Source organism: Ambystoma mexicanum, chromosome 5p (assembly GCF_040938575.1).
Source record: "Ambystoma mexicanum isolate Mex_15411 chromosome 5p, UKY_AmexF1_1, whole genome shotgun sequence".
In the NCBI taxonomy this organism is placed as follows: domain Eukaryota; kingdom Metazoa; phylum Chordata; class Amphibia; order Caudata; family Ambystomatidae; genus Ambystoma; species Ambystoma mexicanum.
Genome location: NC_090930.1, coordinates 1151174167 through 1152186841, shown reverse-complemented (window position 1 = coordinate 1152186841; position 1012675 = coordinate 1151174167). Strand labels below are relative to the sequence as shown.

The 1012675-nt window shown below is 46.1% G+C and overlaps 1 protein-coding gene and 1 long non-coding RNA gene across 6 annotated transcripts; both read right to left on the bottom strand.

Moving 5' to 3' along the window:
- Window positions 1-45243: 45243 nt before the first annotated feature.
- On the bottom strand, window positions 45244-851480 carry KIAA0319 (KIAA0319 ortholog). 5 transcript variants are annotated; one of them, XM_069613622.1, is made up of 21 exons: window positions 850824-851480; window positions 808628-808770; window positions 574647-575416; window positions 519151-519343; window positions 435581-435679; window positions 406237-406334; window positions 373415-373502; window positions 355579-355671; window positions 345361-345493; window positions 324002-324230; window positions 294089-294212; window positions 204763-204895; window positions 196655-196803; window positions 179184-179335; window positions 168282-168420; window positions 158279-158438; window positions 146681-146823; window positions 79496-79618; window positions 79173-79263; window positions 73291-73379; window positions 45244-46877 (listed from the first exon to the last, which is right to left on the bottom strand). In XM_069613622.1, exons 2-21 carry the CDS (start codon window positions 808674-808676, stop codon window positions 46702-46704), a joined length of 3231 nt encoding a protein of 1076 aa, XP_069469723.1. In that variant the 5' UTR covers window positions 808677-808770; window positions 850824-851480; the 3' UTR covers window positions 45244-46701. The 5 variants fall into 5 exon arrangements, with proteins under 5 accessions (XP_069469723.1, XP_069469724.1, XP_069469721.1 ...); XM_069613623.1 differs by having other exon boundaries at window positions 73291-73382; window positions 355579-355668; XM_069613620.1 differs by having other exon boundaries at window positions 73291-73382; window positions 850824-851479.
- A 22020-nt stretch (window positions 851481-873500) lies between these two features.
- On the bottom strand, window positions 873501-1011363 carry LOC138481466 (uncharacterized). Its single transcript, XR_011274251.1, has 3 exons — window positions 1011130-1011363; window positions 1010948-1011022; window positions 873501-876434 (listed from the first exon to the last, which is right to left on the bottom strand). It is a non-coding gene; the product is annotated as an uncharacterized lncRNA (long non-coding RNA).
- Between the last annotated feature and the right edge of the window lie 1312 nt (window positions 1011364-1012675).

Below are 1012675 nucleotides of genomic sequence, written 5' to 3'. Positions count from 1 at the left end.
GTTCGATTTAGAGGATGACAAAAGAGGGCTTCTGCCTCCGCGACCACATTGCCAAGTTTGTCTTGGTAGCTCTGTCAGCATAACTCCTGTTCTCAATTCATCAATCTGCTCCAATTAGTATTTGATGGATGTAGTTGGCAAGTGCGGGGTAGCATATCTACTGCCCGTCAGCCTTGCTTTGGCCTGGGAATTCAATGGTCTGGAGAGATGTGTGAAGGGGCTGTCACCTAAATGCTGCAGATGAGCTAGTTACTGGATTACTATAGGAGCGGTGGCTGGTGGCACAATTTCCTAATTGGGTATTGGCCCTGCAAGATCTCCTGGTCATCGGAAGCAAATCGGAGACCTGTCTCCTGATTAAAGGCCATAGCCTATATCTGCTGAGGAAAAATCACTCTAAAGTGCTTCCATGGGAAATAGGTTGTTTATTGCTAATTATGAGGTTGCAAAGTTATTTGGAAAATAGGGAGAATGCAGAAATCGATTTCCCAGGGTCTCTCTTAAGGATGGACAGTCCTGATTTTAGGATCTAGAATTGGTCATGTTTTCTAATGTTCCTTGTCTTAAGAAATGTTAAGTGCAGTTTGGTTCATTAGGGTGGTCTACCGTGGCTCTGTACCGGCCTCAAAATGTTTCTCTAAAAACATTTTAATATTGAATTACATTAACCCTCAAATGGGGTCTCCTGCCCCACTGGTCACCTTTCCTTAATGTCACAGGTGTTTATTTACCACTAAACTCTTTGCAGTAAAACCTGTTCTGAGCGTCCTTTGTGGGAGCGGGAGATCGAGTAGACTTGAATCGCCGTCAATGGTGTGATAATGAAATTGTGCTCCCACCGCAGCTTTGTAAGCAATCGCTTCCCTTCCGAATGCCCAAGATGAGTCCACCAAGTTCAATGCTTGCAGAAGCTCTGGACGAGATGTGAGCACCTGCAGAGGCGGCACAAAATCACAAATTCTTTGCTGTATTTAAGCAAAAGAGAACACGAGTAAGCTATTCCAAATAGCAAAGGACAATTAAAGGAATAGTTCACTCTAAAATGTTATTGTCCCAAAAGATGGGCAATAATAAAAAACATACATTAAACATCTTTTTAAAGAAAGTTCCTATGTAAACCTTTGAACAAACGAGGCTCAACGCGTTTACATGGGAGCATCCATTTTGTCATTTCAGACAGCCTCCTCTGTTCATGTTAAGCTCTGCCCTGGTGGGACTAAACAAGCAGCCAGAGCAGAGCTGAACATGGAGGAGGCTGCCATCACTTTCATTTTACATTTTCGGTGCTCCCCAAGCCCAGGGAAGCACAGAAAACGTAAAATGAAAGGCAAAAAGCAAAGGCACAGCAATTATTAATACAAAGTTATTGTTTCCCCGCCTCGGAGGAGCCTAGGAAACGTAGAACGAAAATCACAGCATTTAAAAATACAACAAGGTTGTATATGTTTGTGGTCGCTTCAGCTTTGAGTCTTCTGGGCTCCCCCGTGCCTTGTCGAGGGAGCCCAGGAGTCTCAAAAGCGAAAGCCGCCGCAGTCAGAAATACAACATTGTTGTATTTTGTAAATGCTGTGGTTTTCTTTCTACGTTTCCCGGGCTCCTCCATCAATTGCAAATGGCACAGTGATTGTCCTTGGATATGATGGAGTAATTGAGGCTATTGTGACAAATTCCTTGGTGTCGCCACTTCTTCCTCATAGGGGCACCCTGCCCATGGGGCAGGGAGGTGAGGCCACTACCCGATAGTTCCCCTAGGGGTGGTACTCAGTGGGAGGATCCCATGGGAGGGGACTCCCTCTGTGGAGGAAGGGAAGACTATCCAGGGAGAACGCGTTGTAACAACTACCCCTCTCACCCCTAAAACACATCCCACCACACTGTTGGGGCCAAAACATTCCCATTATCTTTACCCCCTCTTTCTACTCATAGTTACTTAATGCAGAGAAGATATGTCTATGAGAAAAACCATACTGTGACGAGGAAGAGTGAGGATAACTTGGAAAGCTATTGCTTTATAGATATTTACATGAGGAAGAAGAAAAGAGGAGTGAAGAGCCATCCGTGGAACTAAAGCCAACATACTAGCTCTCAACCACACATGAGCAAGCGGAAGATAAAAAGAGAGGAAGGACTTCTCTCATTGTCTGATCCACCCTGGAGGAACCGCAAGCTGGAGGGAGCTACTGTGCAGAGAACAGGGACCGAAAGAGACGGGACGCTGATCGGACAGCAGATGTATCCCAGTGGAGCACGCTGCTGAGATACACGGACCACAGTGGGAGGAACCGGTATCCGGCGTTGAGCTGGAGAGTGCAAAGAGGACCCGCTGTACCTGTGAGGGATCCAGGTCTGTGGAACCGCTGCATGACTTCCAGGAGCAAGAGAAGCTCAGAGAATCTGGGAGCGGAGAGAGAAGCAACCCGCGGAGCACGCCCATGGGGTTGAGGAAATCCATAAAGAGAACTGTTGATGAATTGAGAATTGCACTACAAAGCAGGGGGCAGAGCAAAGACCCTGTTGAGAAACTGAGGGGTAGTGTTTAACAGAGTTGGGGTAGGGGGGGTGGGGGAAATCCCTGGGGTGAAACCAATTGTTGAGAACAATCAATCTGAGTAGAAGTCATCATCTTCCTCCTAGCAGTACTTGGAAGAATCCTAGAAGACTAGGGCCTGAGTGAGAGATGTTATAAGCCTGAGATCCACATAACTGGAAGAGAAGAGAGCTTTCCATTGGCAAAAGGCTTGGGAAAGGGAGAGATTTCCCCCCATCTTTATGAAACTATAAAGAGTTGCCTAAGAAGGCCTGGGTAAGGGAGACCTCCCCTCCATCTGTGTGGAACTATATCTAAAGGCCTGGGGACGGCAAGGGGAAGAGGGATATTCCCCCAAACTGCTTAAAACCATCCAGGAGGAAGGAACCACCTTTCTGGAATCAGGGTGGAGATCGTTTTATATAGTTTTCTTTTGAAGTGTAAGGGATGGAAATGGGTTCGGGACAAAGGACAGTAAACTATATTTCTTTTGACTGACATTCTGACAGCATCCTCTGTTTCATTTGAGGCAGGGAAACCACTCTTGGTTATAGGGACAGACAGGGATGTTTCCTTCTTGCTATTAAATAAAGGCTTATGCATGTTCCCTTTGTGTCACGTGTCTACTTCTGCACCCTTAAACCATATGGACAGGCTGATGAAGTTATTGTGAACAGCAGCAGTGTCAAGAGGCTGAAGCCATAGTGAGGATGGGACCATCAGCCTCAATCTAGCTAATCCGGTCCCTCTGAGTTGACAACCTTTGCTGACTGCACACTCACTCATCAAGTTTGTCTTGGGAGACTTGTAGTTGAGGGTTTTGGAACTCCTACCCCGCTGCAGCACAACAAAGGTTTACACCTTTGGTTTTTCTGGATAGCCATTTGAAGATTATGTGCATGCAGAATTTGTGCTTTAACAGCAAAAGAGAGAAAGTAGTAAGTTGCCTACATTCATAGGATTCATTCTTGGTAGACCTTAAGTGCGGTTTCAAGAATAGCGCGAGGAGACATACTGATTCTGCCAACCTCTAAATCATTACCAACAAGGGAAACCTTGGCTGGGCTTTTGCCCCTCTCAGCCCTTCACCAAGGCAGTGATTTCTTAAGGTGCACTAGTTGTACATGTTGATACTGTGGTTGCAATATTTCCAACAAAATGTCCAGCTAAAGATACAGTTGTGTCGGTGGGTGGACAGACCATGTTTCATGCTGATGGCGATTTGTGGGAGGGGAAAGTGGAGAACATTGATTTCTTTCAGAAAAATGCACTTCCCATTGATCCATATATTCAATTCTTAATGAGCGCACATACGATTAGAATAAATCTAAATAAGAATAACATTACTGTGAGTAGTTTAGGCCTGATAGAGGCAGATAGGTTTAATTCTGGGACCTGGGTGGAAAGAGGTTTGGTGATTTTGGCAGTCCCAGTGCTGGTTATTTTGATCTGGTTGATTGTTCTCACCATTAAGATGAAAATGATGATCTTGGTCTTGATGACAAAAGGGAGGGAAAAAATTCAATTGGGAGCAGCACATTTGTTTTAGGATATTTGTTTTCATTTTTCCTCCAGTGATTTCAGGTGGTATGCCAGCAGTAAAAAAACAAAGGAGGTAGTGTAGGAGGAGGTAATGGTGGCTCTGAATTACAGGGGCTTATTCGTTTAGAATGTAGATGTAGCTGTAGTGTGGGTTTTAGACAGAAATGCACAAGGCACGTGATTGCCAATTCAAAAGGCGTGATGGAAAATGCACAGAACACAGAAATGCAGAGCACATGCTCAAAAGTGCATATTATTTCAGGATGGTATTTAAATTGATGTATTTGTATTAAAACTAATAGTAACCTATTAACGTACTAATCAAATCCCATAACATTCAGTAACATGTCCCATATCCCTACCATTTAGTGCAAATTAGTCTATGTGGAATAACCTGAGGATCTGGACTAGATCCCAAAAAAGCTTGCGATGCACTACCGTGAAGGAGGGCGCAATTAAAGTATGCTTCAGATGGTTCTTATCCTCACAACATCTGCATGCTATGAACCCCACCTATTCTGAAAGGTGCTGGCATGGGTGTGGGAATCGGGGAGATCTGGCTCATATGTGGTGGCACTGCCCCCTAATACAAACTTTGTGTTTGGAGATTTGCTCTAAAATTAAAGAGATTACAGGCACTTTACTCCCAATGGACCTACGGGTCTTGGTACTGGGGGATGTCCCCGACGATGGCTCCTTTCACATGACAGGTGATCGTGTTGAATGGACCTCCCTGCTGCTTATGGTAGCCCGGATCACCCAAGCTCGTTTCTGGACGGCAGTGGAGGGCCCACACATTTCTTACTGGTGGGTAAAGGTCTGGGAACTGCTGGGGATGTTGAAACTCACAGCATTGGCAGAGGGGAAAGTTGCCCAAATTCTCACGTATGTGGAGACCTTTTATGGAACATGTGGCGGACAGGGAGCAAATGTTCTTTCAGCCATTGCTCTTCAAATACTTTACGAGCCCATAACCCAATAAAGGTGAACTTAAAGCCTGGGAGTCCCACCAGGCCCAACATAAAGGCCGTTCATTGGTACTGTGTTGCTGGTATGTGTTGGTTTCCTCCCTTTCTCCCAACTTTTTTTTTCTCTTCTTTCCCTCTTATTTTATGATGACCCTTCTACTTTCTTTATCCCGGCGCATTCCCTCTCCGGATGTTTATGCAGCGGGGTTAAGCACAACAGTTATATATTTACAAAATTCAAATAACATGTTGTCTCCTTGCATACTTTGTGTTACTACTTGTATTATGTTCATTGGAGTTTCAATAAAATATATATTTCTATTAAAAACAAATTGTCTATGTGGAATAACCTAAAAGGCATGAGGCTCTTTTTCAATGGAAAAGTAAAAACCTGCAAGGAGGAGTTGCTGGAGGCTCTGGATTACAGGGGCTTATTAGTTTAGCATGCACATGTAGCTCTAGTGTGGGGTTTAGACAGAAATGCACAAGCCAGGTGATTGCCAATGCATGAGTCGCGAGATGGGAAATGCACAGAGTTCAGGAATGCAGAGCACATGCTCAAAAGTTTATATTATTTCAGGATGGTATTTCAATCGACTGACTTTCACTTAAACTAACACTAATATATTAACATACTAATACAACCCCAGTAACATGCCCAATGTCCCCAACATTTAGTGTGAATTAGTCTATGTGGAAATAACCTGAAATGCATCAGGTTTTTTTTCAATGGAAAAGTAAATACGTGCAAGCTGGGTTTGTGCCGGGTGAAACAAATGTGAAGTTCTGTTCTTCTGAAAAAGGCCATTGTGCGAGCAGGAAATTCAAGAAGAGATGCATCTTCATGCTCTCTGTCAATGAAATCATGTGGCTTCAGTGGGATGATCGGCAAGGGGAAGGATTCCCTTTGAATGATAGGGGGGCTATGAAAAGGGCTTTGAGTCGGTGTAGCTGGGGCAGGCACCTTCGAGAGCTGAGAGAGATATTAGCAGGCTGAAAGTGGTGACATCATGTGGGTTCCCATTTATTAAGCAAGCTTTTGTTAAACGACAAGCTCCTTTCTACTAGAGATTGTGAGAGAAACATTCAGACAGCCACAAGGGCATATTGCAGTATTGTGCATAAAATACTGCGAGAGGAGAAGGTATAGTGTGCCCACCTAGAGTGTATCAAGTCCAGTAACCTGTTGTGGTAGATGGCCCTGGTAAAAACAATTGTTAGGCAATATTCTGAAGTTAGTCTCACCACCTGAGAGTAAGACTAGTGTACCACCATTAATATATGCAACCGAATGCTTTTTTCATATTTCGGTGGGTTTTTTGGGCAGTAAATTTGTAGGCCATTTTTTCAAAGATTTTACGGGGGGTGAACCCCCCGCATCCCACTTGGGGAGGTGGGCCCGTGCGCTGCACGAGCTTGCTACTAAATTCGCCCTGGAAATTTTACTCCCCACCAGCTTTCAAACTCAGCAGCCGCCACTGGCGAGTGCTTATCTACGCGACCCTCGGCCAGCACAAGTGAGCAGGCTGAGGAAAGTTCCCATGCCAAACTGAGAAGAAATATTGCCTACAGATTCAGGTAGCTATGCAGTAATTGAGGTGTGTGTAGTGTGCCTGGGAAATACTTATAGGTTTTGTGATAGAAACATGTTTTTTTTTTTATGAATTCATGATTTATTATTTGTGGGTTCCTATTTATGAAGTGAGCTTTTGTTAAACGACAGGCTCATATCTACTAGAGATTGTGAGAGAAACATTCAAACTGAGTGCTGACCAGCTAGTAACAAATGTGTAAGTGAAACTTATCATTCGAAAAGCTATTTTATGTGTGGAAGCACGCCAATGAAATGCATTTTATCCATGTCCAAGTATAAGCCATTGTTAAGTAGTGTTGTATAATGCAACTGTCTGGACAGCTTTTAATTTTAACCTTGTATAAAAATCAAAAGGTTTAAAAACAAATTGGGTTTTTGCTCTGAATTTTTGTTAGCACATTGTCATGACCACTGTGAGGGGGCACACGTTGTGCCACAAATAGGCTCCCACCAGGACCCTGAGGGCCTTAGAACCACTGCAAAAGGGCTCCTGGAGCCAGCCCTGGCTCCTTTGGCACCATGCTCATATACAGGAAGGAAGGGTTGTTCAAACTAGGTCCCATTTATGTTCATGGGCCTTTTAAATCTAACATGAAAGCACCCACACAGTCTAGTTCTAAGAACTAAGCCATGCAGTCTGGTGTTTTGGGTGTGGCAGTCCTGAAACTACTTTCCCTGGTACTACCTTACCTAGGCTATATAAACCACACCCTGACTGCAGAACACGCTTCGTGTTATTCTGCAACCAGCAGCGTGACGCTCACCGTGTCCAGCTCCTGGCCTTCAGCATCTTCCTGTAATCCTGCAAGAACAACAACAATATTATTCTGTCTTACCTGAGAAAACACCATCCAGCACTCAGCATCTCAACCGGGCTGCAATCTGTGGAAACCGAGAGAAGAAGAAACATCACACACCTGTAAGTACTAGCTTAAGGACTTCCGGCGAACCGCTACCACAGCTGCTGTTCGAACATTGCGACCTGAAATAACGAGAAAGGGAAAAACAATATTAGAACGCGCGCTTCCAAAACATCAAATTCCATCAGTCTTACCTGAATTCCATCGCGCTAAGCCACGCTTCCATCCGGAGCACCACAGCAACATCTGCAAAGGAAAAGAGACATATTCAGGTTCGTTTTTAATATTAAACAACCGCACAGTGCTGTACGTACCTTAACCGATTCCGGGGGCCTATTTCTTATCGCGCTCTCATCCACTTGCAGCACCACAGCGGCCTGTGAGGAGAAGAAGAAGAAAACACAGGTTAGCTTTCAAAGACAATAAAGGCGCTGCGCTTCGTGCTTTCTCTTACCTAGAAACGTGCCTCTGCATCCGGCACGCCAGCATCAAGACCTTCGCACCTGAAAAGAAGGAGATAGACACTAACAAATTCCCCCCATAAACAGAACAAAGACTTACAATTAACAAACCTACCTGCCTACCAGCAGATTCGGGGTCACAGCAGGCCTGGGCCCAAGGAAGGCATACTGCACCAGTGAAGCAACTCGGGCAGCTCGCCAACAAACATCAAGCGCCCCTGCACAAGAAACGGCAGGATGGATAGCTCGCCCTACGAATAACTAAGGTGAAAAGAACCCAGTGGGAAGGGAATCTGTCAGAGGGAGGTGGGAGATTCACCCATTAGAGACAGTTATCACAAATCCTCCCGTCTGTAATTGCAGATTCATTATTCAGCACTGGGCAACTACGCATCCAGGGTTCCAGATCTCGGAGCCTTCCAGACGCCCCCTGGGATATCAGGTGAACGCAACACACATAGACTGAGGTCCAGTAGGTGGTAAGCCTATTTTCCTGCAGGTGGTAGGTAATTCACATTTACCACATGTGGTAAAACATAAGATAAATAGTTTTTCTGTGAATTGAGTTTTCAGAAGTGCTAGGCGTGTGTGTAGAACTATGTGGATGTAAAATGATAAATGTATTTTGAAACTCAGCCACAAGGGTATATTGCAGTATTATAGATAGTATTATAGATACAATACTGTGAGAGGAGAAGGTACAGTGTGCCCACCCAGAGGGTATGAAGTCCAGTAACCTGTTGTGTTAGTTGGCCCTGGTAAAACAATTGTTAGGCAATATTCTGAAGTTAGTCTCACCACTGTAAAAGGGAATATCCCAACGAATTACCACAAGAGATACTACCACCATAAAACACCACTCTTTACCACCATAATAAAATACCACAGTTAGTTGTTGTTCACAACCTTCATTATTTGACAGTTGCAATATTTCCAACGAAATGTCCAGCTAAACATTGATGCTTGGATTTTTTTACAATTATTCTCTCTCAATGCCTGGTAACTGGCACTAAATGTTTCAGGGTGAACACATTATTAGGTGTGTTATATAGATGTCCATCATCAAGTTCCTTACCATAGAAAAGGAGAGGGAAATGCAGAGTACTGAGGGCTGATACAGATGAGGCCTGATCCAAAGATGAGGCCTGTGGGTGGTGCAGTGATGCAGTGGTGCAGTGAGCAAAGCTCTCCCAACGAGTGGGGCCTGTGGGAGCATTGGTGTCAAACGGCCAGATGTTATTGAGATGGAGAAGAACCTACACCCATGTTGGGAGTCTCTTGGCTGTTAGCCTCCCCACATCCGGATACGCACAGTTGCATTGCGCAGCCACTACTCGCCGTAGCGCTGAAAGAGCAGGTGCACCTGCGCCGAGGCTCAGAGGGCCTGGATATGGCAGGGGACGCAGCTCCGAACTCCCTCTGAAGCTGTGACGCTGCGACTGCATGGGCAGCCCACTGGGCGAAGAGGCGATCCTCCTGTAAACACTTGGGCCGATATAAGAGACCCTACATCACATGCTGACCAGCGGGTGCTGGGACGGCACCTGCAGGTACCCAGTTGCGGCCCTGGGACCACACCATCACTGTTGTTAACTGCACTCCACTGTTGAAGAACAGACCGGAGCGTAGTAATGAAGAGCACAGAAGACTAGACCGTGTCACACGTTTTATTGAAATTATCATATACAGTGGCCATCTTTGAGGGATAGGTTTTATCATAGACCACATAGATTAAGTTGCAACACTGCATAACACTGGCTGGGTGCACTCCCCCTACTTTCAAAGGGGGATAGTCTGCGAGGCATGCAACATCCAAAGGCAACATCCAAATGTAGCCTTCGCTGTCCATGCACTGAGCATTACGGCTATCTGTCTTATCAGTGAAGTACAGATAAAATAAATAAATATTCGACCTTAAGTGCAGAAAGTGTGTAGAAAGTTTGAGGGAGTAGTGTAAAACAGGGAATTTACAATGGATATATTTGTGGTTCGCCCAGTCTGAAATATAAATCGGATAAACACGTTTACATCAGATACATACAGATTCCGACACAGAGGTTTTTCTCAATTGCAAGTGTTTATTACAAATAACACTATAGTGGGTGAGCAAAGAAAGATTCCAATGACGGAGAAAAAACATAAGTCATTGCATTCCTCAGTTGCTGACAATTTTCAAAACAGAATGACCAAGTTTATATAGCTAGAAACCAGACATCACTCCCACACTATACATGCCTAGACATCTCGTGGCAGATCAATCACCCCTCCGTCACTTCTGTGATGATTTCCCAGAATTGGGTCAGAACGGTATATGCAGAGAGTAAAAAGGAAGTCGTTTGTCATAATACATCACATCCAATGTTACTGAAAGCAAATGCTATTTGTAAAATCAGGAAGGAAAGCGAGCAGCGCAAACGTTTACTGTGTTAAGAGCAGCAGAAAAAGGGAAGTGTTTCTGCCAGTCTCGTTGTATTAATAAAATGGTTACTGTAAATTTATAATTAATGTCAGCGGAATTTTCTCACATCTGAGATGAGCTGATGTACTTTCAACACGCATATCTCGGTGAGAGGTCATGCTGTTTATCTTGAATTCCAGCAAGCGTAAGCAAGTTTTATGCATTGTGCAGTTTTAAGCAGGGACCTCTAACATGAGGCCTAATGTTTTAGCTTTGTGTGTTAAAGCAAGGAGGCCTAATCTTTTGAATGGTGTTTGTAATTGGCCCCTAGCAGATTATGTCTCCTTCAAGCAATATTGTTATGAACTGATTAACAGATAAAATTGACATTTCCACAGTAGAAATGAGACTGTGGTTCCAATCTGGAAAGTAGTGAGAGTCACACAGACGCTGTTCAACACATGTAAGAAGAATGAGAGGCAGACTGATAGTGTTGATCAAGTGAGCAAAATCTCTTTGCCGAGCTTGCCCTGTGCCCGCCACAGGACTCTCTTTACTGGTCTGGACTTACTTTCTCGTGCACCTGATTCATTTGGGCCTGTCTTGCCGCTAGGCAGCCTGGTGGGTTTGTTGTGCATTGTGCAGCTTCACCATCCCAATCTTTCTCCCCCTTCCATCTCTTTGCTCTCTTCCTCCATGGTTCTTTCCATCTTCCCTGTCTATTCTAACCGCTACTCTATCACCTATCCTATCTCTCTTTCTAAGCGTAGAATGAATAAGTTCAAGAAAGATATCCTGGTCTCCAATCCAGGCCTGCCCATCACTGACACCTAGGTCAACGCTTCTTCCAGGCAGACTGTCACCGACACTCTCTGTCGTTCCCTCCCCTCTCCTTTGGATTCCCCATATGGTCTCAGTCCTCTCCCCTTTCTCTTCTCCGCCCATTAATGGTGGAACCTGATGGGAAGTACTCTTGGCCGCTTTGAAACAGTGTTTTCTTATTGTATAAGAACCTAACAAACAAACAATAAATAAATAGGGGAATCATTAACGTCTACCAGAATGGTACTGTCATGGTCCAGGGCTCTCAGCCCAACCTTCTCCTTCTTGATCGGCGTCTTTTGTCTCTCATCAACTTCCTCCCTTCTCCTGCCACTCCTCCTGCTGCCACCCCTCTGGCCCCTTCACCATCACCGATGGGCATACCACATTCCTGTGCCCCTCCTCGGAAGACCTTCAAAGGTGGCAACCAGCTCAAATTAGCTACCCTTAACTCGCGCTCTGCCGGTAAACACTCCTCTGACATTTGTCACCTCCTTGAAGACTTCAAACTTGCCATCCTCGCTATCACCGAGCTGTGGTTCACTGCCAGCTCTGTCACTATTTTTGACACACTCCTCCCGGAGGGTACCAGATCCTCGCTAATCCCAGGCCTAACCTGTCTGGGGTTGGAGTGGCCCTTATCTTCCCTGAATAGGTCCCTGCAACGATCATACCCATTCAGACCTACTCTTCCTTCAAATGCCTCATCTGCAGGCTTGGTGTCTCTCCAATCCTGTCGCTGACTTTTGCCACCACATACAGGACCCCTGTTCAGGTCTCCCTCTTCCTTTCAAAGTGGTCTGACCTCACATCTTCTCTCCTGACCTCGACCTCCACGCGTCTCTTCCTCAGAGACTTCAATATTCAACTTGACTTCTGTGATGCAGTCTCTAGACTCTTCCACAGCCGCTGTGACTCTCTTTCCTTCTGGCCCGACAGACTCAACCAGACACACCTTGGATGCCATTATCTCAGCCGACATCTCCATCTCCCAACCTCTCACTATACCTCTCTCATGGTCTTGTCCGCTCACCTGGATCTCTTGGGTCCCCCGGCTAAGCCTCTGTCCGCACTGCCAGTCTCCTTCTTTGTCATTCGACCAATGAAGCGAATGCCAGTTGCTGCTTTTGCCGCCACTTTCATTCCCCCTCCCACTCCGGCCACTGACTCTCACACTGGCACAGCCCTTGCTAACCTTCACCTCTCCATCTCCAACACTCAGGACATCCTTGCCCCTGTCATGAGGATCTGCATGAAGCCTGCCTCCAAGTGCAATACCTGATATTATTCCAACCTAGCCTCTCTGAAATGCAAGTGCAGAGTTGCTGAGTAGAAGGGGCAGGCTTCAAGCACATCCTCTCACAGACTGGCATGCCGCCTGCTACAAAGGCAATACATGCTCTCCATCCGCACGAAGAAAAAGGCCTATATCCAAGCCCGCATCTCTGGGTCCACTAACAACATGGCTGAACTGTTCAAAATCTGGAAGGGACTCGCCAATCCTACTACAATCTCCACTTCTCTACCATCCATGACCCTCTGCACTGTAGTGGCCTCTCACTTAACCAAAACACTGAACAAGCTGTCCTCATGCTCCTCTGCACCCCTCCCTTCTCCATCACCCGCTCTAAGGCCTCCCATGCCCCCCTGCCCTCCCCTTTCCTCCTACTCTCCTCTTTCTCAACCATAGCACCAGATAAGATCTCTAGACAAGTCCTCTCTAGGAAAGTCTCCTCCAAACAGGTGCTCCCCTGCTCCTCCAGAAGTATCATGGACAATGTTGCTTCCCTTGCTTCAGCCCTGGCTGATATCTGCAATCACTCCTTTGCCACTGGCTCCTTCCTGCTACCCCTCAAGCACTCCCTTGAGCACCCTCTCCTCAAAAGCCTTCTGCCGACCCCTCCTGCCCAGCTAACTACAGCCCTATCTTCATTATCCCCTTCCTGGGTAAACTCTTGGAGAAGCTGGTCATCTCCCAGCTGATCCACCCCCACTAAATCTGTTTGTTGTCTTCACGACCACTAGTCTGGCTTCAGAGCAACCAGAGGCATGGAAACTGCCCTCCTAAGCACATGTGAAGACTTGCTCTCAAATCTTGATTCCAACTCTCCTTCCATTCTCATCCTTCTTGACCTTTCCTCTTCCTTTGATATGGTCAATCATGCCACCCTTATAAATCAGCTGCATGATACCCTTGGCATCACAGAGCTGGCACTGGACTTCCTCTCTGCTCGAGCATCCCAGGTTCAACTGGGCCCTTTTCTCTCACCCTGCCCATCACACACTCTACCTGCGGCATCCTTCAGGGCTCTATCCTCTCGCTGTGGCTCTTCAACATCTACCTTGCCCTCTAGCCCATTTGATCTCTGCCTTCTCTCCTCACTTCCAGTGTTATGCAGATGACATGCAGGTCTCCTTTAAGTTTCCCTCCACTGCCTCTTCGTCTCTCATTCTGAGTGCTATGCAGGCATGGAGTGCTGCCAACGATCTCTGCTTTAATGCCAGTAAGTCTGAGATCCTTCTCATTGAGACCCCAGCTCCCTCCTTCCCTCCTACTCTATGCAACCCCTCCATGGGCCCCCTCCCTTTTTCCTCTTTTGAGGCAAAAAAAAACCTTGCTGTCTTCTTCGACTCCTCTCTCTCCTCTCATCATGGACCTTGCCAAGAAGGCCCACTTTCAGCTGCACCTCCTCAGAGTCATTCTCCCTTTCCTCACCTTCCCCCAGAAACTCAATGTCTCCAGAGCTTCAGTCCTCTCTAAGCTGGTCTAATGCAACAGCCTCTTCCTCAATTTTCCTAAATACTCCCTTCGCGCCTTCAACTAATCCAGAATGCAAGCCTTATCCTTGGTCTCAAGCACATAGACTGCATCTCTCCAGCCCTAAACTCTCTCCACTGGCTCTCGGTTGTTGCGAGGATCAAGTTCAAGACCCTCTGCATCACCCACAAGGCTTTCTGGTACTGAGGGACCCTGCTACATCCAACTCTTTCCCCCTAAATACCTCCCTGCTAGAGCCCTTTGGTCTTCTAGCTTCAACTCCCTGCAGATCAGATGCTTTTACAAGCAGAGAGTGGAGGGTAGATCTCTCTCTCTTCCGCCAGAGCCTCCCTCTGGAATGGCCTCCCTGACCCTCTCAGGCTTGAGCCAGATCTCATTAAGTTCCAGAATCAGCACTTTGTCTACCCTGAGCCCCCCACCCTCCTCAAATCTGCATTTGTCCTACCGGGCTCCCATCCCCTGTACCAACCTGGTGGGCCCTGCACCCCTAATTAACCCATCCAGTCCTGTCCTTGCACTTAGCATGTTGATCTTCATTATCGGCACTCCCTGAATTCCCCTGGCACTTGTCCACCTGGCCTCCCATTAGTACTTGTCTAGCCCAGAGGCCCTCTTCCCTCCCACCCTCCCCCCACCCGAGCACTTCAGTACTCTCCAATCCGACCTGCACTTCCTTTCCTTCCTTAGCATTTGCACATTCTGCTCTGACCGGTACTCACCCCCTTCCACCCTCCCCCCTCCGCCGACGGCCCTGCACTTCTTGTTTCTGCACTTGCATGATCTGAATGACACAAGGCCTAGTAGGACGGTTTGTTATTCTTCATCCCTGTGTCTGTCCCCCCTTTTGTCTTGTTGCACCTTGAAACACCATTTTCTGTATAGGTGCATTATAAATACCCAATAAATCAAATCTTCTTCAAACGGAGGTGGAAGCAGGCAACTGAGTGAGACAACCACTATGCTGGGAGACCGGATGGAAGAGGAAAAACCAAGGAATGTTGAGCAATAACGCAATCCTTTATAATAAATGTTAGCAACAGGTTTCTTAATTTGCTTATGCAGCTCACCTGATGAAGGGTTTATCTTGAGGACTGGGGCTTGTTTTGATGTTTTACTGGCACCTAGATAGTGTACATCTGCCATTGGAATACCTTCTTATCATGGTTTTAGGCCTAGTAGATGCTCACTGGTCCAGTTCAAGGTTCCAGAAGATCACATCATAGATGTCTGGTGGCCAGGGGGCTCTAATAAGGTCAGGTTGCTTGTATCGTGTCAGTGCGTATTAACACTGAAGCTAATGCATGCAAGCATGTTTGCAAGAGGTGAATGTTACAGCAATAGGGCTCAAGTAAGCAACTATGACGCGTAGCATGGTTGCATACAATCCAGTGTAGGAATGGATTGTGAACTATGTTGGAAAGTGGAGTAGTGTGTGATTATCAGCAATGGGTGATTTTGCTGCAAACTTTATGACTGTTATAAAGTGTGCATCTGTAATAGCTCACTTGCTTTTAGGGTAGGGTCTAACAGTAAATATGTGGGTGTTTGTATTCTCACATGCCTCAGATACAGTGAAGTTCTACATTTGAAGACTGGGAGTCTGCAAAGTGCAATTACAAAAAAGCTTTAGGCTTTACCTGTTCTCCTGATGGGCAAAAAAAAATAAAAACTCTGCCCGATTGCTTCTTTTTGTTACATGAAGCTGTTAGTCTTCTAGGGTATTCTAAAGGTGTGTGTTTTATGAGGGTGGAACAAACTACCCCAAGTCGTCCTTAGGAGTCCGTGTGTTCTCGTATTTCTCATCTGACCTGCAATATCTATCTATTTTGTAATTATTGTCCTTCCAATCTTATGTTCATATGTTTATCCATACACATACTAGTGATCGAGCCTTCATTTTATGTAAAAACATTTTTTTTAATTTGAGAAGCAGTCATTTATGTACCCAGGTCATGTTAGCCAATGCATTTCGGACCCATTTGTCCGTCCTCAGGGATAGACCCTTTTTAATTAAAAATCAAAAGCGAAATATCACAAAACCTATAGAAAGAAAACGGAGAAAAACAAAAGTTATGTTAGAAATACGACCATTCGCGAATAATAGCTTTGTCAAAAGGCACATAATAACATAAACTTGAAATACCTCTGTGCATCTCTTCTCATGAACTGCCTGTGAAAAGGTAAGCAGATAGTTTTATTAAGATATGATTATTTGCATCTTGCTAATTTAGCCGTGGTATTAATGTTCCAATCACGTGCGCTTCTTTTGGTTTGGCATAAAGCCATCCGATGGTGTGCTCCTGTTTCGAAAAAGAAAGTTTGACAATGCTTTCAGTCTCAGGCCGTTATAGTGTGTCAAGCCTTCATGGTAGTATTCGCACCAATGTTCTTGCCTCTCTTTTGGCAACAAGCTCTAACAAACCGGCAACTTTGGGGCGGTTGCTTGGAAACAGCCATTACTGCACATCACTTACCTGTGCTGCTTCTAGTACTGTCGGCAAATTGAGTGACGTCATCAATGCACTGATGTCACTTGTGTGCGACGCCAAAAGCTTTCTGATTTCAAGTGTTGCTATATTAACAAAAATAGCATGGCTTGTGGGAGCTCGTGCGATATCTTAATTATTTTAATGTGCAAAGCTTTATGGCTTGTGTTGAGAAGTGTATGTTGCTAAGGATTGGTGTCCATCATCTTCATGGTCCTAATGGGAGGTGAAACCTATCATACTCTATCACCGACATATACATTTCAAGATGATATATGTGCCTTATTGCGGAATGTGTGATAGATATCAACCCTACCTCATAACTTCATTAGTTATATCACATTTTTACTCACCTAAAATACTCCCATGTGTCACATAGCGTGGCTTCCTGTATGGCTTACTGTAACGCTCACCTGCTTGCCCTTGTGAACAGTTTCTCCATGCTGGACTGGAAGGCTTGAAAATCGTGTAAAACCGGATCATCCTGGGTGACCAAAGGGATCGACCAATCTGCGGCGCTGCCACTGAGATAAGAAAGCACGAAAGCCACCTTGGCCTGGTCTGTTGGGAATGCAGCTGGTCGACATAAGAAGTGCAGGCGGCACTGGTTGATGAACACTGCAAATTTCTTTGGATCACCAGCAAAGCGTTCGGGCGGAGCCAAGGGCACATTACCGGGCAGATTGATTTGCACTGGATTTGAAGCTGATGCAGAAGGATAACTCCCTCCTGGAACGGGCAAAGGTGTCTGTCCTGCCTGCGTTTGTAACAACTGCCTAGCAAGGTCCTCTGTTCGCTCCTTAGAAATTATCAGTTCTCTTCTTAGAGAGCTCGTTTCCTGGCGAGCTGCATGTACTTCTGCTCTTAATTCCCCAAGCAACTGGGCTGGTTGATCAGTATCTGAAGTTTCCATTGCGCCTGGGTAGGAGTTTAGTGGTTGGCTCCGCGTTCTGTAACGCTCACCTGATTCCCACGGAGGCGCGGGTCTTGGCAGGAAGGTGTCTGTAACACGAAACGTGATGTGCAGGATTCGGTTGGCTTCTGGGGTCGAACCTCTCCTCACTGTGTGTCGAACTCGAAGGGTGAGGTTTCTGCAGGTGAAACAAATGGGGATTAAAGGTCTGGGTTGTGAATGTCCCTATCTCTCTCCTCCCAGCTTGTCTGTTGAACCCCCCTCCCAGGTCAACGTGCTCACCTTAGATAGGTGAATGCTGGGCTCTCCATCTGCGTCTAGTGCAGGGTGCCGTTGCCAGTTCCTTCACTGGTGAAACGCTGGCCTCTTGACTTCAGAGGATGGGTACCGTCGTTGTCTGCACGACCGGTAAGTTTCTGGACACCTTTAGTCTTTATAGTCTTTTATGCGTGGCAGCGAAGCGCCTGGAATTGCGTAAGTATGGCAAGCGCTCCTTCTGTCTCTTTCTTTGTCTTTGCAGGCGACGATGCAGAATGAAGAAATCCGGAATTCGCCGCGTGCCGGTAAGTAGAATAATGCTGTTTATCTTTGTGCAGATGCAGCGTGAAGAATCCGGAAAGCACAGCGTGCCGGTAAGTAGAATAATGCTTTATCTTTGTGCAGATGCAGCGTGAAGAATCCGGAAAGCACAGCGTGGTGGTAAGTAGAATAATGCTTTTATCTTTGTCCAGATGCAGCGTGAAGAATCCGGAATGCACAGCGTGCCGGTAAGTATAATAAGGCTGTTTATCTTTGCAGGCGCAGGTGCAGCGTTAGACAAGGCCGCTGCCGATGGATCAGGTAAGCAAGCACTGCGTGTGAAAGTTCGTTCTGCTAACCTGTTGTTTCTGGTCTTTTGCAGATGCTGATGTTGCTCGGGTGCCGGAATGGTAAGTATAATTCTTGCAGGTTCAGGATCCAAAGAAAAAAGGCTGGAACAGACTCGGTGAGCGTTCTGCTGCAGATGCAGAATAACGCGAAGCACGTTTCATCAATCGGGTGTGGTTTAAATAGCCTTGGAGTGATGAGGCGCCTCCTTCCACGGCCCTGCCTAGGTAAGAAAAGAGTTCCTGCTTCCAGAAGCGTCCCAATGCTGTATCCAGGGAGTGGAGCTGCCCCACCCAGGTAAGAAAAGTAGTCCCAGTTCACCGAGGACTTTTAAGAGTCTGTCAAGTAAGCAGCATGGTCTGCCGCAGGTAAGTCCACCCAAGCATCTTCACACCAATGATGAGCCCGGCGCTTCCAGTGCCGGGACCGAGACTTCTGATGAGCCTGGTGCCACCGGCGCCAGGACAAGGTCCAAAAGGTCCCTGTGGGGACCCGCTGGTGCCTAGGATCAGGGTTAGGGGCCTGCTTCCATGGACGTTGGTCTGATCCTGGCTCCTTGGAAGCAGTGATCATGACACTTACATCTTATACAAAAGACAAATCATGCTTTATCTTAACATTTGTCGGGACAGCCTCTCCTTGTATTCATTACAATAGTAGGTGCAAAGCATACATCATCTTCTTGTATTAATTACAGTGGTTGGTGTGCTGCTCATTTTGGTGTATTCATCTAAGATGCAATTCTCTTCACTTCACGTCCTTGTTGAGCTTATTACAGATAGCATTGATAGTTAACTTCCTTATTGATTCCATTTGGCGCTAAGGAGTGCAAACATTCTATCCAAAAGGTTTCTCTCTGTTCCAATCTTAGTGCTAAATTGTCATAGATGCCTCCTTTGGTGACGGTTTCCACCACTTGAAAACAGATCTGTGAAATGTCAAGTCTTTGATCAATCCAGTGCCTCGCCTCCGCTGCATATTGCATGTTCGGATACAGGATCAGTATACATTCTACCTCAGTTTGCATGGTCTTGAGCACTGTCCCACATTTATGAGGGTGGAACTGCTTTTTTGGAATTAGACTGCCATGTGGTGCATGGCTGTTGAACAGAGGATGTACTTGGGCCATGTTGGAGAAATTTGCCCTGTAAGAGCTCCTGAACTGTACTGTTCAAGGTCTGATGAGTGGCACACAATTCCCTCAAATCTCTTTTGAAATGGTTCTATGTAATTTTTCCGCAATTTGAAGGCCCAAGTACAGATTTATTTTGGTTGATTTTGTGTGGCCTTCAAAATGGCGAATTATGACATTGTGGGGGGTAGACCCCCGTGAATGCAATCGCACCCCCACCTTTCCCGTGCTCTCAACATTTTACATTTACCCGCCCCCTCCTTTTCCATCATAAACATTCTCCCGTGACCCCCAACACAAACATATCCTAAACCCTCTCCTCATAGCTAGGTGTCCCAATCTTGAAGTCTGCCTGCCTTGCAGAATCTGGACCCACCCACTGCTGTCCAAGGATAGGGAATCTAGCTGTTGAATCATTGCTTGGCTCCCACCGAAACCTACATCCCCTCGGACATCTGATCTCTTACACCCAAGACTACAACTCACTGTAAACAACCTGCAAAACCTAGGCTCTCCACCCCCTGCTTCCCATCCGTCTGGATACTATCAGTACCTGGCATAATTGACTCATAAGAACCCGACACTCCTGAACACCCAGCAACCACCAAAGTCACTACCATACTCCCCACCTAACTTGCTGCACCCATACCCCATAATCAGCTGTGCCACCCTTCTTCGTACAGCACTCCCCAGGACAGCCTTCCCGTTGTAAGAGGAACACCCCTACCCAACCGACTGAACAAAGGCACACCCTCATAAAACTTCCAGACGCAACAGTTTAAGAGGATTAAAATCAACACTAGCTGGACGCTAACCCCCTTACTCCCTACATCACAAGATACTCCCTACATCACAAGAACAGAAGGGCACTATCGATACCCACATCAAATGACAAGAGATGACGAAGCAATAAAATTCAGCAACCCAATTATCAATCTCGCAGACCGATTCAACGACGAAGCCGCCTTCACAGAATCTCAACCAATCGGAGTCAACATAAAAGCAACCCAACTGAACACCCACAAATCAAAACCGTGAACAGCAAATAAATCAAATCACACCAAAAGATCCACTGCAATCTAATTAACGCAAGATCAATGTCCAAACATGCCACCATAATCTACGACCCCCTAAGTGACGGAGGCATTGACACCCTTTTCGTAAACCGAAGCATGGCTAGATGACAACTAAAAGATCACCCTGAATAACTGGCTGCCTGATACCTTCAAATGCATCCAAGCAAACAGGAAAACCAAAAGAGGTGGTGGAATGGCGATCATCCACAAGGAACACTTGGAAATTAAAGGGGAAGACCCATTAAACATTGATAAATGCAAATCCCTAATCATACGTCCATCAACAAATCCCAGAACAAACCTTAAATTCATACTGGTATACAGACCACCTACGTATGATGCAGCCTTTGTAGACACCTTCATAGAAGCAATCACCAACCTAGCTATCCAGCATAACCACCCGATTATCCCTTGAAGACTTCAATATCTGGTTCGATGAAGAAACCACAACCTCACAAAAATATCTTACCAGCCAACTAACAACAATGCTACTACATCAGCTGGTCAAAGGAGCAACCCACATGCAGGACATACACTGGACGCAATCTTCACCAACAGAAAACTAATTACCACAGCACCACTGATTCATCCCATTTGTAATCACAATGCCCTCCCCAATAACCAGGAAACAGGGAAAGCTAATGATCCTCATGAAAAGAAGGTGGAGAACCATAAAAAACTCCAACTTAACGGAACTATTGGCAACCACCAAACCACAAGCAACAACTATGGACGAAGATGACCGAGACACTAAAATAGATATACTTCGCAACTGGATTACCACAACAATTGACGAGATCGCCAAAGAAAAAACATTCAATCCATCCAAAAAAGAAGTGACGGCAAAATGGTTCACCCCACTACTAGGCGCCATGAAAAGGAAAAAACAAAAACTAGAACTAGAATGGAGGATCAATAAAGACTGCAGAAAAAAAGTTCATACAAAAAGGAAATTCAAAAAGGAAATGCTACGAAAACAGAATCCTCAAAGCACCAAACACCCAAAAAGAACTATTTAAAATCATAAACGAAATAAAAAGCCCACCCGGCTGAAACACGCTCCAATACCATCGTAGAAACTATGCAGTGAGCTTGCAGACCATTTAAAAAATAAAATCATGACCAACAGACCATACAAAACAGACCATGCAATCGCAATGCTGAAGACACCCACCAAAGCAAGGAACACTGGAACAAACTCCGAAACTTCCGCACATATCAGTGGAGACATTCGTCAAACTGGTAAATCAAAGCAACAAATCGGGCTTCCCTGCGGATCTCTGCCCCCCCTGACATTTACAAATCAATCCTCTCACAAGGAACACCAATGGAATACTAGAGGAATGTCCTCATCCAATCGATCCCAATAGGGAGTGTGCCACAATCCTTTTAATCAACATACATCAAACCACTCCTCAAGGATACAGCAGGAAACATGGAGGATCTCTCTAATTACAGCCCCATCTCCAACATCCCCTACCCAGCCAAACTCCTGGAAACACACATATATAGAACAACCCAATAATTCATAGAAGAACACAGCCTACTAAACAAGGCACAAGTAGGCTTCAGAGAGGAACAGAAACAGCACTTATCTCAATCTGGGATGATCTAAAGGCAAACACAGACTCAAACAACAGCACTGTTCTGATACTTTTAGACCTCTCTGCAGCATTCGACAAAGTTAACCACAACATCCTCATCACGAGACTGGAAGAATTTGGAATCACTGATAATGCCTTACTATGGATCAGATCCTTCCTAACAAACAGAACAGAAACAAAATTAATGAAACCTTTCAAATCAAGCCCAAGAGCATCGTCATGCGGAGTCCCACAAGGATCATCCTTCTCACCACTACTATCTACCTATCTTAACTAATTAAAGTCATCGAAAGACATGGCCTCACTTGTTACAACTACACTGACGACACACAAATAGTCTATGAAATACAAGACTCACAAAAAGAAAACTCAACACTAGAGAATTGCCTTTGTGAAATACAACTGGATGAACTCAAACCACCTCAAAGTTAACCCAGGCAAAACAGGAATAATGATCATCACAAAAAATGGAGAAGACAACCTCTACATCCCATGGGCAACAGAACCTGGTGAAACCCCAGCCCCATCATCGATTTTGTAAAAAAAAAAAAAAAAAAAAGACTGGGAGTCCTGATGGACAACAAACTCACTCTAGAGCCACGAGTAAACACCCTAATCAAGAAATGCTTTTTTTTTCCTGCGAGCGCAGAAAGGATCCTACCATTCCTCTCATTCACCAACAAAACAACCACCGTCATCCCTCTCATCATGTCCAGATTAGACTATGCCAACAGCTTATATCTAGCCCTGCCTGAACGACTCCTAAATAAACTCCAACGCATATAGAATACGGCGGCCAGACTGCTCCTTAAACTACCTCGAAGAGAACACATGGCTACCGATCAAACAGCGGATCAAGTGCAAATCAATGTGCAAAACACAGAGAGCAATCCACGACCAAGGTGCAGCGTTCATTAGAAGAAAAATAAACGTACATCACACCACAAGGCCACTTAAATCCAGTAGCAACATCCGTTTTGGAACCCAAATCATACATCAATAGAAAACTCAGAGGATCCTCTTTCTCTCACCTCGCACCAAAAACATGAACGAACTACCGGAACACAAGAGATCACCAACAATTCAGGAAACTCCTCAAATCCTGGCTCTTCACCCATAACTAGAAAGAATGCCCATAGGGGCACACACAGAGGAACTAGGCTGAGAGAGGAACCTATCCCCTATCCCCTTCGACCCATAATAAAATTAAGGATATACTGATCTACAACATATCCACTTATCAATTGAAAGATATACCACCTAGAATCATATCAAAGAACGTCTACAGATCAATCAGGAAGGAAGGCAAGGCAATACCTAGCAATAACATCTTGGCTCACATTGTAATCACAGGCAGCAATAGACCACTGACAGCAAATAGATAGGACGGAGCAGGGTGATTGATAATATAACACCACTACCGAAGTAGGGATAATGCTCACCCAACCGGGTATACTAAGCTTAAATAACATAGCTGGGGACCAACCCCGCCACTGCCCTAGAAACTAGACAGTCAGGAAAGAAAGAGAAAAAATGTACCTACCCAGGATGACAACCGGTTACATTAAACAAAAATGACAAGGATTAAGAGACATATAACCCACTAACCAAAACCTCAAATTTCTGCATACTTAACTCACACAAAACCCAAACAACCACTTCTCTCACAGCAAACCGCACGCACTTCAGCACATCGTGACAACAAACAATCAACCCATAAATCGCAAAAACAGCACACGAGGACTCGCTCCGATCCTATTTCCACACCCAAGCTCAGCGCACAGTGAAAACCGATCTGAAGTTGCCAACAGGACACCACCTTCTCAATTTCTTTCTTACGCCCTCTTCACCCACTAACCCAAACCCACTCCACCTCATTGTTTGCAGATCCGCTTAAGTGCCTGGAGACCAACTCCATTGGTGACGGTTCACTATATAAATACCTTTAACATTAGCACATACACAAACCCCTTCATCTGGTTCCTGGGGCGACTGTGACTTCCTTCTTCCGCGCCTGTCAGCCCCTGTGCGCACTCATGTGCGTTCAGGGATGTCACAGTTTGATTTAAAAAGACTGCTCAGAGCGGTCTTGCTAAATTGATCTTTTTCTAGAAAAGTATATTTTCACCTTATTAAATATGCGTGCTCCTAGTTGCAATCAATTTGCATAGTCACAAAAAGGTTTGCATTCCCCTCATGGTTACTTGACCTGGACATATTGTGGGAAGGAGACAAAAGGCAATGTTTGCCTTGGTGTTTTGCGATGGAAGGAAAATACTTTGACAACTGCGTTGACTTATACTGTGAGGCTTAAGTGTGCATTAAGTACTCGTATGTGCTGCCTGACTTATTCAGAATCGTGGGACATCACAACACGTTGTGGAGACCAGAGCATTTTTCTGCAATAGCCAGAAAAATATGAAATCTTGGGGATGCGTGCTGTCTGCACGTACTGTTCATGCCCACCTGCTCCACCTCCCCTCAATGGCTTCCCACTCTTTCCTCCACATTGGATGCCGAATATGATTTTCTGCGGCTCAGGTTTTCATGAGGAGAGTGAGGAAGATGGCTCCGGGACTGTGGAAAGGTGCAGTTATGGTTCGGAGGGGATCATGAGGAAAGTTTTGTGCTTCATATGTTCCAAGGAATGGCAGCAACAACTGGTTTCCTGCATCAAGTGTGGTGGCGGTGCAGAAAATTTGAGGGACTTGGATCCTGATCTGTGAGGTTTGGATGTCCGGATAAAGGCTTTCACAGGTCCGGAGGGGCGAGGCCGGTTATGGTTTTTTTTGTTGCTTTTTGTGTTTGTCGTGGCCTCCGGGGTTAGCATGTTATTGGGTTGGTCCTGGGTTGTGTTAGTTGTTTAAGGCCTGTGATGATATTGCACACTGTTGTCTTCATGTGGTGGCCTGTTACGTTTAGGACTCTTGGTGGGGTTACTTGAGGACTCGTGGGTGCGGGGTCTTGGATTTGTATTGTATTTTGTGATTTTCGTCTTCTTTCAGGGGGGCGGTCTAGACATATTCTGCGGGGTTTGACTTATTGCTTTGTTTTGCCTTTCCTCCATTGTGGACATGAGGGTGTGGGTGCAGCGCTGGACTATAGCACAGGGGACATTTGCTTAGGTGTATAGTTTACATATTTTAATCTCATTCTTGGGATTTGATTGCTTTTGTTGTTTATCTGTTTGTGTTTTTTTTTTGTGTGTCTGTTCTTAGGGGAGATTTCCCCTGGTAACTTCTGGGGTGGCCTGGTGGGCCCTGGAGGGGCGTGGGGTGGTGGGGGTAGTGATGCCTATTTGAGGTTGATAGTAATTCTTCGTAATTTTGAGCAGGAGGTGCTGCTGAGGTGTTTGGGGCGGTTAGGTTCCGTCAGTGATTTGAGGGGCAGTGAGGTGCTGTCTAGTTATTTAAGTGACAGTGAGGTGCTGTTGAGGATTTGGGGACGGTTAGCTGGTGTGGGTGTTCAGGCCTTGGTGATGGTCTGCGGTTATATTCGCATTATATTGTGATTTTTGTTTCAGAGCTTTATGAGATTTTGGTGGCATGATATTTGGTTTCAGTGGTGGTCGTTTCTGAGCCAGTGTGAGCCATGAAAGTTCTTATGACGTTTGGGTGTTCTTCCATTTTGGTGTTGAGGCACAGTACTGCTGCATGTGTGTTGTAATCTTGCTTGCAGATTGCTGCCGAGTTATGGGCTATATGGTTGTGTCAGTGGTAAAGAGGGAGATGGGTCATAGTCTGTGCTGGGGCCTAATTATGGACTATGTGTTGTCATGGGAGTAGTGAGGTCACTGATAGAGAATGTGGAGTGTTTGTGGATGTTTGTAGTGCTGGGTTCCATGGGAGTCAGTTGGAACTAATGAGCTGGGCTGGGTGGATGTCCCAGGGTTTTCTCTACCTTACAACTACCGAGAATAAATTTACATGTAAACTTAACTTCTGGCTCCTGCTTCTGTGTGGAAGGTGGCTTAGTTTACATCACTATGCTTCACTGTAAAACTAGTTACAAGGTGTGGATTAATTAAGAAGATGCACTTACGGACGCCATTCCTACTTTCACAGGAGTGAAACAAGGATGCAATATGGCATCTATTATTTTCAATCTTATCTGTGCGACCTTAATGAGATATGGCCACATGATAAAAAAATTTCAGTCAGACTCGGCAAACTCCATCTCCATTGGATGGCTTTTGCTGCTGATCTGATTTTTTTTTTGGATAAAACACCCTTTGTAATACAAAATAAATTCAAAATATTTTCGATTTATGTGCAACAATATAACCTACAGTTGAATGCTAGCCAATCTACTATTTTGATTTTTGCGAACAGGAAGATTTGCTTGTTTAAATGGTCTATTGAAGGCATCAGAATAGAACGCACACTTGCCTTACTGTACCTAGGTTACAATTCATGTGACACCTCCTCAATAGCTATATGATGGACCGTTTTAAATCAAAAACTTAGACCACTCTTTTCACAGATAAAATACTGTAAATTCTCAGTTATCCGGGCAATAGGGTTTTATATCTTGAAGGTTGAAGCAATCCTATTATATCGTCTTGATATGTGTTTGTTGGACATATATAGGATTTTAGATCAACTACAGGGCAGGGTTTGGAAATAAATCTCTGGCTTTATCTAACTCATTGCCAAATTCTATATTGACACATGAACAGGGGTTAAGTTCTCTATCCTCTAAATATCAATAGAGAATGATGATTACTCGAAAATGATTAACCCTCCTTGCAATTCAATGTATGTAGACCTGTCCCAGATGCTCATTAATGCCCATCCTGCATCACTCGCACGGTTTGATGAGAAAATGAAAGCACTTTTGAATAAAATAGATGTAAATATTCAAGACCTCTTCACTCGTTCAGCTCATGTTAAGAAGCTTTTTTTAAAGTACCTGTGACAGTGTTATATTTCAGGCCATTTTCACCTGATCCACCCTCCCTCCCCCCTTCCCTCTACCCACAGTGTTCTCTGTCTCCCCTATCTACTCTAACTGTTAATCTATCACCTATTCTACCTCTCTCACGAAGTATGGAAAGAAAAGGGTTAAGAAAGCGCTCTTGGCCTCCAACACAGGCCTCCCCATTGCAGATATCTATGTCAATGCTTCCTGCTGACAATCACTGCCATCCTCTTCACTGTCCCTTCTCCAGATATATGGACTCCCCACATGGTCTTTGTCCTTTTTCCTCCTCTCCCATTAATGGTGGAAACAGATGGGAAGTTCTCCTGACATACTTCTCATTGTCTGGGTGCATCATTAATGTCTACCAAAATGGCTCTATCATGGCCCAGGGCTCTCAAACCAACCTCCTCCTTCTGGATAGGCGTCTCTTGTCTCTCATTAACTCCCACCTCTCTGTTGCTGCTCATCTGACTGCCACCCCGCTGGCCTCTCCAGCTACCTCTGATGGGTGTAGAATGTCCCTATAACCCTCCTCGGAAGACCTTTAAAGGTGGCAACCAGCTTCACTTAGGTACCCTCAATTCTCGCTCTGCTGTTAAACACTCCTCCGACATCTGTCACCTCCTTGAAAACTGTGAACTCGACGTCCTCGCTCTCACCGAGACGTGGTTCAATACCAGCTCTGTCACTGGTTTTGACACTCTCTTTCCTGAAGGCTACAGGATCCTCTCCAAACCCAGGACAAACTGGTCTGGGGGAGGAGTTGCCCTCGTTTTCCCTGAATGGATTCCTCCCACTATCATTCCCACTCAATCTTACTCTTCCTTTGAATGCCTCGTCTGCAGGCTGGGTGTCTCCCCTACCCCTCCCGCACTCTCGAAACTATCTATAGGCCCCCTGGACCTACCTGCCTTTTCCTCTCTGAATGGGCTGGCCTCTCCTTTCAGCCTCTGCCAAACTTCTCTTCTGTTGTGACTTTAATATTCATCTAGACTCTCCTGATGCAGACACTGTTCCTTTCCGCGATCTCTGTGACTCTTTCCTCACAATTGTTCCTTCCAGCCAGAATCTGCTGGTCACACCTTAAAGGCGCTCATCTCTGCAGGCATCACTCTCCCGAATCCACCAACTACCCTTCTCTCCTGGTCCGACCACTCTCTCCTCCCATCTGAATCTCCCTGGCACCCCGGCGATGCCTCTGCCCGCACTGCCAGACTCCTTCTCCCTCATTTGATGGACGAATCATGTGTTAGTTGCTACATTTGCCGCCACCTTCTTTCCTCCTCCCACCCATGCAGTTAACTCTCATGCCGACTTGGCACTTGATAATCTTCATCTCCAACACTTTGGACATCCTTGCCCCAGTAATGAGGATCTGCATTAAGCCTCTCTCCAAATGAAACTCCTGCTACAACTCCGACTTGGCTGCTCTGAAACGCAGGTCCAGAGTTGCTGAGAGGAAGTGGCAGGCCTCAAGTGCATCCTCTGACAAACTGGCCTGTCACCTGCTCGAAAGGCAATATCGTCTCTCCATCCACTCGAAGAAGAGGGCTCATGTCTAAGCCTGCATTTCGGGAGCCACCAATAACACAGCTGAGCTTTTTAAAATCTGCAAGGAACTTGCCAATCCTACTGCAATCTTCTCTCCCCCCCCCTTCCCTCTGAGGCCCTCTGCACTGCACTGGCCTCCCACTTCTCCCCCAAAACTCAGGACATCCTGTCTTCGCTTTCTTATAGTCCCTACCCACCGCCCTACACTCTTGCCTCCCTTGGCCCCCCTCTAACTCTCCCTCATCCTCTCCACCTTCTCTCCCATTACACCAGATGATGTCTCTAGAGTAGTCTGCTCTATCAGTCTCCAAACAGGTTCTCCCCTGCTCTTCTAGAACTGTTAAGGACAATATCTCCTCTCTCGCCCCTGCCTTGGCTTACTTCTGTAACCACTCACTTGCCACTGGCTCTTTCCCACAACCCCTCCCTTGTGCACCCTCTCCTAAAAAAGCCCTGTGCTGACCCTTCCTGCCCGGCTAACTAGCACCATCTTGCCATCATCCCATTTCCTTGGCAAACTCCTGGAGAAGTTGGGCATCCCCCAAGTGACTCACCACGCTGATTCTGCTGGCTGTCTCCACAACCACCAGTCTGGCTTCAGAGCCTCCAGAGGCACAGCAACTGCCCTCTTTAACACCTGTGAAGACCTGCTCTCAAATCCTGATTCCAACTCTCCCTCCGTTTTGATCCTTCTGGTTCTTTCTTCTGCCTTTGACACAGTCAATCATGCCATCCTCATAAATCGTCTCGTGATACCATGGTCATCACAAACCAGGCACTGGCCCAGCTAACCTCTTTCCATTTCAAACCGACCTTCTCAAGTACAATTGGGCCCTTTCCTCTCTGCCACCTAATTTTCTACCGGCGGTGTTCCTCCGGGCTTTATCCTATGACTGTGGCTCTTCAATATCTACCTATGCCCTCTGGCCCACTTGACCTCCATCTTCTCTCCCCACTTCTAGTGTTATGCCAATGACACACAGCTCTCCTTTAAGCTTTCCTCCTCTACCTCCTCTCATACCCGACTGCTATCCCGGCATGACGTTCGGGATAATGATCTCTGTCTTAATGCCAGTAAGACTGAGATCCTTCTCATTGGGATGCCTACTCACTGTTTGCCTCCGACTTGCTGGCCGCCCTCCTTGGGTCCCATCCCCTCACCCGCTTGTGAGGCAAAAAACCTTGGGCTTATGCTCTCTCCTGCTCCCCTCACATCACAAACCTTGCCAAGAAGTCCAACTTCCAGCTCCACCTCCTTCAAGGCATCCTCCTTTTCCTCACCTTTCCCCAGAAGCTCAATGCCTCCAGAGCTCTGGTTCTCTCTAGGCTTGACTACTGTAACAGCATCTTCCTCAATCTGCCTCTTTTCTCCCTGTGCCCTCTTCAACTAATCCAGAATAGGGCTGCAAGACTTATCCTTGGCCTCAAGCCCAGGGTCCGCATTTCTCCAGCCCTAAAATCTCTCCACTGGCGGTGGCTGCAAGAATCAAATTCAAGGCCCTCTGCTTCATACACAAGGCTTTACGGGGTCTGGGACCCCGCTGCATCCAACTTTCTCTTCCTAAATACCTCCCTGCTAGAGTGCTTTGGTCCTCTAGCTCCAACTCTCTGCAGATCCGAAGTTTCTCCAAGAAGAGAGTGGGGGAAGATCTCTTTCTTCGGTAGGATCCTCCGTCTGGAATGGCCTTCCTGCCCCCCTCAGACATCAGCCGGATCTTCTTATGCTCTGGAAGCTTCTCATGACCTTCCTTCACTCCTCCTCCTTCCCTCTCATCCTCCCTTGCTAAAGTCCCCCTGCAAATGCAACTTGTGCCTGGTCCCTTGTGTGCCTTACAGGGGCCAAGCCCTCCTCATCCAGTCTTCCCCAGCACCCCTTAACCAGCACTTACCCTCGGGCACCCTTCCTCGACAAGCCTGAATCTGGTCCCCCATCCTCGCACTAGCTGACCCATACCCCTGTTTCCCCTGGCACTTGCCCTGCCCCCGGGGCCCCATCCCTCCCGCACTCCCCCCTCTGTCCCTTATCCCAGCCCATCCGCCCTGTCCTGCACCCTCCCCCTACACTTACTGTCACTGCACTTGCATGGTCCGAATGTCAAAAGGCCTAGAAGGACCATTTATTGTTATTTTCATGCCTGTCCCTCCGCCCCTCCGTTTTCTGTCTTGTGGCACCTTGAAACACTCGTGTATAGACGCCATACACATTTCCAATAAATGAAATACTAAATGGCTCTCACGGCAGTGCTAAGAAGACAGACCTAGTGTGCTGGTCCAGCCACCCGCGGTGGATGAGGGTAGACTTGAGAGGTTCCTATCCTTCAATCCTGCCAATGATTTCTTTCAGGATATGTTATGGTACAAACTATATAAGGTACCTGGTTCATGTCTATAGTGTGAGAGACGGTGCGAGTGGGAACACATGCAGCTTTAGAGAGCTGGTTAATTCTGAGAAGCGCTGATGTGGTTTCCACCATTGGCAGATGGGGAGACCATACAAAGGAGACTGCATTCCACTGTTTCGTGTAAATGGAGGACCACATTGTTACTTCTGACGGATGAGCACCAAGTAGAAGTACACCTGGGGTGATTCATGCCCAAGACACTGGAACCTAGAGATGGAAACAGATTCTTTTTAATTCTTGGTCCTGATGAAGGCCGCATAAATCTACAGTTGTGAATAAGCTCAGGGAGGCGGAAACACTTGCGGGTCGACTGTCTTACTGCACAATGTGTCATATGTACAGTGTCAGATAGATGTGAATTGTTAGGAAGATTATAATAGTACACAGGATTGTCACAGGGTACATAAGACGAAAAGAACAACCTGTATGTTAAAAGATTCAACAGCAGATAAAAACATTTATATTCCTGTGTGTTTGGTAGAACGTGATTAGGTTGAACTGAGGTATTTGATGTATTTAGCTGTGTAGAATGTGATAACGTTGCATACTCTGGCCCTGGTCGGCTGCACCAGATTCAAACAGACAAATGGCCTTGGCAAGTTTTTTCCTATCATAGCAACCCACTTTTGGAACTCCGTACCTATGGAACTACGACAGGAAGCAAACCTAAAGCCCTTCTGTAAGTCACTAAAGACTCTACTCTTTACTTAAAGCAGATGTTTCCAGACCTCCCCTGGCTTGCCCCGCCTCCCTCTCTTGTCCCTTTTTCTCTGTTCGTACTTGTGTTCTTGTGCGCCCTGATGCTTACAGGTTTTCGGCACTATATAAATAAATAAATAGACTCATTTGATGTAATAATTGTGCTTTTTTGGGATTTTTCGTTCACACTCCTATGTGATTGAACACTCAATTTGGTGTTGAATTAGTGTTGTATAGTATGAATAATGTGCAATATATATGTGTTTGAAAATGTTACTATTTTATAAAATGGTCTAAATAAAATTGATTCTTTTTGTATACATGAAATAGATGTTTTGACAGGTCTTTCTGGATACGTTTTCCCTGATCATTTTTCTTACACACACACAAAGGGTATGTTATAGGACACAAACCAACAATTTCCTTCAGGTCCCGTGCAACCTGTGACCCCCAACACTTCACTATGCTGCCTGTGGTTCTGGTACCGCTTCTGGATCAGTCTCTGTCACAAAAGATATCAAGTCTCCTTAATCCAGTTGGCTAATTTGTCCTGCCCTTGGTGGCGAGACACATTAACTGCCCAATTTGCTGGACCCAGTTCAGGATGAGATGGACGCACTTGCACTGGTCTTCCCTGCCAGATAATAAAAAGATGGTCATTCTTCTTACCCCAGATATAATCAAGGGGGCAGGCACAGGAGCCCTTTTTCCACACCTTTGGGGATGAGCAAACTTTTCGAGACAGCATACAGGGCCATGCCAGACTTTTAGGTAAAATCTAACTTACTGCTGTTTTACCTCTATATTTGTGGACTCCCCCACCCCTACTTTTTGGTTTTGTTTCAACCCCCTGTCCTGACTTTCTGCCAGTGAAGCATAGCCTTCATCTGCGCTCCACTGGGCTTTTGCTCATCGTTCTGGGGAAACTGATTTGTCCTTCTGACAGTCAGTACTGGGAAACATTGTGTTTTATGACTTTGTTGCCACTTTTGGCAACTGTATTTCAGTGTGCAAAGTACATTACTATGCCGGGCACTGGGGTTCTTGCGTTTTCAGACCCTAGACATCCCTTAAGGATTTTTTGGTAACTGGACCATGTGCCTCGGAGTATGCTGGTGACAGCAGAAACTTTTTTGTGTATTTTCATTAACTTTCACCAAGCCATACATCGCTTACCACGTTTGGCTCATGATTGTGGCTAGTGTACGTCATGGCCGTGCCACAAGGTCTTTTGTCTTCTCCTTTGGCCATTTTGTCCTTTGGCCTTCTCTTTGCTCTTTGTGAATTGGGGGGTCCTTATTTGGGCATGCATTCACCCGCGAATGCCAGCTCTATTTGCGGGCTAATGCATGTCATGTGTGTGGGTACCCAGGAAGTGGGCTGGGACTGTTTGGTCCCAATCCAAACTACTGGTACCAGGGTGCCTGGTGTGCACGAGAACATGAGCTGCAGTGGTCCCTGAATGGACCAAAGCTGGCATGCATGAGTAGGGCAGACCTCCTCATTGGCCAGCTGGTGTGCGAGCACTCACTGGACTTTAGGATATGAGTAGGGGCTCTGAGTGCAGACCCGCAGATCACCCTGGGGCCCAACTTGATCTCTACAAGGAGCCAAGTATCCTGAGAAGTGAAGCTGATGCAAGGAGTATCCGGAATCGCGCAAAGAATGTTTGGCGCCCTGAGCCTGCTGTTGTCCCCGTAGAGCCCTGCTTTGCCCTCGATCTCCGAAGACCTGCAAAGGTGCTTCAACCCATTTGAGGGTGGGACCAATCCCGCTCAATGTATCGTTGGTGCCCTGCAAATGAGCCTTCTCGGAAGTGTCCATTGGCACCTGTGCTGGAGCGTTGCTACATTGAGTTTCGACTCGAGATTTGGGAGAACCTTAGTTCGCACTGCAAAGCACCTTCTTGCCAAATCTCGTTGTCCCTACTGCTTTGGGCTGCAAGAGAGAAGCGTGTGTCAGTCAGCGAGACTTGGATGCTCCTGCATCACTGTGCTACAGTGGCGGGCGCTGCTGCTGACTTTCCCACCTTTCTTCAAGTGACCAGCTGTATCGGTACTTTCTTTGTCCTGCATTTGGGACGAGAGATCCAGCTCCTGATGTAAATCGGACCCGCATACGCACCCGCAGCGCCTGTGCACTTTGAAGCGTAACCAAGGAGGGGATTTAGTTGTCCAGGCAGCCTTCTTTAGACCTGCCAAGTTTGAACCCGGAGTGAGCTAAGGGCGGTGAATAATCATACCACTTACCGGTGTCCCCTAGGTCATCCTTACCGTTTTTATGTACAAAGGATCCCTTGTGGTCCTTGTCTTGACTTGGATGGCTCTTGCTTCCTATAGTCGTCCGAAAGTTGGGGACAGCTTTGTTCTCTGTAGCAGACCCGCCTATGACTCTTGGAACCAAATTCCTCACACTCCAGTGTCGTCTTCTAACTTTTCCTTCCCATTGAAGTTTGTCCATTGCGAGCTTTACGTATCGACACGCGCTTTTACACACAAACATAACATTGAGCACAAGGCTCAAATCTTCGTAGGACTGGACTTCCTAAGTTAGGGATATCCATTTCTGGAGTTGGCCATTGTGATAAAGTTTGTGAGCTTTACCTCTTTTCAGGTTTTGGCGGGAATCTGCACTTTACCACATTGACCTAAATGTGACTGTATATATATTTTACCTAATGTGTGTTTAAGTAGTAGTATTACTGTGTTCTTCCTTGTTCACTTGTTTGTTTTGGGCCTCATAAATTGTATATTTTGGATATACTACTGTCTAACAGTAATTCTTGTGCCCTACTGTGTGTGCTCTTCCAAGATCTCAGATCACCCCCACTTTCCCTGAGACTTAGCCTTGACTGCTCTCCAAGCTACCTTGAATTATGCTGGATAACTTTGCAGAAGTGTTCCCTGTTTCACTAAACTAGGGTGGCCTCCTGAACATCTGTTCACCAGAAATCCATTCTAACAATAACCTGCTATGAAGCTTCTTAGCCACCTGCACAGTACTTTGTTGTGTCATTGGCTCTTAGGAAGAGCAAGGCCAAGCTCTTGTCTTTCACTCCCACAGACAAGGAAAGGTACCCATAGACTGACTGGGCATGACAATGTATTATTTTCTCCCTTTATCTCCACCAGGCTAGTGTAGATGCTGTCCTAATGGTGTCTATCAAAACGTTGGTGGAAATTAATGGCAAAGCACTACAATATATTCCACATCACAAGCGGGACCTGTTCACAGTACAACTACAATAGGCTGGCACTCCCCCATATAAATACATTGGCATGTGCTTGAACTCCCATAGGTCTGCTTGGCTGAAGTTCTCCAACTAATTCTCATTACCCAGGAAAGGTTACTTGACCCCAGCCTTTGACGGGAAGGATGGTTTGCATTTTCAATGACAAGTCTTAAACTTTGCCTCCATTTTGGCACACCCACAAGTGCCGACACCATCAGAAGTGATAAAGCAGTGGGCAAAGTTGCACACAGATGTTCAGCAAGTTCTCCGACTCTAGGCCTTCTTGCGAAGGGAAGAACTCAACCAGAGTTAAGGAGCATTTCAGCCGGGCTGAAGGGTGACTGCCTGAGTTTCTTCAGGCTTCAAGAGTTGTTACGGGGACTTTGTTCCTGTCTTTAGTGATTGCTGGATACTGATATCCTCTTCCTTCTCTGCCGCATCCACCAGCTGCATCTTTCCTCCTCAGTTGATGACACAGATTTAGCTCCTGTTGGAGATTCAGGCAGTTGAAACGGTGCTGGCCAGGGAGGTGGGCTGGGTTTGTACTAATCTATGTTTGCAGTGGACAAAAAGGTTGGAGAATCCAGACTGATCTTGAAACCTGTGCGGGTTGAACAGATGACTGTCAAATGCCCTTTTCAAGACTGTGTCCCTGACTTAGGTGTTTTCGAGCCTCCAAAGAGGGGACTGGCTACTTGCCACGAACCTCAATGACTCAAACCATCATTTAATAATAATAATTTCATGATCTGCGTGACTAAAACGCCTCCTCAGCCCTTGCACTTCTACAACCAACAGTGATCTCAATGATAAAGCTAAAACGAGCACAGACAAGAAATCTACCTTCTTTGCCTTTTCTGATAACGTGGACAAGACAGAAAATGCAGAACAAATGTGTTAAGGCACTATCTTCAGGAACCATCACTTGAGTGCCATTATTGCAATTATTGCCTTTTTCCTCCCTGCTACTAATCCCCAGGGCCCACAAAGTGAACCAGAGGAGGGTGGTTTCTTAATAGCACTTGATTCCTGTTTTAACCAGCTAGATGAGGTGAAACAGGGTTTCCATTCTACCAGCTATCCAATTTTATGAGGGGAAACTAATCCCCAAGCTACTGTATGACATTGAGCTTTTCCCTGACTGGGTTAGTAATACTTTTACCACTGTTGAAGGTAATCTGTGGCGACAAGTTCTCCATGTTCCAAATGATCTTCCCATTGTGATAATTCGCTATGACATTGGGCTCCTTTCTTTGAACTGTAGAGCTCATTGGAGGCTCCTAGCTCTTTACTATAAAAATCTCTCTTTGGAAATTGATCCCTGCCTATACACTGACTCGAAGATGATCATATCAAATTCCCAGAACCACTTTTTTAACACACTCTGTAAGGCTTGTTCTTCCATTCTTTTGGGCCTAGAATTGACAGTCATAGATTTATTTGAAAATCCCAAAAAAGTCAAATGTCTTTTATATAGACAGGATATGGCCTCTACAGGGGACACCATGCATTCATATCCATCCCTGAGTCATTTGAAGTTTGATTACAAAAAAGTTAGAATTACTGCCCGTTTTTTTAACAGTCCATCTCAACCCAGCAGTCAGGTGAATGTTCATCCATTTCAGATGGAATTTGATCCTGACATGTGAACTACTGGGCCGTTTTAATGACTGCTCTCAATTGTCAACTGTCGCTTTTAGAAACTCTAGAACATCTGATTGTATACTGCCCAGAATTAGACAGAAAGCGTGAGGTGTACTTCAAGAACTATATGTCCCTTTGAGATTTTGAGGGGGACATTCTTTTTGGCATCTGTGTTCATCAGGTCGAGTCACATCAACTGTGACAGCTGTTGTGGGTTTTTTATTCTCATTGAAGCTTGAATTAAATTATAGATACCCTTGTGTCTTTTTCTGCAAACTTCTTAAATGCATTACTTGATGTCGTATTTTACTAATGTAATGAATGAATGTTGTTCTTATCCTATTTTTATAAGATATGTTTCTATATGTTTTATATGTATTTCAATGTTATGTCAAAGGTTTGAAAGTTAACTAAATGACGGAAAAGAAAGAACAAAAAACTGTTTGAGTGTGGTGTGGTGTGGCATGTTAGTCCCAGGGGGTGAGTCGGCGTCAAGTTGGTTTGAGTGGTGCTCTGTGCAGTTCAAAGGCAGGGTCGAGTGATGCAGGTCGATGCATTACCAGGAGATGTTTTAGGATGGAGCATGGTTCAAAATTGCGTACCGCTGGTTCGGGTCAAGCTTTGATGCAAAGTCTGGTGGTTCAATGCAGAGGTTTAAATTGGTCTGTAGTTCACTGTTGCTCGAGCCATACAAGTGACCAGGTTCTACTGGTGCTATGCAGTGTCGAGCCTGTTCTGTAAGGCGGGCAATAGAAGTTTTAAGGCTGGGGCCAAAGGCAGCACTGTGGTTCCTGGATGTTCAAACACAGTTCAAATGGAGTTAGAGTTGGTTTGAGTGATGGAAAACAGGAGACCTGGCTGATTTGGCCCCCTGAATGTTGTGAGTCCCACTGCAGGTTGCTCTCCAGAAACGGGAGTCCTTTTCAGTCTCCGCTCTCCCAGCCTAGGGAAGTTTGTGAGAAGAGTGGCAGGCTTTGTTCTTCAACAAAGTCACCACCAATGATGCCTGGGGATGGGTAGGGAGAGAAGCTGTCCTCTACCTTGGAACACTTGTCTTCATCTCTGGCAGAGGGCTTTGGAAAAGATTGCTTTCCCAACTGGGTTCAAATGTTCAAATGAATTGTTCTGGATGTCCTCAACGGTCCAACAGTGGATCAAAACAGGGCTGCCCCCACTCTCCCCTCTCTTGATAGGTAAAAGGCCAGAGGTAATTGGAGGAGAGCAGACCTGCTTTAAAGGGTCCAATGCCCATCCTTGAGACAAGTGACCCTTGCCTTCTGAAATCTTACCCAGTGTCGATTGTTCTGCACGGAAGTGAAGGGGACATGAACGAGATAAAAGCCCACACAGTCAAAATGGAGGAACCTTTTCTCAAGCTCATTGTGCTCCCTTGCTGTCCCAACACATCCATTTTTCAGCCTCAAGCTTCAACGGCTCTCTGGTGTGCAACCCCATATTGTGATGCAGGCCTTTCATATGGAATTGCCTCTTTGAAGCCAGGCTCCCAGGAAATCTCCTGTTGTGAGTTACTGGGCCTGGCATGGTGGAGCTACCCTTCTTCCCACAGAGTCAACAGAGGCAGGCATCCTGTTCTTTGTCCCATTCTCCGAAATAAGAGGCAGGCATCCTTTCCTTTGTCCCATTCTCTGAAATGCAGACAGTCTGGTGCCTGCAATCCACATTGCCACTCAGAGTTGGTCAGAGCTCAAATGGTTGGCATGGTTATGCTACAAATCAAATTTGGCTTTATTAAGTATGTGAACCATCAGCCACTATTCCAAAACCTAGGTATGACTTATATTTCCAGATTATCCTGCTGCAAGGGTATGGTTTATTATAATTAGTATGGTTTTGGAACCGAGGGAGATAATTGCACTGCAGTGACTTCGCCGTCACAGCAGCTGTCAGACCAGGAAGCTGTGACCTCTGAACCTGCTCTTTGCCATGGTAGACCAGGAGCTCCAGATCAGGACATGGATGTAGCAGGACACCGGTGTACACTATGCTTTTGGTATGGAGTTTAATGAAAGGGGAAGGGTCTGGTTAGAAAACCACTCTTTCTGAGAAGGCTTACCTGTATCATTTTATTAATAAAAACTAGAAAGACTAGGGCTTTTACACCCTTACCAGATGCCAATCCTTCACAAGACTCCCCATAAAGCCCTGCAGTTCATGGTCAAGATACATCACCTTCAGTACAAGATGTGCCCATTCAGCTCGTGGTCTGCATTGGGGTATTCATGGAAGTGATGGCTATCCTATTGGAATACCTACATTTGCATACCTACTCACACTCGGATGACTGGTTAAGAGAGCTTTCTACCCACCTATGGCAACCCTTCTGTAGGTGATAGCCCAACTTGGCGTCCTGGGGTTGTCTGCCAACAGTGTGTTAAAAGAATATACAATTATTCCACCAAAATTGTTTTGGTGAGGTGGGGCTGGCGGCACATAGGATGGCTGCTCTGTCTGCTCACCCCTGAGCATGGATGCCTGCTGCCTGCACTGGTGCCCTGGAGCTTCATGACTACCCACCCCGTCCCCCTTGGGCTGAGCCTGCATGGCCTGGGGTGCCTGTGCTCTCCTGGCATAGTGGGGTCACCTCCGCGAATTATGGTGACATGTGGGCTATGCTGGCAGCCATCCGGCTCCCCATTGGGATGCGCACACTGCTGCCAGACCCCCCTGGGAGTTTTGCAGACCTGCTGGAGCTGTGCTGGTGTTGGCGGGACCCGGTCTGATACTTGCCTGCTCTCCCCCCAGCTGTGCCCTGAGTTGGGGCTGGGAGGAGTGAACATGGTCCTGTGGTGGCATTTGCCAGGCTGCTGCCGGAGAAGGAGCCCTGCTGGGATTCCAGACAGGCCGCAGCAGTATTTGGGGTTCCAAACTCTGCTGCTGCTCTCTTGTTGGGGCTCGAGTTGCAGCGGTGGGGCCGGTTTGCACAAGGGAACAGGAGATGGATCTGTTGGTGTGGCTGCAGGGAGGACTATTGGAAGAGGCTAACAGCCTGGATTTATTACGCGTGTGAATGCTTTGGGGCCCAAGTGTGTAGACTCCCGGTGACTGATCTGCCTGACATGCCGCTGTGCTAACTGAGAGGACACAGGGTTTGCTGAACTTTGCTGGTGCCGGCGGTAGTGGGGGGACTGCTTTTGACCGCTGAGGAGCGGGAGCAACATGGGAGAGCTGCCCGTGGGGAAGCCGGCTGGCTGATGGCTCCCTTTGCTTGCTTACGAAGAAGGTTCTGTGGGAGGTGGTTGGGGCCCCTCCGGACAGGACGGCGTGAGTGGCAGCCAGGATACCTAAAAGTGGTGACCCTCGCCTTTTGAAGCTCCGGAGTGGTGGGACAAGACTGTGGTGCCCGGGGTGTACCATATGTCCTGCCGTAATGAGCAAGGTAAATGAGACTCCATAACCTTGCTCTGGTCCCCAGTGAAGAATCGAGGTGATAGGTTTTGTGATAAAACCCCCGCTGGGGAGGAGAAGGTTGACATGGTCCATGCAAGCAGTGTCCAGGCCCACTCACGAAACAAGATCTCCTTGACTGCATGACAGCATTTTAGTCTAAAATAGCCTTGACTTTGAAGCAAGAAATACTGTGAACCACAGACGGGCTAAATAACTCATTGGCAGAATTGTCGGAGGACATGAAGCAGATAAGCACCAGAGTGCATTATACAAGGAAGCCATTGAGTCTCTTCAGGGGGACGTTATCCAGCTTCAATTGGAGTGTCTGGGGGCCAGGCAAGGGATGGAGGAGCTACTCACAACTATCGAAGATTTGGAAAATAGAGGCTTGCAGGAGAATCCTGAAGGGGTGGAACTGAAGTCGTGGGTGCTCCAGTTCTTTTAGGAGACTTTTCTGGACACTGCAGCAGGTGGTGTCTCCCTCAACTCGGTGCATCGGGATGGCTCTGTCTGGTGCGGTTTTAAGGGCAAGCCGCAAGATTTCTTAATGAAGTTCCACACGTACTCTGTCAAGGAGAAGATCCTCCAAGCATCTAAGGCAAAGGGTGAAATTCAATATGGACCTATATACCAGGAGCTGGCAGCGCTAACCCTCCAGAAGTGGCAGGCCTTATGTCCAGTTGCGGCAATGCTTCAGTGGGAGCAAATGTGGTACCGATGGACTTTCCCATTTGGATTGCTCTTCATGTTGGAGGGCAAGCAAGTGAGATGCACCGTGCCGGAGGAAGCAGCTGGGATTGTTGGGGTTGATATGGACCTGTCACTCAAGGAGGACAAAAGAGGAGTTTAGCAGCAGGAGCAGCGTTGTGGGCGTCAATTGCAGAAGAGAACCCTGAAGGGCACCACAGGCTGATTGTTTGACTGTTTTTTTTGTTGTTCTCCCGATGCATATTATTGTGCAGGGTTGGGTGTCTGTTCTGCTTCTTGATAGATGGGCAGGCGGGCGGGGGTGTTGGTGGTCTGGGGGATAGACAGCGGGCTTGGCCAGGTGCTAGGAGTGGTTGGATACACTGGTCTCTGTCTGCAGCTGTTTCTTCCTTTTGCTTGGTTGTTCCTGGATCATAATGTTCTGTTTTGTTTTGTTTCTATGTTTGGGTGTCCATCCATTCATTCTACGGGACTCGAGGGGTAGCTTTGAGGAGAGAGATGCAACTATGGCCTGTAGGGGGTACAAGGCGTGAGTCTTGCAATGGGCACATTCAGGGTGAGCAGCGGCTGGGCACTAGGAAGTCCTAGGATGAATAAGGCTATGGTCCTGTAGTTGTTGACACATAACATTAGAGCCCTTAACTCCCCCAAGAAGTGGGCGATATTTCTCCACAAGATGAAACGATTAGAAGCGGATATCATATTCTTGCAGGAGACCCACTTAAAGACCGTGGACACCAAAACCCTCTGGTCCTGTCACTTCTCCTGTCAATATTCTGCTTCCAATAGTCAAAAAAGGAAAGGAGTGGGCATGTTGTTGAGCAGGAAAGTTCCCTTTCAGAAGGGCTGCACCAAGAAGGATATGGAGGGCAGCTTTCCTTTTGTCTCAGGGTTTTTAGGAGGGGAGCAGGTGACCTTGGCCTCAATCTATGGACCCAATTCCGGGTATAACAGATTCCTACAAGCTACCCTTGGAGGGCTGGGGGCGTTTCCAGTTGGGCAAAATCCTGGGGGTGATTCTAACCTGGACTTGGACCCTAACTGGGATTCGTCCAGAGGGGACTATTGGGGTTTGTGAAACCTTTTGAGGCTTTCCTTGGGCAGCTCTCCTAGACTTACCTTGTAGCTGCCTGGCGGCATGCACACCCAAATATCAGGGACTTCACGTTTTTTTCCCGAATTCTCACAGGGTGTACTCCAGGATTGATTGCCTTTGTGTGAGTGGAGCATCTCATGTCGATAGTGAGGTGGTGGAAACAGGCACTATTGATTTTTCAGACCATGCCTCTGTGACTGCCCGTCTTACCCTGATGCTGCAGGCATCTAGACAAAGGCAGTGGAAACTCAATCAGGCCCTTCTGAGAGACCTGCTGATATGTGTAGAGATCGGGAGGGCCATTAAAGATTTATGGGTGGATAATCCTCCTGACCTGACCAGGTCGATGAAGCATTTCGATGGGATGCTTTTTGATGTGTACATTAGGGTGGTTCTCATTTCGAACTGAGTTGCGCTCAACAAAATCAGGAGGGAACAGCTTCAACTCCTCACTAAGGAGATCGATGGTAAGGACGAAGCTTATAGAGAAACAGGTTCTCAGAAAGCCTTTTGCAGACTATCCAGGAGCAAATTGAACATGCTAGAATCGACCAGGGCAGAGTTTGCACTGGCTCGCACTAACCAGAGTTACTTTGAGGAAGGGAAAAAAGTGGGGAAGATATTAGCTTGAAAACTTGGGCAGAAAACTAACACGGGGAGAATAGCTGGGATACGTGGCACAAGACAATACCTTGCTACATTTAGATAAGGATATAGGGGAGGAGTTTGATAAGTACTACAGATCTCTCTACTCCACAGCGTGCCCCACAACCGAAAAGTTGGCAGGCTTCCTGGTGGATTATTCCCTGCCAGAGCTCTCAGCAGAGCAATGGCTCCTACTGAATCAGGAAATTACAAAAAGAGAAGATATTGAAGGCTATCTCGTCTTTAATGTGTGGCAAGGTCCTGGGGTTGGATGGCTTCACTGTCGCCTTCTATAAGCGATTTGTGAGCAGCCTTCTTGGGCAGCTTCATATTCTTTTCAATGGCACGTTTAGGAGGGGTAGTGTCTCCAACACTTTGGGAGATGCCAAAATGTCACTGATTTCAAAGGAGGGGAAGGACCCAGAGGTCTGTTCCTTATGCCGGCCTGTCGCAGTACTTAATGCCGACATTAACATTTATGCTAACATTCTTGCCAATAGGGTAGAGGGAATCCTCTTTTGTTTGGCTGGGGAGGAGCAGGCAGGTTTTTTTCTGCAGGCGACACGGCGAGGCTGTTGTTAGTAAGAGCATGACCCTTATTGATACTGCACAAAGTTCCTGGGTCCCAGCGATGCTCCTGCAACTGGATGCGGAGAAGGCATTTGACCGGGTAGAGGGGCCTTTTCTGAGGGAGGCGCTATCGCATTTCTGCCTGGGAGAAAGCTTCTCTCTCTCTCTTCTTTTCCCCCCCAGGTAACATGACAGGGGTGTCCACTCTTGCCGTCAATCTTTCCTCTTGCGGTGGAGCCCTGGGCAGCCAGGATCAGGACTACTGAGGGGATCAAGGGTGTTCCCTATGGGGGATATGGGGCGGTCCACAAGATAGCCCTTTTCGCGGTTGATGTCATTTTGACAATCTCATGATCCGAGGCATCAGTTTCCCTTCTTCTACAGGTCCTGGTAGCCTTCCAAGAAGCCTCGGGCTTCAAAGTGAATTTAGACAAAAGTGAAGCAATTAATAACAGTTGTAACCAGGGCACAATAGAGCTGTTGAAGAGGTGGGGGGGACCGTTTTGATGGGCCAAGAATTTGCTTAAATACCTTGGTGTCTATCTTACTCCACGCTGCAAGGGATTATATCAGGCCAATTATCCGAGGCTGTTCTCACATTTTAGGGTAGATTTGCAAGCATGGGGTTCTAGGGCAGTGTCGTGGCTGGGCAGGATTGCCTCTGTCAAGATGAATATCTTGCCTTGGCTCCTGTACATCTTTCCGGATTTACCGGTGGTGGTTCCCTCCCAGGCCCTTCGGAAGGTGCAGAGAGGTGTGGATTTGTTCGTGTGGACGGGGGGGGGGGGGGCGGGAAATATTTAGGCTATGCAGGGTGATCCTCTAAAGGCCAAAAGCTCAGGGTGGGTTGGCCCTTCCCTGCCTGCAATACTACTACCAGGTTACTAAATTGAGGACACTACATGAATGGGTCAATTTCGAACTCCTCTAAGTGTTGGTGTCACCTGGAGGAGGAAATAACGGGTACGCCACTTCTAGACCCCCCCCTGGCTTAAATGGGCCAGCAAGCCGCTGAGTATGTACGAGTTGCCAACCATGAGGACGACCGTCTAGACCTGGGATGAAGTGGTTTTGCGGCAGTTTGTTATCATTCCCCTCCGAAGTCACTCCCATACATTTTATCCCTGATTTTCATTCGGCCTATGATGGCGGGTCTTTCTCTAGATGGAAAGCGGGGGTGTGTGAATTTTTTGTGCATCTGTTATTTGGAGGCAAATTCGTTCCATCGTATCGTGTAAGGCCACATTTGGGGTTGGTGAGGGGGGGGAACGCTTTCAATACTGGCAACGATTACATGTCATAGATATGGAATACGTCGGAGGACCCAATCCCCTCGAAGGTGACCTTCTCCCCATGTGATTGGAAGGGGCTGATATATATAGGGGTCTATATGAGGTTTTGTGATCTGCAACAAGTGCCAAACTGCCGATATATACCTAGGCTTGGCACGCCGAGTTGGGGGTTGGACTTACCAGTGGAGAGTTGGCGGGGCAGGCGCACTATGCGATCAACTTAAATGCATGTAACTTATCAGTGTGTTGGATTCCAGGGCTGCATAAGTTTCTTACATTTATCCTTTGGAGAAAAAGATGAAGTGATAGGAAGAATTGGCAGCATCATGAGTGACAACAACTGCTTATGGGGAATATTACAGCCTCAGGCATTGTTCCAAAAACATAGTAATGTCACTTATTGATTGAAAATGTATTGATTGACATGCGCCAGTTGGCCAGATTGGAATGCTTCTTTAACGATCCATTGGGTTAGCAAAGGAGCGATGCAGCGCTAAACAGCGATGGGCACACACTTCACTATTGATTAATAGTAAAACATAGTGTGCATGGAACGCTGTGCTTGAAAGAGATGGAACATTGCTTCAGATATGTTAGTGATTTAGCAACAAAAAACATGTATTTAATTGGCAAATTGTGCCCAGCCCCCACTGTGGGCTCTTTAGTGTCCAGGGTGAACTTCTACAGCAATAATCTGAAATGGGCAAATGTTTATAAATACTACCTTTATGTTCGCCATCGCCAGAACACATTGTTAGGCTAAACACAGAATGAGGAGGATGAATGTGTTGATGAATTAGACAATTCCCATCTCTGTCAAAAGGTAACGTGCCCCTTTAGTGCAACATTGTGTCAACTGGTAGCCATAGCTTATGCTTCCAGGTAAAAACCTCGCCGTGATCTGTCCAGAGGTGCATCTAAAGAGGCAGAAGGATCTGAGCCGTGGACCTTTGCACATGCTCTTCACTTGAATCAATTAGTTCCACAGCCAGATGCAGACTTGCCATGTGTGAAACAATATCATCATCACAAGCACACCTGGCACAAAGAGATGACACTCACCTTTTATTAAGATGGCTGCCTACATTCCAGCTCGTACATGTTAGCAAGGGTTTTGTTCCCATCACTCTGATTTGGTAATACATTCCAAGTAAACAGTTGCTGATTCCTTGCCTTAGTGTGGCCCCATCTTGCGTCAGATGGATGCAGTTGACTTTATACTGTATGAAACTCTAGCACTCACTGTTTCTGGATGCCATACACTTATACTTAGTCTTGTTTTTACAGTATGGGTTGTTCACGGTAGGTGACCGCCCCACCACCCTAAAAGCCAGTGTATCTCGCATCCCATGACTGCCTTCGTTCCTACGCTTATACTTTAAATACTATACATTCATTGTATGACTCTCAGTGCACTCTAGTGACATGGCTACAAAAGAAGGTGGACACATGATTGCAAACACTGAAGCTCTGCCCCCCCCCCCACTAGTAAAGGCAATAGTATGGACCAGCAAAGGATCGCCAATCACAGCATTCAAGACAGCACACTCAATGTTAAATTTGATGCACACTTAATACCAAATGGAGGGCCCTATTCTGCGGATAACCAAGCAATGGGCAAAATGCGTTATCAACGAGTTTGAACTAATTGGGATGAGATTCTATGACAAGTAAAACACCAGATAAAAACAAAGCACATTTTCAACATGAAGCCTCCTGGAAATTCCAGTCCGGTAATCAAGAATGTTTTTTGACTCAAGCCAGATTGAATGGATTGTGTTCTGGGTATTGGACTGCCTTTGTCCAGTGGAAAACCAAGTTAGTTTCTATAGGTTAAATAAGGAGATACTAGGTGAAACCAAAATGCTCCTCTGGACACCAATAACCAATTTCAACATGACATTGGAACTTTTCTCCACAATGGTGCATAACATGTCTAAGGACCCACATGCTGGCAATGGGATCCATTAGAAGAAATGTGCAGCTGGTCAACTGAAATGTTCACCAGGGAAATGATTTCTTTGAAAACAAGCTCATTTTCTTCAAAGCCGAAACTAATACAAGGATCATGTATGAAAGCAGAACCGTGTGTGTCAAACAATGGTGTTTCTTTAGCCTCAATTTTCTGCATTACTTTGAAAACAAAACTGTCCTTCATCTGTTTAAGGTCTTTCGATAAGTTATATCGGCGGCATCAGCCCTGCACATCTTGCCATGCCAGACACTGCGATGGATGTGCCCAAACTCTGTTCATTCAGTTACTCAAGGTGTCCCACAGCTATTTTTCCCATGACAAGAATAGTCCATTCTGTGGTTCCAGTTGCAATCCACCAATCTAATATATTGTTTACCATCCTTCTTCCAGCCTTCTGCCCTGCAGTCCCCTGTTGTATACATGCAATGTGCCTTCAATCCTAGAAACGAAAGGTATCGACAGCTCAAATGTTCATTGGATTCATAGTGCCGAACACTGTATGCTTCCTTTCTACGTTAGCCATTTTGTCAGTCTGTCGGACTGTAATTGAAAGCGCTTCCATTTTGGATGGAGCCATTGATTTCACTTTTTGGGTTCTCTCTCTCCACCTTCTCGCGGCTGAAAATGGTATCCTGGTCACTTTCAAACTCTGACTCCGATATCATCAGACTAGAGTTGTGTTCTGTGCTTCTGTGCTTTATACCTGCAAACAAATGACATCAAAGGTATGGTTTAAAAAATGAAAACAGGTTCCCAACGTGGGGTGGGAACATAAAATGAATTCTACTGCAACAATAATCGAGTGTAATGTAAAACACAAGCATCCCTTAATGGAGGTCACTGCTGAATGTGATTAAATTGTGCTTGATTTCCCCATTAGGGCCAAATGATGAGGTGAAAAAAACAAATGATTCCATCAGCAACTAAAACATGGAAGTAACTGGGGGAGGTAATCAAAAGATGTGGGCACCCATGGACAAGCCACACTCTTGCAACGGCTACTGATTTTAAAAATAGTAGTACATTATTTGCTTCAAACTCCCACTAATAAAGAGCAGAAGAAATTTAGTTTTCAATGAGAATTGCTTCAAAATTTCATTGTAGGATGTCACAGAGGAAAATATACGTGGTTGTAAAACAATTCAATTTAAACATACATATTTGCAAAGTAAACATTCCTGAGTCCCAAAAGTACACAATGCATCTTATTCATTATTTTCCGTGTTATCTTCGCATGTTGCGTCTTGGATAATTGCCATCAAATAACTGACATGTTTGCAGTAGACTGGCGATGGATATTGAGTATCAATGGAGACATAGAGAATTGTATCCCATAACAGTACTCAGCCGTTCTTAGAAGGCACAGCGAGATCGGGGTCCTGTGTCACTTTTAGTGGGAAAGACATATAAAACATTAATGGCCTGGCCATGCCAAATCTGCACCTAAGGATTGCCCATCTGTTCTCTGTCATAAAGCCAAGTGGTTGGAAAATAACCAAAGAAATGTTTGCATGGCTTTTACTGCCTGCTCCCAAGCTACTTCCTCTACTTTCAACCTCTCTTCTCATAAACCACCTAAAAACACTCAAACAACACATTTTCCTGGTCCCAGCTCAATCCAGACTCTGACACCAATTAGTTTATTAATGCACTTCTTGTATTCTCCTAATCCCACATGTAGTGTTGATTTTAGGAAGATTAGTTATATGTGGATGGAGTCTGGATCCTGGGCCTGTGATTGGTCCATGAGTGGCATTTCCTGATAGTTTGTGTTTCTGGGGCTGCCCCATCTTCCTCTGTGTACAAAGGCTTCATAACAGTGGTCAGCCATCTTGGAGCTTCAGCAACTGTGTGTACCTGAAGTCAACATCCAGGGATCAGTGGGACCTGATATTTGGATTTGCGAGAACCTATGACCGTGAGAAAAAAATTGTTTGGGCTAAGGGCTCGCGAGACAATGGCAGGAGATCACACCCTTGTAGAACTATACTGTAGGACTGGAGTCCCTGTGGGTATTCCTCTCACGCCCCTCTGTAGTTCTACCAGTGGCATTAACCTTCCGAAAGAGCCCAGGTTGATCATGCTGTCTGTGTGATAAGTCCCTCCCAAGCTCACAGTTGGGAGTGGGGTAGACCCAGGAATCCTCCTCATGCCAGTGGGCCCTACATCACATAGCATGTGGCAGCACCCAGACCACTTGGCCACCCCTTCACATCCCCTGCAGAAAGGTAGGGTACTTTATCATATATCTCTCCCCTTTTCCTCTGGCTTCCTCAGTGAGAGATAACTGGGGGGATTGAAGGGGAGGGGGGGTTGGAGGCCATTTCTCGAGGCCCTGAGAATGTCTCCCTGATGTCCAGAGGCCACTCTAAGGTCATATCACAGCTCCCTATCGAGCAGTCCATCCTGTCCCAGGATTCTGACTTCTAGGGTTCTCCACGAGGGTCCTCTTTTTACATCCCATGGAACCACTGATCGAATTGTGAAAGATTTCTCCCAACAATTACCTTTTCAGATAGCCCAGCCATTTAGTGATGTCTGCTGACATTCAGAGTTTGGAAGGGCTTACAGTGTTTGACCTTCCAGCACCAGGGCGCTATAGTATTTTCACACTCCTTTTCCGTAGGCCAGCATTTCTCATATCACCAAGGCTTCTAGATCTTTGTCAGGCTTTGGAGGGAGCCAACACTCTTCCTCCTTCCTCTCACTGGTGTACAGGAACACAATTACTAATATCCATTGATTCTGGGGAGGTTGAGTATAACATTTCCTTGCCAAGCTGCCCATGGTCCCACAAGCATAGTGTGGATGAGTGGCCAATCAGATAATGTTGCTCCTAGTTTCCTCTGCTCTTGCGGATGTGTCAACAAGCTTCAATAGAGGTTATGCCTGGTGGATGGTGTGGATCCTGTTCTTGGGAGAAGAGTTACGCCTAGTGAATCTCTTCTAACAGGAGCTTGGGCCGATGGCAGTTTTTTGGCCACTGTCTGTGGTCCCGCCCGCTTCCACTGTCGGGCTGTCAGGTAACTGCAACTGTTTTGATGGTGGATTCCAAAGATTGGTGGTGTAAGTGACAAATCTGACCTTGGGAAGGCACATTGGAAAGAAAGCCACACATTGTTCCACGACCAACTCCCCCACCTTCTCTAACATGCTTTCCTCCAGGTATCTTTCGAGTGTGTACCAGATTTGGTAGCTTGTTTGACAAGATGTTTCTAGCGGCAGTAACCCACATCACATATCTGCTGCCTGTGATATTCCTTGCAGAATCCCAGCCTCTCGTGCATCCTGCCTAGGAAGTTGTCTGTCCACCGCATCTGGAGGTCTCCCATACAAAGTGGTGCAATATATGGGGCCAAGCACTTCTTATCCCATTTGCTTGCTTGGGTAATCCACGTAACATTGCGAAAGAATGCCTGGCTCTTTACCTGAGACAAACCTTTGCAGCTGGGCTAAAGGGTTCTATGTTCATTTGCCGACACAATTCCATCAAAAAAAACTCATCGATTTTCTTATTTCTATTGAGGTGGGTTCTCCCTCAAGTCCCCCCTTCCCTGTATTTAATGACGCACCCCAAACCCCTTCCGCCCCCTTTCTCCCCTTAACCACCACTCTATAGGTCAATGAGTTTTTTCAATGGAATTGTGGCATAACAAATTCCATCGAAAAAAAAACATTGGCGAAACGACAGCATACAGTGCTAAAGATGATGTTGGGGCTTCGGTAGTCATGGTTTTCAGATGTTTAAAGATGGACAGTCTGTCCAGGATTTCCACCCAGGTAGGAGACCTCCTGGATAGATCTTCCGTCTCTGCATCCATAGCCTCCACCTAGCCTAGAGGTACTTGTTCCAGAGATTGGGAAGTTTTCTGGGCCTCTCTGTCATGAACTGTTTTGTACACCTTCCTCACTCTCTGAAGCCTGGCTAGACTCTCCCCAACTTCAATCCAATGGCTTTGATCTCACCTGCCGAGACAAGAATTTGGAGTACTTTTAGTGTGTACTCTTTCAAGTCTGCAGGGTGAAGACAATGCTGGAGTTGAGTCTTCAGCCAGGTAAAGGGAATATAGGTTTATGATGGTCTTCTTGGTGCTGGGTCACTGAGGGGCGGGTCTCTTCTGCATATTAGACCATGCAATGCTGTTATTCCTCTGGTGTTGGGACTCTTGGTGAAGATTTTAGCAGTTTCTGAGCAGTCTTTGGTTGATGGACTTGGACTCTAAGGGCCTTTTCACAGAGATGACTTCTGGGAGATTTGCTGTTGATAGGATCATTTGCTTCAGGGACTGCTTCAGAGTAGGATCCTAGGAGACTTAGGCAGCCCCCAAACCACGTTTTTTTCTCTGGAAGAACCCCACATTTGTCCTGTGGTTGTATAACTGTTTAACATGTGTAACTCCCCCCTAGTGTGGAAAGCCCTAGGATGTATACCGATGCATCCTACGTATGAATCAAAAGGTCATTAAGCAGTGTCAATCAAACAGGCACATAGACTTAAGTGGGTTTAGAAAGGGATGTATTTACAAATAACAAAAGGAAAGGGCTCAACACAGGAGGAGGTCTTGTCACATTCCAAGGTGGGTTTATAAATGCTTGTTATCAGTCCTATTGGTGTTGTACCCTTCCTTATGAGATGAGAAGCATCCACAGGTCGCTTTGTGCTACTCTCCAGATCTGGATGACTACTGATAGGAGTGTTATGCTTGCTTCTTCCCTGCTTTTATAGGCTATTTTTGGTGTTGAAGGAAAGGATTCCACCTTTGACTATGGGGATTGTGGGTCACTCCCGAACCATCTCTTCTAGCTAGCCTCTTCCATGCCCTCTGCCGGGTTCTCATCCTGGACTTGCTCTCCTTTCCTCTCACTAAAATCTTCTTCCTGGTACCTCCTCAAACTTCTGTGGTGAGCTTATACCTAATACTGCCACCCCGCCCCCAGCCCACTAGATGCCGGACATATCTGTGGGATCTTCCCTCTATTTTTGCGTCTATATCGATTTCTCCTTTGATGTTCTCCGTCTTTAAGCTTTAATGGGTCTTTTGCCCTGGGGTTGTTCTCCCCCTTTCATTCTCCTGGCTCAGCGTCTCATTCCTGGGGTATCTTCCTCCATTTTCTTTGCTTCCTATGGCTTTACTTGCTCTCTCAGGTTGAAGGGTACATTCCTTCCCTTTCTAACTAGACTACTTAGCTCATTTTATCTTTAGTCTCCTGCTTCTTCTAGGGCTCTTCCCCCTTGGTTGGGTTCTATGTTTATTGTTCATTCTAAATGGACCAACACATTGAGCCTCATTATGCGTTTCCCAGTATCCCGCCCGTAATTTCGGCAGGATACCGGGAAACTGCCCTTACCACCTCTGCCACCTGATATCCCGGTTTTATTGGGATATTACGGGCAGCACAGTGGAAGTTACCATGCACATAGGACTCCATGGGATGGGATTATTGCAATTACTGGGGCCTGAACAGGCCTGCCTGCTGGGAGATCTGTGGCCCTCAACAGCAAACTTGAAGTGTGCCAGTCCTGAAAAAATGCCAGAGCTGTAATTACCAGCATTATTTCTGGCATTTTTTCCAGACCGGCACACTTGTAATGAGCCCCATAGACTGCTCAACTCTTAAGTCATTGTCGTGCTGTACTGCACAACATATATACATTTTCATGTTCATGTGGTGACTGATTGCCACCTGGTAGACGTCGGAATGTACTCTTCATCTTCAGATGTATATATTAAAAGCTTTTCATTGGCTTCTTCTTTTCCTTCTTCCTTTGCAGCTCTTCTTGATTTTGTGTCTATGCTCTTTCCATCCCTCTGGTTTCATTCATTCCATTTCCTTGCTTCTATCTTCCTTTCTTTATTTCCTTCCCTTTTCCCATGTTGTGCAGAGGCTCCAACTAAAACCTCTTTCCACCTGTCCACCCGCAGCCCATGGTCCTCGTATTCTTGTTGTTTCCAGACTACAGTATTGCTCCACCCCCTCCTGCCCGTATCCTTTTCTGTGTCCCCTGCCCCCTTCCCAACTACTCCCCTTTCTTTTTCCCTTCCCGAAACCCTGCATTCCTCTGCTCCCCTGACCACATAATTGCATTACTCCCTCTAACTCCAATCCCTGCTGCCACCTCATCTCCAAACTAAACCATTTCCCTCTCCCCAACAGAAACTGGTAGACCAGGCTAGCAGGTTGGCCACCTTAATCAAACGAACAGTCTAGCCTGTCAAGTAGTTTATGATGAGCAGGTTGACTCAAATATCACTTGGGAGTCAATCAATAGACCCAATACCCTTTGGTTGCACCAATGGCCTTTGTTGCTTCTCTTAACCTATGGGTATCTCTCCCTCCAACCTCTGGCTAACTTTCTCTCCAATCTCTGGCGTATCTCTCTCCCCATTGTCTGCAGTAACTCTCTCATCACCCTCTGGGGCATCTCCCCCATATTGTCTGAGATATATCTCTTGCCGCCTCTGCGTTATCTCTTTTCCCACATTCTGAGTTATTTGTTTTCACAACCTATAGAGTATCTCTCCCTCCAACATCATTGGTGCCTCTCCCCAATGCCAGGGGTACCTCTCTTCCCAAACTCTGTGCTATCTCTTTACCTTCATCTGCAGTTCTTCACACCTCTTTCCTGCTGAGAAGCTATCTCCTCTAATCCCCTTCAAATCTCCTCCTGGTATTTCATCTAGCCACCTCTACTTTGTTTTTCTCCTCGTACACTCCCCTTCTCTTGGTCTCTGCTCACTTCAAACTTCTATGCCACCCATTTTCTCCATTTGCTTCTTAACCAAGCCCAAAAGGTAGTTTTTTTATTATAGGCAGAGCAAGGCAAGCAGTTTGTCACAACACGCCTGTGCCAGATGATGCCGAAGCCGAAAACCTTGTGTTTCGGCTAGATCTGAAAGGTCTTGCTGGGAGATGGTAATAACCTGTTCTCATCCAATTAAACTTTACACCCTCAAGCAATAACAAGATTGAAGGCAGAAAATCTGTACCACTTAACCCATTTGAATTTACAAAAAATGTCTGCGACAATCCTCAGCATTCATTCCAGACCAGTGGACCCAGATTGGTACAAGTGTGGTTTCTGTGGAAGATGACGAAAAGGTTTTTTCCTTAATGCAATATCTAAGGTACTGGAAGAGGATTTGGATTTCCTTTGCATATTAATGACTTGGTCCATCCAAATATTAGAATCTTGTCACACACCTGCCCTGATAAAAATGTGGCAGGTTTGCTTTGTTTTATAGGCAGGACTAAATAATCATGGAACTTTGATTTCCTAATTTATCTCATTCAGAGGCCCTTTAAAGTGGCCATAACCCTGAGTTCCAACTTCGATGGGTGATAATTGTATGTAAATGTTCTAAGAACAGGGCTCTGGCGAAAGTGCTACACAAATAAGAAATCATTATCATGTTGGCCTTTTGGTCTCTATTATACAAATGCTTACAAGGCTACATGTCTCTTTAAATCATGATCTTGGAAGAAGCTCACTAGGGAAACATGCAGGATGAAGTTAGATTCTAATCGGATAGCATATGACATCTAGCAATCCAAAGGTTACGCTAATCTCTTTGGTGACTCAGAAGAGTATTTCATTGTCCTGTGGAAAAATTGCAAGCCGAAATCTGTAGCTATGCACCACAAGTGATTTTTCTAAGAACTGAACACATTGCTTTGTGCAACAAAAAAGTTGGCAGGTGCCTATGAAGTCTATATTAAGCTAATTTATACCTCGCCTATAATACATCTGAATGTGTCTTTCTATTAATAGCCTCACTTTGTGCATTCAGCGTTACCACAGCACCACAACTGGTAGTGCAGTTTCTTTAATTGACGGTACACAGATTAAAAAAAGGTAACCACCCATTATGCATAATGTATATGTCATTAGTTTCATGCAGTTCTATCATCCCAAGTATATCCAATTATATTGTTCTGCTTTTACCCCAAAATATCTATATATCTATCTATATATATATATCCTTTAGAAGGACAGTCCTTCTGTAGTTCCAATTCTAAATTACCACACTGTCATTTAAATCCCATGTTCACCTTGTTGCCAATTCGTGCCAACACGTGTTTCACAACATAAGTCTCACATATTGATAACCTGTTGTGAGATACTTCAGGGCTTTTAAGTATCCCAAACCACAATCAAACTTGTCAATTATCCCATACCAAGATGAATATTCATTAACCAAGCCAAAGAAACATCGATAACAATATGTTCAAAGCAACTGGAAAGAAAAACAAAGAAAAATCAAAATTAGTCATTGCATTAATGATAGGAACTATTGATCAGATAGTGACAATTCACTAGCATATCTCTTTTAATTACAGTATGAGAAAAATGTATAGAAACGTGCAGATATTCTCCCAAATCACACACAGCATATGTCATCCCTCATATCTCTTTGAAAAAGATCTCCTCTACATACACGTATCACATACCTGGTGAAACGATGTCTCACAAATAGGCTAAAGATTTTTTTTAGCTCAAATTGTTCTTGGCACCTCTTAGGTTAAATGTGCCATTGGAAATAACAAATGATATGTGCACTTTGTGTAAGAATGTACTAATGATAAAATAAGACTCTTGATTCACCAATTATTTCCTTCTCCAAATGTGTTTTATCTTTTTCCTCAGTAAATTCAATTATTGATCTGTTCCAAATGTAACATGATGAGCAAAATCAGACCAGATAAGGCTTTACATATATTTGGGTGCCCTTAATTATGATCTTTAGATTGGAATATTCACTATCATATTGTGTTTTACTATATCCAATATCTTGTACCATTACGACTAAAGTACAAGGATCTATGACAAAAAAAATACCTCACGTAATTTCTACGTTTTCTTGTATGTGAAGAACTACCGCATGATAACGGCTTGCAAACCAGCATTCCAGTTATTTGTGTGCCATCTTGTAGTCTTATTTATTTCATGCTCTGAACATAAAAGAGGGACTCGTTTTTCTTCTTGAGGTGTGTTCTCTACTCACCATCTTGGAAGGTGTCCCATACTCATGTACCAAGGGACAAAGTGTATTGTATTACTCATATTGTCTTTGATAATCCACTGTCAAGTCTAAGCTGTTCTATTGTGTGTAAATAGCAGTTGGTGCACACACATTTACCTCAAGGTATTAGTTTAATATTTAGCCTTATTAATGAATATATGTTTTTCATGCACGAAAAACCACTAGTCAAAATGACATTTCTGTTTGTCTCATTCAACACATTATTATTATTATGGTATTTATTGAGCGCAGACCTAGCTTTGAGAAGCAACAGAGCGCTTTACAGAGGTATACAACAGTCCAGATGCATAACGGAGTGCTTTTCAGAGGTAACAATGGAACATATATACAGCGGGGGTAGGATAGAGAGGACACAGAGGAGGGGAATAGCTTTACACGGTGGGGGGATGATGGGGACGGACAGTGTCTAGCTAGTCAGGTGATGCGAGGGGTGTAGATTAAACATACAAAACAGGACTGGTTACCCTATGTCTGCTGATTCCTTATGCACCATATTAGTATATGCTGGTTCTCAGTTTTCATTGAATCAGTTTAATTTCTTAAACATACCAAAAATTATTTATGATCTTGCTGTCCATCCTTTTAGCAACATACAAGTACTTCTATGATATAGATGTGTGTATGATGCTAATGTCCAATTTGTAATAAGACCCTTGTTCTCTATGATTATGGCTCTATACATGTATTTTAATGTCTTCATGTACATCCCCCAAAGCTGATACCATAAGGTTTTCAATATACCCACATAGCTGCCACAAGTTTAGTAAAGTTATCCAGAGGCCATTGTTTCCCATTTTAATAGTTGAGTGGTTGGCATTGCTATGTGCACACTGGAATGCAAATAATTTGCTATGAGTTTGGGAGTATTTACTGTTTTGCTAATACCTATTAATTGGTGGTGCGAAAATCAAGTATGTTATAGCCCTGGTTCAAATCCTTGAGCGCTTATCTTTTGACTTTGGCACACCTAGTTGATTGGTTTAAACAGTTCTCTTCGTCGGTTCTTTATGATGCTGTGAATTTCTCTTCTATTTTATCTCTCCTTTTCTTGTTTTTCCTTCCTCTCTTTCTTCCCCCCTCCTTTCTCCTTTTTTCTCTTTTTCTTTTCTGTTTTCTGTTTGTCACAGTTTACAATTGAATGTAATTGTAAAAAAATGTCATTGCTAAAAAATTGTTTTACAATTTGAATGCAATAAATTAAAAAAATAATACCTAATTATTAGTGTCATTCATACTACTACTGATCATTCGCAAAAACAATTAAATTCAAGGTCTGTATTTAATTCTTCATTAGTACTTCTAAAGTAGAAGATTATTTTTGCTTCTTGCTGTTGTATATTTTTCTGTCTCATCTTCTTGAACAGCTTTCACTTCTCTCAATTTCACAATGCTGAAGTTCTTCTAATTTTCCATTAATGTGTCATCGATTTTCCAATTTTGGGCTAAATGGTTAATTTCAATGGCTCTTAGATGTTCATAAATTCTGAATCTTCAGTGGTCCGATTGTACTTCCTATATACAGTAATTCCATACATGTCAAACATACTTCTACAATTTAGGTTCATGTTTGGGTGTTATATTATTTCTCATCAACTTCTTCACTTTCATTTCAGCATCCTAGATGTATTTATCATCGTAGCCTTCAAGCTTTCGCATTGCTCATCAAAAAAATATGTTTTTAGTGCAATTTCACTTTGCTCTCAATAACTCTGCTCCATTGACTTGTATGACTAGGAATTTAGAAAAGAAATGGATGCAAACTGTTGACTATAAGGGCAAGATTTCATTTAAAAAGCAGATGCAAAATTACAAACTGGATGCTTCACGGCCAGGAAGGAACACTTTAGTGACAGAATAGACAGCAATTCCTGAAAGAAATCGGCAATTTGCAGGAAATGACAGCCACCTTTACTCCATCTCAAATGTTAGGAGATAAGTGGATAATTTAGCTGGGTATTTTGCACAAAAGATTGCGAAGATAAGGGCTGATATCCTAAACCAAGGAAAGACTATAGACAATATTAATAAGGATATCTCATTAACTACCTCCTTTGGACCGTTCACAGATTGATCCATCACAGACTTAGAGCTACTGATAAACACCACACAATGTTCATGCTCTGCATTGAACCCAGTCACCTCTAAGATCTTCAAGGACAGATTACATCTTTTGAAAGCAGATATTGTTTCTTTGTTTAAGGCATTCTTGAGATCAGGGCTAGTTCCAGAGTTTTGGAAACATGCCTCTGCACATCCTTGTTTGAAGATGCCATCCTTTGACCCAGGTGACCTGAGAAATGTTTGCTCTAAATCTCAACTTCTACCCCCATCAAAACAGCAGGATGAAGAGTGTAGCAGAAGTTGCAGAGGTTTGTACAGGACCAGTATCCCCTAGACAATGCACAGTCAGAACTTAGACCGGGTTGGGGTACAGAGATTGTTATGTTGCCCATTAATGATCAACTTCAAGAAAGGCTGATGACCTTGATGTGGGAGCCTCAATATTGATCTGTCAGCTGCCTTTGGCAATGCTGATCACTCAGTTCTAATGTGTCAATTGGAGAATTGCAGCAGGCGATGGGAAATCTATCTCGTCTGGCTAATTTGATTCAGTCAAATGTTTTCATTATTATGGATTATGTCAACAACACCCAGACACATATATGATTATCTGGCAACAGATATGTTATGTCCTGCAAACTGAGGCAGTCTATTATCCATAAAATGCTGGATGAATAAAAACAATCTTAAAATTAATACAAGTAAGATGAACATTATCATAATAAATGCCATACGCAGCCCATGGAATCATGCATTGTGGCAAGACTGATTTTAGTCTTGCCAAACCTCAGATCCTATTGTTCATAACCTAGGCATTCTTTTGGATGACAAATGCTCAAGACTCAATGGTGGTGAAAGCCTGCTTTTTCCACAGGAGGCAATTGAGACGATTTCTCCCGCACCTCAAATTCTCCAAAAAGGTGACAGCTGTTAATGCTTTTGTTTCACCTCGTCTGGATATTGGCATCAGCATTTATCTACGGCACTCTTTTAAATTTATAGGTTGGTAATAAAGGATCCAGAAAACAGCCACCAGACATCTTTTGAAGCTGCTCAATTATAAATGTGTGTCTTCTGGATTGGCTTTGCTGCACTGACTGCCAGTTGTGAGCAGAATTACATTTAAATGTTGGTGTCTTGTTCATAAAGCTTTATATTTAAATAAGTCCACATTTTTCCACACAGACTGCAGAGCTATTTCCCACTGCAGAATCTGAGATCACTGCAAAATTCCAACTTGGTTGTCCTCATATACAGGACAGCAGGACTGTGTGGAAACAGCTTACATCTTTTGTCATTGCAGAAATGGAATGATCAACCTGCTTAACTAAGAAATGAACACGAACGCCTTCTTTTCAGATGGAAATTGAAGACATGACCTTTTCGAAAATACAATTCATTGTACTCTGCTACTGGTTAAAGCAGTCAAAATATGCACTCAATATTCTCTAACGTGCATTGATGCCTTTGGGCGAACAAGTTTGTTTCATACAATTCCCACAAAAATAACAAATAGAAATCACCAGGAAATACCTCAATTCCCGGTTCTGATTTGGAAACTCAGAACAGAAACCTTGTGGTTATCCTCAACAGAGAGGAATATATTCACAGGGCTCAAGAACATTTGGCAACCACTGAGTGCTATGAACATGTTTTGGTTAATGACACAAAGGCTGTGGTAAAAGAATTATCAGATCTTATTGACAATTGGTACATAAAAGGGATACTTACTGATGAAGACAAACGCTGCCTGCTTGTTACACAACCGGTCATGCCAACAATATATTTTCTTCTGAAAGTACACAAAGCATTTGACAGCCTACCTCAAGTCCGCCGCATAGTAAGTGGGATTGGATGGGTTACTGAGGGTTTGTCCCAGTATATTAACAGTGCAATCAGAAAGGCGGCGACGATTCTTCCGTTATATATAAGGGATAGTACACAGGTGTTACAAATATTGCAAGATATAGTGTGGCAACCTCATTTCCAATTAGACACACTGGATGTTAAAGCATTTTACACCTCCATAGACCATCAATGAGCCATAAACTCAATAGAATACACATTCAGAAATCATTCAGCCTCTAACTATAATCATATTGTAATGATAAAAGAGTTCTTCAAATTTACATTGAATCACAATAACTTCATCTTCAATGAAGAGTACTACCTACAAACCAAAGGGGTTGCTATGGGTGCAAAGTATGCACCCCCTTTTGCTAATTTATTCATGGGACATTATGAAAGAGCACATGCTTTGATGAATAATTAATTTATGAGTAACATCAAGTTGTGGACGAGATACGTTGATGATGTAATTGGTGTATGGGCTGGTACGGAGGAACAGTTCAATCAGTATGTGAGATATCTTAACAATAACACATTTGGAATAGAATTGAAAGGCCATGTAGACCAATGCTCCACTGACTTCTTTGATCTGCATATTTACATTAAATCGGGACACATACACACCAGAACATTCAGAAAACCCACCTAAGTAAATTCTACTCTTTTTGCAACTAGTTGTCATAGACAATCAACCATTAACAATATACCGCTGGGTGAATTATCTCATGCCAGACAGAACTGAAGTGATGACAGGATTTTTGAGCGGGAGTGTAGTCTGCTCAAACAAAGATTCCAAGCAAGATGGTACTCCACAGAATGTGTCCAGAAGGCATATAATACAATTCTTAAAATTGATCGTAAAGAAATGGTGTCCCCAGAGGTCAAAGACAAAACTAATGATAATCCGTCTATTACCATTTTCACTAAACACTAAAGGGATACCAGAGTTCTGTTTAGAATTGTTTGTAAGCACTGGCACTTGTTACTAATGGATACAGATTTACACAAGTACATTGATGCCAAGCCCAAGGTTCGTGTCTGAGCCATCCCTCTCACAAGGCCTCGGAAGAATCTCCTCGACCGCAAGGTAAGCCAGGCTGCTCCCATTCATGTCCTGCACTGCGTGCACAGAGCGCAGCTATGGCGGCGTGGCAACCGCTTGCCATTTGCAACAGTGCTCTAATTAATTTCCCAGCGAATACCTGTGCGCGCCTTTACTGGCGCTTTGACAAATCCACTGACTTCTGCATACTGCTGGTGCCTGCCCTGCATCAGCCATCCCTCCAACATGGCCACTGTTTAGACCTCACCAACAAGCACTGGAGTGCCTGCTACACCACCTCCCATGTTTCGAGAGCTCTGATTGGACTTTGTTTGATCCTTTATCCAATCGACCAACCGGAAAGGCTGGAAGCCAGCCCACCACACAAGGCCCACACCAAAGGCTCCTGTCTGAGTGTGGACACGCCCTGAGAGATAGTGCTGCCAGACCACTTCTAATTTGCAACGGTTGCAAAGGCTGAGTCCTCTTAAAATGGTAAGCCTTGCCTTTCGTCCCACTACCACTTGACAATCTTGACCCACATCCCCAGTCTGCCTAAAGCTCCTGCCCACTTATTCTGGGTGCAACACACATAAAATGGAACCTCATGTTCTCTCACGAGTCAATCCTGCTTCACCACTACAAAGTGCTATGACCCATGTTTACAAATTGAGCCTATTGCGCCCTGCAATGCAAAACTGATTACAAATATGCTTTTCATTTTACCATGAAATGTTTTGCATCTAGCCATGCTGTGTCCCACAAAGTGACATTAGATGTGCTTTTAAATTGACTTATTTGTGTTTTGGATCTAGCCTTGCCGTGCCTCACAAAGTGACTCTAGATGATATTTTAAAGTGATTTACATGTGTTTTGCAACTAGCCTGCTGTGCCTTACAAAGTGACTCTAGATGAGCATTAACATTGATTTTAGATGTGCTCAGCTAACTGACTATCATGGGAATTGTACAATAATGTTGCCACTATTGTGAGCGTTGTACAAAAATGCCGACCCCCATTACAGAGCTCGGGTTGCAGCAGTAACCCCTGCTCTCTTTGGGCTCAGTAACGGGGTCAGGGGTTGCGGGGGTATCCCCCGCTTACCATTACAGTAAGCGGGGATAAGATTAAAAAAATAAAAATGAAAAAAGAGGACCCTGTCCTGTCAGTACCGCACAAAGGAGTGCACCGCAGTAAAGGTATGTGGTGGCGGTATGGGGGGGGGTCGTGGTTTTAGGGAATGCAGGCAGGCAGACAGAAGTGATCTATCTGATCACTGGGCCGCGCCGTAATTGCAGTCAACATTTTCGTCTGCGGAATTATGGGCGGCGCAGTGATAACATAGATCCCTAGCATGTACCTGCTGCCATTCAATTTCAAGTCTGCTCCATTGTATAGCTCTTAGCTGTGCTCAACTCAATCGATTTTGATCTGCACCCATAAACTACATTTACACACAACACTAGGCACACCACTATCAGACCCAGGCAAACTAATACAACCCATTTAAGTAGGCATCACCTGCGACTCACCTCGCCATGATGTCCTCCAACTCCATTTCTGGCCTATTCACCAGGCCCCACATCACCCCAGCTTGCCTACTCCAAGCCTAGTGCACACTCAAGCCATCCATCTGCCTCTCCAACCATTCATGGTATGCCACCTCCAACAACATCAAACACACACTTACCTTACAAATGTCAAACAACCTCCCTAATTCACTCAATATCCCACCATCTCCATTCCTACCCAAGGCACTCCACTTCAACTCCAGCCCACAAGGCACGAAACACATGCAGACCCTAAGCCTTAGTCAACCTTGTACCCTTGACCACCGAAATAGAAGACTAGCGTCTCGCCTACTCACAGGCAAACAACACTTACTAACCACTACCCCGCTGCTCACTTGGGGGAATGCCTGCCTCAACTCTAGAGCCACCACCCCTAGCTTCACTAGACCACCTAATCACCCCCCACAACATGTACTGCAAGAACAACGCCAAGACAACTCTGGCCCTTGAACCGAGCTGCCTCATACAGGACACTGCCACTGACCACCATCTTTATCCCACTACGACAGCTCGCCTAGCCAACAACATCCCTGCTGAACTCATCCCAGACACGGCCACCATATCTAGAGCCTCTGCCACCACCACTCCCAAACCCCCCTCCCACACTAGCCCAAAACACACACCTAGTAAGGCTGTCCCCACTCCCGACATGAAAGCGAACACCACAACACTACTCACAGGAGCGCTCATCAATGCCAGATCCCTCCTTGCTCATGCTCTTGACATCTCAGACCTCATCTCTACCAACAGACTAGACTTCTAAGCAATCACAGAATCATGACTGCACTCTCTCCCTAGCCATCCCAGATGGTTATACTATCCTGAGGAAAGGAGGAGGAGTAGCCTTAATTGCAAAAAATACCCTTGCCTTTAGAGAAATCCCAAATCAATCCATCAGCTCAGACGAGCTACTCTCAATTAAAAATGCCCTTTCTGCTACAGCCATCCTCACAATTCACTTAACTTACAGACTCCCAGGCCCCCTGCTTTCCTTCTAGGAAGACCTTGCTCATATCCTCTCCACCAACACTAAGCCCACCTCCAAAATAATCTTCTTGGGAGATATCTACCTAGGTTACAATGATCCATCTGACTCCCATGCCCTCACACTAGCCAACACCATTGCATCCCTAGGCTTCACACATCTGATTTCAAGCCCCACCCATGATAAAGGCCGCACTTTAGATTGGATAGCAAATCTCAACTGCAACACCACCATTCTAACCAACGCTCCTTGCCCCTAGTCAGACCACATGTCATTACCTTCAACATTATCGAGACAGCCCGCTCGGAGGTCCCAACTTAACCAGCTCCGGCCTCCCTCTCAAGAAACTCATGCAACATATTGCCAGCCAACATACTCCCCCTACTTCTCCCACTAACAGCACACACACACACAATCACAGAGCCAACCACTATGGTCGACCTTTATAACCAAACCCTCCTGAAAGCCATTAACAAAGTAGCACCTCTGAGTGTATGCAAGCCCAAACCAAGTGCCCACCTCAACTCTTGGTATATGCCCAGCCTCAAAACCCTACGCTCCTCTAAAAGGGCAGCAGAGAATATCCGGATACAAACACCCACCAACGAGAATAAACAGCACTTCACAGCCCTTTCCAAGAAATACAAAAAGCCATTTTACAAACCAAAAGCTCCATCTACAACAGGAGAATAGAAGAAGCTAACTGGCACAAGAGAGCTCTTTGCCATTCTAAACTAGCTAGAAACACCAGCTCCCCAGAAGATAGCCCCACCAAAGATGTCAGTTGGTGCAAGAACATCCAAAACGCACTCCTAGACAAAATCTCCCTACTCCAAACTAAAATCACCACCAAATAAAACAAACTCCCAACACCTATCCAGCCCCCTGACCAACATCCCCCCACCTCTCCCTCCACCCCCTGGCTCAAATTCATCCCGATCACGGCTACCAAAACCACTAAAATCATCAAAGGACTGAAATCATCAAAATGCCAAGGAGACATCTTCGCGGCCACCCTCATAAAGGATTGCGCCAAAGAGATTGCTCCCTTCATTATGTCACTAATTAACAACTCCTTCTCCACTGGCAAAGTCCCAGAGAATCTAAAAGAAGCCTGGGTACTCCTCCTCCTTAAGAAGCCCACACTTGACGCCAACATACCCACCAACCTCCGACCCATCACGCCCGTACCCTTCCTCCTCAAAATACTTGACAATGCAGCCTATCTGCAAATTCAAAACCATCTCGAATCCCACAAACTCCTCGGCATTCGCCAATTGGGCTTCTGCCCCGGGCATGGAATGGAATCCGCCCTCCTGGACTTAAAAATCCAAATGGACGAAATCAAAGACAATGGCAACATGGCTGTCGACCCCCTCCTCGACTTCTCAGCAGCCTTCGATCTGGTCGATCAAAAGATTCTTTGTCAACACCTCTCCTCAGCTGCCCACTTCTCAACCAAAGTCATCGCCTGGATCAAGTCCTTCCTCTCCAACTGCACTATGAGAGTGTTCTCCACCTCAGCACCAGCCCCACCCTCACCAGTCACCTGCGGAGTGCCTCAAGGCTCATGTATCTTACCAACCTTGTATAACATCTTCACCAAACCCCTCTTTGACCTCTTTGATGCCCTGGGCGTCACATACACTAACTATGCTGATGACACCCAAATCCTCCTACCCCCTCTCCGGAAATTACAACACTGTCTCCAACGCACTCAGCAAACTTTACCATACCTTCCAGGCGTGGATGGCACAACACGGCCTATGCCTCAATAACTAAAAAAACGTAACTACTCCTCATTGGCACACAATCATGGCTAAAGACACTCAACAGCTCCTACAAAACCTTTACGACGGTTACACCATTACTGTCGCAAAAGAGGTAAAAAGCCTGGGAGTATACCTAGATTGCACTCCAGACAGGTTAGCTCTGTCACTTCAGCAGCAGCATACACTGAAAAACTAATCAATGTCTGCAGACCCTTCCTGTCTACTCTACCGACAGTTGCATTACCTTCGCCAGAGCCCTCATACTATCCAGGATCGACTACTGCAAATCCCTCTTTGCAGGCACCAATACTCTCAATATAAAAAAACTACAGATCATCCAAAACGACGTCATAAGAGCAGCTCTAAACATCTCCAAAAAAGACCACATCTCTTCAGCCAGATGTAACATACACTGACTCCCGATCCGAGAACCCATCACATTCAAAACACTAGCAATGACCCACACATGTATCTCTAACACTGCACATATCTACTTGTCCAGGAGAATTACTAAGGCCCTTTCAACCAGACCTACCTGAGACGCCTATTCCCACTCACTTGTCATCCCAGATACAGGCGTCAGAAAGCAGGGGGAAGCAGCTTCCCGGTGATTGCTTCCAAACTATGCAATGCTCTCCCGCTGGCCTTATGTCTGATGGCTCCTTCTAGTCCTTTGGCAAAGGCCTCAAAACTTTGCTGTTCTCACAAGACCTCCAAATCAAACTGAACTCATCATAACATGTCTAAATTCAGCACCACCGTCCCTACCCAGATCCAGAACACATATATTGCTGTAGACAAAATGTTTGCACCACTTACTTTACTACTTCTTGTAACCATTACCTGTAACTAACGCTGTCAATGTAATCAATGTAATTAACTAACGCACTCCATGTAATCAATGTACCTAATGCACCTCATCGCCTGTAACCTGCTGTAACTAAGTTTTCCATGTAACCAGTGCCCAGATGCCCCTGGGTTCGGTGAGCTTAACAAATGTCAAAATAAAATAAAATAAATATTTACCAGGGATCCTACTATCAGAACCACATTGTCTGTCATATCTTAAGCCAGCAGAAACCAGAGAAGTCACTGGAAGTAAATGGTTGAGGGCCAAGGGATTTCATAAGTGTGGTAGCTGCACAATGCACACCCTGACTTTGAATCCTTTTCAAGTCTGGGAGGTTTGCAAGTGGATATACAAGATTGTATCAACTGTAAGACGAAATTTGTGATCTATGCTGTAATTTGTGTTTGTAACATTTTTTACATAGGAAGCACTATTAGGGAATTAAGAACACGGGTTAGAGAACTTCTGTACAGTCTTAGGAATCAAGATCAACAAGTAACATTGGTGAACCATTGGCAAACCCATAATCAGTTGGAGGATCAAGCACAAATAAATGTTTATTGGACTATTAAAAGCCAACCTTGGAAAGAGAGGAGGGGGATCTTAAATTATTACTATGCCAACTATAATCCAGAATGATCTGCAAACTACTGTCTACCACTATCAGCTTAAATTCGGATAATGAAATGAATGTGTTTCTGTAACTAATTCAGCAAACAGGACAGTTACATTGATATTTACAGCTGTGAGAATAGAAGTATGCTTCTTTTGAGTTTAATTACTTGATAAGTACTCTGACTCTTTGCCTGGGACTGGTGTTCCATTATTTGATGCTAATGAATCTGTCTGTTAATGGTAGAGCCATACGCTGTTAATGCATCGAACATCAGTCAGTAGACTTTAACTGGGATCATACTACTGTACGCTAATATACTCCTGTATGTATAATGGTGCTTACGTTTAAGACAATGATGAGCAATCCCCACAACGCCAGGCCCCATGCATCATTCACCTTTGGTATACCATTATGTTAATGATTAGTTTAAACAACTTTGACATGGCCTCTAATATAAGAGCATAATGTCAGCACGCGATCGCGGTTTTATTATTTACATCATTGGACAAGGAAGTGACATCACAGGTCACGTACATGTGACATCATCACGCACATATAGAGGACTATGACAAGAAGGCGGCCGCGACCCAAACAATTGCGGCACGGCGAGGTGATTACGCTACACCTGAACATGGGTAGTTTGGACATTTTCCTGCCATAGTTCTTACTGAGCTCTGACATAGTGAAGAGAACTCATCTTATTAAATTATGCAACGCTTTAACATTCCATTGTTTCAGGAACAAAGGAACTGATGTTTAATTCCTTTTGAAAGGCAAGACAACTTATTTCATACAAAGGTGAGTGACATTTCACAGCCAATTGCCATCACATTTCATATTGGCAAGCAGCAACGAGATCTTTTTACTGTCCTGTAGAATACAGTTCCATGAAACATACAAGACAGCAATTCTTATTCAAGACAAAACACGCAATTTAGGTGAGTGATATAACTTAATTAGGACCTTTTACCATCACATGGAATAGACGCACTGGAGCATTAATTGGGATGGCACTTAAATTATGCTATTCAAACCACTGAGGCAGACCGTCACTAGGGTGACATATAACTGGTGCATGTTATACCGGTATGGTGGAGGTTGCTCTTGCTGTAATGCATGAGTTCTAATAGTAGAGCTAATTACATAGAAGCTTGTAAGTGGTTATAATCTAACGTATAATTAATTAATTTACCAATTTATACTGCCTTTTTTCTCCATCCTTTCTCTGTTTTGTGTTCTTTGCATGATGTCTCATTTTACAATGTCTACTTGATTTGTATCTATGATTGCTAAATGATCATGTTATCCAGACTTCAGTTACAGCTATTCAAGACAATTTGCATTATTTGTAAATTCAGGTCAATTAATTGTTATCCGTACAACTGCCTTTAAGAGAGAGATAATCTTGATAAAGACTGATGGGTCGAAACACATGTTGACGAGATTTTCAAGGGCAGCACATGAATGTAATGGCTGCTCCTTTGTAATACTGTCATACAATTTTGAAATTGGAAGACATGTTTTTCAAGGGAAGGAGGGCAGGACATGAATGGAAAGGCTGCTCTGTTTTATGTTGCCATACAACTTTGAAATTGGAATAAACCTGTTTATGCTGTTCATGATCAAGCACAATCATTCAAGTTAAGGCTTTTGAGTCTGATTTTTCATGCAATAGGTGTGGGGCTACACCTAGCTTGACTATGTTGCTGCTGATTGCCCACCGTATAGATAAGGGGATCCTGAGCGCACATGCACTCTGATAATTGCCCAACTGTGTTACCTCTATATCCCTGAATACTCTTTGTATGCCATATGATAAGGGTGGTATTCAGACACCTGACTAGGAATTTATATTACTTAGCAGCACAGATTCAATTTGTATCTCTATGGCTATCTAATGAAAACAACTTAGAAACTGAACTAATGCAAACTGCCATACATTCTTACATGCTGAAAGAGGCTCTATGGTGTGACCTTGTTCAATTTTGTCACCGCCCACACTTTTTGTTATTAGGCAGGAAACTGTGGAATAGGTTTTTAGTAATGGCTGCGGTTCATGCTCCTTAGTCTGCCAACATTCCCCTGATACATAGCCCAGTATGAGACAAAGTATCTGTTACTTACAAAAGAATGGCCTAGGAAAATAACGGTTTGGCTACCTCGGGGATCTGTTTGACGCCAGTGTCCTGATCGAATCTGAGGACCTCAGATCCACACATGATTTGCATTTCTCGGGAGGATAGCTCGGGGGCAGCGTGCTCGCCTTGGAAGCAAGACGACATGGAGCAACACAGGTTCGATCCCTGGGTCCGTGCTTAGAAACCTCTGCATATTAAGTGTGTTATAAATAACCTATCATATCATGTCAGCCAGCTTCAGGCGTATGCATCACTGACGAACAAGGCTGGAGTACTCTACCTAGAGTACCAGGTACAGCTGAAACGCTCACATTACTATATGAGATTGCGGATGGTAAGAAACTCGTAACAAAGATTCATAAAAATCTCCTTAAGAGAATTTCTGTTTTTGATGCGTTTAATCAAAGACAATTATCAATCATCTAGTCCAAGCAACTAGAGATATCAGTAAAATCAATGGCAATAAATGAGAGTTTGAAGGCTCTTTACGTATCGTCAGCATAGGTTGGAAGATAGCGGTGAATGAAGACATGATGTTGGTGAGAGGTTTTAGGTAAGCATTGAAGAGCCAATGGGATGATATGGAGCCTAAGGGACTCCTAGCTCAAGAGCTGTGACCTTTGAGGTGAAAGAGTTAACACGTGCATGGGATCGTCTATTGGTGAGAAATAAGTGGACGTTACCTGCCACTTCTCTAAACCACTCACAATCATGTGCCTCGGTGAGCTGGAGGCTTTCCTTTTGGCCCATTAAAAGAAAATACCTAAAGGATAAGTTAAAATATGAAATGTTGAAAACCTTTAAAAACAACAGGCTTGATTTGAAATTCTATACAATGTACCAATCAGAAATAACTAATAGTGTATAAAATGAGGGGATAGCTCAGGGGCAACACACTTGTATTGGAAAGAAGACTGTGCCCAGCATCACAGGTTCGATACCCAGTCCCGTGCTTATAGGCTGGCATCCGGAATGAAGCGCATAAAAAAAAATATATATTTTTTTTTACATCCCAAAGTAGCCTCCCTTAGAGACACCATATATTTAGCAGTTTTAATGAACATCCTCAAACTGAAAATTGACATGAAAAGGCCCCAATCCGGACTCAAAAGTTTCTCCTAGAAATAGAACTTAAAATGTTAACATACATTATAATGTACAAAAATATTTATTTACGTTGGCGATTCGTAAACACAAAGTGGGCCTTAAACACTCAAGACTCTCGTTTCATCAAATGAGATGCCTAATGCCCCCAGTCTGGGAATCCAAGATAGCAATGTGATGCGAGAATTCCACATTATATTCTGGCATCAGACTCTGAAATGTGCTTTAGGAATGCACAGTAGGCAAGGATGTCATCTTCTCCCATAATTTCCTTTGTCCCCAAATCCTGGGACAGTGATATTACCTCAATGGAAAGAGTCAAAAAAGAATTACAGTGGGTGAGTGAGAAGATGATTTATCGTTGTTGGTAGCAGACTGCAGGCTAACCAACTCAAGTTATATGGTAAGGGGGCAATTCATTTGACAACACATAATCAATTTGCTGTCTGCCTGATTGACACGTGGAGGTTCCAGTAGAAAAGGGAAGAGACAGCTACTGCCCTGCTCACAGAAGAGCAATCACTGAGACATCAATCACCTTAAATCACGTTTACTCAAAACCTTTGCTCAAAAGCCAGTTGACAACAGGGTCCTTCCGTGCCCACTGCTTCCATGGTGCAGCCTGAATGGGCCACCAATAATCAACTTAAGAAAGTTAGAATCATTTTGTCATGCAGGTGGATGGGTTGGTGAACTGGGAACACTAGAAATCCCAAACTCCTTTGCATCCACAATCATACCTGGAAGTGAGTCGTTGGGAACATTTCAAGATAGCATCCACCTTCCTTGCAATTATTAGTGTGCGTATTCCTGTTGATATTCCTTAAATGTTGGAACCCTCCAACTCCCTCAAAGGTATATTAAAGAATAAATATATCTGGGTGACATCAACTTTGATCCATTTGGAGTTGTGTTGCCTATGCAGCAAGAGCTTTACCAACAGTCCTTGTCACAGATAAAAGATTCCAGGGAAAGTCCAGTTGTCTTCGGAGTATTTTGATTTGAATTATTCGATATAAAGGCGATATACAGTAGTTGGGGTCCTGGGTCCAGTTTGTCTAAAGAATTTCCTAGCAGTCAGTATTAAGGGAGGAGTGCCTGGCATCACCATACATAAAAAACGTCATTACTTTTGAGGGAATGTACAGTACATTTCACCTCACAAGACAGATAATGATCGACTTTTTAGTGCTCTTTGCAATCCTCAGCAAAAGTCAGCAGCTTAAAGCATTCAGTAGCCCTCTGCTCATACGTGTTTCTTGTTCCAGAGTGTTACTGTGGCAGTGCATTCTAACCCATACGAACAACATGAGTCCTGAGGTGGGGAGAGGCAGTGGTCTTATCCTAGTATTTGGCTGAATAGGAAGCATAAGACTATAGGGAAACAAGAACAGCTCAATAAAACAACTCAACATGTTAAAAATAAATTTTGATAGAATGTATCCAACTGTGAAACAACATCAACATAAGCTTGCAACTTGCACTCCAGAGAACAGAAAAAGTCTATTCACGTGTGTAAGTACAAACACAGAACATAACAGAAAGCAGCAGGAGGTAAGTAAAAAATGTTGCATCTCAGACACCCACTCCACCCTCTCCACCCCCACAGCACCAGGGCCTTTCCAGAATTAATTGATATGCTCCCGAGTCAATCTGATGCCAGTGCAACTTTTCAGGATGCCATGTGTTCTTGCTTCCTGCTCGTGAGATAATGTATCCACATCAGCTTTACCTCTGAAGGTATCTTTGCTCTGTTGGCAAAACCTCTGCTACTGGTCGCTAGTGATTCATCCCGACCCAGCTCAGTCTCAGCCCCTAGCCGCTAAAATCATTTCACCACCCAAGTGCCATGAATTAAAAGCACTCTTCTGAATATACAAAATGAGTTGTTCCAAGCATTCCTTTTCTAAGAGGTTTACAGTACATGCATACCGTAGGTAAATGTATATAGGTCCCATGAGGAACCTATGGAGATTTTGATTGTTAAACATTACTTTAACCCAGTGATTGCCAAGCCCTGTCCCAAAGTTCAAAATCTATCCCCTTATTTTCAGTCTATCCACACAAAATACATTTGAATACTGTGCATCTAAATGTGAATTGTTTACCGTGACAGTGGCCATACTAAAACCCTGGAATGATTGGGGTGCTTGAGGAAACACCTTGCTTTACCCAATACCAGCAGCAACATAATAAAGTCAGGATGATTGGACGTTCTAGTCTTCATCGTTGGCATGTAGTGACACTTCGCATTAATGCTCCTTTTTTTGGGAATTTTCAAATATCTAACCATCTGTAGCTCAGATGTCCCAGAGGATATGTTATCCGGCATTGAAAAACATACCAATAAAGATTAGAGTTTGTGAATATGTTAGCCAAGACATTTGGGAGAAACTGAGCACTGAAATTAAAACAATGGGCCTCATTACAACAATTGCGGAATGAGTTAACGGGCGCCGCTAATGGTGGCGGCGCTGTTAAACCCATTCCGCAATATTACGAGGTTCCCTCGCGGGACCCGATGTGGACGTCTCGTTTTACCAGACATCCAGAGGGAGCTAACAATGGGCGAGTCGTAATCGGCCCGTTGTTAGCTCCCGCACCAATTTCCATTGAGCCCTATGGGGGATCAAATGGGAATGGGGACGGTCCGGGCCCGGGTTCCCTGAAGGAGGAATTACCGGGCCCTCTCAGGGAACCCGGACCCTATTTTGGAGGCAACCATGCCCTTAATAAGGGCATGGCTGCCTCCAAAGTCGTAATGAGGCCCAATCAGTTTGAAATGAAAATGACTGAGTGTTAGACCAACAGTTAGAAATGAGCCTGACTGAGTTTACAAGGCCACACATTTACTTTTATTTTTGACGTACAGTTTTGTGTTCATGATGTCATGTAGTTTAAATTCATTTTAATTGGATGCTTTTGTGGTTGAATGTCATTACTCAGAGCTAATAACTTGCAAAGCAATGGCAGGTCATCTTTTGGGGTAATTGGCCACATTTAGGCTTTACAACATTAAAGTACTGATTAAGGGTAAAATGTGCTGGATCCATTTCCTGCAATCAAATGTGTTGATGCTATTGAATGCCTAGAATAAACCTTTATTGTAAGGATCCTTTCTTAAAGTTCCATTGGTCCGTTGTATATATTCCATCCTGCCTGCGATCTTATTGATTAATCTTGCCAAACCTATTTAGGCAGTATGTCTGGACATGACACACTTTTCCTGGGATGGATATAAATTGTGTTATACAGTGTCATGTAGCCTCCACCACCTTCGAAGGACTTTATGTGGTGAGCCTGGCCAAGTTAACACATTGAGGTCCAGAGGCCTTAGGGATGCTTGGTTTATCTCTGTGTGTGCATAGCTGTGTGATTTTGAGTACAAAGTATTACTCCTCCTCTCCCTCTTTCCCACCGCTATACAGCTCACCCAAAGCACACTACTGAGGAGGTGAGTCATCCAACTCTGGGCGCGACCAGATTCCAACCATTGCTAAAATACCTGCACATTGGACCACACCACACAAACAAAGAACCAAGTATGAGGGATTGATTAAACAGATAAGAGCACACCAATTAAAGAAAAATCACACTTATGAATGGGAAATATATTCAGTAGAACTTAGGGTGCAGGGGAGGAATACAGGCTCTGACACGGAGTCTGGGATATAAAAAATACAAAGAATAAGTCTAACTCTAGAGATCAAAAATCACCCTGTCATCTACAGGGAACTTATTGTTTCTGTATATTTTCCAAATGTACTTGTCACTTTAAGAATGTAATTCATGATGAATATCACATCCTTCTGTTAACTTGTAATTTTGCACAATTAAATAACATTTTGATTACGTCCATGAATTCTTCTTGAATGATTTCATCAGCTTTTGATGGTGTGCAGGGCACAAAAGTGTCTCCAGAGTTAGACGCTTATTCTTTGTATGAGGGATCGATTGCCACCTGAAAAGAGAGATGCAGAGAACAGGAAACAAAGGAGGAGGAGGGTATCCGTTTTCTTTCTAGATGCCCCAATTGGATGACCGAAAATCCCTACGAGCCATATTACATTTAATAATGTCCTTACCATATTTTGGTCTCAGCTCCATCCTCTCCTGATCATCTATATTATCGAGAATTGTGTATTTCGTTTTCTTTCTTATTTTCGTCCTTTTTCTGCTAAAATTAAAACAAAGAACATATGGGTTTTGTTTGCGTAAAGGATTTCCAATAATCTATTTCTCTAGCCCAGTGAAAACTCAATTCTTCGTTTGATATTGGCTCTGCTTCCTCTTTCGGTTCTATCTATGCTACTGTGGGGTGTGAGTGGCAGGGGGCAAGTGACTTCTCATATGCACCAGTCTCTAGAACAATTTTTCGATGCAGATACAACTGGCTGCCCAACTTCTACACCTCAGGAAGGACCTGGATACCCTACTCTTCGGAGAACATCTCGCCAATAGTTGATCAGCCTACACATCCCTATTTCTGCTCCTCCCGAGCTCACGCGTCCGCTGTTTCTGAACCATTCCAGCTATCTCTGCTAGCTCCGCGCACAGCCTACCTGCAACCCCCTCTGAGTGTCTGCTATATACTGCACGCTGTAGCCTCCCAGCTATGTTTGCACTTCTTAAATCTTATAAATACATGCATAACTCATGGAATCGATCCATGGACAACTTGGAAATATTTAATTCAGAAAAATCATTAAAAGGGACAGAAACTGTCTATCAAAGTCACACATTGCAACTTACAGTTGGAATTGTTTTAAGTAATGTTTTGAATTACATTTTCTGCATCATGTTTGTAAAATGGCAATGACATACACATGTTTGAAAACATAATGTGTGAATAGAGCAGCTCCCCAGCCAAACTTAAATAAAGCAGCATTAGGGGTAGCTTTGATCATTGCCTGTGTGTCAGCGCCGGAGACCTGGTGATCGTCATAGCTGTACTGAATGTTTTCTGCTTTTGAAATCTTGTTTTGGATAGGCAACATGGAAAACCATGGCAACCGTGGATGGACAGATCTTTATTATATATTACTTATTTTGTTCCATGCAGGCAACAGAGTTGGCAAAATTTGTAATGTGCCCTGGCGATCACTTCCTCCATTCTCTGAAATACTGAGCATGTCCCGTCTGGTTTTCAAAGACTATGCTACCATGCTTCTTTTAATTCTGCATGACTAAAGTATGGATATCCTTGGTGGGAGAGCAGCACACAAACAAGTGGCACTCTGAGACTACTACAGTGGTGAGTTGGCACAGTACAAAAAACTATAAACATAACACGGAGTGCTCACCTAACGAAGAATTCCTGCACTTTAGAAAACCCAGAAATAAGGCATATTGCTTGCAGTGATATTATTTATTCCATAATGTTTGCCATGGCACTTTTTTCAAAGGTGCCTTGTCTGCAGATTCACTATTCAACAAACAAATAACTTGTCTTTTGTCTTGTGAAATACATATTTTAAAATACACAGTACATTTTGAGCAATTACATTTTTAAAATATATGTCTTGATGTGTTTTTGCTCAGTATGTTCCCTGCATTTTTATGACCCTCAAACACATTGCTTTTTATTCCAAGTCAAGTAAAATGTATATTAAAGTGCCATAGTTACTTCAGTTTAGCGAGTACTTTCACCACTTTAGTCTTAATCCTAATTTTGATAACTGCATAGTTCAGCTAATCTTAGTAACTGGGATCTTCCCCAGCTCTCTTAATACTCTACTATGGAGGTCCTGCTTTCTTAGGGCATCATTTTCAAATCCCCTGGAGTGCAAATTGTGGTGTTAGAAACAGACAGACCCCTTTTTTTTACACCACTTTTTACACTTTGGGGGATTTTAGTCTCTTTGGCAGCTGGAGTGGGGACACAGAATGGGATTAGCATTTCCACCTGCCAATCCATGCTCGAGGAAAACCATTGGATTGGAATCCATCGGTCAATGCTTCCTGGCATGCCTGCATTGTGGCTGCCATATACTCTTTCTGAATTGTTATCTCGGACTGCAACTCCAACATTAAGACAATCAACAAGAAAACAGGGAAACACAACAAAGATACATTTGAAAGGTTGCTTTGCCATTCTGTCCAGCAGTTCATCAGGAAACACATTTTAAGACAAGACATGGAGCCTGTGCATATCTTCTCTCTCCTTTTTTTCCACAACAGCAGCAACACTTCAAAAGAAATTGAAACACTTCATGTGGTTATATCTCTGCGCTCCTTGAAACCCTGAGTCCTTTTTCCTTTTCCTCACAGCACAAATATCTATTTGCTTTAGTTGTGGGATAGGTGGGTCCTGATGGGGTTGCCTGGATGATGAGTGAGGATGTGGGATGGGTGAAGGCAGTTAGCATGGCTTCCCCTCTCACGGATTTTCATTGGTTAACGTGACCAGAGCTATGGTTGTCCATGTGCCACTTCACCCTCCCACTGCCGGAATCTGGGTTTACTGGGGTGTACTGCACAATCAGCTCCCCTGCTTGCCCCAGAGGTGTGTTGGAGTGCACCAGTTATCCTCAATATGATCCGATAGCAGCATGCACACCTAGCGTATCTGACGTGTGCTCCAAGCCAATAAGATGAGTGGTTTGGCTCATTCATATGTGTTTGTAGTGGGGACAGATGAATCAGCTCAGAAAAAGGCCTGTTTTTGGGCCGGGTATTGGCACTGAGGGGATCTTTGATGGGGTTCCCCCACGGGTGCTTAAATCGCCTCGCAACATCATACACAAACATGGAGTAGCCATCTTGACAGAAACTTCGACTCATTCTATTGTTCTGGCACATGGTATTGCTATTCAGAGCTCTAATGGTGAGTCTGGGCAAGAGGGGCATAGGAGGCCAAGAGTAGAGTCTGCTTTTTGCCTCGAAGTGGAGAGCGATAGATTGTTAGGCCACAGTTCTGCCAAATGGCTTGTGAGGTAGCATAGACTATGGAAGAGGAGCGTGCTAGAGGGATTACTTGTAAGCTTTTGGATCGGATCCCAGGATGCAGTCCTCCCTGAAGCAGTCAATGCACCAGATGACAGGCCAAATGGATGACAAATTAGAAATTACATTGAGGCAGCTGATAGCTAACCAGTGCCAACGTGAATAACAGATCCGGGTGAAGAGGAGGAGCGGTTCTGGCAGAGTGGACCCACCAGAAGTGAGAAGCAAGCGACCTGGGAGGCAAGTGTGGCAGGAAGCCCAAAAATGTCAATGAAGGCCCATTTGACCAGGGCCAAAGGGACCCTGCATCACAGCAGAATGAGAAGGAGCAATAAAGAGGATCCAGTGCACAGTAGGTCGCAGGGACAACAGGATGGTGGTTGTGGGTGGCTCAACCAGTAGTTTTGAGGCATAGGTTTCGTGCTTCAACATATTTTGAGTGCAGGGAGACAGAGGTGTAGATGCGCAGATGAAAGGTAACCCTAGATGGGCACTAAGCAGAGAAGATAGCAGAAATACAGAGCAAGGGGACACTGAGTGACCCATTAAGCAGATAAATGTTCGATTTGCATGCTATTAAACACCCGCTATACCCACAATGGTTTCCAGCTGAGCATGTAAGAATATACTTCGGGCTCTGGCTGAGGGGGCAAATTCCTAAAGAAGTTAGAGTTTGCATGCAGTAAGAGTGCCCCTGCTTTACTCAGGAGGGGAAAGTCAAGCTAACTGGCTGAGAACTAATGATACCTAACGTCACTGCTTTCTTTCAATGCACATTGTAATATGCTACAGATAATAATAACCTTACTGCCTGTTTCTATCTAGTAACATGTAACAGACTCACTATCTGATAACTGTACTGATTGTATTTATGTACCCTTCAGCTATGTATGTTGCACTTGCATGCCATTGTTGCCTCTCTTGAATACCTACCGTGATACCTATGCTATGTAACCTAAGCCTAAAGTCTTCTTGTAGCTCTTGCGCCCAGTTACCTTCGCGTTCGGTGCGCTATACAAATAAATAAACAAACAAACAAATGTTGTGGCATTCCGGGCCATGAAGTCACGGACCCCAGGAAGGACCTGGAGAAAGATTTCAAAGGTTGTCGAGATAGAGTTCTTGATCTTGTGGTGCCATTGACCAAGGTGACATGTTTGAACAGACTTACATCACAAAGTCAAGTGTGGATGTAGAGAAGGCAAGAGAGTATCTGCAGATAGCTCTGCGCCTGATCGGGAATGTCAACTGGCCCTGGTCACAGAGAAAAGAGTGTTTTGTTGAAGATCAACCCCAAATTGTTTGGGCTGGCCACTTATGGGAATGGGGTTATGTGCCTTGGTGAGCAGCTTGTTAAAGATATGGTATGCTAGGGCCTTTCCCGGCACTTTGAAGGTACAAAAGGACAAGACAATTATCTTTAATATCCGAGTTTTTAGCAGGGCCGGTAGGATGCAAGATTGATTTGCCGGGCACTTTCTGCCCATCACCACATTGTTGCATCAGGCCCCCAATCCTTCCAAACCTGCACCCGACTCCACTACTGAGGGCCTCTTAAAAAATGCCCCCTCACAGTTGGCACCTACAGAAACAGCACCCACTCTGGAGAGCTCTATCCTGTCTGACTACTGCAGATCATGTCTCACAGGCTCTCCCGTCAGCCGCTGTAGAGTCTGATCGTGAAGCAGGAAGAGAGATATTTGTCAACATCTTTCTCACTGCTCTAAACTTCCAGCATGCAACCTCAAGGTGGCCTGTGTCCTGTCTACTACAACCCCTCCAAAATGTGTGCCTCACTGCTTGTTCCTTCTCTTGGGCCATTAAGAGTACATCGCCTAGTAACCAACAACTATGCCTTTGCTAGTTAACTATGTCAAGGACCAATGCACCAAAGTCAGACCAAATGGAGGTGCGCCCCTTCCAATTCCTGCCCTGCCCCTGAACAGCAGACAATCCTGGTCCTCTGAAAAAACTAGGACTGTCAGATAGCTGTTTATTAAATCCAAATTAAGTCAAGCAGTCTCCTGGCAGCAGAGTAACCCTGAAAGCAGTAGCTCCTCCCCCTGACCTCAACTGCCGTATCTTTACACTCCAGCTCCACTGACTTTGTGCTCAGTAGCTCCTTCTCTTCCCTCGAGAAATGTATCCTCCCAGTTGGTCTTACCTGCATTGGCCCTTGTGGGGCCCTGAAATTAATTCATTAGTTCTTCCCAAGACTTTGATCAAATCACACTGCCAGGCCACAGGCATATACAGTGATGGTGTAACCCTGCTTTTGGAGCAAGCTTACATCAGTGTGGGTCAAATGAGCAAGTGAGTTGGGCTTACAGTAATCCACCTCATTCGTCCATCCTTCCGTAGGTACTTTAATGCAGGGCTGTTTTCTGGTTCTTGTTTGCACACTGTGAAAATCAGGTGTTGACCATTCTGTGAAATTATAACTACAAAGATTGTCTGAAAATGGACGTACGTATACAAAGCTTGATGTTTCCAGTACACAAGGCCACACTTTTTTTTTATCAAAGGGGCTGAATCATATGTTTTAAAGTGCCTGCTGCATTTCGAAGTGCATGTACACTTTCTTTCATGGATGTAGAACATACTGCACACACATAATGAGCCACACCCTAAGCGGGTCCTGAAATAAGGCAATTCTAGATCACAGCCTAGGGTCCTCCAGCAGAACGGAACCAGGGGGAGCCATTTTGACCCAGAAACATCAAATCTGGCCCGATATAGGGGAGAGATAAGCCAAAATGGCTTTTCACTTGGAGCAGTGTAACCCTTGCACTGAACCGGACAGTTTCACTATCTCTAAAGATAATACAAAATGGAGAACATGAGTGTATACAGGATTAAACACTGGTGTCACACGCACGCCAGTGGTTGGACCATTTACATCTTTAACAGCTTTTTCAAAAACATTTATGTTTTTATGACCTCACTACATAAACGAGATTCAAGTGATTCAATGAGGTGCAAAGACATTACTACAGCTAACAGTACCATTAATGTACAGTACCTTTTACAGCAGCAAACACAGGTCCAGACTAGGCCAACTACAAGCACAGCCAGCACAAAACCTGAGACCGTCACATACAGCACGCTCCATTCTGTGAGAGAGAAAGATACAGGTCAGACATATGAGCTCTTCAGTGCATTAGTTCATCCATTCTCATTCTCATTGAAGACTCAAAAGAGGTCCACCTTAACACCACCATAGACATGAGCTGCAATGTGCTGCATTCAGCCAGGTAGTAGCAGCTACTTGGCAATTGCTGTTCATGGAGAATGAAGGGCTCTAGTGGTGCAAACAATGAACAGTATGACTTCCCAGTAACTCACCGCAATTACTTTCTCCAGCGTACAAGTAACGTTGAATCAAGCTCTCCATCCAGAAGGGGTAGCAAATGCAGCGCTTGGTGATGGCATCACAGTGACCGTGGCCCGAACACTTCAGAAGGCAAACTAAAGACAAACCAAACAGGAAGGATGCTTCAAGATCACAATAAAGGTACTCTGGGGTCATTTATTATTTCATACTTTAGGGAAACTCTCCAGATCTCCATCCCAAATCTCAAATTAGTAGGACTTGCAAATATTTTACACTGAGCGAAATTACATGTTTCATGATGTACAGTTCTGTTTTTATTCAGGTAAGATGGAATTATTTCATGAAGAAACGGGTTAGCTGGCGGCTAAACTTTTGTGCCCACCAACTTAATTTCATAAACGTGTGGATAGTGCAAAATGCCTGTTTGGCAATACTTTGGGTGAATGTCTAAGTTTCTGTATTAAAATGGTGTGAGTGTGTTTACTGTGTTGAATAATTATTTCTGTTTTTGTCTGTTGCTAATATTGTTAGGTCTCAGTTTGTGAACAGTGTGCAACAACCTAATTCTAATTGCTTCACAGTGAACCCATGTCATGCAGAACACCTTTAGCCAGTCCTGGTGGACCCATTCGTGCTCTGGATCCTGCAGTCTTCCTTTTCAGACTATGCAAAGTGAAGACAAGTGCAAGAACACAAAGTGAAGCTCCAGGGCTGACTCACAGTGTCATGCATGACAAAAGTCACTCTGGAGGCTCATGCTCATTGTGGAGTAGTAAAAAGCAGGTGTAAAAATGTTTACAAGAATGGTGGGGATGACAAACTCTGGATCAGTTGGGCGCTGGTAGGGTGTGGTGGTCCAATGGTCGCTGTTGAGCGATTTGATCAATTATATGGTCCACTCAGGTCATAGTCATTAATTTGTTTATTTTTGGTTAGTTAGCACCAAAGAAAACATCATTGTAGAAATGAATGACAAGTTTTTGACATGGTAACTCGCTACATAGCCGACGCGCGTTTCAACCTAAGTCTTTTTCAAGGCCAATTGAGTTAAGGGGTGGACTTCAAAATGCTGTAAACTGGTCCTCCCAGATAAGGGCGCCAGGGGGACACGGACTTCCGAGAACGCTCGCACGCCACAAACTCGCCGGACCCGGCCAACGAGAGGCTATCCAGCCCCCCTGGCGCCCTTATCTGATGTTTTCTTTGGTGCTAACTAACCAAAAATAAACAAATTAATGACTATGACCTGACTGGACCATATGATTGATCAAATCGCTCAACAGCGACCATTGGACCACCACACCATACCAGCGCCCAACTGATCCAGAGTTTGTCATCCCCACCATTCTTACAAACAAATGGGAACCCCAGAGTTGGTTCCTCGACAAACCAGGATCCAGGCTGCTGGTCAGATTCGGAAATAAGAAAAGAGGAGGTGCGCAGGAGAAAAGGAGTCCCGCCACGATAAACTCCACCCTTGGCAAAACAGTAAAAATGTTTACACATGATTTTTACTCTACTCCATATTTTCCCCCGATGTGTATGGCAGAGCTGAGACATAGAATGGAATTGCCATTTCCCCATCTCTTCCAACATACAAATCTACATGCATTTAAACCAGCATGATATGTTAATGCTGTAGCAAATGCATCTGACTCCTATGGAATCGCCTGCTTTGTATGCCAGCTGAAGGCAGGTGGAGTCCATGGGAATCCATTGTAAATGCTGCCTGCCAATGTGTAAATGAAAGGCAGCATTTGCACAATTTACCATATGAAGTGCAGAAACCAGGTGTAAAGAAAATTCCACCTCCTTTTTGCTTCTTTTTGCACTTCGTAGTGCAAATGAAAAAAAATGGCATAGAGGGAGACCTGCTTGCAGTTAAGTGCAAATGTAAAAGGGCCCTCTCGAAGGAGGTTCTTGAAAATATCCTCCTTTGCGGCAATGACAATTAAAATTACTCATGTCTAACTAAAGGATTAAAGACCCTTTAACATCAAACAGTTGAGGGGTATCACTGTGATTTCAAAGTTTCGGCAGTTTTTGCTTTTGGCGCTTTGGTGGTGCAAGTCACCTAATCGCTAAAACATTGTGATAGAAATGTTATTTAAGAAAAAGGAGAAAGGGGAGTTAGGGAGCAGTGTATGGAGTTGTCATGGCAACTTGCCGACGCTTGATAATAAAACCGCCTAAGCACCATTTCGCCCTTCACCCTCTCGCTGACGTCTGGCGACCTGCTGCTGTTGTTGTGGAAGCTGTGCAGCTCCGAAGTGGGAGCAAAAGGACTGCACTTTACAATATGCCGGTTTTCTTTTCTTATTTGTATGCACCAATACTTTTTTGGCTTTAAACTCCTGTGCACTATGTTTAAGGCAGAGTGATCTCGTTTCGAGACACCCACTCACCCTATCACCACTCTCTCTACCCCCACACACCCGACCACATTCTCTACCCACACTCACCCAATCTACCCCCAGTCACCTCTCTACCCCCACCCACCCTACCACCATATTCTGTACCTCAAATACCCACCCACTACTCTCCACCGACACTCACCGACCCCAACACCACTCTCTACCCCAACCCATCCGCCCACCACTATCTTTATCACCCACCCTACCATCACTCTCTCTACCCCCACCCACCTTACCACCATTCTCTCTACCAAACCACAATTCTCTACCCCCACCCACCCTACCACCATTTTCTCTACACCCACCCACCCTACCACCACTCTCTCTACACCCACCCACCCTACCACCACTCTCTCTACACCCACCCACCCTACCACCACTCTTTCTACACCCACCCACCCTACCACCATTTTCTTTACTCCCAACCACCCTAACACCACTCTCTCTACCCCCACCCACCCTAGCACCACCCTCTCTACCTCCACCCACCCTACCACCATTCTCTCTACTGCCACCCACCCTACCACCACTGTCTCTACCCCAACCCACCCTACTACCATTCTCTACCCCATTCTCCCACTTAATGTATTTGTTACCCTCTCACTCGCAACCTTTCTCACTCATATTTCATCTTGCTCAGCATCAATGCCATCCTCTCTTATCAGTGGTCGAAGTGAGTGGGAACAGTCGGGAGTAGTGTTCCACTACTTTTATTTTTTACTGTTAAGAGCTCCACTTCTTTATGTTCACATTTTCACCATTCCAGAACTGTTCTTTGTGAAGTTAAATCACACATCTCCATTTTACCACAGATATCCGTTACAGATAATCTCAAATCTGCATCAACTCAATTGGATGTCCACCAGCATAACTGCTTCCCCATAAAAATGTGTTGCACGTTGCTATCTTCCGTCCTACTCTGTCCCCTGCCAGAGTCACAGTTCACCTACTTTTTTGGTACACTTCTATCACTGCTCTTAATCATTTTCTCCCTTGCTCTATTCTCCTTCCTTCCCATTCTCTTGCACACCCGTGCCGCTTATCATATCCTCCATTAACACTGGTGCCTATAAATGGATAATGCTAAGAACAACATTAAACGCCAAAACTATTGGCAATGCCAATGCTTGTTTCATTTGACTAATTACACTTTGACTATCATCTTTTCATATCACGTTGAATAGTTTAAACATATATTTAAACCTAATTATTTTAAAGGAAGGTAACGTTTTCAACGGGGAAATAACGCAAAGTTGTCTGCTAAGCATCAGTTGAAGGTTTCTCTACAAGTTACCAACAAGGGATTCGGATACTGCGATTTTTGATCCATTCTGCTGATCAGTTTCTGCAGCTTGAAGGGTTTTTCGATGGCCGTTACCCAAGTCAATTTTGAAATGTGTTCCTTCCATATGGGTGTGCATGTCTCTTTTATCCATTGCAGTTTCTCTGGTGCCACACCCCGCAGTGCTTCAGCCTTGCACATTATTTCTTCGTCCTTCCACTTGTTGTCCGAAAAAAGTGTTCCTTGTATTATAAAAAATGGCTCCTCCAAACAGACCACTCCTACTGCCTTTGGGTAACAGGTCTTTTCGTTCTGCAGCATCCTGAAAGTTACCTCATGTGCCTGGAAAGTGTTCTTAATTCTGCACAACGTGAGATGAAGGAGACACTGGGCATCGACAATAGGCAACTCTTTCGGTAACAATACTTTGGGTGTACCTGAAGCATGCGGAATGAGGGAGCAGACATAACAGCTCTCGTTCGTTGTTTGCTTAGCTGTTGCACTCATGTCCGTGTACCATTTATTTGTCTGGTGGGGGTGTCGTGGGTCTTCCATTTTGTCTAATCCTAACCCATAATATTCATCATATTTCCTCCTCCCCGCCTCCCTTCTCCGTCTGTTATTCCTTTTTCTAAGGTATCTCCCGGCCTCATGGGCGATGGACAGTGTGGGCCCCCCTTTCTCCCCCTCCCCCCTTCGCCCAATTATCATACAGTATTTCATATCTCGCTGTCATTTCTTCATTCTCCTTCTTTATGCTATCTGGCAGTGTATTTTCTGTTACAGGAGTGGGCCTGCTGGTGGGGGTGTTATATAACCAGGATATAGCAGAGGGGTTACGATCATTTAGACTGCGGGCATTGTAGTTAGATACCTTTGGCGGGGAAATTGTGCTGTTTTGCATTTTTCCCTGCAGTCCTTCATTATGCGAGATGGCAACATTGGATGGTGTCGTGTAATATCCCCATACCAGTTTAGTTCCATCCCATACCAAAAAATCACCTTCTTTAGTATTTGCAATTGCTGTTTCATTTGTCACATTAGTCCCGTTAATCCCTCCCCCCTCGTTCATCTCCATAGAGATGAACGCTATGACCAAATACGTAACCAGGCCAAACATCATTGTAAAAAATAATGTAATGCATATCGACAATCCACACTCATACGAATATCTACATCTCTCAGCTAAACATTCTCTATATCTAATAAATCTATCTGTTGCAGGCTGCCCGTTAGTTGCCATGGTATTTCCTGTTTGAGATATAAAAGTGCATTAAGTGCATGCATGTAAACATTTTGTTGGCACTACCAGTGCCAAGATATCATGGAAGGGGAATGGAAGTGGGTAGGGTAGTGGGGCTGAGGAGGTACATACAATCGAGCAGACACTGTACGTTTTTACCACATTATTATTTACACATAAGTCCATATGTATAATTTTTTTTTTTTCGTCGTTATAAATACCCTTAAATGTAATCGTTCTCATCATCAACTTTCTCAATCAGGTGCACTTTCATCACACACATGTTCACGTTTACTCATTATTTTCATTTGTATTGTTTGCTGTTGTCTGTGCCCCCTCATCCACCTCCTCCCGCACACTATCATATGCCCTTCGTACATCCGTCAAATGTATCCAGTACTTAAGGCCCTTCACTTTTACAGCTGTAGGAGTACAAAATACCACTTCGTATGGTCCGTGGAACCGTGGTGCATTCCACCGGCGCACAAAGCTCCGGACATAAATGAACTCCCCCGGCATCAGTTGTACCGGTGTTTCAGGTTTCGTAAGGGACTCCGTTGTATTCCCTTCTTCCCTTGTGAATGGTGGGGAGAGCTGCCTTGATATTGCGGGCGCTGCCCTGGTTAGCTTTTTCAGGTAGTCTGTGAACTCATCTCCCAATATTGCTGCGCTTCTGTGCGCGTCTGAGTGTTGGCGCAGTGGGGAGTGTGCTGTGTGCATTCGTCTCCCGGTCACTATTTCGTGCGGGGACAAATGGTGGTCCTTGCTTGGCTGATTTCTCAGCTCGAACAGCGCAACGGGCAAACAGTAAATCCAGTTCTTCTTTAATGAGAAGCATAATTTTGATATTCTTCCTTTTAACAGGCCATTCATTTTTTCTACCATGCCATTACTTTGAGGATGATAAATCGAGCACAATTTATGTTTTATTCCCAATAGTGTCGTTACTTCTTTGAAGAGCTTGTTCACAAAGTGAGTGCCGTTGCCTGAGCGAACTACGTCACAAATCCCCCAGCGCGGGAATACTTCCCTTATTAGGAACTTTGCAGCGCTTTTAGCATCAGGTCATCCACATGGGCCTGCTTCCACCCACCTCGAGAATGGGCATACAACCACAATCATGTAGCGTGCCCCATTGCACCTTTCTCCGATGTCTGCGTAGTCAATGTGTAGCTCTCTGAATGGCCCAATTGGTTTTGGAATTGTTCCCCTAAGTGTACGTAATGTCATTCCGGAGTTGTATATCGGGCATGTTGTGCACTCCATTGTCAATCTAGATATGTGCTCGTGAAGACAGGGCACGAACCACTCCTCTTGTATCTCCGCTGCAATGTGTTGTTTCGTGTTATGTGCTGGGAAGTGTAATTGTTGAAACGCTATTTCTAATAGCTTTACTGACATTACCACTTTTCCTGAGTTATTTTGTCGCCAGAGTAAGTCTGTTGCTGATTGGCTGCACCCTCGTTTTACCCACATCTTTTCATCACCACTTGCTCCTTCCTGTAACTCTAGTATTTGTGATATGGGCATCGCATTGTATCCTTCTGGGAGCTCTTTGTTTGTCTTATGCTGCAGCATGTACTCACCTGTTTCATGTTCGGCAAAGTATGAAGCTTCCTTGGCAGCAGCGTCCGCTGCCGCGTTCCCCAAAGACACAACGTCTGTGTTGGACGTATGTGCTTGGCACTTCACTGTTGCTACCACTGTTGGGTCCTTTAGGGCCTCAATTAACTCCTTTAGCAATTCTGCATGCTGCACTGGAGTCCCATCAGCTCTTCGAAACCCCCTCTGCCCCCATCTTGCCAGACCTCCATGTACTGTTGTTGTCATGTAAGCTGAATCTGGGTATATTGTTACTGCACACCCTTTAGCTGCATGTAGTGCTTCTATTAGGGCAATGAGTTCCGCTGCCTGTGCTGAGAAATGGGATGGAAGGCGATACTGCACTAGTGTCTCATACTCACCTTCTTCCAACCTCACCACCACCAACCCCACATGTTTCTCTCCCGTGTCCATGTCGATTGATGCTGACCCATCCACAAAGTACACCTCCCCCTCGCTCAGAGCATTCTCGCACACCACCGTGTCTTCCCCCGTTTCCCCTGTGTAAGTTGCACAGTTGTGTTCCTGCATGTCCTCCAGTGTGCATGCTTCTGTAATGAATGTTGCTGGATTCACTGTCCTGCATCGTACCACATTGATATTGGCGCTCGACAATATTATCTCATGGGCAGTTGCTCGCTGTGTAGTCAGTGTACTTTTTGATCTTTCAAGTATTGCAAATAATGAATGTTCCACAAACAATGTGACAGGGCATCCCATTACTATTGTGGCACTTTTCTCAATGGCGAACGCGGCGGCGGCGAGAGATTGTTCGCACGCGAAGTGTCCTTGCATCACCGCAGCCAAGGTGCCACTATAGTAAGCCAATGGTTTGTGTCCCAGAGAAGTCTTTTGTGTCAGTACAGCGGTCATGAGTGTTCCCTTACAATGTGAAAATAGGAAAAACTTGCGTTCATAATCAGGGTTGGCGAGTACTGGAGCACTCGAAATCAATTCTTTTAGTGACTTGAATGAGTCACTCATCTCTTCTGACCATTCAATTTTCCTGTTCTCGTGTTGTGCCTCCTTGAGTGCTTGCAGTAATGGTCTCGTGTATGCTGCATAATCTAATATCCATGCTCTGCAATAATTGCACATTCCCAGGAATTTCTGCATCTCCTTCACTGTCGTGGGTTCTCTTACTGATCTTATGGCTTCTACCCTGTCAGGGATTATTCTCTTTCCGTCTTTCGATATCAGCTGCCCTAAGTATAAGACCTCTTCCTGACAGTATTGTAGCTTTTCCTTGTCCACTTTGTACCCTTTGTTTGCCAGCAGTGACAGGAGTGTTACTGAGTCTTTTCTGCACGTTTCTTCATCCTGTGCGCAGACGAGCAGATCGTCTACATACTGAATGATTGTGCTTTCAACTGATAAGTTACACAGGTCTTCATGTAGTATGCGGTTGAATATACTTGGACTCTCACAGTAACCCTGTGGTAATCTGCAATGTTCGTATCTCTTTCCCCCTAAGGTGAATGCTGTCAGGTATCTGCTTTCTTCAGCCAAGGGGATGGAGAAGAATGCGTTTTTCAAATCGACCACTGTAAAATGTGATGCCGTTTTTGGGATACTGCACAATATTGAAGCAGGGTTCGGTACTAAAGGGAACTCTTTCTGTATGACGTCATTTAAGGGGCGTAAATCCTGGATCATCCTCCAAGCCCCTCCCTTTGCTTTTTTAATTGGGTAGATGCAGGTGTTGCATGGTGAGTTTGAAGGCACTATTATTCCCTGAGCTAATAATGCATTTATTGTCTCTTTTATTCCTTCCTCCGCCTCACGGGACAATGGATATTGCTTTACTCGGGGCAGGATTGCCCCTTGCTTGAGTTTTATGACTTCTGGTGTCACTCCATGTAACAACCCCATATCATGGGGGCCTGTTGTCCACAAATTGCCTGGCACCAGTCGCATGTCATCGTCAAAAAATGGCGGTGGTGTTCCCACTACTGCCATCAATTGAACGGGATTTTGCCTAGCCTGAATCAAAATGTCACAGGGCATTGCTATTTCCATTATTATTTCACCATCACTGTCTGAATCAGAGAAGAGATCCTCATCAGATAAGTCTCGTAGGGCAATATTGGCGTTGACGCACAGCACAGTGCGCCATTCACATCCATCTATGTCCATCCCAATTACGGCAATCCGTTTTGCTGATACCTGTACAGCATGCAAGTCTAATGATACCACTGACCCTGGTGCTATGTCTGGGCGCACTATTGGGCGGAAGATGAATTCGGCGGGTATTCTCCAATCCAGCTTTTTTAGCTCAGGAACTACTTGGGCCAGTGTTTTCAAACCTTCAATAAACATTCTTTCATCCACTGGCAGGCCATGTATTTCCAGAGCAGTTGTTTGAGCCCGTACTACCAGCATTACACGTAATGGGCAGATTCCTGGTGTTGAACACACTATTCCTCTTTTTGTGAATGATATTGTCATGTTAATAATAATAATAATAATAATAATGTTAAGCTTGCTAAGAAGGTCCCTCCCCAGCAAGTTTATTGGCGATTGTTCGTAATACAGTAAGGGTGTTTTTACAGTTTTACCCCCACTGTCACATCCAAAGCTTCTGTATAAGGAACTTCAATTACAGCCCCAGAGAACCCCTGCGTCTCTAACTTCCGGTTAGATAACGGAAACCGGCCCTCCCTAATGCATGATTTCTCCGCTCCCGAATCCACCATGAATATGAACTGCTTGTCTCCTATCTGCGCCCCTACCAATGGTTCCTCTGCTGCATCGTAGGTGGTAGATAGGACAGGACACGCAAGTGTTCTCTGTGGGCTGTCCTATGCGGGGTGTCCCATAGCCCCCCCTGGTTGAACACACTCCCTGAAACTACTGATACACCGCTATAGGGGGCTGGTGCTGGGGCTCCATTTGCTGTTATCGCGAAAGGGTTGTCTGGGGTGTAGTGCATAGTGTCGTTGTTTTGCGGGTGATTCTGTGTTCTGTATTGGTGTCCTTGCCGTTGTTCAGGGTACCCCTGCCCTGGGTCCCTTTGTTGTTGTCGTCCCATTGGGAGACCATATGGGCTCCCCGGATGAGGATGGGCCATAGTGTTCTACCTCCGGAAACCCGTTGTTTGGTCTACTTCTGCACTCTCTTGAAAAGTGTCCCCACCTCCCGCAGTTCCAACAACTTCCTTGTGCACCCCTGGGACCCTGCCATCCGTTTCCTCCCTTTCCCCCATACCCTTGTCCACCCCCTCTTCGACCCCTGTACCCACCTCGTCCCCCTCGAGGGGCCCACTCTTGCCACTGCGGACCTCCACTCTTCTCCTGCTCGTTCCACTGCCTCTGTCCTGCTCCTGTCCAATTCGTTGCCATCCTTCCTTGTATTGCTACCAGCCCCTCCTCCTCATCATCTCCCTCCCTGCTGTGTGGGAGCGCAGCTACTGCCGCGGCGACCTTCACTAGCTTTGTCTGTACTAGTTTCGATTCGTCTGCCAATCTTCTCTGCGCCACCTCCTTTTCCCTTTCTTTTATTCGTTTACAGTGGTGAACTATTATGCTCTGAATTTCGGGCCAACCTTTTGCTTCAATACCTGCTATTTTGTCAAGTGCTTTTTGCACCTCCTTTGGGAGCCCCCTCTTTATTATAAAAAAAAAATAATGATGTTGACCGATACCAGGGCGTGCCCGTTTCGGTTCTCCGCATCTCTTGGACTCGGAAAATGTAATCCATAGCATCTTCCCCGTCATTCATTGTACATTGCATTACTGACTGCAAATCTGGGGTATCTGGGAACGTTTCCCGCAAGGCATCCCACACCCTGGCACGTACCGTATTGAAAGAGGCACCATCATGACGATCGCAGTCTAACGTTACTCCCGGGAAGCCAGCTTTTACCCATACTCTGTCGGCTTGATCCCCAACTGCTGATACTAGCAAACTCTTCATGTCACCTATTGCTAGAGGTACCCCGGCTGTGTGTTTCTCAAAGGCATATATCCACTTGCTTGCCCCTCCTGATAACGGGGGCAATAATTTTAGCAAATTGGCCTTGTCCATCTGAGCCCAGGGTATGTAATTCGGCCTCCCTCCTCCTCTATGTATCAATGGGAGTTGTAGCTTCCCCTTTATCGTTGTATCTGTACTCATCCTTACTCCTGATTTTCCTAATGGCGCCATTTTTCCCAATCTGTTCCTAAGTCGCCCTGTCCACTCCTCGTCCATTGTTCTCATTGAGCATGCGCCATCCAATTCCTCACTTCCCCCTCCCATTGCCAAACTTAGCCTTTCACCTTCTTCTAAGTCATCCCCTATATCGCACAATAGCTCCTCTCTGCCTCCTGTGGTCCTTACCTCATCACCAGTACACCCCTCCCTTCCCTCTAGTTCAATTATCCGTGTTGGTTCTTCTTCTATCCTAAACAGTATCTCTCCCTTTTTCCATCCTTCTCCAAATATCCTATTCTCACTCTGCGCTCCTGATGCAGGCTCTGATCTAGCGGTGCTGATTCCAGTCCGCTCACATATACTTTTGATTCTAAAGAGCTCATCTTTGGCTATAGAGTCTGGATTCTAGATCCCCTGTCAATTTCTCTATGTCCACCCTTGGTGTACTTACCTGCTCTCGTTCCCTATGACTCTCGTATGGTGGTGGTGCAGTTGGCCCTTGAGTGGTAGGGGTTGTCATTGGGGGTACATAAGTTGGGTCGCTATATCCTTCTGCGGGCACTGGCTTATTTAGTATTGGGTACAACCTAGTTACCTTAATCGGGGGCTTCTCTTCTGAAAGTATCTTGTCATCTTTTGGTATCAGCAATGGGTTGTCAGTAGTGGATGGTAGGTTAGGATCTGATTCCCTTTTCTTAGGAGGGGATATTTCTTCAAACAGTCTCCATAGGTCTAATATTTCCCTCCTATTGTGTAGGTGATTCCCCTTATATTTCAAACAAATGCATGTGGCTACCATATCTAAGACGCTTTTGTCAAATGACCCCCTTTCTGGCCATATCTGAGGTAACCCTTCTCCCTTCAACTCTGTGATCCACTGGTCATGATATTTCTTAATCCGTTCTGCGTACCCAGGTAGGCTCTTACAAATATGTGATAAGGGTGTTTCTGCCCCCATACTTCGTACTTACTGGATGCTAGTATACCTCTCTATGTATGTCTGTCTCTTACTTTGAGCGTGTCACCATGTAAACTCTCGTACTTATGTCTTATTGAGCATTGGCGCGTTTTCCCGCCCCCTGTACAGTATGAGAATGGCTGCACACAGCCTCTATTCTATACCCTTTAGGGGGCACGTACAAGAGCAAACCATCAATAACTGTGACAATTGAACCCAGTAGATCAAAGAAATGAACACTCACTGTACCACATTACACTCTTCTTTCTGAGGTTTCTCCGGGTCACACTTACCGTAACCATACCACAATTACGTATTTCTGACCACCTTTACACACTTATTATATCAAATATGTTCTGACATATACGATGCATACACACTCATGAGCAGCACTCTATTCACAGCCCAGTTCGTCCTCCCTTTCCTCCCTTTTCAACTGTCCCTGTCCGTCTTAATCTGATACATATATATTTGTCTTTCTAGTTTTGATGTAAAATTATTTTTCTACTTATTATTATATCTTTGTTTGTATTAACCCGCTTTTAAACCCAGAGAGAAAAATAGATAGTAGCAGTCACTAATGTATTTTCCGTGTCTTCCTTTACTAGACACCTTTATCTCATATTCCACTTCTTCATATATTCCCAGTACTAGTCAAGATAGCACTATGGGGCGCCGCCTTCCACCCCCTTGCGGAGCTAGGTTCCCGTCTCTTTATCTCTGTTCACCTCTTAATCCTAATGGCCATATGCAAAGAAAAAGCAAAGAAAGTTTAGGATGGTCTTTAGTAGACCCAAAGTGCCCCCCCTTTCAACCAGCCGCGTTCCCCGTCCTATATTTCCTCCCCTGCTCCCTTTAAGGTCTCTCGCACTCAATACTTACGTGCCCGTCTTGAACCGAGAGTCTCCGAAACTGGGTCCGTCCAGGCAGTGTTGCCGTTTGCTCAACGGTCAGCCCCGGCTCCGGCGAGCGGTACTCAAAGGGGATTTTTCAACCGGGATCCCGTACCCTTTCTCTGGTGAGTGCGCACTTCTGAGCGTACCGGTCGCCGTTGGCGGGCAGCCTCCCGGAGCCGGCGCACCGTGCGTATCCCTTTTCGACCGGAGATTTTCGAGCCAAAGGGGACGGTAGGGATATATATATATATATATTTTAGGAGAGAAGTTAAAATCACGCTTTCGGGGTCACCACTGAAGGCAAGCGTCCCCAGATAGCACAATCCTCCCCGCAATGAGAGACAATAATGGACTCTCCCAGGATGGGAATAAGGCCAGGACAAAGTGCGGGTGAGCTTAAATGGGAGTTTTATCAATCAGAATAGAGCATGCAAAGAACTCTGCAAACTCCGAGAGCGCTCTGCCTGACAATAGCAAAGACAGGCGTATATATTTACAAAAAACGTCTTAAGAACCTACATGCTATAGGGGGCACAAGTTCGTGGGGATTGGGTGGCGACGACTAGCTATAGGTGCTGCTGCGATGTGGTTTGCTGCGGCTGGAGGACGTCACTGGTTACCCTCGTGGGTTGGGCTGGGCCTGGCAGGTCAGTTGGGCTCATACGGGCGTTGTTGTTGTGCCAACCATGATCAGTGTCAGAGATGAATGTCTTTCCGCCCTAGGGCCACGCACACCGCAGTCATTCAACATTGCAATATTATCTTCCCTGGTAAATCTTCCAATAGGTTATTCTACAGGTTAATGCAACACAGGAGGAATGCACCTGGAGTGGGGTCTGTCGGCGATGCGTCAATACATGGTTACCACCATCCTGTTGACCGGGTATCAGAGGTCGTGGGGTTGGGTCGAGGGGCATGGGACAGGCGGTCTATGTTATCATGTCTTGTTAGAAGTCATTATGGATGTGTTTTTGTGATGTTGCCATAATATTGGGTGCCCTAATTTTGCAGGGGCCATTAACCTAGGGTGGGCCAGCGGGTCGTGGAGTCTAAGAAAGGGCGCCTTTGGATCTGTGTTTTAAGGCCGGGGTTTACTGCTGGGTTGTAAATAATTCAGGTGGCAGGCTGTGGCCTTGGGTGCTGCGGGGGAATGCGAATGCTTGAAGCGGCTCCAGCCGAATTGGGGGAGGTGGAGCAGTGCGGCACAGGCCTCTGCTTTTTCGTCTGGTAGGCTTCACTGGGAGGGAGGGGGAATGGCCTTGCATGTGCTCACAAAGGTATTTTCCTTGTGTGTTGCAGACTTTAGGTGGAAGAGATATAAACATTCATATAATATACAATACTCATTAAGTCTATCCAAAGCTCACGTTTTTGACATTGCTGCTGCCATCTATATGGCCAGTTTGAGCACATTACTTGTACACTACGTTTTTAGCAACTACAACATTTTGTTATATGCTTATACATACACGGTAAGTGAGGTAGTAGTAAGGTTGGTGGAGCACGCGGGAACAACCCGCCACTGTGACTGGCAGCAGTGGCACATAGTGGGCTCGGACACCCATATGGCGCATCTTCGTGCACCCCTTACATGAGCCCTCAGTATGGTTGCATTTGTCTTCCCTTGCACTCTAGCAGCATTAGTTCAGTTTTGGCGCGAGACTGTGGGGTGCAGTCTTTTCGATAACACACATAACATGAAGAACCACCGGGACACTTATTATTTGCGCATAGTTACAGGGATGTGGGTGTTTCATCCTTAATGTTATATGAGCATCCATCCTGCCATTTTCATACATTTTACAGGTTTTTTAGTCAGAGAGGCTGTGGAGAGAACGCTTTCATCAAAGGTGGTTTGCTCATTAGTATTTAGGGACTTTGCTTTTGTCAGGGAACCATTGTAAGTTCTTTTCCACCCAGGCCCTACTGGCCGGGTCATGCTGGAAACAGCGATACACTGCGGAAGGTGAAATGTTACAGTGTTGGTATCTAACACTAGCTCATGTCCGTCTGCTCGTGGGAACGGGCTCTTAGCGGATCTGCCAGGGAGCTGTGGCCACAGGGATAAGTGATACTCTCCAAGGGTGGGGGCCGTGCGGCGGTGCGCAGGGCTCAAGCCATTTTTATTATACAAAATGGTTTCCAGGGCCTAGCTAAATTGAACAGGTTTGGTCAATGTCTTCAGCCGGTGCCCCACCCGCCACCTGGGCCCTGGTGGCAGGAAGGACGCCCGGTGATCCATGAACCTCACCGGGGGAGAAGAGGTATGGGAGGGGGGTCTTCTGGACCAGTCCTCCCATACACATGCGAAAACTTAGCAAGCCCTCTCGCCTCTGCTGCCATGCTAAGAGCAACGCATTAAGCAAGATTAATGCATCATCCAGGTCTGTTGCAGAGCCAGCCTTTGAGGCTTTCTGGGGTCAGCATTTTCCCATAAGAGAAAAAGGACATAATAAGCTATGTCATGTCAGTTATGTCATGCAACTCCACACGTTTGTAAATGGGAGTGGGACCTATGAGAGTCAATAAAACGTCACGGCAATACCTTGAACAATACCTGATATTTCAAGGTATCTGTGGACCATAGAATGAGGAGAATACTTGTTTTTTTTCCACATGTATGTTTCGATCATATGTAAAGTGAAGGGGAATCACTGAATGCTGGTCATCTAGGAGGTAAGTCACACACATGTGTGTTTAGCTTGCGTCAGTTGCTGTAATATCTGACAACAGAGGAATTCATTCCTGGTGAAGACCGGATGAATCCACTAACAACTGAAACGTGTCTTTAATGGATTAAAGGAATGGTTCGGTCAAAAGATTTTATTTCCCCTACTGGTCGGCCATGTGTTTTTAAGCCTAAATCGCTCGATTTTAGAAAAATTTCCTATGGACCTTACCCGAGTATTCGTCCATTAAACGCACGCGAAAACAGGCATCAGGGAGCTACCATTTTGTGATAATCCTATCCTTTCCCCCATCGCCCTGGCTGACCTGCTTTTGCGGCACTAAATCATATCCCCCGCCCCTGAGCCTGACATTATCAAAACATTAATATTCCCCGCCTCTCTCTGTGACGTTTCTGTGCTGGGTAGGCAAACGCGCCCAGTCGTCTTCTACGCGACTTCACACAGAACCCGGAAACCAACACAGATCAGTTCACAACACAGCGCGTCACAATTCGGAATATGAAACTGTACTTTAAAATCAAACAGCAACACGGTAAATTTGGTAAAGTACATTTATTTGACATTAAATGTTTATAGAATATTCAGCAATTGGCTTATGAACTCCGAAAGTCATTTATTTTCTTTTATCTCTATCCGCAAATCCGTAAAAGTTTATCGTGAGTCACGCGCTGTTCCTTTATGGTACACAGGGTGTTGGTTTTCGTTCAAAGAAGCACTTTTGTCGCACGTTGAACCGCAAGGCTGTTCCATCAAGTAGGCACTAGGCCAGCGTAAAGGTTGATATGTTGCTTCTAGCCGCTAGTACCGCGTAAGGGCATATGGGCCCTTGGCGATCCTCCCATAAGATCATCAGGATTGTGCAGTTGTTTACATTAACCTGCAGCTGGCGGTTAAAAAAACCATCTGCCGGTGTCTGAAACTGGTGGCAGTGGCAAAAGGGAAGGATATACCTGTTTTGAAAACATAAAATTTATAATTAGTCTCGCCAGCCGATCTTTAATAATATTATTCATTTTATTTATTACGTCCGAGCTGAAACTATTTGCTTTCAAGGATAGTGCAATGGAGTATGTTCGGCTCTAAATTCAATGCGAAAACTAACGAAATATATCGAGGTTAGTACACAATGAGAAACGACCTTTTGTCTACATGCGTGTGGAATGTGGACCTGCATGCCCATGTGCCCGCTACAAGGACGATCCCACAAACCTTTTCTAAGCTCTTCAGTCATTCATTTATTCATGCATCCATTCATTAATTCTTCATTCCGGTATAAAAGCGTCTAAAGAGTTACTTACATTATATTTGCAATGTCCATTGTGTCTCTGCGTAATGCAGTCCGTAAATCCCACTGTGCTCTTGACAACGATTTTTCATATACTGAACTAACATGAAACTCGGTCTAGTTTCAGAATTTTCTGCCTTATCGTCTCTTACGTTATTGCACCCCCCACATCCCCTTCAAATGAAGTTCTTTCGGCATGGTCCCTGTCTCTCAAGGTCAAAAAACAATAGAACCTTATACTGCCAGTGCGAGTTGTGGGCCTCTTCAGGGCGCGAGCTGAAAATCAAAGCTGCTGACCTTCACTAGAAATGAGCATACATTCTTTCTTTGCAACATCCCGTAGTAAAGTGTTACTCACCACTCCGAAATAGGCAGAAGATGAAGAGGAGTGACCTTGGAGATGATGGTGGTACAAGAATCGATATTCAGCCTTCCATCCCAGCTCCCCTGAGTACAAGACTCAGGCTTCCTCAAAGAGGGGCTCTTTTCTACAATGTACCTCTCTGCTGTTTCAGTTGGGACAGACAGAGGTGTCAATTGAATAAAAGAGCGGGCAGAACACACACCGCCAATACCAATGCTGCAAAGGAACACAAAGATATTAGACAGTGTTGAGGTTAATGCAAGTAATTAGAACAGTTGAATTAAATTAAATGGGCAACTACCTAGATAAGTATTGGAGTGGAGCTTCCCCGGGGTGGGTCTACAAGGAATAACACAAAATGAGTGGAAATGGTCTAATTCAATATCGGTCCCAACTATATATAGAATTGGTAACAACTAACCTGAATAAGGATATATTGAGGAAAAGAATCCAGGAAACATAAGACAACGACAGGAGAAAATAACAAACAGGGATGTTAGTATAGGGAAGTAGCCCCGGACGGCACGAGGGTCGCACTAGTGCCGGGTTGGTGCAGTTTCAGGGAAGCGTTCATATGCACTTGAGGACAAGCTCACAAGAAAGTCACTCAATGTCCCAGAATCCAACAGAAGACCAATATCCAAACAAGTCGTCGAGATAAATAGTGGCAGAGATGGGGTTAGCCAATTAAGTATGTACCTGAGCACACATGTATCCAGAGTAGTTGTAGAAAAGTTCCAGATAGTCGACAGCAAGTCTGTACTTTTTTGGTTCCGAGTGCAGAAGCGGCAACCTGGAATGAAGTACCGCAAGAGACAGAAGGGAGCCGGATCCAGTAACATTCCGAGTCAAACAACCAGATGAGCACGACAGGAATAAAGGAGGAGACGAGGCAATCCCATAGTCAGGCAAAGGTCAAAACCAGGAGTTCAGATGAGGAATCGTGTAGAAAGACACGAAGAAGTAACGGACGTAACCGCGTGTAGCTTGTAACGCTAATTAGCAGCAACGAGCCCCTTGGAAGACGGTGGTTTTATAGTCGTAAGAGGGGCGTGTCTTGCCGTACGTCTTCCACGTACAAGATGTGTCAGCTGACCCGGAGTCCGTCGTAGTTTGTACAGACGCCATGGCTCCCTGTATCTGGTCCATAGAGGAGCTTGTAAAGAAGTCATATTCGCAAGGAGGCCCGCGGGGAAGCCTGAAGTAAAGCCATCTGTGAGAACTTGAAGTTTCAAATCCATCTATGTAGTGCGCCTCAATGTGCAAATGCGAACTGGCTTGTCTCCCATCTGCAACTGCTCGCTTGGCGCGTTCTAAGGCCCCTAATTTTCTCCTCGTTGTCTGCGAGCTTTGAAGCCCCAAAGAACCATAACTATTGAGACTTTTAATTTTTTGGGGAAGGTCAGGGAAAGTATAAAGTCTCCGAGGAGTTGAGTTGAAAGTGAGATTTATTGTTTGTTTTATTATTTGCAATACGCAAGCCTCCCCTCGGTTAACAGTGCCCAGTATTTAGAAGAGATTGTGAAAATTAGTTACATCAACAAAAATATATACATAAACATATAGACAAGGTCAGCAATATGAGGTGAATAGAGAGAGAATTCAAAGATGACACCCAGGTTGTTCGGCACGCAGAATGGTGAAGGTAGGGGTGAGGGTTAGCGTACTTTGTATGCACACTGTACAATAACATTTATTTACAAAAAGACAATCGTATTAAAATTATTTAAACCGGGATTTGTACTTCACAACCAGCTCTCCTTTGGGTGGACATGGCACAGTGGCAATGTTGGGTGGCAATGGATCAGTGCTCTGCACAGAAACGTTCAAAATTCCATATCAGTGCTTCTCTAATACAGCAACAATAAGGCTTTTGACAAAGTCGATCTCCATTTCCTCATAGACTGGTTTGATCACCCATTGCTTACTTCTTTTTGAAAAGGCCTTAGTGTAGCGAGGCATCCTTACATTACCCTTAGTCCTAGATTGTTCACGGCCGAGATTCTCGTTAGGAACCAAGACCGCTAGTAGAGTCCTATGTCTCATGCCCTGTATGCTGAAATGCAAGTGCTTTGGCCTGTACTTTAGGCACTTATTGTGGAACACCTCCAAACCTCCTGTGTGACAGAATTCTGTCAGTCCCCTCAAATCTCTTGATAGAGTTTTATCGAAAACAATCTTCTCAATGGCTTTGTGTGTCGGTGAAGATGGATTCAACCACTTCTTCTTCCGTGCCTCCACTGGGGACAAAGGGCCATGTTCACATTGGTGGAAATTTAGGTTTTCTGACCAGCAGTGCACGTTCGTACAGTGGTGCATCAGTGACCGCCATTTTTCAAGTAGTATTTCCACTGACCCTTCACAAGTTTTGGAGCTCCACCAAAGATGGTTGCTGATAGACTGGGACCACTATGAAATACTTTCCAAACCTTTTCTTTTCCCTGCAGCCGAGATTTTCTTATTGATTGATTTAGCAAGATGCCATACGTCAAATTGATGTTTAATATGTGGGAACTGCTCTCTCATTGTCTTGGCAATTGAAACGTGTCTGTCCGTGGCTATGAGGTCGATGTGCATTCCCCTCGATTGCAGATATTCCACTGATTTTATAAATCCTAGTTTCTCCATGGCCACTGAGGATGTACATTGTGTTACCTCCACGACCACCGAACTCACAATTTTCTTACTATCCATGTCCTGAAAGTGGTAGGTGCAGTACTTGGCAGAAAATCCAGGGCTGTCGCACTGTCCATCGCCGGCTAGCTTGAATCGTTTGCCTTCGAATGTACTTGCTAGAGACAATTATTCAATTTTCCAAGCATCACTAATGGCCGGAAACAGATAATCATGTTGGTATTTGTAGTACTGCGTTTTTGAAATTAAATGTAGTCCAACAAAATGAAAGAAAGACTTTAACTTTCTAAAACTGGAGCCACTAAAAAGTGATGCAGCTGCACACAGTATATTGCCTGCTGGCAGTTTCCCCAGCATCGGTTGTGCAGACTACGGGAACGTATGATGTAATCTACAGGCGGCATGTATTGTGACGTTACTGCCTTGTTTTTGACGAGTCACATGAATCAATGGCTTCCCACATACTTTCCCTCTGACGGAATTCCCACATTTCAGCATACTTATGATATCCATCAAACAACTGTCGAATACTATGTATTTGTCCTCTTTCATTAGACTGTTATCCTGTGTCAAAGTTGTTTCGGCCTGTGACGTTGAGGACATATCACCACATTTGAAAGAAATATCGCTGCTTTCAAGTTCTGATGCGTCGGTGAATGCTGCTGCTGGTTCATTCTCTGTCATTTCAACATCTGCTACTTCAACATTGATGGGAGAACACAACAATGTCGACAGCTTTTTTGGTGGCAATTTTTTGGCGGGTGTAGATTTTGTGAATTGATCTGCGACTACTTCAGAGCTATCTTCAATACAACCAGTATCATGTTGTTGCGGTGGTGCGGTCGTACTGTAGCAATGGTCCAATACAACTTTGCCGGATTCTCTGGACACATTCATTTCATTTTCTGTACATTGGACATGAGCATCCCGAGTCTCAACACGCCGCGTCTGAATTAATAGTTCCACCATAGCCTCCATAGTGTAAATGGTCTGGCAAGCAACATCTCTCAGTCGCTTCACTGTCTGTGTATGTATAGTTCGTAGACCCACGGGTAACTAGAGGACAGATTGGAAAAGGGATGTTCAGTTTAAACACAAGATAAAGTATGGCACAATTGACTTGAAAAAAACATAACATAGTCCCCAGCGCAAAAAAATGTCTAAAGTTATGAACTGTTTGTAACTAACCTTATTTTTGTTTCTTTTCTTTGCAACTTTTTTGACTCGACCTTCAACATCTGCACGCTGTTGCTCCGATACGTATCCGCATGTCTCCCCTTCCTCTAGCGCTGCAACAACTATATTTTCTGTATCCGCATAGACAGCACGGAATGAGGCTCCATCGACTCCCTGAAACATAGTATTTTCATTACTGTGTATCAAAATATTGTTAGCATAAAACACACGTGAGGACGAACACACATGTACATCTCAATAGCCAAACACGATTTAAACATTGTGTGGAACAATCAAACGACAAGTATTCGAGCTCTGATGACCTAGTTCGATGGAGCTGTCAGTATCCATACCTCGTTCTCTGCATGGACTGCCACAAATGATTGTATTGAAGAGGAGGCATCAGCAACTCCCTGAAACACAGTACTTGTGTTAGTATGGTTTTCAATATTGGAAACATAACACACACTTGGGGTCGACGGCACAGGTACATATAAAGAGATAACCACAAATGTTGCATTGTCTAAAAGAATCAAGGAATATTTAAATATGATCAGATTGAATCAACTTATTTCTCCGATTTCTTTACATCTGCATCATCTAAATGGGATTTTGTGATTGTAGTGGAAGCTCCATCGTCTCCCTGAAACACAGTACTTGCGTTAATAGGGAAGAAAGTATAGCAAATGGAATCACGTTATATGATCACGCTCGATGGAGCTGTCAGTATCCATACCTCGTGCTGCTGAAGAATATTAGGGCTGTTGTCAATGTGCTGCCCACTTCCGAAAGCTGTTGCGCCGATTCGTATCCGCATGGTCCCGCTTCCACCGGAATTACTTGAATGTCAGGCTCTGCATCAAGTGCGTGGGTTGACGATTCAACAACTGCCTGAAACATAGTATTTGCATTAGTAAGGATTACAATATTGAAAACACAATACATGCTTGGGGTCGACCGCACAGGTACATATCAACGGCTAACCACGAATGAAACATGGTGTAGAACAATCAAACGACAAGTGTTCCAGTCCTGATGATCACGGTCGATGGAGCTGTCAGTATCCATACCTCGTGCTGCTGAAGAATATTAGGGCTGTTGTCAATGTGGTGCCCACTTCCGAAAGCTGTTGCGCCGATTCGTATCCGCATGGTCCCGCTTCCACCGGAATTACTTGAATGTCCGGCTCTGCATCACGTGTGTGGGTTGACGATTCAACAACTGCCTGAAACATAGTATTTGCATTAGTAAGGATTACAATATTGAAAACACAACACACGCTTGGGGTCGACCGCACAGGTACATATCAATGGCTAACCACGAATGAAACATGGTGTAGAACAATCAAACGACAAGTGTTCCAGTCCTGATGATCACGGTCGATGGAGCTGTCAGTATCCATACCTCGTGCTGCTGAAGAACATCTAGGGCTGTTTATCAATGTGGTGGACGCTTCAGTATCTCCCTGAAAGACAGTACTTGCATTACTATGGATAACACTAATTATAACTGAAAACAAACACCAGGGGACGACAAAAAATAAAACACCACATATATTTTAACAACGGTTAACGGTTATAAGGTGTATATCAATTGGAAAGCACTAACCAAAGAATTGGTAAAATAATCACACAATACATAAAAATTATTACTTGACATGCATAAAACAAGGCTGTAGCGGAATAGCCAAGTATGATTACCTGATACGCGCTAGAAGTGGTTGATAACTGCGAGCACGTGACGGAAGTAGAATGTTCTTGCTTCAGATTCAAGGGATAGTCAAGAAGTTGTAAAGGTAAATTATTGTTTGATAATGAAATGCCAATATTTAAAATTGCCATGTAAGGAGACAGAATACTTGAGTAATGCGCAATATAGCACAGTTGCCTGTGCCCATATATAGATTTCGTTTGTGGGTTATGAAATCTAAAAATAATATATTGATAAACGTCATTATTCAAAAAGCTATACACTCATATCAATGTCGAAAGTATTACAAATTGGAAACAACACCTAAAATATCAATTAATCCATTCGGCTACCTATACACTACCGCAAGGCCTAAAGCTAAAAACGGACACTTGACTCACCAGTGGCGGATTGTGGACGAATAGAGTGGGAATAGCGTTTGCAATTTTCGTGTCGATCGCCGGTTATTCTTCTTTGTTACCCAAGATGTGGTGTACATGTTCGAGGGAAAGTGCCGGCTGCAGATGCGGTATCGATCACCCCTCTTGTCCTCAAAGACTTGTTGGACTCTACTTTCCAGCTCATCCAGTGGATATCCGCAATGTCTGACCCATTCTCTTATTCGATCAACAGTTTTCGGGAAAACATGCATTGTAGTGCCTTCAGATTTAGCATGGGTCTTCGAAGGGCAACCGCTAATCGAACAGGCAGGCATTGTTGAAAATTCTGAAAATTAAATATCAAGATTATTATAAAACCTTGATGAATAAAAATGTCATAAAAAAGTAAGTGAACCATACCATGCTCAATGCAAGGTTTGTTTTGGTTGCCGGAACTATACCAGTTCATCATGTGCGGCTTAGTATTTGCATAAGTTACAGACATTTTTCAAATTATGTGACTAAACTCTGAACATGTGACTCGTCCCTTGAATGTTCTGTCTTGCACGAAAAGGAAACATGCTTACATTATAGACTGGACCCCCGAAGGATGCCATTCGATGACAATTGACACAGATGAAAATAAATAGATCTATTGATAGCATAACAATTGAAACTCAAGTCAATAGCAATGAGACCAATGACCACAGCTCTATTGGGTACTGTAATAGCAAATAGATTGATATGTGAAAATGACCGAAATATGATGAGGATACATGGCCTTACCTTGACCAACAAACAGTTGGATTCAGCAGGCCGAGCAGTATGTTGCAGGAGAACAGGTAGATGGCCACAGGTAGCACACTGACGAGTTTGCTCGAAGCGGTCACAGATAGCACGGCGACGAGCAGATTAGCATAGATCTCAGTGCTTCTCAGGTAGAATGTTCAGGAGTTGACTTGCAAAGCACAAAGATGTTCTCATGAGACATATCAAGTGGTTTATAAAGTATTAGAAACAGGGGTGTGTTTGTGAATGATTGACGTGTGTATGTCGTGGTATTATGTGGTGTGCAGGGGGGCGGCCTGCCTCGGGGGAGGCTTGCCTGGAGACACTGGGTCTGAGGAGGCCATGTGAGCGATGGCCCCTGGGCGGGGGATACCTTTTGAAGTGTACATGCTGTTTGGCACCTTGGCCGTTTGCGCCCGTGTCAGCCCCCCATGCCAGCGCTCATCCCCGGGTGCGAACCGCCTTTGATAGAGGAGGGGGGTGGGATGGATGGGCCGGTGGGCGTGCAGATAAGGCACAGGAAGACTGCTGAATGGAGACACACTTATGTGGATTGCAGGGGTGCGGCCTGCCTCGGGGGAGGCCTGCCTGGAGACACGGGGTCTGAGGAGGCCATCTAAGCGATGGCCCCTGGGCGTGGGATACCTTTTGAAGTGTACATGCTGTTTGGCACCTTGGCCGTTTGCGCCTGTGACAGCCCCCCATGCCAGCACTCATCCCCGGGTGCGAACCGCCTTTGATGGAGAGGGTGGGATGGATGGGCCTGGGGCGTGCAGGCAAGTGTGTGGGAGCGAGGGGCCATCAGGCCCCTCTCATCCTTTACTTCTCAGTAGAAACTCGTACCAAGTGCCTCCAGTAGTGGGTTCGCCCCTTGCCCTTATGTGATGTTAACTTTGGATGACATTTGCGTAGATGGGAACACTGAGCAGGACACGGGGCATCCATTTTTGTACCCCCTTTCCACTCCATCTTGGTGACCAGGCCTCACTGCGATAGTACAGCACGCAGAGCACATGGCCCACACCCTAGTTCCCACTCTGACTGGAAAACTCCAGAGGTATTTGCAACAGCTAATAAATGTAACACATCACTCTCTGAGATAACGGTCCTGCATGTGAACCGGCCTGAACAAAGCACATAGCTCGTTCATCTCCACAAACGTGTCCTTGCCCACGCACCCTCGCCAGTGGAAACTTACTGCCATTATGACCCTGTGTCCCTGCAAGGTATTCTCTTCATGTGCCAGACCACTGACCTAACATTAGACCCCTACTGCAGTATATCGTTGCCTATCAATAACAAATGCCAAATACCGGAGATTCTTGTGAGCACAGACCCACACCTCAAACAGTGTATTATAGTGGTCAAGACCCTTGACCTAAGGCCTGTATAATCCATTGTTAATTGATAGTATAGATATATGTGTGACTTTTATAGAGACATAACCGACTGAAAGACTTTGAACAAGTGTTATTTAGTGCATGCATTATTGATAATATATTATGTTAGCTTAGATAGTGACCACCCCGCTTCACAGCGACCTGAACTTCACCCATTCCGAGCACAGATGTCTGACGTCCATCCTTGAATGGAGACACACTTCATTCATTTAAAAAATCGAAACAACCGTTGTTAAAATATATGTGGTGTTTTATTTTGTATCTTATTTTGATGACACAACAATACAAGACTTTAAACATTGTACAGTTCAGGTTGCAGCACAGCGAGAGAAAATCCCATGTACTGACCGCTGTCACTCGGGAACGTTTCTCTTATGGCACGAACGGCACAGGCGGGTATCACTCTTCGAACGCGGTGTCCAAGCCTCCCGTGAAGCCACCATGTAGAGGAACGATAGGCCACCAGCCTGTACAACCTGTGAAAAGGAATGAAACAAACTGTTTTTAAATGACCAAGATAAGTTTAATAAACACGTTTGTTGTCAATGACAATTCTTGTAACTAATGGCATTCTGCTCGGACAAATGCTATCTAGACACTGCACACTATTGAACAACTTTAGTGCATTACAATGATATGTATATGTAATTTTGGATATAGTAGAAGACCATGAAATAGGAGTGGCATGACAAGCAGAGTATACTTACTCGTTACTCGGATTACAAGGACGAACAGCTGCACGAAGTTCGTGCATAAGCACCATCATTATCCTCAACACGGACCTTGTGAGGGAGGCTGCCCTGAAGTCTGGCAGCTCGGTGATGCATTGCGGTCGTGGCTCGCCTTCCGAAATGTAGGCCATGCATCCCGAGTTTTCACAGCAGCAGCAGTTCTCGTCCTCGGTTGGCATTAGCTCGCACCGATTGCATGTGCACCAGGTGGAAACACCGTCCATGCGACTAGGTCCAGGCTCTTCAGCTGTTGAATCGTCCTCCCAACTGCCATCCGAAAACCCATCGTTTTCGCGTGTTTCCCTTTCCAGTAGTTCCTCCTCGGTATACTTGGGCTCTACATGTAGGGCATTATTGAAGCCATTGTGTGTTCAGAGCACAGAAACGAGTCACAGAATACTCAAAGTAACACAGAGAAAGGAATGGAATCGAAAATCTGCTGCTGTGTGTTGTGAAACGGTCTGTTTATACTTATTGAGGAAAGAGGCCTCCTGCCATTTCCATGGCGACACGTCATTAGCTGAAGCGCAGCGAATGTTGACACGAGACGTGCTTTGGCGTTGTGAAATGGGCGGTACGCGTCTGCTGATGACAGGCTCAGGGGCGGGGGATATGATTTAGTGCCGCAAAAGCAGGTCAGCCAGGGCGGTGGGGGAAATGATAGGATTATCACAAAATGGCAGCTCCCTGATGCCTGTTTTCGCGTGCGTTTAATGGACGAATACTCGGGTAAGGTCCATAGGAAACTTTTCTAAAATCGAGCGATTTAGGCTTAAAAACACATGGCCGACCTGTAGGGGCAATAAAAAATTTTGACCGAACCATTCCTTTAGACTGAAGTGAATGACTGGACCTGAACATACTGATTGAATCAGGATTCCATGATGAGAGCTGCAGTCATAACCGCCATGCTCCCCTATCTCCTGCATTGACTCACTAGTACATCCCCCAAACACCTGAATGGACTGATATACTTCTAAAAGTACCACACAGCACCAAATGTCCACTTCAATCCACAAACCAAAATAGTTTTTAACCACCTAATCCTTTTGCATATCAGTTGTAATGCTTCACCTTCAGTCAGTGGTCAAAGTGGGTGAGAGCGGTGCTCATCTTTTTCTAATTAAGTTTTACTGTTCCTATACTTTTATTTTAAAAAGCAACCGTTCCAGAATGGTGAGGAAGAAATTGAAACTTGCGCTTGCACTGCACAGAAAGCTCCCTTAAACAGCAGGCGCATGTGTTTGGGGTTTGTGTTGTGTGTGGGAGAGGGCGTGGCGATGGGGTTTGTGGGGAGAGGGCACAGGCCAGTAGGGAACATAATTCTACTAATTCTTTTCATACACTTCGACCACTGCCTCAGTAATATCACAAGCACAAGATGTCATTCAACATCAAAACGGTTACACCCACTCGTTATCCTGCCACAGTATCCCCTTCCTTCAATGCTGCTCATTGAAAGAACAAGTGGAGGGCTATAACATCAATCTAGAAATGAAGTTTAATACAGTTCCACCACAGAAAGCCATAATTGTGGAAACCAGAAACACTTTACTTTTACAACCTCAAAGGTAAAGTCCTGATAAACTGAACGAACCCGAACATTCTGTAATCCACAAAGGAAAGATAGCTCAGGGGCAACATGTTTGTTTTACAAGCAAGACAACGCACAGCAACGCAGGTTCGAATCCTGATGAACACAGGTTTCGAATCCCGATCCCGTGCTTGGTATTAAGCGCGTTATAAATTAACAATAATAATACTCGTTTGCAGGTCCCCAGAACTAGTATAATCGCATATCCTGCTATTTCGTGTTAAGATTATTGTAATTTCACTTGGTGGAGGTGGCTGTCTGGGTGATTGAGTAAATGATTTCCCTCTTGTGGGGCTGCCTCTGCAATCCATGCCCTGTATGTGAGCTGTCCTTACATGGTTGCCTGACATGTGAGTGTGGTTTATTCAGGTTGGCCTGTATCTGAGGTGTATGTGTCAAGGATTAGGCATTGGGCTTTCTGGTATGTCACAATATGGAGGACTGTAGTGAAACAGATGGATTACAGTGGAATCCGATACCTAAGGGTGGTCAGGGTTCACTACTGTCCAAAGCACACACATCCTGCTTTTCAGAGTAGGCCTATTTCCTCAGGATGGTTATTTCACACACTTTGCAGCATAACAGAGTGTGATATTGCAGCATGGGCTTCTCTTGTGATGAGTTTTGCAACTTTCTATGAAACTTGGGCACATCAATACAATTGTCAGTATGATTTAGTTTTTTTAGGGGGGTTGGTTTTTTAAACCTTGCCTGACAAGTATTGTTTATCTGGGCCTGTTCTGTTAGGGTTTTGCAAAATACCACTAGACTGAGGTGTGGGCTGTCTGTGTGGGCCGGTTAGCTCAGGATGATGCAGTTTGTGATGGTAAACGGTACCTAAGCGTGATTTGCCAGAATGCATTTCCCCTCAGGGTGGACTGGTTATGCACACATCTACAACACTTGAGTGATTGATCAGGATAGGTCTGTTCCCTGAAGGCTTTGCAAGAATTCACAATACCAGAGTGTGGGTCATCCGTATGAGCCTGATCTCTCAGGGAGCTCATGAAGGGAAGTATTCCTGGCTCTGTTGACTGTGGGTAACGGCAAGGCACATTCAGCTGGGCGTTGATGCTCACATTGGGGTCTGTCCTACTTCGGAGGTGTGGCTGATGTATTCTCTTAATTGGAAGTGGGATGTGTGAGGGAATCTATTGAGCCCTAAAGGTTTTTCTTGAAGTCTGTGTCTTGGCACTTATCACAAGCCAAGGCATCAACAGATGTCTTAATAAACTGTATCATAAAGCCTTTTATTTAGTTGAAATACAGGGTTTATAGCAAGGACATTACCAAACAGAATATGTCTCTGTGAATGTGTGTGAGGGTCAAGGAGGACAAAACAGGTGAGAAATGTATTTGTGTCTCAAATGTCATTCTACAACTGGGCTGGGGTCCAGAGAACAAGTGTATGCCATTTATGCAGTATGTGTTCAGAGCAGGAGTTCCCTGGGATTTTGCACAAAGTCTCTTGCCATTCTTGTGGGGTCCCTGGGGATGGGACCCGGTCATGCCCCTGGGAATGTAATGTAAAAACACTGCCAGTTTTTGTGAGGTCCCCCATGACAGGGCACCTGACTATAAATGTGACGGTAGAACGTAGGCTCTTCCAGAGGGTGGTTGCTTGGCTTCCAGATGACAGATGACTTCTTCTCTGTCCCATTCCAAGTGAATTTCCAAGCTTCAGTCATCATTTTTGCCCATCCAGAGAAGGGTAATGTGTCTTGCTTAAAGTTGGGCACTAGCGTTGGTTGTTCCAGAGCCCGCCACAGAATCAGCGTTCTCTTGATCCAACCAATGTTTTGCAGCATCAAAGGCTCAGTGTTCTCTTGAGCCCACTGCAGGCATAGATATTTATCTCAGAAAGTTGTATTTAATTTCCTTGGTGGGCTTGTTAGTCCCACCACACTTTATATTAGGGCTCCTGGCTGGCCTCAGTGTCTCCCTCTTTCTGCTTCCTTCAGAACGTCTTGCTATTTGTCATGCACCCGACCCGAGGCGCTCTTTACTTACCCGTGGGGGATGCTGCCGCATTCCGCTGCTGTCTCGGTTGCTGCAGGGGTCTTGCAGTGTTCTCTGCTCCTCTTTGGCAGATCACAACTTGGTCTGGGACTGCGCCCGCTCTTGCAGTGTCCCTGTCAGCCCCCTTGGCGTCTCGCCAATGCCTCACAGCAGACACGGCTCCCACACATGGACTTCCTGTGTGTGCCCACGATCACGTGACACAACAAGAAATCACGCGATGCCTGGTGACACGCAATTGGAGCCTCCACTTCCCTATTTAAATGCTGCAGGTATCAGACGTCTTGCTTCTCAACTGACCTTCATTGTTTGGCGAAGTCTCTGCTGCATGCTCCTTTGGATTTCTGTGCTTCTGACTTCCTTTGTTTCTTGGATTCTGGACCTTGGATTACCCTTATTAGATTCAGCGTTTTGGACTCTGCTGCAATGAACTTTCTGGATTTGACCCCCTGGCTTGGAACTTTGGAACTGTCTTTGGATTTCCCACTGGATTTGGCTTTTGGACTCGGAACCCTGAACCCTTGCTGCCCCTTCCCTCTTCCCCCCTAGTAGCGCCATCGTGCCGCCTGGAAGTCCCTTGCTTTTACTTGCCCCTTCTTTCCATTGAGGCACAGTACTTTCTCTCTGGATGCTACTACCCTGTTACTTGTTAGTTGATCTGCCCTTCGAGTCTTTCACAATTGGCTGGTTCCTGGGGGTACTGCTTGTTCTACCCTTTGCCCCATCAGTTGGCCAGGGAACTCTTATAGTCTTCTCTGGCTGAGCTATGGGGAGGAAGGTCCTTTAGTTCACCCTGGACGAGATCCTAACACTATTTATCTTTGTTCTTCCACCAGATTATGGATAATGGCTTCCAGCTGGCCTCAATCTTTTTCCCACTCTCTCTTTTGGAGTTTCCAAGCTCTTGGCCTGTCAATGTCCGAGCCCAGCATAACAAGTGTCTCCACCTGTCTAGCACTTGCTCCCAAGCTTTCTGGGATTTCTGCTAACACTGGTCTTGCAGTCTGCCTCCTAACACCTGCTTCTGCCCTAGGCCTTCTTGACTTGAAAAATACTGATTTCTCATTCTTGACTTACTCGTCCACCTTTTCCACCACTTGTTCCGTCCTCTGTCTCCAACCTCTCCATTCTGCCAATGGCCTCCACATGCCTCTCTAGGGGTCTCTCTTTTTGCCTTCCCTGGGTCTGACTCTTCACCTCCTTCATCTGCCCTTCCTCTAACTCTGCCATCTCCATGATCTCTCCTCCATCCTTCTCCTCTCCGATCCTGCGTTTCTCCAACTCTGTCATTTTCTTGATCCTTTTTTATCCTCCTCTCAGATGTTGCCTTTCTCCTTTGCTGGCTCGCCTCCTGCCCTTTCTTGCTCTCAAACTCTTTCCAAACACCCTTGCCCTGCCAATGTCTTAGTTGCCTTTTATACTACGGACTATGAGGGAAGTGGGGAAATTAGGGTCTGACTAGGGACACCTTGGCCCTGTTGGTAATGTTTCTAAATGATTGGCTGATGTCTGACAAGCACTCCCTTTTCCCGTGGGCACCTTATAGTGTGGGTGTGATCTGAAAGTAGGCCATGCATCTACTACATTTTATCAAGAGAGTCCACTATCTGGGGTCTGGCGGCCCTATCATTAGGAGCTGCTTGATCCCATCATAGTGACTCTCATGCCGTTGTGTGTGGTGTTCGCTCTTTCTGCCCCACTGGATGTGCCTGCATTCATGACAATCCCCCTGGATTGCTCTTGCTCTGTACCTCTATCTCCAAGACTCAACCCCTCTTTCAAGACATCACAAACTGATTGTTGCTGACAAGTTTCAACTCTCAAATCTCCTCACTAGACAGACCCAGGCAAGTGGTGAACTAAGTTAAGAGTCGTAGCTTGGAATCTTGCTGTATGGAGGATTAGGTGGTTGAGCCAAAATACAAGGATATTGATTGATATTGATATTTTGTTTGTATCACGCTCGTACACAAATGTTTGAGAGCGCGACGAGGCAAGGGAGGGGAACAAGGGAGAACAAAACAACGATCTTACTAGGCCATGTGACATTGAGAATGCGCAAGTGCAGGGGAGAGGGAAAGTGCATGGGGGGAGGGAGAAGTGGAAAGTGCCGAGCAAAGGAATAAATGAATAAATAATAAATAGCTAAAATAAGACAACAAACAGTGGTACTGCAGCCAGCAAGTGGCAAGTGCTAGGTATAAGGCAACAGACAGGGGGTGTCAGATAAGTGCAGAAGAAGGGGGGGGGCTGTAGGGTTACAGATACAGACCCCAGTGCAACGGATTGCCAGGAGGCAGTGCGGGTGGGTGGCAGGGCGAGCAGGTACCTGGGCCCGAAAGTCAGAGGGTAACCAGGTGAATGATGCCGAGGCAGAACAGATTAGCAGGGGAGAAGAGGAGCGAAGGCAGAAGCAAAGAGGAAGGTCTTGTGCTTCTGGAACTAGAGATGGTTCTCCTCAAGTCTCAGAGTGGCAGGGAGGCTGTTCCAGAGGGAGGTCCCAGCCGAAGAAAGAGATCTACCCCCAGCTTGTTTCTCTGAAAAACGACTGACCCTGAGGGAGGTGGAGGAGCGAAGAGCTCGGGAGGGACAGCTGAAGGTATTTTGGGCCCAGGCCCCAGAAAGCCTTGTGGACAATGCCAAGGGCCTTGAATTGAATCCTTCCAGCAACTGGGAGCCAGTGGAGGGATTTCAGGGCTGTAGAGATACGATCTCAGGACTTGAGGCAAAGGACAAATCTTGCAGTCCTGTTCTGGATAAATTGTAAAGGGCGTAGAGTAGAAGCAGGTAGATTTAGAAAGAGGCTGTTGAAATAGTCCGACCTAGAGAGAACCAAGGCTCGAGAGACAGTGAGCTTCTCGGGGAAGGAGAGGAAAGGCAGAGTACCTCTGAGGAGGTGCAGAAGGAAGTTAGACTTTTTAGAGACATCAGAGATGTGGGCAGAGAAGGAAAGTGTGGAGTCAAAGATGACCCTGAGGTTCTTAACCTCGAAGCTGGGGGTAGTGACAGGAAAGGAGGGTGAAGGTGTGCCGATGAGGAAGATCTCCATCTTGCTGGCGTTCACGCAGAGATCGTTGGCAGCACACCAATCCTGAATGGCAGATAGGCAATCAGAGATGAGAGAAGGAGAAGAGGTGGCCAAGGGAAGCCTGAAAATGAGTTGAGTGTCATCAGCATAGCACTGAAAATCGGAACAGAAAATGGCAATGTGGTGGGCGAGAGTTGCCAGGTATTGGTTAAAAAGCCAGGGTGAGAGGTTAGATCCCTGGGGAGCACCGCAGGTGGAAAGGGAGATAGAGGAAACAAAGGACCCAAGTTGGACCTGGAAGGGTCGATCATAGAGGAAAGAAGTCAGCCAGGCCAGAGCCTGATCAGTGATACCAAGGTTGTCACGGAGACGGTTGAGCAGGATGGTATGGTTGACTGTACCGAAGGCAGAAGACAGACCGAGTAGGATGAGGACAGAGGGGATGGTAGAGGCAAGGTTAGAGAGCAGATCTTCACAGATGCTAAGGAGAGCAGTTTCCGTGCTTCTGGCAGCTCTAAAGCCAGACTGATGGTCGTGGAGACAACCAACAGAATCGGAGTGAAGGTTAAGCTGAGAGATGACCAGCTTTTCCAGGAATTTGCCCAGAAAAAGAGTGATGGAGATCGGGCGATAGTTAGCCGGTCAAGAGGGGTCAGCCGTGGGTTTCTTGAGCAGAGGGTGCAGAAGAGAGTGCTTCAGAGGAGAGTGGAAGGCTCCAGAGGCGAAGGAGGGGTTGCAGAAATCAGCCAGGGCAGGAGCGAGAGTGTCAATATGGTCCTTGATGGTTTTGGAAGAACAGGGAAGAACCTGTTTTGATGAGACTTTCATATATCGGACTTGTCTAGAGACCTCATCAGGGGAGAAAAGAGGAAAGGAAGAGAAGGAGGGTGGGGGGTGGCTGTAAGAGGGCAAGAGTTCACAGAAGGAGAGGGGAGAGTAGGGGGAGGGGACAAGAGGGTGGACAGGATGTTGTGGGTTTTTTAGATGAAATGAGAGGCAAGGGCTGTGCAAAGTGCCTGGGAGGCAACAGGAGCGGTAGAGACTGCAGCAGGGCTGGCCAGCTCGTTGCAGATTTTAAAGAGTTTGGCTGAGTTGTTAGATGCCACAGAGACACAGGCTTGAATGTGGGCTTTCTTCTTAGTGTGGACAGAGAGTCGGTATTGCCTTTGGAGCAGGCGGCAGGCCAGTTTGTCAGAGGATGAACATGAGGCCCTCCATTTCCTCTCAGCCACCCTGCACTTATGTTTAAGTGTAGCTAGGTCAGAGTCGTACCAAGAATTGCACTTGGCTTTGGGCTTCAAATGGATCCTCATTACAAGGGCAAGAGCATCAAGAGTATTGGAGATAGAAGAGTAAAGCATAGACAGGGCTGTGTCAGGATGTGAGTCAGCCAGGGGCGGAGTGGGGGAGAGAAGGTGGCGGCGAAAGCCTCCACTGACACACGCTTCATGGGCCGGAAGTCCAAAAGGTAGGTGGCAGTGTTGAGGTTGGCTTGGCCTAGGGGAAGAGAGGGAGAGATGGGAGGAGAAGAGGGAGTGATCGCTCCAGGAGAGAGGAGTGGTCAGTGGGATGGAGAGGGGAGGTCGGAGGAGATCAAGATATCATTTGTGTGCCCTGCAGAGTGAGTCGGGCCAGAGGGGAGGATAGAAAGGGAGAGGGAATTGCAGAGGTCATGGAAGAGTACACAGGAGGAACAGGGAGAATTTAGATGGATATTGAGGTCACCAAGAAGGAAGAGTTGAGTGGTTGAGGCCAGGAGGGAGAAGGAGAGGTCTGTTCACTCAGAAGGAAATTAGGTGATCTGACCAGGAGGCCAGTAGATAGTAGCCACGGTAAGAGACTTGCTAGGAGAGAGAGAGAGCCTGTAGACAAGGCATTCGAAAGAGGAGTATGTCTGCGTGGGAATGATAGAGGCAGGAATCCACTCAGGAAAGATTAGGGCTATACCCCCTCCAGACCAGATGGATGTGGGTGCGGAGAGGATCTTGTAGCCGTCAGGGAGGAGAGTGTCAAAACTAGTGACAGAGCTGGTCGTGAACCATGTCTCGGTGAGACCGAGGACATTGAGGTCAAGTTCTTCCAGGAGGTGACAGATGTCAGAGGAGTGTTTGACAGCAGAGCGAGAGTTGAGAGTGGCAAGATGAAGAAGGTTGCCAGCCTTAAAAGCCTTCCGGCAGGGGGGTGGTACAAATCAGAGGTACGCCCTCAGAGGTGATGAAGGAGCCCGAGGTGGGGCAGACGAGGAGGGGAGAGAGGGCAAGGTAGCCGGGGGGTGAGGAGGTAGGGACAGCAGGAGATGAAAGGAAATTGATGAGGCGAGAAAAGCACCTATCAAAGAAGAGGAGATTGGCCTGACGGCCTTGGACCATGATGGTGCCATTAAGGTAAACATTAATGTTAACCTTAGAGAAGTTGAAGTGTGCCATGAGGAATTCCCAGCTGGTGCAACCATTAACGGGAGAGGAGGGGACAGGACAGAGCACAGAGCTCATATGAAGAGTCCATAGATCTGGTGAGGGTACGGCAAAGAGGATGTCAGTGAATGTCTGTCTGGAGGAAGCGCTGGAATAGGTGTCAGCGATAGGGAGACCAGGGTTGGAGGCCAAGATATCCTTTTTGAACATCTTCCTACCAGACTTGGTGAGAAGGGGAGCATAGTCGATGGAGAAGCAGTTGGAGAAGATAGGAGAAACAGAAAGTGCCATGGATGTGGTAGCGAGAAAAAGAAAAAGAAAGAAAAAAAGAGGTGGGACAGGGAGGAGGGAAAGGGGAAAGAATTTAAGAGTGAGACAAAGAGAACTGTGAAGTCACTGGGCCAGCAGGTTACAGAAAAGCAACAATACAATCAACGTACAGAGCAAGGTAGCAAAATACAGTTGGATTTGACTCTTAACCAAAATGCAAAAGCACAGCTAGATTGACTTTTTTAACCAAAATGCAAAACACAGCTAGATTGACTTTTTAACCAAAATGCAAAACAAGCTCGATTGACTTTTTAACAAAATTGCAAATCACAGCTAGATTGACTTTTTAACCAAAATGCAGAACACAGCTAGGTTTGAAATTTACAATAGGGTTCAGATGCTAGCAGAGGGTGTAAAGCGCACAGTAATTTGGAGTGTGAACATGGGGACAAGTAGAGAGGGAGAAGTCAAGAGGGGGTAAGAGTGTGACCAGAAGTAGGAAACTGACCCAGGGTTAAGGGGCTGTGAATGTCATGGTAGTCCAAGTTACTTTCAGGAGTGCGGTAGCAGCATCATGGAAGCTCAAGGGCACAGGTGAAGAGGAGTCTCAAGCAGCGTCCTAACAGCGGACAGGGAGCAGACATGGGCCTTAGGCGTGGGCCTTTGGTGAGGGGACTGGCTTAAGCCTGCTGGTCCCCAGTTGGCTGGAAAAGGAAATCAGGTGGCCAATCGGAATGCAGGAGGAAAAAGGAGGCACAGCCACACTGCCTTCAGCACAAAGAAAAGGCGTCAGCCATCTTAAAAGTGCTGCAGGGTTCTTCCAAAAAAGCAGGCTGCAGAGATTGAAAAAAAGTATGTGCTGCAAGAAGGCAGCTTGAGGGCACTGAAGAGATATGAATGAGTAAGAGGCCATGGGGGATTTTCCACACACCTCCAGTTTCAGCATCAGGGAGAAGGTCACATTACCCAGCCCTCAGGGCCAATGTCAACTTTGCCGGGATCGAAGAGGGACACAGACTCTGGTCCGTCATATTAAATTGCTTTATTAAATGAAACATGAACAATCTCCTAACTTTCCCTCACTAAGGGTGTTCTCTACCTAGCCAAACTAACTAATGTGCTTGTCAGTCATCTGTGATAGTCCAAAAGTAAGGTCTGTCCACTGTTCAAAAACTGTAACCCTCACCTAGTATCCACAGGGACACCACCCAGCTGGGTTACTCGCTGGTATGTTTCTCAGCTTTGCCCTGATGTGGTCTGCGGGGAAGGTTCTGCCTGAAAATACAGGAGGACTGTGTTCAAGACTGACCGACTGAGGTAAGTATCCTCCCTCCACCCCCGTATGCTTTCAGTCCCTCTGGCGCCCTCTCCTCACCTTGTGGTAGAATTAGGCGTGCTCTCCGTCCTGCCTTCTTTGCAGGGGCGCGTTGTCTTTCATGGGCGAGTGCGGTCCAGTTACTTCACTGACGCCGGCCCGTTTGATATTGTTCAGGTAGGTTTTTTTTTGCTGTTCTTTAGTTTTGTTGCTATCCCGCATGTCTTTCTTTGTTTAAAATGTCTCTTTTCTCCCTTAGGTATGCAGAGCATCAGCGCGGCGAACTGGCTTGGTTGAGCCCCGCCGGTAAATGATGGCGCATTAAGAGCGCTATGATGCGGTAAGTAAGCGCTATGCACAGCGCTGCGAAGTCTTGCCTTTGCTAACCTGTGTTTTCCTTCCTTGTAGGTCGCGGTGTTCTTCAGCGCGAGTGGAATGTCCGGAGTGGTGCCAGCCGAGAGGCGACCAGCCAGGTAAGCCTTTTGAGCAGTTCGTAATTTGTAAATGTCTCTACAGCTTTCTTTAATGTTGTCTCTATCTTCCTCTTTCAGGTCGTTCTGTCCGGGAGGCGTGCAGATTCGAGGAAGCTGTTCTCAGTAGCTGCGAGTGTTTAAAGATGAAGACTGCAGGTAAGATGCTGCTGCTAATGATGTTCCTTTTGTCTCCTTGCAGGTTCTGCCTCTCCGAGGTTCGAGGGAATAGCTGGACACGGTGAGCGTCACGTTGCAAGCTGCAAAGTAACACGAAGCATGTTCTGCAGTCAGGGTGGGGTTTATATAGCCCAGGTAAAGTAGTATCAGGGAAAGTAGTTCCAGGCCTGCCACACCCAAAACACTAGACCGCATAGCTTGGTTCCTATGAACCAAGCTATGTGGATGCTTCCATGTTGGCTGACAATACAATAAAGTAGTTCCCAAGCACATTGTTGTTCATGGTGTATGAGCCTGGCGCCATAGGCGCCAGGACTGGCCCCATGAGGGCTTTTGAAGAGGATCCCATGCTCTAGAGGCCCGAGTCCTGACTCCACCTGGCCAATGGGTTTGCCACAGGGGGTTTTGGGTAAGGGTCGTTACACAAACACCCAATGCTGACCTCTACCACTATATACAATAACAAAGCACAGGAGAATGACACCATCCTGTCAATTGGTTCTCCACCACATTCAGTTCAGTATTTAATCTTTAAGTAGTTATTAGTAACTACTCTAATCAAGTTCCATAGTTCTGATAAAGGATTTGTATATGCTTCACTTGTCCTTTGACTTGGGTGGTTCATATTCTCCTTTTTACCTTCTTCTTGTGTTGTCCCTTAATTCGCTATACTTTTCTCACTTCTCAGTTTCAAAGGTTTAGTTTCATTCAAAGTCCATTCTTTTTCTTGGTTCTTTGTATTGCAACAACTCACAACACCGTTGCTTATTCTTGACACTCTGTCTTTATTGGGACAAGTATGAATGCTCAAATAATGATTTACACACTCTTCACTTATTCTTGATACTTGGTCTCCACGGAAAAGAGTATGAGTGTTCAAATATTGATCTCCACTTGCTTTACTTATTCTTGATACTTGATCTCCACTGAGACGAGTATGAGCACTCAAAAAATGATTTCCACTCTCTTCACTTATTCTTGATACTTGGTCTCCACGGAAAAGAGTATGAGCATTCAAATATTGATCTCCACTTGCTTTACTTATTCTTGATACTTGATCTCCACTGAGAAGAGTATGAGCACTCAAAACATGATTTCCAATCTCTTCACTTATTCTTTATACTTGGCCTTCACTGAAAAGAGTATGAGCACTCAAATAATGATTTCCACTTGCTTCACTTATTCTTGATTCCTGTTCTTTACTGGGATGAGTTTGAGCATCCCAGTTATGACTCCCTTCCTTCTCACACAATCGCAATATCTGATTGGTACTGGGACGACTATGAATGTTCTAATTACTGTTATTCATGGTCCCCCTGCCGGGTCTCCCACATTCCCTGGTATCTGTGTTCCAAAGGGATAACGTCACTGGGTTGTATGCACATGGGTACCCTCTGGATCAATTGTCAGGTCGGCCCTCTAGTTTCTCTGCGGTTTCTCACACAGGCTCTCTCCCATTTCCTCTGTTAACTCGGCTTCTTCGTCCTTTGCCAAAACGGTGTCGGCTTAGTTCATGGACGTCCTAGTCCACCACAGATTGTTCGTGGTCACGCCACTGTGTGTTCCTCTTTCCGGGCAGTGATGCCTGGTGTCCCTTTCCATACTCAGTTTCTATTTCTCTCTCTGACTCCAGGCGTACACGGCTGTGTCTGGCCTTTCGCTTTGTCTTAGACACTGCTTCCTTCAGTGTGTCTTTGCAAGTCTATTTGAAACTTGCGGGCATTCTCCTCTCTCCGCAGTTCTCCACCCCCTCTCTCTATTATGCTGTCTTCGGTCTTCTTTTCTGTCCGATTCATGATAATTAGGTTTCTACTGTTTTTCTTCGTCTCAGTCCATTCAAGTTTCTATTCAGAGGTAGCAATACAGTACTTGGTTGACAATAACAAACTCTAAATGGTTTTTCCTCCTGATCTTCATAGTATGTCTTAGAATGGGGATGAGGTTTACAGCGTTCTTCCCCAGAATGGGAGGCCTTGTCCCAAGGGGGGAGCCTCTCCCGGTGGGGTCCCGCTTGTCTCTACCACTACGGAGGATATTGCATAGCGGGCTCACCTCCATAGCCTGGACTCCTCCCTGTAACAAGAAACACCACACAGCAATACCTAAGTCATTTGGGTAAGCAAAGCACTTTGGAGCACCTGCAATCAGATCTGGGAATAATGTGCCCTAGACTTAATTACCAAACCATTCCCTTTTCCTATAGCTAACGATATTCTGACCCTTGGGACACTGAAGAGGAATACACACTTCTTGGTCTGTGACTTAGCAGCTGAAATATTTTACTTTAATGTCTGCTATGTTCTCCTTATGCTAACCATGTTGGAGCTATCCAATGAAAACAACTTGTTCATGATACATAGCCAATAATGTAAAGACCCGTTCTTTAAGAAAAGTACTTGCGATTGGACCTATGTCATTACAAAATGCATTTATTATCATTTAAAATAAGCTGAGAAATATATTGTATGTCATGGAAACAATCTGAACACCTTTTTGCAGATACTGCTTAAGATCAAATAATATGATTTGGAATTTGAACATTCTTTAATTTAAACAGTGTTAAACAATTACAAGACAAACTATGTTCAATGAAGATTAAAGCCACTACCCATAGATTGGGACAGTTTTTCTTTAAAAGTTTGGCTTTACTTTGGAGCCTAGGATAGTGTGCATGGGACATGAGTTCCCCGTTTTGGGAACTTTATTGTTCTGTATCACCTCCATACACTCACAGGGAAAGGCTCCCCCCTGGGGAGAAGTGACAGAATCCAGCGATTTGTCACACAACTCATGTGCCTGTGTAAGGTGCCACAGGAAAAAGAAATGTGTCTATGTTCTGTAGTATGAAGATGATGCTGATGGGTAGGAAGTTCCGTATTGACGCCCTTTTGTCGAAGATGACCGGGGAGTTGGGGGGGGTATGTTATTTCATCCACTGAGAATCATCTGAGTGTTAGTGCTCAGTCTGGAAGGCTTGAGGTGTATTTAAGGTGTCTCTGAACCCTGTATTCCTACTCCTTGTTTCAGTGGCATGTGAGTGTTGAAAAATTCGCTGGATTTCATGATTTGTCGGTGCAATGCGAATAGCAGGAATTGGATCACATTAATCAGCGACAGGGGCATTATCTCAATGTCATTTCAACTGACTTGTGCAACTATTGTGGTTTGGTAAGAAATGCATTAAGATGTGTTTTGTGGACAGGGCATTTTGAGTAGGTGGCTGATATATAAAAAGGGTTGTCAGTTACGGGGTAACGACCTTTTGATGAAGAAGATGTTTGGCTACTAAGTTGTAAAAGGGATAATTATTGAAGGCATTCTAACCGTGAGGTGATCTTGTATGGCTCTTATAAGGAGCAGAGTTTGATGTTCTTGTAGACTTGGCTAAAATGTGTGACCAACCTGCATACTTTTCCCAATAGGTGGTAATTGATTATCTTACATTGCAGGAACTCAGGTAATGTCTTGTGAAAGATTCTCTGGGTAATAAAATGTTTCCTGAAAGCTTCATTGGGAAGCAGTGTAGCATCTTTAATGTTAGAAAGCAAGGGTTAGGTGAAGCATTAATGCTGCTAAGTTACATTTGCAAGTATATTAAAATACAATTCACTGGTGCAGTCTATATGGGATAGGCCTAATGAGATGACAGCAAGTTTTCTTTGAGTGAGGGAGTGCTAAGGCATGATGTGGCATAATAGACAACCACTTAAGATGGGAATCTCAGAGGCATGGGACCTCCTCTGTAGTATTAAGATTGTGTGAACAACCAGAGGGTGTTTCTCAACCTAGTCCCCGGGAATCCCATACTTAGATGACCAGGGAAAGGCCATCGCTTTTGGATCCTGACTCTGGGGCTAGACACACGAGGGAGGATCACCTGGGTAGGGAGTCCTCGGGGAGTGAAGGAGAAGCACCTGATGGTGAGACATGGTATTCCCCTTTTTCCACACTCCCTGTAACCCCTATACCTGTTTATTTTATGGGAAACTACAGCTCCCAATTCCTCCCCACCTTGTCTTGACAAAAGTACTGCACCAAACAAGATGAGGAATGGGGACAGAAATATTACTTCCCCTGACATGCATTGGCCCAGTCCCTGTAATGAAGCGAGGCAGAGTCAGGCACATAGCTTTAATAATTTACACCTGCCACTTATTAAGGCTCCCTGTGAAAATAAAAGGTGGAATGCACAGACACACTTTGAGCGGGGCTGGGTATGAGAAGGAACAGCTCTTCCGAGGCTGAGGGAGTTGGCATTCCAACGGGCTGATCAACAATGGAAAGGATCGAGAGAAAGCCAGGCAAGATTTCCAAGCTTTTGTAAAACCGTGAGTGTTTGAAGGCAGAGGAGGAAATAAACCTTCAAGGTGCCAGGAAACAGCCTGCGACTCTCCCGGGTGAACGGCGGAGTTGGGGAGGAGCAGAGGAGGCATTGGTAAGGGCCTTGAACTGCAAAAAAAGATGAAAGACATTAATTTAAGACAACCGGTGAGTTATCAAGCACAACAAAAGTCTGGATAATGTTAAAGGGAAAGTGACTGTGTTTTGAAAGATGAAGGTTGCGCGTGTGCCGATAAAACGAGAATGAAGAGAGCAATTGTAAGGATAAAGAGTAGCAGAGTTGTCCCACAAGAGGAACTTGCACATTTGAAAGTATCTGTGAAATGTTATGCACTTTTGAAAGATGTTACAAGCGGAGATCAAAGGAAAGAAAGTTAAATAAGAGAAAAACGAAATATGTGAAATACCCCAAGAGGGCAAAGGTACAGTGTAAAGAACTTTGGAAAAGGCCAAGAAGGCAGGTGAAAGAGAATAAGAACCACAAGTACCAAGAGGCATTGGTGCTGCAAGTGAAGATGTGAATTGGGAAATATGCTAAGAAGGAAAATACTACAAATATAAGAACTACAAGTACCAAGAGGCATTGATGGGAAAGAAATACCAAGAGATATTGGTGTTGAATATGAACTTTGGAAAAGACAAAAGAAAGTAAGAACTACAAGTGCCAAGAGGCAATGTGGGAAAAGGAATACCAAGAGGTATTGGTTTTACACATGAACTTTTCAACAGGCCATGAAGGCAGACTAAAGAGAGCGAGAAGTATGAGTACTATGAAGTATTGGTGTCACAAGATGAGTATGGATTGTGAAAATTGCAGAAATATTGAAAGACAGGTTGAAGTGCTCACGCAGAGGTCTATGTAAATTCCTTGCAGTTTTAAGTCTTTGACAGTGAAAGAGATCTAAGATAAAACGTGGGGAAGGGAACCCCCACGAAGAACACGACAGGCTTGAGCCCAGCAGTGGGAAGCCTGTACAGAACTGTGAGGGATTAAGAGTATGTGAACTGAGTTTTGATGATAAGGTGCGTGAAGTCTAAGGAAGTGATTGAACCACCAGAGATTCAAAGTCTAGGAATTAACTGTTGAACTGTACCAGTAAGCCAAAGTGTGCAAGGCGGATAGAACTGTGACATCCACCTTTCCTTTGTTTATTAAGACTCTCTAGACCCATGGGGTGAACCTGGGGAAGGGAGTTGGTGCTGAAGCCATTGTGACATTTCTTTTTGACACACTATTTTACTTTTTTGTATTCCCTTAACACATTTGTTATCTTGAGAAGGAGGGTAAGGTTAGGCTTTCTTATTATAGGCCTTTTTTATTTTTGACCAGACTGACTTGGACCTGTTTGTTATTATTTAATGGTCAAGACTACTCCCATTTTAGAGTTAGGGCTAGCTAGGAATTCGACCAACACAACTAAAACTTTGAATAAAGGTTTTCAAAACTTGTATCCATTGTGTCCTTGTCTACTACTTGATACCATGCCTTCCTCATAATTGTCTGTGTGTAAGGAACAAGTTACTTACCTGTAACTGTTGTTCTCCAGCATGGGTCTGGCATGGATTCACATGCTCATGAATATTCCACGTCGTCAGGCTGGGAATCCTCGGTAAAGAAAAAATCAGTTTCAGTTTCGTTTCTGAACTGTCTTTCTCCTAATAACCAATCATTGGTCTCTGGGTCATACTGCCCCCAGCCAATAACTGCCCTCTACCTAAGCCCCTCCTCTGGCAGCCATCTTTGGATTTGGTAGCACGTAAAGTGGCATTAGGACCAAGTGAAGAGCAGCAGAGGGGTAGGCGAGAGGGTTCGCATTTGAATCCATACCAGACCCATGCTGGAGAACAACAGTTACAGGTAAGTAACTTGTTCCTTCTCCAGCATGGGGTCTGGCATGGATTCACGTGCTCATGAATACAAGAATACATAGCAGTACACACATGCACAACCAAGGTTGGTGGCAAGGCTCAACATTAAGCATTTCATCAACTCAACATTAAGCATCTCTTACCTCCTCACCAGGACCACCTTCAGGCAAACATGTTGCGCAGCACTGCCTGGCCAACTTTGGACTCCTCCCTGGAATCCCGGTCGACGCAGTAGAATCTCATGAAGGTGTGCGTCGACTTCCACGTAGCAGCCCTGCAGATGTCCAGCCGGGGTACACCAGATAGGAACGCCGTGGGAGCAGCGATCTTTCTGGTCGAATGGGCTCTCGGACGGCAGGGCAACGGTCGGTTTGCCAACCGGTGACAGTGAATGATGCAGCCAGAGAGCCATCTGGAAATGGAAGCCTTCGAGAGGGCCTTCCTTGGTTCAACGGTCCAAAGTTCACAAACAGCTGTGATGTCTTCCGAAAACTCTTCGTGCGGTCCACGTAGAACCTCAGCGCTCTAGCTACATCCAGCGAGTGCAAAGTCCTCTCGGCCGGTGACGAAGGCGACGGGAAGAAAACAGGTAACACCAAGGGCTCGTTGAGATAGAAGTCTGGCGGCACCTTGGGCATGAAGGAGGGGTGCGTCCTCAGCACCACCCTCGTCTCGTGGAAAGTCAGGTATGGGGGCTTGCAGGAGAGGGCCTGGATCTCTCCCACTCATCGTGCGGAGGTGATGGCCACAAGAAACACTGTTTTCCACGACAGGAACTTCAACGGTGCCGAATGCAGAGGCTCGAATGGCAGCCTCATGGGCCTGGTCAGCACCACGTTGAGCTTGTTGGGCCGGAGCCTTCACCGACGGGAACGATCGGAACAGCCCGGTCATAAACTCCTTCACCAGGCGATGGGACCACAGGGATGAGCGCCCCGGAGTTCTGGTGTAGCGGGAGATAGCTGCCAGATGGATCTTGATGGAGGCATGGGCCAGCCCCACCTTGGCCAGCGATAGCAAGTACGGCAGCACTTGAGGGGCAGAGGGTTAATCTTCTGTGCCAGGCACCAGACAGCAAACCTTTTCCATTTGCGTCCATAGCACTTGAGAGTTGAGGACGCCATGGCCTTTGCAAGCACCTCCTTGCAGTCCGCCAGGATATCGTACCCTCCAAACTCTAGTGCTGCAGGAGCCAAGCCTGCAAGTTCAGCGACCCCGGGTCGTGGTGGAGGATGGCGCCTCCTTCTCTGGAGAGGAGATCCGCGTCCATCGGCAGTTTGACTGAGGGGGGACGCTGACATGTCCAGAAGGTCTGGGAACCAGATCTGTCTCAGCCATGCTGTTGCGACGAGGATCATCCTGCACCGGGACCGTCTGAGTTGGTTGATGAGTCGCAGCAGCAACGGTAATGGTGGGAACGCATAGAGAAACAGGCCGTCCCAGGGGAATGAGAAGGCATCGCCCATGCTCCCCGGCTGGGGAAACCTGCTGGCGAACCTCCGGCACTTGGTGTTTGTCGCCGTCGAGAATAGGTCGATCTGGGGATTGCCCCATCATTGGAATAGCAGATCCACTTGGTCCTGTCGCAGTTCCCACTCGTGGCACAAGCGCAGCTCCCTGCTGAGTGAGTCGGCGATGGTGTTCTTTATTCCTGCCAGGTGGAAGGGTACCTGAAACATCCCCTGGGCGATGGCCCAGTACCACAGATCCTGAGCCTACTTGGATAGGGCTGGGGATCTGGTGCCTCCCTGCTTCCGGATGTAGAACATCGTGGTGGTGTTGTCGGTGAAGATCCTCACCACCTTGCCCTTGAGGTTCGGAAGGAAGGACCTGAGGGCCCAGAACACAGCTCAGAACTCCAGGACGTTGATGTGAAGTGAACTCTCCTCCGGGAGCCAAAGGCCTCTTGCATGGAGATCTCTGGTGTGTGCTCCCCATCCCTCCAGGGAGGCATCCGTCGTCACCGTCTCCTGATGTGCCGGGGTCTGGAAGTCCATACCCGCCGCGAGATGCGCGCAGGTGCCCCACCACCGGATTGCTTGGCGGAAGGTCTCGTTGAGAGAGATCCTGTCTTCGAAGCTGCCCGCCGCTTGCATCCAACGGGCGTCGAGGAACTCTTGTAGTGGACGCATCCGCAGCCTGCACAGGCGCACGAGGTATATGCACAAGGACATCATGCCGAGAAGGGACTTGATGGACCTTACATGTTACATGACCTGTCCATGGTCGACAGCCGTTGCACCTTGCCCAGGATGGCCTTCATCCTTTCCTCCGACGGGGAGGCCAATCGCGCCACTGTGTCAAGCCTGGCTCCCAGGAACAATAACTTGCGACGGAACCAAGTGGGATTTCGCAAAGTTGATGGAAAATCCCAGATCCGTGAGCAGCTGGACGGTCTTCGCTGTGTGCTCGACGGAGAGTTCTCTTGTCCTTGCTCGGATGAGCCAATCGTCCAGGTAGGGGTAGACGTGGATCCCCTGCAGGCGCAGCCGCGCAGCCACTGGTGCTAGGCACTTTGTGAATACCCTGAGCGCCGACTTCAATCCGAAGGGGAGGGCCTTGAACTGGTAGCGCGTTCCTTGGACTACGAATCTGAGAAACTTTCAATGTCCCTTTAGAATGGGGATGTGGAAGTAGGCATCCTCCAAGTCCAGCGACGATAGGAAGACGCCTTCCTCCAGCTGTCCCAGCACGTGCTGGAGGGTGACCATCCGGAATTTCTGAGACTTGATGTACTTGTTTAAATGCCGAAGGTCCAGGATGGGTCGCCAGCTGCCGGTCTTCTTTCTTATGAGGAAGTATCATGAGTACACTCCGGAGCCCCGGAGCCTCTTTGGGACGAGTTTGATGGCTCCTTTCTTCAGCATCGCCCTTACTTCCAGCAGCAGTTGAGGGACGTGGTTTTCCTTCCTGGCCACGGGAGAAATGCAGGGGCACTTCTTTAGAAACTCGAGTGTGACCACGGGCCAGGGCACCCAGCACCCATTGGTCGGTGGAGATGGACTCCCACACGCTGACGAACTTCGCCAGCCGGCCTCCCACCGGGATGCTCAGGTGGGGGCCCGACACTACGGCCGGTTCAGTCCTGCTTGATAGCGGCCTTGCCGCCTTGGCCTTCTTGATGACGACGACGAGATCCGCCTGACATGCCGCGTCCTCTGTAGGCCTCCTGCGACGAAGAGCGGGCCGCCTGGCGGTACGTCGAGGAACCGCCACCGAATCCTTTGGAGGCATCTTCCAAAAGGGCGGCCGTCGTTGCTGCAAAACTCCCAAGGCTCGCGCCGTCTCTGTGTCGGCCTTGATGGCCTGTAGTGACTCGTCCACTGTCTTGCCAAACAGGTTGTTTCCGTCGAAAGGCATGTCCAAAACTCTAGTTTGCACGTCCTGTCGGAAATCGGTTGCCTTGAGCCAACCTCGCCGGTGAAGGCAAACACTGTTGCCCATCTGACGGAAGCCGGTGTCAGCAATGTCCGTGGCCACCGTTATGGCGTGGTCCGACACCACCTCACCTTCCTGCAGGATCTCCAGGGCCTCAGCCCTCTTGTCGTCCGGCAGGAAGTCCAGCAGAGGAGCGATCTTAAACCACAGCTCCCTGTCGTAGCGGGCCACAATTGCGAGGGCGGTGGCCGCTTTGATCGTCGTCGCCGCTGACGAGGTGACCCGTCGTCCCATGGCGTCCAATTTCTTCCCTTCGCCGTCCGGCGGGGAAGTCGAAGTCGTCGTCCCCGCCACCTTTTTCTTGGCCGCCGCTGAGACGACCGAATCCAGGGTCGGCTGCGCCCTAAGGCACATGGGGGCGGAATCCGAGAACCGGTACTTCTTCACGTACCGGTCTCTCTTGGCAGGGGTCATGGACGGGTTCTTCAGGAGCTCCAGCCCCTCGTCCCAGATGTCGTCAAGTAATGGGACTGAGAGGACCGTCTTCCTCTTGGCCTCACACCGTTGATAGAGGAAACCTTCCTTCTTCTGGTCTACGGGGCAGAGCTGGAAGAGCTTGGCGATCATGGCCTGGAAGGAGCCAATTGTAACGCTCACCTGATTCCCGTAGAGGCGCCGGTCTTGACTGGGCGTATACCGTATCTTCAAAGGTGATGTGTAACACACGGCTGGCTCTTTGGGCTGGACCTCTGTGCACTGTATGTCTGACTTGAAGGGTAAGATGTCTGCAGATAGAAAATATGGGATTAAGGAACTGGGTTATTGAATGTCTCTCTCTTCTTCCCTTTCTCTTCTCCTGTAGAACCCCAAAGGTTAACGCTCTCACCTTAGGTAAGTGAACGCCGTGCTCTCCATCTGCCTCGGGGCAGGGTGCTGTAACCAGTTTCTTCACTGGATAAGGGGAGCAGGCCTCTTGACTTCAGAGGACTGCTGTCCGTCGTTTACTGCACGAACGGTAAGTTTCGAGTAATTCTAATGTCTTTAAAGTCTTTAGTAATGATGTTTCTTGTTTTGCAGGGTTCCGGCGATGGCGGATGACGGGCTGAAGTGAGTTGAAGATGGAGCCCGTGTGATGAATAGAAGCGCCTGGAAGCACGTAAGTAAGCGCTTGTTGCCTGCTTCACGATGCGCTCCAACTGTCTTTTTATTTTGCAGGTACAAGTTCGGAGCGGCTGCAGGGTGCCGGAATACCCACTGGGTTAGATGTGGAAAGGAGTAATGGCACCTGAGTATTAAAGTTCCCCAATGTCTTTAAACGCACCTTGTTTTGTCTTTCAGATGCGGGATGCCGCGCCGAAGGCCTCCGGAGTGTGCGAAGAGTTAGTAAGCTTTTGTCTTTCAGATGCCGGAATGCAGTGTGAAGACCTCCGGAGCGCACGAAGAGTAGGTAAGCCTTTGTCTTTCAGATGCCGGAATGCAGCGCGAAGCGTTGGTGACAGCCGATGGACCAGGTAAGTGAAGAGCTGTCACTGAAGACCGTAATGCTAACCTGTTCTTTCTTGTCTTTATAGGTGTTGCTGAAGACTGGATTCAGGATGGTAAGCCTTTTTCCTTAGGCCCAGGATCAGATGCAGAAGACACGATGAGCGTTCTGCTGCAGAGGATGCAGAATAACGCAAAGCAAGATTCATCCATCGGGTGTGGTTTAAATAGCCTCCTGTAGTGCTTAGGTGTCTCCTTCCACAGCCACGCCTAGGTAAGAAAAGAGTTCCTGCTTTCCAGAAGAGTTCCAGTGTTCTGAATCTAGGGAGTGGCTCCTGCCCCACCCAACAGGAAAAGTAGTTCCAAACAGAAGAGGATCAGAGGCTCAACTGGCAGGCAAGTAAGCAGCATGGTCTGCTGCAGGTAAGTCCACCCAAGCATTATGAGCCCGGCGCTTCCAGCACTGGGACTGGGCATATTTATGAGCCTGGTGCCACTGGCGCCAGGACTGGGTCCAAAAGGTCCCAATTGGGACTGGTTGGCACTCGGAACCTGGGTTATGGATCTGCTTCCAAGGGAGTTGGGAAAACCCTGACCTTTTGGAAGCAGAGATCATGACAGTACCCCCCCTCAAGGCCCCTCCCAAACCGGGCTTCTCCGGGGGTTTTGGCTTGTCAGGAAATGTTCGGTGAAATCTTTTGATTAGGCGAGGAGCGTGGACATATTCAGCAGGTTCCCAGGATCTCTCTTGGGGGCCATAGCCTTTCCAGTCAATTAGGTAAAATAGTTTAGATTTGGAGATCTTGGAGTCCAGAATGCTTTTGACTTCAAACTCGAGTTCTCCATCAACTAGGATAGGTTTTGGAGATTTAGTTAGTCGGGTTTGAGGTTGCACGGGTTTTAATAGAGAGACGTGGAAGACCGGATGTATCTTCATGTGCGGGGGCAAGTCCAACTTGACCGCTACTGGGTTTACTATGGTAGTGATGGAATAGGGACCAAGGTATCCTGGGTTGAATGTGCCTGGCCCTTTTAGAGGTCGATATTTGGTGGATAACCAGACTTGATCCCCTACTTGATATTGAGGGGCTTCCTTCCGATGTTGATCTGCTCCTTTCTTGTATTGTTCTTTAGCCCTTTGAAGGTGAGAAACAGCTTCCTTAAAGGCTTGGGTGATTGTAGAATGCAGGTAGTCTACTGCTGGTGTTTCAAGATCTTGGAGGGGATCCAACTCCGAGGTTCGAGGGTGACTGCCATACAAAAGAAAAAACGGGGTTTTCCCAGTTCCCGAATGGACAGAGTTATTGTAGGCATATTCGGCTATCCAAAGGATGTCTTTCCAAGTTTTTTCAGTTTGTTGCAGCATGCAGCGTAAATACTGTTCCAGAGTTTGATTGGTCCTCTCGGTTTGTCCGTCGGTCTGAGGGTGGTGACTGGTCGATAGTCTCACATCAATTTGAGCCGACCGACAGCAACTTTGCCAAAAATGAGAAATAAATTGACTATCTCGATCCGAAATTAGAACCGAAGGAAAACCGTGCAGTCGGACGATGTTTTCGAGAAATTCTCGGGCCAGAGTTGCTGCTGTTGGCAAGCCTTTGAGCGGAATGAAATGCGCCATCTTGGAGAATAAGTCCACGATTACTAGAATCGTATTGTATCCGGAGCATGGAGGTAGATCGGTGATGAAGTCCATAGAAAGCGTATGCCAAGGGCGAGGTGGGATGTCAATAGGGCATAAGAGGCCTGCTGGTCTTTCCTTTTGACTCTTGTTTTGGGCGCATACTCCACAGGACATTATAAAGTCTCTGATATCTTTTTTCCAAGACGGCCACCAGAAGTAGCGCTTGATCTTTTCTGAGGTCTTGGCCATACCGGGATGTCCTTCCATTAAAGAATCGTGATAACAAGAGATTACTTTTTTCTGTAAATCTGTGCTGGGTAGGTATAATCGTTCTTGGAAATACAATAAGTTGTCCTTTACTGCAAAGTCCTTTCCCTGCAGATGCCAATTCTGTATGTCTGCTGGAGTTACAAGTTGCCTGGCTTTATCCTTAACTTCCTCTATGGATTCTGTGGCGATTACACCCAGAATTCTTTGTTCGGGAATGATTGGTACAGGTTTAGGGTTGATCAAGTGTTCTTCCACTCCCATCCGAGAAAGGGCATCAGCTTTACCGTTCTTTGTACCAGGTCGATAGGTAATTATGAAGTCAAACTCGGCAAAGAATAATGCCCAACGGAGTTGTCTAGAGGGTTGGGCTTTTGCGGTTTTCAAATATTGCAGGTTTCGGTGATCCGTAATCACAGTAACGGTGTGTCGGGCCCCCAGCAGATAATGCCGCCAAGCCTTAAAGGCAGACTTGATAGCCAGAAGTTCCTTGTCAGTAATCGTGTAATTGATTTCAGGAGGCGAGAATTTGCGGGACCAAAATGCCACGGGATGCAACTGATTGGTTACCGGGTCCTTTTGTGATAGAACTGCCCCCATGGCAAGGCGTGAAGCATCAGTTTCCACGATGTAGGGGAGTTCGGGGCGAGGGTGTTTTAAGATTGGTGCAGAGATAAATTTAGTCTTCAAATCCTGGAAAGCTTGTTCCGCCTCGGTAGACCATTCAAAACGTTTGTTTTTCTTTAACAAGGCAGTGATGGGCTGGACTATTCGAGAGAATTCGGGGATAAACCTGCGGTAAAAGTTAGCGAAGCCTAACATGCTTTGCACACCTTTTACGGAGGATGGTGATGGCCATTTGAGAACTGCATCGACCTTCTTTGAATCCATACGCACTCCGCCAGGTGATAATATGAATCTCAAGAATTCAACTTCAGTCACGTTGAAAACACATTTTTCCAACTTAGCGAAAAGTTTGTGTTGACGCAATCTTTCGAGGACCATTTTCACGTGTTTCCGATGTTCAGATTCCGATGAAGAATAAACGAGGATGTCGTCAATGTAAACAACAACACACACATCTATGAGCTCTCTGAGGACATTGTTCATAAAATATTGAAAGGCGGCTGGGGCATTGCAAAGTCCGAAGGGCATGACCTGATATTCAAATAGCCCATACTTGGTGCAGAAGGCCGTCTTCCATTCATCGCCCTCTTTTACTCGTACCAAGTGGTAAGCTCCCCTAAGATCCAGCTTTGTATATATGCATGCTTTTCTGACTTGGTCCAGGAGTTCAGGGATCAAAGGTAACGGATATCTATTCTTAACGGTGATCTGGTTCAGGGAGCGATAATCTATACAAGTTCTAAGGTCTCCTTCCTTTTTTGGAACGAAGAACAAAGCTGAAGAAGCAGGGGACTTGGAAGGACGAATAAACCCATTTGCCAGGTATTGATCCAGGTATTGTCGAAGGTGAAGGTTCTCAGGCTCGGTGAGGGCATAAATTCTACTACAAGGAGGAGTAGATCCAGGTATCAGGTCTATCTGGCAGTCATAAGACCTATGAGGAGGTAGAGAGTTAGCCTGATCCTTCCGGAAAACATCTTGGTATTCTAGGTATTCGGGAGGTAACTGGGGAGTCTCTGAAGAAATTGCTGCCAGTCCAACACCAGGTGGAGGGTGACAAGTAGAGACACATTCTGGAAACTGGACCGTTCTTGCTCGCCAATCGATCAGAGGATTGTGTTTCTCTAACCAAGGTATTCCTAGAATAATCTGAAACTGAGGGGCCTTGATCACATCGAACACGATCTTCTCATGGTGTCCATCTTGACTTACTAGCGTCACCTCTTGAGTGGTATGCGTTACTGGCCCGGAGGCTATCTCCGTACCATCCACCGTAGTAATGACGTCCTTTACAGCCTTGGGACAAAGAGTTAGATTCATCCTCAAAACCATTTCATGATCCACATAATTGCCGATGGCACCGCTGTCGACGTAAGCTTCAATTGCATGTAATCGATCCGGATTATCAGGGCTAATGAGGAGCATAGGTATCACGAAATGCGAGGTCACGGAACTGGTTTTCACGCTCGGCAAGAGGACCTCTATTCTTGTCGGGCGAGGTCGTTTCCCTGCTCAGAGTTTGTAACTTTGGTAACTGCAGCTCCTACTGCCTTCTTGGCAGGTTTCACCGGACAGTCTCGAAGAAAGTGCCCTGAGTTTCCGCAATAGAGGCATAATTGCAACTGTTTTCTCCTTTCCCGCTCCTTTTGTGTTAGAGGACCTTTCAGACCCCCTATTTGCATGGGTTTCCCGGAGTCTACTCCTTTGGAAGGAGTTGGCGGTTTGGAAAATACTCGAGCATCAAACTTGGAACGATCGGCCTTCCTGTTCTGCAGTCTGTGATCTATCTGAACGACTAAGTCTATATAGTCCGAACAATCTTGTGGGGGATTCACTACTTGGGCTAACACATCTTTGAGCTCTCCACGTAGACCTCTATAAAACAGCGTAATCCTTTTGTCCTCAGGCCATTGAGTTTCCACTATCAGTCTGTTGAAAGACGCAATATAAGCCAAAAGGTCTTGATTACCTTGTCGCAACGAAAGAAGCTCATTGTCCAAGGCCTGCCCCTGTGAATGTCTTGCGAACAGTTTTTCCATACTGAGCTGAAAAGCTTGAAAATCATGGAGGACCGGATCATCTTGATTTACTAGAGGGATCGACCAGTCTGCCGCATTGCCACTAAGGTACGAAAGCATGAAAGCTACTTTAGCTTGATCAGTTGGAAAGGCTGCTGGCCGGCATAAGAAATGCAACCGGCACTGATTGATAAATACTGCAAACCTCTTTGGGTCACCAGAAAATCGTTCGGGCGGAGCCAGAGGTACATTCCCAGGTAGGTTGATCTGCACTGGATTCATAGAGGATGTAGAAGGAAGATTTCCCCCAGATGCGGGTAACGGGGTCTGTCCGGCTTGTGACTGTAGCAATTGTCTAGCGAGATCATCTGTTCGCTCCTTGGAAATAATCAGTTCCCTTCTTAGAGCGTTAGTTTCCTGACGGGCTGCATGCACTTCTGCCCTTAGTTCCCCAAGTAACTGGGCTAGCTGGTCGGTATCCGAGGTTTCCATAGCGCCTGGACGGGAGTTTTGTGGTAGGCTTTGCGTTCTGTAACGCTCACCTGATTCCCGTAGAGGCGCCGGTCTTGACTGGGCGTATACCGTATCTTCAAAGGTGATGTGTAACACACGGCTGGCTCTTTGGGCTGGACCTCTGTGCACTGTATGTCTGACTTGAAGGGTAAGATGTCTGCAGATAGAAAATATGGGATTAAGGAACTGGGTTATTGAATGTCTCTCTCTTCTTCCCTTTCTCTTCTCCTGTAGAACCCCAAAGGTTAACGCTCTCACCTTAGGTAAGTGAACGCCGTGCTCTCCATCTGCCTCGGGGCAGGGTGCTGTAACCAGTTTCTTCACTGTGTAAGGGGAGCAGGCCTCTTGACTTCAGAGGACTGCTGTCCGTCGTTTACTGCACAAACGGTAAGTTTCGAGTAATTCTAATGTCTTTAAAGTCTTTAGTAATGATGTTTCTTGTTTTGCAGGGTTCCGGCGATGGCGGATGATGGGCTGAAGTGAGTTGAAGATGGAGCCCGTGTGATGAATAGAAGCGCCTGGAAGCACGTAAGTAAGCGCTTGTTGCCTGCTTCACGATGCGCTCCAACTGTCTTTTTATTTTGCAGGTACAAGTTCGGAGCGGCTGCAGGGTGCCGGAATACCCACTGGGTTAGATGTGGAAAGGAGTAATGGCACGTGAGTATTAAAGCTCCCCAATGTCTTTAAACGCACCTTGTTTTGTCTTTCAGATGCGGGATGCAGCGCCGAAGGCCTCCGGAGCGTGCGAAGAGTTGGTAAGCTTTTGTCTTTCAGATGCCGGAATGCAGTGTGAAGACCTCCGGAGCGCACGAAGAGTAGGTAAGCCTTTGCCTTTCAGATGCCGGAATGCAGCGCGAGGCGTTGGTGACAGCCGATGGACCAGGTAAGTGAAGAGCTGTCACTGAAGACCGTAATGCTAACCTGTTCTTTCTTGTCTTTATAGGTGTTGCTGAAGACTGGATTCAGGATGGTAAGCCTTTTTCCTTAGGCCCAGGATCAGATGCAGAAGACACGATGAGCGTTCTGCTGCAGAGGATGCAGAATAACGCAAAGCAAGGTTCATCCATCGGGTGTGGTTTAAATAGCCTCCTGTAGTGCTTAGATGTCTCCTTCCACAGCCACGCCTAGGTAAGAAAAGAGTTCCTGCTTTCCAGAAGAGTTCCAGTGTTCTGAATCTAGGGAGTGGCTCCTGCCCCACCCAACAGGAAAAGTAGTTCCAAACAGAAGAGGATCAGAGGCTCAACTGGCAGGCAAGTAAGCAGCATGGTCTGATGCAGGTAAGTCCACCCAAGCATTATGAGCCCGGCGCTTCCAGCGCTGGGACTGGGCATATTTATGAGCCTGGTGCCACTGGCGCCAGGACTGGGTCCAAAAGGTCCCAATTGGGACTGGTTGGCACTCGGAACCTGGGTTATGGATCTGCTTCCAAGGGAGTTGGGAAAACCCTGACCTTTTGGAAGCAGAGATCATGACACCAATTTCGTCGGGCGGAGAGGCCCGAGGAGGTGGTGATGGGAGGCCCATCCCGTCGTCACCACCGTCGTCATCCGTCCCCGTCCTGGGCGTCTCTGTTCCCGTGTCATCCCTCGGATCCGGGGAAGGAGATGAAGGCTGTGAGGGCCATGCCGACTGGAAGGGCGGTGAGGGATGAGTTCTCCTCCGCTTGCTTTGAGGACTTCCTGACGGTCCAGGCTCCACTGGGTCGTCCGCTGGGGATAAGGGCAACCTTGTCCTTATCTCTGTACACAAGGCCTGGATCGCCACCAAGATTGCTCCTGAGTTATCCTGTGGCCCAGGTACCGGCTGCGACGGGCGTGACGGTTGGGGAGTGGAATCCTCCGCCTCCACGGGAACCTCGTCGGCACCACCGTCGCTTTCTTCATCCACCTCGTCGGGATCCCTCCCGTGGGACCGGACTTCCTCGAACCTCTTGTCCAGTATCTTCACGACTTCAGCCAGCTCCTCTTCAGAGGCTGTATCCGTGTCCGTGATGGCCACTGCCCCCCCTCTTTTTCCACCAGGGTTCTCACAGGGGTCTTATCGATGGGTTGAAAAGAGGATTCCATCCGCGGTGGCAGGGAAACTCTGGGCCCAGAGGTTGCCTACACTGGTGTAGCCTCCACAGGCTTCGCCAGGGCCGCCACGACTCCCTCTACAGAGGCCTTAGCGGGGTGAATCAAGGCCTTCACGACTTTGGAAGCGCTTGAGGCCTTCACCCTGGGGGGAGGGTTGCCACCTCACACCCCCTCAGCTGTCTCTGTCGGGATCGACCGGGACTTCTCCCGAAGCTTACCCGGGTTCTCTGACTTCCTTTTCCCCGAGCCAGAGCGTTGGCTCGTGGTTGATGGCATCGGTGAAAGTGCCCCCTGCCTGGCAGCCGAGGAGCCCAACCGTTCAGCGCTCCCGGTGCCCACGGACTCACGGTGCTTTGCCTTTTGTTGGGCCCCCATCGCCAGAGCACCCTCAAAGGTCCTAGCAGACCGCTCAGACCTCTTCTTCTTCTCACCTGCTGCTGGGCTCTTCTCCTCCAGCAAGTTGGTGAGGCGGATACGCCAATCCTTCATGGTTCTCCTCCAACATGTTCTTGCAAAACGCATAGTCTTTCTCCACGTGCGTTTTGTCTTCGCGAAGGTAGAATGGGCATCTACAATGCTCGTCCTCCTTGAAGACATTCTGCAATCCGCATCCAGGGCAGCTCCTGAACAGCTTGGATCTGCGCATCGAACTCGATGAAAACTTCGCCCTTGAGGAGCGTAGAAAATTCCGAAACGGGTCCCCGTTGATCGGAAGTAGAAACGGTGGAGCTTGAGGCTCGATTGACCGAAAAAATTAGATTAAACTCTTTGAAAAATCGCAAAAGGCAGTAAAAGTTTGAGAGCTATAGCACGAGGACTCCCAACACTTCAACGTGCGGTAAAAATCTGAAGATGGCTGCCAGAGGAGGGGCTTAGGTAGAGGGCAGTCATTGGCTGAGGGCAGTATGACCCAGAGACCACTGACTGGTTATTAGGAGAAAGACAGTTCAGAAACAAAACTGATTTTTTTTTTAACCGAGGATTCCCAGCCTGACGACGGGGAATATTCATGAGCATGTGAATCCATGCCAGACCCCATGCTGGAGAATCATTATAGCTAAAACAGGTGAGAGTAAGGCAGTGCTTTTTAGTGATTGAATATCACGTGTGCATTGAAGAGCTGGGGGAGGGTCTAGTTCAGGCCCTCCCCACACAGGAATGGGGTGGGTTATGAAAATAACTATACAAGATGAAATGTAGACAAGGAAGGGAGAACGGAATTGGAATGGTGGGTGCAAAATATGGAGGCATGAACTGGGCAAGCTATTTTCGGAGAGGTTCCAGAAATAATGTGTTAGATGCAACCAAGTCAGGATGGGGAGCCAGATGTGGTCAGCTTGCGACTGGGGGAAAGTGGTCCCAGCAGGAGTGAGTGTTGCACATCAACTGCTCAGACTTGTTAACAGGGTTGTTCGCAGTGAAAGCTTTAGCAAGGGTGAACTGCTGCATTCTTCTAAGGATGGACAACATCGCTGTGGTGAGATACATCAATGGCATGAAAGGAACAAGATTGAAGATGCTGGCTGAACTGGCGAAAGACTTTTGGCACCTCTGCCTGGTGAAGAGAGTGTCCTCCTCCTAGAAGCGAACAACACAGCGGATTGCAACTTCCTGTATCTTTGACACTCCAACGACTGGAAGCTAAACAGAGAGGTGTTCGAGAAGCTCCAGGAAGTATGAGGTCCACTGGATACAAAACTTTTTACCTCCAGGTTGAATGCACAATTACCAAAGTAGTACAGTTCAAGGTTGGATCCGGGAGTGTCAGGAACGGATGTGTTTCTACAGTCATGGAGCAATCCAGTGAACTATGCCTTCCCTCCGTTTGTGATGATAGTGAGGACCTTAGCAAAGGTTTGCACAGACAGAGCCACAGTTGTGATGGTGGTGCCCTCTTGGACATCTCAAGCATGGTTTCCAGTTCTTATGCAACTTTTATCAGATTTTTCTCGAGTGGTTCAGAGATGGGTGGATCTTCTGATATATCCAGTAGGGCAAGTTCACCTGTTAGTAGTGACAGGGAGGCTAACATTGCTAGTTTGCGAGGTTTTGGGCAGAGATGAGGACTGCTAGGCATTTCAGGACAGGTTGTAAAGCTCATCAAGTTGGCATGGGCTCCCAGACCAGTCAGGAACTACGGTGGCAGAAAGGATAAGCTTGGTGTGAGTGGAAAGGTTTTTATCCCATTTCTGCCCCTGTAGTTCAAATTATGAACTTTTAGCATCCCTTTCAGAGGAGGGCAGAGTGTTCACAACCATTGAATATGTAGGTCAGAAATCTCTGCAGGTTAGGTTGTTCAATGGTGGGGCAGAAACAAAGCACCTTTCATCCCCAAATGCGGAAATCAACCTGTAAAAGGAGTTTCACTGGGTTGGGTACCAATAATAGAAAAATATTCAACTGTAAGCAGTAGACAATGATGAGGAAATAAAACCCTTCAATACAAGATGGCTGTCATGGAAATGCCTAAAGAAACTGCCAAAGTCCCTTCTTCATTTCCATGAGTAGCCCATGTGATGGAAGCAAATCACTACGTGCAGGCAAGCAAGCAGACATTCGGAGGAGGGTGGGGTTGAAGGGTAACGATTGTGAGATAGTCAGTGACCCATCGAGGGAAAGGCATGCTGAGGCAGGGTTCCAGGAGGGTTGAGCACACTGAATGCAGCCCATTACAAGATAGTAATGCCCGCCTTGCGTGTCCTCTAAATGGATAAAGTCACCCTAGTGCGATTAAATGTGAATTGCCATTGATGCTTGCATTTTATTTTTTGCGCTTACAATTAGTTCAGGTGGAAGTATTTGCAAAATAAATCTAATTATTATTGTTTCTAAGAGAAGTTATCAGAGATTTCATAGCAATAACCATCAACTGGTACTTGCTAGTAGGTATCAGCAACGTATCGAACCACGAACAAATAGCCATAACCCATACAAATTCCATAGTTCAACTTGACAGCATAGATGGCAAAATACATTAACAATTATTGGCAAACTAGTGGAAAAGTCTGTGTACATCGGCTAATATGCTCAAAGGAAGACATTTTCAGAGTGTAAATGTGTTATGTGGTGTATTTTTTTTTTTTAACTTCTTTTTATTATTCAGCGTGGCAGCAACGAACAACATGAGGCGTTACAGCATGCATACCATAAAAAAAAAAAAAAAAAAACATTGTCGGTGCACAGAGGTTATTACATAGAACATCACAATCCGTGGGTACAATCATCGTATGGGTTGGGCAACAGAAGCCCGCAGCCGGGGAGAGGACCTAGGCTGGTGGGGGGGAAGAGGGCGGAGGGGAGGCCCCCGGCGTCGCAGTCAGATCGGACATGTAAGAGCGAAACTTAAGCCATACATTTCTAGGTCTGGAGTGGGTAGGTTGTGTATGGGACCAGGCTTCCTCAGAGTCCGAGGCCCAAGTGACCGCCCTCAGCCATTGGGCGTGTGTGGGGGGTGAGGGGCGAAGCCAACAAAGCAGGATGGAGCGCACCGCAAGCAGGAGACAAAGGCCAGCTAGTTTTTTGGAGTCACGGGAGAGACCCGGGAGGTCGTGAAAGAGACATACCATCGGAGAGGGAACAATGGGATGGTCGAGAACTGCAGACATTGTCGAGCAGACTGCCTCCCAGAACCGTGAGAGGCGAGGGCAGGACAGGATCATGTGAATGTAGTCAGCATCATCATGATGACATCTAGGGCAGCTGGAAGGGTGATCCCTGGACATGCGATGTAGTCTGATCGGGGTGTAGTGAAATCTATGTAGTATCTTGAATTGAATAAGTTTGAAGCGGGAGTTAAAGGATACTCGATGTGTGCGCTCGCATAAATGTGCCAGGCGTTCATCTGAAATTTCAACACCCAGGTCCGCCCCCACAACCCCCTCAGTCTAGCGAAATCTGGGATAGATCTGGACTGTAACATCGTGTATAACCTAGAGATTTTACCCCTTGTGGGCCCGGGGGAGGTGAGCTCTTCAATAGCTGGGCCGTCCGGGGGCAACGCAGGGAACATTTGGTAAGTGCGTTTGAGGGTCCGACGGAGGGATGCGTATTGAAGCCATGCACCCTGGTCGCTCCTCAGGGGCAGCGGTAGATCGGGCCATTCAACAAATATACCCTGGTCAAACACGTCACGCAGCAGCTCATAGCCTGCGTCCGCCCAGCGGCGCACCGTGCCCGGTGGGACCCGCGGGACCCCCGGGAGGAAGTTCCAGAGGGGAAGGTTGCCGTGAAAGGCGTGTGTAGTTTTAACTAGTTTCCACATCTTTGCCAAAGCAAGGGAAGTGCAAGCGACTGGGCTCTGTGAGTCCAATGCCAAGGGGGCGGGGTATATTACCAAAGAGCGGATGTCCCGGTCACTGACCGCAAGCCTCTCAAGGCAAACATGCGGGGGAGGGTCAATTGTATTAAACCAGTGAGATGTGTATTGGATTTGGGATACTAGCCAGTACTTGAGAAAGTTAGGGGCACCGAAGCCCCCGTTAGAAATGGGAGTAGATAAGGTGTCAATTTTAAGGCAGACCGCCCCCGAGTGCCAGAAAAAGGAATTCACGGTGCGGGTCAAGTCCCGGAAAAAGCCCTCCCCCGGCCACAAGGGTATGTTAGTGAACCTGTAAAGCAACTGGGGTAGCACCACCATCTTCAATAACCCTATTCTGCCCGCCAGGGAGATCGGGAGCTTGTCCCAGGACCGGGCCTTAGCCGTCAGGTGTGTGAGATACTTCTGATAGTTTTCCTGGAAGGTCAACGCCTGTCGGCGAGTCACCACTATGCCCAAGTAGGTGAATGTAGACTGAGCCCATGTGAAGCCCAAGGTGTCGGGAGGAGGGAGAGTGCCTTCTGTGAGTGGGAAGAGAGTGGATTTTGAACAATTCACTTTGAGACCAGAGATTCGACCGAACCGAATAATGTCCTCCAATATTGGGGGTAAGTTGATGGTGGGAGAGCGGACAAACAACAATGCATCATCCGCATATAGGGACACTATGTCCGCCTGGTCGCAGTGCGGATGCCCCTGTGGGCATGAAGCTGGCGGAGCATGTCGGCGAAGGGCTCTATTGCTATAGCGAAGATCAAGGGCGAGAAGGGGCACCCCTGCCTCGTCCCCCTGGCAATCTCAAGGAGGGGGGAGCAGTAGTCGTCAGTGCGAACCCTGGCCACCGGGGAAGAGTAAAGCAATCTGACCTAGGAGAGGAAGGAGGGGCCAAACCTGCAGCTATCGAGAACCCGCCACAGGTACTTCCATGAGACCGAGTCAAACGCTTTTTGCATGTCGAGGGTGGCAGCTACTGCCTGAGTGTCAGGACTGATTCTGTTGATTATGTTAAATAGGCGCCTCAGGTTCAAGGAGGTGGAGCGCCCGGGGATGAAACCCGCCTGATCTGGATGGATAATAGATGGCAGGAGGGGAGCCAACCGGAGCGCCAGGGCCTTGGCATATACCTTGACGTCGCAATTTATGAGTGAAAGCGGACGGTATGAGCCACATTGCAGGGGGGATTTGCCTGATTTAAGTAGGACTGTGATTGTAGCCTCCCGGAGTGAAGGAGGGAACACGCCGGACTCCACAGACTCTTCCCAGAGAGCTAGCAAGTGAGGAAGCAGCTGTGACTTAAACTGTTTGTAAAATTCGACCGGAATGCCGTCCGAACCGGGGGCACGCCCCGAGGATAAGGAGTCAATAGCGTCCGACAGCTCCTCCAATGTGAGGGGGGAGTCGAGGGAGGCCGCGGCTTCCGGGCACAGGGCTGAGAGAGGGAGGGCACCGAGAAAGGAGTCGATCTCCGCCACCGGCACCTCATCTGAGTTGGAATATAGAGTTTCGTAAAATGTGAAGAATTCCCTGTTGATGTCTTGCGAGGAGACAGCCATGGAGCCGTCAGGTCTCTTGAGCCCGATTATGTGTGGGGACCCCGTCTCATGACGGATCAGACGTGCTAAAAATCGACCAGGGCGCTCTCCCTCCCCATATCTCCTCGCCATACCAGGACTATCCAAGAACCTTTGTTCGCGATCCGCGAGGGATCGAAACGTGTCTAATTCCGACCCTATGTCAGCCAGGTTGCTCGAGGTGGAGTGAAGTGAGCATGTGGCCTCCAGGGTAGATAGTCTAGATTCACTAGCAGCGAGATCCCTCCGGATAGACTTCAGAACCCCATTCTCCTTGGACAGCGCAATCCCTCTGATATAAACCTTAAATGACTCCCATTGAGTGGCCTGGGTCGCTACCGAGCCCGTATTAGTCTCGAAGAACTCTTCAATCGACCGCTCGAGCTCGGAGCAGAACTCCGGGTCCAATAAGGACAGGGGCTTCAGCCTCCAGCTACGTGTCCGGCCAGGATCAGGACCCCAGCCAATTGTTACAGTGACTGGAGAGTGGTCAGACAGTGTTCTGGGGAGGATCTGTAGTTGTATAACGCTCTTAACCAGTTCGTTGGAGATTACCCATCTGTCAATGCGGGAATAGGAGTCGTGGACCGAGGAGTAGAAAGAGAACACTCGGGAATCCGGGTAAAAGAATCTCCACGCGTCCACCATGGCGAGACGGGGCAAAGATGATAGTGCAGCATAGGCTGCCTTAGAAAGCAGACGGGGCCTGGATCCAGATCTGTCTAGGGCCACGTCGAAAATCGTGTTAAAGTCGCCTCCCCAAAGGATGGGAACCAGGGGGAAGCCTTCAAGAAGGGACGTGACATGTATATAGAAGTCCGGGTCATCTAGGTTAGGGCCGTAAATATTCATCAGGACCACCTCCCTGTGTTGAAGCGTAGCATGGAGCAGAACATATCTGCCTTGAGGGTCTATTTGTGAGGAAATAAGGGAAAACATAAGACATTTGTGGATAAGGGTCATGACCCCCGGTTTTGGGTGGAGAAATCGGTGTAGTATCTATGGGGACCCCAGGTTTTGGCAAAAGGCATACACTGTTCCGCACGGGCATGTGTCTCTTGCAGAAACAAAATCTTGGACCCATGACGCTCGGTCTGCAGCTGGAGCTGTCTCATTTTTTTGTAATTTCCCAACCCACGCACATTTAAGCTCGTGAAGGTCAGGTCACTCTTGGTCACAGATACAGTGGTAATCGAGAGAGAACGAATGTCAGTACCCAATGGGTCAATTTCAAGGTCCTGCAACACCAGGCCCTGAGCACCACCCCATGGTTCGCCTCCGCTGCCAATGCCAACTTTTTAACATCAAACACCCGAGCATGTCCCACCCCCACCCACATCCCCCCTCCCCCCAAACAGAGGGATGACAATCCCAACCCCCCTCAACCAAAACCAAACCAGAGGCATCAACGCCTGGGGGCCTGAGGGCCGGACTAGCCGCCGTAGTCCGGGCTGCGGCAGATCTAATAAGATAAAGGGTGCCCACAGTGGACCTTAGCAAATAACTTGGACAGGGATCTGGCACGTGGTGATAAGGCACACATTTGTAAAATGAACACAACAAGCAGATTCCGAGGTAAAGGATCGAGTAACCCCGATACGGGAAGGCGGCCTTGCACGGCCCCTCCATGTCGGGGCGAAAGGATAACTGCAAAAACATAAGGAGAGGGGAGGGGTCAACCAGGGAAATGTTCGTCGATGAACCTGGAGGCCTCTTCCGGGATCGTGAAAAAAAACACCTGGTTGGCGTGTTCAATGCGGAGTTTGGCAGGATAGAGCATGGCGTATTTGACTGAGTGGTCCCGCAGCCTGCGCTTCACAGCCTGGAAAGTCTTGCGTTCGCGTTGGACAGCCGTGGAGAAGTCCGGATAAAGATGAATCCTTGCACCATCCAGTAGTAGCTCCCCTTTGAGCCTAGCTGCCCTGAGGAGGGCATCCCGGTCACGGAAATTCAGCACTCTAGCTATGATGGGCCGGGGTGGAGCCCCAGGTCTGGGTTTAGCCGTCAGGGCTCTGTGTGCCCGCTCAATAGCGAAGTGTGGGGAGAGCTTGGGAGAATCCAGGAGCGAGACCAATGTGCGCTCGCCAAAGTCCTCCATCGGTTCGTGCACTTCGTTCTCGGGAACCCCGATAATGCGCAGGTTGTTGCGCCTCGATCGAGATTCCAGGTCCTCGTTCTTCTTCTCTACCTCAAGGACTCGGTTGGAGAGAGCGGTGACCTCGGAGCGCAGGGCTCTCAATGCATCCTTGGCGGAACCGACCCGTGTCTCGACTTCTGACACCCGACTGTCAGTCCGCTCGATGTGGGCCTTAATAGAAGATATAGTACCGTTCATGTCATCCAGTTTTGAGTGGAGTGCGGTGAAGCCCTCGCGAATGAAGTCCATCATATTTTGGGATTCCGGTGCTGCATCGGGTGGAGGTGCTGCCGGGGTCTGCTCACTCGTCTCCCCCGCCGATCTCGACGCAGCCTTAGCGAACATGTTGATGGAGCTCTGTTTCCTCACCCCACCCTTAGTCATACTGGCGATGCTGGAAGTCAGGTGGGAATAAGGGGGGGATCCAGGCCCTATACCACCCGAGGCAGGGCGCAAAGTGTGGTGCGAACAGGGGGTGATGCAGGTGAAGCCTTGGCTGTGAGTCCGTGTAAATGCGAAGTTGTGGCCCCCAGCGTAGGCCACAGGGTCTCAGTTAGCCCAGAGAGGAGCGGGGAAAAACGTGGGGAGACCTCGGAGATGGCTGTTCCCAGGATTGGGGGCAATGGCGCCCAGCGAGCAGTGTGTGAACCTGGACCAAGACACAGGTGGATGAGAACGATGAATGATGGGGGAGCGCCTCCTGGCACAATGCCCACGTGGTAGATAGGCCACAGCAGCGTACACAGTGGTGGAAGGCAGGTCAGGCGGGCGGTGGACTGAAGATCCCGGGTGGTGTAGTGACGGCAAGATCACTGTGCCCCCCCCCCCGAAGGCCACCATGGGAGGAGACACCCGCAGCCCGCAGTAGCCAGTGGAGCGGGGGGATGAGAGAGATTCCGGGGGCGACACCAGAGCAGATACGGGCCGGGAGAGGTGTCAAGCCCGGGGCAGCACCAGCCGCCGATGGGCCCAGAGGCCGGGTGTGCCGGCGGACAGTCCCCAGTACCGTATATAGAGGGGGGCGAGGCCACACCGCTGCCCAGGACAAGTCCGCGGGGGCCTCCCCGACCCACGTACCTGGTGGCCTCAGGGATCCGCTCCGCCGTGTGTGTCTCCCGCTGTCAGCAGGGGGGCGGGGGGATGGCTCTGGCGAGGCCCAGCAGAGCGGGCGTCCTCACGAGTGCGCAGCCGGCCGTGGCCACTCGAGCCCGCAGAGCGCGGGCAAAGGACGTGTCTCGGCCACCCCCAGCCTCGCCGCAAGCTAGGGGGGAGGCGGACCGTCACCCGGCAGCCCGCACACGGCCCCAGGCGAGCCCCTCCGCTCCGTCGGAGGACGAGTTCCTGCGCGGGAACGCTGCAGTTGGGTGGGGGGATGGTGCAGCGGCGTCCAGGAATCCCGCTCCGGGGATCCTATTCCGGGCGAAATTCAGTCCGCAGGGTCCTCGGGGCAGCCGCCACAGAATCGCATGAGCCGCGATCGGCTCACCAGCATTGAAAGGTGCCGCTTCAGGATCTCGGGATCTGCCGGCTCCGGAGCTCGATACTCAGGCGGTCATTTTGTTCGGCGCTCAACAGCGCCCCCTATGTGGTGTATTTTAACATAATTTGCGTTAATAGAAAATATTATTTTTTTGTAAAAGATCTTGCTCCTTTTACGTGGAGGAGTAGTAACCTCAAATAAAATCTCATAGAATCCATTGAAAGTTCAACATAGTACATACAGCCAATTGTTGTATCTGCTCCTCATTGTCTTGGATTCCACTTATGGGTTTTGGACTCAAATATATAATGTTGAGGGATGCAAGAGTGATACAATTCAAGTGCAGCATGATTTGAAGTAGACATAAGATCATTAAAAAAATTAATTGAAGTCAAAGTTTAAAACGTACATGAAGAATATTATTAATATGATAGATACCAAGAAATATTACATAAGTACATTAAAAAAGTAATTTATTTTGTTAGAGAAATAGTGCTTAATCAAATGAATTTCTGTTTATATATATATATTTTTTAATGTATATTTTCTTAGTGCATGCCACTTGAAGTATGTTGTTAAAGGGGTCTCACTGCCTTGGGCCTTTTCTGGAGCTAACTGTATGTCATCATTGTTGAAATACACATTTTGTTCACCTGGAAGATGAGCTTGAAGTCTTGTTATTGTATGCATAAAACAACAGCTCCCTCTAGCGGTGATAACAGGCGAAGAGGGCAGGAGGGCTTCGGACAAACATACATCTGGCCTTTTATTATATAGTATGATGATAGATTGCACTTTTCTAATGTAATGGCACTATGACTAATCGGTACTCACCCTATGCTAGCCCCATGATAACACCCAGCCACCATCAGCATAGCCTAAGAAAGGGTAGCTTCTGTGCATACTATCAAATATCTCATTGATCTCATAAACATTTCTACCTAACATGTATGGACTGAATAGCAACGATATTTCTCAAAAACCAACAAATTAACAATATGTGTGAGATAGCTCACCTACTTCTTCTTGTAAAGAAGCTTTTGTTAAACTGGCACACAATGTGCACGTATTAGCACAAATAATGGTCACAACAGTTGAGCCTTTAGATTAAATCTTTTTCAGGCCACCTGTGCACACTGCACTTTTACATCATAAAGTTCCTTAGCATAAAGATGGGGGAGACAGGCAGGACAAAGAGGTCCTCATTATGAGTTTTTTTTGTGAAATTAACTGTGGTAGTTCTGCCAAAGCCATTTACTGTTGTATTTAGAGGCAATTCCTTCAAATTGCATATTGTTGTTATTCCCAGTTATAAGTCCATTGGAGAAATGATTTCTGGCAGTAATTCTGCTAGTGATAATTTCTCCCATTTTCGAAAGGAAATAACTCCAGCCACACAGATGAGGTATTTCCTCTGGTTTTCTCCAAACTTGGATAATGGCATAGTGGTAAAAATGGCAGAATTTATGTAACCACCATTTGTTTTGCTCCTACAGTCATACGAGTAACTCTTGAGCCTGCGAGGTAAGGCAGACACTACACATTGGTGATCATCAATTGTAATGAAAAGAAAATTACATTGATCTATTAAGTGTTAAAAATGTCAGAGAGTAAAACACGTTTTTGTACTGAAATTAGTTTTAACACATAGAACGTTTTAGATTATCCATATTTACAATCCATTAGAGCTTTGTTATGATATGGTACAATTCTTTATTTGTTTACTACAGTTGGCTGGCTTTTCCTTCATTAGTGCCGCAAAAGCAAAAGCGAGCACAGGCGGGCATCGATTTCACAAAATGGATGCCCCCATGTGCTTGCTTTTGTACATTTTGAGCTTCAATTGCTCAAAATTTTACATAGGAACTTTAAAAAAAAAGTGCGAGTATATTTGTTTTATTATTGCCCATCTTTTTGGGCAATAACATTTTTTGGGCAAACTATTCCTTTAAGCATGCACGCATGAAATGGGTTGTCTAATGCTTCACAAGTGCAGGAATTATTTCTGCTTGTCACATGGTGACAAATACTTTGGGCACATAGGTACTATGATAAGTACCACAGACACCACCAAAAAATAAATGATTAATGGGAAGATTTGAATTATTCATATCCACGGTCATTGCTTGGTTCAGCTTCCATGCTATGGCATTTCCATCTTTCTCTGGCTTTGCAGAAGGGGAACAACCAGATGCAGATTAGTCTTGGAACTGCAACCAACCAATGGGAGCTGTCCATCCCAGCTGGTCCCCTTCTGTAATGGCACAGGTGGGCTACAAATGATGAGATGGAAGCTGCACATAACCAGGGGTGTTGCTAGGTCTGGAAAAGATCCAGGGCTACGCTAATTTAGGGACTGTCGGGACTGGGGGCTAGCTACCCATTTTGGTGTTAACCCCTGAGCTTCTATCCAGGGCTACAACCAAAAGACCTGGGGCTATAGCCCCCTCAGCCCCCCCGATAGCAACGCCTCTGCCCATAACAATGCTTTCCATCCACCACATTTTGGAGTCTACTTTCAAAAGTACTGAGTGTGACATACCTGTAGTGTCAACCCTTAGAACTTCATAGATTAGGAAGTCAGCCTTTTCCTTCACCAGCTGGTTTTGCAATATTTTGACGACTTCTGCAGCTTTCATTATTTTGGAAGGATCATGATTCTGAACATAAAACACTATCATGGTGCTGCAAGAGAAACAAAAGAAACACAGAGAAAAACATATTGCAGTCAAACGCATGAAACATTTTTCTAGGAGTGTGATACTGTTCAATATTTGCACCATGAACCTTCCTAACATGGGAACAATGTGCCTATCCCTAAACAGTAGGGAGGATTAGGAGAAACAAGGGCACTATATCAGTACCTTCTGTGAAGGAGATTATTCGAAGACTGAATGCCACAGGTAGTTAACCTTTTTCCCCTTCACACGTTCATTCACGCAAGGATCAGCCATTTCTTATAACTTCCATGTGAGGGTTCACTGGGGATGGCTGTTTTCAAATGGAAATGTAACATACCGGGAGGATATTTCTCCAATGTAATTGATTTCTCTTGTCTTTGCCATTTTCCCTGAAACTATACTAGAATGATTTTTGTGGAGTGTTCTAAAGTTGACTTTTTTTAAATTAAAAATATTTGCGTTTTCTTTGGGTTTTTCATAGTTAGCCATTGCAAACGTTTCTCCTTTCTGAACGCTGTATCCTCCACTATGATGCAATGGCAGAGGATTTTTGAATTCACAAATCAGCTGCCATGATGAGGGGATACAGCTTTTTCTCTGTCATGTATATCTTTTCTTGTGTTTGTGTGTTGCTCTAGGATGAGGGGAGTGTGAACGTGATATTATTTTTTATGTGAAATATAGTTCTCTCTTGCCTCTGCTCAACGCCCCCTGCAATGCCGATTCATAAGGGACCTCAGAGGGGGTGCAAATGGAATGCAGGTGAGGCCATTCATAACATAACCTTATAGACAGATAGCTTCCAACCACAGGGTATATTCCAACTTGGCGGTTTGAATGATATAGGCAAAGCAAACAGTGTTCTGCTTGTCCTTCAGATTCCATTCAGAACCCCTGTGTAGAATATAGTTGACAGCTACTGTGAAACAGTGACTTGCTGTCACTATTATTATCATATGGCCTTCCATTGCTTTCTGCCGGTCCCTGCAGCCAGTTGAAACATTTAAGACCATCCCTGAAAGACATGTAGCCCTGGTGTTTTTTGCCCTGGTCTGGCAGTTGCTCACTTGCCCCCATATGCCAGGAAAGGACCTCTCTACGCCACCCTTCCCCACAATCAAGCTGCAAAAAAAGAGAGTGTTAGGTAACCTGAAAAACATTAGCATTACCACATTCACCTCATGTATTTGTATGATCTAGGCTATGACTAACCTTTACATCAGGCTAAATAGCTAACCCCCTTGGGCAACCCAATCTACCTAGCTGGCCTAAAGCGCACCTCAATCTACTCCTCCCCTTCGGCTTTCGGACGTCCTATTATTTACTATATCCATTCTTGTGTGTCTATAAACACTCCCCCCAACTTTCTAATGGCAGCTGAAATCTACAATTGTCCCATGTCCCTTTTTGTGGTTGTCCTTGTCTGTATACAACCTCCTCTTGGGGTACAGTACCTTCTGTCCAATAGCTTGATCAAGGCATCATGCCATGTTTGGCCTCAATCCCCGCTCTGCTACAGGTTTCACTCTCAGCATTAGGAGGGGGTTTCAGCCATTGATGGCAATCCTTACTTCTCTGTGGCAATGTGTTTACCAATTGTCCTATGTGGCAGTGTTTGATTGAGCCTGTGTACTTGAATGGGAAGGGCTCACCCACTTCACTGTCAAATTCTTGAGCAGTTTCCAGTCAGAGGGCTCTGATGAGCATGTAAACCATTGGTCCCCACCTCAGCCTCTTCTAACCCTGGCATTGGTTTGTGTTTATTTCTATTCATTCCATATAGGTGTTAATATGTACATAAAGTCGCCAATGAACTTGCACCGGAAAAACTATGTAAGAAACCTGCCCATTGCTCACCCTCCCGATTCACTCCCCATTTGAAGGCTCTCAAAATCCAATACGAGCAGGCAGAGCGTCAGTGGCTGTAAACTTATCCCGACCAAGATATAGCTTCTTTAAAAGCTACTCACCTGATTGATCATAAGGCTATCAAGGAAGCAAGGTTTTCTATTTTTAGACTCATATTTTGTCAGTCAAAAACCAATCCAAAGAACTTTTTGGTGTTACCCAGGAATTGTCCACTCCGGCATCTGTCACTTCAGCCATTAAAGCATCTCAAGTTTTCTGCGATGCTCTCACAGTTTTATGTACCTGGAAAATAGTACAAATTCCGGAGTTGCACAGGATCCTCTTTGGCCCACCATCCGACTACTGAAGATCAAGTTTTTAAGATTATCGCAAAGCTTGGGTCTTCATCACCCCTAAACACCAGACCCTTAAAAAGATCAAGGAGGTTGGGGCTGATATTGTGCCAATGTTGACGGTTTCTTTGAACCCCTCATTGGCTACTTGGACCATTCCTTCTGACCTAAAGTGTGCCATTGTTTCCCCTATCTTGAAGAAACCAGCATTGGATCCGGAAGCCCCGGCCAATTTTAGGTCATTCTCCCTTCTTATGCTTATAATGAAGGCACTGGAGGCGATTGTTGTGCTCCAGCTTTGAGATGTTCTCAAAGATTTTAATGCTCTGGATACATTCCAGTCGGGGTTACGACCTGGAATGGGCACGGAATCTGTGCTAATTTTTGTCATTGACGAACTAACCATGATCGTGGACTAGAGAGGAATAGGCCTGCTTATACTTTTATACCTGTCTTTGGTAGTCAGCACAATTTCTAGGGTGGCTTCAATCATTCCTCACCAATCGGACACAAATACTTTCTCTTCCACCTTTCTTCTCAGCCCCTTCTTCTCTCAACTGTTGGGTTCCACAGGGTTCATCTATCTCTCCATTGCTTTTCAATAATTATGTTTTACCACTTGGCAGATTAATTCACTCTCACAAGTGTCTTTTCTATGCCTGTGCAGATGACAAGCATCTGGTATTGATAATTAACCGTGAACATGATGATGCAGCATCCCATCTCAGGAACTGCCTAACTGCTGTGGGCAGCTAGATGAATGCCATTTGGCTAAACCTAAATGCTGAGAAGACAGAGGTAATGTTTTTCGGCCACCCCCTTTCCCGCTGGTTAAGAATCTCAGAATTAAGATGGTCTCTTCCCTCTTCGAATTACCGTAGGTTAGTGAAAGGTGTGGGTCAGGCCATCTCAAGCTAATAGTTCTGAGAAAAGTGGTCCATTTTATCCCGACCCATCTACGTAGTACTGTGGTTTCTGAAACCATCTCAGGAACACTGGATTATTGCAATTCTACATTACTTGCTCAGCTGAAACTTTGGATACCGTGTTTACAAGTACTGCAGAACTCTGCTGCATGCTTGGCTGTGGGCTTGCCCAAATTTGCCCATGTGTCTTCAGTACTACGGAGCCTACATTGGCTCCCAGTGGAATCACCAATCACCTTTAAGTCATTTTTGATGGTCCACCAGGCCTACTATAGTACCAGGGGAATTCTACCTCTGTGACAAATTTGTCAAATATGTTCTTTCGAGACAGCTGCGCTTGGCTAACCAATTATTGTTATCTGTGCCCAGCTATAACGGTTGGAGGAAGGGCCTTACAGGAGGCTGCTCCCCCCTGGCACTCTTTCTGCATGCCACTCCTGGCCATCTGGCATTCAGGAAGGCATAGAAAACATCTCTTAACCCTGAAAAGAAAAAGAGAATTATCATTCACCTAAGGGACTCTTTGTCTTTCTGTGTCCGTCACTGTGTAGCTTCCTCTTAGCGCCAAGATACTCTTGGGTCAAAGTTGCGCTCCACAAATTACAAATGAAATAATTTAAATGTATTACATGTAACCACCATCGAACTGGTCCCAATTTGGGCCAGGGATTGCAGACAGGACATACCAGTCAATGGGAAAGAGCTGAGAACTAGAACTATGTCTCCCATAAAACCTATGGGTCACAAAAGCAAAACCAGTCCTGGATCAAGGAAGTGGGGTTGCAGATTCCAGAGAGGGTTAATTATGAAGTGAAGTAGCACACCCTATCTCGTAAAACACAACATTTGGAAACCAGAATTCCCAGAATTCTCCCCTTGGCTTGAAAAAACCCTGGACCAGATCCTAGAGAGTCACCTATAGATCTGTGAGGAAGGAAATTAGAGAAAAGACCTACTCCAGTAACAAACCAATGTAGAAAAAAGAGGGGTGGACAGGATGCTCTCCTCATCTTTGTAAAATGGCTTCAAGCTTTTCAATCGCCTTAAGCTGACCGGACACCAGATTTATGAGAATGTTTTCAAGATTCATGGCCAGGTAGTTGTACCTGCTGAACTAGTTCCTTTAGCTGTGGCTTCAGTAATTAAGGTAGTGGCCTCTTCTGTAGGCCAATCAGGATCTTTGTGAACCTCTGGGTTCTTGTATGGCTGAAGCTGTTCTTTGCTTTCCCACCTTCCAGTGATAGCAGCATCTTCTATGGTCAGTATTTAGGGTGTACGTGATGGCTTAATCCACAAAGATATTTGACCAATCTTTTTGAAGGTGGGTCCTCCTAGCATTCCTGGCTAGGCCATTCTTTCTCTGATGGCCAAAATACAGCTTCCCCTTGTTTCAGGGTCCTTAAAGTTGGCCAAGAGTAAGTAGCTCCTCACTTGGATCACTTTGAGAGATTCCTGATGATCTTCCTCTGTGGATGAAGCAGCAAAGATAGTGACCCTCGTGATAGGGGGTCAGACACCAGGCTATGGAGAAAAGGACCTTTGTGATGCTTGGAACAGCTCCTGCAGCTGCTTTTCCATGTAGACTTTGAAAAAGGCAGGATCCCTGATCCAAAATGCCAGAGTTTGCCTAGAAGGGAACTTCACTTGGTCATGGTCTGTGATCTCACATCTGATGCTATTTGTCACTTCCAAGGGCGTAAAACACAACAAAGTTTCATGTGAAAAGGTTTCTTTCACAACACAAATATGCCAAGGGTTTAAAATGTACTGGGAAATGGATAAGGAATAATCAAAAGAGAGCAGTTCTAGCGTACATAAGGACCAACATCCCCTCTCTTACTTCCCTGTGGATCCACTATCTGGCAGTGAAATGAAAAGTCACTGACAGTCTCTGGGCTTTAAAATGTCCTGCGTATTTCTTTCTTGACTTGGTTCAGTCTTTGTTCATTGTCAGGATGTGGACTGTGTAGGACATTTTTGTTTGGGCTCTGGATTGGTTGATCACGTCATCAAAACCTGGGTGATAGTGTCAGACCTTGCTTCTTAGGGTGGGATATCACAGAGTAGAGCAGCCATAGTGGGTCTTGGGCAGACTCTCACAATTTCTCTAAGAACGATATTGCTTTGTAGCAGTTTAAGTGGGTATCTGGTAAAGTAGGACTCTTCTTTTTCTTGTGGCCTTTCTGTTCATGTCCTTACTCCTCTGCTAATGCCCTTGCACTTGATGTCCCTGTGATGCTTCACAATACCCGTGTTACCTTCTCCTTCCCTTTCTCCATCAATCCCTCCTCTGACTGAATCTGCTCAGGAGTCGATATGCTGGAATCCTCTTGTCATGGTTTCTCTGTCCCCTTTGCAGTTCATTCCCACACTTATCTTTTCTCCTCTCTCTTCTCCCGTTTTTCTTCTACTCCTTCCTCATCCTGCTTGACCTCTGCTAACCTCAACTGGGGCTGACCTTGCAGCCTTCTCCATATGTTGACAACTCAGCATAAAAAGTAGAGCTCAAAGTGATATTTTCTCAAGTGCAGCGTAATTAATTATAGGGAATACACAATTCATATTCAGTAACATTTTCAAAAAATGATACACCTAAAGTGATGCAGTCTCTTAGAAAAATATGACTGGTTGTAAAGTTAAACACAATCTGGTCAAAAACGCAAAGTAAAAACTGCTTTAATTAATTGGCCGCGTACAGGTGGAAGAGATTCCATACTATATACCAGAAATTCCCCAGTACCTCAACATAGCTATGCACAAAATGAGAGGAGAGGTGAGCCAATGGCTCTTAGGTACTCTTGCCTTACCCTTTGGTAGGTTAGTCAAGCTCATGTCTCAATTCTTCACAAACATGCACAATATGAAACTGATGAGATATAGATAATGTAAGGTCCAGATAAAGGGAACTTGTCCAGCAAACTGAACCTTTAATTAAAATGAAATCAATATAAAAAAAACAATAATAATCCAAAAAGAATACACATTTGACCTTTGCTCTTAGTGTCCCGTAGTGTTTCTTTTAAAGCAAAGTAATCTCCCACTGGAAGCTGGTTGCAAGATGGCCCCAATGAAGAAGTGTAGTCTTAGAATAAGGCCTGCTGGTGTTTATGGTAAAAAGGTTTATGTGTGAAACAGACCCGGAGAGAAGGCACTTGCATGAACGCATTGGTTGCTCTTTTGCCATTACCTTATGGGTGCCATAAAGTTTTGCCTCAGTGACTTGATTGGTGCAGCGCTTTTCTAATTAATCAAAATGTCCCCAAAGGGAACATTTTGTTAGGGTTTACATTTTTCATGGTTTCTTCTTGTTTAGACAGGATAACTGACTCGGCCTGCATGGGTGCAGAGTAGTGGGCCAAAGTCTACCCATCCATCTTAAGTAAAGAAACTGTCACTAAATTACAAATTCACTAACTGGAATTCTATCCTACCAATGACATGGCATGCCAGCATGCTGCCTCTCCCCATCTGCTAGTGATTTCTTGAAACAACTAGATCATTGGCTAAGAAACTTTGTAATATCTTCTTTCACTCAGGCTTAGAGAGTGGATGCACAAGAAGATGACAATTAGTTCTACCACAAGGAATGAGTACACAGAAGGAGGAATCACTTCTGCAGGGATTGGAGGGGGAAGGATGGGTGTAGTTCAGCCGAACTCAAGGACATAGGATGGAAAGGGAAAGCTACTCTTCTAGCTCCCATGTGGCAAGGTGGATTATGAAGGAATTTATCAAACTGACGGATGGAATGCAAATGAGTGAAAACATTGAGGCACATCCAGTAGGGTAAGGTCCTAAAAGGTTTTCATGAAATCTAGACAGATTATGACTTCTCCCAGAGTAAGATCTATAGATACTTGCCACTAAAACATGGCTTACAGTCACTGTTCACAGATAACATAGACTTGCCCCCTTGAACACCCATCGAAAAGAAAAGAATGTGCAGTATAGGAAGATTGCAACTAAACAGAGCTCTAAATTGCATAATTCAATATCAGGTTTTTCATCAAAGCACCTGATGAGCTGAGAAACGATGGGAAAGAGAGGTTTTTGACTTGGAGAAATAGTAGTGGGAAGCACTTCTACACCCCAAAGCATAAGGCACAAGCAGCAGACTCTGGCTTATACAGTTCAAAGTCCTCCACAGAATATATCCTAAGAGGAAGAGATTTAATCAAATGGGGAGGAGCAGGGGCAATATATCAGATACAAGAACATCACAGGAGGCTTGTACCATACCATATGGGAATATGTATGAATAAAGAATTATCAGTGACAGAAGCACGGGCAGTGATTTTGAACCTGAAGAACGCTCTATTGGGAGCCTGTTCATGAACAGCTACTAAGTTCTTCTTGGTTGCCGTATTCACTGTCGCCAAAAGAAACATTGCGGTTCATTGGGAGATGGAAACAATCCTGAAACATTCGGTATGGAAAAGCATGAATAAAATAAGCCTCTTGGAAGACGTTATATAGAAAAACAGGGAAACATGATAAATCATGTAAAACATATGGAGGCAATGGAACCAATGCTATCATTACACAGTCACCAGTGCTGAGAGGGAAGAGGAAGAGGAGACCCTGAAAAACGTAAACCAACCTTCCAACATTGCTGCCTCATCCCAGACTCACCAACGCTTCACTTACCACGGGAATGGTCCACAACCACTAAAGCATACAATCACTGCATGACACCTAAAGAAAAACATATGCACATACTCTTTGATGAGCAATAGACGCAAACCAGGCATACCGTGCATCGCAAAGACACTAGAATGAGATGCTGCTATGCAATCCTTTACTCACACTCAAGTGGCCTACTCAGCTATTTGAAGTCAGATTTTCGGAAGAAGAGAGTAGCCGACCCTATTGAATTTCAGACTTTTTCACAGAAACGTACCTCTTTATCCTAGTGTTCAGATGCCTCTGACCAGTCCATCTCAGGCTGTTTCACAAGGACATAATTGATCAGAATATTTTAAAAGCCTGTAGTAACGTATGGTATTTCTTTAACACTGCAATCAATTGGCACAATTGGGTATTTTGGGGCATTTAATACAGCACTTGTATGCTGGCCCAATCCAGTGTCCCTAGACTGCATTCCATCAGGCTCGCATTTTACCTTTCACTTTGGTTCAGGAGAAATGTATTCTCTTAGCACTCAAGAACATACGTGCTTCAGTTGCATGGCTTTGACGCCCAACATCTGTGGTCAAAATGGTTGTGTCACTCAAGGCACAATGTTTGGGGTACAGCAAATAATTCAACAGGTTTTCTACAAATGCCAGCAGAAGGGAAGCAGCTTCGGGGCTCCCATATTCTGATCAAACCAATCAGTTAAAGTCGGTGAATGATGCCAACATTAATCATTCTGCGAGTGCCATGTGGTTAGGATACAAATGTCATATTAGCTGTTTTTATTGTTCCAGGGTCGCAGAGGGATGTCATAATTTATATAAATATTGAGGCATTGCTATGAATGAAAAATCACTTGAAGGCAATTCCAACATATGATGAGCATGTGATTGTAGTCCTTTATGGAGGTGAAGGTTAAAAAACACAATCATTTGTATATAATTATATTAGCTGCAAAACAGCAGACAAGGAAGTGACTGCCCTGCCACCAATGTAACCTATTAACATATTTATTGAGGGATCTGTAAAGCACTTCATGCAACCTAGTTGTAGCATCAGAGCGCTAAAGAGGAGTAGGGGAGGATACACCAAGGATAGCAGAGGTCCATTAAGATGGTAGCATATTGCACTGATTACATAAGATGCCGTAAGTCTTCCTATAGGTGCTCAATGATGAGGCATTGAGGGGAAGGACCCAAAAGACAAATCAGCACCAATGGATGCAGTGCCAGGGGCAGTGCTAGGGTGCTCACCAGTTAGGAGAAACAGTTTAAAAGGCGAGAACTGTCCCAGGTCAGGGCCAGTGGGTTTGAAATCATGGGTATCAATATGGGATTTCTTCATCATACTCTGTGCAGAAGAGGATGATCTTAACACCCCTCCTGCATTTGAGTAAATCATTCTCAGCCTCACAAGTGTTTCAAGAGCGCATTCCAGAGGTTGAAGCCGTGAATCTGTAGAGTTCAACTCCATATTCCTTATACCTGATTGGCCGGATGTTGAGCAGGTTCGGATTGGCAGAGCATGGATGCCTGGGGGTTAAAACATCTAAGATAGGTAACAATGGGTGCTCCATGGCGGTAAATGTGGACCAGACACAAGGTAATGAATTAAGCTCTCTCTTTGTCAAGAACTAGTTTTGGGTCTTCAATGCTACAGAGATGTGGTCTCAATGTCAAAGTACAAAATAAGAAGGGCACCATGATTTTGGACTGTTTGGAGTTTATAAATTAACTTCCCTGAGAGTACCGTCTATAAGCTATTGTGGTTATATAGTCTGGAGATGACCACTACAATGATCAATGTGATTTTTTGGGGGAGCTCCAGAAAGGATAGAATGCTTTTGGGTGCTTCATTGAGATTATAAACCACAGTTAGTACACATATTTACTTGAGCACTTAAGAGTGGTGATTATTGAATATTACCACCAAGTTATAAACCTGGCGTCATACTATTTAACATTTGCACCAATGCTAAAAATTGAATAAATGCATTTAGCATCACTATTGCTGCTTAGGTAAAAGAGAATGAAGCACACTGGGTTCATCCTTATCCGAATGATCTAGAAATGTTTGCACAAGGGCAACAAATGAATCAGGTTGTTTTTGTACTTTACTCAATGTGTAACATAAAAGGAAATGTGCCTTCAGTATTTCTTTTAAAGTAGTTCAGTAAACGTAATTAACAAAACCCAGTCTGCTTAGTTTCTGTCCTACTGATTTTTTTTTAAATAGTACAGCTTTGGGCAAACTCTGTTTGCTCCATTCCCGAATATACAAGCCGCAAAATGTGTGCTAAATTAATTTTCCCCATTTTTTTCTCATGGGAATTCTATAGATAATCTAGCCCGCAGTTTGTCAAATCATTGAAAATTACAATCTTGATATACATGCACACCCAAACTTTACTAAGCGTGCCACAGTTGGAGAAATAAGTTAATAAGTAGGCCATAGGTGATCAGATTGCATATTTGGTGGATGTCAACACATCCAGAAACAATTTCCAGAAATATGTGTATACTTATAGATTTTATAGCATCTTCCAATTGCTTTTTGATATTTTTTAAATATGAACTTGAATAAACATATGATTGCCTTTTTTGCATGATTGACAAAATAATATTTAGAGATGAGTCAACAAAATAATAGTGGATATGAAGCTTAAAAAGGTAATATTGCTGCTCCTTGTAACACTGCCCTTTCAGTCTATGGCCCCAGACAGACTGCAATATTCTGACTTGTATTTGATTTGCTATGGGAGGTCAATTTGTTGGTGCAAAGACCTCTTAAAGTGTAAGCCACTGAACGGCCCTTGCAGAAGAGAAGGAGCAAAATCATAATGGGATAACTAGCTTTCTACACACATGTCATAATGTTGTTTGATGACGGAACATGCATTAAAAATGGCCCCAGCTATGACGGAAGCAGTCATGTACTGGGGGTCGACCATGGTCACAGGGTGCATCGGGGCAGATATGAGATTGGGCAGGGACAGGCGGTGTTGGGATGTGTGTCTCTGTGCCACCAGGCGGGAGGGGGGTACATGTATTGTTGTATCAGTAAAACGTGTGCATCCGATCTACCATTACATGTTATGCTTTTTGGAAATGTTAAAATAAAAATGTTTTATAAAAAAAAAGAAAATGGCCCTAGCCTTCATCTACAAGCAGTTCCATTTGGTCCACCTTGTTTAATCCTAGTGGCCCACTGCCTTAAGCCTAGTATATACTGTACACTTTGAAAACCCTCTGATCTGCTAGTAAGGGCTCACAGTAGCAAGGGATTAGTTGGCATCTTTTCAACAATGTGGTGTTCATAGCTCTAGCTGTGTAATGCTTCTGCAGAGTCTTGGAAACGTACACTAATAATTGTTCCGCAAAATCTCTAAATTGTTTAATATTGGAGCCAAGAACAAACTAGCTTTGATAAGAACTGAAGTGTTTAATATTCAAAAGCTATGGATAAAAATACCATTTGATGAAGGTAGCCTCACTGGCATTACTGTAGAGTGCAACACGGCTGACCATCATAGGGCAATACTACCAAGCTTGATGCATCATATTTTCTATTCCATTACACCAGCCTAGAAACAGGCGCTGTAAAGGTTGTCACTGACACAGACATCAAGCAAAACTAACGTGCATCAATATGATTATCCCAACCTCAATATGCAGCGCCTCTCCAAAACCTAACATACCTTAAGTCAGAGTGTGCATGTATCCTTTGAAGCCGGATGTCAGAGTCCAAGACATTAAGCAGCACCGCCAGCTGCCTCACCAGCGTGTCTTTCTGCTGCTCTGTCAGCTGGCCCACTCCCACCTCCAGGATCAGCTCCACCAAGTTGTTCTTCTTGGGATCTAAAGAAACAAAAGCGCGTTTTGAGTCAGGTTTGAACACTTCATACCAGTAAAGGGTCATTATTAGCAGAGCTCCACTTCAACAAGAAACACCAAGGAGGTTCCTCTTTCTCATCCCGGCCACCCAAATGGTGGAACTCAATGACAAGCGTTTGAATACAGGGGAAGATCACCTAGTCTTCAGAACACCCCTCCCTTCAAAACCAACCGTCTATTCACAGGCCTTTCATAGAGAACTGAACATGGTAACTTGCAAGGATGGGACCAATTTGAACCTTTCAACCACGTAGGCACATAAGGCTGAGACTTGGAGACCCTGCAGAACCATTCAAAAAAGGTATTACAGAAATACAACCCAAAAGGTGGACCTTTCGACTGTAACAACATACCAGCCATCAGAAGCTGGAACCAAAGGTCAATCAGTGCACCAGGCTCACAAAAAAAGATGGAATTGATACACCAATTGGCATCTTCCTTCCCAAACTATCAAACACGCCACTTCCTCTACTAGCACTCTTACACTACATACTTGGACACACACATACACACTTCATGCCTGTTACCACCACTGCATTAACCTGCGTGCAACCCACAACACTTATTGCACTATCCACCACATCTGTAGCTCTGTCACAGGCCCCCTCCACGCTAGTGGCTTTCGCAGGACCCAAGAGCTATCCTCTAATAGATACTGGGTTTCCCCTTCGGATAAAACATATAGCCAACACACACCACATTGAACCACAATGGCAATTAGGACTCTGGTACTCCCAGCTTGCACTCATCTGCACCTCCCAGCTTCTTCTGATTCTACCCCCACTAACCCTGTCCTCTTTTCTTCCAGCGATATTGCGCAATAAGGACACCAGAATGAAGACGTGTGCAATAGAAGACCACTTTGCAATCCATCTATTCTACAGAGGCATTTGTGAGTGGATCAGTGACTTGTGGAAAGAGTGTGAAGAAGCATGATTGGGACAGTGGTGCAGGTGAGGGTGTTCTGATGCATGTGGAACTCGTTTAGGAACCTTCGAATATGGACACCATCTGCTATGGCCCCTTTTATCTCCCATGCCATCGATAATCTACCCAACCGTAATTTAAGGTGGTTGGGTGGGGGTAGATGGAGTGGCGGTAGGGCGGGTGGGGGGTAGAGAGAGCAGTTGTAGTTTTAGAGAAAGCAGCGGGAGGGTGGGTGGGGGTTTAGAGAAAGCATCTTGGGTGTTTAGAGAGAGCAGCGGGTGGGTCGGTGGGTGGGGGTTAAGAGAGAGCAGCGGGAGGGTGGGTGGGTGGGGGTTAAGAGAGAGCAGCGGGAGGGTGGGTGGGTGGGGGTTAAGAGAGAGCAGCGGGAGGGTGGGTGGGTGGGGGTTAAGAGAGAGCAGCGGGATGGTGGGTGCATGGGGGTTTAGAGAGAGCAGCGGGAGGGTGGGTGGGTGGGGGTTTAGAGAGAGCAGCGGGATGGTGGGTGGGTGGGGTTTGTAGAGAGAGCAGCGGGATGGTGGGTGGGGGGGTAGAGAGAGCAGCTGGGGGGTAGAGAGAGCAGCGGGAGGGTGGGTGGGTGGGGGGTAGAGAGAGCAGCGGGAGGGTGGGTGGGTGGGGGTATAGAGAGCAGCGGGAGGGTGGGTGGGTTGGGGGTAGAGAGAGCAGCGGGAGGGTGGGAGCAGCGGGTCAGTAGAGAGAGCAGCGGGAGGGTGGGAGCAGCGGGTCAGTAGAGAGAGCAGTGGGAGGGTGGGTGGGGGTAGAGAGAGCAGCGGGAGGGTGGGTGGGGGTAGAGAGAGCAGCAGGAGGGTGGGTGGGGGTAGAGAGAGCAGCGGGAGGGTGGGGGTAGAGAGAGCAGAGGGAGGGTGGGGGTAGAGAGAGCAGAGGGAGGGTGGGTGGGTGGGGGTAGAGAGAGCAGAGGGAGGGTGGGTGGGTGGGGGTAGAGAGAGCAGAGGGAGGGTGGGTGGGTGGGGGTAGAGAGAGCAGAGGGAGGGTGGGTGGGTGGGGGTAGAGAGAGCAGAGGGAGGGTGGGTGGGTGGGGGTAGAGAGAGCAGAGGGAGGGTGGGTGGGTGGGGGTAGAGAGAGCAGAGGGAGGGTGGGTGGAACGGGGGTAGAGAGAGCAGATGGGGGTAGAGAGAGCAGAGGGAGGGTGGGTGGGTGGGGGTAGAGAGAGCAGAGGGAGGGTGGGTGGGTGGGGGTAGAGAGAGCAGAGGGAGGGTGGGTGGGTGGGGGTAGAGAGAGCAGAGGGAGGGTGGGTGGGTGGGGGTAGAGAGAGCAGAGGGAGGGTGGGTGGGTGGGGGTAGAGAGAGCAGAGGGAGGGTGGGTGGGTGGGGGTAGAGAGAGCAGAGGGAGGGTGGGTGTCGGTAGAGAGAGCAACGGCAGGGTGGGTGGGGGTAGAGCGAGCAACGGCAGGGTGGGTGGGTGGGGGTAGAGCGAGCAGAGGGAAGGTGGGTCGGGGTAGAGAGAGCAGAGGGAGGGTGGGTGGGGGTAGAGAGAACAGAGGGAGGGTGGGTGGGGGCAGAGTGAGCAGAGGGTGGGTGGGGGCAGAGGGAGCAGAGGGAAGGTGGGTGGGGGCAGAGAGAGCAGAGGGAGGGTGGGTGGGGGCAGAGAGAGCAGAGGGAGGGTGGGTGGGTAGGAGCAGAGAGAGCAGAGGGAGGGTGGGTGGGTAGGGGTAGAGAGAGCAGAGGGAGGGTGGGTGGGTAGGGGTAGAGAGAGCAAAGGGAGGGTGGGTGGGTAGGGGTAGAGAGAGCAGCGGTAGGGTGGGGGTAGAGAGAGCAGCGGGTGGCGGTAGAGAGAGCAGCGAGTTGGTAGAGAGAGCAGTTGTAGTTTTAGAGAAAGCAGCGGGAGGGTGGGTGGGGGTTTAGAGAAAGCATCTTGGGTGTTTAGAGAGAGCAGCGGGTGGGTCGGTGGGTGGGGGTTAAGAGAGAGCAGCGGGAGGGTGGGTGGGTGGGGGTTTAGAGAGAGCAGCGGGAGGGTGGGTGGGTGGGGGTTTAGAGAGAGCAGCGGGAGGGTGGGTGGGTGGGGGTTTAGAGAGAGCAGCGGGATGGTGGGTGGGTGGGGGGGTAGAGAGAGCAGCGGGATGGTGGGTGGGTGGGGGGGTAGAGAGAGCAGCGGGAGGGTGGGTGGGTGGGGGGTAGAGAGAGCAGCGGGAGGGTGGGTGGGTGGGGGGTAGAGAGAGCAGCGGGAGGGTGGGTGGGGGGTAGAGAGAGCAGCGGGAGGGTGGGTGGGTGGGGGTAGAGAGAGCAGCGGGAGGGTGGGTGGGTGGGGGTAGAGAGAGCAGCGGGAGGGTGGGTGGGTGGGGGTAGAGAGAGCAGCGGGAGGGTGGGTGGGTGGGGGTAGAGAGAGCAGCGGGAGGCGGGGTGGGTTGGGGGTAGAGAGAGCAGCGGGAGGGTGGGAGCAGCGGGTCAGTAGAGAGAGCAGCGGGAGGGTGGGAGCAGCGGGTCAGTAGAGAGAGCAGCGGGAGGGTGGGTGGGGGTAGAGAGAGCAGCGGGAGGGTGGGTGGGGGTAGAGAGAGCAGCGGGAGGGTGGGTGGGTGGGGGTAGAGAGAGCAGCGGGAGGGTGGGTGGGTGGGGGTAGAGAGAGCAGAGGGAGGGTGGGTGGGTGGGGGTAGAGAGAGCAGAGGGAGGGTGGGTGGGGGTAGAGAGAGCAGAGGGAGGGTGGGTGGGGGTAGAGAGAGCAGAGGGAGGGTGGGTGGAACGGGGGTAGAGAGAGCAGAGGGAGGGTGGGTGGGTGGGGGTAGAGAGAGCAGAGGGAGGGTGGGTGGGTGGGGGTAGAGAGAGCAGAGGGAGGGTGGGTGGGTGGGGGTAGAGAGAGCAGAGGGAGGGTGGGTGTCGGTAGAGAGAGCAACGGCAGGGTGGGTGGGTGGGGGTAGAGCGAGCAACGGCAGGGTGGGTGGGTGGTGGTAGAGCGAGCAGAGGGAAGGTGGGTGGGGGTAGAGAGAGCAGAGGGAGGGTGGGTGGGGGTAGAGAGAGCAGAGGGAGGGTGGGTGGGTGGGGGTAGAGAGAGCAGAGGGAGGGTGGGTGGGTGGGGGCAGAGAGAGCAGAGGGAGGGTGGGTGGGGGCAGAGGGAGCAGAGGGAAGGTGGGTGGGGGCAGAGAGAGCAGAGGGAGGGTGGGTGGGGGCAGAGAGAGCAGAGGGAGGGTGGGTGGGTAGGAGCAGAGAGAGCAGAGGGAGGGTGGGTGGGTAGGGGTAGAGAGAGCAGAGGGAGGGTGGGTGGTTAGGGGTAGAGAGAGCAGCGGTAGGGTGGGGGTAGAGAGAGCAGCGGGTGGCGGTAGAGAGAGCAGCGAGTTGGTAGAGAGAGCAGCGGGAGGGTGGGTGGGTGTAGAGAGAGCGGTGGTATTGGTAAAGAGAGCAGTGGTAGGGTGGGGAGTAGAGAGAGTGGTGGTAGGGTGGGGGTAGACAGAGCGGTGGTAGGATGGGTGTGTGGGGGAAGCGAGAGTGGTGGTAGGGTGGGTGGGGGTAGAGCATGTGGTAGAGTGGGTGGGGTGGGGGATGTTAGAGAGAGTGGGGGTAGAGAGAGTAGGCATGGGGTGGATGGTAGAGAGAGGCATCCTCAGGAGGACAAAAAAACAGAACTGGTGCCGAAGGTAGCCAAGAACAGCCCACAAACCCACATATACCCATCATTTCCCAATCAAATTAGAGTTTGGTAGCCCAGTTGTGCATGAAATAGCCCAGTATGCGGGGAAATAGCCCAATATTGCAACCTTACAAATCATTGGAGCTAATATGATTAGGTAACTCCTCATTGGGTATCACAAGTCACATGAAAGACAGTACCTGCACACTGCTAACTGGGCTACAATATTGGCAATAGTTTTCGCCCTACCCTTTTGGGGAAAACCATACATTCTCCTTCTTATGTGAAAAGCTTGTCACAACTGGGAAGTTCCCAGATGCTGTTTGTTTCTCATGGAAGACAGTACCGGAATTGTATGACAAGATTATGGAGGCAGCAGGGTCTACTACAGCAGTCCATGGGGCAAAAATTCAATTTCACCATGGACATTTGGCTCAGTCGTCAGACTACGTGGCCTTCACAGCACACTAGGTAGCCTTATCGTCCTCTTTTAGCTAAGATGGGTCCCAGAAAATGCAAGGGGGCACCAGGTGTATGCTATTCGGCACCAGGCAACACTGTGTGTGCCTAGGGCTTCAGCCAGGGCAGACCCCATAGAGGAATTGACATCTGCGAGAATGTGGAGCAAGAGGATGCACAGTAGCTAAGGTCTTGTAGTTTGCATTTGGGCTTTGCTGCAGGGGACAATGGATCAAATGCCCTTGCTGCCTTACGAATTGGCAATACAACGCAGGTTCCATGCTTTGCACATGACCTTCACCTCAAGGACACACACGTCATCAGCTGTTATGAGCCTGTGAAGAGATGGTTGTTGTGGCCCAAAAGAGCAGCTCACAGCTCACATTTCAGCCTGGCTTAACCTGCTAAGAAACGCAAAACCTCCAGAACTAAGTGGCCACCTGTTGGTGCCCTTCTTTGCACATGTTGGACAGGCTAAGTAAACAGTGCAGTGACATCACAGATTACGGCAACACTCACAATGTGTCGCTCAGCTGACCAACATCAACAACATCCATGACTTTGCAGGTGATGCTGATGCAGAACAGCTCTTGAGGGACACACTTGAAACCTTGAGTGGGGATCCATGTGTAGTTGGGTTTGAAGGTAGCATTGTTTGACTGCTGGCTTCATTTATCAACCCTCATTTTAAGGTAAAGGTGGCCATTTTCCATCCGTATGCACGGGTGGAGGGGACCTCCCAAAAAATATAACAACATACACTGGAGAAATCGTACAGGCAGCAGGAAGAACACCAACCAGCCCAAATGTTGCCAACTACATAGGGAATGTCAAGCTCTCGAAGACTGACGGCATCAATGAGCAGTGCATTACTGACACCTGATGAAAACAACATTCTGAGCAGTGCAGGTGGTGCCTCCAGGGAGGGTACGTCGTGGGACACCCTCCTCAGTGACTTGGCATCTTTAATAGAGATGGGTCCTCAAGAGGGACAGACAGCTGTGACAAATGTTGGGCCATCAAGACCACCTGTGGGCTAGCAAAAACGCATTGGGGTGGTTTGAGGAATTGTAGAGGCATGCATGTGCCTGAAACAACACTTTTGTGGCTTTTGCCACAACCAAGATCTATTGTGAAGTACGGTTACCTCAATGGACTACAAGTTTAAAGGCTCCTTGGTCAGCAGCTATTTTCGAGTCGCATCCTTTTAAGCAGCACCTGCTCGTGCTCCCGTAGCTCAGATTAAAGATGCCAGCATGAGTGGTCACAGTGGGGATCTCTCTGGCAATTCATGGTTCCCCACCTGGGCTTTTCCTGGTGGATAACTGCAGTTCTGAGGCGGGAGACAGTGCTCACAAACCCTTCCGGGACTCTGCCCAATACACCCCTTGGGGGTCCGTTCAGGAACTTGGGGCTTGGAACAAGGGGCTAACAGCACTCTGATCCCCTCAGTACTGAATGCCACCTACGTGCCATACTCCTGAGTGTACATAGAGCTTAAGGATTGAGCTTCGGGGGAGTGTCTTGCGCTCAAGGTCAGTTCTTTCAATATGAAGAATATTTCCAACCGACGTAGCACATGTCAAGGTCAGTCCTTTCAAATGCGAAGAATATTTCAAACAAACATGACATATGTCCAATTCATATGAGGTATGAATGTTATTTATTTTCCAAAAGAACAACAGCCGACACGTGTTTCGACCCCTGGTCGTTCTCAAGGCCTAAAGTTAGATCCAATGTCATTAACGGCTAATGGTTGTAATTCTCTCATGAAACCACTTGGACATCAACCGTATTCCCAGAAGAAATAATTAACGATACTTCTTATTATGGAATAGCGAATTACAAGCAAACTGAATTTCAATGGACCATTTCTGGCATGTGTATCATTATATGGCCTTCTATATATGGGGATAAATCCCTGGCTTCAATTTATGGAGCAGTCCATTCCCGCAACGGAAAGAACTAACCTTGAGCGCAAGACACTCCCCCGAAGCTCAATCCTTAACTTATGTTACACACAAACTTTGTGGGAAGTTTGAGGGGGGAGGATTTGTTTTGCTGCCAGGATATCAGAACTAATTCTATAGGCTGGTTTTGGAATCAATTGAGAGTGGTCACGAGCGCACCAACAGGGACTGATCCCACATTTACAATTACTTTTCTGTATATAGAGCTTGACGCTCCAAGTGTGGCTCTTCATGAGTATTAATAATAATGTATCATAGTGTATAACAAGAACACTCTGCGCTCCTCACAAGCGTTGATGAAGCAGCTACTAGAGTGAATGTAATGGCTCATGGTAGTGATCAAGGGATCACGTGTTATTACAATGTATTTGTTACCCTTTCCGAGAACCTGTGAAAGAAAACCTGCCACACCAGAATGCTCAGGACTTGTATAGACTAAACAAACAAATTTGTGAATTAACACTCTAGTAACATTGTGAAGATAGATTCAAATGTGTTAATAAGACGTGAAGGCAATATGTATATCTACAGAATGTGTGTGCCTAGTTGGATCATTATGTGTGAATTAATAGGCAGGGTGTGTTTCTAGCAGGTGAATGACAAACCAGATTAACAATCATGCCTCCCAAGAAACCCCCTTCTCTCCGCAACCATTTTCCCTTGTCTGGCTGCCGCTTGAGTCACATGTGTTCTAAAATCAGATACTCTGGGCCAACCAACGTCAGGGGGCTGCATCCATACGACTTCTGTGATTGTGTTGGGGGTGTGACTAACATCAACTTGTGACAACAGTGGACCATCTACAGCAAAGGTGCAATTCACCTGTAAGAAGGGGGGACGATCCAGTACAGAACTGGTACAGCAAGCAGTCTGTCTGTCTGTGAGAGTTTCTGTTGAATCGATTAGCTGTGTTAAGTCCAAAAGAGTTTTTAATTATGTCAGGGCTATTGTCTAAGCACAGAAGAAGCCTTGAAACCTTGCAGTGTTGCATGATGAACAATTTACATAACACATATTAACAGGCACTTCATTGTAGAGGACCGTGGAATGCCATCTACTGAAGCCAACATACCAATTCGGATGACGACAATGATTTATAGCCTGGTACAAGACAAACATCAAAATGTTGTGTAGGGTTGTTTCTTGATGCATGCAATTAGGATGGCACCTCCTCGTCTCCCTTCTGTACCTCATTCTCCTACCTCTCAGGTACGTCCAGCACCTGCTGCAGCACCTCCACAGGCCCCTCCTGACTGTGGTCCTCTCCTTCTTGGCACACTCTCCCTGTTGTGCTGAGACCACTTCTTCCTCAATGCCCCAATGCTGACAGCAGCAGTCCTATACTCCTACTCCCGGGTGCTTAATGTATCTAGGCCCCTCCCACACCAGGTTCATGCCCTCCTGGCCCTCCACCCACTTGCTCTGTGGGGGCATCCACAAGAGGCCTGGGTCTCCCGACCTCTGTGAGAGCCTTCATGTGAGGCCCTGTCTCCCTTACATCTGTGCTAGTCTGAGCCTCTTCTCATGGCACTGGCCCTGCCTCCTATCCCACTCTTTCTGACGAAGCATCCCCCATTGCCCCATGCTTCCCTGCTCAATCAGAAGGCTGGTGATGTTGCATAGTCCAGGCTTGTGAACTGGTGCCATTGAACACCCCAATGTTCCCCTCCTCCATCAAGGGGTTAAGTATCCTCCTCTTCCTGTAAGGAGAAACACAGCTCCTCCTCTTCCTCTCCTCCTGCCTTCTTCCACTCCCAGAATAATAGGTATGCCAAAAGAGAACCACAAACTGCAAATGTGAGAACCGGGAGAAATCAAAAGTGTGGAAATATCCCCCAAAACCATGAAGGACAACACATTGAGAACAAGTGAACAAATCCCAATCTACTAAGATTAACAACACATCAAAAAACACTAGCAGCAGAACAGCAGTTGAGGAGAAGAAACGACAAATCTAACATGGAGGGCGAAATTGGGAAACAGTAGACAATGTATTTGGGGTATTTGTGTTTTTTGTGGCTGGGATTAGGGAGAGCAAATTGGTTTGGCTTTTTTGAGGCTTTTTTACGGGGTCAAAATAGGAAAAGGATGAAGAGAAGAGGGCTACCTTTTTTTTAAATGGGGAAACTAACAACACACTAAACACACACAAAAGGGTCACAACATGGGCAACAAAAGCATACCAGAGACCAACAAATTTGACAAATACCATCAACAAACTCTTAAACTCATGTAACCTCTGCTCAGTGAAAATGCCCTCCAAAAACCCTGCACATTTGAGCCTTCGTTTTGTACTCCACTCTCACAGCCCTGCATAACAAACCCACTAAAGATCATGAATTGCGCCTTTTCGAGATGGTTGAACTTCCTTTATGAGATTCGAGGGCTCTGAACAGCTAAGCAAACTCGACCAATTAGCTCAAGAAGGTTCCAATTGGCTGACTGATCCCGACGAGTAAACCCGAAATTGTGCCCGAAACCTGAGGCTCCTCAATGGACGGAGAATCATCATGAGAGATCCAAGATTCGCCTGCACCAAAACCCGCCCTGGTCTCACAGTGCAGGATGAATTACAATGTGGGGAGTAAAAATAACTGATGTAATATGGTTTCGGTGTTTAATACAAAATTAACCTCATACATTTCTTGATGCATACAATGTTATCTTGAGCCAAAAAGTCCAATTACAGTGCAAAGCTAAATATATTACATTTCTGAGGTCTTTTTATTTGTCATCGTGTTAACCTTTTAGTGAGCCATGTAAAGAGAATGAGTTAACCGAGATAAGCAATACAGGGAGTGTGTTACATTCAGTAAACCATATAAACAGATAATGACTGCACTGAGAGTGGCCATACCAGGTCGTACTTCCACAGTGGCCGTGTCAATGTCTGAATCGCCCCGAGCATCTGTGACCTTCAGGTGAAAGATGTAGACTCCCTCCACAAGGTTGGTTAGCTGTAGCACGGCATCATGATCTGAATTGTGCATCACATCCTGCAAAATAAAATAATAACGTACAAGAATGAGATGAAATGAGGAAATGGCTTTAGGGCACCATTGAATATCCTTCCCACTCTTGGGTAATTTTAGATTCAGCTAGTTAGACCCCCATTCCAAAAATAAATACCAGGTGTTAAGCGTCAGACATCAGCGGCCTCATTATGAGTATGCCGGTAATGGTAAAACAGGGTAATTTTCACGTACCGCCTGTGTGTGACCACTCCTCCTGTTGTTATGAGTTGGGAAAACTCATATGCATGATAACCACCTGCTTCTGAGTGCAGATAATATCTACACAAAATGTGGAGGTAATGATGCTGGCAGTATTACTGGATGCATGGAATGCTCCAATTGCAATGTCCATGGTCTGGCACCAACTCCTTGTGTGTAAAGCTTTTCGCTAAACAGAGGGCAGGAGGTCGATAGCTTTCCTCAGCTGGCTCCCTTCTTCGGAACAGCCTTCCCCCACCCTTTGTCTTGAGCAGGAATTTCTTAAATTCCGGAAGATCCTCAAGACCTTTCTCTTTACCTCCTCCTTCCATCCCTCTCGCCTCTTCTAATCTCACAGTTGCTTGTTTCGTGTTCAGGGCCCTTATGTATCTTCGGGGTCCTGACCTCCCACATTGAATCGCCCCAGCTTCTGTGTATCCTCAGCAGTTGCTTCAACTCGCCCTCCACCCTTGGAGGCATGCACTTACCTTACATTGCACTTGTTGCTCAACCATGAGCACCCCAGCATCTATCCCATTACCTCTCCCTTATGCACTTGCATGTTCTGAACACTTACAAGGTATAGACCTCTCCTCCTCCTTCCTGGCCTCAACTACTCAACTCCTCCTTATTGGTGACTTCAACATCCATCTAAGACTCTCCCTGTTCCTCCTATGTGCTCTTCCGTGACCTCTGCGACTTCCTCTCCCTTTCTATCCTTCCTTCTGGCCCGACTCACTGTACAGGGAACACGCTTGATGTTTTGATCTCCTCTGACCTCCACCTCTCCAACCCTCTGACCACTCCTCTCTCCTGGTGTGATTACTCTCTCCTCTCCTCTCATCTCTCCCTGTCTAACCCCCAGGCCAAGCCAACCCCAACACTGCCACCTACCTTCTCGAACATCTGGCCCATGAAGCATGTGTCTGTTGAGGCTTTCGCCGCCACCTTCTCTCCCCCCTCCGTCTCTGGCTGACTCACATCCTGACACAGCCCTTTCCTTGCTCTACTTGTCCATCTCTGATACTCTTGATGCTCTTGCCCCTGTCATGAGGATCCATTTGAAGCCCAAAGCCAAGTGCAATTCTTGGTACGACTCTGACCTAGCCACCCTTAAACGTAAGTGCAGGGTGGCTGAGAGGAAATGGAGGGCTTCTTGTTCATCCTCTGACAAACTGCCCTGTCGCCTGCCCCAAAGGCAATACCGCCTCTCTGTCCATACTAAGAAGAGAGCCCATATCCAAGCCTGTGTCTCTGCGGCCTCTAACAAACTCGGATGAACTCTTCAAAATCTGCAAGGAGCTGGCCGACCCTGCTGCAGTCTCTACCTCCCCCGTCACCTCCCAGGCCCTTTGCACGGCCCTAGCCTCTCACTTCATCTAAAAAACCCAGGACATCCTGTCCACCCTCTTGTCCCCCTGCCCCCTTCTCCCTTCTCCTTCTGTGAACTCTGGCCCTCCTGCATCCCTCTTTCTCGTCCTTTCCTCTTTTCTACCCCGATGAGGTCTCTAGACAAGTCTGATCTATGAAAGTCTTGTCAAAACAGGTTCCTCCCTGTTCCTCCAAAACCATCAAGGACCACATTGACACCCTTGCTCTTTCCCTGGCTGATTTCTGCAACCACTCCTTTGCCTTGGGAGCCTTCCCCTTCCCCTGAAGCACTCTCCTGTGCACCCTCTTCTCAAGAAACCCACAGCTGACCCTTCTTGCCCTGAAAACTATCGCCCGATCTCCATCATTCCTCTCCTGGGCAAACTCCTGGAAAAGCTAGCCAATCTCGCAGCTTAACCTCCACTCTGATTCTTTTGATTGTCTCCACGACCATCAGTCCGGTTTAAGAGCTGCCAGAAGCACAGAAACCGCTCGCCTGAACATCTGTGAAGATCTGCTCTCCAACCTTGACTCTAACATCCCCTCTGTCCTCATCCTACTCGATCTCTCTTCTGCCTTCGACACTGTCATCCATACCATCCTGCTGAACCGTCTCTGTGACAACCTTGGTATCACTGATCAGGCTCTGTCCTGGCTGACTTATTTCCTCTCTGGTTGACCCTCCGAGGTCCAACTTGGACCTTCGTTCTCCCTCTCTAACTGTGGTGTTACACAGGGGTCTAACCCCTCACACTGGCTTTTCAAACAATACTTGGCAACTCTCGCCTATTGCATAGTCCTTTTCTGCTCCAATATTCAATGCTATCCTGATGACACAACTCATCTTCAGGCTTCCCTCGGCCACCCCCTCTCCTTCTCTCCTCTCTGACTGCCTGTCTGCTATTCAGGATTGGTGTGCTGCCAACAATCTCTGCCTGAATGCCAACAAGACAGAGATCCTCCTCATTGGCACGCCTCCACCCTCCTTTCCGTTCATTCTCTGGCCGGCCTGTCATGGCCCTCCTCCTACACCCCACTTGCAAGGCTAAAAACCTCCGGGTCATCTTCGACTCCATGCTTTCCTTTTCTGCCCACATCTCTGATGTCTCTCAAAAGTCAGACTTCCTACTGCACCTCCTCAGAGGTATTGTGCATTTCCTCTCCTTCTCCCAGAAGCTCACTGTCTCTCTAGGTTGGATTATTGCAACAGCCTCTTTCTAAATCTTTCTGCATCTACTCTCCGCCCTTTGCAACTCAACCAGAACAGGACTGCGAGACTTGTCCTTGGCCTTAAGCCCTGGGATTGTATCTCTGCAGCCCTGAAATCTCTTCATTGGCTCCCAATGGCTGCAAGGATTCAATTTAAAACGCTTTGCATTGTCCAAAATACCTTCAACTGTCCTTCCGTAAATACCTTCCCTCTCGAGCTCTTTGCTCCTCCACCTACAACTCCCTCAGGGTCAGTCGCTTCTCAAAGAAATGAGCTGGGGGCAGATCTATGTCTTTGGCTGGGGCTTCCCTCTGGAACAGCCTCCCTGCCACTCTGAAACTTGAGGAGAACCATCTCCTGTTCCGGAAGCACCTCAAGACCTTCCGTTTGGTTCTGCCGTCACTCCTCCTTTCCCCTGCTGATCTGTTCTACTTTGGCATTGTGCACTTGGTCACCCTCTGATTTTGGGCCCAGGTACTTGCTCACCCTGCCACGCACCCGCACTGCCTCCTGGCTAGCCTTGCACTTGGGGGACTATCTGTATCCCTACAGTCCCCCCTTTCCTGCACTTATCAGACACCCCTTGTCTGTGCCTTAAACCTAGCACTTGACACTTGCTGGCTGCACTATCACTGTTGTTTTTATTCCTTTGTTCAGCACTTTCCCCCTTCCCTCTCCCCTGCACTTGCGCGTTCTCAATATCACAGGGCCTAGTAAGATTGTTGTTTTTGTTCTCCCTTGTTCCCCTCCCTTGCCTCGTCCCGCTCTGAAACACTTGTGTATGAGCTCCATACAAATAAAATATAAATATCAATAGTAAGTTCCCCCCCACACTGTATTCATTTTTTTCATGCAAATTGATTCTCATCCCTTTTCCCCTCCCTGTTGCCGTGTGGGTGCTTTGAAACAGTATTTATTTCTTGTATAAGTGCCTAAAAAGCGAACAATAAATACAATCAAATGAATAAACCATCATCCGGTGGTGATTTACCATTACCACTGGTACTAAATGTAATGCAGTTTGGCGGTACAAGCACTGTCAATAATGCCAAATTCATAATGAGGCCCCATGCATCAAAGATATAACTTAACAGAACTGGCACTGCCTGTTTGTTCTCAGTGGGCAGAGTTATTATCTATTCGATTTAGTTAACATTTTTCTGTAGCACAGACCTTGCCACATGAACAGTGGAACACTTTACTAACAATGGCATGGAACAGTTATATAACAATAAAACAGAGTACAACAGAAGGGGAGATGAGAGCTGTTGCGAAGAGAACAGTGCTTTGGACAGGGCATATAGTTGGAGTAGATGGGTGGCAAAGAGTATCTTTAGGGTTTTATCTAAGTGAAACTGGTCAGGAATTAGCTTAACAGCTTCTGGAAGCCTATTGCGAAATCTTAGACCAAACAAAAGAATGCCTGGTTCTTCAATTCCTTTAATTTAGAAATCTCAAAATAATCTGCTTCTGCCTGAAACACTACCGAAGCTCCTGAAACTTGATGGCCTCGAGATTTCCACTCCACGGCACGTCCTTTCAGACAACCGTGGTCCTATGCACCTCCTAAGGGACGCGGAACACTGCCTACTACCTCGAACCGTACATAACGCCTTTTCGGGTGCATCCCGCACTACCACATGCGAGGTGTGCTGTCTGTTTGCACTCTTGCTTGTCTGCATGTCCTCACAACCCTCATACTGCCACCTTATCATGAGATGCATCGCAGCCATCCCGCTCACTTCTTACCCCCCTCCATGCATGTCCTATGTGGCCCTTTGCCCCACAAGTGTGGCCTCCAAAACATGTAATCATCCTGTAATGATGCTATGTCACGTACATGCACCCCTGAGGTAACTCCCCGTAACAAGCAGTGAGTTTCCCCATGTTTGTATCTACTGTACCAATGATGTCCCAAACATGCATTCATGATGTAGCTCCCTGCAACAAAAGGCGAGCTTTTCCAAGTTTGTATCTATTGTACCAATGATGTCCTAAACTTGCATCCATGATGTAGCTCCCCGCAACAAGGGCGAGTTTTTCCTAGTTTGTATATACTGTACCAATTTTGTCCCAAACATGCATTCATGATGTAGTGCCCTGCAACAAGAGGTGAGTTTTTCCAAGTTTGTATCTACTCTACCATTAATGTCCCAAACATGCAATCATGATGTAGCTCCCCGCAACAAGAGGCACATTTTTCCAAGTTTGTATCTACTGTACCAATTATGTCCCAAACATGCATTCATGATGTCACTCTCCGCAACAAGAGGCGCGTTTTTTCCAAGTTTGTATACTATGTACCATCCAGGTCTTATGTATGCCTGGTTGGCAGTCATTGTAATCTGTTGTTTTACCAGCACCCTTGTTTCCGGACCGCCACACTACGAGTTTGCCTGCTGGGACTGTCGCACCCGGCAGGTCTGACCCTCCGGATGCAGCGGCCGCGGTAGGCAGACTGTGAGAAGCATCGCTAAGATTGCAGCCTATTAATCAGGTGTCTTAACTACACAGTGGGCCTCATTGCGGCCCTGGCGGTTCGGGAACTACGGTACCGGAAATGCTGACCTGGCGGGCAGACCGGCACCCGCAAGCAGAACTCGTGATTGCACCGGCACCGTTATCAACGGTGCCGGTGCAACCATGCTCCCCACCCCCATTCTGCCCTGTAGGGCGGAATGGGGATCGGGAGCCCGGCCATACCGGCACCCGCGAATAGGCAATTACCGGCCCATTCAACTCGTAATGGGCCGGTTTTGGCCCATTCGCGGGTGCCGGTAGCAAGTTTGCCGGTAGCCGTGTCTGTAGTACAGGCACGGCTACCACCAAACTCGTAATGAGGTCCAGTGAGTCTACTCCATTTGGACTTGATAACGCCTCATCAAATTAATTTGTTTTGAAGAGTAAGTCAACGGTTTTCCGAATTGCACATAGTGTTACAGTGGTAGAGTGTGAACATTTTATCTGCCACGTTGGTGCCCCTGAAGATGTTCTGCAAAATATTGTACAAAAAAGTTCCTAGAACGGAACATGTTGGGATAAGTTATAACCACTGTAATTTCAAACAATGTAGTAATACTAATATAAATTATATTAGGACCTAGTAGTCAATTGCAGATTTTGTCTAGTTAGTCGATTAGACTTATGAACTAAAGGGTGTTATGAGTACTGACCAACGCTGTTAGTATTTTTATGTTTTTTGCTAGGTGTACGTATTTAGAGATTCTGATGTTTTGCACACACTTTTTTGCTATTTCTTGAGGTGCGATTTATTGCACTTTTTATGTGTTTTTAATGATTTTTGTATAATATGAATAATGATACGAATCTATGGATTCTCAATATATGTCTCTCCTTGAGTAGGGGGATGTTGGTTATTGCATTTATTGTATATTGAAGTGACTGACAATGTGGTTTGAGGCATAAAGAAACAATACAAGGTTGTTGGGATCTACTGTTTTGTATTAAGCAAGTGTGTGAGGGAATGGTTCCAACGTCCTAAATTTTCCCTGTGTCTTCCTGTGGTTGGTAGTAAGGCTTTTCATGGAAGCACCGGCACCGTTACCAATGGTAGTGGTGCTTCCGTCTCCCCACTCCCAGAGAGTCCAATAGGACTCTATGGGAATGGGGAGTTACAAAATTCGGTGCCTGACTTCCCGCCAGTAGCACCGGGAAGTCAGGCACCGGATTCAATGTTATGGTGTTGGCGGCAACACGCCGGTTGCACCAGCGGGTTACCGCCAAGCTCGTAATGAGGCCCAATGTGTTAAAAGCAGCCAAGAAGCGGTTTTATTATGTCATTCCACTGATTTAGTTAACAATATTTACGTTGTTGACAAATATATTTTATTGTGCCTGGTCACGTAGGAAGATGATATCTAATGTTTGATTGTATTTTTAGAGACTGGAATTATATTTTCTTTTAAGCAATTTTATGTGAATCATGTGGAAGGTTGTTTTATCCTGATACAGTGAATTTTGCAGTGAATTGCATGCTGATGGTAATAACTGCCGAATAAAGCATTGTTTGACTGATAATTATATTATTGTAAAGGATATTCCCAGTGGTGGAGGCATTGAGATCAAGGTGAAATAAAACATGAGCATGTCACCATTTAATGCTCCTGTTACAGGTGTGCTCCAGCATAAGGTTGAATGCTTCACTCTGTTAAGAGTTTGGTGATTTGTATCCACCCATGAATGTGAAGAAGGTTGCACAAACACACATGCTGTGAGAGCAGAGGGAATGAGGACACGCAATTTGGGTCATCAACGAACAAGGACATAAGCCTTAGCTGATCTTTTGGTCCGAACACAAGAAATACATACAGGAAGAGTTCCAGTTCAGCAAATTCGCTAGCAATTATTAGAGAAGGTGTCCTGTGTGAGACCATCTGGAGTGCCCGAATAGGACACTTTATTAGTCCCTAGGGGAATTCAACATCTCATCTTGCTTAAATGGGTCTCCTGACAATGCTTCTGAATTGTGGGTGTGAAGAGCCAACTCAAAAGAAGTGCAGGAATGTATGAGGTCTAAAGGCCTGTTACTGCCTTTTAACACCAAGGTGGTTAGTTCCCAATAATTAGGTTCTTGCATTTTGGACAAGCATAGGTATGATCAATGTAGGGGCTGAAGGTCTGCCAGGAACATCTCTTGAACATTGCTTCACCGATTTCTAAGGCCTCGCATATAATGTTTACAAGGTCTCTCCAGTTGATGTTAAATCCATCCAGAGATGTCTTCTGTGTGCAGTCTGCCTGCTGAGTAAAATGAGTGCAGCTGCTGAAGGATTCCAGCACATGTTTAACTTACCAGCAAGGAAAAGTCATAGGGACATAGCCTTCCCATAAGAACTTCTCAGGAAAATCTCCAAATACATAACTGCCTCTAATTCGAGGACACAGCATGGTTTTTCAGGGACTTTCCAAACACTTTTTTTGCATATCATGCAGTCACTTTCCTCACCATGTATAGGAATCCTCATTAGGCTTCTTCGGCCATGCGTCTAAAACCCAGAAAAGACAATTTGTTTTTTCCTAACAATACCATGCTACAAAGGTAGTTGGCAAGTAGCAAAAGCAGATGACTCTAGAGAGTGAGCTTTAACAATATTTAAAGTTGGACCTTTCTTTTACTCCATTGAAGGTAGCAAGCAGATTACATGAACAATCTGTGTGCACCGGTGTTTTCATAAATGCAGCTCCCTGTGTTCTCGAAGTTGTTTAGGAATAAAACTCAATATATACAAACAAGAGACCCCGGGTTACAAATTGGGGTGGGTGACCCCCGGACCACTAAACACAACCAGAAAACCCACTCAACATCATGTTAGATTCACTGCAGATTAATTTATTGATACTCTGACACCATGTCATAATCTCGTTGCTTTTTCTCTCAAATGAATTACATAGCATTACTTTCCTCATAATTTAGATATTATTACGCTTTAATAAATATTTCATCAATGTTTTTAAAATTCATCACACATACTCACATTCATACAACTCACTCATACCTAAATTGCTAATTACAACACATTATCCCGCCAGTAAATCTGGCAGGATACCACCAAATGGAATTAATTTTACCTGCACTTGGACCGGCAGATTACAAGTGCTGGTAATGGTAGTTACTCACCATTCAATGGATTCCGATAGGACTCACCATGGGGGGGTTTGCTGGTAATACCTGCAATTTCTGCTGGTGGAATTACCTCCAACTCTTGGCTGGAGATAATTGCGGCCACCCCACTGGCAAACCTGAAGTTTGCCAGTGTGGAATTAACGTGCCGGTAAAAATGAAATAACTGGTACATTAATTCTGCGCCGACAAACTGCTAATGAGCCCCACTGTATGTGTGATGAATTAAAAAAAAATTGATTAAGTATTTATTAAAGCGTAATGTCATCTGAATTTTAAGGATGGTAATGCTAGGTCATTCTTTTGAGAGAAAAAGAAACCAGACGACACCATGGTGTCAGATTATCAATATATTAATCAGCAGTGAATCTGAAATTATGTCAAGTGGGTTTTTTGGTTATTGTGTTTAGAAATAATAGACAGAGGGCCTCATTACAAGTTCAGCAGTGTGGCAAAAAAGTGGCAGTAATTCTGTCAACACCACTTTTTCTGCTGGTAACAGAATTACCGTCATTTGTACCATATCACTGAATTTGCAGTTTGACTTTAAAGTGGAGGATTTACCTCCAGCATCTTGCTGGAGGTAATTCTCCACTTTGCTGTCAAACACTGATGGAATTAACACTCCCAATAATTCCACCGAAAACTCCATTGCATCCTTTCGAATCCAGAAAATGGGAATTAATACTCTGTTGCCACCACTTGTAATCCTGTGGTATATCCACAGGACTGAGTGGTGGTAACAGTAATTTATTTTGGGAGTTATTCAGCGTACACACACAATAAGACCCAAAGAGTTATGGAAATCTCCCTCTCAGTACGCTGCTCACAATTCCATTTGTTTCATCGAATTGGGCAGTTGTTTGGACCCACTGGGGAGTGGCGTTATCCTGGTGATAAACTTTTACAACCTTATTGCTTCAGTGGTCTTCCATCATTTCAAGGTTGACTTTATCCACCTCCTTGCCGAAACCCATGTAGATAAAGCTGGATGAGAAGGATGTAACATTTGAAGTCATACGTTGCTCTGCTCACTTGGGTGCAACATCTGCATTACCTGCAGTTTGAGTTTTCTGGGCTTGAGGTGAAGGTTCTCCTGACTTCGGTCTGAGATGAGGTGACTTCAATGTTTGACTGATTACCCCGTTGACATTTCAATTATGGCACACAAGTGGAAGAGCAAATCAATCTAGTGGTGGGCCTCCATTATTTGCTATACTTTGGAATTGAATTGAAACATCTGGGTATGCTCCCAGCACATTTAAATTAGTTTATGGTGTAATTAATTTATGGTGTTATTGAAAATGCATTCAGAATCTTAAGAGGGACAATAATGGAACGACAAGCTGTATAATCAGCAGATTTTTCCCTAAGGCACCTGAAAAGGGAACTACGTTGAGCATATTCAAATTATCCTTTGTGATCAATTTATGACATAGCATATTGTAAAGGAGTCTGTGGGTAGAGCAAAGAGGGTAACAAATTAATAAATACTGAAGAAGTCGGATCAGCAGGAAACAGCCACAGAAAAACTCCCATTGGTATCTCCAGCTAAGGGGCACATACGTCGAACGTAGAGTGCCTTGTGGCTTGAGAACCTGCTGAAGAAAAGTGAACAAGCCATTGCCCAGAACCTCTGATAAGGTAAACGAAGGGAAAATGTGGGAAGTGGGGAAAGGAGTGAACAGGGAAAGGATAAAGACACATAATAGGACATTCTCTTTTTTATGTATCATGCCACCCCAAAATCCTTTATCACTTCCTTTACTAATCCTAAAATCCTGTCTGCATAGTGGCAATTTGCTCTGCCTGCTTTATCCTTTATGCGAATATCATATAAAATTGGCAAACATATCAATGTGTGATCGTAAATCTAAAATCTGAGTGTGACAAATGTCCCAGCAACAGATACACAGCATGTATGCTGGTTGTGGAAGTCTTAGTTTGACTTGGGGATTCTGGGTAATACATACTTCAGCAAAGTCAAAGCAGGACATACCAAATGTAGCCTTAAACTCCACTCTTCTAACCCCAATCTCCCCGGCAACCAGATGCCCCCACTAAATACGGAATGCATGTAATCCTAGCACCCCACCATTGATCAAAAAGAATATGCTACAGCCACTTCTTACGGTTAGCACATCACTTTGAATTGTCACTTTCCAAAAGTTGGGCAATAGGAAAACACAGAGGTTATTGACTTTTCCATAGGATGAATTACTGAGGTGTGCCCTTTTCTCTGAATCAGAGACCATCTAGCGACACTTTGTATTTTCTCAAAGCATGTCAAGAAGCTGGAAGTGGACAAGGATTAAATGAACTCACCCCTGCTGCAGGACTCTGGCCATCCCGTATCCAGAGGTATGACACAACTCCTTGGTCATCGCTCGACTTTGATCCGTCTATCACCATGGAATTATTGGGCAGCACAATGATGTGACTACCACCAGCATATGCCTTGGGAGGGCTGTTTCTTTCTAAACCCCCAAAAGAAATAAAATAAAAAATGATTTTCATCAAATGCCTTGTAAAATAGGACACAAACTTCAACAGTTTAACTCACAGACAACATTATTTTCTAGAGACAGTTGCTTAGGCTTCAGTGCTGTTGTCGGCCTGATGAGAGCCTACAACCAAATGTTACCCATATGCATCCTAGTATTACAGCAAGTTTTCCTAAACTTGAATGGAAACATGAAAAAATATATCTACCATTTAAGGCATTGCTTGAAAAGACAATATCATGCTTTGCCAACATTTACCCCGATAACATGTTAACAAATGTGCAATCTTAAAATTAAATGCATATCTAGTTCCTTTCCTTTGAGGAATGCCATGCACCCGGGCTGCTTCTTAGTCCTGAATAAGACCTTGTTCTTGTGTCTTGGCTTCCTGATGGATGTGTACGGTGCTGCGGTTGCTCTTACATAGTCTACCCTTCATGGCAATGTCACTGTTTAATGGTTTAGCTTAACAACAACATTTTAAGTGGTGGGCTTGAAGGGTAAAGGGAATAAATTACATAAAACCCCCTGCATTGTCACCCAAGTGAACATATTTATATGTTTCTTTGATTACCATAATAAAACAAAAAATAAGTTATGAAGGGCATCATTAGAGTCTGGGTGGATGTCTTAGCAGAGATACTGTTGTGGCATTTACCACAGTCACCTGAGGTATTTATAAAAATCCACCCAAATAAATCTCACCACTACCCCAGTGGTAATGGCAGTAGCACTGCTGGAATACCACTTGCGGTATTCTACAAACTCCACTTGCTGTATTTTCTTCCTCTCAATTTCCACACTCATTTTGGGGTGAAATATGATAGTGTACATTTGTGGCTAATGCAAAAACTCTACATTTTTCCTATAGTACAAAATGGTTATCCCTGACCCTTTTATGAATTAAGGTAATTGATAAGCTACTATATTTCGGCAAGATGCCATAAAAGTCAAACATCAGCAACATATGACATAATCAATCAGTGACGTGATCTGTGATGTCATCACCTTGCATCACCTTGGTCATAGGCTGCACAATAGGTTGTGCAAAGTTAAGGTGGCTTTAGCTGAATTTCAGGGGTTTTGTTGCATTAAGATTTCACCTTAATGTCCCTGCAACTAAAGTGTTTCCCTTGAATTTCAAAGGTTTTGTTACAATGCATTGCTCACCTTAACGTCCCTGCAACTAAAGTTTTTTTCTTGAATTTCAAGGGTTTTGTTATTCCATAGATTTTTAGAACGTTTCCAGACCACTAGCATAGTCTTTGGATTGCAGGCTTTGAGAAATCACAATGTTTTTAGGCAATGCACAGTGAGATTAAATTATTTGCCATGGACCACACACTTTGGTTAAGCAGCTGCCCCAAGCGGTACACCCCATTCCACAGCACTGCCCATTTTGGCACGCCCTGCACTTAAACAAACCTCGCCAACGCCTAGTTGCGTTGCTTTTCTTTTAACTAAATTAACTTAGTTAATTTAAAAAAAACAGCCTTGTGCTACACAGGGCATACATTTCATACTTAGCCTATAATTTAATATGTTCAATGATAAAAGGATACGTATGAAACTTGTGAGAATCCAAACAATAACATAATTGTAGCATAATGGTTAAGTGCTGTGTCTCGAACTCCTGTAGACCAGGGTTCTCTAATGGCAGCATTCAGCATAGTTTTATAATGTTGCCCGGAGACTTTCTAGTCCTCTTTTGATTACACGTGCAGTGTAAGGTGGAATGTGTTGTGTGAGGGTGTGCATGCAACGCGTGTGTGTGTCTGTGTGTGTACATGGTGTGATGCTGTGTGAGGGATTGTGCATGCAGTTTGCATTTGCTCCGTGATGGCGAGTGCTTGTGTGTGCGCACGTGTGTGCACCCATGTGTGTGTATGCGAGCATTGTGAAAAATCGAGTGTGAGGTTTCAGTATCAGTGTGTGTGTGTGTGAGTGTGCATATCTCCATGTAATTCAGAAGATGCCCATCCAGTTCTTGGTTTTTTTGCATTGTGTGACTTTTAGTTTTGTTTTGTCCATCAGGTGTCCTGTACTACAAGTCCCAACATGCAAAGTAGAAAGGAAATCTGAATGATCATCTTCCAAATAACAAGGCACATGTAGCATATAACAATATATACAAGACATGTAACTTGGCTATATTCATGAGGCACGTAGTGTAGAATCAGAGGGGGGAAAAAAGTAAAAGAGTTTTTTTCAGCTGGGGCCAGTGAGAATAAGGGGCTGGAGAGGAGTGATTCCTACTTGCCCCCGCCGTTTTCAAAGTCTAAAAGTAGCACAATATATTAAGGGAATAATGGGACTGTGTGGCAAGCCCCTCCCTTGAGCTTCAAAGAAAGTCTTGTTTGTGCTGGCTCACGTGCAATGGAAGACGTGCAACTATTAGTAACCCATTGGTAGTGCAGCTCAAAAGACCTTCTTAAAATCATGGAGTTATTGGGTGAATGTTTCCATGAAGGAGGCCACATGGATCAAAGTCATACCTGTTAAGACTACATAGTCCAGAATACAGAGAGTTTACCAAAATATACTGTTTTAAAAAATGTAAATAAAAGTCTTGAACCTTGGTCTGCCAGAGTTCAAGGACTGCAATTCAACCACTACACCACCATGGCTTAGTGCTTCACAGTGCACACATTTCATATTTAGCCTACAATTTGATATGTCCAGGGTTCTCGAAAGCAGCATTCAGCACAAATGTGCTTTTATTTATTTTTTTCAGTTTTATAATGTTGCCCAGACACGGTGTAATACATGTCCCATCCTGTTTCATAATGTTGCAGAAAATACATGTTTTTCATGTTTAATCTATTTTCCAAAATTCAAAGTGCCTGCAGTTTCATGCCAATTGTGACCTTTTGCGGCAAAACATCCTTGCGCCGAGAGGTACAAAATGCAAAGTGCTTGCAGGTTCTTGCCACGCCAATTTGACCTCTCTCGCCAAAATATCCTTGTGCCGAGAGTTCCCTGCGCCCAACTGTCTGCGTCTAACTGGCTGCGCCCAAACGGGACCTTCCGCGAAACGGTTGCGCCAATACGGCATACGCCTAACTGGTCACGCCGAAATGTCATGCCCTGTGCTCCAAGCCCCTTGTTTTATGGCCATCTCTTGGTGACTGTTGTGATACATCGCACAACCCCAATTGCCCACATATACGCACAGTACTGCTTAGCTTCGAAGTGAAGAATATATATATATTATAGGGCAGCGATTGCTGCCCTATAGTTAAGGTGAGTTGGACTCCCATAGGAACCCCTTAAACGTCTATTGTTATTAACTTTTGATTTGAGAAACAGATTTGACTGAAATTTCAAAAGTGATTAGGGACTCACGCCTCCCAACCGACAGACTGCAATGTTTTGTAAAGATACATTCAAAAATAAGAAAGTTAATAAGAAGACAAATAAAATTGTTTTCCAAAGTTGCAACCCACTTCCCATTTATTTTCTCATAGAAAATCAAGGTCAATTTTTGCCAAAACGCACAGCCCAAACTGCTACACGGATTTGGACCAGATCCAAAACTACTTGGGCACGAAGCGTTAACTCGCGGTCCATGCTTGGTTTGTGGTTATTGCGTGCTGTAGTTATTTGCATATTTGACGGAGAAGGGGCCCTCTTCTCAAAAATAGATAGCTATAGCTCAGGGATTTACCCAAAACTGGGTGTTTTTTTTTATTAAACAGCCGCCATCTTGTTTTTCTCTCGATGTGAGGGATATTCGATGTCATAGCCGAGGATATTGGAAAATGAAACACAGGAAACAAGCCATTTGCAGGTCAAAAAACATGCAAATGCCATTAGGCTAAAGGTGGGGGAAGGCTAGAGGGCACCAATTTGGGAGTTGGAGAGGGTCTAGGGACTGAGTTTGCAACACAAATCTTTCTGTAGCCTCAGCTACAGTTGCGAATAGCCGACATCTCAAAGCAAACTGCATCACAGAAACAGTATGTGTTGTGGGGGGAAAGGGAGAGGGCAGGGGAGGTGAGGAGGCCATCTGGAGAGTGGGTGGGAGCTGACACAGATGAGGGGGGCACTTGGTGAGGGCCTGGGACGGGGGAAGCATTTTTTACCCAACCCTTTTTCCGATATTCGTGTCCATAAAGGACTACGGATAGCCAAGGGTATGTGTAGTTCAGTACCCGTGGTTACAGTTTTTAAAAAAAGATATTTATACAGCTATAGTGATGCCGGGGGGGGGGAAGAATCACTGGCCATGGCCAAACACAATTGCCTTTCAGGTCTCCCATCCATGCAGTAACCAGGACACACCCTGCTTGGCTTCAAAGTGAGGAAGCGGCCAGCCTCCTCAGGCCATGGTGCCCGATAAATGAGCCAAAGTTACAAGACCACCAAAATAAATGGGCTGGCCTTTCCTTGCTTTGAAGCTAAGCAGCATCAGTCCCACTTTGAAGCTAAGCAGGGTCAGTTCCGGTTAATGCATGGATGGGTGACCAAATGGGCATCATAATTATTATTTCTTTTTCAAACCGTGCTAATGTCTGTCCTTGAAAGTCTTGCCCTCAAAGACAATTTTTTGCCTTTTGCTGAATTGCATTCTGGTATTTGTAGTCTTCCAGTCAACAATAATACAAACAAATAGATATTTTTCCAGCACCAGTGAGTTTCCCATCCATGCAGTAACCAGGACTAACCCTGCTTAGCTTCAAAGCGAGGAAGGGGCAACCCCCTCAGGCCATGTTGCCTAATAAATTAGGCCATTTTACAAGACTACTTAGAGAAGCATAGCCTGGGGGGGCAATTCGACTTGAAGATAAGCTGGTTCGGTCCTGGTTACTTCATGGATGGGACACAGTCCACAGTCCTGAATGCAGTGTGTTTTCTTAGTTTTAAATATCTCATAACACACAGCCTCTGCATTATCTGCATTAAACCATGCTACTGTCAGTCCTTGAATGTTGTGCACTCAGAGACCATTGTTTTGCCTTTTGCTGAATTGAATTCTGGTATTTGTTGTAGTCTCCCAGTCAAGATGGGGGGAACAATGACACAATTGTACACTTTTTGCCTAACATAGTTCTATATAGGATTTATATATTTGAGTGACACTATGGTATGTGTAATTTTCAAGTTATCTTTATAAAGCAGAGTATTGTTGAAAGCCAGTCATGGGGGTGAGGAGGGGAAAGTAAGTCATAAGTGTTGGCCCACGATGTGGCAAGAGAGTTTGCAATACTGCACACTGGTACAGTTATTTTTCCTTAATTGTGGCTGCTTTTCAGGGCACCAGTAAAGGGACACATGTGGGTGGCCAGGGTGTCATGCCACGAGACAGGTGGCGTTTATGGAGCCGCTGGCGGCATGGCCCGTCATAGCCTTCCCGTCACGTTTTCTGCTTGCCGGTCTAGTTGTTGCAAGCAGACGCAGCCAGGTGTATTTCTACCACCTCTTCCGGGTTGCTGATGCGTCACAATGCTTCCGGTTTCCTTCCGCTTTGTTGCAGTACGCTCCGCTGTGTATTTCCCAGCCTGCTCGCTTGCTTCTGTTTCCCGTGCTTCTTCTGCCCCTTCCCTGCTCCTTTCTTCCCTCGCTTGCCCTCTCTTCCGTGGCCGCCTTGCCCACCTATTCCCTTGCCTTCTTCCATTCGCTTCCTTGTTCTTTTCACGGGTACGCCTGTCTTCTTTCCCCGCCTTTCTCTTTCCTCATATCTGTCTCCTCCCTCCGCATTCGCCCTCTCTTCCTGGCAGCTTTTAGCTCTTGCCTCCCTTTCCTCTGTACCTCTCCCCTCTTGTGTCTGCTTCCACGTGTACCAGTTCCGGCCTGCCTACTGGATTGTTACTCTCAACGTACTACTCCTCGGTTTACCAGACGCCCTTGTGTTCGGAGTTTGCTTCAGCCTCACGCCGTGTATTACACCTCCAAGGATCTTCACCACTGTCTCTCTGTGGATTGGTTCCGCCTAGACCTGCTTTGCCTCAAGAGTGTTCCGTCTGTGCACCTCTCCAGTTTGACACCGAGGTCTCTCAGGGTTTTTTTGTGCCTTTGGGCTTTTTCCCCTTCTTGACGCTCCCAGGCGGGTGCACTTGGTCACCTCTGCAGTGACACAGTGGCTTCCTTCCGTGGTCGTCCTTATCTCCACAAAAAAAAGGAGAGACCCAGAAGAAAAGAAAAGAAGGGTCCCTGGAAGGAGGACGAAGGTGAGGAGCTAGTGGAGGGTGGTGAATCAGAGTCTCCCCTTTCAGACGAGGATGTCACTGATCCCGGTGACACAGGGTAACTTTTCTTCAGAGGGCTGACACAACCCCTTGTTTTTTTTTTAGGCTTGCTCAAGTATTTGGTTAGCAGGATTTTATTTGGGTTGTCATGTTTCCTGTGCAGACGCTTACTCACAAGACCACAATCACTTGTTTCGTATTGGGATTTAGATTTCCAGGACATATTTCACGACAGATTGCTGGGTTTAAAAAGTGAGCACCTTTTATACTTTCCCAAAATATATTTATTGGAACATTTCCTCTCTTGTGTTATTTTTATGGTGTACATTACTTTTTTTAAAAGTCCAATGCTCTTTTGTCTTGAGCACTTTTGTCTAAGGAGTAGGTCTATTGAACTACATTTGTATATTTCACCAAGATATATGTTTACTTACTGTGCATATATTCATGGGTGCCAGCTTTTTATTTTCAGAATGGGGGAAAAGTACCTGGACATATGTTATGATTGCAGTTGGTCATTTTTTCCCCTTTTCCGTGCTGTTTAAATGCGGTTAGTTGGGGTTGTGCGATGTATCAAAACAGTCATAAAGAGACTTGCCATAAACAAAGGGCTTGTAGCACGCTGCTTAACCAAAGTGTGTGATCCTCGGCAAATCACACAGGGCATTAACTAAAAACATTGGGAGTTATCAACGCCTGCAATCTTTTACAGGTAAGATATTTTCACAGCTGCAGTCACATCAGGGGTGAAAAGTAACTGGTGACCCGGGTCTCCCAACCATGCACTAACTAGGACCGACCCTGCTTAGCTTCAAACCGGAAAAGGCCAGCCCCCACAGTCCTTGGTGCCTAATAAGCGAGGCAAAGTTACAAGACCACTTAGAGCAACATGGCCTGATGGGGCCGGCCCCTTCCTCACTTTGAAGCTAAGCAGGGTTGGTCTGAGTTTTAAATATCTCCTAACACACAGCATCTGCATTATTCTTTTTTTAAACCGTGCTAAGTATGAAATGTATGCACAAAGAAGCACCAAGCCATTGTGGCCTAGTGGTCAAATTGTTGGCCTTTAACTCTGGCATACCATGGGAGAAGGCTGTATTTTTTGTTTGTTATTTTACTAATTTAATTTAATTATAAGAAAAGAAACGCAACTGGGAGGTGGCGAGGTCTGTTGCAGTGCAGTCCTGTTATCCTATTTGGCATGAGTGTGTTTAGACATGGCTGCAATGTCAACCACGTCCAAACATCCCTCGTGCCAAAATAACGGTGCCAGAATGGCTTTCGCACCGAAATGGGCACTGCAGCGGAGTGGCTACACCAAATTGGCACTCAGCAAAATGACGGCGCCGAAAAAGGGTACACCGCTTGGAGCATGCTGCTTAACAAATGTGGGTTCTCCATGGCAAATAATTGAATTTCACTGCACATTGCCTAAAAACATTATGAGTTTTCAAAGCCTGCAATCCGAAGACCATGTTAGTGGTCCGGAAGCATTCTAAAAATCTATGGAATAACAAAACCGTTGAAATTCAAGGAAAAATCTTTAGTTGCAGGGACGTTAAGGTGAGTACATAACACAACAAAACCCCTGGAATTCAGGTAAAGCCACATTAACTTCGAGCCCCCTGTTCCCTTCCTGGTGAACACTGTTGTTTCAATTAGGTTGGGCAGCATTTTTTTTGCGAAGCAGGATGATGGGTGACCCAACTTTCAGTTGAAGGTCATGTGGTCGCATTCCCGGGTGGTAGGAGGAGTTGAGGAATTCTGTTGGATAGTTTATGGCTTTGTCGGCATCCGCCGCAGAGTTGTACTCAATAACTGTGCCTGGAAGAATATCCTGAATCTGTTCATAGGGCATGGATGTCGAGTTTTGGTCCTCATGTCGGGACGGTCCTTCTACGACCACATTGATTTTTTCTCTGATTTCAGACAATCGTCTCATGTGTCAAGGTGTTGAATATCGAGGGAAAGGAGTGTCCTAACAGGCAACTATGCAAAAGTTGATTCAGATTGGTGATACGGTGTGGAATTCTACAATTCCACACTGTATCATCAACATATATAAACCTTTTTTGACTCTCCCAACTGTTCGACCAATTATGAGTGGACAGGGAGGTGCTACAGAAGCACTTGCTGATTACATTGACAGTAGTATCAAACGGTATCCAGTCATTATTTCGAATGCAATAATTTCGAAAGACAAAATGTCGAAATTATTTATTCGAAAATAAAAATGTCGAATTACAAAAATGTCGATTTTTTTTCGATTTTTTTTCGATTTTTCGAATTGAAGTTAATACAAGGTAAGTGTTTAAATGTGTTTTATTATTATTTATTATTATTTCTAAACATCTTTTATTTAGTTTTCTTTAATAGTAATAGCATTAAAAATCTTGAATAAAAATAGCAATTAAATAGCATGTACTATGTAATATTTTAAATAAAATAGTAGTTAAATAAATATATATTTAATGTAAACTGCAATTTTAAATAAATAATTAACAATTGCAAACTGTAACGTTAAACATTTAGTATATTTTTTCGTCAATAGATGGCGCTATTGTTTTAGAAATGAGAGATTGTCCATTTGTTTACATATGGTAATAGCATGCTACGTGAGGTTGCGTTGCGCTACGTATACGTAGGCGCCATTTTTAAAGTTCATTCTCGCCGCGGTTTCATCGTGTTCGGGTCTCCCTGCGTTCCTGTGGATTTTTTTTTGGATCTTCGATTCTTTTTTACCCCTTCAAATGGATGCAATGTGGTTTTTTTTTTCTGGATTCGATGGATGTTCTGCTTGGATCGAGGATTTTTTCGCAAGGACTTTCTTGGGACGTTTATATTTTACTTTCTGGATTCGATGGATGTTTCGGTCGGATCGTGGATTTTTTTGCAAGGACTTTCTTGGGACTTTTATATTTTTCTTTCCTGGATTTCACTCCTTTGGATCGCAATCGTGGATTTATCGTTGGATGGTGTTTTTCATTGTGCTACTTTTTGCATTTTGGGTTCCTTGGATGTTGCTTTGTGGTGATTTTTACGGGTTTTCCCTGGAATTCTCATGGTGCAGTGGATATTTCGCAAAAAACGTGAGTATTTTTAACATTTTAAATTGTAAGCTATTGAATCAAGGTAATTAATTGTCTTTGTCATTTTCATTAAAATTTCGTACTATTTGCTCTAGGCGTTGTTCATAGTCTCTGTATTTTTTCTTTTTTAACTCTGTGTTTGCTAGTGAAATTGCTTGAGAGATTCGAAATTCCTGATGTGATTGTTCATGATTTAATTCCTTTAAAAAATGCCACAAATTGGGATTACTTGTGTTGAACGTTTTGTTAATACGGCTGTGCCATCCCTCAAGTGCATTGTTCGTCCTAGGTCGCCCTTCCAAGGTTGCCTTGTAACAATTCCACAAATTTATAGTGTATTTTGGTCTTCTTCTGGTTCCATTTCTTGTTAGTTGTCCAATCCATGTATTTTCCATGTAATCTAACAGGTCTGCATTTTCTTCTTCATGATTTTTAAAATAGTCAGTGTCAATCAAATGTTCATAGAAATTTATAACCTGATTTTCTTTCACAAATGCCAATCCGAATATTTTTTTTACGTGATGTTGAAATATGCTGTCCTCTGTGTATTTGCTACTTAGTCCAATTTTTTGTAGTTTTTTCCATATCGACTGAGTAAAATGAAAGAAGCAGCCTTGTATGTTAGAATCAGGGTAAATTGAAGAAAATGCCTTAATCTGCGCTAATTCAAAATCCATGATTATGTTTTTTGGTTTAGAATTGGGTACAGTGTCCTTGATTTTGTTTAACATGATTCTATAGGTTTCCTCATTTTTTTTGGGCATTAAAACATAAACAAGTGGAATCAGTTTATTATTTATTGTTCCGTGTATCGAATATAATTGTTGGAAGGGGTTTGGGCAGGCTTTGAAAGTTGCATCACCTTGCCACTGGGCACTTTCACTCAGATGCTTTAAATTGGTTTCAGTAGAAAATATCAACATTTTTTCGTCTCGTATATCAACTGTGGAATGGTGGAACTTTTCTCCTTTAGCTGTCACTGCAAACACTTCTGGTATGTCTTTTTCATTGTACGTTGTAGGTGCCGGTGGTAGATTTTCTTTTTGCTGCTTTGTGCGATTTACTGTGCGTTGCATATCTTTTTCGCTAGGCATCTGTGCAGATATTTGTGTGGGTAACGTGTCACATACCGTCGATATGACCAAACCGCTTGCTTGACGGGGGTTTTCTGTTGCCTTTCTTTTGAGCTCTTGGAGAGTCTGTTTTATTTCTATTTTTGTTTTGTCCGGTAGATGATTGTGTTCCCCCTTTATTTTCGTATTGGCAATGGCAACTATAACACGCGCGGCACATTTTAACAGCCCATATTCGATGCACTTCCAGTACGAGCGGTCATTTTTCTCCAATTCTTTATTATAAATGTATCCGTTCCATATCAGCTGTTTTCCGCCTTTTTGTGAGGCTATGTACTCAACCCTTTCTGTCATGTTCAATCTAAAGTAACAGAAAAAAACGATTTACTATCTTTTCCATACACTAATAATAATATATTTTACAATTTAAATATCGTGTCACATATTTTTTTTTTATATTACCTTATTGTTTGCCTGACGTAGCCGAATCGAATATACTTCAGTTCGCTCTGACTCTGGTTCTGTCAGCTAATGACAGTTGTCCACAACCGTCATCTGTCCCTTTGGTGTTTAGGCAAGGTTCTTTACTCGTGGGTGTCACACATTGGTTTAACCCCTATGACCCTTGATTCTATGTGGTATTCGTTAGTCATAATGTACTTTATTTTCAGATTGGCAAACTGTTATGTTTGGTGGTGGAGAGGGTGGTGGGAGAGTTTCGGCGTAGAGGTAACGGGGGGTTGGGGGGGGTAACCCCCCCCATAAAAATGGACGATTAGTATCACCTCACTTCGCTCTGTTAGTATTATCGTTCGACTTTTTTTTCGACATTTTTGTTTCGACTATTTGACTTTTTCTATTATATATATATAATTTCGACATTTTTGTTTTCGACATTTTTTTTCGACATTTTTGTATTTCGGTATTATTTTTTCGACATTATGACTATGAACCGTATCAAACACTTGGTATCTGAGATCCCAGCATACCTAAAAGATACAACGCACACTCTGCAAATACTACAAGGGTTGATTTGGAAACCTACATACTATCTAGTGACTCTGGATGTGGCAGCACTATACACATCAATCCAACACAAACTGGCTTTGGAAACGATTGACTTCAGCTTCAGAACCTACTCAGCTTCTCACTATACACATGAACAGATGATAAAAAGTTTTTGGGAATTCACTCTTACGCATAATCAGTTCCTTTTCAATGGAGACTACTATTTGCAAATCAAAGGGATTGCAATGGGGGCAAAATATGCACCATCCTTGGCCAACCTATTTATGGCCTTTTTTGAGGAAAGATACATTTTTCAAAATAACCCCTTCAAGCATAACATTATTAGTTGGAAAAGGTACATTGATGATGTCCTGGCTATTTGGGAAGGTAGCAGAGAAGACTTTGAAGCATTTATGCTTTATCTTAATGACAATACCTTTGACATCAAGTTTACAGGATACATGGACGCAGCAGAAATCCCTTTTCTAGATCTCAAAATCAATATTGTGTCCGAGATTATCGAAACCTGTACTTTTAGGAAAGCCACTGCAGTGAACTCAATATTGCATGCTAGCAGCAGTCATAGACACAGTGTTATTCAAAACATACCTAGAGGTGAAATGCTAAGAGCCAAGAGAAATTGCAGCCAAGATGAAATGTTCCAATCAGAATATAAGTCTATTGGACACAGATTTCGGGAAAGAGGGTATCCAATCCAACTAATTAGGTAAACCACTGATTCGGTTAAGAAAGTACCAAGATCGCAGTTATTGACAGAGAAGACAAAAGTGCCCGGCGAAAAATATCCCATACATGTTAACTTCATCACCAAATTTTCAAGTGATCACAAATTTATACATTACATATTACAAAAACATTGGCACATTTTGCATCTAGATCCGGATTTGACATCGTACATTACTGACCGACCAAATATCATTTTTACGAAGGCAACCACTCTGAGGAATATTCTCAGTCCCTCTTTCCTCAAACCTGACCCAATTGGACAGGAAAATTAGCTCACTGCAAGGACCAAACCAGTAGGCTTCTATAAGTGTGGGTCATGCAATTTCTGTCAGCATGCCCTAGCACCCACAAAAATCTTCAGTTGTCACAATGGACTTCAAATCAAAATAATTGATTTTATCAATTGTCGTACGAAATACGTGATTTATGGTATACAATGTGTGTGTCAGAAAATGTATATTGGTAGCACGATTAGGGAAGTCCGCTTTCGGATTCGAGAACATCTAAATAACCTCAGCAGTCAGGACATTAGACTCCCACTGGCTTCCCACTGGCAGAAACATCATCAACTGGACAACACCAACGATATTAAATTCATTGGACTTAAACACATCAAACAACATCAGAGAGGTGGCAACAGAGAATTGGCCCTATGACAGCAGGAAGCAAGAATGATTTGCAAACTATGTTGCCTGTCACTGGGCCTGAACCAAGACCATGAACTTAATGTGTTTTTATAAACTACAATAGCACAATTGGTTGTATACTGATCTAATATCATTGGTTCCTTGGTGTCAATTATCAGCCCACTTGTTACAAGTCCATGTAATATTGATAGTATCTACAGATTTGGCTAATCCACCACATCAGGTTCAACTATCATTGTGAACAACACCAATATAAGACAACAACTGTTTGCTCAGTATATGATGTTGCTACAATGTGCATCACAACTATTACTAACTGCAAGCATAACCTGCCAGATCTAACCAATTATGCCTAGTAATTGGATTGTTCATTAGACAATGTTGCGATGCTTACCCATAACTCCCAACAGATCTACACCTTATGACAGTTCAATCAATTGCATTTTACATGATATGTGCTTCAACTTATTCCACAATTGCAGGAATGACATTTCTAATTTTAGAATTATATCCTTTATACGTAGTTGCACCACAGACAAGACGTGTTCAGCATGGAATTCAAACGCTTAGTATTAGTCTGAACACACTGACCCTTGCATTTGCATTTGCTTTTGCATCAATCAGCCAGCAACAGTGGTCATGTATGACTCGCTCCAGCCTGAATTGATTAGGTTACTATGAGAACCAACTGGTATTGCTGATATTTGCAAACTTACGCCAAGACACATGCCATCAGGCTCATGACTAATAAGAGTGCTTGCCGGCAAGCCCGAGGTGCCTGTACATATTTCAGTGAATCCAATCAAGATTCAACCCACAATCATTTACTGACTTGCAATCAATTGAGTCTTAGTCACACTTTTGGTATATGCGGTTCCCCTGAAAGACATCGGATGAGTGCTTTTGATAAAACAAGTGCACATGAAATGACAATTCTCATTACTTCCGGCTTGGAATGAGTTACCAAGCAACAGGGTCACGTGACACCGTCACCTGATCAACTTAGAGAAGGTTACTATGGTAACCCCCACTCACTGCCGATGCTTGCAGTGTTTGAGAAGCTATCTGCCATTGTGCACACAAAATATTTGGAGCTCATGCCGGTAAGTCCGAGTTGCCCCATCTTTCCTTGTTAGCTCATTCAGATTGTTTGTATCACCAAACAACTAAAACACGTTGTTATAACTATCTTGCAGATTACGGCTGATATTAATGGGAAAGCACGATAAACACGTGCGTGATACTTCACTCCTGCTGCATCAGTGGCACATTAGTCGAGTAATAACTATGGCTTGACATTCAAGATAGGTAACTACAGCTTTCATTTTGACAAATCATACGAATAGTGAATTTCACAACTATTACTGCTAAATAAACCGCGAGTGCAGCATTTTAGGCTAATTATGCGCTGTATGCTTAATGGTTTCACAGCTCTCAGACCTGGCCAGCAAACGCTTTCGTGTATTACCATTTCCACAGCTTTTTTAAGCACAACCATGAATTAATCAAGAAGAATTACAACAAGGTATGCCCTGATTTATCTGTTTATTTAATAACAAGTTGAGTTACTAAGTATACGCATTATTCTGACGTTATGTCCCCATTTTTCTTCTCTCCTGTTTCTTCGTGTTCATTGCTCCGACCCTCTTCCCCCTACTCTGGTTGTTTTGGGTCAATAATAGCCAATGTTTAGCAATCATATAACAGTTCAAGTGTTAAATGTATTTGTATGCCCTGAGGACGGCCTTTTTGGTTGAAACACGTGTTGGCAGGCATCACATGGCATTACATGGAATTTCTTGGCATTACATAGCATTACATGGAATGGCATACGGCTTTTCTTTAATTGCTGCAATTCAACAGCGTTATTGTTTTTTGGTACATTGCCTTGGCATCACATGGCATGACATGACATGGAATTTCTTTAGTACAAGGCATTTTTCGCAATTGTTTAAATTCAACGGTGTCATTGCCTTTTGGTACATTGTTTTTCGGCCATTCTGGTTGACTATCGCTTTCTGGCATGCCTGTATTACAAATGTGTATGTATAGGTAAAAAACATCTCATGGAACTTCTTTAGTATAAAAGGTTTATTTTGCTTTGTTTTAGTTTTGATTCAACAAACACATGAATTTAACAATGTGTGTATTTTCTCATGTGAATGAACACTTTTTCTTTTGAATTAAACATCAGTTGAACATATTTCGTGACTACTTCCCCATCAACTTTCTTTAACTTACCACAGCAAGTGGTTTCTAAATGGTTTTTAAGCGCAGCCTGTGTAGATGGTAATCCTCAACAATTTGGTATACTTTTTGGTGATAGTGGTAGATCACCCTTCCACCTACACGACAGCAGCTTAACTAATACTTAACTTACACCTAATAACTTCAAGGTGTGCGCATTCCTGGCAAGGGCCCCACTCCCGCAACCTCATTACTTAGCTTCTGAGTACCAGGTGTGATGTATCCCGAGGTATCGTCCCTGTTTTAGATGGGGAAGACCCTTTCCATGAGGCCAGGGTGGTGAGGCCGTTGCCCGATAGTCCCCCTTGCAGTGGTAATAAGCAGGCGGATCTCACAGAGAGGGAGGACCCCATTAAGAGTAGTGACCACTTTGGCAGAACGCGGTATCCCCTTGACCCTCCCACCTTCCCTCAGGACTCCTTCAATTCCCCATTACCTGTTACTTCCATGTGCTCTAGTAATATATCCCAAACGAGAATAACTGGGACAAAGAACGGGACACGAGAAATGATGATCAATCGCCAGAACCAACACACACGCGCTAGTCTACTAGATGTTCCTATTGGCCAGCTGTAATTTAAAGACAGAAAGGGAAGCGAAAGATGGCATCTTCAACTTCGGTCCAGCACGGACCGAGAACACAGCAAGGCCCACGGAGATCCAGAGTGCAGAACAGCAGACGGTGTCCTGGGGGAAGCATGCTAGCAAAAGGCCGGCGACACAGAAGGTAGTCCGAAGACGAGGCAAGGTACTCCCCAGTATCTGAAGCTGCTGGCGTGCAACAAAACCGCCGGAAAGCTGCAGAGAAGTGACGTGAAAGACCGGAGAAGGTCCCAGGAAGCCAGGAGAGCTACCGAAGTTCTTGGGAGACCCGCGAACAGCCAGAACATGACAGCCAAGACCCTACAGGCACAAGGGTGGCTAGTCACGGGGCTGGGGAGACCCAGAGAGTGCAAGGGACCAGAAGCAAAGCACAAAGATAATATTAATTGGGCAGAGTAATCAAGTGAAGGGCGTCTGGGACACATATAAGGAAGGCATACCCCTTCCAGTAACAAAGTGGATACAAACTTTACACAAATAAGTGGCACTAACAGACCTTGGCAGGAGCGTAAACCAAGGCTTTGGATCGAGGGAAGATCAGGCCAAGAGAACGTTGTGCATAACCAAGCAAGTGGGGTCTTGTACACGCGCTGGGGAGATGCACCCTGACCAATGGTAATGTGACCTCGCAGACTTTGGCAGGGGAGTAAACCAAGGCTGTGGCATCAAGAGACATCAGCTAAAGAGAACATTGAGGTTAACCAAGCAAAGGGGGTCTGGTACCCACATAAGGAAAGCATAGCCAGACCAGGGAGAAAGGGGAATACAGACTTTGCATATAGAAGTGACATTCACAGATCTTGGCAGGAGAGTAAAGCAAGGCTCTGGAATGAAAAGAGACTCACGGAAACATAGTGAACAATCAAATGAAGGTGGTCTGGGACCAATGTTGGGGAAGCATACCACAAATTGTAAGCAAGTGGAATACAGAGCTTGTGTGTAGAAGGGACAGTCAGAGACTTTGGCAGGAGAGTAAACCGAGGCCCTGGGTAGAAGCAAATACAGAGAAATAGAATAGTGGATCCAGGAACATTTGGCAGGAGAGCACGCCAAGAGGAGGGATACTGAAAATAGGGCCTGGCAAATTTTTCCAGATCCTTCTTTCTTGTTGCAGAACCTGGGCGCCAGGTTTATCAAGTAAAGATAAAGACTTGTCTTAAATGTTGAAGACACAGATACTAAGTTGGACAAAGCTGGAAAGGCTCTGGGGAAAGGGAAAGAACCCCTTGAGTCATGTGGTACTTTTGTTTGTTTTTCTACACTCTTTTGAATTTTTGTTTTGAGCTAAATAGCTGGCCTGCAGGTCGACAGCCAAGATACACTTCCCCTTTTCACTTTATATTGAGTTTAGCTTGTGAGCGACAGGTTAGAAATTGGACACAGGGCAGCAAACTTTACTTTGGACATTCTGACACAAACATTTACATTGGCTAGCTTTGTTGAGGCAGGGAACCCCTCTTAGTGGTAAGACTAGTTAGGATTTCCTCCACCACTCCATTTTGGTTGTCAATAAAAAGTCTTTGCCAATCAACATGCCACCTTTGTGTCCATCTCTTACTCATAGACCCTAACACAGGATACTTGCTGGATGCACAGGGGACATCATTTTAAACAAAGCACACAGGCCCCTGGTTCTTTTTACTGCATCTATGATTGGCAATAGATATTTGTAACTGCTTTAGAAACGTACCTTCGCGAACAGTAACAGCAATAGTATTAGTGCTGCTCAGTCCCTGGGTGTCTTTCACTGTCAACCGAAAGTGGTATGCACCAACCTGCAGACCAGTCACAATTGCCACTGCTTTCTCGCTGTTTTCAATCTTCACCATTGGTGGGCCACTGGAATAAGAGCAACAGAAATTAATAATGGCAGAGGAGTTCTAGAAAATAAACTGCAGAGATGTTACTTTCAAAGTTGCTATTTTACTGAAATTCTATCTTTTAACTGTTTTAGTGCCAACATGATGCCAAGAAAGTTTAGTGTTGGGTGCTGTTTCCTTTGTTTGCCTTGACATTTTCCCACAAATACTAAACAAATATTCTTTCAACACAGCTATGCATTTTCATTGCTGCAACCTGTGTAAGTATCTGGTTACCTCATGAACATAGAATGTGAAATTTGATACAAAAGGATATAGGAAATCAAAAAGAATACAATTGTTGATAATACCTACGTGGGTGATTAAAAAACCGAGATGAACTGCAGACCTGGAGGCCAGAGGGACACGATCATCACCCGGCAAAAGAATAATCTGTGGGAGGAGAAACACTGACCTGGAAACCAGCGGTCCAGCTCTGCAGTGAACAGTTTCATATTTCTGCTATAAAAAGGCATGTGCAGAAACTCTTTCCTTCTTCTCCAACCTGGACATCATCATGGACTTCAACACATGAGTAGTAAAAATAAACCTCGCAGGTGCCAATATATTCTTCCGAAATGGGAAAGCCTTAGGTGTCAAAGATAACATTTTTGGTCCCACCTATTTCAAAGGTCACAATCACATTCTTCACCTCACCTCTCCTCACTTCACAACAGCATTATGTGCCCCAAAGCCAAACCGATTCCCTGATCTGACCGCTTCAGTGAATCTCTCTCATTAGGCCTCCCCTCTGCTGTCTGTTACTTCCACCTTCTGTGCTTTTCATTACTTCCACTTCTTAGGAGATAGTTTCCAACTATGGTCTAACCCCTTCTGGTCTGACTGAAACCAGGAAACACCTCGTGATATCTGCCTGGATTCCGGTCAGTCCTGTTTTAAGATTGTAGTCTCCACTGCATTGAGCATGGTTGCCCTTCCCCTTCAATGAAAAAAATCAGATATCGCAACAAGAATAGTCCATCCAAATGATTCACATTTGGCAACTTGCAGTTCAAACATACCTGCCATCATTTATATCACTGCGCTTCAAAACTCATTTACGCTGCTCACTTAAGAGCAAACAAATGTCAAATCTAATGATAAAAAAGTCAATTTTGCTAACATAATTATCCGTTTGTTCACATGTCCAAGGAACTCTTTAAGCCCTAGTTGAATTCACCTCATCAACCTCTAACACAGCCTCTGCTCCCCTCTGCTGCATGCTAAGAATGTTCTTCCTTCTTTATCAACAGACGCTCCACCATCTTTCAAAATATTTCCCTCACTAAATCAACTCTCCATGCTCTCCATCATATCTAAACACGTCCAAATTAACATTTTCTGTCCCCATAACAGATTCCACAATTCCCTATGCAATGCTACCAACTCTAGCTTTCCTTACTCATCTGGCAACCCTCCAGCTTAAATAAAAAGAACACCACTCTATTCCCTAATCTAATACACTTCACTCTCAGCTCCTCCGTTGGATCTGTAAACATGCCCCCTTTTTTAAAACAGGCTATTGTCACATCCCTCCTAAAAAAAACTTAATTGGGTCCCTCAGTCGTGGAAAATTAATGCACAACCTCTACCCTTTTCTTTTTGGCCTGGAGAATATCTCAGGGGCAACACAAGTGTCTTGGATACAAGATCGTGCTGGAGCAGAATGGGTCCGAAACCCTGTGGCCCGGTATGAAGCGTAATATAAATAAATTAATAACATTTTTTGTTTTATTTAATTTTGTTCTAACTCCTAGAAAGAACTGTGACATGCCAACTCCAATCATACCCTCAAGCCGACTCTCCAGTGATGACAGCCAGACCAGTAACAGTCCCTTTTGAGGAAATTAATCAATCATCACCTAAAACATGAATGGCATGCGCCATATCTCTGAGGATAATGGATCTGTAGCCCTCCTTCTCCTGGACCTGTCAGCAGTGTTTGAAACATCCACCAAATCCTTCACTCCTGTCTCTGTTCGGCTGTAAGTGTAGGATCTGCACTCTCCTGATTCAACTCCTTCTCTCCCATATCACAGATCCTGGCTTTCCCCACTTCCTGCTCCAAGCCTAAACCCTTGCACCCTGGAGCTGCTCTAGGTTCCTCACACTCGGCCTCTCCTCCTATTAAATATTTGTATACAACCCCATACTCCATTAATTCTCCTCTTTGGTTTAATCTTTTACTTCTATCCTGAAGGCACAAAAAGTACCACACCAAACAATGAAAGTCAGCTATTCAACTAGATGTGGCACCACTGGAAAAAAGCATAATATTGACATGAAGGAAGTATTTATTATGAGCGCTCTGAGGCCTCTGGGTGGTGATGCTTTATAAAAATGTGTATTAATAAATAAACTCTGGCATTTGCGCCTCTGACCCCCTCTCCCTGACCTGCCCTGTCTCCCTCTCAGACAAACAAAAACCAGGACATTGTAATTGATAGTGACCTTTCTTTTATCCCCTAAATTAATGATGTTGTCACCCCCTACCTGTTCTTCCACCACACCCTCAAGAAAGTCCTCCAGTATTTCTTGTTCTTGTACAAACTGACCATTGTAAATGTTCTCTTTTCTTCCAGACTGGATTATGGGAACATTGTGTCTTTGCTTGCCTTCCTTATGCACAGATTGCAACACATCCAGAATGCTTTAGGCAGTCTATTCCTTGGCCTCAGAAAAAGCAAACATGTGTCACTGAATCTCTCTTGCCTTCAATGGCTTCCTGTCAACAAACGCTTCAAATTCAAGTCACTCGGCTTACGCACAGAGCCTTCTAACACCGTGGACGACATGTTACCACCTCTAAATTGTCTAGCCATGTATGTGCCTGCATTTTCTTGTTGAGCATTTCCTCTGTCCAAAGCTGTTTAACAGCACCAACATTGTGTCACTTGGTGCCACAATTGTAATAGCTAAATTATTGAACAAGGGGACTTTATCATCATTTGGGGTTGGGCCGGATCTCATGGGTTTAACAAAGATGACTTTATATTGCTCAAGTCTTCTGTCGCCTGGGGTTTAGGGGGTGTATCTGAATTTTGAAGTGGCAATGGATAATTTCCAAAATGTCTTTAGAAGTTTGCTGGGGTCATCTGGTTATTCTCGTCCTTGTTTTCTGGCCTCTTAGTTCAGAACTGATACATTTGTCCTCAACAATTTTCTGTCCCCATTTGCTCTTGGGCAGAGAGTAAGCTATCATTTGGAAATGAGCAATATCGCAGGACTTCTTAGACAACCCCATACTATTGCTCTATTGCTATGACTCAGAGAGGGCATTTCACCTTCCCCCACTCCCCAAGAAAGCATGTAACGGTATCTTGTTTTCCAGATTTCATGATTCCCAGACATATTTTGGTCCTGTATGGTTTAGCTTGTGGCAACCAATATGGAATCATCTGCTTGCTTCTTCTCATCTCACACCCGTTTTGTCTTTAGCATTGCTGTAAGGTCCTGTGCAGACTAGGATAGCTTCAAGTGAGGCTGCTTTTCAATTAAGTGTAGTTCTAATTAGAGGCAGGTTTTGTATTCATTTTGATAAGACTCTCTTTAGGTTTCTGTCTTATCCGACAGTTGATGTCTTGTTTTACTGTATACATTCTTTAATGGGTTTGCTATTTACTATGTTCCTACCAGTTGCTTTAGTGTTCATGCTATCAATACAAATTTGCATGCGTAGAGGACAATTGAATCGACATGGCTCATATCTTTGGAGTATCAGGTATGTCCCCTAATAAAACCATGGATAGTGTGTTTAAAACTATGTGCATGAGCAGAGTCGCCCAGAGCCGCCCCGGCTTAACTCTATGCTTTTTGGCCATGGTGTTGTCTGTTGGCGTTTGGAGCCACAGTGAACCTGTTTGGTCAACCTCCCGTGTAGGTGATCCAAAACCAGAATTAGATGTTTTATTCTTAGGGGTGTTAGTCACTTTGACCTAGAGGGCATTTCTGACAACTGCTGGGAGTAATCAGGAACGCTATTTAGAGAATTATTTTTTAGGCTCAATTTCTCGATGTTGTGTTGATTTCTACCGTGCACCGCTGCCATTTGCATGGTCTCAACACGCTCACATGGCTCTGTAAGAAAGTAGGTGGGGGTGGTTAGTGAGGGAAGAGGGATAAGATAGAGGTTGTGCTCTGCTGTTGATTCTTGAAGAACCAGGAGAAACTGGCATCTGTGCATGTTGGCTTTCTGAGTGTGCTTTGGTTGTGTGCACCGGGATTGTTGTATCCGGAGGGGTAACGTCCAGTGTTTTAAATCCCACTGCCTTTTGAATTTTGCCACTGTGTTGAACCCAGCTGCGCCCTGAAGTTTGCCACTGTTTGAATCTGACTACCCACCCCCTGCTCCTACTCCTCTCCTGCATACCTACAACGTACCACATACGCCTAAAAGGGCCAGCAATACTACACACAAAACCACACAAGCCACACATCTGCCACAAGACAGCCAGTGGCAACACTGGCAAACTTCAGAGCGCAGCTAGTTTCAACCGAATGGCAACATTTGAAGGGCAGCAGGATTTAAAACAGTGGCAAACTTCAGAGCGGAGCTGGGTTCAACACAGTGGCAAAATCAAAGTATTAAAACAGTGGGAAAGATTACAGGAGTATAGCACTGGCTGTGCCCCCTGTTCTTCTCACCTTATCTGATAGATGCAGTAGACAGGAGATGGCTTGGCAGGGCACCCAGGGTGAACAAGCAAACAGGTGACAGAGGCACCTATGGAGGATCCCTTTGCCTTTAGCCCTTTGTCGGCTGCCCAGGGCATGGGTTGGGCAGGAGAAGGGGGTGCACCAGAGGAGAAAAGGGAAGGCAAAATGGAGCGCCAATGGTGCTGGCACAAAGCCAGGAAAGCTGGCCTGGAAGATGGCACTGTGGTGGGGGAATTGAGGATGAATTCCAGAATACAATGGCTGAACTATTGTATCTAGGACTTCTCTCAAGTCCCATTGGCAGCTGCAATGAAGTGTTCTTTTGACCAGCCCTGCAAGGTTTTAATATTAACTTGGTTAAGATTTTAGATTCTATATCTATGAGGCTGATTATGGGCAGTCCTTTCACATTGTGGATGGCACTTAAACAAACAGCATTGTATTAAACAGTTTTTGGATCCCATGCTTGGATTAACACTGTTCGCACAGCTAGTGGCATTAAGACAGCGCATCTACCTCCTCCCGTCCATGTTGCACAGTAGTCACTCCATGTAAACAGCACTTGCCCATTTTTGTAACATTTTTACTAATACCCACTCGTCCAGCATTTCCTCTATCATCATTCTGCTTGATCTCGCTGCTGCCATTGACACTGCTGATCATTCACCCCTCCTCCTGACTCTCCTACACATCGGCTTCCAGGAAACCTGCACGTGACATTCCAGGCCAGAGATATCCTACTCAAAATCATGTTTTAAGTCCCATTCTGGAGCAGGTGGGCACCGATGGAAGCTAAGAAGGTGGGTAGGTGCAGGAAGGTAAGAGCCAAAGAGAGCATGCAGCATGGTGACCGAGTGTGAGCACTGTGGGAAGGCTGAACCTGGAGAGACAATGGTGCCTGAAAGCTGAAGCAGGAGCCCCGGACTGGCGGGACAGCACTACATCACTGCATGGAAAGGTAAGAGTGCACAAAGTATGTTTGTGTTGTGAATGTAATGTTTGTGTTGTGTGAGTGAGTCTGTGTAGCTGCGGTACATGTATGTTTGTGTGTGTGTGTGTTTGTACAACACACCTATGTTATTAGGGAAGAAGGACCATACTGACATCAATCTGATTTGCTGTGGTATGCTGGCATATATTTGAGACACTCCGCAGGCAGCATCAAAAGGATTTTCACAAGGCAAAGTTGCCACAAATTGGGCACAACACGCATGAACATGTTCACACAGTGGCATGCTAGCATACATAGGGTAGCACCAGCATGAATGTGTCCTTTTTTATAGTGACAGTACTGGCATTTATTGGGTTCACCTAGAATAAACCATTTCTAACAATGACATCCTTGCCATATATTGTGGGCATGTCATCATTAACAGTTTTACAGTGGAAATGCTGTTATATATTGTCGGCACAGTAATCATTAACTTGTGGTATTGCAATGGCAACACTGATACCAATTGGGCACAGGTCTGCATGAACATATTATACAGTGGCAACACTGCCATATAATGGTCACTCCCAGTATAAAAGTGTGTTCTTACAGTGACATTGCTGTCATATATAGTGGACACAGCATCATGAATGTATTTGACAAAGGCAATGCAAGCATATATTTTTGGCACAATGATAATAAACTTATGTTACTGTGGCAGTGTTGGCATAGCATGGAGGCACAGGGAACATAAAAATGGTAAGAGATGTGTTCCTATGCACTGTTGGTGGCCTGATATACATTGGATGTTTTCAATGGTTGCCTCACAGAACCGACTGTAAAATGTATGGCCTCTTTACCCATTATTTTCCCAAATTGTGCTGCAAAATGCACCATTTCAAAGTATTACTTAAAAAGACATTCTTTGGGGATCGCCTCCCCAAGCCATCCTCAGGTGGTTCCAGGTGCTTAGATTTCCTTGGTTGCTCACACTTATTTGTCGGAAATATCAGCTTACCTACAATGAGACAAATCACAATCCGCCACTGATCTTGAATCAGTTTGAATTGAGGTGTCCTCTTGGGATCCCCATTCCTCTCCTGGCACCAACGGCAGCCTCCACCACTGGCTCCCTGTCCCAATATTCCAATTCTATAATGATTATACATTGATTATGGGGGCAGCAGAGATGGCATTCTCTGCAGTATGTGGCTTATACAAGCGGTTTCATCCATTCCTGAATGGTAGAGATGGAATGTGTAAAACCTTCATCAACAATACTAAAAGAGATGTTTGCCTTCATGCTCCCCAATCTGTTAGACTGCAGGATTAACCCTGCCGTCAGACTCAGTTGATCAAATTGATAAACATATCACTCTGGTAACCCAAGTCTATAAGGTAACAGGAGTGGTCTTCTTACCTCTTCATGATATTCCCACTGACTGCTCTAGCTGAAAATATCATCTTGTTAAACTATGGCAACATGATAGATAAGAGTCCAGAATGGTAAAGCATGAAAGACCAAACTTACCAAACTTTGAAGCACTTCACTAGCTCCCAGTATTAGCTATAATCAGCTTTGAACTCATAAAGTCATCAATGGAAAGAAAGAAAAGTAAAACCCATGTAACTGCCGCACATACCTGTTGAGGTTCATCAAGCAATTCTTAGTAGCTCGAAAGAATTTGAAGAAACTCTAAAATCTGGAGCCCTTTTTTAATTGTTCCTGCTCTCGGCTAGTCTTTCTCTTTTCATGAAGACCATCATAAAAGATTTAGGACGCAGTTGCCATTCAGTCTTTTGAAAAGGATTGACAATTGATTCTCTTCAGGTTTCAGTGGTGCCAAAGATCAGCACTTAAGACTGCTCGCTGATCTATATCAAAAGGTTCAAAATGAAACTCCTATACAATCTTTCAAATGTTAGGCTATTTATTCATTTCAAATTGGCAATAACGCTGACATTATTTCAAGATTTCCAGAATGTTGCCTGAAAGTAGCTAGTGTCATAATGTGGAGAAATGTACCTCTCCCCACACCTGTGCAAGCACCATCAACCATGCACTATTTCTGTTAGCAATCTGTATGCAACACTAAAATATAGAGCAAGAGTTAGCGGTCACAAGAGGGGACTGCCCTGTGGTAATGTCTGCCCCCAAGTGAGATTGGAAGGACAGCTTTTTGCTAAAAAAAAAGATTTTGGGTCACGATATCAGTGGTGCAGTTCTGTACATTTGCAAATGTTTTACATCACTCTACAACCACAACTACTCTAGGAAAACAAGGCCCATGTAATTTAATACCAGTTTCAAAGTAGGAACAACCACTGTTTTCCCCAAAGTTAGTTTAATACCTTATTTTTTCCCAGTGATATGAAACAATTCCTTGGTCATCAGTGCTTCTACTCCCATCCAGAATAGTACTTTCCATGGGGAATATCAGCTCCTTATCTGGACCTGCCACAGCTACCGGAGCGCGATTATTTTCTGCAGAAACAGGACAATGTCAGAGGCATTAGGTTACCAATGTTCAAAAAGCATTCAAATCAATTTTGTATATCGGGTACATTTACAATGTATTGATTCATTATTGGTGATTTGTAAGGCACACTTTGCAGTGCAAGACTGCTTCAAGGCACCAGCGTGGAATAAGTGGGGTGAGGTGGGGGTACGATATAAGGTGGGGGAATAAGAAGTGGGGAAAAAAGAGAGGCAAACATGAACCATTCAGCCCAATTGTCCAATTGTCCAAAGAACTACATTTTACTGAGAACTGAACATAAACGCTCACAGCGTTCAGAGACCCAGGGTGCACAGTTGGCATACATATTATAATCAAATAACTTTTACATGTGACCATATATACTTGCTCATTAAATCATCATTTGTTCCACAAATGTACTTCAGTCAGTCAGATGTTTTTAACAGCTACTTTGTTGTCCTGTCTTGTCCCCTACAAGATTTGCCTGCTACATTATATAAAAATCTAAAACTGATTCCAATTTTTCCACTGAGAATTCTGGGATATGCATATGGGAAATCAAATGTGAAAAGTGACTGATTTACTGAATCTCTCATGTAGCCATACAGTATAACCTAAAACAGCCCAATGACGCGCGTAGAAAATAAAGCAGCCCTTAAAATCAGCAGGATCGTGAGAAAAAGAAAAAAATAATAACTTTGGGGGTCATTAGATGTCCCAGCCCAGGATATCAGGCAGCGGAAAATGTTGCTCCCTATTCCCATGGTGCCCCATAGGACTCCATGGGAGTGGGGAGTGGGGAGCCAGAAGCACTGGCACCGTTGCTAACAGTTGAGAAGGGATTATGGGTGTAAGTGAGCACAAACTAAGGATTATTATTATTATGGTATTTATTGAGTGCAGAGAAGCAACAGAGTGCTTTAAAGAGGTATACACCAATACAGATACATAAAGGAGCCCATTACAGAGGTGTACAACATTACAGGTGCATAACAGAGCGCTTTTCAGTGGTAACAATAGAACAGATATACAGCTGCGGGTAGGATACAGAGGAGGATAGTGGAGAGGTACAGCTGTACCGGATGGCAGGGAATAAGGGGCGTGCAGCATCTAGCGAGTCAAGTGGTGCTATGGGTGACGTGATGGTCTAGGTGTTGAGGAGGAGAGGCTCCTTGAAGAGGTGGGTCTTGAGTTCTTTTCTGAATTGTAGGAGCATGGGGGCGAGTCTGATGCCAACAGGGAAGAAGTTCGATAGTCTTGGGCCATAGGCAGAGAAGACATGTTTTCTGGTTCTTTCCTTTTTGCAGCAGCAGATTTCAAGGAGCCTAGGAAATTCCTTCTAAATGTCAGTAAAAAGAGTAAATGGCCCTGAAAGAAACGGAATAGGGCTGTGTACATTTTCAGAGATCTAAAAACAGCATATGGGGATGCGAGGGGGTGATTTGAGAGATAATACCCTCACAAAGTCAAACTCCCATAGGGTGCTGACCTGAGAATGTCCCTTCCCATATTATTTCCCTCCCATACCAGATCATACATAAGATACACATGCAACTGTAGTTGGAGCTGTGAGAAGGGAAAACCAAATATGTGAGACCACTGAATTTATCAAATGTATTGAGTTCTAGAGCCTTACTGATCAGTGCCATTCTAATAAAGCATCAGGATGATGAAGAATGCAGATCAATCAAGATACACTTTCCCACTGTTCTGGACTTATACTCACTTTTATTAAATGTGAGCACTCGCTTTAAATAAACAAGTGTATGCAAATCAAAGGTACCTTTGCCAAGAAACTGTTTAAACTTCTCCCCCTTCGTCATGGAATTCGTTTTGAGCAAAAACTTGAAGGTTTCGGGACTATAATGTCTGTACATAAAATGAGCAGGATTGCCTTTTTCTGGGGCCAGACGTTTACTTGACTGGGCTGTTTTCATTCTCTTATACAAGGAAAACGCTTTTTATCTGTCCAGCACTTGGGAGGAAAGAGCTATCAATCGTACATGAGGGTGACCCTGCCAGATTGCAGCCCGAGATTGGAAAGTTATCACACAAGATGCGGGGACACGAGGTTCAGCTCCCACCCCACCTTGCTTTCAAAACTCCCTCACACTTGGGGGGCTTGCTGCAGTTGGAGTCTGCCTACTCCCAGTCCTGGTCAGGGGCTTCATTCATTCTTTTGCCCAGATTGTATACCCTGGTTGACTAACTAAAAGGGTCTGCGCTAACAGATTCAGTTTTTCTGTCACTTTTCCCTGTTACTTCAGTATACATTTTACATTAAAAACTGCAATTTAGTTAATATTGGCCAAACGAAGGATTGCAATATCATGGAAATGCCATAGAGGCCCACTGGTGCAGTCCTGGGCGGCAGATGTGCAGCGTTTGGGGGTGGGGGATGGCAGAAGCGGTTTAGGTTGAAATGCTCTAAAAAAAAAAAAAAGGTTGAAATGACCAAAAGTTCGAAAAATGCTACTACCAAAGGATCGAACACCAAAAGTTCGATCCTTTGGTGGTAGCATTTAATAAAAACGGGGCTGCTGGGGTGTTCCCCGCATTGCCCGTTCACTATACTTCATGGTATAGTGAGCGGGGGCTGCGGGACACCCCCGCAGCTTTCTGTTAAAAAAAAAGAGAAGAAAAGGACCCTGCAGCGCTGGTTCCCTTTCACGGAAGTTAAAGGGAACTGGCGCTGCAGGAACCAGCGTGAAGATGAAGGTAAGTGTGGTTTGTGTATGTTGTAATGTCCGAAAACAAAGTGTTCGAACTTTTGGTTGTTCGAACACTTTGGTTTCGGTCATTTCAGCCTCGATAATTTTGGCTTCGGCCAAATCACTGGGAATCACTGGGATTCGGCAGAAGCAGAGACTCTGAGGAGACAGCGGGAGACGGGGGAGTGGGATCAGGGGCTGCATTGGGGACAAATGTTCAACGAGTTAATGTCCTCACTGGATATAGGGCCACCCTGAATAGAGTTCTTTTAGTAAAATGTGGTTTATATGTTTGACACGGTTACTCGGGAAGGGTTGAAAGTGAGAGGGAAACATACATCTTGGAAATGTATTGTTTATGACGTGGCCCTGGAATTGTCTGCAGTGGTTACTAAGGCTGTGAGCAAAGGTGACGATGTAAACTGTTATGTGCAATGGTTAATAATTGAGAAAATAAAAATAAGATAAACATAAAAAACATGCCTGTTTCCAGAACTGATCTAACCATCACTTAGATTCTGTCTCGTTTCCGCCCTCCAGACTGGGCCTGTCCCTGTTGCTCAGGAAAATACGTTTATTGCATAAACTGAAGAAAAGATGCCAACCTTATGCGAGGCCCTTCTCTGACACTCCACAGAGATATAGAAAGATTTCTTACCTCTCTGAGTCCGCACTAGGGGTTAGTAGGGGAGTGATTTGCAGCAGATGTTGCCGTCTCAGCAGGACATTCCGATGTATGTATGTGTTGTATTTATAAAACACAAACCTAGCTGAGAAGTCCAACAGTAGTGTAAAGTGTGGGCGAGCCAGGCCTTACAAGTAGGGTGCAGGGGTAGCAGAGGAGCTGCGATGGGTAGGGCAAGCGGGGGGAGGGGTGGACTCCATAGGGCGAAAGGCTGAGTGGAGCGATCAGTGATGGGTGAATTTTTCTCTGAAGAGCAGAGTGTTCAGATGCTACCTAAAGTGGAGGATGTCTTATTTGGGTTGCTAACTTGTTCCAGAGACAGTAGCAGGAAAAGGCCTGTTTCCTGTTTCTTTCACCATTGAAGTTCTTTGCTTCCAACTTGGTGATGTTGTGGCTTCTGGTGGTGAGTTTCTCGGGCAACTGGAGTGGGGGTTTGGTTGCAAAAGCTTAGCAGGTGATACAGGTAGTCTTGAACATGTGTGCTTGAAGCAGTAGCCTGGGCAAATCCTGGAGGATGAAGGTGATGTGGTTGCATTTTCTTACTCCTTTGACAAGACGTACTGCAGCACGCTGGAAGGATTTCAGAGGGGCAGAGCTGGAATCAGGTACTCCTGCGAGTAGGGCATTGCCGTGAGAGATGACCATAGCTTGCAAAACTGTTTAGAAACTCATGGCAGGGAGGAATGAAAGTCTTAAATTTGAGGAGGAGCACAGTGGTCTTTGGGTCTGATTGGTGATGTGTGTTTTGAATGAAAGGTCACAGACAATAGTAGAGCCACAAGAATTTGAACTGGGTGAGTTTTAAGGCATGACTTTGTTCAGCTTCAAGTCAGTCAATTCTGGACTTGGGCATGCTTGCAATGCAATGTTGTAGCACCGTGATCATCATGGAAAAATCACTTCCGGATTCATGCAATACAAGCAACAGATCAAATATAGTAACTGCGTCTGACAGTAGGAGCTCTGCAATACAAGATTCACCAAATTTTCTTAGGTTTTTTTCAAGCTGCAAGTTAAATGTTAGATGCATTTGGAGGTGCTACATGTTACATGACATTCTAGCATGGTTATCACAGTATTTCTTCCTTGAAGCAGCTGCTACCTTAAGAGTGTCCCGTCTGTCGTGTGTACTTTTCTATTGAACCTGCTCACATTTGCACCACTTGATGTCCCTGTATCCTGCTTCAGCGGGTCACGTACGTTCTTTATATTGAAAACACATACTATGTTGTTCTCGCGCATTCCGAAGTATAGCCTTTTTGTTAGTCAGCTAATTCTGGACATGGGTATACATGGTGGAGATTCCGAGGAGAATTGATTTGGTCTTTTGACAAGAGGAGCTTCCGGTAAGAGCTTGATATCTGGGCTTGGATGAGTGACAGATGGTACTCAAGTGGATGGATGTCATTGATTCTATTGATCTTTAAATAGACCTGTGTGTCATCTGCATATTGATGTACGTGGATGTTGCCATGTGAGCAGGGCTACGACTGAGAGCCGGGATCTGCAACCTGCGGCTCTCCATATGTTTTGGACTATGACTCTCATGATCTTTCAACAATGAATATTATGGCTAGGACTCAAAAGAGTTGTAGTCCAAAACATCTGGAGAGCCAAAGGTTACAGACCCCTGACCTAAAGGAATTCACCATGAGGTTAGCAGTGCTAAAATTCCATGTCAAGTTAAAAAGTACTTTATTTCGGTATGATACCATAAAAGCAAGCAGACATGTTTTTATTTTTTTAATTTTTTATTTGCATCTCGTTTATTTCAAACCCTTACAAAAGAGGCAAAATATACAAAAGACATATACAAATATATACATTTCATTTACAATAGCCAAAATAAAATAATTCCATATTAAAACATGGCGCCAGTGTACAAATCAATCAAAATATTTGAACAGTCACCTAATACAAGGAAATTTAGACAATTCGCATTCAACAGGAGTTTTTTACGGTGCTCTAATTTGTGACTCAATCAAGGTTAAAAAACGATATAATGATAAGATTAGAGCAATGTTCTCACCCCACAACAATCTAGACCAGAAGAGATTTTTGCCATATTCAAGATCAACATTTATTTCTGAATAAATAAATCTAAGCCCAGTATGACAAAATGCAGTCGTTTATCCAATGCCGTAGTGATTCCAGGCATTCTGTTTTTTTACAAAACCGACAGTATGTATAAATGTGGAAAACCTTAAAAGAAGCCCAATGTTTCGTTTTTTCCCTAGTGGCAAATTGATTTAGGCGAAAACGCATATAAAGTGCTTGTGCCTTATTTCATGGAAAGCGCTTCAGGTAAGTGCTAAATTGACGCTTCTTCCCAGGAAACTTAGCATATTTTTGAATAAACTATAGGTCCTTATTAAGTCAATTGTGCAGCGGCAATCAAGTCTACGGTTAGTAAGTTCCTCTTCACTGAAATCAATTTTACTAAGGGGAAGAAGAATCTTCTGTCTATATAAATTAACAGATCTAGGACAGGAGTCCACCAACATTAAACCCAAATCAACATATAATGAATTACATGGAGGGTTTACAAATTTTGCAAAATTTGAAAGTTGCCTTCAGTGTTTTTCTGGTAAGCAGAGAGACAAGTCCCAATTCATGCCTAATGGTGGCATTTGGCATAGATTTAGAGAGACGAAGAACCTCTTTGCAGACCTTTTGCTGTAGGTAGTTCAAATACTCACTCAAATCAAGTAAACACATATCTAATCCATACAGTAATATGGGCTCAATCTTCATCAGTTAGTTTAAAAGTGGAAGTACCGAAAATGTACACAACCTGACATGTAAACATTTCATATGTGATGTCAAAGGTTGAACCTTTCCTAACAAAGTAGCCTTCCACATACCTACAGACGAAGAATTGGTAAGATTGTATCCTAAATATCTGAATTCCACAACTCAATCCATCCGCTCTCTTGCCTTGGTCCAAGACATGGTTTTAAGCTTATAGGATCTTAAAAATTCCACAATTTCGGAAGAGCATTAACTTGCAAGTTATTAGCTGCTGCATAGTGAAGAAATAGATTCAATTTAACTTGCAAACCACAAGCATTCCTGTCAAAAGAAAATTAAATCATTGTCAAAGGAAAGCCAATGCAACCTTACCTTGCCTAGTCTCACATATGTTATATCGGGAACATTTCACAATTCTTCAATATCACTGAGGTATAGATTGAACAAGGTTGACACCAAAATGCAGCCGTGCTTAACTCCCGTAAAGGCGGCAATAGATCTCGTAAGAGCTCCCTCTCTAGAGAGCCTGATCCGAAATGTAGTATTTTGATGTAGAAGCGCTGTGTGTTGTACTAACTAAGGGGATTTTAAACCTCAATAGTTTGTTCCACAGTACGGATCTAATAACAGAGTCGAAAGCAAAGGACATGTCCACAGATGCCATATAGATTGGACCGGATTGACTGTGTTTCACATTGAACAAAGGATGAGCCAGCATAGTGGCATTCAACTGTGTCCCCATGTTCTGTCTAAAGCCAATCTGAAAGCGTGAGAGAAGGGCTGAATGTTGCATAACAGTTTCTAGTTCCCTAAGAACCAACAAAGCAAATAACTTTAAGGATACATCAGTAAGGGCTATGGGCCTATAGTTTGCAGCGTCCAGGGCGTCCACTTGTTTATAAATGGGAATTATATAAGATTGTGCCCATGATGCTGGAATACAATTGAACATAAATATATGATCGAACTTGATTTTCAAAATTGAGGCCCATAGTACAGGGTTGTTCTTCACAATCAACGATGGAAAGCCTTCGGGCCAGAAGCTCTTGATGGATTCAATTTGGATATGGCCCATCTAATATCCTCCTCATCTCATCTACAGACAACTCGAATATGAGTGCCCACACATGGGTCCATCACCTCAGAGAATGTTTTTGGCAATTTGTGTTTATTAGTGAAGAACTTAAGCCATGCATTCTCAGATACTGAAGACTCAATAATACCTCACAAGTATCCAACTGTTTTATCAATGGTAGACCAAAAGGCGCCCATTTTAGTGCTACATAGGTGTTTTAGCATTATCTCAATATCCCTATTGTACACATCAATCCTTAGGGATTTCAGATAATTCTGTCTGACAGATAAAGGTTTTACTTTCACCATATTGCAAATTAGTCAAACTTTGCTTTTGTAAGTCTCTTATTCTCTTGTTCTTTAGATTTTTTGAGGCAGCAACCCTAGCATAAAATGTGTGTTCATACGAATTCTCCCATGCAGCCGTGCTAGATCCGGCAGTCTTCTTTAAACAAAGCATCACTGACTCAGTTAGAATAGCCATCCTATCAAATGAGTTAAAATCTGCATTGTGCAGTATCCATGTTTGCTCAACCTCCTCTCTTAATGAATGAATACATTTGCCACTTAATCTTTGATTCCATCTCAAAGACAGCCCTGGTCGATTAAAAGAGTGAAAGGCGAGTGAAGGATCAATTTCAAACATAGGTATACTTAAAATCAACTTTGAAATAATGATTGGCAAACCCTGGATCCCATAGATTCACTGATCCACAGTTCCTGTTGCCATGGAAATGAGTCTATCCTACCCCATGGGCGCTTTAAGTTGAGGCGACTCCCTTATGAGATTGTGTAGTGTACAATGGGGAGAGGACCGCACTGTGAAACTCAGCACGGATATAATATTGCGATAGCTGCATAGGCTCAGTGTGCGTATAGAAAAAAAACACAATTTTTTTATTGGCGGATGCATAGCCTGGCAGGGCTGCACAATACAACTTTAGCTCCATGGAAGATCATTAAAACAAGATGAGTCTGCACAGCCAGTTCCACAGAAGCTTCCTATTGTCCCTCTATTGTTGCAATTTCTCAGTATCACTGGGAGGAATGCGCCCTGCAAGGCCGTGAGACAACTCCAGGCTCCTCAAAGTGCCCATTCATCACAGCCAAACTGCTAGCAGAACTCTAACCCCCACCCAGCCTGCTCAGAGCCATGTCCCACACCACCCCCCTGACTCCCACACCCCCTGCATTCTATGATAGTGAGTGACCCCAGCCCAAATCATAAACCAACTGGCCATAAAAGATCTAAGCATGTGCGACTGTTTCACCTCTTCACATAAATACATCCTTTGTAATACAAGGTACAGGGACAGATACATTATAGATCAAAACAAGGGTGGAGGCCTTGGGTGCGAGAGGTGTGGTATCAACAAAGCGCAGAATGTGTACCCACAGTGTGACTGTATTTCTTCCTCCCTTCCACCTGGCACCAGTCCCTGAGCCTCCCAGTTGCATGCCATAGTGATGTAGTATTAGGCTTAGCGTATCATAGCAGTTATTACAAAGTAACTTATGAGAGGCCTGACCATGAGCCCAGCTGACCCACTTCGGCAGAGAAAGCGAACCAATTGTAGCCTGGCATTCCCTATGTAGCAAGCCCATGTATAGGGTCTCGCCAATCCGTGACGCTACTTTTTACTGTGTACTGATGATGCGTTATGGACTTTTAAGTCTCTGCTTGTCCTAGTTGCAGTCAGAACGTTCTCGAGCAGCAGAGTCCTTTGCTGATATTTTTGTATTCTGTACAATTAAACCTTGTTATCCTTGAAAGCTATCTCTTGGCCTATTTCTCTACAAGGTTGTATTCATTCTGGCGTGAGCGTAAACAGGGACTTGCCTTCATTTGGTGGCCCTGCCGATGTGATCCCATTGTCTCCCGTACATGCAGAGGTATCCAGACAGCCTCTCCAGAAGGGCCACGCCCACCTACAGCGTCCAGTCCCAAAAACGTGTATGCCTTGTGGGAGCCGTTTTTGCAAAATCCTGCCTGCTCTTTGGAGTGGGGTGCAGCCCTAAGAAGAGGTGGAGGCTGGTTATGTAACCCCGTGAATGGAGATCTTCGGGAGAATGCACGCACATGAGTATAGCCTGTAAGGGATAACATCGTAGGGTTAGGAGCAGTGTGGAGATTGTAAACATGCACTGAAATTATGAATATGGCATGTTTATAGACTGTGTTGATATTTTGGTGCTTTTTAATTAACTTTTTAAAGATATCAAGGAAAAGGAAAACAGAATAGTGGGAGCCCCCCCCCCCCCCCAAGTGAGGGGGGAAGGTGACACCATGTGTATTGACCAGTGCAGGAAAACATAAGGTTAAATATAGGAGCTCCATATAAGTAGAGAGCTCGGGAACAGTAGTGGTTGTTATTTTTTTTGCTTGTTATTTTAGTTTGTTTTGTTGCTGTATTTTAACAATGTAAGGAGGCGGCCCACAAGGGGTGTGTGTGGTGAGTGTGTGGACTTATCGGAAGAGTGTGAGGTATGGTGTAAAAAGCTCCAGTGGGGAATAGTAGTTTGGGGAAAAAGGATTGATGAGTTGTTTTGTAAATATGTTGACGGTATTAAGATGTATTAGAGACAAAACTGTATATCCTTTGAACAAATTACTGTTTAACTGTGGCGCAGTAGTATAGGCATAGCCCCATGACAAGACACACGACTATGGGGGTAGAAACGCCCCTAGACCACATATGCAAGGCCCTGCCCTTGTATTGTGAAAAGATTAAGAAATATCATAACCAATGGGTGACAGACGAAAGGGGGGAATGCCCCATTCCTGGCCAGATCAGGGCTCTTTTGACAGAAGCGTGCTTGAACATATGTCCACCTACCTGACAGCAAAATACAAGGGACGACTGTTGTAGAATAGAAGGGACGTATTGAACCTCTGGAAAATGTTTGAGAACACAGAGGATCCTAATGTGGACGTGGCGACACACAACAGTTGTAAAGAGACAGACATAGGGGAAAACCGGAAGAATGTGGAAGGGAAAGAAGGGATATATTCGCTAGTAACTCGCCCAGCGCAAGGGTGGTAGCAACACCAGGCACAGCCCCACCCCCGCTATATGTGTCACCCTCAGAGTGTACTGCCCATACTGGGGTGAGCGCAAGAGACATAGAAGTAGCACTGGCATCAACACAAACAGAACTAGCCAGGCTGAGGGCAGCATGTGATGTGACCAAAGTAGATGCACCTGTGCCGCCTATAGGGACGCCTGCACAACCGGCAGGTGATGAGTGGAAGTCGGGTGATTTTATATTCAGAATAAACAGTGCACCAATAAGTACTGTTCACGTAGAGCATGACGGAGAAACAGACAGCCTGGGCTATGAGAATGTAGGGTCCCAAAGCAGAGATGAGGAATGTTGGAGTGACTTTGATGAGACTGAAGAAGAGGGAGACGGACACACCGAGCAGGCGTCCCTGCGCTCACCAAGGCTTGAAAGTTTATGGGATGGAGGACTGAGGGAGACGTTTGGCAGGATAACACTGGCAAGGAAAAAGGGAAGTGGGACTAAAGGCGGAAAAGGCAAATTGAAATGCAAATGCCATTGATACACAAGGGAGCAGGGAGGCCACACTATGTGTCCTGGGCCCAGATGGACAAGAATAACCTCCTTAAGTTGCTCCGACCATGGCTGGGGCAGGGAAATGGATCAATGCTTTTGAGAAGAACACAGCAGGGGTGCCTTTATAAATAGGGGATATTAAAAGCCTGTTAGTAGCCGCAGTTGGGGACCAAGCCGAGAATGTGTGGGTGAAAGCGGGGTCCCCAGGAGTAATGCTGAGCAACGATGCCCATGTGGAGCGTTTTTTAACAAAATTCGAGCCAGGGTATGGAACGCGCTGCGGTGGGCTTCCCCAGACACTCCCGATTTACAGTTGATCATGCAATGTACAATGGGGGATGACGAAGATGGAGCTCAATGCGTTCTTAGGGTCGAAGAGATGTGGAGAGCAGAAACGGGCAACGCCTGGGAACAATCAACCTCACTTTTCTATTTTATAGTAAAAAAGGGTCTCCCCAAAGAAGGACAGAAAGCCCTCTACAAAATAGTAGGGTAGAAGCAAAAGGGTGGCCCGAAATTCAAAGTACCATAATTCACCATTGTAGAAGGATAAAAGAGCATGAAAAAGAAACGATTTGAAGGCGACAGGCTGAAGAAGCAAAACTGGTCCAAAATAAGTCAGTTAAAGTAGCGGCGGTATCAACAAGCCCAACACCAGAACAGACGGAAGAGGAAGGTTACGCCTCTAACACGGCACATGCAAGAATAGCGGCAGTGTGGGCTGAAGGAGGACAAGGACAGTGGGGTGGAAACCTGGAATTCTTAGGACCACAGTGGCAAGGAGGACAGCAACGAGGGTGAGGTGGGTTCTGAGGGTCTAGAGGAAGTGGGTTTGGGGGTCTGGGACCAAGAGGAGAGGGTATCAAGTAATAAAATTGTGGCAAAAATGTCACAGCAAAAAAAAATTGGGGCAAAAATGCTATGGTTTGACCCAGTAAAGGTATGCCCCATTATACCATTTAAGGGGAGCGGGGGTTGCGGAGGTGTCCCCCGGTCCACTTAAATGGTATAATGGGTCTGGGGGTTGCGGGGGTGTCCCCGCATCCTTTACATGGATTGCGGCGCAAAAACCACAGCATGTTTGCTGCAATATTTTTTAACCACAGCAATTTTTGCAGCGATTTTATCACATGGAACCAAGGAGAGGGAGCGGGTCAGTGCTGGACATGCGTGAGGTGGAGATATTTTTTGAGGGAATGCCGGAGTGGGCAGGGAGGGAGGTACAGGTACAACTGGCAGAATTATGGCCCTCCTCCCCACGGAAAGACCCAAGGGCTACCTCCCAGAAAGACATTGATACCATATAAGATTCACCAGGCTTATACACAGCTACCCCCACAAATCACCGGCCCCTGTCATCCACAACACCAACAGCAGGCAATTCAATATTATCAAACACGCCCTAATCCGCAGCTAGCGGAGAGTAGGAACACTTTTTGCACTGCGCTGAATGGGACAGTGGCCCCATTTCAAGGCACAACAGTGGTAGGGGGAAACCCTTTCTTGTTCCCTGGGACAGACACGTACCCTGACTAGGTTAGCCCATAGAGAGAACTTGCGTGTCCAGTCCTGTCAATGACCCTGAATCCAGAAGAGGAACTGTTGGTGGGGGCAGAGATAGGGAACAAACAATTCATCTTTATGGTGGACTCAGGAGCCGAGAAGTCATGCATTAGTGAAGGTGACTTCCCGCTATCAGGTAAAACTCTCGACACGTAGGGATTCTCTGGGGCTGTTTTAACGGTTCCCTATACAAAAGATTTAGATGTAAAAGTAGGAGGGAAGGTTGTAAGGGCCCCCTTCTTATACTTTGAGAGCTCTCCTGTCAATTTGCCCGGTAGAGATCTGCTTAGCAAACTGAACAAGGCAAACTCATTCACAGACAGCAGAATTGTCTGCTCCACACCTGGCATGTGTTCGATAAGGGCAATGCTCGTGATACATGCAATGGCACGTGATGTAGTGGTAAGAGGCATCCCAGTAAACCCAGATATGTTCATTTATGGCATTATAGTGCTAGCACAAGCATGCTGGAGAGTACCCACTGTTTTTTTTTTTCAGCCCGTGGTGTTCCCAGAGTTAGTTGCAGGTGCAATACTCTCCCTATATCTAGAGGGTCTGCTAGTGTCAGCCAATAGAATTGTAGTTTTAGGCCCTGACTCCCACGGATGCCAGTGGTGCACCGTGTTACACATCGACAGTAGGGTCGATGTGTAACACGGTGCACCACTGGCATCCGTGGGAGTCAGGGCCTAAAACTACAATTAAAGTATCGCAACTTAAAGAATTGACTGATGCAGAGCATTTTGAGGACGGAAATAATGATGGGGAAATCATCCTCAAAATGTGCATACCCTGGGAGATAATGGTGAAATGGTCCAGATCCCCCTCATGGCTGTTATGACACCACCCCCAATCAGCAAGGCAGATTTACAACACGTTCGAACACACTTATGGACAACTAACCCACATGGTGTAGGGATGTTGAAGGAAGTGACCCCAGTGAGAGTCACCTTAAAGGCCGGGGCAGTATTACCCCGGGTGAAACAATACCCATTGTCGAGAGAGGCAGAAGAAGAGACCAGGGAGACAATACAGGCCTTGCCACACTAAGGGATCATAGTACCCTCCACCTCACCATGTAACACAGCGATATACCCCATTAAAAAAGCAATGGGGCAGTTGGAGGATGATCCGGGATCTCCACCCCCTCAATGATGTAGTACAAAAAGAGATTCCACTTGTCCCAAACTCGGCATCCATTTTGTGCAGTATCCCCAAACAAGAGACCCATTTTACAATTGTAGATTTAAAGAACACCTTCTTTTCAGTACCACTGCACTCGGACTCACAGTACATCACAGTATTTACCCTGGGCAGAAAGCGCTACGAACACACTCGGTTGCCTCAAGGGTATTGCGAAATCCCCAGCATATTCAATAGGATACTGCACGAAGACTTAGGTAACATCCAGGTACCCAGTACCATAATTCAGTATGTAGATGATTCACTGGTATGCAGTGACAGTGAGCAGAACTGCTGAAGAGACTCCATTGCCCTATTGCAAGTATTAGCGTGCAAGGGGTAGAAGGTGGACAAGGCAAAACTCTAGTAGTGCCAACTGGAGGTACTCTACCTAGGGCAGCTTATCTCTGCAGATGGAAAAGGAATCATCCCTTTCAGGGCAGCAACAGTGCGTGCCACTCCTAAAACACTCACAGTGAAAGACATGCAGAGGTTTCTAGGAATAGGCAATTACTACAGGGCATGGATTCTTGACTATGCAGCATACACAAGACCAATCTTACAGGGCCTCAAGGAAGCAAAAAAAGAAAACAGAAAAATAAACTGAAGCACAGATATGATCAAGAGTTTCGATGGTTTAAAAGAAGCGATTTCAACAGCACCGTCCTTGCCACTCCAGATTACACGAAGGAGTTACATCTTCTTGCACTCCAATGGCACCCTCATGACAGCGATACTCACACAAAAGAGCAATGGAGCACAAGCCACTGGCCTATTACAGTAGCACACTTGATTTGGTGATGCAGGGGCAGTTCGCATGCGAACAAGCTCTTGCTGCTGCAGCCTTTGCCATCAAAAAAGGTCCACAATTGTGAAGGGGTGCTCAGTAACTCTGTATGTGGAGCACTCAGTATTTGCCATCTTAGATTGCTCAAAGTCCACCCTCACCACCCAGCGAGCATCAGCGTACAGGATTATTCTCTCAAGCCCGCACAATCACATCGTGAGGGTTAAAACAGTGAACCCAGCCACATTCCTCACACAACCATGCACTGCCGAAGATGTGCAACAGCATGACTGTGCAACTTATGAGGGTGAGGAAGACGATATCCCCCAAAGCCAAAGACAGCCCTCTAGAAGAAGGGGAAGTGCTTTTTGTTGACAGGTCAGCAACAATTGACCAGGACACAGGACAGAGACATGTTGGGCAGCAGTGGTCGATTAGAGGGTGACGACTACGAAACACTGGTAATGAAACGGCTGTCCATGCACTACTGAGCCCAGGCAGCGGAACTCACAGCACTTATTGAGGCTCTTTGGGCGTCCAAGGGGTGTTATGCCACCATCTACTCAGACTCTGCATATGTCACCACCATGGTGCATGCAGGTCTTTCATGCTGGAGAGGAGGGGCTTCAGACTGGCAGATGGCTCACCAGTGCAGCATTCTGCCCTGCTCAATACACTGATTTCCACCCTTGCAGAACCCTCTATAGTGGCGGTTGTCACATGCGCAGCACACACCAACAAAACTGATGAAATCTCATTGGGGACTGCAGCCACCAACGCAGCAGCCAAAGCTGCGGTATTTCTCCCAGTACCCACCTCTGCTGAATATGTTGTTGCAACAGTCACCACCAGGCCAGAGACAAATGCATACACATCCCTCCCAATAGCACAAATAAATGAACTGCAGCGTAGGGCACCACAAGAATAACAAGGCATATGGCTCAAACATGGATGTGTGCAATCTCCAACTGACCTCTTATGGAGGCAGCAAAGTACAGGGACAGTAGTGATGCCCGTATAATTTACTGGTACATCCCTAATGTCCAAGAAAACCTTTCAACGAGGGTCGTTCAATGACCACCTGCAAAGTGTTTAGTACAGGGATGACGCTCAGAGCATTGCGAGGCACCCTGCCCCGCCCCATCGGACCATTTCGTGAGCTGCATATTGACTATGCAGACATGGGGGAGAAATGTAATGGGGCTCGATACCTGATTGTGATGGTGTGTCCATTCTTTAGATGGGTTGAGGCCGGTCCATGTGCCCACCAAGATGCCAAGTGTGCTGCGAAATTCCGCCTACGTGAGGTTTTCTCCCAATTGGGGGGGGGGTGACATTTTGAGGTCCGCCAACGACACCCCTATTTAATTATTAGGCATTAAGCACTGAATGTGTTCTATTTACCACCCACAAGCAAATAAGGTGGTAGAACGGAGCAACGGCCTGCTCAAAAGCAGGCTGTCCAAATTATGCAACACCCTGAAAAATAACTGGGTGTATTGCCTGCCTCTAGCCCTGTTCAATCTGCGCACTCAGCCCGGCAAGGACCACCACCTCTCCCCCCATGAAATAGTAAATGGCAGACGCATGCAAACACCCTTCTCCCCTGTTAGAAGGGCATCAGATGCCCGTAGAACGACAGCAATTCTGGGGGAAGAATACAAGCAATATTTAACACAGTGAACACGTGCAATCAGGTGCGTGGCAATACAAATAGCACCACTGCACCTCGAGGATGCACAAAAACGCAGAAGCTCCACAGCCTGACTCAGCACCTGCCCAACCATTGCTGCCAGGGGAGCTGATCTATGTCAGAAGCTTTGTGAGAAAATGGAACAATCCAAGCTTCCATGGGCACTGCGAGGTTGCGTTTTCCACCCCTCTCGCATTAAAAGTGAAGGGGCTACGATACTGGATACACCTCTCAGACATTCGCAGGGGCCCACCAAATTCCATACCAGCAGCTCAAAGCTAATGCAACAGACCTACCTCATTTCATGTAGCTTAAGGCTGACTATATGAGTGCATGTGCAAAAGATAACGAAACATTGCATTGCTGCTAAAAGCATAAGATACCAAAAAATTAAAGTTATCTCTATCTTTTTACTCTTCATCCCCACCCAATTCTTACCTCGTTTTCCCTAAAATCCTCATACCCTACAATCACTTTATTTTTTACCAGTTTTTTCCCACTACAGGTACTACAACAAGATACCAAAAAATTAAAGTTATCTCTATCTTTTTACTCTTCACCCCCACCCAATTCTTACCTCGTTTTCCCTAAAATCCTCATACCCTACAATCACTTTATTTTTTACCAGTTTTTTCCCACTACAGGTACTACAACAATGAAGACGTCAACGTCAAGCTGTTCTTTGTCTAGAGATAGAAATGTTATTAGTAGCACAATGATGTATTCATATGACTGTGGCCTACATTTTACAGCCATTTTGTTTACAATTTTAATGTTTTCATTAGGGATATATTGGGGTGCATCTTTTATCTGGGCTGGCCTTCTAAAAGAAGGGGGGATCTCGGGGAACTGGAACAAAAGTACACTTTTTAATTGAACTGAATTGGCCCCGAACCTGACTCTGAATGAAAGAATGAATGAAAGCACACCCTTTAATGTAACAGAACCAGAAAACATGATCAGAACTATGTATAATATGATGCCCGCAAATGATAGCCACGCCTACACTTATTTTATTATTTTTATTATTTGTTTTTGTATGTTTATAACGCGCTACAGCCCGCAGGCATCAGAGTGCTGTAACGAAACAAGATTTACAAAATGAAAAGCACAGATACATAAAACAAAATGAATTAACTTGATAGCAACATTCTTTTCCTATCATCCATGATAAGGTCTTGTAGGGAATTATCCCCGATTGCTGGCATTGATGCTTTCCTCACTCAGAACATCTTGGAAATGGATGAAGTGGGGCAGGCTTTCACAAGTTGGGGCCCCTCAAATGGGCCGGTTTGGTTTTTCTTATATCCACCAGTGATGAAGGATCTGAACCTTCCAGACCTTTGCCTGATTCACAGGTGATGTCACGAGGCCTAACCCTTGGGGGTGGGTCAGCAATAGGAAACTAAGCATCACATGCTGACTGGTTAGTTTGTATGCTCTGGCTGATTTTCGCCAGTAATAAGAACTGACTGTCCATTGATGTTCATTTGTTGATGGTATAGGGATGTTGTAGAGGGGGTTAAAGGATCAGTTTGGCTAGATGTGTCCATCCTGGTTAGATGGTAGGTCACTGCACACAATGTAGAAAGAGTTAGGGGATCAGTTTGGCAAAATGTTTCTGTCTTAATTAGGTGGTAGTTCCCTACACAATTGTCTAAGGAATCCATCCAAGTGCAAAAGTCTGCAAAGTTATTACACCGGTTGAGGTCTTTGATTATATTGGCCTTTACCAATACCCATTTCTTTGGGGGCGGCGATCTGATTCTGGAGGTCGTCATCCGGGACAAATTATACCAGTCCTATGGGGGAAGTTTCCGGCTCACAACTTTGCTTGGCACCCTCTCTTTCAGAATGAGATGACATAAGAGGAGAGGGTACATATGTACTTATTCCTGGGCATTCACAATTGACAGTCTCGAAAGTTGTCGCATCCGCCAAGTTACGAGCTAATTCTTTACTCTCATTAAACAAGACAGTACCATCACTAATATCAGGGAATAAATCCCCCCTTTCCGAAAGCAACCACTGTCTCCTATGTGAGCTTAGAGCCTGTATCTGAGACAAGCGATCCCCCTTGCAAATCAGAGGGGTATCCCTGGGAGAGGTCGCTGTGTTTTCCCACATCCGGGATTTAATAACAGTCAGTGAAATAGCAGAGGAAACATTAATTAAGGCTGTAGAACCCAGCATTTGATTGAGGGAGCCGTATTGCATTTATTACGTGGACATATGGCAGGCATTTTTGGTGCACCTTTATTAACCTTTACCTTTTTTCAATTTTTAACATTGGTCCTTCCTCCAGGCATATTGCACAACGGGGTGAACACGTGGTGGGGAGAGGACTCCAGTGGTTGCACAGGATACAAAACACCACAAAATGGTGCAATACTACCTTAGCCTAGCTCTAAAGATTTCAAAGCATCTACTGTGTGCACAAGCAAAATGTTTGAAATATTACTTCCAAATGTCAAAAACCTTTTGTGTAATGTTAGCAATGGTGTAAAATATTACAAATAGCAGAAGCAGATTAGCAAGAAGACACAGCACGCCATAATAGAATGAAAAGACAAGTACACAAACCCAAATATGACGCATACCATGGCCTAGGCCTGGATGCGTCGAAGATATCCATCATCCCTAGCACTCCAACAGTTTGTATTCTGACATGAATGCAGCGGGAAGACAAACAACCAATAGCAGTTTCTATGTGTGCTCCTTAATACTGCATGCAGCTGGGGCACCCAAGGTTCTAGTGCCGTAAGAAGTACCAATTATAGAGGCACAATGCCTAATCCATCTTGGGCTATGTAGGGTCAGAGGAAGTTTCCAGGCACGCAAGGCCCATTTAGAACTGCTTGATTCAGATGCCCAGAAATGCAAAACAAGCCTGACCAACACAAACTGTCTGAAACAACCCTACCTGGTGATCGAAGGGGCGAAATACATTAATAGCAAGTGGCAAGAAACGACACTTACGTGTAAAGCTGAAGGACTTTTAGGGTTTCCAGAAAAAACGGTGGTACTTGTGGAACAGACTTGCGCGCAGACATGGACAGAGCACATCACAAAACTGACCTGGATCGCAGCCATAGAGAAACCAGTAAAGGTGCACCAAGAAAAGAATGATGAACTGTGCTTTTTCAGTGAAGAAACTGTTGTTGGCTCAAACCAACAATGCAACAGGACTGTGCTAATTCCAGACCTCAAGAAGGGAACTACAGCACTGATGTACTACTACTGGGTGTGTGGCCAAAAAGCATACTTGCACCTCACACATTCCTGGAGAGGCCACTGTTCGCTTGCTACGTTACATTCAGACCTGTTAGTAGTGCCAGAAGAACACCTGAAGAGGGGGCCACTGCCTGACGAAGCATGAACAGTGCCCCCAACAATCGAAGCACAGCACACGCTGCCACCACCAGATTTTTGCATCCTCCCCGAGAAGGAACCATATATGATCAACTACAAAGGAAGAAAAGGGCATCAAATGACATATCAACAGACTCATCGGACCTGCTTGCACAAATACCTGATGAGTATAATCTATTCCCATCACATCAGCAGAGAAACATTTTGGCATCCTCAATACCCAGTGTGGAGACACAAGCCAATGCCAAATGGCTTCAGATAGTTTGTTGGGAGTTGATCCAGTTGGCTAATTATACAGAGCAAGGGTTCAATGTCATAAAGGTTGAACTGCGCGTCCAGCGGATGAGGATGATGCAGAACCGCTATGTGCTGGATCTGCTAACAGCAATGGAAGGCAGTGTTTGCAAAAAGATTGGGAGTTCATGTTGCACATTCGTACCTTCTGAAGACGCTGAAAATGGGACATTGTCACACGTTATTGCGGCAGTACATGATCTAGGGATGAAGATGAAAAAGGAAGCTGGCATCCAAAAAGAAGATTGGTTCTCCCTAGTGTTTAGGTGGGCCCCATCATGGCTTGCAACACTGGTGAAAATGTTGGTGCCCATCATCATGTTTGTCCTGGTGATCTTCTGTACGTGTCAATTGGGTCTCCGGTGTTGTGCCAAAACAGTGCTAATAGCGCAATGATGATGTTCCAAAAGTGCCTCGTGATGCAGACTAACCACCCCATTCCTCACATGGTCCCTATCCCTGTGGGGGACCTGGTTGATAGATTGTACCACACAACTATTGTTCCTCTCCCTGACCCCAAAAATTACAAAGAAGTATGGGTTGACTTAGCCAGGAATGGGGGTTGCATTAATATGACATGTACACCTGAAGAATAGCCGCGCGAGCAGGAGACAGCTAGAGACATGTGTGTAGAGTCTGGATGCCAATAAAGGGAACTCCCCCTATGAGGCTGCAGTAAGGCAGGAAAGTGAGCGTAAATATGGGGAAGAATTTGTTACTGTAGAAGTAATGAAAGGGGGTATGTTGGGATGGAAATTAGTCTATCCCACCCCCTGGGCGCTTTAAGGTGAGGCGAATCCCGTATGAGATTGTGTAGTGTACAAGGGGAGGGGGGAGGACAGCGCTGTGAAACTCAGCACTGATATAATATTGCGAGAAGGGTAGCTGCATAGGCTCAGTGTGCGCATAGAAAGAAACACCATTTCTTTGTTATGGCGGATGCATAGCCTGGCAGGGCAGAGCGACACAACTTTAGCTCCATAGAAGGACTCAACTACGCCAGATCATTAAGACGAGACGAGTCTGCATAGCCAGTTCTCACAGAAGCTTCCTCTTGTCCCTCCTTTGTTGCAATTACTCAGTATCACTAGGAGGAATACGCCCTGCGCAGACAACACCAGGCTCCGCGCAAGACCCATTCATCAAAGCCGAACTGCTAGCAGAACTCCGACCCAGCCTACCCAGAGCCATGGCCCACATCACCGCCCTGACCCCCACATCCCATGCGTTCTATGATAGTGAGTGACCCCAGCCCAAATCGTAAACCAACTGGCCTTAAAAGATCTAAACATGTGAAACTGCTTCACCTCTTCACATCAATACATCCTTTGTAACACAAGCTATACAGAGGGATAAATTATAGATAAAAATTAGCGTGGAGGCCTTGGGTGCGAGAGATGTGGTATCACCAAAGCGCAGAATGTGTGGGTCAGTGTGACTGTATTTCTTGCTCTATTGCCCCTGGTACCAGTCCTGAGCCATTCCCAGGTGCATGCCATAGTGATGTAGTATTAGGCTTAGCGTATCATAGCAGTTTTTACAAAGTAACTTATGAGAGACCTGAGAGATCAGCCCAGCTGACCCACGTGGGGAATGACAGCGGGCAGAGAAAGCAAATAGAATTGTAGCCTGGCATCCCCTTTGGAGCAGGCCCATGTATAGGATCTCGCCAATCAGTGGCCCTAATTTTTACTGTGTACTGATGATGCGTTATGGACTTTTAAGTCTCTGCTTGTCCTAGTTGCAGCCAGAATGCTCTCAAGCAGCGGAGTCCTTTGCTGATATTTCTGTATTCTGTACAATTAAACCACCGTGTTATCCTTGTTGGCCTATTTCTCCAGAGGGTTGTATTCATTACGGCATGAGCATAAACAAGGACTTGCCTTCATTCCCCTTAAGTGCTGAAGATATATACAGATAATCAATCCTTGAGGAAAGACTACCTCTGTGCCATGTATATATGGGTGTGACATATTTTGTGGCAACCTCTATTTTCTCTAGATCCCAATTGGAAAGAAACCCGTCCTGAACTTTGCCTCTTTTGCCACTTAAAGAGGTTGGTGAGTAAGACATGGTGCTTGAGATATGCTTTAGGTCCACAGAGCAATCATAATTGAAGTCACCCCGTAGAACAACAAAAGATTCAGGACATTCAATCACACATTTTTCCAATAGATCAGATAAGTTCTGAAGAAAAATGCCCAATACATGCTTAGCTGGATTCCAATAAAGATTTACAAGAAACAATCCACACTTCTTATCCAATGGTTTGATACATACAGCCAAAATACCATCAGATGAATGAACCAATTAGGTTGCCACCTGTAAGTTTATATCAAATGCAATTGCCAGCCCTTCGCTTGGCCATCCAAGATTGGCTCGCAGCGCAGGACTGGTAAAAGTCAGATAGTCTTTAAGATTGAAATGAGAGCAAGCCATTGTTTCCTGGAACATAAGGCACTTGCATTTGTCCAACGATCCTGGATTGTATTGAAATTACTCAACCCATATGTGTTCCTTGAGAGAATACTAATAGACCGAAGGCTAGGGTTGCGACAAGCCCTGGTTAATAGCAGAGAACATATTGAGTGCAGCCTCAACCCAGGACCAATTCTGTCCTTCTTTAGACATTCCCAACTGCAAAGCCACCAACGATTCAGCTGATATAGAGGCAGAATTGCCTGCTTGCTCGTCTTTGGATACCACAATGGGGGCATGAGTGTCGTATGATACAAATTTACTGCCATCTTCCATCAAATCAATAGCATACAGCTCATAGCCCAAGGACTGGAAATTACAACGCTGCTCCCATATAAGGTTGGCAATTATCTCTGATTGAATGCAGCATAACATGCGATTATTGTTGACTAAAGGCAGGGTAATCCACTCAATATCATCCGAGTAGAGAGATCCAAGCACCAGAATCATTGTGAATATATCCAGCAGTTTAGATCTGTTCAATCTGAGGGATCCATTCCTATGTAGATCACTTTCCCATTCCAAATACTTAGAGCAATAACGCCCTTTGATAATAAGTGCCAGGCCTTTTACTGGGGAAGTGACTTCAGTTGTTACGTGAGCCACTGCTTTCATAGAAGAAAGTGCAGCAATGGGCCCTAGCCCTCCCCCTTTCACCCCCAAAGCTGATACAATAGAAAGGTGCCAGAGCATCATGGACTGCCACTTCATTAGCCAACATCGGCTCAATAACGACCCCATGATGGTTTTTCCCAGTAATTAGGAAAAATGAAGTCAGTTTACTTTGAAATGTCCCTGCTGCCCCAACTCGTGTTAAGGAAGGTAAGAGCTCAGGCTTGGAACAACTGTTATTGCTTATTGGTGCCGCCGAGACACCAGTCTGAATGGCAACCCCCAGCACTATGTCCTTGTCATCTGTAGCAGACTGCATCTCTTTAATATTTAGTTGGGGATTTGGAATGGATACCATCTCTTTGGAGTTGCCCTCTTTCAGTAGCCCATTATTCATAAATGTATCTGAAGTATTTAGGTCAATGATAACATCCTCCATAGGCAAGTTTCGTAATGATTTAAGTGAGGAATTATGCCCATGGATTTTTACTGCCTGCATATTTTTAGATTTTTTTTGCCATTATTTTAGAATTCTTATTAGCTTTCCTCCTAGCTATGCTTTCACTGCATTGAATGCTTCGAGAAGTCAACACTACAGAAGCAGATGATTGAGACAACTCCACATATGGCACAGTAGAAGGAGCAGTTGCATCTAGAGAAAGCATTTCATGATCCTTCACTATACAATCCACAGAGTTGTCGGGCTATTGGGCTCAGAGGTGGCAGAATCCAGCTGATTACCACTACATATCACCTTAAGTAACTGACCAATAATTCTTCCATCCAGTATAACCAGAAGACTCTGAACATTCTCCTCTAATGAAGATAATTTGGACATATACGAGACCGCAATGTCCCAGATGTCTTCATAGTGTCTGGGTAGGTGATCCACGCTATAATTAATTCCTGTTTTAATTGGCAGTGTGCCTAAACCCAACACCAAATTTGACCCCTTTGATAAATCCACCTGCTCTTCAGGGATCCCCCACACCTGCTTTACCATGGGGGGTAATTCAGATGGAGAAAGGCCCCTATAATGCCTAAGTAGGGTCTGACAGGCCACTGATCTTTGATGCACTGTATTCTTTACAGATTCATCTTGACTGTTAACCATTTTATATCTACAGGCCAGGATGAAGCCCTCAAACAAATTCTTTTTTGCATATATCTCTTTCAGGGATAGCCTCAATTCAAGAATTTCACAGTGAGTAGTATCATAACCCATCCAGCAAGTTAAGAATCTTGGTAAGAACAGGAAAAGAACAAATGTCAATAGGTGAAGTTTCTTGTTGGTGGATATTGCACCTTTGTGAAGTTGAGAGAAGTACCCCTTGGTCAGTATCCTGAACCGCCTCAATCTACACTGATCAGCCAAATGGATCAAGGAATCCTCCAAGTTGTAAAGGGCCCTTAACTTGTGGGTCCCGCAGAGAATTATTTGAATGGAGCTCCAGGGAACCAGAAAAAGAGCAGTACGTTTTCCAACAACGACACCCCAAGGCTGGTGGGCTGAGAGGCCAAATTATTATATAAGCAAACAATGGCCAATGGCAGCATAGAGTGAGGGGTAGGAGGCCCCAATGGCAAACGGACACATTTTCCTTATTCCGAAAGCACAACTGGGACCAGAATAGAGACATCTCAGACAAAATTGGTGTCTACACAATTCAATAAGTCCTCCGGGTCAACATGCGTCAACGAGCATGAGGAGTTGCCTGTGTGATGCAATGCACCCTCACCCTCCTCACATACATTAGACACAAGAGGAATAGACACACCATTTGTTTCACTCACATTATGCACAATGATGAACTCTTTACGCACATCCCCAGACTTTGGAATATCATGAATCAACAAAGCAGGGCTACACCCTCTTTGGCCACATACAGTCGAGGCGTTTGGTTCGATATCCAAATGCAAATGCCTCTGTTTTTGTGGGCCCGCTGAATGAATGTTTAGTTTGACAGTGGATTTGGCGGAACAGGGTGCCTGCTCCATGAGGCACTTACCACATAGAAGACCAAGGTCACACACGACAGTATCAGCGCTGATCAAACATAATATGGAATCGAGGAAAATACTTTATTAAAAAAGGCCAGCATTCTGGAGTTAAAAGGCACTAGGCCCACAGGCACTCTGGTTGCCTCTGTGTCAAAAAGTTAGATCGCAGATGCACAAAAAAGAAGGAAGTTCAGCCAGCAAATAAGCCTCTACTGAGAGTCTCTACTGAGAGCCAGGATGGAAATACTGGTTGCAAGGCGTGCAGTTCAAAGGCAATATACCAATATACTGACAGTCGCTCCAAACAAATCACACAATCAGTGATGCTGGTGCAACCATTAAGATGGGAAGCGCAGGTTACAGTTTTTATAAAAAGTGGTACATCGAACTCAGGTACAGCTCCCCGTTCTCACTGCACTCCCTTATGGTGCATGCCAGATTGAAAAGAGGTCTAAAGAATTAAAATGCAGCTCAAATGCATTTATAAGACAAGACACTCACCAGCGGGGAGGCAGCTTCAGGATAATCGTTCAAGAATGAATAGTACAAATGGCCTGAGGCTTTTCCTTTGATCCTTTGGTGCTCAAGCCGAACTGATCAAGCAGCAACTTAGTGTATCTGTCTCCCCACGAAACACCACAAAACACTTCCGCCTCACTTCGCCACGCTTCACTCGTCAGCAGGCTTGTAAGACTCCTTAAACGCGCAGTATCATTATGCATGAGCAGGAACGGATTAGAGGCACGTCTTTGCAGCAGAAAGCAGAAATAGGATGTGAGATTCAACACCACGCAACACTTCCGCCTCATTTTGCAAGCAGACATAAATAACATCCATAAAAAGCCCTTTCAATATACACAGAGAAGAAGAGTTTGATAAAACATTGAACACTTCTTGATTAATGTCCTTTTTAATTTGGTTGTTCTACTTCTCCAAACTCTCAATATAAAATTAGACACTGCAAACACCACATCCGGGAGGAAAGAATTCTTGCACAGAGTCTCAGCACCAGCCAAAGTGCATACGGCATAATTCTTGAGGCACAATCTAAGGTTGCCCAAACAGATTCTGGAGTACGCCGGAAAAATAAACAAGAAGTGTTTGAGAGATTCAGCAATGCCTTCACAAAAAGGGCAACAAACATTTTCCGTTTTACATTTGTGAGGGGTGTGAGTCGGAGGATGTTCAATTGTAATTTTATATATAGGGAACAAGCAAATGGAGATTTAACGTTCATCACAAGGCTCTCATGGTCCAACGTGGTTTTATTCAGCAGGTATGTCCACCAAGCTTCCAAGGATAAATAATAGGTGGCCTTTTCGGAGCTCACCGATTCTATGAAAAGATATACCAAAGATGCCCACGATTCAGGAATAACAACGTAGACCTGATGTAGGCTAGCCAATGAATGTTGTGAGCACCTTCACAGCTCATCAGATCTACAGGGGCTTCACTACTGCACCCCAACTCTTGGTTGCAACAGATCTTAACCCAGCATAGCAGTGGTTTAAGGGTAAATAGTGCACCAATGCTAATCAATCTCAATCTCAAATACACAAGACGATCAGGCACACTTTTAGAGAGCAGAAACAGCTTCTGGAGAAAGATGTTCTCTGTGATGCTTATGCAGGTAATTCTGCTCTGGCTCCGCATCTCAGCACCATTAACTGCTGCCCCAACGGCCTGGGATCTGTAGATTTCCATAGCAGGATTGACTACAATATTACCAAATTTCTTGGCGAAGTTGAGAATTGCTGAGTATCTACGGGACAGAGGAAGATTTGCTTGTTCAACATGTTTGCCCATTTTCATTGAAAACCCAAATAGTCAAATGTCTTGACTTCCTCAACCACACTGCTCTTAATTTGGATATCCCACGTCGAAATGTTTTAAGTAAGGTGGAAAAACAGTTCCACCCGCAACAATGTGTGAATTCATTGGGTCCTAAACATTTCTGGCCTCTGAACTGGGGGGGGGTTTGCCCAAGACCTGCATTCTCGAGTTACCAGATCATACTGATCCTCAATCATATTCACCTATCAGCAGTGACTGAACCTTCTCACTCATGTCCATTTCTACCAGACAAAAGTAGAAATAATGTATTTTACCTAGGATTCTAGGACCATCATGTTTAGAGATGTGAAAAATTCATTTGACAACACTGAGCAGGAGAAAAGCCACATGGAGGATTACAACCTGGCTGAGGGATAATAAGGTAAAATACTCATGGTGGTCCTCTGTCCATCCTGACCTGGCGTACAAGTAATCCACTTCTCGGATGCCCTACTGAAGATTTCAAGGAAAAATTGAGAGGTGGCCAAGGTTGGGGGTTGTCAGGGGAGAGGGGAAAAGCTGAAGAGGGTCAGGTTGGGGGAAGGGTGTTAAGAGGGTGAGAACATTAAAGTAGAACTCTAAGACACAACATAATGCAGTGCCTTCATAGTCCTTACTGTATAGCATAGGTCTGGTGGGGATGGTTATGGGAGTTGGCAGAAGGCGATTATAATCCTATGATTTAATTTTGTTTTGTTTTTGTATTTTATTTGAATTTATAAAGCGCTGTACGCCAAAGCGCTGAACGAAACATTTCTTAATAGAAATGGTATGAACATGATAAATTAGACCAGTTTAGGAAGAAAGAATGTGATCATGCAAATGATAGCGAAACAAAGGATACAAAGTAAGAGAATGAAAGGGATGTGCTAGAGCATTCCAGTGTAGAGGAGCTAAAAACAAGAAAGAGTGAAAGCGAGACTGGCACAAGGACGAGGTACTACTAAGAGGAACTATTGAGAGCAGATAGAGCAAAAAGGGGAGTAGAATGAGTCAAGAGAAGACAGATACAGAGGGGTGAGATTGTGAAGGGCCTTGAAAACAAGGCAGAGAAAATGTAATTTAAGATGAGAATGAAAGGACAGCCAGCAAAGACTAAAGAGGGCAGGGGTAACCGGCTTGTGAGGAGAAAGAGAATAGAAGATGGATTGAGGAATTATAGATTTAAGAGGACCAAGGTGGGAGAGATAAAGGCCAAAGAGCAGGGTAGAGTAGTAGAAAAGGTGTGAAAGTATTAGAGTGGAGAAAAGGTGCTTAGAAGCATAGAAATAAATAATAAGCCTGGCTTAATGCATATTAAACAGATTAGCACGGAAACAGCATAAGAGAAAAAACATGGTTATTGAAAGAAAGGGAGGAGTCAAAGTAGACTCACATGTTACACGCTGTTAATGAGATAGGTAGAGAAGAAGGGGGAATGAGATAGAGAAAGGAGGGTGAGGTGGAGGGATAGAAGAAGCCGGAAAGAAAAGAGCCTCTGTTTTAGTGGAGTTGTGTACAAGATAATGATCGGCCATCCAGGATTGCATCGCCAAAAGACAGGAGGATAAGGTAGCATGGATCACAGTGGAGAAAGAGGTGAAAGATAGAAAAAGCTTTGTATCATCAGTGTAGAAGTGGTGGGACACCCCAAAGGAGGTGATGACACAAACAAGAGGACAAGTGTAGAGAGACAACAGAAGGAGACCCAGAACCGAACCTTGGGGAACATCATCATGTAGCGGAAAAGAGGGTGAAGTGCTACCTGCCCAGGCGATAGAGTAATTATGACCACATAAACCAACTAAACACAGAACCAGTGAACCCAAAAGAAAAGAGAGAAGTGAGCAAGAGATAGTGATCAACAGTATCAAAAGCTCCCGACAAATGAAGAAGGATTAGAAGTGAAGAATGCTTAGCATACTGAACAGAGAGGAGAAGTCACAGACAGAGAGTAAAGCAGTCTCAAAGTGGTGAGGATGAAAGCCAGAAAGGAGATTGATTGTGTTTTTCATAATATAAACCAATATTGCTTCTGGATGATACAACTACACTGTTCTCCAGATTATTGCATACTAGAAAGTCAGAATTGGTGCAGAATTCTGGTGTATTAGCCATATCACAGGGCAGCTTCAGGGAAGGCCTTGACCCCTGTGAGAAGATAATTAACCTTCTTTTGGTTATGATATGATATGATAGGTTATTTATAACGCGTTTAATACCCATAGGTTTCTAAGCGCGGACCCGGGGATCGAACTTGTGGTGCTCCGTGTTGTCTTGCTTTCAAGCTATCCTCCCGAGACTGAAAATATTTCTTCTGTAGGAATTCTCCTGTCTACATGTTCTTTATTGATATCTCCATGATCTTCAACATGGCCAAAAGAGTAAGGTAATGAAGATCCCTGGACTCAGTGGTGGTCCCTACATTTCTGGATAGGATTATTTTACTGGACCAAACTCAGTGGTCACCTTGAGCTGTGACCTCTTTGGGGAATTAAATGCTTCTCCATTACCATAGGAGTCCACAGCGATGTGTATTGGCACCCCTCCAGTTTAATTTATATAACAACTTGCTTGATGAAAATCTAGATTTGTCCTACAAAGGAGGGGTGCCAATAACAATAAACAATAGTGTACTGTTGGGTAGAACTCTGTTTGCTCTACTTGGAATGCCTTATTGACAAATCTGCTAAGTTTATATCAGAGGTAGAGTCAGCAATTAATACTACTGAGAATAATGTGTGCTTGGCAGGACATTGCCTACAACTTCTATATGACACGTTCTAGACTTGAACGCGCGAAGGAATATCTGCATCTTGGGTTACTTTTACTGAAAGTCTCTGAGGGATGGCATGTTTGAGGTAACAAGCCATATAGCTGTTTCAAGGTAATTGTGCAAATTTGCAAAGATTTGGCACAATGGTTGAGAAAACAGGTTTTTAGTGGCCCCCATCTGTCTTGGTGTCCCTGTATGCCAAAAACACATCTGACTGCGTCAACTGGGCCTTTCTGTTTTGGACACAAAGACAAACTGGACCATTGGAAAAGGCACTACACTGGACTGCCCATTTCACAGTTGCTTAGTCTAGAGTTGTTAGTGTATAGTATAAGTGAAAACAACCTTGTACAGAGAATTCCATTCACATCGAAACAGAATAAATTAGTATGCTTGCTGATAAAATTCTAGTTTCTTTATGAAATACTTTGGAGACTTTGGCCCACTTGTCTGGGCTGGGAGAGGTAGTGGGGTTCAAGATTAATCTTCAAACAGCAAAATACATTTGTAGGAAGCTTGCGAGAAGCGGCACCGCCGTAGTCTCACAAGTTCTTACCCGGAAGTGCGCCGAGCCGTGCAAAGCGGCAAACACAGCAGATTATGGCACCAGTGACAAGGAGCAGACATGCTCCTGCCACTCCTGATTAAGGACCTAAAGACTGCCCAAGGCGGCCACAGCAGCCACTGGGCTCCAGAGACTGCACCTTGCTCCTAAGCAGCTCATGAACACTTGATGGACTTTATCCTGTGTTACTTGCCATTGCATATGTTAAGGCAAATAAAAATGTTACTCCAAATAATCAGTGACCTGATTATTATACAACATATTTGGCGACGAGGATCGGATTGGACACCTGCAAAACACCATGCAAGGAGCAACCTACAAATGTCAGGTAGGCCAGCGATCCCATGGCCACAATGGGAACCCCTGTTCACAACATACATGGAGGCGCTAGGAGGTGTGGGGTACATGGCTGCAAGGCGCAGAGCGATGCTATTGAATGATTGATTTATTTATTTATTTATTTATAAAGCGCTTTACACCAAGGCGCTGTACAATGGAACAACAAAATACAGAGTAATAACAACAACAAATATCAGTGTGAGCATAGTGGCAACTTGAATCATTCATTCAACAACAAAACAGTGCAAAGAGCAATTTAATAAGAAGGCGGAGAAGTGGAGTGCGAACAGGGGATCGAAGGGAGGGGCAGGGAAGGATTGAGTGAGAGTAGAAGGAAGGCAGAGAGAGTGTAAAATAGAAAAGGGGGAGGGTGGAAAGGGAGGGGAGGGATTAGAAGAGGGGAAAGACGGGGGGAGTAGAGAGGGCAGGGGGGGCTTCAAGGTGGGGAATGGAGGAGGAAGGATTTAAGGGAAGTGCGAAATGAGATGAGGGTAGTGGAAGAGCGGATTGAGAGGGGGAGAGAGTTCCAATGCAGAGGAGCAATAAGTTGGAAAGAGCGGAACCGGGAGGAAGCGCATGGGGAAGGAGGTACAGAGAGCAGGAAGTGGTCAGCAGACCGAAGGGAGCGATAGGGGGACTAGAAGGAGAGAAGGGAGGAGAGATAAGGGGGGGCAAGACCGTGAAGGGATTTGAAAACAAGGCAGAGAAAGTGGAATTTTAGTTGTAGGTGGAAAGGTAGCCAGCCTAGTCGAGAGAGCGAAGAGGAAATGGAGTCGCGAGAGGTAAGGAGACAGAGAGTTCGAATGGCAGAGTGGTATATAGATTTAAGAGGGGCAAGCTGAGATGAGGGAAGACCGAAAATTATAGAGGAGCAGTAGAAGAGGCGGGAAAAGATGAGTGAGGAGATTAGGAGCTTCGTAGCATGGAATGTGAGGGAGGGACGGATTTTGCGAATATTGTAAAGGTGGTATCTGCAGGAGCGGGAGGTGAGCGAAATGTGTTGCGAGAAGGTGAGAGAAGAGTCAAAAATCACACCTAGGTTGCGAGCATGAGTGGAGATAGGGAGATTGGAAGGAGGAAAGTGGATGAACGGGGGAGGTCAGGGAGGGGGAAGAGAGTTAGCGGGGAAGAAAAGGACTTCAGTTTTATCCGTGTTAAGTGAGAGAAAGCGTGAAGACATCCAGTTCTTGATGGCTGTGAGACAAGAGGAGAGTTTAAGGTGGAGGTCCGGTGTGAAGGAGGAGAAAGAGAGAAAGAGTTGGGTGTCATCCCCATAGAAATGATGGGAGATGCCAAAGGAGGAGATGACAGGGGCAATGAGGGAGGTATAGAGAGAGAAGAGGAAAGGGCCAAGTACAGAGCCTTGAGGAACACCGTAAATCTGAGGGAAGGAAGGAGAGGTCTGGCCTCCCCATGAAACAACAAAAGAACGAGAGGAAAGATAAGAGGAGAGCCATTTTAGAACAGGGCCTTTGAACCCAAAGGAGGAGAGAGTGTGGAGCAGGAGAGGATGATCGACAGTGTCAAAAGCGGCAGAGAGATCAAGGAGAATAAGTATGGAGGATTGCTTTGCATGGCGAGCAGAGAGGAGCGAGTTGAGAATCGAGGTGAGAGCAGTTTCAGTGGAATGTTTGGGAGCAGAAGGACAACACGTCTTCACCGGCCTTACACCTGAAGCAGGTGCAGATGACAATGATGATTTTTACAAGGAGGCCGTGAGGAGAATTGTGAAGGGATTTGCAAAACACAGTGCTGCACAGAATACGATTTTATGGTCGCAAACAAGAAGCGTCTGAACCCGTAGACAATTATGTAACCAAGTTGCGAGAACTAGCTGCACTGTGCACTTTGGCAATAATGCACAAGGAATGATCTGCGACATGTTGACGGCCCACACCAACAGCAGAAAGGTGCAAGACAAGTTTATTTTGGAGAAGGAACTCCGGCTGGATAAGGCCATAGAGATTGCAAGGGCCGTAGAAGAGACCGAAGAGCTACGGAAAGAGTTTGATGGCAGCTCCGTTCTGGCAGAGGTCCCAGCAATCACGTTTAGGAATAGAAAAGAGAAGCAAGTGACTGACGCAAGAGAAGGGAAGTGGAGAAGAAAGGAACGGCTAAAATGTCACAGATGCCATAGTACGAAACACTTGGCCAATGACAGAGAATGTCGGGCGAGGGACAAGGAGTGCTTCGTGTGCAAGAAAATCTAACATTTTGCATTGGTTTGCAAGTGGCACAACAAAAAAGTGACATCTGTCAATGCACAACACAATGTGGAAGCAGAATCCTCTTCGGAAGAAGAAGGGAGACATACTGTGTTGATGATGAACAGCTCAAGAGCCAGAAGATAGAAGCCCCATTGCGGGATCAGATTGAACAGTATGGGGATATGAGGTTCCGATTTGACCATATTACCCTTACACACGTACAAGGAAATGATGGGAACCGACAGAGTTGAAGTACTCAGCACTCCCCACAAACCGACTGTATTTGGAGGTGCGTCAGTGAACCTATTAGGGTATATTAAAGGCGTAGAATTCAAAGGAAGAGAGACCACGACAAGAGTATATTTGTCCAAAGGACACCCAGCAGGCCTAGGATGGAACGACCAAGCTAAACTCAAGATCAAACTAGATCTCAGAATGAAAGATCAGGTATTGGCAGTCAATACAGGAGGAGTGCCGGTGGTGAAAGAAGATTCCCTAAATTGTTTTCAGAAGGGCCAGGGAAAAACAAGAACTTTGTCTGCAGAATAATGCTCAGGGCCAACGCCGTCCCGGTCAAGAATAAAGTACGGTTGGTACCAGCCACTGCATACTCAAAAGCCAACTCAACAAAATGGTGAAAGAGGGCACCATCGAAGAAGTGGAAGCCTCGGAGTGGATGAGCCTGGTTGTTCGGATCAAAAAGCAAAACACAGAGGACTTGAGAGTATGGACAGACCTTCGCAGCCTCAACCTGGAGGTCATTTCAGATAGCTATCCCCTTCCCAGCATTAACAAATTGATCCTCATGATGAAGGAAGCCAAGGTGTTTTCCAAGCTGGACATGAGGGATGCATATCATCAAATTTATCTTCACAAAGACTACAGGCCCCTCACAGCGTTTATCACCCCATTTGGCACGTACTAGTTTACCAAGATGGCTTTCGGCCTGTCATCAGCAGCCTCAACATTCCAGCGTATGATGGACTCACTACTGCGAGACATAGGAAAGGTTTCCTATTTTCAGGATGATATACTGGCGTACGCTGATGACGAGCGCACGCATGTTGTCACATTGAGAAAAGTTCTCACCAAGTTACAGGATGCTGTGGTAAAACTCAGATATGAAAAGTGTGTCTTGAAAGCACAAGAGGTTGAATACCTGGGGTACAAGATATCCGGCCAAGGAATCCGGCGTAAACAAAATCTTGTGCAGGCCATTGTCAAAGCTCCAGAGCCTGCCAAAAAGATGAAGTAAGATCATTTCTGGGACTTGCAGAATACTATGACAACTTTTCGTAAGTCACTGCACCGCTAAGAGATCTGCTCAAAAAGGGAGCGCAGTTGACCTGGTCCGAAGCCCAGAAGGAGGCTGTAGAAAGCATAAAAGGATGGATAGTACCGTGCTCACCTAGAAGAAAGGTGATACGAAACATGTGGTGGCATTTGCCTCCAAAGAACTATCCAAAGCCGAGAGGAACTACTCCACTGTGGAGAAAGAGATCTTAGGCTGTGCATGAGCAGTAGAGCATTTCAGAACCTACGTAAAGGGCACAAAATGTAAATTGGTTACAAACCATAAGCCCCTTATCCACATGCTTAGTCCAGGAGGGACACAGTCATCAACACCACGCCTGGTGCGCATTGCGGCAAAACCTCTGGAATACACATTTGGATAACCCACATAGCTGGGTGGAGGAATGCCCAAGCGGACTGTATGGCCAGGCTTTCAAGAAACAAAGCGAGAGCCACCGCATTCCTGCAGGACGAATGCATTGTTGCATCCATCCTAGACCTGAGGGGTCTGGAATTCTTAGGAAATAGTGAAGGCCACTGGAACGAGGAGGACAATAATGACCCCACAGAGAGTGGGTCAGGAGTGGGTGGCCAGAAGAAAGAGCCATCCCAGAAGATCCCAGCAGGCATGAGGCCTTACTGGAACGTGTCGCAAGAAATATCAGAGGCGGAAGGACTGATTATCAAGGGCGACCAGGTAATACCACCAGTGGGAATGAGAAGAGTTATTCTCTGCACAGCTCACTCAGGGCATTTAGGGAACACCATGACGTTGCGGCCAGCGAGAAAGGCGTACTCGTGGCTAGCTATGGATCAGGAGATCCACTCCATGATTGAGAGAAGCCATGAGTGCATGAACAGCGATAAAAGTTTGAAGACCAGACAAGCCCAATGATTCCCTCAGAAATCCCTGAAGCAGTCTGGCACAAAATGGGACTGGATTTCATTTTTCCGTTAGAAGCGATGGCTCATGAGCATCGGTACGGCATAGTAATGGTAGACTATTTGTCAAAATGGATGGAAGCGGAATTTGTCCCCAACATTACCACTGCAACAGTGATAGAGGTCCTCACATCCATTTTTCAGAGGGAAGGCCTTCCCAAAGCCATTGTCACAGACAATGGGGTTCAACTAGAGCAACGGGAGATGGAGTCATTTATGCAGAGACATAGCATAAGTCAGAGGAAGGGCGCGTTGTGCCACCCCCAGGCGAATGGACTAGTTGAGAGGGTGAATAGGTTTATCAAAGGGGCGATTCACTTAGCAACAGCATCAGGTATGAATCCCCTGAAAACCATCAAGGAGGCTGTAGCGGCTCACAGATTAACCCCCAATTTAGTCACCCAAGTGTCGCTGTTCCGCATGCTGAGAGGGAGAATAGCGGCATCCACACTGGTACCAGCATGGTTGACCAAAGTAAAGGAAGATGATGAAGTGAACATGGAAGAGGTTGTGTGGAGGTTGGAAAATGGCAAGACATGAATGAAGAAATGGAGCGACCGGAGAAGAGCGACCCAAGGTCGTGAAGTCAGGGAAGGAGACTGGATCAAAATTTGTTTACCATGTAAAGACCAAACAACAGGGTCAAAGTTCAGCAAGCCCATAAAAGTCATACATAGAGGGACCAATCACGTCCGCACAGAAGATGGCCGTACACAGTACATGGAACGTGCGGCAATGTTTGAGATCCATCAGACAACCGAGAGAACGCAAGATGAGTTAATTCCCTTCAACCGCCCAAGACTGTGATGCGATGAGAGAACAAGAACTACAGGCATGGGTGAGGGATGTCATAGAAAGCGAGATAGAAAGCGAGACACCGGAAGTGTCCTAGGAAGCGATGCACACACCGGACACAGAGGTACGAAGGAGGGCCAACCGAGAAGAGAGCCCAGAAGACTGGTGAAGTATATTTATTATGGAATAGACATTTTTGTTTTACCAAAGGGAGGTGTGTAGGAAGCTTGCGAGATGCGGCACCGCTGTATTCTCGCAAGATGTTGCCTGGAATTGTGCTGAGCCGCGCAAAGCGGTGAACACAGAAGATTACGACGCCAGTGACAAGGAGCAGAAATGCTCCTGGCGCTCCTCCTGATTAAGGACCTAAAGACTGCCACAAGGCGGCCACAGCAGCCCTGGGGCTCCAGGGACTACACCCTACTCCTAAGCAGCTCATGAACACTTGATGGACTCTATCCTGTGTTACTTGCCATTGCATATATTAAGACAAATAAAGTTGTTACTCCAAGCAATAAGTGACCTGATTATTAGACAACAACATAGTAAGTGGATCCTCAAAATATAAAGTATTCATGGGTATGTACAACAAAGAACGTACATTCCTGGTATTAAGCTAACTACCCTAACTTACTAGATAATATTAAACAATATTTGTATATGTAGAATGTGCGTCATGTAGCAAAGCTACGGTGCATAAAGGTTATTGAGATGGTTGTACCCAAGTTGATGCTTGAGCCCAAGTTACTCTTTCAAACATTACATACAATTGTACATGCTTCTTTTTGGGGTGCTAGGGTTCCCAAGTCTCTAGTTCAATAGTATGGGCTGCAAAACATAGGGTTTGGCCATTCCAGACTTTGGTTATTACTATAACACAGCCGAGCTCGATATTTTGCTTGAATGGATCTCAAAGAGTACTACTAAGGTTTGGGCAGCAATAGAACATGTGGCTATAGGACAGTCACTTGAGATGTACTGTGGATGTAAATAACTGATCGCCCAATAAATGCACACATCTCTGGAGTGACCAGTAACATGCTGAGCATCTGAAAAGCTTCAACTACATTGCAGATTACTACTTTCCCTTGTCCCCATTCACCTAATAACTAAGATCCTTAATGTGTGCCTGCTCCCAATCAGATGTTTTATCAAATAGAGGAAGATGGAACGTAATACCTTAAATTATAGGTTTATAGACGTGCTGTTGAAGTCATTTGAGTGCTGTAAAGTGGAGTATGGAGTTGATCGACAGTACAGACTTTCTTATATACAGATTAGAGACAGGGTACTGCAGAGGGATAATTGCTCTGGGGCTGTTAGACTATTGACAACATTTGAAAAGCTAGTAACCCCCCACAAACGGCACTTAGTTTCCTCTATATAAAGTTCTCAAAAATTCCAGAGCTCAGTCATATTGGTGTGCATGAATAGTTGGGGGACTACATTCAACAGACAGCCGGATAATCAAAGGTGCTAACTACTACGGAGCACTATACCCAAAATAAATATCAATATGCAGATGTGGAAAGTGCAGTAAGGTATTTTATGGCTGGTACAGGGGCCCAGAATACTCCTCAACATTTTCCTGAATCAATGTAATGTATGCTGGTGAGGCTGCTGTGAAAGGTGGCGACATGCATATTTGGTGGTCATGCCCAAAGCTCAAGATTCTGTAAGAAGAGGTATAAGCTGCAGCCCAGGAGATCCTGTGTTTCCCTGTGCCACAGTAGTCTGCTATTCTATTGGTGGGACTTTGCTCAGTGGCAAGCGCAGTGTGAGGTTTTTCTCCTTCAGCTCGTAGAAACTCCTCTTTCTGCTTTTGACAGTGGCTCGGCTGGTTATTACACATATGTGGAGAAAGTCTGATGCTCCCTCTTTTTCTCTATATGAATTCAATGATTCTTGCCATGGATCAGGTCATGTTTTCCCTACGTGGGGCTATAACACAACTTTTTACACTCTTCTGCCAACATATAGATTTTCTGTTGAGAAATTATGTAATGATGTTCTGCTCCCAGCAATTTAGGGAAATTAAAGCTGTTTGGATAAATCTTGCTTCATATTAACACTTAGGGAATCCCCAGATTTACAGTGCTGTAGGAGGCGAGGAGGGTGAAGGTGACAAGGTACACACTAGAGAGCAAAGGAAATGACAGATAAGTGTGACCACTTACCATAACATTGTAAAATATGAGTAGCACGCTTTACAACATTCCACAATTCCAATACAAAAAATGTTTGATTTGCTTTGTTTTTTTCCCATATTATCATAGGAATGAAAAGAATAAACAAATTCAGGCAAGCTCACTTTTGTTTCATGCAGTTGTAGATAATGATTAATGGCACCCTATTTTTTTAGTTTACTCTGGTGGAATGCTTCCCGAATGGAGTTTGTGTGTTCGCAAGTGAGGGGCTAGGAGAGGGCAAAGCAAAGGTTACCTACTGACAAATAAGGATACATCTTGTATTAAATTTCAGTTTCCCATTACCATAGCTCAAGTTAACTTAATAGATGGATAAAGACTTTTTTGGGGCCTTGTTCTGACAGGGTCTACGAGTCATTTTCAAGCTCGCCGTGTTTCACTGATGTGTAGGGTACCACAGAGTTCCTGTCTCTTGCCGGCTCTTTACAGCATCTAATCAAGGCCCCTTTTCGATCTCTTGGATAGCCTCAGCGTTAGCTATACAAAGTATGCAGACGACACCCAAATACATTTAAAACTTCTGGGGGACTATGTCCGGGACTCAGACACCATCAATTGGGTTTATTTGTCGATTCAATCATGGATGGCTACTAACTCCTTAGCCTTGAATGATAGTAAAACGGAATTTTTGATTGTAGGATCAGGCCCTTGGCTAAAAAAGCTGGAGTCGCGCTACAATCAGTTCACAATTGCTGGCTGTACTATTATGGTGCCCCTTTTGTCAAAATATTGGGAGTGTATCTGAACTCCCAGCTCTCTATGAAGAAGCATACTTCTCATCTGTGGTCATCCTGTGCCTATGTCACAAATTATTGAGACACTCAAACCATACTTATATGAGGAAAACAGGTCCAACTTGGCTTCTGCTATTATTAAATCCAGACTGGATTATTGTAACAGCTTGTTGGCAGGCACCTCCATGGCTAATCTGCAAAAGCTTCATACCATCCAGAATAGAGCAGTGAGGGCTATCCGGGGCCTGGGTACGAAGGAGCATGCCTCCACGGCCAGACAATCCCTTCACTGGTTGGCAGTCGAGCATAGAATTGTACACAAAAATCGTACTCGAGTCATCAATGTCAGAATGGCAATGCTCCCTGATATCTTGCTGACCGACTTAAGGCCGCCCATGTAGGAGACTGGTCTGGTCGAATGATGGTAAAAAGATCTTACAACTCTGTTTTAAATTGCAGAAGTTTGTGGGAACAAGGTTTGATGTGTGGGCTCCCAGGGCTTGGAAGGACCTTCCTCCTGCTTTACCTGCTATTCCTTAAGTGAATCGCTTTAAGAGAGTGATGAGCAGGCCCCTGTTTAACAAGAGGGATTGATTAAGTGAGTCTTGGTTCCCAGCTCTTGGTTCTGACTCTCCTTTGTTTGTTGTTTAGTGCTGTCTTTGTATTGTTTTATTTGCGCCCTGAGGCCTATGGGCGTGTGGTGTGGTATAAGCTTTATATAATAATAACTTCTTGCAATACCTGCAATTTAAACAATCAATATTGATATTATTCCTTAATAGAAAACGCAAGATTAAGTTTTTTTAAAACATTGATTGTGCACCTTGTTTTCCACCAAAATTGTGCACCAAAATCACATATTTCAGGCTTCACAAAATGGCAATACCCCGTGTGAAAAATGAAATGCATTCCCAGACATCCCATTCTTAGAAGATAAAAGGGACAACTATTAGTTCTTGCTTCATGCAACTCTACTTTCAGCTTCTTTAAAACTTATTTATTTTACACAACTTCACTTTTCTCCAGTATGGAGATTTACGTTTGCCAGACCGAAACGTAAATCTCCATACACATTTTCCTTTAATAGGCGCAGGTTTACCTGGGCATATTATAACAGCGTTCACTTTGATAGCAATATTCACGAAATTGCAGTTGCTCATGAACTGTTGACAGTGACATAAATATGATTTATTATGTAACCACAATAGTGATCATCTGAAAGCATTAGAGCTCACCAACCTCGCTTAATTTTAAACAATAATGGCTACAAATGCATAAAGTCTTTGATTTGGAAAAGGCATTTTTACTCCTCAAAATAGATCAACATGATTGAATGGAACTTGGAGCACTAGACACTCCTGTTAATCACGTGTTTAAAGCGCAACAAGGAAGGCATTTCAATTAGAGGTATATCAACAACAAAAAAATTGATATGGTTGACTTACAACCTTTCAACATCTATAATTTGAACATGATTTAAATTTTCTGTATACAAACAGATAAAACAATCTTTTAAAACTGATGTTAAGAAAATTACATTAACAAATACAACCCTTAAAAAACATGTTAAAATTCATATTTTCTGTTGTTTACTCTGGAAGTCTTATCTGGTGCTGTCAAAATAACTGACAGCAAACAGAATGGTGTTGCCAGTGCTCTCTCCACCTCCACATGTCTTCTGTCTACTTAGCCCCCAAACCAATAGAGGAGGAACCCTGCTTGAGCTACGTCGTAGTAATTTTCAAAATCTGGTAGCACCAATCCCCCCTCATTTAATGGTGCAACCAACATCCCCCATGAAATTCTTTCCTGCTTCCCTACCCAAATGAACCGCAGTATCATAGAGCTCAGATCCCGGAAATATTTTCTGGGTAGCACCAGTGGGACATTGAGGAACACATATAGAAATCCTGGTAGCAGCACCATTTTAACTAAGGACATTCTCCCATAGAGGTTAATTGATACATCCATCCACATATCCATCGTTAGTGTAGCCTGTTCCATTACTCTCTGGTAATTATACTTATATATGTCTGCTGGAGCCCGGGCAATATTTATCCCTACATACTGAGTAAAGTCCCCATGCCACTGAAACCCCCAACTGTACAAATAACGCTTGGCGCTGTCTGTTAGTGGGAACTAACCGATTTTGTGGCTTTAATTCTTAGCCCAGAGAAGTTCCCCGCATGATCGGGTCAAGGTTACACTTTGGGTCAGTAACAAAGAGAACCATGTCGTCTGCGTACAGGGAGACAACCACTCTGTGTTTACAAAGTTGCATTGCTCTATGTAGGTTGCGTTCCCTAATCATCTCAGCTAACGACTCTATCGCCAGTGCAAAAAGCAATGGAGATACAGGGCATCCCTGCTGCGTGCCCCTCTTCAACATTATAACGGAGTAAGCTGAGTATTCACCCTGACCCTAGCACTGGGCGATGCATACAACAATGAGACTAAAGATATAAATTGGTCCTTCATCCTACGTAATATTGCAAATAAAAAAGGCCATTGTACTGAATGAAACGCCTTGGTGGCATCTAAAAGTGCTGCCAAGTTTGAGATGTACCACTAACATCAACCAAAACATCCTGCGTAATCCATATGAAGTGGAGCGCCCCGGTATAAACCTGAATTGATCTGCCTTTACTGACCTATGCATCAGTGGTGCCAACCTAGATGCCAGTATTTTGGCCAGAATGTTGTTATCTAGATTGATTAGGGATATGGGCCAGTAGGAAGAGAAATCATCTGCCCCATTGTCTGGTTTTAGCAACACCAACACCACCGCCTCCCTCATGGAGTCTGATATTCGGCCATCCCGCAGGCTTTGGTGGTACACCTGCGGTAGATGGGGAGCCAATTTCATGGCAACGTATTTGTAGAACTCAGCTGTATAACCGTACGGTCCAGGGGATTTCCCAGACAGGAGAGATTTAACAGCTAACAGCACCTCTTCTAACGACACAGGACGGCCCAACCACTCTCTTTCCTCATCTGTGCACCAGTATAGTCTAAGTAGTTGTTCACCTCTTGTTGGGAAACCTGTATTTGGGAGGAATACAGTCAACCAGAAAACCTGCAAAATTCCTGAACTATCTCTGAATTTGCGAATCTCTCTACACCTTGTTCGTCCTTCATGATCAAATCTGATCCATACAGCCATCTAATCTTGCAGCTCTTGCCAATAGTCTACCCGGCGCTGCCCCTCCCCATTCTGCCGCAATGCTGTTTTTCCCAGGAGAAATGTCCCTTCTCTATATGTCAATTTGCTGAACTACTGCAGCCGTTTTTTAATCTCTACTTGTTCTATCAGTGTTGGTGTGGCCTTCGCTCTTTGTAAACTGTGTATGGGCATCAGTGTCTACCAGTTGACTGCAAATTTGCTTTAGCACCCCTGCTTCTTTCGAGATGCACTCCCGTCTAATTACACATTTAAATCTCTCCCACAATGTCACTGACCCAACATTTAATTAAAAAAAGGTATCTATTGCCTTGGTTAACCCCTCGTTTTTATATGCCTATGGCATCCTCTCCCTATCTTGACCAGGTAACTCAATGGCTATCAGCACTGGGGCATGATCCGATAGTGTGCACGCCAAAATGGATACCTCGAATACCTTACTTACAAGTGTGTGGGAAACCAAGAAATAATCTATTCCTGATGCAGAATTATGGACAGAGGAGTGGAACGTGTATTGTGTTTTCTCTGAGTTCCTAATCCTGCAGACATCACTGACCTCCCAAACCCAGCACATATCATGCAGTTTGCATGTCACCTTCGATGCATGCCGGAAAGTGAACCCCCCCAGTGCGATCCTGGTCGGGCTCCATGACCACATTAAAATACCCGGGCCATATAATTTCCCCGGGTGACGACCCTTCCAATTGGCGGTTAATCCACACAAGGGTCTCTACCGAAATCCTGATTAGGGCCATAATAATGAATCAGTGTGCACAGCCAGACCTGTATGATTCCCTGCACTAGCAGGCCTCTTCCCTCTTGATCTTTAGCCATGGCGGTCAGGCGGAACCCGAAGAATTTGTGTAATAGGATACACACTGCTCTAGAGTATGAGGAGCAGGATGAGAAATAACGGTGACATCCCCAGTGCCGCCCAAATTTCCATTCCCCACCCGGGATTAGATGCGTCTCTTGAAGAAACACTACATCTATATGGTGTCTCTACATATACAATAGAACCTTCCGGCACTTATACGGATAGTGCAGGCCTTTCACATTCCATGTCATGCTTCTAAGTAACTTGGTCATTACGTAGCCAGATTATCCTTACAACCACGTAATGTTCCTCTTGCATAGTTTGTAATGCTGTAACACCCCATTGTTCAGTAAGGTAGAGCAACTCTCAATTCCACTGTGCATTCTTATCATTAACCCCATTAACAACCCCCCTGTGCCCTCTCCAGCAACCCCAACCTGCCAGTTTTCCCCCTCCCACCTCACCAAAACACAAAACATAAGCTCACGCTTGGGGGCTCGCCAGGACCAGCCATCCCCAGGACTAGATTGCACCCATTATTAGTTTCCTCTACGGCGCGTTGCCCTTGGCACGGTTTCAAGAAATGTATTTGCCACCTTCTGGGTGTAGAAAAGTAATGCCCTTCCATCATGCTCCACCCTAAGGTTAGCTGGGAAAAGCATGGCATACTTCATGTCCCTCTCTCTGAGTCTCCTTTAGACATCAATGAACGTTTGCCTGGCAGTCTGTACTTTGTCTGAGAAGTTGGAAAAAAGCCGCATCTGTGCACCATGGTATGTCAGGGAGCCTTTTTCCCTAGCTTTAGGTATAGCTACGTCGCTGTCCAGATAATTCAGCAGTCTGGCTAACAGGGGCGAGCAGACACTCCCGGGATTGGCTTCCTTCCACTTGGAATACAGTAGGCCCTCTCTACAATGGACACCGCTGATAATTCCTCGTTGCCCAGGACTTCCTTCAACATGCCTTCCACCATAACTTCCATATTACAGTGGGCCGCCTCCTTGGCTACCCCCACAATTCGCAGGTTATTGCACCGGGAATGAGACTTGAGATCTTCCTGCTTGTCCGTTAGTTCTTTCATCACCTTTTTGATTGTAACTAAATCTCTCCTGGTGTTAGACTCGTCCTCAAACGTGGATATTCAACTTTCGACCTCCTCGAGACGATCTCCATGATTGTCTATGTTCACCTGCATATTGTATACTTAGCATGTCATTGTATCCATCTTGCCATCCAGTGATGGTATACTTGCTTGTACTTGGCCTAGCATTATTTTGATATCACTGAGTGCTCCACCCGGATCCAGCAATGAGGACTGTGAGGCTTTGTTCGGGGAACAGTCCCCGAGTGGTGGGGGTTTGGCCGGAGTGTGCAGTTTGGTCTGTTGCTTGCCTGATTTTAGTGACTTTGACATTGTGCTGATTATGTTCCCACAGACTCGCTGTGGGAAACCTGTCGTCTTCAAGAATCTCACCACGGACCCACAGCAATGTCCCTTTCCCACAGATCTCGTTAGATTGGGCCTGACGATGCCTGGCACCCTGCCCTCTCTCCACCCCTTTTCACATGACACAAAGGAAGAATTGGGCACTGAAACTGCATGGGTTGGAGCCTAAGCAGATTATTTTCAGCCCAATGGCCTGTGCCGAAACTGGGTGGCACTGTATTTTCTGGACCGCCTGACAATAGTCACTCCGTCAAGCAGTGCCTTACATCCCTCAAATTACTCAGTTAATGTTCACCAGGGTTGCGCTCACCTCTGCTTGCCTAGCTGGGGCCCTACAGGATCACTACCCAAGGTCAGGGCTCTGTTTTCTCCCAATTGTGCAGCCCTATATTCAGATGCACCCAGTGGATCCAGGTATGGCCACGGGAGACGCCAGGGGCTCCTCCTCCTTCCAACATGTCTAGTCAGGGTCTCTCCAGCACACAGACTGGAGGGACCGAGTGGTCCACTGCAATCGGCCTCCTGCTGACCTGGCTAGTGGCCGCCACTAACCATAGCAATGCACGCCGTTCCCCAGGTGGCAAGGTGGTTCAGGGCTTCTATCGCTGCCTTACTTGGGCCGCCTTCTGGCGAGCCTGGTATTCTGGGTAATAGCAGAGCCTCAATCGTGCTCACGTGGGTGTGGGAGGGTGTTTCCTCAGTTCTGATGTGCCAGCAGCCATGCACCCGAACCTGGTATGAGTGCCTCCTTCTTTTCGGGTGGCGCAGCTTGCCAACGGCACAGGGAGATCCACTGCGCTCCCTGCTTCGGTCGCCGTCATGGGCCGTGTCCACCGGCCGCGAACTCCAACGAGCAAGGCCCGCCTCCAAGACACACCAGCGATGTATGCCCCGCTATCTACGTCTCTGGAGTACTCCAGTTCATCGGAGTTGATCCAGGTCATACACGGAACATTCCTATTTCGTGTGGGTCATATGTAGACGCAATGGCAGTTCGAGCAGAGCAGGATAAAGAGCGGATACTATAGGATTGCCTCTCTGGCGCCCCTCTTCATATATAATTCTTAATGACACTCATGTGCCTTTGCAACATGACTATATGGCTTATTGTGTTGCAGATAAAGAATTCCCATGTTTTCTTGACCAAGAACCTTATTTACCTTCCCCCCTTTTTTCAGTACCAAGACAAGGAAGAGGGACGGAACAATGAGGATGACCAGAAGCAGTAAGCAAACGCCACGTTCTTGTCTTTGGAAAGTGTTAACTAATGCAGGGATGTTTAAAACTCACACAACTGAACGGAATACGAGTGAGAGGCAGATACTGCACCGGAACACAGCTTGTGCTGACGCTGGTTAGAACGCTGGAGGCAAGTACACTGTGCAAGGCAACATAAAGGCTGACGAGAACAGCCAAGAGAAGCTCACTGCTTTATTACTATAGGCAGCTGCAGTCGCCAGAAGCAAAGGAACATAACCCGGGAGTCAACCAGCTAACGGGACGCCCCCCCAGTCAGAGAACCGAAAGAGAAGAAGACAGAACGCGAGGAACGCCAGAGCTGCACGGTAAGCCCTGAGACAGTGAATGGATTACCGAAGTGCTAGAGAGCAAGTGTCGCATATCATTAGCAGAGCGAGAAACCCAATTAAAGTAATTGGAGGAACTGGTACAAATACAAACAGTTTTAAGAAAGGATCTATGACCCAAATCCTGGAAAGAGAGATTGACAGAAATATCAACAGTGTTAAGAAAGGGACAGTGATCCAAATCTTGGAAAAAGAGATTGATGGAAATACAAACAGTGTTAAGAAAGGGTCGGTGACCCAATACTTGGAAAGAGAGATTGATACAAATACGAACAGTGTTAAGAAAGGGTCGGTGACCCAATACTTGGAATGAGAGATTGATACAAATACAGTGTTAAGACATGGTCAATGACCCAATGCTTGGAGACAGAGGTTGATGCAAATACGAACAGTGTGAAGAACGGGTTGGTGACCCAATGCTTGGAAACGGACATTGATACGAATAATACCAGTGTTAAGAAAGGATCGGTGACTCAATATTTGAAAAGAGTTGACGACACCAATAAGAACTTTGCTGAGAAAGGGTTGGTGATCCAATACTGGAAAAGCATTATTTCTTGGATGAAATAAAAAGTGAGTAGAGAATGGAAAAGCCCTGGCAGGATAGGGAACCACGCAAACAGTGAGTCTGGGACTCACACCCATGAAAGGATATAAAGTCCTGGTAGGAGAGTAAACCAGGCATTGTGCAAGTCTAGGACCCACATCCAAGAAACAGAATTGTGATATCCTGGCAGGAGAGTAAACCAGGAGTAAGAAGAGTAGTAAACCTGAAACCGTGGAACAGTGAGTATGAATACAAAAAGGGAAGACCCATACCTCTTTTAAGGATCACTAATAAAGTCGCAATACCCTGTCAGGAGAGAACACCAGCGGTAAAAAGGGGAACAGTCAAAGGAAAAGTAAAGAACCATACGCCTTTAAGGTTAATTGAGATGCAGAGTGAGATAAACTGAAGAATCATGAGAACTGTGTGCTTAAAAGAGACTCAAGGGGAGGCTTATTCTACCTGGAATAACCTTGTACTGTATTAATATATTAAATGGTGGAAAACAGAAGGAACAAAGAGAAAGAGTTATTTTCCTTACAACTGTGGAAGCATAATAAGTGGAGAAACTCAAGGGTGAAGTCCTCCCCCTTGAAAATGTGAAGTGAAATATTGTATAAAAAAAGAGACACAAGGAGAGAGCCTTTTTAAACAGTGGAACATGATTTGCCCTTTTTTCTCTCAAATGTACCGGACAGGCCGTAAAAGACCAGAAGAAACATAGGGGAAGGGAGGAGCCCTCCCTCTCATGGCCCTTTAATTCCTTTTTGTTTTCGGCACCTTAGAAATTTATGTTTGGAACTACAAGTGCATAGCTTACAGAAATCACCTTGTACACATTGTTTTAAGTTTAGCATGTCAGTTTAAGGTTTTTGGACATAGTACGGAGGACGCTCTTGGGTTTAACATCCTGACACAGGCGTTCATTAGTTTTGTAGAGGCAGAGAAACCCCTCAGACACAGGGACAGGTAGGATTTCCCCAACCCCTTTTATAATTTTGACAATAAAGGTCCTATTTCATACTGAAACTTGTTACTGTGTCCGAGTCTTACTCTTGATCCTTACAAAACCCGAGACCCATCCCGGAAATCGAGTCAATGCTTCGTGCCCAGGTTGCTTCTTATTAGGTCAAATTCAATCCAGCGGTTTTTGCCCTGCAGACTTTTTCTCTATGGGAAAATAAATGGGAGTAGGCCGACAACAGCGGTTATTTTGCTTTCGTAAAGACTTTTTCATTTTTTAACAAATCTTTCCCAAAATTTCCAATCCATGAGGGGGCCATAGACAAACATTTTGTTTGCAAAATATCTGCCAAATCCGTCATGCAAGTCTAAAGTTATTAGCAATCCAATTTTCGGGTTTCCTATGGAACTCATCTTAACTACAGTGCGGCAACCACCGCACTAGAATACTATAATACATGCATACATTACTGAGACAGCAAAGCGCTTATAACTTTGGATCCGTTCTTCTAATCCACACAAAATCTTGTGACAACAATATAGACCTGACCTTGAAGATTATTACTGCGTTTGGTGTGATTCCGTCAAAGGGGGGGGGGAGTTGTAGGTGGGTCAGGGTAGGTTTTTTGGTGGCTTATAACTTTGGTGCCCTTCCAACGAATCTGCACAAATCTTTGCAAACACAATATATACCTGACTTTAAATATTCTAGCAAAGTTTGGTGCAGTTATGTCAAGGGTTGGAAAAGTTGTAAGGGGTCCAAACATTTTAGAAATCTCGATAGACTTGAATGGGGACCACATTTTGCTTGTGGCTACAGCCCAAACCACAGGATGGATATGCACCAAACATTCATGAGGATCTTTGGTCCGGTCCTGAAACCGTGCTTTTGCTCATTTAGTGTTAATCGTCCAGTGTTTCATATTTTCAAAAGTGCCAAAATGTAGTTACAAAATGTAGTGATATAACTTTGGGGCCTGAGACTGCCCCTTATTATGTTTGTTTTATTCTTTAGTGGACAGGTGTAAACTCATAATGGGAGTACTAAAATGCATTTTTTGCATAAGGACTGTTTTTAGAACTGAGTGATAATGGGGCTAGAATATCTCATCATAGCCAGGGCTCAATCAATACAGAGTAACTCTGATGTGTAAGAAAACCATGGTTGTAAATGGGCTATATTTTTAAATGCAAAAAAACACAGAGGCTTTGCACCTGAATCATCCAGCCTTATATGCAGAAACATGCTTTTCAAATGTTGCATCTCTATATCTTGGACACGTCATCTGCTGTAACAGTGTAGTCACTCATGATGCCATAAGTGATGTCATATGTGATATCATCAGTGATGTAATTTCTGATGTCAACAGTGTGCTGAGGGGCAACACTATGGGGGCCTCATAGTTAAGGTAGCATAGCTTCCAACACCTACTGAACTTCATGGGTTTTGTGGTATTAAAGTGGCACCTTAATGTTGCGTCAACTAATGTTTTTTCACTGAATAATTACTTACTAATACATTAAATTCAAACTATTTGTATGACGCTACATAGTTTGTAGTATTTAGCACCTTATAACATTTAAACTAAAAATAATGCTCTACACGTGGTCATATGATAATTCTGTATCAGTGTATTGTTTCATGTCTTGTTGCTATTATTGTTAAGTGTTATGAAATAAAATATGTACCAAAAGAGGTGAACAAAGATATTCTTACTTATATAATCAATAATGACATATATGATGTAATCATCAGTGAGATCAAGGTGGTTATCATTAGTGATGCTATCAGTGATGTCATGTATGATGTAATTAGTAACGTCACCAGTGTTGTCATCTGTGATGTCATGATTGTGGTCATACACTGCACCACAGCGGATGCATAGTTAAGGTGGACTTGATTGAAATGCGAGTGCTGAACTTATTGTCCCCTGCCCATTAGATGTAGGCACTGCAGGTGTTAAACTTTTTTTCTAACTCCTTATTCCCATGATAATTTCACAGTAATAATTTCCAATAACAGAAATTCCTGTGGTAGCATGGCGGGTCGCCAATTCCTGCGATAATGCGAACAATTCTTCCATGTCCTCACAGGCACTTAACATGTGTCCCTCTTGCTTTTTCCAGGTCCCCTCACTCCACTCAATGGCTTTTTCCCTCCCTAACCTTCTCCCATTCACCCCATCACTCATCGCTTAGTGTGATGCAAATGTATTTCCGTGGCCGCAGTAATCCTTGTGATTCTTGCGGTCTTCCCCTGATAAACGGAAAATAATCTCCCTGTAAATCGCTCTACAACCCACCCTGAAAATCCCTAAATGTACATGGTTACCCTAGGAGTGAATACATAAACAGAAGAATTTTGAGTCTCTTTCTAAGTCGTGAAGATTAACAGACTCTCTAAGGTCATGGGGGGAGTTAATTCCGAAACTTCATGGCATCTGTTTTCCTCCTCCAAACAGCATTCTGAGCATTTCTCATGTTCAGCTTCTCCTGACATTATCGCGGGAAGCAAAATAAAATGGTGGATTTTCATTTCTAAAAAGTCTCTCAACCTCTCTGCTGCAAAGCACATATATATATATATATATACATATATATATATGAAAACACTTAGTTAAGGAGACGTTATGGTTAAGTTGCACTAATAAAAACCTATGAAATTCAATGGAAAAACATTGTACAGGGAGGTTATGGTTATAGGCAACATTACACAATCACCCCTGACATCTTGTTACCAACATAATAAAACAACCCCTTGTAGGTAGGGACTTTTCATCAACATTAATTTCACATGTGATGTCATCAGTGATGTCATCAATGACATTTGTGATGTCATCTTTGATGTCCTGGGTGTTAGTCTTAGCAGCGCACGGTGGTGGTGCGAGTTATGGTTGCTTAGCTTACCATAACTGGTGAATTTCTGAGGTTTTTCGGTTTTACCTATAACCATAATGTCCTTGTAACAATGTTTTTCCATTGAATTTCATAGGTTTTTATTAGTGCAACTTAACCATAACGTCCCTTTAACAACGTTTTTTCATAGAATTTAATAGGTTTTTAGTAGTGCATCTTAACCATAACATCCCTTTAACACAGTTTTTTCAGTGATTTTCATGGGTTTTTACCAGTGCATACTATTTTCCTACAATTTACTAATATCATAATTAGCCAATAAGCAATATTAGTGTCCAATTTACAAAGTTTCACCTTAAAACTCTTGCCATTTTTCACCTTGTAGCATCATTTTTAACACGTCTATACACTTTTTGCAACTTTTTGAAATAATTTTACATCCGTAGATGTCCAAGAACGTCTGACTTACACACAGACCTTCTGGACAGTGCGATACGGTGGCATGGTGACGTGTTCGGGAAGGCGTTGTTACGCTCACCTGGTTCCCACAGGGGCGTCGATCGGACCCAGACAGCTGCGGTCTCCACCAACGTGATGCGTAGTGAAGAGATGACAGTCTGGACTGGCCCGCCTAATCTTGTCTGCTGGACTCGTAGAAGTATTCTCCTGCAAGTGGAGAAAGGGATTTAGCCACCCGTGGACTTTAGTGATGGCCCCCCCCAACTGTTCTCGTTCTCCCCACTAATCACCTCTGATATCTCCTCTTGGTAACCTCACCTTATGTTTTTAAATGATGAGCTCTCCTTTCTGCATGGCATGCAGGGGCGCGTACATACCAGTTACTTCACTGGTTTGAAGGTACTGGAGGAGTTCCGGAGGAATATTGACTCCAGTGTCTATAAAGTTCAAAGAGTTCAATATGTCCGATGTTCACTCTTGTTCCATTCCCTCGTTAGGTTGCAGCTGGGTCCAAAAGAATATTGCCTGGAGGCAGCTGATGGCGTTCAGGTAAGAGTCTGTATTACCAAACACTGTCCGGTAAAAGTTGCATGAGTTTACCTTGCTGTTTTCTCTCCCTTTATAGGTGCGGCATAGAAAGATGCAGCGAATTAAAGGATAATACCTCCGGTGGTAAGGCAGGTAAGCCTATGGTGGCAAAGAGATTGTCTTTGTCTTTGTCGGTTTTCTCGACTCACCTTGTTATTCCTTTTGTTTTCCCCCCCAGGTGCTGGGTTTCGACTAAGAAAATGATGGCGGCAACGCCGAGTTGAAAGATGCAGTGGACTGGTGAGTATAACGCGGCGCTGCTGCTGGCGAAGCGACGCGTGCTGCAATAATGTCCTTTCCAGGCTCGGAGATGTGCCGGCTCCGGAATCAGGTAAAGAATCAAATAATGTCCGTGATCTAACCTCTTCTCCTTTCTTTTCCCTTTGTCTAGGAGCTCCGGATTCGAGGCGGGCGTGGCAGAAGACTGGATGCTGACTTGCAGACACAGTGAGCGTTACGCTGCTTGATGCAGAATAACACGAAGCATGAGCTGCTGTTCGGGCGTGGTTTAAATAGCCTGCAGAGTAGTCCCAGGTAAGAAGATCCCCAGAACCACACCCAAGTAAAAAATAGCGCCTGTAATAAAATAGTCCCATCCAGGCCTCACGTTGGCTTGGACTCATTTGCAGCATAGTCTGCATAAGGTAAGTAAAGTCTATGAGCCTGGTGCCTATGGCGCTAGGACTAATTTCTATGATGAGAGTGGCGCCTAAGGCGCCAGGACTGAATCCAGGCGGGGCTGTTGGGGTTTTAATGAGTATCTGGATGCCTGCTCCCGGGGCTGATGGACTCTATCTGGATGCCCGGGGGTAGGCATCATGACAGGCATCTGCACTTCGTGATCGTGATCGGATCCATGTTTCGAAGACAGTTCGGAACTGATTTTTCTACTGATCTAGGAACTTTCAACTTCAAAATTTCCCTTGCACACCTCCTACACCTTTTCGTACTCATTATCCATTACCAATCTAGTACGTATCAGGTATTAATATTGCCACATATATGGTCGCCGTAAATGATATCGCTGCGAAAATGTCGTGGCGATATTATTTGGGCGACCATATATGTGGCTATAGGGGCAAAAAAAAATAATAATTAAAAAAATAAATAAAAAAATAAAAAATAAAACATTTGGGGTTGCGGGGCTGTCCCCAGCATGTTCCATGCAATAATGTTGCCACAAAAAACAACCATTTTTCGGCGATATTTTTGTATGGCGATATTTTTGTGGCGACATTATTACATGGAACCTCTAGTACACGGTACATACTTGGAAGAGTTTTATCAAAACTGCTATTTATCTTAAAAATGGCATCAGTTATTGCCATCCCTCCTCCCCAATAGCCACCACCACCAGCTGGAGGACCTTCACAACAAAAAAAGGAAAAGGTAGAGGAAGTGCCTACTTATAGCACCAAGATCGAATCATGGGTGTGCAAGTTCTTTGATACTGTTGGGAGTGTACCAAAGGCTAAAGCTACCAAAGTGAAATGCAATTTTGTACTCAGTCGCAGACTACCTGGACAGTACTCCTACGGGACCACCTCCATGCACCGCCACACCAAATCCAATGACCGCAATGCTCTCAGAAAGGATGTTCCTTTCTCAGCAAGTAGTAAGCTGTCTTCCTCCACCTCATCTTCCTCAACAAATACTGTAACCACACAGCCTGTCGTCTGCGGGCTTTGGCATGATATAAATAAATAAATAAGGAGGGCAACGGACCATTATCATTGATTGCATCCTCTGAAATGGGGGGATAAAGGCCATTAGCACCCCTGGTTCCCATAGCGGGAACCTAGGGTGCAAAAACATAGATTTTTCTTCCTATAGCGGGACGCCTGCGGGGTCCCGCTGTAGGAAGGAAGGATTATCCTTCCTACAGCGGGATGCCGCAGGAAGGAAAATCCTTTTCCAAGACAGCCAACATGGAAAGAGAAGGTGGGGCTCTGTGCACAGCCTCTATTCCCTTGCCATGGCATCCTGCAAAACCCTATGAACATATTACCACAAGCACTTTTTTTCCCTTTCAAACCTATCCTACCTTCGAATCACTTTACCACATAGCCGGTCCCAGGTAGACACAGCCACTTTAACACAATTTTTCGTCCCTATCGTCATGGCCAGTAGCCAGATTGTCCGCGTCATGACCTTATGCCATGACCCAGACAATCTGGCTACTGCCCACAGCCACAGGCTATACCTCAGTCACCAAAAGTATATGACTATTATTTGTACCTACATTATGACACTTGTCGAAAAATAAAACTCGGGCACATTTGCAAAACCATGCTTTAATGTCCTTGCCAGTGCTCCTCACGAGTTTGCTTGAAATCCGCCCATGTTTTATTTTTTAAAAAGAATTAAAATGTATATACATACAATAGTCATATAACTTAGCCCCCACTTGACAAAATCCATTCAGTCTTTACACAAACATTGAAGGTTGGGTCTATAATCTTTTCAAAACTTTTGTCCACATTTGTGAAATAGCAACAAAGTTATAAGCCATCTAAAAATGTTGAGACCCCACCTCTAATTTCGCCCCCTCTTGAGAAAATCCCACCAAACTTTAGAAAACCATTATATCTAGATCCAAAATCGTTTTGCCAAATGTTGTGCAGTTTCATCAAATAACACCGCTCTAACATGGCCGCTCTTGACAGAATCCCACAAAGCTTTCCAAAACCATTCAGGATTAGTTCTAGAATAAAATTGCAAAATTACATGCAGTTTCATTGAGTGGTGCAAAAGTTATAAGCCATCCAAAAACTGCTTTTCCCCAACCCTGTAATGCAGAAATAGGTACAGATGTCCTAGGACATCTGAAGTGTCCGCTAACACCCCAGCACTGCCCCAGGACATCTGGAGTGTTCGCATACTTTCGGGGGGTGAAACAACCCATTTTTTGGCTTCTTATGGCCATATCTAATCCCATCCTCATCCCCCCCACATCCCCAGAGATTGTTTATTGAGTTTGTTTGACAAGTGCAATGCTGCTTTTTTTTAATGTTTTCACTACGCTGCTCGCGGACCCCAAAAAGTAATCGAATCCAAGATGGTGGGCGCCTCAGGAAAACCGACGCATTTCACGTTTTCTCACAACGCAATCAGCGGGCGGGTCCCGATGTCCGCAGACCACGCAACAGTCCGCAAATTTTTCTGGCCAATCGGAGGCCAGTCCGCGGACCAACCAGCCAATCAGAGGCCAGTCCGCGGACCGTACAGGGAAGTGAGTCAGCGGACTGGACATAGATATCACTTATTTTTTTGCCTTACATTTTGGTTGTTTAAAAAGAAACTACTGGACGGATTTTTGTACCAAATTAACAAAGGCACGCTTTCGGGACCAAACCGCCGCTCCTGCCGAAGATTTGGTGAAAATGCGTCCAGCGGTTTGGGCTGTAGGCGCGACAGAAATTTTTCCCCATTATGTCTATGGGAAAAAAAGACATTTTGGGACCCCCCTATAACTTTGCCCCCCCTTGACCAAACGTCACCTAACTTTGCAAAGTAATTCAGAGTGGGCCATATACTCTTTTTGCAAAGTTTGGTGAGGATTCGTCCAGGGGGAGCAAAGTTATAAGCCACCCAAAAAGTGCTCGTCCTATGGGTTTAGCAACTTAACCATAACTACATGATTGCTACCGCAGGCCATGTAATTATATATATATATATATATATATATATATATATATATATATATATATATATATATATATATATATATATATGTTAGGAGCAGGGGGCACCTCCTTCTCTGTCGAATATTTAAAAATCTACTATATGGATTTACGCTTTGTGCTCAAGTTGTTTCTCATTTGGTCAAAATATGCCCCGCAGTTTTCGCATTACGGCTGCCCAAAAACGGCCCTTTTTCTCTGCTGTTTTTATTTCTTAATAACTTTTAACACATGTTTCCCCAAATTTCTAGTTTGGGGGGCGTGGGTATGACTAACTTTTTGTTTAGAGAATTAAATCCAAATCCAAATCCATCTAGCAATTCAAACATTATTAGCAATAGAATTTTTTGAAAAAATTGCAGTATTTATTTCAGAAAAGCATCTCAGCTTCTCTGCTTCAAAGCACCATGGGAGATATATAAAAGTTTTTAGGAGCAGGGGACACTCCCTTCTCGGTCTATTTCTTTATAAACGACTTAATTTGGAAACTAGCTAAAATATTGGTGGCGCAATTTTTTGTAAACACGCCTGGTACATTTTCAGGCTGGTGAGCTATTTCAAATATAAGATAATGAAAACCTTTATGTGCATTTATATGCATATATGATCTGTAACATTAAGAGCTACATTCTCTATATCAAATCATGACAACACAAATTATGTTGTCACTTTTGATTGGTTCTTCATAAGATATTTTTTGCCCTCCTAAAGGAATAAGCCATGTGATACAGGAAATCAAAAGGCCAATTAATTCAATAATTTTCACGGCAAAGTGACCTTCATAGACTCTCTGGGTACTCCTTTATTCCATTAGATTAAAGAGGTGCGGACAGTTAATAATCTGTTTTACATAGGTAGTAGTTTTCATTTTTAAAAGTTTGTTCGGATTAATCCATTAACAATATACACATAGTAACACTAATCGACATTAAACTCAATTATTTTTTCCAGCCGGATCATTAACAATTCATTTACAATCAAATAGTTAAAACCAAAATAAAAATGAAATATAAACCCCTGTAAACAAATATTCCTACGAGTATCACTCATACACAACTAACAACTTGTGGAGGTTTAGACGTTAGTCCCTGTGCACGGTTTGTGTTTTAAGCAATCTTATATTTAAGGCCATGTCCAGGAACTTTATCAGATCAAAAAGAAACTGGGGCCCAACACAATTCAGCTTGAAAGGATAGTTCCGGGACTTTTTTTTTATTGTCCCTACGGTTCGGCCATGTGTTTTTAAGCATAACTCGGTAGATCGTAGAAAACTTTCCTATGGACCTTACCCGACTTTTCGTCCATTAACGCACTCAAAATCAGCCGCCATTTTCTGATAATCCTATCATTTCCCCCCATCGCCCTGGCTCACCTGCTTTTGCTGCACTAAATCAAATCCCCCGCCCCTGAGCCTGACATCAGCAGACGCGTACCGCCTATTTCCCAACGCCAAAGCACGTTTCGTGTCAACAATCGCTGCGCCTCAGCTAATGAAGTGTCACCATGGAAATGGCAGGACGCCTCTTTCCTCAATAAGTATAAACACACTGTTTCACAACACACAGCAGCAGATTTTCGATTCCATTACTCTCTCTGTGTTACTTTGAGTATTCTGTGACTCCTTTCTGTGCTCTGGTCAGCTACCTTCGCCGCTTCTAGGCCTTGTGAACACCTGTACCATCTCTGTAAATTATTTTACTTTCTTTACCACACAATGGCTACAATAATGCCGTATATGTACGAGCCCGAGTACACCGAGCAAGAACTACTGGAAAGGCAAGCACGCGAAAACGATGGGGATTCGGACGGCAGTTGGGAGGACCAGTCAACGGATGAAGAGCCTGGACCATGTCGCATGGACGGCGTCTCCACCTGGTGCACGTGCAATCGGTGCGAGCTAATGCCAACTGAGGAGGAGAACTGCTGCTGCCGTGAAAATTCCGGGTGCTTGGCCTACATTTCGGAAGGCGAGCCAAGTCCGCAATGCATCACCGAGCTGCCAGAGTTCAGGGAAGCCTGCCTCTCACGGACCGTGTTGAGGATGATGATGGTGCTTATGCACGAACTTCGCGGCACTGTTCGTCCGCGTAATCCGAGTAACGAGTAAGTATACTCTGGTTTTGATGTCAGTGATGCCACTACTATGTCATGGTCGTCTCCCACATATAAAATTACATCTACATATCATTCGAATGCATGTAAATTGGTTCCATATTGTGCATTTTCTAGATAGAATTTTTTTCAAAACAGAATGACATTTTTTACCTGAATCGACAGTGATAAGAAAGTTTTGTCATTTTAATACAGTTTGCATCTTTCGTTTTCACAGGTGGTACAGGCTGGTGGCCTATCGTTGCTTCACTTGGTGGCTTCACGGGAGGCTCGGACACCGCGTTCGGAGAGTAATACCTGCCTGTGCGGTACTTGCCATTAGACAACATTTCCCCAGCGACAGTGGACAATACCGCGGATTTTCCCTGGATGTGCTGCAACCGGAACTTTACAATGTGTAATGTTTATTATTTATGTTCAATTGAAATTAAGATCTAAAATAAAACCCAACATATATTTTAACAATGGTTGTTTTGATTTTTTAAATGAATCTAGTGTGTCTCCATTGAATAGTCTTCCTGTGCCTTGTCTTGTCACACCACATGTCTCCGGCCAGCATCCTCCCTCACGCTGGCCGCCCACCTTCAATCCACATAACCGTTGAACCCATATGCAGCAGACATACATATGTTATTTTGCGGGTTGGCATCAAGCCTCCCGGCCTTGCCTCCTCCCCCAAAAATACTTACCACACCACTTTGTTCAAGCGTTGGCAATAAAAGGAAGGCCGTTGGATTTTATTGATACAAAATATGGTTATAGGTAAATAATCAATATGGTTGATCATAATAAATCATCCTTTTGGGCACCGGGTACAGAGATGACCCCCTCTGGCCCGTGCCGTCTTGCCACCACAGGCCAGCCTGCTGCTGACTAACTGCCTAGGCATCCAGGGTCTCCAGGGTGAACTGCACCCATATATTCTCCTGGGAGGGTGAGGTATTTATAAACTCACCCCCCTGCCTTCCATGTACTAGATCCTGCAGCCTGCCTCTTACATGCAGTTAGATGGCCTCTCCTTGGTGAGGCCCTGCGGCAAACGAGTCTTGTCTGCACGACCACCGCCCTAATGCACACCCCCCCCCGCCCTATCAAAGGCAGTTCGCACCGGGGTACTTTTGCTGCCAAGTGGAGCTGTCAGGGAGCGATAAAGGCCAAGAGGTGCCAAAGACCATGTACACTTCAAAGTGGTGTATAGAGCATGGGTTGTTGTTCCCATGTCTACCTCCAGACCCTGTGTCTCCTGCCAAGCATCCCTCCTCACGCTGGACGGCCACCTGCAATCCACATAAGTATGTCTCCATTCACGAGTATTCCTGTGTCTTGTCTGCACGACCACCGCCCCAATCCACCCCCCGCCCTATCAAAGGCAGTTCGCACCGGGGTACTTGTGCTGCCAAGTGGAGCTGTCAGGGAGCGATAAAGGCCAAGAGGTGCCAAAGACCATGTACACTTCAAAGTGGTCTATAGAGCATGGGTTGTTGTTCCCATGTCTACCTCCAGACCCCGTGTCTCCTGCCAAGCATCCCCCCTCACGCTGGGCGGCCCCCTGCAAACCGCATAATGCCACGACATATACACGTCATTCATTCACAAACACACCCCTGTTTCGAATTATTTATAACCCACTTCATATTTCTAATGTGAACTTCTTTGCGCTTTTCTAGTCAACCCGTGAAGGTGCTGGTTATCTGCTCTTCGTCTCTGTGAACTTCCGTGACCACTTCGAGGAAACTCGTCAGTTTGCAACCTGTGAACTGCTCCCTGTTCTACGACAAGAAACTACTCTGATCCCTGCATCTAACTGTTTGTTCGTCAAGGTAAGGCCATGTACCATAATCATTTTGCGTCCAATTTCTTTTAGTTCAAGACAGTACATGCAAGTAACTAGTCACATGTTCTGAGTTTAGTCAAATTATTTTTCTATTTTTTTAAAGTTATTCAAATACTTATCCGCATGTGAATAACGTGTATAGTTCCAAGAACCAAAACGAACCTTGCATTGAACCTTTTATGTGTCATTTAATTTTTTAACACATTGGTATTCATAGAGAATTGTTGATCTTTACTTTTCAGAACTTTCCACAATGCCTGCCTGTTCCATTGGCGGTTGCCCTTCGAAGACCCATAATAAATCTGAAGGTACTATAATGCATGTTTTCCCTAAGACAATAGATCAGATAAGAGAATGGGTCCGATATTGCGGATATCCACCCTCTGAGCTTGAAAGTAGAGTCCTCGAAGTCTTTGCGGACAAGAGGGGTGATCGATACCGCATCTGCAGCAGGCACTTTAGCTCAGACATGTACTCCACATCATTGCTAATAAAGAAGAAAACACCGCGAGCGAGGCGAAAATTGCTCTCAACCGCTATTCCCACTCTATTCGTCCACATCCCTCCACTGGTGAGTCAAGTTTACGTATTTATCTCTCGGCCTTGCGGTAGTGTGTAGCATTAGCTAACAATAATTTCCCCATTTATGTATCCACTCAATATGAAGGCGGAAGATTCTCCATCCGTGTCGTTATTGCAGTCATCAGCCACTTCAAGCGCCTATCGGGTAATCTAACTTGGCTATTCTGCCACTGACTTGTTTTAGGCATGTAAATCAATAGTTTTAATTTATCGTGTAATTATTTTACCTAATGGTACACCCTTGTACTCGTCCTCTAGTCTTTGTTTTCAGTTATAATTATTGTTATCCAAAATAATGCAAGTACTGTCTTTCAGGGAGATGCTGAGGAGTCCAACGTATTGACGACAACCGTTGATGTCACTCAGATGCTCGAGGTATGTTTCCGGACAGTTCCATCGATGGAGATCATCAGATCTTGCATTCTTGTAGCGTGATTGTTACACACAATCTTTCTTTCGTTTTTAGCCATTGATATGTCCTTCTGTCGTCGCCCTCCTATGTGTCTTCTTTTTTCAATATTGTGTTCATTACTAATGAAAGTCCTATGTTTCAGGGAGTCGATGGAGCATTAGTCCAAGAAGAAGGGGGAGCATGCAGTTAAGGGTCGGCGCAACAGCTTGCAGAAGTGTGCACCGCAGTTACATCGTCCCTTGATGTTCTTATGCATTTCGAGGTATGGATACTGACAGTTCGATCAAGCGAAATCATATGACGTGATTACATCCGCTATACTTCCTTCTTTATTAACGCAAGTACTATGTTTCAGGGAGATGACGGAGCTTCTTCTACAAGAACATCACCCCTAGTAGTTGATGCAGATCTCTGGGTGGTGACACTTCCAACGATCGAGCGAATGAAATCATATTTACATATCCATTATTTATTTTAGACAACTGATCATTTGTGCAGGTCTATTTAGATGAGCCGTTGACGCCTGCACAAAGTTTATGTTCTTTTTAACAAAATAGAAAACCATACTAATGCAATTACTGTGTTTCAGGGAGTTACTGAAGCATCATCTTCAATAATATCATCAATGGAAGTCTATGAGGAGCCCGAGGTATGGATCTTGACAGTTCCATCTAACTAGATCAACAATGCGTGAATAATTGTCGTTTGAATGTTCTACACAAAGCGTTCATTCGTGTTTTGCTATTGAGATGTACGTGGGTATTGGTCCCCAAGTACATTTTGTGTTTTCGATATTATTATACATACTAATGAAAGTTCTATGTTTCAGGGAGTCAATGGAGCGTCAGTGCGTGATGGATGTGCTTATCATGAAAATATAGTCGTTGCAGCGCAAGAGGAAGTGGAGACATGCACACACGAGTCGGAGCAACAGCGTCCTGATGTTGAAGTTCGAGGCAAGAAAGTTTCAAAGAAAAGAAAGCAAAAGAAGGTTAGTGTCCTGGTCACTATATTATGTTGTTTTTCACTGTTAATAGTTCAATACTGTAAGTTGTGTTTAAACTGAACATCCCTTTTCCAATCTGTCCTCTAGTTGCGAGTGGGTGTACGAACTAGATCTACACAGACAGTGAAGCGAACGAGAGATGTTGCTTGTCAAACCTTTTGGCAGGGACTTGAGACTGGAGATGCATCGTGCCAATGGGAAGAATATGAAGTGATTGACAACGGAGCTATACCACATCCAGCCATTGATAGTGAATGTCCTCCTGGTAGTTCGGATGCAGTCGGAGATCAATTCACAGAATCCACACCCGCAAAAACTAAGACCGCGAGAAAGTTGAAGAAATTGTTTTATTCACCCATCGCCGGAGAAGGAACAGATGTTGCAATGGAAGAGAATGAAGTGGACGACAATGAAACACCATCAATATCACTGAACATAGCGGAAGACGATATCAGAGATTCTACCTTTCATGTGAGTGACATGTCCTCAACGTTACAGGCCGAACCAGCTGGGATGCAGAGTGACAGTATAAGGAAAGAGGCCAAATTCATTGTATTCGATAGTTGTTTGATTGATATTATTATTCGGATGAAATGTGGGCATTCGGTTGGTGGGGAAGTATGTGGGGAGCCATTGATTAATGTGACTCGTGCAATTCGAGGCACTAACCTTAAAATACATGCCACCTGTACAAAATATCATCCTTTCTCATGGTCTGCACAACCCATGCTGGGGCAACTGCCAGCAGGCAATCTACTTTGTGCAGCGGCTGCACTTTTTAGTGGTTCAAGTTTTAAAAAGTTAGAGTCTTTCTTTCAGTTTGTGGGAATCCATTTCATTGCGAAAACTCAGTTCTACAAATACCAAACCGATTATCTATTTCCAGCCATTAGCGAAGCTTGGAGAATGGAAAAAATGTCTATTGATAGTACATTCGCGGGCAAACGGTTCAGGCTAGCCGGTGATGGACAGTGCGACAGCCCAGGATTTTCAGCCAAGTACTGCACCTACCACTTTCAGGACATGGAAAGTAAGAAAATTGTGAGTTCGGTGGTCGTGCAGGTGTCACAAAGTACATCCTCAGTGGCCATGGAGAAAGTTGGCTTTGTAGCATCATTGCAAGAACTACAATCGCGGGGAATGGTGATCGACCTGATAGCCACGGACAGACACGTTTCAATTGCCAAGACAATGAGAGAAGAGTACAAAAATATAAATCACCAATTTGACGTTTGGCATCTTGCAAAAACAATCAATAAAAAAATGTCGGCTGCAGGTAAAAAAAAAGATATGCAAGGTATTTCACAGTGCAGTCAATCAGCAACCATCTTTGGTGGAGCTCAAAAACATGTGGAGGGTCGTTGGAAATTCTACTGGAAAAATGGCGGTCAGTAATGCTACACTGTAGCAACGTTCACCGCTGGACCACAAACCAACATTTCCACAATTGTGAACATGGCCATTTGTCCACAGAGGAGGCACGGAAGAAGAAGTGGTTGATTCCTTCATCACCCACTCACAAAGCCATTGAAAAGATTGTATTTGATAAAACTATAACAAGAGATTTGAGGGGACTCACGGAATTCTGCCACACAGGAGATTTGGAGGTGTTCCACAATATGTGCCTAAAGTACAGGCCAAAACGATTGCATTTTGGCATGGAGGGCATGATAAATCGGACTCTTCTAGCGGTCTTGGCACATAACCATAATGTTGGCCGTCAACAAAGTAGGACGACCGGAACTTTAGGGACGCTTCGCTACAATAAGGCCTTCACTAAAAGAAGTAAACAATGGGTTATCAAACCAGTGTTTGAGGATATGCAATATGACTTTATTGAGAGACTTATTGTTGATGTCCTAGATCGGCACATACATGGAGTTGTGAACGAACCTGTGCAGGGGACAACTGCATTGCCACCCAACATTGCCTCTGTTCCATGTCCACCTAAAGAAGAGCTCATTGAGAAATACACATCACGGTTTAAATGATTGTAATTTGATTGTCTGTTCTCTCGAGTCTCCTCATGTCGCAGGCCCATTGAATATGTGTAGCTATGTATTGTGTAAATAAAAGTGATTGCTCTGTGAGTCCTGTGAGATGGCCTTACACTGAATGTAGCTAACTAGGAATGTGTGCTCTTTCAAAGTGAAGGTCAGCTGCTTTGATTTTTTCTCGGGTGCCGGAATGGCCCACGACTCAGTATAAGGTTCTATTGTTATTTGACCTTGATAGGCCGGGACCATCCCGAAAGACTTCTTTTTGGGGGTGTGTGGCAATAACGTAAGAAATGATAATGAATATAATTTCAGAAACGAAAGCCATTTAATGTTCGTTCATTAGAAGAAATAACGTCGGCATAGAAGGAGTGGTATTTCGGGGCTGCCCTACGCACAGACACAATGGAAAATGCAAATATAATGTAAGTAACTCTTTAGATGAGTTTATACCGCAATTTAATTACTATACAGTAGCTTTAAAGACGGGTTAAGTTGTACTTGTTCGTTCTATGTGGCATATTGTTTTGTACCGCGCACTATCTTGAGGAGAACCATCTCCTTTTACGGAAGCACCTCAAAACCTTCCTCTTTGCTTCTGCTTTCTCTCTCCCTCTCCCCTGCTACAACTGGTCCACTGTCTGCGACCTCGGTCCTGGGCCCTTTCACTCTCCACCTGCACTGCCTCCCTGTCAACCCCTGCACTGGGGGACTGTCTCAGTATCCTACAGCCCCCCCTTGACGTATAATACCCAGTTGCACTGTCCTAGCTATGAAATAATTTCCCGACCTAATATATAAAATGAATAATTTTAATAAAGATCTGATGGTGAGACTAATTTCATTTTTTATGTTTTTAAAACAGGTACATCCTTCATTATTGTATGTGTCACGAGTACCAGACACCGGCGGATGGCTTTTTCAACCGCCAGTTGCTTCTCCGCGTGAACAACGTTACCACCCTGACCATTTTATGGGACGATCGCCAAGTACAAGTATGCCCTTACGCGGTACTAACGGCTAGATGCAACATACAGACCGTTGTGGTGGCCTAGTGCCTCGTTGTTGGAACAGCCATGCGATTATCAGTGCGACCGAAGAGCTTATTTTATCGTAAACCAACACCCTGTGTACTGCACACGAACATCGCTTGCCTCAAGACAAACTATTTTGGATCGACAGCAAAGAAAAATGCAAATCGCTGAATATTCTCTAAACATTTGATGTCCAATAAATGTACTTTGCCAAATGTGCAATCTTGCCGTTTGCTTTTAAACCACAGTTTCATATTCCGAATTGTGGCGCTGTATTGTGAGATGATCTAAGACCCTGTGCACAGCAAAGGAACATCGCGTGCCTCAAAACGAACTTTTTGGAACGTGAGCAAATAAAAATGAAAATCGCTGAATATTCTCAAAACATTTGATGTCAAATAAATGTACTTTACCAAATTTACAATCTTGCGGTTTAATTTAAAAGTACAGTTTCATATTCCCAATTGTGGCGCGCTGTGTTGTGTGAGCTCATCTGTGTTGATTTCCGGGTTCTGTGTGGAGTCGCGTAGAAGACGCCTGGGCGCGTTTGCCTACGCAGCTCAGTCACGTCACGGATAGAGGCGCGGAATATGAATGTTTTGATAAAGTCTGTTTCAGGGTCGGGGGATTTGATTTAGTGCCGCAAAAGCAGGTGAGCCAGGGCGATGGGGGGAAATGATAGGATTATCAGAAAATGGCGGCTGATTTCGAGTGCGTTAATGGACGAAAAGTCGGGTAAGGTCCATAGGAAAGTTTTCTACGATCTACCGAGTTATGCTTAAAAACACATGGCCGAACCGTAGGGACAATAAAAAAAAAGTCCCGGAACTATCCTTTAAGGCCATGGCTTCCTTACAAGATCTAATGACATATGGAGTAATAATACAATCCATTGATAATTGGTCTCCTTTCATTCAAAGGGTACATCTTATGCAGGTGTCCTTTCTCTTGGGACTGCATCAGGATTTACTTTTGATGATCCTCCCATTCCATTCTATAACTTATCAACTCACTGCTTGTTCTATGAGACTGCTTAGTTTGCAACATATTGTACTGTACTCCTTCCACCCCTGAGGAATGTCTAGATATAGGAGCAATTAGGACAGAAGAATGTATGGTTTATAACACAGAATCATGTCATCTTTATGTATCTGTGTTAGTACACAGAGACTCAGATACACATCTCTACTATGTTACAATAGTTTTTTCAGGTCAAACTTACAATTGTGGAGTTTTGTTACACAGTATCCACTCATTCTGTTGACACACTCCTTTTTTTACACAAAAAAGTTAAGTGATCTGTAATCTATGTACGTTTTTGTACAGAACTTGTTTTAATGTGTTGATATAAATGTTTTTACATCTTCCAGAAGAATTATTTTCACTATTTGTATTTTTGTCATTCATGTAAGTAGAACTAAATATGAAAATGTTGATTTTGATTCAATGTATCCCAAATGAATGCCAAGTTGGGCAGATTTGATCGGAGAATCTGCTTAAGTGACATTAATTGTATACATCCAGTCTTTCTCCTTTTCCTGTACATATACTAAAGATGTGCAACACCACAACATGTTTGCACCTTCTAGCAGTGATGGAATCTAAGGGGAAGCCTTCTGGGGGCCAGTGTAGATGTAAAGGGTCAAACTAATCCCTGGAAGGCTACCTGTCATTGTATGGTGTCTTCAGTCTGACACTGGTGGACTGACTGAGACCAGCTGACTAGGCCTTAAAGTAACAAACAAGGTTGTTTATCCTGATCCCTCTTTTTCAGCTGATGTCAATCACACCCACTGAAAACAGTTGCTCAAAAATGAAACTTCTCTCAAAGTTCTATGTTATGAACCATCAACGTATTTCTCAAGGGATGGAGAAATATGGAGCTTCCTGCTGCACTGGCACCCCCATGATGTGGGCTCTTCACATCAAAAGTCACAATACTCACACATGTAAGCACACAAACATTCACACACAGTATCCTCGGTCAGTAGATGGATGTACTTGAAGCCTCACATCCAGTAAAAAACCTTGTGTGTTTCCTAGGAGAAACCCTCAGCATGGTGCTGCATTGAATTATACCAGTTGTCTTGCTTTCGTTGCCTCCTAGAATGTGCCACTCATCCTCGACAATTGGGATTGGGCGATACACATATGTGCACACTAATTCTAATGCTACGAGACTCATAGCATCCTTTCATTTGAGCCCTGTAAAGCCTCAGGTGGTCAGAGCAAAAACTTCACCTTTTCTGCCACCTGCAGGATGAAGGCTGCTGAGCCGGCATACCCCACTGTTTTTCTCGCAATGACTAGGCTACAGGTAAGCCTCACTTGAAGGGGTGTTTATTGCCCTGGGGAGGGATGGGGTCGTAGCCTATCGGGGAGCTCGGAACACGGGCTATATTCACACGTTCTGAGTTTCCCAAGTGCGGTGAGCCACTCAGCCAAGTCCTCTGTTGGTAACCCACACTGTCTTTAGCAGCTGTGAAAAAGCACATGTTGGTGTCAAAGGCTAAAGCAAATTTGACAAAAATGAAAAACTGACTTCACACTATCATGTGATACTGAACAGAAAAAAAAATTAAAAACAGTTTAGAATAGTACACTCAAGGAACATCTTACACAACATCACCAAATCAAGTAAGAGTAGGTACAGATTGGAGATCAGCGTTAAGAAGAAAATAATTAAGACATAAGCAAAAAGGGAAGGGGAGGAGTGGATGTCAAGAGGGAGTGAATTCCAGTATTTAGGGCCAAGGAGAGAGAGCGAGTGGAAGCGGGATTGAGCACACAGAGATTTTCTGAAAGAAAGCAGAAATTGGGATTTAGAGCAGAGAGACCGTAATGGGGTGTGTGAGAAACCTGAGGTTATTCTCCTAGGTATACTCCATGAATCCCGTATTCAGGTGGCCAATGAAGAACTGGCCCTCTCAGATTCCAACCTGAGGGGTAGGCGAACCGGGGAGAGGCAGTATTATACCAGGCGAGAAGGTGAGGAGTGTGAAGTCCATGAAGCTTTTGTAGGCTGCTCCAGGTCTAGCCCCCTTACTCCCAATAAATCTCCCTTTACCAAAGCCAACAAGCCATCCGCCTCTATAAAACCCATCAAAGACTAGAACTCACACAATCCCTGCTATCCTGTCTTTTGCCCAGATATTCCCAATCATTCTTCTCCACATTCCTCTGATAATGCATTCCCGAAACCCCAATCTACCTTGACAAAACACTACCGTTCCCGCAATCCCTGCTGTACATTTGACGATCCCGGCTCCAGGCTCTCCCCGTTTTATACATAAACCCTACCAATCCCGTCCATCTGATTGCCATTTTCCAGCTTCCCAGTCTACATTTCCCACTTCCCACAACTACATTTCCCACAAACCCTACAAAAACCACCTTTCTGAGGTCACCACAACCCCCTCTAGTATGAGTGTTATAATTCACTACAACACCTTTTACCCATCCTACCACATAGGACAATTGGAAACACCAACCCCCCCTCTTTTCCGACATGAACACTCTTGCATACCAAAGACAACAGACTTATATCCGAAATGTTAACCTGACACATCCCAATGAAAGGGTCAGGCAAAGTCAGACAATTGACCAAAACCACACACACCTGACAGCCCTTTCCTTTCCCCACAGGGATACAAGGTGGAGCAAAAGAGCACAGGACAAGCAAGGCAGACCGCACAATGTGAGAGCTAACTCAGCACAGCAGTTCAAGAGGAGTAGAAAGACGGCGCAAACCGAGAGGGTGACAAGCAGAGAGTCGACGCTGCCCTTACCGATCAAGGCGCGTGGAACCTCCGCAGAAGGAATAAAAAGTCTGAACAACAGCCAGCGTGTGTTGCAGCAGATTTAAATGGTACACAAGACCCTCCTCTGCTAATTACCAAGCCGGAGAGAGACGCGTATCTTTGTGGTACCAGCCATGCTGAGTCCAAGGAGAAAGAAAGCTAAGTGGCTCATCACAGCCGGTGAGTCGAGGGGAGTGTCGATAAGCAACCGAACTGTGTTGAAAAAAAAAGTAGCCAACAGCTAATTTGGACTTTGAAAAACCAAAGGATACTATTGATGAAAGAGGGGGGAATCTAGCAACAGAGGAGTCCGACACCACGTGGGTGCACACACGGGGTACTCTGGGCGATTACCCGATGGTAGAAACTACTGTAACCAGAAAGCCTTGGGAAAAGGTGAGAAGAGGTCAAAGTGGTCATAGAGGGGTCTTGTAAATCCTCTGTACCGTTGAAAGTCTTTGACCGACAGATGATTGGGAAACTAAGGGAAATGTCTCCCACTTGGTGAAATGAGCCCATGAACAGTGGGTTTCATAAAGGTTGGCAAGAGTGACCCCGGCAGAGGGATGCTAACAAAAAGGGACAAAGCCTAAAGGCCCTATGAACAGTTGACAGAAGTGAACCCTACAAAGGGATGTCCACAGTGAACTGTTTTGCAAAAGGTGACCAGAGTGAATCCGGCAGAGGTAGGGGTGAATCCTGAAGAACTGTTTAAAAAGACATTAAGATTTGTGAAAGCAAGAACTATTACAAGACAAGGGGAAGGAAGTATCTCCCTTGTGATTTGGGGTCCGAGCCCGGCCGAGGGACACCCAGGAGTGGAAACTTATCACCCAAAGTTCACTGTGAAAGGAACTGTTGGTTTAGTTTGTTGAATAAGACTGGTGAGGGGTCTGCACCCAGAAGAAGGGGACCCAAAGGGTGAAGCCATCACGCAAAGTATTTGTGGAACAGAACTTTGTGTTTGTTTGTTGAGAACATCAGGCCTCGAAGGCAAGAGACTTTTGTTGAAAAGAGACTTAACCATCAAAGAACTTGATAGCTGATACGGAACTGTTAGCTCGTGCTTGGAAGGTTTGAGCGTGTGCTGTGCTCTAAAGTCCCACCTTGTCCTGTGCTGCAAACGTGGGTAAGGGAGACCGGAAGGCAATCACAGCCCAACTTATTATTTCTGAACACCTTTTTCTTTATTTGAAAACCCTATCCCACACTCTTTCTGTAATTAGTTGTGAGGAACTGGAAATAGTTTTTTTTTCAGTATAGGCCTTTTATTTTGACAAGACGCCACCATGACTGCCTTATTTTTCATTTGATGGTCAAAGCTTGCACCCATCTTAGATTTAGGTTTAGGTTAGGCGTTTTTCCACCCTGCATTTACAGTTTAATAAATACGTTTAAAAATTGGTGACAAAGGCAGGCGCTCTGTTGCCAGTCAAGTTTTCCTGCACTAGCTTCTCTTCCAAACGCACGTTTTCATGACTCCACCATTCTTCAAGGAGGCTTTGTTTCTGTGTTTCTTCAGGCATGTCTTCATTTCCATTTCAGGTATGGCAAGTTAATTGACTCTAAGGATTCTAGTACTTGTATTTTTCACACTTAATTTTTCTTGCAGGTGGCCGGAAACAACTCCCTCCATAGCACAAATCTTCCCCTTGATGGGGCAGGGGGAATGCCATGGTTGTGGCTCTCCATTGTAAGGCGTGATGGCCCTGCTGCTGCTGCCTTTTGAGCCCGGGACTCCTGGAACAATGTTTAATAAATACCCATGAACTGTGATCAATTGTGTCTGCCTTTACTGTTGTCACCAGTTCCATACAGGTGTAGAAGATAAATAGAGAGGAAAGGTAGGGGGGTGTAAGACCATGGGTAGATTTCAAAATAATAGATAGAAAACAGAAGAGAAGGCAACTTTCAAATGAAAGTAAATAGAGGGAATGTAGAGAAGGGGTAATGGAAGAACCAGAAGACAGGCAGCAGAGAGGGCAGACAGTAGAATTAAGAATTGAACACTGAGGGTCAAGATGACAAGCAGAAATACCAACGAGAAGAGAGGAGCAATAGTCAAGACTGGAGAAAACAAGTGTGAGAATGAGTAATTTAGTAGCAGAATGGGTGAGAAAGGGATAGGATTTTTGAATGCTATATAACTAAAATCTGCAGGAACTGGCGATGTTGGTGGTGTGGGGGATAAAAGCCAGGCAAGAGTCAAGTAAGACAGCCAGATTGCGGGCCTAGAGTGACAGAGGGAGAGAAGAGGGAGGAAAGAGATAGACAGAGGTGACAAAGGCGTGTGGGATAGAGGATGAAGGGAGGAACTAGATTTCTGTTTTGGAAGCGATTATGTGAAGAAAGAGAGAATTCATCCAGGATTGCAGAGCAGTGAGACATGAAGAAAGGGAAGCATGAAGAGTATTGGTAAAACAGGAGAAACAGAAAGATTTGAGAGTCGCCTGCATAGAAATGAGAGCCAAGTCCAAATTAAGAGATTATGGGCGAGGGAGGGGCAGTGTAAAGAGAAAAGAGAATGGGCAGAGGACAAAACATGTGGTACACTGTATAGTGGAGACTAGATATTGTTTTCCGGCCCAGGACACAGTGAAAGATTGATTCTCGAGATAAGAATGAAACCATTGTAATACAGAACCAGAAAAAACGAACAAAGCAAGAGTGCAGAGGCGGTGGGGTCATCTACTGTAACAAATGCTGCAGATGGGTTGAGTAAGATGAGAATAGACGATAGCTTAGAATAGCGAACCAAGAGAGAAAAGAGTTAAAGATGCAGAGGAGAGCAATTTCAGTGAAGTGAAAACGCGATTGAGAAGGGGGAAGTAAGGCATGAGATTCAAGATAAGTGGAGATTTGAGAGTAGAAGACTTGTTCTAGTATTGTGAGAGGAATGGTAGAAGAGAGATAGGATGATAATTGGTGGGAGTGGAAGGGTCAAGAGAAGGTATTCTAAGAATGACAAAGATAACAGCACTTTTAAAATCAGGAGAAAGTAGAAAGAGCAAAGAGACAAATTAAAAAGAGAATTAACAAAGGGGAGTAGCAGAGGAAAGACTTTAGGGATAAGAAGGTAGGGAATGGGGTTGATGGAGGAAGCAGTGGGGTGGGCACAGCAATATAGTGGGCATCGTCAGGCTCAGAGATGGGGATGAATGAGAACATGGAAGAGATAGGTACAGAGGGAGGAGGCGGTGGGAATAAAAGTAGAAGTTAAGGAAGAGCAAAGTGACTGTAAGGAAGGAAGCAAATTCAGCTGGGGAAAGTGTAGGAGAGAAAGAGAGAGAGAGAGAGAGAGAGAGGGGGATCAGGACTAGGAGAGGTCGAGGTTTGGTTAAGAAGTTTAAAGACAGCAAGGATAAAGAGAGTAAGAGAGGATCAGATCTGAAAAGTATGACTTTTTAGCTAGTAACAGTGAAGAGTCATAAGTAGAGTACTGCAGGAGAATGTGAAGATTTTCTGGAAAGGACATCTTTTTCTAGAGGTGTCCAGCATGGCATAAAAAGGACTGGAGAGGGTGAAGTGCTGGAGTAAAATAAGGTTGAGGGGATTTAAGGGTAGGACGAAATGGCCGAGCGGGATAGAGAGCATTAAGAGTAGAGAGAACTGTACAGTTCAACAAGGACAGTGCAACATTGGTAGATAATAGAATTCGGTAGAGGAAGGCAAAAAAATATTTGAAAGCAGAGAAAAGTGGGAGAATTGTAAAGACTGGAGGGGGTGTCTGAACTCCTGCTCTCTATATGGCAGAGTGAAAGCACAGGGCACCCCAGCCAAGATTCTCTATTCAGTAGTTATGGGTGAGCAATCAATGCTTTACCTCTCAGGACGTGATGCAGGCTGGTTCTTAAGTACAGTGTAGTCCCCAAGCACCCACAAAGGACACATACTATGTTAGTGAAAACAGTCTTTATATAAATGAGGTTCAAGTTATAAGGTTCAAGTTATGGACACAATCACAATAACACACTTTGTGTTCCGACAATTCTAAAATGGTAAAGATATACATTTTCTATGTGGTACCACTATTACTCTGATTCCATTAAAATGCATCAACTGTAGACAGTTCAAATAGCATACAAATAAATATAGTAAAAAGGTATCGGTTAAAACAACAGGCGGAATACTGGATCCCTTAACCTAGATACAGTTCTGTGTGGGGATCCCCCCACCTGGGCAACCTGCCACTCCGCCGATTTGTGACTCCCTGCACCACCAATGTACCAGCACATCTATGCTGCATACTAGTCACCATTGTCGTACCCCTGCTCATTGTGTTAGTTTAAGGACCATACTGGTGATTCTAGCCCGTTACCTACCAATCATCACTGCCTAAATAGTAACCACTGCCTAAATTTGTACTGCACCTTGCCTACGATTCTTTCTCCTGGCCAAAACCAGCAGCTGCGCTACATAGCGCAGCATCTAGCCTACTGCACCGTACCTAGTACTGCTCTTCTGCTACCGCAACCTCCCTGCATATCGGTAAAACCGGAACAGCATCTACCATTGCCCAGCACTGCACTTTGAATCCCAATCTCTCTTCATCTCCCCTTGATCAGACGCTTGCACGCTCACCATGGCTGCCTTAACGAGAGTAACGCTTACTATGGCAACCATTCTTCCTTTATTCCATGCCATAACACCCACCAAGTTTCTGCCTGCGTTGCAACCCAATGCTGCTCCACCAGATACTCCATACTTAGTCTCTTCCACCAATTCATATCCTCTCTCCCCAGCAGAATGGATCTCCCGCTTCACATCCCCACCAACACCTTTGATTCCATGTCCTCTACATTTGAGAATCGAAAGACTACGCTCTCGCTTCTGCCATAGCACCTTAACCCAAAAGGCATCCTTTACACATATCCCTGAGCCCCATATACCCCTTACCCCATCTCCTCCCCCCCAGTACCAACTGGACCACACAGTGACATTAGATCTACCGTGGTCCACAAATCTCCACAAGGAGCCTCAGCCGCAGCCAGCCTTGCCATTAAGGGAGCTCTTATTAACTCACGCTCACTAGTGGTGCACGCCCCTGACATCGCTGACCTGATCACTTCTAACCAGCTGGACTTTCTTGCTGTCACGGAAACTTGGCTACCCCCTGCGGCAGGCCCCTCCTCATCTCTTGCCATTCCTGATAACTACTCTATCACTCGTTCAGATAGAGGCACCGGGAAAAGTGGCGGAGTGGCATTCATAGCCAAATCCCACCTGAACTTTAGAGAATTGCCAAATACAGGACTTCCTACAGCAAAACTATCAGTCAAACTCTCTCTTTCTGACACCCGCCCCATCCTACTTCACTTCATATATCGACCCCCCAGGTGCCATATCTTCCTTTGAAGAAGTTATTACCCACATTCTAACCTTAAACTCCAAACCAGGTTTTCAAATCATTCTACTGGGCGACCTCAACCTAGGCCTTCACGACCCTAACGATGCTAGTGCATCTACCTTGAACACTCTCACACATTTAGGCTTCACCCAACGTATCAATGAACCCACTCATGCCAAAGGCAGAACTTTGGATTGGTTGGCTGATTCCAACTGTGACATCATGTGCCTGGACAGACCATTACTGTATCACCTACTCCATACCCAAAGGCACTCACCTGTACCGCTATCCCTGTCTAGGAACAAACGCAACATAACCTTAGAGAACTTGCTACCCCTTCTACAGACTATCACTAACCTTCCTCCCAACACCAACACAGACCCATCCTCCCTGGTTGACCTTTATAATGGCACCTTGGAACAAGCCCTAAACCATATTGCCCCACTAAAATTGAGAAAGGCCAAACCCGCTTCCCACATGAACAAATGGTTCTCGGCAGAACTAAAAGCACTATGCAACATCAAAAGAACTTACGAAGCCAGTTGGAGAAAAGCCCCTTCTTCCCCTAACAAGGAAAGAGTCTCCACAGCAGCGGCTACATACAAAACGGCCATTACCAATACGAAAAAGGAAATCTTCAATACTAGAATCCAGAACGCCAAATCAGGCACTAAAGAACTTTTCTCTGTTTTAAGAGATCTAGAGTCACCGGCGCTGCCTACTGATGACTGTATTAAGGACAAAGCCTGGTGTGTCAATATCCAGCAGGCCTTATCTGATAAAAAAAGCACTTTTGCAAGTGAAGATAGAGTCAAAAAAGGCTAGCCTCGCCCCTATTGCCCACACATGCAATGCGCCCAGTCCATACCTACCTTCTTGCCCTCCATTTCACTTATCCCCAAGTAACTGCGGAAGAAGTGGTAAACATAATTGCGAGCCTCAAACCATCTAAGTGCCAAGAAGACTCCTGCCCTGCGTCAGTTATCAAGGAAGGAGCTAAAGAACTGGCACCCTTCATCACAGCACTGATTAATTCCTCCTTTAAGAACTCTTCAGTTCCGAATAACCTCAAAGAAGCTTGGGTCATGCACCTACTCAAAAAACCCAACTTAGACCCCAACACACCGACCAACTACAGACCCATCATGACTGTCCCTTTTCTCCTGAAGATCTTTGATGGAGTGGCCTAGCTCCAAATCCAGCAACATTTGGAGGACAATAACCTCTTAGGCTTGTGACAGTCCGGCTTTAGACCCAGGCATGAGACGGAAAGAGCCCTCCTGGACCTAAAAATCCGAATGGATGAAGCTAAAGACAAAGGCAGTTTGGCCATCCTGCTCTTGGTGGGTTTATCCGCAGCTTTCGACTTGGTTGACCACCAAATCCTGAGCAAACACCTCTCCTCGGCTGCGGCATTCTTTCCGAATGCCACTTAATGGATCCAATCTTTCCTTTGTAACAGGACGACTAGAGTCTTTACACCGTTGGCTTCGGCAGGCCCGGTCCAAATCCAGTGCGGAGTCCCCCCGAGGGTCTTGTGTTTCACCTATGCTTTACAATATCTTTACTAAGCTCATTTTTGATCGTCTTGATGATATGGGCGTCACGTACACGAACTACATGGACGACACCCAGGTCCTCATTACCCTCACTGGATGCTATGAAAAAGATACTATAAAACATAACAAAATCTACTTAGAAATACAGGCCTGGATGGCTACTCACAGTCTCTGTCTAAACGATGACAAGACGGAACAGCTGGTCATCGGCACACAAGCCCGTCTAAACAAACTTGACCCCTGCTACCAATCTTTCACCTTTGACGGTAATATCTTTAAGGTCGCCGAAGAGCTCAAAACCCTTGGTGTCTACCTCAACTCCACACTTTTACTTAAAAAACAAAAACTCTACAGCCTCCAACACAGCCTACACTAATAAACTAATCAACGCATGCAAACCCTTTCTGTCCACCAAGAGGTGCCTCACCCTAGCTAGGGCACTAATCTTGTCCAAACTGGATTACTATAACACTCTATTTCTTGGTTCTACTAATCACAACTTGAACAGACTTCAAGTTCTACAGAACAATGCCCTTCGATGCATTCTAAACATACCACGTGCTAATCACATCTCGACCATTAGACAAGAGATACGCTACTGGTACATGACAGAATCAAATTACGCACCCTTGTCATCACTCACAAATGCCTGTCCTCAACAGCACCCCAATATCTAACTGACAAATTCTCCAGGCATAGTTCCACCAGACCCACCAGAGCTCCTTATTTACTCCGCCTTAACATACCTAATTTCAACCTGAAAACAGCTGGAGGTTCGAGCTTCCCGGTGCTAGCAGCTAAGTGCTGGAATTCGCTCCCCACAGACATCAGAGCTAATCCCTCCTTCTGGTCTTTTAGAGCCAAAGTGAAGGACCTACTCTTTTCCCAGCAACCTTAGCTCTCTACCTCTCAGAACTGCTTACTAGTAGCCAGACTAAGATATGTGTGACTGTTTAACTATTCTACTTGTACTATCTGGCTGCCTACTGCCATGACCATTCTGTAACTGGTCTAGTCAATGTCCCTGCGTTGCTCACATTTCAACATGATTGTAAATTTCTACATCTTGTGTACTGCATCTGTAACATATGGTCCATGTTCAAGCTCCCAGATACCTCAGGGTTAGGCTGTGCTATACAAATAATAAACGAAACTAAACTAAACCTGTAAATAAAGATATAAAACAAGCCCAGTCCAAATATCGTCTATCAGAGTCTTATTTCCTTCTATAAAGGTTCTACCAACCCCAATGTACCTGGAATAGTAGATTTCTTCGATGGGTTGTCAACAGATCCTTCTTGAGCGATCCCCTTTAAGACAGGAGTAACGGATCGTCAATAGTCCTCGAGGAAGGTGAACCTTGGCGTTGAGAGTCGTCGATGAGAAGGTTCCATGGCGTCGAGGCAGCAGCTTCGGTCCTGGCGGTGCTCGTCGACGATCAGTCGTGGATGTCCTGCGAGGACGAGGCATGTGGTGAACCTCAGCGTCAATAGTTGCTGCAAAGAGCCACTGAAGAACTTTGGCCCAGCAATGGCGTCAGGTCGTCAGCGTCTTTGTGGTCTTCGGGTGGCGGGAAACCCACCGGCGGATTCTCCTGCGCGCATCAGCGGCCTCGACTTTCACCGGCAAGACAAAGCGGTCGGCGATGCTGATGAGAGAGTCCTTGGATTCGAAAGTCTTAATCAATGGAGTGTTGCGGCTCCGGTAATCGGCGGCACGGCATCAAGCTGTCCCCGCTTCTGGCAACACAGCTTCGACGGGCCTCCAGCAGTTACGGCGGTCCTCTGAACCTTGGTCAACGACGGTGGACGTAATGTCCGGGTGCTTTTTACTTTGGATTCCTTAGCGGTCCCTGTCTCCATTCAACAGTCTTTCGAGGGCTGGCTTCCAGGGCGCTTCGGGGAAGGTTTAGCGGTCTGCAAGATGTTCCCTCATAGCTCGGGAAGAGGTCTCCTAGTCAGGACCTCTCTCAGATCAGTCCTCGACAAACTTGACAGCTTTTGGATTGGGTCAAAGCAAATGCAGCAGCAAGTCTTCTTCTTCCAGATGGGCTTCAAAAATAAGCATCAAGTATCAACTTCAGCTTCTGACCGATTTCTAGCAGCGAGAGGCCCCAGGATATACTGTTCTGTCTCTCATTCACTCTGCTAGTTCACACTCCGGCAATCAAATGCTCAGAAGGGCATTCAGGCAGTCAGGCAGCCAATCAGGCTCACAGTGCATTCAGGCCTTTCTCCTCCCTCTCAGACACTCACAACAAGGAATGTCTATTGAGATAAGTATCCAGCCATTCAGCACTCCACACTGCATGCATACCAGTTTCGGGCAGGGCTGTCTCAGTCATTGTATTACATACCAGAAACCAGACACCGATAACATGAAGTGCATATTGGTCATACACTCCATTCACCCAGATCCCACCCCAAGGGTGTACCCACAACATACAGTCATTGGGAAGGCTCCAGCCAGTCTGGCCTGGACTTCACCACAATACCATATATGGAACTTCTACCCAACAGCCAGCCGGGGAAGGGACAGAGTCAGGGCTTCCCAGGACTTTGGGAAAAACAAGGTAACAGGCCACAGGGGCCACCTTGTCTCCTATCAGGAATCAACTGATTCCAATGGCAGGGCCTGGGTATCCCAAAATGGAGGATACTCTGAGCACCTGTCAAATTCAGCATGGAGCTGCCACCAGCCCATACCCTGCTCTGTGGGCCACACACAAGTGCCCATAAACATACACTAGGAGTGCAGGGTTGTACCCCCACCCATGAGTGCCATAAGGGTATCCCAAGAGTCTTTACATCAAATCAAAAAGAGGAAGAGCTGCACTGCCAGGAGACCCACAAGGACTCCTGTGCAGAAAACAATACAGAATACACATGAAAAAGCACTACAGAACAAGGACAGGGATGCCCTGTCCCTCCAATGCATTTTCAGCATCACAAGAATCGAAGGGGGAACAGTTTTGTGAAAAAGGGAGGAACAGGGGGATAGAGGAGGAGATAGTAAAGGAGAGAAGGAAGTGGTCCGAAGAAGGAAAGGGGGTAGATACAAGCGGAGAGGTAGGAGGGATTGATGAGAAAATGAAGTCTAGACAGGAGTCAGAAATATGAGCTGGAGAAGAGTTAAACTGAAAGAGATTAAAAGACTCAAGTAATGGAAGAAACTATGAGGAAGCATGGGCAGCGTCAAGATGACAGGCAAAGTCACTGAGAAGAACGAAAGATGAGGGAATGGGAAGAAGAAATGAAAGGAGAGCATCTAGGTCATCGCAGAAGGAGATCAGGGGGTTGATAGATGACAAGAAAGGGAAAAGGGTGTGGTTTAGAAAACAATACAAAATGGTATTCAAAAGAGGTAAATGATGGGGCAGGAAGAGGGAGAGGAGCCACATAATATGAGGGATGGAAAAAGATACCAGTCCCACCACGCCTGCCAGTAAGGTCAGGGGAATGGGAAAGGTTATATAGAGAAGTTGTTAGAAAAGCATCAGTAACCGTACCACCGGGAGGAATCAAAGTTTCTGTAATGCAATGGAAAACAAAACCAAAAATGAAAAAGTATCAACTTGTTGCAAATACAACAGGCATGTCATTTCATCGACAGACATTATTACAACAGGTGTTTTCACGAAAGAATTTCACTGAAAATGGTCATCAAAATGTTTTAAAATATATTTTTGGGGGGTCCCCCCCAACAACCACCTCCCCCACCTATTTTTAACTATTTTTAACTATTCCTGACCCCTATCCCCAAATTTCAATTACTTTTTTCAGCAAAGTGTTTTTGTAAAAACACCCGCAGAAAAAACGACTGTCGATGAAACGACGTTGTACCCTTTGAGCAGACTAATGGAAATAGAGGGAGGAGGACCAGAAGGCGGCACAGAAAAAGACAGCAGGACAGGTGGTAGATTAGTACCATTACAATGAAATTGATGCTCGCCAATGTCTGCTCAGCAATCAACCATGCAGCTGACTTCGCCGACCTCATCATCACACATCTTGGATGCCATCTTCATTACTGCGACCTGAAAGGCATCCACCTCCACCCATATCCTAGATGTCCTCACCCCCAACGGCTACAGAATTCTTCAAGGCTGTCCAAACAAGATTGTCTGAGGTTTCACCATCATTCACAAGGCATCATGGCCATGCACCCAACTGGACCCACCATTGGCTCTTCCAAAAACCTATCTTGCCACTACCCGCTCTCCCCAACGGTCATCTCCTCTACAGACCACCCAAACCCAACACCTCCTTTATCAAAGGCTCCATGGACTTGGTCACCATCATGTCTCTCATGCATGCCAACAACAACTTCCTCTGTGACTGCAACATCCCTGGCAACCCAGCTACCAAATCAATTAAGAAATATCTCCACTGCCCACTCGACACACTGAACCTCACACAGCACACAAAAGAACCAACTCACAGGAAATGTAATATCCCCAACCTCATCATCACCACCACACGGCCCATCCTTCATCACAGCTCTGCTATTCCGCTCTACTGGTTGGACTACTTCGCAATCCCCTTTGAGATTAGTCACACCACACCTCTCAAGCAAACTTCAGATCCTTTAAGAACTTACCAGTGGAGGCTCTCACAGAAGTCCTCACCAAACTCCACCTCACATGTGCTGATGTACCTCTGACGAACCAGGACTGCAACTCGCTTCTCAAAGAACTCAACTAAAGCCTCACAAATAACTTCAATCACCATGCCCCAGTGAAATGGTGCCCCCTCAAGCCTAAACCTTCAGCATCCTGGTATATTCAACAACTCAACCATCAACAAACAAAATGAAATTGGTGAAAATCCTGCATTGCATCTGGCCCTGCTCAAGGAACTCTGTGCTATACGCAGGCGACTGATCAATACTGCCGATGCCAACTGCTACCAAAACACCAGAGCCAAGATCAACAATGAAAGCAGAGCTCTCTTCAAAGCCAATAACAATTGCGTTGACCCACTACCTGACCCACACATAGAACACTCCAGCAAAAAATTCACAGCGATCAACTCTTTCTTCATCAACAAGGTCAACATGATCCTTCAACCCTTAGACACCAACACCACAAGTGACAGCACACTACACATCCCATCTCGCAAAACCACAACTACCTGGGCAACTTTCAAGACACTACATCTGGTAGACCTCACTGCCACCTTAGCATCCCGCAAGGACACAGAATATGCAGATGACATCCTCCCTGACCCTTCCGACTAAAGCACTCCTCCCTTACCTGACAATCATCATCATCTCCCTAACTCAAGGCACCTTTGTCACGAAGATCGGACAAATCCTCCCGCTTCTTAAGAAACCAACACTGGAGTGTGACGATCTCAGCAACTACAAACCCAATACCCATCTTCCCTTTCCAGGCAAGATCCTTGGAAAGTAGTAGCAACACAACTCCTCCAACACATCAAAGCCAATAACCTGGGCATCACGGATCAGGCCCTGGAGTGGCTGACTCCTTCCTCTTGGACCGCCCCTCCCAGGTCCAACTTGGTCCCTTTCTCTCTGCCAACTCTCTCTCTATCTGTGGGGTTCTCCAGGGCTCTATCCTCCCATCCTGGTTTTTCAACCTCTACTTGGCCCCTTTGGCCCACCTGATCTCTACCTTCTCCTCTAACTTTCCATGTTATGCAGAGGACACTCAACTTTCCTTCAGGCTCCCCTCAGCCTCCTCTCCCCTCTCGCTCATTCCTGACTGTCTATCCGCGGTCCAAGATTGGTGCGCCTCCAATGATCTCTGCCTTAATGCCAGTAAAATGGAGATCCTTCTCATTGGGACCCTTGCCCTTCCTTTCACTCTCTCACTCTGGCCTTGGGTCTCTTCCTTCGCCTTCCTGCGAGGCAAAAACCTTGGTGTCATCTTTGACTCCACTCTCTCTTTCTCTCCTCACATCTCGGACGTTGCCAAGAAGTCCCACTACCAGTGCACCTCCTCAAAGGGACTCTTCCCTTTCTCACTTTCCCCCAGAAGCTCACTGTCTCCAGAGCCCTGGATCTCTCTAGGGTGGACTACTGCAACAGTCTCTTTCTCGATCTGTCTTCCCCTACTTTCTGCCCTCTGCAACTCATCCAGAACAGGAGTGCAAGACTTATCCTTGGCCTCAAGCCCAGGGGCCTTATCTCTCCAGCCCTGAAATCGCTCCACTTGCTCTGGGTGGCTGCAAGGATCAAGTTCAGGACCATTTGCATTGTCCACAAAGCTTTCTGGGGTAGGGGCCCGCAAAACATCCAACACTTCTGTCCAAAATATCTTCTTTCTCGAACCCTTTGCTCAGCTACCTCCAACTCTCTAAGGTTTAGATGCTTCTCCAGGCAGAGAGTGGGGTGTAGATCTCTTTCCTCTGCAGGTGCCTCCCTCTGGAATGGCTTCCCTGCCCCTCTCAAACTTGAGCCGGACCACCAGAAGTTCCATAAACAGCTCAAAACGTTCCTCTTCTCCTCTGCTTTCTCTCTCTCCCTCCCCTGCGGACCTACCTGTTTTTCCCCTCCCCTCTCCCTTGCACTTCCGCCTCCCTTTCCCCTCACACTTCTCATTGCACAATTTAAATGACACAAGGTCTAGAAAAATTGTTTGTCTTGTCCTCCCCTGTCTTCCCTCCCTTGTCTTGGTGCACCTGGATACACTTGTGTACAGGCGCATAGTAAATGACATATCCTATTATATCATAACCTCCTGCAGTCCTACCAATCTGGCTTCTGACCCAGATGTTGCACAGAAACGGCTACTATCACGGTGATCGACTATGCCTTTAAAATCCTCAATGATGGCCATCCTTGCTTCCTAGTTACCCTTGACCTCTCTGCAGCATTTGACACAGTAGACCACCAGACACTTACTGACTATCTACATCACTGCATCGGGATCAGAAAGATCGTCCTCAGCTGGTTCAGATCCTATGTTGCGAACTGCCACCAGTCCCTACAAATGGATTCTTCCAGATCAATAAATCTCTACCCATCGCCTTTGGAGTCCTGCAAGGATCCATCCTGTCCCCTGTGATCTTCAATCTTGACAAGGAACCGCTTGGAACTCTCCTCTCTCCACACAACACCCAGATTCACCAATATGCAGCTCTACCTCAAGATATCCTCCATTGAAGACATGCACAGGCCTCACATTGATCCAGTCCTGGTTGTCCAGTGTTTACCTGAAGATCAACCCCTCCAAGACTGAATTTCTACTGCTGACCAACAACAATGAACACCCTTACATCCAGACCTTGCTGTCTGCAATGAACCCTGAGGGATTCACACCACAGCTGGCCCCCTGAGCTAAGTCCCTTGGGTTCAAAATTGACAGACAACTCATGTTCAAACAGCACATAGCTAGGAAGACACAAACGGCATGGTACCAACTCTCTCTCCTGGGGACAATCAAGCCCTTCATCCCAGAAAACAACTTCAGATCCACTGTCCAATGCATCATCCTCTCCCATCTGGATGGTAAGGTGACAATGCCCTTTTGGAAGGCCTTGCGGTGACTGCCCTGGCACCCCTGAAATGTGTCCTGCATGCTGCAGCAAGACTCATTAAAGGACTCTGCAAATTCGACTACATCACCCCGACCCTCATCGAACTGCACTGGCTCCCATTGCGAGCATGTATTATCTTCAAATCATGTTGCATCATCTACAAGGCTGTCATCCTGAGGTCTCTAGGCTACCTCAATGAGAAACACAGCATCTCCCGAGGAATGCGATCTGCCAGAAGTAAGGAAATGTGCAGACTTGAATTACAACAGTGCAGGAAGGAAATAACTAGACATCAGGCCTTCTCTGTCTACGCTCCAAGACTATGGAAACTCCTCCCCATCAACATCAGACTTGTGCCATAACTTTTACAGTTCAGGAAAGAGCTCAAGACCTTCCACTTCAAGGAATGGCTCCTCCTTATAACCTAGGTCCACACACCCTGCACTCACCACACTACCTGAAACTCTAATCTGCTGCCCACTATCTTCCCCCCCTGCTGCCAATTGCCCATCCTCCCCTGTTAGTTCCCTGCTTCTTTTTTTCTCTGCTTCCCTCGCTGTGTACTTCCCCCTATGATTGTAAAGCAACCTGTTGCTTCCTGAAGCTAGGTTCACGCTCAATAAATACCCTAATAACAATAATCATTTTTTAAAAAGCAGGATTGCGAAAATGAGGAGGGAAATAAATGCTTTGCATTGTTTGACGACCTGTGTGTCTGAATGGCAGAATACATAATAAAGGAAAAAGACAAGTAGGTGAAAGCAATATGAAGCAAACATGGACTGGTCAGGGGTGTGAAAAAAAGACGCTCAGCGGGGCAGATTACCTTAGTGAGAAAAGGTACGTAACAATTAGAGAAAAGGAGAAACCAAAAGCAACCAAAAGACCTCATGATTTTACAGTGTATATGACCGCGTTGCAGTCCGCAAACAGTTGCAAACAGGAGTAAACAGGATGAAGACAGACTTTGGGAAATATGTCTGGGGCTCGGACGCCCACATAAGTTGTAAAATGTAGAGGACAGCTATGTCACTTGAGGATCACGTGAAGATGATACATGGCCAGTGGGAGGGGCAACGCCGGGGCCCGCTGCAGAATGAAATTGGCAGTTTACCGGGTGGGTGGGGGGGCGGAGGGGGTTTCGGGTCAGGCAGTAAGAGCCCACCAGCGCGTGGGGAAGCAAAAGAGACAGCCAGCAGGGAAGGTGCTCAGAAGGTCAGGTTACAGTGCCTACAGTTGCTTGGTATTGACTGGTGCTCCGATAGCAGTCAAGCTGGAGAGGATGTTTGAAAATGTACAGAATGGCATATAAAAAGGAAACCGCCAATAACAGTGGCTAGCTTTCCTAAAGGAAAAAACCTAAACGGTCTTAATTTATGGGGAGGACATGTGTAGTGAATAAGAATAGAAAACATAAAAACAGCTTTTCAGTTACCTTTTCTCTCCCCTGGATTTTTTTCTAATCAAGACCACTACTCTTCTATTTCTCCAATCTGTGTTAATGAATATAGTATTCATGCATATGCCCCACAGCATTTATTTAGGAATCACTGTTTGTCGTTGCCATCGCCAATGTTGTGCAACAATCAATTTCTCTGAATGCCTTCTCAAACTTACACCCCCAGATATTAGCATGATTATTCCAGCAGATTCACATTTGCATTTTGCATACTCCTTGTTGATTTGTGCATTTTTATATGCACATTTGAATACTTGTGGGCCTTCTTAAAGAGTGATTTATTATTCGAAAGTGGCACGATACATTGGAATTCACTCTTTCCAATAGACAGTAAAAGTCCTTGCTCTACACGGTTACGTCTCTACTGGTGAACCCAAACTAGTTCCGAATTTGCAACAAAAGACTGCAAATAGCAGAATTAGTGATGAACACAAAACTGTTTAGGAAACAGAAGCAAGAGAAGAGAGCATTTCCGGAGGGTGTAAAAGAGAAGGGGGACGAATGGATGATCGTAATGTGTTCCGCTGGTGAGTCCTAAGATGGATGAGTAAGAATGCGAGGGAGCACATGGTGGCTGGTAAGAGAAAAAAAACCTTTGGGAGATGTAACATACAGCGAGGAAAAGATCCAAGTGAAATGCCTAAAAGAAGAATACATTTTGGGAGAAATGGGAAGGAAGGTTAAAGAAGAGACAGGAGGATATGAGAGATGTGGGCAGGACCCGAAAAGGAGATACAATGAGCCATTAAAGACAGACTAGCAACGCCGGAGCATGGGACGGTACTCCAGTAATGAGGGAATTCAGTAATCATATAGAGAGAAGATGACAGTGATGATTAGCAGTTTAATCATGTGAAATTGCTGAATCTTCTAGTATTGCTGACATGAGGTGAGAGATATGGTGCGTAAAATATAGAATGCAGTTAATGAGAATTCCAAAGTTATGCGCAGGCTCGGACAGAGTTTGCATTTTTGTAACACTTTCGGCTGACTGGGTCTTTTCGTGAAAAAGATAGAATTACACTTGCATTCAAAATGTACTCAATTTCCAAAAATACACCAATCATAAAAATAAAATAAACCATATACATCTTTCGCTTTTTACTAAGGAATCGGTGGAGACTCGGACAAAGATAGTATGCAAGGAGGGGGTGGGAGGCGTGAAGAATGACAGGAGACTGAGAGGGAAGCAGAGAGGAAGAAAATGATCTACTATTACATAAACGTCTAAAGAGTTATGTGGGTCATTGTATTCCAAGCATGGGATATGGGGGAGAGCCTTTGAGGCTTCAGGTTTTGAGATCAGGTTTATGAACACATATACGATTGAAAATAACTCTAAAAAGATTCTGAAGGATCACTATAGATCAATCAAAATTGGGGAAAGACACGAGAGAGAAGCAGACATCTTTATGCAAGGGCAAAAGGGGCACTTGCCCAGGGCCCCAACTTGGAGGGGGGCCCCACAAGTCTGCATGATCTTTTGAAGACAGTTTCCATTGTTGACCAAACATAAATGGCACATGTTGGGATATTGGCATGCTGCTGAGGCTAAACCTATTGCCTGTCTGTTGGTGACAATACATTTTGCTCTGATTAATTCATCCTCTCATGCTTTCTGTGCTCACTGTAGTGTACATAGTTTGTGTGTTCACTATAGCACACCTCCTGTAGCATTCTCAACTTTCTGCGGGGACCCTATTGATCATGTGCAACAGCCAAAGTTGAAATGCATATTGATACATTTGAGAGATGCAATGGTTCAGGAGATAGCTCAGTGTGTTAAGCACTCATTGCAGAGATTTGTGTTCCAGAAAGGACTCAGCCTTTCCTATGTCTAAAGTTGATAAACCTGCATGGATATGTACTAGGCTTTGTAGTACACCAGGTTCTATTATCAGCAATGTACCTGCACCAGACAGCGGTTGCTATCAAAACGAAAAGCATCAGTATGATGAATGTCTGGACTAGAAATCAGAAATTGCTTTCTTCAGAGGAGTCATTGTAAAACCTAGGCAGCCACCCCTAATGATGAGTATAAAGTGTCTGGAGAGGTGATTAGGTAACCATATTCAAGACTGTGAAACCAAAGCGTTCATTCTCGTGGGCTGGTTTGTTTAGCAGATGATACAGTCATTCTGGACAACTCATTTTAATCACCCATATTGTGGACTGCTAATGTTGTCCTTGAAATGCTACTTCTTTATCATTCTGATTACAGCATTTATGAAGGGGGTAATGGAACTGAAAGGGAGTACCTATGCTTATTTTGTGAGGCAGCATATAAAGCTATGAGTGGTGATCGTGAGGAGGGCGTGACTAGATATTCAGATCCCTTAATTCCTTTGGTTTGATGGAGGAGGCCCCACAGGTGTCTGTGCCCTGGGACCCAAAAGTGCTTAAGATGGCCCTGGAGAAGTTGTGAAATCCTCTACCAAATTATTCTTTCCAAGACAGACCCGTCATTGCAGAAGCATATTGGTACTGGGTTTAAAATCTGTATTAAAGTACTCTGCTTACAAAGTTTGATTCAATATACTCCTTCTTTTTAAGGCAAAAAAAGAGAACAGCAATTCATAATTTTGCTCATCTACACCTGAAACCTTAGGGCACATTACCCTATTTTTTCCTAATAAACATAAAACTCAGAACCATATTTATTTATTGGACACTTGTAAGGTGCTTATACAGCAAGAATTGTTTCAAAGCGCCCACAAGGCAAAAGGGAAGGGGGACAAGGGAAACAATACAAGACAATGGAATAGAAAATAACAATGGAAAACGAATGACAACAGCGGTCCTACTAGGCCTTTTGACATTCGGGGCATGCCAGTGCAGAAAGAGAGGGGGGAACAGGGGCAAGTGCTGGAGGGTCCCGCAGGGGGGGAACTGCCAGAGATACAGTTGCAATGCAACAGGTAAGTGTGAGGCAGTTTCCAACCTGGTAAGAGTCATCTGCCAGTACAATAAGTGCGGACCTGAGAAACACCACAGGTTAGAGTGGGTCCGAAGGCAAGTGCGGGGAGGGCGGAAGCTGTAGGTGACTGGGCAGAAGGCCAGGACCCAGTAGGACTCCTAAGGGCCCAGGACACCAATCTCAACGACTGCGGGGATAGCACGGGAGGGAAAGAGGGAAGGAGGAGGAGAAGAGGAAAGTCTTGAGATGCTGGTGGAACGTGAGGAGATCCAGCTTAAGACGTAAAGAGGGAGGCTGATCCAGAGGAGGGAGCCAGCCAAGGAAAGAGAACAGCAGCCAGCTCTTTGCTTAGAGAAGCGCTTGACAAACAGAGAGTTGGAGCCAGAGGATCGGAGGGATCTGGAAGGAGAGTATTTGGTGAGTGAGTTGTAGATAGCGAAGTCCCCGGACCCAGACAGTCTTCTAGATAATGCAGATTTAAATTTGATCCTCGCAGCAACAGGGAGGCAGTGGGGAGATTTCAGGGCTGGAGCGATATGATCCCTGGGCTTGAGGCCAAGGATAAGACTTGCAGCCCTATTCTGGATTATTTGGAGGGGACCGAGAGAAGAGGAAGGTAGATTAAGAAAGAGGCTGTTGCAAAAGTCCAGCCTTGAGAGTACCACAGCTCTGGAGACATTGAGCTTCTGTGGAAAGGTGAGGAAAGGGCGCATGCCTCTGAGGAGGTGAAGTTGGAAATAGGCCTTCTTGGCAAGGTCCAAGATGTGAGGAATAAAAGAGACAGAGGAGCCGAAGAAGACTCCAAGGTTTCTGGCTTCAGAGGAAGGAGAGGGGGGAAAGCCCCTAGAGGTTGGCCACAGTGAAGGGAGGAAAGAGGGAACAGGAGCCCAATAGGAAGGATCTCAGTCTTGCTGGCATTGAGACAGAGATCATTAGAGGTGTACCAAGACTAGATAGTGGAAAGGCAATCAGGAACGACAGAGGAAGTAGGAAGAGAGGCAGTAGGGAGTTTGAAGAAGAGTTGGGTGTCATCTGCATAACAATGGACGTGTGGGAGATGGTGAATAGGTGAGCAAGAGGGGTGAGATAGATGTTAAAGAGCCAAGGCGAGAGGATAGAGCTCTGGGCAACACCACAAGTGGAGATAGAGGTGGGGGAGGAGAAGGAACCCAGGATCACCTGGGAACTACGGTCAGTGAGGAAGGAGGTCAACCAGGCCAGTGCCCAGCCCGAGATACAAAGGGTATCATGGAGCCGCTTTAAGAGGATGGAGTGGTTGACTGTGCCAGAGTAGAGATCGACTGGAATGAGAATAGCACGTGAGTTAGAATCAAGGGTTGTAAGCAATTCTAAATGGGTGCTCAGGAGAGCAGTTTCTGTGCCTCTGGATGCTACGGAATCCAGGCTGATGGAGCAACCAAGGAGCTCAGTATGCTGGGTCAATTGGGGGAAGACCAAATTCTCCAGGAGTTTCCCAAGGAAGGAAGTAATAGAGATGGGACATTAGTTAGCCATACACCATGGGTTGGAAAAAGGCTTTTTCAGGAGGGGGTGCACACGGGAGTGCTTGAGTGAAGAGGGGGAAGACCCAGAGCAAGAGAGTGGATGCAGAAATCAGTGAGTGCTGGGGCAAGGGAACAGATGTTGTCCTTCAAACTAGCATGAATGTATTTGATGTTGTTGAGTGGTCCTTTTACTTGTAAAACCATGGAATGCTTTCTTTGGGAAGCATTTATACAAGAACTTGATTTGTGAAGGGAAATGCTAATTCTATGATGTTACTTTGATCCTAAATACACAAAAGTAGTGTTATCCTAATCTGAGATGAGACAATGTAAAGCTTCTACTCTATCTTACTCTGTGGTCTCCTAAATGTTGATACTGAAAGCAAGATATGATTTGATTTGATGTAGAGTATATTTTATATCACTACCACTTTTTAGGGATGACTTGATGGTTAGTCCATTTAGTGTGTTGTTATTCTATACGAAAATTATTAAATCGAAATCAGTTTTTATCAACTGCTTTTATAAAAAGTGAATTTCCAAAATAAAGCTGGTTTACTCATGCACACATGTCAATTTTATTTGGCCAAATGTGAAGGAAGTGTGCTTTCATTGAAATGTTGAGAGACAGAGAGGTTTTGGTGAAGAGCTTGTTAGAAAGAGCAAAGAGAGAATAATGTTGGGAAGAGGTTTCAAAAAGTGAAAAAAAGATGGAAGTGGGTGGCGCTGTTTGATGAATAGAGACCTCATCACGCACATCAAGGAAGTATAGTCAGAAAGATAGGAAAGCTTCCATAATAGGACAGAATAAAAGATACTGAAAGCATTCAAAGATTCATGCAGAATAGGGTGATCAAATGTGTCAAAATGAGCAAGAAAAATAGTGAAAGATTAATGTTTAGAACAATCAGACGAGTAGTAGCAGAAGGGGTCTAACTTTGTTTCAACTGAGGTGTAATGGTTCAGCAGCAGGCCAGCAGCTGACCTTCATGCGGAAAGTGTGACATGGTCACATTATCCAACTGAAAATTAGGAGCTAAATTGAATGGTGGCACAACTCAAGTGTTCAGACAGTAGTAAGACCACCTGACACAGGACATGACCCAGGATGACCCCAGACGTTTAACATGACCTTCCCAGTCAGGATGTGCTTTTAAGAACCGTCCTCAACCTTCCTGGAACTCCTTCACTATCTCATACACCTAGTGCTATCGCTGGCAAACACTAACAATAAAGATATAACAAGCCTGTGTAGTTCCTCTTTTACCTTCTATGCCATCTGGGCCCTACCCTACATACGACAACCCCCATTCAGGTAAGGTGACCACACAAAGTGAGAGCATGAAGGCCGGCTGTTGGTCTATTCTGCCAACCCACAGTTACAAGACAATTGGTCAATTTCTACTGATTGTTATATTAGATATGATTGACTGAATGAGCACTACATTTTTCATTTAAACGTCAGCAATAATGCAAAATATTAGACTTACAATACATTTCATGATGTGATCAAGTGACGGTTACTAAACAATACACACATTGGTTGTACCTACCAGGCTGGACAATGACTGTTACTTGAGCTCTCGACTGCTGTCTCTCTGAGTCAGTGACAGTAAGCAGGAACGTGTAATCACCTTCCTGCATTGAAGCCAGCTGCAGGTATGGTGACCGTACTCCCTATGCACAAAACCAAAAACACACATACACGTAAGGACGTTTTTTGTGAAGCCATATAGGTCTCTAAACATTATCATTTAATGTGGTATTCTGTTTAGATATTGTTTATACCATAGTCAATTTACGATTAAACAGACTATATCGGCAGGAAAGCCAGCTGTGAACCAAGACTAGGCTTTAAGCTTTTCATTGAGTCCCATTCCACACATCCAGTGGTGTAGCCAGGAAACTATGGCTACATGGGGCCTGGACCATGTGCACTTGGGCCTAAAGCAGAGGTCACGGTGTGCTGTAACCTACCAGAATGGGTGGTTGGGACCTGGGGAAAAGAGGGTTGGCAATGTCCCTCAGTCCACACCCTGTCGAAGCCTCTTCTCTCATCCATGCTAACCTCTGGAAAATAATGTGAGAGGTGTTGAGGAAGAAGGGCCCAAATCTTTTTGTGACCATATTTTATGTCCTGGCGTCTTATATTGTTTTGTCTAAAGAAAATGTTCTCTCTCTCTGGTTAATTAGTTGCAACCACGAGGTTATGGTCCTTATGGCAAGCAGCAGTTTCACAAACTGGCAGGCATTTTGGGACTAATTGTGAGCTGTTTGGGACTGCCTCACTATTAGAGAGCTGAATGAAGAGAGTCGGTGCAGTGGTAAGATATTTGGCACTAGTCTGAGAAACACAGACAGAAAGTGGGGAATACTAGTTGGAGGCCCAGTGGGAATGGCGGCTATGGCAGCGGTGCTGGCAGTCTGATGGCTAAAGGCAGACAGTGGTCAGGGTAATGGGGTAGGATAGATTGAAGGAAGTGGGCAGAGGGAAACCAATGCTGCAGTTCATTGCATCTAAACTGCAGCCGAAGTTTGGCTCAGGACACCATTTTAGAACATGAAAGTCTTATAGGCAGATTCACAAAGAAGTTACACTGAGTACTTCTAAATTACCCCTGACCTATCTCTACAGCGGGTTTTGCTATTCACAAAAGAAGCTACAATGAGTAAATCTGACTAACAACAAAGTCAGGTGCATCTCAGTTTACACATAGTAACTTCTTTTGTGAGTAGCAAGGTCCTCTGCATGGGTAAATGAAGGGTAAGCAAGAGTTACACGCTTTAGCCTCTTCGTGAATTGCCCACTTAGCGTGCAAAATTGGTAAAGTGAATGTATACATGGCTATAATATCCGCCAAGAGAAGCAAAATACATCCCTTCCACGAAAGCATGGAAAATATGTTTCATCTTTATCTTTAGAATAACGATCACTTCTCCACCTCGGTCAAAAACAACTGCTGGTTTATGTTTATAGCCATCTTTAAATTTTAAGGCACATGATTAGTTATGTAAACGGGTTTCCATGTAGAGCATAACATTTATTTCATAAGAGAACATAGAACAGCTGCCATTTTTGTAGCTACATTTAGAATCAAAATGCTACTCAAACTCGATCCAGATATGTTAATTGCTTATGTAACATTTTTGGCAGACTACGTGCAGGCTTGCTAAACGGGAATCATTCTGGATGTATGCAGTGGAATCATTCTGGATGTATTCAGTGTTTGGCATCTGTGATTCTATCACAATTAAGTTATTAAAACAAGCTATAATATATTACAATGCAAAGTTGATACATAGAGTTGATCTAGCCAATCAGAACTAGTCAAACAGAACAAAGGCCGCTCTTCATCCTGCTGATTAGCACACTGGGCAGGGTGCAACTATACTGTTCTTTTTCTGGCACAGGAAGGCTCAGCCATCAGAGAGCACAGTTACTTGTGTTAGCAGAGTTCACATTCCCACGACAAGCATATTCATAGCAAGCATGTTCAAATCAGGACATTAGAGAAAAGGCCTATGCCCGGAGGCATAGCCAGGATTGTCTAACAAATGGGACATGAAGTTAATGCAGTAGGGCCCACTGCAGTGACATTAGCATCTGTACAATACCCACACGGCACTGCTGAGTGGACATTTACAGATGTTGGGTGAGCATTGCACGCTCAGACCCTGTCTATGTCTCTGCCTGTTCCTTTAAGAGCTGTATGGCGTTCACAATGCACTGCATCCCTTCTTTTAAGAATCAGTCCCACATTCAGGCATTCATTCCAGCTGTGGTCCACAATGCCATGCATATTCAAAATGTCATCACTGACCATGAGCACACACTCTTGGCACTGACTGAAACATGGCTTAGTGACCATCCTCTTGCTCACCCATACCAATAAAGATGTGTGGCACTGCTTTACCACACATCTACACCTGTTTTTGAACTGTTCGTCCCCCAGTAACGAAATGAAATGAATTCCAGTTACTCAACGTCAAACATCACCGTCAAACTATCTTTACCTGCCTTAAAGGGTGAACCCTCACCAACTGTCACACTCAAAAAGCCTGATCCTTAGAAACACTTATCTCTCCTTTAGCTCTGAACCATAACCCCCTGTTAGTAATGGGAGATGTTAACATTCACTTTGACTCACATGATAATCTTCTAATCCAACCTGTTTTCTCATTATGTGACATACCTGGACTCCTCCCCTTTATTTAAAGCCTAGCCCACTCCAGAGGACATATCCTACATCTTGTACCTGCCAGACATACAACCAACATGCAGACTCTCTTATGGACGTGGTTTTATCTTTTACTGCTTTCTGACACTCACAACCCTTACTAATGTCCTACCTCTCCTGGTTTCTCAGCTCCACTAAAATATTTCAATATTTCCAGGAAGCGTATTATAGCGCTTAGCCCGCCTCAAAACCCTTTCCTTTACATCAGGCCTGCAGTATCTAAGCTAATTAATGACTTATATCTTTGACACGCCCCAGAAAAATGTAAACCGCAAAATCTCATAACTTCCCTTTATTCCCGTGCCTGGTAAAAGGTTAACCTCTAAGATTAGTACACTGGAGACCAAATCCAGAAAAAAAGCTTCAATAAGATTTGGACACACATAAAATCAGCCTTACACTACAGCACGCATAGAATATTAGATGTAAGATATCAGCTATGGGGATATATTTCCCCCAAGTGTTTCCGAGTAGCATCTTAGTGACAATGCAAGCTTGAATTATTTATGATGTCACTCAGGACCCTGAGGTGAAATACACCCTGCAATTGAAAGCAAGCGACTCATCATAACTATTATTTGTATGACCAACCCTGCATCTCTTTCCCGCACATGCACTGTCTCCATGGCCCATCATTATAGGGGATGTAAAAGGTAGGCATGAGGCAACTACATACAACATAAACAAATACCAGGTATGCTCTCCCATCACCACACAGTAACCAAAAAAGGAGAAACAAAAGACATGGCAGAGAAAATTCAGTATCCCTCTCCCATGTTGATGCAGCAGTCGATTATGAATTCATAATTATCTGCAAATACTGCATTCAAAAATATTAAGGGCCTCATTCCGAGTTGGGCGGTAAGGGTTAACGGTCACTGGTAATGATGCCGGTGCCGGTAAACCCTTACTGCCCTATTCCGAGGTCCCTTAGCGGGTCCCAGCAGGAACGTCAAGGGACCTTGGAGCTAATAACGGGCCAACAATTTGCGAGCCCGTTATTAGCGCCTTCCCCATTCCCATTGAGCCCTATAGGGACTCAATGGGAATGGGGAATGGTCTACAGAATGGGGACTTACCGGGTCCTCCAAGGTCGGAATGACCCCATAAATCCCCATTATGTCAGACCGGACCCGGACCTGGGTTTGGAGCTTATAGCGCCATGGCTACCTCCAAACTCGTAATGACCCCCTAAGAGTTGCTAGCAGATTCCTACTGAAGCCAAAATCGAGAAGCTTACCATAACTACTCTTTGAAACTGTTCCCACTCTAGCTCCCCTCCTGCTTCCTGTGGCAGCTCTAAAACCTCGCAAGAACTCTTACTTTCTTACTTATAGTCACTGTCTCGCCCTTCAGTCCCTTCACACATTTTTCCATCATGTCACTATCCTTGGAAGAAGTTTGACTCAAACACAAAGCTATTAAACTCTCAGCCTTGCTGGCCATCCCTATGCCCTTGTGGACGGTAAGAATGCAATCCGATCTCTAACCCTTTTTATGTGATATTTTTAATTGTTCTTTCAAAAAAGGATCCTACCTGGCCCATTTCAAACATTAAATCATTGGCCCTCGCATTAAATAACTATGGATCCTAGCTGTCCCATTACCTGCATTCTGCTTCAGACCTCATAAAACGTTTTAAACGTTTCCCACCCGTCAACTCCAAAACCATGTATTGCGACACACAGATTTTGTTACGCTTCAATCAGGCTTTATGCCAGGATACAGCACTATAGTTGTCTTTCTCATAATTTGGGATGACATCCTGTAGGTAGATAGGCAGATGACAAAGGATTAGTCTCCAATCACTTCCTTTTAGACTTATCCATGGAGTTCGACACTCTGGACTGTGAGAAACCTGTCAGTCTGTTCAGACTATAGTGCATGCTACTTCAATGGTCAAACTCACACACATTAGTTAAATTAGGAAATGTTAAATCCTGTCTGCCAAATTTAGTACAATGGCCGAATCAGGCCACTTGGCTGCACCCAACTTGAAATACCACCCCCAAAGAATTATCAAATTAGGTTAATGAAACATGATTTGAGGTGATAAATGGATTTGTCAAGTTAGCCAAGAATCTACCTCAGAATTAACATTGTAAAATTATGAAGACCCTTCCCTAGGTATTGAGGGAAGCCATGTGCAGTCTCATTTGAGTCATGGTATAAGATTATTAACAATTCTATAAATTGCGAGATGGGCAGTTTTTGGATGGAACATATAGAGAGAATAGCTGCTGGTATGTGTCATCAGTCATATCCTACAAAACATTTCCCAGCTCTCAGGTGGGTCTTGTTAAAATTATTCTTCACATCCTCACTTACCACATAACAAATGTTGAGAGGTGTAGCCTTACATTGCTATTCCTTGTTAAAACGAATGCCATGATGTTTCTGCAAGTAAAGAGCTTTCAAACAGAAAGGAAATTCTCACAGCACATCTAGTGCCCCAAGCCAGTGATAAGGGTGGATTTCATCCAGGGTAAGTCGAAGTGCACAATCCACACGGATATTAACCTTATTTATATCATCTTTGAATCATGACAAGTTTTGGAATATGAGCTACACTGAGCCGATATGACCAGAGGGGGCGTGCCAACTGTGATGTCCACGTGACAGAGGTCACGTGGACAAGTCAATAAAGGGAGGAGGAGCCTGCCATAAAGACAGTTCCTGCTCCAGGTACCCAAGCAGTGTGTCCTGTGGTCTCCTTCTGCGCTGCGAGCCAGGGCCGCGTAGCCCCACACCTCCGGCCCGACCCACGGGCCGGAGGACCCATCACACTTGCGACGAGGCAGGAGGCCAGGACTGCCTGACACAACCTGACGACCGCACCTCTTACTTGCGCCATCCAGAGGGGAAGCCCGGCAGAAGCTGAAAAGAAAAAAAGAAAAAAAAACACAACTGACCGCACAAACGTAAATGTTCTGCGCCTGGGGGGGGGGAAACAAAGTCACCTCAAGCTGCCCCACACGTGATGCACACACCCAAAGCAGCCATCAGCACATGCGCCGGCTTGCTGTCGAGGAAAAAAAAAAGATCTTTCTCCTCGCGAGCCAGGAACACAGACGCTCGCTCGTGCCCAACCACGTGGCTGCAATTGCTCCAAGGATGCGGTCCATGCACACAAGCAAAGGCACTGCATCAAGGGCCTACCACGTGGCCCACTGACAAACCTGGGCCTAGCACTCAAGGCCCCAATCCGACACACACAAGCACCACAGGCTCCAACCCCACGCTAAGAAGGCCACCACTGGGAAAGTGCACACAAGACTGACCGAGTGCACCAGGACACCCACAAAAAGGCCTGAGCACAGATTACACGCTGGTACTCATCCTGATACAAGCAGGGGCATGAAGTACCCCAAAAAGAGACAAGAGCAAGCCAAAGACGGCACCACAGACGCCCACACCGGCAAAGAGAAAGAGGAGGCTCCACACACACCAGGCACCCATAGCGGAGGACACGCAAGGACACGAGAACAATGCGCTAACAGCCACTGGAACGCCACAACATGACAGATGAGATCACAACCCGGCTGTGGCTACAAGCTTGCAATCCAGACACCAGCATGTGGCTACACACCACACAAGGGACGTTCGTGCAGCCCTTACAAACCTTTGGACCACATACTGACCTCAGATGGGAACTGTGGATACAACAATTTGAGCTCAGCCTCCTCACACAGAAAGTTGACAGTGAAGAATTGAAAAGAGCATTTCTCATGCTCAACCTAGGCACAATGGCACTCCACATATTCAACGCCCTACCAAACCGGGACACGTCAGATGACTATGAGACAGCAAAAGACATACTCATAAAAAAATTCAAGACCAAAGTCAGTGCCGATTTTGAAAGATTCAAGATGAGCCAGGCCAGACAACACCCTCAACAAAGCATAGATGACTTCCACAGCTGCCTGAGAGAAATGGCGCTGGCCTGCGACTTCCGAACGAAGAATTCTCGGTAAGACAGCAAGTCATACACGGTCTATCTTCAAATAAACTGAGACGCACCATTCTTGCTGAATCAGATCTTCCACTAGACACTATCCTGTCCATGGGCTGACTACGAGAACAGACGGATGAACATGCAATGGAGATGGAGAAAATCATAAGCCGCCTGCCACTGGATACAGAGCTGTCCAAGTGCGACACCGCGGCAGTCAATGCCCTAAAACAACAGAGACCCCGACAAAGCCAACCCGCCACACGGCAGAAGGACTGCATATGGTGCGGTGGACAGCACAGCAGGAACGATCCATGAACAGCATACAGCACCACGTGTCACAAGTACGGGAAACTCAATCCCTACGCATCAGTGTGCCTGAGCTCCAGACAGCCAAAAGACTATGTGCTGCGAGAAGCCACCCCGCACCACAAAGGCGAAGCAGGATCCCGCAGACCTACGGGCTGTCCAGGGAGACGAGACCGCCAGCACAGGGAACCATCAAGCAGACAGCACAACAACAGAAGTGGCCAGGCCCGTGCCATTGACGGTGACAACACCGACAGTTTAAACAGCGATGGGGAGCAGTCCAGCAGAGAAATGTCCCCAAACCATGTGGATAAACACTGCAACCACAGCAGAGAGACAATACACATGATCTCAGCAGTAAAACCCTGACACGAGAACCAGTCAAGAAAGACCAGGTCACGATGATGCACCATATTAGTGGATGGAGCCCCAGTAATAATGATGATCGATCCTGGAGCCACAGTAAATGTCATGCCATCATCCAAATTCAACAAACTTGTCCAAAAACCCATGCTTCGATGGCGATCAGTCCTACTCTATGCATACAACAGCAAAACGCCCCTGCCCGTGGCTGGCTACTTCAAGACAACCCTCTCTCACCGAGGAATCAGCTGCAAGACCCGCATCCATGTCGTCGTGCCGGCATTGAGACACTCCTCAGCTGTGCAACTGCGGAACGCCTGGAAGGAATCCAGTTCAAGCTCGCGGTACAATCCGTTGACATAGAACATCTGCTGGCGAAACACAAGAACCTCTTCACAGGAATCAGCTGTCTCAAGGGCAGGTCTGTGAAACTTCACATCGACCCCACCATCGAACCACGGGCAGTGCGCCACAGGAGAGTACCGTTCCATATGAGAGCCACAGTGGAAGCAGAGCTCAAGAAACTCGAACACCTGAGAATCATCGAAAAAACTTCAGGGCTCACCCCGTGGGTCTCTCCAATGATGGTCACAGCCAAAACAAAACAACCTAACGCAGTCCGCATATGCATAAACATGCGACTCCCCAAAGCAGCAATTGTGCGAGAAAGGCACATCACGCCAACAATTGATGAACTGTTAGTTGATCTAACAGGGGCAACCATATTCAGTATGCTTGACCTCAGATCGTGCTACCACCAAATCACCCTTGCAAAAGACTCACGGTACATCATCACGTTCTCACACCTAGGTCTCTGACGCTACCGACGCCGGTATCTCCTCGGCAGCAGAAGTATTTCAACATGAGATACGGAAAGACCTACAAGACCTACCAGGAGTGACAAACGTCAGCAATGACATCCTAGTCTATGGCAAAATGGAAGCCGAACACATCAAGCGGCTTGCAGCCACCCTCTAACGATTAGAGGACTCAGGGCTCACGTTCCACGAGGAAAGTTACGTCTTCAATGAGCACAGAGTGTCACCTGACCCCAGCAAAGTCAACGACATCAAGAACGCGCAAGCCCAAACCACAGCGACAGAGGTCCGCAGCTTTCTAGGCATGGCCACGTACTGCGGTCGTTTCATTCCAGACCTAGCCACTTCTACCGCCCCCATGCGCAAACTCACCAAGGCCCCCTGGGAGTGAGGAAATGAACAGGAACAAGCGTTCAGTAAGATCAAGGACTCCCTCTCCAGTGATGTCACCATGGCATTTTTTGACATCTCCTGCACAACATAACTATTGGTCGATGCTAGTTTGGTGGGGCTCGGAGCTGTGGTAACACAGAAAGATAAAGACGGAACTGTCTTCACCATCGCTTTTGCAAGCAGGACGCTCACACCAACAGAAAGAAACTATGCCCACATTGAAAAGGAGGCGCTGGCAATCATCTGGGGGTGAAAAACACTTCCATGTGTACATCCTGGGGCACCCAGTGAAAGTGTTGACAGACCACAAGCCACTCATCCCCATCTTCGGAGGATCTGTACTACACCCCCCGGCCAGGATCGAGCGCTGGCTGTTGCAATCCAACAATTTGACCTGAACATCCAATACCGAGCGGGTGCCGACAACCCAGCAGACTTTCTGTCACGACACCCACGCCCAACCCTACCACCGAACGTGAAGCCGCGAGAGTGACAGATGAACATGTATGCCAGATAGTCACCTGCGCCTGTCCTAAGACCATGAAAAGTGAAGTAATTCAAGTCGAAACGGACAAGGTCCCGTGCCTAAAACACGCAAAGGCAGCGATTCTGTCAGGAGAATGGAAAATGTTCCTGACAGCAGTCACACGGAAGACAGTCCCAGGCCAAGAGCTACTACAAGCCCTGTTCGGAATATGGCATGAACTATCCATATCACTGGATGGTCTAATTATGAAAGGGCATTGGATCGTGCTACCCGCATCCCTCCACGAGAGCCCTCAGACTGGCACATGAGGGGCACCAAGGGATAGTGTAAACGCAAGCATTCCTTAAGTCCTGTGTATGGTTACCACACATGCAGCGCAAAGTCATGACGCTAATAGAAGCCTGCGCAGCCTGTTTGTCCACACGCTGGCCAGGACTGCCGGAACCCATGAAGTGCCCCCCCCCCGGAGCGACCACCGGTGGGACGCCATAAGCATCGACTTCTGCACAATTGCAAGTGAAGCATACCTACTAGTTACAATCAACAAACACACCAGATACCCACACGTCGAGCCAGTCGCCTCCACAGATGCCACATACATGACCCCGGCTCTGGAGAAGATGTTTGCAATACATGGCATCCCATCCTCAATCCGGAGCGACAATGGACCCCGTTTCACGAGCAAAGGGTTCAGAACCTTCATAGACGATCTAGGAATACGCCACCACCACATCACCCTATACTGGCCACCAGGCAACGGGGACACCGAAAGATTCATGGCTTCAATTAACAAGACAGTAAGAATCACCAAAGACAAAGGCCGTCCATGGCTCCCAGAGCTCTAAAGGTTCCTCCGTGCCTATCGACTGTCCCCCCACTCGATTACACAAGACAGACCAGCTTCCATGATGTTTGGTGTTCCCATCTAAGCAAGCCTACCCCTACACCACTCCTGGAAGCCGCCACAAGTTGACCTGGAAGAGGTTGAGACCAAAAGGCGCAGACACAACGCCAAAACAAGGTTAGAAGAGCCACCGCCAGCGCGATCCAGATAGGAGACACGGTGCTCGTGAAAAACAGAACCCAAAAAGGAAAGATGTCCCTTCCCTATAAATCAGCACCATGGACGATATCTCACCGAGAACACGCCTCGCCTCCACCACCCGAGGACAAGAGACAGTGACCAGGAATGTCTCACACTTCCAGAAAATCCCACCAATGCAGTGGGAAGAAGTCACTGTGGAAACAGACCCCCCAAGAGAAACGACTCCTCAGTGGGGCAGCCCCACAAGCCCCAGAGAGAAAGAGAGGCCAAGTGAGGACATGCCAAAGGGAAACGTGGACCAACAAGAAGAGAGGAACAACCAGACCCACCACACCACACTGGGAGCGAGGGGATCACTACTCGCTCCGGAAACGACTAGTGCCGTCATATCTACTACAAGGATATGTACTGAACGGGACCTACCGGCGAAAGAGAGACTGAGAGACAAGATGAGCCTCACCAGCCAGCGGTAGACCACCAAAAGTTACCAGCTCCAGAAAAGAACATTGCATTCAGTTATCTAAGATTATGTGTTGATTTGTTTATCGAAAGGTGAAAGGAGATGCGATGTCCACGTGACAGAGGTCACGTGGACAAGGCAATAAAGGTATGAGGAGCCCACCAAAAAGGCATCTCCCGCTCCAGGTACCCAAGCAGTGTGTCCTGTGGTCTCCTTGCGCGTTACGAGCCAGGGCCGCGCAGCGCCACTCCTCCGGCCTGACCCACGGCCCGGAGAACCCATCACACCAACCATACTGGAACTGGCTTGCAGCCCAAGTTTGGAACCTGAGCAAAGGTAGGGTCCGTTAATGCAGATGGCAGTGCCGTTACTTGCCCTTTCGGACCACCCCGAGGGGTCATATCACCAGTGTAGCTGACACGCAGGTGCTTATGTTGCTTTAGGTACAAAAAAAGGAACCCAAACTTCCCCAGCGGTTCCATGAAGCCGCTCCACTTGGAAAATCTGTTTTGTTTGAGGCTGACCAGGAATTCATTAAGGAAGAAATACAGAGGCTTAAGGGACCACTGTGTAAGGTCTGTTTACTGTATTTTAATTATTTATCTAATGCATCCATCGTACCCGCATGTCAGCTACGCTGGGTGGTGGGAATCAGCGAATGGCGCGCCGGCCAAGCACATGACAGGCTGCTCAGAACATGGGCTTATGCCAGTGAACACAGCATGTGTTCCGAGCTTCCTGAGTGGGCGGAGCCCCTGTTCAGGGTGCTGATGTGATATGACCAGAGAGGGTGGGCCGACACTGCCGCAAACGGTCCGCTGTCCAAGTTAAGGGCACAAGCAAGTCAATGGTCCCTTTAATGTAGGAAAGGGTCCTGTTACTGGCCTGGTTGACCCGCCCCAGAGTCATATTGCCCTTTGCAACTCACACGCAGATGCTTAAGATTTTATAAAAGTGGTTACGAAGCAGTTCCACGAAGCTGCTCCACGTGCAAGGTCCATTTTCTTTGTTGATGACCATGAAGTCATCAAGGAAGGAGGGACCTTAGAAGTACAGAGTCTGCAGAACCTGCTGGGTAACGTCGGTTTCCTTTTTTTAAAAATGTATCTAAAGGACCCTTTGCTCCCTTGTGTCAGCTATGTGGGCACTAAGGAGTTGGTGGGAGAAAGGGAAAGGGGGGGCACCAACCGAGCACAAAACAAGTTGCTCAGAACATGGTCTTATGCAAGTGAACACACCCACTCTTCCAAACTTTCTGATTGGCTGGTGCCCCTCTTTAGGGTGCTGATGTTATTAAAAGGAGGCAAAAATCATTAACACTGAAGCAAGCACATCAGAATCTAGAGTCAGTGTTATTTAAATATGAGAATAAACCAGTGAATAGCTGGTATGTATGCCAAATATCATTAATGGGAAATACATGGTAACTGTTTTATTTGTAATAGTATTACTAGCAATAATATTAATTGTTGTATTAGTATTATCATTATTCAGTGTTCATTATAGCAGTATGTAATTATAGTGTATAGAAATACTAATGTACCATATTATTATAGATTGCACGAGTAGTGCTACATTCTTGGTAATAACTCTCTATCGTGTCTGCACTGCTTGCCCTAGCACTAGGATATATAAGGTGTATTTTAAACCTCCCCAGGCACCTAAAGGTCAGATTGATTGGAAGCCATAAACAAATCTATAAACAATTAGCAAGTGCCACAATAGAAGTGGTGATTATGGCAGGAAATCAATGCAGTGATGGCTATTGCTGGGAGTGGCCTTAACAGCTAGTCATAGAATTTGAGTCTTTGAATAATTAGTCATATGGGCAAATGGTTATGTATAAAAGACAAGTTGATGAAGATTTAGCTTGAATTCTAGAAAAAACGAACCTTTTTGCTGATAAAGCTGTATTTCCAGTATAATAGTGTCCTCTCCCACTCCAAGAAACTCATTATTGAGGGGAACATGTGGGTTTAAAGAAGTTACTGTTTGTATTGTGAAATAAATCAAGTTATTTTATGTTACTGGGACTTGCGATCATGGTCTTTTGCATTTGCAAGGCCTATGTGGCTTCAATCACATGCACACACATAGGCAAACACTGCAGAGATAGGAGCAGTCTACGTTACAGTAGATTGACTGTCAGGAATCTGAGAATGCAGCAGTTAAAGAGGCAGGTAGGGTTTAACAGGAAATGGGGACGATACAAGCAGATTGAGAGGGTGGGTAGAGGAGGTTACTCAACATATACACACAGGAGTAGACAGTATAAAGGGGTAGACAATATATGAATTGCATGTTTTGAGGGGGAAATTGTTCAGGGGATAAAATGCACAGAGAGTGCAGGGCCTACAACACTAGGTGAGGTCATGGGCAAGCTGGTGGGAGCAGAGCAGAGGTTGCTGGCACAACGAAGAGCAGGCTTTACAGCTGCCTGCTTGCGGTGTGGTTGTATGCATTGTATACTACACAGTATGCATGTGATGGGACTTTTACTAATGCTACAATCACCAGCTTGACAATATTTTTAATTTTGAAAGCAAACCTGCAATATGTCTCTGCTGCTTTATGGAAAAGTTGGAGATATTGATCTAGATTTAACTCACACTGCTGATTACCCTATTGGCCTAACATCTGACATTATTATTTAACACGTTAAAAAAAATGGTAATATTTAACATTGATACATCAATTTCAGTTTGAGAGTCAAAACATCATGAACATAGAGTTTTTCAGAGATTATCCTAATTCTGCTGCTGAAAGATTGTTCCCAAAAGCTTGCTGTCTAGCCATGACAAACTCAAAGCTATTTAGTAAAAGATCACGTAGTGCACATTCGTTTCAAGACAATCAAGTTGGGCCTATGATTGTGCACCATTACATGCACAGTCTACTCATTGAAGCTTTGGAGCCCATGCCAGAGGGCTCTATTGTGTGGGAGATTACCATCGCCCAAGTCAGTGGCCTTGCCCCCTAACGTGGCCGAAGGTCACCTAGTACACAATAGAGACCATACTTTTACGTCCCCTCATCCAACTTCCAGTCTGTCTCACTGACTGGGACCATGTCTCACCTGGAGGTTGTACCTGAGATGGCGCCTCTCGAGCCACACACCGCGGCATCTAGGCCGCACAACCTTGGGGCCCCCAAGAATGCGGGGGACACGGCAGGACACAGGGGATGCAGTATGTTCTCCTCCAATGGGCACCGCCATTGCGCAATCAATAGGCAGGAATGGAGTACCAGTGTCATACTTTCGGGCATGCACACTGTGGAGAGAGTCTTTCATTGCCATGTCAATGCAATCAGAGGCTCGCTCCTTCATTGACGATAGCGGGGGCTTTAAACCCTCCGCAAAACGAACCCACCAGGTCCTAACGTGTTCCATAGGCTTGTGTACCATGCTCCTTTCCTTGTCTGTCCCTGACGCCCTCTCTGTCTTGATTCCTGCCTCTCTCCTGGTCCTCCACTTCTGTGGCCTTTGCTCTCCCCTCTGCTCCTTGCACTTGCCTCCTGGTCCCGCATCTGAATTTGACCTATTGGTTTCTGGAGGTGAAATAAACATTTTCCATTAACTCCCAGTTATGACACACGCTGCTGCCTAACGTCTATATAAAACACCTCATAAGGCTCCTAAAACGCTATCACTTTTCTAATTCCTTGAAATGTATTAATGTATGAAGCATGCAGTTCAAAAAAGATGGTGTATCAGTCTTGAATTCTGTAGCAGACATTAAGGAAATTGTGATGTGCACATTTGCTCGATCCTTTCGGAACCCAATCAATACTAAGATCTTCTCTACAGTAATTGGCAAGACAAATTCGATAATTAATTTCTTTATGTTCAATACTTCGAAATTATTTACAAAATATATCACTGAACAGATTACTTGGTCCAAGCGGTCAATCTTTCCCCTATATAACAAAAGCATAGATACTGCACAAGAAAAGAGACTTTGCAGTCCTTATTCCAGCTGTAGCATTTCAAGAGGCATGCATTACAAAATCTAGACGGTCCTATTCACAAGGCATTTTCCAGCAGTAAGAGCACTTGATGATGTTTGTTTGTTTATTGTTTTTGGATAGCGCACCAAACCCGAAGGTAATAGGGCGCAAGCAGTACAAGAAGGCTTTAGGCTTAGGATACATAGAGTTACAATCATAATATTACAGGTACAATGATGGAGATATTTACAGTTCACATATTGCAGGTAAGCATACAATTACAGCAGTTGTGAGGATTACAGAGAGCAATATAGGAGGAAATTACAGTTGCAGGATTTTATGTTAATTAGGTGGTAGGTACAGCGAGGGTAGCAGGTAGGTACGTAGAGGCATACGATGCATACCATAGCAGGTACTTGGCTTGGTATGTTATTTAACATTAGGTCCTAGGGTGAGCATCATTAGTTCTGATCCATTTCTGGATGTTGCGTCTGAAGCTAGTGTAGGTTTGATCAACCCGGAGTGAGTAGGGGAGTGAGTTCCACGTTTGGGCTGCCATAATTGGGAGGTTTCTGCCACCAGATTAGGATAAATTGAATCGTGGTACACCGAGGCAGCATGAATTGGTAGACCTAGCCAGGCGAGTAGTTGTTTTCTTGACTATCCGGTTGGAGAGGTACCGTGGTGCAGCGTTATTCAGGCATTTATTTGCCAGGGAGGTTGTTTTAAGCATGATTCTATCCTAGATTGTCAGCCAGTGCTTTTGTCTTCTAAGCTCAGATATGTGATCTTTGTTTGGGATGTTTAGTGCTGTTATTAGGGCATTATTTTGTATCATTTGGATCTTGTTTAAGATGTACTTGTTGGCTCCCAGGTAGAGGGCATTGCAATAGTCCAGTCTTGAGAGCATGAGGGCGTTTGCGAGGGTGATGCAGGTGGCTGAGGATAGGTAGGGTCTGCAGGCCCTGATTAATTTGGAAGTATATGCTGATGTGGACGCTAAGGAGTTGACTTGTTTGCTCATGGTTAGTGTGAAGTCAAGGTAGAATCCAAGAGTTTTTACTTCCTTTACAACCTTAATGGTATTGCCCTCAATGTTGAAGGAGGAGTAATCGTTGTTAAGTTTTTTGAGGTTAGCCGTGGTTCCTAATATTAGAAGTTCAGTCTTGTACATCATTCAGGCAGAGGCCATGGGTGGCCATCCATGCCTGAAGGAGGAGGTAAATTGTGTTCACAAGAGCCCTGTCGGTGATGTAATTGCCCGAAAGGGGTATGAGGATCTGGGTGTCGCCTGCATAGTTAGTGTAGGTGACACCCAGATTGTCCAATTTGTCAAACAGCGGCTTCGTGAAGAGGTTGTACATGGTGGGCGAGATGCATGATGGACAATGTGGAGCAGGTAAAAGGGTCAGATCCCTCTCCCAGCACCAAGTTGAAAAACGCACACCAATTGGGAAAGTAGGTCTGCTCTTTGCGGAAGATGCCAAGGCAAACAGATGGCCATGTCCAGCAACTTCGAGTACCACATCCTCCTGGCGCAGTCCAGAGGGATCAAGATCAACGTGGACTAAGATCAACGTTCTTAGGCGTAGCCTCCTAAGAACCAGTGGTATAACAGTGATTGGTGGAAATTCATAGAACATATTGAAATTCCACTCTCAACTGTCACAGCGTCCCCCAGAGCTCCCTGTCATGGAAAGTCCCTGGAGCAGAACGACCAGCACTTCTTGTTCACACAGGAAGCAAAGAGGTCAACCTGATGAGTTGCCCTATGAGAGAACACCTCTTCCAGAACTTCCTAACAGAACTCCCACTCATGAGTGGCCCAGGTATGTCTGCTCAAAGCATCCACACTCACATTTTCTCTACCAGCCATATAACTGATGTCAGCGATGCGCTGTTATCCACAGTCCAGAACCAGATGTTCTGAGGTGCATCCCTGAAACTGAGCCCACTGACAAATGAAAAGCCACTGCAGTAACCTCATGCGTAGTTGGGCATCTGGCAAAACACAAGTGCAGGCGGCCATCAGACCCAGCAAGCATAGAAAAGCTGAGGATGGAACCTTTTTCTTCCAATCGGAAAACACACATCATCTTGGAAATGTTGGCTATTCAAACCTCAGGTGGGAAGGCCCTGCGCAGGCAAATGTCCAAGACGCCCCGATGAATCAGAGGGACCACAAAACATTTGACTTCCTGAAATTCAGAGAGCAGCCCAAGTATGTCCAGCACAAATGTGCCGATGCCTGGTCTTGGGAGCATGCTCGGACAAAACAGCCGTCAAGATAGGAAAAGACATAGATGCCCTCTCTTCTGAGATGAGCCACCACCACTGCCAGCAACTTGGTGAAGACCGTGGGCTCAGAAGAAAGGCCAAATGGTAGGACCTTGAATTTCTAGTAGCAGTTTCCCACTGCAAATCCCAGGTACTTCATGTGCTTCCTGTGGATGGGCACAAGGAAGTAGGCATCCTGAAGATCCAGAAAGACCAGCCAATCCTGCAGGTTTGTAGGCTAGGGTGACCATCTTGAATGTGTCTTTGCATATGTACAGGTTCAAGAGACTCAGATCTAGGATGGGGCATAGACCCCCCCTTCTTTGTCACCCAAAAATGAGTTGAATACCATCCCTTGCCTCATTATGTGTGGGGTACTGGATCTATGGTGCCTTTTAGTCGAAGCTGACAAACCTTCTCCAGCACAAGGGGCTCCAGGGGCAGGAACCGGTTGGCAGGTGGATGCTCTGGAGGAAGTTGAGCAAACTGTAGACAGTATCCCTGGTGAACGACCTGTAAGGCCAGGCATCATGAGTGGTAAGGAAGCATTCATTGAAGAACCAGGATATTCTGCCTCCCAGAGGGGAGGGATGGTGGAAGTCCCCTTCATAGGGGCTTTGCACCGTGGGCTGCTGTTGGCACAACAGAGATTGACAAACCTTCCCTAGGGGCATTTCTTCCCTGTTGGGGCGGCATTGCACCTGTTTGCCTGGGGAGCTTCACCTCTACTTGTGTTAGCGTATGAGGTAACGGGGTGAAAACCCCTGTCCCAGCTAATGGGGTTACCAGCTGTTGCTGTTGAATCACCAGGCCAAATAATTTTGCAGTTGCCTTCGAAGAATGGAATTTTTTGAGAAATTTGTTGGCTTTCATACGAAACAGACTGTTGCCATCAAACGCCATGTCCAGAAGTTTTGCTTGGACATCCAGGGCAAAACCTGATGTTTGAAGTCAAGAGTATCCCCTCACCACTGTGCTGGTGGCCATAGTCCTGGGCATGTAATCAGCAGTGTCCAGGCAAGACTGGAGGATTTGGTGGGAAGCCGCCATCTTTCACCAAAGCCTCAAAAACATTCCTCATGTTGACCACAGGGATGCATTCTGCCACCTCAGAAATTACTTACCAAAGTCCAAATGAAAATTTGGCTAGGGCACAGGAGGCATTCATACATCTCAGACCAAGAATTGCCACACCAAAAATCTTTCTTTCACATGCATTCAACCTCTTGCTCTCCCTATACAAGGACAAAGAGGGGAACGATTTGTTCAGGTTCGCCTTTGCGGCCTGGACAACTAAGCTTTCAGGTGATGCAAGGGAGGTGTGACGAATCAAGGGAATTTGTCCCTTCTCCCGAAGGGGCACCCCCTGTAAGGCTAGGGAGGTGAGCCGGCTCTGCAACATCTCCCTAGGGCTTGAGGGACCTCACCGAGAGAGACTCCCTCTTTGGGGACAAGGACTCCCGTTCCTGTTAGGAACTCCCTTCACCAGTAAATATAATGACATACATGGGACTACCAAATCCTGTCAAGTATAAAGAATGCTCTGAATAAGAGGCTGAGTGATGCTATTCTTTAGGAGAAAGAGAAAATTTCTCTTTAAGGAAAACTAACCAATCCACTGAGACGAGGGGACTGAAAGGAGAACACTCGTCATGTAGAGAATGACAGTGAGGACAGAGAGAGAGAAAGAGAGAGCAGTATGTCTCCACGCAGGAGAGGTTCGATGCTGAGGTGATCCTGGGAAGAGGGGGAGTCATTGCGGGACACGCAACCCGTGAATTTCAAACTTGCTGGGAAGCAAGAGAACGAAAGTTGAACAGTCAGCATGCCAGAGAGCTTGAGAGGAGAAAAATGTGTGGTGGCGTAATCCTGAGAGAGTCAGGGTGGGCGGCTGGCCCATGCAACTACGCCAAGACAATAAAAGGGAAGCCGCTACAAGTGACAGAGTTCCCTGGTGAGATACCGTGGAAACCAGGAGAAGTCTGAAGACCACAGGCGATGGACGCTGAGGAAGCCGGCTCACAGGTACAACAAAGTCATCAAACTGACGCCAGACCCGTAAGAGTGCCAGGACTGTTTCCTAAGAAGGATCAAGGTAATGGGGGTCCAGGAGGCACGGGAAGAATAACAAAGCATATAATAGAGAATTGGAAATTAATGAAATAAGCATGAAACCCCTCAAGTTTATTGAAGGAGAGTTGAATACAAGTAGATTATCATTGTTGCATATGAACTGTAATAGTTTGGGGAAAAGAAAAAGATTCTTCCCTGAAGGGGATGAAAGTAGAAATACAATACGTTTACTGAAAGTGAACTCTGTTAATACAAGGATAGAAAGAATAATTTATCCAATGAAGGACCTGCATGAAAGTGAGAGAAGCCCAAGATTATCTTTGATGAATGAGAATACCTTGAGTAAAAGAGATACCGAAATCCTCAAAGGAGGCAATCAACCATGGAATATATTTCTATCTTGGAAAGAACATGTGAGATGCCCAAAGTAAATGAGTGTGAAATAAGAAAGTGGATATCAGGAGTAAAAGGCCAAAGTAGTCAAACAAGCTAAAGAAAGTAAAGACTTGCCTAAAGTAGAATACACATTGTGTAGTGTGAGAAAGGAACTATCTGAACTGAATAAGAGAGTTGCCAAACAGAACATATACCAAGAAAGCAAGTGCTAAACGCACAAATCAAGAGAAGGGAGTCATTCTCCTGCCTTTATTTTGTTAAGATAAGCAATAGGGTCAGAATAGTTTTGGACGGTGGACAGATTTAATTTTGGACATTGAGGAAATGAGGACTGACGAGTACCTTAGTTATCCTTTAGCTAGGGAACACCCCACAGCTATCGGATAGCTTGGCCTTTCTGACTTTGATTTAATACACCTTACCTGAAATGTCCTCAAAGAGTCTGAGTCCTTCTTCTGACCCATCACAGAGGACAGTAACAGTGGGTCAGAAGATGGTGTCCCATGCTTTATGGCTAGGTCTCAGTCAACTGTTAGAAATGCGGCCAACTTGGACCGCAGTTCAAGTACTGGTGATTCCACTGCCTGGTTGAACAGCAGTAGGGTCTCTTTCTTTGGACCCTCATCCTGAATGTCTGTTAGCTCATACTACATCTTGGGTCGAGAGGGTTCCGGAAACCCCAAGGTATCCACAACTTTAGCTATTAGGCCCAGGGGCAAACAGGCGCTGTAACAAAGTACAAAACAGACCACATGAAAAAGATAAAACCCTATAGTCGACCTCAAATATACAACTAAAAGAGCAACAGTACAATAAAACAGCAGAGATAAAATCAAAAAAACACATCAATAAAAGCACAATTACAAGTAAAATCAAGCAATACAAAGAGCACACCCAAAATTAGGTGAAGTACAAAGTTTTGAGCGCTTTCTTAAAAGGTGCAAGGAATGACTCTAATCTCAGCTGAAGAGGCAGACTGTTACAAAGATCAGGATCAAGAAAGTTAAAAGCACGTTGGCCAGCTCTCTCATGGTTGACCCGAGGCACGGACGGCAGATTGCTCTGACTATATCTCAACACATGGGCATGTTGTTTTAAGCTCAGTCTCTGTTTGAGATAGAATGGGTTATTACCAAAAGGGCATTTATGAGCAATGGTGAGCAGCCTAAACTTTAGACGCTCTTTCATTGGTAACCAATGCAAGCCCCTTCTGGCATCAGTGACGTGCGCTCAGCGCTTGACACGGGCCGCAATCATCAAAACATTGGTCTGCACTAGTTGGCCAGGTTGTTCTGAGGGGCCCTCATGAGTAGACTGCCGCAATAGCCTTTTATGGCTCTGATAATTGCACAAGCCAAAGTGGCACAATTTCTCTCTGAGATATAAGGCTGAATCCGGCTTAAAAACCTGAGATAATAAGCAGAGCAAGATGACACAAAATTCATATGATCTTTCATGAAAAGGGTTGAATCCAGGTATACACCGAGAGTTTTAACCTTCCAGAGCACATCTATTAAAGCGCCTGCAGTGGCAAATCTCTTGTATGCTGCAGACAGTTTATCCAACCTTTGCTGTGTCCCCACAAGGAGTAATTCTGTTTTAGCTTCATTGAGCACCAATCCATTATGTGCCATCCAGCCCTGGATAAGATTAGAGAGAAGTCTGCCACATAATCACCCGATAATTTTAACAATATTTGAGTGTCATCTGTGTAGTTCATGAATAAAACATCTGTCATTGTAAGGAGCCAGGAATGAGACTCGGACAGAAGGGAATCATGCATTTGGCCAAAGACGTCCATTAAAATAAAAGGGTGTTGGGGAAATCCCTCACTGCTTTAAGAGGTGTTTCCCTACCTAAAACCAAAACTAAGGACCTTTCAAAGTCAGAATGTCTAAAGCAAAACCGTCTGGTGTCCAAAGTACGAGTCGTTTATAAATGTTCAAAAAGAAAAAATGCACAGCTCCAACACAAAAGTTCCAGAAGGATAGAGTTCCTTGCTCCACAGGGTGGTTCCGTTCCCCTGGATGTCTCTTACCTCTGTTTCTGTTTCAAAGATATCAGTTTCAAAGATATCAGTTCCTTGAGTTTCTCTGGATCCACAACACAACTGGCACAGAAATCAACTTGGCTCTTTGTCTTTATCTTGTTAGGATACTTGGTGTACTCTCCTGCTAGGTTTTCACTTCTCTTCTCTTTGGTTTCACACAGTCTTTTGATAGTCCTGATATATCCTTCTCGGGACCGTTTCAGGTGATGTATTTCTTATACACTGTTCAGTTTGTCCACCCACACAGGTGGCCATTGTTTGGACCCAGTGATTTATTAAGGTACAAACGGGAGACTGTGTTATAATCTCTGTCAGTAGGTCTCACCACTCATTGGCGATTTTCATTTACAGAGTTCCTGCCAGTCCCAGTCACAAAACACTGTTGCTAAAGTACAATTGTGCCGTCGGAAAAGGGATTTGGACTGCATATCTGACAACGATCTTCTTCAGAACCTGCCGTACATACAATCCAATATGGATTGTTCGGACCATTATTTTAATCTGATGTCCTGCTTGCAAAAAAACTGTAATCACATTGCCCCTCTCAAAGCCCTCAAAGAAAATAGAAAGAAAAATAATCAATGCTACAATGAGAATCTTAAAAATCTAAAGCAAGCATACAAGAAGAAGGAGAGAATTTGGCTCAGTTAGAGACGAAATCTCACATCTGGCAGCTAAATCAGCTTTGGCGATGTACAAAAAGGAAATTCTGTTTGCAAAATCTTTAATAATGCAAAAACAAATTGACCAAGCTGAGAATAGACCAAAAGCACTGTTTCATGCAATAACAAATGGTGCCACTCCGGAGAATGTTAATTCTCAACTTCCAACATCAGTCATTGTGGCTAACAAATTTAACTGCTTCTTTCAAGAGGAAGTCAATACCATCCGAAATAACATCTCTGCCTGCCCAGCCCCTAATGAGGCTGACATGTGTATACCCTATTCCTCATCTAGTCTTTGACCTAATTTCTCTTTTTCTGCTGTTGGGTCCGATGAAATCCTTAAATATCTGGAAAAGCTGAAACCAACGAACTTCAGCTATGACCCAATTCCAGCATATCTGGCAGAACAGCATGGTTTGGCACTTAGTGAACCTTTGGCTTCTATGATAAATGCCTCATTATCACAGGACTGTATTCCTCTTGAGTTTAAAAAAAATCTTTTCCTCACACCACGTTTAAAAAAACTGTTCTTGAACTATAAAGTCCTCTCCAACTATCGTCCAATAGCTGGCCTATTATGGCCTGCTAAGTTCTTGGAGAAAGTGGTGAAGAAACAACTTCAGGTTTTTATAGAGGAACATAAGATCCTTGACTGCTTTCAGTTGGGTTTCAGCCCAGGTCATGGCATTGAGACTGCCCTGGTGTCAGTGTGGGACAATTTGTTGAGGACGAAGGTACTGTCAGCATGCTTATCATGCTGGATCTGTCGGCGGCCTTCGATACAGTTGACTTTGAGATCTTAAGTGGAAGGCTGTCATCAGTGGCATATGTTTCAGAAGAGGCCATGAGATGGTTTGTGTCCTTTTTGTCCGACCGCACCCAACAGGTGCAGATGGATGACTGTCTCTCTGAGACTGTGCCGGTTGAATATGCGGTACCCCAGGGGTCCTCATTGTCGCCCCTTGTTTATATTTGAACATTGCTGAATATTCTTGCAGAATTTGGGTTGTCATACCACTCATATGCGGATGACACCCAAATCTATTTACGACTGGCTTCTGGCATTCTCGCAGCGGGTTCTCTCACGTGGTCCGCTTTCCTTTTCTTCTTCCTTTAGCCAGATGGCTTCAGAGAGCTCTGTGTAGACCCACAGTCTCTCTGTCCGCACTGAGAGAAGCAGCTTTCTGCCTCCAGCAGCACGCCTCAGTCAGCTGTTTCTGCTATTTAAATGTCCCAGCCACAGGTGTGCGCTCACAACAACTAGAGCACAGCTTGTTTTCTTGGTCTTTGTTGCTCTGCACTGCTCAGCTAATCGTCCTTGTCCAAGTATTCTTGTAGTTATGGAAATGGTAGTCCATTCTTGATGTTTTACATGTAAAGTCTGAGTAAGAGTTCTCAGTGGTCTTAAAGGGCAAGTTAGCTCTGAATGACTTGTAGGTGGGATCAAAGAAGATGTTTTCATGAGTCTTAGAGGGTATGCCAGATTTTGACAGTTTACATACAGAGTTAGAAGGTCTTCCGCATACTTCCTAGGTGGATAAGGGGAGGTGTAACAATATGCCATTATGGCATTGGGTATGGATGGGTTGCCCTCAAGAGAGGAAGGGGAATACCATGCCTTGTCCGATGGTGCCCTGATACTTTCCTGGAGGTTGTCTCCCTCCATGTGACCCTCCCTTATATAGCCTTCTCCAGGGTCAGGATCAGGTAGCGACTGCTGTCCCGACCATATGGGGAGAGCTCACCCCCTTGAAAGGAGTGATGAAACCACTGGATTCATCACAGTCATCCAACATCCCCAAAAGCGGTTTCATAAAAATATTAAACAAAGTGGGTGAAAAGCAGGTGCCCTGATTGACCCCATACAAGAGCTCCACTGGAGAGGCCATTGCAGCCTTTTAAAAGACTCTCGTGTTCTATTTGTTAAAAAAAGATCAAAGTCAATCTGCTGCTATTTTAGATAAAAATGCCTTGGATTGTACTCTGTTAAACAGCATGGTAAAATCCACAAAAATACTTTTGTTATAAAAGTAAAAGAAAAGGAAAAACCTATCTTGCCCTATTTCTAAGAGGGGTTGCCCTACCTCAACCAAAATACTAAGGACCCTGTCAAGATGTCGACTGAAGTAAACTGTCCAACATCCTGTGTCCAAACCTATTTTGTCCTTTACACTCTAAATCTAACTAAGGAAAAACTGGGTGTCTTCTTGCTGCAGGAGGTGGCGTCTCTCGTTCTGGATATTTCATTCAAATGTACAGTTCTTGATGAGAAAACACAATGAGTGATTCTTTAACTTAAAAGTTCTTGATCTTAAATCTTCTTCCAAACACATACAAAACACAATTCCCAAATATAATGGGATGTCTCTTCCCCTGTTCTCCAGCTCACAAATGTAATGTCAAGGCTGGTTCACTATCCTGCCAGACTTAACTATAGATCATCTTTATTCTTTCTCCAGTACACAAACATAGGATCAAGTCTGGTGCACTATTCTGCCAGATCTGACTGTAGCTCTTCTTTTCACCATAACATAGTTCTCAAAGATCAAGGGGGGAGTCTAATCCACGGTTTTACCAACTGATTCTATTTAAAGCTCTACATACATACAAATATTCCGTAATCCACGGTCTTACCAACTAATTCTATTTAAAGCTCTACATAAGCATAACATTCCTCACATGTAACTTATATTAACTCATTCTCAGTGTTCCCCTTCTTATTGAAAGATTAGTGATCGCATATATGCTGTCTTGGACCAAGCGCATGCTGCTTTAGTACAGCGCACTCGGGCTTGCAGCATTTACAATGTACTGAAAACAAAGAGGTCGCATTGATGGGACAGTCTCTCACCTCTCATTATCTGTCTCGCGTTCGATCGCGTGTAACATGAAGTCCGTAGGGGGCGTCTGTTGGCGTCCCCTTCCTAGTTATTCAGAGGCTCAGTCGTCATGGCAACGGAATACATAGTAAGTACTACGGAATGTTTGTATGTATGTAGAGCTTTAAATAGAATCAGTTGGTAAGACCGTGGATTACGGAATGTTTGCAAAATTAATTTAAAACAGCAGGACGCTGCTAGAGGCGAATTTAGTAACACGCACCGATTAATTTGTTTAGAATCAACTATATTAATGGAACTCTGGGCAGAGGGTGGAACTGCTTTACCCAAACTTGATTACTAGACATGCAATCCTTAGTGACAATATTGCTAAATGAGCATTTACTTTCTTCAAGGGATCTAACCCGAAATTGGAAGAGCAGACAATCTCTGCTAAACTAAATTAAAGGGGAATTAGAGAAACAGAGGTAATCAACAATATTCATTCTATACTTCTAAATTAAGAATGTGACCATATATGAAGTGCAAACTAACTTAGTTTTGTGTACCTTTCTCTTGACCCTCTCTGTCCTCCCCATTTCCCTACCTATTTTTGTCTGGCTATTTACTTTTTTACGTTTTTTGCTTTTTTTTTTGATTTTTGCATTATGATTTTCTTTAAACAAACATACTGCACTGTTTCAATTGCATTACATGTATGTATAATAATGTGAATTAACATAATATTTCTGTTACTGTTGACACTTAATTTTTTTTTAACATATATTGGAATTAGCCCTGATTTGAGAAAAGTCTATAAAGGGACCGAAACACGTGTCATCCTAAAAGGGCATTTCTACATATTAAATCTTCTTTTGAAACTGGGCGCAGTCTCACGCTGGGTCTTCCCTTCTATACTATCACTTCAAGTGAGGTTGGGAGTTTAGCGACTCCCACAGATTAGACTGTTTCAATGTTTTAATGTCAGGTGTACCAGAAATACCAGAACAGTTTTATTTCTGAGCCGTCTGTATGCCTTGATGACACAATGTTTCCTCAATGATTGCTCCATAGGTGATCTGATCAATAGGATTGTGTCTGTTAAAGGGGAAAAAATGCTCTCTCTGGAGAGCCACATAAGTGCTCCATAGGAGCAGTAATGTGTTTGCTACGGAGGAGTTGTGGTTTGCACGCCCCACTGGTGTTCAGATGCAAGCCTCAGCCCGGGTGATTTTGCATTCAGCAGTTGCTGGATATATTTCCCAAGAACAACTTCCATGTGGATGCCGTGGTAACTAACAGTGTCTTTTCTAGTTTCTTCGTGCGACTGTGGAATGTGAAAGGTAGTGTGATCCGAGATGAAAAGGAGAAGTTTAGGAGGAAGACCGTGGTATACACGGAACCCTGATCCTGCTCACAAATTCATGAATACATTCGAGAACTCAGGTTATAGCAATGAAATGACGAATATATATGATTTGTTTCTGGTGCATAGCAATATTTTTTACTTTTACAGATGTGCTGGGTGGGTCCTGCACCCTTCAGCTTTTTCTGATTGCGGTTGTCATGGAGTGTAGGTGGGAAAAACAACCTAACATAGTGAAAGACACTTATAAAAGCACTAGTTTATTCAAGGGGGTGTGGACTGCAGATCAATGGAGCGGACGGACATGAACCCTGTGCGCTCTGACCTGCTAGTGTACTCCATTACATTTCCCCAGAAAATTGCAATAAAATTCTGTCGTTAACAAAAGAAAGTGATGCAGGAAACACTGCCCTTTTTGCAAGCGGTCCCACTGGTGAATAGAGAGTGGGCCTCTTAAGATAAAAGACCCCGTTGAACGTCTGTTCAAGGAAACTTTTTGCTATGGCTATGAGTTGGGACCTCAAGGACTGTGCTTCTGGCCACTGGCCAGGGGTGTGGGGACCAAAGTGCTTGAATTCTAGGAACAGAACCCAAAGAAAGGTGCTCGGGAGCTGAACTCTCGGGGCCATCCATGTATGTCAGAAGTTCACCTATTCCCAGAGCCGATTTCCAGCCTGCCGAACTCTGTACCCTGCTTGAGACTGCCGAGTCGGATTCCTGAACCTCCAGAATTGGAGCCCATGGACAATGCGGGGGAGCGCTGCAGCCACTGGGGCTGGCAGACTGCATGCAGAACTCTTCTGTGCTCTGGTCTGACGTCCAGTGTGTTGTAACCCTCTCTCCCACTTGAGAGTGCAGATCTGGGAGAGATGCATGGCGATCATCTAGATTCACTATTGGACCTGTCCTCTACATTGATCACACTCAGGTCATTGAGTGCGGGGCAAGTGACAGGCAGACCCCACAAATTTTGGAGGGAGAAAGCCATACAAGGGGGTGCTGGCATGGCCAGAGATGGCACACACTGGAATGCTCGGCAACAGAGTGCCAACATAAGCATGACAGAGGCTACAGATGCCTGCAGGGTTAAAGCCTGGAGAAGGTTACCCCACTAAGGAGCCCTTATCATGGGTGAGCCACAGAGGCCTCTTACAGATGGCATTCTGGTGAGCACAGATAAAACACTAAGGGCCTCATTACACAGTAGGCGGTTAAGGGTACCGGTATCGGTAAACCCTTAACCCCTTACTACGAGCTCCCTTTGCGGGACCTGACCTTAACGGCTGGTTTTACCAGCCGTTAAGGAACGGGCCCGCTAAGGGACCTTGGTGCTAATTACGGTACCGCAATTTGCGGTACCATAATTAGCTCCTTCCCCATTCCCATTGAGCCCTATGGGGGCGAAAATGGGAATGGGGAAGCGCCTTGGTGAATGGGGAATTACCGCCCCCGCTCACCTTGGAGTAGGGCGGTAATTCCACCATCCACCAAGGCGAACACGGTAAAATACCAGCGGCAACCCTGGCGCTAATAGCGCCATGGTTACCGCCTACCGTGTAATGAGGCCCTAAGATTTTAAATTGCTCTACAAGAGTGCCTAATCAACATCAAATTCATAACATCTCCAAACCTCACACAGCGTCTAATGACCTGCTTTATTAGAAATTGGAGAAGCAACACACTCGCAAATCAGGTGCAGCACGACTTGGAGCAAACCCAAAACATAGTCACAAGCCTATAAAAAGTGCAGCCACATCACAACAACCAAAGGGAAAGGGATGGCTGGAGGCAGCGTGGAGAGCTCAGAACACCAACCGCCATTTGGCTTTGACACAAGATTCAACGGATGATCCAACACTGAAACAAGTAATGGCATAGCTCAAAAGTATGAGGCTGTCCCTTGAGGGGAAGATCGGAGAGTCTATGCAGATCTCTCTCTACTGAGGGAAGATGTGAGGAAGATCTCAGACAGAACCTCGGCCACCAAATAACAATTTTGTAACATGGAGGACACAGTGGAAACCTTAAAGGGACAAATGGTCTCAGCTTTTTATCCTTATCCTATATTTTCTTTATCGCCTCCTTGCTGTAGTTCTGCTTTTTTCAATCACTCTTCCTCTGCTTTGCTTTTTCTCAAACCATCCTCTGTCCTTACTTCTAAAGCATTTGTCTTTGCCTCCTTAATATCCCTCCAACCCCCTTTTCCCCCACTCTGTCTCTTCCCATTCACTTTTATAAGATCCTCCCTCCATTGCTTGTTCTGTCACTTTCTCCCTTTCATTCTGGATATTACGTCTACCACTTTATCTCCTCCTTCCCGATGTTCCTCTAAACCTTCCATCACAGTGCTTTCTATCACTTCCTCCGCCCCCTTCTTGGTATTCCTCCAACCTACTTTACCACTATTTTCCTCTGCGTCTCACTCCTCTAGTCTTGAACTCCCACAGCCTCCATTCAATGCAGCTCCTGCACTGTTCTGATCCTATGGCTCCCACAACCCACACTTTCACTCTTTCAGTAGATCTCATTATTCCCTGCTTGCTCTTCCCTGTGGCTAGGCTCAGAACACAGCTTTACAGGTATGTGTGCTCATTACTTTTAACATTGGTTTGGCCCATTTTTAAAATCAGTAGCCGTCCTGTTAAAAGCAGTGTGCAAGGTTTGCGAATTTCCTGGTTCAGGACGTTGTAAAGCCGGTCTGCCATCTTGCAATGCATGTCGTGTTCGCGCATGCGTGGAAGCTTCCAAGCCACAGTCTGGGTCTAAACATTTGAAACTTCAACTTCTGACTTTGAGTCCAGATGGCCCGCTAAGTCTCATTTATTATCAGTATTTGTGTGTCCCAGAAAGGGAAAGGGAGGGACTTCATCTCCCGTGGCGTGAGGTGGGCAGAAAAGGGATCCTCCCCACACCATCCTCAGACATAGCAATAAAGTGTGGCTAGTGGCACATCGCCCCCTTGATTACCACCTCATTCGTGATAAGGGCGAAGCATCAGACTTTGCCACCCTGTATAACTTTGAAATGTGAAATTAAATGTCCACTAGGTAAAAGAAACTACAGCGATAAAGAAGCTGCATTAATTTGTTTTTTTGTTTGTTTATTTTACTTGTATAGCGCGCCTGAACAAGGGGTATCTGGGCGCTTGTAGATAAGAAGACAGTTACATGTTATAGATCATACAGAATAGTACATAAAACACATGATACAGAACAAACAGAAAAGTACATAGGACATATGATACAGATCAAACAGAATAGTACATAAGACATATGATACAGGGCAGGAATGTGATAGTGCAAGCATAAGTACAGTCATGAGTGAGAAATTTGGAACATTTGAATCCTTGTATACATCTTGGTGTACTAATGATTACTTATATAAACCTGTCGGTTGTCTGGCACCCAGACGTCAGAACCCGCAAACACTATCAGGTTCTAGTTCTTTACTGAAGCCAGTTTGGACTCTTCCATGTGCTTAATACATGCTTTCAGTATGTGAGCACAGTGTGCAAGCTAAGAAAATAAGGCACCTGCTGCCTCGTTAGAGCACTGACAGGGGAGACTCTATATTGTGTTTCACGTTTAGATTTGGCTTATTGTACATTTGGTGCATTAACGTTTTGACATGCACATCTTTTCTATAAAGCACAGGTTCTTGGTGGTCCTTTTCCTCTTTCGCAGGTCAGCGCTGAGCAAAATGGGATAACAGAAAGAACATTGACAACTTGTAGAAATTAATCTGAAAAGTTGTGTCACAGAAGAAAAAACATTTAAATATGTGTTTAAATTAAAATTTTAAACATACCTGCATTTCCACAACTTTGCTTTTACTGTTAGGGTGCAATGACCACTCGTAGCTCACAATCTGATGGTCGTCACTACTCTGATTGCCATTCAGTGTGATTGCATTTTCAGGCAGTTGTATGGCCTGATTTGGTCCTGCATTGGCAATGGGTGGATGGTCCACTGGTTTGTAAACAGATAGAGACGCTGTTGTTGAATCGGTAGCGCCATCTGAATCAATCACGGTCAACCTAAAGAAAAACAACATATTTTCCAGATGTGTTGAATGAAATGTGGCCTCAAATTTGGCTTATCATTTTAAATACAAGGCATGTTTTAGGCTAAAACCATGTATAAAACAATGTACCTTTCCGGTGCCTATCAAATGAAAGAATTGAAGCCACCTGAAAACGGGTCTAGAAGCAGCACTTGTTTAGTTTTGGCTGCACAAGGCATACCACCCCATCACTAATTGCTATATAAGAATTTAAGAGCAAAAGGATTACCATTCTTCTAGTTTACATTTCTCTATCCAGACTTAAAGCACTTGCAACTGCAGACTAGTCCAGTCAGCAGCTGCAAGTGCCTTGATCAATCACCACTGAAACCAATTAATTCACTGCAAACACTTTCTAGAAGATGTTCTGCTTTATCTATGATTAATCCACACAACAGCCCAGTCTAAAGTACATCAGAAAAGGTTTTGATCCTCACAGGCTTTGTCAATGTGTCCCGCATCGCATGGGCAATTATTTCGCCCTTGACAATGCATTTTAGAACAAAAAAAGGAAGGTGACGTAGCCGAGACTATGCCGTGGCTAAGCACCAAACCGTCTAATAAATTCGACCCAGTGCAGTCCTTTTGTTCAAATCTACCATTTCATGAGCAGACACCTGGCATTTGGAGACCTCATACAGTTGTGAAGGAGAAAATCTGTCACCTTCATGTGCTGGGTCAACCTTACAATCATTAATGTACGGCATACTTAACTGCTGCAGATATATCTACAACTACAGGAAAGAAGAAAATAGTTGGGCATTAATATGTGAATACAATTTAGCCTATCCAACCCAGAGTCACGCGGCAGGTCATCAGCATGGTAATATGGCTGCCAGACTCACAGTGCCTAAAGGAGCAGTGCCAGAAGGAAATTCTGATCTTACACTGTCGAAGACTTTCAAAACTGCGAGGAATTTTACATAGATCTCTGCATGACCACTTCGACCTCTCTTTCCATATTCCTTCAATTCACAATCCATACACATCTTGTGACATCAATACTTCTTGGTGTCTATAATTCCTGTTCTCTTTAGTCTGCCCTCTTCGCGTGTTCCAAAGGTTCCTGTGTAACACCAGTACTTCTTGGTATTCCCTTTCCCCTCCTAATGCCACTTGGCACTTGTAATTCTAATCTTATTTTGTCTTTTCCAAAGTTTATATTCAACACCAATATTTCTTGCTATTTGCTGTTCTTATAATTTTACCTTTTTCCATGTTGGAACATTTCACAATTCACGTTTTCTCTTGCAGCACCAGTGCCTCTTCGTACATGTGGTTCTTATAATTTTTCACTTGCCTTCTTGACCTTGGTCTTTATATTTTACTCTTGCCCTCATGGCATGTTTCACTTTTGTACACAAACTTGGGGAGCTTTTCTGATCACACTCTAGAACCTCTGCGACTTTTTTCAGAAATATATATATATCTTAATGTGTCGCAATGGTGTGTGCAGGAAACAAAGACCTAGAGTTCCCCCACTTTGTTTGTCAAAATTGAGAAAAAAGGTTCCGCACACATCTATTACTGCGCCACTTGAAATAATAATCAAGAATCGTCTAAGTTCGCTTTTTCTTACATTATTCTGCATGTTTTTTTATTCTTTTTTATATATATTGCCCATGTTGATGACACGTGTTTCGGCACTCTTAGTGTGCCTTTTTCAAAGCTGGGCAATATTTTCTCCACAGGTTACTGCCCAGTTAAACAAAAATACATGAATATAATTTTCATAATTATTATAAAAGAGTGTAAAAGAAAACATATTTTTCAAAGGAATAGTTCCCAACAATTATCATAATGCAAAATAAAACATGTTTAGCATCACAAATTTCCATCATATAAATTAAAGTTATCACATACCATTATGACGACCAGTTGTAGGTTTGAAACATACGTAATGCTAAGTATTTTCAGAGAGAGAGAAAAGGGGTTGAGAAAGACAAGAAAATAAGAAGAGAAAAAAAGAGAGAAAAAAACAACAACATAAAAAAGGGGTTAGCGCAATTTTCCTTCAAAAAGTTCCATTTATCTGCCAATGGGATTAAATGTAAATCTTCTCAAAATAAAGCTTACCTATCTCTTGGTGTTCAACAACTCTCTAATAACCTAGTTTCAGCATATGAAAGCCGGAGTCCCATCAGACTCTTAAACGATGTTCGTACTTGTAAAGTGAGAAGATGTAATTTGGTTAATGGGTTAGTTTCTCCTTTTTACACTCCCGAAATGTCATCGAGTCGTTTCAGGAGTTAAAAATATGCGACACGTGCATTTGCTTAATTTAGAAATTCCAAAATTAATCCAAACTTAAAATATTTCCCGGTCGTTAATTTTATTTATATTTTATTTTATTTTATTATATTTTATTGAATCTTCGATGTGACAAACTTCGAAAGCAGTTAGGCTCCTATCGAAGTTTGTCACATCGAAGATTCAGCGGCCGGTTCAGACCGCCTTTTCACTATACATATATTGCATTCGACTCTCTAGCAGCAGTTCTGTACGCATGTAGTTTTGTGTACCAAGATAACTGCGGCTCGCTACGACCGCCTGATCTTAAATGCGGATCTTAATACGATTGGGAATAGGAATGGGTGGTCTTCCACAACATTAGGGCTTACCTGCAAAATCACAGTTCCACCGTCACATGTCGCATCCTACTAGGAGTTTGCTACGTTTGTGGTGTAGAGTATATGTACTGTTGCCCCGGCAACCCGTTAGTCCTACTTTAGTTTCAACTTCCCCTGCAGTCGGCCATAGATTGGGATTATTTGGCTCTATTGATCTATGGTACGTTGTTATGAGCAAACAGTTTCACAATTCGTATTATATTTGTAAAAATTCCGAATTTTGTCAACATTGGTGCCGCGATTCTGGCATCAAGTTCTAAATAGAAAAAGTGCCTCTTTTGCTCAGGTGGAAATAAAAATTAACCCTATATCTACACAACGGAGTCAGGTGCATCTATTTTACCAAAGCATCATGGGAACTGTAGTTCCTGATGCATTTTACGGACTTCTTGCTATCCAGAACTTTATTTATGAACCATGTTTGTTTTTGCTTTTAATTTCTGAATGGATAGGTATATGAGTTGGATTTTGTTTCATTCAAAATGCAAGTATTTTAGATAGATTTCAGGTAAATACCAATTTTTGTGCAAAAATAAGTATGTGCAGTTGCTGTTTTGTTATGAGTAGCATGGATTACATATGATTCAACATTTCATAGGTTCTGAACATACATATAATACATCGTAAACATGTTTACAGGAACATTTTATCCTGGAGTCTTGGTTTTTTTCATCATTTTCTGACATAGTTCCCTTTGTTATAAGTTATAGAAAATTGGACATCTCATTGTCTGTGTTCAGACCGGTTTCTATGCATCTGAAATACTTGATTAGTTTTGCTTCTTCTTGTCGTAGAAGTTTCCACTTCTGCATCCCAAGGACACTTTTTTTAAACCAATGAATCTAATGTCCCTCTTCCAGTCCATCTGGTGACATTTCTGCCAGTGTTCTGCCAATGGTAGATTTTTATCTTGACTTCCCATCACTGTCAAATGTTCACGAATTCCCGTACGAAGTTCTTGAATCGTACTTCCAATGTACATTTTGCTGCAAATGCATATGATCGCATAGATCACGTACTTAGTACGACAATTGATCTGTTCTCGTATTTTCAGTTTAATTCCATTCTTGCTCTCATAGTAGTCGGTCATGGCGACCGCATGCTTGCACATAGTGCATGTTCTGCACTTTCTAAAGCCTAATTTCGGTTGTAACCAATTTGCTGGTTTTTCCTCGTTGTCATCAGGTAATAGAGACGGGCTGAGACTCAGTTTCAGCATTCTCGCCCGTCTGTACACTATTGTTGGGTGATCTTGTATCAAAGGTCCGATATGTGGGTCCAATTTGAGCAGGCCCCAGTGTCTCCTGAGGGTTTTTTTAATCAACTGGTTGTTAGCGTAGAAGGTTGTAATGAATTGTACCTCTTTTCCTTGAGTTGTTTTATCACATTGTGTTAGTGTTTGCAGTCTTGTTGTTTGATGTGCTTTATTGTAGGCTGTTTTGATGCTTGTTCCAGAGTAGCCCCTAGCTTTAAATCTAGTAGACAGGATTTCACATTCTTTCTCAAAATTAGTTTGTTCATGACAGTTCCTCCTTGCTCTAATATACTCGCCAATGGGGATATTACGAATGACAAGTGCGTAATGGCAACTGGTAGCATGTAGTGTGGAGTTCACTTCTGTACTTTTCCAATATGTTCTGGTCTTCAGACTGTTTTCCGAAACATAAATTGTTAAATCCAGGAAATTGATTTCTGTATTACTGTATTCCCCTGTGAACTCAATACCTAGCTCATTGGCATTCACTTCTTGTCTGAAAAGGTCTAGTTCCTGTGGTGTTCCTTGCCATATGAGTAGGACATCGTCAATATACCGCATCCATTTCACAACATGTTGACTGAATGTTTTGGTAGTATAAATCCTCAGGTCCTCGAACATGCCCATTACTAGATTTGCTAGAGCTGGTGCATATTTCACCCCCATAGCTACACCTCGTTTTTGTTTGTAGAAGTTGCTGTTAAACATGAAGACAAAGATCTTGCAGAGGACTGGGAGAGAAACCTAGTGTCCTGCTCTACGCAGATGTTGGAGATGTTAGTAGAACACGCAACCAGGGAACAGAAGAGAGCTAGTGAGCAAATAGAAGTTGTCAAAAAAGAAATTGCAGAGGCTAAAGCTCTGGAAGTAACGAAAGAAAAATCTATCAGAAGATGTATGAAGTATTAAAAGAATATCAAGATGATATAAAATTATGGAAATTACGGTAGTTTTACAGGGATGAAAGAGATTATAATGAAGATCGAGTTTACACATTTCAAGAAAAGTATAACAAACTCACCAGACTGGAATCAAAGGAGAGTACACCGAACACATCACTGGTTAGCTCAGCACAGAGCTCTGATGCAGAAGAACAAACAGAAGAAGAGTCTGAGACCATTGCAAATCAAAATAGGACAGGCAAGGGCTTCCTCAACCAGATACGATTGTATAAAAAAGGAAACAGGACTCAAACACCCAAGCAAGTCCGTTTTCAGTTAACGAACCTACCTTCCAAAAAACAACCTTCACTCAGAGAAGAGGAGGGAGGGAGTTGGGTAGACTCCGGCAACCCAGATGCCTTAGAAGATTTTTGCAGACTGACATGAGCAGCGACCAGTCAAGTGGCCAAGAAGAGCCAATAACGAATCTTGTGATGAATCTTTCAGATGTTGAACTTAACCAGGATGAAATCAGCCTGTTAAACAAAGGATTAACTTTTGCACCTACGTCATACATGTAACCCATGCAAGCACATATAGACTTCTTCAAATTTATACGAAAACTTAAACTTAAGAAATGTTTTGCTACCCAAATTACAACAGGCAAATAACAAATAGACTCAGCGCCTAAAAGTGAAGTTACAATTGAAGAATTGGGAAATATTCACCTCATAAGATCTCTGCAAGAACCGGAATCTTTTCCGATCCATCAGACTATGCAAGTATTTACAATTACACCAATCAGCCTAACCAAGAAAGAATTGAGACCAACCTCTAAATTTGTGCCACAATTTCCCCCAGACAATATGATTGATGCTTTTTATAAATCAGTAACGAAAGACCTATATGAAATAGAAGATCGACAGAGAAGATTGGGGAAAATGAGAAAACCTGAAAATCTGACAATACAGGAAAAAGATGCTCTAAAGAAACTTGAGAAAAACCGTGGGATTGTTATCAAAGAGGCGGACAAGGGCGGAAACATAGTAATTATGAACCGTCCAGACTACATCAAGATGGCCCTCAACCACTTAATCACACCAAATTGTTATGAAAAACTATCAAGTAACCCTAAGATGGAAATCATGCAGGACCTCAGAAATGCACTTGATGGATGGTATAGGCAAGGCCTCATAACTGATGAGGAAAAGAGATACCTCTACCAACTATTTATTTTCTCCCAAAAGTACACAAACCATTTTTTACAATTCCAGAAGGCAGACCAATAGTGGGTGGAATAGGTTGGGCCACGGAACCCATTTCGGAATATATTGACAACGTACTAAGACCGAAAGTTATAACTGTACAAGCATATCTGAAAGACTCAACCGCAGCGATAAACATTGTTGAAAATATTCCATGGCCCCCGACTTATTTACTGGCAACCTGGGACGTCAAGGCGCTTTATACGTCTATAGGCCATGATCTTGCCTTAGACGCAATTGATCACATCTTTAAACACGAATCAGCATCATACCTCCCGTTTGTCTGCATGCTCAAGGAAATGCTTATGGCCACTCTAGATAAAAGCATCTTCATGTTTAACAGCAACTTCTACAAACAAAAACGAGGTGTAGCTATGGGGGTGAAATATGCACCGGCTCTAGCAAATCTAGTAATGGGCATGTTCGAGGACCTGAGGATTTATACTACAAAAACATTCAGTCAACATGTTGTGAAATGGATGCGGTATATTGACGATGTCCTACTCATATGGCAAGGAACACCACAGGAACTAGACCTTTTCAGACAAGAAGTGAATGCCAATGAGCTAGGTATTGAGTTCACAGGGGAATACAGTAATACAGAAATCAATTTCCTGGATTTAACAATTTATGTTTCGGAAAACATTCTGAAGACCAGAACATATCGGAAAAGTACAGAAGTGAACTCCACACTACATGCTACCAGTTGCCATTACGCACCTGTCATTTGTAATATCCCCAATAGCGAGTATATTAGAGCAAGGAGGAACTGTCATGAAAAAAAACTTTTTGAAAAAGAATGTGAAATCCTGTCTACTAGATTTAAAGCTAGGGGCTACTCTGGAACAAGCATCAAAACAGCCTACAATGAAGCACATCAAACAACAAGACTGCAAACACTAACACAATGTGATAAACCAACTCAAGGAAAAGAGGTACAATTCATTACAACATTCTGCGCTAACAACCAGTTGATTAAAAAAACCCTCAGGAGACACTGGGGCCTGCTCGAATTGCACCCACATATCGGACCTTTGATACAAGATCACCCAACAATAGTGTACAGACGGGCGAGAACGCTGAAACTGAGTCTCAGCCCGTCACTATTACCTGATGACAATGAGGAAAAACCATCAAATTGGTTACAACCGAAATTAGGCTTTAGAAACTGCAGAACATGCACTATGTGCAAGCATGCGGTCGCCATGACCGACTACTATGAGAACAAGAATGGAATTAAACTGAAAATACGAGAACAGATCAATTTTCGTACTAAGTACGTGATCTATGTGATCATATGCATTTGCAGCAAAATGTACATTGGAAGTACGATTCGAGAACTTCGCACGAGAATTCGTGAACATTTGACAGTGATGGGAAGTCAAGATAAAAATCTACCATTGCAGAACAATGGCAGAAATGTCACCAGATGGACTGGAAGCAGGACATTAGATTCATTGGTTTAAAAAAAGTGTCCTTGGGATGCAGAAGTGGAAACTTGGAAGTACGACTACGACAAGAAGAAGCAAAACTAATCAAGTATTTCAGATGCATAGAAACCGGTCTGAACACAGACAATGAGATGTCCAATTTTCTATAACTTATAGCAAAGGGAACTATGTCAGATAATGATGAAAAAAAACAAGACTCCGGGATAAAATGTTCCTGTAAACATGTTTACGATGTATTCTATGTATGTTCAGAACCTATGAAATTTTGAATCATATGTAATCCATGCTACTCATAACAAAACAGCAACTGCACATACTTATTTTTGCACAAAAATTGGTATTTATCTGAAATTTATCTAAAATAGTTGCATTTTGAATGAAACAAAATCCAACTCATATACCTATCCATTCAGAAATTAAAAGCAAAAACAAACATGGTTCATAAATAAAGTTTTGGATAGCAAGAGGCTTGTAAAATGCACCAGGAACTACAGTTCCCATGATGCTTTGGTAAAATAGATGCACGTGACTCCGTTGTGTAGATATAGGGTTAGTTTTTATTTCCACCTGATCAAAAGAGGCACTTTTTCTATTTAGAACTGGATGCCAGAATCTCGGCACCAATGTTGACAAAATTCTGAATTTTTACAAATATAATACGAATTGTGAAACTGTTCGCTCATAACAACGTACCATAGATCAATAGAGCCAAATAATCCCAATCTATGGCTGACGGCAGGGGAAGTTGAAACTAAAGTAGGACTAACGGGTTGCCGTGGCAACAGTACATATACTCTACACCACAAACGTAGCAAACTCCTAGTAGGATGTGACGCGGGACGCTGGAACCGTGATTTTGCAGGTAAGCCCTAACGTTGTGGAAGACCACTCATTTCTATTCCCAATCATATTAAGATCCGCATTTAAGATCAGGCGGTCGTAGCGAGCCGCAGTTATCTTGGTACACAAAACTACATGCGTACAGAACTGCTGCTAGAGAGTCGAATGCAATATATGTATAGTGAAAAGGCGGTCTGAACCGGCCACTGAATCTTCGATGTGACGAACTTCGATAGGAGCCTAAATGCTTTAACACAATGCAGCGCGCAGGATAAAATAAAATATAAATAAAATTAACGACCGGGAAATATTTTACGTTTGGATTAATTTTGGAATTTCTAAATTAAGCAAATGCACGTGTCGCATATTTTTAACTCCTGAAACGACTCAATGACATTTCGGGAGTGTAAAAGGAGAAACTAACCCATTACCCAAATTACATCTTCTCACCTTCACAAGTACGAACATCGTATAAGAGTCTGATGGGACTACGGCTTTCATATGCTGAAACTACGTTATTAGAGAGTTGTTGAACACCAAGAGATAGGTAAGCTTTATTTTGAGAAGATTTACATTTAATCACATTGGCAGATAAATGGAACTTTTTGAAGGAAAATTGCGCTAACCCCTTTTTTATGTTGTTGTTTTTTCCTCTCTTTTTTTTTCTCTTCTTATTTTCTTGTCTTTCTCAACCCCTTTTCTCTCTCTCTGAAAATACTTACCATTACGTATGTTTCAACCCTACAACTGGTCGTCATAATGATATGTGATAACTTTAATTTATATGATGGAAATTTGTGATTCTAAACATGTTTTATTTTGCATTATGATAATTGTTGGGAACTATTCCTTTGAAAAATATGTTTTCTTTTACAATAATTATGAAAATTATATTCATGTATTTTTGTTTAACTGGGACAGTAACCTGTGGAGAAAATATTGCCCAGATTTGAAAAAGGCACACTAAGAGTGCTGAAACACGTGTCATCAACATGGGCTATATATATAAAAAAGAATAAAAAAACATGCAGAATAATGCAAGAAAAAGCAAACTTATATGATTCTTGATTATTATTTCAAGTGGCGCAGTAATAGAGGTGTGCAGAACCTTTTTTATCATGTTTTACTTTTGCCCTCTTGGCGTGTTTCACATTTCACATATTTCAGCCTCCTCTCATTTAACTTTCTTTCCTTTGATGTCTGCTCATAATATCTTTCAAACGCTCATGAAAAAGTTCATAACATTTCACAGAGACTTTCGAATGTGGGACTTCCTCTCGCAGGACCAGTCTGCTACTCTGTATATTTTTCCTTTAACAATTGCTCTCTTTGTTCACGTGTTATCAGCACAGGTGCAACCTTCAACGTTCAAATCAGAGTTACTTTTGCTTTAACATCAACAAGACATTTGTTGTGCTCGATAACTCACTGGTTGTGTTAAATGTCTTTCATCTTTACCTCGTAGCTCAAGGCCGCCACCAACACCTCCTCTGCTCCTCCCCAACTATGTCGTTCAGCCGGAAGGGTGGCGGGCTGTTTCCTGGTACCATGAAGGTTTCTTTTCTCTGATTGCTTGGCTCTGCTTTTCGAACACTCATGGCTTCCCCAAAGCTTAGAAATCTTGCCGGGCTTTCTCTCAATTGATGACCAGGCTGTTGGTCTTCCAACTCCCACTTCGTGGTTTACAATCACCTCGTAAGCGCTATTCCTTTTCATGCCCAGCCTTGCTCAAGGTACATCTGTGTGCGCCACCTTTTATTTTCACAGGGAGACCTAATAAGTGGCAGGTGTAAATTATTAGAGTTATGTGCCTGGCTCTGGCTGGCCTCATTACAGATACAGGGCCAAGGAAAGTCAGGGGAGGTAATCCTTTTGTCCTCATTTCTCATCTTCCTTCGTGTAGTACGTTTGTCAAGACAATGTGGGGAGGAATTATGGGAGTTGTAGTTTCCCAAAAAATAAATGGGGATAGGGGTTAGATGGGTTGTGGAAAAAGGGGGATATCATGTCTCACCATAGGGTGCTTCTCCCCCACTCCCAGAGGACCTCCTACCCAGGTGATCCTCCATCGCTTGTCCGCCCCCAGGCCTGGGATCCAAAAGCGATGGACTTTCCCTGGCCACCTGAATACGGGATTCCCGGGGACTAGATTGTGAAACACCCTCTGGTTTTTCACAGATGGCTTTGGGTCAATATATTTATTGGGATGTTTATCAAGTTGCAACATATTCCAGTGTTTTTTTCAAAATTGTTCTGATGGTAAACACATTTGAATTGTAGGTTGTAATGAATCTGACTTTGTTTATAGGGGTACTGGATTTGGGGTCTTTGTTTCTCAGAAGTTCCGGTCTCTCCTGAAGGTTTGCTCTTTCTTTGGCCTTGTATAGTATTTTGTTGTGATATACTCTCCCTTGAAACCTCATATGGCTTTTGTCTTTGTGTACTTCAAATTCTGATTTTTCACTACAATTCCTCTTAATTCTTAAGATTTCACCATAGTGGATGTTATGTATGATGTCCCTGGGGTGATTACTTTGAGCTGCTGTCGGTTTTTGATACAGTGTTGTCTGTTTTGTGTTGTTGTTGACATAGATCTCCAGATCCAGAAAAAAGATTCTCTCAATGCTCTGGTTCATAGTTAGTTTGATGTTAAAATCATTGGTATTTAGATAGTTGACATGATGTATAAGGGAATGTCGATAATCATCCCAAATGATTAGAATGTCATCAATGAAGCCGCCCCCAAAATGATATTGTTGGTGTCAGTGAAAGCAGAGTGTGTCCAGGCATATTCAATTTCAAAGTGACCCATAAAGAGGTTGGCATATTTAGGAGCGTACTTCACCCCCATTGCTGTCCCTTGTACTTGTTGGTAAATTTGGTTGTCAAAACAGAATATATTGTTGATCAGCGTACATTCCAGCACAGATATTATCATTTGGTTCTAGGCTGATCTTGACTTAAGGAAGTAGTTGGTAGTTTCTATAATTTTATGATGTTTAATACTGGTATAGAGTGACGTTACATCCAGTGTTCCATGTCTGTACATGGTTAACCAAGTGATGGAGTCCAATTGTTGCAATACATCAGTGGTATGAACCCAAACCTGAGGCTAATGGTTGTAGGTGGGCATCAATGTAAGTTGAAATTCTTTCTGTTAGTGATCCAATACCGCTCACAATTGGTCTGCATTGTGAGAATTTGTTGAATTGTTTATGTATTTTTGGTATGAAATATATGGTCGCCATCCATGGGTGTTGAATGTTCATATAGTTGTGTTCATCATCGTTGAGTAAACCTTTGTCGCACCAATTCTTGCTCATTGATCTCCATTGTTGTTTTAAATCTGGAAGACGGTTGGTAGCTCGTTTTTTGTAGCAGTGTTGGTCATTGGGCCTCATTACGACCCTGGCGGAGTGGGTTTACGCCAGCGTTATTTGCGGCGGACCCGTCCGCCCTACTACGAGATTCCGTAGCGCCATGGAGCGTTTTCCGCCTGGTTTCTCCGGGCGGAGAAATCCATGGCGCTACGGGACCTTGTCGTTAATTACGCCACCGTATTTTGCGGTGGCGCAATTAACGCCTTCCCCACTCCCATTATACCCTATGGGGCGAAAATGGGAATGGGGAAGGGTAAAATGGGGAATGGGGATTTACCGCCCCGCCAAGGTCGGCATGGGGCGGAAAATCCGCCAAGCTCCATGGCGCTATCGGCAGCTTTCCGCCGTGCTCCGCTGTGCTTTTAGCACCGCGATTTCCGCCAGGGTCGTAATGAGGCCCATTGAGTTGATGTTGGGCTTCTTTAATGTAATCAATCCTGTTCACGATAACAATCTTGCCACCTTTGTCAGCAGCTTTAACTATATAGTTCTCTTTTTTTATCCAGATCTTTAAGTTCCATTCTAACTTTTATTGTGAGGTTTTGTTGGATTTTTGGTTCATGGTTAGAGAGGTAGATTGTTCTTAGATCCTCTGTAACTGCTCTATTGCAGAGGTCTATTGCATTGTCTAATGCTAATGTTGGAACAAATGTGGACCGATGTTTCAAATTGGTTTCTTCTGTTAGATTCAAAGGTATGTTTTGCTCTCTAGTGAAGCTCTTCAAAGTCTAATCTTCTTCTATGCCTTCTAAGTTGAGTAAATGTAATGCATTTTCTGAGAGTTCCACTGTCAGATTTGATGCAGTGAGTGGGGGCTCTTCCTGTGTCAATCTTTTGGGTGTTACCTCAAAGTATTATTTTAGTTTAAGTTGTCTACATAATTTGTAGATATCTAAGTTGGTTTGAAAATAGTCATATTCATTGGTGGGACTAAATGATGGTCCTCTGTTTAGTGCTGATTTGAGGTCTTCATTCATGATTACATTTGATAAATTCAAAATCAAATCTATTTGTTTTGTCCCATATTTTTCTGTTGGCATCTTGTTAACATTCTTGATGTTCCTACATTTTGGTTTCTTAATGCCTCCTCACTTTCCTCTCTTGTGGATCTTGTTGTATTCGAGGTATTTGGATGTGTGGTAGTTTTCTGTCCTGTATTGCGATTCACTTTTTGTTGGTAGTTGACTTTGGTACTTTTTTGAACATCCTGAGTTCTTCTAAAAAAGGGCAATCTGTTTGTGTCAAGTTTGTGTTCAAAACATTTTCCTGATCCGTGTCACTACTGCTTGCTTATTCAATCCCAGAGGAAGACGGTAATGAGATAGCAGCTGGTTGTACTACTTGTTTGTTGGGTGCTGGATTACCATATGATTTTACATCATGTTTCTTGTGGAAAGTATAGACCCATTTGTTTTTTATAATCATTTTCATCTCTGACGAATTTCTTCTGTTTTTTTTATATTTTAATTCTGATGTGTATTTCATCAAATAATCATCAAGGATATAATCATTCTTTTGATGTTGATATTTTATTTGTATCGCGCTCATACACGTGTTCCAGAGCGCGACAAGGCAAGGGAGGGGAACAAGGGAGAACAAAACAGCGATCTTACTAGGCCCAGTGACATTGAGAATATGCAAGTGCAGGGGAGAGGGAATTGGGAAAGTGCAAGGGGGGAGTGGAAAGTGCTGTGCATAGAAAACAACAAAAAGGTAGTGCAGACAGCAGATGGCAAGTGTTATGTTTAAGGAACAGACAAGGGGTGTCTGATAAGTTCAGGGAAACGGGGGGACTGTAGGGTTACAGATACAGAACCAAATTGCAAAGGTAGCCAGCAGGCAATGCAGGTGCGTGGCAGGGTGGGAAGTACCTGGGCCCGAAATCAGAGGGTAGCCAGGTTCACAATGCCTAAGCAGAACAGGTCAACAGGGGAGAGGAGGAGAGAAGGCAGAAGCAAAGAGGAAGGTCTTGAGGTGATTCCGGAACTGGAGATGATTCTCTTCAAGTTTCACAGTGGCAGGGAGGCTGTTTCAGAGGGAGGCCCCAGCCGGAGATAGAGATCTGCCCCCAGCACGTTTCTTTGAGAAACAACTGATCCTCAGGGAGTTAGAGGAGGAGGAGCAAAGAGTTTGTGAAGGAAGGTATTTGCAGAAGGAGTGTTGAAGGTATATTGGGCCCAGGCCCCAGAAAGCCTTGTGGACAAGGCAAAGGGTCTTGAATTTAATCCTTGCAGCCACTGGGAGCCAATGGAGAGATTTCAGGGCTGGAGAGATACGATCCCAGGGCTTGAGGCCCAGGACAAGTCTTGCAGTCCTGTTCTGGATGAGTTGCAAAGGGCAGAGAGTAGAAGCAGGTAGATTTAGAAAGAGGTTGTTGCAGTAATCAAGCCTAGAAAGAACCAGGGCTCGAGATACAGTGAGCTTCTGGGGGAAGGAGAGGAAAGGCAGAGTACCTCTGAGGAGGTGCAGTTGGAAGTGTGACTTTATAGAGACAAAACCTACCAGGAATACGCCGATGTGTTCTCTTCTGCTATTGTCCAAGCCCTGCCACCCCTTAGGCCTGAGGACTGTGCTATTGAAACTGAACCTTCAGCCGTGATTCCCTTTGGAAGGATGTTCATCCTGTCTGAAACAGAGAAAAAGGCCCTTCGTGAATACCTAGATACTAACCTAAAAAATGGCACCATCCGCCCATCCAATTCTCCGGCTGGAGCTTCATTATTTTTTGTTCCTAACAAAGACACCAAGGAACTCAGACCTTGTCTTGATTATCGAGGTCTTAATCAGTGAACCCTTAAGGAGCGTTATCCATTACCCTTGATCTCGGATATCCTGGAAGCCGTAAGAGGAGCCATAATATTCACCAAAATTGGATCTTAGGGGTGCTTATCGCTTGATTCGTATTAGAGAAGGTGACGAATTGAAGACAGCCTTCAGAACACCCTTTGGTCATTACGAATACTTGGTCATGCCCTTTGGACTCTCTAATGCTCCTGCAAACTTCCAACGCTTCATGGACCGGGTGTTTTCGGATTTTCTATTTCTTTTCGTCATCGTCTACTTGGACGATATTTTGATATTCTCCAAGGATCCTCTCAAGCATGAAGAACTTGTTAAATCAGTGTTACAACGGCTACGCGAACACAAGCTTCTAGCAAAACCCGAGAAATGCCTTTTTCATGTTTCCACTGTTCACTATCTAGGATTTGTCCTTAGCCCAGATGGCATAGGCATGGATCAATCCAAGGTTAAAGCCATACTATCCTGGCCAACTCCGAACTCCGTAAAACAGATCCAATCTTTCCTGGGCTTGGCCAATTTCTATCAGAAGTTTATACCATCCTTCTCCGAGATTGTCCAACCGATCATCTCCTTGTTGAAGAAAGATACTCCCTATCGTTGGACCCCAGCCCAGGAGAAGGCCTTCCAACGCCTAAAAACAGAATTTACACAAGCCCCCATCCTGGTTCAACCTGATATAAATCGACCATTTCTAGTGGAAACAGATGCCATCGGAGCAGTTCTGAAACAGGAGCTAGATAACGGGCTGGAACATTCTATTGCCTATCTTTCACAGACATTGACCTCCAGTGAAACTCATTACTCAGTCTTAGAAAAGGAACTTCTAGCCATCCGTCAAGCCTTCACTGAGTGGCGTCATTTACTTCTAGGAGCAAAACATCCTGTCCAGGTTCGGACGGACCATCGAAATCTCCAAGTGTTACAGGCCCTGCAATGCAGGAACAGCCGTCATGCCCGTTGGGCGTTCTTCTTTGCTCAATACAAGTTCCAAATTCACCATGTTCCGGGAACACAAAACGTAATTGCTGACGCCTTGTCTCGGCGCCCTGACTATGAACCTCCTGATGACCGAGCATTTCCCAAGATGTTTCCCCACACAATAATTGTAGACCAGGCGACCAGCCTCTTAGATGAAGTCCGCAGTCAGACTCAATCCTTGGAACTCTGGAAAGGTATCTCGGACAGGAACCAGTGGAAACTGAAGACCAAAGATGGATACTTGTTCAAAGACAGTGCCTTGGTCATCCCAACACAAAAACTACAGCAAAGGATAATAAATCTCTGTCACAATACTCTTTACTCCGGGCATCGTGGTATTACCAATACCCTCTGATTAATACAAAGGCAATTTTGGTGGCCTGGAGTAAAAACTGATGTACAAAGGTATATCCAGGCATGCTCTGTCTGTAATCAAAACAAACATGACAACAAGAGACCAGCGGGTCTATTGCAGCAACCTCCACTTCCAACAAGGCCTTGGGAATTCATAGCAACAGACTTCATTGTGGAATTACCACCTTCCAGGGGATACACAACAATCATGGTCACCATTGATTTGTTTACCCATGTGGCCCATTTTACACCTCTGTTTAAACTGCCATCCTCGTCAGAACTTGCTGGAATTTTCCTGGAACATATATTCCGACTGCATGGACTTCCTTCCAAGATCATATCAGACAGAGGGCCCCAATACATTTCTCAGTTCTGGAAACATCTTTGCCAAATACTAGGAATCCAACGCGCTCTTTCCTCAGGATATCATCCCCAAACTAACGGAGCCACAGAGCGCGTAAACCAAACCTTGGAACAACACCTCCGTTGCTTCGCTACCAAGGTCCAGGACGATTGGTCCCTCTTAATACCAGTGGCAGAATTCACCTATAATAATTCGGACTACTCTGCTATTAAGACCAGTCCTTTTTTCTGTAGCCAAGGATTCCACCCTTCGGTTCAACCCTCCATCCTTCCTCATCCTACACCAGTTACAACAGTCGATTCCTGGATTAAAATGCTCATTAATGTTCAAAGAGAAGCCAAAGAACAATTAGAAAAGGCCAGGACCCAGACCAAACTGTATGCGGATTCCAAACGAAGACCAAGTCCCTCCTACACAATAGAGGATAAGGTTTGGCTGTTCTCGAAACTGCTACCACGGCATTTGCGACCAAATAAATTAGCTCCTCTATATTATGGGCGATTCCTTATAAAGGAAATCATCAACCCAGTGGCCTACCGACTCAAGCTTCCAGACTCCTGGAAGAAAATCCACCCAGTCTTTCACACGTCCTTAATAAAGCCATATGTTCAGACCTCTCGAACTAACCTTCGGCCCAAACCAGTACTCATCAATGACCAAGTGGAGTATGAGGTCTCCAGGATTTGCGATTCTAGATATAGACGTGGCAAACTCCAGTACCTGGTGGAGTGGAAAGGATATCCCCCCAGTGAACGCACTTGGGAACCAATCTCAAATCTAAATACCCCTGGGCTACTCAGAAGGTTCCATCTCATACACCCGGGCAAACCCGGTGGAACAAGTTTCCGGAGGAGGCATGTTGTCATGAACTATCGAACTCGCCCCTTCTGGGCTTCCTGGTCCCTGTCACTTCGGGCCTTACACTCCATAATACTACCAACATGGCGGCAAGCTCAGCACGCTGCTCGCCAGTTTTCATGTTCTACGCAGCGTCCTCTATAAAGAAGACACACCCCCGCGGCCCCGCGCGTCTCAACGCTGCTACTAGCTGTGATCGGACGTGTGTTCCGAACCTTCTCTAGTGCTATTTGCTATCCCCTGGATTCCCTTCTTCCGACTTCTTCCCTCTTTTCTACTTCCCGGAATCCCTGTGCCGCTTCCGCGCGCCCCCAACACCCTCTTGAATTCTCCTGGAGTTTCCCGTGATCCTGGACATCGAAGCTGAACGTAATCTGAAAGCAGAGGACGGCCGAGCGGGCTTATTTAAGTCCCGAACCATACGAAAGAAGACTCCACCTAAGGAGGACATCAGGCAACATAGACAGTTGAGAAGGGGGGAAACCTGTGACAGTTAGGTCAGAAAGTGACAGGAAAGGAGGGTGAAGGTGTGCTGATGAGGATCTCAGTCTTACTGGCATTAAGGCAGAGATCGTGGACGGCACACCACTCCTGAGTAGCAGACATGCAGTCAGAGATGAGAGAAGGAGAAGAGGTAGCCAAGGGAAGCCTGAAAATGAGTTGAGGGTCATCCGCATAGCACTGAAAATTGTAGCAGAGAGAGGAAATGCGATGGGCGAGAGTTGGAAGGTATTGGTTGAAAAGCCACGGAGAGAGGTTAGACCCCTGAGGAACACCACAGGTAGAGAGGGAGATAGAGGAAAGGAAGGACCCAAGTTGGACCTGGGAGGGTCGATCAGAGAGGAAAGAAGTCAGCCATGCCAGAGCCTGATCAGTGATACCCAGGTTGTCACAGAGACGGTTGAGCAGGATGGTATGGTTGACCGTCTCAAAGGCATAAGAGAGACCGAGTAGGATGTGGTCAAAAGGGATGTTAGAGTCAAGGTTGGAGAGTAGGTCTTGAAGGATGTTCAGGAGAGCAGTTTCCGTGCTTCTGGCATCTCTAAAGCTAGATTGGTGGTCATGGAGACAACCAACAGAATCGGAGTGGAGGTTAAGTTGTGAGACGGCCAGCTTTTCCAAGAATTTGCCCAGAAATCACCAGCACAACCAATTCATCTGTATACAAAACAAGAGGTTCAGGGTAATATCTCTTTGTACGGTGACGTAGCTTGACCTGAAACTGAAGCTGACAACCAAGCGCACTCACACATGGTTTATTACCCTGAGCACCTCTATCCTTCTTCAAAAGATGGGAACATGCAGATTCTTAGTCCTCTAAGTATTCAGCCCACTTCCAGGTAAATTTTCAACATTTTGATTTACCACCATTTAGAGGTTTCCCTTTTGGATAGTGTTTCCAGTTCTACAAAGAGCTTTCTTAATGATACATGTGATTGGTTAGTGGATGTTCCACTGTTCTGTGTTGTGTGACTTAAAAAAGATCCTCTGCTTCTGCATCCCCAGATGGAAAGCTTTTTGCCATTCTAAATTAATGGTAGTTGATTTCAGTTTGTAGAAGATATGTGTAGATGTGTTGTCTTTAATTTAAGGGTTCAGAAAGTATTCTGCCTAGGTTTGATTGGTTATTTGAAATGAACTAGAAATTGAAGACATAGTTTAAACCTGTGGCGAAAGGTTTCTGGTTATTAAATTTTTAGATCAGTAGCTGTCGCTGTTTTTCCCTTCTTATTGTGTCTGCCCAATACAGTTTGCAAAGTTAAAGGTTTGTGGAGTCAAATCACTGCGCCAGCTTAAATATTTTTGATAGAGTTATCCACGTGGGTTAATAGCTTGATGTGTTTGAAACAAAAAACTCCAGATCACAATGTAATATGGTTAGAGCTTTAATGATATTTTACATGTAATTCATCAAGTGTAGTACTGTTTCCTTTAAATTGTTTTTGGTTCTCCCACCAATTGGTTATCTTCTCTCTTTGGTTTCTTAGATATATCACATTGGTTCAGTGTACTCTTAATTATCCTTTCTTGGTTGTCCTCTTATAGTGTTTTGCATGTGATTCATAAAATTGGTGTCAAGTCCTCTACATTTTTCTCTTGATTTTCCTAGAATCCTAAGGTTAGTACAAAGTCCTCTTAGTTGTCCTCTACATGTGTTTCAGCACTGATATCTGGTTGCTCATCAGGAGGAATTATATATTGATCTTATAATTATGGAAGTAACAAGTATCAATTGGTAGACCATCGTTGCGTCTGAAAAGCATTGACAAAAAGCAATTGCAAAACCAATAAGGAGAATTAAAGTGGATAAATACTATGGACGCTTGTTTCTCTGGCCTAACTCAGGACAACACATTTTACAACGTTCTATGACATTATATCATTGTCTAATTTGTTATCTTTCTGAAACTTTATAAGCAGAATAAAAGAAACAGAGCAGGAGGCAGAACAAAAGGACCTAGAAGAGTTACAAATGCTGAAACTAGTTCCAGATGAGCTGCCACCGATCATGGATGGTCTTCTGAGAAACAGCCGAATCATCAAACCAGCTGCGACTCTTCAAGAACATCAGATAATCATGGCCACTAAACATCCAATAAGAATAAACTTATGGTGTCCAACTCTAATTAGATTAATAGAAACACTCTTAGGGCACCAGTCATCAAATCCCAAACCAATACAAATGTGTTCTATCATGAAAGGAAAATGGGAAGAGATGGCAATTAACTTCTACAGGCCACTTGCAAACAGGATCTACAGTGTTGTGTTTGTTGATGAATATTCAAGATAATAATGAACTCCAGCACTTGGCTGCTGATACTTCGGTCATCCCTTCCCATTACAAAATGTTCTCTGCTAATGGCATTCGTAAGGTGAAGAGGTTGGACAACGGTCCCCGGTTCAACCTATTGTAATTTCAATCATATTTTAAAGTTTACCCTGTGTAGCCTTAAGCTGGTGGCTCGTGGAGTGATCCATCAGTACATTGAAATAATGAGTCAAGTGTATCAACCCCCGTAAAGGTCTCTGGGCTAGAACCTGTTTCAACGTCTCATGGATTACAAAAATACTTTGCTTGGCAGCACAAAAATATGTCCTTCAGAAGTCATGTTTGATTTCACTGTGCAAACATAAATGCAACACCTTTTGGCAATCATCCACATTTTGTGGAATGCTCAGTCCCTTAAAGGAAGAGATGATCATCAAATAGAAAGAAAATATCATATACATGCAAGACAGTTAAAGGGCTAGATGTTATGAGATGAAAGTGGGTCTGTACTGGTTAAGAAATGGACAACACACTTAAGGAAATGCCTACTTTCAACCCTCAGCTGCTGACGGTCTCACATGTAAAAGGTTCCATGATTACAGATAGAAGAACTGACATGGCAGCTACTTGAAACTCCTCCGATTCCCGATGCTTTTATGGAACTGAAATTCATCCCCCCTAAAGTTGTGCTGTCTTTGCCAAATCCTATGATGGAAGAGGCAATGTCTGGAGGTGACCGTGTAGTCTTGAAAGACCCAATAGAACCAGCCGCGAATTGTGCACGGGAGATCTCACTGGACGGTTCACACTCCTGAAAATTGGATGAAGACATGGAATAACAAGATGGATTGTTTCCTTTGAGTCCTGGGGAGATGTAGGGTGCTTGGTTTTATGTGGGCATTTTGCAATGGGGTCTGGACAGGGACAAGGGCACCAGAGAAATGGTAAGTGGGCGAACATGATAAGAAGAGGCATTTTAGGATTAGGATACCGCATTATGGACGCTGAGGGTAGATGCTGTGCACCATAAATAAAAATAAAGTTATATTGCAATGCTCACTCTGTGTGAGCCATCATTTTTCTAACACCACTGTAATGTCCCCTACAAATAAAATGACTATTGCAAAAAGTGCAGAAGAATTTTGCCCTCGGAACCCTAAAAGCATGCATGAGTTAGGGGGGAAAATGCTGTCTTGGTAGTATGCCTATTCTGCATGTCGTAGTTGCTCACTAATGGCACATGGGTACTGTCAAGGGATTTCTTTACTGTTCTCACCTGAATGTGTAGTTGCCAGGAACTAGGTTGGAAAAATGAAGCACTGGGGTGTCCGCAGTTACCTTCTGTTCCCGTAAAGGGCCACTTAGCTCATCCCAGTGGTAACTCACAATTTTATCATCATCTGTGCTTTCTGAAAAGAAAATAAATACATAAATATACAGGGTTTAAAGAGGACAATAAATGATCCCTCGCTGCACTAAGCAAACTGAGAAACATACAGGCAAAGAGGATGCTTCTGCCTTGATGCTCATTTGCCGGTCCATTCTGTGTCATTATTTGCACACTGTAGACCAGTGCTTTGGTTATTAGGATTAGCACATCCAAAATACAGGTGGAAAAGACAAATGTTTATGTGCTACATCTATGTCACTGAAGAGAAGATGGTAGACAAAGGTTCCTGATCAGAGAAATATCGGGAATAGAAGTGCTACCCCAGTTGACACTTCAAATGAGGATTGGCAAAGATAACCATTGTTGCTTTTATCACGACAACACCATTGGCTGCATGCCGCCCGGTCCTTGCCAGAAGGACTGGGAAGTCGGCAAACAAAGCCAAACAGGAATGCAGATTTGCCCAGGTACTTGTTTTACTGCCAAGAATTGACATCAATCTGAACAGATACTTCCCACTTCCAGCACTTTTGCCAGGCTCCTTTACTAGAAAGGGGGCTGTGTCCTGAACTACAAGAAGGGAGAGGTTTTTATTGCCTTCAAATTCCTGTCTTCTTTCCTTCAATAGTTAATTATAATACAGAAGCATCAGGACCAACTGTGTTTGAACTAAAGGCAACACTAGACTTTGAATAAAAGTTTATTTCATTCATTCATTTTATTTATTTATTGGGAAATAACACATTTACATAAAATCACTAACATCACAGGAATAACATATATCAATATAAAATGAAGTGCAATTTGTTTAGATACAAACATCCAAGTTCATATAGATACAATAAAAATCAGACTAAAACAATCCATACATATACAAATCTCATAAAAGTTATTAGTTGATAAACTGAATAGTAACCTTATTAATGTACAGACTTACGGGCCTACTTTGAAGGAACCACACACCATCAAGATAATTTGCTATGCTGCGTATTAAATCTGGGTAATTTGCAGTTTTTAAGATATTCAAAGCCACTAATAAGGATAAACTACATTCTCTTTTGAGGGGTGTACTGTCCATTTGTTTTGGAGTTGCTTAAATATTGGGCATAATAGGAGGAAGTGTACAGCCGTCTCACTACAATGCAAACAATAAGGGCAGAACTTCTGTTCTCTTTTGGAGCATCATGCAGAGAGCAAGGCTAGCAGAATTATAATGAAGCAGAATTTCAGGTATAGGCATCTTTTATGAGGAGTCATGGCTAATTTAAGATATGGTTTTGGGCCAAAATTACTGTTATGTGACAGAAAGTCAATGGCCAGTGTTTCTTCCATCAGGGAATCCTTTCTTACCCAGTCACCAAAGGCAAGTTAAACTTTCATGGACACCAAGGGGAATAATACATTTGTACTCCCTCACAGATCTGAAAAGCCTATTTTGGTTTAGGTAGATTTAACATGCAAGAGCCATTTCCATGGGGTATCCTTGTTCTGGCAAGACAGATCCCTCACAATTTATTTGCAGATATTTAACTCTTTGACTGTATTACGCAGTAACAAAGTAGGACTGATTTTTATTTAACAATAGCTAGTTTAAAAATGTTATTTCATCCATTTCATTATGGTTATGCCAATTCCCGCTTATCCAGTCTCATCCCAAAGTAGTTGAAGTATTCAACCTTTTTTATCAACTTGCCCCCGCATCTAAAAATAATGATTGATGCTCTGTATTTGTGGCAAGTCATTGATAACATTTTCGACAAATTAAATGTTAAAAGTGAATTGTTTGCTTTCATCGACAGGTGTTCTTTTCGAAGTAATTTGTAACGAAAAAATTACTTTGAAAAAACGAATTGAAATATATAGGGAGTTAAGGGTTTAAAAGGAGTGGGGATGGGATTGGGGTAGGGTTAATAATATAGGGCAGGGGGAATAATATAGGGTAGGGGGGCTACACCCAAATAGAAACAAAGATTTTTGATGAGCTTTTCGAAGTAAAACAACATAGAACCCTTAAGATATCACCAGTCAGAAAACGATTTAAGTATATCTAACTGGCTGTTGATGTCTATCAGGGTTTTTTTAAATAAAAACTATGTCATCTCCATGCAGCAGAATGCCAATTGTGTTCCCTCCTAGTGCAGGTGCATCAGAGTCAGTATTTTGGATACTCAATGCTAGTTTGTTAATATATTTAAGAAATAAAAGAAGGCGAGGGGCGAGAACACAACCTCGTCTTACTCCGACATTTACGTCAAACGGCTCACAAGTTTCTCCATGGGAATAATATCTAACTTTGGACTTATTTGCACTGTACAGCAGCTTAATTGCAGGCAACAGGACATGGGGAATCCCCATAATTTCCAAAACCTAACACAGAATAGGTATTTCAATGTTATCAAAGGCAGCTTTAAAATCTATTAAAAACGCATAAAAAAGTAATTTCTTTTTATTTTGGTTGGTTAATTAGCCTTTCAAAACAAGTATTGCAATACAGAGATAAAAACATATTTAAGCATCAAATCAAATCATCACAGTTTTACATAATAGATCAACAAATTGAAAAGAGAAGAGCAAAAAAGAAAGACTAAACTATGTTATAATAACATTGTCTATATTCTTTGACTAAATTATTCCATTTGTTAAGAGCCACACCCAACCTCATTGCGGCCTTCAGTAAAAAAATTGCTAGAGTTTTCAGAAAATAAAATTACTAAAACAGCAGCACACCAACCTACTTGTCAGGACACATTGTGTACAATGCTGTGTTTAGGAATTGGATAGTAGCTATTCTTAGTGATATTTTAGGTGTCGCAAATAGCTCATACAATAATTCATCATTTGAGCGCGTTATGTGGTGTGACCGTGTTAATTTATTGATAATATCTTCTCTTTGTTTTCCCAAAGCGACACACTCAATTAGTATATGTTTTAGTGTTTCTTTGGCTTCTACAATTTTACAAAATCGGCAATGTGATGTTTCCACTGGGATGAGACCTCTTCTCAGTAAGATTTGGTTTGTGGGCCATAAATTCAGACAAAACCTCAATATCTGATTTCTTAGATTGAATCAAGGGCATTTTAATAAATAGTCAGCTGCTTGTCGAAATTATTTGTGTCCAAAGAGTGCTCTATCAAAATCTTTCAGTTTTAGACAACTCTGTTGAGTTAGATGCCAATCCAATTGGATCTAACAAAATATTTGCTTCAGCCATATCTGATAGGACAGCAGCTCTCCATGTAGATGGAAATGAATGCTCAGAGCGCATTAAATAGTTTGCCAATACTGTCAGCAGATTGTTATTAGCTAAACCCATTACACATTTTCGGAACAGACAACATCTCTTCCACGATACTTGCATGTGTATAGATAAAATGCCTAGCTCGAAACGTAGAAGAGCAGTTGGAGCTGAGTTGGGGAGATTCAAAACTTTTTTCCAGAACCTTGCTTCAATTTAGTTCCAATAGCAAAACTTTGGTGGTAGCCAGGCCTCCGACCCATATGTGATAATAGGGGTTACTTTTTGTTGGTAAAATATAAGAATATGTGCACATGAGAATTTACCATACTTATATTGAAGGATCGTGGCTTGTGAGATTAAAGTAGTCAGTTTGCCATTTAGATAATTCTGCTGTGGCTTATTTGTGGAGGAGTTACTGAATATGACACCAAGATATTTGTATTCATTTACTAGAGTCAGTTTTTGGTTTTTCAAAAGCCGGTCATAATGTTTCCTTTGCCTCATTTTATTTCTCCCCAACTCCATAACTTCAGTTTTCTCCAAATTTAGTTAGGTTCTTTTGACGACATACTGGTCCAAAAAGTAATTTATGTACCATGTACATCTGCATTGAGGTAGTTACAATAAATGTGTGTTCAGTGGTACCACGGTTTTTCGAAAACCTGCATGTAAATCTGTCACAAGATTGTCAGCCTCTGCCCAGTCTTCTAGGTTTGCTAAAATTACTGTATCATTCCCTTTTTCTTGTTTCTTGGTTGATGTTTGTCTGGGCAGTCTTTCTTTTCCTATTTATATTGCTGAATAATTTCCAGCATTGACTAGCTTGCTGAGATAATCCGTAATTTATTTAGAACGCTATAAAATTCAGTGAAAAAGGGGATCCAGATCTTGGATTGATTTTGGAAGAAATTAACAGGGATCTTGTCCGGCTGAGGGGCCTTCCCAAATCTTTCAGTATATACTGCTACTTCTACCTCCTTTTCTGTAAACACCAAGAAGATCCCATATCTACATTTGTGTGATTGATGCTTATACCACTCTCAATTTGCCTCTCACTTTATTATTAAAGCATATATACCATCTTGCATACAAAGTTCAGAAGCAGCAACCCCCCTCTTGATAACTGGGTATAGCATTATGAGTTGACTCAGGTGCATCGCATAAAGAAAAGATCTTACAGAACAAGGATGTACTAATCGCTTATATATTCTGTGGTCTAGATTTCAGTTGAACTATGATAATTAATATTAAGTCATCTTGTGTATTCATTTTAAAATAAAGAATATTGTTTTCAATATTAATGATTATATATAATGGAATGTTTTAATGTAAAGAAAAAACTTATTTTTTCTAGTGTTATTCATGTATTTTCCTAGGTTTATGGAATGTTGGTAAAACATGCATTATTAAAATGGTCCTGAAACAGACATGTCGTTAGGCAAGAATAATGCTGGCGCAAACACTGAAGGCTGCAATTCTAGATTATACAGGAAAAAGCTAAACAGTATAGTCCTGGTGCTCCTCAGCTATCTTTAAAGGTTATGTTTTCTCATCATTCTAAGATTCTAAAGCATGCAGTATATGTATGAATGTAGGGAATGTCCATGCTTTCCCTGCTGTGTCCAATGCCTGTAGCGTGCACATGGCGTTGAGAAACAACAGCTAATGCTGTAGGATCCACTGGCACACACTCATCACTATGTGTGTCACGCCATAACCCCGAAATTACAGTTTTTGAGAATTAACATGGCCTCACAAATGACCATTCCAGGTAATTCTGTCAAGCATACGACGGTGAACTAAATAAGTGGACAGCCCATAGACAATTCTATCATCGGGTTTCTGGGGTGTGTGAAAGTGCACGCAGTGTCACTGCATGATTACAGGCGTATAGGCATATTGAATGTGAACCCCATTCACCTAGGAGACATGGCAGATGCAGAACAAATATGTCAAAAGGCTATTTCACCTTTGTTCATGGAAAATGAGGCTATACAATGATATCTTTTCCCCCTTAACAGTTAGTCCTTTGTCAGAAATATAATATTCTCGCCTTAAAATATATGACATCCTACAATAAATATTATTCTCCAGTACTGCCCTACCTTTTAGTCCGTAGAACACAGTAAATGCAGTAGTATCAGAGGGCATAGGCTTGTCTGTGGAGTAGTGTACTGTGGCCCTGCCAGCGGTATCCAGACCATATGCAATTTATTTATGCAAAAATCATTGTGAATATATTATATATAAATACTGTCAAAATATAATTGTGTGTTTTACCTTGATAATTACATTAGAATTGCTTTGATTAACTGATGTATAGAATTGAAAGCTTTGTCGCTTTAAGCATCTCCAATTTCAGAAAATGCTACCAGCATTCTCAATAGGTTTTAAACTAGAAAGACAGCCTGCTCCTTCCGGCCCCAATTGTGCACCCTGGTGGGGCAGGAAGTAGCAGGGAGGCCCAAAGGGGGAGTCTCTCCCAGTGAGGTCCCACTTGCCTCGACCCCTAAGGAGGGTCTTGCGGAGTAGGCTCACCTCCTTAGCCTCACAGGCGGAATTCCTGTGATTCGTCACAGGCCATAAAACATACCTTTACGTTTTTAACTTCATCATCGGTCTTGAGAGCTCCTGGTCCTTTTTAATCTTCATCACATGAACACAAAAAAACTGAAAAAGAACTTGTGTGGTCGAGGAGCAATAGTGAAGGAGAAAGCATGTAATAAGGTAGTAAATGGTGTGAGTAAGTGAAGGAGTGCATAGGATTACATGCACACATTGTAAAATAAGTCACTTTTTGCTGGTTAGCGGGAGGGAGAAGCCAACAGCTTGCTCAGAAAGCAAGCTTGGATTTTTATGTGTTTGTATTGACCAACTGGGAAATCATATCGCTCAGAAATTACACTTATGAGGGAATGAAGAGGCAGTCCCTGTGTAAGATGATTTTACAATAGGGTGGTGGAAGTATGGATTGTACAAAATACTAGGTGATTAAGGCATGGTTTTGAGGCATACTCTGGGGACCGAGACAAGAGACAGACATGAATATGATTAGCACATAGGGCCTGGACCTGAAAGTAATATCCATATGTACATTATTATACAAACAAATGGGGCATTATTTGGAGAGGTAGACTGGGGTTCATTGGTGGGTGGTGGTGAGGGTCTAGAAGATGTCTCTTCACTGACTAGCAGGTGACATTTAACTCTGCTCCTAAATATTTTGTCAGATGAATTACCTGAAATGTCGGAGGAGGGTACCCCAGGGGAGAGGTAAATAGACAGAAAGAGTGGAAGTGGAAGGAGACACAAGAGAGACAGGAGACAAAGATTTTAGAGGGAGGATGATTGCAGAACCTGTTAGGCAGAGTAAAGAGATATATGCAGTTTGCAAATCAGAGGGGTGCAAGACCATGGATTGTTTTGTAAACTAGGAGAGAGGGAACTCGGAAAGAGACACTTTGCATGGTGAGCAGTCCAGCATGGCGTTGGTTTGTGAAGGTGGGGGGAGCATCTTGGCAAGTAAGAGGTACAGTTAACCAAAGTTGAGAACTTTATTTAGAGAGTGAGTCAAAAGAGTATGTTTGAATTCTAGTTCAGTTGGATAAGGATTTTTCTGATGGTAAGTAAATTTATTCTGTCAGTAGTTGCAGTAGCGGGTGTCTTAGGTTAAATTGCTATGAAAGAGGACCCACACGTTGCAATCCTTGGGTGATGGGATGAGTAGGTCAGGAGGGAAGGAAACGAAACAAAGGAGAAGGGGATTAGCATTGGAGGCGGGAATAAAGATGACTCCCATCTTAGAGCAGTTAATCATTTTGTATTATACCACCATCCAGTGATTGATTGCTTTGTGTTGCTGTGAGACTGGACCTCGCAGGTCCCGAGAGGGAGACCGGGCAGTGCAGTCCAAATCAGGAAATCCACAAGAAAACACAGTGGGGAGAGTGAATTATGGCCTGGACAGGAGTGCCGGTGTTCTCAGGCTGTTGTGCTCTCAAGCAATCAAGAGATGAAGCAGTAAGTCCATCTAATGGAAATGCAGTAAGTCCATCTAATGGAAATGATGTGCTCGAACGACATGGGATGACCGAAGACAATGTCAGTGTCAGGAATTGCCGGGAGTAGTTCAACTGCCTGGGTAGATACAGGAACTACTACTCCCAGCATGCCTCTGTTTAAATACGGGCGAACCGCTGTGAAGCTGAAAACCACTAAAACATGCTTCCATAAAATAAAAAGGATGATACACTTGCCTTGTCCTCGTAGCAGACATAGATACAGACTTGGGGAAGGGCAAGGGCGGCGGGACGAGTGACAAACAGACAGAAAGGGTATCAAAGGGAACGCCTCGGAATACAAGAAGGGAGGGGTTTACTGAGGAAAGAGGGAAAGGATTGGAAACACCTGGAGTTGGGTGGGGAGGAGGAAAGAGACTGTTAAAAGCGGCAGTTGTGGACTTACGCTCTGTCTCGATATTTTAGTCTACGGACCGAGCGCGGCGGCTGAGGAGTGGACAGAGGATGTCACTGGATTCGAGTGGGTGCAGAAAGGACACCGGGGAAAGGTGAAGTCTGCAGTGGAACAGTAGTTAATTCTTTTTGCATGGAACTGACACCAAGAGCGGTGTATTACTCGCATGAGGATTCGTTTGCTGAGGACTCCTGGCTCTCATACCCACAGAGCCGACACAAAGTCGTGGGGAATGCTACGGAGGACCCGTTGTTTATTGAACCACAGCGCCGACAGCAGGAGCCGTAAATACTATTAAAGAGCATTTCTTTCCATTATTTCCGGAGCCAACAACATTTGTTTTTCTAATCAGCCAAGATGACAAAAAGAAGCAGAGTTTTCCGTGTTTACGCATTGTCTTGACATGAGAGCTACATAAAAGCGTTGATAATAAAATAAAGATGTTTTCATTTAAACCTGACTTACCGGCTCCCGCCTACTAATTAACAGTTGCTAATGGGTTAGAGATTATGGGTTGATCTGGGTTTCTTAAGTAAAGAGGAAAGAGTTGATGACGAATGCCCAAAGATTACATAAGTGGACTGTAGGGAATAAAGAGGAGTTGGCTGAGGACTGTATCTTGGGGGATGCCCACAGGAAGATGTGTGAGGGGAAGAGGTGTTTGAGTTCCAGGAGATGGGCGAGCAGTCAGAGACAAGACCCCACAAGTGCAGTATCCATCAAGCCAAGGGAGGAGAGGTTTTGAAGGAGGGAGGGATGATCCACTTTAATAAAGACAATGGAGAGATAGGGGTCAAGCAGGGTAAATATGGAGGAGAGAGGGGAGTTCTGAGCAGTGGTTAAAGAGTTTCTACATGGTTGAGAGCAGTTTCAGTGAGTGTTTTATCCGGAACACAGTTTGGAGGTGGATCACAGAGTGAGTGGACATTGAGGTAGTCAACAATATGGCTGAAGTAAACTCTCTTAAGGATTGTGGAGTGGTGGGAAAGGAGAGAAAGAGGTCTGTAGAAGGAGGAGTTGTAAAGGTCAGCCACAGGTTTCTTAATTATGGGGATGACAGTGGATATTGTGGAGCTGGCAGGAAGAAGCCCATTGAGAGGAAGAGATTTCAATGGCTGGTGAGGTAGGAGAAGATGTTAGATGCAAGCACTTTGATAGTTTGGAGTACAAAGGGATCAATTGGAGACAAAAAGGGCTAACAAAGTGAAGGATGGGTAGGAGTTCAGTTGGGGAGGTAGGAAATAAGGGTGAGAGTGAGGAAATGGTGTGGTGCCAGGCAAGGATCGGAGGAAGGAGGTGGGAGTGATAAGAAGGTGGACAAGATGCCACATATTTTAGAGATTTTGGAGAAGTAGAAGGCAAAGTTGTTAGCAGACTGATAAAGTAGTATAGGCTGGGTTGTCTGGGGGTTAGTAACGGTTAGCGAAGATGTGAGTGAAGAGAGACTATTAGGTCATTATGTAAAGTGGATTTGGCTGAGTCGAGAGCATTGGTGAGGGCAACGAGGGAGTTTTTATAGGCAGTGAGGAGAATCAGTGAACAACTCTTGCGCCACTGAGGCATGTAAAGCTGCATGTTTGTCTTCAGTGGTTTGATGGCTGGGCAGATCAAAGGTTGAGGATGAGGGAGTGAGACCCAGGAGATGTCAGCCAGGGCTCCTTACAGTAGCATGTCAAGTTCAGAGCAGAAGAGATTGAGGGTGCCAGATGGGCGATAGATGAGGATGATGAGTGGGATTGAAAAGGGAAGTTGGATGGAGATGTGCTTAAAGGAAGAGGGGGTGAAGTCCGATGGGGGAAAGTGGGGCGGATGGGGCATCTTTACTTATCATTAGACCAACACCACTCCCTTTTTAACTTAAGTCTTTTTGGGAAGTGGTGGGAAAGTCTGTGTGGAGTGCATCACATCTGGAGTGGCCTTGTTGTGGAGGGAGATTCAGAGGGAGATCCAGGTTTCAGTGATGTCCACCACAAAGAGTTTTGGGTCCCGGGAGTCCAAGTGGTTAGTGTTGTATAAATATTTATTGCAGCAGGATTGGGGTGTCAGGGGCCCAAATTAAGGTCAGAGAGAGAGGGAGTGAAATAACAGTTAGGAGATGTAGCAGGATAAGTAGGAGTATGGTGTTATGCCGTAGTCAGAATGTATAATGGGGATCACAGACTTAAACTACAGTAGATGTTGAGAAGTAAGGTATACCTAACTGTTCTATCAGTAGCGACAAAAACAACTATTGTATACTGCTATGTAAATCATTATTGAAATCACATTTTAATCATAGATATTTATGTTATGTAGTACATGGTCACTAGTAAAAAAAAACAGTTCAATAATTAGACAATTTTAAACTGTAAGGAGGGACACTCAAGGTAGTAAATGTAAGCCCGGTACGTACGTCCTCCATCGATGAAGGTAGAGGCTGTAAGCAGAGATACTTCCTGTATCTTTGGAGAGGCGACGGCCACTGGAGATTGGTTCACTCTTGCTGCTGTCAAGCAAAATAAATGTGGTTCAAATAAAAAGTGCACGTTTTATTTTCACAGACTACTAATTAAATGGCATTTCAACTGAATATCACCATATGACAATAATATAGTGTAAGTGCTGGATTATACTTTGCTTGGACATTGGTAGAAGATGGTGATAGGGACGTTATTTTATTTAATTTTTAATATTTTACATTATGCAAACATTGTTCTAAGTGCAGCACGTTCGAGGTAATTATAGGTATTGAGATATTGCTCTAAATAAATAGCTGCTGCTCACAGAGAGCTATTGTGGGAATGGAAAGGACTTGAGGGAAAGTTACTTTACATTGCTAGATGCTGAATATTTGACCTGGCAGCAACTATAAGCAACGCCCAATGGCAGACTCATTTCTGCTCATCGCAAATGCAAGATGGAGGTGATGACAGAGGAGATTTCCATGGCACAAAACCTCTGCTCAGCCCCACCAAGCAGCCTTGTATGCATTTGTATGGGACTGCCCAGTGTATGCTCTGCTCCTTCCCACTGCTCAAATCTCTAATGGGATTAGATTGTTCGTCTTGAAAGTAGGGATGTAACGGTATGACGGTATACCGTTAAAGATACCGTGAACCACTTAATTGAACAATGATAACCGTCACATTGTTTATGCCGGTATACCGTTTATACCGTTAAGTGTGCTTTTCAATCTGATTTGGAAAGGCTGCAGTAAGCAAGTACTGCATAGTCTTGGTCTTGCACTGTTGGATGTGCAGTCTGCCAAGTAGTTTCAGTTGGAGCAGTTTTTAATGCCATTCCATAAACCACATGTGCCTGACATAAAATCAATGTTAGCAATAGGAAGAATAAATACAGTGCCAAGAAGGAAAAGGGTTTACTTAGGGATTGCGGCTGTGTGGTTTATATATTTATAATGGATAATGTTTGCTAAACATATGACAATGGGGGATTTCCCTGGTTCCATCATTGAATTTACATATAATAAGTCACACTGTGACATTCACTCATCTCTCTGGGTATTCCCTGCTGCCTTACCAAAGGGTAACATGTCCGTGAATACTGAACACCTTTTGGCCCGCAAGTAAACTGGCTGTAACGTAAAGAGAGAGTGTGTGTGCATCTGTGTGTATGCGCACAAGCGTATACGACCATCAGCCTCCATTAATCTGTGGCATGCAGGTTATCAAGATGGCAACATGTTCATATTCACCAGTAGTCAGTGAGGGAGCTAAAAGCCTAAATGACCACTTAAGAAAAGCTATTTAGTTTGCTTTGCCAGTCGCAGCAGGGCTCCTGCCCCACTCCTCCTCTCCACACCATGGACGTCATTTAGGGGTCGCCAGAGGTTGCAACTGCGACCTCTGAGGTCTCCTTTGCGACCTCTGTGTTCTCCCTTGCAACCTCTAAAAAAGAAAATTGTAATGCAAGCTCCTGGGCTGTGGCCAGCACCATGTGGCTCTTTACTTCGGGAGGGGCTGGGTTTCTTGTTCAGGCCCCTTAAAAAAAAAGAAGAAAAATAATAACAGGAGTGCCACAAGTCTAACACTTTCAGCACTGACCCTAAATAAGTAAGAATAGGAATACCAAATAATGTCTTTCTGGAATTCTATACAATAATTGCTAGACTCATTAAAGGTTTATTTCAGGCACACTTCAAGGGGTCAGTCACTGATTTAGTCTGTTCTTAAACGCCGCAACTCAGCCTTTCATCCTTCTGAGGTCGATAAATGAGTACCAACACAGGTTGGGTGATATTGTATGTATATTTTTTCTATATAAAGCGCTTAAGCGTAAATGGTATATAATAACACATTTATCATTTGGTCATGGACGTCTGCTTGCATTCACAGTAATATGGGCCTATACACACTGATCTTAATGATACATATGGCGATCCATTCTTGTATGAAATGTACATCACATTATAGTGATATTGTAACCATATTTTTCGTAGTGTACAATGCTATGTGATGCCACTTCCTGTTTTGTCAACAGGTGAAAGGTCGTGTTCCAGCACTTCCCACGGTATCACTTCGGAGTGGGGTCAAATGACATCACTTCCTGTCAAGGGTCGTCTGATGTCACTTCCGCTTCCCCTGGCATTTTTGTGAAATGACGTCCCTGCTCCACACGTGTGTTTGGGGGAAGCAAGGGGTGGCATTTCAGTGGAAAGTTTGTTGAAAAGCCCAATTCTGGCCTTGGGTGCCTGGTTTTGTTTTTGATGATAAATCTGACAATTTAAGACCTTTTTAGAAAATATTTGTTAAGATTAGTTAACTCCACCTGCTATACCGCGATAACCATGATATACCGTCATTTGGCTAGAAGGTTATCATACCGTCATAATACTAATACTGTGACACCCCTACTTGAAAGGAGAAAAATAGCCTGCATTAACTGTGCAAGTTACATCCGGGAGGTGTTTTTTTACATTGGCCTATCCTCCTGTCTTCCTGACACCCAGTTGGGCATGGGTATACAGAGGTCAAAGACTCTTTGGCGAACAACATGGCATAATATACTGGGGGGATGGGAGTGGACAGGGGCCCTTTTGCCCACCACTTTCATGTTTTCCCTAAATAATATATGATCATATTATAAATATATATATATATTATGTGTCAACTGTCAACCGAGGTTGAGTGCTGGGAAAAAAAATGCTTTAAAGAGGATGCTGATTACAGTTTTGCAGACAGATTACAGAGGTTGTAGATGGTTGCACTGACAGATTTGTTACATATGAATGCTATGCCCAGTTTGTGTCCAGCTGCATGTTTATAACCTTTCACTGATTAGCAGAAATGCAGCGCCCCCAGGTAATTTACTAGTTCATATGTTTGTCTGATCTTTGTGCTGTGCTTCCAAAGCATCACTTAATAGGATGTTAAGGACCATAATGGTCATAGGGCATCATTACATGTATGTCAGTCTGGAATTAATGTGCCGGTAATTCCGTTTACCGGCACATTCCTGGACTGGCATACTCTGAGTTTGATGATGGGGTGGCCAGAATAACCTCCAGCTTGGAGCTGGAGGGGATACCAGCACCCCACCATCAATGACTGCTAGTAATACCGGCACCGGTATTACCAGTGTCGCTAATACTAGCTACTCCCCCCATAGGGAGTAACTAACCTTACTGGCACTTGGAATCTGCCAGTAATTCCGGCAGACGAAGTGCCGGTAACGGTATTACCGTTTGGTGGTATCCCGCCTGATTTAGCAGCAGGATACCACCAAACTTATAATGAATCCCATAGTATTACATCCAAAAAGGCAGTGGCTTATGCTGCTTTGTGGTAGATTACTGCTGTAGTAAATTATGTTTCAAGTTCTTTATTCACCAGAAGTAATCACAAGAAAATGTAGTGTAAATTGTGCCTTGGATTGTCAGCTTTTTAATACCACTCAGCCTTTCATGGTTCTCTCTTCACACAGGTGTGCGAGTCTCCACTCCACGGTTGGAGTGGCTCACGGAAAACAGAAACCTAATTTGATGGAAAACATTTTGTCAGGCAGAGGCTATGGAATCCATTTCAGCAAGTGGGTATTGATCAGATCTACTAATATAAATGACGTGAGGCAGGTGGTGTAATCTTTTGGGATTGGTTGTGGACTATGTCCCCCGAAGTGCCCTCTTAATTTCTTGGTTTTTCATAGGGTGGTGTCGTGTAGGCTGCGGGTGCCATGTTCGGGGAACAGTGCCACCTCATTGGTATATTATCTATTTGTGTTGGCATATACATTTTGGGGGAATATGTCAATGACTTGTGTTAGTTGGGTTCTTTGGCTCCACATTATCGGAAGTCATGCATAAACGTGTGCTCAACCTCACAAAGAGACATTTCCTATAGCTACTGAAGTTAAGGAGAGGATAGCCTTCTTCACCTTGAAAGGGTTATTTCAGCTCAGCGTACTATCCTTTCGGTTACATGGGCTCCTGTGACCTGCAGAATTACAGATTCCATCCTAAGACTATACAGGGAGTTTGTAGGAGCCTACATTGCAGACATTGTAATCCCTTGAAAAATATGCAAAAGACAAATGCTTCATTTAAAAGTAGTGGGTATGCCCTAAGGAAAGTCGAGCTAAATGCTAACCTTGCCAAATGTGAATTAGCCCAGTCCACTCTAAAATACACGGGCTTCTGCTTGGAGAATGGGCTAGTACAACCACAGGCAGAGAAGGTGGTAGCTGGTCATAAAGTCTCCTGCCTCGCTATCAAGATTGAACAGAGGGAATCCTTGGGATTGGTAGGGTTCCACAGGATGATCATATCTCAGTTTTCCTCTACTCGAGGACCCATCATAAACAAGTTTGGAGTGGATCAGCCATCCCAACTAAGATGGAACTAGGAGAGGATAGTTGCTTTTCATACTCTAGACACGTCTTATGCCGTTCCCATTGCTTATCATCCCCACATCTGCACAACAATTCAGATTTTTCATACATACGTTACATAATTCTATTAAAGACACAGAGGCAAAGGATTATGCTTCCTCTCAACTTTACTGTTCGAGCAGCATCATCAAAAGAATAACAATACAAATGCAAAAACTACACTCCCCATAAGTTTAGAGTCTTTTGTAGTTCATAATGTTATTGGTCTTTCAAACATGTGACCTTAAACCACCAATAGTCACTGTCCATCCCTATAAATCCAGTCCACCATTGTATGTAATCCTCTTTCTTTGTATGATCCTTTCCGAACTGTAGCATCCCAACCGGTCGATGCTGTAGAAGTGTCCTCTTAAAACAAATTCATGATCCTATTGCTTTATTATCCGCCATAGAACCTGAAACACAAACCATATTTCAGTCTTCTGGCCCAAGGGTGTGTAATTGACATGAGCAAGACCATCCGAAGATTCACTTTTGAAAACATATCATCATAACATAATTATCATCATGATAAAAAAAGTCTCATTATCAATACATGACATTGATTATTGGGTGGGATAATCCTTTGCCTCCATGTCTTTAATAGAACAATGACTTTCTGTAACGTATTTATGGAAAATATGAATTCTATGTCAAGACACAGATGCTCAGATTATGCTTGTTCAAAGCTTTCTTACCACCAACGTTGCCACGTTTTCCACTGGCTTAAAATAAAAGGTTTTAAAAGTTGATTCCCTCGACCAGTCTGCTGCCTTCATAATGTCTTCCAGTCTGGCTCCTGCCTGAAAAGCCTTAGAGGCCACTGTGCCTCTCACTGAGTGTGCTCCATAGCAATCTGTACCTACTCCTGCTTGGGACATAACCCACCGTATCCATCTAGCCAGCGTAGCTGACACCACTGCCCCAAAAGGCTTCCTCATAGCTATGAATAACTGAGTCACCCCTGGGGGTCGCAATTCCCTAATCATGGATTCGTAAGCTGAAATGCATCTCACTGGGCGTAGTTTGGGTTGGTCTGGGAATGCTTCATATGATATTGATCTCAACCAAGTTTTTTGTCCTTTTCACAATATCGAAAGTCATTCCCTGGGGGGATACAGTTTTCCTATTGATCTCTAGCGCCCTGACGTCTGATACCCTCTTAAATGACAGTAAGGATAGAAGCATGGCCAATTTGGCTGATAACGCCTTCCTTGTCAGTTCATCGTTATCAGACAATGATGTGATCATTTTTAGGACTTTATCCACGTCCCATATTTGATTGTATTCTGTCTCGGGGGTCTAATTATTCTAACCCCTTTCAAAAGTCTGCAAATCAGAGGGTGTTCTCCCATTGGCATCCCTTCTATTCTCGGGTGTCCCACTGAAATAGCTGAACAAGCAGTATTGATCGTCCTATATGCTTTGCCCTGAGCTGCTAACTGAGCCAAAAAATTGGCTACGTGTACCACATCTGTTCCAGTGGAATACATGTTCCTTTCCACACACCAATTGTGCCATTCTGACCAGGCTGTACTGTATGCTTTCCTGGTCCCGGGCACCCAGGCTTCCTCGATAATCTGTTCAGCCTCGTCCGATAATCCTGGCCTAGTCGAGGATCTCCTGAAATTGCCCATGCAATGTAATTGGGGCTGCCTGTCTTCACCAGAGGATGACCTTCCCCTGTGAGATGCCTCACTATTAAATTGAACCTCGGTAGAACTATTGGGTTGTCGTGGGACGTCCCTAGCAGATCCAGGAACCATGCTTGAGCCCTCCAATCTGGTATAGTCAGTATCACGGATACTTGCAGTCTCCTCACCTGCACCATTGTCCTCGCTATCATCGCGAAAGGAGGACATGCATATCCCTTGCTTGGCCACCACTGTTGCAGGAATGCGTCTATCGCTTCCGCCTCTAGGTCTGGTCTCCAACTGAAGTACCGAGCAATTTTCTTGTTCAATCTCGATGCAGAGAGGTCTGTTCTGCACGGACCCCATCTCATCAGCATCTGAAAGACTTTCGTCCAGCTTCCAATCGCTGGTGTCCCTGAGGAATCTGGAGTTCCACTCGGCAACCTCGTTCTGACGGCCTGGTAAGTATTCTGCCGTCACTGATATGTCTCTCTGCAGGCAGAGTTGCCAGAATTCCTTTGCTAGCAATGCTAACATTCTTGACTTCGTGCCTCCCAGTCGGTTTATATATCTTTCTGTTGTCACGTTGTCCATCTTGAGAAGCACGCAACATTGTGCTCTCTCCTGTGTCCAAATGAGCCTGCTAAGAGTTCCAGGCAGTTTATGTGGAGGTTCAGTTCCTCTTCTGAACATCTGCCCACTGTCGACAGATCTCCACATCTGGCTCCCCCTCCCCTTCCCCAACCTGCTGGCATCAGATTCTATCACTAGGTCCGGGATTGAGCCAAATATTACCCTTCCATTCCATGCATCCATGTGTTGTAGTCACCACTCCAGTTCCTCCTTTGCTTCTTGAGAAAGGGGTATTCTTTGCTCATAGGTTGCGCCCCTTCTGAGGTATTGAATCTTCAGTCTCTGGAGGGCCCTGTAGTGGAGCGGACCCAGGAAGATTGCCTGAATTGACAATGCCAGTCTTCCCACTAGTCTCACTAACTCTCTCAGAGATATCGTCTCTGCTGCTAGCCTGCTCTTTATCTCTTTCTTGATCTTGTTTATATTTATTTATTGTTCCCTGCACTTTATCTATCCTAAAACCCAGGAATTCCATGTTCTATTCCGCCTGCAGGTTTGATTTCTCCCAGTTTATTATAAACCCTAGTTGCTGCAGGAGGTTTTAGGGGTTGTCCACCTGTTCTTTGATCAGTACTTTGTCTTGACACATTATACAAATGTCGTCCAAATAAATAATCAGTCTGACCCCTCTTTCTCTGAGGAAGGTTACTACTGGTTTCATCGCCTTCGTGAAACACCATGGCGCTGATGCTATACCGTACGGTAGGCATATGAATTCCCATATTTGCTTCGCCACCAAAATCTCACAAATGTTCTCTGCTCTACCGCCATAGGTATGGTCAGGTAACCATCCTTGGGATCTATCCTGGCTGGCCAGTCCCCTTGCTGTAATATATCCCTCAGAAGGTGCATGCCCTCCATCTTGAAATGTCTGTATATTATAAAGGCGTTCAGTTATCTTGGATTTATTACTGACCTCATCTTGTGGCGGCATCTCACTAGGAACATCTTGCTTATAAAGCTATCCTTCATATCTGTTGCTTGTATTATGGCGGATTTTCATGCTAGTTCTTCTATTTCTGCGTCTAACTGCTCTTTGTCTGCCGTGCAGTGTACTAGTGTCTTTGGCCATTTCTCTTGGCATGGCGTACTTTGCCAGTCTATGTGAAATCTTTTATGGTGTCTAAAACCCAAGCATCTGAAGAGATCATTCGCCATTTTTCTAACAAACGTTGCTACTCTCTCTCCTACTGTGGGAGTTTGTGCGTCTGACATTTACACCTGCGCTTTCATTCTGAACTGAGTTAGGTTGATGTTGATTTTCTGCATGTTTCCACCCTCTCCCTCTTCCTCTTGAAGGGGAGAACGGGTTGGGCTTCCTTTCATCCTTTTTCCAATGGTATCTGTAAGTGTGGAACATGTTGCTTGTGTAGCGGCTGGCGGAGCGGCTCCTGCCTCTTCCAGCCGTGTCAAAAACCAATCTGCCAAATACCCTCTTTAAGGAAGCCTGGCTTTATCAATTGCCATGTGGGAATTTGCAAATTTGGGTAGTTCCTTTATGAACATGTCTCCGAAGAGTTTCCCATTGGCGGAAGCGGTCGCCTCTGACGTGGCCAGCTTGCTGAGCTTGGGATCAATCTTAACTAGAATTGATCTCCTTCTATCTGCCATGATAGCACTATTGGCATTGCCCAGTAAAGATATCGCTCTCTGCGCCCATCCAGACAGTATAGCTCGATCTATTGTTTCATTTTCTTCTCTAGCTTTGTCCGCCATCTACATGATTTTCGTCAGGGGCCCAATCACGTCCAGACCTTTTTTAATGTCCTTAACCTTATCTCCCCATAAATGTGACCATGCGGTCATCATATCTGGGACTCTACTATGCCTTCTGGCAGATGTGGTCTTGGGCACTCTGCCCTCAATTTATTTCTGGCTTCTTTTGCCAATGGGGTTCTGAGTCTTCTCTTTATGTATGCTACTATTCTTCGATGGTGGTTACCATTCTGAGTAATGAGGATGTATCAAGGCATCCGGGTCAAACACATCCCAGGCTTCTTCTTCCTTGTCTTCCACTTGTTTTCTTATAAGCACTACTACCTTCTTCTTCTAATGAAGATATAATCTCAACTTCTTCCTCTGATGATTGACTCCCCCACTCATCCTCATCATATCCTTCTGAACTGTCAGAGGTTGCATTTCGCCATTTGCCCTCTTTATTCTTTTCGCCTACCGCCTTCCTCTTGCCCTTTACTTTCAGTGGCGACCTCGGGGCGCAGGGGATCGTGGCCTTTTTGTCCTTTTCAGGCTTTCTTTCTTCCCCTTTTTCTGTTCCTTGTCCACTTGACCCTCTATGTTCCTCCATACTATTGGATAACATAAGCCAGTCCTCCATTATTGCCAGCTCTTGTGAGCTGTGCCCCAGACACTGTCCTAGAGCTTGGTGCAATATTTGACCCATATCGGGTTGCATCCTTTTTTGGCTCACTTGGGCTCTTCCCTCTTCACTGGAGCTGGACACTGTGGGCCTTAGCTGAGGACAAATGTGCCACTGTCTGACCACCCAACAGGTTAATTTGGGCCTGTACCCGTCCAAAATATGTATTGTTAGGGCACATTAATTGCAAATAGCACTCTTGCGCCTATAACATTCTCTGCTAACCTCTTTTTAGCCTGTGTTGCCTTCTCTAGCCACCAGAGATCTGTTTTATGTAACGCTGGCTGTATCCCTCACACGCACGTCGTGCCGTGTCTCCAAGGGAAACTACAGCGATTTCTGAAACCAAACAGCTTAGGTAAACAGAACACTCTGATCGTTGAAACAGCTTAGGTAAAACAGAACGCTCTGTTTTATTAGAGTGTCTGTCTCTCTTGGGTTTGCACTATGAAATTGTCACAGAAGTGATCCTGAGGAGCGCTGGAATCCTGAAAGTCCTGTGTGCTCCTCGCACTTCCATGATTGGAGTGCTCCCTTTACTGAAAACGAAGTGATACTCTCGCCGGAACCGTTTGTCCCTTCGCGTCTCCGCTCCTAATAAATAGATAAAGTATCACTAAAACCTTGCGGATATGTTCCGCCACCTTCATCTAACACTGTAAGTTATTGCTCGCATTAAAAACAGTCTAAAACCACTTTCACATAAGTATTTCGATCTGAAAACACATTCCATCAGTAAGTAGTGTCAAAGTTACTTAATTGGCTGCCCGAGCAGCAAAGAAAGAGGATTACATAAAATGGTGGACTGGATTTATAGGGATGGACAGTGACTATTGGTGGTTTAAGGTCACATGTTGGAAAGACCAATAACATTATGAACTACAAAAGACTCTAAACTTATGGGGAGTGTAGTTTTCGCATTTGTATTGTTATTGTTTTCATGATGCTGCTCGAAAAGTAAAGTTGGAAGAAAGCATAATCCGAGCCTCTGTGTCTTGACATAGAATTAATTTGCAGACAGTCACCTCAAAGGTTGGGCTCGAGGTGGCCCTGTCTGAGGAGGGGCAATGCCTGGAACAAACAATTCTTTACATGCGGTAAGTTGTTACCTCATGAAAAGAAAATGATTCCATTAAAGAATTGGACCATCTTGCAAAGTAATGGGCCATAGAAGCCTTAAAGTACTACCTGACAGGCACTAGATTTGCCTTATAACCAACCATGCCTCCTTAAACTGGTTGGTTAGGAATGAGGATAGTATAACGTGAGTCATGAAACGGCTTCTTAGTGCACAACCACATTTATTGTTGCTGAGTATGAAGACAAGATTCAGTCTAATGTTGATTATTTGAATAGGCATGGAATAGCCTTTTGGGAAGATGCAGGGATGCTAGCAGGAAAGGGAGGGGCAGTGTCAAATGCAGGGGCTGTAGAAGAGGATGGGTATGTCAGCTAAGTGATGTGACCCCAGAGGATGGTAAATGGGGGATCCCCTAGAGTCTGCCCAGTCTTTCCAAGCCCCATCTGCAGTGAGCCTGAAGATCAACCTGCAGGGAAGCGCCTCTTTTTTGGATGACAAGGAGATGTATTGCATTAGGAGAAATATAGGGTCCCATACTTGAAAACAACTCTTATCATACACATGGCTTTGAAGAGCAGACACACAGAGGGTCACTGTCAGCATAGGTTTTTAAGAAAACATATTTGGTGAGCCAGTCCGCAGAGCAGGAGACACACTCACCAGGAGGCTGGAGGGTTGGCAAACTCAGAGGATTAACTTGGGTAGAGAGACAGAAGCTAGCGATAGCTCGCGAAGAAGAACCAGTGCGGGGGTGGCTCACGCACAGCACACCCAAAGCTGTAAAAGGGGAGTGCATTCACTGGTGGTTCGGAGGCTGGGCTGCAGAGTTGACAGGCTGCATGACAGGGTTTCCTTAATTCCAACATGGCTGCTGGCCTTCTTAAACCCTGTGGACAGATTTAGCTTGAAGATATTCAGCTCCTTGGCTAGAAAAGGCCTGATGAACGAGACAAAGGGCTTTAAATCGAATGCGCTAGGCTGCCGGGAACCAATGAAGTCTCCTAAGAATGGGAGAAATGTGGGCCCAGCGGGGAGTAGAGGTAACAAGGCCCATGGCAGAATTCTGGAGAACCTGCAGACGTTGACTGATGTAAGCATGCTGGGTGAGGAATAAGGAATTACAGTAGTCAATCGTAGAATTGATGAGAGCAGAGACTACTGGTGCATGGAGGTGAACAGGGATAAAAGGACGAACACAATGAAGAAGTTTAAGTTGAAAGTAGCCCTGCTGACAAACTGTGCTGACTTGTGGCTTCATGGAGAGGGAGGAGGAGAGTTTTACTCCCAGATCTTTAACAATGGATACAGGTGCAGGAAAAGGGCCTAAAGAACAAGGCCAGAAATCAGGAGTCCAGAAAGAAAAGGCTGAGGGGTGCCCACCACCAACACCTCAGTCTTTTTGATGTTCAACTTGAGACAGTTGTTGCACATCCATTCACCCACGGCCTGCAGACAGACACAAAACCAGGCTGCTGATTCAGGTATGGAAAGATCAAGACAGACCCAGATTTAGGTGTCGTCAGCATAAGAATAGCAAGGGCAGCGATGGGAGAAGATAAGTTTGGTCAGAGGTTGAACATAGGCGTTATCTAGGACCGGGAGATGGCGGCCCCATTGGGGGACACCACAAGTGAGGGCCGCTGCCTGGGAGAAAAAAAGAGGAAGAGAAAGAGTTTGGCCACGGTCGGATAGAAAAGAGGAGAACCAATCCAGAACAGTGCCTGAGAGGCCAGCCCCCGCCAAGTGATCTAGCAAGACCCCATGATCGATGGTGTCAAAGGTGGCAGAGAGGTTGAGCAGCAACAAAGCGCTGATGCCGCCCTTGTTATGGGTACTGCCCAGATCATCCATAACCGAGAACAGGACACTCTCAGTCCCCCTTCCTGGACGGAAACCAGAATGAAAAGAATGGAAAAGGAAGATTCCTCGAGGAAGGTATTAAGTAACGGACAAACCAACCATTCCAGAAGCTTCATAGAGAAAGGGAGAAGAGAAATGTGTCAGAAATTAGCAGGAACCTGAGGGTCCAAAGAAGGTTTTTTCAGCAAAGGGATAACCGTGGCGTTCTTAAGGGAGGAAGGGATGACCCGGGTACGAAAATAAGTGTTCACTGCTTCAGTAAGCAAAGGGATGAGCTGAGGCAGAATGTCTTTAATTATACCTGGAGGAATAGGATCCCGAGGAGAGGCAGACTTCAGTTTAAATACAGCAGCAGAAACAACTCAAGGAAAGAACGAAGAAAACGCAGACCATAAACTAGTGAAAGCAGACCCAGTAGGGTACTGTGAAGACAACAAATACTGAGGAGAAGAGTTAATGTTGGACCCGATTTTGTTAATTTTGTCCACAAAAAAAAGGACAGAGAATCACATACGTCCTGCGTCGGAGGAACTGGATCAGATGCAGCTGAGAAGAGACCCCGCACAGCTTTAAACAACTCTTTGGAGTGATTAACAAAGGTCTCAATGAGAGAAACTTAATAAGTCTGTTTGGTGCTGACAATGGCGCAATGGTACAGTGCAGTGACATGTGGAAAAGCAAGCTTGGCAGTAGGAGCGAAGGTAAGCCTCCATTTGCGCTCACACTGTCTGGTCTTCAAGCGGATCACCCGAAGTTCATCAGTGAACCAATGCTGAGATGGACGAGACAACGATCTGGGCATCTTAAGGGGTGCAACAGAATCTGTCACCAAAACTAAGGTGTCGGATAAAGAGCCAAGATCTATAGGGGCGGTCTCAGAATGCTGAGCACAGATTTGTGCAACAATATCAGCCTGTGAAACAGAGCGCCAAAAGTGTCGAATAGTGGCATGGAGATGAGAGGGGTGCTTCACAACACTATGGGCCTCATTAGGACCCTGGCGGAGAGGGTGTTACGCCAGCGTAGTGCATGGCGTACCTCTCCGCCATACTACGAGTTCCCGTAGCGCCATGGAGGTTTTCTCCGCCTGGTTTTACCAGCCGGAGAAAACCATGGCGCTACGGGACCTCGTTGTTAATTACGCCACCGTATTTTACGGTGGCGTAATTAACTCCTTCCCCACTCCCATTATACCCTATGGGGCGAAAATGGGAATGGGGAAGGGCAGAATGGGGATTGGGGATTTACCGCTCCGCCGAGGTCGGAATGGGGCGGTAAATCCGCCAACCCCCATGGCGCTATCGGCGGCTTTCCGCCATGCTTCGCGGTGCATTTAGCACCGCGAAGTCCGCCTGGGTCGTAATGAGGCCCTATGTCAAAGACAAATGGAACAATAAAATGGTCAGTCCAAGTGACTGGGAAAGTAGGAAAGACATTGACCTCAGAGCACGTTGAAAATATAAGGTGCAGGGTATTGCCCAGCCCATCGGTAGGGCCCATGACTTTCTGAGCAAGTGAGACTTCCCACATAGCCAAACAAAGTCTTGGATCTTGGGATCGCTGGAAAAATTTACCTTGAGATTAAAATCCCCTAGGATGATAAGATGTGCACGCCTGAACTGAGTATTGGGGCTAAATTAAAAAAAATCGTAATAAAAAGAGGACTTAGGACCAGGAGGACGATAAACAACTAAAGAGGAGATGCAGAAAGAGGAGGATATGGAGAACTGGACCAACATAGCCTCCATTTTAATCTGATGACTAATTGGAAGGAAGGAGCCAGAGTAGAGAGACTTAAAAATAATAGCAATGCCACCCCCATCCCCAGGGGGGTGGTCAGAGTGCAACATTTTAATAGTAGGTGGAAGCATTGGGGCCAGAAGCCTCACCAAGCCATGTCTCAGTGACACAGGTACAACATCAGTAAGAAGATCATAGAAATGAGCGGAATAGGTAGGCAGTGACCGAGCATTGAAGGACAAGCAATTCAAAGAGGCATGGAAGGAGGTCACAGAGTCGCTTACCCTGCTCTGCACCACACAGCCAGCAGGGAAAACTGTGGCCACAGGAGCAAGCAGTAGCAGCTGATTGTGGGGAAAAAAACTGTATGAGAGAGTAGGCTGAACCACCTGGGAAGGACCCTCTTATGCCAGCCTTGCCACGGATGGGCACAGACGGGCTTAACTTTAGCACGACTTCAGCGCGTGAGGATCTCAGCTGCTGCGTCCGTCAGCTGTGATGATGGTATGGCCCTCCTTTATAAATAAACATGCTATCGCACAAACCGGACCCCTCTCACTCCCAAGAAAGAACGCAAAGAAAGACCGCACAGCGTGGCTTGCAGAAGAAGCCAGGCACCATCCAGCCGTAGGCACGGTAATACAAGGAAACCAATATACAGAACTAAAATTAAATACATAAAGTAAAAAGTGAAATGAACCAATAATAAAGTGATCTAGGCGTCCAGTCACCCGCCTTGCTCAGAATGAGTTAAAAGGAAATCAAATAATTAACAAACAAAGGAATAACAAATCAGCCGACACAGCCGTACCTGGAGAGGTAGATGATGTCAGAGAGATAGAGAATGGTAGAGCATTTTTAACATATAAAGCAAAATAAAGGAGGAGAGAATGATGAGAAGGAAAGTGAAAGGATGGATGATGGTTAGAATACAAGCTGCTCTACAGTGTAAGTCATAGTTGGAAGAATAGAAAGAAATAGATCAGTAGATAGCAGGAGATTAGGGACAAATGGCCTAAATACGAGTCCGGCGGTAACCGTGCCTGAAATGACAGGTTATCGCCGGACTTGTATTACCATTCCGCCTCTGTGATTCCCGGAATTACCGGTGCATTACGACACCGGTGACCCGGGAATTCCGGAGGCAGAATTCGGTAAATCCCCATTCCCATTGAGTCCTATAGGACTCAATGGGAATGGGGAAGTGGAAACACCGGCACCATCTCGTGATGATGCCGGTGTTTCCACGTCCGCCTGCAGGCGGGTGGTGTTAAACCCGCCAAGTCAGACCTGGCAGGGACGACACCTCCCGCCTGCAGAACTCAAGATCACCCGGTCCAGAGTCAACGTTGGTGACGGGTTTACCGCCACCATTATTTCCAGACCGTAATGAGGTCCAAATATTTTTGCTAAAAATCATAAAACAGACACAGATGTATTAACACTAATTGGCCCTCATTACAACACCGGCGCTAAACCATGGAGCTATTAGCACCATGGTTGGTGCCGGTGTTGTAATGGGTCCGCCATGGTTCAATGGGGAATTACCACCCCATTCCATGGTTGGCGGGGCGGTAATCCCCCATTGAACCATGGCCCTTCCCCATTCCCATTTTTGCCCCATAGAGCTCTATGGGAATGCGCTAAGTACGGTACCGCAAATTGCGGTACCGTACCTAGCACCAAAGTCCCTTTGCTGGTCCCTACTTTAACGGCTGGTGTAGACCAGCCGTTAAGATCGGGTCCAGCAAAGGGACCTCGTAGTAAGGCGCTAAGTGTTTAATGGCGCCGCAGCCTTTTACGGCACCGTTAAACACTTAGCACCAGGGTCGTAATAAGGCCCATTGTGTCCATGACCTGGCCTGCTTCTTGCACACAGTGCAATTTCAATATATTTTCAATAATCCAAACTTTAGGAATCCAAGCCACCAGTGCACAAAGTTGCCACCTCTCAGAGGGGGGAGGTAATTGGAATGGAGAAGTTGGGAAGAAATGGCAAAGAGGGAGAGCAAAAGGCACATCTACAATTCTGGAAGCTATTTAAAGTGATTAAGGAAGTTATGAAAAGCATAGTTATGATTGTCTAGTTTAAGGTCAAGGGTTTGTAGGTGATGCTGAGAAGAAGGCTAACTAGTAGAGATATGAGCATATGGGTGATGGCTAGCACATCTGTTCACTTGCACCGAGAAAACAGGAGCCCATTCCTCAAAGGACATCTGAAAGAGTGCATCTTAGATGCCTGACCTGAACATTTTAAAAAGTAGTACACATGAAACAAGTGCATTCTCTGCGCTCCTTTAATTTGTGGTACTTTATGAGAATCTGGCCCAATGTGTTTTTCGCAATTCCACATTTATCTGCCACAAAACTAATTATACTAACTGATGTGTTTTCCTTGAACGGGAATTGGCTTGCTTAAACTAATGACACAAGGAAGATGAAGTACCCTTTTTATGTAAATGTTCTTTTAGCAACAACATATGCGCGCATGGAGTAAACTACACATACAGGGAGAAACGTCACTCATGCACAACTCACACCTTTGACTTATGCACATTTTGTGTAGGTTGATAAATAGCCTTTTTTGGACATCAATTCCAGTATACATTTGGAAAATAAGGCCCATGTCCTTTTGTTCCTTAATCAGATCACTTGTCCACATCTCCTTGCTGAACAGAGATGAAGTCTTGACACCACCTTAACTCAGGGACATGTTTGCTAAATGTTTAACTGGAGGGCATGATAGCTTATATTTTATTGTATAACATTAATATGTGTTCCTGCATTTTAAACAAGTGACCCAAAATAAAGCAGCTTGTGATAGGAAAGAAGGAGATGAATTGGCTAAAAAAAAATCAATAGTACAGAGAGAAAATAAAAAATAAAAAGATATTTCACTAAGTTGCTTTAAGTTTCGAACATTGGTGACTTTCATTCAGTTGCTGTGGGTGTAAAAAAGTGTTCTGCATTATTTTGGATAGGTCTGATGGGAATCATGCCCTGTAAAAGGTGAAAAATATTGGGGATCGGAAGCCAAATGGGCATGTTTTTAAAAGGGTAGAATTGAACCTTGTTAGAATAATGTAATATTGCTAATAGGCGTTTATTAATTTGAAACGGAATACATCATTGCAGGTCAGTTCTTTTCTACCCAATTATGATTCCTTTATTTGCTGATTTATATCCCTTGAAGTGGTCTTCAAATCACAAAGAGCGTAGTTCTTGGCAGCTTTTAGAAGATCAGATGTGCTTCAATGTTCCTTAACGTTATAGGAGAGAGTGCCAGTGGTGGGCTAGAAGGCAAAGGAACCAGATCTGTCTTATTATGGTGTGGTATGTGGAAAAGTAAGAAGGATTAGAAATAGAGGCGCCTAGGAGTAACATACCGTTTTGGCCTCATTACGACCCAGGCGCTAATGGGTTAACGGCGCCGTAAAAGGCTGCGGCGCCGTTAACCTATTAGCACCTAATTACGAGGTCCCTTTGCGGGACCCGACCTTAACGGCTGGTTTTACTAGCCGTTAAAGTAGGGACCCGCAAAGGGACCTTGGTGCTAAGTACGGTGCCGCAATTTGCGGCACCGTACTTAGCGCCTTCCCCATTCCCATTGAGCCCTATGAGGCAAAAATGGGAATGGGGAAGGGCCATGGCGGCATGGGGAATTACCGCCCCGCTAACTTCGGAATGGGGTGGTAATTCCCCATTCCGCCATGGCGGACACCGGTATGGACCATGGTGCTAATAGCACCATGGTCCTCCGCCTGGGTCGTAATATTTCAGGTGGTACCCAACATGTCATTTGGGGTGCCACATAATGTTATCCCCTCCCAAAGTGTCACTGCATCACAATTAAACCCCAAGTGACATGTGGTGATGGGGTGACAGAATGACTCTGGCACAGCTATTTTCATGTATTGTCATGAAAAATACTGTATATTACTGGACAATAGAAAAACCTTTCCGGGTAATTAACTTTTACATTACAAGCTCTTTATGTACTCTAAAATGGTCCTTTTGTGTAATACGGAAGATGGCTTGCCTGGTTTTACTGTCACATTTACCAGTCCTTCGCCAAACGCATTGTCACCTGAAACTGCAACCTTGAAGACATACAGGCCTGCAGAAAGCTGAAACAAGAAATGTTATATTAATGAATATTAATACAAGCAAGTTTCCAACTAAAAACTGAACCACACATTCAATACTTAACATGTCGAAATAGATCAGTATTCAAGTCAAAGTCAGCAAATGTTCTGATCTGAGCAAACTAGATCTATATTTAAAGATCAGAAAAATACAGTAAAAACTCAAGGGGCCACATCATATAGGTTCAGGAAAATTTGAGCAATTTGCACTTCAGTTTCTTCTTATTATTGGAGTTAAAGAAGAGCTTGAACTGTTCTGTGGCTTTTCGAGGACGGTCCAATTCGGCTGTCCAGGGTTGATACTGGTGTCCCTGAGTTTTAGGAGGGTCAGGGTTTGGTGAAAATATTACGCGATGAGATAAAACTCAAAAGGGAACACATCTAAGCAAGGAGTGATAGGAATGAGGGCTACATCATATGTAGTGTCAGGCCATAAGCTAAAGGACCTACTGTCCAGAGTCCATCCCTAGTTTAAGTGTCAACAAACTCCAGAGTGTCAATCCAGTACAGTGTTATAAAAGTCGCATATCGTCCCAGAGATTTAAGGTGTCCAAGCTCAATACATTAGCAAGGTCCACCTCCATCACAGTGCCAGTTTTTGACCCTTGTACATGACTTCTTCATTTGGGCAGGTGTCCTCGCAACTCCCACCAAAGTCTGGGTGAAAGCCCCAAGCTGGTTACACTGCAGATGCATCTCTAAGGTTCTCCCCCAGACAGTATTTTGGCCCGGTTCTCAGCAGGGTCCTATGCTAGCCTAGCTCCTCAACCTGGCTTCTTTCAAAAATCTGTACCAACTGGTCCACCACCCCTTTCTCTCTTTCCTGACTACTGGTTGGCCTTTTTGGCCTGAACAATTCAGATTCTGCTCTCATATATCTCCTTTCAGCTTTCATGCTGCTACTTGGCCTTTTCGGTATGGCCAACCCGATCTCTGCTCTGTTAATTCTCCTTCATTTTCTCCAAGCAGGAAACTCACAATCTCTTGCTGAAACATCCTTGTAACATGCACCAAGGATGAAGTCTTGTGCCACGTGTTACAGACGCTGATTGAACAATTGTGGAAATAAGTAATATGATTTGTAGAATGACTTACTTATTAGCGTGACACCCTGATATTGGCTTTGGCTTAATAGGCCCACATCTTCCTCAGCCATGTGGCTGTTGAATTTCTTTAGTCAGATGTATTGGGAATTAGGACCCAGGCGGTAAGGGGTTTACGGCGGCGTAAACAGCGCGACCCTTACCGCCTGATTCCGAGGTCCCTTATCGCCATGGAGATTTTAACACCTGCTAAAAGCAGGTGTTAAAATCTCCATGGCGCTAAGGGACCTTGTTGTTAATTGCGCCACCGTAATTTACGGTGGCGTAATTAACGCCTTCCCCACTCCCATTATGCCCTATGGGGCAAAAATGGGAATGGGGAAGGGTAAATGGGTTAATGGGGACTTACCGCCCCACTCACCTCGGAATGGGGCGCTAAGTCCGCCAACCACCATGGCGTAAACGCAGTTTACGCCATGGTGGTAAAGGTACGACCCAGGCGGTAACTTACCGCCTGGGTCGTAATGAGGTCTCATGTGAGTGAATGTGGCGAGCTAGCTGGACCGCTCCAAGATGGGGTTGGGCTGGGCTCTCTCGCCAAGAAATGTTTTCAAATGATGAATTCTTAAGCACATTCGTCCCTATTTAGGGATTAAAAAGTAAACATACCAATGAACTTACATAAAACATTTCTTAAGAATGACATACTGGAAGCTTTATTATAACAAATTATTAAGGATGTGGTCGATTGGGAGAGATGAAAGTAAGAGGGTGTGGTGACTGGGACAGCGGGTCAGAGGAGCGGAAAAACAGTGTACTCACAATAAAGGGGCTCACTGGGAAATCTCCAAAGTTCCCTGCAGGCCAGTCCAACACTGATCCCAGCCCACGGATCCAGCTCTGTAATCCTCCACTGAACAAACAAACCTGTTTGCAAGTGCTCGCACTGTGTTTCCTTCCCTGCAGCCGAGTAGTTTCTTCTTTATTTTGGACTGCTCCCATGCCAAGGACTCACAAATCCAGCGTGCCCTGTGTTACAACACCTACTCCAAGCCTAGAACCGAGATTAGGGAAAGCAGTTTTGCAGAAAAAAAACGTTTGCACTGAACTGTAAAACATGTGCTCTGGGGCTGATTTACTCAGGGTTTTAATCCTTCTGGAGACAAGTAAAATTGTGAGCTCCTTGTTTGCCTTCCACAAAGCATATTGGCACCAGAATGGTCTGTGGTGTGTGGCGTACCAGAAGAAAGACTAGGACAAGAAGTTGTGAAGTAGCACCTGGAGTGTTCTTATGCGCATAATGGAATTACCATAACAAATAATCTTGGACCCAAATAACCGGACAGATTGAAATACTACTTTATCATCAGTCCTGGTGAACAAACAGATTGCAGCTCACACACTCTTGGTTACATTTCGGATGCACAAAGACGTTATACCTCGATGAGGGTCATCTGTGACGTCATCGTATGTGGCAAATAATAAAACCTATCAGGTGGAAAGATTGGTTAAGGGAACATATCTACTTATAGGTTCTAGAAGTGTTAATATCACGATTTGCTACCCACATCTAGTAGGCCTGCCTTGAACATCCCTCTAACTACATATAATAATACAAACTTTAGCAGCATAACAGCAGCAGATTGGTCCTTGCAACAATGTATACTCACTATTGCATAGGCCCTCTGATTGGTTGGCATTTTCTCCCAACCTTGGACACTCGGCTCGTTAGCAGCACGTAAGCAAAACGAAACCTAGTTGCGGAGAAAAACGTCAGACTTCTGCCCACTTGCCCAATTAGTTTACCATCTCTCATCAGCTAAGCTTTCAGCCAAGGCTGCTCCTTTGTACTTGACAATGCATGATGTTCTCTTCTCCAGAACTTTAAGAGGAGTTAAGGTACATCGTTATCTTCGCCTGAGGATTATGAAGGGAGTAATTTCTTACCTGTAACTCAATTTCTCCATCAACGTTTTTATGGGTGCTTAAGGCTGCACCAATAGGACGTAAAGTATAAATAGCCCCGCTGCTGCGGCTTTCCTTCAGATTTTAACCTCACCAAAATGGAGGAACTCAAACTTATGTTTGCCTGAAGGGGGAAGGCCAGAGGGTGTATGTGAATCCATGAAAGATACCAACGCTGGAGAAATGGAGTTACAGGTAAGAAACTACTCCCTTCTCCAGCCTTGGATCTTTCATGGATTCACATGCTGTGAATAGACTACATAGCAGTATGATAATCTGGAGGTGCAAACAAGACCCATATAATGAAACAAATGATGGTGCCAGGATAACGAGAGCAACTGGTAGAAAAAAGGCAGAAGGTAATAAATCAAATCATAATTTTTATTTTATTTTAGATGAGTGTAAACATCATCATTGGACATCTTTAATTAATTCATTTTTTATAAAAAAAAAAAACATCCTAAATTTCAGGCATTCATACATTCATTTAACTGATTCAGATCCTAAAACATTTAGATTAAATTATTTTAAGAATTTAAGAAAGTTCAAATTCAATTCCATTGCGTTGCTAATAGTAGTTCACTCCAGACAAAATATTAACTATTAGTGGCCATAGATATGAATCTTCTTTATCAAACAGGCTTCCTGGTAAATAGTTTCGACTTGGATGATTATATCTGTCTTCATCAGGATTGGAAGAACTTTTTACAAAATTCTAAAATCAAACAAAAAATTTAAAAAATTTCAATTAAAATACTATTAAAATATACCAGACTGTCTCTTTTCACTCAGTTGCTCCCATCAAACTACAAAGTCCAAACCCAGGGAGAGGCCTATGTGGTCTATCTCTGTACCCAACTGAGGTTCAGCTTACTGGACGGAACTATTAACCATTGATCCAGTTCCTAATACTCACAAATGCCTAAATACAGCACATGTCAAAGAAACCACAAAATATCTATATGTGTAGTTTCTCAGCCCCATCTACCTATGTACAAGGTAGAATGGTAAATTTAGAAGGAAAAAGCATTGTTTCCCAATCTTTAGACACTGTCAATTAGTGCCAACATGCTCCCCCCTAATCCCACACCCTGCCTCCTGCATGTCTCCATTCAGCTTCAATAAGACAAAAGACGTACCTGGGAACCACATGAGGTTCGCCGTCAAATTAGTGCTTCGGCAACCTCTGGTATATGTCAGAGGTGCTGAATATGGTTTTAGTTTCAATAGTTTCTGATGTACATCAGAGATGCTGTGGTTAAGCCAACCCTGGAAAACAAACAGAAACAACAGACAAGAAAAGCGTATTAGATCCCAGTGTGTATTTTACTCTAAAAGCCCACACTAGTGGCCAAACAAGACCCATGCCAGAAGCTTCTGATTCTGCAAAATGTGGCCGTCAGACTGGCTCTTAACGCTCCTAGGCTCTCCATTCACATGATCTTCTCCAACGCCTTAATTGCCTGCCAGTTAAAGCTAGGGTGAGCTTTAAGATTTTATGCACGGTTCACCGTGCTATTCACTCTGTGGGAGCATAATTTCTTCAATCTGAGGTCTCCCTCTACCAACCTACAAGGGCACTTTGCTCTGCCAATCAATTTTTGTTGTGTGTCCCTCATTTCCGGTTCGCCTGGGCTGGAGGCAGATCATTTTCTGTGCTGGCCCCGTCATTTTGGAATGCTCTCCTGCAGTGCATTAGAAGCAACCATGATTTACTTAGCTTTCGTAAACAACTTAAAACACTTCTCTTTTAGAGTGAGCTGGTTCCCCTCTTCCTCTCTGCTCCGATTACTGCCTAGATGCCATCCGGCCCTTGTAGCACTCTAGAAATATCTTCACAATACAATACAATAGAATGCCCGCCCCAGGCAATCACGAACCAACAATAGACAAGCATACAGTTTCAGTTCGAAAAACCGAAAACATCAGCAAAAACCAACCCCCGGAAGCTCGGGGGCTTACCTTATTGGAACAGACATTGGAGGACTGCACGCCCCACTTGCACATCCTCCACATTATGACGACCCAGACAGTAGTGTCTGGTGAAGTTGTGTGGCACAGCCCATGTTACTGCTTGGCAAATGTAACTGAGCAGTACGCTGGCCCACAGCGCCGCCGACAATGCAGTGGACCTCGTAGAATGGGCCCTGGGAGTCGACTGCAATGGCTTGCCGACCTTGTTGTGGCAAAAGGAAATCATAGACGACACCCAACGGGAAAGGCCCTGCTTTGAAATCAGCTTCCCCTTGTTGGAGGGGCCGAAAGTCACAAATAGCTGTCCCGACGTTCTGAAGGACTAAGTCCTCTCCAGGTAAAACTTCAATGCCCTCTCGATATCCAGGGAATGTAGCGCTTTCTCCGCTGGAGTGGACGCCTTTGGAAAAAAGGTGGGCAACGCCAAGGTAGCGTTCTTATGGGACTCCGAGGGAATCTTTGGAATAAAGTGAGGATTGGTAGATAGAAGAACCTTGTCCCTCATGAAGCGCAGATACGGGGGTCAATAACCAGAGCCTGAAGTACGGAAACCCTCCTGGCAGACGTGATGGGCACCAGAAAACAAACCTTCCATGTGAGAAACTTCAAAGCCGCTGTGGACATGGGTTCAAAAAGTGGTTTCATGAGCGTCGAGAGTACCAAGTTGAGACTCCAGACCAGAGACAACTTCTTCTTTGGGGGGAACATCCTGAAAAGGCCTTTGAGGAAATGTTTAATCAGCCTGTCACTGAACAGCAGTGTAGCGTTGCGCTGCCTCGTGAACCGAGAGATGGCAGCCGAATGGACCTTGATCGACGACAATGCCAGAAAATAAGGCAGGAGTTGTGGAGGCGAAACCTGCAATGGCTGCATGTTCGGCTGCTGCACGCACCAGACACAGAACCTTTTCCACTTTCGGCTGTAAGACACGTTGGTAGACAGCGCCCTTGCAGCCAAGATGCAGCGACAGTCCCATGGAATGCTTAGGTGCACAAATTCGGCTGAGGGAGCCGGGGTTGTGATGCCACACCTGTCCTTCGTTCTGTGACAGAAGATCCGGCTCTGACCCCAGATGAAGAGGGTCGTCCACTGCCAGGTGAAGAAGGTCGGAGAAACAGGTCTATCGAGGCCAGAACAGGGTTATCAGGAACACCTTGCACACCATCTGGATCATTTTACGGATCAGAGGAAATGGAGGGAACGCATATGCAAACAGGCCCATCGACTGGAATGAGAATGCATCCCCCCGTTGAGTCCGGATGAGCCACCCTGCTGCCAAAGAGACTGCACTGCCTGTTTTCTGGGCTGGTGAATAAGTCCAGCGGGGGAGTCCCCCATTTTCTGAATACCCTCGCCACCTGGCCGTCCTTCAGTCGCCATTCGTGCATCTGAACTGAGTCTCTGCTGAGAGCATCCGCCTGCTCGTTCTGAACCCCTAGCAAATAGTAAGCCACCAGTTGAATCTTGTGTGCTATGGCATAGTGCCAGACTGCCTGAGCCTCCTTGGATAGGAGCTATGAATGTATGCCCCCTTGCTTTCAGAGATAAAACATAGTTGTGTTGTCTGTCAGAACCCGGATCACCAAGCCCTGAATGCGGGGCAAAAAAGACTTCAGTGCCCAGTGTACTGCCCTCAACTCCAGAACGTTGATGTGCAACAAAGCCTCCTGCAGGGACCATAGGCCTTGGACCTGAAACTTGTCAAGGTGAGCTCCCCAACCCACCTTGGAAGCGGCTGTTACGATCGTATACGGAAAGTCTGGCTCCAGTAGGGCCATACCCCGTACTATGTTGCCGGAGCAAGTCCACCATTGCAGGGCGTCAACCAGCGCCCTGGAGATGAGAATCTTGTCGGACCAGGAGCTTAGAACCTGTGACCATCTTGAAGTGAGAAACTCCTGTACAGGCCGCATGAAAAGCTGACAATTCGGAATGAGTGGGATGCAGGATGCCATGGAGCCTAGAAGAGACATGTACACCTGGACCGTGATCGACGTGCCCCGGCACCAAGGAACCCGCCATGGATGCCAGCTTCTCTATCCTTTCCACAGATGTCTTCACCAGATTGAGATGTGTATGAAAATAAGCCCCCAGAAAAACCAAGTCCCTGGAGGGCGTCAGACAAGATTTGGCAAAGTTGACCGAAAAAACCCAGATGCTGCAGCAGGTTCATAGCCGCTTGGAGAGACTCTGATGCCTGTTGACGAGTCACCCCGTGACCAACCAGTCGTCCAGGTTCCGATAAACATGGTGACCTTCCCTGCGGAGGTAAACCGCTACTGGAGCCAGGTACTTGGTGAATGTCCTGGGAGCCGACTTGAGGTCAAAGGGGAGGAACCGAAACTGGTAATGCTCATCGCCGACCACAAACCGTAGAAACTTGCGATGTTTGGGGTGCATCGGGATATGGAAATAAGCATCTTCTAGATCCAAGGATGGCAGGAACTCCCCAGGCTGCACCGCCCAAATAACATGCTGCAACTTTAGCATCCTGAACTTTTGGAGTTTCACATTTCTGTTTAGCAGCCTTAGGTCCAGAATGGGTTGCCACTTTCCATTCAGTTTTTTGGTGATGAAAAACCAGGAGTAGGTTCCTTGTCATCTTTCCGACTTCAGGACCTTTTCTATAGCCCCTTTCTCCAGCTATCAATCGCACCGCCTGCCGCAGGACCTGCAGATGCGGCTGCGAGACCGCCACTGGTTGAATAGGGAGTGGTGGACGCCAGAACTCACAAGTGACCTTACTGCACTGCATCTAGCACCCATCGGTCCGTCGTAATCAAACGCTATTCGTTGACATGTTGCGCTTCTCTCCCTCCAAGTCGACGGTCCTTGTGGCATTCATGGTTGAGGCTTGGACTGGCAGCCTCTAGTAGAGGAGGAGGCGGAACCTCTCTTCCGCTGACTTTGATTGTCCTTGGCTCACTGAGCTGACAGGTAAGATCGATGAAACCCCTGAGAGGACTAGCCGGAGTGGCAGTAGCCTTGGTCGCACGATCCGGTAAACCTGGCGTTCCCTGAACTTTCCTGAAATGAGCAAAAGGGCCGAAACAAACGCCTACCCTGTAGCATTGCCAGGGATCTCACTGTATCGGAATCTTCCTTCATATTCTTTAGAGCCTCGTCAATCTTCTCCCCAAACAGCTGCTGCCCCTCACAGGGCATGTCCACCACTTTATGCTGCACTTCAGAGTGGAAATCGGTACAACGCAACCATGCTTGCCACCAGAGGATGAACCCATTATTTATTGGTTTAAACCTGGACTCCGCCAGGTCCACAGCAATATTAATGCTATGATTGGAGGCTTCCTCCGCCTCACGAACCAGAAGCATTGGATCCTTACGCTGCTGTTCAGGCAGATGGTCCAGCAGCGGTGCCAACCTGTGCCACATTTCCCTGTTGTAGCGCGCCATAATGGCCAACGAGTTGGCCGCCTTCACCATCAAGCATCCAGTTTACGGGCCCTCATTGTCCGGTGGAGTCGCACACTTATGCTGGCTACGCGCCTTCGTACTGGCAGCCAGCGACTCAACCAACTCGGGCGTGGGCTGTGATGTGAGGCACTTTGGCGTGGACTCAGGCACCTTAAAAGTTTTCTCCAAGTTGCCCTTGATTGCAGGCTCTGTGAAAGGATGGCGTGTTGTGCGGAGCCCTTGCTGCCACACGTGGTCCAAGATGGGGATAGAGAAGACTGCCTTCTGCCTTTTCCCCAGATGATCGAATAAAAATCAGTTGTTTCTCTCCTCCTCTGGAGTAAGGCCAAACTCGTGGCAAGCCTTGTCCATCATGATATGAAAAGTGCTGACATTCTTGGGGGCGAGGGCTGTGCTGGACTGCTCAGCGGATCCAACTCTGGGTCCATATCCCAGGTATCCGCCCGCCGGGGCGAGGATGACACTGTCGAGAACGTGTTTTGCGGGACACTATCGGGTTCAGACTCCACCAGCTCCCCTTCTTCCTGATCCCTACGAGGAGGGGTGCATCCCCTAGGAGATGGAAACGGAGGCCGAACCTGGGGAGACTTCCTTGGTGGACCCTGGCGAGGGGTACCCATCACCTCCTTCGGTCGGGGAATGGCTGGAACCTCCCACCCCAAGGGCTTCACCGGGGTTTGGGCCACTGGGAGCTGGGCATCCAACTGCCCGAGGAACGACTGCAGTGTAGTCAGTACCTGCATGGAGAGCAGGGAGTGTGGGTTTACCAACGGATACTGAGGCGGAACAGCCCCCAGGCCGGACAACGTGGATGGAACAGCTGGCCGTAGGCCCAATGCGCAAGGGTCCAGGAACGGATGAGACTCCTCCTCCGGACTCGAGGCCAAAAGGTAGGTGGAGGAATCTTGCTTTAGAATCTCCATCGAGAGCAACAGCGCAAAGACGGCCCCAGACTACCACGGCGCCTCCCCGGAAGGCAATGAACCTCCATCAGACCCCAGCGGACCCACGGAACTCGGCAAGTCACACACCCGCAGAAACAGTCGTCGTCGAGGCAGTCATCAACATCATGGTCGCCAGTCAGGTCGTCGCTGAGGTAGTCATCAGCAAGGTGGAGGAAAGGATCAGTGGCACCACATCGGTCGTCGACGGGGGCACTGTCAAGCTCGTAGTCTGCGGAATTGAGGCCTCACTTGGCGGTATGTGCTTCACCGGTGAAAATGACAGATTGGATGCAGAGCTGGAAAGACATCTGGAAGACTCTTTGCTCAATGGCGAATGACGCCGGTCCTTCAATGACAATGCGATGGACCCCCAGGCTTCTGAATCCATCGACTTCTCAGGCCAAGATACCTGCGTGCCTGGAGCGAGGCCTCCAGACCCCGTGCCTGTTTGCAACGGCCTTGTCCCCGCAGACTCACCGCCCTTTCCTAAACCTGAAACCAGGTCTGCCCCGGGTGTGGTTTCCGATTGCGTCCTCTGGCGCGGAGAGGACCTCGTCGCCAAAGAAGCGGAAGACTTGCCCCCGCGGACCAAACCAACCTCTGATTCCAGATAGGCCCCTTTGTTCAACCAGCAAATGAGCTGCCGGTTACGGTCTTTAAGCGCCTTCTGGGAGAACCACCTGTCAAATCTTGCAGTTCTCCATGGAGTGATTGGGGTGCAGGCAATACAGACAGTTCGCATGACCGTCCCCTTCATACATGTTTTGAGGCCGCAGGTCTCGCATGGCCGGAACAACTATTTCTTTGGGCCCACAGATGACATGATGGGCCTGAAACACACCGTAGCAATGAAGCCGTAGAAAATTGGAAGAGCAAAAACAATTCTCAAGAGAGAACACAAGATGATCCCAACAGTTTGGAGATGGTTGGAATCTGAAGTGAAGCCGCAGAGGCGCAGCTATATATACTGGACGTCCTATTGGTGCAGCCTAAAGCACCCATAAAGACGTCGATAGGACACTTAAAGTGTCGAAGTTTTCCATAGAAAAACTGCTATATTAAAGTTACCGAGGTTTCCCAGCCTGGCAACGGGAAATATTCACAGCATGTGAATCCATGAAAGTTCCAAGTCTGGAGAATAGGCCTTGTTTTCTGGTCTTGCACCACATGTGAGGAGATCATGATTGTGTCCATACTGTCTTCTTATTTAGTGCTATTTGATTAAATTATCCTGGGTGTCATTGCTCTCTTCAGTCTCTAGAGACTTGGTTTTTACGCCGCACATATGTATTTCTGCATCTTTAATTGTCAACACTTGGCATCCACAAATGTTCTCTCATTTACTTAATCTAACATAAATATGTTCTGCATATGTTGATTAACTTCATTCATGCCCCTTTTGCCCTGCAGTAGCTTCTCACTGTGGCATCTTTGATTTCTGGCCAACAGCTATTCTTTGTTCGTACACAAATCCATTCTCCAACGTCTGTCAGCTCTGCAGCCCTGGTATCTTTCCTTAAGACCTTTCACTTACTATTATTCAAAGCCGACATCCATCTTTTCAACATGGCCGCTTTACCCGTTTTATGTTTTCTACTGCAGCAAGCTTCTATGTGACTCGTCTACCTTGCATTTCTGCATATATACTTTCAATACTCTTCTGGTCATGTATCTTCTTTGTATATATGGTTTCCTCTCAGTTATATATATATGTTTTCTTTGTTTCTTCAGTTACATCTTCATTCTTTAAGTATTTTCATATTGTTTCAGTGCATCATCGTCTCTTCTCTTTATGACATCACTTTGCTCTTGTCAGGTCTTGTCAGGTTTTCTTTACAGCTCCTTGATATTCAGTGGCACCTGCAAATCTCCTGCTACCACTTCAGTTAGTGGGTACATTTGGTACGGTCGTCGAAGTGCATAATCTTCTCTGATACACCCTATGTGGTATTGGGAGTATACCTGGTGTCATGCACAGTGCCTTTAGCTTCTTCATCCAGTATGACGAAGGTGAGGGGGTGGGTTCTTCCAATGACGTATGTGTCTGCTTCTCTACATAAAGAAGACATGCTTTTACTACAGGAGTTTTGTTTAAATTAAAGATATTGCCTTACTGAGTCGATAGCTAATGTCCTCGTCAATATTAATCAAAATAATAAAGCCTGTCCACTGTCCAAACCCTAACTTCTAAACTGGCCCTACCACTTAGAACAAAAACAACAAAAACGGGAAAGCAGGACAATATAGGTTGCCCTCAATGTTCATTACTCTGCCGTCTCACAATCTTTCCAGCATTCTCTTCTAATTTCAGTTTCCACAATTATTTAATTGGAGGCAGGTCTCCTGATTTTATCAGTTTGTTTCCATCTTGCCAGAGTTCCGAATAAAGAAAAGTTTTTCCTCAGGTATGTAGCATAAACTCTCCAGTTACATAAAAATGTAATTCTCTCAGTAGTTGTAGATGAAGGAGTATTTCTTTAATATTCCACCACCAACTACGTGGGTCTCTCCCCACAAGATTCCAGTCATGCTTGATTCGGATTTCCCCTTGGTATGGATCCTTACTTGTTTTATAAGGCCCTCCTGGTTCCCTTGGTTCTCTTGTTCCCAGTTTGCCACTTTATTCATAGGGTATGTGTATCCCCTCCTAATATATCTTTCTCTTGGTTTTGGTTTCCGGCTTTTGGCCAATTCAAAAGATCGGGTTTATAGGGCTCCCTAGTCACTTATAGTATGTATGTCAGTTTCCCTCTCTGGGCGTTATTGCTCTTGTAGGGATCTATATTCTTCATTCCTTCTCCCGTTCTCACAGTTTGGTCTCTGTGCCTCCCTCTACTGCGAGCAACCCACGTACGTTCTCCATAGCAGGTCCTGCTACAGCAAGGTGGCTTTGACCCATTGATGATGGTGCCCTCTCCCAGCTCCGGTGCGTCCTCTCCTAAAGGCCAGCCGAGCTTTTCTTTGCTTGCTGCTATGTTTCACCCTCTCTGATTCCATGTAGTGTGAGTGAGGGACTCTCACTCGCCTGGTTCAGCATTGTTTCCTGGACTCCAGGCCCACCACATCCTCTGCGTTGCCAAGCCTTCCCTCTGTGTCTCGTCCGCCATGTTTCCCGTTCTCTCTTATTTTTCCTGGTTTCTCTCCAAAGTCTTCCTCCAGACCTTGTTCTGTGTCCTTCTCCACTCCACAGCTGGCTCTGCTCAGCAGCACGACTTCTCCTCCCACTAACATTGGTATGTTGGAGGCTTGCCTCTGCATATCATTTCTCGTCCTCCATTCAACGGGTAAAGTCCTTTTATTCTTGTTACCAGATAATAAAGGAGTGTGTTTAACTGCCAGCATTGCATTGAGACAACTGTTACAATGCACTTACTACATTATTTGGGATTCCACAACCAACAGTTGTAGGGAGATCCTTACCAAATGGGAGTCCCTGTTCCTGGTGGGGAGTCACTCCCAGTGAGTTCTCACTTTCCCAAACCCCTATGGAGGGTTTTGCTTAGCAGGCTCACCTCCCTTGCCTCAAAGGGGTGGTCCCCCCAAGGAAGAAGGGACAAAGCGTTCAGATTCATCACAGACCCTCCCGTTAAGCATAAGGCCCCCTTCACTTGCAAGGGGAAAGGACTACACAAATCCAAAATTTCTTGTTCGTTTTCTTTTTACACAAATCCAAAATTTCTTGTTCGTTTTCTTTGTGATGTTCAACAGAAAAGCAAAAAGTTGATGATCCAAAAACCATCTCATAACACAGGCATTTGAATCCTTTCTCAAACTCATCCAGGTAAGAGGTGAGTGGTCGGTTATCAGTCGAAACTTCCTCTCTGTTAAAAAACAAGGAAGACTGGCCAAAGCCCACTTGATTGCTAGGGCTTCCAATTAAACTGTGGCATAACCCTGTTCTCGAGGAAACAACTTCCTATTGGTGTATAGGCCAGAGTGTTCAAATCCATTGTGCTCCTAAGAAAGGAATGCCCCCAGGCCCACTTTAGAAGCGTGGGTTTGGATTACCAATTCCCTGTTGAAATTGGGAATTTTTAGTACACAGGTTCTGGCACAGCATTTGTTTTAGCCTGACGAAGCTTCACTGGTCTGTCTCGTCCCAGAAAAGTGTTTGAGGTTGTGCATTCTTTAACATATTCATTATTCCTTAAAGCATGAGTGATTTCATACAGATGGTGCTTATGCTCTGACCAGGTGATACTATGTTATCTAAATAGACCCCTGTGAAATCAGAGTACTGTCTTAGTATTCTATCCTTTAGTCTCGGGAAGGGCGCGGGGGCACAAAGGGAAGGACGTTAGATTGGAAGAGACCAAGGGGAGTAGAAAAGGCAGTTTACTCTTGGTCATCTGAATTCATGAGAACCTGCCAATATCCAAGTCCACGGTAGAGATTATTGGGCGACTGCTAGTTTCGCAATAAACTCGGCATAGGATAATTTTCGAAACTCGAGGTGGAATTGAGTTTTCTAAAGTCAATACAGAACCTCCAACCTTTGTCAGGTTACACTACTACGACTATGGGTGAGGAGCAGGGACTCTACGGTTTTTCAATTATAACTGCCTCCAGCATGGATATAAGTTATTCTTCTTTGATCTTGCTTTGGGCTTTGGAGATGCAGTAAAAGTTTAAGTTTACCAGTTGGGGTGTGGATACCATGAAACAAAATATGTACCTGACTGGGTTCCATGGAGAAGACCTATGGGAATTGAGCTAGTAGATCATAAAGATCTTTCTGCTGTTGCCGGGGTATGGTTTGGGTACTAACTTAACTTCTTGTTCTTGGTCAGTTAAGACAGTGGCCATGGTAACTGTGACAAATCTGAGGATGTCGCCCCTTATTCCTTATGGGGACATCTTTCCCATGAGTCCAGGGCAGTGCATCCACAGTACAATAATCCCCCTGGGGGTGGTGCACCTAGAGAGGATCACATGGGGAGGGAACCCCTTATGGGATTAGGGATGACCATCTTAAGAGAACATGGTATGCCCCTGCATCAGTACCCTAAAACCCCTTTCCAACATTATCTCCTACCCTCCCTCCTTGTTATATGGCACAAATCTATTATTGTCAACTTAGTCAATCTAATATACTTGACAGGCTCCAAACCTTAGATTACACACAAAGTTTCACATCTGACTCTGACATATACTGAGACGAAGAAGACGATCAGGAGGCCAAAGATCACTGCGGAGAAACATAATGAACATTCTAGTTTCGTAAGGACTGAGAAGAGGAAAATGATCAGGAGTCCAAGGATCACTTTCGGGATGCAGAATGAGGGCTCTAGATTTTCAGCAAACGGGATTAGTCCAAAGAAACTCCATTTCACACCGCAGGAGTTTAAACATGGAACAACTGACTTGATGGGAGAGATCGATCCGAGGAGGAGGAAACCGGCAAACCAGGCAACAGCGAGAACGGTGAGAGCGAGTTGGAGGGAAGCCGAAAGTGGAGGAGGAGGAGAACGCGAGTAAGATCCCAGGAGCCAGGACCACTCACAATCTTGTCGTCCAGTACCTCCAGGCTCTCTGAGCACTGGCGAAAGGCCAAGCAGAAAGGATGAGCCGCTGGGAAGAACCAGACGACAAGGATACCTCTGCTGACTGCGAGGAAGCCTCGAATGTGAGCCTCCAGAGAGCTGCAGCCGCTTGGGAAACGTTGGTACCTTCCAGACGGAAGCAAACAAGTACCCGGGTGACCGGAGTAGTGAGAAGGCAAAGACCATAATAAGAGGATCTGTGACCCTGGAAACCGGGAGCAAGTCAAAAAACAGAATCCAATAACAACATTGCGAGTATGGGGCCATACCCAGATGAGAAACTGAAACAAAGCAAAGCCAAATATTGCAAGTCTGGGACCCGCAATCAAAAAGAGACAGTCCATATTGGAACTGTTGCTTGACAGATGAATAGACCAAGCGACAGTGAAAGCTACAAGTCTGGGACTCACAGTGTCCTCAAGAGGGCAAACACTTGACAGGAGAGTATACCAAGTCGAATTGAATATTGCGAGTCTGGGACCTGCACCCAAATCAGAAGCTGTAGAAAAGCATAACTGCTGGGCAGGAGAGCTAACCAAGCAGTGATATGGCGAGTCGGAGACTCACACCCAGGGGAAAAGATAGTAAAACAGGTTCTGTACTTGGCAAAAAGGAGTGTTCCAAGTTGATAGGATAAGTTAGCAAAGCATTTAAATGATATTATGGTGAACTATCTATTGACATTTATTTAAGCAAAGATCGATCTGAAAGGTCCCAAAAGGAGAAGAGCATTTTGAAAATGTCTTTGTTTCTGCTATTTTTACCAATGTGTCTGGGAACCTTTCTGTTTATTGAGCTCACAAAGAACATCTTTACTTTGAGAAGAGATCATCTTTGCACAGTTAGTTTATGTTATTAGTGTTAACGACAGAAGAACAAGTTACTTACCTTATCTGGTAACGTTCTTTCGATGGGATGTTTCTCCAACATATTCCACACCTATGACAAGTAATGACCACAACTGTGCTGCTTCGGAAAATTTTCGGCAGAGGGCGTCCTGCGTCGATACGTTGTTCCTCCATCGAGGGTCGATGTCAGCGGATGTTATATATAGGACGCACGGCGCCCGTAGCCTCAGTTGTAGTTTTTTCCCCAGAACGTGTGGCAACAATCTCCTGCCAGCATGACTGCAGAAAGCCTTGCAGAAACGTAAGCTGCAATCGCATCAGAAATTCTGTAGAGGGGCAGGCTGGGAGGGTGCGATGTGGAATACGTCGGAGGATCATCCCATCAAAAGAACGTTACCAGATAAGGTAAGTAACTTGTTCTTCGATGGGATTGTGTACTCCGACGTATTCAACATCTATGACAGACTCCCAAAGCAGTACCAATGTATAGAGGTGGGAAAAGAATTTACAATTTCATAATTTTAGAATGCCCAATCAAATGGCTGAATAGAGGACTGCCTTACCAAAGGCCAAATCCTGCCCATGGATGGAGTCCAAGGAATAGTGGCTCACAAAAGTATGGACAGAGGCCCATGTGGCTGCTTCGCAAATGTTGCGAATCGGAACACCCCTCTGCAGAGCAGTGGAGGCAGCCACACCCCTAGTAGAGTGAGCCCGTAAGCCCACTGGAGGGTCCATTCCCGCCAAACGGTAAAACTCAGAGATCGTCAAAATGATCCATCTTGACAAGGTCTGTTTGGAGACAGCCTGACCCAAGCGCCTTGCAGCATAACCAACAAAGACCTGATCGTCCACTCTGACCCGGGACATCCGTGAGAGATAGAAACTCAAAGCTCTCCTAGGATCCAACCTATGGAGCCTCTCTCCTCTTCTTTACCAGGATGTGGAGGAGGATAAAACGCCGGAAGAGTTACCTTCTGGCTTAAATGGAATTCCGACACAACCTTCGGAAGAAAAGAAGGCTGCACCCGCAGGACAATCCTGTCCTTATGGAACACAGTAAAGGGTGGCTTAGCGGAAAGTGACTGCAACTCACCCACTCTGCTTGCGGAAGTAACCGCAACTAAAAACACAGTTTTAAAGGACAACAGTCACAACGGACAAAAATGTAAGGGCTCAAACAGAGCTCCCATTAGGAAGATTTTAAAAGCAAATTCAAATCCCATCCCGGCACCTGGAAAGGCGTCGGAGGAAACACATTAGTTAGCCCTTTTAGAAACTGAGAAATCAAAGGGATCTTAAAATAAGAACATTCCTCAGACGAGCGCTTAATTATGGACAACGCCGCCAGGTAACCCTTAATGGTACCCACTTGCAGGCCCTTGTGGGCTAAAGAAAACAAAAAAGACAAAACCAAAAGAATGGAACATTGGAAAGGATCCACATTCTGTACCCTGCACCAGTCACAGAACTTTCTCCAACGGCAACGGTACAGGGATTTCGTTAGGGGCCTTCTGGCCGAAAGCAACACCTCCATCACGTCTTCGGGGAGGTCCCAATCCTTATACCTCAACCTTTCAGATACCAAGCATGAAGGCTGAGAGACTTGACCTCTGTATGGAGAACCCGACCCCCCTCCCTTGAGAGTAGATCGTCTCTGTAGGGAAGACGGTGTGGAGGGCAGATGGACATGTCTAGAAGGTCCGGGTACCACGTTCTCTTGGCCCATGCAGGAGCAATGAGGATCATCCGGCAACCGAACCTCCATAACCTCTGCAACACTTGCGGAATGACGGGGACTGAAGAAAAAGCGTACAGCATGGGGAAGGACCACTCCACTATGAACGCGTCCCCTAAGGCTCCTCTTGGAGGAAATTCCTGCAAGCCGAATCTTTCGCACTTCCAGGTGACACTGGTGGTGAAGAGATCCACTTGTGGGGTTCCCCAAAGGGCGAAGATCTCCAACAGAACTTCCTGAGCCAGCTCCCACATATGAGACCGTGCTCTGCCTGCTCAGAGCGTACGCCGCCGCGTTTTCGTCTCCGGCCAGATGAACTGCCGAGATCGAAATTTCCTGCTGGATGGCCCTGAACCAGAGCTGCATCGCCTCCTTGCACAATGGGAGTGACCCTGCCCCCCCTTTTTTGTTGAGGTAGTGCATGGCCACCGTATTGTCCGTCATAATCAGGACATTCTTCCCCCGCACAGACGGCAGAAAAGCCCTCAGGGCTCGCCAGGCAGCCCGCAGCTCTAACAGATTGATGTGGAGTCTGGACTTCGACGGAGACCAACGGCCGCTGGCTGTCAACTCGTTGGCATGAGCTCCCCAACCTGTGGGGAATGTGTCCGTCACGAGCATCACCTCCGGCCAAGGTTGCCAAAATGGAGTTCCCTTCATCAGATTGCCTTTGACGGCCCACCACAGGAGATCCTGTGCGACCGAGGACGGAATCTGAACAGGATCCGACATCCTGCCGGAGAACTGCGACCACTGCATCTTGAGAGCCCACTGCAGAGATCTCATCCGCAGCCTTGCCTCTTGCACCAGTAAAATGCAGGATCCTATGAGTCCGAGCAACCTCAAGAACTTGAACGCCGGGAGACTCTGGGCACGTTGAAATTAGTCCACCATCTGCAGAATGTGATGAGCCATCACCTGGGGAGGCGAACACTGCCCCATGGATGTGTAGAGAACTCCTCCGATGTATTGGGGCCTTTGGGTAGGTGTCAAATGGGACTTGTTTAAATTGAGGGAGAAGCCCAGCTTGTGAAGGGAGTGGCAGGTGACGGACAGATGATCTATGGCTTGCTCGGGAGAGCGCGCCCTGATCAACCAATCGTCCAGCTAGGGGAAGACGTGAATCCCCCCTTTCCTGAGATATGCTGCCATCACCACCATTTGCTTGGTGAAGACCCTCGGGGAGGAGGTCAATCCGAACGGCAGGACGCGAAACTGAAAATGCGAGTCGCCAACCGCGAACCTCAGGTACTTCCTGTGCTTGGGATGAATCGGAACATGAAAGTAAGCATCCTTGAGGTCGAGAGACACCAACCAATCCTGAAGTTGAAGGGCCTAGAGGACTTGAGAAAGAGTTACCATATTGAACTTGTCCTTCCTGAGGAGCTTGTTCAGCCAACACAAGTCCATGATGGGTCTCAATCCCCCGTCTTTTGTCGGGATAAAAAAATAAGGGGAACACCATCCCTTGTTCCTCTCCTCTACAGGCACCAGTTCTATGGCGCCTTTCTCCAGCAGGGATAGGATTTCCTGCGCAAGGAGCGGATCCGGACGCTTCAAAGAGAGCTTCGCCGGTGGATTGTCGTGAGGCCTCTGCCGGAAGGGAAGACAGTAGCTGTGGGTTATGATCTCCAGAACCCACACATCTGAAGTAATGGCTCGCCATTCTCCAAGATGCTGCGCAAGTCTGCCCCCAACCAGCGAACCATGGGACATGGCCTCATGACTGAGCTGACGCGGCAGTGCCTGAGGGCAAAGAGGCAACTGCCCGAGTGGCTTTGGCACCCGGAGTACCTTGCTTTCCACCTCTGGTACTCCTACAGTGGCCCCTCTGACTGGCAGCTCCTCTCGATCTACCAAAGGTAGAGTAGTACCGAAAGGAATCTTCCCTCCATTGCTGTCCCCTATGACGAAAAGGCGGAGGTTGACGTACTGCAGCGCTCAAAGACTTCGCTGCAGCATTGGAGTTCTGCAACCTCTCAAGGCTCTCATCAGCCTTGCTGCCAAACAGGTGGACACCATCAAAGGGCATGTTGAGAAGCCGGGATTGCACATCAGGAGCAAACCCCGACTTCTGCAACCACGCAAACCTGCGTATCACGGTGCTCGCAGCCATGGACCGGCTGACACAGTCTGCCGTATCCAAACCCGACTGAACGGATTCACACATGGCATCCTTGCCGTCTTGCACGAAGGCTAGAAAACCATCCCTTTCTTCCCCTTCGGGAATATGCTCAGCCGCCAAAGATGCATAATTCCACAGATTGTGAGTGAATCTCGCCAAGGCACAAACGGAGTTGGCTGCCTTCAAAGCCATAGCCCCAGAAGAAAATACCTTCTTCACCCAACCATCAAAGCGCTTATCGTCCCTATCAGGAGGGATGGTAGGGTACGCAGCCTGCTTCGCGGGGGCGGTAGCCGCCTGCACCACCAAACTCTCTGCAGTAGGGAAGTAGCAGGGGTCACTACTGGCTGGGCAGTATTTTTTGGAAGCAACTTATTCACTGCCGAAGACTCTCCGGAGCAGTCTAAGCCGCCGCCACCCTTCTTTGCAAAGCCGTGTGAAATGGCAACACCGGGTCAGTGGGTGGACCTTGGTCCAGGATGTCTGTCAGATCATCCTGATCAAAATCAACAGGTGGAGCAGACCACCCCAAATATTCAGTCACCCTTGACATGAGACGCCTATAGGATGTCGTCATGATTCCTGCCCCTCATGTCCCCAGCCCTCCAAGATGTCAGGCTGGAGCCAGGCCACGACCACCTACATGGCCCTCAAGGGCCTCTCCATCCCTCCAAAGACCCACTTGGAGTCAGACTTGGCGCTTGTGGCACCAGAGTCATTCACTCCCATAGGATAACATTGGGGATTGGACTTGTAGTGCATTGATGGGGACAAGATGGATGCCCCCACATATTTCGGTTCCCAGAACTGCATGTGCGGTTTAGTCTTTTGGGTGTGGTTCAGCCCAGAGACAACTGGGATACCCAGAGACTATTTAAGCCACACCCAGGCTGAGAAACATGCTTTGCGTTTTCTGCACCTGCAGCGTGACACACACCGTGTTCAGATCCGTCTCCAGTAGGCCTGAATCTTTCTTCTGCGCTCAGCTCCTTCTGTTCTGCGGGCATCTTCGGCGGTGTCATTCCCATCCCAGCACGCCGCTTGCTAAGGAAAACGGAAAAGAACAGAAAAAAGGCATTAGTAAGCATTCTGCAAATCTTCGCTTATTTTTAAATACTGTACGAGCTTCAAACGCTTACCTGAATACACGCCGCTCTGGGGGAAATCTGTCTCCGGAACTTCTCATCCATCTGCAAGAGGGAAAAGACACTCCAGGTTAGTGTGGAAACATCTAGAGGCGCCGCATACCGCGCTTACCCATCGCATTTGTTCTTCATAACTGGCATCCACGCTGAAAATGTCACGGCACCTAAAAGACACAGAAAAATAACTCTGTTCAATGCAAATACGAAAGGGGTGCATCGCGCATCGCGCTCTCACTCACCTTCAGCGCTACTCATCTCAACAGCACGCCGCCATCCCCGGACGGCGGCCATGATCAAAGGAAGGAAAGGAACAAAGTTAGAGAACTGTTCAAAAGACTCATTATACTTACCTGTCGGACTCTTGCCAGTGAAATAACTAGGCAGCAACGAGCCTGCATCAATCAACGCGCCCCTGCGCTGAAAGTAGGATGGAGAGCACACTATCCAAGAAAACAAGGTGAGCTGTGGATCAAAGGGAAGGGTTGGACCCCGGGGAAGAAGGGGTTCAAGCACACAGAGACAATAGGGAGTTAAACTCTACCAATCCTGTGTTTCAGGCCCAGTCTCCAGTCGAATAGCCTGCAAGGAAGGGTTCGAGGTCGTAAGAGGTCATAACAGGCTGAATGGATACCAGGTGAGCGTTACAGAGGATTCAGCATGTGTCCCAGGCTCAGGCCTGCCAAACTCCACCTCTGGAGAGGTGTCAAGACCACTGGCGTCATGCAAGGACTGACGGAGTTCCTCCATCTGACTGTGCCCAGACAAAAGGTCATCAGTTACATCAGGTGGCACAACCATCTCCTCATCAGACCATTCCTCCACCTCCGAAATATAATCCAAAGGTTGGAACAAATCCAATCTGGGAGGAACAGAGTAGGGCTCAAAAACAGGCCACACAGACTTACTGAGAGCCTTCCTCAGAGTTTCCACAGCCCTCTGGGGCCCCTCTGGCAAATCCTCCACAAACGGTGTTGAAGGCGCCAAGGGAATCGGCATCGACTGAGGCGCTGACAGCGTCGAAGACTTCAAGGGTGGAGCCCCGAGAGCATCCCTCGACGGACACGGCGCCGATGGCATCAACGACTTCCTTGAAGGCTTCACAGGTTCTGATGGTCTCGATGGCGTCGAGGAACGGGACCTGGATCTGGCACGGCGACAGCGACCTTCCTTGTCCGATCGGGACCTCGACGGCTCCCGATGCTCGCGCCCACCGCCCGAGCCTGAAGGCGTGCGAGTGGTGGACCGAGCCCGTTCCCTGCCGGCTTCTTTCGAAGGCGCGGCCAGAACTGTGCCTTGCGATTAGAAAATCGCCATCATCTGCTGGCGGAAAGCATCCCATTCTGCCCGCGACGAAGACTTGGTGGGACAAGTCAACCGTCTGGCGGAGTCCTCCGACGACGACGGGGAAGGCGACCGGTGACATTGCTTCCTAGAATGACTCGAAGAGGCAGAGGAATGGCGGGAACCACTCCGATACCCCCTGGATTTTCGCCGACGAAGTGAGTCTCCCCTCGAGTCATCGGTCGAAAGCCCAGCGGACTTAGGGGGCTTAGACACCCTACCTACCTTTAATTTCATCTTACGTTTCCGCAAGGCATTAGACATCAGGGACTGGCAATCATCGCAGTCGTCGGTGGCGTGGCTTTCACCGAGGCACCAGAGGCAGATATCGTGCGGGACCGTGATGGACATTTTAGAACCGCAGTCCCGACATTTTTTAAAGCCCGACTTCGGGGCAGTAGAAGAAGAAGACATCGCTATCGAAGAGAAGAATCGAGCGCGCCGAGATTCCGAAGCAAACACGTTTGTGGAAAAAATGGAACTGAGGCTAAGGGTACTGTGCGTTCTATATATAACATCCGGTGACGTTGACCCTCGACAGAGGCCCACGAGGAACAACGTATCGACATCATCGACGCAGGACGCCCTCTGCCGAAACTCTTCCGAAGCAGCACAGCTGTGGTCATTACCTATCATAGATGTGGCAAACGTCAGAGGACACAATCCCCTCAAAGTAGCCTTTTTGAGATGCAACAGGGAAAGACTTTATAATTTGGACATTCTGACAGTTTCATTTATTTTCTTAGAGGCAGGTAAACCCCTCTTCTCCAAGCCATATTCTGCACCATCACATAATGCTGGAATTCTCAAAAGGGTCAACATTCCACTCCTAGAGCAGATTAACTTGATAAATGAGTGTCTTTTCTCTTCAGTCGGGTTGTGCCAGCGGGAATGTTTCTTCGCTCGCTCCTATGCTGCTCTCTCTCTCTCTCTCTCTCTCTCTCTCTCTCTCTCTCTCTCTATCTCTGTCTCTATCTCTGTCTCTCTCTCTCTCTCTCTCTCTCTCTCTCTGGGGCTGCGTAGTGCAAGCAGGGGGACTTGTTGCTCTATCGCTCGCCAGGTTCATAGTTTTTTCCTGGACTCCAGGCCCACCACGTCCTCTACGTGGTCACACCTTCCCTTGGGGCCAGCTCTGCCTCATCAGCCATGTTTCTCGTTCTCTCAGGTTTCTTTCCCCGTTTCTCTCCAGGTCTCCCTCCGGGCTTCCTTCCGGGTCCTTCTCCAATCTACAGCCGGCTCTGCTCGGCAGCACAGCTCTTCCTCCCAATAACAACGGTATGCCGGAGGCTCAAGGGGGAAAGTCATTTTATTCTTGTTACCAGATACCAAATGGGTGTGTTAAACTGCCAAGCCCATTAGCCCAATAAGAGGCATTGCATAGAGCCAACTGTTCTGATGCGTTAATACATTATTTGCAGTTGCACAGCTAACAGTCAGATCCACTTCTGGTATTCCCATATGTGCAGCCAATGAGCACATTCCAAGTATGGCGGTCTGGAAATAAGGGTGCCGGTAGCAACATACCGTTACCTGAAATAAGGGTGCCGGTAGCAATGTACCGGCACCCTTTCTGGTCCGCCATACTAAGAGAATGCTGGTAGGGGCAAGGATCCCCTGGCAGGGCTAACCTGCCGGGTTTTCAGGCCCTTATCGGCAGGTCGCTCACTGAAGCACCAGCACAGTTCGCAATGGTGCCGATGCTTCATTATCCCCATTCCCATGGAGTCCTTGGGAATGGGGGATTTACTGTTCCACCGCGACTTTTGATATCCCGGTGGCACCAGGATATCAAGTGGCGGAAACAGTGTTACGGGGTTGGCCGGAAACATCGGTAGGTTGCCGCCAACCTCGTAATGAGTCTCAGTTGAAGGGAGTTCCTTACCAGAATGGGAGCCCCTGTCAACTGGTGGGCATTCACTTGCATTGAGATCCCGTTTTACCAAACCCCTAGGGAGGGTTTTCTTAACAAGCTCACCTCCCTAGCCTCAATGGTGGTGCCCCCCCCCCCCCCAAGGAAGAACGGAAGAAACCTCCAGATTCGTCACAGGTGGCCCCTAGAGATCCCTAGCCTTCCACTGTATGTAGCAAAGAAGTGACCTTGTGAAAACAGAATTTTGTCCATGATGGGTTATCATGAGAGTAATACATTTCATGTCTATATTCATGCATTTATGCATTCATTTTGCATTTAGTTTAGAATAGGATACTATGGTTTTGGTCCAGACGATAATGGTTCCATATACGCTGAAGAGCCATGTGATTTATGTACACTTGTACTTTTTTATAGCACATTGTAGCTTAGCTTAGGCGCTAGAACCTGCTCTGTCTTTGTCCATTTCTGATGGCTCTTGTCGTGCGCGGAAGAATTGTTTTCGGAAGAACACACAGTGTGAAATTGTTTTGATAACATTTGAGTCTTTGGCAGACAGCTATTTTAGAGACAACCTTGGCTGACTGCAGAGCTAGAGAGAGAGAATGTGTTTTTCGGTCTGCAAGAGAATGTTTTAGCTGAGCAAGAGAATGCTTTGCTTAAGAATTCGCAGATGAGACTGATGTCTTGTGTAATATTAACAATAGCTTGTTCTTTTCTTAGAAAGAGACATGTCATCCTGAATGGTACAGTCCATGCCATAACAAATGTCTGCATGCACGAAGTATAGAGGTGTATATAGGCAGACATGCTGTTTTCTATGAAACGCTTACTGTGCACATATGTCGAAATGAGTGCGTCACAGCAATACAATGCTAATATATAACTGTGGGGGTTTCTGTTGAGTAGCGGCAGGCTGTCGGGGGATTCAGATGGCAGATGCAGACGGCAGAGATCTGATCAGCTTTAGGGGAGTCTCTTGGATGAGTGAGGACTCTAATGGGTGGGAGTCTCTTGAGTGTGTTGGAGAGCTGCTGTTAGAGTGAGCGAGAGGGAAGGGAGCTGTCTTGTCAGCAAGGTTAGAGAGAGCTGTGTGGGGACAGAGTAAGGCTGAGAGCTAGTAGGGGTTTTGCTATTTGCTAATGCGAGAGAGAGAGAGTGCATTGCTAGAGGTGCAGTAGGTTAGGCTTAGCTGGTCTGAGAGCATTGCTAGGAGAAGCCGGAGGGGCTGGGCTAGTTGCACTTATGCTTAGAGGAGTGCTGATTTGCTTGCTTATGTAGTGATTTGCTGTCGTTTTGTCCTGCAATGCAAGGCATGAATAAAGATGCAATTTTGCTTTGAAATGAACCGATTTCCTGTGTCTTTGTGATCCTGCCATTCTGTTTCTGTTTTCATAGAGGTATCACAGTGCACACCATTTTTGGTTTCACAACCTCATCACACACATGAATGTAATGGTGGACAGCTCACTCACATCAGATCTGAGAGAGCACCCTTAACTGGGTCATCACCACAATCGCGTTCTTTAGATGCTATTCTCCCTCTCCAAAGAAGTGAACAGGCCACCATGCTAGGATCCTCATCCATTACAATTATTCTACCGAGCATGGACAACTCTATCCATGGAATCAGCCGTATTGCTAACTTGTGATCTTCATCATTGAATTGTTTAAGACAGATAACATCATCCTGGAAGCTGGGGGTCATTTGACAGCCAACTCATTTGCACAACAAAATGCAACACAAGCTTCATTCTATTATGCCAAATCTATCAACATCTTTGTACATACAAGAAACCCATTGATGGAAAACAATGTACACAACATACGTTTTATGCATTGCCATCTCGCAAGGGTGTGAAAGCCCTGGCCTTTTTGATTTCTATTAAATAATACAATACAATTATGCATGTCTGAAAGGGTATTCTGCTGATCAGATTCCCTTCTCATAAGCTTCACGCCAAAAGCATGATATATTTGTTTCCTGCCACATCAGTATCCTGATTTGCAGCATCTGCTTTACCAGTGGCAGAGAGCAGGTTCAGTGGTCTCAGCTGCCCATTTGATAGCTCCAGTGGCAGCCGAGTCTTGCCAGCGCTGTGGCTGCATTTAAGATATGCACCCCTGTACCAAAACTATAATGATCATAAGTGGACCAAGATGTTGGCATGGGGAACTCTAACCATATGCGATGCCCGAGTTAAGGCATGGTGTATGGCACTACATATAATAATTGGAGCCATATCAAATTTGATATCACACATTTGTCAGCCCTGTGGGCCCAGTTCAGCTGTGCAAGGGTTATGTGCATTTGTTCCAATCGAGGCTCCCTCTGCCCACTGGCAGGACTCTAGCCTTGGGGGGATCGTCTCCCTTTGTTCCTTTGTAAGGGCAGGTAACACCCTTTCCACAGGGACATCCACGCCACAGGATGCTGGCCTGGGAATAGGAGTCAAAGGGCACACCCATTCACAAAGGGCTAGGCCTCAAACCAGGGTGCTGCATTTTTAAAGACCTTTGATTCTATTGTGAAGGGAAGGAGGCGGGGTTAGTGTAGCCAGGGAGAGATCTGTACAGTTTGGGGAAGAAACTGCCATCTTGTTTCTCTATGCCTCTTTCTTTCCTGTACCCTCCACTTCCTGTAGCACAACGCACTTTGGGTGTGATGTCAGAAGGGCAAAGTCCACTCACTTCAAGAGCAGGGATTTGGCCCTTAACGACGGCTAGCTTTAGTCCAATTATCAGTGGGCTTATGCCTTTAAAAAGAAGAGGTCTAACACCACTTCTTTGAATCGACTCTGTAATCCAACCCTGGAAGAAGATTGCGCTAAACCCTGCTAAGAGAACAGTCTTTTCTAAAGTGCTCCAGTTATGAGGTGTAGGAAGGTGTACCAAGGCAGAGGTGAACTACGTCACCTACCCACACCCATGGACCATTGGGGGTGAACTCTTGCTGCTAGACCAAAGCCTACATCTCTGCCAGCCACCCTGTCACTTTGGACCTCACTGTGTGGCAGGATTCCTAAAAGGTGTGTGCCAACCTCCCCTGTGTTTGGGAGACCGAGAAAAAGGACTAACCTTGGCCCTTGATACCCATTAGTGGGACTCTGAGCACCTGGAAGTCAGAACAGCCAAGATCCCTGTTTTCGACGTCGACTTGCTGCAAGCCATGATATGAGCGTGTTCGACACAGCGAACTATCAGGACCCGTTGACGCTGCCTTTGGTGTTCATTGCTCTTCCAACCAGCCTGTTTGACTTTGTTCCCCACTGCACCGTACCAGCGTGTCATTGTCTAGGCATCAACCAATGAAGTACAGCTACCTTGCATTGCTCAAGTCCCCATCGAAGCATAAGCCTCTTCATCACTGCTCATGTGATAGACCCATCGAGGGTGTCTCCTGAACTGCGACCTCTGAACCTCCGCAGAGAATCGACTTGCCCGTGCATCCCGGTTGCAGCTTGATCGACGTTGATCCTCGACCACCGAACAGAACCTGGTGGTCGCCCAATGCACACAGCTCGCCGCTACCTTCCATTCAACCTTGTCTCAACGCCAACTCGCTGCTGGAACATCACGAATGCCACATCCTCAAAGAGAAGAGAGCCTGCAAAAGATGCTGAGTAGCCTGGTTCAACATCGTCGAACCACCAAGACATTTGCAAAGGTATTATTGACTGGTATCTTCCCCCCTGGTCTACCATTGACCCTCGAGACTGGATAGGTCATTTTAATACTGTTTTGCAACGTCACAAACATAACATTTGAACAGTATGGTAATGAATTTCCTTTTTCCCCGTCTCATCACCCAGAATGCTGCATATGCAGCCTGATCATTTGGCAACAAGTACAGAGAGTGCCTTATCCAGTCTGGGTTTTCCCCAGTAAACGCGGACTACCAGTCACAGCAATGGCAGAATATTGGATTGGGTGGTGGGCCTTATGTCAACATAGAGAACATGGAGGTAATCCCCTGTCCCTGTTCAGACCATTCCCTGGTGCATTTCAAATTGGCCTGCAACTCACAATATGAAAGACAGAAAACAAAAAGAATGAAAGTTACTTTCAGGAACACTCGTAGGCTTACTACCTCAGCCTTAGCACCACTTCTTGAGCATACCCAGAATGGGCTCCCCAACCTGGCCAAGGCCGACGCAATAGCGGAAGCGTACCATTCCATGTCTGAGCAGGCAGTCAATGTAGTGGCCCCTGAAAAAATATGCCAGGTTGTTAAACGAGAGCTCCAGGCATGGTATTCCATTGAAATTCAACATCTGAAAGTGGCTAAACGCAAAATGTTTGAGTGCTGGAGCAATACAAACTCAGAATTAAACAGAGCAAAGTACCTGGCAGTTTCGAAAGAACAAAGAGAGGCCATTTTAAAGGCAAAGCAATTGGTCTATGACCTCACGATAAAGAGAGCTTAATCTGACTCCAGGGAGCTTTTCAAGGTACTGAAAGAACTTGAGACTTCGGGTACATCTAAGTCGGATGTCACTAAAGATAAAAAATGATGCTCCGCCATTCAGAATTCCATGAATGACAAAATCAAAAAAATTCAGGGGAACATCTAAACACAACTAGAATGCCAGAATAAGGCTCCACGGGCAGAGTTTACAAGTACGAATATGCTCCATGGCCAGGAGTCCCACAGTTTGAGTTCCGCCGCTTAACGGAGTCAGAAGTTCTTGCGTTGTTGGACGGACTCAAACCAACTTTCTGCAAAGGCGATGTGTGCCTGGCAGAAGTGGGCAAAGCCTGTGCTAAACAGGTAGTTCCAATGGTCACAAAATGTATCATCTCTTCCGTCAAAGAATGTCTGGTTCCCACCAGCATTGAACATGCCTGAATATTGTCACTAATAAAGAAGCGATCCTTAGACCCTAATGTTCTAGCTAATTACAGGCCAATTACGAACGTGCCATTCTTTCTTAAAATGCTAGATAAAGCGGCATATCTGCAGGTACAAAACTTCTTGGACAGTCATCAGATTTTAGGGCAGAGGCAGTCAGGTTTTTGCAGAGAACACAGCATGGAAACTGCATTGCTGGACCTCAAGGTACATATGTTAGACGTTCTGGATAAGGGAAGTACAGGTCTTTTGATGCTGGCTGATCTCTCTGCTGCCTTCGACCTAGTGGATCATTCTAAACTGATAACCATGCTCATCCAATCTGCCTACTTCTCAAACACTACAGCAAGTTGGGTGCAATCTTTCCTGTCTGACTGCACTGCAATAGTATTCACAGATATCCACAAGGTGGATGACTTCATGGTACCCTGTGGTGTCCCTCAAGGCTCTTGTTTATCGCCCATTCTCTTCATTTTCATTATGTCGCTCTTTGAACTCCTCAATGCCAACAAAGTGCTGTATACCAATTATGCTGATGATACTCAGTGTCTCATCCCGCTTTCTGGTGATTACATCAGGGACACTGACGTCATCAACTCTGAATACTCCACTATATAATCCTGGATGCTGGAAAATGATCTGGTGCTTAATGACACAAAAACTGAGTTGATGATCATTGGAACAGCGGCACATCTAAAAAACATACTCCAGACTACCAGGTGTTTCAGATAGCTGGCTGCAGTATTCCAACTCTCCCTAAGGTTAAGACTCTAGGTGCAGTTATTGACCAGGAGCTGAGCATGAGGGCACATTTGAGCTGCCTAGTGGCATCCTCCCCATACTACCTCAAACTGCTGGCACAGTAAAAACCAGCCCTATCACAGGAGAACTGAGCTACCATTGCCAGAGCAGTGGTGGGTGTTACGCTGGACTATATCTGCTTTAGGGCATCAACAAAGGAGAAATAAGTCACTTTCAAACTTTTCAAAATAGTGTGGTCAGAGAAGTGGAAGGCATGAGTAGAAAGGAACATGTATCAGAAGCTCGGTGTGCGTTGCACTGGCTTCCTGTGACTAGCAGAATCTCTTTTCACGTGTTGTGTCTGTAATATCTATCTAACCGGCTAGCCTGGCTACCGGCATGCAGGGCACTGAGGTCTAAAAACACTGGCCTCCTTCAGATTCCTAAAGCCAAGCTCAAGATGGTGTCTCAAGGGTCTTTCGGCTATGCTGCCTCAAAGAGCTGGAATGACCTCCCATTTGACCTAAAGCTGTGTCAGTCCTTGTCCAAATTTAAACAAACATGAAGACACTCTTATTCTTCTGAAATGTTTGGCTCCCCTCTGCAAGGAACTCATGGTGGCAACAGTAAAGATAGACACAAGTTATCACAGTTCAAGGGTGTTTATTAAACTGTATAATGGGTGAGAAAAATGCCTAATCTAAACCTAAATCTAAGATGGGAGCAAGCTACGGCTATAAACTAATAAGGCAGTCCTATTGGCTTCTTGACAAATAAAAATGGCCTATACTAAAAAAAAAAAAAAACTATATCTAATCCTTACCACTAACTTACAAAATAGCGTGGGATAATGTTCACGAGAAAAGAAAGAAGTGTTCACCAAATTATAAGTCAGGATGGTATGGCTGGGGCCTCCCTTCCCCATGTTTTTAGACAAGGCAGGACTCTTGAGAACAGTACACTCCTGGGCCCCGCCAGCCCGAGGTTACAGTTCCTTTCAACAATGCCAGGCCCTTCTGGGGCCACGTCTCTTTTCTGCTAAGTCTCTTGCCTTAGAAGGCCTGCTGGACCATAAACAATAAACAAACAAATGTTCCATGGGTAATCTTGCATGTTGGGCGTTTGCTCTTCGTCCCTTAGATCCACTCAGCCGGGCGCTGATCCTTCTTGCAACATTAGCCTCCCTCAGTCGGGTTCACTATGGCCTTTCACACAAAACATAACATTCAAAAGTCTCAATGTCTTTTTAAACAACTATTCACTGTGGACATCCCTCGGTCGTGTTCACTCTTGTCAAGACAATATTCTCGGGGGTGTTATGCTTCACCCCGATTCGTAGGTATCCCTCAGCCGCGTTCCCATTTGCCAATTTCACATTTCACTCAGTTTTCCTCAATGTGTCAAAGACTTTCGAGTGTACATAGGGTTTTGCTGGACACTCGTAGGACCACTTTGACACTTAACGCCGCCCTCTCCTAAGGCCTCTTGGTTTTTGTAGTTTCAACAAAACAAAGCCTAAAAGTCCTTCAAATTAGCATCCCCGTGGCGCCAGACCACTCTGCTTCTGGCCCTTTACTGGGGTTTCTTTTAAGGTTCAAATGCAAAAGTTCTTTGTTCAACCATGTTGCCGTCTGCAACCTTGGGCTCAGCACAGTTTGGTTTACTATCAGTCTTCTCTAACTCACCGCTGTGCTGAACTGTTGCCATTTCTTGTCTCGGGAGTCAAGGACGGCACCACAGCGACATGCGCTTCTCCCTGCTTTGGCTATCAGCGCGGGAGGGCCCTGTGTGCCGTTGACACCTGTCACACCACATGTCAGCTTGACTTCCCGGTCTTATGATTTCCATTTCAGAGTCTTCGAGGGTCTGAGTTGAAAAGGGCAATTCCCTCTTTGTCATCCCTCCAGGTCTCGCCACCTTTCTCGTCAGTTTGCACTGCCTCTCCGGAATAGCTGCTTCCTCGTGTGTTCCGCCTTACCCAAAGTGTGCTCCCGTCTCTGCCTTTTATCGCTGTGGGAAGGGAAAGGGCCGTCAGATGTGCATAGCTATTGTCAATTGCCTGACTCTGCCTGACCCTTGTGTTGGGACATGTCAGGTAAACGGCTCTGGTGTTAGTCTGTTGTCTTTCACGGTGTAAGAAAATGTTTGTGTCGGAAAAGGAGGGGGTATAACCTCTGAATATCCTACACCCCATCCAGGTGATCCCCCCACATAAGTCCAACCCCAGGAACTGGATCCAATAGCGACTGTCGTGTCCAGGCCACCTTCAGGTTTCTCACACCTCTAACCGCTGAGATTGTTAGGTTCGCTGTTTTATGGGAGTCTGTTATGTGTGTGCTACCATGCCCATGGGCCTGTCTTTATGTGCAATATAAATAAATACAAATCTATTCTATCTTTGCATTTCTATGTTCCTTCCTTAAGTGTTTTCTAGTTGGTTATTACTGTGCAATGTGTTTGATCAAATTACATATTTTTATAGAAACTTGATTGGACATTCCTTTATTTTGGACTGTTCTACTTCACTGTTTGGGTTGCTACTGAATCGCATTCATACCCCTCTTAAGAGCATAGCCTTCCCACGGGCCACGGTACCACAAAAGGCGAAGGAGGTACATCTCTAACTTTTGCTATTTTACCTTTATGATTGTATTGGCTCTTGGTTTGTAGAAGCATGAGGGCGGAGTGGGTGCTTTAGCCACTACTCATCCTTGTACTCCTGCATGGCAGAAGTCAATTAGTCACAATAAGCAAGTGAAGATTTTGTACCAAGCCTGATTCCAATAAAACCCCTCAAAACACTCTAAATGTAAGAACCTCATCACAATAGCCAATGTACACTATCATAAATCTATTGTTGCAGAAACCTCAGACATAAGGAGAGACCTTGTTAAGAAGTCAATACCAACCGTTTCTCCTTCAAACAAAAGAGACAATTAACTCCACAAAGGTTTTTTGTAAGTACAAACAGTCACTCTATTGTGTGATTGCTAGACCCATTATAAGACATACTTTTTTCAAAGGAAAGGTAAAGTGTACTTTATTAGATCAAGCAGCATTTGCAAGTAAGAATCTCACAACAAATCCAATATTTGATGCTCTATTAAGGATTAAAAAATATGCTGAAATAATAGTGTACATGGCATACTTACCTGAGATAGTTTCATTGTTCTGCTGTGCTTGCTTTCCATTTCACCCTCATAGTCTGCTGGGTGGCTTATCAAATTCCATTCATAGTTGTAAGATGTTTCTATTGGTAAAATAATGGAATATCAATTAGATGGGTTAGTGGTACCGGTGCAACTAATTATACAGGCATAATGCTGGTGCATTTAGGGGAGGGCTGGTTAGCAGCAGAAATGCTGTGCAGCACGGCAGCCCTTGGAAGTATTAGTGTTTGGCGTGTGCCCTCCACACCAGTGCATTCATTAGCTGCCTGTCAGGGGACAGCTGGCAGAAGGAGCATGGGGGCAAGTGCTTGCCTATTCCTTGGCTGACAGTAGCAGCTGAAGTTTTTGCAAAGTACACATTTAGACAAGCTCCATCAAATAACTGAGGTGTGAGGGTGAAAGCTGGGCTCTCTATTACTTTGTGTTCCCACAACAGAGTGCTCCGTCGGTCAAAACATGGTTGGGCTGAGAGTAGCCTGGGCAGCAATACTCACCTGTGAAAGGGCTTCCAGAAGGGACATGAAGAGCACTTGTTCATGTGCATTCCAGGTTCTACTGGTCCACACCGAGTGGGAATACATCCTCCTCCTTCAGCTCCAAGCCTTTATGTATTCACAAAGATGGAGCTCTAGCACGTCTCCACCTCTACTAGTCTTTATCACAGATCCTCTACTGGGAAATTCAGGACCTTAGAAACCTCTAAATGAACAACAAATTGACATGTCCGGTGGCAGGGGGGACGGGGTTTGTTCTGTTTTCTGCAATGAGCCTTGTGCGTGGTGTACTTCAATGTTTTCCCTATGTGCTCTGTACTCCAGGGAGTGCTGCATCAACTTTGATGACCCCATTGTGTGCTGTGTTCCCATGATCTTGCTCTGTGCTCTGAGTGCTCTATGTGTATGAATGGATGAGCTGTCCGGGTGGGCTACAAAGTGCCCCTAATGTGCTGAAGACTCTAATGAGCCTTGTGTGCAGTCGGGTGAGCTTTTTCTAGTGTGTTTGATGAGTTTCTTCCATATTATTCTCTGTGGAGATATCTGTGCACACTGAAAGGCTCTTTGTGAGATCTAATGAGCACTTGTGTCCTCCTGTTTGTGCTCTGGGAAGCTCAGTGTGCTAGGGTGTCACTCTGGGTTCTCTGGAACATCTGTGTGTGGCCAGGACCCCTCTTGGATTCTTTCTGCATCTTTCTCTGCCTCTCTTTATCCCAGACTGAATGTCCAGTGAGCATGGCACTGACAAGCATAGTGTGTGTAACCATTGCAAGGTGTACATATTATATATTATGGGCTCCTTAGGTGCAGGTGAACAGTGGTGGCTGGTGAATTTGTTTTTAATGTTTCTCTCAGAGTTCCATCACCATACATTTGGGAGTTAAACAAGGGTGTGTAGTGGCTCCAGTGTTGTTTTCTAGATATAGCTGACCTACTATGCCTGTTCGCCAAGGCAATTTGTCCCCCCAAGATTGGAGAGTTACCTATGGTGGGTATGTTGTACACCGACGATTTGGTCCTGTTTGATCAGATGTACACTGGCATGAAGAACATGCTCAATGAACTGTCTGCCTATGCACACCAATTAGGTTTGACCATCAACCTAGAGAAAACTAGCGAATTGCTAATTACCAGGAAAAAGATGAACAGGGTTAGGAAGGACACATTAGTAGGCATCATTGACTATATCATGCCCTATCCCTATTTGGGTCTAGAGACAAATGCCTTGGGTGACTATAGTCACATAGTAAATACTAAAATCCGAAGAGCAAAACAGTTGACTATCCAGGCATGTACGTTCGCCAAAGGTTCAAGCTCATTTTTCATTTACAGGGATCATTATGCTGTATAGACAATGCTTCGTTCCCTCTATATTGTATGGCCTAGATGCCCTTGCTATGCAGGACTTCTCCTGGCTAAATAAGTTGGAAGGTTTCTTGGTGATCCACTTTGGGCTTGGGCCATTCATGCTCCATGGAATATCTACGCTTTGAATTGGGCTTAACTTCCTTGTGTGGAATGGCAACTCGGGCTAGAGGATGTCTATTTCTAAAGTCCTGTTCTGGCCCTATATGTTAGTTACTGGCAGCATCTGGGCACAACCACAATGCAGAAAGGGTATTTATGGGCCATAACTATAAGGCATTTAATGAGAAGCTTTTCACAGAGATAAACTGGGTCCCAGATTTTAGTAAAAACACTCCCTATATCCATCTGAAGAAATCCATCGAGAGAAAGTTTAATAAGTGTGAAAACACCCACCTCTCAAAGTTAAAGGGGTATGAAGCAGTGCCACATGTGGTCCACCGTTATAGGAGGTCTCAGCCTTATCTGCTCCTATGCCCTTACCCAACCATAAGATCGTTTCTGCTGAAGCTTCGTACTAACCAACTGCCAGTACTTACAATTACAGGACCACAGCTGAGCCTACCTGTTGAAAATAGGCATTGTCGTATCTGTGGCCTCAAGGATAATGCTGAAACAGCTAGGCATGTGCTCACACAGTGTAGCAGACTGGGGCCCCTGTATATATGTAATCTTGGCAGCCTTGTACACAGCTATGAGGGAATTCTTTCTGACTCCTTTTGAGACTACTGCTTAAATGTAGACACTGTCTCTGCCCAGAGTGCCTTGTATCGTGTGTGGCTGCAGGTCAAATCCTGGATGGTTGTTTGATGGGCTTTGCCCTTTTGGAATATCATGTAAATTCTGAACAAACGGTAGGGACGGAATGTAATGAAATTTGGGGCTTGTACTCCTTTTCAGAATTCAGTCTTATTTCTTAGGATTCTCTTATGCATTTTTATATTGAATTTTACTTCACTGTTCCATTTTACTGTGTTTTATCGATTGTCTTATTGATTATTGCATATTGTTTATTGATTATTGATCATTGATTGATTATTGATCTCTCTTTATTTCTGCAAATTTAAATTGAATCAATTTGACCTGACAGGGAGTGATTGATTGACTGAATGATTTGTTTGTTATGATATGATTTTGTATTATTTGTGTAAAGTTCTAAATGAACTGAATCACAATAATGAATTACTATTAATGTTTCTCCCAAAGTTGCAGGAGCAACCCAGCATAGCAAGAGCCTGTACTAGTCAAAGGTGGGTTCAGGTGGGTACTCCCCTGTGGAAAGGAAATAATGGATTAAAAGGGTGCATTTTGTAGCGCAATTTCTGTGAAAAGTTGGGGACAAAGTTTGCAATAGGTTCTGTAGAGTAACACATGAAACAAAAACAATAGGTGCAAGTCACTAACTGTGCACAGGGATATTTTCCAACGCATTTTCATGATGCATTTGCCCACAATATTTGCCAATATAAAAAACACCTTTTAAAGCTTTCTGTCCCCATGCATGTTTATGCAGGCTGTCAAGAGCCAGGAATGAGACGCGGACACTGAAAAACTCATGGTGCTTGCCATAAACTTTTATTAAATAATAAAAGTGTTAGAAAATGCCTCACTATCTCTAACCTAGGAGGTATTTCCCTACCTCAACCACAACTAAGGGCCTGTCATGCGTCAGGATGTCCAAAGCTAAAAATGTCCTGTGTTCTGAAATCCTATCCTAGCCCTCACACTCTAAAAGTAACTCTAAGGTGCTAAGCTAATGTCTTTGGCTTGCACAGTGCGCAAATGTTCAAGTAAAAATAAAAAGGTTCAAAATGAATCATTTTCACAGTTCCAGGGAATGACTCCTTTCCGCAGGTTTCTCTCCACCAAAGCAAAAGTTCAAAGGAATAACCAAGTTCTTTGTAGCTCAAGAGGATAACTCCCTCGTCTTGATGTTGCAACTTGTTTCAGGTGAAATGTCTCTTCCCCACAATCCTTCTCACATTCATCTTATTCAAAAATTCTAACAGCATGAATCTTGCTTGGGATTCTTTGACTCACACAACAACAACACCTGGTATACTCCCCTGCCAGGTTCTTTCATATAGTTCCTTGATCCCACACTTGCATAACACCAGGTATTCTCCTATCAGGTTCTCTTTGCACATTCACTGAAATTCAGAATCCTTAGGGCATGGGTCTTTTTTGGGTTTCTTTAACTCACAAAACGCCTGGTATACTCACCTGCCATGACTTTCATTATGTAGTTTACTTTAAACACACTTGGCTACGCCCGGTATACTCTCCTGCCAGGTCTTTTAACATTCCTTTAATTTTAGTCCTTTCTGCCACACTGTTTTCCCCACATGTTTTTTCTAATGTGGCTAAGGTTCTCAGACCCTTTCTCATGGATCTCTTGTCTTGTAATCAAGTGTCCCAGGGGCCCGATTATCCTGTTCAGGCTTCCCCCAGCTCTCACACTACGTTTCCTTCGGTATGCAGTACACTCTACAAAGCGCTCCGGTGGCCCTGTGGTTCTCAGCAGCAGCTTCCGGGTCCCTTGTGTCTCCTGTGTCAGTCTGTGGCTTATCATCAGGTCTCCAGAGAGCTTTGTTTGCTCATCAGCTTCTACCATGTCTGCGGCTCCCTTTGGCAGCTTCCTCTCTTCTCAGAGTCTCTGTGGCAGAGCTTCGACCTGTGAGCTTCTCTGCACAAAGTTCCCAAGCCTCTCACAACTTGCTAAGCCGTCTGCTTCTTCTGTCTGTTCCGACTCACGTCAGAAGCAGTGATTGTCCTGCGCCGCCAGCCGCCGTACTCCCTGTCTCTCTCCTAGGCTGTCCTCACCATAGCTGGGAAAGAAGGTGACGAACTACATACTTCTTTTCCCAGTATGGTTACTAGACTGCTGGCGTTGGTTTGCATTAGGCGTAATCATCGTTGCTCCTTGCCTCTTCCTCGTCTCAGTTTTTGTTCTTTTATTTGCTCTCTGATATTGAGGAACACTATCACAGTAAAGTATAAAGGGTCTTCAGGGGATGATGGCAGTATGTCATTAGGGCATGAGGAATGGAGGCAATAATCCTAAAAGGAAAAGGGGGATACCATGTCTTATCTGATGATGTCATGTCATCCCCGAGGGTCGCCTCCCCATGTGGTTCTCCCTCAAACAGCCGCTCTCAGGGCCCGGATCAGGTAGCGTCTGCCATCTCTGGCCACATGAGGAGAGGGTACCTCTGGGAAAGGAGTGATCACATCATCAGATTCATCACAATGCTGCACAGTATATGCCAATATTATGGCATAAGTAGAAAAATACCATTCCACAGTAAGAAAACATTTCCAGACTCACTGCACCAATGTAGGCCAATATAACCATAAAAGAACACTGATGTTGGGTTTACCCTTGTTGGGCTAGAAACCTAAGCTACACCTCACTGATGACACTGAATGAAGCCGAAACATGTCTTGGGTTACTTGTGGTCTTGTGCAGAAGTAAGTGATCAAGTAGTTTGTGCTGGGCTGTCCCTTTTGGGATGGGGCCAAGGCTGACTTACATATGGTCTTTCTCCTTTATGGAATGGCTTGGCAGGCTGAAGAACGATGGTCTGGGGGGTTGCACGGAGCGATGCCAGCAGTAAAGATTGATTGTAAACTTTCCAGCCATCACATCTTTTGTTTAGTTTTACCTTTGATGCCAGAAAATAATTTAACCAGTCTAGGCAAGTAAGCAGTACGTTTCTTACCTGTAACTCCAGTTCTCCAGCATTGGTATCTTTCATAGATTTACATGCTTTGTCAGGTTGGGAATCCTCAGTTACACAAGCCCTACTTTTATTAATTTGTAATCCATCCTCCTCATTATGGTTGCTTTTGGTCCCAGCCAAAGGGACATTGAATGGTAAGCCCCTCCCCTGGAGGCCATATTCAGATTCTAACAGGTGAGTGATGATACGTTGTCTCTACCTGCGAATGGTCCTGGGGAGGACAGAGGGTGCATATGAATCTATGAAAGATACCAATGCTGGAGAGTTGGTATCATGACATCATGAAGGGGTGGTAGAGGGTTTTGTTCCAGGAAATGTTTTCACCAATTGGCATTAACTAATGTACAGGGTTCCCAGGGACTCGGTGCCGCTGGCTAATCATTTATTTTGATATGCCCCAAAATGTAATTAATGTTTTGCTGCATAGTGTCTCAGCAGTGGCAGGGTTGAGAACCCTTCACACAGTTTAGTCATAGGACTGTCTGAACGTATTCTCCCAGCTGTTGGGGGGCAGGGGGATCAATAAATCTCTGTTCGTCCACAGTGTGTACTCTTCTGTGGATTACATTTTGTCCCCTTTGGATCACTTATCAAAAAAAGCCCAGCTTTACACAGATAACTAGCAAAAGTATTATACCTTAACCACAATTAATTGTGAATATACCTTTATAAATCCTCTTTCAATATACCCCAATCATTGATGTTCTATATTATTTTTTTAATTGGCCAAATCGTAAAGCAAATAATGAACTCTCCAATAGAGAGAACCAAACAAATAAGCTCTAATAATGATATCAGTCATCTATTCCTTATCATTTAGTAGATATCTCGGGAGGATAGCTCAAGGCAACATGTTAGTCTTGGAAGGAAGATGACACGGAGCAACACAGGTTCAATCCCCGGGTTGCGCTTTCGAAACCTCTGGGTATTAGGCTCGTTATAAGTAACCTATCATATCATATCATATCCAACTATTCAGGGGAAGGGGCTGAAAATGTAGTTGACAAAAAAAAACTTCCACTCTTCCTTACCTTAAAGTATAAAAGTGCAGTTTGTTTTCAGGCTGAAACTGCATATTATCTGGCATTTATTTGCCATTTTGATTTACTTTATATAAAACCAGCAAAAAGTACCCGTACTCTGCACAGGTTCTGCAGACCAACATAACACTCTCCTCACTTGTTGAAAATCAATGATCTTATAGGTCCCTGTTCCGAATCGCTTATCGTTTTGCACTCTGAAGTTGACTGCACTGAGAATGGGTGCATGTGACTGGCTTACATTACCCGGAGCAGATGTAGAGGGGAGGCGATAGTTGGTGTGCTGCAGCATAATGGGACCTTCTGTGCGCTCTCCCCACCTGTCGCCTCACCCTAGCGTTGTGCAGTATGTTGCGTTGCGGTGCAGATATCTCTGAAAAAGTGCATCCTAGGGCCTTGAACCATGGTTTGCAAGGTCCCATAGGCCGCATCCAGATACTTGCAATGAACTCTATGATGTCATTTAACACCACTTTGATGTTTCTCCACTTCCAGGCAACCGTCTCATGTGTGTAGGGGCTGAAATCTGCGGAACGAGTTGGGGTGTCCACATGTAATGTAGCCAGTGATGTCCGGAGGGTCCTAACACGTAACTGTGCAAAGGTTGGTGCAAATTGGTGGAACTGTGTGGAATTGTATGAGGAACAAACAAACCCACAAACACAAAAACAAAACATTTTTTACTTTTATATATATAGATAAGTAAAGATCGACAAAGGAAAAACTAGGAGCGGAGTGTTCACTCTATCAGCTATCCTAAAATGGGCATGTGTGTTAGCTAGTATTGTAATACTAATGTTGCCATTCTGTAACATTGACTTTTACCATATTTTTTTTTAAAATGTCTTATTGAATAATGCTCATTAGTGAACAAGGGATTAACTGTGGAAATTGTATGCTTTGCTTTATATAAAGTAAATCTAGACAATTGACTTACTGGAGACAGTGAGTTGACTTTGGCAGACATCTTAAAATAACCAAGTGTGTGCTAGCTGATATGATAAAACTGCTGCTGCTGTTCTATAACCAGGTCTTTCAACTGTCATTTTAAAATGACTTTAAATAATGCTGAATAATGAACAGTGGATTGATTGGGACGATTCATATGAATATGAAATTATTCTGCTCATACAATGCAATCATTCTTTATTGATATGTTGTTAATATATATTTTGAGTATTCATTGAAAGTGAGGTTGTCATGCAACACTATTGAAATATTATGTAGCAATAATTAAAAAATACCATTAACATGGCTAGTTATTAGTCATGCAGATCCATTAAATGTGTCTAATGCATTAGGGCAGTGGTCTTCAAACTGGGAGCGGGGGCCCTAAGGGGATCCAAAGGATGTTCAGGAGGGCCCAGTCTCTTCAAAAAGGGAATAAGATGACTTTAATTAAAAAAAAAGGATTAAGGTGACTGCTTTTAATTGAAAATAAAAGCAGTAGACCATCTGATATATTTTAAAGAGCTTGCCTTCCCCTCCCCCGGACATCATTTGGATTCCCTAAGGGGGGGGGGGAACCCTAGGTGGGGGCACAGAAACAATATTTCTATTCAAAGGTGGGCTCGGTAAGAAAAATGTTTGAATATCACTGCATTAGGAGAACACTTTTGCTGATAACATCAATGATGCAAGCAACACAAATGTGATCATATCTTGAATCCTATTTAAGGGAATGTGCTACGCGATGAAAAATACTCAGGTAACCCAACCGATTACCGCGAGATGTACACTTCTGTATATAAAAATATGCAGTTAGCATGAGAAAGCCTGCATAATTTGTAAATAAGGCAATGAACTCATGATCTAAATCTAGTCAATCTTGAGTACTTCTTTATGCTAAAATTCATCTTCATTCCATCATTCACAGATCTTGATCCCTGTTGCTTCCTTTGGGACTCTGATGTATTGTCTTCCAACCAAAAAGACAAATTTCATCTAGGTTGTCATTCGGTTGTGTTGAAAACCAAAGATTTACCAGATGGGGTTCAGATTTCTTCATCGTTTTATAATTCCTCATCCCTCATAAGACATTGTCCAAAGGATGTTGCCAACAGAACGTTCCGCACTTATACTTGATAAATCCTTACGCTCTCAGCTAGTCCCTAATCTAAAACACAAAGTCCCAAGTATTGGCAAACCAAAATAGTACACAAATCATATTGTACAAACTTTGACCATATTTTAAAACACAATATAAACAGGCTTCTCCTGTACACTTTTTTTCAGTATTTACTAATGGCCTGGACCCTCGATGTTCTTCTTAAATTCACTCACATCCTTCAGACCTCTCCCTTGTCCCTTGCTCCTCAACGTTCTGGTCAGGCTTCACCTTTGCCTTCTTATTTCCCAGCTTGAATTCTCAGTCTCAGCTTTTCCCACTGAGTTGTTGAATTTACTTCAACCTCTGGTATTCCACCTGGCTAGTCCAGGGTCGGATTGGCCCCTCGGCCAGTGGCTGTTATGAAATCATCATTAGTCTCCTGGGGGCCGGTTTCTGCCCCACGTGTGGGTCGGTTTGAGCGAGGAAAAAAAAATAGTTTTTTTGCACTCAACTGTGCATTGACAATAATAACAAGCCCAGTTCAGTGCGGAAAAAAAGTATTTTCTTTTGCTTTGTAGCCACGGGCGGCCCGCACAACTATAATGGTTTAAACTCACTGAATCTTGTTGTGTGTGCCTGCATGCAGCAGGTCAGTGGCTCGCGCCACTGCATTGTGCATTTTATTGCACATGTTTGTTTCCAATTCGGGCTTTCGGCAGTCAAGCCCAGGCAAGCTCACATGGTGTGCCGCACAGGGCCGCCAGCAAAGAACCTCTGGAGTGGAGTGGGCTGGGCCTGGCTGCCGGCTGGCCCGTAATTACAGTGCCTCTGGAAGATCACCTGTCTGCTCTGGAGGGGGAAGGGGTTGGGCTTGCTGGGGCCGGGCAGCATAATCAAAGCAAGGTAACACTTCTTACCTTGTTTTGATTTCCATGCATGCAATTATGGTTATTCACACAAAAAAGTAGACGGGTGGTCCGGACCAGATGGTGCTCGAGCCCGGCTCATGCTCCGCTCACACAGAGAGAGCATCACTCAAGAGGAGATAGTGTTTGTTTGCAGCAACGTGTCGGTGTGAGAACTCACACCTGGTCTGAGGCCGCAGGGCAGGCTGAGGAGCATGGAGGCAGGATGCCTGCAGAGTTGGGCTAGGAAAGGGGCTTGCACATTAAAGTTGATTTCAACTTTGTAGGATGCAAGCAACCAATTTGTTGCACGCCACTTTGCAAAATTGAAAACAACTATTGTCAATTAAAATGCAGCAAGACTTTGTGTCACCACCAGCCCTCACTGGCACTGCCCACCCCCTACTGACTATATTTTGCTTGGGCCCGGCAGCCTCTCTCTGACCCTGCTGTCGACAGTGCTGAGCTGAACTTGCCATGACACAGACTCACAGCGCAGAGAGGTCGGGCTGCAGCTTGCAGAGCTCCTTCAGGCTTCAGCCACGCACACACAGACAGAAAGGAGGACCACTGCCAGGGCCCAGGAGTCCAGGACTCAGGAGGACCAGGGCCACATGCTGTGCGAGTCGAGGTGGAGGAGGAGGCCGCTGTCCGGAGGAGGCCAGGCGGCTGTTGTCCTCACTGAGTCTCGGAGTCTCGGATGGACTCGGAGTCCAGACATTGAGGACCACTCAGGCAAAGCAGCAGTGTGAAGCAACAGCCAGAGAGGGCTGCTGCCCCTGCCCCAGCCAGCCCAGGAGGGCACAGAGCGGCACCGACTCAGGCAGCCACCCAGGTCATAGCCAGCCGGCACAGAGGCGACCCTCCAACCCCCTATCCCACAGCCCACTCACCATCACAACCACAGGTGGCTGAGACTGCCTGCCTGCTGTTGGTAGCGGAGAGACGGAGAGACGCAAACAGCCCTGAGCTGAGGTAAGAGATGCACCACCCTGATACTAGCCAGCACCGTATGGACACATTACCTTGTCCCCTTGAGGATCATATAGAATTTCTATAGTATTTGGGCTTGATGATCGACATATGTTTACTTCCTCTCATATCATATTCCCTGAAAACAGCCTTTATCCACGTAGAGCAGAAATTCATAAACCAGAACCACACCTTTCACTGACTTATCGTGAAAGATGTGGCCAGCGACAGCTTCTGGGACCCATAATATGCAACGAAATTTGCCATGCTGGAAGTATATACCCAGGGTCCTGGGTAGAGCTGCCAATGTAGGTCTCTGGGTTTGGAGCCAAGTGGCAATTAATTCAAATCCTGCCCAGATCCTAAGTGCATGTGTACTCTTGGTGCAAATAATGCTGCACCTCCATTACCCAAGCAGAAGCAGATAAGCGTGCGTCATGCGCGGTGCGAGCAGAAGGTAAGCGCAGAACTGATGAAATGCTGCCCCTTCCAGCTGGGATGGAGTGGGGAGCTGGGACATGTTGGTATTTGACATAGGTTTAGCAGAGGGCGTACCACAACGGAACTTAACTGGTCTGCTGTTAAATCTCAGTTACCAGTTTAATGGTATCCACTACATAATAATTGCTCATTTTACTATAGATGATATGATAGCTCAGTGGGTTCAGCACTCGCTGCTGCAATGTGTGTGTGTGATCTGCAGGTTGCACGTTTAAATCCCAACATGGCCATCTCACCCTTTCAAGCTTCTGAGGTCGATAAATGAGAAGCCAACACAGATTAGGTGATAGTGTATGCATATTTGTTCTATAAATAAGAACTTAAGCGTAAGTGTAATACAATAAAATATTATCATTTGGCCTTGGAAGTCAGCTTGCAATCACAGTATTTTGACAATATGGATTTATAAACACAGATATTAATGATACATATGGTGATCCATTCTTGTATGCAAAGTTGTTATTTTATGAGTTGTGTTGTAATGTAACAGACACATGAACCCTCCATAAGTAGCATTTTCTCTAAAGTTGTGAATTGACGCAATTCACGGATGATGGTTTGAGGGCCACTTTTTTGAGGCGAGGGGTGGGCCACTTTTTTGAGGTGAGGGGTGGGCCACTTTTTTTTGGGTGTCCGGGCCTATTTCTTATCTCAGTCCGACCCTGGGCTAGTCTCTTCCACACTACTGCAACCAAGATGGGTCTTCCACACAGAACACAAGGTTTCCTAACAATGGTCTTGCCGTGACCTTGCTACCCATATCACCCTGTCTACGTTTCATAAGGCCCCCTATTATCAGAGTTCCCTTCATCAGGTCTCCCTATGACCTGGGCATTCAGCATTTACTTGGACAAGTCTCAGCGGGGCCTGGGGTTCAGCATTTGCTTGATCAGATCTCACCACGGCCTGGGGCTCAACATTCACTTGATAAGGTCTCACCATAACCTGGAGTTTGGGATACTTGACCAGGTCTTAACATGATATTGGCTTTTCAGACATTACTTGACTGGGTCTTCCCCAGTACCTCATACCGTCGATATGGTTTGTATGGCTCTGTCTGCCTCTAGGTCTGTTCATGTTTTGATTGTCTACCGCCCCCTCACTCTGATCCTGCGTTCGTGGACTCTTTTGTTGACCTGGTGGCCAGTCTTCAGCTTCAATATACCAATATGGTTGTGGCTGGTGATTTTAATTACAAATAAATTGATCCATCTGATCTTGCTGCAGCTCATTTTATGCCTGCCATTGCTGACCTGATGCTTGATCAACTAGTGTCGGAGCCGACACACGTACTTGGCAATTGGCTTGATTTGATTTTCGCTAAGATCACTGATATATCTCTTAGGGTTTATTTATTTATTAATTTATAAAGTGCACAAAGCCCAAAGGCAAATAGGCGCACAAAACATACTTAAGGAGGTGGTTACAGGTTAATTCGGTAAGCATCTTCATAGTTGCAGAAATTACGTTTTTACATTTACAGAAGTACATATTTACGCAGAAAACAGTGAGCATTTATGTACATTCATGCAGTTTATATACATACATTGTGCCGGTAATGAGCTAATGCCTCGCAGCTAGTGTGTGGGGGGGAGGTGGTCTGTCCTGAAGAGTAAGGTTTTTAGGTTTTTCCTGAAAAATCAGAAGGAGAAGTCATTTCAGAGATGAGTGGGGAGGGCATTCCACAATTTAGGGGCTACGGTCGAGAAGCTTGTTCCTCCTGCTTTCTATCTTTTGTATTTGGGGGTGATGAGAAGATTGGTGTACTGGGATTGGATTGGTCTGTTGGATTGGATTTTGCGGATGAGGTTGCTGAGGTACATGGGTGCCTTATCTGTGGTACATTTGTGGGTGAGCATCAGTATTTTGAAAGTAATTCTGTCCTGGACAGGGAGCCAATGGATTTTCCTCCTGAAGGTAGATATGTGTTCATGCCTGGGAATGTTTAAGGCAGCTTGGATGGCGTTGTTTTGGACAACCTGTAATTTATTGATATTTTGTGAGCTGGTTCCTGCGTATAGAGAGTTGCAGTAGTCTATCCTAGATAATATCAAAGCTCTTGCGAGGGTGATAGAGTTTTCAGTGAAAAGGAAAGGTCTGCTAGCTTTTATCAATTTGGTGGTGTGTGCTGCTGATGAGGCGACCACGTTGACTTTTCTGTTTAGGGTGACGGAGGAGTCGATGTACACCCCCAAGGTTTGTATTTCCTTCGTGACTGTAATAATATTACAGTCGATAGTGAATGATTTGTATGGGAGGTTATCGAGTTTGGTTTTATTGCCGATGAGGATTAACTCAGACTTGTCGTCATTAAGACACAATTTGTTAAGAGCAATCCACGCCTAGATGGCCAGGTATATCTTGTTTAAGTTTTTGGAGTCAGTATCATGGCATCCAGAAATGGGTATTAGTATTTGCGCATCGTCCGCGTAATTTGTGTCTGTGATACACATGTTATCTAATTTATCAAATAGAAGAACAAGTTACTTCTTACCTGGTAACGTTCTTTCGATGGGATGTTCCTCCGACGTATTCCTTATCTTTGATAATTCGTCTCCAGCTTGCTGGCCTCGGAAAACATTTTCAGCAGAGGGCGCTGCACATCGACGTCCGCCGAGTTGATGTCCCTCGACAGCCACCGTATCGGCGCGGACGTCACCAGGCCCATCAATAGCCACGCACAGCGTCCGTTGCTCAGTTCCGTTTTGTAGCATAAGATAAGTCATGCCTGAATTGGTTATTGACCTTGAAGGAGCGTAAGCTGCAACCACACGGGAAGTATTACTGCGGGGATGGATGGGAGGGGCGATAAGGAATACGGCGGAGGAACATCCCATCGAAAGAACGTTACCAGGTAAGAAGTAACTTGTTCTTCGAAGGGATTGTGTCCTCCGACGTATTCCTTATCTTTGATAGACTCCCATAGCAGTGTTGTGTAATTGGAGGTGGGAGTAAAAACGCCATGGTTCCTTTTAGGAATGAACAGAATGTAATACTGCTTTGCCAAACCTAGTCTCTTGACTAGAGGAGGAATCCAGGTTGTAAAATCTTGTGAAGGTATGTGCGGACGACCATGTGGCAGCCGCACATATATCTCGAACCGGAACCCCTCTTTGGAGGGCCGAAGAGGCTGCGATACTCCTGGTTGAATGAGCCCTAAGATTTTGAGGAGGCTCTTTCCCTTCTAGTTTGTAACATTCCAGAATGGCCAAAATAATCCATCTGGAAATGGTCTGTTTCTTTATCGGTAGTCCCAATTTGTGTCCTGAGTAACCTACGAATAGTTGGTCTGCTTGCCTAATCCTAGCAAGTCTGCTGATGTAAAAGCTTAAAGCCTGCCTTGGGTCCAGCCTGTGTAGCCTTTCTTCCTTTCCCCGGATGGGGAGGAGGATAGAATGAAGGTAATGTAATTTTCTGAGTGATGTGGAATTCAGAAACCACCTTTGGGAGAAAATTAGGCTTCACCTGTAGGACAACTTTGTCTTTATGAAAAATTGTATGAGGGGGTTTACAAGATAGAGCTTGTAATTCGCTCACCCTTCTAGCAGATGTTAGTGTCACTAATAAGACAGTTTTAAGGGTGAGAAATCTTAGCGAACAAGAGTGGAGTGGTTCGAAAGGAGTACCCATCAGGAAATTTAAGACTAAATTTAAGCCCCATAAGGGAACTTGGAATGGTCTTGGAGGGTAGACATTAGTTAATCCCTTTAGAAATTGTACTACTAAGGGCAATTTGAAATACGAAGGCTCCTCTGCAGTGCGCTTGAAGATCGATAGCGCTGCGAGATAGCCCTTGATAGTCCCAACTTGAATGCCCGAATTTGCCAAATAGAGTAGAAACGATAACACTGTTGGTGTTCCACATGAAAATGGGTCGATATTCTCTTCTCTACACCAGCTGCAAAATTTGTTCCAACGGCAGCGGTATAAAGACTTTGTTGCTGGCCTTCTGGCCGAAAGCAACACCTCCATAACGTCATTCAGGGAGGTCCAGAGATACCAGCCAGTCCTGGAGCTGGAGGGCCTGAAGGATCTGAAAGAGAGTTACCATCTTGAACTTGTCCTTCCTGAGGAACTTGTTCAATTCTCGTAAGTCCAAGATAGGTCTCAGTCCTCCGTCTTTCTTCGGGATGAGAAAGTAGGGGGAGTACCAGCCCTTGTTCCTCTCCGCTACAGGTACCGGTTCTATGGCACCTTTCTCTAGCAGGTCTACAATTTCCTGCAAGAGGAGCGGATCTGGAACTTTCAGAGAGCTGTTCCCCGGTAGATGACTCTGAGGGATGCGTAGAAAAGGCAGGCAGTAACCTTGGGCAACTGTCTCCAATGCCCAAGCATCTGACGTAATAGCCTGCCATTCCGTCAGATGTTGAGTTAACCTGCCCCCTACTGGTGTCTTGTGAGGAGAGTCCTCAGAGCGGTTTGGAGGCGGCTGATGCAGATGCCGAGGGTAAAGAGGCACCTGCTGCTGCTGCGGCTTTTGTATTTTTACCCCGTCCACCTCAGGTGAATTTTTTCTGACCCCTTTGAACCGGCTGTCCTATGCCTCTTCCGAATGCGGAATAGAAGCGAAAGGACTTACCTCTCCAAGAGGTTCCTGAGGGGCGATATGGTGTCTGATGGATTGCAGCTCAGAGGGATTTTGCAGCTGCCTTTGATGTTTGAAGCTTTTCTAAACTGTCATCCGCCTTCTTACCAAACAAAGAAGAGCCGTCAAAGGGCATATTCAAGAGTCTGCTTTGCACATCTGGAGCAAAACCAGACTTTCGCAACCAAGCAAATCTCCTGGTTGTTGTACTTGCCGCCATGGCCCTGCTGATGCTGTCAGCAGAATCGATGCCAGTGTGAAGGGATTTGCACATTGCGTCCTTACCATCCTTAATGATGTTGGGAAACGCTTCCCTTTCTTCTCCCTCCGGGAGGCAGTAAGCCGCTGATGAAGCACACTCCCAAAGTGTGTGGCTGAACCTTGCGAGCGTACAAGTGGCATTGATGGATTTTAACGCCATGCTACATGCAGAAAATACTTTTTTGGCCATAGAATCATATCTCTTGTCATCCCTGTCCTGTGGAACAGTAGGGGAAGCCGATTTACTACCTGATGAAGTTGCTGCCTGAACAACCAGACTCTCCGGAGTTGGGTGTTTGGATAAATATTCAGGGTCAGCAGTAGACACTCTATACTTGGCTGATAATTTTTTGTTAACCACCGGGATAACCTCAGGGGTTTCCCAGTTTGCCAATATTTTCCTTTGTAGTGCCGCACGAAATGGCACCACAGGATCCTCCTGTGGACCTTTAACCAAAATATCTGTGAGGTCCTCTTGCTGAAAAGCAGGTGAAGGTGTAGACCACCCCATAAACTCTATTATCCTTGCCATCAAGGTTCTATAAGGGGTTTCAGCATGTTCCCCTGGGTCTGGTTTGGCAAATTCCACTTCTGGGAAAGTGTCCAACCCACTTGCTTCATGTAAGGATTCTTGGAGGTCCTTAAACCTACCTTCCTCAGAGGTAAATTCCTCTGGTACAGGAGTTGCAGATCCCTGCAACTCAAAAGGTCTCTCCTGGTCTGAAATCTCCCCTTCCTCTTAAATAGATGCTAAGCCTCTGGAATGATCAGATCTTGGAAATGGTATAAATCCCATTTATAGAGCAGAAGGGGCCAAATTCGTCATAATTGGCTGAGAAAACGTTGACGTCGTCGACGCGGACGTTAAAGGCTTCGAAGCCATCGAAAAAGGCATTGAGAAAGTTGGTAGAGGCCTCGAGGAACTCGAGAGTATCGGAATTCTACTCAAGGTTGTCGACGACATTCTCGTGATCGAGGCTCTGCGTATGGCCACTGGCTGTGAGGTGGCCGTGGGTTTGTCCTTTCTCGGCGTCGACTTCGGCGTCGAAGACGGCGTCAAATCGACTGACCTGTGCGTCGAAGAACCCTTCGATAATGGCGTCGAAGACGCAGATCTATGCGTCGAAGGGATAATCGACAACGGCGTCAAAGACGCGACCTTGCATTTACTCGAGGGTTTGTGATGCTCTCGAGTAGCTTCTTTTGCCGGGGGCTGAGACTCGCAGCGTTTTGATTTTTCGGGTCTTTCACCCAGGGCATCACCCTCAGCAGCCTTCGAGGGGGTCGAGGCCGCTTTCTCGAAGACGCTAAGCATCTTTTTCCTGAATTCCTCCCACTCAGCCTGAGAGCTATGTTTTGTGGGGCAGGAGACCCTTTTTGGGGAAACGGAAGAAGAAGAAGATGAGGAAGTGGATCTTCGACGACTCTTTTTTGAATGCTTAGATCTCGAAGAGTGATGGGAACTGCTTCGAGACCTAGAACGAGAATGTCTTTTGTGATGGCGAGGAGACGAATGTCTCGACTCTGCCGAGGAAACTTTTCAAGAAGTTTTAACTGCCTTACCTCTCTCGAGCTTCCCCTTACGCTCCTTCAAGGTTTTCGCCGTCATGGACATGCAGTCCTCGCACTCCGAACAATGGTGCTCGACTCCCTGTGAGGATCCGTCAACGACATTTTCTTTCCACAGTCCCGACATTTTTTGAAGCCGGACTGTGGTGTCATCGGTTCGGATGAGGAAGCCATCGAGTACGAGTCGGTATTCACGAGGAATAATGATGTATATTTGACTGAAGAACTGAGCAACGATATTCCGAGGCCCCACGAAGCGCGGAAAAACGGAACTGAGCAACGGACGCTGCGCGTGGCTATTTATGGGCATGGTGACGTCAGCGCCGATACGGTGGCTGTCGAGGGACATCAACTCGACAGATGTCAATGCGCAGCGCCCTCTGCTGAAATTGTTTTCCGAGGCCAGCAAGCTGGAGACGAATTATCAAAGATAAGGAATACGTTGGAGGACACAATCCCTTCGAAGCTTTGTAAAGGCATTGTAAAGTGTCCGTGATACGCATGAGCCTTGTGGTACGCCGTAGGTCACTGGGACACGAGGGACTGCCGAATTGTCATAGAAATCCCTCATGGTTCGATTAGACAGCAATGACTTAATCCACTTAATGGAGTCAGTGTAGAATTGGGCGGCGTTGTTTAGGTGATGGGAAAGAATGTCGTGATTAACTAGATTGAAAGCTGCGGAGAGATCTAAAAGAAGGAGGATGCACAATTCCCCTTTGTCTTTGTATTGATCCATTTGTCTTTTCAGATCTAATAGGGTTATCTGGTCTGATCATTTTGCAATTCCTTTTACATATGGGTCCACTGCTCGTATATCTGTATCTCTTAATCAAAATATATTTAAACGCAACTGACGATCAGTTGATCGCTCCTCTATTGCTTCTCATATTAATGATATGTGTGCCACCTCTCCTGGTCTAGATCATCTTTCCTTATCTTAGATTTTCTCCACCACAGCTGATTTGTTAGCTCCTCTAAAAAGCATTAGAGTCTGTGGACAGCTGTCTGAGGACTGGTTTAACGAGGATCTTAAACTGCTGCGCCTTAAGTGCAGGCAAGCTAAATGGACGTGCAGCTCACCTTATGTTCCCTGTCACAGCGTGTTTTTCTGTGCTATCACCATCACCTATCATAGGGCCATTAGCGAGGCTATGCGCAATTCTTTTACCAATCGGATTGAGAATGCGATCAACCAACCTAAAAAATTGTTTAATGTGGTCCATTCTATATCCTCTAATGTGTTTTCTCAGGCCTTTAGTCCTCCTTCTCAGGATCTATGTGACTGCTTGGCAAACTTGTTGTACACAAGATTGTAGATATTCGAAAAGATATTGTTCAGTCGGGGCTAAGTACTAATGAGCCTGTGGTCCCCATGCTTAGCCCTGATCGTCCGTTGACTTCTTTGCTTTCAGCTGATTACGCTCCCTCCTGGGAGTCGTTCCCTTCTTTCTCTTCTATGGACATTCTCTCTGCCACGGATAAAATGAAATCTGCATCGCCTGCTGATGCTATCTCTCTAAACATTGTGAAAGAAATTCTGCCTTCGATTGCTACTAATGGTCCCTCCACTATCAGTCTTTCCTGCTAGATCCCCACTGAACTTAAACATGCCCTGATCATTACCCTGCGTAAAAAGCCCTCTCTGGACCATCTATTCCAGAAAGTGTTCACCCAATATCGCTCCTCCCTTTCCTCATGAAGCTGTTGGCATCTCTGGTTGCTCCGCTGCGAGGCAGGTTTTACAAAGATACACGTCTTTTTGATGCATTTCAATCGGAGTTTCCGGCCAGATCAGGGCACCGAAATTGTACTTGTGTCTGTGCTGGCTGACTTGGCTTGTATTTCTGATCAGGGTGGAATGGCAGCACTGATTCTTTTAGACCTGTCAGCTGCTTTCAATACCATCAACCACTGCATCCTCTTCAGTCAGCTCTCTGCAGCTGGGATTTCTGGTGTGATCCTGTCCTGGTTCTGTTCTTTTTGCTATAATTGCTCTGTCTCTATCTCTCCCTCCCTTCTGCTCTGCACCCTCTCCTTTGGTATGCAGTGTTCCACAAGGCTCTGCCCTTTCCCCAACCCTGTTTAACATCTACATTCAGCCCCTTGTTGCGCTGATCCGCTCCCACGGTTTCCTATGTTATTCTTACGCGGATGATACCCCGATCATAGTTCGTCTTGATGTGGCCCATCCTTCCCATGCAGCTCAGATAAGGGAGTAATAATTGACTCACATTGAATGGGGGAAAGTCAGAAGTGATGAAGGTGGGTCCGGTTTTATCGTCCTCTCTGTGGACTTTTTCTTTCTGGCCCGCATCCATTGGCCCTCATCCTGCTCCTGTGTCCACAGTTAAAGAATTAGGTGTTAAACTCTCTGCATCACTTTCTTTGGCAGCTCAGATAGGCACAGTTTGCCAGTCAGGTCACTGACAGCTGAAGATCCTGAGAAAGATTCTATGGTTTATCCATCAGCATCTGCGTGCCCCTGTAGTCGCAGCCTTAGTATTAAGTCGTATCGACTATTGTAATTCTCTGTACTTGGCGCAGCCAGTTTTTCTGATACAGCGTCTGCAGATCCTTCAGAATTCTGCAGCACGGCTGGCCACTGGCACCCGTTTAAGGGATCAGATCTCTCTGATTATTTTTGCTCTTCACTGACTTCCATTGGCCAAGTGTGTGCATTTTAAATCTTTGTGCTTGGTCCACAGGGTATTTCATGGTGTGGGGCCTGAATATCTACAGCTTAAGTTCCACCCATATGTGCCCCGTTGTCTTCTTCGTTCTAGGGACCAATGTCTTATTTCTGTCCCTAGATTCCAATATGTTTGGATTGGTGGCCAGGCTTTTCAGTGGTGGCTGTCAAACCTTGGAACGCCCTGCCGCTTGCTCTGTGGTTCACTGTTGTTCATCTGCAGTTTCACTATTCTTTAAAACTCTGCTTTTTTGATAGATTGCGCCAAGCTGCCTTTTGGCGTAAGTTGCACTGTACGTTTGTACAAAATGGATATCATACATAACATAACACACATGCCCTTGCGTCAGGGCTCGGGTAGAAAAGACTTTTCTCCAGCAAAGCCACCAACTTCTTCCAAGTAGCATTCTACCTGCTCATAAAGGAAACAGTCAGGAACACATCCTCCCGTCCCCTCTTTACTGTGGACTCTACTCCGGATGCCGTTGTCATGCCGGGTGGGCTTTACAGCCGTTTCTATAAGGATTAATAGTCATTCTTCTTTGAATCTGCCCTGCTGATTGGTAAGGCTCTGTAAAGATTTATTTCCTGGTTCAGAATTGGGGGTGTTCTGAATGAATTTCAAATACATTTAATGAAGCTTGCCAGATTCCATTTTCTTGTGAGGTACGTGAAGTTGTCTCCTCGGAAATGTTATCTAGCTAAGTCGGCATCAGCAAGTTCAATGTTCAAGTTGAATAATTTGAGGTTTTCTATGGTGCCTGCTTCTGACCACCTGCATCATGCCGTCGCTCTATTTTCCAGCCCAGAACATTTACTAAGTCTGGGAACATTTCCTGGTTCCATACGTGACCTTCATATGTAGGTTGCTGAATGCCATGTGTTTAAATTTGATCTGTGCTGATGCAAAGCAGGGTTTCTGAATGCCTCACTTTGGTGGTTTACATCAGGTAGTAGCCAGACCAACCCAATCCCTAGCGACTTGCCCCATCAAACGAAACTTTAGAGAGTTCATCGACTCATACATAGGTAATAGAACCCTAATAGAGTTAGGCAATTAGGTTAGAATTTTTGGAGGATGTTGGGAGCACATGATTTATGGGTGGGCGGGCAGCTTGTGAAAATGGGTTTTCCTTGGTGCCTGATAGGTGGCTTTTAGCAATGTCAAATCACAATGGAAGGAGGGTTCTGAATGTCCTTTTTTGAGTATTCTAAAGCACCTTTTATGGTGAATTATAGTTACTTGGTGGGCTTAGTATGCCTACACTCCTTCAACTTTGGGAGGCACATCGGGTAGAAGGGAGACCAACCCAGTTCCTACGACTTGCCAAATCGCATGGTACTTTAGAGAGTTGATCCAACGCAGCACCGTAGCACTACATAGATAATACAGCCTGATAGACTTAGGCAATTAGGTTCGAATTTTGGGTGATGCTGGGGAGAACATGATTTAGGGGCATAGGGGCAGTGATCAACCAACAATGACGAAGCAGTGATAACCCTCACATGCATTTTGTAGGTGTGGGAGTACGCCAAAGATGTTTTAGACATACATGAATTTTGTAGGTAGGGGATTACACCAAAGATGTCTTAGGTACATGAAAAGTAAGTTGGCAAGAGAGTACACAAAAGCAGTCTCAGGCACACATGTATTTTTCCGGGGAGTACACCAGGGCACACTTAGACAGACACACAAATTATGCAACAATTGCAACAAAGCAGTCTTGGGTACACATGAACCTGATAAGCAGTGGATTATACAAAAGCAGTCGCAAGCACACATGCATTTGATAGGTGGAGGAGTACACCAAAGGAATCTTTGGAACATGTGGATTTCATAGGTGGGGAGAGCTCATAGGTGGGGAGAGCATGCCAAAACAACTTTGGTACATATTTATTTTAGGTGGCAGAGTACACCAAAGTGGTCTTAAACAAATGTGAGCATTGTAGGTAGATGAGTAGGCTAAAGATGTCTTGGGTTTTCTGCCATTTGTAGGGTGGAAATTAATGAAATTAACATGTATACATCTCCTGCACTACCCAGATATGATAGGGGACCAGGTAAGGTCCAGGAGAGGACTGTATCTGTCGGGAGATTTCACCTGCTTTGGAGAACCACAGACAGTATGGGTGTCTGTGACCGAGCCACACTGATCATCAGAATCTGGTGCATTGGGAAGTAATGTGCATGCACCTTTATTACATTTGAATTCAGTATCAGAAGATGACGTTTGAGGTGAAGAGGATAAACTTGAACCCCAATCACCTGAGGCACACGATAGAAAAGCGATGACATTACATCACCAACAAAAGGATTCCTGAAAATTCCCCACCACTGATTTCCTAAGAAACACATGGCAATGAAGAACATGACAAAGATTATGCTCCATTCCCTGAAAAAGGATTGGGACAGACACCTTTTCCTTGAAGATATTACAAATAACGAGGGGGGCAACGAAGTAGAACAAGTGGGTGCGGCATTGACAGGTAGGTGCAATTGTCAACTGCAAGCACTGTGCACATGAAGCAAGCTTCAGGCACTACCTACATACTAGTGCATAGTCTTTCCCCAAAATGGGTTAATAGAACACACACTACTGTCACATCAGCAGCAGTGGCTCTTCCGTCTAGTAAGGAACTAATAGCATCTGCTGCAAAATGGCCAGAGCAGAACCCATGAAGGAGTTGCCGAGAGGTTAGGGCCTATCTCACATAACCACTGTAGGCTTATTTTACATCAGAAAAGCAACAAGCAAGTCTTGCCATCTGCGGTATACATGGATACAAGTATCTTGCATTGGAAGCAGTAAGCCAACTTGGGGCGCCTCTTCCCTGTGGCCCTGGATCATCCACAAGCTTTCCAAAATAAAAAGGTGACAAATCAGCCTCCGACTCCTCAAATGCAGGCAATGGGAAGACTTGTATATCTGCACAAGTATCCTTCACCATTACACCAGTGTGTCTTGCTGCATTCCAGATTTTAGCAAACCCTGTCAGAACCCCATATTTGCCAACCCCATGGCATGCAGACAACTTATCCCCCCTACAATCCTGAGTCTTTTGAGTATGTTGTTAAGTATCCAGAGACACAAACCGCTCTGTCTACTTAATGACAATCTTGGTGTGATGTAAAGTTGGCAACAGATGTACTGCTCTATTCTTCTGTGGAGAACTGGGGCTTCAGGCAGCTTGTGGGCCTTGTTGGTCCCTGCTGCGAAATTCCAAGTCGGCTCCACTTCACACGATACTCAGTACCACTCCATGAATACAATTATATGGAAGCAGTTGGAATGCAACTATACTACCGTAAGGGCAAGAAAGCCCATCTGACAATGGACACGTGGGTCAGTGCTCAAAGAACAAATGACTGGACTGTGTCTTCTTGTCCAGTAACCCTCATCAGCAAAGCCAAGGATAGCAGCCACAGGATGTAATTTACTGGCATGCTATCCTGTGTATGGAAGTGTTCAATAGCAAATCCCTCAGGAAAACTGATCTCTGAGAGAAAATAAAGGAGATTATTGCACATTGGCCACTCCCCAAGTTGGTTTTGTGGCAGTTGAGAATGGGTCTAATGTTGAAGCTGGCCTGAGAATAGGTAAATCCATGCTCATACCCTGCTTTGCCCATGTCTTCCATCTTGCCGTGACCTGCTTTATAGCGCAGACCCACCACTAGATGAGATGTAAAGTGTGGCCTATAAGATCTGCGCTCACTCCTACAGTGTTAGGAAATCTACAGTCACAGCACCAACTCACAACCATCTAAAATACTGCAATGCAAACTGAGCCCTCTATATGCTGAATCCTCTGCAAATGCATTGCAACACAATGATCGACTGCTGAAATAGCCAGAGCCAGCAACTGGAGGATACCTGCAGAACATCTATACAGTGGCAACTGTTGGCCAAATTGTGTCCTATTACAGTCTTTTCATAATGCCACCCAGTGGGTGAGCCTGTATGGCAAGTCCCTTAGCAAGGCCTGCCACTGTTGTACCTGTTGGAATGTGAACTATTCAACCTAGCCGATAAACAAGAACTGTCTAGCAAGATAAACAGCGCACAGCACTGCTCTTGACCTTCTAGCAGGACTCATGAATTGCTGTGTCGTGTCAAAGGGGATTATTAAAAACACTCTGCCATCCATTCTTGACCCACGGTTTGAAGTCAGTGTAGCAACTTTCAAACAGCATGTACATGAGGAGGATGAGGAGGATGAGGAAACGACAGGGGGGTTGTCGTACACAAGAGGACATGCTACCCAGGTGTAAGGATGCAATAAAGAAACATTGAAAGAAGGCAGGATAAAACGGCATAAGACACCAGAGATCATCTAGCTAGTGCAGGACTCCATCCCTGTAAAGGAGGTTACCGGACAGTTCACATTTATTTTCCACAACTTCTAACACTAATTTGAGAGGCACTGTGGTGAGTGTTTGCAACACCTTCTTTGCAGGCTTAACCACCTGTAACATCCCAAAACTCCACGTAATACAAAACAATGTTTTAAGAGCAGCCTTGAATATTAAAAAAAAAAGACCACATCTCATCTGCCAGATGGGATGCCCACTGGCTGCCGGTATGTGATCGGATTAAATTTAAAACTCTCTCACTTACATATAAATTCCTAGCCAACGCCGGCCGTCTATATATTTCCGGCAAATTCTCTCAATCTCAATCCAATGGACTCCCCCAGGCAGCCTACTCACACCTCCTTGCCATCCCCAGATTCAAGCAGACAAAGGCAGGAGGCTGCAGCTTTCTAGTGGTGGCAGCCAAATATTGGAACGCACTCCCGCCTGCTCTAAGACCAGAATCTTCCCTCTGGTCCTTCCGAAAAAACCTCAAAACCTGGCTATTTACACTTGACACCTAAATCTTCTGAGGCCACTTTGCTCCTTCAGCTAAGCCAATTGCTTACTTACAAAAGTGACAGTACCATAAGGCTGGACTGCCCCTCCTTGTAACCACTAACCAGCCACATGTGAAATGTAATTTGACCGTCTGCATTGTCTTTATTTCTTTGCAAGACGACGCGGGGCAACACATGTTCGATCCCTGGGTCCGCGCTTAGAAACCTCTGGGTATTAAGTGCATTAAAAATAACCAATAATAATAATGCAACCAGAGCACAGATGCCCGTGGGACAGGAGCCCTTTACAAATGCTGGTGTCCGGTTAAAGGATCGAATACAAAAGGATCGAATGCAAAAGGTGAGAGTCAATAGGATCGAAAACAAAAGGTTCGAAACATTTTTTTTATTCTATCTTTTTTGGGGGGTTTTCGTTTAGGTAAAAAAAAAGTGGTTTTTACCACAAAAACAGGGTTTGGGGGGAACCCCCCAACAACCAAAAAAAAATGTAAAAAATAAATAATTTTTTTTTAACCTTTTGTTTTCAGTCCTTTTGATTCGACCCTTTTGTCATTCGATCCTTTTGATTCAATACTTTGACCTATAACCCAAATGCTAAATAAATAATAAATAAATAAATGTAGGTTTTTTGTGACGGGCAGAGTTTGTTGGGAGTCATTTCTGGTTAAAACTATTCCTGTATTGCGATAAACTTGTATTTAAAACAGTTTGTGCACAAGATACATGTCAGGATGGAGTAGCGTTTTCCTACACTTTTGAAAAAGAGGAAACTTTGTTTGGATGGGAGGGGAGCAGAGGGGGGTTTACCAAAGAATGTTGGTTTAGCTTTAGTGGATTTCTGTAAATCAAATGTCAATATGTGTTTAATGAAGTGAGTGTATGATGGCCTGACAGCGAGTAGAGAGAAATCAAAGCCTTTGAAGCAGAGGATTTAAGCTTTGTTTGCACGTTTTGAATAATTCATTTATGATTTGAATTTGCGAAAATGTATTTTGAATTTGCTTACATTTATATCAATGTTCATATCTGTTTGGTTGGAGTGGGAGATCGAGGAAGGGATTTGTTCCCAAAACATTATATTGTGACCAAGTATGCTCCTTCCACAACACAACCTCATTGGTAGCTGCATCTTCCTCCCCGCAACCCACCAGCTCCTTCAACCAATGGGTCTGGCCAAAGGTGGCCCCCTGCAAAGGACCAGATCCTTCTGTCTACTTTTCCTCGCTCTCAGAAGCCTCCATCCGTCCCTCTGCAACCTCCATCTCGCAACGTGTCTGACTACCTTGAGGCTGAGGAGTAGTCCAGCTCCTCGTCGTCTTCCCTCGGCACTCTCTTCAAATAAAATAATATGTTGCCTAAGGTGCTAATGTGCAAAACACAAAACAAGTGACAAAGACAAACAAAGTGATTCATGCAATGGAAGGGGCTTCTCAGAACACACAAACAAAAGGGAATGTGACCAACTAGTACACAGCACAGGAGGGATTCTCGTGTTCACAAAGAGGGTTGAACATAGGAAAGGAAAGGTGTTAGGAAGCTTGCTGTGGTACTTTTTTGATGAGACATAAGGGTAATGAAGCCTCGGAAGGGTCAAGACGAATTGGTGTTATGGAACATGTTTACCAATAGGTCTTCATTGGGGTTTTATAAGGACAACGCAATTATCTTCGAGTCCAGGACTGGGCACAGAGGTGTCACATATTTATGTAAACCTTCTTTCAGTGACTGTAGCAGCTAGGCAAGCCATTTGTTTAAACATAGGTAATCTGCTTACTATTACATTTAAGATGCTTCAACAGATACACAGATATGCAGAGCTACTGAAAAGCTCTTTTCAGTTAAAAAAGCACTAAGCACACAATAATTTGAACGTGTTCTTCAGACATTTCTCTGCTTTTACAAATTATAACGTGAGCTGCACCAAAAGAATGCGCACGCAGTGACACTTCATCTACATTTTTCTGCATTTTGGTTTACAAAATGAAGTGTTGAACATAATCAAACTTAAGCTGTCTAAATGTCCAAATGTTAAAAGTACTCACTTTGAAGCGCCAGAGAGACATTAGCACATAGATAAATCCTTTTAGAAATGTTCGCCATAATTAACTGTCGCAATCACAAAGTAAATGAAATCATTTTACATAAAGTAATTGCAAATAGAAAATAATGTAACTACATACTTTGACTAAACTTTTTTAATACAATGTAAAAAGCCATTGTTAACATTTAATGTAGTACACGCCGTGGAACAAAGAAGAAAACATGAAAATCCGTTCAACCTCTCCATTATATAGATGCATCTTTAGCTTGAATTTCTGCCTTTTTGGAAAGTTAACTGCTTTAAGAAATAAATATGCGGATTCATAAATGTTAATCCCTCAAAGCAGGCAATTGGGATTGCGGGAGTTCTCATCAGAGGGAATTAGATTAGATTCTGATATCATCATGATTAACATTTGCACTTTTTTTTAACATTTTTTTATCAATTGGAAGTCAATGAAAAAATGACCTCCCAGCATGTTTCAGTTTTCGATGGTGGGTGGTCTGTGTTTTGCTGTGGGCTGACACACAAGCGGAGACAAGATTACAGACCATGATTGAATTTTGGACTGCCCTTTTTTAAACCAATAGAAAGTCAATGGGAAACAGACCTCCCACTGGTTTATAAAGATCAGAACTGAGATTAAGGCACTAAGGCCCCCAGGTGAGGATTGGCTGGCAAAGAAATAGGGGGTTAGACAAGTCCACTTTTGCCTATAAAGCAAACTACAATTATTACCCGGTACTCGCGTCCACGGGATTACACTGAAAGGTGATTGGCTCATTTCCGAGCCATACCTCAGTGTAATCCCGTGGACACATGTACATGCACTGCCTGCGTTCGTTCCCGGTGGGGGGCGTGGCAGCTGCTTAGCCAATGAGGAGGCTCGAAATGGGGCAATCCCCGCTCCAAGCCTCCCCATGACTGGAGGCTGCCTTCGTCCCCCGCCGGGGACTCAGGTAAGTTTTTTTTCCTCCAACCCCTCCCCCTGCATTAATCCCCTCCCTGCCCTACCAACCCCACTTACCTTCCTTTTTTCTTCTTTTCACGCTAGCGAACCTGCTGGGAACACTTCTGTTCCCAGCGCGTCCACTCCCGATGGCCGCCATGGAAAGGGAAATCAGACTACCCTTTCCCTTTCCCGGCAGCCATTTTATTAGACTTTATTTTCTGTTCCGAAACGCATCAGCGTTTTGCAACAGAACAAAATGCTATTAGTACCCCGGTCTAATGGTCCGGGATACTAATGGCAATAAGCCCCTCAACGGCGGGCCAATACTGCCCACGATAATGCCCCCAGGGCTTCGTGAAGGCCCTCGCGCATTACCTAGGGCGGTATTGACCTGCCACCTCGGGGCTTATTGCCACACTAAGAGCGGAAAAACACAGAGTTCCTGAATCACCCTGTTAGCAGATTGTATGTCTTAAGCACAAATCTCAGCAGTCCCCCCCGCCCCCTCTCCCCCAAATTCCTAGTTCTGTACCAGAGGGTTTGCCTCTCCACCTTTTGGGCTCTGGTATTACTTGCAACTGCACATAGGTTATGATTATAGTAACTAGGGGAGTCACTGGCGCTACACTGGGGTCCAGGGGTGGTATAGCCCCACTGGCTGCTGATATATCATGGCAGTGACTTTCTTCTACTGGGAATGCATGTCTTTCATTGCTTCTCAGTTCTATGTGCTGGAATATACTGGAAAGCTACCATGAGCATCCAGAGTGCCCCCTCTTTCTAGGAACTGCTAGATATCATGTTCTATTAAGCCCCAATTTAATAAGAAATACAAACAAACGAATCAGGATACACAAACAAACAGTGGCATTGCTTTCTCCTTTTAAATATTGATAACATTTCAGAATTACCAAAATGCAGCATACTCTACTCACAAAGCATAGGGCATAAAGCCATAACTAATGCAGATAGGCATTCCCAAATGCCACTGGAGTTAATTTACGAAACACTGTAATTGACAATTTTGTTCTGTCCCCTGTTTGGAAAGTTGCTTTTTCCTTCTAGCTGGTTGCTTGTGTAACATCTCCTACCCATGCAATAGTGAGGCTTATTCATCACTCTCTGGAATATATTTTTTCTGCTCCTCACCATTAGCTACTGCATATTGTCCCATTGCCTTCTACATCATCCACTTCTAGCTTCTCTCCCTAACTTTACAGGAATCTTGCGACTGCATAACATCTTCTTACCACTGGTGCTGCAATCCAGCAATGAAACTCACCTGCAGCTGGAGCTGGAAGAACAAAGGAGTTCAATTCTACTTCATTTTTTGGCAACATGATTTGTATGTCCCCGCCAACAGACACCACAAGGGGCTTCACTGCAATGAAAAAATGGCAAAATCAGGAGGCATGCCAAGCATCATGTGTAACAACATCACCACAAACCCCATGCAATCTACAAAAATAAGCAAACTGCATTGCTAGAAGGACAAGAGAGTATTGTGTGCTAATCTACATACAGCAGCTGCAGGCTTTCAAAACAAAAAGAAGTGGACTGACTATTGATCATGTTTTTAGTTCCTCTTCCACTGTTCTCAAGGTAATGCATAAAACGTACATATATTGCTGTCAAGTCAGAGGGTTCCATGTCCCTTTACCGATGCACATTTTTTCGAAGTAATTTTCTATGATGCAATTACTTTGAACAAACTCATCGATTTATTTTTTCATTTTGGGGGTTGTCTCCCAAAAGCCCCCTTTCCCTATACTATTACTCCTCCCCCAATCCCCTCCCCACCACTTTCAATTCCTTAGCCCCCCTATGTATTTCAATGAGTTTTTTCAAAGTAATTTTTTCATAGAAAATTACTTACAAAAAATATGCATCGGTAAAACAAAGCAATACCAAGTGGGGGGTTAATTAAGCCACCTAACACACATGCCCATGGAAATAGTCGATACAAAATGAGGTTAATTCATCATGGAAACCCCTTAACAGCCTACAATATGTAAAATCCTACAACGCTACATAGAGTGTTTTAGCATAAGTTGCTGAGGTGGAAGTTACTCCTGCATCTGATGGTAACTTGGCCTTTATAATGAAATTGACAAAGAAATGAGGCTTAACTTACTAAATAAAATTACATTGGTTTCTTATCTCGCTTTATACTGTACTCCAACCTCTAAGGCAGGAGACCAGGACTGGCTATCAAACCTGTGCTGCTCAGTATAGTCTTGTTCCCAAGTCAAGCGTGTTGCCCTTTAGCTATCCTTCCAGCAAAGTTCCTGAAAAGTGAGTGACAAAAAAGCTCACTAAAACAAACCATGCTCTGGATGCTTGATCCATGGCTGACAGGACAGACAGTTAATTTTACAAATAAATATCCTACATGTTTCCCTACTACAAAGTATTTTTCTAACACATATCCCGTTTTACTCTACACATCTGTATTGCTCTCCCAAAGTGCACGGACAGTCATTAATCACCAGTACAATTACGGAGCCAATACTTTGAACGCAGGAAGACGCAATAACTTGCAACCACACACTCTTAGAAAATAATGAGCACTTATACGGCTATTTATTCAAAGCTTAGAAGCAACCAGTGATAACATAGAACTAAATCACAGAAGAAACAGAGAATTCAAAAGAAAATACATCACCGTGAGCGTAATTGGATTCCTCATCCCGCGAGAAGCGGCTGGAAGACCCCGATAACAGCCAGGCCAAGAGCACAACAGCCCACAGGTATGCCGGATAGAATTGACCCCCCTCCGGCTGAAGTCTCACCTGACCGCTCAGGGGTTCCGCATATATGCACCCTTCAAAAAGGGGTGGCGTTTTCTCGAACCTTCTGGCAATGCACTTGTGCATTGATGAGTAGCCGTTGGTTGCCAGTTGGGTCAACCGACAGTACCCTCAAGGAGCAAAGTGCCTCCCCCCCTCTAAAAACAAGCACCACGGAAAACAGTCCCATAGCTCATAACAAGACATAACAAAGTTAGCTTTCCCAGCAGAAATGTCCTTGACTGCATACCAGGTTTGGAAAGCATGTTTTCTTCAGCATTGTGAATCTAGCTCTCAGCAAAATGATTGCAGCTTTTCACTGCGGCATAAAGTAAATATCCATCATGGGTCCGAGCGCACCCAGAATGCACTGCGCACCAGCGCCATGTTTTAGCTGAAGAATAACAATTCCACCCCTGGATATTTATCTTCCATAGTCCAGTGGCAGAGGAGCCGGTCTCTGAAACCGACTAAATATTAAAACTAAATTAGGAATGCATTGAATACAACAACAACAAGCTATTATGATAGCTAATATAGTGCAAATACAAGCAAAAGCGTAACGTAGTGTACCCCCAACATCAGGAATCCATGAAAATAACCAATCCCACCAATTCCCAGTATGATCTTGGGACACTTGAGAAATGAGATCCCTCAAACCTCGAATATGACTTTCAATGGATCGTGAATGGTCACTTAGATTGAAACAACACATACCTTCAACTGCGTTACAACCTAAATTATGCTTTAGCAATAGATAATCAACAGCAGCTCTGTTTTGCAAAGTTGCTTTGCTAATAACTTGACTATGAAGGAGTAATTCCTCTAATGCCTGAGAAGTATGATTAAGTCCTTTGACTACTAAACATGCTAATTTAATCAAAGATTTGTAACCCCCAGCAGCTAAACCCCAAACTCTCACTAATGAAAGGGTTAATGCTAGAAGCTCAACTTCTGATAACAAATGCACATGTGAATCACAATCGGGGGATAGACCCACAGACTCGAAAGTTGACCTTTTGCCTCGAGTTATCGCTGGGTGTAAAGGAAATAACATTAGTCCTAATCGAGTTAAGGCACATGGACCCCCGGAAATGTTAGCTGGAATATAAGTGTATGTAATGTTGCCACATGAAAAGAGCCATCCTGTTGGAAGTTTCACGTGATTCAAATGACTGGCAGCTATCACTGTATGATTACAAGACATAGGCCCTCGTTAAAAGTTCGGCGGTAACCATGCCCCTGTTGGCAGCATGGCTGCCGCCGAAATCGCGTCGGGGTCCGGGTCCTCGGAATGAGGATTTACCGGGCCATTCCAAGTTCGGAAGGCCCAGTAATTCCTCCCTCCAAGCACCCAGACACGGTCCTTCCCCATTCCCATTTCAGCCCCCATAGGGCTGAATAGGAGAGGGAGCAAACAACGGGCCATTACGAGATGGCCCGTTGTTTGCTCCCTTTTCCCCTTGCGGGACCCGGTAAGCACGCCTGGTTTTCCCAGGCGTGCTTACCATGTCCCGCGAGGGGAACTCGTAATGCGGCGGTACAGAGTGAACGGCGCTGGCACCTTTTACGGCGTTAGTCATTCCGTACCACCAGGGTCGTAATGAGGCCCATAGTGTTATTCATGCTGGTACATGTGCGTGGCACTCGCGAACATAATCGTTGCTCAAACACTGTGTGATTTTGCTGTTTGGTTAAATCGAGCTGTTGGCATTTGCCAATTTCTTTTGTATGGCATGTCATAAGGTAGCACACATCGCCTTGGGTTATATTATAGGCTATAACACGTGTCAAATTTCTCCATTTGCGATCTGTCTCCTGGCAAAATCTACAGTACTCATAGACGGAAAAAGATTGCCTAATATCGAAATCTTGAACCAAAGAATCATTGTGTGTGATGCCGAAAATATGCTTTAAAACAGGAACTGGCGTCGGCACTGCTACTAAGCACGTAGTCAATAAAGCTTCAGCATCGGGCACATCAGTAAGGCAAAAGTGCGTAATGTTGAGCACTTGTTGTGCCAGGTATATCCACATATTCTCTGTTTGTGTAATCATGGGAGAATGTTTTCGCCGTCCTGAAGATGCCGCTCGCATGACTGGCATCAAGGTTGTTTTTACTTGCTCCTGACGTGTTTGCCGCATTTCATGAATCCATGTCTTCAGTCTGGCTGGCTTTTCTGCATCGGCATAAGGCTGCTTTTGGACAGCATTACTCATCATTATCAGTATCCCCTTGATCACTGGAACAGATGTGATATTTTTCATTGGTAGCAGCATGCCGTTTAACTCTCCCAAATAGAGTCCATTTAGTACCACAATTACACCAGCCAGACACAGGATCTACAAGGCAAACCCAGAAAAGAAATATCAGTGTTGTACATCACTCTCTCAGGTAACATTTGTCTGCGGGCACATATTGCCATTTCTTTCTACCGGGCTCCATTACTACAACTACTTGGTCTTTGCCTGATGCAATTAAATCTGCGGGCACTGGTGGGCCACTTGGCCTTTCCACCCACACCTTCGCACCTGGTACCATACTGTCTGAAGAGCCAAAACCACAATCCCCACGGGTAGTTAACACTGTAGGAGGCTCCCCCTTCTTAATCATGGACAACTTAACGGGAATGATAATCAATTGGGCCACCCGATCACCCTTGTGGATCGGTAACAATTGGTCCCCACTATTCATCAGTATGACTTTGATCTCGCCTTGGTAATCAGCATCAATTACCCCTCCCAACACTTGAACTCCCTTCAATGCTAAACCAGATCTAGGGGCAATCCATCCCATATGCTCTGGGGGAATTTGTACTCCAATCCCTGTTTCAATTACAACAATCCGTCTTGGGTCTAATCTGATTTCTTCATGGGAATGCAAGTCTACCCCTGCTGACTCTGGAGTCGCCCGATAGGAAGCTAAAGAACCTGGGGTAATTTCCCAGTACAATAGGGTTTCTCTGACTGAATTGGGTTGAATCTTTAAAGTAGGAGTCATTAGCCGCATCAAAGGAGTTTCATGCTCATTCACAGGCCTATTGTTTAATACTTGCACCGCATCAAACACACAATCACGCCAGCCTGCCAAACTGCTATCTCCAGATTTGCGCAGCTGTTCTTTCAACAACGCATTCATTCATTCAATCAGCCCGGAAGCGGCAGGGTAATAAGGAACATGGTAAAGCCACTCAATGCTCTTTTCCTGACAATACTCCTGTATTAGTTTGCCTTTGAAATGTGACCCATTGTCACTTTGAATCTGCAAAGGCACTCCGTAATGTAATATGATCTGATCTAACAACCTGATGGTGCTCAGTTGTGTTGCACGCTTGCACGGCAAAACCATCAGATATCCTAAATATGTATCCACAATAGTGCATGCATACTGACAACCTTTACTGATCGGCAGGGGACCGATATAATCAATCTGTCAAATTTGACCTGGTAGTTTTCCTCTTCGCAATGTACCCCGAACAATCTGAGGGATAGGTCTATGCTGTTGGTGTTGGCACACTGGACATTGCAAAATGATCGTTTTCACTACCTCTAAAGGAAGACTGATTCCTCGAGCTTGTGCCCACCTGATAGTAGCCTTTTCTCCAAGGTGCCCACATTTCTGGTGAGTCCACTTGGCCAAACCCTCCAAATCGTCTTCCTGAGCCTCCGCATCCACAGATGAAATCTTGGTGTGTTCGTCTGCAACAAAATTAAACCAACGGTCTAATGAGTCTGTGGCACAATGCGCATCCACATGATACACAGTGACTTCACTTTGTGATAACATTTCTGCAATATCTTGCCACAGTTCTTTTCCCCACAACTCTTTTGAATGAATCTTCCACCCACTCTTTTGCAAGGTTGGCAACCACACCGCCAATCCATTCGCCACTGACCATGAATCCATGACATTGACCAGGGGTCTCTTGTTTCAATGCTTGGTAAACTGGGTAAAGCTCTGCAAACTGACTGCTCTTCCCTTTCCCTGACGTTGTCAACATCTTTTTTGTTTTGGGATTGTACGACACTGCTTTCCAGTATCCCTCAGTTCCCACATATCGGGCTGAGCCATCCGTGAACCAGGCATGCTCTGTTTGCTCCACGGTCAAATCGCTGTAAGGTACTCCCCATTTCACAGAAGACTTGCGTTTTTAAGGCACTTCCGGTGGTATGTAATCTGAGGGCGGTATGTTGGCTACTTGCTCATGTAATTTCGCAACTCCACCCTTCCCTGATTTAGCTCTGTCTTGAATGTACCATTTCCATTTAATTATGCTGCCTTCTTGAGCATGTCCTATTCTATGCGTTTTAGGAGAGCTCAGTACCCATTGCATGATTGGTATTTCTGGCCTCATCAATACATCATGGCCCACCGTCATTTGCTCGGTATCAACAAGGGCCCAATAACATGCCAGCAACTGCTTCTCAAACGGAGTGTATGAGTTAACAGCATCGGGCAACTTACGACTCCAAAACCCCAATGGCACACGTTTCCTGTCCTGTTTCTGCCACACAATCCAATTAGCATAATTGTCTTGTACAGACACATTCAATTCCACTTCGCCTTCCTTCAATGGCCATAAATCAAGCACCTGCTGCACGGTGTCTTTCGCCAACTCAAATGCTTTCTGCTGCTCTTCCCCCCCACTGAAACTCATATTTCTTGCATGTCATTTTGTAGAGGGGGCCAATATCTGCCCTAAATGGGGAATGTGCTGTCTCCAAAACCCAAACAGCCCTATAAACTGCTGAGCTTGCTTTTTGTTCATTGGAGTGGTGAATTCAAGTATTTTCTGTCGGGCTTTTGGCACCATGTCTCGATGCCCATGATGCCACTGAATCCCTAGGAATATTACTGTTTCAGCTGGGCCTTGAATTTTATTCGGGTTAATCTCCCACCCTTCCTTCTTCAATCCATTTAACTGACTTTGCACACTGTGCTCATCCTTGCCCTGAATCAAAATATCATCAATGTAGTGAGAGATTTGTATGTCAGGTTTACACAGTATCTTGTCTAAGTGCTCTACCACCAGCCGGTGACAGATAGTCGGGCTATGTATGTACCCCATAGGTAACCTTGTAAAAGTGTACTGACGCCCGCTCCAAGAAAAGGCAAACTGCTCTTGACACTCTTCAGCAATTGGCACAGAGAAAAATGCATTGGCTAAATCGATCACTGCATACCAAGTCCCTTCAAACTTTTGGACATTCTCAATCAAGGTAATGGCATCTGGGACCGTGGGCACTAAGGGAGGAGTGTGTTTATTCAACTCACAGTAATCCACCGTCATCCTCAAAGACCCATCTCCCTTTTTAATAGGCCAGAGAGGATTGTTCCATGCGGTGGTGATAGGGCGTATCACACCCGCCTCCACATACTCTTTGATGGTGTCTGAAATTTCCTTGTGCCCCCCAGGAATGAGGTATTGCTTCATTGCTACCCGCTTGGTTGCCACAGGCACTTGCACTGGGGGCATCTTCAATTTGCCTATGGTAATGGGTGTACAGGACAATGCACTCACCCCAAACTGGTACGTTTTACCTCCAAGTCCCAAAGTCAACCCTTCCAGAATGTCAAAGCCAATTATATATTCAGGTATTGGGACAATCAACACTTGGTATTTCTGCCTATTCAAATTGCCTATTTTCATCTCCACTTTCGTTTGTACTGCGGGGGTCTCCTTTCCCCCGAGACCTGTAATAGTAAATTGTTTGCCTTTAAATCGTGCTGGATTGCCATGAATCAGAGAGGCCTCCGTCCCGGTGTCTATCAATGCTCACACCCCTTGCGTATTTCCTGGCCCCAAAAAATCTTAACATCAACATGGGGCCGCCTATCAACTTTTATGCGAGCAGATGCTGCCGGAGCTTGGCCGTAGCCCTAGTCAAATTTCGAATTAGTGTGACTTGACTCCGCCTCTAACATTGCACTCTCCACCTTCCTCAAATCAGCGTATTGGCTGGTACGGGGAAGGTGACCCCATAGACCCTTCTTCTTGTTCTTCCACAGGAGGAGCGGAAGGTGAGGTGTCCCCCTGTGGCTTGGTTACTACCTGTTTCTTAACCTCTTTATAGCGCTCTTTGGCTGCAAGTTCTCTTTTTTTGTATAATTCATACATTACTCTGGTTTCAATGCCATCAATTTCTTCTCGTGGCACACCATCTTTTCACAAAGCCAGAAACATGTCCTTTCGGGACACTCGGGAGTCTCTACTATCTTGCCTCCTGCCTTCAGTTCTTCTCTCACTACGCCCCTCTCTCTCCCGTGGCTTGTCATCACTCTTGTCCCACTCCCCTAAATCTGCCAGTTGCCGAATGGCATCCACTACCTCATCAGTGGGTTTGCCCGTCATACTTACGAGCAAAGTCATAATGACACTTTTGTATGCAGGTGGCGCAGTTCTAATCACCATGTTTCGAGTTGAAACTGAGAGCGGGACGGCCCCCATGTGTCCTGGAGCATCTACGTGAATTGCCTCTTTCATAGCATGCTCTCTGACTTTTTGAATTGCCTCTCTCAAAGTATACCACTTTGTTTCCTCACTAGGCCAATCTGTGGTAATGGGGTATTTACGGTTACATGCTTGGGCTGCTAGGTGCAACAAAGACACCTGTGCATCTTGACCATTGTCATCAGGGGACGGCCCTGCCCTTAAGACCTCCTGTACATTGGTGTCAGTTGATAAGGGTAGAAAACGCGGTGAGTCCGTGGAATCTACCAACAACCCTGCAGCGCCCCCATCTAGCAATCTCACCATCCATGTCAATAAAGGTTCCCCTGATTTTTGCCTCAAACGGGTAATAATTTCCCCAAACTCCTGCTGGGTGTAATCCTCCAGCGTGGTTAAATCCACCACTCCGCCTGCCGGATTCTGCGGGTGGGTTCGGGCTCGCCGTCTTCTAACGGGCTTAGCCGCCACTGTTTTCTGCTTAATTTCCATCGTGGGGTCGGACTCATTTCCAGAACTACTCTCTAGACTGGTGGAGTCAAAAATATCACCATCCCACTTTTCCGGGTACCAGTCCACACCGGTGGTAGCAATTACATCTGCCACCTTTCTTTTGTTGACCCCTCCCCGTCTTTTCCTATACTTATACCGGGCTATTCTGACTGCTGCCCTCTCGGCCACAGCCTGATATGTGTCAGCCTTATCTTTAAAAAGTTTCATTTGAATCTGCTGCATTAACGCAACCTGCCTTTATGCAGCCAGCTCTCTTTCTAATCGCAAAACCTCATTTTTCATTTCCAAATTCTTTTGATGTACTTTCCTATAAGCATGCAAAAGAACCCAACCTCGCCTACCTAATGCAGCGCATTCTCTGCTACGTTCCACTGGAAATTGTTGCAAGAACACCATTACATCAGACGGATCAGCATCTCCCAATCCCTGATCACATGTTTCACTTAGCCCTGCGCCGCATGCCCACACCTGGGCCAATTTATCATATGGACTCTTAGTCCAGCCTGGAATGATAACATCAGAACATTCCCCGCCAGCGGTAACGCTCTTTTTCCTGAGCAAACTACTCATTATTGCAAACAAAACAAAAACTCTTTATATCTATATATATTTTTTTTCTTTCCAAACTGCAATGACTCCCACAAGCATGCACACACCGGCAAAGGAAAAAAAAACAGCTTAACACAGTTCAACACTCACTGCCAAATTACTTTTGCTTGCAAGGTAACCGAATCCTATCTACGTTCAAACAGATTCTTGAATATTTGGAACAATTCATCGCAAATATCCTGTTTGTGACGCCAAAAATGTATTGCTCTCCCAAAGTGCACGGACAGTCATTAATCACCAGTACAATTACGGAGCCAATACTTTGAAAGCAGGAAGACGCAATAACTTGCAACCACACACTCTTAGAAAATAATGAGCACTTATACGGCTATTTATTTAAAGCTTAGAAGCAACCAGTGATATCATAGAAATAAATCACAGAAGAAACAGAGAATTCAAAAGAAAATACATCACCGTGAGCGTAACTAGATTCCTCATCTTGCCACAAGCGGCTAGAAGACCCCAATAACAGCCAGGCCAAGAGCACAACAGCCCACAGGTATGCCGGACAGACGCGTCCCCCCTCCGGCTGAAGTCTCACCTGACCGCTCAGGGGTGCCGCATATATGCACCCTTCAAAAAGGGGTGGCGATTTCTCGAACCTTCTGGCAACGCACTTGCGATTTGATGAGCAGCCGTTGGTTGCCAGCTGGGTCAACCGACAATACCCTCAAGGAGCAAAGTGCCTCCCTCCTCTAAAAACAAGCACCATGGAAAACAGTCCCATAGCTCATAACAAGACATAACAAAGTTAGCTTTCCCAGCAGAAATGTCCTTGACTGCATACCAGGTTTGGAAAGCATGTTTTCTTCAACATCGTGAATCTAGCTCTCAGCAAAATGAGTGCAGCTTTTCACTGCGGCATGAAGTAAATATCTATCATGGCTCCGAGCGCACCCAGAATACACTGCGCACCAGCGCCATGTTTTAGCTGAAGCATAACAACATCTCACACATTTTCATAGACTTTTACGTCGCACATGTATGACTCACACCTATAAGGAAGGTTGAAGTGTAACTTAGGTGTGCTCACAATAGTTTCTAAGACGACTTTGAAGTTTATAAAAATACACCTATAATGACACTTTTACAGATCTACACCTCTTCCCTGTTCAGACACCCATTTGACACATTCACAAGTTGAAGACTTTGTCAGGTAGTAATTAGTCAAGTAGAAGTTATGGAAATGCGTGTAATTTATGCAAACTCCCAGTTGTTCATTCCTTAGTGATTCAGGCATAACGTTTTTTGTGTGAATTCAGTGTAGCTCGCAGATTTGTGCATGGGCAAGTAAGTCCCTGGAATGCATTGCAAATCAGTCCCTTCATTGTAGTCATTGGGGTTAAAGTGTCAATATGGAGAGGAGCTAGTCAGACCCAATTTACAGGTGGTCAACTAACAGGGACTACCCAATATGTATGAGGTTTGCACGAACACAACTTGGGGTGTTGTCGTATATAGTTGTATGTCTTCAATGTTTCTGAAACAACCTGTGAAAGGAACATTGTTGGCATAATTCACACTACTTTAAACAATAAGAACACATCCACTAACAAAAATAAACCTCATTGCAGAGCAACCGCTTTTATATGCAGTTTCGCATCCAAATAATACAAATTCAGGAAAAGAAATCTGTGGCAGTCCCATAAAAAACATAAATGAAAATGAAATGACATGTAAAGTGTCAACGACGAGAATTGGTAAAATAGTAATTAGACTGTAATGCAACCCAACCAAGGCACTCTATAAAACCTAAATTGTAAGAAGAAAATAAAAATAACCATTTGTAATCATGGCTATGCAAAGGGCCGATGAGGGAGGCTTCCCCAGAAGAGCACAGATCAACATAAGACATTGAAATAGAGTTAATCAGAGGTCTCATAGGTCAAAAGACAGCCTAACCTCAGAGGGACATATTAATTTCCATGTAACAGTAAGGCCAGTAGCAATCACACAACTCATTCATTTCACCTGAAAGGCTAGTAACTGATGATCTGAGTAGCTCATCAAGCCACCTCACCAGGGCCATCTTCACTGGATACCAAGAGTGGTTTGCACATAAACAGTCATCAATGCATCTAGCCTTTTGACCATTCACTAATGCTCCAGCGATTAAGAACGGTAGGTGGTGCTGATACTGATTTGTCCAGGTTCTGCAGAGCACCACAGACACAGTAACATGCCCTGCCCCATCCAACTTTATAAAGTAGTTGGGCAATCCTTTTATCTCACAAAATGTCGGTTGTAGGATGAAACATTGCCTTGTCGTACTGCCAGGTACTTTTGTTGTACTCCTCTGAATTGCATAAAGTTCTTTCCAATGTAGCCGTTTTTTTTAAATGTAGACTGAGGTGAAGTTTTGGGCTTAAGCATTTAATATACTTCCTATTAACTTAATGGGGTGGGGTCGGGGCATCGCCACAGCCTTTGCTCAATCCAGAGGAGTATATTATCTTAATGAGATCACCATCTTATTTGATGTAGAGATCGATTCATTTAAACAAATGTGGCAGGAAACACATCAAGAAAAACAATTTGTTTAAAATAAATGTTGTAGCACAACAACGTTTTCTCATTGCGCTAATTTGTTCAAAGGCAGGTCTTTGAAAGTCACCAGTGTTTGATCCCTCACTTGGTTCACTCTACAGACAAAACGTCCATCACGCCTGAACAGAAATCCATGGTATTCTGCTTAAGGAGTTCCCAAATCATTTCTCATTCAATTAAATATTGTAAAAATGACACATTAAAAAGGAGGCAATAGGAAAAATGATTGTGGAGAAAAAATGTAATCCTTCCTTTAATATGACCAAATCAGATGAAAACCGAAGGTAACCCTCCACCCGATGGTATGCCCATTCGATCCCACATATGAGCGTGCTCAGAGAATGCAGATGCAGTGCAACCTTTGCATAGGTAGCAGAGGCTTCTGTGGATGCTTTTCCATTTGCGATCATTTGTGAACACCCAAACTGCATTTCTTTTCCAAAGTAAGACTTTATGAAGAACAGTGGGCACTTTCCATTTAGGGCCAAGGCAGATGGTGGCATTTTATTCTACTGGATGAAGCTTTTCTGACTAATTAGAGCAACAATCACAATCGAAAACGGAGCGTGACTGTTTGAAGAGTCCCTCCTCCTTGCAGAGAGGGTCACTTCAGCCGCTCCTTAGAGGGAAACGTTAGTCTGTATCCCTAGACTTTAATGGGAAGTAGGAAATACGACATGGACACGAAATTAGGGGTGGGTTTAAATAACCGGTCCCATCTGAATCTACCCCGAGCAGAACCAGTAGGTTGGTCCTCAAGTCAGGAACAATCACTCTGCTGAGAGGGATACAGATTCTGATTTTGATGTGATGTAAATAGGGTCAAGGAGCGCAAGGCATCCCTATGAGGCCTTAAACATCTGTCAAGCTAATAAAATAGATCTGTGGACATGACCCCACGGACCAGAGTGTAAGCCTCTCAAGAGTGGCTGCATCTCCAATAGTGGTTGAGAGTATCTACTGGGGATTGGGGTTCACAGGTCAGAAGGCCTGGCAGTAATCGATGTTAGGGGCAGACTGGATGGATCCCTAGCCTAATTTCAGAAATGCATATGCTCAAGTGGTGCCCATGAGCCCTATAGATCTAGTACTAAATCTATAGCAATCCTTTCATCTTAGGTGCTGCTAATAGTCACTGAAGCCCCCATCACTCCCTTACGAGGGTTAATTATAACATAGAGGACACTGATTTCCCAAATGAGGTGCCAGAAATATGAACTATTCTAAATCAAAATATCCCCAAGAACATCAAAAGTCATTCAAGAGAGAATATGCCCCTTAATACAGACTTGCATTATCGTAGGCTTGTATACAAAAAATGAGGGTCAACGCAAATTCCGGAATTAAGCCACCACATTGTTCCTTGAACTATGTTGTAAAAAGGTAAATATGTTCTGTCAGAGGCGCCCGGTCAGATGATGGCTGGACTTAATCGAAATAACAGACATCAGATGGTAATAACGAACAACATTAATTAATAAGCAAAGTAGACTAATAAATAATTACATAAACACTCACTTTATATATGCTGGATGGTGTTTGCTGTACACTTTATTCAATACAGGTTAAATTATTATGAAGTATATACCATTGAGCATCTATAGGGGTGTCTTGCTTCGACCAAAATTGACTACGTGGAGGGATTGTGCATTTTACATTGCAAATCTATCAGGTGGAGCTTGGGTGCAGAGACCCTCAGGTGGACATGTGATGGTACTCTACTCCTGTGTAGAACCCACCGCAGCATCACATAAAAGTGTTACATGGGGAACCCTTTGTAGGGGATGGATTAAAGTTTATGTTAATATTGGGCACTTTGGTGTTGGCCAATGGGACCTCTGTTTGTATGTTATATTACAGTGTATTATGGGATGCACTGTCACCAAACTACTCCCCTGGCTCTAAGCTATCTATAACAAGGTGATGACTATGTCAAGTTTACTGCGTGAAAAAAATTGGTTTCAAACTGTGGAAAATGTTCAGATGGTTTTGCATTTCACTGATGTCCTTCCTTAAGGCTGGGAAAAGGAACAAGTTATATGTGTGCTTGGGCTTCACTTCCAGTTGTTATATTAATTCTGTGTAACGTAAGAAACCTGAAGGTGCCTCACCGAAAGTCCCCGGGGATCTGTCATCCAGGTGGCCAGGACATGGCCATCGCTTTTGGATCCATTTCCTGGCGGTGGACTAGTGCGGGAGGATCACCTGGATGAGGGGTCTTCAGGAGTGGAAGTGGGGCACCGGATGGTGAGACGTGGTATCCCCTTCCCTGTAAAACCTTTTCCCCATCCTACAAGGTGGGATACTTAGGAACTCAACCCCCCCTTTCCCGACACAAACACTTTCTCACTGACAGTTCACTGTGAGCAACAACAGACTAACACCAGAGCCATATACCTGACATGTCCCAAGACAATGGTCTGGTAAGGTCAGCCAATCGCTGATCATTACGCACACCTGACTTCCATCACACTTCCCCCACACAGATAAAAGGCAGAGCACGAAAGCACACTCTCAGCGAGGAAAAGGACACAAGGAAATAGCAGTTCCAAGATGGCAGTTTAATACAAGGAGAAAGACGGCGAGACCAGAGAAGGTTGCAAGGAGGGAAGTGCCCATGACTTTAAAAGATCATTACTTTCGCAAACTTTGGAAACTAAGAAGCTTAAGACTGGTAACTAAAGCTGAACAAACCTACACTGTGCATCGAAGGTACCCGGGCTCTCCCACATCGATAAGCAAGGCAAGGAGGAGCAATGGCTGCCGTGGTACTGCCCTTGGCTCCTACAACAAAGCCAATAAAGACAGCACAGACAGTGAGTCGGAGAGACTGATACCAAACTAGCTTGTGTTTGAACCAAGTTGGCAAGCAGCAACATTGTAAGAAGAAATCCAAAGAGGACAGTGTGTGAAACGCATGTGATGAGCGACGCAAATATAATTGGAAACCAAAGGAGTGAATTAACTTTGGGAGGCCGAGTGAGATACCGTATATAGAGTGGTACGGCACCACGTGGGTGCTCATTCGAAGGTCTCTGTTAGGTATCCAACCGAATGGCTACTGTATTGGAAAACTGATGTTTGTATGGAAGTGGTCCAGCAACGGGTCAAGCTAAATTCTGTGAACATTTGAAAGTCTTCGATAAACCAAGGTGAACTATAATTGGTCCGAGACGAGCTGAGGGAGACTAAGTGGAAAAAGGATCTGAGCCCAGTTGAGGGGGATGCGGGGTGAACCATGAGTCACCCGGGAAAACCAATATACTCTGAACTTGGTAAAAAGTGGTATCTGAGCCTGGAAGAGGAGGATCCGCAGTAACGATCGTAAAAATAACAGCCATCTGAGCCTGGCTGAGGGGGATCCAGGGTGAAGCAACCGGGTTGAATACTTGTAAGAAGAAAATAACTGTATCTTAATTTTGTACATCAGGCCCTTTGAATCAAGAGACTTTGATGAGACAAGAGACTTGGGTACAGATGGCCCTTTTGCTGGAATTAGAACTGTATCCTTGCGTCGAAGAAGCCAGAGTGTGTGCTTTGCTCGAATGGACCGCCTTGCTCCGTGCTGAAAACGTGGGGAAGGGAGGCCAATACTCCGAACATCCTGACATATCATTTTGTGAACACTTTATTCTTTTCCATGAACATTACCCCACACTATTTGTAAATTAGCGGTAATGAATGGCAATAGGTTTTTTAGTATAGGCCCTTTTGTTTTGACAAGACTCCACTAGGACTACATTATTATTATTTGATGGTCATAGCTTTCTCCCATCTGTAGATTTAGCACCCCTGTGAAAGTTCAATAAGCACCCTTGAATTGTTGTCACTTATGTCTGTCTTACTGTTGATACCATGCCTTCCTTACAGTAAATAATTACTTCACTCTTTGAATGGAACGAACAGGGAGCTTACAATGGTGACTGGCGAGATAAAAGCATGAAAAGTATCCCTTTTTCATTGGCATCATTTGCTGTAAAGACTACATCTCCCGGGATTTTTTATTGACCCATTTCAAACTATTCTGGTTGAAATTGAAGCACATAACACAAATTTAAGTTGATAAAGACAATGGGGTTCATTACAGGTTTGATGGTAAAATGGCGGTAATACCGGTCCGTCCGTGTTACCGTTACCGGCAGCGTGACCAGTGGAAATACCACTGCATCACGAGTCATCGGGCGTGCACATACCGGAACCAATAATATTGCCAGACCAGTATTACTGGAATCAACGGCCATCGGCCGGTATTACTTGCGATTTGCACCCGTAAAATGGTTTCCGTTATCAAATGTGCCGGTATTACCGTTGCTAGAAATAGCGTCATTACTGGAACAGGAATCACAGTTGTGGCCATCTTGAAAAACTCAATCCACCCTCAATCATCCATTTCCAGCTAGCATCCAGTCCCTGAAGTCGCGGCAGCAGCATGGCACAGCAGAAGGCAGTCCGTCTGCCAGATCTCTGGTTCTGCAAGCCTGAATTCACTGAGACAGAGCTAACTGCTTTGACAGATGCAGTGGTGGAGCATGCAGATGCACTATTTGGCAGCAGGCACAGGAAAGCCAGTGGCCAGCAAAGGTCTGCCATATGGGTAGAAATCATAGCAAGGGTGACGACAATGGGAACAGTACCCGATACTGTCAGGGATTGCCAAAAGTGCTGGGTTGACCTGAAGGCGAGGGTCTGCAGCCTCATCTCCAAACACAGGGGGGAGAGCGCTGCCACAGGAGGATGCACGCTGGAACCCCTCCGCCCCATGCACTGGGAGGAGACACCCAGCTCCATCCTCCAGATGAAGGGCATCGAGGGGATAGAGAGCGCAGAGTTTGGAGCAGCGACCCAAGGTGATGACGGTGAGTCCAATGGACACCATTTACATGTGCATGTAGTTACCAAATGCATGCGTCCCCCAGCATAGATGTACAGAAAGGGCACAGGAAATGGTTCAACACATAGCAGTCACAGCAAAGAGCCAGTGAGCACACACACATGCCAGGTGATGCGCGTGAACATAACAATGCACATACACTTGCACATACATGAAGTGTGCATGCCGGCACATGGACACAAGAGAAGCACCCATGTGTGCCAAGATAGTCCATGTCAGAAAGTGATGCCCCACCACACCCACGACAACATCCCACCTCGGCAGGCCAACAGGCAATGTGCACATGCATGCGCCGTGTACACTGTCAGCATGCACTACCACCACCTACAATTAGGAGCACTCATTGAGCAAAACCACCCGAGCCATCAACATGAAATGCACATCTTTGAGACACACACACAATGTCGCATAAGTGTAAATGCAAGCCACAGACATTGGGTCTCATTAGGAGTGTGGCAGCCGCGGAATGAACAGTGCCGGTAAGGGACTGGCACAGTTAATTCCGGGCCACCACATTACGAGGTCTGCAGCGGGTCCTGCTCTGGATGCCTGGCCAGACCAGACGTGCAGAGCGGGCCCCACTAGCAGTCGAGGATGCTAACAACGGGCATGTCATTAACAGGCCTGTTGTTAGCATCCTCCCCATTCCCATTGAGCCCTATTAGGGCTCAATGGGAATGGGCATGTACCGGGTCCGTGTCCCGCAAAAGGGAATTACCGGGCCCTCCAAGGTCGGATTAGCCCGGTAAGTCCCCTTTTGCAGGAACCGGACCCGAGTTTGGAGGTAGCCATGCTGCTAAAAACGGTATGGCTACCTCCAAACTCGTAATGAGGCCCATTGTTTGCTAGATGACTAAAAGCATGTAATTTTATTTCCAACAGGTACACAGTGCACAGACAGTGAAGAGGCCGGACCCTCAACTGCAGGCACGTCATCTACCCACACCCCTGCACAGGCCAAACCACTTGCCAGCAGGAGCATGCAGCAGGGCAAGGCTGCAGCACCACCTCCTCCAGCACCACCTACCTCCATCGTGGACACACCGACAAGACCTGAGAGGGTCACAATCCCCATGGCAGTGCTCAGTGCCCCCTCCACCAGCCATGCAGGTGACACAGCTGTCCCTGCAGCTTCCAGTGCCATGCCACTGCCACCACCTGTAGTGGCACACAATGATGCAGTCCCAGCAGTGGGTCACAGACCTCAGGGGTCCAGCACACCCTCATCTCCATCGTGTGGAGTGCCTCCACTAGCACATCACAGCCAGCAGGTTACATTTCTCTACCATGATTGCGGAAGAGGGGGTGGGAGAGTATGACCACGACATGGCAGATAGCACACCAGGCTTCACCCCAGAGCCACCACAAAGCCCACACAGGCCACCAGCACTGCCTGTGACCAACATGTCTGCAATACCTGTGAGGCTGGATGGCATTGAGAGGCAGTAGGCAACCATACATTCGCTTGCGGGCCTGCAGCTGGATGAAAAGCAGGCCATGCAGGACTTCCTGCAGGTGTGTACCCGTAGGATTGCCTGGTCACCCGGCCATGCCAGCACAGCCATGGTCACACTGGGACAGAGTGTGTGAGCACACAGATGCATCCTCAGCCAGGCTACTCAACCAGGCCATCCAGCTAACCCTGCAGTACATCTGGGCACGGGGGTCTGAGCCATGCACCTCTGTGACCCCCACAGAGGGCTCCCTATCCAGCATCCCAAGGCGCCCCTCACTGCGCCACCTCACGTCCTTGGAGCAGGAGAAAGGCCCCAAGCCCAAAAGGGGCAAGAAATGACAGTCGGACACTGCCAGTGTGTTTTGAGGGTGGGTCATTGTGGAGGGTGTTTTGCGGCTGGGTCATTGGGGACAGTGTTTTTCAGGGTGGGTCATTGTGGAGGGTATTTTGAGGGTGGGTCATTGGGGAGGGTGTTCTGAGGGTGTTGTGGTGAAGGTCACTACACGTTGCAAGAGAAAATGATACTCACTTGAAGCAATGACCGGACATTCCTTATTGTGTGCAAGAGATATATACAAAGGTGCAAGGGGAGTGCAATTTGATAGCTCCATCAGAAGAAGTTCTCAATAAGTTCCTGTTGAGCCCGAGCCTGGACTCCACACACTCAGTGCGTGCATAGGGTGGCATGTCCACATCTGGGGGCATGGGTATGCTGCTAGTGCTTTTTACTCAATGTGCATGCTATTTTTATTTTCATGTATCTCAATGACTTTACCATTATCAACCTTTCCTTGTATTTTTATTTCTGGAATTACCACATCACATGACAGTGTATTGTTTGGAAATGTAATGTTTCATAATCCATGTTTTCAATGTATATTTTCTTTAGGTGGCTTGAAGGATGATCAATGTACCAGTAATACATTTCTTCTTGGGATAAACCAATGATTATTAACTGATTTGATCGCCTCAATGGTTAGGCAGGTTACAGGCTTTTTTCAAACTCTAAAAAAAGTTTCCTTTCCAAGCTATGTGATGGTTGAGTTTTGATGGTTGAATTAATCACTGTCATACTTTATTAATTGTAATCTTTATTTTTATATTTTTTTCTAAATCTTCTGGACAATCAAACAAGGCCTTCATGTATTGTTTTGATGTGCCCCAATTTCAGCCATGTCATGATGCGACTATAAAATAGATGTATAAAGTCAAGTTCAACTTTAAACATATTGATCAGTGTTATTGATTATATGTTTGATTGATATAAAGTGGCATATAGGATCTTATCACAGTATCTAATCTCTTTTTCATTCATTTTTTAACATATTTCTCTTACATCATTTTATTATAACAACAAATATTTAGATACAGAGGGATGCAGGAATTTCAACTATTTTTTTTATTGCAACCTGTCAGGCAGATGAGGTATGAGACATAATACTTTTTTGAATGATAATAATGATTGATTAATAATTTTTTGTTTAAAAGTAATACAAAATGATAATTTATTTACAATTAAGAATAATTTCGAGAGATCGGAAAGCATTCAATCAACAATCTTGTTGAATCATTCACCTGCCCACATGCAACAATGACAGTAATCCATCCCAAAAACTATGTTTGTAGAAGAATTGCATGGCATCTTTAATTCTGAGAATGGTCTATGTATGTGTTACTATACTGTCGCTGCCTACCTAAAGGTCAATAGATGAAAAACAACATTTGTTTTGCAGGATGACATGTAGTGCTAACTTTCACAGCAAATCTTTAAGTTCAACAGGTACAATTTCAAATGTATTATTTTTTAAACGTTAGATCTACTTAAGTGTTTGACTTTCTCTTCTTAAAAAATACATATACAATGCATCTCATTATGGCAGCCATTTTAGTATGGACGCTGTGGGGGGTGAGCGGGCACCGCTTGTTTGATATTAGTCAGATGTTTTTGATCTGGTGTGGATTAGAAGTAGAGTTTTTGTGTGTGGTGCAGCCCGCTGTTGTGTGCCACCGTGTTTGGCCCATACGAATACTGGAGAAAATGTGATCTAGGCTTATAGCCTTTGGTGTGGGCTGCACACCATTAATTCCCACTAGGGGTTTATATTGTAAATATCCAAAAGACGTTTTTCAAGCTAACATATATATAGGTCAATATATATGTTAGCTTGAAAAACGTCTTTTGGATATTTACATAAAGTAACCATATTCATAAATTACATTTTTTTGAACAAGCTACCAATGAGTAAAGTGATTATTGAATGATCTAAGAATTTCAAAGCATTCCGAAGAATTACATAAACCCCTAGTGCGAATTAAGGGTGTGGAGCCCACACCGAAGGCTATAAACCTAGGTCTTCTTTTCTCCAGCCATTTTAGTATGGTCACTCACAACTGGTAAATCACGCTGTTAAGGCTAGTGTTTGCCTATTATTTTGTATTTTTCCTTTTCCCATAATATTCCCTACATTTCTACTGCATACACGAGCGCTGGTGGTCATGCTTACTCGTACTCTGAACTAAGCGAAAACAGCTATCATTTATTTTGCTTAAGACATATGTCAATTACTATTACCCTTTCAAAGATGTATTTGGCTTGCAAAAGTAGATGAATCACGTTAGTATTTCCCACATTGTTAGTAGCCTGCCAAAAGGCCTGAGTTACAGAAAAAAGAACCGCTTGTGTCACTTAGGGGTTACCAAGAACACTAATGCATATACAAATCCCACTCTATATTTGTGTTGAGGCCGTTCTTAACTGTATCTAAAATCCATTTCTGTTCGGCCTTCCTTAGTAGAAGGTCCCGATCTCCCCCTCTGACGGGTGCTTCAATAGTTTGTATCACAAACCAGAGTATTTCTGTGTGTTCATGTTTTTGTCTCACGAAATGTACCACTAGGGGATTTGTCATCTACTTGATTTTTTAAATAGGAGCAGTTTTCACATATCCTTTGTCTCACTTGGTGCTTAGTCTTTCTAATATAGATTAAATTACAGGGGCATTTAACAGTGTATATGGCCCATTGGGTCTTGCAATTGCCGAAGGACTCAAACTGCCAAGTAAGACCATATAGGTCCACTGTTTTCATGTATTTCATTATTGGGACAGACCGAGCATCTGCCACATTTGAAATGGCCCACCACTGGAGGAAGACCCCATAGTGTATTGGGTTGTGCCGACTTTTTTTTTTGGGATCCTCATGTGTGTACAAACGTGTTTTTCATTTTTGTGCCTTTTAAAGGAAAACCTGGGTTTTGTAGGCAGAAAATCTGGTGTCTGTACAATGTGCCAGTTCTTTAGGATGGTTCTTCTAAGTTTGTTACGTATAGGACTATATGTGGTTACACAAGTAATCTTATCTAATATACGTTTTTTCTTGTGGAGTTAGACAACGTTCACATGGAGTATGTCGGGCTATTTGTAATTGTACATATGTTTCTTGAAATGGAAGAGTAAAATACTTGGCTTTAGCATTTTCCAAATGCTCTTTTTCAGTTGGGTGATGAAGTTGGCAAATCAAGATTGACTGTATCAAAGCACACTATGAAAACAATGGTAAATACCATCCAGGCTTTTGTTTTTGTTAATTGATATTAGATTTTGAGGCTGAAATTCATATGTTCAGTAAAGTGTGCAATTAATGATGCATGTTTTTTTAAATCGATTAGAGTCCTAGGTAGGAGATAAGCAGAAAGACTTAGACCACACTGCAAACTAATGATGTTGCTTGCCAAACCAATATCACTTGTGAGCAATTCATGTTTGAGGTTCAGCATGCTCCTCTGAAGGTTCGAGATGCAGATGTCCAGTGGTCAGAATTGGAACCGAATGTCACCAGTGAACCGTGGAAAGTAATGATGGATCAATGTTACAACACACAACGTCCACCAGAAGTGACACACAACACAGAAGATGTTTCTTAATTATTTGCAGACTCACCATCACAGTCCACACCCTCTAAACAATTTCAATCACATAAAGATATAATGTTCCATGTTTCCCCAATACATTCTGGAAATCCTGAAATATCAATGATTGACATTACTAAATAATCTTTGTAATTGATCGAGGACTATGTTCAGGATACAGACTTCATTCTTCCTTGTTTGAGGGATTTATCTACCACCATAGAATCACAAGCCACTGTATTGCTGGATGATTGGCTATTAAAGGAGCCAAAGAACCTTGAATTTGAATGCTGCCTGCTACAGATTAGCCAAAGGATTAAATGCAATCATAAATTACGTAGGAGTATTTGTGGGGAGCTATTGGTGAAGTTTACTCATGTAGTCAAAGGCACCAACCGAAAGATCATGGGTAGCTGTGTCCACCAACATAACACATTTTCATGGTCCGCTCAACCTATCCCTGGAAAAGTGCCTGCTGGAAATGTACTTTGTTCTTCTGCTTTGTTGTTTAGTGGATCAACATTCACTAAGATTTCAAGTTTCTGTAAATTTGTAGATCTTGGGTTCCTTGCTAAAACTGCATACTAGCAATAGCAGAGACATTTCTTGTTCCCCGCTATTAGTCAGGCCTGGAATCTCAAACAGATATCAATGGACAATGCTCTTGCAGGCAAAAGGCTCAGCCTTGCTGGTGATTTACCAGGTTACTCACCGTAGTGACCACCTTACTCCTAGTCCATAGTCCCCTTTCCTCCATACTTATGGGACATCTCTCCGTCCTGTGGGACGGGACCGGAGCACTTTGTAAAAAGCATCCAAAATTATAATTTGTTTTCAAAAATGTGTCCCTCCTCTCTTTCCTGCGGGGGCCAGGCACGTGGCCGTAACCCCGCCCACCTTGGCTACGCCCCGCGCATCGCCCATCAGTCCTTTTCTATCGCAGGGTCAAGACCCATTAGCAATAACAGAGGAACCTTATTAGAGGGGACGGCGGGCGGGCGTATGGAGGAAAGGGGACTATGGACTAGGAGTAAGGTGGTCACTACGGTGAGTAACCTGGTAATACTCCTACGTCCCGTCCCCTTTCCTCCATACTTATGGGAGATTCCCAAGCACTCCTTACAGGAACTATGGGTGGATGGAAATACCCCTTACTGAAACAGGTTCCTCAGCACAGCTTGGCCGAACTGAACGTCAGCTCTACAGCTCATATCGAGGCAGTAATGCTTACAGAAAGTAGATGGGGAGGCCCAAGTAGCCGCTTTAGCGATGGACTCCCAAGGAACATACTTCTGAAAAGCAACCGCGGCTGCCTTGCCTCGCACCTGGTGTGCATGGATACCTTTCGGAGGTTTCAGCTTTGGACGTTGAAAGATTCTGTGATACCGGCGGGAATCCATCTGGAAATAGATGCCTTAGACGCCGGCCTGCCCTGAGGCTTACCGAAGGTCACAAACAGTTGGGAAGAGCTCCGAAGCTCGTAAGTCCTGTCCAGGTAGAACCTAAGAGCTCTTCGGACATCCAGGCAGTGTAGAACCCTTTCCGCCTCCGAGGCAGGGTTCAGAAAAAAGACCGGAAGGGAAATCAACTGATTCAGATGGAATTCGGTCACTACCTTTCGTAGGAAAGCTGGGTTCGTCCGAAGGACTACCTTGTCTTTGTGAAAGACCAAGAAAGGTTGCTCCACCGACAATGCCTGGAGCTCACTCACTCTCCTCGTTGACGTAACGGCTACTAGAAAGGACACTTTCCAGGACACGTACTTGAAGTCAACCGTAGCCATTGGCTCAAAGGGTTTATGACACAGCGCCGTCAGGACTACATTTAGGTCCCCAGGCGGGTGCGGACTATGAACCAGAGGGTAGAGGCGTGTCAAGCCTGCAAAATGCCTCTTAACCACTGGGTTACTCAGAGAATAAGAGCATTGGTCTATAGCAAGATAAGCGGAAACCGCTGAAAGGTAAGTTCTGCATGACAGAACGTAAACACCCGACTCTGCTAGGGAGGACACGAAGGACAGCACTGTGTCAATCGTAGCCACCCTTGGATCCAACTGCTTTTCCAAACACCAACGACAGAACCTGAGCGATTTACTCCTGCATTGGGATCTGGTTGAGGGTTCCCTGGCTGCCTGGATAATACGCATGTTATCCGTAGACAAGTTAAAATGCTCTAAGACTTGAACTCAGGCATGATGCCGCCAAGCTGAGCGATTGTGGGGAGGGGTGCCACATCTGCTGTTCCCCTTGATGAAGAAGATCTGGGGTTACTGGTATCCTGATCAGCGGAAACACCGACAGGTGTTGAAGTTCTGAGAACCAAAAACTGGCCGGCCACCACGGGGCCATGAGCAGAAGGGAACAGTTCAGAGTTCTTCCGCTTCCCAATTGCTCGATGAACTAGAGGCAGAGGCGGGAAGGCGTAAGCTCTCATGTTGTGCCATGGAATCTCGAGATCATCCCCCGGAGAGGAGGCTCTCAGCCCCCCTCTGGAGGCATACCGAGGAAGCTTCTTGTTTACCACCGTAGCGAAGAGGTCCACCTCCGGTGTGCCCCAACGCAAGAAAGTCCATGAGAGGACCTCCGCCTTCAACTCCCACTCGTAGCTGACCACTGTCCGCCAGCTGAGGGCATCCGCTGCGACATTCAGCTGGCCCGGGATGTGCAGCGCAAGCAGCCAGACGCCATGAAGCATGGCCCACTCCTATATCTGGATGGACAGATCAACCAAAGGTGCCCACCCCGCAAGCAACAAAACATTGTGCGGAAGGGGTATCCGAGCATTCCGGTCATAAACTGACCAATAAGGATGCGCACAAGGCTGAGAAACCAGCCCTACACCTGAGGCCGATGGCGCAGCTGTAGGGGTAGAGTTCGAAATGGCCGCCGCGGTCGTGGCAGGAATGGGCGCCATTTTGTCATCACCTGAGGGGAACTGCGGCACCTGAGGAATTGAGGCAGGGGTCCCTGTCGATGGATCAGGGGTCTTAACTTTAGCCTTAACATAAGGAACCTCGGCAGAGCCGGTAATATGAGGCCAGGAATGTTTCTGCGACATACCAACCGCCAAATTAGCCTTCTCAGGAAGGACCTCGGCACTGCCGGTAAAAGAAGAATGTCCCTTCTTTGCCCCCTCAACAGATCTGGTGTTGCCGCAAAAGCAGGAACGGTGAGAAACAACCTTCACCGATAAGGCCTTGCCAGACCCTCAGAAATGTTGGTAGCTTTAGCCTTTGTACGAGGGACCTCAGACCCAGGTCCGGTAACAGCCTTACTCGCGCGGGCCTCGAACATCCATTCAGTAGCACCAAGCCTCACCAAGGCCTCGGGCGCACCCAGGCATAAGAGCCAGTCGTCCAAATACGGATACTCATGGATACCCTGGAGACGAAGTTAGGCCGCAATCACCAACATCATCTTCGTGAAGACACGCGACGCCGAGCTGCAAAGGAAGCACTCGAAACTGGAAGTGCTCCTCTCCCAAAGAGAAGCGGAGATATCTCCTTTGTGGGTTCCAAATCAGGATATGCATATACGCGTCCTGAAGATCCACAATGCTGAGCCAATCGCCCATCTGCAAGGAGGGGCGTATCTGGCTGGGCGTGATCATCTTGAATTTCTCATGGGGTAGGAAAAGATTGAACTGGGAAAGGTCTAGGATGGTGCGCAGGCCAGCCTGGTTGGGTTTGGGCACCGTAAACAGCCGGGAGTAGAAGCCCTCCCCTCACTCCCCAAGGGGAACGGGTTCCACAGCTCTGAGGTGCAGAAGTTTCTGAACCTCGGCCTTGAGGGAGGGTGAGCCCGACAGCTGAAAAGGAGGGTTCAGGGGTGGGGTAGGGGGTAAAGGTAAGCGGAAGCCCGCTTGAGTGACTGACAAGACCCATCTGTCTTCTGTGATGGCCTGCCACACCTCCCAATGAGACGCAATGCGTCCTCCCACCGGGGTCTCGTGCGAGCGCGGAAAACCCTCATTTGGCAGGCTTATCGGTGGCGGTGCCACCTGAACTTGATGAGGAGGCTGAGGAGCGGGAGAAAAACCGCGTACGCTGTTGTCTACGGCGGTTATTCCCTGCAGGAGTATCCACCCTGTGAGATTTGCGGTCGAGGAAGCCCCTAAAACCAGAGGAAGGTCGACCTTGCGACAACGGCCTTTGAGACTTGAAGGGAGCTTTAACCAGAACAGACAATGATTTAGCCGTCTGAGTGCTATCTTTGGTTTTGGTGAGCTCTACATCAGTAGAAGAGTGAAAAAGCTCCTTAACATCAAATGGAAGGTCCAGAACCTTGTCTTGCACCTCCTTCGAGATCTTAGTGGCATGCAGCCACGCTTGCCGCGAGGTATCAACCCCGAGCATCAGACCCCGAGCCGAGGTGTCTACGTGATGAGCCGCAGCCTCCAGGAGATCCTGGGCCAAGACCCTGGCATCGGAAAGGCCTCCTCTGAAATCCTCCAACTTCTCGACCGGAATGTGCTCCTCAAACTCCGACAGACCTCTCCACATCCGCATGTTATCTCCCGCCAAAATCAAATCTGCATTGGCCTGCCTGAGCTGTAAGGCCGAATTGGCAAAGATTTTCCTCCCTAGGGAGTCCAGGAGCTTGTCCTCCTTTCCCAAGACCTGAGTAGCCGTCGCGGAGGAGGATGCTGCAGGCCTGGATTGCAACGTAGCCGCAGCCACCACTGTGGAGGAGGGAGGCGGACAAGACAAAGCCACTTCTTCCGAAGAATGCAGCCTGTACCTCGCATCAATCTTTTTATTGACAAAAAGTCCCGAGTGTGGTTTTTCCCAAACTCTACGGACCTCGGCCAGAACGTCCTTCTGCAAGAACAGGCCGGTACGCTCCAAAAGAGACAAGGTGAATGCCCCAGAAAGCACGCCCTCCTGCGTAGCAGGTGCCTCGGGCACCGGAACATCTAAGAAACTCATCATGTCCAGCACCCGGTCAAGGAAAGCTCTGGTAGAGCGGGGAAGGTCCTTGTTCTCCTGATCACCTTGAGGGTCATCTGACAGGTCAGGATCCTGCTGAGCAGTCAGGCACTGCCTTGTCCACTGGGGACAATGGTGGCACAGGCGGAAGCGCAGGGGGAGGCACAACTGCAAGGGAGGCACCGGCGGGACCACCGTCGGAACGGGTGGAGCCGGAGGCGCGGTTGGACATATCTCCTTGAAAAGCCCGTTGAAATATTAACTCATGGGGTCCGTGCGCATAAGCGCTTGAAATTTACCGAAAAAAGCATCCTCAGCAGATTGTTTCGGAACCTGAGGAGGCCTCTCATGAGGTGGACAAATCCAGGGACGTAACAGAGAAGGGTGCCACACCGGCCCCTCCACCGACGAATCCACATAAATCAAGGGAGCCGCCCCCACGGGGCAACGAAACATAGTGCGGAAGAGGCATCCGAGCGTTCCAATCATAAACCGGCCGGTAAGGATGCGCACAAGGGACCTTAGGTTCACCCAAAGGACCGAACCCTACACCAGGGGGCGAAGGCATAATTGTAGGGGTAGTACCTAAAATGGCCACTATGGTCGTGGCAGGAACGGGTGCCATTTTGTCCTCATCTGAGGGGAACTGCGGCATGTGAGGAAGTGAGGCAGGGGTCCCCGTCGATGGGTGAGGGGTCTTAATTTTAGCCTTAACGTAAGGAACCTCGGCAGAGCCGGTACTATGAGGCCTGGAATGTTTCTGCGACATACCAACTGCCAACTGAGCCTTTGAAGGAAGGGCCTTAGCACTGCCGGTAAAAGAAGAAACTTTCTTCTTTGCCCCCTCAACAGATCTGGTGTCACCATAAGGGCGGGAACGGTGCGCTGTCACCGACAGGGCCTTGCCCGGCCCCTCAGAACTGTTGGTATCCTTAGCCTCTGTACGAGGGACCTCGGACCTAGGCCCGGTAGAAGCCTTATCGGCACAGGCCTCGAACATCCGTTCGGTAACCTCAAGCCCAGCCAAGACCTCGGGGCACACCCCGGTTTTGTTTTTGAGGGAAGCCGAAAGAGCGGCCTCAGAGCAAGCTCCGGTACCCCACGACTCAATAGAACTGGGTCTACTCTACAAACAGCACCCACAGGAGGGGCCTCGGAGTGTACTCCGGTGGACACAGGCCCCTTACGGAGACCCTCGGAGAAAACTCTGGTAGAATTATTAGGCCTGACAGGCACCTCAGGGCGAACCCCGGTAACAGAGCGATCAACGCCCCTCCCGGCTCGAGAGGAACCCGGAAAGGTATCCCCCGACCAGGGTGCTCTGAAAAGTAAAGAACTTACTAGGTGTTTTTTTTTCTCGTCGATGAACGCCTGAAAATGCAAAGGAGGAGTCCGTCCGAACACCTACTCCCACCGCTCCAACCGACGTTGAAGTGCCCGGACCGAAAGGGAGTCACAGTAAAACAGGAGTCCCAACGGTGTTCCGGACCCAAACAGTCTAAACAAAGAGGATGGGTATCCGCCCTCGCGAAGCGATGGTGACACGATGAACAGTCTGGAAACTCTAGTTTAAAAGACATAGACTGACTAGTAAACGAACGCTAGCGAGAGCCAGAGAGGGAAAAAAGGGAAGAAATTCTTCCGAGGATGCAAGTGCGTCCGGCCCCGATCGTGCAGAAAAAAGGACTGATGGGTGATGCGCGGGGCGGAGCCAAGGTGGGCGGGGTTACGGCCGCGTGCCGTGCCCTGCGCAGGAAAGAGAGGGACACATTTTTGAAAAAAAAAAATAATTTCGGATGCTTTTTACAAAGTGCTTCGGTCCCGTCCCACAGGACGGAGAGATGTCCCAAAAGTATGGAGGAAAGGGGATGGGACGTAGGAGTAGGACTGTGCGACAGTCCTGGTTTTTCTGCAAAATACAACACTTACCATTTCAAGGACATTGAAACTGAAAAAAGGTATTGCGTTCTGCCATCATGCAAGTGTCTAAATATTCATCTTCTGTTGCAATGGAGAAATATGATTTCATTAAATCCATTGAACATCTGCAATCAAGGGGAATGCAAATAGAACTGATAGCCACTGACGGGCACGTTGAAATAGCAAAGGCCATGCAAGATCAGTTCCCACAAATAAAGTATCCTTTTGATGTATGGCACTTCACAAAATCAATATAAAAAAATAACAGCTGCTGGTAGAAAAAGGGTACAATGGAAATGTTGAAATGGTCACAGTCTATCAGCAACCATCTTTGGTCGAGTTCAAAAACATGCAAGCCATGCTTACTTTTATGCGTCACCACCTAGCCCGACCGGAACCGTAGGGGCAGACAGATCTGCATCCCAACCCCACTGCTGCAGGATGGCTTCCCTTATGGTTATCTATAACAAACCTTATCATATATGTTACAGTTAGCAGGCAGACAGGTAACTTGCAGTAGGTACCTGCGCGGCCTGTATGGCCAAGTGGTCCTTGCCATTAACACACAAAGTGCATATGCCTCGTAGTGGCCCTGAGCGCACAGCAATGTGTGCTGTCCGTGACCCGCACCACTCTAGGTGCTGCACTATCCAAAATCGGGGTGGGACAGGGCAAGACCATTCACATCGAAGCAGTGCGCAGTATAATTCACAATTACATAGCATAACATGGGCAGTTGTTTGTGGTCAGCTCCTGCTGAATTTCACAAGAAACCGTGCATATAATTGTCGTTCTTCCTATAGGACATTTTTAGAATTGGGTTGAAATAAGTTAGTCGTTATTAACTGCACCAAAGTAAATCTGATTTGGAAGACAAAATTATGTATTTGCATTGAAAAAATAGCTGAACACTACCTTTTTCCGCATGTATTCCTGGGTGTTAACATTATTAAAATAATTTTGAAAAATGTAAGAATGTGTTTGTTTATAGTAAAGAAAAAAGTAAATATTTTCTTCTTTGGAAGAGTTGAAATATTTCCTTATTTTCCCTGCATAGCTTGCACTTGAAAGAATAAGGTAATATTGTTCATTTTTGTAGCATTTATTCCTGAAAATGAAACCTTCATTTGGCAACGTAAGCACACAATAGAGGGTCTCTTTGTTATTTGCCCTTGAATCCCTCATACTAACAATTTGAAGAACACAGTGTGGCGAACAACCACAAAGAATTGATAAGATTCACTATAATGATACCTAACATAAGAACGTGAAGTTTCTATTAATAAGAGCTGTCGATCGAGACGGTGCATCAGCTTTACATAGAGAGAATGGAAAATCAGCAAATAATGTAAGAAAACCTTTACATAAAATGTATGCGACTGATGTTGCCATGTGTGCTTGATGAATAACTATGTGCCACCTTGATGTTCAAGTTGACTTAAAGAGTAGACATTGCACAAGTACATTTTACAGAAAATTGTTATTTAACATATTTATGTACTGTGTATCTTATTTTTGAAAATGGGTACTGAAATATATTTTTGACTTCTCAAATTTACACATGTACGCTGGTGGGATGTGAGTTTGTAATGGACACAATCTTCCCATGGATGCGTTTTTAAACCAAAACTAATAACGATCAATAAAGGAACTGTAAAATCCATATTCTGGGACGATCGTCAGGCACCAATTTGTCCATCTTTGCTGGCAGTGATACGGAGAAACATGCCAGCCTTTATGGGATGAATACTTGTGGATCGCAAAGTGTTGCATTACAAAGTGAAAGGAGTCCATTATTCTCACATACTGAACGCCATGTGCATCGATCAAACATACAGGGATTAATAGATTGATGAATGCAACTGGCAAGATTTGATGGACGTTGACAGTTAGGAAGTCCTTGGAAGCATGCCTTGTAGTTAACAACATTTTCTGCCAATCACTTTTATTCACAAAGGTTTTCAATGTTTCCATGGATGTAATCTTATATTTTGAGCTTCATGTTAAAAATATAACGACTTCTTACATTCCCGACTATTAGTATTTTCTTAAAAGTATACGTTGTTTTCTTCTTTTTGTGAAAAGAAAGTGAACTTTTACACTGTGTGTGGATGTGTGTGTTGATTTCCAACCTCAACACATTTGTGCACTTTTCTGTCCGTTATGTGGTCGCCCAAAGTCATGGAGATGCGTTTAGAGGCTGATGGCACAACCTCATTTTTCATTTATGAACACGTTTGTTTACTTTCTTGTTAAACTAAACAAGGTTAGGACAGTTGTTTACATTATTAGTTTAAGAAATATTATAATTATATTTCACCACAAAACTATTTCAACAATAGTGATTTATATTTCTGCATAAATATGAATGTATGTGAGTCCCTTTTCCTTCTCAGTTCCCGAGCAGCCCAAGTTTGGCCCTTTGAGGCAATCACTATGCATGTCTCAGTCACTGGCAGAAGTGAGTCAGAGTACAATTCCATACAGTTGCTCCAAATGGCCCGGCAGGCCTCTTTTTTGCTCCTCTGTTTCATCGCCAACCTTTCCATGTAGGCTAGCTTTCTAAGATTTTCTGCCCAGTCTTCTATCTTTAGATGCTTTGTACTTTCAGTGCTTAAGCTCCAGTATTTTGACCATAGACAGAACCTTTTTTGACCACAGATTTCCACTTTGTGATAAGTTCTGTTGTTTTGGGATGTTGTTAAACAATATTAGCTGCTAGTTCAGGGATTATGGGTGGGTGGCCTCTGTATCAAGATGATCCGATGCATGTCTAATGAAAATGTTGATATTTTTGTACAACATCACAACATTACATGTGCCTTTAGCACTGTTGCAACTCCAGCATTAGTCATAGTCCTAAAAGGTCCTACATTTACTCCAGTGGCCAATGCATTCTACATGGTATCTTGTGCTAGTAAAGGCAGATTTGCAAATTGATATGGACTGTTGTGACGTCGCTTGACCGCCGCTCCTATCTCGGAGTAGGTGCATATCTGCATATCTTCAGCCCAGGCTCATCTGTCGATCAATATACCACGTTGTCAGTCCTCATATTTTTAAGGGGTTTGGTCGAGAACATGCTCAGTTTCCAGATACAACTTTTTCAATGGTTGGACTTGGCATCGCTCTTTGGGTTGAGCTCGTAAAGTACAGCTTTTCAAGTGCTTTAATGAAGTGCAGGTAATTCCACATGTCCTAATTCAGGATGTTCTAGTCAGAATACAGATCTCATTTTTCAACTCCTTCTCAGAATATAGTCTGTAGTCTATTCGTGTCCATTTATTCTATCGCAGTTAAGCACAGTGCTTTGTACCCAGATATTTTGGCTTTTCCAGTGACAGAGCCACAGTGGCCAAACAACCCAAATACTCTGGGAAAGTCTTGGGGCCAGATGGAGCCAAACGCTCAATGTTGAAACCCCTGAAGGCAATAAACGGTGCATCTAATACAGCCCCCTCAGTACTCCCACAGCTTGCAAAAAAGATCAAGGCACACATGTCTCCTACAAATAGCCAACAGAGACCATATCTGGGTTAAAGACCCATGCACAAACACAGGCAGAGATAGCCACATATGTTGCTTAGCTTCCCCGAAGTCTACGAGTCCATGTGGAAAGATGGAGTTACACCCAAGGCCACACCCCGAGGGTCAAAGACAAACATGAATCTCAGTATGGACTAAAAATCAAAACATGCGGCAGAGAGAGGAAACGGCATTCACACAGGACGTGTGATTGTGCAGTACAACATTCAGTTAAAGGTGTTCCATCTGCGAGAGAGCAAAAGGAAGAGATAATTCCCTGCAAACTTGGAGTACCAGGTCACTAGAGCCAGTTCCCCAATTTGCTAGGCCCATCACAGGTTCGGGAAGCAGAGATGACACCCCTGTCTGACCACAGCATGGTGGGCACACAAGTTAACCAAGTCAAGCCCTTGAAAAAGGCTGGCTAACCCTGTTTTCAAATAAATGTTCAATGTCTGGAAAACAGAAATGTTCAAAACCCTATAAATGTTCAGGTTCTAAGCTACAACAAAGCACACGATCCTGCTCTGAAAAGTCTTTTCCAAGCTTATTCACAATTATTGGTATTCTACCTGTTTTTTTCTACTTCTGTACAACCTCTTCCTTCAGGTCTATCTCCATGGCTGTCGGCTTTCACTATGGTTCACTTCTTCAAGATTCTTCAGGGCCCTCTTGTTCATGGCTTCCAAGTTCTTTATGCCTCTACATGGCTTCAGGCTCTCATTTCAGTTTGCTATTTCACAATTCTGTTAAGTCTACCCATGTCCTTCTGTCACATCTATTACGAGAAGTGTCAGAAATTGGTCTTACCATAGTTCATCGATCTTTGTTCTTTTCAAAGAGATAAGGTCTGTCTCTTGAGAAGGCCAGACTGTCTTCCAAGTTGAACATGGAAACCTATGGGTCTTCCCCAGTTCCAGATTCAGTATGGGGAAAAAACCAGTCAGGAAAAGAAAACTGCAAGTGACAGGACAACAAGGTCTGATAAGGTTGAAGGCTGAGGGCTGAAGACTAAAGGGTGAAGATTGGAGACTGACGAAGCACGTTGAGCAGAAGAGAAGAATCCAGAGCCAAGCAGTGAAGCAAGCACAGGAGCAGAACAGAATAAGATCACCAAGGCAGTGGGTGAATCAGGATAAGGAAGCAGAGACAAGGATAGGAGAAATACAGGGGGGAAGTCTACAGCAAGCATGTAGACGAACAGGAAGGCACAAATACAGTAGTGTCTTACCAAGCAATTGTTTAGGAGGGTTCTGTCCTTCAACCTCACTTCACTCCTTTGGTGTCTATGTTAACACCTCGCAACATGCACCATGCCTAGCCCAGTATGCTTCTTAAGGTGTGGATTCCTTTGTGTATCTGTCAAAGTTTCTGCTCCACCGCAGCCAGCAGATGGGCCATCTCAATACAGGTAGCAGTCTTCCATGTTCCCCAGGGAGTGGAGAATAACAAGTTACTCTCTTACCTGGTAACGTTCTTTCGATGGGATGGTCCGACGACGTATCCCATATCTATGACAGTAATCACCACAGCTGTGCTGCTTTGGAAAATCTTTCGCGTCTGCGTCCTGCGTCGATGCCGTCGATACGCCATCCTCGAGGACCTCCTCCGACGGCCGACGTCACCGGATGTTATAAGAAGGACGCACGACGCCCATAGCCTCAGTTGTAGTTTTTTCCCCAGAAGGTGTGGCACCAATTTCTGCCAGTATGACCACAGAAAGCCTTGCGGAAACGTAAGCTGTATCACATAAGAAATTCTGTAGCGGGGTAGGCAGGGAGGGAGCATTATGGAATACGTCGTCGGACCATCCCATCGAAAGAATGTTACCAAGTAAGAGAGTAACTTGTCCTTCGAGGGGATTGGGTCCTCCGACGTATTCCATATCTATGACAGACTCCCAAAGCAGTACAAACGTAAGGAGGTGGGAAAAGAATTTAGAATATACAAATTTAGAATGCCCAATGAAATTGCAGAGTAAAGGACCGCCTTGTCAAAGGCCAGATCCTGCCCCCGGATAGAATTGAGGGAGTAGTGACATACAAAAGTATGTACCGAAGCCCAGGTGGCTGCATCACAGATGTTACGAATAGGAACACCCCTCTGCAGGGCAGTAGAGGCAGCCATACCCCTGGTAGAATGGGCCGTAAGCCTACCGGAGGATCCTTACCCGCCAAGCGGTAACATTCGGCAATTGGCAAGATGATCCATCGAGACAAAGTCTGCTTAGTAACAGCTTGTCCCAAACGCCTTCCAGCATAACCAATAAAGAGTTGATCGTCCACTCTGACCCGGGACATGCGTGAAATGTAGAAGCTTAAAGCTCTCCTAGGATCCAGCCTATGGAGCCTCTCCTCTTCCTTACCAGAATGTGGAGGAGGATAAAATGCCGGAAGAATAACCTTCTGGCTTATATGAAATTCCGACACCACCTTCGGAAGAATGGAAGGACGAACTCTAAGGATAACCCTGTCCTTATGAAACACAGTGAAGGGTGGCTTAACTGAAAGTGCCTGTAACTCACTCACTCTGCGAGTGTAAGTGACCGCAACTAAAAACACAGTTTTAAGGGTTAACAGTCTCAAAGGACAAGAATGCAAAGGCTCAAAGGGAGCACCCATTAGAAACTTAAGAACAAGGTTCAGATCCCAACCGGGCACCTGGAAAGGTGACGGAGGGAACACATTAGTGAGCCCTTTCAGAAACTGAGAAATTAAAGGGATTTTAAAATAAGAACACTCCTCAGACGAGCACTTAAATATAGACAGCGCCGCCAGGTAACCTTTAATAGTACCCTCTTGCAGGCCCTTGTGGGCCAAAGAAAGCAAAAAAGACAGAACGACAGGAATGTCACATGAAAAAGGATCCACATTCTGAACCCTGCACCAGTCGCAGAACTTTCTCCAACTGCAACGGTACAGGGACTTTGTTGCCGGCCGTCTGGCCGAAAGCAACACCTCCATCACGTCTTCAGGGAGGTCCCAATCCTTATACCTCAACCTTTCAGAAGCCAAGCATGAAGGTTGAGGGATCTGACCGCTGGATGGAGAACCTGACCCCCCTCCCATGAGAGCAGATCATCTCGATAGGGAAGACGACGTGGAGGGCAGATGGACAAGTCGAGAAGGTCCGGGTACCACGTCCTACTGGCCCATGCCGGAGCAATGAGGATCATCCGGGAACTGAACCTCCGTAACCTCCGCAGCACTTGCGGAATGACGGAGACTGGAGGAAACGCGTACAGCAGGGGGAATGACCACTCCACCACGAACGCGTATCCTAAGGCTCCTCTTGGAGGAAATTCCCACGAGCAGAACCTTTCGCATTCTGGTTGACACTGGAGGCGAAGAGATCCTCTTGAGGGGTCCCCCAAAGGGCGAAGAACTCCAGGAGAATCTCCTGAGCCTGCTCCCACTCGTGAGAGATCGTGCTCTGCCTGCTCAGAGTATCCGCCGTCTCATTTTCGTCTCCGGCCAGATGAACAGCCGAGATCGAAATTTCCTGCTGGATGGCCCAGAACCAGAGCTGCATCGCCTCCCTGCACAGAGGAAGTGACTCTGCCCCCCCTTTTTGTTGAGGTAGTGCATGGCCACTGTGTTGTCCGTCAGAATCAGGACATTCTTTCTTTGCACAGTCGGCAGAAAAGCCTTCAGGGCAAGCCTGACGGCCCTCAGCTCCAACAGATTGATATGGAGTCTGTACTCCGACCGAGACCAACGACCGCTGACTGTCAACTCGTTGGCATGAGCTCCCCAACCCGTGAGGGATGCGTCCGTCACGATCGTCACCTCCGGCCATGGTAGCCAAAATGGAGCCCCCCTCATCAGATTACCTTCGTCAGCCCAACACTGAAGATCCTGGGCGACTGAGGGCGGCACATGAACGGGGTCCGACATCCTGCCGGAGGACTGAGACCACTGGAGCTTGAGAGCCCATTGCAGAGATCTCATCCGCAACCTGGCCTCTGGCACCAGAAGAATGCAGGATGCCATGAGGCCGAGCAACCTCAAGAACTCGAACGCTGGGAGACTCTGGGCATGTTGAAACGTGTGCACCATCTGCTGAATGTGGTGAGCCCTCATCTGGTGAGGAAAACACTGCCCCAAGGACGTGTCGAGCACTGCTCCAATGTACTGGAGCAGCTGAGTTGGCATCAAGTGGGACTTCTTTAAGTTGAGGGAGAAGCCCAGCTTGTGAAGGGAGTGGCAGGTGACGGACAGATGATCCAGGACTTGCTCGGGAGAGCGCGCCCTGATCAACCAATCGTCCAAGTAGGGGTAGACGTGAATCCCTCATTTCCTGAGATACGCTGCCGCCACCACCACCATGAGCTTGGTGAAAACCCTCGGGCGAAGGTCAATCCGAACGGCAGGACCCGAAACTGAAAGTGCGAGTCGCCAACCGCGAACCTCAGGAACTTCTTGTGCTTGGGATGGATCGGCACATGAAAATAAGCGTCCTTGAGGTCGAGAGACACCAACCAGTCTTGAAGGTGAAGGGCCTGGAGGACTTGAGAGAGTAACCATCTTGAACTTGTCCTTCCTGAGGAGTTTGTTCAAACCGCACAAGTCCATGATGGGTCTCAATCCCCCGTCTTTCTTCAAAATCAAAAAATAAGGGGAATACCTTATTATTACGTTATATATACCTTGTTCCTCTCTGCTACAGGCACCAGCTCTATGGCGCCTTTCTCCAGCAGGGATTGAATTTCCTGCACAAGGAGCGGATCCGGACTCTTCAAAGAGAGATTCCTTGGTGGATTGTCGTGAGGCCTCTGCCAGACAGGAAGACAGTAGCCGTGGAGTATGATCTCCAGAACCCACACATCTGAAGTAATGGCACGCCATTCTACAAGATTCTGCGCCAGCCTTCCCCCAACCGGTGAAGCATGGGCCTCATGACTGAGCAGAAGCGGCTGCGGTGTTGCCAGAGGGCAAAGAGGCAACTGCTTGCGCGACCTTGGCACCTCGAGTACCTTGTTTTCCACCTCTGGCACTCCTACGGTTGCCCCTTTGACTTGCAGCTCCTCTCGCTTTACTAAAGGATGAGTAATAACGAAAGGAACCTCCCCTCCATTGCTGTCCCCTAGGACGAAAAGGCAGAGGTTGGCGCCCAACGACTTTGCTGCAGCTTTGGAGGTCTGCAAACTCTCAAGGCTCTCGTCAGCCTTGCTGCCAAAAAGATGTTCACCATCAAAGGGCATGAGAAAGACATGTTTTGCCTTGGCCAGAGCCTTTCTAGGGGGTTCCCCCGTGCCACGGGGACCTCCGACACCACAGCCTCGAAAGGCGCCGACAGGCGGAATCCTCGGATGAGGACGGGGAAGGCATCCGATGACGGCGCTTCCGGGAGTGCCTCGAAGAGGCAGAGGAGTGGCGGGACCCACTCCGGGACCGAGACCCCCTAGACTTACAACTACGATGCAGAGAGTCGCCCCTTGAATCGTCCGTCGAAAGCCCAGTGGACCTCGCCTTCCGGGGCTTGGACACCTTACCGACCGACAGCTTCTTCTTACGTTCCCGCAAGGCCTTGGACGTAAGCGACTGGCCGTCGACACAATTATCCGTGTCGTGGGCCTCCCCGAGGCACCAGAGGCAGGCGCCGTGCGAGTCCTTCACCGTCATCTTGGACCCGCAGTCCCCACACTTCTTGAAGCCCGGATGCGGGGTGGAAGAAGAGGAAGACATCCCGATTTACTTCACAAAACAAACAGGTTTGAAGAACCGAAAGAACAGAAACTCCAAAGAGTCGAGGCGCGCCGAGATCTCCGAAGCGAACACATTCGCGGAAAAAATGGAACTGAGGCTACGGGCGTCGTGCGTCCTACTTATAAAATCCGGTGACGTCGGCCGTCGGAAGAGGTCCTCGAGGACGGCGTATCGACGTCATCGACGCAGGACGCAGACGCTGAAAGATTTTCCGAAGCAGCACAGCTGTGGTGATTACTGTCATAGAAATGGAATACGTCGGAGGACACAATCCCCTCGAACAGCATGTTTGCTCTCCTCCAGTGTGTCACCCTTTATGGTACTTACCAGCCCTTTTGCTACAACTGGGCTAAGGGTCCTCTGTTCAAGCTGACTCAGAATTTATCTTTCACATGGTGGGACTGTTTCTGGTTTCTTCATGGTCTTCTCTGCAATGTCGTCTTAATGGTTTTATAATTGCCGTATTTGTCCCCCCCTTCTTATTGGGGAGACACTTGGAACTTATTGTTCTCAATTATTTGTTTTGAGGATTCAAACAGTCACTGGGACCTTTGCACAATCTTGGAAGTTTTACTTTGTTTACTTGCAACTCCTCTGTGCTCCACATTAGTCAGCATCTGTGGGAAGAGGTGGTGTTGTGCTCCAGCCAGTTAGTGTGGTGTAGTAGGGCTCCTTGCCTCCCTCAGATTGCCCAAGTACTCTTGTTTAGGTGAGTGCTCACAGTTCAGGGAACATGCTCATTATTCCGGTCACTCTCCGCTCAGGACATATGTGCATCTTCTTAAGCGTACACAGTTTGGAAGATATGCCTGGAAGATATGGCTGTTCCGCCCAACGTTCCTCATTAAAACAATATGTTTGTTCCACTGAACCCTTAGCGTTTCGAAAGGATATTTCTTTTACTGAACATTCACTGTTTACAATGAATGTTTCTTTCACTGAATGTTCCCGATTTTGGGGAATACTCCAGTTTGGGGTCTATTTGGGGTTTGCTGGGACTTGGAGTTCCCTTCTAATGGTTGCAGGTCTTCCAAGGGAAGCATGGATATTGCAACTCAAAGGGGGTGATAAGCCCAATGAATCTCTCTTTATCCGCCTTCTGGGAGGCTCATTGGGCATCGGCCAGACCATACCAGCCCCAAGTGGCACTACCCCTGCATTTAAGAGGTTGGAGAGTTATTCAAACTTATGACACCTATTAACCACAATGTACAAGGCAGCCAGTCTCCACTAGCTTTGTAGAGGTGAGGACAGCACTCCTGAGAGCTGGTATTTTCGGGAGAGAGGAGATGAATAAGGTTTGGAGGAGAAGCAGAGAACAAAGAGAAGAAAACGTGACAGGATGGAGAAGGAGGTCAAGAGCAGGAGGAGGAAAAGGATTAGCTAGAGCAAGAGAAAGAGAAATTGAAGGATTAAGACCTGAATCAGAAGGCACTGGAGGTGTAGAAACAGGAGAAGGACCTGATTTGGAGAATAAAATTCAGGAGGGTCACATGAAAGCTGAGACAGGGAAAAGAAAGAGGTCAGATCCAAGGGACTTCAGTGGTCCACTAGACAGGTGGAAATAGCAAATGAAGAAGACAGGGCTCTTGAGAACCTGGTGTACGCATTTGGTAGAGAGAGTCAGAGATTACTAGGAAGGTTCTGACGTGAGTCAAGGGCTCGATATCCTGATAAGCTTGCTGAAACAAGACAGGGGTGGTATAGTTCCTTCATTAGCAATACAAGAAAGGCAGGGTGAGTATTCAGACTAGGATGGCAGTGCACTATTCCAAGACCAAATCATTAATACCCAGGTAGAGGGGCAGGAGGGGGGGGGCAAAATATCTACCTGAGCCAACAAAGGTAGGGCGGAATACCCGACTGTGTAGTTACAGGTGGAACAGCCTATCCAGGGCAGGAGGGAGACTATGCATCGGCCCCTCCTAGCCCACTAAGGACTGGAGTGGTCAAACAACCACTAGAGGCCATACCAGGAGGTAAAATGGCCACGGCAAAAATATCAAGAAGCAACCATGGTCTGGGAGGAACCTATCCCAACCAGGACCACAAAGTGCTGGGGACACAATAACTCCCTTAAGGCTGTGAGTGCCATTTTTGACCATGCTGTCTAATATAGAGCATGGAATGTTTGCACATAGGACATTAGGTCCTTCCAAATTAGGGAATACACTGGGCATCATTACGAATATGACAATAAGTGGTAAAATTGGAGATAACTCAGTTACCTCCAATTTTACCACTATGCCAAATTATGAGTTTTGGCTTTGAGTGGAAGATTTACCTCCAGCAAAACCCTGGAGGTAAATCTTACCACTCAACGCCAAAAAATCAGCAGAATTGGTGGAATTACCATGGTAATGCCGCTGCAGTAATTCTGCAAAAAAAACTATTGGGTATAATGGACCCAAACTAATTGGGGATTTTCACTGCTACCACCACTTGTAATCCTGTGGTAAATCCACCGGACCAAGTGGCGGTAGCTATAAATACGTTTAGTGGCATTTCAGAGGATTTACCTTTGAAATACCTCCAAACTGGTAATGAGGCCCACTGTTTTGTTCCATCAAAACTGACACCTATTTGATGATAGAAAAGCTCCCTTTTCCTGCAAGGTTTGGAATGCCCTATGCCCCACAGAAGTTCTAACCAGTTATTGTGGTACTTATTGTGACAGGTGTCCCTTGGTCAACAGGCTGCAGGCAGCCAGAACCTGGAAAGACAGAATGTTAGGTGGAGGCAACAGTTCCATTTGAGCATTGCAGAACGCATCCATTTTGCAATTCCCACTGCGATAGGACTGTTATGCAATTGGAGTCATGAAATGGATCCTTTGTTATTTATTCCCCCCATCCACCACCCCTATGTCACTTGGTTCCTTATCTGGGTGACAACCCCAGATCCTGCGGCACTCGCATACTACTCTCCATTTGCCTAATCTGGGAAACTTTCTTAACCCACTTTCTCCCCTGCTTCCTCTCCCTCTCGCTCCTCTCTCCAGACTCCTTGCCCTCTACCCATTTTGCCTTACGGCACCACCTCCTTGCTGTTCCCCTTGCCTTACCCATCCCAATGAGCACAGCATGTCTTGCGTAAAGGACATTTAACAATGAATTGTGTGCAGTGTCCTTTTTTCCCCAATACATGCACCAGGCCAGACGGAAAATGTATGCTTCAGTGTACTTCTCTGAGTTTTGCTTGACAATTTCCTCAGCTGGTGTCCCAGTAAACATGGTCCTTGATGAACCTGTGCCATCATTTGTATCAGAGAAATAGGGGTATTTTTCAACCGGCACTGTATGGCATATATTTTTAATATTTACATTTGATAATATTTTCTTTCATCAGCAGATTCATGTTGTCTGTGGCATGTATGTGTTACTCTTTTTAGTTCTTGCTCCTGGTTTTTCTGTTCCAGTTTATTGTCCTATGCACTTTTTAGCCGACAGCCCTAAAACATTTGCGTGTGTAGGCTTTCACTGTAGCTACAATATGTGTTAATCCTTTACGCTATTATCATCCTTATAGAAGGTTTCTTTGAGGTAAGCTCATTTGTTATTACAGTTCCATATTTTTTAGGACCAAGTCTCTAAATTGGGAATGTCTTTGCCATATTTCTCATTATAATACTTACTGTTATGGGCAAGTTATCTGAGATGTGTACGTTTCCTATTGCTGTGCGTTGTAGTCTTTACATATTGCATTTGGAAAGCAAGAAGTAGTCTATTTGAGAGTAGGCAACATATTTTCAAGAGAAAACATATAATCTCTTTTTGTTTTGTGCTACAGCTGCCACACGTCTGTCAGACTTTGTACTTCCAGCAGCTTTTAAAGGGAGTGTGTACTTTTCTTCGGCCCATCCACGAGGTTGCGCTTATGTGTGGTCCTGGATCGAATATCATACGGAATCCTTTCAATTTTATACTGAATCTCGGACAACAATTGTGCAGAGTCAATATTTGACCTGTAAATATTTACAGAAAGGATTTCTAAATTCTTTTGGAGCAAACGAGCTACCTTAAATCTACTCTCACGATGTACTTAAGATTTTTGCGGAAGACTCACCTGTCCCCTAGAGGTTAACGTGCCCGTCATGTGAACTTTCTCAACTATCCAGCCTTGTCAAGAACTTGTTACCTCTTCAGTATAGAAAATGAATGAGGCAGCAGATCTCCTTTTCAGGGAGACTTTTCTTCCAAGAGCCCCGCCTTCATGATACAGTATAAACACGAAAGCCAGGGGCTCGTGCAAAAAGGCAGGAGGGAGATCCAATCCCAAGCTATACAGGGGAGAAAAAGATAACAAAACACAACAAATCAGTAGATATATGGCTGTTTGTTGTGTCCTCCTGGGCAATCAGGATTCAGGAGGATCCACTTGCTATAAGCAGAAAGCCCAATGAGGGTCTCCTCAACAGAGTGTGACTTTCCTCACAAAACAACCATACCTTGTGAAAATAACAGAAAGAACAATGGGTTTGAGCAGAAAGGCAAAAACAAACAACACCTTGGTTCCTCCAGGCTGAAAAGAAACAATGATCCGGATCAAATAAGGAAAGTGTAGTGCAATTTAATAGAAATGTACTATTACCCTCCTAAGCGCTAGTGGATGGGGCTTAGCGCTAGCAGAAGTAGGGAACTCTGCGAGATATATGATCCACTGGAGAGGAACCTATTGCCAGAAAAGCCCATAGGACTTGCTGAGATGTTAGAGGACTCCCTGGGCAAACAAGGTAAATAATCCATAAGTCTTGCACAAGAAGATTGGTAATTAGTGGCGTTAGTAGGAGCTATACCCGGGTGGCACAAGGTTGCGTACTAAGAGGGTACATCGCAGGATTTCAGTCCCAACGTCCAGAATTCCAAAGGAAGCTGGTGGTAGAAAGGTCCAGGAGAAAAGTTAATTGGTTGAAAGGAGTATCCAAACAGCAACGGAGGAAGCAAAAACAAGTCAAGACAAAGAGGGCAACTCAAGGTTTTCAATACAGGAATATGGCACCAGACATGAATGGAGATCCAAAAGACTAATCACAGTACAAACAGGCAGAAGATCGGTACACGGGTTATCATCAGAATGAAGGTAGCAGACAAAGAGGTAATCCAGAGGCGTAGTCAAAAAGACAGGCAAGAATGGTTTGGTACATAGGAAAGCTGATCAGAATAGTGTCACAGAAACAAGGAACAGAGATACAAGCGGGACACCTACTTCATTTAGGAACAGTCAGAGTCTCTCCGGTAACTGCATTTACTTCCTCAGAGACCGCCAGGAGGGGCTTGGTGAACGCATCAATGTCACACGTTGGACTGAGGATGCCTGTGACGTCGTTCGCCAATCAAGAGTTCAGATAACAAGGTCTACGGCTACGAAGACGACGTTGGTAGAGTCTCTATGGTAACCGCCAGCACTGTACTGCAAGTCAGGATCGGCCGCAGATCCTGACACGCCTAGAGGAATAAATCACATCCGTCCAGTTCCCTTCCTACCTGAAGATGGGATCAACAGCACAATTGAACCTAACGAAAACAGAAGACCTCTTACCAGTGAGAAAACAGTCCATAGGCTAGGAAAACCACCCGCTGATACCCAACGGATGCAAAGGTCACTGTACGCAGGGACCTATATAAAGGCAGAAGCTAAGGAAAGAAGAAAAATCCAAAGAAAACTAGCAGATCCCAAATCCAATGCCTTGAAGGCTCAACAACACACAGTTCCAAATGTTGGTATCCAAAGAAGTCCAGTAGCAATCCAGGAGAAAACAGGCAGAAGTCCAGAAAAACAAAAAAAAATCCAAACCAGAGGGAAACCAATCCATTGAGGGGTCATCCAAGCAGCAATCCGGAGTCCAAAAATCAGCAGGTCAAAAACACCATAAACAAGATCCAAGACAAAGGAAGAAAAGATACTCACACAGAAGATCTGGCGTTGAGGAGCACTGCGCCGGTTGTCTCCATCTCCTATGAATGATCAGGCGCAGGAAGAGGTTGGTTCCAGGCTGGGTCCTGGTTGTGGTGGCACGGGAATGTCGTGATGTCATGGCATCCTGTGCATGAGCGGAGAGGTCTCCCGGAACCACAGTTCTGATGGAGGCACATTGTGCGAAGTGCCGCAGGACCTGCCATTCCCTCAATGTCCTGGGTCCCCGATGGACATTGGGATTGGAACCTCACAGTCTCTCCTCTGTTTTAAGACTCTTCTTCTGATAGATTTGGCTCATAGAGCAGAGTGTTATCCATTTACATGCTTTTTTAGTGTCATATTGTATTCCTTTTGATAGCTTTGTCAACCTCTTTCACATTCAGTGAGGGAAGATTCAGAACCTGCAATATTTTTTAAGTTTACATATCTCTTTTGATGATATGTCAGAAACTAGTGGCATACTGAAGTAAACACTCTAATGGTGCCCGTCTCTTTGTGAAGAATAATCACAATGTTTCCGATGAGCAATTTAAAAATCAAGCATGTTTAACTCCTCCCAAAAGTAGTATTGATCTAATACCTGAACCTTCATTCTAGGGTACACTACTATAATTTTTGTCTCATTCAGTATGTGTTACCAAACAATACAACAAGACAAGAACTTTCACAATGATAAGTTGTATTCAAGAAAATAAGTACAGGATATTACCTAAACAAAAGGGGCAGCATGGTCAAACTTTCCAACTCTGAGAGGCTTCTCAGGACACCGATAATCCACATGTAATCCCGCATTTCCTGTGGGTTTTCCCTGAGCATCGAATATGTGCCACATTACTATGGCTGTCATGGTTGTTTGCACTCTCATATCATTTTTTTTCATGCATACGGGGGGGGGTTTCTTTTTGGCACGCATGAAAGGGTTGAGACTGTGGATGGTAGGCTCCAGCAGGGGGAGCAGGGTTGTCTGTTAGGTGATTTCACCTCAGGACTGTCGCGTGCCCCCCTGCTGACAGAGAGAGTTGGAGAGTCCCTGAGGAGAATATATTGGCCGGAGGGGATCAGTAGGGGAAGTGCAATGGAGAGGCGAATGAAGAGAGGAGCTTGAGCCTGCCACTGAGGGCATCAAGGCCCTCTGGAGTCCAGTGAGGGTCCCGTTTTGCTAGGCCGTCTGCATGGCGTGAGCCAGTCTCTCTCCCCCACCCGGGGTTGAGGGAGTGTGCGGGGTCCATTGGTTAAGGGCGCACTTGGTGGGTGTTTTCCGCCAGCACGCCACTGCTACGTAGAGAGAGAGAGAGAGAGAGAGAGAGAGAGAGAGACAGAGAGAGAGAGAGAGAGAGAGAGAGAGAGAGAGAGAGAGAGAGAGGGAGAGCTGGGCAGCATGGCACAAAGAATATTGATTCAGGTAGGAGAGGGAAACACTAAGAACAGGCCCCCAAGCCCTGTGTGAGCATTCTGTCGGCGTACACGTGAGCCGTGGAATGCCCTAACGTATGGTAAATTTCTCTCCTCTGGTTCCATGTGGAACGCTGAGAGGGATGTAAGGTAATCTACGCTCCTTGTACACGGGGTTTTGGATGACTTTGAGTGCGCTGTGAAGAAGGCGCTGTGGTGCCCTGAGGGGGGGTTGGGCCATCCTGATGCTGGAGGGATCCCTCGTATTTCTTAGGTGGCCAGTCCCTGGCCCATGCTAGTATAGTCTTGGATTGACTTGGGTTTCAGGTGACATATTATCCTGAGGGGGACAGTGATTTACACACCCGTTAGTGGTACTCTTCACCCAGGCAGAACGCATACTTCTATCTGAAATGGTTTATCTAAGGAGCTCTGTCCTAACGTTGTACTGAGGAAGGGATACAGCCTGTTATCTTGACTGGGGGGTGTGACGAAATGCAGTGGGAGTGTGGTACCTCCCAGTGGTAGTCGTTTAACTACCTGTGCGAAGGGGGAGTGGAGCCAATCAAGTTGAATATTTATTTAACAAAGGTGAAAGCACCACACTCTCTCATGTGAGCTACAGGATATATGTGACTATGTATTTACCAAAGGTGAATGCGCACTCTCTCATGTGAGCTACAGGATATATGTTATCATTTATTTACCAAAGGTGAAGGCACACTTTCTCATGTGACCTACATGGTTTATTTGAATATTTATTTACCAAAGGTGAATGCCCACTTTCCACAAGTGACTGCTGAGATTAAAGGGAGTGTATTTAGTCAACCATGGTGAATGCACACGGTCTCATGGGATCTCTCCGAGTTATATGAAGATTAATTGAACCAAGGTGTATGCCAAACTTCCCAGGTGCTAACGTTTAAATATATGAATAGTTACTCAGCAAATGAGAATGAATCGGGTCTCAAGGGCCCCACAGGACCCACTGAGAAAAACCTAAGGCAGAAAATGTGTCAGTCATGATACCAAAAGTGATTAAATTAAAACGTAGAACATTGTTTCTTTCCTGCATTATTCGAGAGAGCCTCTGTTAGGAGCTCAGTATTGCAATATGGTGAAGTGTGACAAGGATTGGTTTGACTAAAACATATATATATATATACATATATATATATATATATATATATATATATGTATATATATATATATATATATATATATATGTATATATATATATATATATATATATATATAGGAATGCGTTTCCCACTTGCTAAAAGAAGCCAGTCTGTGTCTGTTTATTTAATCAGGGGCCCTGGTGTAGCTGTCTCACATATGGGTGAACCTCCCCTTGGCCCTAACTAAGGTCCATCCACCTTTCCCCCTGAGTACACCTGGTATGCACGTGTGTGCAGTGAGATATCAGACTCCTTTGCTCAGATCTCCCACAGGTTGCAGTCCACTCATACATATATAGAAATTAAATAAACAAGGCAGCGGCACCTTACACACAAACAGTCCTTCCCGGTCATTACAGTATCCAAGAGGGGTTACGTCAACCCTTGTCTGCTGTCTGGACGTTGTGGTCTTCAGGGATCCCAAAACCTTCAACTAGTGGCTACTATGGTGGCTACGTTGATGCAGGCTTCTGAGGCCCCAACTCCCAAAGACTAACTGGGCACTGCAGTCAATCCATAGGAATAGGGAAGTGTTAGAGAATTCATGAGATAAAAAGTCTGCCCAGTAGGTGAATTTACATTTACAATTGGGAGATGAGTAGAGTAAGGTTAGATTTACTTAGGCCACACAAGTACTAGCATAGCCGCAGGTGCATGAACATAGCAGGGCCTCCAAAAATCCAAGTAAAATTAAATGTGAATAGCAATACTTCATGAAGAAAATATTCGTAGTGTGCCGAAAATGTGGAATAAGTGAGAGTAGTCTTGATAGAAACCAGTCAGCTCTGTACAAAGAGAATGATCGATTGTTTGTCCAAATTAGAACAGAAGGGAAGTGAAAGGGATGTAGATGTAGCAAAGTATTCGGCAGGCAGCAGGAAGTTACAATGGAGCAACGTAGAACTGGAAAATTACACAAGTTAGCACGTGACATGGTGAGAGATGACATCACAAGGAGAAGATTGGAGCAAGGTAAAGAATATTGTACAGATGAGCAGATAGAGAAGCACAGAGTTCAAATAGAGGAGAAAGGAGGAAGAAGAGAGTTACAAGTTGTGGTGCCTGCTGACGAGTTTGACTGGGGAGGATTCGGGGATCAGCTCAAGGGCATTTGTCTGACAAGGACAAGCTGAGGCCTAATGAGATGTCGCCCAGCATTGGGGAGACGTGAGAGGGAGAGACTGCCCATCCAAGTTGCATGGAGGCAGGACAATCCTTTAGATGGTGAGTATAAGGAAATAAATGAACAAATAAAGTATCTTGTTACAACGCAGGTTGAGGGGTTGCAATGATGAGCCAGGAGACCAGGTTGGGTTAAGAGACTTTAGTGGGTTTGTGGTACATAAGTCACAGGTAATAAGTTACAGGCAGGATAAGTACATAAGGGAGGGAAGCATCCACCGGTCCCCCCTTTGTTCAGCTCATTTTCCAACTGAACAGGGAGAACCTTGGCACTCACACCAAAACATTCTATATGGAACACTATAATACAAGCATTCCAGGCACAGGCTCACATATACTTAGGAAACAGCTAATGAACCAGGATAGGTAAGACATAACACATCTCCCCCCTTACATGACAATACAATAAAGGAACGAAACAGAAGGAAAAGTCATAAATGGACAATATATCTAAAAAAAACTATCCTTCCATATCCCATCCAGCAAACCACTAATAGTCATATGCTATTCCCTTCCAATTCCATGATATAGCTAAATATAGCTAATCCACTACAAGACACTCGCCAGAACCATAATGGCCATTTATAGAACTCAGCTACAGGGAACCAGCCCACAATCTAATAAACAAACCTGACCACCTACATCATATCATTAACCCTGTTACAACATTCTCCAACATCAAAAGCTTCTTGAAAGAAACTACAGGGTTAATACCCTCTATCTGCCTAATGCATATCATTTAGAGACACAAATTGCCTCCACATAACATCCTGCTGTGCACCAACCACATTAACGGTGACAAATAGCACCAGTGTTGATACCCAACCAAATGATCAATCATTAACTAACTAACACATTGACACAAAAAATGTGCCAACATAAAACCAGGTCTGTAACCTAGCTACTAACCTTGAAACACCAATGCTCACCACTGAGCACATTAACATCTGAACCTATGTAAGTTCACTACCTGAACAAGAGAATGCTCGCTACAACTAAGCATATTAAACATAGGCATGCTTAAAGGTCAAGGAACTAACCTATTACTAGACAATGAGCACACCATGCTCTCATATTGGCAAACAGACGTTCACACAACCACAATCACACAGCTGACTTATTAATAACCTACACAGTTTGTTAAATAAACGAATGAACGAATTCAGCTTGAAAAATTTGGGAATATAAAACGTTTTAAGTTACACCACCATAGCGAGTCCCAAAAATCATGCTTGCAAAGTTCAGTTTTGACATATACCTGTGGAAAAATTGTTAGGTTAATAAAAACATTGTCAAAGTGAACATATCAAAGAAATGCAGTAGTTCTATGGCACTCACAATATCCACACAAAAACAACAAGACGAATTCAGCATAACAAATTTTGATAATCCGAAAATTAGGTGCGCCGCAATAAAAATTCAAAATGTTATGCCTGCAGAGTCTTTGTTGATATGTAGCTGTGGGTTAGTTACTGAAAACTACACTATACATTTTATTACCTGCCATTTCTTTTGGTTGCATTAATTGCATTCCATTACCACTTAAAACCTGCTAAAAACATTGGTGCCATAGCCATTTCAAATTAAAACTTGCCAATAACCAACATTGGCACCATAGCTTTAGGTCCAATGCAATTACTAAAACACATGCCAAACAAAACACATTGGCACCATAATAAAACACTCTTATTGGCACATAGCCACCATATGGCTCCAAAAAATAATTCAATTACCCACCCTTGGGTAACACTCATGCTTACAGTTTGGCACACACCAATAGCTATATTCACACCAATAAAGAGACCCACAGCACATGGCCACTGTAAATCAACACTCCTGCCAACGCTATTGGCACAAAAAACAGGAAACTCCTTTCCCAGAAGCATGTTATAGAATGCCATATAACAAACCATAAAAACTACACCACAATGCCTGCAAAATGTGACCCATGTTTTCATATATCACATTCCCAAAGTGATGCATTGCCTTCATTTTAATTTTCCAAACAACATTTTAGCATGTGATGGCCTTTGCATTTACAATATAAAGAAACGTTGCATGGGTACATTGCATGTTGCTTTCAACTCTTAAATATCAGCTCAATAAAATGGCAATGTCACAAAAAATAATTGCAATGTACATAAGGCAAAACATTTTGAGTTCGCACATTACACTTTCAAGAAAATCGAAAGGCAGAAACACTTTCCTGAAGATCCGATCAGACAAAATGGAAATGCTAATAGAAAATAAATGCCTGCCGCTTTCATTTTGATAGCCTTGAAATGCATCCTCCAGTCATTGCAGTACATGTAACGTTCCAGTAATGCCGAAGGTAATGAACAGTCAATCCAGCTGCGCCTTTAACTCCTACTCAGTGTTAATATGACTTGCAGCCGCTCCTTTTTACAGCATGTTCAAACGCAGCTTGTAAAAGTCTTATGAACGTGGGCGTGATGTCAAATGCCCGGCTACTTCTATGCGCATTATCGCTGGAGCCACTTGCACTGCTGATAAGCAGAGTCTCTCTTTTGTTCACCCGACCCCTTGCTCTGCCAATAACACGCCACTGACTTCTTGTGAAGCGCCAAACTAAAAATGCGCCTATGCCTTCATATATTAAGAAGCCCTTGCTGTGGCAGATGCAGAACAAATGAAAGTGAGCAGCGCTGCCCTCCAAAATCACTATAAATGTCCCTCACTAATCAGTCATGCAGGACATGGGGAGCGCTCACCTTGGGTCCGGGGGGTGGGTGGGGGGGCCGGTGGATGCTTCTGGTTCCTCACTCCTTTTTGGTGGGCAACTTCCTGTGCACCATATTCCTTCTGGCACAGGTTTGCTTCTTTTCTGTCCTTTCTTGCTGCTTTTCAGCCCCAGGTACACCTCAATCACCAAAATCCTCGTCGCCAGTGTTACAACGCAGGTTGAGGGGTTGCAATGATGAGCCAGGAGACCAGGTTGGGTTAAGAGACTTTAGTGGGTTTGTGGTACATAAGTCACAGGTAATAAGTTACAGGCAGGATAAGTACATAAGGGAGGGAAGCATCCACCGGTCCCCCCTCTGTTCAGCTCATTTTCCAACTGAACAGGGAGAACCTTGGCACTCACACCAAAACATTCTAGATGGAACACTATAATACAAGCATTCCAGGCACAGGCTCACATATACTTAGGAAACAGCTAATGAACCAGGATAGGTAAGAGATAACATATCTCACCCAGAATAATTGGCAAGATGTCAAATTTGACACAAAAAAAAGCGTTTTATTAACCTTTAAGGTACCAAAGGATTAATGAATAAGCCTGTTCTAAATTTGAGTGAAAGATCTTCCCTTTATCGTAGAGGTTTAAAAATATAACAAGCTATCCAGTGAATGATTAGATTGTGAGCAAGCGTGAGACACCGAACTTCGAAAACTGAATATTTGTACAGTTATATATAGATATTGATACAATAACTAAGGAATGCAGAAAACATAAAAATCACGAACAATATGATATTCATACCAAAGTAAATGATGGTTTGCACTGATCGTTTAAAATAGCTGTGTCATGTGTGTTGGAGTCTAGTCATTTATGCACACAATTGACTGCTTCAAGTTGATGTGATTGCATGTACAAAGTGCATAATTGCGAGACTTTGTGGGAGTCTTTACTTGCCCCATGAAATGAATAAAATTATGATAACAGATCGCAGTACCAAGTCTACCAATGCTTAGCTGAAGGTCCAGAAGAACATAGTAAGATTGCCAAAGTGGAAGAGATAAGCTACTTCTTCCTACACTAGTCAGTTAGTTGATGAGGAGGCTGGAAGAGATGGTAAAGAGTCCCTGTAGGTTTGTCGTATCCTCTATCTCTTTGACTGTTCCCTCTGTGAGAAACCAGAAGGTGTCTCACACACTAGTCCCTGGGGATCTGTCATCCAGGTGGCAAGGACACGGCCATCACTTTTGGCTCCAGTTCCAGTGTGGGAGGATCACCTGGGTGAGGGGTCTTCAGGGAGTGGGACACCAGATGGTGAGATGCAGTATCCCCTTCCTTGTAACACCTTTACCCCCATTCTACCAAGTAGGATATTTAGGAATTCTACCCCCACCCTTTTACAACAAACTTTTTCACAGACAGCCCGCTATTAGAGTAAACAGACTAACACCCGAGCAGTATACCTGAAGTGTCCCAATACAATGGTCAGGTGAAGTCAGGCAATTACTGACCATAACACACACCTGAGTTCTATTACACTACCCCAGCACTTTCACCTCTCAAAAGCCTTTGCTCACCAGTCATCTGCCTTCTCCCCCCTATCCTCTGGGACTTTCCACAATCCTACGTCTATCCAGACTATGCTCTCGCTAATCTTTTCTGTGTGCCAACTGCCTCCAAACTCTGGCCCTCTTCAACAACCCACACCAGCTGACTTGTGTCCCTGGCTTTTACTTTGCTCTACATATACCACCCAGGGTTGAGCTCTGGGAGAATGGCTGCACTTGTAACCTGTGATTGGAGTAGGGCTGAGATTGGTTGATGCTTTTGAATGCACCTAGCCTCACTTTGGACCTAGTCTTCATCTAGCTTATTCATCATCTTGCGTCCACCTCTCCTCTTACCGATACCCTATGTGGGTGCCTTATAGGACATAGGTTGCCCATTTCCCCATTGTGTGAACTGATCACTGAAAAAAACTTTGGTAAGTTTCCTAAACGTCCTAAATGTGTATAAGATGCTGGTGCCTGTAAAGTTGCAATATTATCTCCTCAGTGGGGGAATGCTCTGTCAGGAGACAATGAAGTGGTAAATGTGTATATTTTGCAGTTAAACCCATTGTCAGAAAAGTGCGACCCTTCAATATTGTAGCAAGCACCGGCTTTTGGAGCTTGCAAAGCATCTTCCTTGGTCTTTGATCTAACTTCTAGATTGTAGCTGAACCCATGTTTAGAAAGTTGAGAGTTTGTAACATTGTATTGGGTACATGAAACTAAGTTGCTTTTAAATGTTTGTTTTCTGCCTCTAGGAATGTGGGTCTGCTTAGAGAAGGATTCAAGTTTCCCCAGGTGAGGGGCGTGGGGGTGCATTCAAGGTGGTTCTGTGACTTTCTCCTGATATATAACAGAGACCAAATGAGGGTGACCAAGGGGTCCTCCATATTACGTCCTCGGGTCCATCATTCACTGAATTGGGGAGGTACCCAGCCCTCTAAGTCACCCCCTCTAAAACCACCCTTTCTTTGTGTGTGTTGCTCCAATTTCAGACCCATAGGGCCCCTAAAAAGTAGGGTGTCCCTTATCCTTCCTCACCCTCTGCCCCGCTGCCATCTTGGTCACCCTTTTAATACTGCTGGACGGTAGACCAAGATGTTCTCCTACAAAAATGGGCTTTTAAAATACTCAATATTTCCTATGGTGTAGCAGTTTTCCGAATGCAATCAATAAAAAAAAGTATTCTTGAGATTTATAATTGAAATATGGGGTATGTGCACTACCCAATACATAATGTAATTTCCCCAGATCAGGAAACAAATGCAGGATATTGGTATTACAATCTCATTGAGAACCTGGTAATTCCAACATCCCAACAGGAGAGGTACTGACCATTAAGCTAACCCTCTCCCACACTTCTATGGTTACCATTTACCTGGTTTACCGGGCTCCTGGCCCACAACTTTCCTTTGAAGAAGATATCATACAACTCTTGTCAATGCTAACCCATTATCTAAGACTATCTTCATAGGCGACCTCAACCTTGGCTATAATGACAACACTGACTCAAATGCCCTGTCCCTATCCAGCTCCATTAAGGCTCTGGGCTTTACTCAACACATCCTCAACCCCCCTACACCAAAGGTCACATCTTGGACTGGCTTGCTGAAGCAAACTACAATAATAATAATTATAATAATAATAATTTGGCACTTATATAGCGCTACGAACCCTCAGGTATCTGAGCGCTGCTTATTATTACCCACGGTGTGTGGTGCTCATTTATCGACCTCGGAAGGATGAAAGGCTTAGTTTGGCCCTGCCGGGATTCGAACCTGCGTTAGCAGGATCTGCACGGATGTCAAAGCGAGCGCTCTACTTGCTGTGCCACTTGACAATATAACAGTCACCTGCAATCTGCCTTGCCTCTGTACTGACCACAATATTATCTCCTTCCATATAAAAGAAATATATTTGATCCATACCCTGGCAACTCCTCTGCCCCTGTCTCTAACAAGGAACTCCTGTAACATAACCCCTAACCACATCCTGCCCTTGTTGACTGAGCTTACCAACACTCCAATTATTAGCAGCAACCCGGCCACCTTGGTCGACACCTACAATCAAGCCCTTACGCTGGCCATCAATACGGTAGCCCCGCTGACCCAACACAAAGCCAAACCTATCACACGCCTAAACTTCTGGTTCAGTAGTGACCTGAAAGAACTCTGCATGTATAAGCGAGCAGCGGAAACCACATGGAGGAACAACCCTATGGAGTCAAACAAAGCCTTATTCACCTTCCTAGCTAAGACCTACAAACAATCAATACTACTAGCGAAAAGCTCCACATATAATACTAGAATTGCCAATGCAAATTCTAGTTCCAAGGAGCTCTTTGCAATATTATGTGATTTAGAACGCCTGCACCTTCGACGATTAGCTGTACCAAAGACAGTAGCTGGTGCACCAACATTCAAAACGCCCTTCTGGACAAAATCACTCTGCTTTAAAACAAAATAGCGCTGAAGAAAAACACATTGAGCAGTGGCACCTCTGAGGACCCTGCCCCGGTGCCGCAAGCCGCTCCCATCATTTCTGTGCTCTTCAAATTTAAACCAGCCTCGAAAGACGAAGTCATCCAGATCATGAAAGGACTTAAACGCTCTAGATGTCAAGGAAATGTCTGCCCGGCCCCAGCCATTAAGGACTGTGCTAAAGCACTTGCTCCTCTCATCACCCACTCAGCAATATCTTGTTCACCTCTTGCTCAGTGCCAACCAACCGAAAGGACGGTGGGTGTTACCACTATTAAGAAAAATAATTTAGACCCAGCCATCCCCACTAACTACCGTCCAAATACCACTGTCCCATTCTTCCTCAAATTCTTTGACCGTGCAGCATTTCTTCAGATTCAATCCACCTCGAATCCAGCAAACTCCTTGGCCTGTGCCAATCAGGCGTGTGACCAGGCCACGATACCGAAACATTTTTTCTAGACTTAAAAAATCAACTGGATGAAATCAAAGATATGGGCAAGATTGCTCTCCTCCTCCTGTTGGATTTATCTGCCGCATTTGATCTTGCGGACCACCAAATTCTATGCCAACAACTTCATTCTGCTGTGCACTTCCCCACTGAAGCTATTGCCTGGATCTCCTCTTTTCTAACTAACAGGTCTATGAGAGTTTTCTCAGCCACTGCCTCAGCCTTTCCAGCCACTGTTACCTGCGGTGTCCCCCAAGGCTCATGTGTGTCACTGACCCTATACAATATCTTTACCAAAGCCCTCCTAGATGCCAGGGGTATATCCTACACAAACTATGCAGACGATACACAACTACTTCTACCCATCACAGGTCACTACACCACAGATTCTAACACGCTGAACTCAGTTTACCAAACCATCCAGGCGTGGATGGCCTCCCATATGCTCTGCCTCAATGATGATAATACAGAAATACTCCTCGTTGGTTCAAAACGCTTGCCTTTACCAACAAATGCCTGTCAAACTCTGCCCCAAGATACATCTTGCAAACGTTCATAGAAACATCCTCGGCAAGACCCACTCACACTTCCAACACCCATTGCCTTATAACCCCAAGATTTAGACAAAAAAGATCAGGAGGGTTAAGCTTCCCAGTGATTGACACGAACAACTGGAACACTCTACCAAGGGCTCTAAGATCGAAACAATCATACTGGCTCTTCCGTACGCACCTTAAGACTTTGCTATTCACTAATGGTGAAACCCTTGCAGAACTACTGTCTTAATGAACCTGTCACATGTTTAAATATTCACCCTATTTGGTTGTAACGCTTGTAACCAGCGCCTTGATGCCCATGGGTTTAGTGCACTATATAAATGAAAAAATAAAATAAATAAAAATAAAAGTCATGACTGCAAAGACTGTTAAGTCCCTTCTTTAATGCCACTGGTTATCCAACAGGAGCCTGGTGCAAAGATATGCAAGGCAGCTAAATCTTCACTTGTAGCTGTGATTGAACACAAGGTCAGGGGAGTCATGGTCCCTTCCACTGGTACAAATGGATGGTAATGGAAACCCTCAAGCAGAGTGCATCATCTGCCAGCTAAAGGAAGGGTTCTCTCCGACTATTTTTTGCATTCAGTACACATCCTCCTAAAAAGATGATGCAACAGCATGATGCCCATAGGACCAGCCATATAGGAAGAAACCCTATGCAGGATATGCCCAAATATGTCTCCAGTTTAGGGTTGAAACAAGTGCTAACAGGTATTTTTCAGGGCATTTCAGTTGCTGATTTTTTTTATATTTATTTATTTCATTTTTATATAACCCAAACACAGCATAAGTACACGAACGCAAAGAACTAATCAGAGCATTGCAATATATCAGTGGTAAGAATGAGTTAACATAATAACAAATCTACAGATGACGGTTTAGAAGCGAGAAACGTAGGAGCCAAGACCTGCTCTGCTTTGCGCATCAATCAGGCTCATTTAATCAGCATATTGGCATCAATAAAGATGTTTTAGGATGAGACGAATCCTGTCAAATTTAGTTGCCATGACAACCAGCACATTGGTACAATGCAGAAGTGTCCTCAGAAGAGTGAAGGTCGATTGAGGCAGAACAATGAGGACAGAAATGTTAATGTCAACTGCCTGGTCACTACCAGCTTTTGTGTGTAGTTTTGCTTCTCTGCATGGTTTCTTTCCACACTTGGTCTTTGGGCCAGTAATAACTTTTGATCACTTAATTTATAAGGGCACATCTCTGACTTGCACATTTTTGTGAATAACTCAGTGGGTCAAATTTCAAAACTTATTATGACGCAAATTCTGACATACGCCAATACATATCATTTGCGCCAAAAAAAGATGCATCCTATACTCATAGGGAATTTGAATGTGTGAATCATAGATGCTGTGACGAATCCTTGGATGACGTCCATTCTCCCTTAGGGAGAGCCCCTTCACATGAGGTCAGGGAGGTGAGGCCGCTACCCGATAGTCCCGCTCGGGGTGGTACTCAGAAGGTGGATCTCATGGGGAGGGTTCCTCCTGTGGAACTAGGGACGACTAACCGAGGAGAACACAGTATACTTCACCTCAATTCCCCTCACCCAACCATCCTTTACCTTGCCATCCCATGTACATTTGTCATGTATAGAGTAACAACAGTACTGGGAATAGGAAGAACATAGTTGACCCAAGAGAAATCTATGGTAAAGGTAATGGGGAGAAGAAGAGTCAGGTTTACCATATAGATAGCTCTCAGGGAAGTACTAGGACAAGGAGGAGAGGCCGAGGCATGAATAGCGATCCTCTAAACACTATAGAGCAGTTTAGTGTTTCAGGAGTCCTGATTGGCCAAGGCCAATACAAAATAGAAGAGGGAAAACCAAACAGAGAGAGACAGACCCTCCAAAGAGGACCCGCGAGTCGGGAGGACATCCAGCGAGGAGCAGCACCACAGCAGTGGGCAGTCTGGTGTCAGACCTTGATAATGAGTAAGACCAGAGATCCTTTTCTTACTTTTCCCTAGAAGCTCACGGTCTCCAGGGCTCTGGTTCTCCCTAAGCTGGACTACTGCAACTGCCTCTTTCTCAATCTTCCTTCCTCTACTCTGCTCCCTCTACAACTAATCCAGAACAGGACTGCAAGACTTATCCTTGGTTTTAAGCCCAGGGACAGTATCTCTCCAGCCTGAATTCTCTCCACTGGCTCCCCCAGTAGCGGCAAGGGTCAAGTTCAAGACCCTCTGCATTGTCCACAAGGCTTTCTGGGGCCTGCGCCCCACACTACATCCAACTCTCTCTTCCTAAATACTTTCCTTCTCAAGCCCTTAGCTCAGCTACCACCAGCTCCCTGTGGGTCAGACGCTTCTACAGGCAGACAGTGGGTGGTAGATATCTTTCCTCTGCAGGTGCCTCCTTTGGAATGGGCTCCCTGCCCCATTCAGACTTGAGTCAGACCACCTGAAGTTACGGAAGCTGCTCAAGACCTTCCTTTTCGTCTCCGCTTTCTCTCTCTCTCCCCTGCTGACCTACCTGTGCTGCACCGACTGGTTCCTTGGCTACCTCCATAGTCTCATGGGGTACCAGGGTCCTCCATGATCAGTCTTCCCTGCACTGCCTCTGGGTCTACCGTGCACTTAGGGGTTGTAACTGTAACCTCTACAGCCCCCTGCCTCCTTGCACTTACCCATAGCCACACTGCTCTGGCTGCACTTATTGCACTTGCCCTCCCCCCCTCTCTCTGCCCCCTGCACTTTTTAAGCTGTCACACTTGCACCATCTGAATGACAAGGCCTAGTAAGATCGTTTGTCTTGTCCTCCCTGCCCCCTCCCCCCTGGTCTTGTCGCGCCTAGAAACTCTTGTGGTGCTTTATAAATGACGTATCATATTATGTTCAGGAACGCTGGAAAGAGAGGGACGGTGGCTCTCCAGGACCTGAAGTCGGTCAGTACTATTTCCCAGAGGCAGTGGTACGGCTTCCAAGTGGATGTGGACCGACGGATCCCCGAGACGTACCCACACTGCAGGGAGCCAGAATGAGAACAGGTGACCACGTGCAGACTGTGAATGCGGGAGACAAGCAGGAAGCCGGTTCCGTGCCAAGGAGAGCCACCACCGTATGGAGAAGCCATTCCAGGTCACAGATGGTACGTGCCAAGTGGCAGGGACAAGGGGAAGGTGGCGAGGCATGCAAAGAGTGCAGAAGAGGTTGCTATGCCTAACAAAAAGGTCAGAGAGGGTCTGGCATCCTATTGATTATTAGAGTGTCACAGGTGCCGACCCAGAGAAGGCCCAAGAAGGGTCGAGGGCCCTGGCCAGAACAAAACAGATATCTTAGGAAATCTTCCTCATACCAGTACCTGACGGGAAAAGAGAGAAAGGGAAGAGAAAATTCGGGTCTGGGACCCACACCGAATATAATTAACCTAAGAATGGCCAGGGGAGTCATTTCCCTTGGCATTGCAAACTGCATCATAAATCCTGCGAAAGGGATGGGGAAGGGAGCCATCCCCCTGGCATTGTGAACTGTATCCTAAAGCCTGAGAAAGGGTCTTGGGAAGGGAGTCATTCCCCTAACTTGTGTGAACTATCGTGAAGAGCCTAAGAAACGCCTGGGGAACGGAGTCATTCCCCTAACTTTTGTGAGCTATTTTGAAGAGCCTAAGAAAGGCCTGTGAAATGGAGTGATGCCCCCAACTTGAGTGAACCTGTGTTGAAGAGCCTGAGAAGGGCCTGGTGAAGGAAATAATTCCCCCAGTCTTCTTGAGCTGTGGAAGAGGACATGAAAAGGGTTTGGGGAAAGAAAGACATTCCCTCTGCTACGGTGGAGCCATAAGCCAAGAAAGAACAGGGGAAGGAATCCATACACCCTGGTAGCGAAGACAAGAAAGGCCCAGGTAAGAGAATAATTTCCTGGTCATTGTGAAAGTGTCAAAAACAAGATACCTGCAGAAGGGAGGCATTCACCAGGGATCCAATAATTCACCAGGGATCCAATAATTCAGTGCACTATGGGCAATACAGAATTATGTTTGAGTTGGAACTTTTTCTGTTTTTTTAACTAAGAACTTCACAACAGCACGAGCTGGAACTTTGTTATCTACCCTGGAAAGGAACCGAGACCTGGGGAAGGGAGTCATACTCTCGGGTGAGGTACCTACCTGCAATTGAAACTATAGACCATTGTCCAGAAGAAGGGATCCATTCTCCTGGACAATCCACTGCTTCTTCAGTATTAGTTGCAAGTCGGAGGGACAGAAGATGGCATTTCAACATACAGTGGTGGACTCTCCATTTACTTGGACATTCTGACAGCATCCTCAGTTCCTTAGTTGAGGCAGGGAAACCCCTCTTAGATTTAGGGAGGGACAGTTGTCCTCTTTATTTTATTGAATAAAAGTGTATGCCAACAGGCATGCCTTTGCGTATCAGTCTCCTCCTTCTCCACCCTTACAATGCGCATATTCAAATATCCACTTTTATCCCATTTGCGCATTCGCACAAATCAGGAACGTTTCAGCGCATTTTAAAGTGCATCCACTATTCAAAAACGGGAACCCCCCTCTGCTTGTTTGGAACAGGAGCAGGGGGATGTGCTTTGCATCCTGACCCCATCATCGATTTTTTTTTAAGAAGAACAGCAGTGATCCGTATTGCCACTGTTTCTCTTGCATTTCTATCCCTGAAACAGCAATTTAAATGTTTGGGCATGATTTTGAAAACGATTTGGGGTGAAAGTGATGAGATGCACAAGCGCATCTCAATACTTGCACCAAAAAAAGATTTCAAACCCAATTCACAAAGGGCATGTGTATATGCGTATCTTTGATGCACACATTCAGATGCCCCTTTACACTTCCTTTGAGCATTTGTACAACGAGTAAGGGCGTTTTTCTGACCATTTCAATGTGCATCCCGAACCCACAAATGGGATACACATTGAAATGAACAGAAAATGGGCACATTCCACTACCCCTGCTCGGTACGGGCACAGTGGGAGACGCAATACATGTCAGGGTCAATTGTGACCCTGTAAATGCAATTTGACAGAAGTATGAAAGCAGCGGTATAAAATGCTGCGGTCACACTTGTATTTCAATCCCCCAAACACCGGTAGAAATGCTTTTTTCCCTCCCTTTTGTATTTCACAATGACTGGCCCTTTAATGGCCAGTCAGGGTGAAATGCGCTCTAGAACACACGTGGGCACTGGGAGCCAATGAGACTGTCTGGGGGCTCTCCTGACACTAATGTATATGCACTTTTCTGAAAATGGGACATCTAAAATATCACCATCTGCTGCAACATTTTTAGATGCGTCATTTGTTGAGGCTTTGGCCCTTTTCTCTCATTTCGCAGTGACAGGTTCTTTAAGGACTGGAACTGTGGAATACGCCCATGGACCCCCGTTAGTGTGATGGGAGCATGCTCCCAAAACTAATGTATTCTCTATTTGAGGTGACCTACACATTTCTCAAACTACCATAAATAAAAAAAAGTGCACCATCAATGCTTTTTCATTTGCAGTTGTTTATAAGAATCTACAGTGTCTTTCTATGCAGTTGTGAGGGTTGGAGCTGCCAGGTTATTATGCAAGTCTATGCAAAAAGGACGAGCATACTCGTCCTTGGCACTTACGGGGTTAAGTGCATTAACTTTTGCATCCAACACTTGTGTGTAGGTAATGTTATGTGAATCGCCAGCATATCTTTATTTCCCTTGGTCCAGTAGCATATTTTAAACCTCCATGAACTTTTCACCAAAACTTTGCAAACGTTTGTCTTCTTCGAATTTACTGTAGGTCCAGTTTAATGCTTTTGCCTATGGCGAGGACTGGTGTGTGTCCAGGCACAAGTTTCCTTACATGCTCTTTCATTTGGACTTCATCCTTTAAAGTAAGAGTAAAGACTGTGTAAAAATCATGTCGGCCGGGAAGTTGCACAGGCATTCATTTTAAGGTGAATATATAATGTCCGACTGTCTTGTGATCCATTTAAAGCCCCAAGCTTGTCCCGCGAGAGACTTTCCGTTCTGTTATTCAAGCCTCGTGGGAAATGCTCAGGTTGTAATTGCACCATGCCATGGTCATCTCCATCCAAAGCTCTATTACCACAGTGCTTCGGCGGCCCTAAAAATGCAACGTTTGGATAAATGCAGCAATTACATCGCTTCCAGCATTCAGAAATATGCGCGCGTGCGCTCTTAGTAGGTCATTTGGATCACTTCCAAGAAGCAGACAACATGATCCTGATTTTAAATGACCCACTTTCTGCGGCGGGTGTGCATTTATCATTAAGAGCATCAACGCTGAACAGAACAGCCCTGGATAGAATATCCACAGCACAGCATCCTGTTCCGAGCGTGGAGTAACTAATGTTTCATCCAGGTCTTTCATTTTACATCATTTTCATGCGTCAGAGAAAACAAAGGAGCAAATGTACACATTAGAGTTGCCGTGAAGCAGCAACAGCATCACAACATTAAGAGGCACATGAACCAAGTATCGAAAAGGACCCCTGGCCCTTAGGACCAAATCGGATTGACCTTTTAGAAACATCCCTGATGCAGAGAGAGAAGGGCCACAGGTCGCAAGCCACAGTACTTGTTACTGGCACATTCAAACTAAAGGTACCCTCAACGTCAAACTCATTAGCAGTGTCCTAGGCAGGGGAGGCTCGTACATAATGGGCAAGGGGGCACCGACGCAGCAGTCCCCTCGCCCGTCACGGAGCAGCAGCACCAACAAGCTCGCCCTTAGCTGTTTGCTGCAGCCAAGGGAGTGATCCTGGACTGGCCTAACCATGGTTTCACTTTGACATGTTAGTTCGGTAGCACGTATGTCTAAGTGACCATCCAAGCCCAGGGGTGTTTTGCTTCCCCAGCCTTGCATGGCCCATTGGGGAGCAGGCTGGGGAAATGCACCTCCGAATGTGCGTAGGGGGCGCTCTTGCACCTCCCTGCACTTTCAGACACAATGGGGCATTGATAATGGAGCGCTCTGTCTCCTGTCTGCATATGCAGGAACCAGGAAGTGCTCTTTGCTTCATGGTCCCTGTTCATGCTGCAAGGAAGCCAAAGGGCTTTCGTGGAAGTACCAGCAGAGCAGATCCGCATAGGACTGCATGTAAAATGTATTTTATTATGCATTATCTTTTCCATCCACTCCATTCACTCTATCCTTTCCATCCACTCTATCCACCTTTTCCATCCGTTCCATCCTTTCCCTCCACTCCATCCGCTACATCCACTCTAACCACTCCAGCCACTCCATCCTTTCCATCCACTCCATCTGTTCCCTCCACTCCATCCGTTCCGTCCACTCCACACATTCCTTCCACTCTAACCGCTCCATCCTTTCCATCCACTCCATCTTTTCCATCCACTCCACCCTGCCATCCACTTCATCCGTTCCATCCTCTTCATCCGTTCCATTCTCTTCATCCGTTCCATTCACTCTATCCGTTCCATCCACTCTATCCGTTCAATCCACTCTATCTGTTCCATCCACTTCATCCGTTCCATCCGTTCCATCCACTCAGTCTACTCCATCGACTCCACCCATTTCATCCACTCTATCCACTCCATTCACTACATCCTTTCCATTCGTTCCAACCATTCCATCCGTTTCATCCACTCATCTGTTCCATCCACTCATCTGTTCCATCCACTCCGTCCGTTCTATCCATTCCGTCCGTATCCACTGCGTCCGTTCCAACCACTTCATCCGTTCGTCGACTTCATCAGTCCGTCTACTTCATCCGTTCCATCCACTCCGTCTGTTTCATCCGCTTCATCCGTTCCATCCATTTAGCTCATTCCATCCACTTCATCCATTCCATTCTCTTCATCTATTCCATCCACTCCATCCGTTCAATTCACTATTATCTGGGTGATATCGTACTAGCATGTGAGAGGAGGAACATAGGGAATTGCTAGGGAAGACCCATTACTGTGCAAGAAATTAAGGTGGCCATTTGAGATCTCGCTTCTCGTAGAGGCCTTGATATGGATGACCTCACAACCTATGTCTATAAAGAATACATTGGGGGGCGTGGCCAGCAGTCATGGTGTGAGGAGGCATCCCAGTGAGCTCCTGCCAGATCTGACACGATCTGTCATAATAAGTGCTGTCTTCGAAGTAAATCCAACACCAAATTACAAAGAAACCCGCCTAAGCATTTGAGGATTACGCTCACCTTCTGCGCAACAACCCGACACATCTGATCAGAGGTTCTACTCTTTGTAAGTTTTGCCGGCTGCCTGCTCGAGCGGAAAATAAAATGGCGCCCATGACTGGGACCCGGTGAGATCTGAGGTGAGCAAGGCGGAGTAAGAAGCTACATACCCACAACCGCGAGGAGATGTGAGGAAAGCGACGGCCCTGCAGTTGCGACCCGGACACACGCAGGAGTACATAAAGGTGAGCCGCCGACCCCCAAACCCCAAAATAGCACGGAGAACTCTCGGTGCACATTCGTGCTTGATAGAACTTCAGTGAGGCTGGACGGTGGCTCTCCCAGCTGCAACAAACTAACGTGCAGTAAGGCGCAGGGCCGTCACGGGCCGCGCAAGCACTTGCTGTCCAAAAGCAACATTTTATTTGCATCATCTGCTATATAAATTACGTGGAGATCGCAAACCGTGATGAGGTGCACTCCACTACACGCCATCAGCGACCCTAGAAGCACATCCAAGCTCCAGCTAGACAAGGATCTACACCCCCTCGATAGCAGTGTAGAGCACACTGTATTCCAGGGGGCATGGCACTTCAAAACAAAAACAACACTTCGGCGTGGTGGGCCCCGAAAACACATAGAAGATCATGGATCCTGCCCACAGCACCGCCCCAATGATGCCTCAGACCCGCCCTAATGCCCCTGCAAAGCAATTGAAGTACAGTCAACTGAATAAGCCCACACACAAAGATCTTCTCCACTCCACTGCTCCAACCACACGTTGAGCAAGCTGAGCCAATGACCAAGAATTACGACACAATCATACGCTGATCCTAGCCAGACACTCTCCAATAATGAGGTGGAAATACGCACAGACTGTGCACTAAACACACCACATACAGAGAGCTGAATGCATCCTAAGGCAGCCATACCTAAGGGCGGCCAAACAATGATAGACAACTACGCCAAAATCCAATCACAGACGCCCACTGCCCAAATGGCGTCGACACAAACTACAGTTAAAGAGGCCGGAGAGCCGGACAACCTAATCCTGCTGGCTACTGCGGAACTGAAAACGTTGCTGTGCTCAAAAATAGACACAGTCATGGTGGATGTGGCGCTGCTACGTCAAGATGTCAGGAAATTATCTGATAGGACTACGGACTTAGAAAAAGAACTGACTGACAACATTGCAAGGATTCATGAAATCCTCCCGAGGTCCACATCTTACAACAAAAGGTCAGACTACTTGAAGATAGGGCAGAGGAGAGAGCCCGCAGCAATAATGTTTGCATCATCGGCCTGCCAGAAGGAGAAGAAGGAACAGACCTCACATCTTATGTGGAAAATATCTTCTTTCAAGAGATAGGTCCTCGGAACCTCTCGCAGGGCTTCATAACAGAGAAAGCTTAGTGCCCTAACCAGAAAACCGCCAACAGGAGCCCCACCACGACCAATCATATCAAAAGTCCTCAATTACATGGATTGGCAGAAGATTCTATCCTATTCAAGGCAGGGCAACACGATACAGAGAGCAGCAGCAAGCCTGGCAATATACCTTCCAAGTCCAGAAAAGCAGGGCTCACTTCTCATCAGCCAAAGCCAGGCTTCTTAAAGCGGACCTGAAATATGCCTTGATGTACCCAGCTCGACTAAAGGTCCTTCAAAATTAAGCCCTGTCTTTGACATCCCTGAAGAGGCACATGCATGGATGGACAGAGACAAAATTAGCCCCCTCACAGAGGGCAGCGGTACCCCACCGTAACATAGCAATATTTCTGCAACAATAGCAAACAACACCGAGGAACAGGATGTCATCAACTACTCTCTCTCATGATTGAACAGCACCGACCCGGCGCCAGCTGGGAACGCCAGAACAAGCGGGTTACCAACTAGGCACACCACCTCTCAAGATGGCAGAAGTTACTTAGCTTATTTATATGGCTGGACCCACTTTAAGTAAGTAACCATCGCCCCGAGGAAGGGACGTGATCGCGGGCTGGTGCCAACGCGCCATCAGAGTTTTTCTTCTTGGGACACTTGTTTCTGCGCCCAACCGCTGCACGCAAGTCTCCAGACCAAACACTGGAGGCGGCCGCGAAAAGCAGATGCGCCCGAGCATGGGTAACTTTGCTGGGCAACAGTTGTTAGTTAAGGAAGTTGTGGAAATTATTGGCAGTTCTGTCTTGCCTGCACCAAGGGCTGCATTACAGCATAGTTCAAGATTCCTGGCTCTACCCCTGGGGAATAATGTAGAAGAGCTGTCTGTTAGAATAAAATACTGGGCCCAGTTACAATGAACCCCGACCAAAATAAATAGACTATTATGGCTACCGACTTGAAATTGCTCAGCTGGGATGTCAGAGGTTTAAACAGTTATGTGAAAAGGAACCGAGTTTACGCATACCTCCGCAGACATAAAATTGATATTGCCCTACTACAGGAGACCCACCTCACAACGGACAAACAAGCGCTAATCGCTAGCAAGTGGGGTGGGCGAACCATCCGCTCCCCATATTTGGTGTATGCCGGCAGAGTGTTGATTTGGATAGCCCCCACTGCGCTCTTTAAAGTGACCCAGTTTAAAACTTATAATGAAGGCAGAATGGTGCTGGTACAGGGGCTTCTGGAGAATGTAGATACCTGCCTAGTTAATACATATGCCCCCAAACATGACACAGCAACTTTTTTCCAGACACAGTATCCACGTCTTGGGCCGAGAAAGCAAGATCATATGGGGAGAGGACTTTAACTGTGTTATAAATCTGCACTTGGATAGGTCCGATACCAAAATCCAAAGACCGGCCCCTCCAGAACGGTCCTTGATAACACTCTTGACATCCTTCAAGCTGGTAGATATATGGAGAACGCTGCATCCGGATTCCAGACATTATTCACACTTTTCTGCACCACACTCTGTCTCCCTGAATGTTCAACCAGTATCTGACACTCCTTGCCCATTGCATCGCCACTCTATGCCCCAACTTTCAGTGCTATGCGGATGATACCCAGCTCATTTTCAGGCTACCCTCGGCTTCCTCCTCTCCTTCCCTTATCTCGGACTGTCTGTCTGCTATCCAGGAATGGTGTGCCGCCAATGACCTCTGCCATAATGCCAATAAGACTGAGATTCTACTCATCGGCACACCCACTCCCTCCTTCGTTGCAGCTCTCTGGCCGGCCTCTCTTGGCCCTCTTCCTGCTCCTACCTTCAAGGCAAAAAACCTCGGGGTCATCTTCGACTCCACACTCTCCTTCTCTCCTCACATATCTGACGTCTCTAAGAAGTCACACTACCAGCTGCACCTCCTCAGAGGTATTCTTCCTTTCCTCTCCTTCCCCCAGAAGCTCACTGTCTCCAGAGCCCTGGTTCTCTCCAAGCTGGACTACAGCCTCTATCTAAATCTGCCTGCCTCTACTCTCCGCCCTCTGCAACTCATCCAGAACAGGACTGCGAGACTTGTCCTTTGCCTCAAGCCCAGGGACCGTATCTCTCCAGGGCTGAAATCTCTACACTGGCTCCCAGTGGCTGCGAGGATTAAGTTCAAAACCCTCTGCATTGTCCACAAGGCCTTCTGGGGCCTGGGGCCAAAATACCTTCAACTCTCTCTTCCTAAATATCTTCCTTCTCGAGCTCTTCGCTCATCCGCCTCCAACTCCCTCAGGGTCAGCCGCTTCTCCAAGCAACAAGTTGGGGGTAGATCTCTCTCCGCGGCAGGGGCCTCCCTCTGGAACAGCCTTCCTGCATCCCTGAAACTTGAGAACAATCTCCGGTTCCGGAAGCACTTCAAAACCTTCCTCTTTGCTTCTGCTTTCTCTCCCCCTCTCCCCTGCTAGATTCCTTACTGAAACTGCACTGATTCTACAACTGGGCCACTCTCACCGATCTCTGTCCTTGGCCCAGCCACTCTCTCCTTGCACTGCCTCCCTGGCAACTCTGCACTGCGGGACTGTCTCTGTATCCCTACAGCCCCCGTTCCCAGCACTTGTCTGCACTTACCTTGCACTTGCCACTAGCTGGCCCGTATTATTTATCTTGTTTTTCTTCTACCCCTGTACTGCACTTTCCCATCTCCCTTTCCCCTTGCACTTTTCCCTTCCCCTCTACCCTTGCACTTGCGCGATCTGAATGACACCTGGCCTAGTAGGATCGTTGTCTGTCTTCCCTTTGTTCCCCCCTCCCTGCCTCGTCGCGCCTTGAAACACTTGTGTATAGGCGTGTTACAAATGCCATATCATATCATATCATATCACACCAGACTCAACAATTTTTTGGTTGGAAAAGACCTGGCTGCTGACCTCATAGTTGCTGAATATAAGAGCGTGGTCTTATCGGACCATGCCCCCTTCTTGTTGAAGTGGCGGAAAGTACCCCCAAAGCCCCCCATTCCCACATGCAGACTCAGAAATTAGGCACTACAAGACCCGGCATTTCGAGACTATGTTTGTTTGTTTGTTTATTTATTTGGTAATGTGCACCAAACCCTTAGGTAGTTGGGCACAACAGATACAAGGATACCTATGGCTTGGTTACAACATGTAAATAGGTACAGTAGATGAATTAGGGAGTGCAGTAGGTAAGGAGAAACATACATAATCAAGTGCCGTGGTCAGTTCAACAGCAGGGTACATTAGGTAAAAAATGGCATACATGGTCAGGTGCACAGATAGGTACAGAAAACCAATCAGGTTTTAAATGTCATTCAATCGAAGCCAGTTTAACATGTTGAGTCTAAATCTAGGGTATGGCTGTTCAGATCTAAGGGCTTGGGGAAGTGCATTCCAAGATAGAGCTGCTTTAACTGGGAAGCTGGCTCCGCCAGATTTAGTTAGTTTAAATCTAGGAATTTCTAAGCAATGGGAGTTGGATGATCTGATTGGGCGGGTCGCGGTTCTTCTAATCATTCTGTCCGAGAGATATGGGGGTGCAGCATTGTTCAGGCATTTGAAGGTGAGAGATACAGTTTTGAAAAGGATCCTGTCACAAATTTTTAGCCAATGATGGTCTCTTCTAATTTTGGAAATGTGTTCTCTACTGGGTATGTTCAGGGATGCTCTTAAGGCGTTATTTTGTAGTGTTTGCATTTTGTCTCAGATGTATTTGTTGGCTCCTATATATAAGGCGTTGCAATAGTCTAGTTTAGACACTATTAGTGCATCGGCGAACGTTATGCAGCTGGCTTTAGAGAGGAAGGGTCTGCAAGCCCTGATGAGTTTGCAGGTATAGGCAGTCGATGATGCCATAGTGTTATGTTAGAGTCGAGGTAGAATCCTAATGTTTTTATCTCGGTCACTGCTTTAATTGTATTACCGTCAATGTTGAATGCGGTGTAACTGGAGCTGAGTTTTTTGTCAGAGAGAGCATCTAAGAATAATTCACACACACCACTGCTAGTGTCCCTGCCACTGGCACTCTCTGTGAGGCTCTGAAGGTGGTCATTAGGGGCACTGCAATTGCCAAGGCGGGTGGCATACCACACTAAGCCTCGCTACGCAGGGAACTCACCTCCAATGAAGAGGCACTGCAGAAGCTTGCACAGTCAAACTCGGGCCAACAAGAGGGGGACACAGATGAGTCAGTATTATGCCAAAATGTATAGAATGCTGGGAATGGTTAGGCCGGTACAGTTATTTAAATATATTGAAAGACAACATGCAGAGGGGGAGAAGCCAGGCCAATTGCTTGCTTGGCTATACAAAAAAGAAGAACAGCGATTACCCATTTACTCCATAAATACACAACAAGGCACTACATCAACCACACAAAACGGGATTGTTGCGGGTTTCCAAGAGTATTTTTTGAATTTATACCGTGAAGAGCCTACGGCCCCACGCGCACATATAGAGGAGGTGCTAGGCGAGATCGACTCCCCCAACTCAATGAGGCAGCCGTCAACAGTCTAGATACACCCATGCCTATTAGTTGGAAGAACTAATAGGCATAATAGGCTCATTGCCATCTGGGAAGACTCTGGGCTCAGACGGCTTGCCCAGTGAGTTCTATAAAGAATTTGTAGCAGACCCGGCTCCTCACCGCCTTAATACACTAACGGAAGTTTATGACATAGGCATCCTTACTCGGAGCCGGAGGGAATCAATAATAATACCCCTCCTCAAGCCACACAAATCACTGTTAGAATGTAGCTTGTACAGGCCCCTGTCTATGCTTAATCAGTGTAGAAAGAATTAGTGGGTTCTCCCATATTTTTGTTTTAGGGGGGGTCGAATTTGTACGATAGGGAGTATTATATGAAACAGAGACAAAAGACAGTTCGACTGCCCCTCTCTAGAGATCCCTTTGGATGCAACTGGTCAGTGAATACAGACTCTACTTTATAATTTTTGTAGTGTAACCACCTGTGGCCTAATAGGCACTCCTTTATAAAACACAGCTAAATATGATTCATTCAATTTATTTTATTACCATTAAAAAAAAAACACAATAAAAAAGCTTTTCAGCATACAATTCATTTTCTAAAAAATATACCACTTGAGTATAACAATTTCATTTTTTCAGGGGGTAACTTAATTTGACTTTTCCTTAATGCCACAACAGTTGTTTAGTTATGTAACAGAGAAACCGGGAAAAACAGCTTTTTTAGTTCCCTAATAGGTTGACATATGTTTCGGCCCTCAATGCGTGTACTGCTCCTTCTCACGGGCTGTCACTCAATATAGATATTGGGCCATCTTCAGGACAAAATATTTATAGCGGGAAAGAATTCCATTCCCCAGTGGTAACTCTTCTGGTCTAAAAACAATACATAAAACTACATTTAGTACCACATAAAAATCAAGGAAGGCCCACACAGGCTATGTCATGCCATGGTGATGTCTCAGTTATTTAACATATTGACCTGGTCTCTAACCTGTTGCCCATAGCCATTAGAACGGAGCGTCTGAGAAACACCTTCTGATGTAAAGTGCTATTTTCCTTTTTCTGCAGTGTTTTTTTAATCACCTAGGAATTAGAAAGGAGGACCAATCATGTTCACCTCTACCAAACAATCTATTTTTTTTGCAGTGCCTTAGTAATTGTGATAACACATTGGCCAATATATGAAACCATGTTTTACTTACACCTAGTTGACGTAGTTGTTTTTGTTATTTCTGTTTTTATTGATTATAGGTCATCTGATGCTTTTTTCTTTTTTTCTCCTTGGAAAAGAGGTGTATCGCGATAGTGCCCCCTATTCCGCATCAGAAAGAGTGCATCTGCAAAATGGTAGCAGACAAATAGGGTGGTTCGTATGTTTAAGTTTCAGCCCAAGGATTACACTATTAATGGGAAAAAGACTCACTCGTGAGCACTCGCTCGCTTTTGAAGTGCGCAGTTTTCAAAAGATATATGTTCACTCTATTCAACGCTACATATATAATTTCATCTCAGCGTTTTGTGGAGCGGAGCTCAGTTAGTATCGCTCATTACATTCCTAATAGAAAAAAGGTGTTCTCACCCTTGCGCTCGCTCTTTCTTAGAGTGCACAATTTTACTAAAGAACATACGCTCGTGTCAGCGTTATGTGTACAATTTATTCTGAATCATTTTATAAAGAAAGGCTTTGTTGGTAATACTCACCTCTCTATGTTTGCTGCAATCTTTTTGTGTATTTCGGCCGGCGTTTCGTTTTGAATTTAATGTGACGGCGTTGAATAGTACATTCATATGTCGGCTCTTTCCTTTCACGTGACGTTCAACTGCAAGTCATGTGATTTTCATTATGCTACGGCATTTACTGAAGGCCGAACCTGACGTCTTTATGTTATTTTTCACATAACTATGTTGATGTCTATTTTGGACGCGTAAAGTAAAACTCCTTCGAGCTCAATCCTGCTCGTGTCTTTCTCATTTATTTAAACAAACGTCCCATAGGTCTCAACATATCTATACTTAGTTTGAGTGGTATCCACATAAAAATAAAATACATTTGCCAAAAGGTTTCATATCTCCCGGATGAATGATGTGTATTTAGCGTAATTGGAGACGGAGACTCCTACCTTAGATATATGTATTGGACATGGGGACAGGTTGTATTTTTGGACCATAAGGCTTATGTTAGAGCCATTTGGGCAAAAAGCCCATGGTGGTTCAATTTATACCATTTGATCTATTGGTCATACCTTTCAAGTATATATGTGTTCAACATAAAGACAGATGCTATTTTGAATCCTAAGGCTTATGTTAAATCCATTTGGGCAAAAGGCCAACGCTGGTTCAATTTATACCATCTAATCTATTGGTCATACCCTTCTAGTATACTGTCCCCAATACCACCATGGTCCCCTATTCTATTGCTAGTGTTATTGATTTTGCAGGTGAATATCTTGTATAAGTTCACCCTTGTTTATAAGAACACATTCCATTCTACACTTACATTAAGACCATGTTTGACTGTATCTATATCATAAATCAATTTGTGTTCACATTTTGTCAGCCTCAAAACTCTATTGCCTGCTCTAGGCGACTTGTCAACGACCTGAATAATGCACTAGATCATGTCTGTGCATTTATGTTGCTTGGCCCAATAATGTGCCACCAAGGGTTTGGCATCCACTTTATTTCTTATGCAAGACTTGTGCTTGCATATTCTTTGTCGGATTTGTCTTTTGGTCTTACCTATGTAGTCCAGGTCGCAAGGGCATTTGATTACATATACTGTCCATTGTGTGAGGCAGTTTGTAAAGGACATGAGTTGGATTGTTCTGTCTCTTAATACAATACTTTTCATACTGTGTGTTTGTTCACATACTGAACAATTTCCACAGCGATGGTGTCCTATCACAGGGTGCAGGCCCCAGAGTGGTGTTAGTTGCTGACGTACATTGAATTTAAGAGGGTACGTGTGTACCAAGGAGTCTTTAAGATTTTTTTGCCTTTTTAAAGGCGAACCGTGGAGTAGGCGGATTAAAATCCTCTGTCTTGAGCATGTGCCAATGTTTAAGGACAGTTTTTCTAAAGAGACTGCTAATCGGACTGTATGTGCTCACACATATTATTTTCTCCAAGTTGGTCCGATTCGTGGGTTGCTAACATGTTGCTCTATCCATGTGTTGCGCTCTTTTATATGCTCGATGTATGGTTGAGGACAGATATCCTCTTTCTTTCAACCTCTTTTTTAAGATGTTACCATGCTCTTTAAAAGCCTCTAACTGTGTACAGTTTCTGTGGATTCGTAGAAACTGGCCATATGGCAGTCCTTCTTTTAGGCTACGTGGGTGAAAGCTCTGATATTCGAGTAATATATTTTTGTCCGTGGGCTTCCTATACAGTACTGTTTCAAGATAGCCTTGAGCTGTTTTTTTAATTTCAAGATCGAGAAAATGCACCTTTCTTTCGTCATGTTCTATTGTGAATTTAATGAATGGATTTTGTGTATTTAGCCATGAATGGAAAACTATTAGTTGTTTTATGGTTCCACTCCAAATCATGCACACATCATCAATATAGCGGAGCCATATTTTGATGTATTGGGTGAAGGAGTTGTTAGGATGGTAAATGGATGCATTTTCCAGATTATCCATATATAAATTAGCCAAATCCAGGGCAAAAGTGGACCCCATATTTGTGCCTTGTAACTGGTTGTAGAATTTGCCATTGTAAAGAAAGAAGTTTTCTGTTAAGGCTAGTCTTATACATTCTACAATAAAGGCATTGGGGACTTTTGTATGAGTATGAGTGTTCGTATAACTAGACATCACCTTTAGACAATCTTGTTGGGGGATACTAGTATAGAGACTCACCACATCCAGGGTCACAAGGAAATCGTTAGGGCCTACGGGTACTGATTGAATGATGTTAATCATACAAGTAGTGTCCTTTACATAAGATTTCATTTTGGACATAAAAGGGCTAAGGAACCAATCTGAATATACAGCTAAAGGTTCCAATATTGAATCAATGGCCGCCATGATGGGTCTCCCTGGTGGTATTAGTGGGTTTTTATGAATATTTGGGAGAACGTAAAAGGCTGGTGTTGTTGGATGGAGATTCACCAAAAAGGCCTTTTCGTCTATGTAAATCCATCCTTCATTTAAAGCATTTTTCATCAAGCTTTCAATTTCCTCATTTAGCCGGGATGTGAGGTCTCTATCAAGAAGTTTATAGAACAGGGGATCATTGAGATGATTCATGACTTCTGTTTCATATGCATTTCTTTCCCATAACACTATCCCTCACCCTTTGTCTGCAGGTTTAATTACAAATGCATTGTTTCCCTGTAATGATTTCAGTGCTCCTCTTTCTGCTTTGGTAAGATTGTCTTTGCAATTATTTTTCATTTTTAAAAGACCTTGGATTTCGTATGAGATATGATTGTTGAACACTACGATAGCCGGGCTTATCATAGTGTTAGAATAGCGTGGCCTGATAGCGTAGTGTAACCTATCAGGCCACAGGTGGTTAAACTACAAAAATTATAAAGTAGAGTCTGTATTCACTGACCAGTTGCGTCCAAAGGGATCTCCAGAGAGGGGTAAATCGAACTGTCTTTTGTCTCTGTTTCATGCTTAATCAGGACAGTCAAATCCTGACAGCACTGCTGGCCAATAGATTTAAAAAGTGATTCATACCCAAGTGCACTCCGATCAAACAGGGGTTTGTGCCAGGCAGACATATGGCTTGGAATCTAAGGCGCTTGCACCACATTATTGACAGCACTGTATCATGGGACATACCCTGCGCGATAGCTGCATTGGATGCCATAAAACCATTCAACTCCATCAAATGGGACTAGCTACATGCCACGTTAAGTTGGTTTGGTTTTGGGCAGACGTTTATCAATAGGGTGAAGCTAGTATATACCAAACCAGTGACAAGAGTCAAAACAGGTGAACACTTCTCGGCGCCCCGAGTTCTAGAAACTGGCATTAGACAAGGTTGCCCATTATCCCCACTGCTCTATATTCTGGCAATGGAGCCGAAAGCGATATATCTAAGAACAGAATACATAGATGCAGGCATACTCATTAATGGGACATGCCATTTAATACCCTTGTACGCCAACGACACACTGCTATATGTACAAAACCTGGACGACAATTTGGAACTCATAATGGAGGCCCTAGACCTTTTCGCACATCTCTCAGTTATCACTATTAGTAAAGAGAAGTCATCCCGGTTTCCATTGGCAGGCTTAACCAAAGTACGTCAGGATAGGCTCGCTAGCCTTGTTCTAAAATGGAGCACTAACACATTCAGATACCTCGGCATTAACATATATCACAACGCTGTATTTGAACATGTCAACAACACACAGAAAGCCCTTGAAGGAATCAAAAGCTCAATGAAGTTCTGGAATAAGCTACCACTTTCACTAATGGGTAGAGTCGCATTGCTGAAGATGGTGGCACTTTCCAGGCTACTACATCATTTTGTAAATGTCCCTTATAATATACATAAGCCTTTCTTCCAGACTTTAGATTCTCTAAGTAGGGAATTCCTATGGCACAATAGAAGGTGTAGAATAGCATTATCCTCCCTAAAGAAGCCTTCTAAAGAGGACGATATCAAAGCTCCACACTGAGTCATATTACATTGCAGGGCAGCTGCATTTTGTGATAGGCTGGTTAGCAGATGAGCCCACTTCAGACACTGACTTACTCCAACCCTCAGTACCAGGTTGCTTTCTCAAAGAGCTACTGTGGCACGAAAAGCCTCGGGCCACTCAGAGATCACACTTGGTGTCATTACGCATCCAACTGTGGGGTAGAGCATTCACATTGATAGGACTGACAGATCCATTCTCTGTACAAATCCCCCTAGTCTCACTTGTCCCAAACGAATCCCAAGCACAGCTGAGTATTCGCATACATTGGGAAACACACGTCATTGCCACTGTAGAGGACCTGTTTGATGGCTCCTCCTTCAGACCCTTACAGAAGCTATTAGATACTACGGGCATACATCCTGGCCAATACCTGCTGCACCGTACCATTCAGAATGTTATATTGCGTAGATGGCCCAACATATAAAGAGATCATGGAAACACATGCAGTAGTCAAAACCCTTCACGTCATAGCAGAAGGTGGTCACGCAATATCCAGGTTATATGAATTTCTCTTGACTAGTGGACGCCCTGGGGATTTGACTATCTGGAGCAAATGGGAAGAGGACCTAGGCGCCCTGTTACAAAATTCAGAGATTCGGACTGGTCAAAGATATTGTGGTATCACAAAAAAGTGTCTTGTAATGTTAGATTGCAGCAAATCCAACCATTTGTCACTCATAGAGCATACTTGACGCCCCTTATAATTTCAAGAATCCCCGGAGCAGCACCACAACACTGCCCCAGATGCGATGCACCAGATGCCGGTTTACTGCACATGTTCTGGGCATGCCCTACCATTACAAAATATTGGGAAGAAATAGCGTTCAGACTGAGTATAGTATGTCTGACCACAAACCTGTCGTCGCCATAAGCTTGCTGTTGGGACGCTTTACACGGCACACATCCAAAATGAAAGACTTAGCATATATACTAGCTAAACGCAGGATACCTATGGCATGAACATCCCCACGCGGCCCCAATATAGCAGATTGGTGGCGAGACCTTAAGCAATGGGCAATAACGGAAACAGCAGCTTGGAGGCGTGCAATGCCGCCCCTCTGACACAAACGAAGACATTACTTTATAGAATGGGCTCATACAGTCACTATTTACACCAGAGGCCGAGATCCCAGAACGGGCAGACTCACTACTGCCACAGACACAGATAGCGCAACCCTGAGGAATTGTTATGAACACAAACTAGGCACCAACATTTCAGGCAATTCGAGAGGGAGGGAAGCGTGCAAGGGGAGGATGGGAACGTTGGGGAAAATGGTAATGTTAACAAAAGGCTATGTCATGCCACAATAGTCATGTTCGTTGTAAATATGTGATGTTCATACTGCACCGATGGTTTTACGGCGTGAGGGAAAAATAGAAAAACCTAATAAAGCCTGTAAAAAAAACAATACAATTACTTATTAGCACATAGACGTCTCTTGGTATATGAAAATGCACTAGACACCTTGCACTTTTCCAAAAACAACCATGGAGGCTCACATTATGCTCTGTCCAAACACAGAAAGGGTAAGACAACCTGTTCTTCATACAGACCGCTCTGTCTACTAAGTCACTTTGCTTTCCGTCCCGTTAGCGGCAGGGCCTGTGCACTCAACGGCTTTCCCCTGTCGTGCCCCCTCTCAACACCTGCCCAAACCATCGTGGATTGGTCAGTGGGAGACACACATGACTGGAATTGTGTGGAGGCATCAGAGGTCTTTTCTCTGCATTGCGTGTTCTCCAGCTCACTTTGCTTTCCATCCCGTGAGCGGCAGAGACTGTGGGTGAACACCTTTAAATTTGGTGGATTTGAAATCACTTTTGGGCTCCAGTAGGCCTCGGTGCACGGTGCACTCGGCGGCCACAGCTAAGGGCAGCTCTCTTGGGGCGATTCTCTTTCCGTTTCCCGCTGTTCGCCCGTGGTTGCCCGACAGGACTTCCCACAGTGACAACAAGATAAGGTGCTTTGGGTGGTGAGCACAGCCATTACTGTACTCAAGCAAAACCCTACCACTACTACATTACTACCACCTGATAGCAATATAATGTTATTTACTGTGCTCATTAGTCTGCCACTGCATGTATCATACAGCCATTATGGTGCTAATATATTCATTTCATATGCTAACCTATAAGTACTCCTTGTACTTAACCCAAGGAGCATTGTTAGTTACTTAATTGTAATCTGGATGAATTGTAGACATAGCTGGTATTTCGTATCTATGTGAATTATAGGCCCTGCTTGTATACTGCGTCTAGGGTGAATTGTAGGCCCGGCTTGTATACTGTGCCTAGGTGAATTGTAGGCCTAGCGTGAATACTGCATCTAGGGGAATTATAGGCCCGGCTTATAAACATGGTAGACCCTGCTTGTATACTGCATCTAGGGGAATTGTAGGCCCGGCTTGAATACTGCATCTAGGTGAGTTGTGGGCCCGGCTTGAATACTGTGTCTATGTGAATGGTAGGCCCTGCTTGTATATTGCATATATGTGAATTATAGGCCCTGCTTGTATACTGCATCTAGGTGAAATGTAGGCCCTGCTTGTATACTGCATCTAGATGAATTTAAGTACTGCCTATTAAATCGAATTGGGTAGAAGGCATTGCCTACAATTTGAAACTAGGTGCAACGATACACCCTTAGGTAAGCTGTGTGTTGCACTGTGATGCGCTCTTAAGTTAGCCATTGTGTTGAACTGTGCTATGCTCTATAGCTTACCATTGTGTTGAACTGTGCTGCACTGTTTAGTTGGTCATTGGGTTGAACTGTGCTGCGCTCTATAGGGAACCATTGTTGCGAACTGTGCTGCGCTCTTTAGTTGGCCATTGTGCTGAACTGTGCTCTGCCCTATATCGAGCGGTTCCGTTGAACTGTGCTTCGCTCTTAAGTTAGCCATTGTGTTGAACTGTGCTGTGCTCTATAGCAGACGATTGTGTTGAACTGTGCTGCGCTCTTTAGTTGTCAATTTTTTCTGAACTGGGCTGCATCCTATGGTGAGCCATTGTGTTGAACTGTGCTGCCCTCTATAGTGAGCCATTGAACTGTGCTGCGCTCTTTAGTTGGCCATTGTGTTGAACTGTGCTGCGCTCTTTAGTTGCCCACTGTGTTGAACTGTGCTGAACTCTATAGCAAACCATTGCAATGAACCTTTGAGAACCACTAAAGTACAGCCACTACTGACCACACATGAGCTTCACACTAGCCCCTAAATCTGACTAAGGCGAGACACCCTGACTCTTATAGCGGTGAGTTATATCTCACTAAAGTGCATTTCCTCCCACAGCGTTTCCTCCCACAGAACAAAGCAGACATAAGATTGGCAACACTGGGTAAAAATCAGGACCCTGCAACCACATGAAGGCCACCGCCTCTGTGAACCGAAGACAACTAAAACTGCGGGACCCCATAAGGAGACATAGGCACAACAAGTGAAGAAATAACCACAGGTTAATAGATGGAGGCTTTCGACCATGGTGGAACCCAATACAAATTCAAACTTATAAAAACACACTAAAGGAGACAACCATACAGAACTCCACAAGGGGAAACTAATAGGACAACATCAGTTACCAAAATAACGGAAGGGCCCTGCCATCATGGAACCAATACAACCACAAAACCATAGATCACCACAGGAAGGCCACCATCTCTGTGAACAGGATACGACAACACCACAGGACACCATAAGGAGAGACAACCACAACTGCAAACTGGTACAACCAGTTTACACGGGCCAAAGTGCAGATTTTCATTGACACAGTAGGACCACTATATATCCTAAGCCAACAGCTCCCTCTAGCGATGACAACAGCCAAAGCTATGCAAATTGGCATTGTCTCTGTATATCGTAAGGCAACAGTTCCCTCTAGCAGTGAAAACAGGCAAAGCTATGACTGCATCGGGCAAACCTACATAGACAAACATGTATCTGGCCTTTAATTATATTGTTAGATTAGATTTGATTAGATGGATTTGTGTGCAGATTTTTCCATGTTTGGTAGAATTTCAGTAGTCTGAATGGTCAACGTTCACAAATGATTATATTTCTTTTTACACATACAAATTCAATCACCTACATCTTTTTAATGGGATTCTGGGTCCTGAACAACATACTTGTATGGGTCTATAATTCTCCCCATTTTAAATGTCATATTCTATTGCAACCTCTGGGTGAGGGGGGCTTGGTGTCTTGGACCGGGAAAACGACTCTGTTGCAGTCTGGGCACATTACACTGCCTATTGGTATGTCACATCCACAGCTCCAGCAACCACTGACACGATTAGAGAAGGACCACATATACTGGTAATCACTTCAAGGTGCTTTGACTGGTCTTCACCTTCCCAAATGCAGAGAAGTCAACACTGTGACCATGTTCACCCTAGAGCGGGACTCCCTAAACCCTACCGCTCCCAGTAGTTTCTGGATGGGATCTGGAGGCTGCCTTTGTCCTTTGAATCTGGTTTTGTAAATGGTTTAGCAGAGTTTGGTCTAGTTATATTTTAGAATTTGAGGTAGCTTTTAACTTCATCTAAATTCAAGGAGATTGGTGGTACCTTCCCTATTGAATTATTATATGCGAGATTAAGAGCTTCCCATACTTACTTTCATGCACTGCCACTGGATCGAACAAAGCGCAAACCTGCATCTAGTTTATTAATTTTGATAAATATTCTAAACCACACATCGTATTATATAAACTGACACTACAGGGTTCGAAATTGCTAGGAGCTGGGAGCCATTTAGCTCCTGCTTGTAGCCCTGATGAGCCTGGCTAGATTCTAAATCACATGTACCAGGAGCTACGTTTGACTCCCCATACCAACTGACTCCATAGAAACACATTTACCTGACCTTATCCCTGTATGTTTGACAATGTGTGAAAAGAAGCATTAGGACACATGTAGGGGACAGTGAAATCCTATTTGGTTATATTTAATAGAGAAAATGTTATAATGTGGAAGTTGGATGCAGGATTATCTATTTACTAGCACCTGGTTTCCAAGATGTAGCTCCTACCTACTGGACGATGCCTTATACCCAGGAGCTGCTCTTAGCTCCTGCTCATCATATCCTTATTTCGACCCCTGCACTATCCCTACGGCCTACATACATAGACCCAGCAGCTGGTGTGAACAGAACACGTACACAATCTCAAAATTGTACCTCTTAACTTGTTGAAAGCTAAATATCTTAGGCAGTTTTATCATATTCCTCTCAAGATTGCTATATTTTATCTGAATGCTTCAAACACCTGTCTGAGGTGTTGTAAGAGCAGGCGGAATTCTTGCATGCCTCCTGGAGCTACCTAGGCAATCTCGAACTTCTGGGACACGACATGAACTAAAAAATGATTGATGTCCACCTTTTTGATGCTGATGAAAGCGTGGAAGAGAGAGCGAGGGAAGGAGGGAGAGAGGAAGAAAGGTAGAGGGACGAAGGGAGAGAGGGAGCGAGTGAGGGGGTCAAGGGGGAAAGGAAAGAGGGGGAGGCAGTGGCAGGGGACACACAGAGAGGGGGAGTGGAGGAGAGGGAGAGAAAGAGAGAAGAAAAGGTGGAACAAGGAGAGAAGGGTGGAGGGGAATGTATTTCTTTCATTTGTAAAGCAGGCATAAACCCTTAGGCATCAGGGCGCTGAAGTAAGAGAGATTAGCACACATGGGAGAAAAGGGAGTGTAGGCGGATGTTGGGTAGAAACAACCAGAAGGCAAGAGGAGAAAAAAAATATGCAAAGATGGAGAAGAGATGTGTGAAGATGGGAGAAAACATCAGAGAGGTGGAAAGAATAGCAGGGGTGAAATAGGTGGAGACAAGAACAAAGGAGTGGGAATACGATCAAGAGGAGGAGGAGAGGGGTAAAAGACAGAATGAGGTAACAAAGAAAGAAAGAGTCTGCAAGGAGCAAAAGAGAGAGAGAGAGAGAGAGAGAGAGACCGCAGAGGGGGTTAAGGGGAGAATGGGACAGAGGAGGGAGAAGACCTAAACAGAAGAAGGAAATAGGAGAAAGAAGGACAGTGAAAGAAAGATTAATACAACTTCAGGAGAGAGGGATGCATGGAAGAAAGAAAACAAGTAAAGGAGAGATAAGAGGAGATACAAGGGAGAGACACAGTTTTGAGGTGAAGCAATTATTCTCATTGCAGAACATAAAGGATTCCAGAGAATGGGAACAAGAGAACAAAGTGGGAAAAGGGTAAGGAGGTGTGAGAGGGATAAGGGGGGTCAAGAAGAAGGATAGAGGACCAAGGAGGGGCGAGAAGGAGAAAAGGAGTCAGTTGCAGAGCAGAACTCAAATACTGACAGTTTCCAGAACCACATCCTTTTGACAAAATCATCCAGTAAAAGAGTCTGGTACCTGTCCCAGTTAAGACAATCCAAGGCACAAGGTGTTATGGGGCCAGGTACCCCACAAGTCCAGGTGGACCAACGCAACATCCTGGCAAGTCAAGCCCAACACAAGAATGACTCTACAATCCTCCACGAAAGAAGTGTGAGTCACACAAACCCAAGAGGATGCAAGTGCCTTGCTGATGGAAGGGCAGAATGTGTCCAGGGGAGAGATGGAAGGTCTGAGGACCTTGGTCTTAAGAAGTGCATCTCCATTTGCACTCATTCCAGAACCTAACTCATGGGTTCAGTCAAACATATTCCCCTGATATTCTGTTGTACGCAGTACAGAAAGGAACCTTTACTCTAGCTTCAATATTTGAAAGACACAGCTTGCCCATCACACTCACTCCATGAGCCAGCTTGCTAATAATCCCTTATGAATTTGGTGAAACAACACATGTAAAACATTGTAAAAATATTCCAGGATTATATACAATGTTTTGCATGTGCCCCTTCATGATATGATACGATAGGATTTTTATAACCCGCTTAATACCCAGAGGTTTCTAAGCACGGACTCAGGAATCAAACCTCTGTTGCTCTGTGTCGTCTTGCTTCCAAGGCAAGCACGTTGCCCCTGTACTATCCTCCCGAGGACTGAATAAAATAGGTCCACGTCCCCACCACCTTAATAGCTCTTCACTGGAGACATTCTTACTGCCCCCATCATCTTCAAAGTATGCAGAAACAGACACAAGGATGTATCTACCACACCACCGGCCACCTAAGAAATATAGATCAGCAACTGAGGAGGCCAGGCAATGCAGCACCAGAAGTCAGTGTCTAGCCAAGCTTTTAAGCAAGAATTGCAAAAAGGAACAGACAAGAAGAGAGGCCTTATCCAACTACACACTCTGGCTTCTGAACACCCTCCCACCACAAGTCAGCCTTGTCCCATCACTCATTCAAATGAGAAGGGAGCTAAAGACAGCCAATGAGCACTGTGCCCACAGCCTCCTCTATCCCAACACTGTAAACAGCATGTACAGGTTCCTACTTCCTTTTCTATTGTAGCTCCTGTATTCTTTGCGTGACTTAACAGCAACCTGTTGCTTCTCAGCTAGGCTTATATATAAAGCTGAATGTATGTATGTGAGTATGTATGTTTCTCCGGTTATAAAAATCCACACCGTTCAACCAACGTCTACCAAATTGTGCAGGGATTCCTCTTTTGTCTGGGGCAAGATCATAGCCTATGTTTGGATGCAAACATCTTACAGGCAAAAAATAAATTGGAAAAAAAACAATATTTTACATTTTCTTTTATCGCGCCACTCCAAATATGGGAAATGGCAAGGTTACAGTTTACTTAAGTTGATTCACAAGAAGAGAGAACAATCAATCAATCAATCTTTCTTGGACATTTTCTCAAATGTGCTGAAGCCACTGAGTGATAGAAACATGCCGCACAAAAAACGAATATCACTTGGAAAATCTCCCTTTGATGCAAAGCGAAAATCAATATCTAGAGCTTCTGAAACACAACAACAAACCGCAGAACGACTTGCTAACCAGAGGACATGAGCAGATTTATCCAGGGCAAATGAGATGCCAGAGCAAAGACTTGCTGACATGAGGACAAGAGCCACATCCTCCAGGGCACATGAGACACCAGAGCAAGCTGAAGCAAGACTTGCCGACAAGAGGACAAGAGCAACAGCCTCCAGGGCACAGGAGACACAAGAGCAAACTGAAGCAAGACTTGCCGACAAGAGGACAAGAGCAACAGCCTCCAGGGCACATGACACATGAGCAAACTGAAGCAAGACTTGCCGACAAAAGGAAAAGAGCAACCTCTTCAGGGAACATGAGACACCACTCGATCAGGACTAGGGCAACGCCGGGTACCCCAGCTAGTGCTATATAAAACCTAGTAAAAAAATGCAAATATGCTAGAGCACAATTGTGTCAATTTTACCTATAGTTTCTGACCAACTCTTCATTCAATGCCCAGGGCTGGTGTTTTATTAAGTGTCTGCGAACCTTGGGGAAGCGAGGTCTGACAACACTGCCCACAACATTCGTGGAATTGACAAATGCTTGAATTAACCTTCTGAGAAACCACACTGCCAGAAGTCTCTCCACACACACACAACACATCATTAGCCCCGTTTCGCAAAGAATAAATACCTGCTGGAGCGGTAGCTGTGTAAGTAGATATTTCTCGTGCAGCTGTGGACGGCGGGGTAGGTGCACTGGAGGACAAGGCTGTAACAGTGCTACTCTGTGGAATCGACAAGTCGCCCTGCAGATTCTTTAACATCTTAGCACCTGTGGGCCGGATTTCCGTGCTTTGTGACTGATTATTTGATGACCGAAGAACCTAAATTAAAAAAAGCAAAACATTTTGTTTTACATATCACAACATTTTCTGATTAATTTTCATGCATGGCAGATACAATTCCTGGAATGTTCATGTGGCTGTAGGTGAATGAATAGGATTTTGCTTTAAGAAAAAAAACAGCAAACATTTCCGACCACAAAACAGAAAAACAACAATCTCTGGTTCAATGAAAACCTACTCACACCTCAAAAAGGGTGCCATTAGGAGTAGGGCGTTAATGGTAAAAACATGTATTTTAAATAGCTCTGGTGTTTAAATTCCCCCCTAATTATGATTTGCATAAGTGTTGCATGCACCCCTCCTGGGAGCATGGTAGCTCCCAGGATGTTGTAATGGGTCACGTGGCCGTAGCCACGGGACCAACCTAATAAAAGATATGAGCCGCTTCCGGCTCGTCAGTCACACTCCAACTGGCTCCGGTGTTGTCCATTCTGAATGCCTGCCCGGCGTACCACCGCGTGGTGTAGGCCCAGGGACAGGGCCCTCCACGAGGCCGGCGCCCCTGCTGGGCAACGCCGACCTCCCCTGCTGGCAGGCCATGTGACCATGGCGGTTTGTGGCGACCCCGGCATGGGTGCCCCCAAAGCCGGGGCCGTCAGGTGCTGGGTGCCTCCAGCCCCTTGATAGCCTCCAGTGACCTGGAGCGCGTGGGGTGATCCCCACAGCATCATCCGCGGCGTAAGCGCCGCACAAAGGAACCCCGTCGGGTGCTCCCGAAACAAGTATGGGGCCTGCCCGGTGACCCGGAGCAGGCCCCCAACAATGGCGACGAGGATCGCCCGGACCCGGGCGTGGAGTGTTGGTGGCCCAGGGCCCTGCATCCTGTTGGTGCGGGCCGCCTGGGGCCCACATGATGGTCCACGCGAAGGAGTGAATGGGCCCCCCCAACAGCTGAGGCGGCCCCGGACCATGAGCGGCATCGGCTGCAGCACTTCCACCGTGCTTGGGCCGCCTAACAGCTGAGGCGGCCCCCAAGGAGTGTGGATCTGCGCCCCTCCCGTGGAGTAGGAACTGGCCGGCGGCGACGCTGCATGGAGGCACTGCTCTCCCCACCTACGAGCCACAGGGAGGAGGAGTGGCGGTGTGCGCCAGAAGAAAGTATGGAGGCGGGCCCGTCTCCAACTGGGCCCGTAAGGACAGCGAGCCGCCTGTCCTTTCCCCGCACGAGCGGTGTAGCGGCTGCCCTGCAATGTAGGCGCTGCCCTTCCCCCTAGGCTAGGGGCGAACAGAGAACAGCTGTACGCGGCATCTGCCGCATGGGGGGATGAGCTGCCCCTCTCCCAGTATACCCACCAGCACCGCGCAGGCCCCTAACAATGAGCATTGGATATTTACGGCATAGGATCGATAGAAAGTACTCCTTGGGTTAATTATCATTTAGCAGTGAAGAACATGATGCAACTGCTGCAACTTGCTAAGACTGTATTAAATGATGAGAGGAACTGTGGCAAACTGCTTGAGTAACTAACACCACCTGGGGCAGGGCACGGCAGATGGGGATTTCTCATGGAGCACTGAGGCAGCAGATAGCTGGGGCTGCAGGGGGGCTCTTATTTTCCTTTCCCTCCATGAACAGGACAGGGAAGACACACACAGACAGATTTCTCTGCTTTAAACACCAGAGCGGCACAGGTCGGGGAACGGCTCCCTAAAGGAACACAGGCAGAACTTCTCTTCCCACACTCTCTGAACCATGTGTGGAACTCTAATGTCCGACAGCACCCGCCCTCCCTTCTTTCATTGGGGCATACCAGGGTGTGGTGTCCCACTCTGACGGCACCCGAGCGGGACACACAGCAGCCGTGGAGCACCCGGTTGAACAATGACACTACGATCGTGTAGTGTAACACACGGCAGGGGGCACACTACGAAGGTCGGGAGCACCTGACATTGATCCTGGCACTGGAGGCACCCAGTGCACCTGGTCCTCGGCACTGTGGTCAAACAGGCGAGGATTGCATATAGGCTGTGAGCACACGCCGGCAGAAACTAAATGAAGACACAGAGGCAGGGTTGCTGGGACTCTGCTGCAGTGCCCGCACATGCACATAGAGGCTCCATTTATTAATTGGAGTCATGACAAAGTCATGACACGTGTTCTTAAAAGGGCAACATGCCCCAGTTAAAGGGGCCACACACCATACTCCTTTACCATAACCAAACAAAACAAAACAGCAACACTGGCCCTGTAACTGAGCCCTCAACTTTGGTGCATTGCAGTCCGCACACCAGTACTAGTAACCATGTACCTAACCACAGCAAACTTTGGTGCTTTCCAGTCCGCGCACCTACACGGTTAACATTTTCATGAAACCCAACAACCCACTTGGATCACGGCACCCCTATATGCCTATATCAAACTGTTGGTCTCGTGGAACCATACTCCGGTCTTCCCGCATTTGCTCGAAACGCCCCTGCTCACTTGTCTGGTTGCAGGACAGGAAGACTACCTCCTCGCCATTGTCATCCTCGGCCTAGTCAAACTGCCTTCTCTGTTGCTCTGCCAACTGGATCACAGCTGTTTTGGGCGGTTTCTTTCTCTTTGCTTGTCTCATATCTTCCTTTGAGGCACTCCCTGCTACTGGCGCAACTCTGCTAGCTGGCGATGGGGCTGGACAGACCCTTGCAAAATGGCCTTCTTTCCCGCACCTCTCGCATGTATGTCCTTTGGCTGAGCACCCAGGGCGTGCGGCAGGCTCCATACACAGTGCGAGCATAACGTTGCACCCATATCCTTTCGTGGCCACCCTTTTCTTGCTGATTTACTTCCCTGCCATTTGCCCATGACACACACACCTCCAGTTTCACCCGTTGCATGGGGGCTTCCAGTTTGATCTGCTGCCTGAAGATGTCCATGGCAGACACGCACACCTCCGCCAACTCCTGGGCTCGTCCCAATTCCAGGATTCGGTCCAAGGTTAGCCCTGGCTCCCTGAGGACCTGCTTCCGCAGCTTAACAGAGCTGCAGCCATAAATTATCTAAGCCCTGATCTCATCATCCTCAAAGTTGCCCAAAACGCAGGAAAGCAAGATGTTCCGAAGCTTGCCATGAAATGCATCTAAGCTCTCCCCTTCCTCTTGTCTCGCACATCTCATTCTGAACCGTTCATATTCACGGTTGATCATGGACATGAAGTATTCATTCAATGTGGCAATGGCTGCGGCATATATTTGGTCCCTGGGATGCAAAGTCTTGAACAACATTTGAACTGGGGGGCCTGCTGGGTATAGCAGAGTTGGCCGTTTCGCCCTTTCCTTGATCTCCACTGCCTCAAAATATAGTTCAAGGTTCTCAACCCATGCCGTCGAATGGGCAACCATAACTACCATTGTCTGTGTCCCATTCTGCCCATTGGGACAGCCCTCTCCAATCCTTCATCCAATAACAGGATAATAGGTCCTAGACTGGCAGGTGCTCCTACCACATCAAGGGCGTGCAGTGGCTTAAGCTGTCCATGTTAACCATATGCCCCTTGGGCGTCATCCTCCTCATCTCCCATGACAGGTGCCTGTTGTTGTGCTGTGTGTTGTCAAAAGGGCGCACAAGCGCTCACTGGGAGCCGCCACTCTGTGGTGTCCACTTACGCAAGTGGGAGTATGACCTTACTCACCGCAGCCTTCTGGATTCCTGAGCTCCACCTGAGTAATCACATCAACTGGATGTCCCTGAAGTCCCCTGCTGCTGGAGCCAGCGGAGTGCAAAGTCACCGTCAGAATCGCGCCCTTGTGACTGCACCCCCACCAGGAGGGGAAACTCCTTCTTGCTGCTGGACCTAGGACCGCAGGGAGTCCTTCCCAGTCTGTAGACTGCTCGATTGTATTGTTCTCCTGGTGCTGCTGTGTTCACTGTGCCAAACGAAAACCACAACACCCTAAGTATCAGTACCATGCACAGCATATTTCATGTGTTCCATGAGCCACTTGCCGTCACTAGGGTGGCTCTGGTGCAGTGAGTTGGCCTGTTGCAGGCTCCACTCAAAAGGGAATATGCGCGTGCAGCTGCGCTACTTTCCCGTTCAAATTATTATTTGTTTTCCTTCTTCACCACCGATGGGCCCGGGCTCTACAGGGGGACATTCCCTCCTTCTCGTGAGCTCCGACACTCAGTTCACTAGAAAGTGCACTGCTTCCATGGCCCAGGCTCGCCAGAACGCTCAACGCATTGCTGTTTTCGGAATCTCTGAGCCGGAGCGCAGGAAAACCTTTTCCCTGCTTGCACAGCCGAGCAAAGGCAGACGCGCCTCTCCCTTTTCCAGGCACATGCGCGGAGGGCCACGCACTTCCTCACCTCCGCCTCTTTGAAGCTCTGATTCTGGAACAGATTGAAAGTTCACCGCATGAGGCCCAGGACACAGTGTTGCATGGCAGGGCTTCCACGCTCCACCAGCTGAGGAACACATGGGTGGGCAGTCACAGTCCTGTAGTGTAGGGCCACTTCAGCCTTTGTCGCCAATGTGGTGATCCACTCTGTGGGCACCCGAGTGGGACACACAACAATCACACTATGATTACGTAGTGTAACACACGGCAGGAGGAACCCTGCGAAGGTCCGAATCACCCAACGTTGATACTGGCACTGGGGGCACCCAGTGCACGTAGTCCTCTGCACTATGGTCACACAGGCCGAGGATCTCATATAGGCCATGAGTAGACAGTGACCAAAACCAAATGACACAGACGCAGGGTTGCCACTTCCTGAGTCTCTGCTGCAGTGCCCAGGTCCCTTTTATTCATTCGAGTCATCACAAAATCATGACTTGTGTTCTTAAAAGGACAAAACACCCCAGTTAAAGGGGCCACACACCCCACAGTGCACATAGCAGTGACAGCCCACAAATGCCCCTTGGGGCACAAAACCTAGGCAACCATAACTACCATTGTCTTTGTCCCATTCTGCCCATTGGGTCAGCCCTCTCCAGTCCTTCATCCAATAACAAGATAATAGGTTTAGAACTATATGCTTGTGGGATAAAGAAGATCGCAGGTGTTTTATTTAGGCAAGAGTTAACAGAGGTGATCCATAACAAAACGTCAAAGCTCCAGGCTTATCTGCTGAGCTGGCATCCCAACTGCACCAGAGGAAGGAAGGAATAAACATGTATCCTCGTGGGGGTGTGGGTCTCCCCAATATACTTCTCCGTAGCCGCCCCCTCTACATATTTACTTTACTTTTTCACTTTATATTTCACTTTGCTTTTTACATCTAGTTTCTGTTGCTGTACTTTCCACAATATTTTCTCTTTTTAGTTTTTTTTACTTTGGCCCATTAGGTATCGCTTGCTGAAACTATTGCATTGGACTACAGATGGGTGGGGTGGGAACAAAAGAGGCCCTCCCTGGAATGACAAATGAGGAGGCACACAAAGTCTGTGGGTGTTGTTTGGTTATTTTTTTTATTTATTTTTTATAGTTTATTATAAACTTTTAAAAACATACACAGTGAGCAGAATCATAGAAAAAGCAGCATATTTAGCAAGACTATTATCATACTTTTTCATCCATTTGGTTATGTGCCCACCCTTTGCCTGCCCATGGCAATGCTAATCTGTATGGCCATTGCCACCCATTCCTGGCTCTGCCCGGATAAAACACCTCCTAATGGGAACTCTTTGACCTTGCTTTAATCAAGCCCTACCATCAGACTTTACATTTAAAGTGCCTGCCAGTGTTTGTTCATAGCAGTTTTCCGAGAGTTAATGACTTTATTATTATTATTATTTTATTTGATATGGTTGATTAAACCTTTCAACATTTACAATTTAAACACTTTTAATTTTCTGTATACAAAAAGATAAAACATTCTTTTGAAACTGATAAGAAAATTACATTAACAAATAAAACCCTTACAAAAACATGTTACAATTCATATCTTCTGTTATAGCAGCTTATTCAAGCCAAGGTTTGGATATACAGTTCAATGCTGACATAAAAAATATCACATATAGTATTTCATCCATATCACACATTTGCGTCTAAGACATATAGTATTTCATCCATACTACACATTTGCAATTAAAACACATAAAAATGATTTGTTTTGTTAGAAGTCATGTCTTCAGTTTTGTCAAACTAGTACAAAACCGCTTATATAGACCTCATAGGCAGCAACCAATTGTATATCTGAAATGTCATATTCATAATTTGCTCTAAATAGCAGTGTTAGTTGTCAATTCGGTAAAGTTGGAGAGAATTCAGAAAGGACATTGCATCTATGATTGTTGAATTTCAATTCCCATTAAAGATACTAACCCATAGCATGTTATGTGATACAAAAGTATACTTCCGATATACACACTCTAAATATAGTCTTCTTTTGAGAAGCAGTGCAGGAAAATATATTATAAAATGATTAAGTGTTTCAATTATGTAGGATTTTTACAAAAGCGACACATTCTTAAAGTATGTGCAGACTTTGTTATTCGCGAGTTGGCCATATATTAAGCCTAAAGCTTAGAAACATAGTTCTTATGTTGGGGTCTAGAAATCTGATTAAATAACGCTCAGCGTTATTCATGCTCCGATTGCGGGGCGTACCATTTTTAAAATCCGCATATTGCATACACTGTTGATGAGTTGTCACCATAGTTTGTTTTTTGGCTCGATCTGGATTTATCGTCAAAAACTCTAATGTAATACCTGCTGCTAGCATGCTTGCTGATAAATGATTCTTCAAAGGAGTAAGCTTTTTTATTATGTCTTTTTTCAAAAAGACTGATAAAATCGAAAGAAGCGATCCTTCAATGTTATTATTGATACATTTCTTATACAGGTTAAGCATTTTCCAAGTGCATATTGCACTAAGAGACAACAATCCCAGTTTGTATCGGATTATACACATTGGCTGACTTGGTGGTAACATTAACACCCTTTTCCAAAAAAGACCTTCTAGCCTGGTCCAGTATTTTGTATCTTTGAAGGCTCGGGTTTCTGCGCCATACATTATAGCTGGAACTGCCTTTTGCTTATAAAACTTTATAATTGGTTCCAATGAGAATTTTCCGTATTTTGTAAGTATGACTATCACTTGTGCTGCTGCAGTCCAGACTTTTCTTTGTTGCTGAAGCTTATATTGCAAATCGGACACATGATCATTGGTGTTCAGCCCCAAATAAAAATATTCTTTTGTGTTGTCTATCCGAGTGCCATTTATATTTGGAGTATGCTCTTTTATTAGTATTGTCACAGATCAGAATCTTAGTCTTCTTCAAATTAATTAATAATTGATTATCTGTGGCTTAGGATTCTAAGGCTGTTAATACGTTTTGCGAACCTTTTCGAGTTTTAGAGAGTAACACCAAATTATCTGCATACAAAATCCACAAAAACTTGCATGCTCCAATTTTTTGGTGGATCTGCCATTACTGGTCCGAATTGTTGTCCTATGTCAGAGATAAAGAAATTAAACAATGAGGCAGCCAATATACAACCTTGTTTAAGGCCACAATTAGTCATTATAGGCTTTGAAAGTTTGCCATTGATGCTTAAGCGAATTCGGACAGAGGTGGTAGCGTGCAATTGGCAAATCAGAGCCAGTATATAGGATGGACAGCCCGCTCTTTCTAGTTTCTCATACAATTAATTTCTAGATATCGAGTCAAAAACTGCTTTAAGATCAATAAACGCCATGCAGATGGCTGCCGAGTCTGTTGTCCATAGCTTTTAATTGCCCATAGTGCAAACATGTTAATAGCTGTTCCCAATCCTGGAACAAATCCAGTTTGGTGAGTGTCAAAAGTTTTAGTTTCTTGAATCCATTTTGAGAAGTCTCTCAACAATAATCTCACGAAAATCTTACCCGGAATATCTAAAAGGGCAATCAGACGATAATTCCCAGGCAGTTCCCGATCTCCCTTTTTGTAAATTGGTACAATTATTGACTTTTTCCAGGAAGGGGGAATCGACCTTTGAATTATTATCCTTGAATAGATAGCATATAGCACTGCGGGCCACTTCGCAGGATGAGCTTCCAACATATGATTATTAAGTTCATCAGGCCCTGGTGCACGAGAAGTACTTAACTTTGTTATCTGATCAAGTACATCCGCCTTATCAAACTTCAAGTTTCCATCATTCATTCAGATCTCTCGATCACAAGAACTTGATATCATATGTGAACCATACAAGTCTTCAAAATGTTTCATCCACACTTCTTTAGGTACACAATTAATTTGATTAGGAGTTTGAGACAGGTGATTTGCAGCAAGTTCTTCCAGATTTCTGCACTATTTTTGAATTCTATGGTAGATAGCATTACCTCCGAGTCTTTTTGGAAGATGTTCGACCCATATGCTTTATGCCAGTTTTTTTATTTCATTTTTAGTACTCGGATGAATTCTATACTTTCATTTAATGGGAGCAGCCTTACTCATCTTATAGAGGCCCGCAATTTAGTTTTCCTCATGGCTACTTCCTTGTTATATACATGTTTGTGCATGTATTTTGGTTTTTTGTTAAGAGAGGAGCATAACTTAAACATTATCATGACTGCCACATAATGACCATATGATATGATAAATTCTGGATTAAGGTCTCTATGGTCTGTTGTAAGGGCCCGCTCAAATATAAGCAGTTGGTTATATTTATTACCACAAAAATGTATTACCACTGTTCAAGATGTTTAGTAAGGGCTTGTAACGTTCATAACTAATTGGTTGTTCTTCCCAGGCCCATGACATTTCTAATAAATCATGATCACTGTATGATTGAGAAAGGACATTAAAATCTTGAGTAATATTAAACATGGCTCGGTCCACAAATATATAATCAATAATGGTAGATTGTTTAGGAGGATTATCTCCTTTCATGGCTCCATTTAATATTACTAGTTGTCTTTCTGACATCAACGTTAGCCACATATGTGTGGTTTGATACATCGTAAAGGGGCAATCATAAAGCAGTGCATGTTAAGGTCTCCTGCTAGAATCATGAAGTTAATGGAGGGATGTAAGACAATTAGTTCGAATATATGTTCCAAGCCATGCAAAAAATTATCCTCAGCAATACCAACATGGTTCCAGTAAATATTCAATATTGCAAGATTTCCAGCTGTAGTTTTTATTTTGACCAATTGTGTATAAATATTGGGAGTAGCCCAAGGCTCCAATATAGAGTTCCGATTCGCCCTGACAGCTACTAAAAGTCCGGCCGACGGTCAGTCTTGGGCCAAGGTTTTCGTTGGCAGTAGGGATATATTATATCCTTGCCACAATGGGGTGTTAACAAGCCATGTTTCTTGGAGTAAAACCATATTAAATGTATTAAGGTATTCATTTGCTGGCCGCAGTAGGTGCTTAAATCCTCTCATATTCCAGGGCCAGCTTACAAATTGACACATCAACAGTATTTAGTTGTTATACATCAGTTGGATCATTGTTTGGGTGGAAAGATCTCTAATGATTTGGCTTAGCATGAATAAGTGATGAGCCTAGTGTAATTTCTCGTGTGTGATCAAATACATCTCTGGTACAAGTCATTTTTAACACCGGCTCTAGGCATTTTCCTGCAGTCTACATTTCATTAATGACTTTATTGGAGTTTTAACAGGCCTGCCTTCAGCCACTCCACTTATAAGCACTCCTTCACAGAAATACTGTTAAAAACAAGCATTGGTAAAGCCACTGAAGTCGTGTTTAAAACCAGCATTGGCAAAGCCAACATTTCTGGCTTGTGCATAGGTTTTATGCTTTGCCAGGCCCTGCTATATTCCATGCGGGAAACTGGCAGCACATCATAAATGTGTAATAAGGCATAACGGTTTATGTTTAGGTAAAGCTATGTAGCACACCTTGCAAATCTGCTACTTGGCACTAGCATCTTGAGGAGGCAATAGAGGGTGTTTATCTAATGTATGGGGCTTGTACTACTAGCCTTGGGTGCTCTGAAGCAACATGCAGATGAATGTTATTTGCCCACCAAATGACTGCCCATGGGCCTGCTAATCCTTATTTCCAATCCCACCAAGTTCCTGCCCCTCCGCGCGCAAAACACTCCTCATGTGAACTATTTGAGCAAGCCTTACCATCAAACTTTGCACTCAAAGTGCCTGCCAGTGTTTGTTCAAAGCACTCTTCTGAGAGTTAATGACTTAATTGGAGTTTTAAACACGCTACTGATGTGATAAAAATGCCTTACCAGACCTGCCTTCACCCACTCTATTTATAAGCACTATGCGTGTCCTTGACTGAAGTCCTGTTAAAAACAAGCATTGGCAAAGCCACTAAAATCTTGTTTAAACTAAGCATTTTTGGCTTATGCATACGTTTTCAGCTTTTGCCAGACACTGCTATTAGATGCCCAAGTACATGCACCATTTTGCACCTGCTACCAACAATGGGTAGTTAATACCACTATGGCTGTGCCAGGCAAGTGCCTTTCCCATGCTTACACAAGAACCCAAACTATTGGCAATACCAATGCTTGTTTTCACGATGCTTATATATCTGGTGATGCAAGCCCTCTTCTGCCCCAAGCCCCTTCAGTATTGTCCCTTCCTGACAGCACCCACGACCAGACCTGCTTACATTTGAAAAACCTGAGATTTCTGTGTTTCGCGGCACGTTCCCACCACTGCCCAGGAGTGTTCAAAACTGTAACACTCTCTCACCCCAGTGTAAAAGAAAGCCTGTTTGTATATGAATGCTATATGATACATGCGAAACATGTTTAACTATCCAGAAAACTGAAAAAAGCAGCAACTTAGCATTGCATATTTTATTAATTTCCATCTGGGAAACCCTAAATATTGCTGATTCGTTCATAATAATTTGATCGTGCTTATAATTAAAAGCAACCACACACATTTGTATGTTTTAATTACTAGGTATTACTGTATTTGGTGCAAAAACGAGGCTTATGTGGTTCACAGATCTTCCGTGGATAAAGCATAAACTGATTTGCCCAGGATTACACATTTAACTTTTGAAGCAGGGATTTAAGACCACTCTGCAACTTGGGCCCATGTTTTCTCATGTTTAGTTGGTAGACATGTTTTCAATGTGTGGATTTCAAGAATGTTCTGTTTTAAAGAGATTACTTGAAAAGCACACATATTACAGTAAACAAGCTCGACAAATGTATAAACCCCTACAGAAGTTATATGTTAAACAAAAAGTATATTTTTTTTAAATGTATTTATTTATTGTGCATTAGCCAATCCTAATTTGACTTTTTTTTAAATATAATTTCAGATTTTTTTCCCAGCCCCATCTTTATTGAAAGACAACAACTACCAAAATTCAGTAATCCGTGTCAGGCAATCTACTACAGTAAGAACAGTGCTGTTTTGGGCAAGAGAAGGCTGTGATGTCCAGGTGTTTAAACAGCCTTCCACTGAAGCCCCCTTGTGCTGCATACTATGAACAGAACTCCTCTACCTTTCTTTGAAGTTGTATGGCCTTGAGGTGCTGCACCTTCAGGTCAAGAGATAGAACACATTTTACACAGTGTGATGAATGCTCTTTCCGAAACCGTGCACGCTGTTAAGTGCAGTACAGATTCGAATAATTACCCCCAACAAATCCGCCCGTCCCAGTTGGTGAAAAGAAGTTATCATTCCATAAGCAGGGGGGGAGACTAGTAAAATCAGCGAAGAAGACAGGACTGGAGGCCCTACTGTTGCATACAAATGGCACACAAGAAATCCCAGAGGTCTTTCCCTGTTGCCCAGAGAGACGGAGAAAGACTCAAAAACACAGTCTCCTGGACAAACATGAAGGTTATGCAGCTCTGCCCTACACTGATCCTCCTGACCATTATCCAGTATTTTCCCTTCATGATGGGTAGGGGAGCCACAGGGCCAGTGGGCCTCACCGCTAACTACAGGTGCTAACAAGGTCATTTTGGTCGCCCGCATAGAAGCAGCAACCCACAATTGGCCCTTCCAGCATAAACCTTAGGCTCACCAGTCCATAATGAACAATAGGCTGCCGTTCTGCCACCAGTATATATAGTGTATGGATAAGATTGTGTTGGTTTAGTAGTATTGCTGTGATTCCTTTACTATGTGTTGAGTTACAAAGGCCTTTTAATAAATGTGTTTATATTTTTGATATATACACCTGTCTGGGAGTAATTTGTAAGTGTCCTTGCTCTGTGTGCTCATTGAAGTCTTTCAATCACCCTCACCCCTCCTGAGACCCAGGGGGTCATTACGAGTGAGCTGGTAAGGGGTTAACGGCGCTGGTAAAGTTGCCATAGCCGTCAACCCCTTATCTCCTCATTATGAGTTCTGCTTGCGGGACCCGCTAAGGCCGCCTGGTAAAACCAGGCGTCCTTAGCGGGTCCCGCGAGCAGTCCAGGGTGCTAACAACGGGCCCGTTATTAACGTGCCCGTTGTTAGCACCCTCCCCATTCCCACTGAGCCCTTTGGGGGCTTGAAAGGTAATGGGGATGGGTTCCTTGAATGAGGAATTACCGGGCCCTCCAAGGTCGCAATGGCCCGGTAATTCCTCATTCAATGAACCCAGTACCTGGTAAGGGGGTAGCCATGCCGCTAATAGCGGCATGGCTACCTCCTAACTCGTAATGACCCCCCTAGTCTTGACCATCTGCCACAGCTTCCTTGATTGGTCTGGCTTGTCCAGAGGTTACCCCGTTCCTAGAAACTAGGCTGGCCTTCTGAACCTCTGCCCACCAGGTCAGAGTTCACAAATCCATTTTAACAAAGACTAATTTTTAGTATATAAATGTGTTTTATATGCAAAATATTTGCGAGAACACGAGTGAACGTCCGTTGATGCCTGTTGTAACTCCCTGTTTTAGATAACTGAAGATAAAACTGTTGGAGGAGACTTTTTGCCAACTTCCTGAGTCTGTCTTATTATTTGGAATACGAGTTATTCTGCATCCCATCCATGCAAGACTTGTTCCTGATTTAAGGACCCCCTGGGTTCAATGTCATCATGCCGTGGACGTGCACAAATGCTGCTATATTGGGGGTAAGTATGATATTAGGAAGTTGTAGCAAATTAGGGTGCACTGGTAAAAGCCCATGAAATTCACTGAAAAAACATAGTTAAAGGGACGTTATGGTGTTGCACTAATGAAAACCTATTAAATTCAATTAAAAAAACTTATTAAAGGGACGTTATGGTTACAAGTGAAACCGAAAACCCCCAGAAAAATGCCATTTATGGTAAGCTAAGCAACCGTAACTCACACCACCACAGTGCACTGCTAAGACTAACACCCAGGACATCAAAGATGACATCACATTCATTTATCTGTGCACTGAGCTGTAAAATTCACGAACCACGGCAGCTTCTTTTTCCGCATTCATCTCCCTTCTACATGCAATGGAGCAGGTTAGGCCCTGGTAAAAGAGGGCTAGTCTTGCCCCTCAGGCAACAGCCTGTGCCACTCAGTGTCTGTGTTTTTAGGGCTTGCATACTGTTAATGTTTGAAGCACACATAGGTGTTATGTACACATCATATCACCACGTATGGCGGGAAGTGACGAGAAGAAATAAAGTCCTCAGATTGCCAGAAGCCCGGCAGTTGGGAGCCGCAACTGGTGTGACACGCCTTTAATTAGCAGCGGCGCGCAGCAAGGCCCGAGGTCTACCCTATGGTGTATCATGGGGCAGGGGAACCCTGCAGGCCAACATCACACTGGCGACGAGGGCGTGACACGGACCACGCACGCGGGTATAGCATTTTCTCTGTCCAGAGAAAATATGCACATTTTTGAAAACATGCTGCGTTGTGCAGCTTTAAAATGTTTAAGGACAAGAAAGCAGGAACATTGTTCCACTTATGGGGACTCCAAGAGCTATAGTGAAGCCCACAGGCACTATCCACATGCTGATACTCACCCCTGGCACATATTACAAGCTACACACCAGGTTCTCAACAAGCACAATATCAAACCACATTAGGGAATTGGCACAAAAGGAAACTCGCCACAGGTATGTCAATGCCCAGATCAGGCACCCCATCGAGAATGGCAGCACCACTAACCTCACCTGCCACAGCACCACAAAATTATGGCAGTGCCACAGCAGCACTGGGACCATTTGATCCTTACACCGACCCATCTTCGGTAGGACCCAGATGGATGATCTAGATACAGAAAACCTTGAAATGGCAATGGACTTCTGCAAAGATGTGATGACATCGAGGAAAATGAGTTCTCACCTATGACTGAATTGCAGAGATGATGTGCTACACATTTTCAACTCCCTGGCCGCAAGTGATGGCACTGATGCCACACATTTCATACCACAACTGAACCCTGATCATAAGACATTCAACTTTTGCACCACAGTCCAGACAGAGGAAGAAACCCTCGACGTCTACCACATCAGACTCCGGTGATTGGCGTTATCTTGCAAATTTAGAGACACAGAAAAGGAGATCAGGGACCAAATCATCAATGGCATGAACTCTGAAAAACTGTGACGGATAGTTCTGAGAAAAAAGGGGATTTTCCTAGCAGAAATTCTGGAATTTGGACGGCAGAGGGAATTATCACACGTCAGAGCGGCTCAAATGGGCACCACGCTGCAGAAGCTACAGCTTGCCCCGCCAACCACAGTGTCACAAATCACGAATCGCCCAGTGGCCAGAGATGAGACCAACTGAATGTGGATGGCGTGGGGGTGCACGTCATGGAAAGAGAAACTGCCAAGGCCAGGGCACCACGTGCGGCGCATGCAGTCATCGAGGTCACTATGCACAAGTATGTCGTCCCACCGTAGCATGCTCAATTTCAACTGCCGAAAAAACGCATCCCACGAAAAAGAAACAAGCAGACACATGACTGGTAGTCACAGGAGACAATTCCTCCATGAACGAATCTGGGAGGAACACGAGGGGGTGGCGGCAGCAGTTGAGTCAGGGCGTACAAGGAAGAAAGGCAAAATCCACCTTGTCTCTGCCCTGAAACAAAGCATCGAAAAAAAGAGGAGGCCCAAGTGCCTCATACACATACAAGGCCAGGAAACCATAATGACGACTGACACCGGAACACTACCAGTTGTGGGACGATTCTGAACAATGCTGAGCAGAGGTTACAGAGAGATCCGATCAAAAGTATACGTCGTTAATGCAGGAATTGAGTGTCTACTCAGTTGGGAGTCAGCAGAGGATTTGGGACTAATCAAATTCATCTGCAACTTCTCTGACACTACAGACATCATCGGCATACTTACGAAACACAACCCGGCCTCCTCCAGGGCATATGATGCCTAAAAGGGAAACTGATCATATTATACATTGACACTACTGTGCAAACAAGAGCAGTGCGGCACAGAAGGACACCATTCCACATACGAGATCTACTTGCCAAGGAACTACGCGAACTGGAGAAAGCCAACATCATTGAAATAGTGTCAGGCCTGACACCATGGGTGTCCCCCATGGTTATCACTAAAAAAACGAATCAACCTGGAAAAGTGTGAATCTGTATTGACATGCGCCTGCCCAATGCAGACATAAGAAGAGAACGGCACATTACCCCGACTCTGGACGAAATTATAACAGACTTCAAAGGGTCCCAATTTGTTTCGAAACTAGACCTCAACGCTGCATATCACCAAATGAATATGCACCGGGACTCAAGATATATCACAATATTTGAGACATATCTGGGCCTGAGATGGTATAAAAGAATGACCTTCGGGATATCAACTGCAGCGGAGGTATTCCAGCAAGCAATCCAAGAAGTCATCCAAGGAATACCCGAAATACTGAATGCCAGTGATGATATCCTTGTACATGCCAGCAACGAGGAGCACCTATGCAGACTGGAAACGGTACTCGACAGACTGGAGACGGCTGGAATCACTATCCACAGAAAAAAGTGTGAATTCCTGAAGGAAGAAATCATCTTCTTCGGATACGTGTTCAACAGCAATGGCATGTCTGCTGACTCCCTCAAGGTGGAGGAAATCAAAGGGGCCTTCCCTCGCACCACACCGACGGAGGTGCGCAGTGTCCTAGGCATGGCAACCTACTGCGGCAGATTGATCCAACCATCTCGGAACCACTGAGGGAGCTGACCAAAGCCAACAGCAAGTGGGATTGGAGCACACGCTGCCAAGACGCTTTCAAACAAATCAATGCTTTGCTGTCAGCGGACACCACGATGGCGTACTACGACACCACGCTGCAAATGGAACTGTATTTGGACGCAAGCTCTGTCAGACTGGGAGCCATCTTAGTTCAACTGTCGCACACAGGAGAGATCAGGCCAACTGCATACACTTCACGAGCTTTGACACCAACGGCACAGCGATACTCGCACATAGAGAAGGAGGGCATCGCAGTCCTATGGGGCTGCAGAAATGTTCACCTGTACCTATGCGGGCGCAAGTACAAGGTGACACCAACCACAAACCTCTGCTGCCAATATTCACAGGATCATCCGGGCACCCGCCCGCCACAATCAGAAAATAGTTGCTGCACCTCCAATAATATGATTTTGAACTGGAGTAGCAAGCAGGGCCGGACACCTGTCGGATTTCCTATCCAGACACCCAAGAACAGCAGCACCTTGGGAGGTCAAGGAATCAAGGGAGACCGAGGAATCCATCTGCCAAATTGTAAGCACAATGAAACCCAAAGCCATCAGCATTGCGACATAATAGAGGCAACCCAAGCTGACCCATTCTGTGGCATCGTAAACAATGCTGTACTGGTAGGAGAGTGGAAATCTTTTCCCCGGAACGTCCACAATCGCAAGACAGCAGCCAGGGACTTCCTCACTGGTTCGTCAAGAAATATCAGTTACCAGCAAGGGTTTAATTGTAAGAGGTACACGTATCCTCATCCCAACAAGCCTACAGGACCAGATCTTCATGCTGGCGCACGAAGGTCACCAGGGGATTGTCAGAACCAAATCCAGAGTATTTTTTTCCACAGATTTACGCGAACGTTTAAAGCACCATCGCATCATGCCAACCATCCAAGCGACCGGGGCACCCCCGAGGCCGGAACCTATACAATCTGCAAAACGAGGCACATCATGATGGGCAGCAATCAGCATCTTTTTGTGCATGGCACAGGAAGGAACCTACCTGCTGGTGGCCATTGAAAATTACTCATGATACCCTGAGGTGGAAACCATATCATCAACAGCAGCAGACACGGTAATACCAGCCCTGGAAAAGATGTTCGCCACACATGGCCTAACAAAACACATCAAGAGTGACAATGGGCTGTCCTTCCAGGGGAAAGAAATAATCAAATACACGGACGACTTACACATCCGCCACCACATCATCACCCCAAGGTGGCCACAAGCCAACAGGGACATGGAACATTTTATGAGGACCATAAACAAGGTGCTACACATATCCAAAGCCCAGAACAGCCCATGTCAAGCTGACCTGTACCAATTCCTGCAAAATTACCGAGTGACCCCACACAGCTCGACAGGACGTGCCCCCAGCAGATATGGGACACTACTATATTCATCAATACTGCACCACCACAGCAGGGCGGTAAAGGACCTACACACAGAATGAACTCACCCCAAGCGAGTTGCAGCCAATGAACACATGAGCTCAAAGCGACATGCAAATGAATCGAGTCACAAGGTGGGGGACCATGTGTTGCTACTATGAAAAACAACAAAGTCTAAGCTGTCAACCCGTTATGACCCCACACCCTGGAGGATGGCCTGGAGGGAAGGAATTATGATAATAGCTAGCCGGGGACAAGAGACCATCACGAGGAATGCATGATGGTTCAAGCAAGTCCCAAAGGACCTATTGACAGAAGACCAGAACCAGCCACAAGGGGAGAGCAATGATGCACCACCGACCCCGCTGCAACTTCACGATAGCGAAGGCAAGCATGGCCCTGACCTTGTTGGTCGGTCGGATGCAGATGAGACACCCCCCAGTCCGGAGGGTGAGCCAGAAGAGGAGGAGGACGCAGTGTCTGTACCCCGCCAAGCAGGCAGTGGGTATGACCTGAGGGTGGCCCCGGTAAGCTGAGAGACTACGCTGAAGTGGAAGTTTTGTCTGTTGGGACTAGAATATAAGTTTTCTTTTTTAAACATCTTTTTATTGGTTTTACAACATGTTAAACTTTTCCCCCACTTCTAACACCATCCCCTCTGTCCCCCTTAGACCCTCTTCTCGGTGGCTTACAGTGCTTAGTTCTGTGCTGCTTAAACCTCCTTGGTTCCACTAGTTCAAGTCCAAGAGTTTCAGTCTTTGAGGGCACCATTGTACCCTGAAGTCACCCTTCAGGAAGTCCAGTGTTTCTCCCCATTCCGTTGCAATTTTCTGCAAGTTGTTGTGCATTGCGTATGTAGCCCATTCTAAGGCTACCAGTTCCCAGATCTTCCAGAGCCACTCCTGTTATGTCGGAATTGTCGGACCCTTCCATTTCTGTGCTATGAGGGTCATTGCCGCCAGTGTTAATATTACCATTGTCTTCTCCTTTCCCCCGGTTCCTCCCTCCGACTCCGTTTCCCTCAACCCCAATAGAACGTGTCTAGGGTCCCTCCCGCTCCTCTCCCCAAAAGCGCGGGCCTGCGCTTGGAGAACTGCCATCCAGAATGGCTTGATCCTTGGGCACTCCCACCATATATGTGATGCTGTTCCCTCTTACCCACACGCCCTCTACTACTCCCGGAACACCCTCAGGTATATGCTATGCAGCCGAGCCGGTGTGTAGTACCAGCCAAATAGATACTTATACCAAGCTTCCTGGAGTTGTGCTGCCTTCGCCACCTTCGGTATTTTCTTACACAGGTTATCCCCACTCCCCCTCCGTGATCTCTTCACCCAACCTCAGCTTCCACCGGGCCATGTATGGCCACTTCAGCTGGGGGAGGCACCATGCAGTAGTTTGTAGATACCCGATATAAGTCCCTTGGCCCCGTCCTTTGTTACCAGGAAGCGCTCAAATGATGTGAGGAGTCTGGTGGCTGCTTGTCTTAAGACAACATTCATGACTTAGTGTCTTATTTGGAAATACCCAAGTCTCTCCCCCTCTCCCACTCCAAAGTCATGTTTGCATTCCTGGAAGGATTTTACTCTGCCCCACTTTGAACACGTCCCTGATCTTTCTGCATCCCGCCCCACTCAAAGCCTCAAAGGCCTGCCCATTTCCATTCCCGGCGTAAATTCCTTATTATTAAAGATTGGGGTAAACGGGGATGGGAAGGTTGTAATCCCCTTCTTCTGCACCATTCTGTCCCATGTATCTACTGGAGTCTTGGTGATTACGCTCATATATAGGTGTTTAGGCCTACCCTGGCGAGGTAGCCACAGCACCTCTCCCAAATTGTGCCGGGCCACAGCCCTGTCCATTTGCATCCATTGTTTCTTTCCCTCTGGGAGGACCACTCCTGTATCACCCTCAATTGTGCAGCCTCGTAATATTGTCGGAAGTCAGGGAATGCCATTCCGCCCCTCTTCCTCTGTGCTGTCAGAAGGCAGCGACTTAACCATGACCTCTTCCCCTCCGAGACAAACTCCCTGGTTGTCGTCCCGAACTCCCTAAAGAACTCCTGAGGTATTGGTAATGGGATCACCTGAAACAGGTAGAGTAACCGAGGGAGTGTTACCATTTTTACGGCCGCCATCTTGCCTATCCATGAGATTCTATGATTCATCCATCTTTGGTACTCCTGCCTTATTGCTTTCAACATGGGTGGGCAGTTTGCTGAGTACCACCCCGATATGGATGGGGTGACTTTGACCCCCAGATACTTAATCCCTTCCGGACTCCACTTAAATGGTGATGTCGCCTTCAGCTCCCTAGCTTTCTCCTTCCTCAGCGTTATGTTCATCAGTTCGGACTTGCTCAGGCCTGACACCTCCCCGAATTCAGCCAGTAGGTTCCTGAATGCTTCTATCGAATCCTTGGTGCTTGTGAGGGAAAGTAGCTTGTTGTCGACAAATGCTGTGACCTTGTGTTGCACCTCGCCAAACGGTATCCCCTGGATCCCCTCCGCTTCCCTGATTGACTGAAGCAAGGGCTCAAGGTACAACGCATAGAGGAGGGGGTAGAGAGGGCAGCCCTGCTGGGTGCCTATGCCCAGATCAACCAGCCACGACACTGATCCGTTTATTGCCAAACGGATCATTGGGTTTCGTAGAATAAAAGTTTAACGCGTTTGGTTTATAGTTTGCATATGTTTGTCATTAGGATAAAAGGAGGAATGTTATGTATGTGTCACGTCACTGCGTACGTCGGAACTTGACGCGACGAAATAAAGGCTGCAGATTGCCAGAAGCCCAGCAGTTCAGATTCGGATCCACAACTGGTGTGACGCGTCTTTAATTAGCAGCGCCGTACAGCAAGGCCCGAGGGCTGACCCCATGCGCACCATGGGCAGAGCAATGCAGGGGACCCCTGCAGGCCAACATCACAATAGGCTAGCTGATTATACAAACAATTAAACTGCATCCGCTACCATTGTAAAAATAATGGCTAACGGATTCTCTGTCACGACATTGTGGCCCAGATCCTTTTGGTGGCTCTACATTGAGGGGTTGATTCGTGGAAATAATGTGCGCCGAAAATTCCCGCGCAGAGGTGCCAAAACGTGGGAATCGCAGGAAAAGTGCAAAAATCGCAGTGCAAGTGCGAAAATCGCAGGGAAACCAGCGCACAGCGATTCATGGAATCGTGCGCGGGAAAAACATTGGATGTGCTCTAAAAATGTGCGCCGCGCACGCCGGCGCACAGGTCATCCAACAGCGTGCGCCACGGCCACTGCGAAATCGCACATAGCGCGGCGAACATCACAAAAGTAGGCGGAACACGGGGCGTAACACTCGGAATGGGGAACAACGCGTGAAAATATGGGCGTCACGGGGGAAGTACAGGAGGCAAGTGCGCGGAAGGCCCACACGCTCGCCTACAACCCGTATTCATGGAATCTAATAGGGCAAACCAGCGCACAGTCAAAGACGCGCACAGGGCCAAACAAGTACGCCACAAGAAAGCAGGCGGTAGCGCCCCTGCGGCTTAAAAAAATGTGCGCCAAAATGTGCGCTAACAAAAAGCACCCATATACAGCCATGATGAATGGGCCATACAGTGGCCCTCTAGGACAAATGAGGTGCAAAGGGGCACCGACAAACACAGACACCCGCTGTGTGAAAAATAGCGTGTGCGCGTGTTCCTGGGTGCGCGGGAAGTTCCACACGCGATTGGCCTGGGTACGTGTACTTCGGGGTGCGCGGGAAGTTCCACACGCGATTAGCCTGGGTACGTGTATTACGGGGTGCGCGGGAAGTTCCACACGCGATTGGCCTGGGTAGGTGGGGGTGCGCGGGAAGTTCCACACGCGATTGGCCTGGGTACGTGTACTTCGGGGTGCGCGGGAAGTTCCACACGCGATTGGCCTGGATACGTGTACTACGGGGTGCGCGGGAAGTTCCACACGCGATTGGCCTGGGTAGGTGGGGGTGCGCGGGAAGTTCCACACGCGATTGGCCTGGGTACGTGTACTTCAGGGTGCGCGGGAAGTTCCACACGCGATTGGCCTGGGTACATGTATTCCGAGGTGCGCGGGAAGATTCACACGCGATTTCAGCAGGGTACGTGTATTTCGGTGGTGCCGGGTAATGCTACACGTGATTTAGCCATGTGGGTCCTCCCAGGTGTTCCCTCTACACCCTCCACGGCCCCTGCAGGCAGCCCACACCACAGGGTACTACCCTGCACCCCTGCTCATGTCCCACAGGCAACCCATCCACCATGGCCATGCCCACCAGCCAACCCACATGTCACCTTGCACTACTGATCACCAACACATGTCTCCCATCACCCCCACCCCCCAGCCACCAGGGGCAGCCTCCACCAGGCCCCCACTCATGTCCCCTATCACCCCCACCCCCCAGCAGTGCAGGGGCAGCCTCCACCAGGCCCCCACTCATGTCTACCACCACCCCCCAGCAGTGCAGGGGCAGCCTCAACCAGGCCCCCACTCATGTCTCCCATCACCCCCACCCCCCAGCAGTGCAGGGGCAGCCTCCACCAGGCCCCCACCCATGTCTAACACCACCCCCACCCCCCACCCCCCAGGGGCAGCCTCCACCAGGCTCCCCCACATGTCCCCCTGCACCCCCACCCCCCAGCCACCAGGGGCAGCCTCCACCAGGCCCCCACTCATGTCCCCTATCACCCCCACCCCCCAGCAGTGCAGGGGCAGCCTCCACCAGGCCCCCACTCATGTCTACCACCACCCCCACCCCCAGCAGTGCAGGGGCAGCCTCCACCAGGCCCCCACCCATGTCTACCACCACCCCCACCCCCCAGCTACCAGGGGCAGCCTCCACCAGGCCCCCACTCATGTCCCCTATCACCCCCACCCCCCAGCAGTGCAGGGGCAGCCTCCACCAGGCCCCCACCCATGTCTACCACCACCCCCAACCCCCAGCCACCAGGGGCAGCCTCCACCAGGCCCCCACTCATGTCCCCTATCACCCCCACCCCCCAGCAGTGCAGGGGCAGCCTCCACCAGGCCCCCACTCATGTCTACCACCACCCCCAGCCCCCAGCCACCAGGGGCAGCCCCCACCAGGCCCCCACCCATGTCTACCACCACCCCCACCCCCCAGCAGTGCAGGGGCAGCTTCACCAGGCCCCCACTCATGTCTCCCATCACCCCCACCCCCCAGCCACCAGGGGCAGCCTCCACCAGGCTCCCACACATGTCCCCCTGCACCCCCACTCCCCAGCCACCAGGGGCAGCCTCCACCAGGCCCCCACTCATGTCCCCTATCACCCCCACCCCCCAGCAGTGCAGGGGCAGCCTCCACCAGGCCCCCACTCATGTCTACCACCACCTCCACCCCCCAGCAGTGCAGGGGCAGCCTCCACCAGGCCCCCACCCATGTCTACCACCACCACCACCCCCACCCCCCAGCCACCAGGGGCAGCCTCCACCAGGCCCCCACTCATGTCCCCCATCACCCCCATCCCCAGCAGTGCAGGGGCAGCCTCCACCAGGCCCCCACTCATGTCTACCACCGCCCCCACCCCCCAGCCACCAGGGGCAGACTCCACCAGGCCCCCACCCATGTCTACCACCACCCCCACCCCCCAGCAGTGCAGGGGCAGCCTCCACCAGGCCCCCACTCATGTCTCCCATCACCCCCACCCCCCAGCAGTGCAGGGGCAGCCTCCACCAGGCCCCCACCCATGTCTATCTCCACCCCCACCCCCCAGCCACCAGGGGCAGCCTCCACCAGGCTCCCACACATGTCCCCCTGCACCCCCACCCCCCAGCCACCAGGGGCAGCCTCCACCAGGCCCCCACTCATGTCTACCACCACCCCCACCCCCCAGCAGTGCAGGGGCAGCCTCCACCAGGCCCCCACTCATGTCTCCCATCACCCCCACCCCCCAGCAGTGCAGGGGCAGCCTCCACCAGGCCCCCACTCATGTCTACCACCACCCCCGACCCCCAGCAGTGCAGGGGCAGCCTCCACCAGGCCCCCACCCATGTCTACAACCATCCCCACCCCCCAGCCACCAGGGGCAGCCTCCACCAGGCTCCCACATATGTCCCCCTGCACCCCCACCGCCCAGCCACCAAGGGCAGCCTCCACCAGGCCCCCACTCATGTCTTCTACCACCACCCCCACCCACCAGCAGTGGAGGGGCAGCCTCCACCAGGCCCCCACTCATGTCTCCCATCACCCCCACCCCCAGCAGTGCAGAGGCAGCCTCCACCAGGCCCCCACCCATGTCTACCACCATCCCCACCCCCCAGCCACCAGGGCCAGCCTCCACCAGGCTCCCACACAAGTCCCCCTGCACCCCCACCACCCAGCAGTGCAGGAGCAGCCTCCACCAGGCCCCCACCCATGTCTACCACCACCGCTACCCCCCAGCAGTGCAGGGGCAGCCTCCACCAGGCCCCCACCCATGTCTCCCATCACCCCCACCCCCCAGCCACCAGGGGCAGCCTCCACCAGGCCCCCACTCATGTCTCCCATCACCCCCACCCCCCCAGCAGTGCAGGGGCAGCCTCCACCAGGCCCCCACCCATGTCTCCCATCACCCCCACCGCCCAGCAGTGCAGGGGCAGCCTCCACCAGGCCCCCACTCATGTCTCCCATCACCCCCACCCCCCAGCAGAGCAGGGGCAGCCTCCACCAGGCCCCCACCCATGTCTACCACCACCGCCACCCCCCAGCAGTGCAGGGGCAGCCTCCACCAGGCTCCCACACATGTCCCCCTGCACCCCCACCCCCCAACCACCAGGGACAGCCTCCACCAGGCTCCCACACATGTCCCCCTGCACCCCCACCCCCCAGCCACCAGGGGCAGCCTCCACCAGGCCCCCACTCATGTCTACCACCACCCCCACCCCCCAGCAGTGCAGGGGCAGCCTCCACCAGGCCCCCACCCATGTCTACTACCACCCCCACCCCCCAGCCACCAGGGGCAGCCTCCACCAGGCCCCCACTCATGTCCCCTATCACCCCCACCCCCCAGCAGTGCAGGGGCAGCCTCCACCAGGCCCCCACTCATGTCTACCACCACCCCCACCCCCCAGCAGTGCAGGGGCAGCCTCCACCAGGCCCCCACTCATGTCTCCCATCACCCCCAGCCCCCAGCAGCGCAGGGGCAGCCTCCACCAGGCCCCCACCCATGTCTACCACCACCCCCACCCCTCAGCCACCAGGGGCAGCCTCCACCAGGCTCCCACACATGTCCCCCTGCACCCCCACCCCCCCACCACCAGGGGCAGCCTCCACCAGGCCCCCACTCATGTCCCCTATCACCCCCACCCCCCAGCAGTGCAGGGGCAGCCTCCACCAGGCCCCCACTCATGTCTACCACCACCCCACCCCCCAGCAGTGCAGGGGCAGCCTCCACCAGGCCCCCACCCATGTCTACCACCACCCCCACCCCCCAGCCACCAGGGGCAGCCTCCACCAGGCCCCCATTCATGTCCCCTATCACCCCCACCCCCCAGCAGTGCAGGGGCAGCCTCCACCAGGCCCCCACCCATGTCTACCACCACCCCCATCCCCAGCCACCAGGGGCAGCCTCCACCAGGCCCCCACTCATGTCCCCTATCACCCCCACCCCCCAGCAGTGCAGGGGCAGCCTCCACCAGGCCTCCACTCATGTCTACCACCACCCCACCCCCCAGCCACCAGGGGCAGCCTCCACCAGGTCCCCACTCATGTCTACCACCACCCCCAGCCACCAGGGGCAGCCTCCACCAGGCTCCCACACATGTCCCCCTGCACCCCCACCCCCCAGCCATGCGATTTGCCTGGGTACGTGTACTTCGGGGTGCGCGGGACGTTCCACACGCGATTGGCCTGGGTACGTGTACTTCGGGGTGCGCGGGAAGTCCGACACGCAATTGGCCTGGGAACGTGTACTTCGGGGTGCGTGGGAAGTTCCACACACGATTGGCCTGGGTACGTGTACTACGGGGTGCGCGTGAACTTCCACACGCGATTGGCCTGGGTACGTGTACTTCGGGGTGCGCGTGAACTTCCACACGCGATTGGCCTGGGTACGTGTACTAGGGCGTGCGCGGGAAGTCCCACACGCGATTGGCCTGGGTACGTGTACTTCGGGGTGCGCGTGAACTTCCACACATGATTGGCCTGGGTACGTGTACTTCGGGGTGCGCGGGAAGTCCCACACGCGATTGGCCTGGGTACGTGTACTACGGGGTGCGCGTGAACTTCCACACGCGACTGGGCCTGTGAGAGTGGGGTACATGTATTCCAGGGGTGGGCGGGAATATTTACCCGCGACTGGGCCTGGGAGAGCGTGCTACGTGTATTCCTGGGGTGGGTGGGAAGATTCACACGTTCGCCTGCGACGTGACGATAAAATAAATCGTCCAATCCTGAGACACGTACGCCAGCATGAAGCAGGCGTACGTCGACCCGCACAGCATAAAAGTGCGCGCAAACAACAAACAAGCTCATACGCCAGGATGAATATACCATTCCTAGCAGCAGTGGCCGTGGGTTAACAAAGGGTGAGGAGGAGGATAGTGAGGGCCCGAATTTTCACTCCCAGAACCAGCCTTTTTGGGATGCCTGATGACCAGGTGTATGGGAGGTACAGGTTTCCCCCACATATAATACTGGACCTGGTCAGTGAGTGGGAGGATGACCTCACATCACCCACCCTGTGCTCCCAAGCACTCAGCCCCCTGGAGAAGGTCCTCAATGTACTGCACTTCTTGGCCACAGGATCATTTCAGCGGACATGTGCCATAGTGGGTGGGGTGTCACAGGCCACGCAGTCACGCTGCCTACACCAGGTCTTGAACATCATCACTGCACGCCCATCAGTCCGTAGGCACATATACCTGCCCAGGACACCTGCAGAAAGGCAGGCTGCCACCCTCGATTTCTACGGTGTGGCACAATTCCCAAAAGTGCTAGGTGCCATTGACTGCACCCATGTCGCAATACGTCCCCCCAGGGCATCTGAGCACATCTATAGGAACCGCAAGCACTGGCATTCCATCAACGTGCAGGTAGTATGTAATGCTAAGGGAATCATCACCTCAGTATATGCCAACTATCCAGGGTCCACCCACGACAGCTTCATTTACCGAATGTCTACCCTAAGCCGGGACCTAGAAGCTGGGCGGCATGGCGATACATGGCTGCTTGATGAGTATGAATGCCACTGCACATGCATGCATGTCAGATGCAGAGTTATGTCACTACCCCACTTATGATACCCATCACCTCCTCACCAGGGGACAGTGCCTACCCTCTGAGCACCCACATGATGACGCCAATTCGGAACCCCATCACGCCTCCAGAGGTAAGATACAACACAGCCCATATTGCAACCCGGGGCATAGTGGAGCGCACATTCGGAGTGCTCAAGTCACGCTTTCGCTCCCTTGACCGTTCTGGCGGGCAGCTATATATGCGCCCCCAGTAGTGTGCAGGATCATAGTGGCAGCATGTGTCCTGCACAATGTTGCAACACGCCGTGGCCTGGCTGTGGACATGATGGTGCCCCCACATCCCCAACCACATGCACGGCCGCTGCGCATGGGAGGGGAGAGGGCACGGGGTGAGGCAGCCCGTACGCAGCTGGTGGCTAATTACTTCACATAGAAATCACACCCCAGTGGAGTGCACACAGGCCTGGCACATACCATCTGATAAGCAATGATGACTCGACCTGACAATTAAGACGAACAAAGGGACTGTCAACTGTCAGAACCATAGCAGCCTGAGATTGTTCATGTGGAAGTGTCACAATGTGTGCATCCCTACCTACACAAACACCACCAATGCAGTGTCATGAAAAGACACTTCCATGCTGCAGAAATGAATACCCACTCGCAAAATACTACATGAAAACAGTGCCATGTCACCCACCCCCTCCCCGGCACGGCCACACAACACACCATGGCATGTCATGCAATGTGAGAGGAAAGAAATTAATCCCCACAACATGCCCCAAGTGTCACCAGCTACAGTGTCCCTAATGGAAACATGTCCACACATGAAATGCTCACAGTAATGCAGGACCTACAACCCACATTACCAAATACTTACCAAGAATACCAATCACCTACACAACCTCCAACCTACCTTAAACATGAAATTACAGACTTATAAATTAGCTAGCCTCACCACCTGATGATGACAGCCCTCCGAACACTTCCAAGTATACACTGTTAGCGCCACGCAAGAGTGTAGGTGCACTGCTTACAACATGGACTCCAGTTCCAAGGTGGACCGCATTGTGAAGACATGAGGAATGGACCTGCAAATATGGAGGATGAGATGGATGCAGAGGCACATATCAATACACCATGCAGTGTACAATACAACAACAATATGCACTATGAATGTATACACAGTATTGACTACAGACTGCCCACACAGCTCATGGGAGTCCAATGTCACCATGTACGTCAATGTCACTTGGGCACACCCTTTGCAAGCCCATGGAAACGGGAAGCAGGAGGGGTGTGTGTGACAAAAACCCAAGCATCTGAACCAAATCCATGACAAGCCTGCATGTGCCCAGCCATAATGCAGCGTATGCCCAAGGGAGCCACACAAGGCAACACACTGTCCCAAAGAAAAAAAAAAATAAGAAAAAAAAAATCAAAAATGGCCATTAATGGGCCTGGGGGGGGGGGGGGATGGGGGAGGCCACCCAGGAGGTCCGAGGACAGGGTGCACACCAAAACCCACCTGTGTGGATCTTGCGAAAAAAAACACCTCCATGGGCTCATGGCCTACACGGCTACCCTATTGTGGGAGTATCACTGCTGTCGCTATCCTCACCCTCTGCAGCTGCATCAGGAGGTGGTGGCACTATGGGAGGAAGCCCACGCAAAGCCCTAGTCTGTTCCTCCATGGCTGCAAGCATGCGGGTGTGGTAGGTCTCGTTCTGGATGATAAGTGTGCAGAGGTCCCCATGCAACAACTCACGGGATGCCCGGACCTCCGCCCTAGTTGCCTGCATCTCAGCTAAGAGCGTACGGGTGAGACGCTCCAGCTGCTGTTCTGTCTTCGGTTTGTTGAAGCCTCAAGCTCAACAAGAGTCGTCCTGAGGTGAAGGAGTTCCAGCCTCAGGGCTTCCCTGTGGCCCTGGGACTCTATGGAGATGGCTTCCTGCAGAGTCACCAGTGCCGCCCGCCTGTCCCTGTCGGACGCCAACATGTCCTCCCTGTGTGACTGGCAGATGGAGTCGGTTGCCTGCTGTAGTCGCTCCATCAGCCTTTCGGGGGGGACAATGGAAGTGGCCACCCTATCCATGGCCTGAGCCATCATCTCTGATGATGCTGCCTGTTGGGTTGCCATACCGTAAATGGATTGCTCCCATGCTGTATTGCCAGGTGGCGTACGGCCACCACGTCGGCGGGCACCACACCTGTCTGGGGCAAGGCGAACTACGCCTTGCTGTGCCGGCACTTCCTGAGGCTGCAGGACTGCATTCCCCCTCTGATCTGCTGGCCCAGGAACAGGATCAGATGTCGCAGAGTGTGACCCTGCATCCGTAACCACCAAAGGTGTACCTGCCAACACTGACATCCCCATTGAGGGTTCTAACCCTGGTGCAGGTGGGTCGGACAGAACAGAATCCCTCCCAGGAACACTCACCTGCGACGGCACGTAGGTCTCATCATCCGAATCGACACCTGAATACAGCTCGGGGGAGGTGCAGCCAGAGACAACCCTTGAGAGCACGACCTGCAGCAGTTGTGGGTTCTCACCCACCACCACACCACATCCCTCACTGGTGGTCGGTCGGCCCTCAGACCCCTCCTGGGTCTGCACCATCTCCACAACCACAGCAGTATCAAGTGCGTCTTCCCCTGCAAAGACATAAAAGAAAACAAATGGAAACAGGCATTAGCACTATGGCACACAATTAGGGCTGAGAGGCTACAGAAACAGTACTTGATTGACACATGACCCACATGACTAAAACACTCCCATGCATGCACCGTCACTGGGTGTGATGGGGAGGCAGATGGCACACATTGATGACACCAAGATGGAAGATGAACACATTTTCTGCATGCTGCCTAGCAGTGGCATCACACATTGGCCAGTGATTGGCAGGTCAAATACACATGCCATCACACAGATGGCATGTACCCTAGCCATGAAGTGAAGAGGGAGAGGAGGTCACCAATTGTTCATTCAGTCCAGTTTGCTCATATAATTGATTATTTTCATTGTAATGGTTCAAATGTTTAACCTGCAGCTGCCAGTCAAAAATGGTCCTATAGCACAGGGACATGTCTAAACTAATCATGTCCAGGAAACTGAGCCAGTCCACTGTACCATAGCCATGTCAGACATGTGACAATAGGAGTGATAAATCCCAAGTAAAAGTGGTGGTATGCAAACAATCTGCCTGAATAAACAGAGGTAAATAAGCAACAGTGTTGTGGCAAGATGACACTCCAAGGGCAACTGGCGTGGTGTTGGGCTGGATGTCTAATGTTGGCAGAAGGGATGCTGCTATACCCAAATGCTGGTGCGCAGAATGTATAGGAAGAGGCACATGGGTGACCCAAACCACTCAGGTACACACAATCTCACCTGGTACCCAAACAGAAGCCCTCCCACACACACCATGCACATGGATGACACACACATGCATGTGCACTCACCGGACAATGCCTCGTAATCTGCCAGTTCTCCCACGCCTTGGATCTGTTCCTCTGTGACGTAGGTCCCAGCAACCTGCTCATGTGGAGTGAGTTCTATGTCGTCTGCTGGAGACCCACCTCCAGTCACTAGAGTTGCGGCATGACTTGAGGCCAGCTTATTCTTTGCCCTACGCTTCAGGTCATTCCAGCGCTTGTAGCATTCATTAGCTGTGCGCCTCACGATTCCAAGGGCACTTATGATGTCCGCAATGGTCTGCCAGTGTGCCTGACGTTGTGCAGGTGTGGTCTTGGATCCTGCAACAATCACCATTTCGCGGTCATGTGCGGACACATACTCTACAAGTGCATTCAGTTCGGCCTCATTGAAGCTGGGCTTCCTTGACGGGCCGGACTGTGTAGCCGTGTCTGGGGCATCAGCCTCTACTGGACGAGCACTCTTCCTCTTCCGCTTGGAAGGTGGTGGGGACCCTGAGTGTCCTACGCCGCTCTGGACACTAGGGGCAGGAGCGTGGGATTGCACACTCAGCATGGGAGTTGGTGCAGGCATTAGCTCAAGTGTGATGGTGTCAGGAGGAATGTCAGCATGATGGACTTGGACCGACACTGTCCTGGATGGGTGTGTGAGAGGTGGGGTGGATGGAGCCGCAGCTGCCCCTGCAGCCTCCCCAGCCTGCCTACGTGGGGCAGCAGATGACCTAGCTGCCCCTGATCCACGTGGCCTGATGACACCAACGTTCACTGGCGCACGTGGCCTAGACCTGCTGACCTGGAAGTCAGCCATGGAGTCACCCTTTGCCAGGTCTGGTTCCACAGTGGGCTGGTCCAACAAGGGCTGAGCATGGATGGTGTCAGCCACGGTAACCTCAACCAGGGGGGGTGGGCATGGGTGTCCCTGACTGCTCCTCCACACATGGGGGGATAGGGGCACCCTGCAAGTCACGGCCACGTCCCCTACTGGATCCACCAAGACCACCACTTGGGGCTCGGCCGCCTTTGCCACCCTTACGGCTTGGTCGCCTCCCAGCTATGGCACTGATGTTATTGTGCGTATGGGAGTCGATGTGAAATATTGTCCTGGGCAATTGGGGGTCAAAGGGGTTGGGTACCAGATGGTAATCGTACCCTAGTGCTCTAGCAAGGCTGTATGTCACCCCTGGGGAAAGATGACGGGTCACGCAACCCACAGGCACCCCAAAAAAGCGAAGTAAGGTGCACGCAACCCCTCCTAGACCACATGCGTGGAAAAATAAACCTGCACTAGGCTGTGGCACCCAGAAACACAAGAATGAACGTATGTGTGTCACACGCAGCCTAGAATGACCTCTGAAGGGGTACGCGACACACGGGGCAAGCACAGATGTTAAATACGTGCGCGACTCACCGTCTGCCAGGAACAAAAGCGTGAAAAATATGCGCGTGTGCGCGTTGGCAACACCCCCGCCAAAAGAAGAATTGTACGCTGTCTGAGGAGACAGGACAACAGTAGAAGGGAACGCTGTTTGAGGAAACAGGCCCAGGAAAAAGAGGAAAAGAGAAAAAGCTGTCAGAGGTAACAGGGAGTACGAACTGGAAACGCCGTGAAGTAAATCGCGTGTGACCCGACAAGAAGTACAGAATTCACCCACTCGCTCTCCACGAAAAGCACGTACAAGGAAATGGCGTTCTACACGTACCTTTTATACACACGTCACAGACGCGCATACGTGATGAGGACATTTCCACCAATTACGCGCTTTGACACTCGGACGTGTATCTCTTCATTTTTACACACGCCATTCTCTACGGCCATGCGCGTGACGTCACAGCTGCGCATGGTGGCCTTTGGGCCAATGAAATCGCATATGCGAGCACACGTGGTAAAACTGCACGTCCGAGTGTCATCGCGTGTAATCGGAGGGAAGTGAGCGTACACGCGCTTGGCCTGGGTACGTGTATTTCTGGGGTGGGCAGGAAGTTCCACACGCGATTGGTGGAAATCCACATGTGCTCTGTCATCACGTGTAATGAGGGAAACACCCGCGCGCGTCACGTCACACACGCGCTTACGCGCTAAGGGCCTTTGGTCCAATGAAATCGCATATGCGTGCTGACGTGCATACGCGCTAAGAGCCTTTCCTCGATTCACACGCAGACGTGCAGGATTTTCACGTGGCAAATCACTCCGTATCAAGCTGGCCACGCGTAAGCACATGGAAGACCACGCTCCTGCCCAGAAGGCCGAATTACTGCCCCCCCAGAGCCCTGAGCACGCTCCCACCTGCCATCTGCTGCTGCCTGACTGCCTGCTGCCCACGTGCCCTGCCATTTGCTGCCTGTACATCAGCCAGGGGTGCTGTTGCTGTGACCACTCCTGCTGGAACCGAAGACTCCCGACTGGAATTCCATCGCTCCACAGCCCAGCCCCAGGACCCAGTTGCCCACCCACTCCTGCCTCTGGGGTTGTCATGTCGGGCACTGCAACATCTGGCACCACTGACAACCCCTGGCCAGAGAGGCAGAGGGGCACCAGCTTCAGTGCCAGGGAAGTTGGTGTCCTGGTGGAGCAAGTCCTGGGGCAGTATGATGCCCTCTACGGAAGTGTGCGCACCGACAAGGAAGGACGGACTCGGATCTGGACGGACATTGTGACTGCCATCAACGCGGAGGGGGTGGCAGTCAGCGACTTCCAACATGTCAAGAAGCGCTGGGAGGACTTCAGGTCCAGGACCCTGAACAAGGCCCGGCGCCTCTTGAAGGCAGCGGATGCTAAGGGGCGCCGGGGCCACTTGTCGGAAGATCAGATGAGGGTCCTGGAACGCATATCCCCAGCGCTCCACGTCCAGGTCTTTGAGAGGCAGACCCGTCTGGAGTTGAGCGGTAAGTGTACATGCATCATGATTGTAAGCTGTGCGTGTGGTGATGTGCCAGTAGTGTGCCGGTTGCACATCTGTTTGTATGTGGCCGAGTATGGGTGGGGGTGTACAGGGCTGTGAGGCTAACACATGCGAGGGCTGTCATGTGTGAGACATGGATGGTGCTTGTTTGTGTAGGCTTGCATGCCAAATGCAGTTGTGTGGGCACACATGTTTGGATGAATGTGTATGTAAGTGGGCATGTTCGTGATGTCACGCATGTATGTTGTTTTCAGCTGCATGTATCAGCACTGTGTACATGTGCATGTGTGTGTATTTGTAAAGGGTGCAACAGTGATGCAACATGGATGCATGTGACAGCGGGATGTGGAAGCCTGATTGGCAGATGTGACATGGATGCCCATCGGAACACTGCGACAGTTGGCTGAGGTGTACACATGCATGCAAGTGTGGTGGTGTGCGTGCATGTGTAGTGCACTCCCTGTGTTGCATGTGATGTCTGGCTCACCTTTGCCTGCTCATGCTGTTGTATGTGTATGGATGGTGCTGGCAGTTGGGATGTGGCTGTGGTATGGCTCATGTGTGCAAGTTGAAATGACATGTGTGTTGCCGATTGTGATGCCATGTCTGAGGTTTTCCAATGCCACTCGTGTGCAACCGTCATGTGTGTATGTGTCCATTGTACAGTGCCCTGATGCCTGTGTTTAATTTCTCCCTGTCTGCAGCGTCAACTGATGAAGAGGGCGGAGAAGGTGCTGTGGAGCACAGCGGCGGGATCGCACCGCCAGCCGGAGACGCAAGGCCCGGCTCCCCTCCCAGGTTGTGATCTCGTCGGGGAGTGAGGAGTCCGGTGCCGCGTCCCAGGCCGCAGCTGCCGGGGGGAGGTCCAAGAGGCGGAGGTCGGAGTTGGACTCCTCGGCAGCAGAAGGGGCAGCTGGGACCCCACAGGGCCCAACGGGGGAAGATGGCACGGAGTCATCCAGGTTGGTGGGGGGTTTGGTGGAGGAGGAGGCCGTGCAAGCAACAGAGACGGGTCTGGAGGTGGGGATTACACTGGTGCTAGTGGTGCAGTGCAGGACCAGGGACAGGAGGCAGCACAGGTCGCCGCGGAGGTGCCTGTGTGCAATACTGTCCCTGATCCTGTCACTGCATCATCTTGCACCAGCAGGGATGCCTACGTCCAGACCCGTTTTCAGACAGGGGATGAGCTCACGACAACTGGCCTTCCTCTGTCTGCGGACGTGGCTATCCGTGTCCGGGTTGAGCCTGTCCTGACTGGTGTGGCGTTGCGTCAACGGGCCATGCGAGGTGACCTGCATTCTTTTCATGAGGAGACTGCACGTCATCTGGATTGGCTTGTTGACCGCGTCGGCCTACTGGGACAGGTCACCCAGGCCGGATTCCTCCGTTTGATGGGGCTTGCTCAGACCCCCTCCTCAACTGAACCCCCTATGCGCCAGTCGTCCTCCGTGCCATCTTCCCACCCATCAGTCACCTGGGTGCCCTGTGGAGCTGCCTCTGACGGTGCGGCCAGGCTGGTGGAGGAGGCATACCTGCCACAGTCGGGAGTCGGACGTCCAGCAGGGGTGGCCACATCAACGACTGCACCCCAGCCAGCGGAGGATGTGCAGGCAGCAGGAGGCAGTGCACGGGCAGAGGCGCAGCAGCAGCAACGTGGTGGGAGCCATGATGGCTCGGGGCCTTCCACATCGGAGGGGCAGGCATCGGCCGGAGGGCAGGAGGACCCAGGACGGGAAGTGTCTTCCGTGTGGCAGCGGTTGGGCCACGCCATAGATGCGGAGCGGCAGCGGGCGGAAGAGGCACGGCTCACGATGGTCAGGGCGGAGAACTCCATGCAGAGGGCCCTGAGGCGTGCCGAGTGCCTCGAGGCAATCCGCAGGGAGTTTGGGGGGAACGTGTGGACGGCCCTGCGGACCCTCGGGGCCATGGAGGAGGAGCGCCTCCGGGACATTGAGCAGGAGTTCGATGATGCCCTGGCCCGGAACATCCCGTATTGAGCCGTCGGACTAGCCCGCTGCCCTTGTAAATAGTTATATAGTTAGTGTTAGGTTTCCTTTGGTTTGGCTTTATTTTTGGACCTTTTGGACAATGGGCCACATTTTTGTATATAGTTATTTTTTTTAGGTAGTGTTATTAGATAGGTTTCATTTCTTCGGTTGGGATCATGGACCCTGGATAGTTGTCTGTACATAGTTGACTTTTGGCTTTTCAATTTTTATTATGATTTCGCCATGGAGCAATGGTTTTCGATTTTAATTTGTGACTTTGGACATCTTTCCTTTGCATTATGATTTGTGGTTTAGCATTTTTTCACGGGCCTGCTGTTTTTTTTTTTGTTAAATTTCTATTATTGTTTGTTTATTTTTGATTCAATTTATGTTGCTTTTAATACATATTTTTTCTTCAAAGTTCAATGTGTAGTATCATCTTATTGGTTTCATGCATGGTTTCATGCATATCATGATATGGGTTTTGACATTCACTGACACCCATTGGGTGTATGTGAGGGACATGTGTTAATTTCAAAACTTGCAATTGGGCTTCTGTCATGTTTTTGCAATTTCTAAGTGGGTGGATGCAATACTCGGGTGGGTGTTTGCCATTTGGAGCCTGACCATAAGGGCCAGGGATCTACATTGTGGTGACATGTTGGCTGGGAGACGTGAGTGGGGGCCTGGTGGAGGCTGCCCCTGCACTGCTGGGGGGTGGAGGTGCAGGGAGACATGAGTTGGACATGAGTGGGGGCCTGGTGGAGGCTGCCCCTGCACTGCTGGGGGGTGGCGGTGGTGGTAGACATGGGTGGGGGCCTGGTGGAGGCTGCCCCTGGTGGCTGGGGGGTGGGGGTGATAGGGGACATGAGTGGGGGCCTGGTGGAGGCTGCCCCTGGTGGCTGGGGGGTGGAGGTGCAAGGAGACATGATTTGGACATGAGTGGGGGCCTGGTGGAGGCTGCCCCTGGTGGCTGGGGGGTGGGGGTGCAGGGAGACATGAGTTGGAAATGAGTGGGGGCCTGGTGGAGGCTGCCCCTGCACTGCTGGGGGGTGGGGGTAATAGGGGACATGAGTGGGGGCCTGGTGGAGGCTGCCCCTGGTGGCTGGGGGGTGGGGGTGATGGGAGACATGAGTGGGGGCCTGGTGGAGGCTGCCCCTGCACTGCTGGGGGTGGCGGTGGTGGTAGACATGGGTGGGGGCCTGGTGGAGGCTGCCCCTGGTGGCTGGGGGGTGGGGGTGATGGGAGGCATGAGTTGGACATGAGTGGGGGCCTGGTGGAGGCTGCCCCTGGTGGCTGGGGGTGATGGGAGACATGAGTGGGGACCTGGTGGAGGCTGCCCCTGCACTGCTGGGGGGTGGGGGTGATAGGGGACATGAGTGGGGGCCTGGTGGAGGCTGCCCCTGCACTGCTGGGGGGTGGCGGTGGTGGTAGACATGGGTGGGGGCCTGGTGGAGGCGGCCCCTGGTGGCTGGGGGGTGGGGGTGATAGGCGACATGAGTGGGGGCCTGGTGGAGGCTGGCCCTGGTGGCTGGGGGGTGGAGGTGCAGGGAGACATGAGTTGGACATGAGTGGGAGCCTGGTGGAGGCTGCCCCTGGTGACTGGGGGTAGGGGTGCAGGGAGACATGAGTTGGACATGAGTGGGGGCCTGGTGGAGGCTGCCCCTGCACTGCTGGGGGGTGGGGGTAATAGGGGACATGAGTGGGGGCCTGGTGGAGGCTGCCCCTGGTGGCTGGGGGGTGGGGGTGATGGGAGACATGAGTGGGGGCCTGGTGGAGGCTGCCCCTGCACTCCTGGGGGGTGGCGGTGGTGGTAGACATGGGTGGGGGCCTGGTGGAGGCTGCCCCTGGTGGCTGGGGGTGATAGGGGACATGAGTGGGGGCCTGGTGGAGGCTGCCCCTGGTGGCTGGGGGTTGGGGGTGATGGGAGACATGAGTGGGGGCCAGGTGGAGGCTGCCCCTGGTGGCTGGGGGGTGGAGGTGCAGGGAGACATGAGTTGGACATGAGTGGGGGCCTGGTGGAGGCTGACCCTGCACTGCTGGGGGTTGGCAGTGGTGGTAGACATGGGTGGGGGCCTGGTGGAGGCTGCCCCTGGTGGCTGGGGGGTGGAGGTGCAGGGAGACATGAGTTGGACATGAGTGAGGGCCTGGTGGAGGCTGCCTCTGCACTGCTGGGGGGTGGCGGTGGTGGTAGACATGAGTGGGGGCCTGGTGGAGGCTGCCCCTGGTGGCTGGGGGGTGGGGGTGATAGGGGACATGAGTGGGGGCCTGGTGGAGGCTGCCCCTGGTGTCTGGGGGGTGGGGGTGATGGGAGACATGAGTGGGGCCTGGTGGAGGCTGCCCCTGCACTGCTGGGGGTTAGGGGTGATAGGTGTAACGCTCACCTGGCTCCCACGGAGGCGCTGGTCTGGTCTGGGTTGCTGTGGCCTCTTCAAGCGTGATGCGCAGAGTTCGGACCACCGATTGAACAGGACCCCCAAATCTTGCTTGTCTGGCCCGTAGGAATATCCTTCTGCAGATGGGAAAGGGGATTAACTGTCTGTTGAATAATGTGCTTGCTCCCCCCTTTCCCCCTTCGTTCTCCTCTGACTTCCTCCAAAACCCCCGGTTTAAGCTCACCTTATGGTTTGGAAGGATGAACTCTCCATCCTGCTTCTGATGCAGGGGTGCGCGTTCGTCCAGTTACTTCATTGGTTTTCAGAATGGCGCTGGCAAATCCACTTGACTTTACTGAGCAATACGCCGTAAGTATGAAGATGCAAAAGTTCAAGTGTGAGCCTCCTTTTATGTTGTCTTTTTCTGTCCTTTATTTCAGGTGCAGAACAAAGGCGGTGCGTTGAGGGGTTAAATTGCCGGGGTAAAATCAGGTGAGTCAGTGATGAGGACGACCCCTCTAAATGTCTTTATAATTCCCCAGTAATGTCTTTTGTCCTTTCCCCATAGGGGCCGGGGTGCGGTACCTGCCAGAGATGTGGCGCCGACCCGAGATGTGGAATGGCTCACCAAGAATAGCCGGTAAGTAATATGGCTGAAAATCCGGCTTTCATCTTGTGTTCCCTGGCTCACCTTTTGTCTCTTCTTCTCTCCCTTAGGTGCGGTGCAGAGATGTGGCGACCGGCACTGAGAGCCGCGATGGAGCCGGGCGGCGTCTCAGGAACAGGTGAGTGAAGCGCGGCCCTGCAGCGAGCAACGCGGTGCTTTTAAATGGAAGTCTACCTTCAGGAATGCTGGCGTGAAGATTCCGGATGCAGGTAAGAAGGTTGAAATAGTTCTTGGTTTTCACCTTTCTCTTCTCTTATTCCCTTACAGGTGTTCCAGGTTCGAGGCGGGCGTGGCTGGAGTCCAGGTGCAGGAGCAGACACGTTGAGCGTTCAGCTGCTGGGATGCAGAACAACGCGAAGCACGTGTGGCTGTCCGGGTGTGGCTTAAATAGCCTTGGAAGAAGTTCCAGGTGAGTATTCTTCCACAGCCCCACCCAAGTAACAAAATAGTTCCTTCAGAAAAATAGTCCCTCCTAAGCCTCATTTGGCTTGGTTTTTCATGCAGCATGGTCTGCATCAGGTGAGTGTGCAGCATGGTCTGCTTCAGGTAAGTGCACCAAACACTTCCCTTAATGATCCTGGCGCCTATGGTGCCAGGACTGATGTCCAACATGAGCCTGGCGCCAACGGCGCCAGGACAGAGTCCAAAGAGCCCCTATAAAGGGCCGCTGGGCTTTTACCCGGGGGCGTGTTGCCTGCTCCCGGGGGTACTGGGCCTGGCCTGGTACTCCGGGGGTAGGCATCATGACAATAGGGGACATGAGTGGGGGCCTGGTGGAGGCTGCCCCTGGTGGCTGAGGGGTGGGGGTGATGGGAGACATGAGTGGGGGCCTGGTGGAGGCTGCCCCTGCACTGCTGGGGGGTGGTGGTGGTGGTAGACATGGGTGGGGGCCTGGTGGAGGCTGCCCCTGCACTGCTGGGGGTGGGGGTGATGGGAGACATGAGTGGGGGCCTGGTGGAGGCTGCCCCTGCACTGCTGGGGGGTGGGGGTGATGGGAGACATGAGTGGGGGCCTGGTGGAGGCTGCCCCTGCACTGCTGGGGGGTGGCGGTGGTGGTAGACATGGGTGGGGGCCTGGTGGAGGCTGCCCCTGCACTGCTGGGGGGTGGCGGTGGTGGTAGACATGAGTGGGGGCCTGGTGGAGGCTGCCCCTGGTGGCTGGGGGTGATAGGGGACATGAGTGGGGGCCTGGTGGAGGCTGCCCCTGGTGTCTGGGGGGTGGGGGCGATGGGAGACATGAGTGGGGGCCTGGTGGAGGCTGCCCCTGCACTGCTGGGGGGTGGCAGTGGTGGTAGACATGGGTGGGGGCCTGGTGGAGGCTGCCCCTGCACTGCTGGGGGGTGGGGGTGATGGGAGACATGGGTGGGGGCCTGGTGGAGGCTGCCCCTGCACTGCTGGGGGGTGGCGGTGGTGGTAGACATGGGTGGGGGCCTGGTGGAGGCTGCCCCTGGTGGCTGGGGGGTGGGGGTGATGGGAGACATGAGTGGGGGCCTGGTGGAGGCTGCCCCTGGTGGCTGGGGGGTGGAGGTGCAGGGAGACATGAGTTGGACATGAGTGGGGGCCTGGTGGAGGCTTCCCCTGGTGGCTGGGGGGTGGGGTGCAGGGAGACATGAGTTGGACATGAGTGGGGGCCTGGTGGAGGCTGCCCCTGGTGGCTGGAGGGTGGGGGTGATAGGGGACATGAGTGGGGGCCTGGTGGAGGCTGCCCCTGGTGGCTGGGGGGTGGGGGTGATGGGAGACATGAGTGGGGGCCTGGTGGAGGCTGCCCCTGGTGGCTGGGGGGTGGAGGTGCAGGGAGACATGAGTTGGACATGAGTGGGGGCCTGGTGGAGGCTGCCCCTGGTGTCTGGGGGGTGGGGGTGATGGGAGACATGAGTGGGGGCCCTGTGGAAGCTGCCCCTGCACTGCTGGGGGGTGGGGGTGATAGGGGACATGAGTGGGGGCCTGGTGGAGGCTGCCCCTGCACTGCTGGGGGGTGGCGGTGGTGGTAGACATGGGTGGGGGCCTGGTGGAGGCTGCCCCTGGTGGCTGGGGAGTGGGGGTGATAGGGGACATGAGTGGGGGCCTGGTGGAGGCTGCCCCTGGTGTCTGGGGGGTGGGGGTGATGGGAGACATGAGTTGGACATGAGTGCGGGCCTGGTGGAGGCTGACCCTGCACTGCTGGGGGGTGGCAGTGGTGGTAGACATGGGTGGGGGCCTGGTGGAGGCTGACCCTGGTGGCTGGGGGGTGGAGGTGCAGGGAGACATGAGTTGGACATGAGTGAGGGCCTGGTGGAGGCTGCCCCTGCACTGCTGGGGGGTGGCGGTGGTGGTAGACATGAGTGGGGGCCTGGTGGAGGCTGCCCCTGGTGGCTGGGGGGTGGGGGTGATAGGGGACATGAGTGGGGGCCTGGTGGAGGCTGCCCCTGGTGTCTGGGGGGTGGGGGTGATGGGAGACATGAGTGGGGCCTGGTGGAGGCTGCCCCTGCACTGCTTGGGGGTGATAGGTGTAACGCTCACCTGGCTCCCACGGAGGCGCTGGTCTGGTCTGGGTTGCTGTGGCCTCTTCAAGCGTGATGCGCAGAGTTCGGACCACCGATTGAACAGGACCCCCAAATCTTGCTTGTCTGGCCCGTAGGAATATCCTTCTGCAGATGGGAAAGGGGATTAACTGTCTGTTGAATAATGTGCTTGCTCCCCCCTTTCCCCCTTCGTTCTCCTCTGACTTCCTCCAAAACCCCCGGTTTAAGCTCACCTTATGGTTTGGAAGGATGAACTCTCCATCCTGCTTCTGATGCAGGGGTGCGCGTTCGTCCAGTTACTTCACTGGTTTTCAGAATGGCGCTGGCAAATCCACTTGACTTTACTGAGCGATACGCCGTAAGTATGAAGATGCAAAAGTTCAAGTGTGAGCCTCCTTTTATGTTGTCTTTTTCTGTCCTTTATTTCAGGTGCAGAACAAAGGCGGTGCGTTGAGGGGTTAAATTGCCGGGGTAAAATCAGGTGAGTCAGTGATGAGGACGACCCCTCTAAATGTCTTTATAATTCCCCAGTAATGTATTTTGTCCTTTCCCCATAGGGGCCGGGGTGCGGTACCTGCCAGAGATGTGGCACCGACCCGAGATGTGGAATGGCTCACCAAGAATAGCCGGTAAGTAATATGGCTGAAAATCCGGCTTTCCTCTTGTGTTCCCTGGCTCACCTTTTGTCTCTTCTTCTCTCCCTTAGGTGCGGTGCAGAGATGTGGCGACCGGCACTGAGAGCCGCGATGGAGCCGGGCGGCGTCTCAGGAACAGGTGAGTGAAGCGCGGCCCTGCAGCGAGCAACGCGGTGCTTTTAAATGGAAGTCTACCTTCAGGAATGCTGGCGTGAAGATTCCGGATGCAGGTAAGAAGGTTGAAATAGTTCTTGGTTTTCACCTTTCTCTTCTCTTATTCCCTTACAGGTGTTCCAGGTTCGAGGCGGGCGTGGCTGGAGTCCAGGTGCAGGAGCAGACACGGTGAGCGTTCAGCTGCTGGGATGCAGAACAACGCGAAGCACGTGTGGCTGTCCGGGTGTGGCTTAAATAGCCTTGGAAGAAGTTCCAGGTGAGTATTCTTCCACAGCCCCACCCAAGTAACAAAATAGTTCCTTCAGAAAAATAGTCCCTCCTAAGCCTCATTTGGCTTGGTTCTTCATGCAGCATGGTCTGCTTCAGGTAAGTGCACCAAACACTTCCCTTAATGAGCCTGGCGCCTATGGTGCCAGGACTGATGTCCAACATGAGCCTGGCGCCAACGGCGCCAGGACAGAGTCCAAAGAGCCCCTATAAAGGGCCGCTGGGCTTTTACCCGGGGGCGTGTTGCCTGCTCCCGGGGGTGCTGGGCCTGGCCTGGTACTCCGGGGGTAGGCATCATGACAATAGGGGACATGAGTGGGGGCCTGGTGGAGGCTGCCCCTGGTGGCTGAGGGGTGGGGGTGATGGGAGACATGAGTGGGGGCCTGGTGGAGGCTGCCCCTGCACTGCTGGGGGGTGGTGGTGGTGGTAGACATGGGTGGGGGCCTGGTGGAGGCTGCCCCTGCACTGCTGGGGGTGGGGGTGATGGGAGACATGAGTGGGGGCCTGGTGGAGGCTGCCCCTGCACTGCTGGGGGGTGGGGGTGATGGGAGACATGAGTGGGGGCCTGGTGGAGGCTGCCCCTGCACTGCTGGGGGGTGGCGGTGGTGGTAGACATGGGTGGGGGCCTGGTGGAGGCTGCCCCTGCACTGCTGGGGGGTGGCGGTGGTGGTAGACATGAGTGGGGGCCTGGTGGAGGCTGCCCCTGGTGGCTGGGGGTGATAGGGGACATGAGTGGGGGCCTGGTGGAGGCTGCCCCTGGTGTCTGGGGGGTGGGGGTGATGGGAGACATGAGTGGGGGCCTGGTGGAGGCTGCCCCTGCACTGCTGGGGGGTGGCGGTGGTGGTAGACATGGGTGGGGGCCTGGTGGAGGCTGCCCCTGCACTGCTGGGGGTGGGGGTGATGGGAGACATGGGTGGGGGCCTGGTGGAGGCTGCCCCTGCACTGCTGGGGGGTGGCGGTGGTGGTAGACATGGGTGGGGGCCTGGTGGAGGCTGCCCCTGGTGGCTGGGGGGTGGGGGTGATGGGAGACATGAGTGGGGGCCTGGTGGAGGCTGCCCCTGGTGGCTGGGGGGTGGAGGTGCAGGGAGACATGAGTTGGACATGAGTGGGGGCCTGGTGGAGGCTGCCCCTGGTGGCTGGGGGGTGGGGTGCAGGGAGACATGAGTTGGACATGAGTGGGGGCCTGGTGGAGGCTGCCCCTGGTGGCTGGAGGGTGGGGGTGATAGGGGACATGAGTGGGGGCCTGGTGGAGGCTGCCCCTGGTGGCTGGGGGGTGGGGGTGATGGGAGACATGAGTGGGGGCCTGGTGGAGGCTGCCCCTGGTGGCTGGGGGGTGGAGGTGCAGGGAGACATGAGTTGGACATGAGTGGGGGCCTGGTGGAGGCTGCCCCTGGTGGCTGGGGGGTGGGGTGATTGGGGACATGAGTGGAGGCCTGGTGGAGGCTGCCCCTGGTGTCTGGGGGGTGGGGGTGATGGGAGACATGAGTGGGGGCCTGGTGGAAGCTGCCCCTGCACTGCTGGGGGGTGGGGGTGATAGGGGACATGAGTGGGGGCCTGGTGGAGGCTGCCCCTGCACTGCTGGGGGGTGGCGGTGGTGGTAGACATGGGTGGGGGCCTGGTGGAGGCTGCCCCTGGTGGCTGGGGAGTGGGGGTGATAGGGGACATGAGTGGGGGCCTGGTGGAGGCTGCCCCTGGTGGCTGGGGGATGGGGGTGCAGGGAGACATGAGTTGGACATGAGTGGGGGCCTGGTGGAGGCTGCCCCTGCACTGCTGGGGGGTGGGGGTAATAGGGGACATGAGTGGGGGCCTGGTGGAGGCTGCCCCTGGTGGCTGGGGGGTGGGGGTGATGGGAGACATGAGTGGGGGCCTGGTGGAGGCTGCCCCTGCACTGCTGGGGGTGGCGGTGGTGGTAGACATGTTTGGGGGCCTGGTGGAGGCTGCCCCTGGTGGCTGGGGGGTGGGGGTGATAGGGGACATAAGTGGGGGCCTGGTGGAGGCTGCCCCTGGTGGCTGGGGGGTGGGGGTGATGGGAGACATGAGTAGGGGCCTGGTGGAGGCTGCCCCTGGTGGCTGGGGGGTGGGGGTGATGGGAGACATGAGTGGGGGCCTGGTGGAGGCTGCCCCTGGTGGCTGGGGGGTGGGGGTGATGGGAGACATGAGTGGGGGCCTGGTGGAGGCTGCCCCTGCACTGCTGGGGGGTGGGGGTGATAGGGGACATGAGTGGGGGCCTGGTGGAGGCTGCCCCTGGTGGCTGGGGGGTGGGGGTGGTGGTAGACATGGGTGGGGGCCTGGTGGAGGCTGCCCCTGCACTGCTGGGGGGGTGGGGGTGCAGGGGGACATGTGTGGGAGCCTGGTGGAGGCTGCCCCTGGTGGCTGGGGGGTGGGGGTGGTGGTAGACATGGGTGGGGGCCTGGTGGAGGCTGCCCCTGCACTGCTGGGGGGTGGTGGTGGTGGTAGACATGGGTGGGGTCCTGGTGGAGGCTGACCCTGCACTGCTGGGGGGTGGGGGTGATGGGAGACATGGGTGGGGGCCTGGTGGAGGCTGCCCCTGCACTGCTGGGCGGTGGCGGTAGACATGAGTGGGGGCCTGGTGGAGGCTGCCCCTGGTGGCTGGGGGGTGGAGGTGATAGGGGACATGAGTGGGGGCCTGGTGAAGGCTGCCCCTGGTGGCTGGGGGGTGGAGGTGCAGGGAGACATGAGTTGGACATGAGTGGGGGCCTGGTGGAGGCTGCCCCTGCACTGCTGGGGGTTGGGGGTGATGGGAGACATGGGTGGGGGCCTGGTGGAGACTGCCCCTGGTGGCTGGGGGTGCAGGGGGACATGCGTTGGTGGGCAGTAGTGCAAGGTGACATGTGGGTTGGCTGGGGGGCATGGCCATGGTGGATGGGGTGCCTGCAGGACATGTGCAGGGTAGGCCCCTGTGGTGTGGGCCACCTGCAGGGGCCGTGGAGGGTGTAGAGGGAACACCTGGGAGGACCCACACGTGCAATTCACCTGTGGTGCTCCCCGCGCACCCCTGTAATACACGTACCCTGATGGAATCGCGTGTGATACTTCCCGTGCACCCCTGGAATACACATACCCTGCTGTTTTTGCATGTGATACTTCCCGCGCACCCCTGGAATACACGTACCCTGATGGGATCGCGTGTGATACTTCCCGCGCACCCCTGAAATACACGTCCCCTGCTATTTTTGTGTGTGATACTTCCCGCGCACCCCTGAAATACACGTACCCTGCTGTTTTTGCGTGTGATGCTTCCCGCGCACCCCTGGAATACACGTACCCTGATGGAATCGCGTGTGATACTTCCCGCGCACCCCTGAGATACACGTACCCTGCTGCTTTTGCGTGTGATACTTCCCGTGCACCCCTGGAATACACGTACCCTGCTGTTTTTGCGTGTGATACTTCCCGCGCACCCCTGGAATACACGTACCCTGATGGAATCGCGTGTGATACTTCCCGCGCACCCCTGAGATACACATACCCTGCTGCTTTTGCGTGTGATACTTCCCGCGCACCCCTGAAATACACGTACCCTGCTGCTTTCGCGTGTGATACTTCCCGCGCACCCCTGAAATACACGTACCCTGCTGCTTTTGCGTGTGATACTTCCCGCACACCCCTGGAATACACGTACCCTGCTGCTTTTGTGTGTGTTACTTCCCACGCACCCCTGATGCACACGTAGACAGGACAATCGCGTGTGGAACTTCCCGCGAACCACTGAAATACACGTTCCCCGCTTGGCGTTTGCTGTTTGCCAGCCCTGTGAGCTGGGCCAGGGTTGGCGCAGCCCTTTGCGATTATTTGGGGATTTTTAAGGCTTTTCCTTGCGCGAGGGCGTTCTTGGGGGCGTAACTGGCGCTGCTGCAGGGTCGCTGCGCCACGCTGCGCCACGGCTGGTTTTGGATGCGAAAATCCATGAATACGCTGTGCGCGGAAATCGATTTTAGCGCACGCGGCTGGCGCAGACATTTGCACGGGCACACTGTGCGCCAGCCGCGTGCGCCACTTTTGTGCGAATTTCTATGAATTACCCTGTAAGTACTCAAAGCAGAGATTTAGTAACTAGGTTTAAGGCCTTCAGTCAACATAAAGAAATCCTTATAGAAAGTTATCCCTATAATGAATGTCTTAACAGAGATGGTGTGCAGGAACTCTCAACAGGTATTAACAGGCTTCCATTAAAGAGCCTCTTCTAGACCTATTTAAACTGAATTATAATCAAACCAATTACATTTGGGGTTCCTCTAAGTTTGTAACAATTTTTAATGATTCTGAGTTACCCTTCAGCATTCGAATTCCTCCTTGCTCCGCAAGCACAGACATGGACTATTATCCATTCATGCCTTTGTACTTCCCCAGAGTCAATGAGCCTCATTACGAGTATGGAGGTAGCCATGCCGCATTTAGCGGCATGGCTACCCCCATACCGGGTACCGGGTCCGGGTCCGGGTTCAGGAAATAGGGAATTACCGGGACATTCCGACCTTGGAGGGCCCGGTAATTCCCTTTCCTGGAACCCAGACTCTGTACAACCCCATTCCCATTTGAGTCCCCATAGGGCTCAATGGGAATGGGGAGGATGCTAACAACGGGTCCGTTAATGACAGGCCCGTTGTTAGCCTCTTGTTCTGCTAATGGGTCCCGTTAACGACGCCTGGTTTTACCAGACATCCTTTGCGGGACCCACGAGCAGATCTCGTACTGAGGCGGTATGGGGGATAACGGGGCCGGCAGCTCTACCGGCGCCGTTATCACCCTACCGCCTTCCTCGTAATGAGGCCCAATGACTTGTATGCTCCCATCTGTGATGAATCGGAGATGATTACCCCACAAGACCTGGCCTGGGACCCTTCCCATATGGCCAGGAAAAGGCAGATCCTGACCCCGAGGGTGCTCTGCAGGAGGGTCACTGGGGGGCAGAGGGATCAAGCCAGGAGGAATGGGAAATCCCCTTTAATAACTTTCCCGGAGGCCCTACAATCGTAATGCTTAATGGCCTATTGTAAAGTCGAGACTGTCCCACAATGCCCAAAGTATTGGGACGAGGAAGAGGTATTTGGATGCATTAGACTGTAAAGTGCAGTTTAGTGATTTTAGTGACCCACACCAGAGAGGGTCTGGTGAGTGTAAATGGCACCCTCAAGTGCAGGCCATTAGGAGAAGCAGAAGGTGGACTTCTGGTCAAGAGTCCACGTTGCAATGGCGGCACAATTTGAAGGGAAGCAGAGAGACCAGAGCCACCGATGTTTGTGAAGCAAATGACGGTTTCGTGAGGGTCTCTACCCTTAAAGACCCTGTATGCAGAGGGTGTGTGGTGGGAAGCGTTGCTTCAGAAAGCCTTCTCCATGGTGACCTGGTGTGCAGAGGTTGGGCAGCGGGAAGCATTAATCTAAGAAGCTTTCCCCAAAGTAATGTGTACTCTGGTGGCAGGCGAGCACCGGAGTGCCCGTGGAACAATGAGTGGTCCTCACTCGAATGGCACGGGCCATGGGAAGCAGAATTACCAGGTTACTCACCGTAGTGACCACCTTACTCCTAGCCCATAGTCCTCTTTCCTCCATACTTGTGGGACATCTCTCCGTCCTGTGGGACGGGACCAGAGCACTTTGTAAAAAGCATCCAAATGTTTCCCAAAATGTGTCCTTCCTCTCTTTCCTGCGCAGGGCCCGGCACGCGGCCGTAACCCCGCCCACCTTGGCTCCGCCCCGCGCATCGCCCCTCAGTCCTTTTCTTTGCCAGGTCACAGACCCTTTACCAATAACAGAGGAACCTTATTAGAGGGGACGGCGGGCGTATGGAGGAAAGGGGATTATGGACTAGGAGTAAGGTGGTCACTACGGTGAGTAACCTGGTAATACTCCTACGTCCCGTCCCCTTTCCTCCATACTTATGGGAGATTCCCAAGCACTCCTTACAGGAACTACGGGTGGATGGAAAGACCCCTTACTGAAAAAGGTTCTTCAGCACAACCTGACCGAACTGAGCATCAGCTCTAGAACTCATATCGAGGCAGTAATGCTTACAGAAAGCAGATGGAGAGGCCCAAGTAGCTGCCCTAGTGATGGACTCCCAGGGAACATACTTCTGAAAAGCGACCGCAGCTGCCTTGCCCCGCACCAGGTGCGCATGAATACCTTTAGGAGGTTTCAGCTTTTGGATAGTGAAAGACTCCGTGATGCAGGCACCAATCCACCTAGAAATAGTTGCCTTAGACGCCTGCTTGCCTTGAGGGTTGCCGAAAGTCACAAAAAGTTGAGAAGAACTTCTAAGCTCGGAAGTCCTATCCAGGTAGAACTTAAGAGCTCTTCGGACATCAAGACAGTGTAGAACCCTCTCCGCCTCAGAGGCGGGGTTCGGAAAAAAGACCGGTAGGGAGATCGATTGATTCAAATGGAATTCGGTCACTACCTTCGGCAGAAAAGCCAGATTATTTCGAAGGACTACCTTGTCCTTGTGAAAGACCAAGAAAGGATGCTCCACCGACAATGGCGCTCAGTCACTCTCCTTGCCGATGTGACAGCGACCAAAAAGGACACTTTCCAAGACAAGTACTTGAGGTCCACAGTAGCCATTGGCTCAAAGGGTTTATGGCACAGCGCCGTCAGGACAACATTCAGGTCCCATGGCGGGTGCGGATTACGAACTGGAAGGTAAAGGCGTGTTAAACCAGCGAAATGCCTCTTTACCACTGGGTTAGTCAGAGAAAACGAACACTGATCCGTAGAAAGATAAGCGGAGACCGCTGAAAGGTAAGTCCTGCATGACAGAACATGAACCCCTGACTCTGCTAGGGAGGACACGAAGGACAACACCGTGTCAACCGTGGCCCCCCTTGGATCCAATTTCTTCTCTAGACACCAATGACAGAACCTGAGCCATTTACTCTTGTACTGAGATCTGGTCGTGGGTTTTCTGGACGCATGTTATCCGCAGACAAATTCAGATGCTCTAAAAACCTGAACTCAAGCACCATGCCGCCAAGCTGAGCGATTGTGGGGAGGGGTGCCACATCTGCTGTTTCCTTTGGTGAAGAAGATCGGGAGTTACTGGTAACCTGATCGGCGGACACACCGACAGGTGTTGAAGTTCTGAGAACCAAAACCTGGCCGGCCACCACGGAGCTATCAGTAGAAGAGAACAGTTGACAGAATTCTTCAACTTCCAAATTGCTCGATGAACCAGAGGAAGAGGCGGGAAGGCGTAAGCTCTCATGTTGTGCCATTGGATCTCGAGTGCGTCCCCCAGAGGGGAGGCTCCCAGCCCCCCTCTGGAGGCGTACTGAGGAAGCTTCTTGTTCATCGCTGTAGCAAAGAGGTCCACCTCCTGTGCGCCCCAACGCGAGAAAATCCATGATAGGATCTCCGCCTTCAACTCCCACTCATAGCTGACCACTGTCCGCCGGCTGAGGGCATCCGCGGTGACATTCAGCCGGCCCGGGATGTGCACTGCAAGCAGCCAGACCCCATGAAGCACGGCCCACTCCCAAATCTGAATGGCCAGATCCACGAGAGGGGGAGACTTCGTTCCCCCCTGCTTGTTTATGTAGTACATTGACACCACATTGTCCGTTCTTATGCAGACCACCTTGTTGACAAAGAGAGGTCTGAACGCCAGAAAAATCACCCGAAGCTCCAAATGATTTATGTGCAGGAGCTGGTCCTGAGGCGACCAGAGGTCCGAGACCTGAAAGAGATCTAACGTCGCACCGCACCCGAGGAGGGAGGTGTCCGTCATGATTGTCACCATAGGGACCGGGTCCTGAAACCCCGCGCCCCCAGACAGATTGCTGAGAGATGACCACCAGTCCAGGTCCACTCTCATGGAACCCGGAATCATTATCCGCATGGAGTCTGAGTCCACTGCCTGACGCCATGAATTCCGAAGGGCCATCTGAGTCCGTCTCATTTTGAGACGAGCAAGAGGAAGAGCCAGCACACACGAGGCCATGAGGCCCAGAAGCCTCTGGAACCACCAGGCGACATACTCTCCGACTGCGCAAACATCTGACACGTGGCCAACAGATCCGCCATTCTGTCCCCGGTCAGGTATACTCTGCAGTCGATCGTGTTCCAACGAAAACCCAGAAAAATCAGGCCCTGAGAGACCGTCATGGAGGATTTCCGCCAGTTCACCGACAGCCCAAGATGGAACAGGAGCTGAAGGAGAGACTGGAGGTTGCCCGCTGCCGCCAGCGGACAAGGGCTGCGTAAGAGCCAATCGTCCAAATAAGGATACACATGGATACCCTGAAGACGAAGATAGGCCGCAATCACCGACATCTTCGTGAAGACATGCGGCGCCGAGCTGAGGCCAAAAGGAGGCACCCGAAACTGGAAGTGCTCCTCTCCCAAAGAGAAACGGAGGTACCTCCTGTGTGGAGCCCAAATCAGGATATGGATGTAAGTGTCCTGAAGATCCACTACGCTGAGCCAGTCGCCCCTCTGCAAAGAGGAGCGTATCTGGCTGGGCGTGATCATCTTGAATTTCTCTTGGGGTAGAAAGAGGTTGAACTGAGAAAGGTCTAGGATGGTGCGCAGGCCAGCCGGGTTGGGTTTGGGCACCGTAAACAGCCGGGAGTAGAAGCCATCCCCTCGCTCCCCAAAGGGAACGAGTTCCACCGCCCTGAGGTCCAGGAGTTTCTGAACCTCGGCGTTGAGGGAGGGCGAGCCCAACGGCTGAATAGGAGGGTTGAGGGGTGGGGTAGGGGGTAAAGGTAAGCGGAAGCCCGCCCGAGCGACTGACAAGACCCATCTGTCTTCTGTGATGGTCTGCCACGCCTCCCAATGAGACGCAATGCGCCCTCCCACTGGGGACTCGTGCGAGCGCGTAAAACCCTCATTTGACAGGTTTATCGGTGACGGTGCCACCTGAACCTGATGAGGAGGCTGAGGAGCGGGAGAAATACTGCGTACGCTGTTGTCTACGGCGGTTATTCCCCGCAGGAGTATCCACTCTGCGATTCTTACGGTCGAGGAATCCCCTAAAACCAGAGGAAGGTCGCTCTTGCGACAACGGCCTTTGAGCCTTAAAGGGAGGTTTAGTCAGAACAGACAATGATTTAGCCGTCTGAGTGCTATCCTTGGTTTTGGTGAGCTCTACATCAGTAGACGAATGAAAAAGCTCCTTACCATCGAATGGAAGGTCCAATACTTTGTCTTGCACTTCCTTCGAAAACTTAGTGGCATGCAACCACGCTTGCCTCGAGGTATCAACCCCGAGCATCATGCCCCGAGCCGAGGTGTCTACGTGATGAGCCGCAGCCTCCAGGAGATCCTGGGACAAGACCCTGGCATCGGAAAGGCCACCTCTGAAGTCTTCCAACTTCTCGACCGGAATGTGCTCCTCAAACTCCGACAGACCTTTCCACATCCGCATGTTAGCTCCCGCCAAAATAAATTCGGCATTGGCCTGCCTGAGCTGCAAGGCCGAATTGGCAAAGATCTTCCTCCCTAGGGAGTCCAGGAGCTTGTCCTCCCTTCCCAAGACCTGAGTAGCCGTTGCGGAAGAGGATGCTGCAGGTCTGGACTGCAACGTGACTGCAGCCACCACTGTGGAGGAGGGAGGTGGACAAGACGACAAGGCCACTTCCTCCGAAGAGTGTAGCCTGTACCTCGCGTCAATCTTTTTATTGACAAAAAGTCCTGAGTGTGGCTTCTCCCAGACTCTTCGGACCTCGGCCAAAACATCCTTCTGCAGGAAAAGGCTGGTACGCTCCAAAGGAGACAGGGTGAACGCCCCAGAAAGCACGCCCTCCTGTGGAGCAGGTGCCTCGGTAACTGGAACATCTAAGAAATTCATCATGTCCAGTACTCGGTCATGAAAAGCTCTAACAGAGCGGGGAAGGTCCTCGTTGTCCTGCTCGCCTTGAGGGTCATCTGACAGGTCAGGATCCTGCTGAACCGTGTCAGGCACTGCCTTGTCCACTGGGGACAACGGTGGCAAAGGCGGAAGAGCAGGGGCAGGCACCACGGGCAAAGGAGGCGCCGGCGGAAGCACCAGAGGAAAGGGTGGAGCCAGGGGCGCTGGTGGGCACATTTCCTTAAAAAGCCCTTTGAAATACTCCCTCATGGGGTCGGTGTGCATAAGTGCTTGAAATTTACCGAAAAAAGCGTCCTCAGGAGATTGGTTCGGAACCTGAGGAGGCCTCTCATGAGGTGGACAAACCCAGGGACGTAACGGACAAGGGTGCCACGCCGGGCCCTCCGCCGACGTATCCACATAAATCAAAGGGGCCGCCCCTGCAGGCAACCAAATATTGTGCGGAAGCGGCATCCGGGCGTTTCAATCATAAACGGGCCGGTAAGGATACGCTAAGTGACCTTAGGTTCATCCGAAGGACCGAACCCTACACCAGGGTCCGATGGCGTAGTTGTAGGGGTAGTACCTAAAATGGCCGCCGTGGTGGTGGCAGGAACGGACACCATTTTGTCTTCATCTGAGGGGAACTGCGGCACGTGAGGAGGTGAGGCAGGGGTCCCCGTCGATGGATCAGGGGTCTTAATTTTAGCCTTAACATAAGGAACCTCGGCAGAGCCAGTACTGTGAGGCCTGGAATGTTTCTGCGACATACCAACCGCCAACTGAGCCTTCGAAGGAAGGACCTTGGCACTGCCGGTAAAAGAAGAACCTTGCTTCTTTGCCCCCTCAACAGATCTGGTATCACCACAAGAGCGGGAACGGTGAGAAACCGTTTTCACCGACAGGGCCCTGCCTGGCCCCTCAGAACTGTTGGTAGCCTTAGCCTCTGTACGAGGGACCGCAGCTTAGGCCCGGTAATAGCCTTATCGGCACGGGCCTCGAACATCTGTTCAGTAAACACAAGCCCAGCCAAGGCCTCGGGCGCACCCCGGTCTTGTTTTTGAGGGAAGCCGAAAGAGAGGCCTCAGAGCAAGCTCCGGTACCCTTTGACTCAGCAGAACTGGGTCTACACACAGCCCCCACAGGAGGGGCCTCGGAAGTTACTCCGGTGTACACAGGCCCCTTACGCAGCCCCTTTGAGAAAACTCCAGTAAAATTATTAGGCCCGGCAGGCACCTCAGGGCGAACCCCGGTGACAGAGCGATCAACGCCCCTCCTGGCTCGAGAGGAACCCGGAAACCCGGAAAGGTATCCCCCGGCCGGGGTGCTCTGAAAAGTAAAGAACTTACCGGGCGTTTCTTCTTCTCGTCGATGAAAGCCTGAAAATGAGATGGGGGAGTGCGTCGGAACACCTCCTCCCACCGTTCCAACCGACGTTGAAGAGCCCGGACCGAAAGGGAGTCACAGTAAAAACAGGAGTCCCAACGGTGTTCCGGACCCAAACACTCTAAACAAAGAGGATGGGGATCCGCCCTCACGAAGCGACGATGACACGAAGAACAGTCTGGAAAGTCTAATTTAAAAGACATAGACAGACTAGAAGACGAACGCTAGCGAGAGCCAGAGAGGAAAACAGAGAAGAAAGTCTTCCGAGGATGCAAGTGCGTCCGGCCCCGATCGAGCAGAGAAAAGGACTGAGGAGCCAAGGTGGGTGGGGTTACTGCCGCGTGCCGGGCCCCGCGCAGGAAAGAGAGGAAGGACACATTTTTGGAAAAATTTGGATGCTTTTTACAAAGTGCTCCGGTCCCGTCCCACAGGACGGAGAGATGTCCCACAAGTATGGAGGAACGGGGACGGGACGTAGGAGTAAGAAGCATCTTACCTTGCAGCGGGACGCAGAGGAAGCAGAAGTGGCAGTGGCAGCAGAGCAAGCGGACGAGTCTGCAGCACCCGGTGAGTTCTCTAGTATTGTGAGACCACGGAACACTCTAATCGCACGTTGGCCACTATTGGAAATGTTGAATACTGAACTAATGCAAAGAGACTAAAGTGGCAGACTAAGACATACTAGTCTAATACCAAGCAGCTAAAGGGGCAGAATAAGAACCTTGGGAACAAACAAGAAGGTTATAATTGTTATTACAAAGATCAAAGTAATGGCCAAAACCTAAAGAGGGCAACATTAACAGAAAGTAACAGAAACTACCATTGCAAAAGCCAAGAGAGGGAAATTAAGAAGCAAGCCAATTGTAACCCCTATTGCCTAAGAAAATAAGAGCCAATAGTTGGTAAAGACCCAAACAAGCATTTTCTAAGCCAAAGAAAAGCAAGTGTGATAAAAAGGTAATTTTCAGCAGTTGGTTGCTGTAAGACTGGAAAACAAAAGTGACAGAAAAGCTGCCCTCCTGACAGAAAGCATCCAGGAGGAGAGGAGCATAATCGACATTGCAGGTGGCATATACAGCATCAATGCGTCTCGTGTCTTTCAGAAGAAGTATTCATTGCTGATGTTTTGAAAGTCAAAAGACTTTGCTAAATTGTTTGAAGTGAACTTTACCACAGAAGTACTTGTAGTGATATTGGAAGCTTTTAGTCCTGGCAGGTGCAGAGTTTACCAGGGCAAGGGACCTTGCAGTGCAGAGTTAGACCTGGCAGGGGAGTGGACCAGGTAGAAGTTGTTGAAGTACTGCTTTGGAATTAAAAACTGTGAAGGAGAAGAAGTGGCTAAGACCACCACATTATCTTGTAAAATCATCTTGATAAAACATTACTGTTGCTAAAGATGAACTGTGGAAGTGTTTTTGTTTCCTAAGAAGATGATGTGTCGAACTCTTTGCTACAAGTGGAGAAACAAAGAGTTGGCATTTCTTTTGAGCTGTTGGAAGGTCCAAGTGAGAGACCCGTGGAGCAAAAAGAAGGGATAGTGAGGCATTTATCAGACCCTTTTAAGTTAATAAAATGGCATCTTATAAAAAATCTTTACAAAGTTGTCTGCCTCACATTTCTGAACCCTCACACATCTCAGTCTCCAGCCACAGTGCTTAATCACCCAGGGTGGACCACTGGTACTTTTCGCTTATAACATTCAGGCAACATCATGACAAAATCCATCTTGGAAAAACTCTCATGCCAAACCTATGGGCAGAACTTTTTATCCATGAGCTCCCGAACAATTGAAAATATCCACTTAAAAGAATGTATTAACTCTCCATTGAGATACAAAATGGTTGAAACAATAACCCACTAGAAAGATCCCAGAGTGTGTTGAAACAGGGACATTGGAGAGCATATCAAAGGCACCCTTGACCCAAGGACACAGGGCGGTATCCTGTGTCCTCTGTCAAGGCTGACACTACAACTTATTTAGGGGAGAGGACATTGACTGGTTGAAAGCGCGTATCGCTACTTAACAAGGGTGCACATTTGTACAAACCTCAAATGATTACTCACAAATTCATCAAGAGTGAACTCAAAACAAGTGGGACTTAAGAAAGGGCAATGCAATAGAAGAGTCTTCAGAAAATAGAAGATTCTGTCTTACAAGAAAGCAACCAGTAAAGGCATCTAGATGCCGTTGTAGCAAAAGAACTTAAAACATAGCCAAGAAACCATCAAAATTTGCATCTGGCAGAAACTCAATACGTTTTATTCAGCAAAAATGGAAAAAACATTGCCTTACTGCGGGGTGTCTGTACATCCCTAAAAAGACACTTGGCAGTATAGACTAGATATGTTCAAGCTTTAAATGTTCATAATTATTGAACAAACCACACCCATTCTGCTGTTATGAAATTACTCGCCATCCTTCTTACAACAAAACCCCAGAGACCATTTCAAAAGTCTTTCTGCAGAGTCAACATTATTCTTGCATACAGAAGAAGTCCAAGTGTGATAACTCATGCTCCAAAATTAGAGGGCATAGAACCTACCTCCTCCAAAAAGCTGCCATTGGCTTTCACTGGTTGTGGCTGCAAGTCGTTGGCACTCGGAGGCACTGTTCCGAAGGGTAACTTACTCATAGTATACGACAGCAGCTTCTCTGCTGGAAGTGTTACAGCAGCAAGCTCAGACCCATTTTTAACCATGACTTGTTCCCATTTGGTCTCTTTCTTCTGCACCTCTGCTGAATGCACATTGCGGCCCCTTGGATCGGCTTCCGACAAGTTGAAGCTCTTTTCGCTGCTGCTTGGAAACCAGTCCGCATAATCAAGGCTCTCCTTCCAGTCCTGCTTGGTGCTTGGAAGAATGGGATCCTGTTCATGATCCACATAGTCATCGTTGTAATCATTTAATTCCTCCGGGTTGTGGTACTTAGTGAGCAGGGACAGACCTTTAAGATTGCCGACATCCCCAGCGGGATCAGCTTGTATTCCAGCAGCACGCCCCCTACTGGCTCCTATAGCGCCATACCCAGCAAATGGAAGCAATCTATCAGGGGGTCTCAACACAAAGATCAGGTGTGACGACATAGTTTGCATTTTTTTGGGTTCACAGTTCTCTTTGTGCTGGCAGTTCACAATATAGCAATGCCTCTCCAGCATCCAAGCCAAGTCACACTGGGACAAGTTGCAGCAGGCGGAAGCGCAGTCAGACATAGTTGCTGCCTGTGGCACTCTGAAGATTTGTGTTGTTTCTAAATTAGGTGAGATCACTGCACCTGAATATGAGGCTCCATTCCTGCACTGCTCACAGAAACACACTGCAAAAGAAGAAATACAATTTTACACTTGTACACTTAACCCTCTATGTAAAAAGCATACATTTACAACAAAGGTCTTTTTGATTTTTCGTTTTATTCTTTCACCAAATGTGTTGATGAAGCATTAATTTGGGTAATAATACCCTGAATGTTGGGTAATATTTAATGTAAAATAAAAACATTACAATTTTTTTAAAGCTGAAAAAGAAAATTGATAACTTTTAGTGTGCTTATGAGCCCCATTTGTTTGACAACGGTTTTTGTTTACACTTTTAGATTTGGTAAGGTTTTTGTTTCACACATTACACATTTTCACAGTGGAAAAATAATGCTCACTATTGTGTCGAAAACTATTCATCTCCCAAATGCAATACTTTGGACAGAAATGTTGTGAATACTACTGTTCAGTTGTATTAATGATATTAAAACGGTGATGCACCCTAAGGTGATGAAGACATTCTGAGCGAGAAATCTCTTGTAAATGGGTGTAAATCGAGAACACAAGTAAATATATTTTGGCAAAACTTTGCCAAACAACCTTATTTGCAAACATTTATCTTTCAAATGCATGTACTGCGACTTCAGGTGTGTCCTAAGGGCTCCATGAGCCAACCAAGGAACCAATAACACTGACAATAGCCAGCAATTTATTTTTATTTTTATTTATTGTGCATTTGTAAGGCGCTTATAGATCAAGAAATTGTGTTTCAAAGCACCCACAGGGTAAAGGGAGGGAACATGGGAACAAAAGAGAAAAGGATAAACAGATGACCTTGGTCCTACTAGGCCTTGTGAGCATATAGAGCATGCAAGTGCAGGGAGACATAGAGGGAAAGGGAAAGGGGGTAAGTGCAGGAGTTCCATACAGGGAAGTGCGAGGAGTTGGTTGAGTGCAGCAGAAAGTGCCTGGCAGAGATTGCTTAGTAGAGAGTGATCATCTGCCGTTTATAAGTATAGCCTGTGAGAGCACAAGCTAGTGTGTGCCTGAAGGCAAGTGCTGGGATGGTGCGGGAGACTGAAGGCGATTGGGGGAAGGCCGAGACTCAAAGGGACACATAAGGTCCAAAGCCACCAATCTCAGTGACTGTGGGTTATTAGCACGTGAGTGAGAGGGGAACGGAGGCGGTGAAGAGGAAGGTCTTGAGGAGTCTTGAGGAGCTTCTGGAATTTTAGGCGATCTGGCTCAAGACAGAGAGGAGGGGGAGGATGTTCCAGAGGAGGGAGCCAGCCAAGGAGAGAGATCTGAACCCAGCTTGCTGCTTAAAAAGTGCCTTACACCCATAGAGTTGGAGCCAGAGCAGCGTAAGGATCTGGAAGGAAAGTATTTGGTATGAGCAAGTTGTAGATAGATTGGTCCTCAGCCCCAGACAGCCTTATAGATGATGCAGACGGATTTTAATTTGATCCTTGCAGCAACCGGGAGCCAGTGGAGGGATTTTAAGGCTGGAGAGATATGGCCTCTAGGCTTGAGGACACGGATAAGTCTCACAGTTCTGTTCTGGACATGCTGGAGCAGACAGAGAGAGGAAGAGGGTAGATTAAGGAAGATGCTGTTGCAATAGTCAAGCGTAGAGAGTACCAGGGCTCTACAGACGTTGAGCTTCTCTGGAAAGTTGAGGAGAGGAAGGATGCCTCTGAGGAGGTGGAGTTGAAAATGGGCCTTCTTGGCAAGATGTGGGGGAGGAGTCGACGATGACTCCAAGGTTTCTTGCTTCAGATGTAGGGGTACTTGGAGAGCCCATCGAGGCTGGCCAGAGAGAAGGGAGGAAAGAGGGTTTGGGAGTCCCAATAGAAAGGATCTCAGTCTTGTTGGCATTGAGGGAGAGATCATTGGAGGCACACCAGTACTGGATAGCAGATAGGCAGTCGGGAATGGAAAGTTTGAAGAAGAGTTTGATGTCATCTGCATAACAATGGAAGTGAGGGGAGAAAGTGGAGATAAGGTGAGCAAACGGAGCAAGATAGATGTTAAAGAGCCAGTGTGAGAAGTTAGAGCCCTGGGAAACGTCACAGGTGGAAATAGAGGTAGGGGAGGGGAAAGAGCCCAGGATAACGTGGGAGGGATGATCAGTGGGGAAGGAGGTCATCCAGTCCAAAGCCCGCTCCGAGATACCAAGGGTAACCAAATCCTAAGGCATCCTTGGGCGATGACATCACTAATCTCTCTCCTCCAAGCATGTATTATGTACAGTGTATCTAAATGTCAACTCTGCCAAACCAGGTTCCTGCATCACAAAGAACATGGATCTCTGCTATGAAGCTAGATATATTCTCCCTCCCTTTCGCCCTTGTGCATCTTCAGTGGGAAATCAATTGCCTTCTACCTAATCCTTTACAGTTTCTTCAAGAAACGCATTCCATTAAAGTGCAAATTGGCAAGCATGTCTCTGGAAAGTAATCCCTACCGCTCCCTGAACAATCAAGGACACAGTCAAGGCTTTTTTACTCTACAACCTTGACACAGCAAACATTGCCAGAGTTGGCTTTTCCTGCCAGGGTTTGGTGGCTATCGAGGGGGCAGCAACATTCTAAACCGTTCAAGGTGTGGCAATGGTATGCAAGTCATTGTTCAATTGCCTAGGGCATGAGGCTCAACCATGACCGCAGCCCCACCAAACCACCCCTGTTAGCCACTGCACCTAGCCAGCCTCCTAGTTCAGTGTCCATTATACCCTCATAAAGTAACCAATGACCAGTGCTCATGGCTTGCATGACCAGTCTCCACAATGCATGGGGCATGGACTTAGGCCATGCCGCATACCGCAATGGGCAAATCAGAGTAGAAATGTGTCCTTCCAGAGGGCCAAGCCCATTGCCCATAGCAGAGAAGTTATATCACAATTTTTTGTGCTTACGTTTTGACACTTTAAAAAAAGTAAACCACGGGACAGATTTGAAAAAAAAACATCCTTTCAGGTCCTTGCTAAAGCCTTGCACAAGTTTTCTGCAATCCCGTCCCGCATTCCGGGCAGCAGCCGCAAGCAAACATTTTTTCTCCAATTTAAACCTAGATATTTGGCCATGCCTCATGCCCCATTAAGTAAATCAGAGTAGGTATTCTTCCTTACCAAGGCCAGGCCCACTGTCCATGCACCAAACTTATATCACAATTTTTTGTGCCACTACCTACAGCAGAAAAGTTATATTGCTATTTTTGGACTTGCGTTTCTACACTTTGAAAAAAATAAAACACAGGAGAGATTTGCAAAACCATGGTTTCACATCCTTGCTTATTTGGCTTGCGGAAATTTGCTGCAATCCCATCTAGCACTACGGGCTACTACCGCGAGCAGAATTTGTTTTCCCATTTCAACCTAGAGCTTTGGCCATGCTGCATGCCCCAATACATAAATCAGAGTAGGCATTTGTCGTTGGCGAGCGTCAGGCCCATTGTCCATACACCAAACTTATATAACTATTGTTTGTGCTTACATTTGGACACTTTGCAAAAACAAAACATAAAGCAAATTTGCAAACGCATTCGTTCAATTCAGTACAGCACTTCAGGCTGTATCCGCAAGCTAAATATTTTTTCCATTCAAATCGAGGGCTTCAACCAAGCTACATGCCCCAATAATCAAATCAGAGTACACAATTATCAAGTAATTGCAGTGTGGTAGAATGGCTAGATCACTGCGCTTCATCTAGTACTTTAAACGGATTACCCTGCAGCTAGTGATGGGCTTCTTTTGTGAAAGTGCCCTTCCTTTTTCAAGTGCTAAATTTCGAATAGGCGAGTGGTCCTGTTCACCTTAGCGGTGGGTTATTCAATAAGTAACTATTGTCGTAATAAAGCAGTCTTGAAAACCATTGCTGCTATATTTATTGGTAGAAGTCAGCCGACACATGTTTCGACTCGCTAGGGTCTTTCTCAATGCGTGTGGATTGTGGCCATATGGTCGCAAATAAATGTGGTTAATGATTTGAAGAGGTGGCCTGGTGACTACGTGAGCACCTGGTTCAGTGTCCTCTGTAATTATCTGCTGATTAGCATTGTCTCCGTGTTTATGCAATGGTAGTCATGGCGATCTGTTGATACAATCCTGCGGAGCACTTCGAGCTGTAGCCACAGGCAGAATTTTAGCCCCGGGCAAAAATCATTTTCCCATTCAAACCTATCCAGATTTTGAAAAACGTTACCACATAGCCAGCCCCTGGTGGTCATGGCCACTTTAACCCCATTACCAGTCCCTCATGGTCATGGCCAGTAGCCAGATTGTCTGAGTCATGGGCATTGGCCATGACTCGGACAATCTGGCAACTCCACATAGCCACAGTCCATGACTCGTACAATCTGCCAACAGCCCATGGCCACAGGCTATATACCTCAGTCACCAAATGTATATCACTATTTTTGTACTTACCCTATGAGACTTTTTTTCAGAAGAAAAAAACACGAACACATTTGCAAAAACATGCTTTCAGGTCCTTGCCAATGCTCCGTGCACGACTTTGCTGCAAATCTGTCCATGTTTTATTTTCTGAAAAGTGTCAAAATGTACGTACACTAAACAGTCATATAACTTAGCTCCCACTTCACAAAAATCAATTTAAACTTTGCACAAACATTTAAGGGTGGGTCTATAATCTTTCTAAAATCTTTTGTACATATTCGTCAAACGGTAACCAAGTTATAAGCGATCTTAAAATGTTCAAACCCCCCTCTAATTTTGCCCCTCTTCACAAAATCCTACCAAACTTTTTAAAAAAACATTAAAATCTGGGACTTAAATCTTTTTGCAAATGTTTGTGCAGATTTGTGAAACCGCACCAAATGTATAAGCTTTTCAAATATTTTGGGACACCCTCTCTAATTGCGTTCCCTATTGGCAAAACAGCACCAGACTTTGCAGAACCATTCAAGGTCAGATCTAGAATGATAATCACAACATTTCATGAAGTTTCATTCAGTGGTACCAAAGTTATAAACCATCCAAAAACTGCTTTTCACCAACCCTATAATGCAAAAATATGTATGGATGCCCCCGAACATCTGAGATGTTCGCAAAGATTACAGGACTGCCCTGAACTGTTTGCGAACTTTGGCAGCGGAAACCACCCATTTTGTGTCTTTTTATTGCCATAGCCCATCCCATCCTCTTTACCCTGCCCCTCCCCAGAGATTGTTTCATTCGTTTGACAAGTGCAATGTTGTGTTTTTCAATATGTTTTTACTGCAATGCCGTGAACAACAGGGGCTGACCACGAATTCAACATGGAGACCGTTTCAAAGTATTTGTCACAGCTCATGTTTTTCAGCATCCAATCAGCGGGCGCGTCCGATGTCTGCGGTGATCTCAACGCCCTCTGGGCCAATCAGAGACTTGTCCGCAGACCGAATAAGGAAGTGAGTCTGCGGACCTAAACCAGATATCACACATTTTTGTTTACATACTTTTTGGCCATTGTAAAAAAATTTACTGGACGGATTTACACCAAATTTACAAAAGCCTGCTTTCGGGACCAAGCCGCTGCTCCTGCCGCAGATTTGGTGAAAGTCCATTAAGGGGTTTGGGCTGTAGGCGTGAGCAAACATATTTCTCCATTGCGTCTATAACTTGGCTTTGTCCCCCCAGAACGAAACCTCACCAAACTTTGCAGAATCAATCCGAGGGGGCTATATACTTTTTTTTTTAAAGTTTGGTGAGGATTCGTCCAGGGGGGCAGGGAGAGGGCAAGGTTATAAGCCTCCCAAAAAGTGCTCTTCCTATAGGTTGAGCAACTTAACCATAACTACATGTGACCATGTAATATATATATATATATATATATATATATATATATTTGCAAACAGGGAAAAAGAATTTCCAGTTCTCCCAAGGAGGGATGGCACTCGCGGCAATACAAAGAACGCTGGTGACAGTCACTTCCTCAAATCAAAACCAATGCAGTATAAAGTTGAATTCATTATCCAGTTTTATTGGGCATCTGCCAGATTTAAAAGCGCACGGTACAACGCGTTTCGCTGCCTACTCGCAGCTTGTTCACATACAAGTGAGACCCACAACCATCTGTGTTAATATAGGTTTACAAACAATTGACCAGTCTCTATGGTTCTTTGTGCCATTTGTCCTTTGTCACTTTCTAGTACTAGCTATATGTATAGCTTCAGTAAGTGGAGAGTAAAACACGGCGGCCATTTTATAAGTGGCAAATTTGCCTTGTATAGTGGATGTATTATAGCCTAAACCATGTTAGCAGGATGTTTATTTCTGGCAAGTATAACCCAAGTGGGTCAACTCTTTTGTAAATCTGCCAGAGTTGCAACCAATGTCCCCTTTAGAAATGCACATTGATCAAGAGATTATTAATTCTGAATAGAAAACATATAATCCTAAAATTCTTCATTTTTCATTTTTGCTTTTACTTTTACTTGCACAGTGCACATGCCTGAAAATTCAATTGATAGGCTATGATTCGATATGAATGTTTGCAGCTGGTTGAATATAAGCAGAATAATAAAGTGCTAAGTGCTCAAAAGTGGCATGTGCTAAAGTGCATCTATTGCTATATAAAGCAACAAGGATAAAGTGCCAATGCATAAAGTGCCTAATTTAGTTAAAACCAATTTCTGCTATTAAGTCTGCAAACATAAATATGTGAAACAAACCACTCAGTACAAAAGCAATAAAACCAATAAAAATATGTGCACCATTATAGTACAATAGGATTTAGAATAATTATGCAATATAGGGGAAATAACTATGTTTAAAAGTTAACCTCTCAATTCAACCTTTTGACCTGACAACCATAGATTAGAGACTGGCAATAAAAACCACCTGGGTGAATAAAATTTAACAATATAACACAATACAGATTTAAAAAGATATTTTTGTTGACGAACAGACTTCATATGGAGAACTTTGCACTTGTCAATACACCATAAAGTAAGCTATATCGGTCCTGTGGCTCTAGGTTCCCAAATAGGTATATAACTCTTCATCTAAATTGTGTCCTTTGGGTTTTTTAGATTCAAAGTCTAAAATATATTTAGTTTCTTTTTTCCGCAGATCAAGTTCTCTATTGCCTCCCCATGGGTTGGCCTTAATATGATGTAGGCCAAGGAAACTTAAACAGTCCAGTTTGCCCTGATGAACATCTTTAAAGTGGACAGCCATTGGATAGGAGGGGTCTGAGTTTTTTATGGCTCGCATGTGTTGTAAAATTCTCAGCTTCAGTTTGCCGATAGTGCTTCCAATGTACCAAAGGTTACATGGGCATAAGAGTCCATAGAACACAAACTCCGTATTGCATGTGATGTAATTTTGCAATTCAATTAGTTGTCTCGTAACTGGATGGTATGGTTTGTTCTGTTTAGGGCATACTTGCAGGCTTTGCATTTAGTGCATTTGTAAAATCCAGTAGGATTTACATTTAGCCATGAACTGTTCGATATTTTTTCCACGGGAGGCAGGAAACTGCTGACTAATGAGTCTTTGATTGATGGAGATTTTCTAGAAGTGATATTAATACGATCTTTGAGGATGGTGGAAGGATTGCAAAATATGCCAATGTCGATGAAAAATTTGACGAATCATATTGGCATGGGTTCCAAACGTCAAGATTAGCCTCGTTTCATCGTCCTGTTTGTCTTTCTCAGGAGTACGATTGGAAGAGAGCAGGGTATTTCTGTTAAGATTACGAGCTTTCAAATAGGCTCTCTCCAAAACTGATTTTGGATACCGCTGTTTGGCGAAATTTGCAGCAGTGAATAGACACTCCTGATCTAATTTTTCTATTGTGCTGCAATTGCGTCGTATTCTGATGAATTTGCCATAGGGAATACTCCATTTTAAAGACACCGGGTGGTTGCTGGTTGCGAAAAGAAGCATATTGGAACTTGTCGGTTTCCGATGCAATTCAGTTATGACTTCCTTCTGATTCGTTTTCACTAGCACATCCAAGAAGACCAACTGGTCTCGACTATGGATTTCAGTAAATTTCAAATTGATGTTGTTCGTATTCAATATTTTAACGAAATCCAGCCAATCACTCTCATCTCCATTCCAAAGGATGAAGAGGTCATCAATAAACCTAAGCCACAGGATCACTTGATTTGTGTATTTGATGTTGCGTTCAGTCCATACTATAAATTTCTCCCACCATCCCATGGTCAAATTTGCATAGGTTGGTGCAAAACTCGTACCCATAGCAGTTCCTCTGATTTGGTTGTAAAATTCATTATTAAACAAAAAGACATTGTTAGTGAGACACATCTCTATCATTTCAACTATCATTTCACCATGTGAAAGATAGTTGAGAGATCTTGTGTTCAAAAAATATTTACAAGCCATTTTGCCGTTCTCATGCTGTATAGAGGTGTATAATGAAACAACATCTAATGTGGAAAACATGTAATTTTCTCCCCATGCTATTCCTTCGATTTTACTGAGGAAGTCTTTCGTGTCTCGTAGATATGACGGTAAAGTGAATACGAGGGGAAGAAGAGTCTGATCCACATATTTGGAAATGTTTTTTAATGAAGCTCCATTCAGGGTAACAATGGGATGGCCTGGAGGATTGGTAGGATGTTTAATGATCTTAGGGAGAAAGTAGATAGTTGGAATACTAGGGAATTTATTATACAGGAATCTGCAATCGTCTTCATCCAGAAGGCCCAAATCGGACCATTTCTTTAGAAGACACTCCACCTTAAGTTTTATTCTTTCTGTCGGATTTCCTTCAAGTTTTTCATAACAACTGGTATCCAATAATTGTCTTTGAGCTTCTCTGATATAGTTCACTCTGTCTTGTCTCAGGGCGCGACTATTTGCAAACAGGGAAAAAGAATTTCCAGTTCTCCCAAGGAGGGATGGCACTCGCGGCAATACTAAGAACGCTGGTGACAGTCCCTTCCTCAAATCAAAACCAATGCAGTGTAAAGTTGAATTCATTATCCAGTTTTATTGGGCATCTGCCAGATTTAAAAGCGCATGGTACAACGCGTTTCGCTGCCTACTCGCATCTTGTTCACGTACAAGTGAGACCCACAACCATCTGTGTTAATATAGGTTTACAAACAATTGACCAGTCTCTATGGTTCTTTGTGCCATTTGTCCTTTGTGACTTTCTAGTACTAGCTATATGTAAAGCTTCAGTAAGTGGAGAGTAAAACACGGCGGCCATTTTATAAGTGGAAAATTTGCCTTGTATAGTGGATGTTTTATAGCCTAAACCATGTTAGCAGGATGTTTACTTCTGTTTATATACACACACACACACACACACACAGCTAAATTGCATTTTGAGTACAATAGGGAATCCCAAAAATGATTTGCTAATAACCTTTGACTCGTTTGATGGTTTTGCCTGATATTTTGTAGACAAAAGGTGCCGGAGCCGTCAACCCCTTACCACCGCATTACGAGGTCCTTTAGCGGGTCCCGCTAAGGGCACCTGGTTTTACCAGGTGCCCTTAGCGGGACACGCTAAAGGACCAGCATGCTAACAACGGGCCCGTCACCCGATTTTTCAGTTTTTAAATGCACGCGAGAAAGCAAGTTGAATGGATTAACAACAAGCCTGAGTCGCGAGTCGAGTGGAATGCATGGCGGTATCCACCCGGTTGGATGAGTTTTATGCTTAACCTGGTCTGCATTATGACAATTTTAACTGTGTATGTGATGCATATGTCAATATGAATTAAAGGAACAGTCTTTTTTAGACACCAAGTTTGGTCTAGTGTGCTTGGGTGTCTTGTTGCAATTCCACATTTACAGTCAGTTTAATCTCTCCAAATGTAGTGGATGGCTGCTGTTTTCCGAAATGTTCTGAGCCTAGCCCGCTCTTGCCCAACAGCACTAGCTATTTAAAGAGGTGGGGCACAATTAGTTGCTAAACCCTATTTTTTTAGATAAGCCATTTGCAGCCACCTCCCGTGAAAACTCATATGCGAATAAACCTCAAAGTGTTTTGAACCAACAACCATCACGGTATAGCGATCCCACCTTTTCGACACAGAGAAGGAAAGAATGTCACAGGCTATCACTCCTAGAAAAGAAGGGGTGGACCCTCAGGATTGACCACTACAGGTGATGTAGAGAGGTCCATAGCAAGAGTAGTACATCATATACTCTTCTTTAACCCAGAGTTACTTGTGTGTTTGAGTGCATCCATACCAAGATAACCAGGGCAGAGAGTATCATATACTTGATGGCAGACCAGGTAGAAGCAAAAAGGATAGCAGCAGCACTAATTCTCTTTGACCGGAACAAATCAACAACGGGGAAAACTGGAGATAGTAGTTTACCAGCAAGTTTAACTATACAACAGAAATTGGATAAACTGGAGAGAGTGAAGAAGAGAGAGATATCAAAATGGTGGGAAGCAATGACAATACAAATGTATAATTACAAATGTATCTGGAAGCAAAACGTATTCCTAGAGGACTGAGAATCCTTACAATTCCAACTTTTGAAGACATAGACCCAATGCTAATAGAAGAGTGGACAAGTCACACCAACACCTGCTCATTCCGAATGACAGAAAGTCTCATAAAACATGCCAAACTGGACAGAATCAAACTCATAAAAGAAATATAGAACATGGAAGAACAGCTATTCACCTCAGATGAGGGGGATGAATGTAAAAAATGGATGACCAGATTGGAAGAAAATGTCAAGAGATTTGAAGGAGAAGTATGAGAAAGGAAACAACTCAAATTTAGACGAGACAGACTGGACCATGAGCAGGGAATAATATACACCTTTGCAAAAAGATTTGACGGTCCAATTAAAGCAAGGATGGACCAGGCCGCAACTACAAAATCACAAGTTGCAACAGTAGCAGATGATCCAAGCAGTTCAGAAGTGGAATCTTCAGATACAGACATTACAATCTCCAAGAAACTCAATTTTGTAGATGAGTTCAAGCTGTTACACATGGAAAGCAGGATGGACAAAAGAGGAAGAGGTCAACCAACCGACGGAAGAAAAGGACCAAGAGGAAGAATGGGGAAGTCACCATAAGGCGGGGAAGCGGTGCCAAGCGGGAGCGACCCCAATACAAGAACCACAATATCTGGCAACAACCAGAAGGGGAAAACGAGAGGCAAGAAGACATGAAATTCAAATTCATCAAGAGCTTTATCCTCAGCAGCAGAATCAACTCTACAACTTGGCTTATCATATAACCCCACAAATGCATATGAATTCACTGCAGCTAGGATTGATCTATTCAAATTCACCAGGAAATTAAAATTGATTAAATTTTATGCGACTCAAGTTAAAGATAGAAGACACACACACCAGTAAAGAAAACAAAGCAACAGCATTCCCTCTATCAGAGACTGTTCTGGTGACTTTAACGTGCCTTTGTGAATTGCAAGAAAACCCTGATTTAAGAAATGCTTGTAAAAAAATGATGGACAATTCTGAACTGAAAGAACGCTTTGGAATAGATACTTATATGAGCAGCCCACGCAGCTTTAAACCAAAGTCGATAGTTTGGCCTAACATCATATGCTGCCCTATCGAAATATTTGAGTAACTGGTGTTCAAAGATCTAAAAACGTTTTCTTCTACAACATTGAAACCTAGACCGAGAAATCTAAATACGCATCAACTTCATGCACTTGATAGTCTGAAGAATGACCACACGATTGTGATCCGGCCATCAAATAAAGGTGGAGGCATTGTGGTCATGGATAGCACATGCTAAGAAAGAAGCATCGAGACAACTCAATGATGCAATGTGCTATGAAAAAGTTGATAAAGCGTTCCTAAATGTGACTAAACTTACATTCTTCTCCATGTTACGGAAGTGGTGTGATGAATGTCTTATAAATGAAGAATACTTCTTATTAAAAACCAAACATATATTTTAACCCTAACATTCACAAGAGGTTAATAGACCCTCCAGGGTGCCCAATAGTGTCTTCTATTGGAAGCTTGCTAGAAAACACCTCTAAATTTCTAGATTATTTCTTCCAACCTTTTGTTCTAAGTCTAAATTCTTACATTCGTGACACCTCAGATTTATTGACCAAACTAAGAGATGTCAATTGGGAACCAAGTTTCCTTTTTGTTCTCTTTAGACAGTCTCTCACTTTATACTTCCATAGGCCATAGACATGGATTGAAAGCTTGTAAGTACTTTCTTGAAGGCAGGTCAGTCAGTTATCGACAGCACACCAAATGCTCTTGAACATGTTTCAATTTTGCCTAGAACACAACTATTTCCTATATGAAAACAACATCTCTAGGCAAACCCAGGGAACAGCCATGGGCTCTTGTATGGCACCAACATATGCGAACCTGTATATGGGCTGGTGGGAAACCAATGTGGCCTGGAGGGAGGAGCTGGAATCATTTGCCAGACATAGTAATCTAGTACCGATTTATTGATGATTTATTTATAATATGGGATGATACTGAACAAGAACTGCTTAAATACATCACAGTCCTAAATCACAACTCGCTCTACCTTGAACTAACTAGCACCATTAGCAAGGAAGCACTAGTATTTCTAGACATCCAGTTTCGAGTTGTAGAGGAGACACTTACATCAAGCCTCTACAGAAAGAAAACCAGCTCCAATTCAACATTACATGCCAAAAGCCACCACCCACTGCGCTCAAAAAGTCAATACCTTGCGGGTAATTTCTGAGAGCAAAACGTATATGTAGTTCAGATAAAGATTTTCACAAAGAAGACAAACCTATTGGCAAGCGATTTGTAAGCAGAGGCTATGCCAAGAGCACAGTGGTAGAGTGCTATGATAAAGCCGAAAAAAGTAATAAGGACTGACCTGTTTAAACCTGTAACTAAGCCTAATGATGAAGCAATCAGGTTTATTACAGGATTTAACTATCAGGCCCAACAAATTAAATCCATAATGCATAAGCATTGGAAGGTATTAACCACAGACAACGACTTATGCAAAGTTCTATGTGAAAGACCTAGTGTTCCATTTCGAAAAGCCCCCACTTTAAAAAAACATTCTGGCTCCCAGTATGGTTATAACTGACAATTGATTCACAAAGTTTGCTTCACAGCAAGTCAAAATGTAGGCTTCACAAATTGTAGTAATTGTAAAATGTGTGACCATGTATCCAAAACACCATGTGTTAGCTCCAACGGTTAAGTATGGAAGCACAAACATAGAATAACATGTATCAACAATTTTGCAGTATATGCAGTCACATGCAGTTGTGGACTACACTACATTGGAACAGGACCCTTGAAATTGAGTATCCTACAGCATTATAGGGTGATCAAAAACAAAGATCAGACTTACTCTCTGCACATGCACTTTGCAGAGAAGCACAACTAAAATGTTTTAACATCTTTGTTTTCAGCGCATGTTCCCCAACACAAGAGATTGGGCAACAGACAGATTAAACTACGTCAGCTTGAGGCAAAATTGATCTGTAAATTTGACACATAGAAACCAGCTGGGCTAAATATTGATTCCGAAATGTATGTTTTCTTACATGAATAAGGCAAAGAAAGCAAATGTTTACCGATTTGAGACAATGACTCTTGATATGTATGTCAAACTATAGAGGTAGATCAAATAACATATGTATGAGTTTCTCTTTCAAAGATTGCTTCTCTCAGCATGAATGTGTGGTTATTTTTACCCTTTTCCTTCTCCTCCTTTTTCATGTACCACTAATATGCACTTTTGAACAGCTTGTATTCGACCGTTTTGGGCCATAAGCTTACCTATGAGGTTCGAGCCATTACATCTGGTCCAGCACACTGGCCAACACTTGTTGGATGAGGACATTATTAATGGTTACATCAAGTGTCCTCATCAGCAAAGCTAGAGCCGTAGATTTTAAGCATACTATTTGTCTGGTCTTTTTGAGAATGTATTGTCCCTCAATCCTTTATACCCACATCTGAAAGAAGAAGGTTACACATTAATGCACTAAGCACTAGCACTTTGGCCCTCCTGTATACCTCATAATTTGTTAGATACATTATAACCTAAAAGGCATTGAGCACTGGCACTTTGTATGCATATTAACATATGAATCTCTTACGTCTGATCAAAAATGCAATAGCACTTTAAATTGAAGTCATAACTATTTGTGAATATTATTCTGACAATTTTAAGATGTATCACTAAATGTATCATAATATGTTAATGAATGATATGGAATATTAGTATTTGAAATATAAACTGGGTCAGGAAATTACTGTGCAAGTAAATGCAGTAGCACTAGCATTCTAGCACAGAGATATATTAGGCCTATGATTTTATATCATATCAACAAACACAAACCATACGAGTAAAGCCAGAACGTGCCATTGATCAAACATGACATTAATATTGACAATGCATACTCAAGCTGCGCACACTTGTGCAGAAACAAAAGTACAAGCCATCTAATGCACTTATGTCCAATATGGTTAACATAATGGGATTTGTGAGGATATGCAGATCGATTTTTAAACCTGCATATTTGGTAATGAACACCAACCATTACTATTGGTAGCAGATCTCATTTCAGTATAATGTGAAAACAGAGGACCCGGCAGTATTTAACTGCCAGGCTGAAGAATGGGAGGTGGACAAAGGCTGCTGCATTTTCCCTTTTGTAAAGCTTGCATGACTGGGAGCTAATCGGCGGATAGATGGGAATGTATTCCCAATCAATGCAGCCGAATATAAGAATAAAAAGCACACTAGTGCATTTTTCTCGCAACAATTTTCTTTTTACACACAAATTAAATGAAACAAAAATCGCGTGACGAGCAACAACCTATTTTGTCATAAACATGTGCAGATGAATAGTTGATGCACGCATTACTTAAATGCAGTATATTAGCATTTCTTGATTCTGAAATAATGTTCCAACATGGCGGATCTCATTGCTTGAGAGATCATAGAGTAACAAACAGAAGGAACAGAACACAAGTCACATGACACGTATGGCAAAGGTGGGTGGAGCCTGTCACCCGATTTTTCAGTTAGAAGTTGCGGTTAGATAGAGTACAGGCGAGGGCATTGAGAGTGTGTTCGGGTGTGATGAGGTCCTCCCCAGTGAATGCGGTTCAGGTGCTTGTGGGAGAGATGCCATTGGGGTTGAGGAGGGATGCGTTAAATATGAGATGGTGGGTGAAGTGTAGTGCGAAGAGTGTGGCTCATCCGGTGCGTGAATGTTTGAAGTATAACTGGAGGTTTGACTATTACAGGGATCGGTGGAGGAGGAAGGGGGGCACTTTTGGGTTTCACATGTGGGAGAAGGGAGTGCAGTGGGGTGTGGGTGATTTGATGATTGTGACAGATACGGATTTGGAGAGAAGGCCGAGGTGGATGATGAGATCTCCAAAGGTGTGTTTGGAGTTGGCAAATGTGGTATCGAAGAAGAGAGGTATGCGGGGAGAGATCAAAGCTTTGGGTCAGGAGTATGTGGCAGGAAAGGAAGGATACAAGGTGTTTACGGATGGTTCAAAGGATCCTATGTCTGGGAGAGTGGGAATGGCGTATTATATAGAAAACATTGGGGTGTATAAAATAGGACGACTGACGAATGATGTGTCTATTTGTACGGCTGAGTTGGTGGCGATTGCATTGGTGATTGACAGGGTGTATGAGTTGAGGTATGAGAAAGTGGTGGTGTTCTCAGATTCATTGAGTGGGTTACAGGCGATTGTGGCAGGGGATGGTGATAGGAAGGATGTGATTTTGGACATTAGGATGAAGATTGATCGGTGTGTGTGTGGGGGTATGGATTTAGAGTTGGCGTGGGTTCCCAGCCACAGTGGCATTTTGGGAAATGAGTTGGTGGATCTGGCGGCGGGTGAGGGTATGAGGAGGGGAGCGATTGATATGAGGTTGCCTTTGAGTATGAATGAGGTGAAGGCTGTGATGATGAGACGGGTCCTGGATGAATGGCAGGAGAGGTGGGTGAATGGGGTGAAGGGCAGGTGGATGTTCGGTGTTCGTGGGAAAGTGTCGGTGAAGGTGGATGCAGGGAGTTTAGAATGGAGGAGGGGGGAGGAGGTGATGCTGAATCGGTTGAGGATAGGTCATGTGGGGCTGAACGACTGTCTATTTCGAATAGGGAAGCGTGAATCAAAGGACTGTGCGGTGTGTGGGGTACCTGAAACGGTGGGACATTTTTGATTAGGTGTGAAAGACATGTTACGGAGAGAGAATTGATGAGGGTTCGGTTGAATGCGTTGGGAGTGGCTGAGCTGAGTGAGAGGATTATACTGGGAGGTGATGGGGAGAGAGGCTGGAGGAGGAGTAGTGTGATGTTGGATTTTGTGAGACAGACCGGGAGGTGGGAGGAGTTGTGAGCTTAAATGGAGCCAAATAATAATTAGTGGGTGCGGTGCACATCATCCTATAGGATGGGGAAGCGCCTGCGTGGGTCCGCCCATGCTTCCGATAATTAAGAAGAAGAAGAAGATTTTTCAGTTTTTAAATGCACGCGAGAAAGCAAGTTGAATGGATTAACAACAATCCTGAAGAAGATCGTGAGTCGAGCGGAATGCATGGCGGTATCCACCCGGTTGGGTGAGTTTTATGCTTAACCTGGTCTGCATTATGACAAAAAGTGCAAGAATTTTAACTGTGTATGTGATGCATATGTCAATATGAATTAAAGGAACAGTCTTTTTTCGACACCAAGTTTGGTCTAGTGTGCTTGGGTGTTTTGTTGCAATTCCACATTTACAGTCAGTTTAATCTCTCCAAATGTAGTGGATTGCTGCTGTTTTCCGAAATGTTCTGAGCCTAGCCTGCTCTTGCCCAACAGCACCAACTATTTAAAGAGGTGGGGCACAATTAGTTGCTAAACCCTATTTTTTTTAGATAAGCCATTTGCAGCCACCTCCCGTGAAAACTCATTATAAGCGAATAAACCTCAAAGTGTTTTGAATCAACAACCATCACGGTATAGCGCCCCACCTTTTCGACACAGAGAAGGAAAGAATGTCACAGGCTATCAATCCTAGAAAATAAGGGGTGGACCCTCTGGATTGACCACTACAGGTGCTGTAGAGAGGTCCATAGCAAGAGTAGTACATCATATACTCTTCTTTAACCCAGAGTTACTTGTGTGTTTGAGTGCATCCATACCAGGATAACCAGGGCAGAGAGTATAATATACTTTGGCCTGAGGGATGGCAGACCAGGTAGAAGCAAAAAGTATAGCAGCAGCACTAATTCTCTTTGACCGGAACAAATCAACAACGGGAAAAACTGGAGCTAGTAGTCTACCAGCAAGTTTAACTGTACAACAGAAATTGGATAAACTGGAGAGAGTGAAGAAGAGAGAGATATCAAAATGGTGGGAAGTAATGACAATACAAATGTATCATTACAAATGTATCTGGAAGCAAAACGTATTCCTAGAGGACTGAGAATCCTTACAATTCCAACTTTTGAAGACATAGACCCAATGCTAATAGAAGAGTGGACAAGTCACACCAACACCTGCTCATTCCGAATGACAGGAAGTCTCATAAAACATGCCAAACTGGACAGAATCAAACTCATAAAAGAAATAGAGAACATGGAAGAACAGCTATTCACCTCAGATGAGGGGGATGAATGTAAATAATGGATGACCAGATTGGAAGAAAATGTCGAGAGATTTGAAGGAGAAATACGAGAAAGGAAACAACTCAAATTTAGACGAGACAGACTGGACCATGAGCAGGGAATAATATACACCTTTGCAAAAAGATTTGACGGTCCAATTAAAGCAAGGACGGACCAAGCCGCAACTTCAAAATCACAAGTTGCAACAGTAGCAGATGATCCAAGCAGTTCAGACGTGGAATCTTCAGATACAGACATTACAATCTCCAAGAAACTCAATTTTGTAGATGAGTTCAAGCTGTTACACATGGAAAGCAGGATGGACAAAAGAGGAAGAGGTCAACCAACCGACGGAAGAAAAGGACCAAGAGAAGAATGGGGAAGTCACCATAAGGCGGGGAAGCGGTGCCAAGCGGGAGCGACCCCAATACAAGAACCACAAGATCTGTCAACAACCAGAAGGGGAAAACGAGAGGCAAGAAGACATGAAATTCAAATTCATCAAGAGCTTTATCCTCAGCAGCAGAATCAACTCTACAACTTGGCTTATCATATAACCCCACAAATGCATATGAATTCACTGCAGCTAGGATTGATCTATTCAAATTCACCAGGAAATTAAAATTGATTAAATTCTATGCGACTCAAGTTAAAGATAGAAGACACACCAGTAAAGAAAACAAAGCAACAGCATTCCCTCTATCAGAGACTGTTCTGGTGGCTTTAACATGCCTTAGTGAATTGCAAAAAAACCCTGATTTAAGAAATGCTTGTAAAGAAATTATGGACAATTCTGAACTGAAAGAACGCTTTGGAATAGATACTTATATGAGCAGCCCACGCAGCTTTAAACCAAAGTCGATAGTTTGGCCTAACATCATATGCTGCCCTATCAAAATATTTGAGTAACTGGTGTTCAAAGATCTAAAAACGTTATCTTCTACAACATTGAAACCTAGACCGAGAAATCTAAATACACATCAACTTCATGCACTTGATAGTCTGAAGAATGACCACACGATTGTGATCCGGCCATCAGATAAAGGTGGAGGCATTGTGGTCATGGATAGCACATGCTATAAGAAAGAAGCATCGAGACAACTCAATGATGCCATGTGCTATAAAAAAGTTGATAAAGCGTTCCTAAATGTGACTAAACTTACATTCTTCTCCATGTTACGGAAGTGGTGTGATGAATGTCTTATAAACGAAGAATACTTCTTCTTAAAAACCAAACATATATTTTAACCCTAACATACACAAGAGGTTAATAGACCCTCCAGGGTGCCCAATAGTGTCTTCTATTGGAAGCGTGCTAGAAAACACCTCTAAATTTCTAGATTATTTCTTCCAACCTTTTGTTCTAAGTCTAAATTCTTACATTCATGACACCTCAGATTTATTGACCAAACTAAGAGATGTCAATTGGGAACCAAGTTTCCTTTTGTTCTCTTTAGACAGTGTCTCACTTTATACTTCCATAGGCCATAGACATGGATTGAAAGCTTGTAAGTACTTTCTTGAAGGCAGGTCAGTCAGTTATCGACAGCACAACCAAATGCTCTTGGACATGTTTCAATTTTGCCTAGAACACAACTATTTCCTATATGAAAACAACATCTCTAGGCAAACCCAGAGAACAGCCATGGGCTCTTGTATGGCACCAACATATGCGAACCTGTATATGGGCTGGTGGGAAACCAATGTGGCCTGGAGGGAGGAGCTGGAATCATTTGCCAGACATAGTAATCTAGTACCGATTTATTGATGATTTATTTATAATATGGGATGATACTGAACAAGAACTGCTTATATACATCACAGTCCTAAATCACAACTCGCTCTACCTTGAACTAACTAGCACCATTAGCAAGGAAGCACTAGTATTTCTAGACATCCAGTTTCGAGTTGTAGAGGAGACACTTACATCAAGCCTCTACAGAAAGAAAACCAGCTCCAATTCAACATTACATGCCAAAAGCCACCAACCACTGCGCTCAAAAAGTCAATACCTTGCGGGTAATTTCTGAGAGCAAAACGTATATGTAGTTCAGATAAAGATTTTCACAAAGAAGACAAACTTATTGGCAAGCAATTTGTAAGCAGAGGCTATGCCAAGAGCACAGTGGTAGAGTGCTATGATAAAGCCGAAAAAAGTAAAAAGGACTGACCTGTTTAAACCTGTAACTAAGCCTAATGATGAAGTAATCAGGTTTATTACAGGATTTAACTATCAGGCCCAACAAATTAAATCCATAATGCATAAGCATTGGAAGGTATTAACCACAGACAACGACTTATGCAAAGTTCTAAGTGAAAGACCTAGTGTTCCATTTCGAAAAAGCCCCCACTTTAAAAAAACATTCTGGCTCCCAGTATGGTTATAACTGACAATTGATTCACAGAGTTTGCTTCACAGCAATAGTCAAAATGTAGGCTTCACAAATTGTAGTAATTGTAAAATGCGTGACCATGTATCCAAAATACCATGTGTTAGCTCCAACGGTTAAGTATGGAAGCACAAACATAGAATAACATGTATCACCAATTTTGCAGTATATGCAGTCACAGTTGTGGACTACACTACATTGGAACAGGACCCTTGAAATTGTGTATCCTACAACATGATAGTGTGATCAAAAACAAAGATCAGACTTACTCTCTGCACATGCACTTTGCGGAGAAGCTCAATAAAATGTTTTAACATCTTTGTTTTTAGCGCATGTTCCCCAACACAAGAGTTTGGGCAACAGAGAGATTAAACTATGTTAGCTTGAGGCAAAATTGATCTGTAAATTTGACACATAGAAACCAGCTGGGCTAAATATTGATTCCGAAATGTATGTTTTATTACATGAATAAGGCAAAGAAAGCAAATGTTTACCGATTTGAGACAATGAACTATACTCTTGATATGTATGTCAAACTATAGAGGTAGATCAAATCACATATGTATGAGTTTCTCTTTCAAAGATTGCTTCTCTCAGCATGAATGTGTGGTTATCTTTACCCTTTTCCTCCTCCTCCTTTTTCATGTACCACTAATATGCACTTTTGAACAGCTTGTATTCGACCGTTTTGGGCCACAAGCTTACCTATGAGGTTTTAGCCATTACATCTGGCCCAGCACACTGGCCAACACTTGTTGGATGAGGACATTATTAATGGTTACATCAAGTGTCCTCATCAGCAAAGCTAGAGCCATAGATTTTAAGCATACTATTTGTCTGGTCTTTTTGAGAATGTATTGTCCCTCAATCCTTTATACCCACATCTGAAAGAAGAAGGTTACACATTAACGCACTAAACACTAGCACTTTAGCCCTCCTGTATACCTCATAATTTGTTAGATACATTATAACCTAAAAGGCATTGAGCACTGGCACTTTGTATGCATATTAACATAGGAATCTGTTACGTCTGATCAAAAATGCAATAGCACTTTAATTTGAAGTCATAACTATTTGTGAATATTATTCTGACGATTTTAAGATGTATCACTAAATGTATCATAATATGTTAATGAATGATATGGAATATTAGCATTTGAAATATAAACTGGGTCAGGAAATTACTGTGCAAGTAAATGCAGTAGCACTAGCATTCTAGCACAGAGATATATTAGGCCTATGATTTTATATCATATCAACAAACACAAACCATACGAGTAAAGCCAGAACGTGCCATTGATCAAACATGACATTAATATTGACAATGCATACTCAAGCTGCGCACACTTGTGCAGAAACAAAAGTACAAGCCATCTAATGCACTTATGTCCAATATGGTTAACATAATGGGATTTGTGAGGATATGCAGATCGATTTTCAAACCTGCACATTAGGTAATGAACACCAACCATTACTATTGGTAGCAGATCTCATTCCAGTATAATGTGAAAACAGAGGACAAAGGATTAACTGTATTACCCGGCAATATTTAACTGCCGGGCTGAAGAATGGGAGGTGGACAAAGGCTGCTGCATTTTCCCTTTTGTAAAACTTGCATGACTGGGAGCTAATCGGCGGATAGATGGGAATGTATTCCCAATCCATGCAGCCAAATGTAAGAATAAAAAGCACACTAGTGCATTTTTCTCGCAACAATTTTCTTTTTAAATACAAATTAAATTAAACAAAAATCGCGTGACGGGCAACAACCTAATTTGTCATAAACATGTGCAGATGAATAATTGATGCACGCATTACTTAAATGCAGTATATTAGCATTTCTTTTGTCAGTAATTCTGAAATAATGTTCCAACATGGCGGATCTCAGTGCTTGAGAGATCATAGAGTAACAAACAGAAGGAACAGAACACAAGTCACATGACACGTATGGCAAAGGTCATCACCCGATTTTTCAGTCTTTAAATGCACGCGAGAAAGCAAGTTGAATGGATTAACAACAAGCCTGAGGAAGCTCGCGAGCCGAGCAGAGCGTGTGGCGGTATCCACCCGGTTGGATGAGTTTTGTGCTTAACCTGGTCTGCATCATGAAAAAAAGTGCAAGAATTTTAACTGTGTATGTGATGCATATCTCAATATGAATTAGCTGAGAGGAAATGGAGGACTTCCTGTTCATCCTCTGACAAACTGGCCTGTCTCCTGCTACAAAGGCAATACCGACTCTCTGTCCTCACCAAGAAGAGAGTCCACATTCAAGCTCGTGTCTCTGCGGCATCTGACAACTCGGCCGAACTCTTTAAAATCTGCAAGGAGCTGGCCAACCCTGCTGCAGTCTCTACCCCTCCTGTTGCCTCCCAGGCTCTTTGCAATGCCCTTGCCTCTCACTTAATTTCTAAAACCCAGGACATCCTGTCCACCCTCTCCACCCACACTCCTCCTCTTCCCACTCCATCTGTGCTTGCTGACCCTCCTTTAGCCACCCTCCCACCATCCTTCTTGTCCTTTCCTCTTTTCACCCCTGACGAGGTTGCTAGACAAGTCCGATCTATGAAAGCCTCTTCAAAACAGGTTCATCCCTGTTCCTCTAAAACCATCAAGGACCACATTGACACCCTCGCTCCAGCCCTTGCTGATTTTTGCAACCACTCCTTTGTCTCTGGATCCTTCCCCTCCCCTCTGAAGCACTCCTTTGTGCATCCTCTTCTCAAGAAACCCACAGCTGATCCTTCTTGTCCAGCTAACTATCGCCCAATTTCCATTACTCCCTTTCTTGGCAAACTCCTGGAAAAGTTGGCCATCTCTCAGCTTAACCTTCATTCCAATTCGGTTGGCTGTCTCCATGACCACCAGTCTGGCTTCAGAGCTGCCAGAAGCACGGAAACTGCTCTCCTAAACATCCGTGAAGATCTGCTCACCAACCTTGACTCTAACATTCCATCTGTCCTCATCCTCCTTGATCTCTCTTCTGCCTTCGACACGGTCAACCATACCATCCTGCTCAACCGTCTCCGTGAAAACCTGGGTATCACTGATCAGGCTCTGGCCTGGCTGATCTCTTTCCTCTCAGATCAACCTTCCCAGGTCCAACTTGGGTCCTTCCTTTCATCTATCTTCCTCTCTACCTGTGGTGTTCCCCAGGGGTCTAACCTCTCGCCCTGGCTTTTCAACCAATACCTGGCAACTCTCACCCACTGCATTGCCATTTTCTGCTCAAATTTGCAGTGCTACGCTGACAACACTCAACTCATTTTCAAGCTGCCCTCTGCCACCCCCTCTCCCTCTCTCATCTCTGATTGCCTAACTGCCATTCAAGATTGTGTGCCGCCAATGATTTTTGTCTGAATGCCAGCAAGACAGAGATTCTCCTCATCGGCACACCTTCACCATCCTTTCCCCTCACTCTCTGGCCGGCCTCCCTTGGCCCTCCTCCTACCCCCACCTGCGAGGCTAAGAACCTCTGGGTCATCTTTGACTCCACCCTTTCCTTCTCCGCCCACATCTCTGAGGTCTCTAAAAAGTCAATTTCCGACTGCACCTCCTCAGAGGTACTCTGCATTTCCTCTCCTTCCCCCAAAAGCTCATGGTATCTCAAGCTCTGGTTCTCTCTAGCTTGGACTATTGTAGCAGCCTCTTTCTAAATCTACCTGCCCCTACTCTCCGCCCTCTGCAACTAATCCCGAACCGGACTGCAAGACTTGTCCTTGGCCTCAAGCCCTGGGATTGTATCACTCCAGCTCTGAAATCTCTCCACTGGCTCCCAGTGGATGCAAGGATTAAATTCAAAACCCTCTGCATTGTCCACAAGGCTTTCTGGGGCCTGGGTCCAAAATACCTTCACCTATCCCTCCGCAAATACCTCCCCTCTCGAGCTCTTCGCTCCTCTACCTCCAACTCACTCAGGGTCAGTCGTTTTTCTAAGAAACAAGCTGGGGGTAGATCTCTGTCTTCGGCTGGGGCCTACCTCTGGAACATCCTCCCTGCCACTCTAAAACTTGAGAACCATCTCCGGTTCCGGAAGCACCTCAAGACCTTCCTCTTTTCTTCTGCCTTCGCTCCCCCTCTCCCCTGCTGATCTGTTCTCTCTTTGCACCGTGCACCTGGCCACCTTCTGTTTTTTGGGCCCAGGTACCTGCTCATCCTGCCACCCTCCCGCAATGCCTCCGGGCAACCCCTTGCACTGGGGTCTGTATCTGTACCCATACAGCCCCCCCTTTTTCTTCCTGCACTTATCAGACCTACCCTGTCTGCTGCCTTAAACCTAGCACTTGCAAATTGCTGGCTGCATTACCACTGTTTGTTGCCTTTATTATTTATTTATTGTTATTTATCTGTTTCTCCTCTGCTTCGCCCTTTCTACCTCTCCCCCCTTCCATGCACTTTTCCCCTCCCCCCGCCCATGCACTTGCGCGTTCTCAATGTCACTGGGCCTAGTAAGATCGCTGTTTTGTTCTCCCCTGTTCCCCTCCCTTGCCTTGTCGCGCTCTGAAACACTTGTGTACGAACGCGATAGAAATAAAATATCAATCAATCAATCAATGATGCATATGTCAATATGAATTAAATGAACAGTCTTTTTTTAACACCAAGTTTGGTCTAGTGTGCCTGTGCATTTTGTTGAAATTCCACATTTACAGTCAGTTTAATCTCTCTGACTGTAGTGGATAGCTGCTGTTTTCTGAAATGTTCTGAGCCTAGCCCGCTCTTGCCCAAAAGCACCAGCTATTTAAAGAGGTAGAGTGCAATTAGTGGCTAAACCCTATTTGTTGATATATATATATATATATATATATATATACAGACACACACACACACCACCAAGAAAGTTTTGGTGGGTTTAAAAGCCACCATAAAGTTCTTGGTGCTGTGAAAACATGGCCAAACACTCCAACCACAAGGCTGTCAGGACTATACTGCACTGATGATCCCTAATAAGGGGGAAACCAGGTATGTAGTTGTCTTGACAGCCTTGCAAAAGGTCTGTTTTGGGTTGATTTAGCTTTGTATAAAATAGCACTGCCCTCATAGACAAAGACAAATTCCTGGAGAAAAAGGTTTGCATTTGAGTTAATTTGCATATCCACAATGCCTTGCTGTTGTGGCTCTGAACTGAAGGTGAACTTCCAGCGATGGCTACTAGGTGGCGTTGTGGAATGTGTGACTTGGCTCAAATGAACTTTCCTACACACTATATATATATGTAAATATATATATATATATATATTTCAGTGAAAAAAGGTTGTTGTCATCTTTGATGTCATGGGTTTTAGTCTTACCAGTGCACAGTGGTGGCGCGAGTTATGGTTGCTTAGCTTACCATAATTGGCGAATTTCTGGGGTTTTTCGGTTTTACTTGTAACCATAATATGGATAGATTGTTATTAGTCCAAAGTAACTATAAAGTCCCCTTAACAACGTTTTTGCACTGAATTTGATAGGTTTTTATCACGTCAACTGAACCATATCGTCCCTTTAACAATGTTTTTTCACTGAATTGGATAGGATTTTAGTAGCGCTTCTTAACCATAACGTCCCTTTAACCAAGTCTTTTTACTGAATTTCATAGGTTTTTACCAGGATACCCTTACTTTATATAGATATACCATACAACATACTGAACCCCCTAGCCCAGGCTAATGGCCGTAGAGTACACAGACTATGCAACTGTCCGTGGACCTGGGCAACATCCACACTGTCCAAAGGCTCAGGGGGCATCTTACATTCTTGTAGCATACAACAAAAACACTGAACATGTTCAAAGAGCAGCACATAAATGAATTGCAAACAAAAATAAACTAGAAGTACAAAGTGTATACTTAAGAAACCAACAGTGCAATTCCACAGGATGTAAAACATAATGAAACACACCAAAAACAAAAGTAACCTATGGCTCCAGCAGAATTACCTCACTGCTGCTTTATACAGAGACTGCACACCAAATGTCAACAGCACACCTACAAAGCATTAACAGAAAAACTGAAAAACAAACTGTTAAGTACTCTACATGAATTCCTATAGCAACACACTTTGTTTAGTAGGGTATATTAAAAAATGATTTCTCTTTTTTTTACACAGAAATGATGAAATGAGTGAAGACAGTGATACTACTGGTACGCACTGCAGTTTCCAAAGTAAGCCAATTAATACACATTATAGCACATGCACCTGACACAATTTTGTTTTCTTTAACAGTACATACAGAAAATAACAACAATGCCCCAAAAACAGTACATCATGTAGAACTCCAACAACATTTGGAACAACAACCTGACACTTTGGATAATCATCTAGAGCATTTAGCAGAAAAAATGGATCAATTATTGAACAATTTTCTTGATTTAAAAGACTTTGTACAAAGACATATCATGGAGAATATTAAATATCACTGCCCCACCTGCACCTGTACCCCTTCTCCCTGTCCCAGTCAACCATCCCCACAAATTCCCCATCACCAAAAACATTACGATGAGACCGCAATCCTTTCCTCGCCTAACACCCTACCTCTAGAAATCCCCAATTCCCCTGTATATGTCTCAATTTCTGCTTACCACTCTCATTCATAATTTGTATATTTTTCTATGTAAATAAAGTTATATGTATACTGTTGCTGTATGTGTCTGCGTTTTAACAAAAAAAATCTGTTTAGGAGTCCGCGGACAGGGTGACTGTCCGTAATGTCTGTAATTAATCAAAATGGTGGCGTCCTACGGACACTTAACCTGTTCGTGCTGTCCGCAATCAAAATGGAGGTGTCCGTAGAACACCTATCCTGTCTGCATGTCCGCAAAGTTGTGACACACCTTTAATTAGTTCCGGGACCCTAGCCCTGTCTGGCGGACACCTGTGCGCATGCGCATTCCACCTTTGGGGTCCTACGAACAAGGCGTCTGTCCGGAAGGTCCGGAATTATTCAAAATGGGGGTATCCATGGCTGCTTCTGCTGCTCGTGCTATTTCTGCCTCAGCAACCCCACAACCCCCTCTACTCTCTCCACCACCACCTTCCCAAGGGCCTGGAGAGGGGAACAGGCATGGAGATGTAGAGAGGGATGAAGAGGAAGATGAGGATGAGGTAGAGGAAGTCCCCAGTACTGCCGGCCAGCATGAGTCTTGGGTGTGGAGACTATTTACCACTGTTGGAAGGGTACCCAAGGCAAGTGCAGACAAGGTGTGCTGCACTGAGTGAAACATGGTGCTCAGTTGTGGCAAACCAGGTCTACACAGCTACAGGACCACTTCCATGTGGCAACACCTGAGGTCGTACCACAAGGTGGCAGTTCTGAGGGTCGTCCCCTTTGAACAAAGTAGTAGGTTGAGTTCCTCAACAACATCCTCTGTATCTGCTCCTGCCACCACAAGAGACACTCCTGTGGGGCAGCGCATCTCTGAACCAGCCTCACAGGCCTTACGCGATGCAGTAGACCCTTATCTTTCGAGGGTCACTGTATTGTGCATGTACTGCGACACGGTACTCTGCAGGGGGGGAACAATTTCGGAGTGCTTTCGAGGCTTCAGTCCGGGAGCATGAGAAAAAGTGCCCCCTACCCAAGTGAGGCCCACCCAACATCTTCCTCTCTCCACTTGCCCTTTCTTATCCCTGTGGTTGGTGCCCCCCTCCCTTCCCTCCTTCCTTTCCTTATGTGCCATGTCTAAAAAAAACTAAAAAATACAAAACAACAAAAAACGAAAAACGCTCTTTTCAGAGCCACCTTTCACAGTTTAAAAATAGAAGTGACAATAAATTAGTGCAGGCCCCAGTGCAACCTGCGAAGTCCGCGGACAGTCCTCTGACTTTTAAAGATTTTGGGGTGGTGCGTTTTCAAAAACATTGCACTCTTCTCTGGGAGGAAGTGGTGGCTCTGAAAAGAGCCTTTTTGTAGTGTTTTTTTGTGTTTGAAAAACGTTGAGTGGCCAACACCTACTGGAAAAATGGTTGCTATACTTGCAAAAAGGGCTGCAATGCATTTTGGATATTTCGCAGAAAAATCTGATTGGTAGCATCAGTAAGATGGACTCCATCTCTGCGAGAAAAAAAAATTGTGCTACGAAACATAATATTTTCATTGTGGTAAGAGGACATGCCAACATCTCTCAGAAAAGCGAAAAACAGGCTTGTTGACATTGCGCCTCGCTTTCTCCATTTGCGGACCAAATGAAGAACGCAGCCACATTTGTCTGCGCAATACGAGAAAAAATTATTCGGGAGTTTGGGAATATGTCCATGACTTTCTCAAGTCCCTCTTTCATTGCAAACTGCAAGGAGATTCCAGTAACATGCCCTAAACTGTTCCCGCCACAATGAATAATAATGTCTGGATGACGGTTTGTCACCAAAGTGGCACAAAGAAGAACCAAATCCAGCCACTTCATTCTGCGCACTCCACACCAGTGCACATCCACATGATGGAATCCAAGATGTGCAGCCACTCCACAGTGCTCTGCATGCACCTCCAACCAATGTATCCACGAGTCTCCCAAAATCCAGACACTCTGCCTCCTGAAAGACACAGTGATTGCCATCTGCTCTCCTCTCAGCAAACAGATCTTCTGCTAAAGTCTCTACTTACACATCACACCCAGTAAAACTTATTGAACAATCCCCTGGTCTGTGGAGTTCCATTTCCATGCTTGCCAGCCTCAAAATCCCTGGATGTGTCACATGTGCTCCACAGACTACCACAGTGTCCACAGACATATTGTGAAATGTGTGAGGGTGGGGACAAAAATTGCAACCAGAGTAGCACATTTTCTCTTTGGTGGCGGCTCTGAAGGGAATAGTTTCTTACCTGTAACTCCATTTCTCCAGCATTGGTATCTTTCATGGATTCACATGCTTTGAATATTCCCCGTCGTCAGGCTGGGAATCCCCGGTACATTATATAGACCCTTTCCCGTAGGAAAACTTTTTCGACGCTTATGTGTCCTATCCACCTCGTTTTGTATCATGCGTGCCCGTACCGTCAGGACGTCATGATATAAATACAGGCCCCGCCCCCGCGCTCCCTCAGATTTCGGCCCCCAAAGTAGTGGGGAAACCGGTTTGCATGTTCAGGGGAGGCAGGTGGGCGCATGTGAATCCATGAAAGATACCAATGCTGGAGAAATGGAGTTACAGGTAAGAAACTATTCCCTTCTCCAGCATTGGATCTTTCATGGATTCACATGCTTTGAATAGATTACATAGCAGTACCACCCCCAAGAGGAGGCGTGCATGCAAACCCATATACTTTTTTCACAAAGGCCGTTCCCTATGATCATGTATACATCAGTAATAGTTAACATAGGAAAACGAACCACATACAGTCATAAATTCCACAGGATGCAACCCCGCAGCCGGGGCTTACCTTATTGGAATAGGTGTCGAAGCACTGCCTGTCCCATCCGGGTGTCTTCGGCATGTTGCTGCGACAGGCAGTAATGGCGGGTAAAGGTGTGTGTAGCCGCCCAGGTAGCCGCCATGCAGATGTCCCCTAGAGGGACTCCGGCCCACAGTGCGGTCGACGATGCCGCTGCTCTAGTTGAATGAGCTCTTGGCCGTCGTAGAAGAGGCTTCCCTGCCCTGGAATGGCAGTACGAAATGGTAGATGACACCCATCTTGATAGTCCTTGCTTCGAGATGGCTTTTCCTCTAGCACCCAACCCATAGGCCACAAACAGCTGTCTCGTTTCTCTGAACGGTTGCGTACGATGAAGATAAAACTTGAGAGCCCTTTTTACATCCAATGTGTGTAGCATGCGCTCCGCTCCCGAGCATGGCTCCGGAAAAAACGTAGGCAACACGATAGACGAGTGTTTATGAAACACCGAAGGAGCTTTTGGTATGAACTGTGGGTTAGTGGCTAGGACTACCTTGGTCTTGAAAAATCGTAAGTATGGTGGGTCCACCATTAGAGCCTGAACTTCTGAAATACGTCGGGCTGAAGTGATGGCCACCAGGAAGGCCAATTTCCACGACAGAAACTTTAGAGACGATGATGACATTGGCTCAAACGGAGGTTTCATAAGAGACGTTAAGACCAGATTGAGGCTCCACTCCGGTGGAAATTTCTTCTCTGGAGGGAAACTCCGAAAGAGGCCTTTAAGGAAGTGCTTAATCAGGCGGTCGCTGAACAATGGTGCCGAGTGCCGTCGACGAGTAAACCTGGAAATGGCTGCTAGGTGTACTTTTATTGACGACACCGACAGGCCCTTTTGAGCTAATAACAGCAAGTATGGAAGGAGCTGTTCCGGCCTAATCGATTGCGGGGCCAAACCTGGTTGATCCTCACACCACTGACAGAACCTTTTCCATTTGTACGCGTATGAGGCGTTTGTGGAAGGTGCTCTTGCCGCTTGCAGGATACGTCGACAGTCCTCCGGAATCGTTAGCCGACCAAATTCGGCGAAGTCAGGAGCCAGGCCGTCAACTTGAGGCTGTCCGGGTCGTGATGCCAAACGACACCCTCCTGTCGAGACAGAAGGTCGGGGGTCTTCTGGAATCTCATCGGTTCCGCCGCCGCTAAGTGTAGTAGGTCTGAAAACCACACCTGTCTGGCCCAGTATGGGGCCACCAGAATTACCCGACATGGGTACCTGAGGATCCATTGCAACGTCCTCCGGACAAGGGGAAAAGGAGGGAATGCGTACAGGAATTTGTTCGTCCATGGGAATGAGAACGCATCCCCCAGTGAGCCCTGCTGAGGCCATCTGCTTGCGTACTGATGGCATTTCTTGTTGTTCTTCGTTGCAAACAGGTCTATGGAAGGGTGTCCACATTCCTTGAATACTTGTTAAAGTTGTTGGTCGTTCAGCACCCATTCGTGAACTTCGTTCATTTCTCTGCTGAGGGCATCGGCTTCCACGTTTTTCACTCCTGGTAGGTGAAACGCTAAGATTTGCATGTTGTGTTGCAGGGCCCAATGCCAGATTTTCTGTGCCTCCGTCGATAGGGACCTGGAACGTGTCCCTCCTTGTTTCCTCAAGTAGAACATCGTAGTGGTGTTGTCCGTCATGACACGCACCACCGAGTCCCTCAGTTGCGGAAGAAAAGACTTCAGAGCCCATCGCACTGCTCTCAGTTCTAGCAGGTTGATATGCAGGGAGGACTCCTGCAAAGACCACTGGCCTTGTACCTGTAACATATCCAGATGAGCTCCCCATCCGCTCAGCGATGCATCCGTCACCACCGTCTTTTGGAACTCTGGTTCCAGTAGAGGCATCCCTTTCGTTAGATGAGTAGACACTTTCCACCAGCCGAGTGCTTGAACTAGTTGTTCGTCGACAACCAGTCTGTCGGACCAGCGACCTCTGCTCTGCGCCCAACGGTCCGCTAGAAATTCCTGGCAAGGCCTCATAAACAGACGGCAGTTGTTTATTAACGGAATGCAGGACGACATGGTCCCTAGCAGGGACATGTACTTGCGCACAGAGACCTTGGTACCGCCTCTCCATTCCGACGCCTTGTTTTGAAGTTTCTGAATTCTTTCGCTGGATGGTTTCACCAGGCTTGTGTGTGTATGAAACTCCGCTCCTAGAAAGACCAAGGTCCTCGAAGGCTCTACTGAGGACTTGTTGAAGTTTATTGCGAAGCCCAGTTCCTGTAAGATGGACATTGTGGCTCGTAGACTGTCTCTTGTTTGTTCCTTGGATGACCCTCTGACTAGCCAGTCGTCTAGATATGGATAGACATGATGACCATCCTTCCTTAAATGGGCCGCTATAGGGGCCAAGTACTTGGTGAACGTCCTGGGGGAGGACTTGAGCCCGAACGGGAGGACCTTGAACTGAAAATGCTTTCTCCCGACGACGAATCTTAAATATCTCCTGTGTCGTGGGCGTATTGGGATGTGAAAATAAGCATCCTGAAGGTCTAGTGATGATAGATAGTCCATGGGTTGCACCGATCTGATAACCTCTTGGAGTTTTAGCATTTTGAATTTTTGGCTCTTTAGCCACTTGTTGAGTACCCTCAGGTCGAGAATGGGCCTCCATTTGCCGTTTGGCTTTTTGACAACAAAGAACCTGGAATAAACTCCTTGGCCTTCCTGTGCCACAGGAACTCTCTCTACCGCCCCTTTTCGCAACATAAGCGCCGCCTCTTGTCGTAGGATTTGGAGGTGGGGCTGTGGCGAGAATAAAGGAGGAAGACGCGGAGGCTTGTCTTTGAATTGCAGCGCATGACCCATGCGAATCGTGTCTAGGATCCATCGATCTTTGGTGATGCATTTCCATCGGTCGAAGTGATGAGAGACTCGACCCCCCAGGACGTTCCGAAGGCCGTCATTGGTTGCTGGTTTGCTTGTCCTTCGTCGACGAGGGACCCGAGCCGCGTCGTCTGGAGGCTTGATAATCTCTGCCTCTACGTGCCGACTGGGATGCACGTCTGAACCCTTGTGAAGAGTACGAGGGCCTGTTAAATCCACGGTCCCTCGAGGCTCTAAAGCGGGAGTTTCCAGAAGCACCTCTGAAGGGGCGAAAAGAGCGAAAATTTCTACCCGTTTGAAGGGCGCCGAGGGACCTAGCAGTATCCGTGTCTTCTTTCATCCCTTTCAGCGCTTCATCAACCTTTTCGCCAAACAGGTGCTCCCCTTCGCATGGCATGTCCAGGACTTTGTACTGTACTTCAGGACGGAAAGTAGTACATTTGAGCCACGCTTGTCGACGAAGCACTACTCCATGGTTGATTTGTTTGAAACCAGACTCTGCTAGGTCAACTGCGATATTAATAGCGTGGTTCGAGGCCTCTTCGCCGTCCCGCACCAGTAACATAGCTGCTTTCCGGTGTTCGTCTGGCAGGTGTTCTAGGATAGGGGCTAATTTGTGCCACATTTCCCTATCATATCGTGACACGATCGCTAAGGAATTGGCTGCTCTTACTGTCGTCGCTCCGACCGAGAGCACCTTCTTTCCAAATGCGTCCTGCCTCCTAGCCTCGCTTTCCGGTGACGTTGAACATTTTTGCTGGACCCTGGCCTTCCTAGCCGCTGCCGCCGACACCACCGAGTCAGACAGAGGCTGTGATGTTAGACATTTTGGAGTGGACTCCGGAGCTTTAAACTTCTTCTCGATCCGTCCCTTTATGGCTGGTTCCGAGAACGGATGGCGCATCGTCTTGAGACCTTCTTGCCACACGTGGTCAAGGATTGGGATGGCAAATACCGATTTTCTCCTTTGACCCATATGGTCAAAAAGGAAACAGTCTTTCCTCTGCTCCTCAGGAATCAAGCCGAATTCGGAACACGCTTTCCCCATCATTGCATGGAAGGCTCCCACATCATCAGGGGGAGATGGCTGTGTCTGGCTCCTCGTAGACTCCAATTCTACATCCGAATTCCATGTCGGGTCCCTCGACGGTGACAGGGAGATGTCTGACCCCGAGTCATCACGTATAGAGTCGGACTCCGACAACTCACCCTCCTCCTGAGCTCGAGGACGATCTTTCACCGCCTGGGGAGCCGATGGGTGTTTCGTCGACGAGCGAGCCGTACAAGTTTGCTCGTCGACGGAAGGTACAGACAAAAGTGACGATGACGTCCCAGGTTGAGGGAACTGCGTATCCAGCCGCTGTAGTAGCTTCTGAAGAGTATTAAGCACATCCAGAGACAAAACCGTCTGGGGGGTCAGTAACGTGGATGATATAGGTACCATACCCCCGCTCGCACTCGTCGCCGTCGTCGTCGACGTGGAAGGCCGTAAGCCTAAATCCGATGGCTGCAGAACCATGTCACCTTCCCCTTCCGCCGAGCAGGCCGTGTCTGGCTGCAGTAAGACCTCAGGGGGGATCGGGTCATAGACCTCAGGCAGCCAAGCCATAGACTGAGTCTCCGTCGACGAAGGAATCCCAACCGCTGCTGCTTGAACGGTAATAGGCATCGTCAATGACACCGAGGTCGACGAGCAAGTCGTCGTCGTCGAGCCCTTAGACTTCGTCGTCGATTTCGATGCCGACTTCCCGGCTGAAGCTTCTCGACTCACGGAAGACCTGGGACGGTCCCCTGAGGAGGATTTAGACAGCGCTAGCCTCTCCGTCTTAGATGATGAGGAGGAGGAGGGCTTTTTATGTGATGAGGAGGATCCAGCATGTTTCCCCTTATGCTTGTCCTCAGCGCGAATTTCTGCTGGCCGAACCTTCTTCGATGGAGGCTCCGACTTGCTCCTGGAGGCCGTGGAGCCAACTTCCGAAGCCGGGTAGGCACCCGCTCCGTCATTAAGCCAGTCGACCAGCCTTCTTTTACGGTCCTTAAGGGTTTTTTGGGAGAAACCCTGGCATATCTCACATGTATCCGCCGTGTGGTGCGGGTGGAGACAGTAGATACAGTCCATGTGGCCGTCTCCTTCATAAACCTTTTTGAGGCCACAGGTTGCACATGGGCGAAATAACGCCTTTCCAGACATAATTCTCCAGAATTTGAACTTCGCTTACGCGAAACAGACAAAAAAAAATAAAAAACAACCTAGTTTTCACTAGTAGTAAACACAAAGATCCCACTACTTTGAAAGACGGTTGAAATCTGAGGGAGCGCGGGGGCGGGGCCTGTATTTATATCATGACGTCCTGACGGTACGGGCACGCATGATACAAAACGAGGTGGATAGGACACATAAGCGTCGAAAAAGTTTTCCTACGGGAAAGGGTCTATATAATGTACCGGGGATTCCCAGCCTGACGACGGGGAATATTCAAAGCATGTGAATCCATGAAAGATCCAATGCTGGAGAAAATAGCTTTTTTTGGGATTTTTTGGGACCTTTTCAGATTTGTTCTGCTACACCTACTGGATGCAATCTACATAATTTCAAAACAAACTTCTGATTGAATTTTGAATATTACTAAGAAAGATTTTATTACCACAGTCCGGCAAAAAAGAACTTGCACCATCCTCCAAAAGGTTCTCATTTTGGAATGATGACATCCCAACAGCACACATAAAAGAAGATATCCCTTGGTTAAGAAGATGCCTTCCTATGTCTTGTTGAGGATTGAAGACACTGCAACACATCCATGCAGCCCTTGGTGATATTTGGGAAATGATCTTTGAACATGGAAAACATTCCTCCACAATTAACCACCGGGACTTCTGGACTGTTGAAAACAGACATATTTTTACAAAGTGTAAGTACACCTTGCAAATTTTTCCATGGCACATCACATCACATAGTCTCCACTCCTACCAATCCAGAAGTGGCAGAAATCCCACATATCTCTGCATACATATGCAGATTTCTCATAAGACAATCTCCCACCATCCACACACTCACTCTCTCCATCTCTCCAACCGCAGCCAACTTCACTACATACATCAATGAAAAAAAGGATTACCCTCTCTCCCTATGAATCACACCCTCAACACCTGATTGGCTAATCCCCCACTTTCATTTCCATGCCAGGAATGCTGAGAAGCCCTGGATGTGGCACGGCCTGTCCGCAGACTACTGCGGTGTCCGCGGACCCCGTAACACAGGGGCAGTCCTTCTTCTCTTTCCACTTCACTCTCTGCACCACTCCCTCATTGGCTACTGTTAAGCAGTCCCACAAGCATCCACCAATCACATCCAAGAACTCCACATCTAACTCTGTCATCACAGTTCAGCACTTTAGATGTACTGTTCATCATTCTGAGTACAAGTCTCCTGTGATTGCTAAGCACCTACATCAAAAACTACTGTAAAACTCTCCACAATTTCTGCTTCCAGATTCATCCACATCTACATGCATCAACACAAACAACAGGAATGAATATTGTGTGCACAGTACATTTGCAACTCTTTTATAAATGCATCAGAACAGGGTACCTGCCACTTACCCTGCAGAACCTGCAAAAAAGCATACTGTAATTTCTCCATCTCCTGTCAAGTGTCACTTGCAAACCTTTGTGCATTCCAAGTTATAATTTACCCATATCACTCATTGTAATGTGCAAACTGTTATTCTCTTCTTTCCTTATGTCATTTTCACAACCATGCCCACCCCCAAACACCTATTATGAAATTACTAGAATGCACACAGAACAGGAAACCAGCTTGTAACTTACCAAAGCATTGCAAGTAGATACAATGCATGCATTTGAACAGAGTGCCTGCCACTTACCTTCCATAATCTACTAAATAATCATACAGTCATTTGTCCCATCTCCTAACATCAAGTGGCACTTACTTACAAAGCTGTGTCCTTACAAACTTGTATTTTATTGCCCACTTGCATAATTGTTTCAAACTTCATATTTCCATTTCATCACCACTTTCTCTGATGTATTTACACATTAAAAAAAGAAAACCATGTTGGAATCATGTTTAAAGCAAGTTGAAGTGACAGGACCTATGCAAAATGCCCAGAATGCACACAGCAAAGGGAAACTGCATGTAAGTTGGCAAACCATGACAAGTACATACTTTGCACAATTAACAGGACGTACCATTCTTGCAAAACCAAACAAATACATCTGAACATTCAGAACAGTGCCATTTGAAATGTGGATAAATAGATCAAAGAACTGAAAGGTTTCCTCCACTCATGTAGCAAGCATCTATGTGCAGAAAAATGTTAAGCTCACCTGGCTCCCACAGAGGCGTCGATCCTAACTGGACAGCTGCGGTCTCCACCAGTGTGACGCGTAGGGCTGAGATGACGGACTGGACTGGCCCACCTAGCTTCGCTTGCTTGGCCCATAGGAATATTCTTCTGATGGTTTGGAAAGATGAGCTCTCCATCCTGCATTGAGCGCAGGGGCGCGTTGATAACCAGTTGCTTCACTGGCTCGAAGGAATTGGTGAGTTCCAGAACAATATTGACTCTGAAAAGTATGTAGTTCGTAAGAGTTCACATGTCTGACTTTCACTCTTGTCCGATTCCTTGCAGTTTGCAGCTTGACCCCAGCGAAGAGTTCCTCGTGGTAGCTGACGAAGTTCAGGTAAGGATTTGGCTTATCCTACACAGTTCAATAAAATAAGGCCAGAATGTAACCTGTGGCTTGCTCCCTTATTCAGGTGTGGAGAGAAAATATGAAGTTTGGGAAATAATGCCTCTGGCGGTAAAATTAGGTAAGTCTATTGTGGTGAGAAGAGTTCCCCTTGTTTGTCCCTTCGTCTCACCTTGTTGTCCTTTTGTTCCCCTTAGGGGCCGGGGTACGGCGAGGATGCAATGGAGGCTGCGCCGACCGTGAAGAGGAATAGTACCCGCGGCGGTAATCAGGTAAGTCTATGGGGGTAGTTACTATTGCCTCTGTTTATTCCCTTGGCTCACCTTTGCTGTTCTTGTGTTCCTCTAAGGTGCCAGAGTGCGGCGGGAACGTGCAGAAGGATGTGGTGGATCGTGAGGATGCTGCGAAGGCCGGTGAGTTCAGCGCGGCGCTGCAGCAGGCGAGGCGGCGCGCGTAAAATGCTTCTTTCTTCCAGCTCGAAGGCGCGGTGTATCCGGAATTCAGGTAAGGATCGAAGGTTTTGCTCTTATTCTAACCTCTTCTCCTTCTGTTCCTCCCTTTTTCTAGGATCTGCAGACTCGAGGCGGGCGTGGCAGAAGGCCGGATGCAGGCTTGCAGACACGGAGAGCGTTACGCTGCTGCATGCAGAATAACGCGAAGCGTGTGCTGCTCTTCGGGCGTGGTTTAAATAGCCTCCAAAGTAGTCCCAGGTAAGTATTCCTCCCCAGCCCCACCCGAGTAAAAAATAGTCCCTAGGTAAAATAGTCCCTTCCAAGCCTCATTTGGCTTGGAGCTCTGCAGCATGGTCTGCATCAGGTAAGCTTGCAGCCTGGTCTGCATCAGGTAAGTTCTACTCTATGAGCCTGGCGCCTATGGCGCCAGGACTGACTCTCCATATGAGCCTGGCACCATAGGCGCCAGGACCAAACCCAAACAGCCCCTAGCAGGGGTTTTTGGGTTTGCTCAAAATAATGTGATGCCTGCTTCCGGGGTTGCTGGACCTGGTCTGGTTCCCCGGGGTTAGGCATCATGACAAAAAATTAATGGAATTCCACACACAAAAACATTATCCTTTCCAATATGTGCATCTTTCCAAGCCTTTTTCTCCCCCTACTACAACTTCCACGAATCCATTTCCACACTAAATAGTGCAACAGCAACACATACACTTTCAAAAGTACACCTCATAGGACAAACTTACAAATACACCACTAACCCCCTTAACAATGATAATGATGCTCCAAAGTACCCATTCATATACAAAGCTGTGCAATTTAACAGATACAGTACCCCTTTCTGGCAAGAAATCTTTCTTCCAATGTAACTAATCTGTTCTTCAAGTGAAATTACTGAGCCATTAACACACACATGTACTAACTTCCTTCTTTCACATTTGCAGTGAAGACCACACTCCTCAAAGCCAGTGGCATCTCAAGTCAAGTACAAAACAGAACACAAAAGAAACCTATTCTTTGCATCCAGCAAAGTAAGTGCAACACTGTCGCAGTGTTGTGCCTGTTACTCAGACAGTGCAGTGTTCTTGTATTGTAGGACACACAATTGTATCAACCCAGCAGCATTTGATTCACTATTAATGATTGCACCTCAGCAGGTGCACACTTTGTATTGTCATCTGAACACCAGTATAGCAACACACAGATACGTCCCAACCTGAAGTAACAGCCCATTTCACAATCACACACCTCTACGTTTATGCCTTCCCTCAAACTCAGACACTGATGCACAATGCACACATACATTGCACAACCTCCCAACCCACACTTTCTTTTTTTCTCCAATAGATACCAAAGAATGCCTACCAAAAAGCAACTCCGTAGAAAGCAACGCAGAAATAGAGCAGATCAAACTAAGTGTCCAAAATAGGCATCCGCCTCTAGCAGAATTTGTTCGAAAAGTTTAAACAAAATAGATAATACAGTCACTAAGCCAAACTGAAGTAGCTTACAGGAAAGAAACTCTGACTCCTCTTTCAAAATGTAAAACTAAAAAGAAATGTATTAAGAAGACTGCAATTACCACTAGAGCTAGCACTGAACCTATAAATCTTGATGGAGCCACAAGTGAGCATACTAAAGAAATTCTTTTTACAAAAAATGTTCCAACAGTGCCCTTCATAACCTTATAAAAACAGGGGTCAAATCACGCTCAACCCTTAAAACCTACCGCAGAAAATTAATGCTGGAAGCTCTCATTGACAATGTAATCCTTCTCAAAAGGAAATTATTTATATTAGGTTTAAACAGAATGAATCCACTAACAAAATGAATTACTAAACTACAACCAGGACTTTGCAACAGACGGAATATCAACAAAGATAGCTTTGCAAACGTCTGTGCAGATGAGTGGAGTCACACCACCAGCACAGAGCCATATTTCAATGAAGACGCATACAAACAAAAGCAAACAAACCCAATTGCCATACACGGCAGTGGACAAGGGTATGAAAAGGTTAACAATACCATCATGGAACCAGCAACGCTGCTCACAAAAATATCCCTAGCAAACCTAGCATCAACTCTCCATTCCACCGAACCATTAAGTCCAGTTTACAAATGGCCGTGCACATCAATGTGTAACGTGTGCAAAATATCTTTCACATCTTTACGCCAGTTCCTCAATCAGTATGTGAAAGGCAAAGACAAATTAAAAATTCAAATATTACAAACTATAGACTCCTGACCAGTTTGCAAATACACAGGACTGCGAGGACATTCATTAGCCAGCATTTATGGACCTACTGGCAAAAGCACCTTCCACCATATGAAAATGTTAGCAACACACCATTCAACTGTACGAAATCTCGTTCATAAACTGTACTATGCAAAAAGTCCTGCTTTAGCACATCCAAAGCAAATATTTTGGAAGTGAAACCCACTTACAAAAACCAATATCTTTAGAATAGAGTAGCAACAACCTTGCAGATGTCAACCAACTATTAAACACATACAAAAAAGAAATACTAAAGTTTAAAAGCACATCTGCTGAAGTGCCAAATCATGTGTGTGTGTGTATGTAAAAAGAACAGAAAAACTGTAGACATAATGTACAAAAAAGAAGACAATGAGGAATCCCAGTGGTTCCAATTAGCTCTATATCTTATAGCAGAAAACAAATACAAAATTATTAACCCCTCAATACTTTGCAGATACTGCACTGCAAAACTTGACAACAACCAAATACCTTCACAGGCTATAACTAATAACTTGGAAATATTCCCACTACCAAAACCACTCCAATAACTTAACTTGTATGAGAGCATTATAATCCAAACAGTGCACCCATTTCAAGCAGTAATACGCCTTCAACCAAAAACAGCAAAACTGCCTCCCTCTGAATTACTGAAAGGCATTCATGGCAAAGTAGTGTATTTGCCATTAGATCCCAAAGACAATATAGACACTCTGGGAGTGCAACGGCCAATAGATCAATCTTTGATTATCCTAGTGAATGGAGTACCTACAAAAGACAAAAGAATTTGGCAGCAACTAGTGGATTTACATAATGTTAGAGAAGCCCTGCAATATCTAAAAGACAACAATGAATACTACAAAGAAATAAACATTGAAACCCTGAGGGAAACCACTGAAATAATTCAAGACTCAACAGGAACTGGCCAATTTCAACTTCTCGATCCTACTACAGCATCCAATATTTTAGACCACTATGAAATTCACCCACTGCACTCCAAAGAGACCACAGATGATGCACTGGAAACATACCAAATGCAGCAAGCTAAAGGATCTCCAATCAGCATATGGGAAAAAAGTGTAGAAGCACAAGCCTTTCCTCTACTTTTTCCTACTGGAAAAGGTGGAATCTACGATGAAAGACCCACACAAATAACGGCATCAGAATACCGCTCTTTACGAATGTTTTCTGAAGACCACAGATCCAGACAAAACATTGAATACATATTTCACCTTCTCTTTGAAAGTGAACTAGCAACTCTATGTTACGGATTTGCACACACATTGAAAACAGGTTACAAATTTCCAAATATGTCTGCTATGCACTTACTTCAAAAGGTGGAAGAAAAAGATGAAGTTTTACAATCAAGTATTACAAATCTTTTGGCAAACATGCGTGGTTGAAAGAATACTGATTCCGCCGTTACGCAGATGTACGCTGTATTATACGCAACCTTGGCCTGCCCACATGGTTTGTGACGTTACTTGTTGTGAAGAGTATGCATGGGAAGATTTGCACGATTTCCTATGCATAGCAAATGAAAACAAAGCAAATATATAGATAAAAGAGCCTGCAGCACTCTTCTCTCTTGATCCTGTAAATGTATCACAGTACTTACATAATTGTTTTATTGCCATGCTTCACTTCATTTGTAATAAAACAGTTCCTCCCCTCGGAGAAGTGCAACCCTTATTTTGGAGAAAAGAATTTCAAGCCAGAGGAGCACCACACATCCACATGCTTTTGTGGATTAAAGATGCTCCTAAATTTGGTCAGGACAGTGATGCCACTGTTTTGCATTTCATCCACAAATATGCCACTTGCGAAATCCCTTCACAAACATAGCGACCTACATGCCCAAATTTTCGAATTTCAAAGAAACAAGTGTAGCAATTATTGTCGGTGCAAATATAAAAACAAAGGGAAATACTACACCAAATGCTGCTTTGGTTTCCCAAACCAGTTTTAGCAACAGGGCAAGTGAACAACTTCATGTCTTCGGTTAGACACATTGTCAAAGGCAAATCACCTAAGAACAGATACTGCATAAAAAGAACAGAAGGATCAAAGTACATCAATATTTACAAAACAATCATTGTCCTTCTATGGAATGCAAATACAGATGTGCAGTACATTGCAGACAATTCCACTGCAGTTGCACGATATGTCACAGCCTACTTAACCAAAGTAGAGAAAAGAGAGCTCAAAGACCTCTGGGACGACATATCATCTGACAAAACACTGTCACAGAAATTGTACAGCTTTGGCATAAAAATGCTCTCCCATAGAGAATGTGGCTGCTACGAAGCCTTGTATGAGAAATCTGAAAGCATGGTATGGCTAAGCATTGATCCTGCTAAATCCAGAAAAAAGGAGTTCTCAATTCATACCAAGACATAGAAACAATAGCCAAAAACGATCCCAACAGCCAAGACATTTTGAAAAACAACTTACCAGACACATACTACCCAAACAGGAGTACTACTTTGGAAACCATGTGTCTATACCACATAGGCCAAAACTTCACATACAAAAATAATATTAAACCAGATGAGAAAAAAAATACACAAAGGTTGTGAGGGCAGCCTGGTTCTTACCAAACACAGCCTCGTAAACCAAATAAAACTATCATTAAAAACTCCTCAACATAAAGAACTGTATTACATGGCCCTACTGCAACTTTTGAAACCATGGAGAAAAGAAGATTTATTAGATACCCATGCCTCCTATGAAGATGTTTTCAAAGCAAATTAAAGCACTATAACAGATATAAATGTTACGCAGTACAAAACCATGTTAGACAATGAACGCCAACAAGAAGAAGAACTCCAGCCACAACTAAATATAGACACTCCTGACAGCAGTCAACCCTCTCTAACAGGAAGCCAAGAACCACTTGGACAGCCACGCATAGCAAATGAAGGAGAATTAGCAATGACTGAAGTAGAAAACACCATGTGCCAGTATGAGGAATCTAGAGACTTTGCTATACTCAAATCACAATTAAAAAATGAACAGAGTAGAATTTTCCTAGAAGTAACTAAACAAATTGAACATGGTGTGCAAAATGAAACTAAACGTGTACCTGTCAAGACTGCAAACCTGCTGTACTGCTATATGTAAGTGGTCAAGTTGGTTCAGGGAAAACATTCTTAATAAAAATCATCAGCAAGTTCCTCCAACAATTGACAAACAACAAATTGTCAGCTGTTGTACCTGCCCCCACAGGTTAGCTGCCTGCAACATAGGCAGTGTCACTTTACACTGATTACTACTCTGTCCAGTAGAACACCAAAACAAATTAGACTACTACAAACTTTCAGCAGAAGCTGCTATGGAACTACACAGAGTTTTGAAACAAATGAAAATGCTCCTAATAGATAAGTGAGCATGGTCTCCAACCTAATGTTGGCTTTGATTCACCTCAGATTACAAAAGGTCCTCAAAATGGACTATGAAGAACTCTTTGGAGGAAAACACATTATTGTTTTCGGAGATCTTCTTCAATTAACACCAGTGAAAGGTGAACAATTAGCACACAAAAATGTAAACTGTATGTCCTTGATGCCAACTCTTGCAAGCTGTGCACAATTCAATGAAACAATGCAGAAAAAAGAAATGCAACCAATAGTTCAAATTTATTCCACAGACAAGCTTGAAGTGCTCGCTATGAAACTACCCATCTGTCAACAAGCCACAGCATGACTAAATACCTTCAAAAACTCTATCTCTAACACAGATGGTGTAGAGAAAATATTAGCATTGGGCCGCATTGCGACCCTGCCCGTCTGGAAAGAACGGTGGCAGTAAAACCGCCACCATTGTTTCCGGACCGGCTGATTTAAGTCCTGCAGGCGGGAGGTGTCACTCCTGCCAGGTCCAAACTGGCGGGATTAACACCACCCGCCTGCAGGCGGACATGGAAACACCGGCTTTGTCATAGATGGAACCAATGTTTCCATGGTCCCCATCCCCGCAGAGTCCTATGGGACACCATGGGAATGGGGATTTACAGAATTCCGCCTCCAGAATTACCGGGTCACTGGGGTTGTAATGCCCCGGTGATTCCGGCAATCACGGAAGCGGAATGGTATTACGGGTCCGGCAGCAGCCTGCCGGTTTTTCCGGCATGGCTATCGCCAGACTCGTAATGAGGCCATTGTCTTTAAACTGTATAGTGATGTTAATGTGGAGCAAGGATTAGTTAATGGAGCACTTGGTACAGTTGATGACTTCCAAACATACTTCAATATTCACTTTGACAAACTTTCAGAAGTTAGAAGGATAGGACGCTCAACTGCCCGATTCCTTCTTTTCAAAGAAATGTATGTACGCAGAGAACAATTTTCTCTGTCTCTAGCATACACAGTCACCATTCATAAATCACAATGTCTTACCCTAGATCAAGCATTGATAGATATTGGCAGCATACTGTTTAAAGAAGGCATGAGTTACGTAGCACTGGCATGCCTACATACACTTGAAGGACTATTTCTAGTCAATTTTGATGCAAGTAAAGTCAACGCTGATATTCCTTGCATTGTAGAGTACAATAGACTACGTGCACTCTACGCACCCCATCTCAAAATGTACCCTGTTCCTCAAAAAACTTTGTAAGAGAAAACTAGTGCAGACTCAACTTATACATGATCTCACAACAGTACCTCCAAAGAAAGTAAAAGCAGCTGGTACTTCATCAATTACCACAACGAAAGAAGGATCTACTAAAAAAGAAATGCATACTGTACTGCACAAACAAAGCCAACTACATCATCAAAGAAACAACGTGCACTTCCATCAATGACTCAGACACAGAACTGTCTAGTCCATTCAAATTTTCCAATACAAGTGGTGTAAATTGCTATGCAAATGTTGCAATCAATATTCTATTCCAATTGCCACCGTTTGTTGAAAACTTTTACTGAAACGGCACAGACCAATTGTTTTTGCAAATGTTAGTCCTTCACAGAAATGCAACAAACAATCCAGACCACACTTACAGTGTTTCTGGAATAAGGCAGGAATTGTACTACTCTGCACGAATGGTGAGATTCACTATAAACACACAAGAAGATCCACAGGAATTTCTAATGAACTTACTACAAGTACTGAAAAACAAAAACATACCTATAAATGAAATCCTCCTGATTTCATACATGTGGAAACATATATGCAATCTCTGCAGCCAACTAATGCACAAACAAGTCCCAAATGAACACTTTGCGTATGTATCCATACCTAACTGTCAATCCATTCCATTTCAGCAGCTTGTACAACATGCAAACCATGGTATATTATGCACTACTTGCAATTCCGATAATAGTTCCACCTTACAGATACAGTCACATAGCGAATACGTAATAGTAATGCTATTGCGTTACAATGCAGATGGGACCAAAAACAACTGCAAGCTGACTGGATTCACACATGGACAAGTGTCACTTGGCAAGAAAACCTTCACAACAGTTGGCATAATCTACGACGCAGGAGCCCCAAACAATGCAGGTCACTATCCTGCATGCATTCAAATGAAATGTGGATGGTTTGAATGTAATGATACTTCTAATTAGTCTGAAACAGAGATTACCAGCAAATCTTGCAAACTCTTACTTAATGTATGAGCATCTACAAAACGTCCTCAATAATCTTTAAATCCACAAACTGATAGAATAAGGCAACAGCTATCTAACAGTGAAAATGTACATCCACCAACAAGAGAAAACATGCTTGAAAACATATCCTGTAGAAGTGAAAGCATGTAAATAGTTAGAATACGCCAACTGGTATCTAACTGCAACCATAATACTGCAATATACGTTTTTCTGAGGAAACCCTGCAACACTTATTACGTATGAACAAACCCTCAAAAACCTTGAAACTATGAACAGTTATAATACGCCAAAAGGTATCTAAATGCCCCAAAAATTCTGCAACATTACTGTGCAGTACCAAAGTACTTACAAAAGATCAAAAACCAAACGAATAAATTAATACTGCTAAAATGCAACAAGAAATAAACAATTAGAATACGCCAACTGGTGTCCAACTGCAACAATAGTACCACCACTTGCAAACCAAAAACCATAAACCTTTTCAATTCCTCCTACTACAATCGACCACCGAAAAAGACTGTACCATATTACAACAAATAAACGTAGAAAGGTTTTTTTTTAATCCTGCATGGATTTTTTTCCCCACAGATCTAATGATTATGCGAACAAACACACGAACTGAGCACATTGCACAGTACACTGGTTTGAAGCATAGTACTTGTAAAGTACTAACTATAAGGGTCCGCGAAGTACACAAATGTCTGCTATGCAATGCAATAACACATTACAAAGTACCTACCCTAACATGTGATCTTTTTTTTATCACAGAGAATGAAAAGAACATTTCTGCTACATTTTCTTATACCATGCAAAGAACTGCATACAGCCTCAAGAACGCAAACAGTAAGTATACAATGATTGGAGTCACAACATTCAGTGCATACCTGCATTATACTTTGAAAGTTGTAGCCAGCCATACAATATCATACACCCAACATTCTGAACACAGTCCAACACACCAACTGCCACACACCATGTCCACTTTCCTACAAATACTATTACACTACTGGCAGCCAGTGGCCAAACTCTTATGGACATACACCCTATGCAACCCACATGCCACTGTCAAAATGTTTGCTTGCATGGCTGTGTTATGCTGCAGTGGTTGTGGCCAGGGCCTAGAGACTTGGGTGCATGGCCTCTGGCCTACGGCCTCCGGCCAAGCACCCAAGACGGCCCTGGCCACAACCACCACAGCATAACACAGCCATGCAAGCAAACACTTGACCACTTACTACAACCCAAAAAACATAACACAACCACCTCAAGGCCTATCCACTTCACTTGACATATTAGGAAAGTACTTGCAGCCAATGCACAAACTCTTCAATGCATGTCCTCTCCACCCAATACTCTACTAACTACCCAAAAGCAGTACATCATAACATAATAAAATACCAACAATCTGCCCAGTGGCGCGGTGTCCGCGGACTACCATGGTGTCCGTGGACACCGCGATCACAGCACGGCCTTCTTCCACCTAAACAAATACATCATTTGACCCATCTTTCACTCCTTGACCCTCTCCAGCCACTCTTCCCCCCAACACACTCCCCAAATTGTGGCTCTGTCCGCCACTGCTCTGTCCGTGAATATCCTTGGATCCAACAAGGTGGGAGCATCAGGAAAATGTGACGCACCTCACGCTTCCCTCTAGTCAATCGGCTAGCATGTTATATGTCTGCAGACATGATGGTGCCTTCGTAGCCAATCGGAGTACTGTCCACGGAGCGAACAGGGAAGTGAGTATGCATAGCGGACCCAGATATCACTAATTCTTTTTACCTACATTTTGACCGTTTTTTAAAAATGTACCAGACGGATTTTCAGCAAATTTACAAAAGCATGCTTTCGGACCAATCTACTGCTCCTGCCGCACATTTGATGAAAATCCGTCCAGCGGTTTGAGCTGTAGGCATGAGCAAAGTTTCTGCTTCCAGATTCATCCACATCTACATGCATCAACACAAACAACAGGAATAAATATTGTGTGTACAGTACATTTGCAACTCTTTTATAAATGCATCAGAACAGGGTACCTGCCACTTACCCTGCAGAACCTGCAAAAAAGCATACTGTAATTTCTCCCTCTCCTGTCAAGTGTCACTTGCAAACCTTTGTGCATTCCAAGTTTTCATTTACCCATATCAGTCATTGTAATGTGCAAACTGTTATTCTCTTCTTTCCTTATGTCATTTTCACAACCACGCCCACCCCCAACACACCTATTATGAAATTCCTAGAATGCACACAGAACAGGAAACCAGCTTGTAACTTACCAAAGCATTGCAAGTAGATACAATGCATGCATTTGAACAGAGTGCCTGCCACTTACCTTCCATAATCTACCAAATAATCATACAGTCAATTGTCCCATCTCCTAACATCAAGTGGCACTTACTTACAAAGCTGTGTCCTTACAAACTTTTATTTTAATGCCCACTTGCATAATTGTTTCAAACTTCATATTTCCATTTCCTCACCACTTTCTCTGATGTATTTACACATGAAAAAAAGAAAACCATGTTGGAATCATGTTTAAAGCAAGTTGAAGTGACAGGACCTATGTAAAATGCCCAGATTGCACACAGCAAAGGGAAACTGCATGTACGTTGGCAAACCATGGCAAGTACATACTTTGCACAATTAACAGGACCTACCATTCTTGCAAAACCAAACAAATACATCTGAACATTCAGAACAGTGCCATTTGAAATGTGAATAAATAAATCAAAGAACTGAAAGGTTTCCTCCACTCATGTAGCAAGCATCTATGTGCAGAAAAATTAATTGAATTCCACACACAAAAACATTATCCTTTCCAATATGTGCATCTTTCCAAGCCTTTTTCTCAGCCTACTACAACTTCCACGAATCCATTTCCACACTAAATAGTGCAACAGCAACACATACACTTTCAAAAGTGCACCTCATAGGACAAACTTACAAATACACCACTAACCCCCTAACAATGATAATGATGCTCCAAAGTCCCAATTCATATACAAAGCTGTGCAATTTAACACGTACAGTACCCCTTTCTGGCAAGAAATCTTTCTTCAAATGTAACTAATCTGTTCTTCAAGTGAAATTACTGTGCCATTAACACACATATGTACTAACTTCCTTCTTTCGCATTAGCAGTGAATACCACGCTACTCAAAGCCAGTGGCATCTCAAGTACAAAACAGAACACAGAAGAAACTTATTCTTTTCATCCAGCAAAGTAAGTGCAATACTGTCACAGTGTTGTACCTGCTACTCAGACAGTGCAGTGTTCTTGATTTGTAGGACACACAATTGTATCAACCCAGCAGCATTTGATTCACTATTAATGATTGCACCTCTACGTGTATGCCTTCCCTCAAACTCAGACACTTATGCACAGTGCACACATACATTGCACAACCTCCCAACCCACACTTTCTTTTTTTCTCCAACAGACACCAAAGAATGCCTACCAAAAAGCAACTCCGTAGAAAGCAACGCAGACATAGAGCAGATCAAACTAAAAGTGTCCAAAATAGGCATCCGCCTCTAGCAGAATTTGTTCAAAAAGTTCAAACAAAATAGCTAATACAGTCACTAAACCAAACTGAAGTAGCTTACAGGAAAGAAATTCTGACTCCTCTTTCAAAATGTAAAACTAAAAAGAAATCTATTAAGAAGACTGCAATTACCACTAGAGCTAGCATTGAACCTACAAATCTTGATGGAGCCACAAGTAAGCATACTAAAGAAATTCTTTTTACAAAAAATGTTCCAACAGTGCCCTTCAGAGCCTTATAAAAACAGGGGACAAATCATGCTCAACCCTTAAAACCTACCGCAGAAAACTAATGCTGGAAGCTCTCATTGACAATGTAATCCTTCTCAAAAGGAAATTATTTATGTTAGTTTTAAACAGAATGAAACCACTAACAAATCAAATTACTAAACAACAACCAGGACTTTGCAACAGACAGAATATCAACAAAGATAGCTTTGCAAACATCTGTGCAGATGAGTGGAGTCACACCACCAGCACAGAGCCATATTTCAATGAAGATGCATACAAACAAAAGCAAACAAACCCAATTGCCATACACAGCAGTGGACGAGGGTATGAAAAGGTTAACAATACCATCATGGAACCAGCAACGCTGCTCACAAAAATATCCCCAGCAAACTTAGCATCAACTCTCCATTCCACCGAACCATTAAGTCCAGTCTACAAATGGCCGTGCACATCAATGTGTAACGTGTGCAAAATATCTTTCACATCTTTACGCCAGTTCCTCAATCAGTATGTGAAAGGCAAAGACAAATTAAAAATTCAAATATTACAAACTATAGACTCCTGACCAGTTCGCAAATACACAGGACTACGAGGACATTCATTAGCCTGCATTTATGGACCTACTGGCAAAAGCACCTTCCACCATATCAAAATGTTAGCAACACACCATTCAACTGTACGGAATCTCGTTCATAAACTGTACTATGCAAAAAGTCCTGCTTTAGCACATCCAAAGCAAATATTTTGGAAGTGAAACCCACTTACAAAAACCAATATCTTTAGAATAGAGTAGCAACAACCTTGCAGATGTCAACCAACTATTAAACACATACAAAAAAGAAATACCTACAAAAGACAAAAGAATTGGGCAGCAACTAGTGGATTTACATAAAGTTAGAGAAGCCCTGCAATATCTAAAAGACAACAATGAACACTACAAAGAAATAAACATTGTGGAAAACCTGAGGGAAACCACCAAAATAATTCAAGACTCATCAGGAACTGGCCAATTTCAACTTCTAGATACTACTACAGCATCCAATATTTTAGACCACTATACAATTCACCCATTGCACTCCAAAGAGACCACAGATGATGCACTGGAAACATACCAAATGCAGCAAGCTAAAGGATCTCCAATCAGCATATGGGAAAAAAGTGAAGAAGCACAAGCCTTTCCTCTACTTTTTCCTACTGGAAAAGGTGGAAGCTACGATGAAAGACCCACACAAATAACAGCATCAGAATACCACTCTTTACGAATGTATTCTGAAGACCCCAGATCCAGACAAAACATTGAATACAAATTCCACCTTCTCTTTGAAAGTGAACTAGCAACACTATGTTACAGAGTTGCCCACACACTGAAAACAGGTTACAAATTTCAAAATATGTCTGCTACGCACTTACTTCAAAAGTTGGAAGAAAAAGCTGAAGTTTTACAGTCAAGTATTACAAATCGTTTAGCAAACATGCATGCCTGAAAGAATACTGGTTCCGACGTCACGCAGATGTACGCTGTATGATACGCAATCTTGGCCTGCCCACATGGTTTGTGATGTTAAGTTGTGAAGAGTACGCATGGGAAGACTTGCACGATTTCCTACGCATAGCAAATGAAAACAAAGCAAATATATACATAAAAGAACCTGCAGAACTCTTTTCTCTTGATCCTGTAAATGTATCACAGTACTTCCAACATCATTTTATTGCCATGCTTCACTTCATTTGTAATAAAACAGTTCCTCCCCTCGGAGAAGTGCAACACTTCTTTGGGAGAAAAGAATATCAAGCCAGAGGAGCACCACACATCCACATGCTTTTGTGGATTAAAGATGCTCCTAAATTTGGTCAGGACAGTGATCCTACTGTTTTGCAGTTCATCCACAAATATGTCACTGCGAAATCCCTTCACAAACATAGCGACCTACATGCACAAATTTTGCAATTTCAAAGAAACAAGTGTGGCAAGTATTGTTGGTGCAAATATAAAAACAAAGGGAAATACTACACCAAATGCTGCTTTGATTTCCCTAGACCAGTTTCAGCAACAGGGCAAGTGAACAACTTCATGTCTTCGGTTAGACACATTGTCAAAGGCAAATCACCTAAGAACAGATACTGCATAAAAAGAACAGAAGGATCAAAGTACATCAATGATTACAAAACAATCATTGTCCTTCTATGGAATGCAAAAACAGATGTTCAGTAAATTGCAGACAATTCCACTGCAGTTGCACGATATGTCACAGCTTACCTTAACCAAAGTACAGAAAACAGAGCTCAAAGACCTCTGGGACGACATATCATCTGACAAAACACTGTCACAGAAATTGTACAGCTTTGGCATAAAAATGCTCTCCCACAGAGAATGTGGCTGCTACAAAGCCGCAGACCGTTTAACCGGCACTGCCTTGTATGGGAAATCTAAAAGCATGGTATGGCTAAGCATTGATCCTGCTAAATCGAGAAAAAAGAGTTCTCAATTCATACCAAGACATAGAAACAATAGCCAAAAATGATCCCAACAGCCAAGACATTTTGAAAAACAACTTACCAGACACATACTACCCAAACAGGAGTACTGCTTTGGAAACCATGGGGCCGATTCATGGAATAAATGTGCGCCGAAAAGAGGAGCGCAAGCGTGAAAATCGCAGGTCAAGCGTGAAAATCGCAGCGCACGCGTACCAAAGCCACGCACATCGATTCATGGAATTCAGTGCGCGTGTAAATCCTGGGATGTGCGCTAAAATCGTGAGTGGTGCATGCGGGCGCACACGTCATTAAACGGCGTGCGCTACGTGCACAGCGAAAGCGCACATAACGCAGTGCACACAACAGAAGTGGGCGTAACACGAGGCGTAACACGCGGAATGGGGAACAATGCGTGAAAATGTGGGCGTTACGGGGGAAGTACAGGAGGTAAATGCTCGCAACGCCCACACGCGCGCCTACAACACGTATTCATGGAATCGAACAGGGGAAAGGCGTGCGCCAAAAAAGACACGCTTATCCGGAAACACGTACGCCAGCAGGAAGCAGGCGTAAGCGGCCCCGCGCAGCATAAAAGTGCGCACAAACAACAAACAAGCTCAGACGCTACGATGAATATACCGTTCCTCGCAGCAGTGTTCGTGGGACACCTCAGGAGGAGGAAGACAGCCAGGCCCCGAATTTTTTTACCCAGAACCAGCCTTTTTGGGATGCCTGATGATTAGGTGTATGGGAGGTACAGGTTTCCATCACACATAATCCTAGAGCTGGTGAGGGAGTGGGAGGATAACCTCACATCACCCACCCTGTGCTCGTAAGCACTGAGCCCCTTGGAAAAGGTGCTCAATGTACTGCACTTCTTGGCTACTGGGTCATTTCAGCGGACAAGTGCCATAGTGGGGTGTGTGTCACAGGCCACGCAGTCACGCTGCCTACACCAGGTGTAGGCCATCATGACTGCACGCCCCTCAGTCTGCAGGCACATATACATGCCCAGAACACCTGCAGAAAGGCAGGCCATGGTCCAGGACTTTTACGGGTGTGGCACACTTCCCCAAAGTGCTAGGTGCCATTGATTGCACCCATGTGGCTCTATGTCCTCCCAGGGCCACTGAGCATATATATCGAAACCGCAAGCACTGGCATTCAATCAGCGTGCAGGTAGTATGTGACGCCAAGGGAATCATCACTTCAGTATATGCCAACTATCCAGGCTCAAGCCATGATAGTTTCATTTTCAGAATGTCACCCCTAAACCGGGGCCTGGAAGCTGGGTGGCGACACATGGCTGATTGGTGAGTATAAATGCCTCTGCACATGCATGCATGTCAAATACTGACTAATGTGAAAACCCCACTAATGATAGCCATCATCACCTCCCCAGGGGACAGTGCCTACCCTCTGAGCACCTACATGATGACGCCAATTTGGAACCCACCACACCACCTGAGGTAAGATACAACACAGACCATATTGCAACCCGGGGCATAGTGGAGCGCAAATTCGGAGTGCTCAAGTCACGCTTTCGCTCCCTTGACCGCTCTGGTGGGCAGCTGCTATATGCGCCCCCAGTAGTGTGCAGGATCATAGTGGCAGCATGTGTTCTGCACAACATTGCAACCTGGCGGGGTGTGGTGGTGGACATGGTGGTGACCCCACATCCCCAACCACATGCATGCCCGCTGCGCATGGGAGGTGAAAGGGCACGTGGTGAGGCAGCCCGTAACCAGCTAGTGGTAAATTACTTCACCTAAAATCCCACCCCTGCGGAATGCACACAGCCCTGGCACATACCATCTGACAATCAATGATGATGACAAAAGGGAAGTCAACTGTCACAACCATACCAGCCTGAGATTGTTCACCTGGAAATGTTACATTGTGTGCATCCCTAGCTACTTAAAGACACCCAATGCTGTGTCACAAAAAACCACACATTCATGCAGCATGAACGACTACCCCCTTGCAAAATACCACATCAAAATAGTGGCATGTCACCCAACCCCTCCCCATCTCAGCTACCCAACACACCATGGCATGGCATGCAATGTGGAAGCAACCAAATGAATGCAAAACACATGGCACAAGTGTCACAAAGTGCACTGTCCCAAATGGAAACAGGCCACAGACAATATGCTCCCAGTAATCAATCAAAACCAGCACACGTGAACAAATACTTACCAGCAACACAAAACAGCAGCACAGGATGAAACAGTGGCAATATATGACAGTATAAAATTAAAGTAGTGCAAGTCTCACAACCTGACTAAGGCAGCACATCGACCCCTTCCAACTGCAGAGTGTTGCTGTCAGGCAAATGTGTCAGTGTACTGCATACAACATGAACTGCATCTGCAAAGGAGACGGGCTTGTGAAGACATGAAGAAGCTACATGTATACAAGGAGAAAGACATGGATGCACAAGCCTATATCAATACACTATGCAGTGTAGAATCCAACAACAATTCCCACTAGGGATGTACACACAGTTTTGACTACAGACTGCCCACACAACTCATGGGAGCCCAATGTCACTGTGTAAGTCACTGTCACTTGGTCACACCCTTTGCAAGCCCATGTAAGGGAAAGCAGGAGGGGTGTGTGTGTCAGGAACCCAAGCATCTAACCCAAAGACAGGACAAGCCTGCATGTGCCCAGCTGGAATACACAGTGGATGCCCACGGGAGCCACACAAAGCAACACACTGTAAAAATAAAAAATAAAAAATGGCCATGTGTGGACCACCCAGCAGGGACGAGGTACAGGGTGCACCCCAACACCCACATGGGTGGATGTTGAGAAAACAAAAATACCTCCATGGGCTCATGGCCTGCACTGCAATGCTACAATGGGAGAACTGCCGTCGCTGTCATCACCCTCTGCTGCTACATCAGGAGGTGGCCATGATATGTGAGGCAGCCCATGCAAAGCCCTGGTATGGTCCTCCATGGCAGCAAGCATGCGGGTCTGGAAGGTTTGGTTCTGCAGGATGATGGCACAGAGACCCCCATGCAGCACCGCACAGGTAGCACGCATTTGTGCCTGCATGGCCTCACGTGATGCCCGGATCTCCGCACGGGTTGCCTGGAGCTCAGCTGAGAGTGAATGTGTGAGCTGCTCCAGCTGCTGATCTAACCTAAAATTCCGGGAAACCTCAAGTTCACCCAGAGTATCTCTGAGGGACCTGTGTTCTAACCTCAGGGCTTCCCTGTGGGCCTGGGACTCTGCAGATATGGCTGTGCGCAGAGTCTCCAGACCAGCCCGCCGGTCCCTGTTGGACGCCAACATGTCCTCCCTGTGTGAGTGGCAAATTGAGTCTGTTGCCTGCTGCTAGAGCTCCATCTGCCTTTCAGGGGGGAGAATGGAAGTGGCCACCCTATCCATTGCCTGAGCCATCATTTCACACGATGCCCCCTGTTGTGCTGCTATTCTGTACATGGAGTTCTCCCACACAGTATTGCCTGGTGGCGCACGGCCACCCTGTTGGCGGGCACCACACCTGTTTGGGGCAAGGCGATCTGCATCTTGCTGTGCTGGCACTGCCTGAAGCTGCAGGACTGCATTCCTCCTTTGATCTGCTGGCCCAGGAACAGGAGCAAATATTGTAGAGTGTGACCCTGCATCCGTAACCGCCAAAGGCGGACTTTCCAACACTGAAATCCCCATAGAGGGGTTTACCCCCGGTGCAGGTGGATTGGACAGAACAGCATCTCTGCCAGAAACACAAACCCGCAACGGCACATATGTCTCAATGTCCGATTCAGCACCTGATTCATAGAGGTCTGCGGAGGCGTACCCAGAGACACCCATGGACAGCATGGTCTGTAGGACAAATGGGTTTTCATCCACCACCACCCCACGTCCTACAGTGGTGCCCGGTTGTGGCTGTGATTCCTCCTGGGTCTGCACCATCTCCTCCTCCTCCTCAACAGCATCAAGTGCCTCATCACCTGCAAAAACATGAAAGATAACAAATGGAAACAGGCATGAGCACCATAGCACACACATAGGCCTGACGAGGCAGAGATCCAGTACATAAATGACACATGTCCCACATGACAATAACCCTGGCATGCATGCACTGTCAATGAGTTGGAAGGCAAAAAGCAGACACTGAGGACTCCAAGATGGAAAAGCACCACATGTGCTGCAAGCTGTATAGCACTGGCATCACACATTAGCCTGTGAGTGGCATGTCCAATACACATACATGACACATGCCAGCACACAGATGGCACGTAGCATAGCCATGGTACATTTGACAAGTACAGCCGTATGGAAGGAAATAAGTACTGTCACCCATCCATGTGAGATGGACATCATGAGATAAAACATGCAAAATAGTGTGACAAAACACGCAAGTGCCACACGCGGCAACAAATCCAGTGTTCACTGATGCAGTGATGGCAGGCAGGTGGATACATCAATGGTTGGTCACTTCAACATGACAGAAGACAACAGTCAAAGCCTGAATGTTGAAATCATTCCCATAACAAGGTAATAAATGTGGGCCATTGTGGGGTGTAATCTATGACTGAAGTATTTTAAGTTAGTGGCAGTACGGGAATAAAATGTGTGGTAAAAATGGCAAGGATGAAAACTATCAGGCTGAATGAACATGAAAACATTTTGAACAATGTTGTTGCAAGATGACAGTTGAAGGTCAACTGCAGTAATCAGGTGCAAATTGGCAACTGTGGTCAGAAGGTATACTGTCATACCCAAACCCAAGGCTGGGGAATGTTTTGGAGGGACCACATTGGTCACCCATACCAGTCATGACTACACAGCCTCACCCGGCACTCAATCAGAACACATCACCCAAGCAACATACACATGGATTGCAGACACATGCATGGGCACTCACCGGACAATGCTTCAAGATCTGGTAGGTCTCCCACGCCTCGGATCTGATCATCTGTGATGAAGCCTCCAGCGACAGACTCATGTTCAGTGAGTTGGTCGTCCTCTGGAGGAGATCCACCGCCAGTCGCCAGAGTAGAGGCATGATTGGAAGCCAGCTTGTTCTTTGCTCTGCGTTTCAGGTCATTCCACCGCTTATAGCAATCATCAGCTGTGCGCTTCCCAAATCCAAGGGAATTAATGCAGGTCGCAATGGTCTGCCAGTGGGCCCTACGTTGAGCAGGCGTAGTCTTGCACCCTGCAGTCACCACCATTTTGCGGCTATGTGCCAACACATAGGCCACAAGTACATCTAGTTTCAGCGTCATTGAAACTAGGCTTCCTTGACGCGCCGGAGTGTGTAGCCGTGTCTGGGGTCCCAGCCTGTAGTGCAAGAGGACCCTTCTTCTTCTTGGAAGGTGGTGCGGATCCACTCTGGTTGGTAGGGGCAGAAGCGCAGGTGGAGTGGGCACTGGAAGTTTCCAAAGGCACAATGACCAAAGGTCTCACTGCAGGCATTGGCTGCAGGGTGATGTTGGCAGGACCAACCTCGGTGTGATGGACTTGGACCGACACTGTCCCGGCTGGGAGACTCGGAGCTGGGGTGGATTGAGCTGCAGCTGCCCCTGCAGCCTCCTCTCCCTGGCTACTTGGGGCAGAAGATGACATTGCTCCCCCAGATCCACGTGGCCTGGTGACAGCAACTTTCACCGCCACATGTGGCTTAGACTTGGTGACACGGAAGTCAGCCTGGGAGTCATCCTGTGACGGTTCAGTTGACAAAGGTCGGTTTAACAAGGGCTGAGCTGGGATGGTGTCAGCTACATTTCCCCCAACCATTGGGGGGGGGCATAGGTGGCCCCGATTGGTCCTCCACACACTGGCCTCTTGGGCCACCCTGCACATCCTGTTCACATCCCCTACCGCGCCCACCTCTGTGAGCTTGGCCACCTTTGCCTCCCTTACTGCTTGGTCGCCTCCCAACCATGGCACTGATGTTGTTTTGCGTATGGGAGTTGCAGTAAATAATTGTCCTGGGCAATTGGGGTGAAAGGGGTAGATGGAATTCGTACCCTAGTGCTCTAACAAGGCTGTCTGTGACCCCTGGGGGAAGATGACGGGTCATGCAACGCTTAGGCACCCTGAAAATAAAATGTAACGAGCACGTGAACCCTGGTAGACCACGTGCGTGGAAAAATGAACCCGCACTATGCTGTGGCACCCAGAACCACAACATTAAGAGTATGCATGATACACGCAGCCTACAATGACCTCTGAATGGGTACGCGACACACGGGGGCAGGTTGAAAAATACGTGCACGACTCGCCGTCTGCCTGGAAAAAGAACGTGAAACACCCACGCCAAAAGAAGAATTGAACGCTGTCTGAGTAAACAGGGAGTACGAACTGGAAGTGTTGTGAAGTAATCGTGTGTGAACCGACAAGAAGTACAAGAATCACCCGCTCGCTCTCCACAAAAAGCACGTACAAGGAAATGGCGTCCTACGCATACCTTTTAAGCCAGCCCACACATGCGACATCACTTATGCGCGTACGCGCTAAGGGCCTTTCCTCCAATTATACGCAGTGACACCCAGACGTGCAGTTTTCTCACATGTACAATGAACATGCACCCGTGTTGTGGGAAACGCCCATGCGCGTAACGTCACAGACGCGCTTACGCGCTAAGGGGCTTTCCTCGAATTACACGCTGACGTGCAGTTTTTTCACATGCCAAATCACTCCGTATCAAGCTGGCCACGCGACAAAACACGGAAGATAACGCTCCTGCGCAGAAGGCCATTTTCCTGCCCCCCAGAGCCCTGAGCACGCTCCCACCTGCCATCTGCTGCTGCCTGCCTGCTGCCCGCACGTCAGCCATCTGCAGGGGCTCAGTTGCTGTGACCACCCCTGCTGGAACAGAAGACTCCCAACTGGGATACCATCGCTCCACAGCCCAGCCCCAGGTCCCAGTTGCCCACCCACACCTGCCTCTGGGGTTGCCATGTCAGACACAGCACCATCTGGCACCACTGGCAACCCCCAACCAGAGAGGCAAAGGGCTACCAGCTTCAGTCCCAATGAAGTTGGTATCCTTGTGGAGCAAGTCCTGGGGCAGTATGATGCCCTCTTTGGAAGGTTGCGCGCTGACAATGAAGGACGGAAGAGGATCTGGATGGACATTGTGGCTGCCATCAACGTGGAGGGGGTGGCAGCCCATGACATTCAACACGTCTGGAAGCGCTGGGAGGACTTCAGGTCCAGGACCCTCAACAAGGCTCGGCGCCTCTTGAAGGCAGCGGATGCTGAGGGGTGCCGGGTCCGCCTAACTAACAACCAGATGAGAGTCCTGGAACGTATACACCCAGTGCTCCACATCCAGGTCCTGGGGAGTCAGACCCACCTGGAGTCGAGCGGTAAGTGTACATGCGTACTGATTGGACGCTGTGCATGTTGAGGTGTGCCAGGAGTGTGCAGGTTCAACATATGTCTTTGTAGGCCCATGTATGGTTGTGTATGTACAGAGACATGAGGCTGCCGCATGTGAGTCCTGTCATGCGTGAGACACATCAATGGTGTATGTGTTCAAATGCATGCTGGGTAAATGCATGTGTGGGTGCACACATGTTAAAAATTCTCTGTATGTACTGTGGCATGGTTGTGGTGTCACACATGGATGCTGGTTGCAGCTGCATGTCTTTGCACTATGTACATGTGCATGTGTGTGTGTATTTGACAAGTGTGCAACTGTGATACAACATGGACATGTGACACTGACATGTAGGAGGCTGATTGCCAGATGTGACATGGATGGCGATGTTATCACTGCGACAGGTGGTGGAGATGTACAGATGCATGTAAATCTGGTGGTGTGTGTGCATGTGTTCTGCACTCCCCGTGTTGCATGTGACGTCAGGCTAACCTTCGGCTGCTCATGCTGTTGTTTGTGTATGGATGGTGCGGCCTGGTGCAACATTCTTGGTGATTTGCTCATGTGTGTGAGTTGAAATGACATGTGTGTTGGGGAGTGTGATGCCATGTCTGAAGTTTGACACTGCCACTCATGTACAACTGTCATATGTGTATCAGACCATTGACAGTGCCCTGATGCCTGTGTTCTATCTCTCCCTGTCTGCAGCTTCAACTGATGAAGAGGGCGGAGAGGGTGCTGTGGAGCAAAGCAGCAGGGATCGCACTGCCAGCCAGAGACGCAAGGCCCAGCTCCCCTCCCATGTTGTCATCTCGTTGGGGAGTGAGGAGTCTGGTGCCGCGTCCCAGGCCGCAGCTGCTGAGGGTAGGTCCGAGAAGCGGAGGTTGGAGGTGGACTCCTCAGCAGCAGAAGGGGCAGCTGAGACCCCACAGGGTCTGACGTAGGAAGATGGCACGGAGTCATCCAGGTTGGTGGTGGGTTTGGTGGAGGAGGAGGCCGTGGAAGGGACAAACACAGGGTCTGGAGGGGGGATTACACTGGTGCTAGTGGTGCAGTCCAGGGGCAGGGACAGGAGGCAGCACAGGCCGCCGCGGAGATGCCTGTGTGTAATCTTGTCCCCGATCCTGTGACTGCATCATCCCGCACCAGCAGGGATGCCTACGTCCAGACCCGTTTTCAGGGAGGGAATGAGCGCACAACTGGCCTTCCTCTCCCTGCGGACATGGCAATCCGGGACCGGGTTGAGCCTGTCCTGGCTGGGATGGCGTTGCGTCAACGGGACAAGGCCTATCGCGTGTGATTCTCCATGTGCACCCCTCAGAATACATGTACCCCGCTCCCCAAGGCCTATCGTGTGCGATTCTCCACGCGCACCCCCGAAATACATGTACCCTGCTCGCACAAGGCCTATCGCGTGTGATTCTCCACGCGCACCCCTCAGAATACACATACCCCACTCCCCAAGGCCTATTGCGTGTGATTCTACACGCGCACACCTCAGAATACACATACCTCGCTCCCCAAGGCCTATCGCGTGTGAATCTACCCGCGCATGCCCCAAATACACTGTCCCAGCCCTGTGAACTGGTGCAGGGTTAGCGCGGCCCTTTGCGCTGCACTGGGGATTTCAATGCCTTATCCTTGTGCAAGGGACGTTCTTGGGGGCGTAACTGGCGCTGCAGGATGTTCTCTGCGCTAGCGCTAAAAATGGCTTGTATATTCCATGAACATGCAGTGCGCCAGAATGCTGTTTGGCGCACACGGCTGGCGCACGCTGGCGCACGCTAGCTCTCTGTGCTGCTCGCGTGCGCTGCCTCTGCGCTGAAATCTATGAATTACTGTGCATGTGTCTATACCACATAGGCCAAAACTTCACATACAAAAATAATATTAAACCAGATGAGAAAAAAAATACACAGTCAAAGGTTGTGAGGGCAGCCTGGTTCTTACCAAACACAGCCTCATTAACCAAATAAAACTATCATTAAAAACTTCTCAACATAAAGAACTGTATTACATGGCCCTACTGCAACTTTTTAAACCATGGAGAAAATAAGAAGATTTATTAGATACCCATGCCTCCTATGAAGATGCTTTCAAAGCAAATGAAAGCACTATAACAGATATAAATGTTACGCAGTACAAATCCGTGTTAGACAATGAACGCCAACAAGAAGAAGAACTCCAGCCACAACTAAATATAGACACTCCTGACAGCAGTCAACCTTCTCTAACAGGAAGCCAAGAACCACCTGGACAGCCACTCATAGCAAATGATGGAGAATTAGCAATGACTGAAGTAGAAAACACCATGTGCCAGTATGAGGAATCTAGAGAAGACTTTGCTATACTCAAATCACAATTAAAAAATGAACAGCGCAGCATTTTCCTAGAAGTAACTAAACAAATTGAACATGGTGTGCAAAACGAAACTAAATCTTGTACCTGTCAAGACTACAAACCTATACTGCTGTATGTAAGTGGTCAAGCTGGTTCAGGGAAAACATTCTTAATAAAAATCATCAGCAAGTTCCTCCAACAATTGACAAACAACAAATTGTCAGCTGTTGTACCTGCCCCACAGGTTTAGCTGCCTACAAAATAGGCAGTGTCACTTTACACCGATTGCTACTCTTTCCAGTAGAACACCAACACAAATTAGACTACTACAAACTTTCAGCAGAAGCTGCTATGGAACTACACAGAGTTTTGAAACGAATGAAAATGCTCATAATAGATGAGGTGAGCATGGTCTCCAACCTAATGTTGGCTTTGATTCACCTCAGATTACAAAAGGTCGTCAAAATGGACTACGAAGAACTCTTTGGAGGAAAACACATTATTGTTTTCAGAGATCTTCTTCAATTAACACCAGTGAAAGGTGAACAATTAGCACACATAAATGTAAACTGTATGTCCTTGATGCCAACTCTTGCAAGCTGTGCACAATTCAATGAAACAATGCTGAAAAAAGAAATGCAACCAATAGTTCAAATTTACTCCACAGACAAACTTGACGTGCATGCTATGACACTCCCCATGTGTCAACAAGCCACAGCATGACTAAATACCATCGAAAACTCTATCTCTAACACAGATGGTGTAGAGAAAATATTAGCATTGGGCCGCATTGCGACCCTGCCGGTCTGGAAAGAATGGTGGCAGTAAAACCGCCGCCACTGTTGTTTCCGGACCGGCTGATTCAGTGTCCTGCAGGCGGGAGGTGTCAATCCTGCCAGGTCTGACCTGGCGGGATTAACACCACCCGCCTGCAGGCAGACATGGAAACACCAGGTCTGTCATAGATGGAACCGGTGTTTCCATGGTCCCCATCCCCACAGAGTCCTATGGGACACCATGGGAATGGGGATTTACAGAAGTTTGCCTCTGGAATTACCGGGTCAACGGGATTGTAATGCACCAGTGATTCTGGCAATCACAGAAGTGGAATGGTATTATGGGTCCGGCAGCAGCCTGCCGGTTTTTCCGGCATGGCTATCGCCGGACTGGTAATGAGGCCCATTGTCTTTAAACTGTATAGTGAAGCTAAAGTGTAACCTTAATGCGGAGCAAGGATTAGTTAATGGAGCACTTGGTACAGTTGTTGGCTTTCAAACATACTTCAATATTCACTTTGACAAACTTTCAGAAGTTAAAAGGATAGGACGCTCAACAGCCCGATTCCTTCTTTTCAAAGAAATGTATGTACGCAGAGAACAATTTTCTCTGTCTCTACAATACACAGTCACCATTCATAAATCATAAGGTCTTACCCTAGATCAAGCATTGATAGATATTGGCAGCATAGTGTTTAAAGAAGGCATGAGTTACGTTCAACTGGCATGCCTACATACACTTGAAGGACTATTTCTAGTAAATTTTGATGCAAGTAAAGTAAAAGCTGATATTCCTTGCATTGTAGAGTACAATAGACTACGTGCACTCTACGCACCCTATCTGAAAATGTACCCTGTTCCTCAAAAAGGAAAACTTTGTAAGCGAAAATTAGTGTAGACTCAACTTATACATGATCTCACAACAGTACAACCAAAGAAAGTAATATCAACTGGTACTTCATCAATTACCACAACCAAAGAAGGATCTACTAAAAAAGAAATGCATACTGTACTGCACAAACAAAGCCAACTACCTCTTCAAAGAAACAACGTGCACTTCCATCAAATGACTCAGACATAAAACTGTCTAGTCTATTCAAATTTTCCAATACAAGTGGTGTAAATTGCTATGTAAATGTTGCAATCAATATTCTATTCCAATTGCCACCTTTTGTTGAAAACATCTACTTAAACGGCACAGACCAATTGTGTTTGCAAATGTTAGTCCTTCACAGAAATGCAACAAACAATCCTGACAACACTTACAGTGTTTCTGGAATAAGGCAGGAATTGGACTACTATGCAGGAATGGTGAGATTCACTATAAACACACAAGAAGATCCACAGGAATTTCTAATGTACTTACTACAAGTACTGGAAAATAAAAACATACCTATAAATGAAATCTTCCAGATTTCATACATGTGGAAACATATATGCAATTTCTGCAGCCAACTAATGCACAAACAAGTCCCTAATGAACGCTATGTGTATGTATCCATACCTAACTGTCAATCCATTCCATTTCAGCAGCTTGTACAAAATGTAAACCATGGCATATTACGTACTACTTGCAATTCCGATAATATTTCCACCTTACAGATACAGTCACATAGCGAATACATAATAGTAATGCTACTGCGTTACAATGCAGATGGTACCAAAAACAACTGCAAGCTGACTGGATTCACACATGGACAAGAATCGTTTGGCAAGAAAACCTTCACAACAGTTGGCATAATCTACCACGCAGGAGCCCCAACCAATGCAGGTCACTATCCTGCATACATTAAAATGAAATGTGGATGTGTTGAATATAATGATACTTCTAATTAGTCTGAAACATAGATTACCAGCAAATCTTGCAAACTCTTACTTAATGTATGAGCATCTACAAAACGTCCTCAATAATCTTTAAATCCACAAACTGATAGAATAAGGCAACAGCTATCTAACAGTGAAAATGTACATCCACCAACAAGAGAAAACATGCTTGAAAACATATCCTGTAGAAGTGAAAAACTGTAAACAGTTAGAATACGCCAACTGGTATCTAACTGCAACCATAATACTGCAATATACATTTTACTGAAAAAACCCTGCAACACTTACTACGTATAAACATACCCTCAACAACTTTGAAACTATGAACAGTTAGAATACGCCAAAAGGTATCTAAATGCCCCAAAATTCTGCAACATTACTGTGCAGTACCAAAGTACTTACAAAAGATCAACAACCAAACGAATAAATTAATACTGCTAAAATGCAACAAGAAATAAACAATTAGAATACGCCAACTGGTGTCCAACTGCAACAATAGTACCACCACTTGCAAACCAAAAACCATACACCTTTTCAATTCCTCCTACTACAATCGACCACCGAAAAAGACTGTACCATATCGCAACAAATACACGTAGAAAGGGTTTTTATTAATCCTGCATGGATTTTTTTCCCCACAGACCTAATGATTATGCGAACAAACACACGAACTGAGCACATTGCACAGTACACTGGTTTGAAGCATAGTACTTGTAAAGTACTAACTATAAGGGTCCGCGAAGTACACAAATGTCTGCTATGCAATGCAATAACACATTACAAAGTACCTACCCTAACATGTGATCTTTTCTTTTATCACAGAGAATGAAAAAACATGTCTGCTATATTTTTCCATACCATGCAAAGAACTGCATACAGCCTCAACAATGCAAACAGTAAGTACACAATGATTGGAGTCACAACATTCAGTGCATACTTGCATTATACTGCGATAGTTGTAGCCAGCCATACTACATCATACACCCAACATTCTGAACACAGTCCAACACACCAACTGCCACACACCATGTTTACTTTCCTACAAATACTACTACACTACTGGCAGCCAGTGGACAAACTCTTATGGACATACCCCCTATGCAACCCACATGCCACTGTCAAAATGTTTGCTTGCATGGCTGTGTTATGCTGCAGTGGTTGTGGCCAGGGCCTAGAGACTTGGGTGCATGGCCTACGGCCATGCACCCAAGACGGCCCTGGCCACAACCACCACAGCATAACACAGCCATGCAAGCAAACACTTGACCACTTACTACAACCCAAAAAACATAACACAACCACCCCAAGGCCTATCCACTTCACTTGACATATTAGGACAGTACTTGCAGCCAATGCACAAACTCTTCAATGCATGTCCTCTCCACCCAATACTCTACTAACTACTCAAAAGCAGTACATCATAACATAATAAAATACCAACAATCTACCCAGTGGCGTGGCTGTCGATGGACTACCGCGGTGTCCGTGGACACCGCAATCACAGCACGGCCTTCTTCCACCTAAACAAATACAGCATTTGACCCATCTTTCACTCCTTGACCCTCTCCAGCCACTCTTCCCCCCAACGCACTCCCCAAATTTGGATTTTGGCTCTGTCCGCCACTGCTCTGTCCGTGAATATCCGTGGATCCAACATGGTGGGAGCATCAGGAAAATGTGACGCACCTCACTCTTCCCTCCAGCCAATCTGCGAGCATGTTATGACAGTACCTTTCTAGCCAATCGGAGTACTGCCCACGGAGCAAACAGGGAAGTGAGTATGCAGAGCGGACCCAGATATCACTAATTCTTTTTACCTACATTTTGCCAGTTTTTAAAAAAAGTACCAGAAGGATTTTCAGCAAATTTACAAAAGCATGCTTTCGGACCAATCTACTGCTCTTGCCGCACATTTGATGAAAATCCATCCAGCGGTTTGAGCTGTAGGCATGAGCAAAGTTGTTTTCCATTCAGTCTATGGAAAAATATAAAATGTTGGGACACCCCCTATAACTTTGCCACCCCTTGAAGAAACCTCACCAATCTTGCCAGAAGGATTCAAAGTGGGCCATATACTTTTCTTGCAACGTTTGGTGAGGATTCGTCGAGGGGGAGCGAAGTTATAAGCCGCCCAAAGGGAGGTCTTCCTATGGATTTAGCAACTTAACCATAACTACACGCCCCCTAACTAACTATTCATGGAGAAGGCTTTAAAGAGTGCAACTCAATTTCTGGTGTGTGTATCAGAAGAAAGAACATATATTTGTGTCTGCTATTGTGGCAGAATAATAAAAACTGTTATGCATTTGTAAGCAACAGGCAAGTCGGAAAGATTAGAAATGGTCATATTTAGTAGCACTATGCACTTTATTTTGGTTCATAAACTGGACAACAGGATCAAATATTTGTGCAAACAATCTTCGCAGATTTGTACTTAATTGCATTTGGGGGGAAATCTTATGTTTTTGATCCTATGAAGTCATTAATCTCATTTGTAAGGATGAGACCCACAACAATATGGCCAACAGCGTTTGCATGCATGTGTTGACGCCTATTTTCCATTACAATGAACATAAAGAAAGGACTGTGTCTCTCTACCCATCGCCACCATAGCGTTTGTTTGTATGTTTTAAACTCTGCGTCACATTTTGATAGCCCCTTCATCTAATGAACAAGACCCTATGATGTTGGAGGAATGGGGGGAATCAACGAATGTCTGTTTCATATCTTTTTTGGAAATAATAATTAAGTATGTCAAACAAGATCGGGAAAAATTGTTGGCTAAATCGATGAGATTGGAGTGAAACTTAATGCCTTACCGCAAACTGAAGAAGGTAATAACTTGCATAAAGTCATGGAAGTACATCTAAAAACTCATGAAGAAGAAATTAAACAAAGAAAATTGCACACGTTTTTTGCGAGATAAAGAAGATTATGAAACAGGCAGGGTGTACACGTCTGGCCACAGATGTGACTATATGAGAAGAATCCCATTCTGGACCTTCGGGGAGTGTGCCTATAAGTGAACAGTCATTCACCTCAGAATCTGAGATATCGACCACTGACAATGAAGAATCAACAGCAAAACTACATTTTTTAGACAAGATGTGCCTCCTTTGCAAAGACAACAGGACAAACAACACCTCAAGAGGAAGAAGAAAGGCGATGTGGGAAAAAAGACAAACAATGGCAGTCCACAGAGGTCAAGGGGCTCTGGCAAGCAGAACAACAAACAATGAAGCATCAAGATCTCACTAAGATCCTTAACCTATCAGATCATACCGTTACATCAGAACAAGGGAGTGTTAGGTTTGGACTTGAATTTTTGCCCCACTCCAACATTTGATTATGTTCAGACTCAGATTCACTTATTTCATTGCATAAATAAAATTAAGCTTAAGAGCTTTTTTCTTGAAAATCCTTATGTAAAAAAAGCCAATACCTAAACAGATGGGCCGGACAGATATTCCGATTGAAGAATTCGACATTTTTTTGGGATTTCATTAGTTTGGAAAACCAACTTAGTCCCGAGGATACACAGGATTCTTTAGACTTGGGAGAATTGGATATCAGCACAGACTGGTACAAACCATCTAAACTCAAGTGTAAATCCAAGTTTAATCGTCCAGCTCCACCAGGAGGTTACATTAAAGCCTTTCAAAGCCTCGTGATTAAAGATCTCAAAAGTATGAGAAAGTCCAATTTTAACAACGTTCACAATTTAAGTTTGAAAACTAAGAAGGCCCTAAAGGAATTGCAAGACTAGCCCAAATGTATTATAAAACCATCCTAACAAGGGTAGAAATGTTGTTCTAATGAATACCGTTGACTATATTAGAGAAGCCAAGAGACAGCTACAAGACAAACTACGCTATGAGGTTTTGAGTGAAAATCCTTTGGAGACAATGGAGAGTAATTTAGAGATATTTCTCACCAAATGAAGACATTTGGACTTTTGGATGAAGATTCATACAGGTTTTTATACGTAAGAATGCGTAAAGACCTCCAGGGAGATCTATTGCTACATTAGTGGGTTGCTTGTATGAAAATATGTCCAAACTGATTGATGAGGTGTTACTCCAATTTGTCTCCACTATTCCCTCCTTTTTGAGAGATACAAACAATTTTTTGGGGAGGATAAACGAAATTCCATGGGAGAGTTGATATGTGTTTGCGAGTATGGACGTTGTTTCACTCTATACATCTATTCAGCATTTTATAGGCCTAAAAGCTTGCCAGTATTATCTTAATACAATGTCACTAGATTTCCTGAAGCACACCGAGATGATCTTAGGCATGATTGAATTGTGTCTCACCAACAATGTTTTTCTATTTGATGGGCGGTTCTATAGTCAAGTACAGGGCACGACCATGGGCTCCACCTTCGCGCCATCCTATACAAATTTGACAATGGGGTGGTTTGAGAAGTTTATTGGTTAGTCAGAGGGTAATGTGCAATATACTGACAAAATAGTGCTATGGCTTACATTCATAGATGATCTATTTATAATATGGAATGGGACAGAAAAAGAATAGCTGTGTTTTGTGAATGTTTTAAACCAGAATATGCTAAATTTAAGATTCACAGAATCCCACTGTTTTTTGGACATACTTGTGGAACAGTAATTGGGTAAAATTGAAACCAATCTAAACAGAATACCCACTGGCTCCAACACCCCCTTGCATGCCACCAGCAATCACCCGAGGAGTTTAATTTGGATTATACCCTATGGTGAATTCCTTAGGTTGAGGAGGAATTGTTCCACTTTGTCATATTTTGATGAACAAAGTAAAGTCACTGCACAGGGTTTCAAAAACCAAGGTTACCCCAAATGTGTTATCCAACGTGCATTTGCCAAGGTCAGAGGGATGCCCAGAGATAGTCATTTGGCTAAGGTGGAATCTTCAGTTTAAAAAGTAATGGTTTTGGATGATTGCAGACTTATCATTCCTTTTGATAGGGTATCTAGCAACATCAAAACCATCATGACTTGCCGTTAATATTTGTTACGTCTGGTTAAGAATCTCGGTCTGACTTTGGCCATAAAACCTAAAACCCTTTTCAGACGTTCCACCTCAGTCAGAGATTTGTTAGTACAAAGCTACATGGCAAGTGAGCCCAAGGAATTGAGTGGGCAACGGCTTATGGGTAGTGCTAATGGCTTTCGCAAATGCACTAAATGCAAGACATGCAAGTTTGCATGGAATTGTATCTTTTTTGAACATCCAATTTTAAAAAACCCATTCAGATTAATAGTAAGTTTTCCTGTAACGCGAAATTTGTTGTGTATGTGCTTATGTGCCCTTGTCAAAAATTGTGTGTGGGGAGCACGGTTTGCAATTTGAAATTGCGTTTACTGCAACATATACATGCCATAAAAAACAACGATCCAGCATACCAGATGGCAAACATTTCAAGGACATACATCGAAATGATCTGACTGGATTTAAGTTTTTTGGAGTGGCAACTGTACTGGCACCCCCCAGAGTGGGGAATCGAGAATTGACCCTGCGCCAGTTAGAAATGCAGACCATACTTGATTTTCAGACACAATACCCCTCTGGGCACAACATAGATGAAGAGTTGTATACTTTTTTTTATAATACTTTTTAATAATATTTTGATAATACTCTTGTAATATCTCTTTCTTTGAATATCCGTATTGTACTTTGGGCTAAGTATTGATGATGGGTCATTTGCAATTTTCATCGATTGCCTTCCAGTTAGATTGTTCCTCAAGAAGTCTGTTGTGCACCCAGAGGTTTTGTTTGTTTTGATTTCATTTCGTTTGAGCTTTATTAAGTGTGATGGTTTGAAAGTGTTTGTTGTTTATGTGTTTTTTCTTTGCTATTTTGCACTATGTGGATTCAGAACTATTGAATCTAGAGAGATGAACACTCCTACCTTGCATGTGATAATATGGTGTGCCATAACACAACACAGTGCAGTAACGATGACATTGAAGATCTATAGGCCATTTAAATAATTGTGTCTATCTTCTGGGATTACTGATTCACATCATTTTCAATATACACATGATGTTGTATAAGTGGTTTTTATCTCAGGGATTACTTAGGGATTGTTACTCTTTTAATCATGTGTGTTTTTCTGTATTAATCTTTGGAGGATTATTTTAGAGCATTTGCACCTTACATGGTCTCCAAGATTCATAAGTCACCTTATGCACTATCAATATTTAATCTAAGATATATTCCATGTACTGTATGAGATATACTGCTCATAATGCACAATGTACTTCAATTGGTTTGTGAGTGGGAGCCTAAGCATTATGCACTCTTTTCCCTACAGCTAATTTGAACTATGGCTTCACTTTTTACCATCTTCTGGTAGATCAGTTTTTGTGCAACTCCAGTTATAATTTAACCTTATGTTTTTTGCTAAATTACAGAAAATTCTTTACATCATCCAAATGATATTGATTTTGAATTGTGGATCTGTACTAGCACCCATACGTCTGTGCAACACCTGATAAATGACAAATTCAAATGTATCGTCATTATATTCCTCACCCTTTATCCCTAAGGGGCACTTTAAGCACTAAGCACTTTATTTGTGTCTGCTATTGTGGTGGAATAATAACAAATGGTTATGCTTTCGTAAGCACCAGGCAATTCGGAAAGATTAGAAATGGTCATATATTTACTAGCACCATGCACTTTATTTTGGTTCATAAACTGCACAACAGGATCAAATATTTGTGCAAACAATCTTTGCAGATTTGTATTTATTTGCATTTGGGGGAAAATCTCGTGCTTTCGATCCTATGAATTCCATAATCTCATTTGCAAGGATGAGACCCACAACAATATGGCTGACAGCGTTTGCATGCATGTGCTGAGGGCTATTTTTGAACATAAAGAACGGACTGTGTCTCTCTAGCCATCACCACCATAGAGTCTGTTTGTATGTTTAAAACTCTGCGCCACATTGTGCTGTAAATTGAATGTGAACACGCAACAGTTTGTTGCAAAACGCGTCATTGTTGGTTTCCATGCCCCTGCTGAGGGATCCATAAATAAAGGAATTCTTTTTGTGCCACAAGGATTGCCTTCATGCTAGTATGTGCCATCCGATGGTGGAGGAGTGCATTTGCATCGTACTTTGTACGTTTGTTCTTTATATATATATATATAGATATGTTTATTTATTTTTTCAGGGAAAAAGCTTTAGTTGCCGAGATGTTAAGGTGAGAATTTAAGGCAACGAAACCCCTGAAATTTAGCTAAAGCCACCTTAACTTCACGCCCACTGTTGCGGACCCGCCGACCCCAATGATGACATCACAGATGACATAACTGGTGACATCACTAATCATATCATCTATAACATCACTATTGACATCACTGATGGCATCAATGGTGACATCAACGATTATTTAACTAATGACATCAGACATAAGATCACTCTAGGTATTTTCACATATTTAGACCACCCTTACGTTTCTACATATGTGTGTAGGATTCACGTTTGGAAGGTTAGATACAGATTACTGTGCGCTATTCTCCAAACTGTATTTACACTGTACAACAAACCAGCTGCGAAAACCTTGAAAGCTGAGAACCACCCACTAAGGTTCAAAATGGATAATAGTTTTAAGGTGAGTGTTCCGAGATAATATTCACGCTTAGTACATATGTATTCGGCACAGTTTGTTAATACAAGTCCAAAGTTATTTCAGAGTTACAAATTAAATAACTGAGTGAAACTTGCAATGTGCAATATCTTGGGTTCAAAGATTTGTATGTATTTCTTAGTTTCACAAAACAGCCCACAAAACAGCCGACAGGTGTTTCGACCTGCTTGGTCGTTATCAAGGCTGTACATTATCATTTTACCAAATATTGAGAAAGCAAAGTAATAAAGACAATATAGCAAAGAAAATTGAAAACATAAGCATTACCAACGTAAAAGGCCGTAAAAATAAAATAACACATACCACACAGGATATTGGCATTGAGGAAAACAAACGTCATGGTCAAGATTCAGAAAAAACAAAAAAGTACAAATCAAAATCAACATTGTTCATTATCTCATCACGAGTCAATTGTATACCATAGTTGATGATTATTGTGATCTGGAAACAAGTTAGGATTGAAGAAACTGGTGCAGGTTTTGTCAAGATACAGCAATTGTTGAAACCTTGCAACATTTATTATTGGAGTGCACAGCTCCTAAACTCTTGAGTTTAAGAAACATCCACTTTTCCAAATATTTTGCGTACTTTGCACAAATAGACCCAAGCAACAGATGGGTCGCTTTGGCTGCAACTGAATGTATGGGCATAAGGATTGCTACTATTAATTTTTTTAAATCCTTAAATATGGAATGACCGATATACATTATATTAAATTAAATGTCAACACTTGAAAGATGGATGTAACTGTAATTGCAAATGTATGTTCAATTGAGTTATTGTTCATGTTATTGTTTTTTGCACATGAAAGAATGAATTTTTGTAATATGTATAAATTGAAAAAGTTGTTGTAATTGCAACTATATTCAATAAATAAAAAATAAAAATAAATATGGAACACACAAGTTGACAAACTGTGCCGAATACATATGTACTAAGCGCGAATATTGACTCAGAACACTCACCTTAACACAATTTCAACATATGTGATATTACCATTTGAGAATAGTTCATAGCAATGAGTACATTATTTAAAACAGTACATAGCTACACATGTAGCATATCACTATTTGTGAAGCTTTCCTTTGTAGTACTTTGTTTGGTAAAAGATGATACCTGAATTATAAATATGTAAAGTTTTATAAATATTTTTACTTTCTTTCAATAGCAATAAAGCAAAATAGTACACTGGTCAGAATGTTCCTGTTTGTGCCAAATATATGTAAGATATGTTCACTTTAAAATAATATGTATATAGCTACACAACAAAATGGTAGAACTAGAGACACATGTTGAACCCTAATTATTCACAACATTTTAAAATAAACATAAGTAAATACTTAATGGTTTTATTGTAAGAAGAATTAGTGCACGTATAATTTTCTAAAACGCATGAGAAGTGTTTTAAAACAATGACCAACTATGTATTAGGATATATTTTAAGATTTTCATAACTGGTTATTGAAAAAAAGTTAGTATTACTCTAATGTACGCAGATGTGTATTTCTGTTTGTCTTTTGTGAGTGATTAACATGTTAAAATTAAAATAAAACATACTGAACCAATTAAAAGTAATCATTAAATAGCATCTAGTTTTTTAATACATTGACTTTTGTGTATGTCATCTGTGATGCCATCTTTATGGTCATAGGCTGTGCAACAGGGGGCGTGAAGTTAAGGTAGCTTTAGCTGAATTCCAGGGGGTTTGTTGCCTGAAGTTCGCACCTTGACATCACTGCAACTAAAGTTTTTCCTGAATTTCAAATGCCTTTTTATACCATAGCTTTTTTCGGTGCCACTAGGCCTTTGGCCGTGGCCACTGCATATTTTAAAATACTACCATGGCTTCGGCCGTGCCCACTGTATATTTTAGAATACTACCAGACCACTAGTCATGGCCAATGGGCACGGCCTTTGGCCCTGGCGACTGTATATTTTAGAACACTACCAGACCACTAGCCATGGCCTTCGGCCGTGGCCACTATATATTTTAGGTATATATTTTAGCTATATATTTTAGAACACTACCAGGCCATTAGCCATGGCCTTAGGTGATCGCCAGTGGGCACAGCCTTCGTCAGTCATTATATATTTGACAACACTACTAGACCACTGGCCTTCGTCTGTCGTCACTGTATATTTTACAACACTACCAGACCACTAGCCTTCGTACGCGGTCAGTGTATATTTTAGAACACTACCAGACCTTTTGTTACACCATAGTTCTTTTCCATGCCACTAGCCATGGCTTTCGGCTAGTGGCCACGGCCTTCGGCCATGCCCACTGGATATTTTAGAACATTAGCAGACCACTAGCCATGGCCTTCGGTGCGTGGATCAACCTTTGCAAGACTATGTCGGGGCATTCCACATTGTTTGTCTCCAGGAAAATTGGTTGGCTGTTCCTTTGAAAATCTAGTTATCTGAACTTGTTCAAACCTGCACTTAGGACAAGGGAAATCAGAAAAGTCAGGAGGATTTCCATCTGGGTGCTTGCACATGTGGGTTTTGGGGCTTTTAAAGTAACGGTCTTTAGCACCAATTGCCCTGTATTGATGTGCTTATGCTTTTATTCTAGGGATGTGTTGGGACTGGGGGTTTAATGTTTATTTGATACCACAATGTGGGGACATTGATTTGTGTTCCATGGAAGAATTACAGATTTTAATTATGCATTTCAGATCAAATTATTTTACAAGAGAAGAATTATTGATTGTTCTGGTCAGCAACATGAATATTCAGTTTGAACCTTTAGGCTCAACATGGGTAATTTCTGATGAGGACAAGATTTGCAATATCCCTGATCTAATTGCTCCCGGCCCTGGACGTACTCACTGTAACGCTTTGGATTTAGCACTTACATTTGCTAAATAAGGCTTGCTAAATAAGGCTTGCACGCTGTAAATGGTCATACAATTGGGGACTACAGCAAAACAAAAGGCAATGGCTGGAAGGTTTCGAATTAATATGAACCGCTGCCAATGATCTGGGCAACCTTCCAAACCCTTGATCCTTAGACTGCCAAGCCATTACAGAAAGACCATCTGCAAATCAGGCTTGATCCCACCCCAAGGGGCATACTAGCCCGAACTCCTTGGTCACATACCTTCTGTAGGAGGCCACAAGAATCCCCAAGCATGTTTCAGCCTCATCGGGCAACCAGCAAAACCTACCTGCAAGAAAAGGTTGTCAGTGTCACTTATTAACATATTGATTTCACACTGATCAATTTGGGCTGCAGGGCATTGGTGCATGCCTCAAGAGTGAACCCTGGGGGCACGCTTAGAGGAATATAGCTCCTAATAGAACTCCTTAAAGACTGAACGTATCTCAGCATATCTTGCTGCATGCAAACCCTTTAGGCGATGTTGGAGATATCTGTTGGGTCCGTATGTAACCTAAGATAAGACCCTCACAGGTTCTTATGATCTCCATTGTTCCTAGCAGAGATTTGTGGAGAGACAAAGATCATCTGTTCACACAGCTACATCACAGACTGAAAAGTAAAAGATAGAGTGTTGTTCTTGTTGAGTGATGAGTTTACCAGAGATTTACAGACCATTAAGAGTTGTCTAGGACTTTACAGACCGATCTGGGCAAGGCTCTGGAAGACTGCTTGAACCAAACAAACACAAACCACCCAATATCATTACATAATCATGGGAAACATGATGACATCTCATCACATCTTCATATGAGTCAGGGTTGTCCATCTTGCTAAACACAATGCTGCTCCCATTGATCAATCTGTTAAGAATAAAAAATGTGCCCTCTGCATCTGTTCTATTTAAAGGACAGTTTAGTGTTAATGAACATTATAATGTCTATAGCATGAGATAAATACGGTGCAACATGTCTATGGCAGTACTTTTGTTTGGCAAACTGCCATGATTATTTTTTGACAAGAGTGACTCCAGAAGAAAGGCAATATGTACCCTGTGGTGTCCCAAACACAGCATTACCTTCCCCACCTTAATGTGACTGTTTAAACATCTGAAATGTCAGTGCATCGTAATTTGGGTAGTCGCCTCACTGTCCCCTTTTTCTAAATATATCATTGATGATTTATAAAGGTTGAAAGCTCCGTACTTGCCCGGGTTCGAATGCACAGAGCCATCTCAGCATCACAGACCTTACAGGAAGCCACCCCAGTCTCAAGGAAATGGTTGCTCCACACCTGCTTTTGCCATGCTTTTTTACAGGAGGAAGAATTAACGCATGCTAATTTCTAATCTGCCAGAAAGGACCACAAAGATTTCAATTTAAAATTGGGTCCAGCTTGTATCCCAGCCCAGGAGCCCCCCCACCCTTGTCTTGGAGGTGAACGTGAGTTGTAAACGCTCTACTGCATCCACTCTTGAAGCCTGACTTGGATACTACAAAGAGTTTGACTCCAGCATAAAATCTTATGAGTTGTTTGCAGACACAACTTTCAATAATTGTACTGATTTTAATTGGAAATGATAGGTCTGCTGTCCGGTGGTAGCCACTAATATGAGCTTTGTCAGAGTATGGCTTATTTAAATAAATGCAACAACAAGAACCATTCCTGCCTTGTTAACAGTAACAGAGTTCATCATACAAATCTATTTAATAGCAAATAAGTAGACACACCCATGACATACATGAAAAAGGTAGCATATGCAACACATATTTGTGCGTGCCTAGGACAACATGAATGTATCCAATAAGACTACTTTAATAAAGATTTACCTATACTTGAGTATTGAAAACATAGTGTCATACAGAAATAATTGTGTTAGACCTAACACAATACAGAAATGAAATAACTACAATAATTGATGAGCAATCTCAAAGGTTAAACACATAAATTCCCATATTGGCTCATATGGAGTGATTTACAAATTTCCATTACTCAGTTGTATCGCTTCAAAGGGTAAGAATCCCAATTCATTAGAACATTGTTTTAAAAACACAACTTTGGTATACTGCCCCGGATTGTTGTGAGTAGGTCAACGTCAGTGGACAATTCAGCATTTTATAATTCAATTTACCTTCCTCAAGACCAAGTTCATAATTTTACAGTGGTGGGCCCTTCAAATTAAACAAGAGACAAGCCAAAAATTGACTTGGAAATGAAGGATGTCTTAAAATATGTATGCCAAAAAAAGGAAGCGTTCAACATAGAAGCAAGTTTCCCACATGAGTAAAAAAAAAACCTGAATGGTTGTTGTACCATCTTTATAACGTCCTAGAAATAAGGCGTTATACTTATTATCAAGAATAACAAATATATCTAGCATTAAATATGTCATAGATAAGGGTTCTACTTAATGGAAACCTTAAAGGATGTACCTCAATGGCTTCAATAACTGGAGTGGTCCAGGCTGCAATAGGCTGAAGTCCAAGAATTCAATAGTACTAAGAAATATCATGTCACTGAAATAGTAACAACAGAGTTTTAGGAAAATATGTTTTTTTAGAAAGGTAGGAGGCCACAGACCTGGGTAGACCCACTTACCAAGCTGAAGGTTCTACTAGATTCAAACCCACCGAAATCGTGGACGCCATCAATGGCACAATATTAAACAAATGTCCTTAATAACAGTGCACGCAACATGACGACGTATGTAATGATGTCATCACGTTCACTTCACAGATCTTTTAAATCCTACCAGGTTTAAGTACACCAGACTGACGACTGCGAACACGGGTGCCATTTTGAAGCTGCGTCCTGAAATAGAAATGGATGTCGCATAGTGACGTGATGAATAACATCCTCACATGCATGACACAGACCTGGAAATATAAATATAGCATCCTGCACAGGGCACAAGCATGGGAGACCCTATTGGGAGTAATGTAAGTGCTAGTGTATGAACGCTGTAAAATTACCTAATGAAAACCAATATCAGAAGTATTTGATGGAAGATATTCATTATCCAGTTCAAGGATGTATTGGGTCAGAACATCCAGTATATTTCACACAAGAATACCACAACTGAAAAGAATACATATATTAAAAAATCTCCAAGGCTGTTGGTATGGAAAAAAGTTTCATCTTGCTTCTTTCAACAAAAGATTATTTTCACTCATTGCATGTGACAGTGTTGACTATCCACCAAAGCAAGTCATCAGACGTGTGACCCGTTTCAACATACTGATGAACCATGAGTGCTGGTTTTACATCTAATCCTAGACCGGTGTTCTGCTATACTGTCATGGACTGCCCTAACTGTCTGCCCAATATAATCCTGTACGATTAAGATATCTCCATGTGTGTTCCTATGTTGTGGCACCTTTTTGTTCCATTCCAAGAAATCAAAATGGATTCAATGGTGCCGGCGTCTGTTTCTCTGTCCTGAGTTACCAAGAACAAAGGCCGGCACCATTACAATCACAGACTTGTGATAATCATACCACAAAGGAGGAGCCATGAGAAGTGACACAATAACAGACCACACATGGGTAGGATGAAATGAGGCATGAAGGGATCCTGACAACATTGAATCCATTTTCATTTATTACAATGGAACAAAAAGGTGCCCCAACATAGGAACACACCTTGGGGAGACGTCTTAATTGTACATCCTGATGAAGGCTGACATACTTATGAAAAGAGCACACGATCAGTAACTCATAGAGGCCAAAACACACTGTCGACAACACATTTTGTATAATAAGATCCCAGTTAAGTGGGAATCGTATTGTAATTTGTTTTTTGGTAAAATAGTCATCGGAGTTCACTGGAACTCCTGGAAACAATTATCAATAATTGAGAGCAGAGTGATTGCTTTTATCTTGTTCCTCATGTCATGTTTTTGATCAATGTTGTATATTCAAATGTCTTCATAATTTGTTGAATGGATATGTGTCATTTGTACCAAGCACCATTTCAATGTTAGAGATACCACATTATGTGAAGTTGTAAAATATGTTGACTCCGAGATGAAATTAGTAGAACTGATATACATTTAGGTTTGGCTGCGAGAAATAGTGTTTGATGAAATATTTTGTATGAATAAAAAATGTGTTTTTAAAGATAAAAATATTTCCACATGTTGAGTTGATGTTAACCATAACAGTAGTGTATCTGAAGTGATCCTGGCGTAGTATGATTTTGAGGAAGAGGGACTACAGTGAGGAAGAGGAGGAAGGGGGATGAGGAAGACAAAGAGAGAGAGACTAAGAAGAGGAAGAAAGACTAGGAAGAAGAAGAAAGACTAGAATCAGGAAGAGGGCATGGGACAAGGAAGATAGATGAGGACAAGAGACTAAGAAGTGAGGTAGACTAGGAAGAGGGCATGGGAGGAGGAAGTATGACTGACAAGAGGGACTGGGAAGAGGAACTAAATTGAAGGACTAAATTGGGCTACAACGAGAAAGATGAGAAAGGACTGTGACAAGGCACGTGAAGAAGCAGAGGGGTAAGGGCAAGGGAGATGAAGTGATGAGAATGAGGGACTAGGATGAGGAAGAGGGGCTTGGGCAAGGAAGAGGCAGAGGAAGAGGGACTAGGAAGAGGAATGGAAAGAGGGGTGAGGAAGATGGGTCAAGAAGAGCAGTAGGTTCGAGGGTGAGGAGGGGGATGAGGGAGAGAGACCAGGAAAAGGATGTGGAACTAAGACATGAGACTAGAATGAGGAAGGGGGCTAGACCAAAGAAGATGGATGAGGGAGCAGGGTCATCAAGAGGGAAGAGAGACTAGGATGAGGAAGGGGAAGGGGAATAAAGACTAGGATGAAGAAGAGGCATGAAGACAAGGTGCTAGGAAGGGGGACAGGGACTAAGGACAGGGCTCGGACTGGGAAGTGAGACTGGGACTAGGAAGTCGGAGTGGGACAAGAAGGAGGTACTTTGACACGGAAGTGGGATGAGGAAGAGAGACTAGAACGAGGCTGAGGGACTAGAATGAATAGCAGAGACTAGGATAAGGAAACTTTAAGCATGCCTCTTCTGCCAAACTTTAGTGAGACAAAATACTGATTTTGAAACACAGAATTGACATTTTCTCTATGTGCATTCTCCATTTTCTGCTGCAAATCAGGAGCAGTGTGTTGTTTGACAGTTGCAGCATCACAAAAGCAAAAGAACGTTTATGTTTAATGGGAAGTGTGTAGTGTGTGTCTTGTGCGCCTGCAGTTCATCCTCTAATTTTACCTTTCTCTATGCTGCCTTCCAATTTAATGGCAATAAGCCAGCAGCATCCTTTGAGATTACTGTTTGCGGGCAAAGTAAAGACAGGTAATATGGCTATATGGCTATATTCCTCTCTGCACACCCGGAGCACAGAGAGAATGAGGGTGTGGGATATGAGTTTGAGAGAGTATTAGTGAGGAGATAGCAGGTGAGAAAGACATGCTGTTGTTACAAAGGGAAAATAACTGGGGAGAGACGAAATGGTGAGAGGGGAGAGTAGTATGAAAGAGTGAAGGAGTAGAGGCAAAGGGGAGAGAGGGGTGGGAATTAATGATATGACAGATATTTAGAGCAAGAGGTAGAAGGCAAGAGTGCAGCATGTGAAAGAGATACTGGAAACGAGGTGTAAGAGGCAGGGGAAGAGCAGAAGGTCAGAGTCCAGTGTACTGGGGAGAGTGGGGGTTCGATGGATCAGTAAATGAGGTGTGGCAATAGAAAAGTAACATATGAACTGAAAGAAAGATTGCTGATTGGATGTGGGAAAAAAGACATCAATTGAGAAGAGACTGGGAGACAAAAGAGAAGAACAATCAGAAGAATGGAGGTGAACGGGAGCAAGTCTGTGTGAGATTGGTTGAGAAGCACAGGTTGAGAGGCATAGGGATGGAGAAATAAAAGGGTGAGAGCTGCAGGGAGTTTAAGTCAGAGTCATAGGAACAGCAAAGACCAAAAGGCCTACAGTTAGAAAGAGAAAAATAGAAGGACCTCATAGGATGTGGGCCAATGAGTAAGAGGCAGAGGATAGCGAGTAATAACAGGTAGATGAGCAAATGAGGCAATGGGTAAACAGGCGGCTGATACCATTGGGGGCATTGAGGGTCTGTTTGATAACTAGAGGCAGGAAGTGGTGACTATAGGCAGTGTTTTCAATATGGAAGCATCTTACGTTCTCAGGGGACCTGCATTGCTTTAATCTTCCAGGGCAAAGAGTGAGACTACCCTGTAAGGTAGCTGTGCTTTCAATAATGCAGGAGGCAGCAGTCTCCAATAGACATCTATCCATTCAATGGCATAGTATCAGACCTTTAAGGGGAACAGTACAGCCCTGCTCAGCAGGACCAATATATACTAATAATGGAGTACTACCAGAGCAAGCCAAGTGGACTCTATGGGCCTCATTACGAGTGCGGACCCGTAATGAACGGTGCCGGTAAGGGACTGGCACCATTCATTACGGGCTACCTCATTACGAGGTCTGCAGCGGGTCCAGCTCAGGACGCCTGGCCAGACCAGGCGTCCTTAGCGGGACCCGCTAGCAGACCAGGATACTAACATTTGGCCTGTCATTAACGGGCCCGTTGTTAGCATCCTCCCCATTCCCATTGAGCCCTATTTGGGCTCAATGGGAATGGGGATGTACCGGGCCCGGGTCCCGAGAATGAGAATTACCGGGCCCGCCAAAGTCGGCATGGCCCGGTAATTCCCTATTCCTGGAACCCGGATCCGGACCCCGGTATGGGGTATCCATGCCACTAAAAGTGGCATGGCTACCTCCATACTCGTAATGAGGCCCTATGTCCTTCTGCCTGTCCAAAACCCTGCTTTTACAAAACACATAAATGGAACATATATCGAGGCATGTAATGAGACGTGGAAACCTCTGTTGCTGTGCAGTGGATATGGATAAGCCTTGTCACTTTCACTGAGTATATTCTCTTTTTAAAGAAAAACACATGATTAATTTCATCCCAATTAAATCAAGGGTCCAAAATAGAACCCACTTAATACAAATGGTGAAATGAAATCCTAATGACAATGGGCCCCATTACGAGTTTGGTGGTAAATAGGTGGAAAGACAAATTCAGTTACCGTTACTGTCACTGAGTCCTGCTGATTTACCATGGGATTAGGAGTGGTGGACGGTGGTGTTAATCCTCATTTTTGGAGTAGATAGAAATGCACACAGTTTTTAGCAGATTTACCATGAGCGGTAATTGTGCGTTGTGTATCTGATGATATTTGTGATATTTGGCAGTAAGGTGGAAAATATACCTACAGGTGGAAGATTTACCTTCTACCTTTCAGAAGGTAGACGGTACAATGGCGGTAATGGAATTACTCCCACTTTCCCACCACTTTTTACAGCACCGCTATACTCGTATTGGGACCCAATATATCCAAAGACAAAAAAGAATGAGGGTGACACTGGGTAAGGTGTGGGAAAAGAAGAGGGGAAAACCCAGCAAAGGGAGAGGGGGGTTACAGCTACACAGAAGAGAAGGAATGTTTGATAAAGTTTCTGAGGGTTTACCTCGCAATCAGCAGGATGGCCGGAGTGACCAGCAGACAGCAGCTCCTTAGCTACTCCAAGAAACCATAACAGTGGCACCCATTACGAGTCTGGCAGTAGCTGTGCCGGTAAACTGGCAGGCTGCCGCCCGACTCGTGGGGATTTACCATGCCGGAATTAACGGGGCATTACAGCCGTGGTGGTCCCGTAATTCCGCTACTTTTAGCTCCTGCCAATCCAATTGCAATTTCGACCCCCAACCTGCTGCGCACTGGGGTAGGCCTCTGTCAGGGCCCGCTCCATAATCCCGCTGCCGCCTGCATCACCGGCGGCAGCCAACATCACACCTGCCATGTTTAAGGTCTCTATGGTGTTTTAGAAACAAACTTTTCCTAATAACCTTTGAGCCCTTGCGTGGAAAAATCTGAAAAATGTCCAAAGTAAAATTGCGGGGTACAAAAGGTCCCACTTTACTTATAAATAGGTATGCAATTTCCTAAATGTTCTTTGCAATTTTTTTGCTTATCCTTTCCTTTTGTCTTTTATAGTCTATGTCCATAACAATTTGAAACAGTGATACATTAAAGGACAAGGGCAAAGGGTACAATAAATACAAAGGAAATGGAACACCTGGATCAATTCGACATAATGCATTCAATCTAAAGGTTCCATGGCAATATTTAAATCTGCTTGTCCATCAGCTGCCAATCAAAGAAGCCATGGTGCTTTTCCTGAATAAACAAATGATAACTTTCCATCTCTATACAAATGTAAACTCTTCCTCCACCGCTGTGGTTTAACAAGTAGTTTATCATTTAAAGCACATACATTCCATAGCTTGAAGATATCTGCATTTCCACTAAGGTTCGGTAACGACGGATGTTGGAGACGTCAGACCCGCCTCTATGTCGTGTGAAGGACCGGCAAGTCATGGAACAGGTAAATAGTTATCTGTATTGACTTTGCCTCCTTTGTGGTTTAACTGAATTGCAAATCTTAACCCTTTGGCTGTTGAACGCCCCTATCCCCAGGGACCTAGACTGCCTTTGCCAAATCAAAAATCTTTTGACTGTAGTGGCTGGACTTGGGGAGCGGGTAAACAGATGGACCCCTGTCCTCCACCTATATCCCAAGCGTGAGATGGAAGGATGCTTTTTTCAGACGTATATATACATATTCCCTAACGACAGGGAAAGGGTTACATCGTTTTTTGTTCCACAAAACATATTATAAAATGCCTAATTAGCCTTGCAAGGGTTTTTGTTACCATTAGAATACGCGAATGAGTGGCCAAGTGGTATTAGTCATGCATGCACGTGTGAGAGGAAGTGACAGAATAAAGTCCAAGCCATCCAGATGGCTAACACAATCAAAGCTGAATCGTAAGACGCAAAGGCTGGCATTTTTTCATATATCATGTTCTGGAAAACACATTTTTTCAAACCCAAGAAGTACAACATCAAATCATACAAAAAACCATTTAAAAAACACCTGCATTAGAAACATGTTATATCATTCAAGACATTTCATTTTAGAATCAAGAAATTAGGTGCGATATAAACACACTCTTATATTATAATATCACATCATCAAAAAAAAAGAGATTAATTATCAGTTTTTAAAGTAATTTGGTGGTTGGTGTTGAGGACGGTAACAGATCGCAAAACATCAGGAAACATCAATGGCATTTTGTATGGGAGGCCGTTCAAGTCAAAATTACACCTTTGTGAATGTGACATATTGAAGTGAATACAACATGCAGTGAAATGAGTAAGGCATACCCTGAGATGACTATAATACGTATCGAAATGAGTATAACATGTATTGAAATGAGTATGACATGTATTGAAATGAGTATGACATACACTGAAATTCAATGAAGAAGACATGCATTGAAATGAATAGGACACACATTGAAATGAATATGACACCTATTGAAGTGAATATGACACACATTGAAGTGAATATGACATGCAATGGAATGAATATGGCACCTATTGAAATGAATATGACACATTGGGCCTCATTACGACCCTGGCGGAAATCGAAAAACGATGGCGGAAATGCAATACCGCCATCGAATAGCGCTCGGTGCGATTATGACCCGTCACCGCAAAGTACGATGCCATTAGCGACACCGTAGTGAACGCCAACGCTAACTGCACCAAGTACGCGCGCGCGCGCCATGCCAAACCGTAATTACCACCATGGCGCAACGGTACGCGAATTCTGACCCTAGCGGACATGCACCTAACGCCATCAAGCACGGCGGAAAGTACCATTCCGCCATGGTGAGAAGTACGGCATCGCGAACCAACCGTAAACGGCCCCACTGAGTGCCTGTACACCGCTCCCTGGCCACATTGTACAACTCCCCGTAGGTGCAATTAAGTCACACAATGCAACCAGTGAAATGTACTAGTCATCCATGCCTGCCAACGAACAAATGAATCTCAAGAGGGGCCAATGGGAGCTGCAGGGCACAGATGGCACGAATACAGAAGCTATCCCAATGGACATGACCTCAGTCTCCCACCAAGAAACGCACGCAAACACAGGCACCTGTGACCAGCAACATTCCGAAAATCACATCATTCCACCAATCCACCTGGCTGACCGGCATCTGTTACACAAAAGCTAATCCCCCGCCCCTGAGCATGACATCATTAAAACAGTCATATTGGCAGCCCTTATCCCTGACCTCACTGGGCTTCGTAGGCAAACGCGCCCAGCACAGTACCACGCAACTATACTCCGAAGCTGGAACCCAATGCAGATCTCCTCACAATACAACGCTCCCCAAATAGGAATATGCCACATCACTTGCAAAGAAGAACGCTACACGGTCCATATCAGAATAGAAATTTAATGCACAACAAATTCACCAAGCCCATACAGCCATTAGGCCATGAACTCCAAAACACATTTCACCATTGTGGGCTGCATCCGCAATAAATGACCAGCTACTTCTTGTGTGACGCCCTGTTCCTTCATGGTACACAGGGGCTACATTCTCGTACGAAAAGGCAACATGGAAGCGCCTAGAACCGCAGGGCCGTCCCAATAGGGAGGCACTAGTCCAGCTGAAAGGCCGAAATGTTGCTCCTAGCCACTAGTACTGCGTAAGGGCATGTGGCCCATTGGCGATCGTCCCATAAGATCGTAATGCTGCTCCACTGATTAACACGAAGCAGCAGGTGTCGGGAGTAAAATCCATCTGCAGGAGTGGCATACAGATGGCAGTGGCAAAAGGGGAGGAGATACCTGTCAACCAAATGAAATGAAAAAGAATAGTATGGCCATCAGAACTACATTTGAATTACTCACTTCAATGATCACACCAAATCCACAGCCATATGCATGCTAGCCCACTCCAAAGGATCATCACCACCCAAAAACCACTTGCGAATCATAACTATCTATATCGAGGTGAAAACACCATCACAAACGAGTGTACCTGTGCATGCGTCTGTAAAAACAGAATCCATCAGATGGGATTGGTAACGTGCATAGACACAAGTGTCTGAAGGCGCGTCGAGACAGGGAGGGCTCAACAAGGCCAGATAGACGATGGTCCCACTATGGCAGCCCTGCATCACATAGCGCAGGGGAGGCGGACAGATTCCAAGAAGCCCTGTACATGGCAAACTCTGTATCAAATCATCTGTCCATGCATCCATTCATCATTCCCTCATCCCGTAATGAAAACGCCTGTTTCCATACTCACATAACATGTGAAATTTCCATTGAGTCTGTGCGTTATGCAGCCTGCAAAATCCACTGTGCCCCAGCCCGTAATTCCAGTGTTGTGAAGTAACATGTATTTGGGAACGTCCGGCCTCATCGTCCACTTCGCCATTGCGCATCCCAAACTATTCATATCAATCATTGCATCCTCGCCATGGCCCCTGTCCCAAGGACATTGAACAATAGAACGTTATATTTGCAGTCAGACCTGTGGGCATCTCCTCGCCGCTAGCTGAAAACCGAAAGCGCCGCCCTTCGAATTCCTCATTTGCAACATCACGTCGAAAAGGCATCTGTGGCCGCTTGAAATCACAAATTAATCCATCTAGTGCGGCTGTGTGTGAAAATGGCAACTGCCTTCACTCACAAATGGGACGCCCCGCCCGTCGTTGAACCTCGGTACAGTGATGCATGAGGGTCCACCGTTACTCGAGTACTACGTTCCACTGACCCTTCACAAGTCTGTTCGCGACTGCAAAGATAGTATGTGAAACAATGGGACCATAGCCGAATGAACATATCAACCAATGTTACACTGCCATCGGGTACAAATACATGATTGCAATAGCAAGATGCCATTCGTCGAATTGCAGCGTTGTGTGCGGGACGTGCTCGCCCAAAGGGGAGAGCAGCTTGCACAGGTGGAATGAATCACCACAGGTGGAGGCCATACAGCCTGAAAACACATAAATTGCACACCCAGTCTCCTCCCACAACCACACCCACTCCGAAATGCTACCGGCAGGACTAGCTATGTTGGCCCTGGGGGACCTGATAGCACTGCAAGTACTCCAACTTCAAGAAGAAGACGAACACCAACTACAACCGGCCGCACGGAGGAGACGCAGGAGGAGGAGGAGGGCAAGGCAGGGCCAGCAAGGGCCGCCAGCACAGCCACTACCACCACGCAGGCAGCCCGCAATCCCACGCCTCCGAGCACATCCGTTCAACCTCACTGCTGAGCAGATCCACACCCTCTACCGTTTGGACCGGGACACCATAACCGCCATTGTGGACATGACACAGGCTGACCTTGTCAGCATGATAGATAGCCCAACCGCCATCCCACCCCTACTGAAGGTGGTGTCTGTACTCCACTGCCTGGCCACAGGCACCTACCAGCACACAGTCGGACAGTTGCATGGCATTTCACAGCCACTGTTCTCACGGACACTATTGCAAGTGCTCGATGCCCTCCTGCAGCACGCAGACGACTACATCTCTCTACCACGCTCGGAGCAGGAAATTACCAACACAAAAGTGGGATTCCATGCACTTGCCGGCATACCGGGTTGCATTGGTGCCATCGACTGCACCCATGTGGAATTGGTCGTCCCACATGCCATGGAGGCCCAGTACCGCAACCGGAAACAATTTCATTCTCTGAATGTACAAATGGTGTGTGACTCCAACAGGATCATTACACATTGTTGTGCCCGATTCCCTGGATCAACCCATGATTCTATGGTCTTGAGGAACTCTACAATACCACGCTACATGGAGCGACACGCAGGGAACAGATCCTGGCTACTCGGTGAGTCTCATTTCATGCATGATGATGTGGGGTATGTGATGCGGCAATGACCTGGCAGGAAGGGGGGGGGTGCGTACGTAGCAATGGCATTCCACATAATTCGTTTATCGTCCACATACAGGTGATGCCGGATATCCACTGAAGAGATGGCTCCTCACACCAGTCCGGAACCCACGGGACCAGCATGAGGAGGACTACAACCATGCCCACTCACGTACCCGTGTAGTCATAAAACAGGCATTCGGCCTACTGAAGACTCGTTTCCGGTGCCTCAGCAGGTCTGGCGGGGCACTCCTGTACCGCCATGTGAAAGTTGCGAAGATGGTGATGGCATGTGTCATGCTACACAACATGTGCGTACGTAGAAATGTGCCCATGCCCCCTGACGCAGAACTGCAAGCACCTGAAGATGGTCATGATGAGGGTGGGGATGTGGCAGCACCTCAAGGAGTCTGCGAGGCACAGGAGGGCCGTGACATTCGTCAGCATCTCATAGATGCATGCTTCTAGCACTCACGCCTGGTGGCTGATACATGGACACGGGACTAGTGGCACTGTGTGTGTCTGGTACATGCACAATATGGACTGTACGCCTATAATGGCCTCGTACACAAAGATCAATGTCCACACATCTCATTGGTTGATCGTGCATTGTTAATGGCATATGTGATATCATGTTAAACACCCTATCGACCCGCCACCCAAGTGAGCCCAACACCCCCCCTCCACCCTCCTACCTCCCCCCCGAACACCAGTGTCCAAAGATGCTCATTGTCAGTGGGCAGTCGCTATTGCAAGCCCCCTCTGCGGGTATCAGGGGCACCCCTGCCTGTGGAGCGCAGGTTCCTCCCAGATCTACGTTGGGGGCTGCCCTGGACGGAACTTGCAACGGATGATGTCTCTGCCTGCTCACGTCCATGCATGTCCCTAAGGGTTTGTGAGAGCTCAGTGAGCACACGGCGCACTGCGGCAAGTTCGGCACATACGTCTTTGGACGTCGCATGCAGTTCCCCCCTCAGGCTCTCGGTGCTTCTCTCCATTTGTACTCTCAGGCTCTCGGTGCTACTCTCCATTTGGACTCTCAGGCACTCGGTGCTACTCTCCATTTGTGCCCTTAGTGTCTCTGTACTTCTCTCCATTTCTGCCCTAAATGTCTCAGTTGATGTTTCTATGTCTGCCTTAGTGCCCCCACATTCATCGGCATGGTCCTTGAGGAGCGTGGCCAGTTGCTGCTGTTGCACGATTAACTGGTCGAGGGACTGTTGCCTCTGCTGGGCCATGGCCATTTGCGGTGGTGTCACAGAGTGGCTGTTCGCCTCATGTTGCCCTGCCACAGGGCTTGTGGGGGATGGCCAGTCGTCGTCTTGTGGGTGACCCTGCGTGGTATCCTCATGGTGTACGGGATGGAACAGACAGGGGGATTGGGACAGGTCATGGATGGATCTGACTTCGACATCCCCGTTTTCTGTGTCGGAGCATGCTGCCATTAATGCAGTGTCACCTATGGTGCTGCTGCCACCAGAAGCAGTGCCTACTGTGGCATCCATTGGGGGGACCTGTGGTGGTGGTGGTGTGGGCATGCTGGCGGCTGGGGTGCCTGTTGGAGTTCCCTCCTCTGTGCTGCCACTTGATTTGTGCTGCTGCCGTGTCTTGATGCGTGCAGCTGAGGTGGAGTATCTTTGGCCGTTGGTCTTGGCCCTCTTTGCAGGTGTGCTGGTAGGGGTGTCCTGGAGCTCGTCGTTTGGATCGGACCCTGTGGTGGAGTAAAGGAGGGCGAGCGTTATTAATGGGTCTGTGGGAATTGGAATGGCAATGTATCACATGCATTGGGGTGGTACCTGAGGGTGATTTGGGTCGGGGCCTTGGAGGTGGTTTCATTTGTGTGTGGAGTGAGGGTGCAGTTGTTTGGCAGCCTGCAGTTAGGGTGTGCCTGCTGCACGTGTAGAGGGTGTTTTTAGGATTTTTAATTATTTATGTATTTGATGTGAGTTTTGAAGTGTGCTATCAGGCCTATGTATGTGGACGTTCTCCTGGACATGTGTTACTGTTGCACTATGTGGGCACGTGGTACTTCACATGATTGGACATTGTGGTTTTGGCATTGTTTTATTTGGGCCACCTACCTGATTCTTCGGATGTCTGCACTCCTTTCTCCATCCCTCCGACTCCCTCTATGCTCTCCATTCCTATGGTGGAGGCACAGATTTCTTCCCAGGGGGTTAACTTGATGGGTGATTCCGATCCTCCCCCGGTGGCTGTGGCAATGTTGCGGTTGGCAGAAAGTATGCTACGGACGCGTATCCGCAGGTCGTCCCATCGCTTTCTGCATTGCTGTGGGTTGCGGGGTGCGGTCCCCACCGCACTTACCCGCTGTGCCACCAGGGCCCATATGGCCTTCTTGTTCGCAAGTGCCGTCCTGGTCATTTGCGTGGAGAAGACGACGGCAGCATTCTCCTGGAGGGTCTCTGTGAGTACGGTGAGTTCCTCACGGGAGAAGTGGACCTGCCGCTTGCGGTCGCACGCTTTCTTCGCTACTTTTCCCATTTTTCTTGGTTTCACTAGGGTGGATGACGGGTTGGGATGTGTCTCAGGGTAGTATTTTTAATGGTTGTGTGGATTTTGTGGTTTTATAGGTGTACGGCGTGATGTTTCCCGTTCCGGGACCATGCTTTTACTTCCGTTTCCGTATATTTACGGTCACCGTACTTTCCGGTTGGCGCTCACTGCGGTGTCCGCTAAGATGGGTGGCGGTATTGCACCTAGGGCGCCGTACGGTGGCGGTGTGGGCCGTTTTGGGGTCATTTCCGCCATCGCGGACTTTGCACTTCCGCCATGGCGTGGTGCTCGTGCCCGATGGGTCGGAATGAGCCGCACTTTGCTCCATCGTGCAATGGCGGAAACGCTATTTACGCTGTGGCGGTCCGGTCAGTCACTTTCCGCCAGGGTCGTAATGAGGGCCATTGAAATAAATATGACACCCATTGAAATGAATATGACACGCATTGAAATAAATATGACACACGTTGAAATAAATATGACTCACGTTGAAATAAATATTACACCCATTGAAATAAATATGACACCCATTGAAATGAATATGACACGCATTGAAATAAATATGACACGTTGAAATAAATATGACTCACGTTGAAATAAATATAACACCCATTGAAATGAATATAAAACACGTTGAAGTGAATAGGACACGCATTGGAATGAATATGACACCCACTGAAATGAATATGACACGTTGAAGTGACTAGGACATGCAATGGAATGAATATGACACCCATTGAAATAAATATGACACGTTGAAATAAATATAACACCCATTGAAATTAATATAAAACATGTTGAAGTGAATAGGACACACGTTGAAATAAATATGATACCCATTGAAATGAATATGACACACATTGAAATAAATATGACACCCATTGAAATGAATCTGACACATGTTGAAGTGAATAGGACATGCAATGGAATGAATATGACACCCATTGAAATAAATATGACTCACGTTGAAATAAATATGACACACGTTGAAATAAACATTACACCCATTGAAATGAATATGAAACAGGTTGAAGTGAATATAACATTCATTGGAATGAATATGACACCCATTGAAATGAATATGAAACACATTGAAGTGAATATAACATGTATTGGCATGAATAAGATACACATTGAAATGAACAGGACATGCATTGAGATAATTATGACATCCATTGAAATGAATATGACACACTTTGAAGTGAATAGAACATGCAATGGAATGAATATGACACCCATTGAAATGAATATGACACACGTTGAAGTGAATATAACATGCATTTGAATGAATATACCATGCATTGGAATGAATAAGACATGCGTTAAAATGAATAGGACATGCATTGAAATAAATATGACATCCATTGAAATGAATATGAAATAGGTTGAAGTGAATATAACATTCATTGGAATGAATATGACACCCATTGAAATGAATATGAAACAGGTTGAAGTGAATATAACATTCATTGGAATAAGTATGACACCCATTGAAATGAATATGACACACATTGAAGTGAATATAACATGTATTGGCATGAATAAGACACACATTGAAATGAATAGGACATGCATTGAGATAATTATGACATCTATTGAAATGAATATGACACACTTTGAAGTGAATAGAACATGCAATGGAATGAATATGACACCCATTGAAATGAATATGACACACGTTGAAGTGAATATAACATGCATTTGAATGAATATACCATGCATTGGAATGAATAAGACATGCGTTAAAATGAATAGGACATGCATTGAAATAAATATGACACCCATTGAAATGAATATGACACATGTTGAAGTGAATAGGACATGCAATGGAATGAATATGAAACCCATTGAAATGAATATTGCACACATTGAAGTGAATGTAATATGTATTACAATTAATTTAATATCCATTTGAATGAATAAGTCATTACCTCCATGTCCCCATTCCTCTTCCCAGTGCTTACCTTTGAGTATGTTCCGTGCTCCGGGAACTCTTTTCTTTTCAAGCTGCCCTCCTCCAAATTGGAAGGAGTTATCAGCTGTTCTAGGGCTTTGGTGGTCTTCAGGTCTTCGATCTAGTGGAATGATGTTACGGTTCGGAAAGACAACACCTTGGCTCTTGCTTCCATCAACCATCAGGGGGCTACGGAGTCCCGCTCCCTGGAGGATCTGGCTTTGTCCATTTGGACCTCGAGCACGGCACACCTGGTCTCCTTGAGAGCGGTCCGTATCCGGGGGGTGGACAATGTGACTGTGGACCGGCTCAGCAGGGTGTTTCCGGTCTCAGCGGAGATGTCTCTTTGTCCCAAGGTTTTTCAGGATGTGTGTTGGTGGTTTGGCATCCCTGGATGGACCTCTTTGCCTCCCCCTGCAACTCTCAACTTTCCTGGTTTTGCTTGAGGACTCTGCCCCCAGGGGTTTGTTGGGGGGTGGACGCTCTTCCCTTGACTTAGCCCCTCAGAGCTTCTTTATGCCTTTCCTCCAAATCCCCTGATTCTGCAGGTCATCAGCACAATCAGTTCATCTCCATGTGTGTTTATCCTGGTGGTCCCTTACTGGCCTCAGAGGGGGTGGTTCCCGGGCCTTCTGGAGATGCAGTTAGCTTCTCCTTGGGTGTTGCTCAGGTGGCCGTCTGCATTGCGGGTGGTCAATGTCCCCCTTCTCCTCTCTCTTCCGTTGTGGGTTCTGGAAAATGAGAGGAGGGATCTCCTGGCATTAGGCCTTTCAGCTGCAGTGGCTGGGATGGTTCAGAGGGTGCGTCAGTCCTCTACACTTAAGTTCTGACCGTCATTGGGCTAATTTTCTGGCTTGGTGTCACCTGAAGTGTGTCCTGGCACTGGAGTGTGGCATCCCAGACATTTTGCAATTTCTTCATGAAGGGGCGGAGAAGGGGTTGGTGGTCTCTACTTTCTGTTCTCAGTGGTCTGCCATTCGGGCTTTCCAGGTTTCCTAGTCCTCTCCGGTAGGGGGCGAGGCTCTGGTCTCAACGCTCTTGAAAGGGGTAGCAGGTACTCATCCTTTGGGCCCAGTTGGGGTTCCCTGTGGGACCTTCCTTTGGTCATTTCCATGTTGCAGAAGCCTCCATTTTAGCCCCACGAGGAGGTGGAGATGAAATAGTTGTTGCTGAAGACTACCTTCCTGATTGCCATTACTTTGGCTCAGCATTTGGGGGAAATCAGGGCCCTCTTGCGTAGGCCACTGTTTCTAGTGGTCGAGGAGGAGGCTTTGGTGCTGGGCTGTGACCCCTCGTTTGTGCCCAAGGTCGCCTCTTGGTTCCATCGGTCTCAGGAAGTGGTTATCTCAGCTTTCTTTCTTGCTCCGTCCTCTCCTAGGGGGAGGCTTGGCATTGTCTGGATGCTAAGCAGGCGGTCTTACATTATCTGTCCCAGAGAGAGTCCTTTTGTCTCACTGATCAGGGGGCAGGGGACTGTGGTTGCCAGGCTTCCATTCCAACGATTAGCCGGTGGACTAATCTTTGATTCTATGAGTCTGTGGGCCTCTGTACTGCAGCTTGGGTCCAGGGTCGGTCCACAAGAGGGGTGACCGTCTCCTGGGCAGGCCTGCAGGTGCTACCTTTGTTGGATATTTGCCGAGCTGCCACATGAGCTACACCTAATACATTCATTCTGCATTACCAACTCAACATGGAGGGGCTCCAGTCTACTTCCTTTGGTGTGGGTATTCTGGAGGCTGTGTCTGGTTGAGGTGATGATAGGAGTCATGATCAGCATGCCTTTGGCTTTTTGCTGTATCTTGAATAAATTGGTGTTGGGTGGGTTTCGCATTAGCGTTGGTGTCTGTGTCTTTTGTGGTGGGCATGGGCGTCGTTCCTGTTTCTGTTTTGGAACAACTCAAAGGTAAGTACCTGGACGAGAAAGAGGGACGTAGAGGTAATACTCAGATTACTTACTGGTAATCTTGAATATTCCCCCTCCTCCTCCTCCTCTGTCACACCCACCCAGGACCTTTGCTCGGCCCTGGCTGCACACTTCACTGAAAAAACGCAAGACATCCTTTTCTCTCTCATTTCCACACCACATCATACAGCAACACTTCTGGAGCCTCCCTTTGCCACTCTACCACTTCTCCTCTCTTCTCTCAATCCCATTACACCTGATGAGGTCGCCAGACAAGTCCGATCTATGAAGGCCTCATCCAAACAGGTGGACCCCTGCCCCTCCAAAACCATTAAGTACAACATTGACTCTCTTTCTCCAGCCTTGGCTGATCACTGCAATCTCTCTTTTGCCACTAGAGTTTTCCCATCTTCTCTTAAGCACCCCATTGTGCACCCTCTGCTTAAGAAACCCTCTGCCGACCCCTCCATTACAGCAAACTACCGCCCTATCTCTATCACCCCCTTCCTGGACAAACTCTTAGAGAAGCTGGCTATCTCTCAGCTCACCCTCAACACTGAATCTGCTGGTTGCCTCCACGACCATCTGTCTGGCTAGACAGCATCCAGAGGAACGGAAAATGCTCTTCTGAATACCTGTGAAGACCTGCTCTTAAATCTCGACACTAACACCCCTCTGTCCTCATTCCTCTTGACCTCTTCTCTTCCTTTGACATGGTAAACCACAACATCCTGATTGCACGTCTCCGTGACACCCTGGGAATCACAGGTCAGGCTCTGGCGTGGGTAACCTCATTCTTTTCCGGCCGTCCATCCCAGGTGGAACTTGGGTCTTTTCTTTCTACTCTCACTCTTTCAACCTGTGGTGTTTCCCAGGGTTCTAACTTAGCCCCCTGGTTCTTCAAGGTCTACATGGCTGCGCTGGCATGTGTGATTGTCACTTTCATCTCTAACTTCCAGTGTTACGCTGATGACATGCAACTCTCCTTCAGGCTACCCTGAGCAACCTCTTATACCTTTCTTATATCTGACTGTCTGTCTGCAATTCAGCCATGGTGTGCTGCAAACTACCTCTGCCTCAGTGCCAGTAAGACTGAGAACTTTCACATCAGGACTCCTGCTCCCACGTTCCCACTCTCTTTCTGGTCAGCCTCCATTGGCCCTGCACCTGCACCCAGCTGTGAGGCAAAAAACCTTGGGGTCATCTTCGACTGCACTCTCTCCTTATTCACTCACATTTCGGACATCTCTAAAAAGTCCAACTACCAGCTGCACCTCCTCAGTGATACTTTTCCTTTTCTCACCTTCCCCCCAGCGACTCACTGTCTCCATAGCCCTGGTTCTCTCAAGGCTGGACTACTGCAATAGCTTCTTTCTCAACCTCCGTACCTCTGCTCTGTGCCCTCTGCAACTCATCCAGAACATAAACGCAAGACTTATCCTTGGCCTCAAGCCCACAGACCGCCTCTCTCCAGCGCTGAAATTCCTCCACTGGCTCCCTGTGTCTGCAAGGACCAAGTTCAAGACCCTCTGCATTGTCCACAAGGCTTTCTGGGGCATGGGACCTACCTATCTGCAACAACGCCTACCTAATTACTGTCCTTCCTGAGCCCTCCGCTCATCTAACTCCAACCTTCTGCGAGTGAGCTGGTTCTCCAAGCAGAGATTTGGAGGGAGATCTTTATCCTCAGCAGCGGCCTCCCTATGGAATAGCCTCCCTGCTGCCCTCCATCTTGAGCCTGATCTCCTTAAGTTCCGGAAACTCCTTAAGACATTCCTCTTCCTTCTCTATCCCTCTACCCTGCTAACGTCTTTCTCCGCTCTATCCCTCTCTCCCTCCTTTTCCGCACAGTTTGCTGATTGGCCGCCAGGTGTACCTCAGAGTCTCACAGGTCCTGGGCACCCTCGCCTGTCCTCTCGTACTTGCCTCTGGGCCTTACACTTGCCTCATCGTTACTGCACTTGGTCAATGACCATCAGCACTTACCTCAGCTTCTTACTGACTGGGTGCACAATGGTTTTGGAGGGGCAGGGGTCCACCTGTTTGGATCAGGCCTTCATAGATCGGACTTGTCTGGCGACCTCATCAGGTGTAATGGGATTGAGAGAAGAGAGGAGAAGTGGTAGACTGGCAAAGGGAGGCTCCAGAAGTGTTGGTGTATGATGTGGTGTGGAAGTGAGAGAGAAAAGGATGTCTTGCGTTTTTTCAGTGAAGTGTGCAGCCAGGGCCGAGCAAAGGTCCTGGGTGGGTGTGACAGAGGAGGAGGAGGAGGGGGAATATTCAAGATTACCAGTAAGTAATCTGAGTATTACCTCCACGTCCCTCTTTCTCGTCCAGGTACTTACCTTTGAGTTGTACCAAAGCAGAAACAGGAAGGACGCCCATGCCCACCACAAAAGACACAGACACCAACGGTAATGCGAAACCCACCCAACACCAATTTATTCAAGATACAGCAAAAAGCCAAAAGCATGCTGACCATGACTCCTATCACCACCTCAACCAGACACAGCCTCCAGACACCCACACCAAAGGACGTAGACTGGAGCCCCTCCATGTTGAGTTGGTAATGCAGAATGAATGTATTAGGTGTAGCTCATGAGGCAGCTCGGCAAATATCCAACAAAGGTAGCCCCCGCAGGCCTGCCCAGGAGACGGTCACCCCTCTTGTGGACCGACCCTGGACCCAAGCTGCAGTACAGAGGCCCATAGACTCATAGAATCAAAGATTAGTCCACCGGCTAATCGTTGGAATGGAAGCCTGGCAACCACAGTCCCCTGCCCCCTGATCAGTGAGACAAAAGGACTCTCTCTGGGACAGATAATGTAAGACCGCCTACTTGGCATCCAGACAATGCCAAGCCTCCCCCCTAGGAGAGGACGGAGCAAGAAAGAAAGCTGAGATAACCACTTCCTGAGACCGATGGAACCAAGAGGCGACCTTGGGCACAAACGAGGGGTCACAGCCCAGCACCAAAGCCTCCTCCTCGACCACTAGAAACAGTGGCCTACGCATGAGGCCCCTGATTTCCCCCAAATGCTGAGCCAAAGTAATGGCAATCAGGAAGGTAGTCTTCAGCAGCAACTATTTCATCTCCACCTTCTCCTGGGGCTAAAATGGAGGCTTCTGCAATATGGACATGACCAAAGGAAGGTCCCACGGGGAACCGCAACTGGGCCCAAAGGATGAGTACCTGCTACCCCTTTCAAGAGCGTTGAGACCAGAGCCTCGCCCCCTACCGGAGAGGACCAGGAAACCTGGAAAGCTTGAATGGCAGACCACTGAGAACAGAAAGTAGAGACCACCAACCCCTTCTCCGCCCCTTCATGAAGAAATTGCAAAATGTCTGGGATGCCACACTCCAGTGCCAGGACACACTTCAGGTGACACCAAGCCAGAAAATTAGCCCAATGATGGTCAGAACTTAAGTGTAAAGGACTGACGCACCCTCTGAACCATCCCAGCCACTGCAGCTGAAAGGCCTAATGCCAGGCGATCCCTCCTCTCCGTTTCCAGAACCCACAACGGATGAGAGAGGAGAAGGGGGACATTGACCACCCGCAATGCAGACGGCCACCTGAGCAACACCCAAGGAGAAGCTAACTGCATCTCCAGAAGGCCCGGGAACCACCCCCTCTGAGGCCAGTAAGGGACCACCAGGATAAACACACGTGGAGATGATCTGATTGTGCTGATGACCTGCAGAATCAGGGGATTTGGAGGAAAGGCATAAAGAAGCTCTGAGGGGCCAAGTCAAGGGAAGAGCATCCACCCCGCCACAAACCCCTGGGGGCAGAGACCTCAAGCAAAACCAGGAAAGTTGAGAGTTGCAGGGCGAGGCAAAGAGGTCCATCCAGGGATGCCGAACCACTGACACACATCCTGAAAAACATTGGGACAAAGAGACATCTCCGCTGAGACCGGAAACACCCTGCTGAGCTGGTCCACAGTCACATTGTCCACCCCCCAGATATGGACCGCTCTCAAGGAGACCAGGTGTGCCGTGATCCAGGTCCAAATGGACAAAGCCAGATCCTCCAGGGAGTGGGACCCCGTAGCCCCCTGATCGTTGATGGAAGCAAGAGCCAAGGTGTTATCTTTCCGAACCATAACATTCCACTAGATCGAAGACCTGAAGACCACCAAAGCCCTAGAACCTGATAACTCCTTCCAATTGGAGGAGGGCAGCTTGAAAAGAAAAGAGTTCCAGTGAGCACGGAACATACTCAAAGGTAAGTACTGGGAAGAGGAATGGGGTCATGGAGGTAATGACTTATTCATTCAAATGGATGTTAAATTTATTTTAATACATATTACATTCACTTCAATGTGTGCAATATTCATTTCAATGGGTTTCATATTCATTCCATTGCATGTCCTATTCACTTCAACATGCGTCATATTCATTTCAATGGCGTCATATTCATTTCAATGGGTGTCATATTTATTTCAATGCATGTCCTATTCACTTCAATGTGTGTCATATTCATTTCAATGGGTGTCATATTTATTCCAATGAATGTTATATTCACTTCAACCTGTTTCATATTCATTTCAATGGGTGTTATGTTCATTCCATTACATGTCCTATTCACTTCAACGTGTGTCATATTCATTTCAATGGGTGTCATATTCATTCCATTGCATGTCCTATTCACTTCAACATGCGTCATATTCATTTCAATGGGTGTCATATTTATTTCAATGCATGTCCTATTCATTTTAACGCATGTCTTATTCATTCAAATGCATGGTGTATTCAATTCATATTAATTTCAATGGGTGTCATATTCATTCCATTGCATGTTCTATTCACTTCAAAGTGTGTCATATTCATTTCAATGGATGTCATAATTATCTCAATGCATGTCCTATTCATTTCAATGTGTATCTTATTCATGCCAATACATGTTATATTCACTTCAATGTGTTTCATATTCATTTCAATGGGTGTCATATTCATTCCAATGAATGTTATATTCACTTCAACCTGTTTCATATTCATTTCAATGGGTATTATGTTTATTTCAACGTGTGTCATATTTATTTCAACATGAGTCATATTTATTTCAATGGGTGTCATATTCATCCCATTGCATGTCCTATTCACTTCAACATGTGTCATATTCATTTCAATGGGTGTCATATTTATTTCAATGTGTGTCATATTCATTTCAATGGGTATCATATTTATTTCACTGTGTGTCATATCTATTTCAACGTGTGTCATATTTATTTCAATGCGTGTCATATTCATTTCAATGGGTGTCATATTTATTTCAACGTGTGTCATATTCATTTCAATGGGTGCCATATTCATTCCATTGCATGTCTTATTCATTGAATTTCAGTGTATGTCATATTCATTTCAATGCGTGTCATATTCATTCCATTGCATGTCATATTCACTTCAACGTGTGTCATATTCACTTCAATAGGTGTCATATTCATTTCAATTTGTGTCCTATTCATTTCAATGCATGTCTTATTCATTGAATTTCAGTGTATGTCATATTCATTTCAATACATGTCATACTCATTTCAATACATGTTATACTCGTTTCGATACGTATTATAGTCATCTCAGTGTATGCCTTACTCATTTCACTGCATGTTGTATTCACTTCAATATGTCACATTCACAAAGGTGTAATTTTGACTTGAACGGCCTCCCATAATTTTGGTCATCAAGGTTTTCCCCTATTGCATTTCTCCATCACATTTCCCTTTCCACCTTTTTAATCCTGATTCTTAATATGTATTTATTTATGCATTTATATGACGCACCTAACCTACAGGTATCTGGGCGCAAGCTCCCTAACTATGAGGTTAGTTAGGTAGGCAGTTGGGACAGGCACAGAGCGTGCAGCCAGGGTGAGAGCCAGAGTACCAGGACCATCTCCCTCGGACAGCAGCCTTTGTGGGGCTTCCCTATGCACGGCCACATCTCCTAACATGCTGTAGAAGGCATATGGGTACAGTCAGTGGATGGGGACAGGGAATACAAGGACATACCTGAAATCCCTGAACTCTGAGACCCCGCCTGCCCACCGCCACAGTCCTGCTGTCATGTTAACGTGGCCGAGAAATACAGGCAGAGATGAATGTATTATAGTCAACTTTTACAACTACATATTCAAACAGGTGGTACATAACAAACCTTAGTTTTAGAATTATTTTTCAATTTTCTTAATTTTTACCACGCAACTAAAATAACATTGTAAACAAATCAAAACGGGAAAGTTTTAAGAGTGCGAAACACATATCGACATCGCCTTCTGATAATATAACTGATGGCTTAAAGGAATTTTAAATGTCTGCATTAAAAGACAGCATTCTGGCATTCTCCTTCTTAGGTTCCTCACTTGATCCGGCTGGGTGACTGTATTCCTTCTTTTGCTCTGTATTATACCACTCTTCCTCTTCCTTCCCTGTCTAATTGCTCCCCAGTTTCATAAATTAAAAGGCATTTCTCCCTGACGAGTGTGGAAAACGAACGTTTGAACCGAAGGGCTCACACCAGCTGGCTAACGCGCTTCCTGGAGGAGGCGGAGCTGGGTTTGCTCACGTGACCTGGCACGTGACTTCTTGTGCCTAGAAAACATCAAGGCCACTACCCTTGCGGCGCTAAGCCCGTCAGGAGCAAAGGGCGCCGACTGTTCTACGGCTGTTCGACGCGGACGGCGCGATTCGAGAGCGGGAGTCCGCGGCAGACAGCCACCGAGACACCTTGTATGAACAAAAACACAGGGTAAGTAGACACGGCGTAACAATTGTTCTTCTTACTCCACTTTCCTCGCCGTGTATGGATGACGACATGCGCTTGCGAAGCTCCAAGCAAGGAGAAGAGTGTCCAATCAAAGAAGACCCAAGGTCTTTAATGAAACATGTCCCACATTCCCATACACCATGTGAAACTAGTCCACAAGCGGCGAAAGCGGAGGGTAGTTTCACCACCGCAATCATAATACGAAAAACCTGTTTACCAAGAGACCTCACTATGAACTCAGTTCGCTCAGTGGCGGCTATGGACACACGTGGGGAGAAGGAGAAACAGGCTCTTAATGAGACAACACAAGTCACAACACCATCTGAAGTAACACACGGCGCAGTGAAACTGGCCGAGTCGCAGTCTTCCGGAGGGGAGACTGAACAAAGCCTTACCTGCCACCTTGTACAAGCTAGGGAGTGTGACAAAGACCTAAGCACTGCACTGGGCCCCAGCAGCAATGCATTCACGAAGTCCAAACAGAGCACAGTGTCCTCATCAATCAGTACCGACGGTCACAAAGACAATGATGAGTGCACACAGCAGCAAAATACAGGAAACAAGCTCATTCCAGCTCCAACAAGTAATGTGAAGGCACAAGTTCATGTTCCCACTGACGAAGACACGGCTCAAGTCTTGTCAGATCAGATAGGGACACCACCAGAATCATTAACATCTATCGGTGAAATCAACAAACTTCTAACAGATCATAATTGCAAAAAGAGATCAAGACCCAAATGCACAAAAAACAACAACAAGAGAAAGCTGCCACCATCCAAAAAACAACAAGCTATCAGAGGCAGCACGACTCAAAACCTAACATACACAAGACTCCGGAAAAATCATTCTTTACGAATTTTGACCGATTTTTTTAAATTTCAGCCACACACAAAAATCAACATGTGTGACGAAATCTCTGACGCGGAAATGCTCGCAGTCGAGACTGATTTGCCACCTCCGGCAAAACAAAGAAAACGCGAGCATACAAGCAAAGACTTCCCCACCTCACCAACAACGTCCGAATCTCAGTATGTAGCAGTAAGGGAGCCGCGAACCATGGAGAAGTCAGATGAACTTAACAATAGAGAACCAGCACCGGAAATGCCTGCTCATAGTGGAACCCAACCTTTGAGCAATACTCAGGAGCAACAAGACATGGAAAAACAAACTACAGTTGAACAGCAAATAACACAAAGTCAGATTGAAGATGAAAACACCACACTGAGCAGTGATCTCTTACTCGTCGAAGACAACCACACTAGGGCTCCCTCGGCACAAGAATCAACACCCACGAATATACCGTTAGGACGAATGGACGGTACACCAAGGAAAATAAATCTCCTACACTTCCCAGGAACTGATAACGGTGAGAAGCCTACAGAAGGCGATCGACAACCTCCTGTAACCCCCAAGGACTCAATAGAAGCACAGTCTAACATCCTAACAGATGCACAAGTGCTTGAGCTCAGAAAAGTGACCACCGAAGTAAAGACAGCTACAGACGGACAAGCAATACAAGATCAGTCATTTACGAAATCAATCGCCTCTGCGAAAACTAACAGCACCCCTAAAGATAGGAGGGGGTCGGTAGCAAAAGAAATCACATCCAACATACAAGAATTAAACATATATCGTCCACTGATAAACACTATAGCACCCATAAACACAGGGAATGCCAGTCACTCAACACAAACACCAAGCAAGCGGTACTCCGCCTCCGGGTTAATACATCATGAAAACATAAGTCAGCAAACACTACATACACCACAAGAGATGAACACAAAGAAAACGGATCTTCAAGGCATAATGTCAGTGATAACTATCGCCCTGAACCCTTTTTGCAAACTTTACGAAACAATGCAAGAAACGGTGAAAGACCAGCAGGTGATGTTAGCCATGATCCTAACAAAAGTATTGTACTTGGAGACCTATATAACAACAAAAGAAAACGTTGCAGAGCCAAAAGACAAGTCGGATACGCAGGGCCCATTATAAAACAAAAGCACAGCCTTACATCTTCATGCTCAAACACAAACAAGGAAAGAACACATTGCATATGAAACTGGAACACAAACCAACATAGTTATTGACCTCACAGAAGAAAAGCGCGCCAGTGACCTAAGGGCATTGCAAGGTTCAGTGCAAAACCAAACTGACGAACTCATTCCTAAAGGAAAGTCGCCGCCACATTCAACACACCAGGCCACCAATACACTGTTCACTTTAAACAAGGCGCCTGCAAGCAATCAGGTTGGAAAAGAAAAGAATGAGCTTATCTACTCTATTTTCGACATGCCCAACGGCAAAGACAAACTGAGTCCTGAAAACCCAATGACAAATTCAAACCACAACCTCATCAAGAAAACAAACATCAAGGCTCTACAAAAAAGTACATCAAATAACGACAGTGCGCATAGAAGAGAAGTACAGGCAAAAACATCGGACACTGACAAAATAACAAGCCAGAAGGCTATAACTAGTAACAACATCAAACATTCAAAACCGAATGAAACAATTGAAAAACATATTGTCAGAAGCAGCCCAGCGGCAAGAAACTATTTTTCGGATTCCGACTCAGCAGACGCACTATTAAATCTTAGCGTCTACTCTGCTGACGACTCTTGCTCAAGCATAACACCTGACCAACCTAAAAACAAGGCAAGATCCTACACTTCCGCACCCCCGGGAGCAATCAACAAATCTGATAAGGAACGTGACTTCGAAACCCTCGAAGAAAGGCGTAATCGCCTAGAATATCATTTCAAATCCAATGAGGCAGAAAATCGCATGAAAACAACAAATAAGGCACCGAAAACGTTAGATAAAGAAATAACCCAGCAGAAATTCAAAATTGACAGTTACAGACAAGAGAGGGGCAGAGAATGCAGAAAAGAGCAAGCAGAAAGATCTAGACAAAATAATGAAACCTCAACAAAAAAAAAAAAGAGAAAAATCGGAACCGTCGAATCAAGTTGCACGTTCGATCTCCTGTGGTCCCAAAAACAAGGCAAAGAATAGAAACACAACGAAAACGCATCAAAAGAGAGATGTAGACATCAGAAATGATGAAAAAGAAAAAAACAGACAAAGTCCCTACATTCAGACAAAACACAGGACTAAAAAACAAACCTCTGGAGAGATGCATCACAATTCTAACAAATACACAAAGTACAGATGGATAATAAAGATGTCACAAAGACGCTCAAATACAGAGGACCTCATTTTGAATAGAAGAACTGTCATGTCCATATTTAGCAAAATTGGTAAGCTATGCGAAATTCACACGGCAGACATAAAAATTGTGGAGCCATGGCACGACAGGTCGGGAGCAATCACTTTACTCCATATAAACTCGAACACAATATGCACAAAAATTTTAAATCAAAAAGATGACATCTACAGACAGGGATTTCATACCGAGGATGTCTCAATTCAGCTCCCACATGAGTCCTGAAGCTCTATTCCGTAGACGACAAAGTGCCTCAAAAGATAGATATGAGAACCCCAGACACAAATCTCCCCTAAACCTAAAGGGGGAAAGAGAAAATCAGAAAAAGTCAAAAATCAAACAAAAAACAGTTAACCGAGAATCATATTTAGAAAAGGATCAAAACACCACACGGAGGGATGAGCAACAAAACTCAGAACGTAACATGAAAACCCACTACCCAAAAGAGAGAAGTCGGAATAGAAAAGAACAAAGATCAGACAACAGTCACAAGCTATACAATGAAAAGGAACACAATCAAAAACCGTACAACTCAAGGGAGGGAAGTCGAGACAGAAAAGAACAGAGACCAGCTAACAGCCAGAAACTAACAAACGCAACGGTCCCAAAAACATCGGAGCTACAGAAGTGCGCACAAACAAAGTTAGACACATCTCGAAACACCAAAACAGGGCTATGGGCCTGGCTGCCCAAAATGCTCGCAAATCATCGGACTCAATAGCCATCCATGAAAGGAGATCCATCTACATGCGACACGTCAAACGAAAGGCCGACACGACTCACCCTATGCTCCTGGAACACCAGAGGTCACTCCCACCTAACGATGCCAGGTGGCCCTAACTTAGGGGAATATGACATCATCTGCCTACAGGAAACGTGGCTTCAAACAACCCCAAGATTAGAAGGATATCAAATCACTCTAGTCCCGGCCATCAGAGGAAACAAGGGGCGCCCATCCTCAGGATTGCTGATAGCATGTCGCAATGGAACTAGAATGCAAATTGAGAAAATCCTACTGACAAATCAATTTCTACTAGCAATTGTAATCTCGGTGCAGGTTCAGAACAACCAAAATGCACAATCCAGAAACGTAGTTATAGCTAACGGATACTGGAACCCAGCGGCAATAACAACAAAAACATTCATTGATTTGTGCGAGAACCTATTTGTAGCTGCACTGATTGACTATCCCGCAGCAGACATCATCATGTGCGGTGATCTAAACGCAACTTGTAATGAGACAAAAAAATCAACAACGGCAGCACAACAGGCTTCAGCACATAGAGGGAAAGAATGGCTAAAGTTCTGTGAGCTACATGGTCTTCATAACCTAGACGTTGCACTTCCAGCATTAGACAGGCCACCTACGTGGGAGCGTCTACCCGCAACAGCCACTATTGACTACATATTTGTATCGCAGTCGTTATTACCAATTACTGAAGCACTTACGATACATCGTACGCCCATGAGTGACCATAACCTACTTGAAACAGCCTGGTTCTTAACTAGCAAAACAAACACGTATCACAACACTCAAATCGAAGCCAATCCGCAAGGCCTACGACTAAGAATAAAGCCTGCAGAGATCTGCGAAGTAACAAAGACATACATTGGAAACAAAACTTTAGAGGTTGCTGACGGAATAAATTATCAACCATTACTGATTCCATATATGCATCAAAAATGAGGAAACAGATTAGTCCCTGACCAGAGTTCCAAACACGTCTTCAACAAGGAATTAGTGGAGACAAGGCGCAACTACAGAAGAGCGATAAGAGAAATACGTAAGTCCCTGAATACAGACACCATACACGCCATAAATGCCGTAAAGAAAAGGTACAAGGACTGGGTGAAATTTCATCGACACAAATTATATCAAGCAGATGCTGAGAAAATAACTAAAGCTCTCGTCACTAACAACAGCCGAGAATTCTGGTCTCTAATAAAGGACGCCGATAACACGTCGAATAATCAGATCCTAAACAACATCAATCAAGCAACTTGGATAACGCATTTCACTAAAGTTTTCAAATCAGCCTTACGCACACCTGATAAAGAACAACAAATACATACAGTCCCTTGGGCTGAATTAGAACAAGAAGATGACATTGTGAACGTCATCACTAAACTAAAAAACTCTAGGGCACCAGGCCCAGATGGGATCTCGAATGTAGAGTTAAAAAGTCACCCAAAAGATTGGGCAAAGCTAATGAGTGCCATATTTCAGCGCTGCACAGAAACTCAGTCCATACCTCATTCTTGGACCAAAGCGATAATCATCCCAATCTACAAGAAAGGTAATATGAGTAATCCCGAGAATTTCCGCCCCATTGCCCTACTGGATGTAATAGGTAAGGTGTATGCCTCACTCCTAATGTCCAAATTCCAAAAATGGGCAGAGGGAGCCAAGTGCAACGACCCCTTTCAATCAGGATTCAAGAAAAGCGCAGGTACAACTTGTAACATCTTATTATGCAGCACGCTAAAAGCAAACGCATTGCAAAACAAGCAACATTTATATGTTGTATATATTGATTTCACTCAAGCCTTTGACCGAGTGGAAAGATCAATACTATGGGCCAAATTAAAAGCGTGGCAATGTCCCGAGGAGCTACTTGCCCCAATCCAAGCGCTACACCGCGACACCCCAATGAAAGTGCGTTTGAACCACGATGGATTGCTATCAGACGAAATTCACAGCACTCGAGGTGTAAAACAAGGATGCCCGTTAGCTTCTGCACTCTTCTTGACTTACATTGGCGACATTAACTGCATAAACGAAACAACTAGAGCATTTCCGCCAAAGCTGGGGCAAACGAAGATTGGGCACCTTCTGTATGCCGATGATCTAACCATATTCGATCAGACGGAAATAGGTCTGCAGCGAAAACTTGATGCGCTCCAAATCTATGCTACAAAAAACCACTTGGAAATAAATACGAGCAAAACCAAAGTCATGATTCTCCAAAACAACGGTAATAAACAAAGAATTCAACAAAGAAATAAGTTCAAATGGCATTTAGGTGAAATCAATCTTGAGACCGTCGCCCAATGCAAATACTTAGGAGTACTAATGGACAGCTCTCAAAAGGAAACAGCTATGCAGACAGAACTTTATGCAAAGACTAAGAAACTAGCTGCCCAAGCTAAATTTGTGGATGGCAAATTTGGAAAATTCTCCCTAGTACCAACCATCAATTTCTATAAAATGAAAGTGGTACCGACAATCACGTATGGTGCTGAAGCGATGCCCACCTTGCCAACAGGTCTATGGGCTAAGTTGGAAGCGCTGTTTTGGCGCACAGTACTACATCTTCCACTGTCAGTATCAGGGTCAGCAATCAGGCGTGAACTGAGTTTACTATCGTTAGAATGTACAGTCCTCTGCAACTCCCTTATGCTGTACAGAAAATGTCTACTTGCACACAATAACGAAGTCTTTAAGCTATTAAAATGCGAAATGAACAGCAGAAAATGTAAAATGCTAAACGACTGGCAAGTCAAAAACCAACTAATTATGAAGATCATCGCATGCGAAGATCAGGAGCTCATAAGCAATCCATGCAAAATACTAGAAAAACTAAAAGACAATGACTGGGCCATGACAATAGATAATGCATCTAAACTGAAACTCACTTCGCATCTCCCTGGTAACATCCTAAAAAGGAATGAGCTACAAAGATATGTCATCCAATGCCCAAGTAAACACACACGAAATGCAATCCTGCGTGCACGGCTAAATTTGTACAAAACAAGGGAGATCCTACATATCCGCGGACAAGCCACAACAAATGGATGCCGCTTCTGCGAAACCAATTCAGATCCTCCAAAAGAAACACTAAGGCACTTAATCATGAGCTGCTCAGCCACAGCTAGTATCAGAACACAATATCTTGCACCTATGGCAGGGTTTGACATTTTGGCAGAAGAGGCGACATGGTGGGCGCGACTAATAGGAGGAGAAAGAACAACATGGCAAATCGCAATGGCACAAATGGTCCGACATATCGAAAACAATCTATTAAATGAAAATGATAAGCAATAGACAACCGAACTAGATAAAACGGACGCTGTAATATAGACTAACTGCGCGAACTTAACAACGAACTTAACAACAAAAGAGAGGGAAACCCTGGCAAAGCTTCCGATGACAACGGTGTTGACAGAACTTATAGTCTGTATTGTAAAATCTTATTTTTCGATCAAACAATAAAAAAAAAAAAAAAAAAAAAATGCCTATCTATAACAAAACCGAATCGCTATAGAAAGGTGTACCATAAGATAGTATTGTTCTTACTCTTTAAAGACAATTTGCTTGAGACGAGGTGTAATCTAATCATTATTTTCATGTTTCCTTTTATGTGTTTTTTATAGCCCAAAAGGCGGGGGTATCACAGGGCTTTACATATCAACAGCTGAGACCCACCTCTGATGAGAGGTGATGTATCCTTACAATAATACCACATTAGCCGATGAGATGAAGAGAGGGGGAGAGCCCCAAGGCAAAGCAGAGTAGAAGGGAGTTGCCGGAGGGAAATAAGGTTAGAAGCAGCCACAATCAAAAATGCAGGCATTTGCAGAAAAAGAAAGTTTGGGGATTTTCCTGAAGGCTAGAACAGATTTTTAATCAGTCCTTCCCAGGCTTTGAGGGGCATGGGAAGGACTTAGTGGAGGCTTGTTTATTCTAAGAATGCAGCGGTTGCTAGTCTAGTGGGGACTTGCTTTTATAGAAGTGGCAGCTCCTTTACGAGGGTGGGGAGCACCACCTCCAGGTTTTGGGTAAGAGATGTACATGTTATGTATCACTTTCTAGCACTGTGCTACGGCTTTGGACTGTCTCACATACCAAAGCAGTAGCAAATGTGGGGGCCCCCCTGCGAGCCATGCTGAGGCCCCCCCCACCCCAACTCGGCAACAAATCACAGGTCGTGCCACGCTCTGGGCCGGCCTAGATTATCACTCTTGCACAATACGCACGAACGTGCTGCTGAAGGGGTATGCCGCACACTTTACTAGGAGAAAGATATAAATGTGTGTTTTAACGCAGCATACAGCACACTTTCTGAGAAAAATTGGCTAAAAAGCCAGAGTGTTTGTAGGGTAACACCAATCCAACACATGCAAGTCAACACCAATCCAACACATGCAAGTCACCAACAGTGCACAGGAACATTAATGCTTTGCTATTAAAAATGCCATGCCACATTGAAAACATGTCACTCTGGCTGCAGAATGTAGACCAGTATAGACATGTAATAACATTCCAGTAAAGCATGCAGGTTCTTGCTCACATGTGTTAAACTTCCGCAGCGCACAAATTACACATTCTACCATAAACAATTTTGGTGATTAATCACTATAAAGTGTCACAGAAAACTATTTAACAAGCAAGGAATTTGAAAAGCGTGTAACGACTTTAATGTACTGCTGCAGTGCTGGCTGGGATTCTAACATTTGCTGGCTCAAGCAGCACACATTGTGACATCACAACTGAAGCGTAATAACAGATTACAGTGCGTTTGTGATGTCATTTTATTATTACAACCCAGTTGTGATGTCAATGTCCTACTGGTCCTACTACAGAGCTACTGCAGCTACACCATGATGTAAAAGTGCAAACAGAGATAGCAACACAATCCAGGAGGTGTTAATGACAAAATCCTGACTAAGGGGGAGGATGGCAGAATCCACAAGGTTAGCAAATAGACAACTAGATTAAAAGAAGGGAATGCAGGGAAAGAAGTAAAAAAAGATGGTGGCAACAAACTCACCAGGACAGTTCCAGATGTTGGAATATGCCATCAGATAAGGGTACAACGTCCTTTCGTCGTGGGATGTTTTTTCGCGGGTTTTTTTACCGCAAATTTTTTCACAAAAACCCATCACATTTTTTAGAAAAAGTGGGGGTTTGGGGAGGAACCCACCCCCCAAAAATAATTTTTAAAAAATTTGATGGGTTTTTTCCCAAAAAAAATCATTGTAAAAAAACCCGCAAAAAAACATCTCGCAATGAAATGACATGGAACCCAGATAAGGTAGAAAGGCAGTACCAAGAACAAGTAAAATCAGGTAACGGCAACAGGTGGGAAAAGAAGCAATATTCAGGGGTCAAGCGAAAAAGTCAGTTGGAGGGGTGTAATCAGAATACAAAAATACAAAAATAGAGGGCTAGTGGTGGGGCCATCAGACAGACAAATCTAGAAAAATAATTGAACTCAAGTTCCAGAAAAGGAAGGTGTGAATAACCAGAGGGTGTTTCACTGCCTAGATCCCGGGGCTCCCCTACTCAGGTGGCCAGGGCACGGCCATCGCTTTTGGATCCAGACCCTGGTGGTGGACATGTGCGGGAGGATCACCTGGGTGAGGGGTTCTCAGGGAGTGGGGGAGAAACACTGAATGGCGAGACATGTATCCCCGTTTCCAAATACCACGGTCCATCCAATTTCTTTTAGGATATTCCAAATTCCCAGATTCCCCCTTTCCTACAGAAACACTGAGCCGAGGAAGAGTATGTCTAAGGCTAAACGAAGTACCACCCATGAAATACATGGGACATGTCTCACTGATATGATCAGGCAGGGTCAGGCACTTGATCTTAATTACATAAACCTGGTACCTATTAGCTCTCCCCACATGGTTAAAAGATGGAACACTGAGACAAACTCTGAGAAAGGCGATGCACAAGAAGGAGCAGTTCTCCCAGGGCGACGCCAAACCAGGCAGAGCAGAGTGACAGGCCGTGGGACGGAACCAAGGTACAGAGAAACCTTGTCCCTCAGCGAGAGATTGTTACCTCAAAAGGCCCTTGAAGGTTGTGCAAGGAAACACAGCCAGCGACAAGAGACAAATCTCTTGTGTTTAAAGGATACCAGCAACCCTCCCGGGTGAACAGCAGAGTTGGGGAGGTGCCGTGGCAGCTGTAGTATCAGCCTTGACTTCAGGATCAAAGCTGCGAAAAACGGAAATGAATCAACATAACCGGTGAGTTGATGAAAGCAATGTAAGTCTGGTCTGTGTTAAATGAAACTTGACTGCAACAGTATCCGAGGAATGAAGGATGCGTGTTTGCTGATAAGATGCGAGAGAAATCAAAGCATTGTAAAGAACTGTAAATTAAAGATACAAAGTAACAGAGAGGTCAGGCGAAAAAAGATTGCCCAATTAAAAGTCTTTATGAAATGTCTTATGCCGTAGAAGCGGCGGGAAGAGAAAGAAACTGAGATACAAGATTTGAACTGTTGTTAGATTTGATCCCAGCAGAGGGAAACCTGGATGTAAGAGATGTCTGTGAACTGCTAGGTTTGATCCTGGCAGAGGGAAACCTGGATGTGAGAGATATCTTTGAACTTTGAAATAAGTACTGTGCTCAAAACTATATTTTCCAAGAGGCCTTGGGGTAGGAGAGAAAAAGTGACGTTATAAGAAAGAAGGCTGAAGTGGTCATACCGATGTAAGAGGAAAAGCCTCGCAGTTTCAAATGTTTTCGACAGCAGAAGGAAAGTTAAAGGAGGCTTGAGCCCAACCGAGGGAAGCCTAAGAAGGTGTGATTGAAGCTTGGGGAAGAGAACCCCACAAAGTGCGATTGAAAGGCTTGGGTCCGACTGAAGGTATCGTATGTGAACTGTTGCAGGCTTGAGCCTGACTGAGGGGAGCCTCTATGAGAACTTGTGTTTAAAGAAGAAACATTGCAGGCTCGAGCCAGACTGACAGTGGCTTTTCGTGGAAGGCCAAGTGGACCCTGGTCCACGAAACAAACTGCATCCTTGTGTCCGAAGCCAGAGTGTTTCGCAAGGTCCAAGTGTGGCACCTTACCCAGTGGCGTAACACAAAATGTGGGGGCCCCCCTGCGAGCCATGCTGAGGCCCCCCCCCCAACTTTGTAACAAATCACAGGTCGTGCCACACTCTGGGCCGGCCTAGATTATCACGCTTGCACAATACACAGAAATGTGCTGCTGAAGGGGTATGCTGCACACTGTACTAGGAGAAAGATATAAACATGTGTTTTAACGCAGTATTCAGCACACTTTCTGAGAAAAATTGGCTAAAAAGCCAGAGTGTTTGTAATTGTTTTGCAGGGTAACACCAATCCAACACATGCAAGCCACCAACAGTGCACAGGAACATTAATGCTTTGCTATTAAAAATGCCATGCCATATTGAAAACATGTCACACTGGCTGCAGAATGTAGACCAGTATAGACATGTTATAACATTACAGCAAAGCATGCCAGGCCACATTTAGATATACCTAGACTAGTTTGCCCAAAATGCCAGTCGAAGCAATAACACTCATCGAGAAGAGAGCACACATTCAAGCTCGGGTCTCTGCGGCCTCTAACAACACAGCCAAACTCTTTAAAATCTGCAAGGAGCTGGTCAATCCTGTTGCGGTCTCTGCCTCTCCTGTTCCCTTCCAGGCACTCTGTATGGCTCTGGCCTCTCACTTCTCTACTAAAACTCAGGATATCCTGTACTCTATCTCTTCCTCCTCTCCCCCTTCCTCTCTCGCCCCCCCTTTGGCCATCCCTAACTCTACTCCTACTTTCTCCTCTTTCTCTCTGACAACACCCAACAAGGTTTCTAGACACGTCTGATCTATGAAAGTGTCGTCCAAACAGGTGCTGCCCTGCTCCTCCAGAACCATCAAGGACCATATTGACACCCTCGCTCCACACTTGGCCTATTTCTGTAATCATTCTTTCTCCACTGGAACTTTCCCCTCTCCACTTAAGCACTCCCTTGTGCACCCACTCCTCAAGAAGCCGTTTACCGATGCTACCTGCTTGGCAAACTATTGCCTAGTCTCCATCAGCACTTTCCTAGGCAAACTCTTGGAAAAGCTAGCCATCTCCGAGCTTACTCTCCACACTGAATCTGTTGGTTGTCTCCATGACCATCAGTCTGGCTTGAGAGCTGCCAGAGGCTTGGAAACTGCTCTCCTGAACACCTGTGAAGATATGCTCTCTAACCCTGATTCCAGCATTCCTTCTGTCCTAATCCTCCTTGATCTTTCCTCTACTTTCGACACAGTCAACCATGCCATCCTGATCAATCGACTACGTGAGAACCTGGGCATCACGGATCAGGCCCTGGAGCGGATGACCTCCTTCCTCTTGGACTGACCCTCCTGTGGTGTTCCCCATGGCTCTACCCTCTCACCCTGGTTTTTCAACCTCTATTTGGCCCCTTTGACCCACCTGATCTCTACCTTCTCCTCTAACTTTCAGTGTTATGCGGATGGCACCCAGCTTTCCTTCAGGCTCCTCTCTTCTCTTGCTCACTCCTGACTGTCTATCTGTAATTCAGGATTGGTGAGCCTCCAACGATCTCTGCCTTAAAACCAGTAAGATGGAGATCCTTCTCATTGGGACCCCTGCCCCTGCTTTCCCTCTCTCACTCCACCTTGGGCCCTCTTTCTCCGCCATCCTGTGAGGCACAAAACCTTGTTCTCATCTTCGACTCCACTGTCTCTTTCTCTCCTCACATCTCGGACGTCGCCAAGAAGTCCCACTAACAGCTGCTGCTCCTCAAAGGGACTCTTTTCTCACTTCCCCCAGAAGCTCATTGTCTCCAGAGCCCTGTTTCTCTCTAGGCTGCAATACTGCAACAACCTCTTTCTCAATCTGCCTTCCTCTACTCTCTGCCCTCTGCAACTAATCCAGAACAGGACTGCAAGACTTATCCTTGGCCTCAAGCCCAGAGATCGTATCTCTCTAGCCCTGAAATCTCTCGACTGGCTCCCAGTGGCTGCAAGAATCAAGTTCAAGACCCTTTGCATTGTACACAAGGCTTTCTGGGGTCCGAGCCCACACTACTTCCAATGCTCTCTTCTAAAATACCTTCCTTCTCGAGCCCTTTCCCCAGCTACCTCCTACTTTCTAACGGTTACAAGCTTCTCCAGGCAGCGAGTGGGTGGTAGATCTCTCTCCTCTGCGGGTGCTTCCCTCTGGAATGGCCTCCCTGACCCTGTCAAACTTGAGCCGACCACCTAAAGTTCTGGATGCAGCTCAAAACATTCCTCTTCTCCTCTGCTTTCTCTCTCTCCCTCCCCTACTGACCTACCTGTCTGCTGTACCGACTGGTTGCTCGACTACCCTCAGAGTCTCACTGAGTCCAAGCTCTTTCTTGATCAGTCGCCCTTGCACTACCTCCGGGCCTATCACGCACTTAGGGGCTGCAACTGTAAGCCTGCAGTCCCTTGTTCTCCTTGCACTACCCAGAACCGTGCTGCCATGGCTGCACTTACTCAGAGCATTACTTTACAGTATCCCACTCCCCTCTTCCTTGCACTTCCCCCCTCCCTTTCCCCTTGCATTTCTCGTTCTCACACTTGTATGATCCGAATGACACAAGGCCTAGTAAGATAGTTTGTCTTGTCCTCCCTCTATCTTCCCTCCCTTGTCTTGTCGCGCCTAGAAACACTTGTGTACAGGCGTGTTATAAATGACTAATATCATATATCAGATCATTTTATCACAGATGCCCAGGAAAATATGCAATGCTGCAGTAAAAAATGGCTAGACTGGCAGCATCCAAATGCCAGTCTAGCCAGGTAATTACACTTAGCAGGACTGCTTTATCAGAAATGTGCAGTTAAAAAGTCATACCAAACTGAGGAATGACTCTAGATTGGCTGCACTAAAATGCCTCTCTGGCCACCAATACCACATATCATGCCTGATTAGCCCGGACAAGGACAACCATTATGGTTTATCGCACAATTCCGCCCTCCACACATCCCTCTCCCACACATCCCCTCTCCCACCTACCCCCTCCCCCAACCTGCAAAATCAGCTCCTTGGCCCAGAATTACCTCCACGTCCCTCTTCCTTGTCCCAGAGTTTACGTATGAGGCTCCTTGCCTCATCGGTAAGTACTGGATGGGGAAGAGTGGGACTAGGAATAATGATGATTACAGGTAGCTAAGTCAGGCATTACCTCCATGTACCTCTGCCTCATTCCTGTACTTGTGTATGAGGCAAGGTGCCTCATACACAAGTACTGCCTCATACGCAAGTACAGGGACGAGGAAGAAGAGGGCTAGGAGTAATGATGATTACCAATAAGTAAACAAGGCCTTAAAACACAAGTAGCGGTATAACACCATTGAGTTGACTGAGCTTCAGCACTCCCCCCCCCTTGAAATTTTGGGCCAAATTGACTCAACCTGGCTGACCTTCAGAGCAGTTGCCGGATAGAACAGGACACAGATGTTAAATGGCACCTGGGCTTCGCTGTTAACAAGGGCCCAACAATTACTAACGTTAAGCATTTCACTGTTAGTACAAGCATTCAAATGCCAAATTATTTAGGCAATTTAAATCGTGATGCTGGTTTAGTAATTGCATGCCTGGGGAGTGATTGGAAGGGTAGACTGGGAACAGGAGACCGCTCATTCTCATAGCAGTTCATAAGTGGGTGCTTTCAGACTTAAAGGAGAGAGTTAACTGCTTGTAATGTTGAAGCTGCACTGGAATAGTCTCATTAAAATGTGTAAAGAAGTTAGATGCCCCCACAAAAATAAGTTTGCCCTTCCCCCATCACCCGTGAAGTTAGCGCCTCTACCAACATTTGAAGGATTAGCCACCCCCGAAATGTAGTTTTTGTTGCACCCCTGAACACAAGCACACACACCATTCACCATATACACACACGCACACCAAGCCATCCATGCATTTAAGTGTGCCCCCTTTCACTATACACTCACACAGGCAGCCATCTATACATTTAAGTGTGCACCCTTTCACCATGCAGGCACACTCAGGCAGCCACCCATACATTTAAGTGTGCACCCTTTCACCATACCCGCGCACACTCAGCCACCCATACATTTGTTTACACCCTTTCAAAATACACTCACACATGCATAGGGTTGAGGGGAGCCATATTACTTCAAAAAGAAATTGTTTCTGTTTGAAGTCACTCAGATTTCCGTTGAGGGCCAAACCATAACAGAAATAATTTCTTTATGAAGGCAGAGTGACTTCAAAAATAAACTATTTGTTTTTTAAGTCATAGGGCTCCCGCCCACAACCATGACATGGAGGCCTCCAGCCTGGGGTCTTACATGACATGGGGTGGGGGGAGTCCTCGGACTTCAAAAATAATGTTTCTTTTTGTAGTCACACTGTCTTCAAAAAGAAATTATTTCTGTTACAGAAATTATTTCTTTATGAATGCATCATGAATTCAAAAATAATTTTTTTAAAAAAAAAAGAAAAATTGAAAAAATATATGTTTACATTTTTTTCTCTCCAAGTGGGGCCCCCTCCCAGGACATGTGCTAGTGGGGCCCATGCACTGCGGGTGCTGCGGGGGCCCCCGTTATGCCAGTGACCTCACCCCGTGCTACAAAACATGGGGAAGAGAATTTACTCAACCATACTGACATTTCTTTTGAACACTGATTTTTCCTTTTTGCATTACACATTCCCTTTACACATGTATTGTATTAGAAAGCGGGCAGGCATTAGGCTTATTTGTATAGGCCATTTTATTTTGACTACGGACTGACTAGGACCGTTCTTTCTTTTTGTTTGATGGTCGAGAAAACGCCCATCTTACTTTTAGGGCAAGATAGGAGTTTTCAAACCCCTTTTAAACCATCAATAAAGGTTTTGGAACTTGCAGTTCTTGTGTCAGTGTCTACTTGTGAGACCATGCCTCCCTCACTAAGGGGACTAAGAAGAGCCAAGTACATAATGCAAAAGGCAACACAACAATCATCCAGAAGAGGGCAGCAGCAGGAGTTTGAAAAATGTATCTGCCCACTTCAGGGGGGCCAAAGGTAGCATGCTATTAAACATCAATTGGCAGAACTCCCAGTGCCAAACAGGGGACACACCCCACAACCCCCAAGTCAGAAGGAACATTTAGCCCTGCACCAACTAAAAGCATTCCAACACAATCAAAAGTCCCTGGTTCCGGAATGGCAGGCAATGGAGTAGCAGCTTAGCTCAGCAGCTCCTGGACCTCTCCCTGTAGACATTTTCATGATATTAATATGAACTCAAAGAAGAAGATAGAAGAGGCTGAAAACCCTGCTTCAAAGAAACCCAAACAGATCTTGGAAATGGGCGATACTCCTAGCATTCAGGATGTCTACAAAATCCTTCTCCCGGTGGCCCAAGATGTCAGTGATGTTAAACTCTCTCTGGCTGATCTCAACTTAAAAACAGGTCAACTTGATGGCAGAGTGACTGACCTGGAAAAATCATCTTTATCTATGAGTACTGAAATTGCGGGCAGTTTTCAGGCTTACAACAATCTGAAGTCTGATTTACAGAAAGAGAAAGAAATGTGTTTGGAGATGGAAATGAGGCTGAGGGCTAAAAACCTCAGACTGGTTGGTGTAGAAGATTCAGCTGATAATGAAGACTTGTTACCTTTGATCATTCAAGTGTTCAAGGAAAGTTTCAACTGTGGCTCCATTACATTTGGGGACATTGACAACGCCTACAGAATTGGTAAACATTTGGGAGCCAAGGCAAGACACATTCTTGTGACCTTTTTGAATCAAAAATCAAAGGAGAGTCAGGTGAATGCTGCTAGACTGAGGAGAAAAGCCTCCTTCAAAGGTAAACCTGTTTTTATTTACCCGGATTACCCCCAAAGAAATCCTACTTCTGAGGAAATACTTTAAGGGTGCTAAAGACATGGCCAAACAACTTAACTTGAAAGCCTTTCTGAACAAAAGTAATGTTTTAACTATTGTGATGTCTGATGGTGAGAAGAGCACTTCGGACCCTGTACAATCCTTGTGTTGGATGGAACAATTTAAGAGAGACTTGACAGTAACTATGCCTCTCAGTTAGTGATGTCTCTTCAATTCTCATATGGCCCCCCTGCTCAGTTATGGATTTCTATTTGTCTTCATATTTGTATTGCCATTTATTCATAGTTTTTACATATTACAAATGGCGCCGGTGAAAACAGTCAGTTTACGTTTACGGCATTCAAACAAAAACAATGGAAACTTTTGACCGAAGCGCTGGGCTCCTGCTGTCCTTTTGAGTGTTCCATCCGTCCCCACTTAGGTCAGCGATTCCATCTTCCTGCTTTGTAACTCGATGGATTTGAGCGGAAATCTGCTTGTTTGTGATCTGCTGGATTAGGATAAATACGTGTTTGAAGGGTTACGCAAAGTATCCACAACCGTGTATTGTTTCGTTCACTTGCAAGCGTCCCTTTTTGAGTAAAGGACCCATGATGTGCCGATCAGCTGACCCGGAACTAGCCTTAAACAGATCCCAGATGTATTCTCATGTCAGGACCAGAACGATGGTCTAAGGTACTTCGGAGGGAACGAATGTCGCTGAATATGGATCTAACAATGGACGGTGTCTGTCTGCGTCGAAATTATACACGTGTGAGTTTCAGCTTTTCATTTTATTACATGTGGCCTCCGTACGCTTGCGGATATATTACGATCTGGCTGGATTCTTGACATCACTGAATGGTGAACGAAGCATGCCCATGGACTATGCCGCTTTTTGGATTGAAAATATTTTCGTTGAAGATCTTTTAGTAACTATGGTCACGTTGGGCATGAGGAGGAACACCTGATCCTGAATGTTGGCTTTACTTCATGGCGGTCTATTTGTCTGGTGTTCCTCTTTTTCTATACTGTTGCTTGGGGTGTTTTCTACATATCCACTTCTATAATACCTTATTCCTCTGGATCGAAATTTTAAAGTTACATGATTGGTCAATATTGCTTGCTTGGTGGGCTCTGAAGGAATGTTCCATATTTAATCACATTGTAATTTGTACCTTATTTTGGCCTGTAACCTTTTACATCCCTTTAGTTTGCTTCCCGTTTGCATGTTGGGCTGTCTTATACTACAGTGACTTTCAGATTTATGCTGTTTATTTTAACGATGTGTAACAATTGCTAATTACTGTAATATGTTACGAAACACATTGTAATAGGCTTCTAAATGGCCAAATGCGAATCCATGGAAGTTGGGCTACTCATGGAATCTGGGAGGTATTTTTTGACTTTCGGCTTTACTTAAATTTTTGATGAATCTAACATTGGTAGCTTACATCGTTAAACTTTTCTTTTGATCTAGAGGGTTATGAAGTTGATTTTATATATGCATATAAAATATTAATGGCCTGTAGTGAGGTATACCCTTTCTTGAAACTCTAGTGACTGCACTAGATGCTCGCTGTGGATTGGGGCTGCTTCTCATACAAGTGGGTAGTTTGATCCAATTATGGCTTACTCTTAATTTTAAATGTTTAATAGGTCCCATCTATTGCTTATCTCGGGGGATTTGGGGGAGACAAGTTTTGTGACGGTCTTCGTTGGGGGGTCTTTTGACTTCTAGGGTCCGTAGTGCACATCTTCATGATTAGGTTTGATGCTTTTCTTACTCAGAAGCTTGTTTCTGCATTGTTCATTTAAAATGAAAACATTTGGTTGCTAGATAAAGGGGCAGTATTGGGGTTTCTTTCATTCTATTTTGACATTTATTATTATATAATTTTACTTTTTGAGTTCATATGGGACTTGGGAGAGGTCCTAGAGTCTGTTCCTTTTAATGTTTTTTCCAGTGTTTTCTGGGCTGAATAGACTTCACAGTTCTGATTGTTCTTTTAGAGGTTTTTTAAATATTTTTATTTTTTCCTTTTTGTTTTAATTTTTTCTCATGAATGTGAAATGACAGCTTCAAGGCCAATTAGTAGGGTTAATGAGGATTTATGTTTAGTGTCTTGGAATATAAATGGAATTAACAACTCCCTTAAGAAAAATAAAGTGTTTACAATCGTCCATGATATGAAGGTTGATATTTGCTTTATACAAGAGAAACACATATTTTGGCTGATGAGATCTCAAAGTTGGAGAAAGATTGGGTCGGCTTTGCCTTTGGCTTGTCTTTCACTGCAAGATCCAGGGGAGTGGCTATTCTTGTTCGCAAAAAGCTACCTATTAACATTTTTAAAGAATGTGCTGACAAAGAGGGAAGAATGATTGCTTTGTTCGTTGAGATTCAGGGGGGCAAATGACTCTTTACAATGTGTATGCACCCACAATGGAACGGATCATTTTTTAGAATGGTAGCCCAGACTCTTCAGGACTTGAACTTGCCTAATATCATTCTTGGGGGGGGATTTCAATACTATTGTTGATCCAATAATTGATAGAAGCCACGTTAGAAGGGTGGGTCAGAGTGATTCCCATCATCAAGCACTTATGTCTCTTTTAATTGGACACAACTTAAAAGATAATTGGCGCCTTGTGCACCCAGACAAGCGTGAGTATAGTTTCTTTTGGGGTGCTCATGGTGTGTACTCGATATTAGACATGCTTTTGACTGGTGGGGATGTGACGGAAAGCTTTGTTTCTTGTGAAATTGGGAATATTCTGGTGAGCGATCACGCTCCGGTAACAATGCACCTGAAATTAAAATTTCAATGTTGCAGATCTTTTTCATGGAAACTGAATACTTCAATTTTGATGGATGATGTAATATTAGACAGAATAGTTTCTGAAGCTAACTTTTTTGTTGAGGAGAATTGTACATGTGAGGTCAGTTCGAGGAACACTTGGGAGGCTTTCAAATGTTGCATGCGTGGGATTTGTCTGGGATTATGAAGTAGTAAACGAAAAAAGGAAGAACAAAATCAGACAAACTTGATCTGAAAATTAGTGAAATATCTAAAGACCTGATGCTTGATCCGTCTAACTCTGCAAAAATGACGATTTTAAAGAAACTTAAAAGAGAAATGGATGATTTCTTGTCGCTGAGGGCAGAGAGTAGTTTGTTCTACTCTATGTGTACATATTACGAAAAGGGTGAGAAATGCGATAGATGGCTCGCATACAGAATGAAAAAGTAATTATCGGAATCTGCTATAGTTTCTATTATTGATTCGGAAGGTAAGATTATATTTGAGCCAAAAAGAATACATTTGATTTTTCGGGACTTCTACATGGAATTATATCGCAATGAGGCAGGCATTACAGGAAAAGGGAGGGACTTCTTTGGGAATCTTATGCTTCCTAAGATTCCAGATGCTAAACGTAGGCTCCTTGATACAGAGATGACGCTTGACAAGGTGAAAACTGCAACTTCCAAACTGAATGTTGGTAAATCCCCCTTCCAAATTCGGCCCTTGAACTTTTGAAATATATGTTTATCGCTAGTAAAATGGATAAGGCACTACCTAAGAGTACAGGTCATGCTTCTATCTCAGTTTTTCTGAAAAAGGGAAAGGACAGCAATCATCCATCAAATTATCACCCTATCAGCCTCATCAACACAGATAACAAAACTTTAGCTAAGATTTTGGCTTTAAGATTAGAAAAGTTTCTTCCTAAATTAATTGATGAGGAACAATCTGGCTTTATGAAAAATAGGTGCACGTCTAGCAATATTCGGAAACTATTACATACTATGGAAAAAGCTAGTGAGGTTAATTGTGATGCTGCTGTCTTTTCCCTTGACGCTGGAAAAGCGTTTGACATAGTAAATTGGGACTATTCATATTCAGTTTTGAGGGAAATGAATCTCGGTGACGAGTTCATATCGTGGATCAAGCTACTATATACCAACCCAACGGCAGATGTAAAAACTAATGGAGTCAAGTCAGAACCCTTTGGTCTAGAGCGGGGCACTCGTCTGGGGTGTCCGTTCTCGTCGCTTTTGTTTATATTAGCGATTGAACCATTGGCTATTTCTCTCAAAAATGACCCTGGATTGTTTGGAGTGAGTTGTTGGGGAATTGCGCAGAAAACCTGGTTTTATGCTGACGATCTTTTGTTAGTTCTTCGGAATTTAGATGAATCTCTCCCTTGCCTGGTGCAGATTCTGTCTGGTTTTCACAAATCATCTGGTTATAAGGTTAATTGGTTTAAATCGGAGGTCTTGCCTCTTTCTCATGGATGCGATAAAACTCTAGTCACAGGATTGGGATTTAAATGGTGTGATGCGAGACTGCGCTATTTGGGCGTTTGGCTGACGTCCTCTGTTTTTAGTATAGTTGATAAGAGCAAGTGTGCTATCAGTAAAGAATGCAAGATGGATCTAGAAAGGTGGTCACTTCTTAATCTGTCACTGTGGGGTAAGGTAAACGCCCTTAAAATGAATTTGGCTCCCAAAGTTAATTTCATAACCAGTATGCTACCTCTGAGAATTAAAAATCATTACTGGAAAGATCTGCACCGTTTGATGCAAGAATTTATATGGGATAGGAAACCGCCGAGGCTTAATATTTGGAAATTGCAGCTTCCGGTTGCTCATGGAGATCTGGGAGTTCCGAATTTTAAAGCATACCATTTCGCCTTTTCATCACACTCATTCATTCCTTTTTTGAGTGAAGTTCCGGACCGTTGGGCGGTTGCAGAATCGAATGCCTTTGGTCCGCTTGGTCCGGAGGCTTTGTTAACTACAAATACGAAAGATCCTGGTAGTAGATCAATTGTGACAACATTTTTACGCACTGCTTGGAGTGAGTTGTTGGTGCTTTTAGGCAAAGATGCTTTTAAATGTCAACAGGCTTCAATTTGGCTGAACCCTAAAATCACAGACAACACCAAAACCATTTTTTGGCCTGATTGGTATCTTACTGGCATTAAACAGATTGATGATCTCGGTAAGGATGGCCTTTGGCTGACTGCGAATGAGATGAGAGAAAGGTGGGACTTTGGGAGCTTGTCAGATTCTGCTCTTAGGTGTCTGAATAGGCCAGTAGGTGATGTTGATTGGTCGAATACTCTGGATTTGAATATCTTTCTTGCTACACCTAAAGAAAGGGAGGGTGGTCTGGCAAGTAGAATATATAAATTGATTGTGTCAGACTATCAAGGTAATGACAAGCTGCAGGATGTTTGGAGTGCGAGGATTGGCTTTGAGATTACACCTGATTGCTGGCAAAATATATGTAGAAATGTTTCCCTATGCTCACTGAATTTGGGTGAAAGATCTCAACAAATTAAAATACTTAGAGGGTAATTCATAGAATTTCGCAGAAAAGTGTCGCAAGCGGCTGGCGCAGAGTGTCCGTGTGCGATTGTGTGCGCCAGGAACGTGCGCTAAAACCGATTTCCGCGCACAGCGTATTCATGAATTTTAGGCTCCCAAACCAGCCGTGGCGCAGAGAATCGTAGCGACCCTGCAGCAGCGCCAGTAACGCCCCCAAGAACGCCCTTGCGCAAGGAAAAGCCATCAAAATCGCTAAATCATCGCAAAGGGCTGCGCTAACCCTGGACCAGTTCACCGGGCTAGCAAACAGCAAACGCCAAGCGGGGAACGTGTATTTCAGGGGTGCGCGGGAAGTTCCACATGCGATTGGCCCAGTGCGAGCAGGGCACGTGTATTTCAGGGGTACGCGGGAAGTTCCACACGCGATTTCAGCAGGGTACGTGTATTCCAGGGGTGCGCGGGAAGTTCCACACGCGATTGGCCCAGTGCGAGCAGGGTACGTGTATTTCAGGGGTGCGCGGGAAGTTCCACACGCGATTTCAGCAGGGTACGTGTATTCCAGGGGTGCGCGGGAAGTTCCACACGCGATTGGCCCAGTGCGAGCAGGGTACGTGTATTTCAGGGGTGCGCGGGAAGTTCCAGACGCGATTTCAGCAGGGTACGTGTATTTCAGGGGTGCGCGGGAAGTTCCACACGCGATTGGCCCAGTGCGAGCAGGGTACGTGTATTTCAGGGGTGCGCGGGAAGTTCCACATGCGATTTCAGCAGGGTACGTGTATTTCAGGGGTGCGCGGGAAGTTCCACACGCGATTGGCCCAGTGCGAGCAGGGTACGTGTATTCCATGGGTGCGCGGGAAGTTCCACACGCGATATCAGCAGGGTACGTGTATTTCAGGGGTGCGCGGGAAGTTCCACACGCGATTGGCCCAGTGCGAGCAGGGTACGTGTATTCCATGGGTGCGCGGGAAGTTCCACATGCGATTCCAGCAGGGTATGTGAATTCCAGGGGTTCTGGGGTACTCTACACGTGAATTGGCCGTGTGGGTCCTCCCAGGTGTACGCTCGACAACCTCCACGGCCCCTGCAGGCAGCCCACACCACGGGGGACTACCCTGCACCCCTGCTCATGTCCCGCAGGCAGCCCATCCACCATGGGCATGCCCCGCAGCCAACCCACATGTCACCTTGCACTACTGATCAACAATGCATGTCTCCCACCACCCCCACCCCCCAGCAGTGCAGGGGCAGCCTCCACCAGGCCCCCACTCATGTCTCCCACCACCCCCACCCCCCAGCCACCAGGGGCACCCTCCACCAGGCCCCCACTCATGTCTCCCACCACCCCCACCACCCAGCCACCAGGGGCACCCTTCACCAGGCCCCCACTCATGTCTCCCACCACCCCCACCCCCCAGCAGTGCAGGGGCAGCACCACCAGGCCCCCACTCATGTCCCCCTGCACCCCCACCCCCCAGCATCCAGGGACAGCCTCCACCAGGCCCCCACTCATGTCTCCCACCACCCCCACCCCCCAGCAGTGCAGGGGCAGCCTCCACCAGGCCCCCACTCATGTCTCCCACCACCCCCACCCCCCAGCCACCAGGGGCAGCCTCCACCAGGCCCCCACTCATGTCTCCCACCACCCCCACCACCCAGCCACCAGGGGCACCCTCCACCAGGCCCCCACTCATGTCTCCCACCACCCCCACCCCCCAGCCACCAGGGGCACCCTCCACCAGGCCCCCACTCATGTCTCCCACCACCCCCACCCCCCAGCCACCAGGGGCAGCCTCCACCAGGCCCCCACTCATGTCACCCACCACCCCCACCCCCCAGCCACCAGGGGCAGCCTCCACCAGGCCCCCACTCATGTCTCCCACCACCCCCACCCCCCAGCCACCAGGGGCACCCTCCACCAGGCCCCCACTCATGTCTCCCACCACCCCCACCCCCCAGCAGTGCAGGGGCAGCCTCCACCAGGCCCCCACTCATGTCTCCCACCACCCCCACCCTCGAGCAGTGCAGGGGCAGCCTCCACCAGGCCCCCACTCATGTCTCCCACCACCCCCACCACCCAGCCACCAGGGGCACCCTCCACCAGGCCCCCACTCATGTCTTCCACCACCCCCACCCCCCAGCAGTGCAGGGGCAGCCCCCACCAGGCCCCCACTCATGTCTCCCACCACCCCCACCCCCCACCATCCAGGGGCACCCTCCACCAGGCCCCCACTCATGTCTCCCACCACCCCCACCCCCCAGCCACCAGGGGCACCCTCCACCAGGCCCCCACTCATGTCTCCCACCACCCCCACCCCCCAGCAGTGCAGGGGCAGCACCATCAGGCCCCCACTCATGTCCCCCTGCACCCCCACCCCCCAGCATCCAGGGGCACCCTCCACCAGGCCCCCACTCATGTCTCCCACCACCCCCCAGCCACCAGGGGCACCCTCGAACAGGTCCTCACAATCCCCAATCATGTGCGTTATGGTCAGCCTCCACAGCCAAAAAGCCCTACCAAGTAACCCATTCACCCACATGGAAATGGAAATTACATGTCACACCCCCAATGTTCATGAAGCAAATGAACCCATGTCCGTCACACACAATGTTTGCAATTGAATGGGAAAACACCCAACATGACATGCATGAAACCAATGAGATGATACCACACAGTGAAGTATGAAAACAAAATTGTATTGAAAAAAAGAAAGAATGCTAAAGAAATGAAACAAACTACAATGGGAAGTAAAAAAAATCAAGCTGCATGTCCGCATAAAAATAAAGAACTGCAAATCATAATCCAAAAAAATGTCGTCCAAAGTCAAATGTAAAAAAAATATCTATCAAATCAAGAACTATGGAAAAAAGTTGAAAGGGTCCATGACCCCAACTGTACAAAGGAAACCTAAAAAAAAACCTAACTAAAAAGCAACTATATACAAAAAGTGGAGCAGTGTCCGTCGACTCCAAATCATAAGAAAAAACAAAGGAAACCTAAAACTAAAGAACTATATACAAAGGCGGCGGACAAGTCCAGCGGCTCACTCCGTGGTGTCCCGGGCCAGGGCATCATCGAACTCCTGTTCGATGTCCCGGACGGTCCAGTTCCATGGCCCCGAGGGTCCGCAGGGACGACGCCGTGTCCTCCTCCAACCCCCTGCGTATTGCCTCGAGGCACTCGGCCCGCCTCAGGGCCCTCCGCATGGAGTTCTCCGCCCTGACCATTGTGAGCCGCGCCTCTTCCGCCCGCCGCCGCTCCGCACCTATGGCGTGGCCCAACCGCTGCCACACGGAAGACACTCTCTGTCCTGGGTCCTCCTGCCCTCTGGCCGATGCCTGCCCCTCCGATGTCGAAGGCCCCGAGCCTTCATGGCTCCCACCATGTTGCTGCTGCTGCTCTGCCTCTGCCCGTGCACTGCCTCCTGCTGCCTGCACATCCTCCACCGGCTGGGGTGCAGTTGTTGATGTGGCCACCCCTGCTGGACGTCCGACTCCCGACTGTGGCAGGGATGCCTCCTCCACCAGCCTGGCCGCACTGTCAGAGGCAGCTCCACAGGGCACCCAGGTGACTGATGGGTGGGAAGATGGCACAGAGGATGACTGGCGCGTAGGGGGTCCAGTTGAGGAGGGGGTCGGAGCAAGCCCCATCAGACGGAGGAATCCGGCCTGGGTGACCTGTCCCAGCAGGCTGACGTGGTCAACGAGCCATTCGAGATGACGTGCAGTCTCTCCATGAAAAGACTGCAGGTCACCTCGCATGGCCCGTTGACGCAACGCCACACCAGCCAGGACAGGCTCAACCCGGACCTGGATAGCCACGTCCGCAGGGAGAGGAAGGCCAGTTGACGTCAGCTCATCCCCTGCCTGAAAACGGGTCTGGACGTAGGCATCCCTGCTGGTGCAAGATGATGCAGGGACAGGATCGGGGACAGGATTGCACACAGGCACCTCCGCGTCGGCCTGTGCTGCCTCCTGTCCCTGGTCCTGGACTGCACCACTAGCACCAGTGGGATCCCCACCTCCAGACCCCGTCTCTGGTGCTTGCACGGCCTCCTCCTCCACCAAACCCCCCACCAATCTGGATGACTCCGTGCCATCTTCCCCTGTTGGGCCCTGTGGGGTCCCAGCTGCCCCTTCTGCTGCCGAGGAGTCCAACTCCAACCTCCGCCTCTTGGACCTCCCCCCGGCAGCTGCGGCCTGGGACGCGGCACCGGACTCCTCACTCCCCGACGAGATGACAACACGGGAGGGGAGCCGGGCCTTGCGTCTCCGGCTGGCGGTGGGATCCCCGCCGCTGTGCTCCACAGCACCTTCTCCGCCCTCTTCATCAGTTGACGCTGCAGACAGGGAGAAACAAAACACAGGCATCAGGGCACTGTACAATGGACACATACACACATGACAGTTGCACATGAGTGGCATTAGCAAACCTCAGACATGTCATCACAATCCCCAACACACATGTCATTGCAACTCGCACACATGAGCCATACCACAGCCATATCGCAACTGCCACCACCATCCATACACATACAACAGCATGAGCAGCCAAAGGTGACCCAGACATCACATGCAACACAGGAAGTGCACCACACATGTACACACACCACCACACTTGCATGCATGTGTGCACCTCTGCCAAGTGTCGCACTGTTCAGACGGGCATCCATGTCACATCTGCCAATCAGGCTTCCACATACCGCAGTCACATGCATCCATGTTGCATCACTGTTGCACCCTTGTCAAATACACACACATGCACATGTACACAGTGCTCATACATGCAGCCGAAAACAACATACATGCGTGACATCACGGACATGTCTACTTAAATACACATTCATCCAAACATGTGTGCACACACAACTGCATTTGGCATGCAAGCCTACACACACAAGCACCATCCATGTCTCACACATTACAGCCCTCGCATGTGTCAGCCCCACGGCCCTGGACACCCCCACCCATACTCGACCCCATACAAACAGATGTGCAACCTGCACACTACCGAATAAACACCACACGCACTGCTCACAATCAGGATGCATGTACACTCACCGCTTGACTCCAGACGGGTCTGCTTCTCCAGGATCTGGACGTGGAGCGCTGGGGATATGCGTTCCAGGACCCTCATCTGTTCTTCCGACAAGTGGCCCCGGCGCCCCTTGGCATCCGCTGCCTTCAAGAGGCGCCAGGCCTTGTTCAGTGTCCTGGACCTGAAGTCCTCCCAGCGCTTCCTGACATGTTGGAAGTCGCGGACTGCCACCCCCTCCGCGTTGATGGCAGTCACGATGTCAGTCCAGATCCGAGTCCGTCCTTCCTTGTCGGCGCGGGAACTTCCGAAGAGGGCATCATACTGCCCCAGGACTTGCTCCACCAGGACACCAACTTCGGTGGCACTGAAGCTGGTGCCCCTCTGCCTCTCTGGCCGGGGGTTGTCAGTGGTCACAGATGGTGTTTGCCCCGACATGACAACCCCAGAGGCAGGAGTGGGTGGGCAACTGGGTCCTGGGGCTGGGCTGTGGAGCGATGGAATACCAGTCGGGAGTCTTCGGTTCCAGCAGGGGTGGTCACAGCAACAGCACCCCTGGCTGATGTGCAGGCAGCAAATGGCAGTGCACGTGGGCAGCAGGCAGTCAGGCAGCAGCAGATGGCAGGTGGGTGCTTGCTCGGGGCTCTGGGGGGCAGTAGTTCGGCCTTCTGGGCAGGAGCGTGGTCTTCCGTGTGCATACGCGTGGCCAGCTTGATACGGAGTGATTTGGCACGTGAAAAGTCTGCACGTCAGCGTGAAATTCGAGGAAAGGCCCTTAGCGCGTAAGCATGTCAGCACACATACGTGATTCTATTGGACCAAAGGCCCTCAGCGCGTAAGCGCGTCTGTGACGTGACCCGCACGGGTGTTTCCCACACAGCACGTGATGACAGAGCACACGTGGAAAGACTGCACGTCAGAGTGTCATCGCGTGTCATTGGACAGCACGTCAGAGTGTCATCGCGTGTAATTGGACAGAAGTGCGCGTACACGCGATTGGCCTATGTACGTGTATATCAGGGGTGCACGGGCACTTACACACGCAAGTACGTCAGCGCACCTGTATCCCGGGGTGCGCAGGAATTTCCACACGCTATTGGACTGGGTACTGGATTTCAGGGGTGCGCGGGTCACACGCTCACCTACAACACGCGCAACACATTAATTTGCGCGCTAACAAAATAACAAGCTCAGACCCAGGATGAACATACCGTTCCTAGCAGCAGTGGGCGTGGGCTACCAAAGGAGGAGGAGGAGGATAGTCAGGGCCAGAATATTCACACCCAGAACCAGCCTTTTCGGGATGCCTGATGACCAGGTGCATGGGAGGTACAGGTTTCCACCACACATTATACTGGACCTGGTGAGTGAGTGGGAGGATGACCTCACATCACCCACCCTGTGCTCCCAAGCACTCAGCCCCCTGGAGAAGGTTCTCAATGTACTGCACTTCTTGGCCACAGGATCATTTCAGCGGACAAGTGCCATTGTGGGTGGGGTATCACAGGCCACCCAGTCACGCTGCCTACACCAGGTCCTGAACATCATCACTGCACGCCCATCAGTCCGCAGGCACATATACCTGCCCAGAACACCTGCAGAAAGGCATGCTGCCGCCCTGGATTTTTACGGTGTGGCACGATTCCCCAAAGTGCTAGGTGCCATTGACTGCACCCATGTGGCTCTACGTCCCCCCAGGGCATCAGAGCACATCTATAGGAACCGCAAGCACTGGCATTCCATCAACGTGCAGGTAGTATGTAATGCCAAGGGAATCATCACCTCAGTATTTGCCAACTATCCCGGGTCAACCCACGACAGCTTCATTTACCGAATGTCCACCCTATGCCGGGACCCAGAAGCTGGGCGGCATGGCGATACATGGCTGCTTGGTGAGTATGAATGCCACTGCACATGCATGCATGTCAGATACTGAGCAAGGTCACAACCCCAACAATGATACCAATCACCATCTCCACAGGGGACAGTGCCTACCCTCTCAGCCCCCACATGATGACGCCAATTCGGAACCCCACCACGCCACCCCAGGTAAGATATAACACAGCTCACATTACAACCCGGGGCATAGTGGAGCGCACATTCGGAGTGCTAAAGTCACGCTTTCGCTCCCTTGACCGTTCTGGCGGGCAGCTGTTGTACGCTCCCCCAGTAGTGTGCAGGATCATAGTGGCAGCATGTGTCCTGCACAACGTTTCAACACGCCGGGGCCTGGCCGTGGACATGGTGGTGGCTCCACATCCCCAACCACATGCACAGCCGCTGCCCATGGGAGGGGAAAGGGCACGGGGGGGGCAGCCCGTACACAGCTAGTGGCTAATTACTTCACATAGAAATCACACCCCTGTGGAGTGCACACTGCCCTGGCACATTCCATCTGACAATCAATGATGACTCAACCTGACACTGATCCTGAATGTCTGGAGAATGAACCGTCAAAACCATATCAGCCTGAGATTGTTCACCTGGAAGTGTCACAATGTGTGCATCCCTACCCACACAGACACCACCAATGCAGTTTTGTGAAGTAACACATTCAAGCAGCTAAAATGAATACCCACTTGCAAAATGCAACAAGAGGACAGTGCCATGTCAGCCAACCCATCCCCAGCACCGCCACACGACACACCGTGCCATGTCATGCTATTTGCAGGTAAACAAACTAATCCCCACAACATGACACTAGTGTCACAATGTAGAGTGTCCCTAATTGAAACTTGCAACACCTGAAATGCTCACAGTAATGCAGGACCAACAACAAACTTGAGCAGATACTACCATCAACATGACATCACAAATGTTATATATTAGTAGTCTCACCACCTGGAAATGCCTGCACTCCCACCACTACCAACTGTGCAGTGTTGGCGCCATGTAGAGTTGTAGGTGCACTGCTGCCAACATGGACCCCGTCTCCAAACTAGAGGGCCTTGTGTAGACATGAGGAAGGGTCCTGCAAATTGGGAGGTAGACACAGATGATGAGTTACACATCAATGCAACATGCAGTGTACAACACAACAGCAATATGCACTAGGAATGTATACACAGTATTGACTAGACTACCCACACATGTAGTGGGAGTCCAATGTCACCATGTACGTCAATGTCACTTGGGCACACCCTTTGCAAGCCCATGGAAACGGGAAGCAGGAGGGGTGTGTGTGACTCTAACCCAAGCATCTGAACCAAATACATGACAAGCCTGCATGTGCCCAGCCACAATGTAGAGTATGCCCACAGGAACCACGGAAGCCAACAAATTGTCACAAAAAAATTGGGAAAATATAATTAAAAATAAAAATAAAAATAAAAAAAAATAAAAAATGCCCATTGATGGGCCCGGGGGGGTTGGGGAGGCCACCCAGGAGGTCCGAGGACAGGATGCACACCAGAAACCACCTGCGTGGATCCTGGGAAAAAAAACACCTCCATGGGCTCATGGCCCACACGGCTACCCTATTGTGGGAGTATCACTGCTATCGCTATTATCACCCTGTGCAGCTGCATCCGGAGGTGGTTGCACTATGGGAGGCCCTAGTCTGCTCCTCCATGGCTGCAAGCATGCGGGTGTGGTAGGTCTGGTTCTGGAGGATGAGTGTGCGGAGGTCCCCATGCAACAACTCACGGGATGCCCGGACCTCCGCCCTCGTTGCCTGCATCTCAGCTGAGAGCGTACGGGTGAGACGCTCCAGCTGCTGTTCTGTCCTTTGGTGTGTTGAAGCCTCAAGCTCAACAAGAGTTGTCCTGAGGTGAAGGAGCTCCTGCCTCAGGGCTTCCCTGTGGCCCTGGGACTCTATGGAGATGGCCTCCTGCCGAGTCACCAGTGCCGCCCCCCAGTCCCTGTTGGACGCCAACATGTCCTCCCTGTGTGACTGGCAGATGGAGTCGGTTGCCTGCTGTAGTCGCTCTATCAGCCTTTCAGGGGGGACAATGGAAGTGGCCACCCTATCCATGGCCTGAGCCATCATCTCGGATGATGCTGCCTGTTGGGTTGCCATACCGTAAATGGTTTGCTCCCATGCGGTATTGCCAGGTGGCGTACGGCCACCATGTCGGCGGGCACCACACCTGTCTGGGGCAAGGCGAACTGCGACTTGCTGTGCCGGCACTGCCTGAGGCTGCAGGACTGCATTCCCCCTCTGATCTGCTGGCCCAGGAACAGGATCAGATGTCGCGGAGTGTGACCCTGCATCCGTAACCACCAAAGGCGTAGCTGCCAACACTGACATCCCCATTGAGGGTTCTGACCCTGGTGCAGGTGGGTGGGACAGAACAGAATCCCTCCCTGGAACACTCACCTGCGACGGCACGTAGGTCTCCTCCGAATCAACACCTGAGTACAGCTCGGGGGAGGTGCAGCCAGAGACACCCCTTGAGAGCACGACCTGCAGCACTTGTGGGTTCTCACCCACCACCACACCACGTCCCTCACTGGTGGTTGGTCGGCCCTCGGACCCCTCCTGGGTCTGCACCATCTCCACAACCCCAGCAGTATCAGGTGCGTCTTCCCCTGCAAAGACATAAAAACAAAGAAATGGAAACAGGCATTAGCACCATGGCACACAATGAGGGCTGAGAAGCAAGAGAACCAGTACTTGATTGACACATGTCCCACATGACTAAAACCCTCCCATGCATGCACCCTCACTGCATATGAAGGGCAGGCAAATGGCACACACTGATGACACCAAGATGGAAGATGAACACATTTTCTGCATGCTGCCTGGCAGTGGCATCACACATTGGCCTGTGATTGCCAGGTGAAACACACATGCCATCACACAGATGGCATGTACCATTGCTATTGAGTGAAGATGGAGAGGAGGGCAGCACCTATTCATTCAGTCCAGTTCCCGCATGTAATAGCTTTTCTAATTCAAACAGGTCAGATTTTTCACCTGGAGCTGCCAGTCCGAAATGGTCCAATTGCACAGGGACATGTGTGAACAAATGATATCCAGGTAACAAAGTCACTCCACTTTACCATAGCCATGTCAGACATGTGACTAGAGGACTGCGAAATGCCTAGTAAAAGTGGTGGAATGCAAACAATCTGACTGAATGAACTGTGAAAAATAAGCAACAATGTTGTGGCAAGGTGACACTTCAAGGGCAACTGGCGTGCAGTTGGGCTAGATGTCTACTGTTGGCAGAAGCGATACTGCTATGGCCAAATGCAGCTGCGCAGGATGTATTGCATGAAGCACATGGCTGACCCATACGACTCAGGCGCACACACTCTCACCTGGCACACAAACAGAAGCCCTCACACACACCATGCACATGGATGACACACACATGCATGTGCACTCACCGGACAATGCCTCGTAATCAGGCAGATCTCCCACGCCTTGGATCTGTTCCTCCGTGACGTAGGTCCCAGCGACTGACTCATGTGGAGTGAGTTCCATGTCTACTACTGGAGACCCACCTCCAGTCACTAGAGTTGCGGCATGACTTGAGGCCAGCTTACTCTTTGCCCTGCGCTTCAGGTCATTCCAGCGCTTATAGCAATCATTGGCTGTGCGCCTCACGATTCCAAGGGCACTTACGATGTCCGCAACGGTCTGCCAGTTTGCCTGGCGTTGTGCAGGTGTGGTCTTTGATCCTGCAACAATGACCATCTCGTTGTCATGTGCGGACACATACTCGACAAGTGCATTCAGTTCGTCATCCGTGAAGCTGGGCTTCCTCGACTGGCCGGACTGTGTAGCCGTGTCTGGGGCATCAGCCTGTGCCGGACGAGCACTCTTCCTCTTCCGCTTGGAAGGTGGTGGTGATCCTGAGTGTCCTGCGCCGCTCTGGACACTAGGGGCAGGAGCCCTGGTGGACTCTGTATCAGGAGTGTGGGATTGCACACTCAGCATGGGAGTTGGTGCAGGCATTGGCTCAAGTGTGATGGTGTCAGGGGGAATGTCAGCAGGATGGACTAGGACCGACACTGTCCTGGCTGGGTGTGTGAGGGCTGGGGTGGATGGAGCCGCAGCTGCCCCTGCAGCCTCTCCGCCCTGCCTACTTGGGGCAGCAGATGACCTTGCTGGCCCAGATGCACGTGGCATGGTGACATCAACGTGCACCAGCGCACGTGTCATAGGCCTGCTGACCTGGAAGTCAGCCATGGAGTCAGCCAGGTCTGGTGCCACAATGGGCTGGTCCAACAAGGGCTGAGCATGGATGGTGTCAGCCACATCAGCCTCAATGGGTGGGGGGGGGGGGATTATGGGTGCCCTTGACTGGTCCTCCAGACATGGGGGGACAGGCTCACCCTGCAAGTAACGACCACGTCCCCTACCGGATCCACCACGGCCACCACTTGTTGCTCTTCCACCTTTGCCACCCTTACGGAATCCTCGCCTCCCAGCCATGGCACTGATGTAAATGTGCGTATGGGAGTGGCTGTAAACTATTGTCCTGGGCAATTGGGGGTCAAAGGGGTTGGGTACCAGATGGTAATTGTACCCTAGTGCTCTTGCAAGGCTGAATGTAACCCCTGGGGAAAGATGACGGGTCACGCTACGCACAGGAGCCCCAAAAAAGGGAGATGAGGTGCACGCAACCCCTCCTAGACCACGTGTGCAGAAAGAAAAACCTGCACTACGCTGTGGCACCCAGTAACACAAGAATGAACGTATGCGTGTCACACGCAGCCTAGAATGACCTCTGAAGGGGTAGGCTACACACGGGGCAAGCACAGATGTTAGATATGTGCGTGACTCACCGTCTGCCAGGTAAAAGAGCGTGAAAAAGGAGCGCGTTTGGTTGGCAACACCCCCGCCAAAAGAAGATTTGTACGCTGTCTGAGGAGACAGGACAACAGTAGAAGGGAACACTGTTTGAGGGAACAGGCCCAGGTAAACCAGTAAAAAAGAAAAAAGAGAAAAAGCTGTCAGAGGTAACAGGGAATACGAACTTGAAACGCCTTGAAGTAAATCGCGTGTGAAACGACAAGAAGTACAGAATTCACCCACTCGCTCTCCACGAAAAGCACGTACAAGGAAATGGTGTTCTACACGTACCTTTTATACAGGCCCACACGTCCAGCGTCACTTACACGGCGTGTACGCGCTAGGGCCATTTCCACCAATTAAACCCTTTGTCACTTCTGCGTGTAGGGCCATTTCCACCAATTACACGCTTTGTCACTGCCGCGTGTACGCGCTAGGCCCATTCCCACCAATTACACGCGATGACACTCTGAAGTGCTGTCAAATGACACGCGATGACACTCTGACGTGCAGTCTTTCCACGTGTGCTCTGTCATCACGTGCTGTGTGGGAAACACCCGTGCGGGTCACGTCACAGAAGCGCTTACGCGCTGAGGGCCTTTGGTCCAATAGAATCGCGTATGCGTGCTGACGCGCTTACGCGCTAAGGGCCTTTCCTCGAATTTCACGCTGACGTGCAGACTTTTCACGTGCCAAATCACTCCGTATCAAGCTGGCCACGCGTATGCACACGGAAGACCACGCTCCTGCCCAGAAGGCCGAACTACTGCCCCCCAGAGCCTCGAGCACACTCCCACCTGCCATCTGCTGCTGCCTGACTGCCTGCTGCCCACGTGCACTGCCATTTGCTGCCTGCACATCAGCCAGGGGTGCTGTTGCTGTGACCACCCCTGCTGGAACCGAAGACTCCCGACTGGTATTCCATCGCTCCACAGCCCAGCCCCAGGACCCAGTTGCCCACCCACTCCTGCCTCTAGGGTTGTCATGTCGGGGCAAACACCATCTGTGACCACTGACAACCCCCGGCCAGAGAGGCAGAGGGGCACCAGCTTCAGGGCCACCGAAGTTGGTGTCCTGGTGGAGCAAGTCCTGGGGCAGTATGATGCCCTCTTCGGAGGTTCCCGCGCCGACAAGGAAGGACGGACTCGGATCTGGACTGACATCGTGACTGCCATCAACGCGGAGGGGGTGGCAGTCCGCGACTTCCAACATGTCAGGAAGCGCTGGGAGGACTTCAGGTCCAGGACCCTGAACAAGGTCCGGCGCCTCTTGAAGGCAGTGGATGCCAAGGGGCGCCGGGGCCACTTGTCGGAAGAACAGATGAGGGTCCTGGAACGCCTATCCCCAGCGCTCCATGTCCAGGTCCTGGAGAAGCAGACCAGTCTGGAGTCGAGCGGTGAGTGTACATGCATCCTGATTGTGAGCAGTGCGTGTGGTGATTATTCGGTAGTGTGCAGGTTGCACATCTGTTTGTATGGGGTCGAGTATGGGTGGGGGTGTCCAGGGCCGTGGGGCTGACACATGCGAGGGCTGTAATGTGTGAGACATGGATGGTGCTTGTGTGTGTAGGCTTGCATGCCAAATGCAGTTGTGTGTGCACACATGTTTGGATGAATGTGTATTTAAGTAGACATGTCCGTGATGTCACGCATGTATGTTGTTTTCGGCTGCATGCATGAGCACTGTGTACATGTGCATGTGTGTGTATTTGACAAGGGTGCAACAGTGATGCAACATGGATGCATGTGACTGCGGTATGTGGAAGCCTGATTGGCATATGTGACATGGATGCCCGTCTGAACAGTGCGACACTTGGCAGAGGTGTACACATGCATGCAAGTGTGGTGGTGTGTGTACATGTGTGGTGCACTTCCTGTGTTGCATGTGATGTCTGGGTCACCTTTGGCTGCTCATGCTGTTGTATGTGTATGGATGGTGGTGGCAGTTGCGATATGGCTGTGGTATGGCTCATGTGTGCGAGTTGCAATGACATGTGTGTTGGGGATTATGATGACATGTCTGAGGTTTGCCAATGCCACTCATGTGCAACTGTCATGCGTGTATGTGTCCATTGTACAGTGCCCTGATGCCTGTGTTTTGTTTCTCCCTGTCTGCAGCGTCAACTGATGAAGAGGGCGGAGAAGGTGCTGTGGAGCACAGCGGCGGGGATCCCACCGCCAGCCGGAGACGCAAGGCCCGGCTCCCCTCCCGTGTTGTCATCTCGTCGGGGAGTGAGGAGTCCGGTGCCGCGTCCCAGGCCGCAGCTGCCGGGGGGAGGTCCAAGAGGCGGAGGTTGGAGTTGGACTCCTCGGCAGCAGAAGGGGCAGCTGGGACCCCACAGGGCCCAACAGGGGAAGATGGCACGGAGTCATCCAGGTTGGTGGGGGGTTTGGTGGAGGAGGAGGCCGTGCAAGCACCAGAGACGGAGTCTGGAGGTGGGGATCCCACTGGTGCTAGTGGTGCAGTCCAGGACCAGGGACAGGAGGCAGCACAGGCCGCCGCGGAGGTGCCTGTGTGCAATCCTGTCCCCGATCCTGTCCCTGCATCATCTTGCACCAGCAGGGATGCCTACGTCCAGACCCGTTTTCAGGCAGGCGATGAGCTGACGTCAACTGGCCTTCCTCTGCCTGCGGACGTGGCTATCCAGGTCCGGGTTGAGCCTGTCCTGGCTGGTGTGGCGTTGCGTCAACGGGCCATGCGAGGTGACCTGCAGTCTTTTCATGGAGAGACTGCACGTCATCTCGAATGGCTCGTTGACCACGTCAGCCTGCTGGGACAGGTCACCCAGGCCGGATTCCTCTGTCTGATGGGGCTTGCTCCGACCTCCTCCTCAACTGGACCCCCTACGCGCCAGTCATCCTCTGTGCCATCTTCCCACCCATCAGTCACCTGGGTGCCCTGTGGAGCTGCCTCTGACAGTGCAGCCAGGCTGGTGGAGGAGGCATCCCTGCCACAGTCGGGAGTCGGACGTCCAGCGGGGGTGGCCACATCAACAACTGCACCCCAGCCGGCGGAGGATGTGCAGGCAGCAGGAGGCAGTGCACGGGCAGAGGCAGAGCAGCAGCAGCAACATGGTGGGAGCCATGAAGGCTCATGGCCTTCGACATCAGAGGGGCAGGCATCGGCCGGAGGGCAGGAGGACCCAGGACAGAGAGTGTTTTCCGTGTGGCAGCGGTTGGGCCACGCCATAGGTGCGGAGCGGCGGCGGGCGGAAGAGGCGCGGCTCACAATGGTCAGGGCGGAGAACTCCATGCGGAGGGCCCTGAGGCGGGCCGAGTGCCTCGAGGCAATCCGCAGGGGGTTGGAGGAGGACACGGCGTCGTCCCTGCGGACCCTCGGGGCCATGGAACTGGACCGCCTCTGGGACATCGAACAGGAGTTCGATGATGCCCTGGCCCGGGACACCACGGAGTGAGCCGCTGGACTTGCCCGCCGCCTTTGTATATAGTTCTTTAGTTTTAGGTTTCCTTTGTTTTTTCTTATGATTTGGAGTCGACGGACACTGCTGCACTTTTTGTATATAGTTGCTTTTTAGTTAGGTTTTTTTTAGGTTTCCTTTGTACAGTTGGGCTCATGGACCCTTTCGAGTTTTTTCCATAGTTCTTGATTTGATAGATAGTTTTTTTACATTTGACTTTGGACGACATTTTTTTGGATTATGATTTGCAGTTCTTTATTTTTATGCGGACATGCAGCTTGATTTTTTTTACTTCCCATTGTAGTTTGTTTCATTTCTTTAGCATTCTTTCTTTTTTTCAATACAATTTTGTTTTCATACTTCACTGTGTGGTATCATCTCATTGGTTTCATGCATGTCATGCCCCATTCAATTGCAAACATTGTGTGTGACGGACATGGGTTCATTTGCTTCATGAACATTGGGGGTGTGACATGTAATTTCCATTTCCATGTGGGTGAATGGGTTACTTGGTAGGGCTTTTTGGCTGTGGAGGCTGACCATAACGCACATGATTGGGGATTGTGAGGACCTGGTCGAGGGTGCCCCTGGTGGCTGGGGGGTGGTGGGAGACATGAGTGGGGGCCTGGTGGAGGGTGCCCCTGGATGCTGGGGGGTGGGGGTGCAGGGGGACATGAGTGGGGGCCTGGTGGTGCTGCCCCTGCACTGCTGGGGGGTGGGGGTGGTGGGAGACATGAGTGGGGGCCTGGTGGAGCGTGCCCCTGGTGGCTGGGGGGTGGGGGTGGTGGGAGACATGAGTGGGGGCCTGGTGGAGGGTGCCCCTGCACTGCTGGGGGGTGGGGGTGGTGGGAGACATGAGTGGGGGCCTGGTGGAGGGTGCCCTGCACTGCTGGGGGGTGGGGGTGGTGGGAGACATGAGTGGGGGCCTGGTGGAGGGTGCCCCTGGTGGCTGGGGGGTGGGGGTGGTGTTAGACATGAGTGGGGGCCTGGTGGAGGCTGCCCCTGCACTGCTGGGGGGTGGGGGTGGGGGTGGTGGGAGACATGAGTGGGGGCCTGGTGGAGGCTGCCCCTGCACTGCTGGGGGGTGGGGGTGGTGGGAGACATGAGTGGGGGCCTGGTGGAGGGTGCCCCTGGATGCTGGGGGGTGGGGGTGTAGGGGGACATGAGTGGGGGCCTGGTGGTGCTGCCCCTGCACTGCTGGGGGGTGGGGGGTGGTGGGAGACATGAGTGGGGGCCTGGTGGAGGGTGCCCCTGCACTGCTGGGGGGTGGGGGTGGTGGGAGACATGAGTGGGGGCCTGGTGGAGGGTGCCCCTGGATGGTGGGGGGTGGGGGTGGTCGGAGACATGAGTGGGGGCCTGATGGGGGCTGCCCCTGCACTGCTGGGGGGTGGGGGTGGTGGGAGACATGAGTGGGGGCCTGGTGGAGGGTGCCCCTGGTGGCTGGGGGGTGGGGGTGGTGGGAGACATGAGTGGGGGCCTGGTGGAGGGTGCCCCTGCACTGCTGGGGGGTGGGGGTGGTGGGAGACATGAGTGGGGGCCTGGTGGAGGGTGCCCCTGCACTGCTGGGGGGTGGGGGTGGTGGGAGACATGAGTGGGGGCCTGGTGGAGGCTGCCCCTGCACTGCTGGGGGGTCGGGGTGGTGGGAGACATGAGTGGGGGCCTGGTGGAGGGTGCCCCTGGTGGCTGGGGGGTGGGGGTGGTGGGAGACATGAGTGGGGGCCTGGTGGGGGCTGTCCCTGCACTGCTGGGGGGTGGGGGTGGTGGGAGACATGAGTGGGGGCATGGTGGAGGGTGCCCCTGGATGGTGGGGGGTGGGGGTGGTGGGAGACATGAATGGGGGCCTGGTGGGGGCTGCCCCTGCACTGCTGGGGGTTGGGGGTGGTGGGAGACATGAGTGGGGGCCTGGTGGAGGGTGCCCCTCGTGGCTGGGGGGTGGGGGTGGTGGGAGACATGAGTGGGGGCCTGGTGGAGGCTGCCCCTGCACTGCTGGGGGGTCGGGGTGGTGGGAGACATGAGTGGGGGCCTGGTGGAGGGTGCCCCTGGTGGCTGGGGGGTGGGGGTGGTGGGAGACATGAGTGGGGGCCTGGTGGGGGCTGTCCCTGCACTGCTGGGGGGTGGGGGTGGTGGGAGACATGAGTGGGGGCCTGGTGGAGGGTGCCCCTGGATGGTGGGGGGTGGGGGTGGTGGGAGACATGAGTGGGGGCCTGGTGGGGGCTGCCCCTGCACTGCTGGGGGGTGGGGATGGTGGGAGACATGAGTGGGGGCCTGGTGGAGGGTGCCCCTGGTGGCTGGGGGGTGGGGGTGGTGGGAGACATGAGTGGGGGCCTGGTGGTGGCTGCCCATGGTGGCTGGGGGGTGGGGGTGGTGGGAGACATGAGTGGGGGCCTGGTGGAGGGTGCCCCTGGATGCTGGGGGGTGGGGGTGCAGGGGGACATGAGTGGGGGCCTGGTGGAGGCTGCCCCTGCACTGCTGGGGGGTGGGAGGGGAGGTGGGAGACATGAGTGGGGGCCTGGTGGTGGCTGCCCCTGGTGGCTGGGGGGTGGGGGTGCAGGGGGACATGAGTGGGGGCCTGGTGGAGGGTGCCCCTGCACTGCTGGGGGGTGGGGGGTGGGAGACATGAGTGGGGGCCTGGTGGAGGCTGCCCCTGCACTGCTGGGGGGTGGGGTTGGTGGGAGACATGAGTGGGGGCCTGGTGGTGGGTGCCCCTGGTAGCTGGGGGGTGGGGGTGGTGGGAGACATGAGTGGGGGCCTGCTGGAGGGTGCCCCTGGATGGTGGGGGGTGGGTGTGGTGGGAGACATGAGTGGGGGCCTGATGGGGGCTGCACCTGCACTGCTGGGGGGTGGGGGTGGTGGGAGACATGAGTGGGGGCCTGGTGGAGGCTGCCCCTGCACTGCTGGGGGGTGGGGGTGGTGGGAGACATGAGTGGGGGCCTGGTGGAGGGTGCCCCTGCACTGCTGGGGGGTGGGGGTGGTGGGAGACATGAGTGGGGGCCTGGTGGAGGCTGCCCCTGCACTGCTGGGGTGTGGGGGTGGTGGGAGACATGCATTGTTGATCAGTAGTGCAAGGTGACATGTGGGTTGGCTGGGGGGCATGCCCATGGTGGATGGGCTGCCTGCGGGACATGAACAGGGGTGCAGGGTAGTCCCCTGTGGTGTGGGCTGCCTGCAGGGGCTGTGGAGGTTGTGGAGCGTACACCTTGGAGGACCCACACGGCCAATTCACGTATAGTACTCCCCAGAACCCCTGAAATACACATACCCTGCTGAAATCGCGTGTGGAACTTCCCGCGCACCCCTGAAATACACGTACCCTGCTGAAATCGCGTGTGGAACTTCCTGCGCACCCCTGAAATACACGTACCCTGCTGAAATCGCGTGTGGAACTTCCCGCGCACCCCTGAAATGCACGTACCCTGCTCAAATCGCGTGTGGTACTTCCCGCACACCCCTGAAATACACATACCCTGCTGAAATCGCGTGTGGAACTTCCCGCGCACCCCTGAAATACACGTACCCTGCTCGCACTGGGCCAATCGCGTGTGGAACTTCCCGCGCACCCCTGAAATCCACGTACCCTGCTGAAATCGCGTGTGGAACTTCCCGCGCACCCCTGGAATTCACATACCCTGCTGAAATCGCGTGTGGTACTTCCCGCGTACCCCTGAAATACACGTACCCTGCTGAAATCGCATGTGGAACTTCCCGCGCACCCATGGAATACACGTACCCTGCTCGCACTGGGCCAATCGCGTGTGGAACTTCCCGCGCACCCATCTAATACACGTACCCTGCCGAAATCGCGTGTGAGACTTCCCGCGCACCCCAGTATACACGCACACGTAATTTTTTGTCAGCGGGTGTCCGTGTTTGTGGGTACCCCTTTGCACGTCATTTGTCCTGGAGGGCCACAGTATAGGACATTCTTCATGGCTGTATATAGGTGCTATTTGTTGGCGCACCTTTTCGCGCACATTTCTTCCAGGCGCAGAGACGCTACCGCCTGCTTTCTTGTGGCGGTCGTGTTTATGCCCGTGCGCTGGTTTGAGCGTGCGCTTTTTTGCCCTATTCTATTCCATGAATACGTGTTGTAGGCGAGCGTGTGGGCGTTCCGCGCACTTGTACCCTGTACTTCCCCCCTGACGCCCACATTTTGGCAAGTTGTTCCCCATTCCGAGTGTTACGCCCCGTGTTCCGCCTACTTTTGTTGCGTGCGCCGCGCTATGTGCGATTTTCGCTGTGGCCTGTGCGATTTTCGCTGTGACCTGGCGCACGCTGTTAGATGGCCTGTGTGCCAACGTGCGCCGCGCACTTTTTTTTCGCACATCCGATGGTTTTCTCGCGCACGGCCTTCCATGAATCGATGTGCGCTGCTTTTCGTGCGATTTTCGCACTTGCACTGCGATTTTCGCTATTCCACTGCGAATCGCACGTTTTTGCCCACTTGCGCCGCGCTAATTATTCCATGAATCGGCCTGTTAATCGAGTTTATTGGTGTCCAGATGCTTAAAAAAAGAGGACTGGCTAACAGTGATGAATGTTGGGGATGTGTACAAGATGTTGGCTCTTTAGAATACATGTTGTGGAGCTGTATACGGGGGGGGTGTTTTTGGACCGAGGTGTGTGATGTATGTGTTAAGATCACTGATGGGAGTCTAATTTTGGATTTCAAAACAATGATACTAGGAGATGATTCTGGGTTAACTGATCTCAGTTCTTCAAAAAATGGCTTTACAGGGGTGCCATTGTAGGCAAACGCTTGGTACTTCGAGGTTGGAAAAGCAGGATTGCTCCTACACTTGACGAATGGGTCAAGGAGATGCACACACTTTCAAAAATTGAAAAAATGTTTTATAAATTGAAATGCAAATTGACCTTGTATGACAAAATCTGGGGAAAGTTTAATGATTTCTTTTAATGTAGTTTTTTTTCCTTTTTTTAGGATGTTTTTATATATTTGTACTGTTTACAATGTATTCTATGTATTTACTGTGTACTGTTTTTCTTGCATTTTGTATATAAATGTAAATAAATAAGTTTTTCAAAACAATAAAAAGTCCCCATCTTAGAGGAAGGAGGAGGCCAGTAGGAGCTATTGCCTATCCCAAAAGTGGTAAGTGCTGCTCTCCCAACCCTCTCAGGAAATTGCTGTTTGCCGTAGTACATGCTGGCTCAACTATATAACCAAGTTAAAGTCAGATGTGCCGCCATGTGACCCCAAGTCCACAAATGTGGAGTCCCCGAATCAGGGATGTCATTTCACCAAAATGCCAGGGTTAGCGGAAGTGACATCACACGACCATTGACCCCCTGATGACATCAAAGGAAGTTATGTCATTTGACCACACCCCGAAGTGATATCGCGGAAAGCGATGGAACACGACCTTTCACTCGTTGACAAAACAGGAAGTGGCATCACATAGCATTGTACACTACGAAAAATATGGTTATGATATCACTATAATGTGATGTACATTTCATACAAGAATGGATCACCAAATGTATCGTTAAGATCAGTGTGTATAGGCCCATATTACCAAATTACTGTCAATGCAAGCAGACGTCCATGACCAAATGATATATATAGCACTTAAGGTTAAGCGCTTTATATAGAAAAAATATACACCCAATATCACCCAACCTGTGTTGGTACTCATTTATCGACCTCAGAAGGATGAAAGGCTGACTTGAGACGTTTAAGAACAGACTAAATCAGCGAGTCACCCACTGAAGTGTGCCTGAAATAAACCTTTAATGAGTCTAGCAATTATTCTATAGCATTCCAGAACGACACATTATTTGGTATTCCTATTCTTTCTTATTTAGGGTCAGTGCTGAAAGTGTTAGACTTGTGGCACTCCTGTTCTTATTTTTCTTCTTTTTTTAAGGGGCCTGAACAAAAAAGCCAGCCACTCCAGAAGTAAAGAGCCACATAGTGCTGGCCACAGCCCAGGAGCTTGCATTACAAAACAAACAAAAAAATAACTTTTTATTTTCTTTTTTTTGAGGTTGCTAGGGAGACCACAGAGGTTGCAGTTGCGACCTCTGGCGACCCCTAAATGACATCCCTGTCCCGAATCCTTATCTGACCTGGCATCTGCTTACTATCCTCTCTCCATCCCTGCTCACTACCCTCTCTCTACAGCCCCCGCACACTCAGACACCATGCTGCCACATAAATGGCAGAAAGGGACGGGTGGGGAGGTGAAGCTGTCAGCAGGATCAGCTAAAAGAAATCACTTAAGGGAAAAAAGCAGAGTTATGGGATCAAGTCCCCTGCCTGGCTCTGCGGTCAGATGGAATAGTGGCATCAGGCACTGGGTGCCTACCCAACCCAGTGGATAAAGTGCCCAGGGATGGAATGTGGACGATCCCTGGGTCAATCTCCCACTTTCTTGGTCACTTGGTAGGGGTTAGTCACAGTACAGCTACCACACTCTCACTCCAACATAGGCCAATTAATACCAGACCAATCCTCCAAAACAGAACACCTATGCCGACCGACAGAAGATGTTGGACGAGTACCCCAAAAACCTTGGAGGTTAAATTCCCACCTTTTGCGGGTACCTCAACGTTTGTGGGCTGGGTCTGTGGACCTTTGGACAGAATCCACGAGCCTATGACTATGCGTGATCCTTGTAAACACTACAGGGATCATTACAATGATGTTAAAGACACCTCCAAGTCTCCTTAAAACTGCCTACCAATCCAGTCCCGGTTACATGTTTGTCCCTGGCTCAGACCGCTCTCCTTGGTAAAGCAGATGCATGTCTGAAATTAAAAATGGCCACAGGGTTCAAATAAACTTAGGCCGGCCCCCTCAGTTTCATTCTGAGTTGCAGGAAGCTCGAACCCACAGCCAAACCCAGTCCTTCAATACTTGGGGCCTAGAGATGCAGATCATTGACCAAAGTCCCAACCGAGGTTGGGAGAAACCCACCAATAAACCCTGCCAACCTAGACCAGTGTTGTTGGTTGCATGAGCAGGGGGCTCACATTTGGGAAAGGCTGGAGGGTAAAAGGAAGAGGGTGGCCAGAAGGCTACAAGAGTGAAGGAGAATTGAGAAATGGTGGCAGAGGAGAGCAGGAAGAAGTAGTGAGAGCTGAAGCAGGAGGAGATAACATCTGACGAATTGTGGGAGGAGCTAGCAACAAAAGAAGTAGGAAGGAGGGGAAGGTAAAGTTAGGAGTGTATGGAGATGGAATAGGAAAACAAGGAGGAGGTGACAGCTGGGAGCTTTAGAATTAATATGAACCCTGGCTTTGCTCTTAGCAACCCTCCAGACCATTGTTCCAGACCATCGTTCTTCAGCCTGCCAAGCTATTACAGAAAAAGGAAAGGAGGCAAACTCTGAAGAGGATTGGAATGTGGTGATTACAGAAGATGAAAGGAGGAGGAGATAACGTGTGGAGTGAAGGTGATTGAAACGAGGTGCTAACAGCAGAAGAGGAAAGCAGGGAGGTGTTTAAACATGAAGTGACTGGAGAAGGGAGGAGGGAGGAGGTAACAGCTAGAGTGGGTTTGAAAAACTGATCATAGTAGTAGAAAGGAGGAGGGACGGTCAGGAGTAGCAATAAATGTAGTGCCAACAGAACCAGAAGGGAAGGAGGTGGTAATATCCTGCGTAGAGAGGCAGGAGACAGTTATTGCAGATTGAAAAGGAAGGAGGTGGTAACATCAGAGTAGATTGTGGATAAAGGGTTTGTGGCAGCCCAGGAGGTATGGAGATCAGAAGCCAAACCTTGGTAAGGAGAAGATCTGGTGGTGTGACAGGAGTCTCAGGCAAGGAAGAGGGGAGATCACCAGAGTCCGGGAGTGAGACGGAATCAGAAGCAACATCGCAGGAGAGTGGCACGCGGTGAAGGAGGCATAAGCGACAGAAAGACTATGAGTAATATCAGGGCCAAGCTAGCCATAATAGGCAGGTGCCGGTGGGTCAGGGAGGCCTTGAAGGTTTTGCCACCACACAAGGGACCCTTCTATAGTTCCCTCTGTCAGCTATGATTAACGACCTGGCCTTTCAGGAGCTTTGGCAACTGTAGTAGTCCATACACATGGTACCCCAGAAAGCTCTTACTAATCAGCCAAAGAAGAGGAATTGGGGACGCTGTGAGCAAGAAATGCCAGCACAAAGGGAGTTGAGTAAAACTCTCAAGTCAACAAGGGGCTTGAAAAGAAGGGGCTTCAGGAAAACTGTGAGCATGCAACGCCAGAACAGAGGGAGTTGGGGCAACCTCCTAGGAGCTCTAATGATTGGGGCTTGGACACCAGATCCGAAGGGCCCTGACACCTACCTCCAGTTGGAAAGGCATACAGCTAGAGTGGACCACCCTGACTGTGTTATTATTACCTTTTCATTTAAATGTAAAGTTCCTAGCCACATCTTCAGTTAATCCCATGTTCATAGTGCCTAATGAAACAATTAATTAACTACATGACCTGGGCATCCTCCTTGGCCCCATGCTCACTCTTGCATGAAAGGGGCATACTTTTTCTTTTTTACAATAGTGGATGTCTTCTCGCATGACCTTGGTCAATGCTCCTTGTATGCTCTTTGTTTTTGCTGCCTATAAGCCCAGCAGTTCGTGTTTTTTTTGTTAAAACATGGCTGAGTCCAGCTGCTTCTAACCAATGTCAAATGCACATTCCCTTGTGGATATTCCAACTCTGATGTCTCACTGCTTACCTTGTTTGGGTGTCTGTGCTGAAGGCAGTTCTTTTCTTGCATAGCTCGTAAGATAATTGTCTTTGCATCACAGATTTGGATGCAAGCCCATCAAATATATTAAATATAATTTATGTCAATCTAGTGTCCACTTAATGGCGATTTCTGACTTGCACAATTCATTTTTTTGTTAGAGGCATTTCATATCAAGGAGAAGTAGATGCAGAAGAATGCAGAAGTAGCTTCAAGTAACAGTGAAGTGCTATACAAAGAACAATTTTTATGGCGTGGGCATCCCAACCATGAGGCGCTGCTCATAATGGCCAGATGGAATGCATGTTGCAATTGACACCGGGCTGCGGAAACAAGGATCAGGGCACACACTGAATTCCTTTTATTTTTTATAAACTGGAGCTGAAGATTCATCCTGTAAAATGTATTGTAGCTAATAGCAATTTTGTTAATTTCGAAAATAATTTAGGTTGAGATACTGAAATGAGCTTCCGCTCCACAACTGTTCATGATCACAGCTAATGCTCTGAATCGTTGCGATTTCCCTGTTTTGGGAAGACTGCAACAACGTACATTGGACATTTGTTCTCTTGAAATCATACTAGCGTTGAGACAAGATTACTTCAGGGATGGCAACAAAGGCAGAATTCCCTAGTCATTCCTCCAGGGTTCTTTCTGATTTCAGATGGGCTATTTCCACAAGAATATACAAGAGAAATCTGAAAGGTTTTCAAAGGAGTCCTGGCAGCAAGACGAAAATAACAAGGGAATAACTCGATTTGCCAGTATAATGAAGTGCCTTGTGCAGATCCAGGCCGGGCAGCCATAATGACCCCTCATCTCAGGGACTCTGCGCAATAAACAGAGAGCAGATGCTAAATTGGTTCAGTGAATTGGGGGACTGCACAGTCTCAATCCTCTAGCTCACAGAATGATTGCTTTGAGACAACAGCCATCATGCCAAAAATCAATATGCGCAGTCTTATGCACAAGACACCAAGGCAGATAGAATCATCCGTTTCAATAGTCTCTTGAATATAAAAGTTATTTACAGAGATGGATTTTTTCATTGGCACACATTAAGAATACACAACCTTCCAGATGAATAGACCAGGCACATTTTAATAAACAGGGACCACCTTAAAGGCTTTTCGCACTATACAAAAAGTCAATATGGCCTTTACATTTTACGATTTTTTGTTTTTTACAGCATTCTATACCATACAATGTTTTCAAGTATTTTTTGCTAAGGTGAAGATGATTCTTCTGAAAGAAGCACTGATTAAAATGATTTTTGTTACGCTGCTTTTAAGGGTTATGCGCTCGTGTAAGGATTCTGCACTTTGGCTCGCTGTTTAATTCCTGTACTGACTTCACTCAGCCAGCAGTGGGCGATGGAGATTTGGAACGCTCATTTCCTGGGCCATGGATGTGATGTGCCACCCCTTTAAGATAATATGAGTCCCTTCCAGGGCGTGTGCTCATGTCACATGAAAGTTACCATGTCACCACTTTAAAAAAAGGGATGAGATTTTTCCTGCTCATCAGTTAGCACATCCAGACTTCAGCCTGATGTTCCGTCATTTACAGCGCTCTGCTAGTGCTGCGTTTGCAGGCGGAAGGCTTGCCCTGCAAGACCCTCTACCATGACAGTGCCCCTGCGAGGCAACACTGTACCTGTTCATCTGTGAGTAGCAGAGCCCCTGCTGGGCAACTCTGCGGCTCTGTGTCAGAACCCCTGCTGGGCAACTCCGGCTGCGTTGTACTGCGATGGCCTGGGTGCCCCCAAGCCATGATCTGACTGCAAGCTCACGGTCTAGCAGGGTGATGCCTGCACTGAAGTCTGTCTGCTGGGTGCCTGCAGCGATGATGAGACTGGACCCTGGTGCCCTAGGGTCCATGCATAACAATAGCAATGAGGGGGCCATAGCCCTGCAATCCTGGTGGCTGCCTGCCCTGATGGGGAGTATGATGCGTAATCAGAGCTCTTTACGAAAAGAAGAGAGAAAGGAAAGCATAAGAAAATGAATGTGCCTTACCCCCACCAGACGGCCCTTCAGACCAAATGGCCATCCACCGCTGACATGCAGAGGCGGCTGGCGGCACAGCAGCTCTCAGCCACTGCGTTTATGTAGCGGCTGTCTGTTTATTAAAAGAATATCTCTCACCTGCGGGAGAGGCTGTGGGCGATTGAATCCCTCATCACAACTCCAATGAAGATGGAGCAAAGCAAAAACGAAATGGCCCCCTGAAGAATGCCAGGCCCAGCTGGCAGTGAGTGAAAGACAAAGGTCTTCGGAATCAGTGCTTGGAAAGTGGCAAGAGGCCCCCTGTGTGATCCTGGAACACCGGCGGTGCTGTATTTGTGCACCGGGCATCAGAGTTTTGAAAATTGAGGCCCACGGCTTGTGGGTGCCTCTACTTGCATTTCCCAGGCCACCTGGCGTTTAAATAAAACAAAGCGCTCCTTGTCAGCGCTAGGAGCATAAAACAGAAATGGCCCCCAGTGAGATCCCGGACCCACTAGCAGTGAGGTGGGTCAAACCGAGGAAGAAAATGCAGTGCCCCATGTCAGAGTGAAGAAAGAAAAATCCAGGGCCTCCGGCGGTGAATAATGAAAGGCTCCACATCGGAGCATGGAAAAAAATAGAACTATGCGGCATTGGGCGCCAAAACAAGTGGCACAGCTCATGCTGTTGCCGTATTGCCCCTTCTAAAGTGGCAATCTTGATACTGCACATTCTGAGACTGTGAGAGAGGCATCTGTCATTGTAGCAGATAATGACGGTTGTCACTTTAGATATGTTAGTTAAAGGTCAACACTGTAAAAAACCTGAATGTTGTTGCTACAGGTTATTTTCCAAGACTTGGGCGTTTGTGTAAAATATGGTTATGCAGTGGAAGCAAATGGAGACAGTGTGGATCCTTGTTGTAGAGTATATTGGTAAGCGTTTCTTTTTTTAATTTCAGATTCACACTCTGAAGGATCAATGCCGTCGGCTGCACCGTCGTTAAAGCGTCAACAACCTCAGAGGGATACACATTGTACGTTTGTATGACTACTAACGAACAAATCAATTTTCCACAGCTATGACCCTTAATATTTCAATGCAGTTTTGTAACGACCTAGGCAGACCCTCTCATTTCATTATAGAGTATTGCTGGGGCAAATTTTTTCTCAGCTACGCCCTTTAATATTTCATTGTGGTTTTGTAATCCTTCACCCCCACATCCCAGGTATACCATCTCATTTCATTGTAGATTATTGCTTGGGCTATATCTTCTGTAATGCCACGTTTAAACTGTTTTTTCTTTTGTTTAATTTTAGGGTCTTGTGTTGCACCGGAGGAAGAAGTCCTAGTGCAAGCAACCTTTGTGAACCTACCCGTGGACATCCCAACGCCAGCAGGTCAGGCGCATACACAAACGTTGTACAACGCAAACAGCGATGGTTATGTGGAAGTCGGGGTTTACATAATGTGTTGAATAAAAAAAGAAGGTTATCTCTTAACTAGGGGGGGCATCAAGGGTCTGAAAATAGTCTAATTACCTCTAATCAGCAAAGTATTAAAGCTCACAACACCCACATACCACAGCCTGTTGAATCATGCATGCCTTTGCATATCACGCCTGTTCTACACCCTGTGAATGTTAGACCTACCCAGGCGGCACCGCTCGGGGGTGACATTATACAAGGCCCTGGGCTTCCGATAGGGAGCTCCAAACTCCTTTTAGTCAGAAGCCTCGGGTACCCACCGTCCGTGGTCCCCCGGTTCTGGAGAGTTCACCCCACCCCATGTGTTCTCGTTGAACTGCAAGTTACTAATTCTGAAGATATAGAACACCTGAGGGTTCACCCGAGCACCAGTGCCGCCCTAGATTCTGAGCCTGTTATAATAATTGTAGAGTATTGCTTGGGCTATATTTTCTATAATACCATGTTAAAACAGTGTTTTCTTTTGTTTTATTTTAGGGTCTTGTGTTGCGCCGGAGGAAGAAGTTCTAGCACAAGCAACCTTTGTGAGCCTAGCCGTGGACATGCCGATGCCGGCAAGTCAGGCGCATATACAACCCTTGTACAACGCAAACAGCAATGGTTATGTGGAAGTCGGGGTTTACATAATGTGTTAAATAAAAAAAGAAGGTTATCTCTTAACTAGGGGGGGCTCAGGGGTCTGAAAATATTCTAATTACCTCTAATCAGCAAAGTGTTAAAGCTCACAACACGCACATACCACAGCCTGTTGAATCATGCATGCCTTTGCATAGCACACCTGTTCTAGAGCCTGTGAATGTTAGACCTACCCAGGAGGCACCGCTCGGGAGTGACATTACACAGGGCCCTGAGCTTCCGATAGGGAGCTCCGAAACCCTTTTAGTGAGAGCCTCGGGTAGCCACCGTCCATGCTCCCCCGGTCCTGGAGAGATCACCCCACCCCATGTGATCGCACCAACGATCCCCAAGCTGCATGTTACTAATTCTGAAGATATAGAATGCCTGAGGGTTCACCTGAGCACCAGGGCTGCCCTAGATTCACCCCTGAAAGAGACGGTCATAGTTATTTCAGACTCCCCCTTAAAAATAGAGTCTCAGGATTCTGTATACGCCTCTGTTATCTGTGGATCAGGCTATTTGCCGAAACCCCTTGATCTTTCCTACAGAGGGCCCAATGGTGTAAACAAACAGCACAGTACAACTATTATTTATTGTACAGACCATAATATACATACCTTAAAATCCCCAAAGTCTATGAATCTTAATACACCGAACATCTGTGTAAATGCTCGAGATTCTAAAAAGGGTAGTGTTGTTAAGCAATTATTTCGGCTACCAGGTTTAAAAAAAACGAGAAAGGAAAAACATTTATTAGGGCTGTGGAACAACGTTAGATTATGACACTGGCCTTGTAGATTGAAAAACATTCTTGTTAAAAAATCTTTCCAAGTTATGCGTACGCATGTTTCTAAGGCCAAACACGTCCTTTTCACTAAAGAATCTAAAAACAGGCTGAACACCCCATCTAAAAAAATAATGAAAAATAAAAGACCCTTAACTCTTAAAAACACACTAAAAAAAAGAAACCGTTGTTAAAAAATCTTATACATACCAGGCCTGATTTTGCAGAACATCTTTAAGGTCCGGGGTCGACCCCAGCCGGTGTACAGGCGATGCAGACTTAAGCGCAGAGCCTAAGACACTGATGCTAGTGTTGAAGGATGCAATCACACCCTCAAACCCTGTTAAAAAATGGCGCCTACCTGTAAAATATTTACCGGCTCAGCGTTTAAAATGCTTTCAAACCCGCAGGCAGCGTAAAATGTTTTTGAAACGCTTGAGAAAAGCAAAAATAATCATCATGCAGTGTGCACTGAAAGACTTAGAGTAACAACCCCGAAGCACATCCCCGCCGTCCGAAACAGACATTTTTTTTACAGAGTATTGGAACATACCAGAGAGATCTACCAGAGTTTAGAAGTGTTGAATACTATGAAGTGTTCCGCTTTGTAAATTTAGATCAATTAAGATCTACCGGACAAGGATTATTAATGATAACCGAGGTGGTTGAAAGGCTTGTCTCCTAGATCCTTGAAACGGTTGGGGCATAATGATTTCGTCCAGATCCATTTAGACAGTATGGTCTTAAACCATCCTCTTTTCACGAGGCGTTCGTTTCGGCAGACCTTTAATGTTTTGGAGTTTCTAGAAAACATAGGAAAACTGTTACAAAGTAAGGCGGAACTAGCCGTAACAGATCCATTGAGACTAGTGTCTGTGGGTATCTGATTTAGAGAGGGAGGCATGTACAGACCCCTGAAGAAAACACTTTACAGTATGGTTGTGGCCATGAAGAAAGAATGGCTCTTGGATTTTAACTATGGGTCCTTGAACATATGTATGGCTGCAAGCATTATAGGTCTATTAGAGGCTAGAACTGTTACTGACGGCTACATACAGACAAAGGCTTTGGAGGTTCACAAAGTTCTGGGTATACCCCCTGATATAATGGTTGGTTTTAATGAGCTGCTTTGGAAATACTTCCCGGCAGGTGACACCATTAATAAGAACACTGTATATATTTTACACCACGATCCGCACTATTCTGGGATCTTAAATCTTCAGGGCTTCGTAGGGGCTCGAAATGTATGCCCTCATTGCTGTCACATATACAGCAACAAGGTGGCTCACAGGTGACACTTCAACTGCAACATGTGTCAAAGAGACGGGTGCGTTGTGACCAGTGAATCAGGCTTTAAATGTCCCAATTGTAAAACATTTGCCAGGTACGAAGAATGTCTTCAAAAGCACATTGACAAAGCATCTCAAGGTATAGCAGAATGTCATCTTAAAACAGACTGTGGGGCCTGCAGCCATTTTATAAAGGTCAACCATAATTGTAAGGGTAGGATCTGTCCGAGAAATACATAGTCTTTGACATGGAGTGCATGCAAGAGACAGGTATACACATACCCAACTATATTTGTGCCAAACTTCTGACTAGGTAAAACAATTCGGGAATTCGATGGTTCTGGCTGCATCAGCCGATTTATCACAACATTTGAGGCTAAGAAATTCCGGGGGTATCATTTTTTGGCTCACAACAGTCAGGGAAATGATTGCTTCTTCTTAATACAGCATTGATTAAAGAGAGAGTCGCTGTCAAGCTGATAACTCCTCGAGGTACCAGACCTTAAAATTCAACAGTTTGAATTTTCTACCTATGAAGTTAAGCAAACTGATTAAGGCTTTTGGTTTCCCGGGGTCCAAAGGTTGTTTCTCATCACTAACAGAATCAAAATGAGGTGGGACCCATAGCCCCTGTTGAATGTTATGGTTCAGAATTCAAGATGCCTGCCGATAAGGAGGCTTTTCTTAAATGGTATACCGAGGCCAGCACCCATGTTTTTGATTTTAAGAGAGAGCTAAAAGCCTATTGTTGTGAAGATGTAAATATTTTGAGGACAGCCTGTAACATTTTTCAAGACGCTATCATCTAACTGACCCGAAAGTTGCACATTCTGTACCCTGACACACCTGAGATGATAAAATGGGTTACCTACGTAGATCCCTTTACATTTATCACACTGGCTAGCATGTCTATGAATATATACAACCAGTTGTTTCTAAAGTCTGAAACAATAGCCCTTGTACCCGCAGACATGGGCCACGGTAAACAAAAGTGTTTCTCCACACCCTCCATCCAATGGTTAATGTATGTGTCAGAGCAGGTCAAGATACCTATACAGCATGCCCTGCGGGAAGGTGAGAAAAAGATTGGTCCCTATTTTCTAGACAGTTATGCTTCTTTAAATGGAGAACAAAAAGCCTATGAGTTTAACAGGTGCTTTTTTCATGGGTGCCCCCGGTGCTATAATAAAGATGACTATAACAGATTGACGTGGTGTACTTATGATCATTTATATACAAGAACACTTTTAAAAAAGAATGTTCTTGAGACCCGGGGTCTGCGCGTTATTACGCTTTGGGAGCATGAATGATCAGAAATGTTGAAAAACGATCCTGAGTTAAAGATTTCTCTTAAACAAAAGAATTTACCAGAACCCCTAGAACCAAGCGATGCTCTTTTTGGAGGTAGGACTAATGCTGTTAAGCTCTATCAGGAAACAGCCCGGGGTGAGAAGATACACTACAACGACTTTACCAGCCTCCACCCCTTTGTCAACCATTAAAAAAAACCTTCCCGTTAGGGCATCCCTGTATCATCTATGAACATTTTGGTGATATTAAGAAGTATTTTGGTCTGATCAAATGCTAGGTGTACCCGCCTAAGAAGCTTTATTTCCCGGTACTCCCCCAGAGGGTTTCTGGAAAGTTAATGTTCCCTTTATGTATGACATGTGCAGAGTCAAACACACTGTAAAATGCACACACAGCGATGAGGAACGCTCGATCACGGGTACCTGGTGTACCATCGAGTTAGAAGTGGCACAGCAGAAAGGGCATCATCTGGGAAATGTTCATGAAATATGGCACTTTGATAACATCACGGTAGAGCTCTTCTGCGAGTACATTCATCTGTTCCTTCAGGATAAACAGGAAGCATCAGGATACCTTGAAGGCTACGACGACCCGCTTCCCGCCAGAAGTACATAGATGAGTATTATAAACATCAGGGTATCCATTTAAGGCCAGAATTCATTGAGAATAACTCCTCCAGACGTCAACTAGCAGAGCTGTGTTTAAATTCCTTATGGGGTAATTTTGCTCAGAGAACCAATTTATCGAACACAGCCATTATAACCAACCCTGACCAGCTGACAGCCTATCTTTTTGACACCAGTTATGACAATTCAAGCCTGCAGTTTATAGACAAGGAAACAGTGTGCCTCTGCTGGAAGTACGCTGAGGAGTACCCAACATGTGCCAACAATATAAACATATTTATTGCATGTTTCACAACCACTCATGCCCGTTTTGGAGCTGTATACAGTAATGGATGCTCTCCAAGAGCGGTGTTTGAACCACAGTACTGATTCGGTCATTTTTGTTAGTACCCCCGGGCAGAAGAACCCCCCACTGGGTGATTATCTGGGTAATTTAACAAGCAAACTAAAGGGTGAACATATTACAGAATTTGCTTCTGCAGGGCCAAAAATCTATTATCGGACATCCACGGGGCTGTCTGCATGAAAGTAAAAGGCATCACTTTGAACATCAGCAACAGCCTGAAAATCAATTTTGACAGTCTGAAAGAGTTAGTGCGGCAGTACACTTTAGAAAACACTATCAAAACTATTGTGGTGCAACAGCCATTCATAGTGCGTGAGAAAAAGCGCTGGGAAATTAGTACCCAGGCGTTGCAGAAAACTTTGAGGGTAGTATTTGATAAACGTGTGCTCACAAATGACTACAAGACATTACACTATGGCTATTGAAAAGGAAGCATCGCGTAAGATGGACATACGATTTCAGCACCCTTTTTCATGCGTTTTAGCGGGTCCTTCCTGCTGCTGTAAAAGCTCTTTTATTAAACAACTGCTAGAAAATGCCCCATGGTAATGTCTCCCACGCCTGATAATATCATTTGATTTTACTCTTGCTGGCAACCTGTTTATAATATGATATGAGATGATAGGATAGGTTATTTAAACAGCGCTTTATACCCAGAGGTTTCCAAGCGCGGACCCGGGGATCGAACCTGTGGTGCTCTTTGTCGTCTTGCTTCCAAAGCGAGCACGTTACCCCTGAGCTATACTCCCTGACTCCTAAAATACTGCACCTAAAGTATGTGGATGGCTTACCAGATTCTCTGAATGACGACTGCTTGCTAGCACCAATCCTTGTTAATATGATCATCGTAGATGATCTTATGATGGAGGATGGACGGGGGACATAGCTCTGAACTGGAAAAGGCATTCATTCAGTATTCGCACCATTGTAACCTTAGTATCTGCTGTTCAAATTTTATTCTACAAGGGCAAGGGTAACCGTTCAATAACACTAAACGCCAGCTATATTCTTCTGTTTAAGAACCCCAGAGATAAATAACGTTCTGTTCTAGTGAGACAGGTGTATCCGAGTAACAGCTGGTTTTTCATGGAGGCCTTTGAAGATGCTACCCGGAAACCTTAGTGTTACTTACTGGTGGATTTTAAAACGAACACCTTAGAGGACTACAGATTGCGCACCAGTCTTTCCTATCCTGATTTACCGGCTGTTTACATACAAAAGGCCTCTAGAAAAACCTGATGATGAGAAAAGCTTTCCTCATTAGTACCCGCGACAGGCCATCATGATGGCACATATACGTAGGAACTATTCTCGCTTTAAAATGCTAGTAACAGTACCACCCCAGCAACGCAAGGCCATTCTGTGCTCAGCTTCTGATGATTTAGTATTGGCTATAGCCGAGATTGCCTTCAACACCATAAAGGGGAACGTTCTACCATCCAACCGCCAGTTAGGACCCTTAAAAAAGAAAAAAACGCCTCCTCAAAAACTTGGGTAACAAGAGGGCCTCTCTAAAAGCTAAAAGAAAACCTTTAAAGCAATCCAGTGGTTTCATAGGCTTGCTACTAGGTTTTGCATTGCCTCTGATCACCAGGATTCTAGGGGGCAGATAACGGAGTACAGTCAGAAGATGTATAAACCGCAGATGAATGGGCTGAGCACCCAGAACCATAAAGAACCTGACATTCAAAAATCAGCCACCCTGCGGTTCGATTCTGAAATGCAAGTGGTCCTGCAGCGTCATGATTTATCAGACTACGACAAGGTTACCCTCTATTCATCTATTCTCCAAAAATACTTAACATACTTTAGACCAGGGGTCTCCAACCTTTTCATTGGTGTGAGCTACTTTCAGTGGAGGGCCAACAGTGGAGAGCTACTTGCGAGCGATCGGGGAGGGGGATGTTCATAAACATTGGAACTTTTTTTTTTAGCTGTTAATTTTCTCTTTATAAATAGAGGGAATAGAATATGCTTCACGATTACGTTAATAAAGTTAAAAAAACTCTTTATTGCAATCTTTTTTTATTAGTTTACTTAAAAGGGTTTGCTAACCTAATCTACAGTGCCGTGCTAGGTATTAGAGGACAATACCATTTTATGGAAATATATGAATTTCTTTAAACTGCATTTGCAAGTCCCGACATTTATAAATAAATGCACAACAGTTTCATCAATTCAATACTTGAATGTGGGCAAATGATGCATGCAATTCCTCAGCAAATTTTGTGCCAGCCGCTACATGACTGCAAACGTACAGGTTCACTCTTGGTCATCTCAGTGACCCCATGTATATTAATGGAGTCAGTCTCCCATCTGGGAAGACAATTATATTTCTGTTAAAACACTCTGAATTCTCACTCAGTTTTCTCGATCTATGGATCCATACCATATTCATTCATTGTGTGTGCAGGGGTGATAACTTGTGTCTGAGAGAGCTCATTCTTTCATTCAGGAGTGATACAGGGGTAACAACCCCCTGTATGTGGGATCAGGCTCTTATTGCCCCATGGTCCCTCACTGCAGAATGAGTGAGCAGGTTTTAAGACCCTGCTGTTTCTGTTATCCTACAGACTTGAGCCTTCTAACCCTTGCCTCATCACGGCTTCCAACATCCTGAGCAGCAGCTTATGGACAGCAGGCAGCTCGGGACATGCCTGTTGCCAATTGAATGCAGCCAGATCTACTATTTAGACATGGGGCCAGTGTCATGAACTCACATTGGTGGTGAAGAAGCACTCAACATACAAAACACAAAGGTATAGTGTTGCAGTCCTGTTGAGAAATGACAATTCGGTCTGCTTAAATGTAAAGCAGAGTGGCTGAGAGGTACACGCACTGTGCCATTAAAAATAAAGAAGGTCTGTTGTGTGGAAGTGCTGCTTCGGTGGCATCAAGAGTATGTAATTCCCTGCAGGGTAGTGTTGGTAATTTCCTATTCACGTATAGCAGCCCTATTGAGACAATTAAAATTGAAACTGTCCAGTAGGCTGGATCAGTGCTGCGCCATAAAAGGTGTAGAAGCCTCCGTGAGAAGTGGTAGTACTGTCCCAATAGTGAGAAATGTAGTATTTTCACATTAACTATGCTTAAGCACTTTGGGTTATTGAATAGCGCTGTTACATTCTGAGTAATTCCATCCCTTCAAATATATTAGCTCTTGTATAACCACAACAGTTCTGGTGATTGAAATGAGGCCAGGGTCAAAACGGAGACATGCAGCTATAATGCTGAATGTCTCTGCATTGTCCTGGTTTCACTTTCAGTCATATGAGTTACTATTAGGAACGAAGGGCTCTGACGAGGAAGTCCCGAGGGAGGGGGGCTTGCTCGCCAGAGCCCTGCCTTCTAAAATAACTTACATGACTGGAAAGGAGCCCAGGGTCGAAACGGAGACATGCAGCTAGCATGCTGAATGTCTCCATTTCGCCCTGGGCTCTGTGTCAGTCATATGAGTTACTATTAGAAACGCAGGGCTCTGGCGAGGAAGTTCCGAGGGGGGCTTGCTCGCCAGAGCCCTGCCTTCTAAAAATAACTTACATGTCTGGAAAGGAGCCCTGGGTCGAAATGGAGACATGCAGCTAGCATGCTGAATGTATCCGTTTCGCCCTGGGCTCTGTGTCAGTCATATGAGTTACTATTAGAAACGCAGAGCTCTGGCGAGGAAGTCCCGAGGGGGGCTTGCTCGCCAGAGCCCTGCCTTCTAAAAATAACTTACATGACTGGAAAGGAGCCCAGGGCGAGCGGAGACAGTAATCAGCATAGCTGAATGCTTCGTTTCACCCTGGGCTTTCTGCCAAGCTGCCCACACCTACAGCATAAACATGTTCACACATGAGAGGAGGGGCTGCAGTTCGGCGTGCACAGACACAAAAAGCAAAGAAAAACATTACAATTCACCTCCCCCGACCCACCCGACCTCACCTTACCTCAAAATCCACTTCAGGCACACTTCCAAGCACCAGGGCAGCTTTCTTCAGCTTTTTTTTTACATGCGCCACGGTGCTTTTAAAAGAGAAAGCCCAGGCTTTCTCACACAGCACAAAGGAACTTGCTCTGGCCAATCACAGGACGCATTTCATATGCTTGACAAATTTGCAGGCCTGTGATTGGTCAGAGCACTTCCTTGAATCTTTTTTTTTTCTTTCTGAAAGTCGAACGCGAGCTACTTCAGAGGCTCTGGCGAGCTACTGGTAGCTCACGATCGACTGCTTGGAGACCCCTGCTTTAGACAAACCAAAAATGAGAAGAATAAACTAACCTTGTACATGCCCCCTGAAGAGCCCACAAGTCTCGACAGCACAACCTCCGGGCCCCCCGCTTCAGACGCCCTTGTGGTGGAAGTTCTGAACACCATTAATCCCTACTATCGTAAAAATGCTGATCTATTGTGTTGAACAAGATGACGAGTGACAAGGGGGTGGTACCCTGGAACGAAAAGGAGGAGTTTTTATATAAAGGGGTGGTTGTCAAAGGCTCAAACGTCCACGATTTAGTACGCAGCATTACCAATCCTCAGGCCTTTGGAAGGCATAAAAAACCTAGAGGATGGGATTTGTTCATGCAATCCGCTGCCGATTTAAATTTCCCCACTAATTTATGGGAAATATGGGTCATCAGGAACTGCTCGAGACATTGAAAGACTCTGGTGTTAAAACCCCGTCCCATGATGTTGATTCTCTAGATATTGCCTTTAAGAAAAGAAAAAAGAAAAAGAAATCCAAACGCTCAGACTGGTTTAGTGCTTAACTGTGTCTGTTTTTTTTAATTTTGAAAACCATGTTTAACAGCTGTAATATGTGTATTTATATATACATATGTGTTTGTAAATGTTTTTAAAAGTATAACTCTGTTTGTAATCAAAACATGTGTTTATGTAAATGTTTTTATAAGTATAACCCTCCAACCTGTATAAGCAAAGGCTCTGTTTGTAATAAAACTCACTGATTATTTATACCAACCAAACGTTTTGCTAGATGGGGTATTTCAGGTTAGATACTTGTAGAGCGTCAGCATGAGCGAGTCTGACCGTAGGTGACATATTGACCCTTTTAATAAATAAACTAGCTGATTGTATTACCAGCTTGTAGGCTTCTGCATCATCACTGTTAAGGCAGAAGGCATCTTTATTTCGAGAGAGTTTCATTTTCAGATCAACACCATTCAACATACGTTTCTCCTGGAAAAATAGATCAGTGTGTAGAAGCCCTAGTAAAATCAAAATGTCTGCTACCTGTCGCATACAATGCTCTCTTTATAAATCCTGTGCTGGCGCCATCTAGAGCATAATCCTCCATATGTCCTGTTGTGTCCTTATAAAAATTCCGTGCAGTGAGCTGTGTGTCCAAAGCGTCATTGCTGTAGTTCAGAATGCTTTCTATGTACGCTATGTAGGTGTACATGTTGTCACTGCGTAATTAGACGATCGCCTAGAGTAATGTCCACCAAGCTGAAAAGGGTGGCCATGGGATAGGCAATCGTGCCGACCTTAGCGGCTGCTGCGATAGCTGTCCCATCCGCTTTTGTTATTTTACAGGATAGGTAGAGTAAGGTGTCATTCAGATCCAGGTACGTTTCCGTTGAGCCCGATATGTAAAACTCTATGGGCGCTAAAGGAGATACTGCAGCTAGGGGCGCAACTTCCATGAAAAAACTGTTTTCGATGCTCGTCTGTGTCGGGGATACGACAAACAGGTCTAGTTCCGATTTCACACATTCCCCGAGGCACAATGGATAAAGGCCATCTTTTAGAAAATATTGATGCTGGGTCTGTTTTTATTTTGCTTGCCCCGTCTGTTCTTCATTGTGCATTTTCTCTTCTGAGCGTCTCTAGTTGTTTATCTTTGTTTTTTATGCGGCTTCGGAGTACCCCGTCTGTTCGAAGCTCTCCTTTTTCTTTTTGCTGGGCTTTTACCCAGGTAAACCAAGCCAGAACACTCTTGTGTTGGTTGGTTGAAATGATGTGCGATGGGCGCCGTTGCAGTAGACACCACATCCTTAGCAATGTTTGTGTTGCGTTTACTCTTAAGTTTACACCAGTGTCCAGATTTAACAGTTTCACAGTCATAATTGCAGGGCTTGGAATAACAACAAAAAGGGCACTAACCTGCACTCTGGGTCTTCTTAATTGAAGATTTTAAAGCTCACCTATCCTCCTCTCACCCTGCCTGGGAACTGGCACAATGAGAAGAAGACAGGGAAACCCTTGTGGGGAATAAAACCCTGTCGTGCCAAGCAGTGGAGATCAGCTGATGGATGCTTTGGTCCCAGATGAGTAGTCCGGTGTCAGAACATCAGGAGTTCGAACTCGCTATCTCGGACTATCCTAAACAATGAAAATAGATTGATTATACGAGCAAGAGTATAACTAAATCTTTCTTCTAAGCTGCTGTATACCTTTAAATCTGTAGGTGTGGGTTCTGAGAGAAAAATGATACCGCTGATTCCAAAGGTATCTGCGAGTGTGACAGAGAAACAGAGTATAGTTAATATTGGAAAAGGAGAGTGGTAATAGCGGAGTGAACGGACGTAGTAGAAACCCACCGGAGTAGTACGGCACGATGATTGTAATCCGTTGGGTTTGCGCTGCATGTTGGGAAATGTAGTCCCGAAACTGAGCGGGTGAATCTGGGAAAGTAGGGGAAAGTTAGTATGGTAGCAGTGGAAAAGTGTGAGCGGAAGATGGGAAAGAGGTTCTGGACGTACTGAACTTTGAAGAGCTAACAATTCCTGTTGCCGAGTGTAGAGAGATGACACTACTAATGTTCGGGTAATGAGAGGAACCTCGCTATGGAAAGGGGAAACAGGAATTAAAGAGGATTAAGAAAGTGAGCCTTCCTAAATCGAAAGAGAGCAAGTTTAGATACGCTGACTTACTAGGCGTGGCCTCTGAAAGCAGTAGCAACGTACTGCGTCGGGGAAGCTGCCGAAGGAAATCCATTCTCCGAGGCTGGGGGCAGAGTCACTTGGAACTTCCTGGTTTGGACAACTAGAGCGCTGCTCTTCCTTGCGACCTCCATGTTAGTGGAACTAAGAGAAATGTATGAAATGTGTCGCCAAAGTTGCCATAAGGACCATGTCTGTGGCCCCCTGCCAGTAGCGGAAGTGACAGTTTGTAGCAGCTGTTTTCATATGCGGCTTGGCTAATTTAAACCCTTTGCCAGGAAGGGCATGGCACTCCGAAAAAGACTTCTGAAAATACTTCCTAGACCCTCACCATACAAAACAGGTGCTCCTTGGAAGTAGTGCTGATCTCCAGAACCTGCCTGTCTGCAGTAATAATCCCTATAAACGTGCGGCTCCCCGTAATTCTTCATGATTACCATGTTTTAGCTGTCTTTCTTCCATCTAGGGTGCACATGTAGATTCACTAGGACCTTCCCGTATTTAAATTAGACCAGTTCCCCCTTATCGTCCCTTATCTGTATATTGATGGTGTCAAAATGACACTTTGAAACAGGGATATAATCAGGTTTAATGTACTGAATATTAACAATGCCATTATTTTCACCTCTGACTTGGGCGGTTCTCATCAGGGGAGCATATGAGTCACCAACCCTTTCATATTCTACTATATCGCTGTAGATCATGAGGCTGTAAAATCCACCATTGACATCAATGCATGTTCTATCCAACGCATTATTACTTTTCTCATGTTGTACGTTTCCCAGCAGCCTAGAGAGTTTCCCGGTACATATGAACTCTGTGTTAAGATGGGGCGATCTTAGAAATACTTTCCTCTGAGTATTATCCAGAAACAGCTGTATATCAGAATAGCTCTTGATCTTTGCCAGCGACCTTTTGATAGCATCTACCAACGCTTGTATGTTGGGGTAAAAGCCGTGTGGAAAACCAGCGTGTAACAGTTCAATAGGCCCTTCACGCTTGATGGTAAACTTCGCTTCACTTTTATTTTTCGGTGTGCCGGTATGGGGATATTGAATCTCCATCAGACCCGCGTCCCGACCAAACACCCTGTAAATCAACGGGATGAGCCAGCTTCACAGAATAAATCGATAATGCGTTGTTGGAGAATGCATCTAAAGAGGCGTTACTGGGCAAGGTGATATAAAATCCAATGTTTTCCATCTTCTTCTCAGGTAGCTTCTCTGCTTTTTAGATCCTCTAGAGATGCCGCGTTGACCCAACTGTCAAATTTCTCAGGCCATCCCACCCATTTTACCAGGTGTTGTTTCTTATGGCCCTTACCTTTACTCTGAATAATTTTCTCAACCCTATAAAGACGTTGGGGATCATCAGTCACCTTTTGTAGCTCTTTTGTATAAAGATTACCGCTTACAACTTCCCCAGCATAATCAGTCAACTGGTATAATATGTATACCCCCTCTTTCACAGATGATTTTGCCACTAAGAAAATTTAATTGGTAAAGGATTGATGGTACCCTCTTGTAAAGACACCTTTTAACTTGGATACTCTGACGTGGCCCCTACGCGTAAGGTTGTTTTCTTGATCTTCTCCGATAACCTTTCAGCATAGAGGTTTCTCCACGCTGCTAATGAGTTTTCAGATGTTACAGACTTTGGAGTCATTTTAATAGACCAGTGATAGCTGTCATCATACACATTAATAAAAGACTGTTATATATCCACATAGCGTTGTGTATTATAGGCTGTGAAATATCTCAAGAGTTTAGATTTCAAGGTTCGATTAAAACGTTCAACAACCGCTGCTTTAACCTCAGTGTGTGTTATAAAATGACTCATGCTGTGGTGCTTTAGAAGGTTTTGGAGAGGTCTATTTAAAAACTCCTTACCGGCATCAGTTTGTAGTTATACAGGTACACGCTCCTGGCTGAAGATATGCTTGAAAGCAGCTGCCACTCTTGAACCAGTCTTATCCCTCAAGACCTCCGCAAAAGTATATTTGATAGAACATATATCACTGTCAATATGTAACATATATCACTGTCAATATGTACCATGCACCATTGTTCTTCTTTTCAAAAGGACATACATCCAATAAATCAGCCTGCCACTGCTGGTCTCTGGCAGATACCACGGTGATTTTTCTTTTAAAACGTTTTCTAGCATTTTTATGAAGGGCATATGTCACGTGACCACATAGCCAGGCCTTAACGGCTCCACGTGTGACTGTGTGTTTATCACGCTGTCATTTTTGATAAAGAGCATCAACACCCCCATAACTCCCAACACCGCTTTTATCGTAATAGCTTTTATGCAATCTTGAGCGTGTGTTATCCATTGAAGCACTACAAAAAAAATAACCAGACTGGTGTAAGATGTTTTTTTAAAGTTTTTTTATAATGAATATTAAACATGTAGGGCATGCCGAAGTGTTACCAGCTCTGATATTTTCACAGCCGCCTCATAAATCACGCCACATCTATAACTCTGCAGACACCAAATACTTGTAGCATTTAACAGTTCAGTTAGTTCAGGGGCTTGTAAAACATAACCTTTAATGCAGAAGTATCCTGCATACCGTTCATCCATGTGTTGCTGCAATACTATTCTATGATGCAGGTATAAAGATCCCACATCGTATCGGAATACATAACCGTATTCATCCCCAGCAGGCATCTTGATGATGGTACAGATGTCCCTTATACAGATTGCACTTTTACAAATCCGCCCATTTTGGAGTACGGGTATCATAAGATATTTCAACGTGTGTGGTATGTTTTCAGCATACCTAATAACAGTTTTTCCACACACATACGTCCAGGCTTCAGGTCACGTTCCACACGCACGGCTTGTCCTCCAGAAACGTTACCCTAGAAACAATGGTACATGTATAAGGAGCAGGTTTATTGTATTTTTATCTTTAAAAAAGCTATCGGCGTACCAGACGCGCCTTATGGCTCTTCCCAAAACTGTATAGCGGTTACGACAAACAGGTCTAGTTCCGATTTCACACAAAATGAAAAGTCTTTGTGCATTAAATGGGCTTACACGGTTTCTAAAAATCATGGGTCCGGCCAGCTGTAAAGATCTCATTTTTTTCTCCGGATTGCGACATCAGTATATCTAGAAATGTTTTTGCTAGTAGACCCTCCACACTAGCATGCACACACATCCCATGGCTTTATAAACACCTTTAAGCATCTGAAAAAATTTATATGAATTCAACATAAAACATATCCGCCGTATTGCTCTAGCATGATAATGTGGGAGTAAACAATCATGAGCATCCTGCTGCGGGACTTCGCATTTATGTCCGTAGCACCACCGGTAACAGTCACGCTTCAAACATATTTTCACAACACACGCTGCAAAAGCTTGAACCGTTAAAGACTCCAAAAGGGTCATAGTTTCATCTTCTTCATCAGAACTTTCTAAGCCTTTTAAAACGTCACATTTCTTACATGTATTACGGCCTTGGGTTGCTGTACTTTCGATCATTTTTGAATAGCGCACATAGCAAAAATCGACAGTATTGAATGAGGAGCTCTGGCTCTCAGTTCCGTCAAGTTTATCTGGCGTTTTCTGCATCCATAAACAGCTTGTCTTCATCAGAAGCTGATTCTAACTCCTGTGTCATGGCTGCCTCTGGAAACAGCTCCTCTAAAACACCTAGGTCCTCATACAGAGGCTCTTTAAGAGACTTAATATCCTCATCCATATCTACATAGTCTGCACCAGTGTAGTCGGCATCTGTTACAATGGCATCTACACCATCCCGCACTCATGAGAGGCCTTGATAGTAGAAACAGCCTGTGACATGTCATCAAAAGTCATCACAAGTCATCACATCATGGCGTTCACACAGCTTATCCATAACCGCGGCATAATCAGGCTCCCCATCGGCGGCTGTAGTTGGTGGCGGCGGACTTTCAGGGCTGTAGTAGTTTTGAATGGTGTTCAAATCATCAGCCTCTGGATTATTCTTAGAGTAGTAGCTGTAGCGCTTCATAATAGCCGGTATCACTGGGCACTGAGCAAGAGGGTTTTCCCAGGGCTTCAAGAGCGGCGTGCACCTCCCACCCAAGCACCCCCTGTATATATACACCGTTCACCCCACACCCCTTAAGGTGGCCCCACGCAGACATCATCTCCAGAGCGCCCCACCGTGCACAAACTGCGACACACTTCCGGGTCTTTGTCGAGGATATCCGGGTCATAATGGTCAACACACAGCCCCACAACATAGAAGAGGTGAGTCTTTCAGTTGAACCCCACTGGGACACTTCCGGGTTAGGTCACCCATCATGTTTGGAATTCTGGGGGAACCCCAGTGGGGGCCCCAGGGACTCCAGGCTTTGGGGATGCCTCCCAGCTAGCACCTATGATATCACATCCAGGGGAACACAACCGTTAGGGCCTAGGTTCCGGTTAAACACCACTACATCACTTCCGAGATAGGCCTTCCGCTAGGGGAGGACTTCCTGGTCACCCACATGATCTCACTTTCGGAGCGGGACTTCCGCTAGGGCGGGACATTCGGGTTAAAGGGGCGTGGTCACCTGTCAAGTTTATATGCTGATGGAAGGTATCATCCTTAACTACTTGGCGCCAAGGGGACGAGCCTGTGAGCAGTCGTTGTGGTGGTTCTTGGATGGTTCTGGTACTTTTTGAGTCCTCGATTCCAAAACATGCCCATGGCCACATTTACTTCCTTCTTGATGCTGATTGTAAGATCTTTCCAGAATTTTTGCTCTCACATCTTGAAGAATGGGCTAGACTGGCCCATCCTCTTGACCAATTCCAGACTGGCTTTAGGAATGGCCACTCTACTAATATCAACTGTCTTGTCCTCAAATGCATGCAGGAAGAGGCCTGGAGGTCACTTAAGGGCTGTACAAATATGGCCTTGATTGACCTATCTGCCGCATTTGACTGCGTGGACCGGGGTAAACTAAGGGCTAAACTGGCTAAATGGGTCATGCCAGGGCGGCTTCTGAGACTTATCAGTGGGGTTTATGAGAATGGCGGGATCCAAGTCCGTCTTAGTCAAAAGGGCGATGTCTCCCGGAGAATACGATCTTACCGGGGGGTCAGACAGGGCTGTGTTCTGGCCCCATGGATGTTCTACCTATATTCGTTGGATGTGGCGCTCTGCCTTACGAAGGAAGGGTTAATTGCTCCAAAAGTGGGGCAGGCGAAAATGATATTGCTTGCATATGCAGACGACCTCCTGATCTTTGATCTAACTAGGGTCGGTCTGCAGAGGCTACTAAATAACTTTGCGAGTTATGCCAAAGATATTGGGCTCCTTATTAACCCTAACAAAACTAAAATCCTCACATTTAGAAAAGCGAGGGTGAAGACCACCTGGCATGTTGGTTTCATTGGAGGAACGCCCTTGAAACTCTCGGAAAATGTCTGGTTCTTGGGCTTTAACTTTGCTGCTTACAAAGGGTCTAAAATAGCCACTGAGACCCTGCTTCATAAGGCAAAACTTCTGGAATCTTAGATTGTCAAAATCGACCATAAGTTCGTCAGATTCTCCCTTAAACCTGCCCTAATGTTTTTTGAGGGGAAGATTGTACCAAAACTGATTTATGGCCTGAAATTAAAATCTGATAAAGTGCACAAAACATTGGACAAAACTGAGGGCAGAATCTGGAGAAGAATAGTCGGTGTCCCTAATGCAGTGCCGCTACCAGCTAATGATTCAAATTAGGTATCGTCTCCCTCTGGGTAAGGGTACAATGGGTCTGCTTGTCTTTATTCTCAAAAATGATGGCCCCCATTCCTGACTCTTTGCATCAACTAATGGGGAGAAACGTCAACTACTCTCCTGTGTTAACCTCCCTAAGGGAAAGATCCAAGATTATCCTCCGTGACATTGGTTTGAATTTGGAAACGCTGGTTTGCAATCCTATGAAGGTTAAATGGGCACTACTTGATTTTGACTGGATCCAGACTACGGGTGCTTTTCATTCTTATCCTTCTCTGAGCCACTTGGCGCATGAACATAGGTACTGAGGTTCTCCAACTAATAGTCAGACCCAATTTCCTAATAGATTCCACCGGGGTATCCTACTTAGGGCATGGTGGAATCTTCTACCTACCAGGAAAATCCAATTAAGGAGGCTGCAAATAATGAAAGATGCAGCTGGCTCTCATTTCTCTATGGGGACATTTGAGACCCTATGGCACCTGGTTCTGGAGTGTGGCTCACTACAGGGCCTTAGAGCCAAATACCTGGCACCATTAGATGTGAACCTTCTATTTGGCGATGAAGATCTGGCCTAGAAGCGCTGTCTTAGTATCCGAACCATTCATGAGGGTTTGGCCTTATTGGGCTTTATAAAATGTCTGAAACTGTGGACTCTGTGATATTGAGGGCCTCTGTGAAGGCCTAATTGATTGTTTGGCTGTCAAGCTTGTGTTTTTTTATTTGTAATTATGATGACATTTACTCTAAGACCAAATGTTAACATGGGCATAAAAACCTTCACAGGACGCCTTAACCAAACTGTTGACATTTTGCATCTTTTGACTATTTTAGCTGTGTTAGGGGCCAAGTTACCCTATCTATGGTATCCATATTCTCTCTGTGGTGTTTTCTTTTTCTTTCACTATGAGATGCTCTGACTGTACCAACTGAGCTCTATTGCTAATTTGTATTTTGTATTTTACTATTGCCTCACTGCCCTGGATTTGTATTTTGTTTTTCTTTACTCATCCTTTTATTACTACTGTTCCTATCCCATTTATTATGGCTAAGTGAGCTTTTTATTATGATTATTATAAGTGTGTTTTCTCACTGTTTTTATTACTCTTTTTGTATTTGTAAAGGTTTAATTAAACCAATTGCAATAAAAAATTAAAACATTTAAAACTTCCTTCGTGGTCCCTCCTTAGCTGGAGGATCGTCAGAATTCTGCATCTCTGACTTGCTAATTAATGTTCCATTTCTGCCACGAGTCAGGTTTATTTACAACCACTTCTTCTGCTTCTACTTGTATGCTGATGACAGCCAGTTCCTGGTCTGGTGGGGAATGGATCAGATTGGGCCTAAACACAGTGTGTCCGACTGTTTCAAGTAGGTGGGCGATTGAATGTCTCGTCACTTGCTTAAACTCAGAACTGATAAGACTGAGGAGATGATGGTTGGGCAAGGGGTAAAATTATAGGGCCTCGAGCTGTGGCTTCCTGAGAAGATCCCCTCTGCTGCACAGCTATGTGGCTACAGATGTAGTTTTCAGTTTCATCAAGACATCTGTCTTGAACCCCAAATTAGTGTAGTTGCTAAAGGTGTCTTTGCATACTGAAAACTCTTAAAAAAAGGCTCCTGCTGCTCCCGGCTGAGCTCAGATGCACTGCGGTTTCTGATTTTGTTTCTGCTTACCTGGTCTTTAGGATCTCTCTCAATTTGGGTATTCTCAGTTAACCATTCACAGAAGTTAAGGTCCTTTGCCACGTCTATCAAGCACTGCATGAAACTGGCCCTTCATTTTTTTGATCCTAACCCTCTTACTATGCTCCTTGCCAGCCTTTATGTTCTGTTAATCAGCCTCTTTTGGTAGTGACGATCTTCCATCGTGTTCATATAACGATTCGCTCTTTTTAAGTTCTTGGGCCTACCCTCTAGTAGAGCGCTCCTCTGGCTCTTCACAAGATATATCACTTTCTTGATTTTCATAATGCACTCAAAACTTTTCTTCCGTTTCCTTTTTGAGCGCTCTTTGACACTTTAAACATAAACAAACATAAACATAACCTGAAGTTGAGGTCTATAAAAGGCTGAAATAATGTAGTTACCAGTCTCCGATCACCTAGAACTAAAGTTCAAAACAGGAGTGCAGGGAACCAACCACAGAGATGAAGGCTGGATGGTACGACTCTGGGACTCCTGGCCTGTTGCAGAGACCACTATAATCTTGAGAGCAACAGCAGAAGCTAAGAAAGCTGAGGGGCCAGGCCACCAAAAGATTCCTACCAAGTTAGATTGGTTTCATCTACCCCAAAACGTGTGCTATGCCCCTTAGCTCTTCAGAACCATGCTGCACAGTATGTCCCTTAAAGGTGAGATGGGCCCTGCATTAGTACAATAGCGAGCTGTGCACTATATCCGTAAGAAAAGGTGCTATATCCCCAAGACTCTGTTTCAGAAAAGAAGTGAGCCAGACACTTAAATCTGGTTGGGTTACAAATAGTGGCCCACGCACTACATCGCTGAGACAGTGTTCTGACTATGAGAGGTAAGAAGCAGGACAGGCACTACATCCCCGCCACTACGGTTTGGATTCAAGAAAAAGAGTAGGAAAGCGTAGTACATCTGACAGTGTGATTTGAGAGTCAAGTACTATCCAGGAGGTAACCAGTATCCCTACTATATAGGATACTTGAATGAAGTATCATGTATTCGCCTGTAGTTCTTGTTTGTTTAGATTTAACCCATAGCCCATCCTTAAAACACAATTAAAAAACTGAAAAAGTGTACTTCGTTTTTCTGTTGATTTGCCTCAGAAATTAACTGGGCGTAATGAAATCATATCTTTCTATTGTAACCTCGCATACTGAAATCTGCTCTCGATGTGATAATGGGCCAACAGGAATCAGGTGCCTTTACTAGTCCTTAGGCAACTACATGCACTGGGCCATCTTTGTGAGAGGAAATGAATGATAGGACTTAAAAAAGGGTGAATTCCTCCATCCATGATGTCGGCTCTCATTGTAGTCATTCCTAAGGAAGGGAAAGATCCCTTGCTCTGTCCATCTTACAGACCTATCTCTCTCTTGAACGTTGATGTTAAAATTCTTGCTAAACTTCTGGCGAATAGGTTATCTGGTTTTCTCCCCACTTTGGTTCATGGGGACCAGGTAGGTTTTATCCCTGAACGACAGGGCTCCAATAACTTCAGGAAAACTCTGGGCTTGATGCATGAGGTGTCCAAGCGAGAGTCGGAGGCTTACCTCCTCTCGCTGGACTCCGAAAAAGCATTTGACCGCGTTGAGTGGCCATATATGGCGAAAGTGCTCCGGAGGCTGGGTTTTGGTGATAACTTCTGTGGTTGGGTGTCAGCCTTATACAACGGTCCCACTACTCGGGGTGTCAGTAAATGGCTGTATGTCATCTATTTTTTCACTATCCAGGGGAACGCGTCAGGGGTGTCCTCTCTCCTCCCTGTTGTATGCACTGGCTATTGAGCCTTTTGCCACGGCAGTCAGGGCGGACGAGGGAGTGTCGGGGGTTCACTGTGGGGACTATGAATTCAAATTGTCTCTCTTCGCGGATGATATTCTGGTGTACTTGACTGATGTCTACGCTTCCCTTCCGCGGCTGTTGGAATTGATCTGCTGCTTTGGGACGTTCTCGGGGCTTAAGGTTAATATCTCCAAGTCTTGTCTTATGCCCATGGATGAGAAGGACGAAAGTATTAGGGGTGAGACGGAAGTACTTGGTATGCGAGTCGAAAATATCAGTGTTAGATATCTGGGCACTAATTTACCGAGGGACTTGAGTAAGATTTATGAGTTAAATTTTCTTCCCCTGCAGGCCAAGCTCTTTGAAGATCTGGTGGGATGGGCTCTCCTCACCCTGTCATGGTTTGGACGTATGGTCTCGATCAAGATGAATGTTCTCCCCAGGCTTCTATATCTTTTCACCTCTCTCCCGTGTCTTATTCCGGATTCCTTTTTTTGTCTCTTCGATCACGGATTCTCCGCTTTGTATGGGATGGTAAGAGGGCTAGAGTCAAGTTGGGTACCTTAACACTTCCTAAGGCGCTCGGGGGGGTTCGGCTTCCCTGACTTTAAGTTGTATTATAAGGCAGCTCAGTTGCGGGTTATGCTAGGGCATTTGCGAGAGGACTTTAGGACATACTGGTCATATATAGAGGACGTACAGACTCACCCCTATAAGTCTAGGGACTTGCTATGGTCCCTTCCACGCTCTCGTCCAATGGCGGTATGAACCCACCCGATTCTATCGGTTCTATGGGCTTTGTGGAGACCAAGCAGGGAGAACAATATGCTTTCCTCTTGGCCTTCCCCCCTTTCCTCCGTCTGGGGTCCTCCACTTAGCTTAGGGAACAAGGGTTTTAGAGGGACAGGGTCGTGGTCGGACCAGGGGATTGAGAGGGCCGCCCAATTGTTTGCTCAGGGGAAGTTTATTGATTTTGTTCAATTAGCGGGAATGCTGCCGGAAAATCCCCCTTCCATTTTTGATTATTTGCGGATTAAGGGCATGCTTACTAAGGCTGACTGGGGAACGTCCCTTTCCCGTCCATTGACTCCGTTTGAATCGGTGTTTGTGGAGGCAGAGTCTAGGAGGAGGTCTCTCGCTAAGATCTATGGGGTGCTGGTTGCAGCTAATCCAGAAGGCAGACAACCATTTAGAAAGGTGTGGGAGGAGAGAATGGGGATGCCCATTGAGAAGTCTACATGGGGCTCTGTTTTGGGGTCTGTTTTTAAGGGGGGGGGCTCTACACAGCAGCAATGGAACATAACTTTAAAGTTCTCCACTCCTGGTATCGGTCTCCTGTTACACTGTCCAAGATGTATCCCAACGTGTCTCCTATGTGTCCTAGAGCCTGTGCTAATAGAGGAAAATGGTTCCATATGTGGTGGGAGTGCCCGGTCATACAGGTTTACTGGACAGAGGTAATTAGTTGGATTAAGGGTATCCTGGGAACATGTCCCTCCCTCCACCCTCTGGAGATTCTTTTGGGTACTCCCTTGCCGGAGAGTAATGACATGCCTTTCTCCAGAGTGGAGGGGGCGATGTTGAGAGCTGGAAGAATGGCCTTGGCTCAGAATTGGAAGGGCTCGCAGGCCCCTACGAAAGCAGAATGGTATAATAAGCTCTTAACTATTTTTACATATGAGAAGTTAGCTGCTATCGCCAATGACAATATGTCTTCTTTTTTACAGGATTGGACAATTGTATTATTGAATGAGGACTGTTCAGCCTTGACGCTCTAGCTGTTTTTGAGCTCTGCCCAGGGTGTATAAATGCGCTGATGGGGATTAATGTGGGGTGGTACCATGGGTTTCTGCGGTTCTTGGGGACTTCGCCGATAGAATGGGATTTCTGTTACGTCTTTTTTTGTATAATGCTGTGGCTCTTGTGCACTGTAGTAATTTTGAAACCTTACTTTTATTGGTTTGTTGATTCCTCTGTAGCTCTTTGGTTGGGTGGGAATTGGGGGTGGGTTGGATGGTCTGGGGGGTGGGAGTTTCATTGTATGTTCATGTGGTTGTCTTGGCTTAGGTTTCTTATGATACTTCTGTTGTCATTGAAAAAGTTTCAATAAATACAAAGTGGAAAAAAAAAGGGTGAAGAGCTGAATATCTACAAAAGAATTCAAACCTTAGAAACATACACACACATACACACATGCCGGCAGCAGACATGCAAGTATGTTTTGCCATACTACTCTGGTGCCAAAGCTCTCTCGATCTCAGAGAGCTGCAATGCTCTTACTTCGGGTGTTTGCTATTCTGCGAGCTGCTAGGACGCACGCTGTGATCTTTCCATTAATGATTGCTGTTTACATCTTTGCCGGCGACCGCTACTAGTTTTGTTTGTTTTAGTACCCTTGGCAATGTTGGGTTCCCTAAGGCTCTATTTTTGGATCCCTCAGGTGCTTCAGCGTCGGCGCTTCTCCACGTAGCCGGTCTTCGCTGGTCATCGACAGGCTCTGCGGGCAGGTTTTACTCCGCGAGTGGTAACCCATTTTGCTTATAGTCCTGAGCTTTCCAAGAATCATGGGCTTTCCTAGGAATGAGCCTCTTTTGATTGCGGCACTTCGTCTCAATCTGCTGGCACTCATTGACAGGCTTAAACAGACAAAATTAGATAGCCTTCCCCCATCACCAGTTGGAACAGTTCCATCAGGCCAACCACTGGCCACTTCCAACCCCTCGAATGAAACTGGTTTCTCCCCTTTCCCCCACGCACTGAAGGCTAACTTACCCGCTGATACCAAGACTCGCTCTCCTTCCCCCCTTGACTTTCGGTTTCCGGAGAATCCAGTTCCATCTACACCCCCTCTCTCTTCCCAGCCCGTAATGGTGCTAAAACCCACTTGATCGGATACAAATAAGAGCCCGCAAAAAATCGCTCTCCATAATAGCCGCTCCTTTGTAAAACTTGCACAGGATCTGCATGACTTTATCCACAGTTACAATCTTAATATTCTGTGTATCACCGAAACCTGGATTTAAGACACAAGTGGCCCTTTTATATTGTTGGCCTCTGCTCCTGGTTACATTTTCTTCAATGCCAATCGCAATGAGGGCCGGAGTGGCGGAGTAACCATAATTACAAAATCGAACCTCGGAATGTTTCCAGTCACAGCCTCTTGCTCAGGTTATGAAATTTTACACATTCAAATGACTCCTTCGCCGCAGAAATGTGTCAACATTGTTCTGGTCTATTGTCCCCCCTGCTCCATGCCTGACTTTAATGAAGAAATCCTTTCACTCTTAAACAGCCTTATCAGCCCAAACTCTGACTTTGGGTGACCTGAATCGGTGGAAAGGTGACAACAGTGACAAGGAAGCAGCAGACCTGGAATCTGATTTATCAATCAGTGAACATGAAATCATCAATCCCACTATAGCCAATCAACACATACTTGACTGTATTGTGAATAGGAAGCTTAAGTCCCAGGATGTGATCACCACCCCCTGTGTATGGTCTGATCATTATACCATATACGTTTAAAAAGTGGGTCCTCCAGACCCCCAGCTCTGCTTAGAGACCATCATGCTTAAATCTTCCCCAAATGATCAAGCAGAACTCTTGATGTCCACTTTCACATTTACTGAAATGCTAGATAGATACTATTGCCCCTATCAAAATGAAATTAGCTAGAGACAACCCAAGACACCAAAACTGGTTCACATCTGAGTTAAGGGAATTGACAAAAAAAAAACATGCCCTGGACCTTCACTGGATAAAACATCCCTCTGTTGCCTCGAGGTTAGAACGGAAACAAGTGGACAAATATAAATCTTTAATTCTCGACACAAAAATAACTTCTTAAATTCCCAAATACAACAGTCCTCAAACTTCACGGCTAAGCTTTTCGAAATTCTGAAGTCCTTGGAAAAAGCCAGGGCCTCTTGAGTCTTTCTTTACACCTACCAATCTTGATTGCATCAGGACGGCAGATGCATAATACTAGTCCAGGGTCATGACACTCATACTGGAGACTTAAATCATCTGGCAATGAAAGGCTCAACATCCCCTTCTCCTTTTCTCAGATCTCACTCTCAGACATGACCACAATGCTCTCTTCTATGCATGCAACCTCCTGTCATTATAGTCTCCTGCCTCCTAAACTTATCCTGGAGCATAAAGATCTTTTTGCCCCCTTTCCTACCCAGTTTGTAAACACCTTGTTTAGAAACTGTCAAGTCCCCACAGTAATTAAGAAAGTATCTATCACTCACATACCAAAAGAACCAAACATTGATCCAGCGGACCGCAGTAACTTAGGGCCCATTACCAACAGCTAATTCCTTTTGAAAATTCTGGATAAAGTTGTAACCTCCCAATTACAAGCTTTCACTGAAGCTAATTACCATCTTCATAACCAACAGTTTGGTTTCTGGCCTTCTTTTAGCACAGAGACCACCTTTGTAGACCTTCAGTCCCACCTTCTAAAAATCATGGAGAAAGGGAAAGCCAGGATGTGACCTTGTGGACCACAAGCACCTCCTTCAGTGTCTGCATAGCCAAGGCAATTGTTCCAAAGAGGCAGTGGACTGGGTTCTGTCCTTTCTGTCCCACTGGGAATCGAATATTCACTGTCGCTCGGTCTCTTCTCCCGCCTCTCCTATTATTTGTGGTGTCCCGCAGGGTGCTTCCTTTTTGCCCCTGCTTTTCAATCTTTATCTGCAATCGTTCTGCACGCTCTTGGAGGAACAGGGTGTATTTTTACCAACTATGCTGGTGACACTCATTTGGTTCTCGAGCACAGTGGTGACCACTCCCTGAACTCCATGACCCTTGACAACATCTACAATTCCATCGAGGGCTGGATGTCTGAGAACTGGTTGTGTCTCAAAAGTCAGTAATACTGAGTGCCTTATCTTCGGCTCGCCCCAAACTCGTGCTAAACTCAGCCCTTCATATGACAACTTTCTTCTTCAAGAAAATAAAATTGTGACGCACAAAAAAGTAAAAATGTATGGGTTTACCTGGAGTCTCCCTTAACTGCGATGCCCAAGTGGACTACCTTTGTCGGAATTGTAATTGTTATCTAAAGCTTCTTAGGAGCATCCGCCCTTATTTGTGTGAAAAAAACTCAGTGACTATAGCTCGGGCCACAATTTTAACCAGATTGGACTATTGTAATGCCCTGCTATGTGGAGCCTCTAAGTCCAACATCCAGGCCTGTCAAACTATTCAGAACTATGCAGTCCGCGTGGCCCAGAACATCCCCAGAGGATCTCATATCACGAAACTCAGGAGAGATCTGCACTGGCGCCCGGTGCAGGATCGAATCCCTTTCAAAATGGGGACCTTGTTGCATGGTTTCCTTTATGGCAACGCTCCGGAATATCTTAAAGCCTTGGCACCTTTGTACCATCCTACCAGAACTCTGCATTTTTCAACTCTGCCTCAGCTCTAGGGACCTAGATATACTCGATCTAGGGGTCTTGGAAGATCTTTCTCGGTCATTGCGTCATCCCTTTGGAATGCCCTACCACCGACTATTAGAGCCATGTCTGACCTGAATCTTTTTTGGAAAAACCTGAAAACACATTTGCTCAGGTAACTTGCCCTGGATAAGAAATGATATGCCTTTCAGTAATCCCTGATTTTGTCTGATGCTTCATTGTCCCATCCGTTTGTTGTCTTTTGTGTTTTTGTTGCACCCCGATGCCTGTGTGCTGCTGGAGCATTATAAATAAATAAATAATGCTGTTCTCTAACGTAGCGTTAAGTTCAAGCACCCTAAGACATACCCTGCTATATGCCAACAATACCTTTATTAAAACACAACTCCCAACACTTACAAAAGTGGTACTCTCTTACCGAATAACATTTTCTGGCATAGCCCCTAACCATTAAGGGGGTAATTCATGGAATTAAGCATACAAGAGGCGCACAGTGTGCGCATGCGACTTTCTGCGCCAGCCGCATGCGCTAAAATCCATTTCCGCGCACAGCGTATTCATGGATTTTAACATCCAAAATCAGCCGTGGCGCAGTGGCGCATCGACCCTGCAGCAGCGCCAGTTACACCCCCAACCCCTCCCCGTGCGCCATGTACAGCGCACAAATCCTGTACATGGCGCACAGGCTCACAACCTCGAAGATGCCTGTAAAACTCCCCGCGCACCCCTCCGAATACACGTACCCCGCTGCGCGTGTAGTCTCACATACGATTGGCCCTGTGCGAGCGGGGTACGTGTATTACTGGGGTTTGCGGGAAGTTTCACACGCGATTGGCCCTGTGCGAGCGGGTACGTGTATTACTGGGGTTCGCGGGAAGTTTCACACGCGATTGGCCCTGTGCGAGCGGGGTACGTGTATTACTGGGGTTCGCGGGAAGTTTCACACGCGATTAGCCCTGTGCGAGCGGGGTACGTGTATTACTGGGGTTCGCGGGAAGTTTCACACGGGATTGGCCCTGTGCGAGCGGGGTACATGTATTACTGGGGTTCACGGGAAGTTTCACACGCGATTGGCCCTGTGCGAGCGTGGTACGTGTATTACTGGGGTTCGCAGGAAGTTTCACACGCGATTGGCCCTGTGCGAGCGGGGTACGTGTATTACTGGGGTTTGCGGGAAGTTTCACACGCGATTGGCCCTGTGCTAGCGCGGTACGTGTATTACTGGGGTTCGCGGGAAGTTTCACACGCGATTGGCCCTGTGTGAGCGGGGTACGTGTATTACTGGGGTTCGCGGGAAGTTTCACACGCGATTGGCCCTGTGCTAGCGGGGTACGTGTATTACTGGGGTTCGCGGGAAGTTTCACACGCGATTGGCCCTGTGCGAGCGGGTACGTGTATTACTGGGGTTTGCAGGACGTTTCACACGCGATTGGCCCTGTGCTAGCGGGGTACGTGTATTACTGGGGTTTGCGGGAAGTTTCAGACGCGATTGGCCCTGTGCGAGCGGCGTACGTGTATTACTGGGTTTCGCGGGAGGTTTCACACGCGATTGGCCCTGTGCGAGCGGGGTACGTGTATTACTGGGGTTTGCGGGAAGTGTCTCACGCAATTGGCCCTGTGCGAGCGGGGTACATGTATTTCGGGGGTGCCCGTGAAGTTTCACATGCGATTTTGCTGTCAGAGCGGGGTACGTGTATTTCGGGGGTGCGCATGAAGTTTCCCACGCAATTTTACTGTCAGAGCGGGGTACGTGTATCCAGTGTGGTCCGCGGGGAGTCCTGCACATGAATTAGCAGTGTGGGTCCTCCCAGATGTCCCCTCTACCCCCTCCACGGACCCTGCAGGCAGCCCACACCACAGGGGACTACCCTGCACCCCTGGTCATGTCCCGCAGGCAGCCCATCCACCATGGGCATGCCCCCCCGCCAAGCCACATGTCACGTTGCAATATGATCACCAACTCATGTCCCCCTGCACCCCCACCCCCCAGCAGTGAGGGGCACTTGCCAGCAGGCCCCCACCCCCCAGCAGTGAGGGGCACCTGCCAGCAGGCCCCCACTCATGTCCCCCAGCACCCCCCCCAGCAGTGAGGGGCACCTGCCAGCAGGCCCCCACTCATGTCTCCATGCACCCCCACCCCCCAGCAGTGAGGGGCACCTGCCAGCAGGGCCCCACTCATGTCCCCCTGCACCCCACCCCCCAGCAGTGAGGGGCACCTGCCATCAGACCCCCACTCATTTCCCCCCCCCCCCCAACATGTCAACATGACCCACAATCATGGCTCTCATGGCCACCAAAATCCCACGGAATGCCACCCAAGCCCAAATAACCAACCAAGCATAACATACACCCCACATTGAAATGCCCATTACATGAAACAACCCAAATGGCATGTATGTACATCAACACATGTCCGTCACACATGCACAATGGGTGCCAGTGAATGTGAAAACCCACATCGTGACATGCATGAAACCAATGAGAGAATATCACACATCGAAGTACGGGAACAAATGTATTGAACAAAAAATGTGGTGAAAGAAAATCAAATACCAAACAATGGACATAAGGAAAACAATGCAGAATGTCACATAATGATAAAAAAGGAAATCAAAATATATGAAATCAAAAATGTCTCCAAAGTCTCCTTCCAACAAAGCAAATCCAAACTGAAATGAAAAAGTAAAATCCATTGCTCCATGTAAAAATCAAAAAAGAAAATGCCGACAAATCCACACTCCAACTATTTACAAGGATGAAATCCTGGGTCCAAGAGCCCAACTGTCCAAATGAAACATACAAAAATACACTAACTAATGAAGAACTATATACAAAAATGTGGGGTATTGTCCAAGAGCCCCAACAAAAAAAAAGAAAACCAAAATGAAACCGAACACTAACTAATTAACTAACTATTTACAATGGCAGCGGGCTAGTCCGACGGCTCACTTTTGGATGTCCCGGGCCAGGGCATCATCGAACTCCCGCTCAATGTCCTAGAGGCGGTCCTCTTCCATGGCCCCGAGGGTTTGCAGGGACGATGACATGTTGACCTCCAACTCCCTGCGAATTGCCTCGAGGCACTCGGCCCGCCTCACTGCCCTCCGCATGGAGTTCTCCGCCCTGACCATTATGAGCCGTGCCTCTTTCGCCCGCTGCCGCTCCGCATCCATGGCGTGGCCCAACCGCTGCCACACGGAAGACACTTGCAAGCCTGCCCCTCCGATGTTGAAGGCCCTAAGTCATAATTGCTCCCACCATGTTGCTGCTGCTGTGCCTGCGCCCTGCCTCTTGCTGCCTGCACGTCCTCCTCTGGCTGGGGTGCAGCTGTCGTGGTGGCCACCCCTGCTGGACATCCGACTCCCGACTGTGGCAGGGATGTGTCCTCCACCAGCCTGGCCGCTGGGTAAGAGGCAGTGCCACAGGGTACCCAGGTGATATATGGGTGGGAAGATGGCATGGAGGACGACTGGCGTGTAGGGGGTTCAGGTGAGGAGGGGGTCGCAAGAAGGTCCAGCACACAGAGGAATCCAGCACTGGTGACCCGTCCCAGTAGGTCAACACGGTCAAAGAGGCATCCGAGATGACATGCAGTGTCTTCACGAAAACGCCGCAGGTCACCTCGCATGCCCCATTGACGCAACGCTATCCCAACCAGGACAAGCTCAACACGGTCCCGGATAGCCACGTCTGCAGGGAGAGGAAGGCCAGTTGTTGTGCGTCTGGACGTAGGCCTCCCTGCTGGTGCCGGATGATGCAGTCACAGGATCAGGGACAGGATTACACACAGGCACCTCTGCGGCGGCCTGTGCTGCCTCCTGTCCCTGCCCCTGCACTGCACCACTGGCACCAGTGGAATCCCCACCTCCAGACCGCATTTGTGTCCCTTCCACGGCCTCCTCCTCCTCCAAACCCCCCACCAACCTGGATGACTCCATGCCATCTTCCTCCATCGGACCCAGTGGGGTCTCAGCTGCCCCTTCTGCTGCCGAGGAGTCCATCTCCAACCTCCGCCTCTTGGACCTACCCTCGGCAGCTGCGGCCTGGGACGCGGCACCTGACTCCTCACTCAATCTGGGAGGGGAGCCGGGCCTTGCATCTCCGGCTGGTGGTGCGATCCTTGCCGCTTTGCTCCACAGCAACCTCTCTGCCCTCTTCATCAGTGGACGCTGCAGACAGGGAGAGATAGAACAAAGGCATCAGGGCACTGTACAGTGGACTGATACACACATGGCAGTTGTACATGAGTGGCAGTGTCAAACTTCAGACATGGCATCACACTCCCTAACACACATGTCATTTCTACTCACACACATGAGCAATTCCACAGCAATATTGCACCAGGCAGCACCATCCATACACATACATCAGCATCCGAAGGTGAGCCTGACGTCACATGAAACACGGGGAGTACACAACACATGCACACACACCAACACACTTACATGCATGTGTGCATGTCCACCAACTGTCAGAGTGATGAGATCGCCATCCATGTCACATCTGGCATTCAGCCTTCTACATGTCAGTGCCACATGCATCCATGTTGCATCACAGTTGCACACTTGTCAAATACACACACATGCACATGTACACAGTGCAGATATATGCAGCTGGAACCAACATCAATGTGTGACACCACAACCATGCCAACGTACATACACAGTAATTCAAACGTGTGTGCTCCCACATCTGCATTTGGCCTGCATGCTTATCCACACATACACCATCCATGTGTCTCACACATGAGAGGACTCGCATGTGTCAGCCTCACGCTCCTGTACATACACATCCATACATGGCCCTACAGAAACACATGTGCAACCTGCACACTACTGGCACACCACGACACACACAGCGTCCAACCAGTATGCATGTACGCTTACCGCTCGACTCCAGATGGGTCTGCCTCTCAAGGACCTGGACATGTTTGATGTCGCGGACTGCCACCCCCTCCTCGTTGATGGCAGTCACAATGTCCATCCAGATCCTGGTCCATCATTCATAGCCGGCGCGCAAACTTCCAAAGAGGGCATCATACTGCCCCAGGACTTGCTCCACCAGGACACCAACTTCCCTGGCACTGAAGCTGGTGGCCCTCTGCCTCTCTGGCTGGGGGTTGCCAGTGGTGCCAGATGGTGTTATGCCCAACATGGCAACCCCAGAGGCAGGTGTGGGTGGGCAACTGGGTCCTGGGGCTGGGCTGTGGAGCGATGGTATCCCAGTCGGGAGTCTTCAGTTCCAGCAGGGGTGGTCACAGCAACTTCACCCCTGGCTGACGTGCAGGCAGCAAATAGCAGGGCATGTGGGCAGCAGGCAGGCAGGCAGCAGCAGATGGCAGGTGGGAGCGTGCTCGGGGCTCTTGGGGGCAGTAATTCGGCCTTCTGGGCAGGAGCGTGGTCTTCCGTGTGTTGTCGCGTGGCAATCTTGATACGGAGTGATTTGGCACGTGAAAAAATTGCACGTCAGCGTGTAATTCGAGGAAAGGGCCTTAGCGCGTAAGCGCGTCTGTGACGTTACGCGCGTTTGGGTTTCCCTCGTGACGTGGGCATAGTGGTTCAGGGCACATGAAAAAACTGCACGTCCATGTGTGAATGCGTGTAATCTGAGGAAAGGGCCTACGCATCTGTGACGTGACGCGCAAGGGCATTCCCCTCAACACCGGTGCATGTTCATGGTACACGTGCAAAAACTGCACGTCCGAGTGTCAGCTTGTGTAATTGGAGGAAAGGGCCTTAGCGAGTACACGCGTAAGTGACGTTGTACGTGTGGGCCGGTTTAAAAGGTACGTGTAGGACGCCATTTCCTTGTATGTGCTTTTCGTGGAGAACGAGTGGGTGAATTCTGTACTTCTTGTCGGTTCTCACGCGATTACTTCACAGCGTTTCAAGTTCGTACTCCCTGTTACCTCTGACAGCGTTAATTTTTTTTGTTGGGCCTGTTTCCTCAAACAGCGTTCACTTCTTCTTTTGTCCTGTCTCCTCAAACAGCGTACAATTTTTCTTTTAGCGGGGGTGTTGCCAATGCGCACACGCGCGTCTTTTTTCTTTTTCCAGGCAGACGGTGAGTGGCGCACGTATTTACCAACTATGCTTGCCCTGTGTGTCGCGTACCCCTTCAGAGGTCATTGTAGACTGCGTGTAACACGCGTACGCTTATTTTTGTGTTTCTGGGTGCTACAGCGTAGTGCGGGTTCATTTTTCCACGCACGTGGTCTACGAGGGGTTGCGTGCACGTTATTTTTTGTTTTCGGGGTGCCTGTGCGTTGGGTGACCTGTCATCTTCCCCCAGGGGTCACAGACAGCCTTGCTAGAGCACTAGGGTACGAATTCCATCTAGTACCCTACCCCTTTCACCCCCAATTGCCCAGGACAATCGTTTACTGCTACTCCCATACGCACAACAACATCAGTGCCATGGTTGGGAGGCGACCAAGTGGTAAGGGAGGCAAAGGTGGCCGACCTCCAAAAGGTGGGCCTGGTGGGTGCGGTAGGGGACGTGGCCAGGATTTGCAGGGTCCCCCTAGACTCCCATGTGTGGAGGAGCAATCAAGGATACCCATGCCCCCCCCAATGGTTGTGGGAAATGTAGCTGACACCATCCCAGCTCAGCCCTTGTTGGACCAGCCCATTGTGGCACCTGAACCGGCACAGGATGACTCCCAGGCTGACTTCCAGGTCAGCAAGTCTATGCCACGTGTGGCGGTGCAAGTTGTTGTCACCAGGCCACGTGGATCTGGGGCAGCTTTGTCATCTGCTGCCCCAAGTCGGCAGGTTGGGGAGGCTGCAGGGGCAGCTGCCGCTCGATCCATCCCAGCTCTGAGTCTCCCAGCCGGGACAGTGTCGGTCCCGGTCCATCAAAAAGACGTTGCCCCGGCCAACATCACCCTGCAGCCAATGCCTGCACCAAGACCTATGGTCACTGTGCATTTGCACACTCCTAGTACCCAGTCCACCGGCGCTTCTGCCCCTACTGACCAGAGCGGCGTAAGCCACTCAGGAACCGCACCACCTTTGAAAGAGAGGAAGAAGGGTGCTCTGGCACTACAGGCTGAGACCCCAGACACGGCTACACACTCCGGCACGTCAAGGAAGCCTAGCTTTAATGACGCCAAACTTGATGCACTAGTCGCCTATGTGTCGGCACATAGCCGCGAAATGGTGGTGAATGCAGGGTGCAAGACCACACCTGGTCAACGTAAGGCACACTGGCAGACCATCACGGACATAATTAGTGCCCTTGGATTTGTGAGGCGCTCAGCTGATGATTGCTACAAGCGGTGGAATGACCTGAAACGGAGAGCAAAGAACAAGCTGGCCTCAAATCATGCTTCTACTCTGGTGACTGGCGGTGGGTCTCCACAAGAGGACAACCAACTCACTGAACATGAGTCTGTTGCTGGAACCTTCGTCATAGAGGAACAGATCCAAGGCGTGGGAGACCTACCAGATTACGACGCATTGTCCGGTGAGTGCCCATGCATGTGTGTGTAATCCATGTGTATGTTGTGTGGGTGACGGGTTCTGACTGAGTGCCAAATGAGGGTGTGTGCACCTGAGTGGTATGGGTCACCCATGTGCTTCCTCCAAAACATTCACCAGCCTTGGTTTTGGGTATGACAGTATCCCTTCTGCCCACAGTAGCCATTTAGCGCCACATTACTGCAGTTGCCCTTGAACTGTCATCTTGCAACAACATTGTTCAGAATTTTTCAGTGTTCATTCAGGCTGATTGTTTCAATTCTCCCACTTTTGCAACACATTTTTCAGCCCTATTGTCACATATGTGACATGCTTCTGTCATTGATTACACCCCACATTGGCCCACATTTGTTACCTTGTTATGTGAATGATTAGACCATTCAGGCGGATTGAGTATTGGCCTGCTCACATTGATTTTTGGTGCCTGTTTGTATGTGGTACATGATAGTTGTTTCCTGTCAAGTTTAAGTGACCAACCATTGATGTGTACATATGCCTGCAATCACTGTATTCTTGTACACTGGATGTGTTGCAGTGAGTGGCACATGTGTATTTCGTCACACTATGTAGCATTTTTCATCTCATCATGTCCATCTCACATGGATGGCTGACAGTACTCATTCACTGACATATGGCTGTACTTGTCAAATGTACCATGGCTATGCTACATGCCATCTGTGTGCTGGCATGTGTCATTATGTGTATTGGACATGCCACTCACAGGCCAATGTGTGATGCCAGTGCTACCCAGCATGCAGCAAATGTGTTGCTTTTCCATCTTGGTGTCATCAGTGTCTGCTTTTTGCCTATCCTTCCAACTTAGTGACAGTGCATGCATGCCAGGGTTATAGTCATGTGGGACATGTGTAAATCATGTACTGGATCTCTGGCTTGTCAGGCCTATGTGTGTGCTATGGTGCTAATGCGTGTTTCCATTTTTTGTCTTTCATGTTTTTGCAGGTGATGAAGCACTTAATGCTGTTGAGGTTGAGGAGATGGTGCAAACCCATGAGGAATCTCACGCACGGCCAGTGGGGGACGTGGTGTGGTGGTGGGTGAAAACCCAATCTTACTGCAGACCATACTGTCCAGGGGTGTCTCTGGGTGCACCTCACCAGACCTCTATTCAGGTGCTGAATCGGATGATGAGACTTATGTGCCGTCGCAGGTGAGTGTTTCTGGCAGGGATTCTGTTCTGTCCAACCCACCTGCACCAGGGGTAGAACCCTCTATGGGGATGTCAGTGTTGGTGAGTCCGCCTTTGGCGGTTACAGATGCAGGGTCACACTCCACAACATCTGATCCTGTTCCTGGGCCAGCAGATCAGAGGGGGAATGCAGTCCTGCAGCCTCAGGCAGTGCCAGCACAGCAAGGTGCAGATCGCCTTGCCCCGAACAGGTGTGGTGCCCGCCGACGCGGTGGCCGTACGCCACCAAGCAATACTCTATGGGAAAACTCCATGTACGGTATGGCAACCCATCAGACAGCATCAGTTGAAATGATGGCTCAGGCAATGGAGAGGGTGGCCACTTTCATTGTCCCCCCTAAAAGGCAGATGGAGCAACAACAGCAGGCAACAGACTCCATTTGCCAATCACACAGGGAAGACATGTTGGCCTCCAACAGGGACCGACAGGCGGCACTGGAGACTCTGCGGGAAGCCATTTCTATAGAGTCACAGGGCCACAGGGAAGCCCTGAGGGTAGAACTCCATAACCTCAGGGAGACTATTGTTGATCTTGAGGCTTCCACAAATTTGAGGACAGAACAGCAGCTGGAGCGGCTCACACGTTCGCTCTCAACTGAGCTGCAGGCAACTCGGGAGGAGATTCGGGCATCACGGGAGGCCATGCGTGCAGAAATGCAGGCAACCCGTCAGGTGCTGCATGGGGATCTCCGTACTATCATTCTCCAGAACTCGACCTTCCACACCTGCATGCTTGCTGCCATGGAGGACCATACCAGGACTTTGCGTGGGCTGCCTCCCATAGCACCACCACCTCCTGATGGAGCAGCAGAGGGTGATGAGAGCGACAGCAGCACTTCTCCCACAGTAGCGTAGCCGTGCAGGCCATGAGCCCATGGAGGTGTTTTTTTTTCGCAACATCCACACAGGTGGGTGTTGGTGTGCAAACTGCCCTCGGACCTCCTGGGTGGCCTCCCCTCCTGGCCCCCACATGGCCATTTTTCTTTTTTCTTTTTTTTTTTTTTAACAGTGCGTTGCCTTGTGTGGCTCCCGTGGGCATCCACTGTGTATTCCGGCTGGGCACATGCAAGCTTGTCCTGTGTTTGGGTTAGATGCTTGGGTTCCTGACACACACACCCCTCCTGCTTCCGTTTCCATGGGCTTGCAAAGGGTGTGACCAAGTGACAGTGATTTACACAGTGACATTGGGCTCCCATGAGCTGTGTGGGCAGTCTGTAGTCATAACTGTGCGGACATCCCTAGTGGGGTTTGTTTTTGTATTGGACACTGCATGGTGTATTGATATGTGCTTGTGCATCCATGTCTTCCTCCTTATCCGCAGGTACCTTCTTCATGTCTTCACAAGGCCGTCTCCTTTGCAGATGCAGTTCATGTTGTATGCAGTACACTGACACATTTGCCTGACAGCAACACTCTGGAGATGGAAGGGGTGGATGTGCTGGCTTATTGAGGTTGTATGACTTACATTACTTTGAGTTTGTACTGTCATATTTTGGCAATGTTTCATGCTGTGTTGCTGTATTGTGTTGCTGGTAAGTATTTCTTCATGTGTGCTGTTTGTGATTGATTACTGGGAGCATATTGTCTGTGGCCTGTTTCCATTTGGGACTGTGCACTTTGTGACACTTGTGTCATGTGTTGTGCATTCCTTTGTTTGCTTTCACATTGCAGGACATGCCATGGTGTGTTTGGTGGCGGAGATGGGGAGGGGTTGGGTCATATGGCGCTATTTTCATGTTGCATTTTGCAAGTGGATAGTCATTCATGCAGCATAAATGTGTGTTTTTTTGTGACACAGCATTGGTTGTCTTTGGGTAGGTAGGGATGCACACAATGTAACACTTCCTGGTGACCAATCTCGGGCTGGTATGGTTGTGACAGTTGACTGTCCCTTATGTCATCATCATATGATGGTATGTGCCAGGGCTGTGTGCACTCCACAGGGGTGTGATTTTAGGTGAAGTAATTAGACACCAGCTGCGTACGGGCTGCCTCACCACGTGCCCTTTCCCCTCCCATGCGCAGCGGCCGTGCATGTGGTTGGAGATGTGGGGGCACCACCATGTCCACCGGCAGGCCCCGGCGTGTTGCAACGTTGTGCAGGGTTTATAGTCATAATTTAGAAAACAATAATGTCGAAAGTCATTTTTTAGAAATAAAAATGTCGGAAAAAAAAATGTCGAATTTATTTTTCAATACGTTTTTTTTTTAATGGGGGGGTTCCCCGCCCAACACCTCTTTTTTAATTTTACCCATTTTTTATACTTACCAAAGCCAAAAAATACATATAAATAAAAAAATTATACATTCGACATTTTTTTTTTGACATTATTTTTTCGACATTTTTGTCATTCGACATTATTTTTTCTAAATTATGACTGACCACTGTTGTGCAGGACACATGCTGCCACTATGATCCTGCACACTACTGGGGGCGCTTATAGCAGCTGCCCATCAGAGCGGTCAAGGGAGCGAAAGCGTGACTTGAGCACTCCGAATGTGCGCTCCACTATGCCCCGGGTCGCAATATGGGCTGTGTATCTTACCTCGGGTGGTGTGGTGGGGTTCCGAATCGGCGTCATCATGTGGGTGCTCAGATGGCAGGCACTGTCCCCTGGGGAGGTGATGATGGGTATCATTAGTGGGGTTGTGACATTACTCAGTATCTGACATGCATGCATGAGCATGGGCATTTATACTCACCAAGCAGCCATGTATCGCCATGCCGCCCAGCTTCTAGGTCGAGGTTTAGGGTCGACATTCTTTAAATGAAACTGTCAAGGGTGGACCCTGGATAGTTGGCATATACTGAGGTGATGATTCCCTTGGCATCACATACTACCTGCATGTTGATGGAATGCCAGTGCTTGCGGTTTCTGTAGATCTGCTCAGTTGCCCTGGGAGGACGTAGAGCCACATGGGTGCAGTCAATGGCACCTAGCACTTTTGGGAAGTGTGCCATCCTGTAAAAATCCTGGACGACAGCCTGCCTTTCTGCAGGTGTTCTGGGCAGGTATATGTGCCTGCGGACTGATGGGCGTGCAGTCATGATGGCCAACACCTGGTGCAGGCAGCGTGACTGCGTGGCCTGTGACACCTCCCCCCCCACTATGGCACTTGTCCGCTGAAATGAACCAGTGGCCAAGAAGTGCAGTACATTGAGCACCTTTTCCAAGGGGCTCATTGCTTCGGAGCACAGGGTGGGTGATGTGAGGTCATCCTCCCACTCACTCACCAGGTCGAGTATTATGTGAGGTGGAAACCTGTACCTCCCATACACCTGGTCATCAGGCATCCCAAAAAGGCTGGTTCTGGGTGTAAAAATTCTGGCCCTGACTATCCTCCTCCTCCTCCTCCTGCGGTATCCCACGACCACTGCTGCGAGGAACGGTATATTCATCTTAGCGTCTGAGCTTGTTTGTTGCTTGCGCACACTTTTATGCTGCGCGGGTCCACGTACGCCTGCTTCCTGCTGGCGTACGTGTTTCCAGATTAGCGCGTCTTTTTTGGCGCACGCGTTAGCCCCGTTCGATTCCATGAATACATGTTGTGGGCGTGCGTGTGGGCGTTCCGCGCATTTGCCTCCTGGACTTCCCCCGTGACGCCCACATTTTCATGTGTTGTTCCCCATTCCGCGTGTTACGCCCCGTGTTACGCCTACTTTTGTTGTGTGTGCTGCGCTATGTGCGCTTTCGCTGTGCACATAGCACACGCTCTTTGAAGACGTGTGCGCCAGCGTGCGCTACGCAGGATTTTAGCGCACATCCATGGATTTACACGTGCACAGACTTCTATGAATCGCTGTGCGTGGGTTTCGCTGCGATTTTCGCAATTGCGCTCCGACTCGCACGCTTTTGCACGCTTGCGCGGAAATTTTCAGTGCACATTAATTCCATGAATCGAACTGTACATTGGCAAAATGAGTCAACACAAGGGTGCTCATATTAAATAAAAATGGATACAGGCACAGACCAACAACTGCACTGACAAAGCAAGTGTAAAAGTGGAAAACATGTATAGTTTGTGGTAGGTGAAGGCAGAGAAAGGGAAATGTGCTGCTTTGATGGCACACTTTCTCTTGGTCTTGCTGTTGCATAGGATGCATCAGCCCTGGCACAGTGGAATGCTTGCTAGGGAGCACACTCTGCATGTCAGTGTAATGCCTTTGCAGCACCCAAGTCAAAAATTGTATTTGAAAGTATTGTGAAGGCATCAATAAAGCAACACTCAGGCAACAGATTTAATATTTAAACAAAACCCTTTTATTATCTTAAATGTCAGGATGGTGTAAAGCCTAACTTGCCCTATGCCAAGGTGGGATTTCCCAACCTGAATAAAACAAAGGAAACTCTGAGTCAAAGAGTTCAACTGAAGAATCTGTCTGTGTCCAAAACATATACTTGCCCTCACAGCTAATCTATACAATGTGTAGGGATGTCAGCAATCAAAACAAACAGCGTCCAACATAATGTTCTGAGCCTTGTCCAGATCGTTGCTTCCTTTCAGCTCTCTTCCCCAAGTATAAAACAGTTCCAGCCAAAAAGTCTCAAATGTACCTCTCTCGAGTTCAGGATGATACAGTTTTAACCAATTGTAAGGGGGGGAGGGGACTACCCTTGGATTAGTAATGTGAGAAGCACCTGTAGGAATATATTTATTAGACCAGCCACCTGTAGATAACCCTGAGAAGGGGCCCCCACTTTACCCGCACACATGTGTGTTAGAGAATCCGGGGATAAAGTAATGAAAGGAACACCAATCATAGGCATGTCAATGAAATAAAAGTTACTCCACTAGGAGGGGGGGCGATCTAGCCCCAGATCCCCCTTAATCAGTGAGGAGAAACCATGCAATTGTCTTTATTTGGAAACGAGGAACACATTATACTTTCTAGCAGTGTTGAATGAACAACATACACCAAAGAGGTTGCTCACCCTGGTGTGTGGCTTTTATATTATAGCAATAAATAAATTTTAAAAAAAGGACACCACCACCTTGGCATTACTGTGAACAATGTAGGAATAAAGTATACGCTCTGCACATACAATTCTAACATCAGTAATATCCTAGTTCACATATTGCTTCATGACCATGATATCAGGTGCTTGAGACCAGAAGGGCCCTGTTAACCGATGCCGTGGGGAATATATATTATTAGTGCGTTCATACCTTATATTCTTATTTAAAACATGAGTATACCGGGTTATCGGCAAACCCACTTCTTTAAATATTTCTTTTTCTCTTACATATAGTTTAAAAGCAGAAATACCACATCTCAGTTGGCAGCGCAAAATCTCTTGCATGTGCACAAATATGGTTTATACAGGGCCTTGCATAATATGCCCACATCAGCCCCTAGTACCCAGGAAAGACTTTAACCTGAGGTAAAGGTTGCATCTTAGCAGCGGCCTAGTGACACCTGCAGTCTGCCACACACACAAAATACAAAGCCCCAAGACCACACTCCATACACAATAAGTCACCACATGTAATGAACCCAAGCCGCAACTAAAGGATCCTGTCCCTCCGCGATAGGGCACCGTACGGTCAGGGGCGCCGAGTACGGTGGGGCTGCGGGGCCCAGGCCCCCCCGGCAGAATGAAGTCAGGGCTGAGCCCACCATCCCCCCCCCCGGGCTGCAGAGAAGAGACACAGTATGGATGGCCTTTTGTTCCATCCATACTGTGTCTCTCTCTGGCGGCCCGGATAAAAGCCAGGGAAAAACGATGTTTAGAAATTGTGGCACAGATGCAAAGCAAGATGCTTTGCATCTGTCCCTCAATTTCTAAAAATCGTTTTGGGTTGGGTATACTTCCACATTTGTACACCAGGGGTGCACAGATGTAGAGGTACACCCAACCCAAAAAGATTTTTAGAAATGGAGGCACAGATGCAAAACAAGTCTGTCCCTCAATTTCTAAAAATCGTTTTGGGTTTGGTGTATTTGTACATCTGTGCACCCCTCTTGGCAAGAGGGGTGAACAGATGTAGAGGTACACCCAACCCAGAAGGATTTTTAGAAATGGAGGTACAGATGCAAAGCGAGGGAGGGGGCAGGGAGCAGGGGCAGGGAAAGGGCAAATGAGACTGTTTGCATGTCTCTGAGTGTGCACGTAGTGAGGGTGAATGCTATGGGCAGGGAGCAGAGGCGTATGAGCCAGCACTTTCTAGTAGAGCTGCCATATTTGAAATGGGGCAATGCTGGTACTCCTCAGTTAGCTCGCTATACTCTTGACGGGATAGTACTGCTGTAACAGGGCTTCTATAATTGTTGAATCTTCTCAGCGATAATGCTATTCTTTTGTTGAGGCAATGCTAGTTCATCTTAGTGGGGCTGCTATACTTTTGATGGGACAACATCAGCACCTCTCAGTTGAGCTGCTACACTCTTATTGACAAGGCCCCAGCACTTCTGAACAGATGTATTTCTTTTTATTTTAACTGGTTATTTATAATGCGTGTACTAAGCGCGGACTGAGGGAGCGAACCTGTGTTGCGCGGAACGAGGGAGCAAACCTGCGTTGTGCGGACCGAGGGAGTGAACCTGTGCTGCGCGGACCAAGGGATAGAACCTGTGTTGCTCTGTGTCGTCTTGCTTCCAAGGCGAGCACGTTGCCCCTGAGCTATCCTTCCGATACTCTAAAGATCTGAAGTACATTTAATGATACAGAACCAGAACTATTGAGCAAGTCTGTCATCATCAGAATAACTCAACACTGTCGTGGTTATACAAGAGCTCATATATTTAAAGGGATGGAATTACTCAGAATGTAGCAGCACTATTCAATAACCCAAAGTTCTTAAGCATAGTTAATGTGAAACTACTACACTTCTCACCATTAGGACAGTGCTGCCACTTCTCACAGAGGCTTCTACACCTCCAGCCTACTGCTCACATGCTCAGATTTGTCATTTCTCAGCAGGACTGCAACACTATACCATTGTGTTCTGTATGTTGAGTGCTTCTTCACCACCAATGTGGATTCATGGCTCTCTCCCAGTGTCTAGATAGTAGATCTGTCTACATTCAATTGGCAACAGGCATATCCGGAGCTGCCTGCTGTCCATAAGCTACCGCTCAGGATTTTGGGAGCCGTGAAACCTAAGGGCTAAACTGGCTAAATGGGTCATGCCAGGGCGGCTTCTGAGACTTATCAGTGGGGTTTATGAGAATAGCGGGATCCAAGTCTGTCTTAGTCAAAAGGGCGATGTCTCCTGGAGAATACGATCTTACTGGGGGGTCAGACAGGGCTGTGTTCTGGCCCCATGGCTGTTCAACCAATATTTGTTGGATGTTGTGCTCTCCCTTGGGAAGGAAGGGTTAATTGCTCCAAAATTGGGGCAGGCGAAAATCATATTGCATATGCAGACGAGCTCCTGATCTTTGATCTAACTAGGGTCGGTCTGCAGAGGCTACTAAATAACTTTTCGAGTTATGCCAAAGATAATGGGCTCCTTATTAACCCTAACAAAACTAAAATCATCACATTTAGAAAAGCGAGGGTGAAGACCACAGGGCATGTTGGTTTTATTGGAGGAACGCCCTTGAAACTCTCGGAAAATGTCTGGTTCTTGGGCTTTAACTTTGCTGCTTATAAAGGGTCTAAAATAGCCACTGAGGCCCTGCTTCATAAGGCAAAACTTCTGGAATCTTAGATAATCAAAATCGACCGTACGTTCGTCAGATTCTCCCTTAAACCTGCCCTAATGTTTTTTGAGGGGAAGATTGTACCAAAACTGATTTATGGCCTGAAATTAAAATCTGATAAAGTGCACAAAACCTTGGACAAAACTGAGGGCAGAATCTGGAGAAGAATACTCGGTGTCCCTAATGTAGTGCCGCTACCGGCTATATGATTCAAATTAGGTATCGTCTCCCTCTGGGTAAGGGTACAATGGGTCTGCGTGTCTTTATTCTCAAAAATGATGGCCCCCATTCCTGACTCTTTGTATCAACTAATGGGGAGAAACATCAACTACTCTCCTGTGTTAACCTCCCTAAGGGAAAGATCCAAGATTATCCTCCGTGACATTGGTTTGAATTTGGAAACGCTGGTTTGCAATCCTATGAAGGTTAAAAGGGCTCTACTTGATTTTGACTGGATCCAGACTACGGGTGCTTTTCATTCTTATCCTTCTCTGAGCCACTTGGCGCATGAACATAGGTGCTGAGGTTCTCCAACTAATAGTCAGACCCAATTTCCTAATAGATTCCACCGGGGTATCCTACTTAGGGCATGGTGGAATCTTCTACCTACCAGGAAAATCCAATTAAGGAGGCTGCAAATAATGAAAGATGCAGCTGGCTCTCGTTTCTGTATGGGGAAATTTGAGACCCTATGGCACCTGGTTCTGGAGTGTGGCTCACTACAGGGCCTTAGAGCCAAATACCTGGCACCATTAGATGAGAACCTTCTATTTGGCGATGAAGATCTGGCCTGGAAGCGCTGTCTTAGTATCCGAACCATCCATGAGGGCTTGGCCTTATTGGGGTTTATAAAATGTCTAAAACTGCGGACTCTGTGATATTGAGGGCCTGTGTGAAGGCCTAATTGATTATTTGGCCGTCAAGCTTGTGTTTTTTGATTTGCAATTATGATGACATTTACTCTAAGACCAAATGTTTACATGGGCATTAAAACCTTCACAGGACGCCTTAACCAAACTGTTGACACTTTGCATCTTTTGACTATTTTAGCTGTGTTAGGGGCTAAATTACCCTATCTATGGTATACATATTCTCTCTGTGTTTTCTTTTTCTTTCACTATGAGATGCTCTGACTGTACCAACTGAGCTCTATTGCTAATTTGTATTTTGGATGTTACTATTGCCTCACTGCCCTGGATTTGGATTTAGTTTTTCTTTACTCATCATTTTATTACTACTGTTCCTATCCCATTTATTATGGCTAAGTGAGCTTTTTATTATGATTATTATGAGTGTCTTTTCTCATTGTTTTTATTACTCTTTTTGTATTTGTAAAGGTTTAATTAAACCAATTGCAATAAAAAATTACAAAATTTAAAACTTCCTTCTTGGTCCCTCGTTAGCTGGAGATTCGGCAGAATTCTGCATCTCCGACTTGCTAATTAATGTTCATTTTCTGCCACGAGTCAGGTTATTTACAACCACTTCATCTGCTTCTACTTGTATGCTGATGTCAGCCAGATCCTGGTCTGGTGGGGAATGGATCAGATTGGGCCTAAACACAGTGTGTAAAACTGTTTCAATTAGGTGGGCAATTGAATGTCTCGTCACTTGCTTAAACTCAGAACTGCTAAGACTGAGGAGATGATGGTTGGGCAAGAGGTAAAATTATAGGGCCTCGAGCTGTGGCTTCCTGAGAAGATCCCCTCTACTGCCCGGCTATGTGGCTACAGATGTATGTTTTCAGTTTCATCAAGACATCTCTCTTGAACCCCAAATTAGTGTAGTTGCTAAAGGTGTCTTTGCATACTGAAAATTCTTAGGAAAAGGCTCCTGCTGCTCCCGGCTGAGCTCAGATGCACTGTGGTTTCTGATCTTGTTTCTGCTTGCCTGGTCTTTAGGATCTCTCTCAATTTGGGTATTCCCAGTTAACCATTCACAGAAGTTAAGGTCCTTTGCCACGTCTATCAAGCACTGCATGAAACTGGCCCTTCATTTTTTTGATCCTAACTCTCTTACTATGCTCCTTGCCAGCCTTTATGTTCTGTTAATCAGCCTCCTTTGGTAGTGACGATCTTCCATCGTGCTCATATAACAAGTCGCTCTTTTTAAGTTCTTGGGCCCACCCTCTGGTAGAGCGCTCCTCTGGCTCTTCACAAGATATATCACTTTCTTGATTTTCATAATGCACTCAAAATCTTTCTTCCGTTTCCTTTTTGAGCGCTCTTTGACACTTTAAACATAAACAAACATAAACATAACCTGAAGTTGAGGTCTATAAAAGGCTGAAATAATGTAGTTACCAGTCTCCAATCACCTAGAACTAAAGTTCAAAACAGGAGTGCAGGGAACCAACCACAGAGATGAAGGCTGGATGGTACGACTCTGGGACTCCTGGCCTGTTGCAGAGACCACTATAATCTTGAGAGCAACAGCAGAAGCTAAGAAAGCTGAGGGGCCAGGCCACCAAAAGATTGCTACCAAGTTAGATTGGTCTCATCTCCCCCAAAACGTGGCTGGGCCCCTTAGCTCTTCAGAACCATGCTGCACAGTCTGTCCCTTAAAGGTGAGATGGGCCCTGCATTAGTACAATAGCGAGCTGTGCACTATATCCGTAAGAAAAGGTGCAATATCCCCAAGACTGTGTTTCAGAAAAGAAGTGAGCCAGACACTTAAATCTGGATGGGTTACAAATAGTGCCCCATGCACTACATCGCTGAGACAGTGTTCTGACTATGAGAGGTAAGAAGGCGGAAAGGCACTACATCCCCGCCACTACGGTTTGGATTCAAGAAACAGAGTAGGAAAGCGTAGCACATCTGACAGTGTGATTTTAGAGTCAAGTACTATCCAGGAGGTAATCAGTATCCCTACTATATTGGATACTTGAATAAACTATCATTTATTCCCCTGTAGTTCTTTTTGTTTAGATTTAACCCATAGCCCATCCTTAAAACACAATTCAAAAACTGAAAAAGTGTACTTCGTTTTTCTGTTGATTTGCCACAGAAATGAACTGGGCGTAATGAAATCATATCTTTCTATTGTATCCTCGCATACTGAAATCTGCTCTAGATGTGATAATGGGCCAACAGGAATCAGGTGCCTTTACTAGTCCTTAGGCAACTTCAGGCACTGGGCCATCTTTGTGAGAGGAAATGAATGATAGGACTTAAAAAAGGGTGAAGAGCTGAATATCTACAAAAGAATTCAAACCTTAGAAACATACACGCACATACACACATGCCGGCAGCAGACATGCAAGTATGTTTTGCCATACTACTCTGGTGCCAAAGCTCTCTCGATCTCAGAGAGCTGTAATGACCTTACTTCGGGTATTTGCGATTCTGCGAGCTGCTAGGACGCACGCTCTGATCTTTCCATCACTGATTGCTGTTTACATCTTTGCCGGCGACCGCTACTAGTTTTGTTTGTTTTAGTACCCTTGGCAATGTTGGGTTCCCTAAGGCTCTATTTTTGGATCCCTCAGGTGCTTCAGCGCCGACGCTTCTCCACCTAGCCGGTCTTCGCTGGTCATCGACAGGCTCTGCGGGCAGGTTTTACTCCGCGAGTGGTAACCCATTTTGCTTATAGTCCTGAGCTTTCCAAGAATCATGGGCTTTCCTAGGAATGAACCTCTATTGATTGCGGCACTTCGCTTCAATCGGCTGGCACTCATTGATAGGGTTAAACAGACGAAATTAGATAGCCTTCCCCCATCACCAGTTGGAACAGTTCCATCAGGCCAACCACTGGCCACTTCCAACCCCTCGAATGAAACTGGTTTCTACCCTTTCCCCCACGCACTGAAGGCTAACTTACACGCTGATACCAAGACTCGCTCTCCTTCCCCCCTTGACTTTCGGTTTCCGGAGAATCCAGTTCCATCTACACCCCCTCTCTCTTCCCAGCCTGTTATGGTGCTAAAACCCACTCGATCAGATACAAATAAGAGCCCGCAAAAAAATAATCGCTCTCCATAAAACCCGCTCCTTTGTAAAACTTGCACAGGATCTGCATGACTTTATCCACAGTTACAATCTTAATATTCTGTGTATCACCGAAACTTGGATTCAAGACACGAGTGGCCCTTTTATATTGTTGACCTCCCCTCCTGGTTACATTTTCTTCAATGCCAATCACATTGAGGCCCGGGGTGGCGGAGTAACCATAATTGCAAAATCGAACCTCAGATTGTTTCCACTCACAGCCTCTTGCTCAGGTTATGAAATTTTACACATTCAAATGACTCCTTCGCCGCAGAAATGTGTCAACATTGCTCTGATCTATTGTCCCCCCTGCTCCATGCCTGACTTTAATGAAGAAATCCTTTCACTCTTAAACAGCCTTATCAGCCCAAACTCTGACTTTGGGTGACCTGAATCACTGGAAAGGTGACAACAGTGACAAGGAAGCAGCAGACCTGGAATCTGATTTATCAATCAGTGAACATGAAATCATCAAGCCCACTATGGCCAATCAACACATACTTGACTGGATTGTGACTAGGAAGCTTAAGTCCCAGGATGTGATCACCACCCCGTGTATGGTCTGATCATTATACCATATACGTTTAAAAAGTGGGTCCTCCAGACCTCCAGCTCTGCTTAGAGACCATCATGCTTAAATCTTCCCCAAATGATCAAGCAGAACTCTTGATGTCCACTTTCACATTTACTGAAATGCTAGATAGATACTATTGCGCCTATCAAAATGAAATTAGTTAGAGACAACCCAAGACACCAAAACCGGTTCACATCTGAGTTAAGGGAATTGAAGAAAAAAAAAACATGCCCTGGACCTTCACTGGATAAAATATCCCTCTGTTACCTCGAGGTTAGAACAGAAACAAGTGGACAAATATACATCTTTAATCCTCGACACAAAAATAACTTCTTCGATTCCCAAATACAACAGTCCTCAAACTTCACGGCTAAGCTTTTCGAAATTCTGAAGTCCTTGGAAAAACCCAGGGCCTCTTGAGTCTTTCTTTACACCTGACAATCTTGATTGCATCTGGACGGCAGACGCATAATACTAGTCCAGGGTCATGACACTCATACTGGAGACTTAAATCATTGACAATGAAAGGCTTGACATCCCCTGGCTTCTCCTTTTCTCAGATCTCACTCTCAGACCTGACCACAATGCTCTCTTCTATGCATGCGACCTCCTGTCATTATAGTCTCCTGCCTCCTAAACTTATCCTGGAGCATAAAGATTTTTTTGCCCCCTTCTCTACCCAGTTTGTAAACACCTTGTTTAGAAACTGTCAAGTCCCCACAGTAATTAAAAAGTATCTATCACTCCCATACCAAAAGAACAAAACATTGATCCAGCGGACCGCAGTAACTTAGGGCCCATTACCAACAGCTAATTCCTTTTGAAAATTCTGGCTAAAGTTGCAGCCTCCCAATTACAAGCTTTCACTGAAGCTAATTACCATCTTCATAACCGACAGTCTGGTTTCCGGCCTTCTTTTAGCACAGAGACCACCTTTGTAGACCTTCAGTCCCACCTTCTAAAAATCATGGAGAAAGGGAAAGCCAGGATGTGACCTTGTGGACCACAAGCGCCTCCTTCAGTGTCTGCATAGCTAAGGCAATTGTTCCAAAGAGGCAGTGGACTGGGTTCTGTCCTTTCTGTCCCACTGGGAATCAAATATTCACTGTCGCTCGGCCTCTTCTCCCGCCTCTCCTATTATTTGTGGTGTCCCCCAGGGTGCTTCCTTTTCGCCCCTGCTTTTCAATCTTTATCTGCAATCGTTCTGCACGCTCTTGAAGAAACTGGGTGTATTTTTACCAACTATGCCGGCGACACTTAGCTGGTTCTCGAGCAGAGTGGTGACCACTCCCTGAACTCCATGACCCTTAACAACATCAACAATTCCATCGAGGGGTGGATGTCTGACAACTGGTTGTGTCTCAAATGTCAGTAATACTGAGCGCCTTATCTTCGGCTCTCCCCAAACTCGTGCTAAACTCAGCCCTTCATATGACACTTTTCTTCTTCAAGAAAATAAAATTGTGACGCACAAAAAAGTAAAAATGTATGGGTTTACCTGGAGTCTCCCTTAATTACGATGCCCAAGTGGACTACCTTTGTCGGAATTGTAATTGTTATCTAAAGCTTCTTATTTGTGTGAAAAAAACTCAGTGACTATAGCTGGGGCCACAATTTTAACCAGATTGGACTATTGTAATGCCCTGCTATGTGGAGCCTCTAAATCCAACATCCAGGCCTGTCAAACTATTCAGAACTATGCAGTCCGCGTGGCCCAGAACGTCCCCAGAAGATCTCATATCACGAAACTCAGGAGAGATCTGCACTGGCGCCCTGTGCAGGATCGAATCCCTTTCAAAATGGGGACCTTGTTGCACGGTTGCCTTTATGGCAACGCTCCGGAATATCTTAAAGCCTTGGCACCTTTGTACCATCCTACCAGAACTGCCTCAGCTGCAGGGACCTAGATATACTCGATCTAGGGGTCTTGGAAGATCTTTCTCAGTCATTGCGTCATCCCTTTGGAATGCCTTACCACCAACTATTAGAGCCATGTCTGGCCTGAATCTTTTTTGGAAAAACCTGAAAACACATTTGTTCAGGTAACTTGCCCTAGATAAGAAATGATATGCCTTTCAATAATCCCTGATTTTGTCTGATGCTTCATTGGCCCATCAGTTTGTTGTCTTTTGTGTTTTTGTTGCACCCCGATGCCTGTGGGCTGCTGGCGCATTATAAATAAATAAATAATGCTGTTCTCTAACATGGCGTTAAGTTCAATCACCCTAAGACATACCCTGCTATGTGACAACAATACCATGATTAAAACATAACTCCCACCACTTACAAAAGTGGTACTCTCTTACCGAATAACATTTTCTGGCATAGCCCCTAACCATTAAATTGGCAAAATGAGTCAACACAAGGGTGCTCATATTAAATAAAAATGGATACAGGCACAGACCAGCAACTGCACTGACAAAGCAAGTGTAAAAGTGGAAAACATGTATAGTTTGTGGTAGGTGAAGGCAGAGAAAGGGAAATGTGCTGCTTTGATGGCACACTTTCTCTTGGTCTTGCTGTTGCAAAAGATGCATCAGCCTTGGTGCAGTCGAATGCTTGCTAGGGAGCGCACTCTGCATGTCAGTGTAATGCCTTTGCAGCACCCAAGTCAACAATTGTGTTTGAAGGTATTGTGAAGGCATCATAAAGCAAGACACAGGTAACAGATTTAATATTTAAACAAAACTCTTTTATTATCTTAAATGTCAGGATGGTGTAAAGCCTAACTTGCCCTATGCCAAGGTGGGATTTCCCCAACCTGAATAAAACAAAGGAAACTCTGAGTCAAAGAGTTCAACTGAAGAATCTGTCTGTGTCCAAAACATATACTTGCCCTCACAGCTAATCTATACAATGTGTAGGGATGTCAGCAATCAAAACAAACAGCGTCCAACATAAAGTTCTGAGCCTCTTACAGATCGTTGCTTCCTTTCAGCTCTCTTCCCCAAGTATAAAACAGTTCCAGCCAAAAAGTCTCAAATGTACCTCTCTCGAGTTCAGGATGATACAGTTTTAACCAATTGTAAGGGGGGAGGGGACTACCCTTGGATTAGTAATGTGAGAAGCACCTGTAGGAATATATTTATTAGAGCAACCACCTGTAGATAACCCTGAGAAGGGGCCCCTGCTTTACCCGCACACATGTGCGTTAGAGAATCCGGGGATAAAGTAATGAAAGGAACACCAATCATAGGCATGTCAATGAAATAAGTTACTCCACTGGGAGGGGGGGGCGGTCTAGCCCCAGATCCCCCTTAATCGGTGAGGAGAAACCATGCAATTGTCTTTATTTGGAAACGAGGAACACCTTATACGTTCTAGCAGTGTTGAACAACATACACCAAAGAGGTTGCTCACCCTGGTGGGTGGCTTTTATATTATAGCAATAAATACATTTAAAAAAAAGGATACCACCACCTTGGCATTAATGTGAACAATGTAGGAATAAATTATACGCTCTGCACATACAATTCTGACATCAGTAATATCCTAGTTCATATATTGCTTCATGACCATAGTATCAGGTGCTTGAGACCAGAAGGGCCCCGTTAACAGATGCCTTGGGGAATTTATATTATTAGTGCGTTCATACCTTATATTCTTATTTAAAACAGGAGTATACCGAGTTATAGGCAAACCCACTTCTTTAAATATTTTTTTTCTCTTACATATAGTTTAAAAGCAGAAATACCACATCTCAGTTGGCAGCGCAAAATCTCTTGCATGTGCACAAATATGGTTTATACAGGGCCTTGCATAATATGCCCACATCAGCCCCTAGCACCCTTGAAAGACTTTAACCTGAAGTAAAGGTTGCATTTTAGCAGCGGCCTAGTGACACCTGCAGTCTGCCACACACACAAAATACAAAGCCCCAAAACCACACGCCACACACAATAATTCACTACATGTAATGAACCCAAGCCGCAACTAAAGGATCCTGTCCCTCCGTGATAGGGCACCGTACGGTCAGGGGCGCGGGGCCCGGGCCCCCCCCGGCAGAATGAGGTCGGGGCTGAGCCTCCCCCCAGGCTGCAGAGAAGAGACGCAGTATGGATGGCCCTTTGTTCCATCCATACTGTGTCTCTCTCTGGCGGCCCGGATAAAAGCAAAATGCTTTGCATCTGTCCCTCAATTTCTAAAAATCGTTTTGGGTTGGGTGTACCTCTACATCTGTGCACCACGGTGCACAGATGTAGAGGTACACCCAACCCAGAAGGATTTTTAGAAATGGAGGCACAGATGCAAAGCAAGTCTGTCCCTCAATTTCTAAAAATCGTTTTGAGTTGGGTGTGTTTGTACATCTGTGCACCCCTCTTCGCAAGAAGGGTGAACAGATGTAGAGGTACACCCAACCCAGAAGGATGTTTAGAAATGGAGGCACAGATGCAAAACAAGTCTGTCCCTCAATTTCTAAAAATCGTTTTGGGTTTGGTGTGTTTGTACATCTGTGCACCCCTCTTGGCAAGAGGGGTGAACAGATGTAGAGGTACACCCAACCCAGAAGGATTTTTAGAAATGGAGGTACAGATGCAAAGCGAGGGAGGGGGCAGGGAGCAGGGGCAGGGAGAGGGCAAATGAGACTGTTTGCATGTCTCTGAGTGTGCACGTAGTGAGGGTGAATGCTATGGGCGGGGAGAAGAGGCGTATGAGCCAGCACTTTCTAGTAGAGCTGCCATATTTGAAATGGGGCAATGCTGGTACTCCTCAGTTAGCTTGCTATACTATTGATGGGAAAGTACTGCTGTAACAGGGCTTCTATAATTGTTGAATCTTCTCAGCGATAATACTATTCTTTTGTTGAGGCAATGCTAGTTCATCTTAGTGGGGCTGCTATACTTTTGATGGGACAACATCAGCACCTCTCAGTTGAGCTGCTACACTGTTATTGACAAGGCCCCAGCACTTCTCAACAGATATATTTCTTTTTATTTTAACTGGTTATTTATAATGCGTGTACTACCCAGAGGTTTCTAAGCGCGGACTGATGGAGCGGACCTGTGTTGCGCGGACCAAGGGAGCGAACCTGTGTTGTGCGGACCGAGGAAGTGAACCTGTGTTGCGCGGACCGAGGGATAGAACCTGTGTTGCTCTGTGTCGTCTTGCTTCCAAGGCGTGCACGTTGCCCCTGAGCTATCCTTCCGATACTCTAAAGATCTGAAGTACATTTAATGATACCGAACCAGAACTATTGAGCAAGTCTGTCATCATCAGAATAACTCAACACTGACGTGGTTATACAAGAGCTCATATATTTAAAGGGATGAAATTACTCAGAATTTAGCAGAACTATTCAATAACCCAAAGTTCTTAAGCATAGTTAATGTGAAAATACTACACTTCCCACCGTTGGGACAGTACTGCCACTTCTCACAGAGGCTTCTACGCCTTTTATGGGGCAGCACTGATCCAGCCTACTGCTCACATGCTCAGAATTGTCATTTCTCAGCAGGACTGCAACACTATACCATTGTGTTCTGTATGTTGAGTGCTTCTTCACCACCAATGTGGATTCATGGCTCTCTCCCAGTGTCTAAATAGTAGATCTGTCTACATTCAATTGGCAACAGGCATGTCCGGAGCTGCCTGCTGTCCATAAGCTGCCGCTCAGGATGTTGGGAGCCGTGATGGGGCAAGGGATAGAAGGCTCGAGCCTGTCGGATAGCAGAATCAACAAGGTTTTAAAACCTGCTCACTCCTTCTGGAGGGGCCATGGGGCAAAATGAGCCTGATCCCACATACAGGGGGTTGTTACCCCTTTATCTCTCCTGAATGAAAGAATGAGCTCTCTCAGACACAAGTTATCACCCCTGTACACACATTGGATGAATATGGTATGGATCTATAGAGTGAAACTGTACATTCAGTTTTGAGATTACCAGCAATGGTTGATACTATGCTCCAAGGAGTGAGGTGCCCACTCAATATATCACACTGTTTATAGGTGTGAGACCCATCCTGAATGCTTGCCCAAAGAGCCTTGGCCAGAGTTTCACACTGAAGAAGTGAGCATGTGATCCAGGGTCTGCAGCCCACACACACGCTGGGGATTCCCATGCTCCCACTTGCGAGATTTGCACCAAATTAGTGAGATTGTGCTCCAAGGTAGGAGGCACCCGCACAGTCTTTGCTCTGACGTTTGACACACTCACAGGATGGGACGGCATTTCATTCTCCCATCCTAGTTGTGTTGCTCTGCCTTTTGAGGGCTACTACAACGTGGATGATTATAGAGGGGTGGAGTAGGGACAGTGATGGCCTACTGGAATTCAACTCGAAGGCTTAAATCTCCTTCTACTTCACTTTAGTATATGCAGTACATGCTAGCCAACGTTTCCACTGTTCTGCACTGCGCGCGCCTCCATCCCCACTGCGCGCCGTTGCACCAAGTCGACGACTACATGCAAATATGTGGTCCTATAACTGCCAGTGATGTCACTTCCTGTATTTGCCCCCCCCCCCGGGAATTCATAAATCGGCTCCCCTGCGTACGGTAATCTAGGGGGACTAATATACCTCACTCGACAGACCGAAGGCATAGGTCAGAACTAAATGCTGCGAGTCTCCCACTCGGCCACAAATCACAATTACAAACACAAACAAATCCTACTGCACTAACAATCCAGAGAAGCCCAGGAGGTTGTGACCCGATTGATCTATACAAAAATGGCAAAGGTTATGCCCACTGAATTTGAGCATTATAACACGTGTTTACTAATTTGCAACGCAGGAGCACAACCCGATCAGTTGCCTTGTGTCATGCAAGGACAGTGTAGCCACTGGAAGTGTTCAGTTTGCTGCCTTCCCTCCCCATATACATTTTAGAAAGAGCCCACAACCATTGGCAGCAACAGACTCCACCCGATCCTCCTGAGATTACTGTAAAATGTCTCAATGGTGAGTTGTCTGCAGTACATAAAAGCTGAAAAAATAATACGCAAAAATGTCTACGTAAGAGGCTAGTGTTTTCTTTTTCTTTTTTCTTGATCGAGAGTTAAAGTAACTCCGATACCCGAAAAATCCTATCTAAACAGCAGATCTCGTAACATGGATCATGTCAGGGAGCAAGAGCATAAACTTGCCCATGTTTATCTTTGAAGGGGTGCCAGGAAAACAGGCTCAATAAATCACACACGGACCCAGCGGGCGGCCGACCAGGAAAATACAGGGGACAGAAAAGAGCGGAGCGGACATGGACAAGACGTCCTATGTGCTTGCGCACGCAGGATCACGTGACACCACACTATTAATCCCGAGGAACTGTGCCTCAAACAAGAAAAATGCACTGCTGCGAGAGATATGGGTAAACAGGTGTCTTGCTCGGGGCACACAAAAGCTTCGCCCTTCCCTCAAATCTCGACAAAACCTCTCATGGGACAGACAGGAAACTCGACAAAGAGTTACACCCCTAGTACCCAGGAAAAGATTAGGAATTGAATATATACTGTTCGCACAGGGCAAGGTCCGTAAACGTTAGCCAGAGTTCAGTTGTAATAATCCTGCTTCTAAAAGTACCTTAAGTACCGTGAACAAATGGCAGGTTACTGCTGAATCAGAACTCCAGACAGCTGTACCTCCGCCCAAACGGATCACTCCCCTCCTACCTCTCTGATGCACGAGCGCACCAGACACAAGATTCTGACAAACCGCAAGGGAGTTAAACACTTGACCTCAGTGGCCCTCAGATCATCATGACCTAGGTACTTCACCCTGCTTAGCTTGCACGCCCCCTGATAAATGATACCAAGGCTCAGCTAAACAACAGGTCGCACAGGCCTGTGAGCAGGTTTCCAAGTATCTCGCGAGGTATAACGGAGTCCCCTTACTCCCAGCACCCCTACGCTCTAACTCCTCTTTTTTCCTGCACCCCCTCCTTTTTTTCCTTCGGCTCTCACCTCCCAGGATTTTGTCAGTCCTCGGCACATACCAAACGTCACTCCCAGAAGGGGGACAGCTGCCAGTAAAAGAACGTTAATCTGAGGAAACCACTGGTTTCCCCTGCTGGTGGTAGGTACCAACGCCCACCATTTACGGAATTAAAATATCAACCCCAGCACACGGCTAAATGGTTGACAGCTTTCTCTATTCAATTAAGTGACAGTGACATACATTAACCGACCAATTGCAGGAAACACATACCTGAAATCAGACATCCAGTTTGCCCTAGCCACAACAGAAATAAATAAACACACATTCATAACGCAATGCAAGTTACACAGCATTGTCATAGCAACCTGTCAGCACAGATTTATTCTCATTCATATCGTTTTGTTTTCATATGACATATCTCATACCAATGTCTTGGCCAAACCCTGAGTTATATGGTGGGTTACACAATACTCGGGATTCCCTTCCCCATGTTCCAAGTAACACAGTTAAAAGCACCAAAGAACCTTGAGACTCCAGTCTCATGGTCCCCTTCTCAGCAGCGCAAACGTATCCCTTATTCTTTTAGAGTTCTTTGCCACTCTTGTACCTTCTTTTTATGGTGGGTTTTCCATGCGCAAATTGTAACTGTGTTGGAATAATCAAGCAAGTCGCTGTTACGCTGCTGGAGACCATGCCCGAGACTCTGTGGATTTGTGGATCCCTGTGGAAAACATACTAGTTGGTATGCAACAAGGACTTTGTTTGGAGGATTGGACCTTTATTAACTAATTTAGAAGACACTTCTATAATTATAGTGTCGAATATTTGGTTTATTTTCATTTTTTAGTAATTGACACGCCCCTTTAACCAGAATTCTACTTAATGGCCAGGCGCGCACTTCAGCATGCGCTTCAAGCAAGTCGCTAGAAAGTCGCTGTTATGCTGTTAAGCTGATCAGCTTACAGCGCGACGTAACTCAGTGCGACTTGCTTTTTGTTTTTAAAAAAAAAAATACTTTTATACTTAAGTTTGAGTGTTATTGAAGAATAAGGAATGCATTATTATTTATTTTTTTTCTTTTCTTTTCTTTTTTATTTGCTCGTTGAAAATAGAGAGATGACAGGGAAAAGTAAACCTTTTACTCTGAAGACTGGAATGCCGCAGAGCATGATGATCACACGCGCTACACTCATGTTACAACCTTCACCAGCAAAGCCCTCTCCCACAATTGCGATGAAGAGAAAAATCAGTGGATGTCCAATCGTGATACCGGACAAACGAATGGCTTTAGGCGATATCCGTGAGTTCTGTACATTAGGCACTCATGCTATGGCTTCCAACAGCTCTAACTATAGTAATGGAATGTTTTCTGATTTACGAGACACTGCTAATGTGATCTCTGTATCAAATGTCACAATATCTGACACACAAATCATATCTGAAGTTATAGACGTGCCAGACGAGTAAGCTATAGTGAATTTGGTTACACAGAATGATGTTACAAAGTTGTCTGAAAATCCTAGAGGAATATCTGACTTGAAAAAAAATCCACGAGTGAATCAAAAATGTAAATAAAATCACATTGGAACATGATAATGAAGAAGAAATAGTAGACACCATTCATACACCTACTATAAATACATCAGAAGTGGAAAATAAAATTACAGAAATCACATTACCAAGCAGAGCATCGATAGTTGAGGCTGAAATAAGCCTATACCAGTTGCTGAGCTTTTTTGATCACTCAAGTAATGACGCAATGGAAGAATCTAGATCTTTCGCGCGACCGACGCTGCGAAAGTCCTTTGTAACATGCAGCCCTTCTGTCATTTCGACACCTTGGGAAGTAACTAAAAAAAGTGCTGCCTTATTAGACATCACTTTGGAAGATATGAATACAGCAATAGCGACTATGGCTAAATTGTTTGATACATTGGAAGCAAAAATAATGAAACAGGAAAATAAGACTGATGGTGTCAGACGATGGATAAAAGAATGGGAGACTAAAAATAATTTGAAGAAGACAGCTTTAAAAGCGAATACCACCTTGAACAAACAAAACACTATTAACCCAACACCGATCATTGGCTTGGAATCTAACTTAACCCCTGGCTTGATCTCCAAAGCCCTCCCTTTTTTCAAAGATATTATACGTCCTGCAACACAAGAAGACAAAAAAGATGATGCAGATGCACTGGGAAGAAATATGTTAGCTGAATCGTTTCCAAACCCCAAAGCAGGTCTTATGTATAATATATTTGAAAAACATGTAAATGAGTGTAATGATAAGACAGAAGACAACTCTGACAAATTGAGTCCTAAAATAAAAACATTTTAAAAAATGATGACTCATAAAAAGAGGGCCAACGTAAAACATTTCATTCAACGGCTGAAATCCCTCAAATATGCGTCTAGAGCAGATAGCCGAGCCTCTCTCCGACATAACCATCTGATAAAACTGAGACAGGAAGCCTCTATCAAAAAGACAATCAGAAATGAGGACTACTCACCTCTAAATGACATAATCTACATGATTGAGAAACCAAATGAAATGCAAATACATTTAGCGAACATGGAACAGGGAGCAGAATAAGTGATATCAGAAACGGACAAAAGCAAGACCATTTTAGCGTTGCCCAACACAGATAGTACCAAAAAAATTGATAATAAATCTCCATACTCTGATGAAATTCTAAAAGATGTAAGGGATGAAATAAAAAGATCTATTGATGAATTCATGAAACTCAAAGAGGTGAACTCTGTACCTAAACAAGCGATAATAACTGTAATTGATGATATTGACCCAAGACTAGAAAATCTACTGCTACCAACACTAAAACAACCTGAACTTGACACTAAAGCACCACAACTACCTCAGTTGCTGAACAGCATGACTATAGAATTGGGAGAGAAAACTAGTGAACCCATATTAAATAGCAAGGTGCCAACAGCTTCAGATTATGACTCTGAAAAGCTTCAAACAGTAATCCATAAAGTAATGGACGAATATTTCCAATCAAACCAAGGGAGGCAAACTAGAGAGTCAAAAACAAATCACAATCAAGAGAGAGCAGATACATATATGGGAATGGCTGAAACGGCTTCTGATTTATCTCAAATGAGAAAAGTAAAAAAAGAAATAGAGTCAAGAACAATTACTCTAAGAGACTCTAGATACAAGCTGAATCCAAACACGCATCATTATTCTTAAATGACGAGCTGGGCCCTTCTCACAATACGATCTGTGCAGAGCTAGAATAATGGCTATCTTTGGTGAGTTACCAAGTTTAAGTGACCTCACCTCTAGTGATGTAGCTCAAGTTGAATTCTTAAATGATGAATACCTTTCTGTGGTTAGATTGTGGATTACCTCAAATGTTGTTCGAAATGTTTTGTGGCAAGCATGGTTGGAATTGTTTGCATTGGGTTTTCTATTGGCCATTGACCCTGCTAATTATGATGATAAAATCAAGCGAGACTTGAATAAGGCCCAAAACACAGCAAATTTTGGCTAAGTAATAACATTTACAAATTTGATAAACACCAACAATTACATAACGCAATTAATGAAACGCAACAAAACACCACACTTGCTCCACAAATTCAAAGAATCCCCTCATAACTATCTGAAGAGTGGAATGTGAAACAACACCCTATTGCCAGTTGGAACACTTGCGGACATTTGCATTTACTAAATGACTGTACACATTTGATGCCTTATAGCATAGTGATGCTACAAGAAACTTGGTTGCTAACAACACCAGTGTGGAATGGCTATGAAATTCTTCTCTCCCCCGCAATCAAGACTAGAGGTAGACCGGCTTCAGGGATGCTAGCGGCGGTTAAAAGTGGGAGAGGTCTTACACTGAAACCATGGGAAGTATGGAACCCCTTCCTTCAGCTGGTCAAATTAATACATAAGCATGGAATAATTGCGGTGATTAATATATATCGAAATCCCTTGGGAATAGCAGACACAAAACATTTTAAAGACCTAGAAGATCTGCTTAACATCATATCACTGTCAAAAGACGTGACAAACACTTTGATTGCTGGAGATCTAAATTTACATTGCCTTTCCACAACGGTAACCAAAAAAAATGAAATATGCCTTAGATGGGAAAACATCATGAAAACTCATAACCTAATCATGTTAAATGGCTCCTCAAAAAATGACACACCTCCACGATACACATGGTGTAGAGGAATGTGTAAGTCAATAATTGATTACATGTATGTTGACACTAATACTTTTCTGTCAAATAACTGATTTTGAAGTGTTATATCAAATGCATAGTGATCACGAAATGCTTACTGCCGTTTGGAATGATAGAAGCCTGAGGGCAGAGGATAGAGCCAAAAGATACACACCAGTGGTAATAGCTAACAACTCCAGAACCCGTTTTAGATGGAATGCCTCTAACTTAGAAAACTTAAACAAAGATATTTTAGAAAGTACAAAAAAAACTGGCTGGTCAAGTGAATCCTACACTTCCTGTTTACAAACATATAAAGTAATACCTGGCATCAGCGCACAAAATCATTATGTTCTAAAATATATGTTTGACAAAAAGATTCAAGAACGTAAAACCAAGTTACGGAAAGAAAAAAAATTGCCTATGCTTTTACCACTTGAAATGAGATTTGGGGTCATCAAATCTTTAAAAACTAACTATAAGAACTGGATTAAAACACACAAAGCTTGGCTATACCAAAATCAGGGCGAAGAAATGTTAACTGCCATTGACTCTAAAAACATCTCTGGAATTTGGGCCCTTTTGAATACCGCAAATCAATCTAACCAATTGCCGGTACAAATTAACGGTGTATTGGAATCAGATTGGGTAAGGCGCTATAAAGACCTATATGCTAGCACAGGAATAGGAAATTTGGGAAGTATAAAATCATTAGAAGGCATTGAAGAACTACTTATCTCAGAAGAGGATATTTTAGACTTCATATGCAAATCCAGTAGATTAAGAGCGCCTGGACCAGACGGGCTAAGCAACCACATGCTCAAAGAACATCCTGAACAGTGGGCTAAAATTGGTCTTAAGTTCAGGCAGGATCCCGGAAACTTGGCGAAAGTCTGTTATAGTACCAATTTTTAAAAAGGGCAATCGGTCATGTGCTTCCAACTATAGACTGATTGCCCTCTTGGATGTTCCTGGAAAGATTTTTGCAAGGTTTGTCTTAAGAGACTTTAACAGATGGGCAATAGACAATGCTAAAAGAGATCCATGTCAGACAGGATTTGTAGCGGGCCTGGAAACTTCAGTAAATTTAATAACAATAACATCAATAATACAACATCACAGCGTAACAAGACAACCACTATATATAGTATTTGTGGACTTGCGTGCTGCTTACGACTCAGTATCACGAGAATTGTTGCTACAAAAACGGAATCATGAAAATTGTCCCCCGTACATCACTGCCTTCATAAAAGCTTTGCACTCTGAGACAAGTATCCAAATAAGACTAAGGGCCTCATTAGGACCCTGGCGGTATGGGTTTAACGCGCCGTTAAAGTTAACAGCGCCGTTAAAGGTGCCGACGCTGTTAAACCCATACCTCCCTATTACGAGGTTCCCTTGTGGGACCCGCTTTGGACGTCTGGTCAGACCAGACATCCTTTGTGGGTCCCGTGAGGGGACTAGGGAGCTAGCAACGGTGGACACACTTGCACGAGGACGGAAAGGCATTACCTGAGGAAAACGGAGGTGAGTTCCATAGTAGGACTAGCCCACCAAGGATTTGAATATGGATCAGAGGCATGCGGACCCTCGTGGATTCTGCCCCTGTATAGTCACAATAGAAATCCCTTATTTTTTCTATAATGTTGCCGCGCGCAACGCGACTCAGCCCTACGGCGACCTTTTTGGTGCAGCCACGATGCATTTACTGTGCAGACACATAACTTTGCCCGTGCTTAGTCACGAGAAAGTAAAAGCTTTTAGCACAACATATATTACACTCAGATGATACATTCACGGTAAATTGGCGGAAAGAGGTTATAAATGCATTAGCCTATGCCGACGTTACACTGAAATCATTAATAGAAAATCTGAATGAAGTTAAAACAAAATTACTTCAGTGGGACTGGTCTAGAAATAGAGCTATGTGTTTACAATACAAAGATTTGATGGAACAGTGTTTGTACACAAGAAATATAGCACTGTTGAACCATATCTGATAAAAAGTCCATCTGCACAAAATAGATATGAATTCATGAGGCTGAGATTCAATCTGTGGCCGACCCAAGAAGTGTTACTGAAACGAAAAAAACAATTCTCGCTGTTGAACATTTTTGTCGTTTCTGTAAAATTACAACACAGAGACTTTACGCCATTTATTAGTAGAATGCATTGAACTGTACAATGAACGAGTAACATTTTTAAAACCGGCTGTAAAGGAATATGTAAATCTCACGCATGACAATCTATGGAGAATGATTGTTGGTGGATTGTCCATTTGTTTGAGATCAGGAGTAATATGCTTTCTAAAGAACCTGAAAGAACTGAGGACACAGGAAAAGGCAAGTTAATAACAGAAAAAATGTAAAATCTAACTTTCAAGAGAGTATATGTACACATGTGTTGAACTGTTCTTGCTGATCTTCCTTCCTTCCTGCCCTTTTTTTCCTTCTTCGTTTGCATTTTCTCTGCTTTCTCTCTCAAAGTGAATCTTTCTACTTTATTATCTTATCTAATTTCCTTCATATAAGTCTCCACATTGTAAATAGAAAAGAGAAATCTTAGGAAAATTAAGACATTTTTGGAAAATGTGATTTTAAGTATATTTTGTGAATTTTATTCATTTCTAAATTTCTTTTCATTTTTTTAATTATGTTAAATGATTGTAAAGTTGATTTATTTCAACTATTAACAATAAAAATGTTTTTTAAAAGTATTCCTTGAACAACCAAATTTAAACGTTGGCGCACCGGGTTTCTCAATGGGTAGAAACTCACTGGTCGTGTTCAAAGGCTTCAGAGCAGCATGGATCGTACAGCCTTCACATCAGGGGTTCCACTCCTGCCCCTCAGGCACCCATGTGTCGACATCCCAACACAGGGAAACAAGCATCTTGAACGCATATAAAAGGGACAGCCTCTACACACAGCTCCCTTAACGTTCGGTTTGCTCCACGGAGCCCCTGCTCCCATGCCACGCTGGCAAGGGCCTTCCTGCTGCTGCTCCTGTTGCTCCTCCACACACAGGTTCTCCATTGTCTCTCATGCTGCTGGGCTGGTCTCCTTTTATACACATGCAGCCCCTTGACAGGCTGCAGGTGTGGATGTCCAATCACCCCTACCTGACCACAATCAACAGGACTTGGCTGACCTTTACAGCTCTTAGCAGGCATCTTCCTTGTCCTAGTACCAGAGTGGTAAAAGAGTGTGGCCTTTATTTTTCTTAGTTGCCTCTCCTTTGTCCCAGTACTGTCAAGTGTCAAATGGGGAGAAATGAGGGGAACTGGCTTCTAACAGCCCATGAAGATGGGGGAAGGGTTGGGTTGCTCACTAATAGGAAAAGGGGGATACCATGTCTCACCTGAGGGCACCCCACTTTCAGTCCCCAAGGACCCTCCATACAGGTGATCATCCCTCGCTTCTCCACCCCCAGGGTCAGGATCCAAGAGTGACAGCCTTTCCCTGGCCACCTGCGCAGAATATCCAAGGCATTTAAGAGTGAGAATACCCTCAGGTCTCTCACAGTATATCCTTTTTCTATCAGAGTGCTTCTTTTAGACTGTATTGTCTCAAATCCAAACTTCTCTCAAGAGATACAGAGAGCATATCAGCAGTATGTTATTTTACATTGATTTATACCATGCACCATTACCGCCAACGGGCAGTCTTCAGGCGCTCACATGGATCTGCAAGAGAGGGGGTTTGGGGGTGTTAGTGAGGACAGGATGAAAGAATAGGTTCTGATGTTGGGTTGATTGTGGTTGTGTGCCCCGATTAGTTGCATCCATAAGGGTCCAGAGTTGCAGGTGGCTGTTGGTGTGTGACTATCTATTGTGTTGGTGTGTAATTGTGTAATTGACGGTTTTAAGGATTATGTGTTGGGGGTTCCCTCTAGGTGTGCTTCCAGAATCTCAAGGAGATGGTAGTGTGTGAACCTTAAGTTGATTCTTGGTGTGTTTATGTGTAGTGTGGCTAGCCCATAGTGTGGTGGATTTATTATGTTGGAGAAGCAGAAAGGGGAGGCTGGGTGGTAAGTCAGTTGGTTTGGTGGGGGCTCTGGTGTGACTCTTTGGATTGCGGCTTAATAGTATTTCCCAATGTTCTTGGCCGCGGTTCATCGCCCCATCTCGCCTCCTCTCTAGGAGTGGGGTGACACCCTTGCAGTTATGGTCGCGGGTAGGTGATCGAACCTGGTGTGTTCCTTGTTGTTCGACCCGGTTAGTTGTGGCTGTTAGATGTAGACCTGATGTATGTCTGTTTGCGAAAGGGTGCAAGGCAGAGTTGTAAATATAGTTGGGGGTGCTCTGTCAGGCGGCCCTGGATATGAGTGGGTAGGTTACAGAGGCCCTAGTTGTGGGTGGCCCGGTTGTGGGGATGCTAGGGCGAAGTTGTTTGCCTGTCTGGTTTCCTGGGAGTATAATTGGGCGTGGTGCTGTGCCTACAATCTGTCTGTTGGTTGGGCAGCCTTCTTTTGTAGATCAGTCTAGTGGCTGGGCATGGTTGGGGTGCCGGCAGGAGTTGGGGGAGCTGCAGTGTTCTGGTCCTCTAAGCTATTGGCGCCATTATCTGTGGCCATGTCCCTTAGTGTATTTCTTTTTGGTCTGTGGTGTTATTGATACCAATGCTCATTTGTGATTGTCATTGTCTGTTAAATAACCAGGTTTTGAGTAATTTCCTGCAGGTGATGTGGTCTTCTGTAGTTCTAATTTCTTTGTACATGATGCTCAGAGGTTTTCAATTAGACGTGAGAACACTGTTCCTCTGAATTTCCTTTTTTTGTATTGTTTTGTCTCTATTTGTAGGTCGTTGTTTGATCTTAGGTCTCTTCTTGAGCGGTAGCGGCTGATCTTGTCTTGCAGGAATTCTGCTCCTTGTCTGTGCAATGCTTTGTGTGCAATGCAGAGTGCTTTGAATTTAATGTGTTTTATTACTGGTAACTAGTGTAGGCTTTTCAGAGCTGAAGTGATGTGGTCTCTTCCGTTTAATCTTAATAGAATCCTGGCTGCTGTGTTTTCCACCATTTGTAGTTTCTTGGTAAGTCTTTCCGGCATTCCTAGATAGAGGCTGTTTGCGTATCAGAGATATGATTGTGAGGGTTCTGTGCAGGAAGGGGAGGTATGGGAGTAGTCCTCTGAGTATTCTTAGCAGGAAGAAGCATTTTTTGGTGATTGCGTTGACTTGCGGTTCCAGGGTTTGTCTGGTTTTCCATGAGTATTCCTAGGCTTCTTACTACGTTGGAAGTTTCATTGCTGGCCGGCCAGTCTAGTTTTGGCTTGCCTGTGTCGATTTCTGTGGATAAGAGCATTATTTCTGTTTTTGACGGGTTCAGTTTGGGGTTGTACGTTTTCATCCAATCGTAGATGTCTGAGAGGCAGTTGTTGAGACAGTTATTTTGTTCCTGGGTTGTGTTTATCTTCACAATCAGTTGTGTTGTGTCTGCATAGTTGTAGGCGGTTAGTCCGTGGGTTCGAATGATTTTAATCAGTAGGCACATGTATATGTTAAAAAGCAGGGGAGAGAGGCTGATCCCTATGGACCTCCGCAGGAGATATTTTTGGTGATTGAGATGAACAGTGGTAGGTAGGTTCTTTCGGTTCGGTTTGTGAGGAATGAGGTAAGCCATTTTAGTGTGGATTCCTGTATGCCACATTCCATCAGTCTTTTTATTAGTGTAAAGTGGCTGATTGTGTCAAAGGCTGCTGTTTTGTCCAATAGTATGCGGGCGATTGGGGAGGTTTGTCTTCGTTTATTTTCAAGTCGTCCCATATCGAGAGGAGCGCTGATTCTGTTCCTCTCATTGGTCTGAAGCCAACTTGTAACTGGACGAATATTCCATTTGTTTGGACCTATTTAAGTAGGACATTGTATACATAGTTCTCCAGGATCTTCGCTGGATAGGGCAGGTTGGATATCGGTCTATAGTTGATCAGGTCTTGTGCTATTTCTGATTCCTTTTTTTCAGTGGTTTGATGTATGCTGATTAGAAGTGTGTCGCTGGGTTTCTGTGGTTGTGAATTTCTTTGAAGATGTCAGGGGACAGGGGTAACTTGGGGATCCGGCAAGGTTGGTGTCCTTGATCCGTGTGGTGCAGGTTTCTTCTGGGATTGGTTCAAGGTAGGTGAGTTTTGCTGTAGTCTGTGTTTCGCCTCTTGTCTGAGGTACGGCAGTTGTGGTTGTGTTAGTCCGGGTTGTGTTGATGCTCTGCTGGATTGTTTCTATTTTTGATCTCAAGTGGTTGGTGATGTTGTCACAAAGTGCTTGTTTCGGAATGACAGATTTCTTGCAGGATGAGTTTCTTTTAATCTCTTTGATGATTTTGAATAGTTCTTGCTGTGGAGTGTTTTCCGATTCAATTCTTGTGGCGTAGTAATTTTCTTTTGCTTTGAGAACTGTTGATTTATATAGTGTGAGCTGTCTTTTGCAATTTATTTAGTCTTGTCGGTTGTATTGTTCTTTCCAGTTTGCAGTCGTTTTTGTTTAGTTCTTTGAGTTCTTCTGTGAACCATTTTGCAGCCAGGTTTTTTGGTGTGGCTTTGAAAAGTTTTACTGTTGCCAGGTGGTCTAGGGCCTTGGCGATCCAACTGTTGAGTGTCTTTTCTGCTGCATCTAGAGTTGCTTCGGTGGGTTCTCTGCTACTTGGTAAGGTAGAGTCCAGTAAGTTTGTTAAGGCCTCCAGGTGAAGGTTATTTCAGTTTCTTTTCATGCTGGCTTTGAGAATTTCCTTTCCGGCTATTAGGCAGGTTTGGAGAGTGAAAGTAATGGTTGCTCCATAAAGGTGGCGCAGATATGCATAGTCCTTCTCTGCAGAGGATTGCGTCCAAGATGTGTCCGGCGTTGTGGGTGGATCCATATACTATTTGTTTGAACTGCAATGTTTCCAGGAGTGCGCAGAACGAGTTTGCTGTGGATTAATTTTCATTTTCGAACCAGATGTTGAAATCTCCCAGGATAACTAGGTTGCTGTGGTAGGTTGATAAAATGGCGGCGGAGTCTGCTAGTTTTGTTGCAAAGTTGGGGTTGTAAGATGGTGATCTCTAGATCAGGAGGAATACTATGTTGGTTTGGTGGTTGAGTTTGATCTTGATGAGGAGGGATTCACAGTCTTCTACGTCAGTTGGGTTGAGTGGAGCGTCTCAGATGTGTTCTTTGTGTATGATTGTGATACCTCCTCCTCTTTGGTTTTCTCTGTTGACGTGTATTAATTTAAAGTTGTCCGGTATGGCTTCGTTCGTGATGGCTTTGTAGGTGTCCGATAGCCGAGTTTCTGTACGAAAGAGCATGTCCGTGCCTCCTTCGCTTAGAAGGTCATGGATTTCTGTTGAGTGTTTTGCCCTGGATCTAATGTTGAGTAGGCTGCAGTGTAGTTTGTTTAATTTTCCTTTTGGGTTGTTGTTTGTATTGTCACTTTGGTTCAGTGTGTTGTTGGTTGGGTTTCTGTTGGTGGTCGTTCTCTCCTCGTTGTGCCTGTTGGGAAGAGGAGTCCTTTGGTGGTCAGTCTCTTCGTTGAGTAGACCGATTAGGTTGATGACATGGTTGTTTGGTTTTGGTTTGTTCCAGATATTGGTCTCCATCCTTTGTTCCAGTCTTTGGTGATGTAGGGCATCCATAGGGTAATGGATTCAAATTTGCCCCCGATTCTTGTTGGAATGTTGTCCATGGTGTTGTCCGGATTGGGGTGGTTTATCAATTGGCACGTTGCATTTGGCATCCCGGTCGGGTCTGTATTTGTTTTGCTTCTTGCCTGTGGGTTTGTTGCTGGTAGTAGTCCCTCTTTAATTACAAAACAGTCATAAGTGGATAGGTATCGAGCGATATAGTCTGTCTTTGCTCTATTTTTTGTATGTGTCCTCAGGCTGTCTGGCTTATTTGAAGGGATTGTGTCCTCCGACGTATTCCTTATCTTTGATAATTCGTCTCCAGCTTGCTGGCCTTGGAAATTTTTACTCTGTAGAGGGCACTGCGCATCGACGTCTGCCGAGTCGATGTCCCTCGACAGCCACCGTATCCGCGCCGACGTCACCATGCCCATAAATAACCACGCGCGGCATCCGTTGCTCAGTTCCGTTTTTCCGTGCTTCGTGGGGCCTCGGAATATCGTTGCTCAGTTCAGTCAGATAAAACCTTTTATATTTACTCGATAAAACCAACTCGTTCTCGATGGCTTCTTCATCGGAACCGACGACTCCGCGGTCCGGATTCAAAAATGTCCAGACTGCGGAAAGAAAATGTCGATAACGGATCCTCACATGATCTGCTTGTGGTGCTTGGGAGTCGAGCACCATTGTTCGGAGTGTGAGGACTGCATGTCCATGACGGCGAAAGCCTTGAAGGAGCGCAAGGGGAAGCTCGAGAGAGGTCAGTCAGTCAAAACCTCCTCGAAGGTTTCTTTGGCCGAGTTGAGACATTCGTCTCCTTGCCGTCGAAAGCATTCCCATTCTAGGACTCGAAGTAGCTCCCACCATTCGTCGAGATCTAGACACTCAAAGAAGAGACGTTGAAGATCCCCTTCCTCGTCATCTTCTGTTTCTCCAGAAAGGGTCTCCTGCCCCACAAAACACAGCTCTCAGGCTGAGTGGGAGGAATTCAGGAAGAAAATGCTAAGCGTCTTCGATAAAGTGGCCTCGACCCCCTCGAAGACAGCTGAGGGTGATACCCCGCGTGAAAAACCCAAAAAATCAAAACGCCGCGAGTCGCTGCACCCGGCAAAAGAGTCCACCCGAGAGAGCCACGGCCATCGGGTAAGAAGGCACCATCTTCGACACCGTCGTCGAAGATCCCTTCGATGCATGGATCGGTGCCATCGACGCCGTTGTCGAAGGGCTCTTCGACGCATCGTTCGATCGAATCAACGCCATCGTCGACGCCGACATTGACGCCGATAAAAGAGAAAACCACGGCTACTTCACAGCCAACAGTTATACCAAGAGCCTCCGGCACGACGCCGAGAACGTCGTCGACATCCTCGAGTAGGGTCCCGATCCTCTCGAGTTCTTCGAGGCCGCTTCCAGTTTTCTCGACGCCTTTCTCGGCGCCTTCGAAGCCTGTCACATCGGCGTTGACGACATCGACATTTTCTCGCCCAATAATGACGAGTTTGGCTCCTTCATCCTTAGAAATGGGTTTTACGCCATTTCCGAGGTCAGAGTACCCCGGATTATCTTCAATCTATGAAGAAGGGGAGGATTCTGACCAGGAAACCTTCGGGTTGCAGAGGACCACACTACCTATTTCAGAGGATTTTACCTCTGAGGAAAGAAGGTTGAAAGACCTACAAGAATCATTACATGAGGCAAGTGGGCTGGACACTTCCCCAGAAGTGGAATTTGTCAAACCAGACCCAGGGGAACATGCCGAAACACCCTATAGAACCCTGATGGCAAGGATTATTGAATTTATGGGTTGGTCTGCGCCTTCACCTGTTTTTCAACAGGATGACCTGACAAACATACTAGACAAAGGTCCACAGGAGGATCCTGTGGTCCCCTTCCATGCAGCCTTGCAAAGGAAGATTTCATCAAATTGGGAAACTCCTGAGGTTATCCCTGCAGTCAATAAAAGATTGTCAGCCAAGTATAGGGTAGCTGGGGCTGACCCCAAATACTTATCAAAACACCCGACTCCAGAGGACCTGGTGGTTCAAGTGGCAACTTCATCAAGCAGCAGATCCGCTTACCCTCCTGTCCCACAGGATAGAGATGACAAAAGGTACGATTCTATGGCAAAAAAAGTCTTTTCTGCTTGTAGTATGGCGTTGAAGTCCATCAACGCCACCTGTACGCTCGCCAGGTTCAGTCACACAGTGTGGGAGTGTGCTTCATCAGCGGCTGACTGCATACCGGAAGGAGAGGAAAGGGAAGCCTTCCTTAACATCATTAAAGATGGCAAAGATGCCATGTGTGAATCACTTCAAACTGGCATCGATTCCGCTGACAGTATCAGCAGGGCCATGGCGGCAAGTACGACAATCCGCAGGCATGCGTGGTTGCGAAAGTCTGGCTTTGCTCCAGATGTACAGGCCAGACTTTTGAATATGCCCTTTGACGGGTCTTCTTTATTCGGTAAAAAGGCTGATGACAGTCTGGAAAAGTTGCAAACATCTAAAGCAGCAGCAAAATCTTTAGGAGCTGCAATCCGCCAAACTCCTTTTCGCCCCTCAGGAACCTCTGGGAGAGGAAAGTCCTTTCGCTATTATTCCGAATTCGGGAAAGGCAGAGGACAGCCGGCTCAAAGAGGCCAAAGGAGATCCACCCGAGGTGGACGGATCAAAAGTACTAAAGCCGCAGCAGCAGCAGGTGCCTCTTTACCCTCGGCATCGGCATCAGCCGCCCCCAAACCACTCTGAGGTCTTTCCACACAAAACACCTGTATGGGGCAGGTTAACTCACCATCGGACGGAATGGCAGGCTATTACGTCAGATGCTTGGGCATTGGAGACAGTTGCCCAGGGTTGCTGCCTACCCTTTCTACACATCCCTCAGAGTCATCCACCGGGGCACGGCTCCCTAAAAGTTCCAGATCCGCTCCTCTCGCAGGAAATTGTAGACCTGCTAGAGAAAGGTGCCATAGAACCGGTACCTGTAGCGGACAGGAACAAGGGCTGGTACTCCCCCTACTTTCTCATACCAAAGAAGGACGGAGGACTGAGACCCATCCTGGACTTACGAGAATTGAACAAGTTCCTCAGGAAGGACAAGTTCAAGATGGTAACTTTCTCTCAGATCCTTCAGGCCCTCCAGCTCCAGGACTGGCTGGTATCTCTGGACCTTCAGGATGCTTATTTCCATGTTCCAATCCATCTCAAACACAGGAAATACCTGAGGTTCGCAATTGGCGGCTCTCATTATCAATTTCGAGTTCTTCCATTTGGGCTGACCTCCGCCCCGAGGGTCTTCACCAAGCTAATGTCGGTAGTGGCTGCGAGTCTAAGGAGGGAAGGGATCCACGTCTACCCCTACCTGGAAGATTGGCTAATCAGAGCTGTATCTTCGGAACAAGCTCAGATCCAGCTAGATTATGTCTGCCACTTCCTTCACAAACTGGGCTTCTTGCTCAATTTAAAGAAGTCACAGATGATACCATCATAGAGACTCCAGTTCATTGGAGCGGTCCTGGACACTTCCCTGGGAAAAGCCTCGCCACCAGAGGTGAGGGCTCAAGATATTCTTCTGATGGTCACCAAGTTTCAAAATGCCCAACGTCTCCCAGCCTTCGACTTTTTGAGGTTGCTAGGACTCATGGCATCCTGCATTTTCCTTGTGCCAGAGGCTCGCCTGAGAATGAGATCTCTTCAGTGGGCACTGAGAACTCAGTGGTCGCAATTCTCAGGGAGAATGACAGATCTCCTCCGGATTCCGGACAAGGTAGCCCATGACCTTCAATGGTGGGCCTATCCAGAGAACATCTTGAAAGGAGAACTGTTTTGGCAACCATGGCTGGAGATAACAGTAGTCACAGATGTCTGACTCACGGGTTGGGGAGCCCATGCCAACGACTTGACCATCAGCGGTCGTTGGTCTCCATCAGAGTCCAGACTACACATCAACCTATTAGAGCTGAGAGCGATCAGACTAGCGCTGAAAGCTTTCCTGCCATCAGTACAGGGGAGAAATGTCCTGATAATGACGGACAACACGGTGGCCTTGCACTACCTCAACAAAAGAGGAGGCGTAGGGTCACTGCTACTGTGCAGAGAGGCAATGCAGCTCTGGTTTTGGCCAATTCAGGAAGGAATCTCTCTATCGGCAGTCCACCTAGCCGGTGAGAAGAACTTGACAGCGGACGCTCTGAGCAGGCAGAGCACAGTCTCCCACGAGTGGGAGCTAGCTCAGGAAGTCCTTCAAGAGATCTTCTCCCTTTGGGGAACCCCTCAGGTGGATCTGTTCGCCACCAGCACCAACAGGAAGTGCGATCTGTTCTGTTCAAGGGAATTTCCCCCGAGAGGAGCTCTAGGGGACGTGTTCGTAGTGGACTGGGAGTTCCCACTCCTTTACGCGTTTCCACCAGTCCCTGTTATTCCTCAAATGATCAGGAGGTTGAGAAGATTCCGGAATACCATGATCCTAATTGCCCCGGACTGGGCCAGGAGAACGTGGTACCCGGACCTTCTAGATATGTCCATCTGTTCTCCAATCCGTCTTCCAATCAAAGAGAATCTTCTCTCACAGAAGGGAGGTCAGGTTCTCCATCCAGCTTGGCTGCTGAAAGGGTGAGGTACAAGGATTGGGACCTCCCTGATGACGTCATGGAGGTGTTGCTTTCGGCCAGAAGGCCAGCAACAAAGTCTTTATACCGCTGCCGTTGGAACAAATTTTGCAGCTGGTGTAGAGAAGAGAATATCGACCCTTTTTCATGTGGTACACCAACGGTGTTATCGTTTCTACTCTACTTGGCAAACTCAGGCCTTCAAGTTGGCACTGTAAAAAGCTATCTCGCAGCGCTTTCAATCTTCAAGTGCACTGCGGAGGAACCATTGTATTTCAAGCTACCTCTAGTAATACAATTTCTCAAGGGATTAACTAATGTTTATCCTCCAAGACCATTCCAAGTTCCCTTATGGGACTTAAATTTAGTCTTACATTTCCTAATGGGTACTCCATTAGAACCACTCCACTCTTGTTCGCTGAGATTTCTCACTCTTAAAACTGTCCTATTGGTAGCACTAACATCTGCTAGGAGGGTGAGCGAATTACAAGCTCTTTCTTGTAAACCCCCCCCATACAATTTTCCATAAGGACAAAGTTGTCCTACAGGTGAAGCCTAATTTCCTCCCAAAGGTGGTTTCTGAATTTCACATCACTCAGAAAATTACCTTACCTTCGTTCTACCCTCCTCCACATCCGGAGAAAGAGGAAGAAAAGCTACATAGGCTGGACCCAAGGCAAGCTCTGAGCTTTTACATCAGCAGACCGGCTAGGATTAGGCAAGCAGACCAACTGTTTGTAGGATACTCAGGTCACAAGTTGGGACTACCCATAACAAAACAGACCATTTCCAGGTGGATTATTTTGGCCATTCTGGAATGTTACAAACTGGCAGGGAAAGAGCCACCCCAAAATGTTAGGGCTCATTCAACCAGGGGTATCGCAGCCTCTTCAGCCCTCCAAAGAGGGGTACCGGTACGAGACATATATGCGGCTGCCACATGGTCGTCCGCACATACATTCACAAAATTTTACAACCTGGATTCCTCCACTAGTCAAGAGACCAGATTTGGCAAAGCCGTATTACATTCGGTTCATTCCTAAAAGGGATACATGACATTATTACTCCCACCTCAAATTACATGCCACTGCTATGGGAGTCTATCTAAGATAAAGAATACGTCGGAGGACACAATCACTTCGAAGAACAAGTTACTTCTTACCTTGTAATGTTCTTTCGATGGGATGTTCCTCCGACGTATCCCTCATCGCCCCTCCCATCCATCCCCGCAGTAATAATTCCATTGTGGTTGCAGCTTACGCTCCTTCAAGGTCAATAACCAATTCAGACATGACTTATCTTATGCTACAAAACGGACCTGAGCAACGGACGCTGCAAGTGGCTATTTATGGCCATGATGATGTTGGGGCCGATACGGTGGCTGTTGAGGGACATCGACTCGGCGGATGTCGACGCTCAGCGCCCTCTACAGAAAAAACATTTCAGAGGCCAGCAAGCTGGAGACGAATTATCAAAGATAAGGAATACATCGGAGGAACATCCCATCGAAAGAACGTTACAAGGTAAGAAGTAATTTGTTCTTCTTCACTAGATTTTTTGGAGTTGTGAGATCTTGCCGGTCGGCACCTTCCTGTGCAACTGAGGTTTCCTTTTTATTTCTGTTGTCCATTCTAGCTTCTTTGTCTTTCTTGTGGCGAGGCAGTGTGTTTGGGTTGTGGGTCGGATTCCTTTGGGTGGGAGTTCTCTTTGGATTGGTATGTTTCCTGGTCCTTGGGATTAAGTCTTCACTGTTTGTGGTAGTTGATGAGGTTCTGGTTGTTGAACCAGGGGTTGTTTACCCTCGTGTTTGGTTGTTTACTAGTTTTCCTTTGTGCCTCTGTTGTGGTTTTTGGGGGACCTTTGGTTATTGTTGTGGGTTCACTTCTGTCTTGTTCCGAGGGGTTGAGGTTGGTGAGTCGCCCAGTGCAGTTCTGTCTAACATTTATGGTGTGGGTTCTGGTGAGTAGCTGTACAACACCTCTGAGTGGGCTAGCTAGGGTGGTGGGTTTTCAGTTTGGCCATGGGGTGTGGTTCTGTTAGACATTTATTAATAGGTTGGTTGCGGCTAGGAAGAGGATGAGCTATGTGACTAGCTATCCGTTGCAGTGGTAGAGACCTTGTGGTTCACATGGACCTTGTCGTTCAACGACCCCTAGGAGTGGGACAGCAGAGTCGGTGGGCAGCCCCTGGATTGGGGGCATGGCAGTGGGGGAAACGCCTAGGACTGGAGCACCGGGCACAGTGGGAGATAGCTGAATTGCGAGGAACCAGCGGTGGGTGGAAGGGTCTGGACTGAGGACACAGTAATCAATCAAAAGTAACACAGACCTGAGATACCAGGGGAGTGATGAAGTGGCCCAAGCCGGGGCACAACCGTAAAGCAGCACCACTTAGATTTGGGATACCTTGCAAGTGGCAGAAAAGCACAAATTGAGGACACAGCAGTAAAAGCATCAACACCTAGACTCCAGACACCTGACAAGCGGGGGAAAAACCTAAATTGAGGGCACAACAGCAAAAGCAGCAACACCCAGACTTGGGATACCTGGCAAGTGGGTAAATTGAGGGCTCAAACAGTAAAAGGCACAACACGTAGATGTGGGATACCTCGCAAGTGGGGGAGAAGCCACATTGAGGACACTACAGTAAAAGCAGCAACACCTACATTTGGGATACCTAGCAAGCGGGGGAAACCTACATTGAGGACACAATAATAGAGGAAGCAATACCTAGAGTTGGGATATCTGGCATGTGGGGGGAAAGCCTAAATTGAGGACACAACAGCAAGACAAGCAACACATAAACTCGGGAACACATAGCGAGCGTGAGAAAACCTGAACTACGGACACAACAGCAGAAGCAGCAACACCTAGATTTGGGATACCTGTCAAGTGGGTAAATTGGGGGCTCAAACAGTAAAGGCGCAACACCTAGATTTGGGATACCTGGCAAGTGGGGGAAAAGCCCAAATTGAGGGCACAACAGCAAATGCAGCATCACCTAGACTTGGAACACCTGGTCAGTGAGAGGAAACCTACATTGAGGGCACAAGAGTGAGAGCCGTACTACCTAGATTTGGGATACCGGGCAAGTGGGAGAAAAGCCCAAATTGAGGACACACTAGTAAAAGCAGCTACACCTAGACTTGAGACACCTGTTAAGTGAGAGAAGCGCTAAATTTAGGGCACAAGAGAGCAGCAATACCTAGATTTGAGATACCTGGCAGGTGGGAGAAAATCCTAAATTGAGGACAAACGGAAGAAGCAGCAGAACTTAGATCTGGGATACCCAGCAAGTGGGAGGAAAGTTTAAATTGAGGACACAATGGTAGGACAGTAGCACTTAGATGTGAGATACCTGGCAAGTGGTAGAAAAGCCTAAACTGAGAGCACAACAGTAACGGCAGCAACACTTTTGGGATACCTGGAAAGTGGGTAAATTGAGGGCATAAACAGTAAAAAGCGCAACACCTAGATTTGGAATACCTGGCAAGTGGAAGAAAAGACTAAATGGAGCGCACAACAGCAAGAGCAGAAACACCTAGACTAAAGCCACCTAGCGAGCGGGAGAAAACCTAAACTGCAGACACAACAGCAGAAGCAGCAACACTGAGATGTGGGATACCTGGCAAGTGGGAGAAAAGCCCATATTAAGGGCACAACAGCAAACGCAATAACACCTAGACTTGGGACACCTGGTAAACATGAGAAGGTCTAAATTGAGGGCACAAGACTGAGAGCAGCCCATTCATAAATATTCCGTATGAGCAAGTCATCCAACACTATTGTAAGTAAAATAACATGTTCTTTCAGATCCTTCTTTGTTATACTTGATATTGAACTGTGCATTTTTTTATCTTTGATTCAAATGTTTTTGTGAATGCTACTGGGAATTGTTTTAGCTGTGCTATGCTGTGAACAGGCTGCTAGAATACGAATCTGAGCTGCACGCACATATGATGAAAAAGTACACACAAACTGGTTTGTGCACCCTTGTGTCGCAGGCATTGAGCCACTCTCCCAGAATGCTTTCATGCATTTCACTTTCACTCTCCTCAAGGTTTCATGAAAGGCAGAAACCCTGGTAGAGATGGATGGGAGAGGCCTAGTCTTTCTTTCCTCTCACTTTCATATTTCTGGAGTCCCGGGTAAGTACGTCAGACAATGGTGTTTACTTGCAATTGGTTATAATGGAAATTCTAACATTATGTTAAATAGCTAACATATAATAAACGTGGCATCTTTTCAGATTACAAATGGTGCAGTTCTTTCATTTGTGCAAATTTATTTGCTTAGCCATGATCATAAGTTTGCAAACTGCCCCATCGTCTATAGGGCGCGATCAGGACAGCCCTTTTGAAATTTAGAAATGTGGGGATTCCCACGATTGGGACCATTGGCAGTTTTAGACTGGACTTTATGATGTATTAAGTCCTCCACATTTGGAGAAGGCTTTGCTAAGCTAGGGTGAAGTGTAATTTAGGCAATTTGAGGAAATGTGCACAACATTTCTTAAGCTTACTGCATAGATAGAAATGGCTGCATAGTTTTTTTTTTTTTTTTTTAAATATTTTATTGATTTTATATTTTAGAAAAACAAACGCACAACACAATACAACTGTTAATTATTTACAGAAACCACAAAAGAAAATACGAGAAAGGAAAAAGAAAAAAAGAAAAAACTCCCCCCACCCCCCATCAAGCCAGAGCCGGCTCCCTTATATCCTCAGTCGGGGCACCGTCAGGAGAAACATTGTCCGTAGGCACATCTTCAGAATTCTCAGATTCGTCCAAGCCCTGTTGTGGGTTGGTCATAGAGGCCACCAATTGTCGCCAGGCCAGCAAGGGCCCTATCTCCTCCTTGCCCCCTCTAGTGACTGCTTCAAACCAAACCACGGATTCAGCCTCCGCCCACCTCATAAGGTCCGCCCACCATAGTTCCACTCTCGGCCTGCTAGCCGATTTCCAGTTCATGGCAATCCTGCGTTTGGCCAGAACATATGCCAGGTCCCTCAGCTTGCTCAGGTGCCTAAAGTGTCTGGGCCTGGGGAAGATCCCAAGCATACATGACCAGGCAGATCCCATGTCCAACACCACTCCCCCACTTGCGAGCTTCATCTTGACCTCCTCCCAAAATCTATACACTTCCGGGCAGGCCCAAAACATATGTAGCAACCCAGCTTCCACCTCCCCACACCTGGGGCATTTTTGAGTGATCGAGCCTCCGAACCGTGCGATCTTCTGGGGAGTCAGGTAGGCCCTGTGAGTAATGTAGAACTGGAGTTGTTGGAGCCGTGCATTTCGGGACACCTTTTTATGATATCCCAGGACCCTCTTCCACTGACCCTTCGTCATGAGTTCACCCATCTCCTCCTCCCATTCATGCCTCAGTTGGGGCAACTCTTTCCCAGCCTTCGTTCTGAGGAGTTCGTATATCCGTGATATTTCATGCCCACCCTCTGAGACATCATACATAGTTTCAAGGGTGGCATCAGGATCATCTGCCAGTGCCGTCTCCGGCCATCTCTTTCGTACTCGTTTAACTAGCCTGGCATGGGTGATGTACTGGCCTCTGTGCACCCCCGTCTCATCCTGCAACTTTTGAAAGTCCAGCGCCTCCCCCTCTCTCCATATGTCCCCAAGCGTGGCCAGGCCCACCGGCTCCCAGTGCCTACGGACAGAGTGAAACAGTTGGGTGTCGTTTTCGCACAGGGCCACCAGCGGGACCTGCCAAGATAGTGGTTCTGACTCCCCCATCAATTTCCATGTTCTGTGCCAGACCTCCCATCCCAACCTCAATAGCCACCCTCTTCCCGTCAGTTTATTCCTATGTAGCCACACTACCTCTCTCAGGAAGTATGGGGCCGCATCCTCACGCAGCAACCTAGATTCCGCCGAATCTTCATCAGACAACCACCTGGCCACGTACAACAGTTGTCCCGCCAGATAATATAGTTCGAAGTTGGGCAAGCCTATACCCCCCTTCTCGTGCGGGTTCTGGAGCTTCCACAGGGCCACCCTATTCCTGGAGTTACCCCACACGAAGCCCCTACACATACTATGAAGTCGTACAAATAGGCTCTTAGGGATCAAATACGGGACGTTCACGAAGAAATGCAGGAGTCTTGGAAGGACCACCATTTTTAGCAAAGCCGCCCTCCCCATCATGGACAGGGGCAATCTGGACCAGAATGTCATGCTGTTCTTGACCCCCTCTATGGCTCTCTCTGTGTTATGCTTGTGCACCGCCTCAGTCCGGTGGTAAATATTTACCCCCAGGTACCTAAACGTGTCGGTCCGCCATGATATTGGCAACACAGGCAGCCTCTCCAACGGGACGTCCCTGTACCCGCCCAAAGGGAACAGGCTAGACTTCCCGGGGTTCACAGATATGCCCGAGAGGGCAGCGTAATGATCCAGTACTTCCAGTACGTACTGCAGGTTCTCCTCCGGGTAGCGGAGGTACAACAGCATATCGTCCGCATAGAGAGATGTTAAGTGGCTGCCGCTGGCAGTGTTAATGCCCACCTCTCCGTATTGTTGCCGCAGGCATATCGCCAGCGGTTCCAGCGCAAGTATATATAACATGGGTGACCAAGGGCATCCCTGCCTGGTCCCCCTGCTAAGCTGCCAGGCATCCGAGACTGTGGCCCCAGTCTTGACCCTAGCCACCGGGCTGCTATATAACAGCTGGACACATCTGATATAACCAGCGCCCACGCCGTATCCCTGCAGGGCCGCTTTCAGCCAAGGCCATCTCACTGAATCAAAGGCCTTGACCGCATCCAGCGACACTACCGCCATCTCGCCCGTGTCATCCTTAGTATGGTCGATAACGTGGTGCAGCCTCCTATGGTTATCACTGATATTCCTGCCTGGGACATATCCCGTTTGATCCGGGTGGATCAGCTTGCCAATCACCTTCTTCAACCTGTTGGCCAGCACCGCCGTGAGTATTTTGCTGTCCTGGTTTAGCAGGGACAGAGGTCTATAAGATCCACACTCAACAGCCGGCTTGCCTGGTTTCAGTAATGGGACAATCATGGCCTCACGGAGGGACAACGGGAGTTCTCCCTGTTCGTATGCCTCGTTAAACAAGGCCAGCAGTGGCTGCAGCAGCTCCTGCACGTACACCTTGTAAAACTCACCAGGCAGGCCATCCGCCCCAGGTGCCTTACACGTGGGGAGGCCCCGGATCACCACCTCCAGCTCATCAGAAGTGATAGGGGCATCCAGTTCCTCCCGCTCCAGGTCGTCTAGGGTGGGCAGACCAATGTCTTCCAGTGTGTTCAGGATGTCCTGGCTCCTGTCCTCCCCAGTGTCCTCATACAAACGTTTGTAGAACCTGAGGAATTCCTCGTTCACCCCATCCTGAGTGTTGCGAAGACCACCGTCCTCACCACGGATCTCATGAATAACCACTCGGGGGGACTCACTCTTGTACAGCCAGGCCAACAGTCTGCCTGGCTTGTCGCCCCCCGCGTGCAGCCGCTCGGTGTATTTCCTATGGTTCAGTCTACATAGTCGGTCCCAAAGAGCGCTGCACGCCACCTGAAGGTCTCTCATCCTAGACTTGTCTACCTGAGTGGCATTCTCAAGACGAGCCAGGCTCTCCAGTTCCCTTTCGGTGTCCTGAAGCTCCCTCTCGATACCCCCTTGAAGTCCCTTGGATTTAGAGATGGCCACTCCGCGCACCACTACCTTAAAGGCCTCCCACAGAGTTCCCGTAGAACGCACACTACCCGTGTTTATCTCGAAATATTCCCCGATGGCAACCCTCAGGTCCTCCCGGAATCCCTCATCCTGCAGTGCCTCCGACCGGAGTCTCCATGTGGGGACCCGAGACCTAGGGGGTTGGTGTCGCCACTCTACCACCAGGGGCGAATGGTCCGACAATACTCGAGCTTTGTATTCCGCCTCCACTATTTCGCCCGCTATCTCGGCGGTTCCAAACACATAATCCAATCTCGTGTATGAATCGTATGGCGCTGCATAATGCGAATACTGCCTCTCCGTGGGGTGGAGTCTCCTCCACACATCCACCAGTCCCAAGTCTCCTAGCAATGTCCCGAGCGCCTTGGCCGCCGGCGACATTTTCCCTTTGGTGTCAGCGGACCGGTCGATTTTGGGATCTAAGACACAATTGAAGTCCCCACCCCACACCATTGCGCCCCCTACCAAGGGGCCAAGTTTGCCATAGAGGGATCTAAAGTAGGCTGCAGTATCATGATTGGGGGCATACAGGTTGAGGATGTGTACTTCCCTGTTCTCCAGGAGTCCTGTTATCGCCACCATTCTACCCTCCGGGTCCACTATCGAGTCGAGCACCCGGAACGGCACATGCGGCGCCACCCAGGTGATGACCCCTCTAGCATATGCCGAGTACGTGGCACCCACTACCTTGCCCTTCCACTTCCTCATAACCACCTCCAATTTCTCCCTGGTGAGGTGGGTCTCTTGTAGCAGGGCTATGTCTATCCGCATCCTCTTCAGGTATAGCATGACTTTGTTTCGCTTGAGGTAACTATTGAGGCCTCGGACATTCCAGGTAACTATGCGAAGACTATCCGATGCCATCGGTTTGGTCTGTATTCAGCCCCGCCCTCCCCACAATACCCCCTTGGTCTAACACTCCGCCGGCTCTTCCGCCCTTGATCCCCATCCCCCCTCCCTGTTTCCCAACTACACACCACAGCAAACAACCCCTCCCATCCCAACAAAAGCCCAGCTCCATCCCTGGATCTCAGGCCCACCCGCGTCTGGTCTTATCCCGTTTACAAGGAATAGGACCCCGCGGGGCGTCGCCGATCTAACAGCGACCTAACTAACTAGATATATTACTATTGGGGACAAAGTAAGCCACTTGGAGCTCCCAATCAAGTGACCACGGGTAGGCACGCCCAATGGGCCAGCCAGTCAGTACCACATCATACGCATCACATACCGTACAAATGACTATATTCAAGTCCCAATGTCTCGGCCCCATTGCCCCAGGCGGCCCAGCCATAAGCTACTTATCTTCCGTAGTCTCTGCCTGGATGCCCGATTCTTGCGGACTGCCCAGCGCATCTAGCCAGTCCATCGCTTCAGTTGGTGTTTCGAAAAACAGGGATCTGCTTCTGTAGAAAACTTTCAATTTGGCCGGGTAGAGTAGCATGTAGCGATGGCCAGCTTCACGAAGTCTCCTTTTCACCACTCCGAAGTGCATCCGACTCCGCTGTACTTGTAGCGTGTAGTCAGGGTAGGCCGTGATCTTGGCCGATCCTCTGTCAATCGTTCCCCCTTTTCGAAAGAATTCAAGAATCTTTTCGCGATCACGGTAGTTCAGAATTTTCGCGATCACCGGCCGCGGGGGGGCCCCGAGAGGCGGCCTCCTGGTTAGGGCCCTATGAGCTCTCTCAACTGCAAACCCCTGGGTCAGTACCCCGCCGGTAATCTCCTGCAAAAACATGGATTCCACAAATTCCGTGGGGTCTGGCCCTTCAGTTCCTTCAGGTAGGCCCACGATACGAATATTGTTGCGTCTGGCACGTCCCTCCGCCTGCTCCGCTCTGTCCTCCAGGTTGCCCACCCGTTGCACAAGGGCGTGTAGCTCCTTTTTATGAGCAGCGCAATCTGCGGTGTTCGTGGCCGTCTCCTTCTCGATGGTCCCCGCGCGTTCTGAGACCGCCCTCACATCCAGCCTAAGCAGATTCACCTCCTCCTGGACGGCACCGATCTTAAGGTTTAGGCCTTCCTGTAGCTCTTTCATGGCGAGGCCCAGCTTGGTCTCCCATGACACTTTTAAGTCCGCGATCGCCGCCAGCACCTCCTGTATCGTGCCAGGTGACTCCGCGGTCGTCACGGGGGTCTCTTTGATCTTGCCTCCTTCCGCCCCTGGGGGGGACTTGGCGTAAGCCTCCATCGTGGGCTGTTTGGCCTTGGGTTTCACACCTCTCGTGGTCATATTATTGTATGAGTCGGGCGGGGGCCCGTCCCGCCAGGCACCGAGGGGGAGTCACGCCACCCAATGTCCAAAGCCTGACCCACCACACCATGGGGCATCTAACACGCCCGCAGCACCCCAACCACCAGGCCCACGGTCCTATCGTTACAGCCACATCCGTTCGGCTCTCCCGCTCACTGGGCCACCGTGCGTCCTAGGCGGCATATGTTTTAGTCTCCAAGCAAAGGGACGCAAAGGTCCAGCACTCGTGATCGCGACACTGACTTCATGATCCTCGGTGTTCGCAACGTGCCGCCGCCATTTTGTCTTGTCCGCCTGCTCAGGGCTCGTCCCAGGCAATCACATTTATTTCGGTTTCTAAGCCTTCTGGTCGTCCCGAACTTTCACCGGGTGTAGTGGTGGCATTCACACACCTGGACATCGATTTCCAACGTCGGCCGGCCCCCGTGGACGTACCCCTCCATCAGGATCAAAACAGGATCAGCGGAGCTCCTCCAGAGTGCGACCTCTTACATGGCCGTCCAAGCCACGCCCTCCTAAAATGGCTGCATAGTTATTCACTTGAGGTGGTTATGAGTTTTGTTCTGACTGCACTGACTGACTCATTGACTTCACTGACTTTTTGCTGCTTTCTGTCCTATGACACAAACTCCACCATTTTGCCTTATAGAATTGCACCCTGTTTTGGTTTCTAGTCTCGAGTGCCGCTCCTTGCTTTGTAGAATGGTAATGATATACAGTTGGAAGAGTTTGACATTATAACGTAGAGCATTTGATGTCAAATGTTTAGAATCGATTAACAGTGAAATGAGTCTTTGCTCTTCTATATTTTCTTCTGAACTATGTATGTGATGGTGTTTCTATTACAAAATCCTCAATAAACCTTCATTGTAGAAAGAATGTGGGCAAAATGACATATGTTAATGTTAAATCATTTCTTCCTGACTAATATAGCTTATAATTTAGAGAACATAGTGATGAAGAATGTTTGTTAAATAAGGGCAGGAAGAGGTGGAAAGCTGAAAGACCTCTGGACCATAGTGAAAGCGAAAGGAACAGCTTGGGAGCTCAAGCTTCAGGTTACAGAAACCCACATGGTGTTCAATACTCACACTTGGGACACTTGGATTGGCACCAAAGGGTAAGGAATGCTTGAAATCATTGTGCATTTAATCTGGCTTGCAGACATTCTTGACACTGCTGTCATGGTATACCACTGTTTGGCCGACAGGAGTTTTTTCAATGGAATTTTTACCAAAATAATTCCATTGAAAAACAAAAGGAAATATAGAGGGGGGTATAGGGAATAAAAGGTGTAGGGAGGGGGTTTAGGTAGGGGTTAAAATACAGGGAAGGGGTGGCTTGGGGGGGAACCCTAACAAATAGAAGAAAAAAATGTGATGAGGTATTGTGATGTAATTATTTCCTTAAATAATTACATCTCCAAAGAAATGTCGGCAACGAATATAGAACCGCTGTCACATTCATGTAGCCACTGGCTTCAGAGCATACGATGGCATCAACGATGGTACTTGCAAAAGTTTGTGGGATCTTTCAAAGTGAGTTTCACTTCTTTAGGGCCTCAATTTGGAGAAGCACCCAGCGATTAACACAGGGAAAAATCATGGGGCATTAAAGGGTGATTTTTTTGTTTACTTCCCGTCAGCACCAACTTCCCAAATGCAGCGCTTCAATGAACATTCTAAACAAATGCATCACAAGAACAGCCTGTTGTTCTAAAATGTTTTCTTGCAGCCTAACATATACCATACTTGATAAAATTGTCTCATACCTAACTTGCACAATCTAACTTGCATGGACTACAAATAGTTTGATGATGAGGAGTTTTGTGATCTCATGAGCCGCACATCTTCACCTGGCTTATACATTTTGAAGGTCTGGGCTTACCTGTTATTGTGCACATCAAAAACCAAAAGGCATGTAGGTGAAGAGCCATTCCTCAACAGATTACAATGTCTCCAATTAGCTAGCTCGCCTTTGTGGGTTCGTTTTCTAATCAGCAGACAACTGCAATTCCCTGAGGAAGGTGTCTGTAAAAAAAAGAGATTTCATAAATCAGATGCAAAGCCAATTATAGGGAGCAGTAAAAAGAAAAATCCTCGTTTTCCTGCTAACGAATACCATTATTATAGCAAAACAGAGATGGATGCCTATCGTAGAAAATAAAGATACAGTCGAAGTGTGAGTTTGAATAATGACTTTTGCTACATTTTGCATGCCTCCAGAAAAAAATGTGATCTTTAGGAAGACATAGGCTTCACTAAGTGTTTGGCATTGCTGGAAAAACAGCAGTATAATGGCGTTAACTGCTTTACTGCCACTTTAACACCAGTTTCTTGCACCACTGTTTTCAGACCACGGCGTTAAAGTCTGAGTTTACTACCAGTTTCCACTTTTACCGCCAAAAATTATTGGATTTACTGTAACGGTTGCAGTAAATCTAATGTAATCCTCAAGGAGCCCTATGGACTCCAAAAATGGGTACTGAAATTACTATTATAAAATAGCAAGACAATGGAGTTAACGCTAAACTAGTTTGGCTGTAATTCCTGTAGAATTCTGACTAAACTCGTGATAAGGCATGTAGTATCACTGTACAGGAAACATAACTATATACATATATTTAAAGCTAAAAAGAAATCCCAAGTTTGAGGCTGCGCCCAATTTTTCAGAACAGGGTTTATTATATAAATGCCCTTTCTGATGACATGTGTTCCGGTCCCTTATAGGACCTTCTTCAAATCAGGGCTACTTGTGTATATAACCAAAAAATCATATAGGTAATTTCCAAAACACAACAAAAGCAAAATTGAAATGAAGATAAAAATGTTCATTCACATATTTAACAAAAGACACCAGTGTTATTTAAGAAATTAGTTTGTAACAAAAATTAAATAATAATAATAATATCAAAGAAACCAAAATGCCAGCCAAAAATGGAGTAGGGGATAGGGAGGGATGTTGGGGGTCAAGAGATAAACAAAAGCACATTTTGATTAGTCACTGCTATATGTATTGTCACATTGTTAATAAAAATAAGATAAATTAGACTGTTTTACCTTATTTTCATCTACTGCCCCTTAATGGGTTAAACCATATAGTGGTCGCTCATCAAGTCTCGGGTTAGATCCCTTAAAAAAAAAATGTAAATCAAACATAATGTCACCTCTAGCTGTGTGTGCAGAATCACCACAAATGTTTCATGTTATTGCGGGATGATCGTTTTACGTGTCCCAATGGTAGCGTTATTTCTTTGGACTTGTAACCATACAAATGGGTGTTTTTAGGTATCCGTTAATTTTGTGCCATTAAATATATATATATGCATTCCATAATTTCATACAAACATTTTCAAATTCGTATCAGAAAAGCCATTGTCCTTTTAGTGGCCTTATATTCCTCTCTTGTGATAAAAGAAGCAGATAAGGGGGGAAACATTGTCATTATGAATAGAGAAGACTACCTGGAAATGGCAAGAAAGCATCTGAGTACCCCAGATTGTTACGAAACACTGTCCTCGAATCCAGCGAAACAAAAAGTACTAAACTTGGACCAACAAATTAAGATCTGGCACCACAAGGGTCTACTTACGGATGACAAAAGGAGTTTCCTTACAATTAAAGAACCCACTATACCAATTATGTACTTTTTGCCCAAGGTGCATAAGAAATACGACCATATACCAGAAGGACGACCAATCCTGAGCCGAATAGGCTGGGCAACAGAGAACATTTCCCAGTACTTGGACAATATCCCAAGACCAAGAGCAATGAGAGTGAAGGCCTATATAAAGGATACTACTGATGTTATCTTAAAGTTGAAAAGTATAAACTGGGAAAGCAACTATCAACTTGCAACCTTGGATGTATGCGCACTCTACACATCGATCCAGCATACATGGGCCTTGAAAGCAATTGATCACACCTTTCAGGAGGACTCTGCATCAATGTACCTACAAATTCAAATGGTGAAAGAAATGTTGGAACTGACTTTCAAAAGCAATATCTTCAACTTTAACAAACAATTATTTCAGACAAACCAAGGGCGTAGCAATGGGCACCAAATATGCCCCGGCCCTAGCTAATATCTTTATGGGTCTGTTTGAAGATACAATCATCTATAAAGAAAACGCCTATGAGTAAGAACTTGTGCACTGGATGAGATACATCAACAATGTATTAATAATATGGAAAGGCAGAACCTCAGAATTCACAGACTTCAAAGACAGGATTAACCACAATGAAATGGGAATACAATTTACAGGTAACTGCAATGAGACAAGCATAGACTTTCTGGATCTTACAATATATATTGACCACAATCAGATCAGGACCCATACATACCGGAAACCCACAGAAGTTAATTCGACTCTACCTGCAGGGAGCTGCCACTATAGACCAACCATTCTGAACATACCCTCAGGTGAATTCATAAGAGCCAGGAGAAACTGTCAAACAATAGAACACTTTCAGAAGGAATGTACTTTATTAACATCACGGTTTTTGGAAAGAGGCTATACAGAACAATGTGTCAAAAGAGCATTAGGAAAAAGCTCAATACTAACCCAAGAGCATACATTAACACCAAAGACTAGAGGGACGGACCAACCAACGATCGGCTTTATCACCAGATATGCTAGCGATCACAGGAACCTGTACAAAATCCTAGCTAAGCATTGGAACCTTCTCAAACTGGATGACAATGGTGGTCAGTCATAATGTAGAATGCAATAATGTAGAAAGTCAAAATGTCGAATTTTTTTTTTAGAAAACAATGTCGAAAAACAATAATGTCGAATTTTTTCTACATTTTTTAGAATTTTTTCGAGAAAAAAAAATATATATATATATATAATTAAAATGTGTTGTGTATGAGGGGTGAGAGGGTGGTGGGGGGCTGGGGGAGTGGCCGGGGGGTGTTGGGTGAGGGGGGTTGGGTGGGGACCCCCCCTAGTAAATGATACTCTTCTTGTTTATTTATTTATTGATAGTGCTAATTGACATATTTTTTTCGACATTTTTTTTTTCTAAAAATTGACTCTTTGCATTATATGTATAGGTTTTCGACATTATTGTTTTCTACATTTTTTTTTCTACATTTTTGTAAGTCGACATTTTTTTTTCTACATTATGACTATAAACCGATGACAATATCGCAAATAATGTGGATGATAAACCAAGGATTATATACAAAAAGGCTCAAACTATAAAGAACAAACTGAGCCCATCGAACTTACCAGATCCGATTGGGGAGGAACCAACGAACTGGCTTAAAACGTCTACAAATGGTTTTAGAAAGTGTGGTACATGCACAATGTGCACATTTGCACACAGCAAAACGGACACATTTACTGGCACCAACAACAGAACACTGAACATTTTACAACCTATTAATTGCAGGTCAAACTACGTAGTGTATGGAATTATATGTGTTTGCGATCTGGTCTACATTGGTAGCACAATCAGAGAGCTAAGGACACAGGTCAGAGAACATCTAGCCAAAATTGGCAGCCAGGATCCGAGACTACCACTGGCATGCCATTGGCAGGAGAAACATCAGATGGCTAACGAAGCAGAATTACGATTTATTGGCCTTGAGAAGATCTCATTAGGCAAAAGAGGTGGAAACAAGGAAAAGAAACGGAGACAAGCTGAAGCGAGAATAATCTGTAAACTAAACTCTACAGTTCTCGGATTGAACACGGACAATGAAATGGTGTCCTTTCTATAAAGGGCCCGTTTCCCTCTCAGAACTAAATCTGTTTTGCAAAAACCTCTATAAATATACTAGCATTTATATATCTGTAACTATCACTCTAGACAGAATACAGGACGTTTCTTCAATATTGTAATTTTTCATTTTTCTTGCGAATTATAATGTTGACATTGGCCTGTTTAGAAAGCGACAAATATCAAAATACCAATATCTGACAGCACACCCTAAGTATTCATTTGTTACATTATTAATCCATCAAATTATAGTATAATACAATACCATGCTGCATGCAACACATACAACTTTACAGTTATTAAAATTCATAATATAACATTGTTAAATTAATCCCTGTACGATGTAGAATACGGCATAATATTTCTTAGTACCTTATAAAACGTCATTAATTTTCATTGAGGACAAAATAGACTCCTTAGCACGCCCAAGTAACAATAGTTTAAGGTTAACAACACTATCTTAAAATGGCCACCATTAGAACAAATGCCACTCAATTAGAAAATGGACGAGCGCTGGGATCCGTTCCCATGACAAACTTAACACAATAATGAGGGAGAGGGCGCCGTTTGACGGCCCCTCTGGACAATCGGCGGTACGCGATTACACGCGAGAATACTGTGTTCAGCTAAGAGACCGTCCTTCAAGTGCAGCGCATGCTGCTTTTGAAGAAATGCCTGCCGCGAGTCCGTGTTTAAGATTGAAAACGCTCAGAGGCTTCATTACTTTCTTGCCGTGCGCGGCTCTCACGCGCGCACGGACATTTGCATAGAACATTTACAGAAGCTTTAACGCTCTGTCAGTACATACTCATTTGAAAACATGAATGAGGATTTCTCTAAAACGTATAAGGAATATAAGGCCACTAAAAGGACAATGGCTTTTCTGATACGAATTCGAAAATGTTCGTATGAAATTATTGAATGCATATATATATATATTTAATGGCACAAAATTAACGGATACCTAAAAACACCCATTTGTATGGTTACGAGTCCAAAGAAATAACGCTACCATTGGGACATGTAAAACGATCATCCCGCAATAACATGAAACATTTGTGGTGATTCTGCACACACAGCTAGAGGTGACATTGGCCCTCATTACGACCCTGGCGGTAAGTGAAAAACGATGCCGGTAAAGGATTACCGTCATTGCTTACCACTAGGGCCGATTATGACCCGAGATAGCGCTAATAACGGCACCGTAATCAACGGTGCCATTAAAAGCGCCAAGGGCGCGGGCACGCGACTCCTATGCTGGAAATACCGCCATGGCGCTAAGGTGTGAACATCACAAGTCACGTGGACATGGAAATAACGCCCTTGTGAAGGCCGTAAAGTACCTTACCACCATGGCGTTAATAACGCCATCACGGACCAACCGTAAATGGCCATATGCAGTGTTCCCAGCTGCAACACGTGCACACAATAAGCACAGGTGGAGTCAATACAGACTGAGCAAACACAAAAGGAGCACACCCCACCCCTTCCCACACACAGTTACACTCCACAATGATTCCAACACCACTAGCAATGCTGGGGCTGCAGGACCTGATTGCAGTGGAAGTGCCACAACAACAACTACAAGAAGTACAACAACAGGCAGCACAGAGGAGACGCAGGAGGAGAAGGAGGGCAAGGCAGGGCCAGCATGCCCCACCAGCATAGCCAGTGCCACCATGCAGGCACCCCCCAATTCCACGCATCTGTGCCAGTCCATGCAACCTCACCCGCTGACCAGATCCACACCCTGTCCCCCCTGGACCGGGACACCATCACCACCATTGTGGAAATGATACAGGACGACAGTCAGCCTCATTGAAACACGCACCGCCATCCCACCCCTACTGAAGGTAGTGTCTGTGCTCCACTTCCTGGCCACAGGCACCTACCAACACACAGTTGGCAACTGCATGGCATTTCACAACCATTACCCTCACTTGCGCTGAACCAAGTACCTGATTCCCTCCTCAAGCACACAGACAAACACATTTCCTTACCACGGTCTGCCCAGGAGATCTCAAACACCAAAGTTGGTTTCCATTCACTGGCCGGCATACCTGGTTGCATTGGCGCCATTGACTGCACCCATGTTGAATTTGTGGTTCCACATGCCATGGAGGTAGCTTACCGCAACCGTAAGCTATACCACTCAATCAACGTGCAAATGGTATGTGACTCAAACTACATCATCACACAATGTTGTGCCCTATTCCCCAGATCAACCCATGATTCAATGGTCCTGCGGAACACGATTCAACGCTACATGGAGCGACATGCAGGGCAGAGATCCTGGCTACTCGGTGAGTCGCATGTTAGGATCATGGAAATGTGATTTGTGTAGGTGATTGAGGCATACATGCATACTTCACCTTGCTGAGATGGAGGGGAGAGATGCATACTTCACCTAGCTGCGAGTGCCAGAGTAAATGGAGCAAGCTCATACCCCAAAAGCAGCCCAGACTAGACTTGACACCTGACCACATAATGCAAGATGTAAGCAGCCCTACCATGCGAATGAAGCGGTGTACCAACCATCCCACAGACATATGCATGTGCACTGTACGAATCAGACCGCATCTCCCTCAACAAAATGCAGCCACAAGCAATGACTATAGCCAATACACACCACAAAACACCATGAACTGAAAGGCCAGTCCCCTATCACTGCACATACAGGAGTCACATGAGGGTCAAATACATCAATACACCACTACACTGACACAGATGCCCAACTACATTGCATGACACCATTTGTTGTGCGTAGTGATAGCATCATGAGGCTGACATCACCATTGCCAGGATGAAAGCATACAAATTAGTGGACATTTGCAAGATCACAGAAATAACCGTCGTGGACTAACACAGTGCATGTGCACTCACAAGTAACTGGACCCCCCAGCGCACACTAGTCGATGGCATGCAAAACAGTCCATATGAGGAATACACATAGCACTCACAACGTGTGACTCCATCCATGCATGGAAATGAGCTTGAGATGAAGAAACAAATGCATGCCATGGTATCACTCAATAATGTTAAACATGATGAGTCAACTTACACATACATTGTTGCCCACATGCAGGTGATGCATGCTATCCTTTGAAGCGGTGTCTCCTTACCCCAGTCCGGAACCCACAGAACAGGCTATAGGAGGACTATAATCGTGGCCATACACAAACCCGTGTGGTGTTTGAGCAGACATTTGCCATCTGGAAGGCACGGTTTCACAGCCTCAGCAGGTCTGGTGGGTCACTCCTCTACCGCCATGAGAAGGTGGCAAAGATTGTCATGGCATGTGTGATGCTAAACAATATGTGCATCAGACGGAATGTGCCCCTGCCCCCTGACGCAGAACAGCAACCACCTGATGAAGAAGATGAGGAGGGTGGGGATGGTACAGCACCCCAGGAAGTACACGATGCACAGGTGGGACGTGACATGCGTTGGACTCTGATCAAAATAATCTACTAGCACACAAGTATGGGGGTGTCACATGGAGATGGCACTTGGGGCACTGGTTGTGTCTGGGACATGCACACTATACACTGTTCACCAATTAAACACACGTACGCAATGAGGAATGTCCACACAAGTGATTTGTGCATAACCAAAATGTGTATTGAAATAGTAAATATAAGTGAACACACCCACTCCCCCCTCCCCCCTCAACTCCCCAACACACCCACTCCCCTCTCCCCCCTCAACTACCCAACACACCCACTCCCCCTCCCCCCTCAACTCCCCAACACACCCACTCCACCCTCCCCCTCCCCCCTCAACTCCCCAACACGCCCACTCCCCCCTGCCCCCCTCATCTCCCCAACACACCCACTCTCCCCTCAACTCCCCAACACACCCACTCCCCCCTCCCCCCTCAACTCCCCATAACATGGTGTGGATGTCTGTGCTTAAGTGCATCATGTGGCATCGGTCCACGTGGCCGCCTCTATTGGCACCCCCATCTCCCGGCACCCGGTGCACCCCTGTCTGTACGCCGCAGGTTCCTGCCCGATCTGCGGACGGGGCTGGTTCGGGTAGAACTGGCAGCCGAGGAGGAACTGGGCTGCTCACAGGGACGCATGTCCCTCATTGTCTGGACAAACTCAGAAAGTACCTGCCGCACCGCGGCCAGTTCAGCACAAATGTCCTTAGAGGTTGACTCTATGGCAGCCTTTACAGTTTCTGCACATTCGCGCATTTCCCCCTTGCGCTGGCGCATTCTTCGACATGCTGTGTCAAGAAGGAGCTTAGCTGTTGTTGCCACGTGATAATTTCATGCATCGACTCCTGGGTTTTGTGGCCTGTTGATGATGGATCTGGCGTTTCCATTGTGCTGCTCCCCTCCTGCACATCTGCCACTGGGCATGGAGTGGCCGGCCAGGAATTTACAGGAGATTGCTTCTGTATGCCATTGTCATGCTGCCTGCACGGGGACAGGTCGGGGGAATGCAGGGGGCCAGTGGGGGGAGCCATGACAACATCGACATCCCCTTCTTCATTTTCTGAGCTAGCTGCGGTGGCGACAGTATCACCAATGGTGCTGCTTCCTGTGGACCCAGTGCCTTCAGTAGACACCACTGGGCAGATGCTTGTAGTCGGTGGTGCCGTAGTGCTTGACTTGCTGCACATCAGTGCCATGACCTGTGATGTGCTGTGGGATTTTGGCTGCTGTGGGGGTTTGCTTTTGGCACCAGAGGTGGAGGGACGGTGTTTTGGGTCTTCGGGCCTGGTCTTCTTGGCAGGTGTAGTGCCTGTGTCCTCATCGACACTGTCCGAATGAGAGCCTGTGGTGGACCAAAGGAGGGAAAGGGTTAGTGATGGGTCTGCGGACATTGAGCAGGAATTGTGATGGCTGCATTCATTTTGATTACTAGATGGTGCACATTGGAGGCAGTGACAGGTTGTCTCCCTCTTAGGTGGTAGAAGCATGGAGGCATGTGGGTGGCTACAGAAAGGGTGTGCATAATGCATGTGTACAAGGTGGAGGTCAGCACTGCCGGTAGGCAGTCTTGTGCTAATGTGTCGTGTGGACTCTGTTAGGCATCACTGCACTTCACAAACATCTGGACCTCATTGTGTTGAGTTTTGCATAGCTAGATGTAAGGCACCTACTGCCATGATGCCTACCCCCGGGGACCCAGACCAAGTCCAGCAACCCCGGAAGCAGGCATCAAGTTACCCCAAGCAAGCCCAACACCCCTGCTAGGGGCTATTTGGGTGCAGTCCTGGCGCCTATGGCGCCAAGCTCATATGGAGAGTCAGTCCTGGTGCCATAGGCGCCAGGCTCATAGATTAAAACTTACCTGATGCAGACCATGCTGCAAACTTACCTGATACAGACCATGCTGCAAGAGCTCCAAGCCAAAAGAGGCTTGGAAGGGACTATTTTACCTGGGGACTATTTATTTACTCGGGTGGGGCTGGGGAGGAATACTTACCTGGGACTACTTTGGAGGCTATTTAAACCACGCCCGAAGAGCAGCACACGCTTCGCGTTATTCTGCATCCAGCAGCGTAACGCTTACCGTGCCTGCAAGTCTGCATCCAGTCTTCTGCCACGCCCGCCTCGAGTTTGGAGCTCCTAGAAAAAGGGAGAAAGAAGGAGAAAAGGTTAGAACAAGAGCAATACCTTTTGATTCTTACCTGAATTCCTGATCCATCGCGCCTTCGAGCTGGAAGAAAGAAGTTATTTTATGCGTGTCGCCGCGCCTGCTGCAGCGCCGCGCTGAACTCACCGGCCTTCGCAGCATCTTCACATTCCTCCGCATCCTCCTGCATGTTACCGCCGCACTCCGACACCTAAGGAGAAGACCAGAACAGCAAGGTGAGCCAAGGGAATACACAGAGGAATACCCCCCATAGACTTACCTGATTTTACCACCAGGGGTACTATTCCTCTTTACAGGTCGGTGCAGCTTCCACTGCATCTTATCCGAACCCCGGCCCCTAAGGGGAAACAAAAGGACAGCAAGGTGAAACAAAGGGACTAACAAGGGGAACCCTTCTCACCACAATTTATGTATGTATGTATGTATTTAATTTTTATATAGCGCCGGTAGCCCGAGGGCATCAGGGCGCTTGTACATAAAACACTGGTAATACAAGACGGACAACACGTATGAGACGGACGATGGGTACAAATACTATTGCGTAACGAGGTCTCTAAGAGAAGTCCTACGCCCAAGATCTCATCTAAAGAGGTGTGTCTTCAGCATCTTCCTAAAAGCAGAGTGATTAACTTCAGACCTAAAAGATTCGGGGACGCTGTTCCACAGTTTAGGAGCCAGCACAAGAAAGGATCTGCCCAGCTCTGTTTTTAGCTTAAACTTGGGCACGTGCAGGAGGCATTTTCCACCCGAGCGTAGGTTTCTGCTGGGGTTGTAGGGCACTATGTGTGTTTTCAAGTAGGCAGGCGCTGTGCCATAAAGGCACTTGTGTACCAGGCAGAGAGCTTTGAACTTGATGCGCTCTTCTACTCTGAGCCAGTGCAGAGCAAGCCTCTCTTCAGTAACATGGTCTTTCCTTTTCAGATTTTTCACTAACCTGACCGCGTTGTTCTGGATCACCTGACAACTAGATAGATCCTTGGATGCGGCCCCCAACAACAGGGCGTTCCCATAGTCGAGCCGTGAGAGAATAATGGCTCTGGCTATCGTTGCCCTGTTTTCTTCATTAAGCAGTGGTTTGATTGCTTTCATAAGCCTGAGATAGTATGCTGAGTTTTTTTGGAGGAAGTTAGTCTGGGCGTGAGAGTCAACGACTGAATCGACCATCATACCCAGAGTCTGCACCTTGGGAACCACCTGGATAATGGCGTTTTTAATTTGAAAAAAGTTGTACTCTGCCCCTAGTTTTTCCAACTGACGACTGGAGCCAAACAACATCAATTCGGTTTTAGAGTCGTTCAGGCACATCCAGTTTGCCTGCATCCAGTCGTCAATTAACTTATAAACCTTGGTGAGCGCTTCACTGTCCGTGGCATGATTCCTACCCCCCAACTCCAATATGAGTTGGGTGTCATCTGCGTAATTTGTAAATGACACTCCGGCTTTCACCAGAAGGCTGCACAAAGTGCGCATATATATGTTGAAAAGCATTGGGGATAAGCTAGCCCCTTGAGGCACTCCGAATATGATGTCACATGGGTCAGAGAAACTGCTACCCCAATGTACTCTCGCTTGGCGGTTGTAAAGAAAGGATAGGAGCCAATCGATGGCTCCCTCCGAGCAACCAACGTTCTCCCTAAGCGCCTTGATGAGAAGGTGGTGATCCACCAAATCAAACGCTGCACTAAGGTCTAAAAGCATCAGCATCCCCAATTTGTTATCGTCCAGCATAGTCAGCATCTGATTCTGCAAGTCTAGCATAGCTGTTTCAGTGCTGTGGGATGCTCTAAAGCCGGATTGTTGCTGGTGCAGAATCTCCTGGTTCTCAACAAAGTGTTGGAGTTGCTGTGTGGCTACCTTATCCAACAGTTTGAGAACAAAATTCGAGTTGGTTATGGGACGAAGATTTGCGGGATCCTTGGGATCTAGTCCCGCTTTTTTAACAAGTGGGGTGATAGTGACTCTCTTCAGATCTTTAGGCACCGTGCCCTCATGAAATGAAGCGTTCACTATTCTCCGGAGGATGGGAGCAAATATATCCTTGTGTTGAAGAATAACACCAGGGGGCAGGATATTTTCTGCGCAGGTAGTAGGTTTCATATTATTCATCACCTCTAGCATATCTGCTTCTGAGATAGGGTCAAATTTAAAGAGTTGTTCTCTGACAGATACATTCCCTTCGGTGGGGCAGATCTCCTGATTTGAGGAAGTTCTGGCCTTAATAATGTTTTGTCTCGCCTTTTCCGTTTTGGCTTGGAATGCATTGAGCACCATATTACAGTCCTCCTCAGATGGCGTAAATGGGGGAGTAAGGGATGTAGGTTTTTCTATACTCTTCAAAATATTGAAGAGTTTGCTTGTATTGTTATCAGCATGCTCGATTTCTGTGTTAAAGAAATTAGCCTTGGCTGACTTAATTTTCTCTTTATATTCCCTATCCTTCCTTTTCCAGCTCGCTTTACTATCCGCCGATTTATCTGCGATCCATTTTCTTTCCAAAGTCCGTTTTTCCTTCTTCAATAGAAGAAGCTATGGTGTGTACCATTTTTGGTTGTTACTGTTCCTTCTAGTTAGTTTGGTGGTGAGCGGCGCCACGGTTTCTACTAACTCGTGTAAGTGTTTGTTATATTTGTCTAGCAATTCGGCGCATGAATCCTGATCCTGAAAAGAGCACAGAATTTTCTCCAAGCAAGGCTTTAGCTGGAGTTCATTTAGATTTTTAAAATTTCTGATTTCTGCCTTAATGTGAGGATTTTGCTTATGTGCATAGCAGGGCAGCTTTAGGTTGGCAGATATCAAATGATGATCACTCCAAATGCAGGGAGTGGTGCTACACTTTTGTAAGAAGATGTTGTGACCACACAGCCAGTCCAACTGGTTTCCCTGGGGGGTAGTGGGATCTTTATTAAGGACTTTGAAATCGAGATTATTCAGAGCTTTTTCCAATGCTATAGCCCCTTTGTCCCTCTTATTGCCTCGCCAGAGGTTCCAGTCTCCCATAGCAACCGTAGACGCATTGACGGATCTCAAAGATATAGACTTACCTGATTTTACCGCCGGCGGCATTATCCTCCGAGACTTCATACTTTCTCTCAGCGCCTGAATAAGGGAGAAAGCAACAGGTTACATATTGACATTATTTTTTCGAACTGTGTTGGATAATACAAATCCTTACCAGAATATTACCGGTTGCCACGAGGAACTCTTCAGTAGGGTCAAGCTGCAACCTGCAAGGAATCGGACAAGAGTGAAAGTCAGGCATTTTAACTCTTACGAACCACATACTTACGGCGTCTTGCCCGGAATATCGGAGTCAATATTGTTCTGGAACTCACCAATTCCTTCGAGCCAGTGAAGCAACTGGTTATTACGCGCCCCTGCACTCAATGCAGGATGGAGAGCTCCTCTTTTCAAACAATCAGGTGAGACTATAAGAGGGGACATCAAAGGTGATCAGTGGGGAGAACAGCGGGGGTGGGGGGATTTACGCTCAACTCCACGGGTGGTTAATTCCCTTTCTCCATTTGTAGAAGAATATTCCTATGGGCCAAGCAAACGAAGCTAGGTAGGCCAGTCCAGTCCGTCATCTCGGCCCTACGCGTCACATTGGTGGAGACCGCAGCTGTCCAGTTCAGATCGATGCCTCTGTGGGAGCCAGGTGAGCGTAACACCTACCTGTGTCGCCTGATGTCGGGGCTCTCTCCATATCTCCGACCCCCTCTATGCTCTCTGTGCCTATGGTTGCGGCACATATATCCTCCCACGGCTGCAGTTTGATGGGCGACTCAGCTCCTCCGCCAGTCGCCATGCCAAGATTCCTATGGCCGCCAGTATACTTCTGATGCGGAGACGTAGATCGTCCCACCTTTTTCTGCATTGGCTGGCATTGCGGGGTGTTGTGCCGACTGCACTGACCCTCTGGGCTACCATGGACCATATGGCCTTCTTTCTCATCAGCGCCGGTCTGGTCATCTCCATTGAAAAGACTACATCGGCATGCTCTTGTAGGGTTTCAGCCAACATATTTAAGTCCTCCCTAGAAAAGCGCTCCTGCCGCAGCCGATCTCCGGTCTTTTTCAAAACTTTAGGCATTATGATGTGGAATGGGTTTTGGAGAAGATTATTGGAGGTTGTGGGGGTCAGGTGTCCACTGGTTGAAGAGGATGGCAATGGATTGTGTTTTTAAAGATGGCCGCCGTGCTCTTTCCCGTTCCTGTGCGGTGACGCAACTTCCGGATCCGCTTATTTGCGGTCGCCGCTAATAGCGGTTCCCACTATTTTCGGTCACCGCTAATGGTGGCGGAGGTGCTATTTGCACGGCATACGATGCCGGTAAGTGGGGTTTTACGCCCTTTAGTGGCGTGGCAGTGATTACATTACTGACATGGCGTAATGCTCGTGCCCGAGAAGTCGTAATGTGCCGCTTTTAGAGGTCTCTGGCCAGCACGGACACGTTGATTACGCCATGCCGGTTATGGCCGTTCCTTACCGCCAGGGTTGTAATGAGGCCCATTATGTTTGATTTACATTTTTTAGGGATCTAACCCGAGACTTGATGAGCGACCACTATATGGTTTAACCCATTAAGGGGCAGTAGGTGAAAATAAGGTAAAACAGTCTAATTTAACTTATTTTGATTAACAATGTGACAATACATATAGCAGTGACTAATGAAAATGTGCTTTTGTTTATCTCTTGACCCCCAACATCCCTCCCTATTCCCTACTCCATTTTTGTCTGGCATTTTGGTTTCTTTGATATAATTATTATTATTTAATTTTTGTTACAAACTAATTTCTGATATAACACTGGTGTCTTTTGTTAAATATGTGAATGAACATTTTTATCTTCATTTCATTTTTGCTTTTGTTGTGTTTTGGAAATTACCTATATGATTTTTTGGTTATATACACAAGTAGCCCTGATTTGAAGAAGGTCCTATAAGGGACAGAAACACGTGCCATCAGAAAGTGCATTTATATAATAAACCATGTTCTGAAAAATTGGGCGCAGCCTCAAACTTGGGATTTCTTTTTTGCTTTAAACATTTTTCATGTGGTCTTTGCTTGGCTAAACCACTACCCAAGGAGACGCGACCGAAGGTTAAATGCATCAGAGAGAAAATAGCTTACTCTATAATCACCAGAAGAAATATGTCGCCATGCTAGACCTGACCAACATAGCCAAGCTCTTGTAAAACTATATGTATATATATTATATATCTCCGTATTATGCCTTTGCGCTAGTGCAATGCATAGTTAGTTTAAGATTAACTCTTTTTGGAGTTTCAGAAAAAATCTTTTCAAAATAACTTCTGAGTCCTATTACAAAAATAGTAATATTTCGAGGCAGCCACCCCTGTGCATTCACAATTTCAGAATTGTACGTTAACAGCTTTATAGTTTACAAAATATTTACTATGATCACGTTTTGACCAGCTTTTCAAGTAGGGTTTTCCCATAATGAAAAGCAATATTTTTCGGCCCAAATATGTCAAAATTGCCCACTTCGATTTGAACAATTTTTAGCATGCACCTAGATTTAATCTGGAATTGGTGCACTGAAAAAAATTGAAAAAAGACTCAGCCTAATTTGAGAAATTATTAATTTAAAATATATCTATATATGACGCATGAGCAATGAAAACAATGTTTTTGTAAGAAAAAATACTAACAAATGTACGAACAACGGACGCCAAACATTTAAATCATGCGCATACACCCGAACTGCGTACAAAGTACAAGAACACACACCATATAACAAACTGCTCAGTACAACACACAATGAAGAAACAAAAAAAGAGGCAACATACGGTTACTGCACAAACAACGTAAGCAAAACATACAAACCACACACAAAGCCCACACATATGCCCGTACTGCGTAAGCAGCCGACATTGCACCAAACAAAAGTAAAGCAGCCCACCACTGCAAAAGATTATGTAGGCCTTCAATAATATTGCCTAAAAATGACTGTTCCCCTCATTGGTTAAATGTACTTCATCAACTCGAAAAAGTGTTGGATTTTGACGTTTATGTAGTGATGAAATATAGAATGTTGGCCATGTTCAACCAAATATATATCAGCTAAGCATCCAACTAGGTGTAATAAATCCTTTTATCATTGATAACATAATTCGGTTCCTCTTCTGTAAATTGGGTTTCCACAAATGTGGGACATGCTCCATGTGCCCCCATGCACTTACTACAGACCAAGTCCAATTTGGTACTAACTTTAATCACAGCATCAAGCAATTCATTAACTGTAGAGCTAAATTTATTATTTATGTGATCATTTGTGTGTGCAAACGTAAGTACATTGGAAGTACTATTCTGGAATTAAGGACAAGAATATGTGAACATATGAACTCACTCAGAACCGCCGACGCCAGGTACCCGCTGACCGTCCCCTGGCAAGATCATGCAGTGTTATGCAAACATCTGGCGTCAACCGACCACTTCTCGAGTGATGCCATAGCCTGGGTACAATCCTTCCTAGCCAACCGTACAATGAGAGTTTTCACCCCCTCAGCATCCGCAGACCCAATCCATATCACCTGTGGTGTCGCACAGTGTTCATGTGTATCACCGACTATGTATAACATTTTTACAAAGCCACTCTTCGACATGTTGGACAGAATGGGTGTAACCTACACCAACTATGCAGACAACACCCAGATCCTGATACCCCTTTCGGGCAACTTTGACGTGGACACAGCCTTGGTAAACAAGATTTTCCACCTCATTCAGGCATGGATGGCCTCACATGGCCTCTGCCTGAATGACGATAAAACGGAGATACTGATTCTGGGCTCGGACACCAACCTAAAAAAAAATTCAGCCCTAGCTACGCCTCATTCAATATTGATGGCAATGTAATCAAGGCATTAACCAAGGTAAAAACACTAGGATTCTACCTTGATTCCACCCTATCTCTAAAAAAACAAGTTAGCGCCAGGGCCTCCTCAACTGCCTATACGTGCAAACCTATTAGGGCCTGTAGACCCTTCCTCTCCAAAGCCAGATGCATCACACTCGCCAATGCATTAATAATGTCCAAACTGGACTACTGCAACGCACTATACGTAGGGGCTAACAAACACATCATAGATAAAATTCAAACACTGCAAAATAATGCCCTCCCAGCAGCTTTGAACATTCCTAGCAGACAGCACATCTCTAACATCAGAAGAGGCCATCACTGGCTAAAAATCAGCGACAGGATCCATCTTAAAACTGTTTCCCTCACCTTCAAATGCCTGAACAATGCAGCACCCCCCTATCTCGCAGACAGAATGACCAGAAGCGTGGCTACCCACCTGGCCAGATCATCCACTTCACACCGTCTAGAAGTCCCAAGATTTAAACTCGGCAAATCTGGGGGTTCCAGCTTCCCAATCAGAGCGGCTCTATCTTGAAACACACTCCCCTCAGCAGTCAGAATGGAACAGCCTTACCTCAGATTCAGACATAATATGTTAAACTGGCTTAACGCTAATTATAAATAAGATCTGCCTGTTCTTTTGAAATTTATATATGAGCATGTGATTTCCGGACCACCCTCTTTTCTCCTCAGCCAGCTATGGCAACAGCTGTCTATACCGACACCCCAGTATGTTATTTGTCCTTTGTCACTCCATGTGTCATTTCTGTACCTTAACCATGTTGTAACTAAGCTTGATGTATTCTTATAAACTGTTGCGCCCAGCTACCTAAGGGTTCGGTGCGCATTACCAAATAAACAAACAAACAAACAAACAAGAAGCTCACCAAATGGATAACAAAAAGACATCAAATTCGTGAGCCTCGATGTGGTCAGATGTGATTCTCGAGGTGGGAACAGAGAACTTAAATTGTGCCAGCAGGAGGTCCGACTTATACGTAAAACCAGGAATGTGGAAAAAGGTCTAAATATCGAACATGAGGTAAATGTCTTTCTATAACAATACTGTCAAGCCACTACACTCATTAGTGTTTAAATGTTGTTTATGTTGTTGTCTTCTGCAATTTTTTTAAGTAATCCGACTACAACTGGTGAATACCAGGTTCCCTCAAGTAGTGAACTTTGGTCACAGCCGGAGCACCAGGAGCCAGTGCCACAGGCTCCTCCACCAAGCCCTCTTGCTCACAACCACACCGGAATGGCTCATGGACCACTTAATATCCACATATAGGTACAAACTAACCACTCAGCTGAGACACCTACTGTTAGCTCGCACCCCATTCCAGCCTCTTTGTTGCCCCACAAAGCAACCCCTGTGGGTCTGTATACACTAAAGATACTAACCAACCCCTGCTAGACAGGAATATCCCTCTACCAGCTCTGTGTCACACAGCAATCATGTTACTCATGGGGCTCCCAAGTAACCACAACTGTCACACTTACTCCAAATTTCAGTCTGAGCTACCTGCTCGCCATTACACCGGCTCACTCACATGGGTCATCTGTGAGCCTGTCTGAGGATCTCTCATCCCCACTCGTAATGCTACCTCTCTACTAGCTTTTAACCACCGAGCATTGATGCTACTTTTGGGGCTCCCCAGTAACTACCACCAGCATATTATACTCCTAATAACATTCTCAGCTACGTGCTGCCCACTAACCCTGCTAAGTCACGTGATCAACCCGTGGGCCTACTTTAGGATCCCTCTTTTAGGATCTCTAATTACCATTCTCCAGTTACCCTAATCACACAGATTGTGGCTGGCTTCTATTGTCTGATCGCACTCAAATTAGTGGGTTGCATGGAGTAAAAATAATAAATAATAAAAAAAGTTTTAGACCTTTGTTGTGCGGCTGTGTACACTACTCTGCACACATCGAGTGTTTTCCAATGCATAGATGCCAGTTTTCAAACAAAAAAACGAAACTCTGCCGCAATACAACCTAAACCTTCTTATTTGGGTCTCACTCAAGTGTCCCTGATTACAACAGACATGGGTCACCCCTGGCAACCAGTCCGGGACAGATGCCTCCACGTAACAGCCATTCATCTTCTTTGGCACAACGGCCCAATCTGCACCCCTCCCGGTGGAGCCAATGAGCTCCACCTTATTTTATCAGTAACAGACCTCCTCCCCGGCGAGATCGGACTGATCACTGACCGGGAGAGACGCGTACACCGGAGGCACACTGCTTCCAAAGGTAAGAAACAGCAAAGGGATTTGTCCCTTTTTGATACTTATTCATCACTATGACTTAACTATTGGAATGGAATTGGTTATCTAACCTTGGGGTTGCTTTTTCACTCCCTGAACTCTTGCATATCATTGTACTCACGCCTCACTCCACAATCACAATATTGAGGGACAAATATTTCCAATACGAACGCGACCCACTGACACATGCACACCTTTCACATTTTTCCAAACACGCCGAGTGTGCCGTGCGGGGGAGAAATGCAGCATACTTGATCACTCGCTAATAACTAATATGTCTCTTATTATAGCTCCTCAATCAAATAATTTAAAAAATAAAAATAGACTGAAGCGGCTGTTCTAACGACAGTCAATCAGCACAACAATGCACTGCACTAATAGGGACGTGATGATGCAACGAGTCCGCGCCACACATTTATTTTCTCTAACCCCGGAATTGTCAAGAGGGTGGGAGAGTAGCCACACATGACTACTCCCTAATAACTATAAAATGTCCCCCTTTTTAAGATTTCCAGATTAGTATGTAAAATGGACTCAACCATTCCTAATTTAGGATATGTTATCAGTCCATTTATGCACTGCACCATCTGTACGCACACCACTGCCAGTTTACTTCACCTTGTTAGCACCCTAGGATCCCCCGACTCCACGCAATGCTCTAACTATGTCTCTTAACCACCATTGGTTTACAAACACCGCAAAGGATCAATGAATTTGATGTGCTTCATTACACACTGAATTCCTTTGAGCCTTGTACATATTATTCTCAGACTCATCCGGGTAGGCTTCTTCAACAAGCAGTCACACTCACCACATCCACCAGCACTACTATGACCACCACCTCCAGACCTGTACGTGACAAGCACCACATCACCACTGGTAAGGTCAAAAGATCTAATAAAAAATTAGATTAAGTATATATTACCTTCGTTTCACGGTACAGCTTAGGTTCCAGCTCTGATCACCAACCAGCTTAAACCTATGCTGGTATTCAACCCACCCTCTCTTTTTTCTGCAGAAGCACTATCCAGTGCACTATACGAAGAACATTTCAAGGCATCATGCCCACCATACAAACCACCCAGAAAACCAAACTTGGTAGGCAGTGTTCCTTACCATTCATTTGACCTGACACTCATGAGCGAAGTCAGTGATATTAATCACAAAATGTTTTCCTTTCTTTTCCTCTTCTCCTTGGTGCAACATGATTTCCTGCAACTGTGTGGGTTTCCCCCCCAAAGAATTGCAATGTATTATTATATTAACAAACTAAAATCTATATATGTTTTGTACAAATGCTTAAATTAATACAATACCACTATATTGTACTGAATGATGTACCCATATCAATGTTGATCTACTGATCTGAATTAATCCGTATGGATATGTCACTTAAATTCACATGTCACAACAAATCCCATCACTACGCACTGCTCACCTCCCTATGCACAAATTGGGATTCTGGTTATGTTACCATACTTAAAAACCTGCCACCATTATCAATGTGTAACAACTGATGTATGACCTATGAATAGCACAGCCTTGATAAAGACCCTTGTGTGGTCGAAACATGTGGCTGCACCCATAGTAACAATAAAGACTCATTGGCATAACACTAGAGCAAGAGTGTTCTTTATTCACCAATTATGACCAAGCAATTCTAATCAACAAACAGTAATTCTGACAAACGGTATATGCAACGCCAATATCACGGGTTTTCAACAACAACTCATTGAGATATCAGCACCTGTGTTCCTGTTTTCAAATTTAATTCCCCGGAGTTCCCTTACCTTTATCATCCCAGCTTTTACCCTGGTCAATCTATATGGAGAGGTTGGTGTTGATTGGGGTTTAATGTACCCTTTGAATGCAGCTTGTGATTTTGGAAAGGCATCTGAGGATAGAGTCAACCTGGAATCATTCTTTCAGCAACCCCTCTCTTCAGTGGCTTACCTGGAACCCAAATTCCAAACAAAGACTTGTCATCCTTCTCCTGATGGACTGGTCTCCCATATGCTTGGGATCAAATCCTCCACGTTCATCTGCACATATTCCATAATCCTCTAATTCGCCCCATGTCCTGTGTGCATGCAATTATATATCTTTCTTACTCCATACCTGCCTTGTGACAAAAGGTGGGGTTTTCCCAGTCCCATGATTCAGGAGGGTGGGGGTCAAAATCATTCCTATTGAAGAAAAGCTCAGTACGTATTTTGGACATAGCGCTGGTTGTGAACATGCAATATTAATATTTTTTCAGCTTCTGTGCAGTGATTTGCACATTAAGATACTAATTTGGCAACATTACGTGGTTTTGCCATATTTCGTCTATTCAAAATGTGGCATTGTATATATGTATTTGCAATTTTTGCTACATATTACGTTTTTTCTACAAAATGTCAATTTGGGATTGCATTACAATGCAGCAATCAATTCAGTGAATAAAAATTTGACTTCAGACATCCGTTAGGTTACAATCTAGTAATTTTGTTAGTGTGGAGTTGCTGATGGTTTCCTGCAGGTGGCAGTGGTGGTCCATCACCCACATTTGTATGGTATCAATGTGTTTGAGAACAGATGTCTATAGCTGTGTATTGGGTTCATAACTTTTCCTTGAGTTCTTGCTAATGTAGTTTTTATGGCAGGCCTGGAGGACTTTGATACATTATGACAAGCCCTTTGAAGCTTGCAAGCCCCAAAACATTATTGATATCTGGAAATGAATGTGTTGTATAATCATTGGACCAACTGATACATAATTGGAACTTTTATATTAGTTCCTATAAAGCTCTATATCATATTATCTTACGTCAAATGACTATGTAGACTCTTCATGTTTTGTTACTATGCATTCCTGATCTGGGTTAGGCCTGGGAAATGAATACACAAGGAGTTTCAAATTCCCCTCTTAAGCAGTTACAAAACTCTGCCTTTTAATCACCAGACTCAGCCAGGTCCCTTTGAATCTCAAATGCAGGGACTCTAAGTGAAATATATTTATTAAAAAACTGTTGTTCACTTAATCTGATTTATGCACAGTGGTAAACAACTATTCAATGATATTTGCAACGTTAAAATGTATGTACTCTGTTCTTGTGAGTAACTGATCATGTAATAGTGCCTTGATGCCCCAGGGCTTAGTGCGCTATACAAATGCAGAAATAAATAAAATAAATGGTAAAATGAATTGGAACTTTTATGTTAGTTCCAATATGGCTCTATAACATATTATCTTAAGTCAAATGAAACGCCTGCAAACGCAGTCATTGAAATTAAAAACAGTTGTCTATGATACACAAGTGTCATTTAGATTTCCTGTGCTTAATGCTGCAGTAGGCCTTATAATTTCCAACATTCTGTACTCCCAACACATATTAAAAATGGTCCTTGAATATGAATATCATTTTACTGCAAATATATTTTCTATATGCATGACATATTCGTAATGTGAATTGCTTTTCTTTGTATACTGGGAATCCAGTAACATTGCACTTGTGACGATATCCTAGACTTTCCTGTGTCATGTTCTCACACAGAAATTCTGAGCCTGCTGAATTCTTTTGGGAAGTAAATACATTCAAAGGTTTTGGGACTATCTTTTAGAAGGGGCATAGGTCTTGTTTGGTTCTCAGGCTTGTCCTTTTGAAAGGTCCACTGTGGTGGAAATAAAATATGTAATCCACCCCATTAGCTTTACAGATGAAATGAAGCCTAAAATATTATTGCAATACAACAACTTCCCATTGTCTACAATGTTGTTGGGTACATACATTTATGTTCTGTATTTTGTGTCTACAGGAAACCCTTTTTGTCTCAACAGTGAGCAAGGTGCAGACATTTCCATCAAATGACATAATTGGCGACTGGGCCTCTCTTGGACTTTCAGTAAAGCCTTTTTCAATTCACTTTATTTTAGACTATTATCATTTGCTCCAAAGTCCTCCCAATTATGTGCAGTTTGCAGCTTCAGCAGTGGGTAAGGTAGGGTGGCAGTCCAAGAGGTTTCTGTAATGCATTTTGGAGTTTATACCCAAAGATCTTTAAATGCATGCCATGAAGCAGAAAAGGCAGGGCTGCCAAAGGTGGCAAAGAATGAAGACTAACAGAAGAAGTAGGAGCGGATCACTTCCGTCCCTGGACGAGCTCACCCAAAATACCCTATCCAGAGTTTCAACCAATGTTTATAATAATCAATTCACTTCTTCATCAATAGTTATAATATTAATTTTTAATCAATAGTTCACAGTTCATTCTGTGATTATTTGCCAATCATCCTTCAATCCTGATTGTTCAGTGTCACATCATTTTTTAGCCAATGCATTTCAGACTTCCATCCATCATCAAGGCACTTAACACTGTTATTAGTTTACCAGAACAGATCCCATTATATCACGATGTTAGTCCTAACAAATCCTATTCTATTAAACCGTGTATAGCTTAGTTGTCTGATTGGTTATACAACAAAACCACATTAATCACAACCTTCACCTCCATTATGTGCATATACATTTCACCAAATTCCCAGGACATCATGTTGACATTTTAAAATACCAACATTCCATGTTCAATGTGTGCATTGTTTATTTCTTAGTCTGCATTTGCCTTTCTCTGGTCCAACAGCTTGGGTCCACGAGTTGGCAGTGGGGACACTGCCTTAGGTCCCGCAGGTGTCATGACCTACAGAACACGCCCCTTTTGCACTTCCTGGTCCTTGTCCTAGTTCCTTTCTTGATTCCTGGACTCGTGTGCTGAGTAGCGCACTCTGTAAATTTCCCAGATTCCTGGATCTTTGCATCCCGGAACTTTGAACGCACACTGGAGTCGGAAGAGACTCATGCAGCCTTATTCAAGACCCGATCCGTCCGCAAGAAGGCATCGACCAAGAAATCCAGCAAGGATCGAACTCAGGTGAGAAAGGGGGGAACTCCTTGAAAGCAGGGGGGTTCCCTGCGGGACATGTTGTGGATCATTGCTGGTGGAACAATCAGTTTGTATTAATTTGTTCATATTCACGTTCAAGATTTTACAAGAAGCACATTAGGTTCATCTCTTCATTAATACCCCCTGGTCTCAGGGAGTCAAGGCGATCTATCCAAAAGGACTCTCGTTGGTTTAATCTCTTCCCCAAATCTTTGTGTGCATTATATTGTCTGACAACTTCTAGAACTAGTATCCTCATCTGACTGATGTTGTGTTTCTTTAAGTTCCAATGTCTTGCTACAGCTGAATTCACATTGTTATTCCTAATACAAGATCTGTGCTCATTCCACCGTAGCTGGCCCGGTCTTTTCGATTGGCCTACATTGTAGATGCCACAAGGGCATTTAATTCCATAGATTATGTTCGGTGTATCACATGTAGCATAACTTTTGAGTTTTATCTTTTCAGCTGTACGTGGATGATCGATTGTATCTCCTTTTGTTACAAAATTACAGTTGCTACAGTGTAGGCAGGGATATGTTCCTTTTCTAGTTACTTCTGGTATCTTCTTGGTTGGTCTAGTTGTCACCAATTTGTCCCTTAGGTTTGCGCTTCTTTTGTAGGCAAAGGTAGGCAATTCTCTAAACAAATGTTCCACTCTCATGTCATTCGTCAGTGTGCACCAGTTCTTTTTGATTGCGTTTTTGATCCTGGTACTCTGTATTGAGTAGCATGACACAAACTATGGATGGTTCACTCTTGTTCTTCACTATTTCACTCGTCGAAGGTTTCATTATGCGCTCTTTAGCTGCCTTTTATTTCTGTGGGTTTATAGCCCGTGGCTTCAAATCTTTCACCCGTGTTTTCAATTTCTTGTTCACATATTGTTTGGTCATTTACAAGGCGCTTAACCCTCATCATCTGGCTGTAGGGTAGATTCCTGATCAAGCTTGGCTGGTGGAAGCTCATGCAGTGGAGAAAGTTGTTACGATCCGTCTCTTTCCTGTATATGTTAGTAAGGTATCTGTTGTTCTGGATCTGTATGTCCACGTCCAAAAAATGTATTTGCCTCTTCGGGATCTCATATGTAAATTGTATCCGCTGATCAATACTGTTTAGGTATGTCAAAAAATCTTTGAGAGTTTCTTCTGTGCCGAGCCATACCCCAAAAATATCGTCAATGAACCTGACCCACATGGAGATGTAATTTCTCCATATGGCATGCTCCAGACCGTAGTCCGTTTCAAATGTATGCATAAAAGTGTTTGCATATGACGGTGCCATAGATGCACCCATTGCCGTCACGGATGTCTGTATGTAAAATTTGTTTCTGTATTGGAAATACGAATTTTCAGAGATAAATTGTAGCAGTGTCAGAATAAATTCTTTGGGGGGGCGCTGTTGAGCAGCCTGCAAGATGGCTGCCTAGCGTAAGAGCTCCATGCCTAGCCACCTCTTATCCGTTGACATCTGGGGTTCTGCCTTGGATCCTGTGTACCTGCTACGATCCCTGCACTGTGGCCATTGAGCTCTATCCGCACGTCGAGTTCTCGGAGAAATCGGACTTTCGGAACTGGAGATCCTTGTCCCGCCGTGCCTCGCCGCCATTGGGCCTACACTGGGCCCTGCTCTCATAGTGACCTGACCGGGTGCCTCCCGTTGGACTCGCTGCTGGCTGCTCTGCCCCTGGCACCTTGGGGCACGCACTACACTTGTGTGCCGGCTCACTCCTGCCCCGGTCCCGCCGGACGGTCCTTTCCGCTAAGGGCCTAGGCCGCTGACGATAGAGGCGCACCGGCGCCCCATCTGCGACCGCGGGGGGCCTTGGCTGGGCTGCCTGGCGCGAGCCGGCGGGGATTGCTGTCGTGCCCTCACGGGAGCTCTTCAATACCCGACTCATTGGCTTCATCGACCGAGCTTTGTCGTGCCCTCTGGTTCCGGCCATGCCGAGTCGCTCCAAAGGATCTGCTTAAGGGGGTGCTATGGACAAATTCACCAAGACGGTCCCTCGACCGGAGGTGGGCCACACGTGGCCTCCGCAGGAAGAACTTGACAACAACCCTAATCCGGGGGTGGCGGCGCCGGACCTCAATGCCATGATGGAATCAATGGCTAAGAACTTTGCCTCCTTTCATGAGAAGCTTGACAATATCAATGCGAATGTCGCCTCGCTCAAGACCCGGGTAGATCAGGCTGGATCGAGAATTACTGAGGCCGAAAGCCGGATCTCCACTAATGAAGATGCGATACACGTACTTCAGGACACAGTGGTCACCTTATCGCGTGACATGAAGAGTGTTAAAGCAAAATGCGATGACTTGGAGTCCCGCTCCAGCAGAAACAATCTTCGCATCATTGGGGTCCCTGAAACTGCCCTGAAGGGGCGCATGGAAGATGCAGTCGAACAAATAATCAAGGACTTGCTGGGGGATCCAGACCTTTCCCCTTATTTCACAGTGGAGCGGGCTCACCGGGCCCTCGCCCCGCAACCCCGACCTGGTGACATCCCCAGACCCATTATAGCCAAGATTCTTAATTATCATGACAGGGACCTCATTCTTCGCCTGTCGTGGGAGAAAGGGGAGCTGCGACTGGAGTCTCATGTCATCAGGATCTTCCCAGACTTTTCTGTGGCGGTTCAGCGCCGCGAGTCCGCCACCACTGCTCGTTTTGCAACTGAGCCATTTGGCTTCAAGCGTGCTGGTGCACGGCAACGGCGCACCCCATTGCGATTGCACTGTTTTTTCTCTATTTTTTGGTGTGTGTTGGCCCCAGTTGGGCCTCAGGGTAGATTGGGCCAGGTTGGGGACGGCCCAACTGTGCGTTGTTAGGGGTGGGTGATCTTTACACTGCTGATCCATGGTTAGTGGTGAGGGTGGGGGGTGGGAAAGGGGTTGTTTTACAAAAAGGCACACAAGGTTTCGCGGCGCGCATGCTGAAGGGCCCCATGCCCACTTGCTGTTCCAACTCTGGGAGCTCATACCATCACGGGAGCTGGGATGTTCACTGATTTATGGGTACTGTGTCTGTAGATACCAACCTCTGAAATGGCTACAGTCATTATGTCCTGGATCATTCGGGGGTTGAGCAACCACACTAAGGCCCGCAAGATCGTTGCATATGCTAACAGACACAATTGCAAGATATTGCTTTTACAAGAGACACACTCCGATGGCCTCATTCCGAGGGCTGTTGCCCCATCATGGGGTTCTGCCAGGTTCTTTACTTCTTACTCCACACAATCTAGGGGCGTTCTCACAATGATCCACAAATCAATTAACTTTGTGCTGCATAAAAGCTATGTTGATCCTGAGGGTCGTTATGTTATAATACACTGCACACTGGTCAATAAAGAGTACTTGCTGGTTAACACTTACTGTCCCAATGTAGACTCTCCGGAATTCTTTGACACTGTAACTACCATACTGCTGGGCTTCGTGGGGATGCAGATCATATGGGGGGGGACCTGAACCTTATACTGGACACTGCCCTGGACAGAACTGCCACTACACCCAGAGCCCTGTCTGGCGCGGCGCGCAGGCTGCATGGCCCATGCAGTCGCTCAATATTTGTGACGCCTGGAGAACACTTCACCCCCAGCAGCGGGACTACACTTATTACTCTTCTGTACACGATAGTTCGTCCAGGATAGATCTGTTTTTGGTCTCGAGAGAGGTTATGGGTAGGGTGGAGGAAACACGCATTTTGCCCCGCACATTCTCGGATCATTCTCCAATCATACTGTCCTTGGGGCTGGGAATTCCCATCCCAACACTCTGCACCTGGCGCTTTAAGTCCGAAGCTCTAAAAGACATTGTGTTTAAATCTGAGATTCTAGCGGACATTGAGTCCTTCTTTGAGCTTAACTCTCTTCAAGACACGACCGCCGCGGTCAGGTGGGAGGCTTTCAAGGCTTACATTAGGGGCATGTCTATTTCCCGAGAGGCAGGGGTGTTGAAAGCTATTAGAGCCGCCCTAGGGCGATCTGAGGCCAAACTGAAAAGGTTGGAGCAATGTTGCTCCTCCGGGTCTGACCCCACCACTCTGGCCCAAATCTCTGACGAGCTCCAGGTATTTAAAACTTTAGCGACCAGCGAAGTTCATTATTTCAGCCGCCCGCAGGCCGCTAGGAAATTTGGAGCGGGGGACAGACCCGGCAAGACACTTGCGACACTTGTGAGGGGGGAACTGGGCCGCACGCAGATCACTTCCATAAAAGAGCAGAACGGTGACGCTCAATGGGCGGACCATCGAATACTTGATATATTTACCGAGTTCTATAGATCCCTTTATTCCCAGCCCGTAGAGCACACTGAACAACATATGCGAGAACTCCTTGACCAGATCCCCACCACGGAAATTTCCCCACAGACCCGAGACCAGCTGGATACCCCGTTCACGCTAGACGAGTTAGTATCGCTATCTCAGACTTGCCCATAGGCAAGGCGTGGGACCTGACGGCCTCACGGCGGACTTCTATCGTGAGCACGTGGCTATTCTGGCCCCCCGGCTGTTGGAGGTATGGAATGAGGCACTCTGAGCCGCTATCCTTCCCCCTTCCATGCGGGAAGCGGCCATCACGGTATTGCTCAAACCAGGTAAACCTGAGGACGAGTGCAGGTCCTATAGACCTCTCTCCCTCATGAACCTAGACTCAAAGATCTTTGCTAAGATCATTGCTAACCGCTTTGTGCCCATCATGACGCACTTGGTACAAGAGGACCAAGCAGGCTTTGTCCCCGGCAGGTCCACCTCACATAACATCAGGCGACTATTCAATGTCATGTCCCGTATAGACCAGGACGTCCAGGCCGTAGCGGTTACACTGGACGCTCAGAAGGCCTTCGACATGGTCTCCTGGAAATATATGTGCTGGTCCTCGAAACAATGGGCGTCGGGCGTCGGCCCTAACATGATAGGGTTCATTAAACTCTTGTACACTTCCCCCGTTGCGCGGGTACGAGTCAACTCACTAACATCCGAGATGTTCACTCTATTCAGAGGCACCAGACAGGGCTGCCCCTTCTCCCCGATCCTTTTCGCATTGGTGATAGAACCGATGGTGGACTTTATCCAAACACGCGCGTAAAGGAGTACGATTGGTTGACGATCCTGAAATAATATCCCTATATGCTGACTATGTCCTATTATATGTCAGAGATCCCACAAACCATCTGGATCCCATACTGAGAGACATTACCCGGATCGGCACCCACTCTGGATTTACGATTAATTATTCCAAATCAGAGATTTTCCCGCTCACTAAAGCTACCCTGCAGCCCACCACCGAGTATCCCCTGCACTGGGCCCCTGAGGGTGTGAGATACCTTGGGGTGCAGATCTCCCTCACTAAGCCCACCTTGCTTGCCGATAACTACTCAGCTGTAGCACGAACAGTTGAGACCAAAATTGCACGTTGGTGCACCCTCCCGTTGTCCGTCGCTGGTCGTCTATCCCTTATTAAAATGATCTTGCTCCCCAAGGTCTTATACGCCTTTTGCAACATTCCTATATGGCCCGGGAGGGCTTACTTCACTAGATTGCATACGCTCTGTGTGCAATTTCTCTGGCACTCCGGTGTGGTGCGCAAGAAGTGGACTGACATGGCACTTTCGTACAAACGGGGTGGTATTGCTGCTCCGGACCTAGAACTATACTGGATCGCGGCCCAGGCCCAGCATGTTACTCATTGGTACCCAGGTTCCCCAGTGCGCCCACATGTCAAACTGGAGCGGCTTGCCTCCGCCGGTATCAACTTAATGTCCCTGATATTACATCGACGTTACACATCTGATTCCCCCGTTGACCCCATTGCTGCGACCCTGTATGCCTGGTCACGTCTGCTACACTCGACAAGTGGGCCCTCCCCATATTACAAATGGCTTCCCGTGTGGGCCTTTTCCGGGCCTGGAGCCCATGCTTGATACCGCTTTGGCTCGGCACTGGGGTGCACTGGGGTATCGGGCCCTGTCCGACTTCTATCCCGAGGGCAAATTCATAGGCCCCCAGACCTGGAGACCGGGGCACACCAGATCTCCCCTAGAGATTCTCCAATACTACAGGCTTCGCGCCGCGTTCCGCACCATGTGGCCTTCCTTTCCGGATGAGCCCCCAGACAATCCGGCAATAGCCTACATCGCCAACTCGGGCGGTGCATGTGGCGTCGTCTCTTCACTGTATCAAATCCTACTAGATATCATCCCCATTCCTACTCTTGGGGCGCGCGACGGATGGTCGGCTGAACTGGGTCTAGAAATTTCTGATGAATTATGGGAGGATATGTGCTGCCACACACAAAAAGTGTCTCTCAATTTCCGTTTTCGGGCCATGCAATACAAGCTCCTCAATAGGCTTTACTATACACCACGCAGGACATCGGGGTTTGCTCGCTCTGAGGTGCACCTCTGCCCGCGCTGTAGGGCGGTGGGTGCTGATCACTTGCATATGTTCTGGACCTGCAACAAATTGTCCGGTTTCTGGGACAGTGTCCTCCATACACTAAGTGCGGTAACTGAAACTGTAATTGATCCCGATCCTTTGGCGGTTCTGTTTGGGGTCTGGAGTTCTGACGAAACTAAGCGCTTGAAAAAGTTTTTGAATATAAGCTGCATGATTGCCAAAAAATGTATACTTCAGAACTGGAAGCGCTCCTCCCCACCGGCCTCTCAGAAATGGCTGGTTATGCTCACATGGTCGTGGAACTGTGAGGAGGAATACCTGACAATGCTGCCCGCCCAATCTCGCCCCAGGAACATCTGGAGCAAATTTAATACATATCTCAACAATCAAAGTGAGAACACGCCCGGTTCTGGCTTATCTCCGGTCTCTACCCATGCACCGTGATTTTTGCTGTGTACTTCTGTATTGTTGATGCTCTATATCCACTGTTGGAACTGTATTCTGTAACCATTACGATGTTTTATGCTATGCTTGATTTAATTGTTTGTTGCCTTGACGTATGTGCCTTGTGAACCTCTGCCGACAAAAATTAAAAAAAATTTAAAAAAAGAATACATTCTTTGATTGCCTTCAGATCTCCTTCCTTGAGGAGAAGCCACTCTACTGCTTCCATACCTAAATTATGCAGGATAGACATATAAAGGCTCTTAACATCAATAGTGAACAAGATGGAATTCTCTGTGTATATGTTGTTCTTTAATTTCTCCAAAAAATGAGAGGTATCCTTTATGTAAGTACCAGTTTTCTGTATTAATGGTTGCAAGAATTGGTCTATGGATTGTCCAAGTGGTTGTAGTAGGCTATCCACACCAGAAACAATGGGTCTGCCGGGTGGGTTGGTTAACTGTTTGTGTATTTTTGGAAGTGTATAGAAGTTTGGAACTCTCGGATGTTTATTAGTGAGAAAAGATCTTGTTTTTTCACTTATCCAACCCAGTTCTTTGGCTTTTTCCAAAAGTTCTTCAAGATTTTTCAGTATTTCTACCGTGGGGTCTTTATCTAACTCTGAATAAACATCAATATTTCGTAGTTGGTTCATGCATTCATTATGGTAGTCTTGGCTATTCATGATAACAAGTGCTCCTCCTTTATCCGCTGGCCGGATGGTTATGTCATCATCACATAATAATCCTTTCAGTAAGTTAAATTCATTAGGTTTCAAATTTCCATATTTGGGTCACTTAAATGAAATTTTCTTCAAATCTTTGAGAACTTGTCTATGAAAAATCTCTATAGACAGACGGAACGCTTATTGGTGGCATAAAGTTGCTTTTCTTTCTAAATTCTTGCAATTCTTCTAAATTTTTCTCCTTTGTCTGTACCATCTCGAGTTCATCAAAAAATACTTTCAATTTCAATTTACGAATCAGTTTAGACAAGTCAATCTTAGTTTCAAACATTGTTGTGCTGTGGGTGGGAACGAAACTCAGGTCTTTCTGTAGTAGAGTCTCTTCCATATTGGTTAATCTTCTCGATGATATATTCACAACTAAGTTTTCTTCTGTCTTGCTCCTCTTTTCTCTACTCTTTGGTTTTCTTTTTACACGTCTCGTTCTTTTCCTCCGGTTGCTCGGCCTAAAAACAGTTGTGCAGTGGTTGATTCTCTCACTGTCGATGTTGTTGGTTCTGTCTGTCGCTCAGTTGGAATGTTGTCTCTTGGCGTGCTTTGTTTGCCTCTCGAATCTTCAGAATCTGTACTTGAGGTGTTATCTGTACTTCCTTGATGTTGTTTCTTTTGGAATGGAGTCCAGTATTTATCCATCCAGGTGTATACTTCACCATTTAAATAGTCGTAGGTTTCTCTACGAAATTTCCTAACCTTTTTTGCCTCAATTTCACTCTTATAAGATTCTAGTTTATGGTTAATATCTATCAGGATGGTTCCCAATTCTTCTTTGCCAATGAGTGTATATAGCTCTTTTTCTAATTCCCCAATCTCATCAATAAGGGTTTTAACGTCCTTCGTAAGTTCTTGGATAGTTAAAAGGATCAAATCTAGAGAACATTTGTTTAAAATCACCTCACACATACGCACAAATTCTTTATTTTCTTTGCATAAAGTTGGTCGCAAATTAATTCCGAGTCCTCTGGGTATCCTTTGGTTCTTGTAATATCGGCCTAACATTATTGCGTGCAATTTTCGGTTTATTTCTTTTCGAATTAAATATGCCAATTGTTTTATTCTTCTTAGTGTCCACCCTACCCCTTGTTCTTGTATTTGTTCCTTTGTGGCACACACACAGGGCGGAGGCACGCAGTAACATGTTAGTTGAAGAAATTGAGCATCTTACGAATGTGAGAGCTGAAACCTTAGGTTTCACATCGGCAGAAGCTGAGGCAATCCTGACACAGATCAGTGATCCCGCATGCAAAACTAAGACTGATGACCCCAACCCACCACAGCCGTAGTGGTATTAACTGCCCATTGATGGTAGCAGATGCAAAATGGTGCAAGTAGCTGGGCATCTAATAGCAGTGGCTGGCAAAGGTTAATACTTCTACACAAGCCAAAACTGTTGGCTTTGCCCACGCTTGTTTTTAACAGGCCTTCAGGGCTTATAAATTGAGTGGCTGAAGGCAGAACTGGTACGACATTTTTATTACACCAATAGCAGGTTTACAACTCTAATTAAGTCATTAAGTTTTAGAGGACTGCTTAAAAAAACACTGGCAGGCATGTTGAGTGCAAAGTTTGATGTTAAGGCTTCATTAAAGCGAGCTCAAAGAGTTCCCATGAGGCAGGGTTTGGGGCTGGAACTGGATGGGAATTGCCACATGGATTAGCATAGCCATGGGCAGTCAGTGGGTGTGCAAATAACCCTTACAGGTTGTGTGTCCCTCCTCATGTGCCATTCCTCCCTTTCTGTACTCTAATGCAATAGTTTTGACTTAGGAGAAGGTGAAGGAGGAGCAAAAGACTAGAGAGGAGTGTGCAGGAGGTGGAGAACTTGGGGAAAAGACTGTTTTGGTATGTTTCAGAAAGGTGACGGAGATTGAGAGAGTGGTACAAGTTTGGACTTTTGTATGTATGTACCGGCAAGCATGTGCTCTGGCAGATCTTCTGCCCCGTACGTTTTGCCATAAGACACATGAAGTAGTTGTGCCCTGGCTTTTGGGTGTGTAACAGGTGTAGCCGCAACCACCACAGGGTTGTTGGCCAGACCCCTTCTAAATAAGGAACATGACCACTGACCCCCCCAAACCTTCCACCCCGCCCTGCACTGTCAGAGACTCTCTGTCACACCCATCTTTTGCCATGCTTGCACAAGCAACCAACACAAGCTACGAAAGGAATGCATTTCATTCAGTAGGCTTGCGCCTTAAACAGGGCAACCCAAGCTGCACACAAAATAGTAAAAATAATATCCAAAAGTGTATTCATGCCTTGCTGTTTGCAGACATTTTACTGTTGTGGGAAGTGGTGTGACAAATGACCATTGAGCCCAGTGTGCATTATGTCCCACGGCTGAAAATATTCTAGCTCCAAATTGAAGAGCATCGTAATTGCTATCCCCTTTAAGATGATTGCAGTTTACTAGGAAAATGGATACAAATAACAAAGAGCAAGTGCTGAAATCTACTTTATTAAACACACAGACTAGTTTGAGGTCAGGAAAGATATACACATTGCTCTAGATGTAGAAACAATGCATGAATTTCTGAGCAAACTTGTACCACTTAACCAATACACCCAACAATAGACAAAGTATGAGGTCACCGTGAATTCATAAATACTGACACAATGATCCACCCAACAAGGCTGTCACACTGTTTCTACATAATGACAAGTAAAAATATAAACGTGTGGTAAACATTGCACATAACATAAAAAATCAACATATTTTGAAAAACTAAGATGTTACCATCCGCTATTTTCAATTATTTCATCCATGATGCGACTCACGTATTCAAAAATGTGATTTCTGATTCCCCAAAGATAAATAACCACCAAATACATAATCTGATGTATGCCGATGACATGGTCTTAATGTCAAAAAAACAGATTGGCTTACAAAATCTTCTTGCAGCTCTCAACTCTTATATAGTGAACAATGAACTTATTATAAATACAAACAAAGCACAAATAATCATGTACTCCCCTAGGAGAATTGCTGGCAAGAAACATACATGGCATATTAACAAGATAAAACTGAATCTGGTATCACAATATGTTTACTTGGGTATGATTTTTGAAGGTCCTCAGCAACCTGTTGCCCACCTGGAGCAAGTTAAGAAGAGACTAGACACTGCAATATCTCAGTCCAGGATACTCATGCATAGATACGGCAAATTCTCAATCAAACCGGTCTGGTTTTACTGGACGCAAAAAGCTGTTCCATCTATTCTGTATGGGTTAGAGACACTTGATGTGTCTTCTAAATTTAGCTTTGATAAATGGGAAGCCCGCTTTTGGAAAAAAGTGTTATCTCTGTCTGTATCTATTCCGTGCTCCTGGCTGCGATATGAGCTAGGTCTGATCTCCCTTGAAGCTCTATATGGGTGGCGCTTATGCTCCTTATTCAGAAAACGTCTAATCTCGACTACACATAATGTAATCCTCAAAGAATTGAGTGCACATATGTTTTCATCAGACCACAAGTTCTTTCAGCTTTGGATTAAGAAAGCATATTCTATCCTTGTCAATGCAGACTTAACAATTGAGGTCTTAATTAACAATCCTGACAAGGCAAAAAATCAAATTTATAGCACTGACTGGATTCGGATGTGTGAGCTTTGTCATCTATATATTGATGGAGACTTTGAACGCTTGCCACCAAGAAAATGAGATTATTACCAGCAAATCTCATCAAAGTCCCATCTCCAAAATATCATGCTCAAATCTTACGGCTTTGATTCAATATAATGCCAAATCAAGCCTTACTTATGAAAAGGAAATTAATAACAAATCAAGAAAGCCATTGTCGTTTTTGTAACTCCATTTGTGAAACTCTAAAACACTTAACTCAATGTCCAGCATTACTTGAAAAAAGAAGTACTAATTTCTCCAGACATTGTCAATATTTGGACACTCTGGAAATAGAACAATGCTGATCAATCATTTTGAATAGCTCCTATCTCCCAATCCAAGTAGCTGCTGTACATTTTTTGGTTAGCCTTAACCTAGAGAAGGACAATCAAATCAAAATCGAGAAAATGGGATGACATTTGAAATGTGATAATATATAGAGAAATTTTAAAGGAGTTATATGATCAATTGTTAATCAGCTGAATAATTTAATATGTTTTGGTAAAATACTTAAACTGATTATCTGAATATTTGTAATTTTATTATGTATGCTTTCATAATATTTATCAATCTGTATTTAACTTTTTTTGTATGTTGATCAAAAACAAAAATGTTGAAAGGTTGAATAAATTCAACCAATTCAATAAAAAAAAGTTTTTAAAAAAGCTGTTACCATTAATAAACCTTTATTAAGATGATGATGTACTTTAAGAAAGGTCTACCAACTCTGGTATTTATTACAACCGCTTTCCACATAGTTTAAAAGTAAGATGTTACCATGAACGCACCTTTATTAAGATGTTGATGGACTTTCAGAACAGTCTACCAACTCTGGTATTTATTACAACCTCTTTCCATGTACAGTTTAAAAAATACATCACTAAATGAAATGAACAGAAAGTACAACAAAGAAGCTAAAAGAAAAGAATACATAGATATGTTATTCTGGTGGGGAAATGGAGGTGGTTCAATATAAGCAGATGTTTGGGAGAATGTACAACGAACAAAAATGTGAAATGAGGGAACTTACTGGAACTTTAAGAAAAATATGTGTGTTTGTACATGCTTGTGTTGTATGTGTCTGTGCACACATGTCAGTAATGTGTACTTTTGAATGAGTGTGAATGTGTGCGTGTTTTGCATATGTGTTTGTGTGCATGTGGTGTACAATGTGTGTGGTTGGTGTGTCTGTGTATGTTAGGTGAGTGTGAGTGTGAGTGTGTGAGTGTGGGTGTGAGTGTGTGTGTGTGTGTGTGTGTGTGTAAGCATGCGCCTATGGTACCTCTACAAGAGCATGAATACAGGTTTGGGGTGTCTGTATTGGAGCGTGTTTGTGCAAGTAGAACATATGAAACATCTGATGTTTATGGTGATTGTATTTTAAATGCAACTGTTCAAAAATGTGACTTAAAATCAGTTCAAACTTCCTGGGACTCCAAATTCCAGAAAGCCCCAGGTACTATGACAAGGAAGAGGAGCAAATGTTCCATGTGCAGTAAATGTGACGCTAAGAGTAATGTCTAGTCTAGTTGTCATGAACCTAATCAGCTGTGTGGGACATTTAAAGCCACGGATCACTTGCAGCAAGAGCAAGGAAGAAGGAGAGAGGAGAAAGAATGCAGAGTACATGAAGCTGGAAGCGAGACCGGTGGCAGAGGTAATCCCATGGAGAGGAGACGTGGGGAGAAGAGGAGACGTCTTCCAGCATCAAGTGGGTGGCATTCGGGACCGGAGAGGAGGATCTCTGGTGACATTTCAGTGAAGAGTGTGCAGCGGGGTCCAGGGAGACGCGGTCCTGCGGAGCTGCACTGGTTCTGACAGCAAAAGACTTCAAAGCTAACGCAGCAACCAAATGATACTCTGCCGATAAGGTCAAGCTAGCCTCACACAAACTTCACGCAGCAGCCGCAGAGTAAACCGGTGAGTCAGCCTAGAAGCTTGGGGGCCTGGGACGTGCGAACAAGCTAAAAAGTGTTTTGAAGGCATTTCTGAATACCGACCAAACAGAACTGAAAAGAGAAGGCGAACATGGTGCAACCTGGAACCATCATTGCCTAAGCCAAAAGACATTACCAAAAGAACAACAGGGGCATATATGGTACAATTCTCCTGATGTGAGAGGTCAGTTGGGAGAAACCTGCAACCAGCATTGCCATAAGCCAAAATACACTGTGAGAAAAACAAAGTGGCAAGAGTTGTACAATTCATCTGAAATGAGATGTCAGTTGGGGGAACCTGGAACCAGCTTTGCCTAGAGCCAAGAGAGGTTGTGAGGGAAGCAAAGTGGCAAGTTGTACAATTCTCCTGACATGAGATGTCAGTTGGGGTAAACTTGGAACAAGCATTTCCAAGAGCCAAGACAGATTGAAAGAAAGGTTGACAGAGCTTGAAAAAACTCTCATATATGGGATGTCAGTATGGGAGAAATTGGCACAAGTAACAACTGAAGTCAACAAAGTTGTGCTATTGAAGAAGTACAAGAGTGTGATACCTAAGGAGAATGTGAATGCTGCCGAGAGGCCTGATAAGAGTATCAGGTAGAGACCCGTCTTGGAAAGAGATACTTGGCCGGAGAGTTCACACGGGGATCTGTGTGAGCCAAAAGGAGAGAGATTCCTGGCAGGAGACTAAACCAGGATGTCAAGAGTTTTCAGTTGAGGGATGTCAATGTTGCAGAGAGACCTGATAAGAACATCAGATAGTGAAACCTTTTTGGAAAGGGATACCTGGCAGGAGAGTACAACGGGCCAACGGGCTATCTGAGCCAAAAGGGGCATATTGCTGGCAGTAGACTAATCCACAATATCAAGAGTTTTCAGTTGGGAAACTCACTTTGAACAGGTGTGTTGAAGAGCGACTTGGTTATATTAAGTTTTTGTTTCAATTGAACATTTTGTCAACCAGAGACTTTGAAAAGACTTGCCTTTTGCCATGCTTGAATTACTGGTGGGGAAAATACATTTGTTTAGCCATCCTGAAAAGTAGGAAAGACTTTCCTTTGCCATATTCCAACCAGTGCCTTGGAAGACATTTTGTGTTGCCATTCTGAAAGACACAGGGAGACTTCCTCTATGCTATATTCCAACCAGTTTTGTGGAAGGAACATTTGATTTGCCATCCTGAGGAGAGTATTAAGTAAAAGAGACATTGGTATTGTCTTTAAGAGACTGGTCTTGATCCAGAACATTGTGAACAGTTTTCCTGAAACAATCCAGCGGAGGTAGATCAACCCCTGGACACAAGGATTATTTTGGTTGAATTTCTATGTTTGAGTTTTTGCACATTTCTGTTCAGTTGAACTTTGAAACGTTTACCTTGCACGTTTTGCTTGTGTATGTTAGTGTGAGGGGCAGATTTAGTTACACAAGGTCAGCATGCTTTCGTTTTAGTTTCTTAGGAAAGGGCATTCACGTTAGGATAGGGAAAGTTAGGCCTTTATCCAAACTCCTTTCTGTTAATAAAATGGCCAATTCTGAGACTATTACCACTTAGTGTCTGTGTCTCATTTCTGACCCCTCACAGTATGTGTGTATTGTGCGTGTGTGTGTGGTGTCTCTGTCCAAGAGTATATCCGTGTGTTTGCGGTGTCTACACTAGTTTGTGTATGGTCTCTGCATACATGTGTATGTTTGTATTTGCTTGTTTGTGTGGGGTCTGGGTGGTTTATGTGTGTGTGTATGCTTGTTTGTAAGTGTTTGTGGTTGTACCAGCACGCTCTGAACTAATGCCTCGCAATTAAGAAATGTAAATCTAACGAAGCATTGAACCGCCCACCCCAAAAAAATTAACATTCGTAAGACACCAGCAAATTAAACATATGTGGTTGCTCACCCACCATCTAATATGTGCTCTATACGTGCACCAAATTCATTGAAGAAAACGGATGCCTGTGCTGAGATGGGTATTAATCCACTATAATATTGTCTCTCAGTTGTCGAAGGCTGCAGAGCGATGATGGGAAGTGGATGCCTTGTCCACTTGCGAAGTGGATGACAGTCAAGCAGATAGCAAAAGGGGGTAACCAACAGAATTAGCAATTGTGCATAATTAGTACGTGAAGATGTTCAAACCAAATTTGCAGTTCACTTTTCTTAAGTTACTTTGCTTTTATACTGGGCCAAATCACCACTCTCGTAGTTTCCGAGCACCTGATCTTTGTCCGTGACGTATTGAGACCCCACCCGGGTGCTGCAGACCTTAATCTGCTTGAGGAATAGTGAGCAAAATGAGCAATGCTAGAGTGAGAGTGGGGAAGAGATGAAGGCAATTTGGGAAAAGGGAAGTGCTTTGGGTAAAGATGGGTGTGTGTCAGTTCATCTTAAATGGAGAGTCTTCTGGAGAAAGTTAGAAAATAGATATATGTCTTGAGATAGCATAAGTAATTTGGTTCCAAAGCAGTTTTGGAGAAACATAAATTAGATGTTGGGTGTGTGAGCGGCTCCAGAACGTGCTTGGGCAATCCTAGTAGAAATGTCAGCCCAATACATCTGATGCAGCCAATTGAGGTATTGCAGCTATTTCTCGTATGGAACTCCTAGGACTGCCAAACCAGTCTTAATTCAGAGGCCTAGTCCAAGAGGGGAACAGTCAGAAAGTTGAAAGTTATTTTTGTGGAGGAGAACATGAGGGAAGGCAAGGGCTGTAAGGGGAGAGGATAGGGTGTACCATTCGGTCCGCAATCTTGTTTACGCAATATTGTTTGTTTTCCAAGGCTTTCAACTTTCTCATCCCTTTTACAGGTTGTAAAAAAAATTACCCACACTTGCAAATACTTTTCTTATGAAATGATGAAATGCAGTAGGAGATCGGCATGAGCCCTCCTACTAGCTGCCTATCACGACAATGCCAATCCCCAGATGTGTGTATCATCGACAATGTTCGAATGTCACAATGATTACACATAAAAAAGTTGCCTGCAGCAGTCATACGCACTTATAGACTACAAAAGTGCATGCTTCCTTGGAGTGCTGGGAGAGTCCTGACACGTGCTTCCTTGGAGTGAGGGGAAGAGTCCTGGGACGTGCTTCCTTGGAGTGAGGGGAAGAGTCCTGGCACGTGCTTCCTAGGGGTGAGCGGAGAGTCCTTGAGCGTGCTTCCTAAGGGTGAGGGAAGAGTACTTGTGTGTGCTTCCTAGAGGCGACGGGAGAGTCATTGCACGTGCTTCCTAATGGTGAGAGGAGAGTCCTAGCACATGCTTCATAGGGGGAAAGAGTCATTGAGCGTGCTTCCTTGGGGTGCCAGAAAGAGTCCTTGTGTGTGCTTCCTAAGGGTGCGTGGAGAGTTTTTGACCGTGCTTCGTAGGGGTGGAGTTAAGGGTCCTGGTCTTGACCGTGCTTCTTATGGGTGAAGGGAGAGTCCTTGCACGTGCTTTTGGTGGCGAGGGGAGAGTGCTTGCGAGTGGAGAGTCTTGGCTGGTGCTTCTTATGAGCGCGGAGCGAGCCCGCGCTGAGGTCATGGAACGCGTCCCTCGGCCGTCCTACCGCGGCTTAGCGTATATGCGTTTTTCTCTGCATCCTTCTGGGATGCCAGAGGACTTCTTAAGGAAGGCAGCTGAATTAAAGGGTTGGCCGGGCCCCTAAAGTCCAAGAACAGACAGAGCATCGTGCAATGGAATGCCCCAGGGCATGCACTAGGCCAGGGGGCTCTTCGGGGACCCTTCTTCAGTTTAACTCTCGTGCGGCTGCTGTGTTGCCACATCTCCTTACGGTTGGAGTATGTGCCGTGCGCACACACTGGGTAGAGTGGAGTGTTGCTTGCCGCAACTTGCGCATGCTTTATCGGCCCATTTCAGAGAACTATGGAAATATGAGAATTGTTGCTAAAGCAAAGTACCGCGTGGTGCATAGGAAGCGTGGTCATGAGCCGTTTTGTTCTGCCACCGCCCAGCACTGCTAGCGTTTGAGAAGACACACCTTTAGGTGGGCATTAAGCGTCTCGTGGATGATGTGATAGAAAGGGCCAACTCTGGCCTTCTCTGTGTCCCGGCAGGTGCGCTCTCGGCAGTACCTCCGTCAAACAATGCTGCGCGTGTCATGCCGTGTAGCGCCTATAACGAAGGATACAGAGGAACCTAGAAGAGGACCTTCCTTAGGATAGCTCAAGCGGGCAGCCTGCAAGACGTAAGTGTGAGTACCCACCGCCTTTAAATGGGGCACTAACACCTGGCATTACAGTGCTTAGAAGCTTGGGCAATCTGGCATGAAGCGCTGTCAACTCAAAAATACTATTACAAGACAATGACGGCAGTAAACAATGAACATACCACATCAGTCGGGGCCTCTGGGGCGTGCTTCTGAGAGCCCAGAGATGCGGTTGTGGGCTTGGATAGAGGGCACACTCTAGTTGCATTGTTGGTAGGAGGCTTTTAAAACCCTTCAAACCAAGAACCTAAAGACGTGTTGTTTTTTTGAAGGGTTTTGCATAATAGTAAGCACAGTATACTCCACTGGAAAATGGCAACCTACTTGCAACACGCGTCAAAGAAATCGGCCTATTTTCAAGACAGGTTGCTTTTTAGGCGGAGAGCCTGGCCTGGTGCAGACCAGCGTTCTGTTTCATACGTGGCTGCGAAGATGGGGGCTGGGCTGGCTTACACGTGCAAAGACTGGCCAGTAATTAAGTGTCGCACGAGAGCCATCTGGCCGGTCTCAAAAATTGCCTTTCCGGCACGAGGAGCAGTATTTGTAAATTAGACACCACCAACCAATCGATAACCTCTTGCTGGCGTCAGACATGATTCTATTGCCACGCTCCCATTGTGAACCCTACCCCTGCTGCATGATGGGGAATAACAAGATCCTGAGGTGAACATACAGTGAGGCTGTGGTTTGCATAACAATGAAAGCAAATATTCGCATTCATATAAACCATGTGTCACTCGCAGTACTATGCAGCATGCGCATTAACCAAATGAGCTATCTTGCTGAGATAGGAACGTGTGACCTGCATGCAGAGTATCTAATCCACAGCGGTTTGCACTACAGCAAACAAGATGCCCTCAGCATCACAGATTTGCACTTCCACACCATTATACCGGATTCACAAATCCTACAACCAGAGGCAATCTGGACACGCCGGGAGCACTTTTGTTTTGAGATGCCCACGTGCAGGTACAATTCACAAAGATCTGCACGCGTCCGTAACCCACGGATGCTACACGCATTTCCAGATGTGCTCCTGTTTTCGGCTTTTGAGAGTCAGGAAAAAGCAAACAGGTGCACGCCTTAAATGCTCCATATTTGCTCTTTTTGTTAATCAGGGCCCCGCGTTTTTTGAAAGTCCATCTCTAGTAGGTGCATTAACCCACTGTTCTATTTATGAGGCACAGAACTGCTAAAACCCCTATTCCCCCAATTGCTTTAACCTCTCACGTCGTCCCCACCGCCGCCCTCCATGCCCCTCTGTGCACCTGTCCTGTGCCCTGTATGCATGTAAGAGGCATAACGATTATCTCAGACGCACCTGTTCCCCGGTCCAGTGATGGGGATGGCGCTCGTCCACGGTGCCGGGCTTGCACAGGATTCAGTCCTCCCTTCTCGGCGGCTATGCCCTTAGTTCGCGGCCCACGCTAGAGTCGGGCGGAAGGGCAGGAGGTGGCGGGGGCCTGGCGGCAGATGGACGGGGGAGTGGGAGGCTCTGAGCCCTGAGGGACTGCTGCCTGCAGCGCCAGGCCTGTGCTGCTGCTGCTGCAATATAAAGGCGGGCGGGGCCAGGCCGCAGTCTTTATCGTCGGAGATGGGGACGGTCCCTGGGGGTGAACTCGCGCGTCCTCCTCCCTCGGGTGCTGGGGCATCGGGTTACCGCGCTGGCTGAGGGAGTGTCTGCCGCCGCGCGGGGCCACGCCAGGGGCAGCACCGTGTGAATAGACCCACCGCTCGCTCACCGCTCACCTGCCGAACAGGCTGCTTGGTGGTCGGGCTCCGGTGTCGGCGGGGCGTGCCAGGTCGGGCAGACGAGGGGCTGCGGCGGCGGCGGCGGGAATTCTCTGCATTTCTTGTGGCCCGCGGGGAAGAGAAACAAAGCTGCTGCGTAACGGTCTGCACACGAGTGAGCCGTGTTCACATCTAAGCCGCTCGATGCACGGATCTGACGAGCAGGACCCTTCAAGCTTTGGAAAGCAACGTCAAAAGTCCAGTCATGGATAAAACGTAACAAAACCCACCCAGCTTTATTTGTACGAATGTCACTTGGCTATTTGAACCCGCTAGTCGCTGACAAAGTTCGCTTCATTGGCAGCACCTATTTTACAATTAAAAGCACCAAACAACAGCACAAAATAGGAATTTCTTAGATTATCTGAACAAAGGGTATTCATTTATGATATGCGGTGCATAACTTCAAAAATTATTTCTCACATTTTTGTTTTGGCTGCATGTGCCGATTTATCAAATACAGACGTGCTGTCTGTTGTTAATTCAATATTCTGAAATTCATAAGAATTGAGGATTTCAATCATATTAGCAAGCATATAAAGTCACACCACTGTGCTCAAGCTTACTGGAGCTATGCCCTTCAAAGGGAATCCACATTTTCCTTTGACAGTTAAAGCCAGCCCAGGAGCGCTTGGGAGCACTGTCTTTTCACTGGCTTTGGCTCATCCATAATGGGCAACAGTGGTGGGTCGGTGACCCCATCACCCATTAAGAAGGAGTCACCCCTACCTGTTCCCCTGGCAGGCCTCGAGACTTCCTGTATTCTGCCTTGCTACTGTTCAATTCAACATGGCATTGCTGAGACCCATTGATGGGACCACTGCAGGTGTGGTGGTCCCTTGACTTCATGTGAGCACCACAGCTCCACACGGGAGTTGCTCCAAACTTCCAGAAATCTATGCTTGTAAGAATTTTTCAGGCTCTGGGCATGGCCCTCGCTTTGCAGCGCCTCTGGCTGTCTGTTGCCTGTGCCTTACTGGTGTCCCCCTACATTGACCACTTTTCATTTCATATGCATATACTATGATTTATGTGCTTTGTGCAGTAAGGCTGCCCTCTGCCACCTCCTCTCCGTCTCTCATCTCCTCGATCTCTCTTCTGCCTTCGACACGGTCAACCATACCATCCTGCTCAACCGTCTCCGTGAAAACCCGGGTATCACTGATCAGGCTCTGGCCTGGCTGACCTCTTTCCTCTCAGATCGACCCTCCCAGGTCCAACTTGGGTCCTTCCTTTCATCTATCTTCCTCTCTACCTGTGGTGTTCCCCAGGGGTCTAACCTCTCGCCCTGGCTTTTCAACCAATACCTGGCAACTCTCGCCCACTGCATTGCCATTTTCTGCTCAAAGTTCGCGTGCTACGCTGACGACACTCAACTCATTTTCAGGCTGCCCTCTGCCACCTCCTCTCCCTCTCTCATCTCTGATTGCCTAACTGCCATTCAAGATTGGTGTGCCGCCAATGATCTTTGTCTGAATGCCAGCAAGACGGAGATCCTCCTCATCGGCACACATTCACCATCCTTTCCCCTCACTCTCTGGCTGGCCTCCCTTGGCCCTCCTCCTACCCCACCTGCGAGGCTAAGAACCTCGGGGTCATCTTTGACTCCACCCTTTCCTTCGCCCACATCTCTGAGGTCTCTAAAAAGTCAAATTTCCGATTGCACCTCCTCAGAGGTACTCTGCCTTTCCTCTCCTTCCCCCAGAAGCTCATGGTATCTCAAGCTCTGGTTCTCTCTAGCTTGGACTATTGTAACAGCCTCTTTCTAAATCTACCTGCCTCTACTCTCCGCCCTCTGCAACTAATCCAGAACAGGACTGCGAGACTTGTCCTTGGCCTCAAGCCCTGGGATCGTATCTCTCCAGCTCTGAAATCTCTTCACTGGCTCCCAGTGGATGCAAGGATTAAATTCAAAACCCTCTGCATTGTCCACAAGGCTTTCTGGGGTCTGGGTCCAAAATACCTTCAGCTATCCCTCTGCAAATATCTCCCCTCTTTAGCTCTTCGCTCCTCTACCTCCAACTCACTCAGGTTCAGTCGTTTTTCTAAGAAACGAGCTGGGGGTAGATCTCTGTCTTCGGCTGGGGCCTCCCTCTGGAACAGCCTCCCTGCCACTCTAAAACTTGAGGAGAACCATCTCCGGTTCCGGAAGCACCTCAAGACCTTCCTCTTTTCTTCTGCCTTCGCTCCCCTCTCCCCTGCTGATCTGTTCTCTCTTGGCACCGTGCACCTGGCCATCCTCTGTCTTTTGGGCCCAGGTACCTCTTCATCCTGTCAACCTCCTGCACTGCCTCCAGGCCACCCCTTGCACTGGGGTCTGTATCTGTACCCATACAGCCTCCCCTTTTTCTTTCTGCACTTATCGGGCCTACCCTGTCTGCTGCCTTAAACCTAGCACTTGCAAATTGCTGGCTGCATTACCACTGTTTGTTGCCTTTATTATTTATTTTTTGTTATTTATCTGTTTCTCCTCTGCTTCGCACTTTCCACCTCTCCCCCTTCCATGCACTTCTCCCCTCCCCCCTCTCCCATGCACTTGCGCATTCTCAATGTAACTGGGCCTAGTAAGATCGCTGTTTTGTTCTCCCTGTTCCCCTCCCTTGCCTTGTCGCGCTCTGAAACACTTGTGTACGAGCGCGATAGAAATAAAATATCAATCAATCAATTAAAAAAAAAACCTCTTCTGTTAGGCTGGGTCTGAAAAGAAGACGGGTAAAGAAATAGACTGGTTCAGATGAAAATCGGATACCACCTTAAGAAGGAAAGAAGGATTAGTCCGGAGGAGAATAGATGACACTGCTCTCCCTTTTCTGTTGACTCCCATTGTGTGTTGTATTTATGTGATTTAGTTTAACTCTAACTACATCTAGCGGTCTTTCCCGTTGCCCATTGAATTTCTGTATGCCTGTGTTTCTTATGTTCTGAGCGCTGTTTTGGGTATTTGGGACCCAAAACAGCGTTCCCCTGTTTAATCTGTATTCAAGCATTATGGGACCTTTCCAAGATCTTAAATTATGCTGTAAATAAGTTTACTCTGCCTTAAATTGTGCCTTTTGCAAATCGCTTCGCTTCTGAACTAAAAACAACTCTTATTCACTGCTCCTGCAAAGGTCTGTGGGTCGGCCAGATCCCAGTGGATTTTCGAAGGCGGTAGGCTAGTGCGGGAGTACTGAAACTTGTGTCATTTTGATTAAAAACCTGAAAAGAGAGAGAACCGCGAGTCTTTATTTGTGTGGTAAAATAAACAGTGCACTGTGAAGCACAAGTGTCACATAGATGAAAATCTTTCCACTCTGTTCCAGTGTTATTCGTTGTGCTGTTTATGCAAATCTGTCACTAAAAGCTTTGCTGCTTTCTATTCAAATTGACTCTTTTTGGAGTCCAGTATTAATTTTGCGATTCACTTTGATTTGCCTGGAATGGTTTCATGTGCTGTCACACGCTTAAAAAAAACAAAAACAAAAAAAAGTCTGCACTTTGGTTGTGTACTTTGGTTGACCTGAATTAGACTAGTTTTCTTTTTAATGGGGGATCCCATACATTTCCTCCAGCCCACAACCCACACCCCACTCCTCTATCTCCTATACCCCTCATACACCTATACATAAAAGTATAGATATGTATCAAATCGGTCAATTTTTACCAACAGTGCACCATACCGTATTAAGGCCTGGAATCTACATTTTGACCTGAGTTCATGCCATTCAGTATTTGCTTCCACATTCACTGTGTGTCTGGCCTTATCCTATTTGGTCAAGTTATGTTATGATGATTTATTCCACGCGCCGCTGCCATTTGCATGCTCTGCAGGCACCGTAAAAGTTTGTTGGGTTAGTGAGGGAAGAGGGACATGGTAGAAGTTGTGCTCTTCTGTTGATGCTTGCACAAAAAGGAGAAACGTGTCTGTGCTTTCTGTGCGTGCTTACTCGAGCAGGGGATCACAGGTAACCCATTTATTGCTTTCCTCACCACTACGTTGTTGTGGAGGTCCGCCATCATCATTCTACGTGCTTGTTTGCATTAGCAGGAAAATGTAAATTAAAGTAAACATAAAAACGTGGGGCTTCGCATAACCAGGTTTCCTGCAGGACAATTATTATAGGTTTTCTGAAGCAGGTAACAACTTCCTCACTCCCCATTTTATGGCCTCACCCTGCAATATTGTGAGACAAAAGATCAAAATGACTCATTTGCAGAATCAATTTTTACACTTTTGTGTTCCACATAAATAACTTCCCAATTCGGTCTAGATGCTACTATGGGTGGCTCATCCATAATGGGTGAGGCGCGTCGACCCCACCAACCCCCTTGGCCATTATGGAGGAGCCTTCACAATGAAACACTGGGTGCTCCCCCGTCTGGTTTTTCCAGCTGAAGGAGCGCTTCAAGGCTGGCTGAACTGTCAAAGGGAAACACGGTTATTATCATTATGCACAAAGCAGACATGAGTATGTTCTTATATGGGAATACAAGGTTATAATGGTGCAGTCAGCATGGAAATGTATGGGTATAGCAGTGTTAAAATGTTGCATACTGACACATATTGTGGGCAAAGGCATCATGTAAATGTGTTGGAGAAATACTCCTGTACACTGTTGGAGGCTTGCATATATTGGATTTTTTTCTTGGGATACCCTACACAACCAATTAAAAACGGTTTGGCTTTTTACCCAATTTTTGGAAAAAATGTTTTAAAAAGCAACACTTTAGCCGATTATGTAAAAAAAATTATTGGGGAGAGAAGCCCCTCCCGAAACTTGCTTGATTGGTTTGCAGGCTGCCTCCCTACCCTCGGTCACTATGGCATATGTGGGAGAAATATTTATGACCCTCCACTTAAAAAATTCACCAGCCACCACTGGATACTACCCCAATTCTTCTTAGTGGGGTGCGACTCTGGCATAGTTCGATATGGGAGGGGTCAGGACACAGAGGTAGCCAATCATGTTCATAAAAAAAATCGAGAGGGCATCAAACTGATTTGTTAATTGAATGGGATCTGGATTCTGAACATTTTATTGCAGTCTGGCTTAATATTAAAGCCACTTCCATGACCTCTAGTCAGCCATCTCCCATTATTGGTTATAGATGGCTCAAAATAGTAATAATGCAGCAGCAAGATTCTGATGACAGCAAGCAAAGGTACCAATTCCATTGGCTAAATTGAAATCAAATAGATATTGTACTATATTTCTGTCGACTGATGTGAGTAAAACACAGTTCCCCAAGATGGACTGCCTAGATGGTCCCATCTAACTAACATGCTTTGCTTTGCATCAATTTGGTCAGGAGAACTGTAGATGAGACTGATACTGGGTCTTTACATTTAGAGATTTGAGTTAGAACCACAACAAAGTGATCAGCAGCGGGTGGGAGGTCAAAAAAGGCTAACATTAACTTTTCTGTCTTTATGCAGATCCAGGTTTGTAGTTTTCGTAGGTGTTAAGTTGGTTTGTTCAACTGGAGAAAGGTTGGATTGAGCACTTTTTTTCCTTGTTGGCTCTTGCTCCCATTTTTACATCACTCGTATTCTTTCTGATAGTCTTTTTCAATGTTAATGTAATTATTATTAGCCACGACATGCAAATAAACTTGTGCTGTGGGGCAAGTGTTTTGTAGCACTGCTACCCTGGGTAGCATGGGGAATTTGGTGGAAGGGGGCTATGATGCTAGGATTGTATTCACAGTGAATGAAATAATTAAAGCCATTAGCTGTGAGCGCTGTAACCGGGCATCTGGACCTGACAATGTTCCCAGCTGACTTGTTTGACATGGCTCCGGATCTGTAGGCCCCAGTACTGACTCCAGGTTTTAATGCCATCTGTGCGGGGGGTGTGGTACCCCAATCCTGGTCTCATGCCATCATCCAGACAATATATAAAAAGGGGCCACAGGATGCTTCTGCCTCATATAGGCCCATATCGTTATTGGACTCCCTTTTTAACATTTTCGGCCATGCTACTCTTGCTAGGCAAGAGAGTGGGTTGTGAGCAGTGGGGTTCTTTCATTGGTGCATTTGGAATTCCGGCCGGGGTTTGGGTACGGCTGAGCAGTCCCGTAATCTCTATCTGGTAATTGCCCATACCATCTACATAAAGGAGGAGCCAATGTATTTGGCATTCATGGATCTAAGCACAGCTTCCGACAAGGTCACTCATGCCAGGTTATGGGACGTGCTCTGATCCATGAACTGTCCCCCCGCTCTGGTGAGTCTCCTCCAGGCCAGTGTCAAGAGTAGCGCCAATGGGCGATGTACGGGTTCTTTTGCAGTAGAGTTTGGGGTGCGCTAGGGCTGTGTCTGACACACTTCTCTTCAGCAGCGTTTGTGTGGATGTACCCTGATACTCATGTGGCTGCTCAGGTAGGTTTTATATTTATGATTGTATATTTGCCCTCTAGTATGGTGTCAGATGGTGCATGTTTTCCTCCGATGGCGGTGTTTTTGGGTGGAGTGTGCGTCGGGGGCTTGAGCGGATTTCCTAGTGTGTGCATTGCGTGTTGCGGGGAGCGGCAGAGTGGATGGACCCTACTGCAGAGAACAGTGGCGGAGGCGCTACCATACTGCAGTGCCAATGCCAGAGGTTGTCCCCGGTGCCTGATGGCGTGGCGGTGGTGGATCCTGCTGCAGATTGCGGTGACAGGGGCGGGCGCATAGTGCAATAGAAGAGATGAATTCTATTGAAGTGGGCAATAACAGATGGGCTCGTACTACAGATTGCAACATTATGGCTGGGGCCTATTGCAGAGCCTGAGGGCAGTATAAAACAGCAGAGTTGGGCACATACTGCAGTGGGCAATCGTAGGGATGGGCCCTGTTGTATAAGTGCTGGACCAATTGCATAGTTCAGGAGCACAGATGGGCACATGTTTTGGGGCACAATAAAGGCTGGGCCCAGGTTGTGCTACGTAATAACAGTGATGAGCCGGAGCCACAACTTTTGTTGGGCAGTGGCAGGCATGGGCCTGTGTTGTGCTATGTAATAACAGAGGTGAGCAGGAGCATTGCCCGTGTTATGCAGAGTACACCATTGTGAATTATGCCCCGTGTTTTGAACAGTTTTAACAATTTGTTCAACACTCTTGAAGCGCGTCTATGTCTAACTTTTCCTGCCTTGTCCTTAAGTCCGGGTTGGAACCGATCGGATCGTCAAGATGCACTTTTTAGCTTTGTGCCTCTGATTTACCGGATTTGTTTGGGTAAACCGGATGTTGCTATAAAATGAGGTCACTCCTTGTCCAGCCTTTTCATGGACTGGCGCTTTCTGGAAGTTGTGGTCTTGGTAAGGTTCTATTGAACCTCGTTTACCTGACACAAATGATTTATTAAAAAAAAAAAACAGGACTGGAGGGCTCTAATGGAGCCAAGACGCTATTGCCTGGCCCTACTTTATTTAAAGCTTGTTTTAGTTGTTTTTTTTTGTGTCGCCCCCATGTTTCCCTCCCTCCTCGCTGTACATTTCTACGATTTCCTGTGGGTGACATCAGATGTGCATCATCCCCTTGTACAATCAATGGCGCCAGCATCCTAGGAATGCCTCTGTTTAATACTCTATGTCAACGTGCGTGGGTATTTTCATGAAAACACAGAATGCCTAAAAGGTTTGAGCTGTTATTGCTGTTAATGTTAAGACTCCAACTTCCAGAAAGTGCTAGTTAATGTGCTCTTAATCCACAATGGGCAATGGACTGGTCACTAGCTCTGGGTATTAATTTGTGTGCTGGAACTTTAGGCCTAATTCTGCAATTTTATCGAAGATGTAGGTGACTCGGCAGGGCCCAGTGTGCAGATTTAGTATAGGGACAGGGGTATAATATACTATGCTTCCGATTAATATGGTTTTTATGAAACTGTTTGGACAGACATATTGGATTCATGAATTGTTATGTTCCTACACCAGGTATGGGTTATGTTCTGTACTGTACCATATGCTCATTGGTGGGAGATGGATGGGCTTTTTGGGGGATCTATGTTTTCATGGGAGTTATTGTTCGGAAACTACCGTAGGCAAAATAAAGTACATCTGGTAATCCTTATTATTATAGAATAGGTGGACACTCTCACATACGTGTCTATGATGATGTATATATGTGCTACTGAGTTTGAATGACCAAGTTCTTAAGAGATTGTTTCTGGGCAAACCTATTGGTTTATCTTCCTGGAACTTTGCCATGAGGGACACACATGATATTTTAGGAGGAAGTAGTGTCCAAGATTAGTGATCCAGGTTTATTGTTTATACATGTGAATAGGCTGTCCTTATTACATGCGGACGTTATAGAGTTGTGTTTTAGGATAGGCGTTGTAAGAAAATTTAGGGTGGGGATGGGAGATTTGGGATTGGTGTTTTATTGAAAGTTTGGTGTTTTTTGTGACATTATACTTACTTGTTGCCTTGCTTCTGTGTCTGTACAGTGTGCCATCTACTTGTAACCGTTGCTAGTATATCCTAGTGGTCTAATGCCTTATTGGGGCATGTGCTCTATCCTCTATCTTTTCTTTCTTCTGTTCTTTCTCCCTGTCCTATTCTTTCATTGTGATTGCATATGTTATATAATAAATCAAAATAAGAACTGTACCATGGGCGCTAAAATTGTGGACCATCTAAATATCATCTCATGGAATGTTAACAGACTTAATGATGTGGTGAAAAGGACCAAAATATTGTCTCATCTACGTTCAAACTCATGCAACATTGCTTTCCTCCAAGAGACGCATTTGGAAGATCCTGAGGCTGAAAAACTAAAAAGGGGATGTGTAAGGGATACTTTCTTCAGTAATCACTCATCTAGCAAAAGAGGCGTTTCAATAGTTATTTAAAAAAATCTGCCTATTTCAGTCATTACAAGCAGAGGAGATAAAGAAGGAAGAGTTATTTGTGTATTGGTAAGAATTCAAGGTGTGGACATTCTCCTATGCAATATATATGCACCAAATTTAGATGATCCCATATTCTTTCACGAAGTGGCTCAGTTGCTTCAAAGTTTCAACATGGACTCAATTATAATAGGAGGTGATTTCAATCAGGTGATGGACTCAGCTTTGGACTGATCAAATGGGGATTATACCAGAACTCCAAACAAATGCAAACGATCCTTGGAGAATTTAATAAGGGAGTTCATCCTGGCTGACATATGGAGACTGGAGCACCTGTCAGACAGGGATTATAGCTTTCATTCTCAGTGTCATGATATGTATTCTCGGATTGATTTCTTCTTGACCTCTGGACGCGTGACTTCAAGTTGCTATGATACAACTATTGGGCTCATTGCCCTGTCAGATCACTCACCTGTGTCATTGCGATTGTCCTTGCAGCACTCGGTGGTTAAATCATCAAGGTGGAGAATGAACTCTATTATTCTAAAGAATGACCAGATCAGGCAGGAGGTGGCAGAGGAAATTGATAGCTTCATCCAAGTCAATAAAACTGCCGATGTCCAAATCTCGACAGTCTGGGAGGCACTGAAATGCTTTGTTCGTGGAGTGCTGATTTCCAAAACTGGTGAAGAGAGAAAATTGAGAACAAAAGAAATTCAAAGACTCTCTTCTGAAGCAAAGCACCTAGATATTCTATTTGCGGCGAGCAAAGATGAAAAAACAAAATCTGAATTGAGAAAAGCTAAGTATGAACTGAACAAACTAATTTCCAGCCAGGTCGACTATGCCCTATTCAGGCAAAAGATTAATTACTTTAGGAATGGTGAGAAAGCAGGGAAATTACTAGCACATAGGCTGAAGATAGCTGAAAGTGACTGCTTTGTTACTGCAATCAGAGATTTGAATAACACATTGGAGATGCAGCAAAAAGGTATTAACAGTTTATTCCGTGGCTTCTATGAAAAACTCTATGGCTCTGAATTAGCCTGTGAAAAAGTTGAAATTGAAAATTTCCTTGACTCACATATTTTTTCTCGTCTGACACCTGATGAGGCGGCAAGCCTTGAGGGAAGGGTGGAAGTGGATGATATTCAACAGGCGATTTCGAAGCTGACTGTAGGTAAGTCACCTGGTATAGATGGACTACCTAATGAATTCTATAAAGCCCTCCCAGATTCTGCACTACAACCTTTGTGTGAAGTTTTTAATGATGCTTTTGAGTCTGGTTCACTACCAGATATAATGAGACATGCATTAATTACGATACCGAAAAAAAAGGATAGATCTGCTACCAGGTGCGAAAATTATCGGCCGATCAGTCTGATAATTTGTGACTGCAAAATATTGGCTAAAATCTTGGCTGTTCGACTGAAAAAGGTCATTTCAATTTTGATATATGAAAAACAAGTAGGTTTTGTCTCTGGCAGAGTGGTGGCGGACAACATGAGACGCCTGCTGTTGACCATTGAGAAGGGACGCAATCATCCTATTGCCAATACGGTCCTCTCACTAGACGCTGAAAAAGCATTTGATCGTGTGGAGTGGGAATTTTTGTTCATGTGCCTGGAAAAAATGAACTTTGGGCAAGATTTCCAACGCTGGGTTAAGCTATTATACAACAACCCTTCTGCGAATGTGCTGACGAATGGATTGGACTTCATCGAGGTACAAGACAGGGCTGCCCGCTCTTGCCTCTCCTGTTCATTTTGTCTATGGAGCCACTTGCGGTATGCGTAAGAGCGGATATAAACCTTCAACCTATAATTGGAAATGGCCGGAATAACTTAATTTGGTTGTACGCGGATGATTTATTGATCGCCCTTCAGGACCCTGCTATTGGTATTTCTCACTTGATGCAAGATATTCATTATTTCTCCACGATATCAGGCTATAAGATTAACTGGAGTAAATCTGAGATCCTACCGATCAATAATCTGTGTCAACGGCATGCAGGTTCTCAATTTCAATTTAGATGGTGTGCGGAAAAGATGAAATATCTTGCCATCTGGACTGGAGCAGATATAGTGAAGTTACCAACCATACATTTTACATGGATCCTCCCGAGACTCAAATCAGATTTGGAAAGGTGGGGTCTCCTGATGTTGTCAACCTGGGGCAGAATAAACTGTATAAAAATGAATCTGGCACCTCGGATAAATTACATCTTAAGCATGCTCCCTATAAAGATACCAAGAAGCATTTTCAAAGAGGTCAATAGAATTATGCAAAATTATATTTGGAATGGGAAGCCTCCAAGGCTCGCAATTTGGAAACTTCAACTCCCATTAAAATTGGGGGGGAATGAACTTGCCTAACTTCCTAGACTACCATTTATCATTCTCCACTCGCCACTTGTGCAGGGTTGCTGACTCTAACAATGAACAGTTTGAATAGTCCGAATTCTTATTGTGGGAGTGTGGTGCAGTTTTCGAGCTAGACCCTAAAGCCCTGCTAACTTCTAAGAGATGTAAATCAAAAATAACCAGTGCACTCACTTCGTTCTTGCAAGACTGCTGGTGTGAGTTCTCAAGTCGTATGAGAGCTGATCCCTATTTGCACCCAGATGCCTCCATATGGAATAACCCAGCATTGAAATACCAGGGTAAGACCCTCTTTTGGACAGAATGGTTTGTGGCTGGTATAAAATACTTTAAATATTTGTTTGAAGGAGGCAATTGGATACCATACACTCAACTTGGACAGATATATGACATGGCAGAATGCTCGTTTGCTGAATATAAGAAACTAAAGATTATTATTTCAGCTTGTGTTGAGGTGCCACAATTGAATATTCAGAGTACCGCCTGGGCAGCTCTAGAGATATGCTCGAGTGCATCACACCCTGCTTCTACCATGTACGGAATCATAAAAGCTAATCGAAAAGGAGATCCAAGATTGCCAGCAATTTGGGCAGAGGAATTAGGAGAAGATATTGGTTTGAGATGTTGGTGGAGGTGCTGTGAAAACACTCATCTGGTGAGTTTGGATTGGGGCCTAAAAGCTTCTCTAACGAAATTACTATTTAGGGCCTATTGGACACCAGAGAAGTTGTTCAGGAGGCAGCTTTTGGACAACGATCTCTGTTGGAAGTGTAAGTGCGCAAGAGGTTCCCTCAGTCACTTGATTTGGTCTTGTCCCAAAACAATGCAGTTCTGGAAAAGGGTTTGTGAAAGATTAAGTTTAGTCTCACACATTGCAATTCCCATGAATGCTTCTTTATTAATTCTAGGCGATGTTTCTTTGCTGGATGAAATTGACTTTGGCACGAAAATTTGGTTACTGCGCACATGGATGGTTGTTAAAAAAATTCATATTGAGGTCCTGGAAATCAAGTAATTCTTTTAATATTGATGATTGGGTGGAGGAGCCTCTTACTGTTTCAACGTATGAAAAAGCCATTTACAAAAACACAGATGAAATTGACAAATTTTGGGACATTTGGAGCTGTTTTCTTGATGTCTATGGATGAATTTGAACTTTAATTCAGGAGCGATGCATCCCTAGATTTGAATATTACTGTTATGTATAATTACTTATAGTTTAATGCATGGTTTTGTAATATTCATATATCTGTTGCATAGTTTATTGCATATGTAATTTTTAGTCTTTGGCTTCAATGTTTTCTTTTTTTCCTTTCTTCCTTTTCTTCTTTTCTCCCCTTCATACACCTCTATTCTTTCTCTTATATATGATATTTAGAACTAGTTTATGATGAATTGTTTAATATATTTTCACTTTGATTGACTATGTGCGTGATTAATAGATTAATGCCATATTTTGTTCTTATTTATTATTATGAAAATAAAAATTTTGAACATCAAATGGTAAGTATGGAGGCCACCAGGGGGCGCAGGCAAGATGGCTGCCTGAACTTCAAGCTCCCCACAGGGCGCTTGGAAACGAGCTCAAAAACATGCCTTAAGTACTTATTAGCCCCATTTGCCAGCATTACCTACGAAGGGGAACCGACGAGGAACACTTGGAAGCTGGTCCGGACTTTGGAGATGCCTTCGTTCTCCCGCTAGCGGCTTGTTGACGGCTGCTCTCCCCCTCCCCCAAACATCCTCGCAGAAGCTCCGTGCCGGGAGCTGCGTGTCTCCAGGCCGCACAGAGGGAGGAGGGGCTGGGCCCCCCGCCCGTGCCTGCCCGCATAGCATACAGCACCGAACACACCACCGAGGAGCCGGGCAGGCCCCCTGAAGATCCTCACCAACGGCTGACGACCCACCTCCCTACCGCAGAAGACGAGCGGTGCATGGCCGCCGACATCAGGGGCACACAGCGGAAGGGTCATGCAGAGCACACCTTGGGGCACTCGGCGGCCCCGCTCTCCCGTCCGCGGCTTGGGGTCCATGGCCCTCCACCTCCCCCTGGCGCCCCGGTGGAAGCTCTGTGCCAGGAGCGTAGTATCATCTAAGCCCCGCTGAGGGAGGAGAAGCCGGGCCCGCTGCCCACGCCCGCCGGCACAACGAGCAGCGGCCAACACGCCATCGTGGGCTTGAGCGGCCCCCGGGCAGTCCCTCCCCGGCTGCTTGTGTCCCGCCTCCCCGCCACACGGGAGGAGCGGTGTACGACCGCCATTGTGGGGAGCGCTTTGTGAGCAGCGGTGCGCGGGGCCCCAGGGGAGTCGCGCCCCCCCTGCCGGATTCACCACTGCAGATACGACCTGGCCTGGGCCGACGCGGGAGCGCGCCCGGGCCCTACTTCAGTGGCCCACACCTTTGCATCCTACCACCACCACAAGGTTGTCAGGGACCTTCCCTGCTTCACCCCCCTGGGGGGACCCACAACCGGCGGTGAAGCCTGCGAAAACATCGGGAGCAGGCTCGGGCCGATGCGGGAGCGCGCCTGGGCCCCTCCATCTCCTAGCCTGCCCACCTGCTGTTGCTGAACCCTCAGGAAGGCGTTTCCTCATTTGGCTCTGCAGCCTCAGACCTACATAATGCGGCGAACTCGCATTGGACCGCCCACCTACTAGCTGCATCCTGCTGCATACCGCGGGCGCAGCCCTATCCCGCTGTCGAGCAGAAGCCGCCTCTGGTGAAAAACAGGTGAGCAAGAGCGCCACCCCCCAGGGCCCTTTAGGCCCCCACCATCTACCTGCAATCAAAACACAGACACTGGGGCCCTGCCATACCGAGAGGGCATAAGGCTCCACATCAGGCCCGACCCACCCCTGGAAGCAAAACTGTCATCCGAGGCCTCCCCCAGACCACCCAGGAAGACTACCAGTGTGGGCCAGAGAACCGGGGCGACCTAGGATCGGGCAGAGGGAGACCGCATTCCTGGCGATATTAAAGGGGTGCCCCACAAACCCAAACTCAGACACGTACATACGGTCCCACCACCTGAAAATAACCCCAAGGACTTGGCACACACAGTGGGCCTGGCGACTCAGGACCCCAGGACCCTCCCAGAAGATACCCCATGAGGTCCCCGCAACCCGAGGCGATCGACACCCGATGAGCTGGAGAGAAACTCTTGCGAAATACCAGCTTACCCCAGGACACCGCAAAATGGTGACTGGCCCTACCACCGCACAGCCCCCGGACATGAACGCCATGCAGCGTAATATCCAAATGATCCTTGAGGAGAGCAGAGGCATGAGGAGGGACATGGGGGCTAAACTGGCTGACCTCACAGCCAAGGTCTCTACGTTAGAGGACAGAATGGAAGGGGTCGAATGCAATCAGTCGTCAACGGACCTCCTTGAAGCGCAAATGGAAACCAGATTCCAAGAACTGCAACGCCGCAAAGAAGATCTCCATCTCAAGGTCGATGACATGGAAAATCGGGAGAGGAGGAACAACTTGCGAATTTTCGGCCTTGAGGAGACGGAGGGCGAGACCCCGGGGGGACTGGAAAGTAAAATCCAAGAAATCATCAGAATTGTCCTAGGGTCAGACTCTGGCGAAACCCTCCTGCTCGACAGGGTCCATCGGGCTGGTGGTGGAGGCAGGGGCCCACGCTCGGTCCTGCGAGATTTCATTATTACAAGGACAAATCTAGGGTGCTGTAGAGGGCGAGAACCTTACGTGACATTCAACATGGCAACTCCAGGGTGACGATATACCAGGATCTCTCTGTCCTCACACTCCAGATGAGAAAAAAGTGCGGTTCCATCACCAGGTGGCTACAGGAGAAGGGGGTACGATACCGTCATCCATTCTACCTGGCGTTCGAATGGCAGAGCCAGAGATACCAGCTAGTCACGGAAGCGGACATTCGTAGAGCCACAGAGGATCTTACGGGTGACATTGCGGGACCCTCAGGTGATCAGAATGCAACCAGTGGGGACCACAGCCGTGCCCCTCGAGGTCCGGACCTCTCCCAAGGAAAGTTAAAGGTCAAAGGCTCACGCAAATTCCGGAAATCCAGACACCCCTCCACAGACCGGGGGGACCCCACATGATTACACAAACGGCAATCAAGGCTTAATTTTCACGACATGGCCCGATTCATGTCCTTTTGGAGCCCGCAGCGTCCTGAAGGACCCCGCTGGACGCTACATGTTTTTCCCAAGCCTAATGGGGAGTTCTTTGTTCAACTGACTTAGGTCAGAGTTTTGATGTTGCCTATATAGAGGTTGTTTTTTGGTTCCATAGAAGTGATGTTTGGCGACTCCCTACCGAGAAGTGATAGAGGCCTGCGGCCTCACGCGATGGCACGCCCCGCGAGGGACAAGGGGGCCGACCATGTGCTAAGGTTTGGGGGTACATTGAGTGGGAGGCACCAACACAGGCTTACCACCGCTGATCAGAAAGGACCGCTACTAAATGGAGAAAGGCATGACAGAAGGCGTCATACTAAGAATTCCTTTTTCCTGGGCTGGGACAGCGACCCTGGTGGTTCGTTGCCAGTTACAACCCCACCTGGGGAGTCGGCGGCGAACGCCCTACAAAATGGGTAAGGGGGAGGGAGGGGGAAGGGGGTATGGAGTTCTTCACGTGTTTAAGGGGGAGGGGGAAAACCAGCTCAAGTCACGGACACTTGTTTTGCAGCGGGCTCCGAATAGCAGACACTTTGAGGTGTTTAATGTGCACAAAATAAAAGACGATAATGATTGAAGGGAAGATAGGCACGCTGAATGTCAAGGGCCTTAACTTCCAGAATAAGAGGTCCCTTACGAGCAATATGTTCTGCAAGCAACAGCTAACAGTCCTTTTCCTACAGGAAACGCATTACAGGCAGGGAAGGGAATCGAAAATTAAGGGGAAAGTGATTGGTTGTACCTATTGGGCCTCGCACAGGAGCTCCAATAAGGAGCGTGTGGGTATTCTTTTGGGCAGGACGTTCCGTCTCACGGGAGTAGAAACCAAGAGGTGTTTCGGGGGTCGATTCTTAGGTGTCAAGGGATTCTGCGAGGGAGAGCGCATCACCTTGGCCACCCTGTACGCACCCAACTCAGGTCGAGTGCAGTTTCTTACTCAGATCTTTAATGTCATGGACGAATGGGCAGAGGGGGCCATGATACTGGGCGGGTACTTCAACCTCATAATGGACCCCCGTCTAGACTGGTAGTACGCGAAGGGGGGGCACCCAAGGGAACTTCCAAAGACAATCTGGCCCTGCAGACCCTCCTGAGGGAACATTACTGGGTGGACGTCTGGCGCAAAGCACATCCGGGCCAGGGCGGATACACCTTCTTCTCTCCCCCGCATTGCATCTACACCAGAATTGACCTCCTGCTAATCTCGGAAGAGGGGAATGGGGTGGTTCAACAGCCGAAGGTGGAAGCCATAACATGGTCAGACCATGAACTACTCATAGCCAACTGGTCATTGCCCGTCTCCCCAAGATCTCCCCGATGGCGATGTAACGATATGCTTCTCAGGGACCCCGTATTTCGGGATTTTATGAGGCAAGAAATGATGGCCTACTTTGAGACGAATGACAACGGTGAGACTGACATGTCCATGGTGTGGGAGGCCACAAAAGCCACTTTTAGGGGTCTCCTTATAGCAGAGGGATCGAGGCGTAAGCGGGAAAGGGGCCTAGTCGAGGGTAAGCTCTGCACGGAACTGGGCGATCTGCGAGCCAGACTGGGCCTCCCAGGGGTAGACCGAGGGGCTCTCCTGGAGGAGATGTAGGGCAAAAGACAAGAGCTCCACACGGTCCTCATAGGGGAAGTTATTAAGAAAATGCGATATACCAAGCAAAGATACTACGAACAGGGAGACAAGGTGAGGACCCTTCTGGCACAAAGAGCTCGGGTTGTAGGGTTGAAAGAGGGGTCGCCCAGCTTAGGGATAGGGAGGGCGGCATTTATGGGGGCCGGGAGGAAATAGCAGAGTGTTTCGCTGACTACTATAGCAAACTCTATTCCAGACAGGCAGGCGAATCACTGGAAAATATTTTCTCCTATCTGGCGGAACACCCTCTGCCTAAGTTGTCTGATGAGGAGCTAGGGGTTCTGGAGGGGGAGATATCGGAGGAGGAGGTGAGGGTGCCATCAAGAGATTGAAGGCGGGAAAGGCACCTGGGGGAGACGGCTACACGGCTGACTTCTACAAACAGACCCAATCGGTCCTGCTGAAGCCTCTGGCCAAATTGTTCAATCAGATCAGGAACCGAGATTCAATCTCACCGACGTTCCTGCAGGCCCTTATCACCGTCATACAAAAACCCGGTAAAGACCAGACAGAATGCGGGTCCTATAGACCCATCTCGCTCCTAAACCTAGATGCCAAGATTTTTGCCAGAATCTTGGCCTCCAGACTGGAGAGCTGCCTTCCTCGCCTGATACACCCCGATCAAGCTGGATTCATCCTAAAAAGGCAGGGCTCCGACAACATGCGGAAGACACTCCATGTACTTGCTTCGAGGGGGGGTCCGTGATGAGGGTGCACTCCTACTGGCCCTTGACGCGGAGAAAGCCTTCGACCGGGTCAGTTGGGCTTTCATGGGGGAGGTTTTCACATCTCTGGGGATGGGCCCAAAATGGCTTGGTTGGATGTCCGCGCTCTGCTCCTCTCCCTCAGCTAGAGTGGTGGCAAACGGGACCGAGTCGAGAGTGTTCCCCCTCGAGCGCGGCACGCAGCAGGGATGCCCACTATCCCTGCTAATTTATGCACTGATGATGGAACCATGGGCAATCTCGGTCCGTAACGATGCGGCCATCGGGGGAGTACAGGTAGGAGACATGCAATGCAAAATCTGCCTCTTCGCTGATGATGCGCTACTCTATGTCACAAGACCGTCTCAAACAGTCCCCCGGATGTTACATGGCCTCTTGCGCTACAGGGAGCTGTCGGGATACAAAGTCAACCTTGATAAATCGGTGGCGTTTATAGGGGGGAATCTGTCGGACCCGGAGATAACCTTTGTGAATGGGCTCCCCTTTAGGCTAAGGGAGGAGGGATTCCGGTATCTGGGGGTCCAGGTCACACGTGACCCCGAGGGCCTATACGAGGCCAACTCCCCCCCCCCTTTTTGGTCTGCAAATAGAAAAGACAGACAGATGGGCGGGATCGGGTCTCTCTTGTATGGCACGCCTTAATCTTATAAAAATGGTTATCCTCCCCAAGTTCCTATTTCTCTTTCAAATGCTCCCGGTACTGATCCCCAAAACATTTTTTACGGAAACGAAGCGAGTCCTTCTCAACTTCCTCTGGTCGGGCAAAAAACATAGGATCTCTTACGAGGTGTTGACCAGGCCGAAGGAAGATGGGGGGGGGGGATACCCCGACTTGGAGACATACCACAGAGCATCCCAGCTGAGGGTCTTGGTCGATCACTTCACCCCAGATACGAAAAATCAATGGGTAGCCATGGATAATGGGCCCCTTGCGCATGTCACAATAGAGGAGTGGCTCTGGGTCCCAAGGAAGAAGATCCCAGAAGTGTCCTGAACCACCCAATCCTAAAAGTGTTGTGGTCTCTGTGGAGGGAAGGAGGTTACTATTGTTGGCTCACAACCTGGCCCTCTCCACTGAGTTGTATCTGGGCCCCCCTTTCCTGGCCAAAATAGCATTGCCAGCGGCATACCAAAAATGGTTCGAGGCAGGCCTTAGCAGGACTGGCCACCTCTGGGTGGGGGGTTCTTTTCTACCTTTAAAAGACCTGGAGGAGGCCCTGGGAATAGGTACCCTGTCCCCCTTTCGCTACCTCCAGCTTAAGGGAGTCCTCACCGAACCATTTTGGGGTGACACCCTCTGGAGAGATCTCACAGATTTCGAAAAGCTCCTCCTGTCCGCGAGGGGCTCTAAGGGGATAATATCTCACCTTTATAAGCTCTTCCTGTTCTCTGTTCCCAGAGACCCTTCACCGGCATGCACACAATGGGGTAGGGACCTAGGAGAGGTAATTGATGATGAAAGGTGGGCAGAAATGTGTAGGCAGGCCAATCGCTCCACGGCTTCCCTCCAGTATCGCCACCAAGCCCTTAAGGTATTACATCGATGGCACTACCCCCCGCAGAGGATTGCTAGGATGAAGCCAGGATACGACCCACACTGCTGGAGGTGCAGGACTGAGAGGGGAGATTATATCCACATGCGGTGGGGATGCCCAGTGGTCCAAAAATACTGGGAAAGGGTACTGGCCTGGATCAAGGGGGTGGACCGGGTTGAGCGGTCTTCCTGCCCCTGGCTCCTCCTTTTTGGAATTGATACCGGGGATGGTCAGGAAAGCACTCAAGACCATATGCTACAGGTCATGCTGGTGGTGGCCAGATGCTGCTTGGCGGAAAAATTGGAAGAACCCCGGAATGCCGGGGCAAAAAGCATGGGTGACCAAGGTGCGGGCCATCTACGACATGGAATTTGTTACACATCTACTTGACGAGTCCAAGTCCAATATCGAAGAAATATGGCTCCCCTTTTTCGACAAATCTGGCCGTCCAGTTTAATGTTTTGCACCTAAGCCGGGGGACTTTCCCCCAGGGGCGCTAGGCCACTGCCCACTGACCCGATTGCGAATCTCTCCCAGTTTGACTCATGACTTTGCTGTGCTAAATGCACATCGTGAAGACACTGCTATGCTCTCTAAGAACCTGTCAAACAAGCAACTAGTGAGAACTTGAACTGGAGGGGGTGGGGGGATTGATAGGGGGGAGGGAGGGTGTGTTACGATTGGTTTTTTGCTAATCTATGCTTAAACATGCTCTGTACTGTTGTAATACACGCATAAAACTTAATAAAATAAATGGTAAGTATGAACTTCACCCCAATGTTGCCTGGATGGGTGGCAGGCCTGTGCCGGTTTTAGCATATGCAGATGACACCATTTTGATGGCACGCACCCCAAGAGCTTTGCAGAGGCTCATCTTTGATTATGTTGGTTTTATGGACAGCCTAGACCTGGTGGTAAATGCTGAGAAGTCCGCTATGATGGCCTGCTGGAGGGAGAGGCACACTGTGAAATTCAGGGCTATGTACTGTAAGAGTGCTGTGATCCCCAGAGTTGACCATTTCGACTACTTGGGGGTCACGCTCCTCTTAACTTTGGCCCTACCACACATGTGAGCAAACGGGCTGCCCGATTTAAGCAGGCAATGGGAGGTCGATGGGCCTATTTAGAGCCAAACCAATTGGCCTTTGCTGAAATTGTATAATGGCAAAGCGGCGTCAGTCGCTAGATTTGGGATGGTGTTGTGTGGATACACCAATGTTAACTCCATTCAAGTAGTGGAGAATTATTTTTTCAAGAAGATTTTCTTTTTGCCGTCCTCTGCTCCGAATTTTGGTGTACATTTAGAATTGGGTTGTAGGCTGAATGGTGATGTGATTTCTCTGCAGCCCGCTCTTCACTAGCTCAGGCTATGAGTTAACAAGAAAGCAGTCCTTAACTACGAGCTGATAAACATTGTGATTTCTAAAGACATCTGTGGTAAGGTTCCGTGGCTGTGTCACATTAGGAAATACATGATGGAATTTAACACTACACATCTGTTTCCACCTCTTAATGTCTTATCTTGAGGTGAAGTAAGATTGTTCTATGATCATGCTGGGTCAAAAAGAGAAAGCACCGAGATGTTGAAACCCAAGAACAGAGGCTTAACAACCATTATGCCTCCTGGCATACAGAAGTATTTATTGTGGGCGGAATCGCCAGCCGACTGTGTCCTCATAACAAGAGCATGTTTTGACTGTTTTGCTACGGGTGGTGGTGGCAGTATTGTCTGGGGAGGGTGCAAAGTAGTCTTACCCCATATGGGGACCTTGCCCATTTGATATTTTTTGTCCTGGGTATGCAAGAGTGAGAGGCTCTGTGTTATTACCTTTTTGTTTCGTGAACTGGGTTTGGATCACTATCGACCTGCCTTGTTCTATTTGTTATCAGCTGAATCTCCTCCAAGTGTGGGCTGGCCTCTCCTAAGCTATTTGAAATTAGCATTTTATATTAGAAAGCGTTTGATTAGGAGTATGACACAAGATGAGGATGTGTATGGTTGCTAAATATTTTATGACATGGTAATTTGTATGGTTTTTAAGCATTTTATCCTTGTCATTTACACTCATATGCATTTTGTATTGTTTTTATGGAATGTTTTGCACATCGCCGAAATAGAAACGATTATGATAATGTGAGACTTGCAGAATCAGGGATGCTGTTACAAAATGTACTAATGCCTCTTTGGTTCATAGCAAACTAATTCAAGACTTTCTAAATAACTGTCATTTTCTCAGAGAGAGTCATCATCACCGAAAATACAAGGTACAAAAAGTTGAGTATTGTATTTTGGATAGGTTGGCCATTCGTCATAATTTTCTGAAATAATGAATCCATCTTCCTTTTTATTAATGGACAAGGAGTCAATTCTTTTGTTAAAAAAACACCTTCATATGTTTCTTTGAGCTGTTGGGGTTAAGTTGGATGGCGTTGTAGATCCTTTGCATGGCGGCTTTGAGATAGCTTTAAGGAGATGAGAGAGAGTTGATTTATTGACCGTTGTGCTTACCCCAGACTTCCATGGATTCAATTCAAGTTCTTACTTGGAAGGCAAATAGTGTGTACTTGGTTGGTCAGTACTTTCTTTTACATAGTTGGAGGTAAGGGGTGTCAGTAGAGAGACTGCTACTAGCACAACCTACTCAGGCAGACAACGCATGCATGAGGAAAGAGCTAGGATTTTATTGCTGAACATGTTAATGATATTAGTAGCGCTAATATCCTTTTCCGCAATGTCAATATGGGCCTCAACCTCACAAATCACTTATCTCTGTGCACTAGCACCTGGAGCGTCTCATGTGCTGGACGGGATTACTATAACCAATGATCATGGGCCCAAATAACCGGGCAGACTCAAAGAATATGGCAAAGTCCTACTTTATTATAAGTTCAATAAAGCAGGGAAATCTGGCAAGCATAACAAGTCACAGTTTACTCACTCTCCAAATACATTTCTATTATACTAAGGCTTTATACCTCAATATGCGTAATCTATGACATTATCCTACATGGCGAATAGTAAAAATCTATCGGGTGTGTAGTGATAAACAGTACCCGCAGCCCCCTGGGATCCAGCCCTTTGTGCAAAGTAAATCACTTCTAATTACCTTCCCACACAAATAAGGTTTAAGGCGCACGATGAAGTCAGTCTGGAAAAAAGCCAATCACACAGAATATATGATGCTTGCATTTATTATCTACAGTGTCTAATGAGAACTAAGCAGCAATTTACAATAATGTGGAAATAGAAAGTGCAAGCTATATAATGCCAATTATCAATCACAGATGAATATGCAATTATTTGGTCTTACGCTCCTAATAAAATGTAGATGAAGGTACGATCAGATCACACCCAGGACCCTCGCCGCTACAGGTGCCCGGCACTCCTCGGAAGAGGAGGGGAGGACTGGCCAAGCCCCCACAGTCCTACACCAGAGCGGGGATGTGATGCTAGGAGTCTCGGCCCAGATAGTGCACAGCTGGTCGTCCAGGCACTGTTCCTCTTGGTACGCGCGTCTTTCCAACAGCCCAGGATGAGTCCTCCCGTCCCTGGTCCAAGTATAGTTCTCTTATTAGGGGCTGCACGTCAATCATCATGACGTGTCAGCTCTTCGAGAAGCTTCTAGGCTCACCCTTTCCGGACAGTAAACCTGTTTTCGCTTGGAAAGTTACAAGACTGGAAACAGCCAGTTTTGGCTCCCAGGCTTCGGGCACTGTGTTTTGAGAAGATCTGACATTCTTGCCTTATCAGTGCACCTGACTCGCAGAGCGAAGATGAGCAAAGCTGTGCCTGGCTCCCAAGGGCTGCGTAGAGCCTCTTGCAAATGCTAGATGTTTTATGTCTTCAGGAAAGGCCTTCGCAATTAACCCCTTGCAAGCATGCAGGCTCACCCAGTTCGAGAGGCCTGGTTGATGTCAGCATTTTCCTCCACGCTTCGAATAGGCTCTAAAACACACAAGATAGCTCAGTGGGTTAGTGCAAATGCAGGTTACTGCAAGCGCCTAGCAGCTTATCACGACAATCCACCCCTTTCGAAGTGAGGCCTGAAAATGCTGACTCAGTTCCACGATTTGGAAGCATGTACAGTGTGCTGTAGGCCGATTAAGCGTTTCTCTAGCGCAGTCATTCTAGTATAAAGGAAAGACATTCTGCGCAAGAGCCCAATGAAGATGATAAGTATGAATATTAGGGAAATCAGCAACCACAGCAATGGGTGCAGTATTATATTAAGCAGCTTAGTGGAGGAGGGAGACCATCCAGTGAATATATCCCACCAGTGGTGAGTAGTAACTGATTGCAGATGGTCAGCAGTTTTGATTAATTGGTTTCTGTCTATTATCAGCTTGTACTCTGCAGAAATAACCGAGGTAGCTAGCGTCTGGAAATCGTAGGATAGAGTCCAGTTGAGCAAATGCGTGAGCTCAGCATGCAGAGTAGTGTGAGACCACTGAGTTAAAGAATATAAGGTATGAGTAACAATGTCTAAGATAGTCACAACTTGATCTACGCAAAAGACTTGAGGATTCCCTAATAGTTTATAATTGTTAATAAGCAAGGAATGATTAGTAACTACGCAAGCTTTATGATCTATCTGGAAGATGTCAGTCCCATTAATGTGGTATTGCATCCAGGTGCACTCCCCTGCTATGGGATGCATGCATGGGTCTGGAACCCTCCCAGGGGACACACCCACCCCTGATCCCAGGGCATGCAGGTGTGACTGTGGATGGTGTAGTTTTGGCTTTCTAACCATTCCCCTCGTATTTGCGGAACCCACCAGGAACCATTGATTTTCATAGGCAATACTATAAAAGGGCACCATATTTCTAGAGCATAAGCGGCCCTACTAACTTGCATTAACACATGGCATGTGTTATTCATGTAATCAAAAGCAAGCGGCTTAATCCATGTCTTCATAGCTGAAATTCTGCCACTTCCAGTGGTTGCCAATACTTGTAGCAGTGTTGCGCAGGGTAGGGCTTATCAATGGGCCCCACTGGGCCAGAAGCTTTATAGCGCCGCTGGCATCAGAACCCATCGTGGCTAACTTGTTGTGCACAGTTTCTATGTCAAAAGCATTTAAAGCCCCCGTTCCCACTCCCGCTGCACCCGCAATCAATGAATCTAAACCCCTAGCTACGCGCAATTTGGTGATGGGCCATAGAAATTGACTCCATTTATAGCAGCTTGGTAGTACTAAGGAAACCTTGCCCCGTGACAAATCTATGTCTAAGTGTACCTCTGTAATGATAGAAGCGTGCATCACATGTCTGCAATTTAAATGTTGTCTTACTACTGGAAAATCTAGCATGTTCACAGTTTCTACTTTGTGTGATTTGAAAAACACCATCCTCCAAGTGGGATGCCTACCATATACAATATTGGTTTTTGATACAAACACCATACTACCATCTGGTAGAGGCTGTTTCAACGTACAATTGTATGAAAGGCATTTGGTCAAATTATAATCCAGAAAATCTTGGCGAGTACACTCGCTGCAGTTCTTGGGGCAAAAGAAACATGAAACATCAAACAAATTATTTGATCCATTCACTGAAACGTTTGGGCCTAAGATTTCATAAGCACCAGTCATATGAGTTAGTGACAAAAGGTGTCCGACAATGTGCCAATCTAGAACTCTTGCAGTTCCATGTGGATACTCATTTGTAACGCTTTTCTCACAGGTTACGGTGCGGTTGTAGTTATCACGCAGGACTGGAGCATCAGGTGTAGTGCATGCGATTCTCAGAGTCCATGTAGCATCTTGCATCAACCCATTCTTTACAGAGAAAGCGTTGGCTTGGCAGGCCAGGAGCACCCACAGCAAGGCAAGTCCCATCCCCTTCATACTGCTCTACGTTCGTGGTGTGAGCCTAGTAGCGGGAATATAAACAGGCACGTCAGAATTATGCAAAAGTACAACATAAGTACTTCCAACACCTTGACTTAACACTTCCCCAGCCTTAGGCTTTTTGTTAGGATGGTGCACCCACACCTTTTTTCTCGTGCTACCGAAGCCTCCTTCCCCCCTCAATGTAGTGTCTGGGGATTGCTTGCTCTCTACCACTAGGGGAACAACTGCTCGTTCACAAATCAATTGTGCAATTCGGTCATATTTGGTTAATGGTACTGCAGATGCACCAGCATTATGTAAAAGTACCGAAACAGTCCCTCTATAATAAGGATCAATCACACCTCCCAATATGTCAATGCCTTGTTTCGCCAGGCTGGATCGTGCAGCAATGCGTCCATAAGTGCCAGCCGGCAATTTGATGCCAATACCCAGCGAGATAGATTTGGTTTGCCCCGCTGGTATAACATCATCTTCACAGGTAGATAGATCAAGTCCAATGCTCCCTGCAGAGGCTTGCACAGGCAGCTTAGCTTTTTTGTCGGTTTGCCACACAACAAGAGTCTTTGTAGATTCCACTTTCTCACTTGTCAGTCTCACAAAGGGTGTCTGGCGATTTCCCAGTGGACGATTGTTCAGTTCAAACAGCGCTTGTGCCAGATGTTTGGACCACCCCTTGAGAGTGTGAGTCTTAGTCAGCTTCTTTTTGTTGCTTGAGCAGCCCATTGCTACGTTCCACCAGAGCAGAGGATTCTGGGTACCGGCTGATGTGCAGTGTCCATTTTATGCCTTGCTCTAGTGCCCAGTCTTGCACATTGTGTCCAGCAAAATGGCTGCCTTGGTCTGATTGGATTTCATCCGGGATGCCATAGTGTCTGATGAGGTATTCCATGCCTTGCAAGGTAGCCCGTTGATCTGCATGGGCGGCTGGATAAGCTAATAACAGTCCAGAGTATGTGTCTACCATGGTCAACACATAATGCTTTCCATTCTCGGGCGGTAAAGGGCCAATGTAGTCAACTTGCCATATGCTAGCAGCTCTTTCACCTCTTCTCAAAGGGCCTTGAGGCTTCCTCTCCAGAGGGTAGTGCTTCACTTCACAGCACACGGAACACTGGGAGGCAGCTTGTCTGGCTTGATCCATGGTAATGGGCAATTGTCTCTTTTTTGCCCAATGATAAGTTCCTGTTTGCCCCAGATGCCCTGAGGTTTGGTGTGCCCAATCCGCCATCCCTTGCAGCACCTCAGCTTCTTGCGGTGTTGTCACTGGGCGAATCTTTGCCATTTGGTCCACTTCATTGTTGAACAGGGCAGCCAGTGAGGTGTCGGGGGGCATGTGTGCATCGACATGCCCAATGCAGATTTTGCACCTCTCACCTTTGCACCACATCTCTTCCCAGATGTCTGGCCCTCCCCAGATCGGAGTGTTCATGATCTGCCAACCGTCTCTTCTCCATGCCGGTGCCCAATGTGTCAGGCCTTGATATGTGGCCCAACTGTCTGTGTATATGTATGCAGTCTCTGTTTCCTTCACCTGTTCAATCACGGAGGCCACCGCCTGCAGTTCAGCATACTGACTTGATCCTCCCACATCTTCTCTCATTAGCAGTGTTTCTCGGTGGGGCTGGAATGCAACAGCTTGCCAGTGTCTTTGCCCTTTATCATACTTTGCGGTGCCGTCCGTGAACCATGCAGACTTTTGTTCTTCCTCTGTCAATGTATCATAGGCGGGTGCGACTTTGAAGGGAGATTCTGGCAACGCCACAGGGATGTTTGGTTCAGGCATCGCTTCCAGATCTACTGCCTCCAGCATTTGTTCTTGCAGTCTGGAAACCCCTGTGCGGCCAGCTTTTGCACGTTGCTGTAAATACCATTTCCATTTGACATGAGTGGCGTCTTGTGCTCTGCCACTTTTCCCGCTTGCAGCAGTGTCACGCACCCAGCCCATGATCAGAATTTCTGTGCAAATTGTCACTGGTTGCTCGCCTGTGATTCTTTCAGTCTCAACTAGAGCCCAGTACACTGCAGCAACTTGTTTCTCAAGCGGAGTGTATCTTGTCATAGGATCTGTGAGCTTCCTTGACCAGAACCCCTGTGGCACTCTTTTCTGTCCTTGCTTTTGCCACAAGCTCCACACAGCCACGTCATTGTAGACAAGAATTTCCAATTCAAAAGGATCAGTTTTTGTCATGGGCCCCAGCGTGATGTAATTTTGCAACGCGTCTTTAGCCTGTTGGAAGGAAGTCTGTTGCTCTAGGCCCCATGTAAAGTCATGTTTCTTTCTGGTGACTTTGTAAATGGGTTTCAGTATCAGGCTTAAATGAGGTATGTGATTTCTCCAAAAACCCATTAACCCAATGAATCTTTGTGCCTCTTTTTTATCTGCTGGTGGAGCCATCTGCTGAACCATATCAATTACCGGGTCGTGAATTTTCTTAACTGACCCAGACCAGATTGCACCTAGAAATCTCACCTCTTGGGCAGGCCCCTGTACCTTTTTGGGATTTATGGCCCACCCCCGATTTTGCATGTGTGTGATCAACTTTTCAGCAGCTTTTTCTACATGTTCTTTCTCAGCACTGGTCAGCATGATGTCATCAATGTAATGAGCAATAAATACATCATCCAACTGCACCATCTTTACGTCTATGGCAATCAATCCATGACACAGAGTGGTACTATGCACATACCCCTGGGGCAATTTAGTAAAGGTAAATTGTCTGTCTCCCCAAGTGATAGCAAATTGGTCTTGTGATTCAGTGTCAATATCAATGGAGAAAAATGCATTGGCCAGGTCAAGGACCACATGCCATTCACCCACTTCTCTCGTAAGGTTTTCAATCAGGGTGATGATGTCTGGCACCGCCGCAGCTAAGGGCGGCACCTTCTTGTTCAAAATGCGGTAATCAATCGTCAGATGCCACGCCCCATCTTGGCGGCGGACAGGCCAGATCGGCGAGTTGAAGGGGCTGACTGCCGGCCTCATTATGCCAGCTTTCACCAATGACTCAATAGTTTCACCAATCTCTTTATGTCCTCCTGGCAACTGGTACTGTTTCACGCACACTGGCTCAGCAGGAGGAGGTAAATGCAGGGGGGACCATTTGGCATGCCCAACCACAACGGGGTTAACAACTCTCACATGGATTTTTCGATTGCCAAAAACAAATTCGCCTAAAGCTGTAGTCACACTTTTGCCCAACAACACATCCATGCCAAGGATGTACTCCGGTATATCTGCAATCAAAACATTTGCTGTGAAAGGCAATCCCTCGCCAATTGACATTTTTACATTAAAGGCTTTTGCAACAGTTTCTGCTCCCCCATAACCATTGACCAAAACTCTGGAACCAGATAATTTACTGGGATTGCCATTCAGAATGGTTACCTCAGCTCCTGTGTCTAATAGAGCCAAAACATGTTTTACTTTCTCATCCAAATACAATGTAAGTGGCACAAAAGGGCGTCTATCTCTGGGGCTAGTTCTCTTTATTAACCGTACCTCAAAGACAGAGCCAGCCCTTCAATCAAAAATGGGGTCTGGGACCTCCCACTTGTCCTTTGCCAAATCAGGGTAACCATTTGCTCGCACTTTGGGCTTCAGCGCCTCCTCTTCAGAGGGTGCAGAGGGCTTAGTTTTTCCTGATCCCTGTTTTTTCAATTTCTTCCATTTCTCAAGCAGCACAGATGTGGGTTTACCGTCTATCTCTTCCCTTGGAATTCCTGCTTTTAGCAGGTCCACCCACATTTGTCTGCGTGTGATCTCAACAGTATCAGTTTTCTCTTTAGACTTTACATTTTTGCCACGCTTTTTCTCTGAATCATTGTTTGCAGCCACTAGGCGCGCTGCTTTACGCACATCCAGCCCTTCTAATTGCCCTAACAGAAGTGCCACTTCACCAATGGCTTTGCCTTGCGCTGGACCCAGCAATGAAAGCAATGCGCCCTTCATGTGACTCGGTGCATTTCTTAACAAACGTGCGCGCATGCCAGCTGTAAACAACTCCATGTCAGGCCCTGCAAAATTTGCACTGTACAGTGCACACTGTAAACCCATCTCTCTAAGCTGATCTGTTGCTTCAGTTAGTGACTGCCAACCATCCCAACTCTCTTCCATATCCATTGGACTCCCATACAAAGTCATTAGGGCAGTCTGAAGCCAATTAAACAAGGAATGAGAGCCTTCCTGCCCGAGCGCACCGCGCACTATCTGTCCCAACATTACATTAATAGTGAGTGAACCCATCTTTAACAGTTCTTCTGGGGTTAAGAAGATACTATCGGCACCCGTGTCCCAGAGGCAAAGGTACCACCTCAGAAGTGCTTCACCTGGCCTCTGTCTAAATAACTTAGCAATCTCTAAAAGCTCTGTCTGTGTATAATCGCGGACAATTCTAGTATTCTGAATATTTGCACCGCCAGCTTGGCCTTTTGACTTGTTAGTGATTAACGGCCGCGCTGGATGAACACATTTCTTTGGAGCACATTCCAGCTCCTCTTCGTCAGAACAATCTAACTCTGCAAGCCTGATTTCAACAGATTCATTCCAGTCATATGCTTGCTCAGTTTCGCTGTCACTGACTTCACTCGACCATAAATTTGGGTCCCAGTTATCTTTCCGAATTAGCGCGCGAATCCTTATCTTTGACGGATTGCCCCGCCGCTGTCTGCGCTTGTGCGTGGCTACACGCACAGCTAAAGAGGCACACCTGTCCTCCATCTGATCAGCCCGCTTAACGGACGATTCAAGGGTCTCTCTCATAATGATTTGTTGCTCCTGGAGCAGGGAAATCTCCTCAGTTAATTTGCGAATCTGCGCATCTTTAAGCAATTAATTCTCATGCACCTTTCTGAGCACCTGCAGGAATAACCAGCCTATGTTTCCTGCTGCCTTTAGCTCCCTTCTGCATTTCTCAAGCGGTAAACTCTCCAAGCACTTACTAATTACCGCCAGGGAAACATCATTTTCAAGCATGTCCCATGCCCTCGGTGCCGAGTACCGATGCAAAATATCTGCCACACCTGACCAAGCATTTGATGCCGGCCATCCTGGAATGTGACAGAGTGCACTATCTTCTCCATTGCATTCATCTTTTGCATGTTTTTTCCAGAATGGCATCGTGCTCGTAAACCCTGCTCACAGCGCCAAATGTAGTGATAAACAGTACCCGCACCCCCCTGGGATCCAGCCCTTTGTGCAAAGTAAATCACTCCTAATTACCTTCCCACACAAGTAAAGTTTAAGACGCACGATGAACTCAGTCTGGAAAAAAGCCAATCACACAGAATATATGATGCTTGCATTTATTATCTACAGTGTCTAATGAGAACTAAGCAGCAATTTACAATAATGTGGAAATAGAAAGTGCAAGCTATATAATGCCAATCATCAATCACAGATGAATATGCAATTATTTGGTCTTACGCTTCTAATAGAATGTAGATGAAGGTACGATCAGATCACACCCAGGACCCTCGCCGCTACAGGTGCCCAGCACTCCTCGGAAGAGGAGGGGAGGACTGGCCAAGCCCCCACAGTCCTACACCAGAGCGGGGATGTGATGCTAGGATTCTCGGCCCAGATAGTGCACAGCTGGTCGTCCAGGCACTGTTCTTCTTGGTACAAGCGTCTTTCCAACAGCCCAGGATGAGTCCTCCTTTCCCTGGTCCAAGTATAGTTCTCTTATTAGGGGCTGCACCTCAATCATCATGACGTGTCGGCTCTTCGAGAAGCTTCTAGGCTCACCCTTCCGGGCAGTAAACATGTTTTCGCTTGGAAAGTTACAAGACTGGAAACAGCCAGTCTTGGCTCCCAGGCTTCGGGCACTGTGTTTTGAGAAGATCTGACATTGTTGCTTTATCAGTGCACCTAACTCGCAGAGCGAAGACGAGCAAAGCTGTGCCTGGCTCCCAAGGGCTGGGTAGAGCCTCTTGCAAATGCTAGATGTTTTATCTCTTCAGGAAAGGCCTTCGCAATTAACCCCTTGCAAGCATGCAGGCTGACCCAGTTCGAGAGGCCTGGTTGATGTCAGCATTTTCCTCCATGCTTCGAATAGGCTCTAATACACACAAGATAGCTCAGTGGGTTAGTGCAAATGCAGGTTACTGCAAGCGCCTAGCAGCTTATCACGACAGGGTGGAGGGATTGGTTAAGGGAACCTATAAACATATGGCTTATTTAGGTGTTAATAACATCATTGGCTGCCCTTTATCTAGCATGCACATCTAGAACAACCTCTAACTATGTATAATGCATTTGTCTGGAGCGTTATGAATAGGCCTTGTTTTCTGGTCTTGCACCATGTATGAGGAGACCATGATTTCTCCATTCTCTGCTTTTGTTGATATTGGGTGCTATTACTCTCTTTGGCCTCTGCACCCCGTGTTGCTCCATCTTACATATAATTTCGTCACTTTTAATTGTCCAATACTTGGCCCTCACAGATATTTACTCCTTTGCTTAATCTAAGAGAAATATGTCTTACATACATGGCTTATCCTCTTTGACTCCTTTGTACCTTTCAGGTGCTTCTCACTGTGGCATCCTTGATTCTTAGCCAAACAAATATTCTTTGTCCTTGCATGAATCTGTATTACAGTGCCTGTCAGCTCTTCTGCCTCAGTCTCTCTCCTTGCTGTTTTCAACTTGCTATTACAAGAAACCAGCGTCCATCTTCTCAACATGGCTGCTTTACTTATGTCCTATTTTCTACTGTAGCAACCTTCTATATTTCTCATCTACCTTGTGTTTCGGCGTATAAACATCTACTGCATTTCTTCTTACTGATCTTCTGGGTATATATGATTTCTTCGCTTTTGCATGCATATTTACTTTGTTACTTCAGTTGCATCTTCCTTCCTTAAGTATTCATGTATTGTTTCAGTGCATCCTCGTTTCTTTTCTTCATTACGTCATTTAACCCCTGTCAGACTTCACTTATAGTTCTACATCTGATGGTGCTTGCAGACTTCTTTCTACCACTTCAGTTCGAGGGCACATTTGGTACGGTTGGCTGAGCGCATAACTTCTTTCATACTTTCGATGCAGTAATGGGACAATATTAGCTGCCATGCACAGTGCTTTCTTGCTGCTCTTCCAGTATGACGGAGGTGAGTGGGTGGGCCTCATGAGTGGCATGTACATCTTCTCTACATTCCCCCCTCTGGTCGTGTCCTCGACCACCTCATCAATCCTCTTCACCTTCTCTTCACACTAGTTTCTTTGGAATCCATATCTTTGTCACCCCCAACCCCCCAGGTTACCTGCATTCTTTACATGTTCATCCGCAACTCGAGGTCATGTGACATTTTCCAGTTGGTTGACAGAATACCCAAAGTCCCACATAATTCTCATGATCCTTGGGGTAATACAACTTTGTTCCTGGAGGTACCAAAGGACTTTCTTTCAGGTGCTCATGGGTGATGCTTTCAGTTTGTGTGTGCTCATCAGTTGCAGCATTCACATTGATCATTATATTAATCCCAATAGCTTTTTTCACTGTCTTCTTGCACTGTCCTATGACTATGCTTATAAGACTAAATCCTAGCAATACCAAAACTAGTATTGCTCCCAGTAGTTTGAAGGCATTTGCCATCCAGGTTGGAATCCATGAAAACGGGGACGAAAACCAATCTTCATCTTCGGCCTCATTTACTTCTTCCACCATTTTCGTGTACAGGGTTGACAGCATAGGGTTTCATTTTCTCGATCGTGGGCAGGTGTTCACGTGTGCATGTACAGCAAGAAGGCCTGATCTTGGCGCAAACGCATCCTTCCATTGCTATAATCAAGTCCAAGGCATTTTGGTTAAGAATTAGTGACAAGGCGCGCACTCTGCAGGTGACTGGAAACAACTCCCTCCATAGCACAAATCTTACACTGGGGAGGGGGAAAGCCATGTTTGTGGCTCTTCATTGTAAGGCATGATGGCCCTGGTGCTACAGCCTTTTGAGCCCGGGACTCCTGAAACATTTTGGTCAAGAATTAGTGACAAGGCGCACACACTGTTGCCAGTCAAGTTTTCCTGCATTGACTTCTCCTCCAAACGCATGTTTTCATGACTCTGTCAATCTTCAGGGAGGCTGTATTTCTTTACCTTTTCAGGCGTGTCTTCATTTCCTTTTCAAGTGTAGCAGGTTAATTGACTAAAGTGTCTCTAAGGATTCTGGTACTTGTATTTTTCGCACTTAATTTCTCTTGCAGGTGACTGGAAACAACTCTCTCCATAGCACAAATCTTACCCTTGATATTGGGAGGGGGAAAGCCATTTCTGTGGCTCTCCATTGTAAGGCACGATGGCCCTGGTGGTACAGCCTTTTGAGCCCAGGACTCCTGAAACATTTTGGTTAAGAATTAGTGACAGGGGGGGGCGTGGCCAATGAGCACGCAATGCGGACATGATATATCGGTGCTCCTGGGGCCGCCAGCAATATCCTGCCTAAATCCTGCAAATCAAACTACTAATTCGCCCAAACTGGCACACATATACAGCAGAACCTCCCTGGAACAGTTCGCTGAATTTTGGAACTGAACCGGTATCCAGATCCGGAGATCTACGCAGCAAAAATTCAACAACCGGAGAAGATGCGAACTGCCCAAGATGGCCAGCGCGACCACAAGGTGATCCGAAACAGCATGCGAGTTCAGAGACCGTGCTGAGGCAATTATCCAGTGACCTCGCTTCTCGGGGCAGCGCTGCTGTGGAAGTGCGCTGTGATGTGCTGCAGGGGATTCCGACCCGCGGACAGTGTGAGCCTCCAAACACCAACGGACCCATACGCCCCGAGCGCTGATACGCGGCGACCTAGCTGGTGAGACCAGACCCCAGCGGAGGCGAACCACGGCGGGGACACCCGACGACAGGCAGCTGTGAAGCAATCTGCCGGAGCCAATATGGTTGTTCAGAGTCGGCAACAACAGATACCGCACTCCTGCTGCTAAGGACCCGGCGGAATAAGGATACTACACGCACCCCCGGCACCTGGTGCAGCCTGCTCCCTCTAGACCATTGCCTCCCCCGGAACGCGGCCCAAAGCGCGGCATGGACCAGCAATCGCACGCAGGTGCAGCGCAGCAGAAACTCACTGGAGAAACTGGAAGATCTTTCTCCGCTCCCCCCGCTGCCACACAGTGAAGGAGAAGGGGACGCCGGAGCAAAGACGGACCGCAACCACATAATCTAGGTGCCTCAGGAGAGAGAGGAGGGGGCACAAATAACACCCTCACTTGGCAGAGGCGAGACCCGACGACAACACAGCTGGAAAATAAGGTAAACACTTGCCGAACTAGCAGCAGCTTCAGTGATACCACCTAGAAACACACAGAGGTTGCCACAGAGGAGACAAAGCCATGCACACACCTAAGCAACAAAGGTGCACAACATTTGCTACCCCTCCGACAGCACAGGCCCCGCTCACGGGCCTATACCGGAGCTAATAAAACAGCATCTCCCACACGATAAGATGCTGTTAGGCAGAATCCTGTGCAGTGCCCTTAAGGACCACTGCACACAATTAAGACTACACGTGGTAATACAAGTTCACCTTTGGTACAAGCCTGCACTACTATGTTAAACTGGTAGCAGTAGTGGAGCAGCCAGGCTTTTCTCAAGAGTATATGAGCAGTAGCAGAGATTACACAAAGGGACCACAATTACTGTGACTCAAGCAAACACTGACTCAAGGTTTCAGGTAAAAGAATATAAGTAAATTTATTTTTAAACCATCTGTAAAACACAACACTTCAATAAAATTAAAACCACACGTAAAATACACTACAAAAAACCAATTCTCTTGGCACAGGCTAGCTCAAGGTAAGTACCTTATGTTTTGGCAGACTGGTGTTGTGAAACAAAAGACGTTACCGGGAATACATATGCCGTCACTTTTTGACAGCTCGGTCGTATTAACGAAGCGCGTATCCGCGGCGAGAAGTGTTACCGGGGCAAAAAACACACTTAGCACCTGGGCTAACCAGAGAGAGTTGGGGCCAAAAATCATAGGCAATACTTTTGTCAAGGCAGACAGAATCAGAGAACACTTGTTGACAGAAATACAAAAGTCAATAGGCCGGACCCAGTGTCAAGTGGAACCGGGTTCCTGTTGTCGAGGATCACACAGTCAGACAGTTCAAGATTCAACGTTGCCAGGAGTACTTGGATATTGTCAACAGAGGAAGCAAAAGTTATAAGAGGGAAGGAAAACAAGGGCAAGCCTTGGAGGAGGAGAAAAGGGATTCAACCTAGTTCCTCGAAGCAGAACACAGTAGCTTATTCACGGAAGAAGCTGGTTCCATGGCAGTTGTTCCTGGTAGTTTTCCTGCAGACCCACGGTTCCTGGTACTTCGGTCATGGAGACGAGAAGGAGGACATCTGGAGGGGTCTGCACCACTCAGGGATGAGGCCAGCAGCAGCGACGGAGAATAAAAGGTGTGCTCTTTAAAACAGGAGAGGTTCTTAAAATGGCTATCCGGACCACTACAGCAGGGTGCATCGATTTCGACCATGAAGAGGATCCTCTAGCTGTGGAAGATGAGCTGGTTGACCCCACCAGGCTCAAGGGAAGAAGACTCCGGACTGGATCTTCTCTGGTCGTCAAAGGGTAGATAGCTCAGGACTGCAGCAGGGCTTCACCGGACAGGGTAGTTGCAGCAGCCGTCTTCTTCTCCCCTTCTCTTCGGTTTCTTGTAGTTCCAGTGGCGACTCTGACTTCCAGCCCAAGAGTCCTGCCTTTTATGCGAAAATCCCCCATTCATACAGCCTGGCTGTCAATCGCGCAGCAGGGGGGTTGTCCAGCCTGGACAACCACCTCAGCCAATCATGACAAAGTGTGACTTGGGTTTCCTAGGATACCCTGTGCAGGGGGTGACTGCACCCCTCCCTCACATTCAGCCCACCTACACACCCAGGTGCCCAGAGGAGGGCTTCTTGGCAGAAGCCCGCCAAAAGACGATGAACAAAGAAGGCAAACCTGGTTTGCCACGCAAAGTAAAACACAAGAAGGACTTTAACAAAAAGAAATGGTGACTAAACCCAACTGGAGCAAAAGTATTTGGTCAAGCTGGTTTATGTTCGAGGCTAATATAATAGCCTAAAACAATACCACGTTTGTATAGTATAATCACGGTACAAAGGTTAGGGTAGATACCACTGCCACCAGCTAAGTCCTAATGTTAAAAGAGCAAAACAAAGCTCAGAGAGGCACAGACAAGAAGGGGTAGGATTTAACCCTTTCCAGTTCTCCATGTAAGATGGGTTGTACTGGGTCTGTAGTTAAAAGTGACTATGTAAAGTTAATGGCAACTTTACCTGTTTCTGGGTGACAGTAGTCAGCCCCAGAAAAAGGAGTCATTGGGAAGTCTTAGAGACAACCCTGTGTTACTGCACTGAAGGTGCTGTGTAACACACACAAAAAGTTGGGCTCATGGAGTGGTGTGCTCCAGAGTCCAAGATCACGCAACAAGTAGAGATGCACATGGCAAAACATTGGTAAAAGTGGGAAAAAGAGGCACACTCTTACCAAGTGGAAAAAAAGAACTCCAGAAATCCAGCAAAGCTGCTAGGGGACTCACTAGGTGAGGGAAATTAGCCATAGAATGAAAATTCTCCCTAAAAGAGGCATTACCAACTTACCTGACTCTGGCGCTGATAACGGCACCCCTAGTCCAGCAGCTCTTGCACGCCGGGGTATTGTAGCCGAAGTCTTGACCCTGCAAAATACTAAACTACCACTACACTTGTGAATCGAATGCATGCTAGATCTTGCACAGGATACGGCCAGTGATAGCTACCCTGCAGGCAATAACCACACGACGAACCAACACACAGTGGCTCCCAATAGAGAGGCGCTAATGAAATAAGCGGACACTGAGTGGCACAGTGAAGTTCTACCAGCCTAGAAGTAGACGAAAGAGACATGGAAACCCAAAAAGAGTCACAGAACCAGAGCATTTGGCTGGATCGCCATTCAACTCACCAAAGTGACACTGCTGACATTGCTGTGCTGGCAGCACAGACACAACCACATAATATTCTGGGCGCAGAGTTTGGCAGTCCACGGCAGCAGACCCTACTCGAGTATCCTTGTGAAGTCTCTCTTCCCTCACTGTGCCTGTGGAGGGAGGAGTTAACCTACATAAACTGCCTGCAGCCGCAGAGCGGCCACAGAGTTTGGCAGTCCACGGCAGCAGACCCTACCCAAGTATCCTGGTAAAGTCTCTCTTCCCTGTCTGTGCCTGTGCAGGGAGGAGTTAACCTATATAAACTGCCTGCAGCCGCGGAGTGGCCGCAGAGTTTGGCAGCAGAGTTTGGCAGTCCACGGTAGTCTCCGGCACGCGATGGAGATGCGACAGACCATGGAAGAAGAGGGGAGGCGTCTGAGGAGCCAACACCAACGAAGAGAAGCAAATAACAGCTTGCAGCATAGAAGCCCTCTGAAATCAGTCCCCCCCCCTCTCCACTGGAGGTACGACTGTAATTGACAAAACTGTAAACACCTCCTCCATGAACATGCTGCTGCAGAGTATCTCTACACACTCATTCACGGACACATCATACCCCCCCAGTCTCGTAACAGTTTGTCCCACCTTACCGTCTTCTGTAGGTGCGATGCAGGGTCCGAGTTCAGGGAAGCGTCTGGGGAGAGAGTTGGAACATCAGCGATGCGACTGCTTGACCCATCCCTGCAGCGCCGGTGAAGGCGCGGGATCCTGCACAGGAAGGGGGTCGGGTCCGGGGGGGGCGGTCAGGCCGTGGGTGTGCTCCTAGGACGGCACCCGCCCTGCAGATGTCTGTCTGCGCTGGCTGCCGCTGTGAGGCCGCCGGCGCAGTCCCCCCCCCCCCACTGAGACTAACAAATGCCACGGAGCAGCCTGTGGAGGATTACATGGAACATCCTGTAACCGCGGGAGGTTTAGATGACGCGGTGCCTGCTGAACAGTCACAATTAAGCCACATGAAACCTCAGGCGTTGAAGCCCCCGGGGTGCCCGATTTGCCACTGATCATGGCCCCGGAGCCACAATGCACCAATAAAATGCACGTGACAATTGACATCCATCCTACTCCCAAAACGAAGGACATTGGGAGTCCCTCTCCACGCCTACCAAAGGTCAGCCAGCATTGTGTTGACCTCACTAACAAAAAGAGACATTAGACATCTCAAACAATGTTTTTGAACCCACCGAATTACTGGATGCAATTACAGATCCTGAAAAACGTCTAAACTCGACGGACTTGGACACTCTTCAAAACAACCAAAAACAACAACTTTAATAAAAAAAACGAAAACACTGCCTCTAAGGAAAAATTACTTAACACAAAAGAAGACAATCAAACCGTTGAACAAAAAAGGCAAAACACGTGGATCCTTGCCAGCAATATTAAAGAAAAAAGAGCCACTCCATAGATCAACAGATAACGAAGACAAATCACCAAGAATCTATAAAAAAATAAATCTCAAGACAAAGAACGTACCTGATGACTCTGCCCTCCTGCAATTCTTTTTTTAAAAGAAACAAGACGAGCGGCACGCTCTTGGCGAACTATCGGACGTGGAAATACTACATGGAGCAGAGTTAACTCCAACCTGGAACCAGTCGGTCCCTCAAGTCTTCTCATGCGTTAGCACATACTTGGAAAGGAATATCCAGCAAGATCCTGTTAAAGGGCAACTGTGCCGCCCACAAAGTCAGGGACTGACCAATGAACCGGAGCCCAGTCGGGAGAACAATAACCTCAAAATATCTCCAGAAAACCCTCAGAACGAGGGGATTACGGGATCCAAGATGGCTTTGGAATCAACAGCCAAGGACGCTAATGCAGAAAATAAGAATCTACAAAAGCAACCTCCCCTTCTGCCGTCGCTGAATGATAAAACTATCAATCCATCAACAAACCAAATCATCAAAGAAGTCCATGCGACTAAACAAAATTGATGTCCACTCGCTGGCTCTTCGCTAGAACCAGTCCATTTGAATCCATCTGCACCCAAAGCTGCATCTCGGCAATTTCAGCAATTTAGCCAAACGATTTCTCGCCAAGAACTAGAGGTAGCTTGGATACTGTAAACATATCGTCACATCTATCCTCAAGAAGGAGATCATCATTAAGACTGTTGGATCGTACAGAGAAGGAATCTTCATAAAAAAACGGACCTGATGGCCCTGATGTCAACCCTTACAATTACTTTGGCGCCATTTTCAAAACTTTACCAGGGAATTAATGACACTCTTAAGGACCATTCTACACTGCTTGCAATGATACATACGGAAATGACTACCTGGAAGGATACATCAAGGCAGGTGAAAAACAGAAAGAACTTGTATGCAACAAATTGACACGCATCAGAGATGTTAGCAAAACCCAAACAAAGGATCAAAGCATAGAAACAGAAAATGTGATCCTATTCTCAAGATCAACCCAAACGCTACCGACGAAGGAGACGAAACTGATTGAATCAGTCACACCAAACGACAATCATATAGAAGAAGTGGTCTCTCCGGGCAAACGTAAAGTGACAATTACCAACAAAAGTACAGTTCAACTACCATCAACTTGTCACGGTAGGGTAAAAAGGAAAATAGACGAAAAAGATAAAAACCTCACAAAGCAAAACACAAAAAAAACAACGTCGAATGGATGCATTGTATTTGAGCTGTAGCAAATACTCAAGGAATAGAAGAAGCGCTCCTCTCCTAACAACAAAATAAAAATGCCCCTAAAGACGACATATATCTGGTATTCTTGCCTCTAATGAATGCTAAAGGATCAACAGCAAGGAGTGTAACTTTTGTGGAGAACTTGATGCCCTCTACTCTTATCGTCGATCAGACCGACGAAAGTGAAGACGAAAGAGCCCTCTCAGTCCTAGCACAAACAAAAGGCATAAAAAAACTGACTGCAACCCCTACGTCAAAGCCCCTTCTTGCTGAATCAAGTCCGACCTATACACCGGCTTGCCGAGTGATGAAACACTCGGGTATCGATTCTGCGGAACTTATGGACCTATCAGTGCACTCAAAAGAAGATTCGGAGTTCGACCTCTACCATTAGGGGGAGGCGATAAAACACCTACAAAAGCCACCCAAAGAGTCTAAAAAGGACAAAACGAGTTCTAATTCCCCACTCTTCATGTCCTTGGCTGAAAGGAGGGAAAAGGTGGTCTTGTCCCACCAAGGGAATTCGACTCATATAGTCCACAAAGAGAACTGGTCTTTTTCGGAATCAAGAAATCATGACGACTCTAACACTCTAACTGCTGACTGTCATGAAGACCCCCAGCGGGTGAAGAAGCACGGGTCATTATCCTCTAGGGCAGGGAGGAAACGATCAGTGAACTATGATACAAAAAACCAAAATGAAAAAAGGAGAAGTCAGAGAGACCGTAGAAGGTCAAACTCAAGAGAGAGTACAAATAAGGGGGAAAGGCTCACCTATAAGGAAAAAATAAAAAGTGAAAGAAACTTCCTCCTTAAGGCAATAGAAAAATCAGACAGAGAGATACTAAAAAGAAGAAACATCATGGCTTTTTTCCAGTGTATCTCCTCATTAAGAGTGATCAGAATAGAGGATATAAAAATTGTGGAGTTTGGAACCAAAGGTAAATTGGACGTCTATTTACACGTACCTTTCTTGGTGGTGCGTCTTCTAATATTACAAGCGGTGGAAAGCTTCATCATTTTGGGTTACGACCTAATTGAATGTGGCAGAAATGCGAGGACTTCGGATTCCAAGCTGTGCCCGCGCCCATGCACTTTTAGCGGCACCGTTGATTACGGTGCCACTAATAGCGCTAATCTCAGGTCATAATCGGCCGTAGCGGTAAGCGATGCCGGTAATCCTTTACTGGCATCGTTTTTCACTTACCGCCAGGGTAGTAATGAGGGCCATTATCTCTTATTCAGTCTCCTTACATGCCATTTTGTAATGTTGGAATTTCTAAATCGAATAATACTTTCCCTTTACCACTCCATGACTACCCACCGAATATGAGGGAACAAGATTCAACATCCATGTCTTGCCTGGAGTCATCAACCACTTCGAGCGCGTATCAGGTAATCTTACCTAGCTATTCTGTTCCAGACTGGTTTTATGTACGGAATTCTAGATAATGTGATCATATTTTTGCAACGTATAATTGCATTACACAATGTTTCTTTACCACTTTGCTGTTGATAAGCACCTATGTGGTCTTTCAAGATTGTGTGTCCCGTTTCCAATCTTTTCGACATCACTAATGAAAGTACTGTGTTTCAGGGAGATGCTGAAGCGTCCACTACAATACGAATACTCCTCGTAGTAGATCTGGTGTCAGAGGTATGGGTCTTCCTAGCTCAATAGGACGAGATAATCTGATCATATTTTCGTAACGTATCATTGCATTGCACAATGTTTCTTTGCCACTTTACTGTTGATATGTACCTTTGTCGTCTTTGGCCCGTTTCCAATCTTTTCGACCTTACTAATGCAAGTACTGTGTTTCAGGGAGATGCTGCAGCGTCCTCTAAAATTACATTATCCATTGTGGGTGTTCCGGAACCAGACCATACAGTTGCTCCGGAGCCAGAGGTATGTGCACTGACAGTACCATCGAATAAAAGAAAGTCGGTCTAATTAGATGTGTAATGCCAATGACTTATTTTAAATGGATACTATTTTTTGTAGGGATGTATACAAGATCCGTATATTGAACCGGAGGAACGTGTATCAGAGTCGGTCCGCCAGTTTGCTGATGTTAGAGTTAAGAAGGTTTCAAAGAAAAGAAATAAAAATAAGGTAAGTTATAAATACTTTCTATTGTTGGCAAAAGTTTTGTGCCAAGCCCTCCATTATATGCTTTTTTTAATGTCATTTGTACAACACTGTATGTTGGATTTACACTGAACATCCCTTTTCCTATCTGTCCTGTAGTTGCCCAATCGAGTATGGACTATGCAGACACAGACAGCGATACAAATGACAGATGCTGCTTGCCAAACTGTTTTCACCATGGAGGAACTATTCATTAAGGCGCGTCGTGTTCACACTCGAGATGCCTATGTCCAATGGCCAGAAAATGAATTTAATAAGACCGGCGATTCCAGCAAAGTGTTCTTGGACCATTGCTACAATGCGCCTGCTCCGCCAGAGGAAGGTGCAATTGAATTTATAGAAGATAGTTTTACATTACTCGATGAGCACTTGACACAATCGACACCCGCCACAAAAATGCCCCCCAAAAAACAGTCCACATTGATGTTTTCTCCTATCCATCGTAAAGTAACAGATGTTGAAATTACAGAAACTGAAGCCTCAACACTATTGACCGACGAAACAGACAAAGATATCGACTATAGTATGTCCTGTTTTGCTGATATGTCCACTAAGGGTCCGTCCGAAACAACAATCAGGGTAATTCATAGAATTTCGCAGAAAAGTGTCGCAAGCGGCTGGCGCAGAGTGTCCGCGTGCGATTGTCTGCGCCAGGCACGTGCACTAAATTTCCGCGCACAGCGTATTCATGGATTTTAGGCTCCCAAACCAGCCGTGGCGCAGAGAATCGCAGCGACCCTGCAGCAGCGCCAGTAACGCCCCCAAGAACGCCCTCGCGCAAGGAAAAGCCATTAAAATCGCTAAATCATCCCAAAGGGCTGCGCTAACCCTAGACCAGTTCACCGGGCTGGCAAACAGCAAACGCCAAGCGGGGAACGTGTATTTCAGGGGTGCGCGGGAAGTTCCACACGCGATTGGCCCCTTGCAAGCAGGGTACATGTATTTCAGGGGTGCGCAGGAAGTTCCACACGCGATTGGCCCCGTGCAAGCAGGGTACGTGTATTTCAGGGGTGCGCGGGATGTTCCACACGTGATTTCATCAGGGTACGTGTATTTCAGGGGTGCGCGGGAAGTTCCACACGCGATTGTCCCAGTGTGGGCAGGGTACGTGTATTCCATGGGTGCGCGGGAAGTCCCACACGCGATTTCAGCAGGGTACGTGTATTTCAGGGGTGCGCGGGAAGTTCCACACGCGATTTCAGCAGGGTACGTGTATTCCAGGGGTGCGCGGGAAGTTCCACACGCAATTTCATCAGGGTACGTGTATTTCAGGGGTGCGCGGGAAGTTCGACACGCGATTGTCCCAGTGCGAGCAGGGTACGTGTATTTCAGGGGTGCGCGGGAAGTTCCACACGCGATTGGCCCCGTGCAAGCAGGGTACGTGTATTTCAGGGGTGCGCGGGAAGTTCCACACGCGATTGGCCCCGTGCAAGCAGGGTACGTGTATTTCAGGGGTGCGCGGGAAGTTCCACACGCGATTTCATCAGGGTACGTGTATTTCAGGGGTGCGCGGGAAGTTCCACACGCGATTGTCCCAGTGCGAGCAGGGTACGTGTATTCCATGGGTGCGCGGGAAGTCCCACACGCGATTTCAGCAGGGTACGTGTATTTCAGGGGTGCGCTGGAAGTTCCACACGCGATTTCAGCAGGGTACGTGTATTCCAGGGGTGCGCGGGAAATTCCACACGCGATTTCAGCAGGGTATGTGTATTTCAGGGGTGCGCGGGAAGTTCCACACGCGATTTCAGCAGGGTATGTGTATTTCAGGGGTTATGGGGAGTACTACACGTGAATTGGCCGTGTGGGTCCTCCCAGGTGTACGCTCCACAACCTCCACGGCCCCTGCAGGCAGCCCACACCACGGGGGACTACCCTGCACCCCTGCTCATGTCCCGCAGGCAGCCCATCCACCATGGGCATGCCCCCCAGCCAACCCACATGTCACCTTGCACTACTGATCAACAATGCAGTGCAGGGGCACCCTCCACCAGGCCCCCACCCATGTCTCCCACCCACTCCACCCCCCAGCAGTGCAGGGGCACCCTCCACCAGGCCCCCACTCATGTCTCCCACCCCCCCACCCCCCCACCCCCCAGAAGTGCAGGGGCAGCACCACCAGGCCCCCACTCATGTCCCCCTGCACCCCCACCCCCCAGCATCCAGGGGCAGCCTCCACCAGGCCCCCACCCATGTCCCCTATCACCACCACCCCCCAGCAGTGCAGGGGCACCCTCCACCAGGCCCCCACTCATGTCTCCCACCACCCCCACCCCCCAGCAGTGCAGGGGCACCCTCCACCAGGCCCCCACTCATGTCTCCCACCACCCCCACCCCCCAGCATCCAGGGGCAGCCTCCACCAGGTCCCCACTCATGTCTCCCACCCACCCCCACCCCCCAGCCACCAGGGGCACCCTCCACCAGGCCCCCACTCATGTCTCCCACCCCCCAGCATCCAGGGGCAGCCTCCACCAGGCCCCCACTCATGTCTCCCACCCACCCCCACCCCCCAGCCACCATGGGCACCCTCCACCAGGCACCCACTCATGTCTCCCACCCCCCACCCCCCAGCCAGCAGGGGCAGCACCACCAGGCCCCCACTCATGTCCCCCTGCACCCCCACCCCCCAGCATCCAGGGGCAGCCTCCACCAGGCCCCCACTCATGTCTCCCACCACCCCCACCCCCCAGCCACCAGGGGCAGCCTCCACCAGGCCCCCACTCATGTCTCCCACCACCCCCACCCCCCAGCAGTGCAGGGGCACCCTCCACCAGGCCCCCACCCATGTCCCCTATCACCACCACCCCCCAGCAGTGCAGGGGCACCCTCCACCAGGCCCCCACCCATGTCCCCTATCACCACCCCCCCCCAGCAGTGCAGGGGCAGCCTCCACCAGGCCCCCACTCATGTCTCCCACCACCCCCACCCCCCAGCAGTGCAGGGGCACCCTCCACCAGGCCCCCACTCATGTCTCCCACCACCCCCACCCCCCAGCATCCAGGGGCAGCCTCCACCAGGCCCCACTCATGTCTCCCACCACCCCCACCCCCCAGCCACCATGGGCAGCCTCCACCAGGCCCCCACTCATGTCTCCCACCACCCCCACCCCCCAGCAGTGCAGGGGCAGCACCACCAGGCCCCCACTCATGTCTCCCACCCACCCCCACCCCCCAGCCACCATGGGCACCCTCCACCAGGCCCCCACTCATGTCTCCCACCCCCCCCACCCCCCAGCAGTGCAGGGGCAGCACCACCAGGCCCCCACTCATGTCCCCCTGCACCCCCACCCCCCCAGCATCCAGGGGCAGCATCCACCAGGCCCCCACTCATGTCTCCGAACCAACCCCACCCCCCAGCCACCATGGGCACCCTCCACCAGGCCCCACTCATGTCTCCCACCACCCCCACCCCCCAGCAGTGCAGGGGCAGCCTCCACCAGGCCCCCACTCATGTCTCCCACCACCCCCACCCCCCAGCAGTGCAGGGGCACCCTCCATCAGGCCCCTACTCATGTCTCCCACCACCCCCACCCCGCAGCCACCAGGGGCAGCCTCCACCAGGCCCCCACTCATGTCTCCCACCACCCCCACCCCCCAGCAGTGCAGGGGCACCCTCCACCAGGCCCCCACTCATGTCTCCCACCACCCCCACCCCCCAGCAGTGCAGGGGCACCCTCCAACAGGCCCCCACTCATGTCTCCCACCACCCCAACCCCCCAGCCAGCAGGGGCACCCTCCACCAGGCCCCCACTCATGTCTCCCACCACCCCCAGCCACCATGGGCAGCCTCCACCAGGTCCTCACAATCCCCAATCATGTGCGTCATGGTCAGCCTCCACAGCCAAAAAGCCCAACCAAGTAACCCATTCACCCACATGGAAAAGGAAATTACATGTTACACCCCCAATGTTCATAAAGCTAATGAACCCATGTCCGTCACACACAATGGTTGCAATTGAATGGGAAAACACCCAACATGACATGCATGAAAGCAATGAGATGATACCACACAGTGAAGAATGAAAACAAAATTGTATTAAAAAAATAAGAATGCAAATGAAATGAAACAAACTACAATGGGAATGAAAAAAAGATAAGCTGCATGTCCGTGTAAAAAAATAAAAACACCAAATCCTAATCCAAAAAAATGTAGTCCAAAGTCAAAAGAAAAATAAAATCAATCCAATGAAGAACTATGCACAAAACATCCAAGGGTCCATGAGCCCAACTGAACAAAGGAAACCTACAAAAAACCCTAGCTAAAATGCAACTATATACAAAAAGTGGAGCAGTGTCCGTCGACTCCAAATCATAAGAACAAACAAAGGGAACCTAAAACTAAAGAACTATATACAAAGGCGGCGGGCAAGTCCAGCGGCTCACTCCGTGGTGTTCCGGGCCAGGGAATCATCGAACTCCTGTTCGATGTCCCGGAGGCGGTCCTGTTCCATGGCCCCGAGGGTCCGCAGGGACGACGCCGTGTCCTCCTCCAACCCCCTGCGGATTGCCTCGAGGCACTCGGCCCGCCTCAGGGCCCTCCGCATGGAGTTCGCCGCCCTGACCATTGTGAGCCGCGCCTCTTCCGCCCGCCACCACTCCGCACCTATGGCGTGGCCCAACCGCTGCCACACGGAAGACACTCTCTGTCCTGGGTCCTCCTGCCCTCCGGCCGGTGCCTGCCCCTCCGATGTCGAAGGCCCCGAACCTTCATGGCTCCCACCACGTTGCTGCTGCTGCTCTGCCTCTGCCCGTGCACTGCCTCCTGCTGCCTGCACATCCTCCGCCGGCTGGGGTGCAGTCGTAGATGTGGCCACCCCTGCTGGACGTCCGACTCCCGACTGTGGCAGGGATGCCTCCTCCACCAGCCTGGCCGCACCGTCAGAGGCAGCACCACAGGGCACCCAGGTGACTGATGGGTGGGAAGATGGCACAGAGGACGAATGGCGCGTAGGGGGTCCAGTTGAGGAGGGGGTCGGAGCAAGCCCCATCAGACGGAGGAATCCGGCCTGGGTGACCTGTCCCAGCAGGCTGACGTGGTCAACGAGCCATTCGAGATGACGTGCAGTCTCTCCATGAAAAGACTGCAGGTCACCTCGCATGGCCCGTTGACGCAACGCCACACCAGCCAGGACAGGCTCAACCCGGACCTGGATGGCCACGTCCGCAGGCAGAGGAAGGCCAGTTGACGTCAGCTCATCCCCTGCCTGAAAACGGGTCTGGACGTAGGCATCCCTGCTGGTGCAAGATGATGCAGGGACAGGATCGGGGACAGGATTGCACACAGGCACCTCCGCGGCGGCCTGTTCTGCCTCCTGTCCCTGGTCCTGCACTGCACCACTAGCACCAGTGGGATCCCCACCTCCAGACCCCGTCTCTGGTGCTTGCACGGCCTCCTCCTCCACCAAACCCCCCACCAACCTGGATGACTCTGTGCCATCTTCCCCTGTTGGGCCCTGTGGGGTCCCAGCTGCCCCTTCTGCTGCCGAGGAGTCCAACTCCAACCTCCGCCTCTTGGACCTCCCCCTGGCAGCTGCGGCCTGGGACGCGGCACCAGACTCCTTTTTCCCCGACGAGATGACAACACGGGAGGGGAGCCGGGCCTTGCGTCTCCGGCTGGCGGTGGGATCCCCGCCGCTGTGCTCCACAGCACCTTCTCCGCCCTCTTCATCAGTTGACGCTGCAGACAGGGAGAAACAAAACACAGGCATCAGGGCACTGTACAATGGACACATACACACATGACAGTTGCACATGAGTGGCATTGGCAAACCTCAGGCATGTCATCACAATCCCCAACACACATGTCATTACAACTCGCACACATGAGCCCTACCACAGCCATATCGCAACTGCCACCACCATCCCTACACATACAACTGCATGAGCAGCCAAAGGGGAGCCAGACATCACATGCAACACAGGAAGTGCACCACACATGTACACACACCACCACACTTGCATGCATGTGTACACCTCTGCCAAGTGTCGCAGTGTTCAGACGGGCATCCATGTCACATCTGCCAATCAGGCTTCCACATACCGCTGTCACATGCATCCATGTTGCATCACTGTTGCACCCTTGTCAAATACACACACATGCACATGTACACAGTGCTCATACATGCAGCCGAAAACAACATACATGCCTGACATCACGGACATGTCTACTTACATACACATTCATCCAAACATGTGTGCACACACAACTGCATTTGGCATGCAAGCCTACACACACAAGCACCATCCATGTCTCACACATTACAGCCCTCGCATGTGTCAGCCCCACGGCCCTGTACACCCCCATCCATACTCGACCCCATACAAACAGATGTGCAACCTGCACACTACCGAATAATCACCACACGCACTGCTCACAATCAGGATGCATGTACACTCACCGCTCGACTCCAGACGGGTCTGCTTCTCTAGGACCTGGACGTGGAGCGCTGGGGATATGCGTTCCAGGACCCTCATCTGTTCTTCCGACAAGTGGCCCCGGCGCCCCTTGGCATCCGCTGCCTTCAAGAGGCGCCGGGCCTTGTTCAGGGTCCTGGACCTGAAGTCCTCCCAGCGCTTCCTGACATGTTGTAAGTCCCGGACTGTCACCCCCTCCGCGTTGATGGCAGTCACAATGTCAGTCCAGATCCGAGTCCGTCCTTCCTTGTCGGCGCGGGAACTTCCAAAGAGGGCATCATACTGCCCCAGGACTTGCTCCACCAGGACACCAACTTCGGTGGCACTGAAGCTGGTGCCCCTCTGCCTCTCTGGCCGGCGGTTTGTCAGTGGTCACAGATGGTGTTTGCCCCGACATGACAACCCCAGAGGCAGGAGTGGGTGGGCAACTGGGTCCTGGGGCTGGGCTGTGCAGCGATGGAATCCCAGTCGGGAGTCTTCAGTTCCAGCAGGGGTGGTCACAGCAACAGCACCCCTGGCTGATGTGCAGGCAGCAAATGGCAGTGCACGTGGGCAGCAGGCAGTCAGGCAGCAGCAGGTGGGAGCGTGCTCGGGGCTCTGGGGGGCAGTAGTTCGGCCTTCTGGGCAGGAGCGTGGTCTTCCGTGTGCTTACGCGTGGCCAGCTTGATACGGAGTGATTTGGCACGTGAAAATCCTGCACGTCAGCGTGAAAATCGAGGAAAGGCCCTTAGCGCATAAGCGCGTCAGCACGCATACGCGATTCTATTGGACCAAAGGCACTCAGCGCGTAAACGCGTCGCCAGCGTATGCGTGTCTATGAAGTCACGTGCACGTTGAATTGGGCACACGTTTGAAAATGTTGCGTGTGAAAAAAATGAAAGACACGTCCGAGTGTCAAAGCGTGTAATTGGTGGGAATGGGCCTAGCGCGTACACGCGGCAGTGACAAAGCGTGTAATTGGTGGAAATGGCCCTACACGCAGAAGTGACAAAGCGTGTAGTTGGTGGAAATGGCCCTACATGCAGAAGTGACTAAGCGTGTAATTGGTGGAAATGGCCCTAGCGCGTACACGCCGCGTAAGTGACGCTGGACGTGTGGGCCTGTATAAAAGGTACGTGTAGAACACCATTTCCTTGTACGTGCTTTTCGTGGAGAGCGAGTGGGTGAATTCTGTACTTCTTGTCGTTTCACACGCGATTTACTTCACGGCGTTTCAAGTTCGTATTCCCTGTTCCCTCTGACAGCTTTTTCTCTTTTTTCTCTTTTACTGGTTTACCTGGGCCTGTTCCCTCAAACAGTGTTCCCTTCTACTGTTGTCCTGTCTCCTCAGACAGCGTACAAATCTTCTTTTGGCGGGGGTGTTGCCAACCAAACGCGCTCCTTTTTCACGCTCTTTTACCTGGCAGACGGTGAGTCACGCACGTATCTAACATCTGTGCTTCCCCGTGTGTAGCCTACCCCTTCAGAGGTCATTCTAGGCTGCGTGTGACACGCATACGTTCATTCTTGTGTTACTGGGTGCCACAGCGTAGTGCAGGTTTTTCTTTCTGCGCACGTGGTCTAGGAGGGGTTGCGTGCACGTCATCTCCCTTTTTTGGGGCTCCTGTGCGTTGCGTGACCCGTCATCTTTCCCCAGGGGTTACATTCAGCCTTGCTAGAGCACTAGGGTACAATTACCATCTGGTACCCAACCCCTTTGACCCCCAATTGCCCAGGACAATAGTTTACAGCCACTCCCATACGCACATTAACATCAGTGCCATGGCTGGGAGGCGAGGATTCCGTAAGGGTGGCAAAGGTGGAAGAGCCACAAGTGGTGGCCGTGGTGGATCCGGTAGGGGACGTGGTCGTTACTTGCAGGGTGAGCCTGTCCCCCCATGTGTGGAGGACCAGTCAAGGGCACCCATAATTCCCCCCCCCCTCCCGTTGAGGCTGATGTGGCTGACACCATCCATGCTCAGCCCTTGTTGGACCAGCCCATTGTGGCACCAGACCTGGCTGACTCCATGGCTGACTTCCAGGTCAGCAGGCCTATGACACGTGCGCTGGTGCACGTTGATGTCATCATGCCACGTGCATCTGGGGCAGCAAGGTCATCTGCTGCCCCAAGTAGGCAGGGCGGAGAGGCTGCAGGGGCAGCTGCGGCTCCATCCACCCCAGCTCTCACACACCCAGCCAGGACAGTGTCGGTCCTAGTCCATCCTGCTGACATTCCCCCTGACACCATTACACTTGAGCCAATGCCTGCACCAACTCCCATGCTGAGTGTGCAATCCCACACTCCTGATACAGAGTCCACCAGGGCTCCTGCCCCTAGTGTCCAGAGCGGCGCAGGACACTCAGGATCACCACCACCTTCCAAGCGGAAGAGGAAGAGTGCTCGTCCGGCACAGGCTGATGCCCCAGACAGGGCTACACAGTCCGGCCCGTCCAGGAAGCCCAGCTTCACGGATGACGAACTGAATGACGAACAGCCAGGTTGGTGGGGGGTTTGGTGGAGGAGGAGGCCGTGCAAGCACCAGAGACGGGGTCTGGAGGTGGGGATCCCACTGGTGCTAGTGGTGCAGTGCAGGACCAGGGACAGGAGGCAGCACAGGCCGCCGCGGAGGTGCCTGTGTGCAATCCTGTCCCCGATCCTGTCCCTGCATCATCTTGCACCAGCAGGGATGCCTACGTCCAGACCCGTTTTCAGGCAGGGGATGAGCTGACGTCAACTGGCCTTCCTCTGCCTGCGGACGTGGCCATCCAGGTCCGGGTTGAGCCTGTCCTGGCTGGTGTGGCGTTGCGTCAACGGGCCATGCGAGGTGACCTGCAGTCTTTTCATGGAGAGACTGCACGTCATCTCGAATGGCTCGTTGACCACGTCAGCCTGCTGGGACAGGTCACCCAGGCCGGATTCCTCCGTCTGATGGGGCTTGCTCCGACCCCCTCCTCAACTGGACCCCCTACGCGCCATTCATCCTCTGTGCCATCTTCCCATCCATCAGTCACCTGGGTGCCCTGTGGTTGTCATGATCACTGCTTCCAAGGAGTCAGGACCAGCCCAACGTCCTTGGAAGCAGGCCCCTAACCTTAATCCTAGGCACCAGCCGGTCCCCACTGGGACCTTTTGGACCTTGTCCTGGCGCCGGTGGCGCCAGGCTCATCAATGCCATCGGTCCCGGCACTGGAAGCGCTGGGCTCATAATCTATATGAAGATGCTTGGGTGGACTTACCTGCAGCAGACCATGCTGCTTACTTACCAGCTGCATAGGAATCCTCAGTAAGCCGGAACTACTTTCTTACCTGGGTGGGGCAAGCTCCACTCCCTGGATACAACACTGGAACTCTTCTGGAACAGGAACTCTTTTCTTACCTAGGCGGGGCCGTGGAGGAAGACGCCTCAGCACTCCAAGGCTATTTAAACCACACCCGATTGATGAAACGTGCTTCGCGTTATTCTGCATCTGCAGCAGAACGCTCACCGAGTCTGTTCCAGCTTTTCTTCTATCCGGGCCCGAACCTGCAAGAACAATACTTACCATTCCTGCATCCAGTCTTCAGCAGCACCTGCAAAATAAGAAACTACAGGTTAGCATGGCAACCTTCATACGAAGCGCATTACTCACCTGATCCATCGGCAGCGACCATTTCATCACGCTGCATCTCCGCCTGGGAAAACAAAGGCATAGTTATTTCTTACCGGCACTCTGGGTCTCCAACGCTGCAATCCGGACCTGAAAGACAAAAGGAGAGACATTAGACAGGTATTTACTTACGCCCATCGCGCTCGCCATAATAGGACGCCTGCAAATACTCCGGCGTTTTCCAGCATCTCTTTAGCACGAACCCGCAGCTGCAAGAGAAAAGAAACAGTTAGAGCGCTTGCATTTACTCACGCATTCCAAGCGCTTCATTCCCATTCCAAGGCTCTGGCTCCAGCTTCGGCTCCCTTCACACCATCTTCTGTCTCCAGAGCCCTGCAAAACAAATTGGAGAAAGCATTATACCACACCCTGATCTACATAAAAGTGCCCTTGCACCTAAAGACTTTAAGGACAAAAGGTGTCCGGAAACTCACCGCTCGTGCAGTTAACGGCGGTAGCGATCCTCTGATATTGAGAGGCCTACGTTTTACCCAGTGAAGGAACTGGCAACGGCACCCTGCACCAGACGCAGATGGAGAGCCCAGCATTCACCTATCTAAGGTGAGCACGTTGACCTGGGGGATTCTACGGGGAAGCTGGGAATAGAGAGAGAGAGAGAGAGAGAGAGACACTCAACTGCCCAGATCATTAACCCCCATATTCTCTCACCTGCAGAAATCTCACCCTTTGAGTTCGACACACAGTGCGAAGAGGCTCAGCCCCAGAAGCCAACCGAGTCCTGCACATCACCTTTCGAGTCACAGACACCTTCCTGCCTAGACCAGCGCCTCCGTGGGAATCAGGTGAGCGTTACAGAACGCGAAGCCCACCGCAAAACTCCTACCCAGGCGCAATGGAAACCTCGGACACTGATCATTTGGCCCAATTGCTTGGGGAATTAAGAGCAGAAGTACATGCAGCTCGTCAGGAAACAAACTCACTAAGAAGAGAGCTGATAATATCCAAGGAGCGAACAGAGGATCTCGCTAGGCAATTGCTACAAATGCAGGCAGGACAGACACCTTTGCCCGCTCTAGGAGGAAGTTATCCTTCAGCATCCTCAAATCCTGTGCAAATCAATCTACCTGGTAATGTGCCCTTGGCTCCGCCCAAACGCTTTTCCGGTGACCCAAAGAAGTTTGCAGTGTTTATTAACCAGTGCCGCCTACATTTTTTATGTCGACCAGCTGCCTTCCCAACAGATCAGACCAAGGTGGCTTTCGTACTTTCTTATCTCAGTGGCAGTGCCGCAGATTGGTCGATCCCTTTAGTCACTCAGGATGATCCGGTTCTTCATGATTTCCAGGCCTTCCAGTCCAGCATGGTGAAACTGTTCGCAAGACATGCACAAGGGCAGGCCTTGGACAATGAACTCCTTTCATTACGGCAGGGTAATCAAGAACTCTTGACTTATATTGCTTCATTCAACAGACTAATAGTGGAAACCAAATGGCCTGAGGATAAAAGAATAACGCTTTTCTACAGCGGCCTGCGTGGAGAGCTCAAGGATGTGTTAGCTCAAGTTGTGAATCCTCCACAAGAATGCTCAGACTATATTGACTTAGTTGTTCAATTAGATCACAGATTACAGAACAGGAAGGCTGATCGTTCCAAATTTGACACCCGAGTGTTTTCTAAACCACAGACCTCTACTAGGGGAGCTGACACCGTGGAACCCATGCAAATAGGGGGCATGAAAGGACCTTTACCCCAAAAGAAGCGGGAAAGAAGAAGACAGCTGCAATTATGCCTCTATTGTGGAAACTCGGGGCACTTTCTTCGAGACTGTCCAGTGAAACCAGCTAAGAAGGCTGGAGGAGCCGCAGATACCAGTGCCACAAATTCTGAACAGGGAAACGACCTAGCCCGACAAATGTAGAGGTCCTCTTGCCGAGCGTTAAAATCTGACCCGTGACCTCGCATTTCGTGGTGCCTATGGTCCTCATTAGCCCTGAACGTCCAGATCGTTTGCATGCAATTGAAGCTTACATCGACAGCGGAGCAATCGGTAATTATGTGGATCGTGAAATGGCATCAAGGATGAATCTACCTCTTGTCCCTAAGGCAGTAAAAGACGTCATTACTACAGTGGATGGCACGGAGATAGCCTCCGGACCAGTAACGCACGCCACCCAAGAAGTGACGTTAGTGAGCCAAGATGGACACTGGGAGAAAATCGTGTTCGATGTGATCAAGGCCCCTCAGTTCCAGATCATTCTGGGAATTCCTTGGTTAGAGAAGCACAATCCTCGGATCGATTGGCGAGCAAAGACGGTTCAGTTTCCAGAATGTTTGACCACTTGTTATTCTCGGCCTGATGTCTCATTGGCGGCAATCTCTTCTGAGGTTCCCAAATTACCTCCCGAATACCAGGAATTCCAAGACGTCTTTCGGAAGGACCAAGCTATCACCCTGCCTCCTCATAGGTCTTACGACTGTCAAATAGATCTGATACCCGGAACAACTCCTCCTTGCAGTAGGATTTATGCCCTCACCGAGCCAGAGAATCTTCACCTCAGACAATATCTGGACCAATACCTAGCTAACGGGTTTATTCGTCCTTCAAAATCTCCAGCTTCCTCGGCTTTGTTCTTCGTTCCGAAAAAGGAAGGAGACCTTAGGACTTGTATAGATTACCGCGCCCTGAATCAGATCACCGTTAAAAACAGATACCCGTTACCTTTGATCCCTGAACTCCTGGACCAAGTCAAAGACGCATGTATATATACAAAGTTGGATCTCAGAGGAGCCTACCATTTGGTACGAATAAAGGAGGGCGATGAATGGAAGACGGCCTTCCGCACCAAGTATGGCTATTTGAGTATCAAGTTATGCCCTTTGGACTTTGTAACGCTCCGGCCGCCTTCCAGTATTTTATGAACGATGTCCTTAGAGAACTCATCGATGTGTGTGTTGTTGTCTACATTGATGACATCCTCGTCTATTCATCATCTGAAGAGGAACATCAGAAACATGTTAAAGAAGTCCTCGAGAGATTACGTCAACATAACCTTTTTGCTAAGCTTGAAAAATGCGTTTTCAACGTAACTGAAGTTGAGTTCCTGGGATTCATATTGTCACCTAACGGAGTCCATATGGATTCGAAAAAAGTCGATGCGATCATCAAGTGGCCTTCACCAACCTCTGTAAAAGGAGTTCAAAGCATGTTAGGTTTCGCTAACTTTTACCGTAGATTAATTCCTGAATTCTCTCGAATTGTCCAACCCATCACCGCTCTGTTAAAGAAGAACAAACGTTTTGAGTGGTCTACCGAGGCAGAACAAGCCTTTCAGGATTTAAAAGTTAAATTCATTTCTGCACCTGTTCTAAAACATCCTCGTCCAGAACTCCACTACATCGTGGAAACGGATGCTTCTAGTCTAGCTATGGGGGCAGTTTTATCACAAAGAGATCCGGTCACACACCAGTTACATCCTGTAGCCTTTTGGTCTCGCAAATTCTCGGCTCCCGAGATCAACTATTCAATTACAGACAAGGAACTTTTAGCTATTAGATCGGCCTTTAAAGCCTGGCGGCATTATCTTTTGGGAGCCAGACACACAGTCACCGTAATGACAGATCACCGCAACTTACAATATCTAAAGACGGCCAAGGCTCAGTCTTCCAGGCAACTTCGCTGGGCTCTGTTTTTGGCTGAGTTTGACTTTATAATTACTTATCGACCAGGCAGTAAAAACGGAAAAGCAGATGCCCTCTCCCGGATGGGAATAGATGAACACTTGACCAATCCAGAACCAATACCCATAATCCCAGAACAAAGGATTTTGGGCTTGGTCAGCGCTCAATCCTTTGAAGACATCAAGACTACAGTCAAATCAATCCTAACTCCGGCCGAATTACAGGACTGGCAATTAAAGGGAAAAGAATTCTCTGTGGATCAAGACCTTCCATATTTCCGAGGACGATTGTACTTGCCCAGTGAGAAAATACAAGAACAAGTGATCTCCTGTTATCACGACTCACTAATGGAGGGTCACCCTGGCATTACCAAAACCATGGAAAAGGTCAAAAGACATTTCTGGTGGCCATCATGGAAGAAGGATATTAGAGTCTTCGTAATCTCCTGCGGTGTATGTGCCCAAAATAAAAGTCAGAAGGAGAAACCAGCCGGCCTCTTACATCCACTAGACATCCCTCCCTGTCCATGGCATACCCTGTCCATGGATTTCATCACGGACTTACCTCCATGCTCGTGGATCTATTCTCCAAGATGGCTCACTTCATTCCCCTGAAAGGCCTACCTACAGCTTCAGTATTGGCCCGAGAATTCTTAGAAAACATCGTTCGGCTACACGGTTTTCCCTCAGTTTTGGTCTCCGATAGGGGAAGTCAATTCATCTCCCACTTTTGGCGAAGTTGCTGTCGTTTAGCCCAAATTGATGTGAGACTTTCAACCAGTCACCATCCCCAAACTGACGGACAAACCGAGAGGACAAATCAAACTCTAGAGCAATATCTACGTTGCATGCTCCAACAAACTGAAAACCCTTGGAAGGACATTCTTTGGATCGCGGAGTACGCTTATAACAATTCGACTCATTCGGGAACCGGGAAGACTCCCTTCTTCCTATTATATGGACACCATCCTAGGACCTCGAACCTGGATCCTCCCCAAGAATTCGAAGCACCTGCTGTGGATCACTTGCACTCTGAGATCACTCGTGCTTTTAAGGAAGCCACTGCCCATCTGCAAAGAGCTAAAGCTCAATTCAAGAAAGGAGCAGATCAACACCGTAAAGAGGCCCCTCACTACGCAGTAGGAGATCAGGTCTGGTTATCCACTAAGCACCTGCCTCTAAAAGGACCCCGCACCTTCATTCCGAGATACCTTGGACCCTATCTCATCTCTGCTATAATTAATCCGGTAGCTGTCAAATTGGAATTACCTTCGCATATGAAAATACATCCAGTATTCCATGTCTCCTTACTAAAACCAGTACAACCAGAAACCCGATTGACCGAACTCCCAGAACCTGTTTTAGTAGATGGAGAACGCGAATTCGAAGTAAAGAACATCCTAGATTCCAAAATCTCCAAATCTAAATTATATTATCTGGTTGATTGGAAAGGATACGGCCCCCAGGAAAGGTCTTGGGAACCCTCAGAATATGTCCATGCACCTCGTCTGGTCAAGAAATTCCATCTGAATCACCTCGACAAACCAAAACCCCCGGAGAAGACACGCTTGGGAGGGGCCTTGAGGGGGGGTACTGTCATGATCACTGCTTCCAAGGAGTCAGGACCACCCAACGTCCTTGGAAGCAGGCCCCTAACCTTAATCCTAGGCACCAGCCGGTCCCCACTGGGACCTTTTGGACCTTGTCCTGGTGCTGGTGGCGCCAGGCTCATCAATGCCATCGGTCCCGGCACTGGAAGCGCCAGGCTCATAATCTATATGAAGATGCTTGGGTGGACTTACCTGCAGCAGACCATGCTGCTTACTTACCAGCTGCATAGGAATCCTCAGTAAGCCGGAACTACTTTCTTACCTGGGTGGGGCAAGCTCCACTCCCTGGATACAACACTGGAACTGTTCTGGAACAGGAACTCTTTTCTTACCTAGGCGGGGCCGTGGAGGAAGACTCCTCAGCACTCCAAGTCTATTTAAACCACACCCGATTGATGAAACGTGCTTCACGTTATTCTGCATCTGCAGCAGAACGCTCACCGAGTCTGTTCCAGCTTTTCTTCTATCCGGGCCCGAACCTGCAAGAACAATACTTACCATTCCTGCATCCAGTCTTCAGCAGAACCTGCAAGAACAATACTTACCATCCCCGCATCCAGTCTTCAGCAGCACCTGCAAAATAAGAAACTACAGGTTAACACGGCAACCTTCATACGAAGCGCATTACTCACCTGATCCATCGGCAGCGACCATTTCATCACGCTGCATCTCCGCCTGTGAAAACAAAGGCATAGTTATTTCTTACCGGCACTCTGGGTCTCCAACGCTGCAATCCGGACCTGAAAGACAAAAGGAGAGACATTAGACAGGTATTTACTTATGCCCATCGCGCTCGCCATAATAGGACGCCTGCAAATACTCCGGCGTTTTCCAGCATCTCTTCAGCACGAACCCGCAGCTGCAAGAGAAAAGAAACAGTTAGAGCGCTTGCATTTACTCACGCATTCCAAGCGCTTCATTCCCATTCCAAGGCTCTGGCTCCAGCTTCGGCTACCTTCACACCATCTTCTGTCTCCAGAGCCCTGCAAAACAAATAGGAGAAAGCATTATACCAAACCCTGATCTACATAAAAGTGCCCTCGCACCTAAAGACTTTAAGGACAAAAGGTGTCCGGAAACTCACCGCTCGTGCAGTTAACGGCGGTAGCAATCCTCTGATATTAAGAGGCCTACGTTTTACCCAGTGAAGGAACTGGCAACGGCACCCTGCACCAGGCGCAGATGGAGAGCCAAGCATTCACCTATCTAAGGTGAGCACGTTGACCTGGGGGATTCTACGGGGAAGCTGGGAATAGAGAGAGAGAGAGAGAGAGACACTCAACTGCCCAGATCATTAACCCCCATATTCTCTCACCTGCAGAAATCTCACCCTTCGAGTTCGACACACAGTGCGAAGAGGCTCAGCCCCAGAAGCCAACCGAGTCCTGCACATCACCTTTCGAGTCACAGACACCTTCCTGCCTAGACCGGCGCCTGCGTGGGAATCAGGTGAGCGTTACAGTGGTGCTGCCTCTGACGGTGCGGCCAGGCTGGTGGAGGAGGCATCCCTGCCACAGTCGGGAGTCGGACGTTCAGCAGGGGTGGCCACATCTACGACTGCACCCCAGCCGGCGGAGGATGTGCAGGCAGCAGGAGGCAGTGCACGGGCAGAGGCAGAGCAGCAGCAGCAACGTGGTGGGAGCCATGAAGGCTCGGGGCCTTCGACATCGGAGGGGCAGGCATCGGCCGGAGGGCAGGAGGACCCAGGACAGAGAGTGTCTTCCGTGTGGCAGCGGTTGGGCCACGCCATAGGTGCGGAGCAGCGGCGGGCGGAAGAGGCGCGGCTCACAATGGTCAGGGCCGAGAACTCCATGCGGAGGGCCCTGAGGCGGGCCGAGTGCCTCGAGGCAATCCGCAGGGGGTTGGAGGAGGACACGGCGTCGTCCCTGCGGACCCTCGGGGCCATGGAACAGGACTGCCTCCGGGACATCGAACAGGAGTTCGATGATGCCCTGGCCCGGAACACCACGGAGTGAGCCGCTGGACTTGCCCGCCGCCTTTGTATATAGTTCTTTAGTTTTAGGCTTCCTTTGTTTGTTCTTATGATTTGGAGTCGACGGACACTGCTCCACTTTTTGTATATAGTTTTTTAGTTAGGGTTTTTTGTAGGTTTCCTTTGTTCAGTTGGGCTCATGGACCCTTGGATGTTTTGTACATAGTTCTTCATTGGATTGATTTTATTTTTCTTTTGACTTTGGACTACATTTTTTTGGATTAGGATTTGGTGTTTTTATTTTTTTACACGGACATGCAGCTTATCTTTTTTTCATTCCCATTGTAGTTTGTTTCATTTCATTTGCATTCTTATTTTTTTAATACAATTTTGTTTTCATACTTCACTGTGTGGTATCATCTCATTGCTTTCATGCATGTCATGTTGGGTGTTTTCCCATTCAATTGCAACCATTGTGTGTGATGGACATGGGTTCATTAGCTTTGTGAACATTGGGGGTGTAACATGTAATTTCCTTTTCCATGTGGGTGAATGGGTTACTTGGTTGGGCTTTTTGGCTGTGGAGGCTGACCATGACGCACATGATTGGGGATTGTGAGGACCTGGTGGAGTCTGCCCATGGTGGCTGGGGGGTGGGGGTGGTGGGAGACATGAGTGGGGGCCTGGTGGAGGGTTCCCCTGCTGGCTGGGGGGTGGGGGTGGTGGGGGACATGAGTGGAGGCCTGGTGGAGGGTGCCCCTGCACTGCTGGGGGGTGGAGGGGGGTGGGAGACATGAGTGGGGGCCTGGTGGAGGGTGCCCATGGTGGCTGGGGGGTGGGGGTGGGTGGGAGACATGAGTGGGGGCCTGGTGGAGGCTGCCCCTGGATGCTGGGGGGTGGGGGGGTGGGAGACATGAGTGGGGGCCTGGTGGAGGGTGCCCATGGTGGGTGGGGGTGGGTGGGAGACATGAGTGGGGGCCTGGTGGAGGCTGCCCCTGGATGCTGGGGGGTGGGGGTGGTGGGAGACATGGGTGGGGGCCTGGTGGAGGGTGCCCCTGCACTGCTGGGGGGTGGGGGTGGTGGGAGACATGAGTGGGGGCCTGGTGGAGGGTGCCTCTGGTGGCTGGGGGGTGGGGGTGGTGGGAGACATGGGTGGGGGCCTGGTGGAGGGTGCCCCTGCACTGCTGGGGGGTGGGGGTGGTGGGAGACATGGGTGGTGGCCTGGTGGAGGCTGCCCCTGCACTGCTGGGGGGGGTGGTGATAGGGGACATGGGTGGGGGCCTGGTGGAGGCTGCCCCTGGTGGCTGGGGGATGGGGGTGGTGGGAGACATGGGTGGTGGCCTGGTGGAGGGTGCCCCTGCACTGCTGGGGGGTGGGGGGTGGGAGACATGGGTGGGGGCCTGGTGGTGGGTGCCCCTGGTGGCTGGGGGGTGGGCGTGGTGGGAGACATGAGTGGTGGCCTGGTGGAGGGTGCCCCTGCACTGCTGGGGGGTGGGGGTGATAGGGAACATGGGTGGGGGCCTGGTGGAGGGTGCCCCTGCACTGCTGGGGGGTGGGGGTGGTGGGAGACATGAGTGGGGGCCTGGTGGAGGGTGCCCCTGCTGGCTGGGGGGGTGGGGGTGGTGGGAGACATGAGTGGGGGCCTGGTGGAGGCTGCCCCTGCACTGCTGGGGGGTGGGGGCGGTGGGAGACATGGGTGGGGGCCTGGTGGAGGCTGCCCCTGCACTGCTGGGGGGGGTGGTGATAGGGGTCATGGGTGGGGGCCTGGTGGAGGCTGCCCCTGGTGGCTGGGGGGTGGGGGTGGTGGGAGACATGGGTGGGGGCCTGGTGGAGGGTGCCCCTGCACTGCTGGGGGGTGGGGGTGGTGTGAGACATGGGTAGTGGCCTGGTGGAGGGTGCCCCTGCACTGCTGGGGGGTGAGGGGGTGGGAGACATGGGTGGGGGCCTGGTGGTGGGTGCCCCTGGTGGCTGGGGGGTGGGGGTGGTGGGAGACATGAGTGGTGGCCTGGTGGAGGGTGTCCCTGCACTGCTGGGGGGTGGGGGGGGTGGGAGACATGGGTGGGGGCCTGGTGGTGGGTGCCCCTGGTGGCTGGGGGCTGGGGGTGGTGGGAGACATGAGTGGGGGCCTGGTGGAGGCTGCCCCTGGTGGCTGGGGGGTGGGGGTGATGGGAGACATGAGTGGGGGCCTGGTGGAGGCTGCCCCTGGTGGCTGGGGGGTGGGGGTGCTGGGTGACATGAGCAGGTGTGCAGGGTAGTCCCCTGTGGTGTGTGCTGCCTGCAGGGGCCGTGGAGGGTGTACAGGGAATACCTGGGAGCACATAGCCAAATCACGTGTAGATTTTCCCGCGTACCCCTGTCATACACGTGCCCAGCCAAATCGCGTGTGGAACTTCCCGCGCACCCCTGTAATCCACGTACACGGCCAAATCGCGTGTGGAACTTCCCGCGCACCCCTGTAATCCACGTACACGGCCAAATCGCGCGTGGTACTTCCCGCGCACCCCTGTAATCCGCGTACCCTGACAAATCGCGTGTGGAACTTCCCGCAAACCCCTGGAATTCACGTACCCTGACAAATCGCATGTGGAACTTCCCGCGCACCCCTGAAATCCACGTATCCGGCCAAATCGCGTGTGGAACTTCCCGCGCACCTCTGAAATCCACGTACCTGGCCAAATCGCGTGTGGAACTTCCCGCGCACCCCTGAAATCCACGTACCCGGCCAAATCGCGTGTGGAAATTCCCGCGCACCCCTGAAATCCACGTACACGGCCAAATCGCGTGTGAGACTTCCCGCGCACCCCGGTCTACACGCACACGTATTTTATGTCAGCGGGTGTCCGTGTTTGTGGGTACCCCTTTGCACGTCATTTGTCCTGGAGGGCCACAGTATAGGACATTCATCATGGCAGTATATAGGTGCTATTTGTTGGCGCACCTTTTGGCGCACATTTCTTACAGGCGCAGAGACGCTACCGCCTGCTTTCTTGTGGCGGTCGTGTTTGTGCCTGTGCGCTGGTTTGAGCGTGCGCTTTTTTGCCCTATTCTATTCCATGAATACGTGTTGTAGGCGAGCGTGTGGGCGTTCCGCGCACTTGTGCCCTGTACTTCCACCGTGACGCCCACATTTTGGCAAGTTGTTCCCCATTCCGAGTGTTACGCCCCGTGTTCCGCCTACTTTTGTTGCGTGCGCCGCGCTATGTGCGATTTTCGCTGTGGCCTGTGCGATTTTCGCTGTGACCTGGCGCACGCAGTTAGATGGCCAGTGCGCCAACGTGCGCCGCGCACTTTTTTATCGCACATCCGATGGTTTTCTCGCGCACGGCCTTCCATGAATCGATGTGCGCTGCTTTTCGTGCGATTTTCGCACTTGCACTGCGATTTTCGCTATTCCACTGCGATTCGCACGTTTTTGGCCACTTGCGCCGCGCTAATTATTCCATGAATCGGCCTGTAAATTGCCTGATGACAGTATTATAAAAGAGGCCAAATACATAGTATTCGACAACAGCTTGATGGAGATTATAAAGATGCTGAAATGTGTGCATTCAGTGGGAGGGGAAGTATGTGGAAAGCCATTGGTGAGCGTGACTCGTCTAATACAAGGCAGTAACCTGAAAATACATGCCACCTGTGAAAAGTCACATAAAGCATTTTCATGGTCCGCTCAACCGATGCTGGGGAAACTGTCAGCTGGCAAACTACTGTGTGCAGCAGCTTTACTTTTCAGTGGCTCTAGTTTCACAAAGTTATCCAGTTTCTTTCAGTTTGTGGGACTCCATTTCATTTCCAAAACGCAATACTACAAATACCAACGTGATTATCTATTCCCTGCCATCAGTGATGCTTGGAAAATTGAACAATTGGCTATTGAAAGTACATTCCCCGACAAACGGTTCAGGCTAGCCGTCGATGGACAGTCTGACAGCCCCGGATTTTCTGCTAAGTACTGCACATACCATCTTCAGGACATGGAAAGTAAGAAAATTGTGAGTTTGTTGGTTGTGCAGGTGTCCCAATGTAAATCCTCGGTGGCCATGGAGAAACTTGGTTTTATAAAATCACTGGAAGATCTACAATCGAGGGGAATGCAAATCGAACTCATAGCCACGGACAGGCACGTTTCAATAGCCAAGACAATGAGAGAGCAGTATCCAAATATTAAACATCAGTTTGATGTATGGCATGTTGCCAAATCAATTAATAAAAAAATCTCGGCTGCAGGGGAAAAAAAAGGTTTTGAAAGTATTTTGCAATGGTCCCAGTCATTCAGCAACCATCTTTGGTGGAGCTCCAAAACATGTGATGAGTCTGTGGAAATTCTACTGGAAAAATGGTGCTCACTGATGCACCACTGTTCCAACGTTCACCAATGGACAGAAAACCAACATTTCCACCAATGTGAACATGGCCCTTTGTCCCCAGAGCGGGCACGGAAGAAAAAGTGGTTGATACCATCTTCAGCTCCACACAAAGCCCTTGAGAAGATTGTGTTTGATAAAACTCTATCAAGAGATCTGAAGGGACTCACAGAATTCTGTCACACAGGAGATTTGGAGGTGTTCTTTTTGAGAAAATATTTTGGAACCTTGAAAGAAATGGCACCTCTTATGCAAATAATAAACTGCTGCTTTAATTGTGAGGACATCTTTGTTGTTAGGAGTACTGCAGTCTACCTCACAATTTTAAGAGTATCCCTTCGCTCTATGTTATCCATTGTGATGACATGGGTTGACTGTTTGGTGAATTACATTTTCTAAATATCCATTTTATCATTGTGCCCAGATTCTCATTTTCTACAGAAATCATCTACCAGAGAGGCAAGTGTCAGATTTGATTTTGATTTTTTTGATTTTGAATATTTATAACTCACCCAGGACTGACTTAACTGTGTAAAGGCTCAACTGGAACACAACAAGCATATGGCACTGCAGTGAAACAAAGAGGATGAATATATAGCTTTACTCACTAGAGAGAATAGTAGGCAGGTCCTCATAAAATTAACATTTTGCCACACAGATAGTCCAGTGCCAAACCGTTTAAACATTTAAAAATCAGACGCGCCATCTTAAATTTGATGCAGTCTTCCTCATCCAACTAATGCAGTGTTTTGAGAAAAAAAGTGGAAACTTGAGCCGATTTACCAAGCCGGCCAAAAAACCAGTCTGACAGCCGCATTATGGCTTTCTGGAGCCTTTACATTTGTTTAGCAAAAGTACAGGCCAAAGAGATTGCATTTTGGCATCCAGGGGATGAAATGTAGGACTTTACTAGTGGTATTGGCGCATAACGAGAATGTGGGCCGTGAACAATCTAGGACAGCTGGAAACTTAGGGATGCTTCGCTACAATATGGCCTATACAAAAAGAAGCAAAAAATGGGTGGTCAAGCCAGTATATGATGAAATGGAATTCGATTTTTTGTGAAAGATCTCATTGTTAATGTCGTCGAGATGCATAGTCATGGAATCGTGCACAAATCTGTTCAGAGCACACATACATTGCCACAAAACATTCCCAGAGTCCCATGTCCACCCAAAGCAGAGCTTGTTAAATCGTTCAAATCCCGGTTGAAATGATGACCGTCTGTTTTTATTTTTGCAAAAAATGTTTCTATAATCTGTATAAATAAAGTATGCATTTTTTCTTTTGAAATCTATCCTCTCAGTCCTTTTCTTAAAAATACATTACAATTATTACGATTTGCTTTCACATTTCACAGTTTAGTTGAGATACTGTGGGACCTTCATTTTTCGTGTTAATGAACAATGGGTAACAGTGTGTAAGAATATTTGGGTTTTGGCAGTTGACTTGCAATAAAGTTCCGCAAAAAGGTGAATAACTGCTGGACCTCCAAAAGGGATTAGACCTAGGCCACAAAACAATCTAGGCACGCAAGAAGTACTGACTGTGAAAACATGCCATGGGGTAGGAGGCCATGAGATAAGCAGAGGTGGCCCTATTGGCAAATTTCACCTACAGCTGAGCAGCGCCACGAACAACGAGCGGACCCCTATTTCCTGAACCCGTGTTTCAAAATTAATTTTCCCATGGATGTGTTGACACAGGATGTTGCAAAGCAAGAATGTACGTTCATTTTGAGTGAAGGTCACCAGCTATGAATTTCGGCTTGGGAGCTGTGAGGCCCCACGCGTCCCTCGCACAGTATAAGGTTCTATTGTTTTTTTTACCTTGAGAGGCAGGGACCATAACGAAAGGGATTGAATTGAAGGGGGGGTGTAATAACGTATGATATGATAAGGTTCCCCATTCCGAAACTGCACCTAGTTACATATAAGTTCAGTTTTTGAGAAAACGTTGACACGAACGGAGGATTCTGCATCACGGTCTGTATTACGCCTAGAAAATGGAAATTGCGGATATAATGTAAGTTTCTCTTTAGACGATTTCATACCAGAACTAATCGGAATACGAATAGCTGACCGTTACTGATGGATGACATTGTACTTGTTTGTTCTGTTTGGCATATTGCAATGAAGTGCTAGTACTTCTATCTACCGGGCAACAGGCAGAGGCGTAGACAGGGTAGGGCCTGAGGGGCAAGGCCCAACCAAAATTTCTAGACGTTCACTCAGCAGCACTGTGTAGGAATTTACAGATGTTAATGTCACTGTGGTGGGCCCATCTACATTAGCTTCAGGCCCCACTTTCTTGACAATCCTGGCCACGCCTCTGGCAACAGGGACAGGCCAGCATCGAGACGCATGTAGACCACCACTCGTTTCTCCCTGGCTCTACGCTAATAAATCATTACATTGTTTTTGCACCTCGAATTCTTGCCCCAGTTTACGCATTACGGTTAGTGCTCAACATTATCATTCGCACTATCCGTGGAAGCAAATAGCAGAGTACTTTGATATTCCACGTTGTATTCTCTCGGTTCACATTGTGTCACCTCTGCGCTAATAAAGGAAATGAATAATTGTAATAAAGATCGGCTACTGAGACACTTTCAGATTTTTATCTTTTGCAAACAGGTACATCGTGCCGTTCTGCGATTGTCATCTATTCCAGACCCCGACCAATGGCTTATTCAACTGCCAGCTGCAGCTACATGTCAATCGCTGGATCTACTTGACCGTATTTTGGGACGACAGACAAGGTCCAATCTGTCCGTACGCAGTACCGCTGGCTAGGAGCAACATAACAACCATTACGGTGCTCTAGTACCAAATTGAAGCACCAGCCTTGCAATTCACCGTGCGACCGAAGTGCTTCGATTACCCAAAACGAACACCCTGTGTACCCAAAAGGAACAACGCGTGACTCACGATAAACATTTGCGGATTTATTAAACGAGAGCAAAGAAAAAAAGTTCTATTTTAATTTATTAGGTCACACGCCGATTGTTATCAAAACATTTAATGTGAAATAAATGTACTTTACCAATTGTACAGTCTTGTTGTTTCCTCTTAAAGTACAGTTTCATATTCCTAATTGTGATGCGCCGCGCTGTGAGATGATGTGTGTTGTTTTTCGGGTTCCGCGTCTAGTCGCATAGGTGACGACTGGGCGCGTTTGGCCACGCTGCCCAGCAACGTCACAGAGAGAGGCAGGAATATACATTACTTGGTGATGTCAGGCTCAGGGGCGGGCGATGTGATTTAGTGCCGCAAACGCAGGTCACCCAGGGCGATGCGGCAAGTGATAAGATTATCACAAGATGGCCGCACCCTGCTGCCTGATTTTGCTTGTGTTCAACAGACGAAAACTCGGGTAAGGTGCATAGGAAATGTTTGTACGATCGATCGAATTATGGTTAAAACCACATGGCCGAACCATAGGGACAATAATATTTCTGACCGAACCATTTCTTTAATTTCCTTTTAGGATGTCAAATTGGGTCGGGGAGTCTTCTACCAATACCTTTCGGTACAGTGCTAAAGAGTTCCACACTACTGTAGCATATGAAGACCGTAAGCCCAGCTTATGCCCTATCACGCTGACTGGTACACATTGAGGGAGATCTAAACATTTTTTCCAAAAGTCACCCTCCAGAGTCAACCAGATCTTCCAAAGCATGTATAGTGAGGCCTCTGCTCCATATGTCAAAACTGGATAAACTTTCGGTTTGTAAAATTGAGTATGGGAATTAAGAAGAATGGGCCAAATTGTCGATGAATGATCCTGCCCTGCGTTGTTAAAATCTTCATTTTGATTTTAAATCAAGTATTCTTTGGGCATCTACAAGGCTTGAATTTTTGTCAATGCCTAGGTATCTTACATTTGGTATCTGACAAATCTGTTCTTTTGCCAAGTGCCACTTGAATTTTGAATTTCGTTCCTTTCCTCTTATTTTCCGGAAAACCAGAATGACCAATTTTGATGCATTGATTTTGAGACCGTTGGATTGCACATATACGTCTAGCAAATTCAATTTGCCGTGCAGGCAGATTTCGTTTTTTGATCTAATAGGATCAAGTCGTCGGCATATAACATTCGCCCCAGTGGTTCGCAGTTTATCCTGGGGGATAGGAGGTTTTATCGTTCACAGCGTCTTTCATGTCAGAAATGAACAAGTTGAAAAGTTTCAATGCCAGAGGGCAGCCCTGTTATAGGCATTTCATGTTCTTTTCTTAGACAGGAAACCTTCAGATTTCAATTTTGGACAGGTATGTCAGTGTAAAGAGCCATGATGGGATACAGTACATTTCAAGGGGGGGCATTTCCATGAAGCAAGCTTTGACCACAATGAATTGTGGTCTACGCTGCCGAAAGCTTGCACAAATTCGACTAGAGCAATGTAGGTTTTCTTAACTTTGGTCAGGGCTCTTGGTTTGAGGATGTTTAATAGAAATAGATTTAGGCTGCAGCCAACCCCCTTGACAAATCCTGATTTTCTGATGTCGAATTGTCTTTAATCAGACACCCACTTCTTCAGTCGCGACAAGAGTAGACCAGCATAACTCTTGCCCAAGACATCAAGAAGGGCAATTGGGCTGTAGTTTTTAGGATCCACTCGAGAGCTCTTCTTGAAGATGGATAACACTACCGATTTTTTCCAAGAGTCTGGGATTTTTCCTAGGGCTCCAACTGTGTTAAAGAGATTAATGCAAAAGGATCCCCATTCTTCAGGGGCCTGTTTGAGTATGAAGTTCGAGAGAGCATCGGGTCCCGGGGCTCTTGAAATGCTTGCTTTTTTGATCAAATTGATGATTTCTGTTTTCAAAGTATTTAGTTCCCAGGATATTATTGTGTCCGATGAATCGGCAGGTGAATCCTGATTTGAGACATTTCGATATAGGGTCCCAAAGAAAGAGATCCATGTATCTCCTGTGACTGCATTAACACTAAGTGCTTTTTGGTGGCCGCTTGTTTCATTTATTAGGGGCCATAGCTTTCAAGAGTCTTTATTCAAAAGAGCCCCTGGCATTTGCTCTGAGTAGATTTGGGCAATGATTGCTTTGTGTGATTTATTCATTTTCTATGTCTTTGCATTCGCTTTCTTTTGGCTGGTTTATTGTCAAGTTTCACTGGTTGATGTAGTAATGAGATGTCTGTCATTAGCTCTTTTTTCTTTGCTTGTGTTTCTTTATCAAAGATGTGTTTAGCTTTAAAGTCTAATTTTGCTCCTCCTCTTTTGATTTCCCAAAAGTCTCTTAGAAGGGGTAGGTAGTTACATCCCATGCACCTGTTGTTCGGTAACGTGGTGTATCGGTCTCATAAAAGGGACACTTTTTCCTGCTTAAGGCACAGGCGGTTTCTGCTATGCATTGCCACTTGAATCTTGTTTCACCTTTTTTCGACAACAGGGACTGTTTCACCAAGTCGTGGTCGCTATTCAGCATTTTGACCACCTCTAGTTTTTCGACTCAGGGGAGAGCATTCACCATAATAAAGAAGTAGTCAAGAATTTAGGATTGGTTGCTAGTAACCCAAGTAGGGGCAGCCGGGATGTCTCCCGAGGTGCATCCATTTAGCATGTGAACGTTTTGTTCGGCTAGCTCATTCAGCTAAACATCTACCCTTGATTTCCTTTGCCGCAGTTTGCTAAATTTCTCATTTTTATCTGGTTCCGTTCTCTTAGTCTTGACACAATTCATGTTAAGATCCCCACAAATTGAGATCATCGGGTCATCATGTTTTTTTAGACATTGGTCCATTTCTTTCATGAACGTAGTGGTAAAAAATGTGTTTCCACATTATCGGATTCCAGTATATATTTGCAATATTCATACTTCTCTGTTTGAGATTCCTCTCGAACGGCCATTCAAGTGGTGTTATTTGAATACATGGGTTTGGATGTGCGGAGGTCATGATTTTTGCCTCTAGGTTTTTGTTGACCAATGTCAGGATACCGGCTGAAGGTCTGCCTTTTCTTCCTTTTAAGTCTGGGTTTATAAATATATCGAAATCCTCAGCTACTGGGGCAGTGAGGAGCCAGGTCTCTTGTAGACACAGGATGTCATATTTTTGAGGTTTGCAGCTTTTTGTATTAAACAGATGACTGAAGCCCCTCGTGTTTCATGTACCGATTATTGTTCCATTTTTCCTGGGGGGCCCCTCATTCTAGCATATTTGGTTTGCATTTAACGATCCAGATAACCATTCCCAGTTTTCATCTGCAAATATGGGCTCTCTGATGTTTTTTTGTATGGTTATTGTTCGTTCTGCGACTTGATGCGAGTTAAAGTTATTTGTATAGGGCTTTTAATTGAGTGTTTGGATTCTTCGCAGTTCCTAGGAAATGGACATGCAGAGACACTTGCTTCACTTGTATTGATTTTCTCCAGATTCTTCAGCAGAACTGGCCCATTACAGCTAGCTAGTTGATCGTGGTTCCTTGTTTTAAAAGTTGATTTATCATGTTATGATAAGTTGCTTATATCAAAGCCAAGGGGCCATAGAACTTCAGCCGAGTTTAGCAGTAAATTGGGGATCAGCTTTGACTCGATAAGAAGGCAAACAGAGTCATATTTTAATGGACTCGGAAATTCTACTGCTCTAATATCACTAGACTCGATTGATCTGAGGGATGGAATATGATGTAGGAGTTTTAGGATATTAGTGCGGTTCATTTCTAGGTCATCACTGGCTGGCATCATCCTTTGTAGATATAACTACTGTGACTCTCTATCATTGTCTAAACAGGTGTTGTTATTGTTTATGTTAGGATTCTTGTTCTGATTGTTTGGCTGACTTGTGGACTCTTTTTTGGAAATATAGTTTGGTCATGGGGAAATGGGTGTGATTTTGCTCTGAATCTTCTGCAAATGTTATTCTTGAAATTTGCCTCCTCTCTAAAGTCGAGTCTTGATTAGTGTTTATCAGCTCCCTTGCTTCAATCCATGATGGTCCTATTAAATTGTCGAAGCGTCTTAATGGGAGATCAGCATTGTGCTGTATGGTCAATCTCTCTAGCAATAGTGTCTGCTTGTCTTCCAATGTAATGAAGGGCTTGACCTCGTCTTTTTTTTCCACTTGTGCTGATTGCGTTTTATCCCTACGGTCAGGTAAATAAAGAAGAGGAGCTACAGTCATTTCTCTGTTGGGTGCACTCATGAGGCTAGTAGGCAACACATCATCTTCTTCATAGTCATATACTGATAGATCTAGCAGTTCTTGGTCAAACTTGGTCTCTCTTTCATTATGGATGGAAGGAGTTCGATTTTCAGTTGGAGCTTTCTCCATGAGTAGATTTTGTATCTGATAATTTCTTTGTTAGTTTGTATGGTGTCTTGTTTTTCTTTCTCTGGTTATCAATTCCAGAGTTTGATTGTTTGTCTCCTCTTCAGGGTATTTTAGGTTTCTGATGAATCCTCATGATCCGTTGGATTTAAATGGCTTTTGAAAAGGCATGTTTTTTACATTTATTTAGTTGAGGGGCCTGAGCAGAATTTGACTTGATCTTTGCTTGTCTTTTTCTTTTCTTTTTCATAAGTAATATTTCATTGTTCTTCCCTTCTCCGATATCATCTTCTTTCAATCTCAAATCTATTCCCTTAATCTTGTCTGTATCTGCTGGGTCAATGATCTCAACTTCTGATGTTGTGATTGGAGATTGCGTGATGTTGTATACCGTAGATTTATCATGGATGACAGAAAGTGTCAGATGAATATGTCCCTGAACCTCTTCGTCGATGTGTAGTATGCCCATGTTTCTAGATTTGTTTTCTCTTTGGTCAGTTGAAGTCTCTGAGGTGCTTGTCAAAATTCTGCTAGTGGGGGCTGGTGTTTCTTTTAGAAGCACATTTGTCAATTTTCTTGGGGGTCCTTTGCCCCACTTCAGGATCTCCCCGGCTGCTTCTAGTTGTTATTTTTTGTTTTCCCCCACCTCAGCCATGTGTTCACTCAGCAGCTTTTGTAAAAGAGACTCTGAAGTACTTTCCCTATCAAGGCGGTTTTCAAGTGTGTTGACAAATGTTTCAATATAGATCAACATAGAATTCATCATGGCTAGCAAGGTGGCTTAATCCCTGTAGCTATCATTAATCGCCTAATACAATTTCATGAATGGGGCAAGTGTGATAGTTAAAGCAGACATTAGATTACATTGCAATTGGAAGGCAGTCTGATTTTCATTGTTGGTGGGGCTCGCCTTTCTTCTTGGTGCATGTTTGTATATGGGCACCTGGATGGTCTGTCGATGAAGAAGAATCAGAGTCAGATTCTGGATGTACTTGCTTGTTTCTCAATAGATGCTCAGTCTTGCTATTCGGTCCTAATCTGCAACCGTGTGGGGGCTATTTCCCTAAAGTTGGTAAAGGATCATTTAAGGCAGTAACAGCATTGTCAGGTTTAGAAAGTATTGGACAATGTTTTTTTTTCAATTAGCAATACAATTGAAGCAATGTCTTTTATTAGGGGTATGTTTTCTGAGTTTAACTGAGTGCCTGACATGGTTGACATTTTAGGTGCCTGATGCTCAGCCTCGTTTGGTAATCTGGTTGTGGCTCGAATGTCAAGTATGTTTTTTGAGCTGTGTTTGAAGTTAGCAGTGAGTTTAGAGAATTTTTATCGCTTTCATTGTTTTCGCTTCCCTTTTTGCAGCATGCCCGAGTCTCTAATTCCACATCGTCTTAAAGTGAAGGCCCTTTTGGGTCTCAAGCTTCTAGAGGAAGTTCATCTTCCAAGAAAATTTGGTCCGGATGATCGTTAAAAAACTGATCTGATATTCTCTCATGGTTTTACTTTGGCAATATAGTTTTGCCCTTCAGACTTATTTCTTTGCTGGTAAGTGTCCGATTTATTTCGGTTATCTGGTTCAGAGAGGCTTTGCTTTCATTTAGTAAGCCGGCCTCGTGTGGATCTTGTGAATCCTGTGGGTAGACTTTTGAGTCGGAGTGTGCTACATCTAACTTTGGCGAAGATGGGGCAGTTTGGTGTACAATCGCTGCCGTTCTGATGTAGGTTTAATGAGAAACAAGTGAACAAGGAGTTTGTGTAAGTTGCTCATTTTGGCACCATTGGTATCAATTGTAGCAATTAAACTTGGCGCAAGGAGAGGGTTCAGAGAGTTCAGTAGGGGAAGGGGTGATATGCGGGGCGAAACAGAGGGAGGGGTATTGGATGACAAGAGGAGATTGTGTGTGGCGCTTCTCCTCCGCTTCTGGGTCACTATGCTGAGTTCTATGTTAGCAAAGGACATCTTGCCCCCCGACCACATCTAAGTCAGAGGCGGAAAATGGTTCCAACATTCCCTCCCCTTCGTTTTCACCGCTCACCTGACCTTCTTGTGCTTCTTTTGCTGGCTTTGACGCGAGAAGTCGGATTCGCTGATGCATCCTCTGCATACTCATTGTGTGTTCCAAGGGTACTGTTCGATAATCGGCACAATATTGAAGTGATGTGTGACGAGGCACGATTTGGGGCGCTCAACTGCTCGACCACGCATGGACAGCCACAGACAGCTTCACTCTCACACCACTCCGCTCCATGGTGGGTGAGAGTATTTGGTGAAAAGACTCTGCCTCGTTTTGCTGCTACAGCACGTCTTGCCTATACGCCCCTGCAGGCGCTGCCATGCTCATCCAAGGACCCTGGACCAGGCCACAATGAATTCCGACACAAGTGCTGCACGAGCGCTAGAGTACAGGCACTGAAGTGATTTCACTTGATTAAGCTTTATTTTAACTGTTCCTGCTTCACTTTATAGACCCACATCATATGGACTGTTGGTCCATAAGATGCTTGGCACCTTTTCTAAATCTTCCTGAAAAAATGACGGTTTCCAGTCAGGGATGTCATTTGTGGGTCGCCAGAGGTCTCCCTTGCGACCTCTGAGGTCTCCCTTGTGACCTCTGTGGTCTCCCTTGCGACCTCTAAACAAAAAAAAAATAATAAAACCAAAAAAAAAACATTATTATTATTGGGTTTTTTTGCAATGCACGCTCCTGGGCTGTGGCCAGGCACCATGTGGCTCTTTAATTCTGGAGTGGCTAGCTTTCTTTTTCAGGCCCCCTGAAAAAAGAAGAAAAATAAGAACACGAGGGCCACAAGTCTAACAATTTCAGCACTGAACCTAAATAAGAAAGAATAGGGATGCCAAAAATGTGTCTTTCTGATTTTTAATCTGTTCTCAAATGCCCCAACTCAACCCCTCATCCTTCTGAGGTCGATAAATGGGTATCAACACAGGTTGGGTGATATTGGGTGTATATTTCTTCTATGTAAAGCGCTTTAAGCGTAAGTGCTATATAATAACACATAATTATCATTTGGCCATGGACGTCTGCTTGCAATTACAGTAATTTGGTAATATTGGCCTATACACACTGATCTTAACGATACATATGGCGATCCATTCAGGTATGAAATGTACATCACATTATAGTGATATTGTAACCATATTTTTCGTAGTGTACAATGCTATGTGATACCACTTCCTGCTTTGTCAACGGGTGAAAGGTCGTGTTCCATCGCTTCCCACAGTATCACTTCGGGGTGGGGTCAAATGACATCACTTCCTGTGATGTCATCAGGGGTCAAGGCTCGTGTGATGTCACTTCCGCTAGCCCTGGCATTTTGGTGAAATGACGTCTCTGTTTCCACTGCCATTCTCTGTGGTATATCCATATTCTCAATTTTCATCCAATATGTAAGGCTTATGAAAAATACTAATTCATCATCTGAATTCTCATCTCTGAACAACTCTTTGTCTGTCAAGACTGTTAGTCTATATACTTCGTCAAGAGCTATTACTGTTCTACATGTTCTTCCTTCATCATCCGTCCCATGAACAACACCCTTTCCCCTCTTACAACTGCTGCATCTAGTTCTATGGGAATAACCTGTCCTTTCTCATCATCCATAGGTATTTCTGGTCTAGACAAACATTCATCAGGTATCCTCAGTAATTTACCAATCTGTGGACCTATGCAGAGATCTAGGTACAATCTGTAAGTACTACTCCCGCCTTTCCTCCTTCAAAATACAATGGTACCATTTAATTTGGTAAAAAGAAGACATCATTTATTGCAACTTGGGTGTTACTTGCAGCTACATGTGTTTCAATGCTTAACTTTAACAGCGATACCCAATTAATGGTTCCTCTGTGTAGACCCAGCGCTGAACATAATTCTAATAAGTAAATAAAATAAATAAGCTCAAGGAACTGCACTTGCAGAATATCACTTCAGAGCTCTGTGTCTGCATATTGTTGGAGACAGGACTGTGAGACGTTAGGTGAACAAATCAGGGAGTCGTTTATTAACATTACAACCAGTAATGGACTTTAGAATCTACTCAGCAGCTACATGGCATGCAGATTACTAGTGTACAAGAGAAGTGAAACATTTACTAATGCCAGTTACATTCATTCCAAGGGGCCAGATAAATGCAGATATTGAAGAGGACGTGCATAGTAACTAGTGGAGTGGAAGGGTTATCCGCCCAGTGAATTCTCTGGCTACTGTATCCCGTAACCTCACCACTTCACCCTCGTGCCTTTCATTTCCAAAGCTCCATAGTGCATTGTAGGGGTTGTAGTCTTGGTTCACTTCGATTCAACCAATAGGACTGCCACGCCTGGTAAAATAGATCTTTAAAAGGAACATGCGACAAAGGAACATGCGACATCAACATTGTGTCACTATGACATTAAGCAATTAGATTTTTTCTGCCTCTCTCCCTCCATCTTTTAAATATCTTGTAATGTCTCAGATACAAATATATAATATTTCAATGTGACAGATGCAGCAATATAAGCAGACTTGTTTTCAAAGAGCATCAAAACCTTCTTCCGTATATTTGATAGTGAGTATAACCATTTTAAGTCAGATTCACTATTTTTAAACAAACACTGGAAATTGTGAGAAACCTGAAGGTGTCTCACCCGCTAGTCCCCGGGTGTTATGTTCTTAATCACGTGTGATATCTCATTACATTAATAACGACTCCAGGCCATCATGTAGGTGTTACTCCATTTAATCATAAACTCCAACTGCCTTCCCCCAAGCCACCCCACCTTCCAAGTTCTCCCTTCACATTCCAAATTCCAACACATCACAACACCCCCTCCCCTTACTTATCATCTAAGATCATAACCCACATGGGCACTGGGTCTCCACCTGCACTCTGGCACAAGTGCCTCCGATACCCCGGCCAACTTTCCTTCCCTCCCCAGTCAAAGAAATCTCATGTGATTCAAGAACAGTAGTGTCTGCTGTATCTGTCATACTCTTGGTACATCCCTGTATCCACAGGCACTTTTTCAATTGGTGGGTTCTCGTAGGGTCCCCCAACTGTGTACTGCCTTGATCTCGAAATGAGTGGGCACTTCGAGCCTGCCCTCCATTAACATGACCGGTTGATTCTATTTGCATGCTCTCCATCGCCCTGACAAATCCGGGTTGCCCTTGACATGTTGCTCCAGGAGTGTTGGGTCGTTCACTATCTTTCCTCTGGTATAATTTTGCATTGGAAAACCCTTGGCATGTCAAATCCTCTATTCAGAACTGTCTGTATTTTAGGCGTATATGCAAGTAACAGAGATAACCTCTCCTTGCACATCATCTGAAAGTGACCCTCCTAGCCACACTACATGCACATTCGCCTGCGAGCTGGTAGGGAAATTCAAATCCACATCGATAACACTGTCTCTCTTGTCTCTTTGGTGGCATGTTTGACCCCAGGGCAGCAATGGTATCCAACCTTCTCGGATTCTCGATGTTTGCTGCCTGGGTGTCAAGCCTCTCGTATACTCTTGCTAGTTCTAACACATCCTTCAGAGGAATGGGCTTTTTTAAAAGATGCTTCCGGAAGTGTGACGATGTGCACCCCTCGATAATCCTTAGCCTTATTGCCTCCTCGTTGTTAAAGTTTGTAAATTCACAATAGGCTGCCCTTTTCTGTAGACGCAGCACAAACTGTGCAACCGTTTCCTGTGGAGCTTGAACACATTGATTGAATGTATAGCACTCATAGTCTCTATTGGGAGGAATTATCAAGCGCCCACTGATGGCACCGACAAGAAGATGATTTTTGTTCTCCCTTCCACTGGTATGGTTTTGATAACATCACTTATTTCCTTTCCCACCAGATTTATAAAGATGTCCAATTTATTTGGGGCATTCTGATTCCCCACTGCCCTTAGGAATTCTTCAAACTCATCCACCCAGTCCTGCCAACGCTGTCCCTGACGCTCTTGTGGCTCAAGACTGAATGGGCTTGGGCGGCGTAAATAACTGATTAGGTTTGTGGATGCAGACACTCCAGATGTGCTTTGCGACAGACTTATATCCCCACTTGCATCGCCATAAGACATGTTTGCTAGTTCGTCAGATGTGACTGCTTGAATGTTGCTTAAAATTAATTACTTCTGTATTTGTTAAATCCTCATCTGAACAAATACAGCAGCATTATGTTAATTTCAAAATGTGAGAAAGGTGCAGCTAATAACCTTCACTTAGCTTCTTTAACACATACTCAAAGAGTATAATTTCCTAGATTTGTGTCCAATTTATTTCCTGCTTGCACCCCTTTGATAGGGTCCAATGAGTATTGAAGAACTTTCTTTAAAACTCATAGTGTGTTGGACTGGTTGCCTCTCGCTCGTCTTCCAGTCTTGAAGTATCGTTTGTATGCACCTGATACTGTGTTTCCATAATCGATTTGCTGTTTGTTAAGTTCTATATCTTGACCCTATTTTTCTTTGTGGCCTTGTATGGTTAACCACTTTGCCGTGTTTACATTTTCAGCTGTCAGGAAATACTGTATCATTAAATTCTATACATCAAAACTTCTATTAGTCATGCAGATGCTGCTCACCGCCTTCCAGCTTTAAGATTGCTGTGCCGCTTCAACGACACCACATTTATTTATAACAATTTACTGGTTAAACTGTATATTTATTATAGCAATACCACATATTCAATCCATAGCTTTGTTTACTTTATTTTATGACATTTGTAACACAGCATTGTTTCTGCTTGCACTCGCCACGTTGTTATGGCAACCTTTGTTTTGTTGTTTAACAAAAATGGCTGCACGCTTCTTTACAACTCAAGGTCCTTTACTCTAATGTTCTGGCACTATGCAGTGGCTTGGTTACACATTCCAGAATCTTGGAGCCCTTCAGCTCGCGCCTCCGTAAGTAGCCCAACCCTCGAATTATTCATAAGAGGCCTCCTCTGCAATTGTCGTTTTCGTTCACGGCTGCATACCTGGCAGCATAACTAACGTCAATTAAATGTATTGGAAAGCGTCCCAGAGTTTCAATGTGAGACGAGACGGCTGCGCTGCGCATCTTACCATCTTGATAATATCTGCTTTCCTTGTGTGCGTTCCCCCGTCTCTTTGTCCTAGGCTGTGACCTCTCCCTCAGGTCACACGTCAGCCACCACCACAGGCTGTGCCCTTACCAGCCCTCTCTGCTGGCTGTCAACCTTATCCTGCTTATTTCTCACTTGCGTCCACCTCCATAGGTCGCTGCCAGATGCCCCTCCTCTTAGCCACCTCCATAGGCTAATTACCAGTTGCTTTTAGCCACCTCCTTATGCTCACCAATAGTCCAATAGTTCCTTCTGGACTCTTCCACAGGCCAAATACCAGTCCCCTAGCTACCTCCTTAGGCTCTTTATTAGTTTCTCCGGCCTCCTCCTTTGACCACCTTTATTTCACCAGTTTTTCTGCTGCTAGTAGTGCAGGTGGCCCCCTCGTCACCAGTTGTTATGTTCTTAATCACGTGTGCTATCTCATTACTTTAATAACGACTCCAGGCCATCATGTAGGTGTTAATCCATTTAATCATAAACTCCAACTGCCTTCCCCCAAGCCACAACACCTTCCAAGTTCTCCCTTCGCATTCCACATTCCATTACATCACAACACCAGGGATCTGTCATCCAGATGGCCAGGACACAGCCATCACTTTTGGATCTAGTTCCTGGGGGTGGACCAGTGCAGGAGGATCACCTGGATGAGGGGTCTTCGGGGAGTTGGACACCAGATGGAGAGACGTGGTATCCCCTTCCCTGTAACACCTTTTCTCCATACTACCAGGTGGAACACTTTCTCATGGACATCTCACTGTGAGAGAAAACGGACTAACACCCGAGCCGTATACCTGACATGTCCCAACACAATGGTCAGGCAGAGTCAGGCAATTACTGATCATTACACACAACTGACTTCCATCACACTTCTCCACGCAGATAAAAGGCGGAGCACGAAAGCACACTCTGAGCAAGGCAAAGCACACAAGGAAGTAGCAGTTCCAAGATGGCAGTTTAATACGAGGAGAAAGATGGCAAGACTTGAGAGGGTTGCAAGGAGGGAAGTGCCCTTGAACTTTTCAGAGAAAAAACATTACTTCCACAAGCCTTCGAGAATAAGAAACATAAGAACTGGACTTAAAGCTGGAGAAACCTGCATGTTGTGTCGGAGATAACCAGGGCTCTCCCGCATCGATAGCTAAGGCGAGGAGGAGTGGTTGCCGCTGTGGTACTGTCCTTGGGTCCTATAACAAAGCAGCACCAGTAAAATCAACACAGCCGGTGAGTCGGGGAGACTGATAGCAGACCGGTCAGTCTTTGTTAGAACCAAGGTTGCAAGCAGCAACATTGTATGAAGAAATCTGAAGAGAACAGTGTGTGAAGCATATGTGACGAGCAATGCAAGTATGATTGAACATTAAAGGAGTGACTGAACTTTTAAAGCCAAGATAGATACCGTATACAGAGTGGTCCAGCGCCACGTGGGTGCTTATGCGAAGGTCTCTGTTAGGTCCCCAACTGAGAGGGGGTAAATGTAAAATCTAAGTGGTCCTGCAACGGGTCAAGCTAACCCCTGTGCACATTCGAAAGTCTTTGATAGTTAATGCAAACTGAAATTGGTCCAAGCCCGGCTGAGGGAGACTAATTGTGTAAGAGGAAGGACTGAGACCAGCTGAGGGGGATCCAGGGTGAACAGTGAGTCACCCAAGAAAGAACATTCTCTGAACATTGGAGAAGGGGATCTGAGCCCAGAAGAGGGGGATCCAAAGCAACAATTGTTGTATAAAAGGGATCTGAGCCCAGCTGAAGGGTATCCAGGTTGAAGAGTGAATTACCTGAATTAAGTACTTGTAAGAGAACAGGAACTTTGTGTTTGTTTTGGTACATCAGGCCCTCTGAATCAAGAGACTTTGATAAGTAAAGAGACTTGAGCACAGAAGGCCCTGATGCTGGCTATGGAACTGTATCCTCATGCCAAAGAAGCCAGAGAGTGTGCTATGCTTCAGTGAATCACCTTGTTCCATTGTGAAAACGTGGGCAAGGGAGGCCAACGACCTGAACATCCTGACATATCATTTTTGTGAACACTTCTTTGTTTTTCATAAACACTACCCCACAATATTTGTATTTAGAAGTAAGGATTGGCAATCGTTTTTTTTTTTAGTATAGGCCCTTTTATTTTGATGAGACTCCACTAGGACTGCATGATTATTATTTGATGGTCGTAGCTTGCTCCCATCTGTAGATTTAGGACCCTAAAATCCCAGATGCTTAGTCATAGAGCCTCAAACCCCTCTGTGGCAACGAAAGAATCTATAGGCTTTGATATCTGGAGCAGCAGAGAGGCGACTATCTCTCCTGGGAAAAGAGGAATGATTATCACAGACTTAGATTTGATACCCCCTCCTGGGTGTTATATAAGATTTCCCCCAAAATCTGGCCTGGCCTGGAGGTTCGGTGTAGACGTTCTAGCAGGCATCATCGATCCTGACTTCCGGGGAGACATAAAGGTTCTCTTACAGAACCATGGTGAAATCTCATTTGAAGTACATCGTGGGAACAAAATTGGAACAACGAATTCTTGAAAAGGCTCTATTTCCTCATTTTAAGGAGAGTAAACCAGAAGAAATGGAGAGAGGTACCGTAGGCTTTGGGGAAGCTGATGAACTATCTACCACTGAAGAAAAAAGGGAAGAAGAGCATACCATCTTTCCTTACCTGGCCTTCGCCCAGCGAAATGACCCAGCCCTTCCTGGGGCTTTCTTACAAGCAAATCCTGAAAGAGACGGAGTAGAGAAGGGAAGTCCTTTTTTCTGCTTAAAGCAAGGATTGCTATATAGGAAAAAAACATCCACAGAAGACCCAAGTAAAACTCAGTTAGTAATCCCCAAAACCCATTGGAAGATTATACTAGAGATTGCGCATTCCCATTTGACAGGGGGACATTTAGGACAATCCAAGACACACGCACACATCAGTGGGATGTTTTACTGGCCAGGTATACATGCTGATAAAAAAAGAACCTTTATTGTGACATATGAAATGTGTCAGAAAACCAGTACTCACATCCCATTGCATGCCCCTCTGAATCCTTTACCAATAATAGAATTCCCTTTCTCAAGAATTGGGATGGACATCATTGGACCTTCAGAAATGTTTAGACTGGGTAACAAATATGTCCTTGTGATTGTCTACTACTTGACCAGAGATATCCAGAGGCATTCCCAATGCGGAGCAACACCAACCAGAAGATTCTAAAGCACCACCTACCATATTTTCCAGGGTTGGCTTCCCTAAGAAAATCCTGATGAATCAAGGATCCAGTTTCATGAGCAAGCTCATGGGTGAATTCAAGGAGCTGCTCCATATTACCAGCTTACGAACTTCAGTTTACCATTCCCAAACAGATGGATTGGTAGAAAGATTCAACAAAACACTCAAAATTATCCTAAAAAAGTTTGTAGATAAGGACAGGAAGGACTGGGACCGTATGATCCCGTGGGCACTATTTGCAGTAAGAAAACCCCCTCAGGCATCCACTGGATTCTCTCCTTTTGAACTACTTTATGGTACGGAGCATAGAGATGTCCTGGACATGTTCCGGGAGACTCGGTAAGAAAGAGAAGAGGCACCCATTCCGCTTTTGCAAAATACTACCAGATTGCGAAACCATACAAGATTGCGGCCGATGCTGCACAGGGTATAGTCGCTGTGGACATTCCTGCACATTATGTATCACAGTTTGTTCACGTCCCGTTCTCAAGACAGGAAGTGAATACTATTAGACAATCTATTCCTGATATTAGGAAAAATTCGACAGGATTCTATAAAGAAATAGAGTCCGTCTTGCAGTCCTCAGTGTTCACCTTAGGAGATATTCAATTGTTATTCCCTGTACTCCTGCCCGTAGATTTGTGGAAACAAGTTAGAACTATAGACGACGTGCCAGGGTTGGGAGATACATGGGCGAATATAACTAGACTCGATGGAGAAAGGCCAGCTGGTGAAAGACCGCCTGAGGTGATACTAACTTTGCCTGATAGTATCAATGCAAAATTGAAAACCATAATCCCGGAGAAAAGAATTATTTGGGACAAACTTACGGCCTGTGTCCAAGGGAAGTCTGAGGGTGCTACCGAGTTCTTTAATCGGTTCGAACAGGTATTCTCGGATTTCAGCAGCCAATACCTAGGCACAGAATCTGGGAAAAGGTTATTTGTGGACAAATTTGTGCGTGGATTGCTGCCTGACATTGTAAGTGACTCCAATCAAGCAATCCCACTAAGTCAGTGCCTTGTCTGGGATGCCCAAGGGAAGCTCTTATTTATATATTTTTATGGCAAGTTATAATCTGGATGATGAACCCTTGTATAACACCCCTCTCTTAGAATCCCCCTTGACCCCACTGAGCCAAGAAGTAGGCTTGTTTTGCAAATTTAAAAGGTTTATTGGAAAAATTAAACAATATACATATATATCACACTTCTGTAAATAAATTGATAATGGATAGTACACTTGTGAATATGAGCAGTAATCAGCAAGAGGTAATCCTACAGTAGCACAGTTCTTGGTTACTTATGAATAGGAACAGAAAAATAAGGCGGTAGAGAATGCCTTTATGGCTTCAAGGACAATGCAATGATGAATGAAATGCAGTACAGAAAATAACTGGATATGGCTTCAACAAAAGACAATGTAATCACTTTTCCTTGACAATTCACTCCCCCCTTTATGCAATATAAGGAGATGGAAAGGAGAGCACACAGTTCTTAGGAATGCAATCAAATACAATACGAAATTCAGTCCCCCCTAGCAAGCTTAGAGAAAAACAGGTATGATTTTAAAACACAGGCCCAAAATGCTTTGAATGTGGTGGCAATGAAGTGAAATGATGCTAAAATTGATTTTAATTCCCTGTAGAGGTTCAGGGTGAGAGATAGCTAGTTGGTATTAGTTCAGGCTCACTTTAGCAATGCTCTATGAGTAATTAGCAGGTTAAAAACGAATTTCAAGGATGAAAGCAAAGGCAAATATTTTCCCACGTGGCTGGAATGATTGCAAATCTCAAATCGCGGCAAATTAGTCACGCGCGTCGAGCGTAATTACGGAGGCACGATATAGGAAGTCGGTTCTAGGTTCGTTGGAAAGCTTAGATTCTAAGCTTTACAATGACAGTTAAATTTCGTTCCTAGGACAAACGGTTCCAGAGATACGGACGATTTTGTGAAGGTAGTTTTTCGGATTTGAAATTTAAAAGTTCAAAATGGCAGATGACAGTTTTCAGCTTTAAAAAGGACAGAATGACACACACGATTCCTATGAGGTAGTTCTAAATAGGTTAAAATAGTTTTAATTATATTATTTTACACTAAGAGATTGGTTTTAGCATAGTGCTAGCTGGGTACTCACACTAGATTTTGGACAGGAATGGGCCTCGTCACGGATCTGGTCAACAGGTTGAACGGGACTTCTGGCGGTGCTGCTCACAGCGTCTGGTCTCTGGTTCTCTCTGGTTCTGGATACAGCACTGCTTTCTGGATACTGCTACAGGTTCTTGCAAAAGTTCTTGGCAAAGAATTCAAACAGCTCGCCCGGCTGTTGAATAGTTTGGTTGGTTTTGAGGCCTGCTGAAGAGGATTCAGCTTGTGGATTCAGGCCTCTCTGCTACAAATTCTGGAGTTAATTTCTGGTCTCTGGAGATTGATGGATTTGAAGTCTGGATCTCTGGATGTGAAGTCTGAAGTCTCCCAGCAAAGCGTCCCGCAAGAAAGTGGAAAGTGAATGTCTCTACCAGGGTTTAAATGTTCCTTTTATGTGTTTTGGAAATGGGTGTGTGCCTGGGCCTAGCTAAGACTGCCCCTCTCACTTATCATTGGCCAAGCTTTCCTCTCTCCCTTGATTGGGGGGAAGAAATGGAGTGTCAGAGTGATGCTGTAGGTTTTATGGTCAGAGGAACCTCCCCTTGTCAAATTGCACACAAATCTATTTCTGACCCAAATACATATTTCCTAGATACACAATTTTTTGAAATTACATGTACATATTACAGATTCCTTGTGGTCCATGCTTGTCCGACTCTGATCTTCCTGGGGGCTTGCATTAAAAAATGACAACTTAATTTCGTTTTTTAATTGGTTTACCAATGTTAAATCTGTATAAAAAATTACACCAATGTACACCCTCCTTCTACACACATTCCAGCTATTTACTAGGTTTCTAGCATAAACCCGGTGTCTGTAATATCAATAAATAGCGGGGTTTGGTCCTAGAACACCGTAGAAATTGGAGTTTGGACTCAAATCGTGAGGGCATTTTTCATACTAAGAATCTCAAAGTTGTACATTCCTGTCATTTGGTTACAATAAGTTATCAATGTTTCTATAAAATATATATTTGCTGCAATAGGAATCCACACTCAAGTCTGGCCCGCCCCTTGAAGTTGGGTGGGTCAGGGATCACATGTCTCTGCTCACAGGCAGCTCTCTGTTTACAGTCAACATTCAAAATTAACATACCCCATTCAACTGAAAGGGGCTATTGTCTCTCTCCTCCAGGCTGAAGGGGAAACCCCCTCCCTCTCCCTCAGAAGGGCCATGTGATATCCTGCCTCCTGTTGTGAGTCTCTGGGGTGTTAAGAGTTCTCCGCCTCTTGGCCTCTGGGAACAGCAGGTGGCTAGGATTTTTAATTAACCAACAGGCTTTGAAGTCCCTTCCCCTCTTGTAACTCCTAAATACAGTTTCCCTGTCAGAGTTTAGACCGCTAGCGCCGGTTTGTGGACAAAGCTGGTACTGCACCCATTTTTGGGATCTGTCTTGAATTACTGCATTTCAATAGAGTGGTCTTTTGCTTGATAGTATAGGACCCTTGCTTAACATTGTTTTGATGGCATCCTTACAGTAGAGTGGTGATGTGGAACCCCCCCACAAGAAGGTTGTATCTTTAGAGTGGTCCTGTGCCCATGATTTTAGCAACTTTTTGACATAAAAAAAGGGATTTTGAACGAAACCACCTTTCTTTGCACTGGTGGGTGGCAGATTAGGTGACCATTTTGGTGTGCGCAAACTGCGCAGTTCTCCTGGATTCTGGCGTGAATGTGGGCGGCAACAGCTCATCCCCACATCCACCCAGTCTATTGATTTAGTTTGTTCTGGGATAGAATAATGGGCGGCGACAGCTCATCCCCACATCTACCCAGTCTATTGATTCAACATGGGTCAAAACCCTTGACAAGCCCCCCCCACCCGACTGCGCTTTGATTTCTAGTGGAGGGGGAGTCGGGTGCAAAGGATGTTTTGATCCACGCGCTGGTATGTCCGCATCATCGTCTTCCAATTCCGTAGGTGGCACAGTTCAGCATCTTTTCCTCCATCCGGTTGGATCGATCGGTTCTCCTTGCCTGTCCTGATGGGAATATAGGGCGGTACCCCGGGCCCTTCGGGTCTCTGCTCCCGGTCCCCGGTTGTCCTCCTTGGTCAGTCTCCATGGTTTCCTCTCTCCTAGGATGATAAAGCAAAAGCGGCAATACCTATTCATAGACATTTTTCCACCACTATTGATCTAGTGGGGTGGCATGTACATTTTATAACTCAAGAGACATAGCATTCTTATTTTGAAAAACCAAATATAATATGAAACATTTTTTTTTTCAAATCATAATATTTTAGAGACTATATGTGGGATATTTTAGGATGGGAACTGAATTAATCTGGAGCGGTCCCCTCTGGTATTGCAGAGGACTCCTCCAGTTTTTGCAGAGTGTGCCTGGGATGGCAACCCTTTAGCTGATTAATATGGACCCACTTGTCTTCCCCTTCCACCAGACTACCTTTGGGGATGCGGATCTTATAGGCTACAGGGGGGATTTTGTCTATAATTTCAAACGGTCCCTTCCATGTAGGCAAACATTTTCGCTGTTTGGCCTGGTTCCTTTGGAAATTGTATAGATAGACCCGGTCCCCCACCTCGTATACTTTCCTGGTGGTTTTCAGGTCGTAGTGGGTATTCATGCTATCAGCTGATCTTTCTAGATTCCGCTGAGCATAGGCAAAAGCATGTTGGAGGTGTTTCCTTAAATTCTCCACATACTCATGAGTTGTGGAGGCATTTATCAACGTTTGCTCTTGGGTTCTGTAGAGCAAATGCTGGGGAAGCACCATCTTGCATCCAGTCATCAACTCAAATGGTGACATTTTAGTTGCAGATGAAGGGGTAGATCTGATGGCCATTAGGACCAGAGGTAGTCGGATATCCCAACTTGGCCCAGAATCTGCCACAAACTTTTTTAAGATGCTCACAATGGTTCGGTTTTATCTCTCCACTGCTCCAGAAGAAGCTGGCCTGTAAGCAATATGTAGCTTCCTTTTGACCCCCAGTATCTCCCACATCTTTGTCATTACTTCACTGGTGAAGTGGCTACCCCTGTCTGACTCAATCCTTTGAGGTAGACCAACACGGGAAAAGATATGGTTAATCATCAGGGCAGCTGCTGTTTCTGCCTTGCAGTTTGGGGCCGGGAGACATTCCACCCACTTGGTAGACAAGCATGTAACGGTCAACATGTACTTGTTTCCTCTAGACGAGCGAATTACAGGGCCTACAATGTCGATTTGCAAATCTGACCATGGCAGTGTCATCCCCCTCTTTTGGAGAGGCGCACGGTGTGTGAGGGATGATGGCTGAAACTGTGCACACACAAGACACCCCTTCAAGTATTGGTCAAGGTCCTGCCCCATGTGTGGCCAGTATGCAATCTCTCTTAAGATCTCAAGTGTTGTGTGAAACTGTTACGAAGTTCGTTGGTCATGTAGAGTATGAACAACCCCTCTGTCCCCATGAAACACCCTGACAACACCAGAAATACTGTCAGCGTGATTATTAAGGCCACAGGTGGAAGTCCCCAAACCAGGACGCGGGACAGCCGGAAGAACCCCTTGAGCGCTGTAAGGCAAGGTACAGTGGTTATGTAAGCAGGAAAGCAAGACACAATATTCTCGTATGTAAATATCAAAACACTGGAATACCTGTGAGGACTTGAAAGAGGCGTGAACCTTCAGCCTGTAGCTGGACGAGGCTGTAAGGTATAGCAGGTAACCACCTATTGTAGGACCGAGATCCTAGTGAAACACGTGATCCGTACAGAATTCCAGGCAGTCTGAGGTCAGAAAACGGGTGTTAAATGTTCCGGAGCCAAGGAGGGTTAAGCAAGGACAATCCGTGTAACAAGCGTAGGTCGGCAACAGGCAATCCAAAGTTCCAGAGTCAGTGAAGGGTTAAGCAAGAACAATCCGTGGAGAAAGCGTAAGTTGGCAATAGGCAATCCAAAGTTCCAGAGTCAGTGAAGGGTTAAGCAAGAACAATCCGTGGAGAAAGCGTAAGTTGGCAATAGGCAATCCAAAGTTCCAGAGTCAGAGAAGGGCTAAGCAGAGACAATCCGTGGAGCAAACGTAGGTCGGCAATAGAACAGGTCCGTAGAGCGAAGAGAGAGCGTCACGTGATCCTAGATGAAACAGCTGTGAAGCAACGCCTTTGGTTTTCGAACTCTTTTTATCCCTGGAAGGAACGCACGTGACGGTATCACGTGGAAGTGAACCGAAAGTGTTGTAGCGTTGCTAGGCAACTAAGAGTCACATGATCCGTGACGTGCCGGGCAGCACTGGTCTCCGCGAAGGAAGCGAGTTCCTGGATTGAAGGAGTCTCCACTTGGTTTGCCACCGCCGTGAAGGGCGATAAACGCCAGCTCCGCCAAACATGCCACGCCGTGCCCTGTTGTGTGAAACGTGAGTGGGTAATGCTGTGCATGAATCTATGCGTGTGTGCTGGGGGGCGCTGGTGGAAGCGAAGGGGCGTGTCTTTGGCTTAGTGGTAGAAGCGGAGGGGCGTGTCTTTGGCTTAGTGGTAGAAGCGGAGGGGCGTGTCTTTGGCTTAGTAGGAAGCGGTGTGACAGAAACCCCCTATGACCGGCGGTGGCCGCATCATGGGCGTGACTTAACATCAGGCTTCGGAATGAGGTAGGAACCACCCACTGATCATGGCCAGCTTGGGATTTCCTTACCAACAAACCGTCTTGGATTCGGAACCTTTTTGGACATTTCATCAACACTCTTAGGTCCTCTTTCCCAATGTAATCGGTATCCGTCAGGGGAAAGTTCTCAGGGTCCTCAATGTGTTGGTAAAACTTACCAATTATTGGATCCCTTTTCTGAGCTGTAATCAAATCAGCATCAGGGGGTTCCTTACTCCATTGTGCAGTTGAAAGATCATTGTGAGTGTTTGTCTGGGACCTAGTGATAGCAGTGACCTGGATTTCCCCCAACAGGGACTCTATTTCTATTAGATCCCCTTGGATGGCCCCGGTTTTGGCCAGCTAATCAGCTAAGTCATTTCCAGTTTTGTCTGGTCCCTCTACTTTGGAATGACCCTTGATCTTTTTCCAGTAGATGGTAATCCCATTCGATGTGACCAGATCATCAATATTTTGGATTAGCTTCCCATGTTTCAGGGGGTTGTTGTTAGCACATAAACATGCCTCTGGTTTTCCAATTGACCAGGTGCTCCACGAACCCGTTCCGTACATAATCCGAATCTGTGATTATGACCAGTTTGTGGAGTTGATGTTGGACAGCAGTGAGGATGGCCTGATGCACAGCCATCAATTCCCCCACCTGACTACTTCGGGGACCAATTTTGTATCCAGCGGAGGGTTCTGGAAACTCCTTCACCCATGCATTCCCTACGCCTGCCACCAGTTCTTTCTCCCCGTTGTTGTCAACATGGTAAGAGCATCCATCCACATAGACAGTGGGCATTCCCTCACACTTGTCTTCTTCAAAGACTTTGTGTAGGGAATTAAGGTATGCCTCCATGTTGTCCTTGATTTTTAGACTTTCGTCCTTGAGACAGTTTTCTCTGGCACAATCATGCAAGTCAGCCAGACCTTGCGCAAGGGGACTCTTCTTGTTTTGGCCATATCTGACCTCTACAGGAAAGCCTTGCATTGACAGAATCCAGGAAGTAATTCGGGAATTACTCACATTTCCGGCCCGGATTCTGTCACTTTGGAGATATTGCAGAGGCTGGTGTGGAGTCTCCACTGTGTGTTCCCCCTGGATGAACGGGCAGTAATTCTTCAATGCCCACACCGTTGCCAGGAGTGCCTTCTCACAGTCGTTGAATTTTTCCTCCACAGAGGATAAAGTTTTGCTCGCATAGGAGATTACTTTATTGACCTTGTCATGGTTTTGGTATAATACTGCCGTCAAGCACGTATTAGAGAACCCTGTCTCCAGGAAGAACTCCTTGTTTCTGACAGGGTAAGCTAGGCAAGGCGCTTGTGAGAGGCTTCTTTTGAGTTGTCTTACTGCCTCGGATTGTTCTGGACCCCATTCCCACTTGACCCCCCCCTTCAGGAGATGAATCAGGGGTCTAGTGATCTCTGCGTAGCCCTCAATGAACTTTCTGCTGTAATTAGTCAGTCTAAGGAGGCTCCTTAGTTCCTGCAGAGTTGTGGGGTCTTTCAGTTTCTGAAGTGCTTCCACTTTCTTTTCCTGGGGACAGAGACCCTGAGGAGTAATCTCATGCCCTTAGAAATTAACACGGGTTCTATACCACTGTGCTTTCTGAAAGGAAAGTTTTGCTCCGGCGGCCCTCAACTGTGTCAGAACATAACGGATCTCCGCTATGTGTTCTTCCACAGATGAACTTTTGATGAGGACATCATCTACATAAGCCAGGTTACCCCTCGCACCCAGGTCGGGCATGGCCTTATGTAGGAAAATGTTGAATTCATTGCCGGATGAGGTATCCGAAGGGAGTCCGGGTCCATGTGAACTGCTCGCCCCCAAAGGTAAAAGCCAGTTTGTATTGGTCCTCCCTACTGACAGGCACGGTCCAGTATCCATTGGTCAGGTCTATTGCTGTGAATACCTGTGACCCCTGAATCTGGGCCAGCCCTTGGTCAATGTAGGGCAGAGGCCATCGGGAAGTATGGATCCTTTTGTTGAGCTCCCTACGGTTGGTGCAGAGTCTCCACTGGCCGTTTGGCTTCAATATTCCCAGCACCGGATTATTGAAAGTGCTGTGGACTGGACAGATTATTCCCCGGGACTCAAGGTTCTTAATTATTTCAGTAAGGGACTCCATGGATGCGAGAGGCAAGCGATATTGCTTCACAAACACTGGAGTCATGCCAGGGTCCGTGGGAATTGTTGTCGTGTGGATGTCGGTGCAACCACAGTCATATGAGTCTACCGCAAAGAGATCTTGGAAATCCAAGAAAACTTGTTTAAACTTTTGCTTCTGTTCCAGAGTCACGCAGGCATCAGCTAGGTTGACCCTCTCTTCCACCATCTGCCTGAAGCCTTGAAAGACTTTTGGTTTGGCTATCTCAGCGGCCTCCTCCAGCTGGGTGGAGAAGTCCCTGGTCAGAGTGCTGATTTGGACTGGAGGCTTCAGGTGGGAAAGGCAGCCCTCATGGACCTGGAAAATCACCTCATCCCTCCTGAAGTCACAAATCACATCTTCCTTACCATAAGGGCAAGAAGTGTACACCAGGAAGTTCCCCCCATGCCGGGTGAAAATCCTGTCTGGTGTTGTATTGTCCTCACTGTCACTGTCAAAACAGTCCTTGGGGATTGGTCCTAACAGTTCATTTCCTAAATCAATGGAGAAATGTCGGTCATCAACCGCCATTCCAATAATGGTGCCTGCGGCTAGAGTGATACTCTTTAAGTCACTGTTATCCACCTCTATTGGAATGGTGTCATGTTCTATGTTGACTAATGGTGTTGGGTTTACCCCTAACCCTTGCTGTTGGAGAGAAGCATTTAGATGAATATAAGCATCAGGGTTTTTCAATTTTTGTCCTCTTTTAACTTTCACTTCCATGGAGAATTGTCGGGTCCTTTCTGGGATGGTGACTTCCTCTTTAAGCTGAATTTCAACTGCATAAGGTAGCAATTGAGCTGACCTAAATGCTTTTTCTTGATCATCAAAGCCCATGGGATTATCCGCTAATCGGGACCAAGCTTTGAAGTTTATTAGGTCCAAACTAATGGCGAAGTGATTGAGAATGTCACTGCCTAAGTAAAAGGCGGCAGTGACGTCTCGCACGACCCAACAATTATGGACTATGCTCTTGTTGCCAATGGAGATTTTGAGCATACACCTGCTTGGCAGGAGATGTTTGGAATTGGGGGTTTCCAGATCCATTTCCCATTTGTCTATCCGTTTGAATGTGGGAATGGCTGGATCTTTTGGGAGTTGGCGGAAAATGGCTTCGCTGATGAATCTCTTACCGTTGTTCACACACACTCGGGCGAGAACAGAGTCCTTCCCATCATTTAACTGAACAGGGATGAACAACTGATCTCCAATTTGCTGAATATCAGCCAGGCTCTGAGCTGATTTCACATCTTTCTGGACTATAGGAGTGGGAGTGTCTGATTGTGGATTGGTAAAGAATTTCAGAGTATTTCCTTCCAGTGTGGAATACCACCTTAAACTGGAAGGAAGGTTGATTTTCAGAGATAGAGAGGACCCCCCATCACCAGTCTGTTGTCCTACTGCTATTACTGTCACGTCTGGAATTTGGTTGTTTTGGAAGTGAAATTCTACTTGGTCAGATTTTTGTTCAACCATGTGGCAGGTGCCATTTAAACTAACATGGTTGACACTCTGTTTTAATTTTATTGGTCGGCTAGTCTGGGTCCAGAGGACCTTGTTTACACAATCTATTAGGGGTGACAACCTTCTCAGGAGGTCGTTCCCTAGTAAACAAGGGGTGCCCTCTGGAGTCACTACTATGACCGGGTGTTTCACCTTGTGTCGCCCAATTTTGATGTCCAAATCTGCAGTCCCCTCGACAGGAATTTCCTTCCCGTCAAAGTTCTGCAGTTGTCCAGGAAGAGAGGTGAGAGGAATACAGTAATTCTCCCCCCTTCCTACATTTAGTTCATCAAAGGCCCTTTTGGACAGAAGGGTAGCTTGGGATCCAGTGTCCACCAGTGCCAAAATTGTACCCTGCCCCTGTACTTGTACCGGGGCATAGTATCTTCCCTCCTTCTCCTCAAGGGGGCACATAATGCACATTTTTGGACAACTGGTGGGATAATTTTCTGGTTTTGGACATGGCGAGAGAAGAGATTTGGGCAAAATTCTGTGAAGAGCCTGGGGAATCTGAAAGAAACAGTTGGCAACTGGAAATGGTTTTGGGTTCTGGGCCGCCCCCCCCCCTTTTTGGAGGCAGTCATCAGGATGGGTTTGACCCATGGGATTTTGGTATTGTTGGTTCTGGGATAGAATGATGGGTGGCGACAGCTCAATCCCCACATCTACCCAGTCTGTTGATTGGGTTTTAGGTTCCCCTGGTTCCGGTTCTGGGCCGCCCCTGCCTTTTGGGAGGCAGTCACCAGGATGGGTTTGAACCAGGGGTTTTTGGTTTTGTTGGTTCTGGGATAGGATGATGGGCGGCGACAGCTCAATCCCCACATCTACCCAGTCTGGATTGGAATCTCTTGGGACCCATTTTTCCTTGGGAGGAGTTCCCCCATCTCTGAAGGAGAAGATCCTTTTCCCAGGATCCTCCGAGGATCCCTCTCCCTCAAATTGGAAGACCTGTACCTCCTCCACAAAGTGGGTCTGTTTGGGGCCTTTGTTTCTCCTAGCCCCCCTCTGCTCCTTGGGAGGCAGGCTTTCAGGGGCAGGAGATTTTGTTTCCGGTTCCTGGTTTTCCAGGGGCTGTTTACAAGTTGGGAAGGAAGCTTCCTCCAAGGCTTTCCACCCCCCTTCCTCTTGTGCCTCCTCCCTGGGAACCGGTGGGTTATCGGGGTGCTGCCCCAGTCATTGTTCTGGAGCACCAGGCCCAGAGTTTGGGGCATTCTGCGGTGGCATGCTCATCTGAGGGTTCTGTTGAGCCCTCAGTATGTGACCCAGATCCCGTGCCATATTTTGGACCTGGCGCTCAAGTTGTGAAACCCGCTCAGGCTGATATGGGGCTCTATTTTCTCCCCTGGGCTGATCCCGGGAAGGGTAGCTATCCCTTCTCTGGTAATACCCCGGATTGGGAAGATGTGGGTACCCCTCCACCCTTGGCCTCCCCTCTCCCGGATTAGGCTGTCTGGGCTCAGGGAATTGGGGAAAGAAGGATGGATGATTTTGGGGCTGGAAATTGGGTGGATACCTGGGAAAAAAGTTCTGCCCAGGATTTGGTAAATTTCTGCCCTCCTGGGGGAAGTTAGGAGGGAAGTTCCCTGGGTCAGGTGCTTGACTGGATCCCCCCCTTGGGCTGGAGGAGTCCACACATAACCCAGGATGGGTCGGTTTCCCTTGTAGCAGGGACTTACATAATCAGGGGAGCGAGGGACCCCATTTGTGGAACTACCTCCTCGACTCCCTGTCTGTGACTGGCCCGAGGGCCTTCTGGGCTGTGAATTATTTGGTGCAGGCAGGTCTTTAGGCCCCCCCATCTCCAAATCTAAAACGGGGGCAACCTTTACCTCTGCCACCTTGGCAGCAGCAGGGGTGCTGTTGGTTTTGGGGTTTTTCTGCGCATTACTTTTATTTTCTATGGGCTTCAGCACCTCATAGATCCGGGTGGCTTGCTCAATGACCCACGCTTCAATTCTTGCACAAATTCTTGTGGGGCCTGATCCTCCCCACATTGCAAATTCTAGGCTGCCTTGCGAGCCTCTTGAGGATTTCTATGAACAGAAAAATGTTTCAAGATGGCCACCCTATCAGCGGACCATCTTGAATGGTTTTGGTCCTCCAGCCCTGCAAAGAAACTGGAGTATTCTGGGGAGAATGTCCATTTGACGTACTGGATGCAGCTACTACTGTCCTTCAAATGGAAAGTCTTCATCATTTGCTCATAGAGCTCCAAGTGTTCCCAAACAGAATACTTGGCGTTCTTATGATAAGGCGTGATGACACTCCTTATTGCCTTTATTTGTTTCAATGGGTCCTTAAGCAAGGCCCTTTTTGGTTCGGGTAACCCTGGTCCATTCATCCTCTGACTCCGAAGCACTGCTCCCAGAGGTTCCCATCTGATCTTCCAGGTTTTCCCGGATTCTGCGAGCCTGGCAATGGCTGGCAGAATGTGGGGACCTGGTCTCTTGTGTCCTGTAACGCTCAGAGGAGTCTTCAGATCCCTCCTTGCTGCCAGGATTTGATGGGTACCCCCCCCACTGACCTAACTGGGCAGAGGTTTTCAGGATGCCCTTAATGGGCCTACTCTCCTGGGGTTCCCCACTAAATTGCACTGTGCTTGGGTGCCCATACCCGGATGCCCGCCCCTCCATTCCTGGGTGGTACTGGCTTATGAGCCCCATACTTTTGGCTGGATAGTAATCTGCCATCCCTGTGGCCCTGTGCTCATGTGCGCCAGGGGACATGGGGGTGGCAGAGTCCAGGGACTGAGAGAGATGAAGGCCTCCGGTAATAGGGCTCCTGAGGTTATGCTCAGGCGTTTCCCTTTCCCAGCGAACTTCATCGCTGTCAGCCCCTGCTCCCTGTTGCAATGCAAGAGCCTGCGCCTTCAGTTCCTCAGTTAAGGCCTTACTAGACTCTATCAGTCTCTCCTGCATCGCTACCTGTTGCTGGAGCCTATCATTGTGCTGGCAGATAGCCTCATTCTCTCTCTGTGCCTCCTGATTGGTCCTTGAGTACTGGGCCAGTCTTTGCTGCAGGAGGGTTACCTCCTGAGTCCCATCCCTACTGGCCTGCTCCTTTCTTGCCAGAGCCTCTTCCACCCTCCTGGTGTGCTCTAACAAGTTCTGATGCTCTTTTTGGAGGTCACCCAGCCCCTGGAGGGCCACGTTATTTTCTGCAGTTTTTCTTTTTAAATGGCAGACTTCCTGGCCTAAGGTGTCCCTTTCCTGACTAAGAGTCTGCATCTGTGCCGCCAGGTCGTCCCTTTGCCTTTGGAAGGCACCAGCTTTCTGGCGCTCCTGATCAAACTCTGCCTGGGTATCCAGGTCTTTCAGAATCAATTTATTGCTTTCCTCTTTCTCTCTGTCTAATCGAATTTGCAGGGTGGCTACCTGCTCTGTGCATGCCCTGTTGAAGTCCAGTTGTTGCTCCAGCTTTTTCTGGCTCTGCAGTAGGGAGTCCAAACCTTCTTGGTACTCCTTCTGCAAGGCCAGAAATCTGGTATCCTGGTCAGCCTTTTCCTGTTGCAGCATATCCATATCATCCTTTATTTTAGTGATGTACTGTCTGCGGTCATTTTCTGACTCCTGGCTCCTCAGCAGCCTCTGCTCAGAAGAGTCCAGATCAGATTGGGCCTTCTCTAACGCAATCTGTCGCCTATTTGCCAGATCTTGGCCTTCAGCACATTTATCCTGCATGGCTCCCATATATAGATACAAATATGCCGCTATCCTAACAATCTTATTGTGTTCATCTTTGGCTTTAGGGGCCATATATAATTCACTCAGGGCCACATGTAATGGACCCTGATCTCTCCATATATCTGACCCTGTTTCAGTGACCTGTTGCGCGATTGCCTGCAACCAGACCGTTTGGTCCTGATGAGTCCACTCACCTCTCACAAATAGCTTATGTAAGAAGTGCTCTCTGGCTATTTTGATGTTTACCAGTGTCGTCATTCTGGAGATTTGAGTTCCTTCCTGACTTACCGAAGTTTGTATTTTATTTTGCAAAACAGACCTTCTCCTTAGAGCGTCCCTTTGAGGAGTGCTTTACAGCGTACCACAGCGTGGTGATCCGACCGGATGTATGTATCCCGTCAGTTAGCACACTGTATTAAGCTGCACAAGTGGTAAAACTAACCCAGAATTTCCCGGCACGAGCCCCCACTCTGTAAGTGACTCCAATCAAGCAATCCCACTAAGTCAGTGCCTTGTCTGGGATGCCCAAGGGAAGCCCTTATTTATATATTTTTATGGCAAGTTATAATCTGGATGATGAACCCTTGTATAACACCCCTCTCTTAGAATCCCCCTTGACCCCACTGAGCCAAGAAGTAGGCTTGTTTTGCAAATGTAAAAGGTTTATTTGAAAAATTAAACAATATATATATATATATCACACTTCTATAAATAAATTGATAATGGATAGTACACTTGTGAATATGAGCAGTAATCAGCAAGAGGTAATCTTACAATAGCACAGTTCTTGGTTACTTATGAATAGGAACAGAAAAATAAGGCGGTAGAGAATGCCTTTATGGCTTCAAGGACAATGCAATGATGAATGAAATGCAGTACAGAAAATAACTGGATATGGCTTCAACAAAAGACAATGTAATCACTTTTCCTTGACAATTCCCTCCCCCTCTTTATGCAATATAAGGAGATGGAAAGGAGAGCACACAGTTCTCAGGAATGTAATCAAATACAATACGAAATTCAGTCCCCCCCCTAGCAAGCTTAGAGAAAAACAGGTATGATTTTAAAACACAGGCCCAAAATGCTTTGAATGTGGTGGCAATGAAGTGAAATGATGCTAAAATTGATTTTAATTCCCTGTAGAGGTTCAGGGTGAGAGATAGCTAGTTGGTATTAGTTCAGGCTCACTTTAGCAATGCTCTATGAGTAATTAGCAGGTTAAAAACGAATTTCAAGGATGAAAGCAAAAGGCAAATATTTTCCCACGTGGCTGGAATGATTGCAAATGTCAAATCGCGGCAAATTAGTCACGCGCGTCGAGCGTAATTACGGAGGCACTATAAGGAGTAGGAAGTCGGTTCTAGGTTCGTTGGAAAGCTTAGATTCTAAGCTTTAAAATGACAGTTAAATATCGTTCCAGAGATACGGACGATTTTGTGAAGGTAGTTTGTTGAATAGTTTGGTTGGTTTTGAGGCCTGCTGAAGAGGATTCAGCTTGTGGATTCAGGCCTCTCTGCTACAAATTCTGGAGTTAATTTCTGGTCTCTGGAGATTGATGGATTTGAAGTCTGGATCTCTGGATGTGAAGTCTGAAGTCTCCCGGCAAAGCGTCCCGCAAGAAAGTGGAAAGTGAATGTCTCTACCTGGGTTTCAATGTTCCTTTTATGTGTTTGGAAAATGGGTGTGTGCCTGGGCCTAGCTAAGCCTGCCCCTCTCACTTATCATTAGCCAAGCTTTCCTCTCTCCCTTGATTGGGGGGAAGAAATGGAAGGTCAGAGTGATGCTGTAGGTTTTATGGTCAGAGGAACCTCCCTTTGTCAAATTGCACACAAATCTATTTCTGACCCAAATACATATTTCCTAGATACACAATTTGTTGAAATGACATGTACATATTACAGATTCCTTATGGTCCATGCTTGTCCGACGCTGATCATCCTGGGGGCTTGCATTAAAAAATGACAACTTAATTTCGTTTTTAATTGGTTTACCAATGTTAAATCTGTATCAAAAGTTACACCAATGTACACCCTCCTTCTACACACATTCCAGCTATTTACTAGGTTTCTAGCATAAACCCGGCATCTGTAATATCAATAAATAGCGGGGTTTGGTCCTAGAACACCGTAGAAATTGGAGTTTGGACTCAAATCGTGAGGGCATTTTTCATACTAAGAATCTCAAAGTTGTACATTCCTGTCATTTGGTTACAATAAGTTATCAATGTTTCTATAAAATATATATTTGCTGCAATAGGAATCCACACTCAAGTCTGACCCGCCCCTTGAAGCTGGGTGGGTCAGGGATCACATGTCTCTGCTCACAGGCAGCTCTCTGTTTACAGTCAAAATTCAAAATTAACATACCCCATTCAACTGAAAGGGGCTATTGTCTCTCTCCTCCAGGCTGAAGGGGAAACCCCCTTCCTCTCCCTCAGAAGGGCCATGTGATATCCTGCCTCCTGTTGTGAGTCTCTGGGGTGTTAAGAGTTCTCAGCCTCTTGGCCTCTGGGAACAGCAGGTGGCTAAGATTTTTAATTAACCAACAGGCTTTGAAGTCCCTTCCCCTCTTGCAACTCCTAAATACAGTTTCCCTGTCAGAATTTAGACCGCTAGCGCCGGTTTGTGGACAAAGCCGGTACTGCACCCATTTTTGGGATCTGTCTTGAATTACTGCATTTCAATAGAGTGGTCTTTTGCTGGATAGTATAGGACCCTTGCTTAACATTGTTTTGATGGCATCCTTACAGTAGAGTGGTGATGTGGAACCCCCCACAAGAAGGTTGTATCTTTAGAGTGGTCTTGTGCCCATGATTTTAGCAACTTTTTGACATAAAAAAACAGATTTTGAACAGAACCACCTTTCTTTGCACTGGTGGGTGGCAGATTAGGTGACCATTTTGGTGTGCGCAAACTGTGCAGTTCTCCTGGATTCTGGCGTGAATGTGGGCGGCGACAGCTCATCCCCACATCCACCCAGTCTTTTGATTTAGTTTGTTCTGGGATAGAATAATGGGCGGCGACAGCTCATCCCCACATCTACCCAGTCTATTGATTCAACATGGGTCAAAACCCTTGACAACATCCAGTCACAAATTATGTCTTCTGAGAGCGCTTGGCAGGCGAAGTCCCAATCAGAAGTACTGCATATGGCTCAGTGCTACGAGAATCGTGTCAATAATGAAAAAGATAGAATCGAGAAACGAAAAAAGGTGATTTAAAGACTAAAGTGCTATTACAGCAAATTGTTAGAGGCCCCAGAGGGGGTAGTTCACAGATTAGAGGTCAGTATGTCCCGCAGGGGAATGTGCCCTTGGGTCCTGTGAACATTAACCAGTGCGCCTATTGTCGTCAAGAGGGTCATTGGCGTGCACAATGCCCCGTCCTTCGACAGAGGTCGAACAACACATTTGGGAATATGGGTAGATGATCCAGGGGTCGCCCGGGTGTAGGGGGCCCTGGTAGAGGTCAGTTTACACAGGATCCTCAGCAACCTTTTTCTCATATTTGATCATCCTTCTGCTGCATATTTATCTGAAGAGCTTCCTTTTGATGACATTCTGTTTCGTTAGGATTGCCCGAAGCAGGGTATGGAACCTACACCTATTCCCATCAATCAGAAAGGTCCCTACGTTGAAATGATGGTGGAAAATAGGAAACATCAGTTTTTGATAGATACTGGAGCACAGAAGTGTTCCATTGATCATTCACGGGTTCCAAACATTCCACTGTCAGGGCAAACCAATGTTTCTGTAGGGTTTTCTGGCACGCCAGATGTTTGTCCGGTTTCTTCGCCGGTACCCATTTCTTTGGGTCCCTTTACAGACCACTGTCCATTTCTGTTGACTTCGAATTGTGGAGAGAATTTGCTGGGGTTGAATCTGTTAAAAGAGTTAAATGCAGTGATTTATTGTTCTTCTGATGGAGTTTGCTTGACGATTTCACCCCAGCAATTTTCTGTCTAGCAATTCTTGACTAGACCTTTGCCACCAGAATTCATTAATGTACCAGAGAGCTTATGGGCTGTTGACGACAATGATGTCGGTGTTTTACAGATTGAGCCTGTTAAGATAGTTTTGAAACATTGAATTGAGCTGCCACGCATTCCCCAGTATAAGATTTCAGTTGAGGGCGAGCAAGCTTTGAAATGCATTGTTTCCGATTTTGTGCATAGCGGGGTGATTGAAAAAATTTCAGGAAGTTTGTGTAATAGTCCGATTTTACCCGTGTACAAGAAAGGCAATAATGCAATTCCATTCCGTTTCATAATTGATATACGTGCCATTAATAAAGTCGTCGCTCCTCAATTTCCAATTGTGCCTGATGTGACGACAATCTTAACCATGATTCCAGCTACAGCTACCTACTTTAGTGTTGTGGATCTAAAGAATGCTTTACTTTAGTATTGTGGATCTAAAGAATGCTTTCTTTAGTATTCCTATACACAAGGATAGTAGATACTTGTTTGCGTTCACCTTAGGGGGACGCTAGTTCACATTTACTTGTGCACCTCAAGGGTACACAGAGATTCCTAGCATCTATAGTAGGGCTTTGAAAGAACAACTTGATACTCTTGAATTGCCCTCTACTTGTACATTGCTTCAATATGTTGATGACTTGCTTTTAGCTGCTGACTCTGAGAGCGCCTGTAAGGAGGGCACTCTGTTATTGCTTATCCATCTAGCTAAGCATGGTCACAAAGCTAAAAAGTTTCAATATTGTTGCCAGGAGGTCGCCTATTTAGGCTATCTCCTGTCAAAGGAGGGAAGAAGATTGACACATGAACGTATAAAACACATTTCTGGCATGTCTGTCCCAAATACACAGAAGGAAGTTAGAGCCTTGATAGGTATGGCTTCTTACTGTAGGTTGTGGATCCCAAATTTCTCACTAGTGATCAAACCGATGTTGGCTTTGACAAAGAAGGGCATTTCTTCGCCATTGCCGTGGAACGCGGAACACCAGAAATCGTTTTATTTACTCAAGACTGCATTATGCTCTGCACCAGTTTTGGGCACATCAAACTATGAAAAGGCCTTTGTGTTGTTTGTGCATGAACGTGATGGATGTGCTTTGGCTGTATCAAAGCAGGAACATGGAGGGAAGAATAGGCTGTGCGGTTACTTTTCTTCCGCCCTTGATCCTGTAGCATGCGCTTTGCCAAGATGTTTGCGAGCTGTCGCTGCTGCGTCTGTAAAACAGAGTGAGGGAATGGTCCTAGGCCATGATCGAACCCTGATGGTGCCTCACTCTGTAGATGTTCTACTGAACCAAACACAAACGCAACACCACCCTTCCGCACAGTTGACAAGATATGAATTGATCTTGTTTGCTCCTCACATTCAAATTAAGAGGTGTTGTGTTCTTAATCCGGCTGAACTCCTACCTTTCCTGCAAGGCACTACTTGTGGCGATGAAGAGTCACATGACTGTCTGTATACTACCGAACAAGAGACAAAGGGTAGAATTGATTTGAAAGACATTCCTTTGGATAATCCGCAAGGAGAGCTGTTTTGTGATGGCTCCTGCTTCAAACTTCCGGATGGTACATCCACAGCTGCTTATGCAATCACCACATTAAGCACGGTTGTGGAAACCAAGAGAATCACGCATAACTCTGTGCATGCCGCAGAGATTATAGCATTGACCCGAGCTTGCGAACTTTCCGAAGGGCCTGCAGTAAACATACATACTGATAGTCAGTATGCCTTTGGGGTGGTTCACAACTTTGGGAGACTTTGGTCAGAGAGAGGGTTCTTAACTTCACATGGCACTAAAATCCAACATGGCTCCCTAATAGTACAACTACTCTCAGCGCTTGCGCTCCCTACTCAGTTAGCTGTTATGAAATGTGCAGCACATCGAAAGATTACAGATGATATAGGATAAGGGAATGCTTTCGCTGAACAGATAGCTAGACAAACTGCTACCGATCCCCTTACGGAGATGTATGTTTCAAGGGAGACTGTAAATGCTTATGCAATGGGTGAGGGTGTTGGGTCTGTACGGGATATCCAAGCTGATGCCACATTAGAAGAATCCAAGAGGTGGGCTGAAGGCTTGGGGAAACTTGATGATGACGGGTGTTGGGTGGACATAGTTGAAGGGAAATGGCTACTCCCTGACGCGTATATAATGATGATGGTCATCATGGCCCATGGTCCTATGCATGTATGTGCCCAGAAAGTGACAAAAATGTTAGAGAAAGTTTGGGCAAATGACAAAATTTTCGAAAATTGCCCAGCGCTACGTCCAGGATTGCATGATTTGCCTACAACACAATGTGGGAAAGGGGACAGCAACTCCAAGGGGAAGTTTTGGGCCACCCTCTTGAAGGGGGCCCCTAGGGGTCCCTCGCGTTATGGAAACAAGGCAAATCACCACACACGAAAGATACGCCAGACACGAGGTTGTATTCCCAAAGCTAGGGTTTATTGCAAAGCAAATAGTCTCAGTTGGCCAACTCGGTCTCACGCCCCGCAACGTGTATTTCTAGACCTCGAGGGATGCAAGAGAGTGAAAAAACGTACATCAGTTACATATATACAAAATGCACATCATACAATCAGTTGTGTCACGTTCAATACCGCCCATTGTTGGGTTTCTTTGAACTCAGCGTGATGATGGACAGTTCAACGAATATAACACCCACAAACATCTATTCTAGTAACAATATGCAACAATATTGCAACAATATGCAACTCGGCGAGTATAGAGACATACTTCTGTTGTTGAACAGAACATTGTGCTTCTGTTCTTTCGAGCAGCTACCTACGGGGGAAGAGTCAGATTCCAGGCCTTGCTATCTGTAAGTTGCTATTCGTGTCTTGGGAGCCGACACGCTCTATGGGCTGCTGGAAAGGGGGGCCGTAAGAAAGGCATAATTCAAGCCTCTAGCTGCCTAATTCTAGTGTTTTTCTGCTTTTTAACGAGACTGGCTGGCAGCTGTGAAATGATTAAATGCCCTGCGGCTCTCCTTCAAGGCTGCAGAGAGGGAGCGTGGGCATTCCTCTCTGGGCTGCTCGCAAGGAGTTTCAGCGAACTCCTCAGTCTCGCGGCCTTGGCCTTTCATATTCAGACAACAATGTTTAGCAGTCGAGCAGAGTAAGCAGAATTCGCAAGAATTGCAAGCTGCACATCAGTTTAAACAGAAAGCAATAAGCAATGGTTAAAAGAGCAAAATGGCGATTCTTGCTACATTAAAATGGCCGCACATTGGTTAAGCACAGCAATCTGTATTTCTATCGTTCTGTACATAAAACGGTTTGGTCTTTGGCCACCAAAATACATTCGCCGTTCCAGATGAAAGGTGTTCATTTTTTTTTCTGGCCCGACAAACCCTCCTTTTGGCCGAATGCCAAATGTCTTATTCGTTCATTGTATCCTCCTCTGATGAGGATACGTCTGAGCTTTGCATGCTATCATAAGCATCGTCTTTATCACTAACATCTGTAGCCATGAATTGTTTTACTGTTTTTGTTTCATTAGTGTCTTTGCCATTGTGGTCATCAGTTTGTTTTCTTCTCCTGATCATATGTACACATCCCTTAGTACACCCTTCGCTTACCTCAGTGTAAACTATGGGTAGGAATTGTATGCAACAACAACATGTTATGAATATTCCGAACACTATCATTAGTATCGAAATCAGCTTCCATCCCCAAAACCGCAATAGTCCCCAAAACCAGGATCCTATCCCCCAAACCCCTTCTCCGGCAGAGAGTGTGGAACTTAAGACATGTAATTTCTTGATTGCTTTAAAAATTGTAGGGGAGTAGTCATCTACAAATACACAGCATGCAGTTTTTACGAGTTTACAAACTCCCCCACGATCAACTAGTATTATATCAAGAGCCATCCTATTTTGTAGTGCCATTAGCCTAACTCCTTTTTCTTCTAATGTCATGTTGTATAAAATATCTGTTATTGTATCTATTGTATTTCTTAGTATTCTGGACAGTTGCCTTATGTTATAGGAATTTACTATCTGGGACAAGAATGGTACGAAAGATTTTGCTACATCTAATGCTATCAATTCGCTTTCGCTACTCCTTTGAGTCCTACCTCTGGATCGCCTGGCTACTTCTGCTGTTTCTAAGAGGAACACTCCCGGAAACAGTAGACCCAGGTAACATGTACCTCCCCAGTTCCTAGGTAACCAGGGATATGCATTCTCCCCACATATAAAATAAACAGGGTCCCCTACGCACACTGGTTCTATTTCATATTTTAAAACCACTGTATTCATGCAGCTGGTAAACGCTCCTACTTTATAGGAACCTTTTTTCTTTAAACATAGGGGGACAGTTCTTGGGCTGTAATTTACTGTATAGGAAGGGGGCACGGTATCTTTGTTCCATTCGTCTCTCATGCGGAACGTCATTACTGATGTTTTTTCTGGCGGGGACAATCTATCCTGCCTATTTTGTCTTGTTATCTTTCGTTTACTTTTTGGTGTGGGATCTGGGACCATTACCCGTGCTTTATGGAATATGGAACAACCCACAGGTCTCATAATTATTTCCTCAAATTCAATTATATTTGTCTTATCTAGTTGAACCCTACTGCTCCTGTTCCATTTCCCAAAGAACATTGCACTCAAGGATGCTCTGCATGCAGAGCTCAATGGTAACAGTTGTACATACCAGCCTATCCCCTTCCCACCATGCTGTGGTAAATGGGCACATACCCAGCAATCTCTTTTCTTTAAAACTGCATGGGTCATGTTCATAATCAACAACAATGTGTTGTTGCCATATCCTTCTCTATGTCTCTCTTCCATTGGGGACAAGGTACCAGTGATTACATGAACCGGGCTTTCAGTAGTGGACACATTTACTTCTGGCAAGAGTGTTTGGAATGGGTGTACTGACTCCATGAACCATAGCGTAATAGCTATTATTGTTGGTATTACCATACTTATGAAACACAGGACTAGTGTCCAAGTTAGTACATGATTTTTTTCCCATGCGTTTTCCCTGAATTTACAGTCTCTATAACTATCATTTTCTCAGCAGTGGTGCAGGAGGAGACTGAAACTGGTCTTGATTTGTTCTTCATCGTCCTTCTTCTTACTGACAAAGTTCGTTGCAGATGTCTCTCGTTGTTGATGCCAAAAGTTCAACGAAAATGTCACAGTTCAATCTGCCAGCCTTTCACAGCCTGGATCACTTATCCATATTTGAGCAAGATCAGTTGTTCTTCTTCCCACTGCTCAGAGGATTTCTGAACAGTTCTTTATTGACAGAGTACTATGTGCATCCAGCTTGTCCCGCTCTGGCTTAGGACACATGTACTCTATCATAAACGCACCGAGGAGCCGTGAGTCTTGAATTGTCCGATTTGCACAACTCTCACACTTCTCTCCTCTACGCCTCTGATTCCTTCTCCGTCCATGAGTGGAACCAAAGACAAAAGAAAACGCCAAAGATCTGTAGATCACTTTGCCCGTCGAGCCCGCAAATTATATCGTTTCACACCTGGTATTGTGTGATCCATGAATAGTGGCGTTGCACTCCCAGTATCAGGCTCAGTGTCAGCCTGCGGCACAATGATAGGTAGTGATGAGCGCCGCGGTAATGATGCAGATTCTTTCTTTGGCTCTGGTGCGTTTGCAAAAGCTGGTGGGCGCCAAAGGGGTACACATTTTGGTTTTGCTGATGTTTGCAATGCAGAGTTTGTGTCGTTTAACAGTGATGTTGTTTCTGCTGGGCGACGTTGGGGCACTTTTCGCCCTCCCCCCTTTTTGGCAGTCTCACCAGGCTCTGTTTCGAGTGTCACTTCTTGCTCGGGCAGATGGTTTGGCAGTTGACTGGCAGCAGTTTCTTCTTTTCCGGGACCGTTGTCTCTTTCTGGTCATCTGATTTAGGCAAAGTTTTCAGTGGGGCTGGGATCCTTTTGGCATGCGTAGCATGTATCCATGCCCTGCGGCCGTCCACTCGAATGGCCGTCTGCGTCGCCAGCAACACTTGATAGGGGCCGCGCCACCTGGGTGCTAATGATGTTTCAAAGTTCTTTATTAGCACCCAGTCTCCTGGCTCCAGCGCGTGCCCTGGACCGGTATATCTTGCTGGTAACGCCTCCTGCACCTGCTGATGAATCAAACGCAACTTCTGCATTAAAAGGCCACAGTATGTACTTAACACAGGGTGCTCTACCTCGCTTGGCCTTTTCGGCTGAGGCGAGCACCATACATTTGCTGGTCTTCCCATTATTATTTCATAGGGGGAGAGTCCAGTTCTAGCCTGCACAGATGTGCGCATGCACAATAGCGCTAGGGGTAATGCATCCACCCAACTCAACTTGCTCCCAGCACATATTTTTGCTATCTTTGATTTCAGGATGCCGTTATGTCTCTCAACAAGCCCGGCAGAACTGGGATGCCTGGAACTGTGGAATCGTTTATCTATCTGTAGACCTGCACAGATCTGTAACACCACTGCGCCCACAAAATGTGGACCATTGTCTGACCATAGGACACGGGGCAAGCCGAAGCGGGAGAAATTCTCCTTGAGCATTACTTTTGCTGTGCTCATCGCCGTGCAGTCTTTTAAGGGATATGCCTCCACCCACTTACTGAATGCACAGATCACCACTAAAACATACTTATAGTTCTGACACCTTTCCATTTCTATGAAATCAAAGTGAATTACTTCAAACGGCATAGAGGGCGGGCCAAAACTACCTGTTGGAGTTACTGTTCCCTTCCCTACATTGTGTTGTAAACACGTGATGCAGTTCTGCACTAATCTTTCTGCATTTTTCTTTATGTGTGCATTCTTCCATACCGTGGACAAATGCTGTACCATTTTCCTTGCACAAATGTGGGTAGGGCTATGCGCCATTGTGACCATTGCATTCACATAACAATTTGGCAACATCCAGTTCCTTGTCTCTTTGTCCACCCAACAACCCTCCAAATTTAACTCAGCAGAGCCCTCAGCCCACCCTTGGATCTCATCGGCCGTGGCTTCGGCCTGCATTTCTTTGACAGTGGCAATACCATCTTCTATCATACAGGGTACTTCCTCAGTCTGTACTGTCATCATTTTATTATTCAAATCAGTGGCAGTCTGTTTCGCAATCCTGTCTGCAAATGCGTTCCCCTCTCCTACTTTACATGTTACCTTTTTATGTGCCTCGCATTTCACTATTGCTAGGCGCTTTGGAAACGTGAGTGCAGACAACAATCGTACAATCAAAGAGCCATGTTTAATCCTGGCCCCATGCGATGTCAAGAAACCCCTTTCAGCCCAGAGTCAGTATATATGTTTACGTTCAAGTTTTCAGAAAGTTCACAGGCTCTGGTCAGTGCTATTATCTCTGCGGCTTGTGCCGAGTTGTGGGGGCGTAAGAATTAAATTTAAAAAAAAAAGGAAGGTTAAAAACATGCCTCGAGTACTGTCCACTCTAGCGGGGCTTTTCCTCTGCGGTAGACAGTCCTTTGTAAATGGCCAAAGTGCACCGCCTGGGGGAACGCCGGCTTATGATATGTATGCGAAATATGGTGTGGGTGCAATAATATTCTGTGAAATTTGGCATAGGCAAACCAGAAAGCAACAGGACCATCAGTGGCCGATTAATGGAAGTTTTGAGATTGCAAGAATAGATAACCTAGAAAGGGTGTTGATAAGAAAGAAAGCGCGACCCGCAGCATTTGAAACCATTAAAGATTGGAGGAGGGAAGCGATGCTCCGACTCAGGAGTAGAGAAAAGCATGCGCGCAGGCACAAATCAAGAAGTCAGGTAGAGGAAGAAAAGGAAGAGGAGGAATGGACGGCGAGTCTAAGAAGGGAAGGGAGACGTGAACAGTTAAACATAGAAAAAATATACCCACAACGGGAATTGCACATAGCAGACAAGCTGATAGAACATCTGCTAAACAATATAGGCCAAGGCACAAAACCAGAATCGAAACCAAACATGCCAGTGGTAATTGTTCAAGCTCCCCCCGTAGCGCAAGCTCTCCCTCCTGCAGCCTGAGCACCTCCTGTAACCCAAGCCCCTCCCGCCGCTCAAGCCCTCCCACAGCCACAGATTGTGCGCGCAGCTCTTCCCAATAGTCAGCAAGGCCCACAGCAGACACTACCTGTACCCCTTGTCCCATCTGCACCTCCCGCCCCAGATACAGATTCTGCACCGTCCGCCCCTCCCGGGGTTGAAGTTGAAACCGGGGAGGCGAGAGGCGGGGCTGAAGAAGTCAGATTTGGACGGCTAACTCGCAGCGCGATCAGCAAAGAAAGGAAGGTGGAATTGCAGCAAGAGGCAGAGATGTATATAGAAGGGAATGACGGGACGGCAGCATTGGCCTCATTGAATGGTTACCGAAGAAACAATGAGAGACAGGTAGTGTTGGAATGCATGGGTGAATACTTGGTGGGAAGATGGAAGCAGTTAATTGGGAAGTTACCGCCACAACGATTGTTAGATTTGAATATATTAGCACGCTGTAGACAAAAAGAGGAAGAAGTAAGGGAACATGTGTATAAATTTATTGAGCTTAAAAATGAGTTAGATGATGAGTATGCTGGGATGTTTGCTACACCTGAATACAGGAGAGAGGATATCAAGAGAGGTAGGGAGGAGGCGTCGAGGCTGTGCAGAAATGCAGAAATCATTGTCGTCAGCTTCGACAGGTGGCACAAAATCCTTGCCGCCGCCCGGACAAATAGGGGATAAAATAAGATTGCAAGCATGGGTGGGGGAAACAATGAGATGGATGTCAAACAAGAAAACTTCAGTGGGGGAAGTGAGATATGTAATGTGTACCCATTGCAGATTAGGATAGAAGCAATGGGGAAAATAGTGGGGGTGCTACTGCAGCAGGTGGCTGGACACAATAGAGGAAGAGGGAACGCACAAGGTAGGGGAAATTCGAATAATATGCATGGGGGGTCATTAGGATTAAATCAATGTGCGTACTGTAAGGAGGAAGGACACTGGCGAGCGCAGTGTCCACATCTACAGAATAGAAATGGGTCTGGCCAGAGAAGACAGCATAGAGGATACCAAGGATCGAATGGCCCGAATAGAAATAGTATGCAGCAGCATCAGAACAACGGGGGAAATCAGAACCAGGCCCAACACCAGAGTGTTTCGAACCAAAGTCAGGGCCAGCACAGCCAGCAGAACAGTGATCAGGGTGGAGGAAACAGAGGGAGACGTGGGAATATTTTTGATACACAGCCAAACACGTATTACAGCAATAGTGGTGACTACACATCGGATGATGTGTTGTTTCCCCAATAGGACAGCCCACGACAGGGGTTGGAACCAGTGTCTATTCCCGTGAATCAGAGAGGACCCTACGTAGAAATGAGAGTCGGGAATAAGGAGCACCGTTTTCTTGTAGATACAGGAGCGCAAAAGTGTTCAATAGACCATCACTTGGTTCCAGAGGTACCACTGTCAGGGCAAAATAATGTTTCTGTAGGGTTCGCAGGTACACCAGTCATCATCCCCGTGTCCCAATCAGTCCCAGTTACCATAGGACCATTCACTGAGCATTGTCCATTTCTCCTGACAGAAAACTGTGGTGAGAACCTTTTGGGATTAAATTTGCTGAGAAAGTTAGGGGCAGTTATACATTGTATGGCAGACGTGGTGTTCCTAACGATTTGGCCACACGATACCCCGGTCCCAGAATTCATGTCTGAAGCATTGCCAGAAGAGCTAAGTAAAGTACCAACCTGTTTATGGGCGATGCATGATAACGATGTAGGATGCTTAAAGATAGAGCCAGTAAAAATAACTTTGAAAGAAGGTATTACACTACCGCGAATTCCCCAGTACAAAATTTCATCTGAGGGCGAGAAAGGATTGAAAAGTATTGTTACCGATCTCGTGAAACTAGGGGTCATTGAAGAAATAACAGGCAGTACATGCAACAGCCCGATTCTTCCAGTTTATAAGAAAGGAGGCAATGAAGTACCATACCGTTTTATAATTCATCTGCGCGCATTGAATAAAGTGGTAGATCCACAATTTCCTCTGGTCCCAGAGGTCTCACAACAATATTGACAATGATACCTGCATCAGCAGAATACTTTAGTGTAGTTGATCTGAAGAATGCGTTCTTTAGCATTCCAGTGGACGAGGGCAGCAGATATTTGTTCGCGTTCACTCTAGGAGGACGATCATTTACGTGCATTCCACAAGGTTATACGGAAAGCCCGAGTATGTACAGCAGAGCATTAAAAGAGCAGCTAGACATGTTATAATTACCAGCAGGATGCGTACTCTTGCAGTACATAGATGATCTATTGTTAGCTGCTGACAAAGAAAAGAGATTTGTAAAGGGAGCACGGCATTACTATTGACACATCTAGCGGTACATGGACACAAAGCAAGTCTATATTATTCCAATATAATCAAAAGAAGGTGGCTTATTTGGGCTACCTACTTTCGAAAGAAGGGAGAAGACTAACGCCAGAGCGCATAGAGAGTATTTCTGGCATGCCTATTCCAAAACCCCAAAAAGGAGTGAGAGCTGTAATAGGCATGGCTTTTTATTGTCGGCAGTGGATCAGTAATTTTGCGTTGATTGTGAAGCCAATGGTGAATTTGACAAAAAAGGATGCAGTGATGCCTTTGCAGTGGGATGAGGAATGTCAGAAAGCGTTTGATCAATTGAAGGTTGCCTTGGGTTCTGCGCCAGTTTTAGGCACGCCGAACTATGAGAACATTTTTTGATTGTTTGGGAGTGAAAGTGAAGGATGTGCATTGGCGGTTTTGACACAGGAACAAGGTGGAAGAAATAGGTCGTGCGGCTATTATTCTTCTGCGCTGGACCCTGTAGCGCGCACATTTCCACGATGTTTGCGATCTGTTGCAGCGGCTGCTGCGTCAGTGAAACAAACGGAAAGAATGGTATTGGGGCATACTTTAATTCTAATGGTGCCACATGCCATAGACGTTCTATTAAATAGAACCCAGACGCAACACCTCACTTCTGCCCGACTAATAAGATATGAGATTATCTTGTTTGCACCCCACATCCAAATCATGAGGTGTAGCGCTTTGAATCCTACAGAATTAATGCCACTGCCCATAGCAGAAATTGGTGACAACAAATCACCGCCCCATGAATGTTTAATGGTCATTGAAGAAGAGACGAAGGGAAGAGTAGATTTGAGTGACACCCCACAGAAAGAGCAGGATGGGGAGTTGTTTTGTGACGGCTCCTGTTTTAAATTACCCGATGGCACGTCAACTGCCGCGTACGCCATTACTACTCTGAAGAGTGTTGTAGAAAGCAAAAGAATCCCCTACAACTCGATGGAAGAGTCAGATTCCAGGCCTTGCTATCTGTAAGTTGCTATTCGTGTCTTGGGAGCCGACACGCTCTATGGGCTGCTAGAAAGGGGGGCCGTAAGAAAGGCATAATTCAAGCCTCTAGCTGCCTAATTCTAGTGTTTTTCTGCTTTTTAACGAGACTGGCTGGTAGCTGTGAAATGATTAAATGCCCTGCGGCTCTCCTTCAAGGCTGCAGAGAGGGAGCGTGGGCATTCCTCTCTGGGCTGCTCGCAAGGAGTTTCAGCGAACTCCTCAGTCTCGCGGCCTTGCCCTTTCATATTCAGACAACAATGTTTAGCAGTCGAGCAGAGTAAGCAGAATTCGCAAGAATTGCAAGCTGCACAGCAGTTTAAACAGAAAGCAATAAGCAATGGTTAAAAGAGCAAAATGGCGATTCTTGCTACATTAAAATGGCCGCACATTGGTTAAGCACAGCAATCTGTATTTCTATCGTTCTGTACATAAGACGGTTTGGTCTTTGGCCACCAAAATACATTCGCCTTCCAGATGAAAGGTGTTCATTTTTTTTTCTGGACCGACACTCTGTCCCCTTTGAAGTTATCCACTTTGATTTTATTGAAATGGAGAGGTGCAACAATATGAAATACGTGCTGGTGGTCATCTGTACTTTTAGAAAATGGGTTGAGGCTTTCCCCGTCAAAGATGCTACAGCCATGACTACTGCGAAAACCATGTTAAAGGAATATTTTCCACGGTTCGGGCTACCAAGAGTTATCTGGTCGGACAATGGTCCACATTTTGTCGCTGCTGTAATCCTGCAGATATGAGCGGCATTACAGATCGACAAACGGTTCCATTTGGCCAGACATGCTCAGAGCGCCGGACTAGTAGAAAGACACAACGGTATCATCAAGAACAAGCTCGCTAAAACGTGTGCCGGCACTAAGTTAAAATGGCCGGGCGCCTTACCGATCGTGTTATTATCCATGCGTACAACCCCTCAAACTAAGACTGGGCTCTCTCCATTTGAGGTGGTAATGGGGAGACCTGCCATTATCTGGAACCTTCCTAAATGTAGCTCGTTAAGAAATGTTGAAAATGTATTACTTTCAGATTATTGCAGCCAGTTGACTAAAAACCTGTATTTGATTTATCACCATGTACGAGAGGATTTACCTGTGCGATACGAGCGCCCGGGCCACAGCATACGGCCTGGAAGTTGGGTGCTCATCAAGGCGTTTGAGCGTCGTTCTTGCCTTGCACCTCGCTGGCGGGGCCCGTTTCAAGTCCTGTTGGTCACCCAAACAGCGATGCGGGTTTCTGGAAGAAAGAATTGGATCCACGTGTCCCACGTCAAGAAACTTCCTCACCCTGTGCCTCACGATACAGAAGAAACAGAACCCCTCGCTAACACTGCAACCAACGACCCCAAAGCAGTAAATCGCGCCGAGAGTGGGTCGGAGAATCTTTCTGAGCCCGTGAGGCTTGAGGAAGCAGCCATCTTGTCTCCACACTCTCCAAAAGTTTTGCATCCGGAAACTGTTGTTTCAAATTCGGCATCTTCACTTGTCTCTGATACGTTGCTTCCAACGGGAAGTGACGACACATTGTTTCCGGATCAATCAGTACCGGGAAAAGCAAGGTAAAATCTGCGTCCAAGAAAATAGACTTACGGCACGGTTTTGCTGTGCATCTGATAGACTTACGGCACGGTTCGCCTGTGCATTCGGAAAAGGAAAGGATCATCGAGGGCTTGTTTTTGCCCAAATTTGAGAAAGGGGATTCTGTTAGCTAGGGTTGTGGAAGGACCAAGGAGTCGCGCGGCTGGGAGGTCGCCAGCAACGAACATTGGGGTTACCGTTGGAAGACTACAATGCCTGCTACCGCTACCGCTCGTATGGGACTTGTAAGTGACGGGGTGACCAACTGGGACAATGGACAATATACCTGGGCCCCGAAAACGTATTGCTGTGTTTTTTTATAATGATATTTGTTTTTTTAATAGTCACTGTCTTAGGATTGTGGTACCTTGAGGAAACGCATCCTTTAGAATCCTTGTTGGCCACTGAAAATGTATCTACTGTTCCTACTCCCTTTGTACATTTGTATACTCTGTCACCTAGGGACTCTCAGCATAGACAAAGGTACCACAATAATACTCTGCTACTTATCATGAACGCTACGCATGCCATTTTTAATAAGTCTAACTGTTGGGTCTGCTCACATTTGCCGCAACAGGGGGATAAGGGGCTAGGTTGGTATATTCATCCTTTACCTTTGACAACTGCTTGTTATGCTTCTCTTAGAGCATTGTTCTTTGGCCGTTGGAATGATAGTTTCTCAGGGAACTTTAATGGCACCAATTTGAATAGTTTTGAGAAACTTGTTTTGACTCCCCTGGGATGCTCGCTTTTCGCAAACAGGAGTAAACCTAACATTGCTTCTATTAGGCCTTCTGATAGACTGTCTCGTCCTTTCCAATCTTTGATTTCCTTTAAGATGGTTCTGATAGGCAATAAGGATGCCATGCCTCCTTCTTACACTGTTAACCATAGCCCCGATTCAGTTTCTTTTTGCATACAGAGGAATGGAACTCAGTCAATGGGAGATTTTCTAGGTTGTGCCAACGTTGCAAATTTGACTTGGGAAAACAGACCTTTGTATGTAGGCGAACCTGTCTACTTTATCTGCGGTAATGAAGCATTCCCATGGTTGCCCAGGGTTTGGCAGGGAACCTGTTATTTAGGGATCCTGTTACCTGGGGTGTTTATAGCTAATACAATAGAAGTTTCAAAGGCTCGTCCACGGCGGGACGAGAATGGTGACACTCCGGCACAAATCTTGGGAGATATAGCAAAATCAGTTGTGCCATTTTGGGGGCAGATAGCGAATTCCGAAGATATGAGAAGACTAGCGAGAGTACTGGAGAGAACCATCAACCGGGCCACAGACATACTCTATAATATGAAATTAGAACAGGAGGCGATAAGACTAGTAGCACTTCAGAACCGGATGGCATTAGATGTCATTCTGGCTGAACGTGGTGGAGTGTGTAAATTAGTGGGGTCCGCTTGCTGTGTTTTCGTACCAGATTCCTCCCCAACTATCTTCAAGGCAATACAGAATCTGCACGTCCTTAGTTCAGAAGTGCATGTTTCCGAGGGAAACTGGGATCTTAGCGCTTGGTTCTGGGACTTCTTGCAATCTTGGGGTTGGAAGGTACTTTCGGTCTTGCTGATTATTTTGGGAATTCTGTTGTTTCTTTGCTGCTGTATTCAGTGTCTACCTAGTATATGTTCGATGCTAGGGGGATGTTGCGCACAAGCGATAGGTACGATAGGACATAAAGTGTATGCCCCAGATAAAACTTCCAAAGAATATGTGTTGAAAGAAATTCTAGCGAATTACCTAATGGCAATAGATATTTCCGACAGTGATTCAGGGTGCATGGACTGTGATGCATGGACCTATTTGCAAGGAGATCAGAAGTAGTTTAGCACTTGACAAAGGCCAAAAGGAGGGTTTGTCAAATGAGAAAGTATATTGTGCCTCCTATTACAATGAATATATGTATATTGGCCTACGCCAAGCTGCTAACAAGTCGCTTGCGAAGAAATCCATGTTGCAAGGTCCTGACCTTAAGATCAATGTAAGCCGCCATTTTAGGTCAATCCGCCATTTTTGGTTCGCTTTGTAAAGTCACCCTGTGAGTTAAAATGGTGGATGATGTCATTCCGAAATACAACATGGCCGTCTTGACCTCTGTATGTAGCTAATATGTAACTTGCCTCCAAGCCACTTGTTGAGGTTGTGAACTGAGACCTTGTCCTTCGTTGACCTGTGTATAAAGGATTACTCGTGCAATTAAACTAATCCGCAAGCATATGTTAAGAACAATGTATTCAAATACTGAACGTAGAACACTTGTTTAACTACATTGTATTAATGTTTGAGAAGATCTACATGGGAAATCCCAGGATACACAGTTGCCCTGTAGGCTTGTTGATATATGTATTAAAAGCAAACCAGTTACATGTGGATATGCGAACCAGGCATGAACCCTAGATCAGTAATGTATTAGAGGAATATTAACCCGAAGGAGGGTTGGACATCATGTTCGCAAATAGTTGTCGTGATATACAAAGTGCCAATTTGCCAATCAGGGCTTTAGATGACAGCATTAGCCGGTGAAAGCCAATAGTTTATTCAAAGTATGTGCTAAATGCTGAAAGTAATGCTGAAAGTAAATGCTGAAAGTAATGCTAAATGCTAAAAGTAGCGCCTCCATTATGCACTAGTGAGCTACAAGGAATATGTAGGCCTAGTAGGGGTGATAGGTCACATTATGCATTGTAGATAGACAGGCAGGGCGAAGGGCCCAGTTCTGTAGCTAATAGAGACAGTTTTGGAGGGTTTGGAGCATTATAGCACCTAGATAGCGCTTAGATCTTTGAAGCGCTATGGGCACTAAGCTATGAGTGCATGCCTTTTAGAGCTTGCTCACATGGGGTTAATTCATCTCGGCTTCTCTTAGAATATTCTGCCTTTCTAACTGTAGCCCTGCCTGGCTTCGTAAACAAATCCTTTTCCCTGAGAAGGCCTGGTATGGCCTTGCACACACGCTGATAAGGACATTCCAGTGCTTTCGCAGAGAGGGCTCCAAGGGAGGGCTAGGAGCGAGCAGGGAGCATCTCAGAGAGAGTTGGGTTTTTCCATGAGCAAGCCTATATTTTGCACAGGGAAGGTTCTGGAACTGTGCGTCATGATGACTGACAGCACGAGATTACAAAAATGCATGCCCACATGAATCAGGTGGGAGATCGATCCGTGGACTTGGTTCGAGCAAGATCGAGTGTCCGGAACCTGATGCTCTGTCGGCACCCTGCAGTGCTGTCATCTGAGCGGGGCTGGCAACAGCTAGTTTATGAGGGCCAGGGTGTGTTTCTCTATGTTTCTCTAAGTTCTATGTTTCTCTATATTTTGTGTTTGCTCTAAATTCACTGTTTATGCTTTTTGTCTAATGAATACTAAACATTTTGAAGGTGTCATTTGTCAATAGCATGAGTTCACTGCTCAGCACGATAGAACCTGTATTTTGGGCTGAATTGGGTAATTTATGCTAATAAGGGCTGGTCCCGAGGAAGATTTTCCACTTTTCAAGACATTTGGTGGCAGCGGTGGGATCGTGCAGAGCAGTGCCTTGCTATGAAATGACAAATTGTGTGAGAGAGCACAGTGCAGATTGAGGAGCAGGCTTTCGCATTTCCTTGTTCGTCTCACTGCAGCTCTGAGACACCCAATAGACAGCACTTTTGTGTCGGCTTGCCGCAGCCGATAGCGTGTGTGGTTAAGACTTTCCCCTTCAGTAAATCAGTCGCGGCTGACTTACTGCTTGGGAATGAAGCCAGGGAGCAGAAGGCGATGAACAAGCGGGAAATGGCTATGTTCAAAGCGCTCCGATGAATGGTGAAGAAAGATTTATGTTCAATTAGGAAAGAATTTTTTCATGCGGTTTCCCTTGACAAAGTTGTAATTTGGATTGCAAAGTGAGATGAAAGTTCTTGCTCTATTTTGGCATGAGGGCAGAGAAAAGAAAAAAAGTTGCAAGGATTTGACATACAAATTGTGAATAGTGATTTAAACATTGAGAACCAGCCCCAGTGTGCTAGCGAGTGGGGGGCTGTAATGTAAGGAGGCGAAGGAGCCCCTTTCTTTAAATTTATGCTTTTGAAGTATTGACATTCCTGAAGATAACGTGGGAATGAACCGAGGTTCAGGAGAAAGAGTAACATCTGTGTTAAAAACCTAAAGGGTTTTTTTTTGGCAAATGTAAATTCCATGTGCTGGTGGTGCATTCTGTTTAAGGAAACACACTAAAATGGCTACATTGCATTTTAGCTGTGCCATGCTTACAATGGGTGAGAGACTCACTTAAAAAAAAGTGAGTGAATGGTATTTGGATTTTCGATTTTTGTGTATTGATTTGGAATTGCAGAATCAGTTTGCAATGGTTTGGGGGAAAAGACAATTTATATTTTCTAAATTGCCCCCAGAGTATGTGACTGTTCCCACGCTATGCCATGGATTGAAGTACTGTTGCTATTAAGTGATGTATGTTTTGGAAATAGTGACCTGTTGACTGTGATACATGGTCAAAAAAGTTGTTGACAAATTAACAGCCCACAAGCAATACAGAGTGTGGGTTATTCATACATAAATCGTGCAGGGAGCTGCACTACAAATGACACTAAATGCACTATGGTTTGGCGCTGTAAAGGAAATAATTGGTTTTAATTTGGCAATGGTACAACAGAATGAAAAATCTGTGTGTGATAAGACAGTACAAAGATTCAGCGGGTTGCGGGTTCTTTTGAAAGATCGCACATTGCATTGGAGTGAGTTTGTGAAGCCAAACTACAAAGTCACCAGAAAGAAACATGATTTTACATGGGACCTAGAGCAACAGTCTGTCTTTCAGAAGGCTAAGGACGCTTTGCAGACCTACATCACACTGGGACCCATGATGAAAACTGATCCTTTTGAACTGGAAATTTTTGTCTACAATGATGTTGCTGTGCAGAGCTTGTGGCTTGAAGATGGCTTGCACAAACATTCCTGTCATGGGCTGGCTGCGTGAAATGGCTATGAGAGGAAGAAGTGAGAAAAGCAAAGAATGCTGCGCACCGGTTCAGTGAAATGCTGTTTACAAAAGCTGGCAGATATAGGAGCTTTTTTGAGTTGCTGAAGCAGCACTGAAAACAGTTAATCTGGGTGAACTGTCTGAAACGAGTGCCTTCCATTGAAGCCGTCCCAGCTTATGAATTATAGGCAAAGAGACGAGCTTGCCGTGTGCGTATGGCGCTGCCATGGGCACAGGAAAGATAAACAATGACATTCCTGCATTCTATCCCCTGTGAGAGACACTGTCAGTGTGAGCAAAGAAAGAGGTGGGGGTGCAAAGCCAGAATGCTGAAACTGAACTGAAGGCAATAATTGCTGTGAGTGAGAAGATGAAAAAGAGCACAATCTACCTTACACATGCTGATGTACGCATGCTTTCTTACACTGGCATGCAATAACAGAGCTGAACAGAAGCAAGGAATTTGCCCAGTATCAACACTGGAAGAAAAAGAAATGCTGCATGCAATTGGCAGGCTGGGCGCATCACGCATTTGAACATTTGGGGAAAACTGTGCACCTGTGATTTGGCTAAGAAAAGACAGCTGCCCATTTCAAGAGACATTGCGTGCAAGCTGCATCCCCGTGCCCCATGTGATGTGAACTGAAGTAAAGCGTTGTGCACTGGAGAAGAAACCTCTAGGCGCTTTAAGAAATGAAAATACACAGCTGGCAAAATGCAAGCTACATTGCCAGGGCTGGAGAAACTGACAAAGACATTATGGCGTTCCAGATGGAAGCAAAACTGACAAAGGTAGCCGTTTTGCAAGAAACACATGCAGAACTGAGTATAACATGAACACTGCACATTAGACATGGTCCAGAAGCCTCACGGCTTAGTGCAAGAATGAATGATTTGTTGAAGCAAATAAAGAAACTGACTTAGACTATCGCTCTCAAAGGGGTGGCCCAAGAAATCAGCAGACACCCTTTGGGAAAAAGACAAGTGGAAAACCAGAGGCTTGGAAAGACACTAGCTGTATGGAGAAAAATAAACAAAGCTGCTTGTGCAACTGCAGGCGGTATTGGACTGAAGGACTTTACCTATGAAATATGGAGTGATGCCACTTTGAAATATGGAGTGATGCCAGCAGGGCAACCTAAATCAAGATCATGAAACACTGGCAGCAAGTTGGCGCCTGGCGCCTGGCATTCGTGATCGCTTTGGTGACAAAGAAAAGCATTGATCCATTGAGAAGTGCAACCTGGGTACTTATTATATGGCTTTTGTAAAATCACAGATCAGTCTGAAGTACCATTGACCAACTATGATCGCATTGCACAAATGAGTTTGTGATTAGGCAATCACACCCCGTATGGTTGAGTGCAAATAATCCCCCAGTAACACAAAGAAGGGTGACCAATAATTGTGGTAGCAATGATAAAGTGTGTAGTTACCTTATGAGACTTCTGAAGGTGGGGGTGGTGTTAAGGGAAGGGTTGGATAACAATAATATTGTACTTTTGTGAAATTCTAACATTTCTGTTTGTATTTTGCCTAGGCAAAATAAACCAAGACAGTTGCGTGCCATGATTGGGGTAGACGTGTGCAATTGCCGGGTGACACTGATCAGTCAAGCAGACGCATTCTCAGAGAAAGCGGGTAACTGCGAGATGCTATGTCAACTTTGAACCTGTCCTGCACCGTACTCAATGCTGCTAACGTGCGTGACGCGTGAGGACATTTGTTCTGCAACCTGCGAGAAGTGTCCAACAGAGTAATAACTTTTGCTGAACTGGTACGTTGCAGACTTGGCTAGTTGTCAAACATTTGATGCTGCACATTCAAATGATTCAGTTGCTGGAAATAACCTGGTTGATATGTTTTGCCTTTATTGTTTAAAAGACTGTGGACAATGGGTTGTGGACTGTGACATCATGCACCACAAACCGCTGTGGGAAACAGCACTTGAAAAAGAAAATGGTTTTCAAATGCATTTTTGAGATGAATCTGAAAAAGCGAAATGTTTTGCTCTTCCAACTGAATTGCTTTAACCAGAGATGCTTTGCCTTTTTTAAAACTACTACGTTGCACGTAGACAGGAAAATGATTTATTAATGGTGGGGGCAGCAGGATTATGCAAGCAGGAGCATAATATATTTTGAGATAAAATTAGTGCGCACACCAAAGTTAGCTTTGCGTAGGTTAAGGTTCTTAATTTGAAGGAATGCTGCTAAGTATATGAGCTCTAATTTGAGATGGTAACCTTTGAAAACACTGGATACTTTTACAGCCAGCCTTAAGGCGGGTAATGGAAACCAAGACACGCCATATTTGATTTTATGACACAGTGTGTGCACACGGTTTATGTTAAAAACCAACCAGTTTCATGTTTTTATGGGGACGGCTGTCTCCAGCACACTGATGCAAAGAGCCACCTTTTGATTGTAGACATTTAGAGTAATTCATTAGAAAAGCGCTACAAATGAGTATCCACATGGAACTGCTAACGTACTGGCCTGGCACATTGTCGGGCATCTTTTGTCACTGACCCATATGACTGGTGCTTATGAAATCCTAGGCCCAAATGTTTCAGTGAATGGATCCAACAATTTGTTTGATGTTTCATGTTTTTTCTGACCAAAGAACTGCAGCGAGTGTTCTTGCCAAGATTTTATGGACTATAACTTGACTAAATGCATTTCATACAATTGTACGATGAAACAGCCACTGCCGGAGGGTAGTATGGTGTTTGTATCTAAAACTAATATTGTATATAGTAGGCATCCCACTTGGAGAAGGGTATTCTCCAAGTCACACAAGGTAGAAATTGTGAACATGCTAGATTTTCCAGGGGGGGCGTGGCCAACCGCCATGTAGAGCGGACGAGACTTCGGCAAGCTCTGCACAATGAGCCACTGATAAGCTGTTATCTAACATTTAAGTCGCCTTTAGTGTCTGCAAACTACCCCAAGAACTGCAGGCAGCGGCGGGAACCTCCTGGTCTCCCCACATTCGAGAGTTGAAGCCCGGGAGCCGCGTTGGAGACCCTGCGCCTGACGGAGCAGACAGCCAAAATGGCGGCCTCCACTTGCTGAGCCCGGAGAGCCCGGCGTCAGCCTAGCATTTTAGGAGAAGGCCGCCCCACGCTGCTGGGCGGAGCAGGTGCGGGTGGTACCCCTGCTGGCCCCTCAGAAGCAACCATTACGATAGGCCTGGGTGTGCTCCGGGCTCGAGGGCGAAAAGGGCGACCGGAGCAGCCGAGGGTGCCTGCCCGCCCTGCTGTGGGGATCGAAGGTAATCGAGGACCGGCCGGAGGTGAAGAGAGTACCGAAAGCGGGGCCTAGAGATCGCGCACTATACCGAGTGCGGACGCTGGCCGCCTCGCGCTGCCCCCGGTTGGCGCTACTACGGGAGCCGCGCACGCCATCCGTCCGCCCGAATTACACCGCGACCCCGGCTCCCTGGCCACAACTACAGGCCGGAGAACGGCCCCTGCCTGGCGGAGTGTGTGGGGGCCTAGTTACACCACACGATCGTGCGGCCCCGGTGAAGGACTTCCTGGAACCAACCTACACCCATCGGGTCGTACCTCTCTACTGTACTCTGCCTGACGAAGCAAAACGCTGACCTACTGCACCTCGTGGGGCCTGGAGAACCTGGGGGACCGGCACCGGAGTGCTTCACACCCCGCCGGGGGGCCCAGAGCGCGGACTGGTTGCTGGGAGAACCGTGAGTTGGCAATTTTCTAAAGTACCCTGGCCAGAGCACCCGATTGCAGCGCTTGATACCCGCTGAGCTGAGAGGATGTCCAGCTTAGATAAGTCTACGGGAAGGGGGGCCAGGTCAAAGCAGCAGCAGACCACCCTAGATGCTTACACAGCCACCGAGCCCCCCAGCCCTGAGTGCCCAACCATGGCAACTGCCAGTAAAGACACATGCCCCTCGCCAGAAACGTCCGAACCCACCAACTCCCAACTCTTGGAGGCCATCACGTTAATTCAAACAACTATGGTGAATAAAGTCGACGCTGTGGCCATAGATCTGGGACTCCTTCGCCAGGACGTCCGCTCCTTGGCTGGTAGAACTGAAGCCCTCGAGACCCAAGCACGCAAGAACACTGAAGCGAATACCCAGCTTCTGCATGACATGGAGGGCCTCCAGCAAACGGTCAAGAACTTGGAGGACAGAGTGGAGGAGGCCGAAGGAAGGGCCCGCCGGAACAACATCCGGCTGCTCGGATTACCGGAGGGCATCTAAGGCTCGGACCCCACCAACTACGTGGAAAACCTCCTGCTGCAGGAGATCGGCGCGGAGAAACTATTGCAGGGGTTCTCCATCGAAAGGGCTCACAGGTCGCTTGCCAGGAGACCCCCGCCAGGAGGCCCGCCCAGGCCCATGATAGCAAACGTATTAAACCACAGAGACCGTGAAGTCGTCCTGGCGTACTCTCGGTCAGGGGGCCAGATACTAAGGAATTCGGCCAAGATCGCTATTTACCCCGACTACACCTTCCAAGTGCAGATGAACAGAGCTCAGTTCAGTCACTCCAAAGCCAGGTTGAAGGCCGCTGGCCTGAAATACATGCTCCTATATCCTACAAGGCTAAAAGTAATACACAAGAACAGAGCCCACCTATTCGACACTCCGGAACAGGCCCGGGACTGGATGGATGAGCCGCAATTACCTGACATCGAAGGCAAGAGGCGCAAGCCGCGCTGACACACCTACTGGAGACTGCTGTAGCGAATTTGCTTGGTAACTTAACCCCGAGAGCAGCTGAAATGATCCTTCCACGCGGAACACCGAAGTTCCAGCTCCCTCGACCCCCCTGGAGCTTGTTTTTTTTCTGTTTTACAGGGTACGTTTACCCGCCCGTAGGGCACCCGAAGACCATGCCTGGTCCTAAGGAGCGAAAACGGGACAGTCACGACGAGGAGTACCTTGTCAGACCAGTTGTTTGTTGGGGAAGTTTTTTTTTAAGGAAGGGGGAGCCAGAAACCCCCTCCCTAGTTGGGAACCCTAAAGTTGGAGTACCGAGACCGCAAGACTCCCTTATTACTACAGCACCTCTAACGAGACCTCAACCAGGTCTGGGGCAGGAGAGAGAACACCACCACGACTATGGCTGAGAGAATAAAAGTGATGACGTGGAACGTCAGAGGCATGAACAGCTATGTCAAACAGCGAAGGATCCAAGCATACCTGAGACGCTGCAAGGTAGGGATCGCCATGCTCCAGGAGACACACCTAACTGGGGAGAAACTGTCGGCGCTAGCTAAAAGTTGGCGGGGGACCTTGGTGGGATCCTCCTACTCCTCATATGCTAGAGGGGTCCTTGTATGGATTAACCCGACAGTCCCCTTTATAGTTACAGACACCAAGACAGATAATGAGGGCAGGATGGCACTGGTGCGGGGTACCTTGGAGGGAAGAGACCTATGCTTGATTAGCACTTACGCACCTAACCATGACGCCACAACTTTCTTTCACTCCCTGTAGTCTAGATTAGGCCCCTACGTAAATAGCACCTTGATATGGGGTGGAGACCACAATTGCACCTTTGACCCTCTCAAAGATAGGTCTGACACCAAACACTCCCGCCCGTCCCCCCCAGCCAAGATATTATCCAAACTGATTTCTCAGTTGTCACTTTGCGATCTGTGGAGGGAACTGAGTCCGGAGAGACGAGAGTACTCCTTCTTCTTCCCGCCGCTTAGCGTCCACACTAGGTTAGACTACATGCTGGTAAGCCAGGAGCAACAAGCCACTTTCAGCGAGGCACAGTACTTACCCAGAGTATTATCAGACCACTCGCCCTTGTTGATCACCTGGGAGGTGTACCCGGCCAGACCCCCAGTTCCCACGTGGAGACTGCGGGCAGAGGCACTTCTGGACGTGGCCCTCAGGGACCACGTACAAGACAGCACAGATGAATACTGGCTCAATAACCTAGGCAGTGTAGAGTGCATCAGCACCGCATGGGAGGCGTATAAGGTGGTTATGAGGGGGGACATGCTGGCTGCAGTGGGAGGGGCACAAAGGGTCACTATGAATGCTCTGGCGGAAGCAGAAAGGAAGCTGGGGGTGCTAGAGAACAAGGCAGACCCGACCCCAGAGCATGTACGGGAAATAATAACGCAGAGACAGGCCTGTCTGTCGCATTGGGAGTCCCTGGGGAAACTAAGCTACGCCAAACACACCGAAAGGACACACGCCCTGGGAGACAAGCCTGGTAAACTCTTGGCCTGGCTGTACAAGCGGGAAACCCCTAGGACCCCTATCTGCCACATTCGTAGATTAGATGGCACTACGGTGCACACCCAGGCAGAAATTAACACAGCCTTCTCTGAGTACTACCAGGACCTATACTCCAAAACCCCGCCCTCGCTGAACACCGGGATCGAGGACGCCCTAGACTGCATAGAGTTACCCAAACTGGACCCACAGTTGGCCGTAGCCTTGGAAGACCCGATTACCCCAGACGAAGTCAAGGCCATCATTAGATCATTAAACTCTGGGAAGGCGCCAGGTATGGATGGCCTTCCTGGAGAATTCTATAAGACATATGAGGAGACCCTTGCCCCACTGCTGGCACAGGTATACAACGAGTCCTTTGAACGCGGCACACTCCCTGACTCCATGAGGGAAGCAATAATCATCCCCTTACTGAAGCCCGGCAAAGATGGGACAGATTGCGGTTCATATAGACCACTCTCCATGCTCAATGTCGACTGCAAAATACTGTCGGCACTCCTCGCAAATAGATTACGCAGAGTGATCCCCCTGCTAATCCACCATGACCAAACAGGTTATGTACCCGGGCGCTCTATCACCGAAAATTTACGCAGGTTGCACCACGTCATATACTGCACCGAGCGAGATACCCAGAAATACGCAGTGGCATCACTCAACGCCACCAAGGCTTTTGACTCGGTTAATTGGGAATGGTTATATGCCGCCATGGTCAGAATGGGCATTGGACCCACTTTTCTTAAATGGACCCAATTGCTTTACACCCACCCTGTGGCTAGAGTGCGCACCAACAAGACGTTCTCTGACAAATGGCCCCTCTACAGAGGCACACGACAGGGATGTCCCTTATCCCCCATGCTATACATCATTGCTGTGGAGCCAGTGGCCGCGTACATCCGGCAGGAATACGGTGGGGGAGGCATCATACTAGATGGAGTGACACACCTCATCTCCATGTACGCAGATGACACTCTTCTCTACCTACATAACCCTGAGCACCTCCTGCCCTACATCTTGGAGACACTAGACTGCTTCCAAAAACATACAGGCATCCAGATAAACAAAGACAAGTCGTGTCTCTACCCCCTCGCAGCACTATATAGCAATGAGGGTCGATCCCTGCCCCCACTGGCTCTTCAGTGGCAGGTGACTTCCTTCAAATACTTGGGTATCACCATACACCGTAGCCCGGCTACTGAACATATTCTCAACACAGTCAGAGCAAAGGACGCACTCACTAACTCTATGGCTTTCTGGGGGAAACTCCCTCTCTCTGTGGCAGGAAGGGCGGGACTCCTCAAAATGGTAGCGCTCCCACGCCTACTGCACTGCTTTACCAATGTCCCCTACAACATCCCCCCAGCCTTTTTCAGAGACCTGAACAAACTCTGCAGAGGATTCCTGTGGCAGGGAGGCAGGCACAGAGTGGCGCTTGACATCCTTCAGAGGCCCTACGAGAAGGGCGGACTGAAAGTCCCCAATTTCGAACTATATTACCTGGCCAGCCAACTGAAGCACGTAATGCACTGGATGGCAGATGAAACCACCACAGACACCAGACTTCTCCAACCGGCTCTGCCGCGACTGCTACTTCGAGACTTGTTGTGGATCGAGAATGGGGCTCCACAGGGTCACCCATACCTGGCTAAACTAGGAATTCAGCTCTGGAAGCGGGCCTGCAAAGCTGTGGGGTTGAAAGACCCATACTCCCCACAGATCCCCATCACCGCAGTCATGGCGAAACCATCCTGGGGGAACACTGAAACACGCTCGGTGTGGGAGCCTTACGGTGTGGCAGCACTGAGCGACCTCATGCATGAACATGAACTTTTGGCATTCCCCGACCTCTGCGAATTGACGGGCCTGCCCACCGGGCAGTTTCTGCTCCACAGGGCAGTAACATTGGCCTTAAAGAATAGGTGGCCTGAGACAAACAATCAATTCACCGAGAACGAAACCATCGAAACCCTGCTAGACACTGCCGAGGGAGGCCACGAAACCTCCAGAATCTACGAAGCCCTATTGCTGGCCACGACAAAGAACGAACTAAAATGCAAAAAGAGATGGGAGTGCAAATTGGGCCTTGTATTTGAGGACAACACATGGGAGAAAATAACCCTCTACCATAAAAAGACCTCCAGGAATGCTCGCCTCCAATTAATACAGCTGTATATCACAAACAGAGCCTACCTTACGCCTGATGCCATATCAAAGTTCAAAGGGGCCTCGCCACAGACCTGTCCCAAGTGCCACGCGCCGCGGGCAGGAATGACCCATATGTTCTGGAGCTGTCCAGCGGTCCTGAGGTTTTGGGCCCGGGTGAAAGAGAGGATGGCGTCGGCCGGGATCGAAGTGGAAACTCACAAACCTGCAGCTTGCATATTGGGGACATACAGGCGAAGCAGCAAGAACAAACCCCTAAATAGACTCCTAGACTTGATTTACATAACGGCTAAGAGGCGCATAGCCATGGGCTGGAAGAGCGTACGGGGTCCTAGCGAGGCCCTTTGGTGGTACGATCTCAAGAGGTGGATTGCTGCGGAGACGGCGGCTTGGGAAATGGCAATCCAGGTACAAAAACTAGACTCCAGTGCAGATCCTCTTCGCTGGATAGAGCTGACGGAGCCACTTCTCCGTCCAGCGACACCAGACAGCACACCGAACAGTCCTGCCAGCCCCGGCCCGGCACGTGAGCCCATGGAAGACTGAGGTTTTAATTGCGGTCTCGGGGGGAGGGGGGTGGGGTGGGTGGGGAGGGTATGTTAAAGTTAATGTTCTGTTATCATACATACTACAATGCTTTGCCTATGCGCTATTTGTTACAGGTTATCGAAAAACCAATAAAGATTTAAAAAAAAAAAAATGCTAGATTTTCCAGTAGTAAGGCAACATTTAAATTGTAGGCTGGTAATGCACACCTCTATTATTACAGTGATACACTTAGACATAGATTTATCACGAGGCAATGTTTCCTTATTACTACCAAGCTGCTACAAATGGAGTCAATTTCTATGGTCCATCACCAAAGTGCGCATAGCTAGGGAGCTAGATTCATCAATTGCGGGAGCAGCGGGGGGTAACAGGAGCTTTAAACAATTTTGACATAGAAACTGTGCGCAATAAGCTAGCCACTATGGGTTCTGATGCCAGCTCTGCTACAAAACCTCTGGCCTAGTGGGGCCCATTGATAAGCCCTACCCTGCGCAACACTGCTACAAGTATTGGCAACCAATGGAAATGGCAAAAACCTTAGCTATGAAGACAGTTTTTCTGCCATAGGGCAGGTCAACACGACTGCTAAATCCACACAATGCATTTTATGGCAAACATTGTTAAATCAGCAGGTGTTGGCTTTTCGCTCCGAGTGGGGGCGACCATCCTCAACCCACTGGCACACAGAGCTACAGCTACCAGCAAACATATGGATTAAACCGCTTGCTTTTGATTGCATGAATAGCACATGCCATGCTTTAATGCAAATTAGTAGAATTGTTTTTATTTAAATAACCTGGTGCCCATGGGTTCACCTTGCTCATGAAATTAGATGGTTTTTGGTTGGGTTCCACACACATGGGGAAGTGTCTAATCACACAGCCCATAGTCACATTTGAATGCCCTGGGATCAGGGGAGAGGGTCGGCCCTTAGAGTGAAAGGCTGCCAGGTTTAGAGTTGGTAACCATACATAAATGCAATAGTGCATTGTAGATTAGACTACACCAGATTGCCTTGATATTCTAAGTATGCTGCTTTTTAACTGACAATCAGTTATATGATAATTTTCTAGGTATTTTTGTGTAGGCCAGGTTTTGGCTAGGGTAAATGTCCCTATTCACTTTGTGTACATTTTTGTTTACGTAGTGTTTTTATTAACCTTGCATGCCACGCTGACTAACCGCTAGAAGATAGTTTGCTTAAGCCTCTTGCAAAGCCCCAAGGTCTTTAACCACCTCATTTATCACTGCGCTACATACTATGTTGATGGGTATTAGCCAGCATTGTCGCCCACACTTTGAAAAGAGGTGGAATGTCGTGATATACAAAGTGCCAATTTGCCAATCAGGGCTTTAGATGACAGCATTAGCCGGTGAAAGCCAATAGTTTATTCAAAGTATGTGCTAAATGCTGAAAGTAATGCTGAAAGTAAATGCTGAAAGTAATGCTAAATGCTGAAAGTAGCGCCTCCATTATGCACTAGTGAGCTACAAGGAATATGCAGGCCTAGTAGGGGTGGTAGGTCACATTATGCATTGTAGATAGACAGGCAGGGCGAAGGCCCCAGTTCTGTAGCTAATAGAGACAGTATTGGAGGGTTTGGAGCATTATAGCACCTAGATAGCGCTTAGATCTTTGAAGCGCTATGGGCACTAAGCTATGAGTGCATGCCTTTTAGAGCTTGCTCACATGGGGTTAATTCATCTCGGCTTCTCTTAGAATATTCTGCCTTTCTAACTGTAGCCCTGCCTGGCTTCGTAAACAAATCCTTTTCCCTGAGAAGGCCTGGTACGGCCTTGCGCACACGCTGATAAGGACATTCCAGTGCTTTCGCAGAGAGGGCTCCAAGGGAGGGGTAGGAGCGAGCAGGGAGCATCTCAGAGAGAGTTGGGTTTTTCCATGAGCAAGCCTATATTTTGCACAGGGAAAGTTCTGGAACTGTGCGTCATGGTGACTGACAGCACGAGATTACAAAAATGCATGCCCACATGAATCAGGTGGGAGATCGATCCGTGGACTTGGTTCGAGCAAGATAGAGGGCCTCATTCCGGGTATGGCGGTAAGGGATAGCGGCCACCGGTAACGAGACCGGTGGCGGTGATCCCTTACCGCCATACTCCGAGTTCCCTTTGCGCCCTCGCCCTTAACGCCTGCTTTGAGCAGGTGTTAAAGTCGAGGGCGCAAAGGGGCCTCCAAGCCAATAACGGTGACCGTAATGAACGGTCACCGTTATTTGCATCTTCCCGATTCCCATTGAGCCCTATGGGGGCTCATTTGGGAATGGGGAAGAGCCTTGGTGAATGGGGAATTACCGCCCCGCCAGCCTTGGAATGGGGTGGTAATTCCGCCATCCACCAAGCCGCTGCCGGTCCGGGTACGGCGTCAACCAAGGCGTTAATAGCGCCATTGGTTAGCGCCGTACTCGGAATGAGGCCCAGAGTGTCTGGAACCTGATGCTCTGTTGGCACCCTGCAGCGCTGTCATCTGAGCGGGGCTGGCAACAGCTAGCTTATGAGGGCCAGGGTCTCCCAGCGCTGATTGAAGGGGCGTACGTCTGTGTTTCTCTATGTTTCTCTAAGTTCTATGTTTCTCTATATTTTGTGTTTGCTCTAAATTCACTGTTTATGCTTTTTGTCTAATAAATGGTAAACATTTTGAAGGTGTCATTTGTCAATAGCATGAGTTCACTGCTCAGCACAATAGAACCTGTATTTTGGGCTGAATTAGGTAATTTATGCTAATAAGGGCTGGTCCTGAGGAAGATTTTCCCCTTTTCAAGACAATACTATAAAAGAGCCATGAATTCTAATTTACAACGTCTCTCACTGAACACACTGAACCACGCTGGAGTTCGCTGTGTTGCACTGAGGGCCTATAGCTATCTGATTTTCCTCTGTTCTTCGTAACTGAATTCAGAATAAAATAAAGTACTTTGTATGTTCCTTTGTAACCCGTGTTCGGTGTATTTCCTTTAGGGGTACTCAGCCTCGATATTTTGATTCTGTTTTCACACCATCTCTTTACTATTATGAGAGCCCTCAAATGGTGTTGGGAGTGATTTACAGCTGGTCATTCTTCGTCTGGGGAGTACCGAGGGGCTCCCAGACCTAAGATAAGTAACGCAACAAGTTTCTTGAATGCACTAAGGGGAAAACAAAGTGTGTTGGGCTAAAACCTACATTACATGCTGATTAAGTGTTGGTCTGCATTTGGACTGGCAAACATGGTATTTGTGGTTATGTATCAAGACACACACTGACAAAGACTCTATCGGCCACAGGGGCAGGAAGTTATTCTTCACTAGTGCAGTGAACTAGTGGGAAAAGCATTTATGTTGCATGTTGCTAATGCTGCCCAAAGGGCCATGTGTACTGTCTAATCATTACGGGCATGTTCCCTTTTGTGTGTGTCCATCATATTGCTTGCTTTATGTGCTTTCTGTGAACTAGTAGGGTGTAGTACAGGTATTAAGGTGTGCTATTCAAGAACTAGGCATATGTCTGTAGCGCAGGTGGCATTTCTATTGGTTTGGCATTTCTATTGGTTACATGTTAGACAGAGTAGGGTTTTTTCCTGGTGTTTCCCCTTTCCCATCCACATTAGGATTTCCTTACCCTCTCTCCGGTGTTCCTACTTTCCCCATCATATCCACAACCTCTCCCTAACCCCTCTTCCCCCCATTGGCTGCCACGTGGCGACCTGTGTTCTATATCAGGTGCCTGTGCCAACCACGGTGGGAGTGTCGAGTTCATTCGGCTTCCGTGGTTCGGGGAGAGTGTCGATCTCTCGTCCTTCCCAACAAGTGTGATTGTGACATAATAAGCCACCCCCATATTGGGATACTCACAACCACCCAAGCCAAATGGACCCGACACCTCCACCTTTGGCCGATGTGCTAAAGGCTTTACAGGATATTCAGTTGGAATTAGCACATGCTCGGCAGGAGGCTACCACGCTGAAAGCGCAGGTACAAGGATTGGTAGCACAAGGTATGCCTTTAGAGGGGCCCGGTACATCCAACACGGTGGGCACCTCCACTAGTAGAAATCCTACGGTCATCATTCAACCCCCTAGTAGTGTTCCCTTGGCTGCACCAGAACGTGTTTTAGGGGATCCTAGAAAATACATGACTTTTCTTACACAATGTAGACTCCATTTTTTGTGGAAGCCTGCGGCATTTGAAACCATCCAAGCCAGAACTGCCTTTGTATTATCCTATTTGACAGGCGATGCAGCAACATGGGCAATGTCTTTGGTACAGAAAGATGACCCGTTGTTATATAATTGGGATCATTTCTTAGTAGAATTTGGTAAACTGTTTGATAGAAGAGAAGTTTCACTGGCACAAGACAAATAGTTGTTAGGGCTAAGACAGGGGTCATGAGATTTGGTAACATACGTGACACAGTTCAATAGATTAGTGATTGAAACAGAATGGCCAGCGGCAAAACAGACGGTACTGTTTTATCAAGGGCTACGGGAGGAACTGAAAGATGCGATTGCGCAGGTAGAACCGCAACCCGGTACCTGAACAGCCATGATAGATCTAGCCCTTAGGTTAGATCATAGGATGAATGAGAGAACGGGAGACAAGAAGAAACCGGAAGCAATCCTGTTTGTGAGATTAGATAGGAGTAGAGGAGGAGGGAGTAGCGAGGTGGAACCAATGCAGATTGGTAGTGTAATAGGACCTTTATCAGAGCAGAAAAGGAACAGCGGAAGCTTAATAAATTGTGTTTGTACGGTGGACAAGCAGGCCATTTTATCCGCACCGGTCCTAATACTCCGCAGAGGAATTTAAGAGGGGAACGGAGAAAGAAGGAGGTGGGAAAAGAGTTGGGCCGACCTTAGGGGGAACTCAGGTGACAGGCCCGAAGGAAGAAAGGTTCCCCAAATTGGTGGCAAATATGGTTGGAAGTAAGACCTCTCATTTGTATATATTGGTGACATTATGTTGGGCGATGTCCAAGCAGGCAGTGCTGGCTATGGTGGATTCAGGGCCCACAGGTAATTTTGTGGATATTACATTGGCCAATCAGTTAGGGCTACCCGTACAAGACAAACAAAGAGTGGAAGGAGTGCAGTCGGTGTACGGTTCTCCTTTAGTGTCCGGTCCGATAAGACAACAAATGCAATATTTGCAGATGACATTTGCATCAGGTCCTAGAGAAGATATTACTTTTGATCTGATAGCCGCACCACAGTTTGGTTTGATTTTGGGAATGCCTTCGTTAGTGCAACACAATCCAAGGATCGATTGGGAAAAGCAGACAGTAGAATTTGAAGAGCAGAGGTGCCAAGAACACATGGTATCGGAGGTGGGACCCATGGCTTGGTTGGTTAATCAGGGAAGAAGGGATCAGGTGGTGGGAGCAGTGGAGGTAGGAATTCCCTTGCAATACCGAGAGTTTGCAAAGGTATTTGACAATGGTGGGGCCGAGCAACTGCGCCCCATCGCCCATACGATTGTGTCATTGAATTGGAGACTGGGGCAAAGCTGCCTTGCAGCAGAATCTACGCCCTGACAGAAACAGAAAATAACCGTTTAAAAGAGTATCTGGATGAAATATTAGAGAAGGGGTTCATTAGACATTCCACGTCTCCAGTCTCCTCTCCCTTGTTTTTTGTCCCAAAGAAAGAGGGGACATTACGAACTTGTATTGATTACCGCGCCTTAAACAAGGTAACCATTAAGAATAGGTTTCCATTGCCCCTAATTTCAGTATTACTGGATCAGGTGTGGGTGGCACGAATGTACACTAAATTGGATCTAAGAGGGGCATACCACTTGATAAGAGTAAAAGAGGGGGATGAGTGGAAGGCGGCATTCCAGACAAAGTTTGGACTATTCGTATATTTGGTCATGCCGTTCGGATTATGTAATGCTCCTGCAGCATTTCAATTCTTTATGCAAGAAGTTTTGAGGGATTTCATTGATGTGTTTGTTATAGTGTATATTGATGATATTTTGTTTTACTCAATTTTGCCAGAACAGCATGTTCAACATGTGAAAGCCGTGCTTCAGTGCCTGCAGGAGTATCAGCTCTGTGTAAAATTGGAGAAATGTGCTTTTCACACTAGGCAAGTGGAGTTTCTGGGATTTATGCTCACTCCAGAGGGTGTAGTGATGGATGCCAAGAAAGTACAAGTCGTGACAGATTGGCCATCTCCACAATGTATCAAGGACATACAATCGTTCTTAGGAATTGCCAATTTCTATCGGCGTTTTATTAGCAATTTCTCGGCAATAGTAACGCCAATTACGCGACTACTCAAAAAGGCAACACCATTAATTTGGGATCCGGAAGCAGAAAAAGCCTTTCAGGAATTAAAAGTCGTGTTTACTACTGCACCTGTGTTGAAACATCCTGACACAAGTCAAGTATTCCAGGTGGAGACTGATGTTAGTAATTTGGCGATAGGGGCTATTTTGTCACAAAAGGATAAGGAAGGAGTATGGCACCCGGTGGTATTTTATTCTAGAAAGCTATCAGAGTATGAACAGAATTATTCCATCACGGACAAGGAGCTGTTGGCTATTCGATCAGCTTTTTTAGAGTGGAGGCATTACCTATTGGGGGCTAAGCATCAGGTGGTGGTGGTAACTGATCACAAGAATCTGCAATACTTTAAGACGGCTCACAAACTCAGTCCCAGGCAACTCCGCTGGTCTCAATATTTCAATGAATTTGATTTTGTGGTAACATTCAGGCCAGGAAAGAATAATGGCAAAGCGGACGCATTGTCTAGACAGCAAAATTTGGATAGTGTGGTGAGTGAAGTAAGAGCAATTATTCCCCCAGAAAAAGTAATTGGAGCTATTACAAAAAACTTAATTGATGAGGTCAAGAGGGCTCTACCACCCTTGCAACTCCATAAGTGGCGAGACAGTCATCCTGCAAGGAAGGTGCGGCAGGGGTTGCCATATCATCAAGATCGATTGTTTTTACCTACTAAGGAAGTACAGGAAAAGGCCCTATACTGGTGTCATAATTCTCCATTAGCTGGACATGCTGGTCAAAGGAAAATGCAAACCATGTTGGAAAAATATTTTTGGTGGCCTAGATTAAGGCAGGATGTGGGCAAATATCTATTACAATGTGAGAATTTCATGCAGAATAAAGCAAATCATGTGAAAAAAAGAGGGTTATTACAACCATTACCCACTCCTGAGAAAGTATGTACTCACATATCAATGGATTTCATTACAGATCTTCCGCCTGATAAGCAGTTTGACACTATTTGGGTAGTGGTGGATTTTTTGTCCAAGCAAGCTCATTTCATTCCTTGTGAAGGAATACCTGGAGCAGGCAGGTTAGCGGAGATGTTCCTCCAACATGTAGTTAGACTGCATGGTTTGCCAAAAAGTATTGTCTCGGACAGAGGACCACAGTTTACTTCACGGTTTTGGCGTGCTTTCTGTCACATGTTGGGAATCAACTGTGCTCTGTCTACCAGTTATCATCCCCAAACTGATGGTCAGACAGAACGGGTAAACCAAACACTCTAACAATACTTGAGGGGCTATTTAGGTGATGGCCGAGACTCTTGGGTGCAGCCACTTTGGTTGGCTGAATTTACATATAACAATACTCTGCACACTTCCTTGGGTATGTCTCCCAACGAATATTTATTTGGGTATGAGCAAAACATGATACCAGAACATTTACCTGAAGTGGTGAATCTACCAGTATTGCAAGACCGAAAACAGTTGCTTCTTAAGATCAGACAGAAAGCGCGCACAAATTTGGAACATGCTAAGAAAACCTATAAAAAACATGCTGACAAACACCGACAGGAGAGTCCTCACTATAAGGCAGGAGATAGATTTTTGGTTGATAACCAAACCCTATCTATAGTGGGATCTCGTAAATGTATGCCTAGATTTATTGGACCTTATGAAATCATTGCATGTGTGTCATCCACAGCTATGAAACTGCGTTTGTCTAAGACTCTCCCTATACACCCGGTATTCCATGTGTCTTTGCTTAAACCCGCAGCTCCAGGGACGACTACGAAAAAGACCTCCAGCCATAATGAAAGAAGGGCAAATGGAATACGAAATAAAACGCATTATGCATTCCAAAAGAAGACATCAACAACTATGGTATTTGATTCAATGGGAAGGTTACGGTCTTGAGGATTGTTCTTGGGAACCAGCAAGAGATGTCCATGCGCCCAGTTTAGGTAAACAATTTCATTTACGCAATCCGGGTAAACCGAGTCCTGGGAGGAGCCCTGGAAGAGGAGGTAATGTCAGGAATCAGGGCTGGCAAAGACGTGGAGTGGTAAAATATGCCTATTAAGACAATACGAGCTGGGAAGGACTTGGAAACTACAGTTCCCAGCATCCTTAGTGCCTTCAAGTAGTTTGGCTCGGGCGCGCGTTGCCAGCTGTCTTGAATTAAGAACAGCTTATTAGCAGGCAACGGCAGAGGGCAGGTGTGGCTTATTTTGATCCAGCAGTCGGAGGCAGGTGGGCCGCGCACGGAGAGAAGCAATGCAAGATCGGAACTCTTGACCGCTACACAGCCGCCGTTCGGAAGGAACAGGAGGAGCTCGAGGCTGCCTACAGAATCATGGCATTATGCTTGTCGCCTGGGAAGTCCCGTTGGGCTCCCCAGACCTAAGATAAGTACTTGTGGGGGCACCGTGATTGATCTATCTAGGGAATGGTGTTGGGAGTGATTTACAGCCGGTCATTCTTAGTCTGGGTAGTCCCTAGGGGCTCCCAGACCTAAGATAAGTAATGCAACATGTTTCTTGAATGCACTAAGGGGAAAACAAAGTGTGTGGGGCTAAAACCTACATTACATGCTGATTAAGAGTTGGTCTGCATTTGGACTGGCAAACATGGTATTCGTGGTTATGTATCAAGACACACACGGACAAAGACTCTATCGGCCACAGGGGCAGGAAGTTATTCTTCACTAGTGCAGTGAACTAGTGGGAAAAGCATTTATGTTGTATGTTGCTAATGTTGCCCAAAGGGCCATGTGTACTGCTAATCATTACGGGCATTTTCTCTTTTGTGTGTGTCCATCACATTGCTTGCTTTATGTGTTTTCTGTGAACTAGTAGGGTGTAGTACACGTATTAAAGTGTGCTATTCAAGAACTAGGCATGTGTCTGTAGCGCAGGTGGCATTTCTATTGGTTTGGCATTTCTATTGGTTACATGTTAGACAGAGTAGGGTTTTTTCCTGGTGTTTCCCCTTTCCCATCCACATTAGGATTTCCTTACCCTCTCTCCGGTGTTCCTACTTTCCCCATCCTATCCACAACCTCTCCCTAACCCCTCTTCCCCCCATTGGCTGCCACGTGGCGACCTGTGTTCTATATCAGGTGCCTGTGCCAACCACGGTCGGAGGGTCGAGTTAATTCGGCTTCCGTGGTTCGGGGGAGAGTGTCGATCTCTCTTCCTTCCCATCAAGTGTGATTGTGACAATGACAAGGATGATATATGTTACAACAACCTAAAACAAACCCTGTGCCAAATCCGGATACTAAAGGTAGTAGATTTCTCAAGGGAATTTGTATTACAGACGCCTCCCGTACTGGGCGAGGAGCAGTCATGTCAAATATTAGCGATGGATTGGAACATTCAATCTTATTTAAGAGTCGCAAACTTTTCCCACGTGAACACGTGGACAAATTACTCTGTGCTGGAATTAGAGGCCCTTGCCATAAAGTGGCCCATTATCCACCTTAGATACTACCTCCTTGGAAGAAAGTTCACACTCGTCACAGATCATTCTCCACTAGTTTGAATTAGCCAGCAAAAAGATTCTAACCCTCGAGTCGTGCAATGGTTCTTAGACCTGCAACCCTACTGTTTCACTGTGGTGCACTAAAAGGGCAGAGACCAAGGGAACGTGGATTTCCTCTCTCGGTTCCTTTGTGAAACAGATGCAGCTAAATCACATAGGGGAAGGGTATGTGAGAAACCTGAAGGTGTCTCACCCACTAGTCCCTGGGGATCTGTCATCCAGGTGGCCAGGACACGGCCATCGCTTTTGGATTCAGTTCCTGGGGGTGGATTAGTGTGGGAGGATTACCTGGATGAGGGGTCTTCGGGAAGTGGGACACCGGATGGTGAGGCGCAGTATCCCCTTCCCTGTAGCACCATTTCCTCATGCTACCAGGTAGGATAAAAGGACTCAACCCCCCACCCTTTTCCCGACACAAACACTTTCTCATGGACAGCTCACTGTGAGAGAAAACGGACTAACACCCGAGCTGTATACCTGACATGTCCCAACACAATGGTCAGGCAGAGTCATGCAATTACTGATCATTACACCCACAAGACTTCCATCACACTTCCCCACATGGATAAAAGGCGGAGCACGAAAGCACACCCTGAGCAAGGGAAAGCACACGAGAAAGCAGCAGTTCCAAGATGGCAGTTTAATATGAGGAGAAAGGCAGCAAGACCAGAGAGGGTAAACAGAGTGGGCTAGATTTGTAGGCCACAAGCCACAAAAGTTCTGGCATCACAGCAGGTGCATGAACACAGACGTTGCCATGTTCAGAAAACAATGCTTAAAAAATACTGTGAAATTGAGAAGGATTCTGCAGTGCAGTTCCAAGATGGCAGTTTAATATGAGGAGGAAGACAGCAAGACCAGAGAAGGTTGCAAGAAAGGAAGTCCCCTTGAACTTTTCAGAGAAAAAACATTACTTTCACGAGCCTTCGAGAATAAGAAACATAAGACCTGGAATTAAAGCTGAAGAAACGTGCATTGTGTGTCAGAGGTACCCGGGGCTCTCCTGTGTCGATAGCCAAGGCTGGGAGGAGCATTTGCAACTGAGGTACTGTCCTTGGCTCCGAAAACAAGGCAGCACCAGTAAAGTTAGCACAGCCATTGAGTCGGGGAGACTGATAGCAGACCGGTCTGTGTTAGAACCAAGGTTGCAAGCAGCAACATTGTCTGAAGAAATCTGAAGAGAACAGTGTGTGAAGAGTATGTGATGAGAAACGCAAATATAATTGGACATTGAAAGAGTGACTGAACTTTTGAAGACAAGATAGATACCATATACAGAGTGGTCTGGCGCCACGTGGTACCTCATTCGATGGTCTCCGTCAGGTATCCAATTGAGAGAGGGAAAATGTAAAAAGGAATTGTGAAATCGAAGTGGTCCTGCAACGGATCAAGCTAAACCCTGTGCACATTCGAAAGTCTTCAATAGTTAATGCAAACAGAAATTGGTCCGAGCCCGGCTGAGGGAGACTAATTATGTAAATGGAAGGATCTGAGCCTGGCTGAGGGGGATCCGGGGTGAACCGTAAGTCACCTGACAAAGAAACTTTTCTGAACATTGGAGAAGGGGATCTGAGCCCGGAAGAGGGGGATCCAAAGTAACAATATTTGTATAAAAGGGATCTGAGCCTGGCTGAGGGGGATCCAGGGTAAAAAGTGAATCAACTGAATTAAGAACTTGTAAGAGGAAAGGAACTTTGTGTTTGTTTCGGTATATCAGGCCCTCTGAATCAAGAGACTTTGATAAATAAAGAGACTTGGGCACAGAAGGCCCTGATGCTGGTTATGGAATTGTGTCCTTGTGCCGAAGAAGTCAGAGAATCTGCTATGCTCGAGTGAACCGCCTTGTCCTGTGCTGAAAACGTGGGTACGGGAGGTCAATGACCTGAACATCTTAACATATAATTTTTGTGAACACTTCTTGCTTTTTCATAAACACTACTCCACACTATTTGTATATAGAGGTATGGATTGGCAATAGTTTTTTTTAGTATACGCCCTTTTATTTGGATGAGACTCCACTAGGACTGCATTATTATTATGTGGCGGTCGTAGCTTTCCCATCTTTAGATTTAGGATTAGATAGGTGTTTATCACACCCTTGTTGAAGTTCAATAAACACCCTTGAACTGTGGTCACTTGTGTCTGTCTTACTGTTGATAACATGCCTTCCTTACAAAATATACAATTGGAAATAAGACAAACACTGAAAGCAGGAAACGCTGGGTATCATGGGAGGCACAGAAATGGCATGCTTATTATTGTTTCATATTTTTATTAAAATTATTTTCCAGCTGGTGTTTAAGAAGAAAATATATATAACTATTTACATTGAATGTCAAGGTGCAACATGAGCCCCGCCTCCCACCAAAATCTCTCCTTTTGCCTTTCTGCATGCAAAGGATTTTCACAATGACCACTTGTGTACATGTAAATGGAATAGGAGTGGAGCATGTGAATTCTTCTGCAGGTTCATTGCCGGAGTCTCCAGGGGACATGTACTGACATAGCACAGGAATGTTCACAATAGCAAGATGGAACTGTTCAGAAACCACTGTAAGGCAGCTGTACATTTTTCCTAGTCTAGTACAATTCATAGCTAGAGCACCACATTAGCCTTGTGAGGATTTCTGACCCCTGTTTCACTCCACACAGCATAACAATGCACCATTGTGCCCATCCAGTAGCAGGTTGATTAACTTGGTAATGTTGACTCTGAGAGGGTACTCTGATTTCTGTGACGCTCCTAAGAGCAGCCATGGAGGGTCGTAGTGAAAGGGGAAGCCCACTATCTGCTGGATTGCTGACCTAATTTCCAACCATAAAGCTCAAATCTGTGAGCATCATCACCATACGTGCTCTTAAGTGCCCTCCAACCCTCACCTCTTCCAATTTTCAGTGGATTTCGTAAGTTCGAACCTGTGGAGACTATTAGTTGTAAGAAGCCATCTGTGCGTAATCTTGTACTGTAATCACACACCCGAATGCTTCAAAATGATCTGGGCACATCAAGCTGCATATCATCTCATCTAGTATCTTCTATCATGAGGTATCCCCTCCTTCTATCCCGTGTGATCAGCACTTCATAGATGGAAGAGAGAGGCCATTGATGGGTTTCTCCCCTTCAATGATCATCTCCAATTCTGTTAAGTGCCTCCACATTCTCTGCATCATCCAGTGTATCAACTAGCATCAGGGGAGCTGGTCTGTCTCCTGGAGATTAAAATATATTTTTCAGGTGAAAAGGACTTTGTATCCCAGTCTGTAGAGAGATCTCCCTAATTTGTGCAAGCATACAAAGTATTTCTCCTCAGAGAGAGTAGTTCGACCACATATAGGCTTATTGGCGTTCTAGATTCAACCGATCTACAATGCATTGTTAGATGGGTAATGATTCTTGAAAGACAGACACAGGTGATTAAATACAGTCCAAATTCTGAAGAGAGGGGTGGGTTGTTTTTCACAAATTAGACTTGTATCTACAACATTCTACAGCGCTACAAGAATTTGGCACTTTTTAGTTGGTACCATGATTCTAAATTGGACATCTATTCATAGTTAGTGAATGAAAACAGCATTAGTACAATCCCATGCTGCATCTTTTCTTCGGGGTCAGAGAAGGTTCCATACATGTAAATCAGTCAAGTCACAGCTTATTCCATGTGGGTCCAGTTGCCCTCTGTCACCTTGCAGTCATTCTGATAGGGTCGTTAACGGAGAGGATTAAACCTTTTTATGCAGGTCAGAGCATCCCATGCATCTCAAATCTTTAAACTTGTATAGATCCTTCTTGCTTACTCTGGGCTTTCTCTAACACCAAACAAAATGAAGAAGGCAGCATTGGAACACAGATATTTCATATATGGGGGGCGGGAACTGGCAGGACCTTGAAGAGGTAAAGCCTGATCAGGAGGATGTTCATCTTTCGAAAGGAAAACATTTTGTAATTTCATTATATCAGGATTGATGGATTACACATGTTCTGGGCAGATACCTCTGTATAGAGTACCAGGAGCTTGGGCAATGTTCACCCCATGATATTTAATGGATTTAGTGGCCCATTGAAATTAAAATCATCCACCTATGGAGTTGTGCCATTTAAGTTGTATATTTAAGATGTGTAGGGGTTTACTTAACACCTGAGACACTGGAGAAGGATTCCATCTTGCTGAGGCCCCATAGGATGGAGCACATTGGTTCAGCCACTGCCAACAAAATGTTGCCCACCAAGAGCATTATCTTGTGAGATTGGGATCCCCATGTCACATCCCGGGCGATATGTTAGGATTGTTTCCGATATCATTTTTGGTTAGCGTGCTGAGCCTGTTGCGCATTGAAAGCTTGATAAGAGTCCCTCTCACCAGAGCTTTCATGGCAACCTAGGTTTTTCCATCAGGAACCTGCTCCTTCCAATTATGTAATAAAAATTCCTTCATCGTATCCCTTATCGTGGTTCTAGTAAGTCCCTTATTACATAATCCTCCAATTTCCATATCTGTACCTGTCTCGAAAGATCGATCCAGACCCTGGAGAGTCATAACCAGGGCGATGTCTGATTGGCTAAATAGTTCTAGGTCTGCCTATATAGAAGATTTCAGAAGGTCACGGTTTAGTAGAATATAAATATCCTCAAATACGATCTGTGAATACAATCACAAGTTTACATATGGGCTTTCAAATACCATAGTATGAGAGGAGGGATTCAGATACTTAAAACACTTTTCAGTGTTGTTGAATCCTGACGCAGCATGGTTTTAGTCTGAGGCCCCAAATTCAGCAATAGAGGCAAGCCTTTCTCTGCACAGTCGAGAAACAACCCCTGTAGATGTCCTGTGTAAATTCTTCTTCTTGGCAGAATTACACAATTCTAGCAAAAGAACTGCTTCATGTAAAAGAATTGTTTGAAAAATGTAGCCACTATCTGCTTTTAGCAAACCTCCATCACAGTATACAAAAATCACAGGAATTGTAATATATGAAGCACATTGCGGGTGGTCTGTTTTCTTGATCACATCTCGCCCACACAGGAAAAATGCAAAAACTTATGCTTAATCTGAATTTGAAAAACAATCTGCTGATAATTCACCTGTTAACCTTGATGGTAGGGCATGCTATATTCCTTGGAACAAGAGCAGACAGTCTACTTTGGCTGGTGGAGTTTTCCTATAATAATGGCATCCATGGGAGGAGCCAGAGTGCCAGCTGGCAAGATGGCTGCCTAGGTTTGGAGCGTGCTGCTTTATGGGCACCTCCTGTTACCTTGTGGACATGGTTTCGACTCTCTGTTCGGACCCTTATATGTGGTGGCAGGCTCTGGTGTATACTGGTCCCGTTTTCCCTTAACTTAAAGCCTTCAAGTGACTGCTTGCCAGCAGAGGTAGAGTGCTGCAGTGCAAGCCACAATTCCCTTCCTGGAAGCTACAGTTACAGGCTGGTCCTGGGGGTATGGATCCATAATGCTTCCAGGCTGTTCTGGTCTCCTGAAGGGTGCTTGTGTTGCCCTCCTCTGAATAACTGCTGCCTCAACGCTCTCCCTGCAACTGGAGAAGGACTGGAGTGCTCGCAGTGTGAGTCCTCCTCTCTCCTGGCAAAGTTACTCTCTAGGTGTGTTTGGGGTGCACGGATGACCAGCTGCTAGGTTCCTGGGCTTAATAGGTAGTATCAGTAGGGATCAAGTGACAGGGAGTGTTCAGATCTTCGTCACAGATTTTTCCCTTGCCTAGCACAGGGTGAAAAAGCACCTTACGTAGAGGTGATGTGGCGTTCTACTGAGTTAGATCCACCTAGAAAAATGTATGGATTCCTCGCTGTGTGGCGCACACCCATCATTGCCAATACCTTTGCTGCCTAAAATGTTATGACCATGCATATTACACCATCTGCTCTCCTCAATTATAGCAGTGCATTGACCCATCCCAACCGTGGTGTTAAAATACCCAAAGTCCTGCTGATTGGGTATCCCTTTGAATGCCTGTTTTGATATTGGGAGAATGGGTTGGTGGTGACTAGTCTTTAAACAGGTGTGTGACCGATGTGAGCTGGGCACCATGACAGTGCAGAGTATTTGTGTTGCATACAGACTTTTTCTTGAGTTTGTTCATTGCGTGTTGGCATTCTTCACCTCTCTTACTTTGGCAGGCTAGGAAGCTTCCTGAATTGGCTGTATGCTTAGCAGCTGCAAAAAGCAATCACGCCTGCACTTCACTTCAAAACGCCTGAGCCTGCTGACCTAATGCTGCGCCTGCATAGCCATCCTAGGTGGCCCTAATAGAGTGGACGGCTGTAATCTATGCTGTGCGTTTTAAACTGGGCACGCTGGTGTTTAACGAAGGGGCAATGCAGTCCTGTTCAATAAGGTCCCAGAGACTCAGAATAGGATTGGAGAGGTAGGAGACTTTGACGAATCCTTGAGAAACTGGTCCATGACATTATGGGCATGCAGGCCAAAAATGAGGTTTTGGAGGCATGATCCCAGAGGAAAACATTTCACATACTGGACTTCCAAAGGCCATTCCAGCCTTAAACAAACATTCTGAACAGCTGCTCAAAGACATCCCAGAGAACACCCATTTAATTCAACAGTTCTTGGAGGGCAGTGCAGACTTCTCTCTGGCTCTGCCACTGATATCTGGCCAGGGTGATTATGGTTCTCATTTTAAAGTACAGGGACCAGGATTGAAAACATATGAAGGTCCATGAATTATGAATTCTACCAGGGATCCAGAGGGCCTGTCTAGCAGTTGTATGAGCTGAAGATATTTTATTTCTACGAAACCATTAATGAATATGAGCCACAGGCAGAGCAAAACCAGGGCCATGGTTGGGAGGATGATGTAGCAAATGCAACCACATTTGGGGACGTAGCATGGTCAGAAGTCTGATTGGTTAAGCAGGTACATAGAAACCCAAAAGGCTGTGCGGGTATGACATTAGCATCTGCCCTGCTTCAATAATGAAAGTGTGTTTTACCACCAGAGAGCCACAGCAGTGATCATATGGGTGCTAAGCACTGGACTGGGTCTTACTATTTGTAAATGAAAGGACTGCTGAAGGGCGTGTGTAGGAGAGGTTATGAGCTAGAGAATGTGTGAAGTATATTCTGTGTGTAGTTTAGTGCTTTGATACTAACACTTAGTATTGGGTATACCAACAGTGTGACATTGGTTACTAAGAATTAGTATTGGGGTAAATAGAGTGGGCTAGATTTGTAGGGCACAGGCCCCAAAAGTTCTGGCATCACAGCAGGTGCATGAACACACACGATGCCATGTTTAGAAAATAATGCTTAAAGAAATACTGTGAAATTGAGAAGGATTCTGCAGTGCCTCACAAGGCGAGTTTCAGAGCATGCACTGTAACATTGTGATGGTCCTTTAAAATAAGCGTTCATAAGCTCGCTGGGGGTTGAAAATGACATGGGCTGTTTTCGGCAGTGGTCACCGATGTCATCACGGAAGTAGGGAGGAGAAATCTTAAATAAATCTTAAAGAAAATGTACAGATGTATAAAAAAGGAGGTGGTTTTCACTGAGAGGTTTAAAACAGGGAGGAAGGAAGGGTCATCTAGCTTCCTGGGGAGAAATAGGTGCTGCTTCTGGCTGGCTGGAGAGAGAGGGCTGTCCTGCGTGGTGAGAATCATCGGCTGGGCCACAGAGCGGTGTAGCTAGAGAGAGAGTCCTTTTGAAAGCTGTAATTCAATCTGGGAGCTGTGTCCTGACGGAACGTGTCATACTTAGCTGCAAGAAGGGCATGGCGAGAGCAGAGGCAAACTCTTCTGAAAGACAGATAGTCCACAAATCATTTCAGGGGTGCGTATAAGTAGGTGATTGGGAAGCCTTTTGCAGGGTAATTGGCAGAATAATTGACAAAGTGTCAACGTGGACATGGAAGGCAAACCTCCCTTGATCATTTAGGTACCAAAGGATCAATGAAGTAGCCTGAATCCAAAGTAGTAGATGGGGGTTTGTTCTTGCACCTAGACGGGGTCATAATATGATAGTCTTATGATTTAACTACCAATCTAATGTTAGGCAAGGGTAGGGGAGTAACCAAAACTGAAACTGTACCCATATTGCATTTCCTCATCCTGAATCCTCAACTTGGGCGGAGTGGTAATCCAGCATTTTCACGGCTCCGCCTAACTTGTGATAAGGCCCAAAGTCTGTAAATGCCTAGCTAGGATCCCATGGTATAAAAATGTGGAAAAAGCTGAGGGTCTGGATTCCATCTACATATTTGGTGTGTTGGCCAGGAATTATTTTAGCTAAGTGCATCAGTCAGGCGTGGCAACATCGGATTTATAGATAGTGTGCCATGCTGGCCACACATTGAATTGTGTTCATCAATAGTGCTGTGCATTAAGTGTTTTTCAAATTGACACACTGTGCTTTACGCAAACAGTGGGTGATGTGTCCGAGATTAATGTTGCAGATTGTGAAGTATGCAGAGCCAAATTCCTTGCTCTGGGTAAATGGACTTCAGATACTAGAAATTAGGAAGAATGATGAACAACCTATGATGAAGTGCCAGGACGAAGTGCCAGAATTTTGTAAAAGGGTGGTTGAGCTAGAGAGTGCAGCAGACGGAGGGCAGCTACCACTTTCACAGTTGCAAGCTCGATTTGGTGACTTGATGGATCAATTGTCGTGTTTAAGAGCAGCCCACAGCATTGTGAAATATTACAAACTGAATTGGAAGTTTAAAAAAAAGTAAGCCAAGGAAAATTCAGAATATTGATCATTTGAACAGTGAATTAGCTCAGATTCTAAGGGATAGGGACTTGGTCATAGCAGAAATTGTGTCATTGCATAAAGACAACATGCAGGGTCTCGAAATATGCAGTTCTTAGAAACTGAAATTGCATATTTAATGGCAGAGGGCTACAGAAGTCTGAAAACAATCGCCAATTACAAAGAACAGGTTGTAGAAATGAATGGTTTAATCATAAAACTGAGAAAAGAACAGTCAAAAATTGACACATTTGACCGTGAAACAGAGATGTTGCATGTACAGTTGAGTCAATTATGGCAGCAGAACTCGGATTTAAGAAGGCACATTTTGTGTTCACGGCATTGTGAAATGCAGAATATGTCACTTAGTGGACCTGCGCCAGGCCACAATCTGGGAACAGCGTCAGGCAAGACACACTTGCTAAGAACTGCCCAGTTTCCAGTATCTGAAGAGACAGAAAATATGAAGATGGCTAATCAAGCCCTGAAAGAGAGGGCTCTTTGCACTGCAGGAGAGAGGCAAACTCAAGCCAGCAGGCGATAGAAAGCACACACAATTATGATGCAATGCTTATTGACTTACTTAAGATTATGAAATCACTTAAAGGGCTAATTAAGCCCTTAAGGAAGGACTCATATTCAACAATAAAAGAACATTTAGAACAGGTACTACAGGTTTACCGGAACTCAAAAATCTCAAAGGATCAATATATCCATTTCTTTCACTGGACAATTTATCAAACACATTCTGTTTTTCTGTGAAGTTTAGATGAACAGAGCATCTCATTATGGGAGAATTACCAACAGGAGCTAAGGAGATTCTTTTTGCCATATAAGTCTATACAAGAGGCAATAAGAGCAGCCCATGCACTGTCAGCAGGCACAGATGAATCACCTGGACAGTTTCTACAGACAATGAAACACATTTTGATGTGGGTTGTGATGTTACCTTGACAGAGTTTAAGAAAACTATTTTTATGGTTTACAACAGCCCATAGTGGCCTAGCTAGCCTGTGAATTCTCAAGTGAAAAAAGTATAGTTGGATCCTAGACCAAGCCATGAAAATGTGGGAAGTTATTTCCCACAATGAAAATAAATGCAAGGACTCAAAGCATAAAGCGAAAGAGACAATAACGTTCCTTGCAATCTCAGAGATTAGGTCAGGGAGGAATATGGCACTGCAGACAGGTCAAGGAATAAATGGCAATGCAGAATCAGAAAAGTGTGTGGACGCAGGGAAGAGCAACACCACAGATGAGGGAGGCAGAAGATTGCCACCCTCCCACTGTCTTCTCAGTTTAGGGGGTGTCCAGGTGGCGCACCTGAGAGGTACCTTTCTAACATACTGTGAACGCATGTATATAGATGTCACGCATCCTGCCACCACACTTCCTGCCACCACACACACGACCAACACCATTAGGGTTCCCACAGCATGCCCATATCCTACATCATTGTCACACCACTCACATGGGTCGGGACTCACGTGTGCAGTTGGGTGCCCTTCAAGGCCGGACACGGCATGCCACATACTCTATGCAGTCTCGGTTGCACCCGTTTCTGCATTGGCAGCTGCCCTGGCACTTGGGAAACAGAATAACCAGACGAGCGCTTCCACTTCACGTGACCGCCTGTCTCCACTCACGTGATTCGATGCCTCGTTCACGTGATGCGGTTGCACGTCCCGTGACCAGGAAGCGGCAAGTACAAAAGGAGTGATTCGCTGTGCGTTCTTAGCTTCACAGCTGTTTCCGGACTCTATTTGGCGTTTCTCATCTGTTGTTTACTTTGGAAACCTCGACCTCGGATCTTGCTTCTTGGACCTCTCTGGATTGCCCTTGTCGGATTGATGCTAGTTTTTTCTGCTACCTGGTTAACGAACTCGGATTGCCTCTTGGACTGATATCTTGGACTTGTTTTGTCCCCTCAGCCACTCTTGAAACTGCTTTACGTGGTCTCAGACCTTTTCGCAGGTGGATCTATTTGCCTGCATGGCTCACTGAGCTTGTCCTTGCACTCCTCATCTGGGATTACTGCTCACGTGAGTCCCGGAACACCCTACCCCAGCTTCACTACGTTAACAGCGCTCCAGGTACCACCAAGAGGTAAGCCTCTCCAGGTTTTCTGTACTCATAGTCACTGTTATTGCCTGGTACTTATTACTGTTTCCTTTGCAGCGGCTTCGGGGTCTCCAGTGTTCCGTGGTTCCTGGCTTCATCATCTCCCACCTGTGGCCTCAAAGGCTGCGCAGAGAGTGGATCTTGGGTTCTTTCTGTGCGCCACTTGGAGACGGAGGTATCTCCTATCTTCACGACGCTCAAGTCTCAACAGACTGTGAAGCCATGGGTGGTGTTGAAATGGAGGGAACCACGGATGACCCCATGGCTGCGATGGTCCAGGCCATCACAGTACTGTGGGCCGACATGGCTGCCGCTAACACGGCTATCCATCAACAGCTTGATTCTATACAAAGTGCACAGCATCCTCTTCCCGCAGATCCTGAATTTGGGGATGCTGGACCCGCACCACCTCCACCTCCAGTTCCCCACACCTAGAATCCAGTTTGCGTGGTACTTCCCACTCCCTTCCCGTTAGCCGCCCCTGAATGGTATCATGGTGACCCTAGGAAATTCCAGACCTTCCTTAATCAATGTAAGCTTCACTTCTTGTGCAGACCACGGGCTTTTCCTGACTCTACCACCACGGTGGCCTTCACTTTATCACACTTGGCTGGCACTGCCGCAGCATGGGCCAATCCACTATTAAAGAACGACAGCCCTACCCTCTACGATTTCAATCCTCTCATGGCTGAAATGTCACGGGTGTTTGACACTAGACACAAGGTCCAGTCCCGTGATTTAGAGTTGCTAGACTTGACCCAGGGTAGAGGAACCCTTTTAGAATACATAGCTTGGTTCAATCAATTGGCAGCAGAAACGTCTTGGCCAGAGAGTAAGAAGGCGGTGGTGTTTTATAGGGGTTTAAGCAGTTCCATGAAATATTCCCTCTCAGTGGTCCCCTCTTTACCTACTCAGTTTCTGGATTTAGTAGATCTGGCCCTTCAGGTGGATGCTCGCCGATCCAAACGCAGGGCTGAAGCCGGGTTTTCCTAACGAGCATCCTTGTCTGCTCCCTCGTCTTCTTCAGATTCATCAGGTTGGGGGGATTCGAAGTCCTATCACCTCAATGGAAAGGGAACGCAGAAGGGCAGACAACGCATGCTTTTACTGTGGGTTAAGTGGACATTATGTTACAGAGTGCCCTCGCCGCCCAAAACCAAAGAACCAGGTTTTTCGGACTGCTCGATCATAGAACCGGGGGCTGGATCGAGCACTCCCTGCCTTACCTCGAATTCATTGCCTGCTTTTGGCAGTATAAGACCCATCAATGTGCAGGCTGTCCTTCAATCCACCCCAGAGACAACACACCCGGTCACCATTATCATAGATTCAGGAGCCCCAGGCAATTACATTGATATTGCATTAGCCCATTCCTTGAATTTGCCTCTAGTGAATAAAACACGACCGGAACCAGTACAAGCCGTTGACGGTACTTCCCTAGTAACTGGTCCAATTAAGCAGCAGACAGCCCCACTCCTGTTGACCATCCAGTCTATCCATAGAGAGACGATAAGCTTTGACCGAATATCCATGCCACAGTTCGGTCTCATTTTAGTGATACCCTGGTTACAAGAGCACAACCCGCTCATTGACTGGAAATCGGGTCAGGTGCATTTCGAATCTGACGTATGTCAGTACTTCTGTCTTACCACGAATCGGGAGGCCGAGACACCAGCACAGGCGTTGCAGGCCATTGCTCACCTTACTTTGGATGACACAGGGTCCTCATCAACAGGTTCACATGTTGTAGGGGTGGTTGCCACTGGTATTCCTCTGGAATACTGTGATTTCGAAAAGCTATTCGACCGAGGCCCTTCTGAGGTACTTCCGCCACATTGCCCCTACGATTGTCCCATAGACCGGATTCCCGAGTCCACCATACCCACAGGTCATATCTATTCCCTCTCTCCCTCAGAAGAACAGGCCCTAAAAGACTACGTACAGAAATCCCTACATTTGGGGCACATACGTCCTTCCACTTCACCAGCTGCAAGTCCCATTTTCTTTGTCCCTAAGAAAGAGGGCGATCTTCATCCCTGCGTGGACTATTGCCAACTCAATGCCATCACTAAGAAGGACCGATATCCGATACCTCACATAACACCACTACTCGATCGTTTGTCTCATGCATCCGTATACACCAAGCTAGACCTACGAGGCGCGTACAATTTGGTACGCGTCCGCGAGGGGGATGAGGGGAAAACCGCGTTCTGTACCCGTTACGGACTGTACGAATATACTGTCAAGCCGTTCGGCCTGTGTAACGCCCCCGCCACGTTCCAGCGTTTTATGAACTTTAGTGACATTCTGGACATGTTCGTGGTTGTTTACCTGGACAATATCCTCATCTTTTCCCAAAGCCTGGAAGAACACGTACAACATACAACACGTCCGAGAGGTGCTTTTCTGCCTGAGCAAGCATTCCCTTTTTGCAAAACCTGAAAAGTGCCAGTTTCATGTAGACAACGTCGAGTTCCTGGGGTTTCATATCACACCTGGTGGGTTGGCTATGAACCAATCTAAGGTTAGGGCGGTACTGGAATGGCGCACGCCGCAGACTCTCAAGGCCCTACAATCCTTCTTAGGCTTTGCCAATTTTTACAGGCGTTTTATATCCGCGTTATCTTCCATTGTGGCCCCCCCCCTTACTGCCTTGACCAGTCCCCATGTGCCCTATCACTGGCTGGAGGAACATCAAAATGCCTCCGATGCCTTAAAACCGCTTTTACCACGCCCCGGGTCATCCAACATCCTGACCCGGGACTCCCTTTCATTGTCGAGGCGGATGCCTCTTCTTTTGCATTGGGAGCGGTGCTGTCCCAGGCGTGCCCTACCCCGGGTCGCCTGCATCCCGTTGCCTTCCATTCCTGCAAGTTTAACAACACTGAGGCTCATTACACCGTAACGGAGAAGGAGCTCCTGGTGGTGATGGACGCCTTCTGGGTTTGGCGACACCACCTCCTGGGAGCCAAACACTGCATTACCGTGTTTTCTGACCATCAGAATCTCCAAGACCTGGCCTCCCTCAAATGTGTGAACAGTAGACAGGTCAGATGGCACCTGTTTTTTGCAGCCTTTGACTTCCACATGAAGCATCGCTCTGGTATAACGCACGGTAAGGCTGATCCTTTGTCCCGTTCCCCTGGGGGCATTTCCTTGCTGGTCTTCCCAGATAACCTTTTCGACAAAAGTCACATTATCTGTCTTTGTACACCACCCCCGTCTTTGCTGGACTCGATTCGCAACTGGGTGACACAACATCCCGAGCAGTTGTCGGATTGGGACCCGGTATACCATGATGGTTTGCCCTTTGTGAAAGACCGATTAGTCCTCCCCACCTCCGACACCCGCAATCTTGCCCTTGAATGGTCTCACGATGCAGCCATCAATGGTCATCCTGGCCAGAGGCGCACTATGGAACTCTTAAAACGCTGGTGTTGGTGGCCCTCCATGAAGCGCAACATTGAATGCTATGTAAACACCTGTTCTGTCTGTGCTCAGTGCAAACACCGTAGGGGACGACCCGTGGGCCTGCTACAACCACTGCCTGTACCCCCGAAGCCATGGCACACTCTGACTATGGACTTCGTTTCCGACCTATCCCGGGTACAGGGTTTCGACACGATATGGGTGGTAGTGGACTCCTTTACCAAAATGGCTCGCTTCGTCCCTTGCAAAGGGATCCCTTCCGCTCCTGTGTTTGCCAGGTTGTTTTTTGAGTCTGTTTTCTGTCTTTTTGGGTGGCCTTCCATCCTCATTTCTGATAGGGGATCCCAATTTAAGTCCTGATTCTGGCGTGCTTTGACCAAGTTGCTGGGTGCTGATGCGCGGTACTCTTCGGCCTACCACCCGGAAACAGACGGCCAGACCGAGAGGACCAACCAGACTATGGAGCAGTACCTGCGCTGTTTGACGATGCAACAACAGACAACCTGGTTACCAGTCTTACACCTCGCTGTTTGCTTACAACAATGCTGTGCACGCCTCCACCGGTTTTTCCTCTTTCTATGCCTTATACGGTCAGCATCCCTGAGTCTTGCCCATACCTGATGTTTCCCTTTCCGAGAACCCAGCTGCTACTGCCTGTGTCAGGGACCTATCCTCTATTCAAGCCCAGACCATGTTACACCTCCGAGAAGCCCAGACCTCCATGAAATCCCTTGCGGACAGAAAGCGGGTGGCAGCCTTGGCTTTTTCTGTGGGATCCCGAGTTTGGTTGTCGATCCGACATCTACGTTTGGTAGGCTGTCGCAAACTCATGCCCCGTTTCATTGGACCATATGTGGTCTCCCGGGTCATTAACCCGCTAGCCTATCGTCTAGTGCTCCCGAGTGCTTGGCGTATCCATCCTGTTTTTCATGCCTCTCTGATCAAGCCGTGTCCCGGCCCTTCCCGCCTTCGTACTCCATCCGCCCCAGTTTCCCTGGCTGCCCCGGATATGTTTGAGGTGTCTGGCATCTTGGGTTCCCGTGTCTGTAGGGGCCGCTTGCAGTACTTGGTGGACTGGTAGGGCTACGGTCCGCAGGAGTACTCTTGGGTCCCTGCTGTGGACGTTCACACCCCCGTCTGGTTGCCCGTTTCCATTGGGATAACCCGTCCTGCCCACGGGGTCGTGGGACTTTGGGGGGTCACTGTCACGCATCCTGCCACCACACATCCTGCCACCACACACACACGACCAACACCATTAGGGTTCCCACAGCGCGCCCATATCCTACATCATTGTCACACATCACTCACACGGGTCGGGACTCACGTGTGCAGTTGGGTGCCCTTCAAGGCCGGACACGGCATGCCACATACTCTATGCAGTCTCGGTTGCACCCGTTTCTGCATTGGCAGCTGCCCAGGCGCTTGGGAAACAGAATAACCAGATGAGCACTTCCACGTCACGTGACCGCCCGTCTCCGCTCACGTGATTCAATGCCTCGTTCACGTGATGTGGTTGCACATCCCGTGACCAGGAAGTGGCAAGTACAAAAGGAGTGATTCGCTGTGCGTTTTTTTCGCTTCACAGCTGTTTCCAGACTCTGTTTAGCGTTTCTCAACTGTTGTTTACTTTGGAAACCTCGACCTCAGATCTTGCTTCTTGGACCTCTCTGGATTGCCCTTGTCGGATTGATGCTTGTTTTTTCTGCTACCTGGTTAACAAACTCGGATTGCCTCTTGGACTGATATCCTGGACTTGTTCTGTCCCCTCAGCCACTCTTGAAACTGCTTTACGTGGTCCCGGACCTTTTCACAGGTGGATCTATTTGCCTGCACGGCTCACTGAGCTTGTCCTTACACTCCTCATCAGGGACTACTGCTCACGTGAGTCCCGGAACATCCTACCCCAGCTACACTAGGTTAACAGCGCTCCAGGTACCACCAAGAGGTAAGCCTCTCCAGGTTTTCTGTACTCATAGTCACTGTTATTGCCTGGTACTTATTGCTGTTTCCTTTGCAGCGGCTTCGGGGTCTCCAGTGTTCCGTGGTTCCTGGCTTCATCATCTCCCACCTGTGGCCTCAAAGACTGCGCTGAGAGTGTCTCTTGGGTTCTTTCTGTGCGGCACTTGGGGACGGAGGTATCTCCTATCTTCATGACGCTTAAGTCTCAATAATAGATTATTATTTTCTCACAGAGAGTAGCTAATACACGCTTTCTCCTATTTTTTATGCAGATCTTGGAGTTTAAATCTTTGAAAATGAAATGCGAAATATGAATATGATATGAAATTATTCTCCTGAAGAAGGTATCTTCATCCCGAAATGCGTAGAGCTCATGTTTTTATTATATGGAAGTTGAATTACATGGACTAATCTATATTATGTAATATGAGCTGAATATTACAGATAACTTTTGATGTCTATACTTTTGAATTAAACAACTATCATGAGTGTGTTTTGATGATAAAAAACGCTTTTGTATGAATTTGTTGTGTGGTAATCCCACATCCCCTAAGCACTTTGTGATAAATTTAAATTGTATACATAATTAAAATGTGCTTGTCTTTTGGGCAAACATGTAGAGTGTGCAGGGGACACGAGTGTTCCACAGACCGTGGACACTGATTTCTCTTGCAATTATGCAGTGAGGCCAGTCAATAGCAAAGCTTCAAATGGAATCACAAAACAGAAGGATACACAAAGAGGACAGAAAAGCAGAAAATGAAACAGTCAAAAAGGGGGGTAAAGTATTATTTCACATGCCCCTGTGTTCAGCAAGAAGTCAAGCGGGATAAAGGAAGATTAGTCCTGAGATTAGCAACAACTTGCATTTCCTATGTATACTTGAAAAATGTGAAGATAGATATTATGCCCCTATCACAGTAGGAGAACAATGCAATGTCTTTGCAATGGTGAACATAGGAGCACAGGCTACTGTAATGTCAAGGAAACTACTGGATAGCATAAAAGAAGGAAAACAATAACAAAACAATGTAAACTTAAGACCCGTTGAGGGTCCTGTGCATGATTCCATGGTGAGGAAATACCTGTGGAAGGTACTACCGAGATTCACATTAAGGTGGGGAAATATAAATTAAGACAAGAAGTGGTAGTCACTCCAATTGAGGGGACGCCATTTATTAGGCATTGATTGTCTCAAGTGCTTGCCATCACTAATTGTTGGGATAAATGGTGTATTGTGGTCATTGGCCAAAAAGCCCCTGAAGCCTCAAAAAGCAGCAAGCCAGGTTAGCAACGCAAAAGAATGCCACACCATTGCCAAGTCAGAAAGAGCAGTAGAGGTATATCTTCAAAATGGCTGTGCACCTATTCTCATGTGTGAGGATGAAATGCAGGAAAAAAAGGTAAAATAGTAATTAGAGTTAAATTTTGATCCCAGACAGAACTTGCAAACACAAGTGAATGAGGACCAATTACAATTCTATCTAAATGAGGAAGACTCTAAACAATGTGACGCTTCAGTGTCAGACCAGGAAAATATATATCTCGACCATTGAGAAAATACACATGAATGAAGGTCAGGCATGGGTACCAGTGCACATGGATGGGTATCCGTAATTGATTGAGGCAGTATTGGCCCTAAAACAGCAGAGGAGTTTCATTAATGAGAAAGTGTTCTAACAAATGCTTCACAGAAAAGAAATACCACATTTTGCAATAAGGATTTAACAAATATTCAAATTAAACAGTCCTGATTTGGGACATAGAATTGTGGGGAGATGCATGTTGAAAATAAAAATAGGATTCAAAAGCATCTGTCACAATATATGGATTGTAAGTGGAACTAAGGACAAATTCTATTTGGGAAGTGATATCACGCACAGAATTAGTATGGTTTTAGATTTTTTAAATCAAAAGCTTTGATCCAGACTGGGTGGGGCACCCCCAGAATTTGAGAATAAAAGGCAAGCATATTGTTGTGCACAGATAATGTCATATGCAGTTGAACTCCAAGTGAAAAGGGATGTTACCATTCCTGCATTCGCAAGGCAGTTTACAGAAGCATTCAAATCCGGAAAGGGACAGAAAATTATGGATCCTGATGCATTTGTGTGCATCAATGAATCAATGAGACAGTTGGACTAGAATGTGAATACACACCATTGGTAAATGTCGGGGATGGTCCCATCTGGATACTAGTCGATAACAAAGGATGTCAGGAAATGTATTTGGAAGAAGGCACACCCTTAGGGATGGCAATGCAAAAATCATATTACACTGCAGATTTGAACAAGCCAGTTATTGGGAATATTCCTGAAGGTTATGTCTCTTCACAAGGTGAACTGCCTGAGCCTTTAGACTCCAAACCAAAAGGGGTCTAAGGTGAACTGCCTGAGCCTTTAGACTCCAAACCAAAAGGGGTCTTCAGAATTCAGTCAGCATATCCTTATGAACCAAAAGATATGATTTTCCATCATCAGGATGATTGCATTCCATTTCGATTGGATGACAATGAGACAGAAGGTGAACAGCAAATTGAGATGGAGGCTGAAATGCCACAATACTTGAGAGTGGCATCTATCCGGAAAGATACTGCCACACAATTAGAAAAAAGCACAGAGATTCCTCCTCTGGAAGATTTTCCAGAATTTTCTAAAATGGTAGAGGAACAAGTCCAAGATGAGGATGCATGCAGAAATGAGTTAGAGAAAGACCAGTTGAGGAAAATATTTTTAGAATTCAAGGATGTATTTTCCAGTGGGAACCTGTGTTTGTGTGACAATATAGGTTACCCCAGGCCTGTTAGAGACTTTGGCAGAAATAATTAAGAAATAAGAGTCCAGAGGGATCATTAGACAGACCTATTAACAGTACCTCAAACACACCTATATGAGGTGTATTAAAGCCCAATGGTCAGTATAGATTATGTGCCTATTGGAGAGATCTTAACAAGGAGGTACTGGTGTCAGGGTGCCCTCTTCCATTCATTGACCAAGGTCTGGCACAGATACAAGGGTAAAATGGTTTTACCACTTTGGATTCAACAGCTGGGTATTGGTGTGAGTTTAGCAAAGGACACACAAAACTTATTTGTGTGTACCTTCCAATAAAAACAGTATGCATGGAGAAGAACCCCCTTTGGCTGTATCGACAGTGGGAGTGCGTTTGGAATTTTTCTGAATAAAGCACTTCCAGATGCAGCCGAGAGTGGAACTGTGGTTTATGTGGATGCTATCCTAATCAAGAATGAGGACATACAAAGCCATTTTAATTAAATTAGACATGTACTCAGTCAATTAAAAAATGCTGGGGCAAAGGTATGTTTGCAGAAGGTGCAGTGGTGTAGAAAAATTGTAATTTCTTGGGACATGAATTCACGTACCAGGGATTGAACCCACAGAGGGGAAAAAGGTAGAGGCGTTTCAAAAGTTGAAAGATCCCACACATTTGAAAGGGTTGAAAAGCTTGTTAGGAATGACAAGTTAGAATAGAAAGTTATTTGAGTATTATGCAGAAATCACACAGCCCATTGACTAAATCACTGAAACAGGGTGTGCCCTGGAAATGGGGGCAGGAACAGCATGAGGCAGTAGCCAAGTTGAAGAAATGTTTATTAAGGGCTCCATGTTTGGTGTATCCAAAGAAGAATCAGGATTTCTTCCTCAGAATCGAGTCCACAGACCTATGCATGTCAGCACTCTTGTATCAAAAACATTATTCCAATAACAAGACCATTGCATATGCCAGCAAAGACTTATCACAAGTAGAAACCATATTTAATGAATGTGAAAAAGCACTATTGACAAATGTTTGGGCATTACAACATTTCCGCTTCCATATTCAAGGAGAGCGGGTAATTGTTAAAACTGCACATCAACCCCAGCAATGTTTACAGAGTAAGAGGATCAGATCAGTAAATTTAGCCCAATCAAGAATTACATTATGAACATTTGCATTACAGGGATTCCCTGTAGATGAGGGATATGGGCAGAACAAGAAAGGTCCAATGGCACCTGGGCTTGCAGAATTCCATGATTGTGCATTTGTTGAAAACACAGATAATACAGAATTTGAAACAAATGCGATTGAATTTGAACAATTGACCACACAAAGCATTTGATGAAGAAAAATGTAGAAATCTCCCAACCATATATGTGAATGGGTGTGCATATCACGTGATTAATGACCCAGAAAAGGAATTGGTGGCAGGAATCGGTAATGTATGGATCAAATGTGATGGTGTCCCAGCCGTGAGCATGAGGATAGGCCCCAGGACTATTCAGGAAGCAAAGTTGACTGCAATTTACAAAGCAATATCCACAGCAGTAGAAAACAAATTAGAGAATAGAAGAGAAATAGTGTTAGTTACTGACTCTTACTATGCCCGGAATAGCTTTGTAGAATACCTACCAGGATGGAAGCTGAGAAGGATGGTCACTTGTACCAAGAAACCCCTCAAGCATGGCAAACTGATTCAGGCCATCGATTATCTTTTCAGAAAATGAAATATATGGAGGAAAATAGGGGGGGGGACTCCAAAACACCAGCAGAAGATAAGGAAGGAAATGATAAGGCTGATCAGTTAGCTAAAATTGGGGTGGTAATGGCACAATTGTTTCCCATTGAACACCTGCTCAGTGAGATCCAGGTAGGCATGGTGACAAATTCCAAATCTCAAGGGACAGGTAATAAACGAGTAGTTCAATGCGGCTTTGACAGACCTGATCAGGATTTGATTGAAGCACAAAAATAAGACGCTATCATAGGTATGTTTTACAATCATGTGTCAGATGCAGAAAATAATCCCTTAGCAGAGAAGGACTGAAAGGGAAAACAGGAATGGAGGGTGATGATTAAGAATAAAAAAGTTTCAGCTGCAAGATGGACTTTTGGCCCAAAAATACATTTCAGGTCATATCCAAGGGGTAGCCCCTGTTTCATTTCGGAGCTAAGGTTACACCACACCCATGATGCAATAACCACGGGTCAAAGAGGTTCTCAGAAAACATTGGAAATACTAAAGGAGTATGCTTATTGGCCATATATGTCAGAAGATGTGGAATTATAAACTTAAGGGTGTTTGGCCAAGTGTTAAGAGAAAAAAGAGGCATAGAATGGCAGGTTTCCTGCTTGCAGTGATTGTGGTCACAATAATTGGGGCTACTGTGGGGACAACTGTGTCAACAGCAAACATGGTTGTCAGTGAACAATTTGGGGGACAAGTCTCAAGAATTAGGCCAAGACTTGAAAATGATACAACAAAGACTTGACAAGGCTGGGGTGGGGCAGAAGGAACTGGTTCAATTTGTGAATCAAACTATTGCAACCCTGAATGATCAATCAATCCTGTTAAGAACGTAGTATGAAATGTAATGGTTAAGCAGGATGAGATTTTAGAATATATACTGAATCGTGTGAACCCAGTGGAAATGCTACTCACTAAATGTATATGGGAGGTTCAAGATGGTGTATCTGAGTTGATACAGCGTCACATTCCATTGTATTTCGTTTTGTCTGATATCATCCAGCAAATGATAGCACAGATAACCTGAAGATAGACAGAGACAACACAGGTAAAGATTGCCTTTGAGATGGGAAGTGTGATTCACCAGTACATAGATATAGAGCCAAAAGAGGTTGGAATTCTCTTGAGTATTCAATATATAACCCCAGAATAATATATCAAACCAAAATCGTACATAATGTAGGCTTCTGGCAGAGTGATAATACATGAAAATTGTGACTTCTGAAATGGTGGCTTTTCAAACCTGGGAGACGGGTTTGTACCTCATTCTAAAATTAAATAATTCAGTAGGTTATGAGCTAAATCATTTGTGCAGTATATTCTGTATGTAGTTTAGTAGTTTGATACTAACAATTAGTATTGGGGATAGCAACAGGGTTGACATTGGTTACTAACACTTAGTATTGGGGCAAGAAAAATGAGCTAGATTTGTTGGCCACAGGTCACAAAAATGCTGGCATCGCGGCAAGTGCATGAACACTGACATTGCCGTGTTCAGAAAATAAGGCTTCTGAAAAAAATAAGAAATTGAGAAGGACTCTGCAGTTCCTTGCAAGGCGAGTTTCAGATCACACATTGTAACATTGAGATGGTCCTTGAAAATAAGCGTTCCTTGTTTGTAGTGCAGGAAAGGGAAGGAAGGAGATGAAGTGTAACTTTTTCCCCCGGACCTCAGAATGCTGTTCTAGCAAAATGTTGTCTAAAGGTCGCTTGTGGCCGGAAATTACATGGGCTATTTTTGTCAGTGGTGACAGATGTTATCGAAGCAGGGAGGAGAAATCTTTAAGACATGTTAAAGAAAATGTACAGAGGTATAGAAAAGGAGGCAATTTTCACTGAAAGGTTTAGGAGGAAGGAGGGTTTTGTAGCTTTCTGGGGAGAGAGAGGTTCTGCTTCTGGCTGGCTCGAAAGATAGGGAAGCTCTCACATGGAGCTGTAAAGCAATCACATGGAGCTGTAAAGTCGCTGAACCTCCCTCCAAGTTCAGAGCAGGTTCTACTAGGAAGCTCATTGGTAATGTAACTGACTAAATGTATCTTACTGACTTTTCTTATGGTGCTCTTTGTATAAAACCCTATAAAAAAAACATTAGGTTTTTGTGCCCAGGTGCCACATTTCTGCAACGGGGATACTCTGATAGTTTCCCCTGTCCATTTCTGCACGTGTATGAAAATGAAGTAACTAGACCGAGAAAAAGTCCCTAGTATGGGTGGTTGCGCACAGATTTAGCAATTAGTGTAATTCTGGATTGATCTAAGAGGTAAGCTGCAGTAGTGAGGCATAGAAGGGTAATTCTCCCGGTATCCCTTTCAAAAGGTGAACACGTGTATTAGAGAATGTCTCACAAGCTGCGCTTTCCCACACGTTTATGTTGGAGGTGTTTTAACATAGATACATATACATCCAATTTCTGTTTAAAGAGACAAGTTACCAGACACTATATAAATAAATATAGTCTCCATCAGATAGTTATAGGGGTTTATTCTCAAACACTGCACGCCAACACGTGTTTCAGCCCTCTCTGGGCCGTCCTCAGGGCGTTTAGATAGATAATAGTTAGGATTCACTATTAACATACATTGTGACAAAATAAAATGGCATTACCATAATTGCCATGTCATAGTTTGAAAAGCAAGAAAAACCATACAGTAATATCAGGTCATATTTACACATTCAGCACCAAGTGCAGGTGCGAGGCGAGAGGACAAAAAAGATTAGGGGGGGAGAGAAGGGAAGAGAAGAAGAAAACACATTAGTAAGTATTGAAGTATGGGCAGCAACTGTGGTTAAATGCATAAGATAGAAAACCAAAATAGTTGAGGTCAGCAGATTTCCATTAAAAATAAAGGCATCTAGTATCCTGCCACATAATAAGGTGTATAGAAAGTATGGTGTGACCACATCACAATGGTGAGAAAAAGCAGTCCAAAGGCGCGTGGTACCTGTAAGAGTGAACCCTTCATCATATGTCTTTGTTAGCTGGATGTTTTTTTCTTTTTCCAAAACTTACTGTAAAATAAAAACCGTGCCACTAAGTACTAAGTGTATGTAGTGTTAAGTAGTGAAGTCAACAAATAGATACTAAAACTGGATAAAGGGTATGAGTACTCGTGCTTACCAACAGATTCGAGGTTAATGCGTAGTCCAAAGAATAAGGTGCTGTCGTTTTCGTGCTGCAATTCATTTTACAGTTCTAAAGGTAACATGGGAAGGAAACATAAAAGGCAGGTTTCCCGTTAGGCGCTGTAAGCATGTCTTTGCCGTAATGTTCAAGGGAAAAGCAAGCTAGCAGGCGCTTACCAGTCGCTGCTTCCCATTAGCCGCTTCAATGCGTGTCTGGGTGCTGTCTCCAGCACGTACGTCAGTCGTGTGCCTCAAGGAATGTGGGTGTTGTCTGGTTTAGCCAGTCACAGGCCAGATGGGCCTTAAAACCTGCGGTCACATGATACATTGCAATTAAGGTTGCTAAGCAACCAAATGCAGCGTTTAATCTTGGAAACTTCCGTGTTTAAAGTCCTAACCCATATGACTGACGATCCTGGTACTGCAACCAGTTTAGAAAATGCAGATGGATATTAAGTGTTACTGTCACAGTCTACGTGCATTATTTTGGCTATGGCAAAGTTTTACAATGTAAAGTATATACGGGTGCTGTATTTTAAAATACCTGACTACATCAGCGTGCGCTCGTATTAGACTTCAGTTATTACAGGACAATGTTTTGGAATGGGCACAGAATATACTAAGTATAAGTGCTGCTTATTGGATATGTAATTAGGTGTTCAGTAACATTAGAAGAATGCGTGTATGGAAACCGGCTGTCTGGGGATTGGTCAGCCGTCTGGCAAAAAAAAAGAAAAAGTGTTTCTAGCTTTAAATGCATGTACCGTTTAAAGTGATACAGAGGCTGAATAAAGCTTGTTAAGATAGCGAAGTCTCATTACCATTATGTATAAGTGCTAGACCGTGCATAGGAGGGCCAATGCCTGAGCTGAATAATACAAGGCATGTATTTCATAATATCCAGCTTTTAATGCTTGTAACGTTTAAGGTGATACAGAGGCTGAGTAAAGCTTGTTATAATAGCGAAGTCTCATTACCATTATGTATAAGTGCTAGACCGTGCATAGGAGGGCCGCGGCCCCAGTGCAAAGGTAATAATGCCTGAGCTGAATAATACAAGGCATGTATTACATAGGGTGAATAATTACACAATAATAGTGATATAAGAGGTCTCAAATAATAAGAACTGTATGGGTTGCTGTGCCAGGATAGGTATGAGTGTTTAAAGCAGTCCTAGAGAAGCCATGCTTAAGCAATTAGATATCTCCTGTTATATCTCACATGGGTCCTTCGAAGGGAGTTAATGCAAACAGTTAGGGTGACTAAGGTAACTTAGGTTAATCAGTCAAATTCGTCAAATTAATGAGGGTTGTGACCAGATATGTACAAGTATCTAGCAGTAATCTTTGAACACTTAGGTTGTAAATGTCAATTGATAATGGTTTTTGGATCCTCACGGCCGGCTGCTTAATCTCTTGTGATGTGGTAAAAACCACGATTATCAGTGTTGTACATGCTAGTATTCAAAGGAACACATTTAATTCATGTTCTTGGTTCAGGCCAAATTGTACACATCTGAGCCTACAGATCATACGGGCTTCAGCTTGACGTAGTTTCACTTGCCTGTTACCTCCTCTTGCATGTGGTTTGATATGTTGTAGGCCCACGAATTTGATGTCCTTTCTGTGCTCCATCTGATGTTCTTTTTGCCAATGTGTTGCAAAAGGCAATTTCATGTCTTGGCGACTAAGATTCGACAGGTGTTCTCTAATGCGTATTCTTA

Excerpts from the sequence above, each read along its gene's own strand:
- KIAA0319 (XM_069613620.1), bottom strand. The coding sequence starts at position 808,676 with ATGGCTCTTCACCTACATGCCTTTTGGTTTTTGATGTGCACAATAACA. Across the intron at positions 179,336-196,654 it reads TGCTGTTACTGTTCGCGAAG|AAAGAAACAGCCCTCCCAAG; the intron begins GTACGTTTCTAA and ends TTGGGGGTTTAG. Across the intron at positions 168,421-179,183 it reads GCCAGAGTCCTGCAGCAGGG|GATGTGATGCACAATTCAGA; the intron begins GTGAGTTCATTT and ends TTTATTTTGCAG.